This window comes from Polypterus senegalus, chromosome 7, assembly GCF_016835505.1.
Source record: "Polypterus senegalus isolate Bchr_013 chromosome 7, ASM1683550v1, whole genome shotgun sequence".
Lineage (NCBI taxonomy): Eukaryota > Metazoa > Chordata > Cladistia > Polypteriformes > Polypteridae > Polypterus > Polypterus senegalus.
The window spans coordinates 128,227,489-129,380,921 of NC_053160.1; the positions used below are offsets into that span (position 1 = coordinate 128,227,489).

Below are 1,153,433 nucleotides of genomic sequence, written 5' to 3' on the forward strand. Positions count from 1 at the left end.
AAAGTTATAGCTTTTGGAGGGTAATTAAATAAGATTCATTTTTTAAAATAAATCTAAATAAAGTCATCCTAAGATGTAAAATTGAAAATTATTGTCAACTTCAGCAGAAAACAATATCAGATTTTAATATGTAGCCCTTGGGTGATAAAATACAAACCCCTCAGCATATCCATACACGTCAGCTACTGATAATGATTAGCATGATGACATCATGTTTCTTCTTCCACCAAACAAGTTCTGGTTGATAGAGGATGGTATATACTCATCAAACCCCTTTTTATCAATCTAGAAAAGACAAACAGGCCATTTTTTTCATATAAATTAAATGATACATGCACGTTTGCAGTTTATAAAACATTGATTTATTTATTTTATTTTGGGGACCCCAGAAACACATTCAGCCATGACCCAGCATGCACACACAAACACATATGCATAACACAGCAGCTCAAAATGGACTGTTAATAAGGAATATATTAAACAAACAGAGAAGACAAAAAAAATAATTCACAAACAACATGCAGACAGATCCCACCCTATTTCCCTTGAAGGCCACTGAACAAATGAAACCTAACAAAACACTAAGCCCTAAATGGTAAACATTATGATGAAAGTTCAAACACTGTCCAGTATACATGTGATATTAGACAGTGTCAGAGATGGCTGGGGTGGCGACCCAGCCGGGACTCCCAGGAGGACCGGAGGAGGGCTTGCGCCTTCCCCAGACCATGTGGGGGTCACGTGTACAGAGACCACCACCCTGGTACCTTTGGGGGCCACGTGTACAGAGCTTTGAAGCTCCACCCTGTAGGGGCCCGTGGTCACCGCCAGGGTGCGCCCCTATGCCTCTGGAGCCCTGGACCTCAGCACTTCTGCCACACCCGGAGTGCTTCCGGGGATGCAGCCGGCACTTCCACCACACTGGGGCGTGTCGGTGGAAGATTGCCGGGAAACACCTGGAGCACATCCGGGTGATTATAAAAGGGGCCGCCTCCCTTCATTCAAAGCTAGAGTCAGGTGGAAAAGGACAACGTTCTTGGAGGAGGCAAGGAGGTGGCCTGAAAAGAAAGTGCGGCATTTTGTGTTGGCCAGGACTTTGGGGACTTTTGGGTTGTGTGGCACTGTAAATAATGTACAATAAACGTGTGTTGGGTGACATAAATGTGTCTGCCTGTCTGTGTCCGGACCAGTCTACACAACAGACAAGCTTTTCTTCAGTTTGGATTGTCCAAAACACCTGTGTTCTTTATTTCCCATTGCTGCATTATATGAAATGTACCTCTGGATGAGTGTTCATTGGTTGTCAGTTTTCATGCACACAGAGTCCACCCTGATGACAAAAGACAAATTGATTTTGTTGGGGTGAGTTGCTGAATTAGACAGCTGACTTCACGGTATCGCCCGACCTGCTGCCTCCGAGTAAAATTATGTAAATGACAGCTTTCCTGAAAATCTCTGGAAAAGCTGTCTAATGTGAACATGGCCTTTAACGGTATTAAACAAGATTATACCTTTCCCATTTCTGAGTATCAGCATGATTTTGTCCATTCCACTGCCATTATAACTAATTTTATTTGTGTTACATGTGTATATGCATAAGTTTCCACTTTTATTAAATGCCATCCCATCCAGATTAAGTTCTCACCTGACACCTGATGCTGTTCAGCTAATCTTTTGCATTCTGCAGACCTGTAACAAAAAAAAAGTCAGATTTGGAAAACTTGAGAAGTCCAGTTAATCAGACACATGAAATGTTATTAATGTTATAAATGTTATTAATCCTTTGGGATTAATAAAATATCTATCTATCTATCTATCTATCTATCTATCTATCTATCTATCTATCTATCTATCTATCTATCTATCTAAAGAATGTTCTATATCTACATTTTTCAGTGCTTCATAAAATGTACCTGTGGGAAGAGACATTATTGTGCTCTGAGGGTGTTGCTGTGACATTTCTAAAAGTTAGCTTTTTTTCAATTTTATTCTCTCAGTCACGTTCACGCTCTACCTTACCCCTACCTTCTGATCGGACTCTAACTAACAGCGCCAGTATAAATTCACACCCGATCTGATGCTGTTCATTTTCGAATAATGTTGCAGTTCTGGGACATTGTTTTCTAATTGGTACTATTCAGGTCATAAAATTATTTCTTCAAAATGTCGCATATATTTGTCTCTTTGTTTTTTGCCCGGTGCTGCATTGACATTGTGCACCAGAAGGCGTGAGCTTATTCAGTGTGAGCAGAAGCACGCAGGTAGTTGCTTGCTGTGTCCTATCATAAGCTTGACATAGGCCGTGATCAATGCACATGTGCTGTGCAAAGCATGCACAGGGGCCACTGAGAAAAGAAGAGTGTTCTTTGCTCACCTTGCAGAGTAGTCATCACTTCTTACAAGAAAAGGCGATGGATAAAGCAAAAGAGGATGCAACATCGACAAGCTTCTGTTCCAAGACTGCTGCTCCCCCCAGCCTCTTCAGTGTAATAGTAACCACAGCACAGAAAGAAGTGTGTACATTGCAACAGATACACATGTCGTAAACGTAGAAAGGACGGTCCTTGGGTGTGTGGGAACTGTTAACATTTGAATCTAATGATTTCATATAGCATGGAGTTGACCTGTCTGTACTATTCTTTCCTCTGCATGTCCTGGAGTACAAAAGAAACAGTACTGTGCACTCAAAAGTAGACAGGTACGTGAATGAATATGAAGACAGTAATCCCTCCTTGATCATGGGGGTTGTGTTCCAGAACCCCTTGCGATAGATGAAAATCCGCAAAGTAGAAACCATATGTTTGTATGGTTATTTTTATATATTTTAAGCCCTTATAAACTCTCCCACACTGTTAACATTATTAGAGCCCTGTAGACATGAAATAACACCCTTTAGTCAAAAGTTTACACTGTGCTCCATGACAAGACAGAGATGACAGTTCTTTCTCACAATTAAAAGAATGCAAATATATCTTCTCTTTAAAGGAATGAGTATCAGGAGCAGAGAATGTCAGAGAGAGAGAGAGCGAGAAAAGCAAACAATCAAAAAATCAATACGTGCTTTTGGGCTTTTTAGTATGCCGAAGCACCGCGATAAAGCGGCATTTTTAGAGGAGCGTCCGTATCCTCTAGGCAAACAGCCTCTGTGCAAACAGCCCCTCTGCTCACACCCCCTCCGTCAGGCGCAGAGAATGTCAGAGAGAGTCAGAGAAAAGCAAACAATCAAGCACCGCGCGGGAAGCATATCGTACTGTATGTCATTAAGGAGTTTTAGTTAATACATAATACATGCTCTGATTGGGTAGCTTCTAAGCCATCCGCTAATAGCGTCCCTTGTATGAAATCAACAGGGCAAACAAACTGAGGAAGCATGTACTATAAATAAAAGACCCATTGTCCGCAGAAATCCACGAACCAGCGAAAAATCTGTGATATATATTTAGATATGCTTACATTTAAAATCCGCGATGGAGTGAAACCGCGAAAGTCGAAGCGCGATATAGCAAGGGATCACTGTACAGTAATCCCTCCTCGATCGTGTGGGTTGCGTTCCAGACCCCCCACCACGATAGGTGAAAATCCGCGAAGTAGAAACCATATGTTTGTATGGTTATTTTTATATATTTTAATCCCTTATAAACTCTCCCACACTGTTTATAAATATTCCCCGCACAGTTATACAGCATAATCCCTTTGTATTCTCTTAGATATTAGGTAAGATTCATTGAAATTATGTATATAAACACACTGTTTATATACTGTAAAACCTAAATATTATTTTAAAGATATCGAATGTCTCCCATATCACATATGTTACAGCCATTACGATAGACAGGCCACCAGCAATAAATATGGACAATGCAAGAAAAATAGTATACAGTAAATGTGTGTACAGTGACACTAAACGTCCGTACATGTACTAAGTACTGTAAGTAGAAAATTAATTTTGGTTACTCACCACCAATGACACGATGACTTGTCCGATAACAATGAGTTTAATTTTACTGCACAATAAAGGAGAGCGTTACAGCCCTTCTAAAGGAGCCACTTCAGGCGATTGTGTAGCACTGCCGTTGTTCTTCTTCTGGCGGTCTTCAATCCAAATCCCTAAAGCAGATTCCATCCAGACTACTGCCTTATTACATCCACTTCCAACTCGTTTTGCACCCTGGTTAAAAGGACACTGTGGCTGTAGATCTTATATTCCTTTCCTACTTTTAAATAAAAAGAATCGTAGCCTCATTGATGCCGTAATGGCGTCCTACAGCGGTGTAGCTTTTCCATTCCTTCAGCATATCCAAAACGTTTACCTTTTCGGCAATCGTTAACATCTTCCGTTGGCGCTTGGGCACGGCCCCTGAAGCAGCAGCAGGAGCAGATCGTTTTGGAGCCATAATGAAGGGCTTGACTATGCATAAAGATAAACACAAAAGAGCACAAAAGTTAACTCTTTACACAGCGAAACATGTTGATGCTGAATGAGCAAGACGAGACTTCCTGGTTAACATTGCATTCAGCACACAGGAACTTAACTGCGTGCTCAGATTGGTTAGCTTCTCAGTCAGGAGACCTTAACTGCATGCTCTGATTGGTTAGCTTCTTAGTCATCCGCCAAGAGCATCCCTTGTATGAAATCAACTGGGCAAACCAACTAAATAAGCATGTACAGGAAGTAAAAAGACACATTGTCCGCAGAACCTGCAAAGCAGCGAAAAATCTGCGTTATATATTTACTTATGCTTACATATAAAATCCGCGATAGAGTGAAGCCGCGAAAATCGAAGCACGATATAGCGAGGGATTACTGTAATATGAATAACATTGCACCAGTGCCACATTGTTTTCCGAAATGTAATTTATCTATACTAATAAAAGGCAAAGCCCTCACTGACTGACTGACTCACTCACTCACTCACTCACTGATTCATCACTAATTCTCCAAATTCCCGTGTAGGTAGAAGGCTGAAATTTGGCAGGCTCATTCCTTACAGCTTACTTACAAAAGTTGGGTAGGTTTCATTTCAAATTCTATGTGTAATGGTCATAACTGGAACCTATTTTTCTCCATATAATGTAATGGAGTTGAGCTCGATGACCGTGGGTTGCAGAGTTTAGTGTGACATCATCACGCCTCCCACGTAATCACGTGAACTGACTGTCAATGCAGTACATAGAAAACAGGCAGGAAGAGCTCCAAAAAGCACTGAAGAAAACATGCATTATATAATTGAGAAGGCAGCGAAACAATAAGAAGCGAGTGACATATACAACCATATTCATGAGTGCTGCTACTTCGGAAACAAAGCAAGGTGTAAACCTAAAGTTTAAATTAAGTTCATTGACAAGCTGCCGCTGGCGTTTGTCATGCCCACGGCTAATGCAGGATACAAGTTTAATGAGAAGATGCAGGATATAAACGAGAGTTTTGATCACTTTGTAACTAAGTTAAAATTGCAGGTGAAGGGCTGTGCTTATGCAAATTCCGAGAGACTGTGTTTGTGGGGGATTGACAGTTAAGGTGGGTGAGGGAGTCACGTCATCATCTCCCGTCCCATTCACCTCATTTCGCTGTGAGCTGAGCTCCGCAGCTAACGCAGTCTTACAGAAGTGACTTTGTGACGCTGCTACCAAATACTCACAGAAAAATCCACAAGTTAATACACACGCTGTCTCTAGAGTTTCTCCACACTGAATCCTCCAGGCACTACTTACAAAAGGTTACATTGACAATCGTGTTACGTTATTTTTAAAATGTTTCCTTTTCTTAGCACAAGCACAGCTGAGAAGCTTCGATGCGTGTGCTCCATAACGCGTTAAAAAATCACGCATTTAATCACACTTTCAATTCCAAGCAAAGGGGAACTTCTGTCAATGCATGATTTCCTGGCACACCGATTACATTGATCAGCGCTTCCCGATTCATTTTACCCTCGCACCCCCTTGGTTTGAGAAGAAGTATGATAAAATATGAGGTTAACACAGAAAAACAAATCACCAATTGAATCTTTATGAATAATCGATTCGCCATCAATAATTGTTTTGATAAAGCCATACTCAGTGCAATCCTTCTTCCATTTTATAAATTTTCCGCCATTAGCCATGATTAAATGAACGGTAAAAAAGTAAGAGCAAAGTGAGGGTGACTTATTCAGGCAGGCAGGCGACAGCTCAATGGCTCGAATTTGGATATAAGTAGCTTCTATTTAGTCCCCAGAAATATCTTTGGTAGGAATGGAAGTTTAATTTAGTCTTTAAATTTCTATGGTAAAGAAAAAGTTATGCAGTGATGACTAAATTTAACTATATAAAGTCAAAACTTGTATATATTAATTCATTCCCGAATATATAAAGTCAAAACTTGATTATATAAAGTCACTGTCGGAATAAATAAAGTCAAACCTAAACATTTTTAAAGTCAGTGTCGGTATATATAAAGTCAAAACTTGTTTCTCAATATATAAAGTCAAAACTTCAATATATAAAGTCAGCGTCGGAATATACAAAGTCAGCGCTGGAATATCCATCCATTTCCCAACCCGTTGAATCTGACCACAGGGTCATGGGGGTCTGCTGGAGCCAATCCCAGCCAACAGTGGGCGCAAGGCAAGAACCAATCCTGGGCAGGGCACATGCATCATTTTCAAAACATTAACCGAACAGTGTTTTTTTAATTTATTTTTCTGAATACGTTTTTGTTAACTCAGTTCAGTTCAGAGTCGTTTCAATCAATAGATTTTGACTTTCGCTTTATATATTCAGGAATGAGTTTATATATTCCGATGTTGACTTTATATAATCAGGAATGACTTTATATATTCCAACGCTGACTTTATATATTCAAGTTTTGACTTTATATATTCCAGCGCTGACTTTATATATTCAAGTTTTAACTTTATATATACCGACGCTGACTTTATGTATTCAAGTTTTGACTTTATACGAGGTGTATTTTTTTCAAACATCAATGTTATCCCCTTAAAAGTAGTTCCCTTGGGCAGCTACACACCGATGGAGACGTTGTTCCCACTGTTGGTAGCAGTGCTGGAAGTCTTCAACCGGTATAGTCTTCAGCATGTCCGTTACACTCTTTATAAAAAACTTGGTTGACAGTTTGTCCTGGAGGAACAAATTCTTTGTGGATGATTCCCCTTTTGTGACGCACAACCAAAAACAAACTTCGCTAATAGCAGTCACAAAAATCACGTAGTTAACGGAAGGAGTTGAAACTCGCACTGAGCTATGGGAGGGTACTGATACACGTGCTCTATCAAGGACAACAGCGCAGCGTTGCCAGATCGCTTGCAGTGTTGCCAGTCTCATTACTTTTCTGCCACTGTATTCCGACAGTGACTTTATATATTCAAGTTTTGACTTTATATATTCAGGAATGAGTTTATATATTCAAGTTTTGACTTTATATATTCTGACGCCGACTTTATATATTCAGAAAAGCAATGTATAGTATTTGCCTGTTTGGCACCCCATAGTATATGTGTGTGTGTATATATGTACACATGTATGTATGTAAACTGCTCAAAAAAATTAAAGGAACACTTTGAAAACACATCAGATCTCAATGGGAAAAAGAAATCCTCCTGGATATCTATACTGATATAGACTGGGTAATGTGTTAGGAACGAAAGGATGCCACATCGTTTGATGGAAATGAAAATGATCAACCTACAGAGCCCTGAATTCAAAGACGCCCCAAAAATCAGAGTGAAAAAATTATGTGGCAGGCTAGTCCATTTTGCCAAAATTTAATTGCAGCAACTCAAAATTGTATGCAGCACTTTGTATGGCCCCTGTGTTCTTGTATACATGCCTGACAACATCGGTGCATGCTTCTAATGAGATGATAGATGGTGTTGTGGGGGATCTCCTCCCAGATCTGGACCAGGGCATCACTGAGCTCCTGGACAGTCTGAGGTGCAACCTGGTGGCATTGGATGGACCAAAACATAATGTCCCAGAGGTGTTCTATTGGATTTAGGTCAGGAAAGTGTGGTGGCCAGTCAATGGTATCAATTCCTTCATCCTCCAGGAACTGCCTGCATACTCTCACCACATGAGGCCAGGAATTGTCGTGCACCAGGAGCCACTGTACCAGCATAGGGTCTGACAATGGGTCCAAGGATTTCATCCTGATACCTAATGGCAGCCAAGGTGCCTTTGTCAAGCCTGTAGCGGTCTGTGTGACCCTCCATGGATATGCCTCCCCAGACAATCATTAACCCACCACCAAACTGCTCATGCTGAATGATGTTACAGGCAGCATAATGTTCTCCATGGCTTCTCCAGACCCTTTCACTTCTGTCACGTGCTCAGGGTGAACCTGCTCTCATCTGTAAAAGCACAGGGCACCAGTGGTGCATCTGCCAATTCTGGTATTCTATGGCGAATGCCAATCGAGCTGCATGCTGCTGGGCAGTGAGCTCAGGGCCCATTAGAGGACATGGGGCCCTTGGGTCACCCTCATGAAGTCTTTCTGGTTGTTTGGTCAGAGACATTCACACCAGTGGCCTGCTGGAGGTCATTTTGTAGGGCTCTGGCAGTGCTCATCCTGTTCCTCCTTGCCCAAAGGAGCAGATACTGGTCCTGCTGATGGGTTATGGACTTTCTATGGCCCTCTCCAGCTCTACTAGAGTAACTGCTTGTCTCCTAGAATCTCCTCCATGCCCTTGAGACTGTGCAGGGAGACACAGCAAACCTTCTGGCAATGACACGTATTGATGTGCCATCCTGGAGAAGTTGGACTACCTGTGCAACCTCTGTAGGGTCCAGGTATCACCTCATGCTACCAGTAGTGACACTGACTATAGCCAAATGCAAAACTAGTGAAGAAACAGTCAGAAAAGATGAGGATGGAAAAATGTCAGTGGCCTCCACCTGTTAAACCTTTCCTGTTTTGGGGGTCATCTCATTGTTGCCCCTCTAGTGCATCTGCTGTTAATTTCATTAACACCACAGCAGCTGAAACTGATTAACAACCCCCTCTGCTACTTAACTGACCAGATTAATATCCCATAAGTTTCATTGACTTTATGCTATACTCTGATTAAAAAGTGTTCCTTTAATTCTATTGAGCAGTATATATATATATATATATATGCCAGCAACACTCATGACAATGACAAAACAATTACGTTGTCAATCATGTTACGTTGTTATTAAAATGTTTCCTTTTCTTTTTACTTCTCCGCTGCCAAGCGCGGGTATTTTGCTATATATATTGTCACGCACGCGCGAGTCGGAGACCGCGGAAGGATCTTAACACACCTGGGAAAACATTCGCCGGTAGGGAATGGCAAGGTACTAACTTTCTTCCTGTGCTTCCTTTCAGAAAAAAAGATGCTCCGCCGCCATAAGAATGAGTTTTGCCCGCACTACGTCTACTTCCGCCCTTCCTCCGCCATCTTTCCTGACGTCATCAATCCCATCATCCCTCACGGCTCCTTCCCAGCATCCCTCCACTTCCGGCTCCTCCTCTTTAAAATGCCCGCGACGCCTGGGAATGAACTGTATTGTTTATATTTTTTTGACCATTTATTTTGAGTATATTGTGGAGTGCCGACAATATACGGGGCTGGAAAACCCCAAACCTTATTGCTGTCTCCTCCTATCTCTTTTACAATATACATATATATATATAGATATAGATAGATATATATATATATAGATATATATATATATAGGTATGACAACAACACTCATATCAATGACAAAACAATTACATTAACAATCATGTTACGTTATTTTAAAAATTTTTCCTTTTCTTTTTCATAACTTCTTTTACACACTACTCTGCTGCGAAGCGTGGGTATTCTGCTAGTAGGTCATAAAATGAGTTATTCCAAACATCATATATACCTATGTCTCTGTTTATTTGTTAGTGCGGCTTTGACATGATGGACCATAAGGCGCATACTAATTCAGCATGAGCAGGAACACTCAATAAAATTGAATAAAAAAAAAATTAAAGTGACGGTGAGATGCGAATAAGGCAGATTCACCAGCGTTTGTGTGTCAGCTTTTATCCCTCCAGATCAGAGAATTTCCAGTTCCATTGTCTCAAAACACCACTCACATCTAAAGTTATTCCCAGTTTCAGAAAACAAGTAACCACATCAGTTTTGGGGCGGGGGTGAGTGTTGTATTGTGATTGTGACTGAGAGAATAAAAGTGAAAAAAAAAAGCGCTAACTTTTACAAGTCCTATAAATTTACACCGTCTGTTACAGACACAAATCAAATGTATGTTTTTATTGTAGAATATTAACAGTAAGAGTAGTTCACTACTCAAAATGGTAAATTTGCAGGGGAGCTGGTTTCGAACTCATGACCTCTGGATTTTAAATCAGCAGATCTAACCGCTGCAACAGGGAAGCTGATGTATTGTACTTGCACCTATTTATTTGATATTTGGCCATCGGCCTTCACACATTATACAATTCATGTCTACATTGTTATTTATTACTAAAACATGAAAAATGTTACTGTTTTAACAATGTGTTTACATAGATTGTTGTACAAAACTAGGTAGCTCACACCCAGATAATCAATCAAGGCAGGAACTGGGAGAACTTCTTGCCTGTTCTGAGGTGGTGGGGGGGATGGTATAGCAGGCTGCTTGTTGCTTGGGCTTATTGACACATTTAGAAGACAAAAGAGGCTGATGGAGAGGTCCGAAGGGATTTAAGGTGGGCCGGAGTTTTTTCATAGGCTCTGGTAATTTTAGTGTTAATTGCAATGATGATGGACAGGTTGACAGATGAGATTAGACAGGAGTCCCCAAGGACTATGATGTTTGCTGATGACATTGTGATCTGTAGCGAGAGTAGGGAGCAGGTTGAGGACACCCTGGAGAGTTGGAGGTTTGCTCTAGTGAGAAGAGGAATGAAGGTCAGTAAGAATGAGACAGAATGCATGTGTGTGAATGAGAGGGAGGTCAGAAGAAACAGGGATTGTGGAAAAGAGGTGAAAAAGAGAGTGCAGGCAGGGTAGAATGGGTGGAGAAGAGTGACAGGAGTGATTTGTGACAGACGGATATCAGAAAGAGTGAAAGGAAAGGCATGTAGGACTGTAGTGAGACCAGCTATGTTATATGGGTTGGAAATGGTGCCACTGACCAGAAAACAGTAGACAGAGCTGGAGGTGGCAGAGTTAAAGATGCTAAGATTTGCATTGGGTGTGACAAGGATGGATAGGATTAGAAATTAATACATTAGAGGATCAGCTCAGGTTGGGCGGTTGGGAGACAGTCAGAAAGGTGAGATTGTGTTGGTTTGGACATGTGCAGAGAGAGATGCTGGGTATATTGGGAAAAGGATGTTAACAATAGAGCTGCCAGGCGAGAGGAAAAGAGGAAGACCTAAGAGAAGAGCAATGTAATATATGCCGGTCAATGCAATGAAGAATGTCCTGGACTGTACATTGGAGGGACCAAACAGCCGCTACACAGGAGGATGGCCCAGCACAGAAGGAGTAACACCTTGGGCCAGAATCAGCTGTGTACCTCCATTTGAAGGACAAGGGACACTCATTTGAGGACATTAACGTCCAGATATTGGATAGAGAAGACAAGTGGTTTGAGAGAGGGGTGAGGGAAGCTTTGCATGTGCAAATCAACAACCCCTCACTCAACAGAGGTGGACACCTTAGGCATGACCTGTCTTCAATTTATCATGCATACCCAGGAAAATCAGGCCCAATTCACACTTCCACCAGGTGGACCACTCTCAACAACCCACTCTATGGGGGTAGGAGGGGCTGTTAAAAAAGGTGTGACAGTTACATCTACCCACACCTGCCCCTTCCTTTGTTTTACTCAATGAGCCTAATCAGGGCAGGTGTGAAGTGAAACTAACCTGGAGGATTCCTCACACTGATGAAGCTGCTTGGATGAGCAGGGAAACGTATCTACCTATCAAGAAAGAAGTCCAGTTGCCATGACTTAACTACCAGATAATATCGCCTGGATGACTGAGAGTCATCACAGACCTAAGAGACGGTTTATGGATGTGGTGAGAGAGAAAATGCAGGTGCTGGATGTAACAGAGCAAGATGCAGAAGATTGGACAATATGGAAGAAGATGATGTGCTGTGGCAACCCCTAACAGGAGCAGCCGAAAGAAGAAGAAAAAAGAGAAATTATAATGTGATAAAATGAATAGGATTTTCATACAATACGTGCATAAATTATCAGTAGATTTTCAATGTATAAGAAATTTGGTTAAATTATTATTTACATCTACAATGTTCTAAATTAAATTAGATCCTATGAAGTTATGTATGTAATGTTAATTAAGTAGGTTAAAAATGATGACTGGAGGATCCAATTTTCATTCAAATAAGTTTATGTTCAAATTAGCAGCACAGATCCAGCATTCTGAGTCTGAATACCATTTCTGGTTATTGTTCGTGAGGAGTTTACACATTCTTCATTTTTCTGCTTGAATTTTCTCCCCACATTCCCAAAGAAGTATGTGTAAGTTTGTTTGGCGGTTCTAATTTTACTTTTTTGAGCTGGAGTATATGCGAGTGGGCTCAGTGGTGGACTGGCAGCCTGTCCAAGGCTGTTTCCTACCTTGTGCTCAGTTTTCGAGAACTTTGTAAACCTGAACTGGATTAAGCGAGTTTGGGAATTTTACGTTATGTTAAGAATGTTTCTTTGATGTCAGAATTATCACAATGTACCCACTAGATGGCAGTGTTTACATAAGACACAAAAAGTGTGTTTGCTCAGGAATCAAATTCTCATTTTTCTTAAATGACATGCAGTTGGCCACATATTATTCAAAGCTAAAATATTTTTGAAACTATAAGAATTATCTTCTTAGATAAAAAAATAGTTAAGGTATAGCATGACTTAAACACAGACCTCAGTATGTGCGTCTCGGGAACTGCAGGTCTGCAACAGGAGCGCCGCAGGGGACTGTACTTTCTCCAGTCCTGTTCAGCCTATATACATTGGACTTCCAATACAACTCGGAGTCCTACCACGTGCAAAAGTTCGCTGTCGACACTGCTATTGTGGGCTGCATCAGGAGTGGGCAGGAGGAGGAGTATAGGAACCTAATCAAAGACTTTGTTAAATTGTGCAACTCAAACCACTTACACCTGAACACAAGCAAAACCAAGGAGCTGGTGGTGGATTTTAGGGTGCTCAGGCCCCTCATGGACCCCGTGATCATCAGAGGTGACTGTGTGTAGAGGGTGCAGACCTACAGTATAAATACCTGGGAGTGCAGCAGAATGATAAATTGGACTGGACTGCCAATACTGATGCTCTGTGTAAGAAAGGACAAAGCCGACTATACTTCCTTAGAAGGCTGGAGTCCTTCAACATCTGCAATAAGATGCTGCAGATGTTCTATCAGACATTTGTGGCGAGCGCCCTCTTCTACGTGGTGGTGTGATGGGGAGGCAGCATAAAGAAGAGGCAGGCCTCACGCCTGGACAAAATGATGAGGAAGGCATGCTCTGTTGTAGACATGGAGCGGTACAGTTTGACATTCGTGGCAGAGTGACGGGCACTGAGCAGACTCCTGTCAATAATGGAAAATCCACTGCATCCACTAAACAGGATCATCTCCAGACAGAGGAACAGCTTCAGTAACAGACTGCTGTCACTGTCCTACTCCACTGACAGACTGAGTAGATCGTTCCTCCCCCACACTATGCACTCTTCAATTCCACTCGGGGGGGTAAACGTTAATATTATACAAAATTATTGTCTGTCTGTTATACTTTCATTGTTATCACTCTTTAATTTAATATTGTTCTTTATCAGTATGCTGCTGCTGGAATATGTGAATTTCCCCTTGGGATTAATAAAGTATCTACCTACCTACCTACCTACCTATCTATTTATCTATCTATCTATCTATGACTTAACACTACAAAAGGCAGGAACCAGTCTTAGACAGGTCACCAATCCAGTGCATGGCCCAATGTTACATACTTACATGGCCAGATTAGAGTCTGGTTTTAGCCTACCTTCTGGTCATTTCGACTGTTGTAAAATAATCTCAGGAAAAAGCAAGCAAACAGTGGGAGAACAAACAAACTATATATAGGCCTCAACTGGATACAGGATGCTGGAGCCAAGAAGTTGCCTTGCTTAGCCATTGCACCACAATGCAACGCCTAATCATGATATACTGAAATTAAAAATGATAGACCTCACAAAAATTACTTGTCAAGATAAATACAGTAATCCCTCGCTATATCGCGTTTTGACTTTCACAGCTTCACTCTATCGTGGATTTTATATGTAAGCATATCTAAATATATAACGCAGATTTTTCGCTGCTTCGCAGGTATCTGCAGACAATGGGTCTTTTTACTTCTGGTACATGCTTCCTCAGTTGGTTTGGCTAGTTGATTTCATACATACAAGGGACACTATTGGCGGATGGCTGAGAAGCTACCCAATCAGAGCACGCAGTTAAGTTCATGTGTGCTGATTGGCTCAGTGACGGAGCGGCAAATTTGATTCGGCTGCATTAACCAGGAAGTCTCGTCTCGTTCATTCAGCATCAACGTGTTTCTCTGTGTAAAGAGTTAAATTTTGTGCTCTTTTGTGTTTATCTTTGTGCATAGTCAAGCCCTTCATTATGGCTACAAAACGTTCTGCTACTGCTTCAGGGGCCGTGCCCAAGCACCAATGGAAATGCCAATGATTGCCGAAAAGTTAAAAGTTTTGGATATGTTGAAGGAAGGGAACAGCTACATCGCTGCAGGACGCCATTACTGCATCAATGAGTCCACGATTCTTTTTATTCAAAAAGGAGGAAAAGAATATAAGATCTATGGCCACAGTGTCCTTTAACCAGGGCGCAAAATGAGTTGTAAGTGGATGTAATAAGGCGGTAGTCCGGATGGAATCTGATTTAGGGATTTGGATTGAAGACTGCACCGGAAGAAGAACAACGGCAGTGCTACACAACTGTGTGGGAAATGTTTATAATAGTGTGGAAGAGCTTTTTGGTCTCGTCCGATGCGAGAGATGGACGTCTGAAGTGGAGCTCCGCTAGCAGTGGTGCAATTTTTCATATTATTTGCTTATTATTCTGAGATATCCTGTATTTATTCAACCCGAGAGGGACCGCTACAGTATATGTAAACACATATAAACATGGCCAACAAGAAGGGGGGTCCGAAAGAATCGAAGACTAAAGCTACATCCAAGCTGCGATCAGCAAGCCCTAGTTCGAGATACGGCCTCTCAGAGACAGACCTGGATCAGATGGGCGAAAGTACAGACTCCTCGGGACCACGGTCCGCTACATCGTCGCCTGCTGAGAGCGAAAAGGGGAGCGAAGGTGCGATCGTGAGTGCAGATGTGGATAGCTCGCCGATTGGAGAGGATTACCTGAAACTGGAAAAGGCCGGGAGGTCCGCGGCTTCAGTTACGCAATCACGCGGGACTGGAGCAGCGGGGACACCGGCTTCAGCAGAGTCTGCTGCTTCATCTACGGTACAAGAAGGCACATTTGAGCTATCTGAACTGAAAGTGTTGCTCGCTGAGCTCAGGCAAGATATAAAGAAAAGCGAGAAGGCTAATGAGAAAGCAACGGCAAAGGCACATGAGAGACTGAAACAGGAATGGAAACAGGAGATGAAACAGGCCAATGAATGTCTGCGACAGGAAATCCAACAGGCAAATGAAAGGCTGCATCAAGAGGTACAGCTTGAACTTCGACAGGTGCTGGGTAAAATTGAAGAGCGCATTGAGAAAAACTCGCTAAACTGAGCACGCTTGCTGATCGATTGGAGCATCTTAGTGAGACATTCACGAATCGGATCGAAATAGCCGAACATCTAGCTGCCAGTGCCGAGGAAAGAGCAGTAAATGTCAGTTGAATGTAAAAACTCGGAGAAAAACTTGGAGACAGACTGGCTGCTTTAGAAGATGGGAATAGAAGGTATAATGTCAGAATTGAAGGCTTGCCGGAGAATCGAGAAAGTTTAAACCCGGTGAAATTCGCAACTGAACTTTTTTCTAAAATAATCGGGGGCGACTTTAAAGCAGAATCTGAGATAGCAGCGCTTACAGTCTGCTGATCAAACACCGTCAGACCCGACCAAGATCTTTTATAGTCCGTTTTGAACGATTATCATTTAAGTTAGAGGTGATGGAACTCCTCAGGAAAAAAAAGGAAGATATTATATATGAAGATTGCCACATTCGCGTCTTCCCTGACTTCTCTCCAGCAACAGCTATCAAACGCCGCCTTCTATAATATTAAACAGCGGCTACGGCAAGCCAATGTCAAATCGGCCTCCTGTATCCGCAAAACTGAAAGTGGAATGGCAGGGTCATTTCTATGTTTTCGCTAGCAAGGAGGAGGCAGAAAATGAGTTAAGAAAGCTGATCCGGACTATTCTGATACATAATTGTGAGTCATGGCGGTAAATGATAAAGCTAGGATTAATAATCTACTGTCTGATCTATTTGTTTTTAAAATACGGGTTTATTATCAGCATATATTCTCATATTCTTATATTATTATTACTTACTTATTACTTATCATTACTTAGGCGCTAAATGTTTATGTTTTATTGTGCTTAATTACGTTTTCCTCCTCTTTTTTCTTTTTTCTTTTCTAATTATTTCATGTGTACCCTAAATGAGACTGTTCAATATCATACCCTTGGTTTGCTGTTATTGCTATTACTGCATTAAGACTTGTTATGCTTGTTTTGGACACATCTTTAACACCATCACCTGGGTTTATTATCTGGGGATATCATCTTAATGCACTAAAATTGATGAAGATTATATGTATGTATGTATGTATATATATATATATATGTATATGTATATATATATATATATATATATGTGCAAAATTCTTTTCTTTCTTTTTCCTCTTTTAAAGACTATATTGGTAACAGATATCTCTATCTTTTAACCTTAAAGCGCCACTGCATGGGGGCTTGATGTGCTTTGGACGTGCTCTGTCTCTGGGTATGTCAGAGGACTGGGACTGCATGAAGTGGGTTTTAGCCTCACCTGGGGAGGCAAAAAGGGAGGGTGGGGGTTAAGGGGAAGAGAAAGAGAGCAGGCTTGATCTATATCTAATCTATCATCTCAATCTTTATAATTATAACTATCAACGTAATAATAAGCTGCATGGCAACAACTCTTGGGGGAATAGGAAATTAAGACCTAAACTATTTCACTTCCAGTTAAGACTATAATATGACACCAAAAACTCAGAATCAGTGTCTCCATGATGGGACAGTTAACTTCGTAAGCTGGAATGTTAAAGGCCTGAATCACGAATTAAAGAGAAAGAAAGTACTTTCTCACCTAACAGGTCTAAATGCTAAAATAGTATTTTTACAGGAAACCCACTTACTAAGTAAGGATCAGTTCCGCTGCAAAAGACTGGACTGGCCAAATGTTCCATTCTAGTTTTACAAAGAAAACTAGAGGGGTGGGAATTCTCATACATAGAACAGTACCATTTGTAGCATCAGATGTAGTATTGGATCCTGAAGGGAGATATGTGATGGTCATGGGAGACTTATCTAACTGTAAAATGATTTTGATAAATGTTTATGCACCTAATGTTGATGATAAGGAATTTATACAAAATTTATTTGCATCCATTCCCAATCTGAACACTCATAAACTTATAATGGCTGGGGACTTTAATTGTGTTCTAAATCCACTTTTAGATAAGACTTCCTCCACAGGGGAACGCAACTAACACCGCAAAGATAATTACAAAGTTTATAACTGATCACAACTTATCAGATCCCTGGAGGTTTTAAACCCAAATTCAAGAACATATTCTTTCTACTCACCAGTACATCATTGCTACTCAAGGATTGATTACTTCTTTATAGATAATAACTTCTTGCCTAAGATTAAATCTTGTAAATACGATGCTATTGTTATTTCAGACCATGCTCCGATGATCTTGGAGCTGAAATTACTAAGCCCCATACACTCACCCGCAGATGGCGTCTCAATCCGCTTCTATTAGCTGACGAGAATTGTACTGAATTTATATCCAAACAAATTGAATTCTTTCTAGAGACAAATACATCCCCTGAGATCTCTGCAGGAACACTCTGGGAAACTCTTAAGGCCTTCTTAAGAGGACAGATTATCTCATATCTTTCCCACAGAAATAAATCCGAAGCGAAGAAAGTAGCAGAGATAAAAGCGAAATTACTAAAATAGATGAAGAACATGCCAGACTACCAAGCGAGACTCTACATAAGAGGAGGCAGGCTCTACATTCAGAATTAAACCTCTTGACAACTAAAGAAACCGAACAACTAATTTACAAATCCAGACATCATTATTATGAACATGGAGAGAAAGCTAATAAGCTTTTAGCGCAACAAATTCACAAGCAAGAAGTGCATACGCAATCTCGTAATTACTAACACGAATGGAGATAAAATCATCGAACACAAAAATATAATGTGCACTTTTAGAGACTACTATAAATCCCTATATACTACTGAGTTTAAAGAAGACAATATACAATCTAATGCATTTCTGGATAAATTACAGATACCACAAATTGACGCTATTAGTGTGGAGGAGCTCGATAAACCTCTGTCATTATCAGAATTACTGGATGCTATAAAGTCACTCCAAGGTGGAAAAGCAGCAGGCCCTGATGGCTACCCTGCAGAGTTTTACAAGAAATTCTCCGCTCAGCTAGCTCCCTCCTATTAGCAACATTTACAGAAGCCAGAGATAACCAATCTCTTCCACAAACCTTTGCCAAGCACTAATCACTGTCTTTCCAAAACAAAATAAGGACTTATTACAATGTGCATCATACAGACCAATTTCACTTCTGAATAACGACGTTAAAATACTCTCTAAAATCATAGCTAGAAGGATGGAGAAAGTGCTCCCTCAATAATATCACAAGACCAAACTGGATTTATTAGGGGCCGACACTTATCTTCAAATCTTCGACGCCTGTTTAATGTAATATACTCACCAACTAAATCAAACACCCCAGAAATATTATTATCATTGGATGCAGAAAAGCATTCGACATGATTGAATGGAAATACCTTTTACTATTTTGGAGAAGTTTGGGTTTGGCCCGAACATTTGTGCATGGATTAAATTACTGTATACTAACCCAGAAGCTTCAGTTTGCATCAATAACATTTGCTCAGACTACTTTAAACTAGAACGTGGCACAAGACAAGGATGCCCTTTGTCACCACTGCTGTTTGCAATTGCCATTGAACCACTGGCAATACATTGTCGAAATACTGATCAGATAAAGGGGATTAGCAGAGAAGGACTGGAACAGAAAATCTCATTATATGCAGATGACATGGTACTGTATATATCGGATCCAGAAAATTCTGTGCCTGCAGTCTTAGCAGCACTCACAGAATTTCAAAAGCTCTCTGGTCTCAGAATTAATCTGAATAAAAGTGTACTCTTTCCGTGAATTCGCAAGCATATAATATTAGATTAGACACCCTTCCTTTTATCATTGCAGAACAGTTTAAATACCTCGGGTAAACATCACAAGTAAACATAAAGCTCTTTATCAACAAAATTTCGTGTCTGTATGGAAAAAATTAAACAAGACTTGCATAGATGGTCAACCCTTCATCTCACACTAGCTGGAAGAATTAACACTGTTAAGATGAATATTCTTCCTAAGCTCCTTTTTATTTCAAAACATACCAATATACATTAATAAATCGTTCTTTAAGCAATTAGATTCAACAATAACCTCATTTATTTGGAATTCTAAACATCCACGCATCAAAAGAGCGACCCTACAAAGACAAAAGGCAGAAGGCGGCATGGCTCTACCTAACTTCCAGTTTTATTACTGGGCAAATATACAGTCGATAAGAACCTGGACACAAATAGAAGAACATACACAGGCATGGACCGCAATAGAAGTAAAATCCTGCAGTACTTCTTTGTATTCCTTGCTTTGTGCTCCAATAAACACACGTTATCGGCAATACACTAATAACCCAATTGTGCTCCACTCACTTAGAATCTGGAACCAATGTAGAAAGCATTTTAAGACGGAGAAGCTTCTTTCTGTGGCACCCTGCAAAAGAACCACCTCTTTCAACCCTCACAAACATATGCAGTTTTAATATCTGGAAAAATTTGGAATTAACTTGCTTAGAGACCTTTATATAGACAACGTCTTTGCATCCTATGAACAATTACGTTCCAAATTTAACATTCCAGCTACAAATTTCTTTCACTATCTTCAAATCAGGAACTTTGTTAAACAGAACCTTCCAGATTTTCCTCATCTTGCACCCTCATCCACGCTGGAAAAATTATTGCTCAATTTCAAGGAGTTAGACTCCATCTCTACAATATATAAAATCCTTTTACAATCCCTTCCTTTCAAAGATCCAAGAGGACACTGGGAAAATGACCTCTCAATTAATATATCAGAAAAGGAGTGGAAAGTAGCAATGCAGAGAATTCACTCAAGCTCCATATGCAAAGCATACAATTATACAACTCAAAATTATATATCGAGCACATCTGTCTCGACTAAAACTCTCCAAAATGTTTGCAGGGCATGATCCAACCTGCGAACGTTGCAACCAAGCCCCAGCCTCACTAGGTCACATGTTCTGGGCCTGCTCCAAATTAACATTATTCTGGACAAAAATTTTTAATTACCTCTCAGACAGTCTTGGACTCACAATCCCTCCTAACCCATTAACAGCTGTGTTTGGGGTTCTTCCAGAGGGTCTTAAAGTGGAGAAAGACAAACAAACTGTGATTGCATTCACTACACTGTTGGCACGCAGACTTATTCTGATAAACTGGAAGAACCCAAACTCTCCTCTTTTAAGTCAGTGGGAAACTGATGTGTTATATTATTTAAAATTGGAAAAAATCAAATACTCAGTTAGAGGATCTGTGCAGACTTTTTCAAAACATGGCAGGATCTAATCAGTAATATTTTGAAATGATTTTATAAAGCACAGAGAATTTGTTGATTTAGGTATTTTTAAAAGCCTTAAATTTTACACCGTTTGGCTTGCTCTCTCTCTCAAGGGTGGGGATCGATCTGTTCTTAGCATAATTTTTTTTTTGTAAAACTTGATTGCTATGTATTGATTGTAATAAAATTAATAAATAAAAAAAAAAAAAAAAATAGTGTGGAAGAGTTTATAAGGGCTTAAAATATATAAAATAACCATATGAACATACCTTTCGTGGGGGGTTCTGGAATGCAACCCCCACAATCAAGGAGGGATTACTGTACTTTAAGAACATATAAAATGTAGCATGCAGTCTTGAAAATTGCACATGTCAGTGAGATGCAATCTGGTGATAGATTTATAAATGCTGATTTTAGTGAATCCTGGAGGAAGAAGATCTTAAGAAGATGAACTTTTATGGGTTCAGACTTTATCAAAGGCAAGATCTCAATGCAGAGCCTGAAGTATTGCTTTGTATAGCAAGTTTTTAAAAATGTATAGGATGTGGTGTAACTGCATTAAAGCACATGTGTTAAATGTAACAATTCCATCCATTCTGTTGTGAAATATAAATGACTAAATTAACAAAACGTAACAACAAGCACTAGAAAAATGATGATGATGAAAACAATCAACATACTTTCAGGTGAAGTTAAAGGTAAGGCACTGTTCCATAATGGTAAGCCCTTCCTCAGAGCACACAAGTCCTGAGTTCAAATCCAAGCTTGGATACTCTGTGCAAAGTGTCTGCAGATTTGATGGGTCCAAATAGTTTTAGTTCAGGTTTATTTTTCATAGAAATCCTGACCAAAAAATGCAAGAATTTAGTCATTGTCACAACAATATTCCTAACAGCAATCCCCAGTTTGCTGGGCTACCATTTTAATAAACCATATGCATGTTTATACATATACACAGATCAAATGCGTTTTGTGGTCCATTGTTTAGTCTGAATAATGTGTTAAATTTTTGTTGTATTCAATGTTTCCACACTTCTTATTCTAATTTATTTTGTAAGTACCAGTTTTAATGTTGATCAGCATTTCACAACAATTTACTTCACATGGTGCAGTGGTCAAATCATTTTGCTTCTTCCCCTCTCAAATCATGTATTAATATGCTCTGAATCTTTATTGAGCTGGAATGTTTATCATGGAAAAGCTATGGGGGACAACACTCCTGAATCCATAAACACCTTTTCCAATGCACAAATTTGCTTTAATGTATAATGTTTAATTCTCTGTCACTAACTTTAATTTGCCTATTCTTACACACTTAAGGATACACAGTTCACAGTTGTGATGCACCCACCCACTTCTGGTCCACTACCTTCTGTTCAGTAGTCCCTGCAGATATGACTGTCACTGTAGCCATCCTGTTAGAAGCGTCCACCCTCACCTTGATTGATTTAGCTAAGAAAGGAACTCTGTTCCTGTTCTGGAAAGCAGCTAATTCCATAAACAAAAGCAAATAGAGCATAGCAATTCACCATACAACTTGGTTTGTCATTTTGATCTGTACACAGATGAAAATCTGAAGGTTTGTCCAGCTGGTGCTTGTTGCTTGAAGTCTCATCAGTGATTCAAAGCATTTTCAGTTGAACCTCCTTTGTCTTTCTCTCATTGACTCATTTGTCTAATCTTATATAGCTATACCTTTCCAAAACCAGCCACTTTCAGTGGACATAAAATTAAAATCCTCATTCTAAAAGTAACGTCTTCAGCTCACACCTAAGACATCATAAATGATAGCAAACATTGAAGCATGTTTGTATAACTTGCTGTGGTAATGTGCCTTACTTGCATTACCAGTAATTAAAGAAAATTTGTTTAGCGTCCTCTCTGTAGTATTAAGAGTGAGGCATTTGTTTAGGACAAAAAGGTATAAAGAAAGGAAACGTGCCTTTTTCTTTTATATAAGTGCAGACAGACGTCTTCACTGACGATATGAGCACCTTTTTGGGGAGCGTCGCGGTGGGTCTCATGTAGGCGGGAGAGACAGCCTTGCCATTGACCGGCCGGGATGGCATTGTCGGTCCTCGACTCTTGCATGTGCCTCCCGCGACATTATAACTCTAAAGGAGCAAAAGAAAGTGCGAAGCGCCTCAATATTAGTTAACCCGGGTTAGCATAGGGATCCCGTGTTCATAGTTGTCTGAGTTGTAGCTCAGGGGAAGGAGGAAAAGTCTTATTTTAACTTAAGGCATGAAGTGCAGCTATACACGCGCGCGCCAGCTGCTCGTTTTTTATAGTAATTATGTGGGATAGTAACGCCGCTTTTCGCAAACGCGTTCACGTCATCGCGTACCCTGAGAGGGATGACGTACGGCTGTTTAATTGGTCGGCGCAGTGGCGCCGAATACAAAAGGGAATCATGGCCTCTAGAGGGGTCTTTTCTAACTAGTTCGTCTTGGAGGAAGGTACTGTACTTGGTAGATCTGTGTTTTAGAAGTTACCAAGCATTACGGCTTGTGCTTTGTTTTTGTAAATATTTTTTCATATAACTATCTCTCGATTAACTTTGGTGGAGGTATTTATTGGGTTGTGGTTAGTGGTGCACTGTTTATTTTTGTATATACACTTTTTTTTCTGTATTTTGTATATTTTTGTGTGAATACTGTATTATACACTGTTTGGAGGAGCAGCTTCCTGACTTGGATTATTGTGGAGGAAGACAGCTTCACATTTTGCTTTTGTGTATATATATATGGATTCCACTAGTTTGTGTACAGTATTCTTTTTCTTTTGGGACTTTCAGGAAGCACTGTAAATACTGTATATAGTCATTTTAGGCTCCATTTAATTACTGTTTTTGAGTGTCCTTTGCGGTATTGGATTGTGTATTAATATATATAAATCCCGCAGGACATTATTTTTTTTGATTATTTTCTTTAAGTGCACTTGTAAATAAAACCTCACTTTATTTTTCAAAAAACCCAACCCTTTTTGTGTCCATGTCTCCCTGTCTTACACCATCATCCTGGTCACACTCGGTCCCACATACTAGACACCTAGAGTGTAGGCTGGTGATTCTAATTCCCACTACACGGGGTGTCACACTTGGAAACAGCTTATGAATCCATACGTGCATTATGGTTACAGTTTTGCATTATACATTTGATTTAAACCATTACTTATCTCTTATAAACAGAAATATGTATAGCCAAGCAATACCTTAGACCTACAATACCAGAGAGCTTTTTTACACTTCCTACGTAAACTAATTATAAAAATTCAGTTAAATCTTAAGAAAAAAAAACCCCATAAACAGATAATGTACATTTTTCAATAGCCAAGTAACATAACAATTAATAATAACAAAAAAGACAATTTTAACACAGAAAAGGAATGAAATGTCTTTGTAATGTAAACTTTCTATACATTACAAGAAGTTTTCACTCTAACTCTTTTCTTAATTAGTGACCATTTTTTTTGCTGCTAATTCATTTTTTCCTTTTATTTTAATTGACTTTTCTTGAGACTCTGACCACTGAATTGATTCTTTTTTTCCTTTTTCCTTAAGTGAGACAGCAGATGACCAACAAGGTTGGGGTCTCAAACTCCAACCAACTTCACTTCATTCAGTTTCTCAATTTGAAGCCAATTCTCATTGCTAATTAAACCTGTTATTTCATTCCATGGCGCTCGGTCTGCCATGGCAGCCATTTCCAAAACTGTTGATTTTCTTTTGTAAGAGCGTAGTCAAAATATTTTGTGGACCTGAGCAGATCAACATAACTGAGGCCTTCACCTTTCTTTATTTTCCGTTAGTGTGTGATGGGCGCAGGTTGTTGTTTTTGTTGGCACATTTTGTGTCTTAATATTATTTGATTATTTGATTGCCTGAATGAAGGGGCCTGAATCTTAAGTTGTGCATCAATTAAAATTAAGCAAAATTAACAGCAAAATCTGGTCACTAATTAAGAATGAAAACCTGCAGCCACATTAGCTCTCCAGTACTGGAGTTGGAGACCCCACCATTTATCAACCTACTTTTATTGTTATGTCTGTATAGCATTTTGGAGATAAAGTGTTACTTTTTACTATATACATTATACAGTATATCCATCCATCTTCCACAACCACTAATCCATAGCAGGGTTATTTATTTATCAGCTTATTATAAGGTTTGCCTATTTTCCTGTTCCAGTTTAATGAATTCTGGTATCAATGTAATCCTTTAAAGAACACAACTATTTACAAATACATCCATTTTCCATTCTTTCTTTGACCGTTTTATTGTTGCAGCTATCTGGTACCAATTTGTAGATTTTTAGTCGACATCTCTCTGCTATATTCCAATAACTCTGCATATTTTACCACATGTACATCCTCTGAGTTTTTTACCCTAAAAATAATGTGATTTTGATTGAAACTCTCAAGTTTCTATTACCTCTGATAATCCCACACCTGAACCAACACAGAGTGGCACAGTGGTAGCGCTGCTGCCTCGCAGTTAGGAGACCCGGGTTTGCTTCCTGGGTCCTCCCTGCGTGGAGTTTGCATGTTCTCTCCGTGTCTGTGTGGGTTTCCTCCGAGTGCTCTGGTTTCCTCCCAAAGTCCAAAGACATGCAGATTAGGTGCACTGGTGATCTTAAATGGCCCTAGTGTGTGCCCTGCCCAGGGTTTATTCCTGCCTTGGAGCCCAGGGATTGGCTCCATCAGACCCCTGTGTTAGGATATAGTAGGTTGGAAAATGACTGACTGAACCACCACAGCCTTTACTTTTTCCCTGGCAGCTACTCAAGTGGAATATTGTTTTACTGTGAATATAAAGAGGAAAATAAGGGTGCTCTGCATGCTGTGGCATCCTTTATTTTTTACTGGAAACTCCATTGAAATGTACATTATTCAAAGTACTGTTATTTTGTGAGCAAGAAATCATTTATTTCTTAACACAATATAGAAAAAGTGTCAGTATAATAAAAAAGAAATGCAGTTATTGTTTTCATCTGAGAATAAAAGTGATTTCTTTGAATGCCATGTGATACATTGGCATCTCGCTCAGAGTCGACTTGCTGCTGGGAGAAGCTTTAGCTCTCTGAAACAGAAAAACTGTTTTCAAATTACAAATTAATTTCTTTGCCAGTAGAGGTTAATGTGAAGACACACTATTGAGGAAAAACTTGGCAAGATCATACATGAAGATTGAAAATGTGCTCTTTGAAAAATACAGCATGGCACCTTTATTTGTAATGGATTATTCAGTTTTATCAATATATAGATCCTATGTGCATAAAAGATTATAAGATGTGAGCAAAAATTAAATTAGAATTTAAGCAACCAGATATCAACAACCACTATGATCAAAATATTTAAAGTTAAGAAAGAAACTGATAACAGGAATACCATGAAGTCATTTCTCTCCACTGCGCAAGACACTGTGCAAGACAACACAAGGGTTTTCTTTTCTGTGACACTGCCTGAAATATTAACCACAGCATTTTTCTCCCCAAATTTTATTTTTCTTTTGAGCCATGGGGAGGAAAAAGTCTGCTAGGCTTAGCCATAAGGTCAGGGAGCAGTGATTATTTTCGTTGTCAACTGCTTGTCTACTATTCTTTTACAGATATAAATGGTTATGTCTCAAAAGAAAGGCTTCATTTAGAGCAACGGTTTCCAACCTTTTCTATGGCACACAACCCTAGAAAATGTTTGATTTATGCCCGACCCCCAAAAACTAATGTCACATTTGCAGATAAAATCAAATTTCTAATTTTTGAACCACATACAGTACTGCAGGTGAAAAAACTGAACTAAAAATAACCTTTTAACTCTGTGCATAAAATTCAAATATAAATTCAGCAAGTTAACTTTATAACCCACAATAATCTTGTAAACGTGTCTCCTGTGAAGCTTAAACACTCGATTGATGATCTGGGGGTTGGGGTACCTCACGAAGCACCAACAATCTTGAGGAAATGACACACAATCAACAACTGACAGGTTTGGGGGAGCACATGATGGAGGGAGGAACTTGTGATCTCTTTAGTTTGCGTAGGAAGTAAAGGTGGATTTGAGCTTTCTTGGCCAGTGATGTGGTGTTATCTGAACCAGGAGAGGTCCTCAGAGATGTACATCCTCAGGAACGTGGTGCTACTCACCCTTTTCACAGCTACACCCAATGTGGGGGGTGCTGTGAATGACCTCCCCTGAAATCGACCAGAATCTCTTTGGTCTTACCCACGTTCAGAAAGAGATTGTTGTCTTTACACTAATGGACCAATTGGCTCACCTCGTTTCTATAGTTGGCTTTGTTATTATTGGTGATGAGGCCGACCGCGGTTGTATCGTCCACAAACTTCACAGTGTGATTGGAACTATAGATTGGTACACAGTCATGGGCCTGCAGAGTAAAGAGCAACAGGCTGAGCACACACCCTTGTGGAGCCCCTGTGCTCAACATGATGGTCTTAGAGGTGTTATTGCCGAATCACACATTTTGTGGCCTCCCTGTAAGAAAGTCCAACACCCAGTTGCAGAGAGGTCTTGAGTCCCGAGTGGCTGAGTTTTTGTAGAACTAAAATCTAAGAACAACATTCGCCCGGTTGGTGTCCCAGAATTTTAACGAATTCCAGTCTGCCCTTACACCACCCCACCACACTGTTTTGCATGTCCTCTATATCTACATCACTGTTGCTTACAACGTTAAATAATTACTTAAATGTTACTTACTCTATTAAAGCACAAACAATTGTAAAGCAAAAAACAAAAACTGGGTTAAGATAACAATATTTATGAAAGAGTTTAGCTGAACTAAAAAGCAAACAGAAACAGCTGTATTCAGCAATGTGTCACAAACCATTTTGCATCTACAAGGTCAAAGCTTCCTAACAGAATACATTTAGAACCCCATCCTGGGGGTTGATTTGTTTCGAACCTATTTTTGTAAAACTTTACTTATTTGTATGGAATGTTATTTGAGTTCAATAAAATCCCCCCCAAAAAAAGAAAACAATCCCATCCTGCAATGCCTGAACATTAAATTGATCAGCCACACACACACATAACGCAAGTACCAAACAAATGAGACAAGTAGCAAACAATGCTCAAAGAACAAGTGCTGGAGAGAGACTGAGGTGGGAGGCATACAGGGTATGCCCACACATCACTTCATTCTTTTGGATTCAGCATAGTGTTCAGTGTGTGGAAAATTCGAGTTTTGTTTTTTGGAACGTTCTGGATTTTTTTTTTATATTTGTAATCCACAGTTGGTTGAATACATGGATGCAGAACTCACAGATATGGAGGGCCGACTATATATTGAAAATTGAGGAACTGTCAAGTTAATTGACTTTTCTCACAGTCCATCAATAAAGTGTTGGTTAGATTAAACCATCAAACATTTGGTTTGCATAATTCCTTCTCCTTTAAGCTACACATATGCAGGAAAGTGTTAGATTTGTAGTTGGCCAAGCCTTTAAGGCTTGAGCCTAAGGAGAAACCATAACCACTTAAACGAGGTAAAGCATCATGGGCAGTATGAAAGCTGAGTATTGCAGGCATCTGACTTTAGATATGAACACCAGTAGGCTTTTCAGTTCCCCATCAGTGAAAATTAGAGTCATGGGAACAGATGGTGGGGACCCTGTAGTAAGTTAATAAAGACATAATGCCATATCCTGCTCACTTGCTACATGGATGGATTTAAATCCTCCTCCATCAGTGTATGCAGTGTCAAAGAGACCTTTTTCATTTTATGTAGAACCAAAAAGACCAGTGAGCAAGCCAGATTTTCATTACACAGCTAAAAACTGAGGGCAACTGTAGTGTGTTCGAGTACATATTAAAACAGAGAGTATGGAGTACCAACTTCTAATGCTAGAAGATATAAGGTAATCAGCTCAAGTAGCGTCACTTTTTAGGAATACTTGCAGTGCCTGCAGACAGAGATTTGAAGTAATTCTGAATGCTATACAGTACATGCATTCATGGCATGGGAAAATCAACATTTTGCAAATTGAGTTGTTAAACAATAGATGAAACCAGAAAAACAATTACAGATATGCTCAATTCTTTGCTGAGAAGGACTGGGATCTTATTCATAACAAAGAATTGCAGCATTTTCACAAAAACTCTAACTCCTTGTAATTTCACCGTGATTTTCTAAAAATAACCTCTTCTAAAGCCAGTATTAAGTTTCATTAACTGTAATCCTTTCAATTTTTTTTGAAAGAGTGCTTTCCTCCTGCAGAATAAATCAGATATCTAAGGTTGCATCTGATAAACAGTACATGGAGTACGACTGTGCAGCAAGCCAAATAGAGGGAAAGTTCTTGGCAAATTTTGCCATTGCTCCTGCCAAGCCTTGTCACAGATATAATGTCCTTTCAATATTGGTGCTGAATTTCAGCCACTGAGTCCATGAAAGGCAACATTAAAAATGTAAAACACAACTATTTTCTTACAGGCTACTTATTCTTAGATAATTATAAGTAAGAAGAGACACAATGTTAAATCCTTTCATTGTACATAATAAAGATTCAAGAATGTGAAACAGAAAATGTTTTACATGCCAAAAAAATGTTGCTATGCAAGTCAAAATTAACATTCTAGGTTTTGATTTCAATGATATTTCATTTACATACTCTATAGGTGAGACATGATTATTTCACGTGCCTTTGCATTAACAGTGATATTTTATTTTTGCACAATTATGTAATTTGAAACAGAAATGTACATTTTGTCATGTGGTAAAGGGACAAGCACCTTCAAAGGTGTCAGCATAATGAAGGAGGAGGTGGAGGTGGTGTAGACTTATAAACAAACTGGCCAAATTGTGCCATAATGCTGACCCTTCACCTCATCTCATTACATAAATTAAAGAACTGACATTTTGTGGCTGTGTTGTCTCTGGAGCAATGCAATTGTTTTTGTTTGCATGAAAATGTGAATATAAGGCTAATGCAATAACATTTCTTTTTTATTCACAAGCACATATAGCTCTGTAAATGCTAATATGCTACAAAATTGTTGATATGATACAGAAAAAGAAACCACCTTGAATTCTTGCCACAAAACGCACAAAAATGCTTGTTGACCCATATAAATTTCAAACAAAGGTCAGATCTGTCTTATTTTCAAGTGTCGGCTAATGGATTGCCAAATGCCTTAAAATATTATTAAAACAGTCAGGAGGATCACTGTCAAACCCACAATATGCCCAGATGCCCACAATAAAAAAAAGAAGTTTCTTTACAGTTAAAGACTTTATGTAAAGAATTCCAAATTATGGAGAGCAAAACACAAGGCATTCAAGAATGAGCAAAAATTGGTTTTACCTAAAAGGCAGAAACCTGCAGCAAACAAACCCAGTATCAAAAAACAAAGTACCTTTAACAAGAAAATCCGAGTAATGCAAGAATCAAAAGAAGAAACTCAAAATCAGAAATCAAAATCAAGATGTAATGCCAATGTTTCATTACAACTGAAGCTTCTCTTTTTATGCTTCATCAGGTGGTCCTGTCTACTTTGTCCCCAGAGGGTGGATAAGTACTACTAAAAAATCCAAACTACAATAACAACAACATTTATTTATATAGCACATTTTCATATAGCTCAAAAGGCTTTACATTATGAAGAAAGAGAAAAAGGACAAGTAAGAATTAAAATCAGAGAACACTAATTAACATGGGATAAAAGTAAGGTCCGATGGCCAGGGAGGACAGGAAAAACAAAAAAAACTTCAGACAGCTGGAGAAAAAATAAAATCTGCAGGGGTTCCAGGCCACGAGACCGCCCAGCCCCCTCTGTTCTACCTAACATAAATGATCAGTCCTCGTTGTATTCAGGGTTCTCATGGAAGGACTTGATGATGGATGGTCACATGGATTTGTTGGCCTTTAATCTATCAATGTAGGACTTCACGGTGCTTTGATTAGGTGGTGGTGGCGCAGGTCGCCACCACAGAAAACTGGAAAAAGAACAGAAGAGAGAGTAGGTGTTAGTACGGATTTTGGAGCCACCATGAATAGTAATGATAATTAATTGAACATTCAGAGCATCAGGATTAAATTAAAATGAAGTTATGAGAAAGCCATGTTAAAGTAATGTGTTTTCAGCAGTTTTTTAAAGTGCTCCACTGTATTAGCCTGGTGAATTCCTATTGTCAGGCTATTCCAGATTTTAGGTACATAACAGCAGAAGGCTGCCTCACCAATTCATTTAAGTTTAGCTCTGGGAATTCTAAGCAGACACTCATTTTAAGATCTAAGTTTACGATTTGGAACATAAGATGTCAGACACTCCAATATATAAAATGGAGCAAGATTATTTAAAGCTTTGTAAACCATAAGCAATATTTTAAAGTCAATTCTGAATGAAACCGGCAACCGGTATAGTAACATCAAAACTGGAGAAATGTCCTTGGATTTTCTTTTCCTAGTTAGGATTCTAGCAGCTGCATTCTGCACTATTTGCAGTCGATTTATGTCTGTTTTGGGTAGTCCTGAGAGGAGTAATCTAGTCGACTGAAAACAAAAGTGTGAACTAATTTCTCAGCATCTTTCAATGATATAAGAGGTCTAACTTTTGCTATATTTCTTGTGATCTGATTAATATGTGATTTCAAATTCAGGTCACAGTCAACAGTTACTCCTAAATTCTTTACCTCCGTCTTGACTTTTAATCCTAATGCATCAAGTTTATTTCTAATAACCTCATTATATGCATTATTGCCAGTCACTAAAATTTCATTTTTTTCTTTATTTAGCTTGAGAAAACTGCTACTCATCCACTCAGAAACACAAGTAAGACATTGTGTTAGTGAAACAACAGAGTCGGGGTCATTAGGTGCTATTGATAAATACAGTTGTGCGTCATCAGCATAGCTGTGGTAGTTCACATTATGCCCCAAGTTAATATGACCTAACAGAAGCATGTAGATTGAAAAGATCTACTGAAGATCTACAGAAACTACCATATACTGTATACTTGAGTTTAAGTTCACCTGCGGATAAGTTGGGGTTTTGATTTTACCGTATAATTTCCGGTATTTTATAATGTTGGTCGTATAAGTCGAATGCGGAAAACTCATGCTATTGATCCAAGAGTTTATGATATGCTAACAGCTACCTGAGAGAGTAACCATGGAGCACACTGCCTTTTTTTCTATGTATTGTACCTACGTGACCACACGGTAATACCCAAACTATTCCGAAGCGACGTTTGCCCTGTTTTGTGTTTTTGGTATCTCACACACTCATACACCTTTATCATAAGAGCATCCCTTATCTACAATGGAGCGTTGATTCAGAAGAAATTATGAAGCTAGTTTAAATTAAAAGTCATTGAAGTGGTGAAAGAAATTGGTAACTGCACTACTGCAACAAAATTCGATGTGTCAGAGAAATTGGTGTTAGACTGGAGGAAGCAAGAAGATGAGAAAAAAAAAAATTAAGTGTCATATTTTTAAACAGGCGTATAAGTCAGGGTCTGATTTTTATGATCAATTTTTCAGGTTTCAAGATTGGACTCATATGTTAGTGTATATGGTATATAAATAAAATTGTAAGCCGTTTGGATGTCCCTTTTTTCATGAAATTTTCCATGTGCCTTTCCATTGGTTGAACTAAAAATCTAGGCTTTATGGCATATTGGTAAGAGGAATTATAATGGGAGGAGGAACTCAAAAAAGAGCAGTGATGCAAGGTCTAAAATTCCCATCAGGCTGCACCAGTGCCTCAAACGATGTTGTCATTACCACATAGAAAGTTTTGTAACAACCAAAGCGAAATCTCTTCCACGACCACAAGAACAAACTATAGAATGTTTTTTTTCTCAATTCATCTGGATAAAATTAATTAATGGGTGGCATGGTGGAGCAGTGGTAGCGCTGCTGCCACGCAGTAAAGAGACCTGGGTTTGCTTCCCGGCGTGGAGTTTGCATGTTCTCCCCGTGTCTGCATGGATTTCCTCCAGGTGTTCCGGTTTTGTCTCACAGTCCAAATACATGCAGGTTAGGTGCATTGGCAATCCTAAATTGTGTGTGCATGTGTCCTGCGGTGGGCTGGTGCCCTGCCCGGGGTTTGTTTCCTGGCTTGCACCCTGTGCTGGCTGGGATTGGCTCCAGCAGACCCCTGTGGTTGGGATATACTGGGTTGGATACTGGATGGATGGATGAATTCATTAATTATTGGCTTGCAGCTTTTATATAAGAGTAGGTCCTTTTGTCTCATTGAGGGTTGTGTGAATTCTAAAAGACAGTTTTTCCCCGTTTATTTATTCTTTGGAATGGCTGGGTACTTTGACTAGTGTTAACACAGCATGTAACAACAGGGTAATTAATAATCAAAATATTCATAAAAAATATAATATGACATAAATTCAAAATATTAATAAAATATTCACAATATTTACAAAACAAGAGTTAAGTAGGCAAAAAACATACTTGAGCCACGAATGAGACCCTGGCTAGAACATAACAGAAAACATAAAAAGACAACAATATGGGAGTAAAACTCATATTTGAAGGGTTGTATTACATACCCTGTGCACCATCACACTCCCTTAATTTGTTAATTAGTAACCGACTGCTTCATCTAAAGGAACATATTTAGATAATGGCAGCACAGAGAATGGAGTAAGAATTAAGCAGATTTTTCTATTAGTTAACATAAAGTGATGTATTTTAATATATTCTTGATTATCATGGCACCTGAGAGTTTGAATATACAGTGCATCCAGAAAGTATTCACAGCACATCACTTTTTCTGCATTTTGTTATGTTACAGCCTTATTCCAAAATGGATTAAATTCATTTTTTTCCTCAGAATTCTACACACAACACCCCATAATGACAACGTGAAAAAAGTTTACTTGAGATTTTTGCAAATTTATTAAAAATAAAAACATTGAGAAAGCACATGTATGTAAGTATTCACAGCCTTTGCCGTGAAGCTCAAAATTGAGCTCAGGTGCATCCTGTTTCCCCTGATCATCCTTGAGATGTTTCTGCAGCTTAATTGGACTCCACCTGTGGTAAATCCAGTTGATTGGACAATTTGGAAAGGCACACACCTGTCTATATAAGGTCCTACAGTTGACAGTTCATGTTAAAGCACAAACCAAGCATGAAGTCAAAACAATTGTCTGTAGACCTCCAAGACAGGATTGTCTCGAGGCACAAATCTGGGGAAGGTTACAGAAAAATTTCTGCTACTTTGAAGGTCTCAATGAGCACAGTGGCCTCCAACATCCGTAAGTGGAAGAAGTTCGAAACCACCAGGACTCTTCCTAGAGCTGGCCGGCCATCTAAACTGAGCGATCGGGGGAGAAGGACCTTAGTCAGGGAGGTGACCAAGAACCCGATGGTCACTCTTTCAGAGGTCCTCTGTGGAGAGAGGAGAACCTTCTAGAAGGACAACCATTTCTGCAGCAATCCACCAATCAGGCCTGTATGGTAGAGTTGCCAGACGGAAGCCACTCCTTGGTAAAAGGCACATGGCAGCCTGCTTGGAGTTTGCCAAAAGGCACCTGAAGGACTCTCGGACCATGAGAAACAAAATTCTCTGGTCTGATGAGACAAAGGTTGAATTCTTTGCTGTGAATGCCAGGCGTCACATTTGGAAGAAACCAGGCACCGCTCATCACCAGGCCAATACCATCCCTACAGTGAAGCATAGTGGTGGCAGCATCATGCTGTGGGGATGTTTTTCAGCAGTATGAACTGGGAGACTAGTCAGGATAAAGGGAAAGATGAATGCAGCAATGTACAGAGACATCCTGGATGAAAACCTGCTCCAGAGTGCTCTTGACCTCAGACTGGGGCGACGGTTCATCTTTCAGCAGGACAACGACCCTAAACACACAGCCAAGATATCAAAGGAGTGGCTTCAGGACAACTCTGTGAATGAGCCCAGACTTGAATCCAATTGAACATCTCAGGAGAGATCTTAAAATGGCTGTGCACCGACGCTTCCCATCAAACCTGATGGAGCTTGAGAGGTGCTGCAAAGAGGAATGGGCAAAACTGGCCAAGGATAGGTGTGCCAAGCTTGTGGCATCATATTCAAAAATACTTGAGGCTGTAATTGCTGCCAAAGGTGCATCGACAAAGTATTGAGCAAAGGCTGTGAATACTTATGTACATGTGATTTCTCAGTTTTTTTATTTTTAACAAATTTGCAAAAACATCAAGTAAACTTTTTTCACGTTGTCATTATGGGATGTTTGTATGTAGAATTCTGAGGAAAAAAATGAATTTAATCCATTTTGGAATAAGGCTGTAACATAACAAAATGTGGAAAAAGTGATGCTCTGTGAATACTTTCCGGATGCACTGTATTGCATGTCAGTTGGATAAACAAACAAAAATTTCACCATACTCTGCTTACAGTATACAGTATATGTTAATACTATTCCTGCTGCTGCTGAGAAATACCTGTGGATCCAGCTGAAAACTAGATTGGATTGGACAGAAAACACAGACATGCTGTACAAAAGTGAGCAGGCTTTTGAGATTTAGGGTTTTAATGTTTGTGGCAAGCTGCTACCACTTTAGAGTAGTTAGAGTACTGTCTTATTCTGTGGTCTTTTCAGAGGAGGACATGCATTACAGCACTGACCTGAGACTCACCAGATGAAGTACTGTAGTATAAAACAGAATGGGGGGAAAATTAGTGGCCACCATGAGTAAAGCTGCCCATGCTCTCAATGACTTGTTTTCACTGATCACCTTTAGCTGATAGCTCTTTCTAACACAGTGTGCTAAAAGGTGCTACTGGTGCATTTTGTTCTTCGTTTATCTATTAGACTAATACATCCTACCAGTGTAGGCTTAGTCAACCTGGCTAGTTATAAGAAATTGATCGGCAAAGGGAGAATCTGTTTCTTATGAGCACTAAAAAATAAATGTATTGGGTATATGTGTGTATACAGTTACATGACATATGTAATAGTTTCCTGGTTATTTTTCACATTGTGCTATTTGACTTTATATTTTATGTTGCTGTTATAGCAAGTCCATTTATTCTAAAGGATTAGAAAAGATCTAAAGTATATCTACTTATCTATCTATCTACCTATCCATCCTCTACCAATACAGACAGTGACTTGTGTTTTATTCATTTTATGATACAAAGCCAGGAACACCTCCAGTCTGCACACCCTTCCCAAAGAGACCCAAAACAAATGCTGGCTATAAGAAAATAAAAATATAATGAAATGATAAACTGTAATAAGCAAGAACAGATACAATATTTACAAATACAAGCCACCCGCACGCCATCCACAAAAATCACAAGGCAGAGGAAAGCGAATTGTTCTTACAGAACACCTCCAGTTTGCACACCCTTCCCACAGAAATTCAAAACAAATACTAGTTATGAAAAAACAAAAAACTAATGAAATAATAAACAATATCAAGTAAGAACAGATGCAGTATTGACAAATGAAAACCACCCACACACCATTCTACAATTACCACATGGCAGAATAAAGTAAGTTGTTCTTATATAAATCTACAAAATTGATATTAAGCGTTAAATAAGCTACATTGGCCCTCTGGAAGACTTCATCCAAATCCTTCAGGTGTTCCTAAAGAAACAGGGAGAAAGGACTTTGTTAAATGGTGCGACTCAAACCACCTACAACTGAATACAAGCAACACCAAGGAGCTGGTGGTGGATTGTAGGAGGACCAGGCCCCTCATGGACTCCGTGATCATCAGAGGTGACTGTGCGAAGGGGGTGCAGACCTATAAATACCTGGGAGTGCAGCTGGATGATAAATTGGACTGGACTGCCAATACTGATGCTCTGTGTAAGAAAGGATAGAGCCGACTATACTTCCTTAGAAGGTTGGCGTCCTTCAACTTCTGCAATAAGATGCTGCAGATGTTCTATCAGACTTCTACGCGATGGTGCGCTGGCAAGGCAGCAAAAAGAAGAGGGATGCCTCACGCCTGGACAAACTGGTGAGGAAGGCAGGCTCTATTGTAGGCACGGAGCTGGACAGTTTGACATCCATGGCAGAGCGTCGGGCACTGAGCAGGCTCAGTAATGGAGAATCCACTGCATCCACTGAACAGTATCATCTCCAGACAGAGGAGCAGTTTCAGTGACAGACTGCTGTCACTGTCCTGCTCCACTGACAGACTGAGTAGATTGTTCCTCCCCCACACTATGCGACTCTTCAATTCCACTCGGGGGGTGGGGGTAAACGTTCTTTATCAGTATGCTGCTGCTGGAGTATGTGAATTCCCCCTTGGGATTAATAAAGTCTATCTATCTATCTATCTATCTATCTATCTATCTATCTATCTATCTATCTATCTATCTATCTATCTATCTATCTATCTATCTAAAACAATTACATTATAAATACAGATGAACCTCATAATAGGTGATGTGGTCTGAACCATAGACATCAGTTTGCTGGCTAGCACAGTGCTTTTTATGAGTTGAAGGTACAGTTGTTTATTGAGGACCATGATCTCTATGAAATCCATTATCCCTAATTGTTGTCCAATTCTTGTTGTACTGGTAGCACAGTCTGAACAACATTTCCATAGACACAATCACTCACACACACCAAGGTTACATGCATTACACCCACTGTAATATTTTACCTGAGATGTCAGAGTACCACTGCAAGCATAAAAGCACAGATCTTGTAAAAACAAAGTCCTTTAGGCTCTGTGATGGTCTCTGCTTGCAGCTCCAGAGCAGTTAGTCCATCAAATGGAAGGAAAGTAGAACAGAATTTATGCAGGTTTTATATGTTACACTTCTACATAAACCACCAGAAGAGGGTCTGCCCACTGAGCCTAAAAGCTATATCACATCAGCACCACTCTGCATGTTCAGCTCCACGAACAGGTCATTTTGATCAAAATTAACAGTATCCATTGGTGAGTACTGAGTGTTGTGATTAAAGGAATTTCTTTTGTTAAACACATGCAGACAGGGAGGGCTATCAGCATCTACCGCTCTCTCCCTCTAGAGAGGAGGTGAAACAGGCTCTTTGGATGTGCCGAAGTCTGCAAAGTTTAACGTATATATCTTCAGATTTCAACTTCTATTTTCTACTCCATGTGTCAATTTCTCAGTACACTGCACCCAGGATGATGACATAAGAGACCATTGTGACCAACATCTCATCTTGTGTAATGAAGCTGTCAGCTTATCCACTAGTCCACTCTAGATGCATATTCAAAGGTCAAACAGGCTTGTGGCTTCGTCACTGGGGTCTCTGGCCATCAGATGCTGCAGAGGAGCCACAGGTTGCCAAATCAAATGGGACACATTGATGACACCATCCTCACCCTGCTCTGATCTCTCAGTAGACATGCCTTACGTGTTTGTTAGGATGGATAAACAGAAATGAAAAACATAAAAATATGTATATTATTGGCCCCAACCTGGTCAACAAAATCAATAGTAGTGACAAAAATCTGCTCTCTCCAATACAAATTCACATATTGACACACTGTGGTTTATGTATTTTATGATACAAAACCAGAAATACTATGGAAAAGTACAGACTGCACATCCTTCACACAGAGTCAGAACAAATATCAGAACAAACATATAAACAGTAATGAGCAAGAAAAGATACTGTATTTACAAAGACAGACCAGCAAAAACGGAATGAAGTGAGTGATACTGCATTCCTGACATGATGATATGTTAACAGCTTCAATCCAGAAATAAGCCATATCAATCCCACCCTTTTGTGATGATGATATCTTTAGAAACAGATCTGAGGAATAAGTGTGCTTCGAGCATGTAAACAAAGATCCTGGACAAAGCAAAGAACCAACATGAAATCCAACAGGAAAACTCTAATTGAAACGGAAGATGAAATTGAACAGAAATAATGAAATAATTCAAGTTGACTACTAAAAAGACAGAGTCTCCTCACATCTTCCTCTCTCCTTCCTGGAGCCAAAACTGGTCCAAGATGTCAGGTTCCACAGTCAGCATTTGCTTTGTGAACCAGATCCAATGCATGGCAATTGCCGCAACGTTGATAGATAGATAGATAGGAAGGGCATTGTCTAGCTATTTATCTACCTACTTGGACTTTGTTGCAAAAACCTGAAGGAAAAAACAGCCTCCTGTGTACCTGCTCACACTCTGCAGAGGTTCGCCATATTTAAAAGAAATGTTCATTTAAAGCAGATGTCACATTATGCACCTTCCAGTTATGAGGTATGTCAGATTTGCTGACTATAGTTGCTGATCACATCAGTTGGCCATGTAAGCTTAAACAAATCAAAATCACTGGCTATGTCACATTTAGCAACAGTGTACTGACCTAGCAGTCGTACTCAACCTTTTTTCTGATAGGCAATATGTGACAGGTGTCTGGTCACACTTTCAGGTAATCTAACCTAGACAATGTTAAAATATCTGACTACGCCACCCAGTTTTATTAAGAGACTGGGAACTCTTGAAATTTACAGATAATAGCACATAGTTTTCTTTAAATTGGGTGGTGAAAGACACAACATTAATTTCAGGCTAAGTAACAGTAACTTCTTTTACACAAGATAATATAAGGTACATTAAAAAGATAAACGAACATAAAAAAATCTAACAATATCTGGGATGAAAACCCTGTTTTTAAAAAGGAAAGCACAAAGTCCACACTCTAAAAGTCTGTTAAAAAGAAGTGGAGGATGCAAGCTTTAGTGGTGCTGAGTCCAGAGTCCACGGATGCACTCTGTTCACCAAACGCTCTTTTCCCAACAGAAGTTTTGTCAAATTGTTAAATCCCTGTCAGCATCTCTTCATCATTCTTTTTTTTCCTACTCTGGGCTCCATGTGTTTCTACAACCTAGGCACGCCTAGGAGCAGTTCCGTTATCATAATTTTGTATTGTTTGTATGTTTAAGCAGGTGACTGTTTTGCAAGACAGCAAATACCTATATCCTGTACACAGCCATCACAATAATCAGTAAAAGGATTATTCAGGTAATTTGCATTTCAACTTATCACCCCAGTCCCAACAATGTGTGCCTATTGCCCCTTCATCTTCTGACTTTTACATTTAATATTTACATGTTTCCTTGCTTAAAGGAAAAAAAAAACACCCATTGTACAGAAAAAAATGTTCCCCTCTGACAAATAGCGTGTGGCCTGATAGAGCTGACACTGTACGAAGGGTGAACAGGTATGGTGTGTTCAGCCACAATCCATGCCCTTTTTTCTGTTATCCTTTTTGTTGTAGTATGTAACACACGCAACATCAGACAGGTGAGCCTCTGTTCAGTTAGTGAGGTCTTAAACACTCATGTTCTTTATTCCTTATCACTACATTAGATACAATGTACTTCTGTATGAGCATTCAGTGGTTGTCAGCTTTTATGAACACAGAGCCTACCCCTATCACTAAAGACAAAATCATATACAGTAAATCCAAAAATAACAGTTTGCTTTTGTTGAGCAAGTCACAGGCTAGTTGGAGTGAATCACTGGGCATGTGACATTATGCGATCAGCTTCACAGGAGCACACCTCTGATCGCCTCTGACTTGATAAGATTACTCAAATGAAAGCTATAATCGAAAGTTGCTGAAAAAGTCATGTAATGTGACATAGCCTCAAGTATCCACTTTCTCAACTGCTTATCTATTCCAGACTTAAAAGAAATTGTGTATAGCTCTGTATTCATAATAAATACAAATGCTAAAATGATTAACTTTAGTAATGATGTTGAACAAATTATTAAATTAAACAAAAGATTTTCTTGACTTATAATGATCCACGACTATGTAACGTTCATTTGGAATATGTGTGTGTGTCACTGTAAGTTTGCACCTTTCCGCATTCCTGTTATTGGTGGAATGGCTTAATTTGTAAGGCCAATCAAGTAAACATGGGGAGGGGAGCACCTGGCTCGGAGGGCCCAACGGACTCTATGGGGAGGAGCCAATGGTATGTAAATGGGTAGCGGGAAAAAGGAGAGAGGAGCACAGAGCTAAGAGAGAAACGAATGCCATAAAAGGAAAAGACAAGAGGGGGCGAGATCTACACCCCATGAAAAACATCAGGGGAACCCGGGTTCATTTCAGGACAAATTATTTTTCCTTTCTGGTGAAGGTATTTGGGAGAGGACCTGACGGGCCAGCACAAGGGACTGTTGATCTGTCCGTTTCCTGGAACAGGAGGTATGGTTCGGCACATCATTCCCCACCGCAAACTGAGATAATCGTCCCTTACAGAGAATATTTAAAGAACTACGAATAGATTATTTTTTTTCTTTTTCTCTTTCTCAGATTTATGTATTAGTGGCGTATGTGGTTAAGTGTTTTGTGCTGGATGGGAAGTGCTGTATATAGGGGTTTTTATTACAGTAAGTGTGTGTAATTTCTTCCAATAATTATTTTTAACTTAACCCTGCATTCACGGATGTGTTTCTGTACTTGGGATGGTGTAGTAGGAAAGGAGTGTTGGTCACTTACGCCCCGGATTATTAATTTTTTTCTTTCTTTGCTTTCACTCTAGGAAGGCAGCACATATTATAATCGTGCCGACTCTAGGAGCAGCACAACTACCCATTATCTTATTTAAACTCTTGATCAAACTCAACCAATAGTGCTAACAACAGCCTATGGATGTGGTGAGAAACATAAATCGCTTAAGGTCTTACAAATGTATTACTGCGTTACCATTCTGTGACTTCTCTAGATCATTTAGTAAAATATGAAGATTTATTATTTCAGATACATTATACTGTTCTCTTGCAAATTTAATGACTTCAATTAACCTGTTTTTCTAGGCTAGTATATTGACATTTGTAGTGTATGCAATCATTGTAGCATTGGAGAAAATTTCTACAACAGTTTTGTGTTTGTCTTTCTCAAGCCACTGTTCAATTTTTATTTTCACAGTTTTGCAACAGCAAGTCTTAGGGACATTTCTTGATATTTTTTGTGGCATGTTGCCAAAGCATTTAGACCTCACATGAAACACCATTTAAATTTTTTGTCCAAAACGTTCATAGTGTATGCAAGTTTATGTTTATTGCGAAGGGCTATTCTGATTTACCAATTAACATAAAACACATGTCAATTGTGAATGTGACAGCAAAACCAGCAAAATAAAGAAAAACCCATAAACCCAGTAATTTGACTTGGAATTTTGTACATTGGAGCCTGCATCTGTCAGGCAACAGTGCTAAGCACTGCACCACTCATTAAGGGTGATGTTAGATTGAAATTAACAATATTTAAAATACTTCCTTTACAAACTCAAATCTTTGAGTCACTTAAATATCTTGGCTAATCACAGATGTCACATTCCGCGGTAAATATTTAAGGATGTGTTTCCACAAAAAGCGGTGCAGTGTTTAATGCTGCTACCTTACATACCCAACATCTTGGCATAAAATGGTGGCATGTGGATTTTTTTTCTCGCCTTCTGGGAGAGGTAGTGACTCCTTGTGAAACTAAATTGGATTTATCATATTAGAGAATGTTATTATCATTGTTAAAACTCTCTAGCTCACAACACATAGCTTTATACATCAGGCTTTAACTCATCCCTAATCAAAACAGTGAGGCACACACTCAGATGCTAATCCTCAATATGTACAGCATATTTTTTTTTATAAGATTATCATTGACAGAAGTCCATATTTTGTTTATATGCCCCTTTTCAAAACAAGAATATTAGACTTCACTTTATTTTGCCAGCCCTGCATGTGATCATACATAATTCACTTATTATTACTAAACACAGGTATTTCTGAACACCATTTTAGCAGTGCTTTATTGATGACATGAACATCACCACTGAAACAATTTTAGCCTACATGTCAATACCCTGTGAGGAGATTCCTAGCCAGTCTCAGTAATTCAATTCATAAAATTTAAAAGAGCCAGGTTTAACATTGAGGGTAGCTTAGTTATATTATGAGTTTGGAAATTGCAGTTGTTAGGTGTGAGCTCCTGGATAGCAAAATTATTTGGTAGCAAATTTATTGGTGAGCTGGAGGCATTTCCACTTAAAAGAAAAAAGATCTTAAGCGGCAACAGGAACAGTTCTCAGTGCAATTTTTAAATGTACATTATGATAACTTAAAAAACTGCTTGAAATTTTGGCCTTGTATGTCAGATTGGGTGTACATGTTAAACATTTTTAAGGGTGTGACAATATTTGCAGTTGTTTACAATGAATGTCTCATTAGGCCTTCTTTGTCATAAGTTGGTGATTCACTCAATACTACAGATATCTGAAGACCATATGTTAGCTTTAGCAATGCTTTGTTGATGACATGAACATCATCACTGAAATAATTTAAATGTTTAGTAACACACCCAGTGAAATATGATAGACTGTGAACTTGTAAAAATAAATTCCTTAACTGGAAGATGGTGCCACGACAAATATGCGTGTTTCGAATGTGTTCTGTCTGATAAACATGAAGCTCAGTAAATCTGTTTTAATTTGTGCAATTCAACGTATGTGTTTAACATGAGTCATACCAAGCATGTGTGTTTTATTGTATTGTACTGTAGAATGTCCATTTAAAACAAATTACATTAATACTGCAGATACATTTTCCCCCCAAATATTTTACCTTAATAGACATATATGGTTCCAGTCTTTTATGTATTCAAAACAAATCAAGCTGGACAGGAAGACTAAAAACAGTCATTTCAGGTGAAAAGCAGAAAGTGATGCAATCTCAAGAGTGCACTAAAATGAAAGCCAAAAAAATCCAAAGAAGAGAGACAGCACAAAATGCTAAAATAATTCCAAAGAACAATGTGCCTGTTTAAAAATTAATGATGATTTAGAAAAAGGATGACTAACTCTTGAGAATCCCTGAAAAGCTTTACAGTTTAAAACAAGAGTATGAGCTTAAAATCAGAGAAGATAAATAAACCATGTAAAGAAATTACATGAGCCCAAACGGCCTTCTTCCAGAGTCAAGAAATAACAATCTTTTCATTATTACAAAGGCACAAATAGAAAGAAATGCAGCATATGAATAGAGGAAAAAATAACTGTGGTGAGCTTAACATTAAGTCCACTTAGACAGAATTTTATTAATCAAGATGCAAAGATTTAATAGAGACGCTAGCTGTGTTACCTGGAATTTCATGAGACGATGGGTGTCAAGTTATAGTGTTGTCGGTTAATCGAGTATATCAGAAGTACCATGCAACTAACTCAATGCTTTTCTGTATGTAGTATTTGTATTTTTTTTCACTAAGGGCTAAAATATTTGTCAGGCAGTGTGTTATAGTAGTTAATGCTTTGGACCTAGGATTTTACAACCCGAGGTGGTGGGTTCAATCCTGCTACTGACACTGTGTGACTATGAGCAAGTCAATACACCTGCCTGTGCTCCAAGTGCAGAAACACAGAAATGTAACCAATTGTATCCCAGATGTTGTAAGTCACCTTGGGTAAAGGCATCAGTCAAATAATAATAATATCAATAGGTCACTGGAGCTGTTTACTCTTGAACACACTATACACAATTGTCCCTGAGTAAAACATTCCTGTATTAGAACTCTTCCAGCTTTTTTCTGCTTTTCCTAGTGTCTTGGTTTTTGTTAATTTACAGGAAATTGTACTATTTTGAATTAAAACAGGTAATCAGCACAAATAATGTGAAATATGAGTATATATTATTATCATTATTAGATGTTTACTATTTTCATTGAATGTTCAGTCAAGTACAATATTTTCTTTTTGATATTTTCATCAGTTATTTGTAATTCCCATTTAAAGTCCACAGATGTAAATGAGAATGCAAAGCAGTGCTTGAGATGGATATTCATAAGTGCTGGAACCCTATGTGTTATACTCATCTGTTAATGTGAATAGTGAAAACCACAGAGCATCTCCCCATCAGACATTGAAATGCCACTATCTTGGAATCTGCAGCACTGCGACTGAAGAGCCAGGGTGAGGTAGGGTTGGTTTTCGTCGAAAGAGAGAAACAGATAACAAAGATGAGAATCAGTGCGCATTTAAGACACTGGTAGACAATAGCAAAAAACAGTGCTTGCTAACCATTTAGATTTGCATGTTCATTCAATTTGGCCAAACTTTCTTTTTCCATTCTACAATGTGATTATGTCTTTTTTTTCCTGTCCAGGACACCTCTCCATTTTCAGTTGGCCATTCACCCTATTTAGGTAGTGATGGTATTCGTATGGCCCATCAGTCACTTCTATTACGCCCGTCATTTGCATAAATCACGCTCTCAGCACAGTGAAAAGAATGCAGGTTAGCATATTTAATACATATTTACAAATACAAAATGAAATATTTATATTAAATTAAATTAAAAACACATCAGCTAATTTTCTTTCAAGACATTTTTTAAATTTTGGTATATTTAGTTTTTCTCTAGTGGGGGGTGTTTAGCCATAAATATTGTAAATGTCGTTTCTTGGTAGAAACCTACTGGCTTAGATGTACCATTCAGGTTTTTTAACTAAATAGGAAAGTCTTGAGTGAGTGAGTGAGTCAATCAGTCAGTCAACTTTGCAATTTATGTACATATAAACTGCAGAAGGAAGATCAGATATAGTGAAAAATACTACACAAAAGATTCCAGGAGGTTGATAATCTTAAAGTTGTTTACTAAATGATTTTCAGAACCTGTATTAGTGCCAGTGTCTTTTCTTTATTTTTCATCTAAGTTTGAATCTACCGTAAACGCATGGCCTTCTTCTACAACCTATAGAATTGCAGGACACAATGAGAGCCCCACTGTGATGTTATGTCATACTGTTGTTCATTTTACAGCTTGGATATATGCTGCATAGTGTTTATATGATTTGTTTTATGCTCTGAGACTGCTAGATATGGGTTGAGAGCATTTAATATGATTCTACATTCTCTAAGTGTATGCACTATTTGGAAGAATTTTGTATTTCTATATTTCATTGTGGTGTCATTTGAGAAATGATACACATTTGTGTTAATGTGTTTTTGGTTGAAATGCCAATCTGTAAAAGAGTAAGATCCCCCAATAGAAAGAAATTCATAAACTGGTGCAGGTTTGTGGTTACTTTGATTCTTTTGTGTTTCTGCATTGCCATCTGTCCAAAGTGCAAAGTGTACAACTTCAATTGAAGCTGTATTGAACTGAATTGGACTCTATACATTAGGTTTAGGTATTATTTGATTAACATGTTAGTAAGTATGACATTAAATGTTTTTGTGTAGTAAAATCATAAAAGATTTTCCCATCCTACTAACTTTACCACCATCTGTTTATAAAACTACTTTTCGAGCAGATAATCCATTTAGAGAAACAACAGTCCTTTCTATTATCAGACTTTGAAAATTATGAGTAATAAAGGCCAAAGTCACTTTTAAAGGAAGTTGTTGATACACTCTACTACTAGTTTTACTGCATACTGTTGTTCTTGTTGTTTTAGACGGACAAGGTGATGCAGTGATTAACAGAGTATGCCCTGTCATGGAATGTTGCCCTATGCAGGTTTTGTTTTCAATGATGTTGCCATAATAGATTTTTGCCTACCATGACCTCTTTAAGAAGGCAGTTCTGAAAGTGAATAAAGGAAGAGGATAACTACTATAGAAGAATACTTTCTAGGTCCTTTGCTTAGAAGATAAGAATTGTTGTTGTCTTATTTCGTTTCTAGCTTCTTCATGAAATATGTTGATATTCTCTTTGGATTGTAGAATTTCTTTATTACAACATTTACTTCCTAATGCAATTATAGCAATTCCCACTTCTAATACATGGTCTGCAGTCATGTGTTTTTAATATTTATCTTGTCTCTCTTCCCCACCCTGCCAAGATAAATCATATTTTAGTAACTGAAAACTGATTCTGTAAATTTTCAGACAAACTTCATTTCATAAGTCATTTGACATGAAGATAAAGTAAACAATAAGAATTTCTGGGTGACAGGAATCTGAATCTGTCATCACAGTTTGAGGCCTGAAACTCTTATTAAAATGCCATGCGTGATCCTGTTGTTGCCAATTTAAATAAGCACAGCACAAAATAATTAGTACTTGAGTCATCCGTGACTGACGCATAAATGGTACCATTCAATACCCACTAACACTCCTCCAAGAGTAACACGCATTACTTATGAAGTGGCTTGACATGCAAGTACCCCCCGCTGATTTTGAATGTTATGTTTCTTATGCATTTAAACCATTTACTGTTATAGTGGTCTCAGTTATTTATATGTGTTGAAAACTCTGTTTGAAGATAGTAAATCATGCTTTGGCTAACTGGAAATGGAGGAGCAAGAGTTAGAAAGAATTGGGTTCATCTTAAACTTCATTTCAGTTTATATATTATATATAAATACCGTATATATGTATATTATACTGGCTTTATTCTCCCATGGGTCAGCCATTTACACTCACCATAGGTACTAAGGCAACTACACTGAAATATGTCAATGTATCTATCATGCAGGATGACATCCTGGAGACAAGGGGTCCTTAATTAGGGTCCTGGAGGACCAAAGTGGGTGCAGGTTTTCTTTCCAACCGGTTTTCTAAATAGAAGCCAAGCATAACAGATAATGAAACTTGGTATTTAATTTTATGGCTTGTTGGTACATTCATTCTTCCAAGACAAATCTTTATCACATTTTTCATTTTTTTTCTCAGAACATTCTTCACATTTTGCTGTCCAGTAGAGATTTGTACCTCTTGGCCCTTCTCTTCTCTCTCATCTATTTCAAAACATTGTATTAAGACAAGATACTTCATGATGCATATTTAAAGGTTTAAATGGAAGGATGTTAGGTGGAGAGCTGCTGGTTCCTTTGTCATTTGCACTTCATTATTATCTGATAACTAGTTAAGAAAATGAGCAACAATTAAAACCAAAATGCAGCTGTTTAAAAGTAAAAGAGGTAATTAAGGGTTCTGAATGGTAACAAAGAAGTTAGCTAAAACTAAGAGCAAAAAAACACATTGCTCTAGTAGTAGTAGTAGTATATATATATATATATATATATATATATATATATATATATATATATTATTATAATTTAATTTATAAGCAAATACCTATAATGTATATATTAGTACAATCAAGTACAATCAAGCCAAAAGTAACAAACGAAATTCAACCTCCACCCAAGAGAAAGAGAGAAGAGCCAACAACCAGAACAAATCTTTACAAGCAGCAAGGAAGGAAGAGTTTCATTTTACCAGACGTAGAAATGTATTCTAAAATATTATTGATTAGATCCTGCCATATTTTAAAAAAAGTTTTGAACAGGTCCTCTAAGTGAGAATTTGATTTTTTCCAGTTTCAAATACAATAGAACATCAGTTACCCACTGACATAAAAGAGGTGGTTTGGGATTCTTCCAACTCAGCAAGATAAAAGTCTATGTGCTTGTAGTAAGGTAAAGGCAATTAGTTTGTTTGTCCTTTTCCACTTTAAGCCCATCTGGGGGTACACCAAACATAGCAGTCAAGGGTTTAGGAGTGATTATGACACCAAGGCTGTCTGATAGGCATCAAAGATTTTTTGTCCAAAATTATATTAATTTGGTACACGGCCAAAAACATATGGTCCAGTGAGGCTGGAGCTTGATTGCAATGTTCACAGGTTGAATCTTGCTCTGAATACATTTTAACCAAGATAAATGTTCACAATGAAAGATTTTAAGTTGAATGATTGAGTGCTTTATGCAAAAGGAGCTGAGTGCTTTTTATGCGTAGCTGAATTCTACCCCTTTTCTGAAACATTAAGTAAAAGGACTTTTCCCCACTGTATCTTGGGATCTTTGAAATGAAGGGATTTTAAAATGTGATATATTATTATTAGATTCTATCTGAGTCTTCAATACTGATCAATATTTCTTCTGGAATAGAAATAGGTGAGAAGTGAGGAAAACTAGGCAGGTTCTGTTTAGCAAAGTCTGTAATTTGAAAGTAGTGGAAAAATTATGTTGCTGAGAAGTTATATTTGAAGCTTAATTGTTTGTAGGATGCAAAGATATTACTTATGCACAAATCTGTAAGTTCCATACATTGTCAGACATTAAATACTTTGTAAATTTGAGAGGTTGGAAAAAAGTGGTTGTCATGTTGAGGTACAACAGATTAGAGCTTCTTTGTCTTAAAGTGCTTCCTGTAAATATATAGATTCTAATTAAGTAATTGGTTAACGAAAAATCCTTCAGCTACTGTGGCCCTCCAGGATGTAACTGAACCATCCTGTAATATTTGTAACTAGCCAACCCGCGGCGTAGCATACGCCGCATAATCAGGCTGTTTTTTAAATGATTTTTAAGCACAGAGGAAAAAATAAACATTTCAAAAATCCATAATTTAATAAACCACCAAGAAAAGTAACATTGCAACAATGCACGCTACGAACCAACATACAATTGTCCGTGACTTAAAACCGGAGGAGCGCCGTCGCGCTTTCTCCTTCCAAAGCGAAGAACTCGGTTGAACGGCGCTCGTTCAGTACGCACTGCCCGCTTATGTGCCCGCCCCCAACTCCCTACCTGAGTCACTTTCGTCTGTGTACAGTCCACACGCACCTGTGAGTCACGTTGACTGTTAATTTTCCAAACACCGCCTCAGTCGGTTTCCACGTTGATTTTTCATTGTTCTTTGCGGTCCCGGCTGCTTTTTTTTATATATATATATAATCCACCAAGTCACCCGACCATGGGGGGCTTTACAAAGGGCAGGTGCGTAATCATTGCGGCGTATGACCCGCGTGCTGGGAATTTCTCGTTCGTGGGGAACAATTGGAAGCCACGGTCTCCATCACGAATGGGGTTCAACGGCTTACCCACACCGGGTAGACACAAGTTGATCCATTCAGTGTAGCACGCGTGCAGTACCGGACATACAAGTGCATCACAGACCTGTTAATGCTCAATCTCACGTGGCTGAAAGCCACTTGTCCCTCTAAGAATTTGGACCGCTGTTGGGTCGTGTAACTATTTAGCAGGCGGGAGTCTCGTTCGTTTTCGGAAATAACCAGCCCAATCGCTCCACCAACTAAGAACTGCCATGCACCACCACCCACAGAATCGAGAAAGAGATATCAATCTGTCAATCCTGTTCGTGTCCGGGCCGGGTGAGGTTTCCTGTGTTGAGTCAAATGAAGCGAAAGGCTCCACACCTGGTGGTGCCCTTCCGTCAATTCCTTTAAGTTTCAGCTTTGTAACCATACTCCCCCCGAACCCAAAGACTTTGGTTACCTGGTTGGCTGCCTGTTGCGTGGCCTGCATTGGTGAAGCTGGTGAGACGGTAATGAAACAGAGGGACGGGGCTTATTGGTTTTTAAAGACTGCTTCCTTCATTGGGTTTTAACCAATGCACGGAACGAGCCAACACACAATCGTCCGTGCGGCACTCAGGGTGGAACGGGAGGAGAGGAGAAGGACCTCCGCTCCCTCCGTCATGCTAGTCTGCTGGTTTCTCGTTCAGTATACAATGCTTGCTCATGTGCCCACCTCCAACTCGTCACTCGAGTCTTTGTACAGTCCAGATGCACCTGTGAGTCACGTAGACTTTTCATTGCTCTGTGCGGTTTGGCTGCCTTTCTATATATAATCCACCAAGACACCCGACCACGGTGGGAGGGGGGTGTGTACAAAGTGCAGGAGTATCTAAGAAGACGCATGTTTGTCGCGGATGCGAATTGCTGTATGTAGCGTGTAAAACAGTATGCTATAGTGCACGCGGTCGTGCGTCGTAACTGAAAACTCGTTTTTTAAAGACTGCTCACTTCATTGTGTTTTAACCTCAGTTGTAAAGGAACATTTTAAGGATCCCATGGGATACCCCTCGCAAACAGTTTTACACGCCGCATATGGCGATTCACCTCCGCAAGAAACATGCCTCTATTAACAGTCAACGTGGGTCGGAGCTGCATGTGACCTCTACGACAGACGAATATAAATGACGCCGGTTTTTCTGTGTTGTCGCGTCCGAGTTGGTGGGCGTGGCTCTGTGAGTTGTTGTCGTATACAATGGTCTTGGAGTTGGTGGGCGTGGCTCCTTCCTGCGTGCGCCATAGGTGTCTCATTTGTCGTTGGCTTAGTGAATCCACGCCCCTTCCGGCGTGCTTTCCATGGTTGTCTTGCCTTAGTGAATTATATATATATAGATATTCTGGTAATTTAGACAATTATTTAGTCATAAGCATACAAAAGGCTAACATTGAAGTAGTTGCTCCTTCCAGAGTCATTTGTGCTGGTGTCTACTCTACTCATCACTAATTGTCAGTATTTAGGTAAAATTAAGAAAGCAAATTTTTTAAAGTGAATTAAAAAATAATCAAACAAAGTAAACACTTAAAGATACAGAGAAAAAGTTGGAATTAGCATAAGCCACACTAATTGGGGCAGTTCATAAGAGATGTAATCATTTACTTCATGAGGTAGAAGTACATAATAAACAAGAATAGTGTCAAATATTTAAAATATTAAAATGTGTACTTCAGTTTAAATTCAAATATTCGAGATTGTAATAGAAATGTGTAATTTCTCACAGTCTAATTGATGTCAATACATTGCTAGATTTCTAATAAAGGATCAAAAATAATATATTCATAATCAATGACCTTGAAATTGTCTAAAGTAATACCCCAAATGCTTATGTTTACAATATGTCATTTTTAAACTTCTGGGATTGAATCTTAGAGGATTGGGACCACCAGTAAAAAATCAAATATCAAGAACATTGTTATGCTTGTGATCAGAAACCTCGAAATAACACCAGACAACACTCCACATTCATATATCACTGATTCCTATTTTATTTGAAGTTTTGCAGAAAGGAGCAACTTTCACCCATCTTATCCCATTATGATATAAACCCCCTGGAGTTGGTTGATGTGGCATGACCAGCTTCAAATCCTACTGAAAAGTTTTGCTCGAGACACCTATTGGCTTACTCTTTATCTTAAGGGTGTAATTTCCTGCACAAAATATGGTCCAAAAATGGCCTAAAATTAGTGATTTTTGAGTCTAGAGGGCCAAAAATATGGGGGAACCCCAAAAAGCTTGTCTTTTTGCATAACTAGACATCAAGCTGTATCAAACAGTATGTGGGGTTTTCTCATGCTGGTGAGTCAGGAGGCACTGGACCCAAAAAAAAACTGAAATGATATCAAACAGTCATTCTATTGAACATAATACAAAATGTCTTAATTTCCTGTAAGTGTAAATATGACACTACTCATCTTTTGTGAATGCAAAATAAAAGGAAACAAATGGGTCAGCTAACTGAACAGTTAGATCAGTTAAAGGTAGCAGTGACTGACTGATCCTTGCAGCCACAGGGAGACCCCAGCACTGTTTATCTTCTCTGGTTGTACTGCTCTGATGTTTATGAAAACAGAGTCCACGCAAAAGATAAAAGATGCCCCATTATAGTTTTGTGTTCCTCCAACTGGCATTATGCAGTCATCGACATACTAATATAATGAATTTCTCAAAAACATTTTGTTTCTTCATTCATTGTTTGTCATGTTTCTGACAATATGCCATGTGCCATCAATTTTTTCTTTCATAAAGTGTGCTGTTTCATATTGTTTTTCTTCTTTTCATTTCTTGAAGGCATTTAGTGTTTTTTCTATTATTTGGTTTCCAGACTAGCTGCAGTTGTTAACATATACTGTACTCCTATGTTTATATCTGTTTTGCTAAGTGGAATCATATCTTGTTTCTTGATGTTAATATTTAAGCTGCACTTTGTTGATAACCTTGCAGATCTGTCCATTCCTTGCAAATCTGTTGCCATAAAATAATAAGTATTGCTTTCTTTATTAATTTTCACATCACTTACCTGTTTAGAGTTTATTCTCCTCAATTTCTAACAAGTTTCATCTAGCATTTCTTGAATTCCTTTATGATATCTCACACAATTATAGATATTAGCTATCTTATATTTAATATTTGATGATAATCATAAGCATGCTAATATAAGAAGCAATATTTACAGGCTTCAGTTGAAATAAGCAAATATTTTATTTTACATGTCCACTTCTGTAATAAACACCATTCCAAGAAACTTTATACATACATAAATATTACATAATTGATTATATTGTCACAGGTCAGCCCAATCTCCTAATTAGGCAAGAGCAGGGAGTATGGTATAAAACCTAAGGATAAGGGCAAGGAACTCCAGATGCCACTTCTCTCTTTTCAGGGTAGGAATAAAAGCGTCATGCAGAAGACACACCCAAGGTCAGTGAATCCACAATATTTCTACCTTGGCTTGGTCACGCACCTGACATTCCACAGCATTTGGTGGCCACCACACCAATCTCATGTACTTCACCCACTTTTGTGTCTATTGGAGAAGCATGCAAATGTGAATATACTCTAAAAATAAACAAGTACAGTATTATATAATAAAGCATAATTAGGCAGAAATTGTGCATTATTTCCATCTAATTATAATATAAAATAGAGAATTATGTACTGTATGTACTATGGCTTAGAAAAACAAGTTAAAAATCTTTGGGAATTATGTATCTGTATTTAAATTATGTCGTATGTTGTGACGGGTGGCCGCAGCCATTGCCTGGCCAGGACACCAACTGTATGGAATGACAGGAGGAGAGAGCATCGGCAAGGCAATACCTTCCCTGAGACACTAGAGGGCAGCTCTCCTGGGCGGCTGTGGCACCATAGATTCCCACAGGGTATGCTTGGAGTTGGAGTTTGGCACAGCCCTGTTGGGTTCCATGGGGGACGCCAGGGGGAGCTGCCAAGCCCTTCATTGGGCTCTCACCTGACCTGGGAGTGATTCCAGGTCCGATTAACGAGCCACCTGGAACACTCCCAGGGCCATCATAAAGGGGGCTGCCTCACTCCATTTGGAGAGCCAGAGATGAATAGAGGCTGAAGGACAGAAGAGAAGTAAAGAAGAATAAATGGACTGAGACTTTTATTGTGAATGGTTCTTAGGTACTGTGCTGTAGGGAGAGAGAAAACACTCCCCAACTGTAAATAAACATGTGTACTGGACTGGAACTCGTGTCCTGCCTGTCTGTAAGCGCCTGGGCTTCACAATATGTTTACTATCCTCATGAAAACATTAAAACACTGTAATATATTCAACAAATGTGTTAAATATATTTTCAAATTTAAATTATGTACAATAAAATTATAGGAGGTCCCTTCAGTCTCTGCCTTAACTATAACCACATCTGCTACATATGACTAACACATGTGTGATATATGACGTGAAGATGTGTGAATACAAAACTATAAATGTATCAGATATTCTCTGTGTGGCCTTTCTCCTTTGGGAGGCAAACAGGCAGAAGTAAAATAATATTTTTACCTCAACATTTGGATATGGCTAAGGAAAATACAAAGCAAAAAGAAATCTTCAGGAGCACAGTAAGGCTGTAAACTGGCAGGGGAACCATTCTGAATTATGATTTCCAGTGTGTTTCAAAAACAGATTCCAGATTTCCCATGTTTTCATGTGTTTTATTATTGAGTCGTGTGTGAGATGAAATACTCCATGTCTGTTCAGCTAGCTGAGTCTCTAATTAGAAAGTTTTTTTTTCTTTATTTGCAGTCTGGGAAACACAGATGTCGAGATGAACATATTCTTATATTCACTACACGGCAGGATGAAATATGAGTAAAACGTTTTTCATAGATTTTTTTTTTTTTAAATGCAACACTTTAAAGAAAATTCCCTACGGATTCCATTTTGAGAAAGAAATCATTGAGCCTAAAAGAAGTTCTCAGAAGTGTTGTTGAAAAGAGTAAGATATTGCACAATTAATTTGTCATTTCTTTGTCTTTCCATGCCCCCACTTTGAGTTGTTTGTGAGAGGAAAATGTAATGTGTTTTGCAGGACTGTCAAATAGCCAAAACCTTAAGTTTGAATATTTGTTTAAAAAATAAGATTATATTCAAATTGTCACGCATGCACATTAGAGGGTCACCATTCAGGCTCATTAGAGGTAAGCGGTACCACCCCAGGACACCAGGGGGGAGAAATTGCTCAGAGAAGACCCCCAATGAGGGCAACTGACCCCACCCCTTTCAATTCATGAGCTAATAAGAGCAGGGCGCTCATGGGAGATAAGCAGCTCACCAGATGACACACCAGTCCTGAAGCTTGAGCACTCTTCAGCACTTACCTTCCCAAGCTAACCGCTAATTTTACCTTGTTTTGTTCCTTATAGCGCCATTGTGTGCCTGTCATTTTCATTTAACTTTATTATTTCAGTAAATGCGGTGGCCTGGTTGGTACTGCAACTTTTCATTTGTACTCATGCATTCCTCTAGGTTTATGTCAAAAAATATTTGATCAAAGTTTCAAGATCCTCCATATGCATTTGTACTTTGCACACTTTTTTATGTTCACCCATCCATCCATCATCCAAACCGCTATATCCTAACTACAGGGTCATCGGGGTCTGTTGGTGCCAATCCCAGCCAACACAGGGCACAAGGCAAGAAACAAACCCCAAGCAGGGCGCCAGCCCACCACACGACACACACACACCCACACACCAGGGACAATTTAGAATCACCAATGGACCTAACCTGCATGCCTTTGGACTGTGGGAGGAAACCAGAGCACCAGGAAGAAGCCCACGCAGACATGGGGAGAACATGCAAACTCCACGCAGGGAGGACCCGGGAAAAGAACCCAGATCTCCTTACTGCGAGGAGGCAGCGCTACCACTGCGCCACCGTGCCGCCCCATGTTCATATTATTATTAATATTTTTTAGTTTAAACTTCAGAAGCAAATATAAAGCTTCCTAGAAACTCCTCCTTAGTGATTGCAATTCACCAACACACAGTCTTTAAAATGTCTCTTTGTACTAGAAGGACATGTGCAGTGAGGAAGAAAGGTAAGACACACAAAGTGCTAATAACACTGTTTCTACAAAATTCACAGAAAAACAATCATAATTACCTTAAAAAGTTATTTTTCAATAAGTGGGCAGTTACAGTATCAAAGTTAGAATTATTTCCAAACCTAATAAATTTTGGAAAGTTGGAAATGAGTTTGACAGCAACATTAAAGTACTGTACGTTAATGAAAATTATACAAAAAAATGTTAAAATTAATATGAAAGCAAAAACAATTTAAAATGAATTGTATGCAAAATAATGTTAACATTAACAATCAGAGAGTAAAAAAATATTAAAACTAACTAGTCTGTTCATGTTTGCATGTTCTCCTCGTGTCTGCGTGGGTTTCTTCCGGGCACTCCGGTTTCCTCCCACAGTCCAAAGACATGCAGGTTAGGTGGATTGGCGATTCTAAATTGGCCCTAATGTGTGCTTGGGGTGTGTGTGTGCCCACCCTGTGGTGGGCTGGCGCCCTGCCCGGGATTTGTTACTGCCTTGTGCCCTGTGTTGGCTGGGATTGGCTCCAGCAGACCCCCGTGACCCTGTGTTCGGATTCAGCGGGTTGGAAAATGGATGAATGGATGGATAGTCTGTTCATATACTTAATTCCACTACCCCTCAGAATAGCATTTCCTAAAACAAAAAGAAATTGATATTTAACATGTAATCCCAAGCATTCCCCATTTTCAGTTGACAGGATATGCCAATAAAAGATTGGTTAATAAAAATCAATGGATAGCCTTACTAATAAAGCTGCATGTTGAAAGAGTATGGAGGACAGGACTCCATTTTCCACAAGAAACACATTAATAAGGAACTTGATAATTTGTTTGCTGCTTTCAAATTTCTAACAGATGTAAATGTGTGTATGTAACACACTATAGTAGGTAGTTTTTTAATCCCAAATACTCTAAAAGTAAAGATTCTCTATTTATAATATAAATATATGCCTGAAATGTACAATACACAAATACATTATAAGTTCTTGTAAAGTAAACAATACCACCCTGGGTCGAGAGGGGCCACTGCTACTAACTGCTTCTCCCTTTTAATCCATAGTACCATTGGACAAGTCCAAGAAGATGCTTGACTTCACTTTCCCTTCTGACCCAGAAGCCCTCCCCTTTGTATACTGGCCAACCCCCAGTACAGACTGTTCATTCTAGGGCCAGCACTCGAGAGAGAAGGAGCTCCTACTCAACTACCCTCTAGTATGTTTGCACCACTCATGAAGATCTCATCATTTTGCTATTTTGCTTCCTCTCATTTCCTTCTTCTGCTCATCACCAGGAAATGACTGCATTCTCTCTTCTTGTTTTGCTTCCTGAATGGCTGTTCTCCATCATGAGAAAAAGTAGGAAAGAATCTGATAGAAAAAGGATGATGAAACTGACAACCATCCCTGACAATTGGTATAACGTTGGAATGATAAGATTACAAATAGGAGGCTGTTTTCACTCCAACTATACAAAGAAAACCAGGGGTGTGGGAATCTTAATAAACAGAACTATCCCATTTGTAGGGTGAGTTCCAATATCTGATTCTGAAGGGCGATATGTCATGGTGATGGGCAATTTATCTAATACTAAAATGATTTTGATTAATATCTATGCACCCAATGCGGATAACAGAGCTTTCTTCCAAAATGTATTTGCATCTATCCCTAATGTGAACACGGAGACTTTAATTGTGTTTTAAATCAAGATAGATAGATAGATCTGGATATCTGGATAGATAGATTCAAAGATAATCACACAGTTTGTAACGGATCATATCTTATCTGACCCATGGAGGCTCTTAATCCTAACCTAAGAGCATACTCCTTCTTCTCACCCGTACATCATTGTTACTCAAGAACTGAATATTTCCATCCCTCTACCAACCCATTGAATCTGAACACAGGAGTCTGCTGGAGCCAATCCCAGCCAACACAGGGCGCAAGGCAGGAACCAATCCCAGCCAGGGCACCAACCCACCGCAGGACACACACACCCACACCTCAAGCACACAGTAGGGCCAATTAGAATCATCAATCCACCTAACCTGCATGTCTTTGGACTGTGGGAGGAAACCCACACAGACACGGGGAGAACATGCAAATCCACGCAAGGAGGACTCAGGAAGTGAACCCGGGTCTCCTAACTACGAGGCAGCAGCACTACCACTGCGCCACCGTGCCTCCCACATTCAGTCATTCAACTTAAAATCTTTTATCGAGCACATTTATCTTGTTTAAAAATTGTCCAAAATGTTGCCTGGGCAAGATTCAACCTGTGAACGTTGCAGTCTAGCTCCAGCCTCACTTGGCCACATGTTCTGGGCTTGCACCAAATTAACAATATTTTGGACAAAAATCTTTGCATGCCTATTAGACAGCCTTTAGCCCATTATCAGCTGTGTTTGGTGTACTCCTAGATGGCTTTAAAGTGGAAAACGACAAGCAAACTGTATTTTCCTTTACTACACTACTAGCACATAGATTTATTTTGCCCAAATGGAAGAATTCCACCCCACCACTCTTAATTCATTGGGTATCTGATGTTTTATTCTACCTGAAATTGAAAAAAAAATTAATTCTCACTTAGAGGATCTGTTCAAATCTTTTTAAAAATATGGCAAGATCTAATCATAACATTTTAGATTAAGCTTCTATTTCGGGAAAAATAACACCCTTCTTTTCTTGCTCATTTTATAGAGTAGCTGCAGTTGATGGCTCCTTTCTCTTTCTCTTGGGTGAGGGTCAACTTTTGCTTTGATTTGTTAAATTTGTCTTAACTGTATGGAATGTTATCTGTTTCTAATTAAAATCAAATAATAATATTAAAAAAAAAAACAACAACTTAACTTTTTTTAATTCTCCTTGTGGCAAGATGAAAGATTGACTTGAACAATCTGGATCTGACCAGTGCTGTTTTTGACTGTGTTTCATTCCCTGTTCCTTATACAAACCCATGTGGTGTCATAGCAATTTGGAGCTTTCAACAATAAGATTAAATAGATCTTTTGTTAGATCCTTGTAGACCATTTATACTATCAGAACCTTGCAACCCAGCGACTTTAATGGAGATTTTTCGTAAATATGGACCACATTTTCCTTTATATATTCCTGGTTACAAGACGTTATTACACATGAAATTCTCGTATAAGATTGTTCCTGATTTACTCTTCATATCAGTAAACACTGAAAGTTAAATACAAGAGTTTATACTTTAAATATTCATTACATGAGATTATCTAAAAAGTAAAACGCAAATCACAAATACACAGGTAATTTTGCCAAATTGAATCTTATATTCTTTATATTGTTATATTCTTTTGCACTTTAATGTAATGGTAATCAGTCACAAGTGTTTCTTCAAACTGGATAAGTTTGGGGAAGGTCATTTGTAACTTTGTGTTTTGTAAATTTTATTTTTGTTTTTGTTGTTTCAGACACAGCACAAAAATAGAATCACATTTTTTTAATAGTGATTTAAAAAATGAATAATTGGGTTCAAACTTCAGCAAAGCAAGTCAGTTTTCTTAAAATGTTAGAGCTTTTGCAGAGTGGTTACCTAAACAATGACATTTGCTGCAGATATTTATTGAAGGAGCAAAATTCTGCATATATATTTATTTATTTGTTTGTTTGTTTGTTTATTTATTCTACCACCAATTACTCCAGTGTGTGGTTCATTGATCCTCCCCTTCTTGGCTGCTCAAACTTTAAATGAAATGCTGCATAATTAGAAAAAAAAAAAAGGAATGTCAAGTCAGACTTTTCTTTTTATTCAATATGCTCAGCTACGGCTTTTTCATTCTCTCTGTTTAAGTGGGAGCTGCATCATAATTTAATACATCAATGTAAATCAAAGATACTCCTGAGTAAGCCTTGACTTCCTTATGCTCTATGGATGCATGTCTCACAGTTACTTTACGCTGTAAGGAGCTCTACTTCAGCTGCACGTCCTGCATGTGGCATCCATCTGTAAAGGCACTAGGGGGTAAGCACCGTGTTTGGCAACAAGCAGACTCCAGCTAGGATTCACCAGGAGCTCTCTTGCCTGCCTGTGATGTAGCCCACCAGTCCGGAACTCCCAGGCCAACTGTGCTTAACTTTCCTACACCATCATGCTGCAAATCAATAAATAGAAGCAGCAGACTCTTGCTACGGTAACACAGAGGACACCATTCTTCAAAGTAAGAGAATTAAAAATTTGTGTTCTCCCAGGTGTTCTGTATTAACAGTCATCTGGAATACAAATTTGTAAAGCTAAAGAAGCGAGGTGGGAATGGATGTGGCATTGGAGGAAGTGTCAGTTTTTATTTATGAGCAATATTAAACAAGGTTCCACCAAAATGTTATTTGGCTTTGGCTATGTTGGCAAGGGAAACATGCTTAAAAAAAGAAAAACAGCCTTTTGAACTTTGGTTAACAGTTTGCCCCGCATGGATTCTCCCTGAAGATGAAGGATCAATAGACAGCTGTGACATATTATGACCTTACCAAAAAAACTAAAGCAGCACTACAATAACACAGGCTATGAGTGTATGTTTTGTTATTCAGACTTTTAGAACTTACTCAACATGAAGCTCTAAGTAAAACGACAGTAAATATTTAATGTTTATTTTCTGCTTCCTTTTCTTTATAAAAATCTGGTATTCTCATCAGTTATATCTGTTTGTCAAGTACAGAGTTCTAGCTGGTTTAAGCTGATTCTGGTAAAACCAAGCAGGTAGGAACCATCTCTGGATGAGATGCCATCCATCATCACTTGACTTTTATTCACACACACCCATGACTTGAAGTCGCTAGCCAATCTGCTATACCTGTACACATCTCAAGCATGGTTGATAAAGCCAGAATAGCTGAAAGAAATGACATGCATATGGGAGAAGTTCCATCCACATTCAAATCTGTGATGTTGTGCTTAAGGCAGGAATCCAGCCTTGGTGGAGTCCTAATTCATGAAACGGCACACTCACACACACCTACACTAGGCCAGTTTGATGTCACCAAACATACATCTTTGGTGTGTAGAAGGAGCCTAAGTGTAGAAGGCAAAACTGTTTCAAACCTATTAAACCCAATTATAAGTTTGGAAAGGGCAGAGCATATTCTTGTAGAATTTCGCACAAGTCGGTCCTAAAAGTGATTGAAGTGCCTATTTACAAACACTCACTCACTCACACAAAGACATTTTAAAGTCCAAACTAACCTAACAGGCTTGTCTTTGGGAGGAAGCCACAGTAATTAGAAAAACTACACATGTAGGAGAAATTCAATGTTTATAATTTCAGTGACCTGCAGGTATTGGGTTGGCTTTATAGTAATTTATAAATTACAATGGAATTTGTGATTCGGAGCCCATTCACTACATCTGTTTTCTTATTCTGCCCTAGAGACCCTAAAATACCAGAATGTTCTGTGCTGAATGTTCAGACCATCACTGGACCACAAGTGTCCATTCTGCCAAAAGAGTCAACTTTAACGGTCAAATGTAGCACCTACACTTGCATACATTTTATGGAGATCAAGAAGACAAAGGTAGAAAGAAGCTGGTGACCCTTTATCTCGGTATTTATAGAGCACAATCTGTTTGTCTGATCATTCTTTATGCACAGCTTGTTTTTTCAAGAAACAGACCTGATATTTGGCATTCTTATTTCACTATGAGTGAGTGTTCCTGAAACAGAAATTTTACGACTTTCAGCCTTGTCCCCTCTCAAGGGGTGTCAGAGGTGGCTCAGAGTCAGAGTAAGTAGTAAGAAATACTACAGTGTGATCTCAATTTAGAAACAGTTCCACACAGGCCGTGATGCTGGCGTGATGGTTGCCTTTCATCCAAACAGTTTATCATTACTCTTTCTTTATATCATACTTTTACACTTTTATTATATTTTTAATTTTAATTTTTACACAGAAATTTCCCTTACTAGTTTTCTTTTTCAAGGCTAGACAACTATTTATTAAGAATTGAGATTTTTTTTGGACCAGTAGTAACATTCAAGATTTTTGTATACAAAGAAAATTTCTGATACTAACAACAGTTATTGTATTCATAAGAATTACTTCTGAATACATTGAAATCACTTCAGGTTTTTTGTTTGCACCTCTTGACTCATCAATTCTGGAAAAAAACCCACATATGATGTACTGTTTTACTTGTTTTGATGTCTAATTATGCAAAACATTGAGCCCTTTGGGGTTACCCCAATTTTTGGCCCTTTAGACATCTTTATTTCAAACAGACATTGAAATTGGAACTGAATTTGTCCATGGCACTGCTCAGAAAAGTACGTTACATCATCCTGGCTGACTCAGCAACAGCACTAATATATTAATGATGAATCATTCTGAATGCAGATGACTTCAGACAAGGAATCGCGTGTCTATTAAGCACATTTTTTTCATGGACGTAACAAGCTGTACCTGCTCTATCCAGAAATCAGTGACTAAATTTAAACTTGTGACACAATCCCAGCAGGCCTGACCTCATCTTACTGCCAACTATAAGCCGGTTATTAACAGCAGCACCTCTCTACTATCCAAGCCAGACGTTTTATGCATTAGGCTTATTCTTTTCATTTATTTCTTTATTTTTGGGAGCTTCTGTAAAATTTAAATTTCCCCTTGGGGACAAATAAAATATGTTCTATCTATCTATCTATCTATCTATCTATCTATCTATCTATCTATCTATCTATCTATCTATCTATCTATCTATCTATTCTATTTTAAGGCCAGTTTTGGACTATATTTTGCGCAAGAAATCACACCCTTATAATAAAGATTAAACCAAAAAGATATCTTTAGCAAAAATAATCAGAAGGACTTGAAGATGTGCATACCACACATCATGCCACAGTCGATCCCAGGGGTTCACTTCCTGTGATATGAAGTGTCAAAGTTACTCATTTTCTTAAAACCTCAAAAAATGAATATCAGTAATATGGGCATGTAGAGTGTCATATTTTGAGGTTGCTGATCATAAATATGATAATATTTTTGACATTTGATTCTTTATCAGTTATATTAGCCCTCTAAGAGTCACTCCAAGGTTAAACATTACAAATTTCAAACATAACCATGTGGGGTATTGTTTTAATCTGTTTTTAAAGCCAATGATTATAAATATTTTATTTTTGACTTTTGATCCTTTACTTGGGATCTAGCCTCTACCAGAGAGTGAAAAGTGACAAATGTCTATTACAATCGAGAATATTTAGACTTTAAGCATTTAATTTGAAGCACACATTTTAATATTTCAATTATTTGAAGCAACAACTTGTATTTAGTAAGCATTTCTACTTCATGTAGTTACACTAATTCAGACTTTTGTTTTGTAAATGCAACACGCTCAAGGATAATAAAGTTTTGGTAATATACAATTGGTAATTAACTTTCCACTTCTCCATTTCTCACCTGGACAATGGCAGCAAGGCACTGAATATAATCAAAAAAAAGTGACGTTTGTCCAAGTAACTATCCGCATAAGTGGCAGGAAAAGAAAAGTACATATCATAAAACAGAGGAGACGTGTGCTTAGTGAGAACCCTTAAAGCTAAGTTAAACTTTAGCAATTTCTTTGGAATTCCACTCTTTAAAAATATAATATTTCTTAATCAATTTAATTGTTTTGACACCTTTTCTGTAATTACATACGAAAAATAAAAATAAAATGGAAATATTTGATTGTTGCTTTTCAAGATGTATACTCAAATTTATCTTTATATCTGCTGTCACAATAGCAGACCACAAAAATCAAAAGGTTTAGGGCAGCCACCTGTATATTGTGCCTTGGCTGCAAAATGGGTTGAATTGATTGAGATGTTCACAGATTTGAGTCCAAAACAGAACTGAGTTTAATTTGGAAAAATTACGACTTTAAAGACTGTGAGAGGAAGTGACGTCATCTGGACTGGAACCGAAAGTGATGTCATCGAGACCGGAAGTGCCATCGTCCGGAGAGCCGGTAGCAGAAGCAATGTTGTCAATAGCGCTGGCATCTAGTGGGATTTCCCAAGGATAGTCTGCAGAGGACGAAGAGAGAAAGTTAGTGCAGCTCGCCACCCTCTTGTCTGGTGTGGTACTACTATTATATAACCCCTCTAGCTTCCTCCCATGCACACGTGTGTGACACTGCCCAATTTGTACACTATCACGTGTAAACTAGGCAGAGCTTCCGGGAGATCAGTCCACCCTCTGGCACTCTTCTGAAAACTGAAACTCACACTAGGCCAGTTCTGTAGTCAAATAGCCTAACTGTAAATCTTTGATACAGTGGAGAACACCTGAATATCTGGACCTGAATCAACAGAAATATGTGGTATATTGACAGAAAGGTACTATTACTATCCAGCACACACTCCTAACCCCACTTCGATCCTCATGATTATAAACCTATCCAATCAGACATAAATAAAAAGCTTTTAAAGGAAAAACGTGATCCAATTGATTGATATGGGTAGAGCACAATTAGTGCAGGTGTCTGATAAGTCACTTTAATGTGATCATACATTTGTGTTATTATGACACAAGAAAAGGAAAAGTCCACGTGGAAGGTCATTCAAAACGAGACCTCGGCAGTACAGTAAAAAGAAAAAATTTAAACCACCTGGATATAAAAGCCACTGTTTTGCTGAAGACTACACCTCACATTTAAAAAAAGTAACAACACAATGATTTGGATAAGCAATTTGAGACTAATGAGACTCACGTTACAGACAGTCAGGAGAGGGTTGATATTGTCGTATATTGTGAATTAAGGTTTTAAATGAAGTTGTTATGAACCAGATAACCAAGGTAAATATATGAAGAGTAGGGGGAGTAAATAAGAGGAATGGGTTAGCAACAGAGAGTAATGGAGACGGGTGTCTTTTGTAAATTTCTACTTCATATGCTTTAATAAATCAAAAACTTTTCTGAGTTAACCATCTGCCTTGCACTGAATCAGCTTCCAGAGGGAATAAAGAATATTACAGATATCACCACTTCTTGTAGCTTTAAGCAACGTGCACTCCATTACTGCAGCGTTACCAACACAGAAGTGAACAAGCAGGTGGCATACAATGAGGCTTCTGCAAGATATAAGACACAACAAATAAAGCCAGACCCAAACAAAAGAACCACCTTTCCAGTCTTTTATTGTATTTTGATGTACAGTAAGTATGTGACCTTAAAACATTCAGTTACATATCACCTTTTTGCCAGAAAGTGGTATAAGCCTTTTAAAAATGTTTTACTTTTGTTAACTGTACTTTCTGAAGGGGGTTTATATCCCATTAATATAATGGTCCACTCATGAATTCATTTGTTACATTCATTGTAATACCTTAATGCACGGCAGCACGATGGTGCAGTGGTAGTGCTGCTGCCTCGGAGTTAGGAGACCTGGGTTTGCTTCCTGGGTCCTCCCTACGTGGAGTTTGCATGTTCTCTCCATATCTGTGTGGGTTTCCTCTGGGTGCTCCAGTTTCCTCCCACAGTCCAAAGACATGCAGGTTAGGTGCATTGGTGATCCTAAATTGTGCTTGGTGTGTGTGTGTGGGCTGGTGCCCTGCCCAGGATTTGCTCCTGCCTTTTGCTCTGTGTTGGCTGGTATTGGCTCTAGCAGACCCCCATGACCCTGTGTTAGAATATAGCGGGTTGGACAATGACTGACTGTATTGAGGATTTGTTCTCTTCTGTGTATTGTATTGACCCCCTTCTTTGTGACACCCACTGCATGCCCAACCTACCAGGAAAGAGGTCTCTTTTTGAACTGCCTTTCCCAAGGTTTCTTCCATTTTTTCCCTACAAAGGTTTTTTTGGGAGTTTTTCCTTGTCTTCTTAGAGAGTCAAGACTAGGGGGATGTCAAGAGGCAAGGCCTGTTAAAGCCCATTTCGGCACTTCTTGTGTGATTTTGGGCTATACAAAAATAAATTGTATTGTATTGTATTTCATTATAAAAATATTATGAAACCAGTAAATTAAAGCAGTAAGGAACCTTGATATAAAAATATTACAGTTCTTTTCAAGGTAAACCAGAGTTTTTGGTTTATTTTGGCAACAGTTTGCTTGGGCTTTAATAACTGAATATAATCACATTTCACAAGAGAGATATAACATTATAAATTTGTATTAAAGATGATGTGCAGGGTAGTTTCTATGGGTGATGTGTGATGGGAAAATGGCACATGATTCATCAAAACCTCAGCCTAAATTGAAAACATGTATCAGTGGGTTAGGTTACATAATTCTCTCCACAGAAAATGCAAAGTATATGATTTTTCTAATCCATCCTATAAGTAATGGATTGTGGTACACTGCAAGATGTTCTTTCATCAGTTTGATTTTTCTCTCCTTCTGAAGCAAAGCATTTTATTTAGAAGTGAATAGCATTATAAATTTTATGAATAAATGTAAATATAAAGGAAACACTAGTCTTAAGGGTCATCAACGTATTACACAACTTTTCTGGTCCTATTATTTCTCTTTATAATAAATGAAATGATTTTTTCTTCTTTGAGTAATGTCCATTATGGTCTAAGATAAATTGCCAACTTCAAGAGCATCCATGAGTAATTTGCCTCCTCTCATCGTCCCCAAACTGTTACAGAAGGCTATGTGGTTCAATATGTTTCATTTTGAGTCTCTGTGTTTCCTCTCAGTTCTGTTTTTATAGCCACTTTTCTCCTCCTTCATTGTTCGGTGGAGTATGGAATGGAGGTTTAGATTCAATTGGAGCACCGTTTTTGACGCTGACCTAAATGACTTAAGTTGCTCATCCACTGGTTTCAGCTGAGTATAGATGGCCTAGAAATTAGAGTTTAGTGAGTCCAGTGTTCTCCCCAGAAATTTTTTCCTGCCGGGTGGCAATAAAAAGTAGCTGGGTGGGGCGGGATGTGCACTATTTTTATTAGTTAATTATTATTAATTATTTTCCAAAGCTCAATATGACTTCCTTTTTTTTTACACTTATGCCAGAATATTTTTTATTAAATTAAAGAAGTATCCAATTCAGGATCCTGCAACCCAGTGGTCCTCAACCTGTGGGGTGGGCCCCCCTAGGGGTGCACAAAGTAACAAAAAGGTGGGCGCGAAGATATGAAAAAAAGAAAACAAGAATCGAAAATATGAAAAATACATCTATTGAAAACCAAAACAAATTAACTTAAACTACATTCTGATACTGGAAAAATAAATATAGAGTTAGATAAATGTCAATAAAAGTTAAGTAGGTATAATAAAATATGCATCTATGATATATCATTAATTAAAAAAGAACAAATTGGTATTAGTGGGATCCTTTCAAAAAAACATTAGGGGGGCACGATTAAAACTGTTATGAAAACTCGGGTCGCAAATACGTAAAAGTTGAGAAACGCTGCTGCAACCCTAACAAAAATTTTAAATAACAATTGTTATGATATAACCCAAGAGGCACAAGTATTGTTGCTGTCGGGAAGAAAAATGAAAACAATGAAAAAAAGTATAGGGAACCTAATGAAGAAAAATTAAAAAATATTCTTCAAAGCCAGCTTGCATATGCAGAAGGTGTCTTCAGTTACATATTTTGTTCTTCTTTTCTTCCTAGAGGCCCAGTTGTCTGAAGCTTTCCCATAATCAAAGTTCCCAAGGAGATCACTCATTGTACACTGTTATAGTGACTGTACTGCAAAGTCATGAGACAGCCATCTAGTGTCACTAGCCATTTTCAGCTTAATCTGGGGAATGTTCAGAATATTTTTGAATTTCCGTTAAACCAGCCATCCTAACTGAAGAATTTTGGAAGAAATAGAATAGCTGCCTTAAGATGTTCAGTTTTGTTAAATCAGATACAGCAGCTGCTGCTTGGGCACTTGCAAGGGCCAATCGGTGGTTTTACACAGTGGCAGTTGACCAAGAGTCCAGAATTTTTTTTTATCTCTAAGCAGTTTTGCCACACCTTTCTGTTTCCCAATCATAACAGCTGCTCCATCTGACCCTAGTCAGACTAGATTACAATTTTCAAGCCTAGAGTGTCCATAGTCTCACTCAGTGTGTTGATTATAGTCTCCGCTTTGCCGTCAATCATATTGCGGGTTGATACAAAACTAACTCTGACCTCTTTAGTGACCTGGCAAACATATTTAATGTAAATATTTAATTGTTTTACATCTGAGATATCTGTGATTTCATCACACAGAATACTGAAAAACTTTTCTGTGTGTATATTTTTCAGTATGTTAGATTTTATTTCTGATGATGCTAAGATATCCAGCAGCTCTTGCATTATTCTTTCAGAGGTGTAATGTGCATTTTTATCAACATTGAGATGTTGAAAAAAGGAACAACCTATTTCTTTACAGTGTTCCAACAGCTTTTAAAATAACATTGTATGTGGCAACTCATTTTTTGCCAAACAATCCATGGACCTTAAAGCTCCCACAAAGGCGTCTCTCTGTAAGTTATTTAACACAGATACAGATCTTTCAATTTGACCGATTCCAGTTTGCTCTAGTACACGCTTTCCTAAAAGGTCAGCAGAAGACTCAATGTGCGTTGTACTTTTTTCATGGTCCAGCAAGCTTTCTTTTAGAATTCTTGTGTATGGCACGTTTACCCAAAGTAACCGCTCCTTGAGGGGTGTTTGTTTGAGTATTTCATGCACAATGAGCACCACATAACATTTTCTTTGACCATTAGCCCATCAAAATCTTTACACCATTGTTTGTTTATGCTGGATAAGCGTTAGTTAGATTTATCAATTGGCAGAGTGTGTGCTGAAGAGATTTCCCCTGATGGACCAGCCTCTGCAATGTCTTTGTCTAAAATTGCCACGTGAGGAGTTGACGCCACGCCTTCATTAGTTTGTGATGTCTCTTTTCTGAAATAACAGAGCAGTGTTCTTTTCACTTATGTCGAGAATAAATAAAGTCGACATTTCCACTTTATTCTTGACATTTCTACTTTATTCTTGCCGTTTATCTTGAGATTAAATTCGACATGACTTTATTCTCGTAGTTTGTCATTAAAGTAGAACATCGTAAACTAAACTTCATCTTAAAATGAATGTTTAATATACTAGATTTTCTCAAACCCAGTCATAAGTTATGTAGCAACATGTCAACATCTCGACTTTATTCTCGACATATAGTTTTTATTCTTCACTTTGTCCGTGTTTTTTTTTTCTTCACCGTGGCCCTAATACGCTTCCGTACAAAACCCTCAGCAATTTAGTGACAAAACTTTTGCTCAGGACACAGTGTGTGCTGCAAGGGTTTCTGCACACTTTTTGCAATATGAACGCAGGTCCAAATATGAGCAAATATAAGAATGGCAGATAGGGTTTACTTTAAACAGGAGCCACAGTGAGTGCTACAAGGATTTTTGCACACAGAAAACACCTATTACTTAAACAACTGTATATATATATATATATATATATATATATATATATATATATATATATATATATATATATATATATATTGCTTTGCTATGTACTTTACAAGAAGAGAGCTGCTGTATGCTCAGCTGAACTATACAGACTGCGCTGACGATGAGAACAGAGATATCACTTCCTGACACCTTTTTTCTGATATCTGACAGGTTGGTTTCATTAGACTTTTTTTATTTTATCAGACCTCCTTTTGCCCGCCCACCTCCACATCCTCTTTGTTTGTGAACTGCCGCTCCACTCCCACTATTAGCATGTACAGCCCCCTCTCCATACTCCTTGCTACTGTATTAAGCTGCTACACCCCCGCTATTACCATGTACAGCCTGCTCTCGAAACCCCACCTCCTCATACTCTTTGCTTGTGAACTGTACTCCGCCTCTATTAGCTTTAGCAATATTTGCCCACTCGCACGCTCATCCTTTGCCATCTCTGCATATCATTAGATCTGCCTGTGCCTGCAGATCTGCAGCTGTCATCTCACAATGTCATGCGAGATGACAGCCGGGTGCTCAACTAAATTATCCGGGCGCCCCGGACGCTAGGGAGAACACTAGAGTCTGAAAAAGTCTCACCCATCAGATGTCCCTAGTGCATGCTTGGTGTGTGGGTGTGTGTGTGTGCCCTGCAGTGGGCTGGTGCCCTGGCCAGGGTTTGTTTCCTGCCTTGTGCCCTGTGTTGGCTGGGATTGACTCCAGCAGGCCCCCGTGACCCTGTAGTTAGGATATAGCGGGTTGGATAATGGATGGATGGATGAATATTGAGAGAATACTTCTTAAATTGAGCTTTTTGATTGTAAAAGGTATTCATATTCAAAGTCAAAGAGAACTTTATTATCATCTCAGCCATATGCAAGTATACAGGTAGACAAAACTGAAGCTCAGGGTCCATAGTGTAACAACATGAAGTGCAAATAAGGATAAATCTAGATACATAAATATATTCAATAAATATGTAATATAATAAATAAATAATAGATAATACACCACAGTGTGAGGTAGTACAGAAATGGCTGCATGACTCAGTGTATGATAGTTGTTTAAAACATGTGTAAACAATGACAAGTCAGAATGTTTCACAGCAGAAGGATGTCAAAGTGCAGTGTGCAAAATACGGTCAGTATGAGATTTTCATTTCTTTTCCATATGCAAACTAGTCCTTGCAGGAAAGCGGCTTGCATGTATAAAAGTTCTGTGTCAGTGGGTTTTTAGAGGTGGTTGAGGCAGTGTGGAAGATCCCAGGGGGCAGCATGGTGTTGAAGAGTCTGACAGCTTTGGGGTAAAAACTATCCTGCAGCCTAGCAGATCTGGCTGTGATGCTGCAGTATCTTCTCTTGGATGGCAGAAGTGTAAAAAGTCCATGTGAGGAGTGTAAGGGGTCCTGCACAATGCTGTGTTTGTAAAATATGTCCTGTAGTAACGGGAGAGGCACCCTAATAATGTTCTCTGCTGTCTTTACTATCCTTTGCAGGTGATTGCGGTCAGATATGTTGCAGTTGCCATACCAGACTGTGATGCAGCTGGTTAGAACACTCTCAATGGTGCCTCTGTAGATCATGGTGAGCATGGAAGGGGGAAGACTTGTAACTTGTAACTGGATGTTATTTTTAACCTTTGGAAATCAAGTGGATGAATCTTCTCTAGCACAATTATATAAATCATCGCAACACAATACTGGGGAATATTTGTTTCAAAACTTCCTTCTATTCAGCTTTGTATTTTTATTTCACTCCAGACAGTGGCCCTTACAGGCTTTACCAATTTTTTAATTCACAATACAAACATTAGCTCAAAAATATGCTCTTTAGTCTTAGAAAAATGACGCAAACAGAGTGAGGCTAGGAACTGATATATTGTCAGGTTTAAGCTGTGAGTGGTACTGATTCATATACAGTACGTTAGCCCAGACTACCACATCACATGCATCATCTGACACTTAAAAACTGCAGACGTGTGTGTGTGCGTGTATATATATATATATATATATATATATATACTGTACATATAATGTAACCAGTACAGAGCATCACCAAGCCCCAATCAAACATCTTACAGCTATGCATTCAAATAATGTCCATTTTATTATTCACAGACTCAAAGGACAGGTAATCACAGTCACAGAACCAAAGACACAGTTGATATATACCTGTAATTCTTCCCTTTCCTTCCACTAGGCCTAAGGGTTTCATCCTCTGCCTCCCAATGCAGACTTCCCAGGCAAGAGGAAGTGGCTCCTTTTATCTTTGACCCAGAAGTACTTCAGGGGCTAAGACAAGGTTCATTGGAAGCACCTCCAGGTCAGACAGAAGTTTCATATATTAGGGACTGTATCTTTCTGCAGTGCCCCAAGGCAACACCCATGGAACCTGACAGGGCTGGACCTGAAGCCCCCTAGTGTATCAGGGGATGTAGTATCTACAGGCTGCTGTCTCCCTCTAGTCTTTCCAATGAACTAGGCTCCCTGCTGGGTAAGTATTCCTATTTCCATCCAGCTGGAAAGCCTGTCCATCCCCTCAGGCACTTACAATAAATATGTAAGAACTTCTGGATAATGAAGAACTGCTGCTGTCAATAACAGATTTGTTGGTGGCAATAAGATGTTGAGTCCTATGCAGATGTACCACAGGTTAAAAGCATTAATATTTACATGCAGCAGATCTAGCTTGCTGTGTCCACAAAAGAAACATTCAGTTTAGAAGTCTGTTCCATCTCTTTGTAGCCTGGTTGGACACACCAGCAGTCAGAATGACTTAACTGTTAAACTGTTCACAATGGAGTAAATCATTTCTGTTGCTGAGTTTAAAAATAAACATCAACACAATAATACAACCCACTCCTAGTCAGTAACACGGACAAATTCAGACTGCATTTCAAAGACTGGATCACATATTTCAACTATAGTTTTATTGTGCTCACTTTTCCAGATGCTGTAATGCTTTTTCCATTTTGTCTCATTCTATCAGATATAACCTATCCAGTATTAAACGACATCTAAAATAGGAGGTTTATACTGGTGTAAGCAATCCCTGAAATCCCACAATATGTGAACTCGCTATAATTCGCCATGAGATGTGATAGTTCTTTCAATTTAAAAATCAATCGAGAGGTACTTTCAACTTAGAAATTGATTGAGGCTGGACAGTTTTGAAATTTTTCCTTACTTTAGATCTTTAGCCTTAACATCCTTGTATGAGCTGTTTCTACGATAAGGTGAGAGTGGTAGTGAGAGTGGTAGTGAATGCAGTGCTATTAGCGGAGTACAGGAATATTTAATATATCCCACTTTCTGTAGCACAAAATCTCTTAGGGCTCATTTATACTTCATGCTCAGAATGCGTAATTGCACGCATCATGGCTGCCACGCGTTCCCAGTGTTCATTTGACGCGTCCTCTGAGCAGGTCCTTAATGTGACGCATGTGCGAGTTGCAGTCCCAGCAAAAAGTCATGGGGTGCAGTGTGATAAAAGTTGGAATGTGACCTCAGAGTCTCTTTTTACTATCTACATGTGACAGAAAGCCGCTTTGAGGATCCTACGGGATCGATGTGGGTGCTTCGATGTTTGATGAATGGTTCAATGTGGTGTGGCAGTAGGGGGCGCTAGTGCTCCCTTAAACCCTCAGGTACAGCTCCAGACACCGGGTAAAAGTCCAAGACTCTTTATTTTCCTTTATCACAAATGTGCACCAAGCACCCTCCACACTACTCATACAATAAACTCTTTTTAACTAATCCACTACTAATAAACTCAATAACCTCTCCTCCTCGCCCAGATACTTTGCTCCTCTACCTCCCAGCTCAGCTCAGTGTCTGGACTGAGGCACCGTCCTTTTATAGCCCCTGACCCGGAGGTGTTCCTGTCCCATCAATCCATAGTTCCTAATTCCTTCCTGGTCAGGGCAATCAGTCCTTTTACTCAACCCGGGAGCACGACATTTCTTCCCGTCACGTAACCGTGACGTACTCCCGGGTCAAACGGCCTCACAGGCCCATAAGCCCCCCCACAGCGACTCCTGGTGGTCCCCAAGGTATCCAGCAGTGCTGTGTATAGACACTACAAAGTCGATAAGGCCCTACTGGACCTCAGGTCACGATCCTGCCGTCGGGAGAGCTCCTCCTTGCGGCCTGGGGGTGCTGACCGGCATGGGAAGCAGGCAGTCCTCCAAAGTGGTGAAGCAAAATGCTGACATACAAATGCATTTGTGGTGCTTTTATATTCAAGCGTCGCATATTCCCCATCATAATGACATGTGTGGTGGATTGCCGGCATTTCCCTCCGGCCCTCAACCCCAGACCGCCAGGAGGAGCTCTCCTGACAGCATGATCATGCCCCGAGTTCCAGCAGGGCATCATGGACTATGTAGTGTTTGTACACAGCCCTGCTGGATACCTTGGGGGCCACCAGGCGTCGCTGTAGGGGGGCTCGTAGGCTCTTATGTGCCCTATAACCCGGGAGTGTGTCACGGTCACGTGACAGGAAGAAACAACGTGCTCCCGGGTTGAAGAAAAGGACTATTTACCCTGACCCGGAAGGAATAAGGACTTGTGGACTGTTGGGCAGGAACACCTCCGGGTCAGGGAATATAAAAGGACTGTGGGAGCTCCCAGACGATGAGCTGAGTTGGGAGGCAGGGTGGCTAAGCGTCTGGGAGTGGAGGATTGTTATTATTGTTGTTATTGTTATTGAAGAATTGTGGAGAGGAGCATGCTTTGTGCACTTTATTATTATAATAAATATCGTCATTGGATTTTACCTGGTGTCTGACGTATAGTCTGAGGATACAAGGGTGCGAGAAGCATCTTATTCTATTACAGTTGGTGTAGTCGGCAGGATTTCTCTGGCCTTCAGTTTGGCAGAGGACCTGAAAAATTTTACTGATGGACAGAATACCCCGGGAAGACAGCGTCACGACACACACAGGAATAATCGCCAGAAACCTCACCTTTTTCAAGTCCGTAATGGGGAAAAAGAAGACAAAACAGGGCAACAGCACCAGCGGAAGTTCCATGTTCGTCATGGCCGACACTCGGGATGAGCGACAGGGCGACTACACGGATCGGGAGAGGACTCCGGACGAAGAAACCTACAACGAGGTATGTGCTACAAATGTAGATAATCTATTTAAAATTACTCATTTTGTACCTTTCACATACCTCGGAAAAGATCATCCAGAAGTTCTGCGGGATGCAGGAGAATCTCCTGAAGACAGTGTGGCGCTTTTGTGCGGGCAGACGGACAACGAAAAAGACTTCCGCATTACGGGTACCGGCGAGGAACACGGGATGTACCACGAAGGATTCCAGAAAGGTGACGTTCCATGTCCAGCTGTTTATGGCTTCGCCCAAGAAAAGACGGACTTGATTTTTCCGAAGGGGAAAGGGGAGGTGAGCGAAGCACCGCTCAACCCACAAGAAGGTAAGGAGGGCCGGGAAATGGCTGGTCGATCTGCCGACAAATTAATACAGGCAGATCGCAGTCAGCCAAAGATGGCGGCCCGGTCCTCGTCCGAAAAGAACTCCAAATCCCAGGCTCCCTTGCGGGACCTGTCTGAGCACATGCCAGGAGCGGCCGTGTTTATTGGCTCCCACCCGGAGGGTAAGGCTAATGATGGCTCGAGCATGCCTCCGGGTGAATTAAGTAACTTTTTGGAAGTGCACAAGCTGGAAAAGTTGCTTCAGCCCGTGCACAAATTTTTACAGGTGGTGGAAACAATAAAGAAGATCGTTGGGGACTTGGGAGCAGCGGCTGAAGCGCCTTTAAGAAAGCTGGATGAATACTTACGCCGATTTGGTCGGGAGTCTCCCCTCATGATTGATTTGGCGGTACAGGTGAGTTTTACCGGTACCATACAGAATAAGGGGACACAGAGTGACGCGGGCCCACGGTTAATTAGTAGTGGGTGCCAAGTCACTACGAGCCCTACAAGCAAATGTGGTGTGATGACAGAAGGGGCGGTGGAAGCACCGATCGTACCAGAGCAGCTGAAAAGTGCTGTCTCTCGGAGCGATGCAGTGCTGAAGATGCCGCCTCTGGTTTCTTTAAAGTCAACGGGCATGCAAACAGCAAAGAGGCTCTCTTTTCCTAATAGAGAGACTCAAGCTGTGCGCCGACCCCAGAGTAAGCAGGAGATCCCCGAAATATAGCGTGGTTCTCCTAACAAAGTGGAAAAAAGGGCAGAGAGCAGAGAGGCGGCCAGAAAACCCTCCTTAGTGGGGGAAAGGGTGGAGCTGACAGAATTCCCGAGATGTTTCAGGTCTCGGGAAGAGAGACAACCAGGAGGACGTCGGCGGTGCTACAACTGTCGGCAACCAGGACACGTGTGGCGTGATTGTTCCCGGAGGACAGGGTAGCGGTGGGACAGAAGATACATCGTTCCCCCAAGGTTCGCCGGGAGATGCAAACAATACAGCCAAGGTCCGGATGACGCGTCCTCCTGGAGGAGGACGTCCCTCGCGGGGATCGACGCTCCGCCCCAGTTGTCGTCGCTAAGGGGGGGAACTGTGGTGGATTGCCGGCATTTCCCTCCGGCCCTCAACCCCAGGCCACCAGGAGGAGCTCTCCCGACAGCATGATCATGCCCCGAGTTCCAGCAGGGCATCATGGACTATGTAGTGTTTGTACACAGCCCTGCTGGATACCTTGGGGGCCACCAGGCGTCGCTGTAGGGGGGCTCGTAGGCTCTTATGTGCCCTATAACCCGGGAGTGCGTCACGGTCACGTGACAGAAAGAAATGATGTGCTCCCAGGTTGAAGAAAAGGACTATTTACCCTGACCCGGAAGGAATAAGGACTTGTGGACTGTTGGGCAGGAACACCTCCGGGTCAGGGAATATAAAAGGACTGTGGGAGCTCCCAGACGATGAGCTGAGTTGGGAGGCAGGGTGGCTAAGCGTCTGGGAGTGGAGGATTGTTATTATTGTTGTTATTGTTATTGAAGAATTGTGGAGAGGAGCGTGCTTTGTGCACTTTATTATTATAATAAATATCGTCATTGGATTTTACCTGGTGTCTGACGTATAGTCTGAGGATACAAGGGTGTGAGAAGCATCTTATTCTATTACACATGATACATTTTAAAAGTCTCACATACCATCTTCTGTGCCGTCATTTTTTTTGCAAAGTCATAACAGCAACAGAATGTACAGCGCTGTATTTGAGCCACAGACAAAATTAAAGACACAATGAAAAGGTGTATTTTGTGATTAAAGTGGAAATTTCAGCTTTAATCGCATAGTTTACTTTATCATTAAAGTAGACTGTCATGATAAGTTAAAAAATCTGAGCCCCATTTTGGGCCAGTGCTGCCTTTTGTGTTTGGGGTCAAGGGACGAGTTTTCATTTAATACGAGGTCGTCACCTTTTTGTCCCTCTTTTATGTTGCTGTTTCATGATTATGTAATGGTTGGCACTACAACCTCACTGTACTTTAAAGTCATTTCAGTGTCTTTGGTGCAGATTTCTTATGTTTGACATATGTTTGTGTCATTTTTTTTTTCGGGAAATGTTGAGATCTTTTCTCCAGTCCAAAGGATTCATGCTGTTTGGCCGACTTTCAAGAATAATTTGGTCTAGATTACAGAAATGTGGATGTTTGTTTTACAGTTTTCAGTGATACACTACCTTCACATCCAGGGGTGGTTCTTGACTTGCACCCATCTCAGCCATGATTTACACTGTGGATAGATAAACGGTTAAATTATTATAAATATCATTAGGAATGGTCAGCATTAAGTACATTGGTATAACACTGCTTGCAGCTCTGTATATGATTTGCCACATCACTATGAAGAAAAAAGCTTTATCTGTTAATGGAATCTGTGACACCTGAACTCTCTTCTAAACACAAACCAAAAGAAAAGGTTACTAATATCTGTCAGAAGTGAGCTAGAACTTCACACTTAGCTTTCTGTTTTGCCTGCATTTAGCTCTAGTTCTCTCTTATCAATGTCTGCTACTATGCATTATTAATTAAGCTTCAGTCACATGATGTGAGATACAGTGGAAATAACCAAAGAAACATAGCTAGATGTCTTCACTGAACAGAAAATGAACAGAAGATGTGAAAACCAAAATATGGTCCAAAGTCAAAACCACAAATCAGAGAGAATCCTTTGTAAGAGCCCAAACTCGTGAACAAGAATATGAGATACTTGAACTCCTCCACGGGGCAGGATCTTGCCACCAACCCTAAGAGGGCACTCCACCCTTTTTAGGCTGAGGACCATGGTCTCAGATTTGGAGGTGCTGATTCCCATCCCAGCCACTTCACACTCAGCTGCGAACCAATCCAGAGAGAGATGAAGGTCACGGCCTGAAGAAGCAAACAGGACAACATCATCTGCCAAAAGCAGTGACCCAATCCTCAGTCCACCAAATCGGACCCACTTAACACCCTGGCTGCGCCTAGAAATTCTGTCCATAAAAGTTATGAACAGAAATGGTGACAAAGGGCAGCTCTCACTGGAAACGGGGTTGACTTACTGCCAGCAATGCGGAGCAAGCTCTGGCACCGGTTGTACAGGGACCGAACAGCCCTTATCAGGGGGTCCGGTACCCCATACTCCCGGAGCACACCCCACAGGATTGTGGTAATGTGCCTTACTGGCATTACTAGTAATTAAAGAAAATTTGTTTAGTGTCCTCTCTGTAGTGTTAAGAGAGAGGCATTTGTTTAGGACAAAAAGGTATAAAGAAAGGAAATGTGCTTTTTTCTTTTATATAAGTGCAGACAGATGTCTTCGTTGACGATATGAGCGCCTTTTTGGGGAGCGTCACGGTGGGTCTCATGTAGGCGGGAGAGACAGCCTTGCCATTGACCAGCCGGGATGGCATTGTCGGTCCTTGACTCTTGCTTGTGCCTCCCATGACATTATAACTCTAAAGGAGCAAAAGAAAGTGCGAAGCGCCTCAATATTAGTTAACCCAGGTTAGCATAGGGATCCCGTGTTCATAGTTGTCTGAGCTGTAGCTCAGGGGAAGGAGGAAAAGTCTTACTTTAACTTAAGGCATGAAGTGCAGTCCGCGTCTGAAAAGCCGGCACAGCTATATGCGCGTGTGCCAGCTGCTTGACTTTTTATAGTAATTATGTGGGATAGTAGACGCCGCTTTTCGCAAACACGTTCACATCATCGCATACCCCGGGAGGGATGACGTACGGCGGTTTAATTGGTCGGCGCAGTGGCGGGAAAAAGGGAATCATGGCCTTTAGAGGGGGTCTTTTCTGACTAGTTCGTCTTGGAGGAAGGTACTGCACTTGGTAGATCTGCGTTTTAGAAGTTACCAAGCATTACGGCTTGTGCTTTGTTTTTGTAAATATTTTTTCATATAACTATCTCTCGATTAACTTTGGTGGAGGTATTTATTGGGTTGTGGTTAGTGGTGCACTGTTTATTTTTGTATATACACTTTTTTCTGTATTTTTGAATAATTTTGGGTGAATCCTGTATTATACACTGTTTGGAGGAGCAGCTTCCTGACTTGGATTATTGTGGAGGAAGACAGCTTCACATTTTGCTTTTGTGTATATATTTGGATTTCACTAGTTTGTGTGCAGTATTCCTTTTCATTTGGGACTTTCAGGAAGCACTGTAAATATTATATATAGTCATTCCTGGGCCCCATTTGATTACTGTTTTTGTGTGTCCTTTGCGGTATTGGACTGTGTTTAATATATAAATTCCGCAGGACATTATTTTTGATTTTTCTTTAAGTGCACCTGTAAATAAAACCTCACTTTATTTTTCAAAAAACCCAACCCTTTTTGTGTCCGTGTCTCCCTGTCTTACACCATCATCCTGGCCACGCTCAGTCCCACATACTAGACACCTAGAGTGTAGGCTGGTGATTCCAATTCCCACTACACGGGGTGTCACAAGGATTCCCAGAGGGACATGGTCAAACGCCTTTTACAAGTCAACAAAACACATGTAGACTGGTTGGTCAAACTCCCAAGCACCCTCCAGGATCCTGGTAAGGGGGTAGAGCTGGTCCACTGTTCCACGATGAGGACGAAAACCACACTGTTCCTCCTGAATCCAAGGTTCGACTGTCCGATGGACCCTCCTCTCCAGGACCCCCGAATAGACTTTTCCAGGGAGGCTGAGGAGTGTGATCCCTCTGTAGTTGGAACACACCCTCCGGTCCCCCTTCTTAAATTGGGGTACCACCACCCTAGTCTGCCAATCTAGAGGCACTGTCCCCGATATCCATGCGATGTTACAGAGGCGTGTCACCCAAGACAGTCCTACAACATCCACAGCCTTGAGGAACTCCGGGCGTATCTCATCCACCCCCGGGCCCTGCCACCAAGAAGGTTTTTGACCACCTCTGTGACCTCAGTCCCAGAGATGGGGGAGCCCAACTCCGAGTCCCCAGGCTCTGCTTCCTCACTGGAAGTCATGTTAGTGGGATTGAGGAGGTCTGCGAAGTACAACATCCCGAGTCGAAGTCAGCAGCTCACCCTCCCCACCATATATGGTGTTGACACTGCACTGCTTCCCCCTTCTGAGACGCCGGACTGTGGACCAGAATCTCCTCAAAGCCATCCGAAAGTAGTTCTCCATGGCCTCTCCAAACTCCTCCCATGCCCGAGTTTTTGCCTCAACAACCACCGAAGCCGCATTCCGCTTGGCCTGCCGGTACCTATTAGCTGCCTACAGAGTCCCACAGGACAAAAGGGTCCTGTAGGACTCCTCCTTCAGCTTGACGGCATCCCTCACCGCCGGTGTCCACCAACGGGTTCAGGGATTGCCACCACGACAGGCACTGACCACCTCCGGTCAGCCGCCTCAACAATAGAAGCACGAACATTGGCCCATTCGGACTCAATGTCCCCCACCTCCCTCGGGATGTGGTCGAAGTTCTGCCGGAGGCAGGAGTTGAAGCTACAGTGGTGTGAAAAACTATTTGCCCCCCTTACCTGATTTCTTATTCTTTTGCATGTTTGTCACACAAAATGTTTCTGATCATCAAACACATTTAACCATTAGTCAAATATAACACAAGTAAACACAAAATGCAGTTTTTAAATGATGGTTTTATTATTTAGGGGGAAAAAAAAATCCAAACCTACATGGCCCTGTGTGAAAAAGTAATTGCCCCCTGAACCTAATAACTGGTTGGGCCACCCTTAGCAGCAATAACTGCAATCAAGCATTTGCGATAACTTGCAATGAGTCTTTTACAGCGCTCTGGAGGAATTTTGGCCCACTCATCTTTGCAGAATTGTTGTAATTCAGCTTTATTTGAGGGTTTTCTAGCATGAACCGCCTTTTTAAGGTCATGCCATAGCATCTCAGTTGGATTCAGGTCAGGACTTTGACTAGGCCACTCCAGTCTTCATTTTGTTTTTCTTCAGCCATTCAGAGGTGGATTTGCTGGTGTGTTTTGGGTCATTGTCCTGTTGCAGCACCCAAGATCGCTTCAGCTTGAGTTGACGAACAGATGGCGGACATTCTCCTTCAGGATTTTTTGGTAGACAGTAGAATTCATGGTTCCATCTATCACAGCAAGCCTTCTAGGTCCTGAAGCAGCAAAACAACCCCAGACCATCACACTACCACCACCATATTTTACTGTTGGTATGATGTTCTTTTTCTGAAGTGCTGTGTTCCTTTTACTCCAGATTTAACGGGACATTTGCCTTCCAAAAAGTTCAACTTTTGGCTCATCAGTCCACAAGGTATTTTCCCAAAAGTCTTGGCAATCATTGAGATGTTTCTTAGCAAAATTGAGATGAGCCCTAATGTTCTTTTTGCTTAACAGTGGTTTGCGTCTTGGAAATCTGCCATGCAGGCCGTTTTTGCCCAGTCTCTTTCTTATGGTGGAGTCGTGAACACTAAACTTCATTGAGGCAAGTGAGGCCTGGAGTTCTTTAGACGTTGTCCTGGGGTCTTTTGTGACCTCTCGGATGAGTCGTCTCTGCGCTCTTGGGGTAATTTTGGTCGGCCGGCCACTCCTGGGAAGGTTCACCACTGTTCCATGTTTTTGCCATTTGTGGATAATGGCTCTCACTGTGGTTCGCTGGAGTCCCAAAGCTTTAGAAATGGCTTTATAACCTTTACCAGACTGATAGATCTCAATTACTTCTGTTCTCATTTGTTCCTGAATTTCTTTGGATCTTGGCATGATGTCTAGCTTTTGAGGTGCTTTTGGTCTACTTCTCTGTGTCAGGCAGCTCCTATTTAAGTGATTTCTTGATTGAAACAGGTGTGGCAGTAATCAGGCCTGGGGGTGGCTACGGAAATTGAACTCAGGTGTGATACACCACAGTTAGGTTATTTTTAACAAGGGGCAATTACTTTTTCACACAGGGCCATGTAGGTTTGGATTTTTTTCTCCCTAAATAATAAAAACCATCATTTAAAAACTGCATTTTGTGTTTACTTGTGTTATATTTGAATAATGGTTAAATGTGTTTGATGATCAGAAACATTTTGTGTGACAAACATGCAAAAGAATAAGAAATCAGGAAGGGGGCAAAGAGTTTTTCACACCACTGTACTTCTGACAGGGGACTCTGCCAGGCCTTCCCAGCAGACCCTCACAATACGTTTGGGCCTACCAGGCCTGACCGGCATCCTCCCCCACCATCAAAGCCAACTCACCACCAGGTGGCGATCAGTTGACAGCTCTGCCCCTCTCTTCACCCGAGTGTCCAAGACATGTGGCCGCAGGTCTGACGACACGACCACAAAGTCGATCATCGAACTGAGGCCGAGGGTGCCCTGGTGCCAAGTGCACATATGAACACCCCTATGCTTGTACATGGTGTTCGTTATGGACAATTCGTGATGAGCACAGAAGTCCAATAACAAAACACCGCTCGGGTTCAAATCGGGGCATTCCTCCCAATCACGCCCTTCCAGGTCTCACTGTCATTGCCCACGTGAGCATTGAAGTCTCCCAGCAGAATGAGGAAGTCCCCAGAAGGTATGCCCTCTAGCACCTCCTCCAGGGACTCCAAAAAGGGTGGGTACTCCAGACTGCTGTTTGGCGCATATACACAAACACAGTTAGGACCCGTTCCCCCACCTGAAGACGGAGGGAGGCTACCCTCTCATCCACCGGGGTAAACCCCAATGAACAGGCTCCAAGTCAGGGGGAAATAAGTATGCCCACACCTGCTTGGCACCTCTCACCGGGGGCAACTCCAGAGTGTTAGAGAGTCTAGCCCCTCTGAAGGAGATTGGTTTCAGAGTCCAAGCTGTGCGTCGAGGTGAGCCCGACTATATCTAGCCGGAACCTCTTGACCTCGCGCACTAGCTCAGGTTCCTTCACCTTCAGAGTGGTGACATTCCACGTTCCAAGAGCCAGCTTCTGTAGCCGAGGATCAGACCACCAAGGTCCCTGCCTTCGGCCACCACCCAACTCACACTGCACCCGACCTCCTTGGTCACTCCCATAGGCGGTGAGCCCATGGGAAGTAGTTATAATTAGCAAAGGGTTATTGTCCATCTAGCGTAGATAGGAGTTAATGGGGCTAAACCTGATACCACTGATTGTTTAACGTCACCAATGAGTATGTCCCAGGAATTCTTAGATGGATTGCCAATGTAATGGACAGCACAACGTTCACTTCCTGAGGTAAAAACAAAATGCCATCATGGTAGAATGTAAACAAAAATACAACTTTGTTAGGAAGCAAAAAGCTCAAGCAACAACAACAGATTCAAATTCTCTGTACTTCAAGCCTTGATACCAAATATAAATCAGTACTAATTCATTGCTAGAACAAGAATAAAATTTATAAATATTGGAGATCTTAATAGTAAGAGAAAGATGTACTTGAAACTGTCTAACTGGGACATCCTGACATTTGTACCATAACATTTAAATTAGAGATCGTGTATAACATCCATCCATCCATTTTCCAACCCGCTGAATCCAAACACAGGGTCACAGGGGTCTGCTGGAGCCAATCGCAGCCAACACAGGGCAGGAACAAATCCTGGGCAGGGTGCCAACCCACCACAGGACACACACAAACACCAAGCACACACTAGGGCCAATTTAGAATTGCCAGTCCACCTAACCTGCATGTCTTTGGACTGTGGGATGAAACCCATGCAGACACGAGGAGAACATGCAAACTCCACACAGAGAGGACCCAGGAAGTGAACCCAGGTCTCCTAACTGCGAGGCAGCACCACTGCACCACCCCTCGTGTATAACATTTAACTTTAAATTTGATCTATCTATTAAATCTATCTATCGTTCCTTTGTAAAAGTGACAATGACGATAATGATCTATCTTTCTATCTGTAAATGAAACCAGCAGATTAAAAGAAGCTTTCTGTTAGAATTCTTCAGTCTGCAATGCTGCATTAATGAGAGCATGTGGGGATCCAGCGGTTGGTATAAATAAAGGATGTCCATGTTTGTTTAATTTATAACAATGGCTGAAGACTTGTCTTTATTTACTAAATATGTTCCACAAAAACAATACATTGTATATCCTCCCTTTGTGAAAGTCATTATTTAAATACTCTTATATTCCTAAAGCTCCTGCCATCATGTGACTGAAGCATCATGAATGAGGCAAAGCAACAGAAACTGACAGAAGCGTCTCAACAAAATGCAGGGGAAAGAAGAACCTAAATGTGGCATTCAAGCCCACGCCTGACAATACCAGTACTATCTGAAATAAAACATTAAAGATAATTTATCCACCATGGATATGTTTGCAGATATATTCAAGACATGAAAATGAATACCTGTTAATATGCTGAGTGTCCCACAGAGGATACTTTAAATATTATAGAAATGAATACGATTATTTCGAAATGGAGATCAAGTGTGGGTTTTGTTTTAATTATTTATTTAATAAGAAACAGATTTATATTGAAGAAGAAAGTGTGGGAGAATGCATACAAGTGGCATACAGCTCTGTTTTGCTTTGTCAAGATCAAGCAAGTTTGAGAAAGACTCCCAGACTTCAAAAGATGCGACACCCTGGCTTGTGTGAATGCTTCATTGAGCTCATCTTGGGTATTCCTGAACAGAAAAGTGCAGACTGAAGTCCGTTTCACCAGACAAGATTACATCAGACTCAAGGAATTCCTGTGAAGAAAGATTGTTTTAGGATACTTGTATGTACAAAAGTTGGCCATAATTATCCTGCTATTAGGAGAATTGAAGTGGGAGGTAAAGGAGCAGGAAAATATATATGTGACTGTTTAGGGAGTCTGATATCCCTGTTATGTCCTGTTTGATAAATTGAAAAGATATCATATGAACATTTTTGGCAGTAGGTCAAACCCAACATCCACAGAGAACAGACAAAGTTGAAAATTAGGCCATAGTCTGATTTATTTGTTCATGGGACTTAATGGGGAAGACCTACAGAGATCTTTACATCATTTACAGGAGTGTCCTAGATTTTAAAAGACAGTGAAACCTAATTATATATGTATTTAGAAGATGTATTGCAAAGGGGATGTTCAGACAATTGGAAACACCTGTCAGGGTTAGTCTGTTCACTTTTAGTGGATATAAATGTCATGTTGCTGCTTGTAACTTGCTGCTGTATTACACTACCAGACCCTGAAGAATGTCATGACATAAATAAAGAATGACTTTACCAAGGGCAGATTCCTCTACGCCTGCCATGGGTATACATTTAACCCCATGCAGGGAAGCCACATGCAGAGCACTGCATACCGCCTGAGAGGCCTGCCCGCAAATCGCAAACCTCGCTAGCAGAAGGGCCTTTTTAATTTTATCGTGCCTGACAAGAACCAATCCTGAAGGGGGGTTATGGAAAGGCCCACACTTGGTTTTTCATTTGTCACACTGTATACACTACTGTACATCAATTTAATTCATATGTTGAATGTAAGGTTTAAAAGTCAACAGCATAAAGTGGGTAATATTGATCAAGAAATAAAACATGTGAAATGAAAATTGTATTAAAAGAAATGAACAAAGTATAGTCATATAACCAAAACTGAAAACAGAAGGTCATTTTCAAAACAGAACTGACTGCAACTGGGCTAGGACTTGACAAACAAATTTTTAATTTATGACACTGAATAAAGCAGATATTTACGAAATAGACCAGAACAGATGCTATTGAGCCAGAGTTGTTTACGATGTTTAGGAGTATTGACTCTTAAAAACATGTCCTTCAGCCCTAAAAGTAACAATCCATTCCCTTTGTCTGGTCAATAATAAATTCTTAATGTGGTGAACGCAGAGTTGACTTCAAAGAGCTGGGAAGCAAAGCTCATCCATCTCAGTTTCATTTCTACCCACTTGTCTTGGTGAGGTTCATGATGATAATGGGTTGAGCTGGCAGCTCTGACATCTCTAGCTGTGTCTGCTGTGCAGCTGCCCCTTCTAATGCTCCAAGACTGTCCCTGTGGACAACATTCTTACGCCATAGAAATCCTGGATAACACAACTTCACAAAGACGGGACAAAAAAGAGTGGAGAAAACCTAGTAATCCAGAAAAGAGCACACAAAAGACAAAATGGCCGTTAGACTGGGATCATGGACTATGTAATGTAGCATGTTAGGAACATATGGCAGTGGGGAATTTGATTGCAACTCACACAGTTACAAATGCAATTGATTGAGTTTGGGATTTTTTAAAAGCACCCTAATCCTTGTAAGATGGCTTTTGCAAGGCTGCATATAAAAGATTATTTAAAAAATAACAAGTACGCTTTATCATTTTGTAATTTGCCTTTAGAAACTTTTGACACCAGGGGTGCTCCAGCTACCCCAACCTCGACACAGACAGACACGAGTTCCAGCACAGCACACGTTTATTTACAAAAGTGGAAGCATGTCTCCCTCGCTTCCTTCAACAGCACAACTCACAGAGCACCAAATATACATTCCCTTCTCTCTTCTTCTTCTTCTTCTCTCTTTTCCTTTCCATCTCCATTCCACTCCTCCACTTCTCCACTCCTCCACAGTCAAGCTTCATCCCTCTTTCTCCTGCCTCTGGCTTGTTGAGTGGAGTGAGGCATGTCCTTTTATGTTGGCCCTGGGAGTGTTCCAGGTAGCTTGTTAATCAGGCCTGGAATCACTCCCAGGTATTTTGAAAGCTCAATGTAGGGCTCTGCAACTCCCCCTGGCACCCCCAACAGAACCCAGCAGGACTGTGCTAAAGTCCAACTCCAAAGGAAGCCCTGCAGGAATCTATGGTGCCATAGCCACTCAGGAGAGCTGCCCTCTAGCGTCCCGGGAGTATCTTTTCGATGCTCTCTCCCCCAGTCCTTCCATATAGCCGGTGTCCCAGGCGGGTAATGGCCGTGGCCACCCATCACAAAACATTTAGAAGTATGATTGAGAGCATTTTTAACAATGTAGTCACAGTCTGGTTTGGTAACTGCTCTATAGCTGGTGATTCGGAATGACCACACCATTTCAGGGACAGCTATTCCATTACTTGATGACATTTATTATGCCAGAGTCATCAGGGGGATTGGGCGTCCACCCTCAACACAAGCTATTTACATTCCAAGCATCAGGCAGAACTATAGGAGTATGAAATCAATGACCACAAGACTACGAAACAATTTTTATCACCAGGCATTTAGACTTTAGGCGTGAATGATTCCCCTCCATTACCTCTTCCCCTCACGATATCTGCTAGTAATTTACCTGCTGTATTAAAATTTGATATCCATATTACATGTTTTTCTGGATTATATGTTTTTAATATCACTATCTGATATATTTGTTTACATAATACTCATAGCACTGTACTGTATATGCTTACATTGCACTGCAATATTTATTGTAAAAATGTGTTTTTCTTATCTATTGTCTGTTAACTATTAGCATGTTAATTGATTTGCCTTGTGTTTAATTTGTGTATACTGGTAGCCAGAAGAGCCTGCAGAGTAAGATTTTAGTGTACAGTGTGACTGACTGTATACTGTGCATATTTCATTTCATGGAATTAATAAGCTACAAATGTTAACTACACTCACAACAAGCCAGAATAAATGAGAACAGAATGCAATATAAACCAAGTAATCAGTTTATTAGGTATATCCCTTCCTTCACAGAAATTGTGCATTCCACACATCATACATGATGTGATTCCAGTTTGTGGTATGAACCTGGCAAACCTGTGTTCCTCATGTCACTTATTGTTCAAGTAAGAATTAAAATGGACAAATGAGATGGACGTCTGAGTTTTAATTTGTTTTTAATAATTTGGTGGTTTCCTGTATTTACTCAATCAGGGGGAGTTCAATTACACTATCCATCCATTTTCTAACCCACTGAATCCAAATACAGGGTCACGGGGGTCTGCTGGAGCCAATCCCAGTCAACACAGGGCAGGAACCAATCCTGGGCAGGGTGCCAACCCACCACAGGACACACACAAACACACCCACACACCAAGCACACACTAGGGCCAATTTAGAATCGCCAATCCACCTAACCTGCATGTCTTTGGACCGTGGGAGGAAACCAGAGTGCTTGGAGGAAACCCACACAGACATGGGGAGAACATGCAAACTCCATGCGGGGAGGACCTGGGAAGCGAACCCGGCTCTTCTAACTGCAAGACAGCAGCACTACCACTGCGCCACCCCTAAATTACACTATATCCAAGCAAATTTAACCATGTGTGGCAGAAAAAAGACTCCAAAAGAAATGGAAATGACAGCTAAAGTTCCATCCAAATCTAAACAGACATCAAGTTCAGGCTCAAGGTACGGCCTGCCAAAGACTAACCTGAAACAAATAGGCGAAAGCACAGATTCCCCAGGACTTGACATTGCTGGATCATCCAATGTGCAAGGGATTCAAGTTAGGATAATTCGCCGATTCCAGAAGGCTCAGTGAAACTGAAAATGGCCTTACTTTCTGCATTGTCATCTATCCCTTGCAAACCAATAACATTGGCTGCAACTGAGCTTGCTACTGCACCCGCGGAGTTTGGGGAAGACCAAAACGATCTGTTCGAGCTGAAGGCAATGATCACCACAATAGTCACCACAATGGCTGCAACAGCCACCGCTTAAGACATAAAGCGGGTCAAGGATATGGTAAAGAGGGATATAAATGATATAAGAAAAAAGGACATAAATGATATAAGGAAATAAATAACGGACATACACAAGACAAATGAGAAGCTGCTTCAGGATATTAAAGACCAGGAAACCCATTTAAATATATATTTGCTTTCAGGCTGCCTTTAAAGGTATGCTAGAAGGAATTGAGGAAAAAATACTGGAAAATGTGTCTGTTTGTGAGATTAAATTTAGAGCACTTGGTGCTCAGTTTGAAGACGTTAAGTAAACATTCACGACTTGTATTGAAATAGCGGAATAAATGGCATCTACCGCTGACAAAAAAGCAATGGCTGCAAATTCCAAATGCAAAGTGCTTGGAGTGCACTGGAAGATGGATGCAGAAGGAGTAATATCAGAATTGAAGGTCTCCCTGAAAATCATGAAAGTCCTCACTTGGAGAGCAAATTGGTTGGTCAGAAAGAGAGCAAGTTATTTCTTATTTATTGTTTTTATCTTTATAATCTGCAGTGGGCTGGTGCCCTGCCCGGGGTTTGTTTCCTGCCTTGTGCCATGTGTTGGCTAGGATTGGCTCCAGCAGGCCCCTGTGACCCTGTAGTTAGGATATAGCGGGTTGGATAATGGATGGATGGATGGATCTTTATAATTGTAAGAGCCAACATAGCAATAGGTTTCATGGCAATAACTCCTGGAAAAACTAGAAAATAAGTTCAAAGCTCTCTTATATAATAATGTACTTAATGTTCTTAAATTAAGACTAGAGAATGTCAACAAAAGATCACCAAACAGTTAACTTTGTGAGCTGATGTTAAAGATCTCAATCATGAATTAAAAAGAACAAAAGTATTCTCCAACCTAACAGGTCTAAATGTTAAAGTAGTATTTTTACAGGAGACCCACTTATTAAGCAAGGATGAGGTTCGGCAGCACAAACACTGGACTGGCCAAATATTCCATTCCAACTATATAAAGACAACTAGAGGTGTGGGAATTCTTATACATAGAACAATCTCATTTGTAGTATCAAATGTAGTTAGTATTTGATTCTGAATGGCAATGGGTATTCATGGGTAATTTACTTAACTGTAAAGTAATTTTGATAAATATCTACGCACCCAGTGTGGATGATAGGGAGTTCATCCAAAACGTATTTGCATCCATTCCCGATGTGAACACTCATAATATTATAATGGCTGGTGACTTTAATTGTGTTTTAAATCCAGACCTAGATAGGTCTCCTTCCACAGCGGCGATGACATCTAACACTACAAGGACAATTACACAGTTTGTAACTGATCACAACTTATCAGACCCCTGGAGATTCCTAAACCAAAACTCAAGAGCATATTCCTTCTACTCACCTGTGCATCACTGTTACTCAAGCATTGATTATTTCTTCACAGATGCCAATTTCTTGCCCAAAATTAAATCTTGTAAGTACGATGCTATTGCTATATTCGACTACGCCCCTTTGATCATGGTGGTTAAATCACCATGTCCCACATTTTCACTCCCCAGATGGTGCCTTAGCCCACTGTTATTAGCTGTTATTAGATGAGAACTGTACGGAGTTTATAGCCAAGCAAATTGATTGATTGAGCCAAATGCATCCTCAGAGATCGCTACAGGAATTAATTGGGAAACTCTGAAGGCATTCTTAAGAGGAAAGATTATTTCATATCTGTCCCACAAAAATAAATCAGAAACCAAGAAGGTATCAGAACTAATCAGTGAAATTACCAGAATAGATCAAAAACATGCCAGTTGTCTGAATGAGGCATTTCATAGGAAAGGACAGGCTTTGGATTCAGAACTCAACTCTTGACAACAAAAGAAACAGTACAACTCATTTTTAAATCACAACATCATTACTATGAACACAGAGAGAAAGCTCGCAAGATCTTAGCTCAACAAATCCACAAGCAGGAAGTTCACAATGCAATCCCAGCACAGATGGAGAGAAAATCATTGACCATTAAAATATAATGCACGCATTTAGAGACTACTATAAGGCCTTATATTCTACTCAGATTAAAAAAGAAAAGACACAACCTAACACATTTTTGGAGGCATTACAGATAATACAACTAGATACTCTCATTGCAGAAGAACTGAACAAACCTCTGGCAGTATCAGAATTACTAGATGCTATGAACTCACTTCAGAGCAGGAAAACTGCAAGCCCTATTGGTTACCCTGCCACATTTTATAAGTAATTCTCAATTAAGTTAGCTCCCCTTTTATTAGCAACATTTACAAAACCTAGAGACAATAAAATTCTATCTCAAAATTTTCACCAAACATAAATTACCATGTTTACTAAGCAAAATAAGGACTTATTACAATGTGCATCATACAGACCAATATCACTTCTGAATAACAATGTTAAGACACTCTCCAAAGTCCTTGCCAGTAGGATTGACAAAGTTCTTTCTTTGATAATATCACAAGACCAAACTGGATTTATTAAAGAGACACTTAGCTTCCAATTTTCGTCACCTGTTTAATGTAATATATTCACCCACAAAGTCTAACACCCCAGAGATATTATTATCGTTGGATGGAGAAAAAGCGTTTGATATGGTTGAATAGAACTACCACAATGGAAAAATTTGGATTTTGCCAGAATATAAGTGCATGGATTAAATTCCTATATACCAGTTCAGAAGCTTCAGTTTGTTTTAACAACATTAATTCAGACTCCTTCAAACTAAAACGTGGTACTAGACAAGGATGCCCCTTGTCACCACTGCTTATTGCAATTGCCATAGAGCCACTGGCAGTTTCACTGTTGAAATGCTTATGAGATAAAGGGGATTATCAGAGAAGGACTTGAACAGAAAATGTCACTATATGCAGATGATATGGTACTGTATACAGTATATCAAATCCACAAAATACTGTGACTGCAGTAGTAACAGCACTAACAGAATTTCAAAAGATTTCTGGTCTCAGAATTAATTTGAATAAAATTCTCCACTTTCCAGTGAATTCTAAAGCACACAATAATAAATTGGACATGTTCCCTTTTATCGTTTATTATAAAAATGTTGTTGTCTGCTTGGAATAACTTGAGCAGGACTTGCATAGATGGTCCACTGTTCATCTTACTTTAGCTGGAAGAATTAACATTGTCAAGATGAATATACCTCCTAAGCTTCTATGCATCCAAAGGGCGACCCTACAAAGACCTAAGGCAGAATGTAGCATGGCTCTACCTAACTTTCAGTTTTTAATACTGGGCAGCAAATATACATGTTATAAAAACCTGGACATTGACACAAATGGATGAACATACACAGGTCTTTTCTACAATAGAAATAAAATCCTGCAGCACTTCATTATATTCCTTGCTTTGTACCCCAGTAAAAACAAGTTATTGCCAATATACTACCAACCCAATTGTAATTCATTCACTCAAAATATGGAACCAATGCAGGGAGTACTTTAAGATAGAGACGCTTTCATCTGTGATATCTCTGCACGATAAACACCATTTTCCCTCCCTCTCAAACGTATGCAGCTTTTAATGTCTGGAAAACGTTCAGGCTTAAGTCACATAGAGATTGTACATAGACAACGTCTTCGCATCCTATGAACAAATACACTCCTAATTTAACCTTTCAGCAACACATTTATTTCACTACCTCCAAATTAGAAACTTTGTTAAACAAAACCTGCCCAACTTTTCTCACCTCCAACCTTGTTATAATCTAGAAAAAATATTTATCAGTCTTGAGGACTCAGACAGTATTTCTCTAACATATGAAAACATTTTAAAGTCCCCCCCTTTCAAGGATCCCAGAGTACATTGGGAAAAGGATCTCTCATTCAACATTTCGGAACAGGAATGGAAGGCAACAATGCACAGAATTTAGTCGAGCTCCATATGCGCAAAGCACACAATCATTCAATTTGAAATTATCTATCGAGCAAATCTGTCATTTAAAAAATTGTCCACAATGTTTGCAGGGCAAGATCCAACGTGTGAAAGTTGCAATCAAGTTCTAGCCTCATTGGGTGATATGTTTCGGGGTGCACCAAGTTAACATCATTTTAGACCAAAATCTTTAAATGCCTTTCAGACAGCCTAGGTGTCACAATCCCTCCTAATCCACTAACAGCTGAGTCTGGCGTTCTTCCAGATGGGCTTAAAGTGCAGAAGGACAAACAAACTGTAATTGCCTTTACCTCACTATTGGCACATAGACTTATCTTGCTCAACTTGAAGAATCCTAACTGACCTCTTTTCAGTCAGTGGGTAACCGATGTTATATACTAATTGAAATTGGAAAAAATTAAATACTCACTTGGAGGATCTCTGTAAAACCTGGCAGGATTTAATTAACATTTCAGAATAAGCTTTTAAATTGATGAAGCGAATTCTCTTCCCCTTTTTATTCTATTTATTTATTTACTTATTTTTTTCTACTATTAAAGTTTCACTATGTTGGCCTAGCTCTCTTTCTCATGGGTGGGGGTTGACTTGACTTGAATCTAGTCTTGTAAAATTTGACTTGCTTGCATGGAATGTTGTTTTATTATAATATATTCAATAAAATGAAAAAAAAGAATGAACAAAGTGAGAGATCTTAGTGACTATGAACATGGTATGATTGTTGGCAAAAGTCATGTCAATTCTAGCTTCTTCCAAATTGCTGCCATCATTGGGTTTTCAGACACATGTTTCAAAGATTTACCAAATATGATGAAAAAAAAACTACTTGTGATAGGTGATCATGTGAATAAACACAGCTTGTGCATCAACGGGGTCAAAGGAGAATGGTGAGAACAGTGTAAACAAATAGACAGGTCATCAGCAGGCAAGTCACATTCAGTTTCGATACTGGTGTGCAGAATGCCAACTTAAAACTACACCACTTATTGGTCTTTTTCTTGAATTTAATGCAACTGACAAAGACCACATCAGTTGTTTCTCTATTGGGAAAAATAAAAAAGTCTCCATTTGACACAAAAGCATCAAGACTATATCTCTGAGGAATGGAAAAAAAGTTTCTTTGTCACAGGCCATCACCCAATGATTCCAGGAACATGACAGGATGTGTCCATTGCTTCAGTATTCTGCACTGTCCCCAAGTTTAAAATCTGTCAAGCATTTCTGGGATGAGGTGGAAAGAAATGTTTCCATTAAGACTGTGTACCCATCCATTTTGCAGCAGCGCAATTGGTAAAGCATTCCTGACCAGTGCATCTTGTAGAATCTATGCCCAAGTTAATTTATTTTGCTCTGAAGTCCAAGGGAGATGAAACACACAACTAGATACATATGCCTAATAAGTGGGCAAGTTTGTATATTTTTCATTCAAATGCAGTCTACAATAGGGTTAATTCCTGTTTTTTAGGACAAACTCTCAGATGCATCTCATATAAAACAACATAATCTTTCCACATTTTGTACATTTCCTTTTTTGTTAACCAAATTTGACATTGGGTTTAAAAAAACTACCTGTTTATTTGTTGAACCTGTGTATTTCAATTTAACAATATATATACATAGTAGCCTGCAGAGGGTGGTCCTGCCTCCCAAACCCAGCACAGAGAGATGCAGGACAGAAGTTCCACAAACACATCTTTATTATTTTTTTTTCTTCTATATTGGAAATGCCTTGTCCATTTCCCACCTGTACAGCACAGTTCCAAGACTCAAACACACAGTACTTTCTTTTCTTCTCTTTCCTGTCACTGTCAACCTCCACACCTCTGAGCATGTTTCGTCCTCCACCTCTAGACTCAGGCTTCTGGAGCAGTGGCAACTGGCTACTTTTATAGGGCACCTGGAAGTGCTCCAGGTGTCTGATGATCTTCTTCTGGCAGCACACTGGGTGTGGCACAAGTGCTGCACCAAAGGGCTTAGCCATTCATAGCAGCTCCCTCGGAACCCAACAAGACTGCTCCAAACCCCCGTGGATCCTGGTGGGAATCTGAGACAATATTGCAACCCAGTGGGACTGCCATGTAACACTTCGGGGGAGGTAATGCCTTGAATATGCTCTCACCTCTGGTCCTCCCACTGTATAGACGTCCCGGGCGTCTACCACAACTATATATATATATATATATATATATATATATATATATATATATATATATAATTATACAGAGAGAGAGAGATAGATAGTTATAGATATATGCAATGATTAGCGACAACATTAAAGTCACCTGCCTAATACTGTGTACGCCATCAAAGCAGCTCTACAAGACCTGAACGTATCCTGTGGTATCTGTCACAAAGTTTTAACATCAAGTCCCTTAATTTGTGAGGTGGGGCCTCCATGGATCGGCCTTGTTTTTCCAGCACATCCCATAGATGCTCATTCGGATTGAGATCAGGGAACAACACCTTGAACCCTTTGTCATTTTCCTCAAAGCATTCCTGAACAATTTTTATAATGTAGCAGGATACATTTTCCTGCTGAAAGAGGCTACTGCCATCAGGAAATACCGTTGCCATGAAGAGGTGCATGTGGTCTGCAACAATGTTTAGGAAGGTGGTACATATCAAAGTAATAACCACATAAATACCACGATCCAAGGTATTGCAGCAGAACATTACCCAGAGAGTCATACTGCTTCTGCAGGCTTGTGTTCTTCCCATAGTGCTGACTACTGCCATTTCTTTCTCAGCCGCTCACATTATCTAAAAGAAAACATGATTCATTAGACCTGGTCACCCTCTTCAGTTGCTCTCTGGTCTAGTTCTGATGTTCACATACCTATTGCAGGTACCAAGGATCAGCATGGGAACTGTCACTGGTCGGCGACTATGTAGTCCCATACACAGCAAACTGCCATGCACTGTGTTTTGACACCATTATCTCATGGCTAGAATTACATTTTCCAAGAATTTGTGCTACAGTAGTTGTTCTGCACAATTGGACCAGATGGGCTAGGCTTCACTCCCAACATGCTTCAGTGAGCCTTGGGTGCCTAGGACCCTGTTGTCAGTTCACCCTTTGATCTTCCTTGGACTGCTTTTGGTAGGTACTAACCATTACATGCTAAAAACACCCCACAAGATGTGCTGTTTTGGAGATACTCTGACTTGGTCATCTAGCCATCAAAATTACATCACAGGTACCAATGTAACGAGATAATCAATATTATTCACTTTTCCTGTTGGTGGTTTTTATATCCACCCCTTTCATCTATATGTAGACCACTTTCTAGTTAAGAAATGTGAGACATCCTTATAGGTATATTGCTCAGTGCTTGTTTAAGAAAGTATAACAAACATGTGCTAATGATTAGCGAAATAATGTGTAGGCTGAACCAAAGTGATTAGCTGAAACAGAAACATCTGTGTAGAGGGAACAAAACCAGGCAAAGGACAACCAGACTAAAAAGTTGCAGTGGCGGTTTAACCGACAAATCTTACATCAAGATATTATTCCAAAATAGTGCACTTTTGATGCCATATATTGTTTATATATTTTATACAGTATAAGACTGGAAAGGTTGTACAGGACACTTTCTGAGGAGAGACAATCTCATACTGGCAGTGAGAGAACACCTTTGCATGACAGTGTGGGAAGAAAAGGGCCATTGGGAAGTTATAGCCTTTGTCAGTGTGAATCGTGCCTCAGAAGTAAGAAAAGATCTTGTCAGCTTTAGAGGAAGCTGGAGAGACAGCCCAAGTTGCTAGAAGGTGGCACTTTAACCTGAACAATCTGTTAGTAGACAGCAGGGAACCCAACAAATGCCAAGGACTGTCCTACCCATTGAGTGAGACATAGAGAGAAAGACAGAGACAGAACTCCAAAAGAGGACACATGTAAGAGACAACAGAATGACCTTTTCGAGATTATTTGTATATTTAAGTATAGATTGCATGTTGCTTGTCTGTTTATGTGTCACAGTGTTTTGTATTCATGTTGAAAATCTTTTCTTCATGCTATATGCATAATTATATACAGTAATACCATTAACGGTGCATTGCATGATAACGTGCAGTGAATACACTTGACTTGAGCATTCATAATTTTCATGCTCTTTCTCTGTACGTTTAGCATTTGTTTGCTCAGAGGTTGATGCTCTTGCTGCTTCCTGAGCAGCTCTTCTTTTCTCCACCCTAGCGGCCCGCTGCTTCTCTTCTTTCGTCGGTATCTTTTCATGTTAAAACTGATTAAGTCAGAGTTTGTGTTGCATTTACTTAGTATGTTTTCTTTAATTTTTCACTTAAGCTGGCACTTAACTCTTCAATCTGCCTCAAGAATGATTTAATATATGAAGAGGTAGGGGAAGTGACAGCGAAGGTGGTAGGGAATGAGAACGGCACCTGTATACATACGCCGCATGGCCGCTGCCGAGAGTTGATTCTACAATAAAATAAAATAAAAATAAAAAGAGGAATAACCCTGGAGGTCAATCATCAACCCAAGGTGTATAGTTGATGTCACATAGTATATGTGTACCAAATTTCAGGTCAATAAGTCAAAAGGTTTACGAGCTAAAGGTGATTTAAAATCCTGGACAGACAAAAAAACAGCCATGGTAGCGTATTATATATAAAAACTGCCCTGCACTTATAAGTGAATTGTATAAATTGAAATGATTGAAATGCTTCACAAGCACCATAGTATCCCATCTTAGTGGATTCAATATTTTCATTATTCTTAAACGTTTTCCCAGTCAATACTGTGTGGTACAATTGCCTTAAGTCATGATACTGGGCTCTTTCTAAGCTTAACTTACAGTCATGGTTTATTTCATAACTTCAACAGTGTATGTATTATTTAATACATTTCAAATTAATTCAATTAAAAAAAATGTCTTAAGATTAAGAACATAAATAAAAAGGCATCAAGATAATTAACTGTATGGGTTCTGGACTCATAATGTTTGATATAGGTTCTACTAATGTCATCAAGATAGGACTCAGTAATCAATCCAGCTATGTGTCTGTCAGGAAGCATTAGACCTATGGATTAATAAGGTTCTGCGGTGGGTTGGCACCCTGCCCAGGATTGGTTCCTGCCTTGTGCCCTGTGTTGGCTGGGATTGGCTCCAGCAGACCCCCGTGACCCTGTATTCGGATTCAGCGGGTTAGAAAATGGATGGATGGATGGATTAATAAGGTTGAATGTTACGAAAAGCACTGCAGAAAGGTAATTCAGTTTACAGCATCATCTCTAAGCCACAGTAGCTGCAAATAGATAATAATAAAATCACTATGTACAAACGATTACATCACACTTAGTTTGTATTAAAAAATTATTCAGTATACAATCCACATCAGCCTCTGTTGGGAAACCCAAAGAGAAATTTGACAGAAGAGAACTGCTGTTAGGTGAGCTACGACCATTGGCTTCTCCGGGTGCCACGAGTGGAGTTTGGAGGGTAGAAGTTAAGGAGGGTAGTAATTTAAATGACCCAAGGCTGAGTAACAAGTCTCAAGAATATCTGGGGTTTATCAGATACGGGGATTTCAAATGTCACTGTGTGATCACACTCAATATGAATTTCAAAGAATATTGCAATTGTGCTGACAAGTTGCATCAGCCTCGGGATGAGTCACCAACATTTTAATCTGGTATTCCTTCATGCAAATGAGCAGCTTCTGAGCAACCTGCAGGGGGACATAAAAAGACAAGTCTGTCAAAGTCACAAAAGAATTCCATCCTAGTGCAGCAAAAACAAGTGGCACTTTTAAGGATAGTAAGGGAGCAAAAAGATTGATGAAAAGACCAAAGAATCCATTTAGCATTCAAAGCTAGCACTACAATTTTATTGTGTTACAACAAATCAATCGGTGTATAATTAGGACCTTCATCTCTGTCTGGTTGAACCAAGAACTTCCTCAGTTTCACTGCTAACATAGGCCAAGAAGTGCTTCTGTCACAGACGGATAAAGAATAATTATGAAAAGGAAAAGCAAGAAGGTATAACAAAAACGAAATCAAGCAATGTAACATTATAATAATAATATGTAAAAATAAAATATGCATTGTACTACATAAAAGAATAATGTTTATAGGCGGGTTATATGAGTGAAAAGCTTATTGATTTGACAGAGCCCACTAACACATTCAATACTAGTTAAACCTCATTGCTGCCCCCAAGTAACACACTCCATACCATATAGTTTTGCCTTTTTATATTAGTATTTATTTCTATATTTTATCTGACCTTCAGTCAGTTTAGTTTTAGTTTTCCTTCAACGTGTATTTTTAGTTTTAGTTTAGTTTTCATTTCACAAAGACAATCTATTTTATTTTTATATTAGCAAAATACCCGTGCTTCGCAGCGGAGAAGTAGTGTGTTAAAGAAGTAATGAAAAAGAAAAGGAAACATTTTAATAATAACTTAACATGATTGACAATGTAATTGTGTTGTCATTGTCATGAGTGTTGCTGGCATATATATATATATATATATATATATATATATATATATATATATATATATATATATATATATATATATATGTGGAGAATTGCCGGCTTTCCATGCCGGTCCACACCCCAAGGCCGCCAGGAGGAGCTCTCCCGACAGCAGGATCGTGCCCGAGGTCCAGCAGGGCCTTATGGACCTTGTAGTGTTTATACACAGCCGTGCTGGATACCTTGGGGGCCACCAGGAGTCGCTGTGGGGGGGCTTATGGGCTCTTTTGTACCCTATGACCCGGGAGTACGTCATGGTCACGTGATAGGAAGGACCAACGTGCTCCCGAGTTGAAGAAAAGGACTGTTTGCCCTGACCCGGAAGGAATGAGGAACTATGGACTGTCGGGACAGGAATACCTCCGGGTCAGGGGCTATAAAAAGACGGTGCCTCAGTCCAGACACTGAGCTGAGCTGGGAGGTAGGAGGGCGAAGTGTCTGGGCGAGGAGGAGAGGTTATTGTGTTTATAGTGTTGGTTAAAGTATATGAGTAGTGTGGAAGATGCTTGGTGCACTGTGAGTCACAATAAAAAGTATTGGACTTTTACCCGTTGTTTGGAGTCATCCCTGAGGGTTCAAGGGTGCACGACTGCCCTACTGCCAAAATATATATATATATATATATATATATATATATATACACACGCTCACATATAAACATATATATACACACATATATATATACATATACATATATACATATACATATATATACACATATACATATATATACACATATATATACATATATACGTATATATATTGTGAGCCGGAGGGCTGATCGCACCCCAAATAGATACAGACGCCCCTGGGAAAACCACAAACCCTGAAACACTGACTACCCTCACATTGCTCCTTATCCTTGCACTATAACGCGTAATACATGCCTTGTGCGGTACTCCGCCGACTTATAAGCCTTGCGCAGCGCCTGTCAGTTTTGGAATTGATTGTTTGTTAACGCTCGGTTTGTGTTCGGAGGCGTTTGCAATCTGGGAAGATGTAGAAGGACCAGCCCATTCTGGAAGATTGTCAGGGGTGACCTCCTCCGTCTCGCTGGAGAGATCGGGTTCAATATCTAAGTTGGGCTCTAGATTTTCCCCGGCCGCTACCAGTTCTTCGTCTTGGTTTTCTTCTTCTTCTCCCCCCCCACTAAGTTCATTAGTGGACTGGACTACTGATCCCTTACATTTATTAATCAGTTTCGGAAAAAGGGCATTTCTCCGTCCTATGATTAATGGCCAAGGGCACGAGTCTGAAACGGCAGACCAAACCTTAAAGTGGCGACCCCTATAAGTTAAAGGAAGAAGTAAAGTCTGATAATCTTTAACATCACCATGAACACAGCGTATTTTACAGTCTCACAGTCTCTAAGGCATTGTTCATTAAGACAGTCTCGTCTCACAATACAAAGGTCACTTCCCGAGTCTAACAATGCTGAGATTTCTCTGCCCCCCAATTTCACCGGGATCAACAAGCCATCTTTTCCATCCGAAGGATATGTAATAGTTGAGCAACAAACCTCGGCCAGTCCAATCTCCATTGAATGAGCTGGAGACAAGCGACATTCTCTTGCCAAATGGCCGAGCTGATCACATCGGAAAGATCTACGGTCGGCTCCATTTCCGAAATATCCTCGGCGACGTCCACGTCGACGTGCTCTGTAGTGTCCACGGTTTCCTCGGCCCGCTGTTGTCGCTGTCTCCCCAGAAACAGGCGTCCCATCTACGACTGGATTTCTGGGGGTCCTACCTGACCCCATATGATTTTCAGGTCCTGCAGCTTGTCGATCGAAGCGACGAGAATGTCCTGGATGTTCGTTCACAGGTTGCGAAGCAGCACGAAATCCACCGCTCTTTCTCCAAGCGGACTGTGAACCCTCTAATCGTCTGGACATAATCGTTAATGATTTAATATCATGATGTAGAAATTCATCTCTAAGAAGTTCAGGTATGCCGGCCAGTAATATATTCACGACAACTGTTTCCATCACGTCTCCTTCAAACCAACAGTGCACTTTATGTATCAAATCTTGAATTTGCGCACGGATTGGGTCATCCATGTTTAGTTTCCAGTCTTTAAGTGCATAAGTTTTAGATCTCTGAAATAAGTCTTCGGCGGCATCCATGTGTGCAACCACTCCTGGTACCACTTGTCACGCTTGGGTCACAGATTTGCACAGAGACACAGGAGGTCGTAGAAAAAACAGAACAATCAGATTTTGTGCATTTGCAGCATACTGATAGCTCATTAGAATATGCATTTAAACAAGCTCGCCCTGCAAATGACTCTTATTACCAAGAGCGTAATTCCGGGGGTATGAAAACCCCACACTTTATAGAAAAGGAAGGTTGTCTTTTCAGAGTGATATCAGATCATTTGGAGGGGGAATTTATTGAACAACTGGTGGTACCTGAAGCACATAGGGAAACTGTTTTGCATCTGGCACATTCACACATCTTGGGGGGGGCACCTCGGTTATCAGACCGGTTATCAAAACGATTTTATTGGCTTAATATTGGCTTAATATGGGAAAAGATGTTGAACGGTTTTGTACTTCATGTCCAGACTGCCAGATCATCTCTGCTTTTAAGCCTCCTCGGGCTCCCCTATGTCCTATGCCCATATTGGAAGTTCCCGTTCAGCGGGTGGGATTAGATATTGTGGGACCTTTACCTAAGACTAAGGATGGGTACCAATATTTGCTGGTGTTGGTTGATTATGCACACGATATCCAGAAATGATTGCGCTGAAAAAGGCCAACTCTTCGACTATAGCCAAAGCACTATGTGATACTTTTTCTCGTATTGGTATCCCTAGAGAAATCTTAACTGATCAAGGCACACCTTTTACTTCTCGTGTGGTGAAACAATTGTGTGCCAGCTTTGCTATTAAGAAACTGAGTACTACTGTTTACCATCCTCAAATGAATGGTTTAACCAGGCGATTTAACATTGAAACAGATGATCAGGCGAGTTGCTTTTAATAATCCCACTACCTGGAACACTGCCCTACCTTTTGTTTTGTATGCGGTGCGAGAATCACCACAGGCGTCCACTGGCTTGTGTCCCTTCGGGTTGTTATTCGGCAGGCGGCCGCGAGGCATCCTGGATGTGATGCGTGAGGAATGGATAGGAAGCGAGAGAGCAGCTCAAGGTCAAGCTTTGCAGATCGACTAATTTCGTTGCAAGACAGAATTTCTATGCTTTCCTCTATTGCTGTGGAACACCAACAACGAGAACAGGAAACTCAGAAGCGTCTTTACGATAGGTGCAGCAAGCTCCGTGAGTTCAAACCTGGCGATCGTGTTTTGGTACTGGTTCCCTCGGATCCACACAAATTCTTAGCTAAATGGCAGGGCCCTGCCATTATTGAGCAGCGTATGAGTCCGGTAAATTACAAGGTTAGAATACCAGGCCGACGCAAACCATTCCAGATTTTACATATTAACCTCTTGAAGGAATGGCACAACCGACAAGAGGTTAACACTTCCTTGGCTGCTGTTTCTCAGACCGATGTTACCATTGGTAACGATCTTACTGACACGCAAAAGACAGAACTGTTATCTTTGATAGAACGGAACACTGATGTCTTTTCAGATTTACCAGGCAAGACTAACATTACAAAACATAAAATTACCACTGAACCTGATGTTCGCGTACAGATGCGGCCGTTCGGATACGGAAGCGAAATATTGTCTTGAAGAGGTAAAAAAGATGCTGACACTGGGTGTAATTCATGAAAGTAGAAGTGACTGGTGCAGCCCAGTCGTATTAGTCCCAAAGCAAGACGGTTCGGTTCGGTATCGATTTCAGACGCTTGAATGAGGTCTCTAAATTCAATGCTTATCCCATGCCCGTGTCGATGAACTGTTGGAAAAACTGGGTCAGGCGAGCTATATCTCCACGCTAGATCTCACGAAAGGCTATTGGCAGGTGCCTTTAGAGGCTAGCAGTTGTGAGAAAATGGCATTTGCGACTCCTGACGGACTCTATGAATTTACAAGACTCCCGTTTGGTCTTCACGGGCACCTCTAACTTTTCAGCGTATGATGGATCAGATCCTACGTCCTCATTCTGAATATTCCGGGGCATACCTTGACGATGTCGTGATTTTTAGCAATGATTGGAAAACACACTTAGAGCGGCTTCAAGCCGTTCTTGAAAGCTTGAGACAGGCTGGCCTTACTGCTAACCCTAAGAAATGTAAACTGGGCATGTCCGAGACTCATTACTTAGGCTATTCTATGGGCAAGGGTTTACTTAGGCCACAATTAAGGAAAATAGAAGAAATGCTTGCTTATCCGAGACCTGGGACACAGAAACAAGTACGCGCTTTTCTGGGGCTCGCTGGTTACTACAGAAAATTCATTCCAAATTTTGCACATAGAGCTGCTCCTCTTACAAAACTGACAGGCGCTGCGCAAGGCTTATAAGTCGGCGGAGTACCGTGCGAGGCTTGTATTACGCGTTATAGTGCAAGGATAAGGAGCAATGTGAGGGTAGTCAGTGTTTCAGGGTTTGTGGCTTTCCCAGGGGCGTTTGTCTCTATTTGGGGTGCGATCAGCCCTCAATATAGCTCACAATATACATAAATATATACACATATATACTGTATACATATATATATATATATATACACATATATACACACACACACACATATATACTGTACATATGTATGCATTTTTCCTCTTAAAAAAATAAGGCAGAAACATAAAAGGAAATTTGACCAGCTTCACCTTTAAACTCTGAGTAACCTTAGCCAAAATTATTTTGTACATTAGGCTAAAACAGTGTGATCATTGAACATTTTGTAATTAGATGTAATTAGAATTACTAACGGTCACGGAAGTCCAATGATCCCCAGTAAGAGCCACAAAGTCCGATTTCTTAAATGCATCTAATTTTGCTTGCTTTTCAGTGTCATAAAGCTGTTGAATTTTACTTGAAATGGTCTTTCGGCACGGCAGTTGGAAAGTTGGATCTCCTGACACTAACTGTAGCACATTTTCTAACCCCCTATCTTCCACCACTGTTAGTGGTCTACAGTCCAAAGCAATCCATTTTGCAGGAGAATTTGTAAGTTTGACCGATGTCGACTTACTAATTTTGGTCCTGAAGCCAGACATTTCATTAGGTTTGGGCTGCTGACAGCTTTTGTTGGTACTCGAACTGCTAGTGCAGTTTCTGTGCTCGCTGTAACATGTTTTGCATTTAGATGGTACCGTAAGGTTGAAGTGCCTTGGTGGTATGCAAACTAATTTTTGCACAGTTTGCACAAAACCACGCTTTTATCAAGGCTTCCGTTGGGTAGTCTTTTGAAATGAAATTTGCCTCTGATCAGTCCTAGCAACGCGCTTCCTTCCGACTCTTACATTTTTGTAGCTCTGATGTGTGCATCAATGTAATCGATGTACCAGGAAATCAAGCATCGACAAAAGTTCCCCTTTGCTTGGAATGCAAAGTGTGATTAAATGTGTTATTTTTTTTAACGCGTTATGGAGTACATGCATCGAAGCTTCTCAGCTGTGCTTGTGCTAAGAAAAGGAAACATTTTAAAAATAACGTAACATGATTGTCAATGTAATAGGATTTTGACCGTTATGAGTGTTGCTGTCATCAAGGATTTGATTATCATTATTTCTTTCAATCAGGTTCGTATTTGGAGGATGTGTTGTGTTCAAGTTATATTCTGTGTTTGTCAACCATTGTAAAGATAACAGGTTTCATTCATCAAAGTGTTCACCACCCAAATCGGTACTCGTGAATGTAAGATGTTCAACAGGCATTCCCGGTATTAAGTTGTGGAAATTGCCTGCGAATATTTGAACTTAATTTAATCTTTTCCAGTACTGCAAAGTCAGTTGACATGAGCCGCTCGGAGCACATGCATCGAAGCTTCCCAGCTGTGCTTGTGCGATCTTGCGATGTCAATGGCTTTATTTAATGTTAGCTAAGACCCGGCACTTAAAAGTTTCTTGCTACAGCAATTTTAACTCTGTTACAAAGTGATCCAAAGTCTCGTTTATACCTTGTGTCTTCTCATTAAACTTGTATCTTGCGAATACCATATTCGTCGTAGGCATGACAAACGGCAGTGGGAGTGTGTCTATAAACTTAATTTAAACTTACGGTTCAATCCGTGCTTTGTTTCCGCAGTAGCTGCACTTATGAATATGCTTATATGCATCACTCGCTTCATAATCTTTTGCTGCCTTCTCAATTGTGAAATATCGTTTTTTGTTCAGCGCTCTTTGGAGGTCTTCCTTGTTTTCTACGTACTGTATTCACAGTCAGTTCACGTGATTATGTGAGAGGCATGATGTTGTCACACACAATTCCGCCCCCCCACGGTCATCCAGCTGAAGTCCATTACAGTATATGGAGAAAAATAGGTTCCAGTTATGACCATTACACGTAGAATGAAACCTGCCCAACTTTTGTAAGTAAGCTGTAAGGAATAAGCCTGCCAAATTTTAGCCTTCTACCTACACGGGAAGTTGGAGAATTAGTGATGAGTAAGTGAGTGAGTGAGTGAGTCAGTCAGTCAGTCAGTGAGGGCTTTGCCTTTTATTAGTATAGATCTATTAGTTTCAATTTTAGTTTTAGTAATTATGCAATGGAAATCCTACAGAGTTTAGTTTTGTGTCACAATCAACCAGAACTGTACACTTAACAGATTTGGATATGAGTTTAATGTGGAAGCTTATTACTACACTACATGGTTTACTATCTGATTTTGTTTTTGTCTGATAAAAACAAGCATAATCAAAACTAGATACTGAATATGAACAATTTTACACAATTTTATAATTTTTAAAATATTTTCTCATGAAAATCACGGGGTCTTAGGAAGAACGGGGCTCTTAGAGTTCAATCAGTGTGCAGACCCCACCTAGCTGTATTGAGGGAAACAAAGAAAAACAAGCATGTAATATGAAGTTTAGGGGCATTTAGACTTGAATAGTCAACATAAAGGACAGTAAACCCATAATGAGCAGAGCAAGAGCAGGTAATAGGAGTAGGGACAGGCATAAAATGACAGAGACAGTATCTGAGATTAAGAACAATATATGCATTATCTAAACCTGTTTATCCAGAGCAGGATCGCAGGAAACCTGGAGCCTACCCCAGCAGGTTTGGATGCAAGGCATTAAAAATCCCTGGTATGCAATATGTATGATAAGGCTGATGATAAGAACAAAAAGAATATGATATTTCAACTATCTATTTTGAGAGAGAGAGAAACATTGAACAAAGGGAGATAAATATTTTAAAATATAATTCTGCTAATGGATTACTTTCACAATATCAGGTATTTTGACTTGTGAATATGAACTAAAAAAGATAAATTAATAAATATAGAATAAATACAAAAACTCATTAGCATGTTTAGTTTTTCATCACTTGGTAGACTCTCTTCGCCTACCTACTTTTGTTTGTATCACTTCCATTGTTAAACGATGTTTTTAAAGCAAAAGCGATTGGTCAGCAACAATATGCTGATCTTGCATGATGACCGTCAGTCTCTCGAACAGTGCCTTTTTATTTTCAAAAACCGGGAGTGGTCTTCCCTAGACTTTCTTGTATACTCAGATATGGGGATGGATATTTGAGGAGTAAACCGCAAGACAATGATTATATTTTTATATTATATACATTAAGGAACCGTCAGTAACAAATCAAATCAAATTAATAATATATTGACCAATTATTATAAAAGTAAAGTTGAATAAATCGAACTCTGCAACTACATGAATAAAAAAAAAAATCGAGTATGTGTTTGGGTAAAGTGCCACTTCCGGGTGATAGATTGGGCCCAAAAGTTAATACAGATCTACAATTATGGTGTAACAACCACATGCCAATTTTCATCCATCTATCTTGTTGCGTTTTTGAGTTAACGTCTCTACACACATACAGACACACGCACACACGATTCCAAAAAACAGTACTTTTGAACTCTGGGATGTCTATAACATCAAGATTCATCAAAATATTGAGGTTGAAGTAGTAGGTGAATTGCTGTCAACAAAAAGCAGTCAATTGAGAAATAAACAGAAACGTTACTCACTCACGATTTTTCTGTTCATATGGTAAACGTTTTGTTGACCAGCACATTCTGATTTCAGCCGTTTGAACTGCATTTTGATATACAACAAGAAAGGAGGCACATAAATCGCTTTCTATTTCACACGCTTTACACACCCGTATTCAGCTCGCTCTCATGCTGTGTGAACAGCCGCTGGATGAATATGTGCGGGCGGCTCGTGGTGGATGACTTTCTGTTTTAGAATTAAAACTTACAAGGGTTAAAGAATAACGGCAAGAATATTCATTCGAAAATGAAAACTAAAAATATTTTTGTAAATTATTATTTTATTTCAGTTAGTCTTTCCAGCTACTTTAATAGTTTTGTTTAGTTTTAGTTTTTCATTTCAGTTTTGTTAATTATTTTATTTCAGTTTACAAAAATGTTTTTTAATAATAGTTTCATTTTTAATTTTAGTTTTCGTTAACTATAATAACCTTGCTCCATACATTGATTAATTCGTTCCTTCTTTCATTCTGCTCCTATGATTCTTGAAATCAGCTTCTCTATGAATGTGGTATTAAGGAAAATATTAATTCATTCATTTTCCAAAATAACTTTTTCCAGTATAGCATTGTGGGTGAATAAGAGTTTAATCGAATAGCATTAGTGCAAGACAAAATACAAATATGAATAGGAAATCCGTCCTTTCATTTACAAACCATCTTAATGCAAATAAGAACAGTGGCTAACACAAAGCACTGAATATTCTTTTGGTTCCATGTTGGGATAACACACACATACACAAAAAGCTGGGACAAACAAGCAAGGATTTCATCCTCCTAGTGTGTATTTAGAAGAATTTTTAAATGTATTATCAAAGAAGTCTCATGTGTTTCAGTGTGTTGAAGTATATAAGAGTGCAAAAAATATTTGGATTGGAATTTAATTTAAGTAATATATCTCAAGCAACAATTCAAGAATACATGCAAACACACAGGAGTTTGGCAAAAGGGAGACAAGACACAATAATTAGATAATTTAACAACTTCTGTAATGTAGGCATTTGTTGGAATGGCAACTTGCCGTAAAGTATAAGAAACACGTCTATTTTAGAATTAGGGTGGATGTGAATATTTGAGTATGTCACTTATATATAACAGTGAGTACTTACACCTTACATTATACTGATATACTCTTACAATTTTCTTTCAAAACTTCACTTCCCTAGTATGCATACAAATTCTTCCATTCATCTCCTGCTTGCATGGTGGTTCATCTTGGAAATCCTGTCTCAATGAATGTGACAGTAATGTGCTACATACCCACCTGCTACTGGTTAGAGGAGCTATCTCTTTGTGTCACACTCTCATTAAGCATTATAAGGTCAAATGAGTCAGCTTTTAGTCATCCTCTAATGAAAATGATTTTACATTAGAAAGAAGGCAAATTAGGATAGGCCTCTGCGTGATAACTGCATGCTCAGTAACAATTTTAGAAATACTAAGATTGCTAATGTTCACCATAAAAGTTCACTGCCTGTAGAATGTTCGGTGATTAAGAGTCCTCATCTGTATTTAATACACTTTTAGTTGATGTTATAAGGATGCTGCGTATTCTGCATGACAGTTTTCATTTCCTGGAAAAAGCCAGAAATTTCCGATTGGAGAAATTGGGCAATTGTTCATTATTTTGAAAGTTTGAGCATTTTTAATGATGTTTAGTTACTGAATAAGATAAATATCAGATTTTTGTTTATTAAATAGTTTTGTAACAATAAGTCACATCTGAATATAACATTAATAAAACAGCATTATTACATAGAATACAGTTTCTTTAAAGCATTTTACAGTATCATGTAGTTAAAAAAAGTATTCCAAATAGGCTTAAATAGTAATCATACATACCAGATTCCAACTCTAGTCATGTACAAATTTAATTTTTTGTACAACTATTAATTGGAGGAGGGTCTATGGCTTCATATTTCTTAAACATAACATCTTTAAAAGAGGTACCTGATAGAACTCTACATTAATCTAAGACTGTTTCGGCAACTGACATGATGTGGTGGTTTGTCAATAAAATACAGCTTTAGAGAAATATTGATAATGCATCTGTGAGGTTGTTTTTAACGTAATCTAGACCACTGATTCCAGACTCTGACTCGTCTGGAGGAGATCAAGCGGCTCCTTTTATGCCAAACCTGGGAGTACTTCAAGTGTTACAAGACTACTGACTGGAATTACATCCGGGTCAGGTGGAGGTTCATTCAAAATGGGGTGATTTGCCCCTGCAGCTGCCCCTGGCAGCACTGATAGAACAGAGCAGGGCTGCACTACTGGACTGCCACTCCCAGCCAGCTCTGGCATCCAAGTTAGCACCATAGTCCAGGAGGACTGCCACCTGCTCTGTCAGGGGAGTCAATAGTTAATGTAAGTGTTCTCCAAAAGTCCTTCCACTAAACTGCCTTCTTGGCCTGAACGCACGCTGAAGATGGATCAGCTGCTGGCTTGCTTCTAGCTGCTACCAAGCTGCGTGATCTGCATGTTGCTGTCCTTTTGTCTCACTTCCTTGTCTGGTGGGATGTTAAAGTGTCTCCGAAAAATTGTTTGTAAGTAGGGCGTGACATGCAAGAAGTTTTGTGGGACTTCAAAGTGTCTCTCTGAGATGATCACGTCTCGACCAAAGATTTTTTTTATATAATAGAATTAGCGTATTACGTGTATTTGGTTTGCAAACACTTTAAACAAATAAGGTGCTTTTTAAAAGCTGCATTCCCTTTACATAGTAGCAGTTAAAATATTCTGCTAAATCTGAACTTAAACATTAATGTAATCAAATCAAATATAAAACCAAAGCTATCTGCCACTGCCAGGGCATTAATGTTTTATTTAGTTCATTATAGAAAAAAAGTTATCCTCAGAGTCCAGAGCCACGATCATAACATTATAACAGGGACCTTCCGAGCAACAGCAAATTAACATTTCTAAATTTGTTTTCTTTTTTACCAGCAGAAGCATTTTTATTTTATCATGAAGCAGTATAAACAGTCTATGTTCAGTAGCAAGTGTCCCTGTCAGAGTGAGGTGAAGTGGTTGAGCACAAAAAAAAGTACATAGCTGGGATTTACTATGCAGGGGACTTTTTAGTCTGTGAAGTCCATGTTTGTACTGGATTTCCTTTGGAGAATCTCAGTCAAAAAAAGAAACAAAAAACACTTTCAGTGATGCAGGTTGAGTAGTTACACAATAGCAAAATTAATTGCCTTTATCCATTCCTCTTATGTTACATTTTCTTAGTTCTCTGCCCCAATCCAGTTGCTAAGACACACAAGGTCATTTACATTTTCAGAATATAAAAAAAAAAACTCTCTTCTTCTGTACAATATGACCAGCAAGAGAAAACAACCTTTCACAGGGTATGTATGTTGCAGGTGTGGCCAAGTACTTCTGTGCAATGGAGGCCAGACTGCTGTGTGAGCCTGCATGTTTGGACTACCACTCTAACAGACAGGCCTCTGTACTGATGGTGGGCTCCACTCTGTATTTACGCACTGTGTTTTCAGGTGAGTCTTTCTCCAGTTCAGAATCAGACTCCGATGAAGCAGCCAATAGGGCTAAATTTTTCTTTGGTGGCTCTGATTTTGTTCCTTCCATAGGTTTCTCTGCAACAACTCTCTGTTCCTTGAGTAAGTTGGTGACTGAGGCCAGCACCTCACCCCTCTCAGCTCTGGGTATACACTTGAGGTCCTTGAATCTTGGGTCCAATGCGGTATCAATCTTCAGATATGCAATGTTGGCATTTTCATTGTGTGTCTCCAGGGGCCTCATGTACTGTATAAACTGTGCATACGCACAAAAATGTTGCATACACCCATTTCCATGCTCACATTGCAATGTATAAAAACTAAACTTGGTGTAAAGCCATGCAAATTTTCACACTAGCTCAATCCCTTGTGTACGCAAGTTCTCTGCTCGGTTTTGCAAACTGGCAGCACCCAGCGTCAAAGCAATGCTACTGTTCCTGTGTGGTTTCCTTTTAGTTTTTAGATTCACATCCCTGATGCAGCTTTATCAAATGCACGGAAATTAACCACATATCGTTTATTAGTTTTAGGCATCTCATTGTAATCAACCCGTAACCATATAATGGTGCACTGAAAAACCAAACTATTCTAAATACCATCACTGCTTTAGTGTTGTTATTCCCAGTGAACCACTGAGTATTTAACCCACTGTATCTGAGTGTGGAATCACAGTTGTACAGCAGCTGATCGGATTATCGGTATACAGCATCTTACACAGGCTTTCTCAGTCATGCACGCAATCTATTTGAACTGTTCCCATATGGCAAATGCTACAGAGCCTTTTTTGTAGGGACCTCGCAGTTCAGAAACAGTTTCATCCCAAGTATTCTAAACACACTCAATCAGTCCATCAATTGCTCCTGGTAGAACTGTTTGTACTTATTAGTACAACTTAATCTCCCCAATAAACTGTCTTTTTGTCAGTCTTTAAGCCGCCAATCTCCTCCTGGGAGCTTCGTCCTGCTCCCGCTCCCGACTCTAGCTCCCAGATTGCTGGGTGGCGGCGCCTTTTATTCCCGCCCGGATGTGCTCCAGGTGGCTGGTAACGATCTTCCGGCAGCACTTCCTGGTCTGGCGGAAGTGCTGCCCTTTGCCCTGGAAGCACTCCGGGCGTGCCTGGCAGGTTCCTCCGCCATCTTGATAAGTGTGGCGGAAGTAATGTTCTCCCAGGTTTTAGGAGGCATAAGGCGCTCCCTGGCGGTGGCCACGGGTCCTAAAGAGTTGGAAAGTCTCTCCTCCACTCCCGTGGTTCTCTCCTGCTCCAGGGCGGTTGTGTCCTCCTGACCCGGAAGCTTTTACTGCCACCTTCCGGACCTTCTAGGCGTCCCGGCCGGGTAAAAACCCCAGCCGTCTGTGACAATATATATATATATATATATATATATATATATATATATATATATATATATATATATATATATATATATATATATAAAATACAAGAACTTTTAGCTTAGATAATAGAGAGCTGCTGCTACCAATAACAGGGTTGTAGGTGGGAGTAAGAAAAAAGTCAGACCTGCTCAGTTTGTACCACAGGTTTATATCTATATTTAATAACATTTGAATAGAGCAGGTCCAGCTTGTAGTTGTTGTATTTCATCCAGGGTTCCTCCACTGGCTGGGGTTTAAATGCCATTTTTATGTCTTTCTTGTTTATTTTGTGTTTCTTTGTTTATGTTATCACTGTTAGATATGCTGTTTCCTTTATTTTTAAGCTTTTTATTGTATATACAATGTGTTTTGTGTGTGGTTCCCCAATAGGCAGAGCCACCATCTCTTCTTCACAAGGGACTGCCCTCAGCCCACAGTTCCTTGCAGTTTAGTTGAAGGCACTTGGTAGTTGGTGAGTGGTTCTTCTTTCAGTGCTACTTGATTATGTTTGTGGAACTCTGGATTACCATATATACTCGAGTATAAGCCGACCCGAATATAAGCCAAGGTACCTAATTTTACCTAGAAAAACTGGAAAAACTTATTGATTTGAGTATAAGCCTAGGATGGGAAAAGCAGCAGCTACTGGTAAGTTTCAATAATCAAGATAAATACCAATAAAATTACCATACATTTATTGAGGCATCAGCTCATTAATTGAGCACACAGCCCAGAATGAGTCTCACAGAGGCTGCACAGCACCACACAGAGACCATAGCAGTTCTTCTACCACCCACAGACCAAACCAGGTACAGTGGAACCTCGGGTCATGACCGTAATTTGTTCCAAAACTCTGGTCGTAACCCGATTTGGTTGTGACCCGAAGTAATTTCCCCCATAGGATTGTATGTAAAAAGAATTAATCCATTCGAGACCATACAAACTGTATGTTAATATATTTTTTTTTAAAGATTTGTAAGCACAAATATAGTTAATTAAACAATAGAATGCACAGTGTAATAGTAAACTAAATGTGAAAACATCAAATAACACTGAAAAAACCTGAACAACAGAGAATACTAACACTGCAAGAGTTTGCGCTATAGCGCTACAAACCGCTCACTAAAAACACTTTTTTTAATGAGTTATAAGCACAAGGAAAAAAATTAACATTTGAAAAATCCGTAATTTATTAAACCACCAAGAAAAGTAACATTGCAACAATGCACACTACTAACCAATCACTGTAAACAGAAGTGAAGTGGAGGTTAAAATCCAATAGAAAAAAGTCTTCACTAAATACAACAAGGTTAAAACAATGCACTAATCTGCCTCTTTAAAAACAAGTACGGTGCTTTCTTTAACTGCCTTCTCAGCCTTATGCGACCAGCACTCTCTCTCGCTCGCTCCCTCGTGTGTGTGTGTGTCTGTCTCTGGCGCGTGTCTTTCTCTCGCGTGTCTGTGTGTGTCGCGCTCTCTCTCTCTCTCTCGCTCGCTGCACAGGGAATGCACAGGGAGAGACTGAACATGTGCAGGTTGGCAGGGGCAACAGGATCTGACTCGAATATAAGCCGAGGGTGACGTTTTTCAGCACTTTTTGGGTACTGAAAAACTCCGCTTATATTCGAGTATATACTGTATTAAGACCTACTCTCTGTTTTTTTTTGTTTTTTTTTTAATTTGCTTGCTGGATTTGTGTTTGGTACTTGTTTGCTTTGGACTGCCTTTGCCTATTCAGGCAACTACTTTTTGTCCAGATAATCATTTCTGTTTTAGAGTCATCCAGGATGATGCAACTTACCTCCATGCGCAGTAACAAGGACAAATTCAGTCTCCACTTCAATGTCAGGATTATTCATTTGATTTTACTCTATCACATAAATCTCTAGTCCCCATCCTGCTTTTTCCACTCAGACTGATGAAACACACACAGAATTTTAATAGCATCTGAAACAGCAGGTTTAAGCCAGTTCTCCACAGTACACAACATATCACAGTGCCTATACTCACAGTAACACACTATGAGATTTAACAGTTCACACAACTTATCTAAAAGTAATCAAACATTTCTCATTATATGGAGTCTGGGCAGGTCTGAATCCTTAATCCTTTCCACCTTACTTTTATCTTCACTCCAGATCTGTATCTCTTTAATCCTCAGATGAGCCTGTACCTTTTATCTTCACCCTTTTGCCCTTTCCATCTTCAGATAAGCAGTTACTCCAGTAGGGTGTAATGGAGTTCCTTAGTTGGCAGTGATCACAGTGCTACCAGGTGAATATGAGAATATTTCATAGATCACACTTTATGTTCCTCATGATCTCTTACATTCTCATGTAGGTAACCATCAGGTACTTTATAGTCACCTTGTGATATTTCTCAAGATCGCAGCTTGTTCAAAAGGCAGTTGAGATGAGCCAACTCTTGGATCTGTGCTGAGAGCAATATGTCTTAATAATTAAACAATACTCATCTCTAAACTGCTCTCAGTGATTCACTGCTGGGTTCCTCTCTCTAACCAAATATAAAGGCTGAGGGAGGACCAAGCAGCAGTGACATCAGGTGACCCTCCTCCCACAAAGTATAAAGAACAGACAAACATTTAAAGGGCCAGTACATAGAATGATAGGTAGCACCTAAATATTAAATAATAAACAAATATAATAGAAATCTCTCTATTATTTAAAAAAATCTTTCAATGCAGTGAGACATTTTAGGAGACGATACTTTTTGGAGATTATTTTTTCAACTCCCGTGAGATGAGATTATTGGCATGAGATTCTTTCAAGTCACACCCTCCTATCAACCATTTTCAAACAAGACCACGGTACACTCACCTCTCAGTCTTGTGAATGCTTTTGTCAGACATACTTCCTGAGCTCTCAGGTCTTATACATTTTAATGTTTTCCTCACTTTAAGTTCCTAATTAAAGAAGACATATTATGTACAAATTGTATTAAAGAATTTCATCACAATGGGCTATCAACAGAAAAAATGAGTACACGTGCAATCCTAGCACCTAGAAACAAGGAAGTCAAATGAATTTACGCCAAAAATGTTAATCAGTAACACGGCAAAATGGTTAAAAGAGTATCAATAGACTATGCTGAAACAGTTGGTGGTGATCGTGCGGAAGATGAAAACAACAACTTACAATATCACAAAGAATATCTACAACCGTGTACACCGTCTGGTCTTCCACCACACGAATTACTGTAGAAAGAAGGATGTATCCAAGAAAAGTAATGTAGTACATCTTCCACAGATAACATTAGACAACAAAGGAGATCTTGATATGCCATTCATATTAAAATGTTAACAGTTTCCCATTAGAAATAGCTTTTGCAAAGACAATTAACAAATCTCAGAACCAAACATTCGAAAAAGTAATTTTATTTAATAGAGAGAAAGAAACGAAATTCAATCATGGGCAGTTATACGTCACATTGATGCAAATGTAACACTTCAAATGAAAGTTAAAATCTCTTTAAATTGTACATCCGCATCCCCATACACAATCAGCAAAACCGCAAAGAGGCTATTGCATTAGGGGTTGGCGAGAGAAACAAGCAGGTTGGCAAAGCCCCCTAGTTATATAGACATATAAAAAAATAATAATTCAAAAATAGCAATAAAACCAAAAATAAATACAATCCTGAAAGGGAATTGTGAGAGATTAGAAAGTGTAGCTACATTCTAAAGGTGTGCTGCGAACAGACCAGGCACCATGGGGAAAAAGGCAACATATAGTTATAAAGTGTGTAATTATTTGCTGGGCCTTATAGTAAATCTTAATATTTGTGCCTCTGAGTTAATGACAGGTTCAAAAGGAAGAACAACACGTTAAAGACGGAAAGCACTATTAAACTACATAAAAATGAGGATTTAAAAATTAGGATTTATCAACTCTTCAAACCTGCACACCTACAACTTTAAACCAAAATACAAATTGATATGATAGGGTGCTGAAGATTACTGTATGTAAAATTATTACGTAGATAATTTATGATTTCCCCTAAAAGAAAAAACATGAATACAAAGACTCAAGAGTATAGAAATTAAATGTAAAAGGAGGGGATCAGCAGGAAAACTGGATCAGAAGCAACCACTAATTATCCCAGAAAAGATTCAGATGATTTCTGGTAGAACCCAACCTTGCTTATATAAAAATACACCTCCTCAAAGATCAATGAAGAAAAACTAAAACTAAAAACATGCAAACAGGTTGAAAGTGCTTTTGACAACAAATTTCTTAGTATCTGCGGTGGGCTGGCGCCCTGCCCAGGGATTTGTTTCCTGCCTTGCGCCCTGTGTTGGCTGGGATTGGCTCCAGCAGACCCCCGTGACCCTGTGGTTAGGATATAGTGGGTTGGATAATGGATGGATGGATGGATTTCTTTGTATGTATGCATGTCGAATTCTTTATAATCCTTATTTGTACTGACTGGCATTGACAGTCCATCACAACTGGCATCCATTCCCACCCTAGAAAATAAGAGTACAAAATAGAAATCAGTACAAAAACACCAAGCAAATCTCCACCAACCCACAATGTCCATGTTTCTTTCCTGTCACAAGTCCAAAAAGAGCACAGCATATCACATTTGTGGTCAGAAACAGTCCCTAAAGATACCCTCAAGGAAGAAGCCAATCCTAAAAGAAACCAAAGGTGCATTCCAAGGAACATAAAAAGGAGCAAACTGACCGGAAATGTACTTTGATGGAGAGGCCTTCTACTTTAACAATAGGTCTGCACAGAACTGGTATCTAAATCAGGAGATTGAGCAAAACATGATGCATTTAGCAGCAGCTGTCTTCTCTGGTATGTCAATAGCCATGTCAGTTGAGTTATTCATTCTTACAGAGGAGATAACAGTTTACTTTTAGAGTTATAAATAACAATTTGGAAGCCACAAAGAGTTGAGCTATTAAAGATCACAGTTAGTAGAATTTACTAGGCAAATAAAAATAAAATGAATTGAATTGACAAATCTGCAATTTCTTCTGATACAGAGAAATTCATATAGCAATATAATTTCATAACAAAAGAAATTATGAAAAGAAAAGAAGTGAGAATATCATCGATTTTGGCAGAAAGAAATTAAGCACCAGTAAGAAGGTAAAGACCAGAGAACAAACTTGGACTAGGAGCAAATCGCAGCATCTGTGGACATAGTTGGAAAAAGATATCCCTGTCAATAATTGGATTGGCATTTGCAAGAAGTCACTTTAGAGTATGTACTTAATTAAATTATAAATGTTATAGTACTTTTTTTGCAAACTATTTAATGTTATGAACTATCATTTCCCAGTAGATATAAGAGTTGATCTAAGGAAGATCAATGTGCCACACCTTATTGATGATGAAGAGTTTATAGAGTGCTTTACAGACAAAGAAAAACACAAGATCTGTGCTAAAAAGTATATCAATCAGCAGCTGAAGCGTAGAAAAATTCATGAATACATTTTTAAATATTAGTAAATATTTCAAAGAAGAATGATGAGAAAGGTCTAAAATAATAAACATATCAATTTATCGAATGCGTACCAGTGGTACTAGAGAAAATATCTATTCAAAAGCATACACCGCTACGAGAAAATTAGTGCAGAGGGTATCATATATTATTTGGCCAAGGCAATAAGCAAGACCAGGATACAATATGATTCTTTGCATGCATTGATTATAACAAAGGTAGGTTATGCAGTTTTCCAGTTGCAGTTATACCACACCTCAACCTAAACTATAAACACAATGAAGCAACTTAAATCAAGTTTCCAAAACGTACAGGTTAAGCTGCATAAAAAATCCTCTTAAGTTGTAGATATCTGTTGTTGATCCTGCAAATGCCTGGGAGTTTGGGTGGTGAAAGATTAACAAACAGCTTTAATGGATAACACTTAAATACCCAATGACAAAGGTAAAAGCCTGCAATAGAAAGGCCATGAAAAGTTTTTTGATGGCATAACATAACTTTCACATACATGTCACATAGAATCAAAAATTAGACATTAAAGAGTAAAACAATGCAAGGAAAGAACTTACAGACTAAATATTATGATGGTAGCAGAGGCAACACCAGCTGCCTCACTTTAAAAAACTCTATGATCCGATCCATGCCAGGATCATTAAGGAGGCTTGCCAGTGGTTTCTCATATGGATATATATATATATATCTCAATGGATTTTAGCAGTAGAGGAGCACCTCCTACCCTCTGTTTAATCTGCATTTTAGTTTATAAATTCAGTATGTCCCTTTATGTTTAAATAATTTGCCCAGTATCTGATATACTCAATAACTATAGAATGCGTGAGATACCTAACCACTAACTTATAATAACTTCACATTCTACCGTATGCACAATATCAAAGACAGACAATGGCCATTTGAAAGATAGAAAAACTTCTGATTTGGCAGTCCCTGTCTCAGTGAGGCATTATACAGGTGTATTGCTGTTGGTGTAAAGGAGCCCAATTAGTGTTTCTTGACACACTTCTGCTGAATAATTCATTGGCTGAAAGTCCACAGTGTTAGTGTGTCAGAGAGAGGATGTGCAAAATTGTTCATAACGGCACTCAATTTTGTTTTAATTGTCTCCTTCACTATGACCTCCAGGGGGTCCAAAGTGTGCCCCATAGCTGAGCCAGCCATTTTAATCATTTTGGTGATTTGGTGGGCTTCTCTTGAGGTGATGTTACTAGCCCACCACACTCTGGCCATCAGAGAGTAATAAAAGACGTGAAGGATGTCACTACCCACATCAAAGGAACACAATCTCCTAATAAAAAGCAGCTTGCGCTCTCCTTTTTTATATAATTCCTCTGTGTTGTGAGACCAGTTCAATACGGCATTGATGTGGACCTGCAAGTACTTGTAGGAGCACACCACTTCTACATTCAAGTTGTAGATAGATAGATAGATAGATAGATAGATAGATAGATAGATAGATAGATAGATAGATAGATAGATAGATAGATAGATAGATAGATAGATAGATGTTTGGCTTTAAAGATGCTAAAGATATTAAAGATACTGTTTTAATCACCCTGAAGTGACAGGGCTTGAATTCTAGTGTCGTAAATTTCTTTAAATTTTGGCAACTGCTGCATGAGGCAAATTAAATTATGTTGCATTTACAAATCCCTTTATTGCATCCCATGTACAAGAAGGTTTGATGGCTATTATTACTTTGAAAGAATTGTCCCATTGATCAAAAATCCTTTTTAGAAAGTAAATTAGAATTAAATGTTTATTGAAGAACGTGTCAAAGAAGCAAGGAACAACTGAGTTTAATAAAATCAATCTTGCAGTCTGGGAATGTTTTAGGAAGCAGCTTTGCATGTGACAAATGATGTCACAGAAATTGAGAAATAACAATAAAACATGTTCTTCAGAGATGCTTTTAGCAAAAAAGAGAAAAAAGGCATTCTTCTGGTTAGAGTTAAATAAAATAATAACAGCCCAACAGGTCCTGATGTCTTATTACATTCCCCAAGCTATTAAGTTTCATTTCACAAAACAGATCAGAATTTGGTGTTACAGCGCAGTCTGAAGTAGTGTAAGTACAGTTATTTACCTTTGCCATTGCAGGCACATCTTAATGAAAATGATGAGTTCTGTTAACTCCTGAGTCAAGAACCTGCATATTAATCTTCCATCTTCTTTTTTTACATTTTATTGGTTTTAATTAGAAACAGATAACATTCCATACAGTCATGCCAAAGTTTTAAAGCAAAATTCAACCCCCATTCAAGTGAAAGAGAGAGGAGCCAGAAACCAAAAGCTACTCTATAAAAAGAGCAAAAAGGAAGGCTATGCTTTTCCCTGAAATGGAAGCTTATTATAAATTGTTATTGATTAAATCCTGTCAAATTTTATAAAAGTTTTAAAAAGATCTCCTAAGTGATAATTTGTTTTTTTTTTCCAATTTCAAATAGTATAGAACGTTGGTTACCCACTTTCTTAAGAGTGGTGGGGTGGGATTCTTCCAGTTGAGCAAGATAAATCTATTTCATTGCTCTTATGATTTCTGAAATGTTATTGTTTTCACACATTTAATTGCAACACACATTTTTCACTATTCTGTACTTATTAAACTTCTTACTAATTTATTGTTTTTTATGTAACCAGAAGCAAAATAACAGTGCTGTGTAACTTAGAATGCAGCATGGTGGTTATATCTGTTTCCTCACAGCTCCAAGCTAGGCTCAGATCTTCAAACGAATTTTCCCCCCACGAAGGTTCCACCTACTTGCTGTTTTTTCCATATACTCAGGCTTTTCTTTCATTCCAAACAAATGCCTGCTTGTATACTTAGTGGTTTTAAATTTGTCCAGATAAGAGTGAGTGAGGGTAAACATCACTACAGTGGACTGACATGCCACTTCAAGCTGCTCTCAGTAGTGCTCTGATAGCTTTGGCAACCCCACAACCCTAAACTGAATTAACAAGTTCCAAAAATGGGTTCACATATCTAACTTTTATAATGAACAATTCTTTACAGTGTGAATATTTGTATTCAAAAATATGTGTTAATGAATGACTGCAATTTAGAAAGCAACAAAATAATGTTTAATGGATAATCATTATCATGACTGGTTTAATGGCTATGTTCTGGGTTTACTCAGGTTAGTCTTTTGCCCCACAAATCTTTATGGTTCCAGGTATCCTTTGAGGTAACATTCATTCTTTTCATTCATTCAACGCCACTCTCCAATCATATGTTCTTTGAATTCTTTCTGGGCTACATCCCTTTCAGCTCTTCTAGCTTCACCTCTTTACCTAACCATCTTCTTCCTTTTGCTCCCTATTCATAAAAACCACCTTAGTCTGATTTTTCTGAGCACCACACCTATCACCGTCAATACTAAGCCTTTCTTATTACTCAGCATTTTCATCTCAGTTCTTTCCTGCATTGCTTCATGTTCTGCTCTAATTGGCCATGTCTTGCTCCCATAAAGCTTACTACTCATCACACAGCTTTTAAGAACTTTACCCTTCAATGCCAAAGAGACTCCTTTAGAAGTTAAAATGAGTACTCATTTATTTTGATTTTTCTATTAAAGTAAAATATAGAGTAGATGTTTTATTTATAAAGAGTCTTACTCAATCCAAGGTTCCTACAAATAATATTAACAAGAGGAAAGGAAAATACAAAACCAACAATAAAGTAATAATAACAAAAATAAAACTCAACATGTCAAAGCATTAGAACATTAGAACAATCTAGACGAGAACAGGCCATTCAGCCCAACAAAGCTCGCCGGTCCTATCCATTTAATTCTTCTAATAAAACATCAAGTCGAGTTTTGTAAGACCCTAAAGTCTTACTGTCTACCACACGTCCTGGTAACTTATTCTAAATGTCTCTGTGTGAAGAAAAACGTTTTAAAGTTTCCAACTGTGTCCCCATGTTCTTGATGAACTCGTTTTAAAGTAACAGTCTTGATCCACTTTACTAATTCTCCACATAATTTTTATACATGTCAATTAGATCTCCTCTTTATTCTACAGTATATTATATGTTCAGACTGAACTTTTAATCTTTCTTCATAATCCATCCCCTGTAGCCCTGGAATCAGCCTAGTCACTCTTCTTTGGACTTTCTGTAGCACTGCTATTGTCCTTTTGGTAGCCTGTAGACCAAAACTGCACACAGTACTCCAGATGAGACCTCACCAGTGCATTATAAAGCTCGAGCATAACCTCCTTGGACTTGAACTGCACATTTCATGCTATATAACCTGATATTCTGTTAGTTTTCTTAATGGTTTCTCAACACTGTCTGGCAGTTGATACTGTTAAGTCCACTATGACTCCTAAATCCTTCTAATAAGGTGTACATTCGATTTTCATATCGTCCATTGTGTAATCAAACCTGACATGTTTACTTCCTAAATGTAATAGTTTACATTTACTTACATTAAATTTCTTCTGCCACAAATCTGCCCAAGCCTGTATGCCATCCAAGTCCTTCTTTAATGATTAAACAGATTCAAGATTATCTGCCAGTCCACCTATCTTGGTTTCATCTGCAAACCTAACCAGCTTGTTACTTATATTCCTATCCAAATCATTTATATATATTAAAAATAGCAGCGGCCCTAGCACTGACCCCTGTGATACACCACTCTTAATATCAGCCAATTCCGATAAGATTCCTTACACCATAACCCTTTACTTCCTGTGTCTGAGCCAATTCTGCATGCATCTGCAAACATCACTCCGAATTCCCACTTCTTTTAGTTTGATTCCCAAACTCTCATGAGACACGTCATCAAATGCTTTCTGAAAGTCAACATAAAGTCAAGACAAACAAGAACATTTATTTATATAGCACATTTTCATACAAAGAATGTAGCTCAAAGTGCTTTGCAAGATTTCAAAGAGAAAGCTACAAGAACAAAAAAACAATACAAATAAAATTAGGTAAAAATAATAATGAATAAGTCACAATGAAAAAAATAAACAAATCCATACAATCTTTTAAAAGAGAATTAGTAGTAACATATTGTAAGTCTATAAAGATGAATCTGGTGATAAGGTCAGATGGCCAGGAAGACAAAAAAAATCTCTGTTTCACAAAAATAACTCCCCAGAAAGTACACAAGAAGAAAAAAGCCTACAAACCCTAAGTTAAACAAGTCAAATATTGGTAGAAAAGAAAGGTTTTGAGTTCTGCCTGGAAGCAAGAATGGGAAGGGCTATCTAGAATGCATTGTATTCTAAAGTTTGGGGGCCATGGCACTGAATGACCTACATCCCCATGTAGATAGTTTGGTCAGACAGCCCATCAACAGTCAAGTGCCACAGCACCTGAGTACACATGGAGGACTGTAAGTATGAAGTAGATAAGTGTAGGTTAGATCAAGTAAAACTTTGTAAGTGGTAAGTTAAAGGTTGTATTGTAGACGCAAACAAATCATTAACCAAAATAACCGATAGAGGCACAGGAGTGACACCCACTGTATGCTTATTTTATGTAAGAACTCTAACAGCTTTTTTTGTGAGTTTCCCATTTTGCATTTTTAAAATTGCATGGAAAGCAAATTTTAGCATCAATTTTGTGAAACTGTGTGTGAATGGAAATTTGACTGATTTGCTCATCTCTAGTCACAACTAGTCATGGAAAAACCTTTATGCTAAGGGAAGAGAGGAAGAGTAGCCATTAAGATCAGGGAATAGTGGAAAGAGAATTGAATTAGAAAGAGAAACACTCCAAATTTATGAATGATAGCTTTCTAAAAAATTTGCAATGTAAATTATATGTAAAAACTATTTTTTATACAGTGTCTGTAGACAAATTATCCTCTGACCACAGACATGTGGGTGCATTTTGGCTGAGCAGTAGACGCTGAATCTGAGGAAGATTAGCATCCATGGTGTGTTGGAGCAGAAGAGCGGCCTTCTCTCTTTGGTAAGAGAGTATATAATTATTCTGAGTTTCTATATGATTTCTTCCAACATCAGAACAAATTACAGTATTTGAATGATGAAAAAAAATGATCTGTTAGGGATCAAGCACTGACTGAGAGCTAACCATTTACTAAGTATTGTGGTACACTCAACTTGATATCATTTTGGAGATTTTTGGTGGAGGGCGGCACGGTGGCGCAGTGGTTGCGTTGCCTATTCCCAGTTAGGAGACCTGGGTTTGCTTCCCGGGTCCTCCCTGCGTGGAGCTTGCATGTTCTCCCCATGTCTGCGTGGGTTTCCTCCGGGCGCTCCGGTTTCCTCCCATAGTCCAAATACATACAGGTTAGGTGCATTGGCGATTTGAAATTGTCCCTAGTGTGTGCTTGCTGTGTGTGTGCGTGCCCTGTGATGGGCTTGGTTTGTTTCCTGCCTTGCGCCCTGTGGTGGCTGGGATTGGCTCCAGCAAACCCCCGTGACCCTGTAGTTAGGATATAGCGGGTTGGATAATGAATGAATGGATGGATTTTAGGTGAGTAGGATTGGAGAGGTTATTGGGCCTGTTCACTTCAAAATGCTTCTATTGTTTCAGGAGGGATCTTGATTTACAACATATCTGTATTTCTCAGATATACTTTGTATTCCTTTTATTTATTTATATCCATTATAGTCTAAAGTATTTAGAATAAGTTGCTAATTGGCTTTATAAGCATGCCAAAAAAGTTTTTTTTCATTTAAAGTTCTTTTAAAGTGAATTTTAAAATGTATGTCTATGTTATCAGTATATCTCTCTTTTGCACATTTTAGGACCCCAAGCAATAACTCCTAGAGTGTAACAGTGGCCAGCATGTGGTCAGCAGGCTAGTGGGTATCCTGTTTGACTGAGAGGGAAGGTGAGAGCAGAGGGCAACATAGTTTACAGCTTCCTTTCCCTCTGGAACTGATTATCAAAAGAAAGATTTTTTTTTCCCACATACATGCCCCCAGCTTGGGCAGAGGTCAACTGTTGAATCTAATAACTCTTTACAAGGGTTTTATTGCATTACTCAGGCACACGGTGCTGTGGTGCAATATTACACTGAAATTAACCCACAGTAAAGTTCAGCAAATCATTGAAATTATTAAGTATTACTTACGCACATGTTAAACACAAACCACAGCTGATTAACAAACAGGAGAATCCTCTTCATGCACCAAGAATTATGACACACTGAAACAAACACAAGTAATGAAGTTCTAATGTGTCAGGTCCACTTTATGGGAAAATTCACATACAAAGAAGTTATACATTGGGATATAACTGTTACTGGTCAGGCTAGGAGTGAATGGGGGGCAAGTAATATCCTATCCAAGGAAGCGATAAGTTTTAAAGGGTCAAGGATTTCAAAGGAGATTTGAAATAGATGACAAGACCTTTAAAACTGAGAAGTAGGTTAAAAAATGGAATAACTCTTGAGACTAAGAAATGAAAATGAAAAGATAGAAGTACCATATGTGACATTTTTGGGCAGGTAGCATCACGTAATAAGTAGCATGGTGGTGCTGCTGCTTCACATGTTCAACCTCTGGGCTCAAACTCCACACCCAGTGTCATTGTCTGTGCTGTGTAAATGAAATCAGACAAAGCTGTGAGAAGAGTTGGGGTTACAGTGCAGAAGTCTAATTGAATTGCCATGACGTTCAGGCAAAAAAGGCAAAATGATTGTTAAAGGCAAAAGAAACAGTTGCAGGAGGGTTGCAGTGTCTCTCTCCTAAGTCTGTTGGTCACATAATTACCACTTGCTGACTGGAAGGGGCAGAGATAGAGGCGGTGTGGCCATAAATCCTCTTCTTCTGGGTTCTGTTTCTCCTTTCAAAACAGGAAAATGGAGATTGTGTGAGTAAGTGCTTCACACCTTTTCCCTCTTTAAGTGAACGTAAATTGGCCTGCATAAGACACTAACCACACTTCTGTGTTAGGCATGACCTTTGCCCATTCTTCCTGTGTTTGTGTGTGTATATTAAACGGGGCACAACGTGAGCTACCACAGCTATGCTGATGACACGCAGCTGTACTTATCAATAGCACCTGATGACCCCGACTCTCTCAATTCACTAACACAATGTCTTACTTGTATTTCTAATTGGATGAATAGTAATTTTCTCAAGCTAAATAAAGAGAAAACAGAAATGTTAGTGATTAGCAATAATGGATACAACGAGACTATTATAAATAAACTGGATACATTAGGATTAAAAGTCAAGACGGAGGTAAAATGTTTAGGGGTAACTGTTGACTGTAATCTGAATTTTAAATCGCATATTAATCAGATCACTAGGACAGCATTTTTTCCCTTAAGAAACATAAGTAAAGTTAGACCTCTTATATCATTGAAAGATGCAGAGAAATTAATTCACGCTTTTGTTTTCAGTAGACTAGATTACTGTAATGCACTCCTCTCTGGACTACCCAAAAAAGACATAAATTGTTTGCAACGAGTGCAGAATGCAGCTGCTAGAATCCTAACTAGGAACAGAAAATCCGAACACATTACTCCAGTTTTGATGTCACTACACTGGTTACCTGTGTCATTCAGTATTGACTTTAAAATTCTGCTTATGGTTTACAAAGCCTTAAATAATCTCTCTCCATCTTATATATCGGAATGTCTGACATCTTATATTCCAAATCGTAACCTCAGATCCTCAAATGAGTGTCTGCTTAGAATTCCAAGAGCTAAACTTAAAAGAAGTGGTGAGGCGGCCTTCTGTTGTTATGCACCTAAAATTTGGAATAGGCTGCCAATAGGAATTCGCCAGGCTAATACAGTGGAGCACTTTAAAAAACTGCTGAAAACATATTACTTTAACATGGCCTTCTCATAACTTCATTTTAGTTTAATCCTGATGCTCTGTATATTCAATTAATTATCATAGCTATTCATGGTCATCATAAAATCCATACTAACCCTTACTCTCTCTTCTTTTTCTTTTCCTGGTTTTCTGTGGTGGCGATCACCACCTAATCAAAACACCGTGATGTCCTACATTGATGGATTAAAAGCCAGAAGTCTACATGACCGTCATCATCAAGTCCTTCCATGAGAACCCTAAATAGAAAGAGGACTGTTTCATTTATGTTAGGTAGAATGCCCAGAGTGTGCTGGGTGGTCTCATGGTCTGGAACCCCTGCAGATTTTATTTTTTCTCTCCAGCCATCTGGAGTTTTTTTTTTTTTGTTTTTTCTGTCCTCCCTGGTCATCGGACCTTACTCTAATTCTATGTTAATTAGTGTTGTCTTATTTGAATTCTTACTTTGTCTTTTATTTATCTTTTCTTCATCACGTAAAGCACTTTGAGCTACATTATTTGTATAAAAATGTGCTATATAAATAAATGTTGTTGTTATAATTTTTGGGTGGAGTATTACTTTAAAACTCAGAGTGGAATAACTTTTTACTTTAAAACACCCAGAACAAACTTTTAAATGGAACGTCTTTACTATGCACTTAAGAGTAAATCTCGCTTTTCACAAGACAACACAAAAATGCAATGATCTCCATTATACTAGTTTAAGTAATGAAAAGAAAAATCAATATTTTGTTGACATTAACAAGACTTCATTAAATTCATTACTTTTGCAAATCTTCTTTGAACATTTAGAAAGCTTTAAGGTTTCTTACAGGTATATCCTGGTCTGATGAAAATTATTGTTCAGTTTTCAAAATTAAGAATAGGTGCTGTTCAGATGGTCTATGAGAATAACTAACTTTTTAAGATCTGTTCAAGAAATATTACTAGTACTCTTAAAGAAATGCTTTATAGTCCTTTGGGAGAATATCAATATTAACTTAATTAATATTACATTCTTGACTAGATATACATTAGGCTTATAGCATTAGGGATATTAACCATTGGATTTTCTGGAAAACTATTCCTTTGACTGTAAAAATATTTCTCTCCCACTTCTCAAATATTAAAGAAATGGTAGCTTGTATATTTTTAGGACTTGAAAGGAGTAGTAGCTGTCAGGTTCAGGATCAAAGCTATGAGGGTGTCTAGCGGGCCCAGAGCCCCCATTCAGAAGCCTGGCCCACCCAAATTATGAGTCATTTATTTGAATTGATTAATTGATTAGACATTGCAGTCTAACAATCCACAGATGAATAATTTTGATATTGTTGGTAAAGATTTGCTATTGGTATTATTATTTTATGCCCACCCATTGTTAAAGCTTCCTTGTTTGGTAGGTTGCTTTCAATGCTTTGGACTAACTTCAGTTTGTCACGTTTTTGCCATACTGAAGTCGCTTCTAGTGAATTTAAGAAACCTGCCATTAATGGCAAATCAACGCACAATTAACATATTCTACATAAAGAAACCTATGTTTGATGAGACAAACCCTACTGTATATCTCAAGGCTAAGGTACTGGAAAACAGTGAGTCCAACGTCTCAAACTTAATGTGAATCTCCGGAAAAGGCAGGTAGTTAAATATCACCATACAAGGTGTCAGGGTTGGATGAAACAGCTCTCAATCAAGGTTGTTATTTAGAAAATCACAGTTTTTCCTTGTGCTGGTATACTAAATATAATTAGCTGGATTATGGTACAGTTAGAGAATGCAGTATTTTGTGAAATGTATAAACATTTACAGTCAAACTACATTCGTGAAAGATGGATTCAGTGATTGGAAGCATTTCATTTGAGCCTGTTGTAAGCAGTACGTTCATATGCTGTATATAAATACACCAGGAAGACTCGCTACATACAGACAAGTGCAGAGAAATCAAGGAAAAAGCACAATCAAATTAACTCAACAGAGATAAAGCAAAACTATCTTTGGTAGAACAAAATCTCGAGTATATTAAAATGCTTGACATCATAATATTCTGTGCCAAACAAGATATCCCATTTTGTGAGTAATGACAAGCTGATGAGGCACTAAGTCAGGGATTTTTTTTTTAGAATTGTTTAAATAGCTGACTAAGTATATATAATTAAGACTCAACTTGACAACTTGCCAAAAATGCAAAACTGGTGAGCTCTGATATAGAAAATGATTTATTGGAGTCTGCTGCTTCCCCACTTCTAAAACAAATTCAAAAAGGTTTGCATGCATGTTTTAATACCTATTACGCTATTTTTGCTGATGAATGCAAAGATGTTTCAGAACGAGAGCTTGTGGTTGTGTGTATTCATTCATGGTGGCATTATTAAAGAAAAAGCTATTGGGTTTGTGGATACACACAATATGATAGCTATGGCATTGCAGAGAAAACCCTTGAAGTGTTAGGGCCACTAAATCTGGACTCTTCACTGCGTGTGGCATTTATTTTTAATGGAGCATCAGTAATGTCGCAAAATAAAGGTGGGTATGCATACGCTCCTGAAGGGTACTTGCTATTGTGAATGAGGTACTGCAATTGTGCCATTTTTGGAAGCTGTTTCTACTATTTCTTGGAAGCTGTTGTAGCCTGATAGTTAGTTCTTGCATGTCTGTATAATATTTGCATGCATAATACACTGTATACTGAATATCTGTTGCTGTTAATTTCAATTCTTAAAGTGAATTTAGTTAATTTAATCTTTACATTTTTGCCATCTTATTCGTATTAACTGTTAAGTAATGATTCACTATATTTATAATGTGTTTTTAATGATAGTTCTACAAGAGTGATTAACTTTCCTGAGGTCTAGACTTATGGTCTGCCCGCCCAATTGTTTTCAGGCCCCCCTCACTTTGCAATTTCCAGCTTCACTTCTGGTCAGGTGGTTATTTTGCTCCGAATGCGAAGGATGAAAAGAAATGTTTCAGTTCTCGTTGCGCACCTAGACTGAGGAAAAGGCTATGCTTGTTCCATTAAAATCTCTTGTGTCTAAATAAGGCACTGAACAGTGTTTATGAGCAAGCAAAATTACGCCATGGTCTTCTTCTATCAAATAAAGCCTGTAAGATGACAGAGGAATAGTCCGAAATTACTGAGCAGTGCCTGGCAAAATCATTTAGAGTATCCACTAATCAATTTCAATTAAAGCAAAATTAAATCTGAGATGTAACTAAAATTCTTTATAAATATAGGCAAAAGGAAAAAGTGTGTGTGCACCTCCAGAGGTATTAAAGTTTTAACTTCTTGTAAACACAGGTTTTATGGTCTTAAGTAGGCAAATGCTTTTTGATCTCCTGACTACTGATATCATATGACACCAGCAGCTTAGCTGGATTAAGCATTTAATGCTTGTTTAGGTCCCAGGTTAAAATCAGTTGGGATTAACATTTACAAGATATAACGGAATAAATCTTAAAACTTGCCTACAAAACCGTTTTAACAAGTCCAGTACAGAATGCAAAATTGACCAAGTAAATCACCCCCAAAAAATGATATCCTAAACTATGAAAATGTGCATGGCAAGATAGTGGAGCCTTACAAAAGGTGTTATTTATGCAACTTTAAAAAGTGCTTAGGAACATGCAGAGCTCATTACTGGAAAATCAATTGAATTTTCCGTTGTAAAACTTAATGTTTTATGTGCAGTACTGTTAAATAACAATGTACAAAGGGCAGAGTGCTCTATAGGGTGAGATGCAAGTCCTGGGATGCAGTGTTAGACGGCCCCAGGGCCACGAATATGACGCATTGGTCCTGCTACATGTTACTTCACATTATTTGTTTACATACATAGTGTATTTAAAAATATAAATACAACACATGTATTGTATGCTTGTGTACTCTGTAAAGCCCTTTATAAAATATAAATAGATTAAATGACTAAATGCTTTCATAGACACTGTGTGCTCTGACGGTCATCCCCTAATCAGTATACTGCTGCTGGAGTATGTGAATTTCCCCTTGGGATTAATAAAGTATCTATCTATCTATCTATCTATCTATCTATCTATCTATCTATCTATCTATCTATCTATCTATCTATCTATCTATCTATCTATCTATCTATCTATCTATCTATCTATCTAATGTCACTATGCAGGTCACTTTAGCCTCTGTAAATGAAAAAAAAAAACTCAATCCAGTTTAATAGTATTTTTCAATCAAACAATAAGATGCCTACAATATCATTAAATGATTGACAAAAAGTAGCTTGCATCATCAGTACTCTGGGATAGCATTGCTTTTCAGATGTGGGCTATGAGAACTCTGGTGTCTCCAAGGGGCTCAATTTAAAGCTAATCAGAAGTCCTTTGGGGGTGGATTGGCAGTTGTAGCCTATCTGGAGTAGTGAGGAATTAACCTTTTGTTCTGACTTTGGGTCTCAACTGTTAGATTTTTACATACACCGTAGACAAGTTTAATTCATCCTCTGACTACCGTATTACAAGAACAAGAGTGTTGGAGTATTTCTCTGCATGGCTCTGCTCCACGAGACATTCAGGCGCAGTTGCAAGTTACCGGCTCACAGAAGCTCCTAACATAGCACTTCCTTCTCAAAAAGGGTAGGTGTAATTTGCTGTATTTATAAACAAAAAAAAAAATCAAGCTATAAATACTTACGTTGTAGCTGTGATGTGACGCGCCACAGACCATTATTTCAGTTGTTTTGGTTGTCTTTCTGAAAAGTATGCTCCTAATTGACGTGCTAGTCCCTTTCTAAGAGAAAGGATCATGAAAAGTCAGTAATTCATAAAAATACTTTCTGAAAGCATCTCCTGTGACCTTGTGTTTAAAAATGTTCAGCCTAAAAGTGTGCTGAATGTGGAGAATTGGGTAAATGAGTTACTTGCTATAGTATTCATAGGAAGATCTGGCGTCTGAGCTGTCCACTTCATCAGGCAAGAAGCACAATATAATTACATCCCAATAGTATCCCATAGATTCTAAGACATTTTTGGTCAGAAAGAATAGTGACTGTAAACAGACCTTTACAAGCCTTGATGGACAACTCTATGCACCATTTAACCCCTAATTAATACCTCCTTAACTGAAATTGTAGTACAACTACTTGTTTCCTTTCTCTTCATGCAAGCCACTTAGTTTAATGCACAGCCCTCATCAAAGTGCTCAAGAACTTAATTTTTCCAAAAGATGACTAAAAGTGGGAGAGAGCCTGTAGTGGATGCCACATAGTCTAGCATCTCTGAAAGAAACTAAGGTGCACAAGGTCTAACAAACCATACACAAAAGTAAGACACAGGCTCAGGGTTTGGCAACTCTTGGCAGATGTGTATCATATGCTAGTAAGGTAGAATCCCTGTGTGAGGCCTGAAAAGACTGTTACTGAAGTATAGCCAGCCATGGAAGAATCAAAAAGCCCTGTACATGAGCACAAATTGTGTTCTTTTTCCAAATCTATTAAAATAATTCCTTCAAACCTGAACACAAAGCAAAAGATCACCTTTAACCCTTGAAATAACAGCAATCAGGCGAAGAGTATTGTATGTATGGTAATGGTTTGTTACTTGCATTTGTATGCAAAGAGGAAAATACCTACTTTTGTTGTCATGTTATGTCTGTCCTCCTGTTTGTACTCATGAAACAATTCATTGCCCATTGATCCAATTTTGTTGAAGCTTTGAAGTTGAAGAAATTTGCCAGGAAAGGTCCATTTTCCTTAAGACAGTGTATCTTGAGTAAAATATGCTGAACCCATTTTTGAAATATCAGGAACTCCCATTAAAAAGTAGTGACAAATTTTTGAATTCATCGATCCTAAAACAGAGAAACATTCTGTATGATATAAACTACAGGTTAGTTTAATGTTTTACATGTACCTTGAGAGATGTCACGTCAGCTTGCTTATTATTTTCCTCTTTTACTCATCCAACATCTACTTGCAACAGCAGAGTTCTGTTTGTGGCAGTGGCTTTTGTCTCATGATTCTTGTAATTGTGGTGGCAGCAGTTGGTGTGAACCTTTATTCATCCATGAGGAGAAATTGCCATTTTATGACAGTAAAATTTAAAAATCCAAGCCATTTAGCTTATGGAGAAAAGAATGGAAAAGGAAACTTGGATTGGTGACGTTTTGCATATACTGAATATACAAGTACTCAATGTAATCAGTATTTACATTGCAATAAAAACATCCTCGCTGGAGATTGTAATGATTCGATATTTTTCTGAAAGTTTGTTTTATTATGAACTCACCACAATCATTTGCTATCCATCAAAGTTATGCAGCCAACAATTTTTTTAGTGAGACTTCAACACGCGGCACGGTGGCACAGTGGGTAGCACTGCTGCCTCGCAGTAAGGAGACCTAGGTTCACTTCCTGAGTCCTCCCTGCGTGGAGTTTGCATGTTCTCTCTGTATCTCTGTGGGTATACTCCGGGTGTTCCAGTTTCCTCCCACAGTCCAAAGACATGCAGGTTAGGTGCACTGGCAATTATAAATTATCCCTGGTGTGTGTGTGTTTGCTCTGCGGTGGGCTGGCGCTTTGCCCGGGGTTTGTTTCCTGCCTTGCCCCCTATGTCAGCTGGGATTGGCTCCAGCAGACCCCTGTGACCCTGTAGTTAGGATATAGCAGGATGGATAATGGATGGATGGACTTCAACACAGATTTTAACTGTTCATCCGGTATATATTTCAAAAAATGTAATGTTTAAAAAAATGTGAACTACAATTAGCTTTAAAACTTCTACAAACAACAACAAGTAATAATACAAAACATATCATTTTTACATCACTTGTGCTGGAATCTACTGTCTGTGAAACTTACTTAAGACACTAAGCCTAAATGGGCTCTGTTTTTGACTACATTATATTGTTAAGTGTATTAAAATGTGTAGTTTATGTTAACATACAGAATTGCATTCTATTATCACTGTTATATCTGAGTATGAGTCACTGTTGCAAAAACATAACAAAAATGTGATATTTGACTCTGAGTCAGTTCACTCTTGGTGCTAATACCTCATTGAACTTCAAAAAAAGAAAAAAGAAAAAGAAAAGAAAGCAAAAGCACTGGCTTGTGTTATATAAGATCCTGACAAAATTCAATTCAATTTTGTATGGTGGAACAGGCCCACGGGCATTTACACGTTCTTAACAAATATAATGAACTATTCATAAATGGTTAAACATACAACATATTTTAAATATACAGTATAATACTGGTAAGCTCAATGATTAACATAAAACATATTAATAGATAGATAGATAGATAGATAGATAGATAGATAGATAGATAGATAGATAGATAGATAGATAGATAGATAGATAGATAGGAACTCTCCTCAAATATACAGAAGAAGTACAAAAAAAGAAAAAAACTTTAGAGTTGGCAAATGATAAGAGAGCTGTCACAGAGAGGCACTATACAGGCATCTTGCCTGTAGATTTTTGGACTCTCTTTTGCTGAACAGGCTGAAACTCCACCATGTTAGTGTGTCAGCTGAGGGTGTACAGCATTGTTCATAATGCCCATCAATTCTGCTTTTATTTTCTACTTTGCTATTACCTCCAGCAGATTGAGAGTATGCCCCATATAATAGCCAAAAACAGTGTTTTAGTGACTGAGGCCATCTGTCTACCTCCCACATTCTACAACCCAAATCAGAAAAAGTTGGAAATTTCATTGCAAACAATATGAACCCAGGAGATTCCATGTCTGGTCAATTTCATTTCATTTGTTAATATATATCCATTCCTACATTTCAGCCCAGCAATACATTCCAAAAACGTTCAGATGGAGGCAAATTAAGGCCAGTAAAGAGGTAAAATAATTAAATAATAATGTGTTTTCAAACAGGTGATGTCAACAGATTATCATAATCATGATTTGGCACAAAAGCTGTATCCACAAAAGGCTGAGTCTTTCAGGTGCAAACATGGGGCTGAGGATCCCAAGTTTATTAAAAAATGCGTGAGACAATTATTGGAATGTTTATAAACAATGTTCCTCAAAGAAAGATTGGAAGGGATTTGCATATTTCTCCCGGTACTGTGCATAATATCATTAAACGATCCACGGAATCTGGAGGAAATTTAGTGCGTAAAGGGCAAGGGCGCAAGTCTAAGCTGAGTACCCGTGATCACTGATCCCTCAGACATCACTGCATCAAGAATCGTCACTCATCAATAACTGATATAGCCACATGGGTAAGAAATTACTTTGGCAAACCTTTGTCATGCACTACATTACGGAGTTACATTCACAAATGCCACTTAAAAGAAAGAAGCCTTATGTCCAGAAGCAGCGTCAACTTCTCTGGGCTCAAAGGAATCTGGGATTGAATATCACACAGTGGAAACTGTATTGTGGTCAAATGAATTAGTATTCCAGAGTCTGTCTTGGTATGTGGTTGTATCTGCCTGAGACTGACCTGGAACAGATAGGTGAAAGCACAGATTTCCTGGGACTTGACACTGCTGTATCATCCCCAGCCGAGAGCGAAAGCGGGAGCGAATGTGCTAGTGATTTGGGCCAGGATGATTCACTGATTCCAAAAAGCTCAATGAAAATGAAAATGGCCTTTGTGAGAGATGGCTGGCAGCTTATCCTGGCCAATACATCCACACCGCTAGATGGAGTCCTCCCTGCAACATGGAGGTGCCCCGAATTCCCACAGGGCATCATGGACAATGGAGTTCGGTTTCTCAGCCCTGCTGGATACTATGGGGGCCGCCAGGGGACGCTGCAGGGAGACACGAAAAATTGTTTCTATTATAGCCCGGAAGTACTCACAAGTCACGGGGATGGAAGAACTGAAGTACTTCCAGGCTGAAGAAAAATAAGAGTTTTCATCTGACCCGGAAGTGCTATGGAATCACATGGACTGAACGACAGAACCACTTCCAGGTCGAGGACTATTTAAAGGACTGTGGGAAACCCAGCAAGCTGAGCTGGAGTTGGGAGGAAGTGCGACAGAGCTGCTGGGTGGAGAGGAGGATTTATTGTATTATTGATTATTGGGGATTATTATTGTGTATTGTGGTGGTGGAGGTGCTTTGTGCACATTATTGGAGAAATTAAAATTATTTCTTGTACTTTTACCTGGTGTCTGGACATCTAGACGTGTTGTCTACGGGTTTGGAGGAGCGACAGCACCCCCTACTGTCACACCTTACATTCTGCATTGTCATCTACCCCTCATGAGCCAATAACATTGGCTGCAAATGGGCTTGCTACTTCACCTGCGGAGTTCACCGAAACGATCTGTCTGGGCTTTAGGCAATGATTACTGCAATGGCCACCACTCAAGACATAAAGGAGCTCAAGGATAATATAAAGAAGGATATAAATGATATAAGGAAAGAAATAAAGGACATACACAAGACAAATGGGAAGCTGGTTCAGGATATTAAAGACCAAGAAACCTATTTAAATAATCGCTTTGAGGCAGCCTTTAAAGATATGCTAGAAAAAATTAAGGAAAAAATACAGGAAAATGTGTCTAATTCTGAGAATAAATTTAGAGCACTTTGCACTCAGTTTGAAGACGCTAAGCAAACGTTCATGACTCATTTTGAAATAGAGGAACAACTGGAATCTACCGCTGATGAAAAAGCAACGGCTGCAAATGCAAAGTGCTTGGAGACAGACTAGCTGCACTGGAAGATGGATGCAGAAGGAATAATTTCAGATTTGAAGGTCGCCCTGAAAATTGTGAAAGACCAAACCCAGTGAAATTTGTAGTTGATCTATTCTCTAAAATAATTGGAGAGGATTTCAAATCAGACACCGAGACATCAGCAGCTTACCACATACACAGATCAAATACCTCAAAGCCTAGGACTTTCATCATGCATTTTGAAAAATTACAGTATAAACTATATATAATGTTACTTCTCAGACAGAAACAAGAGATTATATTTTGAAAATAACCACATTCATATTTTCCCTGCTTTCTCAACCTCAATAGCTGCTAAACATGCCGCATTTTACATCATTAAACAGTGCATATGGAAAGCATCAGATCAGATACAGCCTCTTGTATCCTGCCAAACTGAAAGTGGACATTCAAGGCAAGTTCCACATTTTTACTTCTACGGAGGATGCAGAAAAAGAGCTAAGGAAACTGATCTGGGCACTTTTTGAAAGACGGTCATTAGTTACATTGTCTCCTGGCATGGCAAAGAAGATCTTACCTTCTGTAGGACCCATTCGCAATGAAATTCATGCCATACTTTTACATTCCATTTCCTTATCTGCCATTTTTATATTTTAATTACAATTATATGAGTGTATGTATGTACGTGGAATTTTTTTTCTTTCATAGTGGACTGTTAAACATCATACCCTTGGTTTATTGTATTAGGACGTACTATCAAACATTATCTGTTTATCCAAGTCCACTGTTTAACCTCATTCCCTGGATAAACCTCTCAAAACTGTTTTAAGATTACATTTTATGTTTATAGTATTTGGACTGTACTGTCAATAAATATCTTTATTTTAATCCTCATGCTTTGCTACAGGGGGGCTTGTTTTGTTTTGGACGTGCTCTTTCTCGAGGTATGTCAGAGGACTGGGACCTTGTGAAGTGTGGTTTAGCCTCACTTGGGGAGGTAAAATGGGGGGTGGGAGGACTAGGGGGTAGGGGGGAAAGAGTGCCAGCTATTTATTATCTATCATTTTGATCCTTATAATTGTAAGAGCCAACGTAACAATAGGTTTCATAGCTGGGATTGCAATGGAATCCCAGCAATTACCAACACAAATGGAGACAAAATCATTGACCATAAAAATATAATGCACACATTTAGAGACGATTATAAGGCCTTAACGCATTTTTGGATGCATTACACATACCACAACTAGATACTGTCAGTGCAGAAGAACTGAACAAACCTCTGGCACTATCAAAATTACTAGATGTTATAAACCCACTTCAGAGTGAGAAAGCAGTCAGCCCTTATGGTTACCCTGCTGAATTTTATTAAAACAATTCTCAATTAAGTTAGCTCCCCTTTTATTAGCAACATATACAGAAGCTAGAGACAATAAAATTCTACCTTAAACTTTTTGCCATACATTAATTACCATGTTTCCTAAGCAAAATAAGGACTTATTACAATGTGCATCATACAGATCAATCTCACTTCTGAATAACGATGCTAAGACACTCTCCAAAGTACTTGTCAGTAGGACTGAGAAAGTTCTTCCTTCGATAATATCACATGACCAAATTGGAATTATTAAAGGCAGTCACTTAGCTTCCAATCTTCGTTGCCTGTTTAATGTAATATATTCACCCATAAAGTCTAACACCCTGGAGATATTATTATCGCTGGAGGCAGAAAAAGCATTTGATATGGTTGAATGGAACTACCTTTTCACCACATTGAAAAAATTAGGGTTTGGCCCGAACATATGTGCATGGATTAAATTGCTGTATGCCAGTCCAGAAGCTTCAGTTTGTATTAACAACATTAATTCAGACTACTTCAAACTAGATTGTGGTACTAGAAAAGGATGTCCCTTGTCACCACTGTTTTTTGTAGAGCCATTTGCAGTTCACTGTCAAAATTGTTTTTGAGATAAAGGGGATTATCAGAGAAGCACCTGAACAGAAAATTTCACTATATGCAGATGATAAGGTACTGTATATATCAAATCCACAAAATACTGTCCCTGCAGTCGTAACAGCACTAACAGAATTTCAAAAGATTTCTGGTCTCAGAATTAATTTGAATAAAAGTGTGCTCTTTCCAGTGAACTCTCGAGCACACAATATTAGATTGGACACCTTCACTTTTATCATCACAGATCAGTTTAAATACCTAGGGATGAACATCACAAGTAAACATAAAGCTCTTTATCAACAAAATTTTGATGTCTGCTTGAAATTACTTAAACATGACTTGAATAGATGGCCCGACATTCATCTAACTTTAGCTGGAAGAATTAACATTGTCAAAATGAATATCCCTCCTAAGTTTCTTTTTCTATCTCAAAGCATTCCAATATACAACAAATCATTTTTTAAGAAGTTAGATTCAATCATAACCTCATTTATTTGGAATTTTTAACATTCACACATCCAAAGGGCAACCCTACAAAGACCTAAGTCAGAAGGTGGCATGGCTCTACCTAACTTTCAGTTTTATTACTGCGTGGCAAATATACAAACTATAAAAACCTCATGCAACACGCCGTGCGTAGAATTCACACTATAACATGACATGCGGATAAAAGCGGAAATGTGCTTACTCACAAAAAAATCCAGATGCATAAATCTGTGCCTTCGCCAACTTCCACGTTCTTCCGCTCCATAAATCTCGGTCAGCGTGAATATAACGCACGTGCACGCACCTTCTGTCCCGCCCAAAACTCCTCCCAGAATTACGCCTCTTTGAATATGCAAATCAATATAAGTAGCCCTTAAGCTCAGCCTTCTGTGAAAAGGCAATGGCAAAAGCACGAGGGAAAATAGAAGAATTTCAGAGAATACCAAGTGGAGGCAAGGAAAAACTTACTATTTGTTGGTTTAAACAGTGGTATAATCAACAAAAGGAAGTTGATTGAGTGACATAGCGTGTGAGAAAAACTTGCTATGAAAAGTTCAAGTTCACAAAGTCGCGCGTTGCCCGAAATTAAAAAGAAGCTGTCAGATATCAAAGTTGCAGTGAAAAGGCAAGTCGTAGCCCACCGATTGAGTGTCATATGAAAGCTTATTAGGGTACAGAGAAAAAAAAAGGCACACAGTGGGAAAAAAGCATGAAATTTCAAATTTAATCTCTAAATTTCCACGTTAATCACGTAATTTATTTTGTCACTAAAGTAGAACATCATAAACTTCATCTTAAAATTGTTTCATTTACTAGTTTCTCAAATCCCATCGTAACTAAAGTAGCACGTTAAATGCTTTGTTTTGTATTTGATCTTATATGTGCTCTATGTGTGTGAATCACTACGTGCTTCCAGGCTTTCTCTTCCTCCGACAGGACACAGAACCCATTAATTCATAATATTAGAGCTGTATTAAAATACTGAGAGGTATACGTGATATTTTCGTGATGATAGGAGTTAAAGCATGTTATTAAACATGGGAACACAGTGGCGCAGTGATTGTTCATGTCTTACGCAATATGCTTGCTGCGCCATCTGCGATCTTCAATGAAATACTTTATTGCAGCAGTACTGTCTGTTTCAAACGTATTAACCCCCAATTCCTGTCCTTTTCTTTCTACAAGTACCCAATCGCCACACAATCAGCTCTGTAATAGACATTAAGCCATCTGTAAGCTTAGAACGCCGATTCTTCAAAACTTTTAAGGAACATTAAAATATCTTCATAGTACATGTTTAATTATTCTATCCATCTATCCTTCCAGTGTCGCGCCTGCACCAGCAAGAATACAGCGCGAGTCAGGAATAATCCGTGAACGGAGTGCCAGTGCCTCACTAACGCTGCAGCACTGTGTTATCACATGTTTAATTATTAAGAATATAGATTATTTAAATGAAGTTAAAGTTTTATCTGTATAATATAATAAACATATTTTGCTGCATTTCATTTTAAAAATGATATCATTATCATTTGTAAATACACGCTTTATAAAGTGGCTCAGGCTGTGCAATATTATAACTGTATCGCAAGTTTACAGTGAGGTAATCTATACTAATAAAAGGCAAAGCCCTTACTGACTCACTCATTCACTGCCTCACTCACTGACTGACTCATCACCAATTCTCCAACTTCCCGTGTAGGTAGAAGGCTGAAATTTGGCAGGCTTGTTCCTTACAGCTTACTTACAAAAGTTTCATTTCGAAATTCTACGCGTAATGGTCATAACTGGAACGTATTTTCGTCCATATATACTGTAATAGAATGCAGCTCGATAGCCGTGGGAGGCGGTGTTTCAGATTAAAATATTTAACCAATCACATTTCAGCTGTCATTTGTTGCCAGGCAGAGAGAATAGACTGCAGCTAGATAGCCGTGGGAGGCGGAATTTCATATTAAAGCATTTAACCACACATTTCAGCCATCATTTGTTGCCAGGCAGAGAGGCTTTCACAATCTGTTGTGGAGGCACTCTAACACAGAATTTTGTTTACAAATAATCCAAATTTTTGGTGAGTAAAATGTTGCGATTTTCCTAAATAATATTGCAAGTTTATGAGTTATTACTGATGTTTTTTATATGTGTCACGGCTGTGGCTGCAGTAGAAAGGAACTTGTTCATCCCTGGTTTGTCTATAAAATAAAGGCATTTATTGTGGCTATATATGTTTATATATACACACCCCGATCTACATACTGTCAAATAAACGAGCCACATGCTGTGGCGCAACACGAGAGGCTTTGCCTCTAGTGCTGACGTCTGAGGTTCGATTCCCAAGAGGAGGTGCAGTGAGTGTGTACGCCTAATGAGCCCAGAATTAGGGCGAAACACGTGCTGCGTACTGTTTACATTATTTCACAGTAAAACTATTTCAATATATTCAATATACAGTATATATATCAGCACTTACCGATTCATTTTACCCTCGCACCCCCTTGGTTTGAGAAGAACTATGAAAAGATATGAGGTTAACGCAGAAAAACAGATCACCAATTGAAGCTTTATGAATAATGGATACTTTATTCGCCATCAATAATTGTTTTGGTAAAGCCATACTCAGTGTAATCCTCCTTCCATGTTCTAATTTTTTCGCGACCAGCCATGATTAAATGAACGATAAAAAAGTAAGAGCGAAGCGAGGGTGACTTATCCAGGCAGGCAGGCGACAGCTCAATAGCTCGAATTTGGATATAAGTAGGTTCTATTTAGTCGACAGAAATATCTTTGGTAGGAATGTAAGTTGAATTTAGTCTTTAAATTTCTATGGTGAAGAAAAATTTATGCAATGATAACTAAATTTAACTTACATTCCTACCAAACATATTTCTGTCAACTAAATAAAAATTACTTATATTTAAAATTTAAATAGAAGTTGAACAGATACGATAGTTCATAATACCCACGCAGCACTACAGTAAGTGCACGTAAGAGCAGGATTCATCCGTTTTAACAAGCAGCATATTGCACTGATACAAAATAGCCTGCCCATTTAATCATTTAGGAATGGATAGATAAATAAAGATTTTGTACAAATAATGTTTTTCATTTTTCTTCCTCGATGGATTCTGGTACCCCCAGCAACAGCTGCTCGCACCCCATATATATATAGATATAGATAACAGTGACAAAACAATTACATTGATTACATTGACAATCATGTTACGTTATTTTCAAAATGTTTCCTTTTCTTTTTCATTACTTCTTTAACACACTACTTCTCCGCTGCAAAGCGCGGGTATTTTACTAGTAGTGAAATAAAAGGCAATTACAGTTTGTTTGTCCTTCTCCACTTTAAGCACATCTGGAGGTACACCAAACACAGCTGTTGGATGGATTAGGAGAGATGTATTTTAATTAAGGCATTTCAAGATTTTGGTCCAAAATTATGTCAAATTGGTGCACCCCCAAAACATATGACCCAATGAGGCTAGAACTTCATTGCAATGTTTGCAGATTGGATATTGCCCTGGAAACATTTTGGACAACATAAACTTGCAATATTATTTAGGAAAATTGCAACATTTTACTCACCAAAAATTCAGATTATTTGTAAACAAAATCCATCATCCTCTCTTTCCTCAAAAACAGTTCAATTACTCTGTCGTACGGATTATCCGTGCGCTTCAGTTCCATCAAAACCTCACTTTCTATCGCCATCGAAGCTAATGCTGAAAGGCGAACCCGCCCTATGGTATTTCTGGCATAAGTTTGATTTCACTTTAGGGTTGAAAATGTCCGCTCGACAGAAGCAATGTACACAGGAATGCTCACCGCCAAATATACCAATGTGAACAGCTGCCTCATGCTCTCATTCAGATTTTTCTGATGAAGGAAGTCAAGGAGATCAGTGGGAGATTCTCCTGCAAAATCATCCAAGGCATACATTACAGTCAGTTCTGTTTTTAGCCAAGTCAGATCAAAAAGCGCTCCGTGGCTCTTGTGTTAAAGTGGAGAAGGCTGCATGCGTGAAATTTTTCTTGTATTCCCGAAACTTCTGGGGATCGAGGAGCGTGACAAAAATCAGGTTTTCATGGTCTTGAAATGTGGTCTGTGTCTGGCAAATAATATCGTTCAGAATCCTGCCATGGAGTTTGCCGTAGTGCACGCGACGATCTTTCACTCGGAGTGTTTGCAGTGCGTTCAATGGCCTCGTAGAGTTCCTCATATTGGCTTCTATCCAATCAATGGATCTGAATACGGTGATGTTGCCGTACGCCTGCTAGAGGGCCCTACTGACACCAACTCAAAATCTGATTGGTTGATGCAATAGGTTAATCGACATTTATTCTGTGTTAGAGTGCCTCCACAACAGATTGTGAAAGCCTCTCTGCCTGGCAACAAATGAAGGGTGAAATGTGATTGGTTAAATGCTTTAATACGAAACTCCGCCTCCCACGGCTATCGAGCTGCAGTCTATTCTCTCTGCCTGGCAACAAATGATGGCTGAAATGTGATTGGTTAAATATTTTAATACGAAACTCCGCCTCCCACGGCTATCGAGTTATGACCATTACTAGTAGAATTTCAAAATGAAACCTACCCAACTTTTGTAAGTAAGCTGTAAGGAATGAGCCTGCCAAATTTCAGCCTTCTACCTACACGGAAGTTGGAGAATTAGTGATGAGTGTGAGTGAGTGAGTGAGTGAGTGAGTGAGTGAGTGAGGGCTTTGCCTTTTATGAGTATAGATTGAAACGTAGACTTATCTTACTCAACTGGAAGAATCCTAACTCGCCTATTCTAGTCAGTGGGTAACCGATGTTATATACTACTTAAAATTGGAAAAAATTAAATACTCACTTAGAGGATCTGTGCAAAACATTTTTAAAACCTGGCAGGATCTAATTAACATTTTAGAAAAAGCATTTTAATTGAGTAAACGGATTCTCTTCCCCTTTTTATTCTATTTATTTACTTACTTATTTTTTGTACTATTAAAGTTTCACTATGTTGGCCTAGCTCTCTTTCTCATGGGTGGGAGTTGACTAGACTTGAATCTAGCCTTGTAAAATCTGACTTTCTTGTATGGTATTTTGTTTGATTTTAATTAATCAAATAAAATGTTAAAAAAAAAAAAATGACAGTTGGTGATTCTACAGCGGGGAACTCCCTGGGTTGAGCGACTTAGGCAATTCTTCAGATCTGACATTCGTCATGGAAGGCACTAAGAAGGTCAAGATTGCGTCTTGAGAAAAAAAAAGTAAGAAACATTGCTCTATAGTAATGCAATCTCTGTCTTACCACATTTTAAGTAAATATTTAAATTCCATTTCCATACTCGGGAGATAAATACAGGTTTAACTTTAGTTATTGTGCATTGGAATGAATAAAGGAATGCTATAATTATGCTTTTCAGTTAATATTTTACTTGACGTATTTAACTCTACAGATCTAATTCATGGGATTAATAATTATTATAGACTGTTGGGTCCTCTCCTTAAGTGGATTTCATCTTATTTAAATAATTTTTATCATTATGAGCAACATTTAGTCTCAACTCATATATGAACTTTAAAAAACCCAATCTGATTTTCTCAGTATGTTACCATTTGGAGAGATTAGATGCAAAATCATAATTAGATGTTAACAGAAAAATATTGTTAAATAGGAGTTCCACTTTGTAACTTAACTTACCAAAGAGAATTTCAAGGTCTGAATCTGTGATAAACAATACAGGGACTTAAATTTTATCCAGATGACAATAAGTGAAGGGCAGGAAAAGGAGACACCAGTCTATTTCAGGCACACCCTTTCTAACTTATACCAGGACGATATCATCCTTCAAGACAACAAAACAACATGTTTTTAAATTGTGGACAGAAATGTGGCATATTTATTGTAGTTCAACAAGTTTTTTTCTTTTTTTTTTTTTTTTATATTTTCAAGTGCAAAGCATTTGAGCCTTGGAAAGCCACTTCTGGCAGTAAGTAAGGAAGTTCTCATGCTGGCATTACATGTTTGCGGATACGGTGTAAGTATAAGCAGGGTCATCCTTATCAGTACACCCATACCTCATTCTCATCTAGGAGGTTCTATTCTAAAGTTTCTCCATTTTATCCAAATAGCAGAAATCTGCTGCATTTACTTAATGGATTCCTTAACAAGTTTAGCAATCTGCTGCCAATGGGTACCTATATATAAGCTGTACATGGTAGCCTTATAATTTCATTAGCTGACTTCAGTATTGAGTATTTCAGTTTACTTTTATAATTTACTGTTGATAGATGACTGGATGCATAATAACATTAAAATATGTAATTGGTAAAACCTGGCATCCCTGGGTCTCTGACTATTGACCCATCTTTCCTTTTGAGTTTCAAAGATAGGGATCATAATAATATTTTATTTAAACTTCTGCATAAAGATGCATTTGTTCCAGAGATATATTAGAAAAAAAAGTTTGATAGGCCTAGTTCATTCAAAACTAAAAAAAAATAAAATGAATTTGATGCTAGTAGGAGAAGTATAAAGCAAAGTTTTTGTAAATGCCTTTGTTTAGGATATGGGCCTGTCTGTTTGCATTGTTTTAGTTAACTTTCGGAAACCAGTAATCATATCTCTCTTTTTTGCCATTCTTTATCTCAACTGGGTGTTTGCTTGTAAACAATCAAAATGAGAATCTTCATTGCTGTGTAATATACATAATATGAAGAATTTGAACCAAGTTTCTCCCAGAAGTATATATTTCAAAATCACCTGGCAGAGCTTTAGTGTAGCAACGCACGCAAGTCCATGCCAAAGCAGAAGACACGGTTGTGTTAATACTGAAGAAGCAACAAATCAATCGTTGCATGTTTTCATCTATACTGTAAACCTGGAGACTGTAGAGTCTTTTTAACTATAAAACTGGATAACTTAGAAGGAGATGAGCATTTTCAGACAATTTTATTATGTTTACATAGATATGAGGTGTGTGGTAATACAGAACTAGTAACTGATAGTTGTGATGCTAATAACTATTTCAGAAACCTTAAAACAACTCAAATAGTTACTTGAACAAGAACATGTTCTGTTTCAATTCATACACAGACTTTCTAGTTTTCCTCTTTCAAAAATATATATACTGCAATTCAAGCATAGCTGTGTTTGAAAATTTTAGGAATTTCCTACTACATAAGTAAAGCACACAAAGGGATAAAGAAATAAACCTGATACAGCCTGGCATGTTCACAATATTACTTTATTCAAATATGACTTCCTAATACTGGAATCTAACTTGTCAAAGGTGAATCAATTGAAATGACACATAAAACTACTTACTTGTTTGGTTTCTAGCTAGTATGTGTACAGTAAATGAATCATCCCAAGCTAAATCTTATGTAATAAGGTGTACCTGCACCATGCAACCAAAGAACAGCTGCAATTCTGTCTGACATAGATGCCACCAGTTTGATGATGTAGGTGACATCGATTTTATTCCACTCTTCCAGCACCTAATACTGCTGTTCAGTCAGATTGGCCAGATGGCTCCACTGGCATTTCATTCATGGCTCCAAATAGTTCTACAGGTTTTCTATGTTTTAGAATGTGCATCGTGCCACTCACAAACACTTAAAGCTCTGCGCATGAAACAGTTGTTATCTTCGAAGACTGGTACAGTCATTCTGTTTTCACTCTGGGGATGAAACACAAAAAGTATCACATAGTCATCCTGAAACCCAATGAAGCTTTTCTAGACCAGGTGTGTCTTCAGCTGAATCAAAGAACCCATTTCCTCATAACTAATACCTCCCTAGAACACCAGAAAGCTGCTTCCAGCTTGAGAAGCACTTTCCACAGTCTTCATGAAAGGCTTCATGTGATTTACTATGTTCCTGTTGCCTTGTATCTCTCAAGCACAAATTGAAATATGATTCATCAAACCAGAAAACATGTTTCCATCTATCAACAGCTCTATTTTTGCAGTTCCATGAGTCCTATGTTTGTGGATTCACTGTAACTGTGCAGCTTTGTGAATAGCTGTTAGCAAGGGCCTCTTCCACAATACTCTGCTTTAGATACCAATGGAATTCAGTTCCCTTCTGAGTGTTCATTCAGAAATGGCTTGTTTTGGGCATGCACTGACTGTCTGTAGCAGATTTTGCCTGGTGGTAAAGCAGTTTGCTTTCATATTGCACAACACGCATTGATGGTCCCCATCTGCGAACAGTGTATTTCAACCACAGTTCTGGCAATGATTAACAGTTGACTGCGATGTATACCACTGCTGGAAGACCCTTTGGACAATACACATTGACACACCTGCAAAGTTAGCAACTTCCTGTACACTATACCCTTTGGCACAGTTAACCACAATAACTACTTTTTGTCGTGCAACTAATTTTTCATGGAGAGTACCAAACACATGTGGCACACTGCTACTTCTCGTCACTCTATGAACCCATAGTACATAACACAGCAATTTATAGTAGATGGTATATTTATAGATGGTATTCATATTGGAATTCCTTAACATCTCTTTCCTGGATAACAACTATATATAGATTCTATAGCTCTCTTTCTCTCTCTCTCTGTATATACTTTGTAACAGACCACCAACAGACACGACACCCGATGTCCACAACACACACGGTTTATTTACAATATTTACAGTCCAGTTCCCCCACTCACATACAACTACTCAGTCCACTTCTCTCTCACAAGCTCCGTCTTCCTCCTCCCGACTCCGGCTTCTCGAATGGAGTGAGGCGGCCCCTTTTATAACGCCCTGGATGTGCTCCAGGTACTCCGAGATGGTCTTCCAGGCAGCACTTTGTGGTGTTGCAAAAGTGCTGCCCTTGCACCCAGAAGTACTCCGGGCATATACAGTTCCTGGAGCGGCAGCACTTCCTATTGTGGCGGAAGTGCTCTCCTCCAGAGCTCGGGAACCATATAGGCACCCCCTGGGATTGGCCATGGACCCCCTCAGGGTTGGGCTTCCCAGCTCCATATCTGTGGACCTTGATGGAAATCAGGGGGGCTGCCCTCTTGCGCCCAGGAGAGATATGGCCCTTCTCCTTGTCCTTCCCTGCTCTAGGTGTCCAGGTGGGGCAAGGTCCCTGGTCGTCTGCCACAACATATATATAGATATATATATATAGTGGAAGACTGGGAGCCGCAGACACAACTAACATGCGCATAGTCATGGCTTCAAATAAAGGATATTTATTCTCCACAATAACTTTTTACAACCCAACAATTATAATCAACATTGTTTTGTCTCCCTTCTCTCTTCTTCTTCTTTTCCAACTCCTCTTCATCCCACAAGTGTTGCTCTTTACCTACAGACTCTGACTTCCTGATGTAAGGCAATTCTTTTAAGCCAGACCTAGGAATGATTCCAGTGTCAGGCCATATCTTCCCAGAAGCACTTCTGGCCCATATAGAAAGTAGGAAAGTCGTCCCCTGACAGTGCCCTCTCTTGGCATCCAGGAACCCTGAAAGAGTTGCACTTCTGGACTCCAAGTCCCAAACGCCACTGCTGGTGTTCCGACTGGGTTGCTACATGAGAACCACCGCAAAGTATGGGTGATGGAACTGCTTCTGATTCTCGGCTTCTGCTGATCCATCTATTATTAAATAATGGCTAGGCACAAAGTTATTTTGCTGTCTTACCTGCCAGACCTTCTGTCTTTCCGCTCTGGCCTCCTTCCCTGCTGGGATGCCTTTTCTCCTCCTACTATATATATACAGTAAATAGTCACACATGTGACACCAGGGGAAGATGCCCACTGAGGGTAACTGACCATGCACCTTTAAGTCTGAGAGCTATAAAAGCAATCGTTTTCAGATTTTTTTTTCTTCTTTCAAGTAAACAGGGTGGCCTGTTTGGCACCCCAACCTTCTGTTGAGTCCTGTCCTTCTCTTGATCGACTATATATAAATATACATATATTTGTTATATAATAACTGCCAAATAATAAACACTAGTTGGGGCTCATCAGTTGTACACACCTTTGCTTCCACTTGTGGGAATCGAACCTTGAATAGCGAATGGCACAGAATGAGAGTTAGTGGCTTTCTGAACATTTTGAACTTAATTAAGTTAATTACAAATATCATATTTTGTAATATACTGAGCACTATAATGTCTCAGTTTCAACATACTGCCACAAAATTAAAAAAAGATGGAACAGTAGAAGTTTTTGAATGAGTCTTTGTGAGAGTTGACCTTGTTATCAGTGATGCTTCAGAAATGGCATTTTATTTTGCCTGCGGTAAACTATATAAGATCTAATTTCAGGACTATGGAGGTTCTGTTTTATGAATTGACAAAATTAAGGCTCCTCTAGAGATCGTTTCTCAAACAAATAATCAGATGCCAGTTTCATAAGTACCTTCATTAATATCTTGTGTGGCCTTTCGGCTGAGACGGCTCCAGAGATTGAAGCCTAGGAGACGTCTGTTCTTGATTAGGCCACATTAGAAAAGAGGTAAAATTCTTACAAAATATAATGTTAGAATCAGTCAGTACAATAATTGCAAGTTTTCAGTAGCTGAAGAAAATCAAAAGAATATGACTGGACTGAAGTAATACTGATGGATACCAGAGGGACATTCCAAGCATGCAGTGTAAACGTGACTGTAGATTAATGAACACCCTAAAATGCAAGCTACAAGTTTATGATTTGGACATTCTTATACATGGTAAAACTTACTAACTTGATAGACGTTTCATAAATCTGGCGTCACACACATGCAAGTAGGAGACAGCTAAAGGGCTCGAGTAATTGTAATAAATCACCGACCAGGAGGCGGCGGAGTGCGGTGACTGTCTTTCTCAGTTCCCTACAGACCTTTCCCGGGAAATCCTGCAAGGTTCCGGCCCCTTTGATGACTTCACTTCTGAAGCCGGCCCCTTTGATGACGTCACTTCTGGTTCCGGCCCCTTTGATGACTTCACTTCTGAAGCCGGCCCCTTTGATGACGTCACTTCTGGTTCCGGCCCCTTTGATGACGTCACTTCTGGTTCCGGCCCCTTTGATGACATCAGTTTCTCTCAAGACCTTTAAAGTCTCTATCTTAGGCCACTATAGCCAGTTCTGTTTTGGACTCTGTGATATGCACATCATGTCTTTGATTCAACAAAACCCTTTTGCAGCTGGGAAAAAATATACGGGTGGCTGCCCCAAACCTTTATAATGTCTTGGATTCGTTATTATGACACTGGACAGGTGGTATTGAATAGGCAAAAGCCAAAAATCATAGGTTGCTTGTATTATTGTGCCTTCTGATGTTTGGGGTCATTAAAGCCACTTATTCTTGGGTATTCTTATTTACTGGTATTCTCTGAAATTTAAAAAATACAATGCAGTCTCTTGTTATACGTATTTTCTTGTGATTGTTCTGTTATAATACCTGTTGTGAAAGGGTAACAAGGATAAAGCCAATCCTGAATTAACACATACCAGGGGACCAAAATAAGAGAAAAAAAGAGAGAGATAGAGAGGTAGCCTGAAGGACAAAATGGAGTGCACACCCTCTACACCAAAGTGTCCATGATCTTCTGCTCAGTAATTTGCCCCTCAGTGTCACAAACCTTGAAGCTGTGTCTAAGTTATCCAGCAAGGTGACAGAAGTTTGAAAAAAGACCAGACTCTCCCCTACCTTACCTCTAATCTAACACAGACAACTTAGGAGCTGAAGAGTTGGCTTAGAAACACCATCCTTTAAAATATATCAGTGCCAAGACAATAAATAGACTATGGTAAATTCTAGTGATCCAGTCGATGAAGGTAAATTATTAGTGACTGCAGAAGTCATCCTGAAAAAGTTAACCTGTGTTTGAAAAAGCTCTCTGTCAGAGACAACACAACAAGGAGTTGGATGGAAAATCAGGTTGAAGGATCAATGGCATAAAAAAGAGGATCAAATCGGTTTAAAGTGCTTTAGTGGTCCTAGAGAAGTAAGAAGCAGGGGGCATTACCCACAACTTGTAAATGGCAGATTGAGATCTGTGGTAGTCAGTCTTAATATGACAGTATGTTCTCTTGTTTTGTCATTTTTTTATATATGCTTTGTATCATCTGATATTTTCCTTCTATATTTAACTGTGGGAATAAATGTACCATGGTTTATACTTTTGGGCATTTGGTATTATTCTGGCTGTGAACAGACACCACAAGCATCCTACAATACCATATACTGTATATACTGGCGTATAAGTCGGGTCTTGAAACCTGAAAAATCCATCATAAAATCAGACCCCAACTTATGCGCCCGTTCAAAAATGCGACACTTAATTTTTTTTTTAACATCTTCTTGCCTCCTCCAATCTCGCACCAGTTTCTCAGACACATCAAATTTTGTTGCAGCAGTGCAGTTACTAATTTCTTTCACCACTTCAATGACTTTTAATTTAAAACCAGCTTCATATTTTCTTCTGAATGAATGCTCCATCATAGATAAAGGATGCTCTTACGAAAAAGGTGTATGAAGGTGTGAGATACAAAACAACACAAATCAGTGCAAACATCGCTTTGGAATAGTTCGGGTATTACCGTTTGGTCGCATAGGCACAATACATAGAAAAAAAGTCAGTGTGCTCCGTGGTTACTCTCTCAGGTTCATATCATAATCTCTTGGGTCAATAGTGTGAGTTTTCTGCATTTGACTTATGTGACCGACATTGTAAAATACTGGAAATTATACAGTAAAATCAAGCCTGACTTATCCGCAGGAAAACTTAAACGTAAGTATATACGGTAATTGAAATAATTGCACACTTCATTCATTACTATATATTATTTTCTAAACCTTTTATCCTGATACAGGTTAGAAGAAATTATTAAAATATAAATATTTACTCATTGTCCATGTTCATTTCCATTAAATAATATTGTACCATACTATTTTCCAATCAATTCAGTAACCTAATGGATGCAATGGAGCCAATCCTGGCAGCAATGGGTGATGGCAAGAACACAATTGTTCTTGAGAAGGACACATTGAGAATTCTGAACTTTTTTTTTTAATGAGACATATAGTTCTTTTAAGTTGAAAAACATGGAACTGTATGCTCTCAGACACAGGAACAGCCACCGTCAGATGTGATTTGGACTTGCTTTTTAAAAGATAATTTATTTTTGTTTTAGATCAATTTTGTTTGTATACTAGTTTTTAGTATTCTCAAAGGGGGATTCTTAAGCTTTATTTTCATGTATGTGTTTTATTTTCATGTTCTTTCCCAAGGAAGACTTGTAATTGTCTTCCTCAGTGTTTAGTTGATGAATATGAGTATCAGAAATCCTTTTGTCCAAACATTCAGATTGTTTAGCATGAGCCCTGTGGGATAAACGTCTTAGCAAAGTGCTTTTTCTGAGTTTTTATCTTTGTGTCGATACTGTCATGTCGCAATGCTTTTTTGAGTTTGAATTTGGAAATTTTGGTTTTTGTGATGAAAGCTCACCTTACACTTGATTTCACTTTCCATTCTTTTTAGTTTACATTTTTGGTGCCAGCTCACCATGGTGCTCTTTTGAATAGTTAAAGTTCACTGTCAGTCGCAGTAAAATTCAGACTTTTTATTTTTCGTGGTGTTAGCTCACCTTCTGCTCATGGTACTTTTTCGAGTGGTACGAACTAATCTTCCAGTTGTAGAAGCTTTCTCAGTTTTCATTTTTTGGGATGATTCATCACATAAACAGAGTTCTTTTGAGAGTTCATGGTGACAGCTCATCTCATAATTGCAGTGCATTTTCATGTCTTCTTCTTATGGCAATTTGCCTTTATTTACTGTTACACATCCAACCAGCGGGTGGCACGGTGGCGCAGTGGTAGCGCTGCTGCCTCGCAGTTAGGAGACCTGGGTTAGCTTCCTGGGTCCTCCCTGCGTGTAGTTTGCATGTTCTCCCCGTGTCTGCGTGGGTTTCCTCCGGGCGCTCCGGTTTCCTCCCACAGTCCAAAGCCATGCAGGTTAGGTGGATTGGCGATTCTGGATTGGCCCTAGTGTGTGCTTGGTGTGTGGGTGTGTTTGTGTGTGTCCTGCGGTGGGTTGGCACCCTGCCCAGGATTGGTTCCTGCCTTGTGCCCTGTGTTGGCTGGGATTGGCTCCAGCAGACCCCCGGACCCTGTGTTCGGATTCAGCGGGTTGGAAAATGGATGGATGGATAGATCCAACCAGCCAATTACTGTTCATGGATGTATTTGACATTTTGTTTTTAACTCTTGCTCATTTGTCTCTACTTGGTTTTTGTATTAGTGTTTTGCCTCTGGTTATTTAATAGAGTTTTCTTAGAGAAAGAGTTTTGCAATATAGTTTTGTCAACAGTCATGGTTAGGCCCCCTGGTTAGAAAAGCTAGTTTTTGAAAATGTTATCTTTCATTTTGAAGTTGTCACGCTTGTGCATCAGAGAGTCACAGGCATGTGGTTGGACCCCAGACCAAGATGGGCCACTGGTGCTGTCTTGTCTTCTTCTTATTCTACAGTGCAGACTGAGCACAACTGATGTTGCCCATTCTGGTCTCTGGGCCATATTTCATGACTTCTTGGAATGAAAGATGAAAACATCACTACGAGAAGCAGAGACAAAACAACACACAATGTTTGTCAATCTCCTCTTAGCATCACAGATGACTTATTTGTTAAAGGAGTTTATCTGTTTATATTCAACAAGAGCAACTTCACTCTCGCTAGGTGCTCTTATTGCAATAAAAGTGCAGTCAATTGTCCTGATTACATTAGAAAAATCAGACACTGCTGCAAACTTCCTTTTTTATGACCTGTCGGCCTGTTGCCACTGGTAGGTGCTTTTTGCCAGAAAGCCAGCCATTGTTAAAATCTGGATATGAACTGATATAGCATAATTTTGGCAATCTGTCTTTCTGATACCAGTGCAAACTCAGCATATAGTTTCAAGAGAATGACTTTTGAAAGTCTAAATTGGATCATAAACAAGTCATCATCCTGGACAAAAAATTCCTAAAAATTTGCTCAGTTGATATAAACATCTTCAGTGCAAATATGCAGAATTGGCTAACTTAAAAGAGAATTACAACAAAGTCTATTGATCATATTATATTTTTTTTTTGATGTTTAATATATTTGTTATATATAACAGCTCAGTGATTTGAATTATGTTTGTGAGTTGTCATTTGGCTGGTTTGGCTGAATATTCTTACTTGATCAAGGGTGTCATCATTTCCCAGTTTCTCCAAAATGTTGCGTATGGATGAGTTAGAGTTACCATGAATATATGCAATCTTCCTGTCAAATTTTCTTTTATAAATCTCATATGGAAAGCTGTGTACGCACATTTCAAGTCTATTTGTGTGCGTATATATGTTTTATGAAACTGACCCCTGGCTCTAAGTGACTAACACTTGTTGCTCAATCTCATTGGCTACCTGTGTGGGATGTGCTATTCCAACACTGAAGATGTCAAGTCAGTTACTGAAGAGTGGCTGCACAAGCAACATAAAAAGTTTTGAGTGTTTCTGAAATGATTTGTGAACTTAAAAAAAATTATTAATATTTACACAGATCATGTTGAAAATGAAAGCATATTTGGTAATATTGTTGGTCAGACATATAATGAAACTTTTTAAATTACTTCTGTGTGTCTTTCTTTCTTTCTGTCTAGTGTAAAATAATAATACATGTCTTTTTAAGTAGTGAAATTTTTATTTGCCTAATCTTTAAAAATTTGATATGCTTTATCAAGAAACAACATTTAATTTGAAAAGACTTTCATACAACCATCAACTCATCCATCCTTTTTCATCCTGACTTGATCAAGTTTTTGACCACAGAAAGTTTAAAGTGCAATAGCATGGTACCGAATTAATGTACAATGCTGTAATTACAAATTAGAAAAATGGGAATTTTAAAACTTCTATTTATTATTATCATCATACTCATTTTATCTCATTACATCCCTGGATGAAAAATTTTAATATTGATATAATAGGAAGGAATTTTATATATTCTCTTAAAGTGCTTAGACAGTGTAACTACAAAATAGCAAGGCATTCTGGTTTATTCAAAGTAAAATATTAAATGTATATACAGTAAATATGCAGTATAGTTCAGTCCTGCACCTATAGCTACTTGTAACTGGACTCTGACCTAAATTAAGCAAACTGGCAGTTTCCAGTGCATGTTTTATATCAGTTCAGTAACCATAAACTGGGTATACTAAATATTTACAGAACCAACACATATACACACACAGTGTACAATGAAATACAGCAGTGGGTGTTAGATTGATAAGATCTTCATTTTACTCTTTATTTATTTATTGATTGATTGATGTTCTGGTTCTTTAAGTTATTGTTTATTAACTACAATAGTGAAACTGCCATTAATTTAAACAAGCACAATAGTATAATTGTAGATCTGTCTGTTTCGATCGCATTGTGCATTTACGAACCTCTGCTCATTGAATATGCCTTACCTCCCTCTCTCTTTGTGTGTGACCCGACATTTGTGCGATAGACATATGTGCGCAGACAAAATAACGGCGATTAAAACGCGCCATCAAAATCGCACAGACAAAATCGCCCCGAAAAAATCGGGAAAGTTTCATTAAATATGAATTACTAGTTTAAAGCATATATAATAATGTTTATTTTAGAAGTCAATTTTATGAGACGCGGCATGCCATCAGCACGGCACGCAGATAGTCTTTAAGATCACGGGCTTTATATGTAGGAAGAATTGCAGCAAGGGCGTCCCACTCTCTTGGCCTCTCTCGCGATTTTGTCGTGGAGATTTTTTGGCGCTCATTTGTCGGTCACGGTTTTGTCAGGGCACATATGTCTATCGCAATTTTGTCGGTGAACCATCTTTGTGCACCTTGTTGCCGTTCTGCATTGGATACTCCAGCCTTGATTTGAACAGCGCATAATGTGGCAACTTGTTGCACGAACATACATTGCACGCTTTACTATCTTACTCTGGAAAATTGCCTTTATTCATCTGACATTTCTGCTCTCTTGTGGACCGTGGATGACGTTATACCCAGTCATGGATGCCGGCTGGACGAATGTTTTATCACTTTATATATATACATATATATATATATATATATATATATACCTTGTACATATAGATATAAGCACACACATGGCTAATAGTGAAATAGCTGTCCATTGGCAATCTGTGTTGTTTACATCATCATTAGATGTCAGTAGTCAAATACTAAGAGAGCAAACTCCAAAGAAAATGTGAATTAAAAAGAAAATGAGAAAACAGAGTTAAGCATTTAAAGATACAGCAAAGAATACAATGAATAATTTTCACATTACTGTACTTTTCTGAATGCCAAGTAAGAAGGAAAAGAGGGCTGCAAAATTAAAGGTAAAGTAAATCACTGGTTAACAAACTGGTTGGGGTGAAAACCTGCAACCACAGGGGTCCCCCATGCCTGAACTTGTAAACCACTGATGTGGAGTATACAGTGGTGTGAAAAACTATTTGCCCCCTTCCTGATTTCTTATTCTTTTGCATGTTTGTCACACAAAATGTTTCTGATCATCAAACACATTTAACCATTAGTCAAATATAACACAAGTAAACACAAAATGCAGTTTTTAAATGATGGTTTTTATTATTTAGGGGGAAAAAAAATCCAAACCTACATGGCCCTGTGTGAAAAAGTAATTGCCCCTTGTTAAAAATAACCTAACTGTGGTGTATCACACCTGAGTTCAAATTCCGTAGCCACCCCCAGGCCTGATTACTGCCACACCTGTTTCAATCAAGAAATCACTTAAATAGGAGCTGCCTGACACAGAGAAGTAGACCAAAAGCACCTCAAAAGCTAGACATCATGCCAAGATCCAAAGAAATTCAGGAACAAATGAGAACAGAAGTAATTGAGATCTATCAGTCTGGTAAAGGTTATAAAGCCATTTCTAAAGCTTTGGGACTCCAGTGAACCACAGTGAGAGTCATTATCCACAAATGACAAAAACATGGAACAGTGGTGAACCTTCCCAGGAGTGGCTGGCCGACCAAAATTACCCCTCTAGAGCGCAGAGACGACTCATCCGAGAGGTCACAAAAGACCCCAGGACAACGTCTAAAGAACTGCAGGCCTCACTTGCCTCAATTAAGGTCAGTGTTCACGACTCCATCATAAGAAAGAGACTGGGCAAAACGGCCTGCATGGCAGATTTCCAAGACGCAAACCACTGTTAAGCAAAAAGAACATTAGGGCTCATCTCAATTTTGCTAAGAAACATCTCAATGATTGCCAAGACTTTTGGGAAAATACCTTGTGGACTGATGAGACAAAAGTTGAACTTTTTGGAAGGCAAATGTCCCGTTACATCTGGCGTAAAAGGAACACAGCATTTCAGAAAAAGAACATCATACCAACAGTAAAATATGGTGGTGGTAGTGTGATGGTCTGGGGTTGTTTTGCTGCTTCAGGACCTGGAAGGCTTGCTGTGATAGATGGAACCATGAATTCTACTGTCTACCAAAAATCCTGAAGGAGAATGTCCGGCCATCTGTTCGTCAACTCAAGCTGAAGCGATCTTGGGTGCTGCAACAGGACAATGACCCAAAACACACCAGCAAATCCACCTCTGAATGGCTGAAGAAAAACAAAATGAAGACTTTGGAGTGGCCTAGTCAAAGTCCTGTCCTGAAATCAATTGAGATGCTATGGCATGACCTTAAAAAGGCGGTTCATGCTAGAAAACCCTCAAATAAAGCTGAATTACAACAATTCTGCAAAGATGAGTGGGCCAAAATTCCTCCAGAGCGCTGTAAAAGACTCATTGCAAGTTATCGCAAATGCTTGATTGCAGTTATTGCTGCTAAGGGTGGCCCAACCATTTATTAGGTTCAGGGGGCAATTACTTTTTCACATAGGGCCATGTAGGTTTGGATTTTTTTTTTTCTCCTTAAATAATAAAAACCATCATTTAAAAACTGCATTTTGTGTTTACTTGTGTTATATTTGACTAATGGTTAAATGTGTTTGATGATCAGAAACATTTTGTGTGACAAACATGCAAAAGAATAAGAAATCAGGAAGGGGGCAAATAGTTTTTCACACCACTGTATATACTGCACACTACTAGATGACTAGCTTGGACAAAAAATTAAACTGAGGGCAAAGCCTTACTTTTTCCACTTACACTGCAAGATTTTTTGTGGATGACCTTTGAGTCTCAGCCTGTGGGAGAGCTCCTCATGTGTTTAGGCCTTTCAGCTACAATATTTAATGGAATGATTTTTTTTTTAAATTAAGTTTTAGAATGACAGCTCCTGGCTGTAGATATTCCAGGCAGAGCTCAATAATGAATTGTGCTGCAGCTGTCTGGAATACTGACAATTGTGAGCCTTCCAATAAATGTACTCAGTTATAAACACATATAAAAAGAAAGCTACATTATTTTTCTCAAAGTCTATTCTTAATTTGAATTTGGTGATGACAAGAGATGAGTTTATGATTTTAGGGAAACCGATAGACACCAATCTTAATTCATACTATAAGCCAATATTGTAAATGAAATCCTAACATAAATAGCATTTCAATTGAATCTACTGTAAATTTACTGTATATTCCTTTATTCACTTCCTCTTTATACATGATTAATTGTCCAATGTTTTGTTCGTAACTAGTCTTGTGTGCTTTTAGCTGTGCATTTTTGGGTCATTATCCTGTTGGAAGATCCATGACCTGTGACTGAGACAGAACCTTCAGGCACTGGGAAGTACGAGATATGTTTTCACTCCAGAATGTCTTGATAGCACCCTGTGCCAGATGCGGCAAAGTAGCCCCAAAACATAACCAAGCTTCCTCCATTTTACACAGTATGTATGGTGTACTTTTCTTTGAAAGCTTCCTTTTTCTGTCTGTGGACATAGAAGTTATGTGCCTTGCTAAAAAGCTCCAGTTTTGTCTCATTTGTCCAAAGGACTTGCTTCCAGAAGCATTGTTGCTTGTCGATATGCAGTTTAGCAAATTACAGTCTGGCTGTGTTTTCTTTCAAAAGTGGAGTCCTTCTGGGTCTTCTTCTATTGACCTGACTGTCATTCAAAAAGAGACGGACGGTGCAATCAGACACAGATGGACCGTGACCTTGGAGTTCAGCTTGTAACCTTTTTGCTTTTTTTCTACCATTCCCACTATCCATTTGCCCATTCTGGGGTTAATTTTTCTCTTTGGGATGTGTCCAGAGAGGTTGGCTACAGTCCCATGGACCTTAAACTTCTCAATAATATTTGTAACTCATGTAACAGGAACATCAAGCAGCTTGGAGATGGTCTCATAGCCTTTGTTTTTAAAATGCCTGTCTATAATTTTTTTTCTCTTCTCCTCAGATAACTCTCTCCTTTGCTTTTTCTGGTCTACGTTGAGTGTGCAACATACAATGATAACAAACAGCAGAGTGACTTTCTTCTCAGTTTATTAGGTTGAATGACTAATTACATGATTATAGACATGTATGATGCCAATTTAAGAAAATAGCTAGGTTGAACAATCCTTCTTTTTTTTTTTTAATTTTTATTAATTTTATTGCATTCCATACGTTTTACATAAAGAAAATTTGAGTTAAGAACAAATCGATCCCCACCCCTAAGCAAGAGAGCAAGCCAAACAGCCTGAAATTTAAGACCTATAAACATACCTAAATTAATAGATTCTCTGTGCTTTATGAGATTATTTTAAAATATTACTGATTACATCCTGCCATGTTTTGAAAAAAGTCTGTACAGATCCTCTAACTGAGTATTTGATTTTTTCCAATTTCAAATAATATAACACATCGGTTTCCCACTGACTTAAAAGAGGAGAGTTTGAGTTCTTCCAGCTTATCAGAATAAGTCTGCGTGCCAACAGTGTAGTGAGTGCAATCACAATTTGTTTGTCTTTCTCCACTTTAAGCCCCTCTGGAAGAACCCCAAACACAGCTGTTAATGGGTTAGGAGGGATTGTGAGTCCAAGGCTGTCTGAAAGGTAATTAAAAATTTTCGTCCAGAATAATGTTAATTTGGTGCAGGACCAGAACATGTGACCTGTTGAGGCTGGGGCTCGGTTGCAACGTTCGCAGGTTGGGTCATGCCCTGGAAACATTTTGGAGAGTTTTAGTCGAGACAGATGTGCTCGATATATGATTTTAAGTTGTATAATTGTATGCTTTGCGCATATGGAACTTGAGTGAATTCTCTGCATTGCTACTTTCCACTCCTTTTCTGATATATTAATTGAGAGGTCATTTTCAAAATGTTCTCTTGGAGCTTTGAAAGGGAGGGATTGTAAAGTGATTTTATATATTGTAGAGATGGTGTCTAAGTCCTTGAGATTGAGCAATATTTTGAACAATCCTTCTAAACCAATTATCATCTTCTTCTACGGGTCCAACAGATGTGTCTAGGCCATTTAAGAATATCAGAATATAGAATAAGCAATATTTGATCTCTTTTTATACTTGTTTTGCTTTACTCAATGAGATATTAAAGGACTGCAGGTATACAGGTGACAGTAGCTGTTCATTTCATCACTTTCAGGAGGCATATAGCACTGTTTCAGTGAGATGTAAGAATACCAACATATTTTTCTAAGTCTATATAATAATTGAACCATCCATTTTCTGTGTGTATGTTTTCATCAGCTTTTCCTCACATAAAACCACTTCAGAGGTACGAGTCATGGGTGGGTTACGTGTCCATTGGAGAGCACACTCAAGGAGGCGCCTATGCTCAAGCATTGCCAGGGCTGTGTAGAGCTGTCAGTCAGTCTAGCAGACACTGTGAAAGGAACCAAATGTCAAAAAATGCAACCCTACGTTCAATGAATTCAAGCATAAAGATATATTTGAGTAAATAGAATCAGCTACATTTTGTAAAACATGTTTAATCAATGGGTTTGCTTCCCATGTCCTCCCTGCGTGGAGTTTGCATATTCTCCCCGTGTCTGCGTGGGTTTCCTCCGGGCGCTCCGGTTTCCTCCCACAGTCCAAAGACATGCAGGTTAGGTGGATTAGCGATTCTAAATTGGCCCTAGGGTGTGCTTGGTGTGTGGGTGTGTTTGTGTGTGTGCACCCTGTGGTGGGTTGGCACCCTGCCCGAGATTGGTTCCTGCCTTGTGCCCTGTGTTGGCTGGGATTGGCACCAGCAGACCCCCGTGAGCCAGTGTTCGGATTCGGCGGGTTGGAAAATGGATGGATGGATGTTTAATCAATGTGTTGACTAGGCTTTTCGTAGTTACTAACTGCACAAAAAGACATTTTTGCTGATAATCTATAACTAAATTAATGTATATTTAATGATTGTATAAGGTTATATAATAGGGCACATTTTTGCCTTTCTATTTTGGGTTTTGTGAAATGAGTGTGCATAGCTATTAGAGCAATATACTGTATTTTGTAATATTTTCTATTTGTTAAGCTTGCACAGCAATTTTAGTTCAATTTCACCCTAAAACATACTGAAATAATTACAATGTTTATTTTTGTTACTTTACAGACTTAATAGATACTTCTTTTACTCTTATTATGGGTGCTAAAACCAGCTGCTTTCATGTTTCCATTTATGTGCTTGTTGCAGTCTCCTTTTACGATATTCTTAGGACTCTCATAAAATTGTTGAAAAGGCAAAATCAGAGTGAAGCTGATTGTGTTACGGGTGGAGACAATATTGTACCACCACCATCGGTCTCGACAAAATCTGTTACCACACCACCCAAGTCCTCATAAGGTTTTTTTTGTAGGATGTTGTCATTTTAGGTGGTGCTTCTCAAGTGCTACTATGCTTGTCACTATGCTTGGGTCTTGAAGCTGTTAAAGGTAAACAAACAAAAAAGTTACAAAAAACAAACAAAAAAAGTCACAAAAAAGAAATTGGGATTGAAAACTTGTATGCCTTTTCTGGATATAAATAATGATATAAAAGATCCATTAATAACATCAATAATTATCCTCCATTTCAAGTTACGACTCAGACCGAGTCTCTGCATTGCCTTTTTTCCATTCTCCTTCTTTCTTCAGTCCACGTCCACCTATTGATTCACCTTTGTATTTATTCGCTTTGTAAATCCAGGATGGTTGGTTTCTCCTTGGTAGTGCAGCCTGTGATGCAGAAAGCAATGGTGCAATCAAACAGTTCAATCCTGTACAACAAAAATAAGCATCAACCTCCCAAAGATAATGTGGACAACAATAAGGATGGTGGTTTTGAACACTTAACTTTAGGGTTTCCAAACCTCAGTTGTGTCTTGCTATCAAAAACATGGTTCCTGATGGGGCCATTCCAGTCACTTATGTGACTGTTTTCTAGTGGCTATGAGGAACACATTTCTGTTATTTGTTTCGCAACTTTTTCTGACAATCAATTTTTTTAATTTGAGGGCTCATATTTTTATATCCATAATCAATGGACTTGATGTTTGCTAATGTATTAATCTGAATGCAGATTCTTACATGCAAAACTAAGACACTATAACATTTATGAAAACTAAGTATCATCTGGTCCGAGGACCATAGGACCTAGTGACAAAGAAGGTGAGCATTCATTCACAATGTCAGAAGATAAAAACATACTTTTACCTTTGTCTTCACCTGTGGAAATTTATCATTCAACATTAGTTGAACCATTCTTCATAAGTGATGTCCTAGACTTACAATGAAGTGCAGGTTGAACTTATACATGCTCTGTAAGAAAAGGGTGCTGAAAGACACCAGCATTAGGCAATGATTAGTAGCAAAAGGCAGAAAAAGGACCAAATCACAAGGCAAGCAACGCAGAGAAAAAAAGATGAAACCCAGAATGAGTGAACACAGCAAAGTGTCGAAGATCAGCTTAAGATAGGTAACTGCTGTGGATGATGGATGGGGCTCCTGCCCAGCCAGGACACCTGGAGGATGGAAGGACCGGGAGAAGAACAATACCTCCCTGGGACACGAGAGGGCAGCCACCCTGGTTTGCTTTTGGGCCACGGAGTTTGGAAGCTAAAACCTGTGGGGGCCCTTGGCCACCACCAAGGGGTGCCTGGATGGTTCCAGATCCATGGACCGCAGCACATCCGCCAAACCAGGAAGTGCTAAAGGAAGGCATCTAGAGCACTTCCGGGTGCATTATAAAAGGGGCCGCCTCACTCCATTCAGGGAGCCGGAGTCGGGAGGCAGAGGACAGAGCTTGCAAGGAGAGGAGAGGAAGTAGCCAATGAGAAAGAAGAGAGAGAAGAAGAAAAGGGACTGAGCTTTATTGGGTTTTGTGCATTGTGTGTATTGTGCTGAAGAAAAAAGGCAGTTCTTTATTAGACCTGGAAGGGCTAGCCAGTCACATGGTCGGATGGACAGAAGCACTTCTGGGTCAAGGCCTATTTAAAGGACTGATGGGAACCCAGCAAGCGAACCGGAGTCGGAAGGAGTGCAACAGAGCTTGCTGGGAGGTATAAAGGAGAGAATTGTGTTTTGATATTAATTTAATTCTGTTTATATTGGCTGTGGTGCTTTGAAGGCATTGTGCAAGAAGAAATAGTTAAAGAATACTTCTTGGTGCTTTTACTTGGTGTCCAGAGTGTTTGTCTGCTGGGGTTCACGGGGCAACAGCGACCCCTAGTGTTTACACTGCCCTGATGTCATGGGCTTTCTTTATACTGAGAGCGGTGAGTTTAACATCACAGTTGACAGGGTTATGAAAAAAAAAATTATTTGACTTGCATTTTAAATCATTTTGGAGGTGATGATCACATTCCTCAATGGGCTTAGATTGTGACATTAAGCAAGTCACACAATTTGTCTGTGCAGTCAGAATCTTAGATTTTGTTGTAAAGGTATTGTAAAGTACTTTTGGAAGGTGTTTACCATTACATATAGGATGTAAGACTTAATTTAATACTTTATAAATGACTCTTTACAACAACAATAAAATGTATTTATTTAGCACATTTACATACAAGAGATGTAGCTCAGCGTGCTTTACAAGATAATGACAAGAAAAGACAAAATAAATTAAAATTAAATGATAGTAATAATGAATAAATTATATACCAGATATAAATGAAGCACACTAACATAAGATAGATAAATAATTTAGAAAAGTATAGTTCTTAAATAGAGAAGTGTTTTTTTAAGTCTCTAAACGCGAGTCCAGTGGTCCACATGTGGCCAGGGTGGACAGAAAAAAAAACTCTCGAGTTAAGCCGAGCAGGAGAAAAAAAACTAAATCTGTAGGGGTTCCAAGACCAAAAGACCTCCCAGCCTCTACTGGGCATTCTACCTAACATACATGTTCTTAAGTAGATCTTTATTGTTTTTCTTTTTTTACATGGAAAGTTGGGGAATATGCCTTCATTAAAACACGACAGATGGCTGCAGAGGACTTTGATCAGGTGGTGCAGAAGACCAACACAGAAGAACTAGAAAAGAAAACACAAAAAAAAGTAAAAATTAGTAAAGATTGCATGTTCATTGAACAGTGTGATAATGTCATGCATATCTAGTTTATTAAGAGTAGAACTAATAAGTAGTTACAGAAAGGTCAAATTAAAAAGTGTTTTTTAAATGATGTACAATGTTACCCTGGTGTATCTCTATTGGTAAAGTATTCTGGATTTTTAGTTCATAATAGTGCAGAAGGCTGCCTCACCACTACTTTTATGCTTGGAATAATAAGCAGACCCCTATTAGAAGATCTGAGGTTACAACTTGGAATGAGGGGGATAGAAACTCCAAAATATAGGAAGGAACAAGATTATTTAAGGATTAAATAGTTAATTTAAGTTAATTCTGAAGGACACAGGTAACCAATGTAACAACACTAAAACTGATGAAATGTGCTCAGATTTTTTTTCCATCTAGGATTCTTGCTGCTGTGTTTGGGACTAACTGCAACCGATTGATGTCTTTCTTAGATAGGCCAGTTAGGAGTGGATTACAGTAATGTAACCAACAAAAAACAAAAGTGCTAATTAATTTTTTGGCATCTTCCAATGTTATGAGAAGTCTGACTTTTGCAATGTTCCTTCAATGGAAAAAATGCAGTCTTAGTAATATGGTTAATATGCGAGGAAATAATTCTTAGGCTTAAAAAAACAAAAAAGAGATATCGGCAAAGAAAAAAAGGAATTTTTTAAAATTTAAAATTGTGTGCCCCATTAGATTTGTGTTTGTTGATCCTGCCAGCCATGTGTCTGCATTAGTCCCTTATCAATTGGCTGAAAGGCACAAGAGATCCTCTGATGTGGGCAAAACCCTAGTACGTTCTAGTTAACAGGGAGAGTTTTCATCTCTTCAAAGGTTCCTGTAATTATTTCCTTATAGGAATGTGCTGAAGCTAATGTTTATATCTATATATAACTATATAATGTTTACATATATATATATATACAGTATATAGGGTGTCCATAAAGTCTGTGTGCAATTTAAAATACTTTGTAAGTATATGTGATAGAAAGAATTCGTAAAAAGAATTAGAAAGCTTGATGTATCTGGATTTTTTTTTCTTTAGAAGTTTTATTTTTGTCATATTTGGGGAACTGAAAATCCACGTGAATCTGTTGAACATGAAAGAGATTCTTCCAAAGTTAATGTGTGATGTGCTTTGGGAAAAAATCGAGTCATAGGGCCATTCTTTTTTGAAGGGCGTGTTGTTAATAGTGATAGCTATTTAGAAATGTTGCAAAATTATTTTATTACTTAACTTGAACAATTAGGACTGATAGAGAATACAGTGTTTCAAAAAGATGGTGATCCTTGTCACTTTGCTTTGCATTGTAGACAGTTTCTACATGAGAAATTCCCTAACAGATAGCTAGGAAGAGGTGGACCATTTTCTTGGCCTCCACTTTCACCAGATTTGACTCCATTTGATTTCTTTTTATGGGGACATGTGAAAACTAATGTTTATTCAACTAAACCTCGATCATTAGAATACTTGCAAGGTAGGATATCTGATGTGATTGTTGGTATTACTGAAAATCAGCTTGAAAATGATTTCCGAGAACTACAGAATCATATTACCCTTTGTATTAGTAATGATGGTGGACATTTTAAAAATTAACAAGAACGATACAAAAGTGTAAGTGTTTCTTCTTTCTAATCCTTTTCACAGATTCTACTTACAAAGTTACAACTATTTTAAATTGCACATAGACTTTATGGACACACTATATATATATATATTGTAAAGGACGCTATATAGTGCCCGACCCGGCACAGACTTACGCAGAGGCAAGTTTAAATATCACACAGGCTTTATTAGTTGTCTTCAGCCGTGGGGTACGTCTTCCCCGTGTCCAACAGGCCCAACACAGTCCCAAAAGCACAAAACACAGTACACAAACCAATGCTTCACCACTCCTCGCAGGCAACCTCGTCCTCTTCCTCCCGATTCTGGCCCCTCAGTGGTGGAGGCTGGCCTGTTTTATAGTCCACCCGGAAGTGATCCAGGTGCTTGACCACCTGGTCCCAATTGCACCTCCGGTTGGGGCTGATGACTTGTCCAGCCGGGATCTCAAGTCTCTGCAGCACCCTCTAGCGGCCACCCCATCTCCCAACCAGGCTGTAGAGGACTCCATCTCCCATGGAGCCATGCGGGAGACTGGGAAACGAACATCGGCCAGGGTGGCTGTCACCAAGCATCCCAGGGTAGGTATTGAGCTGCCCATGGCGGCTCCCCCGGAACATATGCAGCTGGGGCGTCCCGGCTGGGCATGGGACCCAGCTGTCCATCATATATATCATATATATTGTGAGACTTGCCTGGACACCACCAGTCGGAGACCACATCTTTATAAAAATCACACGTTTATTTTCCATTAATACACACAGTCCCAAACACCACACATCCTTGGCCGCCAATCTCCTCCTGGGAGCTTCGTCCTGCTCCCTCTCCCGACTCTAGCTCCCTGACTGTTAGGAGGCGGGCCCTTTTATTCCCGCCCGGATGCATTCCAGGTGGCTGGGAACGAACTTCCGGCAGCACTTCCTGGTGTGGCGGAAGTGCTGCCCTTTGCCCTGGAAGCACTCCAGGCGTCCCTGGCAGGTTCCTCCGCCATCTTGCCAAGTGTGGCGGAAGTAATGTTCTCCCGGGTCCCAGGAGGCTTAAAGCGTCCCCTGGCGGTGGCCACGGGTCCCAACGAGTAGGAAAGTCTCTCCTCCTTTCCCGTGGTCCTCTCCTGCTCCAGGGCAGTTGTGTCCTCCTGACCCGGAAGCTTTTACTGCCACCTTCCGGACCTTCTAGGCGTCCCGGCCGGGTAAGAACCCCAGCCGTCTGTGACAATATATATATTCCAAATCAAGTCCAATCAACTGAATTTACCACAGGTGGACTCCAATTAAGCTGCAGAAACATCTCAAGGATAATCAGGGGAAACAGGATGCACCTCAGCTCAATTTTGAACTTCATGGCAAAGGCTGTGAATACTTATGTATATGTGATTTCTCAATTTTTTTATTTTTAATAAATTTGCAAAAACCTGAAGTAAACTTTTTTCACATTGTCATTATGGGGTGTTGTGTGTAGAATTCTGACGAAAAAAATGAATTTAATCCATTTTGGAATAAGGCTGCAACATACCAAAATGTGGAAAAAGTGATGTGCTGTGAATACTTTCTGGATGCACTGTATATATATATATATATATATATATATATGTGGCTGGCATCTTGGCCAGAATGGATGGGCTTTATAACGGAAGGAGAACAGGAGGACCAAGACATGAATTCCCCTTGTATGCTGGGTGGCAGCATCCCTCTGGTAGACCCCCCATTTTTGCATGTCCATGGCAGCATGGGAATTGCCATCTTGAGCTGAAAGGAACTTATGTAAGTATTTTGATAGATCTTTGAGTATGAGAGGAGCACAGTGAGTATTAGTAAAAGACTTATAGAGCTAGAGAGAGAAAAAGAAACAGGACAACACATCAACAAGAAGTGGAAATGCCTCAATACAGTCTCTGATTCATCCTGATCATAAAGACTTATTCTATATATTACTGGACATGGGAGCAGTTCTGCATTGTCCAATTTTTTGACATATCTTTGGCATTATGTTATCTTTCCCTACTGTGGAATATAAAGTTTTGATAGAGTCATACAGAATATTGCAAAGAATACAGAATATTTTGCTATTAATTATATTTACTTTTGTTATGCCTATGGATATAACACCAAGAGAAATTCTACCTTTTCGATCAATAAAATTCAGTTCCGTTAAGGAAGACATAGACGGCCTGATATTTTGTTATTTCTGTGAAGTCATAATCATCATGGAAGTGACAGGGAAACCTCAAAAGCTGCAGGAATGCAACATGGTAGATCAGACACAACAGACACAATTCTTCCTGCACTTCAGCTGCTTCAGTAGTTAAGTCAATATAATGGATATTCACTCCACCATCTCTTTACAACCCTCCTAGGCATTCTGAGTGCCTTTGCCGATGGCACTGTGTACAAAACCAGAAGCAGCACTCAACAAGGTGCCATTCCATTGCAGACATCCTCTCTCTCACAACACATACACACATACTATAGTCACACAACCATATCTAGTAATGCTTGGCCAATTTTGATTAATCAGATAACCTAACGTGTAGGAGACATTAGAGAGAACTTTGGAGTGGTGGCCTTATTGTAAACCACAGCACCAATGGGGAGAACTAGTGGGCTCAGCAAAGGCCAGGCAGTGTCTAGTCCAGTGACCAAACCTAGTACAGGTCGCCTAAATCTGCCTGTCTGTCCATTATACACACACACATGGAAGTGTGTGTGTGTGTGTGTGTGAGAGAGAGCATGTGTCTATGTATTAAGCTTACATAGCAAGGGCTACAATGGAATTTTTTAGCCAACATAATCAGTCAGCTCTGAATCACTGGGGGTGACTCTTGGGTGTAATAAAGGAAAATTCTATTGGCAACATGACCTTTAAGTTGATAAACAAGTACTATAACATTTAACAACAGTCACAACTAGTAAACTTTTATGGTTCTCTAGCCATGCACCCTTGAAAAAAACAAGGAAAAATAGTAAACCTTGTAATCAAGTGCAGATGTTACGGCATCAGGAAAGTTAAATCTAATCTCTCTGATGTAATGTGGTTATTAAGATTAAGGTGTGCTGCAACTAAAAGCTTAGCATGACAAAGGGCCTTTATTTCCAATTTACTGTTGCATATTCACTTCTTACTTCCCAGGGCATTTTATTTAGGTTTAGTTAATTTGGCACGATACACAAACATGGATTGCCATCTCCTTAAATAGGCCTTTACTGTACCTGATTTCTACCACAAATTACCTGCTAAGTGAAGAGTATGTCTGGTATAACTGTAAGATATGACAAGGAGCAGGAATATCCTAAGGTGGCCAAGTGTTGAGAAAACATGTTATTCTCTTCTCCATACAGAGCATTCTTGAGACTTTTTTTTTAATCGTTATATTTTTTTCAACAGGATTCTACTAAATATGACAGATCCCTTTTAATCCTGTCTCTTCATTGCCATTTGCAAGCCAAGAGTGGACAATGAGAGGAATCAGGAAGAGAAAATTTCACATTTCAGATTGGCGATCAAGACGTGAGAGAATGTAATAGTGTGTTTTCCAGTTCTGCATGTGTCATATGGAGGGCACAGCGTAGCATGCAGAAGAGAGGAAGGAAACGATCCTCAGCATGTATTTGTTACTGTTCCATACTGCTCTAGGATTTTTTATTTATTTGCCCTCAGTGTAAGTCACAGACTGTTATGAGCTAATGAGTCCTAATCTCCCTTCCTATTTTGTCTACCACAACAGGGTGCAGTTTTGACACCTAACCATCTAGGCCAACAAATATCCCACTGTAATGGGATTCCATATCGTAATACACAATTATAGTAATGCCCGTGTTCCCTTATTGTACATTTTATTAATGACACAGGACAAGTAGCTGCAAGATAGCCCAATAGTGTAAGTCCTGGGCTCCACTCACAAAATGGCTTTTCATGGTTTAATTATATTTTTCAGTTTCAACTGAAATATTTTTTGTAGTTTTCAGAATGCATTTTACAACAGTACACTGAACCAAATTTGCAAAAGCATTATTTTAATTATGATTTGTTTAATTTTTAGATCATTTATCTTTCTCACAGAAAAGCTCCCCCTTAAGGCATCAGCCTAACCACAGTGCTACCCTTTATTATAGTGATTGAATAAAATAAAAAACAGTTGTTAAATGCTTCAGTAGACTATAAATATTGTCATGAAGGGTTCCTCCTGTGAGAAAAACAATATGAAAATGTTCAAGGTTCTCACAGAAAGACTTCTCAGCATTAATATTTACAGTCTGTTCCAGGTGATAACCATTTGTTTTATTATTTTATTTAGTCATTATAATACATGGGGTGCACAGGGATTAGCTTATATTTTAAAGCTCCAGGAGGCTGCGTTTGAATCTCAGCCCCGCCATTGTCTCTGTGGACTCTGTGTGGCTTTTCCCCCCACATCCTAAAGATAAGTACAAGACTTGTGATATTAAATTGTCCAAGTGTGTGTGTCTGTGATTTTGTGCTACAATTGTCTGGTTTCTAAACTAGGGATAGTTTCTGACCTGGCATTCAGGGCTGCTAGGATGGACTTTCATTCTCAACGCCTCTGATCATGATAAATTAATACAAATAATTGTAGAAATCTATAATATAATATAATATAATATAGCTGCGGTGGGCTGGCGCCGTGCCTGGGGTTTGTTTCCTACCTTGCACCCTGTGTTGGCTGGGATTGGCTCCAGCAGACCCCCATGACCCTGTAGTTAGGACATAGCGGTTTGGATAATGGATGGATGGATGGGTAATATAATATAATATAATCCTTATATATAATTTGAAAGTATCCGTATGTATGGTGTTCGCATCAATACCCCGTATGTATGACGATGTATGGTGTTCACGTCAATACCTCAACTCAAAACAAGTTAGAACCATGCAATGGGACTCTGCCTCTGTAATTAGAACATAGCGTGACAAATGCGGACGCAGTATAGCATGATTGGTTAAGAATGTTCAAAAGCTACAGTGGACGGCTGAGTAAAGTAAGCCAGTGTTGGTTCAAGCAGATAACAGTAAGTTTGGTGTTTTAAAATGTGTTATTGAATCAAGGTGACGTATATGAGCCGGAAGAGAATTCCCAAGTTCAGGAGCACTATGACAGATCCTCGAGAGAACAGAGTCTGATGTGTGGTAAAGAAAGTACAGCTGCAGATGAGGATGTGAGTGAGCGAGAGGGGTGTCAGATTGTATGAGATCAGTGACGTTGTGGAGAGCTTTAAATCTTAAGAGCAGGATTTCATATTGTATTCTGTAGTTAACAGGGAGCCAGTGAAATTGAGAGAGAGTAGGTGTACTATGTTCAGTGGATTTGGAACAGCAGGTTATTATTCTGGCAGCAGGATTTTGAAGAAGTTGTAAGCGATGGATAAGTTTTTGTGGGATGCCAGATAGAACAGCATTACAGTTATCTATACGTGAGGTGACTCGGGCATTACTCAATACTTCAGTACTGTGTTGCGTAAAAACAGGATGAAGTCTAGAAATGTTTCGGAGATGGAAGAAGGCAGTCCGAGAAATGTTACTTATATGGGAGGAATTATTTAATAATAATAATAATTATTATTAGTAGTAGTAGTATTATTTAGTAATTGCCTTTAATAGTGTATAAATGGTGTGAGATATGGCCGGCCATTCATTCCAACCAACACCCCCAGGCCGCAAGATGGAGTCCTCCTTGCAGCATGGAGATGCCCGAATGCCAGTAGGGAATTATGGACAGTGGACTTTTAATGCACAGCCCTGCTGGATACTATGGGGGCCGACAGGAGTCGCTGCGGGGAGGACCAGGGACTATTTTCCCTACAACCCGGAAGTACGTCCCAGTCACATGGACAGAAGAAATTATGTGCTTCCGGGATGAAGAAAAGGAGTTTTTACCTGACCCAGAAGTGATAGAAAGTCACATGGACTGAGGGATCAAACACTTCCAGGTCGAGGACTATAAAGGACTGTGGGAGATCCCAGACAGATGAGCTGAGTTGGGAGGCAGGGTGGCTAAGGGCCTGGGAGAGTGGAGGATTGGTTATTGTTTATTTGATTATTGTTATTGGAGTATAGTGGAGAGGAGGGTGCTTTGTACACTTTATTATTATAATAAATATTCATCTTTGGACTTTTACCTGGTGTCTGACATGTGGTCTGAGGGTTCAAGGGAGTGAAAGCGTCCCTAATCTGTCACAATGGATATAAATAATTACATTTAACGATTCGCCAAAATCTGTTGTATGCAAACGATACTGTTTTAAATGTTATTGTTTTTTCATCAGAAAACCCAGTTTCCACATCTACGTTTATTAGTTTAAATGGTACTTTTACCACTCGCAATAGGGCGGACGCGCTGACGTATCGTGTCGACTGGGCAACACAGTGAATGAGGCATCTATCTATATATGTCTATGATTTGTTCGCTTTCCGACATAGTGTAAATAAAGTAAATTCATCTCACTGTGGTGCGTATTCCGTACGTAATACCATGTAACACATTATAATTCTCCTGCTTTACGCAAATATACCCATGCCACTGAAAAAAAGACATACAATTACACGATCCACTTCAGATGCCAGAGAAAAGTCCAACGCCACAGCAGACACAATCCAAGGTAGAGGAACTTACAATAAAATGTGAATCAGAAAACTGTTTGTTCTATTTCTATGTTCTGTTTCTTGGGTATCCCTGCTAGTATAATATAATTGTGGTGTGTACACACAAAACCAAGAAAAGGCTATGATAAAGGGGCACTACCCTTTCCTTTAAGCACTGTATTCTTTTTAATTAAGGTAGCAAACTTTTTATATTCTAATAAAGTATGCCATTTATTTCTAACATTACTCCTCCTCCGAGTTTCTTTCCAATATTTAAAAATCTTACTCCCCAATGAAAATGCTAGATGACTCTTCCCAGATGGTAGAACAACAACACTGCCTAGGTTGTTACATTACATAATTTCGTGTGTTGAAGTGCATAACTGAGGGGCCATTTGTTAAATGTAGCTAACACAAGGCAGTACATTAGATCCCGCTGTCGAAATGGGACTGACTTGTAAAGTGAGTTAAGACTGTACTTAACATGGCACAACAAATGATTTTCAATGCAAACATGGTTTAAACTTAAACAAATATTGTGAAGCTCCTAGTTACTTTAATGAAACAATCACAAGTCAAGAGCCAACTGTATTATAAATGCAATAGAACAGTACACATTCCAACACAATGTCAACTCAAAGACAGAAAGATTTTAAGAAGCGACACAAAGCACAGAATGCTGCATATGATTTGGGCTGCAAGAACAACATTAAAGCAAAATATCATACTGTACCATGACACATCGGTGAACAAACAGGGTAGTCATGAGGAATGTATATACTGTAGATAGCACTGGAACCCCAGAGCCAGAACAGTGTATATTGTAATGCACCCTTGAGCCTAAGCCTCAAACTTGGTTCTATGCCTCACAATATGAAGACGTATGGAAGAGTGACCACGTCTCCAGGAGGGAAAGAAATATGCATGGAACTGAATGATTTAGTAGTAGTACTGGCACATGTACAGAGTACTTTAGTAAAATACTGTTATTGTACAATTGAAAATGAAATGTAAGCAACTGGGTGAATGTACTCAGTGTTAGAGTGTCAAACAGAGGATGTGCAACTTTGTTTTGTTTTAATTCTCTCCTATGGTATGACCTCCAGGGGGTCCAGAATGTGTCCTAAAACCGAACTTACCATTTTAATTGGCTTGTTAATTCAGTAGGTCTCTCTTGAAGTGATGTTACTATCCTAGCACATCACAGAGTATAAAATGACACTGGTCATCACAGAGTTGTAGAAGACGTGAAGGATGTCAATACCCACTTTAAAGGAGCGCAGTCTCCTGTAAGAAAAAAGAGCCTGTCCAATCAGTCATTCATGTGGACCCCCAAGTACTTGTAGGAGTTTGCCACCTCTTCATCCACTCCCTCCCTAATGATTAGACTCTGTTGCAGCAAAAGTCAATAACCAATTGTTTTATTTTGCTGACAATTCTTTTTGCACCAAAAAACAAAATTCATCACCTGACTGCTATAGATAGATAGATAGATAGATAGATAGATAGATAGATAGATAGATAGATAGATAGATAGATAGATAGATAGATAGATAGATAGATAGATAGATAGATACTTTATTAATCCCAAGGGGAAATTCACATAATCCAGCAGCAGTATACTGATACAAAAAACAATATTAAATTAAAGAGTAATAAAAAATGTATGTAAAAGCAGCCTTTATCAATACACCCTGTAAGTGCAGAAGCATTTGAGAATTTCTGCAAGTGACAGAACCTGGTGTTATACTTACTGTATACTTGGAGGTTTACAGAGTGAAGATAAAAGGAGACAGAAGTACTCTTTGTGCTCCAGCGTTGCTCACACAGAGGCACAGTTCTAGAGTTTCACAAACTGTGGCCTGCCCACAAGATAGTCCATTATGCAGAATACCATACACTCATCCACTTGCATATCCCTGAGCTAAACAGAGATGGCTGGGTGGCATTGAAGGCACTGGAGAAATCAAAAAACACATTACAGAAGTTACACAGTCACATATTTAAAAATGTGAAAATGTGAAACCTTTGGAAAAAATATGCAAATAAATGATAGAGTACCGTCAAGACCATGCAAGCCATTCATAATACACAGAAAGACACAGCAGAAAATAGAGAGACAGAGAATTGCCTCATTAGAACCTGAGAATGTAATTTTTCTACTAATTAGAGTGAATGAGGCTGTGCCTTTAGGGCATAGAGCACAGCTTCGCAATTTTATTTTCTTGGCATACCACCTCAAACAATTAATACACTCTAAGTTGAAGTACCACCATTTTTTCAGTCCTAAAAAGATGAGTACTTAACTCTCACTAGGCACAACTAAAGGTTATATTTGTTGAACACCAAAATCCCCTCACCACTTTTATGTGAGGTCGATATGCTTGATTAATCTTTTCCATACATCATCCTTCTCTTCATTCAGACCTTTTTCCTTCAGATTTCCTTTTTCTTTATCCATCCACCTCTGCTTTGGCGTCCCTCGCTTTCTCTTTCCCTCTACTTCCATTCCCATTATTCTTTTGCCCACATATTAACTGTCTCTCCTCATCACATGTTCATACCACTTCAGCCTATTGTCCTATATTTTTTCTATTTATTTATAACATTTTTAAATATATATATATATATATATATATATTTCCTTCTCTTGTTGTGCCTTTTTTGTTGCACAGGTCTCCTTCTATGTTCAATCTATTGCTGTATTTGTTTTTTAAGGAGGGATGAAGTGTTCTGAATATTGGAAGCTACCGTACATCTAAAAATAGTTTTCCACTGTTGATTAATATTAAAGACATTAATTTTATTGAACACTAAAATGATGTGAGAAATAAATTTGTTTTAGTATTAATAATTGTCAGCAATTTTCTCATTCCTCATTGTATATTCTTCTCCATAAGTCTGCCAAATTAATAAAAAAAAGTAAAATAATAATAAACAGGACAGGTTTACCAAAACTAAAAAATATTGTAACATCGGTGGAGCAGACCTAAGGGAGAGACAGAGACACATTAAGCAGACTATTCATTCAGTAGATGGGGTTAAAAGAAAGCACTTACCTGTTAGAATGCTATTTTTGCAGAAATCCATTGGGTTTGGTGTGTAGTTCTCTGGGATTTTTGATCCTGGCATTGATTAGCTGAAGGATGTGGCGGATTGGGGTGGGGGATCTGTGGGAGTCTTTGAATTGGTGGGGGATAACAAAGATCAGGCGGGCGAGAAAGGAGTGGAGTGTTACACAGCTACATTGTGAGACTGTGAGTAGTGGAACTGAAGTGCTGTCAAGCATGGGGACTCGGGCTCAGACACTTTGTAACCAATAACTCTTTTAAGGCACACTTTTTCTAGATGATATCTGCTCATACACCACAAATTGAGAACTAGTGCTATGCAGCAAAAATTAGTAGAAGTGAAAGACATTCAATGGTAAGATTCAGTCCTTGTTTAGGTACAGAACAGTAACGTTTGCTGTGAAATCAAAAGGCTGGCCTTTTGTAAACTATCCATTAGCTACAGTTACAGCTGTTTCCATAAACACTTGCAAGTTTTTCTTTCATTTCTTCATAATGTCCTTCATATTAATGTGTTTTATCTGGGACATATCATAGATTTAGCAGATTTCCCACCCATTAATGAAAAAAGAATTGAAGCAACAGAAAAAAATAACCATTTCCAAGAGCATAACTGATATTAAGGAAGCAAGAATAGGAGAGATCTTCAAGGCACTGATAAGGTAAGTACCACCAGTCTAGCAGGAGAGGCGGCACACTTGCTGACACAACCTTCTTTTCCATCCCCAGTTCAGATGGGCGTTGACTAAAAGGTGAGTGATGCCACTTTTGGTTCTCTGCCACCAAGCCCTGCTCTTTTCTGGACTGAGCAGTATAAATCCACCCAGCACCAGAAGGAGGCATTCAGTTTGACTTGCACACCATAACAGCTGAATACTCAGGAACACTTCTTTCTTTTCATATTTTAGCACTCTTGTATGCTTGTTTATATTTTTGATCCCTCATTATTAAAATGGTTCCCCAAATCTCTTTATCTTAAGAGATCTGTTTAGGTCATTTTTAGCCTTGTTGAATTGGTAGTGCTAAAACTACTACAACTCTACTACTACTACCACCACCACCAAAATGTCTCTACTATTACTCAGTTAATAACAGCTTTGTTGAAGAAAGATGTTATTGTGACCAAATATATTTGTCCATAAATGACAAAAATTTTTTTAGGATGATTTCATAATATATTGTTTTAGAGGTAGAAATAAGGGCAGCAAATCACTACACTTGGTAAAGAATCAATAGGTATCAGACGTTAGCATGTTTATCTAATTAGGGAAGGGATATCAGGGAGCCAGAAACTTTGTTCTCTTTGTATCACTCTCTTTAGACTTCATATTCGGCCAAGCAATCAAAACTTTGATGATCAGTTTACTTTGATTTACATCCTAGTGCAACATTTGACTATTCTAGTGCTTAGCTGAAATTTCTCTCCATTTCCCAGTCTGTTGTGTAAATATTGTCTTTTCCAACACTGCTGATTAGTGATAACATTCTGAAATATACAGGTCCAATTTCACACCTCTGGCTCTCCTAAGCCATTTAAGAATTCACCCAATTTTAATGCGTCCTGTTTAAAACCAGTAGACTTTAGTCCGTTTTGACAAATGACTAATTCAACTGCTTCTCTAGATGTTGATGGAGTTTAAAGTTTAAAAACTATTAAACTGTCATAGACATGGATCTCAGCAATATTATTTACTACACTGAAAGTGTAATGGACCTGAGGATAGTTTAAGGGTTCTAGCTAAAGACAATCATGTCCCTTGCCTGCTCGGGTACTATATCACCACCCTGGGAAGCAGGATGGACACATATGCAGCTTGCACCTTTGGAAGGGGAATCTGTTGTTATTTTTAAACTGTTTTAACTATTTTTTAATCTGTTACTGTGTTTGTACTTTTTGTGTACATATAATTAACTTTGTGCAATTTCAAAGTATTATATACTGCCAAGTTGTGTTGTATGGATGGTCATCACCATTTTGGGACACATTGTTTGTAGCCACAGCCATATCGTATATGTTCTCTATGCCCAGTGTCGGTCATTTAGAATGAGGTCATGTGACATTTTATGTCATCATGGTGCTCCTATATATGATGTTGGCACTAAGCTTCTGACATCTATGTATAGGATCATAATTTTAATATCTGTTTTTCTTCTTTAGTATTACTGGAAGCTTGCAATGTTAGTGTTAGGATCTCTTGATTTGATTTTATTGACTACAGGTTTTCTTTAACATCTCTGGTTTTGTTTCTTCTTTTTTTTGTTGGTTTCTGACCCCTGCCTATCTTTTGCCTTAATTTCTGCCGTATCCTTGTTTTTCATTTCCTATTTGCCATACTCTATATAGCCTTCTAACAATTTTTTACTTTGACATTAAATAGCCTTTTTCTGTTGATCAATGGCAAAAAGAAAAATTAAGTGAACTGTGATTCAATGTTTAATAACAATAAAATGTGAAAACATCCAAGGGGGTTGATACGTTTTACAGGTATTGTGTATACTGTATATATATATAATATATACACACAATATATATTCTAAGTTATATATCTTAGAATGAACCAAACTAAATTGTGTATTTTAATTGCAAATACCTAATTGTTTTTTAAATACATTTTAAAGCATCTAATGAATTAACTTGGGACCATAAAGTGGCATATTCAAATGCCATGGCTGACTCATTTTATGACACTGCCCATGTTGTTTACATGATTGTATATTGTGAAGTTTAATCAAATTTGCCACTTAAGTGCAGGGTGTGTTTTAGCTGAGCGACTGTGTCGTGCCACGGACATCAAATAGGACGCAAAGCAGTGACTAATTATTGGTATATTCCTAAATGAGACTGTGCTGTTTTGTCCTTTGTTTCAAAGATGAGCTCTCTAAGTGCTGTTTTCAATTGCAAATGGATGTGAGCAAAGATTGATTATGGACACATTTGTTTATGCTTCTTTTTACTATATAAAGTATTGAGGCTGTTACAAAATGGTAAGTTGTGAAGAGCTTATTGTTTTATTTTTGGAATTTTAATATGTAATCATTTTTTAAGTTTTAAATATTCAAGATCAACCAAGTTCAAAATTTCTCAGGCACAAAAGCTAAGGGAGATGAAAGCCTCCTACAGGAAATGGGTTTCTTGAGCAAGCTGTCAGTGTTTTCCAAAGGGAAGGCATTAAAGCACTATGTAGGTGGTGGAAACTGCAGACATCTTTAATCCTCCTACACATAAAGGTATACAGTATTTTCATTCCATACCATGTGTTGTGTACTCTATTTCAAATGCTAAACACCACTCCTAGAAAGGCTGCAGAAATGTTGTCTAACACATAAATAATGGAGGAAAATAATGTTTACAAAGAATAATTATTTTTAAAAAATAAAGTGAAAAAGTACTGTTTAGAATTTAAATGGTTAATGCATGTGGGAAGATTTAAAACCTAAAAATCTTTTCATACAAATCTCCATTAGGAACAAAGTTGAATTGGGACATCACATTTTACAAGAAATATGTGAATTCTAGTGGCCTACTGGATATTTGCTGCATACACTATGGTGCCTGTGTTATGTCATGGCACAAAGTCCAATCAGATCAATTAATGCATGGACAGTCCACCTATATAACAAGCTAAAACAACCAAATCCCTAATAAGAGCTCATGCAGCAGTGTAAACTAAATTCATAGACCCAGTGGCCTAGTAGTTTCCACCATAACCATAACAACAAAGCAATACAGAAAGTTAATACACACACTGTACCTACCATGGTAGGCGTGAAGACAACACGCAACTCTAGTAAATAGCTGTCACAGTGTACACAATCACAAAATTTACAAGTCTACATGCTTCAGTACTGCAAACCTGATGGCAAAGTGCAACTCCAAATCTAATACAGACAAAAAAAAAATTTGATTTAACATTAAACTGTCAAAAGTCATTAGAGCAGACAACTTTTTTCAGCATTGCTAGTTGATCACCTTCTCCGTGACAGAATGATGCAATAACTTAAATGCTGTCATATTTACTAAGCAACAAAATTATGTTCATAAAAGTACCTTGGTCTGCTGTATTATCCTCAAAGGTCGTACGAACAGTGAAGTAACGTTAGTTAGGGAGCATACAGTATATTTCCAGGCAATTCTGAATTGAGCATTTAAACACCGGTTATATTCAAGACAAACAAGTCTGTATCAGATTTAGTACCACACAGGAAAGGTGAACAAAATCTGATTTGAAAAGCTGATGTATTTTTTGGTTTACATCTTTCTTACAAGATCAGTGTCCATATTTATCGGGTGTTTTAGAGTAGGAACAGTCCTAACTAGCTCAAAAATCTCACTGAAATTTGATCCACTTTTAGGAGTAGAAGTAATAGCATTTTATTACATTTTCCTAATTTAATAAACTACTTCCAACTTCACAAGGATTTAGTGGAGCTTATGAGCTGTCTTAAATTGTTAGGACCTGCCAGATGATGGAGTTCAGAGATTGGTACACACATCCCAGGAAAGGCTGATTGGTCTGACAAACACAGAATAATATAATAACAAATATTATTATATATTCCGTAATCAAACCATCTACATGGAAAAGCTGAAATGAAAATGTGACTTTTTTGGCCACAGGAAATGTGCAGATATGCAATGGTGAATATTTAGGTGTCATACCCAACCATTTCTTGGATTTTGCACTAAACTTAGATATATATTTTATTTTATATATACGTAACTGATATATAACTTTTATAATGCAACAGGTAATATGCAGTTCTACATTTCCCCACAACATCACATGAAGCAATGTTAAAGCTAGCTACATTCATGCAAACAGGCACACAGATTGACGTTATGGTTCCAAATTTGGATGATGTGGATATGATGTCAGTATCACCACACAGGTGTTAATAGATGCAAACTGTATTGCCATAGCTATCATATCACCCTGAAGATAAGCGTGACTCGATGGGTCGTTGAGAGAAGGTCACACCGGTATGCTGAGCTCTGCTTTCCACAGACCCCTAGAACATCCCAGTTACACTTTACAAGTCCAGGAAGATTCAAGAAGGCAGACAGAAACTCCTGGAGCATTGGATAAATGCAGCCTCAAAGAGGGTAAGTGGAGATCATGGAGAGGGACACTGCATGCCGGATCACTGGAAGAGTGAACACAACTTACACACTGCAAAAAACAAAATCTAAGCAAGTGAAATGTACTTATATCATGACGTTAAATCTTTTTTTCCTTATTGTAAGAATTATTGACTTTTCAAAAAACTTGTATTTACAATTATTTAGCATGTTTTGAGAAATCTTGTCAAGTAAATTTTGCTTACCCCATTGGCAGATTTTTTTGCTAAATAAAAGCAAAACAACTCTCATTTCAAGTTTTTTTTATCTAGTTTTTGCATATGCATTTTTTGCAGTGTAATCGTGTTTTTAGTATAACGTTTACTTAATGTGGCATTTCATATGACCATAATAGTGAGAAGGCAATTCTTCTGAAAGCACAACTGTGGATTGTTCATTGTTAAATAAATGTGGCCATTATCAGGCTTAAGTGTCAGTTGATGTAGGTGTCTTGGTCTTTCCATATTGGTGCTCGTCAGAGTGTCATTCTTGATATTGTTGCAAAGTGGCAACAATTCCATGTAATTTAAAGCACAATATCCTATCTTATTATATGCCCTACTACTCTGAATAATATTATTAGTTTTGTGGTAGAGCCTTAGCATTACTATCAGAAAACTACAAATAGGTCAAATCTATTCAATAACTCCTGTCTTAAACTGTGTCTCCTACTGGTCCTTACTGCTTGCAAGAACCTATGGGCCTCACACTGTGAGTGGCCATCAGTTTCCTTTTGAGGTGGCAGCATGCTCAAATGTAAAAGCAGCTTACAAAAGAGCAGCCTAACTACCCAACACCAACAGATTACCTTTGATAAGACTGCTCAGAGACACTATATTTTTAAAATAAACCATATTTGGAAATAGTGGTGACTGTGAGCAATGGTAGACATGAAGAAGGGGCAGGCTAAAGTTTATAAACAAAGACCTCTGGATAATTGAAACACCAAAACCAAAATGCAAGACAAGATAGAAGTGAGGAAACAAAATAGAATAAGCAAGTATGCAGGGTCATTCTTGCTTTGTAGTGAAGAAGGTGTACAAATGAAGTCATTTATTCCTCCTTGTTTAACTTGTTTGTCTGTGTCTTTCCTTTTTAGTGCCACTGACCAAGTTACAACTCAAGATGAATTTTCTGGTATAATTATTTAAGACCATCAAGAGCTGTAGGAAGTATTTTTAATCCAGAAGACTGCATTGGTAGGCAACTTCCCTCTTCTTTACAGCATTTGTGTTTCTTCCAGTATTATATATACAGTAATTAATTTTCCATTCAGAAATCTGCAGTATGTGTAAGACTTGATAAACAATACTTTAATAGTATCCCATTATGAGTATTGTACAGATAGAGTAAAATACGCCTCCAGTAGGTTCTGAAAGATGTTTTATACAAACTTCAGTAAACATCAACTTCTGTATGGACATTGTAGTTCCAGTAAGAACAGTACGCTGCTATGCTAACAACAAGCCATGGGTTACAAGTGACATCAAGGGCCTTTTGAACCAGAAGAAAAGGGCTTTTAAAGGTGGTGATCAGCATGAGCTCAAGCGTGCAGAAGGAACTCCGAGTCCAACTCAGGGCGGCGAATGAGCAGTACAAGAGAAAGCTGGAGCAGAAGTTGCAGAACAACAGCATGAAGGAAGTGTGGGATGGGATGAAGATTATCACTGGCTGCAGCTCGAAGAGGGGTGCCGCCATCGAGACAGACGTGGAGAGAGCAAACCAAATGAACAACTTCTTTAATAGGTTTGATCCCAGTAACCCACTCTCACCTCGGAGTACTGCATCCTCCAACCATCCTTCTGCTGATACCAGCATAGGTGAGACATCCCCACCCACAATTACAGCAGCCCAGGTGAGCAGAGAGCTGAAAAGACTTTGTGCCAGCAAAGCAGCGGGTCCAGATGGTGTATCGCCACGACTGCTGAAGGCCTGTGCGTTGGAACTGGGGAGTCCTCTACAGTGCATCTTCAACCTGAGCCTGGAACAGGGGAGAGTCCCAAGGCTTTGGAAAACATCTTGTATCACCCTGTCCCAAAGGTATCACGTCCTAGTGAGCTGAATGACTTCCGGCCTGTTGCTCTGACGTCACATCTGATGAAGACCATGGAGCGGCTGCTGCTTCACCACCTGAGGCCACAGGTCCGCCACGCCTCGACCCTCTGCAGTTCGCATACCAGGAGAAGGTGGGAGCGGAGGATGCCATCATCTATATGCTACACCATCCCTCTCCCACCTGGACAGAGGCAGTGGTGCTGTAAGAATTATGTTTTGGACTTCTCTAGCGCCTTCAACACCATCCAACCTCTGCTCCTTAGAGACAAGCTGACTGAGATGGGAGTAGATTCACACCTGGTGGCATGGATTGTGGACTATCTTACAGACAGACCTCAATATGTGCGTCTTGGGAACTGCAGGTCTGACATTGTGTTCAGCAATACAGGGCGCCGAGGGACTGTACTTTCTCCGGTCCTGTTCAATCTATATACATCAGACTTCCAATATGACTCGGAGTCCTGCCACGTGCAAAAGTTCGCTGATGACACTGCTATTGTGGGCTGCATCAGGTGTGGGCAGGAGGAGGAGTACAGGAAGCTAATCAAAGACTTTGTTAAATGGTGTGACTCAAACCACTTACACCTTAACACCAACAAGACCAAGGAGCTGGTGGTGGATTTTAGAAGGCCAGGCCCCTCATGGACCCTGTGATCATCAGAGGTGACTGTGTGCAGAGGGTGCAGACCTTAAATATCTGGGAGTGCAGCTGGATGACAAATTGGACTGGACTGCCAATACTGATGCTCTATGTAAGAAAGGTCAGAGCAGACTATACTTTCTGAGAAGGTTGGCATCCTTCAACATCTGCAGTAAGATGCTGCAGATGTTCTACCAGACAGTTGTGGCGAGTGCCCTTTCTACGCAGTGGTGTGCTGGGGTGGCAGCATAAAGATGAAAGACACCTCACGCCTGGACAAACTTGTTAAGAAGGCAGGCTCTATTGTAGGAGTAAAGTTGGACAGTTTAACATCTGTGGCAGAGCGACGGGCATTAAGCAAACTCCTGTCAATCATGAATAATCCACTGCATCCACTGAACAGTGTCATCTCCAGGCAGAGGAGTAGCTTCAGTGACAGACTTTTGTCACTGTCCTGCTCCACTGACAGACTGAGGAGATCGTTCCTCCCCCACACTATGCGACTCTTCAATTCCACCCGGGGGAGTAAATGCTAACATTAATTTTATTTTATTTTTTTCATTTTTATTACTATTTAATTTAATATTGTTTCTTTGTATCAGTATACTGCTGCTGGATTATGTGAATTTCCCCTTGGGATTAATAAAGTATCTATCTATCTATCTATCTATCTATCTATCTATCTATCTATCTATCTATCTATCTATCTATCTATCTAACCAAAACACATTGGAACTTAAAAAAATACATTATATATACAGTTTGCATACAAAAACAAAATTACCTGCTGAAATATCTTTCGAAGTGCAATTCATGCAATAAAGCACACACACGCGTTACTTTGGTAGAGTGTAATGATTTAAAGTCTCATAAATGTGGACATGCACAACGATAGATGTGCTTTGGTCAACTGCAAGTGCTATTATTGCGATGTTCAAAGGTCTAGGAGCAAAAACAGCTCAGACATGAAGTGGTAGACCATGTAAACTGGAGAAGGCCTGCTGAATGCTGAAGCTCATAATGCGTAAATATTGCATCACTCACAACAGCTCTCCATACTGGCACTGGAAACAACACCATTCATGAAATGGGTTTTCCTGGCTGAGCAGCTGCACACAAGCCCAAGATCACTATACATATTGCCAAGCATCAGCTGCAGTGATGTAAAGCATGTCACCAGTGGACTCTGAGAGCAGTGGTAACGTGTTCACTGGAGAGGTGAATCATGCTTCACTGTCTGACAGTCTGAAGGTTGAATCTGGGTTTGTCAGATGCCAGGAGAGCACTATTTTCTGGACTACACAGTGCCTACTGTAAAATATGGTGGAGGAGGGATAATGATCTGGGGCTGTTTTTCAGGGTTTGGGCAAGCCCCGTCTGGTTCCAGTGAAGGATACTGTTAAAATACAAATTTAGACAAAGTGTACTTCCAGCTTTGTGATACCAGTTTGGGAAAGCCCTTTTCTATTTCGGCAAGACTGTGCCAAAATACACAATGTCATATAGACATGTTTTGATGTGTTTGGTGTAGTGGAACTTGAGTGGGCTGTACATGCTCACCTTAATCCAGTATGTGGATTGTAACACTCGGGGAAACAGGACTATTGACCTACTGTATGCAAGCGTTAAAGACGCATACAGCGCCACCCGCTGCCTGCGCTTGGGAAAGCAGATCATACCCTGGTTCTGCTTCAGCCTCACTACAAACCAAGAGTGAGGGCACTACCTACAACCACACGCTCATTCAGGAAGTGGTCCCCTGAGACAGAGCAGGCTCTGAGAGACTGCTTTGGAACTACAGACTGGAATATATTGCTTGGGTCACATAGTGAGAACATTGAAGAGGCTGTTGAATGCATAACTGATTACATCAACTTCTGTATGGACATTGTAGTTCCAGTAAGAACAGTACGCTGCTATGCTAACAACAAGCCATGGGTTACAAGTGACATCAAGGGCCTTTTGAACCAGAAGAAAAGGGCTTTTAAAGGTGGTGATCAGCATGAGCTCAAGCGCGTGCAGAAGGAACTCCGAGTCCAGCTCAGGGCGGCAAAGAGCAGTACAGGAGAAAGCTGGAGCAGAAGTTGCAGAACAACAGCATGAAGGAAGTGTGGGATGGGATGAAGATTATCACTGGCTGCAGCTCGAGGGGGTTCCGCCATCGAGACAGACATGGTGAGAGCAAACCAAATGAACAACTTCTTTAATAGGTTTGATCACAGTAACCCACTCTCACCTCGGAGTACTGCATCCTCGAACCATTCTTCTGCTGATACCAGCATAGGTGAGACATCCCCACCCACAATTACAGCAGCCCAGGTGAGCAGAGAGCTGAAAAGACTTTGTGCCAGCAAAGCAGCGGGTCCAGATGGTGTATCGCCACGATTGCTGAAGGCCTGTGCGTTGGAACTGGGGAGTCCTCTACAGGCATCTTCAACCTGAGCCTGGAACAGGGAGAGTCCCAAGGCTTTGGAAAACATCTTGTATCACCCCTGTCCCAAAGGTATCACGTCCTAGTGAGCTGAATGACTTCCGGCCTGTTGCTCTGGCGTCACATCTGATGAAGACCATGGAGCGGCTGCTGCTTCACCACCTGAGGCCACAGGTCCACCAGCCCTCGACCCTCTGCAGTTGCATACCAGGAGAAGGTGGGAGCGGAGGATGCCATCATCTATATGCTACACGATCCCTCTCCCACCTGGACAGAGGCAGTGGTGCTGTAAGAATTCTATCAAACACCTTTAGGATGAACTGGAACACAGGCTGTGGGCCAGATATTCTCATCCAACATATGTACTTGACCTTACAAATGCTCTTTTGGCCAAAGGGGCACATTTTCCCACAAACACACTCAAAAATCTGGTGGAAATCATTCTCAAAAGGATTATAGCCATGTTGCAACTGCAAATTAATACCCACATTACTGGAATGGGATGTCCAACAAGATCATATGGGTGTGATGGTCAGGTGTCCACAAACGTTTGTTTACTGTACATGTGCCAATACTACTACTATTTCGACTGCTACTACCAGATCAACAAGAGGTAAAAATGTGTTCTTACATATATTTCAAGTATATTTAAAAGAAATGCATTAAGGACAAAATATATTTTATAGTATATTAATAATATTTTAATATAGTTATACATTTCTCAAATTATGTCGCTAAATCAAAAAGTAAATGCAAATTGAAAATTATGAAAACAGACAGAAGCTGACACAATATAACACATTTGAGATGACTTATGGGTGGTTTGAGCACACACAATGCACCACTCTGCTGTTAGTCTAGTTGAAGTCCAGATCAAATGAACATGGTTGCTTCACTGCACTGTTATTGAACAATGCGTCATATTGAGATTTCTTTGGGCAGAAGGAGTGCAACCTGCTGAAATTCACCAAAGGATGTTGCCTTGTGCGGATCAATAAACTGTTTGGGTACCCATCTTACACAAACTTTACAGTATCCCAAGACATAATGCACCATGACATGTGCAGATACACAAATGATATCCAAAGCACAGCACAGCAGAAAATGTAATCCATTGGTCTTCTGTGATGAAGGCATTTGCTATGTTAATGTGGGCTTGTGCTCGATGTTGATGGTAGTGCCAATTGAGCTTTGTAGGTTAGACTTCTTCTTCCTGTTTTAAACCTTTCTACCCATTCATACACTTTTTATCGAGTCATGCTGCTTTCCCTTCCATACTAAACCAATATCCTTTGGTCAGTTTCAGCAGGTTTCACTCCCTCTGCCCAAAGAAATCTCACATATTGTTCAATAATTGAGCAATCCCACATTTATTTCAACTCACAACATGTGTGATTCGCAGCACATTTTTCATAAACAAAAAGGCGACAGTACACATATGATGCATTTGGATCAAATCTGAGGTACTGTGAAGGTATATAGAGTCTGAGAATCCTAGTGCTACATATTTCATTTATTTGGTGAAAAAAACATAACGTTTGAAATCCGAATTTGACAAATCATCAAGTATAATAATAAGAATAATAATAATAATTCAGTACCACTTTAGCTTAGGTGTCACTAATTACGCTGTACTTACCATGTAATTACCTGCATGATTACAGAGTAACTAGGTGTCATTACCTTGTATTTACTGTTTAACACAGTGTAATGCTGTGGTTAAGCACTCAATTGCAATTGTTATTTGACAATTTTTATACATACGTAATTATAAATATTTTTAAAATAACAATTACAATTGAGTATTTAATTATAGTGTTACATTGTACTACACAGTAAGTTCAAGGAAATAATGCCTAGCTACTCTGTAATTATACAGGTAATTAAATGGTAAACTCTACACAGGGACAACCTAGGACGCAAACCCATAACCTCCTTATAGTGATCCAGCAGCACTACACTACCTTCATAGGTGTACAGTACTGCATAATATTGTGTTTGATAGTTTAAAACTACAAACACAGAATTTCCAAAATCGAAGAATATTAATAGAAGGTTAATAACGAACTCTGCATTCTACAAAAAAGTTGTTATGTAGTCACGCAATGTAATCAGTGCTTAATTTGATTGAGTTTTAAAGAAAAGTCCAAAACTTTTTATATGTTTTTTTATCAAATGCAGTCTTTCTAATTCATTGTCAATGGCTGATCATCATCGTCATAACAGCCAAGAATCCACAGGATCGAAGAGTATGAGTGGAGGGCTAACCAATTGTATGAGACAGTGCTTGTCACTAACTAGGTTCTCATTGGTGTAACAATAATATTAATTTGTGAAAACTCATGTTTGCATACACTTGATGAAACTGGAATATTCGGCACACAATTGATAATAGAATCATTTAACATGTAGTCGAAGCTGTTGCAACCAAGGTGCTGGTACCGTCACAAAAAAAAAACAAAAACACTGTTCCATAGACTACACAAACAAAAATGCAGTGCATTATGGGTTGAATGTTATCGTCTGTACGACTGTAGGAATTTATGTCGAAATTTCTGAAGGCTTGTTTTTTTTGGGGGGGTTTTCTCTGGGTTTCTGACCACAGGCTGAGCCACTCGGAGGTTGCTTCTGGGCTGCATGTGGCCCATGGACCACCATTTGAATACGCCAGAACTAGCACCTACCTTGGAAAGGGTGATCACAAAGCTGGAAACAATGCTGAATGAGATGCTAGTACGTTGAATAGCACACTGCTCTCCACCGCCTTACACAAGTTCAATTTGTAGGCACTGTGCAACCGCACCTGAATATCTTTGGCAGGTGGGAAAGATTGAAGACCCTTCTTGACTATAGAAGAGCTGTGAATAAATATTATACAAGAGCTGCAGATCTGGGAATTAAAGCTGTAGTTCATGGAGGCAGTGGAGCTAACTACTATACCACCATGCTGCATTGTCAGTTGCAATGCATTATATATAAAAAAATTGAATTTGAAATATAGATTCACTTCAGTAAAGCTGAAAGGTAATTAACTATGTGACCAGCACGAAAAATTGAATATTAAATCTTGCTATTCATTTTCCATTAGCATCTCATCAGGAAACCAAGTGCAACATGATGCCGAATCCATAGTGAGACGTTTTGCCGACGGCACTCCTTGCACCCCGTCAACAGTTCCTGGAAGAGCCTTTGATGACAGCCTTTTGACCTTTTCATTTTCCTGTGCATTCATTTGTTGTCTGTAGGAGGGTTTTATGTAAACCAGGTGCTACGTATAACATTGAGGAAGCCTTGAATGTGTTTAAATACTGTGTAATGCAGGAAGAACACAAGGTGACCTGTGTCTTCACATGTAGCACCAGACTAAAAATGGGTGTGGAAATGTTTTCTGTCTAATGAAGGCAGTGAGCTGTCTGCAGTTGCTGGTTATGAAGAAGACTGATGTTCTCTGCTCCATGTGGGATAGGATTCCCTTGAGGTCACCATGCTGCATAATGCTGAACAGTTAGAGTAAAAAAATGAAGGCCAACAATCTTCCACTCTCAAAAAGATCAAAAGGGACACTCTAATTAACCCGCTATGCAGCTACAGGGCAAATATTCCCCAAACAAATTTGTACCAGATGAAACAAGTCAAACCAATCAACACCTTCCCTGACCACAGGATAAATATTGATGCAACCAGATATTGCCCTGGGTCCCGTAAACCTCAACCTCTCATTACCATATCACTTTCAAGTTAATCTTTAAATCTTTACCAGCTTATTATACTGTAGCCTGAATTATGGATTTCCCACTGAAGAAGATGGGGCTAGGAGACAAAAAATATGCATTCAAAACATTTTAACAGTGGCTCAAATATTCCCAAGATCTCATTAGCAGCCTCTTTTGCTAGATATTGCTTTGTGCGTAAATTAATTTGAGTCGATATTATTTCATTTGACAGAATAATATATGACTTTTCAAATGCCTGAGATCTTCCCTAAATTTGTTCATCTTCTCAAATTACTATGTTAATAATGGACAAATGGTAATGTGTGATGCTCATTTGTGCATTTTCTATTCATGTCACAGTATACTTTGATCACGTGTTGCTAATGAATGTGCTGCACTGAGTGATAAACAGAAATGACAACATTTCTTTAATGTCTAACACTTGGATCTTTCTGAAAACAGAATTCAGAACCACAGAATAACTATGCTGGCAAAGAGACCTGCATGGTCAAAGTCACACTTAATCCACTGATTCATTCAGCCAGCCACCCAGTTTCAGATTCTGTCTATTTTGTCACAGGAGTGTGAGGGGATAGAGCTTATCCTGCAAGCATCAGGTGAAAAGCATAAACATAACAGTTGAAGGAAGATAGTTTATTACTGCGGTGGGCTAGCGCCCTGCCCGGGGTTTGTTTCCTGCCTTGCGCCCTGTGTTCGCTGGGATTGGCTCCAGCAGACCCCCATGACCCTGTAGTTAGGATTTAGCGGGTTGGATAATGGATGGATAGATAGTTTGTCACAGGGCACAATTATGGAGCACAGCTTGGGGATTTGGGAAGAAACCGCAGAACAAGTATGTGAATGGGGGAACATAATCAGACTCTACATGCAGTAGGGAGTGCCGTGACTTGAACACAGCATTCTGTTGATGAGAGGCAGTACTGTTATTTTACTATGTGAAATATTACTGTATATATATAACTTATCTCTGATTGATTCACTGACTGACTAAGAAAAAAAGCTTGCTTACTTGCAGAAAATGATCTTGAATACTGGATCAATAATCATTTCAATAGCAATTGAGTTGTGCATAAATCAGAGAAAACCATCATGATATTTCACATATAATAACAGCAAGAGGCCACCTTTGATCCAGTTGCAGAGTAGTACAGACACAGGTGGAGGGAGGCATGTCCACTGTAAGCCAGTATCGTCATGGTTACTTTTTTATCTTAATCTAATGTTTTGTTGCATATATAAAATCCAGGTACCCATTTCTTTTATAAATAAAACATAATCCCCACCATCACGCTGCTTATGGCTTGAACAAGTCCATGCCTTTCTATATTTCTAAGAAAGAAAAAATTATTTGCGAAAGTTTTGATGCTAGTGAACAGTAAACTACAAAGGCAGTGTCTCAAATATGTGATAAAGCTCCAGAGAAAATGGAGGACCTACAATCTTTGGATTTATTTATATAGCACATTTTCATGCAACAATGTAGATCAAAGTGTCTTACAAGATGAAATATAGAAAATTACAAGAAAAGAAAAACAATTAAGATTAGGAAATTATAATAAAGAATAAGGAACAACAAAACAAGGTAAGAGCAGATGGCTTGATGTAAAAAAAAAGAAATACCTCCAGTTAGGCTGGACAAAAAAAAAACAAAATCTGCAGGGGTTCCACTGTAACAAATGTCTGCACAACACCCCACTGGGCATTCTATCCAACATAAATGTCTCTCAATCAAATTTCTTAGTTTTCATGCATCTCTTGATAGGATTAGATGAAGATGGTCTCATGGGCAGCTGAGACATCTGCCTTCATTCCAGCATCTAAGGAGGCTGTATGGTGCCTTGATCAGGTGGTGGTGGAGCAGATCACCACCGCAGAATAACTGGAAAAGACAGCAGAGAATAGTGGGGATTAGGTTGTGGCTTCCTGGAAACACACTTATGCAGAGCTAATATGGAATTGGCAGTTCAATAAATATGCACCCTTTGTGATTTGGAAAAACTGAAGGGCCCAAAGTAAACCCACAGAGACACAAGCAGAATGTCCAAACTGCACACAGCCACCCAGTCGAGGATTTGAACTGTCATACCTACAGTTGTAAACAGCAGTACTAATCACTGCATAACAGCCCAGATTACAAGTAAGTGCCTGTGAATTTTTAAGTAATACTGTACCTTTAGAAAATAAGAATTTATATAATAAGTATATAATGGAATGGGATAGCAGGCTGCTTGCTGCTTGTGCTGATTGACACATTTACACACCAAAGATGCTGATGAGGAGGTGTGAGGGAATTTAAGGCTGCCTGGCATTATAAATATGTTTGCAGACTTCAGGGATACTAGTGTTAGTGGATGGATGTTTGAACTAGGGAATGATGGAGCAGGGAGATAAAGCTAGACCAAGCATAAATGTTCATGTGTTGTAACAGAGACTAGTACTGATTAAAATATGAAATTCACAATCTTCATGGAACCATTTACTATAGAATAAATAACAAACAGTCTACATTAACTTATACATTCATTGTTTATTGGAGATGGTGTTATATAGATTGGCTTTTGTCAGGGTCAGTATGTCAGTATGTTTGTACTTTCTCTTACTTTTTATCATATCATACACCTGCACTTTTCCAGTGTTTTCTAAAGTTAGGTAGAACCTTGGAGTTGACAGTCATGAAGGGTGAGTGCTTTACAACATTAGTTTGTCTGATGAGCCTGGGTCCCTGCAGATTCTTGCATATGGTAATTGTGAGTCTATTGATCCATTCTTGTCTTGCAATCTGAAAAGTGTTGCCATTCAAGAACTTGCCATTATAAGAGCAGATTACCTATCTTGAAGATTACATAACAGTCACAGAAGCATGATCGCCAGTGCCTGCATTTATCAAACCTCTCAGAGTAGAAAAACAGAAAAAAAAAGTAAAAAAATCTCAAAGTGACACAAATATAGTTCTATTCTTAAGAAGACGAGATGTAGCATTTAATCAATTTTTCTAATTTTGGAAACTACTGCTAACTTCATCAGGATATAGGAGACTTGCCAGAAGATGGTGTTCAGGTAGAGATCAGCATGCACATTTCAGGAAAGGTAGAATATTTTGGAAACGCTTGACAACAATGAACTCATAAAAATATATTGACTTAACCGAAATGGAGTAATATTTGTAATGAATCTTGTTCATCATGTGACCGCTCCATCCCTGCAGAGAAGCCAAGCATTTCTCAATTTGTTCTTTTAAACTGTGTGATGTAATACATTTCTCCACCACTCCATATGAGATAATGTTCAAGCAAACTGCATTCATCAAGTGTGGATGAGCACGCATATGTAAATCGCAAGTAATATCTCAGTATCAACACACAAGTGGTCATGGATGCAAAATGTATTGTAGTAGCCAGTATATTACCCTAAAGACAATTAAAACCAGATGGGTGATTGACAGCAAAATGTCATCTAATTATACTACAGGTAAGGTCTGCAATTCCACAAAAACCTGAAATATTTACACTTAATAAGCCTGGGAAGATTAAAAAATGCAGGCAGAGACTCCTGGGGTACTGGATAAGCAGAGCCTTACAGAAGTTTAGGGAGGATCATGGAGAGAGGCAAGTATCTTTGGAAGACTATTGGAAACGCTGGAAGAGTGAGCACAATTTCAGAAATAGTGCCAGAATAGCCATGGCTAGTTTCAGTAACTGTCGCTTTAGAAGGCACTTAATGTGACCATATCAGCATGAAAGTGATTCTTCTGAAAATATCACTATGGATTGTTGATTGTTAAAAAATATGCCGTTTATTGTGCTTTACTCTCATTTGGTGTTTGTTTTTCTGTCTCCATTACAGCATGATGTTGAAAAGACATCTTCTTATCTATCTTCTTGTTCTGAAATATAACTCAGACAGGTGACATATTTTTTCACTCATGTGTGAGTGTACATTGTATCTGTCACCCTAATAAACTGAGGCTATATGGGTGTGCATCAAGAAGAGCTGAGGACAAAGCTTCTAAAGGCTGTACTATTTAGAATAAAACCAAACTCAAGATTACTTTGGTTCACAAAACTTTGCATGGCCTGACTGTGCTTCTTCACCTAACTAACCTAACCTTTACTGATGGTAACATGACTTAAACTCAATAAAAAAAAATACGTAAAACAAAAAGATGCTTCTTTTTTTCTAAATCTTTTCATTGAATCCATCTGAGGTTCTTTATTGAAAAAAAAAAACTGCGTTCTCTCACTGTAATTGATTTTTTAATAGATTTCATATATTGAGCATCGTTTATGACATTAAGACTTAAGGCAAAGAAAACAGATCAGTGGGCATGCACTGTATGTGCATTATTCCATCAGCAACACGCTCATTCATTTCATAAATCAGGATAATGTACTGTAAATTCCATGAATTTATTCACATTAGCTTCTCCTAAATAATGCTGTCTTTGTGTGGTTCAGAAAACTGAAAGATTAACGATGTGGTTCCTGTTTAGCTGGAAAACTAACTCCTTATGTTTTTGTTTAAATAATACAAGCAAGTGAATTAAATCTTGAAAAAATGTACAACAGAGCAACTTTATTTGATACGCAAAACACTGCAACCAGTTTATCAGTGAATCAAAGGAGGATTCAAGTAAGACACCGTATTCTCTGTGTTCAGGATGGTATTTCATTATATTGACGATGAAACTTGAGTGCAGAAAACTTCAAATGATAATGCTGCTTGCATACATTGAGAAGAATATTGATTAAACTTGTCTAGACATTGCTTTTAGGTAGAAGATGAAATCTCAAATGTCATCTGTTCCATCAAGGCAAACTTTATTGAAAGAAATAGAAACCGTTGTTCTTTAACAGTCTTATCGGGATTATTCTAATCAAAAGATGATGCTTCCCTTTGGGATAGCTGATTTCCTCCATATTGAAAGGAATATAGAACAACAGTGACTGCTTTGTCTATCTTTAAAGCACACTATATTTAGTATTTATGTCACCCTTGTATTTCTTGGTCCCATTCTAATTTATATAGTTGGTGTCTTTTAATAAGCGAGTAGGTTTAGAGCTAAGGTTAGAATTACATTATAATATATTATATACTAATAGTGTGTCTTTAGCCTTCATTTAACTGCTGCCATCAGCAAGACATCTCTAATATTAGCTGGGAGATGATCTTGAGTTTGAGGGTCCCATAGTTTAAAGGCTCAGCCTCGGAGAATAGTTTGATTTTTAGGATGATCCCAATCTGTTTTTGTGGAAGTATATGCTCTAAAGAACAGGCAATAATTTCTCTTAAAGTACTACAAAATCATTTAGAACTTTATGGGTTAAGGCAGAATTCAAAAATTGAGTGTAAAATCTACCCAAGAATCCATTAAGATGCCCAAGAATGGGAATAGTATGGTCGTACCTCTCAATTTAAGTCATCTTTGCTACTTTTTTATAAACCGCAGACTCATAATTAAGTGAATTTCATGGTATATGGCTAAACAATTAGGATTCTCAGCTCTGCTCAATAGAAATAAACAAATCAATGTTTTTGTATATTCAACATATTGAGAAACCACTTTAATTTTGTCTTATTGTTCTGCAAAAACAAAGGAAGGTTGTTGATAGTGTGAGAACGTGATGACAAATGGTTAGATCAGTATTACAAAATATACATGAAGTAAATTTAGGCAGAGTAAGGTTCAGGAAAGGAAACAAACTACTTGTTAAAAGTTATTTAATATTTCACTTATTGACGGGAGATAATAAATGAGTATCATTTCCTTTTAATGATAAATGCAACTGCCATCAGCATGCAAAGTAAAATTAACACTTTTAAAATGAGAACTTCTAATATCAACACATGGAGAGAAACTACAACTGGTCCTGGCACTTAGCCCCAAGGGTGCCAACATATTAACACTTGAAGAAATCTTACAATGTAATTCATATTTACTTTAAGGTCATTAATTGTGGTCTCTAATGTGTTTTGAACAGTTATGATTTCAGACTTCAAGAAATGTAAATATTATTTTATATTAATTATAATATTTTTAAATTAATTTTATTAGTCAAATTACAATAAATGTGATTGGAGACAAGAATTCAGTCAATGCTGCTTTCCATACGTTTACGCTCCATATCAAATTTAATCAAATCGTAATCAGCGTCCATACACTACCCAATATTGAACCCAATGCAGGGGTGTAGCCAGGGTGGTTTTGGGTAAGTCATTCAAATCTAGTCCAAACTGCTAGCCATCCAAACAACACAAAACATAATTTGCATAAAGTTCCTTGTATTTTTTCTTAAAAGATAGACAATGTACTAAATAAATATATAAATTAAAAAACTACTAGGCATACATGCAAAAAAAGTGGGTACCCTGCAAGGATCAACTGCTTTTCTATGATGGTGCCTTTGTAGCAACCAGTTGGCTTTCAAATTGGGGTGAAAGAAGCAAGAAAAAAAAGGAAACGATTGTCTCAGAACAGCTGTTCATGTTCTGCAATGCATTATTACTGTAATTAAAATGTCATCTGATTAGTCAGCTCCATTGGGTTGCAAAGAGTTGAGAAAATCAAATTCTAACATCTGTAAATATTTTGCTTAACATGAGCTCACTAGTGTTGTGACTTTGTCAGATCTGCAAATCAGAAAGAACAATGAAATACTAGTGTCAGTTGTATTAAATTAAGCTGGTAATCACAATGGACAGGAATGTATGGAACATGATTTATATCAAAATTAGCAGCAATGTATTGAAAAATGATTGATTGATTGATTAATAGGTGACAAAACCAGTTTAAAAGAGACCTTTTCAAACAAATAATAAACTTTTTTAGAAATTTGCCATCTGGAAAAGTCCAACTATGAATTTGCACAGTTATAAAAATAAGGCAATTTTTAAATAACACCTGCAAAATTCTAATGAGAAATGATCTTATTGAAAATGAGTAAAACACTGGTGTAGCATTTCATGGTAGTCCATATTAGTGTTTATTATATTCAAATATTGTATTCTGCTTTACAAGATTTATGTAGTATTATGTATGTAATTAATTACTGCATTTGAAATTATGGTAATTTGTTAATATTTTAAGAATAAGAAAGAGAGACAAAGCTATGCTTTAAATAATGAATGTCATTGTTTCAGTAAAGAAAACTAATACAGTCATGAATATGAATGGAGAAACCTCAAATGGGTAGAAAAAGTTTTCATTCTTAGTAAAATTAGACATTTTCAAGAGATCACCTCTCTAAAACAGAAATTAATACACAGCTAAATGTCTCTTATAATTTTAATTTCTGAGAGCTCACATTGATAAAGAAGAGAGAAATCCTGTATCATCCCAAAGGAGTGCATATACAGTGCATCCAGAAAGTATTCACAGCGCATCACTTTTTCCACATTTTGTTATGTTACAGCCTTATTCCAAAATGGATTAAATTCATTTTTTTCCTTAGAATTCTACACACAACACCCCATAATAACAACGTGAAAAAAGTTTACTTCAGGTTTTTGCAAATTTATTAAAAATAAAAAAATTGAGAAATCACATGTACATAAGTATTCACAGCCTTTGCCATGAAGCTCAAAACTGAGCTCAGGTACATCCTGTTTCCTCTGATCATCCTTGAGATGTTTCTGCAGCTTAATTGGAGTCCACCTGTGGTAAATTCAGTTGATTGGACATGATTTGGAAAGGCACACATCTGTCTATATAAGGTCCCACAGTTGACAGCTCATGTCAGAGCACAAACCAAGCATGAAGTCAAAGGAATTGTCTGTAGACCTCTGAGACAGAAATCTGGAGAAGGTTACAGAACAATTTCTGCTGCTTTGAAGGTCCCAATGAGCACAGTGGCCTCTATCATCAGTAAGCGGAAGAAGTTCGAAACCACCAGGACTCTTCCTAGAGCTGGCCAGCCATCTAAACTGAGCAATCGGGGGAGAAGGGCCTTAGTCAGGGAGGTGACCAAGAATCCAATGGTCACTCTGTCAGAGCTCCAGAGGTCTTCTGTGGAAAGAGGAGAACCTTCCAGAAGGACAACCATCTCTGCAGCAATCCACCAATCAGGCCTGTATGGTAGAGTGGCCAGACAGAAGCCGCTCCTTAGTAAAAGGCACATGGCAGCCCGCCTGGAGTTTGCCAAAAGGCACCTGAAGGATTCTCAGACCATGAGAAACAAAATTCTCTGGTCTGCTGAGACAAAGATTGAACTCTTTGGTGTGAATGCCAGGCGTCACATTTGGAGGAAACCAGGCATCATCCCTACAGTGAAGCATGGTGGTGGCAGCATCATGCTGTGGGGATGTTTTTCAGCAGTATGAACTGGGAGACTAGTCAGGATAAAGGGAAAGATGACTGCAGCAATGTATAGAGACATCCTGGATGAAAACCTGCTCCAGAGCGCTCTTGGCCTCAGACTGGGGAGACGGTTCATCTTTCAGCAGGACAATGACCCTAAGCACACAGCCAAGATATCAATGGAGTGGCTTCAGGACAACTCTGTGAATGTCCTTGAGTGGCCCAGCCAGAGCCTAGACTTGAATCCGATTGAACATCTCTGGAGAGATCTTAAAATTGTTGTGCACCGACACTTCCCATTCAACCTGATGGAGCTTGAGAGGTGCTGCAAAGAGGAATGGGCGAAACTGGCCAAGGATAGGTGTGCCAAGCTTGTGGCATCAAATTCAAAAATACTTGAGGCTGTAATTGCTGCCAAAGGTGCATCGACAAAGTATTGAGCAAAGGCTGTGAATACTTATGTACATGTGATTTCTCAGTTTTTTTTTATTTTTAATAAATTTGCAAACACCTCAAGTAAACTTTTTCATGTTGTCATTATGGGGTGTTGTGTGTAGAATTCTGAGGAAAAAAATGAATTTAATCCTTTTTGGAATAAGGCTGTAACATAACAAAATGTGGAAAAAGTGATTCGCTGTGAATACTTTCTGGATGCACTGTATATTACCCAGGATGATTGTTGTTTTGTTTCCCCAACAATATGATATAGCACACATTAGTATGAATAATTATTTTAGCACCTACAAGAGGTGACCATAGTTATAGTGGAAAACCTGACCAACAGTATCCCCTTGTCAACCCAAGTGGATTCTTGAAGTTTAAATTGGCCTCCTGCAGGCAGAATATTGTATATCTGATTTTAATGCATCATTAAGATATGAGAGCTCTTTTCACTTTTAAGTTTATGATTCAGACCTTTAATGTTCCAGCTATTGAAATTTAATGATAGATCAATATTGTACAAATCTTTACAAAAAAAGAAAATATAATCTATATAAATTTTTGATCTTTCAGGAGAATTACATATTATACATTATCTTGTCTCTGTGACTTTTTGAAATGTTTCAGATGCTAAGCCTTAAAACCAGGGAAGTCTCAGAATTTGAGCACAGCCTAAGGTGAATCTCCCATATTGGCTCAGACAAGACTAAGATCAGACACTTCAGAATCTCTGTCCTCTGAGACATCACAAAGCAAGTCATTCTTGAAAAACACAGCTTTATCCTGACAGCAGTAAACTAATAAAGTGCTGAAGTATATAGTTTTTTCAAAAAAGTAAGCATCCTTAATAAAGCCACAGACTGTGTGTGTGTGTGTGTGTGTATGTGTGTATGTATATATTAACACACAGACATATACACTGTATATGTTAGCTGTTCAGCATTAAACAAATGTTATGAAGATACCATTCTCAAAAATACATTACCTACATACATTTATGCTGTGTGGACTAAGAAAATATATTTATTAAGTAACTCTCTTTCTAGGTCTTTTGCTATCTAAAGAATTCACCTCCACAGCATATCTCATGCTTCTATCCAAAGATAAAGTGAAGCCATTTAGCTGGCTCATCATGGAGTAAAGATAGATAGATAGATAGATAGATAGATAGATAGATAGATAGATAGATAGATAGATAGATAGATAGATAGATAGATAGATAGATAGATAGATAGATACTTTATTAATCCCAAGGGGAAATTCACATAATCCAGCAGCAGTATACTGATACAAAAAACAATATTAAATTAAATAGTAATAAAAATGCATGTAAAAGCAGACAATAACTTTAAATAATGTTAGTATTTACTCCCCCGGATGGAATTGAAGAGTCGCATAGTGTGGGGGAGGAACGATCTCCTCAGTCTGTCAGTGGAGCAAGTGACAAAAGTCAGACTCACAGTTGAAAAGCAACATGCAGGAAAGAATAAGCATGACAACAGCACAGCAGTCATTTATACATCTGCATGTTTGTATTTACAGATTTCAAAAACAAGCCCTCAATGGACTCTGTTTTGCTGAATCAAAGTAGGGTACTATAGTTGCATTGCAAGATATTTTAATATAAGTAGAAATTGCTGAAGCCAGGTCCATTTGCCACCTCTTTCTTAATATCAGCCTTGATGTTTTCGGAAGGTTTCCAATAAATGTATCAGTAGAAAAAGAATCCTAATATTGCTTCTCAAACAAAACTGTCAAATACTGATTAAAAAAAAAACAAATTCTCATAGCCTGAGTTCATTACCTTGCATGATGAATATGACAAACAAAAGTTTTGCTAGTTTAAGGAAATTCTGCAGAATATGAACTTTAAACAATTTTAATTTCCTTCAATCGTGTTATAATGTAAATGATACCTTTAACACCAATTCATCTTTTACTCTCCAAGATCAGTTATGTAAATGGGGGATAAAAAAGCAGATTCTGATTATGAAGGTTAACCATAAGGTTAGTTGATTTTATTTAATTAAAATGCAACAGAATATTGTTTATGTATAGGCTAATTTCTAGCACATAGTCATTTCAGACTATTAGCACAAGAATAAAATAGATCAAAGACATGCGACCATTTATGTTCTGTTCTGTTCACTTCTTTGTATCTAGGTTCAGAGCCAATTCTGAATCTCTCATCATTATGTATAAAGCTGTTAACAGCTTTGCTCCCTCCTTATTAATGGCTACCCAAGAGTATCCTCTGAAATCACAAGACACAGGTATCCACTTCTGGTATTCTTTTACATTCAGATTTTATTTTCATCTGCTCTATGGACACCTGGCTGTAAAATAATTTACCTTTTGTATCTTTAAATTGCACCTCTTGAGAATGCAGAATGATAACAGAATTCAGAATGCCAACATAATTCTACATTTAGCAATTTATTAATGTATTTTTATAGATATTTGTTAATATATGGTATGTATATGCAGTTGTACAAAGTTTTACTATGCTATGTTCACAAATCACTGCATGAACACTGTGCTTTCTAGACTGAACTATATAAAAAGTAAATTGAAATGAAAATTAATAAGGGTCAGACCAATATACATTTCCCATAGGTGAACGTACAGTTACTAATTAGCTTCTTTAGCCTTTTGAAGCCTTTTAAATTACATCTGGGGATTAGGGGTTCAGTGTAAGACTGAGCCACCAGAAATGAGTGTTGCTGATCTGATACAGTACATACCCTCTGTTTTCTTTCATTTGCTGTTATAACAAAGCAATGCTTTGTGAAAAGTACATTTATTCGGTGTATTAGGAAAGTATTTGGACTCCTTCGCTTTTTGCACACTTTAAGTGGATAAATTTGCCATTTTTGACAAAGTGAAAGCATGCTTTCAGAAAAGTTTCCAAATGTGCTAAAAATCAAACACTGAAATCATTCGTTTAAATTTTCAGACCTTTTGCTGCAGCACTCCAAATTATGGTCAGGTGCATTCTGCTTGCTTTAACTATCCTTTAGCTGTGTGTAGAACTTGGACTCCACCTGTTGCAAACTGAAATGATTGGACATTGTGTAGAAAGGCACACGCCTTTGTATGTAAGGTCCTATAATTCACACTGCATGACAGAAACTAAGCCGTGAAGTCCAAGAAACTCTCTGTAGACCTTTGTGATAAAATTGTTGTAAGGCACAGATCAGGACAAGGCTATAAAAAACATTTGTATCATGTTAGAGCACAGTGGCCTCAATAATTTGGTAAATGGAAGTTACCAAACTCTTCCTAGAGTTGACGACCTTGACAAACTGAGTAGCTGGGTAAGAAGGGCCTTAGTCACGGAGGTAGCCTAGAGCTCAGTGGTCACTTTAACAGAACTTCAGAAGTTCTCTGTTGAGATGAAAGCCTGCCAGAATGACGACCAGTACCACTGATTGAATGGCTACATGGAAGCCACTCTTGATTAAAAAGGTACATGGCAGCTTGCTTGGAGTTTGCTCTGGTCAGGTGAGACAAAAATATAACTCTATGGGCAGAATGAAGATCAGGTACTGCTCATCACTTGCCTAATACTATTCTTACAGTGAAGCATAGTGGTAGTAGCATCATGCTATAGGTGTTCTTCTCAGCAGCAGGGACAGGGAGACTGGTCAGAATTGAGGGAAGAAAGAATGCAGCCAAATATGTATAGGTCCTTGAAGAAAAATTTCTTGGAAGTGCAAGCGATCTCAAACTGGGGTGATGGTTCACCTTTCAGCACGGCAATGACCCAAAGCATAAAGCCAAGACAATACCGAAAGTGGTTTTAAGAGAAGTCTGTGGCTGCTCTTGAATGGCCCAGCAAAAGCTCAGACTTATACCCCATAGAGCCTCAGTGGAGTGACCTGAGATGGGCATTTACAGACTCTTCCCATCCATTCTAATGGAGCTTCAGAAGATATGCCAGGAAAAATGGGATAAACTGCCCAAATCCAGGTGTGCAATTCTAGTTGTAATGAAGAAGACTCAAACATGTATTAGCTGCCAAAGGGGATTCTACAATGTACTGAATTAAGGGTGGGAATACTTATATATAGAAGAAATGAATAATTGTAAATTCAACAGTACTGATATATAAGCAGATATGACACAACAGAGCCAGAACACATGGCATCGCTCACAGTTAGGGTCCATTCCCGGATATATTTTAGATCATTTTAAATTTAGAAGAACAGCTTTTATACCATGTGCAATTTTAAAATTCATTTCCTCATGTTTTATATAGACCAGTGAAGAATGAATGCTATGAATTATTGAAATACTTGTCTGAAACATTAATAGAGAGGTCCTTTTCCCAGTGTTACCTAAGATTGTCTAGTGGTCCACACATTGACGTTAATTGATAACGTCTAGAAATCTTACCAGTATTCTCCTAATTGCCACCTAAAATGCATTGAAGCAGGGAGAGTGATAGAAAAGTTGGGAAGTTTATGGTCAAGTGTAAGCCATTTTATGATAACTACTCCTCTCACAATTGACCCTCTGGTTGAGGTATTATAAAAAGATTCCACCATGCAGAGTTGATCCATCTTTGAGAAAGAAAGAGTAATGGAAAGACAGTTACGTAGCCAGAACCCAGGACAGCCGGTTCAAGATAAGGACAAAAGATTTGGTTTCTGATGTGCTGCTTTTTATCACTAAAACAACTTACTAATCAATCAAACAAAAATAGTATGTAGCATTCTAATGTTTCACCTATAAAAATACAATAATAATAAATAATAATAATACATTTTATTTAATAGGGGCCTTTCTTAGCACTCAAGGTCACCTTACAATAAAATTAAACAACGTTAGTAAAATAAAAACAAGAGAATGATAAATCACAAAGCAATGAGTAGCAAACAAACAAAGAGAACAGACAGTAACAGTGTTGAATTCATAATTGGTATGCCAGCTTGAAAAGATAAGTTTTGAGGGCAGTTTTAAACTGTGTTGTTGAATTGAGTTGACGTATACGAGAGGGAAGAGAATTCCAGAGTTGGGGAGCACTATGAGAGACGCTTGAGCTCCCATAGAACAGAATTTGATGTGTAGTACAGAAAGTAGAGCTGCAGATGAGGATCTGAGTATGTAAGTGACCCGCAAGTTGCTCTTGACAAATAAGTTAGTTAACTAATAGCTTAATAATTAATGTCCTCCCAAACAGGCAAAGAAATAATGCATATATCCTCTTTGATGTCCAATAACACATCAAGTCTATTTTTTTTTTAATTATAGGTCCAAATAACATAAGCCATTATTTGTTTCTATTGTTTTATTTTTGTTGGTGTATTTTATGAGCCGTATTTAACATAGTTAGTTTCAAAGCTTGTTGTAGAAGACATCACACAGTGCTTTTCCTGGAAAAACAAATAATCTAAAACAAAAGAAAGTGGACTTCAGAGCTAGTCAGGGGCTGTATCCTTGTAGGCATCTGCTTTGGGACTTACTATTTCCCACAAACAACATGCACACTTTGTAATTTAAATTAGAAACTGCTGCTGTAGCATTATCATTAAATAGCCTAGCTCTTTAGGTTTCATTTACTTATGTATACATTATTAAGGGAAATATTAAGTAAGCAATTTTGACATTTTCATTTAGCTGGATGTCATTCTTGTAATGCACCCTTTCAATGAATGCGTCAAAGAAATGACATGTAAGTTTTTATCTGAAAACAGTTATGCTGATGTCAAGAAAAGGTATAACAATTAAACAAAAGCAACAGTATTACTTTTTTTTGCATATTATGTTAATTTTTTAAAAATTCTGCTTTTAAAATAATCTTAGCTAAGGCAAATTCTCAGAATTCCTTTCTTTAGCAACTAAGTTCAAACTGCAGGCACTTTTTTCACTTTCTCTTTCTATATTTGAAAAGCTGATGTATTATTTTTTTATCTTTATGCTTTCTTTTGAATGCTTATTCTGTTCCAGCATCCTACTGACTACACCATTTGTGACCTCAGGAGGGCACACAGGGTAATCAAACTACAGACTTACAATGCCTGACTTTTTCAAGTATAAAAGTCTAAAAGTACAAAATCGCAACATGGAACTTCATGAAGGTCACTTTTTCTTTTCAAGTCAAGTCACAGGAGTTGAGATTACTGTGACAAAGCATACTAAAATATATTGTACATATTTCATGTTTAAAAAATGAAATCATTTAACACTTTTTATAATCATGATCAGCATACAGAATATTCATATTATCATCATTTTAAAATAATTATGATAAAAATTTTAAGTACAAAAAATGTATTTTTCTAAAAATGACCTGTTAAAAGACTCTCATTATGCTTAAACTGAGATCATGACAAGGTTCAAAAAATTACAGAAAGAGTTGGTGCTTTGCCAAATGAATATTCTCTTATATTAAAGGCTGAATTGTAGCGTCAAGCAAAAAAATAATGTTGGTGTTCCCTTTAAAATACCTACATTAATAAGAGAGTGTGAATGACAGACTGTCCACTGAGTGAGAATACACACTTGAGAGAGTGCAAAGGGTAGCCTACAATGATTGGTCCTCATTAACACAGACACCATGTACTAGGGGAGCAATGAACACCACACACTCCCACTGAACCACTAAAACACTCCTGTACCAGCATACTTTACTTTAAGCTATAGCTTCTTAAAATTATTCAATAGTAATGTAAAAACACTTGTATCATGGATTAATTCAAGAAAATCCTTCGAAGGACAAAATTCCATTCATACGTCCAGAAAGGCCTTCAGTTCTCTCAAAATAAAGGCACCAGAAAAAGGGTCATTCAGAGCAAATATTGTTATTTATTTAAGAAAGAAAGCCCAACTAAAGAGTTTAGTTGATAATCATGCTCATTACAAAATTAGTATACCATAGGTTAACAATTCTTTTGTTACTAGCTACTGAAAATTACAACATAAATGACTATAGTACTATATATATATATTTCTAAATCACATATTCAGTCCTTTAAACCATATTCTGGGGGATTTATTTTGACCATTAATTTTGCATGTGTAGTCTTGGTTACAGATTTTACCAGTTATTAGAGCTTTAGGCAAAAATGTCTTCCTCAGAAATTCCTGTAACTGGTAGGTCTGGATAAAGCTCAGCAACACTCATGACATTACAGCTCCAGAGAAGACAGCAAGCTGACTCTTGCAATATGGCTGTGTGAACAGATTTCAACATCTGCTTTGATTTGAAAAATGAAGAACTCATAAAAGATCTAGAAATGGGAACATTCGCAGGGCCAGAAACCATTTAGCTAACCAGATGTTAAACCATGGATTGACTGTTATTCATTCTGCTCTGACATAATCGAGTCATCTTATTGAATCCTCATCTAAGCAAATGATATTTTAACTGACTGGTTCCAGAGTTAGGGTAGTAACTCAAAGTAATCCACTGAAATTACTTTACTCAAAACTTCTTTGAAAAAAAATATATCATCGCTGATTACTCACTAAACCCATGCAAATATAAACCAATTGGAAAACACAAAAATTGCACCCAAAAGGCATTTTAGTATTTTAATATGGCTGAAATAAAATACAATAGGGAATTAGAATTCAACCGTTAAACAAGGAAATCAGATGATTTACTTTAGAAGCCTTTAGTCCACAAATGTAATGCAAGATAAATCTACTCTATACAGTATATATAAAATTCTAAGTCTAAAAGTGCAACAATTTTATGTAATGTTTTTATGTCATGTTTTTTGTCATGCTTTAAATCTGGCTTATTTTAAAACCTACATATATATGTTAAGAATCATTCTCTTCAGAATTTATCGAACTTTAATATGATGTTATTAGATTTTCAAATTCTTATTACATTTTTAAATTATAAACTGAAAAATATCAAGAACTCACATTCTGCGAGATGGGACTTTGTGCCAAATGATTTAACCATGCCCGGGGCCGGAAATAAAAGACAAAGACTAGCACAGCTGCTGTAGAGGCTTTTAAATGTTCAAAGCGCTGTGCAAGAAGTAGATCACACAGCACGGCAACAGCAGCAGCAGCAAGCCAGCAGTTGATTGAGCAAAGAGGAGGTAAAAAAAAAAATTATTTGTTTCCCATTGTATCAATGTTTAAGAGGGGATTTCGGAGGAGCGACTGCATCTCCTTGGGGTGCGTTCCAGCCCACCCCCCTTTCACAATGCGAGCAGCAGAGATGCAAAGTGGCTGGCATGTAGCGCAGGCAAGGGGGAATGGCGAGCGAAATCAGCCCCTTAGTTATAAATAAAACTGACTTAACCACTCAAACACTTACAAAGATAAGTGTAAGATAAAATGATTCCTAGGGTAGTATAGGACTGTCAGATTAATTGTCATTTGAAAAATATCTAAGGCAAAAGTTAATACTTTTTTTAAAAATAATGGTCGTTTTATGTCACACTAATTTGGTATCTTGTTACTGCAGACATGCCATGCAGTCCTGCACTTACTTTGCAGATCTGTTTTTGCTCATCACTTCCATAATCTGCTTTTTTGTAATTTTCATTAGAGATTGTTATCCTAAATAGTAAGACTTACAGCTACACCCCATCACAACATACTCTGGGACAGGTATCTCCCTATTATTTATCAACAGGTATACAAAAAGCAGATTTGTAAAGTACACCAACAGTATTGTTAAACATTTGCTCCTGCTCCGATTCACTCTTAAATCCAATATCCTTGACTATTTTCAAGACAAATTAAAAACCAGCCAAAATTCAAAATTTCTTGTCTTGATTATAATGATTCAAGTCCCTCAGCCAAACTGTGATGTCAAACAACTTGTCTCCTTCTTATGTGACTGTTGGCTTGATCATAATGCCTAAAACAATAGGGTGTAATTAAAAATATTCAGTTCACCTTTATTACATGTTTGCTACATCAAAAAAAAAAAACAACTCAATTTAGTTGAATTTCATCTATTATTCCTTGAAGGCTGGCTCCTGCCCACAGCACTGAATTGGCGTCCTTCACAGCATCCTTATGAAGCTGGGCCCACATGCTCTCGCTAATTTAGACTAGATGTGGTTTTTATTTATTCTTTTAACTAACTACATCCTATGCCTGTTTCGAGTTGCTTTAAAATTTTGCTCATCATTTTCTGGTAAATCCAAAACTCATTTTACAGAGTTTTTAAAAATTATAATGAGGACTTAATATTTAGATTGTTACAATGTAACATTTAGTTCATTGTTATCAGAGTCAGAATACTATATTAATCCAAAAGGAAATTCCTATTCAATTTATAGAAAAGTGAAATGAACAGTGACCCCCACGCCTTATGGACCAAGGGCTGACTTTTGTTCTTGCTGTTGCTGCTGTTATTTTCAAACTTATTTTTAATATGAATATTCAAACATTATTTTTTAGCTAATTTGGCAGCCCTTGTGTGGTGGCCAGCAGACGTTATTATAATTAATAGGGTGGAAACAGCTATTGGAAGTGTTTATTGAGTAACACAAAAAATACATCTGTGTTTCTATGATTCTCTCATCTCCGTGTCCTTTATACTATTCAAAAGGTGTGGTGATCAAAAAGAAGGTATTTACATTTCGTTCATAGCTCTTGCATTCACTAATTATTAAAGACAGATAACTAACTGTCCACACTTCTGCAATTTTTTTCCATGAAAGAAATGTGACAAAAAACATGTAAATGCAGGATGCTATATTTTTGACACATAAGGCTTATAATATTTTTATTTGATTGGAAATCAAAGGTTTTTTAGCTCTGTAAATGAGTTCCTTATGAGCTTTTTGATCAAAAAGCTGCACATCACATGAATAAAAATATTATAACAAGATTTATTAAAGACAGATGCTTACTGTAGCTACTAATCTTCAACGTTTGTTCAATGTAATATATTCACCCATTAAATCTAACACCCCAGAGATCTTATTATCTTTGGATGCAGAAAAATCATTTGAAATGGATGAATGGGACTACCTATTAACCACTTTTGTCCCAAATTTATGTGCAATGATCAAACTACTCTATACTAGTCCAGAAGCTTCAGTTTGCATTAACAACATTATTTCAGACTACTTCAAACTAGAATGTAGTACTCGACAAGGATGTCCCCTATCACCATTGCTCATTTCAATTGCCATTGAGTGTTTACTTTCAAAGCGCATCAGAGGTAAAGGGGATTACCAGAGAAGGAGTTGAACAGAAAATGTCACTATATGTGGATGATATGGTACTGTATTTATCGACCCATAAAATTCTATGCCAGCAGTCCTAAAAGCACTAGCAGATTTTCAAAAGATATCTGGACTCAATATCAATCTGAATAAAAGTTTGCTTATTCTAGTGAACGCTCTACCACACAGCATTAGACTAGACACCTTCCCATTTAATTTTGCAGATCAGTTTAAATACCTAGAAGTAAATATCACAAGTAAATATAAAGCTCTTTTTCAACAAAATGTTGCTGTCTGCGTTGAAAAAATTAAACAAAATATCAATAGATGGCCCACCCTCCATCTCACAGAGAATCAACACTGTCAAGACGAAAACCCTCCCAAAGCTTCTTTTTCTATTTCAAATCATCCCCATACACATTAAGAAATCTTTTTTTTTTTTTTTTTAAGAAATTAGATTTAATTATAACCTTATATATTTGGAATTCCAAACATCCACATATCCAAAGGGCGACTCCAACAACCCAAAGCAGAAGGGGTCATGGCACTACCTAATTTTCAATTTTATCACTGGGTGGCAAACATACAGGCCATAAAGACCTGGGGCCTCATGTATAACGCTGTGCGCAGAACTCACAATATAACATGGCGTAAGCGCAAAAGCGAGAATGTGCGTACGCACAGAAAAATCCAGATGCATAAATCTGTGCGTGCGCAAACTTTCACGTTCTTCCGCTACATAAATCGCGGTCAGCGTGAAAAGTAACGCACATGCACGAGCCTGCTGCCCCACCCCAACTCCTCCCAGAATTATGCCTCTTTGAATATGCAAATCAATATAAATAGCCCTTAAGCTCAGCCTCATGTGAAAAGACAATGGGAAAAGCACAGGTGAAAATAGAAGAATGTCAGCAAATACCAAGTGGAGGCAGAGAAAAACGTACTATTTGTTGGTTTAAACAGTGGTATAAACAACAAAAGGAAGTTGATTGAGTGACAGATTGTCTGAGAAACTCGAAAGCTCAAGTTCACAAAGTTGCACAGTGCCCGAAATAAAAAAGTTGTCAGATTATCAAAGTCTCTGTGAAAAGTCGAGTCGTAGCCCACCATCTGAGTGTCATATGAAAGCTTATTAGGGTACAGACAAAAAAAATAGGTACACAGTGGGAAAAAAGCACAAAATGTCAACTTTAATCTCGAAATTTCCACTTTAATCACTTTCGTTTATTTTGTCATTAAAGTAAAACATCATAAACTTCATCTTAAAATCATTTAATTTACTAGTCTCTCAAATCCCATTGTAACTAAAGTAGCACGCTAAATGCTTTGTTTTGTATTTGATCTTCTATGTGCTCTATGTGTGTGAATCATTACAGGCTTCCGGGCTTTCTCTTCCTCCGACAGGACACAGAATCCATTACATTTGTGATATTACAGCTCTCTGAATAATTAAAATACTGAGATATATACAGGTATGTGATATCATTTTCATGATGGTAGCAGTAAAATCATGTAATTAAACATGGGAACACGGTGGCGTAGTGATTGTTCATGTCTCACGCAAGATGCTTGCTGTGCCATGCGCAACCTTCGATGAAATACTTTATTGCAGCAGTACTGTCTCTTTCAAACATACTAACCCCTAATTCCTGTCCTTCCTTTTCTTTCTCCAAATACTCAATCGCCACACAATCAGCTCTGTAATAGATGTTAAGCCATTTGTAAGCTGAGAACACCGATTCTTTAAAACTTTTAAGGAACATTGAAATATCTTCATAATACGTATTTAATTATTCTATCCATCTATCCTTCTAGTGTCGCACCAGCACAAGGAAGAATACAGCGTGAGGCAGGAACAATCTGTGAACAGAGTGCAAGCTCCTAGCTAGTGCTGCGGCACCGTGTCCTGGCATATTTAATTACTACCAATATAGACTATTTAAATGAAGTTAAAGTTTTATCCATCCATCCATTATCCAACCCGCTATATCATAACTACAGGGTCACGGGGATCTGCTGGAGCCAATCCCAGTCCACCACAGGGCACGCACACACACACCAAGCACACACTAGGGACAATTTAGAATCGCCAATGCACCTAACCTGCATGTCTTTGGACTGTGGGAGGAAACCCACGCAGACACAGCGAGAACATGCAAACTCCACGCAGGGAGTACCCGGGAAGCAAACCCGGGTCTCCTAACTGTGAGGCAGCAGCGCTACCCACTGCGCCACCGTACCGTCCTAAAGTTTAATCTGTATAATATAATAAACATATTTTGCTGCATTTCATCTTAAAAATGATATTGTCATCATATGTAAATACGCTCTTTATAAAGTGGCTCAGGTTGTGCAATATTATAAGTGTTGTGCAAGTTTACAGTGAGTTAATTGTACTTATAAGTACTAACAGTTCTACAAGGAGCACCTGATGGACTGATTAAGTATGTTCATAGATCTTGGGATTAAACTGTTTCTGAAACGCGAGGGCTGGACATTGATTTCCCACTCAGATACAATGATATAAATACTCTGAGTGGTGCAGTGAGAGTAATATGGAAAAAGATGATCCGCTGTGGCAACCCCTAATGGGAGCAGCTGAAAGAAGAAGAAGAAGGTGCAGTGAGAGTAACAATGCTAAAGCAGCTATGGTATTTAGAATAGTTTGGCCATTTCGTGGACCATTATATTGTTACTGGTTAATTACAATCAGATGCATTAAACTAATAAACAATATGCGGTTAATTTCAGTGTATTTACAGTATAAAGCCGTGTCAGGGATGTGGATCTGAAAAAGAAAGGGTAACCAAACAGGAATAGTAGCACTGCTTTGATGCTGGGTGCCGCCAGTCTGCAAAACTGAGCGAAGAACTTATGTACGCCAGAGTATTAAGGTACCATGGAAATGTACGTGGCTTTACGCCAAGTTTAGGTTTTATACATTGCGATTTGAGCGTGGAAACGTTTGTACGCAACATTTCTGTCGTACGCACCATTTATACATGAGCCCCTTGGACATCAACACAAATTGATGAATATAGTAAAGCTTGGTCTGCAATAGAATTAAAATCTTGCAGTACTTTCTTATATTCCCTGCTTTGTGCCCTAGTAAATACAAAATAATGTAAATACATTAATAATCCAATTGCCTTTCATTCACTCAGATTATGGAACCAATGTAGGAAGCTATTTAAAACAGAAGTTTTTATCTGTTGCACCTCTGCATGACAACCACATTTTTCCACCCTCTCAAACAAATGCAGTATTTAATATTTGGAAAATGTCTGGGATTAAAACACTTAGGATAATGTCTTTGCATCCTATAAACAATGAAGCTTCAAATTTAACTTCTCATTAATAGAATTTTTGCACTAATCTCCAAATTAGAAACTTTGCTAAATGCAACCTGCCCAATTTTCCTCACCTTCCACCTATTTCAATTCCAGAAGAAAGACTCATATAGCATCTCTACAATATATAAGAACATTTTAAAGTCCCTTCCTTTCAAAGATCCCAGGATACGGTGGGGAAAATGTTTTTCGCTTAATATCTCAAAAAGGATACACAGAATACATTCTAGCTCCATATGTGCAAAGCATTCAAACATTGAACTTAAAATTTTTTATCTAGTGCATTTATCTTATTTACAATTGTCCAAAATGTTTCCGGGGCAAGATTCAACCTACGAACATTCCAATCTAGCTCTAGCTTCACTGGGCCACATGTTTTGGGCGTGTACCAAATTAACATCATTTTGGACAAAAATCTTTAAATACCTGTCAGACAGCCTTGGTGTCACAGTCACCCCTAACCCATTAACAACTGTGTTTGGAGTATCCCCAGATGGGCTTAAAATGGAGAAGGACAAACAAACTGTAATTGTCTTCTCCTCACGATTAGCACATAGACTTACCTTGCTCATCTTGAAGAATCCTAGCCTACCTCTTTTATGTCAGTGTGTAACTGATGTTATATACTATTTGAAATTGGAAAAAAAAAATCAAATTCTCACTTAAATTATCTGTTCAGAACATTTTTAAAACCTTGCAGGATCTAATCAATAACATTTTACAATAAGCTTCTATATCTGAGAAAATGATACTTTTCCTTACTTGCTGATTTAAAAGATTTGCTCTGGTTGTTGGCTGTCCTCTCTTTCTCATGGGTGTGGGTTGAATTTTGATTTGCTAAATTTGATTTGATTATATAGAATGTTATATGCTTCAAATTAAAATCGATAAAAATATTTTATATATATATATATATATATATATATATATATATATATATATATATATATATATATATATATATATATATATATATATATATATATATATATATCATTATAGAAGTTCCTGGACATAAACTGCTGCTGATTTTGCTCATCTTCCTTCTAAATTGTTTCAATGCATTGTAAAACTTAAAAGTCTGTTTCAAAGTAAAACTCAAACCTTTATGTCTTAGTAAAGACAAATTTGACCTCAGTACATTCCCAAAGTAAAGCAAAATTTAATGTAATGGTAAAAAAGCACACATCTCTATCAGATTTGACAGTGGCATAAAAACTGAATGCACTGTATGTGTATAACTGAGCAGCGCAGATAAGGCAGGAAACGCAGCTTGGATAGGCACACTTAAACGTTATGTGAAATGAAATGTCGACCCTTCGAGATTATCTGCATAGAAAGCTATGTATAACTCAGTTTACTTAATTCTAGTCTACTCAGTAACTGTGTTGTGATTGCAAGACTGTAACTGGTTATATACTACTTTGATATTGGGAAATGTAATTAAATTGTAGAAATGTGTTACTTAGTGCCAAGTTTTCTCCATCCAGGGATTCTTTATCCACAGCACTGTAAAGCTGTCGACACTCTGGCATCATGTTAGTCTCCTCATAGGTTTTATTTCAGTACTGCAGCCAAGTGTGCTCAAGTTGAGCTCTTGATGGATGCTTTGATTGAATGTTTTTGTTAATTAGAATCAATTAATCCTCAAGCAACAATTTGATATTTTTATTCAAAAAATCGACAATATTGGAAGAAGCTGATGGGGCTGAGCAAAAACACTAACAAGCCATAAAATTAAATATGTTCTGTAAGCTGCAACATAGAGATGTGGGTCTCTAACTCTGGTCCTGGTGAAACACTGAGGCTGCAGGTTTTCATTCTAGAACTTTTCTTAATTAGGGAACACATTTTACTGCTAATTAACTTCTTTTTCCTTCCTTTTAATTGACTTGCTGATTAAGACTCAGACCCCTAAAATATATTTTACTTAATTAGTAGCCAAACAATAATGAAATACAAAATGAGCCAACATTGACCAGCAACCTGTGTCCATCATTCGATATTTGAAAATAAAAAAAGGTGAAGGTTTCAGTTTCATGTTGAACTGTTGATGTCCACAAAATATTTTGACAGCATTCTTAGAAAAAAAGGATATCAACTGAGAGTACTAACAAGCCATGGCATTAAATGACAGGTTTAATTAACAAAAAGACATTGAGAGGACTTAATCTTAAAAAACAAGGCAATTAAATTAAAGGGAAAAGAAGTTAATTAGCAGGAAAAACTGGTAACAATTTAAGAAAATGGTTAGAAAGAAAACCTGCAGCGTCTGTAGTGCTCCAGGACCAGGGGCCTCATGTGTAAATGGTCCATATGCCCGTTTCCACACTCACTTTGAGATGTATACAAACTAAACTTGGTATAAGCACATGAATATTTTCACAGCAGCCTCAGATCACACGTTTGCATGTTTCTGCTTGATTTTGCAAATGGGAGGCAACCAGTGTCAAAGCAGTGTTACTGATTATGTGTTGTTTCCTTTTCTTTTTAGTTTCACATTCATGATGGGGTCTTTATCAAGTACACTGACATTAATTGCATATTGATTACACATTTAATTAACTTGGTTGTAATCATTCTATACTATGTAATGGTGTATAGAATGGCCAAGCTATTCCAACTACCATGTTTGGTTTAGTGTTGCTAGAAGACATTGCAAATGGAAGAATTAGAAGAGAAGTACATATTTACAGATCATACTGGCTTCTTGTCCCATGATAATGACTAGATTCTAAGTCGATGTAGATTTCCAGGAGCTACCTTCTTGGAGCTGTGTGCTGTTAGATACTAGGATGTATACTTGATATCATTTTTATGTTGAAAGGCATTAAATTATCTACTGTATATTACATTTTACAGATTAATTGTTAACTTAATTTTAATAATGTATACTGTTAATAATAAAGCATGTGGGGGCATGGTGGTGCAGCAGAAGCGGATCACGGTCTGGGTGTCCCCTGCCTGGAGTTTGTATGTTTTCCTGGTAGGTCTCAATCTCACACTTTGGTTTTGTTCCAAAGGCACACAGCTAAGTGGATTTAGTGATGCTAAATTGACAATACTGATGTATGTGTGTGCTCTTATTCACACTGCAATGAGCTGATGCCCCATCCAGGGATTGTTCCTGCTTTGCGCTCAAGCTTGCTGGGACTGGCGAGATCCTGGATGGATAGATTGATAGATGTAAACACGTATAACAGAGTTTTTTTCAATGTTCCTTAAAAGTTTTAAAGAATCAGCATTCTAAACTTACAGCTGGTTTTACATTTGTTACGGGTGCTTATTGTGTAGTGACTGGTTATGTCGAGAAATAAAACAGAAAGAATGGAATTGGGGGTTGGTATGTTTGACAGAGACAGCAGTGCTGCAATAAATTATTCCATCTAGGGTCAAGCTGGCCTAGAAAGCGTTATATGCGAGGTAGGAACAATCTCTGGATGGGGTGCCAGCTCATCACTACTGCTGTACCACATTGCCTCAACATGTTTAATAAATGCTTTAATGCATTTCATCATAAAAATGATATTAACTATACATCCTAGTATTCTAAAATGATCAGAGAGCTGTAATATCATGAATGTAATGAATTCTGTGTGGCGATCACTGCCTGAGTGCTCCTGTCGGTCTATGTAGCGATTAATGACTGGGTCAGGGAACACTTAGAATACAAAGCATTTAACATGCTACTTAAGTTACAATGGGGTTTGATAAACTCTAGTAAATTAAACTTGATTTTAAGAAGAGGTTTACAACATTATACTTTAATGACAAAATAAACCACTAGATTAAAGTGGAAATTTTGAAAATTTAAGTTGACATTTCGACTTTAATCTCGACATAGACCTGTTCCTTCAGACAGTAGGCTGCCACTCTCCTTTTCACATCAACATTGGTTTGTGATCACTTCTTTTTTATTTCGGGCACTGTGCAACTTTCTGAACTTGAACTTTAGAGTGCCTCTGCCACACTACCACACCTTCAGTTTCCTTTTGTTGCTTATACCACTGCTTAAGCCACAAAACAGTATGTTTTTCCTTGCCTACACTTCACTGAGCAGGACCTCCATTTCGTATTTGCTGAAATTCTTCTTTTTTCCACATGCTTTTGCCATTGTCTTTTAACAAAACACTGAACGTAAAGGGACATTATATTTATTTGCATATTCAAATAGGTACAATTCTGGGAGGAGTCAGGGTGGGGCTGTAGGAGTGTACATGTGCGTTAAAATTCACCTTCATTGGGATTTATAAAAGGAAAGTGCGTAGAACTTTGCTTATGCACAGTGTATGCATCTGAATTTTTTTGTGCGTACGGACATTTCCATACACAATGTTTTAGAATATATTCCATGCACAGCATTATACATGAGGCCCAGGATTAAGAGAATGTAATAATTTCACCAAGTCACATCGAGCTGAGCCGATCAAGTGTGCATTTCTGACATTAATTCTACAATCGTGCAATTGACTAGCGATTTGTTTTCTTCAAGCAAACAATGATGATCATCTTTTTCAACATTGATGGACTTGCTCTTAAAGTATTTCTTCCCTGTGAACAGACTGTTAATCAGTGACATTACAATGAAGTACATCTGGAACATCTGAAAACTGCATTTTGCACTATGATAGAGCACCTAGACACACCTCATTATCAGTTAAAGAGTTGTTGATCAAAAAAAATGTGGTTGTTGTACCCCTTGTATTCACTTGATTCACATTGTTTCCAAAATTAAAACAGACTAAACATGGGAGGCTCTAGACAGAGTAATAAAAGATGAGCAAAGGAAATGTTAATGGTAATAGGAGAAGCGCTGTAACAAGTATTTTGCAACTCAGGGAGATTATTATGATAATGTCTAAAAAGGAATTTGTAAAAAGTTTTATATTAAAGATTTGTATAACAATTCCTGGAATTTTTGGGTTCTTCCTTGCATAACAAAGTAGTGAGGTCTCATCTGGAAAAATGGATGCAGTTTGTTCTCCTTTTGTTCTATTCTAATGTTCTAGTGTTTACCCAGTTTGCTTAGGTATGTATGTGGCATTATGGCAAGATTCAAATTGGTTGAGGTTGCCACCCACAGTTAGCATTTTGCCATCTATAGCTTATTCTCAACATCCCTTTGTGCTGTTAGATGTCATAATGGTGCTCCTTGACCATTACCCCAGGTCATTCATGTTTTCCAAAATATTATATAAGTTAAAGCTTGATTTCCTCCCACAATATTTGCTGCTACAATTGATATAACTTAAAATTGAATCCCTATAATTTGGAACCGTCTTAGAAGAATACTGAGGATGAAAGCAATCTTCTAGGCTTTTCATCTCTATTAGTTCAGAGATACAGGAATTTGACAACTGTCACTTGTAATCTAAAAACTATTTTTTTTTGTCTTTTGTATATATGTATTTTGTTTGTATACTTTTCTTTTTTATTCTTCTTCTTTCGGCTGCTCCCATTAGAGGTCGCCACAGCGGATCATCTTCTTCCATACCTTTCTGTCCTCTGCATCTTGTTCTGTTACACCCATCACCTGTATGTCCTCTCTTGCCACATCCATAAACCTTCTCTTAGGCCTTCCTCTTTTCCTCTTCAGCTCTATCCTCAGCATCCTTCTCCCAATATACTCTGCATCTCTCCTCTGCACATGTCCAAACCAACGCAATCTCACCTCTCTGACTTTGTCTCCAAACCGTCCAACCTGAGCTGACCCTCTAATGTACTCATTTCTAATCCTATCCATCCTCGTCACACCCAGTGCAAATCTTAGCATCTTTAACTCTTCTACCTCCAGCTCTGTCTCCTGATTTCTGGTCAGTGCCACTGTCTCCAACCCATATACAATACAATACAATACAGTACAGTTTATTTTTGTATAGCCCAAAATCACACAGGAAGTGCCGCACTGGGCTTTAACAGGCCCTGCCTCTTGACAGTCCCCCAGCCTTGACTCTCTAAGAAGACAAGGAAAAACTCATAAAAAAAAACCTTGTAGGGGAAAATGGAAGAAACCTTGGGAAAGACAGTTCAAAGAGGGACCCCTTTCCAGGTAGGTTGGGCGTGCAGTGGGTGTCAAAAGAAGGGGGTCAATACAATACAATACACAGAACAGAACAAATCCTTAATACAGCATAATAATAAAGATTTTAGAAGTACAGAGCAGAATTTAACAGTAGATGATTTCACATAATAAGATTTGGATATTTTTAGAGTCCTGGAGACCTCATCCATCAAGCTGCCTCCCCTATTTGGCCATTCCATGGCTGAAACAGTGCTGGGCCAGCCAATCCGATGAAAGGACCCCTCTTTCCCATGATTCCTGCAATCCTCTATCAGGGATGACTTTACCATAGGCAGGCAAACAACTTGGCAGGTGGGCCGTGGCACCAAGTGCCACATTTGAGTACCGAGAACAGAAACAGAATAGGTGAGGGTTAATATTTAATTATAACTATCATGTTACTTATGTTTTAGTGCTAATGACTAACAACAACATATAGCATAGCTGGTCTTACTGCAGTCCTGTAGACCTTCCCTTTCACTCTTGCTGATATCCGTCTGCCACAAATCACTCCTGACACTCTTCTCCACTCATTCCACTCTACCTGCACTTTCTTTTTCACCTCTCTTCCACAATCCCCATTACTCTGTACTGTTGATCCCAAGTATTTAAACTCATCCACCTTCTCCACTCCCTTCATTATCCCCATTCCACTGACCTCCCTCTCATTTACACACATGTATTCTCTCTTGTTCCTACTGACCTTTTTTATTATTGTTGCATTATTCTGAAAATGCCATTTTGTATTCTTTTGATGACCACCAACCATTTTGAGGCTATGTTTTCATGGATGGAGCTACTGTTTTCATTTGCTATGGCACTTGAAGGTCACATGTCATATATAGAGGTCACATGACTTATTGTGTTATCCTGGATCGCCTGTATAATATGGTGGAACACAACTCTAGGCATTGGTGTTGTGGATCACTTTGATTTCACTATTCTCTCTTGCTGTCTTTAGCATTAGAGGATTTTGTTATACAGCTAGGTTTCATCCCTGTCTCAAGTTTCTTTCTATATTTTATTGTTCTTTACATTTTTCTTTGTAAATTATATTTTTTAAAATATTTTGTCTTTCTTCATTTTATAGTTTATTATGTAAGAAGTACTTTGCATAATTATAGTTTGTGGATGGCTAAGGCCCTTACCTGGCCAGTATGCCTCAATAGCAGAAAGACCGGGGGAGAGAGGTTATTCAGGATATTATCTCCCCCGGAACGCTAGAGGGTAGCCCCCCCTAGCTTGCAGTGGGGCCACAGGTGGAGTGCTTCTGGGTGCTCTATAAAAGGAGTCGGCCACCACTACACAAGAAGCCACAATTGGGAGGAGGTGGACGAAGCTTGCAAGAAGGAGTGGAAGTGGAGAGAGAGAGAGATGAAGCGAAAAAGTGTGTATTATGCTGTTTGGTGCTTTCTACTGTGCTGTGCTTTGGGGAGCAAGGAAAAAGCACTCCAAGTGTGCAAATAAAAGTGTGTTGTGTGCTACACTTGTGTCTCTGCCTGTATGTGTCTGGGATGTGGCAGCAGGTGCACCACCGGTATTGCACAATGGTTATATATTTATTATGTTTTTCCATTCAGTTAATAATTTGTGCTATGTATGTTGAGTCCCCCTGATGAGGCAGCTGGGAAACTGTCCCCAGTTTTTTATTAAGAGCCAAGCAACTGAAAGATGGCTGCTGATGCACTGACAGTTGTTTACATTTTTTAAGGTCTTCTTAAATTTTTAATTCACCCACCTACAGTATAATTTCCTTTTCATCTAGTTGATGTTTGTTACTGAATTTTGGCTTTGTTTAGATTTTCTGAATTTTGAGCTGCCTTTATTTGTTTAAGGTGTTTTATTCCTACTTTTCTATTCATTTTTGCTTTTTTAAATTTTTGTAAATAAATAAAGAAAGTTGTTCTTGTCATTTGTGCCAGAGGTTAGATGATTCCTCTCTCCCTGTCTAGTTTATTTAAATTTAAAAGCCTTTTACCTCTTTTTTGTTGGGCTTGTGCAGGTTGAAAGTTCTGCTTCTAGAGATCGTGTCAGGCGTTTTTGCTATTAGACCGCATCGACAGTCTTTTGGCCAAGCTTTAGAGAATAGCCTGGGTTTTGAATTTTGAGAGCTGCCAACATAACAGAGGAAGCCTAAGACTTTGCCCAGAAGACTTTAATGTTAGGACCATTGTTTCATTTCCTTGACTTTGATTTTTGTTTGTGTTTTGAATTAGTCATTTTCTGTTGTCTGCTTTCTCTCTCAGTATTCTGACCCTTGTCTGTCCCCGACTGTGAGTGAGCTTGCCTCCTACTTTCCATCTTCCTGGTTACACTACTCTGTTCTGTATTTTGGCAGAAATTATAACTTCTCTAAACTGTTCTCCTCAGCTGCAGAAAAATGCAATTGGGTGACAGCAGTTCCATGTTTTTAGTGGGTACCAAGTCCATAACACTTTCTTCCATTGGAGTTCCTGCATTTTAGTACTGCTATTGTAAAGCTGTGCCTGTTTGGCACTAGCTACTGTACGTCTAAGTACTCTGTGACCAAATGCTGTATCTTATCAAAAGACTGCCACGTAACAAATGGATATAATGTTTTTGAGAGAATGGCTGCTTTTTCCACAATTCCTGGACAATTTCCATTTGCCCATATGGCTGTCACCCATGCAATAGTTCAGATTGGGAGACAGTTGTAGAAATCAATGACAGTTCCAAAAAGTAGGTTGGGTACATGCTTTTCTCAGGCTTTGCCCCTGGAAGTTGCTGTTTTTTAACATCTGTTTTTACAAGAAATTGGATCTGAATCTTTCAACCATTTCATAACCCTTATAAAAATAAACAGATGTGCATGATATATTTTTTTTCAAAAGGTACTTTATTCCTGTGAATATTTTTGATATAAAAATGGTACAGAGGTTCAATAATATTTCATCAAGCTTAAGGCCCTCCACAGTAATCTTTACCTTTGATACCTTTTATATGTTTACTTTATAAATCTGGTACAATAATCTCTTCTATTTTCTAAATCCTCTTAATCCAATCTTTCCTTTTCAGAGAACATAATGTTTTCCCAGTTTTTCTATTATTAAATACTGATTATTAATCCCAGAGAGGAAATTGTCTTTTCATATGATCTTTGGAGGTCAGCGAACAGGATCAGCCATTGTACAACACCTCTGGAGCAATTTACAGGTTAAGAGCCTAACAGCGTATGATTCCTTCTGAAAATTGGTAAGGTTATATAAACTTTGCACTCCAGCAAACCAGAAAAATAAAGGGGGCACTGCTAAACCTCATTCTAAGCAGAGTAATTGAGTGACCCAGGGAAAAGAAGCATCAGACAAATGAACATACAGTATCAGTATATACTGTATCTACTGATAATCTGAACTGTAGTGGGCCATTCCTTTTTTAAGCACTGCTCACATGGAAACGTAATTCACCTCATCCTACAGGATTAGTGTAACAATGAAATATGTACTTAGATAGTTTTAGGCAGTCCCTAGCTTTAGGCTTTAGCAAGCACTGCAGTGAGCCTTTCAAGTCCGGTGGCTTTTAGTGGAGGATGCAATTATCTATCTGCTCCACAAGACTTATTCTACCCAGGACAAAGCTGGCAGAACTGTGAAGATTATGTTTTTTGATTTCTCCAGTGCCTTCAATAATATCCACCCATCCCTTTTAAGGGGTAAACTCAGAGATATGCAGGTGGATGAGCCCATGGTGTCCTGAATAATAGACTAACTGTCGGGCCAAAAACACTTTGTAAGACTCAAGGACTGTGTTTCTGATACAAATGGGAGCAACACTAGAGCACCACAAGGAACAGTCTTGTCTCCTTTTCTCTTCACTCTGTATACCTCAGAATATAAATATAACCTCTGGTCATGTCACTTGAAGAAAGTCTCTGATGATTTTGTACTTATGGGTTGTATTGATAATGGGAATGAGTCAGTGGAGAAGTTTGTTTCTTGGTACAAAGAGTATAGCTGCATTTACCCAAAAAGACCAAAGTTCTGTCACTTTATGAGATTCTGGCAAAAGTATAACACGTTAAAATGATTCCACAGACAAAATGTGTTTATTTTTAAAAGCATTAGTAAAAATGCAAGGTAAAACAGTTCACACAAAAATAAAGAAAAAAAATGGTATAGCAAAGAAAAGAAAAGTTCTTGTTTAAGAAAAGTTCTGTTTAAAGCTTATATATCTTCTCTCATTCTTTAAGTTTGGCCATACAGTTGAACCATTTCCAAACTGTCAGAAAACTCAATGCCAATTCCACTTAAATACTTCAGTCCATGTTAGCAATGTGTCTATTCCAAAACACACTGACTTAATTAACACAATGCATTACAGATATAGCTAACAAATTTCTATCTCATATTAACTACGATGGGGTAAAAGCTATACCGTATTCTATAGCTATGAAAGAAAATTGTATTCTATTTTAATTAAGAAAACACTAATATGGGTTTAACTTAAAACTTTAACTTTCTAAGACTGGCTCTTACAAAGAGAACTATCTGCTTCTTAACATCAGCAAGGAACTGGTTATTGACTTTTGCTGCATCAAAGAGCCTCTGTGTCCAGTCCCTATTCAGGGAGTGGATGTAGACGAGGCTCACTTCTACACGTACTTCAGGATCCACATTAATGACAGATGGGACTGGTCTTGGAACACAGAGGAACTGTATAACAAAGGGCAGAGCAGGTTCTTTTCCTTAGGAGACTTTAATGTGGGAAGTGACATCCTTCAGACTACAACACTGGCAAGGCCAGTGTAATTTTCTATGCTCTAGTATGCTGGGTTGGTAACGTCACTTCAAAAGAACTCATTGAATCAACAAGCTACTTAAAAGGGCAAGCTCAGTTATAGGATGTATTTTGGACCCCCTGAAGGTAGTAGCAAATTAGAGAATTAATACAAAACTGAGCATCATTATGAACAATGCTGCATATCCTCCTTCAGACACCCTAACATTGAATACTTTCAGCCAGTGAATTATTCAGCAAAAGTGTGTCAAGAAACGGTACAGGGGCTCCTCTATACCAACAGCAATATGTCTGCATAATGCCTAATTGGGACTGGGACAGCCAAGTCAGGTGTTCTCTTTCTGTTGAATTTTCTTGCTTAAAAGTCATTCTGGTGGGTCTTCAGACCAAATCGTTTGTGTATATTTATTTACTCACCTATGAATCTATTTTTATTTATGTAAAGAGTTTTGTCAAATTTCTCCCTGATGGCAAATAAAAATCTATCTATCCATCTAATCACTCACTTTTAAAAATGTCTTCTAAGGTATTTGTGAAACTATAAATCTATTCTTGATGGAATGTCCTTGATAAATTTGAAGTGGGAAGTAAATTGTATGACTTAGTTAAGATTCTTTTGTCTGTCCATTAGTTTAACTCACTCAATCTAACTTTAGGGACATAGGGAGCTGAATCTGATCCCAGTAATACTCAGCAACACTCAGTACAAGGCAGGAAACACACATACATATATTATGTTGCAGAGCAATAATACAATTACATTTATGAATAGATTGCTTTCGGTATTAAGACTTCATAAGTATTTAATTGTAGTTTGCATATAAATATATACATATTGTGAAGGATGGCCGGCCATTTATCCCGGCCAATACCCCCAAGCCGCCAGGTGGAGCCCTCCTTGCAGCATGGAGGTCCCCAGAAGACCAGCAGGGCATCATGGACAATGGAGTTTTTATGCAAAGCCCTGCTGGATGCCGTGGGGGCCACAGGAGGGAGCTGCAGGGAGGACCGAGTGCTTCTTCGTGCCCTGTGACCCGGAGATTCGTCATAGGAAGAGCGACGGACTTCCGGGTTGAAGAAAAGGACTATTTACCCTGACCCGGAAGGAATAAGGACTTGTGGACTGTTAGGCAGAAACACCTCTGGGTCAGGGAGTATAAAAGGACTGTGGGAACTCCCAGACAATGAGCTGAGCTGGGTGGAAGGGTGGCAACGCTTCTGGGATCTGGAGGATTGGTTATTTTTTATTATTGTGATTTATATGAGTATTGTGGTGGAGAGTGTGCTTTGTGCACTGTGGAAGAAAAATAAAGTCAACATTTGGACTTTAACCTGGTGTCTGGAGTCGTAGACAGGGGTTCAAGGGAGCGAGAGCGCCCCCTATCGTTCACAGTGGCGTAGCCGGCAGGATACTCTAGCGTCATTTGCAGAGGACCTGAAAGAAAAATTTCTGTGGGAAACGAACCCTGAACAGACGACGGAGTCAGGAATCGTCACAGCATCGCCTGAACCCGAAAATTCCGAGTCCAAAATGGGGAAGAAGAAGGGCAAGCAGAGCAATATCGCAAGCGGGAGTGACCTGTGTGTAATGGCCGACGCTCGGGAGGAGTTAAGGAGCGGCCTTTCAAGTCCGGAGAAACCTCCAGGATTCAACGAGCGCTCTGAGGTACGTGATGGGAACGTTATAGAGAATCCTTTTGTTATAACTCACTTTGTCCTATGCATGTACCTCGGAGAAGGATCACCTGGAGGCTCCGCAGGGAAAAGAAGACTGCCCTAGAGACAACGGCCCGCTCCTGTCGGAACCTGAGCACAGGGGAAAAGACTTCTGCATGATGGCAGCCGACGAGGGACACGGCAACAAACTCGGTGCATTCTGGGAAGGAGGAGCTCTGCGTCCCGCTGTTTGTGCCTTCGAGCACGAAGGAACGGACTTGGTCTTTCCGAAGGGGAAGGGGTAGGCGAGCAAGGCATCACTCAACCCACAAGAAGGTAAGGAGGGTCGGGAAATAGCTGATCGGGATGTCACAAAAGTATTAAAGACAGACCGCAGTTCGCCGAAGAAGGCAACTCGACCCTCTGAGAACTCCAAGTCCCAGAAGCCTCCGCGAGACCCGTCAGAGCACGTGCCTGAAGTGGGCGTGCTCATTGGCTCCCGGCCGGCAGAGAAGACAGACAAGGAAGTAAGTCTTATGCCGGTCGAAATAAATAATGACTTGCGGGAACTCGAACGCTTAATCGAGCCCGTAGCAAGTTTCTTACAGGTCCTGACGACCATTGAAAAGATCGTCGGGGAGTTGGGAGCTGCAGCCAGAGAGCCGTTGGAGAAGGTGAGGGCCTACATGCGGCGATTTGGTGGGGAGCCTCCCGTAATGAATAATGCGGCGATACAGGTAGGCGAGACCCGTATCGTACATAATAGAGGGACGCGGTGTGATCCGGGCCCGCGTTTATTAAGTAGCGGGTGCCAATACACGGCGTGCCCTACAAGAGAGGCCGGTACGTTAACCGAGTGGTCAGCGGAAGGGCTAATCGATCTGGGGCAGCTAGACAGTGCTGATTTCCGGAGCGAGACGGCCCTTAAGATGCCGCCACCGGTAATTTGTAAATCATGAGGGGTGCATACAGTAAAGGGGCTCTCTTCTTGTAATAGAGAGACCCAGACTATATATAAGCCCCAGATTAAACAGGAGGGCTCTAAGATTAAACCGATGTCTCCTGACAAGAAAGGAATAGAAACAGAAATAGAGAAAGCACCGTTAGAGGCGGCAGGGGTTTCTCTCCCAGCAAGACAAGGGGCGGACCTAACATTTCCTAATTGTTTTCAGTCCCGCAGGGGGAGAATACCAGGAGGACAGAGGCAGTGTTACGGGTGCCGAAGGTTGGGCCATATTTGGCGGAACTGTCCTTGGAGAGAGGGGGACAAGATGTCGATTTGGACTAATATTCCCCCTAGGTTCTCCAGGGACCAAGATGGTCGAATTAATCAAGGCTCAACCAGAACGTCCTCTTGGAGGAAAACTTCCCTCTCGGGGCAGGCCGCTCCGAATAATAATTCGTCGCTGGGGGGGGAATACTGTGAAGGATGGCGGCCATTTATCCCGGCCAATACCCCAAGCCACCAGGTGGAGCCCTCCTTGCAGCATGGAGGTCTCCAGAAGACCAGCAGGGCATCATGGACAATGGAGTTTTTATGCAAAGCCCTGCTGGATGCCGTGGGGGCCACAGGAGGGAGCTGCAGGGAGGACCGAGGGCTTCTTCGTTTCCTGTGACCCTGAGGTTCATCATAGGAAGAGCGACGGACTTCCGGGTTGAAGAAAAGGACTATTTACCCTGACCCGGAAGGAATAAGGACTTGTGGACTGTTGGGCAGAAACACCTCTGGGTCAGGGAGTATAAAAGGACTATGGGAACTCCCAGACAACGAGCTGAGCTGGGTGGAAGGGTGGCAACGCGTCTGGGAGCTGGAGGATTGGTTATTTGTTATTATTGTGATTTATATGAGTATTGTGGTGGAGAGTGTGCTTTGTGCACTGTGGAAGAAAAATAAAGTCAACATTTGGACTTTTACCTGGTGTCTGGAGTCGTGGACAGGGGTTCAAGGGAGCGAGAGCGCCCCCTATCATTCACAATATATATATACATACAGTGCATATAACACATTGTAATTTTACTGTTAGTATTGTTTTATCATTTCTCAAACTTAGGCCATCTGAATTGTTTATAACCTCTCTTATAAATAAAAGTAAAAAATGGCAGTCAAATGTTCCTAAGTTGTTGTTCTGTTTTTTATCACCTCAAATGATAAAAATTAATGCACAGGTATTACAATCAAGTGGTTAGCGCTTTCATCCAGAGTTGCCCCTAGTGGGTGATGTTTGTGAAGCTGATGTCCATGACACCATTAAGCCATAACAATCTGTTTCTTCATGGAGTCAGTGTGATCTTTTCTTTAAGACAGGGTAGCCAACACACCGAGTATCTGGGTCTAAACAATATCTTTATAAAAGAGCTTAAAATGATGGGATGCTAAATACTTAGTGATCTTAATGACAACATCCAAGTAAGGAATGTCCTGTTCATTTATTTAAATGTTCTTTTATTTTTTGACTTTCCAGCATAGTTTCCTCTCTGTTGGACAAACTGCTTTCCGTATGCATTCCATGTTGTTGGTTGTAGGCAGTGTGAAGGAGCAACTGAAAACACTTAAAGAGTTTCATTATAAAACAAGCTATGTTTAAATGTTTACAATCGCTGGTGTATAAAGATTGTCGATCAAACATCCTGTGTCAGCCTGCAAGCACAGTTAGACTATGGTGCTTGCTGTTAATGCTGGCATTCAGTTTAAAACTGCGAATGAGATAACAAAAGACAGTCTGACAGTTTTTCTTTTATCTTTTTGTGGAACTCCTTGATGCCATCTTCATGACTTTCTTTGCTCTATGTTTTATAAAGTATGTTTAGTTTTTCTTTATTATTATGTTTTGTGGGGTACAGCCCGGACACAGACAGGCAGACATGTTGTTTCGTCACACACGTGTTTATTTACAAAGTCTATATTTACAAAAGTGCACAAACCCAGTGCCGCAGCACCAATCACCCCTTACAGTCCTGGCCGCACTACAATGCCTTGCACAGTCCTCAGACCGCCTCCACTCCTCTCCTCCGAGCTCCGTCCACTTCCACCCGACTCTTGCTGTCGACTGGAGGGAGGCGGCCCCTTTTATCCGCACCCGGATGAGCTCCAGGTGCTCCCCGACAATCTTTCGCTGACACGCCCCAGTGTGGCGGAAGTGCCGGCTGTTCTCCCGGAAGCTCTCCGGGTTCCCAAGGCATTGGGGCGCCTCCTGGCGGTGACCACGGGCCCCTACAGGGTGAGGCTTCCATGCCCTGCACCCGTGGCCCCCAAAGCAACCAGGAAGGCGGCCCCCATGTGATCCCAGATGGGCGCACGCCCACTTCCGGTCCTCCAAGACGTCCCGGCCGGGTCGTGGCCCCTGGCATCCCTGACAGTTTTTAATCATGTTATTGAATTTCATTCTCTGAAAAGCAGAGAATGATTAGGTGAAGAAGTGCACCAAGATGGAGGTGTAAGAGATGAGACCCAGTGGGAGGCCAAAGATGGTGTGGTTGGATGATAAAAAAGAATGGGCCTCACTCCAAAGGATGTGAAGGACTGCAAAGAGTAGAGTAAATGATTTGGGGGCAACCAGTTAACTTGGGTAAATCTGGAAAACAGCCATTAAACCAATGGTGATGGGTGTTCATTTAAATTAATTTATGGATGTGTTTCATTTTGCCACAAAACTTTCAAAAATTAGATTTTTGTGAAAAAGGTATGTTTAGGTTTATTTTTAAAATGTAATATTTTAATATAGATCTGTTAGAATAGTAAAACTTTATAGTGTGGGAATTGTGCAGCATGTAGAGGATTTTGCAATAAAACTCTTTAGCTCAAGATGAAAGGAGATGCCATTGCTTATCGTGAACTCAGCATTTTCAACAGGGATGATTTCTTTTGGATCCGGAAGTGTCACCGAGATTCTCATTTCTTTGACAAAATTAAGTTTTTCATATTCAAGAAGGTTCTTAAATGCTTGTTACCTAGTTGTTTTAAAACAATTGTTGATATGTCCATATCTGGTACCAAAATTATGAATAAAGCTGGCATTGATAAAATACTTACGTGAACAACATAGCTGTTGTGAATTATTTCAGGAAAATTTTGGTTTTGCAAAGCTCCTAACATTAGCAATATTAAGAGGTTAGAAATAGTAAGAGATGCAATACGTGTTTCAGCCAAAATTCAATTGCTGTATAGTTTAGACTGCCCTTGCTAATAATATATCTGAATCTAAATATAACACCGTTTTTACTGACATTGTAACACGTTTCAGTTTTAATAACGAACAATACAAAATCTTTCAGTTATCCTTAGATTATAAGATACTACAACATATTTAAAAAGTGTACACCGTGCAGGTGTTTTATTGCTGCCAATAAAATATGGAATTCAGTGAAAGAAAATGATTTAGATAGTGTTAGGATAGATGGTAGTTATTTTGATGTCCACCAACCGGCTAAGTGACATTTCTGAGGATGTAATATTATGTTCATTATTTAAAAAGTGGCACATATCCAGCAATTTCATGTTTCCTTTTCCTAGAAAAAAATTTTGGCTTTTATATTTTTCTGTCTTAGTTATCAACATTTTTTTCTGTTTAACTTGGGTACATACAGGTCAGCCCCCACTGTTCTGACTGGATTATTGCTTTTGGGCTTCTGTTGTAAGTCATTAGGAGAAGAATTTGCACGGGTTGAGAAGGAAGCCATCTTAGCATCAAAGGGATAAGGTCTTGCTGTCATGGAAAAAGAGATGTGAGAAGGGCTGTTAAGAGGCCTTGAGGTTAGGGCATCACTTAGCAGGACTAGTAAAGATATGGGTCAGTGCAAGAGGTCTTTCCTAAAGCTCATTATATAGCACTTGAGGTCTGTGAAACCCACAGGGCATCGCCTTCTTTACGCAGGCTAAATTGCCTTCTCACAGGGACACTTTCCGCTTTCGGGGCTTACTCTCTACTGATGTGATAAAACCTTGTCACTGCATTGTATCAGCTGACTTTAATAGAGCAAAACAGTATAAAAATTGCTTTGGGGTTATTATATTGTTATGCCATAAAATACTGATGGCCACACTCCATTCTACATGTGTTGAAGTTTATCATTTACAGTATAAATGAAATTTAATATTTATAAATAAAAAGAATATGTTTTGTGCTAAGCTGACTTCATTATTCCAGACACAGTTTTCTTGTATGCCAAAGAAAATTCTCTAATAATTTTTCATACTTTCATTTTATTTTGTTATCATGACTGAAACAGAGAAACTTCATAATTTTAGATGAAATCAAAAGTGAGAAAGATGCTGCCTGTGTGGCCAGTGATGGAGATACACAATGAAGCATTTCCTTCCTATTAAGATTAACTGCTAGGACACCATAAATTTAAACTGCTATCAGTACCACAATAGAGTGCTGGGCTGTTGTAAAAAACTCTGCATTGAAGGTGCTTCTATTGTAACAGCCAGTTCTTCAACTAAATGTAGGTGTTAAGTGGTAAATGGCATAAAAAGGTGAATTGTTTCTTTGTACAACTTAGCCTCTGTAATATCAGACTATGGAATATGATTTGAAATTTGTCAAATTGCTAGTTGGAGAGTCACAGTTGATACAATGTCTGGTATATGTATTAAAAAGAAATGTACGAGGAATATGTGATAAAATGATTATTTCCAAATTCCTTTTGTTGTCATATATATGTGTCAGAAACATGGAACACACAGATCAATACTCAACAACTATCTTGACATCAAAATTGGACGTATTTGATAAGTTTTTAAGCATTTCCTCCAAGCCCTATCCCTTCATTGTAAAGCACTAGTGTGGGCAATATATTTTTTTTAATGTATAGAAAGATGCTTAACTTTAGAACACAATTTTATGTGACAAATGCATATATACCATGTTTGTGAAGAAATAACTTTGGACTTCAAAAATAGTCAACCTATCCTTTAATAACTGTTTTAAATGTACTCCTACAAATTCTACATGAAACATGAAACTCAAAAGTCACATGGGATTAAATTATTACTGTCCAACAGAACCCTTCAAAGCTCTCCCTCAATTGGCAGCACATGGGAGATATCTTTTGAATTGAAGACAAGGCTCTTGACCAATGGGGTTTGTGATCTCATTTACTGTATTTAACAATATTTTAGCAAAGCATGCATGTATTTGCAAGTTGTGAACATATAACTGGATGACTTGACATGTAGATTATGCTACATGAGTAATGCAAGATTTAAAAATTTTCATTAACGTTTTTGATAATGTTTGCTGTTGTCCAGTGTTGGTCACCATCAACACCCATTCTCTGTTCTCCATGAAAACACGACATTAAAAAATTTTCCAAATCAATACTACAAACCATATTTGGTAAGTAATATACAACATATCATTTTTGAATGTAATATTCCGTTAAAGAAATGTATAACTTTGAAACACCATCTTTTGGTTGACTGTCAGAGTAATGTAAAAAACCACCAGCCCCTTTATTTCCTACACAAACTGTATTCAAAAGCATCAGGTATCAGGCAGGAGCTTCGCAGAGCACAGCAATTGACCCAACACAAATGTGTTTGAGATGTGGAAGGAAAATTAGAGTATCCAGTTTGCCATCACAGGTAGAAGATGCAAAAGTCTATGGTAGTGCATGACCAGGTCGTAAACCCAGGCTTCTGGAGTTGTGAGGTAGGAACAATATCTAACCACCAAGCCTGGTCTACAATAAATAAAGAAAAATGAGCCCACTCTGCAAGCTTTAGCTTGCCTTGGGTTCCAACATTTACAAGATCATCATGATCAGTGAATGCAATAAGTATGAAGTGCTTTCTGACCAGTGAATTTGTGCTTCTGCTGACAGTTTTCAGTAAGATAAGATATATGGATATTAGAATGGGGCAATTAATTGTGACAAACTCGTCCCTAACAACACATTTTCACCTCAAAGCGACAAGTTGTGGTGGTTTTATTTACTCTGAGGTCGCAAATACCAACAAGTGATTTCCTGAGAAATGTTGTTAAAGCAATCATTTGTTCAACTAAAGTAAGTCTGCATATGGTGTGAATTTTCACTCCCTGATTGTAACGCTACAAATTCTACTCCATAGGGAAAATGGGAAATTTGTTGTTAAATACCCCTATAATTGTAACTTTTTGCAGTGATACAAGCATGGCACCAAAACATAAAGTTAGTGCTAGTGGAGCTGTTTTTCAAAAAATACATACAGTACAACAAGCCAATGTTACTGTATATGATGAAGTTTTAACTTATTATAATGTTAATATTTTATCTTCTAATTGGCTATAATTAACACATCTGTCACAGTGTAGTGAATGCACCTCTCACCACCCAGAGTACAAAAGATCTTCCTGGACTCCGGGGGGCAAGTTTGTTTGTGGTGGATGAGCCTAAACCTCTATGGAATAGCATCTGCCATTCATTCTAAATTACCTTCTTGCAGCCCCAAGAAATGTGAATTTCCCCTTGGGATTAATAAAGCATCTATCTATCTATCTATCTATCTATCTATCTATCTATCTATCTATCTATCTATCTATCTATCTATCTATCTATCTATCTATCTATCTATCTATCTAATTTGCTGCTGCCTGCTCTTGTGTTAAGCCCAAAAAACCCTTTTGCTTCACCATCTTTAACAAGGTGTATCTTTGCCTTTTGGAATAGTCTTGCTTTCATGGAGCATCCAGTGCTTCGATATCCCCCACGATCTGCATATTACTTTTTTTTTTTAAAAGGTCAGGATTTCTTGGTTTGAAATATAGGATTGATTTAGGATTAGACAACATCACATTCTAAAGAAGAATCAATATATCAGCATATTTACAAGTTTCACTTGTAAGAAAACATGAAACAGAAAAAGAAATATCCCATGATATCAGCTGAGGACATAACAACTGTAACGGCAGCAGAGCAGGGAATAATCAATAGTACATCATACCATACCATTAACGTGGAATGCTACAACTATTACAACATTAATAATTTACAGAGAAAACCAATGTGTCTATGTAAGCAGTACAAAGTACAAAATATAGTGCAATAATACTCAAACTATCCATCCATCCATTTTCCAACCCTCTGAATCCGAACACTGGGTCGCGGGGGTCTGCTGGAGCCAATCCCAGCCAACACAGGGCACAAGGCAGGAACCAATCCCGGGTAGGGTGCCAACCCACCGCAGATACTCAAACTACCCCAATTCTAAAAGAGTTAAATTATATAAGGATGAGGAATATTTACGTTTTTACACTGTAGCATGAGTTACACAGTATGTAAAGTGTACTAATGGCTAATTACACTGTTGTTAAGCCAGCAATTCCTGAGTATGACACACTTAATGTAAAGCTTTGCTGCCTGTTGCTCCACAATATCCAAGGGAGTACACAGCTGAACTGAACTGATGTGCTGCATGAACTGATACATGGACTGTCTAAAGAAATCTGTAAATACTCTGGTCTTCCTTTTAGCCCATTGAGCTACTGCCCAAAAATGTAGCCGAATAACTTGGTAAGTAAATAGATACAGTACATTCAACTGTTGTCAGGAATGTTTATTATTTTTGTGATGTTTTGTTGTCTCTAACATTTACAATGGCTGATGACATTGTGTGGCTGTGATTGCAGCTTTCTCAAAGACAAACTGAGCACTACCATCTGCTGGCTGCTGCGTGGTGTGTGACGTCAACATGATTCCACTATAAAAGAAAGCAGAAGATGCAATTTTATCCCTAACCTTCTGTGGCCAAACAGTGGACTCATGTCACATAATTATATAAAACAGTTAAAAACACAAAAACAGATTTGATTTTGATACATCAAATAAGATAAAGTGAATACTTCAGAAGATAAACATCAAGAAGACAGCAGAACCAGACGCTACAAGTAAAATTCTTAGATATCCTCTTTAATAAAATCCTTGTGTGCATCCAGTGTCCGTGTGTGTCTTCTGGTGAAGTGCGCATGCGCGGGGCCACACGGCACGTGTTCAGTCTCTTCCTGTGCATTCCCTGTGCAGAGAGATACACACACAGGCGCGTGCGAGTCATGCACACACACACAGGCGCGCGAGAGTCACGCACACACACACAGGCACGCGAGAGGCACGCACACACACACACACACAGGCGCGCAAGAGTCACGCACACACACACACAGGCGCACGCGTCACACACACACACACACACAGGCGCGCACAGTCCGTGTGTGTGTGTCTTCTGGAGAAGTGCGCATGCGCGGGGCCACACAGCATGTGTTCAGTCTCTTCCTGTGCATTTCCTGTGCAGAGAGAAACAGACACACACACACACAGGTGCGCACGAGTCACACACACACACACACAGGTGCGCGCGTCACACACGCACACGTGAGACAAACAGGCACGCGCAACAGACAGACAGACACACACAAACACACACACAGGCGAGAGACAGACAGACACACACACAGACACAGAGGCGTGCGCTTAAGAGACACACACGCGAGAGACACACACAAAGGCATGCAAGAGAGAGACACACACACAGGCATGCGCGTGCATTGTTGCAATGTTACTTTTCTTGGTTGTTTATTAAATTAAAGATTTTTCAAATGTTCATTTTTTCCCCTGTACTTAAGGCTATAGCGCAAATTCTTGCAGTGTTAGGGCTCATTTATACTTCACGCTCAGAACGCGTACGCGCCATCATGGCTTCCACGCGTTCCCAGCGTTCATTTCACGCGTCCTCTGAGCAGGTCCTCAGAAATTAACGTGACGCGTGCGCGAGTTGCAGTACCAGCAAAAGTCAGGGGGCGCAGTGTGCTAAAAGTCGGAACGTGACGTCAGAGTCTCTGTTTACTATCTAGATGTGACAGCAAGCCTCTATGGAGATCGATGTGCGCACTTTGCTGTTTGATGAATGGCTCAAATACAGCACTATACATTATGTTGCCGATGTGAAGTTGCAAAAAAAAAATAGACGGCACAAAAGATGGTATGTGAGACTTTTAAAATGTATCGTGTCATTTATATATGTCTTTTTTACTTTTTAATTTTTGCAAATTAACAACAGCAACATAATGTATAACGTTATATTTGAGCCACTGAGAAAAAAATAAAGGACACGGTGAAAACGTGTACATTGTGATTAAAGTGGAAATTTCGGCTTTAATCTCGAAATTTCCACTTTAACCTCGTAGTTTACTTTATCATTAAAGCAGACGGTCGCAAACGTCATCCCAGTTTTTAATCGCTACGAGCTTCTTGGACCTGACAGCAGGTAAAGTAAAACAATAAAAAATAGATGGCACAAAAGATGGTATGTGAGACTTTAAAATGTATCGTGTCATTACGATCGGGAATATGCGACGCTTGAATATAAAAGCACCACGAATGCATCTGTATGTCGGCATTTTGCTTCAGCAGCGGAAACCAGCAATAGATTGCCAAACAGAACAAATTAAATGTATGATATTCCAACTCTCTGCACATTTAGAATCTTTAGATTTATACTTGATATCACTTTCATGATGAAATGCATTAAAATGTGTATGTTACATTTTACATATAATTTTGTTTAAATAATTAATACTGTTAATAAATACACACATGGGGGAATAATTACACAAATGGGGGTGTCATGGTGGCGGAGCGATACCACTGCTGTCTCGCAGGGAGATGTTGCTGGTATTCCACACTGTGCTCCGGTTTCCTTCCAAAGATATGCAGATTTGGGGATTTGGTAGCTAGTGTATGTGTGTGCTTGTATTCACCTTGCAATGAGCTGAGGCCTCATCAAGGGACTGTTTCTCACTCGTGCCCAATGCTTCCTGGAATGGACACATACATCCCTGGATTTATGGATTTAATCAATAAACATCCTTTTCAGAGATATTGCGGTAAGGTGTTATCGGAATTTAATAGGTGTTCTAGGCAATTCACAACACAGAGAAGCCGAACATGTTCTCACCACGATAATATCTCGCACTGCCACCTGGTGGATTCCTCCAGATTTACGTAAAGAACGCGCGCAAGTATAAACACTACAACGCTGGCGTAGCAGGAGGGTCCGCTGCATCATGTGTCGCGTTGCGTGAAGTATAAATGAGCCCTTAGTTTTCTCTGTTGTTCAAGGTTTTCTTACTGTTAGTCAATGTTTTTACATTTAGTTTACTATTACGCTGTGCTTTCTATGGTATAGTTAACTATATTTGTGCTTAAAAACTTAAAAAAATATATATTTACATACAGTTCATACGGTCTGGAACGGATTATGGTTGTGAACCGAGGTTCCACTGTATTACTGTCAGACAAAATTACAGGCATTTCACGGAAATACAAACCAGTATTACTGAGAGAGAAAATTAAAGGCACACAATACAGTGACGCATATTACAGCCATATACAAGGTCCTTTGCCATTTAATATAGACTGTTCATACAAATGTTTATGCACTACTGTTCTAGCGCCTGTTATTTTAACAGGCTTAATGTCTAGTTTGCTTATAAAAGCTATCATACACATCACAAATATTGGTAATTCTTCAATGACACTTGTTTATTTTCCTAAATTTGTTATTTTTCTCTAAGCTAAAAAAACACAGGTGGTAGTTTTCCCAAAGCAATACCTAAACCAGCATTTTCCACCAAACTATAGCCCCAAGAAATTTAGAATTATGTTGAGGAAAATGGTGAAAGATATACTTTTATAACTATTTTCATGTGCAACACACAAAAAGGAATAATCCATGATGAACAGCAAGATTAAAAAAAGGCTATTTCACTACTCATCAAGGTTTCAACACAATCAAAATAAAAAAGATTTATTTTTCTTGATATCTAGAAGGCTTTTGACAAGGTGCTGCATGAAGGCTCAATTTACAAAATACTCCTCAAATTTGGTCCTCCAAATCTTCTTATTTCTTTCACAGCTGAAATTTCTCAGATTAAATGGATGTCATCTATCTATCTAGATTGATTCAAAAGAATATCATGGCAGATATATCCCAAGATACCGCTTTATCACTATTAATGCTTAATATTTATATTGGCAATCTTCAAGATTCACGTCACCCAGGCAAAACTGCCTTCCTGTGGCTACCTGGTTCCACTTCATTTTAAAGTCCTTGATTTCTTTGAAAAGGACAGGCATCCATGACTGCAACTGAGCATATTTTCGGTTTTCTGTCAAAGGACCTAGAGATTATATCGGGACTGCACAACCTCAACAAACACATACACAAGGTGCCATGCAGCAATTAACTCTCATATGATATAAGACAGTGTGACCTGTAGGGGGTGCACATCTCCCAAACCCGACATAGACAGACACAGGATGCAAGTTCGGCACACACTTGTTTCATTTTTTCTTGTGTGAAATGCTTTCCCTCTGTTCCCACCTGCTCGGCACAGCTCATCAGTACAATAAACAGCACACAACACACTTATTCTTCTCTCTTTTCTTTCCTTTCCTTCCTTACACCTCCATTCCTCATGTCAAGCTTTGTCTCCCTTCCTCCGTACTCTGGCTCTCCAAATGGAGTGAGGTGGCTTCTTTTATAGAGCATCTGGAAGTGCTCCAGGTGTCCTGTAATCTCCTTCCAGCAGCACTTCGGGTGTGGCGGAAGTGCTGCAATAAAAGACTCCGCATTTCCTACAGCATCCCCTGGCGGCACCCACGGAACTGAACAAGGCTGTATCAAACTCCAATGTTCATGAAGCCCTGTGGGAGTCTACAGTCTTGTAGCAGCCCAGGGGGGCTGCTGCAGGGGAGATAATGCCCTAAGCTCTCTCTCTCTGTCCTGCTAATTCCATAATAGTGGCCTCCCGGCCATCCGCCCCAACAGAAAACACTCATAGTAGCCGTAATTCAAGATGACAACAGCTACTACTGAAATTGAGCTTCACAATACTAAGCAAAAGCACATTGTTTAAAAGACACAATGTGTCTCCCAAGACAGTTTTTTTTCATAAACAGAGAACATTTTGTACCTAAATAAAACTGTTTTGTATTTCACACACTGAATTGGATGGTCAAGGAGAAGTGATAGCAAAGATACCTGAAACTTCCTTGAGAACTCCATTGCTGTGTTAATTTATTTTTCTCTCAACACTCTGAGGTGTGATTGTTAAAGTCACTGAAGTAAAACTTTTATAATAAAAATTAAGAGAAACAAGTGTGAAAACTCTTTATAAAACCTTTACAAGTTGTCACTGCACCAGGCATCATAGTGGGAACACACATAACTTTGAGACACTTGATGTGATAAAGGAATCCAACTCTGCTAAATGAACACTGAAAATCAACAAAACCAACATTCCTAGCTTCTCAGACCAAATCCTTGCTATTTAGTCTGGGTAGATGCCCTCCTAGTGCTCACAATTCAAACACTTGATAGGATGGCATGGGTGTTAATATAACTTGCAAGTGAATTCAGACAATAGGTCCTGATTATCATTTTTCACTGCATAAAGGAGCTCCTACGCTGTGAGATGGAGCAGTAAACTTCACTGACCTGTCAGAGACTCTACCAACATTAGATACAGGGAGAGGTAGGATACACCACTGAAGATGGAGCAGTTATGGACAAAGAGAAGGCAAAGTGATTAGAAGCATGACCTGAACACCATAATAAGATAAAAGATATTGCTTTTTGGCCTTTGAGTTTCAGTTATATGTCAATGTCGATGTCAATGTCAATTTATTTATATAGCACATTTAAAACAACATAGGAATGCTGTGGCCAAAGTGCTTTACAATAAAAGAAGAAAAAAAACATATAATTGTTTTTTGTATCAGTATACTGCTGCTGGATTATGTGAATTTCCCCTTGGGATTAATAAAGTATCTATCTATCTATCTATCTATCTATCTATCTATCTATCTATCTATCTATCTATCTATCTATCTAAATAGAAATAAAATAAATGAACATAAATAAAATAAATAATAAATAGATGTCAGTCAGTCAGTCATTGTCCAACCCGCTATATCTTAACACAGGGTCACGGGGTCTGCTGGAGCCAAACCCAGCCCACTGCAGGGCAATAAAAAGAAGAGTCAGAAGAAGTCAGATTACATAATCACAATGAGGAAACTATCAGTATTACCGAAGGTCACGGAAAGCAAGTGAATAGAAAGGGGTCTTTAATCTTGTTTTGAACAGTTCAATTGTAGACGACTCCTTTATGTGATGAGGTAAACAGTTCCACAGTTCCAAGGAGCAGCAGCTGCAAAAGCCCTGTCCCCCTTAGTTTTACACTTGGTAGGAGGGACAACAAGAGACAACTGACTAGAAGATCTAAGCACTCTGGATGGCTGGTGTAAAACACACAATTCGGATAAAAAGGCAGGAGCAAGCCTATGTAAAGATTTAAAAACTAGCAACAAGATTTTAAAATCAATTCAAAAACTGACAGGCAGCCAGTGTAAAGAAGCTAATATTGGAGAAACAGAATCAGACTTTCTTGCCCCAACCAGAAAGTGAGAGGCAGCATTCTGGACCAACTGTAACCTGCGTATCAGGGATATGCTAATCCCAGAATACAGCGAGTTGCAGTAATCAAGACGAGAAAAGATAAAAGCATGAGTAGCTTTCTCAATTAAATCCTTAATTAGGTAAATTAGGTGAGGTAAATCCTCAGCATAGAGAAACTAACTGGTGTCCCACTGTCCAAAATTTTAAAGCAAACTAGTTGAACAATGACAATCAAACAATGCATGGAAAAAAGGAAAAACAGAAGAACGACTCTTAGAAGTAGAAAAAGTAGAACAATATTGCTTGTCATGCATTGGATGTCAAGTCATGGAGTGGCCCAGAAACAGCTCAGCTAAATCTCCTGCCAACCTTTCAAGTTGCATTTGAAAAGGTTGCCATGGATATCAAAATGTTGCTAGAGAAGTCAGCCAGAGAACATACTGAGTTTTGAGTACACATTGGTTGTTGTGGATTTCGCAATGCAGGCTTTTCCATGCAAACTACTACTACTAAGGCAACTGCAAAGGAACTGGTGTGTTAGTTTTGATGTGTTGGTATTCCAAAGGGCATAATGAACAATCCGGGCATCCTACTCACATAAAACTTATTTAAATGCTAGAATAAATTGGAGGTGAAATGTTAACACAGATAAGTGTATCATCCGTACCATTATGTCTAGAAAAACCTTATGAAAACATCAAGAAAGCCATAAACATTCATCCAATTACTATGTTAACTTACAATTCATTTTTTAGGTGCTGTAATTATAAGACTGAAAAAGGAGCAAAATCCTGTTCTGATTCAGACAATATCATATTCAAAACTACAGTACGAGAAGATTATACTACTTAAATATAATTAGAAAAAACTAAAGTAAATGAAATGTACAAGTATAATCATATACATTTTATGTTTTCTAAACATCAACCATAATATATTTTCTAAGTTTAAATATAAAAGAAATTAATAAGAAAACAGAGAGGATTAGAGTGAAGAGAAGATAAAGACTAAAAAACTGAAAAAGTATGCTTGCTTCTCCTTCATTTAAAATGTCCTCGCTGACTTTTATAAAGAACAAAGCACTTGTGCCTGTAGATGGGTCCATAGCTGTTGGCTGGAATCTTAAAGAGAGGTGATTGAGACAAAATGTTCAGGTAAATCAGAAAATGATGCCTTATGTTGATAGAAATCTATATTTTGAAGCATGTGCTTGACTTACAATACACCTGGCCTTATAATCCTAGGCCAAAAGACCCCTTTGTGTTATTCTTTGACCCACATGTTCACTGCACTCATCACATTGTGGGCATTATTATATTAAGTCATAACTCAATGTCAAAACACCTGTAAAGGACATTGCTGGGTGAGTGGGGTTAAACAGACACTCGGGATAGTAATAAATATATGAAAACTCAGGTGCCAAAATGACATAATCTAGAAGAACACTGGTGAGTTTTTTTTGCCAAATTTGTTTAGCCCAGGTGCAAAGAGTGAATGGATATATGTCATTTAAAACAGAGAACAAGGCATACTGAAGGTATGGTATACGCATACTGTATAGTGCATTGCATTTACAGCTGCTCCTTACTTAGTAAACCAGTGCCCAATATCACAGATTGATTTAGGCATTCTGGTTCTGTTTTTTGTAGTCCTCAGTAAGAAGAAGAATAGGTATCCCTCTATTACAACAGGCCTTAAAGGCATTTATTATCTAATTAGAGTGCCTGCAGCATCCTCTCAGGCAGTGATCTTTCTTCTGTGAAAAGGGTAAATTAATATTTCTCTGCTCTACTATTTTACAGTTCTTGGGTATTTTAGAGAATGGAGCATTTCTTCCACCTCCTGACCAATCTTTCCAGGCTATGCACTCAGGAAAATACAATCTTGTGTCCATGGAGGTAATGCTTGCAAAGCAAAGGAATTGCAGTACTTTGAGACCCAAAAATTGGTATCCTTGGCACAGCATGTACTGTGGTCACATCAAATTGCCTCCCTAACACAGAGCAACATGTCTGCACCATTAGCCTCTTGACTACCAATGCCTCTCTTTTCAAAGCAGTTTGTGGCTAAGGTACATGACTGGGAAATCCATGCTGTTGATGGTCTGTGATAACTCAGCTCCTAATCCTGTCATCAGTGTGCATGTCTGAAGGGTTAACAGAAACTAAATGCAAAGCCATCAGTCAATGCTTCTGCAAAACCACATAAAATTCAAAACACAGTTTTAGGAGCACAGTGACTTATCAGCTAAATAAAACTAACAAAGACACAGATTAAGGATTTTCCTATTTTACAAATATTATTTATCAAGAACACAAGAATATTTAAATAATGATGGTAAGATAAGCCTATTTCCTCACCAAATTACAGTACAATGAAATGAAAACAAGGAATAGGGACATCTCTCTATCTATCTACTGTATATATATATATATATATATATATATATATATATATATATATATAAATATGTAAAAGAAAAATTAATTATTATTTAACAGAGTAAAAATCATGAAATGAGAATAAAATATTTACTCTTTTACCGATTGGAGTATCCTCATTAATCTGAGGTCCACTATGCTCAATGAGTATTTATAAGAGACTAAATAAGTGATCCATTCATTTTAACTGACATTCTTATAGATAAAAAACTTTTAAAAAAAAAATGACTCATTTAAATAACAGGAAAAATCACGTGAAAACTAAAGTGGTATGCAGTGGGTCCTCATAACTTGATCTCCTAAATACAAACAATAGTATTTGCAATAGTTTGTTCCTGTGAAAGAAAGTTTACTTGATCAAAAATAAAAACAGCAACTTTCTTGATATTTTAGTTTATAATTTAAAAAGGGAACAAGAATCTGAAAATCTAACATTACATTAAAGTCCGATAAATTCTGAAAAGAATGATACCAAACATATATGTAGGTTTTAAAATAAGCCAGATTTAAAGCGTGACAAAAAACACCACATAAAAATGTCACATAAAAATTGTTGCACTTTTTGGCTTAGAATTTTATATATATAGAGTAGATATTGTAGCAGACGGCTGGGGCCCTTACCCTGCCAGGAAGCGCTGACAATGGAAAGACCGGGGAAGAGAGCTTTTTCAGGACATTCTCTACCACAGACCGATAGAGGGCAGACACCTTGGCATGGAAGCTCAAGCAGCTGGGGCTCGTGGTGACTGCCAGGAGGCACCTGGACATTTGCCTAGCCCTGTTTGGCAGCACTTCCGCCACACCCGGAAGTGTTGCCAGAAGAAGGTCATTGGACAAATGGAGTCATTTCGGGTGTCCTGTTAAAGGGGGCCAGCTGCCAGTATTCAATGGCCAGAGTCAGGAGGAAGAATGGCAAAGCCTGTGTGAAGGACTGGAGGCAGAAGGACTATGTGAGGATTGTTCCCCTTGTTTGTATATTGTGGGGAAGAATAAATGTGTGTGTTGTGTGGTGAACCTGTGTCCTGCCTGTCTGTGTCGTGGTGGGGCAGCTGTACGTGCCCCGGGCTTTACAATACATACATACATACACATATATATATATATATATATATTCACACACACACACACACACATATATATACATATATATAGATAGATAAAAACAATAATAGGGTAGCATTAAGAAGCCATACAGTATAATTATGAACTTAGCCATAATCTGCTGTGCTTGCATTCCCTATGAAGCCAGTCACTGAAACATTATGTTTCTGAAAGACCCATTGTCATCTATCTTCAGACTAGCATCTAATTCATCATTTTCTGTTTCTTATCCTCAATAATGCTGACAAAGGGGAACAAGAGAAAGCCACATTAATCCTCCAGCTATAATCCAATCCTTGAAAGGAACACTTTGAATACGCTTAGAGACTACTGAGAATTACATTGTTTTTAGCTTAAAAGAATGTTTATCAGCCAAACGACTAAGAAGCTCTTAATTTAGTCAATCTGATCAAAGACATGAAAAGCGTCTTTTTTTTTTGCTTGCCTTCACACTTATTAAAATTCTTGATGATTCTAATGTTATCTTGTCAAGATGACAAGTCAGAGAACAAAATCTAACAAGCATTTGAAGTGGGAGGTCGGCATGCTCTTTTAACCCTAAAATATTCAGCGTGAAGCATCTTCCGTACATTTGCATTTCTTGCAATGGCAGAGCATATTGTGAATGTCACAGCACTGCCTAGTGCTAGACGAAAGGCATCCTTTGAAACTGAAATGCTAGTCATTAATATTAATTTGGCCTCTTGGTTTTAATTCCCTGAGGATAACTGACATCAGTCAGGATGACATAATGTAAACAAATTTAATTGGAACTTCATTAATTTACTTTGTTTCTGTGTATGCAGACGATCCACAAAATGACAGACTCGTGTATTAGTACTTAATAAACATGTTTCCTGAAGATTCAAGAACAAAAACTTTTGCATATATTGCACTATTATACGTTTCGGAGTTTCAATCTGGCCATTATTTAGGGAATCCTAAAACCAGGTTATGGTCAGAGTTTGTATAATTTTCTTGTTTAATTTTTTTCATTATTTCTGTATTCACATGGCCACTCCAATATGTAAAATATATTGAAAATTGACATATTGACATGAAATCTTGACAGAAACGATCAAAAAATATTGTAACATATAGTAGACAATGAATGAGTCAAGACCCATAGCATAGTTAGGTGTTTTATAAGGCAAATATTGTGAGTAAAAAGCCTACATGATTGCATCTGAAATCAGAAAAACAAACATATTATTGAAAAAATGGTTAGCAAATTTTGTTGGGACTTTTTTTTGTCACTTTCTAACTATACCTTGTCATGTCAACATCAAGATTATCTTGTTCACTGATAACACTGAGTTAAAGTCATGTCATAATGCTACAGCACATAATGCACAAAAAGGCTAGATTGAGAACTTCATTTTCCCGCTTAAAGAAAGGCCTCACCCCAGGAAGCCTGACTCAACTGGCAGTCTTCAGATCCAAAATAGGGGACTAACTTTAAAAAAAAAAAAAAACTATGATTGTGTAACAATGTTTAACAAGTTTAAATATTGTTCAAAAATACTTTAGATGTTTAAAAATGCACAAAAACACCTTTCAAGGGAGAGGAAAAACAGTAAAAACCTCTCTAAAAAGAGTTTTTAGAAATGAAGGATTTACTTATTGAAGCAAAGAATACAAATTGCAAAGAAAAAGGAAATAATGTAAAAATAAGGCAAAATCAATTGTCTAAAAAGGTAACCTAAAGCTAAAAAATTCCAAATCGTAATTATTGTGAATTGGTTCCTTATTACATTTTTATGTATTTTCCTTTGTCAGCTTATAATGCTGAGTATTGTTTTAGGGGTCTCTGGAGCCCTCAATTTTGAATCTTTCATTAGTTTTTCAATTCAAGGTTTACTTTTGTTGTTGCAAATTATTTTGCCCTATTTTCATCCCCTTTTGTTTAGTTTATGATTGCCACCTTTTTATTCACCCTGTCATTAAGGCAGTTCTACATTCTTAAAGGGTGTGTCATCAGAGGAGGCAAGACACTTATAATTCATCCAACTGTTCATCTGCTCAGACAAGCTTGAACAATCATGCCTGCTTCTGTCAATGTCAGTGCATGATTAATTGCATTATCAATAATCGTTGCCCTTATTTCAGCTGATATATATCTACAGGTAGTTTGTCTTGTGAAGACCCCTTTCAGCTAATCCGCCCTGCACTTGCAAACCCCTACCTCTACCACTACATGTAACTGCTCTATTTCCTACCTCTGCTTGCATTGAGTTTGATCAAAGTGACTGACCAGGTCTGCATCTTTATGTGTGACTTTGTAATGAACTGCAAATCAACAGTTTTGTAACTCTGCGTTCTCAGAGAGAGTAAATGAGCATACACAGCTGCAATAGATTTATCTAGGTTAAGAAGATCTGCAAAGGACTGTAAACAAATAACTCTCAGATGAAATCTGTACTCTGTGCTGTCATTTGTATGAAATATTTTGCAAACTGTGTTTTCCATCTGTTAGTTCTGTGAAAGTTGAAGGGAATTCTGTAAAGTGAATGAAAAATAATACAGGTTTCAGTGAATGCATTTGAAGTTGTCATAACTACATCACTGCATTCGTAATATTTGATTACATTTAACGACATTGCATCTGAAAAAAACTGTATTTCTAAAACTACAGAACTCTGCAGAGAGATTCTCCAAATGTCTAGAACCCACAAATATACTGTTGAAACAAAAACATTGAATTTTCCATCACAATAAATCAGTGCAACATATGAACACCACAGCATCATTGATAATATGATCAAATAATTTTGCCCAGATTTCATCAGACAGTTGTGTTTTTCCTTGTTCTTCCACTCCAGCTCTTCCTTCCCCTCTCACTCTCAACATCCCTCATCCTCATCCAGGTCCTCTCATTGTTATGTTTCCTTCAATTGATTTTGTAAACAATTACAGTAATCCCTCCTCAATCGCGGGGGTTGCGTTCCAGAACCCCCCGTGAAAGGGGAAATTCCGCAAATTAAAAACCATATGTTTATATTGTTATTTTTATATTGTCACGCTTGGGTCACAGATTTGCACAGAAACACAGGAGGTTGTAGAGACAGGGTCTTTAAAACACTGCAAACAAACATTTGTCTCTTTTTCAAAAGTTTAAACTGTGCTCCATGACAAGACAGAGATGAGAGTTCCGTCTCACAATTAAAAGAATGCAAAGATATCTTCCTCTTCAAAGGAGTGCACGTCAGAAGCAGAAAATATCAGAGAGAGAGAGACAGAGAGAGAAAAGAAAACAATCAAAAATCAATAGGTGCTTTTAAGAATGCGAAGCACTGCCCCGGCAAAGCAGCCGCAAGGAAGGGAGCAATGTGAAGGCAGTCTTTCAGCATTTTTTAGAGGAGCATCTGTATCTTCTAGGCCAGTGTGCGAACAGCCCCTCTGCTCACACCCCCTCCGTCAGGAGCAGAGAATGTCAGAGAGAGAGAGAGACAGAGAAAAGCAAACAATCAAAAATCAATACGTGCTGTTAGAGCTTTTAAGTATGCAAAGCACCGCACGGGAAGCATGTCGTATATCATTGAGGAGTTTTATTTAATACATAATACGTGCTCTGATTGGGTAGCTTCTAAGCCATCCTCCAATAGTGTCCCTTGTATGAAATCAACTGGGCAAACTAACTGAGGAAGCATGTACCATAAATTAAAAGACCCATTGTCAGCAGAAATCCACAAACCAGCAAAAAATCTGTGATATATATTTAGATATGCTTATACAGTAATCCCTCGCTATATCGCGCTTTGACTTTCGCGGTTTCACTCTATCGCGGATTTTAAATGTAAGCACATGTTTATAAGGGCTTAAAATATATAAAAATAGCTACACAAACATATGGTTTCTACTTCGCGGATTTTCGTCTATCGCGGGGGGTTCTGGAACACAACCCCCGCGATCGAGGAGGGATTACTGTATATAAAATCCGCAATGGAGTGAAGTCACGAAAGTCAAAGCGCGATACAGCGAGGGATCACTGTACTCACTTGTGGCCTTTTTTTTGGTGCTTATATCCTGAGTCGACAATTCAGTAATTACGTGTTTGGCCAAGCAGCACATGCATTGGCCAATTGTTCCATGGCTGTTGCATTTTGAATGGCAGTGTTTTGAAATGGCAAACAAATGACTTTATATCTGTTTCCTGTATCTTATTTAGGGAACTCTATGTAGTGTTTTGCTAAAAGTGCCATATTGAATTGCAGAAAATGTGTTTAAAGTTTTGAAGACTTTAGCTAAAGTTTTTCTCTCTAAGTGTCAATTGCAATAATTGTGCTTAATGTGCCATTTAGTTGCATAAGGAATTAAAGAAATAGATAGATAGATAGATAGATAGATAGATAGATAGATAGATAGATAGATAGATAGATAGATAGATAGATAGATAGATAGATAGATAGATAGTACTTTATTAATCCCAAGGGGAAATTCACATAATCCAGCAGCAGTATACTGGTACAAAGAAACAATATTAAATTAAATAGTAATAAAAATCTCTAATATCTGATGAAGCTGAAACGATACATTTATAAATCCTTTACAAAATGGCCTTATTAATGATTTTTATATTTTAATGAGATAAATTTTAGTGTTTACATGTTGTAAAAGGATTACGGAATGAGAACCCACATTAACACTCTAAATATTCTAGGTAAGTCATGTCATTAAGTATGGAATTGCTTAAATAAATATGCTTGATAAATGTTTATAAATAATGTCTTTTATTATATGAAATACCAAGTGTAAAATCCTAGCTGGCTTGGGTCTTTATTTGTCCACAATAACTGATGCATACCTGGCTATTATTGCAGGCCGTAGGAAACTAGACCCAGAGAAATATCAAGTAAGCCAAGAAATCAATACATTTCACAAGAGAAGGTTATGTGATAGGAGGTTAACACAAAGAAAACCACAAAGGAAAAACAAGCCCCTCTGGCACTACTGGGCCTAACTAGATAGGTAGCTTTTCACCCCTTGGGGTGGCTAATCCACTAGACTCATAAGTGTATCTCATAACTCTCCTTCCTCTTACCTCCCATACCTCTAACTCAGATATTCAAATATTCAGGATTGTTGTAGTATGAATAGAGCAACCTCCTGGTAAAATTACATTCCTTTCATAATTCAAATACAAGTAATTTTCACTAATTTACTGTTTCACCTCATTAAAGCAATTCATCATCAAGGACAACAACTGGAAGGAAAATGTCTCTGCAGGTCTACCTGCTTTTTGTTAGCACACTCCAATATAAAGAGAATAAAATTATTGACCAGCGCTTAACTCTGAGGAGCAACTCTTGTAACTACGCCTAGCAATTAGAGAGGACAACAACAACAACAACAACATTTATTTATATAGCACATTTTCATACAAACAGTAGCTCAAAGTGCTTTACATATTAAAGATTAGAAAAATGAAAGACACAATTATAATGCAAAATAAATCAACATTTACATCGAATAAGAGTAAGGTTCAATGGCCAGGGGGGACAGAAAAAACAAAAAAACTCCAGACGGCTGGAGAAAAAAATAAAATCTGTTGGGATTCCAGACCATGAGACCGCCCAGTCCCCTCTGGGCATTCTACCTAATATAAATGAAACAGTCCTCTTTGGATTTAGGATTCTCACGGAAGGGCTTGATGATGATGATGGTCACGTAGACTTCTGCCTTTTAATCCGTCCATCATTGTTGGAGCATCATGAAGCTTTGAGTAGGTGGAGGTGGCGCAGGCCACCACCACAAAGAAACCGGAAAAAGAAACAGAAAAGAGAGTAGGGGTCAGTACCGATTTTAGAGCCACCATGAATAGTTATTTTGAGGAGATTGAACATATAGAGTATCAGGATTAAGTTAAATTACGATTAAAATGAAGTAATAAAAAGGCCATGTTAAAGTAATGTGTTTTCAGCAGTGTTTTAAAGTGCTCTACTGTATCAGCCTGGCGAATTCCTATTGGCAGGCTACTCCAGATTTTAGGTGCATAGCAGCAAAAGGCCGCCTCACCACTTCTTTTAAGTTTTGTTCTTGGAATTCTAAGGAGACACTCATTTGAGGATCTGAGGTTACGATTTGGAATATAAGGTGTCAGACATTCCGATATATAAGATGGGGCAAGATTATTTAAGGCTTTATAAACCATAAGCAGAATTTTAAAGTCAATCCTGAATGACACAGGTAACCAGTGTAGTGACATTAAAACTGGAGAAATGTGTTCAGATTTTCTTTTCCTAGTTAGGATTCTAGCAGCTGCATTCTGCACTAGTTGCAAACGATTTATGTCTTTTTTGGGTAGTCCTGAGAGGAGTGCATTACAGTAATCTAGTCGACTGAAAACAAGCGCGTGAACTAATTTCTCAGCATCTTTCAGTGATATAAGCGGTCTAACTTTACTTATGTTTCTTAAGTGAAAAAATGCTGTCCTAATGATCTGATTAATATGTGATTTAAAATTCAGATTACAGTCAACAATCACCCCTAAGCTTTTTACCTCCGTCTTGACTTTTAATCCTAATGTATCCAGTTTATTTCTAATAGCCTCATTGTATCCATTATTGCTGATCACCAAAACTTCAGTTTTCTCTTTATTTAACTTGAGAAAATTACTATTCATACATTCTGAGATACTAGTCAGACATTCTGTTAGTGAATCAATAGAATCCGGGTCATCAGGTGCTATTGATAAGTACAGCTGTGTGTCATCAGCATAGCTGTGGTAGCTCACGTTGTGCCCTGAGATAATCTGACCTAACGGAAGCATGTAGATTGAGAAGAGCAGCGGACCCAGGATAGAGCCTTGTGGAACACCATATCGGATATCATGTGTCTTCGAGTTGTAATTCCCACAACTCACAAAAAATTTTCTCCCTGTCAGGTAGGATTCAAACCAATTTAAGACACTGCCAGAGAGGCCCACCCATTGACTAAGGCGATTTCTAAGAATGTTGTGATCAATGGTGTCAAATGCAGCACTCAGATCTAAGAGGATGAGAACAGATAAATGGCCTCTGTCTGCATTTACCCGCAAGTCATTTACTACTTTAACGAGTGCAGTTTCTGTGCTGTGATTTGTTCTAAAACCCGACTGAAATTTATCTAGAATAGCATGTTTATTTAGGTGGTCATTTAACTGCATAATGACTGCCTTCTCCAGAACTTTACTTAAGAAAGGCAGGTTAGAGATGGGTCTAAGATTTTCAAGAGCCGAGGGGTCAAGATTATGTTTCATAAGTAGGGGTTTAACTGCAGCAGTCTTAAGACAGTCTGGGAAGACCCCCGTATCTAGTGACGAATTTACTATGTCCAGAACATTATCAATTAGCACGCCTGATACTTCTTTGAAAAACCTTGTTGGTATCGGGTCAAGGACGCAGGTGGAGGGTTTTAATTGAGAGATTATTTTTTCTACTATAAGGACTGTGTTTAAACTTCAATGTATATTAAAAAAACGATTTCACAAGTAGAAGCAGTAAAGTCACATGTACAGAGCACAATGAAATTTGAACCTGCATGTTGGACTAAGTATAATGAAAGTTAAATAAAATGGATAGTCAAAATAAAGATTCAGTAGTATCTAAAACATAATGAAAGTGACACTTCCTTTATTGCAGCAGGAGCTAATGAACAGTGTGAGGACACTAAGTACTTTTAAAATAGGTTTCTTTATCCTACTATCCTAACAGACAGCCATAGACACCTCAAGACAGGCAGGAGAGGCAGCATTTGAACATTAGAGAAAAAATAATCGTAGCGTTACTTGAAATGTTGGTTTAACTTCTTAAAACAGCGAATTATGAAGGCAGCATATCATCATCAATCAAGGGTCTCTGGTAGAAGAAGACCATGGGTAATATCCTATTCTGATGCTCAGGTTTTGGCTCTTCAGCTATGTCCAGGTGGCTTGGTACAAATAAAACATTCAAAAGCTGGGTGACTCAATGACTTCACTCGTATGTTAAAACATTGTGATAGACTGACAGTTTGTGAACAAATGAGTAATTGGTCCAATTACTGATACAGTTCTGTAAAAACCTCTTCTTTTCCCTATAACCAGAATATTCTAGGAAGTTATTGGTTACTTAAAAGAGTAGAGGTGAAAATAACAAAAAAATCTTATATATAGTATGTCTACATTACATTTTACAAAATAAATCACAGTGAAATACTAATCGATTATATTCGCTGCACTCTAAAGACAGTTAATAGATTTTGCTTCAAGATATATAAATTTAAAAACACTTTGTGCTTCCCTCAGCCAAACTAAACTAAAGGGAAGGGAGGCTGCAATGGGAAACATGATGTAATTCAGTACCATTACACCTGGAATCTGTCTGCTCAATCTGTAATCATATGTTATTTAGTTTATTATTAAAGCAATTCATAAAGGTATTACCACTAGTATAAGGTCTAGCTCAGTAATATTTGCTAAGTTAGTTATTGTTCTAAATAAAACTTGAAGATTGATCATCTGTCAATGAGAAATTGTAATGTTTGTGCTATACATAGCATATTCTTTTTAATGCTTTTACTCCATGCAGATCATTAAAGCTTTGGTTTTCACCATTTACACTATAAGTATCAATATTCTAATTTTAAAAAGAGTGTGGCATCATTAAACAATGCAGAATCCCTTATCTCTTTAATCAAGGTTAATGAAGAGGGTGCTCGAAATGTTTAGTATGTGCTGGGGAAAACACAAATTAAGCATTTGAAAGTTCATTGTCACAGTAAGTCAACCGGTAAGAAGAAAGAAAACCAAGTGACCTGCCAATCTTCACAAGATAGCTTTGGAAAGGTGAGGAGCAATTTGGTGCTTTTACACTGTACACAGTTTGATCTCATTCCTTTTCTTAAAAATAAGATTTCAACATTATGTTTTCCTAATTCTTTGGAACTTAAAAACCTTGTTCACCTTCTGCCTTAGGAAAGCGACAGTAAAAAAAAAAAGATATTAATATATCATTAGTACAAAAAAATTAATGTTTATTAATTATACTTCACATGTACCTCAATTAAAGTAATAGTCATCATTGCATTTTCTACCTATATAGTCATAATAATAATCTAAAGCCTATTATGAGTGGACTGGATACAAGACAAACAATATTTCTAAATAGGACCTGATCACACTTATTCGATTAATTTTCTTCAATATTGTTTCTCAAATTGAACTCTCACACAAGACAACTGTAAAGCAATTACAGTTGCAATATGATTCAAAACAAAGTTGTAGTGCATAGAAGCAGATAGAAACAATACCGTATTGTACAGTATATTAATGTATGCAAATGGTGGCAAACATCAAACAAAAATGGCAGGTCTTGTATTTCAATATGACTGATGAAAGCAAAGAAGGTTCATGGACAAAAAAGAAAGAAAACTATAAAAATTGAGAGAATATCTGTTTAAAAATCTATTTTAAATAAGCTTATAAATTATGACACAGTTAGCAGGAGTGGATCATTTTTGCCTCAAAGATAAGAAGGAATACACCATATTAGATATGGATAAAAAAAGAAACTACCTGCTCTTTGATCTAAAGGTTGATAATAAGGCCTTAACAAGGTACTAAGAATTACAATGACTTTGTCACAGAACAGTTGCATATTGAATCAGAGCTACTGTAGAATTCAGAGCTGCAGCACACACCATACCTTCAGTTACATTCCTTAATAACAGGACCACACTTCTTAAACTGCAATACCAGTAAAGAGCATATGCTCTCGAAGGAAGGAAATATGAGACTGAGCCTCAGATGTTTTAATATGTACTCATGGTTTTGTTTACAATTCTTTATTTCTCATCATCACAGAAGCTAGACTAACACTAGACAATTCCCCCCTAGGCCACCATGCAGCATACTTATCAGTGCCCAAGGTGCTGACTGCTCTGTTTTCTTTTACTGATATAGGTCTGTTCTAACGTTTTTACCACAGCTGCAATATCCATTATCATACCAACAAATTCACCTATTGGGAACAATATCTGAGAATGCTTATTGGCATTTACAGGATTTCATACTAACACAGAAAGCAGGCTTGTAACAGTGTAAGGATTCTGATTTTTTTCCTGTTGGATGTTAATAACACATATAACACTACAATGTGGTCCTTTTACAACAGAGGGAAAAAAGAGAATACTGCAAATTAATATAATATTCAGTGTATGTTCAGGACCACGGATTGTCTATCAAGTTCTGGAAGACTTTTGTTACTTCAGTTTGTTATACCAAGGAAATTTTTAATTTGATACCAACATCTATTTTTAACTAAACTGCCTAATTAATTTGAGGGTCCGCTTTCCTAAGTCTAAGTTGCTCTATGTCTCAGAAAGTAGGCCATGTCACTTTCTTTTTAGAATGTAGAGTGAAATTTAGAAGAATTTATTAAAAAAGAGACTTTGTCATGTCACATAGTTGTTACGGTTTTTGTGTTTTTGAATTGTGTTTATTGCAATTCTGACTCATTTTGTGAGGCTCTATCCATTTCACATTTCTGGCAATTTTGTTCCTTATTTTTATTACATTCCACGCCACTAGTATGCAACTTGTTTTCTTTTATGTGGGCCACCATTCTGTGTATCACTTACATTAGAAACTGCTGCCATTGCTGTGACAGCAAGAAGGTCGGATTAATTAAGATACCAACATTTTATCTCTGGAGTTTTTATATTAAATTAAAAACACACTTGTGCAGTATCTACAGTGGTGTGAAAAACTATTTGCCCCCTTCCTGATTTCTTATTCTTTTGCATGTTTGTCACACAAAATGTTTCTGATCATCAAACACATTTAACCATTAGTCAAATATAACACAAGTAAACACAAAATGCAGTTTTTAAATGATGGTTTTTATTATTTAGGGAGAAAAAAAATCCAAACCTACATTGCCCTGTGTGAAAAAGTAATTGCCCCCTGAACCTAATAACTGGTTGGGCCACCTTTAGCAGCAATAATTGCAATCAAGCGTTTGCGATAACTTGCAATGAGTCTTTTACAGCGCTCTGGAGGAATTTTGGCCCACTCATCTTTGCAGAATTGTTGTTATTCAGCTTTATTTGAGGGTTTTCTAGCATGAACCGCCTTTTTAAGGTCATGCCATAGCATCTCAATTGGATTCAGGTCAGGACTTTGACTAGGCCACTCCAAAGTCTTCATTTTGTTTTTCTTCAGCCATTCAGAGGTGGATTTGCTGGTGTGTTTTGGGTCATTGTCCTGTTGCAGCACCCAAGATCGCTTCAGCTTGAGTTGACGAACAGATGGACGGACATTCTCCTTCAGGATTTTTTGGTAGACAGTAGAATTCATGGTTCCATCACAGCAAGCCTTCCAGGTCCTGAAGCAGCAAAAAAAACCCAGACCATCACACTACCACCACCATATTTTACTGTTGGTATGATGTTCTTTTTCTGAAATGCTGTGTTCCTTTTACACCAGATGTAACGGGACATTTGCCTTCCAAATAGCCCAACTTTTGTCTCATCAGTCCACAAGGTATTTTCCCAAAAGTCTTGGCAATCATTGAGATGTTTCTTAGCAAAATTGAGACAAGCCCTAATGTTCTTTTTGCTTAACAGTGGTTTGCGTCTTGGAAATCTGCCATGCAGGCCGTTTTTGCCCAGTCTCTTTCTTATGGTGGAGTCGTGAACACTGACCTTAATTGAGGCAAGTGAGGCCTGCAGTTCTTTAGACGTTGTCCTGGGGTCTTTTGTGACCTCTCGGATCAGTCGTTTCTGCGCTCTTGGGGTAATTTTGGTCAGCCGGCCACTCCTGGGAAGGTTCACCACTGTTCCATGTTTTTGCCATTTGTGGATAATGGCTCTCACTGTGGTTCGCTGGAGTCCCAAAGCTTTAGAAATGGTTTTATAACCTTTACCAGACTGATAGATCTCAATTACTTCTGTTCTCATTTGTTCCTGAATTTCTTTGGATCTTGGCATGATGTCTAGATTCTGAGGTGCTTTTGGTCTACTTCTCTGTGTCAGGCAGCTCCTATTTAAGTGATTTCTTGATTGAAACAGGTGTGGCAGTAATCAGGCCTGGGGGTGGCTACGCAAATTGAACTCAGGTGTGATACACCACAGTTAGGTTATTTTTTAACAAGGGGCAATTACTTTTTCACACAGGGCCATGTAGGTTTGGATTTTTTTTCTCCCTAAATAATAATAACCATCATTTAAAAACTGCATTTTGTGTTTACTCGTGTTATATTTGACTAATGGTTAAATGTGTTTGATGATCAGAAACATTTTGTGTGACAAACATGCAAAAGAATAAGAAATCAGGAAGGGGGCAAATAGTTTTTCACACAACTGTAACTCCTTGAAGACGTATTGTCTTTTGACCCAGCTTATTTTGACTAATCTGTCAAAATCAATGCAATTATGCAACAAATTTCACTGTAATCAATGGTTATGCGATTCCAATGAATGCACACACAACAATGACGGAGAGAGAATATAGTGCGATATAGGAGCATACAAGTGAGAGACGCATCAAATTGCCCCCACTTGCCTCTTCCAGTGAGTGAAGTGGGTAAACATGCGTGCTGACTTTACTTCATGATCACAGTGAGGAAGTATTGCCATTCTGTTGTCGATATTTTTTTTTGCAGCGAACGTGCACTAATCCCATTAGAGCTTGAACAGAAAAATAGAGACCAAAATATAATTCTTTTTAGTATTCAAATAATTCTGCAAAGAAGATATTATGTAATACTTTTAAAGAAGTTTCCCATTTGTGAAAACGATTAAAGAAAAAACATTTGCAAAATACTCAAAAACTAAAAAGTAAAAAATAAAATATATATAAAACTTTTTTTTTAAGTAAAATGTTTTTATTTACTTTAGTTAAAAATGCTCTAGAAAGAAAAACATAAATTCTTCTTTAACCACAATTTTCATGGTTATATGTGACTAAATAAAATCATGGGGAGCACATAAATTAAGTCATTCAATCAATTAATAGAATAGCTACTTTCATCATAAGATATAAAAAACAACAACATTGTAATTCCCCACCATGCTAAACAAGTTTCAAAAATTACTTGAATCAATTAATTTATGGGCACCCCACGATTTTATTTAGTCACATATTACCATAAAAAATGTATTTTTTACTTTTAAGTGCATTTTGAACTAAAGTAAATAAAATCGTTTTACTTAAAAAAAAGTTGTATATATATTTTATTTACTGCTTTTATCTAATTTAGAGAAGAGTTAGGTTATGTCATTTTATGTTATGTTATGTCAGGTCACTTTGAAGAACCAAGCTTGGCCATGCAGAATTAATATTACAAGATATATTTAGTCGCTAGGGGAATTAAAAAAGTAAGTATTATTCCCTGCATTTGCACAGTCTGATTTAATTAATCAAACTCTGGCTCTGAGCTTTATAAATTACCCATCAAACAATATGAAAATTCAGAAAACATTTACTAAACAAGTTGAAGAAAGAATGAATACTATTGTTTTTCATAAGGTTCTGTATAATAAATGTTGGTTTGGAAAAATATACTGTTCTTACTTTAACAGTTTAAATGTAAACAAAAAAAGACAATTTGTTCTACAGTATTTCTTAACAGATAAGTAGGACTCAAGATGCCAAACAGTTACTGCTACCGCAGTTCATAACATTAAAACAGCATCTTTTGGTACTGTTCACTTTGAGAACCATAATAATTGTTCAAGGAGTGGAAATACTAGTGGTCCACATTAATGACAGATGGGACTGGTCTTGGAACACAAAGGATCTATATAACAAAGGTCAGAGCAGGCTCATTTTCCTTAGGAGACTGCACTCCTTTAATTTGGGAAGTGACATCCCTTACATCTTCTGCAATGCTGTGATGGCCATTACGATTTTCTACTCTCTGGTGTGCTGGGTTGGTAACATCAATTCAAGAGAAGCCCACTAAATCAAGTTAGTAGCAAAGGAGGGAATTAAAACAAAACTGACTGCCATTATGAACAATGCTGCACATTCTCTGTCTGACACACTATGACAGAGTACTTTCAGCCAACAAATTATTCATCAGAATTATGTCAAGAAACACTGCTGGGCCTCCTTTTTACTATGTCTGCATAATACCTCACTGTGACTGTGACAGCCAGAACTTTTCTTTCTTTTGATTTTCTTGCTTTTATAGTCATTCCAGTGTGTGATCAGATAAAGTGTCTATGTATATTTATTTATTTATGTACTTATCAGCCTATTTACATATTAATTTATTTAAAGATCTTCTGTAAAAAAAGCCATATTCTCCCCTGGGGACAAATAAAGTTCTATCTATCTATGATTAACTGATTGACAGACTACTACTGTATGAATTTCAAAATACAGAATGTTTAGTAATAGTAAATTTACAGACCAAATATAAAATGAAGGGGAAAGATCGATTTATATTGTGAAGGATGGCCGGCCATTTATCCCGGCCAATACCCCCAAGCCGCCAGGTGGAGCCCTCCTTGCAGCATGGAGGTCCCCAGAAGACCGGCAGGGCATCATGGACAATGGAGTTTTTATGCAAAGCCCTGCTGGATGCCGTGGGGGCTACAGGAGGGAGCTGCAGGGAGGACCGAGGGCTTCTTCGTGCCCTGTGAACCGGAGGTTCGTCATAGGAAGAGCGACGGACTTCCGGGTTGAAGAAAAGGACTATTTACCCTGACCCGGAAGGAATATGGACTTGTGGACTGTTGGGCAGAAACACCTCCGGGTCAGGGAGTATAAAAGGACTATGGAAACTCCCAGACAATGAGCTGAGCTGGGTGGAAGGGTGGCAACGCGTCTGGGAGCTGGAGGATTGTTTATTGATTGTATTGGTGATTTATATGAGTATTGTGGTGGAGAGTGTGCTTTGTGCACTGTGGCGACAAAATAAAGTCAACTTGAGGACTTTTACCTGGTGTCTGGAGTCGTGGACAGGGGTTCAAGGGAGCGAGAGCGCCCCCTATCGTTCACAATATGTAAAGTTCTAAGCAACTTCATTTGGGACCATACAGATCACAATATTTGAATAGTCTATTATAATTTCATTTAAGCTTTCACAATTAACTATAAATTCTGAATATAACATAATTTACACTACATCATCTTCTAAACTATTTAATTGATTTTTACTGCCAGGTAAACAGAAATGTTTTATTTCCTTTTTTAAATTAACTTTACACCCTGAAAATAATATTTAGATTTGATGCTGAATAGAGGCACATTTAATTTGTTATTTTATGAATTTAGTCATTTATCTGTAACATCTTATTTTGTCTGAATTAACATTTATCTGCTTTTTCCACATCTTAAACAGCTTAAGCCATGTTATTGCCAACTGTAAAGAAACAAATATGCCTTTATAGTCTACATAATGGAAAATTAAAGTAAGCCCCTTAGTAATTGTGATCTTGTTCTTAGTAGTATATAGCATTGCTCAGTTCTTGCAGCAAATAAGACAACTGAGAATTGACATGCACTATATCACTGCCAGAAAGAAGTTTTCTGCAAAGAAGGTTCCCATTCTGAAAAAAAAATCAGGCTGTATAATGTTTACAGTACAGTTCCCTAGAAATTATTTTTAAATAATACTTAACTTGAGCACTTTCAGTTTCTCACCTTGCCATTGCTTTACAAAGTAAAAACATTGCTTATGTTTAGTTAAATGCATTTGTTTGATCATCTATTTTAAATAATCAACACATCTTGCACATATTTTCTCATTTTAGAATAAAAGAGTATGAAAATCCTGTAAATAATATTGTTGATTTGGAGAAAAGCAATTTGGACTGCCATCATTATATTTTCCCAGTCTTTACCAGTTAACATAGAGCATATAGCTTAGGCATATGGAGTTAAATTAAACTAATGGTTTCAGCAAACCAACTATGTCGTAAGACAACTTAAATTTTAAAAGGTGATTAGCCTAGACTCATAAGGCTGAAGAATATTTCTTGCAATGCTTGATGCAATTAGGAAAACTGATGCAGAATGACAACATCAGAAAAACAACATTAAGACTTAAGTAAATAGTTTAATTAAAGATAGGACGTAAATCTGAAAAACATGTTTATTATTAAAAAGAAAAAAAAAAAAGAAATAAATCCTCTATTAGAATTAAACACCATGGTCTTAAAAATGCTTCTGTACATTTCTTTAATTATTACATTATCTGAACTGAAGAGATTTAAATTGCATTATATTTATTTTTGACTTGCCCTTTGATGTGACACCACACCACAAATGAAAGGTAATAATATAAGGTGATTATTAACTAACTGAATAAAACTTATTTATATTTCATCATCAAATAAGACATTACTACAGATAGAAGAATAACATAATGAACAGGAAGATTATTTGCTGGCAAATTCATTTAGAGAATTGTTTTACAATCAGAGTATTCCATATGAAAAAAGGCATATAAATCTTAGCCTAAATGGTACTATGACTAAAGGGCAAGCATGTTTAGCTCAAGCTGAACTCACCCAAGTGGAAATGTTAGTCACCATTTTATTTGTTACACTTCGTCAAATATTAGAGCCAGCGCTAAATGGATGACTGGCAGGTAGTCTGTAGATTGTTAACAGAGAAAATATCTCTGTCACCAGCTCTTTTCAGATCGTTACACTTTCTATAAACAACGTATGGCATTTCACCAATCAGTTAATGTACTGAATATCAAGGCTAAACAACTTTCTTTTGTATGTTCTTTACATATATTGTGACATTTTGTAATTTATTACCAGCTTACATTTCAGTAACCCCCTTCAAATCTACTTATACATTATTAATTACAAATGTTCCTTGTGTAATGGCTGTGATATTTCAATATAATACCTCTGAATTAAATAATTTCATACGCTTAAAAATAATCAAATATACTCAAATAAACTTATAATATAGCTTTATAATAGTAACATCAATAATGTGAAGATTATATTGTAAAGGGCTGCCAGGATATTGTAGATGCCACTAAGGTGGCAGAACTAAGGGTCAGGTCAATCAGAGACCTCACACTGAGAAAGAAAATCAGAGAGTACCTTTGCATGCCACTGTGGGAAGATCAGGTTTTCAAGAAGGTGATAAACTCAGTCTGGATAAATAGCGGCCTAGAAGCAGACCTTCCAATTGTAACAGAGTAAGGTGGAGGGATTTAAAATGCTCCCCAAGGATACTAGAAACCAGTAACTCAGCTTTGACAGTTCTAATACTAGACAGCTGGAGAAGAATTTCTGACTATATAAGTGAAAGCCTCCTTGGCGGACTTTAAAGGCCGCTCGCAAACTCAGTAGTACAAGGACACTCTGGAGACCCTTGCCTCAGACTGGTTCGAGCGTTTGGCCTGAAAGTGGCTCTGCAATGGTGTCTAAAAAGCCACATCTAACCTCTTTGAATATGAAGATGAGAGAAACGTTGGGCTATAGGCTCACTTAAGGGAAGAAAAGGCAAAGGTTTACAGACAGAGAAAGACTGTACTTGGGCTGTAATCAAGTGGATAATTCATCCTGCCTGATAGAAAGCAGGTTTTCAATTTTTTCTGTAAATAAAAGCCCAGTAAGATAGAGTTGTATCTGACTTTTGTTCCTTTTGGTACTATGCATTCTGCCTTCTGTGTGCATGTTTTGATTAAGAAACATAAACACTATTTTTAAAATATATAGCACAGTGAGGTTGCTTTTATCACTGCCGCCTCAAACTCTAGAGTCTTCAAAACTGTGAGGAGTTTCTCTGAGTGTCTCTATAGGTTTTCACTAGCTTCTTAAGTTTCCTTCCCACATACCAAAGTCATAATAATTAAGTTGATCTACAGCTTTCAATCTGCATTTCTCAGTGTACATGAACTGGCATCTCATTTAGTGATGACTCCTGCCTTACACCCAATGCTATCTTGGTAGATAGATACCTTGCATCAAGGAGACTGCATTTGGCTGTTGCTGAAAGCCATGTATGGATGTACAGTATGTGTTGCTAAAAAGAGAAAATGGTGATGTACATCCCCAGATCATCATAAAGTATATTTGTACCTGTAGAATACAACTTGTTGTTTGAAACTCTACAATGACAAAGAGTTTAAAACTTTAAAACAAAGTGTATGGTTTGTGACTATATCTGAAATTCATGCTTGAAAGTTTCTTAAATAAACAACACAAGAAAACTTTCCACCCAATAAAGTTCCATGCTGCTATCTATTAACAGTATTTAGCCATGTGTCCCATCTGTTCTGTTTAAATGTGGAATCCTGGGATTCCCCATGAATGCTCATGTCTGTATTTTATTTTAAAAGTTTCTTTTTTCAGGCTAGTACAAGGCTCTGTTAGGTTTCTTTGCAACACATTCTGTTTCTGCATTTTGTCTCTCTGTCAATGCTAAAAAAAAAAAAAAACCTGGCAACTCAGCGGCATGTTTTGCACAACTTTATTTGTATTTTTTTAAGGAGTTTACTTTGAGAAGCAAATATCTGTAGGGCTGGAAATATTCTGGGTAGAAAGCAAGCTGGGAAGTGAATGATATACATTTGCAGTTCCTATTTGAGGAACATTAGCCCTAGCACACTGAGAATACAGTAGTATGTTGCAGATGCCCCCTCTTGGATGGTAGCTTTTACTCTGTGGCTGTGTTTCACATATTTTTGTTAGCCATTGCAGTAAAGTCTCTATGTAAGGAGATGTCTGAATAGCCAATACTTTCCATACTTAAACATTTCCAGGTGCCATGTGCTGACTCTCTCTCAAAGTGAGGTATGTGTATAGTAATGGCAACTTTTCTTTATGTCAGTTTACACAAATACAATTTAACCTTTTTTCATAAAGAGCTTTTTTCAATTAGTTCGATATCTTTTGAAGTATATAGGTCACCTGCCTTGTGTCTGGGTACACCTGCAGGTCCCATACTTTGAATTGTTTGGTGTCAGAGTTTCCATCCTACAAATTTCAGACTGTTGGCAGAAGCTAAGACCTTTATGGTGTTTCTAAAAGTAAGACAAGGTCAGGAGCATTAGACTGACAGACACTGATAAGGTACATAAGAAAGTAGTGAGACACAGTTGGGGAAGTGTGAGTAGTGGTGAGTCATTGGAAGGGGCTTCTCTTCACTTCCCAGTGACACTTCCATGGCAGGTCACAGATTATTAAGGACATGTCTGTTTTCTAGAATAAAGTAGCTCATCTTTAGCTTTGAATATGACATTTAAACCCTTTCCGAATCGCCTTTGAGAAATTTCATTATGTGGCAACTGCTCATACATGACTAAGCAGGCCACATTTTTACATAAGCAGTGAGGTTAGATGAATTCCAATGTCACACTGCCCTACAGACTATCAGGACACCAGGAGCAGGTGCAGTTCATCAGTAGTCATTTAGTCAGATGTTCTTTAATGCAGAGGTGTAAAACTAGATAAAAGATTTTGCTGAAGCTATTCATATTGCTTGTAAGAATTGTGCTAAATGTTTTTATAGGCTGTTATTAAGTATCTTCCACTCTTTTTTAATGTTCTTGGTGTTAATTCCATTTTGATCTAGTTACCTGTTCTAATCTTGAAACTTGGTTGGTGATGCCTGCACCATGATTTTTTGCAAATGGCATAGGACTGTGAGATTTGGAAAAAATAAAAATCCAAAACCTTTTGGTCTTAAGAAACTTTTGTAATAGTAAAACATATATGGGAATTATGCATTACAATATATATTATATTATAATATATTATATTATACCAGTAATGGCACACTGTACGTGCAGTGAATACACTTGACTTGAGCATTCATAGTTTTCATTCTCTTTCTCTGTACATTAAGCATTTGTTTGCTCAGAGGTTGATGCGCTTCTTGCTTCCTGGCAGCTCTTCTTTGCTCTACCCTAGCGGCCCACTTCTTCTCTTCTTTCGTTGGCATCTTTTCTTGTTAAAACTAATTAAGTCAGTGTTTCTGAAGCAATTTTTCACTTAAGCTGGCGCTTAAGTCTTCAATCTGCCTCAAGAATGATTTAAGATCTGAAGAGATAGGGGAAGTGACGGCGAAGGTGATAAGGATGAGAACGGCACCCATACGCATTCGCTGCATGGACGCCCTGCTGGCCACTGCTGACAGTTGATTCTACAATAAAATAAAAATAAAAAGAGGAATAACCTTGGAGGTCATAGTAGCGGACAGTAGACTTCATGTAGTATATGTGTACCAAATTTCAAGTCAATAGGTCAAATGGTTTGCAAGCTACAGGTGATTTAAAATCCTGGACAGACAAATGAACAGCCATGGTAGCGTATTATATATAAAGATTATATTATGTTGGAGGGCAGCCCCTGCAGGACACGGATTCCCACAGGGCATGTTGGGAGCTGGAGTTTGGATAATCCTTGTTGGGTTCTATGGGCACCGCCAGGGGGTGCTGCAGGGACAATAGATCTCTTTGTGGCAGCGTTTCCACCACACCTGAAAGTGCTGCAGGAAGAAGTTCAGAGAAGAGCTGGAGCATTTCCGGGTGTGCTATAAAAGATGCCACCTCAATCCAGTTGAGGAGCCGGAGTCAAGAGGAGGTAGATGAAGCTTGCCAGGAGTAGTGGAGGTAGACTGAGAGAAAGAGAGCAGAAGAAAAGAAGGGACTGTGTATTTGGGTTGATATTTGTAAACTGTGGTGCTGGGAAGCAAAAGAAAAATACTTTCCCAATTAAATAAAGGCATGCTGTGTGGCAAGACTTGTGTCTGTGCCTGCCAGTGACGGGGTTGGGCCAGCTGGAGCAAACTTGGTTACCACAATATGTATATATACAGAACATAACAAAACATTGACCAACCTATCTTAAAGGAACTAGACAGGGCTCACCAGACCCCCTCACACATACTTCCACACAGCCAATTTGAAATAATCGGTTTGCTTAACCTACCCATCTTTGAGGATGTGGGAGGAAAACCTACATGGACATGGTGAGAATGTGCAAACTCCACATGGGCAATGACCAAGTGCAAGAGTCAGACTCAGGGTGATAAATCTAGGAAGTAGCAATGCTACCAAGTGTGCCACCCACTGAAATGCCTTCTGTTGGTGCTTCAGCAATATATTTTGTGTTTTAGGTGCGCATAATTATGTGTTTATGTTACAAAATAAACTTCTTCATTTTTGCAAGGCCCAACAGGCTTCTAAGTGTAGACATGCTTTGTCATAAATTGGGTTGTGCTTAATGCTGTCAGGATAGGCATCAGCCAACTAAAACTTTGAACTTAATAAACAGTACAGTATAGAAAATGGATGGATGGATGAAAAAATATACTAAAATTAATTGAATGGATGTGCCATTGACAAAACTGACAAAACCAGTATTAGGTCTTTATATTATCTTCTGAAATTAACCAAAATCTGTTCAACACCACAATGTATTGTAGAGCATTTTCATTTTATAATAATAAATTGATTTGAAATGTGGAATTAAGATTGGAACCAATTCTAGCAGTAGCAGAAAAAAGACAGGCATTAGTCCGTAACAGATGAGTTTGATGAAGACACCCACAGTAACTAATGTGGGACCAATGTAGAGTTGCTCTTTGGGAAAGAGTTGTATTTGGCAAAAAATAACACAGAAGAAGAGACTGCACACAACAGTGACTGGATCACTATTCAAACTGAAGACTATGGTGCCCGAGCCAGCAGTAACCACTGTGCCACCATATGACACAAAGGAATTTAATACTATTATTCTTTCTCTTCTTCTGAAGATAAAGATAGGAAATCAGAAAAAGTATACTGCAAAACAAAAAAAAAAAATCTTGGAGGAAAAGTGAAAGTTGCATGAGAACTCAACCAAAGAAAAATAAGATGAAAGATGGGGATGGGAAGGTCATAGTAACTATGAGAAGTTGTGAGGAGACAGGAGAGGAGAGTAGCAAATGGGGAACAATTTCTAGCCATAAAAAGCACAAAGATGATGTGGAGGCTTGCAGTCCCAGGTAGTGATTATTGAGGGGAGGCCAAGAATCCTTGAGCATACAGTGCAAATCAATACAAACTAAGGCATCTTAGCATAAATAAGCATTATAAGCACTGCAACTCTTTCAAACACTTCAAGGTAACCAGTACAGAGTTGAATGTAGTTTCCATGGCAATGTAAATGTTTTTCAGTTAAGATTCCAAGAGGAAAATTTAACAGAACCAATAGACATCATGAAGTCTGCTTGATAAAGCCCCACTTAAAGCTTGCCAGAGATTTGAAAACACTACTGAGGTGCTGACTAATTGCACCTGTGCTTTCCAAGGTAGTTTCTTTTTATTTTCATTGCACTAATCAGCTGGCAGTTCAGCACTCTGATCTGTCATTTCCAGGCAAGATAACAAATGCATTAAGCTGAAGAGCATATTGACGGCTGTCTGGCTGGAATGTTACTATGATACTGAGCATTTGGTTTATTTAAAAGTGTTTAAAGCTTCTAGTTGTCATTGATTTTGACCAAATCTATTTTTTTTAATTAGCTACAGTATATAATGGATATTAAAAGAGTGTCAATGCAGTATTATTGATCTGTACACTTAAATACACTTAAATATTGTTTTATGTTAATTGTGTTCAGAGGAGTATGACAGAGTGACAAAGTTTTTAGTATCACTGCCACACAGTTCTAGGTGTGAATCCCAGTTCAGGCACTATTTTGTAGATTTAAGATTTTCCCCTTATTTCATCATGGTTCTTTTTGGGTACTCCAGTTTCTTCCCACATCCCAAAGAAACTGCAACCCTGCATATAATGAGTGTAAGTGTCTGGGTATGAGTGTAAATGCAGGGTTGGTCTCAATTTTGCCACCACAAAATTTAATTATATTGATTTTATTATAGATGAATGGAGGGTGTTTAGAACAAAATATCGGGACATATTATTAGTTTTCATAATATATGGCTATTGGCTAAATTTATTTCTTTTTTGTCATCCAGACCCAGTTGATAAAAGCAGTAATTTAATTGTTATTACCTAAAAATAATTAATTTTAAGAAAGTTTGTACATTTTATTTCACATGTTGCTAAATCTTTTGCAAAAATCAACCTTATAAAAACTGTTTGTATTTATGCACAGTACAATTAAAATTATCTTTTTAAATTTTTACATTTTTTGATTTTGATTGTAGTTAGTTTTTATTACCTATCACAACTTTAAGTTATTCTGCACTTTGTGGAGCTGTACCATGTTTCTCGGTCAACACCTCTCCAGTATTTGACATGATTGATAGTCCCCAAATCTAATCTGAAAGCTCTCTACTCTTCCTGTTTACAAGGATTAACTTGTGTCAATGAAATTGTTTTCTAATGACTGCACTTCTAAAGTGGATGAAAACAAATCTGTCAATAAATGTAGCCTGTCTGTGGGTGGCAGGGTGCCCCAAAGAGCTGAATCTCACTGTGGCAGTAAACAAAACATTTTACACCTCATAACTGAGAAATAAACTTTAAAGACTAACTCAGTTTGGCCTGTAGAATGTGGACATTAGGTATAAAGGTTAACCAGTTACTTGCTTGAAATAATTCAATCAGCTATTTTAAGATTAAATAAAGCAAAACATTAAATGTAATGACTATAAATGACTGCAAAAGTAAACATATAAATAATTGCTATTCTTTATTCTTGTATCTTATTACTTTTATCTTTGAAAATCAATTTGTAAAATATTTGTTTAGAGTTACATGGAAATTAGTTTGCTTGCCCATACTAAATTGGCTCAGTAAGTGAATTAGTGTACGAGTGTACCCTCCAATGAAGCAATACCCATCCAGAACTGGTACCTGCTTTGTGCCCAGTGCAACAAGAGAGACTCCAGTTCCCTATGGCCCAATCATTGGATTCATCTGGTACAGAAGATGGACAGATGACAGGTTGATTCAAAAGTCAGATCAAGATTAATTCAATTTAATAAATGTGCATGTAAAGAATGCTTTCTTAACTCTGTACATTTTTTCTGTTTTTTAGTAGTTGCTCTATCTGTTTCCTGGAAATCCATTGAGAAATTACTGATGCTTATTTTAATTCACTGAATTAAACCATTTTTGTAAATTACGTGAGGACTGAGAAGCTATAGTAAAAACTCTGCTTTCTGAAAACAAAGACAAACAGTTTGTATGTAATGCTTTTTAATTTGTGATGCAATTATGGAAATTAATGAAATCTAAAATCCACATTTTCTTTACAGTGCAGAAAACATTTTTTAATATCCTTCCACAAACTTAAAGGCTTCAATACACAATGATTTCAGTTTTTAGAATTTCCAGACATCTTTTCTTAATCTGGTAATTTACTCTGTGGTGTTGAGGCTAAGTCATAAAACAGTGGCCTTTCAGTTTCAAGCACTTTTGTCTCCCTGAGCAATTGATGGAGACTTTATTCACCCTGCAGATGGGACAGCTAATAAGCTACAAGCAGTGTGCTTTTATGCGTGTGACGTCAGAAAGGTTCTTTCTCAGTCCCTTATTTCGATCCAAATGTTCTTTATTTGACACACTTTGTTGTGCCACTTCAAAACAGTTCCAACTATGCACAGTCCCTTCTTTGACTAAAAGATCTTTCTTTATACAGTATACTGCAAATCTTTCTGTGATTCTGAAGAAGTTGCATTCTTCCATGTAGACAATTTTTCTAAAAACATGATGTTCACTAAAAAGTTGAACCAAATGTATTTATGCAATGATCACATCAGTTTAACAAGAATTTTATTAAAAAAATGGAGAAAAGCCAAGCAAAATGACACCTTTTATTGGCTAACTAAAAAGATTACAATATGCAAGCTTTCGAGGCAACTCAGGCCCCTTCTTCAGGCATAAAAGGTGTCATTTTGCTTGGCTTTTTTCTACAAAAAAAAACCAGCATTAATATGAAAAACAGCATTAGAGAGTATGGTATTTTAGTTGGTGCCAGAGAAAATGTAGCTATTTTTCTGTGCTGAATGCATACAAGATGCAGACTGCTATAATAGAAAGTATAATAAAATGTTATAATGCTTAAATAATATTGTTGTTGAAATAAGGTGGCAGAACTGAGTGTATATCCACACTGCCACTCTTAATATTCAGAAAATCTAATCTGTAAACTAAAAAAGCAAGACAATTATAGTAACAAAGTAAGGGTCCTTTATACATATTCAATAATTGTATAGAGATCTGTATCTACATAATGCTTACCATTTGAAACCTGGTGGCTTCCAAAAGCAGCTCAAACATCAGTTGAAATAAGCTGATTATACACACAGAAAATATTGGTAAAAAAACAGAAGAGTTTGAGAAGTGTGGTTTAGTGGAAAAGTTTTTTTAATGCCTGCAAAGCCATTGGCATAAGCAACCAAAGGTCACATTTAAAGGGTGAGATGATAAACAATCACATGCAAAAGTTGATTATACTAGGCAAATTTGTAACTTAAAGACAAACTATCACATACAACTATGCTTTTATAATGTAAGCAACCAATATGTTAATCATTTGAATCCTCATGTTGCATTACAATGACCTTGTTGTTTCACACTCGTGCAGAACTTCTGCCTCAGAGGATCAAAACTTGGTGGGTCATCTAATACCAGAACAGCACAAGTCAGTATAATATGTGTGCAAACCATTAACATTTTTTGCAAAATTCCAAGTACATAAAAAGATATAATATCAGCACCACTAAAAGGGTTAACAATACCTGTTTTGCTGCTGACATATACTGAGAGTGGTAACTCTTACTGTATATCTAGATCTCTATCTCAGTGGTTCCCAACCTTTTTTCACTTGCAAACCCAACCACAGCCCATTTCCACAAATTCCTTTTAAGGATAAGTTGAAGTTATTTCTTCACAAACAAGGCATATATGCATTTGCCATGCAAAACTGTGTTCCAAAGTCAAGCATCTATATATACTGTATAAAAGTCAATGTGTGTATGTACAGTATGTACTGTATGTTCCAGCATCACGTCCGAATAGCTGGAGTGATTTTCATTAAACTTAGTACAAATGTTTCTCAGTGGTCGACTAAAAATAACGTAGGGTGAAATCAGCCCTAACCCACCCCCTTCTTGGTAGGGTGGGGGTGGTCTTATGGTCTTGTATGCATGTTATCATTCAGTTGACACTCAAAATAACCACCAGAGGGCGAACTGGAGGTGACTGCCAGCATTCTTTATGTTTGAGCAAGACCACATCCCTGTTGCTTTTGAAATTAAATAGAGTTCTACGTGTGCAAGTGTGTGTGTCTGTCCAGCCCAGAAGTGAGACGTACCTCGTAGAGTCAATGTGAGGGCTCCAGCTCCGAGGATACGCGAGGCCAGCACACCGGCAAAAGGAAACATTCTAACAAAGACAGTCGCTTAGCTGCTAATGCACAAACGATGCAAGAATGTTATCAACACGAATCCTCATAGCAGAGAGATGCCCAGAGTAGTTCTGACAATTTCAATACTTTGTAGGATCCCGTGCTTTTAACAGCTTATACAGCAGGCGACTGCCAGCATTATGTTTGAGCGCCACCATGCCCCTGTTGCTTTTGAATTTAAATAGAGTTGGCCAGTTCTGAGCGTCATCTGGATGATAACATACATACAAGACTGAAAGACAATCACATTAGTGAGACTTTATTGTTTATTAATTTATTTTTATTTTTAAAGTTCTTTATGTTTAAGCAGCACTGCGCCCCTGTTGCTTTTCAAATTAAATAGAGTTGGCCGGTTCCGAGCATCAACTGGATAATATACATACAAGACCGCAAGACAAGGACATTAGTGAGTGTTTATTTTTTGTTAATTTATTTTTATTTTTAAACTTGTTTTATTTTATTATGTTTTTCTCAAACAATTTAAAAAAAAAAAACACTTTCTTTTTCTCCCGGGCAAGGCTGGGTATTTCAGTTAGTTGTTTTTATAAATTTTAAAAAATATCTTTTTTTTCTGCACTTATTATGGCACTTTTAGTGACCTAGCATTTCCATGTTTAATTTTTCAACATTGATTTTATATTGAGAAACTTACATTCATAAAAATGAATATGTGAACCAAGAATATACTCTACAGAAACAGAGCACTTGGAACAAAATGGAGTCAAGCAGTCTGGGGAACAGAGGATTGGATCTGTGTAATTTATTAAGTAATTAGCAAAATACCCGCGCTTCGCAGTGGAGAAGTAGTGTGTTAAGGAAGTAATGAAAAAGATAAGGAAACATTTTAAAAATAACGTAACATGATTGTCAATGTAATAGTTTTGTCACTGTTATGAGTGTTGCTGTCATCAAGGATTTGATTATCATTATTTCTTTCAATCAGGTTTGTATTTGGAGGACGTGTTGTGTTCAAGTTACATTCTGTGTTTTGTCAACCGTAAGATAAGAGGTTTCATTCATCGAAGTGTTCACTACCCAAATCGGTACTCGTGAATCTAAGATGTTTAACAGGCATTCCCGGTATTAACTTGTGGATTTGCCTGCGAATATTTAGCGGCAGCGTGTCTATGAACTTGTGGATTTGCCTGCGAGTATTTAGTGACAGTGTGTCTATTAACTTGTGGATTTTTTCTGCAAGTATTTGGTGGCAGCATCACAAAGTTGTTTCCGTCTAGTTGCATCAGAAAATGTAAGACGACGTATGACATGCCTCCTTTGTACTGTTTTCACACAGCTTTGACTGCTGCTGTCATAATCAGTTTGAGTTTCATGGTTTGTTTCAATTACTTTAGTATTTGCAGGACTTGTTATGTTGAAGTGACATTTGGCATCTGTTAAGTGTTGTAAGCATACAACCGGTTTCATAAATAACTTCGCATCCAGCTTTTGAGAGTTTAAACATTCATAAACATCAAAGTGTCCACTACTCAAATCGTCACCTGTGAATCTAAGATATTTAAGTGGCATTGGCGGTTCTCCAAAGGTGTAAAATATTTGCCCATTTCGGTACACTTGAAAGCGACAAGCAAACAATTCAGCGGCAGCCATCAACTCACATGCAGAAGCATAGGTGAAGGGCTTAAGCATTTCACTCTTATAGTGCTCCTGTGTAGTATAATTATCTCCTATACCGTCTTTAGTCCACACCTTGAACCTGTCCCAGTCATTCAATACATTAGACATAATGTTCTTCCGGATATCAAGCGTGAGCCTGATATGGCCGTGCAATATGTAACACAGAGAATGGAAAAGGCAGGCGGCATCTCCGGGCATGGATACCACTCGGTAAGTGACAGTTCTTTGATCGATGGTGATCACCTCGATAGACATGTTAATGGGGGTACAGTTGGAATGGTAAAGGAAATGGGTACCTGAACAGTAAACTAAATCTAAAATACCTACACAATAACTATAATCTTAATAAACGAACAATAAAACAGCTGAGAAGCCGTGGATTAAATAAAAAGGCTGCAGTTATCAGCACAATAAAGCAGCGGAAAAGCCGTGGATTAAATAAAAAGGCTGCAGTTATCAGCAGGGAGACATGAATACTGTGGCGAAGCAAGGAAGGAAATGAAGAGACCGGAGCAACGGACGGCCTTATATAGGCAGGCAGCCAACTACATGGGAGGCGTGGGGATGGGGGACGCTACGCCGCCGCACACGGCGACCGAGCTGCAGGCTGTGGACATATACAGTATATCCAAGTATGTAGGATTTAGTTATGACTGTTGCGCATAGAATTTCGAAATGAAACCTGCTTAACTTTTGTAAGTGACCTATAAGGAATGAGCCAGCCAAATTTCAGCCTTCTACCTACACGTGAAGTTGGAGAATTAGTGATGAGTGAACAGTGAGGGCTTTGCCTTCCAAAGGATTTTGGAAACAAAGTCCCCAAACTAATATGATTTTCTAAATAAAACAATCTAGAGAAAAAAAATTCTTACATAAAATATGTACAATAATAGTATGTTCAAGAAATAATTAAAGTAAGACTTTAAATGCATAATATGGAGCAACCACTGTGCCCATCAAAACATACATATTTTTTATATATTAATACAGTATATTAATATATAATCTGTTTGAAATAATACATATATATATATATAGAAAAACAATGAATATATCTGAACTGATGTTAATCAAATATATACTATATATACACACTATATAGTCAAGCTAAAGTTAGAAAATGAGATTTATTAGAAAATGGAATGAACCCTAACAAAACTGAAAATGTCATTTTTCAATTTAGTCTCCACCCTTCTCAATGCACTTACACCACCTGCCTGGAAGTGCCTGGATTCCAGCAGAATAAAATGTTTTCTCTTGTCCTCGCAACCAGTTGTGCACCCGAGTTATTGTTGAACAATTCATGCCAAGGGATACTACAGTCACTACAGCAAGTTACTGCGACTTGCTGAAGACCAATGTGAAGCCTGCTGTTCGATGCAAGCTGTGGGGACTGCTGTCTCAAGGAGTCCTTTTGCTGCAAGACAATGCCCACCCGCCCACACACTGCTAAGAACACCAAGGCTTGTCTGGAGAAACTGAAATTTGAGGTTTTGTCACATCCTCCTTATTAACCAGATTTGAAACTTTGTGATTTCAACCTTTTTGGACCGCTAAAAAACATCTAGGTGGTTGTTGATTCAAGACAGATGACAATGTGAAGAAAGCAGTGCACGAGTGGTTGTGAGGACAAGATAAAACCTTTTATTTTGCTGGAATCCAGGCACCTCCAGGCAGAATATACCGTACATACATTCAAGCAAAGTTTGTGATGCAATTTGCATATTTGTAGCTAGAGATCCACAAAGGGAGAAAATTAGTCATATATCTTAAAATAGTTTTTTATTCTTAAGCTTTCAACAACCTACCAGGTGTCATCATCAGAGGAAAATGATTAGACATAAAGGAATCAAAGGCAATATAGAGCAAGCGAAGGTAGGGGGTTCAGAAGGAGTTGGTCATCAAGTCTTTTTTATTATTTGGATGTTCTTCTTTTTAAGCCTGCAGATGCTGGGTTCAAGACCAAGTGTCTGTGAAAGGTGTTTTCATTAGATAGATAGATAGATAGATAGATAGATAGATAGATAGATAGATAGATAGATAGATAGATAGATAGATACTTTATTAATCCCAAGAGGAAATTCACATAATCCAGTAGTAGTATACTGATACAAAAAATGATATTCAATTAAAGAGTAATAAAAATGCATGTAAAAACAGAAAACAACTTTGAATAATGTTAGCGTTTACCCAAGGGGTGGAATTGAAGAGTCACATAGTGTGGGGGAGGAACGATCTCCTCAGTCTGTCAGTGGAGCAGGACAGTGACAGCAGTGTGTCACTGAAGCTACTCCTCTGCCTGGAGATGACACTGTTCAGCAGATGCAGTGGATTCTCCATGATTGACAGGAGCTTGCTTAGCATCCGTCGCTCCACCACAGATTTTAAACTATCCAGCTTCATTCCTACAATAGAGCCTGTCTTCCTAACAAGTTTGTCCAGGTGTGAGGTGTCCTTCATCTTTATGCTGCCTCCCCAACACACCACCGCGTAGAAGAGGGCACTTGCCACAACCGTCTGGTAGATCATCTGCAGCATCTTATTGCAGATGTTGAAGGACGCCAACCTTCTAAGGAAGTACAGTCGGCTCTGATGATCACGGGGTCCATGAGGGGCATGAGCCTCCTAAAATCCACTACCAGTTCCTTGGTCTTGCTGGTGTTCAGGTGTAAGTGGTTTGAGTCGCACCATTTAACAAAGTCTTTGATTAGCATCCTCCTGATGCAGCCCACAATAGCAGTGTCATCAGCGAACTTTTGCACATGGCAGGACTCCGAATCATATTGGAAATCTGATGTATATAGGCTGAACAGGACCGGAGAAAGTATAGTCGCTTGCGGTGCTCCTGTGTTGCTGACCACAATGTCAGACCTTCCCGAGACGCACATACTGAGGTCTGTCTGTAAGATAGTCCACGATCCATGCCACCAGGTGTGAATCTACTCGCATCTCTGTCAGCTTGTCCCTAAGGAGCAGAGGTTGGATGGTGTTGAAGGCACTAGAGAAGTCCAAAAACATAATTCAAACAGCACCACTGCCTCTGTCCAAGTGGGAGAGGGATCGGTGTAGCATATAGATGATGGCATCCTCCGCTCCCACCTTCTCCTGGTATGCGAACTTTAGAGAATCGAGGATGTGGTGGACCTGTGGCCTCAGGTGGTGAACCAGCAGCCACTCCATGGTCTTCATCACATGTGACGTCAGAGCAACAGGCCGGAAGTCATTCAGCTCACTAGGATGTAAAACCTTTGGGACTGGGGTGATACAAGATGTTTTCCAAAGCCTCGGGACTTTCCCCTATTCCAGGCTCAGGTTGAAGATGCGCTGTAGAGGACTCCCCAGTTCCAGCGCACAGGCCTTCAGCAGTCGTGGCGATACTCCATCCTGACCCACTGCTTTGCTGGCACGAAGTCTCCTCAGCCCTCTGCTCACCTGCGCTGCTGTAATTGTGGGTGGGGATGTTTCTACTATGCTGGTATCAGCAGAAGGATGGTTGGAGGATGCAGTACTCCAAGGTGAGAGTGGGTTAGGGTTGTTAAACCTGTTAAAGAAGTTGTTAATTTGGTTCGCTCTCTCCACGTCTCTCGATGGTGGCACCCCAATTCGAGCTGCAGCCAGTGATGATCTTCATCCCATCCCACACTTCCTTCATGCTGTTATTCTGCAACTTCTGCTCCAGCTTTCTCCTGTACTGCTCCTTCGCCACCCTGAGCTGGACTTGGAGTTCCTTCTGCACGCGCTTGAGCTCATGCTGATCACCGCCTTTAAAAGCCCTTTTCTTCTGGTTCATAAGGCCCTTGATGTCACTTGTAATCCATGGCTTGTAGTTAGCATAGCAGCATACTGTTCTTACTGGAACTACAATGTCCATACAGAAGTTGATGTAATCAGTAGTGCAGTCAACAGCCTCTTCAATATTCTCACTATGTGACCTCTGCAGGATATCTCGGCCAGTGGTTCCAAAGCAGTCTCTCAGAGCCTGCTCTGCCTCAGGGGACCATTTCCTGAATGAGCATGTGGTTGTAGGTAGCGCCCTCACTCTTGGTTTGTAGTGAGGCTGAAGCAGGTTATGATCTGCTTTCCAAAGCGCAGGCAGCAGGGTGGCACTGTATGCGTCTTTAACGTTTGCATACAGTAGGTCGATAGTCCTATTTCCCCGGGTGTAACAGTTCACATACTGGGAGAAGGCAGATAATGCTTTGTCCAGCATCACTTGGTTAAAGTTTCCAGCAATTAGCACAAGCACCTTGGGGTGCTGCGTTTGTAACTTAGCAACTGCGGAATGGATGACATCACTCGCTATCTCCACATTCGTTCGAGGGGGGATGTAAACAGTAACAACAATGACGTGTCCAAACTCTCTGGGCAAGTAATAGGGGCGCAAACTTACAGCCAACGGTTCGATGTCACTGCAGCAGGTGGAGATGTTAACGTTTACATGTCCTGAGTTGCACCACTTTGTACTGACATAGAGAACAACACTCCTACTTTCTTCTTCCCGCTGGTATTTGCATCTCTGTCCGCTCTAACTATGCTAAATCCGGGTAGCTCCACGTTAGCATCTGAGATGGTAGTTGTTATCCAAGTTTCACTAACGCACAACAAGCTGCATTCTCTGTAGGTTCTGACCTTTTTCACCAGCGCTAGTTTGTCGATCTTATTTGGTAGTGAGTTCACATTTCCCAGGATCACAGAAGGCACCGAAGGTTTATAGCGCCACTCTCTTGCAAGCCGCTTTGCTTTTATCTTAGTGCCGGATCGGCTGCCCCAATACTGTCTTCTTACCTCGTCAGGCAAATAGGGAACCACACCGGCGTGGGTATTTCTTCTCAGGGTTTGAAGTTGACAACTTGAATAGGCGAGTCTCGGCGTGTAAAAATCCATGTCAAGTAGTAAAAGCAGTAAAAAGTGTCCAGGGAGCGATTCCACATAAAAGAAAGTGGTAGAAGTGATCAGTAAAATAGAGAATAATAGAGAAAAAAGGTAAAAAGATAAAGTTATACATGGAGCTGCTGGAATGGTCCCGGATGTAGAAGCATTAGAGAGCCAAGATTCAGCCAGCTCTCTGGCACTCTTGGTATTGGCCATAAATTTTACTTTCACAGTGTCCCAGTTAAACGTGTGTCAAGTGTGTGTGTAAATCAGAGACCGGGGGTCTTTCCTTCTGATGTCCTTTCCATTACGATGTTCCTATATACACATTGCAAGTGTTTTAGATATTTGTCCCAAAGTATATCGCTGGGCATGTATTGCATGGAAAGCTGTAAACTGCATTTCTTGTCTCTATGGTCAATTTTCTGCTTTTCTAAACACCAACCTATTAATCCACCCCCAACTCCATTACAACCTCTCCCTCCATCCCCACCCTTCACTTGCTTTATATTGCCTTTGATTCCTGTACTGTATGTCTAATCATTTTCCTCTGTTGATGACACATGGTAGATTGTCAAAAGCTTAGGAATAAAACTATTAAAATCAAGGCTTTTCCAAGCATTGTGTGAAGAGATACAAATAAGGTAGCCTGAACTTTTTCTTTAACCTTTGGCAGTTTACTTAAACCTCTGACTGGTTGTTTGTGTATTATACAGTATATGTGTTTATGTTATAAGGCATTGCCTACCACTCTTTTGGCAATATGAAACGTATGCATTATCATTGTGTACAGATGATTACACGTTTCACTGCTCACACTGGTTGACAAGTGGCACATTTAAAGGAAGAATAAAAACGTGTTATGTATTTATAGTATGTGCATGTTAGGTCCATAAATGTGAGTGCCAGCAATTAGTGAGTGTGCATCAGATTGTATATTAAACCTGTGCATCATATTGAAATGGTTGGAGAATGCATACAATACTAATATCTAAAAATATTTGTACATCATTATATAATTCAGAAGTGGTATATAGGTATACAGAAATGAACAACAGCCAGTTTCAATGCTGTGCAATAAAGGAAATATTGCTGATACAAATAATTAGTAGCTACTAACCCAAGAAGGCTGCACTTGTAAACAATTTTCTTATTCTTATTAGTAAAAGTGAATCTTTTCACTTAGGATTAATTTCAAAACAACCACGCTTCCCTGATTCACTATGAATTCCCCTTTGCTCTTCCAATCACCAGCCTCTTTTGTGCCAGTCCCATTATCATTTTGGTTGCTTGAAATGGAAAGGGCCTTTGAGGTTGCCAGAGCAGATGCCAGTCAAAAGAAGCACTCTTCCCTTATGTAGGCACAATAACTTTGAGTTCCTGGTGTGCGCTTCACAGTAAAGGCCTTTATTTAGTAACCAACCTATTTAAATCATCTCTGAATAGACTGAACAGAACATTTGTGATGAGTGCCACCTCTTTTTCAATGCATCTGGTATTGAGGAATGATATTTACTACTTCTGGCGATTCTCTATCCGCCTGGGGTTTCATTTAAATATATTCAAATCAGGAAATTAAGCTTTCTTTTAGATCTGAAAGTCAAGGGCATGTGCTAATTAATATTCACTAATGGCATACCGTTCAGAACACTTTTGGGGATTACACATTGAGCTAATTATATACAAAAGGAGGCTGCTCAGAACATGAATTACTTTTGGAAACTGTATTGAGCAAGAAGGCATTCACACCCCAGAGCACAGAATTACCATCTGTACCACCATGAAAAAACAACAAATCTTCTATATACATTCAAGATAAATTTGTTTCAAAAGAACATTTGGACAAAGCTATAAAACTTCTTTATTTGTGAATACTCTTTTGATCGGTAACAGGTGATATCAGACACTTTGAGAAAAGGTTACTAATCTGTTGTATTCATTTTATACAATTTGGAAGATTTTTGCTTTTGCATAAGAACATAATTTTAAATAAATGCTTATTGACAATAATTTCTTTTTCTGTCTGTTTTCTGCATCTGTTTATCCATTTCTTGGATTTTTTCAGAACAAGAATGGGGGTATCTGAAGCCTCTTCTAACCTTCTTGGCGATCCTAAATTGTCCCTAGTGTGTGTGCGGTGTGTGGGTGTGTGTGTGTGTGCCCTGCGGTGGGCTGGTGCCCTGCCTGGGGTTTGTACCTGCCTTGTGCCCTGTGTTGGCTGGGATTGGCTCCAGCAGACCCCCGTGACCCTGTGTTAGGATATAGCGGGTTGGATAATGGATGGATGGATGGAAGATGCAGGTTTGTTAAAACACATAAATCAAATTAGAAACTGATTATAATAAGAGGAAACCAACAATATCTGTCCAATAGTTAATTACAGAGGAGATGAAAATTTCAAAAGAGTAAGTCAAAGACAAAGTCAGACATAATCACTGTCCTGGAGACCTCAGCCAGCTGGCTGTCCAATCTGATGATTCCAATGTTACTTTATTTCAGATGACTTTTCCATAAGCAAGAGAGCAGCTTGGCACCAAGTGCCACATCAAGGTACCAAGAAGAGAAATAGAATAAAGGTGAGTTAGTAACGGTTTATAAATATTGTATTACTTATATCTCTGCAATGAGAGGTCAAGGAAAATGACACCTTATATTGGCTAACTAAAAAGATTACAATATGCAAACAGATGCAGTATGTACAGCTAATCAGCAGCTCTAGTCAGGGTGTGCTAGAATAAAGTAGAAAGTCTTCAGCCTAGATTTAAAGCTGAGACTGAAGGGCCTCTCTTACATTACCATGCAGATCATTCCACAGCTTCAGGGCCCTGAAACTAAAGTCACAACCTCCCACTGTTTTATTAATCCTTAGCATCTTAAGCAGTCCAGCATTTTGAGATATCTCTGTTTTTTAAATAGTAATAAGATAAGATAAAAAGAGTCTTGGACATTTAAGGCTTTATATGGTAAAAGGAAGATTTAGAAATCAACTGTAAGCTTAACTGGGAGCCTGTGCAAGGACTTCAGAACTGGAGTTACAGTATGTATTTGTATTTTTTGGTATGTGTAATAATTCTTACAGTAGCATTTTGAATTAATTAACTGCTGCATAAAGAAAATTTTTAACAGTCAGGGAATAACACATTGCAGTCGACAATCCAACTAGAAGTAAATACATGAATTAATAACACATTATCCAGCATATTTAGAACATTTCTTAATAACCCAAAATGTTTAAGATGATAAAAACATGTTTTGGATAGTTTTGCAATGTGTGCTGTAAATGACACGACATGGTGAAAGATGCCTAAATTGTAGATGGATTCACTAAAACTAATAGTGATTTTGACCAATTTAAAAATAGACAGAATGTTGTGGTCAACAATATTCCTCCCAATAAATAGCATTTCTATTTCTTTCTGTATTCAGAGGCAAGCAGCTCTCATCCATCCACTCCTTCAACTCTCTGACACAACTAATTAAGGACAGCATTGGAGAATATTATTTGGTCTAAAAGAAAAGTATAATGGGATGTCACCTGCATACAAATGAAAATTAATACTACGTTTTCTAATGATAGTTCCTAATGGAAACATGTAAAGTGAAAACAATAACTTCTAAGTATAATAATACAGTATACTGTCAGCACATTTTTGTATAAACTGGAATTGATTTGACAACTAAGAACTAAACCAAGCAAAACACACTACCTGTAAGCCCAATTAAATAGCATGGTCAATTATGTCAAATGCTGCACTTAAATCTAACAACATAATTACATGGATTTTCCTCCACTAGAAGATATCAGAATGTCATTTACAATATGGGTTAGTACTATTTCTGTATTGTGACCTGTGTGGAAGCCAGACTGGAATTTCTCAAATAAATTGTGATTGGAAGGTGAGAGTGATGATTAAGTGGTGACTACTTTTTTCAACTCTTTTAGAGATAAAGAGTGAATTTGAAATGGGTCTATAATTAGATAGATAGATAGATAGATAGATAGATAGATAGATAGATAGATAGATAGATAGATAGATAGATAGATAGATAGATAGATACTTTATTAATCCCAAGGGGAATTAAGTATATGTGGGTCTAGCTCTAAGTTTTTCAGTTGAGGTCTAACAACTGACATTTTTTGTGCATCAGGAACTGCACCTTTCATGCCAAGAATAGGTGCTGCCAGAACTTCCACTGAGCTTTTTACTAATTTGCCAGGTACTGGAGCTAAGGAATAAGTAGTATGTTTCATTTTGGAAATTAAAGTTATGATGTCCTGTTCTATTACCAAATTAAAATTACAAAAGTAGTATGTACAAGACAGGGTTTGATAATCTAGTATTAAGTTTGTGAGGACATCCTGAGATCTGGGATCTTACAATATATTGTCACTTTTTTCATTAAAGAACTTCATAAAGTCTGCACTGCTAATGTCTGTAAATATTTTGAATTGTAGTTCAGAATTACCATTTATTATCTTATCCTCTGTTCTAAATAGTATGTGAGTTTAATTACTATTGTTATCTATTAATCTACTGTATAATAACAGTTTGAGCAAGCAATGAATGCATTTTTTTTTTTTTTTCTTCATACTCTGTCCATGCAATTTGGGAGACATGCAGCTTTGTCACTTACCATCTATGTTCCAGTTTTTGATATTTTAACTTAAGTGCTTGAGTGTTCTCATTAATTCAGGGTAAAGTTTCTATGTACTTTAATCACCCCATGTTTTGAAAGGAGCTACTGTGTGTAAAGCCTCTTTCAAAGTCACATTATAATTTGATGGTAGCTGATTCAAGTTGTTTTCCACAATTATGCTCGAGTTTCTTATATCTACACATTTTGATGAAAAGTTACAATCTAAATGTTACATTGTCCTTGTTTTAATTTGCGAGAATAAAAGGTAAGGGAGAAATCAAATCAAATGTAATTAAGTAGTGATGAGACATTTTATGGCATAATATTTAAATTAAGTCTCAAATCCATATGTAATAATTAGATCTTTAAGATTCCAACTGGCCATTGAAAATCTGGCAAAACCCAACTGACTGACTAACAAATAAGTAAAATGTTTGCTGTGAGTGACAGTTTCTACATCAATGCGTATGTTAAAAACTACCATCAACACTACGTGTTCACAAATAATGGATAAATCAGATAAAAAGCTGCCAAATTCAGTCACAAGCAAGGAATATGGCTCTAGTGGTCGGTAAGTTAGTACTACAATGGGAATCTGCTTTAATATCTAATACAAATGCTTTATAGGATGTATATTCACCTACATTTTGTTTGAACTAATGCTGTGGAATTATCCTAAGGCCACAGCCTTCACTAGTAACTTAATTCTTTGGATTTTTGTTTATCATTGGCTGAGCTTTCAAAGTAGCAACTTCCTTTTAATATATGATGATTTTTGTCTCGGGCGGCACGGTGGCGCAGTGGTAGCACTGCTGCCTCGTAGTTAGGAGACCTGGGTTTGCTTCCCGGGTCCTCCATGCGTGGTGTTTGCATGTTCTCCCCGTGTCTGCGTGGGTTTCCTCCAGGCCCTCCTGTTTCCTCCCACAGTCCAAAGACATGCAGGTTAGGTGGACTGGCGATTCTAACTTGGCCCTAGTGTGTGCTTGGTGTGTGGGTGTGTTTGTTTGTGTCCTGCAGTGGGTTGGCACCCTGCCCAGGATTGGTTCCTGCCTTGTGCCCTGTGTTGGCTGGGATTGGCTCCAGCAGACCCCCGTGACCCTGTGTTCAAATTCAGCGGGTTGGAAAATGGATGGATGGATGGATGATTTTTGTCTCATCAGTCCAAAGCACTTTGTTCCTTAATGAATCTGGCTGGTCTAAATGAACATTTGCATACAACAAGCGACTCTGTTTGTGGCATGAGTGCAGAAAGGGCTTCTTTCTCATCACCCTGCCATACAGATGTTATTTGTGCAAACTGCGCCGAATTATAGAACGATGTACAGATACACCATCTGCAGCAAGATGTTCTTGCAGGTCTTTGGAGGTGATCTGTGGGTTGTCTGTAAACATTCTCACAATCCTGTGCATATGCCACTCCTGTATTTTTCTTGAACTGCCAGACCTGGGTTTAACAGCAACTGTGGCTGTGGCCTTCCATTTCCTGATTACATTCCTTACAGCTGAAACAGACAGCTTAAACCTCTGAGATAGCTTTTTGTAACCTTCCCCTAAACCATGAAAACGGAACAATCTTTGTTTTCAGATCTTGTAGGCTGAGAGGGGTTCCCAAACTTGTTCATATGACTTTATGAAAGAATGTGTATCCATTTAGTGATGTCTGTGTAAGGGAATAGTGCCAAATTTACTAAGCCAGGTTACTGTGAAAAGACACAAACCAATTTTGTATTTCACAGCTTCTGATTTAAGATTACAAGGCAGAAGCCTGGATTGTGCAGTCAGTCAGGTGATTTTGCAGAGATATTTTGAAACAAAACAAAAGATCCCCTTCAATGAGAATGCAGATCATCTATCCTGAGATTAAAATTCATGTTCATAAAGGCTATGCTTTTATTCTAACCAGCAGTGATGTGAATGCAATCTGCTATAATTTGTATCCCCTCTATATAACTTTTAAAAGAATCCTGACAATTAAATTTCAACATTTTCTTTAGTTTTGATAAACATATGAAATTCCTCCTTAATACCTCAGGTTGTTGCAAAGTGATATAAGTAGTTTCGACTGCTTTGTCTGTGTTTTTGCCAGCTTTTTATTTGCTGATTATTACTTCTCATTCTAAGTCAAGAGTTCCCAAAGTGGTCGATATTGACCCCCTGGGGTAAATTTGAACATTCTAGGGGTCGATAGTTTCAATAAAAAATTTGGGGGTTGAAGACAGCAAAAATAAAACCCCTTACTACTGCTATTTGGTTGTTACTTCAAAATATCTATGATTCCAATAGGTACCTAATTAAGAAGTAAAATAATTCAAAAAACTATTTTTTGATAAAAACACATTACATACCAAACTTGCGAACGAAAAGGTAAAATGTGTCAATAAAAGAGTCACACGTAAGAATGCATGTCCGCACTTGCTTGCGGTGGGACAAGACAGCAGATGTTCGATATTAGCAGAATCTATCTATCTTGTACGGTCATGCTTTCATTAAACACTATAAATTGGTTTGTTTGATGTGACATGTACTTATTTGTGATTTAAACTTTGAATATAATTATTTATTGAGGAGCAGTACTAAGAAAAAGAAAATCAGAGGACACAGTTTATTTATTTGAGTTTAAACAAAAATCTTCTGTTTCAAGTAAGTACATACTTTATTATTTTTTTGTATCACTGGGGCTGTCGAAGTTTTTATTTTTTCAGATAATAATATGACGGAACAAAAAAGAAATTCAGACAGTACAGCTTGGACTATTTGTACTTATTTTGAATTTACATATTTATTTCATAAATGTCAAAAATTAAAAAAACTGCTCGTATTTTTTTGCTTTAATTTTCATTAGTGCAGGTTTCGATATCAAATGTTGCACAAGATAATGCCATATTCCGTAGTACTTTTATCTTTTTCAATCATTAATTACAAGTGATTTAAATGAAAAGTTTGATATCTAGTGAAATATTGAGTACTGTACAAATTTATTAATTTGAGTAAGTAAAGTAAATGACTAGGGGGTCGGCGGTTTTAAAAGTTTATGGTAAAGGGGTCTGCGGCTGAAAAAAGTTTGGGAACTCTTGTTCTAAGTCCTCTTAATTCTGAAGGAGTAACTGATGCCTGGCTGCACCCAGAGTAGAAACCCAAAAATGTAGGACTGGCCTTAGCAATTGCAAAATCCAATTTCAAACTTTTTGATGGACGTCCTGATCTTCACCACATAAATAAATTGTAAACTTTTTTAATCGATCTTAAAGCACATTTGTCTTGCATAAGCTTTGCTCAGTATTAATCTGAAAACACACTTTTATCCTGTGCCTTGCTGTGATCTCAAAAATATGTTTAGCACAATAAAATATTTTTAAAATTCAGAAGGTCTCTCTCTTAAAGATAAGGAATTCCAGGATCTTAAACACATTTCCAAATCATGAAGAAGGCAGAAATTAGGCAGAAGTGCCTGCATTTCCTGTATCAGCAGATGACCATTGCAATCTGCCAACTTTGCAGATGTGAAACGTTTGTTGACTGAAAGAGCTTGGCATCTCCTAGTGTGCTGACTGACCTGCCACGGGAGGTTATAAGAATATGGAAACACTGAAAGAGATAGATAGATAGATACTTTATTAATCCCAAGAGATTGGGATTTGCACACTTTAATAGCAGAAGGGAAGCATGAATGTTTGTGGCATTTAACATTGGTCTTCGCCACCTCTAAGACGGGCTTTGCAAACATGAACTTTTCTTTTTGTTACCTTTCAAATAAAGAACATGAACTTCGTATGAGACACTAGCACGTTTTGGACAAAGACAGACAGAAATAAAGTGACTCTCGGTGGTTTCTTCTGGTGTAGAGTCAAATTTAATGATTTTATCTACACTGCAACTAATTTTTTAGCAAATAAACATGTCTCTCATGCCAATTTGCTGTTTTGCATCAAGACACACTATTGCCTACATCTGGCAATACATCTGCCTGTTCTTATGGTTGCCTTTCCTTTCATGACTGATCCCTTTTCTGTGCCACCTTGCCATATACATATAACTTAAACTGACACACATGAAAAAAATCTGAATGGTTTGGGTGTTTGTTAAGGTTTTCTTACTCAATGCTGTTTGAGTTTGGAGGTACAACCTTCTTTATCATTTACCAAATATGGTGAACTCCATTTGGAAATGTAGTCATGAGTGTTGTAAATGACTTCACACTTTCTTGATGAACTCTGTACAGTATTTAATATATTTGAAAAGATTTTGGAATCAATTTAAAATATAAGCATTTAAAAGCGAGAATGCAGCACTGTGATAATTGTTATCTGGCACATGGTTTCTAGAGATAATCAATTTCAATAAAGAGTTCATACCATATGAACTGTAAATTAGTCATAAAACCGTGAAGGTGGACATTCAAATCATAACTTAAAAACACACAGAAAATCATAAAATCTATAAACAAACAGCTGTTACTCTCTAAAGAAGTCCTGTGGTATCTGAAAACAACATACTATATTAACGGTAGATCCTGTAACTTGTGAGGTGAGGCCTCCATGGAATGGACTGGTTTTTCCAGCACAGTCCACAGATGCTTGACTGGATTTAGATCTGGGGCCTCATGTATAAATGGTGCGTATGCACAGAAATGTTGCGTAAGAACTTTTCCATGTTTAAATCGCAATTTATAAAACCCACAATTAGCGTAAAGCTACGCACTTTTCTACTTACGGTACTTCATACGTTGTTGTACGCAAGTTCTCCGCTCGGTTTTGCAGACTGGCGGCACCCAGCGTCAAAGCAATGCTATTGTTCCTGTGTGGTTACTTTTTATTTTCCTGATGCGGCTTTATAAATACACTGAAACTAAACGCATATTGTTTATTAGTGTAATGCATCTGATTGTAATTAACTTGTAACAATATAATGGTCCAGGGAATAGCCATAGTATTCCAAATACTATAACTGCTTTAGCGTTGTTACTTTCAATGCACCTTCTTCTTCCAGCTGCTCCTGTTAGGAGTTGCCACAGCGGATCATCTTTTTCCATATTACTCTCACTGCACCACTCGGAGTATTTATATCACTGTATCTAAGTGTGAATCACAGCAGCAGCTGATCGGAAAGAGAATTATCAGTATACAGCATCAAGCACAGGCTACCTCAGCCACGGCAAAACGTTTCAAAGCCTTTCATTTCTATTACAGAGCTGATTGTGTGGTGATTGGGCATTTGGGGAAAGAAAAGCAAGGACTACAGTGGCAGCTACTCCAATATACTGTATATTGAATATAAAACAGAAAGAGAAAATAACAACACAGCTAAAAACACAGCGACAAATTTCAGAAAAGCTAAATGCTTGTGTCATGAGCACGAGGCAGGTATGCAGAGTCTGCCACGGACGTGGCCATCCACCGTGCATAAGCTACCTTACTGACATTGGCCGGCGAAGGAGCCACCGATTCTTCCTCTGCCCAGTGCCACCACAAGCCTTGATCCGCCCCCCGAGTTCTGCTGCAATAAATTATTTCATCTAAGGTCACACATAATCACTGCGCAGTGAAACTCATGTTTAATAACGTGCTTTAACTCCTATCATCATAAAAATGATATCACGTATACATCTCAGTATTTTAGTCATTCAGAGAGCTGTAATATCACAAATGTAATGAATTCTGTGTCCTGTCAGAGGAAGAGAGCCGGTTTAAGAAGCAAGTAGTGATTCACACACATAGAGCACATAGAAGATCAAATACAAAACAAATCATTTAACGTGCTACTTTAATTACGATGTGATTCGAGAAACTGGTTAATTAAACGATTTTAAGATGAAGTATACGATGTTCTACTTTAATGACAAAATAAACTACGTGATTAAAGTGGAAATGTCGAGATTGAAGTTGACATTTCATGCTTTCTCCCCACTGTGTGCCTTTTTTTCTCTGTACCCTAATAAGCTTTCATATGACACTCAGAAAGTGGGATTCAACTCGCCTTTTCATGGCGACTTTGATATGCGACTTCTTTTTTATTTCCAGCACTGTGTGATTTTGTGAACGTGAGCTTTCAAGTTTCTCCAACATGCTATGTCACTCGATCAACTTCCTTTTGTTGATTATACCACGGTTTATTTGAACAAATATTATGTTTTTCCTTTGCCTCCACTTGGTATTCGCTGAAATTCTTATATTTCTCTCCGTGCTTTTCCCATTGTCTTTTCACAGAAGGCTGAGCTTAAGGGCGATTTATATTGATTTGCATATTCAAAGAGGCGTAATTCTGGGAGGAGTTGGGGCGTTACATAAAGTGCATGCATAAGCGTTACTTCGGGATTTATGTAGCGGAAGAACGTGGAAGTTGGAGTATGCACAGATTCCTGCATCTGGATTTTTCTGTGCGTAAGCACATTTTGGCTTTTGTGCTTACTCCATGTTATAGTGCGAGTTCTACACCCAGTGTTATACATGAGGCCCTTGGGGAATTTGGAGGCTAACAACTCCTTGAACTCTTTGTCATGTTCCTCAAAATATCCCTAAACAATTTCTGCAGTGCAGCAGAGCACATTATTCTGCCGAAAAAAGTCCACTGCCATCAGGGAATACCACTGCCATGAAGGCACGTACATGTTCTGCACAAATCTTTGAATAGGTGGGAAGTGTCAAACTAACATCCAAATGAATGCCAGGACCCAAAATTTCCTAGGCAAACGTTGCCCAGAGCATCACACTGCATCTACCTGATTGTCATCTTCAGCTTGTGGATCCTGCAGCCATTTACCTCTTCACTAGGGAAACTGTGCAAACATACTGGACGGTAAAAACAAACATGATTCATTAGACTAGGTCATCTTCTTGCATTGCTAAACAATCCACTTTTCATTTTGGTGATGGACAGGATCAGAGTGGGTACTTTGAATGGTCTGCGGCCATACAGTCCCATAAGTCGCAAGCTGTGATGCACTGTGTGTTTTGACATTTTTCTCTCATAGCTAACATCAAGTTTTTCCACAATTTATGCTGCACTAACTCTTCTATTCTCAAGGTTAAGGTTATTCACTTTACCCATCATTGGCTTTAATATTGTAATTGACCAGTAAATACAGTCCCTGACAAAAGTCTTATCGCTTCTCAATTCCCGACTTTTATTTAATCAACTGGTGTTAGAAATAGCTCATATGAAACGCTAAAGCCCTCCCAAATGATGTTTAAAGCACTGAAATAAATTAGTTTCACTGAAAAAAGATTTATCATTTAATCAAGACAGAAAGGTCAAATTTGGGCAAGACAAAAGTTTTGTCGCCTATACAGAAAATGAACAACTATACTGCAAATCCAAAAATATGCCAGCAAATTAAGTAGTGGTGCTGTGAGATCCAAATTTAATATCTTGTATGACTTCCATGAGCTTGAAGGACAGCATCCATGCGGTTTGGCAAGGATTCATACAATTTATTGATGAAGTCATCAGGAATAGCAAAGAACACAGTCTTGCATGCCTCCCAGAGTTCATCAATATTCTTTGGTTTCATCTTCCATGCTTCCTCTTTCATCCTACCACATGTATGCTCAAAGATGTTCATGTCTGGTGACTGGGCTGGCCAATCCTGGAGCATCTTGATCTTCTTCGCTTTAAGGAACTTTGATGTGGAGATGGAAGTATGCGATGGAGCACCATCCTGCTGCAGAATTTGGCCTTTTTTATGGTTGGGAATATAAGAGGTAGCCAAGATTTCTTGGTATTTTAGACTATTGATGTTGCCTTCCACCCTGCAGATCCCTCGCATCCCCCCCATACTGGACGTAACCCCAGACCATGATTTTGCCTCCACCAAACTTCACCGTTTTATGGGTAAATTTCGGCTTCATGCGGGTTCCAGTAGGTCTCCTGCAATATTTGCAGTGACTGTGGTGTAATTCAACAGAAGATTCATCTGAAAAATCCACCTTCTGCCACTTTTCCAGCGTCCACTCTTTTAGCAGGCGGTGGGCCTTGGCAAATGCCACACGGTTTTTCGATTGTCTTTTGTTTAGTGCTGGCTTATGGGCACTGATTCGACCATGGAGGCCATTTCGAGACAGAATCCGACAAACTGTTCTGGTTGACACAGGGACTTCAGGTGACAAGGTCTCGTGGAGCTCTGCTGCAGTGGAAAATCGACTGGCCTTGGATTTTCGAGCCAACAAACGGTCCTCTCGAGCAGTTGTCTTGCGGGGTCTTCTGACCTGGGCTTGTCAAAAACGTGTCCAGTCTCTTCAAATCTTTTTTTTAATCCTCTGAACTTGACGCTGAGACACATTGAAGGTGTTTGCCACATCAGCAGTGGATTTGGTCTTCAGCCTCTTGATAATCAACACTTTAGTCTCAGGGTGAATCTTAGGCATGTTTGCAGAGGTCTAGTTGCAGTTGATGTGAAGGTCTAGTGTACTGGGGTTCTTTTTATACACACCTGAGACCTACTTGATCCATTATTAGTCACAGGTGAAGCTCATATGACAAGGCGACAACACGTCTTGCTAAAAATTGACTCAACGGGCTTTACCAAGCTGTGAATATTAGAATACTTTTTGTCAGTTTTATTTTGCACTGAAACATTATTACAAAAGCTTAAAATGACCCATTTCTTGTAACAAAATCTTGATTAGAAATATATTTTAGCGGCACTTCAGGTCAATTTGTACACAAGCGACAAGACTTTTGTCAGGGACTGTATATGATGCATCACACATGCATAAGATTTGTTATGACATCTTGCAATGCTTGGACTGGACAAAATAAATGTCCAGTTGGTCTGGATGTTAACCTTAGAAGCAGCAAAGTTTACAAAAAAAAAAAAAAAAAGAATCCCCCGGCCCCCAAACATCCAAAGCATTTGAGATCATAATACTGTTCTTTAGCCCTAACCTCTTCTGGGTCTTCCTTAAGGTTTTATAAAGTTTTGATGACCCTAATGATAGTGGCTATTTTGTATATTATGGCGGCAGTGATGTAACAAGTCACTTGGCACATGCTTCACACACCTACCTGCCACACAGCATTATAACCATCAAACTAAATGGTGACATTCATGAAAAACGAAAAGAAAATTTCTGAAAAAATATATGCATAGACTTAGAGTGACATCATCTCAATAGAACGGCAACAGAATGCTATAAAGAAAAGTGACAATTAACATTCATGGCAGTAAACAGAAAGAAAAAAAAAAACGCTTCAAAGAAATTCCTTAAACCTAAATCACCCTTTCAATCTCTAACTTGAGTTCCTTGCCCTTACTTTTTGCAACTTGTCTGAATCTGTTGTCCTTCCATTTAACTCACCTGTTAGTCTCATTTTCCTCCCTCCGTCTGCATGGCCAATTTGATTAAATACAAATAGTGTAAGTAAAAAACAAAAAAAAAACCCATTACAGCCACCAACTACTATTGTGTTTTTAAGAATGTTAAGGAGCTTCCTATAATAAACCTAACAATAAACGTTGACTGAATGAAATGGCCAAAAATCAATATTATTAAACAAAATAACAAAAAACACAGAAAAACAGCAAAAAAGGGAAATATATATTTGGAAAGAGATTTAAAAAGGTTAAAAATGCATTTAAAAAAAAAAGAGTCTTAATAAAAATGCTTAAGAAGAAAATACAGATGACAGAAGATGCTTCTTTTCAAGTCTAGGTGCAGAGTTGCTTCAGATTGTTGTTTAGTGTGCAGAGAGCTCATCAATGCATTTGGGTACTTCTTTCTTTTGTTGTTCCCTTCTCTGCTCTCCTTGCTCTTCTCTCTCCTTCTCTGGTCTTCATTTTTTTTCTGTGCATAATGCGTCCCAAATTTAAAGTTCAAACATCATGTCAAATTAACAAATACAAGAATATCAATAAATGTTTGCCTTTCTCTGGATATTTGTCCCTTCGGATCTTAATTACTCTAGGCCTAATAAATTACAAAGAAAAAGTATTTTAACAATCTGTTTAAGATTTTAAAATATTGATCTAAGAGCCCCTACCTGGCCCCTATCCCAGAGCTATGACTGCTATTAAATTTGTGCTTGCCTTGAATAAAATTTCTACTCTCCAGCCCAAAATAAAAGAAAAAATTCTGACTACTGAACTTCAGAATGCAAAAAACAGTCAGGGAAACCCCATTATCATCATTAATAAAAAAAAAAAAATAAAAAATTCTGAACCCCTGCTTATCTGGCTCAACAAAAAGACAGACAGTAAAGGATTTAAACAATAATTCTCTTTATAGTGACGCTGTGATCTACATTAGATTCATAATCATCATTGCCATAAAGTGCATATTGAGCGAACGTGCACATCAATTTTAATCAGTTTTCTTGAATTTGTCTCAAAAGACAAATAAGTTATACTTGAAACTGTTAAAAATGGGGAACAAATCAGTCCCCCTATCTAGACAGATAACTGGAAGTTTATTTGTCCCCACAGAAAATTTGACTTTTTACAGAAACTCGGTAAGTAAATAAATACACATTCACATATTAAGGTCTGATCACACATAAGAATGACTAAAAAGAAAATGTCTGACTTGGCAGATAATTACAGTGAGGCATTATGCTGTAATATTGCCTTTCTTGACACGCTCAGTTTTAGTGTGTGTAATAAGTTTATATGGTTTAATATCGCACAGTGCTCTGTACAAAAAATATTTTCTAAATCTGCTTCTCACACAGCGGTGGGCTGGTGCCATGCCTAGGGTTTGTTTCCTGCCTGGTGCTCTGTGTTGGCGAAGATTGGCTCCAGCAGACCCCCCAGTGACCCTGTAGTTAGGGTAAAGCGGATTGGATAATGGATGGATGGATGCGTCTCACATGCTACAGCTAACACAAGGCCAGATTTAGCGCACAGGGGCTCATCATTTAGAACTGCTAGGCAAGCATTAGAAGACAAGAAAGGGACAACGACAAAAATGAGTCAGAATGACATTGGAACATTTCCTTGTTTGGAATGGCATGATTTACCCAAGTGGAGGCCTGCACATGGAGAAAGGGTATAAAACTTCAGAATATTGACTGGCACACCTTTGAAGCCGACGATGGACAGATGGGAGATCAAGTCATCTGATACGGAAAATCCTTCTAGCGCAGCGGCGAAAATGGCAGACTGTATACATCGAGCTCCCACATTGGTGAAAAGTCTTGTCATGGCTTCCTTGTCTGTTATGCCATGTAAATCGTCATTAAAGAAAGCCAAGTCATTTCTTCCATGTGATTTCTTACCACCGTATCGCCTTTAAATATATACATACATACATACATACAATTACAGGTTATGTAGCACACCACAATTACAAAAAAACTTATTTAAACCGCTGGACAGAGTGTGCTAGAGAGAGAATGTGCAGCATTGTTCATAATGTTATTTAGTTTGTTTTCATTCTCTCTTTTGCTACTGTGTCCAGGGTGTCGAGAGTGCATCTCAGCTAAAGGAAACCTTCAAACAAGATGTCAATAGATGGTCATATCTACATGACACAACAGCCGGAAAATTATTATTTTACAAAGCTGTTGTATGTTTTCAGAGTATTCCAATACATATTTAAAAAAAAAAAAAATCAAAAAAATTTAACAATTGTAATAGGAAAAAGGGGGGAAAATAGCTGCACGTAAAACAATACAGCAAAGGGGGCACATGGACCACAATACTTCATTTTCAATATAATTGCTGGGACATGAATGTACATGCATTAAAATGATACAACAAAGCAAAAAAAAAAAAAAAAAAAAAAACAAAAACTGTATATCCTTAAACAGCCATGAAAATCCTGATCTAACTCTTTACTGTATCACTGTATATTTTGAATGTGCTCCTACAAATACTAATTACCATCAATTAACCAAAATCTACATCCCTAATTTTTTTATTTATATATATATATTTAATTATTTCATTTGTCACACTTTTCTGGATGCTCTGGTTTCCTCCCACAGTCCAAAGACATGCAGGTGGATTGGCACTCCCTAAACTGACCGTAGTGGGTGACTTGCTCTGTGATGGACTGGTGGCATCTCCAGGGTTTGTTCCTGCCTTGTGTCCAAGGCTAGCTCAGTTTGGGACTAAGCTGGTTAGAAAATGACTGATTGATTCTCAGCATAATCTTATCATATTGGTGTGTGGAAATTTGAAAATAGTCCTTAAGTTCCTGTTACAGAGAAAAAATAAGCACATGTGATACTGTAATACTATTAATACAGCTATATTTAATATCACAAAATATTTATTTTGGGCATTTTAATAAATTTCATTTCAGTAGCACTATTAACATTTTAAAAGATACATTTCTTATTAACAGAAACACTGAGATACACACAAGACACTTTGCCTTTAAAGACTGGATAAGGGTTAAAACACTACTTTCCAATGCAAACTCAGTTTCTATGAATGGATTTTTAAAAAAAATCTTGCTTATAGAAACCCATTACTTTAGCCATGGTGAAATATAATCATATGAAACACTGATTAAAAATGCATAAATATTTATTATAATTGTGTCCCCACAGAAATTTAATGAATATGCCAGTAATAAAAGTAATGAAGCCAAATACATAGATTATTTACAAGTCAATGTTAAGTCAGAAGCAAAGATTACATATTGTCATGGAACGTTCACTGGTCCACTTTAGAAATGTGGCATATTTATTACGTGAAACATTTTTAAGGCTAGCAAACTGCTTCCAATAATTTATAAAAATGCACCAACTGAGAATATTGCATATTGCATCTAATTTTTTTTTCTGTTCTTCATAAAATGTGGACAACAGGCTACTGTGCAAACAAAATACTGAACGCCATAATCACACAACATGCTGCAACATAGGGGCTTTTTCGTTCTCCTGTAAAGAAGTAAAATAAATAAATAAATACATTTCAAGAATTTAAAAAATATTTGAAAAATCAAGTTAATTAACCTGTTTAGAGAATCTATGCTGATGTCTACCTTTACCTTTTATAACCCCTTAATTTTGCTACAATATCCTTATTTATATCTTGTGAATTTCCCCTTGGGATTAATAAAGTATCTATCTATCTATATTTAAAAAATCTGGATTCACATAAAATAAAGTGAATGATGGAACCACTAATTAAGCAAAAGAAACTAAAGGCAATTTCCAATGTGAAAATGAAATCTCCACAGGTAAAATGAAAAGCTACAATATAACCATTATGTAAATTTATACCAGGCTACTAACAGGTTGCTCAAAATGATTAACTTTTTCAAGAAATTTCAATTTTTTACTGCATCAAGGAAAATGCAAGAACTGGGTTTAAACTATATTAAATAATTAGTAGGCATTTCTTACCTATCCTTGCACATTTCCAAAAAATGCCCAAAAGCCTAAAAAAAATAAATAAAAATAAATAAAATAAATTTTATCATCAACACTAAAAGATAATATTTTTGTAGGGTTATTCAATTGCAGAAATAAAGCTGTTACTACTAAAGGATTTGACATAAATAGGGATAACAAAGTTATGAATAGTACAGTATGAAATCTAAATTTTTGCATTATTACACTTAAATGTATTTAACATTTTTGACAGACTAGTAACAGATCTTTTCTGTGGTATTAGCCAGTATAAATCATAACAAAATACACTTGTATATTTAAAAATTAGAGTCAAGCAACAATAAGCACTGAAGCAAAAACATTAATTGAATATACATTTATAAACGTAAATTTACCATAAATAAATTAATTCAACCTTAGTATGGACTAAAAAAAAAAAAAAATCTCTAAAAACAATAAAAATCTAATTAAGATAATAACTTCTCTCAACAATAATGGAATGAAGCCAGCAAAGTAAATTGAATGTGCACTTATAAAAGAATTATCTAATACAGTATGCATTATGAATATGTTAAGTACTACAATGGTCTCATCACCCTACATTGAATGAATATTATTTAAAGATAGTCAGTGAACCTAGATTTTTGGTCCTAAATATTTACATTCTCCTGGGATCACTATACTTTTCATCTCCTACATGGCCAAGGAGTCTGATTAAATTATGGAATTTTTTGCAATATTCGCCAATTTCTGCTAAGTGTAACAAAGTCAATGGGGAAGTGTCCCTGTGGGCTAGGAATAACTTTGCCAACTATGCTAGAGTAATTATCGTGGTCAAATACACTGTGTGCACAATTATTAGGCAAGTGAGTATTTTGACCATATCATTATTTTTAATGCGTATATTCCAACTCCAAGCTGTATTAACTTGAATGCTTATTGGATTTAAGCACGTCAGGTGATGTGTATTTGTGTAATGAGGGAGGGTGTGGCCTAAGGAAATCAACAACCTATATCAAGGTGTGCAGAATTATTAGGCAGCTAGTTTTCCTCAGGCAAAATGGGCCAAAAAAGAGATTTAACTGACTCTGAAATGTCAAAAATTGTAAAAAGTCTTTCAGAGGGATGCAGCACTTTTGGAATTGCTAAGATATTCGTGTGTGATCACAGAACCATCAAACATTTTGTTGCAAATAGTCAACAGGGTCGCAAGAAACGTGTTGAGAACAAAAGACGCAAATTAGCTGCCAAAGATTTGAGAAGAATCAAACGTGAAGCTACCAGGAACCCATTATCCTCCAGTACTTTCATATTCCAGAGCTGCAACCTACCTGGAGTGCCCAGAAGTACAAGGTGTTCAGTGCTCAAAGACATGGCCAAGGTAAGGAGGGCTGAAACCCAACCACCACTGAACAAGAAACATAAGTTGAAACGTCAAAACTGGGCCAAGAAATATCTGAAGACAGATTTTTTTCAAAGGTTTTATGGACCGATGAGATGAGAGTGACTCTTGATGGACCAGATGGATGGACCTGTGGATCAGTAATGGAGGTGGGGTACTGGTATGAGCTGGTATTTTTAAAGATGAGCTAGTTGGACCTTTTTGCATTGAAGATGAACTCAAAATCAACTCCCAAACCTACTGCCAGTTTTTCGAAGACACTTTCTTCAAACAGTGATACAGGAAAAAGACCATGATTTTTATGCAGGCCAATGCTCCATCACTTGCATCGAAGTTCTCCACTGCGTGGCCAGCCAGTAAAGGCCTTAAAGATGAAGGAATAATGACATGGCCCCCCTTCCTCATCTGACCTAAACCCTATCGAGAACTTGTGGGCACGTCTTAAACGCTAGATTTACGGGGGAGAAAAACAATACACCTCTCTGAACAGTGTCTGGGAGGCTGTAGTCACTGCTCCACAAAAAGCTGATCGTCAACAGATCAAGAAACTGACAGACTCCATGAATGGAAAGGCTTATGACTGTTATTGGAAAGAAGGGTGGCTATATTGGTCATTCGTTGATTGATTTATTTTTTTTGAAATGTCAGAGATGTTTATTTGTAAATTTTGAGGTGTTTGTTTATTATTCTCACTATAACAGATGAAAATAAATAAGTGAGATGGGAAAATTTTCATTTTTCCTTTAGTTGCATAATAAATCTGCACACTAATAGTTGCCTAATAATTGTGCGCACATATGTATTCCCCTGATGATGTTCACACTCGCAATTCCGTTGTGAAACATTCAGGTTTCAGGTTTATTAACATTTTGGATTGACTGATAGCACTGTGTTTGTTCCATATTAAAATTAATCCTCAAAAATACAACTTGCCTAATAATTCTGCACTCCCTGTATACTGTATAAGCTGTGATGTAACAGTACTAACCACCATGCCTCAACCAACAAAAGACACAGAGATGCAGTCTTGGAGATCTCTGAAGTGTCATTATATTGTTCTATTTTTTTTATGGTAAAAAAGATATTCTGAAATTCAATTTTGCGTGCTTCCATTACCCACTCACCTCTGTGTGTGGTATCTAAGACAGGAAGATATGGAAAAAGATGATCCACTGTTGCAACCCCTAATGGGAGCAGCCGAAAAAAGAAGAACATGTCCATTTTCATGCATTTGTGTGTTATCAGTACAAAATAAGAGTAATTTTTGTTGGTACAGGGAAGGCCTAAGATTTTTTCCCATTTAAATATATGGTAATTATGTGCTCATTTTAAGACAATTAATCTTACAAGGAGGTTTTCAAAAGCCGGTTAGCTTTACAAAGCAGTATAATTTTAAACTGAACTGCTTAACTAACTTAATTACTCCCGACTGCTTTGCCGCCTTTTTTTTTTGGTTTTGGTCTGGTAGCCCTCTGATCCCTGGCTACGTCGGGCTCCATCCGGAATGAGACTTGGGTTCTTTCCCCAGCGGCCAGGGCACTCATGCTGGGGCTAAACCAGCCCAAAGCCTCCACGACTGCCGCTGCCTTTTGACGGCCAGTCGTCAATACCGGTCACTCCAGCTCCGTGATCGCTAAACTAATCGGCCACACATACCACGTCCCCTCGCTAAGACACGAGTGCGGCGATTATTTATTTAAAAAAAGTGTCCTTTTTGACTTGAGCTGTGGACCTGCTACACCACACTGTCCAGTTGTTGTACGAGGGAAAAAAAACCTGTGTACGAAATTGTGGATGAAGCCTTGCGAATATGGCTTCTTCAGGAACATCGAAGAGGTACAGTACATACCTTAGAAATATTTTTCTACATAAAAATAGGTATGCGTCGGATTAACCGGCCAAAACGGCAACTGGCCATGGGTCCAGTCCCGAGGTGGCTGTTTAAGAGGGATTATCCTGTACCTTGATATATTTATTTATCTTCCTACAGTGTAAAGTCACAAGTTGACTGTAGAGCTTCCTATGTGTGATCCACAAGGGCCTTGTCACAAACCAAATGTGTACTGAAGTGACTTTAGCTGCAGGTGGAAGCTCCACGCAACTGTTATGATTCTGCCTTTGTCCAGAAATGGTTTCATAAGCCTTATGACCTTAGTCTCGGAAAGACTTTTTCCTATGGGGCGACTGGGATTTTTTTCCTGAATAGGATCAAACACAGTTGCATTGGGTGCGACTTAATCCAGATAAAGCACCAATGCAGTGGGGAGCCTAATATACTGTGTAAAAAACAGTCATTGATTACTTCTAAAAACTCCTGCTCTCGTGCTCCACTATTTACAAGATTATTTCAGTTAATACGTGGGTAAAGTCCGTTATGACTATAATACACCCCTGTAAACTAGCCTTTTTAAAATTAAAAAAAAAATGTGTATTGAAATTACTTGTCTGCATTGGGCTTTCCAGATGAAGCCACATGTCCTGACTAAGATGGGACTCGTTATCCAACTGAAGACTTGCATTTAAATATTGTTTGACATAATCAGCAACTCCCCTCCTTTCCTGTTCCGTCTATCCTTCCTTAAAATGTATAGTATATCCCTCTATGTTATAGTCATCCCCATCTTTGAGGTTTCTGTTATTGCTAGAATATCATAATTATGATCCTCTACATACAACTCCAACTCACTTGTTTTATTTTTGATACCTCTAGCAATAGCAAACTATTTTTAACATGTTACTCATTTTACTTTTGCATTTAAATGTTAGGTTAGAATTTACATTACTATGCATTTTTATTATTACACTATTGTTTTATTCCATCGTGTGTAGTTCTAAATGTGACCTGTCCTAAATTCCCTATCAACAGCTCCATCTTACTTTTACAAACTTTGAATAACCTTGTCATATTCCTCCCCAACACATTGGTGCCCCTGTGGTTCAGATAAGACCCACTGTGGCAGAACAGGTCCCATCTGTTCCAAAATGAGTACTAATTGCCACATACATTAAAAACTCATACCATTTGCCCTACACCAAGACTTGAGCTACGCATTAATCCTTCTAATCTCCTCAATCTTACCTGGACAAGCATGTAGCACAGGCAGAACTTCACAGAAGACTACCTTGTCAGTTTTGGTGTACACATAATGGAGGATCTGGCCTGGTCTAAGCATGTCAACAATGTTGAAGGCAAAGCACTGTCTGTACCATCTCAGAAACCTCAATGATTTCAGGCTGCACTCTCAGATGCTAAAGAACTTCTACACATCAACCACTGAAAGTATTGCGATAAGAATTATTAGTGCCTGGTTTGAGAAAAGCGTGCAGCAGGACCGCAAGCTCTGGTGAATGTGGTGCAATCAGCCAAATGCATCACAGGGTATGCACTCGCTAACCTCTAGGACATCTACACCCAGTGATGCTAAACCAGGGCAAGGAAAATGATCTGAGACACCAGTCATCCAAACAATTGCTGAACAAGTAAAAGCACCCTTTTTAACGATAATGCTACCACCACCATTACCACCAAACAAACAAACATGAAAAATGGTTATAAGGTTATCTCCAGTGACACTGGTATTCCTGCTTCCACAGCTGACTATGCCACAGATCTCTCAAAACGCTTCCAGGACATAGTGGGAAGAGGAAAATTGATCAAAACTTCACATTTAGTGAAAATTGTTTAAAATGACCATGCAAAACATTTAAAAGAGCTTACCGTTGATGTGGTGCAATAAGGAGTACATTTTATGACTTCTGGCTGAGCAATCAATGGTCATCACCGCTCACACTAGCACAGGAGCACCAGAGTTTTTGGGAATATCACACTACATGTCTGGTGATCAATACTGCAACTGTCACTGCCTTGCCAATTTTATGTAAATAAAAATTGCTGGAAAAGTTGTGTAGGAGGAGACTTGCTTTAACCATGTTTCAGTAATATAGCGATTTTGATTGGGAACTGCTGGATCTTGTCAGAAACCTCTGATAAACCATGGGGGTTGCCGTTTTTTGACACTAAACAATAAATATTTACACCTCCAATAAGCAAATTAAAACCTTTTTTCCAACCCAAGAAACAGAAGAAGAACTGAGATGGTGTCCAACTATGAAGGGTACAAAAAAAAAAAAAAAACTACATTATTCAAACAGTGGTGGCATGGTAATTAATACTGCTGCTCCTCCACAGATAACAGCATCCAAGGCATAAAATCTATACCTGGCTCCTGTATCTGTGTGAATTTCTTCCAGTTACCAAAGTTTGCTTTCCACAACCCAAAAGCATGGTTATGTTTGCCTTTGTGAGTGGGGTCTACAATGGACTGGCATCTTGTCTAGGGTTGCTTTCTGCTTTGCTCATGGTACTGCCAGGAAGGCCTTTTGGGGATCAAGAAGGTTCCAGAAATTATTAAAATTTAAGGGATTTTTCTGTCTTTGACCTTAAATTCAAAGAATATTTCAGTGAAATTATGATAGTGATTTTTGAAGTGTATGTTTGACTGCTGTCTACATCCTTTCACAGGTCATGCATCATTATAGAACATTAAAGTTTACATTTTCAGAGATTTATTACTGTTGAGGACTTCAACAAATCAAGATTTAACACTAGAATTACCAGAGCCTCTCCGCCAGCGTCTTTTGTCATCTAAATGTGCCGATATAGACAATCTGCAAGCAGCCAGCTATTCCTTCCTCCCCACCGACTTAGAACGTGCACGAACTTCTCCCAGCTCATGCCTTGATTGGTTATCTGGGAGTGAAGTGGAGTTTTACAGTGGAAAGAAGTCACTAGATATATAAACAAACAGGGAAGGCACATGTACTGAAAGAAAAAAAAACATCAACAGGGGTTGAATAAGCTTACGCTCTCTAACATCCCCCTGATCTGACTCTAAGTAACAGCGACACAACAGTGACTTCTTTGCCTGTCTGTTTCTCTATTACACAGTGCTCTGTCTGTCTCTGTGTGTGTGTGTGTGTTATGGATCTTAAAAATAACAGTTATAAGGACACTTGTTCATGTTAATTGCAGTCTCAATTGTTAAATATTTTAAAAGTAGCATCCCACATGAAAATATAACGAAGTCATTAATGGACAGTGCATACCAATTTATAAACTTTATGTCCGTTTGAGGTTAAAACAAACAAACAAACAAAAAAAAAAAACACAATAAAAAAAAAACAAACACTTTCTCCCCAACGGGGAATCGAACTCAGGTCTTTGAGGCATGGCAAGACCTGCTGCCCTCTGAGTCAGCAAATCTTACTGCTAAGCCACGGAAGCTGTTAGATCGTTCTTGAACCTTTTGTGAAAGTGTTTATTTGATGTTTGGACTTCATGCTTCACGCATTCTATAGTTTATGCCTACATTTTGTAACATTTATTACTAAAATATGAAAGAGTTTCTGTTTTAACAATGTGTTTACACAAATTACTGTAGAAATGGAATGCAAATGATATGCGTGTGTTCCAAATGACAATCTATTATTTCCACTCTAAAAACTCCACTTCACTCCCAGATAATCAATCAAGACATGAGCTGGGAGAAGTTTGTGCACGTTCTAAGTCGGTGGGGGAATGGAATAGCCGGCTGCTTGCAGCTTGTCTTTAAATCGGCACATTTACAGAACAAAGGACGCTGGCGAAGAGATGTGATTGGATTTAAGGTGGGCTGGATGTAGGAGTTTTTTTCTTAGGCTCTGGTAATTCTAGTGTCAAGGAATATTTGCGCTACATATTATCAGCTTGTCAAATGTCCCACCAGAAATGCAAACATTGTGAATCCTTATTATACCCTGGTCAAAAATGCTTACTGCCCACTATTCCACCCTACCTTGGAAAAAATCAGTGCACTTTTCAGTACTCATGCTATATGCAGTACTTGAAGTGAAATAAACACTAAAGCTTCAAAATGTTTTATTATTATTGTTATAATGCCACAGCAGGTTTCTCCCTAATTATAACCAAACTGGAAATTTGTATGAGTTTAACTCTTCAAATAAATGTCTTTTTGGGAATATTGGTTTTAGCAGAGAGACCGATGGATTTAAAATAAACGTGAAATACTGTGTTTGCTTAACAAACCACACAATTACTGCAAAAGCGATGGCTCATAAACACAGGCGTTGTTGGACTCTCCATAATGATTATTCCAAGGAAAAAAAATGTTTCTACCTAATGAAAGAAATCCATGACATGCTAACAGGATGGCACAAAGTGGCAAATGTGAAATGCCTTTAGTCTTACTGTGCAGACTACCGAGATGTCTGAAAATCCATTTTCATGATTCAAAAAGATTTAAACTGAGTCACTAGTTTTTCTTGTTAACACAATTTTACAAACTGAAATAGAAGTTCAAATTTAACTTCAGCGAAATAAAAAGGCATCAATTTACTGATGACAAAAACTTTAAAACATAAAGGCATCAAAATATTGTAATGTGGGGTCAACTCTACCTGTAAGTATAAATGACCTCAGTTGTGTATATGCCAAATTCTGCAAAAATATATACATACCCAGTTTTGTTTTTGTCAAGAATGCTTGGAGCCAGGGCACGAATATAAGCACAGGTGCATATCAGCAGCAGAATGACCGTCAGTAGGCTTTGAAAATTGAAAATGGCAGACTGCATACAGAAAGAGAACAAAATCAAAACATAGGTAATTAGAAAACAATTTTAACGATACACTATAAAACCTAGTCATGAAGAATTAACATTCTTCCACATAGGACTCAACAAGTTCCAAAAATTAAAAAATAAAAAACCTCAAATAAAAATTGATTGCACCATTGATAAATACTTTTCCAGTGATCTATAAACATTAAGAAACACAACATGTAAAGCACTGTCCACACTAGTACATTTTTGTTTAAAAAAAAAAACAACACATACATTAGTTTATGTTTTCTCCTTTCATTCACACTACTGCAGTGTTTTCAACCTATGAAAATGTAGACTTTTGAAAACTCTCACCAGAGCTTTATAATGTTTTACATCAAGCTCCTGCAAAATTAGATGTAGAGGAGCATTACTTTTATAGTTAAAAGTATAGACCACAGGTGTTAATTGTTCACGTTTTATTAAAAAATGAAATTCTACAGACTTATTTTTCAGTGACCACAAAAATGACTAAAATAAATAAAAATATCTTACAATACATGTGTTAACTAATAAAATATGCACAAAAAATATTTTCCATAATACTTTTAATTTTTAAGAAAATGTTTATCATAATTACAAGCTGTCATAATATTCAAATTTCGTCTTAACATACTTGACTGAAACTCAGCAAAATTAAAAAAAGCAATTTTCATCATTTGTCTAACAAAAATATATTCTCACATTGATTCAGTTAATTGAAACTGGTAGTTAAACACTGCCTAAATGTATTCATGCCCTTATTGGTTTTAATCACTTATTGCACTAAAGCATTTTTGCTGTTAAAATATAAATTTAATGTATTTATAAGGGGTTTATTTCCCATTTCAAGTATAGCAGCTGAACAATCCCAATTCATGACCTTTACTTCTTATCAAAACCTATACTGTACGACAGACACAAATTTATTAAATGTTCATAAAATATGTTTTAAGAAAATGCAAGTCTAATATGCTTAACATGTTTACAAGTAAAAATGACAAATTTTGCTGTTAAGCTAACGTGTCCATTGCTTATTGCACAGCAATTCAAATTCTTCTTTATCCCTCTCCAGCTCCAGTGGTTTTACTTGCAGGTCTCCTGTGAGTGCTCGGCAGAAGAGGTTTTTCATCATAACAACTATTCATGGTGGCTCTAAAATCGGTACTGACCCCTACTCTCTTTTCTGTTTTTTTTTCCGGTTTCTTTGTGGTGGTGGCCTGCGCCACCTCCACCTACTCAAAGCTTCATGATGCTCCAACAATGATGGACGGATTAAAAGGAAGAAGTCTACGTGACCATCATCATCATCAAGCCTTTCCGTGAGAACCCTAAATCCAAAGAGGACTGTTTCATTTATGTTAGGTAGAATGCCCAGAGGGGACTGGGCGGTATCATGGTCTGGAATCCCTACAGATTTTATTTTTCTCCAGCCGTCTGGAGTTTTTGTTTTTCTGTCCCCCTGGCCATTGAACCTTACTCTTATTCGATGTTAATGTTGATTTATTTTTTATAATTATGTCTTTCATTTTTCTATTCTTTAATATGTAAAGCACTTTGAGCTACTGTTTGTATGAAAATGTGCTATATAAATAAATGTTGTTGTTGTTGTTGGAAGAACAGTGACCTATAAATTATCTTTAACTTTTATTACCACAGTTTGGATGCACTGGTTAACTTACTGTTTATTCTTCACATTAAGTCGAGAATTGTTACTTATTGGCTTTAGTTATTTGTTCAAAAATAAAGACGGGCTTTCTACTGCACCTTTACAAAACTAATCGGCTAAGAGGAATCATATGCTTTGCAGCTACAAAACCCCCTTCTCTGTCTCATCTGTTTTTGTGTCTGTTACTTGTACTACTTCTGCATACCTAAATTCCACTGGGTTCTTTAGTATTATACACTACACTCCCCATGATGCTCTATTGGGGCAGGTTTTCGTGATGTGGGGAGGGAGAGAGGGGGGTGGGAGAGAGGGGGTGGGGAGGAGTGCAATTTGTGGGATGATGGGTTTGGGGGAGAGCTTATCCTAAATTTGTTATTACATTGTTTTAATCTGGAGGGTAGTTTTACATGCAGGTCTCCTATAAGTGCTTGCAGGTAGATATGAGTTGGATAATAAATCTTTATTAGATAAATCTCCTGCACATATTTCAGGGCATTCCTAAGTCATTCTTACCCTAGCTGCTTACCAACTGTATCACAGAAAACCGCATTATATCTAACTCTTTGATGCATCAAAAATGTGTGCAAACAAAGTTGCAATTCTTTCCAACTCTTTGGTGGTAGGTCAACAGATCTCTCATTGAAAAATCCTTTTGCCCAAAACTACTTTCAGATTTTAATAAGTTTATTTCAATTATTCACTGCTGTCATAGGGAATAAGCATATAGGGTTAACTGCCTTGTCATCAACAGTGCTTTTCAAGACTTTTCCACTTCATTCTTTAGCAATTTAGCATAGTCAAAACAATGACAAATTACTGAGTTTGAATCACCATTAAATGTTTGGAAAGGGTTCACTTTTGTGTGACAGATCTTAGCTATGAAACTTTATCCAAATTAGACCACATTTAACCTCCTGTTACAAAATGTTGAATTTAAGATTCAGCACAAATGAGAAGAGTACTGTTTCTGGCGCAAAGTCCCAGTATACTTTTACTGCTTAAACTAAGAAAAAGTAAATCATCTGTGTCTATCACAAATATTAAATATAAATCTGGATGTCTCAAGAATAAAACCCTAGGAAACAATATTAGGTATTTCTGATAGTTCTCAAATAGCCTTATCTATGATTAATCTGTCTGAATGTTCATAAGTAGTGCTGGGCGGTATGACCAAAATTCTAAATTACGGTATTTTTCAAAATTATACTGGTTTCACGGTATTCAATGTTATTTTTTACCCCATGCACGAGTGGATGTTAACTACATTTTCCAATGCAATTACTGCAGTAGACTGGTTAAGAATAACCTATTCCACTGTCATGAGAATTGTACAAAAAAATATTTTTATTGCCACCACGTTTTCTGCCCACATGAAAACTGTTATTGTCAACTCTTTTCATCTTCAGTCTGTCTGGCTTCAACTGTGAAGGCATGGGTCTCCTGTTCACCCTCACTGTGCCACAAGCTCCAATTCCCCTGCTTTATAGCTCCATGAACAATTCTGGTGATGTAAAAAAATTGTCCATGTACACAAACCTAAATGTTCATAGCCCTGATACAGCTCCAGCACAACCCGACTTGTCAAGGGACCGTTCTCTCTTTGAAAGGAATGCTTTCCTGTATATGTAATTACTTTCAGGCAGAATCCAGTGTTTGCTTCTGCCTGTACAAAATCCTTTATGATATACTTTGTGGGCTTGTCTGGCATATATTGGCAGAAAAAAAAAAAAGTGTCCCTTTTATCACAGATAGCAAAATACCCATGCATTGCAGCAGAGAAGTAGTGTGTTAAAGAAGTTATGAAAAAGAAAACATTTTAAAAATAACGTAACATGATTGTCAATGTAATTGTTTTGTCACGGTTGAGTGTTGCGGTCATCGAGGATTTGATTATCATTATTTCTTTCAATTAGGTTCATATTTGGAGGATGTGTGTTCAAATTATATTTAGTGTTTGTCAACCATTGTAAAGATAACAGGTTTCATTCATTGAAGTGTTCACTACCCAAATCGGTACTCGTGAATCTAAGATGTTTAACAGGCATTCCCGGTATTAAGTTGTGGATTTGCCTGTGAATATTTAGTGGCAGCGTGTCTATGAACTTAATTTAAACTTAAGTTTTACACCTTGCTTTCCTATTGATATGTCTACAAAGGCTTGTTCAGATTAAGAGGGTTGTTCCTTTCCGTTTATGTCGATATTAAAGTCAACATTTCCACTTTATTCTCATAGTTTATTGCCATTAAAGTAGAATGTTGTAAACTAAACATTATCCTAAAATCAATGTTTAATTTACTAGATTTTCTGAAACCCCGTTAGAACTTAATGTAGCACATTAAATACTTTGTGTCAAGTGTTCCCTGACCCAGTTGTTAATCGCTACCTGCATCTTAAATTGACTTCCTCTGCACTAAGTGGAGGTGCAAGCAGGGATCGCCGTACAGAATCCATTCACTTCATGATATTCCTGCTTTCTGAAAATTTAAAATGCTAAGATAAAATACTTGATATTTTTTATGATGAAATGCATTAAAGTTTGCATTAAACATGCACGGTGGTGTGGAGGTAGTGCTGCTCCCTTTCAGTAAGGGGTCACTAGGTGTACATTCAGTGTAGAGAACGTTATGGCAGGTGTGACAAGGCTCCAAAAAACTGGATGTATGAATGGGTATCGTACAGGTTTAACTGAAATATTGTTTAAATGCTGGGTTTGGGATCTGGTGGTCAGAGACACGAACACAGAATTCAATGGCTGTTCTTCTGAGCGGGCTTTTTTTATTTCATGCGTGCTGTCTCCATCGGACGTACCAAACCTTCAGCTCCTATCCTTCCTTTTTCTTTCTCAACCTAACCAATCACTACACGATAAACGTCTTTGTGAAATTAAAACTAGTTATAAACTTAGACCACAGAGTGTTCAGAACTTTATAAAAAAAAAAAAAAAAAACTTCTTTATACATGTTTAATTATGCCATTCATTCAGGGTTGCGCCCATCCCAGCAGGCATTGTGCTCGAGGCAGGAACGAATCCTGAACATGGCACCAGCTCATTGCAGAGTGAATACGAGCATACACATACACACTATCAGGGTCAATTTAGCATCACAAAACTCTACATGACTTTGAAAGGAAATTGAAGCACACCAAGTAAACCAGAAAAACATGCAAATTCAAGGCAGGAAACACCGATTTTAAACCAATGTTGTGGTATAAGAAAAATGCATAACAAATATAAATGGTTTTTAGTATGAACCAGTACACCGTCCAGCACTATTCATAAACTTGCAGAGGAAGATGACATTTTTGAACTCTGCATTTCACTGATTGAATTCAAAGGAGATTTAGATGATGTGCAAGGGTAAATAGCCACACCCTAATTGGACTTCAGTGACGGTGTGTTTCGCACAATGGAAGCAGGTAACAGACTCTCTTATGCTAAATTTCCCCCTTTTCTTTCCGTAGTATTAATGCATGCAAGTCTAACTGAGAACAATGTACAGGGAGAGACTGAACACGTGTGGAAATCATCGGCGTGTACGAACCGGAAAGGAAATTGGTTTGTTCGTCACCCAAGTGTATGGTTGTGAACAGATGCAAAAATTTGGCGAATGTTTTGGTTGTAACCCGATTTGTACGTGTTCCGAGATGTTCGTGATCCAAGGTTCCACTGTATTTATTACTGCCAGTACCAAAATTAACAAAGCTGCGATAGTACAAAAATAAAATTGCCATTTCTGTACTTTTTTTGGCACAGTTATTCCATGCAACATTATTGTATGGTGTCAAGTGGTGAAACAAAGAATCTATAATTGCTGCAGTTTGGTAAAAGTATGCAAGCCACTGTATCAAAAATGTACTTCCAAAAATACATAAAATAATCTTCAAAAATGGGAAAAAAGTCACTGCATTTTTCATCATGCAATTGTAAAGAATGAAGTAATAAATTGGAGAGATTAATGTTAAGACAACATGATATATTGTTTTTGTTTTTATAAAGTGGTAGCTGGGATAATATATATTTTTTTTGTAGCAAAACTGCATTTGAGAGACCTGATATGACATGACACATATCCTTATTCTCATTACTTATGGGATGTAATAAAAAGCTTGCTTAAAAAACAGGAACTACCTTTACGCTTACAAATGACAAGAAATATTTTAAAAATGTTTTTCTATAACTTAAATGTTAACAATATAATCATGATGGTGGCAACTGGTCATACTTTTTCTCTCTAGTATCTTTTTTCTAAGAATATCTTTAATTTCTGTTACTTTTGTAACATTTGTTTTTGAATAGAATTTACTCATTAGAGATGTTTCAGTTAGCTACATTTCACAAAATCAATCCTATTTAAATGAAGTTGGCACTAAAAGATTGAGTTGAGCAGCCAGCTGCTTGTTAGTATATTTTGAAAAAGAAAGAACATTGTGTGTAAAAATCATAAATTAGCCACAAAATACACATTGACCATAGAAAGCTGGAAAACACATTCAAGAATTTCTACATTTTTATCACATTAAAGCCTTACTCTACTGTATGATCTCTGAACTCTTAGTTCCAACTATGTATTAGAATATTCATTAAAGACTTCCAGATGATAAATATGACTCAAAGGCCTTACACACAGATCTTTAATCTAACCCTGATCCCAAAGGGGCATTATGGAGAGATGCGTTACCTTTTCCAACAGGCAGTATTATTCTTATTAATATTCTTGTGTAACAGTTGGGGGGTAAAGTCATAGTTCGGCTTGTATTTCTTACTCTCTGTCAAATCAAACATGAAGAGCTAGATATTTTGCAGTTTATTTGAAATGAAAGTACTACTGGGAACAGTTGAATTTAATAGGAAAAGCACTATGTTTTATTAAAAATGTTATTTTAGTAAAGTTTAGAAACATGAAGTATACACATAAAAAAAACCTAACTTAAAAAATGATAATTAGTAATTTACAGCGAGGAGCAGCTGCAGGCACTAGAATAAAAATTATATAGGGTAAAACCTCAATTATCTGTCGGGGTCGAGACCGATGCCATGATGGGTAAGAGAAAAGATGGATAACAGAACACCTACATTATAAATGATACACAGCAGATTAGTTTACCGCATAGTCGTACATATTTACAAAACAAAACTATATTAAAAAAAAACAACATAGTACTAAAAAAATTAATTCACAGAATATTGAAACGACCAGCGTAAAAAGCAAACAACTCAGAGGTAACTTGAGTTTTCTACCTTTTACTTGGAGTCTTTGTTCCTTAACAAACTGTGCCCTGTCTTATACTCCGTTAACTGGGTTAAATAATAATAAAAGAAAGCTTTCCCTACCAGTTTATCTCCTGCCAATCACATTCTGATTTTCAATGTACCGCAAACACTCCTGCTCACTGGATCCTGACTCCCTACATAAAACTTCATTCTACCACACCTTCCTTTTTTAACTGACTTCTTCTGTCACTTATCTAGTATGAGGTGTGCCCACCACTTACAGAACAGAAGCATTCTCCCAGTCCCATCACTTACACAGAATACCATCCTTTGGGTACTTCATGTCAAGTCATCATTCTTTTTGACCTCATCATCCCAGATTTGGAATGCTGATTTGGTCATATGAGTAACCCATGGAACCGAAATTAGACATGTCTTGGATTAATATTAAGGGAGATTTAAGCAAAAAACAAAAACAAAGTTTTAATGTATTTTTTGGCTGATGGCTTGGGTGGCGGGGAATGGGTAGAAGATTATGATTTTGACTGGCTACATCTCCCTAAATATAAGGTGCACAGAAATGGTTCCCATATGGTTGTAAAGCGCTTTTCCAACTCTATATTTTGCATAAATGCTATGCTATCCCCAAAATAAAATATTTCCATGTTATGGTACATCACAAGCTGTCACTATGTATTAACAATAGATAATACAATTCAAAAATAAAATACAGTAAAAAATTATTGCTAGTGCTTTTCCATTTTTGACATATAAGAGACTGCTTTCTATGAATGAAATGAAGCCATGTATATGGATGAATTGGGTTGTTAGTAATGGCTTCCAAATTTTTTGGGAGACTGCCGGAAATACGTCTCTGAGACTTTGTATTATTAATAATGCTGAGGTTTATAGAGATTTAAACTGTAAAATAAACAGTTTAAAACTTAACATTTATAGAATAAGCAAATGGTGCGGAGTGAGAAGACATTCCACAAGCTTTAAGAAGAAAACTCAAGAATAACATAAAAAAAGGGGCGAGAATGCAGACTATTGAATCTTCCAACTATTTTCAGCGCTACTTAATTCATTTCAGTGTTTCAGGGCCAGAACTTGACAGAATGTCATTAGATTTAATTGCAAGATTTTGATCACAATCACTTGCGTGGAGGTGGTGTGGCTTAGTAAAAGACTGATGTTGCTTAAAAGACGGCAATCTGCAAACCATGTTAGAAATAGTTTGCCTTTAAAGACAGCTTGACAACTAACTTGCTTCACTATCTGAGAAGTGAAATTGATCTGACACTAGGTGTTGGGCCCCACAAAAAAAAAAAAAAATCATTCAGATGGATTAGTTTTATTTCGGTAAGAAGCATAAGATTATCAGCCATTATTTTGCAAGTCTTCATTGTGGGTCCTCTATTCCAAACCAGATTTTTTTTGTTTTATTATTTAAAACACTTAATAATCCAATCTATAATATAAATGATTATAGGCAAATACCACCGATCTCTGTAATAATGAAGACATCCAAGAAAGAGGAAAAAAAAAAAAAGATAACAGTGGTATGTCTTTCATTTCCTAGGAACATCCGAGTACTGGGGTGTTTTCCAAACAAAGATTTTTACTGAAGCAGTATTTAGTTGTATGAAATTAAATCAAATGTGAAAAACTGGCTGTGGAAAAATTAAGGTACCCTTGTAATTTTGCTGATTTCAATGCATGTAACTGCTCAGTACTGATTACTTGCAAAACCAAATTGGTTGGATTAGCTTGGTAAGCCTTGAACTTCATAGACAGGTGTGTCCAATCATGAGAAAAGGTATTTAAGGTGGTCAATTGCAAGTTGTGCTTCCCTTTGACGAGTGACAACATGGGTCCTCAAAGCAACTCTCAAAAGAATTGAAAACAAAGATTGTTCAGTATCATAGTTTAGGGGAAGGCTACAAAAAGCTAATCTCAAAGGTTTAAACTGTCAGTTTCAATTGTAAGGAATGTAATCAGGAAATTGAAGGCCACAGGCACAGTTGCTGTTAAACCCAGGTCTGGCAGGCCAAGAAAAATACAGGAGTGGCATATGCACAGGATTGTGAGAATGTTTACAGACAACCCACAGATCACCTCCTAAGACCTGCAAGAACATCTTGCTGCAGATGGTGTATCTGTACATCGTTCTACAATTCATAGCAAATTTGCACAAAGAACATCTGTGTGGCAGGGTGATGAGAAAGAAGCCCTTTCTGCACTCACTCCACAAACAGAGTCGCTTGTTGTATGCAAATGTTCATTTAGACAAGCCAGATTAATTTTGGAACAAAGTGCTGTGGAGTGAGGAGACAAAAATTAAGTTATTTGCTCATAACAAAAAGCGCTTTGCATGGTGGAAGAAGAATACCGCATTCCAAGAAAAACACCTGCTACCTATTGTCAAATTTGGTGGAGGTTCCATCATGCTGTGGGGCTGTGTGGCTATCTCAGGGACTGGGGCCATTGTTAAAGTCGAGGGTCGGATGAATTCAACCCAATATCAACAAATTCTTCAGGATAATGTTCAATCATCAGTCACAAAGTTGAAGTTACGCAGGGGTTGGATATTCCAACGAGACAATGACCCAAAACACAGTTTAGAATCTACAAAGGCATTCATACAGAGGGGAAGTACAATGTTCTGGAATGGCCATCACAGTGCCCTGACTTGAATATCATCGAAAATCTATGGGATGATTTGAAACAGGCTGTCCATGCTGGGCAGCCATCAAATTGAACTGAACTGGAGAGATTTTGTATGGAAGAATGGTGAAAAATAACTCCATCCATAATCCAGACACTCATCAAAGGCTATAGGAGGCGTCTAGAGGCGGATAGATTTGCAAAAGGAGGCTCAAGTAAGTATTGATGTAATATATCTGTTGGGGTTCCCAAATTTATGCACCCGTCTAATTTTGTTATGATGCATATTGCATATTTTCTGTTAATCCAATAAACATGTCTCTGCTGAAATACTGTACTGTTTCCATAAGGCATGTCATATATTAAAACTTTCCCAAACTTTTTCATATGACTGTATAATGCCTGGCAGATAGGCCAAGTTCAAAGAGGTTTTTGCTTGGATGCGAGGGGTCGGTAACCATTTTACCTGCCCGCTTATTGCACCTGGAATAGTAAAGGTCCTGCAATTTTAATGATTTGTACTGAAATGTGTCTTGTGACAATACTTTACATAATGTAGTATTTGTTTTTGAAAACATCTGGTCACTGTAATTACTGCATGCCTCAAACAATAAAGATAAAAAAAAAAAAAAGTAAAACTACGTTCAAATGCCCTTAAAAGAAAGAAAACCTTAAATCAGTTTCCCTAGCGCTTGACTACTAATTTTGACAATAAAATACTTTGTATTAATTGGTAGGGTTTTTTTTTTAAATACCCATTTATGTTTAAAGTTACAAAATTAAAGTATCAGGAAATGAAAAAGCGTAATAGTTCCTCAGAGATTTTTAATACATATGAACTGGTCCCCAAAATCATAAAACATTATCATCAAGGCGGTTTTATAAAGTTATTGTCTGTTAGTCTTGTGTGTGATAAGTAGTAATAAGTGAACCCCATGTTGTTCACTTTGCCTTGCGTGTTTGCAAATATCAACTAATTTGGAAAACTGCATTGAAGTCATTGGGGAAGGATAAACTGAACTAAATTTGACTTGATTATAATGGTGCAATCATCTTTAAAGTGTATGGGAGGACTAGGGAAACATCAGCCTACTATACGGGACCAATTATTGTGGCCAAAAAGGTAACCTGAGCTGTGTGACAGTAGTGCCTACTGCCTACCACTACACCATCGGGCATCTGTGAGATCAAAGAAGAAAGAACACAGTCAGAGAGGAGCAATCATATATTTCATCAAAACAAACAGAAATGCTGAAACTGTAGTCAAAAGTCACACAAAATACATAGGTCTTTCAATGGCAGAAAATTCAAAGTGGTGTGTCATGACTGAAGCTATGTGCTGGCTCGTTCTATTTTTTGAAGTCACACTGTAGTCTCTCCAAACTGTATGTTTTGATGCTATGCACTTTTTTTCTATCAAAAAGATAGAAACGTCTTGTAAATAGTACTAAATCATCATTATTATTTCATAAGAGTCTCCTGTGTTGTCAGGCTCCTACAAGGTTTGTTTTTTTTATCTGCACATGAATAATTACACATACATAGGGCATACACCTCTCATTTATACTGACATGGAACTCAAAAATCGACCTGCACATTTATTAACAAGCAGAGATAACGTTATTTATGCTGTATACGTTTCATAACAATCACATTTTGAGAACCTGCATTATTTACTTATCCATTCTGCCGCTAACTATGTCCCACAGAGCCTGTAGTGGAAATGACCAGAATTATATAAGCGGGGGGCAGTCACATACAATGTTGGCTGCTACAGCTCCAGGGGATTGCACGCTGGCCTTGAAAACCATCATGGGGCGCTGGGGAAAAAGGTTCATCTATACCGGCCAATTATAGGAAATATATAAGGAAATAATTCTGCAAACAAGGGCGAATGTGAACACAGTCAGTTCACTACAAATAACACTTAACTGAAATTCGCTAATCAACATTAGTGCTAAGTAACCAAGTTTAGTATATGTGTTATGATATTTATTGATTTAGTTTGAGTAAAACAAGAAGTGAAATTTCACTATTTTTGTTTTATCCTATGTTGAGGGGGCTCTGTACTGGGACATAACTGTTAGATGAGAGAATTGTGTGTGACATTTATTTGCCATTATGGAATAGTCCAGTTTTGTATCCAGCAGTAATGAATCTAAGGATTAGTAAACTCCTACTTCATCAAGCATGCATATTTTTTAGGTAGCATTGATAGAAGAAATTAGTACACACTAGGAATACATTAGATGGTATGTTTAATAATGCTATTACCAACCTAATGTTACAAGCAAACACAATAACTACCAAGTTATTTTTCATATAACAAGGAGGATAAACATATTTGACAATAGATGGATACATGCATAACTCTGGCCCACTGTACTGTTATTTCTTTCTGAAATATGCGGCAACTAAAAAAAAAATATTGCAAGAACATTTTTTGGAATAAGATTGCTTTACGGGTTACTATAACTTGCATTAATTAACTGCTGTCAGGGTTACTTAACAGTGGAAACAAGAAAAACTTGCAAATGAAGTTTACAAAACAGGTTTTAAAGATCTGCTTGCGAGAGGTTATACCAGTATCAAAAACGAACAACTGCAATGCACTTTTGCAAATGAAAACAGTTAAACGTGAAATGCACAATGTATCATCCTAAGCAGTAGCATCAGATCTCCTAAAACTGATATTTACAACTACTCTGAAGTTATTACATGGCTGTGATTTTTTTGCCCTGCTCGGGGAGCAGCTGGATTTTTCTATCACTGATTAGCTAGGATTACTAAATAGCAATTGAACTACTTATTATACTGAACTAGGGCATATTCACTATAGATTAAAAAAAAATGCTATTTAATATAAAGTGTGGGACACCGTGCATTTCTAAAAATACTAAATGTAAAGAACCTTCATAATGATTTACGACTGAACCCACAAAAATAAAGAGACTCATCAAGTCTCTAAAACTTTGAAATACAAATTACTTCACAATAGCTCGTTTAGTATGTAGACGAGTCAATAAATGGGTCCCGTAAACGAATTTTGGGATAAAAACAAAAGAAAACAACCCGTAAGTAATTAACTTTTCCTTACCATACTGATCGCTCTATCTTTGCCACATCAAACTTCCTGCACGCCCATGAAAACCTAAACCTCGCGAGAACACGTACGCGTTTTACTTGTTTATTGGTGTCAGTCATGAACACGTCACCAGTTGTTCTTTAACGTCACCTAAATCTGACGATATGATTGACTAGTTCTTGTGTCAATATTGTGTTTTGCTAAAAAGCGTGAGATGCGCGAGTTTTTAAGCTTCTGATTGGCTGGGCTTATCTTTCAAGGCGGTCGCATCACCGGAACTATCTGAAAGGTCAGAGGTAGGGTGGCTATTTTGTTAGTTCTGCTCTAGAAACGTTTTAAGGAAAGGAGAAGATATTTCTTAGCCTTTCTGTGATGGTTTTTGCACTTCGTTATTAAATATTATGACTTTTTAATGTACGGATGGGGCTTATTTGTGTAATACGTCTGCGTTAACATTTGTTTAGCAAGTGAGACAAAAATTTAGCTTGTGCTGTTTTGATTCTGTAAACAGTGTTTCAAGTATGTGTAAATGACACCTTTTATTGGCTAACTAAGAAGATTACAATATGCAAGCTTTCGAGGCAACTCAGGCCCCTTCTTCAGGCAAGATGTAATCATCTTGCCTGAAGAAGGGGCCTGAGTTGCCTCGAAAGCTTGCATATTGTAATCTTCTTAGTTAGCCAATAAAAGGTGTCATTTTGCTTGGCTTTTCTCTACATTCATAATGGCTAACACGGTACAACAACCTAGTACTACAAGTATGTGTAAATAATTTTTGTTTCAACAGGTTAGCCATTTCTGCACGTATTTTTTTTTCTTTATTATTTAAAAGGGTGGACATAAGTAATTTGCTTTGATAGAGTTAAGTTTTCTTTTCTCCCCTGGTCAGGATAGTCGGGTTAGGAAAATGGACAGATGGATACATTTAAATTTTGGTTTTGAAAATGGGTTTCTTGCTGCAAATATTTTGACAGCTCTTTTAATTTTTCAGTTTTTGTTTTTTTTTTCTTTAGTTTCTATTTAATGAATATATTATTAATTTTTTCTTTTAAAATAATAGGTTTTAGATTAATGTACTGTGAGTATATGTGCAGTATCAGCTTTGAGGTAACTGAAAGAAATAAGTGACTACTCTACCTATCACTGTATATTTTAAATGTTCAGCAATTACTATTAGGTTGTTTGCCCTGTATTCATTCATCTCTGGTCTCCATTTGCTTACCTATTTAATCTAGTTCTGCAATAGTAAAACAAAAGAATAGAATATAATTATTAATTTGTCCAGAGATGATCTTAAGGTAAAATGGGAAATGTTGAAAAAGTATTACAAAAGGTTACTGATTGTGCTTTCAATAGGTTTGTGACTGAATAACACACCACAGGTTATGTAGAAAGGGAGGAAGGGAACAAAACCATAGGAAATGAAAAGGAATGAAAGGCAGGAGCAGGTGTATAAAAAGAAAGGATGAATAAAGAATTGCAAATGTTAATCCTGGAGATGTCTTGGAATGAGATTCACTTTTATTTTTCTTCAGAAAGTGTCTTTGAAACTCTCATGACAGAGAGAGATCATTGTTGTCTTCAAGAGTTGAGAAGTATTCTTTAATATGCTTTTTAACTTCTTTGACCCTAATGCCACAAATCTCATCTTATCCTCTGAAACTACTTGTTCTGGTGTGGGTTGTGGAAACAGCATGTCAAGGAGACCCAGACATTCCTGTTCCCAGCTACAGATTCCACCCCATTTTGGGCAATTGCCTTGTGTTCCCAAGCTAGTTTAGAGACAATCCCTCCATTGTGTCCTGGATTTAACACACAGCCTCCGTCTAGTCTGATGAACCAGGAGCATTTCCAGGAAGATTTGCCTAAGCGGCATCCTTAGAACATGCTTAAACAACATACATTTTGCCAGTCCAGATGAGGATGACAGCAGAATTGACAATCAAGGTGCCAGAGACCCCTTAATACTGTTGAAACTCTGTCTATAGTTAATAGCTACAGTATCATGCATCAAAGAAGAAATTGTCTATACCCAGATACTGTATTTGATCAATGTGCCTAATAGGATGAATGAGGGGAAAGTCCTGTGACCTACAGAGGGCATTTAACCCTTAACTACTCCCACCATTTCTTATCTTAATTACTGGTGTGGTGTACTTTATGCACCATTGTTAAAATGGCTATTTATATACACACTTTGATGCTATGATATAAAATATTTCAATAAATTTAAAGTGTACATTTTTTTTATTTTATTGAATTTTTACAAATCAAATAGCACTTCATACTCATAACTCGAGTTTTACAAAAAGAAAAAGGTTTGAAACAAATCAACCCCCACCCCTGTAAATTGTACATGTTTTTAATGTACTTTAACACCAATAGTATGACACACTCTAGGACTACCTGAAAATAAACTTGATCTGCTTCACCAGTGCTTATTCGTCACACTTTCATCCAGTGCAGAATTTGCATATGTTAACACATTTCACTTCAGTTGTTGAATGTTCTTTGCAGACAAAGTAATTGCAGGAAGAACATCTCATCGTTGTCATACATATGTAAGTACCCACGTGGTGTACCGAATGCACCATATGGAACTTGCAACTGTGCATCCACTCATAAAACCGGCTGGGGGCACATTGGAGGGAAACCATTACGACACTGTACTTGTAGTGAATCAAGCAGAGGATAGATGGTGATTGCTGCTGGTATTAAGGGTTAAAGGAAAAAGTTTATTATTAATAACCCAAGACAAATTAGTAGCAGCCAGATGGTTTCTGTGGTCACTAATGGCATTGTCAAGGAAGAATAAAATATCATCTGCATAAAATGACATCTTAATTCGGGCATTATGAACAGATGTAAGTGTAATTAAGTAATTAGTAAGTACACTGTATGGCTGGAGGGCAGGATGACCCTACCTTGCTTCTTTAAAACATACGAAAAAACAAGAAATAAGTTTAGTTGATCAGTTTATATGACAGGCAATGAATATACAGTAGTTTTGTTAATAATACTATTAAATCTTTTTCCAAAATGTGGTACATGAGTTGCCTTAGAAAAATTTCTAAATCATGCAGGCAATGACCTTTTTTATGTCAAGTGCCAAGAGTGCTGCTGGATGGAGCAGGGTTGTGGCTACATCTAAAATGTTAAAAGCTTCTGGCATTCGTTGCTTGAATGGCCTGAGTTAATTGAGTTTGCTTTAAGTAGATCAGCTTATAAATGACTAATAATTTAGCTAGTAATTTTGCATTTGTATTCATTAGATGAAATGATATGTAGTTATCTGCAATGTTGCCCATTTTTATGAGAAGGGCAATCAATGCTGGGTTTATAGGGTGATTCAATTTGCAGAAGCCAAAAAAAAGTATTTGTAGATGCTAAGGATCCATCTGACGTCAAAAGGTAGACCCCAGGAAGGTGTCCTGTCAAAATCAAATGGCCTTCCCATCATTCATTCAGACCAGGACCTATTTTAGCCCACCTTTGATGCTCGGGGAATCTACTCTGTCAACCTGGGAGAAGAGAGTTTCTCAATGAAAGAGGCTAGTTTAAGAGATAAAGGCTAAGGATTATAAAGGAATAGTGCTCTTAAAAGCACATACTTAAAGTGGATTGCAAACAAGGTTACCTGACTTGTCCTCCAGTGGGAGGACTATATCAACATTTTCACTCCACAGATACTCCAGTACATTGGAAGATTATTTGTGCTAAAATGAAATACAATCCACCATGTTAACTACTTTTCAATGCAGTGCATTATATATATGGTGCATTTAATTTTGGCATGGTTTTATTGTGTCATATTTAATAACCTGTCAACCCTTTGATCAGTTGATTTTCACTACAGCAAGCAATTTCTTGTGTCAGCTTGAAGTGCATTTTAATTCTTCTTCATAGATCTAAGTGTGTTGTATTATGATTCAAGGCCACATGTTACTCATGCCAAAACTGAAAGTAATCAAATGACCAGTCAACATCTAAACCTGGGACAAGGGGCTTCAACATTTGGGGTAAAAGGTGTTCCACTTCTAAACATTTCTGTGTTTTGGTGCAAGCATACATTTTGTCAATGTGAAATAATTAAGAGATGTATGTTTTAGGTCTTGCTGAAATAGTGTAGATAATATGTTATGCTTACCTTATAGCTGAAATAGTGTAGATAATATGTTATGCTTACCTTATATTGTTCCATACTTCTAGTGATGGTCCTTACTGATATGTAAAGAGGTTTAGCAATAGCTGGTCCTGTCATCCCCATCTGCAGGTATTTACGAACTATATTTAAGGGACTCTTGGATCCCCCAGTTCATGACCTACATAATCATATGCTGCAGTTTTTAATGTGTTCTAAAGCTGTTATTGTAGTATTTGGACACCTTACAATACATCATCATGTTTGGTGGCAGTGCATTTCAACATGACGGAGACGGAGGCAGACAAAAGTCTAGAATGTCAAAAACGTATAAAGTATGGTTTAAGGTCTTCCAAAATAACAATTGGTTGTAAAATATGCAATTCGGAATTGGCTTGACACAGGAGTATGACTGTCTTAAGTAACTGAAGAGGAAAACACATGGGAGTGAGTGAAGATGAGCCTTCAGTGTCATAAGCTAATGTACCATTGTTTATTTGGGCGCTTTCACACTTAGCTAAGTGGACCAGAGAGTGCTTATGAGTCAGTCCTCTGGTCCATCCCAACGATGTTTGTTTTTTTTCAGACTTTATGTGATCATCAACAATGGAACAGAATGAATAATTTGGAATAGTTTGTAGCTTTTGTGCTACCAGCATTCATTTTTTTTTATGAAACTTTGCAAATATGAACTTTAGGGCTATGGTTGAATTGATAATTCTACTGCAGATGTATTATTTGAAATTGGTAAGTTTCAAATACAGGCAGTCCCTGGGGTATGAACAAGATCCGTTTCTAAGTCTGTCGTTAAGTTGAACAAGAATAGGTACATATAGTTTCTATTTAGTGTCAGTTAGTCAAATGTTTGTTGTAGAATATAATCTATATTTTACTTTCTGTGCACACTCAACACTGTTAACAGTAACGTGACCCAGCTTAAAATGACTGTTTCGTCAAGCCAATGAACTGCTGAAGCCACACAATGTTTTTATGCAATGATACACTACAGTGCACCTGACATCATTTTTATCATTTTTATCATTTTTCTCGCAGACCGCGACCATCCTGACTCTAGTGTTTTGTAACTGTGTTCCCCTGTGCACATCAACTGTGCATGCACTAGAAAAAACATCCACTCATTGAAGGAGCGTTTATCTTAAATGTTGTGCTTTACATCCACACAATTTGACACTAAAAGCACACAGTGATAACCAAATGTGCACAAATTCATAGCGAGGAATTGCACAAACCTAAGGCAACGAGTTTATGCATGCAGAAATTGAATAAGGGTAACGGAGAAGGTGTCTGTTCCATGTGGGTAATTCTTAATGCATTTAGCTCTCAACACCTTCCCTACATAAGTGTTTCTCAGATGTCCCACTAGTGGCAATTGCTGACTGTCACCTAGGTGAAATACGGGGCCCCTTGATAAAAAAAAAACTCAGAAATGGGGAATCCTCAAATAGCTACATGACTACAGGTGAAATTATTCTACTGTCAAGACTTACACTGTATTCTAATTTCATCAAAAACAGCTTAACATGTCAGACTACTGTATGTGTTGAGGAAAAACATACCTCGGCAAGCAACTGCCCCGACTGACAGCGTCGTAAATAAGGACACATTTTAATAAACTGATGGAGATGAAATATCAGGAAATATTTCAACAAATAAAGGCTTGCTTTAAAGCTACCAACAGCAAACCAAGAATCACCATCGCTATATGGACAAGTGTGGCAAATGAATCCTACATTGGTGCCACATGTCATTTTATTGGAGAAGACTGGAACATGAAGTAAGTCTGCCTTGCCTTGTCAGTCTGCAGAGACATACAGCATCCAACATAGTTGACTGGTTGAGGGAGGCTGTATGCAGATTTCAAATTTCTCCCAGCCAAATTGTTGCTAAAGTGTATGATAATGGTGCTGATATTGTTGACTGCAGAAATCATTTTAGAAGAGAAGGTTGGATGGCCCCCTATATGCTGTCCTGGCCACATCTTGCAGTTGGCAATTTATTGTGGGTTAAAACAGCCAGGCTTTTCAAAAACTATTGGAGCAGGATAATGCTTTGTGGAGAATTTAAAATTTAAGTGAGCAAGGAAAATAGCTACAGATCGGAACCCCTGAGCACTTTCTTGTACAGCATGTAAGTACATGATGGAACATTGTGTTTTATATGATTAGTCAACTGGTTGAGCAAAGGTGGCCCATGTCTGCAACACTTTGACTCTACTGTCACACAGATAAGAAGTACCTTTTCTTAATATTGAGCAGTGGAACCTGCTTGAAGAGCTTTCTACTGCCCTTAAACTCAACTGTTGACATCTCTTACCTCACATTTTGATGATGATTAGTTATTTGAATGCATTCAGTTTTGGTTTGATTAGCACTTGGTCTTGAATCAAATTTGGAGCAGCCACTGAGCAAAATGCAGTATATTTACTTTTAGTTATGATGTGCAATGTATGGACATGACTTAAAATAAATCGACTCTTTATTGCATTTCAAACTGACATGAAAATTGTGTACTGTAGTGAAAAGTGATAGATAATTTGGTTGATATGTATTTTATTATGACATGCCAAAAATATACCAAAATTAAATGCACCACTAGCATTTGCATTTGCATTGGACTTTCAAAACTCTACTTGATGTTTTTTTGGAAGACTAGGGGGCTCTGCCCTCTGCCTGCTTCGCTTGCTAACCCCTGGGCGAGTGCTATGTGCTAGCCCCTTCGTAGCTCTGCACAATTTAAACAGATTGTTATTTTCATGGGAATTGTTACATATGCATAATAGACCTAACTATTTGACATTACAGCAAGTAATTAACCATAGTAAAAAATAGTAAAACATAATAAATTGAAAGAAAATTATGTTTCATGTTGCGTTCGTGGTATTCATTGCATTTTACGTTTTCATTGTTTGGCTTTGAAATTAACATGTAAATACTTTTTAAACTTACACTTTTACCCTGAATCTTCAGTAAAAACAATATTTGGAATTAACATTTCTTCAATATTTCACTGAATTTTGATTCTGTGTTTGGACTTACATTGTGACAACGCAATATATAACTGCCCGTGAGTGAATATTGTTTCTTTCTCTCTAATAAATAAACTGACCTTTTCGAATGTTTGTCCCTGTGATTTGTTAATTGTCATAGCAAAAGCTATTCTAATGGGAAACTGTAAACGTTTTAATACGAATGGCATATCAAGATCTCCTTTGGTGTCTAGTGTTTTCTACAGAAAATGTACTACATTACCTTTCTTATCGCCTGTTAAAATTTTACATGTCAAAATTGTACGACCAATTTTGAATACAACTAATCCTGTCCTATTGCATAGCCCATCGCTAATGCATAAATTACACAATATCATAATGATACATCCTTCTTCAACAGTAATTAGGCCAGTGGATGACCGGACGGTGTTAACGGTTGTAGATATTCTATGGGATATTGTAAGTTGATGTTTTCATCTTCTGCACCATCACCACCAACTGTTTTAGCATAGTCTATTGATACACATTTAACCAATTTGCTGTGTAACCGATCAACAATTTTTGCATTAATTTGTTTGACTTCATCTTTTCTCGGTGCTAGGATTGCCTGTGTACTCATTTCTTCTGTTAATAACCCTTTGGGATGACATTCTTCAATAAGATTTGGACATAATAAGTCTTCTTTTACTGGGAACTTAAAGTGAGGAAAATGTACACATTTATAAGACCTGAAAGTGCAGGAACACTGTGTCTGACAAAAGCATTCACATAAATGATAGATGAGAGGACTGTGGGCATGGGCTGTTACCCGGAAATGGTTGCGAGGAGGGTGGGACTTGGAAAAAATCTCTTGGCAATGGTCTCTTTTTGCGGGACTTGAAAAAATCTCTTGGCAATAGTCTCGTCTCAAGATTTTCTTTTATAATAGAGAAAAATAAGTACATAGGACTGGCGAGCTTTGTTGTGCTGAATGGCCTGTTCTCATCTAGATTGTTGTAATGTTCTAATATGCATTGCATTGCAATGCTGTTAATGTTTTGAATCGCGTTTAGTTTTGGCACAAATAATCTTCCGTATCTTCTCTAGCGCCTTCAACACCATCCAACCTCTGCTCCTTAGGGATAAGCTGACAGAGATGGGAGTAGATTCATACCTGGTGGCATGGATCATGGAATATCTTACAGACAGACCTCAGTATGTGCGTCTTGGGAACTGCAGGCCTGACATTGTGGTCAGCAACACAGAAGCGCCGCAGGGGACTGTACTTTCTCCGGTCCTGTTCAGCCTGTATACATCGGACTTGCAATACAACTCGGAGTCATGCCACGTGCAAAAGTTCGCTGATGACAGTGCTATCATAGGCTGCATCAGGAGTGAGCAGGAGGAGGAGTATAGGAACCTACTCAAGGACTTTGTTAAATGGTGCGACTCAAACCACCTACAACTGAACACCAGCAAAACCGAGCTGGTGGTGGATTTTACGAGGACTAGGCCCCCTCATGGTGCAGACCTATACATATCTGGGAGTGCAGCTGGATGATAAATTGGACTGGACTGCCAATACTGATGCTCTGTGCAAGAGACGACAGAGCCAACTATACTTCCTTAGAAGGCCGGCGTCCTTCAACATCTGCAGTAAGATGCTGCAGATGTTTTATCAGATGGATGTGGCGAGCGCCCACTTCTACGCGGTGTTGTGTTGGAGAGGCAGCATAAAGAAGAGGGATGCCTCACGTCTGGACAAACTGGTGAGGAAAGCAGGCTCTGTTGTAGGCACGGAGCTGGACAGTTTGACATCCGTGGCAGAGCAACGGGCACTGAGCAGGCTCCTGTCAATCATGGAGAATCCACTGAACAGTGTCATCTCCAGACTGAGGAGCAGTTTCAGCAGCAGACTGCTGTCACTGTCCTGCTCTACTGACAGACTGAGGAGATCGTTCCTCCCCCACACTATGTGACTCTTCAATACCACCCTGGTAAATGTTAACATTATACAAAGTTATTGTCTGTTATACTTGCATTTTTATCACTCTTTAATATTGTTCTTTATCAGTATGCTGCTGCTGTAGTATGTCAGTTTCCCCTTGGGATTAATAAATTATCTATCTATCTATCTAGGACACTAGTTCTTTTAGGGCCGAAGTGATAGTTGATGATATTGTCCAACGCTGATTAGCTGGCCACATAAATGATACAAATATTAGTTATAAATTTGCTAGTGACTCTAAACATTTGCAGAAATTTTCTCTAAGTGCCAAACTACAGATGTCACTTTTTAATTTTTTTTTCAATTTTTATTAAAGTCTTTTCATAAGAAAGCTGTCAAGCAGTCATATTTACAGCAGGTTAAGATTCCTGAACTACAGTGATCCCTCGCTGTATCGCGCTTCGACTTTCGTGGCTTCACTCCATCGCGGATTTTATATGTAAGCATATCTAAATATATATCACGGATTTTTTGCTGGTTCACGGATTTCTGCGGACAATGGGTCTTTTAATTTATGGTACATGCTTCCTCAGTTGGTTTGCCCAGTTGATTTCTCTCTCTCTGTCTCTCTCTCTCCCCGACATTCTCTGCTTCTGACGCACACTCCTTTAAAGAGGAACATATGTTTGCATTCTTTTATTTGTGAGATGGAAATGCCATCTCTGTCTTGTCATGGAGCACAGTTTAAACTTTTGAAAAAGAGACAAATGTTTGTTTGCAGTGTTTTAAAGACCATGTCTCTACAACCTCCTGTGTTTCTGTGCAAATCTGTGACTCAAGCGTGACAATATAAAATAAACAATATAAACGAATGGTTTTTACTTCGCGAATTTTCACCTTTTGCGGGGGGTTCTGGAACGCAACCCCTGCGATCGAGGAGGGATTACTGTATACTAGTTTACAGTAGCACGTCTTGGCACTTTTTTTTTTCTTTCAGAGTGGATAGAGAAGCTAAATATTTATATAATGACAGGGGTTTGGACAAATTCTATCTACAGTACTTCTGATCTTTTCTCTCAGGTATTGACTGGGTTCTTTTCTGTCTCTTCTTCCAGTATTCCACCATTTCACCATCAAGCCTTGTTTTTAAGTGATCAAGTTCTGAGGCTTCATTGTGTTCTCTTCTGTAGCACTTCTCCAAAAATATTGCAGTTTGCATTAAGTACAATGCTCCATTGTTGTATTTACCCTAAAGCTGCCCCAAGACTGCTTATTTAGTAGCTGCTGTTACCCAATATCTTCATCATCTTCAAGGAGCACCATATCCTTCAAAAGTTGCAGCACTGGTAAAAGCGATGACACAGCGACATAGCTCTCTACAAAGAGGACATTTGTGAATTTAGCAAAGAGCTTCAATGCATTGATGAACGCTTTTGTTACACTAATATCCTGCCATGTCAGGTTTGGTAGTGGGCATTGGCTAATCATGAAAAATGATTAGAAAGTTTTAAAATATATAAATATTATTCTATATATAAAGTTGGTTTAACTGTGGAGCCCAAGCTAGAATGTAGCTTATAAATCTATTATAAATAACTGATGAGCTACAGAGATTATGTAGAAATGTTTTTTGATCTTTTAATAGATAAGAATATTACACAGTATAGAATTCATAGTTTCGTAATACAGTTTTCACCATTTGTGCACGAGGGACACGACCATATTTCAAAGTTATTTGTGTTTTTTGCAATGAACCCACATCTCAGTGAAAGGATGCAATGATATTTTTACATACTCAAGTTTTTTCTTCTTTTAACTAAATACGTTTCCATGTTATCTGCTCTCTTTGATTAGTAAAATATGCGATTTTTACACATATAAAGATCCCACCTATGGCATGCCGCATACATTTAAAGACTCTTTACCAATGGATACTTTTAGTTTCAGATCTTTTCAATGATGTGTAGTTGTCTATGATGGGATGGTTGTACTAGAGAAAATATATTGCTTATTTGACTGTTTATTTTTATTTATTGTTATGTGCAATCTTTGTATATGAGTTTGATTAAGTCCTGGAAAAGTCCTAGCAAAATTACAGAATGTTAGTAATATGGAATATAAAGACATTGAGTTACAGTATTGACTCAGTTGAGAATGTCATGCTTGCTGAAGGACTCAATACTATGCTTAATTTGTTAGTACTGCTTAGTAGAACTTTGAAGTGTCGCAGTGTGCACTTTTTTTTTTTTTCATGGGTTCAATTACCAAAATCGAACATTATCTGCTGCACATTCTTCCTATGTCATTTTTTTAAGCAGTGCAATTCTAGTTTCATCTTATTTGTGTAAGCACTTGGAAGTTTCACATGATGAGCCCTTTGATCGAGTGTCACTGACTGTACAAATTTTCATGGAAGACCACTCTTCATTGGAATGTATTGATTCATAACACAAAAACTTTTATGGGGGATGGACTACTCTTCTATCTATTTAGGGGTGTACCATTGAGTCATTTATCTTATCAAATTGCTTAAAAAATTAATACATTAGATGTTTATGCAGCCATTGTCTGGAGGGGTGGCTGGCTGATAAGGTACTATTTTTGGCTGTTTTTTTGTTTTTATATATGTAGTATTCAAACAAATGATATAAATACATATTATTAGCTAAACAGTACAAACCACTCTATGACCAAGATTAGCTTATAGAGTATGTACAAGGTACTTTTCCATTTAAATAAAAAGTGCAACTTCCATTTAAAGAGAGTGCACATTTAAACAAACACCTCATTGCAAAATGGATACCCTATAAATAATATATATAACAGATATACCCTATGAATAACTTCTTATAAAATCAGTCATAAATGTTGTACTCCATATGTGAAAGGTGAGGCTGGTAACAATGATGCAGAGTGCATCAACTGAGTAAAAGCAACAGGGTGATTGTGTTTTAATTGTTTCTGCCAATTATTGTATATAAAAAATTACTGAGTTAACCTTTATGAATCTGTGGTTTTAGCTAATTCCTTATTCTAAAATGATTTTTTTCTCCTTTAATTCATGGGGATAGCTTAACTTCATCCAGGAAGCTTTAGATGATGGAGATTGTTGTAGCCACCAGCTGTTCAGCCACTATTTAATTTACATTTTTTAGTGTCATCTTCATGTTAAAGCCACTGGAGTGTTCGTGTCTCTAATTTTTAGTTAGGAAAAAAATAAAAATGGGTGAAAGATTAAATCCCCCCTTCTGGGCTGCCTCAAAAAACATTTATTTTTTTATCAAATTTCCACAGATTCAAGGGGATCTGAGGCATCTTCTTTGTATATTCATGTGTGCGTAGAATTCTTAACTTGGAGTTCCATTTTTTCCATAGTCTAAAATATGCTGATTAATGTGTCCATTCAAATGTCCTTTAAATGAGTGAAAAGGTGTTCTTTTATACACTCAGTAATTGAGTCTCCATCTAATACCACTTTTTGACTGGCCTAGTTGCTACTGGGTTTTAATTTGACTGCTTTGGGCCCTAAATCACATAACTGAATCAGAGGATTAACTGATGGCCTCATCCCTACCTTATTCTTTTTCTTGTGTCTCTCCATACTTTGATTATATCATAAATCAATATACTTTTTGAAATTTTACAAACCATTACATCTTTGATCTCTAAACTGTTACTTGTTTTATTGCTTTTGGCTTCTCACCCTCATTAGTGAACTTTGATTTAATTCCTTGTTGCTATTAATTTCTACCTGCTCACGATACCTAAAATGGTTATAGGTCAGACCTGCACTCCCAATCAGATGTGCAGCAAAAGTGTGGGCCTCACCTATCCAAATCAACCTAGCCTATAACTGGAGATGCAGACTCATGGGTTGCACAGGCCCAATAGGAGGGCAAAGGCTTATAAAGTGGAAAAAAACACCTTTGATACAGCACACCAAAAAAAAAAAACAAAAACAAAAAAACAAAACTGGATTAATTGCAAAAAAAAATAGAAAACCTTCAAAAGCAAAGTCCAAAACAAATACTTGGAATGAAAAGGCAAAAGTAAGGCTAACAACACTAAGCCCATAATCCATAAAACAGTAACTTAAACAGAGCCAGAAAGTCCATAAATCAGATAATCCATCTAAAATTTAAAAAGCATGAAGGAACAAAGAACTGTTTTCAATGACCGTGCCAAAGGAGCCCCTTCAGAGACTATTGACCCTTAAAAATTGCTAGGGGTGGTTTCCCAGTAGCCGGATTAGGTGACCCTGCCTCCTTTGGCACAACATACAGCAGGGAAAATAAGTATTGAATGTGTCAAAGTTTTTCTAAATAAATATATTTCTAAAGGGGCTATTGACATGAAATTTTCACCAGATGTCGGTAACCACCCATGTAATGCAAACATACAAAGAAATCAAAACAAGTAAGTCCATAAATTATGTGTATTAAAGTGGAATGACACAGGGAAAAAGTATTGAACACATGAAGAAAATGAAATACAAAAAGGCATGGAAAGCCAAGAAACCAGCTGAAATCTGTAATTATTTTGAAATCAATTCTGTCCCCTATCAGTGCAAATTAATATGAGCTGGTTTAGTCCAATTGATGGCCTAAAAAAAGTTTATCATTACCAAGGAGTCACACAAGAAGCATCTCATGATGGGTCAAAACAAAGAGCTCTCTCAAGATCTTTGCAACCTTATCGTTGCAAAACATACTGATGTCATTGGTTACAGACGTATTTCTAAACTTCTGACTGTTCCAGTGAGCACTGTTGGGACCATAAACTGGAAGTGGAAAGGACATCTTTTCACCATAAACTGGCCACTACCAGATGATCCTCGCAAGATTTCTGACAGTGGAGTTTAAAGAATTAGCAGAAGAGCTGTCCAAGAGCCAAGGACCACTTATGGAGAGTTTCAGGAAGACCTGGAATTAGCAGGTACAGTTGTCTCTCTATTATAATAAAAATAATTTTGGGAAGAGAGACGAGACTTCACTTTCTCAGAGACACACTTTCACGTCCCATGAGACGAGACTTTGTGCCAGGAGATTTAACAACGCATTTAACACTAGAATTACCAGAGCCTATGAAAAAACTCGTAATTCTGTCCCACCTTAAATCGCTTCTTAAATCCCTTCACACCTCTCCGCCAGTGTCCTTTGTCCTCTAAATGTGCTGATAAAGAGAAGCTAGGAGCAGCCGGCTATTCCATCCCCCCACCAATTTAGAATGTGCACAAACTTCTCCCAGCTCATGCCTTGATTGAGTATCTGGGAGTGAAGTGGAGTTTTAGAGTGGAAATAATAGATCGTTGTTTGGAACACACGCATTTCATGTCTGTTCCGTTTCTACAGTAATCTGTGTAAACACATTGTTAAAACAGAAACGTTTTTTGTATTCTACTAGTAGATGACAAAATGTAGGCATAAACTATATAATGTATGAAGCCTGAAGTCCAAATATCAAAGAAACATTTTCACAAAAGATACAAATATAACACAACAATTGCACTTTTATTCAAAATTATAACTGCAGAAACAAAAAACCGCATTAACATGCGACATTGACACCCGTTTATTGTAACTACCTCCGTGGTGCAATAGAATCAGTTCCCGCCTGGGAATCAAAAGGTCGCGAGTTCGATCCTGCACCATTCCGTTTTGAGAAGTAAACTGCTCTTAGTCTTACTATTTTTGAGTAAATGCATACATTTACAGGTTTTGATTTAGGAAAACAAGAGTAAACTGAACATAATAAATTTTACTACTTTTTTATGTAATAGTGAGAAGAACTCTGAATGACAGTGCGGTGAAAAGAGTATATATGAGTTTCATTGTAGTTTGTATACATAACAATAAATCTGAACTGTTCACACTGCATTGTATTGGCATGTCTTGCGCACATACAATTTTCAGTTGTTTTTTTTAAATGTCTAATCTGGCACTCTTGCTGACGATATGGTAATAAAAGAAATTGGCACAATGTTTTTAAGTGAGTAATTTCACTGGTGCTCATACCAATCAAATACTTGTAGAGAACATACAAACTCCATATAGATCCTGGTGCTGTAAGGCAGGAATGACGGGTCCGAGTTACCACTCTGCTTATGTTAAATAATACTGAACTTAAACTTCCACCTGATTAAATGCAGGTGAGTATAAATTGATAAACTGTCCCTGGTGCAATAGTCTGTCTTGCACCCTATGATTCTTCAGATTGACTCCCATAACCCTACCCTAGGTAAATGGGTCAGGAAGTTGGTTAGATTATTGTTTACGGCCTATAGCAGAAAAAACAATATAAATAAATTAAGGGACAACTATTATTATTATCATCATTATTATTATTGGGCAGTGAATGAAACTGGGGTTGCATCAGCGTGGAGTTTGCGTGGGCTCTCTGGGTACTCCGGTTCCCTTCCACAGTCCAAACATATGCAGGTTGGGTGGATTTGCATTGCTAAAGTGGCACTTATGTGTGTGTGAGCGCATGTGTTTATGTTTTTCCTGCGATGGACCATCACCCCATCCTTCAGTTGTTCCTGCCTTATGTTACAAGCATGTTCAATATTCTGTCTCACTGAAACACGTGTCATTTAGTGGCAGCAGTTAATATCTTTATGAAATAATGAAATGACCTTCTGTACTGTAAAATAATATAAGTACTCATAAGCATTCCTTTTTTAGTTATTATTTTGTAGCTGTTTACAGATCAGAGACAGCGATCCACATCCGGTCATTAACTTGTAATAATGTAATTGACTGTGTTTTTCGATGACTTTCAGAGGCGAATCCAAGCTGCTGGTCCTGAAAACATGCTACTGAGAAAGATGGATGGGGTTGTTGTTGAAGTGAAGTATACAACTGGTCTAAACCTCACAGCAGTGTTTTTTTTTTTTTTTTAATTTCTAAAAACAACATGGATAAACTGTTTTGCAATATGTGTATAATCTCAAGGTGTGGATCAGTAACATTTTCGAATTGAGGAATGGACGTATTCAGTAGGTTTACAGGCTGATTTTATAATTAGACCCTGGTACCCTTAAACTCTGTTATTAAATGCAAGAGTGGGATAGTTATTTTTAAATTTACAAAATAAGCTTCCACTTTAGAATGTAATTTTATATGACAAACTAATGTATGTCATGATTGTGAATAAATAATTTGACTGGAAAAATACAGGGCTTATCCTTTAGTACTGAGGCAAGGATTGCAGTAATGTTCTGCAGTGGTAAAGGTGAATGCAGCTGCCAATCTATACTAATAAAAGGCAAAGCCCTCACTCACTCACTCACTGACTCACTGACTCACTCACTCACTGACTCATCACTAATTCTCCAACTTCCCGTGTGGGTGGAAGGCTGAAATTTGGCAGGTTGATTCCTTACAGCTTCCTTACAAAAGTTGGACAGGTTTTATATCGAAATTCTACGCGTAATGGTCATAACTGGAAGCAGTTTTCTCCATTTACTGTAATGGAGATGAGCTTCAACGCCGTGGGGGCGGAGTTTCGTGTGACATCATCACGCCTCCCATGTAATCACGCAGTACATAGAAAACCAGGAAGACCTCAAAAAACCGCTCAAGAAAACATGCATTATATAATTGAGAAGGCAGCGAAACAATAAGAAGCGAGTTCTGCTACTTCGGAAACAAAGCACGATGTAAACCTACACTTTAAATTAAGTTCATAGACAGGCTGCCGCTGGCGTTTGTAATTTAGTGCCTGCCCATATAAGGCCATCCGTCAGCGGCAATCCAATAGCAAACTGCCACGGGTAAATATTCACGGGTGAAGGACTGTGCTTATGGAGAGGAAGATGAGATGGTCAGGGTGGTGTTTGACACAAACTCAGCGAAACTGCGAGAGAAAGTTTTAAGTGCCAGGACTAAGGTAACATTAAATAAAGCTATGGACATAGCACGAGATGGCACCAGCACAGCTGGGAACCTTCGATGCAAGTACACCGAGTGGCTCCGTGAACTGATGCAGTGCACAGATAAAAGCAACAGTTCCAAAGAGGCTGAACAAAACTGAATTACACAATTGAAAAGGCAGCAAAAATATGAAGCGTCTGATAAGCATATTCATAAATGCAGCTACTGTGGAAACAAAGCACACGGTGGAAAAAGTCAATGTCCGCTAAAGGAAGACAGCGTAAAAAAAACCCGTGCATGCAGTTTGTCACATCACAGATAAAAAGGAAGGCGAGCTGTTTATTGATGCAGTAAGGAACTAATCGATGAATGAAACCTCTTATCTTTACAGCGATTGACAAACACGGAATGTAACTTGAACACATCGTACAAATCGAGCCTGATTGAAAGAAATAATGATAATCAAATCCTTGATGACAGCAACATTCAATAACACTCACAAAACAATTACTGTATATTGACAATCATGTTACGTTATTTTTAAAATGTTCCCTTTTCTTTTCATAACTTCTACTTCTCCACTGCGATACACGGGTATATATATATATATATATATATATATATATATATATAAATGTATATCTATAGCCCGATCTACAATACATACTTTAGCATAGACAAGCGGTGGCGCAATTGTAGAGTCTTAAGCCTCTAACGCCGACATTGAGGTTCGATTCGAGAGGGATGTACTGACTATGTGCAGCGCTACCGATTCATTTTACCTTCCCATCTCCTTGGTTTGGGACGTATGAAAAAATATTAGGTTAGCAGAGAATCATGTTACGTTATTTTAAAATTTTCCCTTTCTTAGCACAAGCACAGTTGAGAAGCTTGATGCATGTACTCCATAGCGCGTAAAAATAACACATTTAATCACACTTTCAATTCCAAGCAAGCGGGAACTTTTGTCAATGCATGATTTCCTGGTACATCCATTACACTGATGCACACATCACAGCTACAAAAATGTTAGAGTCGGAATAAAGCGCGTTCCTCGACTGATCATTTCGACTACCCGCGAAGCCTTGATAAAAGCATGGTTTTGTGCACACTGAAAAGCAAGCAAAATTAGATGCATTACAGAAAGCGGACTTTGTGGCTCTTACTGGGGATCATTGGACTTCCGTGACCGTTAGTAATTCTAAATACATCTAATTACAAAATGTTCAATGATCACACTGTTTTAGCCTAATGTACAAAATAATTTTGGCTAATGTTACTCAGAGTTTAAAGAGTAAGCTGGTCAAATTACCTTTTATGTTTCTGACTTATTTTTTAAGAAGAAAAACTGCACTTTATGGTGAAATTTTGGTTATTATTATTTAAAGACAATACTATTCTGAAAATGTACTTAAAGTACTTAAACTACCACTTTATTTTTAAGTCTGCCCAATTTTAACCAGGGATGATATTTTTGTTTCTGTTTTGAATTCAAATGCAGTTTAAAAGCTTTTTTTTCAGAAATTAAAACAGCTTCAGTTTACAATATTCATGTCCATGTCTATTATTTGATTCTGTAAGCCCACTAAAACCGTTTTAAATAAAAAAAAAACATTTGCGATTTGGGGCAAATTCGTGTCGATTACATACGATTAATCAAGATTAATTCTTACACAGCCTCTAATTAATTGGATTAATTTTTTAATCGAGTCCCACCTAATATATATATGTAGATATATATGTAGATTTGTATATATATGTGTATATACAGTATATATGTAGATATGTATATGTTGTATATACAGTATGTATAGATGTGTGTGTATATATATATATATATGTTTATATGTGTATATATATGTTTATATATGTGTCTGTGTGTGTGTGTGTATATATATATATATATATATATATATATATATATATATATATATATATATATATATACCAGCAATACTCATGACAATTACAAAACAATTACATTGTCAATCATGTTACGTTATTATTAAAATGTTTCCTTTTCTTTTTACTTCTCGCTGCCAATGCAGCTATTTTGCTATATATATATATATATATATATATATATATATATATATATATATATATATATATATATATATATATATATATAAATAGATAGATATGACAACAACACTCATATCAATGACAAAACAATTACATTAACAATCATCTTACGTTATTTTTAAAATGTTTGCTTTTCTTTTTCATAACTTCTTTAACACACTACTTCTCCGCTGCGAAGCGCGGGTATTCTGCTAGTCACTTATAAATCAGTCATGTTTTTAAAATGTTATTTTGTAAATCTAATGCAGGTATATTATTACTAAGTAATAACATTTGTCTCATATATCTGTCTTGGCATGAGTATTGGAATTGATCATTTATCAATATACAGGGTGGGCCATTTATATGGATACACCTTAATAAAATGGGAATGGTTGGTGATATTAACTTCCTGTTTGTGGCACATTAGTATATGTGAGGGGGGAAACTTTTCAAGATGGGTGGTGACCATGGTGGCCATTTGGAAGTCGGCCATTTTGGATCCAACTTTTGTTTTTTCAATAGGAAGAGGGTCATGTGACACATCAAACTTATTGGGAATTTCACAAGAAAAACAATGTTGTGCTTGGTTTTAACGTAACTTTATTCTTTCATGAGTTATTTACAAGTTTCTGACCACTTATAAAATGTGTTCAATGTGCTGCTCATTCTGTTGGATTGTCAATGCAACCCTCTTCTCCCACTCTTTACACACTGATAGCAACACCGCAGGAGAAATGCTAGCACAGGCTTCCAGTATCCGTAGTTTCAGGTGCTGCACATCTCATATCTTCACAGCATAGACAATTGCCTTCAGATGACCCCAAAGATAAAAGTCTAAGGGGGTCAGATCGGGAGACCTTGGGGGCCATTCAACTGGCCCACGATGGCCAATCCATTTTCCAGGAAACTGTTCATCTAGGAATGCTCGGACCTGACACCCATAATGTGATGGTGCACCATCTTGCTGGAAAAACTCGGGGAACGTGCCAGCTTCAGTGCATAAAGAGGGAAACACATCATCATGTAGCAATTTTGCATATCCAGTGGCCTTGAGGTTTCCATTGATGAAGAATGGCCCCACTATCTTTGTACCCCATATACCACACCATACCATCAATTTTTTTGTTCCAACAGTCTTGGAGGGATCTATCCAATGTGGGTTAGTGTCAGACCAATAGCGGTGGTTTTGTTTGTTAACTTCACCATTCACATAAAAGTTTGCCTCATCACTGAACAAAATCTTCTGCGTAAACTGAGGGTCCTGTTCCAATTTTTGTTTTGCCCATTCTGCAAATTCAGTGTGCCGATCTGGGTCATCCTCGTTGAGATGCTGCAGTAAAGGGTGCCATTTGTGAGTAGCTAATATCCGCCAAAGGGATGTTCGACTAATGCCACTCTCCAGTGACATGCGGCGAGTGCTACGCTGTGGGCTCTTGCTGAATGAAGCTAGGACAGCCACTGATGTTTCTTCATTAGTGACAGTTTTCATGCGTCTACGTTTTTGAAATCCAACACTGAACCAGTTTCACGAAACTTAGCAAGCAGTTTGCTAACTGTAGCATGGGAGATGGGTGGTCTCGTAGGGTGTCTTGCATTGAAATCTGCTGCAATGACCCGGTTACTGCGTTCACCAGACATCAACACAATTTCTATCCGCTCCTCAAATGTTAACCTCTGCGACATGTCAATGGCTGTAAACAAAGAGAAACTTGTAAATAACTCATGAAAGAATAAAGCTATGTTAAAACCAAGCACACCATTGTTTTTCTTGTGAAATTCCCAATAAGTTTGATGTGTCTCATGACCCTCTTCCTATTGAAAAAACAAAAGTTGGATCCAAAATGGCCGACTTCCAAATGGCCACCATGGTCACCACCCATCTTGAAAAGTTTCCCCCCTCACATATACTAATGTGCCACAAACAGGAAGTTAATATCACCAACCATTCCCATTTTATTAAGGTGTATCCATATAAATGGCCCACCATGTATATTTGAATATAAGTGGAATTCACAGAATGTACAGTTTCTTGCCAGATATTAAAGTATGATTCTCATATTAATAAGGACATACTTAGAAAAACTCAGGTTAAATCTGAAAGGAAAATAATTTACTCATGAATCTGCTGCCTGTTCAAATGTAAAAGCAATTTGTTGTTTTACTTCAAGTGGTCCACCCATGCACTCATAAATTTATTTCTTGCTAATTGCAGATTGTGAGACTTTGTATACAATCCTATCCACTTCTCTATTTTGTCTAATGAAAAAAAATAGTTGGAGTTATGCAAATTCATCAAGCATTGCTTTCCTTAAAATATATCTTTGTGTAAATATTTTAACAAATAATACTGTATTAACACTGTGATTGTTAGCCTACCTTGCTATATTTTGACTTTTACTTATACCTCAGATTAGTGCTGGGAGGTATACCGGTTCATACCGAAAACCGTTTTTTGTTTTTGTTATAATTTAGAATTTTCTTATACCGCAACACCTTTTTCACTGCTAAATACACATGCAATGGAGTACATGCATTAGTGGATGTATTGAGCGGTGAAAATGAACAGAGAACATTCCGAAACTGTAGCAGACAATAAAGTTAAACATGATGACACGTGTCTGCTGTGTGGAGATATTTTGGTTTTAAAAGGTTGAATGTGGACCAAACAACTATTTACTGCAAATGCTGTCAAGCTAAAGTTGTCACCGGAGGCGGCAACATGAGCAATGTTTTGCACCACCTTTGGAGTACCATGAATGTATGGAACTAAGATTGGTACCTTCCCTGAAAAGGTTAGAGGACACTTGAGTCAGATGTCACTTGTCGACGCGTTTGCTAGAGGTACTGCCTTCGACAAAAAAAGCAAGCGGTGGATCGAGATAACCAATGCCATTATAATCCATATAGCTAACATATCAGTGGACAGAGATTGTTAGCATTAATAGAAAGTGCAGTTGGTTTACAAAAAATACTATTTATACCGTTTCTAAGATATGTTCAGTGCAATACAACTTTTGACAGGTACCTCTAAATGCCTTTTTTGATGGTTGAAGTATGTTGTCAAAATGATAGTTTAAGTTGTTTGCAAAATTTGTTCAATAAAAAGGTTCTATATTATGACTGCAACTGTCATGCAGCGTGATTCCTTCTCGTCATTAGTGCCACCCCCTTGAAAAGTATCACTTTATGGGGCCATGAAAGCCTGTATTAATACTTGTGTGCACATTAAAATGTCTTTTTGTACAATGTACAATTCTCATAACAGTGAAATAGGTTATTCTTAGCCAGTCTACTGCAGTAATTGCAGTGGAAAATGTGGTTAACTTCCACTCATGCATGGGGAAAAAAATACAGTCGAATACTGTGAAACCGGTATAATTTTGAAAAATACCGTGATACAGAATTTTGATCATACCGCCCAGCACTACCTCAGGTATAATTATGTACCCAAGAGAAAATTGGTTGGAAATGAAGTATATTTGCTTTATTCCTTAGATGAAATAATTAATAAAATAATAGCTTGTTATTGACCTTATTCTCTTGTGTAATGTGTAGTATATAAAGCTTTTATTGATTTGATATAGAGTATTATAAGTTGAAAGCATTTGGCACTATTTTATTGGAACGAAATAAACAACTCCACATCTGAACCCCAGATTTGACCATATACTTTAAGCTTAAGAACCCCTTGATACTAAATCTTCAAAAGGCACTGTCTGAGATTATAATAAAAGCATAAGAGGGATAGTCTTTACTGTAATCGGCTCTGCTGTATCCTGTGCTAGATTGATAGTCCTGGTGTATTAGCAGTGGGAGCAGGCCAAATTACATGTTGTTTTTATTGAGAGGCAAAATAATGAATGAAATAGTGTGAAAACTGTGTCTGGAGGACATCTTATGCTTGTTTTATATAACAGCCAAGTGATACAGACAGAGAGATGAACTGTTTGTTTGTGTCTACAAAGGAGGCTTAGAGGCCACCCATCTGGGCACAGTAGCTAGGCAGCAAAAGAAAGTAGCTGTCTTTTAAAGGCAAGCACACTGAGTATGAATTGCGAATAAGGGGGGCATTAAAGTGAAGGAAGATGTGTTCTAAATTCTGATTTAGCACATATGACTTCACATTCCTTGTCCTGACTGTTTTAAAACATTGCATTAATTCTGCTAAACCATCTAAACTCTATGGGCTTTGTACTTGATTACAACTTCTGAAACAGCTGGAATAAGAAAAGAAAATAATTTAGAATAAAGTTATTACTGTTCAGTCAGTAATTATATTTGCATTAATTTATCTGTGTGTTGTCATTGTTCTGTGTGGAAATATTTTCGATTTTAAATGCAATGTTATACTATCACTAATACTAAGTATTATGATCCTACTTTATACCTCTGTCTCCACATATCTTTCTCTTAAAATTGCTCAAAACCAAGTCACCTTTTCATCGTCTTCTGTTATAAGGAACCTGAAATATAGGATGATGGGAACTATCCTACACCCATCACATATAACAGCTGTCTCACTATTGCTTTCTTTTGTATTCTCAAGATATACCCCTTGTTTGCTACATATATCTGTCATCTGTTTACCCTTCTCTCCTTTCCAAGATGGACTGTTGCATTACCTTATTGGCAGAGCTGCCTGCATCTGAATTCTAACTCATTCAGAATGTTTCTGTCAGCCCTGGTGTACTGTGTTTCTTGCTACATTTGAATCCATCAACTACTTTAATTTTTAACTGACTTTATGTTGTTGTCAGAATCAACATCATACTATTGTTATCATCAATAGCTCCTCATTACTAGTCTTTTGTTGCTTGTTACATGACTTTAAAAAGCATCAATTTTTCTTTAACCTACATACACTGTGTGCACAATTATTAGGCAAGTGAGTATTTTGACCATATCATCATTTTTATGCGTATATTCCAACTCCAAGCTGTATTAACTTGAATGCTTATTGGATTTAAGCACGTCAGGTGATGTGTATTTGTGTAATGAGGGAGGGTGTGGCCTAAGGAGATCAACACCCTATATCAAGGTGTGCAGAATTATTAGGCAGCTAGTTTTCCTCGGGCAAAACGGGCCAAAAAAGAGATTTAACTGACTCTGAAAAGTCAAAAATTGTAAAAAGTCTTTCAGAGGGATGCAGCACTTTTGGAATTGCTAAGATATTGGTGTGTGATCACAGAACCATCAAACATTTTGTTGCAAATAGTCAACAGGGTCGCAAGAAACGTGTTGAGAACAAAAGATGCAAATTAGCTGCCAAAGATTTGAGAAGAATCAAACGTGAAGCTACCAGGAACCCATTATCCTCCAGTACTTTCATATTCCAGAGCTGCAACCTACCTGGAGTGCCCAGAAGTACAAGGTGTTCAGTGCTCAAAGACATGGCCAAGGTAAGGAGGGCTGAAACCCAACCACCACTGAACAAGAAACATAAGTTGAAACGTCAAAACTGGGCCAAGAAATATCTGAAGACAGATTTTTTCAAAGGTTTTATGGACCGATGAGATGAGAGTGACTCTTGATGGACCAGATGGATGGACCTGTGGATCAGTAATGGGCACAGAGCTCCACTCCAACGTGGAGGTGGGGTACTGGTATGAGCTGGTATTTTTAAAGATGAGCTAGTTGGACCTTTTTGCATTGAAGATGAACTCAAAATCAACTCCCAAACCTACTGCCAGTTTTTCGAAGACACTTTCTTCAAACAGTGATACAGGAAAAGACCATGATTTTTATGCAGGCCAATGCTCCATCACTTGCATCGAAGTTCTCCACTGCGTGGCCAGCCAGTAAAGGCCTTAAAGATGAAGGAATAATGACATGGCCCCCCTTCCTCATCTGACCTAAACCCTATCGAGAACTTGTGGGCACTTCTTAAACGCTAGATTTACGGGGGAGAAAAACAATACACCTCTCTGAAGAGTGTCTGGGAGGCTGTAGTCACTGCTCCACAAAAAGCTGATCGTCAACAGATCAAGAAACTGACAGACTCCATGAATGGAAAGGCTTATGACTGTTATTGGAAAGATGGGTGGCTATATTGGTCATTGATTGATTGATTGATTTTTTGAAATGTCAGAGATGTTTATTTGTAAATTTTGAGGTGTTTGTTTATTATTCTCACTATAACAGATGAAAATAAACAAGTGAGATGGGAAAATTTTCATTTTTCCTTTAGTTGCATAATAAATCTGCACACTAATAGTTGCCTAATAATCGTGCGCACATATGTATTCCCCTGATGATGTTCACACTAACATTTCCGTTGTGAAACATTCAGGTTTCAGGTTTATTAACATTTTGGATTGACTGTGTTTGTTCCATATTAAAATTAATCCTCAAAAATACAACTTGCCTAATAATTGTGCACACAGTGTACTTTTCTCGTCTCTCTCCAGATTCACTAAAATGTATTTCCACTTTTTGTTTTTAAGGTGAGGAATGAGCTTATATAGGTTTCAGAACAGTTCATGGTAAATGTTTTTGTGAAGACACATATTGAACATAGTTTTAGTATGCCGTACACTTCATGCTGCTATACTATACATTGGATTCTTAAGTTTTTTTCCTGGTGTTTATTATAAAGTTTGATTTATTTTGCCTCTCTAATTACTATGCCTTGTCCATGATGTAGAACTTAACCTCTTGCGATTCATCCAAAATATTTATAATCAAAAATTAGGAGTCAATTGTTCTATGCTTGCTTTTTTGTCTCTCTATATCTACTGAGACCATACACTGAAAAAACTAGTGGATCTAAAAATGGAAACATGTAAGAAAATGTACACACAGCATAACATTCAGGTGTGTTTGGGATTTGGATAACAGTTTTGAAAGTCAGAGCATTATAAATTTTTGTTTAGTTGTTTCATTAAGGAGTCATCTGTTATAGTTTTATTTATTTTTGTAACAGTCAGTCATACTTAAAAATAACTGGTAATGGAATATAATTACAGTACATATATTAGTAGAATAAATAAAAATACATGCTTTTAATAGCATTTTACAATATCATGTAGTTAAAATCTGAGTCCAAATAAGCTTTCCAAATAGGTTCATGATGACTGAAATAAATTCCATATGAGCTGAAGTGTATACATGGACTGGTTGATGTACTGTTTTTAGTTGTTGGTTTTGGAGGGTCTGTGGCTAATTGTAGTTCTTATCTCTTAAACATGCACTGTTTGAGAGGTAGATAGTCTTGTCTGTTTCGAGAGATTCATCTGAGATGGAACTCCTCTAGCAGAGGTGTTATTTTTCCTTCTTTTTTTTTAAAAAATGAGGTATCCTGTATTTACACAATTTGAGGGGCTTCATTACAACATATGTAAGAGTATATAAGCATGACTGGCAGGAGAAAAGCTCAGAAAGAAACAGAAAAGACAGCTAAAGCTTCATCCAAGTCTAAACAAGCCTCAAGTTCAAGGTACGGCCTGGCAGAGACTGACTTGGAACAGTTAGGTGTAACAGTGGATCTTCCAGGACCTGACGCCACAGCATCGCCTCCAACTACCTAATCTACCTATTGCGAGTCGGTGGCTATGACTCCAACTTGGCTTGCTACTCCTCCCTTGGAGCACAGAGAGACTGTCATGAACAGTCCAAGTCAAAGGTAACGATCGCCACGGTAATCGTTACAATAACTACAACATTCGGAGAGGACATAAATGAGATAAAGAAGAATACAACGGATATAAGGAAGGATATAAAGGAAACAAACATGACAAATGATAAGCTGTTTTAGGTTTTTAAAGACTTGGAGAAACGTTTAAGCAATCACTTTGAGGCAACCTTTAATGGAATGCTAAAAAAATTGAAGAAAAAATACAGGAAAGTGTGAGTAAGATTGAATATAAATTTAGAGCATTTGATGCTCAGCTTGAAGATGTTAAGCAAGCGTTCACAACACGTATGGAAATAGTCGAAAAATGGCATCTGCTGCTGATGAAAAAGCAATGGATACTGAATCTGTATGCAAAGTGCTTGGAGACAGACTAGCTGTGCTGGAAGACGGATATAGAAGAAATAATAGTGAAGGTCTCCCAGAAAAAAACAGTGAAAGCCAAAACCCAGTGAAATTCATCGGTGAATCATTTTCTCAAATTGGAGAGGACTTCAAATCAGACACCAGGATATCGGCAGCTTACTGCATATGTGGATTGAATGCCTCAAAACCTAAAAGCTTCATTGTATGCTTCAATGAATTACAGTCAAAGATTAATCTGATGTCACTTCAGACTGAAACAAGAGATTATATTTGAAAATAACCGTATCTGCATTTTATCTGATTTTTCACCTTCACCCTTTCACAGTGTAAAAGCCATTTCCTAGTTATACAAGATTCGTAAATATTTTACTAGATGACAATGTCTAATCTATGGGTGGTCCCTAAAAAACCCCATTGGTTGAGTAAAATTGGTATATTCTAGCTATTTCTATCTGCTTTGACTAAACATTATTCTTCAGTTAGTGACCAGCCTTGCCATGTGTAAGGCATAGCCCATGCCTACGGGCCTATGAACCTTTTGAGCGTGTGAAGTAACTTGTAAGAAAACACGCTTATTTAAGTGCAGAGCCTTATGCTTAAGGCATGCAGAAGAAGAAATTAAGAACTTTTAAGTATAGAAGAAGTTAAGAATCTTTCAGTATAGAAGAAGAAGTAAAGAACTTTTAAGTACAGAAATAACTAAAGTTTCTCAAGAAAAGCTAAGTTTAGAGAAGATACATTTTTTCTTTATTCTTGTGTGGATTATTTGCTTTTAACTTTAATTAAATATTTTTAAAACAAAGTTTTGGACTGAGAGATTTCTTTCGGCACACGTTTTACCCGTGCTTGATCTCGCCTTATACTTCGGCAGCTACACTAAAGTTTAAAACCTGCCTGAGATTGAAAGCTTGAAAACTGCCTTGGATTAAAAGAAACTTGCGTGTTCTAAACCTGAAACAGGACTGCGACGAAAGAAAGCAACGACAACTTGAAAAGACTTGACAGGTACTTTTAATCTTTGTTTTTGATCAAAGTAGGACATATTTGAGAATTGCTATTGCTCCTCGAGAGACTGTATAAATTATAAAGGAGTTTAAATACCTTATGGGATTGTCTTGGCATCTGATTCTGGAAGCCAGAGGAAATATCAAACGCCGAGTGAAAGTCTGAGTGGCATGAGTAGAAGTCACATTGATTATGACGTCACAGAGGACCATCTCCAAGATGACAGAAAGCCGTTCAATTCAGTGACAACTAATCTTCAGTTAGAGATAGACTACAAATACAAACAAATATCTAGTATGATGAAGGTCGTAAAGAATTTACAAAAGAAGGAATTTAGCTGTGAACCTATAGAATCAATTATCAAGAATGACTTCTACAACTTGAGATTGGAATACAAATGGTTAAATGATAAACTTTTATCCTTCCAGAGCAATGAAGATGCATGGAAAATGATACAAAGGGATTTTGATGCTAAAATGAAAACTATATGTACATTTTTGGGATATTGAATGGAATGGATTATAGATGTAAGTCAAAATAAAAGCCTCAACCAGCAACCTGACTTTTCTGGTCAGGGTTTACAGAATGAAAGATGATATTTCCCCTGCAGTTTCTGCAAAAACTAAAAGTCGTGTAAGTTCAAGAGGCAGCACATGCTGTGCTGTTGGCTACAGCAGAGAACCAAAGAAGACAACAGGCTGTATATATGGAAGAGATGAAGTTGAAAGACCAAAGAGAAGCTGTTGAATCACAGTTGAAAGCTAAAAGAGATCAGTTGGCGTTGGAAGTAGTTATCGCAGAATCTGATGTAAAATTGAGAGCTCTTAAAGAACGCAATCACAGTCCAGATAAACTAAATCTTTAAATGTTAATCAGATACCAGATGTGAAAACTGGAAAGCCACAAGTTGCAAGCATTTGTATCTTTCCACGTAACAATGAAAGTAAAAATAATCCTCAGCAACCACTTTATGATAAGCGTTACGATCAACAGAAAGAACAGCAGCACAAGACTCAAGTGCCTTATGTGCCATACAGAAAGATTCCAATATTTGACGGTGATCCCTTGAAATATGTGGATTTTATTGGAGCATTTGACAGAGATATCGATGAGGTGATAGGAAATCTGCAAGATAAATTGGACTTCTTGGTACAGTTTACTAAAGGTTCACCTAACGAGATTGTTAAAAACTGTAAATACTTGTCACAGTTAGAAGGCTACCAAAAAACCAGAATGAAGCTCAAAAGTCTTTACGGAAACCAGATGCATATATGAGAAAAGCCAAAGGGTGTCCACAAATAAAGCCAAATGATGGAGAAGGACTGAGCGATTTATGCGATCTTTCTTGGTGGATGTACGAACATTATGCCTAACTTACAAAGCGGATAACAGTTTAAAAGTAATGATACCCTTCGTACTATAGCCGCCAAACTTCCTCAAGACCTACTATCACTGTGGCAATGCAAAGTTCAGCGTATTGAAAGTACGGAGAGCAGATGAACCCTTCTCATCCGATCCAGTGAACTTTCTGGATGAACAGATAACATCAGCTTTGGACCCTGTGTATGGTTCAGTTCTACAAAGCCATACCCTCAAGAAGGAATAGGATAAGACTGATCAAGAGAAGTATCCTTTGAAAGGCGTCCTGAGGGAAAGCAGTTCCACTACAAACTTTTCTGCTGTTGATGAAAAAAGGGATACAGACATCTCGGTCAAAAAGGCGGAGACGGCTGGACGTACAAGCGGTAAGCACTGTCTTTTTTGCAATGAAAATCACAATCATGACGAATGCAGTGCAATTCAGAAACTAACTTATTAAAGTAAAATTGACTTTGTGAAATCTAAAGGCTTATGCTTTAATTGCCTTAAACAAGGACATCTTAGTAAAGACTGTGAAGAAAAGATTAAATGCCAAATATGTTCTCATTTACATTTAGTCATTCTGCATATGAATAAGGAAAAAGGCACCGACGATAAAGCCACATCTCCTAAAAAGGAAAACGCACATTTCTTCTGACCATTTTTCTGTGGAACTAGAGACTTGTATGATACCGGGACCAGTAAAGAGTGTGTCTTACCTGTGACTCCAGCTGAAGTTAAGTCTGAAATGAGTGAAAAATGTGTAGAAACATATGCACTAAAAGACTCTAGCAGCTCAGTTACATTTTGCACAGAAAGTTTTCAAGAGCAGTTAAAGCTTTCTAGAAGAAATCTCACATCTACATCAACACTGTGGAGAGTGACAAAGTAAATAGACAGGAATTAGTAAAGTGTACAGTCTTAACAAAGTTGCAAGCCTGTGGGATAGAGGCAAATACATTTTTTGTTTTACCAGAAGTGTTCACACTGAACTCTGTACCAGTGAAAAGGGAGAGCATCCCTATGCAAGAAGATGTCAAGAAATGGTCTTATCTAAAAGATGTGCAAAATAAAAAGTCTGTGTACTTTAACACGTGCCACTGGGTCAGTCTGTGCCAGGTCGGGTGCAATATAGTGCCTTTTTCACAACACTAACCTCTTAGATACTGCAAGAGTAGTGTGAAATGTGTTTAGATATCATACAGTGCATCTGGAAAGTATTCACAGCGCATCACTTTTTCCACATTTTGTTATGTTACAGCCTTATTCCAAAATGGATTAAATTCATTTTTTTTCTCAGAATTCTACACACAACACCCCATAATGACAATGTGAAAAGCTTACTTGAGGTTTTTGCAAATGTATTAAAAATAAAGAAACTGAGAAATCACATGTACATAAGTATTCGCAGCCTTTGCTCAATACTTTGTCGATGCACCTTTGGCAGCAATTACAGCCTCAAGTCTTTATGAATATGATGCCACAAGCTTGGCACACCTATCCTTGGCCAGTTTCGCCCATTCCTCTTTGCAGCACCTCTCAAGCTCCATCAGGTTGGATGGGAAGCGTCGGTGCACAGCCATTTTAAGATCTCTCCAGAGATGTTCAATCAGATTCAAATCTGTGCTCTGGCTGGGCCACTCAAAAACATTCACAGACTTGTCCTGAAGCCACTCCTTTGATATCTTGGCTGTGTGCTTAGGGTCGTTGTCCTGCTGAAAGATGAACCGTCGCCCCAGTCTGAGGTCAAGAGCGCTCTGGAGCAGGTTTTCATCCAGGATGTCTCTGTACATTGCTGCAGTCATCTTTCCCTTTATCCTGACTAGTCTCCCAGTTCCTGCCGCTGAAAAACATCCCCACAGCATGATGCTGCCACCACCATGCTTCACTGTAGGGATGGTATTGGCCTGGTGATGGCGGTGCCTGGTTTCCTCCAAACATGACGTCTGGCATTCACACCAAAGAGTTCAATTTTTGTCTCATCAGACCAGAGAATTTTGTTTCTCATGGTTTGAGAGTCCTTCAGGTGCCTTTGGGCAAACTCCAGGTGGGCTGCCATGTACCTTTTACTAAGGAGTGGCTTCGATCTGGCCACTCTACCATTAAGGCCTGATTGGTGGATTGCTGCAGAGATGGTTGTCCTTCTGGAAGGTTCTCCTCTCTCCACAGAGGACCTCTGGAGCTGTGACAGAGTGACCATCAGGTTCTTGGTCACCTCCCTGACTAAGGCCCTTCTCCCCCAATCGCTCAGTTTAGATGGCTGGCCAGCTCTAGGAAGAGTCCTGGTGGTTTTGAACTTCTTCCACTTACGGATGATGGAGGCCACTGTGCTCATTGGGACCTTCAAAGCAGCAGAAATTTTTCTCTAACCCTCCCCAGATTTGTGCCTTGAGACAATCCTGTCTTGGAGGTCTGGAAAAAGTAATGCCCTGTGAATACTTTCCGGATGCACTGTATATTTGGGTCACTCTATCAGATCATAATTTTCCAAGCTGTCCTTTTTTATTTTAAAAACAGATTGATTTACAAAGAATGGAGCAAAGTGTACATAAGATCACCATATCATCAAAACCTGACAAAACCTACTTTCTCAAGATGAACTGGAAAGAAAAACTAGAAAATGGTTTCACTATTGTCCTCTGTGATGGAATGTCTGCATGGCAAGGTCAAGGTATGTTTAATTTGATTGTTTTAACCAAGTTATTGTTTTGACATGTAAATAAAATCATATGCATTTATTAAACTGGCCAAAATACTTTTATACTATATTAGTTTCAGTACTAATAGTAGGCAGGAATCCATCACAATAGTAAATGGAAGTTTTGGAAACAAATGCATTTTACCAAGGCTATTGTTGCACTGAACTCTAGCTATGCATCATTTTTCTTGCCTTTGATAAAAATCTGTAAATTACTTTATTGATCTTAAGGTTTCACTTCAGTGCACAGGTTACAGATGATTAACATATACAGTACTGCTGCTTTTTCAGGGCCTGCCTTAACTTCTGTAGCTTCATAGATATTTAAAATATTAAATGTTACTTAAAGTATTACATTTACGTTATCACTTAGACTTAATTTATTCCTTTTTATTCAAACCAAAGTTTCACCAGTTAGTGCGGTTTCTTTGCTGAATACATTCCTAATTATTCAATGTTTGTTATAATAATAAAATCTCAGGAGACCAGACTTTTTATCCTGCAATGAGACGTGATCTTTTGAAGAGAGACACTTTCACCTCCTGCAAGACAATACTTTGTGCCAAGAGATTTAACCATGCCCGAGGCCAGAAATAAAAGACAAAGAGTAGATGACAAAGTAGAACTCGAAGACTTGTAGATTGTCTAATTCGTTTTGCTATCAGGGAAAAGTAGTGTTTCTTCCCAATGAAGAGGCGCATCCACAAGAATTAAAAGATTTGTTGTTTGGTGAAAGTGAAATCCCATGAGAGAAAATTTCAAGCCCCATGAGACAAGACTTTATGGAAAGAGATTTGGAAAAGTCCTGCCCACATCTAAAACGTTTACAACCACGCACACGGTTCAATCATTTCTCATTTGTGTGAGTAGAAGTTTGTGTTTGTGTAGAGAGAAAGAAATGATATTCATTCACGGGCAGTTATACGTTGCATTTTCACAATGTAATTCCAAACACGGAATCAAAATTCAATGCGATATTGACGAAATGGTAAAAGCAAAAAGAGATCGAATATATGGACATAGGGGATATGACAGAAGTATGTAGATATTGTTTGGCTTTAAACTTTAAGTCTGAGTCTTGTAGTTCGTCTAATTCATATTGCCTTCAGGGAAAAGTACAGTTGTGTTCTTCCCAATGAAGAGGCCTATCTGTGAGAATTAAAAGTTTTGTTGTTTGCTAGCGGCAGAGACGCGAAATTGCTGGTGCGTACTGCAGGCTGGGGGGGTTGGCGAGTGAAGTGAGCAGGGTTCCGAAGCCCCCTAATACTGTAATATTGTAATTTTGTCTTTAACAGCACTTAATGCAAATGTTTCCTTTGCCTTTTTTCAGTAGTCTGATTTATATATTGTTGTATAACAATAAAAACAGATAGATGGAAGCAAAAGGTAGCATCTTAATGGAGGATAGAAATGGGGTTGCTAAAATGTTTCCCTCTGCTTTAATCCACAAAGCAATTCTATTTGTAACCTTAGACTCTGAAGGATGCTGCATATATGGTGCAGATGCATCTAAATGAATTTTAACTGATATCCATACATCAAGCACGAATGAAAGACAATTGTGCTTAAAATACTTGTATTAGTTCCCAATATAAGGACTCATTAAGTTATAGTGTCTCTCTGACTCATGGAGATTTCTATATCTAAATTCAACAGAATATTCTTTCTTTTCATCAGTACATCACAGTTACTAAAGAACTCTTTATTTTATTTTTATTTATAACTAGCTGTCCCCCACGGCTCCGCCAACGTAGTAGTGAAGCATGTATAACTTTAAAAATAAATAACAAAAAAATTTAATTCTGGCCAAGTGGAAGATAGGTATGCTTGAAGGTCAAGCATTGGCACTGTATCTGATCGTGTTCAACTTTGATGGGAGAGCTGCTCTGACTTGTGGCCGTGATATCTCTGGCAATTAGCAGCTACCTTCTGAAAACGCACAGTTCTTATTTTTCTCTCAAAAACGTCAAACGTTACTCATTAACAATTGGTTGATGATAATTGTCTGTTAAACAAACAGGTAACACTAGCTAAGCAGAGACAAGGTATGCTCCAACACGTGGCGAGAGGTAGACTGACTTAGATGGAGGCTGGCGTGTGAATAAGGAGGGCCCCTCCCTTCGAAGTTGGCAGCCTCTCTCAGATCCACACAAATAAATCCGTACCGCAACCAAACTATGATGCTTAGCGGGATGAGAGAATTTGTAAAATCAACCAGAATGTTCAAGCAATTTATTGGAAAAAACCTAATCTAAATCTGAGCAGGACCCCGCCCAACTCCCCACTTCTGATTTTATGCTTCACCCTCCCCTCAGCTCTCAGCTTCTGTCTCGGATTAGTGTGAATAAATCATCCTGCAAGCAAACTATGATACTTGGCGAGTTGACAGAAGTGGCAAAATCAACTGGAATGTTCAAGCAATTTATAGAAGAAAAACCCAATCTAAATTTGTTAAGTAGTTCTCTGGTGAAAAGCAGACAGACAGACGGACGTGTATATAGAGAGAGATTTAGATAACTTCCTGTCCCCATTTAAATCTTGCAGAATGAAGCTTTTGTTACCAGTGACTTTAGTGCTTTTGTTTAAGAGCTCAAATCAGTATGGCCTATGCATCTAATTTATGACTGTTGTCTTATTCCATTAATGCTAGCTGATAACAGATTTGCTAAATTTATTTCCATAAAAAGTAAAATTTTCTTAGAGATCAATGTTTCCCAGAGTTTACTGTGAATATGCTCTGGGAAACACTGACAACAGTTTTAAGAAGACAAATTATATGGTCACATAAAAAAACTTGCACACTAGAAACACATCAGAGCAGATTACTAAAATTTTAGTACTGTTTAAGAATATGCTAAATCATGAAATAAGGTTGCCTCTACAATTGGAATTTAATATTGTGACTATGAATGAAACCAGTTAATGTATTTTTTTGTCATATCAGCAACATTATGAACATGGAAAACGGGCAAATAAGACCTTAGCACAGAAAATACATAAACAGCCGGTTTGAGGCAAAAGTATGCAGATTGACAATGAATCGCTCAAAAAACAGGGAGCCCCTACAAATAACACATTTAAAGGACATTTCAGATCCACATTTATTGGTCCTTATATTCCTCTCAGTGTAAAGATGGTGAAGCTCATGACAAGAACTTCTTTAAAAGAATAAAAATATCACAACTCAAGAACTCCACATAGAAGGGCTTCATAAGCCTCTGAGGTTCACTGAAAATTAAAGATACCATAAATTGATTTCAAGCTGCAGGTCCATTGGAATTTTATCAAAAAATTTTCAACTCGGTATCCTTATTGACAGCAATGTTTATTGAATATTAAAAAAATTGTCTGTAAAAAGGAAATGTTCAAACAAACTCTGTTGCTACACCCTCTGAAGCATGTTTTGTTGTCATAATAGTGAGAAAAAAAGAAGACATACAGACCATTACAATCATTAAAAATGTAGATCTCTTATTTAGAGAAACTGTAAAGAAAATCAAGGTGTCACTGAGCATATTTTCCTACATCATCTAGAGGAATTTGGAAACTGGAGGAAACTCAGACGGGAAAAAGTCAACAGTTTATGTGATAGGCACTGCACAGGACAACAGCTTCAAGCACAGCTTAATGGCTGAAGTAAAAGCAAGTCTCACATTCTAAGCCTTAATATCAGAGTACATTGAAACATTAAATTGTGTATATTTCACACTTTTAACAATTTTAGAAATGGCTTTCTTACCATCACTCACTGTGTAAAACCTGCAGCTTGATGTCCTTGAGATTTGCTTAAGGGCCTGTCCCATGCCAGTTTCTTGCTTTATCCTGCTTAAAGGATTGTTTAGACAGGGTGTTCTTCTTGTGTAGTTCTTTTTCTTAGATAGGGTGTCTTTAGAACATGTTATTGTATTTGCTATGTTACAGTTTCTTTAAGTTTCAGTTGAGTATTGCACAGATTAATGTGAATGTCTCAAATTGACTGGTAAATTTGTCACATTCCTGTTTTTAATGTCTAGGATTTACTTTGATGGTTATAGAGTTGTGCAGCGTTTTGTCACCCTTATTTTCTTAGCTTTGTGAAAAGATTCCTTTTTTAATGTTGCAGTTGAGATTTGCCTGGCCCAAAGTGATTTCATGGGTCAAATTGGCTGGCAAATGTGCCATATCCAATGAATAGATTTCACTGTGATGCTCAATTGCCATCGTAAAGGTTTAAATGGTACTGGACCACCTTAATTTTTATAACTTTGTGACAAGATGGATGCCTTTTTTAAAATATCAGTTGAGTTTTTCTTGTCTCAATATGGTTACATGGGTCATACTGACTGGCAAAGTTGGCACACTGTAATCTGATGAATGAGATTTATGTGATATTTAATTGGCACAGACAAAAGAAAAGTGTTTTATGCTTCCTGGGATACACTCCAGCTGCCCCTTGACTCTGCCTCTGCACAGGATAAAGTTGGTTTAGAAATTGAATGGATGCATGGATAAATACGCAAATAAATAAAATGAAAATAAATAAAAGTATTGTGAAATGTGACACTAAATGAATAATAACATGCATAAATAATTAAATGGGTCATGGAATATGGCTTTTGTTCCTTATTTCTTTGTCATTCAGGTACTTTTAAATCCACTTAGTTCTGAACAGGGTTGTGGGGGTCTGCTGGAGCCTTTCCCAGCCAGCATAACACTGGGAAAACATGCAAACTCCTATATTTAATGTTATTATGTAATTCTGTATTTATTGTCATATTTCACAGTTTTTGATTTATTTTGCTTATTTATTTTTGTCCTAAATATTCCATTATAAGGGCATAACATTCTCTGCAATCAGTCGTTAATCCAACTCAGTACTTCCGCAGCAAAATCGTGACCGTTTAAAAAACTCAGAAGTTTATATTATGCAAAGCCCCCGATCTTTATATCTGTTTTATAGTTTTGTATATATTCATATCCTCCAAGGTTGGGAATCATAATTTCATGCCTTCCTCCCCAACCCCAAATACTGTATATGACCAAGAGTACCGAAATACAAAGGTTTGGAGTCTTCCGCAACATTTCACTCTCCTATACATGTTTAAAAAACACCTCAACACTTGGATAAGACGTTTTGTTAAGTTTAAAAAGCATCGCCTTTAATTTCATGCTCTCAGTTTTTATTATTAATTGCATGTTGTCATTGTTTAATTTAGGGGCGGCACGGTGGCGCAGTGGTAGTGCTGCTACCTTGCAGTTAGGAGACCTGGGTTCGCTTCCCGGGTCCTCTGTGCGTGGAGTTTGCATGTTCTCCCCATGTCTGCGTGGGTTTCCTTTGGGCGCTCCGGTTTCTTCCCACATTACAAAGGACATGCAGGTTAGGTGGATTAGCGATACTAATTTGGCCCTAGTGTGTGCTTGGTGTGTGGATGTGTTTGTGTGTGTGTCCTGCGGTGGGTTGGCACCCTGCCCAGGATTGGTTCCTGCCTTGTGCCCTGTGTTGGCTCGGTTTGGCTCCAGCAGACCCCCGTGACCCTGTGTTCGGATTCAGCGGGTTAGAAAATGGATGGATGGATGGCATTGTTTAATTTCATTGTGTCAGTTTAATTTTGTTTTTTGCATTTTTTCCTTTGGCGCCCCCGTAAGGGGGCATGGTTTGAAGTACAATCGCTGTCAAAAATAACTCCATAGTCCAACTTTTATGGCATATGCGTAGTAACAAAAATCTTTTTTTTTTCATCTCCGATAGAGAATGCCTTGTGGGTTCAAAGACGTATTTTTGACAGTTTGTTCATGGCTGAGAATTTTACTCATAATTTTCCAAGCGTAATTTTAAGAAGCAAGCATAACTTTCAGAAACACAAGCGTAATTGACACGTGTGAAATGTAAATTTGATTTGAATTATTACGAGTTATTTTTGACAGTGATCCTACTCCATATTGTAGTGATTCTGCCTTCTAGTGTTAAATACTGTTTGTTACAGTTTGGTTACAACGTTCTGTTTCTGGGGTTGCTCAAATGTCAAAAGTCACATGGTTAAGTAGTGATTAAGTCATTATTTTCTTAATTATATTTCCATAATATAAACTTAGAAATATCTTTAATATTTTAATTTTATTAAATTTGGTCTAATTTTTTTAACATTTGTTTTCATCTGTAGTATACAAAGACTTGATCTTCCAAGAAGTCCGAGACATGGAAATGAAAATGGAACAATACATACAAGAACTCACTGAAGCTCTGACTACTGATCTAAAACAGTCAGGGAAATACAGTTTCGATCTGTCTTGCAATATGGAAGATGAATCCATGATTGTTTTTTCTTATGAAAAAGTGCTGAAAGATGTCTCGGTAAGTCTAATTGTATCAGTATTTTCAGTTTTGGCTATAATATACTTAACTGTAAAATTTTATTTTCTTCTGTCTGAGATAGGTCATTATTTGTCCCTCGGAAATTTCTACTTTTGGGTCAAATAATGAGCTATCTGTCTCTCTGAGTGAAGAAGTGTGATTATTAATTAATACATAAGTATCTAAGAAGTCAACAACCTTCAAAATTGCAGATCGCGTTGCTCAAAAAAATGCCCTGTAAGGTCTTAGCCTTCTGATTGACCCGTCACCCACTTGTTTGGAGGTGCCTAAATGACATATTAAAATCTTGTGATCCATGTTACCGATTGCTTTGAGTTTTTCAGTTTGTGCAGAATATCAGTATGTCTTCCAAACAGCATTGAATTTGGTTTTATATTTTTTAAGTTAATAACATTTTGGTTTTCTAATGAAGTTTATATATATATATATATATATATATATATATATATATATATATACTAATAAAAAAGGCAAAGCCCTCACTCACTCACTCACTCATCACTAATTCTCCAACTTCCGTGTAGGTAGAAGGCTGAAATTTGGCAGGCTTATTCCTTACAGCTTACTTACAAAAGTTGGGCAGGTTTCATTTCGAAATTCTACGCAAGGGTCATAACTGGAAGCTATTTTTCCCCATATAATGTAATGGAGTCTTGAGTTGGAGATGGCGTGGGGGGAGTTTAGTGTGACATCATCACGCCTCCTACGTAAGTGCGTAGAGAACAAGGAAGAACTCCAAACAGCGATGAGCACAAAGCGCCATTTCACAATTGAGAAGGCAGAAAAACATTATGAAGCAAATGATGCATACAAGCATATTCATAAGTACAGCTACTGCGGAAACAAAGCAGCGTGAACCGTAAGTTTATATTAAATTAAGTTCATAGACAGGCTGCCACTAGCGTTTGTAATTTAGTGCCTGCCCATATAAGGCCGTCCATCAGCGGCAATCCAATACAAACACTGCGGTAAATGTTCACGGGTGAAGGACTGTGCTTATGCAGAGGAAGATGAGATGGTCAGGGTGGTGTTTGGCACAAACTCATTGAAACTGCGAGAGAAACTTTTAAGTGCGGGTCTTAGCTGACATTACGAGATGGCACCAGTACAGCTGGGAACCTTGATGCAAGAACACCAAGCGGCTCCGTGAACTGGCGCAGTGCACAGACAAAAGCAACAGTTCCAAAGAGTGCTGAACAAAACCGAATTACACAATTGAGAAGGCAGCAAAAAATATGAGGCGTCTTATACATACAATCATATTCATAAGTGCAGCTACTGCGGAAACAAAGCACCGGTGGAAAAAGTGAATGTCCTGCTAAAGGAAGACAGTGTAAAAAAACCCGTGCATGCAGTTTGTCACATCACAGATAAAAGGAAGGCGAGCTGTTTATTGATGCAGTAAGGAACTAATCGATGAATGAAACCTCTTATCTTTACAGCGATTGACAAACACGGAATGTAACTTGAACACATCCTACAAATACGAGCCTGATTGAAAGAAATAATGATAATCAAATCCTTGATGACAGCAACATTCAATAACACTCACAAAACAATTACTGTATATTGACAATCATGTTACGTTATTTTTAAAATGTTCCCTTTTCTTTTCATAACTTCTACTTCTCCACTGCGATACGGGTATATATATATAAATGTATATATATACCCGATCTACAATACATACTTTAGCATAGACAAGCCACGCTGTGGCTAATTGTAGAGTCTTAAGCCTCTAACGCCGACATTGAGGTTGATTCGAGAGGGATGTACTGACTATGTCAGCGCTACCGATTCATTTTACCTTCGCATCTCCTTGGTTTGGGGCGTATGAAAAAATATTAGGTTAGCAGAATCATGTTACGTTATTTTTAAAATTTTCCCTTTCTTAGCACAAGCACAGCTGAGAAGCTTGATGCATGTACTCCATAAGCGTTAAAAATAGCATTTAATCACACTTTCAATTCCAAGCAAGCGGGAACTTTTGTCAATGCATGATTTCCTGGTACATCCATTACACTGATGCACACATCACAGCTACAAAAATGTTAGAGTCGGAATAAAGCGCGTTCCTCGACTGATCATTTCGACTACCGGCGAAGCCTTGATAAAAGCATGGTTTTGTGCACACTGAAAAGCAAGCAAAATTAGATGCATTACAGAAGCGGACTTTGTGGCTCTTACTGGGGATCATTGGACTTCGGTGACCGTTAGTAATTCTAAATACATCTAATTACAAAATGTTCAATGATCACACTGTTTTAGCCTAATGTACAAAATAATTTTGGCTAATGTTACTCAGAGTTTAAAGAGTAAGCTGGTCAAATTACCTTTTATGTTTCTGACTTATTTTTTAAGAAGAAAAACTGCACTTTATGTTGAAATTTTGGTTATTATTATTTAAAGACAATACTATTCTGAAAATGTACTTAAAGTACTTAAACTACCACTTTATTTTTAAGTCTGCCCAATTTTAACCAGGGATGATATTTTTGTTTCTGTTTTGAATTCAAATGCAGTTTAAAGCTTTTTTCAGAAATTAAAACAGCTTCAGTTTACAATATTCATGTCCATGTCTATTATTTGATTCTGTAAGCCCACTAAAACCGTTTTAAATTAAAAAAAAAAACATTTGCGATTTGGGGCAAATTTACGTGTCGATTACATACGATTAATCAAGATTAATTCTTACACAGCCTCTAATTAATTGGATTAATTTTTTAATCGAGTCCCACCTAATATATATATATATATATGTAGATATATATATGTAGATTTGTATATATATGTGTATATACAGTATATATGTAGATATGTATATGTTGTATATACAGTATGTATATATGTGTGTATGTATATATACAGTATGTGTATATATATATATATATATATATATATATGTTTATATATATGTTTATATGTATATATATATGTTTATATATGTGTCTGTGTGTGTGTGTGTGTGTGTGTGTGTATATATATATATATATATATATATATATATATATATACCAGCAACACTCATGACAATGACAAAACAATTACATTGTCAATCATGTTAGGTTATTATTAAAATGTTTCCTTTTCTTTTTACTTCTTCGCTGCCAATCGCAGGTATTTTGCTATATATATATATATATATATATACTAGCAGAATACCCGCGCTTGGCAGCGGAGAAGTAGTGTGTTAAAGAAAGGAAAGAGAAAGAAAAGGAAACATTTTAAAAATAATGTAACATGATTGTCAAAGTAATTGTTTTGTGTATTTGCGACAGCGTCAAAGTTGTTTTCGGTAGCTGCATCAGAAAATGTACCACGACGTCTGACACGCCTCCTTTTTACTGTTTTCTCACAGCTTGGATTGCTGCTGTCATATACACACACACGCACACACACACACACACACACACACACACACATACATATATATATATATATATACTGTGTGTGTGTGTATATATATATATATATATATATATATATATATATATATATATATATATATATATATACACTGTGTGTGTATATATATATATATATATATATATATACTGTGTGAACTTGTGAACTTGACCCAGGACACAGGCAGACAGACATCGTTATTGCTCACCACACACTTGTTTTATTTACACTATTTACAGATTGTCCCGAGGTCAACTCCCCAGTGCCTCTTGCACCGATTCAACGACTCTAGGCCTTACAACGCCTCTGTCTCTCTTTCCAGGCCTTACAATGCCTCTTTCTCTCTTTTCTCTGGCAGCCTCCAGTCCTCCCGCTAGCTCCGTCCTCTTCCACCCGACTTCCGCTCCAGACTGAAGGGAGGCCCTTATATAGTGCTCCCGGATGAGCACCAGGTGTTTCCGGCATCCACTCCTTGGCCACGCCCCAGCGTGGCGGAAGTGCCGGCTGTCCTCCCGGCAGCTCTCATGTCGCCACAATAAGTCTTCCCCCCAGCACTTCCTGGTGTGGCGGAAGTGTCGGGCTCCCGGGATAATTAGGTACTGGGCGCCGCCTGGCGGTGGCCACGGGTCCCTGCAGGGCTGGGCTTCCATGCCCTGTACCCGAGGCCCCCTGCTTAACCAGGACGGACGCCCCCACTCTGTCTGGAGGAGGCACTCGCCCTCCTCACGTCCTCAAGCGTCCCGGCGGGCTCCAGCTCCGGCGGCGACTGCATGGGATCAACCGGCATCGGGGCGCCGCCTGGCGGTAACCACGGGCCCCTACAGGGTAGGGCTTCCATGCCCTCGACCCGTGGCTCCCAACAAAACCAGGACGGATGCCCCCTCGCGGTCTGGAGGAGGCACAAGCCCTCCTCACGTCCTCCTGGGCGTCCCGGCCGGGCTCCAGCCCCTGCCGGGGGCCACAGTGCCCACCGCTAGCGAGGACACGTGGGTCGAGCGGCACAACCGAAAGGGCAGCACGCCCGGAGAGGGTCCTACTATGTCCCCAGGGTCCATCACGGCACCCTGGGACATCTTTCTTCGCACCCCCGCCGGCGCAAACGTGCCCCTCCGGCCTGCGCCGCTCTCGCCCCAGTTGTCCCCAGCTGGGTCACCATTGGCCTCGGGCGTGGAGCTCTCCCGCAGAGCGGCCCGTTTCAGGAGGGCAGGTCCCTGGCGGCGTCGTCCTCAGCGCTCGTCGGGGCTTCGGACCTGTGGAAAAAGAAAAAAGAGGGCCAGAAGCACTGCCAGGACACTCATCCCGAGCGCCCTGCCGGTCTCCGTCCCCGCAGTGCTCCCGCCCCCTTCCGACAGCCCCCGACTTGCCTGCTGAAGTCCTCCGCCGCTGGTTCCGTGCCCGGCCGCTCGTCCGCGGCACCGCTCTCACAGGCAGCTCGCCCAGCCGCCCAGGGGACTTCCTCTGCCCGCACAGAGGCGGCCTTTTCCCGGACCCGCGCACCCAGCGCAGCGTCCTCCCCTGTCCGAGGAACCGGCATTCACCCCTCGGTTCCTCCCTCTCTTCTTGGGCGCGTTGACGGTCTGGGTCTGGGCATGGCAATAGCTCAAACCCAGCCCGTCTCGGTCCCTGCAGAGCGACGGGAAACAGCTGCGGGCTTGGAGCGCAGGGCGCTAGGACCCGGGGCACTTTGCAGCCCTGATCCCACCAGCCCCTGCGTATGCGACCTCCTCGCCTGCGCCAGCCATCTGCACCACAGCGTCCGCTGTTGGGAAGTTGCCTACTTGGAGCGGTCTTCCCGTAACGGTCACGCCATGTTCGCGAACCCCTACTTGCTTTACGGGGCCGGCAACACTCCCCAACCCCGCAGTGCTCCGCCGGCCTCCGGTTCCAGCGCCCGCCGATCCTCCGTCTCACCCGGCGTCTCTCCCGGCGCGACCGCCTTCCCCATCAGCTCCTCCAACTGGCGGCGATAGCACTCAGCATCTGCATCATAGGCGACTCGGCGGGCGAGGATTCCCCGACAGCGCCGAGCAGCTGGTGGAACAAAGAGACAGGCGCCGTGAGCCTACCTGTCGATCAGCTGCACTCGACGCCTGCCTCCTGTGGGCCACTCCTCCTGGCCCAATCGGGTCTCTTCTCCGCACGGGACTGGCATTCCTTGGACCCGCCTCTATCCAATCATCGGCGGGCACGCAAGACACACCGGCCAATCCCGTGCCTGTCAGCGGCGGGACCACCGGCCCGCGCCATCTTGTCTCCCTGCGCTGGAGTGCGGAGGCGTGCCTCCTCACCGCGTTGTAGCTGCAGCGATTCCTCGAGCCGCAGCGGCTCCGATTCCGCAGCCTCCTTTGCTGCTTCCGTAGCCGCACTGCCGACAGCCCGTGGCCCAGCGCGCTCCTGCCACAGACGCGGATCCGGTCTGTCCCTCCCTGTGGAAAACAAGGTATGACCGACCCCGAAGGGCCGACTATTGCAGGGCAGGGTACTCACCTCCCGGATCCCGTCTTGCCGAGGCCCCCACCTCGGTGTGGCCTTTTGCGTCGCCACGCCGGCCTGGCTGTCCGTGTCGACAGCGCGACTTTCGGAGCCCGCTGCGCTCCGGCGATGTCTATTCCTCCTCCGCACCCGGGGATATCCATGCTGCGGTCCGGGCGGCGGTTTCCGGAGCAAAACGCACCCGCGGGGTTTTGCACGGGCCACACCTGCAACAATCGTGTGGAGTCCCCTGCTGTGCCGGGTTATTCACAAAATATTTATCGTTATGGGGCCCCCGTCTTGCACCAGACGGATGGCCCCACGTTGGGCGCCATTGTGAACTTGACCCAGGACACAGGCAGACAGACATCGTTATTGCTCACCACACACTTGTTTTATTTACACTATTTACAGATTGTCCCGAGGTCAACTCCCCAGTGCCTCTTGCACCGATTCAACGACTCTAGGCCTTACAACGCCTCTGTCTCTCTTTCCAGGCCTTACAATGCCTCTTTCTCTCTTTTTCTCTGGCCGCCTCCAGTCCTCCCGCTAGCTCCGTCCTCTTCCACCCGACTTCCGCTCCAGACTGAAGGGAGGCGGCCCCTTATATAGTGCTCCCGGATGAGCACCAGGTGTTTCCGGCATCCACTCCTTGGCCACGCCCCAGTGTGGCGGAAGTGCCGGCTGTCCTCCCGGCAGCTCTCCGGTCGCCACAATAAGTCTTCCCCCCAGCACTTCCTCGTGTGGCGGAGGTGTCGGGCTCCCGGGATAATTAGGTACTGGGGCGCCGCCTGGCGGTGGCCACGGGTCCCTGCAGGGCTGGGCTTCCATGCCCTGTACCCGAGGCCCCCTGCTTAACCAGGACGGACGCCCCCACTCTGTCTGAAGGAGGCACTCGCCCTCCTCACGTCCTCCAAGGCGTCCCGGCCGGGCTCCAGCTCCGGCCGGCGACTGCATGGGATCAACCGGCATCGGGGCGCCGCCTGGCGGTAACCACGGGCCCCTACAGGGTAGGGCTTCCATGCCCTCGACCCGTGGCTCCAATATATATACGTTATTATTAAAATGTTTCCTTTTCTTTTTACTTCTCTGCTGCCAATCGCAGGTATTTTGATATATATATATATACTAGCAGAATACCCGCGATTCGCAGCGGAGAAGTATTGTGTTAAAGAAGGTACGAAAAAGAAAAGGAAAAATTTTAAAAATAACGTTAAATGATTGTTAATGTAACTTTTTTGTCATTGATATGAGTGTTGTTCTCATATCTATCTATCTATCTATATATATATATATATATATATATCTATCTACAGTATCTATATATATATATATATATATATATATATATATATATATATATATATATATATATATATATATATATATATATATATAGCAAAATACCTGCGATTGGCAGGAGAAGTAAAAAGAAAAGGAAACATTTTAATAATAACGTAACATGATTGACAATGTAATTGTTTTGTCATTGTCATGAGTGTTGCTGGCATATATATATATATATATATATATATATATATATATATATATATATGTGTATATATATATATATATATATATGTATAGCAGAATACCAGCGCTTAGCGGAGAAGTAGTGTGTTAAAGAAGTTATGAAAAGATAAGCAAACATTTTAAAAATAACGTAACATGATTGTTAATGTAATTGTTTTGTCATTGATATGAGTGTTGTTGTCATATCTATCTATTTATATTATATATATATATATATATATATATATATATATATATATATATATAGCAAAATACCTGCGATTGGCAGCGAGAAGTAAAAAGAAAAGGAAACATTTTAATAATAACGTAACATGATTTATAATATAATTGTTTTGTCATTGTCATGAGTGTTGCTGGCATATATATATATATATATATATATATATATATATACACACACAGACACATATATAAACATATATATACATATATATATACACATACTGTATATATACACACACACATATATACATACTGTATATACAACATATACATATCTACATATATACTGTATATACACATATATATACAAATCTACATATATATATCTACATATATATATATATATATTAGGGGTGGGAGTCGATTAAAAAAATTAATCAAATTAATTACAGGCTGTGTAAGAATTAATCTTGATTAATCGTATGTAATCGCACACGTAAATTTGCCCCAAATCGCAAATGTTTTTTTTTTTTTTTAAAACGGTTTTAGTGGGCGACAGAATCAAATAATAGACATGGACATGAATATTGTAAACTGAAGCTGTTTTAATTTCTGAAAAAAGCTTTTAAACTGCATTTGAATTCAAAACAGAAACAAAAATATCATCCCTGGTTAAAATTGGGCAGACTTAAAAATAAAGTGGTAGTTTAAGTACTTTAAGTACATTTTCAGAATAGTATTGTCTTTAAATAATAATAACCAAAATTTCACCATAAAGTGCAGTTTTTCTTCTTAAAAAAATAAGTCAGAAACATAAAAGGTAATTTGACCAGCTTACTCTTTAAACTCTTAGTAACATTAGCCAAAATTATTTTGTACATTAGGCTAAAACAGTGTGATCATTGAGCATTTTGTAATTAGATGTATTTAGAATTACTAACGGTCACGGAAGTCCAATGATCCCCAGTAAGAGCCACAAAGTCCGCATTCTGTAATGCATCTAATTTTGCTTGCTTTTCAGTGTGCACAAAACCACGCTTTTATCAAGGCTTCGCTTGGGTAGTCGAAATGATCAGTCGTAGGAACGCTTTATTCCGACTGTAACATTTTTGTAGCTGTGATGTGTGCATCAGTGTAATGGATGTACCAGGAAATCATGCATTGACAAAAGTTCCCGTTTGCTTGGAATTGAAAGTGTGATTAAATGCGTTATTTTTTAACGCGTTATGGAGTACATGCATCGAAGCTTCTCAGCTGTGCTTGTGCTAAGAAAGGGAAAATTTTAAAAATAATGTAACATGATTCTGCGTTAACCTAATATTTTTTCATACGTCCCAAACCAAGGAGATGCGAAGGTAAAATGAATCGGGTAGCGCGCGTACATAGTCAGTACATCTCCTCTCGGGAATAGAACCTCGAATGTCGGCGTTAGAGGCGAAGACTCTACAATTGCGCCACAGCGTGTGGCTTGTCTATGCTAAAGTATGTATTGTAGATCGGGGTATATATATACATTTATATATATATACCCGTGTACCGCAGTGGAGAAGTAGAAGTTATGAAAAAGAAAAGGGAACATTTTAAAAATAACGTAACATGATTGTCAATATACAGTAATTGTTTTGTGAGTGTTATTGAATGTTGCTGTCATCAAGGATTTGATTATCATTATTTCTTTCAATCAGGCTCGTATTTGTAGGATGTGTTCAAGTTATGAAAAAGAAAAGGGAACATTTTAAAAATAACGTAACATGATTGTCAATATACAGTAATTGTTTTGTGAGTGTTATTGAATGTTGCTGTCATCAAGGATTTGATTATCATTATTTCTTTCAATCAGGCTCGTATTTGTAGGATGTGTTCAAGTTACATTCCGTGTTTGTCAATCATTGTAAAGATAAGAGGTTTCATTCATCAATTAGTTCCTTACTGCATCAATAAACAACTCGTCTTCCTTTTTATCTGTGATGTGACAAACTGCATACACGGGTTTTTTTTCTCGCTGTCTTCCTTTAGCAGGACATTCACTTTTTCCACCGTGTGCTTTGTTTCCGCAGTAGCTGCACTTATGAATATGATTGTATGTATAAGACGCTTCATATTTTTTTGCTGCCTTCTCAATTGTGTAATTCGGTTTTTGTTCAGCACTCTTTGGAACTGTTGCTTTTTGTCTGTGCACTGCGTCAGTTCACGTGAGCCGCTTGGTGTTCTTGCATCGAAGGTTCCCAGCTGTACTGGTGCCATCTCGTGTAATGTCAGCTAAGACCCGGCACTTAAGTTTCTCTCGCAGTTTCAATGAGTTTGTGCCAAACACCACCCTGACCATCTCATCTTCCTCTGCATAAGCACAGTCCTTCACACGTGAATATTTACCGGCAGTGTTTGTATTGGATTGCCGCTGATGGACGGCCTTATATGGGCAGGCACTAAATTACAAACGCTAGTGGCAGCCTGTCTATGAACTTAATTTAATATAAACTTACGGTTCACGCCGTGCTTTGTTTCCGCAGTAGCTGTACTTATGAATATGCTTGTATGCATCATTTGCTTCATAATGTTTTTCTGCCTTCTCAATTGTGAAATGGCGTTTTGTGCTCATCGCTGTTTGGAGTTCTTCCTTGTTCTCTACGTGCTTACGTAGGAGGCGTGATGATGTCACACGAAACTCCGCCCCCCACGGCCATCTCCAACTCAAGACTCCATTACATTATATGGGGAAAAATAGCTTCCAGTTATAACCCTTATGCATAGAATTTCGAAATGAAACCTGCCAAACTTGTGTAAGTAAGCTGTAAGGAATAAGCCTGCCAAATTTCAGCCTTCTACCTACATGGGAAGTTGGAGAATTAGTGATGAATGAGTGACTGAGTGAGTGAGTGAGGGCTTTGCCTTTTATTAGTATAGATATATATATATATATATATTCAGATATATATATAAATATATATATATAAATAGATATGACAACAACACTCATATCAATGACAAAACAATTACATTAACAATCGTCTTACGTTATTTTTAAAATGTTTTTCTTTTTCATAACTTCTTTAACACACTACTTCTCCGCTGCGAAGTGCGGGTATTCTGCTAGTATATATATATATATATATATATATACACACACTAATAAAAGGCAAAGCCCTCACTCACTCACTCACTGACTCACTGACTCATCACTAATTCTCCAACTTCCCGTGCAGGTAGAAGGCTGAAATTTGGTAGGCTTATTCCTTACAGCTTACTTACAAAAGTTAAGCAGGTTTCATTTCGAAATTCTACACGTAACGGTCGATAATGGTCGACAACGTCCGCCATGTTGAACTTTCTTATTTATGGCCCCATCTTCACGAAATTTGGTAGGCCGCTTCACTGCGCTAACCAAAACCAATGTACATACTTATTTCGGTGGTATGACGCCACTGTCGGCCGCCATATTGAACTTTTCAACAGTCTTTGTTACTTATGGGCCCATCTTCAAGAAATTTGGTACGCGGGTTCCCAACGCTAACTGAATCCTACTTACATACATATATACGTTCATAGCCTGCAGCTCAGTCACCGTGTGAAGCGGCATTGGGTCCCCCATCCCAACACCTCACACGTTGTTGGCTGCCTGCCTATATAAGGCCATCCGTCGCTCCAATCTCTACATTCCCATCCTTGCTTCGCCATGGGATTCACGTCTCCCTGCTGATAACTACAGCCTTTTTATTTAATCCACGGCTTCTCCGCTGTTTTATTGTTCATTTATTACGATTGCAGTTATTGTGTAGGTATTTTAGACTTAATTTACATTGTTCAGGTACCCATTTCCTTTATCATTCCAACCATACCCGCATTAACATGTCTATCGAGGTGATCACCATCGATCAAAGAACTGTCACTTACCGAGTGGTTTCCATGCCCGGAGATGGCACCTATCTTTTCCATTCCCTTTGTTACATATTGCACAGCCATATCAGGCTCACTCTTGATATCTGGAGAAACATTGTGTCTTATATATTGAATGACTGGGACAGGTTCAAGGTGTGGACTGATGATGGCACAGGAGATAATTATACTACACAGGAGCACTATAAGAGTGAAATGCTTAAGCCCTTCACCTATGCATTTGCATGTGAGTTGATGGCTGCCGCTGAATTGTTCGGTTGTCACTTTCAAGTGTACCGAAATGGCCAAATATTTTACACCTTTGGACAACCGCCAATGCCTCTTAAACCTCTTAGATTCACAGGTGACGATTTCAGTAGTGGACACTTTGATGTTTATTAATGTTTAAACTCTCAAAAGCTGGATGTGAAGTTATCGAAGAAACTGGTTGTATACTTACAACGCTTGACCGATGCCGAATGTCACTTCAACACAAGTCCTACAAATACTGTTGTAATTGAAACAAACCATGAAACTCAAACCGATTATGACAGCAGCAATCCAAGCTGTGAGATTTGAAACAAGACTACTGTTCACATGGCCAACTGTACTTGCATGCTTAAGAGTAAGCTCAGCGCACAGCTTGGTCATATTACAACCGGAGGGCCGAACTCACAATGTGGTATACAAAGAGATCCTTAACAAATAATTATTGATATATTTTCCCTCAGTTTAAAAAGGTTTAATTTTCTTCTTCTTCTTTTATTTTTTTTATTAATTTTATTACAATCCATACATACCAATCAAGTTTTTACAAAAAAAAAAGAATTATGTTAAGAACAGATCGATCCCCACTCCTGAGAGAGAGAGCAAGCCAAACGGCGTAAAATTTAAGGCTTGTAAACATACCTAAATTAATAAATTCTCTGTACTTTATAAACTTATTTTAAAATATTACTGATTAGATCCTGCCATGTTTTGAAAAAAAGATCCTCTGAGTATTTGATTTTTTCCAATTTCAAATAATATAACACATCGGTTTCCCACTGACTTAAAAGAGGAGAGTTTGGGTTCTTCCAGTTTATCAGAATAAGTCTGCGTTCCAAGAGTGTAGTGAATGCAATCACAATTTGTTTGTCCTTTTCCACTTTAAGCCTCTCTGGAAGAACCCCAAACACAGCTGTTAATGGGTTAGGAGGGATTGTGAGTCCAAGGCTGTCTGAGAGGTAATTAAACATTTTTGTCCAGAATAATGTTAATTTGGTGCAGGCCCAGAACATGTGACCCAGTGAGGCTGGGGCTTGGTTGCAACGTTTGCAGGTTGGATCATGCCCTGGAAACATTTTGGAGAGTTTTAGTCGAGACAGATGTGCTCGATATATAATTTTGAGTTGTATAATTGTATGCTTTGCGCATATGGAGCTCGAGTGATTTCTCTGCATTGCTACTTTCCACTCCTTTTCTGATATATTAATTGAGAGATCTTTTTCCCAGTGTCCTCTTGGATCTTTGAAAGGAAGGGATTATAAAATGATTTCATATATTGTAGAGATGGAGTCTAATTCCTTGAGATTGAGCAATATTTTTTCCAGCGTGGATGAGGGTGCAAGATGAGGACAATCTGGAAGGTTCTGTTTAACAAAGTTCCTGATTTGAAGATAGTGAAAGAAATGCGTAGCTGGAATGTTAAATTTGGAATGTAATTTTTCATAGAATGCAAAGACGTTGTCTATATAAAGATCTCTAAGCAAGTTAATTCCAATTTTTTTCCAGATATTAAAAACTGCATATGTTTGCGAAGGTTGAAAGAGGCGGTTCTCTTGCAGGGGTGCCACAGATAGAAGCTTCTCCATCTTAAAATGCTTTCTACATTGGTTCCAGATTCTAAGTGAGGAGCACAATTAGGTTATTAGTGTATTGCCGATAACATGTGTTTATTGGAGCGCAGAGCAAGGAATACAAAGAAGTACTGCAGGACTTTACTTCTATTGTGGTCCATGCCTGTGTATGTTCTTCTATTTATGTTGTTTCGAAATGAAACCTGCTTAACTTTTGTAAGTAAGCTGTAAGGAATTAGCCTGCCAAATTTCAGCTTTCTACCTACACGGGAAGTTGGAGAATTAGTGATGAGTCAGTGAGTCAGTCAGTCAGTCAGTGAGGGCTTTGCCTTTTATTATTATAGATTATCATACATTTACATGCAACTCAAGGTGCTTTCCACAGATTAATCAACAAAAACAATAAAGATATACTATAGTTACCATAGTTACTTGGATATTATAATTAATTACTATTACGACTGTTTGTAATAATTTTAAGTTAAAGGAAAACCAACCTTAAACAACCAACCTTAAACAAAATATAAACACTAAAATGTAAAACAAACATTCACTCTTATCAGAAACAGGTTCATCTTGTTTTCTAATTAAAGCCTTGTACATAAAGATGGCAAGAGAACAACCAGATATAATTTACATATATATATACATAAATATATATGCAATATATATTTACATTTGATTTGGGCATGTGAACATAAGAACAGATTAGTACAGGCAGTTATATGTTATTAAAATTTAATGAAAAGATACAAAAGCAAATACAACAGTCCATAGCAGTTTCAGTTGATTTAGTATATATATGGAGTTCTTGATTCAAATCAAATACTTAAGTCTGATGGAAATCAGTTTCTGCTTTGTATTAATGTATTAGTGTATTAATAACCTAGGCCAACTGGTTGCCCACCCTCCACTGCGCACAGTTGATACAGTTAGTAGGCCTTCTTGTTTCCTCCACTACCCCTGGTGACTGCAGAATCGGGCACTTTAAGCAGGTGTGGATGATGCTATACGCTATGCACAAAGATTGGGAGCCTAAAAACATAAAGTAAGCAGTGGATTAATGGCACGTATATATTTATACGTGAAAGAGCTAAATTAATCCTCAGATCACTATGTAATGTTTTAATTACTGGAAGGCCAGATTAAAAAATGGGTTTAGAAGAAAAGGCTATCCTCCCATTCATCATTGTGCCCACATAAAATGATTTAGAGTCATGCTGTTGTGTGCTGTCATTCATTGTGGTAACTATAAAAACAGTACAGTGATTTCTCTGGTAGGGAGATAGAATGAACGATTGAATAAGCAAACAAAATTTATTTGTTCCCAGTGGGATATTTGTTAGCGGCACATGTTATGTGATGGTGACACTATAGGCTGCCTTACAAGAAGTATAGAGCATAAAATGATTTATTTTCATTGTTTTTAATTTATATAGACACCTGCTGTCATTAAGGCTGTTGCTATTGTTACTACCTTTGTCATAAAATGGGACATCATAAAGTCTGGAAGCTTTAAGTAAGGTTAGTTTCATGGAACACACCATCCCATCATCCTACAGTTTTAGATTTTAATATGTATGATATCGAATATGATACTGTAGGATGCCAGAAAGTGAAAGTTATTTGGTCTAATTTGACTAAACTGTTTGACGTTGCTTATTCTAAAGTGCTGTGCATTCTTTAAGGTTTATTTTCTCCAAGTTTGCTGTTTACGTTTTTGTGTTTCTCTTTCTTTTTTAACATATCACACTGTGAATTTTGTCATGTGGGTTCTTTGTTAGACCCCAATTAAAGTCATGCTAACCAATGTTTATGGATCTCTTTTTTAAAATTTACTGTGTTTTACTAATGTGTATATTTGCAAAATTTTATTAGTTTTATACTTTTTCACAGCTTTAACTTTAGATATGTATAAATGCTCTGAGCTTATTCTCTGTGAAAAATGCCTTTTAACATTGAACTGAATTGAACTTAACCTTGAAGAAAGTAAATGTAAGGCAATAAAACATCTGCAGTGTGCCTGGTTCATTAATGTTTACCATTATTATTGGGTAAGGAATGTTGATGATGGTTTCACTCTTATTTTTTGTCTTTGTGGAACAAGTAACCATACAGTCATAGAGCTCTTAATGTTTTGGTGAAAACATCCATGAGGCAATTTTGCATTGTATTTGGGAAGTAGGAAAGACAAATCTCTTCTACTGGGAAAATACTGCAAACATTTGTTTTCAGTTCTTTAAATCTGAAAGAAATAAAAAAGACCCTGGCTTATTATAGATATATGCGAATTTTAGCTGTCACGTTCAATTAGTCATTAACTATACAGTAACATTGTCACATTACTCATTTACTTATTTTAAGAAATAGTTTATGGACTGTAAGGTTCCTTTATCTTGTTTATTGTTAACTCAATGTATTTATTGAGTTGCAAAAATAAGTGTTCATCTGTATATGTAAAAATACTTCAGTACAGTATTTCTATTATACTTCTATATAATTCAGGTATATAGGCAAATTATGGTAGCAGTAAGGTCAGTTTACAGACCAAATCAAATCTCCAGCAAGAAATATTTGCCCAATGATGAGCTTCTGGTGGTCATATACCTGGTACAGTCAAACATATTATCTGGTTTTTGCACAGTTTACATGCAGAAGATACCCGTGACTATGCAAATAGACCTGGAATTTTAATAGTATTATCCAGGGATTGGTACAACCCAAAGCAGATATGTGAATCAACCAAGGATGGCTGAAAAAGATGATTTGTGTATTGGAATTGCAAAGTTAGAGTCCTAACCTTAACCTGATTGAGATGTGTGTGGCATGACCTGAAGCGGACTGTGGAATCAAGACAACATAGAAACTGATTAACTGAAGATTATTTATAGAGAGCAATGGACCAAAAATAATCCTTGATGTTTGCACAAGTCTTATAAGCAGCTATAGGAAATGTTTGGTGGAGGTTGTTGCTGCTAAAGGAGGATCTACAAACTGTTGAAATCAAGGGATCAGTTACTTGTCTCAGCTAGTAATTACTCAGTGTGCTAAATAAAGTCTTGAAAAGTGCAACTGTTAATGTGCTATTAGTTTAGTCAGATTGTGCTTTTCTATAACTGTGACCCGGTTGAAGACCAGACCAGTTAGTAATGAATGCACAAATCCAGGTAATTCTAAAGGGTTCATACTTATTTCTTGCAACTGTATACAAGATAACCCATATGTAAACGTAACAAAAATCTGATTTTCATTACCATTTATAGTGACACACTACTTTTTATGTACTGTATGTATGCTGCACACTGGACCAGGATGCTGCTTTTGTTTCACAATGTGGAATATATATTTTTACTTGATTTACATTCAAAACTGAACCAGTCGATTACATACTGTAGTAGAATGCACAATGCCAAATGCTCTATAAATTGCCATCCCAGTGTAAGTGGTGCACTACCAGTGGGCAGTATTATGGGATATAAGAAGTTCTTTTTCTTTTTTTAACATCCATCCATCCATTTTCCAACTCTCTATCTCCTAACTACAGGGTCACGGGGGTCTGCAGGAGCCAATCGCAGCCAACACAGGGAGCAAGGCAGGAAGCAATCCCCGGGCAGGGCACCAGCCCACTGCAGGGCATGCACACACCAAGCACACACTAGGGACAATTTAATATCGCCAGTGCACCTAACCTGCATGTCTTTGGACTGTGGGAGGAAACCCACGCAGACATGGGGAGAACATGCAAATTACACGCAGGGAGGAACCGGGAAGGCACGTATGCCTTTTTTTTTTTTTTTTATTGTTTTTATTAAAATCAAATAACATTTCATACTAGCAAGTCAAGTTTAATAAAACTAGGTTTAAAACAAGTCTTTTGAAGGTTTTTGAACAGAAAAAGCATGAAAACAGGATGTGTGCAATATTTATTCACAATTCTAGGAGAATATAGTCCTCCTGAGGTATGTGGAACCATGGAACTATGCTGGAAACTGGCTCTTTTAAAAACAATGGAAGTCTCAGGAGTACATGAACATTAGAGGCAGTACACCAAGCTCAGACCTTGTATTCCTTAAGCATAAAGGGTGCTACCTTTAAATCCAGAAATTATTATGGGACATGATTAGAAGTAATTCCTGGAAGTGGTATAAAGCTGCATTACATCCATAAGACATTTGAGCTTGAAGTCAGATGTGGACAGAGTGGTGAGTCGATGGCTGACAGAAGGATGAGAGGCTGGAGAAAAGAAAAGAAAGCTTGAAGCTATATTGGAATAAGGGGTTTAATTGTATTTTTCAGTGGGCGAATGAACCAACCAAGCCACCAGACAAACATGGGTACGAAACCGGTTTTGTTTAAGGCTCCGCTCTTTTTTGGTTGTTTATTTCTTTGTTTGATACTTTGATTTTATCCCCTTCTCAGTGTTTATGTTACTAAACCATCCTTTTTTTTATAACTTTGCTCCCCTTGGTATCCATTCTGAATTTAGGAATAACTTAAGTACATCCCCTTTATTCCACTTCATTTGTTTTATAATAAAAGGCCAGTCACTTTAGTGAAGGCATAATCTTGAGTCGCTGTCTGAAGTTCAGTGGGATAAGATGGCAGTGTAATTAGGGAACAGTGAGGCAGCATGCACTTTTATAGTGGACTATTGGGTTAGAAACTGATTTCTACTGTAAATGTTTTGTTTAATCTTACATTTACATAGGTCATCGTCCATCCAGAAATGTCTAAATTCCATCAGGAAAAGATCATGAATTTAGCATCAAGTCTATTGCTATGTTGTTAAATATTGTAAATAAAAATTATACTGTATATACAATATCCTTTGGAAAATATGACAAGTATAGCAACTTAAAACTTAAAACAGCATTAATTTTAATTATGTATAATATCAAAATCTTATCAAAAGTTATCTAGCACTGCATCTGCTACATTTTATCCCCGGAAAAGTATAAAGTGTTTTAATTATTAAAATGTATGTTATGATGATGATGATTAATATTATAAACTGATTTGTAAATCAAGTAGAAGTAACAAGACACAAGATCAGCAAATATCATTTGAAAAGGCAAGATAACTATTTTTCATTGATTGCTAATGTGCAGTACATGAACAGAAGATGGCTGTTTTCCAGACTCTTTACAATATGTCTACTATTGTGGGTAGCTGAGTATTAGGTGATCTCTTAATAATGTATTTAGTTGCTTGATGTTCAGATTCACTTCTATATAGTTTCTGTACTTGTGTAACTATGGTCAGATGTATGCTTGATTTTTTTTTTTCTTCTTTTTCTTTTTTATACTTTAATCCTTGGACTAATGTCTATGTTAGCACAAATGACTTTTTGTAGTAACACAGTGTAATACTGTAATGTTGATTAATTTTGTGACTGAATGCTGATCAGGCAAAGAGTTGAAACAATGGAAGAAATAGGTGGCAGACTTGCCATTGTCCATACATTTTTAAGCGGCCTCACGGAAATGATTATGTGGGTTTGTATCCACTAGAGGGCTGTCTGACACATAGGGAGGTGGTCAGGGTTAACCCGTAGAGTGGATGGAAAGCCATTGGATAGTTTTACTTCAAAAATACACAGTGGGAACGAGACTGTCTGAAAAATCCTGATGGACCAAACACAAGGCAAGTAAACTTTCTCCAGACCATTTGGTGCTAGCAGAGTGGCCTCTGTTTGGAACAAGTGGAATCCTATTATGAATTGGTGAGGTTGGAGAGCACTTATCTCACAATGTGTCACTGGCCTTATACTTGTGCTTCAGAACTTAGGGATGCATAGATATCTGGAGCCAGCAGAAGAAGATCTGTAGGCAAGGCTGCTAGAGACTCTGGGTAATTTCTAACCTGACAACTGCTTAGAAAATAATTCTGAAATACTGTTTTTAAGCTAACCTGTGGCCAAAGGGCTTTTAAGCTTAGAGTCAAAAGAAAATTTGGGTTGGGGCTTAATTAGGCAGGATGGTGGTATTACTAATTTTTATGAGAAAGAAGGAGAATTTGAAGGTGAGACTGTTGGTGTTCCTGTGTACGGTGTTTTTTCCATGGTTGGTCAGTCCAAAAGCTATCCTGCCCGATAGACTTGGTCCAAATCCCTTTAGTAAGGCTTACTTCAACAGATGGGTCTTTATTTCTTTCTTTGTGTTCTCCCACTTATATCCCTCTAATGTACTTATTTTGGTATACTACATCAGTTATTTATAATAAAGAACTATTCTCCTTTGAGCAGGTATTTCACACAGAGGTGCCCTATCAGAACACAGGTAAATTACTGATTGTAAAACTTTATTTCAAGTGTATTCTTGATGTTGGATAAATAGTGATTTTCACCTAAAAGATGATTGTTATTATTATTATTATTATTATTTAACCATAATCAGTACTTGGAGTACACATAAGCTATATTATTAAATTATGGTGTGAAATTGGGTTTACAATTTTTCCAGTAAATATTCATCTAGTGGTGGATGCAACGCAAGTACTACTCTAGATGGATGCTAGTTATTTTATGGAGATAACACAAATGTAAAGAGAATAAATTAAAATCTTATATTTCATTTTTCCTATTAGTTCTTGTATGAGACTGATTTTCAAATAGTACTGATCAGGAACATTTTTGATACATTCGTACTAAATCTGGAACAATGTTATGTAGTGAACCATGTAACTTTTAGACCATGCGTGACATTAAAATAACAATGCAATAGTGTGTACCTGTTTTTTTAAAAACATGGCACCATACTTGAGATAGGTGGCCGACTGAGTTTGATCCATACTTTTCTAAGTGGACCCATAGAAATCAGTTTAAAAGTGCTTAAAAACCGGAGAAGTAATTTATTGCTTAATTCTTATCCAAGCAGTAAAGTCTTAGTACCAAATATTGTTTAAACAATTTTTCAATGCAATGTCTTAAAAATGGCTAGTTAATGTGTTGAGTGTAGCAACATAATTGTTAACACAGAAGAAATCCATTTGTGTGGAAAGATTGATAGCAGTGATTTTACTGTTGTTTTTTGGGGGGCGGGGGTGTCAAATGAAACCTCAGTGTCAGCTTAAGAAGTAATATACAGGAAAAGACTTGGGTGTCCTTGGCAGCTGTTAATACTACCCTGGGCCACCCACAAACTGCATAGTGAGGGGTCAGTTGAGGGAACAGCTAGCTAAACTGTTGTCACCTAAACAAACACTGCTACCCTCCCACTACCACTGCCTACTTCCTTGCTGTAACATACAATCTCAGAAGGTGAGAATTTTGGAGGCAGGCTTTTCTTATCAGTCATTAGGAGTATTTTTTTTCACAATTTGGTCCTCAGGTCCACAGTTTCATGGTCACATTTGCATAAATAATTAGAGGAGGAAGTCATCAGACAGTAAATTGAGCAGTAAATTAACTTCGACTACTACAGTTTCGAAGTTAAAGCTATCTGTAAGGAAATATTCAGCAAAAGCTTTCCTAATCTGATATGAATAACATTATTATGTGAAAGCAGCATAATTCATTTCGGGGCTATGGGAAATGTAGCTTATGCCAGCACCATCATATGGAATGTTGGAATTAATCCTAGACAGGTTGCCAGTCCACCACAGGGCAGAGCTGCAGACATTATCCACATTCACTTCAATTTAGAGTTATCAGTCTACCTGACAAACACATGTTTTGATGTAGAAGCAAGATTGCAATACCCAGTGAAATATCTATGCACACATGAGCAAATAGATCAGTGACTTTAAAGCCCATGAAGAAGACGTGCTATTGTACTATCCTGTCATTCTGTACATAATGTATCAGTATATACATATAAAACTCATATATATAAAATGTTTGATAACTTTTTTTTAAAGGCTAACGGTACTATACTGTGAGTGCTGTGCAGAGTGGAGGCAGAATCTCTGTGCTTTTCTCAGTTGATTCTGGGGTTCGTCAGGGGTGTGGTCTTGCTCCTCTTGCATGGACTGGGTGTTGGGCAAGTTCGTGGGGTCTAGCGTCTATTGGGCATGTGTTGGTGAAGAAAGATTCACTGTTCTTGACTTTGCCGACGATGCTGTGACCTTCACAGAGCCAATGGAGGCTCTTATAGGGGCTCTCGAGAGACTTATTGAGGAGCTTGAGTGTCCTGAATAAAAACCAAGATTCAGGCCTTTAATAACCTCTTAGGCACAGCCATTAGCAGTGTGTCTGTCTATGGAGAGAGTGTCGACCTTGTCGAGAGGTTTACTTACTTCAGCAGTGACATTCGTTTTTTTTTGTGACTATTCTTAAGATGTCATTAGATGGATTGGGAGAGCATGGGGGGTCATGAGGTCTCTGGAAAGGGGTGTGTGGCGCTCATGATATCTATGCAAAAGGACGAAAGTCCAAGTCTTTAGAGTCCTGATGCTTTCTGTATTGCTATATGGTTGCGGGACATGGATACTATCAAGTGACCTGAAATGAAGTCTAGACTCCTTCGGTATTGTGTCTCTTCAGAGAATCCTTGGGTACCGCTGGTCTGACTTTGTGCCAAATGAGCAATTGCTCATGGAGTCCCGAATGAGACACATTACCTACATTGTGACAGAGCATTAATTACGGCACTATGGCCATGTGGCGCGATTCCCTGGGGGTGATCCAGCTTGCAGGATTGTCATTGTTGAGGACCTGAGCGGCTGGACTAGGCCAAGGAGATGCCCACGTAACACCTGTCTGTGGCAGTTAGATGGTCATTTCTGGAGGGTGGGACTAGACTGCGTGTTTGCCTGGGGTGTTGCCCACCAGGATCCGGAGCTATTTTGTCATGTAGTGGATGCGGCAACGCACGTACTGGTGCATGCTCCTCAGCCTGACCTGATCTGACTTTTTATAATACAAATATACACAGTATGACGTGATAATAATAATGTAAATACATGCCCATGTTACAAAGTTGAGCATCTATTTTTTGAACTTGCAAAAATTATCTGAGAAGAAGGAATTATGATACAGTGTTAGCACTACCTATGTGCAGGCTATATATATGAAAACACTATTTTTTAGATTTTGACTTTTAGTAGGCATGTCTATTATTCTTACTGTAGGATTTACCTGTTAATAGTGTGTTGTCCACAGTGTTTTAATTCTGCAGTTGTTATTTCTGTTATATCTAAATTATTTTTCCCATCTGTCCTTATAAACTTTTTCTATCATTGCAGTAAGATTCATAGCTTTCTGATTCTGTATGCAGTTAGATTAAGTAGTAGGGTATTAAATACATATAAACATAAACTGTATTTACTCACGGTTTCTCTAAATTAACAGTTTTAACATTTCTTGTTTACTTTTATCTGATGCTCTTTATGAACAAAGCTGTTCACAAGGTAAATTACAGGTATACACTAGGTCAACAAATGCATCCTTAATAGTTATATTTTGGTGGCAGCTTTTTTTTTAAGGTGTATATGAGTATCCTGGTAAACAGGCAGACATCAGGCAGCAAATGGTTTATCATGTAGGGGCAAGACCCAGCAAGGCTTTAGGAGAGAAAAGCAGATACCACACACTGACATAGGCAATGTAAATTGTTATGCCAGTGTGGAAGGAAGGAAGGGCACTGCCAAGGGTGGCAAATATCCTATATATGCACTGAATGCCACTAAATGACCAGATATTGCCACACAGCTAGGTGATCTGGGAGAAATGAGCAATGCTTCCCCTGGTGTTGGGGTGCAGAAAGCCCAGCAGATGCAAAAAATATGGAGACAAAGGCAGCTAGAAAGTGCTCCAGCCCAGTGTCTATGTTGTAAAATTACAGCTGTCCTTCACCCCAAAATGATTCTGAAGTAGAGTTAGTACATAACTTGGTTTCCAGGTTCACCATTTATAAATGACAGGACCAATGAAATAACATTTACACATAAATTTATGCCAGGACGCAACAGGTAGGAGAAAGAAAAAACAGAAATAAAAGACAGAAAGAGAGCAAGATGTCAGGGGAGTGTTTCACTGGTTGTAAAAACAGACTCAAAGAGGCTGTGTTTCTGTTGTTTTAATTTTGCCCATATAAAGGAAATCACGTATTGTTCATCCCTCCCATGAACAACAGTTTATTTTAATAAAGTGTTTGTGAATATCGCAATACTCTGCAAAATGCATTGAAGTCAATGGGGAAGGGCTAACTGAACTAGATTTGACTGGATTATAATGGTGCCCTGAGCTCTAAGGAAGTGTCTGCCAACTATACTGAACTGATTATTGTGTCCAAAAAGGTAACTTGAGCTATGCCGCAGCAGTGGAAATAGCTGCACCATCATGCCTCAATGAGAGCAATAATATATTTTGTCAAAATAAAGTTGAAATGCTGAAATCGTAGTCAAAAGTCAGAAAAAATACATAGGTCATTTAAAGGTAGAAAATTCAAAGTGACGTGTCATGAGTGAAGCCACACGCTGGCCCAACCTATTTTTTTAAGTCGTGCTGAAGGCTCTCCAAACTGTCTGTCCTGATGCATTACACTTTTTCTTCTATCACACAGATAAAAATCCCTTGTAAATATTAATAAATTTTTTGTTATTATTATTATTTCTTAGAGTCTCCAGTGTGCTCTTTCAAGGTTTGTTTTTTATTTCCACGTGGCTAAATATGCATGCATAGAGCACGTGCCTCCTTCTCTTATACTGATGTGGAACTCAAAGATCGACCTGCACATTTGGCAACAAGCAGAGATAACTCATTGTTTATGCTGTACAGTAAGACCTCTACTTAAAAACCTTCAAGTTACAAACTTTCAAAGAGGTGAACATGCCTATCCAATAAATTAAAAAATTATTTAAATAAGTGAAAAATTTAAAATCGTAACTGCAAATTTTGAGGCAGCGCATAAATGAGTTCACGTCTGCTGCTAGGCAGAGTGCAAAACCAATGCTTTATTGCCTGCATACGTAGTCACATGCATGCATCCTCTATAAGTGGTTATCCTTTTGGCTATATCTTGTTTTATGCTGAGTTAATACTCTTGATTTTAAGCCCAAAATGTCCGGAAATGATGCGTAAAACCAATGGTAATATACAGTGCATCCGGAAAGTATTCACAGCGCATCATTTTTTCCACATTTTGCTATGTTACAGCCTTATTCCAAAATGGAATTAAATTCATTTTTTTTCCTCAGAATTCTACACACAACACCCCATAATGACAATGTGAAAAAAGTTTACTTGAGGTTTTTGCAGATTTATTAAAAATAAAAAAAATTGAGAAATCACATGTACATAAGTATTCACAGCCTTTGCCATGAAGCTCAAAATTGAGCTCAGGTGCATCCTGTTTCCCCTGATCATCCTTGAGATGTTTCTGCAGCTTAATTGGAGTCCACCTGTGGTAAATTCAGTTGATTGGACATGATTTGGAAAGGCACACACCTGTCTATATAAGGTCCCACAGTTGACAGTTCATGTCAGAGCACAAACCAAGCATGAAGTCAAAGGAATTGTCTGTAGACCTCCAAGGCAGGATTGTCTCGAGGCACAAATCTGGGGAAGGTTATTTGCTGCTTTGAAGGCCTCAATGAGCACAGTGGCCTCCGTCATCCATAAGTGGAAGAAGTCTGAAACCACCAGGACTCTTCCTAGAGCTGGCCGGCCTAAACTGAGCGATCGTGGGAGAAGAGCCTTAGTCAGGGAGGTGACCAAGAACCCGATGGTCACTCTGTCAGAGGTCCTCTGTGGATAGAGGAGAACCTTCTCTGCAGCAATCCACCAATCAGGCCTGTATGGTAGAGTGGCTGGACGGAAGCCACTGCTTAGTAAAAGGCACATGGCAGCCCGCCTGGAGTTTGCCAAAAGGCCCCTGAAGGACTCTCAGACCATGAGAAACAAAATTCTCTGGTCTGATGAGACAAAGATTGAACTCTTTGGTGTGAATGCCAGGCGTCATGTTTGGAGGAAACCAGGCACCGCTCATCACCAGGCCAATACCATCCCTACAGTGAAGCATGGTGGTGGCAGCATCATGCTGTGGGGATGTTTTTCAGTGGCAGGAACTGGGAGACTAGTCAGGATAAAGGGAAAGATGACTGCAGCAATGTACAGAGACATCCTGAATGAAAAACCTGCTCCAGAGCACTCTTGACCTCAGACTGGAGCAACGGTTCATCTTTCAGCAGGACAATGACCCTAAGCACAGCCAAGAAAATCAAAGGAGTGGCTTCAGGACAAGTCTGTGAATATGCTTGAGTGGCCCAGCTAGAGCCCAAACTTGAATCCAATTGAACATCTCTGGAGAGATCTTAAAATGGCTGTGCACCAATGCTTCCCATCCAACCTGATGCAGCAAAGAGGAATGGGCAAAACTGGCCAAGGATAGGTGTGCCAAGCTTGTGGCATCATATTCATAAAGACTTGAGGCTGTAATTGCTGCCAAAGGTGCATCCACAAAGTATTGAGCAAAGGCTGTGAATACTTATGTACATGTGATTTCTCAGTTTTTTAATTTTTAACAAATTTGCAAACACCTCAAGTAAACTTTTTTCACGTTGTCATTATGGGGTGTTGTGTGTAGAATTCTGAGGAAAAAAATGAATTTAATCCTTTTTGGAATAAGGCTGCAACATAACAAAATGTGGAAAAAGTGATGCACTGTGAATACTTTCCGGATGCACTGTATTGCTAAGAAGCGCCAGTCAATAATGATGGAAACAAAAGTCAAAATAATTGAGAGAGTTGAGCAAGGGGAAAAGCACAGGTGAGAAAACAGCAAGTGAACACAGCCAAGTCAGCGGCCAGTTTTAAATGTTCCCTTCATCAACCAGTGGGCAACAGACATGTTACGTGGTGAGCCTCGGATCTTGCAGTTGTACTGGTGGCGGAAAAGCGATCCCTGTCTACATGTCGGTGCACAGCACAGTTGCAGGGTGAGGGTTGGTGTCTCTAAAATCTCACAGTAAGAATATTAATTTTTAAAAGCTGTTTGAACTGTATGTGCACTGCAAATAAAATGTTTTCAATAAGAGCTGAGGAAAGACAAGTATGCTGGGTCTGCATACGTAGGCTTGTTCACTTAGCATTAAGCGAGTCTACTGTACCGAGATCAGCTGATTTAAAACAATGGGAACAAAATATACATTTCTGTTGTTTGTTATTAACTATGCACCATAAATATGTAATGACAAAATACAAATATTAACTTTTAAAAGCACTTTATTATGCACAAATAGCTGTACGTGTACATGTTTTTTATAGGAGTTGGGGGTTGCATTGTGTTTGTTGGGTGCCTAGGCTAACTTTGCTGGACTTATGAACAAATGGAATTGCAAACATTCTCTCAGACCGGAACTTGTTTGTATGTTGAGGACTTGCTTATATGTTTCATAAAAATCTAATTTTGAGAACCTGCATAATGTAGTTATTTTTTCTACCACTAATTAACTTCCACAGAGTTTGCAATGCAGATGATCATCATTATATACCCTTGGGGGAGTGTCCCATCCAATGTTGGCTGTTACAGCTCCATGGGATGTCACGTTGGCCTCACAAAGCATTATGGGGCACCGGGGAAAAAGGTTCTCCTAATATTGGCTGAATTATCAGTAAATAATTCTATGAACAAGGGCAAGCGCGAAAGCAGCAAATTCACTGCAAATGGCACTTTGACAAAATTCATTTATCAGCATTATTCAGGACTGTCAGAAGGGCAAGTGATCTATATGTGTAGGCACATGGTAGAGGGTGGGGTCACTTCAGGTTGGTTTGGATAATATGGGCAAGTTTTTCTTTTCTCGTTTTTGTTGTTTCTGTTTCCCTTTCACATTTTTACCTGTTTAAGTTTTATTATTGAATGTTTGTGCCATTTTTTGATCTTGTAATTTTTTTCTTCCATTGTGGTTTCCCTTTGTCCTTATTTGGGTATAGGAACAGTAAAAGAGACCCTTCTGCAGGGCAGACCAATATGTTTTTGTGTGGATGTATATAATATGAATAAGGCTTATAAGGGGGTTTTCTAGAATAGGGGTTAGGGACACTTAATATTGGCTTAATAAAAAATAAAACATACAATGAGAAAAAATGAACAATAAGACGACAATGTTCTTCTTCATCAGGCATTCCTAGATAGTGTTTGTCCCTTTCTATCACGTGAGGTGCCTAAAGCACTTGCTAACCAATGTATTGCACTAATTGTTGCTTTCATACTTCATTTACCTCCAGCTTTTTGAGCACATGCCTACACCTGTCCTCCTGATTCTAAGTTTAAGTAATACTGGATCAAAATGAGCCTTTGGAGGTCCATCCATATGTCTCTTTTGGGTTGCCCTTTACATGACTTCTATAGTGTTATATCAAGTACTTAAATATGCTCTAAGTAAAGAATAAAATTATTAGGAGGATGTTGCTGATTCAGCTGATGTTTAGTTTGGCATGTCAATTTAACTTAGTCTGAATGCCTATATGTTAAAAGTTACCAGTTGTATCTTCCCTGCACAGTGATCCTGCTATCCAAGAACATTATGGAATGAACCAAGAAATAGTTAAATAAAGATTAGAATAAATCTAAATACTGCACACTCACTCATTTTACAGAATATTTTTTTTACATTTTGCACATTAACATCTAAGAAAGGGACACACCTTTATAGTTTCAATATTTTTTTAAGGATGTCAAACATGCATACTCAAGAAGTGGGTGGCATGGTGGCAGCTCTGCTGCCTCACAGTAAAGTGACCAGGGATCATTTCTTAGGTTTTCCTTGCCTGAAGTTTGCATTATTTGACCATGCCTATACAGGGTTTCTCTGAGTTTCCCTGGTTTCCTCCCATAGTGCAAAGACATACACGTTAATTAATGCTTAACTGGCCCAGCTATGTATTGGTGGTTGTGTGTGTGTATGCACATGTGCATTTGTTGCTTATGTGTTTTCATCCTAGCCTCATAGGCACTTTTCCTTCCTAGCTTCCCCACAACACTATTCTGAATAAGCGGGTTTAGAAAATGGATGGATGGACTAATGGAGGCTTTTTTCTTATTCTGCATGCACAATAGTGGATTCAACTCTCTTGGTGCAAAAACAATGGGTGTAATGATGATTTTGCTTTGTAATTAATGACATGCAGAGACTGGGATCCAATAAGGATTCTTACCCGGCCAGGAGACCAGTAAAATTGAAGTACTGGGGGAGATGAACAAAATAATTTTGCAAAATATTTTCTTCACCAATAAGCTAGGTGGAGCCTTCCTGGGTTAGCATCCCCACAAGGATGTTGTCATGGCATGCTGGAACTAGTAGTTCTGTGAGGCAGTCCTGTTAGGTTCCATGGAGGCTACCGGTAAAGCTGAAGGGATTAATAATACCTACTTTTTATCACTTCTGATTGACCCTTAAGTGTTTCTATCAGGCTATCCCTACCACCAGAAGTACTCCAGGGTCTGGCATCAAAGAAGTTGCTCAACTTCATCCAGGTGACTTGGAGTCCGGTGGAAGGAGAACAACACTCACCTGGGAGTTTGTTGTGTTTGATTAATTCCTTGTTTAAAGCATTTGTGCAACGTATTTTGTATACATAAACCTTTTATTCATACCAGAACTTGTGTCGGTGAGCTTGTGTCTTGGGTTTGAGGTGCTACAGTGCCCCTTGGTGGTTACATCTTCTAGCCACCAGAAGATCTTTTTTGTCAATTGAAGGAGATGGAAATTTGATTTTAAGATATGGATCTTAATAAATAATAATAGCCAAACTTACTTAAATCATATATATATATATATATATATATATATATATATATATATATATATATATAAAATAATAACATAAAATTTATATATAATATACTGTATATACAGTATATTATATATACTGCTCAAAAGAATTAAAGGAACACTTTTTAATCAGAGTATAGCATAAAGTCAATGAAGCTTATGGGGTATTAATCTGGTCAGTTAAGTAGCAGAGGGGGTTGTTAATCAGTTTCAGCTGCTGTGGTGTTAATGAAATTAACAACAGATGCACTAGAGGGGCAACAATGAGATGACCCCAAAACAGGAATGGTTTAACAGGTGGAGGCCACTGACATTTTTCCCTTCTCATCTTTTCTGACTGTTTCTTCACTAGTTTTGCATTTGGCTACAGTCAGTGTCACTACTGGTAGCATGAGGCGATACCTGGACCCTACAGAGGTTGCACAGGTAGTCCAACTTCTCCGGGATGGCACATCAATACGTGTCATTGCCAGAAGGTTTGTTGTGTCTCCCTGCACAGTCTCAAGGGTATGGAGGAGATTCTAGGAGACAAGCAGTTACTCTAGGAGAGCTGGAGAGGGCCATAGAAGGTCCATAACCCATCAGCAGGACCAGTATCTGCTCCTTTGGGCAAGGAGGAACAGGATGAGCACTGCCAGAGCCCTACAAAATGACCTCCAGCAGGCCACTGGTGTGAATGTCTCTGACCAAACAACCAGAAAGACTTCATGAGGGTGACCCAAGGGCCCCATGTCCTCTAATGGGCCCTGAGCTCACTGCCCAGCAGCATGCAGCTCGATTGGCATTTGCCATAGAATACCAGAATTGGCAGATGCACCACTGGTGCCCTGTGCTTTTTACAGATGAGAGCAGGTTCACCCTGAGCACGTGACAGAAGTGAAAGGGTCTGGAGAAGCCATGGAGAACATTATGCTGCCTGTAACATCATTCAGCATGAGCTGTTTGGTGGTGGGTTAATGATTGTCTGGGGAGGCATATCCATGGAGGGTCACACAGACCGCTACAGGCTTGACAAAGGCACCTTGGCTGCCATTAGGTATCAGGATGAAATCCTTGGGCCCATTGTCAGACCCTATGCTGGTACAGTGGCTCCTGGTGCACGACAATTCCTGGCCTCATGTGGTGAGAGTATGCAGGCAGTTCCTGGAGGATGAAGGAATTGATACCATTGACTGGCCACCACACTTTCCTGACCTAAATCCAATAGAACACCTCTGGGACATTATGTTTTGGTCCATCCAATGCCACCAGGTTGCACCTCAGACTGTCCAGGAGCTCAGTGATGCCCTGGTCCAGATCTGGGAGGAGATCCCCCACAACACCATCTGTCATCTCGTTAGAAGCATGCACCGATGTTGTCAGGCATGTATACAAGAACACAGGGACCATACAAAGTGCTGCGTATAATTTTGAGTTGCTGCAATTAAATTTTGGCAAAATGGACTAGCCTGCCACATAATTTTTTCACTCTGATTTTTGGGGTGTCTTTGAATTCAGGGTTCTGTAGGTTGATCATTTTCATTTCCATCAAACGATGAATTTCTTTTTCCCATTGAGATCTGATGTGTTTTCAAAGTGTTCCTTTAATTTTTTTGAGCAGTTTATATATATATATATATATATATATATATATATATATATATATATATAAATATAATATGTTTGTATGTGTGTGTGTATGTATATATATATATGAATGAATAAAATCCAATGTCTGTATGTATGTCTGGCTGCTTTTCACAAGAGAACTTAACAGAAGGTTTAGATAATGTTTTTTTTTTTTTATTTTCCCCTATAATTTGGTTGAACATTCCAGTTGATTTTGCGACTTTGGTTATCTCGCTAATTATCATAGTTCGCTTGATAGAACATCTCTCTGCTGTACTGTACCATATTGTTCTGCCAACCATTAGTCCACTGACTTTACATCTGCCTGATGTCAGGAACTGCACACTCCTGTAATCTCTGAGCCCGACATCAGCACAGCTTCAGGGCCTTGGTGTGTGCAGAATATGAAGTCTGGATTGCCCACACACTGGCCCCAGACCAATTAAAAGATGACAGCAATTGTCAGAAGAAAAGTATATAACAGTCACTGCCAAGAGTGAAGCACTAAAAGTTAACAGTGGGTGCTTAAGTTTTTCCACTTGATGTTTTGAGCTACCAAATATTTTATTTTTATTTTTACTTGCTTGCTTTTTATGGCAAAGAGAAATACATTCTAGAATATGTTTCCATTGAAGTCCATCCATATAGACTGAGTAATGTGAGTCCCAAACGTAGAATCGGAGAACCTGAGCTTTCACTACTCAGTAGAAAAGTGTAAAATGCAGAATCCCCAGACTATCCTGTCCATTTTGTATTCTGGATCGCTAAAGAAGATAACTGAGGCAAGGCTAAATAAATGAGTATACTAGACTCTTTAAAGTTAATTTTATGAACATCCAAGTCCATCACAGTCTCACTTGCTAATACCAGCCCAAGAATTTCCCAGATAACATACCAGTTTTATGAATGTTGGAGGAAGAGACCAACTACTGTACTCAGAAAGGGGGAAAAAAGGAAAGACACAAGAATAACTTGTAAACTCAAACATAAGCAGTTAATTGAGTCAGAAATTCAAAGCCAGTCACTTGATAAAGTAATTATGAAGCTGAGTAAGTACAGAAGGCTGTTTTTATTGTAGTAGCTTTACATGTTTAATGTATGGTTAAGTTTTATATTAATAAGCTGATTAATTTTGGAGAATACACTCTTTCTAAGTGTCTTTGTGTTGTTTCCTCTATGTTAATTACATTCAGCATTCCTTTTGGGTATTGTTTCTAAAATTCCTAGGATATATTCTCTTTTCTAGTTCCCATTTAATGAAGTAAGTATGTTTGTAGAGTTAATGAAAGAATAAACAATATTTCACTTTCTGTAGTACAGTACATATTAGTAGAACACAACAGGAATTGTATGCAGGGGATGAACATTAAGACCACTGTTGAGCACAATTCTTTTTCTTGGAAAATTCTTTTTCTTTGACAGCACATCTGCAAAATTTTTCAGTTTGCCCTTGTACACTGGGTAAGCCTTAATAAACTTCATGTTCCTTGAATATTCATCCAAGTTAATTTCTTTGGCCAGATGTGTGAATAATCCCTTAGTACTGTATTTATCCTTGTGTTCCCCACCCCATGAAAAAAGTATTTGTTATGCTTCTATCAGTCACCAGAGCAAGTTCAGATTTTGGTCCGGCTTTGTCTATCACCATGGAACTCAAACACTTACATCAGTATTATTCTAAGTAACCACAACACAGGATTTTATTTTTCTTAAGATTATTAATAGAATTTAAAAATAAAATTAAGATTCTGAATTTGAGAAACAATTACCAGTATAGTTCGATGTGTGTGTGTGTGTGTCTTTAGTATGTTTATACTCAAACACATATGTGATTTGTTGTAATCATAAAACATTTCAGGGATCTGTTTTCAGTTCACACTTTATTGGACTTTCTTCAGAAATGATTGTACTTATTTATGTGTTTTCACTGATAGATAATTAAAAGTACACTGAAAATCACTTAAACAAAAATATATTGTCTCAACACTTGGCTCTAAAGGCTGTTTCATGGAGAAATATTCTTGTTTAGAACTGTATAGTAGTTTATACTTTCTGAGTTTAAATAAGTAGTTAATTTTCCAAACCCTCTCAGCGTAACACTTTGTTGCAGGGCCTTGAGTTTACACCTACAGTACAAGGCAGAAAACAACTGTTAATCAGACACCACTACATAGAAGCACACTTAAATACCTAGCCTAAAAATCTTTTGGATGAGGAAGTATACTAAAGTATCCAGATAAAACATACAGGCTGAGGCATAAAGATCTACCACATTTCGAGGGAGAACTGTGCGGGCTGTAGTGGGGTTAGAGAGGTGGGGTAGGTCTCATTTGGTTGGTTAGGCTCTACTGTTTTCAGTACCCATCATGAGTTGGACGGGTGAACATCAGGGCTTTGCTGTTCAAGCGTATTATGAGAACAACCATTTTGTGTTAGCAATGCAGAGAGTGCTTGGTCAAAATGCATCTGTACCAGATCAGAAAACAATTTTGCTATGGATTTCTAACCTTCGGGCAACTGGGTCGACACTGAAAAGAAAATCACCTGGCAGACCTAGGACCGTTAGAACACCAGAAAATGTGGAAGCAGTAATAGCATCCATTCAGTAATTGCCAAGGCGTTCCACTTGGAATCCACAGTGGCATCCACAGTGTGGAAATTCTTAAATAGGTTCCCACTGCAGCTGTTCTACTGAGTAGCGATGAGGCTCACTTCCATATCAGTGGAGCCATAAACAAGCAAAAGTTTTGCTGCTGGGCTGAACAGAATCCTCATGAACTCCACGAATGACTACTCCATTTGCCTTGTGTAACTGTTTGGTGTGCAGTAGCCGACTTTGGTGTGATTGGCCCATACTTTTTTGAGGAAGGTGGTACAACAGTAACTGTGACCTCAAACTGTTACGTTGAAATGTTGGAGATCTTTCTGTGCTCCAAACTGGATGATTTGAATACAGAACATGTGTGGTTTCAACTGGACAGCTCACATAGCACAACATATGCTCGGAGTGTTGAGAGAAATGTTCCTTGGACATTTGATCTCTTTAAGGGGAGATGTGTGGTGGCTGGCAGCTCACCAGATTTACACCCATGTGACTTTTTTTTTTTGGTTATATCTAAACTCAAAGGTTTTTAAACATCATCATCTCTTGAGGATTTGCTGGAAAGGTTCAGACAGGAAATCAACGCCATTCTGTCTGAGACAACACGGAAAGTAAAGGAGAACTTCCAGGAACTTCTTCAGCAATATACAGTGCATCCGGAAAGTATTCACAGCACATCAGTTTTTCCAAATTTTGTTGTTACAGCCTTATTCCAAAATGGATTAAATTAATTTTTTTTCACAGAATTCTACACACAACACCCCATAATGACAAAGTGAAAAAAGTTTACTTGTGGTTTTAGCAAATTTATTAAAAATAAAAAAATGAGAAATCACATGTACATAAGTACTCGTGCTCAATACTTTGTCGATTCACCTTTGGAAGCAATTACAGCCTCAAGTCTTTTTGAATATGACGCCACAAGCTTGGCACACCTATCCTTGGCCAGTTTCTCCCATTCGTCTTTGCAGCACCTCTCAAGCCCAATCAGGTTTGATGGGAAGCGTCGGTGCACAGCCATTTTAAGATCTCTCCTGAGATGTTCAATCAGATTAAAGTTTGGGCTCTGGCTGGGCCACTCAAGGACATTCACAGAGTTGTCCTGAAGCCACTCCTTTGATATCTTGGCTGTGTGCTTAGGGTCGTTGTCATGCTGAAAGATGATCCGTCGCCCCAGACTGAAGTCAAGAGCGCTCTGGAGCAGGTTTTCATCCAGGATGTCTCTGTACATTGCTGCAGTCATCTTTCCCTTTATCCTGACTAGTCTCCCAGTTCCTGCCGCTGAAAAACATCCTCACAGCATGATGCTGCCACCACCATGCTTCACTGTAGGGATGGTATTGGCCTGGTGATGAGCGGTGCCTGGATTCCTCCAAATGTGATGCCTGGCATTCACACCAAAGAGTTCAATCTTTGTCTCATCAGACCAGAGAATTTTGTTTCTCATGGTCTGAGAGTCCTTCAGGTGCCTTTTGGCAAACTCCAGGTGGGCTGCCATGTGCCTTCTACTAAGCAGTGGCTTCCGTCCGGCCACTCTACCATACAGGCCTGATTGGTGGATTTCTGCAGAGATGGCTGTCTTTCTGGAAAGTTCTCCTCTCTCCACAGAGGACCTCTGGAGCTCTGACAGAGTGACCATCGGGTTCTTGGTCACCTCCCTGACTAAGGCCCTTCTCCCACAATCGCTCAGTTTAGATGGCTGGCCAGCTCTAGAAAGAGTCCTGGTGGTTTTGAACTTATGGATGATGGAGGCCACTCTGCTCATTGGGACCTTCAAAGTAGCAGAAATTTTTCTGTAACCTTCCTCGAGACAATCCTGTCTTGGAGATCTACAGACAATTCCTTTGACTTCATGCTTGGTTTGTGCTCTGACATGAACTGTCAACTGTGGGACCTTATATAGATAGGTGTGTGCCTTTCCAAATCATTTCCAATCAACTGAATTTACCACAGGTGGACTCCAATTAAGCTGCAGAAACATCTCAAGGATGATCAGGGGAAACAGGATGCACCTGAGCTCAATTTTGAGCTTCATGGCAAAGGCTGTGAATACTTATGTACATGTGATTTCTCAGTTTTTTTATTTTTTAATAAATTTACAAAAACCTCAAGTAAACTTTTTTTATGTTGCATTTTGGGGTGTTGCGTGTAGAATTCTGAAATTCTGAGGAAAAAAATGAATTTATTCCATTTTGGAATGATGCTGTAACATAACAAAATGTGGAAAAAGTGATGCATTGTGAATACTTTCCGGATGCACTGTATTGCCAATGACCGCCGCCATTTGTATGATATGATTTTTAAAACCCATTAAAACAATACTGTTTTTTTATGTGCTTTTCAGAAATATATACAATTTTATTTTCAGATAGCTTTGTTCATTTTTTATACCCCTTCAAAATGTGGGAGGTCTTTATGCCTCACCCTGTATTAGGCTTGGTTAGATATTTAAAGCAGCTTTAGCCATTGTTGTACCACCCCAACTTAAATCAATTAATTAAGCATATTGTCCACACACACACGTGCGCATAGTCATAATATTCATAAGCTAGCGAGGTGTAGTCAAATCCACTAAGAAACAGTCTCTTTCCAGGAAATAACACACAGTGGGATCCTTGCCCAAAATTTACCTCTAAAGGCCAGGTAGTAAGAATGAATTACACAAAAATTGCCTGTTTTTGACAATGTGTGAAAATATAATCAATTTGCAATTAATTATTTTAAAATGCTAATTCACAAATCCTTGAACAATTAAACAAGTTATTTTATTCCTTATAATCAATTTGCAATTAATTATTTTAAAATGCTAATTCACAAATCCTTGCACAATTAAACAAGTTATTTTATTCCCCATATAAGGAATTCATAATTGACTATGTTGAAACTAAACATTTTTCAAGGTTCAGCTGGTGAATTGCCACATAATGTAATTCCCAGATTTTGAACATGATTTACTTTAAATAATATAATGTCAGTATGCAGTATATACTATACATAGCTTCTCCTAATACATTTTTTTTGCTTGCTTTTATAATTCATTTTTTCACTCTAACATTTTATTGTATAACATTATAATATAGAGAATCTACAAAAAATACCATTTCACTATTTTAAGTGATTTTCCACATTACCATTACATACTTTAAGGGCTGATAAGGGGCCATGTTGTACAGTAACTTACCTTTTCAGCCTTCTGGGTTGGAGTTTCCTTTCATCATGTTTTATGAGAGCAGATTGATTTACTTATGAAAGGGTAAAGTTTGTATGTTTTAATGTGTAGTCTCATTATCCATTACAAGATCCTTTTTTGATGGTGCAAACCATTTTGTATCTTTTGCATTTACAAAATAATACACATTAATAATTTTAAGAAGCCCCCTACTTCCTTCTTCCTACAGAAACAAAATCGATAGCCAGAGGAACTTTACATATCATTTTTTGTAATAGCATCATGCTCTTTTCTGTGGCCATAACTATTCTTGTAAAATAATTCAACAACAGTGATACAAATTATGTGAACAAGGTGAAGGGAAAAGTTGCTACTTTGTTAAACATTTTTCTATGTATGAAAAAGTGCAGCTGAAGAGGATTATAGCAAAGGTAGAAATTTATTCATTTTAAAAGCTGTTCACTTAAAAAAATTTTTTTCAAAGATAGCATGAAAAATTAATATAATTTTCATTACCTTTTTGTATAGAAAACTGAACAAAATATCTAAAACATTCCAAGATAAATAATCTAGATGACTGCATAATGGATGCCCTTCAGAAGTCTTACCATTTAATTCCACTTAATTTTGAAACAGTCTTACTCTCACTTCCAGTAATCAAATCTAGTTCAACAGTCTTCCAGGTCTGCCCACCCTGGCCATCGGATCTTACTTATTCTATGTTAATTAATGTTGACTTATGTTTATTTTTTATTGTGTCTTCTATTTTTCTATTCATTTTGTAAAGCACTTTGAGCTACATTTTTGTATGAATATGTGCTATATAAATAAATGTTGATTGATTGATTGATTCCTCTTTGATTGATCTTCTCTGTACCACAAATTCAGCATAAACCTTTTTATGCTTTTATGTATCAAAAGTAAATTTTCCTTGCTTCTTATGCACATATTCTTGTGTTATAATTTATAGACTAATAGTCACATGCACAGAGGTATTAATTTGAAAAACTAGGATCTGTAAATGTTCTGATTGATTCTGTTTTATCTTCCTCTCTTATTATAATAATTAAAGTGGTGATCTGCTGTACAGTTAAAGTTTCCTTCAACAAAAGGGGCAATGTGTTAGCTGATATTTACTTTACCACTGTATTATGTTTGCTTCAGGAAAAAAACAGCCCCTAGTTTTGTAATCTCAATACAAGATTTGTGAGAAAAGACAATTATCTTTTAGTCCTGTTCTGTTTAGTTTCAGCCTCCAGTTTCCAGAAAATTATACAGAAGGGTGATATTAAGTGAAAAGTATGTCCTTCCGATTTTCCACTTTTAATCTTGCAATCTCTGAGAAAGTAGTATGGTATGGCATTCTTTGTATACAAAGGGATAATTTCATTGTTTTTTAGACAGATAATAATTTCTTGGTTTTGGTTAATGATTCTTCCAAATTACAAGCGGTTTCCCAGAAAAACTAGAACATGTTTGTATTGTCCTGATCCTGTCTGGTTTGTTGTTAGATAATTAAAAGTAATACCTTGGTCTTAGGTTTCAATGTCGAACACTCAATCAAACTTAAGTTGTTTTTCTCCTTTCTTTGATTTCTTAACAAAGCTATTTTTATATTTTTATTATACTAAAAGAAATTTTACTTGTACATTTATTTAAGACATTCATTTTTGTCTGTCAGTCAGTCATTTTCCAACCCGCTATATCCTAACACAGGGTCATGGGGGTCTGTTGGAGCCAATTCATGTCAGCACAGGGCGCAAGGCAGGAACAAATCCCTGGGCAGGGCACCAGTCCACTGAAGGGGACACACGTCCACACACTAGGGACAATTATTTAGGATCGCCAATGCACCTAACCTGCATGTCTTTGGACTGTGGGAGGAAACCGGAGCACGCGGAGGAAACCCATGCAGACATGGGGAGAATATGCAAACTCCACACAGGGAGTACCCGGGAAGTGAACCCAGGTCTCTTTACTACAAGGCAGCAGTGCTACCACTGTGCTACCATGTCACCCTATTCTCTATTTATTTGAGAATTTTTTATTTCAGCATATATTTCCTTTTATTAAAATGTATGTTTATAATTAAATCAGCACTCACTTACTTAGCACGTGGTGCTTTTAGGGGATCTGTCTATGAAAACGTGTGTGTAGTTTAACTAATATGCAGCTATTTTGTGTATTCTAAGTAATTATTTCTATTTCTAGTCAAGCATCTGAATAACTTTTGTTTTGAGTTAAAGTAAACAATCAAAGTTCAATTATTAACTCACCAAGTTGTCCTAGGTATGTCATGTCTTTTCTTTCTGTTCTTAAAGCAAAATATGAAAAAATGTTTGGTAGTATGTAAGTACACTATACCTTTGCCACAAGTTGCTGTGTGACATTTCTGCTGTAGTAAATATGCCCCAATCAAATGAAATGGTATTATTGTGAAGTGGAAGTGTCTAGGAGCAACAGCAGCTCAGGCACGAAGTGGTAAACCTTGCAAACTCACAAAGAGGGTTGCCCAGTTCTATAGCACATAGTGTGGAGAAATTGCAACAGATATTCAAACTGTCTCTGGAAGCAACATCAGCACAAGGAGTTTGCATTGGGAGGATCATGAAATGGGTTTCCATGGCCAAGCAGCTGTACAAAAGGCTGGAAGCAACATCAGCACAAGGAGTTTGCATTGGGAGGATCATGAAATGGGTTTCCATGGCCAAGCAGCTGTACAAAGGCCTGAAATCATTAAGTGTAATGCCAAGCATTGGTTGGAATAGTGTAAAACACACTGCTATTGGATTCTGGAACAGTGGAAATATGTTCCCTGAAGTGCTATATCATGCTTCATTATCTGTCAGTTTGATTGACAAGTGAGGGTTTGGTGGATGCCAGAAGAACATTACATTCTGGACTGCATAGTGCCTAATGTAAAGTTTGGTGGAGGAGTAATTATGGTCTGGGGCTATTTTTCATGGTTTGAGCAAGGTCCCTTGTTTCCAGTGAAGGATATAGTTAATTCTTCAGCATACAAAGACATTTTAGACAATTGTGTGCTTCTAACTTTGTGGCAATAGTTTGGGAAAGGTCCTTTTCTGTTACAGCATAACTGTGCCCCATGCACAAGGCCAGGTCCACAAAGACACAGTTTGATGAGTTTGTTGTGGAGAAACTCAAGTGGCCTGCAGAAAGTCCTGACTTCAACCCTATTGATCACTTTGGGATGCATTGCAATGCTGACTGTGAGTCAGGTCTTCTTAACCAACATCAGTACCTGACTTCACTTTTTGAGTATATGGGCAGAAATTCCCACAGATACACTCCAAATTCTGGCGAAAAGCCTTTCGAAAAGAATGGAGACTGTTATGGCCACAAAAGAGGGGGGCTTGCTTCATATTAATGGTTTATGGTTTTAGAGTGGGATGTCCAACTAAATTAAATATACAATGAATGGATGGTCCAGTGTCCACAGAGTTTTAGCTATATAGTGTACATTGCTGTCCTTATCTACTGATCTCTACAATTATAGATTCATTTAGTCATTCTGTCCATCCATCCATCTATCCTCTTCCGATTATCCGAGATTGGGTCGCGGGGGCAGCAGCTTGAGCAGAGATGCCTAGACTTCCCTCTCCCCGGCCACTTCTTCTAGCTCTTCCGGGGGAATCCCCAGGCGTTCCCAGGCAAGCCGGGAGACATAGTCCCTCTAGTGTGTTCTGGGTCTTTCCCGGGGCCTCCTCCCGGTTAGACATACCCAGAACACCTCGCCAGGGAGGCGTCCAGGAGGCATCCTGATCAGATGCCCGAGCCACCTCATCTGACTCCTCTCGATGCAGAGGAGCAGTGGCTGTACTCTGAGCCCCTCCCGGATGACTGAGCTTCTCACCCTGTTTTTAACGGAAAGCCCAGACACCCTGCGGAGGAAACTCATTTCAATCACTTGTATTCGCAATCTTATTCTTTCGGTCACTACCCATAGCTAATTACCATAGGTGAGGGTAGGAATGTAGATCGACTGGTAAATTGAGAGCTTTGCCTTACGGCTCAGCTCCTTTTTCACCATGACAGACCGATGCAGAGCCCGCATCACTGCAGATGCCGCACCGATCCGCCTGTCGATCTCACGCTACATTCTTCCCTCATTCGTGAACAAGACCCCGAGATACTTGAACTCCTCCACTTGGGACAGGATCTCGCTCCCAAGCCTGAGAGAGCACTCCACCTTTTTCTGGCTGAGTACCGTGGTCTCGGATTTGGAGGTGATGATTCCCATCCCAGCTGCTTCACACTCAGCTGCGAACCGATTCAGAGAGAACTGAAGATCACAGCCTGATGAAACAAACGGGACAACATCATCTGCAAAATGCAGTGACTTAATCCTGAGTCCATCAAACAGACCCCCTCAACACCCTGGCTGCGCCTAGAAATTCTGTCCATAAAAGTTATGAACAGAATCGATGACAAAGGGCAGCCCTGGCGGAGTCCAACTCTCACTGGAAACGGGTTCAACTTACTGCTGGCAATGCGGACCAAGCTCTGACACCGGTTGTACAGGGACCGAACAGCCCTTATCAGGGGGTCCAGTACCCCATATTCTTGGAGCACCCCCCACAGGATTTCCCAAGGGACATGGTCGAACGCCTTTTCCAAGTCCACAAACATATTTAGACTGGTTGGGCAAACTCCCATGCACCCTTCAGGACCCTGCTAAGGATGTAGAGCTGGTCCACTGTTCCGCGACCAGGACGAAAACTACACTGTTCCTCCTGAATCCGAGGTTCAACTATCCAACAGACCCTCCTCTCCAGAACCTCCGAATAGACTTTTCCAGGGAGGCTGAGGAGTGTGATTATCAATTAGTCACTCTGCATTTTTATCATCTTGTTTGATCTAAATGTTTGTGACAGAATCTAATCAAGAATGGAAATAAAGCTCAAATGAATTATGACTAAAACCAAAATGCTTTAATTAATTAATTTAATTAACATTAATTTCTGCAGATAATAAAAAATAAAGTTATTCCAGTACTCATAAATTAAAGATAGCTTGCAGTATGTAACTGTAGCTTTAAGAATTTTTTTGTCTGAAAAAGTTTAATGCATGGCTGTCATCAAAAGAACAGAATAGGGATGTTAAGATTTAAAAATTATACACCAACTGCCCATAAATATTTACTTTGCTGGTTTTGATTATGTATTAGGTTTTCATTTGTGAGAAAGTAATTTCTTTTTTCCCTAGCTAAGTGAAAAACTACAAAACAAAATTATTTTGTGCAGTTTTATTGTGGTTAGAAGTCAGTTCAGTTGAGACCAAATCCTTTGCAAAATACATGTGTATATATGTGCAAAATTTCTACTTACAAATAAGTGAAAAACTGATTTATTCTTCAAATCATTTTGTTTTTTCTATTAGCTTGCTGTAATTTATCTGTTACTTAGTTTGAGTATTGTCTGTAGTAACACAGGTGAGGTGACAGCTAACTAGTAATTGTTAAAAACAATTGGAATGTGAGAGCATAGAGGTGAGACCTTAAGCATCTTTTGAAAGAGTCCAGCTACACAGTTTCACAAATAGACCCAGGGAGACATATCCAGAGGAGAACCCTCAAAGTTAAATAGGTTCTCATCAAGAATTGCAAAACAGGTGCAATGATGGCACTAGAGTGTCTCAGTTTCCTGGTAATTTGGCAAGGTACAAGTAATGATGGGGTGTTAAAGTGAACTGCTTTGTGAATCAGATGAAGCTGGAATGTTGTTGTTCTCTATCAGAAGACGATAAAGGAAAGGTCTTATTCTGGACATATTCTTTAACTGTTTAAAAGATACCTTAATGCCCGCAGAGATGTGTTTTTTTAAACTCGATTAGCTGTCAAGACTGTCTCCCAGAATGACTGATGTTAAGTGAATGTAGACATTTGTAACAGCCAAAGTCCAATGAGACGTTACCAAGATTTTTGTGTTTCTTTGGAAGAATTCTAGTCTTTATTGGTTTTGCCAGGTCAAAAACAGATGTTTAGGGGATTTTAGATATAAATGTTAGTTGATCTTTGTTTTATAGCTCAATACTTTATTAACAGGTCCAAGATTATATTTATACTTTTGCTACTGTCAAGAAAGCTATTCGAATGAAAAACTGTTATATTAGATTTGTATGTAATAATATTCAGTGTTTCCTGCATTTATTTATTGTCATTTTTGCAACACAATGAAAGGTCTTTAGCCAAAGCTGTTGATCTTCACACAGGCAGTAGATTCATTACAGCCTTTATTGTGACTTTTCCAAGACTATCTGCAGGCTATATATTGGATAAACAATATGGCATTAATGTTAATATTTTATAATGTTGAAAGAAGAGACGACCTGTAATGATTTAGCCTGGAAATCAGGTACTCCTTTCACAGGTAGGGAAAAAAAAAGAAAAGTAACAAAAACATCCTTCGTTTCTTCCACCAGTTAACAATGCTGGAGTGAAATTTTACTATGTGTAGCTGAAAATATAAAGAGTGATGAAAAGGGGTTTATATTTTTAATGCGGTGTGTTCTGAGCCACCTTGCCCAAAGCTACAGAATAGTGAGCACTTTTTTAATAGCTCAAAATAGGTATTGATTGTATCTGCTGATTAGTTTTTATTTTAAGGCATTTGTAGATTCTGGATCACCAGAAAAAAATATTAGCTCTTAAACATATAAAAGACATATTTTAAAGACACATTTTGTTGGTTTTCAAATGCTCACTTAAACAGACAACAACAAACAGAAAATGTAAATCATAAATAGTAATCAACAGTTACAAAGGAGAATTACAAAATAAAATAAATCCTCCCATTCATTGGAGTGTACTCATTCTCATTTCATCATGTCCCACAGCAAGTCAACAAAAAAAATACCACCTACATAATATGCCCCAAGGTTGAAAAATGGAAGGCTAAGTGATTAATGTTGATTATAAGATAGAAAAAAAGTCCATCTGTCCATCCATTCTGAGATTTTCATTGTGGAACTATGACCATCTTAGCTGGATGAAAGAGAGAGAGAATAGACAGGCTCAACAAGAGAAATGCAGCGGGTGTGGTGGTTTGGAAGAATAATAGACAGAAAGTTAGTTAATGAAGACCAAAAGAAAAATACTGGGAGGTACTCTCAGAACATATCTAAAAAGTGCCCTTAATATTTGCAGAATAACAGTGGGTAAGAGCCCTTAGACATATCCATGGTATAACATTTTAAACAACTGACAAACTTTTATTGGATAAATTGATGATTGTGGTTTGTCAAGGAAGATGTGATATTAAAAAAAAAAAAAAAAGAGTTGGAGGGGCGGTTCACAAGACAGATGAGTTGAGTGAATAGGTTGTTTGGAACAATTCTTTTGTGAACAAGTGAATACATAATTGCCACAGGTTTTGAAGGAGGAAAAAGACAGCTGCAGATATAAAGATATAAAAAAAATATTATAAAGAAGGTTAGAATCTTGATGAGAAGATAACATGACACTACAAGTCTTATGACCAGATCTAAGTTGCAAATGCAAGAAAATATAAGAGAGAAGAAATTGTACATTTGGAGCTTGGAGACTGGAATATCTGGAGTCCAGAGTTATTAAATAAATACACAGAGTGTGAAAATACCCTAGCATAATATTAATGTACTCAGTCTGGCAGCACAAGATTTTAATTTTATGGATTTAAAAGTAGGAGCTGAAAGAAGTGGTGGTGCTGCAATGTTGAATTCATCCCCAAACTAAGACAGGGGATTAACGTGGAGAAGACAGCCAGCTCTAAATCAGAGGACACTAATAAAGTTCCAAATCCAGCAATGGCACCAGTTTCTTTGATCTCTGTTAAATGCTAAACAGATGATAATTTTATTTCATAGAAACCCAAAAAGAAAAGCTTTAACATTTGACTTGTATTTGATAGGAGAAAAGAAAGGAAAAATGCAGAATTAATCTATTAACATTATATTGTAAATGGTTGAATGGGGGCTATACGCCCATAATAAATGTCAACAGGCATTTTTACTTACTGCAGCCATTATATTCTTGGTTATTTACAAACCTTTTCAGAAAATAATTCTAGAAATTCCATGGCATGTCTGGTATAATTCCACTTTTGACTGGGTCATGCAAGATGGAATTCATATTGTTTTGAGAACTGCATTTCCCCTTTAAAACAACCTTGCTATAGGTTCCAGCTTGACCTAAGCACTGTTCTGATTTTGTATCCTGGAATTGTATCTTCAGAAGTAATGTGACTTTGCCATTGTTTTCTCAAATCTCATAAGAATTACATTGAATTAAATAAAATCGCTGTAGAAAAAATTAGGAGGAAAGTAAAGAGAGTGGAACTGAGGGTAGGAACTTTGAATGTTGGCAGTATGACTGGTAAGGGGAGGGAGTTAGCAGATATGATGGAGAGAAGGAAGGTTGATATATTGTGCGTGCAAGAGACTAAATGAAAGAGTAGTAAGGCCAGGTGGATTGGAGGTGGACTAAAATTGTTACACCATGGTGTGGATGGGAGGAGAAATGTCTTGATCGGTACATTTACAGAACAAAAGACGCTGACAGAGGGGTGCAAAGGGATTTAAGGTGGGCTGAGTTTACTAGTTTTTTAATAGTCTTTGGTATTTCGAATGTTAATGCATTTTACCAAATACTGCAAGGTGGCTGGGAATGCTAAATATTTTCTTCTGCAGTGGGACCAAGTCAGCTTCAATTTGTTACTCAAGTCCATATTTCTCAATATTACTTATGACTGATTCATAGAGGAGGAGCGAGACATCACTGGTTCATCTTCAGATGATAGTCTGTGCTTTCGCCTTTTCTTTTAGGGTGGTTTTTCTGGTTTGTGTTGACCGTTATCAATAAACAACATAGCAAACTTGATATCAAGCAAAGCAACTGCTATTAATATGCTTGTCTTCATTTGGAGTTGCTTCGTTAACAATGTGTAAAGTGTGTTTTACATTAAGTGAATTAATTTAATACATTTAGGTGTTGTGTCAAAAATGTAAGCACAGAAAATTTTAATGCATTAATTGCACATATTAATAGCAATTAGTAAATAGCCCTAATATTTCATTGAACGTGGACTGAAAATGTTAATTTGTGTTTCTTTCGCATAGTGTATTTATTCTGGGTGTGAATCCTGTGCAGTGCTGTTTGAGTAGAATTTGTATAGTCTTCTCGGGTCTGCAAGTGTTTTTTTTTTATCTCTTTTTTCTCTCAAGGTAGTTTAGTTTTTCTTTTCACATTTCACATTAGGTTGATTGGTTAGTATGAACAAGCCCTGAGAGGGACTAGCTCCCAGTTCATGATTGGTTTCTGCCTTGAACCCAGTACCTCCAAGAACACCTCTGTCCTGAAATGGAATAGGCAGAATCAGGATTGTTATGTTCATTCTTATTTTATGTCTAAGCCAACAAATTTCTTTGAGTTGCATATTGTGAATAAATAATTACTTTTAGTCTTTGTACTTTGTACGTTGTCTTCAATTAATAAAGGTTTTTATGAGGTTTTAAAAACATTTTTTAATGGAAAATAATTGTTCCACTTATTCATATTTCCCAATAGCACTTATTCACATAGAATAATTTAACATAGTTCTGCTTTCAGTTGCTGTGGTGACAACACACTAATAAACTAAACTTAAGTAAAGCATCTGCTACAGCCAGAAGACAAACTGCTGCAATAGTTTTGTAATCTGAACCAAAAATGCATAAATTATTAAATCAGTAAAATTGATAGAACAATAAATGTTTTGTACACTGTAAATAATAATTTTATGATTAAAACTGAAAAGTTAGAGATTGACAACAGAAATGTCACTTTCCAAAACCAGTGCTGGTTAGATTAAAAAATATGTTCACTTTTATCATATTCAAAAAGAAAATAAAACATTAAATGATTAAGTATTTAGAACATTTTCTCCTTTTGATTTGTACTTTTCTTAATTTTTTTTTAAGAAATATTTAAAATTAGATTTACCTTTATAATAGTCTTCCTTAGTGACATGCAAATGCTTTTCTGAAAAAATGAAAGATATTAAACAGACCCTTGACTAATTTTTGAAATGTCATGACCAACTTCAACATTAGAAGACTCAACAGTTATTACTCTCTGGATCTAGGGAATCTGTCAAAAAAGTCCCCTTGCTAAGATCATACAGGTGTAGTTTGACATTTCACAATCCTTTTTGTCTGATGGAGGCCTGACCATCCATTTACAAGTGGCTGTGCTGTTAGCTCATTCAGTATTTCTTTTTATCTCTGAGCTCAGCCAGTCACTGTGTACTGAGCTGCTGTTTCATGCTCAAAATTAGCTATACTAGTCATTCTGAAGCACTGTGATCTATTGAACTTTATATTGTCACACATGTGAATATGAGGCAGCTGCAGGGCTTGGAGAATAATGGTAACACATCTGCGCAGGGGGTGGCGGGGTGCACTAACGCTCTTTCTAAGTTCCCTGCAGACCTTTCCCGGGAAATCCCAACAGGAACAACTGCCTCGACTCGGGACACGCCACTTCAGGTTCCGGCCCCCAGGACAATATCACTTCCGGTCCTGGGCCCCCAGGACGACATCATTTCCAGTCCCGGCCCCAAGGACGACATCACTTCCACCAGACTTCTTATAAAGCCTCACTCCCTTCCTCTGGAATTCAGTTCTGTTTTGGACTCTGTCTTGTAAACTTTACTTGCTACCAAACCTTTGACTTTTGCAGCCAGGAGCACATTATATGGGTGACTGCCCCAAACCTTTACAATGTCTTGGGTCTCTTTTTGTCACAATATGGATAGCGGTTGTATGGCATAAAAATGGGATGACAAAACAGACATGGACTGCAAGCAAAAATCTTAAATATGTTTGTATAATAACATGTAATATTTGCATTTGCTTGTAACAGACAAATGATTCATTTATTTTTTTTTATGTAAGTTAAATACTCACATTAATGACCTTCTCTGCTATAGCTTCTTAACTCCACGTGACTCCATAGCTTGGGAAATGTTAGAAGTATTTATGCATTAAAGGATATACACAGGGGTGTTTCCTACGGGGGTATCTGGAGCAGTCTCTCAAGTATATATGTCTTCCTAAGACAGATGGGTAAACTGCTATCCATTTGGTCTGTGGCCTTTATATCCCCAACAAGGGGCATGAGAAGACGAGGTGATCAGATTTTCCTCTCTCCAGTCTTCCTGAGCCATGCTGGGCTCGGTCTAGGTATCCTGTCTACCTTCTTTGGCATAACTTGGTGGCTCACAGTTTTTAGCACCATCCTGCCAAAAAAAACAAGACAGTCTTTGATAGCAGCTGGAGTTCATGACTCTGTACTATAATTCTCCCTCTCCTCTCTCTCTCTCTTTACAAGAATATGTTTGTACATGTTTATGTGTGTGTGTTGTAAAGTCTGTGAACTGGACCTGAGAGAGGTGCTTTGCTTAAGTATCTGCAGATTATCAGAAGGAACAGGGGCAGGGTCATCTGAAAAAGTTGGCTATAAAAGGATCCCATGCATATCTTGGAAGGTGGATGCACAAATAAAGAGCAATTACCTACTTTCACTTCAGAGGAGTTGGGGAAAGTGATCATGTTCCCTCTGACCCTAATTGAGCTTTGTGAGATGTTGGTGGTGGTATGAATTTTCAGGCAGTGTATGAGGCAGATATAAAGATATGGGGAGCCACCTGGAAGCAGCTGTGGAAGATCGTTCAGCAGTAGTTGTATTGGAGGGTAGCCAAGGAAGGAAATGTCAGTTTTAGTTGTGGAAAAACCAGTGGTGTGGTTAAGGACCAGCTACTAATAGCACTGCCTGATTGCTGAATCCATTTTTGTGTCTCTCACTAAACCTCATTAGGCTGTTACAGAATTGTGTAGGAGCTATTCTGGCAAAACAAAATTGTTTAAACATTGTTGTCTTTATTCTGCCTATTTTTTCTGTAAATTACATTTTTGTCTACTGCATTTTTTAAATTACATTGCTTTGGGATCATCATTTATAAAAGAGCTCTCCTTTCTTTTTGGCTAATCACATTGATAGCTGCATCTTCACTCCAGTTTGTCCTGCTCATTCCACCTGCCTTTCTCTCTTTCCCCGTTACAAATCCTTCTCAGAATTCAATGTTTTGCATACACACAAAACAGAAGTGATATTTCAGAAGGTGTTTGCATATTAATTGTATGCTTGTGCTTGTTTTTATACAAGCTTATAGACTGTTATATCTGCCTCGCACTCTCCACCTTGCATTTTTTCTCTTGCATTGCGTTTTTATCACTCTTTAATTAATATTGTTTTTATTAGTATATGGAGTATGTGAATTTCCCCTTGGGGGTTAATAAAGTATCTATTTATCTTTAAATTCACTCATATTCACTTTCAAACAGATTTTTATATCATATAATATGGGTTTCACAAATTAAAGTTAGATTTGGCAAACTAAACCTAGAAACACTAGATCACTAGAAGATAATGAAAACATTTAAAGAACTAAGATGCTTTTTATTATCTGCACATTTAGCAACTAAACATAAATACACTTTGACATTTTCAAAGGGAATATTTTGCGTATTGTGAAGCACGGTGGCGTAGTTGGTAGCGCTGCTGCCTTGCAGTTAGGAGATCCGGGTTTGCTTCCTGAGTCCTCCCTGCGTGGAGTTTGCATGTTCTCCCCGTGTCTGCATGGGTTTCCTCTGGGTACTCCGGTTTCCTCCCACAGTCCAAAGACATGCAGGTTAGGTGTATTGGCGATTCTCAATTGTCCCTAGTGTGTGCTTGGTGTGTATGTGTGTCTGTGCCCTGTGGTGGGGTTGTGCCCTGCCCGGGGTTTGTTTCCTGCCTTGTGCCCTGTGTTGGCTGGGATTGGCTCCAGCAGACCCCCATGACCCTGTAGTTAGGATATAGCGGGTTGGATAATGGATGGATGGATATTTTACATATTACTCTAATAGCTAAAATAGTTTTTCCTATGGCAAAAAAATTCTCAAAATCCCCTTCTTAGCAAGGCAGCAGATCTTACCTCTGCTCCATTCAAGAATATGCGTAAATTCCATGTCGATTGACATTTGAGCTTGAGTTTTTAACTCGTCGACAGCCACATGTAAATTGAATGTTTTTTTGTCTATGATTATATTCTTGAATAATATATATTCTCATCATTATTATTAAAATGGAAAAAGTTTCTGCTTTAGGTATGAGTTTCAGCATTTCTTGCATTTCTCGCATTTCCTTTCATCCTACACTTACCCGGATCTTTAGAGACACAGAACACACATGAAATGCATGTGTTCCAAATATTGATATACTGTATTATTTACCCTGTACAACTGCTGGCACATCACACGCAGGTAAGGAGCTTTGCTTGAGATGGGAGAATTTTCATGCAAGCTGACCTCCATCAAGGCGGGGGATGGGACAGTAGGCTGCTTGCTGCTTGTGCTGATTGATGCATTTACAAAACAAAAGACGTTGATGGAGAGGTGCGAAGGGATTTAAGGTGGGCCAGGAATACCAGTTTTTTCGTAGGCTTCAGGAATTCTAGTGTTAAAGAAGCAGTTAAGCGTGATAAACCCTTTATTGTACAGAGCAGCCCTCTGATATTTCAGAGACTTTCTTACAGGTGATTCATATCTAAATGTATAAGTAACTTGAACTTTTCACTTTTTACAACAGTGATAATGGTACAGTTTCTCATATATTCTTTCATCAGGTCTATGAACCATACTATTATTATCCATGGTTTTTTTTCATACATTTCAATCTTATTTTTCTTTCATACACCTTAAGAAATATTTAAATTTGAAGATAATTTTGTTTAAAAAGAAATACAGTGGGTATAGAAAAGAATCACCCCCTTCAAAATATTCCCATTTTTTTTTTTTGCTTTACAGCCTTAAATGAAGACACACAAACCAATATTTTTTCCAGTTTGACTTCTTCAATGTAATCTATAACATCCAAGTGAAAGATATCACAGCTAAAGTTCAGAAGAATTTAAAAAAATAAAAAACAAGAAATACTAAGATTAATAAAGGATCACCCCTCCCCTCCTAAACAATATTTGTAAACTCAATCAGGTGTAAGTAACCACTATTTCCATTGCAGACCATAGTTACTGGCTTCCACCTGTGACCAACTGTAGTCCGTGTGATTAAAGAAGCTTAAAAGCAGCCGTTCCTGGAGCATTCCCTTGCTTGGTAGTGCAACTGATAGCAAACAACTGACTATGGTGGCAAGCCACTTTCAAAAGATCTCAGGGACTGAGTTGTGGACAGACATGTCAGAAGATGGATACAAAAACATCTCTTTTGGCAATGACAGGGATTCGAACCGGCAGCCTTTGGGATACCAGCGCAGATCCTTAGCCTCAGAGCCAGAATGCAGCTTGAAGATTCTGATTGCAAGTGGAAAAAGGTCTTATGGTCAGATGAGACCAAAATCGAACTATTTGGCCTTAATACCAAACGGTATACCAGGTGGAAATCCAATGCAGCTCTCCATCCACAACACAACATACCTAGAGTAAAGCATGGAGGTGGCAGCATCCTGTTGTGGGGGTGTTTCTCTGCTGCAGGGCCTGGGGTTTCCATTAGGGTAGAGGGAAAAATGGATGGGGCAAAATATTGCAAAATTCTTGAGGAAAACCTGCTACCCTCTGCCAGAAAGTGGAAGATGGGCAGAATGTTCACCATTTAACACCACAACAACCCAAAGCACACAGCAAAATTGACCACACAGTGGCTGAAGCAGAATAAAGTGAATGTCCTCGTGTGGCCCAGTCAGAGCCCAAATCCCATTGAAAATCTGTGGAAAGATTTGAAGATAGCAGTCCACCATGCTCACCATCCAATTTGACCGAACTTGAACAGTTCTGTAAAGAAGAGTGGACAAATATTGCTCAATCTAGATGTGCAAAGCTGATCCCAACAGACTCAAGGCTGTCATTAACGCAAAAGGTGGTTCAACAAAATATGGACATTGGGGGATGATCCTTTACTAATCTCAGTATGCCATGCATTTGATTTTTTTATAATTTTTCTGAACTGTAGCTGTGATATCTTTCACTTGGATGTTATAGGTTGAATTGAGTAAGTAAAGCTGGAAAAAATCTTGGTTTGTGTGTTTTCATTTAAGCCTGTAAAGCAAAAAAAATAAATATATTTTGAAGGGGGTGATTCTTTTCTATACCCACTCTACATGCTAAAAATTCTTGCAGATTATCTTTGGAGGTTGTGCCACAACACAACTTTGAACTTGAGGATTTTGTAAATTTAATTATACCCTAAAATCATTCCTTTAGTTGGATGATGTGCTCTTTTAGTATCCTTTAATTGGATGCTCTGGTAATTTCACTTATTTAAAAATACTGAGAAAATTTGTTTGCTTTGTATTTTAATTGATATTTTACTAGGGGGCTCCACACCCAGCTCGCTTCTCTTGGCCACCCCAGGATTGGTTTACCGGATATACAATTTAAAGAGATTGTTATTTTCATGGGTATTGTTAAATATGCATTATTTTCATTTTTACTTTAAAACTTTTGTAAAAACAATACTTGTCCTTTATTTCTGACCCCAGGCATGGTTAAATCTTTTTCGCAGGATGTATATTGCAGCTCGCATTGTGAAGGTGGGAGAGGGGTGGCTGAACACATGCTAAGGAGATGCTGTCGGATTATCTGCTGTCTTTCTGCTGCTGCTGCTGGCAAGCTGCGTGTTCTTTTTGTCACGGTGCACGTTGATCATTTAAAAGCCTGTACAGCAGCTGTCCTTTTGCCACTTCGCGTCTCTGCCGCTCATGTTTTAAGGGGGGTGGGGGAGGGGGGATGAACACACGCTAAGGAGAAGCGGTCGGTTCATCTGCTAGCTTCCTACTTCTATTGCTGGCAAGCTCCGTGTTCTGTTTGTTGCTTGTTGTTGTTTTAAGAGCTGGGAGAACATGATATGTCTGTCTGCCAAAAGCTTTCCAACAATTGCTTGGTTAGATGTCCGTGAACTTGTATCAAATGTTGTCTCACTGCCTTGTCTTGCATGACGTTTAAGTGTCTCTCACGGGACGTCAAATTGTCTTCCGAGAAGATCACGTCTCGTCTCCCTAGTCTCCCTCCCAGGATTTTTTTTATAATAGAGACATATTTTGTTTAAAGTAGAGTCAGATTTTAAAACTTAATTCTATTACAACATGCATTGTTTCACTAAAAACCAATGTTAAATAATAATTTTTCAAGTAATATGTATGTTCATATATAATAATGCAGTTAGGTATACATTTTATTCTGCAAGTGGCATTTCTGTCATGCAATCTAGCTAAAACAGTAAAAAGGTATTGTTTATACCAATGGACAAACTTAAGGAACAGAACTTTTGTTCTGACATATTTTTCTAAAAAGAGGTATACTGTCTCCTACTTAATTGATAAAATATGGCAGGAGGCTACAAAGTGTTTCAAATACCTTTTACATATAGTTTTTTTTTCACTTTAATTGTTAATTACCTATTTATTTACATATCTGTAAATTATCCAGCAAACAAATATACTGTGATGATCACAACTACATCATGATGCCAAAAAGACAAAAAAAAAGGGAATTTATTTGACTGCTTCTCTACTGCTATAAAAAGAAAAAGTAAATTTAACCATTCTAAACATGTGTCCTTAAAGTAAAGTAATTATAATAATTCTCAGATGATCATTTAGTGTAGTTAATAGAAAAATATAATACCATATGGTTACCTTATGGACACATCTGAGCAAAGGATGCTTATGCTCATAATGCATTCATTTTGCATTCTTGTTGTTCCGGTATTACAGTCATTGTTAAGATATAAAAATATGTGTCTTACTCTCAGATTTTTAAGAATGATACCCAAACTGGAGAAGCTGCAATATATAATTAGGTTATAAAAGATCACAGGCAATAATAGGAAACTACTTCTTTACTGAAGTCAAACACCAAGTGATTGACATCATCCAAATTATATGTTACAAACATGGGTTTTTATTGCTCCTTTTTTATAGCTACTATCATCTTGTAGATAGTGCAGTGTGGTATAAAATGTTTTAAAACCAGAAGTCAAGCTTGTTGTGACCACTTGAAGGTTACTATGGGTTGCCGTGCACTACCCATAATAAAGGTGGAATTCAAAAATGGCTCTGCCATGCTTTTAATTTTTGGAATGACTATAACTGTTCTGGTAAGCTAAACAGCTGTTCTTTAAAAAACTGAAAAGTGTTCCCCAAACTAATATGTACATTGTTGAATTTCTTAGTGAATAGCAATTCGCGAAGGGTTAGTAAAATCATTTAAAAAAAATCAAAATAAAATAATAATTTACTACCTTGTATTATACAATACAATACAGTTTATTTTTGTATAGCCCAAAATCACACAGGAAGTGCCGCAATGGGCTTTAACAGGCCCTGCCTTTTGACAGCCCCCCAGCCTTGACTCTCTGAGAAGACAAGGAAAACTCCCAAAAAAACCTTTTAGGGAAAAATGGAAGAAACCTCGGGAAAGGCAGTTCAAAGAGAGACCCCTTTCCAGGTAGGTTGGGCGTGCAGTGGGTGTCAAAAGTAGGGGGTCAATACAATACAATACACAGAACAGAACAATTCCTTAATACAGCATAATAATAAAAATCCGGTTGATTTAAATTGAAGTTGTGTAATCAGTAACAGCCAAGTTACCTAGAAATCTAATTATTGATATATTAGAAAAATGTCAAACAAAACCAAATATTTGTATTTCTCATGAAATAAATTTACAGTTTTTCCATTTTTTTTATTATACATTTTGAACAGTTAGGTGTGTATATATGTTCATGCCATCAAGCCATTAAATTTTTCTCAGGAAATAGATAACAAAACTTACCATGATTGTAAAAGATATAGGAACAGGGAAATTAATAGAATACTAATCCAATAATTATAAACATGAGTGATAATATTATAATCCTCCTACTACTGGGGTATCTGCTTTCATTTAGACATCACAGGTGGCTGCACAGTTCTTTGATGAAAAACACCGCCAAAGAAAGTGGAGAAAAGTAAAGATTAACAATGACTGTAAGTTCATTGAATAATATAAATATGCATATATACAGCAGCATATTAGGAGTAGAACTAAAATGTACATAAAGCTAAATTAAAAAAGTGGGTTGTAGTGATTTTTTTTAAAAATGACTAACACAGTTAGCGAAGTATTCCAGATTTTTGGTGCACAACAGCAAAGGGTGCCTCAGCATTTCTTTTATGCTTAGATCCTTAAATATAAACAGACCACCTTTAGAGGATCCAAGGTTACAACTTGGAATGTAGGGGGACAGGTATTCCAAAATATAGGAAGGCGCACAATTATTTAAAGTTATATATAACATTAGTAGTATTTTAAAGATAATTCAAAATAACATGGGTAACCAGTGTAATGATGTTAAAACTTGTGAGACATGCTCAGATTTTTCTGGTGAAGTTTCTTGCTGCTGCATTTGAAACTAACTGCAACCGATTGGTGTCTGTTTAGGGAAGTTCTCGTAAGAGTGTATTACAGTAATATACTCAACAAAAAACAAATGTGTGAATTACTTTCTCAGCATCTTGCAGTGTTTTAAGAGGTCTTACTTTTGCATTCTCCCTTAACAGGTAAAATGCAGTTCTAGTTATATAGTTAATGTGCAACTTAAAGCTCAGGTCACTGTCCATGAATACACCTATAATGACAAACAATAGTATTTGGTGTAACTAAGCTGCAAGCCAAGCAACGGTAAATCAATTTTAGAGCTTCACAGATATTACACTTAAATTTCTGATTCTGAATGTTTTCTAAGAGTAACCTTATGTTCTCCTATGATGTTACCCTTTATTTGATAATTATTTTAGGATTTTTCTTCAATTTTTGTAAGGCCACAACTTATATAATATTTTGATTATCAATAAAAATGTGGCATGGTAATGCAGTCCAGAGTCACACCCTAGATTACTCCCTGCATGGAGTTTGCACATGGGCCATGTGGGCCATTCTCCCCAGTCCAAAGAAATGTAGGTTAGGTGAGTTGGTGATTCTAAATTGTCCCTTGGGTGAATGTATGTTGACCCTGTGATGGGCAGACTTGTCCAGGGGTTGTTACTGTCTGCATCCTTTGCTTGATGGGATAAGCTTTAGCTGCTCCCTGGTATGCAGGTTTTTATAGTGGATGGATCCATAAATACTTTAATCCATCTGGCCCTAAGCAACTCTTTCTCTCAATCTCTTGCATGTTACCTATCCTGAAGACAGACAGAGAAACATTCTGTGCAATTTCAATTACAGATTAGTTTACTTTTTCAGATCCGATAAACACTCCAGTCTGCAAAGCATATCCTCATTAGTCAGACTGACCTGATGAAGTGAAAGTGCCTGCCTGTACAGACAGTAGCGTGGCATTCTGACAGGTCTCTTTTACATGATCATGCATACCCATGTAGACAAGTTTTAAAAAAACAAAAAAGCGATATCTGTCTCTTTGATGAAGCAAATAAAAAATTAGAAATACTCCCACTTTCAAATATGTTAACTAAGTCCACAAAGCCAACGGAATGTTATGCCATTTGTATATTTTCTAACTTGTTAAAAAAAGAAAGTGCTTATTTTGCAGCAATTACAATAATTAGAAAACACAATTAAAAAAGCAATGTTTTTTGTCATTTAAATGTCATTAACTGTATATGTGTACCTATTTTTAAGATTTAGGTTTATTAATGTAGGTGAGACTTCATACTGTAGCTTTATATTAAAAACTATAATATTTGGCATTAAATGCAATATAAATATGTAGCAAAACCTTTATGGTTCGCCTGGCCCCTTCATGCCTAAATGTCAAGCTCTGCCCACACATATAACTCTTTTATGTTTATGAACAATTGCCATTCATCCGTGTTGTTTTCATGGGCAAGACTCTCCATAACTGAATTATTTTTTTAAATGTAAAAGTGATTTATATTAGACAAATATACAATTATTTCTTAATATTTTAATCCTGCAATGACAATAATGAAAATATGAAGATGGTGTCACAAAAACTAAGCCTGATAGATAAAATATCTTCATGTTTGGATTCATCATTATAAAGTATGCTTAGAACACCCATTACAATCAATGGGACAAAGGTGTTGTTGACCATTGTGTGTGGAGCGTATCCAGAGTCCATGGCATATTGCAGCAGGAGCAAGGTTTATAGCAAAATAATGCAGCTCAGAACTTGTGAGCATATATGTGCAGGAGGAAAGCCAAATGGCCACAGGGAACTTCATGTGGGAATTGGTTTAACTGATTATTACATGCACAAGCACAGATGTATTTACCATCCCTCATTGAGAAAATACAGACTGTTAAGTTCACCGGGACTCACAAAACAGTAAAAGGTCTAAATAGGTCAAAACTTGTGATGATAGTTCCTCGCTAAATTTGTGTCACTGTGAGTTCAGCAAAATCACAGAAAAGTTTTGGAACTATGAAAAACTCCACAAAATCTATTTAAGTCAGTTGGTTTAAGGAGGAACTGAGCGAGTTGTAAGTGGATTACAATGGTGTAAAGGTGTTTTGATTGCCCCTGAAGGCTAGGGAAGCATCTGCCAATTCTTCTAGACTAATTACTGTGGCCAAAAATGAGCCTTAACACCAGAGCTAACCACACTGTGCCACTTGCCTCAAACAACAAAAGATGCTATCACACAAGTACGCATAGGAGACAGATGTAGGGCTCACAAAGGGATAATTTCATGCCAGACTAGGGGGTGGCAGAGTGCACTGATCCTCTTTTTCATCGGCAGACCAACCACAGGAAATTTTGCCTGGATTCGAGGACATCACTTCCGGTTCTGAATCCCCCCAAAGATGTCACTTTCGGTTCTGGCCCTGATCACATCACTTCCCATCCCTGACTTTAAAACCGCCATGTTTGCCTGTCTGTACTGTTCTGTTTTGGATTTATGTCTGTCAAGACCTTTTCATTTATTGATCTGAGCCCTCATCTTTTGCAGCCTATTTCAAGTATATGGGCGTTTCCTGTGTTGCGTGAATCTTTTTACAATGCAGACAGAATAAATACCACAAACAACAAACTACAAATGCGCAAAAACTAGTAGTAAGTGAATTAAATAAATATACTGTACATCATTGTTCTCACAGAGTTCTAATCTTGGGTTACACATCACAGTGCAATTAAGCAATGATGTTGGGCTGGCTCTTTCTGTTGAAGTTATAAACCCAGGTGCAGCTGGAATGTCTTTTTTGTTCCTGATCTCTGTGTGCTGCTGATATAACTACATTGACATCCTTCCCATTTTAGAGTAATGCTCATTCTTACAATAAACTAACAAAATTGTTAATTCAGTACATTGATTAGCTTTTACTTATGCATTTAAACATTTGTAAAAAATTAACGCATTGGCGCAAGCCTCGTTATGCTAGTTGCGGTAAAAGCTCATTTAAGTTTGAGATGCTTTCTTTGTAAAATTATCGCCTGCATCTATGTACATTAAATAAATTGTAACAGTATAGCAGGATTATAAACATATTTGGCAACTGATGGGTTTTATGTTGAGCACTGCAAAATCTGCTTAGCCATCACAAGATACATGGTACTGTCAAAGAAGTTCACCCCAGATGCCATGCATCCATCTCTGAGTAACTATGTTCAGATTCTGGTGTGGGTACTGTCTGTATGGAGTTTGCATGACCTACCCTCTGTGTGTGTGTATGTACAGTATATATGTTTGTTTGGGGGATTCCACGTTCCAGGATATGTTATCTGGCATTCTCTGGTGGTGAATGTGTGGCTGTATGTGTGAGAGTGCCCTGCAATGATACTAAGTACTTGTTTTACTCAAGCACAGGTACCCTATGGCATATTGCTTGTCCAACAATAATATAAATAAATGGATCACTTTCTTTTTTAAGTTAAAAATGTGAATGTTTGTGTTTAAATAAATCTTTACCTTCTTAATTTGCATTATTTATTCACGTAAGTTAATGTAAAATGTGATTTATCTTTTCATCCAGCATTTCATATTATACTGAGAAGTGCATCTCAAGTTACAGAAATAATGTGTCAACAGAATTATAATGGCTTGGATACAATTTCAAACAAAAGTAAACTTGTAGATGACTGAAAGAGAAAACAGAGAAAATACAGACATGATGTCAAAAGTTTTGAGCACAGAATCAGTAACAAGACCACCCTGGTATCAGAACATAGAAAAGGCTTAACATGGTAAAATTAAGATGTCACTAAGTTAAGGTTTGCAGGCAAGATTAACCCTAATTATTCAAAATGCTTGTTTTGCTCATTTTGTTTGAAAAGCTTTCAAGTCCAACACATTTTTTCCATTAAACAATATAATACAACTGGACCATGTGTGCTCTCAATATATATTGATCACTTTATATTGAAGGACTTCACATTATGAAACAATAAAATTCCTATCATTACAAATACTTTTTTGGTGTTATAAATGAAAAAGTACCTGGTACAGTATATAAAACATCTAACAATCACTAATTATTTACTTAATCTCTGTTTTATGCTGTTGTGGAGGGTTGCAGAAGAAGTTACTGTAAAGCAGTTAATTACTGTAAGATAGTGGTTTGGAAATTGTATAGTTAATCATGGAAATAAATTCTTTCTAATGCTGCACATTTATGGAAGAAATGGTTTCTAATGCTACTTTAAGTTTCTAATTCTACTTTAAGTACCATTCATTTATTTGTAAGAATTTCCACATTCAACTACAGCATCTGTACAGTTTCTTCACCTTAAACTTTACATCAAAGTTATTATACCAATCTGTAATACTGTTTGCTAATATGCCTTCAAGAGAAATACAGTATCATAAGTGTATTTCTCCTAATAATTAACACACTGTTACTGTATGTTACCTCTAAGATTAGGTAACAAACAAAACCTGTTGAAGCATGATTAAATTACTTATGGAAAAAAAAAATCTAAATGAGATTTATAAGAAAAGTGTCTACTGACTATTGGAAAATACTACCTAGCAAGTCGGATAAGGACTATGATATTGGATTTAAAGCTTATAATATTGTGCCTAAACCACTGACAATACAGTATGTGTAAGGAAATGCAGGGTAATAGTCCATGAGCAAAATATTATGATTTATTACAACAGAAGTAATCAGATTTTATCTGTCAAATATCACACATAACATAAACATAGGTAGGAATGGACACCGTGAGAGAGAAAGGTATTTCATTTTTAGGCAGCTTTTGTAACAGTCAAGATAATCTATATGTGAACAAGCACTAGTTTTCTGAACATAATGAACACATATCTACCAGAAACAGAAAGATCTTAGCTCAGCAGATGTGTTGTTACAGTGCTTAAGTCCCTACCAGGACAGAGGTTCAGATCTCTTTTAAGATAAAGCTTTGTGGATAAAGATCTCTGTTTGCTCAGTCAAAATGTCCATGACCTCACAGCTAACCTGTTAGATCTCAGGTCATTTGCATTTGTAAAAACTACTAAAGCAAGTTAAACTGCAGTATTTTTTAAATTACACTGGACAAGCATTATCCTGTATGTATTGGACTTTTGTAAAAGACTGATTTAATTGACTATTACATGTCCCAAGTAAGCATGGTTATCGGGTTGTGGGAATTACAGTAACTCTTAATAAATGCCATTGTTACTAACATGCTAGTAACATGCTTTTTGTTTAAACTTTCCTATAAGGCCCAAAATGTACTATAAATTTAAATGATCAGTTTGTTAGGATTAGAATACACTATAAATGTTTTTCTTAAAAAAAAAAAAAAAACCTACAAGAATAAAGTTGCAATGTGACTTTTCCACTTTAATCTCAATACTTATGTCGAGATTAAATTCAACATGTTGACTTTATTCTTGTAGTTTATTTTGTCATTAAACTAGGACGTCGTAAACCTCATCTTAATGTTTAACTTACTAGATATTCTCAAACCCTGTCAGAAGTAATGTAGCACATTAAATACTTTGTGTTAAGTGTTCCCTGACCCATGTTAATCGGTATGTGCTTCTGTGCTTCTTAAACTGACTTCTTCTTGCAATGAGAGGAGGAGCAGGCAATGATCACTATACAGAATACATTAATTTCATGATATTTTTGCTCTCTGGAGATTTAGAATGCTAAGATAAATACTTGATATCATTTTCATGATGAAATGCTTTAAACCATGTATTAAATATGTCGGGCACTGTGGCGTGGAGATTGTGCTGCTGCATTGCAGCAAGGGGGTGTCGGGTGTTCCCTGTCTTGAGTTTGCATGTTTTTCTGGTGGGTTTACTCGGCATGCTTCAGTTTCCTTTCAAAGTCATGTAGGTTGTGGGGTTTTGTTATGCTAAGTTGATCCTAGTGTATGTGTTGCTCGTTTTTACCCTGCGATGAGCTGGTGCCCCATTCAGGAATTGTTCCTGCCTCGCGTAAAATGCTTGCTGAGATGGGTGCAATCCTGAATGGATGGAATAATTAAATGTGTATAACGAAGATTTTTTAAAGTTCAAAACACTCTGTGTCCTAAGTTTATAGCTAGTTTTATTTTCACAAAGATATTTATCATTTGGTGATTGGTTATGTGGAGTAAGAAAAAGGATGGATAGGAACTGTGGGTTTGGTACGTTAGAGACCGCACACATGCAATAAAGAAAGCCCTTTCAGAAGAACCTCCACTAAATTCTGTGTTTGTATCTCCGAACACCAGATCACGAACCCAACATTTACACAATAGTTCAGTTAAACCAGTGTATGATACTCATTCATACATCCGGCTTTTTGGAACCTCGTCACACTTGCCATAAAGGTTCTGTACACTGAATGTACACCTGGGGACCCCTTTCTGTGAGGGAGCAGCAGTACCACCACGCCACCGTGCCCGCTGCTCCCTATGTTTAATACATGCTTTAATGCATTTCATCATGAAAATGATATCAAGTATTTATTTAGCATTCTAAGTGTTCAGAGAGCAGGAATATCATAAAGTGAATGTATTCTGTGTGGCAATCGCTGCCTGCGCCTGCTCTTAGTGCGAGAGGAAGTTGAAGCACGTAGCGATTAACAACTGGGTTGGGGAACACTTCACACAATGCATTTAATGTGCTACATTAGTTAAGACAGGGTTTCAGAAAATCTAGTAAATCAAACATTGATTTTCAAATGAAGTTTAACATAAATGGTGAGAATAAAGTGGAAATGTCGACTTTAATCTCGACAATAGTGTCAAGATTAAAATCGGCATGTTGACTTTATTCTTGACATATGGACAAGTGTTTTTTTTTTTTTTTTCTTCTCCATGGGCCTAATACGCTTCACAGATACTGGAAGAAAAAAAAAAGAAACTCATATGCATTGTACAATCAGAGCCAGAAGAACTATTAAGTGTTTTATTTCCATTTATTATTGTTTATTTTCAATGTATTATTTTATAAATGTTGTATGAAAACCTATATTTTGTTTAAAATATCCACAGGTACTATAGGTTATTTAAAAAATACTTTTCCGGATATTTTGTACAAATCTATTAATTTGGGGGAAAGTTCAATTTCATGAACTTTGCATTTAATTTCAAATGAATTTCTTTAAACAATCCAACTAAATGATTAATTGAAAAAATAATTTCCAGATTCATCGATTAGCTCAATAATTGTTAGTTACAGCCATAAAAATGAACTAGGTTTTGAATTCAAAAGGAACTGTAGATTAAAATATCTAACTTCCAATCTAGTTATATTACCATATGTGCAAATTCTGAATTACTCTTTCCAACTTTGTTATATATGAAAGGACATCTTGTTTCATCATATCTGTGTATACTTTGCATAGTGCCCCTAGTACCAGCAATTATCAATTAGTTAGTTTAGCACTTTCTCAGACTTTGGTTCCAGTGCAGTTCATGTCTGTAGTTGTTACTGCTGGTCGTACCCATGTATGAGCATTATCTTTTACTAAACCTCCTTAACTTACAAAGTTTTCAGTACATGGAAGGTTTTTGGCTTTGAGACCTAGAGTTCTGTATTTTATACTATTTTTATATACCTTGAATATTTAAGTTTCTAATTTAAGGTTCCAGCAACTATTTTTGTTTATTTATATGCAAGTCAGAAAGATTAATATATACCTACCAGTCTTCCCTAATCTTCCATCCATATCTACACTGTGCCGTGCTTTATCAAAAAAAATAAAATTCATCCCTACATGACTTGATGACCCCTTGGCAGTTATCGGAAAGAGTCATGTCAACCAAATTTTCAAGTAAACAATGTTTACAGGAGGTTTGCAACAAAAAGAAGAAAAGGCTTATTGTAGCTGCATTTACCCAAAATTACCTTTATGCTTCATGGAATTATGGCAAAAGTATGACACATTGAAATAATTCCATAGACAAAATATCTTTTGTTTTTAAAAACTTTAGTAAATATTCAAAGTTAAACAGTCACACAAAAACAGAGAAAATATTGATATAGCAAAGAAAAGAAAAGTTCTTATTTAAAATAAGTTCAGTTTAAATCTTAAGTATCTTGTTTCATTCTTTATGTTTGCTCATACAGAAAACTGTAAGCCTATCCCATTTACATACGGCAAATGGGTCTTTCAGTCCATGGTAGCAATGAGCCTATACCAAAACGCACTATATTACAGATATAGTTAAGAAAGTTCTATCTCATATTGACTATAGAGAGTAAAAGCTATATCATATTCTATAGCTATGAAAGAAAATTATATTTTGTTCTACTTACGCAAACACTAAATAGAGTAAGTTTAACTTAACGATTTAACTTTCTAAGATTGGCTCTTATACTTCTGTTTAATCAACTACCATAATACTTTGTGTAATGGAACACTACAACTACTTATTGTACTAGCACTACTAATTACTGTACATCTTAGAAAAGCTGGTACTGAAAAAAATATTTTAAATCTTTGATTGAGTCTTTTTGTATTGAAAATCGCCTATGTACCTCGGCAGCCTATCAATCGGAGCATCTATAATAATAAAAGGCAAAGCCCTCACTGACTGACTGACTGACTGACTCACTCACTCACTCACTCACTCACTCACTCACTCACTCACTCACTCACTCACTCACTCACTCACTCACTCACTCATCGCTAATTCTCCAACTTCCCATGTAGGTAGAAGGCTGAAATTTGGCAGGCTTATTCCTTACAGCTTACTTACAAAAGTTAAGCAGGTTTCATTTCGAAATTCTACACGTAACGGTCATAACGGTCGACAACGTCCGCCATGTTGAACTTTCTTATTTATGGCCCCATCTTCACGAAATTTGGTAAGTGGCTTCCCTGTGCTAACCAAAACCGATGTACGCACTTATTTCGGTGGTATGACACCACTGTCGGCCGCCATATTGAATTTTCCAAACGTCACTAATTCTCCAACTTCCCGTGTAGGTAGAAGGCTGAAATTTGGCAGGCCCATTCCTTACAGCTTACTTACAAAGGTTAAGCAGGTTTCATTTTGAAATTCTATGCGTAACGGTCATAACGGTCAACAACGTCCGCCATGTTGAACTTTCTTTTTCATGGCCCCATCTTCACGAAATTTGGTAGGTGGCTTTCTTGCGCTAACCGAAACCAATGTACATACTTATTTCGGTGGTATGACGCCACTGTCAACCACCATATTGAACTTTCCTACATCACTAATTCTCCAACTTCCCGTGTAGGTAGAAGGCTGAAATTTGGCAGGTTCATTCCTTACAGCTTACTTACAAAAGTTAAGCAGGTTTCATTTTGAAATTCTACGCGTAATGGTCATAACAGTCAACAACGTCCGCCATGTTGAACTTTCTTATTTACGGCCCCATCTTCATGAAATTTGGTAGGTGGCTTCCCTGAGCTAACCGAAACCAATGTACGTACTTATTCCGGTGGTATGGCGCCACTGTCCGCCGCCATATTGAACTTTCCAACATCACTAATTCTCCAACTTCCCGTGTAGGTAGAAGGCTGAAATTTGGCAGGCTCATTCCTTACAGCTTACTTACAAAAGTTAGGCAGGTTTTATTTCGAAATTCTACGCGTAATGGTCATAACGGTCAACAACGTCCGCCATGTTGAACTTTGTTATTTATGGGCCCAACTTCAAGAAATTTGGTACACGGGTTCCCAACACTGAACTGAATCCTACTTACGTACATATATACGTCCATAGCCTGCACCTCATCACCGTGTGAGGTGGCGTTGGGTCCCCCATCCCAACGCCTCCCACGTTGTTGGCTGCCTGCCTATATAAGGCCGTCCATCGGTCCGGTCTCTACATTCCCTTCTTTGCTTCGCCATGGGATTCACATCTCCCTACTGATAACTACAGCCTTTTTGTTTAATCCACGGCTTCTCCTCTGTTTTATTGTTTGTTTATTACAATTATAGTTATTGTGTAGGTATTTTAGACTTACTTTACATTGCTCAGGTACCCATTTCCTTTATCGTTCCAACCCCCATTACCATGTCTATTGAGATAATCACTATCGATCAAAGAACTGTCACTTACTGAGTGGTTTCCATGCTCGGAGATGGCACCTACCTTTTCCATTCTCTTTGTTACATATTGCACGGCCATATCAGGCTCACTCTTGATATCCGGAGGAACATTCTGGTGACAATTTTAGTTGTGGACACTTTGATGTTTATGAATGTTTAAACTCTCAAAAGCTAGATGTGATTTTATCGATGAAACCGGTTGTGTGCTTACAATGCTTGACAGATGCCGAATGTCTCTTCAACACAAGTCCTACAAATACTGTCGTAATTGAAACAAACCATGAAACTCAAACCGATTATGACAGCAGCAATCCAAGCTGTGAGATTTGAGACAAGATTACTGTTCACATGGCCAACTGTAAGTTACATGCTCAAGAGTAAGCTCAGTGCACAGCTTGGTCATATTACAACTGGAGGGCCGAACTGACAACATGGTATACAAAGAGATCCTTCACAAATAATTATTGACATATTTTCCCTCAGTTTAAAAAGGTTTAATTTTCTTCTTAATAAAAATTTTAATGCAGTACTTCGCCGCTGCGAAGCACGGGCATTTGCTAGTCACTAATATAAAGGAAAACTCCATTCAACATTTTTAATTTAATAGGTCTCAGTGATAACCAATTTTGGACAACAGAAAAATTCATAAAAACATCCATGAAAAAATACTCATGCTACTTGTGTCACATACTCTACACGTTAAGTCATTCAGTCATATACTCTCAATTTTCCAAACACTTGGATTTTTAAAAAACTACAGTTAAATATACTAAATATAATGAACAAAAATGGTATGCACTTAGGTATGAACAAGCATTTAAATTACAGACTTGCCACCCATCTTTACATGTACGTATATTCATGAAGATGAGTCACAACTGGTACTTTGGAATTATTCAGTGGCTGTCTGTTAAACTATTTGGGTAAACTGGCTTTTTGCTTATTTAAGTATCTCAGATATGCATAATTATGAGGCATATTCTCTTCCTGATAATGTTTCCACTTGCCTTTCTTTAACTTTTAATCTTCAATTTTACATGTCTTTTACTGCATACTTTTCATTGACATGACCGTAAGTGCAATAAATAAAAAGTTACTGGGTTGGACTCCTGATCAGTTAATGAGATGGGGAGGCGGGTTGTCATTTCAAAGTGTTAAGCTCATCTGAGCAAGTTCCATTTTCGCTCATGAGTACATTTTCCAGAAGAGGTTTATTTAACAATATTTTAGTAAAAATAAATGTGTTTGAAATTCTGTTTGCTGTTGTCCACATTTGGATTCCATAGACACTTATTATATCAGAAATATTTTATCTTTATTCTGTATGATAAATTGAGACTAAAATTTTGTTTTGGCCAGCATCCAAATTACATGTAGTAAGTAACAAATCTTCTTCTTTTGGCTTCTCCCATTAGGGGTTGCCACAGCGGATCATCTACGTTGTCCGCATGTTAACTTTGCAAAATTTTACGCCGGATGCCCTTCCTGACGTAACCCTACCCATTTATCCGGGTTTGGGACTGGCACAAAGAAACACACTGGTTTGTGCATCCCCTGTGGCTGGGTTTAGTAAGTAACAAATAAAAACATCATTTTTGTGTGGAGTATTTCTTTAATGATGTTTCTGTACTATGACTGGCGCAAAAGAAAAACTGAAACATTTCAGGTTAGTTGTAATGAATAAGTGAGACAGAAGCTGTGAGATTACTTCTTTATTCAAGTAATTTTGACGGAAGAGATAAACATGAAATTGGTGTGTAATTCTTACAACATTTTGGGTCTATATCTATTTTTCATTTATTTATTTTAATTGTGGACTTTCAGTAGAAACTTGTAGTGCATTAGAAACTTTGACAAACAAAATATAAGAGTAATGTTGAAAATTGGCACAGGAAGAACAGAGATTTACCATCTTGAAAGATTTGTATCAGCTCTGTGCTAGGCACAGATAATAGGTTTCATCTTAAAAATTAAAGTTGCCATTTATTTTGTTATCTTACTATGTTGAAATTACTAACATGGTCTATTTATAGAGAAGCACAGAGTGTGATTTATGTATTACTAAGTTTCAGAGATGACATTGAAATCAGCAATATATTATTTCATAATGAAATAAATTAAACATGTCACCCAGCTGATTTACAAACTGTAAGCTGTAACTGTAAAACACAGATTTTAAATTTTCAGTGGGTCTTCTTCTAATAAAATGTTTATTTTAACATATGCTGTATAAACTACAGCCAGTCATTACATTCCCAGTAACCAACAGAAATCAGTGCTACAAAAAACATTTTTTCATCACCTGAATTTTAACATGGTATTTATAATAGTTATTTTAGCCACCACAGTCCTTTTTTATCTAGATGTTGTTTTAAAATGCTATTGATAACATGCCATTTATGCACTTTACTAATGCATGCAGTTACATTCAATTGTCAATGTTATTTTTGAATATGACTCTTTGTTAACAAAAACATTACATAAACAAAAATTTGATGTCTCTTTGAATTAAATAAACAAAAATAAAAATGTACTTTCTTCAGGATCACCATATTATACAATCATATATTTTACAAATATATATTATATATTTTTAACTTTAGTTTGTAAGTTTGTTGAATTTGTACGACTTAAATTGAAGTAGTGATTAGTGAAATCTTACCACTTGTGCCTTACCCCAGCATTTTCTCCTATAAATATACTGTATTATTTAAGCCATTTAAAGGGATTCATAGTTTATTAAGTAGATAATTGCATTTCTTTAATCATTTGTTTAAATTATATGTTATCCACATTTTATTATGACCTGTTTCTTTGGCAGTGGTTAATGCTCAGTAAATTCGGTTTTATTATTTTGTGGGATTATCTGGATAATTTACAGATGATTTGAAAAAGTCCAGACTATTTCTAATTAAGGTTATTTAGGTCTGTGCAAGTGTATTTTATTCACTGCTGTATACAATATCTGGAGAAATTATTTTATTGGAAAAATACTGTTCATTTCTTGGCACATAAGTGAAACTTAAGCCCTGTTTCTTAGAACAGGTAAATAATTTTGAGAAAATTATTATGAGATTATGTATGCTGCTTAGCTAATAAAAATTTAGAAATGAGTAAAAATAACTATCAGCCCAAACAGATTGTAGTATAAAATGTATATATTTTTAAAATTAACAAAAGAAAACATTCAAATGCCAAGTCTGTGTATGTACAGCATGCTTATTTATATATGATTTATGTTGTATGATTTAGTATTGAACAGTAGGTTCTAAAAAAAGGAAAATTGTTAACAACTACTTACATCTACAGAAAATTAAATACAGGTTGTTTAATATATGCACTGCTTGCAAAAGTGTAAATTATTATGTAGATTAATGGTTAAAAACCTGTTTTGGCTGAAATACGAGACCTCTTGTTAGAAATTATTTTGAGCCCACTTGTTGTCTGTTTTGGTTTACCAAGTTTTTCATGAAAGGCCCAGGCATACAGGAGACCAAATCCCCAGAGTGGAAGTTACTGCTGGAATGAAGACACTATCGCTGGGCAAAAACCAAGACATTTTATCCCAGAATATTTTGTGAATTATAAATATTTAGACTTTTGTGACAATTTTTTCTTTTTTTCATATCCATGATTAAATGTGTAAGAATTTCCCAGGAAACTATTTCATTAAAAGTATTTATATATATATTGCTTGTTGATATTACCATGTGAATGACCCTTCCCTTTAAAAGAGATTAGAAAGAAAGTCTGGTGTAACCCATAAGCCCATAAACTGCATTAATCTAAGTAGTTGCTTGTTTTGCTGATCCAGTTTCTGTTTTGGGATTTCCTGTTTTTAGAGCGATACAGATTTATTTCTGTCCAACAGGGAGTGGGCCCATTTTACAGCAGTATTGATTAAGTAAGCTCTGTTTTTATCTCTTGCCTACTTTAAAAAGTAGACAATGAAACACATTTTACCACATGACATGGTATTTTATTATTGTCTCTTATTTTGTCTTGGTTGTTTTCCACCTTTTACCAGACAGGAAATTTCTCATGGTTTCCGTTTTCTATTTTTATATGTACATTAATTGGTTTCTTTACTACATTGAATTGGTTTGCATTTTTATCAGTTGTATCAGCTTTTCAACAGTAAACATTTATTCTTAATATTTGAAATTGTGGTATTTAGTGTTCTGCTAATGTTTACTTTGATTTTCTTAAATTCAGCTTCCAAATGATGGAAGTAACATGATACTGTAGTTGACACGAAAATGTCATGTGAATGTATCTTTTGCTAATGTTCAATCAAGGTATGAAAATGTAGTCTCTGAAGTCCTTTTGAAACTTCATAGCTTATAATTCTTACAACATCAATCATTGTTTAAAGATTCTGCTTTCTGATCCAGCATTATTTATAAATTGATCATTTTGATTTTGTTTTGAAAATACTGTAAATTGAGTTTAGTACTTTTTTGATGATGTTAAAAAAATAAAGATTCAATACAGTTCAGGATTTGATGTAGCATGGTGGTACTCTGGTTAGTGCTGCTGCAAAACACATTCTAAGTTAAAATTGTAGCATGATTGCCCTGTGTCTGTAGTCTACATGATGTCTTCATGGCTCAAGTATCTTTCCATTGGAGTGTTCACAAGACATGCTTTTTATATTAACTGGTGTCTCAAAGTTGGCCTTACCTGAATGAGAGTGTGTCTGATTGTGTGTAGCCTTCAATGAACTTCCCCTGCAGAGTGGGTTCCATCTTTCACTATAGTGTGCTAGAACAGGCTTTAGCTTTCTGTATTACCTGCTAATTAAATGTGTGGGTTCAGTTTATAAATGGCTGGATAATTAATAATCGTGACTTTTTAGGCTTGTGTTCAAATAAGGAATAGTTTGTAAAGTGAATAAGCTAAACAACCATTTAACATTACAGGCAAAACTTATGTTATGTTGCAAGTAAACAGGAATATAATATAGGAAAATATCATACAGGAATATAAAAATATCTTACAAACAGAAAAATAACTATTTTTGCCTGTATGTCCTCATATGTTAAACATGCTTTAAAGAATTGCTAAATATCTGCAAATTTATTGTATCATCTCTTTTCATTCTAGTTACCAAACATTTAAGTTACAATATGCACTAATCATAATTGATGTACTGCATGTATTTTGCAGCAGTACCATTGATCTCATTGTGTGACTTATCATTCTTCCTGTAAAATCTAGCATTGTTTGCAAGGCTCAGTGCTGAATACACTTTGAAGTGTCACCAAAGATGGTCTAGCAAATGATTATTTATACTGTAAAACTTGAGTTCAGGATGACCGTTCTTCAACTCATTAATACGTTTTAATACATCAATGAAGAGGTTATAAAGTGATCTATTACTTTTGTTTCTTGGTGATCACTTTACATTTATTTGATAAATATGACAAAGTGGTAAACATGGTCTTCTCCAGTGGCACTTGCCAGTATCGCTTTGTGAGATCCAGGGTAGCCGAGCCTCTCCACTAAGTCATCAATATGCGGCATTAAGTATGCATCACATTTGGAAATCTTATTCATGTATTGAAAATCTATACAAAAATTTAACTGAGCCGTTTAGTTTTGGGATGTGAACAAGTTGACTGTGCCATTCACTTTTACTCTTGCAACACTCCCTAGCCACATCTCCAGACTGGTCACAGCAGAAGCATCTATTGTTGGGCTTGGCTGTGGAATTCCCCTTATGGCATGTTCTGCGTGGGACATTGGTTGGAGGGTCCTCTTCAGTGGCATGGGGATGTGCCGGCTATACAGGAATTGGACTCTGACTAGGCTAGTTTCTCTGTCTCCATGTAGCTTGGGTCCTTTCCAATCTGCAGGTCAGCTCCAACAGTTTTGACATTGTTCCGAATCATCTCCTTACAGAAGTCGTTATCTATCCCAGTTCAGATCTGCTGAGTCCTGCACCAGTCCCCATATAGAGCTGTCCGGATCAATTTGCCACAGCTGAAACTTGCAACCCTTGGCCAAAGGGCTCATAGCCGTATGAAGGAGGACTTGGTCCTTCAGAAAATCATAATCATCAAGTCTCTTGGGAGTAACATTTCTCATAAACTGCATGAGCTCACGAGTCAAAAAAATACCCACTATAGCCAAGAACATTCTCATAGCATTTATTCAAATTTGATCTATCATTCAAACATATGTAGCATGCAAGCAGGGATGATGAGGTCATCCTGCATTCAGTCACTTCTCAGATTAAAAAAACCCCAAAAACATAGCCTTCCTATAAAATGAAATGTGTTATACTCTCTAGCACACTTTGTTCTCTCTGAACTGAGAGAAGTACCTCAAATGAAATTGAACTTTTATTTAAAAGTGCATTTTTTTATTTTTTGCTGGTAGAACGTCCAATAAAAGCACTCTGTTGATCATGCTGTCAGGCATATTGTTTCTTTGGTCAGACTGGACATTATCTCATGCTTATTCAAATGGTTAGAGAATTTCTTTCCAGACCTGGAGACCAACAGCATATTCCTTGATCCATCTTTTTACTGTTTTGTGACATTTTTAGTAAGGTTTAGGAATTAATAAGCTTTCAAAGAGCTTTCAGACTTTCCATGACTTAAATGTATAACAGTTGTAATTCTGCAGCAAGGTGCTTTTGCTTTTCTGTCCAAATTCTGGTTTGCAACTGGTAACTTTTATAAAGTTGGCAACAGTTATCTGTTGCGTTATAACTTCATAAATTATTCATAAAGCATAACTAATGTTCTACATAACAATAAAGATATATCCAGCCATACTACATGTTTGCTATTTAAATATGTATAAAATATATTTTTTTTCTTTTGTTAAAAGCAAGGATCAATTAAAACATTATTAATCCCATGGGGAAATTCAATTGCATACAGCAGCAGACCATAAAAAACACAAATACATACTCACAGGACAGATAATACATCTAATCAATCACTCAATAAATAAATAAATGAATTAATTTGATAAATAATTCTGGTGGAAGCACTGAATTGCCTGAAAGCAGTGGGCAGAAAAGACCCTAAGAGGTGCTACTTAGCACACTGTGGTGGAATTTGCATGTGTCTAAAAGTGCTCTAGTACAGTGCTTCCTGGTGGGGATAGAGGGGATTTTCTAGAATAGCATTCAATTTTGCCATCATCCTTTTTTCCACTACAGCTTCCAGTTTGTCCAGGGTTTGAACTGTGATGGTGCAGGCTTTCTTGATATGTTTGTTCAGGCATTGTGTTTTGTTTGTGCTCAAGTTCTTTTGTCTTGCTGATGTTGAGTTACAGGTTGTTGTCCTTATACCATAAGACGGAGTCCTCCACAAGTTTCCAGTACTCTGACTCATCTCCAATATTTTTTCAGCCTATGTGGGATGAGTTATCAGAACATTTCAGTAGATGGCAAGTGCTGGTATTTTACTCTGTCTGTTGTGTAGATTATGTACAGGGAGTGAGTCAGATCAGTTCCCTGAGGTGCTCCTGTATTACACACCACTATTTTTGACACATAGTCTATTAGCCTCACAAACTGCTGACTGTTCATCAGGTAGTCAACGATCCAAGAGATTGTGGGAGCATCAAGATTCAAACCTTGAGTTTTATCCCCAGTTCATGAGGCAAAATGGTGTCAAAGACACTGGAAAAGTCAAAGAACTTAATCATGACGAAGGTGCTGACTTTGTCCCAATAAGGAGTAGGCTTTGTGGAGCATGTATATGAGAAAGCATTCCTCATACCTATCTGCAACTGATAGACCAACTGCAGAGGATCCAGATGTTCTAAAAGCAGGGGTTGTACCTGTTTTAGGACCAGCCCCTCACAGGTCTTCATGATGTATGAAGTAAAAGCAACTGGTCCAAAGTCCTTGGGATCACTGGAATGCCCTTTTATTAGTATTGGAACCACACGAGATATTTTCCACAACTGGAAACCATCTGTAAATTCACGGAAAGGGAGAAGGGTGCTGAAGGACCCAACAACGCTTGGTGGCTTGTTTTCAGCACCCTGGGGCTTATTCCATTCCGGTCCTGAGACCTTTTTTATGCAGAGTTTTCCCAGCTCTCTCCTCACTTGATCAGCAGAGACACTCATTCCAGGGAGTGCTGGGGGTCTGGAGACCATAGGTGTGATGTCAGTGTAAGTCGTGCGGGATGCAGATGGCAGTTGGGATTCTGGAACCTCCTCAGCTTGCACACAGAATATAACAGTGTTGGGGGAGGGATGGACTGACAAGAATTTGTTAAACCTGTTGAAGAACTGGGCAGTGATTGTCCTCATCCCATTCCACAGTTCATTTATGTTGTTTTGCTGTAACTTGCATTTAGGTTTGTCCCTGTAGTGGGCTTTCCCCTCACGGAGCTGCTTCAGTTCTTACTGCACCTGTTTGATTTCACCCTTATCTCCATACCTGAAGGCTATCTTCTTCATATTCAGTAGGGCTTTCAGTTCATTTCTGATCCATGGCTTCTTGTTGGGAAAACAGCGCATTGTCTTTGTGGGGACTATATTGTCCACACAAAACCTGATGTAGTCTGTGATACAATGGCTCAGTTTCTTAATGTTCTGGCCATGTGGCTCACAAAGTACAGTATATCCCAGTCAGTGATTTCAAAAACATCCTTCAGTGCCTCCTCAGCCTCAGTTGTAAATACCTGCATGATCCTGGTGGTGGCTGGCAACCTCTGGACAATAGATTTATTTGCAGGTATGAGCTGTACCAAAGTATGGTCAGATCTGCCTAATGGTGTAGGGTGGAGTGGAACATGGCTAAAGTCCCCAGAAACTGTAATGAAAACACTGGGTTTGTCAGTAGAGAGTGTGCTTATTACAGTGTCTGTTGTGACTGTTGCATCTGCCAGGATTGGGGATGTAAACTGCCAGCACAATCACTTGTGAAAACTGTTTCAGCATATAATAAGGCTTTAAGTCCACCATGAGCATCTTAACATCCATGTCACATACCTGTGCTTTCCCCAAATATGGTAGGGCAGGTATATTTGAAATGGACATTTTTCTGTTAGTTTTGGGTAGACGTATTTTTATTATTATTATTTATTATAATATTATTTTATTTTTATTTTACGTATGTGAAAGAGATTTGGCTTTAGTAATTCAGTATAGTTGTTATTTTAATAATTACTTGGCCTTCTCCTACTAGGTTCACTCAAATACAACTACATGTTAACTTAAACTAGGGCAATATGAGAAAGAACCTTTAGCAGTAAAGCACCTAAACTGTAGAATCATCTACCTACAAGTATTACAAGGGCCCCATTTCTCTTAAAATTTAAATGATCATCATTGTTTTGGCATAGGTATTCTCAGTTAGTGATACTGCTAAGCCTACTTATGTTTTTTTTTCCTGATAATTGTACCAGTTTCTTTGACTGATACAATTAAGTGTGTTTCTCTCCTCTCTTGCTATTAAATCTCTTGCTATCATTTTCTTCTCCTTTTTCTGCACACTGTGATGAAACTTGATCTAAATGTAAATTCTGTGCCATGATTATTTAAAGAGTGTATATTAACTAGGATATGAAACTGAGAAAAAACCTTATTGAGTATTTTTTTAGTTATATGTGTGTGTATATATACACATATACATAATGTGGTCCTGGGGGGTGTAACAGCACCCCAAAACCCAGACACAACTAAGCACATAGTCCCTGGTTCAGATACTGTGCTTTTATTTTATTATAAAGTGCGCATTTGATAGGCTTCTTTTGCAGGATGCTGTAAATGGCTTCAACACAACACAATACAGCACAACAGTTCCTTCATTTCTTCTTTTCTTGTATTATTCCTCCCAGTCAAGTGTTTCCTGTCTTCTCTCCCAGCTCTGACTCCCTTGGTCAGGTGGAGGAATCTCTTTCAACACCTGACCTGGGAGTACTTCCAGGTTAGACAGCACCGCCATGTCCTTGTACAGTCAATATCTGGTAGCTCCATCAGGTGACTACCATGAAACCCAGCATGCTTTCCAGCGGGTATCTATGCTGAGACTTGCCAGAGGTGATCCTCCCACCCAATTTACGTGGCATGGTCTGTCCATAAGCAGGCAGTCACCCACTGTCCTGTCCATCCATCATCCCAAGTCCAACCAGTGTGTTCCTCAATGACTGCTGAGGCACCAGCCCCAGTGTAGTTGCAGCTGCAGTGTCCTTCTGTGTCCATGTCCTGATATGGAAGAGGAATATCGTTGTTCCCTAGTTGGCCTTCCTATATCATGACCTCTTTGTTATATGTAATGTAGGGTTTTTTTCTGTTTGATATCTGTTTTAGTGGCATATTTTGTGTTTACATTGGAAACTTATGGTGTGTGATGAGTAAATGCTGTTCACTGCTCTTTAATGCCCTCTAGAATCGTATCTGTTCTAATTGTTAAATAAAAAAAACTTATTGCCCCAATGTAGTGTTTGCCAACATTGTACTTTTTTTTTTTTCTTTCTGATAATCTTCCATTCTCTTTAGTGATCCTAGTTGGCTACAAATTCTTTATTAACCAAAAAAAAAACCTGGCTGACATACCTTATGTGTTGCCTTTTTCATTATGAGTATTTCTTACATTCATAAGAACACTTCAGGAGAGTTGTTCGGGTGATGTATAGATGTGAGAACAATCATGTTACTTCTTTTAGTCTCACAACTTATTATTTCTCCCAATGAACTAGGCAGGCAGTTAGTTTATAGTTTTATAATTTTATAAGGTCATTCATGTATGTGGAGTACACATACATACACTTAACTGTATTTGCATGTGCTAATGAACATGCAACACTCTATGATACCATGATTAGTGAATACAACCTTACCCCAAAACTTCTGTCTTCTTCAAATGTAAAATCAAAGAACACACTCTTATGCTACATATTGCAGGTGCTACAGTATTACGATATGGTGAGTAAAGTACATACCGTACACATACATATTCCATATATGATATACAGGTTGTCCCCGAGTTACGGACATCTGACATATGACTTATGAATGGGGCCGCAGCTGCTCCATCATCTGTCTGGGGGACGTGATGCAGGCTCCTCAGTAACTGCCGCTCTGTCATCTCTGGCCTGGGGATGCTGGAAGTGGTGACTGGAGAAAGGCTGGAGGGGGGGCAGTTTCTCTGCTCGCGCAGTGTAGTGTCCCTTGGGTGGCTCCGGTTGATGAATGGGGCGGTGGAGGCCAGTCCCCATTAATTCTCAGTGTGCGGCAAGCGCTCGTGTTCAGGATGGAGGCTTAGTTGGGCGGAGGGGAGTGGTTCGCTGCCCGCACACCACACCACCGCAGCTACTGCTCCTGACTGGACGGAGGCTGGATGGGGCATAGTAGAGCATTTCACTGCCTGTCCACCACACAGCCTTGCGATGTCCCTCAAACAGCCCCTTTCATTCTCAGTGGATAGCTGGTGCAAGCTGCAAGTGGTGACTCGGTTGCGGCTGAACGGAGGCCATTGAGGGTGAATGGGGTGGCGGGGGACAGCATTGTAGTGTGCCTCGGGTGGCTGCCTGTTGAATGGGGGCGGTGATGGGCAATTCACTACCTGCCTTTGGCCTCACCCTGTTCACTCATGGTGTGCTGACGTTGCAGGCAGCATACTGTATGCAAGTGGAGGTGACTGTGTGGTGGGCGAGTGGCAAACTGCCCCTTGCTGCCCCCATTTATTCTCAATAACAAGCCTGGTTGTACTGTATACAAGTGGAGGTGACTGTGTGGTGGGCGAGTGGTGAACTGCCCCTTGCTGCCCCCATTTATTCTAAATAACAAGCCTGGTTGTACAGTTACATACATAGCAGGATATCTCTCGTCAGTACACCAGATGTGCTGACCGGGGGTGCCTTCCTGCTGTGATAGCATGTACAGTGCTGTGCTGAAGAGCTCATCTTAACCTTTTGTCTTCACACCTTTTGTCTACAGTAAAGAAGAGAACAACCATCACCATTGAAAATAAAGTAGTGTGAACCTTGCCCCGGACACAGACAGGCAGACACGTTAATGTCACCCACAAACACACGTTTATTTTCCATCTTTATTTACAGATCAGCTCGCCAATCCAATGCCTCTCTTTCTTCTTCTTTCTCTCTTTCTTTCTCTCTTTCTCTTTTCTTCCTACCGCCTCCTCTCTTCTCCAGATGTTGCCACTCTTCAACACGACTCTTGTCAATGACTGGAGGGAGGCAGCCCCTTAAATAGGCAATCAATCATAGCCACACCCCAGTGTGGCGGAAGTGCCGGCTGCGCACCCGGAAGCCGTCCGGGTGTCCCCTGTCGTCTTACCCCCAGCAGTTCCTGGTGTGGCGGAAGTGCTGGGCTCCAGGGATATTCAGGCATCGGGGCTCCGCCTGGCAGTGGCCACGGGTCCCTACAGGGCTGGGCTTCCAAGCCCTGTACCCGAGGCCCCCAATATAACCAGGACGGACGCCCCCTCGCGGTCTGGAGGAGGCACAAGCCCTCCTCTGGCCCTCCTGGGCATCCCGGCCGGGCTCCAGCCCCAGCCGGGGACCACAGTGCCCCACCGCTAGCGAATACACGTGGGTCCGAGCGACACTCCCCGAAAGGGCAGCACGTCCCCAGAGAGGGTCCTACTACGTTCCCAAGGTCCAACACGGCCCCCTGGGACACCCTTTTTCGGCACCCCCTCCGACGCCAACGTGCCCCTCCGTTCTGTGCCACTCTCGCCTCCACGGTCCCCGCCAGCCGAGGCACCATCTGCCTCCCGGCACAGAGCCCTCCCGCAGAGCGACCTGTTCCAGGAGGGCAGGTTCCAGATGGCGTCGGGTCCACCGCTCGTCGGGGCTTCGATCCTGTGGAAAGACAAAAGGGAGGGCCAAAGGCACTGCCTGGACACTCACCCTGAGCGTCCTGTCGGTCACTGTACCAGCAGCACCCCCTTTAACAGCCCCCGACTTGCCTGGTTTGCTCCTCCGCCGTAGGTCCCATGCCCGTCTTTGGGATGTCCGTGGGTCCGCTCTCGCAGGCGGCTCGCCCAGCCGCCCAGGGGATTCCCTCTGCCTCTGCAGAGGACGACCTTTCTTATCGGGGAAATCGGCACTCTCCCCTCGATTTCCCCTTTTATTCTGGGACGCTATAACGGCTTGAGTCTGCCTATGGAAAAGGTACAGACCCGGTCAGGTTTGCGTCCCTATAGAGCGACGGGAGACTGTTGCAGGCATGGGGTGTAGGGCGCTAGGACCCAGGGCACTCATCAGCCCGTGTCCTGCCAACCCTCTCGCTGTCTCTCCCCTCCCCTTGCACACAGAACTCACCGTCGCATGCAGTGTCGGACAACCCCCTACTTGATACCGTTCATTCGAATCACGGCCGAGTTCGGCGGGTTCTCCTTTATGCTGTACGGAGTCGATTCTACTCACCGTCTCCGCGGTACCAGTCCGTCCAAAGATTCCAGCGTCGCGCCGTTCTGACGTCACAGACGCACCCGCCGTCTCCTTCAGACTTAGCAGTTCCGCCTGGATGGCACCTAGCACCTGCATCATTGACAAGCACAGAAAGTCAGTCGACGATTGACCTACCTGGTTGTCAGTCTTCGCGCCGTCTGCTTTCTGTGAGGCTTCTCCATTCCAATTGGGTCTTTCCTTGGCACGAGATGGACATTCCTTGGTCCCGCCTCTATACAGTCATTGGCGGGCACACAAGACACACTGTCCAATCCCGTGCCTGTCACAGGAAGGAACTTCCGGTCCACGGCCATCTTGGCTCCTCTCCTCCTGGTGCGATGCCATTCCGGCTCTTCGCGTTGCAGCATCTCCTCCATGGCGGCTCCTTTCGCCACTGTCGCGTCCACAAAGCGCGGCGGATCGGCGTGCGTTTGCCCTCCGTTTGGACCCGGGCAGGCCCTGCCGCCTAAACACCAGACTCGATGTGCCCTCCCGGGCTGAGCGTCGGCAAGCAGGGACCTTCCGTCCCGGATCCCTTCTGACCGAGGCACCCACCCCGGCATGGACTTCATAATCGCCACGCCGTCCCGGATGTCTTCATGGGCAGCACCCACACAGGAGACTGCTGCACCCCTGCAACGGCAGTTGAAGTTTTGCCTCACCAGGTAGGAAACCGACCGCGCTCCAGTGGCGATCTGGGGAATTTCATGTCTTCCTGGGGCCGTGAGCACTTCGCACCCTCGAAACCTGTGCGGGGTTGCCTGCTGCTCTGCGCCGTTCACAAAATTTTTATTTTGGGGTCCCCGTCTTGGCACAGACAGAGGGCCCCACGTTGGGTGCCATTGTGAACCTTGCCCCGGACACAGACAGGCAGACACGTTAATTTCACCCACAAACACACGTTTATTTTCCATCCTTATTTACAGATCAGCTCACCAATACCCCTCAGTCCTGGCCAATCCAATGCCTTCTCTTTCTTCTTCTTTCTCTCTTTCTCTTTTCTTCCTACCGCCTCCTCCCTTCTCCAGACGTTGACACTCTTCCACCCGACTCTTGTCAATGACTGGAGGGAGGCGGCCCCTTAAATAGGAACCCGGATGGGCTCCAGCTGCGTCCCGGCAATCAATCGTAGCCACACCCCAGTGTGGCGGAAGTGCCGGCTGCGCACCCAGAAGCCATCCGGTGTCCCCTGTCGTCTTCCCCAGCACTTCCTGGTGTGGCGGAAGTGCTGGGCTCCAGGGATATTCAGGCACCGGGGCTCTGCCTGGCGGTGGCCACGGGTCCCTACAGGGCTGGGCTTCCAAGCCCTTTACCCGAGGCCCCCAATATAACCAGGACGGACGCCCCCTCGCGTTCTGGAGGAGGCACAAGCCCTCCGGACCACAGTAGAAATAATAAAAAGGTCAGAGAGAGGTGAAACTCCATCATTCGTTGGTAGAGCTTTTGGTTACATTCAGTCAACAATAACATTTATTAAAATAATGTTCCTGTTACGACATACATACAAATTCAACTTAAGAACAAACTTACAGTCCCTGTCTCGTAAGTAACCCGGGGACTGCTTGTACTGTACTTCTAACACAAAAAGTCACATGACATTTTAGTTACACATGCATATACAATACAATAATATACAGAACAACAATATACAGTACAATAATGATGCTTTGAGAGACTTCTATTGCATTTAATACATTTTAAACTAAAAACTCAAAATGTGAGCTTTAGGTTGACTTTAAAATATTAAAAGTATTTCTGACTAAGTTATAAATGCACATGCCAAATTTTGTGAGCTTCTGAGTAGGGAAAGTATATTTAATCTATCTTTAAACAGGTTGTTGAGGAGCTATAGAATGTGCAGTACACAAAAGGACACATTTGCTTGAATAAGTTCAAATTTGCAATTTCTAACTGTTGATGATTATTTTTTTCTCACTGTTGTAAAAATTGTGTATAGTACAATCCAAATAAATCACATTCTTTAATTAATAGAAAATACTTGAAAGGTTTAAACATATTTTTATTAGTATTCTAAACATAATGAATGTTTCAGTAGCAGGACATTTTGTTTTGAGTGCAGCTATTTATTCAGTATTCTGCATCCTGCATTTTGTCTGTTTCATTGTAACACTGGTATCCTTTTGGCTATATTTCCATGGTATGCCTGAAAATGTCATGCATTTTACTGCTTTCTTTGGAGAAATGAGATGGCATCAATAAGGAAAAAAGTATATTTGTGTTTATGGAATAACTTTGTATACTGCACACTATCTAATCATTATCTTTTCAAGTCTTTCCAATTGTGTGTTCTTTTTGTCTGAAGTTCCTGATCTAAATTTTTGTTTCCACATTCATTTATTGCACCATTTATCATTTCCTGCTTTTGGTTTACTTTTTAAGTAACAAATGTGTCTGTACACTTTTTTGGAATTGTTTGCTTTTTAATGCAATGCTTCATGTTTTTTCAAGACTTAAACCAAAGGCATTTTCATATATAAAGGAAAAAAAGGAAAACAAACTTCCAGATAGTTGTTTATCACACACTTTCTCATATTATTCTTTGTATCACAATTCTGAGGTCTTGTATAATATAAGTTGCCTTTCTCTGTTATTATTAGCAGTTCACCTGACAAATTACCCTTCCAACATGGAGTTAATTACACAAAACTTGAAGCATGGGCTGGGCAGGCACTGAAACTGTTAGCTCATTGCTGGCTTAGACAGGCAGTGCCTGCTCCTTTGGTGTTTGTAGAAACAAATTAAAAGAGTGACTTCAGTAGTCAGTTTGTGTCCTGGAAAGAAATCTTTAGTTGAGAATAACGCTTGAGATTTTGTTGTGGTTCCACTACTGCCATATCTTAACTTTTCCTACTGTTGGTGTCAAGGAATCTTTTATTTTTGTTGGACTCCTACATCACACTCTTCAGTTAATGAACATTCGGAATCCACCTTACATTTCTTTGATAAAGACATATTTTCTAGTACAGTTCAAATTAAAATGCTCTGTTGGAAAAAAGAGAAACTGCAACTTCCAAGTTGAATAACTTACACCACCGCCACCCCAGACCCCCATTTTTGATTTACTAAACTGAAGGCTGGACTGTTTTGCACCCCTGACCATAACTAATAATGCTTAGTGTCAAATATTCTTGAATTTCCTTAGCAGTAAGTTTGAAGAGAGGGTACAGTCAATTTCTGACAATGTGATGTAAAATACAATGTATAGGAAACCTCAAAATACTTATGTCATGAAGGAAATAAAACAAATGTGCCAAGTCCAGAATCCTAATTCATTGTATTTAATTAAATACATTTATTAGGTTCTTTGGTTGACTGCTTTCAAACCTTTTTTCATTCTGTATTTGTGAGACTGTCTTTTTTGAATTATAGACATATATCTGTTTATCTATAATAAAATCTAAAGCAATTGGTTTTAATTCCTACACTGTTTGGTAAGTATATATTATCATTGTTTAATGTTGCAAGTACTGTACCTTTCACCCACCCAGTGTAATAGATATTACAAAATAAACAATATGATTGATCACTGCACCAGATGATGTGCAAAATAAGCAACATTCAATTTTCATTCTTAGGAAGTTTGTTTCCAATATTCCATTTGCTCACATTTCTTATCTAAGAAAATATTGTCTTTAGTAGTAACAAAAACTACTCACTTACTTTATTTTTTATTGTCAGTCCGCACTTATACAATTGTAGAAAAAAGAATGAAATATTGTTCCTCCAGTACACTGGTACAAAATACAACATAACATAACACAATAACATAATCATTATAGGACATGTAACCAATAAAACAGTATTGATAATATAAAAGTGGATATTCAGTCTATGTATTGTCTAGTATTCAATAATATAAAATCTGTGAGAAAAACCTATTTTGAATGTGTGGGTATTTCAGTCTGAAGCATTCAGGTTTGTGTTAGTGCAATACAAAACACAAAAGTCATTTGTGACAATCTTGGAGAAACAGTTGCAGCTCATCATTCTGGAGGGTTGTAATGCCATTTTCAAACCACTTGAGGACCATTATTCTACACTGAGCTGTATTTACAAATAGAGAACATTCAAGAGAGTTGTTGATTTTCACTTAAGTGTGTAACTGAGTAAATTCAATAAAAGTTCAGATTATACAATGCTCCAATATTAGGGCTAGGTGTTATGATTTAAAAACTGTATCTCAGTATTTAGACATATGGAAAAATTTGATATATATTGATATTTTATTTTCTATAAAATACTTTACTATAACTTTCATTTATAGTTAGGACCATGTCAGAATAAACAGTACTTTTGTTTGTTATATCAATATTTGCTTTACAAATGAGAAACCTAAAAAGTGCTTTGCTTAACTGCATTGTATCTCTGTTAAACTTAGCATAAAATCACAGCAGATTTAAAGGTAAAACATAAAATCACGCCAGATATAAAAATAAAAATAGTCCTTTTAAAATAAAAAATGCAAGCTGATGAAATAACTAATTGCCTGAAAATGAAAACAAATATTTTAAAAATTTAAAAACTGACTTGTAGGGTAAGTCCATCAGTTAATGTCTGTATTCTAAATAAGATCAAGTACATTTTCACTTGTCGGCTTCTCTGTTGAATGGCCTCATGCTATTTGTTTAATTAAAATGAACTGCCATGAATAAATCACTAAAACCATAATAAAGAAACATATAAATCTATACCTAAAGTGCCAGAAAATGTAAAGAAAATGCACTTGTGGGTTTGGTGACAAGAATACAAGCCTCTCCAGGTCCACAGAATCTGGATTCAAGGATGTCATGTGGCAAGAGACAGTAATGCCACTGACACTAAATAATCTTTTAGAGGGGTAAGTAGTTACAGTTACACATAGATATCTCTTAGCAAAAATGCTCAGTTTTGACAAAATTGTCTTATGCTCTTTCCACTAGTTCAGGGGATTTGACTTGCAGACTGTACCAAAACAATGCAAGTAGTTTGACACTTTAGTCTCAATAGCATCTTTCTGTGATAGAGAGGTAGTCGATGTTGCACAAATAAAGCTGCTTGCAGGTGCAATTTTTTCCATTTTGGTAACTGGTGTTTCCACTTCAGAGGCTCCTTTTCATTAGATAGTGTTCTAGACAAACATTCACCTCAAGGAGACAGTTACTGCTAATAGAAAAAAAAATTAGCAGCTAATAGTTTTGATTTAGGTGCTAAGTAATCAAGTGTGTAAAGTATTAATCTTTCAGTGTCTTAACTTTCTAACCTCCATGTATTTGTGCCTACTTCTTTTCCTTCTCCTGTGCAGTGTATCTTTCCTTTTTTCTTTTGTGTCCGTTTTGATGATTTGGGTAACTGATTGTCATTATAACTTTCAAACTATGTACAGTCATTAATCAAGCTCTGAGTCTGTGTCACTGACAGTCAGAATTTTAGTGTCAGAGGGCCATCCGGTATAGTGTAATCTTCTTTTCTTCTTGTTTGAAGTGAGCCAACATTTGACACAGGGCTCACTTGTGGATATAAAAGATCTTCTACAGTCTTTTGAAATACATTTTCAACAATTATAGCTATACAGTGTTGATTTTGCAAGCAGTTTACAGGGGCATGCATTTCTACAGCATAGTCTAAGCTATGGAAATGGTGGAAGGAAGGGATGCAGGAGCACAGTAGATATGAACAGGCAGTAAAAGACTGCCTTGTATTCTTATTAAAGACACTGGGCAGCATTCTAACTACATAGTCTATGACTACACAGTCAGTTTGATCAGTTTTAATCTGCCATGATCAACTGTGCATATTATATACAGAAAACATGTTTTATAGGATAATAATACCTGTTGTGAAAATGAGATCCTCCCCCAATTAAAAGGGGTGGTCATGACAGGCAAGAGATTTTTTAATAGAACTTAAAATATTCACACAGCTGTAATCACTCATATGACAGAGGTGAAATCCGAGTTCCAAAACAAATCCTTTCCTGGAATTTTTTTCCCCTAAAATACCTGAATAAGTGTTTAAGAGAAAGGAACCACATATGACGTAAAAGTTGATTAGCACATTTATTCTAACCATTCGTCATTAAAATGTCTTTGTACAGATGTCTTGAGTGACAATTAATGAATTATTAATAATAATTTTTTTTTTTACTAAATCATTATTTCCATGTTTCTTTGTTGATTAGATCCTATTGAAAAATGTACTGGTAACAGAACATGTAGTGCGCAACCCAAAACAACTGAAGTAACTAACAAAGTGTCATCTATCGACACCGTTTTTTAGAATGTTTACTGTCTGCCATCAATCCAAAGATGTTTGGACATGAGGAGATCTGTGACAGTCACATCTTAGTGCACCTGCACCAAATCAGAGGTAGACACTGAATTCCATTAGGCAAAGATATCTTCATAACAGGAGACCTACATGATGGCCAGATACATTTCCTTGTGCTTTGATGACCTGTTGCGTAATAGTCAGCCCTCTGTTCATTATTCTGGCACAAGTGTAACCAGACTTTCCTTGAAATTCACCATTTGGTATACACTGCATCAATCGTGCCATGTACTTTGAATTATTTTCACGCACGCATCTCCAAGTCTGACGTCATTTTTGCTGTGTGTTTGTCACACTTCGTGCATGAATTGTGTAATGCAGCTTTGGTTGGAATGCGGCTCATGGATATCCAAGGGGGGAACCCATACTGATACATACGTTAACGGCACATCCACTCAAAAATGAAAAAAAAAATAGCCTCTTGCTACAGCTCTTGTTACAATGTAATTAGTTTAAAGGTTCAATGATTTCATTTGCCACTGGTGAACGGACCCGTTGAGTTAACAATGTTGGTTCAAAAAGAAAATCGATAAAATGATACATCCTTTGTAAATTTTGACAATAGAAATGTATCACATGTAACCTCAATATTGGTTATATCTCCCAGCCATATCCAAGATATTAAAAAGAACTAATATGATCTTCATAGAAGGTGTTAGGCAAAAGACCCTTTCCACCAATAAGAACATAGCAGCACAGCTTACGCTTACAAAACTGAATCTAAACAAACCACATGACTTTTAGAACAAAGTCCTCTCAACAGACATGATCAAAGTGGAGTAGTTTAATGACTATGTAGAGCACTGTATATGATGAAAGCCTAATAGAACATATCAACACAAGATCCTCAGGCAGACACAATAGTGGAGGGTTTAACTCATTATTATACCAAAATGTTCCAGGAAAAAAGGTGAGGCCATCTGTCTCATAGCTGAAGCTTGGCCAAAACTGTATCATGCACATCAGGACATCTAAAACTAAATCGCTGAATAATTAAAGAATGAAGTATTTGGAGTGGTCAAATTGAATCTGAATCCTCAGTCTGGTGTTCACACATGAATGCCTTCAAACATCTGTAAACTGAAACAGTATAGTAAAGAGAAGTGGACTAAAATTCTTTCAGTACAATATATAGTAAATGACTGTTAAACCCATGCAGAAAATAATTATTCCAGTTCAGTCCTTGTTGCTAAGCATGGTTCCATAAGCTATTATATGTGTGATTATGTTTACACACATGATTTCTTATTTTGTTTTATTAAATGAGAAATAACAGTGTTTTTGTCAGATAAATGTAGCTTTATCAAATGTCTATCGAATATTTTAAAACAATATGCTTCTCTTGCCACCTGTAACACCTAACTGTAGCTTTGCCAATGATCTTTAATATTCTCATGAAAAAGGAAGGGTTGACCAGGGCTGTTCAATTTTTACTACTCATTAAGCCAAAGTATTTTCAAAGGACTTGGAGCCATTTACACAAAATGGAAGATCTCTGCTGTTTTAGTTATGTGGATACTTATCCATCTGTTTTTTTTTTTTGTTTATTCTCCTGCTAGCCTCCATAAGTGGAGGGAGCTCCATTTCTAATGTCAAAACAGTAATACCCACAAGATTCATATTTCTGCTAGTCTGCAATTATAAAAGACAGCATTTATATATTCACTAAAAGTTTTATGGGAACACATGAATTAATTAATTTGGATGTATTTGATGTTGTGATAAAATACTGCTGTTTGACTCTGCAACTCTATTTTCCACCCTTTGGTTATGCTGTGAGTAGATTTTTTTTCTGTGTGCTCTTTATTCAAGCCGTTTGTTACACCTTAATGTAAGTCATTTGATTCAGGAGAAATTAAACGATAAAAATATTTTTTCCTATTTAAATTAAAGAGCTTCCAGGAACAGTTGCTTTGATTTTTGTTAATAAAGCACAATATAGCAAACTACAGTACAACTTACTTTTGGTGGATTATCAGTTTTAGACTAATAAACCTTGCAGATTACTACTACTAAATCACAATATTCAGGACTCTGGTCAAAGTAAATGACATCCATATGGATTACTTCACTGAACAATTGATGGTATGATAATTAGTACCTACAGTTAATCTCTCCTGCTCTTCATTTAACTTTAATAAAAATAATATAATATTACTCTGCATTGTTACATTGCTTTGGATTTATTGTTCATTGATATGGAAGACTATTTATATAGACTACTGTAATAGCAATTGTCTTTTCATTTAAAGACAATGCAACACACAGGAAATGTACATGTTATATGTATTTAGAGCCAACTGGAACCAAATAAAAGAACAAAAGTTACATGGATTAAAATTTCAAAGGGAGACTGCAAAATTGAATTAAACATTGCATCTTTTTTATGCTTCCTAGTTTTCTTATTATAGATGCCAAGTGGATCAAAGTGAGACATCTTTTGATAGGACCATAATTGAGTAATATCTCTTGATCCTCTTTGTTCTGTGTTAGTATAGTACTTTTTAAATTGTTTTTTTCCTTTTTTTTTATAAAAAAAGCACAATGTATGGAAAAATGTGCTAAATGGAGTTTCCAAAAAAAGTGGCAGAGAGTGATTGTATTCTTTTCAAGCAATCTTTTGATCATCTCTTAATGCATTATTATGTTTAGGCATAATGCAAGCAGTTATAATCAGCAGTGCAGGTGGGCTATTACTTGTCTGTCATAATTTTTACACTTTTATACTGTGCTTTTCTTAGTACAGTATAGCATATTTTATGTACCTCATATCTGACCTACTTTAATGTGCACATGTCTTACATTAGACTGTGTATGGTTTTTGAAAACGAGGCAGTAATGCATTTCGCGAGAATAAAAGGATACTTTTACTGACAAGAAATGAATTAATGTTAACATGCACCCAGTCGTATACTATACTGTGTATGCTTTTTGAAGGAGGGACAGTAATACTTTTAGTGAGAACAAAAAGACACCGTTACTAATTTGAGTATTATTGGTGGGTATTGTACTTAAAAAATGTGCAGCAGTTCTAGTGTTAACAAGAGTGTCTTATGCCCAAGTAATGGGCCTTTAGCCTTAAATTCAGCCTGCGTCTACACTTTGTAGAATGAACAACTTCTGTTTTACTTCAGTTAAGGACCAATGATTTCCTACTCTTTCACCTTAACAAAATGATAATGACATAACTAATAATGCACAATTGATAAATAGTGTTGTCACATTTTTAATGCATTTTTATGTTTCTCGATTACATCTCCTAATGGCAACATATATGATTATTTTTGATGTAAGGAAACAAATAGAGACATTATCTCAAAATGTAATTTATAATAATATACATCTTGATTTGTAATAGATATAATTAATTCTAAGATATCATCTAATAATTTCTTTTTGTCTTATGTGTCCCAGTACATTTAAATATATATGAACAAAAGCACTAACTCCTCTAATTTTACAAAGTCTGGAGATGGCTAACAAATTATTTTACATCAGTACAAGAATTTTTTATTTGTTTATGGATTTGTATTTTTTAAACCAGAAAATATATTTATAAAAATAGGTATATTTATATTCCGTTTTTTATAATGGAATTTTCTCAGGTGTTTTGATAGAGATATTTAGAGTTTTGTAGACACTGCTTTGCCACTGGTACAGAAGACCAAGGACATTTTATAGGTCTAACTGTAGTCAAATATTTGTATAGCTTCAGATTCATTACAAAAGAATCTGATGTTTGGGTTTTATAATATGGTTATGCATGATAAATGGCTTTGTGTTGTCAGCAGTGCGCAGAACATTTTTAGATGTTCAACTGATGTATTTTTACTAGGAAAAGATGACTTATGCATTAACACAGTGATGTAGTATATTTTGATGAGTGGTTTTGAAAACTGGGAAACCCATTCTGGTGTTTCATTATAACTTTTCTTTCCCCAATTTAGTTTAAACTTGGATCTGTTGAACTACATCAGGTCACAGAGCCCCTTGATGTCATTAAAGAGCTGATTAACTATGGGCTTGACCATTGCACAGAACTGAAGGCCAGGAATGCACACCTGCTCAGAGAAAACAAGAGACTGGAAGAGGAACTAGAATACATTGCCAAAGAGTAAGTAGAGCCTGTTAACCATATAAAATGGGTCAGTAGGCTGTAAACCCAATTTGTATTTTCATTTGTTTTGATGTGAAACCTAAAAGCCGTCTGGAGCTATCAACCTGTTAAATTTGAGTGTGTGTTTTCAGTAAAACTTATTATCTCAGGACTTGATCAAAGAGAAAAATAAAAATCACTTTACTAGAAAAATTGGCAATTGAAAAAGGAAGCTTTTAATGAACCTAAACAAGGTTTTGATTTTGCAAGCTAAATGTGCTGTGCAGTGCATGGCACTGAAATTTTAAAGTTTAAATATACAATGCTTTTGAATGTATACACTTCTTATGGATTAATAATAATTCCTAATAATGACATCTAATAATATTGAGTCACATTATTTTTTTCTGACAAATGTATTTCCTTGTATCTTTTTGAAGTCAAGATTCACAATGTTGATTAAAATTGGCTGATCCTGATTTATTGTCGAGACCCATTTTACAGGTGTGAACTGTGGATAGTATCTCTTATGTTTGTGTACATATGTTTCCCACAAACTGTTACCAGATAAACACAAAGTTAAGTAAGTAAAATTCATCTCTTTGTTTAGAGCTGAAAAAAACAATATTAAAAGGTCAGAAAAATGCAATGTTTCATACAAAGATCCAGCAATATAAATTAACTGAATTCGACTGCAAACACTGCTAAGTAGTTAGGAACCATACCCCATGCACTGCTGGTTAGTGTTAAATCTTTTAACATTATAAAAAAATCAAACAAACAAAAACATCTACTGTCTTAAAATAAATAATAAATTAAGGAATAGTGAACCACAAAATTGGTCAAAAAAGTAAACTTTTACTAGGCTGTACTCTCCTGGATTGTCATGGTAGTTATGTTTAGAGCTGTAATGCCTAAAGATATAGTCCCTGATAGGGATACCTACAGCAAAATGATTTAAAGGGAGGGACCAGACAAAGGAAAAAAAAACCCATAAATGACCTGTATGCTGTAATTCAAATTAAATAGAAGGGAATTTCCCTCAGAGAAGGCATACTCAGGCCCACTTCAAAAGAAAATCCTAAAAGTGTTTTTTGCTAGTGAGCACTTAGTTGCTTGGTGACACACACAGCTCAGTCAAGCACATTTTTAAAACCAGCATAGAGCTGTTATGTAGGTACAGGAAAGAGTGGAATGAATTCAGGCATACTAGACTTTGGCAGTGGAATGTAGCTCTGAAATCATTGCATTTAAGTTCTCTGGTAGGAAAGTAGACATTGCTTATGCAGTAAGTTGTAACCACTGTAAAACTAGTGCATAAATGAGTATGTCCAGCTGGAATGAGCAGTTTTTGCCACAACTATAAAATTAGGATATGCACATTACACATCAAATTGTCAAGAACACATACAAAATTGAAGGTATATGCAGAAAAAAACATAAAATTGAAAGCAAGAAGTAAAACGTTTGATTCAGTGATTGCCAGGAACGAATAAAGAACCTGTCAAGTTTGGGAAATGAAATAGCATAACCATAAGCTTTGTTTCAGTTCAATATACAGTTATATGTAAAAATATTCATTTAAAAATAGTCTTAATTGCAAATGTATAGCCATTCAAAAGACATTACAGAGAGCAATTTAATATAGCAGTATGTGTATATAAATGGCATTAACTGGATGGATGGATACATGGATGGATGGAAAGTACTTTGTCCATGAAGTGGGAAATTTAGCTTTTTACAGAAACTCAAAAGATATTATAACAAACAAACAAGAGCAATTCCCCTAAAAATACACACAAAGATAAAAATACATAAAGCTCCTGAGTCGGCTAGAACCATCTGGATGAGAACAGGCCATCCAGCCCATCCAAGCTCACCAGTTCTATCCACTTCATTCTGATAAGGCAATAGTCACAGTGCGGTGTGACGTATTGACATATGTAGGTAGAAACAAGCCTTATTTGCTTTTCTTGACACACTTCTGCTAAATAATTTGTTTGCTGAAATTAATTAATGTTTAGTATAGAGTAGGTGTAGCATTTTTCATAATGGCCATCAGTTTTGTCTTCATTTTCTCATCGTTAATACCTCTAAACGTACTGCATCTTCCTTGATAGAGAAGTACAAAACATGGTTTTAGTCCAGTAATCTAATGAAAAGCATGAATGATGTGAGTTTCACATCAATATAAGAGACAAATTTGGCAAAGAAAAGCTCAAAAAGCATAAGGTGTATTTAGGGCCGCTGCTGGCCAAATGGGTGCCCTAAGCAGAGATTTACTTTTGTGCCCCCTCCCCCAAATATTATGGAAGTAAAAATAAAAAAACACCTACTATAGGGGCCAAAATAGAACTTTTTTTCAAATAAAAGTAAATACATGAGGGCGTGCGCGTCATCACGTGTGCTTAGCCTACTCTGCGTTCACCATAAAATGCAATATATACGTTTATATTTTTGTTTATTTGTATATGTATATTATTAATATTAATTTATTATTATAATATATAAAACGATTTTTTTGAGCAGCTGGGATGGTGCCCCCCTGGGAGTTGGTGCCCTACGCAGACTGCATACTCTGCGTATAGGGAGCGGCAATACTGGGTGTATTTGACCATTATTTCACATACTGTATAACACTCTTACTCCAGGCTTGATAGCTACATGACATATTTTTTCTTTTTCATTTCTTAAATATAGATGCACATTCTTCCATTATATGTTCACATTAATTATGGAGGAGTATGATATGTATTTCAGTTGAGAAAAGCCTAGCAGCAGCCCCTAACTAACAGGCATGTAACAATATCTTTTATTTTGAAATATTCTCTTCTCCAATTTTTTTCATATCAGAGTATGGCAGATGAACTAATGAGTTTGTGCAGTCTTTGTTTTTAAATGATATGCAGAGCATATCTGTGGATTTGATGTGTTATAATAATATTATAATTCCATGTTTTAAATGATGCAGTAGTGGTCATTTTTATTGTATGAATAAATCCTAACTTTGCTTTGATTTCCAGGATGGAAAAATATGTGCAAGTGAAAGAGACCCTGGAGCAGGATTTGTACACTCGTTTTGTTTTGGTTTTAAATGAAAAGAAAAGTAAAATAAGGAATCTGCAGCAAAAACTTAAACAAGTCCAAGATAACAGGTAACTTTTCACTTAGATTGTATGTAATAAGCATATGTACACTATTAAAATGCCTGTCTTTTACATCTACAGGTAGATTACTGTATCTAAAATCTTTAATGTTAATTTACTAAGCAATTACAGTACTAGATGGTGTAGCATACTCCCATATGCCTCACAGTATATTTAAGATATTTAAGTAATAATGGATGCTCATTGTTGAATTGAACTGAGAGGTGAACATTTACAAAAGCATATTTATCTGTTAAGATGGTGTGCCTGCCCTTATTCATTCTTTCATGGATTTATCTTCCAAAACACAAATATTCCAAAAAAGCTGCAGCATAGTCTGCAAGGCAGGGATCCACCTGGACAAAATGTACAACTAATATCAGACACAAGCACATTCACACTCACTAATTTTCAATCTGCAATAGCTATGCTTTTGGGGATACTGGAGGAAACAAAAAAACCCCATGTGAACACAAAGAGAGTTTACAACTTTGCACAAGCAGTACCAGGACCAAGGTCACTATGGTCTCCACGTTTTTTACTTTCTTTTTCTCCAAAAAGTAGTTTTATTAGTATCTTGCTACATATTTATTTACATATTTACAATTATGTATTTGATGTTTACTGTAGTAAACTCTATTTACAAGCAAGATTGACCATTTGATGTGCCCTGCACAGTAATATTACTTGAAGCACTAACATATTCTAATAAATATAAAATTCTGTTACACAGTATGAAAACAGGCATCAGGACGTGCAAGGTACAGACCAACCCTATAATGGAACAAGGCATTAAAACAGTATATGACATATATTCTGGATAGGATTTCCAAATTTTAGAACTCAAAGTTCTAACAGAGTTATGATTTAAATCTGGTGAAAAATATAAAACGATCATCTTATCACAAAATAAAAATGTAGTAGTGCCTTCAGGCAATGGCTTCTGAATATTGTGGAAATTTAACAATTTATTTATGGAATCTACTCAGAAAGTGCTATATATTTTTGATATGTAAATCACTACTAAAAAAGAAAAAATAAAGAGAAATATTTTGGCACAGTGGTTGGGACCACTACTGCAAATCATAAAACAGTCCGAATCATCCTTGGGAAGAATGTCACTTAGTTTGATTGGTGGCATGAAATGTTTACAGTCTTACGTTCACAGGCTGAGGAGAGAAGAGAAAGCTATTTAGGCTTGTATACTAATAAACGGCAAATCCCTCACTGACTGACTGACTCACTGACTCATCACTAATTCTCCAACTTCCGGTGTAGGTAGAAGGCTGAAATTCCTTACAGATTACTTACAAATGTTAGGCATGTTTCATTTCGAAATTCTATGCATAATAGTCATAACTAGAACCTACTTACATACATATATACGGCCATAGCCTGCAGCTCGGTCGCCATGTGAGGCGGAGTTGCGTCCTCCATCAGCACACCTCTCACGTAATTGACTGCCTGCCCATATAAGGCCGTCTGTCAGCAGCAATCCAATAGACACGCTGCCGCTAAATATTCGTGGGTGGAGGACTGTGCTAATGCAAACGAAGATGAGATGGTCAAGGATAGACTAGTGTTTGGCACAAACTCTGCAAAACTTTTAAGTGGCAGGTCTTAGCTAACATTAAATAAAGCCGTGGACATTGCAAGATCGAGCGAGATAGCACAAGCACAACTGAGAACCTTCGATGCATGTACTCACGTGAACTGACTGTAAACGCAGTACGCAGGCAAAAAGCAAGAGCTCCAAAGAGTGCTGAACAAAAAACGCATTACACAATTGAGACGGCAGCAGTAGAATATGAAGCGACTGATGCATACACGCATATTCATAAGTTCACCTACTGCGGAAACAAATCACACGGTGGAAAAAGTCAATGTGCAGCTAAAGGAAGACAGTGTAAAAAATGTGGTAAATTGAAGCACTTCGCTAAAGTTTGCAGGGCTGGGAAAGGTAAACCCGTGCATGCAGGGTGTGATGTCTCTGATAATGAGGAAGACAAGATGTTTATTGATGCAGTAGGACAGGAACAACCCTCTGACGCTGAACAAGCCTTTGTAGACATATCAATAGGAAAGCAAGGTGTAAAGCTTAAGTTTAAATTATGTTCATAGACACGCTGCCACTAAATATTCGCAGGCAAATCCACAACTTAATACCCGGAATGCCTGTTAAACATCTTAGATTCACGAGTACCGATTTGGGCGGTGATCACTTCGATGAATGAAACCTGTTATCTTTACAACGGTTGACAACGAAGATGAGATGGTCAGGGATATGTTAGACAAACATGGAATGTAACTTGAGCACAACACATCCTCCAAATACGAACCTGATTGAAAGAAATAATGATAATCAAATCCTTGATGACAGCAACACTCATAACAAAAAACAATTACATTGATAATCATGTTACGTTATTTTTAAAATGTTTCCTTTTCTTTATCATAACTTCTTTAACACACTACTTCTCTGCTGCGAAGCGCGGGTATTTTGCTAGTCTAACAATATAGCAGAAATATCCCTGGAGACTGCATATCTGGCAGGTGTTCTGGAAGAACTACTTCTATTAGACATTTTACCTTCTGTACAAGAGTCATATGACTCCTTCAGTAACAGCAATTAAGGCATTCAGGGTAATAATCAAATATTCAGTAGAATTGTTATTTATATGCAAGGTTCATTAGCAGGATCAGGACCAGGGAACAATAAGTAGAATGATGATGAAATTTCAGTTTAAATGGAGCTATTGGAACTACCTAAGTAAAGCATTAATTTCACTTTCATTTTCAATAAACAGTGAAGTTTATACAGATGTTCAGCACCAAATTATTATATTATCAAATTGTGCCATGTTCTATATTTGATTTCTTAAAACTTACTTAAAACATTATCCTTTGCCCAAAGTATACATAATATGTTTATATGTTTGATTTCCTCCAACATTCTTCTTCCTTAACAGATTACTAGTTCTACTGTACATCTTTCAGGATGACAAAAGGTCATGGCAAGAAGTAAAAGGTAAAGAAGCTAAACAGGCATCAGAAATGAATTTTTACAAACACTTAATAAGATCATCCTAGACCTTACTGTAATGAAAAATACTGCCAATGTTCCCTTCAAAGACACAAGCAGGAAGAACTGAAAAAGAGATGAATGGAATATTTCCAGGAGACCTTAAGTCATTCAGTTCATACTGACATATTTGACTTGGATACAGATGCCACATATGAATTATGATCCATTTTTCCAAGTTAATAGTGACAGAACCCATCAAAGCCAAATTCCTCCTGAACTGATCAATAATAGTTCACCTTTGACCCTGAAGACCCTCACTGATCTGTTCAACACCTAATGGAACAGAAAGACGTTTCCAAGTCAAAGTATTGTCATGTGTATATAGTACATTGTAATTCATACTTGCATGTCTCAGAAACATTGACAAAAAACAATAAATTAAAAGTATACTTATACCAACCCTGCTGCTTCTCATAAGAAAGGCAGGGGTTCTTCAGTGCACCAGGTTGAACCTAAGGTGTTGAGGTTTTTACTTTTATAGACATACTTTGGAAGGTTCTGTTGGATCAGGGTACATCTTTCATCTTTCACCTGATGAAAGAGCTGAGGTTATGTACACAGTTTATCATCTGCAGACAAATGGTTTGGCTGAGAAATTTAATAAAACATTGAAACATATGATCAGGAGCCTTTTGTTTTGCCTACCCGACATCCTGAGACATTGTGCTACGGTTTGTGCTGTATGCTTTGAAGTTATCAGCACAGGCTGTTACTGGGTTGAGTTCATTCTAACTGCTATTTGTCAGTCACAGGGTGTATTAAGTATCCTCCCGAAAGAGTGGTTAGTTGGTCAGAACAGTGATTGGAAGTTTCAATTTGCGGATCGTGTCATTTTGGTGCAGGAGAAAATACAGTGGGATGCAAAAGTTTGGGCAACCTTGTTAATAGTCATTATTTTCCGGTATAAATCGTTGGTTGCTACGATAAAAAATGTCAGTTAAATATATCATATAGGAGACACACACAGTGATATTTGAGAAGTGAAATGAAGTTTATTGGATTTACAGAAAGTGTGCAATAATTGTTCAAACAAAATCAGGCAGGTGCATAAATTTGGGCACCGTTGTCATTTTATTGATTCCAAAACTTTTAGAACTAATTATTGGAACTCAAATTGGCTTGGTTATCTCAGTGACCCCTGACCTACATACACAGGTGAATCCTATAATGAGAAAGAGTATTTAAGGGGGTCAATTGTAAGTTTCCCTCCTCCTTTAATTTTCTCTGAAGAGTAGCAACATGGGGGTCACAAAACAAGTCTCAAATGACCTGAAGACAAAGATTGTTCACCATCATGGTTTAGGGGAAGGATACAGAAAGCTGTCCCAGAGATTTAAGCTGTCTGTTTCCACAGTTAGGAACATACTGAGGAAATGGAAGACCACAAGCTCAGTTCAAGTTAAGGCTCGAAGTGGCAGACCAAGAAAGATTTCGGATAGATAGATGCGACGAATGGCGAGAACAGTCAGAGTCAACCCACAGACCAACACCAAAGACCTACAACATCATCTTGCACCAGATGGAGTCACTGTGCATCATTCAACCATTCGGTGCACTTTACCCAAGGAGATGCTGTATGCGAGAGTGATGCAGAGGAAGCCTTTTCTCCGCCCACAGCACAAACAGAGCTGCTTGAGGTATGCTCAAGCACATTTGGACAAGCCAGCTTCATTTTGGAATAAGGTGCTGTGGACTGATGAAACTAAAATTGAGTTATTTGGGTATAACAAGGGGTGTTATGCATGGAGGAAAAAGAACACAGCATTCCAAGAAAAACACCTGCTGCCTACAGTAAAATATGGTGGTGGTTCCATCATGCTGTGGGGCTGTGTGGCCAGTGCAGGGACTGGGAATCTTGTCAAAGTTGAGGGATGCATGGATTCCACTCAGTATCAGCAGATTCTGAAGACCAATGTCCAGGAATCAGTGACAAAGCTGAAGCTGCGCTCGGGCTGGATCTTTCAACAAGACAACGACCCGAAACACTGCTCAAAATCCACTAAGGCATTCATGCAGAGGAACAAGTACAACGTTCTGGAATGACCAACTCAGTCCCCAGACCTGAATATAATTGAAAATCTGTGGTGTAAGTTAAAGAGAGCTGTCCATGCTCGGAAGCCATCAAACCTGAATGAACTAGAGATGTTTTGTAAAGAGGAATGGTCCAAAATACCTTCAACCACAATCCAGACTCTCATTGGAACCTACAGGAAGCGTTTAGAGGCTGTAATTTCTGCAAAAGGCGGATCTACTAAATATTGATTTCATTTCTTTTTTGTGGTGCCCAAATTTATGCACCTGCCTGATTTTGTTTGAACAATTATTGCACACTTTCTGTAAATCCAATAAACTTCATTTCACTTCTCAAATATCACTGTGTGTGTCTCCTATATGATATATTTAACTGACATTTTTTATCGTAACAACCAACGATTTATACAGGAAAATAATGACTATTAACAAGGTTGTCCAAACTTTTGTATCCCACTGTATGAAAATCATCTGCAATTTCTGTTGAGCATCTGTAGCATGAACATGAGTCACAGAAAGATGTGTATATTAGGAAGTATGAACTGTGGGAATTCAAGAAAGGCAGTCACGTTCTTGTTTTATTCCTGACCGATCCAGACAAGTTTCTGGTGATGTGGCAGGGTACTGTTGTGATTTAGGAATGGATAAGCCCTGTGAATTAAAAGGTTAAAATACATGGCTGGCACAAACCTGTTCAAATATTGAATTTCAATCTTTTGAAGGAGTGCAATGATTCAAGGGAGAAGCTGGTGATAGCCATTGTGGTTTCTCAGACCTAGGTTACTATTGGTGTTGACTGGGAGAAACAATGATGTTTTTTCTTCCCTTTGTGGTGTTGCTGAACTCGCTAAGCATAAGATGGGCACAGACCCTAGTATTAAAGTGCAGATGTGCCCATATCACATACAGGAAGCTTGAAGGCATGTGATAAAAGAAGTGGTGAAACAGATGTTTGAGTTAGGGGTGAATCGTGAGAGTACCAGTGAATGGTGTAGCCCTGTTCTAATTCTAATACCAGATGGGTCCACTTGTTTCAGTATAGGCTTTTGGTGGCTATATAAGGTTTTGAATTTTGATGCATACTCAGTGCTGTGTGTTGATGAGTTATTAGAAAAGCTCAGTCATGCCTCGAGTATCTCTATCTTGGATTTGACAAAGGGATACTGGCAGGTGCCTCTTGATTAATCCAGCTGTGAGAAAGTGTTCACCGCCACAGATGGTTTATTCATTTTTATTAGGTTTCCATTTGGGCTAAATTGTGGCCTCTCACACTCCAGCAATGGATGGAATAAAAATAGAGTCTGCATACCAATATTGTTATTTTCACTAATGACTGGCAAACGTATTAGACACGTTTGCAGGCAATGCTGGATAGCTTGAGGGAGGCTGTTCTGATGGCTAATCCCAAAAATGTAAATTGGGTACGTCCGAAGAAGATTGGGGAGGTTCTTGTGTATCCACGGCCTCAGACACAGAAGTCGGTCCATGTTTTCTTAGGGCTGGCTAGTTATTACAGCTGTTTCATTCCCAACTTTTCTAGCTAAGCTGCGTCCTTACAGACTTGACGAAAAGCCATAAGAATCTACAAAATTCTCTGATCTGATGATTGTGAAAAATCTTCTCTGAGGATTCCAGACTCTTTTTAAGATTTTGTACTACAAACAGACTATTTGGTTTGGGGGCTGACCTGTCTCACAGTTTTAGTGAAGAAATGTCTGGTGATTAAGTGGGCTGTTGAGGATCTCCGTTATTACCTTTGAGATAGGTTTAGAGATTTATATTAGTGATTGATCATGCTCCACTGCAGTGGTTTCTAGGAAAATATCACAAACTCCAGGCTTACTAGGTGGTTCTTACAGTTGCAGCCTTTTAAATTCATAGCATGTCACTGTCCTGGCACTCAGCATGTAAATTGTATAAAATTCCCCAACAGAAGCAAACAATGTTTGAAATAGGAGTTCCTGACACTAATATTATTACTGTAGGTCACTGGAGATGCTTAGTCTTGAACATGCTACTTACAGTTGCCCACAAGTGAAAGATTCCCACCATTCATCAATTCCTGCTTTTCCAAGTGTTTTATTTTGCCTTATGTTGATAATCAATGTGAAAATAAATTTTTCAGGAAGCTATATCCTTTTGAATCGAAACAGGTAATTAGTAGGAAAAATATGAATTTTAAGTATTTTATGCTCACCAGCCTTGTGCCCCATGCTACTGGGAAAGGTTCCAGCTTCCCTGCAACCCTGCTCAGGATGAAGCAGGTTTAGAAAATGGATGGATAGATTACTATTATTGTCATTTTATGTTCACAGTTTTAATTTGTTTACATTGTGCACTCTAGCATTATTGTTTGTGTTTTTCATCAGATGTGTGTTCAAGCACCGTATTTTTTTGTTTTGCTGTAGCCATAGCCATAGCCAGACAATAAAGTTGTAACTTTTGAGAATTAGCCTTATTTGCATTATTGCTATTTTTTTTGTCTTGTTTTTCGGTTTGTGAAGTGTGTTGCACCATTAATTGCCGATACTCAGATGGAGTGCCTTCATGCACCATGCTGTGTGACATCATCGGCATGATGCGTTAAATACGGGTGCAGAGCTCTGTTCATTATCAGTGTTTAGATGAACACAACAAAACTACCCATCTTCGTAAGTCTTATTCCCTGATTTTGATTGTTTTGCATGCCCATTTTGATGAGTTTGCTTAATGTTTTAGACTTTGTCTTCTGATCTCTGTATCCCTTCTGATTTTGACGCTTGTTTTATTTTCTGAGCTACCGTCATTTCCTGGCCCCAATTACTTCCCTTTTTTTGGTAGTTTAGCTCAGCCATAACTGAAACACAGATTAAATATTGAGTGACTCCATTGGTCGGTAGAGGAAAGAAGAGTCCAGCTTTCTGAAGTAGGCAATCAGGTGCAGGAGTTGACTACTTCATCTGGTTATGGAATTTAATAAGATTCAGGAGCAGTGGGCACAATACTGTTCCAAATGTTAGTGATGGTATAGAACTACAATTACCACATCCATTGATCGTTCTCAGGCAATCCGTAGTTGTGTAGAGGTTTTCTTAACAAATATCAACTAATTTTTGACCTGCACTTTATTAGACTATAAGTAATTAGAATGGGCATCTTCCACGGCTAACCACCCAAGTATTTATTCATTAGGTGCCTTCTTAAAAGACTTCCAAAATGTTTTTGATCTACCCGGTTGTCCAGAGCTTATTTTTCCTCTGGACAACATTCTTATCAATAACACAGAACTAATAAATAAAACTGTTGATTTCTACTAATTCCTTCTGATGGAGTCCCTGCTAAATTGGGCACATAAAATGGGCACATCTTATTACATTTTTGGTAATTCTGGAATTAATTAAACTTTAGAAATGATCAAATTTTATTTTTTGGTGGGATAAGATGTATAAGGATGCTTGTGATTATGGAATGACTTATGAAGTCTATGCCAGGTCTTCGTCTGTTTCAGAATGACCCCTAGGACTTTTGCAACCCATACCACCCTCTCAGAGACCATAGAAATCTATTAGTGTGGATTTCATTACTGATCTTCCTGTATCTCAAGGCAAAACTACTACAGTGGTTATAGTTAGCAGATTTTCAAAAAGTTCACAATTTGTTCCACTATGAAAATTGCCTATGTCGAAAGAATTAGCCTAAATAATCATAAATTAGTTTGTCGGATTGAAAGGTTTCTCATCAACTATTATCTCCAATAGGGAACTACAGTTTGTTTCTAAGTTTTGGAAGTTCTTTTATGAAAGTTGGATTGTACATTAAACCTCACATCTGGTTATCACCTACAGTCCAGGGATGACTGTAGTGAACATGGATTTGGAAAAATTCCTCAGATTTACGGTGAGTGCCTTTCAGGATGTTTGGTATCTCACGTTATCAATAGCAGAATTAGCTTGAAACATTGTGTATCATTCTGCTATAGGTATGTCTTCATTTGAAAGCTTGTATGGATTTAAACCAATATTGAAATGTTAGTCTTACAAAATAGATCTCCAGGCTGAAAGAGATTTGGAAGCTTGTCTGTGAGAACCTAAATAAGGGGGAAATCTCTGTGCAGCGTTTTCCTAATCATAAAAGAAAGCCCACCTCTGAGTTTAAAGGCAGGCAAAAAGTATGGCTAGCAATGTGAGACAGCCTCTTGAAGATCACATCACACAAACTAGCTCCTCAGTTTATAGGTCCTTATTCTATACTAAAAAGAGTCTGTCTCATACAAGTTAGCTCTCCTGTTGCATTTAAAGATGCATCCAGTATTTCATGTCTCCAGCCTTAAACCAATGTCATCAAGTTTTTATAGTAAACCTTCCTCTCCACCTGTTCCCATACAAGTGGATGGTGAGGCTGCGTATGAGTTTTAGTATCTGCTTAATTCTAGACAGCTTGCTTCCACTATTGAATATATGGTTCACTGGAAAGGCAATGGATTGTAAGAATGTGCTTGAGTTTCTTTCTCAGATTTACCTGGTTCATAAACCTGATTGGTATGTTCAGAGCATGCACATTGGGAGGAGGACTCTTTTGTGAATTTGCCTTATTTGTAACATTGCTTCTTTTTTGTGTTTTGTTGGTTGGTTTGCATTGCTGTTTTGTTATGTTATGCACATTGCACCGCTGGTGGTCCTGATGCTGTCGATTGCCTGGGAAGTGTCTTCACAAATCACAGCATGTGACATCATCAGTATGCCAGTTTAAATACTGGCACAAAGCTCAATTTGTTCTTCATATTTGTAAAAACAAACAAACAAAAAAAAAACTACCCTTGCGTTTTGTGTTATTCTTCTTTAGTTTGATTCACAGGTTTCGATTTTGTTTTTGACTTTGAGTTTGCTTAATATTTTGGCCTTGGCTACTGATCTCTTTGCCCTGCTGGTTTTGACATTAATTTTGTTTTCCGACCTGCCTTCATTTCGTAGTCCTGAAAACTTTCCTCCTTTCAGTAGTTTGGCTCAGCCATAACATTAAAAGTGAATTGTGTTTTACATTAACTTATACACAAATCCATATCATTTACAGAGTGCACATATAGATGGCCCATGCAATGAATTAATATTAATGTTTATTTTATATATTAAAAAGCATACACAGCATACTAAAGTATATCCCCCACCTCTTTGAGCCAGGAGGCCAGGAATTAAATTGGGAGATTTTGAGAATGTAATTACATGTAAAAAGCAATGGAATATAAATCTATGTTTACAATATCACACCACAGTGTGAGTCAGAGAAATGCTCATGTCTAGATGCTGCTAGGCTGGAAATTTTATAGCATAAAACACACAACCTTCTTGAGTTTTTTAGTTAAGTCTGTTACAGTCAAGTCAGTAAATGTTAGTACTTAGTGTATGAGACAAAGCATCAACAAACGTTGTATGTATTGCCATGACCATAGAAAGAACACACTGGCAAAGTGAATAAAGTTTGTTTACTATTATTAACACAGCAGGTATCAATATAATATATATGTTTCGGTGCACAGTGTACATGTTTTATTATATACTGTATGTCAGTATATTGTGTATGAAACAAAATCTCCCTATGTAATGTTTGTGTTTCAGTGTAAAAGTGTATGTGTTTTACTATATAGAGTATTTTTTCAGTACGCAATGTAAGCATTTTGTAATTTGTTGTATGCACTGTGAGGAATGAAAAAGCAATAATATTGAGAACTATGTATGCAGTCAACGCAGGCAATTGCATTTTTATTATCCTAGACAGAGGTGTAAATATTACGCTGTTAACCTGAGATTTTTGATGGCAGTTTAAGTTATAATATGTCAAATATGAGCTTGAGTCTCTGGTTCCCCCTTGATGTTATGTTCGTACATAGGATTTGCTTATGTTGTATAATGGGTGGATCAACACTGTATATAGCACAGGTGTCAAACTCCAGGCCTGGAGGGCTGCAGTGGGGACAGGTTTTCTTTCTAACCCTTTTTCTAATCAGTGTCCAGTTTTCAATGCTAATTAACTTCTTTTCCCTCTATTTTAATAGCCCTGATTTTAAGTTTTAAGTCCTCTGCATTGATTCTTTTCTTCATTAAATGACAGCCAAACAGAAATGAGACATGAAACGAGCCAACAGATGACCTGCTAAATTGGGGCTTCAAACTCCAACCAGTTCCTTAATGAGAAACTGATTCTTGCTGTTAATTAATCCCGTTATTCAATTCCATGGCTTGTTGCTGCTCTCTTTCTGACACAGCAGACATTTCCAGAACTGTTGATATTCTGTTTTTTTCTAAGAACTCCTAAAATGTTTTTGTAACCTGAGGGATCAACCTTACTGAGACCTTCATCTTTATTTTCAGATTTTGTTTGATGGGTACAGGAGAGCTGGTCATGTCCTGCTTGTTTTATGTCTCATTGCTGTCCGGCTGCTAATTAAGAAAAAAACAACTAATGGGTCTGAGTCAAGCTAAGGCTAAAGAAGTTAATTAGCATCAAAAACTGGTTACTAATTAAGAAGATGGTTAGAATGAAAACCTGCAGCCAATGCGGCCCTCCGGGACTGGAGTTTGACACCCCTGGTATATAGTGTCCATTCCCCCTCTCTTCTGAGCTGAACTAGCACTGTCAGTCATTGCTTATTGTCTTGGGCGTGAGGAATCTAATTCTTCCTGTTCACATGTTCCATTTCTCTCTCACTTCCTGGCAAATGAACTTAGCTGTATAGTGCCACTTGAGTGTGAACCTACTACTTACTTCAGTTTCGGAGAACCTTCCTACTTTCACTTCAAAGGTGATCCTATATGTCATCCTGTCTCTTTTCCTCTGTTACAACTCCTCTTATTCATCTGTCAGTCCATGCTCATGGCTAGTGGCACTGTTGTGCTGGCAGCCACACTTATCTGAGCTAAGTGGAAAGATAGATAGGGTGCCTTAAACTAGCCCACTTCCTAAAGCATTATCATTAACAAATATTGACAAATTGAAAAATTTAGGGCAGCAAATTTTCTTTTTTCTATAATGTTAAACCAAATTTCAGTCAAAACATTTTTGAGATTATGGGATTTAAATTTTTGCTGTTGTATGTTTTTTAAACCCCTAAATACTGATATATTGAAATGTCCTTTCTTAGTGGATACCTACTGCCCTGGATATACACTCCTGCCAAATTTCAGCATTTTAACTAAACAGGAAATAGTGTATTTGTAGGTAAGTGAGTGAGTTAATGAGTCAGTCAACTTTACATTTTATATACAGTACATATATAAAACTGTCCCTTAATCAACTGGTACAAGTGTCAATGGTCCGGAATTGTTTGCCAGAAGAGGAGAGTAAACAAGGTGAATGGCTGATATCTTTAGTAATACTTCTTAAGGCAGTGAGTATATGAAGGCAGCTGAATGCTAGTTCTGGTAATATTCTCAAGCTTTACAGTCTTGAGCTGAGTGAGAGCGGGTGAAAAGATGTAATGTACTCAGTGAAGATAAACTCCACTTTGTACCTGTAGAAGTTCCTGAAAGCTGATGGAGAAATGCAAACAGATGTCTGAAGAAGGAAATGTATTGCACCCAAATCAGGTCATCAGTGATAGTTGTCCCAAAAAAATTCAAGCTGTTCACACCTCAATAGCTTCCCCTGTGATATAGACACAAGTGAGGTCTGACTTTTTCTTTTTGAAGTCTGTAATCAGCTTTTTGGTTTAGCTGATGTTAAAGTTGATTATTGTCTTAGCACCACTGAATTATAAGCAGAGCTCTTCTCTGTAATCTGTCTCATCATCACTGGTTAACATGTGTATGATGATGGTGTTGCCAAATCATGGAGATTGAAATAACTACCTCAATGTCAGCCTGTAGGAAGAAGAGCTGGATTCGAAATAGATAGATTCTGTTCAGACCATACTTTCTCACTCACAATTTGACCAGACATCCATTAATTTTATTTAATTTCTAAAAGCTTTAGATAGTGTTCAAAGACATCCATCCATCCATTTTCCAACCCGCTGAATCTTAACACGGGGTCACGGGGGTCTGCTGGAGCCAATCCCAGCCAACGCAGGGCACAAGGCAGGAACTAATCCTGGGCAGGGTGCCAACCCACCGCAGGACACACACAACCAGCATGTCTTTGGACTGTGGGAGGAAACCGGAGCACCCGGAGGAAACCCACGCAGACACGGGGAGAACATGCAAACTCCACGCAGGGAGGACCCGGGAAGCGAACCCGGGTGTCCTAACTGCGAGGCAGCAGCGCTACCACTGTGCCACTGTGCCGCTGTTCAAAGATAGTTGTTCTGAAAAATATTACGTTTCTATGGAATTTCTCAGCAGTTTGTAGCCATGTTCAAGGACATGTACAGCAACGAAAAGGTTACCATTAAAATGAAAGATTCACCTTCCAGCTACTTTAATGATATAACCAAGGATGTTTTATAATTCTCCTCCTGTTTGTTCTGATATTCAATTTTGTCATGCAAAAGGCTATAGATTTAACTCTACAGTGTATGTGAAAAATTCACTGACAATCTACCCTACTATTCAAATTAAAGGAAGCTTTAAAACGACTGATTCCCTACCTGTAGAAACAGATTAGAGGGTTGGGCTGAAAGTCAGTTTAGTGAAAATAAAGTTATTATAAATTGGTACAGATACAAGAGCAATTAAGGTTAAAGTTGGTGAAACACCTATTGGAATCATTTCATATATTGTGGTAGTGTGCTAACATATGATTTAAATGTATAAAAAGATATCAAATCTGGAACTGACAAATCATCAGTAGTATTTTGGAAAACAACATAAATATAGAGCTCAAAATGTTTTAGCTCAGAAACCAGATTACATCTTTAAAGCCCAGTAGTTTTACCAGAGGTGCTTGTATGACAGAGAAACTTGGGAAAACTACAGTACGAGTGGCAAGCACATTGAACGTTTCCATCAGAGATGTCTCTGACGTATCCTCAAGATAATATGCTTCAGTCTTGTCACTAATGAGGAAGTGCTTAAAGAGCTAAAGATCTAAAACATGAAAACTGCAAGACTGTCATTATAATATTCTCAGGCACCCTGGACAATATCATGCATATGCAGCCATGTGATTGGTTCCACCTAACTGTCAAAAAGAAAGATTAAAAAAAGACAATGCAAAGAATATTCCAAAAAGACTTGAAAACCATGGATATGAAATAGAAAGCAGTTGAGGAAACAGCTGCCAATCAAAGCAGATGGAATATGTTGGCTAAGGGAAAGAAGAAAGACTGGTTGATATGTTTAGGACAACATACAGTATTTATAAATGTTAATACAAGAAAAAACACCCTATGCTGTATATGGAATATGCACAACTATTGTAATATGATAGCTTAATTTATTTACTAAACAAACAATAAAGTGGGCAGCCCAGTGACATCCTGGGTTCTTCCTTTGTAGAGTCTGCATGTTCTTCCCATGTCCGTATGGGTTTCTACTAGGTTCTCCAGTTTCTTCCTACTGTGCGGAGACTTGCAGATTAGGTGAATTGGCAATGCTAGATTGGCCTGTTTGTATGCATGGTGTGTTCACCTTGTGATGAACTAGTGTCCTTTCCAGGTTTTGTTCCTGTCTTGTGCCCTGTGCTAGCTGGTATAAGATACTGCAACTCCACAACCCTGGCCTGGATTAAGCTGATTAGATAGTGACTTGGCATGACAAACAATAAAGACCCAAAATAAAAATAAAATTACAAATAATGCACTTTACCCTTTGAGTATTGAGAAATTATCGCAAAAGAGCTGTTCAAACGTAAGAAAGTTATCTTTTATAGCATTGAACTGCAGAAAGGCTTATGCTAATGCTATGTGGACATGTTTATTTTGGTGTAAATTATGGGTTAATGTAATTATCAAACCACTTAAGGAGTAAATTGTAAGTGAAAAAAAGTAAGTGAAGGCATTCAAAAATCCTTTCCGCCAAAGTTGAGCTCATGTCTCCAGACTAGGACTTTAGTCTAGAAGATGTTGTGCTTTGTTAATGAACAGTTCTCATCAACAGTGCAGAAGTATAGTTGCCCTTTGTGAATATAAATAGTTAAACCATCAAGGAAAAAGGGACTAATAAGCCTATTTACCATTAGATTTTTGCTGTACTTTGATTGATTCTAATATGATTTTTACTTAAGAATATGATTTTATTCTCTGCTAGATAAGGGCTGTTTGAAATGCATTTTTACTGTAAAATAACATTTCCTAATAACTCATACATGTTGATTTTAATCTGTTTCCTACAAGTGTACCTTGTCTCCCTCAACATTCTTCCAGGTCCTAGTAAAGTTAGTTGTTTCTTTTAATTAAAATACACATAAATAAGGTAATTTTTAAGGTGGGCTGGCTATATAGCTAATGGCTTTAATAGTAGTAACATGGCTACTGTTATAAGTGACCTCATTAAACAGGGACTCTCTTACCACAAAACTAAGCACAATGGACCTGATCTAATTTTCTCATAATTTTGCAATAGAAGCAGAAAAGTGAAAAGAAATAGAAGCTTGTAAAATCATATTTTATTTTCTTTTAAACAACATTGTAGTTCAACAATATAGTGGTAATTCTTAGAATCCTATAGAATGTATACATTTAATCCTGTGTGTTTGCCATAAGGAATTTAGCTTTCACTTACAGAGCAGATTGTGTACAGAACAGATGTGCGGTTAAAATGGTTAAAAGTTTTCATGAGATGTGAACCTTGATTTCTTCAGGAACTCAACTTTAAAACTGTCAAACTGAAGACTGTAAAGAGTAACATTTTACAGTTTAAAAAGGTGCAGTAAAGATGGCCGCTTAACATTGTAGAACATCTGTTTTTGTTAAACAGTTGTCTTTTTTTATTGCTGCTGTTTTAAGGGGAGGATCAAACAGCAGAACACATCATATAATGCAAGACATTAAATTGTATAAAAAGACGTAGGAAACAAGAGGAATGTCTTTTTTTGCTTTCGAACCATTATTTGTAAATGTTATATAAATAACGAATGTGTTCTAGTTTGTTACATGGAGTTATACCTGCATATTTCGATTTTAAACTGAGTCTGGGTTCTTTTTTTCCTTCAATTTTATTAAACTAATCCAAATGGATAATTTGATTTCTGTCTCCATATGGGGTTTATTAATGCTATAATTAATCAAATAATGCATTTGGGAAAAAGAAAATTGTGCTCCCTATCATAACATTATCCATCCATCCATCCATTCTCTTCCGCTTATCCGAGGTCGGGTCGCGGGGGCAGCAGCTTAAGCAGAGAGGCCCAGACTTCCCTCTCCCGCCACTTCTTCCAGCTCTTCCGGAGAATCCCAAAGCGTTCCCAGGCCAGCCGGAGACATAGTCCCTCCAGCGTGTCCTGGGTCTTCCCCGGGCCTCCTCCCGGTTGGACGTGCCCGGAACACCTCACCAGGGAGGCGTCCAGGAGGCATCCTGATCAGATGCCCGAGCCACCTCATCTGACTCCTCTCGATGTGGAGGAGCAGCGGCTCTACTCTGAGCCCCTCCCGGATGACTGAGCTTCTCACCCTATCTTTAAGGGAAAGCCCAGACACCCTGCGGAGGAAACTCATTTCAGCCGCTTGTATTCGCGATCTCGTTCTTTCGGTCACTACCCATAGCTCATGACCATAGGTGAGGGTAGGAGGTAGATCGACTGGTAAATTGAGAGCTTTGCCTTACGGCTCAGCTCCTTTTCACCACGACAGACCGATGCAGAGCCCGCATCACTGCGGATGCCGCACCGATCCGCCTGTCGATCTCACGCTCCATTCTTCCCTCACTCGTGAACAAGACCCCGAGATACTTGAACTCCTCCACTTGGGGCAGGATCTCTCCCCCAACCCTGAGAGGGCACTCCACCCTTTTCCGGCTGAGGACCATGCTCTCGGATTTGGAGGTGCTGATTCTCATCCCAGCCGCTTCACACTCAGCTGCGAACCGATCCAGAGAGAGCTGAAGATCACGGCCTGATGAAGCAAACAGGACAACATCATCTGCAAAAGCAGTGACCCAATCCTGAGTCCACCAAACCGACCCCTTCAACACCCTGGCTGCGCTTAGAAATTCTGTCCATAAAAGTTATGAACAGAATCGGTGACAAAGGGCAGCCCTGGCGGAGTCCAACTCTCACTGGAAACGGGCTCGACTTACTGCCGGCAATGCGGACCAAGCTCTGACACCGGTTGTACAGAGACCGAACAGCTCTTATCAGGGGTCCGTACCCCATACTCCCGAGCACCCCCACAGGATTCCCGAGGGACACGGTCGAATGCCTTTTCCAAGTCCACAAAACACATGTAGACCGGTCGGGCAAACTCCCATGCACCCTCCAGGACTCTGCTAAGGGTGAAGAGCTGGTCCACTGTTCCGCGACCAGGACTAAAACCACACTGTTCCTCCTGAATCCGAGGTTCACTATCCGACGGACCCTCCTCTCCAGAACCCCGAATAGACTTTTCCAGGGAGGCTGAGGAGTGTGATCCCTCTATAGTTGGAACACACCCTCCGTCCCCTTTTAAAGAGGGGACCACCACCCCGGTCTGCCAATCCAGAGGCACTGTCCCGATGTCCATGCGATGTTGCAGAGACGTGTCAACCAAGACAGTCCTACAACATCCAGAGCCTTAAGGAACTCCGGCGATCTCATCCACCCCGGGCCCTGCCACCAAGGAGTTTTTGACCACCTCGGTGACTTCAGTCCCAGAGATGGGAGAGCCCACCTCAGAGTCCCCAGGCTCTGCTTCCTCATTGGAAGGCATGTTAGTGGGATTGAGGAGGTCTTCGAAGTACTCCTCCCACCGACCCACAACGTCCCGAGTTGAGGTCAGCAGCGCACCATCCCCACTATATACGGTGTTGACACTGCACTGCTTCCCTCCTGAGACGCCGGACGGTGGACCAGAATCTCCTCGAAGCCGTCCGAGTCGCTCTCCATGGCCTCTCCAAACTCCTCCCATGCCCGAAGTTTTGCCTCAGCAACAACCGAAGCGCGTCCGCTTGGCCTGCCGGTACCTATCAGCTGCCTCCAGAGACCCACAGGACAAAAAGTCCTATAGGACTCCTTCTTCAGCTTGACGGCATCCCTCACCGCCGTGTCCACCAACGGGTTCGGGATTGCCGCCACGACAGGCACCCACCACCTTGCGCCACAGCTCCGTCAGCCGCCTCAACAATAGAGGCACGGAACATGGCCCATTCGACTCAATGTCCCCACCTCCCTCGGGGCGGGTTGAAGTTCTGCCGGAGGTGGGAGTTGAAGCTACTTCTGACAGGGGACTCTGCCAGCCGCTCCCAGCAGACCCTCACAACACGCTTGGGCCTACCAGGTCTGACCGCATCTTCCCCACCATCGGCCAACTCACCACCAGGTGGTGATCAGTTGACAGCTCGCCCCTCTCTTCACCCGAGTGTCCAAGACATATGGCCGCAAGTCCGGCGACACGACCACAAAGTCGATCATCGACCTGAGGCCTAGGGTGTCCTGGTGCCAAGTGCACATATGAACACCCTTATGCTTGAACGTGGTGTTCGTTATGGACAATCCGTGACGAGCACAGAAGTCCAATAACAAAACACCGCCGGGTTCAGATCGGGGCCATTCCTCCGAATCACGCCCTTCCAGGTCTCACTGTCATTGCCCACGTGAGCATTGAAGTCTCCCAGCAAAACGAGGGAATCCCCAGAAGGTATGCCCTCTAGCAACCCTCCAGAGACTCCAAAAGGGTGGATACTCCAAACTGCTGTTCGGCGATACGCACAAACAACAGTCAGGACCCTTCCCCACCCGGCGGAGGGAGGCCACCCTCTCGCCCACCGGGTAAACCCCAATGCACAGGCTCCAGTCGGGGCAATAAGTATGCCCACACCTGCTCGGCGCCTCTCACCGGGGGCAACTCCAGAGTGGTAGAGAGTCCAGCCCCTCTCAAGGAGATTGGTTCCAGAGTCCAAGCTGTGCGTCGAGGTGAGTCCACTATATCTAGCCGAACCTCTCACCTCGCGCACTAGCTCAGGCTCCTTCCCTTCAGAGAGGTGACATTCCACGCCCCAAGAGCCAGTTTCTGTAGCCGAGGATCAGACCGCCAAGGTCCCGCCTCGCCACCACCCAACTCACATTGCACCCAACCTCCTTGGCCCCTCCCATAGGTGGTGAGCCCATGGGGAGGAGGGCCCACGCTACCTCTTCGGCTGTGCCCGCCGAGCCCCATGGGTGCAGGCCCGCCACCAGGCGCCGCCATCGAGCCCCACCTCCAGGCCTGGCTCCAGAGGGGGCCCGTGACCAGCGTCGGCAAGGGAAAACGTTGTCCAAGTTTTATTTTCATTGGAGGTTTATTGAACCGCTCTTTGTCTCATCCCTCACCTAGGACCAGTTTGCCTTGGTGGTTCTACCAGGCATAAAGCCCCGGACAACATAGCTCCTAGGATCATTGGGACACGCAAACCCCTCCACCACGATAAGGTGACGGTTCAAGGAGGAGATCATAACATTAACTAACTTGAATTCTAAAATAACTTATCACGTGTAAAACTCCATGTTGTAACAGTTAAAGTTGATAAACTGCAACTGGTCTGTTTCATTAAAGTAAAATCTGATACTAATTAAATTTTAAAAAATATATAATTAATGACAAAATGGCACTGGCATTGGATTAGAATCTGATAAGACAATGTTTACTAGAAAAATTACCCTTCTGTTTCATTTGTTCTTTGTATATTATATTTTCCCAAATGATCATTAAATTTGCTTAATTATATTGATGTAAAAACACTGTATATTTGATATGCTGAAACTCATAGTGTTGCCACCTGACAGATTTTGGCTTCCATGCCCTAAATTGTGAGTTCCATTTCCATTAATATGGCATATTTTCACATCTTCATTAAAACTGCATCTTTTTACCACATGCATAGGAGGTTTTTCAAAGTACAACACATTTATTTACTTTAGAAAGATCTGATTAACAAACAAAATGTATATTTACATTAAACAGCATACATTGTATCAGAGTCTTCATGCCACCAATTAAGCCCACTACAAGTACTGTGTCTTGAATTTAATCTAATTATATGAGGAAACTTGTGTTTTGAATTGGAATACTTGCTTAATTAATGCCTTGATTCTTTGCAACCTGTACTAAGACTGCATGCAGGATTAATCAAAATATAATATTTAACAATATATGCATTTTATTCTCATATCTTTTGTATATGAGACACAGACTTTTGATATCTAGCCTGTCTATATACTAAATGAAAATCAAACCCAATGTAATGTTCACACAAAAGAGGTGTCTTATTATATTATATCAGCTGCTACTTTAGAGAGCAAACTGATTTGTACCTCCACTTGCTATTCAGAATGGTTTTATGTTTGAAAAGAATTTAATTAGAAAGAGCTTTATTTGCTACTATATGGATTATTCACAATAAAGTTCTCTGAGTAAAATACGGTGAGCTAATATCTTGCCTAAATATATGTATGAATGTGAAGTTTTCATAGTAAGTAGATTTTAGATCAATAAGTAATAAATCAATTAAAATCAGAGCTTGATTTTTAAAAATAAAAATGATGACAGCCTTCCAAGTTTCCTGTACTAGCTACTCTATTTCTATAGCCAATGAGACCCTCCAGGCTTGGAGTTCAGACATTCATAACAAAGACTTGGAATCAAAGGGGAAAATGAGAACAACAAAGTGTTCTGAATTGTGCAACCATAATTTCACCTTATGAAGTAGAATGGTATATTGTCTCATAAACATATCTAGAAAGAAAATGAAATAATTACCGGTACTTAAAAAGTTTCAATGAGAGCAAACCATTTATTATCCAAACTAATTTCATATAGAGACGTTTCTAACTATTTTTAGGACATAATTCCATACATACAATTTTCTGCTATGTACAGTATGTGTGTTTATTGAACATTTCTTCATGATGTGTTTTTTTTTTTTTTGCCTCATCCAGTTTATGCATATTTTATTTGTGAACTGTATGATCTGCTAACTTGAACTGCTTGTTCTGCATCCCTTACATGTTTATGAATAGGATGCAATTGGTGTTAAAAAGGAACAAAGTGCTTATGGGGGCATATCATTCTTCATTTTAATTCACCCCAGCCTTTCAGGTATATCTTGCTACATAAGCATACACAAAAATATTAATCCATTTTTGTGGGTTTTATGTTATTTATGCACTTTTACGTTTTTCAGCATAACACCTGTGGCCTTGAAACTGCAATTACCCTATATTCGGGTGACTGCTAGACTCTCATCATTTGAAGATTTTTTTTCCTCTATTTTTCACTGTTTCCCTTTCTTTCTGTTTTAAAAACTCAATGTTATTTGCCTATAGGCAGTTTGCAGGTCCATGGCATTTCCCATAGATGTTGCTACATGTTTCTTTACATTGCTAAATTCATGCAAGTACAAGCTTGCCGTTTACAATGAACGGACTGACTGTTTGGTAAGCAACAAAATAAGATAAGAAGGATTTTATACCATAATGATGAGTAAACTGCCAGATGATGAACTGGGCTTCCTCCCAAACACAATTTTATTGGCTTTTATATCGCCTTTAAGATATATAGAGAACAAATTTTCCATGTGTCTTGCTTTCTCTTTGTTATCAGATTTAAGTACATTGTTTTGGAAAAACAATACTTACAATTACTTACTGTTTTTTTAAAGCTGTCAGACACAAAGCACATGGCACTGTATGGAAGAGACACTGTTTAGGACTGCTGATTAAGAGTGGGGTACATCAATAACAGGGAGAGAATGATGTTTCATACCCAGTACCTCTTCCAGTTCCATGGTCTATCTATCTATTTTGAGCAAGTGTTTAGAAGGACATTTGGGTGTAAGGGACTAAGAATGCCTTCATTGCATGTAAAGATAGGGCTTATTCCAAAATTCTTTATAATGTATTTTGTAAAGCAAAACTTTATACATTGTCCTGTTAAGGATATGTTGTTACTGTGTTAGATTATCAGGCCATGGCCAGATTTATGCATGGGCTAACCTTGTTTGCTGACCATGTCCCTACAGCCTCCAGGGGCTCAAAATAATTGCTTGAAGTGGAACCAAGTTACTGGTGGTACTCTGTTTATGGCAATACACCAATATTCAATCAAATAGTTAGGATAATACTCCATGTGCTGGGATTGGCTCCAGCAGACCCCTGTGATGCTGTAGTTAGGATATAGCGGGTTGGATAATGGATGGATGGATGGATTTCTGAAGAGGTGCTGATACTCACTATTATGCTAAGAAAAGGTCCCAGTACATTGAAATATAGATCATCACAGTATAATGCCAGTCAATCGAAATGCAAGGTGGGGTGGTGTGGATTAGTTCCCTGTGAAAGTTTCTGAAGAGGTGCCAGTACTCACTTGTATGCTAAGAAAAGGTGCCAATCAGTTGAAGTATAGATTGTTGAGAAACAAAGATGGTCAATTAAAAGTGTAGGTGGGGATATTGTGTTAAGATTTCCGAAGAGGTGCTGGAAACATGCTGAAATCGGAAGAGGTACCAATTCTACATTTACTGTATATACTAGTGAATATCAGTCCACTTGAAGCACTGCCCAAAATTAATCACAATACTGTGTTCTGTGATGGTACTGATATCAGATGGGGATGACATCAGTGCTAAGTCAGTTATAGTATTATCTGGCACTCCATCATTCAAATAAATAGCTCTAGTGCCAACAACAGGTAAGCATATAAAAATAGAAAGTTTGCTACAGATCTGCGATGTAAACCTAATACGGCTACAGCTAACCATTCTTATAAGGACAGAAAGATATCTGAAAGAGTGATGAAATGAGTTTAAATTAGTTATGTCAGTGTGGGTAAGCACTACAAGGTGCTACACTAGTGTCAGAAGCAGGAACAGGATAAGAACTACAGTCCAATTTTGGAAAGTATAGCAGAGACGTTAATGGATTTGCTGGGCTGTTTTGAGGGGTTAATGGGGGAGTTTCAAGGCTGAGACACACAAGACTGTTGCCTCTACAGCTTCACAACATTGGAAATGCTTCTCTGTCTGCTAAGGTCCATTGACCTGAGTACATGGCTGCCACCAGGGCTTTGTTAATGAGCATGACTTGGATCAGCCCTAGAGAACTGGATAAAGTGTGACAGGTCACAGTGCCACTATCGCCACATGAGGAGTATAAAGCAAGTTGGTGCCAAGACTGCATAGACAAAGCATGAGGCAAATTGTAGTGGCATTGCAGGGCAGCCATCGACCAGAGATGAGAGACATAGAACAATGGTTGCATAGTCAGTTTATTAAGAAAGACATCCAAGGGACCACTACATATGCAGCTCCACACAAGAAGATTTGCCAGCCTACGAGTAATGGTCAAATCACTGCACAGAAGTGCAGTGTCAACAATCCTCCTGCACTGCATGATAGCACAACACTTGATTCCTCTTGCTCAACATCCCAGCTGTGCAATCTTGTAGCAGCACTACCTGAAAAGTATTTAAATTACCAGCCTCCTCGGGATCACTGTACCACTAATCAGTTTTGGTTGTTCACTCTGGGGCTGCTCGAAGAAATGTGATGAGGGTTTAAACAGGAAGTTGTAAGAAGTAGAGAGGAGATCAGGATAATCGTGTGTGTTTGTGTGTTACTACTGTACATCACTTTCACTGATGCAGCAAACCAATCAAATGGATTGCAATTACCATAACTTCAAGGAGTAGTCTTTCCTTGATTGTGTTCTGTGTGCTGCGCCTGCTTGTTCATGTAGTTTCCTCTGGTTTGGAAGTTGTTAGGCCATTGCATTTACAATAGGAGAAACTTTATATTTCTTTCTGGAATCTGTTCACTGGGGGACATTTCTTTCATCACTATCATCTGCATGCTGGTTCTGGACCGTGTTAAAGACTGTGTGTGTTAGTATTTACCATTAAGTGCATATCGTCTTCTGGGGTTCACTACAGTATATCTTTATTATTGCCATCGGGGTTTATTTGGGTGGGTTCTATGTAACACGTTATTTGTTGTATTTATTTTTTCAATTATCATATTTATCAGGAGTTTAATAATAGATTTGTAATAAATCAGATGGGTATGAAATAAATTATGTTTCTTGTTTAAGGTTTGTATTACAAGGCTAAAAATTTAAAATGCCTTTATTTTCTATTGTGCATCTTAAAATATTGTTAGCTGTACTGCAAAGAGACAGTTTTTCAAATTGCATTGAAGAGCTAAGTTTTTACAGAAACTTTGTCATGAAACAAGTAAGGGGGCACAAATTGTTTTAATTGTTTTATACTTTTTAATAGTGGGACAAGCTCTGTTGCTGAGGTGTAGTGGCACGCAAGTGTTGGCTTTTGGTGGTGTTAATTAATGATTGCCAGTTGGTATCTACACAATAGTCAGCAGGCACCAGCAGAGTGTAAAAGGGTGCATAATACAGAGTGGATTAGTGCAGAAAGGAGATTGAGGAGAAAAAAACGAAAGCAATTTCCAGTTTGGGAGAAGTAAACTGGGGAGGACAAGTTGGGTAGTACCATACTGCTGATGAGTTTTGGGGAGCAGGATGGAGGATCTGGAGGAGTTCTGAGAGATGTTTGTGCTCTCATCAGTTGATGAAGCTCTAAGGTGGTACTGGTGAGAGGGTGAGAGATACCACAGGAGCAGGCAGAAGGATGGAGCCCCAATTTAGCAGCATCCGATATATGGCACAGTGCCCTTGGAGTTGCGGTGCCAATGGAGGTTGAGTGGTAGCTCTGAGGCTAGGGATCTGCACTGGCAATCGGAAGGTTGCCGGTTCGAATCCCGTAAATGCCAAAAATGACTCTGCTCTGTTGAGCCCTTAACCTGCAATTGCTGAGCGCTTTGAGTAGTGAGAAAGGCGCCATATAAATGCAAAGAATTACAGTGGAACCTCGGTTTACGAGTAACTTGGTTTACGAGTGTTTTGCAAGATGAGCCAAAATTTGTAATAAATTTTGACTTGATAAACGAGCGATGTCTTGCAATACGAGTAGTATGGATACACTTTGTCTGCTGAGTGTCATGTGATCACAACTGAGCTGATGGTTCTTCTCTCTCACACACGTCTCTCTCTCTCTCTCTCTCCTTATCTCTCTCGCTCACGCGCAGCGCGTCTCTCTCTCTCTCTCTCTCCTTATCTCTCTCGCTCGCCCGCGTCTCTCTCTCATTATCTCACTCGCTCGTCTCTCTCTCTCTCTCTCTCTCTCTCTCTCTCTCGGGCAATCATCTCCTATTCTCCGTCTGAGTCTGTGTGCCTCACTCATATAGTCAACATTTGTACGAGCGTATACTGTTTACTACAGCATTGTGACTGAATGTGTGTGTGCGCGCGTGCGTGCACGTGTGTGCTGTGAAGTATGAGTCACCATCTTGCTCCCCAAAACACGATGCTGAGTCTCAGTACTTTAACACCAGCTTTATTCAGCTTGAAACAGCAACAGCGCTGTTATTTATTGTAGCGGGATCTTTATAATGTTCCTTGTATGACACATTGACGGCAGGCGCTTATAGCATGTCTGCAATCTTTTGGATGCGCTTATATGGCGAACTGCTACAGCGCTGGGAGACTGTGATTGCTTTGGGACGCTCTTCCGGATGTCGTCCCGTTGGGTGGAATCCCACATGAGTTTAGAAACTCACACCAGCCATGATTCTTTTTAAAGGTAAAGTGCAGGTTAATTTGTATTATGCATTTTACTTTATATTTTGTATTAATCATTTTTATATGAATAGTTTTGGGTTGTGGAACGAATCATCTGAGTTTCCATTATTTCTTATGGGGAAATTCGCTTTGATATACGAGTGCTTTGGATTGCGAGCACGTTTTCGGAACGAATTATGCTCGCAAACCGAGGTTCCACTGTATTAATATTATTAGTTCTGGTTTGCAGGTATCAGTTAAAGTGGTGGATTCAATGGATATGGCAGGCTGTGTCCGTGGGACACACATGAGTCTTGACAAGGATGGAGGAATAGAAAAAAGGAACATTTGTAATTTTACCTTTTCTATTATGATTTTAACATATTTACTTGATTTGGATTTTAAATACCATGGTACACTTTATTGGCTTTTTGATGGCATTACTTTACAGATTTATTTATTTAATTTTGTTTTTTAATTGAACTGTTTGCATATTTATAAATGCTCTTTAATTTGAATAAACTGTTACTACTTTTAAGAAGTTCATCTCATGCTTGTTTGCTCCTTCACTCTGGTACATTCTCAGTTCTGACTGTATATGTTCTTGGAAGAAGGCAGTGCTAAGGTTGCAGAGCACACGGGGCATTACAGTGTGATCAGGCATTAACCACTCATATTATTAATAATTATATAATTGGTTGTATTAATTGACACAATCTTTGTTATTCCCAACATTATTCAACGACATTGCTGTCAAAAGTTGTGAACCTCTTCTTATTTTCAATAGTATTATTTTAACTGTTGGTAATATTCAGTAACAAAGTAGAAATTAATATTTGAGACACCGACAGGAGCAGGCCATGGGTGAGAAATTCAGGGTAATTGGATTGATTTTGCAGTGCTATATGAATATATGGCAAAGTGAGGTCCACGACCCAGATGAGATGGGTGTCTTTACCTGTTGGTCGATGACTCTGTGAGCTGCAAGATCCAAATAGGATAAGCTGGAGAGGCATCTGTTTTAAATGAAGTTACCAGGACTTGTGGTTCTAAACGTGTTTCCTGCACTGTGTTCTTTTTAACATTGTTTTTAATGGATTTTCTATTTTTTGGATTTTAGCCTCTACAGACACTTTCTTTTATTGGGTTATTTATTTTTTTAGAACTCTGTACTTCACTTTAGGGCACTGTTTTATTTGTTTGTTTTTAATAAAAGCTCTGAACAGTCATCCCTTTGCTAGGTGTGTTAGTCCTCATCTGCTCAGCTCATCCCGGTCATGATTATCGACAATGTTGGGTGCAAGAGGCTCTCAAAATGGAAGAGGGAGCATAGGGCCGATGAGCATTGTCTCAGAATAATGTTTAATATTAATATTTACTGAATGGGGATCATCTGTTAATCATTAGAAAAACTCAGTAATGCTTTTTTCTTTATGGTTTCACATTATTCAAAATCAGTTATGCTATGATAATTCAGTTGTGTTTGCAATTAATTTTTTATTATGATCACACCATTCATCTGTCCATGCTTAATTTTGTGGTTCCTAGTGTCCTAACATGACTAGATTTTACATCTTATGACTTACTCTAATCAAAATGGTTTCTTCTTGTGAGATAAATAAATGTTACCTTTCACCACTCTACAGTTTTACAGAAATGAAAGCAACTTGATCAAAGCTTTTAGTTAATATTTTAGTAGTTCACCCCTTAAATTTAGGTACATTTTGAATTCTTCATATGCAGATTTTCCTGACTTTCTCTGATACTTTCTACTTTCCGTAAGTGGCACATTACTGATATAGTCTCTGATACTTTCTACTTTCCGTAAGTGGCACATTACTGATATAGGGATTTGTGCTTTTTTTTTTTTTTTGACAGTGATGGGACTACCACATTTCAGAAGGAAATTGTGCCAGAAGATGATTATGAGGGAAGCACTGATGAAGAAAATACAGAAAACAATGATTGTTCCCAACCCACCACATCAGCCAGAGGTAAGATAAAAGCTCTTTGTCCTTTCAAGGAGAAATTATGGCCAGATATCTGTGCAAGGGTGGACCACAGCTGAGCCAAACCAGAATTAATTATTTCCTTATGAAAAAGCTGCTTGTTACTACACAAAATTACAAACAGGATTTGACTAAAGGGCTTCTGGGAAGAACTCCAAAGTCTTTTTCTTTTTGTGACCTAGAAATACAAAAGTAATTATTGTAAATAAAGTTTTAGATTATTACTTTTCTAATTGAGTCTGCAACGAGTGGTGACAACAGTTGCTGGATTATATTGTGTATTTTCATTATGCTATTTGTTTATATAGATTAAAGCACTATTTCATTAGAATAATCTGTAGTCAGACAGTTGTTTCAGGTAAAATTTATAAATTTTAAGCAAAATTAAAACTTTACATTTTTAAAGGATCCCATATACACAACAATTATATGCAGTTACATAAATTAAGTTTCCCTTTAAAAACCTGATTACTGTTATGACCACTAGTGTATGTTTCAGACCCCAAGACCCCAGACATATTCACTCAGACTCTTACTCCAGTAAGCACTTTAAGGATAGGTGGGACCACCCTGTCACCGCCTCCCGATAGCTCCACTTAGCAGCACCTACAGAGCCTAACAGGCCATCCCTATGGAAAAACAACTCATGTGCCACCCTGCGGGCAGTGCTGCTTAACCCATTAAGCACCCTAGGTGGGGGGTGGAACAGGACAAGACAAAACCTTTTATTCTGTTTGAATCCAGGCACTTCCAGCCAGGTGGCGCAAGTGCATTGAGAAAGGTGGAAACTACATTGAGAAATGACACTATCAGTTTTGCTATATATATATACACTCACCTAAAGGATTATTAGGAACACCTGTTCAATTTCTCATTAATGCAATTATCTAATCAACCAATCACATGGCAGTTGCTTCAATGGATTTAGGGGTGTGGTCCTGGTCAAGACAATCTCCTGAACTCCATACTGAATGTCAGAATGGGAAAGAAAGGTGATTTAAACAATTTTGAGCGTGGCATGGTTGTTGGTGCCAGACGGGCCGGTCTGAGTATTTCACAATCTGCTCAGTTACTGGGATTTTCATGCACAACCATTTCTAGGGTTTACAAAGAATGGTGTGAAAAGTGAAAAACATCCAGTATGCGGCAGTCCTGTGGGCGAAAATGCCTTGTTGATACTAGATGTCAGGGGAGAATGGGCCGACTGATTCAAGCTGATAGAAGAGCAACTTTGACTGAAATAACCACTCGTTACAACTGAGGTATGCAGAAAAGCATTTGTGAAGCCACAGCACACACAACCTTGAGGCGGATGGGCTACAACAGAAGAAGACTCCACCGGGTACCACTCATCTCCACTACAAATAGGAAAAAGAGGCTACAATTTGCACAAGCTCACCAAAATTGGACAGTTGAAGACTGGAAAAATGTTGCCTGTTCTGATGAGTCTTGATTTCTGTTGAGACATTCAAATGGTAGAGTCAGAATTTGGCGTAAACAGAATGAGAACATGGATCCATCATGCCTTGTTACCACTGTGCAGGCTGGTGGTGGTGGTGTAATGGTGTGGGAGATGTTTTCTTGGCACACTTTAGGCCCCTTAGTGCCAATTGGGCATCATTTAAATGCCACGGGCTACCTGAGCATTGTTTCTGACCATGTCCATCCCTTCATGACCACCATGTACCCATCCTCTGATGGCTACTTCCAGCAGGATAATGCACCATGTCACAAAGCTCGAATCATTTCAAATTGGTTTCTTGAACATGACAATGAGTTCACTGTACTAAAATGGCCCCCACAGTCACCAGATCTCAACCCAATAGAGCGTCTTTGGGATGTGGTGCATCCCACAAATCTCCATCAACTGCAAGATGCTATCCTATCAATATGGGCCAACATTTCTAAAGAATGCTTTCAGCACCTTATTGAATCAAGGCCACGTAGAATTAAGGCAGTTCTGAAGGCAAAAGGGGGTCAAACACCTTATTAGTATGGTGTTCCTAATAATCCTTTAGGTGAGTAGATATATATATATATATATATATATATATATATATATATATATATATATATATATATATACCTGTATATATTTACTAGCTGTCACCCGTGGCTCCACCCACATACTAGTGAAACAGGACAAACTTCAATTAAAAGAATGTAATTTGTATTGATTAAAATTCATATTGCTAGGTTTCCTATCTGCAGGCTTCTTGATAAACAATATTTTATTGTTGTTATCAGGGGCGAGGATATAAAGGTTGAACTCACTCATTGTGTTCTAAAATGGTATTTATTGACATGTAAATCCAAGACAGTGTGTCAGCTAATTTGAGCACTAATTGATTAATTTTGCCTTTCTCTTTGCACTTATAAATCACTGCCGCAAGTGAACTATGATTCTTAGCACGATGAGAGAAGTCGTCAAAGTCAACTGGAATGTTCAAGCAAATTATAGAAAAAACTCAATCTAAATCCGTTAAGTTGTTCTCTCATGAAAAGCGGACAGACATTGGATTTTATTTATATAGAGATGTGTGTATTGTAATGAACAAGTTCCACAAAGGAAAGAGAGTTGGGGACCGTCCCCGTATAATGTTTACAGGACAAAAGAAAAACAAGTCAAAAATGAGGATCAAATACTTTTACAGCAGATGACAATGAGTATTTACAAATGATGGCTTTTTATACAAGGACATAATGATGGACGGAAGTGAGTTGGCAGGAAATTACATCGAAATGGGCAGACGGGTACGACGTCATCATAAGTGACTAGAATTGATGTAGTGGTGGAAGAGACATTATCTTCTGGAGACTGGAAGTGTCGACATTGGTCGGAGTCAGAAGCAACATCATCAGATGATGCCAGAAGTGACGTTTTGGCGGCCGTCTTGGAACTCTGAAATAAGGTATAGATGTAGTTTTTCTTGTTTTGGTCTGAAGAAAGAGAGAGAGAGAGGCATTAGTACTGCAAATCAACCCATTGTCTCGCGATATTTCACTCCCCTGCAGGCTTTTTGACTGCCTCCTAATCACAAATGTGTGACACTATTATATATACTGTGTATTGTGGGGGTACAGCCCGGACACAGACAGGCAGACTTGTTGTTTCACCACACACACGTTTATTTACAGTTATTATTTACAATTAAGTGAGCACAAACCCAGTGCCTCAGCACCAATCACCCCTTTAAGTCCTGGCCAATGCAATGCCTTTCACAGTCTTCAGACTGCCTCCATTCCTCTCCTCCAAGCTCCGTCCTCTTCCACCCAACTCCAGCCGTTCTGTGAAGGGAGGCGGTCTCTTTTATTCACCCCTGGATGGGCTCCAGGTGCTTTCAGATAAGGCACTGCGGACACACCCCGTGTGGCGAAAGCACCGGCTGTGTACCCGGAAGTCCTCCGGGTGTCCCTGATCCTCTTCCCCCACTGATCTGCACCCGTGGCCCCCAACACAACCAGGGCGGTCGCCACCTTGTAGTCTGGAGGATGCACAAGCGCTCCTCCGGTCCTCCTGGGCGTCCTGGCTGGGTACCACCCCCAGCCGCGTGCCACTATATATATATTGTGGTGGATTGCCGGCATTTCACTTTGGCCCTCAACCCCAGGCCGCCAGGAGGAGCTCTCCCGACAGCATGATCATGCCCCGAGTTCCAGCAGGGCATCATGGACTATGTAGTGTTTGTACACAGCCCTGCTGGATACCTTGGGGGCCACCAGGCGTCGCTGTAGGGGCTCGCAGGGTCTTATGTGCCCTATAACCCGGGAGTGCGTCACGGTCACGTGACAGGAAGAAATGACGTGCTCCCGGGTTGAAGAAAAGGACTGTTTACCCTGACCCGGAAGGAATAAGGACTTGTGGACTGTTGGGCAGGAACACCTCCGGGTCAGGGAATATAAAAGGACTGTGGGAGCTCCCAGATGATGAGCTGAGTGGAAGTCGGGTGGAAGAGGACGGAACTGGAGAGAGGACGGGAGGCGGTCAAAGGAAAGAGAGGCACAGGACTGTGTGGCCTGGACATTGGGGGAAGCGGTGCAAGAGGCACTGGGGTGTGAGTGCATGTTAACTTGGTGTAAATATTGTAAATAAAAGTGTGTTGGGTGAACTTAAGATGTCCGTCTGTCTGTGTCCGGGGCCGAGTTCACAATATATATATATATATATATATGTGTATATATATATATATATATATATATATATATATATATATATATATATATACACACACACAATGCTTTTTTTCTAAGAAAAAACGTGGGGGGTCATCAACTTTTCTATGAACAGCATTTTATATGAACTTCCATACTTTCGACATACCTTCTGATGCTCCCTCTGCTTCTCTTGATCTTAATGGGGTGACTATCAGATTCCTCTGAGAAAATCCTTTTTTCACATTGATAATATAGCAATGGTGTTTAAAGTGTATGTTAGAGAAAATAGTCTTTCTGGCATTTTACTTTCTCGAAGATATTCATAAAAACCACAAATCACCTCTCTTTTGTTTAGATGAAACTTTTTTGCCAATTTTTAATCTCTCCAAATGTAATTTACCATTTCTGTTTTTCTGGACAGTAATATGGGTCTAACACTTCAGCACAGTCAGGCAAATCAGCATCTGCTCCTCCTAGCAATCTTTTTTTCAAAGGAATCCGTCAAAGTTTTATAGAAACTGCCTGGATTTAAAGGACAGCTGAGTTTGTTTTAGCCAGTATTGTGGAGTTCAGTACCTCTGAATATATTCCGTACTTTGGAGAGACTACTGTAATATGGACCAGTATTTCCAAATCTTTCTTGAAATACTTGCATTGTGCTTCTTATCTTCTTGTCAGCAGTATATAAGTTGATATTACTTCTTGCAAGTCCAAACTCAAATCATTTAGTTCTTGAAGAGCATTACATATCAATCCCAAATCTACTGTAAACTCATGTGATCTGATTTTATTCAGCAACCCCTCATAAAGACAGCACTCTGTTTTGCTTCTTGTAATATCTTTCTGTGCTTGATGCAAGTGATGAACTAGTGCTGGATAATCTTACCACACTGCATTAACTGAATGGAGGTTTTATGCTACCCAGCGAGTATTCAAGATTCTTCCAATTTTCAGGGTTTGCAATTGTAATGAAGCAGCTTACTCATGTAATTCCCTTGCATTCTTCGGAGAAGATGGTAGATCATATGAAGTTTGTCCTTAAAATTCTTAAACCTGTTTACCCCAGCCACACTATTCACTGTATCACCCACAGACAATGTACTCCAACTACAACTACAACTCCAGACGATGGTTAGCACAATGCCATAAAATAACACCAGGAAATAAATCTTGCAGCAACTTCCTAGCAACACTACACACACCAAAACATCACTGCAACACCATCACAAGTGACAGACAACAAGTGATCTTTAAATAATCCAGTGACATTCCAAGGTGTTCTAGATGATTGATGACAGATAAAGCTCAGTTGAATTGAGGAAAAGATTCACTAGACCTGAATGTTTTGGAAGAACCACATGAACATAAACAATTAAAGTACTTTTACTGCTGACAGTAAAAGTTTATTTTTACAATTCATAATTTGATTGATTAAAGTGTTCCTCATTTCATTTCCGATATGGTTTATTACATTAATGCAGGCATTGGTGGAGTGAAGTATATGTCCTATATCTACTGTATACCATGAACTTCCTGAATTTTTAATACATCTTCAATGTTATTAAATGCTTGATTCTTTTTAGCTACTTTAAAAGCAGTTTGAAAAACTTTACCCATAATATCTTTATCACAAGACAGAGTTTTCTAGCATAATTTTTCCAATGCTTCATTTTTAGCTTCTAACTTGATTTTTTGTGCTGTTTTGTGTCATAATAAGCACACAATCAGAGACATTAGTTGCTGTTTTTGAGATTCACCAAAGATAATGATTTTACCACTGGAATACTCATTTCATTACCATTGGTTTAGCTGACCCCTTGACTTTCAACATCTCTGCACGCTTTTCAACTTAAAATTTTATCCTTTTTGTAAAGCCACTCATTTCTCTGGAAGTAATAATTTTTCTGAGTTGCTATCCAGCAATCAGGGCCTATCATTACCAGAATCGTGTTCCACTTTATCTGCACTACCAGTACTGGCAATGTTGGTTTCAATTTCTTTATTTTTTGCAGGAACAGATGATGATTGGGCATATTCACATTTTCTCTTGTGGCTCACTGGCACGAAGTAAATACTTATTTTATTCATCTCAGGAAATTGATACATTACTTTGTGATTAAAAACTACTTGCTTAGGTGCACTAAGCTAATAACTATTACAAAGCAGAAATGAAAGTGAACATATTTCTGAGGGGGAAATGAACCGAAAGTGCCAACATAAAGAAATGACATTTAGAATATTTCCCTTCGACCATTGATCAGAATTGATCTATATCAGAGGTCGGCAAACTTCTCTGGTGGCTGGCTGAATTTTCAATAGTGACTTATATAGTGGCCCGCGTAAAGTCTAGGTGTGTCTATAAACATAGGTTCATAGGTTAAAGGGTGCATCATGTGTTTTTCTGGAAAGAGGTATACAAGTAAGGGCTGCTCAGAGCACCATGGCGGGGTGAGCACAGAGAGTTTCATTTCCTACGCTCAATTCAAGGCAGCAATTGGGATGCTAAAATGAGGGGATTGGGAATAAAAAGAGGGGCACCAACAGGAACGGGTGCACTTCTTCTTTAAGCAGCATCGGTTGTTGAAGTGATGGGGGCTCAGTTTCATGTTTGAGTGACAGCAAACTTGTTGGCTGGGCAGACTTTGGAGCTCGTAGCACTGGAATAGTGACGCTGAGGCTTCAGGAGACCAATGCAACAGAAGCAGGAGGCTGACCAAGCGAATTACCCAACAAACACATCTCCCATGGCAATAACAATAGGAGGATTGTAAATAGTTGTTTATTTATTGTGTTCATTTGGATGTTTGTTAAAAGGAGAATAAGACTTTTATTTCTGAAACAAGCAATAGTATGGTTCTGTTTCCTGTGGTCCAGGAAAGATATTACAATATCATTAGAGATGCTGGACATCCCAACAATTAATTGCAAAAAAAAAAATTGGTTGATCAACTATCTACAAGCCTTTCTCATTTTAGTCTCATTTTATCACATTTGTAAACCGTGCAACTTATGCTGATTGGTTCACAGAGCCAGAGTGACACCTGAAGTTCCACCTTCAGGGTTACAGCTGCCAATGAAATTTATTGCCATGCACAAACTCATTGTGGAAGTAACCCCTAAGGACGACAGGAATAGTTCAATCAGTCAGTCTCTATTCAGTCACAGATGAGTACATGGATTCATGCTTTGCAAAGCAGAAGAGCAAAGTTTTCAGGTTTCATTTGGCTTTTAAATATTCATTTTCTTCCCTCCCCCTTACTTATGGAATAGCATCTAAGCCTTTCATCAATTCTGCCATTTCTTTTTTGTGTACATGTCAAGAGGGGCCCCAAAGAAGGAAAGGTGATCTTTCCTGTGTCTAACAGACCTGTTCCTTAAAAAAAAAAAAAAGTTACCCAAGTTCAGCTTACCTCACCTTATCTTATGACAGACGCCTGTATGAATAACCTGCCATTATAAAAAAACAGCTTTTAATCCTTAGTAGATTGCAAGCAGTCACATTTTCTTTCACATTTCCCCCCCTTTTTTTTTTCTTTTATCCGTCCGGAATAGTTAAAGCATTGGGCATCATCGCTCTGATCTGTTTACTCAGGAGATATAAGAAGGAATTAATGTGCCGCAAAACAGGTGATGAGGGAACGGACACATGGAAGTGCACAACAAAAGAATTGACAGACAATAAGAAGAATAGTACCTCCATGATAGCAAACTGAGTAAGGGACACTTTTCAGTTGGAAAACAGCGAATGGAACCAGTCAAAAATTTACGTGGGTGCGGTAGGTACATAATCAGTAAATTCTTTTTGGAGTGACTTTAACTTGTTTAAGGGCTGTAGTAAAGGATCAATTAGGAGCAGTGATGTTAGGAATTAAAGTTCAGCAACTGTTGCTGAACACAACACACAATCCTTCCTTTTCAGCTAGGAGCATTTCTAGTGCAATTCTATTCTGCCAGGCCACTTAACCTGACATTAAGATACACTTGAAAGGGCAACTGGGAGAGCTGTATGCATCCTTAAAATTATCACAAGTGAATTGGTTATAGGGAAGGGGCACAACTAGGAGATAGGGTTTAGCAGTGGCACATGCATAACAAGAATCTGTTCTTAATTGTGTAACAGTAACATTCTACCACTTATACCACAGATTACCCTCTAGGAAAGAGGGAATAATCACTTGGGAGAGTCCCAGCACAGAAAGTCCAAAAAATATTAACAGCTTGATAATTCAGTCCACTTTTTACAGTGAGAGACGTGCGCCCAAGAAAGGAGTCCTTCAACCTTCACGGCATGTGGGATGCTAAGCAACACCTGGAATGGTCCTCTCCACCTGGGCTGGTGCCATTGCAATTTTACATAGCGGAAAGCACATTAGCATGGGACGACCAGTAAGAATCTCAAATGGAAAGAGCCCTATCTGACGATGAGTCCTTCCCCGCAGATCAGCCACAGGCAATGCATCAGTCCAAGACAGGCCTATTTGTTCAAAGGTTTTTGCCAATTTTAATTTTAAGGTGGAATTTACATGTTTCACCATCCCACCATTCTGTGGATGGTACTTGCAGTAGTGGCGGCAATGTGGGATGAATTCTTTAACTAGCGCTTTGGCCACTGACTTGGTACCTGCATGCCAGCATGGGAAAACCTCCACCCAGAGAGAGAAAATGTCTACGATTACCAAGCAATATTTATAACCATGAGTCGGAGTTAGAAAAAAAAAAAAAATCCATCTGCAGATGTTCAAAGGGCCCTCCGGCATTGGTGTTACAGCTGGACTTACCTGCAATCTTGTTCCTACATCAAATCTTTAGCAAAGTTCACACCTTTTACAGAATCAGAATTTTACTGATCAGCAAAGTTGGAAAACCCCGGGGCGTGACAGTATTGTTACACCTGTTCCATCATTGCGTCTCTGGAAGCATGGTCCTGACTGTTTGCAGCCTTTACAATATCTGGAAGGGAAGCTTTTGGGAGAAATGGATGTTTAGTTAATGGATGGATCCAAATTCCTTTAGGATCTTTTTCTGCACCCTCTTTCTGCCACGTCTTTATCTCCTTTTCTGTTGTCTACAGTTTGTAGAGATAAAACCACATCCTCAGGTGACTCTCGTTCCTCCTCCTGTTGTAGGGATAAAGAAGTTAGTGTTGAGGTGGGATCCCGGGTGGCTTTCTTTGCCCACATGTCTGCTTGCGCATTTCCCTCACTCACTGGATTCATTTGCCCCGTGTGAACTTAACACTTCACTACAGCAATTGCTGCTGTTAGCTGTATGGCATCTAAGGCATTCAACCAGTGCATGATGCTGAATCAGTTTTCCAGTACTAGTTTTATAACCCCTTAGTTTTCACAGTGAGCCATGGTCGTGGAAGACCCTGAAAGCATGCAGTGAATTGGTGTAAATGGTCACTTGTTTGCCTTTGAACAGTTGACAGGCACGTATGAGTGCATGCAATTTAGCAGCCTGTGACGATCAATTTGACTTTAGTCTGCCTGTTTCCAGCAGGTGCATTCCCGCACAATTGCATAGCTAGTGGACGGGCTTCCATCGTCTAGAAACACCCATCTACAAACACTGTTGCTCATTCTTCTAGTGGGGTCTCTTTTAAATCATCCCTTGGTTTGGTGACTGCTAGTATTTTTTGTTCACAATTATGTGGTTCTCCATCTATTTCCATTGGCAGGATTCAATGTATTACATCATTCGAACATAACATTAACAAGACAAAGCAACACATTTTGATAATAAGTTGCCAAAGCAGCTGTCTAATGAAATGTTCTTGTCTGTACTAAGATGGAATGTACAGCATGTGGTACCTTAACAGTTAATGGACTCATGAGAACAAAATCTGAGCATGCTAATATGGCCCCTATTGTTGCAGCAGCTGCTTTCAAACAGGCCGGGAATGCAGTGGCCACTGGATCCAGTTTCTTAGAATAGTTTGTGACTGGTCTTTGTCTATCTACATGTTGTTGAGTTACTACTGCAGTCTTATACCCATTCATCAAAATCTTGAACCCATTGCCAGCAATATCCTAAGATTCCAAGGACGGGCAACAAGCTGCCTTATAGTAGGATGAGGTAAAATTTTAATAGCCTCAATCGTATCATTTGACAGTGCACATTCCCCTGTAGTCAAATCATGATTCGGGTATTTCATTTTTCTTTCAACCAGTTGCAACTTTTTCTGGGACACCTTGTGCCCATTTTCTGCTAGGAAAACCAACAAAGCTTTTTTGTCTTCTTTGCATTATTTCTGAGCCTCGGAGCATAACTACAAATCATCTACCTACTGCACCAGGACACTACCCCCTTTGGTCAATAACCTTCCAAATTTTTTTGCTAATGCTTGTCCATACACACACACACACACACACACACACACACACAGCCTATGTATACCCCTGCAGCCTCACAGTCCAGGTCCAGCGCTTCCCTTTAAAAGTGGATGAGAACCAGAACTGGGATTCGGGGTGAACAGGAATGGAAAAGAAAACATTTCCGAGATCAATAACAGAAAACCACATAGCAGTGGACGGGACTGTAGAAAGAATAGTGGAAGAATTTGGGACTATAGGAGCCCTAGGGTGTATAGCAGCATTGACTCCGCGGAAGTCCTGAGTGAACTGCGACAAGTCATCTGCTTTTCTAACTGGAAGAATAGGAGAGTTCACAGGAGAGTATTGGATTGGAATAATAGCACCCTGCTTAACTAAGTCAACATGAACAATGGTAATACAATGGTAATCAGGCGAAAAGGGATGTTGTGCACAATGTAAATGGAAGGATGACTTTGGGGAAAATGACCAAGGGTTCAACATGAGCTATTTGGCCAAAATAATTTTTCCCTTATGCCCAGAGAGATGAGGGGAGCGAGTCTAACCAAAAAATTTGATGGGTTAACAGCATGAGTGATGGAGAGGTGGAAGATGAATGACAGAGCAATCGGGTTATAGGTACATTTAGTCCTTCTGCAATTTTCTTAACAGATCTATCTGGGGTGGACCAAATATTAGGTCCCAAATACTCCCAATCCTCTCCTTCCTGACATGCTAATACCCATTGTCTCACATCATGCCACTGAAAGAGAGTGGATTTAGCAAAGGAGATATGTGGGATGGAATCACAGCTGTGATTAAAGGGAGATACTGCTCCAGCCAATTATGCTGAGATATAACAGTTCGTTAGACAAATAGTCTATTTTTCTGACAGCAGCAGCTAAAACGTCCGAGAGCCAGACTTCATCATAATGCAGTCCAAAAAATCATGCAATACAGTGAAACGATTTTGAATACTGTTATATAAGAGAAACCTGGGACAGCAGAGATTCTTGTTGTTTTGAGGAAAACATGAACAACCTAGGCAGCATAGAAGCATGTAATGGTGGTGGTCAGTGCAAGGGCGGTATGTTGTTCTGATGCGACCTTCACTCTGTTTTTCATAACTGTGATGCACCGGCACAGAGGGGCCATCAAGTCTTGTCCTAACAAGTTCACTGGGCATAGAGGGCTGAGCAAAAATCAATGGTTTAACGAAACAGCTGAAAACGGGAACAGGAACAGGTGAAGAGAGAGCACGAAGACAGTGTTCCCATTCTGACACTGACTTCCCATCTTTCTGTTTAGTGTGTGTTATTTGGGACTAGTCAGTACTCTTCTTATATTTTGTGTTTATTTGTGCTTATAACTTAGTCCACTGAGCATCAAACTGGCCCCCGTTGTCCCAGAGTCTCATTCCATTTCCCCTCTCACGTCATTTCAGCTTGGAGTTAGCTTTCTTTCTAAGGACCCAGTGTCTCTAATAAAGTATCAGTTTTATTATTAAAAGTTAGAAAGGGCAAGATGAACAATGGCTTAAGTTATAAAACTGTTTTCCATTCACAGAATATTTGATCAATTTTCTCAGAAGAGTTAAATATTCAGTAAACAAATAGAATTTTTTTCTTTTTTTTATTATTAATTTTATTACAATCCATACAAAGCAATCATGTTTTTACAAAAAGAAGAATTGAGTTAAGAACAGATCGATCCCGACCCCAACAAATAGAAATTTTTGATGGACCAAAATTAGAGCGCAAACTAGCCACATACTGTCACTGAACAAGTTTTATTAACTGCTTCAATTCGCTTCTGATGAAGAATGCGGACTCAACAAAACCATTCCACCACCACACCCATCCAGGAAATGATTTTGAGACCTCCATGTAACTTTCATAGACATCTTTCCAACTATTAACATTCACTATTATACCTTAATAACCTGAAAGTATTCTTTAGTGGCATAATCATCCAGTATAATTATTTTACATTAGAGATGCAAGCATAACCTTGAAGATCATATCATTGCAAGTTAAATAAATATCCTAATTGTGACTTTAAATATACAAAATCTCAAAAGCATTACATGTTTTCACTTTATTGAACATTGCTTATTTTTTGGTATATTATCCTCAGCGACAGACATTTCTGCCACTACTATTTCAAAGGTAGTTTTTATTTTCCTTTTTTTCTTTTTATTTGTAACTTTTTTGACATATTTATGTGCAGCAGTGCTTCAGGTTGGTTTCAAATAAATTTCAAAAAGATCTGCCAAATGTACAGTAACTTTACATACAAATTTTTCAGTCATAGGAAAATCTGCAGTTGTAGGAGGAAAATTTTTATATTAGCATAGAGAATAGCAAATTAACATAAAGAGCCATAAAAAGTTATTAAAAGCTTCTAAAACATTAGATTAAGTATAAATTAGAATGTTAAGAAAATAAGATAGGTCAAGGAAATAGTTAACTAAAAAAATCAGTCATATTGCATTATTTTTTAAACTTACAGCAAAATTTCCAGTGTGAGAAAGAACAGAAATTGACGTACAGAAACCAGCTTTGAACAGGATAAGAGTTTGGGAACACCTGTGTCAAAGGCTAGGAAGCTAAGAAAGCGATACCACAAAGAAGATGGCTTTGGTAGGCATGTAAAGAAACCAGCTGGATTGATGAATCAGCAGAAAGGCAACAAAAGGCTTTTACTGTAAGCAAGGTCACACTGATATAATGCATGAAGAGAAAACCTTAGTAAATTCAGGCATTAGCAAAAATATTAGAAATTAACTTTAGCATAGAAATAAAGGCAAATCAAGCATGCCAGGCAATGATTAAATGAAATCATATACCATATTTCTTTTTAATTAAAGCTTAAGCTTCAGGCCACCATTATAAAAAAAAGTTTGGAAGGTTTAAGAAAGGAAATGATGAGAGGAAACCCATATATGGAATCAAGGCCTTGGCCAGTTAAAGAAAATAAGAAAAAACAAACTAGAAGTGAACAATAGACAGTGAAAATACCAGCCGGGCCAGCTGCAGGGTGAAGTCAGGAGATAATAAGGGTTCCCATGGGAACTCAAGGTATCGGCCGGACAGGAGTAGAGGGGAGTCAGAGAAAATGAGCTAATATGAGTGAGGTCGGAGAAGATAAGAAATGGCTATATAAGTTTTGATTCCGGAACTGTTCAGGGCTCACCTCAATTTGGCCGTATTCGGTTCAGTCCTTGTTGTCTTTTGTGTTGTTTTATTGCAATAAAGCTTTAAAACTCTGTCTGTCTATCCCAAATCCTAATAGCCTTTATTTTTAGGTAAAAAGCCTTTTGATGATGAATTTTTCGCCATGACACAGTGCAGAGTCCATCCAAGCAAAGCCAATATGTAGGTTCAAGCCCACAATTCCCAAGCTGTAAGGCAGCAGGCCTAACCACTGTATCACCGTTTGAGTCACAGTATAAGTAAATTAGAACAAAGTACTTAAAAACACTTATTTATTTCCAGTGTGAGAAAGAACAGAAATTGACGTACAGAAACCAGCTTTGAACAGGATAAGAGTTTGAGAACACCTGTGTCCAAGGCTAGGAAGCTATGAAAGCGATACCACAAAGAAGATGGCTTTGGTAGGCATGTAAAGAAACCAGCTGGATTGATGAATCAGCAGAAAGGCAACAAAAGGCTTTTACTGTAAGCAAGGTCACACTGATATAATGCATGAAGAGAAAACCTTAGTAAATTCAGGCATTAGCAAAAATATTAGAAATTAACTTTAGCATAGAAATAAAGGCAAATCAAGCATGCCAGGCAATGATTAAATGAAATCATATACCATATTTCTTTTTAATTAAAGCTTAAGCTTCAGGCCACCATTATAAAAAAAAAGTTTGGAAGGTTTAAGAAAGGAAATGATGAGAAGAAACCCATATATGGAATCAAGGCCTTGGCCAGTTAAAGAAAATAAGAAAAAACAAACTAGAAGTGAACAATAGACAGTGAAAATACCAGCCGGGCCAGCTGCAGGGTGAAGTCAGGAGATAATAAGGGTTCTCATGGGAACTCAAGGTATCGGCCGGACAGGAGTAGAGGGGAGTCGGAGAAAATGAGCTAATATGAGTGAGGTCGGAGAAGATAAGAAATGGCTATATAAGTTTTGATTCCGGAACTGTTCAGGGCTCACCTCAATTTGGCCGTATTCGGTTGAGTCCTTGTTGTCTTTTGTGTTGTTTTATTGCAATAAAGCTTTAAAACTCTGTCTGTCTATCCCGAGTCCTAATAGCCTTTATTTTTAGGTAAAAAGTCTTTTGATGATGAATTTTTCACCATGACACAGTGCAGAGTCCATCCAAGCAAAGCCAATATGTAGGTTCAAGCCCACAATTCCCAAGCTGTAAGGCAGCAGACCTAACCACTGTATCACCGTTTGAGTCACAGTATAAGTAAATTAGAACAAAGTACTTAAAAACACTTATTTATTTTAAAAGAATTTTATTCCACATGAACAATATACCTGTTACTGGAGCATCGCAATTTACTAACTATGTGAAGTTTCCATGGTTTTAGTGGGAGATTTTTTTTTTCTTTTTCCCTTTGGTACTCCAGTTTGGTTCCCACTGGTGACTTCAAATTGGCCAAGAGTATGTACACTACACCCCCAAAATTCATGAGGGTTACATTCCTAGAGCACCCACGAATTGTGAAAAATAGCAACTTTTGGATGTGATTAAAAATGCCTTTTAAATGCCTATTTTTATAGTTTAAACCCAAAATACAATATGCCCACAAAGCACTTTAATTTTGTTGCAAACTCAGCTTAATACATTAATACATTACCTAAAAACAGAATGTAAAGGTAAACCCGTATACTGTACAGTACTGTTCTGCTATGTCTCCCACGGTGCTAGAATGTAAAATACTGATGTTACCGCTATATGTACTGTAATTCATGCAAGCGCATTTTCTTTGGTATGCGCTGTCATTTTCTTTGTTATAAGCAGAGTAAATACATAATAATTTAATTTCATTGATATAAAGTAAAATGTATGGGTACTCACCAATGATGAATGATATTGATGATGATGAAAACAATCAAACCATCCCTTACTAGCTTGAAAATCTTCAGGCTCCGGAAATGTTGATGGTCCTGGTTGCGGTTCTTCGGTACCTTCTACATTGTCTCCTGTAGTGAACTGCTGGTACAATTCCTGTGCTTTCTTATGGATGATGTTATTGTCCAAAGGGATGTTGTTCTTCCTGTAGTCGGTGATCTACAATGCCAAGACAGAATCCATCCTGACGAAATTTTTATTCATTACGGTCGTTACCTTTTTGCCACTATTACAGAAACTTACAGATACGGTACTCCAGATCGCTGCTTCGTTCTTCTTTATGTAGCGTACAGTGCTTTCATTAATGCCAAAGTGGCGCCCTACTGCAGCATAACTTTTTAGTTCCCGGAGCAAATCCAGTAGTTCAACCTTCTCCTGGGGTGTTTTAAACTTCTTCTCGCGCTTAGGCTTAGTGCCAGAAGACTTAAAAGGTGCAAGGCATTTCGGCGACATCTTGTGCATTTAAGAATAACAAAATGGAAAACACGTGGACACTCACCTGGAGACGTGTCACAGGGCAGCAGTCAATTAGCAGCAAAGAGAAATGAATAATGCTCTTGGATTGGCTACTTTCACCATCCAAAACCGCGTTTCCATCAGCGGTTGCTTCCTGTTTTCTCTACAGCACAGTATTGCTACGAAAAAAGCCACAAAAAATTTAGAATATTTGCGCTTTCCGCTAACAATTAATAGTATAGTTCTAAGGAAAAATCCGTGAACGACTGAGTCTGCGAACTCTGAACCGCATCTTCGCGGGGGTCTTCTGTACTTGAGTGTACTCTGTGGTGAAGTACACTGTGGCAGATGCCTTATTCCTGATGTCGCCATGATCCTCTCAGTCCTCAACATTGATTTAGGTAGTATTAAAAAAAAAATCAATAGAATGTACTCAAAATGGCACTTTTTTATTGTAAATCAAAGTTCACCTGGACCATTGAGTTTTGATTTTAACATATTTCATATATAATAAATGAAAATTTTGGTTGCAGCTTAAAACATATTTATTTACAGTGGTGTGAAAAACTATTTGCCCCCTTCCTGATTTCTTATTCTTTTGCATGTTTGTCACACAAAATGTTTCTGATCATCAAACACATTTAACCATTAGTCAAATATAACACAAGTAAACACAAAATGCAGTTTTTAAATGATGGTTTTTATTATTTAGGGAGAAAAAAAATGCAAACCTACATGGCCCTGTGTGAAAAAGTAATTGCCCCCTTGTTAAAAATAACCTAACTGTGGTGTATCACACCTGAGTTCAATTTCCGTAGCCACCCCCAGGCCTGATTACTGCCACACCTGTTTCAATCAAGAAATCACTTAAATAGGAGCTGCCTGACACAGAGAAGTAGACCAAAAGCACCTCAAAAGCTAGACATCATACCAAGATCCAAAGAAATTCAGGAATAAATGAGAACAGAAGTAATTGAGATCTATCAGTCTGGTAAAGGTTATAAAGCCATTTCTAAAGCTTTGGGACTCCAGCGAACCACAGTGAGAGCCATTATCCACAAATGGCATAAACATGGAACAGTGGTGAACCTTCCCAGGAGTGGCCGGCCAACCAAAATTACCCCAAGAGCGCAGAGACGACTCATCCGAGAGGTCACAAATGACCCCAGGACAACGTCTAAAGAACTGCAGGCCTCACTTGCCTCAATTAAGGTCAACCTCAATTAAGGTTATGACTCCACCATAAGAAAGAGACTGGGCAAAAACGGCCTGCATGGCAGATTTCCAAGACGCAAACCACTGTTAAGCAAAAAGAACATTAGGGCTCGTCTCAATTTTGCTAAGAAACATCTCAATGATTGCCAAGACTTTTGGAAAAATACCTTGTGGACTGATGAGACAAAAGTTGAACTTTTTGGAAGGCAAATGTCCTGTTACATCTGGCGTAAAAGGAACACAGCATTTCAGAAAAAGAACATCATACCAACAGTAAAATTTGGTGGTGGTAGTGTGATGGTCTGGGGTTGTTTTGCTGCTTCAGGACCTGGAAGGCTTGCTGTGATAGATGCAACCATGAATTCTACTGTCTACCAAAAAATCCTGAAGGAGAATGTCCGGCCATCTGTTCGTCAACTCAAGCTGAAGCGATCTTGGGTGCTGCAACAGGACAATGACCCAAAACACAGCAGAAAATCCACCTCTGAATGGCTGAAGAAAAACAAAATGAAGACTTTGGAGTGGCCTAGTCAAAGTCCTGACCTGAATCCAATTGAGATGCTATGGCATGACCTCAGAAAGGCGGTTCATGCTAGGAAACCCTCAAATAAAGCCGAATTACAACAATTCTGCAAAGATGAGTGGGCCAAAATTCCTCCAGAGCGCTGTATAAGACTCATTGCAAGTTATCACAAACGCTTGATTGCAGTTATTGCTTCTAAGGGTGGCCCAACCAGTTATTAGGTTCAGGGGGCAATTACTTTTTCACACACGGGGCCATGTAGGTTTGGATTTTTTTTCTCCCTAAATAATAAAAACCATCATTTTAAAAACTGCATTTTGTGTTTACTTGTGTTATATTTGACTAATGGTTAAATGTGTTTGATGATCAGAAACATTTTGTGTGACAAACATGCAAAAGAATAAGAAATCAGGAAGGGGGCAAATAGTTTTTCACACCACTGAATGTCAAAAAGTATACAATAATTTTATATGTTTGTTAATGCTGTTGTAAGTGTTTATATGTTCTATTCATTTATTATGGGCACAATTACCATCATTGAGTAAAATGAGAAATTTGCCATGTTCATTATAGATGCAAAATTTATATTTAAGAGAAAGATCGATTTTTAAAGAAGTGGATGGATTATAGAATTAAAGTTTCTTCACTTTATATCTTCACTGTACAGGCTACCTTAAACAATCCTCAAGTAAGTGGCTTTTTAGATACAACTATCAGTGTTTCTGTATATGACCTTCTATAGTAAACAGATGCTGTTCTCAATACTGGTTGGATACCTCTGGATTTTCATTGTTGTTATCCAGCCATCCTTAAATAATCACATATTACAGTTTGGCATTCAATACATTTATAACAAAATGCTACTTCTATTACTGATCAGACTCAGGATAGTTTTATATCTTAGAAGTTTCCTTATATATATCATTGGTACGGTATGTTGCACACATTTATTAGAAAATCTGTATGAGAGGGACCAGTATCAGTTATGATGTAGTGCTGTCCTAAACATATATTGGCAAGTGGTTTGGGAACAGCAAAGCCCATGAGCACAAGACTCTACAGTGTGTTGTGAGGACCACTGAGACGATCACAGGGGTCTCCTCTATCCAGGACATCTTTGAGACACACTGTCTGCGTAGAGTCTATGCCATTGCAAAAGATGTTTCTCACCCGTCACATGCGTTGTTTGACCACCTGCTGTCAAGTAGAAGATTCAGCAGCATTAGAACAAGCACAGCTAGGTCCTCAGGCTGACAAAACCTTTAAACTCCTACAAGTCACCCAATACCACATCCCTATAACTTTCTACCAATTTATGTACTGTCACTTTGTACTCTGCACTTTAATATGGATATTGAGCTTTGTTCAAGCTTTATAGTCCTGCATCTTTTGTCTTGTTATATTGTATTGTTGCTCTGGTTTTGGTAATGTTATAATGTTTAACTGTGTGTTGTTTTGCCTGTACACCAGGGAGTTTAAGGAATTTAAATTTCATTCAATCATATACTACTGTATGTATGTGAATGAATGACAATAAAAATGACTTGCGTTGAGGTAAAATGGTGTACTACAATATTAGAAATATAATCATGTCTCAAGGCAAACTAAAGGTAAATCATTTAATGCAGAAAGTTCTAAAAAAGTATTATGTCAGTGTACTGACAAGGATTTGAGAGGTAACTGGGAGACAGATGTCTAGAAAGAAAAGTGTCAGAACAAAATAAATGAGAATGAAATGATCATAACTGCCCTTAGAAGTGTAGCCTTTTCTTTAAGAAAAATTGCAAAAAAAAATAAAAATTGTCAATGAGGATGGTGTCCTACACAATCTAAAGGCAATTGGAAACTGTAAGAAACTCTGTTAGAAAGAGATGTGAGAAACCAAAGTCACAACTGAACCATCAAGGCAAGTTTCTAAGGGTCAGCAGCTTACATGATGGGCACTTCACATCACAATAGTTTCAATAACAGCTTAACAGTGGTAAATAAAAAAAAAAACAAGTCTCAGCTCTGCTGTGAAGAGGAGACTTTGTGGTACAGGTTTGACATGGTGAGTGGCAGTAAGAAAACCATTCCTTAAATAGGGCCTTGAAATACCGGTGGATTACTGCAAAATAGACAAAGTCTCCTCATTATAACTTTATTATTGCTGGTTCACATTGCAAAACACATTGAAATCTAGTACATTGTGGTCACTGCTTCTAAGTTATTCTGAAACCTCTGTACTCCAAATGGTAAATAAATGATGTCTCAATTGCAAAGTTTGCCTGCTTCCCCACTTATGATTATATTGCTGGACTGAGATTTTAAAATAATAAACAAAATACTAATTTTTCAATTTATGTTTTCAGTAATTAAAATTACTTGTTAGTATAATATTTAATCCAGAAGCAATTGAGTTAGTTAATGTATACATTTTTCTGCATTCCTTACCAATTAGGAAAAAGTAATTAAATTATCAATAACTGTTCAAAAGTTAAATTCCTCAAAAGATTGTTGGAAGTGAAACTTGTGTGTTTCTTGTGTTCCCAGCTGGGGTAGCATGTCAAAGGAGAAGAGGGCCTGGGAGGAGAGGGGGAGATAACAAGTCTCATTCATTTTATTTAATGCCCAAATAACTACTCTGAAGTTTCCCTCTTGTCAGGGACTGCTATCTGAAACAACTTATTATTTTAGCCAAAAACAACTTAAAAGGAATCTTTTTCCTCTTTTATCAAGGAGTAAATATTCTAAAATAAAAACATCCAATAACAACATAGATAAATCACTACATTTATAAAGCTGGAATGTTAAAAGTCTTAAAAAAAATCTTAGCATACTGAAGTCAAAAATAGTCCTTCTGGAAGAGATCTATTTAAATATCAAAGATCAATCTGGGCTGAAAAAGTTTGCATTGGCCAGATATTTCACTCTGCTTTAAAGTATGACAGAAAAGTAAAGGAGATGTAACATGGATTCATAAAGCAATTCCATTTGTAGCTACTGGTACAATTTCTGTTTTTTTAGGGATATTCATTATAGTGGTTGGGACAATGAATAAAACTATTAATCTTGGCTAACATACGCACCAAATTAGAACAATATAATCTTTAAAATTTTATTTTTATTTTTAAACTCGAATATGAACACTCATAAACTCACAGTGACAAATAACTTGCTACTGTCATTCAAACTTTGCCATTATCATTTTTTTTCTAACCAGTTACAGAGGTTACATTTTTAAATACTGTTCCGATTTGCATCTGTGAACTCAGCCATTCTCTAATCTCAGATAAAAATGTTACTTTTATTTTCACACACTTTCTTTGGTTAAATCAGTTTTTCTCTAAGAGAAAACTTTAAAAACATTTAAAGCATACTTAAGGATAAAATAATTTCTTCTAATTCTTGCAAAAATAAATTATAAGCTTGAAAGGCTTCAGAATCAATTACTCATTTCTTGGAAATTTATAATAAATATTCAAATCTACCTCCACAGAACTATATACAAAAGACTAATGATGAAAACAGAATTCATCTTGTTGGACAAAATTAAAACAGAGAAACTAATCTTTAAGTTAATACAGTGTTATTTAAATCCAGCAGTTACATAACAATGATGTTTCAAGTACAATAGTAGAAATTAATAATATAAAAATAATAAAATTCAATGAACCTAAACAGTAATATATTTCAAGCACAAATTAAAATTTTATGTACTGTACATCCATATTCAGACTTTTACCAATGACCTTTTTTGATAAGTCTGAAATGCCACAAATGATAGACCATGTATGAAGACACTTTTGGAGACTGAAGATGCTAGAGGTATTACTAGCACAAGTTCATTGAAAGAAAAATAAATAATGTGTTTTTTGTGTTATTTTCCTTCCTATTTTTACTTAAGTCCATTTTAATGTAGGCTGGATGGAAAAAAGAATAGAAAAGGTCCTTCTGTTTATAATTTTGCTAGATTAAGGTAGATGCAAATTCATCAATGAATGCTCAATATCTCATGCTCTTCTGCAACTATTCAGAAAGGAATGAAACTGTACTATTCCAGTGGCAGTTGTGTCTTACATAATTAAGACCTTTGACAGGCTGGTCATGAAATATATGGATTTTCTTGTGGTAGACTACCTAGACACATTGCAGTTTGCCTATTGGACAAAGATTAGAGTGGAGGATGCAATTATTTGTCTGCTCCACAAAACTAATTCTCATCTGGTCAAAGCTAGCAGCACTTTGAGGATTGTTTTTTAATTTCTCCAGTGCCTTCAGTATCATCCAGCCACCCCTAGTAAGGGGTAAGCTCAAAGATATGCAGGAGGATGAGCCTTTGGTGTCCATGAAAACTATGACAGACCGCAGTTTGTGAGACACAAGGACTGTGTCTCTGATATGCATGCGATCAACACTGGAGCACCAGAAAGAACAGTCCTATCTACATATAGTCTTTTCTCAGACTAGTAATATAACGCCAAGTTGTATCACTTGCAGAAATTCTGAGAAGATTCTACACTTATGAGTATAGGAGTTAGATGGAGAACTTTGTTTCTTGGTGCAGACAGTGTGTAATGTAACATCAGCAAAACCAAGAAACTAGTTATTGGTGTTCTGTGCACCAAAGAACCTCTGCCCCCTGTCACTATTCATGGAGTGGATGTAGAGATGGAATACACTCCAGCAAGCATTTGTTGTCCACATCAAGGACTGACTAGACTGGTCTCGTAACACAGAAGAACTATAGAAGAAAGGGCGGAGCAGGCTGCTTTTCTTAGAAGACTGTGTTACTTTAATGTTGCTAGTGACATCCTTCACATATTCTACAACTATGTGATGGCCAGTGCAATTTTCTGAGCTGTGGTGTTCTGCGCTGGTGACATCACTTCAAAAGAGGCCCACCGAATCAACAAAGTAATTAAATGTACAGGCTTAGTTATGGGATGCACTTTCAACCATCTGGAGGTAGTAGTGAAAATAAAACTGAAAGCCATTATGAACAATGATGTACATCCTCTCTGTGACACACTGGGATTGAGTACTTTCAGCCAACAAATTATTCACCTGAAGTATTTTAAGAAATGCTTCTGGGGCTCCATTACACCAATAATAATATGCCTGCATAACACCTCATTATGACTGTAACTGCCAAAAGAGAATTTTATTTATTTCATGTCCTTCTATAAAAAACTTAATTTCCCCTTGGCACAAGTCTATCTATCTATCTATCTATCTATCTATCTATCTATCTATCTATCTATCTATCTATCTATCTATCTATCTATCTATCTGTCTGTCTGTCTGTCTGTCTGTCTGTCTGTCTGTCTGTCTGGAATCCAATTTTTCAAAACCCATTATCATAGAAGACATCCATGAAGTCTAAGATGCATACAATCATATTTTCCTACTATCAGGGACGTAATACAGCGTGGCTCAAGCCCCTGCATCTCTAACCTTATTGGCACAAGTGCCCTTTCCTCTTGTTAGGACCCACAGTTATTAATTTCTTCTTAAAACACCTGCATGTTTCCTGTTCATTGTAAGAAACAGAGAAAAATAAGCCAAGAAGAAATGTATGGTAAATATTAAGGATGATTATCGTCACTGATGTGCTTATTTGATTTGATTTTGATTTCATCTGTATTTAATTAGCATATACTGATATATTTGAAGTGTAGGCTTTTTCAGAGATTAGCTAACCATGCATTGAAAACATTAATATAATGTGACAAATTTCAGTAATACTCTGTTTGAAGGGTGTGTACATAATGTTTTCATAACATATGCATAAGCATGGAATGACATTCGAGAATCAATACTTGATTAGTAACAAACAATGTAGAAGGCACACAGGATGGACGGGCATCCCGGCAAGGTGCTGGAGAGATTCCTTACCCAGATAGGATGCCGAATGGACAGAAAGGCATCTTTTCCGAGAGAGGGAAGGAAGTTGCACACGGACAAAGCTTCACAAGTCTGCATTTTCACTATCATGCACCATAATGCGGAGTACAGGCAAGATCTAAAAAAATGTTCAAATGACAACTAATGTTCAAATGGCATAGCGTTTTTTTGATTTTGCCTGTACTGCAAGATTTGGCATAGCGTTTTCAAATAATGATGTGCGTTCAAGAAAAATGGCAGAGATGGATTCGATCTCATTTAAGTGGTTACTGGAATATAAAACACTTTTGCAAAGGTATAAAGAAACAAGTGTGCTTTTATTCAATAATTAAACTGAATAACAAAAAATTCAAGTGATAACAAGATACTAAGAAGACATGATTGACATGGTGCCAAGCAGAGTTGTTTCCTGCCTTTGTCTAGTCTGATAGTGGTCACGGGACATTGTATCTTTGATTGCCGGTACAACAAACCGTTCTGAGCGGGCATCAGCCACAGTGTTGCTCTTGTGAAAAGAATGGAGATAAATGCCATCAACTCAAAGAGGCATGAGGCAAGTTCATTGTACCACGTAAACGTCCCTGAGAGAATTAAACTGAATAATAAAAAAGCAAGCGCTAACAGTTGGAGGACAAGAAAGCCGGTTTAAGAAGCACATAGTGATTCACACAGATAGAGCACATAGAAGATATTACTTGTTAGAAATGTGGTAACACAGGTCACATAGCGAGAGAATGTATCAAAAAGGCAGTGATGAAATAGTGTAGTTATTTTGAGCTTGACACACAGTGATGAGACACGCAGGTGACAAAATCCCAAATATCAAGTAAAGCAGGCTGCAGATAAAGAAGAATATGTATATACATTTAAAATCAGTTGCAGCATTCTACCTAATGGATCCGCGATAAAAGGTGGACTATGGAGAGACATCCTATATTATAACAGAGAAGATATGTGGGTGAGAATTCTGAACCAAGCCTAAATTGTATTCAAAACTGTCACTGCCCAAGAAGGGAGAGAATGGCTTCAATACATTTAAACGATTATGTAGTTGATTTTAATTTTTGTCTGCTAGAGGACAATTTGTGGTACTCCTCAAACTTACAAAGAGGGCCTAAATGCTTCCGAATCACAAAGGTGGGTTTGTGCAGTGGAGGAAGAATTTCACTTGCTTAAAGAAAATAATACATTTGAGTTAACCACCTTACCTAAAGGCAGATTTTTGGGTTTTTGCTATATACAAAAATGGACAGGGGGAAAACATTGTAGGTAAGACATAATGCTAAAGGCTATAATCAAGTGGAGGGAACAGATTTTAAAGAAACTTTCTCTTCCACAGACAATATCACATCTATACAAGCATTAATAATAGTAATTTTTCATATTTATATAGAGCTTTTCTCATTAATGCAGTTAGCAGTACAAAATAACCTTACACCTTACAATACCATACTTACAATCCCCAGTAGATGCTAAGGTTTACTTAGAACAACCAGAGGCCTTCACAATTGAATCTAAGACCATAGGCGATCTGGTGTATATGTTGAAGTAATCTCCCATGGTCTAAAACAGACTATTAGAAACTGGTATAAGGTTCTGCATGATCACATAAAACAAAACCACTTAATGAGAAATCAAGCAGAGCATTGTGTGTATATAAAAAAAAAAACAAATTTGAAACAAATTAATAATATACATACTGTAGATTTCAAGTACCACTTCATTTACATCATGCTCAATGAATGGAAAATAGGAATTATCTGTTGTTCATCTGAGAACATGTTTGCAGATATTCTGACAAAACCCGCAACAAGGGTTTAAATGGCTAAATTTACGATTTTTCTTTTTGGGGATTAAGCGAGAGATAAAGGGACAGAAAAATATGAAAATATTATATTGGCATACTATATGATATTTTGTGTAAAATATCCCTTACTGTCAAGAGAGGCCATATAGATGACTAATAAATTTTTATTTTTGTATTTAATACATACAAACTGTATTTCTAAATACATTACCCCTAGAATTAAATGTTTGGGGTTAACTAAGAGTAGCTCAATTGGCATTCCCAGGTGCTGTTTGTATTTTTTTTTTGTTACATTTCATTTCAAAAATGTAACAGTGTACAATAAAGCAGATAAATTTTGCAAACATACAGAACAAATAATCTTCAAAAAATTACAAAAATGTGGAAAATTAGGAATAGCAAAAGATAACAAAAGAACAAGAATTCAAACCCTACCCAAGATAAAGACCAGAGGGAAAAAACAAAACATATTTTCCCCGTAAATAAATGCTTATTATTTTTAATTAAATCTTTCCAGGTTTTTGAACAATTTTGGACAGGTCTTCTAAGCACAAATTACTTATTTTTTCCAGTTTCAAATAATATGCTATAGAACATATCAGTTATAAAAGTGGGGCTGCGACATCTAAGTAAGATAAGTCTACGAGCTATTAGTGTGGATTATTACAATCAATTTGTCTTTATCCATTTTAAGCCCATTTTGGAGTATACCAAATATAGCTGTTAACCTTTAAACCCCGCCCCTCAGCATTTTGGCACTATAATCATAGCTTCACTAGAAATTTTGAACTATTTTGAAAATCAAGTACAGCATATTTTGATTTATAAAAGTAAAATTTTATTATATAATGGTAATATGATGATAAGCCAAAATGTTATAAAAACTGGTTGATACTATATAACAAGCTGTATCACTTTCAGTCTTGCAGTTTTCATCATTTTCTGTCTTTCACTATAAGGACCTAACATCAAAATTTCACTTTTGAGTTGCACGCTTCAAAATAGTGCTAGAAGCAATGCACAAGAACACATGATTTACACCACATTCCGGTCAGTCATCCACTATCTCCCCTTCCCTGTGGGATCTTGTTTTTGGCATCAAGCGCACAAACTCCCTCGGGAGCGGTGCAAGCTGTTATAGGTGACCCATTATACTGCTGTTTTGGATATATATCAATTTGCAGCTGGCCCAAAAACTTACCTTCTCGGTTCAAAGGGTTAAAAAAAAATGAAGCGACAATTTGTACTTAATGTGTGCGATATAGTCATTTACTGCATTGCATGCAGAATAAGCTATGAAGCATTTAGTATTTTTGATGTATCACACAGCCCCAATATGCACTCAGTAATTCAACTTAAAATTTTTCATCAATCACACATATCTCATTTAAAATTGTCCAAAATGTACTCAGGGCAATATCCAACTCACGAACATTGCCATCTAGCTCCAACCTGACTGGGTTTTGTGAGTGCACCAAAATAACATAAATACTTATCAGACAAACCTTGTTATCACAGTCACTTCTAAGACTAACTTTGGTGTTTCTCTTCTTTCCCTTTCACAGACACAAAATGGAAAAATATATGTTGCACACACTCACCCACCCATCCATACCACTCTCCTATGTGAATGCATGTGACACATATAGGTAAGATGTGTGTGTTTGTATCTCGGGTGTGAAAGAGTCTGGAGAAAGCAATAGAAGTGTAGCACAAAAGTGTATTTTTTTTCTTGAGTTTGGATGATGGAGACAGATTAAATGTTTCTTGTTCTTTGCAATTACCAGGTTGAAATAAGTACAGTTGTGTACAAATTTAACTTGGTTGTGATTTCTCCCTGTTTTACATGCAAATTTAAAATTGTTGTAATAGAAAAAAACTAATGAATAAAAACAAGAATGACTTAATGCAGACACTTGTTGCAATCTGAGAATCATCATATTGGTGTGATTGTGTGAATCGAAGAGTTAAATCAAGTATGTATGAAGTGCTTTATAGGGGATTTCAAAATTTTGAATATCGTGAAAAAGGCTAAAAATATTACAAAATTATTTATAGGCCATATCACCCAACAATTGTATATATAGAGCTAGAATGAATTCTATGTATGGCTGACTACCACTCCTTTTCTGGGTTATTAATTGAAAGATCCTTTTCCCATCGCACACTAGGATCATTAAAGGAAAGATTATTTGAGATGTTTTTATATTTTGTTGAGATGCTGCTTGAGTCTTCAAGACTGATCAGTATTACCTCTGACTAAATACTGAGTATGTTTAAGATGGCTGAAAAAGGTGATTATCGTGTAGTGGAGCAACAAATAAAAGTTAATCCGCCTTGAAATACATCCTGTATTGGTTCCGTATTCTAAGTAATCGGTGCATGACTGGATTACTGGTATACTGATGAAAGTTAGTTTTTGCTGGGGTATAAAGCAGTACATTATAAAGAGGTACATCAAGAGTCAATTACTGTTGCTGACCAGATTGGTGTAAATTCATCAATTTGTTTCAGTTTCCAGGTCTTTATAGAATGTATATTTGCCTCCCAGTAATAAAATTAATAGTTAGGTAGTGCCATGCCACCTTCTCAAGGTACAATGTGGTGAATAACTAGTCCTATTAGACTCTGTCAAAGGCACTTTCACAATCCTTCTTGCCTAATAACGAGAGTATCTTAACATCATTATTCAGAAGTGAAATTGGTCTATATGATGTACACTGTAGTAAGTCATTATTTTGCTTTGGAAAAACTGTGATTAATGCTTTGTGAAAAATTTGAAGTAGAATTTTGTTTTCTTTTGCTTCTTTGAATGTTGTTAACACTAGAATTACCAAAGCCTACGAATAAACTCATAAATCACACCTTAAATCCCTTCACACCCCTCCATCAGTGTCTTTTGCCTTGTAAATGTATCAGTCAAGACAAGCAGCCTGCTATACTATCCCTCCCACCACCGCAGAAAGGCCAAAAAGTTCTCCCAATTTGAGCCTTGATTATCTTGGAGTGAAGTGCTGGAGTTTTAGAGGAGAAATAATAGATCGTTATTTAGAACACATGCATTTCATGTGTGTTCCGTGTCTATAACAATCTATGTAAACACATCGTTAAAACAGAAAAGTTTTTCATGTTTTAGTGATAAATGACAAATTGTCAACATGAACTGTATAGTGTAAAGGCTGAAGTCCAAATATCAAATAAACACTTTCACAAAAGGTGCAAGTGCAATACGACAGCTTATTACATAATTACACAAACCAAAGATTTTCATTTTAAAAAGTTTTACTAAAAGTTCAAGGAAAAACAATTCATACAAAGAGAGAGAAAAAATTGATATATGTTTAAGAAAAGTTCTGTTTAAGGCTTATGTATCTTGTCTCATTTCTCTAAGTTTGGTCATACAGTTGTTAAGCATATTAAGCACAGTCCAAAAACCGTATGCCAATCTACTAATTGCAAACTTGTATAACAGTCCGTGCTATCAGTGAAACTGTTTCCTAACTGGTGTAATTAACACTCTGTTTTACAGATATTGTATAGCTAAAAAAGCTCTATTTTGTGTTAACTTACAAGGGGTAAAAGGCTATACCATATTCTAAATATCTATAAGAAAATTATATATTAATGAAATTAAGTAAACACATATGGAATTAACATTAAACATTGTCACAAGTTAGATATGAGTGCTTCAGTTTCTTTTGTTGTCAAGAGATTCAATTCTGGTCATAGAGCCTGTGTTTTCTTGCAAAGAGGCTGGAATTCTCACTTCTTCATCTCAATTTATTTAAACTGGGAGGGTTTTGGGTTAGAGAGCAAGTTACTATTTATCTATTGTTTTTGCACTCAAAATTATATTGTGCCAACTTAATGACAGGGTTCTTAGCCATAATACCCAGCAATATTGATATGAAATTATTAAGCATAATCTTTAAATAATGCACAACTTTTACTTAAGATTACAACATATTCCCAAACATTCAGAAGCAGTATTTATTTGACCAAGTGTTGAACTTTGTAAGATGGAACATCAAAGGTTTTAATCATGCATTAAACAGAAAAAAGTATTCACCCACCTCACAGGAGGTTTGCTTAATAAGTAAGAAGCAGTTTTGACTACAAAGAGACTGGATCAGCCAAATATTTCATCCAGCTATATAAAGAAAATTAGACATGTGCAAATTTTAATACATAACTCAGTTCCATTTGTACAATCAAATGTATCTGACCCTGTCATGGAGATGGGTACTTTATTCAATTATAAAGTAATTTGATAAATGTGGATGATAAAGATTCTATCTGAAATGTATTTGCATCCATATGTAGTATGCACATTCATTAAATTATAATTGCAAGAAATTTTTATTGTATTTTAAAAGGAGACCTCGATAGATCTTATACTACTGTGACAATAACACCTACTAACTGCAAAGACAATCACAAAATGTGTAAATGGATCATAACTTATCGGACCCATGACGATTCTTAAATTCTAATTCGAAAGAATATTCCTTTTTCTCTGCGGTGGGCTGGCACCCTGCCCAAGGTTTGTTTCCTGCCTTGTGCCCTGTGTTGGCTGGGATTGGCTCCAGCAGACCGCCATGACCCTGTAGTTAGGATATAGCGGGTTGGATAATTGATGGATGGATTCCTTTTTCTCACCAGCACATCATAGCTACTCAAGAACTGATTATTTCTTCATCAATAATAATTTATTGTGTACTATCAAATTTTGTAAGTATGATGCTATTTTTATCTGCAATAACGCTTATTATTTTGGAGCTTGATTCATTTTGCCCTACACACTCATCTTGGAACTGGCATCTTAACACCTTGTCATTAGTACAGTATGAACTTTACAGAGTTCATCTCTAAACAAATCAATTACTTTTTTGAAAGATTCATACATACCCAGAGGTTTCCACAGGAGCACTTTGGGAAATGTTGAAGACATTTTTACTAGGACAGATTATTTGTCTCTCTCATAAAAATACACTGGAGACCAACAACAAATTTTCATTTTTTCTCTATGTGATGCTGGTAAGTGAAGTGGATGGAGGCTACTAAGTACGTGGTTGCTGCTGCTTTGCAGTTTTTCCACCAGTATTCACCTCTCTGGTCTAGCATTTAAACCTGTCAAGCTGTAAAAAGCTGACACCCATTATTATATTTTCCAGGAAGTTATCGTCTGTAAAACCAGTTCCCAGGTAAAGCTAGATGATGTTACAGCTTCTTTGCTAAAGTGTTTATATATTGCAAAATGTGAATATAGCCTTTTCCAAATTCTTCATAATACTTGGCTATACATCTAATATATACTTACAAATTAAACTTTCAAGTATCACTGATTCCCCAGCTTTACTTCAGAATTTCCTGATGCCCAAAACACTCGCATACAAATACTTAAACACACATCGATATAAGTGTATTTTTAAAATGAAGCTCTAATGTGCAAAGAAGACAGGGTCATTACTAGCTACTTAAATGGGTATGAAGCTCTGGTTTCTATCAGGGGAAATGTCTGCAACATTAGAAAAAAGTTTGTTTAGAGTCTGATAGATTCCAGAACTTGTTATTTAGGGTTTGAAACCTAATTACAGCAAAAGTGTTAACAAATGTGTTGTGGCCACACTGAAGAAAAATCAGCTTAAGATTTTTTAATAGTATTTCTAAAAAGGTTCATATAACAAAAATAATAATATAATAGAGTTAAATACGTCAATTAATCCATAATAGATCACAGGCACCAAGAAAGTTCCTGTGCTAATCTTGGCATTTTAATCTAAGTATATCATTTTTTATTTATTCTTACCCAGTCAAGATTATATTTGTATGTGTCAAGTTTCCATTATATTTTTTATCTTTAAATTAAAATTCTGGGATGACATTATTTTAATTGCTATTTTAAATCTGTTTAAGATTTTTGTATAACTAAAATTCACTTATATTGTACAATTGTGTATTTCCCCTCAAAATACTTTGTCTCTAATTTAATTATATGCAGATTTATGCTCTGTTTTCCAATTTATTTTAGGGAATAATGCACTTTGGACAATTATAGTATGAATACAAACGGAAAGTGCTTTATTTGAATAAAGTAAAATGTAGTCAGATATACAGCATATATATATGTATTTACATACATATACAGTACACACACTGTAGTGTATTTGTGTGTACTGTATGTATGCACGTTAAAATAAAGTAATATTCCAAAATTGCAAGAACAAAATACAACAGAAAGTTTATTAAGTTTAAATGAGATCTACTTAAACCTCCTGCCCAAGATTTCCTATTCTTTAAGCGCACAATAATGTTTGTAAGGAACCATCCCTCTGTGTATACTCTACATCTTATTCATTTAAACTTACTGTGTGTGCATCCTAAATTTCTGAAATTGTTACTCTTTTGTGCTTAAAAAATGTAAATAAAAATATTCATATGATATTTAGTATATATGTTTTCATATCATATGTGTTAGCTTTTTTTCCATCACAAAGCCTTAAATAAAAGTGTTTAAGCAAAGGCTTTTGTATTTTCCTTTTGCCTAACCATGTAGTTGAATGGAGAGATGAAATGCTGTACCACCCGCAAAAAAGCTGTAAACTGTGTTCATTGTTCAACAATTAGTAGTGCTATTACAGCAGAGTTTCTTTCAGAAGCATACCAGATCTTTTCTTCAGTTTACTTCCTGGAAATTAGGCCTTCTAATCTGATCCCCAGTCTTAAATCTTCAGAATCATGACTGAGCTTGACCTGGTCTGAAATGATTGCAAAAACCGGGTGTTGTTCCACACCAGCACTTACACTGTTACTGATTTCTTCATTTTCACTTTTATGTATAGTATATGGCTGGATTCAGAATGATAGTTATCTTTGAACTCATTATAAAAGTATGTTCTTAGATACGCTTGATGCCATCTTTATTTAAATGTTACAGTATTTATTTTGCTCATTGACTGTATGTTATCCACTGTCACTAATGATGAAGAAAGTCAGAGCATACAATAGGAAAGAACATATTGAGTTCAATTTATGCTTTGTGGAGGCTAGGGGGTGTCACTGAGCCCAAAAATAAACACACAAACACAGTCCCAGGTTCAAAGAAAAGGTATTACACAAAGTACTTTTCTCCTCTTTGTTATCCTCTCCTTTCCTGTCTTTACAACACTGCTCCCCTACAGTCGAGTGTTGCCTTCATTCATCCTAGCTCCGACTCACCTGGACAAGGCAGTGCAGTCCCTTTTGTTGAGGACCCAGGAATGCCGGGGCTTTTGCCCATTGGAACCACTTCCGGGTCATATGGAAGTCCTGAATGCGAGGGAGTGTATCTCCCTGCAGTGCTCTCTTGTGGCACCAAGGGACCCCAGCAGGGCTGTGCACCAGACTACAATTTCCGGCATACCCTGCTGGTTTCCCACCAGATACCAATATGCAGAGCCACTGCCATCTAGAGTCCTGGAGGAGTGAACACTCCCCAAAGGCAGTCAGTCCTTCCCTCTCCTTCCCTTTTAGCTGAGGTGTCCGTACATCCACCTGGGAAGTCTTGTTCGGGTAAGGCACCTCCTTTTGTCTTGGCCGAGATGTCTGTCTGTCCACTCGAATGGAGGCAAAGGAAAAACATACTATTTGTTCAAATAAACCGTGGTATAATCAACAAAAGGAAGTTGATTGAGTGACATAGCGTGTTGGAGAAACTTGAAAACTCACGTTCACAAAATTGCACAGTTCCAGAAATAGAAAAGAAGTCACATATCAAAGTCGCCATGAAAAGGCGAGTTGTAGCCCACTGTCTGAGTGTCATATGAAAGCTTATTAGGGTACAGAGAAAAAAAGGCACACAGTGGGGAAAAAGCGCGAAATGTCAACTTCAGTCTCGACATTTCCACTTTAATCACGTAGTTTATTTTGTCATTAAAGTAGAACATCATAAACTTCATCTTAAAATCGTTTAATTAACCAGTTTCTCGAATCACATCGTAATTAAAGTAGCACGTTAAATGCTTTGTTTTGTATTTGATCTTCTATGTGCTCTATGTGTGTGAATTACTACTTGCTTCTTAAACCGGCTCTCTTTCTCCAACTGGACACAGAATCCATTACATTCGTGATATTACAGCTCTCTGAATAACTAAAATACTGAGATGTATACGTGATATTATTTTTATGATGATAGGAGTTAAAGCACGTTATTAAACATGGCTTTCACGGCGCAGTGATTGTGAGCGACCTTCGATGAAATAATTTATTACAGCAGTACTCAGGGGTGGCTCTAGGCTTGTGGTGGCACTGGGCAGAGGAAGAATCAGTGGCTCCTTCGCCCGCCAATATAAGTAAGGTAGCTTATGCACGGCAGATGGCCACGTCCATTGCAGACACTGCAAATCCACCTCGTGCTCATGACACAAGCATTTAACTTTTGCCGAAATTTGTCGCTGCGTTTTTAGCTTTGTTATTTTCTCTTTCTGTTTTATATTCAATATATATTGGCGTAGCCGCCGCTGCAGTCCTTGCTTTTCTTTACCCAAATACCAAATCACCACACAATCAGCTCTGTAATAGAAGTTAAGCCATCTGTAAGCTTAGAGCGCTGATTCTTCAAAACGTTTAAGGAACATTGAAATATCTTTGTAGTACATGTTTAATTATTCTATCCTTCATGACACTCCCAGTGAGGAATATAAATTATTTAAATGAAGTTAAAGTTTTATCTGTATAATATTATAAACATATTTTGCGCATTTCACCTTAAAAATGATATCGTCATCATATGTAAATATGCGTCCGTACAGTAAAGGCTTTGAAAACTTTTTGCCGTGGCTGAGGCAGCGTGTGCTTGAAGCTGTATACCGATATTTCTCTTTCCGATCAGCTGCTGCTGTGATTCACACTCAGATACAGTGATATAAATACTCCGAGTGGTGCAGTGAGAGTAATATGAAAAAAGATGATCCGCTGTGGCAACTCCTAATGGGAGGAGCTGAAAGAAGAAGAAGAAGAAGGTGCAGTGAGACTAACAACACTAAAGCAGTTATGGTATTTGGAATACTATGGCTATTCCCTGGACCATTATATTGTTACAAGTTAATTACAATCAGATGCATTACACTAATAAACAATATGCGGTTAGTTTCAGTGTATTTATAAAGCCACGTCAGGAAAATAAGGTGCAAACCACACAGGAACAGTAGCATTGCTTTGACACTGGGTGCCGCCAGTCTGCAAAACCGAGCGGAGAGCTTCCGTACGACAAGGTATGAGGTTCTGTGGAAAAGTGCGTGACTTTACGCAAAGTGTAGGTTTTATACATCGTGATTTGAATGTGGAAAAGTTCTTACGCAACATTTCTGTGCGTACGCACCGTTTATACATGAGGCCCCTGGTTGGGATGCCTGTCCATCCCTTGTGGGATTCACAGCTTATAATGATTGACTTGAGTACTGTTCACATTTGGTTTCTCCCTTACACTGCATGGGGCAGGCTCTAGGAAAAAAGACATGAACTTAATGAATGAAGAAATAAGAGAAGCATATTTCCACTCTGTAATTGTGCTAACATGAAACCTATTTCTTTTACAATAATTACACTTCCTGACAAATCTGGAATAGATTATTCATTTTATATTTTAACACAAAAATATGTATTTGTTTCTAAATGTTTAGAATACAGTACTGCATTTGGACATTGAATCAGTGGGCTGTTGATAGATAAATACTCAGCAATTTTCTTAGGGTTAAATAGCTTTTTACCAAAGTTAGTTTAATATCTCCAACTTACCAAGTTATTATTAAAGCAGATACATTAAACCAGTTTTTGTTGTTATGTAATTTCAGATTGTCAATGGCAATTGTCTGATATGTGTTCACAGTATGCGGTAATGTTCCATATGTTTAGTGCATGCAACACCTTTCTCAGAATTAGTGCCTCGAAACAAAAAAAATTATATACTTATTATACGTAGATTCCTTTTCAAAAAATTGTTTTATTAAAGCTACCTGTAGCATATAAACCACATATAAATCATTTATTGACATAAATTATAGAATTGGACAATTTTCTAAATATCTTCTTATTTTAGTGTCATCATCATTTTCTTTTTGCATTTTTACTCTGATGAAGGCTACAGAGGCAGCAGGCTGAGCTGGGCTGTGTCCACAGCGATTTTCTTCAGACTTTTATAGGGAATATACAGACTTTCCCTGGATAACTGAGATATGCCTCATTAGAGGTACCCAGGGGCTAGTGCATTTAATATACATTCCAAAAACTGTCTTCCTCTTGTTCCAGGGAAGCACTGGTCTGCTTCAGCATCCTTTTGTATTGTCAAGCTCTTAACCTTAAATGCAAAGTGAACCTCCCAACCCAGGACAGGAGCAACCTTTCGATTTTTTCAATCTCATTCATTTAAAACATTATTTAGGGCTTGTGACAAAGCGTTTTTCATAACAGATATGCTGTTTTCCCCATTTCTCATAATGAATATGCTATTTGCCGGTGACCGTATTCACTGAATATTTTCCTGTAAAGTTGCTGTGTCACTTAGGGGGACATTTTTTTCCCCAAGACCCCATACAGGTTTTTCCAGATCCTTAAAAAAAATTAAACCCAAGGACAGCTAAAAAAACTGTGTAGTTGCCCAAAAAGCTAGTCCAAACATAGACAAAATGACACACCAGAAAATGGGGGACAAAGTTGAGCGATGGATTAGGTACATTACCATTGACCCAGGTACCAAAGTTTAAGAAATACTGCAAAAATCTCAAACTTTTTTCATGTTGTCATTATGGGGTGTTGTGTGTAGAATTCTTAGGAAAAAAATGAATTTAATCCATTTTGGAATAAGGCTGTAACGTAACAAAATGTGGAAAAAGTGATGTGCTGTGCATACTTTCCGGATGCACTGTATGTGTGCTGTCACTGGATATATAACACTGATCCCTGTATGCTGACAGCAAGCATGTAAGTTAGCCATATTCCCAGCAACATCTCAAAATACTCCTTAAAAGATCCCTTCCCCTCCCAATCCCCTCTTTAAAAAACATGGGACAAAATGTAAAGTAATAAAAACAAAAGAATTATTACTGTTTTCAAGGAACTTCTTTTTTCTTAAAAGAAGAAGAAAGTGCAAAGCATCTGCACAGATACATGGGAAACAAAAATGATGTTCCTGCTATGCGTGGTGCCACAAATTCACACAGTGGAATGAGCCAGTTCCACACTAATATTGTTGTATTTTGTTTGTGGCATTTATTTTCATCTCAATCTATTGTTTTTTGAGTCAGTGTGGTGCAGTGGTTATCACTATTGCCTCATAGCTCAAATTATATATATGGACACAGTCGTTTTTGCAGCATAGTTGGCAGACTTTTCACTAGCCCTCAGGAACACTTAAAAGACAATTGCACCATTAGAATCCAATCAAAGTAGTTCAATTCCTCCTTTTCCATTGACCTCAATGCATTTTGCATTGGTTGTCAAAGTTCAGAAACCTTTTTATAATTTTGTTGAACTCAAGGTGAAGTGAATTCAGTGGGGTTTGCTCATAACTACTTGTAACCAAAGGTGAGGATGGGAGTGTAAACTGACCGATAACTCAACAGCTTCATCTGTAGATTTAGCTCATCACAGTCCTGTAATAATGCTCATATTGCAATGATTCATTCATTCTCACTCTTGTAACCAACACCCATAGGTAATTAAGCTGTCTTACTTAGTGCAATTTGTCTTCCCTTAATTGCACAGAATGTGTCTCTCTCCTCATATTTGTTGTACTAATTCTTAACAAAATCACATGCCGCTCAGTTGTGAATAATTCCAGTGTACTCCTGAGATCTCCATCTGTTCTAGTACCTCCCCATGGGCTTTCCTGTGGAGTCTGAGGTGAGTGATCCATCAGTTAATGGAACACACTATTCCCTACTTTTCTAGCAGCACTGAAGATGCATGTTAACCAAAACATGACCACAATATCCAGTCCTTTCAATTTTCATTTCTTTTATAATTTCATTAACTACTGAATCTTGCAGTTACAGAGTTTTATAATTTCCCCAGTGACTTCAACCACAGGAAAAGGTTCAACCACAAGTAATGCTTGTAGCTTGACGTCCTTTGAGAAGAGTATTTTTTTGGGTAAAACTACACACTTTACCACTTAACACCATTCCCAGTTGTAGTAAATGATTCATTATCTTGTCTGAGAATAGCCTGATCAAAGTCTCAACCACCTTAACCTGAAACATTGAATGGTTTGCCAAAGCTTTCTTGAGGTCATGCTAATGTTTTTCTCCATGACATTGCCAGTCTCCATCCACACACAGGCCTTCATTTTGGCCACTGTACAGCACTTATCTGGGAACTTGGGAGTATCTCCAGACTGCCTGGGACCTTTGAATTAAAGTTTGGTTCCAGAGCAAGTACTGTGAATAAATGTTAGTTTGAGTGTACTATACAGTTCCATGCAAAATGTTCAATCTCTAGACCAACTCTCTGATATTACTGTATAACATATTTTGTTCTCTACAGCATTTTTATTTCAAAGCACTAACATTCAATTTTTTATTCACTAATATTATTGATTATTCTGAATGCCCATGCTTTGAAATATAGTTAGAGAATTGGTCAAGAAACTGAAAACTTTTGTTTTCACTGTATGTGACTGATAGTTTTCAACCTCCTACATAGGCTCCAGCTTTTTTCCACCAGAAAATTAACGTTCCATTCCCAAGAACCAGTTTCCATTACTAAAGGTATATAGTATTCCTGGGTCTGTCTTACTTTTTACTGTCACTTGTCTTGTGTTTTACCAGGCCATCACACTTTGCTTTCTTGTTGGTCACTGAGCTGGACTGGTTCATCTGGTAAACCAATCAATTACCACAGAATGCCATTTCTGGGCCTTACTCCAGGAGTGTATCAAAGTATCCCCTTTACCAGGGAAGGCCCACCTAGATTTTAGAGTAATTTGTCATGGGTAGCACTCTTAGGACCACATATAACCAGAAAACACGGTTAATAAATAATTATGCCTCTTCTAGGATTGAGACCTTGGTATAACAGAGTGGAGTATGTACCGCAATGATCCTAAGGCCGGAGTTATACTTCACGCGACGCGACGCATGCTGCAGCGGACCCTCCTGCTACGCAAGCGTTGTAGTGTTTATACTTGTGCGCTTACTTTACGTAAATCTGGAGGAATCCACCAGGTGGCAGTGCGAGATATTATCGCGGTGAGAACATGTTCGGCTTCTCTGTGTTGTGAATTGCCTAAAACACTTATTAAATTCTGATAACACCTTACCGCAATATCTCTGAAAAGGATGTTTATTGATTAAATCCATAAATCCAAGGATGTATGTGTCCATTCCAGGAAGCATTGGGCACGAGTGAGAAACAGTCCCTTGACGAGGCCTTAGCTCATCGCAAGGTGAATACAAGCACACACATACACTAGCGTCATTTTAGCGGCACCAAATCCCCAAATCTGCATATCTTTGGAAGGAAACCGGAGCACAGTGTGGAATACCAGCAACATCTCCCTGCGAGACAGCAGTGCTATCGCTCCGCCACCATGAAACCCCCATGTGTGTAATTATTCCCCCATGTGTGTATTTATTAACAGTATTCATTATTTAAACGAAATTATATGTAAAATGTAACATACACATTTTAATGCATTTCATCATGAAAGTGATATCAAGTATAAATCTAAAGATTCTAAATGTGCAGAGAGTTGAAATATCATACATTTAATTTGTTCTGTTTGGCGATCTATTGCTGCTTTCCGCTGCTGAAGCAAAATGCCGACATACAGATGCATTCGTGGTGCTTTTATATTCAAGCGTCGCATATTCCCGATCGAAATAACACGATACATTTTAAAAGTCTCACATACCATCTTTTGTGCCATTTATTTTTTATTGTTTTACTTTACCTGCTGTCAGGTCCAAGAAGCTCGTAGTGATTAAAAACTGGGATGACGTTTACGACTGTCTGCTTTAATGATAAAGTAAACTACAAGGTTAAAGTGGACATTTCGAGATTAAAGCCGAAATTTCAACTTTAATCACAAAATACACGTTTTCACCGTGTCATTTTTTTCTCAGTGGCTCAAATATAACGCTATACATTATGTTGCTGTTGTTAAGTTGCAAAAATTAAAAAATAAAAAAGACATATATAAATGACACGATACATTTTAAAAGTCTCACATACCATCTTTTGTGCTGTCTATTTTTTTTTTTTTTGCAACTTCACATCGGCAACATAATGTATAGCGCTGTATTTGAGCCATTCATCAAACAGCAAAGTGCGCACATCGATCTCCATAGAGGCTTGCTGTCACATGTAGATAGTAAACAGAGACTCTGACGTCACGTTCCGACTTTTAGCACACTGCGCCCGACTTTTGCTGGTACTGCAACTCGCGCGCATCGCGTTAATTTCTGAGGACCTGCTCAGAGGACACGTGAAATGAACGCTGGGAACGCGTGGCAGCCATGATGCGGGCGCGTACGCGTTCTGAGCGTGAAGTATAAATGAGCCCTTAGAGGTGTGTGTTTGAGAATCTTGTCTTCTTGGTAGGGTTACTTATTGCGAAATAATCTTACTGTGGGTTATGTCAAAGTGCATTCAATAAATAGTAATTTCCACAACAAACAAAATGTTCAGATGCGTGTCTTCTATCTGCACAAAATTCAATAAAAAATGGTTGTTTGATCTAGTCATGTACCAAGTGATCTGAGAAAGGGAGGTGTTGAGTTGATTCTTCTGTAATATGAAATAGATGGAAGGTTAAAAAAGATAGAGTGTACTGACTGATGGATGCATTTGTTTGGGATGATTGTTAATCTCACCTCTATATGAGTACATGAAGTCTAAATGGAACATATTGAAAATCGTGGTATTTGTTGTGGCAGCAAGAGGCTTTTGTCGACAGACAATCAGTGCCTTTTAGAATAAGAACCCTGGAACATGTTGGTGAACACCAGTGGACAGGGAAGAAATCAACTTAATGAGAATGTCTTCTGGGGGCCTTCAAAGATTTTCTGGCAAAGCATTTGATAATTCTTAAAGGATAAGCAGTACAATCTTCTCAAGGCTTGGCAAGAAGCACTAGATGTCTTTGAAAGTTTTAAGGAGCTCTTTGAACTGCTTAATCCAGCAAACGTTTTCCTTGGAGGAAGCAATGGTGAAAGTAATGGTTAAAAGTGAGTGATTTTCATTTGTTAGGTTTGTATTCATTTCTGTGGCTTGATTAAAGAATGGCTAGTTTAGGAGTAGAATTATCACCAGCAGTTCTGAGGTCATGGTCAGATTCTCAGAAAAGAGGGGGGGGGGATTTCTTTCTATATGTTAAGGAGAGATTTTACCTCATATGTAAAGAATTAATTACAACTGGATTAATTTCATTAGTAAAAATAGAGATCAATGCAAAATTTACCAATGCATCATTGTACTAGAGAGTGGTGGGAAAGCTGGAGCTGAGTTTTCTATTCAAATTATTTTCTCATTTATTACTGTTTGTCAGAAAACTTTAGGTAGTAACTTAAGAAAGAGAAAACTCGCTGGCTGAAGAATATTTGTATATTTAAACAGTTATGTTCTTTTTTTTATTCACTAGTTTATATTACTGCTTAAAAAAATAAATATAAATTCCTCTGTAATTGAGTCGAAAAATTGGCTAATAAATTGGCTAATACTAACTGTCATTAGTTAAAAAAAAATGCAGTTATAAAGTATTTCATTCACAGTACGTTGTTGAGCCACATTTGACGTTGTAGTATTTGATTATAAAGGTGAGTTTCATTCATTCATTTCCCACCGCTTATCCAAAGCCATGTCTCGGGGGTACTAGTCTTAACAGTGAGGCCCATGCATCCTTTTTCCCAGCCACACTTGCCATCTCATACTGTGGGATCCCAAGACATTCCCATCTGAGAAATATAGTCCTCCCATCAAAACCTGGGTCTTCCCTGGGAGGTATGCCTCCCAGCTGGTTGTGCCAGTAAAATCTCCACAAGGAGGAGTGTAGGAAGTATCTGTATCAGATGTCCAAACCACCTCAATTGGCTCCTCTAAATGCAGAGAGTTAGTGGCTCTACTCCGAGCCTCTCCCAGATGTCTGCATTTCTCACCCTGTCTCAAATGGAGAGTCCAGCCACCCTGCAGAGATAGCTTACTTCAGAAATTTTTACCAGTAATCTCATTGTTTCGGTCTTTACTTCAAGCTCATGACCATGGGTGCGGGTATGGATGTGGATTGACTGGTAAATTGAGAGCTTCGCCTGCTGACGTAGCTGCATTAAATGGTATAGTGACCACATAACTGTGCTCACCGGCCCAATCTGTCTGTCGATCTGACCATCACTTTTCCCCTCGCTTGTGAACAAGACCCTGAAGTATTTAAACTCCTCCACTTGTGGCAGCAACTCACCTCCCACTAGGAGAGGACAGTCCACCTTTTGTCTAAGGACCATGGCCTCAGATTTGGAGGTGCTAATCCTCGTCTCTGCCATTTCATACTCGATCGCAAATATTACCAATGCGTGCTGACGTTCACAGCCCAATGAAGCCAACAAGACCATGGCATCTGCAAAAAACGGCAATGTGGTTCTAAGGCCACTAAACTGGACCCCCTCCCCTCCCCGGCTACATCTTGATACCCTGTCCATGAAAATCACAAACATGATAGGAGACAAAGCACAGCCCTGGTGGAGCCCCACTCCCACTGGGTACGGTTCTGATGTTTTTCCAAGTATACAGAAACGGCTCTCACTGTGATTATACAGGACCGAAAAGCCCTTATTAGGAGCCCTGGAACGCCATACTCTCCTAGCACCGAATCCCTTGAGAAACATGTTCATATGTCTTCTCTAAGACCACAAAACACATTTAGACCAATTAGGCATACTCTCATAACCCCCTCCAGAATCCTCATGAGTGTAAAGAATTGGCCCATTGTTCCACAGCCTGCTCAGAATCCACATTGCTCCTCCTGGGTCTGAGGTTCCATAACTGGGTGGAGTCTCCTTTCTAGTACCATGACATAAACGTTTCCAGGGAGTTTGTGGAGTGTGATTTCCTCTTAAAGCTGGAGCACAACTTCCTGCCTCCCTTTTTGAAAATGGCTACCAGCATGGTCTGCCACAGCTCGCAATGACCATGCAGCATTGAAAAGACATGTCAGCCATGGCAGGGCAACAATGTCCATTCAGCATTTCTGGGTGGATAACATCTAACCCTGGGGCCTTGCCACTGCACAGTTACTTAACTATCTCGGTGACCTCCCTCAGGGAAATAGACACTGATCCCACATCAGCTTCTGGCTCTGCCTCCTGCACAGAGGGCATGTCCATTGGGATCAAGAGCTCCTCAAAGTGTTCCTTCCAGCGCCAGACAACATCCTCAATCAGGAATAGCACTTCTCCACCATTGCTGAGAACAACCTGGGTGAATCCTTGCCTTCACTTTCTGAGTCACCTGATGGTTTGCCAGAACCTCTTTTGAGGTGAATTGATAGTTGCTTTCTATTGTCTCTCTAAACTGCTCCCACTCCCAGATTTTTGCTTCCCTGTCTGCCACAATGGAAGCTTTGAACAAGGTTCATTCGAACTCCATGTCCCTGTTCAGAGGGTTAAGTTGAACGTCTTCTGTACAGGGGCTTCCTTCAGATGTTCCCAGTCCACCCTCACTACTACTTTCCAGATGTGACCAAGCTCCTCCCTCACTATTTGACTCAAATCAGGTGAGGTGAGGTTAGATAGTATTTTAAAGAATTAAAAACATTTTGAGTATTACACAACTAACCACCAAAATTACACAAAGTATAAAAAAAGTAGGTACAACTACCCAAATTACATCATTCTTGGAAATGGGCTTATTTTGTAAGGAAAACATTATTGTTAGCAGTGATCTGTAACTTTAATACGGTTCACTCATTTAGCAGTTAGACCACTCATTACTTCTCATTTATAATTAGGATTTACTATATTTCCATGTTTGGCTTTGATAGCCTTTTTCAGTCTTTTTGGCTTTAATCCCTCTGATGACCTTCATGTTTCTCATGTAAATTTCCTAGAACCTGTTAGGTTTATTATTATTATTACTGTGCACCATTTCACTTTAGGCAAAGCCTATCTTATTCCATAGACTAAAGTATAATTATTCCTCTTTTAATCATCCTTTCATTGAAATTTTTGTGTAAAACTGCTGAAAACTACCATATGTCATACTTTTTAAAATGTTTATATCTAATTATGATACCATGAACTTGCTGATGCCAGGTAGTTTTAATGCAAATCACAACTAATTTAACTTGTTAAATCCTTAGAAAAAAGTGTTTTATTTTTTACATCGATATCTCTGTCCTCTTAGTTATATTTTATACTAGCAAAATATCCGCACTTCGCAGCGGTGAAGTACTGCCTTAAAATATTTATTAAGAAGAAAATGAAATATTTTTAAACTGAGGGAAAATATACCAATAATTATTTGATAAGGATCTCTTTGTATACCACATTGTCAGTTCGGCCCTCCAGTTGTAATATGACCAAGCTGTGTGCTGAGCTTACTCTTGAGCATCTTGTCTTAAATCTCACATCTTGGATTGCTGCTGACATAATCGGTTTGGGATTGCTGCTGACATAATCGGTTTGAGTTTCATGGTTTGGTTCAATTAAAACTGTATTTGTAAGACTTGTGTTGAAGTGACATTCGGCATCTGTCAAGCGTTGTAAGCACACAACTGGTTTCATCGATAACTTCACATCCAGCTTTTGAGAGTTTAAACATTCATAAACATCAAAGTGTCCACTACTGAAATTGTCACCTGTGAATCTAAGATGTTTAAGAGGCATTGGCGGTTGTCGAAAGGTGTAAAATATTTGGCCATTTCGGTACACTTGAAAGCGACAACCGAACAATTCAGCGGCAGCCATCAGCTCACATGCAGAACCATAGGTGAAGGGCGTAAGCATTTTACTGTTATAGTGCTCCTGTGTAGTATAATTATCACCTGTAGAATACCTAAACAATAACTACAATCGTAAAAAACGAACAATAAAACAGCGGAGAAGCCATAGGATTAAACAAAAAGGCTGTAGTTATCAGAAGGGAGACGTGAATCCCGTGGCGAAGCAAGGAAGGGAATGTAGAGACTGGAGTAACGGATGGCCTTATATAGGCAGGCAGCCAACAACATGGGAGGCGTTGGGATGGGGGACCCAACGCTGCCTCACCTGGTGACCGAGCTGCAGGCTATGGACGTATATATGTACGTAAGTAGGATTCAGTTAGCGTTGGGAACCCGCATACCAAATTTCTTGAAGATTTACCCATAAGTAACAAAGACCGTTGGAAAGTTCAATATGGAGGCCGACAGTGACGTCATACCACCGAAATAAGTACGTACATTGGTTTCGGTTAGCGCAGGGAAGCCGCCTACCAAATTTTATGAAGATGGGGCCATAAATAAGAAAGTTTAACATGGCGGATATTGTCGACCGTTATGACCATTACGTGTAAAATTTCCAAATGAAACCTCCATAACTTTTGCAAGTAAGCTATAAGGAATGAGCCTGCCAAATTTCAGCCTTCTACCTGCACGGGAAGATGGAGAATTAGTGACGTTGGAAAGTTCAATATGGCGGCCAACAGTGGCGTCATACCATCGAAATAAGTACGTACATCAGTTTCGGTTAGCGCAGGGAATCCACCTACCAAATTTTGTGAAGATGGGGCCATAAATAAGAAAGTTCAACATGGCTGATGTTGTCGACCGTTATGACCGTTACATGTAGAATTTCGAAATGAAACCTGCTTAACTTTTGTAAGTAAACTGTAGGAATAAGCCTGCCAAATTTCAGCCTTCTACCTACACGGGAAGTTGGAGAGTGAGTGAGTGCATGCGTGCGTGGTTTTCCTTTTATTAGTATAGATTATGATATCAGCATGAATTAAAATCTGTAAGGCATGTTTGCAGTACTTCCTGAATTGATGTCTCAAGGCGTTTAGCCAGTATTCAGTAGATGTAGTTTTATCAAGCCATATACTGTACTCTTTGCATAGTTGCATCTTAAATTGTTTGCCTCTGTGTTGTGCAGATGGTGTACTGCAAACACATAGCTTCATTTTAATTTTAGAAATCTTACAAATTTTACAGGATAATGTGTTATTGAAGTGGGTTTGTCTTTGGTATTGGATTTCTCCTAATAAAAATGTACAATATTTTGTTAAAGAGACAGATCAAAATAAAAACTCTGGTTCACCTACTGTATTAAAATATTTTTATTGATTAGCTATGCTCAAGTGTATGATCTTTGGAAAGCTTTGCTGCATGCTGCTGTTTAAAGCCAGGTTTACACTTCACGCGGCGTGACACATGTTTAAACGGACACTACAGCTACGCAATCATTTTACTGTTTAAACTTGTATGTGTACTTTGCGTAAATCTGGAAGATTATACCAGGTGACAGTGTGAGATATCATCACAGTGAGAAAATGTTTGGCTTCACTGTGTTCTGAATTGCCGAAATCGTCCATTAAATTCTGAGGACACCTTACCACAATATCTCTGAAAAGGATTTTTTAATGATTACATCAATCAATCTGGGGATGTGCTCATTCCAGCAAGAATCGGGCGCAAGAAAGAAACAAAATCCCTCGAAGGGGCATCAGCTCATCGCAAGGTGAACGCAAGCATGCACATACACTAGTGTCATTTTAACGTCACCAAATCCCTAAAACTTCATGTGTTTGGATGGAAACCAGAGCATACTGTGGAAATCCACCAGGAAAACATGCAAATTCCAGGCAGGGAACACAAGGGATGCAACTGTTCTGTGTGTGGTGATTGCTGCTGTCAGTTCAGGAGGAAGCCCCAGAAGCACATAGTGATTAACAACTGGGTCGGTTTTAAGATGACGTTTATGATTATCTACAGTACTTTAATGATAAAGTAGACTACGAGATTAAAGTGGACATTTTGAGATTAAAGCCGAAATTTCCACTTTAATCACAAAATAGACCTTTTCCCCATGCCATTAATTGTTTTCACTGTGGCTGAAATGGTGCAAAACAAAATATGGCACAGAAGATCATATGTGAGACCTTTAAAATGTATCATGTCATTACGTTGGGGAATATGCGATGCTTGAATAAAAAAGCACCACGAATGAATTTATATGTTAGCATTTTGCTTCACCACATCAAACATTCATCAAACATCGAAGCTCACACTTTGATCCCGGAGCAGCATAGCATCTTGCTGTCACATGTACATAGTAAACAGAGACTCTGACGTCTCATTCCAACTTTTATTATACTGTGCTCCCTGAGTTTTTTACTGCAACTCATGCACATGTCTCGTTAATTCCTGAGGACGTACTCAGAGGACGCGTCAAATGAAAACTGGGAATGCATGGTGTTCTGAGTGTGAAGTATAAACATACCCTAATGCGTCCCTCTTTCATTTAACTTAATATTTCCTAAATGTTAGTTGTTGTTCAGCTTATGTAAACTCTGAAGTTCTTTTTGGAAAGTTTTCCTGCTTATGTTGTAATAAAGTACATTCATCAGTCTTCAACAAATCAATTTTAGTAAGTCTTTATGTACTGTATCTACTATGTAATTCATATAAGTAGTTTATTGCATACATATAAGAAATTAAAACAAAAGAGAATGGATTCAGCCAATATCAGTCTCTTGTCATTTGTAAACATGTAAAGTTTTGTATCGTTGGGGACTTGTGCAATGATTGAAATAAAAAAAATTTTAAAATTACATTTTTCTTTTTTATACTTGAAGTGGTAATGCAGTCATGAAACACGATGAATCTTAATCCTAGCAGTGTAGTTTATAAATAGGACTGTGAATCAATACAAAAAAATAATCTCATAATTGTATGGAATTAATCCCATCTAACATTATAACATCCAATCATGAAATGAATACATAAATCATGAAGTTAATATATGCTTAATCACAAAATTAATGTGGAATCAACACAAATGAGTTTTTTAAAATTTAATGGCATAGTATAAACTTAAACAATGACCTGAAACCTGACTTTTTAACAAAATACTACTTGAGCAAGGACAACATGAATGTGGATGCCTTTCTAAAAGGCAAGATGAAAAAGGCAATAAGAAAATGATGCCAGTGTATTAATTCTCAAATTGGTATGGCATTTGAGATTCAAGCATGCCAAAGTAAACTTAAATGATCAAAACGACTGTAGTTTGAATGCACTGCTAAAGACTGACTTAATTGAAATAAACATATTTTAAACAGACATACATTAAAACTTGTGCAAAAACTCTGTAAAATGCCATTCTCAATTGTTCATCACCATCAACGACTTTATAATTATACTCTGAACAAGTGTTTTTCAACATGTGCGCAATAAGAGCATCCCACTTTTGACATATATGACTGCCTAAATGCGCAAGCATAGGGATGAAGCAGCTGGGAAAATGTGTCCAAAGTACTCACTAAGTGCCTTGTCTGTGAACAGCAACATCCATGCTGCTTTTTCTTAGCCGACGTCTCTAATAGTCCTGCCCCTTTTAGCAAATGTATAGATTTAATGCCTTTATGGTTGGTGTACCTTGGAAATTTTTGTGTTGCAGAAAGTGTGCCACCAAAGAAAAACGGTTGAAAAATATTGCTGCACCTACACCTTTGCTCCAGGCATGCTAAAAAAGTTATCTGTAGCATCTATCTGGCTTAAAAACTGACACTGTGCATTACTTACAGTAGGTGGTTATTTTGAGTTCTTTGCATAAATTAGCAAAGATGTTGCAAACTGGAATAACTGGGTAGGGATAATCATTACACTTCTGTTTCATAGAATTTTCTCATTATATTAGAGTCAGTAAGCACTGTGAGCTATGTGGCAGACTGACAAGTTAAATACAGAGGTATGAAAACCTTATTTTGGTTTTAGTGCCACTCAAAGAAAACATATTTTCCATGTATGTGATATGACATTGATTCGATCTTCTTACAGAAACATGATAAGAAAAAAGAAAAGAGGGAGCAAAAATTTTACCTTCACTACTTTTCTTTAGTATTGCTCCCAGAACTACCATAAACCCCCCTTCCTCCAACACCCCTGCACCAATGACAGTATGTATAAATCAAGGAAATGAATATTATTACCACATACTGACAAGGCATTATGATACTTTTAATTTGAAACTTTTAAATAAAATTTTATTTCTCAAAATGTTTAAAGATACTATATAAATACAGTAGTCAATGTGTTCTTTTGTTTCTCATGTAACCTTCTAATATTGTTGTTTCGTAATGTAAAAAATATATATATATATTGTAGCAGATAGAGGCGTGGTCCACCTCTAACACCCTCAGATACCACTCCAAACACCAGGTAAAATGTCCACAGTTATTATTTATTATAAAAGCAATGTGCACCAAGCACTCTACACTCATAAATCACAAAACTACAGAAACAATATTCTCTCCTCCTCGCCCAGACACTTTGCCCTCCTACCTCCCAGCTCAGCTCAGTGTCTGGACTGGCTCATTGTCCTTATATAGCCCCTGACCCGGAGGTGTTCCTGCCCAATCAGTCCACAGTTCCTTATTCCTTCCAGGTCAGGGTAAACAGTCCTTTTCTTTAACCCGGGAGCACGTCATTTCTTCCTGTCACATGACCGTGACGCACTCCCGGGTCATAGGGCGCATAAGAGCCTACGAGCCCCCCTACAGCGACATCTGGTGGCCCCCAAGGTATCCATCAGGGCTATGTATAAACACTACATAGTCCATGATGCCCTGCTGGAACTCGGGGTATGATCATGCTGTCGGGAGAGCTCCTCCTGGTTGCCTGGGGGTGAGGCCCAGAGTAAAATGCCGGCAATTCACCACAATATGTACAGTTTTGCTTGAAAGTTTGTGAACCCTTTAGAATTTTCTATACAGTATTCTGACTAAATATGACCTAAAACATCATCAGATTTTTACTCAAGTCCTAAAAGTAGATAAAGAGAAACCAGTTAAAGAAATGAGACAAAAATAATATACTTGGTTGTTTATTTATTGAGGAAAATGATTGAATATTACATATTTGTGAGTGGCAAATGTTTGTGAACCTCTAGGATTAGCAGTTAGTTTGAAGGTGAAATTAGAGTCAGGTGTTTTCAATCAATGGGATGACAATCAGGTGTGAGTGGGCGCCCTGTGTTATTTAAAGAACAGGGATCTGTCAAAGTCTGCTCTTTGCAACACGTTTGTGGAAGTGCATCATGGCACGAACAAAGGATATTTTTGAGGACCTCAGAAAAAGAGTTGTTGATGTTCATCAGGCTGGAAAAGATTACAAAACCATCTCTAAAGAGTTTGGACTCCACCAATCCACAGTCAGACAGATTATGTACAAATGAAGGAAATTCAAGAGCATTGTTACCCTCCCCAAGTGTGGTCGACCAGCAAAGATCACTCCAAGAGCAAGGCGTGTAATAGTCGTCGAGGTCACAAAGGACCCAAGGGTAACTTCTAAGCAGCTGAAGGCCTCTCTCGCATTGGCTAATGTTCATGTTCATGAGTCCACCATCAGGAGAACACTGAACAACAGTGGTGTGCATGACAGGGTTGCAAGGAGAAAGAACTGCTCTCCAAAAAAAAACATTGCTGCTCATTTGCAGTTTGCTAAAGATCACGTGGACAAACCAGAAGGTTATTAGAAGAATGTTTTGGGGAAGGATGAGACCAAAATAGAACTTTTTGATTTAAATGAAAAGCATTATGTTTGTAGAAAGGAAAACGCTGCATTCCAACATAAGAACCTTATTCCATCTGTGAAACATGGTGATGGTAGTATCATGGTTTGGGCCTGTTTTACTGCATCTGGGCCAGGACAGCTTGCCTTCATTGATGGAACAATGATGTCAGGACATCTGTCCATGAACTGAATCTCAAGAGAAGGTGGATCATACATATATATATGTGTGTGTGTGTGTGTATATATATATATATATATATATATGTATATATATATATATATATATGTATATATATATATATATGTATATATATATATATATATATGTGTATATATATATATATATGTGTATATATATATATATATATATATATATATATATATATATATATATATATATATATATGTATATATATATATATATGTATGTATTTAATATACACATTTGAAAATGCAACCCTGACCAAAGCACAGCCTGACACGATCACCTCTTTCCCAGCCCTGGATGCAACAATATTTTTAACTCGTTAAACAGGCCACATTAATTGCAAAGAATAATGTGTTAACTTTCACAGACCTACTAAACAAAAATATTTTTTAAAGCATAATGTTAAATATCACAATTATTAAAATAAAAATATTACTTTGAAAATGTTATACTATTAGGACTGGTTCAACAAAGTAAAAGGCACACATAATGTGTGGTAGATAGGGGGCGCTATCGCTCCCTTGAACCCCTGTCCATGACTCCAGACACCAGGTAAAAGTCCTCCAATTGACTTTATTCAAATGCCACAGCGCACAAAGCATCCTCTCCTCCACAATACTCATAAACAAACACAATAATCACTAATAAACAATCCTCCAGCTCCCAGATGCGTTGCCACCCTTCCACCCAGCTCAGCTCTCCGTCTGGGAGCTCCCACAGTCCTTTTATATCTCCTGACCCGGAAGTGTTCTCCATCCCCAGTCCATGTGACTCTCAATCACTTCCGGGTCAGGTACAAGTTCTTTTCTTCACCCTGGAAGCACGTCATTCCTCTTGTCCACGTGTGCTTCCGGGGCGTAGGGAAAATATTCATTACTCCACCCTACAGCGTCCCCTATTGGCCCCCATGGCATCCAGCAGGGCTGTGCATAAAAACTCCATTGTCCATGATGCCCTGCTGGTTTTCTGGGGACCTCCATGCTGCAAGGAGGGCTCCACCTGGCGGCTTGGGAGTATTGGCTTGGATAAACGGCCGGCCATTCTCCACAAATGATAATTCAGTAAATTTATTGAGTTATGGACTCAAACACAACACCTTTTAAGGAGAGTACTGTTTCTCTGTGCTGTATTTAAGGTTCTGCTCCTTTCCAAAAGTATGATTTTTTTTCCCTCTAATATAATATGCTTTATGATATACTATATACCTTTTAGGACATTTTTTTAGAATGTTGTGATAGTGCACTGATTGGTTCTGGTGCCTCCTCACATCAGAATTTAGCTCCTAATGTGAAGTTTACATATTCTTCCCATGTCATCTTGGCTGTTTACACACAGACATATATATATATACTGTGTATATATATATATATATATATATATATATATATATATATATATATATATATATATATATATATATATATATAGACAGGCGGACACGTTCATTTCACCCACAAACAATTCTATTTACAGCAATAAGTCACAAGGTGCATCACAAAACCCCCAAAGTCCTGTCCACACAATTCCTTACTTTCTCTTTTTCAGGCCGCCTCCTTGCCTCCTCCAGCAAGCTCAGTCCTCTCCGCTTCCGGCTGTCACCCTGAATGAAGGGAGGCGGCCCCTTTTATTATCAACTGGATGTGCTCCAGGTGGGTTCCGGCAATCTTTCACGGACTCACCCCCATGTGGCGGAAGTGCTGGCTGCAACCCCTGAAGCACTCCGGGTGTCCCTGCTCCTCTTCCCCCCAGCACTTCCTGGTGTGGTGTAAGTGCTGAGATCCAGGGCTCCAAAAGCATGGGGGCGACCACGGGCCCCTCCAGGGTAGAGCTTCAAAGCTATGTACCCGTGGCCCCCAAAGGAACCAGGGTGGTCGCCCCCAAATGGTCTGGAGAAGGCACAAGCCCTCTTCCGGGCCCCTTGAGCGTCCGGGCCGGGTCGCCACCCCAGCCACCTCTGATAGTATATATAAAAAAGAAGAACTCTGGTGTGCTGTGTTCACCATTTATATTCCAATATATGTACCTAATAACAGAGGAGCTCAGCTGTTTCATGTTTATACTAGTTATGCATTCCTGGCAACTACTTAGTGGTGTTTGATTTCAAATCTTTTAAATAAATATAATAATAGGATATTGAAGGATGCCAAATTAGGAACAATGTGGGGTTTTGTACATGTTTTGACAGTAGCAAATTATAATACTTGCAGTCCTTGTATTTATTACTGCAACATGATTATAATGATGGTTACTGTACTAAAGGTAGGCTATAAAAAAGGCAATGGCAGACAAGTCTTTGTGTGTGGTATAAAGAAATGAGTATGAATTTTAGTTATATTTAATACATAAATAACAATTTAAACACATACATTAGGTCATATTGAAAGCCACTGTCAACATTGGCTACAGATATTTATGCATTTATGTTTATCTAATGTCAATTTCAAGGTGAGACATTCAATCTAATCTTGTTATTTAAATATTGAAACACTGTGAAAATGTTCCTAGTTTGATGATTAAATGGTGATCATGATTGTTTAATTGTATATTTAAGGCACTTTGTTTAATTTTTGGTAGGGCAGATTTTTTAAAAAATCTTTCCCAGATTTCTTGCACTCACAACAGTGAAGTTGACCAGGCACCTGTAGTCATTTTTAAGTATATGCAATTTGCATTCAGTTATACATCAAGAAATAAAGATTTCAAGGACAGCTTCCAGCACTTGTTTTTGCAGTAGCTGACCCATTAACAGCACTATCATACACTTCAGTTTGTTTGTTTTTTTAATTTGTTGTTCTGTTTTTTGCTTTCTGGCATCTTCACTGGACTTATTTATTTCCATTTTCCATTTTATTTCCTGTTTTTCTTTACTCTCTGTGATCTGTTTGTCCTGTTATGGATGTTATGCTTCAGACATAAATGTATTTTATTTTGTGGAGCCTAATTACTATTATGTCAATTATTATGCTATATATTCAAATCTGTAATGAAATGTAATTTTTTTTTCCAAAATGTGAGAGCAGTTGTTTCTGTTGGTTTTGTATACCTGGATTCAGCAAAAACAATCTTGGCATAAAACTAAATTCATAAAAGTATATTTAGGTAGCATTTAGTATTTACTGTAATTAATTATGCATTATATAAAAAAAAAATCCACGTACATATAATAGCATACTCAATCCAGTTTCTGATCTAATATCTATAAAAATGTGATTTTTTTTTTTAATCACAGCAGAAAAATAACCAATTGAATGTGTTTATAGATAAAGATGATACAATTTAACAAACATCATGCCACAGTTATGTTTGTAATCCATTGTATCATTTAAATAACATAAATGCAAATTTTGCATGTGGAAAAAGTAAGTACAGCATTACATTTATCACCACTTCAAATACCTCTAATTAGTTTGGTGCGTTTGGTGCCCATGATTAAAAAATCATTAGTGAGGATTTTGTCTATTCTTTTCTTATGTAGGCTTTAGATATTTAGTTTGTTTTGCTCTTTGCTGTTGAAGTGCGTCTTATAACCATGCCTACACCAAAAAAGCACCCTTTGGCCTTTAGAAAGACAGTGATAGATGCCTGTGAGTCTGGGAAGGAACTTTAAAACATCTCCAAACAGTTGAAAATCCACCGTTCCGCTGTCCAGCAGATCTTCTAGAATTGGAGAAGATTTCTAACAATTGTCACATTGTCCAGGCCGGGCTACCCCAGCAAGTTCAGCCTGAGAGTATAATATAAGATGCTGAAGGAAGTCTCCAAGAAACCCAGAATTTCATGGTTAGACATTCAGCTAGCTTCTGGCATGAAGTCTACCTTACAAAAGAGGCTGCACAAATTAGATCTATTTGGTAGGTGTGCCAGGAGGAAACGTTTCCTTTCCAGAAAGAATTTCAGGGCAAGACTAAAATTTCTCCATGAACACCTAGACAAAGACCAGGACTTCTGGAACAATGTACTATGAACAGAAGAGGCAGATACTGTATAGTTATTTAGCCATAGTGCCAGAAGACATGTCTGGCATAAATTAAAAATGGCATTTAACCAGAAGTACCTGATACTAGCTATAAAGCATGATGGTGGAATTGTTAAGGTTTGGAGGTGCATTTCTGCATTATGGCCTGTGCAAGTCATTATCGCAGAATCCACTATAATTCTTCATTATACAAGAGAGTGCTTGAGGATAATGTGAGACAATCTATCAGAAGATTGAAGGACAACTGAAAGTAGACCTTGTAACATGACAATGACCCTAAACATATCAGTATATCCACCATGGAATGGCTGAAAAGAAATAAAGTAAAGGACGATTCTGGAATTATAAAGTTAGACTTGTTGCAAAATTTGAAACAGGCTGTGCCCAGACACCCATTAAACATCCCACAGTTGAAAGAATTCTGGATGGAGGAGTGATAAAAAATTTCTCAAAGACAATATCAGAGATTGGTAGACAGTTATAGGGTGGAAATGCCGGCTAGTAGAGCCAAGGGTGGTCTCACTTTTTGCATAGAGAGAAACGGCATATTTGTTCATTTTTCATTGAACAAATTATTAGAAAGTCAAGTTTTCCTTGTTTTTTTTTTTCCAGTTGCATCAACTCTAAATAAATGTACTGTTTAGAAGAACATAGTCATTAAATGAAGAAAAAATATATCACAGAATGTGCTTACTTTTTACTTTGGTTGTAATTTAGTTTGATGGATGATCACATATCCATGCAGTATCTTGTTGTTAGTTAGGAAACAACACCAAAGAAGTTGCCAGTCCATCGCTGAACGCGTTCATGGACACAAAGCAGTAACTTACAGTGGGATGCAAAAGTTTGGGCAACCTTGTTAATAGTCATTATTTTCCTGTATAAATCGTTGGTTGTTACGATAAAAAATGTCAGTTAAATATATCATATAGGAGACACACACAGTGATATTTGAGAAGTGAAATGAAGTTAATTGGATTTACAGAAAGTGTGCAATAATTGTTCAAACAAAATCAGGCAGTTGCATAAATTTGGGCACCACAAAAAAGAAATGAAATCAATATTTAGTAGATCCTCCTTTTGCAGAAATTACAGCCTCTAAACGCTTCCTGTAGGTCCTGGATTGTGGTTGAAGGTATTTTGGACCATTCCTCTTTATAAAACATCTCTAGTTCATTCAGGTTGGATGGCGTTCGAGGATGGACAACTCTCTTTAACTCACACCACAGATTTTCAATTATATTCAGGTCTGGGGACTAAGATTGCAATTCCAGAACGTTGTACTTGTTCCTCTGCATGAATGCCTTAGTGGAGCAGTGTTTCGGGTCGTTGTCTTGTTGAAAGATCCAGCCCCGGCGCAGCTTCAGCTTTGTCACTGATTCCTGGACATTGGTCTCCAGAATCTGCTGATACTGAGTGGAATCCATGCGTCCCTCAACTTTGACAAGATTCCCAGTCCCTGCACTGGCCACACAGCCCCACAGCATGATGGAACCACCACCATATTTTACTGTAGGTAGCAGGTGTTTTTCTTGGAATGCTGTGTTCTTTTTCCTCCATGCATAACGCCCTTGTTATGCCCAAATAACTCAATTTTAGTTTCATCAGTCCACAGCACCTTATTCCAAAATGAAGCTGGCTTGTCCAAATGTGCTTGAGCATACCTCAAGCGGCTCTGTTTGTGCTGTGGGCGGACAAAAGGCTTCCTCTGCATCACTCTGCATACAGCATCTCCTTGTGTAAAGTGCGCAATGGTTGAACGATGCACAGTGACTCCATCTGCTGCAAGATGATGATGTAGGTCATTGGTGCTGGTCTGGGGGTTGACTCTGACTGTTCTCACCATTTGTCGCTTCTGTCTATCCAAAATCTTTCTTGGTCTGCCACTTTGAGCCTTAACTTGAACTGAGCCTGTGGTCTTCCATTTCCTCAATATGTTCCTAACTGTGGAAACAGACAGCTTAAATCTCTGGGACAGCTTTCTGTATCCTTCCCTAAACCATGATGGTGAACAATCTTTGTCTTCAGGTCATTTGAGAGTTGTTTTGTGACCCCCATGTTGCTACTCTTCATAGAAAATTAAAGGAGGAGGGAAACTTACAATTGACCCCCTTAAATACTCTTTCTCATTATAGGATTCACCTGTGTATGTAGGTCAGGGGTCACTGAGATTACCAAGCCAATTTGAGTTCCAATAATTAGTTCTAAAAGTTTTGGAATCAATAAAATGACAACGGTGCCCAAATTTATGCACCTGCCTGATTTTGTTTGAACAATTATTGCACACTTTCTGTAAATCCAATAAACTTCATTTCACTTCTCAAATATCACTGTGTGTGTCTTCTATATGATATATTTAACTGACATTTTTTATCGTAACAACCAACGATTTATACAGGAAAATAATGACTATTAACAAGGTTGCCCAAACTTCTGCATCCCACTGTATACCTAGCCACTTTACAGTCACCAATTAATGTAAGTTATAGACCTTTTAAAGAGTTTTCAAAATATTTTCACAAAATTGAATCATAAAGACTTTAATTGGGCCTTTTTGACACTGTTGTTGTTGTTGTTTAGCGAATGCAGTTGTCTCGTCTCAGCCATTTAAAAGCAGATGCCGAGGCCACATGCAGCATAGCAAGACAACTTCTGAACTTTAGGATGGGACAGTCATTGATGATGTGGGTCATGGTTTGCTGTTATCCACAGGAACAGAGCTTGTTGTCACGATATCCCCATCTATGTAGGTTTGCAGCACATCTGCCAACCCCTTTTCAGTAGTGGTTCAGCATGACCCAGGCCAATCTGGGAAGTTCAAAACCTGGCACATGTTTTGTTGGGTCACTGATCAGGAAAGAGTTTGCAGGAGGGTCTACCTCCCATAGCTTTTTCCATGCATCAGCAATGATAACATTCCTAGGTGACAACCAAATTGGATACCTTGAAAGGGGATGAAGTATCTGATGATGGACAATGTTGCCATATATTGGTAAACAGTCTTGTTTCTCATATTTTGTTTAAAAGCCTACAGTAGCAGCATCATGACGGATGTGAGGATGTGCTATGTTAGCTAGCACTGGTAGCCACTTGAGAGGGTTTGGACAGAGAGCACCTGTTATGATGTGCATAGATCTGTTGAGCTTTGTATTCACCAGTTTACAGTAAGGTGAATGGTTCCATGGTAGTGAACAGTAGTCAGCCATCAAGTATGACAGAGCCAAGGAGGAAGATCTCAATACATTTGCTTCAACCCCCCACGATGTATCAGCCAGCTTTGACAGTAGTCTTGATTTTCACAGCAGCTTTAGACAGGTGCTATTTGAAAGACAAGGTTCTTTCGAGAGTGACTCAAAGATAAATTGGGTTGGAGTCATGGTCAGCAGGGCTGTGGAGTCAGTAGATAAATTCCTCGTCTCCTACTCCTTAGTTTCAGGTACTTCTGAATCCTCTGTACAGTAATCCCTCCTCAATCGCGGGGGTTGCGTTCCAGACCCCCCCGCGATAGGTGAAAATCCGCGAAGTAGAAACCATATGTTTGTATGGTTATTTTTATATATTTTAAGCCCTTATAAACTCTCCCACACTGTTAACATTATTAGAGCCCTCTAGACATGAAATAACACCCTTTAGTCAAAAGTTTAAACTGTGCTCCATGACAAGACTGAGATGGCAGTTCTTTCTCACAAATAAAAGAATGCAAACATATCTTCTCTCCAAATGAGTGCCGTCAGGAGCAGAGAATGTCAGAGAGAGCGCTCGCTAAGAAAAGCAAACAATTAAAAATCAATACGTGCTTTTAAGTATGCAGAAGCACTGCGATAAAGCGGCATTTTGTAGAGGAGCTTCCGTATCTTCTAGGCAAACAGCCACTGTGCAAACAGCTCCTCTGCTCACACCCCCTCCGTCAGGCAGAGAGAGTGAGAGAGATAGAGAGAAGCAAACAATCAAGCACCGCACGGGAAGCATATCTTATATCATTGAGGAGTTTTAGTTAATATGTAATACATGCTCTGATTGGGTAGCTTTTAAGCCATCCTCCAATAGCGTCCCTTGTATGAAATCAACTGGGCAAACAAACTGAGGAAGCATGTACCATAAATTAAAAGACCCATTGTCCACAGAAAGCCGCGAACCAGCGAAAAATCCGTGATATATTTAGATGTGCTTACATTTAAAATCCGCGATAGAGTGAAGCTGCGAAAGTCGAAGCGCGATATAGCGAGGGATTACTGTATTTAATATGCTAATGTATTTTCCATGTTGATTGAAGAAGGGCAACATACACGTTATTTAATGACGGAACTACTGGCTAGGAATCTGACTCTCTACCGTATTGACCAGTTAAACAAAAGAGAAAAAAATTATAACAATAAGGTTATATTTATTGTTTTTATCAAGTGGCTATAAAGTAGTAGCATGCATAAAATCAGGAACAGGAACTTTACCAGTTCAAAAAAAATAAACCACATTCGTTGTTAGTTTTTAAACAAAAACAAAGCATAATTACATGAACAAAAAACAAAAACGAACGCTGGAAAACCTAAAACAGTTTATATATTAAACTTGGAATACAGTTGTAGAGTAGAATAGCTGTTAAATGCGATCCAAAATTAACTTAATGTAGTGTTCTAAGAAACAAAATTGCTTCTGTCAGATCCTCTTTCATATAAGGTCTTAAATCTGACTTGATTATTTTTAGAGCTGAAAATAGTCTTTCAACACTGACTTGGGTGGGTGGCATTACTCTTACAGTTCTAGCCACATCACTAATAATCTGTGGATCAACAAGGATGACTTCTTCTACAATCAGTTTAGATGAGTGATCATACTTTTCAACTTCTTTTAATTCTTCAAAACACTCCTGCTGGAATCTCTTTATTTAGACATTTACTGGTCGTTTATCTTTCACGCATAGGCAACGTCACTTTGCTTTTAAAACTTCTATTTTGTCCAAGTAGGAATCAAAGTCTAGTTCTTCATTTGAAGAGGATGATCATGAGTTACCAGTGCTTATAGCTTCATCCAGTGGTGGTGTTTCAGGTAGTAGTAATCCCTTCATGCGAATTGCTACATCATAGAGTTTTTCCATTAGCAATCTGGTCACCGCTCAACAAAATTCGGCTCATTGGATCAACATAAATAGCAGCTAATAAGATTTGATTATCCAGTAAGAGACTCTCTAGTAGCTGCATGATAATCTTTCAATCCATCTCTCATTGCAAGTTGCAGCACAACAGCACAATGAACAGCACAAAGCTTAGATGCTTCCTCGGTAATGTCATCCAAAATTTCTCTATTCTCTTCGGTTTCACTTTTTCCAATACTTGCAGAATTGTCTTCCTCTAATATGTTTGTCACTTTCTTCATGTACTTTATTCATTTAATCAATTGTGCTTAACAGAAACATTATTTGTCACAATACATAGAATCTGTTCTTTTTTAATTTTAAAATCTTCTAGAATAGGTGGTGGGCAAAGTTATGCTAAAATTCAGCCCTGGGTGGGAGCATATGTGGAGAGTACAGACAGTACCCCTGAACACGCATCAGGCCATAGCACACACCTACACCTATATCATTACACTTGTTTATACTCAAATTAACTTGTTAAACACATTATATCTGAAATAAAATGAAAACACTTTTTGTAATGTACCATAATCCAGATTACACTATGTGAATGTCAGGTTGTATAATAGCTCAGCTGAACTTCACACTAGTAGTAACACAACTATGCACTGGGCGTTATTCTTACATCAGAGAAGTACTTTAATTATGACTATTGTTTGTGAAATGGGACATTTGAACTTGCTGTATTTTTTTCATTACAATTTAAATTTTTAGGAGTCGGAGTCGGTACATTTTTACTGAGTCCAACCCTGACTCCAGGCACCCAAAATTGTCTCCCGACTCCTTGACTCCAACTCCACAGCCCTGGTGGTCAGTCCTTTTTCCATTCAAGGTGATATGAAGATGTTTGCCTACACGTTTGTGATGGAGGTAAAAAGCACTTGAGACTGTTTTCGATTAACTGGGGACAAGCCTCAACTGGCGACAGTAATCTGCCAGGGCATTCATGTCCTTGTTCAGCTCACACACCATCTTATCAAAGGCTGCCACCTGCAACCCGCAACAGATGTCGTCTGCATAAATTAACTTTCGTGATGATGTCTTGGGAAGGTTATTTGTGTAGAGGTTGAAAAGTGTTGGTGAAAGGACAGTGTTGTGATAACCCAGTTATCTGTGTTCTCCTGGTGTTTATTCGGTTATTAAGGTGAACTCGGAATAAATAGTTTCAAAGAAACAGCTCCCCCGCATGGGTTATTCACTGAAGTAGAACTTAGGCTAATCTTCACCAACAACCCAGTATGCCAGATTGTATCGTAAGAAGCTGTCAAATCAAGAAAAATGATACCTGTTTTTAGCTTGCGTTGGAAAACTTTTCAATAAAGGTGGTTTGTGCCACTACCTGGTCACGTGTGCTATGGTCTCGTTGCGACACTCAGCCTTGGCCAGTGAAAGGATAGATTCTACCATGGGTGAAATATGCTGAAGAACCAGCCGTTCCATTGCCTTGAGGCAGAAACTAAGTAATGATATTGGGGGTGTGAACGGGTGCAATATAGGCACCCGACCCGACACAGACTGGACACAGAGGCACACGTAAAATAAATAAACTATTTATTTTTTCTTCGCCTGTGGACGCACATCTTCCCAGTGTCCCACAGGCAGTACACAGTCCCCAGCACAAACACAAAATAAAACACACAGCAAAGCACTCTATTATTCCTCCACCACTCCTCCCAAGCAATTTATGAGCATATAATATTTATCTGTATGACAGCAGAAGCAACAATATCAAACCTGTTATTTCTGTGTATTTCCATTTACTGCAGTTTTAGGTTTGCCCTCCTACACCAAAAGTGGGACTGATAAACATTAATTAGAGAAGGGCAGTGGCAATATTCCACAGCAGCAAACACAAATTTCCTGTTCTGATTTAAAAATAGCACTGAACTATACGCAAACAGTGCATAAATAGAAGTTCCAGACTTATTTATAACTTAAGATAAAACAAGATATGATGGTCTTTAGCTTTTTCCCTCTTATATAAAAATCTTAATCACAATGACACACACCTGAGTATAAGTTAGCAATTTTCAACCTTGTTCATCTCATGTCATATATAAAGTAATTACTAAAATTCTGTGGCACACCATAATATATATATATATATATATATATATATATATATATATATATATATATATATATATAAACTGCTCAAAAAATTAAAGGAACACTTTGAAAACACATCAGATCTCAATGGGAAAAAGAAATCCTACTGGATATCTATACTGATATAGACTGGGTAATGTGTTAGGAACAAAAGGATGCCACATCGTTGATTGAAATGAAAATGATCAACCTACAGAGCCCTGAATTCAAAGACGCCCCAAAAATCAGAGTGAAAAAGTAATGTGGCAGGCTAGTCCATTTTGCCAAAATTTAATTGCAGCAACTCAAAATTGTACGCAGCACTTTGTATGGCCCCTGTGTTCTTGTATACATGCCTGACAACATCGGTGCATGCTTCTAATGAGATGACAGATGGTGTTGTGGGGATCTCCTCCCAGATCTGGACCAGGGCATCACTGAGCTCCTGGACAGTCTGAGGTGCAACCTGGTGGCATTGGATGGACCAAAACATAATGTCCCAGAGGTGTTCTATTGGATTTAGGTCAGGAAAGTGTGGTGGCCAGTCAATGGTATCAATTCCTTCATCCTCCAGGAACTGCCTGCATACTCTCACCACATGAGGCCAGGAATTGTCGTGCACCAGGAGCCACTGTACCAGCATAGGGTCTGACAATGGGTCCAAGGATTTCATCCTGATACCTAATGGCAGCCAAGGTGCCTTTGTCAAGCCTGTAGCGGTCTGTGTGACCCTCCATGGATATGCCTCCCCAGACAATCATTAACCCACCACCAAACTGCTCATGCTGAATGATGTTACAGGCAGCATAATGTTCTCCATGGCTTCTCCAGACCCTTTCACTTCTGTCACGTGCTCAGGGTGAACCTGCTCTCATCTGTAAAGCACAGGGCACCAGTGGTGCATCTGCCAATTCTGGTATTCTATGGCTAATGCCAATCGAGCTGCATGCTGCTGGGCAGTGAGCTCAGGGCCCATTAGAGGACATGGGGCCCTTGGGTCACCCTCATGAAGTCTTTCTGGTTGTTTGGTCAGAGACATTCACACCAGTGGCCTGCTGGAGGTCATTTTGTAGGGCTCTGGCAGTGCTCATCCTGTTCATCCTTGCCCAAAGGAGCAGATACTGGTCCTGCTGATGGGTTATGGACCTTCTGTGGCCCTCTCCAGCTCTCCTAGAGTAACTGCTTGTCTCCTAGAATCTCCTCCATGCCCTTGAGACTGTGCAGGGAGACACAGCAAACCTTCTGGCAATGACACGTATTGATGTGCCATCCTGGAGAAGTTGGACTACCTGTGCAACCTCTGTAGGGTCCAGGTATCGCCTCATGCTACCAGTAGTGACACTGACTGTAGCCAAATGCAAAACTAGTGAAGAAACAGTCAGAAAAGATGAGGAGGGAAAATGTCAGTGGCCTCCACCTGTTAAACCATTCCTGTTTTGGGGGTCATCTCATTGTTGCCCCTCTAGTGCATCTGTTGTTAATTTCATTAACACCACAGCAGCTGAAACTGATTAACAACCCCCTCTGCTACTTAACTGAGCAGATTAATATCCCATAAGTTTCATTGACTTTATGCTATACTCTGATTAAAAAGTGTTCCTTTAATTCTTTTGAGCAGTATATATATATATATATATATTTTTTTTTTTTTTCTGTTCTGACAAAAATAGATATGAGTTTTACAAAAGAAAATAATAGTATTTACCTACCATTTTTGGCTCCAAAGTGGCTTTTTAAAAAATATTTTTGAAACTATTTATTTATGATACTTTTTAATAAAAAAATAATACTCTAAATTATCAGGCGTCTTTACTTATGTGCAGGTGGCACAGTGGTAGCGCTGCTGCCTTTTTGTAACAAAGCTAGTTATTGTATAAAATACGTATATACTTCCACTAAATATTGTCTACACTGTAAATTCAAATAAGTGATTAATGAAAATATGAATTATTCTATTAATTAACTAAATAAGATTTTTAATTTCACTTTTTTCTTAAGTTCTAAGGAAAACAACCTATTTACATAATGTGTGCAATAGATTGTTACTCTTTGAAATTACAGAATTACAGAATTATACAGCTTAATATTTTTATTAACAGACATACACAATATATTCACTGTCTTTGAGTGCATGTATTGTGATAGAATTTCTTTTTGGCAAAAGTTTGCCAAGTACAGTATAAGTTTACAGCCATGGTGGCAAAAGGTAAAATAACAGAAAACAGGCAGATAGATACCCACTCTGATGTAAAGAGATAGCTTTGCATGCTTGTGTGGGAAAGACAACACATATGTGAGTCAACACATATGTGTTATTACAGAAGCTGAAGCACCAGAGAGTTTTAATGTTGATGATAAACTCCTAGTACTATTCTAGGTTGTTGCAGGGCAAGCCATTGGTCTTAAGCCAAGGATGCCTGCTTCACTTTTCTAAAGTTAGGAGAGAGAGTAGCATCCTAGTTGGAAGCTTGTTATTCTGAGACAAAAATATATGTATTTCAGAACAAGAGATGAAATATTTTGTCCGAAAGTGTATTCCTGCCCTAAAATAGTATTTTTTTTTTTTTTAGCTCCAACTGAATTGCCTGAGGCGGCACGGTGGCGCAGTGGTAGCGCTGCTGCCTCGCAGTTAGGAGACCCGGGTTCGCTTCCCGGGTCCTCCCTGCGTGGAGTTTGCATGTTCTCCCGTGTCTGTGTGGGTTTCCTCCGGCGCCGGTTTCCTCCCACAATCCAAAGACATGCAGGTTAGGTGGATTGGCGATTCTAAATTGGCCCTAGTGTGTGCTTGGTGTGTGGGTGTGTTTGTGTGTGTCCTGCGGTGGGTTGGCACCCTGCCCAGGATTGGTTCCTGCCTTGTGCCCTGTGTTGGCTGGGATTGGCTCCAGCAGACCCCCGTGACCCTGTATTCGGATTCAGCGGGTTAGAAACTGGATGGATGGATGGATGAATTGCCTGATGGCATGAAGGGATGTGACCAGGCGTTAGGATGGGGAAGATGCATATATGTTCAAGAAGCCATAGAGAGTTTCAGTAGTAGAAATCAGAGAAACCATTGCTAAAATTGGTAGTGCTGAACCATAAATGATGTTGAAAAACAGATTAGCCAGAAATAGAGAATCAAGGCATGTATTATCATCAATACCTAGACACTAAGCTATTAATGAAGTTGGAATTTTGAAATAAGAATAGCTAATAGTCCATCTCCAAATAATGCTAACTACTGTGAGTTCACACAGCAAAGTTTTTTGACAGAGCTATAAAGCATGGCACAAAGTGTCTTCTGGGAATAAAAAAAAAAACAAACTGTTCAGCATTTCCATAGATGTTTAGTGCTTTTGTTTCCTCTGGTAACAAAGTAAAACAGATTTTATCTATTCCCAGAGTAAAATTTACTGCAGCAGCATGTGTTAGTGGTTCTGTCCATGAAATACATTTTTGGTCTTTCTGCTCATTTCCCTCAGATTTGTAAAAATAAGAAAAAGAATACTGTGTACTGAGTTTATTGTTAAATCAGTAAAAACATTGATTTAGCAGTGTTTGTTGCCTTTATGGGGGTTTGTACACTACTTTCTGCCTATAGAGAGGCAGAAACACACAAAATAATTCATGTTGAAAAGTTTTTTTTTTTACTGGGTGTGAATCTATGCAATTTAGGTTTGCATTTTACGTTTAGTGTGTCTTATATTATTATTTTGTGTTTTTATTATGCATATCTGTTATCAGGGAATGATTTCAACATTTATTTTCTATGTTTTAAATTGAATAGTCTACTGAAAAAAATATTCGGAGTACAACTGTTCCACAAACCATAACTTCTGGACAGTGGAGCTTCGGGCCCAATTCATTGAATAAGTTATTTACTTGATATGCAGATTATGAATAGTCATGTGTACCCTAATATTAAACCAGTTGTATAATAAAAATGGTATTAAAATTGTTCTGTTAATTGAGAACTCCACCAGTCTTTATAGAATGCTAATCTATCCATCTATTTCCAAAATTGTTCCCTTCAATGAAAGGTAGGAAGGAACCAGAATTATATGCCTTCTGTATTGGGTACACTCTTAAAAAGAGCACCAGCTAATTTCAGGGCACACACCTAACTCACTCATACAGGGCAAAGAGTTATAAACTACCATGCAGATCTTTGGGTAATGAGTGGAAAAATCCATGTAGACACTGGCAGAACTTGCAGACTACATATGTACAGTGGAGTATGTGTGACATACAGTAACTAGGTAGGGATTCAAAGTTCAAGTTTAAAGTTTATTGTCATGTGCACAGTAAGGAAACACGTTTCCCTGTACAATGAGATTCTTTCTTTACTATCCACACCAAATGACAAAACCAACATATAAAGATAAACATAAATAATAAGCAGCAGATCTATACTAATAAAAGGCAAAGCCCTCACTGACTCACTCACTCATTCATTGACTCATCACTAATTCTCCAACTTCCCGTGTAGGTAGAAGGCTGAAATTTGGCAGGCTCATTCCTTACAGCTTACTTACAAAAGTTGGGCAGGTTTCATTTCGAAATTCTACACGTGATGGTCATAACTGGAACCTATTTTTCTCCATATACTGTAATGGACTTTAGCTTGATTGCCGTGGGGGCGGAGCTGCACGTCACATCATCACGCCTCACACGTAATCACGTGAACTGACTGTGAATGCAGTACGTAGAAAAGAAGGAAGAGCTCCCTGAAGAAAAACGCATACAAGCTTATTCATAAGTGCAGCTACTGCGGAAACAAAGCACGGTATAAACCGTAAATTTGAATTAAGTTTATGAACACGCTCCCGCTGCCGTTTGTCATGCCTTTGTCGAATACTTTATTCGCGAGATACAAGTTTAATGAGAAGACACGAGGTATAAACGAGACTTTGGATAACTTTGTAACGGAGTTAAAATTGCTGTAGCGAGAAACTTTTAAGTGCCAGATCTTAGCTAACATTAAATAAAGCCGTGGACATCGCAACATCACACAAGAGAGCAGCTCACGTGAACTGATTGAACGCAGTACAAGTGATCACTTTCATGCGTTCAAAAAACGCATTACACAATTGACAAGGTAGGAAAAGAATATTTTCCAAGCTGAGCTCCACAGCTAACACGGTCTTGCGGAAGCAACTTCATCATGCTGCCACCAAATACTCAAAGAAAAATCCACAAGTTGATACACATGCTGTCTCTAGTGTTTCTCCACACTCAATGTATTCCTCACATCCCCATTATACCCTCTGATCTCCCATTTCAATTCAGATGCCTCCAATTTCCAGTAAGGCTCTGCTTCGAGATGACAAGTAATAAGTCTCAGGGACAGACCCTACAAAAGGTTGCTATTGATTTGAGGCAAAATTGCTTTTCTCATGGACAACTATACGTTGCATTCTCAAGAGTGAGCTCGCGCAGCTTCGTCATATTACAACCGGAGTGCTGAACTGACAACGTGCTATATAAAGAGAACTATAACAACCATAATAAACAAACAATAAAACGGCGGAGAACCCGTGGATTAAATAAAAAGGCAGCTTCCTTGGCGAAGCAAGGAAAAAGGATGGCCTTAAATGTCGTTCGTGTATAAAACACTGGAGAAGCTGTGTAAAGGCTGCTTCACAAAAAACCAGCGGAGCGCCTTCTATGAGCAGGCAGTCAGCTAAAGAAGGGAATCAATAAATATCGATAATCAAAATAAACGAACAAAAAATAGTGTACAAGCTGCGGATTAAATCAATCAATCAATCAACATTTATTTATATAGCACATTTTCATACAAAAAAATGTAGCTCAAAGTGCTTTACAAAATGAATAGAAAAATAGAAGACACAATAAAAAATAAACATACGTCAACATTAATTAACATAGAATAAGTAAGGTCCAATGGCCAGGGTGGACAGAAAAACAAAAAAAAAACTCCAAATGCTGGAGAAAAAAAATAAAATCTGTAGGGGTTCCAGACCAAGAGACTGCCCAGTCCCCTCTGGGCAATCTACCTAACATAAATCAAACAGTCCTCTTTGTATTTAGGGTTTTCATGGAAGGACCTGATGATGATGGTCACGTAGACTTCTGGCTTAAATAAATAAATAAATTAATTAATTAAATAAAGGAAATGGGTACCTGAACTGTAAAGTAAGTCTCCGATACACAATAATTATAGCAATCGTAATAAACGAACAATAAAACAGGTCAGAACCGCGAAGCAAGGAGAAACGACGGCCTTATATATCTGTTTATAAAGCAGCAGAGAAGCTGCGTATAGGCAGCTGCACAAAAATACATTCAGAATGTATTCCTTGCATCACCGTTATACCCTCTGATCTTCCATTTCAATTCAAATGCCTCCAATTTCCAGTAAGGCTCTGCTTCGCAATGACAATTAATAAGTCTCAGGGACAGACCCTACAAAAGGTTGCCATTGATTTGAGGCAACATTGCTTTTCTCCTGGACAACTATACATTGTATTCTCAAGAGTAAGCTAGCACAGCTTGGTCATATTACAACCGGAGTGCTGAACTGACAACGTGGTATACAAAGAGATCCTTAACAGATAGTTATTGGTATATTTTCCCTCAGTTTAAAAAGGTTTTCCTTTCTTCTTAATAAAAATTTAAAAGCAGCACTTCGTCGCTGCGAAGCCCGGGGATTTTGCTATATACAGTATATATATGTAGATATGTGTATATATATATATGTATGTACAGTGGTGTGAAAAACTATTTGCCCCCTTCCTGATTTCTTATTCTTTTGCATGTTTGTCGCACAAAATGTTTCTGATCATCAAACACATTTAACCATTAGTCAAATATAACACAAGTAAACACAAAATGCAGTTTTTAAATGATGGTTTTTATTATTTCTCTTTCTTATGGTGGAGTCGTAAACACTGAGCTTAATTGAGGCAAGTGATGCCTGCAGTTCTTTAGACTTTGTCCTGGGGTCTTTTGTGACCTCTCGGATGAGTCGTCTCTGTGCTCTTGGGGTAATTTTGGTCGGCCGGCCACTCCTGGGAAGGTTCACCACTGTTCCATGTTTTTGCCATTTGTGGATAATGGCTCTCACTGTGGTTCGCTGGAGTCCCAAAGCTTTAGAAATGGCTTTATAACCTTTACCAGACTGATAGATCTCAATTACTTCTGTTCTCATTTGTTCCTGAATTTCTTTGGATCTTGGCATGATGTCTAGCTTTTGAGGTGCTTTTGGTCTACTTCTCTGTGTCAGGCAGCTCCTATTTAAGTGATTTCTTGATTGAAACAGGTGTGGCAGTAATCAGGCCTGGGGTGGCTATGAAAATTGAACTTAGGTGTGATACACCACAGTTAGGTTATTTTTTAACAAGGGGGCAATTACTTTTTCACACAGGGCCATGTAGGTTTGGATTTTTTCTCCTAAATAATAAAACCATCATTTAAAAACTGCATTTTGTGTTTACTTGTGTTATATTTGACTAATGGTTAAATGTGTTTGATGATCAGAAACATTTTGTGTGACAAACATGCAAAAGAATAAGAAATCAGGAAGGGGGCAAATAGTTTTTCACACCACTGTATGTATGTATATAAACTGCTCAAAAAATTATAGGGACACTTTGAAAACACATCAGATCTCAATGGGAAAAAGAAATCCTCCTGGATATCTATACTGATATAGACTGGGTAATGTGTTAGGAACAAAAGGATACCATATCGTTTGATGGAAATGAAAATGATCAACCTACAGAGCCCTGAATTCAAAGACGCCCCAAAAATCAGAGTGAAAAATTACGTGGCAGGCTAGTCCATTTTGCCAAAATTTTATTGCAGCAACTCAAAATTGTACGCAGCACTTTGTATGGCCCCTGTATTCTTGTATACATGCATGACAACATCGGTGCATGCTTCTAATGAGATGACAGATGGTGTTGTGGGGGATCTCCTCCCAGATCTGGACCAGGGCATCACTGAGCTCTTGGACAGTCTGAGGTACAACCTGGTGGCATTGGATGGACCAAAACATAATGTCCCAGAGGTGTTCTATTGGATTTAGGTCAGGAAAGTGTGGTGGCCAGTCAATGGTATCAATTCCTTCATCCTCCAGGAACTGCCTGCATACTCTCACCACATGAGGCCAGGAATTGTCGTGCACCAGGAGCCACTGTACCAGCATAGGGTCTGACAATGGGTCAAAGGATTTCATCCTGATACCTAATGGCAGCCAAGGTGCCTTTGTCAAGCCTGTAGCGGTCTGTGTGACCCTCCATGGATATGCCTCCCCAGACAATCATTAACCCACCACCAAACTGCTCATGCTGAATGATGTTACAGGCAGCATAATGTTCTCCATGGCTTCTCCAGACCCTTTCACTTCTGTCACGTGCTCAGGGTGAACCTGCTCTCATCTATAAAAAGCACAGGGCACCAGTGGTGCATCTGCCAATTCTGGTATTCTATGGCGAATGCCAATCGAGCTGCATGCTGCTGGGCAGTGAGCTCAGGGCCCATTAGAGGACATGGGGCCCTTGGGTCACCCTCATGAAGTCTTTCTGGTTGTTTGGTCAGAGACATTCACACCAGTGGCCTGCTGGAGGTCATTTTGTAGGGCTCTGGCAGTGCTCATCCTGTTCCTCCTTGCCCAAAGGAGCAGATACTGGTCCTGCTGATGGGTTATGGACCTTCTATGGCCCTCTCCAGCTCTCCTAGAGTAACTGCTTGTCTCCTAGAATCTCCTCCATGCCCTTGAGACTGTGCAGGGAGACACAGCAAACCTTCTGGCAATGACACGTATTGATGTGCCATCCTGGAGAAGTTGGACTACCTGTGCAACCTCTGTATTGTCCAGGTATCACCTCATGCTACCAGTAGTGACACTGACTGTAGCCAAATTCAAAACTAGTGAAGAAACAGTCAGAAAAGATGAGGAGGGAAAAATGTCAGTGGCCTCCACCTGTTAAACCATTCCTGTTTTGGGGGTCATCTCATTGTTGCCCCTCTAGTGCATCTGTTGTTAATTTCATTAACACCACAGCAGCTGAAACTGATTAACAACCCCCTCTGCTACTTAACTGACCAGATTAATATCCTATATATATATATATATACACACACACACACATATATAAACATATATATACATTGTGAGACTTGCCCGGACACCACCAGCCGGAGACCTCATCTTTATAAAAGTCAAACGTTTATTATTCATCAATAAACACAGTCCACAAACACCACACAAATCAATAATCACCCCAATATTCCTTCTTTCTCTCAGTCCTTGGCTGCCAATCTCCTCCTGGGAGCTTCGTCCTGCTCCCTCTCCCGAGTCTAGCTTCCCGACTGTTAGGAGGCGGCGCCTTTTATTTCCCGCCCGGATGTGCTCCAGGTGTCCGATGACAAACATCCGGCAGCATTTCCTGGTGTGGCGGAAGTGCTGCGATTTGCACCGGAAGCACTCCGGACGTCCTTGGCAGGTTCCTCCGCCATCTTGCAGAGTGTGGCGGAAGTAACTGTCTCCAGGTCCCTCAAGGCTTAAGTCACCCCCTGGCGGGTCACAACAGGCCAGAACCTCTTTGTCCCTTTCCCGTTGTCCTCTTTTTGACAAGGGCGTTTGCATCCTTTTGATCCGGAAGCTTTTTGTACCACCTTCCATTTCCTTTGGGCGTCCCGGCCGGGTAAGAACCCCAGCCGTCTGTAACAACATATATACATATACATATACATATACATACATATCTACATATATACATATACACATATATATATATATATATATACACATACATATATATATATATATATATACACGCACACATATATATACACACATACAGTACATATATATATACATACACACACATATAAACATATATATATACATATACACATATACATATACATACATATCTACATATATACATATATATATATATATATATATATATATATATATATATTGTAATAAAGACAAGAAACAGTTCAAGATTAGGGGTGTTTAGCTCCGTATACTGCAACAAAGAAAAAGGTCAGTCGTTTCTTTTATAAAACTCAAAAGACATTGAAGTGAGGTATGCTGGGATAGATGTGATGGATTCTGGGATTAGTGACGTCATCTTGGATCATCAGAGGGAATATGCAGACCCGGAAGTGTGCTCTTCTCATTGCTGTCCGGGCGTTTACGGCTTTGGCGCCTCGGTCCTTCTAAGGAGGAAAAAAAGACACATTAGTACACTGTTGTCATCCAGGGGACGTTTTCGAAGCAAACCGGGTCGATTAGTTGCTCCCCAAGCTCTCGTGCATGACAGGACCCCCCTGTTAGCCCAGACCCATTGGGTCAGGCGGCCTGAACCAAGAGGTCATGCACGCGAGAGAGTGCATCAGCGTTGGCTTGCAAGGCACCCCGGCGATAAACGACAGTGTACTTAAACGGCTGCAGGTCCAAAAACCACCTGGTGACCCGAGGATTCAACTCCTGATGAAGATCCATCCACTGGAGGGGCGGTATGGTCTGTCACAAGGGTGAATTCCTGGCCCAGCAGGTAGTACCGCAGGTGCGTCACCACCCATTTGATGGCCAAGGCCTCCCGCTCCACCACTGCATATCTTGTCTCCAGGTCCTGCAGTTTCCGGCTCAGGTACAGCATGGGATGTTCAACACCATCGATGCTTTGGCTCAGCACAGAACCCAAACCTTTGTCTGAAGCATTGGTCTGGAGAATAAGAGGTAGTGAGAAATCAGGCGTTCGTAATACAGGTGCCGAAGTAAGGGCCTGTTTCAAGTCACTGAATGCTCGCTCCGTCTCCTCGGTCCACACCACGTACTGTATAAAAGGGCCCTTCTTTAACTTTGTCAAGGGCGCTGCCCTCTCGGAGAAGCGAGGCACAAACTGGCGGTAGTAACCTGCTAAGCCCAAGAAGGCCTGTACCTGCTTCATGACCATCGGACGGGGCCATTCCAGGATGTCTTTCACTTTGGTACACTGTGGCTTCACCAGTCCTCCCCCCACTAGGTAGCCTAAATAACGGGTTTCGTTCATCCCAAAGTAACATTTGCGCGGATTGATACGAAGTCCGGCCTTTGCTAGTGTTAGAAGGACCGTGTACACCTGCAGTACATGTTCTTCCCAGGTGCCAGAATAGATGACGACGTCATCCAGGTAGACAGCTCAGTAGGACTGGTTGGGCCTTAGCCCCACCCTTTTATATATACTAATAAAAGGCAAAGCCCGCACTCACTCACCCACTCACTGACTCACTCACTGTCTGACTCACTCATCACTAATTCTCCAACTTCCCGTGTAGGTAGAAGGCTGAAATTTGACAGAGCTTACTTACAAAAGTTGGGTAGGTTTCATTTCGAAATTCTACGCGTAATGGTCATAACTGGAACGTATTTTCGTCCATATACTGTAATAGAATGCAGCTTGATAGCTGTGGGAGGCAGAGTTTCGTATTAAAATATTTAACCAATCACATTTGAGCCGTCATTTGTTGCCAGGCAGAAAGAATAGACTGCAGCTCGATAGCCGTGGGAGGAGTAGTTTCGTATTAAAGCATTTAACCAATCACATTTCAGCCATCATTTGTTGCCAGGCAGAGGCTTTCACAATCTGTTGTGGAGGCACTCTAACACAGAATAAATGCCGATTAACCTGTTGCTTCAACCAATCAGATTTTGAGTTGGTGTCAGTAGGGCCCTCTAGCAGGCGTACAGCAACGTCACCTTATTCAGACCCATTGATTGGATAGAAGCCAATATGAGGAACTCTACGAGGCCACTGAACGCACCGCAAACACTCCGAGCGAAAGATCGTCACGTGCACTACGGCCAACTCCATGGCAGGATTCTGGACAATATTATTTGCCAGACACAGACCAGATTTCAAGACCATGAAAACCTGATTTTTGTCACGCTCCTCGAACCTCAGAAGTTTCGGGAATACAAGAAAAATTTCATGCATGCAGCCTTCTCCAGTTTAACACAAGAGCCACAGAGCACTTTTTGATCTGTCTCGGCTAAAAACAGAACTGACTGTAATGTATGCCTTGGATGATTTTGCAGGAGAAACTCCCACTGATCTCCTTGACTTCCTTCATCAGAAAAATCTGAATGAGAGCATGGGGCAGCTGTTCATATTGGTATATTTGACGGTGAGCATTCCTGTGTACACTGCTTCTGAAAATGCAGACATTTTCACCCCTTAAGCGAAATCAAACTTATGCCAGAAATACCATAGGGCGGGTTCGCCTTTCAGCACCAGCTTCGATGGCAATAGAAAGTGAGGTTTTGATGGAACTGAAGCGCACAGATAATCCGTACAACAGAGTAATTGAACTGCTTTTGAGGAAAGAGAGGACGATGCATTTTGTTTACAAATAATCCGAATTTTTGGTGAATTTTTGTTGCAGTTTTCCTAAATAATATTGCAAGTTTATGAGTTATTATTGATGTTTTTTATGTGTGTTGTGGCTGTGGCTGCAGTAGAAAGGAACTTGTTCATCCCTGGTTTGTCTATAAAATAAAGGCATGTATTGTGCCTACAGGAGTATATATATATATATATATATATATATATATATATATATATATATATATATATATATATATATATATATATATATGTCACAGATGTATGGGGACACTGCCTGGCCGTGACGCCTGGACAGTCGCCAACTAGGACAATACTTCTCCTCGGCCACGAGAGGGCAGCCGCTCGGGTCTAATTGGGGGCCACAAAGACGGAGCTGAGATGCCCGTGAGAGGACATGACTACCGCCAGGGGGCGCCCGGACAGTTGGAGAATCCTGGATGGCAGCACTTCCGCCACACCAGGAAGTGCTGCCGGAAATAACTCCAAGAAGACCCGGAGTGCTTCCAGGTTCTTTCCTGACACTTCCGCCACACCAGGAAGTGGCGTCAAGGGGAGCACCTGGGGCTCATCCGGGTCAGGGTAAAAGGGGCCGCCTCCTTCCAGACAATGAGCCAGAGTTGGGAGGAAGGAGACGAAGCTTGTGAGGAGGAGGAAGGAGGTCAAGAGAGAGAAAGAGAAAGAAAAAGAGAAAGAAGAAGAAGAAGAAAAAGAAGATGACATTGGAGAGAGATTGGTGTGTGAATATTGTGGTGCAGTGGAAAAATAAATAAACAAGGGTGTTTTGGACATCCTGGTGTCTGTCTGTATCTGGGGGTACGGTTTCCACAATTTATATATATATATATATATATATATATATATATATATATATATATATAAACTGCTCAAAAAAATTAAAGGAACACTTTGAAAACACATCAGATCTCAATGGAAAAAAGAAATCCTCCTGGATATCTATACTGATATAGACTGGGTAATGTGTTAGGAACGAAAGGATGCCACATCGTTTGATGGAAATGAAAATGATCAACCTACAGAGCCCTGAATTCAAAGATGCCCCAAAAATCAAAGTGAAAAAATTATGTGGCAGGCTAGTCCATTTTGCCAAAATTTAATTGCAGCAACTCAAAATTGTACGCAGCAGTTTGTATGGCCCCTGTGTTCTTGTATACATGCCTGACAACATCGGTGCATGCTTCTAATGAGATAACAGATGGTGTTGTGGGGGATCTCCTCCCAGATCTGGACCAGGGCATCACTGAGCTCCTGGACAGTCTGAGGTGCAACCTGGTGGCATTGGATGGACCAAAACATAATGTCGCAGAGGTGTTCTATTGGATTTAGGTCAGGAAAGTGTGGTGGCCAGTCAATGGTATCAATTCCTTCATCCTCCAGGAACTGCCTGCATACTCTCACCACATGAGGCCAGGAATTGTCGTGCACCAGGAGCCACTGTACCAGCATAGGGTCTGACAATGGGTCAAAGGATTTCATCCTGATACCTAATGGCAGCCAAGGTGCCTTTGTCAAGCCTGTAGCGGTCTGTGTGACCCTCCATGGATATGCCTTGTAACTGCTTGTCTCCTGGAATCTCCTCCATGCCCTTGAGACTGTCCTAGAAGACACAGCAAACCTTCTAGCAATGGTACATATTGATGTGCCATTCTGGAGAAGTTGGACTACCTGTGCAACTTCTGTAGGGTCCAGGTATCACCTCATGGTACCAGTAGTGACACTGACCGTAGCCAAATGTGAAACTAGTGAAAAACAGTCAGAAAAGATGAGGAGGGAAAAATGTCAGTGGCCTCCACCTGTTAAAACTATTCCTGTTTTGGGGGTCATCTCATTGTTGCCCCTCCACTGCACCTGTTGTTAATTTCATTAACACCAAAGCAGCTGAAACTGATTAACAACCTCCTCTGCTACTTAACTGACCAGATCAATATCCCAGAAATTTCATTGACTTGATGCTATACTCTCATTAAAAAGTGTTCCTTTAATTTTTTTGAGCAGTATATATATATATATATATATATATATATATATATATTTACTGTGTATATATATATATATATATATATATTTACTGTGTATATATATATATATATATATATATATATATATATTTACTGTGTATATATATATATATATATACACACACCTCAATCTACATACTGTCAAATAAACGAACCACATGCTGTGGCGCAACACGAGAGGCTTCGCCTCTAGCGCTGACGTCCGAGGTTCGATTCCCGAGAGGGGGTGCAGTGAGTGTGTATGCCTGATGAGCCCAGAGTTAGGGCGAAACACGTGCCGCGTACTGTTTGCATTATTTGACAGTAAAACTATTTCAATATATTCAATGGCGAAGTGAGCATGACTTATCCAGGCAGGCAGGCGACATCTCAATAGCTCGAATTTGGATATAAGTAGGTTCTATTTAGTCGCCAGAAATATCTTTGGTAGGAATGTAAGTTGAATTTAGTCTTTAAATTTCTATGGTGAAGAAAAATTTATGCAATGATGACTAAATTTAACTTACATTCCTAAAACATATTTCTGTCGACTAAATAAAAATTACTTATATTTAAAATTTTGAACTTGAACAGATACGATAGTTCATAATACCCACGCAGCACTACAGTTAGTGCACGTAAGAGCAGGAGTCACCCGTTTTAACAAGCAGCATATTGCACTGATATGAAATAGCCTGCCCATTTAATTATTTAGGAATGGATAGATAAATTAACATTTTGTACAAATAACAACAACGACCCGGACACAGACAGGCGGACATGTTGTTAAATACCACCACACGTTTATTTACACAATATATGTACAATAATATGGTCACTCAGACCCAGTTCAATTAGTGCACAAACCCCAAACACAGTCTTGGCCACGCAATGCCTTCTCTTCTGGCCGCCTCCACACTCTCCTCGTGCCTCGTCCTGCTTCCACCCGACTAGCGCTGAATGAATGGAGACGGCCCCTTTTAAACAGTCCCCGGATGAGCCCCAGGTGTTCCCGGCATTCCTCCTCTGGCCACGCCCCAGCGTGCGGAAGTCTCAACTGTCCTCCCGGCAGCTCTCCGGGTGCCGTCATAAATCTTCCCCCCAGCACTTCCTGGTGTGGCAGAAGTGCTGGGGTAACAGGTCCCAAGGCATTGGGGCGCCTCCTGGCAGTGACCACGGGCCCCTACATGGTGGAGCTTCCATGCCCTGTACCTGTGGCCCCCAGAGAAACCAGGTAGGTGGCCCCCATGTGATCCAGGGTGGGCTCTGACCCTCTTCCGGTCCCTCACGGCGTCCCGGCCGGGTCGTTGCCCCTGGCATCCCTGACAGTATATAATATATATATATATATATATATATATATATATATATATATATATATATATATATACACACACAGACACATATATATACATATCTACATATCTACATATATACACACATACATACATACATACACACACACACATATACATATATATATACACAAACATACATATATATATCTATACTAATAAAAGGCAAAGCCCTCACTCACTCACTCACTCACTGACTCACTGACTCATCACTAATTCTCCAACTTCCCGTGTAGGTAGAAGGCTGAAATTTGGCAGGCTTATTCCTTACAGCTTACTTACAAAAGTTGGGCAGGTTTCATTTCGAAATTCTACGCATAAGGGTCATAACTGGAAGCTATTTTTCCCCATATAATGTAATGGAGTCTTGAGTTGGAGATGGCGTGGGGGAGTTTAGTGTGACATCATCAGCCTCCTACGTAAGTACGTAGAGAACAAGGAAGAACTCCAAACAGCGATGAGCACAAAGCGCCATTTCACAATTGAGAAGGCAGAAAAACATTATGAAGCAAATGATGCATACAAGCATATTCATAAGTACAGCTACTGCGGAAACAAAGCAGGCGTGAACCGTAAGTTTATATTAAATTAAGTTCATAGACAGGCTGCCACTAGCGTTTGTAATTTAGTGCCTGCCCATATAAGGCCGTCCATCAGCGGCAATCCAATACAAACACTGTCGGTAAATGTTCACGGGTGAAGGACTGTGCTTATGCAGAGGAAGATGAGATGGTCAGGGTGGTGTTTGGCACAAACTCATTGAAACTGCGAGAGAAACTTTTAAGTGCGGGTCTTAGCTGACATTACGAGATGGCACCAGTACAGCTGGGAACCTTGATGCAAGAACACCAAGCGGCTCCGTGAACTGGCGCAATGCGCAGACAAAAGCAACAGTTCCAAAGAGTGCTGAACAAAACCGAATTACACAATTGAGAAGGCAGCAAAAAATATGGCGTCTTATACATACAATCATATTCATAAGTGCAGCTACTGCGGAAACAAAGCACGGTGGAAAAAGTGAATGTCCTGCTAAAGGAAGACAGTGTAAAAAAAACCCGTGCATGCAGTTTGTCACATCACAGATAAAAGGAAGGCGAGCTGTTTATTGATGCAGTAAGGAACTAATCGATGAATGAAACCTCTTATCTTTACAGCGATTGACAAACACGGAATGTAACTTGAACACATCCTACAAATCGAGCCTGATTGAAAGAAATAATGATAATCAAATCCTTGATGACAGCAACATTCAATAACACTCACAAAACAATTACTGTATATTGACAATCATGTTACGTTATTTTTAAAATGTTCCCTTTTCTTTTCATAACTTCTACTTCTCCACTGCGGTACGGGTATATATATATATATATATATATATATATAGTATATATATACCCGATCTACAATACATACTTTAGCATAGACAAGCCACACGCTGTGGCTAATTGTAGAGTCTTAAGCCTCTAACGCGACATTGAGGTTGATTCGAGAGGGTGTACTGACTATGTAGCGCTACCTGATTCATTTTACCTTAGCATCTCCTTGGTTTGGGACGTATGAAAAATATTAGGTTAGCAGAATCATGTTACGTTATTTTTAAAATTTTCCCTTTCTTAGCACAAGCACAGCTGAGAAGCTTGATGCATGTACTCCATAACAGCGTTAAAAATAGCGCATTTAATCACACTTTCAATTCCAAGCAAGCGGGAACTTTTGTCAATGCATGATTTCCTGGTACATCCATTACACTGATGCACACATCACAGCTACAAAAATGTTAGAGTCGGAATAAAGCGCGTTCCTCGACTGATCATTTCGACTACCCGCGAAGCCTTGATAAAAGCATGGTTTTGTGCACACTGAAAAGCAAGCAAAATTAGATGCATTACAGAAAGCGGACTTTGTGGCTCTTACTGGGGATCATTGGACTTCCGTGACCGTTAGTAATTCTAAATACATCTAATTACAAAATGTTCAATGATCACACTGTTTTAGCCTAATGTACAAAATAATTTTGGCTAATGTTACTCAGAGTTTAAAGAGTAAGCTGGTCAAATTACCTTTTATGTTTCTGACTTATTTTTTAAGAAGAAAACTGCACTTTATGTTGAAATTTTGGTTATTATTATTTAAAGACAATACTATTCTGAAAATGTACTTAAAGTACTTAAACTACCACTTTATTTTTAAGTCTGCCCAATTTTAACCAGGGATGATATTTTTGTTTCTGTTTTGAATTCAAATGCAGTTTAAAGCTTTTTTCAGAAATTAAAACAGCTTCAGTTTACAATATTCATGTCCATGTCTATTATTTGATTCTGTAAGCCCACTAAAACCGTTTTAAATTAAAAAAAACATTTGCGATTTGGGGCAAATTCGTGTCGATTACATACGATTAATCAAGATTAATTCTTACACAGCCTCTAATTAATTGGATTAATTTTTTAATCGAGTCCCACCTAATATATATATGTAGATATATATATGTAGATTTGTATATATATGTGTATATACAGTATATATGTAGATATGTATATGTTGTATATACAATATGTATATACGTGTGTGTGTATATATACAGTATGTGTATATATATATATATATATATATATATATATATATATATATATATATATATATATATATATATATATATGCTAGCAACACTCATGACAAAACAATTACATTGTCAATCATGTTACGTTATTATTAAAATGTTTCCTTTTCTTTTTACTTCTCCGCTGCCAATCGCAGGTATTTTGCTATAAATAGATAGATATGACAACAACACTCATATCAATGACAAAACAATTACATTAACAATCATCTTACGTTATTTTTAAAATGCTTGCTTTTCTTTTTCATAATTTCTTTAACACACTACTTCTCCGCTGCGCAGCGCGGGTATTCTGCTAGTATATATATATATACTAGACATTAAGTCCGTTACAATAACGGGCGCTAGAACAGTATTGCATAAACATTATTAGGAACAGTCTATATTAAATGGCAAGGGACCTTGACCTCATTCTGTTTGTTTTCTTAATTTTTTTGTTAAAAATATTTTTGCAAGAAGCTTAAAGTAAAATAATATTAAAAATAAAATAGAAATGTATCTGACAATACAGTAAGTATAATTAATATTGCCTTAGTGTAAAACTTTATAACAATCTGTAATACACAATATCTCAAGAAGATATTTAGGAAAATGTTTTTATTTTTTTACCTCAGGAAATTTTTCAATAAAATTTCATTATAGACAACATCTTTTGTAAACACTCTTGTTCAGGACCATCTACAACGTTGACAACAACATCTGTAAAACTTCTAACTCTTGATAATGCAACATATAACTGACCGTGGCTGAATATTGGTTCTGGCAAGTAAATGGCAACTATTTCTAAGGTTTGCCCTTGAGTTTTATTGTTATGGCAAAGGCTAATGTAACTGGAAATTGTCGCCTTCTTATGGTAAAGGGTAAATTAGTAGACAATAGAGCCAAATCAATACGGGAATATTCTGACGCTCATTTTCTTTTTTACAATCAATCTATTTGCTCGTATTTTTGTTTGTCTTTCAGCCTTTCTTTTGTTGATGTTTACTTGCTGAGCTGACCGTTCTTCCAGGAGATGTTGCTTATATACGATTTGAGTGTCTGTGTCTTTTGTCCTACTTGATGTGTCCTTTTTTTGGGGTGGCATGTTGTTAGTAGATAGTTAGTAAACATGCACGGGGCAGTATGCGTGGCATCTCCCCAGCAATGGATTTTATGTGCACGGCCGCGACTACCTAATCAGCACTCTCCCCAGCAATGCTGTCCTTTATTTGCTTATCGTGCGCGGCCGCTGCATACGCCATTCACTGTGTGCTCAGCTTCCAGTGTGTGTGCGTCCACGATGCCGGTCGTGCGTGTCGCACCAAGCCTAGCGCATGTGCACTTCACCAAAAGACACACACACACGGACACCTGGACGCACACAGGGGTTTTATTAAAGAGGATGTGTATGTGTGTGTGTGTGTGTGTATGTATATGTATATATATATATATATATATATATATATATATAGCAAAATACCTGTGCTTCACAGCGGAGAAGTAGTTTGTTAAAGATGTTATGAAAAAGAAAAGGGAACATTTTAAAAATAACGTAACATGATTGTCAATGTAATTGTTTTGTGACTGTTATGAGTGTTGCTGTCATCAAGGATTTGATTATTAATATTTATTTCAATCAGGTTCCTAATTGGAGGATGTGTTGTGTTCAAGTTACATTCCGTGTTTGTCAACCGTTGTAAAGATAACAGGTTTCATTCATCGATTCCTTTCTTACTGCATCAATAAACAGCTCGCCTTCTTTTTTATCTGAGACTCACACACTGCATGCATGGGTTTTTTTTTTTACACTGTCTTCCTTTACCTGGACATTGACTTTTTCCACCGTGTGCTTTTTTTCCGCAGTAGCTGCACTTATGAATAAGCTTGTATGCGTCACTCGCTTCATATTCTTTTACTGTCATCTCAATTGTGTAATGTGTTTTTTGTTCAGCGCTCTTTGGAGCTCTTCCTTGTACTCTGCGTACTGCATTCATAGTCAGTTCACGTAAGCCAAACTCGGAGTACATACATCAAAGGTTCTCATCTGTGCTTGTGCTATCTCGTGCGATGTCCACGGCTTTATGCAATGCTAGCTAAGACCCGGCATTTAAAAGTTTCTCTCGCACTTTCGCTGAGTTTGTGCCAAACACCACCCTGACCATCTCATCTTCGTTTGCATAAGCACAGTCCTTCACCCGCGAATATTTAGCAGCAGAGTGTTTCTATTGGATTACTGCTGCCGGACGGCCTTATATGGGCAGGCACTTACCAATTAGGTGGGAGGCGTGACGAAGAGGAACACAACTCCGCCTCACACGGCGACTGAGCTGCAGGCTATGGCATATACATAACTACATAAATAGGTTCCAGTTATGACCGTTACACGTAGAATTTTGCAATGAAACCTGCCTAACTTTTGTACGTAAGCTGCAAGGAATGAACCTGCCGAATTTCAGCCTTCTACCTACATGGGAAGTTGGAGAATTAGTGATGAGTCATTCAGTGAGTGAGTGAGTGAGTGAGTGAGTCAGTCAGTGAGGGCTTTGCCTTTTATTAGTATAGATTATACAATAAACAAATATATTTGATTTGTGTCTGTAACAGCCACTGTAAATTGATTTTTTTTATTCAGTTTTATTCAGTGTTCCTGCTTATGCTGAATTACTATGCACCTTATGGTCCATGATGTCAAAGCCGCACTGACAAAAACAGAGACATCGGTATACAGTACAACCCCAAAATTCACGGGAGTTATGTTCCTAGAGTACCCGTGAATTGTAAAAAACTGTGACTTTTGGATATGGTTAAAAAAATGCCTTTTAAATGCATATTTTTATAGTTTCAACCCTAAATACAGTATGCCCCCAAAGCACTTTAATTTTGTTGCAAACTCAGCTTAATATGTTAATGCATTACCTAAAAAATTACCTTAATACATTACCTAAAAACAGAATGTAAAGGTAGATCCATATACTGTACTGTACTGTTATGTCTCCCGTGGTTAAGAATGTAAAATACCGATGTTACCACTATACGTACTGTAATTCATGCATGTGCGTTTTCTTTGGTATGCGCTGTAGTTTTCTATGCTATAAGTAGAGTAAATAAATAATAATTTAATTTAATTAAAATACAGAGAAATGTACGGGTACTCACCAATGATGAATTATATTGATGATGATGAAGTAACTCTGCAGTACAATGCACAGGATTTAAAACTCCTCGGGTGGCACCTCTTCTTCAGGCGCTTCAGGAGGAGTCGTATCTTTGTACGGGTCTTCTTCTGGTGGGGTTTCGTGCTGGCTTTTCTTTATAGGTTTCAGGAACATTGTGATAGGAAGTTGCTACATTGTCTCCTGTAGCGAACTGCAGGTACAATTTCCCTGCTTTCTCACGGATGATGTTACCATCCAATGGAATGTTCTTCCTGCAGTCGGTGATCCACTGTGCCAAGGCAGATTCCATCATGACGATATTTTTATTCCTTACGGTCATTACCTTTTTGGCACTATCACTGAAACTTTCAGATAAGGTGCTTCAGATCGCTGCTTCATTCTTCTTTATGTAGCATACAGTGCTTTCATTAATGCTATAGTGGCGCACTACTGCAGCATAACTTTTTACTTCCAGGAGCAAATCCTGTATTTCAACCTTCTCCTGGAGTGTCTTAAACTTCTTCTGGCACTTAGGCTCAGTCCCTTAGAAGGTGCACAGCGGTTCGACGACATTGTGTGTGTTTAAAAATAACAAAACAATAACAACATGGAAAACACTCAGCTGGAGACGTGTCACAAATCAGCAGTCAATCATCAGCAAGGATGCAGCATTATTCATATTATTCATATTCATTTGCATACCATCTTGCGGTTGTATTCAGTGACTGCATATTTTTTTTTTTTCCCGATCTTGCCCAATCTCCACATTTTGGTGCATGGTGCCGTTTTTTTTTGTGCTGCAGGACATGCAAAAGAAAGAATAGTACAGAGAGGTCAGTTCCACACTATATGCAATCATCAAATTCAAATGTTAACAGTTCCCACACATCCAAGGACCGTCCTTTCTGCATTTTCTGCATGTGTACCTGTTGCAATGTACATACTTCTCTCTGTGCTGTCATTCCTATTACACTGAATGGGCGCCTGACAGCTCACTCAGTTTGCTTTCCAAGGGGAAACCACTGTCTTGGAACAGAAGCTTGTCAATGTTGCATTGTCCTTTTCTTTTTTCATCGCGTTTTCTTGTAAGAAACAACAATGAAGTTCCTCTGCAAGGAGAGCCATGAACACTATTCTTTTCTCAGTGGACCCAGTACATGCCTTGCACAGTACATGTGCGTTGATCGCTGACAGGTCAAGCTTGTTATATTACAAGCAACTGGCCACTTGTGTGCTCCTGCTCGCACTGAATAAGCTCACGCCTTCTGGTGCATGGTGTCAACGCACCACCGGGGAAATAAACAAAGAGACCAATATAAGAAAAAAAGAAAGACACACAATATATAGTGTATGTCTATATTTTATCATTTATTACTAATATATGAAAAACGTTTCTGCTTTAATGATGTGTTTACACAGATTATTGTAGAAACAGAACACACATGAAATCCAACGATCTATTATTTCCCCTCTAAAACTCCTGCACTTCACTCCCAGATAATCAAGGCATTGTGCACGTTCTGCGGCAGTGGGGGGATGGAATAGTAGGCTGTTGGTTGCTTGTCTTGATCGGCAAATTAACAAGACAAAAGACGCCGACAGAAAGCTACGCAGGGATTTAAGGTGGGCCAGATTTACAAGTTTTTTCTTAGGCTTTGGTAATTCTAGTGTTAAAGCATGTATCAAACATGGGAACATGGTGGCACAGTGATAGTGACGAGCTGGCACCCACTCCCAAGTTTGTTCCTGCCTCCCGCAAGATGCTTGCTGCGTCGTGCGCAACCTTTGATGAAATGATTTTATTGCAGCAGTACTGCCTCTTTCAAACGTACTAACCCCCAATTCCTGTCTTTTCTTTTTCCAAGTAACCAATCACCACACAATCAGCTCTGTAATAGATGTCAAGCCATCTGTAAGCATAGAACACCAATTCTTAAAAACCTTTTGGAAAAGGAACATTGAAATATCTATCTTTGTAGTACATGTTTAATTATTCAATCCATCTATCCATCCGGGGTTACGCCAATCCCAGCAAGCATACAGCGTGAGGCAGGAACAATCCCTGAACTGGGCACCAGCTCATCGCTAGCGCTGCAACAACATGTCCTCACAAGTTTAACAATTTAGATTATTTAAATGATCTTAAGATTTTATCTGTATAATGTAATAAACATGGTTTGCTGCATTTCATCTTAAAAATGATATGAATAGCTCCAACAAGATGGTACTTGGAAATGTAAATCGACTTAGAAGCCAGTCGCCATCATATGTAAATATGCACTTAATAAAGTGGCTCAGGTTGTGCAATATTATAACTGTATCGCAAGTTTGCAGTGTGGTAATTGTACTTATAAGTACAAACAGTTCTACTAGGAGCACTTGTTGGATTGATTGAGTGTGTTTATAGTTCTTGGGATGAAACTGTTTCTGAACCACAAGGTCCCTACATGAAAGACTCTGAAGTGTTTGCTGTATGGCAGCGGTTGAAATAGACTGTGTGCATGGCTGAGGCAGTGTGTGCTTGATGCTGTATACCGATAATTCTCTTTCCAATCAGCTTTTGTAGAGCTGTGATTCCACACTCAGATACTGTGGGATAAATACTCAGAGTGGTGCAGTGAGAGTAACAACACTAAAGCAATTATAGTATTTGGAATAGTTTGGCCATTCTTTGGACCCTTATATTGTTACAGGTTAATTACAATCAGATGCCTTAAACTAATAAATGATATGCTGTTAATTTCAGTGTATTTGATAAAGTCACCTCAGGGATGTAGATCTAAAAATGAAAGGGAAACCACACTGAAACAATAGCACTGCTTTGACTCTGGGGTCCGCCAGTTTGCAAAACCAAGTGGAGAACTTGCGTATGCCAGGGATTGAGCTGGCGTGAAAATGTGCGTGGCTTCTCTGCCAAGTTTAGTTTTTATACATCATGATGTGAGCATGGAAACGGGGTCTACAAACATTTTTGAGCGTACGCAACATTTATACATGAGGCCCCAGGAGTTTAAAGAGTCACCGACACCAAAAGAAGTTCTTATGTAGACTAATGTATTCAGAAAAGTAATTTTTCATAGAGTGAAACAAGGTTGGTCAGAAAAGATAAAAGCAGTGTAATTCTACAGTACATGGATATTCAGTTCTTTAAACCTAATTGCAAAATGAGATATATCCCCTATATAGTATACATTCAGCATCTACAATCAATACATTTTTAATGATTATGTGCCCCTAAAACTGTTAAACCATATAACCATATTGGGGATATACAGTAATGTCTGTATACCTTAATAGCTAAGAGACACTGCCAAGAATAAAGATGTAAACTGGTATTAAATGTGTTTCATTGACAGGCATAACAGTGCAGTCTGAATGCAAACTAAGAGCAGATTGTGCTGCTGCTTTTTTAGATTGTGGCCACCCACCTTCACTCATCTGTTTTACAATGGCAGTCATTTCTTGTAGGTACACTGCCTTTTTTCACTCTTCAGCCACTCATCCCAAGGTTTAGAATTAATCTGTTATGCTTTGCCCAAGTTGGAAGTTTTTTTCTGCAGTCTAGGTTTCTCTATTTAAGAACCTTTAAGTAAAAAACAGAATATCAAAGATTTTATGCAGTAATCCAACTGCATACATTTTATGCAGAGTACACTGTGTGAAAATTGTATATTGCACAAGAAATTTACATATACAATATTATTGTTTTTGTATTAAAAGAATATAAAATTGTAACAATTGACTGTACTTAAAATTTTCCTAAATTTGTTGAACCATTTGCCTTGCGTTTTTGAGAGTATGGTGTAACCAATGGACAGTTGCTAAAGATTTTGATGGCAGGATTTTAAAATGCATTTATTATTCAGTTAAAATGTAGTCAATCAAAAACGTGGATTATTAATGCAGAAAAATGTTAGTTGACTTTTCTTTTATTATAAGTAAATCTTTCTTTTTTTCTTCTTTTTATTTATTGTATACTGTTTCCTGATCTCTAGAACAAGGGTCGGCAACCTATGACACGCATGCCACGATTTTCATTGGATCTGAGGTTGAATTGAAATTTTGTAAAAACAATATATTTTAATTACAGCGCACGTGTTTGCACTGTCACCTACGTTTTGTGTATGCAACTCACATGTACAGTAAATGGAAAGCATGTGTTCAGTGCAGGCTGTGATACGTTAAAACAAACCTCATTTTTATATTTTAATCACAGCGCATCCGTTCACGCTCTGCATCCCCACCTATGTTTTGTGCATGCGACTCCAATGTAAAGGGAAACCATGTGTTCACTGCAGGCTGTGGTACGTTTAAACAAATCTCTTGTTATTATTAAGTAATATATTGCCCTAAAATGACTCATAAAAGACAAAAATGTGATGTTCACTCTTTTCAAGACTCATGGACGAATTAATATGGATTTGTACAACAAAAGGATTGTGCTTTGTTTGAATTATTCTGTGACAGAGTCTTGTGTTGTACATCAAGTGTACAAAGACATTATCAAACTAAACCTCAGGCCACGTTTAAAAACAATGATGAGAAAAGTAAAGCTATAAAAAGGGCTGTTTCTGGCTTTAAGCAACAAAAACTAATAATCAAATCTTTGCAATATAAAATGAAAACCCTTTCCGACATGAGAGAAACATGCAAACTCCACATATAGAGTGACCAGACTAGGATTTTAACCCAAAACTCTGCAGCTGAGAGACAGTAAAGCTAACTACTGTTTCATCATTCCAGTCCATTATTTATTTATTTGTTTTTTACACTATACAATTCTCAAGCCCAAACTCGTATAATCCAGTTCATTTCTGTGGTAGGTTGGGGCCTGTCCCTGCTACACTTGCCTACAAAGCTGGAAACAACCCCGGAGATCAGTCTTTTCTAGGGCCCACTCACACAAAGAAAGATTTGCAATCACTAATTAACCTGATGTGTGCATCTTTTTTTCTTTATAATTGCAGTATTCATCAAATGTTTATATAACTGTATGATGTTTAACTGCTGTTATTTATATGTGATGGTGTGTTCTGTTAAAAGCTGTTCCAAAGCTGCTAAACTAAATACCTGTACATTAAGTACTGGAAAATAAAAGTGACTGATTCAGATTTAGAGATGTGGGAGAAAAACCCATTCATGTACAGGGGAGCATGTAAACTCCATACAAAAAACAGCCAGTTGTGAGATTTCAACCAAGGATGCTTGATCCATGAAACAACAGTATTACTAAATATTATATTTTCAGGCCATTTGTATACCTAGTATCCCAAGTCAGCACTGAAGATAAATATGATTGATAAGTGATCCTTGAAAAACAGTAAACTGTTTAATCATTTTATACAATGTCTTTATTTGTAATTGTTTGAGTAGATCTGTCTGTAGAATGGTTCATTTTTAATATTTTTTTTTACCTTTTATCTAAAGTTCTTCTAATTAGGTCTAAACCTTGAGCCATGTAGATATGCATCTTTATATGTACAAAATTAAAGCATTCACCTGATATTTCATTCAATAAAGGACCAGCACAAATCAAATGGTTTGAGCTTATTTTCATGTTATGAAAGTGTTCATTGGTTTCAGTTTTTTTGTGTTTTTCTTATTTCTGTGTACAAAGAATACAGGAGTCATTTTGTCAAGAGATTACATTTTATAACATTATGCTGAAATGAACTGTATTTCAAGTTGATTGACACCTTGATATATTAGTTTGGAGGTCGAAACCATTGTCTTTATTATAACTGAGATAATAGGTCAGTATTTAAAAGTGCCCCTGATTGTGATGTGGTGGCTGTTTTTTTTTAGCTGTTGTTTGGGAAAAAGTCACCTCAGGAGAATGAAACACATCACATCCAAGACAGCAGGTGATGAGCTTAAAGAATTCTCTCTGAAAAGAAAACGGTAGAGTTTGATTGATAGCTCCAGCTCGGCAGTAGCTATTTACGTAAAACCACCAATGAGAATGGAATCATGGGTAACAGCTTTCTGATATGATCTCCCCAAATAGGCAGTTGGTTTTAAATTTAAGCTTCACAAGCATCCTTAGCACGCCAATAGTATCTGAATATGGTTTTTTTTTTTCACATGTCTTTACATTTTAAACACCTGTTATTAAATATTTCAAGATCAAGGAAAAGATGCATTTTGCTGGTTAGGGTAATACAGTGGTTTATGCAGTGGGTGGCGTTGGTGACTCATATAGCACTTAGGTAAAAGGTTCTTTGTATATTTTTACAGTAAGTTTGATTGGAGTTCTTTCAGGATGGCCAGCTTCCTGCTATTCTTCAGAGAGGTGCTAGCTACTCCATTAGGGTTTTTGAATTTTGCAACAGAATGTGTGAATTTGTAGCCTGTGAAGACTTAACATTTGCAGGATATTTTGGGGCCAAAAAGAAACAGAATAATAGATGAAAAATCTGTCATATATATTATTTATCACAAATATGTTTTTTTCGCCTTAAAGTTATGACACTACAAAAATCTTAAATTTTTTATAACCAATGATACTATTGATTATATGTGAAACTCTGTTGCCATTCTTATTGTTAAATATGTACAGATAAAATGTTAAGATGAAGATGGGATTCAATAACTTTATGGGTAGTGACACTCAATGAATACTGTGATAAAATTATTGCATTTTACTTCATTTTTTTTAAGTATCATTGTTAATAAAAATCTGAAAAATATAAGATTTAAATCCCTGTTAGGAGTCAGTTGATTGATGAACACATATGAGAAAGGAAGTAATATAAAGTATTAACAACAAAGTCTGCATTATTGTTTTTGATTTTGGGACTGTGTCTCAAAAACGGCAGTATTTCAGAAAATCTACAATAGTTTTTGATGGATCAGTGGCTCTGTAGTTAGTGTTGCTGCGTTACAGCTCCAGGAGACTGAGTTTGGACATTATCTAAAGTGTTGAACATTTTCTCCATGTCTATGGAGCTTTTGACCTGGTCCACTGGCTTTCTCATTAAGTCTAAAGACATGCATGTTAGACTGGTTGGAAACTGCACATATGAATGCAATGGACTGTTGTAATGCTTGGCTGCCCCCAAAGACTGTAAACTGGAAAGAGAAAATAAATGGATGGATGAATGTTCCCATGTACATTTTTTTAAATGATACTACTGATTATATGTGAAACTCTGTTGCACTATTGAGCCAGTCAAGACCATATATTATCAGGTTATGCCCACATCTTTGAATGTTCATCATAACACCAAATGTTAAAAAATAATGGATTTGTTAAACAGAAATACAAACATAGGGGATAGAAAGGGAAACCATTCAAGAGATCTTTAAATGAATGACCCTCTTAAACCTGACTAAATAAAGACTGATGCATTTACCTTACTTCCTCAAGTACTTAGCTATCAACATTTTTCCATCATATGGTACACTAGTCATTTATGAGTGTCAAATAAAGGTAAGCAACTATAATTAAGCAAATAAAATGTTTAGTGTTCTGTTAAGGATCTTTCAGTTTGCTCAGTTTCCACTCAAACCAGATATTCTTATTTATTTATTTATTTATTTTCATTTTGTTTTCTCTCGCAGAGTGTTATGCATTTCCATAACGGCTGTGTTTTAAGGATGCTTTCCATGTTCTTTGTTAAATTCCAAAACTAGTAACTAACCAGCGCATTTTGCACCACCATATGTTAAGAGACTCTGACATTTTAACAAATGGGACTGCTGTTTTGGGGAGAACTGTGCACACTTGTGCTGCTTCCTGTTTACTCACATACACAGTGGACCCTGCCCCCCAGCTTGCCACAGAAAGGATTAAGTTTCGAAGGGTCAAACTTTGTATTACTCACCCAGACATTAGGTGGGCTTTTATATTCTGTCTACAGTCCAGCTGTGTCTGTGTCTATGCTTTGGTGGGGGTCAAAAAGTCAGCCTTTTACTTTTAAAGGATTTATATCTATGCTGTATAGAAGGAGAAAGAAGTGGCCACCTTGACAATAATTTATAACAGAGGCAATGTAAGATATTTGCTAGAGTGTGGGAAATCTACCTTAAGAGAAAACTAAACAGACACAGTCAATGATTACCAAATAAAAATGAAAATTAGTAAATGCAAATTAGTACCACACTTATGTTTACAAAAGGTAATGTTAAAAGGATTTTTTTATGTGTGTTTCTTTGGGGCGAGGAAGGGGGATTGAGCAGTTTCAGTATCTTCAGAAAACCAGTGAAACCAATGAAAACCAGTGAAAACTGGCATATTAGGCAAAGCTCATTTGCTTTCTTTGTAAATGATATCCATCCATTACACAACCGTCATAATCAAGATCATTGTTGCAGGGGCTTAAATTTATCTTGACAAAATTTTGCACAAGAAAAGACCATCCCTGACCTGGATGCTAGTCTATTGCAGAGAACACTCACTGCACTGGGGCCAGTTTATCATCTTCATTTATTCAAACAAGCATGTCCTACGCACCTGGGAACAATGTGTAAAGTTTACAACGATTTAGGCTAGGATTTGACCTCTAAACTGTGAGATGAAAATTTGAACCACTGTGTCACCATATTACCCATTTTAAATTAAACACTATTTATTTAAGACATTAATCTGAATTATATTCTGTTAAATCTATAAGCATTTAATGGAGAACATACTGTAGACAAACTAATTACATACTACTGTGCTTAACAGTGATGTACACCAACTTTTTGGTTGGCAGTGGCTCAAAAGGGATTTGATACATTTTGATGCGGAGCACAAATTATTGAACACTTTTATTTATGTATTTTTTTATTTCACAGGAAATTTGAATGTAACTTCAAAAGTCTGATAATATTCACAAACTTGACAAAACATTTTGCCATTTGTGATGATTAAGTTGGATTGAGCGCTTTCAGTAGTGAGAAAAGCGCTATATAAATGCAAAAAATTATTATTATTATTATTATTATCAGAAAATAAATTACACCCTCTTCTACTTTTTCTGACAATAGAACATCTTAAAAGATGATAAAGCAAATTTAAAAAACCTTATCCTCTTACATCAAATACTAAATTGACCTTAACAACAAGAGTTCACATGACAGCACATCACATTCTCTTCATTCTAGAGGAGTGTGAAAAGTGTACAGTAACTGGATTGTTAATGTTACAAAATCATATAAATTGTGATTGGGAGGCTTGAGAAGACACTCTGACCATATACATCACTGTTTGATAAGGTTGGAAGTAAAAGGAATTGTGTAGGAAAAAATGTAAGAACTACAACTTTGAACATTCAGATTTTGACAGGAACATTGACTGAAATGTTTTAGGGGATGAAATTAGAGAAAACAGATACATAGCACATACAGAACATGTGAAAGTAAAAAATGTGGGAAGGCATAGTAAGACTAGCAGATATTTTTGGTAGAAGCAGCAATGATTGTTCTTCATAATTTCTACATAATTCTTGTTGTTAAATATGGACAGATAAAGTGTTAAGATGAAGGTGGGATTCAATAACTTTATGGGTAGTGACACTCAATGAATACTGTGATAAAATTATTGCATTTTACTTCATTTTTTTTAAGTATCATTGTTAATAAAAATCTGAAAAATATAAGATTTAAATCCCTGTTATGAGTCAGTTGATTGATGAACACATATGAGAAAGGAAGTAATATAAAGTATTAACAACAAAGTCTGCATTATTGTTTTTGATTTTTGGACTGTGTCTCAAAAACGGCAGTATTTCAGAAAATCTACAATAGTTTTTGATGGAGCAGTGGCTCTGTAGTTAGTGTTGCTGCGTTACAGCTCCAGGAGACTGAGTTTGGACATTGTCTAAAGTGTTGAACATTTTCTCCATGTCTATGGAGCTTTTGACCTGATCCACTGGCTTTCTCTTTAAGTCTAAAGACATGCATGTTAGACTGGTTGGAAACTGCACATATGAATGCAATGGACTGGTTTCTCATCTAGAGATAGTTCTTTCCTTGCAAAAGAAGTTGCTTGGCTGCCCCCAAAGACTGTAAACTGGAAAGAGAAAATAAATGGATGGATGAATGTTCCCAAGTACATTTTTAGGAATTCCAGCTGCCTTCAATTGCAATTTTTTTAGACTTCCTAGACAGATACAAAATTAAGGTGACATAGAATTAAGTCATTCTGAATCAGTCTACTTGTGAAATATCTGTTAATAGAAGTAATACAGTCTAATTAATTAGTGATGACACCTTTTTAACTTTGGCCATTTCAGTTTTGAACATGTTCAGAGTGTGTTGTAAAATACTATGGGGAATTCAAATAATGAAAACATTATCAATTAATCATTTTGACACTTCATCATGTTTTAAGTGACCTATGCCTATATTGTGTTTTTTAAACATATAATCATTTTAAAGTAAAACTGTGAATATCCTGGTAAGAGGCTTTTATTTATTCAGCATTTCTAAGCAAATGAAAGGCAGCCTGCTTTTGTTTTCCTATATTTCAATTTAGGATTGAAAAAAATCAGTAAAAATTATCCTGAGTGAAAACATAAGCAATTAATTTATTCTGTCAATAATTAAAAAAAAAGAATTGTATAGCTGTAGTGGTTTTTGTCTTCTTTAGCAAAACAAACATAGACTTAGTTATACTGTCTTACTGCTGCTAAACTATGTGATTTATGTCAGTGATTTTGATGTCTTTGATGCCCCTACACCAGTTCCACTGTAAATTTGCCACAACTGTACCTAACCATTCTTAATGTACAAAAAAAATACATAAATAGCGTTCATATATCAGAACATTTTACCAAGCTGTTGTTTCTGGTTTGGGTAATTGTTCCACATCTCCAGTGGCCTGTTTCCATGTTCTGTAAGTTGCTGCTGTTCATTACTTCAGTACTGTTTGCCAACAGATGTTCTGAAATATATTAAATGAGTTGTATTAAACTGTAAACTGTCAATAACTAGCCTTTATAACTAGAAAACTAACTGTTTTCTGAAGCGGAATCTTTCTATGGCTGTAATAAACTGAAGCTGTACCATTTATAAAAGCTGACAGTGTATGCAGTATGTATTCCCGAAAAATATTTTCTTCTCCATTTTTCCTTCAATGCAAGTTAAATAGGTTGTCTTTCTTTAGATTGAAAATATTAATCTGTATTACATCTATCCATTATCAGACCTAAACTTGATGCTCAGAGTTGAGGAGAACTGGAGTTCATTTTTGACAGAAATGGACACAACTTATATTAGTAGTCCACTATTAGTAGTAGTTACACTATTAAACATAACCACAATTACTTACAGCCGAGAAAGTTACACTCCAGTCAGCTTATTATAGTAAAAACATGTGAATGTTTTTGTGGAAAGCAGGACTTTGACTTGAGTTTATTCAATAATCTAGCTCATCAATAGCATGGTAATTCCACAGAAAAGATGCTGGCCAGTGGCATCAGGGAATGCTGCTGTCATGAAGGGGTATAGGTGGTCTGCAACAAACTTTAGATAGGCAGTACTTGTCAAAGTAACATCCATGTGAATACCAGGACCCAAGGTCTCCCAGCAGAACATTGCCCAGAGCATCACACTGCCTTCACCATCTTGCCTTCTACCCATAGTGCATCCTGATGCCATCTCTTCCCAGGGAAATGATGCACATGTACACAGCCTTTTATAAGATCTAAAAGAAAACATGATTTATCAGACCTGGACACCTTCCATTGCTCCATGGTCTGGTTCTGATGTTCACATAGCTATTGTATGTATTTTTGGTAGTGGACATGGACACTCTGTCTGGTTTACAGTACCAGCAAGATGTGATGCACTATGTTCTGACAACTTTCACTTATGGCCAGCATTAAGTTTTCCAGCAATTTTTGCTACATTAGCTCTTCAGTGGGATTGGATCAGATGAGGTTGTCTTTGCTTCCTGCGTGCGTCAGTGAGCCTTGAGCACCCAAAGACACTGTCACCGGTTCACTGGTTGTCCATCCATCCACTTTTGGTAGGTACTAACCACTGCATATCAGTAACACCCCACAATACCTACCGTTTTGGAGTTGCTCTGATCTAGCCATCACAATTTGGCCCTTGTTAAAGTTACTCAGATTGTCACGCCTGTCCATTTTTTCTGCTTCCAACACATCACTTTCATAAACTGACTGTTCATTTGCAATCTAGTATATCCCTCCCCTTGACAAGCTTAATTGTAACAAGACAATCAATGTTATTCACTTCACCTGTCAGTGGTTTTAATGTTGTTGTTAGAATGTTTAACTATCTATCTATCTATCTATCTATCTATCTATCTATCTATCTATCTATCTATCTATCTATCTATCTATCTATCTATCTATCTATCTATCTATCTATCTATCTATCTATCTATCTATCTATCTATCTATCTATCTAATCCATTAACAACCCAGGATCTTTTAAATTTGTTTCATAAGACGAAACTCTGTTTTTTACTTAATGCTAGTGATATATCACATATGGTGTTCATTTTTACCATCCTGTGTCATGTGGACATTATTTACTCAGGCATCAGAGGTAACCTACAAAACTAGATCTCTAATTGGTTAACCAGCAGGAGACAAAGAGTAAAGAGGGGACTGCTCCACATGGAGCAAGGCCATCAGTGGAGTCCCTCAGGGGTTTGTCCTTCAACCATTACTTTTTCTGATTTATACTAATGACATTTATAGTTAGTAAACTTGTGAAGTTCACAGAAGACACTAAAATTGGAGGGATGGCAGGCACATGAGAACGCAGCAATAGGAATTCAAATAGACTTGGACAACCTTTAGAACTGGGCGAACTGCTGTAAAATGCAATTTAATGTAGTAAAGTGCTACACATGGGCAAAAGGAATATCAATTATAAATACAAGATGGGAGACACTGTCAGGAAGCAACTTTGAAAAGGATTTAGAAGTATATGTTGACACAACATTTTGGGGAATTTTATCTTGTCTTCTTAGGGAGTCAAAGCTGGGGGCTGTCAAAGAACAGGGCCTGTTAAAGCTCATTGGGGCATGATGCCCTATTGTGATTTTGGGCTATAAAAAAAATAAGTTGTTGTTGTTTAAATTTCAACAAATCATTTAAACAGTATGTGTTAACAGTTGTATTTTTATTGATACATTTTCAAATGTATTATGGGGTAATGGAGAAAAAAAATTAAAAGAATGAAGCAATGTTCTATTTTAATGTATTTGTTCACAAACCAGGCATAAAAGCAGTAAAAGCTGTAAATGTTCTACATAATTATTAACTTGTGTTGTGGATTCTGTAGTCTGTTTCTACTAGCTTGGTGTCTCTGGTAAACATTGAGTACTTTTGCCCCTGTAACCTCTGACCTCAGGCAGGAAGGATTTATTGCAAAGAATAACCAAAGCCTTGAAGTAATTTGACTAACCCTTTCATTAACCATGGGACTAATTTACCCTTTAATCCCCAACATTACACTCTGCCAGCTACCAAACCATAATAATGTCCTTTCCATCTTTCCAGTCAACCTGCAGTAATGCTTTCTGATGTTTTAATGAAAGTGCTTAGTTATGGTTCTTAGGGGTATCAAATGGAAAGGTCCAAAGGTACACAGCAAGAAAGGGGAACATTATTCATTTGTAAGGTTCGGCTTATTTTTAGTGAAATAAGCTATTCTTTAAACCCTTAAATTTAACATTATATAAATATGTATAATTTGCTTTTTTCTTTAAGGGTGTATTTGTTGACTTTTTCCTTCTCAGAATTTTGGAAAGCTTCTATATTGTATTAGCTCTCTAAAAAGTGTTTTTGATACTTTCTGTATGCTTAATTTTCCATACCTCTGCCCTCATGGGTCATTCAGTAATTAAGAGTTTCAGTTTCTATTGATGTGAACTTTTCCACACGTGTACTTTCCCTGTTGTAATGGATTTAAAATAAAGAGGAAATAGTCAGAGTTGTTATTTAGGTTTCATTTTGCTCAACCTGCACCAGATTGCATCAACTTAGTGCGCTTAAAGAATAGCTCACCAACTGTGAGTGTAATAATACTACCATCTCCAGTAAGTCTGCTATTGAACTGCCAACATAAACCATTCTGGCATGAAATTCATCAACTGCCACATGCCAGATTAAAAGTGCCTTTGATAAAGACTATAGATAATGCATTCACCACTGCCAGTAGTTGATTGTAAACTCTAAGTCATAAAAGGATTCATACCAAGTGTAATAAGGGGGCACTGCTTAAACTTCTCTCAGAGCCCAGAATAATGTCAAGGAGTCCAGATGCTTAACAACAATGGCATTTGTTATCTAAATATAGAATGCATAACAGGAATAAATAGGAGAGAACAGAAAAAAGCATATAAACACAAGCTGCACAGCTAATCTTGACACATTTGTGAGTCCTTTTACAGTTAGGTCCATAAATATTTGGACAGAGACAACTTTTTTCTACTTTTGGTTCTGTACATTACCACAATGAATTTTAAATGAAACAACTCATATGCAGTTGAAGTGCAGACTTTCAGCTTTAATTCAGTGGGTTGAACAAAACGATTGCATAAAAATGTGAGGCAACTAAAGCATTTTTTTAACACAATCCCTTCATTTCAGGGGCTCAAAAGTAATTGGACACATTCAGTTACTGGAAATAAAATGTTCACTTCTAATACTTGGTTGAAAACCCTTTGCTGGCAGTGACAGCCTGAAGTCTTGAACTCATGGACATCACCAGATGCTGGGTTTCCTCCTTTTTAATGCTCTGCCAGGCCTTTACTGCAGTGACTTTCAGTTGCTGTTTGTTTGTGGGCCTTTCTGTCTGAAGTTTAGTCTTCAACAACTGAAATGCATGCTCAATTGGGTTAAGATCTCCTTAAGGTGACTGACTTGGCCATTCAAGAATTTTCCACTTCCTTGCTTTAATAAACTCCTGGGTTGCTTTGGCTGTATGTTTTGGGTCATTGCCCATCTGTATCATGAAAAACCGCCCAATCAATTTGACTGCATTTAGCTGGAGTTGAGCAGACAATATGTCTCTGAATACCTCAGAATTCATTCGGCTACTTTTGTCCTGTGTCACATCATCAATAAACACTAGTGTCCCAGTGCCACTGGCAGTCATGCACGCCCAAGCCATCACACTGCCTCCACAGTGTTTTACAGATGATGTGGTATGCTTTGGACAATGAGCTGTTCCACACCTTCTCCATACTTTTTTCTCGCCATCATTCTGGTAGACGTTGATCTTGGTTTCATCTGTCCAAAGAATGTTTTTCCAGAACTGATAGATAGATAGATAGTTAGATAGATAGATAGATAGATACAGTAGATACTTTATTAATCCCAATTCACATAATCCAGCAGCAGTATACTGATACAAAGAAACAATATTAAATTAAATAGTAATTAAAAATGAAAAAAATACAAATAAAATTAATGTTAGCATTTGCTCCCCCGGGTGGAATTGAAAAGTCTCATAGTGTGGGGGAGGAACGATCTCCTCAGTCTGTCAGTGGAGCAAGAGTGACAAAAGTCTGTCACTGAAGCTACTCCTCTGCCTGGAGATGACACTGTTTAGTGGATGCAGTGGATTATTCATGATTGACAGGAGTTTGCTTAATGTTCGTCGCTCTGCCACAGATGTTAAACTGTCCAACTTTATCCTACAATAGAGCCTGCCTTCTTAACAAGTTTGTCCAGGCGTGAGGCGTCTTTCATCTTTATGCTGCCACCCCAGCACACCACTGCGTAGAAAAGGGCACTCGCCACAACTGTGTTGGCTTTTTTTAGATGTTCTTTAGCAAAGTCCAATCTAGCCTTTCTATTCTTGAGGCTTATGAGTGGCTTGCACCTTGCAGTGCACTGTCTGTATTTACTTTCATGTAGTCTTCTCTTTATGGTAGACTTGGATATCGATACGCCTACCCCAAGGAGAATGTTGTTCTCTTGGTTGGCTGTTGTGAAGGGGTTTCTCTTCACTATGGAAATGATTCTGTGATCATCCACCACTGTTGTCTTCCGTGGATCTCCAGGTCTTTTTGTGTTGCTGAGTTCACCAGTGCTTGCTTTCTTTCTCAGGATGTACCAAACTGTAGATTAATATTGAAGCAATTTCTCAGATGGGTTTTTTCTGTTTTTGCAGCTTAAGGATGGCTTCTTTCATCTGCATGGAGATCTCCTTTGATCGCATGTTGTCTGTTCACAGCAAAATCTTCCACATGCAAGCACCATGCCTCAAATCAACTCCAGGCCTTTTATCTGCTTAATTAATAATGACATAATGACGGACTTGCCCACACCTGCCCATGAAATAGCCTTTGAGTCAATTGTCCAATTACTTTTGAGCCCCTGAAATGAAGGGATTGTGTTAAAAAAATGCTTTAGTTGCCTCACATTTTTATGCAATCGATTTTGTTCACTCCATTGAATTAAAGCTGAAAGTCTGCACTTTAACTGCATCTAAGTTGTTTTATTTAAAATTCATTGTGGTAATGTACAGAACCAAAATTAGAAAAAAGTTGTCTCTGTCCAAATATTTATGGACCTAACTGTATATCATATATCACTATTTGTCCACTTGCTCACCTTCTAGGCATTTCCACCAAATCGTTTTCCTTTTGTTCCCATCTCCTTTCCTGTCTCTTTTATTCTGTTCTCATACTTGATCTTCTTTCTTCCCACCAGTAAACCTTCAAACCACCTCATCACCCACATCTCAGCCTGATGTTCTACTTGTTAGAGGAAACTTTTACAATGCATCTCACTTCGAGACAAAGCTATCTATTCACTGCTGATTTCATGGGGAGTATCCCCAATATGGCTGAAGGGAAGATGTCTCTGTCACAAATAATTTATGTAATATCTTTTTGAAGAGCACTGCATGTATAGAAATTTTACAACTGTAGAATGGAAGTGTAACAGTGATAATGAACTATGAAAAAAGCAATACTGTATTATGTAATACACACTAAAACACTCTCAGACCATGAGAAACAAAATTCTCTGGTCTGATGAGACAAAGATTGAACTCTTTGGTGTGAATGCCAGGCGTCACATTTGGAGGAAACCAGGCACCGCTCATCACCAGGCCAATACCATCCCTACAGTGAAGCATGGTGGTGGCAGCGTCATGCTGTGGGGATGTTTTTCAGCGGCAGGAACTGGGAGACGAGTCAGGATAAAGGGAATGAAGACTGCAGCAATGTACAGTGACATCCTGTGTGAAAACCTGTTCCAGAGCGCTCTTGACCTCAGACTGGGGCGACAGTTCATCTTTCAGCAGGACAACAACCATAAGCACACAGCCAAGATATCAAAGGAGTGGCTTCAGGACAACTCTGTGAATGTCTTTGAGTGGCCCAGCCAGAGCTCAGACTTGAATCCGATTGAACATCTCTGGAGAGATCTTAAAATGGCTGTACACCGACTATTCAAAAAGACTTTAGGCTGTAATTGCTGCCAAAGGTGCATCGACAAAGTATTGAGTAAAGGCTGTGAATACCTATGTACATGTGATTTCTCAGTTTTTTTATTTTTAATAAATTTGCAAAAACCTCAAGTAAACTTTTTTCACGTTGTCATTATGGGGTGTTCTGTGTAGAATTCTGAGGAAAAAAAATGAATTTAATCCATTTTGGAATAAGGCTGTAACATAACAAAATGTGGAAACAGTGATGCTCTGTGAATACTTTCCGGATGCACTGTATCTTCAAAATCTTGTTAACAAAATTATGACGAGATAAGAAAGGGAAGTGTGTTGTACAACAAAAAGAGACTATGTGGAGTGGCCTGTGGAAAAATCTCAAAAAATCTTTTACTCTTTTGGCTGAGATTTGGCGATGTTATAGAAAATGAAAAATAGTCATTTTCATTTATTTGTCAGTGATATGCTGTAACAAGTAAGGTATGTTACTATACCTTGTCCTTTTATTGGGTCAGATCTGAAAACTTATCATGGAGATAACTGGAGCTGGTGGAGTGTAAACAAGATAAGATGTTTTGCATTAAAAAAAGGAAAAGTGACTGTGTGTTGTACCGTGAGACATGAATTGGATGAAGGGAAGTTAAACAAAGCTTAATTAAGATCTAGTTAGATCTTAACTCTTGACTGTGTGTCAGGTGCTGTGGCTGTGAGTGACCGTATGTGTTGCTTCACTAGAAGCAAAACTTTAATTGTTAACAATGCCCACTTAACAGGTCCCATTTCCCCAGACACAAGAGAGAGGGGCTAGACACTGTATATAGTCAATGATATTTCACCTTTTTTCTTCTGTACTACCCTTATTTCTCTCCTGTTTTGAACCTACCTCCTTCGTAAAAGGTTCTTTACTTGGTTGTCTGCATTTAAGACTGACATGTCTTATTTCCTGTATCCACAAAAAGGTAACAAAAATACATTCACAGGTAGAAAATAAAACACAGTACCGACTATTACCCCTTTTCGCTCTCAAGAATACTAGTGCTTCTCACAAAGTTCTAGAACTCATTCTTAAATACACTCCCATCTGTGAACTTTGAAGGGGGACCTCAGCTTCTGCCATCTGGAATACATTTGCATCTTCAAACTTTAAAACCCAATCATTTAAGAATCCACAAAATCATATTTTCAGCACTTATTTTCTTCCATTTGTAGTAGTAGCAAAAACAACCCCAACATCAAAAATGTTCAATTCATTGCATGGGACATCTAAATGTAGAGCCAGTATAATTCATTGCTGCATGTAAGGTGTTAAAATAAAAAATGAAGCAATGTTAGAAATTTATTTTCTGATGATGGGTGTGGTAAAAAACAAAATAGAAGCTTGAACATACAACTGACAAAAACAATATAAGAAATGCTTGAAATAACAAAATGAAAAAATGAATATTGTAAACATCTAATAGTAATAATAATATATACTGAAAATTCCCGTTATTTCTACAGATTACTCATTTCAGTTCAGAAGAATACAGTTTTCTGTGAAATTGTATTTGTAATGACTATCAACAAAAGCCAAGCTCAGTCAGTAGAAAAAGCAAGAATTGACCTACAGCAGGAGTGTTTTACTCCCGTGCAATTGTATATAGCATGTCCAAGAGTAAGGAGCTCAGCTAAACCAATATTATCCTTAGTAAAAATAAATAAATAATCCAAAGTACTTAGTTGGTTACATAGTATTTCTGATAACTGAGGCCTATTGTCTGGGCAAAGTTGAGTAACACAGCTCATGCTGTTATTACTGCATACCTGTAGTTAACTTGAAAGAAAAAAGGAGCAGAATCTCATAATCATATTTTCAGATGTGGATGCTTCCATGTAGACATGCAGGTATTTACAGTGGTGTGAAAAACTATTTGCCCCCTTCCTGATTTCTTATTCTTTTGCATGTTTGTCATACAAAATGTTTCTGATCATCAAACATATTTAACCATTAGTTAGATATAACACAAGTAAACACAAAATGCAGTTTTTAAATTATGGTTTTTATTATTTAGGGAGAAAAAAAAATCCAAACCTACATGGCCCTGTGTGAAAAGTAATTGCCCCCTGAACCTAATAACTGGTTGGGCCACCCTTAGCAGCAATAACTGCAATCAAGTGTTTGCGATAACTTGCAATGAGTCTTTTACAGCGCTCTGGAGGAATTTTGGCCCACTCATCTTTGCAGAATTGTTGTAATTCAGCTTTATTTGAGGGTTTTCTAGCATGAACCGCCTTTTTAAGGTCATGCCATAGCATCTCAATTGGATTCAGGTCAGGACTTTGACTAGGCCACTCCAAAGTCTTCATTTTGTTTTTCTTCAGCCATTCAGAGGTGGATTTGCTGGTGTGTTTTGGGTCGTTGTCCTGTTGCAGCACCCAAGATCCCTTCAGCTTGAGTTGAGGAACAGATGGCCGGACATTCTCCTTCAGGATTTTTTGGTAGACAGTAGAATTCATGGTTCCATCTATCACAGCAAGCCTTCCAGGTCCTGAAGCAGCAAAACAACCCCAGACCATCACACTACCACCACCATATTTTACTGTTGGTATGATGTTCTTTTCCTGAAATGATGTGTTCCTTTTACGCCAGATGTAACGGGACATTTGCCTTCCAAAAAGTTCAACTTTTGTCTCATCAGTCCACAAGGTATTTTCCCAAAAGTCTTGGCAATCATTGAGATGTTTCTTAGCAAAATTGAGACGAGCCCTAATGTTCTTTTTGCTTAACAGTGGTTTGCGTCTTGGAAATCTGCCATGCAGGCCGTTTTTGCCCAGTCTCTTTCTTATAGTGGAGTCGTGAACACTGGCCTTAATTGAGAGAAGTCAGGCCTGCAGTTCTTTAGACGTTGTCCTGGGGTCTTTTGTGACCTCTCAGATGAGTCGTCTCTGCGCTCTTGGGGTAATTTTGGTCGGCCGGCCACTCCTGGGAAGGTTCACCACTGTTCCATGTTTTTGTCATTTGTGGATAATGGCTCTCACTGTGGTTCGCTGGAGTCCAAAAGCTTTAGAAATGGCTTTATAACCTTTACCAGACTGATAGATCTCAATTACTTCTGTTCTCATTTGTTCCTGAATTTCTTTGGATCTTGGCATGATGTCTAGCTTTTGAGGTGCTTTTGGTCTACTTCTCTGTGTCAGGCAGCTCCTATTTAAGTGATTTCTTGATTGAAACAGGTGTGGCAGTAATCAGGCCTGGGGGTGGCTACGGAAATTGAACTCAGGTGTGATACACCACAGTTAGGTTACTTTTTAACAAGGGGGCAATTACTTGTTCACACAGGGCCATGTAGGTTTGGATTTTTTCTCCTAAATAATAAAAACCATCATTTAAAAACTGCATTTTGTGTTTACTTGTGTTATATTTGACTAATGGTTAAGTGTGTTTGATGATCAAAAACATTTTGTGTGAAAAACATGCAAAAGAATAAGAAATCAGGAAGGGGGTAAATAGTTTTTCACACCACTGTATAACATTCTCAAACCTACATAATGTGTTAAGGGTCACAGGTAGCTGGAGTCTATCCTAACATCTGGAATAAAGTAAGGTCCTACCTTGGATAGGGTGCCAATTCACATCAAACCAACACTTGCACAGGGCCAGTTCTAAATCACAAGTTAATATAACATGCGTGTTAATAAGGAGTAAGAAGAAACCAGAGTGCCTAGGGCAATAAAAAATACAGATATGGAGAAGACATAAAAAATTCACACAGAAAGTATCCAAGAGTGTGATTTATACTTAGAATACTGGGTTTGTGAAGCAATATCATTACCTCTTTGACAATATCATTTTATTCAATTCTATACTGTATGATGAGCCACATGTTTTGTCTATGTCAACAGCTTATGAACTATTGAATCACTTTAGTTACAGAATTTACCAAACACCTGGGGAATTAGTATAGTTAATGTAGATCCTAGCCCACTTTTGCTCACTTTTATGTGAGATGGAATGCTTTTATGCTGTGAGAGAGTTATTGTGATTGTTACACTACTCTCACCAGCGTGATTAGGAGAATCCTAATTGGAATACTACATAGTAATGGGAACAAAATGAAATTTATTATGTCAAGTTACAAAAAACGTACAGTAATTTTCCTCAGTGGAAAACTACTCAAAATTATATATACTTTTTTAATGTATGCCAGCAATTAATCAACATCATCTTCAACCAACACATTTTAACCCTTAACTACTAGCGCTGGTGTATTTCATATACCAGTCTCAGTTATTTTTGTCTAATGTGCTTTTACTTGAACCTGCTGGTAGCATCCACCATCTGTCCTCAGCTTGATTCACTACAAGTGCAGTGTCACAATGGTTTCCCTACAGTGTGCCCCCAGCTGCTTTTATGAGTGGATGCACAATTGCAAATTCCATATGGTGCATTTGGTACACCACGCTGGTACTTACGTATGAGATGATCTTCCTGCAGTGTCTTTGTCTGCATAGAACATTCAACAACTGGAGTACTTATGAGATGATTAATGGTACAAGTAGTTAAATGTTAAAAAAGGTACTAATCAACCTAAACAACAGTAAATTGTTTAGCTGCTTGCTTACCTGTGACATCTCTTGCATTGTCATTCTTCCTTTCTCATTTTATTTCTGTTTCCTTTGTGTGGAAATGGGAAATCTGAATTGTATCAGCATATGTACTAATTTTTTTTTAGTACTAAAATTAAACATAGAATAATGTATGACCATTTTAGCAATTTTGTTTTCATTGTTTTGTGTAAATATTGATCTATAATGTATATTTGTTTTACACAGCATATCTATTAGTCTGTCTGTCTGACACACAAATATGTATCTAGCCATGTCGTGCATTGTCCTTTTTGCTTATATACAACTTTCAGTAGCTACACATGGAGTCAGCATGGTGACCCTTGACTTCTTGCAGTATACAGAGATCTGAAATGGGAGACATCCCTCTAATTAAGCCTCTGACAGTGCCTCTGGCTGCACATAATTAAAATAGAACAAAAGCAATAAAGTAAAAGCCTTCATAGAATTAACAGGAATGCATTCATTCACTTTTCATGTTTCTGGATATGTCCAATAATTAAAGTCACATGCATATAATGAAGAGTCTAACAACCACACTATTCTTATGTATTTGTTTATTTGTGTATGAGAACAATGAAAGACATTTTGGAATCCCAAATAAATGTGAACTTCCTTCATTGACTGGACTTAACTTTAATTAAAAGAAGTTCAGTTTTGTTTATAATAGGACTTTATTGCTAAATCTCACTAACCTTATTTGCAAGTATATTATTATTTATCTATATTTCAAGACACTTTCAAACACCATGTATGTCTGTTTCTTTCTTTTGAACCTTGTTTTTAGCATTTAGTTACAGAGTAGATTTTTAGTTTGGCTTGATGAACATGCAGCGTAATAATTTGATACATACACATAGTTCTGCAGCATTTGGTTGTGTCTTAGCACTGAGCAAGGTTTTAATTTAATTCACTAAACTTTTTAATTTCACTATTTTAAGATATTGTAAAGTGTATATGATAGGCAAAGTTCTTGCCTAATAGACAGTAATTCCAGGGCAGGGTCAACCCTTAACCATTAAATCAGATTAAGTAGGTTGGGTGAAGAGAAATGCATATTGGAACAACGATCAAAAGTATAAAATTTTGTACTAATCTTCATTAAAAATATTTCAGCAACTTTTAGGAGAAGCAATTCATTGTGTGGTGTTTTCAATAGTTCTTAAAGGAAAATAAACCAATTAATGGTGTCTGGATAGGCTAATTCTGTACCACATAAATACCTTGAAAACCATCTTGACACTCTAGCCAGGGTCACAGAGAAGCAGATGTTTTTCCCTAGTAGCATTCGTTCTATTTCCCTAATTGCATGCTTGTAAGTAGGGGTTCACACACACAAGCACAGACATATTCTTGCTCACACACATTGGATTAACTTAGTGTCATCCTTTAAACTGTCTGCATTCTTTGCATCTATGGGATGGAGGAGACTCTGCAGTGAAAACCCATGTAAACTCAAAGCCACCCATTAAATATGTACTTAACAACAGTTCCAATTTACTTAATCTTTTAAAATATTACATTATTTCCTTAAAATGAATCTGCTATATGAATGAAATAATATATCATTTTGGAAATGAAAATATTTCAAAGGCTTTAAGAGTATAATAGTAGTAAATCTGAAGTTATAAAATTAAATTAATAGAAAATGTGACGTTTTTGTGGGCTTTGACATTATTAAATAAGATGCACTCAACAGATGAGGTGCAAATAATATTTTTCTAAAAATAAGAAAACGGATTTTTAATATTTCTTTTTTATTTATTATAAGTTTTACTTAAAGTACAATAACAGTAAAACAACAAATTTTATCTCACACTTTCATATAAGAAGGACATGATAATGGTTTTAAAAGTACAGGCTATTTTGTCTAGAAGAGCATGTACATTTAAATGCATGTAGTGTGTCATTAAAATAATGCTGAGTAGATGAGCAAAAATTAGATTTTTTTGCTTGAAATTGTACAATAAAGAAGAAATTGTGTTAGCAGGCAGCAATTCTGCAGTTATCATGCAGTTGGTATGCAAAATCAAGGTGTTACCTATGATGTGAATTTAATGTAAATTTTTAAATTTCAAAACTACTTAAGGTGTTTTTTTCTACAGCTTTCAGATAACGGAAAAAGAATGCTAGCCCTTAATGTAAATGATCCCCACAAGATTCACTTATGCCAGAAATTACTCTTTCTTTTCTCTGTGTCCTTAAGTTGGCACTTGGTTGACTCCAGTTTTAAATGTGTTTTTTGTTCTTTTAGCCAATGAGCTACAACCTCAATGACAGATTTCTGTTATATTCTGTGATAGTTATTAACATTACCTTGTGCCATAGTTAGCGGTTAATGACAGATAGACTTTGCCTGTGTTTATTTCCTAAAACTCCTGGGCTCCAAAGGTTTGTTTTCTTTAGAATGCCAGTAGAGTCTGTTAAGGAATTTACCTCTAAAAAAACATTTTGATCACTACTGCAATAGCTCCAGTGGACATCCTTTTGTTCCAGCAAATCTAATGGAGCCGGCATATAAACACCTCAGTTCACTAAGACAAAAATGAAGATATTGTGAACCCGGCCCGGACACAGACAGGCGGACATGTTGTTAAAACACCACCACACATTTATTTTCAGTAATAATAAATGGTCACTCAGTCCCAGTTCATTGGTCACTCAGACCTCAGTCACGTGCAGAAACCCCAAAACACACAATCCTGGCCACAATGCCTTTTCTTCGGGCCGCCTCCACAGCTCTCCTGAGCTTTGTCCTTCCGCCTCCCGACTCCAGCCTCGAATGATGGGAGACGGCCCCTTTTATAGAGTCCCCGTATGAGCCCCAGGTGTTCCCGGCATTCCTCTTCTGGCCACGCCCCAGCGTGGCGGAATTGCTGGCTGTCCTCCCGGCAGCTCTCCGGGCGCCGTCCTAATTCTTCCCCCCAGCACTTCCTGGTGTGGCGGAAGTGCTGGGGTAACAGGTCCCCAAGGCATTGGGGCGCCTCCTGGTGGTGACCACGGGCCCCTACAGGGTGCAGCTTCCATGCCCTGTACCCGTGGCCCCCAAAACAACCAGGAAGGCGACCCCCACGTGATCCAGGGTGGGCACAGACCCACATCCGGTCCCTCATGACGTCCCGGCCGGGTCATGGCCCCTGGCATCCCTGACAATATATGAAAGAGCTTTAACTTATGAAGGGTAGGATAATTTGCATAACATAGATGTAAAAGTCACACTTTACACCAATCAACGCAAAGAGAATAGTATAGCCCAGGGGTATCAAACTGAAGGCTGACAGGTCAAAGCTTTGGACCTTTTTAATTCAACCCACTTCATCAATATTCAAAACTTCCCGCATACGGCTCACAATGACCATTAATTTTCTCATAGAAAAAACAGTTTGACATGTGTTTCATGTATAGATTCTGTCCATATTTAATTTACATTTACACTTGGTATTAAAATAAATCTCCAGTGTTAATTTGCATTTATCAGTGTGGCACAGCTTACCAAGGCGACTAACCTGTAGTTCAAATGGAAATCGGATGCTCATAATGAAAAGTGAAAAGAAAGGCTGCAAGTCATGCTGCGATAAAAAATGATAGTGTTTTTAGTATAATGCCAAATATGTGATAGTCTTATGTGAGAGATTGTAGCTCAACTTCATACATGTTGCAATACCACTTTACTCACTATTTAAAGCAGCACAGGTGTCATTGCTGGTTACACTTCTGTCACTTATCTGGTTGCTGCTACAGCCCTACACTATTCTTTTGGTTTTCTCTTTGACTTGACTGATGCATATGGATGGAAAACACATTTGCATTTCCACCAGTGTTAGAGTTATTGATCTCTATCTGTTTTTGACCATTTGGTCTCTATGGTCAATCACCAGCACATTTACATCAATTTTGTTTTTTTGTTTTTTTTTGACATGGTCAGTTGACATCAGATAATGATGCACATTATTGCAGATATAAATTGATGTACTTTGCTTTAGCTATATATTCTCACCAGTGTCCAAACTACTGCTCTCACAAAACTTACCTACACAAAGCCCTTTATAAACACTCTAATAAATATCAGAATGCAATATACTTGGCTTCACATAGGTACTACTTGGCCTCACATAGGTACTGAATGTCTTTATTTTCTTTAGGTGCAGGTTCATAATTTTACTGTTTGTACATTTACAATGTAAGCAAGTTTGCTGTTTTATCTTACCTTACATCATATTTTACATACTGATGCAGATTTTGGCTATATAAACATTTCTTTCTTTCTGGTTCTTGCTTTATTGTGCAAACACAGTGTATTGCCATTACGAGTGATTTTAGCAGGATCACTTATGTACCCGCACCATTTAATGCCATGCATATTAGACCTGTTTCATATTACTGTAATAATAATTTTAATTCTATATTAGTATTAAAGTGAATAATTTGTGAAATTTGTGAAAATTATAGAATAATCCAATCATACAATGTACAAAGTCATGCGGCTCCTTTATAATATATATAATCTATACTAATAAAAGGGCAAAAGTCCTCACTCACTCACTCACTCATCACTAATTCTCCAACTTCCCGTATAGGTAGAAGGCTGAAATTTGGCAGGCTTATTCCTTACAGCTTACTTACAAAAGATAAGCAGGTTTCATTTCGAAATTCTACAAGTAACGTTTATAGCGGTCGATAACGGTCAACAACGTCCAGCATATTGAACTTTCTTATTTATGGCCCCATCTTCACAAAATTTGGTAGGCGGCTTCCCTGCGCTTACCAAAACTGATGTACATACTTATTTCGATGGTATGACGCCACTGTCGGCCGCCATATTGAACTTTCCAATGTCACTAATTCTCCAACTTCCCATGTAGGTAAAAAGCTGACCCCATCTTCACGAAATTTGGTAGGTGGCTTCCATGCGCTAACCAAAACTGATGTACGTCATTTCGAAATTCTACGCGTAAAGGTCAGCCGCCATATTGAATTTTCCAATGTCACTAATTCTCTAATTTCCCGTGTAGGTAGAAGGCTGAAATTTGGCAGGCTCATTCCTTACGGCTCACTTACAAAAGTTAAGCAGGTGTCATTTCAAAATTCTACGCGTATCAGTCATAACGGTCGACAATGTCCGCCATGTTGAACTTTCTTATTTATAGCACCATCTTCACGAAATTTGGTAGGCGGCTTCCCTGCGCTAACCGAAGCCAATGTATGTACTTATTTCAGTGGTATGATGCCACTGTCTGCCGCCATATTGAACTTTTCAACGGTCTTTGTTACTTATGGGCCCATCTTCAAGAAATTTGGTACGCGGGTTCCCAACGCTAACTGAATCCTACTTACGTACATATATACGTCCATATCCTGCAGCTCAGTCACCGTGTGAGGCGGCGTTGGGTCCCCCATCCCAACACCTCCCACGTTGTTGGCTGCTTGCCTGTATAAGGCCGTCCATTGCTTCAGTCTCTACATTCCCTTCCTTGCTACGCCACAGGATTCACGTCTCCCTGCTGATAACTACAGCCTTTTTGTTTAATCCATGGCTTCTCCGCTGTTTTATTGTTCGTTTTTTACGATTTTATGATTGTAGTTATTGTTTAGGTATTTTAGACTTACTTTACATTGTTCAGGTACCCATTTCCTTTATCATTCCAACCATAACCTCATTAACATGTCTATCAAGGTCTACCATCGATCAAAGAACTGTCACTTACTGAGTGGTTTCCATGCCCGGAGATGGCACCTGCCTTTTCCATTCTCTTTGTTACATATTGCACGGCCGTATCAGGCTCACTTTTGATATCCGGAGGAACATTATGTAGTGAAGTTTTCTGCCTGCATGAAAACCGTATTGTCACCTCTTTTCATCTTCTGAAACTTTATGAACTTTATGCATGGCATTATAGCCTGGCTCACCCCATGGGATTTGCTTCTGTTTATTACAGAAGTGAACAAAACTTTGTAGCAGCACGTACCTATCACCATGCTGCATAACCAGGGGACAAAGCACGTTTGGACCAATGCTCCCTGAAGTTATATCACCAGTTCTGTCCCATCTCTATTTGTAATAACACATAACGCTTCATCTCGTCTTTTGTTGTGGATTTACACTTTGAAAAACGAGAATGCGATGCAAACACAGCCCGCGATTCAAAAAATTTCTCTGCCTACCTGTTTATCTCGTCTGACGGTAGCTGAAAAGCAGCATTTGGAGAGAGCAGCCTGAAGTACAGCAGCTGGCGATCTGTCATGTCCAACAGCAAGCCATGCCGTCTTGTGAAGTCCAGCAGCCAGATCGGCTCTCAACGGATCAATGTCTGTGTATTTATTCCATGTGAACCTTGCCGTAGATGCATCGGTTGCGTGAAGCGCTCAACTGGCAGCAGATCCGCTGGCGCGGCATCGGCTTGTGTTTGATCAGCTGATGCCGGCTTCTCACTCTCTTGCTCAATCTCCTGATCACTGTCAATAAAATCCGATTCTGAAAAATCAGAGTCCGACTCCGCGATAATGCGCAAAACATTGTCTGCTGAGTGTTTTCTTTTCTGCACTCACTTCGCTCCCTTGTCACATGTCGATGCCATCTTGCCATTGTTTACATTTCACAACTCATTCACACGCTAGGATTAGTTGCCGAGTCAACGAGTCTAGCATTCCTCCAAGCACAGAGGGAATGCCTGTGTCGTGACAGTGAGATTTGTCGCCATTAACAGCTGATTATTGCCCTCTATCCCTGGATGTCGACTTTAGTCGACATGCGCCCTCAACCCCTCCTGTCGACAAAAGTTGACATCTGCCCTAAAAGGGTTAATCTTTTCAAGGAGTGGCATGACCATCACAAAGTCCTGGTCACAGCCGCAGCAGTCCTGAGACTGAGGTCGCTATCAGGGATGATTTAACTGACACCCAGAAAGCGTAATTGCTATCGCTGATTGAAGATAACTCGGACATCTTTTCGGCAACACCTGGCCAGAAGATGATTGCAGAACACAAGATTGTCACTCCACCCGGTGTTACTATACAGGTGCAACCATATTGCCTACCACAGGCAACAAGGAAAGTGATACACCAGAAAGTCCAACAAATGTTCCAATTAAGCGTTATTCGGCCAAGCAAAAGCGAATGGCGAAGTCCAACTGTACTCGGCTCAAAGTCCGATGGTTCTGTTTGTTTCTGCATTGATTTTAGGCACTTGAATAAGATTTCAAAGTTTGATGCTTACCTGATGAAGTGTGTGGATGAGCTGTTGGAAAAGCTTGGGCAGGCTTCATATATTTCTACCCTTGGCCTCACGAAGGACTAATGGCAGGTCCCCTTGGAGAAGTCTATTTGTGAGAAGACCATGTTCGCCACTCCAGATGGGTTGTTTGAATTTACAGCACTCCCTTTTGGTCTCCATGGTGCACCGCTGACCTTTTAGCAAATGATGGACCAGATCCTGTGTCCCCATTCCACATATGCGGGTGCCTATCTTGACAATGTGGTCATTTTCAGTAATGACTGGGAATCTCATCTCGTCTGCCTTCGGCCAATGCTTGACAGTTCACGGTTGGTGGAGTTGATGGCCATACCTAAGAAGTGCAAGCTGGGTATGTCAGAAACCCATTTTCTGGGATATTTCACGGGGAAGGGTTTGCTCAAACCTCAAATGAACAAGGTGGTGGAGGTGCTTACATATCCCAATTCCGAAACACATGTTCGTGCCTTCTTTGGGCTTGCGGGTCATTACAGGCGGTTCATTCCCAATTTTGCACATCGGGCTGTCCCCCTTACTGACTTGACAAAGGGCCAAAAGATTCGTAGGGTTGTCTGGACCGACGCCTGTGAGAGAGCTTTTGCGGACCTAAAAGCCACTTTATCTTCATTCCCTGTGCTGCACAATCGTGACTTTTCGAAGCAATTTATTCTGCAAACAGATGCTAGCACTTTTGGCTTAGGAGCAGTGCTTTCACAATGTTTTGAGGGGGAAGAGCACCTCATCACATTTCTCAGTGAAAGGTGCTACCTAGGGAGCATAATTATTCGACTATTGAAAAGGAGTGCTTGGTGATTAAGTGGGCAGTAGAGACCTTCCATTACTATTTCTGGGGATGACGGTTTACCCTGGTGACTGACCATGCCCCACTACAATGGTTGTACAAACAGAAGGATACAAACACCCGATAGTCTATTAGTTTACAAGCTTTTGCTTTTGATGTTTCGCCTCCATCCCATGGCTGCATGATCCAATGCTGACATTCTCTCCCACCTAGCCGAGTCTGGCTTGAACAGTCGCTTTGCCCACAACGGTGTGTACACAGCTGAGGGGAGAGATGTAAGGTTTATAAACTCTTTAGGGACTCCCACCAACAGGATGACACGCCAAAGAGCTTCCTGAACTTGCCGGGGCAACCACAGGCTTCCAGTGTTGTAAAAGAATAAAACTGAATAACAAAAAAATTCAAGTGACAACAAGATACCCAGAACACATAATTCACCAGTGTTTGTGAGTCTGCTTATATCCCTTCAGTGGTATCTTTTACAGGTAGCAAAAAATGTACACCGGGTGTTACAGACTCAAATCAAACGTATGTTTTTATTGTATTATATTAATAATAATAATAGCAGCTTACTACTCAAAACAAGGAGAGTCCAGGAATCAAACCCAAAACCCTTTGCTTACATGGCAGCAGCACTTACCTCAACACCAGCTAAGAAGACTTTTGATTTTCTGTCAATTGATAGTTGGGTTTTGGTTTTTAACTCATTGACAGCAACATGTAAATTGAATAATTTATTTTTCTTTGGTTATGTTCTTGAATAAAAGCACACTTGTTTTGTTATACCTTTTTTGAAAGTGTTTATTTGATATTTAGACTTCAGTCTTCACACATTATACACTTCATGTCAATATTTTGCCAGTTATTAGTAGAACATGAAAAAATTTTCTGTTTCAGTTATATGTTCAACATTTCTTGCCTCGCATTTTCTGACCATCCTACATTTACCCAGATCATTGTAGACAAGGAACACACATGAAATGCATGTATTCCAAATAATGATATATTATTTACCCTATAAAATTCAAGACACTTCACACCCATATAAACAGATTTGAGCTGGAAGAACTTTGTGACTGACTTCAGCTAAATCGGTGGGGGATGGGATAGCAGGCTGCTTGTGGTGATTGACACATTTGCAAAGCAAAAATGCTGATTAAGAGGTGCAAGGGAATTTAAGGTGGCCCAGCATTACGACTTTTTCGTATGCTTCAGGAATTCTTGTTAAAATTTTCATTTTTTGATACAGTATTCCTTATTTACAAGTAATATCAGGGTAGTTTTTTCACCTCTGAGGCATTTCTAGAAATGACAACTGTACCTGTCTAAAGTTTCATGTTGATAACATAAAGGAATAAATAGATACAGCATTTGGCACCATAGGATCTCCCTCCTCTTTTGAAAACCTCTCCAAATGTGGATCCAGTTTCAGAACAATTTTCTGTTGCTGCCACCCAATGGTATAAGGTTTGCGAGTGTGTGACCTATTCAGTCTGAGCTAATGACCTAAAATATGAGGTGGGACATGTCAAAAGTGGCATTGCATCTTCTCTTATTTGGAGGATATCTCATGATTGATGTATTGTAAATAATGTCCTTAGACTTGCTTTGAACAGGAGAATCTACTGTAAGTATTGATATGTCACTTGTAGATACTGTATTTGCTGTTGTTTTGTGAAGTAATAAACTGGGAGCACATGAAAAATCTGAAGGGTGGAGCAAAGCTGTTTCTGGTTTCCAGCCTGTAGTTTGCATTTGCTTGGTCTTTTGGGAGGGTTCATCCTATTGGTTGAAATCTATAGATTGGGACCTTTTCATTGATGCATAACACTTAGGTATTCCTGATACAGAAAAATTACTGCAAATTTTTCAAAAAATGTTTTGTGACAATTTATGAAACACCACACATATGATTTTATACCAGATTAAAAGTTATCCATAAACACTGAAGCAATTTGATTACTAGGAGTGTGCAAATGAGGTATTGCTTGTATTGGAATAGTTCACCTCTATGATATGGCGAAAGATTTTAAACAATTGCTCAGCCTGGTACTGCGCCTCTCAGGGTGTAAGAGGCTACATGATACCAGCTGGGCACAAAGTTATTTCTCATTCCCGTCAGCCAATTCGTTCCACTCTGGCCTCCAATCTATTTAATGAATCCTTCTTGTTCCCAGCCGGGATGCCCGCTCTCCTCTTACACTGTTTTAGGACCAGCCTCTCAAAGGTTTTAATCATGTATGAAGTAAGAGCAACTGGTCTAAAGTCATTGAGATCACGGGGATGTCCTTTCTTTGGCACTGGGACCACCCAGGATGTTTTCCATAGCTGCAAATTCAGGGAAAAGGAGAATAGGTTCTGATAACATATACAGTACTAGCAAAATACCTCACAGCGGCGAAGTACTGCCTTAAAATTTTTGTTAAGAAGAAAATTAAACCTTTTTAAACTGAGGGAAAATATACCAATAATTATTTGTTATGGATCATAGAGAATGTAGGCTCATACAACATTCAAGACAGTAACATTTATCAAAAGTAAATAATTTTTGTCAGTTTGATATGTTAAACAATTGCTTTGTGTTCTTTTTTAAAAAATGTTAGTTTTTGGAAAAATATTCAGCCCTGAGAGATAAGAAACAAAAACAAATTAGCCCTAAAAGAGTTAATATGCAAAATTTGTACGGTTTTCCTCCACCCGGGACTTTATAATTCACTGGGGACAAACGCTCTTCTGTTACTGCCAGCCCTTGCCATTCGGTATGAACTTTATGTAGATTGTCTGGGATCAACACCAGCATGCGATCCCCCTTCTTATACTCGCAGAGTTTATTCATCCTGTCACAATTACATTTTTGTGCCTCCTGCTCACGATGCTGATATTCTACTGCAATAGAGGACAATCTGGCAATCTGTTCTTGTAGCAAAACGTCTCGCAGGTCCCCGTCCATTCTTCCTGAAAAATGTCCAACACCCCGTACAGCTGCCGTCCTGATAATAATTCGAAGGGGCTCGGGAAGTTGGCTTGTCATGGCTACACGTCGAATCATCTGTTTTAGAGTTTTATTAAATTGTTCAGTCAGGCCATTCGTCTGCGGTTGATTAACCGTGGAGTGTAACTGATTAATTCCGAAACTTTTGAATAGCTGCTTCATGATGCAAGACATAAAGGGTGTGCCGTGATCAGTGACAATCTCGCAAGGGATACCAATACATGTGAACATATCCGAGAGTGCTTTTGCAATAGTTCGGGTGTCCACCCGTCGCAGCACTGCTGCTTCTGGGTATCTTGTGGTGTAATCAATTAACACAAGCATATACTGAAAGTGACTTTTACTCCTAGGAACCACGGCAACAATATATCATCCTACCCTGTCAAAGGGGATGTCAAAAATAGACATCGGTACAGGGGGAACCCTGGCGGGTCTCTGAGCGGAAGCCATTTGACAGTCGGAGCAGGCCTTCGAGAATTGTTTCATATCCCGGCCTATATTCACCCAATAAAAGCGTTTAAAAATATGTTCCCTAGTCTTTTCAGTGCCTAGGTGACCCCCCAAAATATGACTGTGAGCAATTTTTAAAATCTTTTTCCTATGCTCACTTGGTAATACCAGCTGCTCGATACATCCATCATCCATATAGTCAGAAATCACCCGATACAGAAAACCATCTTTAAGTAAAAAATGTGCTGTTTTAAAATTCGGGTCCTCTCTCTCCTGATAGTAGTAGTCAGTTGCGCCGTGGGCTTGTCTGTATGCAAAATCCAAGTTGTTATCGGTTCGTTGTAGGCAAGCAAACTCCGCCTCGACGGCAGTCTCTGCTTCCTCCTTATTTAATGTAGAATTGTACTCGCCTCCCACTGCTACCATGTCTGATGCAGCATCACACTTACCTCCCACTGCTATTTCATTTTTGTCCATTCTGTATTGAGTGTCCGGTCTGGTGAGGCTGTTGGTGCGTACAGCAGCATGGAAAAGTTGGCCAGCTCTCCCGGGTGTTCACTTGAGAATTCAAATGGCAGCTTGCTAGAGAGCTCCAGTTCGATTTCAAATCTGTTTCCTTGACTGATATTGTCTTCTGTGAGCCCCTTTCTGTCCACTATGGGGTAGGCACTCTCCAGGTGGCCAAGACCTGTGGTAAGAGGGCATTCCTTTTTCCTATTAGGAGTGGCCAGGGTGACGTTTCTGATATGGCAGTCCAAACCTTAAAGTTCTTCACTTTAAATTTCAGAGGGAGTAATATAGTCTTGTATGTTCTAATGTCCTCATGAACACAGTAGATATTTACTTTGTCTGTGGTCTTATAAGGGGTCTGCCGGAGTAAGTCACGACGGACTACGCAGAGGTTGCTACCAGAGTCCAACAATGCAGCGAATTTCTCTCCACCCAACGTAATAGAGATCTTAAATTGTCTTCTTTAACGTCTTGGGGAAAACTCGCAAGCCACATACTTGGGCCAGACTGATAGCCATTGTTTGTGCAGGTGGGAGATGAAACTCCTGAGCCAGGTGTCCTGGTTGATCACAGCAAAAGCAGCAGGGTTCAGTCCGCTCAATGGTGTTCCCTCAATGGTGTCTTCTTCCCTTGGCACCAGCGACCCTGAAAATCTGTGCTGGCTGGAAGGAAATCAGGGTCAAGCCTGGGTGGCCCCGTTGTTTCCAGGTGGTTTGGGTGCTGTCCAGTCTGAAGGTCAGATCCAGCAGTGAGTGGACATCATTTCATAGCATTTCATCACAAAGGCTCACGTTTATCCCTGAAAGGACTGAATTAATAGCAAGCTTCTCCACATGTGCTTAAAAGTGTCTCTGCAGATCCAGCTTTGAATCAGGTCCACTAAGCCCTTGATCTGTCCTCGTATGGGGCGGTCCGGATCTATATGCCGCAGATGAAACTGGTGCCCTTTGGCCACTGGGCTCACAGCTGTGAGGAGGAGGATCTGTTGCTTCAGGAAATCATAATCACCGAGCCTTTTGGTAGTGAGGTTTCTTATTACTGTGGGGCCTTCCCAGTTAAAATCACATATACATACATATTATACATATATACTGTGTATATGTGTGTGTATATATATATATATATATATATATATATATATATATATATATATGTGTATATATATATATATATATATGTATATATATATATATATGTATATATATATATATATATATATATATATGTATGTATGTATGTATATGTTATGAAACTGGACCCAGACACAGACAGGCGGACATTGTTTTCTCAACCAACACACGTTTATTATATACAATATTTACAGAGTAGTTCAGTGCACAAGCACAATCCCAGTGCCTCCAGCACCGATCCCCCAAAGTCCAGGCCTCACAGTTGCTAGTGCCTCTCCTGGCCACCTCCACTCCACTCTCTCTTAGCTCCATCCACTTCCACCCGATTCTTGCCGATGAATGAAGGGAGGTGGCCCCTTAAATACCAGCCCGCATGGGCTCCAGCTGCTTTCCTAGCAATCCCCCGCGGACACACCCCTGTGTGGCGGAAGTGCCGGCTGCGCATTCGGAAGCCCTCCGGGTGTCACCAGTCTTTTTCCCGCCAGCACTTCCTGGTGTGGTGGAAGTGCTGAGGTCCAAGGTTCTTCAGGCACCGGGGCGCTGGCCACGGGCCCCTACAGGGTTAGGCTTCCAAGCCCAGTAGGTGTGGCCCCCAACACAACAAGGGTGGTCGCCCCCTCGTGGTCTGGAGGAGGCACAAGCCCTCCTCCGGCCCTCCTGGGTGTTCCATGCCACAATGTATATTTATACAAGGCGCCTTTCTGAGAACTCAAGGACAAATATACTGTATATTATAATAAAAAAATCCAGGGACAAGACTTTTTAGCCTGGGACGAGATGTGACTTTTTCAGAGAGATATTTTCATGTCCTGCAAGACAAGAGTTTGTGCCAAGAGATTTAACCATGCCTGGGGCCGGAAATAAAACACAAAGAGTAGATGACAAAGTAGAACGTCGTAAAGAATTCAAAAACGTTGGTGCGATACACATGCAGAGCAGGTTAAAGATAATGAAAGTAATAAAATTCAAAAGTTTCAAAAAAATGATAGTAAAGATCGCATTAGCGCAAACAAACGGCAATTATTACTCTGTGAAATAACGTAACATTGAAAAAAGAGCAAATATATATTTTTCAGATTTAAACTTTAAGTTGGAGACTTGTAGATCACCTAATTTGTGTTGCCATCAGGGAACAGTAGTGTTTCTTTCCAAAGAAGAGGTGTATCCGTGAGAATTAAAAGATTTGTTGTTTGGTGAAAGTGATAGTGAAATCACCACACGTGCGGCAGGGACATGAAGTGGCTGGTGTGTAGCACAGGCTGGAGGAGTTGGCGAGCGAAGCGAGCAGGGGGCAAATCCCCCTGATATATATACTATCTATATATATAATTCACTAAGGCAAGACACCCATGGAAAGGCAAGACAACCATGAAAAGCACGCCGGAAGGGGCGTGGATTCACTAAGCCGACAAGTGGGACACCTATGGCGCACGCAGGAAGGAGCCACGCCCACCAACTCCAAGACCATTGGATATGACGACAACTCGCAGGGCCACGCCCACCAACTTGGATACGACGACACAGAAAAAATGGCGTCATTTATATTCGTCTGTTGTAGATTCCACATGCAGTGCAGGTCAGGTTAATGTCATGTGCATGTCATGCACCTCCGTGCTACATTGACTGTTCATAGAGGCATGTTTCTTGTGGAGGTAAATCGCCATATGCAGCGTGTGAAACGGTTTGCGAAGGGTATCCCATGGGATCCTTAAAACAATCCTTTACAAGTGAGGTTAAAGCACAATGAAGTACGCAGTCTTTAAAACCAACTTTTCGTTTCTGACGCCTGCACTGCGTGCACCATATCAAACTGTTTTACACGCTACATACAGCTATTTGCATCCGCGACAAACATGTGTCTTCTTAGATGCTCCTGCAGGAACACGGAAGACGTTTTCCTGCCCACCAACACTCCTTTTTCATCGGCCGACTTCTACCCTCGCTGTCTAGGCATTCACACTGCCTGCCCATTTGCCCGGACGCAAAAACTCACCGACCACCCAGTTAGTCCCTTTCGTCAGTGGTAAGAGTCCACATGCACGTCTCAGCCACGCGGCGTTTGTTATGCGGCGGGTTCACTATTGTGTTGTATTTTGCTTTCTCCAGAGTTCCATCTTTTCATTCACTTATTGTTGTATTCTCACACCAACCCGTTTTAGACATCCATGTCTTTCCAGAAGTGTTTAGCATTCAATAAATAATTATGCATGAGATTGCCCGTAGATTGCACGCAGAGAGGCGTGTGTAAGCCGTTGAACTCCATTCGGGCTGCAAGCCGTGGAATTCCCACTAAGTGTGACTCATACGCTCCCACTCATTACGTCCCTACCATTTGTGCACACCCCCCTCCTACCGTGGTCGGGAAACCTTGGTGGATTATATATAGAAATGCAGCCAAAACCGAGGGGTATCCCATGGGGTTCTTAAAGCATTCCTTTACAACTGAGGTTAAAACACAATGAAGTAAGCAGTCTTTAAAAACCGAGTTTTCAGTTACGACGCATGACCGCGTGCACCATAGCAAACTGTTTTACAAGCTACATACAGCAATTCACATCCACGCTAAACATGCGTCTTCTTAGATGCTCCTGCACTTTGTTCACACCCCCCTCCCACCTCGCTACTACCGTGGTCGGGTGTCATGGTGGATTATATATAGAAAGGCAGCCAAACCCGCACAGAGCAATGAAAAGTCTACATCAGTCACAGGTACATCTGGACTGTGTAAAGACCACGACTCAAGTGACGAGTTGGAGGTGGGCACATAAGTGGGCAGTGCATACTGAACGAGAAATCAGCAGACTAGCATGACGGGCGGAGCTGAATGGACGTCCATCTCCTCTCCTCCCGTTCCAAACTCCGCGCCGTGCACCCCCATCCCTCCCTCTGGCAGGAGAAGGCACAAGGACGGTCCGCCAGTTTTCAGTCACGGACGATTGTGTGTTGGTTCATTCCGTGCATTGTTACAATGTTGCTTTTCTTGCTGATTTATTACATTACCGATTTTTCAAATGTTAATTTTCTCCTGTGCTTAAAAATCATTAAAAACGGCCTGATTATGCGGCGTATGGTACGCCGCGGTTTGGCTAGTTATATTCAATTAAAATATATAAATTATATATATGTATATATGTATTGTGAATGCAGCTCCTCCTCCAAAACCCCCTCTTAAACAGTGATTCAATGGGAAACAAACAGCTTTCCATCTGCTGCTTGCTGCAATCGTGCAGGGCTCCGAAGAGTTAAAAGACCATGTCACGCTTGTCCTAGGGTCTCACTGCTTTGTCTCTCTTCTCCCTGACACCCTCTGCTCCGGTCTGGGCTCCTGAGCTGCTGCACCCCTTTGAGGAGGAAAATTTTGTGTTCTTTTGACTAAGAGGTAGAGCCGAGGCAGTTGGTTTGACAGTTGACCTTTGTGCAGCCGGTTTCTGTCTCTTGGAAAACCCTGAGTGCTCATGTGAAACTTTGTGCCCCAAGTGTGACAGTAATATAAATATATATATATATATATATATATATATATATATATATATATATATATATATATATATATATATATATATATATATATTTACACTCACCTAAAGGATTATTAGGAACACCTGTTCAATTTCTCATTAATGCAATTATCTAATCAACCAATCACATGGCAGTTGCTTCAATGCATTTAGGGATGTGGTCCTAGTCAAGACAATCTCCTGAACTCCAAACTGAATGTCAGAATGGGAAAGAAAGGTGATTTAAGCAATTTTGAGCGTGGCATGGTTGTTGGTGCCAGACGGGCCAGTCTGAGTATTTCACAATCTGCTCAGTTACTGGGATTTTCACGCGCAACCATTTCTAAGGTTTACAAAGAATGATGTGAAAAGGGAAAAACATCCAGTATGCGGCAGTCCTGTGGGCGAAAATGCCTTGTTGATGCTAGAGGTCAGAGGAGAACGGGCCGACTGATTCAAGCTGATAGAAGAGGTATGCAGCAATGCATTTGTGAAGCCACAACACGCACAACCTTGAGGCGGATGGGCTACAACAGAAGAAGACCCCACCGGGTACCACTCATCTCCACTACAAATAGGAAAAAGAAGCTACAATTTGCACGAGCACACCAAAATTGGACAGTTGAAGACTGGAAAAATGTTGCCTGGACTGATGAGTCTCGATTTCTGTTGAGACATTCAAATGGTAGAGTCAGAATTTGGCGTAAACAGAATGAGAACATGGATCCATCATGCCTTGTTACCACTGTGCAGGCTGGTGGTGGTGGTGTAATGGTGTGGGGGATGTTTTCTTGGCACACTTTAGGCCCCTTAGTACCAGTTGGGCATTGTTTAAATGCCACGGGCTACCTGAGCTTTGTTTCTGACCATGTCCATCCCTTCATGACCACCATGTACCCATCCTCTGATGGCTACTTCCAGCAGGATAATGTACCATGTCACAAAGCTCGAATCATTTCAAATTGGTTTCTTGAACATGACAATGAGTTCACTGTACTAAAATGGCCCCCACAGTCACCAGATCTCAACCCAATAGAGCATCTTTGGGATGTGGTGGAACGGGAGCTTCGTGCCCTGGATGTGCATCCCACAAAACTCCATCAACTGCAAGATGCTATCGTATTAATATGGGCCAACATTTCTAAAGAATGCTTTCAGCACCTTGTTGAATCAATGCCACATAGAATTAAGGCAGTTCTGAAGGCGAAAGGGGGTCAAACACCGTATTAGTATGGTGTTCCTAATAATTCTTTAGGTGAGTGTATATACTAGCAAATTACCGGTGCTTCGCAGCGGCGAAGTACTGCCTTAAAATTTTTATTAAGAATAAAAGTAAACCTTTTTAAACTGAGGGAAAATATGCCAATATTTATTTGTTAAGGATCTCTTTGTATACCACGTTGTCAGTTTGGCGCTCAGGTTGTAATATGACCAAGCTGTGCGCTGAGCTTACTCTTGAGGATGCAACGTACAGTTGGCCATGTGAAAAGCAATCTTGCCTCAAATGTCACAGCTTGGATTGCTGCTGTCATAATCGGTTTGAGTTTCATGGTTTGTGTTAATTACGACAGTATTTGCAGGACTTGTTGTGTTGAAGTGACATTCGGCATCTGTCAAGCGTTGTAAGCATACAACCGGTTTCATCGATAACTTTGCATCCAGCTTTTGAGAGTTTAAACATTCATAAACATCAAAGTGTCCACTACTGAAATCATCACCTGTGAATCTAAGATGTTTAAAATGCATTTGCGGTTGTCCAAAGGTGTAAAATATTTGGCTATTTCGGTACACTTGAAAGCGACAACCGAACAATTCAGCGGCAGCCATCAGCTCACATGCAGAACCATAGGTGAAGGGCTTAAGCATTTCACTCTTATAGTGCTCCTGTGTAGTATAATTATCTCCTGTACTGTCATCATTCCACACTTTGAACCTGTCCCAGTCATTCAATACATAAGACACAATGTTCCTCCGGATATCAAGAGTGAGCCTGATATGGCCGTGCAATATGTAACACAGAGAATGGAAAAGGCAGGTGCCATCTCCGGGCATGGAAACCACTCGGTAAGTGACAGTTCTTTGATCGATGGTGATCACCTCTATAGAAATGTTAATGTGGGTACGGTTTAACAATAAAGGAAATGGGTACCTGAACAATGGGTAAGTCTAAAATACCTACACAATAACTATAATCATAATAAATGAACAATAAAACAGTGGAGGAGCCGTGGATTAAATAAAAAGGCTGCAGTTATCAGCAGGGAGATGTGAATCCCGTGGCGAAGCAAGGAAGGGAATGAAGAGACCGGAGCGACGGACGGCCTTATATAGGCAGGCAGCCAAAAACGTGTGAGGCGTTGGGAAGGGGGACCCATGCAGGCTATGGATGTATATATGTACATACATCGGTTTCGGTTAGCGCAGGGAAGCCGCCTACCAAATTTCGTGAAGATAGGGCCATAAATAAGAAAGTTCAACATGGCGGACGTTGTCGACCGTTATGACCGTTACACGTAGAATTTCGAAATGAAACCTGCTTAACTTTTGTAAGTAAGCTGTAAGGAATGAGCCTGCCAAATTTCAGTCTTCTACCTACATGGGAAGTTGGAGAATTAGTGATGAGTGAGTCAGTCAGTGTGGTCTTTACCTTTTATTAGTATATATATATATATATATATATATATATATATATATATATATATCTACATACACACACATATATAAACATATATATACATACATATCTACATATATACACACACAGCTATTTCGTATCAGTGCAATACACTGCTTGTTAAAATGGATAACTCCCGCTCTTACGTGCAAGTCTGCATGGATATTATGAACTATCGTATTTGTTCAAGTTCTATTTAAATTTTAAATAGAAGGAATTTTTATTTAGTCGACAGAAATATCTTTGGTAGGAATGGTAAAACAGACAGGAATATTATTCCTGAATAAATCAACTCAAACCTTAAACAACTTATAATATTTTGCTCTCCATAAAAATATATCCTGTCTAAATTATACAAGTTAGAAATAAAGTAAACATTAAAAGAACAAACATTCAAATTTCTTTACTCTTATGTAATTTTATATAAAAATAAACTTAGATTTTAAATATCCCAAAAGATTTTGCTCTCCATAAAAATATATCCTGTCAAAATTATACAAATTCAAATATGAACATGCTGCATAACAAAACCTGTAAATATAAATAAAATGTGTTCCTTTCAGCAATAACAAATCAAATCATTCAGTTGTCTTTGCTCATATGTCATTTTAGAGCTGGACGCCTGGCATCTTTTTGGCAACAAGTTCGTTTCTGTTTGTGTGAGGTTCTGTGTTGTGGAGATTCTCAGGATGGATTGCAGGTGCTCATCAGTGAGGCGACTCCTGTGTGCTGTTTTGTTAGTCTTTATCACTGAGAAGAGCTTCTCACACAGATATGTGCTACCAAACATGCACAAGGTTCGAGCCGCATGTAGACGGACTTTTTGTTCTTCAAAGTCACCAAAGCGCCGTGCAAACTCAGTGCGCCAGTTTATCAGCAAAGTGCGATTTGGGAACACCGTAGTGACGACTTGGTTTAACATTACTTGGCAACAGGGAAAGTGGGGCAAATTGCACTGGTGCATTTGTGTCTCCCATAAAAGCAGCTTCACTTGAAATCACTTTGTGATTGTGCACGGGTAAAACGTCCGCTGAAGTGTCAGATTCTTATTTAATTCTTCTGCTTTCTGTATCTTCTGCATTGCATTCAGGTTACCCTGATGTTTTGTCTCATAGTGCCGTCTTAGATTAAATTCTGTAATTACAGCCACATTAGCTCCACAAATGAGACACACGGGTTCAGTAAACATATACTCAGCCTCCCATCGGTTTTAAAGGCTCTATTTTCAGAATCAACTTTTCTCTCAGCATCGTGTGAGCTAGCTTCGCAATAACTTGCAGCATCATAAGCTAGACTTGATTAACGCGTAAGTGTTCGCAAGGCAGCTGAAGCGCTGCATTATGGGATCTGTAGTTTATTGTGTTACCAGCGCTTCATATACCTGGGCCATTAATAACAATAATACAGTATATAAAATGATCTCGGGCGGATATAATTACACGGGCGGATGTGGCCCGTGGCCCTTGAGTTTGACAAATATGGACTAAATAGAACTTGAAAAGATATATTTTTTGAAATGTGATCTAGCAATTCAGATAGAGTTGACGCAAGACTACAGCCTGCATCCTCCCTCGCTTTTTTTACCGCTCATCTAATGAATACACTGAGTATGGCTTTACCAAAACAATCATTGATGGCTAATAAAGTATCCATTATTCGAGTATGTAGATCGGGATATATATATATATATATATATATATATACCCGTATCGCAGCGGAGAAGTAGTGTGTTAAAAAGCTAGAAAAGAAAAGGGAACATTTTAAAAATAACGTAACATGACTGTCAATATACAGTATTTGTTTTGTGAGTGTTACTGAGTGTTGCTGTCATCAAGGATTTGATTATCATTATTTCTTTCAATCAGGTTCGTATTTGTAGGATGTGTTGTGTTCAAGTTACATTCCGTGTTTGTCAATCGCTGTAAAGATGACAGGTTTCATTCATCGATTCGCTTCTTACTGCATCAATAAACAGCTCGCCTTCTTCTTTATCTGAGACCTGACACACTGCATGCACGGTTTTTTTACACTGTCTTCCTTTAGCGGACATTGACTTTTTCCACCGTGCTTTGTTTCCGCAGTAGCTGGATTTATGAATATGCTTATCAGACGCTTCATATTTTTGCTGCCTTTTCAATTGTGTAATTCGTTTTGTTCAGCCTTTTGGAACTGTTGCTTTTATCTGTGCACTGCGCCAGTTCACGTGAGCGTCGGTGTACATGCATCGAAGGTTCCCAGCTGTGCTGGTGCCATCTCGCTATGTCCATGGCTGTATTTAATGTTACCTTAGTCCTGGCACTTAAAACTTTCTCTCGCAGTTTCGCTGAGTTTGTGTCAAACACCACCCTGACCATCTCATCTTCCTCTCCATAAGCACAGTCCTTCACCCGTGAATATTTAGTGGAGTTTGCTATTGGATTGCCGCTGACGGACGGCCTTATATGGGCAGGCACTAAATTACAAACGCCAGCGCAGCCTGTCTATGAACTTAATTTAAAGTGTAGGTTTACATCGTGCTTTGTTTCAAGTAGCAGAACTCATGAATATGGTTGTATATGTCACTGCCGCTTCTTATTGTTTCGCTGCCTTCTCAATTATATAATGCATGTTTTCTTCAGCGCTTTTGGAGGTCTTCCTGGTTTTCTATGTACTGCGTGATTACGGGAGGCGTGATGATGTCACACGAAACTCCCCCCACGGCGTTCAAGCTCATCTCCATTACAGTAAATGGAGAAAACAGCTTCCAGTTATGACCATTACGCGTAGAATTTCGATATAAAACCTGCCCAACTTTTGTAAGGAAGCTGTAAGGAATGAACCTGCCAAATTTCAGCCTTCCACCCACACGGGAAGTTGGAGAATTAGTGATGAGTGAGTGAGTGAGTGAGTGAGGGCTTTGCCTTTTATTAGTATAGATATGTATATATATATATGTGTATATATATATATATATGTATATATATATTTATGTATATATATGTATATATATATGTATATATATATTTATGTATACAGTAATCCCTCCTCGATCGCGGGGGTTGCCTTCCAGAACCCCCCGCGATAGGTGAAAATCCGCGAAGTAGAAACCACATGTTTGTATGATTATTTTTATATATTTTAAGCCTTTATAAACTCACCCACACTGTTATCATTATTAGAGCCCTCTAGACATGAAATAGCACCCTTCAGTCAAAAGTTTAAACTGTGCTCCATGACAAGACAGAGATGACAGTTCTTTCTCACAATTAAAAGAATGCAAACATATCTTCTCTTCAAACGAGCGCTGTCAGGAGCAGAGAATGTCAGAGAGATAGAGAGAGAGTGACAGAAAAACAAACAATCAAAAATCAATATGTGCTGTTGGGCTTTTAAGTATGAGCACCGCGATAAAGCAGCCGCAAAGAAGGGAGCAATGTGAAGGTAAGTCTTTCAGCATTTTTTAGAGTAGTCTCCATATCTTCTAAACAAACAGCCTCTGTGCAAACAGCCCCTCTGCTCACACCTCCTCCGTCAGGCGCAGAGAACGTCAGAGAAAGACAGAGAAAAGCAAACAATCCGCTCGGGGAAGTACATTGTATATCATTGAAGAGTTTTAGTTAATATGTAATACGTGCTCTGATTGGGTAGCTTCTCAGCCATCTGCCAATAGCGTCCCTTGTATGAAATCAACTGGGCAAACAAACTGAGGAAGCATGTACATTAAATTAAAAGACCCATTGTCCACAGAAATCCGCGAACCAGCGAAAAATCCGTGATATATATTTAGATATGCTTACATTTAAAATCCGCGATAGAGTAAAGCCGCGAAAGTCGAAGCGCGATATAGAGAGGGATTACTGTGTATATATATATATGTATATATGTATATATATGTATATGTATATATATGTATATATATATATACTGTATATCTATATATATATGTATGTGTGTGTGTGTGTATATACAGAGAGAGAGAAAATGTAATTTGCTAAAATGTATTTTACTAACTAAAATATGTATATATTTACTAACTAGTGGTTTTGTGGATATACTGTGTGTATATACTGTATATATATATATTTTTTTTTTAAACATAAACAATATATAAATAATACAATATACATACTTAAATGTGCAAATTATAGACTTTGAAGTCTGAAGTATGCAGTCTAAACAGGCAATCAGAAATCATTGTTTAAGGCAATATTATGCACTACCCAACAGTTTTACACATTGAATTTTTCCCAGGTCAAATTCCACTTACAGTTTAGTAAAATTCAGTTGAATGCAACATTCGCTGTAAAACTGATTAATTTTTGTGCATTCTTTACCACAATACAAGGAATGATATATTTTATTTAACATTTACTCTACATACAATTCTATTGTTACTGCATAGAAGTTACATGATAATACAAAAAAACATACACGCTGCATATTTGAAAAGTAACAAAATGGAAAGAAAAAGTAATGTCCTACATAGATGAATAAAGATAAATCCACAAAAGTAATGACAGTTTCATCAAAGTATGAAAAAATATGAAAGATTAACAGAGAAACTGCAACAACTTAGAAAATGTATGCATGGCATTTCATTCGGGTTTATTCAGAGTCATAGTTAACCAATTTGAAAGTTGGACTATTTTCTTTGGAACTTTATTTTATGTAACACTTTTACAGTTAACTTAGCTCAAGCATCTGGAGAAGTGAGATAGTGTTTCATCATTAGATCCTGTATATGTAAGGCTCACCCAGCATTTCACTAACTTTTTCTGAGTATCATTTTTGCCATCAGACGTGGCTATGAACTGAGTACAAGAAGAAAAAACACAATATACAAGGTGAAGTGACCTGTCTCAAGGAAAATTTGAAATAGTAAACTAAACTTAAGGTGCACAGAATGTTTTTCAGTTTTAAGACAGATGAGTTTGCAATTTTACTAATGCTTTTAAGTGTAAGACACTGAAAATATAAATATTTGCACAGCACACTATATTTGAGATATCACAATGAAAAATAAACTTTCTTGTGAAATTGTATTGAAGAATAAGTGTTGAATTTCAATAAAATTGGTCCACAGGCTGCCAATCTGTTTCATGCAGGCAGACAGACAGATAGAACAGTCACTGTAGGTTCTTTTTTGCATTATATGCACACCAACAGTATGTATAGTTTCAGTTGAAGCTAAACAAACAAAAAAAACATAGTTTTTCTAGTGATACTTTACTTAAATAGCAGTGAAGGAGAACATTTAAATGGCCTCATAGATACACACAAAAATCTTTAGAAATTATCAGCAAATAGATAAAGAAAATCAACACTCCATCTAGGTATCAATGAAAGAAAAAGTCATATAATTTCCTCAGGCTAAAGTTTACAGATTTTAAAATAGAACAGTCAGATGTGCTTCTGGTCTCCAATTCACTGGCAACATGTAAAGCCTCATAGCCTGATCAGATTTTACCATTTTCAAAGAAATTAAAGACATTTTAAAGTTTTACTAAGCTTTTCATGACAATCACTGCAGATGGGAAAACTCCCCAATGACTTGACAGTTGCCAAATGGACGTATAGTCTAAATGGAAGGGTGCAAAATGGATCACAGTAATTACAAACTAGTAAAGCTAACTTCTGTCCCACGCACAATTATGAAAACCATAATCAGAAATAAATTAGAAGACTGCTTTCATAAAATAGTATAAATGACCACAAGAAGGGTTTCATGGGAGGAAAACCCATCTAAAGAAATTACTTTTTTGTGTACAGCTGACTGGATTAATAGACAAAAATAAAAATTTTGACATAATTTAATTAAATTTTGACAAAATATCAGGCCCCCTACCCCCAGCGAGATGCAAACTACAGACATGTCAAATAAGAGTTCATTATTCAACCAAATTCTAATGTTTATTTGTATTTATAGGACATCAAACATAATCTAGTTATTTCATTATCCTAGCTGAGTAAACAACATGTACTGAAAAATTTACACAATGGGATTAGTATGCCTTACGTAAAGGACTGTCAATTGGAGAAAATACATTCAATATTCAATAATAAAACACAAGTAAAATAAATCCCTGCAGTAACATTAATTGGGAAGTAATGCAGTTATCATCATTTGACTACCTTCCTTCCCCATAAGTGTTCACAAAATCATAGTTACTAGTTCACTCAACTTAAGAGGGTCTTTGCTAAAGTCAAGCAGATGGTGTGGAACCTCAATTTTTCTGACATACAACATATGGCGCTTTTCCACTGCATAGTACGGCACGACACGGTTCAGTTCTGCTCACTTTTGGGGGATTTTCCACTGGGAACAGTACCTGGTACCTGGTCCTTTTTTTAGTACCACCTCAGCCGAGGTTCCAAGCGCGCCGAACCGCTACCAAACGTGACGGTAAACTGCTGGTCACTGATTGGCCGGAGAAAATCGCCATTACTGCGCCACTGGCTATTCTTTTCTTTATACACGCGGAAGTTTGTGTCCCGTCTCTCCATCGCTGGACGCAGTTTGTTGCATAAGTGGATGAATGTTTCTTCAGACATTCGAAAGTTCTCCAGCCTCTGAGTGTTTGTAAAACTGGGAAATCACATCCCACCACTCTGAAGCACGGTTAAATGTCCAAACAGATGGTCTGTTGTGGCGACTTTTTTGCAAAATGTGGAAGATCTGTAATATACAGAATCAGCATTTTAATGTTACACTGGCAGTTAAGTTCATTTTATGCTTTGCAACAGTGATAAAAGTTAGCAAGTGATGTGCTTTTTTTAGATGCTTACCCTTGCGCGTCGTCGAGCTAAAGTGTTGTCGTTGTCTGCGTGTTGTTGTAAAAGTTCCACGGTGTCACGGCAGTAGAGGCGGCGCAACTATAACGACACGTGAATAATCCCGCCCACTCTAAAGTGGTACTAAAGTGCAGTCGAAACGCAAACCGAGCCGAACTGAGCCGAACCAAGGTGAGCTGTACTGAACCGTGCTGTGCCGTACTATGCAGTGGAAAAGCGCCTATACAGGACTGAAGCTGTTGACACTCAAAAACTGTAGTCTAAACATCTAGTGCTGCAGCATGCAATGAGGAAACTTGATCAATTCTGTAGTGCTACAGACAATAAAATTATAGACATTAATATTACCTGTATATATTATCCTAAAGGAAAAAAGCAATATAGGCTACGACCTATCACCAGTAGAAATTACACCTGGAGAAGAAATGTGGAACAATAATTAATAAATTAGTTATCCTACCTTACAGATGAAAGTCCTATATGGTGCAGGGTGCCCAGAATTCACAAAGGCCATAAAAGACCTTTGTAATGGCAATATTACCCAAATAAACTGACTTTTCAGGGATCCCAAAATCTTTACCATCACACCTGAGTTCAGCTTCCGAGATTCGGCTTTTTAATTTTCTTGAGGAGGAGGCAAAAATGATTGTAAAAGAGTACTTTTACACCTCCAAAACTGGGTGAACAATCAGAAAATGCATTTTATTGCATAGAAATGGCAAGTGATTCACACCTCTTGGCCTAGTTCTAACCTTTTTCCTTTGTTTGTTTAAACATGAGCTATGTGACATTTTTCTGTAAGAAGCACTCTTGAAAATGATTTATCAGTTTACATTAACAAAACTGTCATATGTTAATGGCAATGTTAGGATGTGATTTAGGTTATGTTGTAAACATTTTTGAATATACGATGGATTCAGAAAGTATTCAGACCCCTTCACTTTCTGCACACTTTGTGTAGTAGTTTTAATTTTAAATTGAAAAATCTGCTACTTTTGCCCATCAATCTGCACCTAACAACCCATAATGACAAAGTAAAAAAAAACACAATTATAAAAAGCTTTACAAATTTATTAAAAATCAAAAACTGAAAATCTCTCATTTCTATAAGTATTCAGACCCTTTACTAAGGTACGCCAAATTGGCATCAGATGTATCCTGTTTGCTTTATTATCCTTGAGATATGTCTAGTACCTGACTTGCATCCACCGATGGCAAATTTGGTTGATTGGACATAGTTTAGAAATGCACACACCTTTGTACACTGTATAAGGTCCTACAATTCACACTGCATGTCAAGACAAAAACCAAGCTGTGAAGTCCAAGGAAATGCCTGTAGACCTCTATGATCTAATTGTGGTGAGGCTTACAGTCAGGTCATGGGTATAAACCATTTCTAAAGATTTGAGCACAGTGGTTTCAATAATTGTGAAATGGTACAATTTTGAGCCCACCAGGCTTCTTCGTAGAGTTTGTCGTCTGGCTAAACTGAGTAACTGGGCAAGAAGGGCCATAATCAGGGAAGTGACCAAAAACCCAAAGTTCATTTTAACAGAGCTTCAGGAGACCACGTTTGTGATTGAGGAACCTGTCAGAAGAGTGATAATCTCAGCAGCAATACAAAAATCAGGCATTTTTATTAGAGTGGCTAACTCCCACATGGAGTGTGCCTGATGGCATGTAAAGGACTATGAGAGTCTGAGGAAAAGATTCTCTAGTCTGACGAGTCAAAAAATTAGGTAGAACTCCAAACACTATGCCTGGTGAGCATCAAACACTCCTCATCACCTGCCTGATGTCATGCCAACGGTGAAGCAGGCTGGTGGCAGCATCATGCTCTGAAGGTGTTTCTAAGTATACTGCTCAAAAGAATTAAAGGAACACTTTTTAATCAGAGTATAGCATAAAGTCAATGAAACTTATGGGATATTAATCTGGTCAGTTAAGTAGCAGAGGGGGTTGTTAATCAGTTTCAGCTGCTGTGGTGTTAATGAAATTAACAACAGATGCACTAGAGGGGCAACAATGAGATGACCCCCAAAACAGGAATGGTTTAACAGGTGGAGGCCACTGACATTTTTCCCTCCTCATCTTTTCTGACTGTTTCTTCACTAGTTTTGCATTTGGCTACAGTCAGTGTCACTACTGGTAGCATGAGGCGATACCTTGACCCTACAGAGGTTGCACAGGTAGTCCAACTTCTCCAGGATGGCACATCAATACGTGTCATTGCCAGAAGGTTTGCTGTGTCTCCCTGCACAGTCTCAAGGGCATGGAGGAGATTCTAGGAGACGAGCAGTTACTCTAGGAGAGCTGGAGAGGGCCATAGAAGGTCCATAACCCATCAGCAGGACCAGTATCTGCTCCTTTGGGCAAGGAGGAACAGGATGAGCACTGCCAGAGCCCTACAAAATGACCTCCAGCAGGCCACTGGTGTGAATGTCTCTGACCAAACAATCAGAAACAGACTTCATGAGGGTGGCCTGAGGGCCCAAATGTCTACTGTGCCCTGTGCTCACTGCACAGCACCGGGGAGCTCAATTGGCATTTGCCATAGAATTCCAAAATTGGCAGGTCCACCACTGGCGTCCTGTGCTTTTCACAGATGAGAGCAGGTTCACCCTGAGTATATGTGAAAGATGTGCAAGGGTCAGGAGAAGCCGTGGAGAATATTATGCTGCCTGTAACATCGTTTAGCATGACTGGTTTGGTGGTGGGTCAGTGATGATCTTGGAGGCATATCCATGGAGCGACTCACAGACCTCTACAGGCTAGACAACAGCATCTTGACTGCCATTAGGTATCAGGATGAAATCCTCAGACCCATTGTCAGACCCTACGCTGGTGCAGTAGGTCCTAGTTTCCTGCTAATGCACGACAATGCCCGGCCTCATGTGGCAAGAGTATGCAGGCAGTACCTGGAGGATGAAGGCATTGAAACAATTGAATGGCCTTCACGATCCCCTGACTTAAACCCAATAGAACATCTGTGGGACATTATGTTTCGGTCCATTAGGCGCCAGGTTGCTCCTCAGACTGTACAACAGCTCAGGGATGCCCTCATACAGATCTGGGAGGAAATGCCACAAGACACCATCCGTCGTCTCATTAGGAGCATGCCCCGACGTTGTCAAGCATGCATACAAGCTCGTGGGGGCCACACAAGATACTGAAAAGCATTTTGAGTAGCAGAAATTAAGTTTTTGAAAAAATGGACTAGCCTGCCACATCTTCATTTCACTCTGATTTTAGGGTGTCTACACAATTGAGCCCTCTGTAGGCAGAAAACTTTTATTTCCATTAAAAGACTTGGCATCCTTTTGTTCCTAAGACATTGCCCTGTCGTTATTTGTATAGATATCCAACTTCATATTGAGATCTGATGTATCTAATGTGTTTCTTTAAAGTGTTCCTTTAATTTTTGTGAGCAGTGTAGCAGGGACAAGGGAGACTGGTCAGAATTGAGGAAAGCATGAATGTAGACAAATACAAAGAGGTCCTTAAAGAAAATAAGCTCCAGATTGAACAAGACCTCATACTACGGTAATAGTTCACCTTAGAACATGACAGTGACCCAATGCATACAACCAAGCCAACCAAGAGTGGCTTTAGGAAAAGTCTCCAACTGTCCTTGAGTGACCTAGCCAAAGCCCAGACTTAAACCGCGCAGAATATTCGTGGATAGACCTGAAAATTGCAGTTTATAGCAGCTTATCATCCAGTGTGGAGCTACAGAAGATATATAGGTTTTGCAAAGGTTGTAGAAACCCACCCAAGAGGAGTTTAAAACCCCTTATCAAGCAGGGTCATTTTTGCTAAATCACTTGTAATTTGACCTCTCCAAATTAGAATCATTGCTGTTATTGAACTATCTGGAGTATAAACACGTTTGGTCTCTTTGTAAAGGTAACATTCTCTAGTTTCACCCTTAGTAGTCAGAATCACTGTAGGTGTGACTGATCAAAAGTTATGCACATTAGAACTCACAGAAAAAATGAATTTTTTTGTTCTCGCCTAAGTTTTTTTGTGAAAATAAAGACCACTATAGCTGCAGTAGATAGGTGGGGACAGAAACACACTATGTACCAACAGAATAACTTGTTGCTACTCACATTTCAGATTTGAAAAGAATACCTGTAAAAATGACATTTTTACACCAGTTTTTATGTGGGCATGTCCAGGTGCTTTTTAAAGGGACCTATGGTTTATCCATTATCCACATTTTGGAACGTATGGAAAAAGTGCAATAACTTTTGAATGCTTCAACCCACATTTATCAATGAGGGCTCTACTGAAAGCTTACACCTAAAGGAATCTATATCTACACACAGTGTCACTCTATTAGTTATGGAAATTCATATTCCATAATAAAAAAAATAGAAAATACACATTTCAATATAAAAATAGTCAAAACAAGTCTTATGGGCCAAAAAAAATATATTTATTTTTATAAATATATAAATTTTTTACAAACTGTTACAACACAGCTCAGTGTTTTTCATTGTGCCACTGATTGTAGCAATCCCTAGCAGGCAGAAAGCACAAGGGCATGTCACATGTCGCTCTCTGCCTCAGACTTCTCCTGGTCCGATTCATCACTGTCACGCCGCGTACATGCCTCTACTACTTCATCGAGAGTGTATTTACTTTTATCAGTACGTTTATCCATATTTAAAAAACTTGGTGAAATCACAATAAACAACCACGCACCAGGTCTGCAGACTGGCCAAATGCCAGCTTCGCACAGCTCCCTTCGGTTTTGTTTACAAGTTGGCAAGGCAAGTTACACATCGGCGTGCTCAGCTGCTCATTGGCTGTAAGTTTGGAGTGTCACTCACAGCGTCCAATCAAACTGGTAGATTCTACCAGGGTTTGGAGTTGTGCATCATCGTTCAGCTGTCTGTGACACTCGTTGGCTATACGAGGCTCCAGTCACCCCCCCAGACCCCTCCTAATTGGCCAACTTAGGTGTCAATCAGAAGCTAACACTTCCATGTAACATGCTTTAGCATGGTTATTGCCGACAGAAACAAATTACGTCTGATATGACCAATAGAAATGAAAAAAAATGTCAAGTTAAGAAACGTTTTCTGGAGTTTTTGTCCCTTTGCGGATCTATCGTGTGTTTTGGACCTAATTGTTTTACTGGATTATATTCCCTGTAGCCTTACGGACAGAATGAGACCAATATTGCTAGGAAATATTGATGTTTGACTTGCAGAGAGCCTTCAAAGGTAGGAAAAGTCAACTCTTAAAAGTATTTACTTCTCTGTAAAAAAGGATTTAGTGTCAGTGCTGTGGTTGTTGTGTGTCAAAATGGTTTATATCATCGGAAAGACGAGACTCTGAGGTTTCATTTGATGTGTAGTATGTCGAGGTGCATGACAGAGGGGCATGCACACATGGCTGTGACGTCGTCCAAGTGTAGTTATGTACCTGGACCGGTACGTGTGCATTTTAAGAGGTTGAGTTTAAGCTGTAATTGCTGCCAAAGGAGTATCTATAAAGTACTGAATTAAGGGTCTGAATACGTTTATTAATGAGAGGTTGCAGTTTTTGATTTTTAAAAAATGTGTAAACCTCTTTAAAAACATGCTTTCACCGTGTCATTATGGGTTACTGAGTGTAAATTGATGGACAAAAATGACAAATTTATCCATTTAAAATTAAATCTATTATACTGTACAATAAAGTGGGCAACAAATAAAGGGGTCTGAGTTTTTACTGAATCCACTGTAAATCAAAGGATGTTATACTCAGGCTGCATATGAAGCATTATGTGAAGTTTCTCCATGCTACAAAAATTATGTAGCAGTTGTAGAAGAAGTCATACTCAGAAAGACTAAAGGGAGAATAAATACTTCTTAATCTTGAGCATAGTGGGCTGTGTGGAGCGTAATCTAAATATTTATAATTCTCCAAGGCATAAATAAATATGCCAAGCTTAATATTTTTCAATACAATAGTGAGTCACATACTCAGGGGCACAATTTTAAAGTTAAACAAAAGTGTATTTTAGACACAAGCTATGGTGCATTTCTTTTCACATAGTAATGGGATATCAGAACAAACTAGCCAAAAATTTGGAGAACTTAGTTGTCATTGAAACTAATTGAAGAAGTGAATGGTCTGCACTCTTTTTCTGAACTTCGTACATTCATGTATATTTTAGCCTCAAATGGGGTAAACTTCAGAACAGCAGCATTTCATTGAGGTCATATATCTAATTATAAAGATTGAAAGACCCATCCGGTACTTATCAACACTGTCACATTATACAAAAAACTAGATTTTGAATACTTATGTTAAAAGTAACTAAATATACAGATATATTTGAACATAGGTTAAAGATTCTAAGCACTTCTACATGTGCATTTCTACTCAATGCAACTTTGGATGCTTCATTATTATTATTATTTAAATTTTTGCTTGTTGTGTATCTGCATAGCATGCAGTGCTTATGACCCATGCACTGATGCAGCATTGACTTGGAAAATACATCACAAAAACTGAATTTGCGCATGGAAAGTGACATGATCAAAAAGAAAAGTGAAACCTGGACACTTCACATGCCTGTAATGCATTTACAGTATAAAACCCAAACAAAATCACTCATGATTAGTTAAACACGTTAAATGCACTCATTACTTTAGTCTTCCACACCTTGCTTCCCCTCCTCCAGCCCTCTATTATGTACGTTTTTGCTCCTTGGATGCAAAAGACATGAAGTCAGTGTCCATAATGTTTAAGTATTTTCTCCTCATATTTTTTATTTGGTAAACATTTTCATGAATAGCAACTTTGCTAAGTAAAAAAAATAATATATGACAACATTTTTAAATCACAAAAAGCATAAGTTACAGCTTAAAAAAAATGGAATAAAAATTGCTTGCTAAAGGTAGATCAAGTGTGTGGAACACCCCAATTTGATAAGGTTGTAAAGCAGTATGCCATTTGAGTGCTGTGGCAGAGGTCTAGTGGTCAAAGAATAACATGCAAAATTACTAAATGGGATTCTTTTCACCCTTTATGGATTCAGCAAAAATGTTACACATTTAACCTTTGTTAACATCTTTGTATTTTGTCAAACCAGCAGCCTCCAAAACACGTGTTGGTAGCTAACTATGTTTTCTTGACAGTAATAATGCTGTTTGAAAGCCATGATAATAATAAAAAGAATATCAGAAATATAGCGTTTATTTCCCCTTATGTTAATGAGAAAGGAAACCAGCTTTTGTTTGCTATGAAGAATACTTGATGGTTTTAATATAAAACAAGAGAAAATCATAGATTTCAGGTTCAAGTGTGAAATATAACAGAATCAGGAGCAAACCGATAGTTTTAGGGTGCTGGAGAACTCTTTAAAATCTGTTGTTAGTACCCATGGGGCGGCACGGTGGCGCAGTGGTAGCGCTGCTGCCTCGCAGTTAGGAGACCCACGGTCCTGCGGTTGGTTGGCACCCTGCTCGGGATTGGTTCCTGCCTTGTGCCCTGTGTTGGCTGGGATTGGCTCCAGAAGACCCCTGTGACCCTGTGTTTGGATTCAGCGGGTTGGAAAATGGATGGATGGATGGATAGTACCCATGACCAAAAAGCAAAGTAGTACAGTAGAAATTTTTGTCTGTTATATAAATGACAGTACAAACTAACAATTAAAAATTATAAAAATGCTGATTGGGGAAGAGATGTGCAAAACATGGAAAATGCAAATGTTTTGCATCATAGTATGCCTGGAATAACATGATTCTTAAATTAGTGCAAAGTTAAATAAAGGACAGTTCTTTTACAATTTAATGTATTTGTCTTCAAATAATAAAATTGTTCATATTGATTTGAATTATTTTCAAATAGTGATGTTTTATCTAACAGCCCTAATGTGTACTGTGAGAGGGAATCCTGTCATAATCAACTCATGGGCCGTAGGTAATAACATGACAGCAATTTTAACAAAAGGAGACCTTTTAATCTAAAGCAGTTTGTTGCAAAATATAAATTAGTTGTGATTTAAATGTCCCCAAAGTATTACTATCTACCTCACTGTTTGGTAACTTTTTCGACTGATCCTTATTTACTGTGTGAAGGAAAACTTTCAAACATTTTTGTTATGTTTATCCCTTAACCACCATCCATCTATGTTCCACATGAAGAACCTATATGAAAATACTATCTGATATTTTCTTCTTTTCCTTCTTCCTCTTAATTTTTTCACCCTTCTTTGTAGAGTTGATGTGCCTGATCAACTCACTCCTTACAGCTCAGTCCTTCAATTCCTACCCAATCAGACCATTTTCCTTCAAATCTCCTTTCACATCACCCATCCACCTCTTCTTTGGCCTCTGCCACATTCTCTTTCCTTGTACTTCCATTTTCATCGCTCTTTTGCAACTTATTCATTGTCTCTCCTCTTCACATGTCCATACTACTTCAACTTGCTTCCCTGTACTGTTTTAAGTAACTCTCCTCTGTTGGTCTAATTTTTTTTTCTGTCCTTCTTTGTAATTCCACAAATTGATCTCAACATTTTTACAAATCTGACTTCTCCTGCACTATCTTAACTGCCAGTGTCTCAGTCTATACAGCATTGCTGGTGTTACCACTGCCTTAAAACCCTTACTTTTGACCTTTGCCTTAATTCTTTGATTGTATAATACTCCAAATGCTTTCTTCCAATTGTTCCATTCACACTGCACTCTGTGGGTTATCCCTGCATCCAGTTCTCCACATTGGTCTACCACTGATCCTAGGTATTTAAAATGATCCAATATTTCCAATCTCTTTCCTTGTAGGATAATTTCTGAATCTTGATCATAATTAAACCTCAAATATTATGTCTTCTTCCTATTAATCTTCAACCCTCTGTCTTCTAAAGCCAGTCTTCCAACTTCCTCTCCACTTCCTCCTACCTGGTGGTGCACAACAAAATGCCATCAGCAAAAGGTGTGCAACAGGGGATTGATCATTTATCCCATGAGTCAACATATCCATAACCCAGCCAAAGAGGTAAGTGCTTAAAAAAGAGCCCTGACATAGAACTGCTCAGACTGGAATCTAGTCTGTTAGCTCAGCACTGCTTCTAACCTGAATCCTCATTCCCTTGTTCATACCCATGTACTTCTCTTGTACTCACTTCTCAATGCAAATACTACATCAGTTGATTCTCTACCTGGCATAAAACCAGACTGCTTCTTCCCTATATACAGTAATATAATTTCCACAATACTGAATATTTCACTTCTCTTTATAAATGGGTACAATCACATAGTTCCACCACTCCTCTGGTATTTTCTCCTGTTCATAGATCTCCTACATTAGATCCCACAGCACATATACTCCCTAAACTCTTCCAGACATACAGTAGTATTTTATCCGGTCCTGTTACCTTTCAATTTTTCATTATATTTTTTGCCTCCATGCCAATGCTCTTCAAAATTCTAAGCACTTCTGTCAAGCTTCCTCTTTGCCACATCTTTCTTAAAATGAAAAGATACCACTCCTTTTGGGTTTATTTTGTGGATCAAGCCTGCAGTCCTGTAATCAATCCAGTCATTCTTCTCATTACTTTCTCCAGCACTTTTATATAATACAGTGACCACATATGCACACAAACTGCACTACTTTACTGTACAGTTTAAGAATAAACTCTCTCTATTTATACTCAACAAGTTGTGTTATGTAGCTCAGCATCCTTATTCACTTCTTAATTATCTTGGTACACTATATGGATGTTGACAGTGACATGAGCTCACTGTAACTGCCAGGTTGTTCTTATCATGTGTATTTTCAAGGTTTGCTATACCGTTATGTATTAATATTTAAACTGTGTATTTCCTGCATGTAACGTGTTACATTTATTTACTTTAAACTTAATCTGCCGTATATCTTTCCAATTCTAAATCCTGCCCAGGTCTATCCCAATGATCCTACTGACTTTAAAGTACTATTTCTGCCTTGTTTGTCATCTGCAGACCTAATTAGCTTATTACGTCTTTTATCAATATTTATGTTGTTTAGTTATAGAAGTATTGCATACTAGCTGATGCCTGCCATAGCATACGGCGGTGTCAGAATAGGAATGGAAAACTGTGAGAAAGGAATTCAGAAATCAAGAAGAAAGAAATACTTTTTGAAAGACACAGTTTAGCGCTTTAAGTACTGAGAAAAGCGCTATATAAATGTAATGAATTATTATTATTATTATTATTATTAGTTGTGAATAGGTGTTTTGCTGGAGACGACAGATAATGAGTCGAAAGATTTAACTTTAGAAAAAGCTACGTACAACAATAGTTTTGTTGCATATATCTTGAACTTCCTGGAAATGTGGACGGTAATATGATCATTTTGCCTACACGTACATTGTTATTTTCAGCTTTTGCTTGCAGTGCATCTGATAGTCCTTTGTATTGTTCCACGCGCAGATCTTCTTGATGTAATCTGAGATAGTTAAGACGCACGCCCTCTGTTTTAACATACGCATCTACGATGTACTGTTTGATTAGTAAATACTAAATGTATTCCTTATTGATATACGCGTAAAATTGGCATTGAGTAAGCCTGATTCGGTTGGCGGTTCTTTTATCGGAAACATGTTGTAAATCTTTGTGCCGGCCAATGTCTCCGTAAGGGAATAAAAGTGGGTAAACCATAGGATCGCAATTCATATTGGAAATCTGTTTACAGGAGTTGCCTCTGGGATAGATGCAAATGTCCCTTTCGGCAGGGGGTTCACCATCTTCTCCGATGAAAATAACTGCAACATCGGTGTGACATGTCGGGGCATTGTATCGTGATAATTCCTGCCCAGGGTTTTCCTTGAAAACCATTTGTACAGATGCTGTTGGATTGGACTAAACACTTTCATGAATGTGTTTGTATGATTTAACAAAGGGCTGGATGGTTCTCAGTATGGAATCTAGCTGGAGAAGTAAATTTTCACTGCATGCAGAGTTTGCTTTATTTTGTAAGCATACTAGAGTAGGAATTGAGAACTGCCGTGTCTGCTGTGTATGGGCAGGACCGGTTTTGAAGAGGAGCCGCAGGCACCGTAGGGAAGGGTTTGGAAGAGGACAAATAGGAATCGAGAAATGCCATGTGGGTGGGACTGGTTTTGAAGTGGAAGCAGGACTAACCAGAAGAGAAATATATATAAGAGATAAAATATACTTCCTGTCTAAACCCATATTGGGTTTTCACTAATATATGTGTACTCCAAGGGGTTGCTACATCTTTAATTTATTAATTGCTTGAATTAACTTATGCGTAATGCACATTAAGCTTACTGGCTTATAAATATTCAGATTGGCCTGTCACTTTCTTTATATAATGGGATATAATTTGAAAGTTGTTGGTTGTTAGGAATTTCCTTAATGTGCAGTGATACACAAAAATGGAAATATATATTACATACATTAGGTTTTATATGTGATTACTTGTGTTTAGTGCAGTATCTTCTTAATAGTTCCAGTAGCTACTAACAGATTAACTTCTTTATGCTTGAAAATGTTAATTTCTAGAATTATATTTTTCTTTTTCCATATACTTTATTTTTCCCTTACTTTTCCTTCAACATGTTACCTTCTCCTTAGCATACTTTTCCTATTGACATTTAGGATGAACAACTTAGTCAACTTTTGCATTTTTCACAGTGAGAGTTATAACATTTTTAAAAATCTAGTTAGTAAGTTTTTAATTTACCAAATTGTCTTTATTGCAGATACTACTTAGTTGAAGAGATCAAGGTTTATCCCATTTCTTAGCAGCATCTCATGGAAGCTGTCAAGTCATGTTTACCTATTGTTGACTAAGTGTGTGTCTTAACGGCACAAAGGAGACAGATCTCAAATTGTGTGTAGGTGCCATTTGTTGAACTGTAGTTTTTATTTTATGGTTTCAAGGTAATTACTAATGTGTGGGTATTAGTATCTCATGAAATTATATTACCAAGTTCGGGCAAACATGTTATGTATGTGTGTGCTTTAATGGTTATACTGTAGTTATGCTACTTCTATGTTGCAGTCTCTATACATATTTAACTTAGAGAACAAAAGTTAATTTTGTTAACTAGGCATCTTTTGTATATTTTAATTGTCCAATATTACTTCATCCTTCTTGCACTGCTGAGGTTAACATTTTATAAAGGACCTTTTCTCTAATACATAGGGATAATAGGACATAATTTCATATTTACAATTTTTTTTTTATTAAAGGAAAGAATGTATCCTTATTTCATGTAGAACAGATATGTTCCCAGTAGGGTGACAAATTTATCATACGCTTGTTCAGATTTACAGAACAATTTTACATTACTTTTTTGATATTGGATGCACACTGCATTACTAAATCTTTCTTTTGATATACAGTGAAGTACCTTGTGGTCCTAGGACCCCTGCTCGGCTAATGTAATCTCTTTTTTTTTTTTTCCTTCACTATTTCCAAAACCACAGACCAGATTCTATCTCTTGTTTTTTGGAATGTTCTTTACCCAATGTGTTATTACAGTTTTTAAGTGCAATATTAAAACTCTTTAATGGCTATTAACTCTTCTTTTCTTCAGGAGCTTGCTTATTTTCTATACATGCCATTTTAATGCATTTTTAAACTCATTTTCAAATGTCTGTAAAAACTGGAAGGTACAGTTTATGTATTTTTTGAGATTAGATTTGAGCTGTAACTTGGATGTGTTGGATTCAGCTGTTGCCACACAATTTCTAAGATTCCAGGTGTGAATTTTGTTCTTTGACTATTTGTGTAGGGCTTTCATAGACTCTTCGAATTTAAATCTGGTTTTCTCTGGGATACTTCAGGTTTCTTTCCACAGAAAAAGTATAAGTGTATTATGTTAATTATGTAACATTATAGTCTCACCTTAACAGCTGGTGAAATATTATGTTATTGTTTCTGACTTTCAAATGGCTAGACTGTAGCTCACAGTTCACTAAGCAGATGTATGAATTTTTAGATGTCTCATTCATTGTCCTGTCATGTCAAAAGGTTAATAAAGGATCTTGATTATATAGCCCAATTACATGCAAACACTGATAGTGGACAATTTTAGGGGCATGAATTAACTTAATATGCACATCTTTCTGGTGGGGGAGGAAAACCAGAGCCTCTGGAGAAGGCCTATAAGGACACGAGGGAACATGAAATTCCCATACAGTGACTGAGCTGGAATTGAAAATCAGTTCTTTAAATTTTTAACCAAAAATACGGAAGTTATCAGTACTGGATAGATGTCTGTTAAATCCTCAATCCGTTTAGTATATTTTATGAGTGTTATTACTTTACCTGTATAGTCATTCAGCAAAGCCACTGAATACAATTTACTATAGTTATCAGTAGTTAGTCAGCATTCTTCAGGCCTACACCACCTTTTTGTGTCTGTTAAGTTTGCTTTCCCTAAGAACAAAGAACTTTCACCTTTTAAATACACTAAAGGCTTACTAACTTGTTCAAAAGCCTTTTTATTATACTCTATTGAGGGACTGATCTAATTTCAGATCTTATCCAAAGCTACAAAATCCAGTTGGCAGTGCTTTTTTTTTTAGAGCAGTTATTCAAGAAGTGCAAGGTTGATCTTAAAATGTTTATAGTCATTCTGAAATTCATTATTCTTAAGGATGTTTCTGTGGCATATTAGATCCAAGCCAGCTTGATAAATACTTATACTTAGATTTGGGTACTTCTTTACTTTAAGGTACTTTGGGTAGCAAGTTTAAGCCAAATTGCATTGACATCTGAAAAGTTTTTGACAGCTTCCCACATGATGTTGATGCATTGAAGGTATGGTAATATGTGGCCGGAAGACTAATCTGATATTCTGCAATAGTCGATAATACTTGACTGTTTAAAAAATGGCCAAAAGGTGCTTTTGTTATATTTAGACTGACAAAAAGTATGAATTATCTGAAAATCTCAAGATAAAAAATCCTGGAAGTCATCCAACTGTAGATCCTTACTGTTCCACATTACTTAGTATGGATTGGCACTTTCATAGTTATATTTCATATATTCTTTAATGTTTCTTTAATAGGGAAGCATGGATGTGATCCCCATGATGAAAGCCTTCCTGATGTCCCTGATATTGCACCCAGCCGCAAGCGTCGTCAACGACATTGCAGAGGTGACGGATCCGAGCCCAAAAGAGAATCATCAAAACCACAGGAAAAAGGATGGTAAGGATGGCTTAGCAAAGCAACTCTGCAGGGCAGCCTTAAAGTTTTAAAGAGAAGCTTCTCACAGTCTTACAAACAGAGAGCCTTTGTGTTGCTTTTGCCTTAAAACAAAACATATCATCCCAAATGCTCAGTAATGCTAATTAGGAAAAAAAAAGGGGTTTATTGCTCTTTCCCCTTCTAATTCATTGCAGCTGAAAGGAGGGTACTTTCTACTTTTGAGATTGGATTTCATTTATACTGAATGAAGTCAAGAATTCATAAATCCTAAGTTTGCTGGTAAATTTCCTGTAAAATAAATAAAAATGACTAAGCATAATTTATACAGTGCTCTATTGTAGTAGTTTCTCATACGTTTGTGAGTGTAATTTATCCTCCTTGTCACTAGTATATAAAAAGTATATTTGTATTTGCTAAATGCATAATAGTTAACTATTTACTATTTGTGACATCTTTCTGTCACTGATTGTCAACTTAAATGTTACATATATCCTGTTGCTCTGAGTTAAAATCTTTGAAACAACAGCATGTATTAATTTACATGTGAAGGGGACTGGACTGCTGCCTGCCCCTGGAATAGTTTGTATGCACTGTGGTATATACTATAATTCCTATGTGCCTATATTTCTCCAGCAGAAATATACAGCATTGTTCTTTCACTGAAAAGTAAATTAACTTATAACATATTGATGGAGATGGAAAACACTTTAAGCAAACTTTTATAAATACTCAACTGGTTTTAAAACCATCAAATGAGAAAAGAAAAATATATTAATCGACTGAGTGACCATTTGTGCTTTGTAAATACAAGTACTGTTACCTTAAAAGATGTTCTTTCTGGCAAAACATAATGCTACTGAACAACATAATGATTACCTAAAATTATTGTGTAGTGATATGCATGCATCATACCTTCTAAAACATCGACTTAAAACTCAAATTTGTCCACAAGCACATCTCCCTGTAGGCTTCTTTTTGTTTGTGCCACACCTGTAGTCAGACATTTATGAAAAAGTCACAGGGTAATTCAGTTACCCATGTACAGTTTTTGCCAACTATTGTATATGAGTTGTTCTTCAAAGGTTCATCAATCAGCATAGTGAGTATAGCGAGTGGTTTGTACCTTGACTGCCGTGACTATAGTTATCCTGTCCTGAAGAGGTCTTACCCATTTTCTCTTTAACACTAGAATTACCAGAGCCTACGAGAAAACTCGTAAATCCGGCCCACCTTAAATCCGTTCGCACCTCTCCATCAGCGTCTTTTGTCCTGTAAATGTACCGATTAAGACAAGCAGCAAGCAGCCTGCTATTCCATCCCCCACCTTCGCAGAACGTTCACTAAGTTCTCTCAGCTCATGCCTTGTTTGATTAGCTGAGAGTGAACTGCCGGAGATTTAGAGTGGAAATAATAGATCGTTATTTGGAGCACATGCACTTCATGTGTGTTCTGTTTCTACAGTAATCTATGTAAACACATTGTTAAAACAGAAACTTTTTCATATTTTAGTAATAAATGTTACAAAATGTAGGCATAAACTATAGAATGTGTGAAGCCTGAAGTTCAAAGATCAAATAAACACTTTCACAAAAGGTTCAAGGATGATACAACAGCTTCCGTGGTGTAGCGGTAAGATTTGCTGACTTGTAATCAAGGGGCCACCTGTTCGATCCCCACTGCCTCCTATATTTGCCGTTTTTAGTAGTGAGCTGCTCTTATTGTTAATATTATACAGTACACACATACATTGGTTTGTGTCTGTAACAGACCGTGTACATTTATAGTACTTTACTTGTAAAAGTTACCAGTTTTTTTTTCACTTTTATTCTCTCACTCACGATCATGATACATACTACCACCCTAGGGATCTGACGCTGTTAGTTTTTATTTGAAACTGGGAATTACTGTAGATGTGAGTAGTGTTTTGAGGCAATGAAACTGGACATTCTCTGGTCTGGAGGGATAAAAGCTGACACACAAACCCTGGAGAATCTGCCTTCTTTGTATCTCACCATCACTTTATTTTTTTTTATTCAATTTTATTGAGTGTTCCTGCTCATGCACAATTAGTATGCACCTTACGGTGTATGATGTCAAAAAAAACACAGACATAGGTATCTATACTAATAAAAGGCAAAGCCCTCACTGACTCACTCACTCACTCACTCACTCACTCACTCACTGACTCATCACTAATTCTCCAAGTTCCCGTGTAGGTAGAAGGCTGAAATTTGGCAGGCTCATTCCTTACAGCTTCCTTACAAAAGTTGGGCAGGATTCATTTCAAAATTCTACACGTAATGGTCATAACTGGAAGCTATTTTTCTCCATTTACTGTAATGGAGTTGAGCTCGAAAGCCGTGGGGGGCAGAGTTTCGTGTGACATTATCACGCCTCCCACGTAATCACGTGAACTGACTGTCAACGCAGTGTGTAGAAAACCAGGAAGAGCTCCAAAAAGCGCTGAAGAAAACATGCATTATATAATTAAGAAGGCAGCGAAACAATAAGAAGCGAGCGAGTGACATATACAACCATATTCATGAGTGCTAGTACTTCGGAAGCAAAGCAAGGTGTAAATCTAAAGTTTAAATTAAGTTCATAGACATGCTGCCGCTGGCGTTTGTTATGCCCACGGGTAATGTGGGATACAAGTTTAATGAGAGGACGCAGGATATAAACGAGAGTTTTGGTCACTTTTTAAGTAAGTTAAAATTGCATGTGAAGGGCTGTGCTTATGCAAATTCCGAGAGACTGTGTTTGTGGGGGATTGACAGTTAAGGCGGGTGGGGGAGTCACGTCATCATCTCCCCTCCCATTCACCTCATTTCGCTCTGAGCTGAGCTCCGCAGCTAACGCACGCAGTGTTACGGAAGCGCTGCCACAAAATACTCACAGAAAAATCCACAAGTTAATACACACACTGTCTCTACAGTTTCTCCACACTGAATCCTCCAGGCACTACTTACAAAAGGTTACATTGACAATCGTGTTACGTTATTTTTAAAATGTTTCCTTTTCTTAGCACAAGCACAGCTGAGAAGCTTCGATGCATGTGCTCCATAACGTTTAAAAAATCACGCATTTAATCACACTTTGCAATACAAGCAAAGGGGAACTTCTGTCAATGCATGATTTCCTGGTACACCGATTACATTGATCAGCGCTTCCGATTCATTTTACCCTCGCACCCCCTTGGTTTGAGAAGAAGTATGACAAAATATGAGGTTAACACAGAAAAACAGATCACCAATTGAAGCTTTATGAATAATCGATTCGCCATCAATAATTGTTTTGGTAAAGCCATACTCGGTGTAATCCTCCTTCCATTTTATAATTTTTCCGCCACTAGCCATGATTAAATGAACGGTAAAAAAGTAAGAGCGAAGCGATGGTGACTTATTCAGGCAGGCAGGCGACGGCTCAATAGCTCGAATTTGGATATAAGTAGGCCCTATTTAGTCGCCTGAAATATCTTTGTTAGCAATGGAAGTTGAATTTAGTCTTTAAATTTTTATGGTAAAGAAAAAGTTATGCAATGATGACTAAATTTAACTACATAAAGTCAAAAGTTTTATATATAAAGTCATTCCCGAATATATAAAGTCAAACCTTGATTATATAAAGTCACTGTCAGAATAAATAAAGTCAAAACTTGAATATATAAAGTCAGCGTCGGTATATATAAAGTCAAAACTTGTTTCTGAATATATAAAGTCAAAACTTGAATATATAAAGTAAGTGCTGGAGTATATAAAGTCAAAACTTAAATATATAAAGTCAGCATCGGAATATATAAAGTCAGCGCTTTATATATTCTGACGCTGACTTTATATATTCAAGTTTTCACTTTATATATTCCAGCGCTGACTTTATATATTCAGAAAAAAGTTTTGACTTAATGTATACCGACACTGACTTTATATATTTAAGTTTTGACTTTAAATATTCTGACGGCAACTTTATATATTCAAAAAATCAATGTATTTGCCTGTTTAGCACCCCATAGTATATGTGTGTGTGTGTATATATGTACACATGTATGCATATATATATATATATATATATATATATATATACTCTATATATATATATATATATATATATGCCAGCAACACTCATAACAATGACAAAACATTTACATTGTCAATCATGTTACATTATTACTAAAATGTTTCCTTTTCTTTTTACTTCTCCGCTGCTAAGCTCGGGTGTTTTGATATATATATATATATATATATATATATATATATATATATATATATATATATATATATAAACAGGTATATATATAGATATATAGATACAGTAATCCCTCGCTATATCGCGCTTTGACTTTCGCGGTTTCGCTCTATCGCGATTTTATATGAAAGCATAACTAAATATATAACGCGGATTTTTCGCTGCTTCGTGGGTTCTGCGGGCAATGTGTCTTTTTACTTCCTGTACATGCTTCCTCAGTTGGTTTGCCCAGTTGATTTCATACAAGGGACGCTATTGGCGGATGACTGAGAAGCTAACCAATCAGAGCACGCAGTTAAGTTCTCCTGACTGAGAAGCTAACCAATCAGAGCACGCAGTTAAGTTCCTGCTTGCTGAATGCAGTGTTAACCAGGAAGTCTCGTCTCGCTCATTCAGCATCAACGTGTTTCACTGTGTAAAGAGTTTTGCTCTTTTGTGTTTATATTTGTGCATAGTCAAGCCCTTCATTATGGCTCCAAAACGATCTGCTACTGCTTCAGGGGCTGTGCCCAAGCGCAAACAGAAGATGTTAACGATTGCCGAAAAGGTAAACGTTTTGGATTTGTTGAAGGCTACGATTCTTTTTATTTAAAAAGTAGGAAAGGAATATAAGATCTACGCGCAGTGTCCTTTTAACCAGGGTGCAAAACAAGTTGTAAGTGGATGTAATAAGGCAGTAGTCTGGATGGAATCTGCTTTAGGGATTTGGATTGAAGACTGCCAGAAGAAGAACAACGGCAGTGCTACACAATCGCCTGAAGTGGCTCCTTTAAGGGCTGTAACGCTCTCCTTTGTTGTGCAGTAAAATAAAACTCATTGTTATCGGACAAGTCATCGTGTTATTGTTCGTGAGTAACCATAATTAATTTTCTACTTGCAGTACTTAGTACACGTACGTACGTTTAGTGTCACTGTACACACACATTTACTGTATACTATTTTTGTTGCATTGTATGTATTTATTGCTGGTGGCATGTCTATCGTAATGGCTGTAACATGTGATATCGGAGACACTCAATATCTTTAAAATAATATTTAGGTTTTACTGTATATAAACAGTGTGTTTATATACATAATTTCAATGAATCTTACCTAATATCTAAAAGAATACAAAGGGATTATGCTGTATAACTCTGCAGGGAATATTTATAAACAGTGTGGGAGAGTGTATAAGGGCTTAAAATATATAAAAATAACCATAGAAATATATAGTTTCTACTTCGCGGATTTTCACCTATCGCGGCGGGGTCTGGAACGCAACCCCCACGATCGAGGAGGGATTACTGTATATATATATATATATATATATATATATAGATATGAGAACAACACTCATATCAATGACAAACCAATTACATTAACAATCATGTTACGTTATTTTTAAAATTTTTCCTTTTTTTTCATAACTTCTTTAACACACTACTTCTCCGCTGCGAAGCGCGGGTATTCTGCTAGTATATGATATTTTGAAGAAATCATTTTATGACCTGAGTAGTACAAATCAGAAAACATCATCGCACTAATGCAATATTATTTGAAAACAAACAGTGTCAGATCGGGTGTGAATTTACGCTAGCGCCATTACTTTGAGTCAGATCAGGAGAGGCGAGGGGGGGCAGTGTTAGAGCGTGATTGTGATTGAGAGTATGAAACTGAAAAAAGATAACTTTTACAAGTACCATAAATTTATACAAAATGTCCCATATATTTGTCTCTTTCTTTTTTTTCTCCGTGCTGCATTGACATCGTGCACCAGAAGGCGTGAGTTTATTCAGTGCAGCAGGATCAACGCACATGTACTGTGCAAGGCATGCATGGGGCCACTGTGAAAAGAAAAGTGTTCATGGCTCATATTGCAGAGGAAGTTCGTCGCCACATCTTGCTAGACAAGGCAATGGAAAAAGAAAAGGATGATGCAACATTGACAAGCTGTTGTTCCAAGACAACCGCTTCCCCAGGAAAGTAAACTGAGTCAGCGTCAAGTGTCCTTTAAATGTAATAGAAACCACAGCATAGAGAAAAGTGTGCGCATTGCAACAGGTACACACGTCGTAAATGTAGGAAAGATAGTTCTTGCAGCACAGAGAAAAAAAGAAACAGACAAATATATGGGACATTGGGCATAAATTTTTGGTACTTGTAAAAATTAGCTTTTTTCAGTTTTATTCTCTCAATGACAATCACGCTGTAACACGCCCCAATCCACCCTCCCCCGCCTGTCCTGATCTGACACTAAGTAACAGCGCCAGCGTAAATTCACACCCGATCTGATGCTGTTCGTTTTCAAATTATATTGTATTAGTGAGATGATGTTTTGTGATTGGTACTATTCAAGTCATAAAATGATTTCTTTAAAATATCATATATACCACAGGTGTCGAACTCTAGGCCTGGAGGGCCGCAGTGGCTGCAGGTTTTCATTCTAACCATCTTCTTCATTAGTGACCAGTTTTGCTACTAATTAACTTCTTTTGCTTTAGTTTTAATTAACTTGACTCAGACCCCTTAGTTGTCTCTTTTTCTTTAATTAGCAGCCAAACAATAATGAGACACAAAACAAGCTACCACATGACCAGCTCACCTGTGCCCATCACACAATATCTGAAAATAAAGAAAAGTGAAGGTCTCAGTAAGGCTGATCTCTCAGGTCACCAAAACGTTTGACGAACAGAAAATCAACAGTTTTGGAAATGTCTGCTGTGGCAGAATGAGAGCAGCAACAAAGCACAAAATAAAATAACAGGCTTAATTAATTAACAGCAAGAATCAGCTTCTCTTTAATAGATTGGTTAGAGTGAAATTGGTTGGAGTTTGAAATCCCAGTTTAGCTGCTCATCTGTTGGCTCGTTTCAAGTCTCATTTCTGTTTGGCTGCCATTTCATGAAGAAACGAATCAATTCAGAGGACTGAATCCTTAAAAACAGGGCTATTAAAATGAAGGGAAAATTAGTTAATTAGCAGTGAAAACTGGTCAATAATTAGGAAAAGGGTCAGAATGAAAACCTGCAGCCACTGCGGCCCTCCAGGCCTGGAATTTGACACCCCTGATATATACCTTTGTCTTTGTTTTTTTTTTGTTTTTTTGATTATTATTTATTATTAAAACATGAAAAAGTTTTTGTTTTAACAATGTGTTTTCTCAGATTACTGTAGAAACGGAACACACATGAAATGCATGTGTTCCAAATAACGATCTATTATTTACACTCTAAATCTCCGGCAGTTCACGCTCAGCTAATCAAACAAGGCACGAGCTGAGAGAATTTAGTGAACGTTCTGCGAAGGTGGGGGATGGAATAGCAGGCTGCTTGCTGCTTGTCTTAATCGGTACATTTACAGGACAAAAGACGCTGATTGAGAGGTGCGAACGGATTTAGGGTGGGCCGGATTTACGAGTTTTCTCGTAGGCTCTGGTAATTCTAGTGTTAACAAAGTGCTTGTTCGGTGCGGTTTCTATACTGTAGTCCAAAAGGGGATTTGTATGATGCATTTACAGTGGTGTGAAAAACTATTTGCCCCCTTCCTGATTTCTTATTCTTTTGCATGTTTGTCACACAAAATGTTTCTGATCATCAAACACATTTAACCATTAGTCAAATATAACACAAGTAAACACAAAATGCAGTTTTTAAATGAAGGTTTTTATTATTTAGGGAGAAAAAAAATCCAAACCTACATAGCCCTGTGTGAAAAAGTAATTGCCCCCTGAACCTAATAACTGGTTGGGCCACCCTTAACAGCAATAACTGCAATCAAGCGTTTGCGATAACTTGCAATGAGTCTTTTACAGCGCTCTGGAGGAATTTTAGCCCACTCATCTTTGCAGAATTGTTGTAATTCAGCTTTATTTGAGGGTTTTCTAGCATGAACCGCCTTTTTAAGGTCATGCCATAGCATCTCAATTGGATTCAGATCAGGACTTTGACTAGGCCACTCCAAAGTCTTCATTTTGTTTTTCTTCAGCCATTCAGAGGTGGATTTGCTGCTGTGTTTTGGGTCATTGTCCTGTTGCAGCACCCAAGATCGCTTCAGCTTGAGTTGACGAACAGATGGCCGGACATTCTCCTTCAGGATTTTTTGGTAGACAGTAGAATTCATGTTTGCATCTATCACAGCAAGCCTTCCAGGTCCTGAAGCAGCAAAACAACCCCAGACCATCACACTACCACCACCATATTTTACTGTTGGTATGATGTTCTTTTTCTGAAATGCTGTGTTCCTTTTATGCCAGATGTACCAGGACATTTGCCTTCCAAAAAGTTAAACTTTTGTCTCATCAGTCCACAAGGTATTTTTCCAAAAGTCTTGGCAATCATTGAGATGTTTCTTAGCAAAATTGAGACAAGCCCTAATGTTCTTTTTGCTTAACAGTGGTTTGCATCTTGGAAATCTGCGATGCAGGCCGTTTTTGCCCAGTCTCTTTCTTATGGTGGAGTCGTGAACACTGACCTTAATTGAGGCAAGTGAGGCCTGCAGTTCTTTAGACGTTGTCCTGGGGTCGTTTGTGACCTCTCGGATGAGTTGTCTCTGCGCTCTAGAGGGGTAATTTTGGTCGGCCGGCCACTCCTGGGAAGGTTCACCACTGTTCCATGTTTTTGCCATTTGTGAATAATGGCTCTCACTGTGGTTCGCTATAGTCCCAAAGCTTTAGAAATGGCTTTATAACCTTTACCAGACTGATAGATCTCAATTACTTCTGTTCTCATTTGTTCCTGAATTTCTTTGGATCTTGGTATGATGTCTAGCTTTTGATGTGCTTTTGGTCTACTGCCTTGTCAGGCAGCTCCTATTTAAGTGATTTCTTGATTGAAACAGGTGTGGCAGTAATCAGGCCTGGGGGTGGCTACGGAAATTGAACTCAGGTGTGATGCACCACAGTTAGGTTATTTTTAACAAGGGGCAATTACTTTTTCACACAGGGCCATGTAGGTTTGGATTTTTTCTCCCTAAATAATAAAAACCATCATTTAAAAACTGCATTTTGTGTTTACTTGTGTTATATTTGACTAATGGTTAAATGTGTTTGATGATCAGAAACATTTTGTGTGACAAACATTCAAAAGAATAAGAAATCAGGAAGGGGGCAAATAGTTTTTCACACCACTGTATTGTAATACAGTAATCCCTCGCTACTTTGCGGTTCACTTTTTGCGGATTCACGACTTTGCGGGTTTTTAAATATACAGTAGTAGTAGTATTTCCTAGTCTAAGAACAACAAAACAAGTTCAGTGACTAAGTGCGTTGTAACAAGGGCTGTGATTGGTACATGGGAGGGAGACGACAAATCATAGCTTCCCGCTTTCTAATCGGGCCCGTGATTGGTGCTTTGACTGATGCCCAGATCCCACAGCATCTCCCCTTGTCTCTCTGTCGCGGCCATTTCACTTCAAGCTTTCGCCGAGCGGTTTACTTTACACTGTACTGTGTGTGATTTTTTTGTGGTTTCTTTGTGTTGGACTTCGCTTCAATTTTCACCCCCTGCAATGGCTTCCAAACGTGCTCCTTCTTCCAAGGCTGGTGCTGAGCCTAAACGGCAACGAAGAATGGTGACGATTGCTGAGAAGGTGAAACTTCTGGATATGTTGAAGGAAGAAGGAAGGGAGAACGTTCGCGGCTGTGGCTGCAGACTGGCTAAGGATCTGCAAGAGCGATCAAAGGAATGGGACGACGATATGGTTCGATCGGTCCAATTTTGCAACAAGGTCGACGACGTCATGACCGCCTACAAGCTGCTCTTCGACCCGAAAAAGAAGCAGCGGCAGCAGCTGCCAATCACAATGTTTTTGCAGCCTCGCAAAAAAGAGCCAGTTCATACTACTACTACGGATACACCTTCGGAAACCGTGGAAGAGGTGCCCCAGGAAATGGCACCACCGCCTGAAGAGACGTAAAATACAGTCATCGGCTACGCAGTAAAAGTCATCATCACCTTCATTGTCATCATTTTTACTGCACAGCATATTTATCACCATCATCATGTCATATATAGGTACGTGTACTTCGCTATACAGTAACTGTAAAGTTATCTACCGATTTCATATTACTTAACAGTTGTCCCTGTTATTAATAAAGGGTGGGTTGTAAACAGTACAGGGAGGGTTTAAAAACATCCAAATACACTTAATAACGTTAGCCGACTTGTTGACCAACAACAAGCGTTACCTGGTAGGTAACCACCCACACAGTCAGATTGTGATTCACACTACGAATGCCTTGAATGTAATTACACCGATCTACATACTGTCAAGTAAACAAACCACATACCGTGGTGCAACGTGAGAGGCTTCGCCTCTGACGCTGATGCCCGAGGTTCAATTCCCGAGAGGGAGTGCAGTGAGTGTGTACGCCTCATGAGCCCAGAATTAGGGCGAAACACGTGTCGCGTACTCTTTGCGTTATTTGACAGTAAAAACTATTTCATATATATATATATATATATATATTTATATATATATTGTCATAAATAGGGGACGCTCTCACTCCCTTGAACCCCTGTCCACGTAAAAGTCCAAATGTTGACTGTTAAATTGCCACAGTGCACAAAGCACCCTCTCCTCCACTATTCTCATATACAAATCACCAATAACAATAATATAATCCTCCACTCCCAGACGCGTTGCCACCCTTCCACCCAGCTCAGCTTGCCATCTGGGAGCTCCCATAGTCCTCTTATATTCCCTGACCCGGAAGTGTTCCAATCCCCAGTCCATGTGACTCTCAATCCCTTCCAGGTCAGGTACAAGTCCTTTCTTTTCACCCAGGAAGCCCATCGCTCTTCCTTTGACGAACTTCCGGGTTAAAGGGCACAAAGAAGTCTTCGGTCCTCCATGCAGCTCCCTCTTGCGGCCCCTGTGGTATCCAACAGGGTCTTGTATAAAAACTACATGTCCCATTACTCCCTGCTGGTCTTCAGGGCACCTCCATATTGCAGGGAGGACTCCATCTGGTGGCCTGGAGGTATTGGCCGGGATGACAAGCCGGGCACTTCTCACAATATATATATATATAAAAATATATAAAGAAAGAAAGACAGATATAGATGTATAAACTGTATGTTACCATACAATGATTTATACAATACAATAATTTATTTTGAGTTTACATAGCCACCATTACACTTCTCAATTAGCTGCTAAACCTGTTCCTCTTTCTCTTTATATTTCATAATTGAATTAATGTATATATAAGAATTTAACATTAATAACAACATTTATTTATATAGCACATTTTCATACAAATGACATAGCTCAAAGTGCTTTACATGATGAAGAAAGAGAAAAGAGAGACTAGAGGTTAGTACAGATTGCGGAGCCACCAGGAATAATATTGATAATTAAATGCATATACAGAGTATCAGGATTAAACTAAAATGAAGCTATGAAAAAGCCATGTTAAAATAATGAGTTTTTAGCATTTTTTTAAAGTGCTCCACCGTATTAGCCTGGTGAATTCCTATTGGCAAGCTATTCCAGATTTTAGGTGCATAACAGCAGAAGGCCACCTCACCACTTCTTTTAAGTTTAGCTCTCAGAGTAATAAGCAGACCCTAAACTTTGAAGATCTAAGGTTACCATTTGAAGTGTAAGGTAAATGTGTAGAGACATTCTGAAATATAGGATGGAGCGAGATTATTTAAGGCTTTGTAAATCATAAGCAGTACTTTAAAGTCAATTCTAACTAACAGAGGTAACCAATGTAGTGACATCAAAACTGAAGAGATGTGCTCAGATTTTCTTTTCCTAGTTAAGATTCTAGCTGCTGCATTCTGCACTAATTGCAATTGATTGATGTCTTTTTTAGGTACTCCTGTGAGGAGTGCGTTACAGTAATCTAGCCTACTGAAAATAAAATCGTGAACTAATTTCTCAGCATCTTGTAATGTTATAAGAGATCTAGTAATCTGATTTATATGTGATTTAAAATTCAGGGCAGAGTCAATAGTTACCCCTAAATTCTTTATCTCCATCTTGACTTTTAATACATCAAGTTTATTTCTAATAACCTCATTATATCCATTTTTGCCAGTCACTAAAATTTCAGTTTTTTCCTTATATAGTTTGAGAAAATTAGTACTCATCCATTCAGAAACAGAAGTAAGACATTTTGTCAGTGAATCAAGAGTGTTGGGGTCATCAGGCGCTATTGATAAATACAGTTGTGTGTCATCAGCATAGCTGTGGTAGCTGACGTTATGCCCCGAGATAATCTGACCTAACGGAAACATGTAAATCGAAAAGAGCAGCGGACCCAGGATACAGCCTTGTGGAACACCATATAGAATATCATGTGTCTTTGAAGTATAATTACCACAACTAACAAATAATTTTCTACCTGCCAGGTAGGACTCAAACCAATTTAAAACACAGCCAGAGAGGCCCACCCATTGACTACGGCTATTTCTAAGAATATTGTGATCAATGATATCAAATGCAGCACTCAGATCTAAGGGGATGTGGACAGATAAACGGCCTCTGTCTGCATTTACCCACAAGTCATTTACTACTTTAATGAGTGCAGTTTCTGTACTGTGATTTGTTCTGAAACCCGACTTAAACTTATCAAGAATAGCATGTTTACTGAGGTGGTCGTTTAGCTGCATAATGACTGCCTTCTCTGGGATTTTACTTAAGAAAGGCAGGTTAGAAATAGGTCTAAAATTTTCAAAAGCAGAGGAGTCAAGATTATTTTTCTTGAGCAGGGGTTTATCTACAGCAGTCTTAAGACAGTCTGGGAAGACCCCCGTATCTAATGATGAGTTCGCTATGTCAAGAATACTATCAATTAGCATGCCAGATACTTCTTTGAAAAAACTTGTTGGTATTGGTTCAAGAAACCTAGGTGGGTGGTCTCAGTTGAGAAATTATTTTATATAAATCAGGTAAATCTATCCTGGTGAAAGAATTTAATTTGTTTATAATGGAGTACCAGAGTTTAAGAGGATTAATATTGCTATATTATTTCTAATATCAGTAATTTTTTTATTAAGAAAATACAGCAAAAACCTCACAAGTTTCACTGGAAGTTTTTTGGAGGCATTCCATTGAGTGACCTGGGTTTGAACAAAACAGGAATTCAAAATGATGTATTTCAAAAATGAGTAGAAGTTCAACATATTTAATGTATGTTTATAAATGTCTGCCAAGTTCTAAAACAATTTTAAATAGTTTCTTATAGTATGAATTTTGATTTTTGCTCTTTGCTCTAATTTTAAGTAAAATAAGACTACTTCTCCCGCAATGTCCTGTTAGGTGGGTTAGGACTTTTCCATCTAAGCAGGATACCACTGAATTTCTGCTTAGCCGATAGTAATTTATGGTGACTGGAGAGCAGAGTAAAGAAAACAGGGAGAAATTACTGCAGGATTACCTGTACATAAAATAGCATTACTGTTTCTTCCACAGTTGCATATTACACATAGTATAAAGCTAGACTAATGAACTGATTATTTTATCATCTCTTTATGTTTCAAATGACCAAGTTCATAAGTCTGTTCATTTCTTTTTCTGTGAAAAGATATAAAGATTTTGGAATTACATCTATTTTTTTTTTTTACCATTTAGCCTGCATAAATGTTAAGACAGGGATTTCCCTCTTGGTATTTAGAGATTCAGTTTTCCGATATTGGTGAATTACAATTTACATTTAAACAACGTTTACAGTCTGTATTCCTTTAATTGAAAACCCACCATAAATAAAAAATGAATAGAAAAAAATAGGATAAGCTGTTTACCAACAAATAAATAATATCAAATATTGATATCTGCTGTTGTATGTGAGCAAATACTTGTTGCTTTTATTTTAGTACTTGTAGTTTGTAAGTTTTATCAATTTTAGTAAAACAAGCACAATAAAAACACCCAAAACAGGTAATTTTATTGTACAACATTAAGATCATTATTAAAATTTTTTGGGTATATAAAAATATGAAAATGAAGGCTGAAAGATCATTCTGAGGATTTTAGAGATGAAGTAATAAAAATTCGTAGGAATTCAGTGGTAGGTGTTTGGACTCAGTGAGTAAGAGTCTTCCTTCAAAACAAATCTTCCAAGCAAGTAGACATGAGAAAAACTACAGAGAATTCAGCGATCACAATAAAAATCTACAAAATTCAGTTTCTAAAAGTGAGATAAATGTGAAAGTTATTTTTATAGCTATGTTGTGCTCTGAAATGGCATTAGGCCTTTAAAGAAAGCAAATGTGTCCCAAAGTTCCTTTAAAAAATGCCACTTCAGGGGTAGGACTGTCAATTCCTGACTAGTAATGAAAGAGCAAACACAGGATCTTTATAAATAAAAGATTTATTATCACAATATGCTCAGTGCCATATTATACATACTGTAAGTAGCTCTAACTATTAGTGGTGATGCAAGATTTTAACATTTAGGTTTAAGAACAGACATGCGAAGCCCACTGAAAATACCCAGATCTTTCAGAAGGAATCAGACCTTTGTTTGTTTTTTTTTGTTTTTTTTTTTTAAGCATTTCCCGACTGTGCTGCTTTACATATACAGGTAGTCCCCAGGTTACGGACATCCGAACTACGACTTACGAATGGGGCTGCAGCTGTGACGCATGTGCCTCAGTAACTATTACTCCTTCATCTTCAGCCTGGGGACACTGCAAACGGAGGCTGGAGGGGGGCAATTTTGCTGCTTGCGCAGTGACCCTCGGGCGGTGGCAAGCAGTGGCCTGTGGTCAATAGTCACCGGGGCCACAGCTATCGCTCGTGTTCAGTACGGAGGCTTGATGGAGTGGAGGAGAGTGTTTCACTACCCGCCTTTGGCTGCACCGTGTTCGTTCTCGGTGGGCAAACGCTGCAGGCAGCATACTGTAGTGGAGGTGACTGTATGGTGGGCGAATAGTGAACCGCCCCTCGCCGCCCGATTCATTCTCAATAGCAAGCCTGCTTGTACTGTTACACACATAGCAGGAAGTTGTCTCTCATTCAGTACATCAGACGTGCTGATGACGAGTGCCTTCCTGCTGTGATAGCGTGTACAGTGCTGTGCAGAAGAGCTCATCTTAACCTTTTGCCTTCACCCTTCAAGAATGTCTCTGAAGCACAAATTTGATGCAAGTGCTGGTGATACAGTAAAGAAGAGAAAAACCATCACCATTCAAAATAAAGTAGAAATAATAAAAAGGTCAGAAAGAGGTGAAACTCCATCATTCATTGGCAGAGCACATGGTTATAGTCGGTCAACAACAGTAATTATTAAAATAATGTACCTGTTCCAACTTACATACAAATTCAACTTAAGTGCAAACCTACAGTCCCTATCTTGTACGTAACCCGGGGACTACCTGTATTTCCCTTGTTTTCGACTGTCTTATTTAAATTATTTTTTATTTGATGTATTAATGTGAAAATGTTAGTGCTACTATTTAAATATCCTGAAGCTTATAACTGTTGCCCTGTAGGAGAATTTTCTGTGGGCACCATGCTAAGAGAAATGTGATACAGAATGGTTGAGACAACAGCTGTATTATCCTTCAACATTAGACACCAGACAGTCACATTAGATGAACATTGTGGATGAGTATCCCTTAAATGAAGATCAGGGAGTTCTTTGGAAGACTTATGGGCCAGTATAGGTGGCTTATTTAGGAGCATCAGTAAACCTAGTAGTAACTTTAATTATACAGTATACTTGAACTTATGACTAGAACAAGTTATAAATGGTCATTTCATTCCAGAGCTTGCTGAATTTGGAAGAACAGAGAATTGAAAGAGACAATTCAAAACAGAAAGCAGAATGTAGATTTTGAAAAGAATAGAAGGGGAAGTGAGATTTTAAAAATCCTTTTCTTAATCAGGGCCAGTGGGAAAACTTGTGTTTAGTTTATATAGTTTATTCATTCCTTTGCTTAACTCCATTTGATTCATTATTTAAGTTTTGGCTTATTTATTTAGTTTTTGTAAACTCTGAAGTACAATTAGTCACTATAACTGATTTCAGTTGTATAAGTATATTATACACAAATATTTCATTTTTCTGATGGCAGTAGTTTTGCATTAGAAAGTGAGGACAACACAATTATTATTTTGTACATTTTATTTTATCTTTGACTATAATGTTTTCAGACAGCTCACTGAATATCTAACAACTATCTGTAAGTATTGCTGTCTTCCAGAAGTGAGAATTAATTGATATAAAATGGGTCAAATTAACTTTGGAAAAATTTGAAACTCAAGTTACTTGCGTCTTAGCAAAGTGACTTTGAAATGTAAAAGCTTGGTCCAGTATGACTTCAATCATTAATCAGTCTCTGGTTTTCAAGTCCTAACCTATGGCCAAATCTTTGAATCATTTCCTCTCTTGTAATCAGAAACACAGAAAATCTCCAGTTCTCCAAAAACAGTATGCAGTATTTTTTTTTTTCCTCTTCTTTTTTCTTTCCCAGAAATAAAGAGTATTTTGTAGAGTGTAGCTCTAAGGACAACAGTTATATTTAACCAGATGTGCACAACTAATGACAACTTTTATTTAAAGAGTATATAGTTTATGAGGTTGTGGGAAATAATATAGTATTAAACAAATTCATCCAACTTGACAAACTAGAGCAAGAAAAAAAATCTTTTTTCATGCATTATAGGTTATTTACTAGTGATTATTGACAATAAAATCTTTAATGATTAAACCACATTAGATGTTATGGCATATTTAACTAATGTCAATGTAATTCAATTGGAAATGTCCTCAACTTAACCAAAGGTACTTACTATGCATATGCATTTTAAACCATTTACTTTCTTCTGTCTGCAGATGATAGTACAGAACATACAATTTAATGATCACCACTGGTGCTGTTCAGACTAATTGACTGATTACATTTGTATCTCAGCATTTAATTATCAAGTAATCTCACCTTTAATTGTATTCTCCTTTAACTGAAAATACACTCAGTCATTAATCTTTAACCTACTAAGTTATTCTATAATCACATGTAATAGTTATTTTTTCCCCTTTTAGAAATTAGTGTAATGTTAACAATACTGGTTAGAGGCTTATTAATCATGTTCTTTGGTTCGGTCACTTTAAAGATTTCAACATTTATGAAAGTTCTTTCCTTTGTTTAAATATGCTCTGGCATATTTATAAATAGAAAATCACAGCTCTTTTATGGATTGATTATATTGTATTCATATAATACATGGATCAAATTACATGCAGAATATGAGGAATTGCTGCCAGTCATGTATTGTATTTTAGTTGTAACTAGTAGGTTTTAGATCTAAAATATGAATTTGCAGTGCTTTGTTTAGTATTTTTTTTTTCAACCCAAGATTAAATGTTATTTTAAATAAACACCATCAGATTTCCCCTTGGGATTAATAAAGTATCTATCTATCTATCTATCTATCTATCTATCTATCTATCTATCTATCTAAATCATATACTACAAAACAATCACAGAGATTAAAACACATGTACATACAAAAACTTTTCTTTCATCTCTGTAGATTCATGCTGTAACATTAACGCAAACAGTCAAACGTGCAGTTTTTAAATTTTATAAAATATGCAAATGAAAATGTCAATTTGCATTATGCAATCAAAAAAGACATTAGATTTGATTTTAGTTTAATTGTATTAATTTTAGAGAACCTCCCAAACAAACAAATATATATGCCACTATCTGTCACAATATATACAGTGGAACCTCGGGTCATGAATGTCTTGGAACACGTACAAATCGGGTTACGACCAAAAAGTTCGCCAAACTTTTGCATCTGTTCACGACCACACACTCGGGTGACGAACCAGCCAGTTTCCCTTCTGGTTCATATACGCGAATGATTTCCGCACATGTTTAATCTCTCCCTTTGCATTCCCTGTGCAGTGAGTAAGAGAGAGAGCGAGAGAGGGAGCGAGCGAGCGTGCGAGAAGGCAGTTAAAGAATGCACCTATCTTGTTTTTAAAAAGACTACTTTGAACATTTTTTTAATCTTATATTTAATGAAGACTTTTTTCTATTGGATTTTAACCTCCACTTCACTTCTGTTTTTATGGGATCATTTATTTATTGAAGGATTCTGAAAGCACTGCACTTTAATTTGGACCTTGTTTTTGATTGTTGTTTTGTTGATTTTAAATAAAAGCACTTGGCACTTTTTGCACCCTTCGATTGCTCCATTGTAGTGCCTCACTTTTGTGCTAATTGGTAACATTACAGACGGTGACGGGTTTAAGGGCTCCTGGAAGCGAGATGGGAGCATGCAGGGAGCATGCAGCGAACCCGCATCTTCACAGACTTTACCTCAAAACTGTAATCTCCTCTCCACCAGTTCCTCCTCACTTCCTTCATGCCAGAACTTGACTTACGGATTTTTCAAATGTTCGTTTTTTTCCCTGTGCTTAAAACTCATTAAAAAAAGTGTTTTTAAGGCTATAGCGTGGACTCTTGCAATGTTCGTTTTCTCTGTTCAACGTTTTCTCAGTGTTATTCAATGTTTTTGTGCTTAAAAATCTTTGAAAAAAATATATTTACCATGCAATACAATTTATTTTTGTATAGCCCAAAATCACACAAGAATTGCTGCAATGGGCTTTAACAGGCCCTGCCTTTTGACAGCCCCCCAGCCTTGACTCTCTAAGAAGACAAGGAAAAACTCCCAAAAAACCTCAGTAAGGAAAAAATGGAAGAAACCATGGGAAAGGCAGTTCAAAGAGAGACCCCTTTCCAGGTAGGTTGGGCGTGCAGTGGGTTTCAAAAAGAAGGGGATCAATACAATACAATATAATACAGTGGAACCTCGGTTCACGACCATAATTGGTTGTGACCCAAAGCAATTTCCCCAATAGAATTGTAAGTAAATACAATTAATCCATTCTAGACTGTATGAACTGTAAGTAAATATATATTTGTTTTAGTTTTTAAGCACAAATATAGTTAATTATACCATAGAATGCACAGGGTAATGGTAAACTAAATGTAAAACCATTGAATAACACTGAGAAAACCTTGGACAACAGAGAAAACTAACACTGCAATAGTTCGCTCTATAGTGCTAAAAACCGCTCGCTAAAAACACTTTTTTTAATGAGTGTTAAGCACAGGGAAAAAATTAACATTTGAAAAATCCGTAATTTAATAAACCACCAAGAAAAGTAACATTACAACAATGTATGCTACGAACCGATCGCTGTAAACAGAAATGAAAACAAAAACAAGCCCCGTGCCTTCTTTAACTGCCTTCTCTACCTTATGCATCCAACTCTCTCTCTCATGTGTGCGTGTGTCTCTCTCTCGTGTGCCTGTGTGTGTGTCTCTCTCTCTCGTGAGCCTGTGTGTGTGTGTCTCTCTCCCTCGCACGCCTGTGTGTGCGTCTCTCTCTCTCGCGCGCCTGTGTGTGTGTCTCTCTCGTGCGCCTGTGTGTGTGTCTCTCTCGCGCGCCTGTGTATGTGTGTGTCTCTCTCGCGCTGTGTGTGTGTCTCTCTCTCGTGCCTGTGTGTGTGTCTCTCTCTTGTGCACCTGTGTGTGTCTCTCTCTCTCTCTTGCACGCCTGTATGTGTGTGTGTCTCTCGCTCACTCGCTCGCTCGCTGCACAGGAAATGCACAGGGAGAGACTGAAAATGTACAAACCAAAAGGGAATCTGGCTTGTTCGTATACCGAGTGTGTGGTCGTGAACAGAGGCAAAAGTTTGGCAAATTTTTTGGTCGTAAACCGATTTGTACGTGAACCAAGACGTTCCTGAACCGAGGTTCCACTGTACACACAACAGAACAAATCCTCAATACAGTAAAAAAAATAAACATTTTACAAGTACGGAGCAGAATTTAACATTAGATGAAATCACATAATATGAGTTAGATTTGTTTGGAGTCCTGTAGACCTCATCCATCAACCTGACACCCCCATTTGGCCATTCCACAGCTGAAACAGCACTAGGCCAGCCAATCCGATGAAAGGACCCCTCTACCCCACGATTCCTGCGATCCTCCATCAGGGATGACTTTACTTTAGGCAGGCAAAACAATTTGGCAGGTGGGCTGTGGCACCAAGTGCCACATTTGAGTACCGAGAAGAGAAACAGAATAGGTGAGGGTTAGTAACACATTATAACTATCATGTTACTTATGTTTTATTTTAGTGCTAATGACTAACAACAGAGATGCAATCTGTACAGTTAATCAGCAGCTCTAGTCAGGATACGCTAAACTGAAGTTGTGAGTCTTCAGCTGGAATTTAGAAGCTGAGACCGAAGGGGCATCTCTTATAGTAGCAGGCAGACCATTCCACAGTTTAGTGGCCCTGTAACTAAAAGCTCGACCTCCCACTGCTTAACAATTAGAGACATTTTAAAGTGAAGTTCAGCTTTTCAAATATCAGAAACTCAATTCAGGATGTTCAGGGATATCTAAAATGTCCTTTTCATGAATTTTAAGATACCTAACATTTGTTTTGAGATAATTTAACCTTTTTTAAAAGTTCCTGTTGTTTCAGTTGAGTTTATTTTGAGATCTTTTGAAATGCACTACAGATATCTGAAAATTGTATTCCTGCCTTTTTAAAGATACAGTATCTGAAATGAAATGTATTTTTAAGTATCTGAAATGGAACAGAGACTAATTTTAGTACTTCATGCAGGACATATGAGAAATAGCAAACTGTATTTTAGATATCATTAAACATAAGTCAGTGTAAAGTTACCGAAACTGCAGTCTATGATATCTTAAAATAGCTTCTTGTGCATTTTTAAAATATAACAAATGCTTTTCTAAATATCTTAAAGTAATTTCCTCTACAACTCTAGACATCTCAGAATTAGTTCAAGTTGTCTTAAATTGATGTGAAGGCTGCTTTACTACCTGGAGAGCTTATTCTTTAGCTTCTGCTTTCAGTCATTCCTGGCAGTGAAAAGTGATTGCCAAGTGCTGGTGCTGATGGAAAGAGCCTTGAGGTTTCGCTTGCTGTCATCTTTAAAATGCAGCTTTGGTCTTCCTAACTCCTTTTTCCGTATCACTAACTTGCCTAAGAAGAATGTCTTTTGTTTTTTAGCCATCTTTCAAGTGGTTGATATGTCCCAACCAGTGTAAACATCTCTTCTTAGGCAATGTAAATATGGAAGTGGTGCTTGCCCTCTTTAGTACTGTTTATTGGGGATCTTGTCTTGCCAGGTGATTCCCATTATTCCCCTGAAGCCTCTGTTCTTGTTTTGCATGCAGAGTCCATATTCCCCTTCCATAGAGCATGATGCTTAGAACATATGCATCATACACTTGGACTTTGGTATGCATAGTCAGTTTGATGTTGGTTCAGACTCTTTAACAGGCTAGAGAAAGTGGTGGCTGCTTTCCTGATAATGTCATCACAGCCAAAATAGATAAACTCATTGATAACTTCCAAATGATAATTGGCAATGCTGAAGGATGTTGGCTTTATGGCATCTTGGCCCATCGCCTGCAACTTGTTCAGACTAATTTTGAGGCCAAACTCCTTGCAAGAATCTGCAAATTGAGTCATTAGATACTGTAGTTCATACTGTAAGTGAATTGTAATAGCCACATCATCTACCAACAGGAAGTCTTTAAGGCAACTTGTCTGCGCTGTGGTCTTGACTTTGAGCCTGTGTAAAGCTGGATACCTTCTGTGTAATTCAGCAAGACAGAGAAGTTGATGCCATGGCACAGCCCTGATTTACTCCATTGTAGATGTGGAAAAGCTTGGATGTGTAGCCATCATTCACAACTGTCCCATTAAAATCATCATGAAAAGACTTGACAAAACTGATGTCCAGGATTATGATTAGGCCTTTCTTTCTCACAAGATTAAAAGCATTAGTGAGATTGATGAAGGTGATAGGAGGAGGCCTATTATGTTCCCTGAATTTTCCCCTGCAGTTCTCTGTGGGAAAAATATTATCGATTGTTGGATCTCTCAGCTTTAAACCCACATTGGCACATCACCTGGCTGTTCTCTAGATTTATTTTCCGATAGCTCGGAGGGCCTGTAGGTTTCCCTTATTATGCAATAATTTGTATGCTGTTAATGCTCATCTCTTCTTCTTGAGCAAGGACATAATCTCCTCTGAGTGTGCATCAAACCAATCAGCAGATTTAGAGGTTCTCTTGCCAGAGGTGGATATGCCAGTGTTGCAGATGGTATCTCTATGGTACTCCCACCTCTTTCTAATGTCAATGAAGGGAAAACTGGGAAAGGCTTCCTCAGGTGCATGCACAGACTCCTTCAGCTTATCAGGGTTTGGAGTTTTGCATTTTTTGATACATAACCACTCTAGGAAGGAGGAGAGGCAGAATTTTTCTTGCTGTTTCATCTTACTGCAGGCAAGACAGTGGTCAGTGTCACAGTCTGCACTCAGGTAACTGCAAGCCAGTTTCATGTTGTGGAGATTGCTGCATTTTGTAAGGATGAGATGAATCTGATGTCAGTTTTTAGATCTTGGGTGCCTCCATGAAACCTTATGCAGTGGTTTGGTTTTAAAAAAGGCACTGTCTGTTCTAATTCATCTTTCCTGTTTCAAACTGACCCAAGCAGGTTGGCCAACAGTAATGATCAATGCCAACTTGAGCATTAAAACCCCCTAAGACAAACAGTGATTCCCGATGAGGGACTTTACTGATGAATGCACTGAGATCATCATAACATTTTTCTTCCTGGGTAGAGTGTAGTGTAGGTGCATAGGCATTGATTATAGCAATTAGACACCTTGATGCCTGAACCCTTAGCAGCCTCTTTGTTCCACCAGTTGATGGCATGATAGAACTAATTAGTCTGTTTCTTATTACAAATCCAACACCATATTCTCAGGTTTCTTCAGGTGGCTAACCCTGCCCAAAAGAAGGTGAAATCTTTCTCTGTAAGGTGTCCTGAGAAAGGTGGTGTTTCCTGAAGAGTAGTAATGCCCGTATAATTCATTATTGATGACAGTAGTCCTGTGAGTGTCCCTTATCACAGAGGATCTTGTGCATGTCACTTAGATCCTCCGTAAGGCCAGATGTCATAGATTTTATGTTCCAATTCCCTATCCTGAGGACATGGAGTTTCTGAGATTTTCTTGTTTTACATAGTATAAGTTTAATGATCCACCTTTCAGGTTTCCTATGCTCCACACATCCAGTGGAGCAAGTGGACTAGATTAGGGCAGCATCTAATTGAATTGAATCTCTCCCACCATAAGTAACCCCTGGCGCCTTACTCTACACTAATCAGCCACAGAGGCTTAGAACCAGTAAACTGCTGCTTCCTTTGTTGTGTCAATGTTGCAAAGCGATGCTAGAGTGTCACCGCCAGAGGACATAAGGTATGGGGCATAAACTGCTGCCCATACACTAGGTACACACTCTCCACACCACTGATGTTGTCCAAGGGAAGGGCAAGTGTTAATACCACTTGGGAGTAGTGTAGTCGAAGGAGTTGCCAGGATGAAGCCAAATTAACATTAAGCTGCTTTTGGCACTCTGATTCCTTTTTTCTTTTTTTTCAACTGGGTTTATTCTCAAAGCCTTTCCCTTGATTGGTTTCCCTTCTCCTAGATGAACCGCTATCCAAGATTGACAAGCCCCATTTGCCTTTTCATCTCATAATACATTATTTATTTATTTTTTAATTTTATTGACCTGTGCTTAGCGTGTGTATTTGTTTCTGACCTTTTTGTAATAAGTTTACAGTCGGCAATCTTTGCCACTTTCCATTTCATGTACAAGGTCTGTGGCAGCTCTTTATATTATGTTTCTTAATCTGTGAGGTTTACAGGCTTTTTTTTCCATTCCATGTTATAAAAGCAGGCTTGCTTTCAAACTTAAAGGCTATTGAGACTAGTTCCAGCTTTTTCCGAGTCTGAAGATAACATAAGATACATTGTAGTTTAAACAAAAGCAAAATTCCTTAAACTGACAGATAATCTTGGATGACAACACCTTAGTATCTTGCTGTCTTGTGCCCACCACGCACACGTCCAGAAATTTGTATATCTTTGTCATTAATTTGGTCTTGGCAATGTCAAAACTACTTTTATACATTTGCCCTCTTGTAAGATCTTAATGTTACAATTTCAAATTATGTGGAGCAGTTAGAAACAGGAAGTGATTGTAAAAACATCTTTTTAAGTGAGAACTATTTATTTTATTTTAGCATTCATTGTGTTCAGCTACAAATTGATCTTGATAAACTTTTTTCACTTTCAACAGCTAGTTAATGATTGCTTGAAATAAGGTTTCTTTCATCTTTTAATTTTAATATAATTATTATTTTGAAGTGCCATTGTGACTCTTTGTAAATTGACAAATTGTAGTCAATTAGTCACATGATGTCACATAATCAGATTCTCTACTGAGGCTGATTCAGTTCCCAGGAAAGTAAGACAGCTGTTTACAGATGTTGAACAGCCGAGAAGCATCAGTGTCCACAATGTGAGATACATAATGTAAAGGCGTCATAGGGTGTAAATACAGCTGGGTTTTGCAAATGTGATTGTTTCCATCTCTACCTATTGACATCAAAAACCACTAAGATCGGGTGATGTTTTCAATTGCTTCTGCTGTTTTATACTGTGCATGTAATGAATTCCATCTTTGGGGATAAAACTAATAAGGTTGTCAAGCCTTTATCTCAATCAGCATTTACCTCTCAAAGAAATATACTCTATAGTGAATTATTAAGTAGAAGAAGCTCATTTATCATGGCATTGGCTGTTTTGCAATTGGTTCTTTCTTCTGCTGAATTCTGGCTGGTATCCAGTTTTACACTCCTATGTCTAGAATAAAGACTTCCCAAGAAGACATAAAAAGACACTCTGGCAACAGCTGTTGCTTTGCTGTTTTGTTTCCACTCACACTGACCACTATTCTCACATTCCTCTCTTCCTTTTGTCTGACACACAGGTTGACGTTTGGGTAATTGGACTGCAATTCTGATCACTTAGGTAAATGAAGAAGCTTATTGAACTTTTTACATTTCTTTCAGCTTCACAAGGGTGGTTATTTTCCCTATTGATTTATGTTTTCATTTGTTGAATACCATCAAGGTATTAAAATCATTTATTTTGAGATTCACCAAAGAGTTAATTTGTTTCAGAATTGTTAGTGAACATTTGATATTATACAAATTTTTTATGTGATTAATTTTCTCAATTGACATCAAGACTTTTAAAGTACATAGTCAAATGTTAAAATAACATTTTTGAATAATTCACAATACTTTTTGTCTTTAAATCTGTTAATTTTCTTAACCTGAATTTGTTCATTGCAAGGTCATTCATTAAGATACTGATCATTTTGTCTGGTGCTATATAAAAATCACAACAAATTGATGGAGAACAGAGTTTGTAATTATTACCAAAAATTAATAAATAAACAAAATACTAACAAGATTCAACACAAAAAGTGTGTCACAGGTAATATTATACTCATGCTCATATTTTGTATTAAATCAAGTTGATTGTGTACTTTAAAAGTCTTCAAGTCGATTGAGAAAATTAATCAAATCAACATATGGACAAGATTTGTTTATAAAAAACCTGTTTACCTCCAAAATAAACCCATGCAAGAATAAAAAAATATTTCTAATAAAAAATGAAATGTAATTTCTGTGACATCACTGTAAGTGTATTCTTACCAGTGAAACAATGTTGTGTACTCTTCAATTCTAAACCCTTCAATTCTAATCAATAAATTAGTCTGTCATTTTCATATCACACATTTCAAATTTAGAATTCACACTGTAATCTGACACAGCATGCCAGGTTAAACCTGCCTAATCCAATTCAGGCTCATGGGAAGCAGCGTAATATCCCTGTAGCACTGAGTGCAAAATAGCCTGCTCTGGATGGGGCTCATTTAAGGAGACATGCACACTCACACATGGCTATTATAAAACAACACTAAGCACAATAACCTGCACCTTATTAGGGATGTGGGAGGAAAACCAAAGTACCTGGAGACAAACCTACTCAGACATAGTGATAACTTGTAAACTTCACAAAATGATTGAGATAACCATGGTGCCACCATCCCATGTAATATGTTAACCATATAAGAATATTTTAAAACTAGACATTAAACCCGTTAAAATAACGGGCGCTAGAACAGTAGTGCATAAACATTTGTATGAACAGTCTATATTAAATGGCAAAGGACCTTGTATATGGCTGTAATATGTGTCACTGTATTGTGTGCCTTTAATTTTCTCTCTCAGTAATACTGGTTTGTATTCCCGTAAAATGCCTGTAATTTTGTCTGACAGTAATACAGTGGAACCTTGGTTCACGACCATAATTTGTTCCAAAACTCTGGTTGTAACCCGATTTGGTCGTGAACCGAAGTAATTTCCCCCATAGGATTGTATGTAAATACAATTAATCCGTTCCAGACCGTATGAACTGTATGTGAATATATATTTTTTTAAGTTTTTAAGCACAAATATAGTTAACTATACCATAGAAAGCACAGCGTAATAGTAAACTAAATGTAAAAACATTGAATAACACTAAGAAAACCTTGAACAACAGAGAAAACTAACACTGCAAGAATCTGCGCTATAGCCTTATGACCTGCTCGCTAAAAACTCTTTTTTTAATGAGTTTTAAGCACAGGGGAAAAAATGAACATTTGAAAAATCTGTAATTTAATAAACAACCAAGAAAAGTAACATTGCAACAATGCACGCGCGTGCCTGTGTGTGTGTCTCTCTTGCGGGCCTGCGTGTGTGTGGTCTCTCGCGTGTGTGTCTCTTAAGCGCGCGCCTCTATGTCTGTGTGTGTGTGTCTGTCTGTCTCACGCCTGTGTGTGTGTGTGTGTGTGTCTGTCTCACGCCTGTGTGTGTGCGTGTGTGTGTCTGTCTGTCTGTCTGTCTGGCGTGCCTCGTGTGTGTGTGTGTGTGTGTATGACTTGTGCACCTGTGTGTGTGTGACACGCGCACGTGTGTGTGTGTGTGTGTGTGACACGCGCGCCTGTGTGTGTGTGTGTGTGCGTGACTCATGCGCGCCTGTGTGTGTGTGAGACTCGCGCGCGCCTGTGTTTGTATCTGTCTCTCTTTCTGCACAGGGAATGCACAGGAAGAGACTGAACACGTGCTGTGTGGCCCCGTGCAAATCTAATGTGAAAAACTGGCATTGCAAAAATAGATAGTGTGAAGTATAGCGGTCCGGACACACACAGACGGACACCGTTTTAATCATCACCCACGTTTATTTACAGAATGCTATACAAAAGTCACGTGCACCGCCACCAAACCCCCAGCTCCCCAAAGTCCACAAACACAGTCCTCTTCACACAAATACTCAGGCCTCTCTTCGCCTCCTCTGCCTCGACCTTGTCCACCTCCTCCTCACCCGACTTCAGCCTTGATTGCAGGGCGGCGGCTCCTTAAGTAGGTGGCTGATTGGTGACCACACCCAGCCACCTGCCACAGTACTCCCCCGCTAGCTGGGACCTCCCGGTACCAGCGGACCATTCCGTGAGGACGAAGACGCCTCGGCTCCAAGCCGACACATTGCAGGGTAGGGCCCGAGCCTGTAAAGAAAACAGAAAAACAAGGGGCGGGGACATTGCCCTGACGCAGCCCCTCGGCTCGTCCTTTCAGCTGGGCCAACGTTCTCCGCTCCAATCGGCACTCTGTTGCTCCCCCGTTCGGCTTCCTCGTGCGGTAAGTCGGCGGTCCCTGCCTTGGAACCACCCGTGGGCTCAGGCGTTGTGTCTAACTCCCACGCTGCGGGTTTTCCTCAGCCTCCGCAGAGGACGGCCCTTCACGTGACGTGCGCACCCAGCGACACGTCCTCCCATGTCGGAGGAACTGGCTTCCCAAGCCGTTTCCTCCGCTTACTTTGGGACGCCGCAGCGGCTTGGATCTGCTCATTGTAAGAGCACAGACCCGGCCCCGCTGGCGTCCGGAGCTTTACGGGGTCGGTCTCACCTACCTTCCCCGCTGTACCTCTCCGTCCAGGAGCTTCTGCAGTGCGACAATCCTTTTCCGCCTGCGGCGCTCGACTCAACGTCACTGCCATCCCTCCTGAGTCCAGCGTCTCCGCCCGGAGGGCACATCGCTCGGCCGGAGGCGACAGCACAAGGCGCAGTTCATCTTGCAGCTCCTGCAACACAGCCGCCAAGGAAAGAGAAGCAGCCGGCGGTGGGCTTACCTTGTGCGGGGTTCCACCGACGGACTGCTCTCTATGGGCCTTTCCCTGCGGCCCAATCGGGTTTCCTGGGTGCACGGGACGGACATTCCCTGCTCTCGCCTTCGACCAACCGCTGGCTGGCAAGAGAACAGGACATGCTATCCACTCCCGTGCCTGTATCGAGGAGGGTCTTTTGACTGGCCTTCTCGCTCTCCTCTCTCACTCGAGAGCGTCTTTCCAGGCAGCTCTGTTGCTGCTGCGGCTTCCGAGCCACAGCCTCTCCGTCTCTGCAGCCCCTTTCCTGGGCTCCGCGTCGGCGAGCCGCCCCCCAAAAGCAAAGTCTTTCAATGGACCGCCAATGGTCCATACAGCACTTCGTTGCTGCGGGGTTGGGTGCACACCGCCCCTGCGGCATGTGGGTGGGCTCCCCTGTTGTGCCGGGCCCTTCACAGAAATATTTATCACTGCAGGTCCCCACCTTGACCCAGGTAGAGCATCCTGCCGACTACGCCACTGTGAAGTATAGCGGCCCGGACACACACAGACGGACACCGTTTTAATCATCACCCACGTTTATTTACACAATGCTATACAAAAGTCAAGTGCACCGCCACCAAACCCCCAGCTCCCCAAAGTCCACAAACATAGTCCTCTTCACACAAATACTCAGGCCTCTCTTTGACTCCTCTGCCTCGACCTTGTCCACCTCCTCCTCACCCGACTTCAGTCTTGATTGCAGGGCGGCGGCTCCTTCAGTAGGTGGCTGATTGGTGACCACACCCAGCCACCTGCCACAATAGATAGATAGATAGATACTTTATTAATCCCAAGGGGAAATTCACATAATCCAGCAGCAGTATACTGATACAAAGAAACAATATTAAATTAAATAGTAATAAAAATCAAAAAAATGAAAATGAAAAAAATTTAAAAATGTGGGTCCCCTTGTAATTTTGCTGATTTGAATGCATGTAACTGCTCAATGCTGATTACTTGCATCTCCAAATTGGTTGGATTAGCTCATTAAGCCTTTAACTTCATAGACAGCTGTGTCCAATCATGAGAAAAGGTATTTAAGGTGGTCAATTGCAAGTTGTGCTCCCCTTTGACTCTCCTCTGAAGAGTGACAGCATGGGATCCTCAAAGCAACTCTCAAAAGATCTGAAAACAAAGATTGTTCAGTCTCATGGTTTATGGGAAGGCTACAAAAAGCTATCTCAGAGGTTTAAACTGTCAGTTTCAGCTATAAGGAATGTAATCATAAAATGGAAGGCCACAGGCACAGTTGCTGTTAAACAAACCCAGGTATGGTAGGCCAAGAAAAAATACAGGAGTGGCATATGCGCAGGATTGTGAGAATGGTTACAGACAACCCACAGATCACCTCCAAAGACCTGCAAGAACACCTTGCTGCAGATGGTGTATCTGTACATCATTCTACAATTCACAAAGTACATCTGTATGGCAGGGTGATGAGAAAGAAGCCCTTTCCGCACTCACGCCACAAACAGAGTCACTTGGATGCAAATGCTCATTTGGACAAGCCAGATTCATTTTGGAACAAAGTGCTTTGGACTGATGAGACAAAAATGGAGTTATTTGGTCATAACAAAAAGCGCTTTGCATGGCGGAAAAAGAATATCACATTCCAAGAAAAACACCTGCTACCTAATGTCAAATTTGGTGGAGGTTCCATCATGCTTTGGGGCTGTGTGGCCAGTTCAGGGACTGGGGCCCTTGTTAAAGTCGAGGGTCGGATGAATTCAACCCAATATCAACAAATTCCTCAGGATAATGTTCAAGCATCAGTCACAAAGTTGAAGTTATGCAGGGGTTGGATATTCCAAGAAGACAATGACCCAAAACACAGTTCGAAATCTACAAAGGCATTCATGCAGAGGGAGAAGTACAAAGTTCTGGAATGGCCATCACAGTCCCCTGACTTGAATATCATCGAAAATCTATGGGATGATTTGAAGCAGGCTGTCCATTCTCGGCAGCCATCAAATTGAACTGAACTGGAGAGATTTTGTATGGAAGAATGGTCAAAAATACCTCCATCCAGAATCCAGACACTCATCAAAGGCTATAGGAGGACAGCGTCTAGAGGCTCAAAGGAGCAAAAGGAGTCTCAACTAAGTATTGATAAATACAAAGCATACATTACATACAAAGCATAGCAATGGGAGCTTCCACCTGCAGCTATAGACTCTTCAGTACGCAAGCGACTCTCCACGCTAGTGTTTAGATCTGGACGGTGTATGTGCCCCAAAAAAAAGTCTGACTGCATTCTCGTAACTTTGCTTGTGTACTAAAGTGTCAGCAGGCACTTTTCGGGGCATTACACGTATCTTTTGAGCATGCCCTCTGCACTCTGACTTTACGCTGTAAGAAGTAAGTAAATAACTCAAGGTAAATAACATTCGATCTGGAGTTTATGTAAGTAATATATAAATGTTAATGTTTTGGGCACATGTTTCGTCCTTACATACACCGTCCTTTGTATGTAAGAGCCAAATCGAATGTTATTTACCTATTTACCTTTATTTATTTACTTACTTCCTACATCGTAAAGTCACAAGTAGAGTGCAGAGCTTCCCATGTACATATACAAAGTACAGCAATGGCAAAAGTGCACTCTTGCTCCGATATAGAACAGTCATCATGACCTGAGTTGACCTCTGTTATAGCGTGCCTATGTGAAAACAGCAGTGTCAAATGCGGGGGGCGGGTGTTGGGATCGTGAATGCGGCTGAGAGAATAAAACTGAATTAAAAAAAACAAAGCTAACCTTTACAAGTATCATAAATTACACCGGCTGTTACAGACTGGAATCAAATTTATGTTTTTATTCTAAAATAGTAAGAATACGTGCAGCTCACTTTTCAAAACGGATTCGTCCGGGATCGAACCCGTGAAGTTTTGATTACTAGAGAACAGATGATACGGTTGCTCGACCAAAGCGATCATAGCAAATGCGTGTCAATGTCGCACCCTAACGCGGGTTCTTTTTCTGCAGTTATATTCTTGAGTAGAAGCATACTTGTTCTGTTATATTTGTACCTTTTGTGAAAGTGTTTCTTTGATATTTGGAATTCAGGCTTCAGACATTACACACTTCATGTCTTCATTTTGTAAATTATTACTAAAACATGAAAAACATTTCTGTTTTAACGATGTGTGTATATAGATCTTGTAGACACGGAACACATATGAAATGCAAGTGTTCCAAATAACAATATAGTATTTATAAAAGGTGTCATTTTGCTTGACTTCTCACTCTATACAACCCTAAGCAACTGACACGCAGGTAAACAGACGAGCTGAGAAAACTGTGCGGGGTGGGGGGGATGTGATAGCAGGCTGCTTTCTGTTTGCTGCTTAGCCACACATTTACAGGACAAAACACACTGACGGAGAGGTGAGAAGCAATTTAAGGTGGGACGGATCTACAAGTTTTTTTCGTAGGCTCTGGTGATTCTAGTGTTAATAAAATCTGTTCATGACCATCAGGCAGGGTGACTTACCAACTTCTCAGATACAAAGCCAAAGCACTCTCCCTCTAAGGGCCAGTTTATACTTCACACTCAGAACACATATGTGCACACATCATGGCTGCCATGAGTTCCCAGCGTTCATTTGACGCATCCCCTGAGCACGTCCTCAGAAATTCACACAACGTGTGCGAGAGTTGCAGTACCAGCAAAAAAAATCAGGGGTTGCAGTGTGATCAGGTCAGAATGTGACTTTCTGAATCTTGACTACCAAGCATCATAATGTCTTAAGTAGTTGGAAAACAACAATATAAAGTTGAAATATAACTTTCAGTCTTTGAAAATAAGATTTTTTTTTATATGGGTAATTATGGCCAAAATGCTTTAGATTGTTTAAAGGGGATTAGATGGAAGTGTGAAATTTCTCAGTTAGTATGGGTGAGTTGCTCAATAGTAAAGTAAGGAACCCAGAAATTGAATACAAATGCAGAGTCAATTATTTATTTTTTTTTGTGTTGATTGAATTAGTAACTTTTATTCAATTATAGTATGTGAAATGTTCATTCTGTCCAATTCAAGTGTGACTAGTATGCCTAGAAGTGGCATGGTAGATAGCACTATAGTCTCATGTGTTCAGCTTTCAGCCCTTACCTTTGTGACCTTTTGGATGTTTTGACTGTGTCTTCATGCATTTTTTTCTAGATGCAGCAGTTCTTCTCTAACCACACCAAAAATGTGGCACATTACATGGTCATGTAATCTGTTTATATGCAGTATTCTTAAACAGGAACATAAGTCAATATGTCTGTATATTAACACAGCCTCTTATTTATGTGAATTTCCTAAATGAATGGAAACAAATAAAATCCCATTTACTCTAAACAGACTTTAGTAAACTGAAATACTTTTTAATCATCTGATGAAATCATCCCATACTTAAGGCATAATTCATGTGCTAAGTGCCTTGTGATGGGCATTTAGGGTATTTCATGCTGTCCTCCACAAGATGCTTGCATTAGAACAATATTTACGAGAACAGGCTATTCAGCCCAATGAAGCTCACCAATCCGATCAACTTAATTCTTCCATTAGAACATTAGAATAATCTGGATGATAACAGGCCATTCGGGTAAATGTGACCCCTAACTGGACTAAGCAGTTTTGGTATTAGCATAATGTAGGGTTTTATCTAAAATAATTTACATTTTTTCCCCCCAGCCACTTTTCCATGCCTTTTCTGATTCATGTTGATCTTTTGTATTTATAGCATTTATGGTTCTTAATTCTGATTAAATCTTAAACAGTCCCACAATGGCATATGATACAGAAGCCTTTTCCCCACCATGTTGTGGCTTAATTTGTGCATGTGATTAAAGCTAGAAAACCACTGAATGCTTTAGTTTATTTAAAGAAGGCTTTTTTTTGCTACAATGGTTTCAGGTAGCAGCTTTATATTTGTGTCCATAGAAATACTCAAGTCAGATTTACTGTCTTAACAGATGAAGTAATACTTTCCAGTCATTTTAGATTGTTTGGAATGGGATTCTGTGTGAAATGCTACCATAACCTCTTTTGACCTGAGGGAGTATTAGATTTAAACCAGAGAAGGCATTATTTTTTCACTACTAATTACCTTGTTGCTAAAAACATGATCACCATATAGTTTTCTCAAATTTGTAGTCTAAAATAGAACAGCTATGGAAAGCCAGAGCTTTTTTACAAGGAATTATTTAGCTTTATGTGTATTATAATTGTAAAGATTTTTATTAAAAATGATCACTGCTCTGTTGAATGTAATGCTGAGATTTTAACAGCTGGGATTTTTCTATGGGATTTGCTACTTTTTCTGTTTTTAATTCCCTAAACATAAATGTGAGAAATTAACTGAATAAACTGAGTTTGTAGCTGACAGTCTTAACAAAAAAGTTAAGTTATGTAGAAGGAAATTACTAAATGCAAAGGGACAATCCAATTAATTGTAAAATCTTCATGTAAGTGAGTATGCTGCATTATTGAAGGGAGATTTCCCATTCAAGTACAGTAATAATAATTCAATACATTTAAGCGCAAACTGTTAATAAGTTCCTGCGATGAACTCCTTTGGCAAAAGAGTTAAGAATTCAATAAATGTTTTTATTACATTTCAAGTGAAATGTTTCCTGATTTTCAGGTTATTTTTGTCCTTTAGATAAAATAAAAAATAGTATGAACATGCATCCATAAAACCATTCATGCATGATCTACTGGAAAATTGCACATTTAATTTCAGGTAGAACATAAATGGAATTATGCCAGTAGATTTACTGTAAAAATTTCAGTGAACTCTGTACACATGGCAATACTATTTTTGGACCATATTTTGTACAGGAAATTACACCCAGCAAGCAAAAATGTTGAGAAAGACTTGATGTTGTCCATTCCACATCAATCGATCCCAGGAGTTCCCAGTAGGATATGATGGGTCAAAGATACTCCTTTACACAAATCTTTAAAAAATTGGGATATGTAATATAGGCATGTGGAATGTCATTTTATGCTGTTTTGATATTGCTGATCATGAATATTATATTTTTTTAATATTTGATTTGACTATTCTTATTTATTATGTATTTCTAACTCATGATGTAAATCATTACATTTCTTATGAACACCCCGAATTAGGGCAGCATACACTACAGACCATTTTTATATTTACAACTCTATCACATTGCATGTACAATATTTGATATTCTGCACAAATTAGAATGCCATCTTTAATTAGAACATTGTAAAAATATCAACAATACTGGCAGCTTTGCATCTCTTCTTTCTTTCTTTGAGACCTAAAATAATGTAAAGGTTGCTAATTCATATCAGGCTATTATAAAATGAACAAGTGGTCTAGAGACTTGTGATAATTTAATCAATAGTTGAAAGACAAACTCTGAGAGGTACTGCTTGGGTGAGGGAGGGTGTCATAATCCACCAAAAAAGGAGCTTAGAGAGATATTAATTGGAAAGTTTTAAGACTTTAATCTGTTAATTGTGCTGATGAATTTTTGAGCCGCATGCCAAGATTGCACTTTTTTTTGTTTTTACCATTAATCAGGTACTTACAGGACTCAATGTATTCTACAAAAATTATATGTGTTTAAAGAATAGAATAAGCTTAACACCAGTATACACAGCATATATAAATTCATTCATGTAGCACAATTAAACCATTTACAAATAAATCCATAGTATGGAATGACTGATTCAGAAATTAAGGCACTGCAATGTTTTTGTGCTTTCGGAGATGAAGAGGCAGAGGCAACAGGTATTTCTGAGAAAATCATTGACCAGAATCTGTTTTGGTCATTTTAATCTGTATTTCAGAGATTAAAAAAGATTTGAAAATGGGTAAGGATTGGATTATACATCATTTTCTCACAGACTCGCACACACAGCTTACCTCAGAGTTTAGTTTTGACTAAGAAAGACAAATTGATAGATCTCAGCAATAACACTTTTTACCAGAACTGTGGACTGAACTGTGCAATTTTAAACTATGCCGCAAGCTTATCAAAAATCAACTAGAATTCTTTTGCCATCTGAAACTACCTATTTATGTGAGGTTGGCTTCCCAGTCCTGGGATCAGTAAAAACAAAACACAGAGCGAAGTATGATGTCAAAGACAATTTGAAAGTATACCTATCAGAAATGCTGTGCAGGAAGTATGCTTTATATACACCAACCCCAACTGTCTCGTGGAAAATGCTGGCCAAGGCCTGATATATGAGTGTCTGATAGAAAAAAGATTTTAAAGTAATACATGTGAAACAAACAAAGCATTTGTTTTGCACAATTTATTGATATTAATGATTTGTGTCAAAATGTATTGTTTGCTATGAAGGAAATTATTTAGCTTAGCATGCTTAGGTGATAAAGAAGCCTGGGAAATTCTTACTCACAATACACTACAGGCAGAGAACTGAGATGTTCAAACTTATATTAAGTATTTCTGCATTGTTTGTGGCTGAATAACACATTAGTTGCAACTATAACATTCTATTCTAATTATAAATTCATAAATAACATATATTTTTAAAGGTTTATTTATCTGTTTAACAGTAGCCCTAATTAACCCAAAATCCTTTACTGTAACTTATTACAGTAACAGTTTATGTAAAACGTATTAATTGTTCTGTACTACAGCTGGAATTAATAACATACAATTGCTGATTTGTTTTAAAAATTACCTCTAGCCACACCTATTGTGTCAAGCTTTTTTATTATTTGTGAATTAAGCAGCTGGCTCTTGATGTAACTACATAAATTCTGTAAATCTGTAGTTTAAGATCTTTCTGTAATTGCTGACAGATACAAGTCCAACAGAGCCTATTTTTGTGTGGTGTTATTGTGACATGTCTTGAATTAATTTTCTCTAAATGTCATGACATTGCAAAGTGCGTTATTTACCTAAGGGAAAATGCCCTTTCCATATGTCACCAAGGGTCACAGCTAAGGGTAAACCAGTAAATTCTTTACGAACAGAAAAGAGGCCAATTAATACAAAGGGCTAACCTGCACAGAGTTTTTGCTCTTCTTTTTGATCTTTTTTTTTTTGCATCTGCATTTTAAAAAACAAAAGCTACTGAACTTAAATTGTTTAATAATATACTATGTTATTATTCAAAAACTGTGCTAGATGATGCAAGATCTTCATGATGACACTATCAACCAGAAAGTAAGCTTGTTTATGTACTGCTTGTATGTACTTATCTGTTTATTTGTTTATTTTATGTTTCTCTTTTGAGTTGCAGCTGCTATTACTTATTGTTAAATGGTTACACATTAGTGATTAGTGATGTCTCATGAGTGTTTTGCGCTTTGCCAAACGTTCTTCATACTTACGTCCTACTTGTAAAACTCTACTTCTCAATCAAAGCCATGTGCTGTGTGTGTTTTTAGTGGGAAATCAGCTTAGGTTTTTAATTTAAACATGATATTTAAAAAATGATGCTTATTTATGCACATGGTGAAAACACCAAGAAATAGTATTCAAAGACCTGTCAAAACATACTTTCAAAAAGGTTGTTTGTTTTCTAAAGATAATTCTGATGCCAAAATGTACATTTTCATTAAAATAACGTGTTCCTATCAGATTTTCTCTTTTGTTTTTAGGCTTGACATTAAGACATCTTTATGTTTTTGTTTTAATATTTTTTAAGTGTATAATTAAATCAAAAAAAGGGATTTTGAGTTACAGGTGTTATTCTCCATAAAATTCACTTGCTAAATCATCATTTTTATGTATATGTTTTATGTATATGTGAACAGGAGCAGATAGATTTATGATTTCAATTAGTCCCATCATTATTCTCTGTTCTGTATCACCATTCATATTGATCACAGTTATAAACCTCTTTAATTAACATTTCAAAATGAAATGCAGACATATAAAATATTCATTAGTCTCTTGGATATTACATCAGAAGGGCAACAATAAACAAAAGGGAGATAACTGCAGATGACTCATATTAACTAAGAATATATTGGTTTTTGACGGCTGAGGTAGAAGTTTATGGATGGACTCTGTGTGAGAGCTCCTGAGACTGACTGTACAAAAGCTTAATGAGCATTTTTTAAAATTAGGTGAGAACTTTCATTAATTCGGATGACTTGTTCCAGAGTATTTAAGATATACCACAAGATTATATGTAGTTTTGGTCACTTGACCAATTTAAGAGCAAGGCTAAAGAGGACTGATAAGAAGCCTATTCTCTTGAAGATTCAAATGTTCCTTATAGTAGAGACATTTTCCTGTATTTTAAAAACCACCATCAAGATTACTTGTCCATCAATCACACAGAATATGAAAGAAATGCAGAAAGTACTTTAAGGCAGAGGAGCTTTTGTCTGTTGCACCTCTACATGACAATCACCTTCTCTACCCTCTCAAACCTACCCAGTATTTAACCATCGGAAAATGTTCGGAATTACAACACTTAAAGATTTGTATTTACATAATATCTTTGCTTCTTATGAACAATTATGCTTTAAATTTAATTTCCCATTAACATAATTTTCCACTACTTTCAAATCAGAAACATTGTTAAAACGAACCTGCCTAATTTTCCTCACCTCCAACCCAGTTCTATTCCTGAAAAAATAAACATCTCAGTAAACATAAACATATTTAAAGTTCCTTCCTTTCCAAGATACCAGGTCACGGTGGAGAAGGGATCTTTCACTTAAAATCTCAGGGAAATAGTGGAAGGTAGCCATGCATAGAATATACTCTAGCTGCATATGCACAAAGCATTCAATTATTGAACTTAGAATCTTTTATTGAGCACATTTATCGTGGTTAAAATTGTCCAAAATGTATTCAGGACAAGATTCAAAGTGCGAACGTTGCAATATACTGTAGCTCCTGACTCACTGGGCCACATGTTTTGGGCGTGCACCAAATTAACATAATTTTGTACAAAAATATTTGAATGCTTATCAAACATCTTTGGTGTCACAGTTACTCCTGACTCACTAATAGTTGTGTTTGGTGTACTCCCAGAAGGGCTTAAAGTGGAGAAGGAGAAATTGATTGTAATTGCCTATACCACACTACTAGCTTGCAGACTTATCTTGTTCAGCTGGAAGAATCCCAGCCCACTTGTTAAAAGTCAATGAGTAAATGATATTCTATACTATGTCACAGACGGCTGGGGTTCTTACCCGGCCGGGACGCCTAGAAAGACCAGAAGCTGGCATTAAAAGCTTCCGGGTCAGGAGGACACAACTGCCCTGGAGCAGGAGAGGACCACGGGAAAGGAAGAGAGACTTTCCTACTCGTTGGGACCCGTGGCCACCGCCAGGGGACGCTTTAAGCCTCCTGGGACCCGGGAGAACATTACTTCCGCCACACTTGGCAAGATGGCGGAGGAACCTGCCAGGGACGCCTGGAGTGCTTCCGGGGCAAAGGGCAGCACTTCCGCCACACCAGGAAGTGCTGCCGGAAGATCGTCATCAGCCACCTGGAGCACATCCGGGCAGGAATAAAAGGCGCCGCCTCCCAGCAATCGGGGAGCTAGAGTCGGGAGAGGGAGCAGGACGAAGCTCCCAGGAGGAGATTGGCGGCCAAGGACTGAGAGAAAGAAAGTTCATTTTGGGTGATTATTGCTTTGTGCATTGTGTGGTGTTTGGGACTGTGTTTATTAATGGAAAATAAACGTGTGATTTTTATAAAGATGTGGTCTCCGACTGGTGGTGTCCGGACAAGTCTCACAACTACCTGAAATTGGAAAAAAATAAAGTCTCACTGAGAGGATCTGTTTAAAACTTTTTTTAAATATGGCAAGATATAATTAATAAAATTTTAGATTAAGCTTTTGTATTGGCGGAAAGGATATTCTCCCTTCTTTGTTTTTTAAAAAGAATTGCTCTTATTGTTGGCTCTCCTCTTTTTATCTTGGGTGGGGATAGAATTCAGGTTTGTTAAGGATGTCTCGATTGTCTGTAATGTTACTTTCTTTGTTGTTCAAGTAAGCCTTGATTTTATGAAATGTTATTTTCTTCAAATAAAATCTATAAATTTAAAAAAAGATTGCCTGAGTCCTTTAAGGGCTAAAAAACTCTCAGGTGCCCAGAAACATGGGGATCTGCTAATGTGAGTTTTAACTTGGAGCCTGTGTAGCCCCAGCTGACCCTCCTTAATGCCATAAGTGACTCTGTGGCGGTGGAATAAAGATACATAAAACCAACAAATTTTGACACACAGGCTTAGTGATGAGAGATGGAGAGGTCAGGGTTAAGAAAGATTATGATTTGTGTGATTCTTGGAAAGAGGACAAGTCGCTACACTTAGTATACCTGGAACAGAAGAGCCTATGGTGACAAAACCTAGACTTTTTCTCCATTAAAGTTTTCTTTTGTTAGTTTAATGTCTCCCCTTGCATAACCTTCCTCTGTGCATTTTAGTATTTTTTTAATAAACACAGCCACTTCTGACATATTCTGTTTTTTGGCATTATCCCAGGTGTGTAGAGGTGCCGAGAGAATTTTGCCCCTTTCACACATTATAAGCATGAATTCTTAGATGCTCAGTTCAGGTCTTTGTAACTGAGTAGCTTATCTGGAAAATAAATTACAAACTGACAGACGCCTAGATAGCTCTAAAGAGAACACTGTCAGATAGAGGCATATTTACAAAGAATTATTATGGAGAGAGGATGACCTTTCCAGTAGCCAAATTGAGCAGATAAATTCTGCTGTGTTTGCATTAGCTGTCTTATTCAGTAGACATTTTACACTTGTGGATTTAACATTTTTGTGATTTTTAAAACTGATGGGCAATACTTTTACATATATGAAAACAAATAATAATAATAGAAAATGCTAATTACTGTGTCAGCATCTGAACAGTGCTGGAGTTTTAGAAAGAAACCAAAATAAAAGTCAGCCAACTAGACATTAACTGGCTCAGTCATAGGCCCAATGAAAAGTACTTCATTTTTCTTGTCTTTTTTCTCTTGGCTATTTGTGCTCAGTGTGTTCTTTTTATGTGGTTGACTATCTGTATTGAATCGCTCTTTCATTTTTGGCCATACTAGGTTTTTTTATTTGATAAAATGTACATACTCTTACACTTTCTCTATCCATCCATTATCCAACCCACTACATCCTAACTACAGGGTCACGGGGGTCTGCTGGAGTCAATCCCAGCCAACACAGGGTGCAAGGCAGGAAATGAACCTCGGGCAGGGCACCATCCCACCTCAGGGTGCGCACACACACACACACATCAAGCACACACTAGGGACAATTTAGAAACACCAATGCACCTATCCTGCATGTCTTTGGACTGTGGGTGAAAACCGGAGTACCTGGAGGAAACCCACGCAGACACAGGGAGAACATGGAAGCTCCATGCAGGGAGGACCCAGGAAGCGAACCCGGATCTCCTAACTGCGAGGCAGCAGTGCTACACATTCTGATATCAGAAATTCTTTAGAGAATAAATTATTTATTATTCTATTATCTGTACCACTTTACTTGAAATTTTGTCATTTCACATCCAGGAGTTTTTGTACTGTTTTAGCACTAGATCAGAACACATGTATAAAACCGCTTGAAAATTTTCTATAGTTTTCAATGATACTATTCATATATAAGTTTTTAACAGTGAGCTGTTTAGGAAACTCCTGCATGCAGCAGTTTTTTGGCGTTTTCAGCTAAGTACCTCTTCCGTTAAAATCAATGTTAATGCTCATCAAACACTGATAAAAGAAAACAAAGAGCGTTTTGGAAGGATTTATATAGGAATATGCTGTCTCTTTCTTTATGACCAAGGAATGAAGAAGCTCACTGAAACTAAAAAAATGATGGTGTCATTATGTTTTAGTCGACTAAAACTAATTAGTCGACTAATCAGGTTAAAGTTTAGTTCAGATGTGGTAGCGCAGAGCTGGCAATCCTTCCTTAGAGTTCCAGTTGTATGGGGTTTACATTTTCTGCCGTTCATTTCTGGATTGATCAGTATTAGTGAGTGTAGTTAACTGAGTATTGTTGCCTATTTTAACACTGAAAACTGAAAATGTGTCAGTAATACTTTTCAGTTAAGAAAATACATTCAGTCCTTCATAAAGTAAATAACATCCATCCCCTTTTTACATTCCAAGTTTTACACAAATTGCTTCTTGCCAAGCATCCAGTGTTCATACGACAATTACTGGCTCCCAGTGATGCTAAACTGGGTGCTTAAATGTACCTCTCGGCACATGCAGAATTATATGTATATGAATACAATATATGTTTCATTTGTTTTGAGTTGATCATACGATACAATTTATTTTTGTATAGCCCAAAATCAAACAAGGAGTGCCAAAATGAGCTTTAACAGGCCCTGCCCTTTGACAGTCCCCCAACCTTAACTCTATAAGAAAACAAGAAAAAACTGCCAAAAAAGACCCTTGTAGGGAAAAAAATTTAAGTAACTTTGGGAAAGGCAATTCAGAGAGAGTCCCTTTTCCTGGTAAGTTGGGCATGCAGTGAGTGTTAAAAAAGTGGGGTAAATACAATATGCAGAACAGAACACAAGTAATCCTCAATAAAGTACAATAGTAATATTACAAGTACGGAGCAAAATGGAAGAGTAGATAATATCATATAATAGGATTCAGAGTCCTGGAAATCTCTGCCATCAAGCTGCCTGTGCTGGGCCAGCCAAACTTGTAAAAGGACCCTTCTACCCAATTGATTCCAGTGCTCCTCCATCAGAGATGAATTTTCCTTAGGCAGTCAAACAGCTTGGCAGTAGGGCAGTGGCACCAAGTGCCACATTTGAGTACTAAGAAGAGAAACAGAATACTTGAGGATTTGTAACAATTTATTACTGTCAGAATAATTATGTTTTAGTGCTAATGACTAACAACAGAGATGCAGTATGCACAGTTAATCGGCAGCTCTAGTATGGGTATGCTAAACTGAAGTAGAAAGTCTTTAGCCAGGATTTGAAAGTTGAGACTGAAGGGGCATCTTTTACAGTAGCAGGCAGACCATTCCACAGTTTAGGAGCCCTGTAACTAAAAGCCCAACTTCCTACTGTTATTTTATTAATCCTTGATGCAGCATGCAAAGTTAATCAGCAGCTCTGCTCTTGGTAGGCTAAACTGATGTAGCGTAGAAGTAGTAGAGGAAACTGAAGTAGTAGATTACCAATATGCGTTATAACCCTTTCGTCACTTGTTGTTACTATATGAGATGATCAAACGCTTGTATGATCACCAGCTGGCAAATGTACAGTATATATATGTTGTGACAAGTAATTCACTCCAGACATCATAAAAGTTTGCGGCAGCCACCTGTATATTATATCCTGGCTGCAAAAGTTTAAATTGAACAGAAATGTTCATAAGGCTGAGTCCAAAATAGAACTCTCAGACTTGAGGTAAGATGGCAGCTTTAAAGGCCCATAGAGGAACTGACATCATCAGGGTCGGAACCGGAAGTGACATCATCCTGACTGGAAGTGACATCATCCAAGGCACCAGAACTGGAAGTGATGTCATCCAAGGCACCAGATCTGGAAGTGACATCATCCAAGGCGCCAGAACCTGGTGGGATTTCCCGGGAATGGTCTGCAAGGAACTGAGAAAGACAGTCATTACATCCTGCCACCCCCGGTCTGATGAGGTATTACAATTACTCAAGCCCTTTACCTTCCTCCTACTTGCACGTGTGAGACAAGCTGTGTGTGTGTGTGTGTGTACATATATATATATATATATATATATATATATATATATATATATATATATATATATATATATATATATATATATATATATACACATATACAGTCATTGGGAACTCCTCTTAATTCTTTGGATTTTTGTTTGTCATTGGCTGAGCTTTCAAAGTAGCAAATTCCATTTAATATATATAACATGCCTTATATTAATTTACTTTCAACAAAAAAGATAACAGTCGTATGTCTTTCATTTCCTAGGAACATCTGAGTACTGGGGTGTTTTCCGAACAAAGATTTTTAGTGAAGCAGTATTTAGTTGTATGAAATTAAATCAAATGTGAAAAACTGGCTGTGCAAAAATGTGGGTACCCTTGTAATTTTGCTGATTTGAATGCATGTAACTGCTCAATACTTATTACTTGCAACACCAAATTGGTTGGATTAACTCATTAAGCCTTGAACTTCATAGACAGGTGTGTCCAATCATGAGAAAAGGTATTTAAGGTGGGCAATTGCAAGTTGTGCTTCCCTTTGACTCTCCTCTGAAGAGTGACAGTATGGGATCCTCAAAACAACTCTCAAAAGATATGAAAACAAAGATTGTTCAGTATCATAGTTTAGGGGAAGGCTACAAAAAGCTATCTCAGAGGTTTAAACTGTCAGTTTCAACTGTAAGGAATGTAATCAGGAAATGGAAGGCCACAGGCACAGTTGCTGTTAAACGCAGGTCTGGCAGTCCAAGAAAAATACAGGTGTGGCATATGCGCAGGATTGTGAGAATGGTTACAGACAACCCACAGATCACCTCCAAAGACCTGCAAGAACATCTTGCTGCAGATGGTGTGTCTATACATCGTTCTGCAATTCAGCACAATTTGCACAAAGAACATCTGTATGACAGGGTGATGAGAAAGGAGCCCTTTCTGCACTCATGCCACAAACAGAGTCGCTTGTTGTATGCATGAATCCATATTAATTTTGGAACAAAGTGCTTTGGACTGATGAGACAAAAATTGAATTATTTGTCATAACTAAAAGCGCTTTGCATGGTGGAAGAAGAACACCGCATTCCAAGAAAAACACCTGCTACCTACTGTCAATTTTGGTGGAGGTTCCATCATGCTGTGGGGCTGTGTGGCTAGTTCAGGGACTGGGGCCCTTGTTAAAGTCGAGGGTCAGATAAATTCAACCCAGTATCAACAAATTCTTTAGGATAATGTTCAAGTATCAGTCACAAAGTTGAAGAGGGAGAAGTACAATGTTCTGGAATGGCCGTCACAGACCCCTGACTTGAATATTACTGATAATCTATGGGATGATTTGCAGCAGGCTGTCCGTGCTCGGCAGCCATCAAATTTAACTGAACTGGAGAGATTTTGTATGGAAAAATGGTCAAAAATACCTCCATCCAGAATCCAGACACTTACCAAAGGCTATAGGAGGTGTCTAGAGGCTGTTATATTTGCAAAAAGGAGGCTCAACTAAATATTGATGTATTATCTCTGTTGAGGTGCCCAAATTTATGCACCTGTCTAATTTTGTTATGATGCATATTGCATATTTTCTGTTAATCCAATAAGCTTAATGTCACTGCTAAAATACTACTGTTACCATAAGGAATGTCATGTATTAAAAGGAAGTTGCTACTTTGAAAGCTCAACCAATGATACACTAAAATCCAAAGAATTAAGAGGGGTTCCCAAACTTCTTAATTTGACTGTGTATATATGTATATATATATATATATATATATATATATATATATATATATATATATATATATATATATATATATATATACACACACACACACACACACACTAAGGGTCTTTGCCCACTGCTCGCTTTGCTCGTCAACAAAGCCTGCGCTATGCGCCTGCCTCTTCACATCTTTGTCGCTCACGTTGTGAAGAGGGGGGCTGAACGCACCCCAAAGAGACACAGTCGCGCCTCTGAAACCCCCTCTTAAACAGTGATACAATGGGAAACAAGTGCAGTTTTTTTTTTTTTTTTACTTCCTCTTTGCTTAATCAGCTGTTGGCTTGCTGCTGCTGCTGCCATGCCATGTGATCTTCATCTCGCGCGGCACTTCAAACACTTAAAAGCCTGTACAGCAGCTGTCCTTTTGTCTCATTGCCTTGTCCCTCTTCTCCCCTAGACATTCTCTGCTCCTGTTTGGGGGCCTGCTCCCAATGCACTTCTATGAAGAGGAAAATTTTCTATTCTTTTAATTGAGAGACTAAACTGTCCCCTCTGACTACACACAGAGCTCAATTCATTCCTGAAAGAGGCTTATGTTTATTTGAAGTGTTTGAATAACATTTCTGTCTCTAAAATCTCCTGTGTATCTGTGCAACTCTGTAACCCAAGCATGACAGCGTACAGTGTGTGAATTTCACTTTCACCAAACAACATATATTTTAATTCTCGTGGATACGCCTCTTCATTGGGAACAAACACTACTTTTCCCTTATGGCAACACAAATTAGACGATCTACAAGTCTCCGACTTAAAGTTTAAATCTGACCAATATATTCGATCTCTTCTCATTGTTCTGTTATTTCACCAAATAATAATTTTCGATTGTTTGTGCTAATGCGATCTTTACTATAATTTTTTTGAGACTTTCAAATTTTCGTACTTTCATTATCTCTAACCTGCTTTGCATGTGTATCACGACAACATTTTTTAATTCTTTATTACATTCTGCTTTGTCATCTGCTCTTTGTCTTTTATTTCTGGCCCCGGGCATGGTTAAATCTCTTGGCACAAACTTTCATTTCACGGGACGTGAAAGTGTCTCTCTGAGAAAATCACATCTCGTCTCATGCCAAGATTTTTTTATATATTATATATATATATATATTTATTTATTTATTTTGACAAAATAAACCATTGATTTTTTTTTTCACTTATCACTGCTTACCGTGCTTATCAACACCTGTGTGTAATCCTAGAATTTTTCTGGATGCTGCTAGCTTCATAGAAAACTACATTTACTTGGACCTGTTTTAAAACAAATGGATCAATCTTTAGGTGAAAAAAAAAAACTTTCACTAACACTCTATGGAATCACCATTTACTTTGTTGTAGCAGTGAGTCTGTTTGGATAGATCTCTGTCAGCTTACGGCAGTTTATTTCCCTAGGTTTCTGGGTACTTTTTTCCTCTCTCCCAAAGGGATGAGTGTTAAGTTGATCAGCAACTCTAAATGTAACCCTAGGTGTCTGGATGTGACTATGCGCATGAGTATATCAAGTAGCAGATTTTGTTTTATCTTTGATTGGTTTCTGCTTGAGTCTATACTTCACTATATATAATTTTGAAGAATTAATTAATAAAGGATGCTTACCAATGACTTATTTATTGGGTTTTTAAGAAAGTGCCTGTTTGACTACTCATTTTGTTGTGAGTAAGCTGTAGTTGATGTGCAAAGTAGTTTATATCTGATTTTGAAATAAATGAAACAAATATAAGCGTATTGAATCTGCATTAAGCAAAAGTGGAAGATTAGACTCAATCATAAAAAATCATACAAGACCTTAAAAAAGACATATGAATGAAGAACATGTTATTGCTATATTGATAAGCAGTTTCGAGAAAAATTAAGAACGTCTTGTGGTCAGCAAAAATTGCCTGTAATCAGAACCTGTATTCTCACCTTTCTCTTAGCAGTCACTCAAAACAATAACAATACACAAAGCTTAAGTATATCCTTAGACTGAGAAGTCCAATCCAACATGGATCAAAAAAGCAAGGAATCAATCCCTCAGAGGTGCAGGACTAGTTGACTGATCTTGCACTAATCAGGGAATAATTGCAGTTTTCGGTTAAGATAGCAAATTACAATCACATACAGTACTGACATTTTCTGATCTGATCAGTTTTTCTTTCTTTTGTTTCTGGTTTCCCTAATTTGTTGTTTAGCACTTTGCTCTAATGAATTCTTTTCCATTTAACCAATATGGAGTTATTGGAATTAAAATATAAGACTGAATTTAGGTTTAATATTTTGTTTACATGCCACTGACACATAAAGATAATCAACAGTTTCATTGGAAGCTAGATATTTAGAACTGAATTTCAGCAAGTTTTAGGAAGTTGATTAACTAGTGCTGTCCACCAACTATTTATAAAGGATGGTGCCATTTCCTGTTTACTAGAGGCAGTCAGCACAGAGAATGTTTATTAAAGTTAAATTAAGTTTATAAGGCCACATTTTCTAACCAGTGAATGCAGGTTTCTAGTTTACCATGAGTTGTTACCCTTTACTGTGGACCCATTTGCTATCAGTAGTAAGAAAGACCATTTTTCACTGTATTTTGAAAACAAATGTTACAGACTCAAGCAGACATATACATTGTTTCATGTTTTAACTGTAAAAAAGTAATACTATTCTATTTTTTATTGTGATAAAATATATTTTTTCTTTGCTTAAAAAAATCATCCAACAGCTGTTGCGTAAAATTTTGAATCTTAACTATACCAATGTGAATTTTGATGAACAGTAATTTTCTCAAACAGTGCTTTGGAGAACAAGACTTCTCAAACACATGTTAAATGTATTCTATTAATCACATACCATTGTCCCAAATATAAAAGCTGCTGATTTAAATGTAGTGCCTACCTGGGACTGATTTTTCTGAAAAAGAATAAAACGTAAGGCAAAATAAAATGATCACAGGGCTGTTAGTCTATTTACTATTTAACAACCTTGTTTATTGTTACATTTACCATTTAAATGCCTAAGTACAGTAATTAAAAGTCTTAGAATGATCATCTGGCATTAAATATTTCTGCCAGTATTTTTAAAGCACCAACATTTATAATGTTGTTATATTATTAAATGCCAACAGAAGAGTCACATACCAAATAGCAAAAAATAAAATCTAAGTAATGAAGAGCTTTATTAAAGTACTTAATGACAAAAATCCTTACTCAAAAGTAAAAAGAAAACTTTGACAAATAAGTTAGCCCATATAATCAAGCAAAGTAATTTTCAAAAGCAGAAAGTTTCAAAAATACTTCAAAGATTATTTAGGGAAGTCATACTTTATGGAAATTGATTGCTGTCTAAAAACATTTTTCAAAGGCTTTTCCAAAAATAATACTGGAGTAATTATTCAATTGATGCTGCATGTCTGATTCACAAAAAGGTGCAGAAAATCCTACTTCCAGTTGTGCTTATTAAGCCACGTGTGAAGAGCAAATATTTACTGGTAAAAACTATTGTGGTCTTTGAGGTTCCCTTTGTGACTTTCCTTCTTCTGTGCTAAATTAAAATGTTTATTTATGTATATACGGTGATAATGTATTGTTCTGGAACAAAGAGGCATTAGAGATACCCCCTTTGTTAGTACCATTATATTACTCTTACAATAGTGGGTGCAGTTATTATCCTTATGATATGACATACTTACAGTATATAACATTTGTCATTTTATCAGTGTCCTTTGTTGTAAGAATCAAATTTTTCATCGTCTTTAAAAATCTGTACCTCATCAATATACTTGATTAATTTTGTTTTAGATTACAACTGATATTTGAATGTCTTGTATTTCATTATTTCCTAATATTTTAAAATCAACTCTGTCACTGTAACAGACAGTTGTTTGATATGACCTCTGTATAGCTGTTAGGTTTGACAATGAATCATAACTGTTTTTGAAGAAAGAGTCCAAAGTTTAATCATGAAGACATCTGGTTATAACAAACTTCAGATTATTCAAACAAATGAAAGGAACTATTCAAGTTACAAAAAAATAATTCAACAACATATTAGCTTTAATAACAGATAAAACAATGTGATTTAATGCTTAATGTAAAAAACATTGAAATTAACAAGAGTATTAGAGCAACATTTGTCAATGCCTTCTTTAGCTGCAGAGGGTGGGTAAAGAAATAATTTAATGCACTGTTATGCTTATGTTATTAAGATCTTGAAGTTATGCGCTATTTGCAGACTGCCACTTCTTGGTGTGTCACACTCGTTATTCTTCAGGCAGCCATCCATAGCCCAATGAAAGGTAGATAAGAAGCTCTGAGTAGAACAGTTACAGTCTATATCCTATAACAGTGAATGCACATTATTGATCAGGGCGAAGGATTGGTAAGGTAAACCTACATCTTACACAACAAGATAGAAATTTTGTTTTCTAGCATTGAATCCCACAGGTTTAGGTAATTGAGATTATGCCCTCTCAGCTTTCTTAAGGATAGTAGTAAAACTTAAAGTTGTGGCTTGTTTTAGCTGTTAATTTGTATACCAGCTCAGTCACCATTTACATCCTTGTAAGATTTTTACCTATCTCATTTTTATGGTTTTATTCTATTTGGAATGGGTATTGTATGACCTGCATTAGAATGAATATATATCTTTCAAATACCTAATTTACCTTATAAATATATATATAAACTGCTCAAAAAAATTAAAGGAACACTTTGAAAACACATCAGATCTCAATGGGAAAAAGAAATCCTCCTGGATATCTATACTGATATAGACTGGGTGATGTGTTAGGAACGAAAGGATGCCACATCGTTTGATGGAAATGAAAATGATCAACCTACAGAGCCCTGAATTCAAAGACGCCCCAAAAATCAGAGTTAAAAAATTATGTGGCAGGCTAGTCCATTTTGCCAAAATTTAATTGCAGCAACTCAAAATTGTTCGCAGCACTTTGTATGGCCCCTATGTTCTTGTATACATGCCTGACAACATCGGTGCATGCTTCTAATGAGATGACAGATGGTGTTGTGGGGGATCTCCTCCCAGATCTAGACCAGGGCATCACTGAGCTCCTGGACAGTCTGAGGTGCAACCTGGTGGCATTGGATGGACCAAAACATAATGTCCCAGAGGTGTTCTATTGGATTTAGGTCAGGAAAGTGTGGTGGCCAGTCAATGGTATCAATTCCTTCATCCTCCAGGAACTGCCTGCATACTCTCACCACATGAGGCCAGGAATTGTTGTGCACCAGGAGCCACTGTACCAGCATAGGGTCTGACAATGGGTCCAAGGATTTCATCCTGATACCTAATGGCAGCCAAGGTGCCTTTGTCAAGCCTGTAGCGGTCTGTGTGACCTTCCATGGATATGCCTCCCCAGACAATCATTAACCCACCACCAAACTGCTCATACTGAATGATGTTACAGGCAGCATAATGTTCTCCATGGCTTCTCCAGACCCTTTCACTTCTGTCACGTGCTCAGGGTGAACCTGCTCTCATCTGTAAAAGCACAGGGCACCAGTGGTGCATCTGCCAATTCTGGTATTCTATGGCGAATGCCAATCGAGCTGCATGCTGCTGGGCAGTGAGCTCAGGGCCCATTAGAGGACATGGGGCCCTTGGGTCACCCTCATGAAGTCTTTCTGGTTGTTTGGTCAGAGACATTCACACCAGTGGCCTGCTGGAGGTCATTTTGTAGGGCTCTGGCAGTGCTCATCCTGTTCCTCCTTGCCCAAAGGAGCAGATACTGGTCCTGCTGATGGGTTATGGACCTTCTATGGCCCTCTCCAGCTCTCCTAGAGTAACTGCTTGTCTCCTAGAATCTCCTCCATGCCCTTGAGACTGTGCAGGAGACACAGCAAACCTTCTGGCAATGACACGTATTGATGTGCCATCCTAGAGAAGTTGGACTACCTGTGCAACCTCTGTAGGGTCCAGGTATCGCCTCATGCTACCAGTAGTGACACTGACTGTAGCCAAATGCAAAACTAGTGAAGAAACAGTCAGAAAAGATGAGGAGGGAAAAATGTCAGTGGCCTCCACCTGTTAAACCATTCCTGTTTTGGGGGTCATCTCATTGTTGCCCCTCTAGTGCATCTGTTGTTAATTTCATTAACACCACAGCAGCTGAAACTGATTAACAATCCCCTCTGCTACTTAACTGACCAGATTAATATCCCATAAGTTTCATTGACTTTATGCTATACTCTGATTAAAAAGTGTTCCTTTAATTCTTTTGAGCAGTATATATGTATATATATATTGTCACGCTTGGGTCACAGATTTGCACAGAGACACAGAAGGTCGTAGAAAAAAAGAAGGATTTTTATTCAGACACCGCAAACACATGAGCTTAAACGTGCTCCATGACAAGTCAGATATAACAGTTCCGCTAGGAGCAGAGAGAGATAAAAGCAAACAATCAATTCCCCAAACTGACAGGCGCTGCGCAAGGCTTATAAGTCGGCGGAGTACCGCGCGAGGCTTGTATTACGCGTTATAGTGCAAGGATAAGGAGCAATGTGTAGTCAGTGTTTCAGGGTTTGTGGTTTTCCCAGGGGCGTCTGTCTCTATTTGGGGTGCGATCAGCCCTCCAGCTCACAATATATATATACCTAATTCCTTTTTACTCTTATATAACAGTGTATTACCTAAATAAAGTAGCCATGAAATGGAACACAAACACATTTTGGAAGAGCTCTGAAAAGCTTTTGTGTCTTATTATTAAAGACATCTATAGCCAGACGGTCTGCTTGATTCAAATGGAAATGAAGGCAATTCAATTTAGTTATTCATCTTCTAACTCTAACCACTTTCTTGATGCTTCTAAACGAATACAACTAACAGCATGGGTGCTTGGGAGTTGAATATATATTGCTTGGCAGGAGATCAAAGGTAGCTTTGACAGTAAGCCTCATTTCAATGCTTTATGCCTGTCCAAATGTAGTACCAAGATTTAATAAAATAAAGGAAATATGCACTTTGACTTAAACACACTTTTAGCTATGTCTTATTTAATCTGATAACTCTTTTCATAGAGTGAGAAACAGAACATTTTCACTTCACAACCTGTATGAGACAAAGCTGTACTTTCAATAAAAATATTGTGGAGATTTAAACAGCTCTTCCCTGTGTGGTAGATACGGGGCACTCTCGCTCCCTTGAACCCCTGTCCACGACTCCAGACACCAGGTAAAAGTCCTCAAGTTGACTTTATTTAATTTCCACAGTGCACAAAGCACACTGTCCACCACAACACTCATATAAATCACTAATATCAACAATAATCACAAATACTACAATCCTCCAGCTCCCAGACGCGTTGCCACCCTTCCACCCAGCTCAGCTCGCCATTTGGGAGCTCCCACAGTCCTTTTATATTCCCTGACCCGGAAGTGTTCTCAATCCCCAGTCCATGTGATCCTCGATCACTTCCGGGTCAGGTAAAAGTTCTTTTCTTCACCCCGGAAGCCCGTCGCTCTTCCTATGATGAGCTTCCAGGTCATAGGGCACAAATGAGTCCTCGGTCCTCCCTGCAGCACCCTCTTGCGGCTCCTGAGGTATCCAGCAGGGCTGAGGATAAAAACTACATCATCCATGGTTCCCTGCTGGTCTTTGGGGCACCTCCATACTGCAGGGAGGGCTCCATCTGGCGGCCTGGGGGTATTGGCCGGGATGATAAGCCTGCCAAATATCACACCTGACATGCTTGGTAACGCAGCTGTTTCAATAGCTTTGTGATGAACAGTGATCTGAAAGGTCAGTCAGTCATTATCCAATCCGATATAGCCTAACACAGGGGTCTGCTGGATCCAATCCCACCCAAGCACAGGGCGCAAGGCAGGAACAAATCCCTGGGCAGGGCGCCAGCCCACTGCAGGTGATCTGAAAGATACTATATAAAAAGCGAGTTATATTTTTGACAGTACAGTACTGAGTTTATTTGTGATTGTACAAATCAATAAGTAAAATTTGGTAATATTTATAGTAGTTGAAAAATAATTGTTTGCAAAGGTTTATTTTTACTTTTTAAATGAAATCTAACATTGACATAAACCATTAATGTTGAAGTTAGTAATGGCTGACACTGTAATATTATTAGGAAATCAAACCCTGCAATTAAAGAGAAGCATAATGTGGCAGGTAGGACAACATACTGCAAAAACTTCACTTCAGTCTTTCGTTTTATCTGTGCAGAGTTTTCTTGTTCTCCTTTTTTATACTAGTTTTGAACTACAGGTTTATCTTTAAGAAATGTACCAAACAGATGTCACATCCTTCTCTACAGTCCCAAATGGAAAGCAAAAAACAGTAAAGACAATTAAAGTGAAATGCTTTCTTGTTATTAAAAAGCTTGAAAAAAATAATGATTTACTTATTTAAATGTATTGCCCCAAAACGTTCATGTCTTAAGCCCTAACATCTGTAGGTTGAATACTTAAAAACTAGGTTTGCTCAAAATTCTCCATTTTGTGAGGTATTTCTGAGTGATTTTACACAATCACAGTGTTCACTTTTTATTATCATATTGCTGTAAGTAAATGTTTTCAAAGTTATCTCCAGTCACAGTTAAAGCTGTTCATACTATACATTCTGTCAGATACAGAGTGCACACTTAAAGATAATTTAAACTGTGTTTCTGGCCTGATAGCATGTGCCTGTTCTTTTCTAAATTGTATTATAATACTGAAATGGTGTTGACTGCTATGTGAATCCTAAATTAAATGTCTAATTATCTGGTTATCATCATTTTCTACTTAATAGTGCACCTGTGGGCAGTTTTCAGGTGCAGAGTTGGATTTACCTGAATCATTTTTGTGTTGTCATATGTATTTGGGACAACAAAGTAGTCATTGTCCTCTTACAGACCAGCAATATGGCTACAGAACCTGTTAAGTAGAGACTTCCAGTTACTGTGTTGGAAAAGTATTGGCAGGGTCAAGGGTATGCCAGTCATCTAGCTGAAGATTTTTTTCTAAGTTTATAAGCAAGTAAATTTTACTGCTTTACTGAGAGAGAGAGAGAGAGAGGGAGAGAGAGAAATAACAAGGTTCTGGTTTGTAGACATAAACAAGACAGCAAAAAATTGTTTGAGGTTAGAGAATAAGTCCTTTTTTTGATTCTTCTCTTAGTAGAAATTTTTCTTAGTGAATTAATTATGACACTAAAAGAAAACCTTTTTTTTCCTGTTCCGTCTTTCTTTCTCTCCAATTTACTATTTTTTTTTCAAACTGAACACTGTCTCTAAAGTGATTGACCATACAATTCTCACAGTTATGTAAAATCAATACATTAAAATAGTGTCAGCAATTGTAGATCTCAATCTCAACATTTAAATGCATTAGAGTATGATACATATTCAATTTGTATTTAAATGGAGAACCAAATCAAAAAGAGATTTCCTAAAAAGAGAACCACAAAGTTGAATCATACATCACTGATAATGGTGAATTGTGGTTTGAGAATCCTCAAATGCTAGCAGGGATTGGTGATTATTCATTTTTAAATCATTTTATTCATTTTTAAATAGTTTTTAACTAAGCAAAAATTGTGAAAAAATGGGTCTGGTTGAATCTCATTTCAGCCATTTTCTTTTGAGACAATAAAACACAGAATTTGATGACTCCAGCCATGTCTTTTTTAGTCACCTGGATACAGACATGCTACTATCCTGCTGTTTCCCAAAATTAAATGTTGTGCTGTTACTACTCCAGTCATGACTAAGTGTGTTTGATTAGTGCTACTAAGGTTATTTTCTTCTGTACTGTATTTGGTATATTTTAAGAGCTAATGTTAATTGTATTCAGTCTTGCACCTGATGCTGTTAGGGTAGGCTCTGGCTTTCACAACCTTGAACTTGATTAAGAAATCCAATAATGGATTGGTGGTTAACATAATTTGTTTAATAAATTATCTGAGATACATTTCTGGAAAATAACAGTTTCTGAATGTGAAACCCTTTTTTCAGATTATAACGCCAGTAAAGCACCATGCTTAACAGTTGCTTAAATTCATACATTTTCTAAGCAGATTATTTTAAAAGATAATTCTATACTTATTATCTGGCCTTTTTTACAAATATAACTTTGAAGTAGTTTTAAACCATGTTTTGAATTATCGTTTTTTTTCCATCATGAAAACACAGATCACAAGGTACAGGTATCCTGTCAGTGCCTATGGTTTTTGCTGTCAGCAATATTTGGTATTTGTAAAACTGCATGTTCACAAGTCTCAACCAAAAATATTCAATCATTATATCTGTATTTTATATCATGGTCTTCTGGCAATTGAAGATCCTTTGTGATGCACACCATCTTTTGAGTTTTAGTAATCAATGTACCCCTGCCTGGTGCTACTGTTCAGATGCTTCATTCAAACATTCAACAGAAATTGGGAACTGTGCATTTTATGTCATATTTAATTTTTGTTAATAGAGCAAATGCTGCTGGGGTTCCTTGTGCAGTACTTGCCCTTTTATACACACAACAGATGCAGCAGGCAAGTATTTTGTTGGCTGTGGAACTTTACAATTAAGTTTCAGGGGCAAGAAACTGTGGAAATAAGTGGAAAGTCTTTTTAGTAACTTTGTTCAAGCAATATTCACTGTGAATATCTCCCATTTCTAGGTTTTTTCTTCCACTGTCAAACCATTGTTTAATTTTTTTTATTATTGATTCACTGCACAATGACTCTTTTATTTATGTTAGCTAATTAAATCATAAAAGATCTAAAGGTATTGTAGGGCACATTTTTCTGTTAAACTTTTGTACCAATCACTAATGGCTTTTCAACAAATCCTATGATAGTTTTTATCTCACAACAGTATGTTTTATTACATAATTATTATTGATAAATGATAATTTTGTACATCATCAATGTTTAATTGTAATACAAATGAATAGTGAGTTGAGACTGAATTTAAGAGTCACTTTCTTTTTTGGATACGTGACATTTAATTTTTAATCAATTGAACTAACTTACTATGCTACATATTAAGTGGAGGATAAAAATTCTGTAAAATATAACAGTAGATTAGTGGACACTTAAAGCACAACATTGTTGTGGTCAACTAATGAAAATGGGTGTGAAAGAAGGTGGTACTTTTTTTAACACCCCTCATTAATTTAAAAAGTGCCATATAGTGCATTTTCTTAGTAACATAACCATCATTTTATTATTTCCTTTATGTATGGTCGGCCATGTTGCACAAAAGTATTGACTACCTTAATCACAGGAAAATCCATACATACTTTTCATTTTATTTGCACTGAGCCCCTCAACATGACCCAGTTCTACTCATATATTATGTATTAATGAAATATCTTACCACAATTGCGTTGAATGGTGACACTGAAAAAATATCTAAACATACAGTATATACCATTAGTTAGCTTTTCCAAGTCATTTGGTAAAGTGAAGTTGTAAAGAATAATTTAATTTTGCCTGAGGCCAGGGAATTCTGAATACCCCCACTGAGCTGACCACAAGTACAGATACAAAAAAGCACTGCATATAGCAGGAAACACAGTTTTGTGCTGAATGGTATGTTTTAGTGTATCTTCATACGGAAAATATGTCACTTGTTTTAAAAATCATACTGTGCTCCTTTGCAGTAATGTGAGCAAGAGACATAAAATATAACTTATTTTAATGGTGTGTAACATATTACATGTATTTCAAAGTTGCAGGAATGAACACACGAGAACATGGATGTGTGAACAAGGTTTTCAGGACCAACATTCCTTGTTTTCAACCCCAAAAAAATTAAAACTCTTAATAAAACTTTTTTAGTGAGTTCTGAGTTTCACAGTGGCAAAACTGATGGCAAAACAAATTTTAATGTACATTTTGTGAAACTCTATGTGAACAGAAATTTGCCTGTCTCACTCACTAGAAGTAAACATTAAGCTTGTTGACTAAAAACACATTGTATTTCACACTTTACAATTTTTTATTATTAAATTTTTGGCTATTCACTAGTATAGGTGATCTTTATTAATTTTAGGTTACATTGAGGCCATGCTGACTCAGTTTTTGTCTATAGGCTACTATAGAAATGTTGTTTTCTTCTCAAAAAATAATTTGCCTTGATGCTTATGCATGCAACGATTTACATGATAGCCTTGTGAATAGTTGGATACTCTGTTGCTTCTACTGAAATTTTCTACTTTGTCCAAGTGGTTCAAAAAGGGCCATATACAATAATTTAAGTTGAAATCTTCTTTAATACCGTATACAGTATGTAAAAATAATATAAGAGCAATAAATACGCCTTAAACATGCCAACAGTAAGGCACAATGTTTTCTTTGCTTTTTAGTTTTTCTAAATTTATTATTTATGTGCTTTCATTTTAAAGTGATTTAAACCTGCTATATTCATAAGGTAGAGTTAAGACATTTAGAAATGAGTTAAAGTCATAATCTTAATAGTTACAAATTAATTTGATGTTAATTTAGTTATATGTATGCCTTGACAATTGTTATTTATAGTTCCAAATTACTGTATTTATTTTTTAGCAAAATTACTAATAATAAACCTGTATATAACTTGTTTCACATTACTGAATGACATCTCTCTATTATAAAAAAAAAATCTTGGGAGGGAGAAGACTTGATCTTCTCGGAAGACACTTTGATGTCCCGCGAGACAAGGCAGTGAGACAAAAGGACAGCTGCTTTACAGACTTTTAAATGATCAACGCACAGCACAACAAGCAGAACATGCAGCTCGCCAGCAGCAGCAAGCCAGCAGATGATCCGACCGCATCTCCTTAGCATGCGTTCAGCCCCCCCTTCACAACACGAGCAGCATTATACGTCCCGCGAGAAAGAGATTTAACCATGCCCAGGGATGGAAATAAAAAACAAAAAGTAGATGACAAAGTAGAACGTCATAAAGAATTCAAAACTGTTAGCGTGGTACACATGCACAGCAGGTTAGATGTAATGGAAGTACGAAAGTTCCAAAGTCTCATAAAAAGGATAGTAAAGATCGCATTAGCACAAACAAATGGAAATTATTACTCAGTGAAATAACGGAAAAGCGCAAAAAGCTCAAATATATTGTTCAGATTTAAACTTTAAGTCGAAGACTTGTAGATCGTCTAATTCATGTTGCCAGTGAGAATTAAAAGATTCCAAAAACGTTGTTGCGGTATGAAGTCCCATAAGACAGAGACTTTTAACATGAGATTCTTTCAAGTCACGCCCTACTTACAACTGTTTTCAAGCAAGACCACGGTCATCTAACCTTAGTCGTGTGAATGCTTTGTTTCACACACATCCTGCGCTCTCAGCTCTTATAAATTTTATCAGGACAATAATTTTATACATTCTAGATGACACGTCAATGACAAAGCGAAGAAGGAAGAGCATGGACAAACATTTGAGAAAATCGTTTAATATTCATTTAGAGGCAGTTATACTGTACGTTGCGTTGTCACGATGCACTGTAAGTCCAATCACGGAATCAAAATTCAATGCGATCGTGAAGAAAAGTTAATTCCAAATATTATTTTTACTAAAGTTTTAAAGTAAAAGTGAAAATAATGCATATGTAATGATTCCCATGAAAATAACAATCTCTTTAAATTGTATATCTGATAAACCAAACCTGGGGATAGGGGCAAGCGAAGCGAGTGGGGGCTATAAAATTGTACAAGGCTTTTTAAAAGATAACTGTTAAAAAGCAATGCTGATCTTGTTTTGAATGTTGGATAGCTTTTTAATTGTTTAATACTTGCAGAGAGTCCTTACCTCTGAGCTTGATTATTTCACACAAAATTTCACAGAATGCTTAGAAATAAAATCACTGTGAGGTTTAGACATGTGAACTGCCATAATCTATGAAATAAAATATAAATTAGGTGATGAAAGTATGGGAGACATTTGCCACATTATGTATATTTGTGGAAAAAAAATGCAATAGCCTAAATCTCCACCACTGACAGTGTCAGTTCACAGGAAACAAACAGAACATAATATAAGAGAGAGAACATAGAAAATGTTCTCATTTTAACACAGAGATCTTTACAGCACCATCTGTTGACATGCCATGTTAACAGTGCAAATAAGTGCAAATATTTGACTAGTGATTTACATGGCTTCACTACTCAAAAAACATAGAAAGGAACTTAAAAACAGAGCAAAAATATATTTAGCATTTCAAAAACATACTAATCATTTTAGTTAGTTGTTTAATGTTTGAAAACAATACCCGAAAGAGAGTTGAGAAAATTCACACAAACTCAAGGAAGAAGAAGAAACTACCAAAAAATACTGTGAAAGTACCAAAAACTATATATGGCCCTAAGAGTCATAATGCTGATAGATGTAAAGATTAATAAAAATATTCAGTATTCTTTTCAATTTGTAAGGCAAACAATAAGTAATTCACATTATTGCAATAGAAAATACTTTTAGGCAGACATAATTCAGTACATAACTAAACAGATTCAGTTTTTTTTTTTGGGGGGGTGTGTGAAAAATATCACATAAGTATATTTCAGAAATACATGTGGGATATATTGTATCAGTTGTTTAATTAAAGTTGCTTATGCTATTCACCTATATATTCACCACGCACAAGTATGTACAAGTAAAAAAGCTGCAGCAGCCTTAAATTCTGTTCTCCTAAGAGATATATAATTACAAGATCCCTTGTCATACTTTCACACACTTTTTAGTGCCTGGTTACTGATCGTAGTGCATTCGTTTTTTTGTTTCTTGAACTTGTCAGCTGCATTTAACTGACATCCTTAAGCCATTTTTGTGAGTTGAAATTGATAGCACGGAGCATTAATATCAGTGACAAAATGAAAACAATTATAATGATATAGAAAATCTCATGATGGTGATTTCTTTTTGCTCATCATGTTGTAACTATTGAATCATATTAACAACAGAACTTTAATGCATTAATGTGACATTAAAGGAAAATGAATTAGGATTACCTGGAGGCAAGTAGCATGAAACAGTAATGCAATAAGTGACATGTTTCTCTTGAAGCACATTATTCAGTTATTTTAGTTATATTCTTGTAAATGGTATATTATAATTTGAAAGAGTTGCTTATACAGCTATGTAAGACTTAAAAGTTTCAAACTTAGTGTTAAAGGTTTAACATTTGTTATGCTTTTAGACACAAGTTAACATTTTAAAAATGTACAACTTAATTATTTTTTTCATTGCTCTTTCATCAGAGAATATATTCAGACAACAAAAAGAAAAACATCTAAAACTAACATTTTTATGTACAAATCATCAGTCATCTATGTGCACTGTAATTTACAAAAGCTTTTTGGATGTCCTTCCAGAAAAGGAAAGGAAGCATGCCTAGTTAAGAACAAGTATTAGTGTGTACGGTATACAGTACAGTAATATTCACATAAAACATATATTAAAGAAAAGTTTTAAATTTCCCGACTGCTATTTGACTCCAGCTTTCTAGGAATCTTCAGTGATTTCATTAATAAGATTCTGCATTGTTTCATTCATTTGGGAAAAATTAAGATCTGAAAGACCTTTTATAATTCCTCGGACAACCTGTAAAAACTCAACAGGAAGCAAGAGGTGAAATTTCAGAAAGCACCACAGGAAAGGGCCGTTAAGAAGTGATGTCAGTGAAAATTCAGCACAAGCTGTTTTTTTCCTCAGTAATTTGTTGTCAGTATTCTTCTTTTAAAATTCATGTTTGTATTTGTTTTATTTAAAAAAAAATGATTTCATTCAGATATTAACTGATTTAAAAAAATAAGTTTAAAATAAACTATCCTTTTATGGATAAATAATTGGCTGCTATAGAGCTGTTTTCATTAGTGCCTTATTCAGAATAGGATACCATATATCCAAAAATTATATTGACAGGTAAATTGTTTTGCAGCCATGTGGCATTTTGTACACATGACAATAAGCCATGTCTATGCCCAAAGCAACAATCTTGTAGAGAAAACAGTATAGACAGCAATGGCCATACTTGATAAAGCCCAAGCTGACATATAGGACCCTTACCTGTGCCTTTTGGAGTATAGGAATGCACCAGTTGATGGCTTCAAGTCACTTCCTAACAACTCCTAATGAGATGAAAGTTATGTTTGATTCATACTACTATGAGTAAGGTCTTGCTGCTACAGATTGTTGGTCCCAAGACAGTTTGTGCCAAAAGAAAGCAAAACCAGGAAAAGCCAAGGTTCTGTCAAAACTGCAGTTCAAGAACCTTGCCTACAATAAAAAAGGAAGATGCTATTTATTTTCAGCTGAACACAGGACAGTGGAAACCAGTCACAAAAACTTTACTTTATATGCACCAAGCAAGGTCGGTAATACTCAACGGCTGGTAGCTAGGCTATATAAAGTAGTTCCTTGTATGCAGTTTTAACATTGTATTTTTCATCAGTCTGTGCAAAGCTCAATGGGGTTCTGAAGCATACCATGCACTGTGTTATGACTATTGTAGCTTTAATTTGCCAAAGTTCCAGCCTGTAAGCTTTACCTATTTCACCAGTGTCTGGCTTATATGTTGGAAAACTTGTAAATAATGATGTCAAGATGGCTCAGCAAAGGAAAGGTGATCATTTTTTTCTGTGAAAGAATTCTGAGGAATTTGTCTTTTTTGCATGAGTTTAAACACAAATTATCACATTACTGGATGAACAAATATATGGCACTTGTCAGCTTTCTACATAACATTTTCAAACACTTACAGTATACTCAATCTATCTACAAGTACATAGTTGGGAGAATTCTGTGTATTTGTTGGAGCAGCTTCATGCATTCAAGACAAAGCTAGAAATTTTCACATCCAACCTAACTTGCAACACTTCCCGCAGCTCCGAATTTACAAGAGCACATCAATAAAAGCACACATTGCACCTATCATGACAAACTTTCTTAAAAAACTGACTGGGAACTTCGTACAGAGATTTCAGGATTTCTGTATTCCTGTTGAGATGCTGCAGTTTGACAGTGATCCTTGCTCCATCAAGTCTGACTCAAAAGTTCTGTGCCAAAACCTGCTGAGTATTGATGAGCGCTCCTTACAAATTAATTACTTAATGTGCAGTTGTCGTTTGCATTAAAGCAGCACTTCCAGTCTAAGGGTGCTCTGGACTTTTGCACTACTCAGCTTAGTCAACATCAGTGCCCGACAATGATAAAACTGACAATGCTTGGATTCATTTAAATATGTGAATCAAGTGGGTCTCACATGTATGCCATTAAAACAAGCACACTTATTTCTGTGACTAATACCAAGCTGCATTTGTTTTAGAATTACTGTCATTTCATTTGAGCCAAACTATATTGAGATTATCAAAGCAAAATAGTGCACATGCTTAATTAAGCTGAGGGTTGTTGCAGCAGTTGTGTAATTGATGTCAAGCTAAAACACATGATAAACATTCACCTGTATAAAGTTCTAGTAGTGAATATATCATTTACAATACAGCAAGAAAGAGGAATATGTTTGTTTTTATGCTCCTGGTTACCTCTTTTGACGTTTTGATTTAGATTCTTTGTGTACATTTAAAATTAGTTCTACAATTCCACAGTTAATCTGCTGGGTACTGTTTTTTAATGAAGGACACCATACCCTGCTATGTTCTGACCTTCTTGATGATCATCTTGTATTTTGTTATCTGTAACACATTTGTGAATATATACTTGTATAGACTTAACGTCATATTGTTTTTGGTAAATATAAGTAGTGCTGTGTAATGTTATTGTACCTGTGGAATGCTAAACTTTTTGACCTGTTCAATATATGAAGATGAATAAGCATTGCTATTTAATTTGTCTGATAGCAGTTCTACAGTACTACGTATGACATCGAAATGTTAGCAATAGTAGTATTTCACCAACAAAGTGTTAAGGCTTAGCCTCCAAGACCCTACTTGATTTTAGTATTAAGTTACTTGCTTATAAAGCTAAATAAACCTGGCAGACACCATGTTAGAAACCTCTGTCACTAAAAGTGAAAATATCTGACAAAGAAGTATAAAAAACATTTTGAATATTATATAATCAAGCCAGTCATCAATTAAACATTGTAAACTGCAAATACTTTGAGAAACATAACATCAGCTGTTCTCCTCATTTACTCCACTCTTTATAGTAGACCTCAGTGTCATGCTGCTGTTTACTGTAGAGTTCATGATAAAAAAACAATACATTTGGCCATTTCAAAATGTTTCTACAATTATAAACACAAACAAGCACACAGACATAACACAATAATCTCCCCCAGTGCAGAATCTTCATTGTATTTCTGCATTTGATTTATTGCTAATTGCATTTTTAACATCTTAATTATTATTTTCAGCTTCAGATTCAATTACGTCTGTAAGTAAATAAAGTATATGTATTAGACTAATACTGCACACTAATAGAACAATGTGTGTGATGGAGTTTCATACAGCATAATTATGCAGTTTATAAAGGCATTCCAGAGTTTGCTTTACATCTGATTCATTCTTTAAAACTCATGAGTTAGCCACTCTTCTTGGTGTTATAATTATGTATGTACTTGCTAAAAATAAATAATGTATATATTTTGTTTCCCTGGTCCAGTGCTGGATTCTGGCTTTGTGCCTGATGCTGCTGGGGCAGGCCCATTCTCAGGCTTCTGACACCCAGAAATGGATTAAGCCAGTTTCATAGATGCATTTTGACATTTTATAAGTGGCGCATTTCTCTACTACTCTGTATGGAATTGCTCAACAATATCTACTAAATAAACCCACTAAAATAAATCTACTAAATTTATTTATAAATTAAAACAGACAGAACATCTGTTATCCAGGTCCTCTGGGTTTATGCTGTTGTTTGGTAATTCAGGTTGGAAACAGACTACAAGCCTAGTATACATTATGTATTATAGTCTCCACCAACAGAACTCATCAGTACAATGGGTTCTATGGCATTTGAAAGGCTTCAGACAAGCCCCTATTTAATGCTGTTTAATCAAACAATTGCACAGCACAGCAGTCTTGCAAAACTTAGTAGCGGCACATTGCAGAGAGTAGGCAGTTAGGATCATAGGAGTTGGTGTCTCTTTCCTTACAGTCTGTAGTAGAAAGCGCTAGCATCTGGTTTCCAGTGCAGTCTGCTGTATTCTGAAAGAGAAGAGACTGCGAAAATAAACTCCCCTCATGATCAGAACAAAATGAGACAAACAAAATACAAGGGTAGGGGATTCTCGTAAATGTTGCATTTACTGATAGAGGTTTCCAATAATAACTTTTAACAGTTAAACCTTCTGCAGACTTCAGTCATGAAGATGAGGTTGTGGAGCTAGGTTTAGAGAAATTGCAGCTGCTTTGCAAAGTTTGAGTTATCAGATGTGTTTAGCTGTCTGATAAGGTTCCATCTGTTGTTTTGCTCTCAAAGTGAATATTGCATGGCCACTGTTGCTTAACATGACCACTGCTTTAATTGGTCTGTTATCTCATGGACTGGTTTTAGAGAAAATATTGATATGGAACACACAATATCTGTATTATATTGCAAGACAAAAAATACCTATTTAAGGCAATGACTGGTTTCCTTGCTGTGTGAAATACTTGACCATGAGTAAGAGTTTTTGGTACGGTAACAACAACATTCATCACACTGGCAGATTGGTAAAATACCTACTACAAACCTCTTTATAGATGTACAGACTATTTATATTGCAGTATATGTGGCAGATGAATAATCACTTTCTTTTTAAAATCACCATTTTTGTGACTTTAGCTGACATCTTCCTTAGTATAGTACAGTTTGTGGAAATTAAAATTTGTTGTTATCAGCTATTTTTACAATAGATCTTCTCATTCTCTATGACACTGGGTAATCACTGTACTAGGAAGACTAGTTTCCGTGGTTCTTCATGATCTTTTAACTCTGCACATTCTATCATAATTTAGTTATTTAGTTCAGGATGTTAAGAGAGCTGGTGTCTATTCTAATAACTTCAGGCAAAAGGTCGATATCACCTCTGAACAGAGTGCCAAACCATTAAAGGGGACACAAGCACACATACAAGCACTCACAAATATTGTTTCAATTCACAGCTGTCACTTAACTCTTCATTTCCCACATACCAGTAATACATTTGAAATATTATCAGCCAGTAATGTTAAAACATTTAGATTATTTAAGTTTGAGAAATGCTTAGTAAAGGTATTGACTGATTGATTGCTAATCATGATACCAGGATCTACATTTTCCATGAATGGACACAGGTTTTTATTACAAAAGTGTATTTTCTTTCTTTTACAGTATATATCTGTTACATGGCATATTAGCTTCTGTAAGCAGAATCCCATTAATACAACTAAAACAAGACTGCAACATAACAAAATAGGATTTGGGATTTAGGCACTGTGACCTAATTGTCAAAGAATGACACATTTGCCAGCAGTTTTGTATTCTGAGCAAGTAATATGGCTTTGTTGCTACTTTTTCAAAAGTTTGTATTATTTCCATGGAATGATTTTTAATTTCTTTTCTTCTATGTTACAGAACTTGATTTAAAATTTTCAGTTGCAATTATATTGGGGGTTGGTTAGGAACTGGCCCTTGTAGTTGTGTGTAGATTGAGAAAATATATCTAAATTACATCAGAGTTCAGGGTAGGGGGAATCTTCCCTTTGAATGTCTGAGCACAAGATGCTGATGTGCAACCATTTACAGTGGGGAAAAGGAATAAAGCTACATTCACTTTCCTTATGGTGCTGGCACACGGGCCAATGATAAATGCAAAAAAGACAAAAAAAGATACATAGGTCACCTGTGATGCCAAGATAAGATCTATGACTCATTTGTTTTGGTGCTGTTAGTAATGGATGAGTAAGGTGGGAAGTCACTCTTCCACCCAGTGAAAATCTGCAGCATTGTGATTGCATATGCATAGGTTTAATTAGCGTGGTCAATATATAGTTGTTTCAGGCTGGCAACCGGGATTTGCTGGAGACACATTAATATCAATTTTTTGGATAAACACATTCATTTACAAAATAATTGTGATTGATAAAAAGTAAATTACATAAAAATATGCGTACCCCAGGTTTTATAAATCAGATTTTTTTTTTTGGTGTATACATTTTTCCTAATTTTTGGAATATGCATACTTTCACAGTTGAATCCATGCAGAGTTTTATAAATGAGACCCTAGGTCTTTTAAATTGTCCTTTTTTGTCCTTATGATGTTTGTATTAAAACAGCCCAAACAGTAATTGTCTGTTTCAAAACAACCACAATGGTCTTCATTTTCTTTTTTTATTTTTAAATGAATGACAGAATGCCTACTTTTTACCTAAAATACTTGATTATCAATATATATAAAGGAAGGAAATATGTGTTTCCACTATGACGATGAAATCCAGGTAAAACTAGTGAAGTCCCACAACATAAAAAGTACACAATCAACTGGTCTAGACAATTCAGTCAGCGATGCTAGCACATAAAACCACATATGTTATTCTTATTTAAAATTAATTTCCCCATTGGATTATCAGAAAACTAGACATGTTGTTTTAAACTCAAACATACAGTATTTTTGTCCCCAGAAAGCATTTTAAAAGGGCTTGTTTACATAACACAATATGGTTTATTTTTTTTTTTATTAGGTGGCAGAGTACTTTTGCAGTTACGGAACAGTATACTTCTGGGTTCAACTCAGACATACTTGAAATTATACTGGAAAAACTTACATTTTTTCTCTATTTCATAAATTGTAAAAATAAGTTGTTTTGCTAAAAAAATCTCTCTTTTTATACATGTAAAGCTAACTATGTTGTTCAAATATTCACGAATATATATATATATATATATATATATATATATATAGATACTGTATGGGGTCAGATGCACCTTTTACTGCATTATCCTGTATATGGCATTCCTTCCTATTTGACATCTGGTCTGTTGAAGCTATTTTCCTTCTTGAACAAAAATAAATAGTGGTTTCATGTAACAGTATTCTGTAAAAATGTTTTAGTACGTGGGAACAGTAAGTAATGTTTCAGTGTGTATTAATTTTACAACATATTTAACACCAGTGCTTTTAAGATGATTTTGTGCTGGTGTGTACTCAAATGGGATGAATATTTGACCGTCTTTAGATAATTTTATACCAGACATACAGTAGGAATGCAATCAATTGCATGGGAGGCACAGAGCATCTGTGGTTTCACTTCATAACAGTAAATGTTTTAAACATATTTATTGAAAGACTGTTATTCATAGTTAATTTAAAATGTAAACAATTAATTATCTAATTGTATCAGCTCATGCAAAATAGAAAGAAAGAAAGAAAGAGAAATTTGGCTTTTTATTGAGCCTTGAGCATGGGAAAGGCACTATATAAATAAAATGTATTATTATTATTATTATTTACAAGTATATACACATACCAGACTGAATAAAAAGAATTGAAGATTTAAAAAGAAAGAAAACTTCTGACTTAGCAGTCACTGTGAGGCATTATACAGTGTTGCTGCTGGTATAAAGGAGCCCCAGTAGCATTTCTTCTGCTGAATAATCCATTGGCTGAAAGTACTCAATGTCAGTGTATCAGAGAGAGGATGTACAGCATTGTTCATAATGGAACTTAGTCTTGTTTTAATTCTCTCCTTTATTACTACCTTGAGGGAGTCTAGAATATACCCCATAACTGAGCTTGCTCTTTTGAATTTAAATTAAAAATTAGTGCTTAATGTTAAGCTTCTATCTCTGTTCATGATGTTCCAGTGGTAATAATGTTCATATCCCACTTATCTATCCAGCTATTTCTCTTACCTTACAGAATTGATTTCCTTATATTGTATTCTTTTAAAACAGACTCTTGTTACTATGGTAGTCATCCTTTCAGACAAAGCTGCAAAGAGTTGTTCAGGTTAGACCAGTCATGTTTAATTTACAGTTTTCAGTAGAAATAACTATTCTGCGCAAGACTTTGTTGTCCAAGAAGCTTACTTATTATTTTAGGTCATTTAGGCTTGTTTCTTTTGGCTGGTCTACTATAAAGGACTGTGGTATAAAAATACCACTGGGCTGTAACATGCTGCAAATGAAAATGAACTTGAAAGCTTAAAAATATTGTACATGTTGTGCTGGCATTCAGAATTTTTCTATTCATTTTGTATAGCACTTTGAGCTACATTTTTTTGTATGAATATGTGCTATATAAATAAATGTTGATTGATTGATTGATTGATGACAGATCCTGCTGTATATGATTTAGTACTACACATAATGCTTCACATATCTTTTAAATACATATGCATGCCCTACAGCAAATGTTTGCTTGGCAGATGCATTTTATCCAAAGTGACTTACAAAACAGGTAAACATAATCCAAATTCTCCTCCACAAAATAAATCTACCAAAATATATGTACATTTTTATTATATATTCTTGTCTGCAGTCAATTCTGATTCTTGCCTACATCACAAAAACTCTTCTGTGCTTTCAACCTGCTCTGGTAGTCATTATTTTGCATTAGGCATTCATGCAGCTTTTTTCTTACCCCCTTTATGGAGAGTTGCAGTTCAAAGGTCAGAAAACATGTCTTTTGATAGTCCTTTTGGGCACAAAACATAAAGAAATCTACTATGTACAGTATATTATATAAAACATAATGAGAATGCAGTCTCCAGACTTTTTCTGTGAGATTGTTTCAAAAAACCTTAAATTGCACATAATAGTTTTTATAGTCTTCTGTCTTGCCCAGATATTACTGTTATATTTGCCAGTAGCTCTACTGAAGCAGAGGTTTACAATGAGTTAGCTCAATGTACTTTAAATTTGACATGTGGTTTCTGTCCTGCATTGGCACAGTGAATTTTATCCCTCCCCTCTTCCTCTTCCATCTAAAGAACTTAGCAGGGGGTCTCGGAGAAATAGACACAGTTTGAGAGGGGGGCCTTTGACTTAAGGCTTGTAAAATCTAAAATTCTGGCTGTTGCCTGCTACAGTATTGATGTTTGTCTTTTTAACTATATTTCCTGTTTAGTTTTATTGCTGAAGTTATACATATGTGAATATCAGAATGGGACACTGGAAGGAAAAATAGTAATACAGGCAAAATGTGCTTATTTCTGCTTTGAAAATTATAAACAAAAACATTTATATGCATTATACCTGTAAATAAATGCCTTTTATTATTAGTATTACTTTAATACTAATCTTCTTACATAAATTATTATGTGCTTTTGTTTTCTTAATTTAATACAATAATATTCAGCGAGAAAACTCCTGCAAGTGAAGAACGTTGAATGTCAGTGAAAGTTTTACCTTAGGAGGTGACAAAGTGGACCAGTAGATAGGGCTTTTGCCTCAAGACTGTGTTTAAATCCTGGTCTTATTACATTTTGCTATTATTTGTGTGGTTTTTTTTTGGCACTATATTGCACAGGTTAGGTGAGTTGCTAATTCTAAATTGGCCCAGAATGTGTGTTTTTTTGAGTGTGTGCTGTTTTGAGTTGGTGCAACATCTAAGGCTGGCTTATGGCTTGTGCAGGCCCACTGTTGCCATGCCCAACCTCAGTGACCCTAAACCAGATTAATAATGGATAGAGATTGTACTTCCTAAATTAGTGATGACAGTCACTTGTGCATCAGCTTCTTCTCTATATCCATCCATCTATTATCCAACCCGCTATATCCTAACTACAGGGTCACTGGGGTCTGCTGGAGCCAATCCAATGTTAGAAATAACTCAATAGATCATAAAGTTAATGGCTGCTGGGTGAACGTTGGTAGCTGACACCCAGTTGCAGAGCTGTTGGTGTTCTTTCTTCGGTTGAGAGCTTGTAAAGTGCATGTGTTTAGCCAATTTGAGTTTGTCAAATTTTATATCATTGTACAAAAAAAATTAATGATCTCCCAATATCATGTCATACCAGCTCTGAATAAAAAACTGCAATATAACCTAAGAGTACTAAAGTGGCAACACACAAGATACTTGATCCCTCTCTTGATCTGCTGGGAGGCAGACCACTGTACCTAGGATTACAGAGAGATATTTTCTGCCAAGGATGATTCTAAAATTCAAGACTTTTCAAAACCACAGTCGGGCTCTTTTTTTCCTTCTCTTAACAATAGCTACCCTATGATCTGTTTGAACTTTTTCCAGACAGCCTTTTTTGAAAAGTAATTGAAAATAGCCTAATAGAAGATATTAACTCATATTGCAATTTTCATTTTCAGGACCTCATTCCATAAAATAAGGACATGGTTTCTGTTGTATCATTGGAACCACAATATATAATAATAATAAAGAAACCTCCAGAAATAGCAAACTTTTAGCATTACCCACATAATATACATCAGGCTTTACATTTTAAAGCATTTATCTGAGAGTAAGATTTACTCAGTGACAATAACCCTTCTTTAACTGCACAATATTGACATTTTCATTAATAAATGTGTTAGCTACGCTATTTGAAAACAAAAGTCATCCTGTGCTATAATTTCTTGAAGATCGTAGATGATTGATTTCTTCTACATTCACAAGCCATTTTGTTAGGTACACCTTGCTATTACTGGGTTGGACCCCATTTTGCCTTCATAACTGCCATAATTCTTTGTGGCATAGATACAACAAGTTGCTGGAAACATTACTTAGGGATTTTGGTCCTTATTTACATGGTAGCATCATGAAGTTGCTGCAGATTTGTTGGTTGCATATCCATGCTGCAAATCTCCTGTTCCACCGCATTCCAAAGATGGTCTATTAGATTGAGATCTGGTGACTATGGAAGCCATTTCAGTGCAGTGAACTTACTGTCATGTGCAAGAAACCAGTTTGAAATTAATTGAGCTTTGTAACATGGTGTGATATCCTGCTGGAAGTAGCCTTCAGAAGATGGGTACACTACTGTCATAAAGTGATGAATGATCACGTGATGAAGACCATGCTCCAGTTTTCATCAATGGGGACAGGGTGGAGTGTGTTTCAGGCGTTAGGTTCCTGGGGATATATATCACCAGGGACCTTTCATGGACAGCTAACACTAAAGAACTGCTGAAGAAGGCAGAGCAACTGCTGTTTTTCTTAAGAATGTTGAATAAAGCTGGCCTCCCTCGAGAGTGCTGCTGACCTACTATCGCTGAACCACAGAGAGTATTTTAACACATTTGTGTTTGATATCTCAACTGTACAATTTTGATTTGAAACCTCTTCAGCAGGTTGTGTTGAGAGCACAGAGGGTTATTGGGGTGCAGCTTCCAGCCCAGGAGGATGCTGCCTCTGGAAAGCCACCAGCATCTGCATGAATTTCACTTACTCATGCCATAGTCTATTTGAACTTCTCCCATCCGGTAAATGCTACAGAGCCTTTCATGCACGGTCCTCAAGGCGCAGAGACAGTTTCAGCCCAAGAATTATAAATGCACCCAATCTGTCCATTAAGAGCTCACGATAGGGCTCTTTGAGGCACATTGCACTATATGTATATGTACATTGTACTTGTGTACGTGTATGTACATTGTATATTTTTGTTGTTTTTACAGCTATTTTATATTACTATTTTGTCATTTTATGGGAAGTTTGTTGTTTTATGGGGGAGTTAAATTAAATTAACATTAAATCTCTTTGTACTGTGTATAATGCCAATTAAGGAATTAAATTCAATGGTCAGCAACAATAGTCAGGTAGGCTGTGACATTTAGTTAGAAAATATTTTCCACACCATTACACCACCGGCCTGAACCGTTGATACAAGGCAAGATGGATGCATGCTTTCATGTTGTTCCTTAAAAATTCTGACCCTACCATCTGAATGTTGCAGCAGAAATCAAGGTTCATCAAACCAGGCAATGTTTTTCCAATCTTCTCTTGTCCAATTTTTGTGAGCCTGTGCGAATTGTAGCTTGAGTTGCCTGCTGCTGTAGTAGCCCATCTGCTTCAAGATTTGATGTGTTTTACATTCAGTGATGCTCTTCAGTTGTAACAATTGTTTATTTTGAGTTTCTGTTGCCTTTCTATCAGCTCAAACCATTCTGGCCATTCTCCTCTGACCTCTGGCCTCAACAAGGCATTTTTGCCCAGACAACAGCCACTTACTGGATATTTTCCTTTTTTGGACCATTCTCTGTAAAGCCTTGAGATGGCTGTGTGTAAAAGTCCCAGTAGATCAGCAGTTTCTGAAATACTCAGACCTGCCTGTCTGGCACCAACAACCATGTCACATTCAGAGTTACTTAAATCACCTTTCTTCCCCATTCTGATGCTTGGTTTGAACTTCAGCAGGTTTTGTTAACCATGTCTACATGTCCTAAATGCATGAAGTTGCTGCCATGTGATTGGCAGATTAGATATATGTGTTAACAAGCAGTTGAACAGATGTACCTAATAAAGTGGATGGTGAGTGAATGTAGGGATTGTCACTGCTGTCTGCTGTTTCTTCTTGGCTAGCACAAGAACATGCCCAACTTGTAAAGCAGGTTAGGTAGGCACAAATTAATTGGCCAATTTAATTTAGCTCACTCTTGTAAAGTGCCCTTCAGGAGGTTCAACATCAGAACACTAATAAAGATGCATACTGTATACTGCACATAATATGGCAGTGGTAAAGTATATAATCATATGCTGTTTTCTCACAATAACAGAAATGTTAGCCATTCCTGGTGTACATTTTCACCAAAGATATTCTTTACTAGAAAGTTACAAAATAGACCTCATGCATATGTAGAAGTGTACAGTCAAATTGGTTTAAAGTGTAATAATATACCAATCAGTCACAAGTTTAAAACCACTGACAGGTGAAGTGAATAACATTGATTATCTCATTACAGGGGTAGAATATAGCAGATAGTAAATGAATAATCAGTTTTTGAAGGTGATGTGTTAGAAGCAAGAAAAATGGATAAGTGTAATGATCTGAGCAACTTTGAAAAGGACTAAATTGTGATGTATATATAGATGACTAGGTCAAAGCATCTCTAAAACAGCAGGTCTTGTGGGGTGTTCTGAGAAATTTCATAAGACAATGACCCTCCATTATACTGCAATTGGTTAATTGAGCGTATCAAATTAACTGTGTATTTAGGTGCTTTTCTGAACACAATATTTGTAAAGTTAACCAAAGGCTAACATAATTGACAGGTAGTGTAGTGTGATGGTTAAGTCTTTGGACATAGGACTTCTAACCCTGAGGCTGTAAGTTCAAATCCTGCTACTTACGCTAGGTGACCATTAGCAAGTCACCTCATCTGCCTGTGCTCCAATTAGAAAAATAAAAGAAATGTAACTAACTGTATCTCAGATGTTATTAGTAAACAATACGTAATAATATCTTATTACTAACATCTTCGAAAAAGGCATCATTCAAATGATAAGGAATAATAACATTAGGTCACTGAAGTTACTTATTGTAGAACATGCTAAAATTGCACAGGAGTAAAACATCCATTCATTATGTCAGTTGCTGCTTTTTCCTGCTTATCCTAATGATTTAGCTTTTTGATGGTCATTGCAAAACAGAATTTAACAGGAAAGTGTATTCTTTTGAATTGAAACGGGTAATGAGCTAAGTTCCCTCTAAACTACATGGGTTCACACCTGCACACCTTGTATTTGGGTGTCATACAGCAGTTTAGAAGAGCTGCAAATCCAATGTTACCCTTTGGTAATGCATTCACGGCTCTTGAAACTTCACAGGTCAATGCCTAAGGTCATCATTTATGTGTTGGTCTTCACAATGCTTGATACTTCATGGAGGTCCATTATCCGCCCAAACCCACCTTCATGCTTGTTGTTCATTTGCGGGTGGTTCACAGTACTTCATGAAAGTCCCACACACTCCCTTCCCCCCTGCTCACCAGTCATGTACAGTAAGAGTGCTGACAGTGCTTCACATTAGGAGGTCGATGGAATGGATAACAGAGATTAGAGCTGGTCCACAACTAAGAATGCTGATAGTCAACAACAAAAAACAGCACTTGATAACCAATGATCTTTGAATCTTCTTTGAGTTTTTCCAAACCTTTTCTTTCCATTACAAAAATCTAATGTCTCTTTTTTTCTATCCAGGACACCACCCCATCATCCATCCACCCTGTTGACTAGGGCTGCTGTTTGCATGGCCTGTCAGTCACTTCTGCTCCACCAACTCATTTGTATAAAGCACTGTGCCAGCACAGCACAGAGCGAGTAAGTTAGTATAATATTAATAAATATTAACAAAAAACATGTCTTGGCTAATTATCTTTTTTCTGTAATATCAGTCAAGATGGTTTTCGGGTATTTAGTTTTTCTATTGTTTGGAAGGGGTACCCCTAAATATTGACATATTGAAATGTACTTTTTAGTGGATACCTAGTGCCCTAGGTACATATATAGATAGATTGCAAGCTTACAAGTAAGTTAAGTGTTTGCAAAAAATATAGCACTACAATAATTTATCTGTGTTCATCTATGGTTAGTTTTTTTCAGTCCATGTAATTTCAAAGTGCTCTGTTTGTTTTAACCAAGTGGCTGGTAGCAAAAGGAATATCAAGGACTAATTCTAACATTACAAATGTACAGTTCTTTTCTGTTAACATATATACACATCCTTTATAACCATAACGGGATAGTAAGTTATTCTAAAACATCCATATATGCTGCACGGATAATGGAAGGGTGTTAAAACTCCTTGGCAGTGTTTTGGCCAGTGTTTAATCCCACTAACCATTGTGCCCCAATACTGCCTTATTTAAAAACATACCCATTAGTAAGTAATAGTAGTAAGTAGACTTTTGTTTGTTTGTTTGTGCCTTACATTTATCTTTCTTATCTCAAATCAGAATTATCTGAGTACAAGCCAAAAATAATAGTTTTTACCTTATTGTCCTGTCCCGTTACATAAAGCATATCGATAATACAGAACACCAGTTTTGATGTACAGTATATATATCATTGTTTGACAACTTCAATACGAAACTTTAAAGACTCAACATCTGCTATGTGAACTGCATTAAAAAATAAGAAATGGAAATCACTTGTGTACATCAGTGTAATTTATACAGTAGAGTTTGTGTTCATAAAATATAGAAGAGAATAAAACAGACTTTTTGAAATAATAAAGTCATATAAAACATGCTTATTGACATATCGAGAAACTATTTTATGCCTTCCTGTTCCTTTTTTTTGAAGGGTGAATTGCACACAAGTACTGTATACCAAACAAAATTTTTGTTATGTTTCTGCTGTAATTTTTAAAATTTTAAATTAGAAAGGTTATATTTTTAAGTATTGCTTTATGGTCTTTAGGTTCTGTATGTTTTTCCTTTTGTAATAAATGTTGGTACACTGTAAATTGTACTACATTTTCAAATTTAAGACAGATCTGTGAGGACTGCTGCTCAGTAGGTATGTGAGAACGGCTACTTTTGTAAATCATTCTTGCCATATCATATAAAACTGGTTTACAACCGTACGAAGGAAACCCTTGAAAACAGCTTGACCCATCCCAGTTTATTATTTCTATGCTTTATGTATTTCACAGCCTCACTGGTACATCTGTAAAGCAGAGGATACATGTTTTCTAACATTAACTATAATGAGTTCTCCATCTCACATGTAAGAAAAATAAGCCAAGCTCACTGTAAAAGCCTATACTGTATTAGTGTTTAAGAGAGAATAATATTTCTGAGTCTTAATAAAATAATTTGCTTTACACTTTCTTTGTGTTGTTTATTGCACAGTGAATGAATTATTTCCTTAAGAAATAGGTAATATACTGGAAGTCTTTTTATTTGTGCACACTGTAATTATGTTAAAAATATTGTTTTAACCATAACTGGATCAATGAAATGTGTGTTAACTAAAAAGACTAAAAACTGTAGTCTGTATTCTTTAAGAAAAATGTGCTTCATACTCCATGTTTTCTGATTTAGCATTTTTAAGGATAGTAAATCCAATTGGAAAAACTGTCAGGGAAAAAAGGAAGACACATGTTTAAGTAAACTAGATGTATGCTCATGGTCAAGTAATCATTTCATCTCTTTCAAAAGAAAAAAATCATGGTCATAACTCATTTGCTCTTGAATATCCGGGGAAACCTATCCAATTCCTCATTTGAAATTAGCATGGAAAAACGTTTTAATCCTGTATACTTTTAATTCCTTTAAATACATTTATTTTACATGTATGTTAGGCAAATTGTATTTTCACTATGTGCATCTGTAGGTCTGCCCTGTGATGCACTGGGGCTTCAGAACCTATGCCACTGAACTGAGTACAGTGGGTTCAGTGATAGGTGGATATATTAATGTATGAAAAAACTTGCCAATATATAACTTAACCTGTAAAATTCTGTTTTTGTAAGTCCATGTTTACCAAAAATAACCATAACTATTTCCTTGGAGTGTCGCACTTTGAGTGATCATTAGGCCTCATAAACAGTTACTGGTACTCTTAGATAAACTACAGTAGCATACGAAGGCAGCAAGCTAATGTTTAAGTAATGCTAAAATATTACTCTTTTGGATGAAACTTTTTATCTCCCTACTCTGTTTTGTAAAAGGTGTAAGTCACTAACAGTTACTGCTCACAAATCAAAAAATGTTTTGTTTTTCCACAATTGATTCACTCATCTTCTAAAATTCCACATTAAAACAAAACATAAACATCATTAACTCCCTTAAACAGTGTTCATGTTATCATCAGGGATGTTAGGCAAAGTTCATGTACATGTAGCTAACTCCCCAATCGTTTTAATACACACTTCTCAAAGGGTGTTTTACCCACCTGATTAATGAGTTTATAGCTGTAAGTACCAGAAGGCTGTAGGACTTCCTGAAGTCTACAACCTTCTCCTTTGTCTTGTTCACATTAAAAGACAAATTGTTGCACTTGCACCAATCTGCCAATCATTTACCAGTCGAGACCCACCACCATTATTATTTGCTTTTTTTTTTTTTTGCTAACATGTTTATCTAAGGTGACTTACAGTTGGTTATATTTGTTTTGTTTTTCACAAATGGAACACAGGCAAGTGAAGTGATTTGCTCTTGGGTACATGATGTCAGTATTGGGGTTTGAGGTCTAAAGCCTTAACCACTACAACACACTACCCTTTCCAATTCCTGGTGCTCATTTTTTCATATAATAAAGCTATATTTCTGTCTATAATAACTCTTCTGGTCTTAGTTTGGGTTTAAAAACGACCAACGACTAATTTTTATTTTGGATTCATTCAATGTGATACTGGTCTTGTTAATTTCTGTAGGCTAGTATTCTTAAGACCTCTAAAGTTTTAAAAAGATTTTAATCTTTCCTATAGCTACTGATCTGTCACTGACTTTTTCACTGATTGAACTTTCTGAAAAAATAACAAGACAAATGTATGGTCTGTTGTGTATGATATTTTGTCCCATAGTATAGTTTATAAACTTTAATCTTCCTTGACACTTCTGTTACTACTGAAATAATGCAAAATCTGTTTATGGTTACATTGTTAGGAATTTTTGTTGTTTGTAAGCATTAAGATTAATTTTTTATTTTCCAGCTATTGATTTAGAGATGCCTTTCAATATTTTATTTTTATTTTCTCTTATCCATTCAGAATATACTGTGTATTGTTTATTTTACTCATTATGTGTTTTAGTATAAAATTATAATGTATTTAATTAGTTCTTCTTTAAAATGTACATACTTGGTTTTGTGCCTTCAGCCTAACACAATATTTAATGAGATAAATTAATTAAATTAAATAATCTCTATTTCCAGCCTGTTTAAACTAAGATTTTTTCCATTTATATTATACTCATCCCAATCTCTGGGATTTAGCCAGGCTGCTATTACTGGTGTAACATCATATTTAAGGACATCTTCATGTAACTCTGATTTACTTGTTCTGGTTTTAATATTTTAGCATTAAACATATAGGTTGGTAATTTCAAAGTTACCTTTTATATTTATATTAATATCACTCTTTGTTCTCTTATATGAACTCTGACATGTCCTAAACTATTCCCTCCCCTCCACACCTTCCCACATATCCTACTTTAAAAAGTACCCAACTAACTGACTCATGACATCTTCCCAATGGATCATTGTCCCTCCTCTAGAACATTACCCACACTGGTCTAGGCATGAGTGAGTGTACACTTTAATCACAAATGGACAGTGTTTTTTTCCCTTAAATTAAAGCAAAATTTGCTTTCAAAAATGTGTTTTCCATGTGAAAGACACATATTTCTGACATGTTAAGTGATTTAAGAGGAAACCAGGGTGTTTTACTTTTATATAGAAACACTGAAGACAAAGCAATGCAACAACACCAGTTTTCTTCTCCCATAAAAATAAAACCATGGAACTAGTGTGCTGCTTTGCTGACAGACTTTGTTCAATAATCTTAAATGTGTATCCATGTTTCTAATTTAAACTTGTCTTTCTCCATATATAAAAGATGTATTTAATGACTAAATGGGGTACTGAATGTTGGTTAATACTGCTGCTTCTCAAAAACAGACCAGGAAATTGATGAAATAGTAGGAGAACATCTGTACATGGGCCAAAAGAGAAATTACTATTACCAAATCATTTCAAAGTCAAATCCTTTAAATGTATTTTAATTTAGTTGTGCATAATTTACTACATTAATATTATTTTGTATGTTAAAATACTGAAATGCTATTAATGTCTATTGTGTTTTTGTTTTGTTTCCATGGGAAATTAACATGTATGTTTAACTGTGATTGAATTTGTTTCAACTTTCATGGATTCTTTTTGTGTTGTCACAAGAAACGTTATTTTCATATACAGTATCACATTCTCAGAAAACAGTCCATCCCCTTTCTTGGTCTTCCCAAAACATTAAATTTCACATAAGGCTGGACAGTTTGTACACTTAAGAATGATCTCAGGAAAAACATGGCTTTAGACAATATGGGTGGTGTTTCCCTTTTCTCCACAGGATGGATTTCCAATTCTTTAGGTTCACATGTGTAAAAACAGGCAATTGAGGTTTTTCAGCTGCTAATTGGGCCGCATGATTTACAGGCTAATAAACTGACAAAGAACACACAAATCACATACTCTATACCTTTTGTGAAAGACCACATTTGTTTCCTTACCATTCTGGTTACATTATTAGATATACATATTTTATTAGCTGTAATCTAATTTATTAATATGATAACTGAACTATAATTCTACCTTCTTCCTAATAATACAAATTTTGTTTTGTTACAGCAAACATATTATGTAGAAAATGAAAGATGGTTAATATGACAGTTCTTTTTAAATCAACACAATAATAAATATATGAAATATTATACAGTAAGGATGAAGACAGAATTAAAATTTCATATGTGTACTGTAAAAAATAATCTTGAATAAAAATAATAATAACAAAAAAGAGAATTTTCTCATCAATTCACTCTGTTCTTTGTGTACACTGCAAGTTGTATTTCATCAATCGTTCCACCTGCAGTGGTACTTGAAGTAATTTGGCACATTAACTGATGACACTTGCTGTCCGTGGTAAGTGTTGTGAACATGTTACTGAAAACAGATGATGACTGGTAACTTCTGATTTTGCTTTTTGGTGTTTCAACAAAGAATAAAAATGTCAGTTTTATTTTATTTGTGATGCCAGGAAAATATCTATACTTCGTAGCGCAATCTGCCTCTGTTGACAAGAAAAATCTGCAAATCACTTAATTTTTGAAATGCTTCTAGAAAAGACTTTGTGCACCTCTGAACCAATGATGCTGAACTGGCTAGGACTCATTTTTAGCAAGAGTCTTTTCTAATATCAACAATTATGTTTGGCACCTGGAAAGCCACCCCCATTACTTGCCAGAATGCCAGCAATTTCAGATATTAAAGAACAGATTTAGGTGAACATCTGTGTTAAGCACTTGCAGGATGGACTATAAATCAAGAACTTTTGAAAGTAAAAGAGATTTTAAAGGTTAGTGCAATAAAAAAAATATTGACAATATTGCAACTTGAGAAAGCGTATAAAATTAGTTATCTCAATAGTATAGGTCACATACTGTAACGATGATGCATATTATATATTTTAAAAAGATATTTTGATTAATAGCAATCCTACAGTGATGCTATGGGATCTTCATATCTATTGTCAAGGCACCATGCATTTCTCCATGCAGCAGTTTTGCATCATCTGAGTACATAGCCATTGAAATAAGGCAATTTTTATTTGTAATTGTATGCTTTCGATCTTTTAAAATTTCATAAATTGGCCTGGTTATAAAGCAACTTGTTATTGAGCAAGATTAAGAGTCAATGGGCTCCTCCTTAATTGTTGTTTGATCTTTGGGAGCTTTGAAAATAACTAGCATGCTTTCTAGAACTAAACATATTATCTTGTGAAAATCTGTTTTCATCTCCTAGCAGATATGAAATATATGATCAGGCAAAAGTAATACTTCAGGTTTCTGCAAAGGGCAGCACTGAAGCACACCGGCAAGAATTGCAGCATTACATTCATGCTTAAAAGATATTTGTTTGTTTAGTTAGTGTCATCTAAATAAGCCTGGCATAAATGAGTATTTGTCTGCTTCTTTGTCAGAGTGTCTTGCAATGGAAAAAGTAGATTCAGAAAATCTAGTGATGGGTTTATACAAAAATGTATTCAGAGTTATGTGAGAGTGCCCTGTAATAAACTAGTTCCTCATCCAGTGCTGGTTTTGGTATTGTGCCAGGTAAGGCATCATCTCCCTACAACTCTGAATTGGATAAGCCAGTTAAAAACATGGATGAATTAATTACTCCTTTCATTTTCCACAAATAAGTACATTTTCAAGTAGTTAGACTAATAACTAATTGTTGTAGAAAATGCTTAGGAAATAAGAAGTCATGAGCCATTGTTATATATGAAATACAGGTACAAGTCCTTTTATCATTAAGATTTTTAATGCATAAGCTTACTAAGAAATGTCTATAAGGAAGAAATCTGAAAGCAACACCAAATGAGGTGAAGATTTGCTCTATTCCAAACTGGGTATGTCTGTCTAGCTCAGAAGATTGGCTTATCCCCCTAAAAAGAGATCTGGTTCATCAATTTAATAAACCATATACCACTGTTATAAACATTAGATATTTTCAAGTACTTGTATTTGATGTTTAAATAACCTAATATTGTTCTACAATAGCCTCATACTATATTTAAAAAAATATAAAAAAGCTCAAACGTTTTGTATCCCCATTTTTTGCTGTTTTGAAGATGCTGTTGTGAGAATAGAATTAAATAATGGGTAATATTTTTATGATGATTATGATCATTTTACCTATGTCAGAGGTTTAATATTCTAAGCTTTAACCAGTAATTTATGCTAGATGCTGTGGTCTGTGGGGGGGCAGCAACTACACAAACCCAACACAGACAGACACCAGGCACAAGTTTCAGCACAACACATGTTTTTATTTAAAGTGGGAAATGTTTTCTCTCGTTTTTATCACCTGGCCAGCACGGTATGCCCCAATAAACAAATTACACTGCAGTCTTTCTTTCTTTCTTTCTTTCTTTCTTTCTTTCTTTCTTTCTTTCTTTCTTTCTTTCTTTCTTTCTTTCTTTCTTTCTTTCTTTCTTTATGTCTTTCTGTCTTTCTTTCTTTCTTTCTGCTTCCACTCATCTATGCAGCCTTTGTCTCCCTTCTGTCTCTGGCTTCTGGAATGAAGGCAGGCAGCTCCTTTTAAGCTGCACCAGGGAGTGCTCCAGGTAGCTCATTAGTGAGTTCTGGAATTGCTCCCAGGTGTGATGAAAGCCCAAAGTAGGGCTGTGTAGCTTCTGCAGCTTCTCCTGGCAGAATCCACTGAACCCAACAGGGCTGCAGCAAACTCCAACTCCCAGCGTGCCCTGCAGGAATCTGTGGGGCCACGGCAACCCAGGGGAGATAATGCCCTTACCTCTCACAATATTCTTCCACAATATTGGCTTCCCAGCCATGCAGGACCCTTGACCGTCCATGTAATGCATTTTATTTAACCCTCTCACAGGCATGTTTTCTACAGAACACCAAGGAGGAAATAGTTTCAGTCCAAAAGTCTAATGGATATGTCCATTATATCCTTAACAAACATGTGATTAATTCCACCTAGTTTTCTTTATTTGGGAGTCTGATAACCCAGGTGACAGAAGAGACACATTCAGGGGTGCAGAAAGAGAAGGAGCACACTTTTCACAAATTAGACCAATTTGCATATACTAACGTTTGCATTAAAGATTTTTTCTTTCTTTTTAATCTTTCAACAACCATTTTGCATTTAACTCTCTGTAATTTTGTTCACTGTATATATTTATACATTCACCGCAGGGCACACACACACACACACTCACACACCCACCAAGCACACACTAGAGACAATTTAGAATTGCCAATGCACCTAACCTTATCTTTGGACTGTGGGAGGAAACCAGAACACCTGGGGGAAACCCATGCAGACACAGGGAGAACATGCAAACTCCATACAGGAAAGACCTAGGAAGCAAACCCAGGTCTCCTTACTGTGAGGCAGCAACGCTACCATTTCACCACCGTGCCGCCCCGCTTTACATTGTGTTGTGTTAAAAAAGGAAACTATTCTTTAACTTCACATTTTGGAAAAAGGCATCAGGTTCAGTAACAAAATAAATATTTGGAGCTAATTAATTTTGCCCCTATCCTGATATTAGATTAGATTAGATAAACTATACATAACTGGTTAAGGGTGAAAAAGATTTGACATAGATTATCTAGATTTCAGCTTTCACTTTGACAAAAGCTGAAATTTAACTTTTTTGGTGGCCACTTTGTATAATGTATATGTTTATATGTACATTAAATGGATTAAACTTTAATGACATTGCATTCAAATACATGGACTTTTAACATGAAGTTGGTCCCCCCTTTGCAGCTGTAAGAGCTTCCACCATTCCTATGAAGTCTTTCTATGAGATTTTGGTGTTTCTGTGGGAATTTGTGCCCATTCATTCTGTGTGTTTTATATGTTGAGGTCAGGGCTCTGTGCAGGCCAGTCAAGTTCTTCCACACCGAACTTATCCAACCATATTTTAATGGATCTTGCTTTGTGCACTGGGGCAGAGACATGCTGGAACAGAAAATGGCCTTCCCCAAACTGTTTCTATTATGTTGCAAGCATAGCATTGACCATAATGTCTTGGTATGCAGAAGCATTAAGATTGTCCTTTACTGGAAGTAAGGGGCCTAGCCCAAACCCTGAAAAACAGCCCCACACCATTATCCCTCCTCCACCAAACTTCACAGTTGGCATCATGCAGTCAGGCACATAATGTTCTCCCAGTACCGTCAAACCCAGACTCCCCCATCTGACTGCCAAACAGAGAAGCGTGATTCATCACTCCATAGAACATGTTTCCACCACTGCATCTATCTCTTGGAATTGTAATGCTTGGCCATGGAAATCCATTCCATGACGGTCCTGGCGCACAGTTTTGTGCTTATATTAATGCTAGTGGAAGTTCAAAGCTCTTTAGCTATGGAATCAGCAGAGCATTGGCAACTTTTATGCACCATGCACCTTGGCAGTCGTTGACCCTACTCTGTAACATTACGTGGTCTTCCACTTCGTGTCTGAGTTGCTGTTGTTCCAAAATGTTTCCACTTTTCAGTAATACCACTTAAAATTAATCGTGGAATATCCAGGAGGGATGAAATTTCACAAACCATCTTATTGCATTGGTGGCATCTAATCACAGTACCCCGCTTGAAGTCATTGAACTCTTCAGAATGACCCATTTTGCTTCACAAATGATTTTAAATGAAGACTTCATGGCTTGGTACTTGATTTTATACACCTGTGGCAATGGGTCTGATTGAAACACCTGAATTGAATAATTAAGAAGTGTCCCCAATACTTTTGTACACATAGTGTAAGTTTGGTGCACTTATAATAAATCTTTTATTTTTTCTCAATTTGCATAATCCATGTTCAAAGTTGCATGCTGCTTTCTGTGTTTGTAAATTGTTTTCAATGTTTCATTCCTCCCTAATTTTAGATTTAATCAGGCTGCCGGCTTTACTTAATAAATTATTTTAGTCTTTAGGTTCTATCATTGTATTGTCACTGTATTATGTTTTTTTCACAAATGTCATGCCTTATACACAGTAGTTTTATGACAGTTTTTAATAAGCATTGCTATATAATTTGAAACAACACTGCAGCACAATATTTTAGTGTGTTTCATTATACCAAGTCAGTTCCTGACTCAAGTGTCTTCTGGGTAGATTTTAATATTCTTCTGTATTCTTATGAGATGTCTAGTTACTGGGTTGGTTGGGGTGATGTTAAATTGTTTCACTTTGTATGTTTGTGTCCCCTGAAATGGAATTTTGTCCCATCCGGGATTGGTTTCTGAAATGTGTCTGTTGTTGCCAAGATAGACTCTGCCTTTCACTGGCCCATATTGAAGAAAGCAGAAGAAAAGTATATGACACCTATTTAAGAGAAGCACATTTTATAATTACATTTTGGGATAGCATAGTGGTTCATTCTTTTGTGCTATTAACTTACTATTTAAGAAATGTAAATTTAAATACTGCCCAAGCTTCTTTTTATGTGTGCCTTTGTTATACATCACAAACTTGTGGTTAGACAGGTTGATTTCTTTGGTATATTATTTTAAATAGACTAATGCCCATACCAGGAATAATTTATGCCTTGTACATCTGGAATACCCCAGAAACCCTATATTTGAATAGGTGGGTTCAAAAATGAAATTATTAAATGAAAATTTAAAATATATCAGAAAAGTTGTAAGAAAATAAAACTATATAAAGTTATTTTAAAATTGTAAATGCTACTTACTTGGCTTTGTAACTCAAGAAAAAAATAATAATTGACACGTTTACAATATACAACAATGTATTTCCTCCTGTTATGTATTTGTCCTGGGTATGACATTAAGCTGCATATGGCCCTGCAAATGGTCTTCCAACTTGCAAGGACATTTTGGGCTTGGTGGCCTCATCCCTGGAAGAGTCGAAACCATAAGAGAGCCAATGAGGTCAGGCCTTTCAGGGATCAGAACTGGTGTCACCCACTGAACAGCAGCACTCGGGACCCAATTTGAAGTGACCCATCTGGGTAGTTGCATGGAACATCTTGTCTCTCCCGCATGATGGTCATCTTCCTCTGTTGTAGGAGGAGCTTCATAAACTATCCATTTCAGTGGTGGCACTCTCTGAGGTGCTCAGACCTGGGACTGGCCAGATCTCTGTAGGAGGTTTCACCTTTTGTTGGTCTTTTCACTTTGATGGCTGTCATACTTGGGGAGTAGCTGTTGCAGCTCCTTCCGATGGTGTCCAATGTCACTCCTTTCAACAAGCATATTATGAGACTCAGAATAAGACAATTTTTGGGTGCCTTTTCTGTTGTCTCAGTGTATGCTCCAACTGTGGCGAATGATGTCTCAATGGTTTTTGATGGGTGCCCATGAGGTGACACTTCTCTTGTCATGGGTGACTTCAATGCAACCACTGCCACTGACAGGACTAGCTATGAGGATTGTGTCAGTCCCCATGGGTCTGGTGACTGTGGTGAAAGTGGCTCCATGTTCCTTGTTTTTGCAAAAGGTCAGGGACTGCTGATCAGTGTATCCTGGTTTCAGCACCCTGAGCCGGATTGTTGGACTTGGTACTCCAATAATTGTGTTATGGTGAACTGCAGAACTGCAGGGTCTGTGCTCAGTTTTTAAATTCTTACCATAGACTTGTTGTTGCTACTTTGAAGATCCAGCTTAGGTCCAGTAGTCTACCACCTACTAGAAGAATGAGGCTGAACCTAGTCAGACTCCACGATCAGTCTGTTTCTAATGAGTTTGCATGCAGTTTGTGTGAGGAACTTGCAAACCTGGGTTTAACTGTTAAACCTAATGTGAATGTGGAAGATCTTCTGTGACAAGACCCTGAAGGTTGCTGCGGGTTGTGTTGCTGTTGCCAGCATTCCCAGATGGGGGTGTTTCATCTCACAGGACACCCTGGATATCATCGAGAGGAGTCGCAGCACACAGCTTGAAGCAAATCTGGTATGTACATGCAACTGAGAAGGATGGCTGCGAGGGCTCTGAAGACGGATAAGGAGGCATTTGTTGGAGGAATCTGTGAGCAAGTGACACACCATCTATGGTCTAGTGACCCACATCCTGCTTAGAGAGGAACTGAAGCATTACGCACATCTGAATCTGTTCCTTAGAGAGTTGCAGTCAGAGAGGGTGATGGAACAATCCTTACAGATGACACTGCTATTGTAACCCACTGGGCTGGCTACTTTGAGCAGCTGTTTAAAGCAGATTCTCCAACTAGGACGTTGGACATCTCTGGGTCCATGGTTCTTGAGGCTGATCCTACAATTAGCTCTGAGCCACCTTATCTCACTGATATTGCACAGGTGGTGAACCAGCTGAGGGTAGGGAAAGCTGCAGGGACCTATGGTATCTAGGGTGAACTTTTTCAGGTTGTGGTTAGGCTGTGCTCTGTGTATTGCAGGCAATATTTTCATCCATTTGGGAGACGGTTGTCATCCCAATTGACTGGAAAACAGGACTTGTCGTCCCTATCTGAAAAGAAAAAGGGTAATCGCCTGGATTGCAGCAGATACAGAGGGATAACACTTTTCTTGGTGCCAGGTAAGGTTCTTGCTAGGTTCATCCTTAATAGGATCCATGATCACTTGTTCACCTACCAGCAACCGGAGCAGTCTAGTTTTATGCCTAAGATGTCTACCATTGACCGCATCCTGGCACTGAGGGTTCTCATGGAGCACTAATGTGAATATTAGCAGTTTCTTTGAAGTCTTTGTTGATTTTCATAAAGTGTTCGACTGAGTTGATTAAGCTGCCCTGTAGGACATCCTGACACTTTGCTGGACCCCTACCCTCCCCCAAAGTTGCTGGATATCATGGCCAGCCTGTATGCTAGTACTGTGAGTGCTGTGCAGAGTGGAGGCAGAGCCTCTGCATTTTTCCCACTTGATTCTGGGGTTCGTCAGGGGTGTGTTCTTGCTCTCATTCTGCTCAGCGCTTGCATGGACTGGATGTTGGGCAGGGTTGTTGGGTCCAGCGGCTATGGGACATCTGTTGGTGAAGACAGATTCACTAATATTAACTTTGCTGACAATGCTGTAATATTTGCAGAATCAATGGAGGCTCTGATTGGGGTTCTCGAGAGACTTACTGAGGAGTCTAAGTGTTTTGGCTTGTGAGTGTCCTGGATAAAAACCAAGATCCAGGCCTTTAATAAACTCTTGGGCACAGCCATCAGCAGTGTGTCATTCTGTGGAGAGAATATGAACCTCGTTGAGAGGTTTACTTACCTCAGCAGTGATGTCCATCCATCCATTCATCCTCTTCCGCTTATCCGAGGTCGGGTTGCGGGGGCAGCAGCTTAAGCAGAGAGGCCCAGACTTCCCTCTCCCGGGCACTTCTTCCAGCTCTTCCGGAGAATCCCAAAGGCGTTCCCAGGCCAGCCAGGAGACATAGTCCCTCCAGCGTGTCCTGGGTCTTCCCCGGGGCCTCCTCCCGGTTGGACGTGCCCGGAACACCTCACCAGGGAGGCGTCCAGGAGGCATCCTGATCAGATGCCCGAGCCACCTCATCTGACTCCTCTCGATGCGGAGGAGCAGCGGCTCTACTCTGAGCCCCACCCTATCTTTAAGGGAAAGCCCAGACACCCTGCGGAGGAAACTCATTTCGGCCGCTTGTATTCGCGATCTCATTCTTTCGATCACTACCCATAGCTCATGACCATAGGTGAGGTTGGAGCGTAAATCGACTGGTATATTGAGAGTTTTGCCTTACGGCTCAGCTCCTTTTTCACCATGACAGACCGATGCAGAGCCCGCATCACTGCGGATGCCGCACCGATCCGCCTGTCGATCTCACGCTCCATTCTTCCCTCACTCGTGAACAAGACCCAGAGATACTTGAACTCCTCCACTTGGGGCAGGATCTCTCCCCCAACCCTGAGAGGGCACTCCACCCTTTTCCGGCTGAGGACCATGCTCGGATTTGGAGGTGCTGATTCTCATCCCAGCCGCTTAACACTCAGCTGCTAACCGATTCAGAGAGAGCTGAAGATCACGGCCTGATGAAGCAAACAGGACAACATCATCTGCAAAAGCAGTGACCCAATCCTGAGTCCACCAAACCGGACCCCTTCAACACCCTGGCTGCGCCTAGAAATTCTATCCATAAAAGTTATGAACAGAATCGGTGACAAAGGGCAGCCCTGGCGGAGTCCAACTCTCACTGGAAACGGGCTCAACTTACTGCCGCAATGCGGACCAGGCTCTGACACCGGTTGTACAGAGACCGAACAGCTCTTATCAGGGGTCCGTACCCCATACTCCCGGAGCACCCCCCACAGGATTCCCCGAGGGACACGGTTGAACGCCTTTTCCAAGTCCACAAAACACATGTAGACCGGTCGGGCAAACTCCCATGCACCCTCCAGGACTCTGCTAAGGGTGAAGAGCTGGTCCACTGTTCCGCGACCAGGACGAAAACCACACTGTTCCTCCTGAATCCGAGGTTCAACTATCCGACGGACCCTCCTCTCCAGAACCCCCGAATAGACTTTTCCAGGGAGGCTGAGGAATGTGATCCCTCTATAGTTGGAACACACCCTCCGGTCCCCCTTTTTAAAGAGGGGGATCACCACCCCGGTCTGTCAATCCAGAGGCACTGTTCCTGATGTCCATGCGATGTTGGAGAGACGTGTCAACCAAGACAGTCCTACAACATCCAGAGCCTTGAGGAACTCCGGGCGTATCTCATCCACCCCCGGGGCCCTGCCACCAAGGAGTTTTTGACCACCTCGGTGACTTCAGTCCCAGAGATGGGAGAGCCCACCTCAGAGTCCCCAGGCTCTGCTTCCTCATTGGAAGGCATGTTAGTGGGATTGAGGAGGTCTTCGAAGTACTCCTCCCACCGACCCACAACGTCCCGAGTCGAGGTCAGCAGCGCACCATCCCCACCATATACCCCACAAGTCCAACGACACGACCACAAAGTCGATCATCGACCTGAGGCCTAGGGTGTCCTGGTGCCAAGTGCACATATGAACACCCTTATGCTTGAACATGGTGTTCGTTATGGACAATCCGTGACGAGCACAGAAGTCCAATAACAAAACACCGCTCGGGTTCAGATCGGGGGGGCCATTCCTCCCAATCACGCCCTTCCAGGTCTCACTGTCATTGCCCATGTGAGCATTGAAGTCTCCCAGCAAAACGAGGGAATCCCCAGAAGGTATGCCCTCTAGCACCCCCTCCAGAGACTCCAAAAAGGGTGGATACTCCAAACTGCTGTTCGGTGCATACGCACAAACAACAGTCAGGACCCTTCCCCCCACCCGAAGGCAGAGGGAGGCCACCCTCTCGTCCACCGGGGTAAACCCCAATGCACAGGCTCCGAGTCGGGGGGCAATAAGTATGCCCACACCTGCTCGGCGCCTCTCACCGGGGCAACTCCAGAGTGGTAGAGAGTCCAGCCCCTCTCAAGGAGATTGGTTCCAGAGTCCAAGCTGTGCGTCGAGGTGAGTCCGACTATATCTAGCCGGAACCTCTCGACCTTGCGCACTAGCTCAGGCTCCTTCCCCTTCAGAGAGGTGACATTCCATGTCCCAAGAGCCAGTTTCTGTAGCCAAGGATCAGACCGCCAAGGTCCCGCCTTCGGCCACCACCCAACTCACACTGCACCCAACCTCCTTGGCCCCTCCCATAGGTGGTGAGCCCATGGGGAGGAGGACCCACGTTACCTCTTCAGGCTGTGCCCGGCCGAGCCCCATGGGTGCAGGCCCGGCCACCAGGCGCCGCCATCGAGCCCCACCTCCAGGCCTGGTTCCAGAGGGGGGCCCCGGTGACCCGCGTCCGGGCAAGGGAAAACGTCGTCCAAGCTTTTTATTCTTCATCAGAGGTTGATGTCTCTGGTGACATTTCATATAAAGTCAATAGATGGATTCAGAGAGCATGGGAGGTCATGAGGTTGCTGGAAACAAAAGTGTGTGGCGCTCCCAATATCTTTCCAAAAGGATGAAGACCCAAGTCTTTCGAGCCCTGGTGCTTCTTGTTTTGCTATATTGTTGCGCGACATGGACACTATCCAGTGACCTGAGATGAAGACTGGAATCCTTCGGTACTGTGTCTCTTCGGAGAAACCTTGGGTGCCACTGGTTTGACTTTGTGTGAGGCACATTACCTGCATAGTGAGGAAATGTCTATGGTCATGTGGCGCAATTCCCCGAGGTTGATCCAGCTTACAGGATCCTCATTGTTGAGGACCTTAGCAGCTGTACCAGGCCAAGGGGATACCCACGTAACACCTTGCTGTGGCAGATTAATCGTCATTTCCGGGGGAGGGACTGGACTGCATATATTCCCTTGGGAATCCCATGCTGTTTTGTCGTGTGATGGGTGTAGCAACGTGCCGCACCAGTGCATGCTCCTGACCTATATCCTCCTCCTGCTTTTTTTTAATTTCGTCTTACTTCTGACCTTCCCTATAAAGATGTTTGTTCAGTTATAACCTGATTAGTACACAATGCTTGTAATGCCATATAGTGTACAGTATTTTTCAGACCATAAGGCGCACCGGATTATGAAGCGCAATATCAATGAATGGGTCTACTTTCATACATAAGGCGCATCGGATTATAAAGCACATTCAGCGAAACAAAACAGTCAGATAAATCAAACTTTATTCAACTCATTCACAATAACTCTCAATATTGTTCAGTTGTAGCATAAAATACAAAACAATACACTCACTTTTTCAGTTCATTCCTCTTCCACAAATCCATCAAATTCTTCATCCTCAGTGTCTGAGGTAAACAGTTGGGCAATTTCAGCATCAAGCATGCCTGGATCTCTCTCGTCATTATCCGAGTCAGTCTCATTGCTGTTACTGTTTAGTGATAATTCCGCCCTTCGTGAAAGCTCGAACGATACTTGAGACTGATACCTTAGCCCAGGCATCCACGATCCATTGGCAGATAGTGGCGTAACTCACCTGGCATTGCCTTCCTGTCTTGGTGAATGTGTGTTCGCCTTCCGTCATCCAATGCTCCCACGCAGCTCGTAATTTAACTTTGAACGACTTGTTGACACCGATATCTAACAGTTGGAGTTCTTTGGTTAATCCACCCGGAATGATGGCAAGCTCCGAAATAGTCTGCTTCACTTGGATTTTGACAGTATCGGAGAGATGGGCCCGCATGGACTCGCAGATCAATAGAGACAGATATTTGTGGAAAAAGCCATCCGGTCTCCTGACGTAAACTTCTCTCAGCCACTCACTCATCTTCTCCTCGTCCATCCAGCCCTTTGGGTTAGCTTTGATGAAGACGCCGGCCGGAAACTTTTCTTTTGGCAATGTCTTCCTCTTGAAAATGACCATGAGTGGTAGTTTATGGCCATTAGCCTGGCAACCGAGAACTATAGTGAAAGATGACTTCTCGTTCCTTGTGGTGCATATAGATACCGTACTGGTTCCTGTTCTCTCGACAGTACGGTTCACGGAGATGTCAAAGGTGAGAGGGACCTCGTCCATGTTGGTGATGTGTTCTGGCTGGATCTTCTTTTTAGTGATCTTTTTCTTGCAGTAAGTGCGGAAAATGGCTAGCTTTTCTTCGTAATCCTTTGGCAGTTGCTGCGAGATGGTAGTTCTTGTGCAGATGGAGAGATTATATCTTTTCATGAAACGGAAGCACCAAGAAGGACCTCCTCGAAAGTCAGTGATCTTCATGTCACATGCTACCGCTGTTGCCTTGAGTCGAATAGAGACTGTAGAGACACTTCTACCTGCTGTTTTCTGTTCAATAACCCACTGTTCAAGTTTATCCTCTAACTGTGGCCATCTTGCTTTGTTCCTTCGGAAACTCTGTTTGGTCTTATTTACTTGGCACAGGTCATCTTCTTGCTTCCTCCATTTCCGCACCATTGATTCATTAATGTTGAATTCTCTCGCAGCTGCTCTATTCCCATGTTCTACTGCGTGCCTGATAGCCTTGAGTTTGAAATCCGCTTCGTAAGCATGTCTCTTAACAGGTGCCATTTTGGGGTCCTAATAAACACACCGTAATATTATGTTGAAGTACAATACGTATTACTCCGCGAGGCCCCTGACTACAGTAGCCGTAATGCTCCAACAGTCCATCAAGCGGTGTGGCTTCGTAGCTTATCAAAGTCATTCTAAAACATTTTGACAGATTTTTGAGCACCATGTACCACATAAAATCGGTTCGAGGTCAGTAAGCACAACCAGAATTAATACATAAGGCGCACCAGATTATAAGGCGAACTGTCGATTTTTGATAAAATTAAAGGATTTTAAATGCGCCTTATGGTCCGAAAAATACTGTAATAACTTGTGCAGTAAAATGCTTTTTAAATGATTTTCTGAACAGCAATTGTTCTGCGGAAGATAGATTTCCTATTAGTCTACAGAGGGAGCTCTGATAAAGTGGCATTGAATCATTGCTTGCTAAGCTTTTGATCTTCGATTTTTCTGCCGGGACTTGTACCTCCAAATGTCATCTGAAAACCAAATAACGTAACTAAATTGTGCTGGTTTGCCTATTACTTTAGTTTCTTACTTTTTTTTTTTTTTTAAACTTTTATTCCATTACGCGTTTTCCTCATTTTGTACCTTCTTGTAACATGGCATTTAGTCAGTTAAGTGCGTCTGTGGTTCATTAAATGTAGGCAAATAAATATGGTATTTTACATTTACCAACATCTTTGTGTGAATGTGTTATTTAAATATTTCATAATAAAGATGTGTTTTGTTTTGTGTAGGCAAAAGATGAAATGCTAAAACAGCAATCTAGTGTATCATAAGCAGAAATTACAGGCTTGTAAATGAAGTCTTTAATTTATATGGAGCCTATGCAGTAGTAAATCCAGTAAATGTACATGCAGTTTTACTACTTAACAATATCTTGTTACATTTATTGTTTTGAAAGGTTACTAATGTTATAAGAAACCTGCTACTGAAAGGCATTTATTTGTCTGGTTATTGTTGCTGAATGTGAAATACAATGTCATTAACGGGAACAATGACATGGTGACCATATTCCTACACCGGAGAACTGTATTAAAGATACCTTACTATATTAAAATGCAAATATATATTGTGCTTAGACTGCAAAGCACAGTTGATACTACAGCAGTTTAGTGAGAGAAAACTTTAAAATGCTTGAATTAGAATAACTGTGCCATAAAGGAAGGGCACATTATAGAAGAAAATGTATCTTGCAGTGAATTTTAGATGGTGAACAAAATCTTACTAAAAGGCGCAAAAGCTGCAAATTAAAAGTCTTTAAAGTACAGCTTAAAAATCCCAAGAAAAGTCCTGACACATTTATCTGTTACTGTCGATAGTACATTACACGTACGTACTAAGGCATGTCTGTCATTTTCAATACTTTTTTTTCCAGAGGTTCTCTTTTAGAATGCATCTAATTCATTTTTTCTTTTGGTCTAAATAAAAATATTATATTTTTATTTCCACCATTCACTCTTACTCTTTAGTGTGTCCACCTGCTAATCTCTAATGTGTTTTTTATCACTTAGCCCCATTCTGGCATCAGTTTGTAGATTTACACATTAGTGATCTTTAAAGAGGATTTTTATATGTTTTTGGCTTGTACAATTCATGAATGGATTAACTGACAATTATGAAATTTAATATTCTGCCATGTCACACAATGACACACATGATCTTTATTGGCAAAATGTATTTTATTAATATCTCTCTTAACTTCATGACCAAAACTTTGCCCAAATTTCATTCTTCCAGACAACACAATTACCTACAATATATTCCTTCTCATCTCTAAAACACTTATGAAAAAAACTTCTATTCTATTCTATGACCCCATGACTACTATGGATTTTAACTCTTTGCACTTTTAGTTTTTTATATTTTCTAGTGCTGTCTGCAAACTCAGGACTGTCTTTGTAATGTTTGATCAGTTTCTGTATATAATTTTTAAATCCTTTAGAAACTCATCTCCTTACTTCTCAAATATTTTAATATTTTGCAAAAACTTTCTTTTTTATTTTTAGCAAACAGAGTATATTTGCCTAGCATTACATCTTCAGTTCTCATATGTACTTACCCCATAATCTTCTTTCAATTAAAATATTAATTGCAGCTTATGAATCTCTTAATAATAATGAATTTTACTGAAGCAGTCAGTGGAGAATCGTATTTGTCTTTGATAATTATATCATTGATTCATTTATAAGTAAAACCCATCATCCAGTGATCCACACTTTCTTCAGGATTTACTTTATTTCAAGTGTCCTCATTGTTGAGTTGATGGTCTCATCTGTTTTCTTTTTTCGTATTGTTTTTCAAATTTTTTATGAGTCCAGAGTTACTAGCTTTATTAATTCCAATCTTGTCTATTTTTGATTTAATTTATTAATATGGCATGCCATTCTCAAAACCTCCCTATTTCAGTTTTCAAGGTCTTGTGTATTTGAAGCATATCCTAACTGTATCAAAGATGAGGCTTGAACCAATCCTGGACAAGTCAGTATTTTATAGCACTATTCCATGAGCACACTCACAAGGTTCAGAATTTGAAATCGCCAATTAAACTGTTCTGACCGTCATTGGGATATGTAAGGAAAAATAGAATACCTGAAGAAAAATCCATACAAGCATAGAGAGATCATACAAATTCCACACAAAGAGTTACTGGGAAATGGATTCAAGCCCAGTAAGATGGTCTAAAGTCACAGCAAGATGAACAACTGAGCCAATGTACTGTTTTTTTCTTAATCTGAAGGAATTAAATATGTTGTTTTCAGTCTATTCAATATCTATCTGGCCTACTTATTGTACATCTTATACACAGTATAAATTAAAATATCCCTGTCCACTTCAATTTTTGCACAAATTTCTCTGTTTTTTTTACACATTCCATTTAATCATCACTGATAGCTCATGATGCCACTTTCCACTGTATATAGTATAAAGACTAAAATTTTTACAAAATATCTGCCTCTTATTTTTCAGATACTGTTTTATGTTATCTGCTTTCAAATTTCCAATCCTCTTTGCAACTCCTAGGCTATTCATCATCAGTTTGTGTCTTTTCCTCCATTGGCCCTGACTTGTGATCTTTTCTGATTATCTCTTTTAATTTGTCTGAAGTCCTTATTAAATTTCATCCTCTGCTTTTCCTAAGGTGCTGCATTACAAACTAAAAATCTAATTACATTTGTACTACTCTGTTGTGCCCCATTATTAAACACCATATTCAAGTTTTGCTGAACCTTTTTTAAAAGCTATTTTGCTATGTATTGACTTTTATTACTTTTTTGCTCGTTTAGTACTATACTACTGTACTGCTACTATAATTTAGTGACATGGGGTTAAGATTCTAGCATCAGATTGTAGATTTACACATTAGTGATCTTTGAAAAGGATTTTTATGTTTTTGGCATGCAGAATTCATGAATGGATCAACTGGCCATTATGAAATTTAATATTCTTACTAAAATCCTGAAACACTGCTGATGCTGAACAAAATCAGTTCATATAAACTTCCCTTTTTTAACTGAAGAAGTGAACCTAAAACCTTAGTTTTTTCCTTCTTCTTTTTCTTCAAATTCTACTTCTTAAACTATCAGTCTGTTGTAAGTTCACCTTTTGTTTGGAATAACATTTTGCTGTCTGTGGAGTTAGATAACAGATAATAAATACATTTTTCTTTTTTTTTTTTTCAAAAAATATTTTGAGTGATAGTGATCAGACAGAAACATAGGTACTGCATTTTAGGTGTCTTTTGAAACTCATTCATTTTTGTAAAGTGATCTAAATAATTAAGGGAAAGGCAAGAAGTTTTAATCTCCTGCATTTAGTGTACAATTGTACTTATTTATCTCAAGTGTGCTCATTTTTTTCTTATTTGTAAGTTTGGACTATGCAGCATAGATTTTCTGCCAAGAGTAGTGTTTTAAGTATGGAGATAGCTGTGTGATGCCCTGTGCTGCATTTTTTAAGTTAAATTTTATTATCCACTTTAATAAAAGTTAAATCTTTATGTGTCTTTGTATCTGTATGCCCATCTGTTTGCTATGTCTCTGCCATTCCAACAGGAACATTTACGCTGTTTTTACAAATGCCATAATAAATGGCATATAACAGAGACATATGCATTGCATTCCCATCACAAACATTTGAAGTAATGCATTTTATTGCTGCAAATATTTATAATGCACTGATAATTAAAATGACAATCCATTTTATTTCAGCATGCATTACAAAATACATTCCAATAGATGGGGCACTGAAAACGATAATGCTGAGTTCTATGTTGATCATTTAAATTTCACTCTGTCTTAGACAGGTATCACAGCTAGTTTCAAATAAAGAGATTTGTGAGATAGATTCATGTGACAACAATTAACATATACAGTAGTATGTCTGTACAAAATTTTTCTGAAATCGGTGTTCAGCTAAGCCACATTTTTATTTTCACAGTCCATACTTAATCAATGGTTAACATTTAATTGATAGTTGCTCAATTAAGTTTAGACCTTGTAAATGGAAGTGTCAAGTTTATGTAATGTGAAAGTACCATTGTTAATAATATTATACTCCAGTCCTGGCTTCTCCTTGACTTATCTGTCTGTTGCCATACAACATTGATTTAAGGATGTTTATGGCATGTCTCTGCAGAATAAATTTTACAAACAAAAAAAAAAAACACTCAGACAGTCGAGTTTGTTTACATGTCTGAAAACCAAGTTAATATCTCGTCCACTAGACATGCAATTTTTGTGCTGTTGCATCCATCTTTCCCTAGAGTCATTGAAAATCGGTTTCTTTTCCAGAATAATGGGAATAAGGCAGGATATAATCCTAGATGAGGATGCAGTTTTATCATTTGGCACATTCACCTACAATCTATCAGTTCCAAATAAATGAATTTGGATGTAGAAACTTGGATTGTGGGAGGCTTAGTTTCTTTTGCACTGAACTAGAATTACTGTGTTAGAAATATGTTAACAGCCTTCTGTTTTTAATGTTACAATTTGCAAATATTCTAAACTAATTTATTTTTATTATATATAGAAGTATATATATATATACTTCTGTGATTGGTACCACATCCAAAGTTGGAGCCTCCATTGACCCCCATGCTACAGGAACAAACTTTGGTCCCCTGCAACCCTAAAATAAACAAAAAAAATTGATGTGATGTTCTGTACAGACTGGTTGATTGAGTTGAGATGGACAAAGGGACAAATAGTTAGGGGCAAGCAGAGATGAATTTAGAAAGTTGTCTCTTTAAAGAGGAAGCAGTAAAAATCACAAACCTCTGCAAAGATGATATTGAAAATTCAATACAATGCAAAAGGCGGACTTGAAATGGGGTATATTATACCAATTTGACAAATCTATGTTTTAAATTAAGGTGGTAAAATTCGATGATAAAGGTGCTGAAACTGAAAGATTAAGTGAAATTCCTTTAATTATTTTAAGTAATCAGATTTTCAAATACAAACTTTATCTAGGAAAATGGATAATAATATTGCATGATTATGATAATAATATTTTAATTTCTTTAGTCCTTGGTAATAATTTTAACTAGACATATTTATAGCATATAAATTGTTAGAAGTCATGATTTCACTCTGCTTCATCACAACTCATCTGAAATACTGTGTCAAAGTTGGGTTTGGGAGTCAGCATCAAAAGAAGGATTTAGTAGCATTAGACAAATCTTCTCAAGTGCTCCAGGCATAAGTGTGTGAGTTATTAAAAGAAACTGAATGAGCTTAACCTTTTCCAAGTGAAGAAACAAAAGAGAAGCCAGTCACTGAGAGAACTTCAAATTTTTGAACGAACTCAATAAAACTGACCACATCTGCTTTTTTAATAGTGAGATCTTCAGTAATGACTTAGTGGTACAGTTGTCAGCTAGTTAAAAACAGATTTTTCACAGATGTTAGAAATCTGTTTTTTAACACCAAATGTTTACTACTAGGAACCAATTACCTAGTAACAGTCCAGAGTAGAGCACTGGGAAGCTGTAAGTCCCAGCTTGATTTCATATTCTTATCACTAAGAGAAAACTAACCCCATGAACTGAGGAATGCACAGTGTATTATTTTTTTTCATATTCTATAGGCTATTTTAACAAACAAGTGATAACATTTCTTACTGTAGAAATTATAGGAGTCATTATTTTTATATTTCTGGAATATCCCAAATTTTGTACAGTAAGTAATTAATTGTATATCTAATGACTTGGTAACATTTTCAATAAATAAATAAAAAAAACTCCTACAGCTTTTAAATCCAGCTGTCCTTTGCATGCTGTAGCTAACACCTCACATGCTGCCACGTGGGTGGGCCATTTATTCAGGTTCTTTCAAGATCTTCTTAACTAAACAATGAACTGCATTAACTGAGATAGGTGAATCCCAATAATGTTTCATTCAATAGGTGGCTTTTAATTATCTATAATTTTAGGTTAAAAGCTTATGTGATTTGGGAAAAATGTTTGTGGCAGCCATAATGTGTTTCCCTGATCTTCTTTAAAAACCGAAGGACTCACTGGTAAGTAAAACAGCACAGATCAGATTACAGAATTATCTGTATCCTGGGGGGGAATTTGCTTCTGTTTTTTTTTTTCCCCCTTCCAGCTGATAATGTACAAATATGGCACATCAGTATTGCTTATCATTATGAATAAACCTGAAAAAAACTAGCTTTTATGATCAATAACCTACAATTATGTTTTTGCCAACCAGTGGCCCTTTTCTTTAACAAAGTTTGAGTCATACTCCATTCAGAAGTCACATCACGCACTCTTGTTGGTAGAAATGTTATGCTGCATGATCCACACTTACAAATAAGAAAACAAAAATCAGAACACTTGAGAGAAGTAAGTACAGCTGTCCACTAAGGAAGGATGTGAAATTACCAAGTGGGCATGTCAGGTCTTCTTGCCCTTGATGTAATTATTTAGTTCAAGTCACAAAAATGGTTAAGAGTTTCAAAACGGTCCAAAAAAATGCTATACCTGTTTTTCTTTTGGATCACTTATTACGTAAGGATAGGGCTACAAATAAAAAAGAACAGTAACATTGATCAAAAAATGACATTTTATATTAGATTGAAATATTAATAAATAAATTACAAGTGCTAGTTTTTAATCCATAACTACATATATGTGTATAATGTATGGCGTATAATGAGAGAAATTAATGCACATGTGAAATATAAAGTTACTCATTCAATAACAAAATTAAATTAACAATGGTAAAAATTAATGAATCCAGAGGTAAAAATTATAGAACCTCAGGACATAAGAACAAACTCATATAAAAGTTACATACTATAAAATATTTTTAATGTATATTATAATTAAGAACTTCTACATGTTTGATTTACATACTTAAATGGAAACATAGCATCCAGTTATTTTATTAGTGACACTCTGTCCAGTGTTGGTAATTGCCTTCTACTCTGTACTGGATAGTTTTGCATTCCTATGACTATGAACTGGAATCCAGGATCCCTTTTGCATATTCTGAAACAATTAAAATGATGGTGTAGTGGTAGCTCTGTTGCCTGATGAAGCAGAGTTTTCATGTTTTTCCCATGTCTTTGTGGGTCTTGCAGTGGTTTTCCTTCAAGGTCTCCAAGATATGTGTAAGTATGGGTGCATGTGAGTGTGACAGGATCTGTTCAAGTTCATTTCCTGTCTTGCCTCTGATGCTGTTGAGATTGGCTATGGCTATGGCTATCCTAGTGCTCTGATTCACATTAGGCAGGTTTGAGAATATTATTTTTTGTTTATTTACTGTTGTCAACATATAAAATATTAATCTCAGACTGGGTGAGTTTCAGGTCAGTGTTCTACTTTTGTCTATAAATTGCCACTAGTACAGGTACATTAAATGATGCTAGATGCTCTCTGTCTGTATATTACTTTTTCTTTCTTCTTTCTTTTTAATGCTCATTATCTTATTCTTTGGCAGAAAATGGCAAAGAACTATATAAAAACAGTCATTAAATAACTTACTTTGAATCGTGCAGACATTTTAGTTAATTTCCACTTTAACAAATTAAAAACATTGATGGGAATGTGAGTCAGGTGTTGAAACTGTCCTTTCTTGTATCCAAGGATTAAAATGTGCTTAATTAATGTCATACATGACAGCGATGTTCTATTAATTGTGTGCACACAGTATATGTACTCTGTGTAGATAATTTATATCTATTGAATTTCCTTTAACTGCTAATCATACAGTTGATATATATGGATATAAAATACACCTATGGTGTGGCTTAACTTTTGAAATACTTACAAGATCCCACATTCCTAAGTATCAATTTATTGCAGTCTTCTGTTTGAATTGTTGGACATCACAAGTTTAGACTTGGATGAGTAAAGTGTAGGGATGTCTAGGTATGTATCCCTGGGCTTCAAACACATTAATTTATTAAAGGCCAGGGTCAGCAACCCTGAGCCTTGAGAAAGACAGTGCCTTCTGGTTTTCATTTCACCTCACCTCTTAATCACTGAATAATACCCTTTAATTAACATAATAATTGATTGTGATTAAGTCGTCAGGTGGGCGAAACTACAGGTAACTTTATGGTCTGTGCAAGTCACTCCTATGAGATGACACAAGATAAACAAAAAATAAAAAGCAATTTTTACACATTACTTTGTTGTCTACACAGCTGTCAGGGAGAGTAAAATTACTCAATTAATATTGTGTTTTAGAAAATTTGAGAAAAACTTTTAACTGCTGTATTTATTAAATCTGCTTATATATACCCATTATGGTTTCTGCGGGGATACGCACATCCTCTGGAAATTTCTGATGTTAAATTATTTTCTCTGTATGTTATAATTTGAAATAAAAGTAAAATAAAGTCTTATTGAAAGTTTTTAAGGAAATTACTTATTTTAATCAATCTCTACATTAATGCTTAACCTTTGACTCTGCTACAATGCACAAAGTGTTTGTTTAAGGGCAATTCTTGGCTAGCAGAAACTTCCAAAAATAATGTACCCCTTGGGTTCCTTCAAGTCACACTTCTCCAGATGTCTTTTTTATTTCCTTCATAAGCTTTGAAGTCTTTAATTAGGAGACCCCGCTCCCAACATCCTTTAGTATACTATGATACAAAAACAGAAAGTAAACCATTTTCTGTAATGATGGGAACCTTAGGATTATTTGGTGGATGCCATCAGATATACTCTTTTATTTGGTGGATGCCATCAGAGTAATACTAGTACACAAATATGGTAGCAGTTACAACAGTTGCAAAAGCAAGTTCCCAAATTTATGATTAGTTAGTTGAGGCCATGAAGAAAGATTTTAGGCAGCCTAAAAGAGGTTCTTCATAACTTGGAATACATAAGCATTGGCAATGTGCTACATATCTGTTCTGAGCAAAGGTTTAGAAACATTGGTTTTAGCTGAAAATTTAACTTAGAAGACAGGCATGGACATTTCAGAAGACGGGGGGGTCAACCAGTCTTTGGGGGTTTGTTGCAATTAAACACCCAAAGTTTTGCAAGAAGCTACATTGATGGAAAATATACTCCAGTGAATTGTTGTGCATTGGCTTCAGAAGAAGTAAAACAGATTCTGCCATTAAACTTTGGGTACTCTCTTTTACTCTTGCACAGATATTTCACAGTTTTTGGAATTTTGGTGATCCCGTCTACATATGTTTTTATAGAATAGGAGAAAATGTGTTATTGCCTATTGGTGTTATTTTATGGAAGTCACCAAGATCTGGGGCTGCTTTTACATGCCATTTGCTCAATTTTTTTGCAAGGCAAAGGCTGTATGTATAGTTTTTGGGAAAACCCAGGGCATGGACTCTGTGGATCAGCAGTGCCTAATACGACACCACCTTACACCAACAAACATTACTAAAAATTTTGAAAATGACAGACATCATAAACCTTAAAATAGTGTATATCTTGCTATATAAATGTAAAGAATTATTAATTATTATTATTATCTCCAGTTTTAATGGCATTTCATTTATATGCCTATAAACAGTATACATTGCTTAAGCTGGTTATTTTTCTTAGGCAATTTCTAACTTTCAAATCCATCCATCCATGTATCTGTTTTTCTAGCCAATTTCCATTACAGTTTAACAGTTGTCCCGAACCATTACTAACAACTTCCAGCATAAAGTAGTCCATGTAGCATGCACTTGTCTGAGATGCAGTAGAAAAATTGGTTACTCAACATAAACACAATAAGAATGTGTAGATTTCACACAAATTGGAAAATAACACTCGTTAAATCTTATGTACATTTTAATGAGGTAATACTGGAAAAAAAAGTTCTGTATTGGATACTGGTTCCCAGTGATCCTAGGATAAGCTTAGCCTACCCATAACCTTGGAATGGAATTAAGCAGGTTAAGAGAATGGATAGATTAGGTGGCAAGGTATATATTGGATAGGGCATCTATTTACTAGATTGAGGGATCTTAATCAGCTTCTCAGACCTGGCTATCTCTGTTTGAAGTCAGTGTACATTTTGTGCTGGTATTATGTAACTGTGGGCGTCTAGTTTCCTGTGATAATTTAACGAAAGCAAGAAAGAAAGCATCAACTATTCTCTTATCATTTTCAGTAAGCTAACTACAATAAATTATTCTGCAAACTAATATAATCATAAGTATTTTTTCTTATTCAAATATAACAGTAAGTCATTTTCAATATGAATGTTTTCAGATAAATGGTTAATAATGTCATTTCATTAGCCTTCAGTCATTTCCAGTGCTGATGAAAATAAATGTAACCAGTGAGCTGGCATGTGGGCATGGGATCTATTGAATTTAAGATACAAATAAATACTGCATTTGTGCAAAATATTTAGATCATACATGCTTGGGATTGACTTTTCAAACCAAGCCACCCTCAGTGAGTCGTCACACTTTAAAAAAGTTCAGCTTAATAATACAGTAACTTGTACATTTTTACAGGAATACTCTCATAAATAGAGGCTGTACTAGTAGTTATTTTGCAGTGCCTGCTTCTCAAGAGCTTTGAATTGACTCAACCAGATGTGGACAAAATAAACGGCCAGACTGGTAATAGCATGGAGTGATATGTAATTTAGTTTTGAGGTATTCTTCAGTGTAGCACCTTAGGTTATATAGCTATTGTAGCATCTGGTTCACATGTGTATGTGGACGTGATTGGCACCTGCTTTCCTCTCATAAAGGGATATTTAGTGATGCTGGCCTCTTTCTTGTAGGTGTGTATGGCTGTACCATTAATAAAACCATATACTGTGTCTTTTAGTTCTTGCCTTCTATCCCCTGCTACTGAGATAGGTTCCAGCTTCCCATGTTTATGGTTAGATTATAGGAAGAGTGATTTTTTTTTTCTCAATGAATAAAGTCATTTACTGTTACTAGGGTATAAAAAGAATTACATACAGAACCAATTTTTCAGCAATATATTTCAGTCTGCTTTGAAGAAAGAAATCTGTAAGCAAGCTGAATTCTCTCTAAATATATTAATGTGGACTCACTTAAAATGTATTTCTGCCTATCTAACAAACTAAACATTTAATGGTTAAAACTAATGCTAATGACACTAAACAGAAGAATTGCATTTATCTGTGTTACCCCTGATTTTGATAATTGTTGAAATGACCTGAAATTTAAATACAATTATTAATATAGCTTTTATGTCAAATTTAAAAGGATGCACATGTGAAGTCAAAAAGCAAGGTTTTTAATAGAACTGCATCCCTGGTTTCAATCATATATATTCTTTCCTTTCCTTGGATGTGTGTGCAATATGGCTTAAACACAACATGAACATAATTAATCGAAGGGCATATGAAATATAATATAGTGTTTTCATTGTTTCTGGTTTACCTCCAGAACTGTATATATTTGGCAGCTGCTGTTCAGTGTTGAGGACTGAAAGTCTTGCAGAGTTGCCAACAGCATAGAGTTCATATATTGCTAAATAATCCTTGACTGCTGTCTCTATTGTACAGTATAACAAGGATATGAAAAGTTCATTTTCTTAGTATAGAAATTATTAGCAGTTTACTTTTTTGAGTTTTGGTAGCTACACCTAACTTAACATACTTAATGCTATGCTCTATGTTCTAACTACTGCAATTTTATTGCTCAGTCACAGTACATTTATATTTTAATTTGCTATAATTTTATCTGAATGTCAAATTTACATATTGTATAGATGTAGCCATAGTAACAAGTTTAATTACCCAAGTTGAAAGCTTAAAATTGTTTTCTGGTACCATAGGAGGACAGGCAGGGTAGGTAACTCACAACATAACTACACTGCAACTAACAGAGAGAGGGCTCATGAAGCATATGGTAGGGTCCACATGAAAGAAAAAAGAGTATTGTAGTGATATAAGGCGATTCAGTGAGAGATTAGGATTTCTGTGTTCTTGTAGAATGGATTGCCTTTTGTTGGGGTCATGTTATTTGACAGTCAAGAAAATAAAATCAGTCCCTGCATTCTGATTGTAACTATCAAAAGGTGTCAAACAGGATGTTGAAAGTTTTTAGTTTCATTATATCTTCATATTATATCAAATTTTCTAAAAAGTGTTTTATTCAATAGTTGCCTTTTATCATTAAATTCATTTTAAAACAAGATTTTGCTTTCTGCTCAGCTTCTGAAAGGCTACCTTTTATATGTTTCCTTTTTTATACAGTATATGTAATGAAAAAAAAATATGAGTTTTCATTTTAATTTTTTCTTGTTATGATAATATCAGAGGTCCCCCCCACCCATAAAACATTTTTGTTTATTCATATGCTTACAAGCTGCACCCTTAAGTCAAAACCATTTAGTGTTCTGGTTCTTCTTAAATCATTTTCAGATGAAGTATATCTGTTTTAGACACTACATTTTCCCATTAAAGGCATTAGTTTAGCTGCAAGTAAGTTCAGCAAGTTAATAAGTAGGAAAAGATCTGCATTACTATTGTAAATAGTTTTTCTTCTAAATTAGTTGTTATTAGACAGCATAAATGAGCTAGGTTTACAGTAGCAAAGTAGCAGTTAAGTTGGTAATTTTAATTGGTCAGAAATTTGGCAGTTGATTGGTCACAGCTATAGAGTTAATTGTCAGACAATAAGTGAAATGGATTGGTGTAGCAGATGAAAGCACTTAAAAAAAAAAATAAGACACGTAGCTCTTTGGTGTACGTGACTTACTGTAACTCCTAGATAAATTATAATGAGGTGGAGCACAGTAGAGTAGAAAGGCATTTCAGTTCAGGATAGTTTTAAGGCCATCCTCTGGGAATCTGTGTCTAACAAACTGCTCATTGTATGTAATTATACCGTGAGAAAACTGTCTGCTTTCTTTTTGATCACCCCAGATGAGTCTGTTTTATCGATGCTCGAGGCTGACCAAACCAGGTGTCAACAACTCACTGCTCTCTGCGTTTAACTGGTCCATTTTATCACTATTCTTATTGCTAAAAAAAATAGTTTGTCCATTTCACTGATTTTTACAAAATATTACAACCACAATATGAGTCACTATAAGCAATTAAAGTAATTTTTCGAGACATATTTGGTTTGCATACTTGTGACTGTAAAGAGAATCTCTGAGCATGTTACTCTTCCCTGCATCTCAAACACAGTTAGAATTGGAATTCTCAGAATTCTCCAGTTGTGCATATCTCTTGAGAAGGGATAATGACCTGTTCCAGATTTGTTTCTTTATACCAAAATCTGACAGGTTAGACTCCATTACCTACTGAGGCCTACATTAAAACAAGCATGTTTAAAAAATGAATGAACATGAAAATCTAAATCTAATCAGAAGTAGCATATACAAAGAAACAAAACACTTACATTTTACATTTTATTTCAATTCAAAACAGCCATTAATGCCACTCTATAAACAGCATTACAGAGGTTGACAAAACATTTTAATGTTTAGCTTTAATTTTCATAAAAGAGCCAGGAATTATTAGTGTTATATCCCAGCATTAATTGTCTAAACAACACTTACCATTTGAAAGTGTAATGTGTTTACCATCAGAGCTGAAAAAATGTAAGTTAAAAATAAGAAATTTGAGTTGTTTAGTACTGAAATTATATATCAAGGCAAAAATGTGAAATGCTTGAGGCCCTGTGATGTATGTGCATCCTGTCCATGAAAAGACTGAGAATCAGCAAACAATTGCCTGTTGTATTTCAGTTAGCTAAATTATGTTTATCATGAGGATTATTCAGTATATTCAATTACTTGTACACACACATAACATATTCACAGTGGCTAAAAAGATACAAAGTTTTTGTGAAATGCTCAGTGTGAATATGTGTCAGGAGAACTTACAAACACTTAGGTATTTGGAATTTACTGCAAGGCCAATGAATTTTATTCCTCAGCTATAGAGCTATGTAAAATAAGGCTTGACAACAATGACTGCTCCAAGAATTTTCTACATGTAATCCTTTACCTTAAATGTATAATACCAAGTATTAATAGTTTGAGTAGGTGTCAGGGATTTAAAGTTGTGCATTTACAGAAACCAGTGTAGATCTGTCCCAAGGTCAGTTACACAGCTTCTTTACTAGTTTTCAGTTACACATTGTAAAGTAGGACCTGAGCAAAGATAAAGAGTCAGGGAACCACCCTGGTGTCCCCATATATTTGGATTTGCAAAACAAAGAAAATATGCAGTAAATGCAGAATAGTCTTTTCAGACTGTAGTTCTGAATAGGGACTGATACAAGTTGGATTTCTGGAGTATGAGTTCAAGTGGCAGGAAGGGAAGGATCCAGGCGGACAGACATAGAAATCAAGTCGGTGAAGGTGTGGCTGTCAATATTCCATTCTGCAGAGAGACAAGAAGAGAAAACATTAGTACACAATGCCAACCCCTGGTCCAGTGGGTATTTACCATAAGCAAAGCCTTTCGGCTGTGTCCCATGTGTATGTGCATGACAACATATTAATTATTTCCTGCTGTCTAAATAATTAGAACATGACCATTCTTTTGATTTCAGCATGGAATAAGGTGACACAGTGGTAAGAGGTGCCGGATGAAAGCTACAAAGCCTTAAGTTTCAGCTTCCAGACCTGATCCCAAATCTTAAAACATGTACTTTAAGTTAATTGTCAATTTAGAATCAGCCACACACTCATACACTCACCAGTCAGAGATGCTGATTGTGTGATGGATTGGAGTCCTTTCCAGAGTTGGTTCACACCTTTTTCCCCAATATTGCAGGGTTTGGCAAAAGCTTTGCATAGCTCTGAACTGGATAAGTGTAATAAAAAATGGATAGCGAGTCATGTATTGGAAAAATACATACTATTTTTCATAAAAGAAATGGTTTGGATTGTTGGTGATCTGAAGTTTATTACATTTGTCCAACCTATAAAAAGATTTTTCTGCTACTAGACGATGTTATTCTGCAAGAATTACATGGATAGCACTAGTGAACGTTGTTAGACTGAATGGCTTGTTCTTGTCTAATTTTTTCTAATATTCTAATGTAGTAATGTAGTTATATGCACATACTGTACTTTGTTTGTTGTGGTTTCTTTAAATGCAAATGGCCAAGGATTAATTAGGACACCTCAGCACTGTTATGTATATCCATCCATCCATCCATCCATCCTCTTCCACTTATCCAAAATCAGGTTACGGGGGCAGCAGCTTGAGCAGAGATGCTCCTTGGCCACTTTTACTAGTTCTTCCGGGGGAATCCTGAGGCATTCCCAGGTCAGCCGAGAGACATAGTCCCTCCAGCATGTCTTGGGTCTTCCCCGGGGCCTCCTCCTAGTTAGATGTGCCTGGAAAACCTCACCAGGGAGGCATCCAGGAGGCATCTTGAGCAGATGCCTGAGCCACCTCATCTGACTCCTCTCAATGCGGAGGAGCAGTGGCTGTACTCTGAGCTCCTCCCGGATGACTGAGCTTCTCACCCTATCTTTAAGGGAAAGCCCAGACACCCTGCAGATTTCAGCTGCTTGTATTCGCGATCTCGTTCTTTCTGTCACTACCCACGGCTCATGACCATAGGTGAGGGTAGGAACGTAGATCATCCGGTAAATTGAGAGCTTTGCCTTATGGCTCAGCTCCTTTTTCGCCACGACAGACTGATGCAGAGCCCGCATCACTGTGGATGCCGCACCAATCCGCCTGCCAATCTCCCACCCCATTCGTCCCTCACTCATGAACATGACCCTGAGATACTTGAACTCCTCCACTTGGGGCAGTATCTATCTCCCAACCCTGAGAGGGCACACCACCCTTTTTTGGCTGTGGACCATGGTCTCGGATTTGGAGGTGCTGATTCCCATTCCAGCCGCTTCACACTCGGCTGCGAACTGATCCAGTGAGATCTGAAGATCACAGCCTGATGAAGCAAATAGGACAACATCATCTGCAAAAAGCAGTGACCCAATCCTGAGCCCACCAAAGCAGACCCTCTCAATGCCCTGGCTGCGCCTAGAAATTCTGTTCATAAAAATTATGAACAGAATCTGTGACAAAGGGCAGCCCAGGTGGAGTCCAACTCTCACCGGAAACGGGTTCAACTTACTGCTATCAATGCGGACCAAGCTCTGACACCGGTTGTACAGGGACCGAACAGCCCTTATCAGGGGGTCCGGTATCCCATATTCTCAGAGCACGCCTTTTCCAAGTCCACAAAACACATGTAGACTGGTTGGGCAAACTCCCATGCACCCCCCAGGACCCTGCTAAGGGTGCAGAGCTGGTCCACTATTCTGCGACTAGTACGAAAACCACACTGTTCTTCCTGTATCCGAGGCTCGACTATCTGACGGACCCTCCTTTCCAGGACCCCTGAATAGACTTTTCCAGGGAGGCTGTGGAGTGTGATCCGTCTGTAGTTGGAACACACCCTCCGGTCCCCTTTCTTAAAGTACCACCACCCCAGTCTGCCAATCCAGAGGCACTGTCCCTGATGGCCATGCGATGTTGCAGAGGTGTGTCAACCAAGACAGTCCTACAACATCCAGAGCCTTGAGGAACTCCGGACATTACTTATCCACCCCCAGGGCACTGCCACCAAGGAGTTTTTTGACCACCTCGGTGACCTCAGTCCCAGCCCCACCTCCGAGTCCCCAAGGCTCTGCTTCCGCATTGGAAGGCATATTAGTGGGATTGAGGAGGTCTTCGAATTACTCCCCCCACTGACCCACAATGTCCCGAGTCGAGGTCAGCAGCGCACCATCCCCACCATACACAATGTTGACACTGCACCGCTTTCCCCTCCTGAGACGCAGGATGGTGGACCAGGCATCCCTCACCGCCGGTGTTTACCAACGGGTTCAGGGATTGCCGCCACGACAGGCACCAACCACCTTACAGTCACAGCTCCGGGCAGCCACCTCAACAATAGAGGCACGGAACATGGCCCATTCGGACTCAATGTCCCCCACCTCCCTCGGGACATGGTCAAAGTTCTGCCGGAGGTGGGAGTTGTAGCTACTTCTGACAGGGGACTCTGCCAGACTTTCCAGCAGACCCTCACAAATATGTTTGGGTCTACCAGGCCTAACCGACATTCTACCCCACCATAGAAGCCAACTCACCACCAGGTGGTGATCAGTTGACAGCTCCGCCCCTCTCTTCACTCGAGTGTCCAAGACATGTGGCCGCAAGTCCGACAACACGATCACGATGTCGATCATCAAACTGAGGCCTAGGGTGTCCTGGTGCCAGGTGCACATATAGACACCCCATGCTTGAACATAGTGTTCGTTATGGACAATCCGTGATGAGCACAGAAGTCCAATAACAAAACACCACTCGGGTTCAGATCAGGATGCCATTCCTCCCAATCACGCCCTTCCAAGTCTCCCTGTCATTGCCCACATGAGCATTGAAGTCTGCCAGCAGAATGAGGGAGTCCCCAGAAGGTGTTCCCTTTAGCACCCCTTCCAAGGACTCCAAAAAGGGCGTGTACTCCAGACTACTGTTTGGCGTATATGCGCAAACAACAGTTAGGACCCGTCCCCCCACCCAAAGGCGGAGGGAAGCCACCCTCTTGTCTACTGGGGTGAACCCCAGTGAACAGGCTCCAAGTCGAGGGGCAATAAGTATACCCACACCTGGTTGGCACCTCTCACCGGGGGCAACTCCAGAGTGGTAGAGAGTCCAGCCCCTCTCAAGGAGATTGGTTCCAGAGTCCATGCTGTGTATCGAGGTGAACCCGACTACAAAGAGAGGTTCAGAAAACCTACCATTAAGAATAAAAACTTTGGAGGGCGTTTTCTCTTGCCCGGACGCGGGTCACCGGGGCCCCCCTATGGAGCCAGGCCTGGAAGTGGGGCTCGATGGTGAGCGCCTGGTGGCCAGGCCTGCACCCATGGGGCTCGGCTGGGCACAGCCCAAAGAGGCAACGTGGGTCCCCCTTCCCATGGGCTCACCACCTGTAGGAGGGGCCAAGGAGGTTGGGTACAGTGTGAGTTGGGTGTATGTATATATTTATTTTAATTTGTGTTTTTTTGTTTTGCTTTTTTAATGACTAGTAACTGTAAATTGTCCTTCTGTGCTTTGCTGTTGCTTTGGATTGGGCCTGTCATGGACATTGTAACACATCTAAACTGGTTCTTTCCATGTACTGTTTACTGGTGTTAAAAGCTTTGGTTTTACTTGATCCTGAATTGGGAAAAACACGGAAAGAAGATTTTTATAAAATTACTAGCGAATATTCTAACTGACCAAAATTTCTTGTACTGTGTGTATAAGACTATGCAGTCTTTAATAAAATGTACAGTAATTTGTGGTAGAATGATTAACAAAGTGGTCCCAAAAACCAAACACACATTAGTTTTTTTAAGAACATATTAAAATGTTTTGATGAGCTGGGATGGTTCAGATTTAGATTTTCAATGATGTTTATCTAGTGTTTGTACAGCTATCCTAAGTCAAGGCTTTGAGTTCCCCAGGGTACTAATTTACTGTATATTAATTGGAAAGTACTTCCATTTATTTACATTTCTTTGTGCGCAAAAAGTGTTTCCAATTATGCCTTTCTCTTCTTTTGAGAACAAATTTTAAAGTAAATATTTAATATTTACATATGTTTTATATGTATGGTTTCAGACACTGATGAAGCAGGACTAGAGTTATTGTTCAGTAAGTAAAGAAATGTCTGTCAGCCTCAGACGTCTGTCTATATTATAAAGTAGGTATCACTGCCTCTCACTAGTGCTCAGAAACCAAAAGAAATAAAACACTGCTTTCTTTCTTTGATGCAGCCACCTCCAACTTTCTTTACTATACACTTATATAGTATTTCATTCCTAAATGTTCATCTATGTACTTCAGATCGGACCACCATAAGTAATTTTATAGAAATGCATATTTTGTCTGGGCAGGAATGCTGCACATTGTGCACTCTAATTACTAATAAGGATAAGAAGATGATCCAGGCTTCTTGATGTGAAAACAAATGAGGCTGTTACACAGAAATTGTAAAGATGTTAAAATTGAGAAGGGCCGGAGACATTGCCCCCAGCGTAAATCAGCAAGGGACTAAACAAAGTGCAGTGTGGCTCCAGGCAGCTGGGTGTAATAGGGGCCAAAAGTCAGCATGTCAAATTCTTTCATACCTTTTACACTCGGTAAAAAACTTCTATTTCTATGACCAGCACTAAATTGGCATGTACAGTAATTGTGTCCATTTTAGTTATACTTCAGTCAGAAACTCCACAGCCTGTTTATTTGGATGCTAGGCTTATTGGTTTTCTTCCACAAGATTTTTGTAATAAAAGACAAATTATGTGAACACGGTACTTGGTACCTTTTTCATTCAATAAGCTATTGACCAACTTGCTGAAAAAAGAAAGGCTGTAAATAATTATGTTCTTCATGAAACTTTACGCAAGGAACAGTGAATGCCACATTACCAGATATACACTATAATGGCAACCTGAGGATAACATTAGAGTTTTTGACTTTCATCTGATAGCCACTTATGCACGAGGTGCTTTGCCAGTGGGACGCAACCATATTTCAAAGTTGTTTGTTTACGTTGCAATAAACCCACAAGCCAATCAAAAGTAATAATGGTATTTTTACATACCCAAGGGTGTCTTCTTTCAAATTAGTCATAAGTTTCCTTGTTGTCTGCTCTCTTTCATTAGTAAAGGCTCATTACCATTGGATAGATGAGGTTCAGAACATTCCAATGATGTATAGTTGTCTGTGAATGGTCATTCACATTAAATGTCACAGCTTTTCATAAATGGCAGGAAATGTATTGCATGGTCAACAGCTCATTTTTACGCACCATTACACACAAAACTTCTGTCAGAGTGCATTGGGACTGTTTGGTTGTCCTGCAATAAGACTTGAAATTTGTAATGGGAAAATGTCTTCTTCAAAACAAAAAATAAAACATATAGTTGTGGAAGTCCTAGAAAAGTTACAGAATGCTAGAGATACAGAATATGAAGACCCTGAATCAGATTCTGATCACAATTTTCACTCTGTTGAGAATGCTGTGCTTGATGAGGGACACTTGATTTAAAAGTATTATTCATAGCAGAAAATTAATGTGTCCTGGCATGCAGTTTTATAGTTCAAACATCTTGTGTTCAATTACCTTTCCCAGAAGCTGTCTCCTGCAAGTTCTCCCTATGTTAGTTTTCTGAACAGTACACTTAGAGTTTCAGCTTAGATTATTGGCAACATGCCCACTTGCAGTTTCACATGGGGAGCACCTAACCCACCAAACCCCCCTACTGAATGTCATGGAATCACAACCACATAAACCTTCACAGTGGACTGTATTTCAGTTGAATATACTTATATTGTACAAATCCACTGCCGCTTGAAGCAAGTGGGTGGAATCCCCCACCTTTCTCCATTTGATTAAATGTCATAGTTCCATTCCCCAATTTTGAATATGCCAGTTTTCGACTTGTATACCAAAAATTTTCTGTTTAGGCCACTGTGTGTGTGTGTAGCTAGCTCTGGGGCCATGTCCAGGGCTATTTCCTGCCCTGCACCTAGGGCTGCTAGGGAAGGCATTTCTTTCATTCCGTGACCCAGAACTGAAAGAAGCTGGTATGAAAAATTATGCATGTACTTTATTTATTCCAGATGTGAAATGCAAGAAAAAAAAGCAACAACAAAAAATAAATGATTAAAAACACACTAAACCTTTATGGGTGCAACTGCAACAGAAGACGTGAAGATGTGTGAATTGCAGCACAAAATCCCCAATCTATTATACAAAGTCTCAGATTTCTCCATTTTTAGTGGTAAAGATAAATTGCTTCAAGGACTGGCATGAAAAGTAATTTAGAAAGCGAATACTCACTTATACATATATAGTTACATATTGTTTTCTTATTGCTTCAGAGTGATTTGTGTGTGTGTGTGTGCATGTATGTATATATAAGTTTGTTTTTTTTTCTAAAATATAAAAATATTACTTCAAATTCTGTACTTGTTTTGAGAGATTTTTTAGGTGCAAGAGACTAAATGTTTCCAAAAGGGAAACAACTTTGCAGTGTTACGGGATATGACAAGTAAACTTGGCAGTGTGGAAGCTGACAGATTGGGACACAAAAGAAAATTGATTCCAGGGATGTGCATCATAAAATGTCTTGGTTATGTACCTTTATACCCATTTTTTTGGAGAGAAGTTACTAAAATGCCTACTTTCTTGTGTTTTATTTAGTTGATATTTGTGTAAAACAGGTTTTTATGTATATAAAGATTTTCTTTTAAAAATTTGGCATGTTATACTCAGTGCTGTTTAGCTATTTACAGCTTCTTTATTATATTACCAGAGTAATAGCTGTTTATTTTTGGGTACGGTATGTAATTTAGGCACAGTAATACCAAAAATCCCTTGGGGCATTAAGGGGTTAAAAGCTACGCTTTTCATGGGGAACACTATATTATATAGTATACATTCATGTCATTTCCAGTTAGTCTGTTTTTTGATAACAATAACATCAACTATCGGCTACCATGTATCATATTGACGAATGTCTGGAAGGAACACCTGATTCCATTTTAACAAGCCTCCATTTTCACTTAACTTGATGATAGAAGATTGCTGCTCTTTCTTTACAATGGAAGTAATTTTAGAACCATTTTGCAAGCAACCTGGGTGTCATAGTCAAAATGTATAAAATTGATGCTTGCACTCCAACCTAAAATGAGGTCTCATTTGATAAAAAAAAAGAAAAAAAACTTTATTTTTCTGAAATGTTCGGAAAGTGTGTAATTTAATTTCTCTGCAATCAAGTCCCACAACTATCTTCTAAATCTTTGATGTACTTTTGAAAATAATCCATCTACCCAATTGTTTTCTGACTGCACTGTTTCTATTACAGGATTACAGGGATCAAAAATATATCTTGGCAGTGTTTGTCAGATGCTAACCTTGAATGGGACACTGGTTCTTTACAGGGAACTCTGATGCTCATTCACATTATATCAGTCTCCTATTAAGCTAACATTGATGTATTTTTAATTTAGAAGAAAACAGAATAATCTGAGGGAAACTATCACAGATAAAGGCAGAATATACAAGTTACTTTCCAACAAGAACCAAATTATAGTCACTTAAAAAAATAGAAGTAATAAATAAGTGCAATGTATTGTGTCTTTAAAATAGACAAGAATTCTGTAATATATGTAGTTCATCCTTAAAATATTGCAATTGACTGGCGGACCAACACATTTTTTCCTTTCTAAACTGAAAATGTTGCATTTTCAAGCAGCATGATGTAGTGGGTAGCATGACCACTTAACAGAATATCAGAATGGTGGCTTTTCTTTCTGTATGAAGTTTTCATGCTCTTACTGTGCTCTTGTAGTTTTTTCATACAGGCACATCTATAAGTAAATTTATTATATATATATATATATATATATATATATATATATCCATCCATCCATCCATTTTCTAACCCGCTGAATCCGAATACAGGGTCACGGGGGTCTGCTGGAGCCAATCCCAGCCAACACAGGGCACAAGGCAGGAACCAATCCTGAGCAGGGTGCCAACCCACCGCAGGACACACACAAACACACTGGGGCCAATTTAGAATCGCCAATCCACTGTGGGAGGAAACCCACGCAGACACAGGGAGAACATGCAAACTCCACGCAGGGAGGACCCGGGAAGCGAACCCGGGTCTTCTAACTGCAAGGCAGCAGTGCTAATAATTGGACAGGCTGTCTACCTTATATGCTTATAAGAACTGATCAAGTTAAACTTTTACAGCCCTCTTACATAGCATTTGAAACTGGAAACAATATGTCTGTAGTTAAAACTGTAGGTGTGATGTGAATGGAACTGCTACACTTTACTTTCCTGAACTGACAGAACTGGTAGAACTGCTCCAACCTGATGCATCGGGGCACTGTCATTTGCATCTGGCCGCACTCCACAACTAAGAGTGCAAGAACATATGCAGAATTATATTGGTGTAAGGTGCCAGCATCTGAGCAGGTAGATGCTATTACCTGGCACTTGTAACAACATGGTGACTGTTACAATGAGTAGTACAAGCCATATGAAAAACAAGACAGTTTGTCCAGTTACCTTACCAACAAGCCAACAACCACTATGGTACCATTGTGTCTGACAAAGTTACTTTGATCAAAAAAAATTAATCACTGGTTGACCCATGCCACTAGGCAATGACATTTGTCTCATCTTGGCATCACAGACGATAGAATTCCATTAATGGATTGTCACTGTTCATAATTAACAAAAGCAGCTTCGTTCTTGTTAGATGCCCATATTGCAATATGATTATAGTAAATTGTTCAGTTTCTGTTAGGAAAACACTTTTGCAAATTGCCTTTTTATGTTTGCAAAAACAGCTAATGGTTTATGTATGTGCACACAAAATACAGTATAAAAACGATGTAGCACCTAACTATTCTGTTAATGGCTTCCAGCATAGCGAGCCTAATGAAATGAAGCTTGGCTGTGATATTCCTAACATATCGACCAGTTCCCTGAGACGTAAGAACAAATAGCTGACAAGAACTGAGGAATAACCAGAAAAGTTCTTCAGTGCAAATACACAGCATTGGTCCTATAAAAGGGAACTAAAATACAGTCAGTGCATCATATTTATCACTTTTGAAGTGTAACATGTTTGTCATGTCAACACACATTATAATAACAGCTTGGTAATATGTATTATGATGTGTGCAAGTCATCATGTAGCTGGTTTGACTGCTTTTCCTTACTTGATCAAGTGTGTCATTGTTTCCCAATTTTTAGGAAATGTTGCATATACATGGGTCAGAGTTGCTGTAAATACATTGTACATTATATATTAAGTTTTCTTTTATAAATTGCATTGTTGGCGTGGGAGGTTTTTGAGCATACATACACTTTATAAATGATGCCCCAGGTTTTGCTAGAGACCCTGTAGAAAAAGTAGAGGAATATGTACTGTAACTCTGGATGTGGTACTAGTACTTGGCCAGAGGTGACCTTGGGTGCGGAATTAAAACTACCTCATAGTCTGAGGAAACACTGCCAACACTGGAAGGTGAGTTGAAGTGTAGGCTCAGCTTGCAAAGGTAGTGTCTAGGGTTGAGAATGAGAGTGAGGAAGAGAAAGAGAAAAAGAGCATGCTGGAACCTGAGAAAGAGTATGCTTTGTACTAGGCGAACCTCTTCACCTAATTAATAGAATTTAAGACCTGTTTATTTAGGTAGCAAGGCAATCAGTTTACTGTTACTTTTGGTACTTTCTCTGTTTTACTTATTCCTCTTTGATATCCTTCTGGGGGTGCCACAAGGGAGAATAAAATTGTTGAATTTCACCACCTGAAATTCCAAAAAGTAAGAACATAATAAAGTAGGCCTATTCCATTTTAATTTGCATACAATAACCCACATTAGCCAAATAAAAATAATTATAAACATAAAAAAATAAAAATTTATTAATATTATAGCCGTGTATGGGTAATTAGTTCATGTTAAAACCAGTTGCTTCTGTAGTACTCATCTCCTTTCAAAGCAGAAAATTCCACCATTGCCAGAAATGTGCTTTCAAAAGGACTTTGAGACAAAGCTTTGGAAAGTAACAAGTCAGGAGATGGATATTAAAAGATGTCAAAGTCTTTATGTATCCCAAGGAGCACAGTGAAGACCTTCATTAAGAAGTGTGAGGCAAATGGCACCATCCAGACCTTACCTGCCATCCTTCTAAACCAGATAACCGAGGAAGAATGAGACTCATTTGAGAGTCTACGGAAGCTTTGAAATATCTACAGGCTGTTATAGCTTGCCACTATGTTCATGTAAGAACAATATCACAAGTGCTCTCTAAATCTGGCCTGTATGAGAGGCGAAACAAAACATCCATAGAAAAGGCTGCATTTAGTCTTGCGCAAGTTTTTTGCTTAAAGCACCTTACACATTCTGTGGCTTAGCAGCAACAGGTACTGTAGTCAGATAGGTAAAAAAAAATTTAATTTTTGGCCAGAATGCATCTGAAAAAATCCCAAAATATATTTCAATCCAAAAAACAGTATTTATACAGTTAAACATAGTAGCATCATCAAGTTGTGCGGCTGCTTCTCTTCAGCTGGAACTGGGGCATTTGTCCGGGTAGAAGAAATGATGGATAGTGCAAAATACAGACAATTTCTTGAACTGAACTTTTACCTCTCAGCTGGAAAGCTAAAATGGGAAGATGGTTCAATTTTTAACATGACAATGACTCAAAGCACACACTAAAGCAGCTTTACAGTGGCTGAAAGACAAGTAGTTGAATGTCCTGTAGTGGCTTAGTCGGAGCTCTGATCCAAATCCCATCAAAAATCTTTTGAATGACTTGAAGACAGTAGTCCATCAGCGATCACTCCTTGAACTGTTCTGTAAGTAGGAGTTAGCAAATAACATTCATCATATGAAAAATTGGAAGACATTTCCAAATAGACTTGAGGGTGTAACTTAAGTGTTCTTTTTTAATTTGGTGGTTTTAAAGTACAATTTGTAAATAAAACTTGAGAAAGTGTGTTTTTTTATCTATCTGCCTTTCGGACTTTGGGGCAAGACAAGATTTACATTTTGAAAAGGGATAGTGTACATTTTCAGCCGTAACAGAAACAAATAGCACATCAGCTTCTTTGGTACTTTATTTTTTTCGTTACACACACTGTTTATGGTATTAGCTTTTTATTTTTAAAAAGAGACTGCTAAAACAAAGTCATGTCTTTTATTATGTGAACATATTTTTATTATGTAAACACAATGAACAGCTGTGTGCAACCGCTGCACATTATTTAACATTACTTTTAAAAGGCATCTCTTTGCTTCTCTTCTGAAGAATCAGAGTACACTTTTCTCTTTTCTGACTTTTTCAGAGCATTCTTTGCACATTTTCTAATAGTCTTTAATGATTTCATTGGCCTTTTTTTGTAGCACCTTCTCAACCCTGGGTTGTTGATGTTTTGGGGAATATCACAAGGGCTAATTTATTTTTCATATTTGCAGTATGATGCAAGTGTAAGGAGGAGGAAACAGAGATGTAGCTGGAATTGTCAAGGCTATGCATGCAGGGAAAGTGGGCTATGACCCTGCAATATGATCATTTTGACTTTTGAGTTCTACTAAATATTTTATGACTTTAATTTTTTTGCTGCCCCTTCTAACCTGTATTTTATATAACATAAGCAATTGAACTACTACCTATGTGTTCTAAAAGTAATACAGTGGGAATAAAAAAATATACTGTAATTTATAAATATAAACACAGTACCTCATGTCACAGATGCACAGACAATAAAATCCTTCAAAACTAATGTTGCTGGTTCTAAAGTTATTGGTGGTGGCTCAGTGATCTGCCTTTTAAATTACTGCTTCTTGTGTTCCTTTTGAGTTGACATGAGTATGTGCTCCTGAGGATCAGCTATTGTACTTAGTAGCCCTTAACCCCGTACAGTGGATCCTCGGTCCTCGAACATCTCGGAACACATACAAATCGGGTTACAACCAAAAAGTTCACCAAACTTTTGCATCTGTTCACGACCACACACTTGGTATATGAACAAGCCAGTTTCCCTTTCGGTTTGTGCGCGCCGATGATTTCCGCACATGTTGCATTGTTCTCGGTCAGACATTCGTGTTTCCACGTGCGTGCGTGCTTTCACTGTGAACTCTTTGTGCTCTACTTCGTTTCCCTTCCAGTTCGTATGCGCCGATTACTGTATTTAAGCACGTGTTCAGCCTCTCACTGTGCATTGTTCTCAGTCAGATGTGCATGCTTTCGCTGTGAACTCTTTGTGCTCTACAGTATTTTGTGTGCTTTTGCAGTTAACCATGGCTTCTAAGCAAGTGAAGAGTGGTGAGAAGAAAGGTTTGAATAAAATTGAAATCGAAGTAAAGAAAGAAATTATTGAAAAGTATGAAGGTGGCATTTGTGTTGCTGATCTTGCCACAGAGTACAAGAAGTCAAAATCTACGATTTTGACTATTCTAATGCAGAAAGAGGCCATTAAAGCAGCTCATGTTGCAAAAGGAGTTACAGTGTTAACCAGGCAGAGGCCTCAAGTGCTGGAAGAGGTTGAAAAACTGTAACCTCCTCTCCACCCAGTTCCTCCTCACTTCCTTCATCCCAGAACTCAACTCATGCAAGGTTAGTTTTGTTGGAGGTTTATGGTTAGTTTTTGTATTACGAATTTTTCAAATATTCATTTTTCGGTTCATAGCGTGAATTGTTGCAATGTTACTTTCCTTGGTTGTTTATTAAATTACGGATTTTTCAAATGTTCATTTTTTTCCCTGTGCTTAAAACTCATTAAAAAAAGTTTAAAGTGAGCGGTTCATAAGGCTATAGCGTGAACTCTTGCAATGTTAGTTTTCTCTGTTGTTCAAGGTTTTCTCAGTGTTATTCAATGTTTTGACATTTAGTTTACTATTACACTGGAAACGGTCTGGAACGGATTAATTGTATTTACATACAATCCTATGGGGAAAATTATTTTGGGTTATGACCAGAGTTTTGGAATGAATTACAGTCGTGAACCGAGGTTCCACTGTATATGATATAGACAGACAATTGCACCAGATCATATCTTCTGCTTAAACAGGCTTATATCCATTAGCCTTTAAATTCTGATTTTGTGGCTGTTTTGGGAATACAAACTCCTTACAGTACAGTGGTTCGCCTCAGATTGAAATACTAGCACTTTAGCTCTTTCTACTGTAAATTTATTCCTAAAAGTACCCCATGTATAGACCTTCCCTTTGCTGTTGGCTAATAAAACTGGACAAATAGTAGTGTGCATTGAAGAGTGCTTAATTTTGGTGCTTATTTATAATTGTATAGTAGTAGGATTATGACATGTATAATTTGTTTCTCAAGATGTTATATTACCTAACCCTTAGGCTACATTTACATTACCAAGCTGAAGCAAATCAAATTCATTTTTTTGCCTTAATGTGACACAGATCTAATGTTTTAAGGGGTTTGTGGACACAGAAATCAAATCTTTTCAAATCATTTGAGACACTTTCATGTGTAGTCCAATTTGTGGTCCATTTGACATGATGGAGAATGGTCAGATCATCATTTATGTGTGTTGTTTTTTTTTTCTTTTGTTGGTTTATACATATGGGATGAGCATTGACATCATCAGCCAGCACCAGTAGCAAGGTAAAACAATAATGGTAGAATGCTACAGCTATGACAACAGTCATGGTCCCACCATTGCTGGCTGCTATCTCAAACCCACATATCTCTTGGTGCAACAATAAATGCAAGAACAGCAAAAGCTAGCTATGTGGCTTTTTTATCTTCTCAACCTACTTAGATACAGCTGATGAACTGTTTACCATCCTACAATGTTAATTTCAATACCATGAGGCTTCTCAGAATTGATGCTGATGCAGTTGACTTGTGCACCTGCATGCTGCTTCAGAGGACAAATACATCCACATTACAGTAAAATTCAGGTCACTTGTACTGAAGACAAGCAAACCCAATCTGTGCAAAAAAATCAGAATTCAGCAATGAGACTTGTAATGTGAATGCAGCCAAAAGTCTTTTTCTCATATACCTGTATTCTGAGATTGTTAGTCTTTTGGTGTGTACTTGCGGGCTTATATAAATAGTTATATCCTAAACATTATGAAATAATATTTGAAATGTACCTCTATTGTGTCGTATTTCATATCAGGCTTTCTGTGTCTTCTTTTACTAGGGTGGCTACCACAGACAAAAAGTCTAACAGCAAAAAAGCTGCAGCAGAGAACTCTGCTGCCAACAAAATACCTCAAGAGCCAGAAGACCTCTTTGAAGAAATATAACGACTGTCAGTATAGTTTGTGTCCTTCATTTAATATTCTTTTCCTTTACAGATTAGTTTTTCCATGGTAAATATCAATATTTGAAAGGCTGTTTTTAACCCCTACAGTTGTATTTTTTTATAATCTGGAAGCACAGAATATAATACTCTATTCCAATTTTTTTGTTCTTATTAGTTGAAAATCATGCCATTGAGATTATTTTCTTCAACAGACATCATGCACAATATGTTAAAAATTTCATTATGGAAGTCATTTAGTTGGTTAAGTACGAGCTGCTGATCTTTACATTAAGGGTTTTTTTGTGAGTTTACAAAATGAATACATATTTTTGTTTTGTTCTAAATTATTTTATGATGATGTTTTGTTTAAACCTAACCAAATAAACTATATTAAATTTGAACGTTTCGTTAAGCCCATGAAAGGTTTCGTTTTTCCTCTTGTTAGTTTTAAAGTATATGGGGGAAGAGCTAATTAATAACTAATTGTTTATTTGGTAAAAAGAGGCAATGTTCAGAATTGTTCACTGCCAGAATGGTGACTTGATCGGTAGCGTTACATGCTACAACCAACAAAATTTAATGAAAAATATAACATTTTAAGAAGAGGTAGTCGGTTTGTGTGGTGATTTCATATGAACAATAAATAAGATATTTTATTAACTGAGATTCTTTTTGCCTTTCATTTCACCTTGTCTGCAAAAGATGTTCTGAAAGATACCATGTCTGAACAGTCTTTGATATCCCACCTTCATGATCATAATGCCTTACTAATAATTCTCAACATACTGAAATGTATGCTACTAAAACTCACAAAAATATATGAAAATAAATATTTTAAATCTTTACACATTTATCTACTAATTATGCAATCAAACTGCCAAGAATGTGAAGAAAATCTGAATGACAGTCTAATTCATGAAATGAATATACTGTATTCATATCAGGATCACATTCAAAAATGTATTTATTACTTAATTTTGGAAAGATTACTGTTAATATTCTTATTTTATGATTATTTTACAGAACCTTCTGATTGGCTTCATTTAATTTTAATGTTGTTTTTCATGGTTGATGCAATATTGGTGAGGTTAGTTAAGGCTGTTATTAACTTTGGGGGTCTGATAGCGAGTTTAAGCATTTTGGTATCAGTAATGCAAATGTGTATTAAAGTGTTAAAGTTTAAAATGTAATATAGATGAAAAGTTCATGATAAGAAATATAGGTAACACTTTACATTGTGTCCATAATTACACTATAACTACTATGTAATTACCTGCAGTGTTATTACTCCATACTTACTGTGTAATACAAAGTAACACTATAGTTAATTACTCAGTTGTCATTGTTATTCCACAGTTTATATAATTACAATGTAACAATTTATGATTGATCCAAAAACAAGTGTACTTATATAGTTATATTGTATCTGTACTTTCAAAATGTAATAAAAACATCAGGGTATCATGGTCTGGGCAACTGTAATGGAGAATTGCAGTGATAACTGGATAGGTTTTCAATGATAACTCCACTGGGAACAGAATGTACTTACCAAGGAATTTACTCTGTACTTACACTAGCCTGGATTATGTGTTTATGTGAATTTCCCCATGGGATTAATAAAGTATCTATCTATCTATCTATCTATCTATCTATCTATCTATCTATCTATCTATCTATCTATCTATCTATCTATCTATCTATCTATCTATCTATCTATCACTGGAATGGCTTTACTTAATGTAAAAATCTAGAGGGACACCTCCTTGACATGTTTTGCTTAAACAAGCATTTGTCACATTCTTGTAGTTGTGTTACACTATTTATTGTTGAATATTATTTTGGCTATTATACCCATCCCTAACATTATACTGCCAAACTTGCATCATTCAATCAAGGTACATAGGGTCGGAGAGCCATTCCAAGCATCACTGGGCACAAGGCATGAAACAACCCAGGATGGGGAGCCATCCCATTGCAAGGCCCACTGACAAACATACCAGCACTCACGCTGTCACACATATGGCCACGTAACCCAACCTACATGAACCGACAGTTCTCCATTACAATTGCCCAGACCATGGAACATCTGTTACATAGTTGTAGTTACATGCCCTGATGTATTTATTACATTTTAAAAGTACAGATACAATGTAACTATGTAAGTACACTTGTTTTTGGATCAGTAATAAATTGTTACATTGTTTTGTATGTAAACTGTGGAATAACAATGACAAATGAGTAATTAACTATAGCGTTACTTTGTATTACAAAGCAAGTATGGAGGAATAACTCATAGTTACACTGTACTTATACAGGTAATTACAAAGTAGTTACAGTATAATTATGGACACTTTAATGTAATTTTTCATATCTAAGTGGTAGCAGCTAGTCTGAACCACACAAAAGAGGAAATTGTTGCAAAGGGACTTTTATTTTTGAGTGCTTAAGGTAGGCATGCAAAAGGTTAAACAACAATAAAGGATTCCAATAGTTATTTCTGGACTTTCCCACATTTATGACACGGCTCTTGAATGTATGCAAACAATTGAATACTGACTGATTGGAATCCTTTGTTCATGCACACCTTGTGAACATATGCTGATATGGTCTATCAGAATGACATTGGACAGAGACCAGGACTCTCAGGTGTTGACCCTATGTCACAACAAGCTTTAAAAAGTCAGCATCTTCAAGCAGCAGCAGAGGAAGAGAAAAAAACGAAGACCAGAAGACCCATGCTGTGAGATGTTTTGAGCTGCAGCAAGCCATACTTGCAAAACTGGGAGTCATTTGAATGTCAACACAAATTGGGTGTGTCAGCCAGCACAGTTACTGATAGCTGCTAAACATCCAGGTTGTATGATGTAATTGTCACACTCTTAGTTTGTTTCTGCTTTCAGGCATACTGAAATGTTAAATCTATAATGAAGAAATAAGAAATTTGAACTTGCTCTCTTTCTTGTCTTATTACTCTGTTTTGCAGTTTAAGATCTAGAGATATAAGGGGAGACACTTTCTAATTGGGGAAGTGGAGTGCATTAGCAATCAATTCTTGGTTAATTCAGGTGCAAGTGCATTGCAGCTGAGAACTGTGTCTCCTTGCCAAACAGGTGAATGCAATGACAGTACTTCGGTGGCACATACTGTTGTGTGTGTTGATCTACATAAAAAAGAATCTTAGTGTTGAAATAAAATAATTTATATTTTAGGATGGGGTCGCACCAAAGCTGGAGATACATTGCTTAATGTCAGTGCACCACTATTATAAAAGATGGTGGTACACACATAGCACCATTCAAATTATATATCCGCAAGGCACAACCCTGCAAAACTCTTGCGCTAAAGCAACCTTAAACAAAAGAATTAGGTGTATTTTGGTGATGACTTTGATAAGATTCTTAACAATAAACTTAGAACAACATTTTTACTCTAGTAGTAAGAATACTGTGGATAAACAGAATTTTGATTTCTATATAACATTTTGGTTTTGTCACAAACCCATATGTATCTGATCCCTGCTTGTTTAATGATAATCCGTTTGTCACACCGCACATAGAAACAATGCCTCCTCTCTGCTACTCAAATCACTTCAACATCCGTTGTTAAAAATGAAAGTAAAAGTCCTGTTCTAGTTCATACTTTAACTGTTAAATCATCTAAAATAACAAATGGCTTCAGTCCATCTATTGATCCATTTACTTTAGTAGGTAGCAGGAGCAGGGCACATATGAACATGGCCTCATGGCCTTGCATGCTGAGGAAGTTGCAGCTGTGAGTTAAACTAAAAACTTGTCATTGTACTGTGAAAGGAAACCAGAGCTGTAGAGTTTAGAAGACCACTGTAAACATGGGCAGAACACACATCCTTGTCATAGAGGGCACTCCAGCCAGCAGTCAGGTTTAAGGAGGGTAATGGTGCCATTGATATAACTATGCAATTCAATATTAATTTAGACACTGGAAACTGTGGAAATATCTGCCTTTTGTACTATTTTAAACATTTCAGACTGAATCTAGTCTCTGAACATTTCTGAGGAAGTAGTAGTTGTAGTAGTAAAAGTAGAAGTAGAAGCATTGTGATGTGTACAGAAGTGGTGACATCCAGGTTGATTATGCCAATGATTGGGACAAGCTGTTCCATTTTGCCCTGAGAGTTGTTAAAGTCCTCTGCTGCTGCTCTTGATGAGAAGCACTGTGCAAAAACAAAGTATTCTCTACTATTGCATTGTATTTCTGAAGTGGCAATGATATATTGGCCACCTAGAGGATTACTTGTGTTCTGTTTTGTGTGTGGGGGGATTGGTTCTTGTCTTCTTAGGGATTCATGGCTAGGTGGCTGTAATTACAGGGCCTTTTAAACCCAATTGAGTTATCCCTTTTGTGATTTTGGGCTGTACAATTGTTGGCTATGATTTGTTATTGTTGTTGAACAGAACTGCCTGTCTGGTGTGCTGTAAAGAAAGAAAAAAACAAAATGCAAAGCTGGGTGGCAGGTTTCCTAGACAAAAGCTACCTAAATATATCATTGACATGAGTTGCACTTAAGGCCACGTCAACAAAGCATTAGCATTTTATTCATTTTTTTTATTTTTATTTATTATGCTCTCTGTCAAGACAATTAGGGATGAAGGAAAGTCTTGAAGTTTACTAATAACAATACTTACTTTACTTATTTTTATAATACTGCATACTGTTTTCATTCTGTCTTTTTATTTTTAAGTATTTCTGTTATTTTTTAATTGAGCAACATATGAAAATGAGAATTAGAACCATTTTCAATGTAGTTTTTTTATATTAACAGAGTAAATGATTATAGCAGGGTAGCTTAGATAAGCTTGTCAATATCTTTAGCCTCTTCAAGTAATAAGAACAGCAAATCATAGTTTGAACTTCACATGGTACTACACGGCTGTCTCTTGTCAATTTTAGGACGTGATAAATGGAATGGTTCTGTATAAGTAGGAAGAGTGCATTCACACAGAATTTTCTTTGATCATAACTTGTAGGGTTTATGTCGCCCAAGGGCTGTGCTAAGCAGTCTGTTGCTTATTTCTCATGTCAGTTGTTCAGGATTTGGGCCTTAATGATACTGTCACCCTGCGACATGTAAACGCATTCTGGGTGGAGAATCATCAGGCAACATATGGATGCAATTTTGTAGCAGCACAGTCTCAAAGATAATTCATTCAAAGAAACTAATCTTTCCCATAAAAATCTTCTCCATACCATCACTTAGACTCCGGCAGCCTGAGCTGCGGTTACTGCAGGGAAAAGAACCCTCTGACTGATTTGGTTTCCTTGAAATGTTACACTGTTTGTCCATGCAAAACAATGTCCACTGTGTTTAATTAGATGCTTGTCCAACATTAAGTTGCAGTACTCTGGAAGAAGTCAAGCAATGCCACTGTGGCACTGCTATCTCACAAGTACAGTGACCCAGATTCAAACCACAACATGGCATTTGTCTTGGTGGAGGTTCTGCAGTCTGAACTTGGCCCAGTGTGAACTAGTTTGCCATAGGATGGAGTGATGTTCTACCCAAGATTGATACTGCTGGGATAGACCTGGGCTATTTACAACCTGTATTGGACTGCTAGGGTTAACAAAATAAGTGAATTGATGATTTTGTTCTGTTAAATTTCATTATTTGCAGTTATTGCAGAAGTTATATCAGCAATGTAGATTTGTTTTAATCACATTAATTGTTTAACTTCAGATTTAAAATGTGAACTGACATACATTCAGCCATCTGTTTTTGTTAACACACTTTTCCATTACAGGAAAGCAAGAGCCCTTTTCTGGAAGTGCTAGGCATTAGACGAGGATGCTAGGCAGTTGCAGGGCAGATGCACGCTTATACCCAGACAGGACCAGTTTATGCTTGCCAATTAAACCAGGCTGCACTTCTTTGGGATGTAATAGAAAATCCGTCCAGAGGAAGAAGAAGCATATTCCATATATTCCTGCTGCCTGTCCACAACAGAGCCCTGGTCAGTACCTAAATGCTGTTCTATAAAATACATTTGTATTTACCGTCCAGAGCACGTGTGTCGAAATCAGGTTCTGCTGGGCCTCATTCCAGCCTACTTAGTAACTTACTGCTGCTTATAGAACCTTCTTCTTGTCTGTTAATTTTAAGTGATTTATTTTTTAAAGATTCAAAAACCATAACCGTTTCCAGTGGCCAAACAATATGGATATGCAAAGCAAGGCAACAATTGACCAGCTAACTCTGCATGTAACTTTGTGCAGGTAATGTGGCTTTGCGGTTAAGGCTTTGGACTTGAAACACTAAAATTGCTACTGACACTGTGTGACTGTGCAAGTCACTTCAACTGCACGTGTTCCAATTGGAAAAAGTGAAAGAATTGGAATCAATTGTAAGTCACATTGGATAAAGCTGTTAGCTAAGTAATCTTTGCATTTATGTTTCTATTTGAAAAGAAAAAAGTGATGGCCTGAGAAATATTGATCTGCTCTTGGTCACAAAAGGTGGTGCTTGCAGAAAAAAAGAAAATCAACAAGCAGTTGAAATGTCTGGTGTGGGAAAATGAGAGTATTGACAGGAGGCCGTGTACATTAAAAAATAGTTTTATTAAAATTAAGTAGCATAGAATTAAGAATTAGGTTTAGAAAGAAAGTGATGTCCCTCAAGCAATTGATTTTAAGACTTCTGAGTTAGCTGGGCATCTCATTATTGGTTAAGGATGAAAGAAACAATTAAGGATCTTAATCTTACAAAGCAAGTCAGTTAAAGTCAAGTTAATTTACCAGCAAATGTTGGTTACTAATTAAGAAAGTGGCAGGAATAAAAACCTGCAGCCACCTCCATCCTCCGCTTGACACCCCTGGGGCCTCATGCATAACGCTGTGCGTAGAATTCGCACTGTAATATGATGTAAGCACAAAAGCCGAAATGTGCTTACGCACAGAAAAATCTAGAAGCATAAATCTATGCGTTCACCAACTTCCACGTTCTTTTGATACATAAATCCCAGTCAGTGTGAAAAGTAACGCTCGTGCACAGACCTGCTGACCCACCCCAACTCCTCCCACAGTTATGCCTTTTTGAATATGCAAATCAATATAAATAGCCCTTCAGCACTGCATTTTGTGAAAAGACAATGGGAAAAGCACGGGGGAAAATAGAATTTCAGCGAATACCAAGTGGAGGCAAAGAAAAGCATACTATTTGTTGGTTTAAACAGTGGTATAAACAACAAAAGGAAGTCGATCGAGTGACACAGCGTCAAGTTCACAAAGTCGCACAGTGCCCGAAATAAAAAAGAAGTTGTCAGATATCAAAGTCGCAGTGAAAAGGCGAGTTGTAGCCTACCGTCTGAGTTTCATATGAAAGCTCATTAGGGTACAGAGAAAAAAAAAATAGGCACACAGTGGAAAAAAAGAACGAAATGTCAACTTTAATCTTGAAATTGCCACTTTAATCACATAGTTTATTTTGTCATTAAAGTAGAACATCATAAACTTCATCTTAAAATCGTTTAATTTACTAGTTTCTCAAATCCCATCATAACTGAAGTAGCACGTTAAATATTTGTTTTGTATTTGATCTTCTATGTGCTCTATGTGTGTGAATCACTACCTGCTTCTTAAACCGGCTTTCTCTTCCTCCTACAGTATACAGAATCCATTACATTCATGATACTACAGCTCTTCGAATAACTAAAATACTGAGATGTATACGTTATATCATTTTCATGATGATAGGAGTTAAAGCATGTTATTAAACTTGGGAACACGGTGGCGCAGTGATTGTGCGCGACCTTCGATGAAATAATTTATTGCAGCAGTACGTCTCTTTCAAATGTACTAAACTCCAATTCCTGTCCTTCCTTTTCTTTCTCTAAGTACCCAATTGCCACACAATCAGCTCTGTAATAGACGTTAAGCCATCTGTAAGCTTATAACGCCGATTCTTCAAAACTTTTAAGGAACATTGAAATATCTTCGTAGTACATTATTCTATCCTTCATGCCAGTCCCAGTGAAGCATACAGTGCGAGGCAGGAACAATCCATGAATGGAGCGCCAGATCCTTGCTAGCGTAGCGACATCGTGTCCTTTAATTATTAACAATATAGATTATTTAAATGAAGTTAAAGTTTTATCTGTATAATATAATAAACATATTTTGCTGTATTTCATCTTAAAAATGATAATGTCATCATATGTAAATACGCACTTTATAAAGTGGCTTAGGTTGTGCAATATTATAACTGTATCGCAAGTTTACAGTCAGGTAATTGTACTTAAGTACAAATAGTCCTACAAGGAGTAGTTAATGGACTGATAGAGTGCGTTTCTGAACCGCGAGGTCCATACAGGAAAGGTTTTGAAGCATTTGCCATGTGAGCAGCAGTTCAAATAGGAAGCATGGCTGAGGCAGCGTGTGCGTGATGCTGTATACTGATAATTCTCTTTCCGATCAGTTGCTCCGAGTGTTGCAGTGAGAGTAATATGGAAAAAGATGATCCGCTGTGGCAACCCCTAACAGAAGCTGAAAGAAGAAGAAGGTGCAGTGAGAGTAACAACACTAAAGCAGTTATGGTGTTTAGAATAGTTTGACCGTTCTGTTGACCATTATATTGTTACAGGTTAATTACAATCAGATGCCTTAAACTAATAAACAATATGCAGTTAATTTCAGTGTATTTATAAAGCCGCGTCAGGGATATGCAACTGAAAAAGAAAGATAAACCACACAGGAACAGTAGCATTGCTTTGACGCTGAGTGCAAAACCGAGTGGAGAACTTGCGTATGACAGGGTATGAGGTACCGTGGAAATGTGTGTAGCTTTGCGCCAAATTTAGGTTTTATACATCGCAATCTGAACACGGAAACGTTTATACGCAACATTTCTATGTGTATGCACCATTTACACATGAGGCCCCTGGTCTAGAAGGACTTTTTATATGTTACAATTTAATGACAGAGCAATCGTGCTGAAATAAGTGTCCCAAAGTGACATCTGTTGAGATCTACAATTTGATTCCTGGCTGTTGAACCATCTGTGCTGAATTTGCATCCTCTCCACAAGACCCTGTCAGCTTCCACCAATGACAACACTCTTCATATCAATGCTGAAATTACCTGCAAAATTCATTGGAACTTTCTGTTTGGCCTCCCGCTTTAGGGTCGTGATAGACCAGATACAAAAACATACACACACACACATGCACACACACACAAACAGGGTTAAGTTAACAACTCCTGTTAACGTAATCTGCAGGTCTTTAAGGACATGGGAAGAAAACCAAACTATCCCAAGGAAATCTCATGCAGGCATGAGGCAAACATGCAAACACCACAGTGCCAAAAACTTGGTGCAGGATTTGAACCCAGGATACTAGGTCTGTGATGTGGCAGCTCTACCCACTGTCCCATCATGCCGTCTATTTGTTTCATATGAAGTCAAAATGTGATGGATGCAGTCATAAGACTGGGCTCAAGTTTATAGTACAAGGAACATAAACAGTCCATTTATCTAGAACAGAGTTTCCCAACCTCGTTTCTAGGGGCACATTGTGGCTGCAGGTTTTTGTTCCAACCAGCTTCTGTTTTTAATTGGACTCCTGGGCTATCCATCCATCCATCCATTGTCCAACCTGCTGAATCCGAACATAGGGTCATGGGGGTCCGCTGGAGCCAATCCCAGCCAACACAGGAACCCAATCCCAGGGAGAGTGCCAACCCACCGCAGGACACACACAAACACACCCACACACCAAGCACACACTAGGGCCAATTTAGAATCGCCAATCCACCTAACCTGCATGTCTTTGGACTGTGGGAGGAAACCCACGCAGACACAGGGAGAACATGCAAACTCCCCACAGGGAGGACCCGGGAAGTGAACCCAGGTCTCCTAACTGCGAGGCAGCAGCGCTACCACTGCGCCACCATGCCACCCGACTCCTGGGCTAAGTGATGTTTATTTCCCAAATTCTGTTTTTGGGGAATAATCTAGAAATTAGAAAACTAAGTTTGGTAAAAATATATATACAGGTAGTCCCCAGGTTACGGACATCTGACATACGAACGGGCTACTGCTGCTCCGTCATCTTCAACCTGGGGACGCTGCAAGTGATGGCTGGACAGAGGCTGGATTTGGGCAATTTCGCTGCTCACGCAGTGTAGCGTCCTTCGGGCGGCACCCAACAGCATGCGGTTTCACTGCCCACCCACCACACACGGCTGCCCGTTCATTCTAGGTGGGCGGCTGGTAATGCTGCAAGCGGTGACCCGGTTGAGGCTGAATGGAGGCCATTGAGGATGAACAGGGCGTCGGGGGGTAGCATTGTTGTGTGCCTCGGATGACTGCATGTTGAATGGGGGCGGTGGTGTGGCAGACACTGCAGGCAGCATACTGTAGTGGAGGTGACTGTGAGATGGGCTGGTGATGAACCGCCCCTCGCTGCCCCCATTCATTCTCAATAGCATGCCTGCTTGTACTGTTACGCACATAGCAGGAAGTTGTCTCTTGTCAGTACAGGGTGGTCCAGATCTAATTATGCAGATCCAGATCATCTGGATGATTTTGATTTATGCGGGGACGATTCCAGTTCGACGCAAAGACGATTCTTCATGTCGTCAGTTCGCACACTTCTCAATGGTCCGTGGTTTTTTAGGTGATTTTCTATGTAATAAACTGAATAAGTTATAGCGTAATGAAAATTGCATGATTAGATCTGGACCACCCTATACATCAGACGTGTTGACGTCTGGTTCCTTCCTGCTGTGATAACGTGTACAGTGCTGTGCAGAAGAGCTCATCTTAACCTTTAGTCTTCACCCTTCAAGAATGTCTCTGAAACACAAATCTGATGCAAGTGCTGGTGATACAGTAAAGAAGAATAACTATCACCATTGAAAATAAAGTAGAAATAATAAAAAGGTCAGAGAGAGGTGAAACTCCATCATTCATTGGCAGAGCACTTGGTTACAGTTGGTCAACAATAGCATTTATTAAAATAATGTACCTGTTCCGACTTACATACAAATTTAACTCAAGTACAAACTTACAGTCCCTATCTCGTACGTAACCCGGGGACTGCCTGTGTATATATATATATATATATATATATATATATATATATATATATATATATATATATATATGGGATACCCCTCGCAAACAGTTTTAAACACTGCATATGGCAATTCACCTCCGCGAGAAACATGCCTCTATTAACAGTCAACGTGTGGGAGGGGGGTGTGTACAAAGGGTAGGGACGAAAACAGTGGGAGCGTATGGTTTGCAGCCCGAATGGGGTTCAACGGCTTACCCACGCCTAGACACGCTCAATCTCATGCATAATTATTTATTGAATGGTAAACACTTCTGGAAAGACACGGTTGTCTAAAACAGGTTAGTGTGAGAATACAACAGTAAGTGAATGAAAAGATGGAACTCTGGAGAGAGCAAAATACAACACAATAGTAAACCCGCGGCATAACAAACGCTGCATAATTATTTATTGATGGTTGAACACTTCTGGAAAGACACAGGGACACCCCTCGCAAACTGTTCTACACGCTGCATACAGCGATTCACATCTGTGACAAGCAAACTGTTTTATTCACTGCATACAGCGAATCACATCCGCAACATGATTTTTCCTAGATGGTCCTGTCGCGTCCACCCTCGCACTGGAAGCATACACACTGCCTGCTCATGTGCCCGGTCGCAAGCCGCGTCCAGCCTCGTTCTCGAAGCATACACACCGCCTGGTCATTGTCCGCTCGCAAGAGAACTTCACGGAGAGCCGCCCACCAGCTGCCTGTGTGTGTGCCTCTGTCTGTCTCTGGCGCGGCTTTCTCTTGCGCTGCCTCTGTGTGAACCAGTCAGGCACAGAGAAGGTCAGCTGCTGACAGAGCGTCTCGACTGTTGCAGGGCCTGCATTGGTGAAGCAGGTGATACGGTAATGAAGCAGAGGCACAGGGCTTATTGGTTTTTAAAGACTGATTCCTTCATTGTGCTTTAACCTCAGTTTTAAAGGATTGTTTTTAGGATCCCATGGGATACCCCTCGCAAACCGTTTCACACGCTGCATATGGCGATTCACCTCCGTGAGAAACATGCCTCTATGAACAGTCAACGTAGCTCGGAGGTACATGACATTAACCTGACCTGCACTGCATGTGGCCTCTACGACAGACGAACATAAATAACGGCATTCTTTCTGTGTCGTCGCGTCCGAGTTGGTGGGCGCGGCCCTTGCGAGTTGTCGTCGTATCCAATGGTCTTGGAGTTGGTGGGCATGGCTCCTTCCTGTGTGCGCCATAGGTGTCTCACTTGTTGGCGGCTTAGTGAATCCACGCCCCTTCCGGCGTGCCTTTCATGGTTGTCTTGCCTTAGTGAATTATATATATATATTACAATGTACCAAGCAGTTATATGGGAATAATGTTTTTTTTTTTTTTAACAATATTTTCATCTTGATTTTCATTCTACTTTTCTAGGTGTTCTAATTGTTTAATTAATCAATTATTTACTAATTAGTGGGTCTGATGATAAAGTAGTTGCAGCCTTTGATTATTCAGTGTTGTTTGCCAATGTGTCTGATCTGCTCATTTTTATTTGTCATTAATAAGATACAACGAAGGGGAAAAGCTGCACAGAGAAAGGGCAAAAAATAAGAAAATCAACAAAAGAGAGTTAAGTATTTAAATCTGTAGCAATAGCAGAAATATTTCTAAATGTCTTATAAATGTAAACATCATGCTGCTGTGCTTTTCTGAATGTAGAATAAAAGAAAAATAATACCAGCTAATAAAATGAGATCAGTGTTATCAGGTGTCACTGATTAGGAAGCTGGTTTGAACAAAAACCTGCTGCCAAAGTGTGCCCCCAGGACCGAGGTTGGGAAACACTGATCTAGAAGGACAATATTGTAAGTTAGTTGTTTGAGAGGAGAGTTGCTTTCATTTTTAGTTTAGTTTAATATTGAAGCTTTCAGATAAAGCCTGACATTCTTTTGAATTGCAAGAATTCTTAGACAATGAAGCTCAGGGTCACAAAAACTTTTTATATTAACTCTTAAAGGCACAGTGGGTCACAAATAAAAGTACATTTCAAGTTGATGTCTTTGACACTAGGGGACCAATAACCTAAAAGATTCAAAAATAAGTCCAACTTGTGTGTTTTCTTTAAATAAGTGCCTGTTCTGGAAGATCAGCCATCTCTGCCTATTCATTCTTTCATTAGACAAATCAATTCCAAAGTTCAGCTGCAGGTTTTTTGCATATATAGCAATGGTTACCAAAAGGTAGAGAGAGACTTATAATTGGAAGGAAACTTTGAATCCTTTTTCACCCCAAACACAAACTAGCCATGCCACAGCTGACACACATTCCAGTTAGAGTACTCATGGGTAGGTAGTACATCACAGTAGTACACCACATTAATCAAGCAGTTAATGAAGAGAAGGCCATTAATCCTGGGTACAAATCTGGGCCTGGCTACTATCTGTGTGCATTCTGTAAATTCTCCCCCTGTCAAGTTTTCTTCTTAAATCCTAAATATGTACAGGTTGGGTGAACTAGTAGCTCTAAACTGGCCTGTTGCAAGTGATGATGTCTTTTAATTGACTTGACCTTCAACAGGCATTGAATGCTGCTTTGCCTGTGACACTAGGGCACAAGTAAACTTTGACCCAAATGAGACTGTGAATTGGAATATAGAGGCTTAGAAAATTAATGAATTCATAAATTAATGTATTTTTCCAAACACAGGTAAGATAATATTAAATAAAAGCAGTGGCACAAAATTAAAACTAGTTAAAGCCATACTAATATATATATAATATATATATTATATATATAATATAATATATATATATATATATATATATATACAGTGGTGTGAAAACCATTTGCCCCTTCCTGATTTCTTATTCTTTTGCATGTTTGTCACACAAAATGTTTTGATCATCAAACACATTTAACCATTAGTCAAATATAACACAAGTAAACACAAAATGCAGTTTTTAAATGATGGTTTTATTATTTAGGGAGAAAAAATCCAAACCTACATGGCCCTGTGTGAAAAAGTAATTGCCCCTTGTTAAAAATAACCTAACTGTGGTGCATCACACCTGAGTTCAATTTCCGTAGCCACCCCAGGCCTGATTACTGCCACACCTGTTTCAATCAAGAAATCACTTAAATAGGAGCTGCCTGACACAGAGAAGTAGACCAAAAGCACCTCAAAAGCTAGACATCATGCCAAGATCCAAAGAAATTTAGGAACAAATGAGAACAGAAGTAATTGAGATCTATCAGTCTGGTAAAGGTTATAAAGCCATTTCTAAAGCTTTGGGACTCCAGCGAACCACAGTGAGAGCCATTATCCACAAATGGCAAAAACATGGAACAGTGGTGAACCTTCCCAGTAGTGGCTGGCCATCCAAAATTACCCCAAGAGCGCAGAGACGACTCATCCGAGAGGTCACAAAAGACCCCAGGACAACGTCTAAAGAACTGCAGGCCTCACTTGCCTCAATTAAGGTCAGTGTTCACGACTCCACCATAAGAAAGAGACTGGGCAAAAACGGCCTGCATGGCAGATTTCCAAGACGCAAACCACTGTTAAGCAAAAATAACATTAGGGCTCGTCTCAATTTTGCTAAGAAACATCTCAATGATTGCCAAGACTTTTGGGAAAATACCTTGTGGACTGATGAGACAAAAGTTGAACTTTTTGGAAGGCAAATGTCCCGTTACATCTGGCGTAAAAGGAACTCAGCATTTCAGAAAAAGAACATCATACCAACAGTAAAATATGGTGGTGGTAGTGTGATGGTCTGGGGTTGTTTTGCTGCTTCAGGACCTGGAAGGCTTGCTGTGATAGATGGAACCATGAATTCTACTGTCTACCAAAAAATCCTGAAGGAGAATGTCCGGCCATCTGTTCGTCAACTCAAGCTGAAGCGATCTTGCGTGCTGCAACAGGACAATGACCCAAAACACACCAGCAAATCCACCTCTGAATGGCTGAAGAAAAACAAAATGAAGACTTTGGAGTGGCCTAGTCAAAGTCCTGACCTGAATCCAATTGAGATGCTATGGCATGACCTTAAAAAGGCGGTTCATGCTAGAAAACCCTCAAATAAAGCTGAATTACAACAATTCTGTAAAGATGAGTGGGCCAAAATTCCTCCAGAGTGCTGTAAAAGACTCATTGCAAGTTATCGCAAACGCTTGATTGCAGTTATTGCTGCTAAGGGTGGCCCAACCAGTTATTAGGTTCAGGGGCAATTACTTTTTCACACAGGGCCATGTAGATTTGGATTTTTTCTCCCTAAATAATAAAAACCATCATTTAAAAACTGCATTTTGTGTTTACTTGTGTTATATTTGACTAATGGTTAAATGTGTTTGATGATTAGAAACATTTTGTGTGACAAACATGCAAAAGAATAAGAAATCAGGAAGGGGGCAAATAGTTTTTCACACCACTGTATATATATATCCATCCATCCATTTCCCAACCCACTGAATCCGAACACAGGGTCACGGAGGTTCGCTGGAGCCAATCCCAGCCAACACAGGGCACAAGGCAGGAACCAATCCTGGGCAGGGTGCCAACCCACCTCAGGACACACACAAACACACTCACGCACCAAGCACACACTAGGGCCAATTTAGAATCGCCAATCCACCTAACCGGTATGTCTTTGGACTGTGAGGAAACCGGAGCGCCCGGAGGAAACCCACGCAGACACGGGGAGAACATGCATACTCCGCGCAGGGAAGACCCGGGAAGCGAACCCAGGTCCCCTAACTGCGAGGCAGTAGCGCTACCTCTGCGCCACCGTGCCACCGTGCCGTATATATATATATATATATAGAGAGACTCTATTAATGTGCATGTCACAGAGAATACTGTGATGTTGATGTAGTTGTTGGTGCTGCTACCTCATAGCTGTAGAGTCCCTGGTTCAATGTCCACACTGACCACTGTCTGCTGTAGCTTCCTCATTCTCACTGGATTTGCCTATGTTTTCTTCCAAGTTCTTTGGTTCACAGCTTTAAGATACTTATGTCAGATTAACTGGAGACCCTGCTAGTGTAATCTGAAATGGGCTAGTGTTTCATCAAGAGGTGCATTCTGCCCTGTGCGTAGTGCTACCAGTATTGGCTGCTTCCAAAATGAGTAAAAAGTGGATAGAAGGTTGATTTAAAAGTCTGATACTCAATGAGACCAGAAATAGAGAATTGACTGTTATTGGAATAGTTAATCATTTTGTACGAATTTCTTATGTAGTGAACCTCACTTTTTTACTTCACTTGTGTATTAAACAACTGTGTTTCTGATACAGATATAAGCAACACTAGAGCATCACAAAGAACAATCCCATTTCTTTTTTTCTTTACTCTGTACACCATTGACTGTAAATATAACACCAGATCATGTCACTTGCAGAAATTCTCAGATAATTCTGCACTTAGGAGTTAGACAGAGAAGTTTGTTTCATGGTGGAAAGAGAATTGTCTGTATATTAACATCGGCAAAGCCAAGGAACTGGATATTGACTTTCGTTGCACCAAACTACATCTATGGACATAGAGGTGGTCCACTCTTACAACTACTTGTGGTTCCACATTAATGACCAGTTGGACTGGTCTCAGAACACAGAGGAATTACATAAGAAAGGGTAAAAACAGGCTCTTTTGTCCACAGGGGACTGTGTTCCTTTAATCTGGGAAATTACATCCTTCACATCTTTTACAACTCTGTGATGGCCAGTGTGATTTTCTGTGCAGTAGTGTGCTAGGCTGGTAACATCACTTCAAGAGAGGCCCACTGAATCAAGAAGCTAACTAAAAGAGAAAGCTTGGTTACAGGATGCACTCTGGATGCCCTGGAGGACATAACTAAGGAGGAAAGAATTAAAACAAAACTGAGAGCTGTGATGAACAATGCAGCACATCCTCTCTCCGACACATTGTCGCTGAGTACTTCCAACCAACAAATTATTCAAGAGAAGTGTTTCATTTTATACCTTTATACCAACAGCAATACACCTGCATGATTCTTTTAAGCTGAGCTAGAAAGTATGCTGAAGAGAGCCATGGGCTACCAAAAATGACAGAAGACAACACACAGAACCATCAGGTCTCAGTTTGCTCAGTCTGCTGCTCAGAAACATGGCTGAAGAGAGATTTTGTTAAGTAAAATGCTTTTTCAGGACAGTACAGAGGTTGTAATGGGTCTGGACTCTAACCCTTCACATAGTATTTGACACTAACTCCACCCAAATAGCTGTGCCACTAATGGCAACATTAGCTACATGGCAGGCATATTGCATTGAAAGCAATTAAAAGACTTACCCCTGCAGGGTTTTGTAGTCTTTCATATGGTAGTCTTGTATCAAATTAGCCTACTGTGCAGAAGACACACCCAGAAGTCTGATTTAGTACTTGTGCCAATGGAGCTCTCTTGTGGCTCAGTTGACTAAGAGGTTACTTTCCATAATTCAATACAAGGTGTGGACCTGAACCTGCATTCTGGAAGCCTAATGGTGACACATTGTGAAGGGAGTGCTCCTCAGGCAAAGTTACACTGTGACCTAGATTCAACAAGGGCAGGTGACCAAGGGTAAAATTATGTAAAGGGATTGTGGTTTGTACCTGCTATAAAGAAATATATAAAGAAACATTCTAGTCAAAAACTTGAATGGGTACTTGAGCAGATGGAGTTCTCCTTTGGTTCAACTGATTAAGATGTCTCCTTTCCAGACTCCGCACCAGGTGGGGACCAGAGTTTGTGTCGTAGGAGCCAAGTGGAGACGCACTGTTACAAAAACTCCACCTGAGTGAAAAGAATCCAACTATGTTTTGCCTGTCTTTGCATTTTGCGATTTTTCCAATGATTTTTTGTTTGTTTTTATATTATGTGGATTTAGTAAATGATTGGATGGATTTAGATTCATGCTATAGTGTCATCCTAAAGTACAACTTATACTGCTTGGTTTTAGAACCAGAAAAAGCTCCGGGGATGCCGAAATATGTTGTGTAGAAGCAGTGTTACATGTACTCGCAACTGCTCACTACATCTCAGTACACTATGGTGGCACACTATCAATTTTAAAAGGCCAAATTGGAAGTGTGTACTGCAGGATTTGCACAAAAAATAACAATCTTCTGTGTTTAACAAAAAATAGATTTATATTGTAAGCTGGAGGGCTGATCGCACCCTCAGAGGACACATATGCCCCTGGGAAAACCCCTGAAACAGCTGACAGTCTACCTTCACATTGCTCCTTACCCTTCTTACTTGCACTGTAACGCGTGATTAACCTCTCACGTGGTACTCCGCTTACTTAAAAGCCTTGTACAGCACCTGTCATCATTTTGCTTTCTCTCTCTCTCTCTCAGACATTTCCTGCTTCTGACGCGTACTCCTTTAAAGAAGAAGATACGTATGCATACCTTTAATTGAGAGACGGAACTGTCATCACTGTCAAAGAGCAAGTTTTAAAATCTTTAAAAGAGATAAATGTTTGTTTGCAGTGTTTGAATAAAACTCTTCCTGTTTCTACGACCTCCTGTGTCTCTGTGCAAATCTGTGACCCAAGCGTGACAATATGTTCAGAGATTATCGCAGCACCCACTTTTAACAGTGTAGCAGAAAGAAAATCCCACATAGGTTTTAGGTTTGTGTTATTTTTGGTTTCCTTTTTTAAACTCTGCCTCTCCATTTTGAAAAATCCACTAGGGCCTGATGCATTTCCTTCTCAATCATCACTACAATTTACTGTACTGTAGAAAGGCTGCTCGTGTCCTTGATTCATTAATCAACTGCTGAATGATACTGAAGAAAGAACATTTGTTTTCCCTGAAATTAGTTGAAAAATTCAGTTTACAAAAATGTTTACAACATATATCAGGAAAATAACATAAACGGGCATAAGTAAACTTTCAGGGCAGTGGTGGTCTTTGTTACTTCTGAATTTTAGTGGTACATTTCTATTTTTTGAAGTTTTACTTGAACCATACATACAATAATAAAAATGAAAGAAAATAAACAGGTACTTTACTAAAATCCTTCAGTGATTATTAGGCTTTAATGATTAATTCAATAAGACGGCAGTCTAAGTCACAGGGAGGCATATAGTAATATCATCCCTGTTTTTTTTTTTTCTGCGACAGTCGGCTGATTGTTATATTCATTTTCTTCACACACTTAATATGAAATGTGATTTTTGTCAAATTCTGTGTCTGGCGCATGTAATGTAAAGGCCTTTGTGGCAGCCATCTGCACTTAAACTATTTTGAAGGATGGCAACAAATTAAAAAAGGCCATCTTTATTGAAAAACAGTACTTTAGGGAGGGGGAGAATGCAGCCAGACACAGCCCATGTACTTTGCCTGTGGTATGGGAATGGCGTAGAGGGTTTTATTTACCCACTCCAAAGTAGTACAAATGTCTTCCCTTTTCACATCTCAAATTTTTCTCCACAGCGCTTTCTCTTCCTCTTTTCTGGCTTCTCTTTTTCCCACTAGTTGAGCTTTAGCCCCAGCTGACCTCCTAACTCCAGATTCTGTCCGCCTCTGAGCTATGAGGCAGCTTGCGCACCCGTGCCAACATCACAGACTGCCCTGCCCTAAGTTTATGTGCCTTACACTAAAGCCCGAATAAACTCTTTAGTAAACCCTGAAGGAGCTCCACACTTGTGTAACTTCTCAACTTCTCATTGTGACATCCCTTCGGCATCTTGTCGTTCATGAACTGAGGATAAACTAGGATGGTAGAGAAAGACACAGACACAGATTTAGTAAAAAAAAAAAAAAAAAACAAAACCTCTTTACTAAAACTGGTGAAAAAATCAGTCTTCTGTCAAGCTGTAAATGATCTAGTGCAATGCAGTGACACTTTGGAAATCAAATAAAGAAATGAATACAGAATTAAAAAATCCTCCAGATTCTTTTCTCCCTTTCTTCATGAAAGTAATAATTCAGATACTTTTGCTCTTTTCTAAACCCAGGCTCTGTGACACCATCTACCACATTCAGTCATTAGAACGGGCCACATGATCCCAGTTTTCCAGTGCAAAGTTCATGCAGTACACACTCTAGTGACTTGCAGCCTCATCCCTGCTCTTCCTGGCATCACTGTCTTTACAAAGAAAAGATCAAACACCCATGATATATCCAGGTTTATTTGCCCTCTTGTGCTTTAGGGTTAACACTGCAAAGCCAGGTTGGAAGTCTCTCTGTCTCTCATGACATAAAGTCTACAAGGCATACCCTAGTTCTCTTGGCATCTAATTATGTAGACTACCTTGGAGGCCCTCTGCAGGTCTTAGGGCTATGATGCACTACCTTAGTTGGACACATACCTATGGATACCTCTTGCCAACTAGGCACCCCTTCACAGTATAATAAGCACTTCATTAAGGGCCAGTAGCTTTTTAAAAGTCATTTAATGTTTCCCACCATTCTGCCTGGCCATCTTCCACTTTTCAGTTCTTACTAAGGCCGGTGCACACACAAGCTCAAAATGAGACACTTGTGTATTATGGGTCAAACTTAATAATGTCTATTGATCCCACAGCCAACAGCAAATCAGTATATGTGCACTCATTCTCTTGAAGACTTTGTAAATTTCAGTGAAGGAAGGGTGGTATATTATTGCTGAGTTTACATTTTCAGGAATTCTTAAATAGGTGTGGAGAGAAGTTGTTAAAATACTGTAATAAATAAGTGTTTTAAAACACGTTAATTTTTGCGTGACAAGGATCTGATAATAAAGCTCAAATATCCAATGCATACCAAAGAGAACCATATATAAAAGCAAATGAAATGTCTGCTTTTATTGTACCCTGGGCGTGAAAAGATATAATCCGATTCAAAGAGCCTTGGTGATCTGATTCAGCCAGCAGACCCCATTGATTTCAAATAAATAACAGTGAGATTAATGGTAATAATTACTGCTTCTTTACTGCTTTCATAAATTTAAATCATTCTCCTGCAGAGCAAAACATTTGAAATATGCCCTGACCCCACTTATACATATAAAGTGAAAAAAAATCAACAAAAATACTGGAAGCTGCAGTTTGCAAGACAAATATGTTAAACAATGTTGAAGAATTTCTTCCATAGCCAGCTAAATGTGAGCTCTTGAATAAAAGAAAGTGTGCAGACTGATAAAGAAAGTTCAAACAGGTAATGGGTATTTCAACAAAGACCACTCTTAAATGAGTGAAATGTTATGAGACATGCAAGTGTCCTGAGATTGTTAAAAAGGACAGGAGTTGATAAAGGCAGACATAATTGTAGTCTGTGGAATAGTGGGTCCGCAGTTTAGCAATGCGTGGCTAATTTTAAATAAATAATCATTTACGGGGCCTCCATTCAGGGAGGGTGTGCACAGGCACATTTCACTACGTGGTGTGATGGAAATCTGGACATCAGCAAGCCCCAAACCCCAACACAAAGAGTCTCTGGATCAAGTAAAGGATGGTTTATTCACCAATTCCTTCTTTAGTAACAAAAGCACGTTATTTCTTCCCACGATACCTCTCCTCACAGTATCTCTAACCACCACACTGACTTACTCCAGTAGAGTGTTGATGTCTGTCTCACAACTCCAACTCACCTGGATAAGGGAGTGTGGTCCCTTTTATTAAGGACCTGGGGGTATTTCCAGTGCCAGGGTGATTGCCCGATGGAAGTAATTCCGGGTCACACAGAAGTCCCATAAATTGGGGAGTGCATCTCCCATACAGCACCCCCTTGCGATACCCATTGTCCGCAGCAAAGCTGTATTGGCAGACTACATCTCCCAGCATTCCCTGCTGGTTCCCGAATGGGCGCCTTCATTGAGGGCTGCTGCCATCTATTGTCTGGGGAGAATAGCAAATCCCCTATGGCCTCTTCTGTTTCCAGTGGGCTGTCCTTCCATTTATTCTGGCCATCCCTTTCAGGTCTGGTTCGTCTCTTTTCCCTGGCCGGGATCCCTTCCTGCCTTTCAGGAGCCTCCCATCCGGGTAAGGAACCATCCCCTGTTCTTCCTGCAATGGTGGTCCAGCCCATGTTGTATCTTAGTGGCTAATTGGGGTACTTGGCCGATTCTGTGGCAAGCACGTGCAGAAAGGGGTGGAGCGATTGGACACCTCAGTTGAGCCTCGGAGGTAGTGGCTTGTCACACCTGCACCCAATTAGTGAAACAGTATAAAGAGGAGCCTGCACAGGACAGATGGGAGGAAAAGGAAATGACTTTGGCAGAAAGAAAAAACAAAGAGACTGGAAAGGTTGGAATCAACCAGTAAAGAGGAAGAGAGGCAAGCAGTCAGAGGCCCCCTTCAGGAACAACCATTCAACATTCTTGGGGCAGATCTGTTCCCCACTGAATAGTTATGGGGTAGTTGGAAATGGTCGAAAGTCTCCCTAGGAATCCGGCAGGTGCAAGTTTTTGTGTGAGGAAGACAGAACAAGACAGCTTTGGGGAGTCACAGCAGACACGCCGATGGAGACAGACGTCTCTGCCGGATACAAGCCCTGGAAGGGCGAGTTGGCGAGACAAGAAAGAGAGAAGTGCTGGGCTGAAGGAGAGAAAGAGTAGAAAAGAAGGACAAAGAGGGAACAGAAGTTAAAGTGAAAGAAGAAGAAGTATGAAAGGGAGACAGGAATGCAAGAGCCCATGCTGAAAGTGAGAGAGGCTTGTGGTTAGGAATGAGCCTTAGAGCTGCAGATGCCAGAGGTTGCAGAAGGGCTACTCCTACTGAATGTCTTCCTGTGAGTATTAGCAACCCAAATTGCAATGTCTCCCTCAGACAACAAGAGACTGGCAGCAGGGGCATGTGGAGGCTCAGATTGGGAGCATTTGATGGGAGCCATGGCATAACAGAGACACATTGGGCAGCCCTTTTGGGTTTTGTGGATTCTGCCAGGGAGAGCTACAGGGAATGTTTGTCCATACTTTGAGAAGCTTTCACTAGAAACAAAAGAGCTTCCTCAGTGCAGCATTGTGGCACCAGAAGTACACCCAGTTCAGTCATTAAAGGAGCCTCCTCATTTCATTCCAGGAGTTGCATTCAGAAGGAGAACAACATTTGCTAGAGGAGGCATAGGAAAAAAAGTAGTGATTTGTGACTTATGAACCAGTGATTTGGCTTTGTGTAGTTGTGTCGAGGGTTTTGGGTCCTGAGCTGCACCATAGTGGCCACAACTTGATTGTTCATAAGCTACTTTTCTCAGTTATGTTACCAGAGTCCAGGTTCACACTAGCAGGATGAGATGTGTCTATCAAAGGCTCATAAACTTAGCCCTATATGGTCTCATACTGATTTAAGTAAATAAACTACCCATTTTATCTTTATATATAATATGCTACTGTGGCTGTTCATTTGTCTGTCCACGATTTTAAATCACCTGCAGCCTGCAAACCGTTTGACCTATTGACATGAAATTTGGTGCACATATACTACATGACACCTACTATCTGCTTTCGGGGTGATGGTTTTCCTCCAAGGTTGTTCCTCTTTTTATTTTTATTTTATTTTATTGTAGAATCAACTCTCGGCAGCGGCCAGCAGGGTGGCCGTGCAGCGTATGCGTACAGGCGCCGTTTTTATCCCTACCACCTTCGCCGTCACTTCCTCTATCTCTTCATATCTTAAATCATTCTTGAGGCAGATTGAAGACTTAAGTGCCAGCTTAAGTGAAAACTTAAAGAAAACATACTAAGTAATTGCAACAGAAACACTGACTGAAATCAGTTTTAATGCAAAAAGATACTGACAAAAGAAGAGAAGAAGTGGGCCGCTAGGGTGGAGAAAAGAAGAGCTGCTTAGGAAGCAGCAAGCGCATCAACCTCTGAGCAAAGGAATGCTAAACGTACAGAGAAAGAACATGAAAATTATGAATGCTCAAGTCAAGTGTATTCACTGCACGTTATTGTGCGGTGTGCCATTACTGGTATAGTATATTTCCATAGTGCATTCTATCCCAAGGTGCTTTAGAAGGGTTACAACTGGAAAACATCTAGGTTATGTGATTTACTGAGAGGTGTATTGTGTGACAGAGGCTTGAACAACAATGATAGCCTTATGTCTGCAGTATGGAGTCTGGCATGAAGTTGGAGTTTCTGATTCGCATATTTTGATGAGAACGGGCTATTCAGCCCAGCATAGTTTGTCAATTCCTGTTCACTTAACTTTTCCAAATTCTGCATCAACCATTCGACTATAGAAGGTCCAAAATCTGCTACTATCTTCCACCCAACTTTGTTACCTTTTTTCTGCATATTTGTGGTTCTCTGAGTGAAGAAAAACCTTTGTGTGGAATTTACCATTAACCACCTTCCTGAATGTGACTGTGTTCTTGCTGAAGAATCCATTTTAAAGAAGCAGCTGAACTCAACTGTACAAATCCACTTTGCAATTCTGAACATTCTATCATGTCTCCTCTTTTCTAGGAATGAGAAAATTGCTAAGCCACATTTCATTGCAAGGGCTGAAAAGACCACAGTAAAATATCTTATCATAGCTTAGCATTAAGGCTTCAGCTGTGCAGAAGAGAATCTCCATGATGTTTGTTTATAACTTTGGTTTTAAATATAACATTTCTTTTATAAAAGTGCATACATATAAATGCACCAATTTGATCCACTTTGGACACACCATCCTAACCTGATTAGAACCAGGGCATAACTAAGAATTTATATTGGGGGATGAGAAAGTGTATGTATCATAGTTCCATCTCTAATCACTCAGTTGGAACAGTCATAAAATATATTTCAGGGAGAAGGTTCAAACTCAAACACCACCCCTCATCCCCCATCTGCACCTCTGAAAGGGGTTCACTGACAAAAGCGCGATAGACGTATGCGCCCCGACAAAACCGCGACTGGCAAATGAGCGCTGACAAACCCGCTAACTGGTTTTCGACAAATGCGCGCCGACAGAATCGCCACGACAAAATCGCGAGAGAGGCCAAGGGAGTGGGACGCCCTTGCTGCAATTCTTCCTACATTTGCAGGGCGTGATCTTAAGGACTATCTGCGTGCCGTGCTGATGGCATGCCGCCTCTCATAATATTGACTTCTAAAATAAACATTATTATATATGCTTTAAACTAGTAATTCGTGTTTAATGAAACTTTCGAGATTTTGTCGTCGCGATTTTGTCGGTGTTTTAATCGCGCTATTTTGTCGGCGAGCATACAGTATGTCTATCGTGCAAATGTCGGGTCACACTGAATGGGACTGATAAGACCATCCACATGTGAACAAAGCTGATTAGGCCACTTTTTGTTCCATGTACAGAGTGCCTCTAGGTCTCTTGCATCTTTAAGTTTCATCTCTAGCCTCTCGTATGGTAGCTTATCAAAGTAAATAATAATATTACATTCACTCCTCTAATAAAAAAAATTGTTCAGCCCTGAAAATGAGCTTATTAGTGAAATCACTACAGTCTCTCCTGTCTAAAATGTGTTTATTGTTTATTGTTACAACCATACTTAAGATGTGTTGTTTAATCTTTTTCTTTAATAACTACTTTTATTAATGTACCTGTAATACACTGTAAGCTTACAGATGTGTAATTGATATGATTGGCCTATCACCTTTTTAACAATGAGAAATCATTTGTTACCTTCCAGTATTTAGACATTTTCCTAGTTTAATCGATTTCTGAAAAGTATGTTCTAGGTTTATAAATGTATTTTCACAAGTACTCAGCTGATTTAATTGATTTTAGCCTTTTTAATCCTTGTAGCACCTCTCTCTCTGCTATTATCATTTCTTCATTTCTCTTTATTAAATTTCACCCATCCTGGACAATTTTTTTTTTGCTAAAATATTGAGAGAACAATCACTCACTCACTCTTTTTAATTGTCTAATACGTGTTATACAGATGCTTTTTATTTTTTCTTTTGCAAAACTTTTCTTAGCTTTTTATTCACCAGATGTCTTAATCCTAATATTTCTGACTTTTAGGGTAACTTGTCATGCTTTTCATGTAATATACCTTTAAACCTGCCTCTCTACCCATGAATCCACTTCACACTTCAAAGTTTGTCTCAGCATGTCTCTTTTAGATTAGAACAAGCTTGTTTATCCTATTCACCTAAATAGTTCAAAATAACATAATGTTAAGATTTGAAGGTCCTACTGTTATGTTTATGCCATGGTCACTATCCTGCCTCATGTTTAAATTCCTTTATGTCCTTCTTGTTTATTTTTGATTAGTTGGTTATTATGATACTGTTATTATTTATGTTAATTATACAAATAATGTATTTTTTTATCAGTTTTGTTCATTGTTTGGTTTCTATGTGTGGATTCACCTTCTGCCATGTCCCTTGTGTTTTGTGAGTGGTTCCCTTAAGAGGCAAGGCCACCTGTCAGTCTCCATTGAGGGACTACACCCAGTCCCCTTACAGCTCATGGAATGGTACATGGTGTGCACTTTGGAGTTAGGTGAGTCAGAATTGCTATTTCTTTGCCTGGTTCTCTGGTTTATGGTTTAATTGTGTTTGGTTTTTTGGGTTACAACTTAACAATTTTGTATTGGTCTTACTGTGCTTTGCTGTTTAAGAAAATCCTTTTGACTCCATATTAATATTTTTACTCCATATGAGTATTTTTTTTTTTTTGCTAATAAATTCTCTTTTTATAAAGATTGTTGCTGCCTTGCCTTATACTAAGAAAGGGGTGATGGTGAGCCAGCCCAACAAGTGGAAGGAAGGATGCCTTTTGATGCACCTCCTATGGGCTGACAGGTGGGAGTCAGGCTGCTTCCCTAGCTTTTTTTGAAGGCATCACATCTAGTGATCTACGGTGGGTTGGCACCCTGCCCAGGATTGGTTCCTGCCTTGTGCCCTGTGTTGGCTGGGATTGGCTCCAGCAGACCCCCGTGACCCTGTATTCGGATTCAGCGGGTTAGACAATGGATGGATGGACATCTAGTGATGTGCAATGAACAAACAAACTTCTTTTGTATTTGTCTTCCTCTCTGAATTAATGTACTGGTACAATGTCATTAAAGAATTAATCTTTTTGAGGCATGTGCAGTGAATGCTGTGTTTTATATTCTTACCTTCACTTAAATGGCAGCTTTCTTCGGGGAAAGAGCCTATCAGTAAACTGTTTCAGCAAAATGGTCATGACGACAAATGCCAATGACTGACTTGGTAGGTGACACCAAGCACCTCCCATTGTTCAGTTCACTGTGACTGAGTGACTATAACCACCGCAGTACATACACTGGCTAACTGAATGAACCAGACCCCCTACTAATCTGGATAACCATTGCAAGTTTGTTCACAAACTGCAGACAAGAGATTCACAGTACAATACGCTGAACTAGTTCACCAAAAGAATCAGTTTGTGCACTGAATGGAGGAAGGAAATGCAGACAAAAGACTAGAAGTACATTGAATCTCAGTGGCAGCAAACTGATGACATATGTATGGGAGATTGCATAAGAAAGTTTTATCATGATGTGTGCACTATTCTAATGCTCTAATTATACAATTGGTTTTTTTCTATTTATTGATGAAATTTTATTTATTATCAAGTTCAATAAAAATTATTATTATTATTGTATGATTGTTTTTTTATTTATTGTTGAAATTGTATTTATTGTCAGAATTCAATAGAGTATTATTATTATGCTGCGGTGGGCTGGCGCCCTGCCCAGGGTTTGTTTCCTGCCTTGCGCCCTGTGTTGGCTAGGATTGGCTCCAGCAGACCCCCGTGACCCTGTAGTTAGGATATAGCGGGTTGGATAATGGATGGATGGATTATTCTTATTATGTGTAAACTACTTATTTTGTTGCTTGCTTATGCTTGTTGCTTGTTTATATTGTTTGGTGGTTTTAAACTAGAATATAACTTATTGTTTTTGAAGTGAAGAATTCAGTGATTCAAAGATTTGAATCATTTTGGTGAACTGCACGAAATAAATTGAATCACTAAAAAGAATCGTTTTGCACATCACTAATCACATCACTATGGCTATTTTAGGTGAAATGACTACTTAGTATTTTTTTTTTTCCATGTGCTTTATGATGTCATGATAGCGATGAAGAAAACAGCAGAATTTCCTTTCACATACCATTTTATGTAGTTTGCCAAAAAGTATGCCTTGAATTTCATGATTGCCAAATGCAAGACTCTCTACACACACATACACAGTTGTGCTTGAAAGTTTGTGAACCCTTTAGAATTTTCTGTATTTCTGCATAAATATGACCTAAAACATTATCAGATTTTCACTCAAGTCCTAAAAGTAGATAAAGAGAAACCAGTTAAACAAATGAGACATAAATATTATACTTGGTCATTTATTTATTGAGCAAAATGATCAAATGTGACATATTTGTGAGTGGCAAAAGTATGTGACCCTCTAGGATTAGCAGTTAGTTTGAAGGTGAAATTCGAGTCGGGTGTTTTCAATCAATGGGATGACAATCAGGTGTGAGTGGGCACCCTGTGTTATTTAAAGAACAGGGATCTATCAAAGTCTGCTCTTCACAACACATGTTTGTGGAAGTGTATCATGGCACGAACAAAGGAGATTTCTGAGGACCTCAGAAAAAGAGTTATTAATGCTCATCAGGCTGGAAAAGGTTACAAAACCATCTCTAAAGAGTTTGGACTCCACCAATCCACAGTCAGACAGATTGTGTACAAATGGAGGAAATTCAAGACCATTGTTACCCTCCCCAGGAGTGGTCGACCAACAAAGATCACTCCAAGAGCAAGGCGCGTAATAGTCGGCGAGGTCACAAAGGGCCCCAGGGTAACTTCTAAGCAACTGAAGGCCTCTCTCACATTGGCTGATGTTCATGTTCATGAGTCCACCATCAGGAGAGCACTGAACAACAATGGTGTGCATGGCAGGGTTGCAAGGAAAAAAACACGGCTCTCCAAAAAAAACATTGCTGTTCGTCTGCAGTTTGCTAAAGATCACATGGACAAACCAGAAGGCTATTGGAAAAATGTTTTGTGGGCGGATGAGACCAAAATAGAACTTTTTGGTTTAAATGAAAAGCTTTATGTTTAGAGAAAGGAAAACCCTGCATTCCAACGTAAGAACCTTATCCCATCTGTGAAACATGGTGGTGGTAGTATCATGGTTTGGGCCTGTTTTGCTGCATCTGGGCCAGGCTTACCTTCATTGATGGAACAATGAATTCTGAATTATATCAGAGAATTCTAAAGGAAAATGTCAGGACGTCTGTCCATGAACTGAATCACAACAGAAGGTGGGTCATGCAGCAAGACAGCGACCCTAAGGACACAAGTCGTTCTACCAAAGAATGGTTAAAGAGGAATAAAGTTAATGTTTTAGAATGGCCAAGTCAAACTCCTGACCTTAATCCAATCGAAATGTTGTGGAAGGACCTGAAGCGAGCAGTTAATGTGAGGAAATCCACCAACATCCCAGAGTTGAAGCTGTTCTGTACGGAGGAATGGGCTAAAATTCCTCCAAGCCGGTGTACAGGAATGATCAAAAGTTACCGGAAACGTTTAGTTGCAGTTATTACTGCAAAGTGGGGTCACACCAGATATTGAAAGCAAAGGTTCACATACTTTTGCCACTCACAAATATGTAATATTTGATCATTTTCCTTAATAAATAGATGACCAAGTATAATATTTTTGTCTCATTTGTTTAACTGGTTTCTCTTTATCTACTTTTAGGACTTGGGTGAAAATCTGATGATGTTTTAGGTCATATTTATGCAGAAATACAGAAAATTCTAAAGGGTTCACAAACTTTCAAGCACAACTGTACATACACAGACAAAATTCACTGAAAGGGCTTTTTTGAGGTTAGAGTTTAAAGCAGGGGTGTCGAACTCCAGTCCTGGAGGGCCACAGTGGTTGCAGGTTTTCATTCTAACCATCTGCTTAATTCATGACCAGTTTTTGATGCTGATTAACTTCTTTAGCCTTAGCTTTAATTAGCTTGACTCAGGTCCCTTAGTTGTTTTTTCCTTAATTAGCAGCCGGACAGTAATGAGACATAAAACAAGCAGGACATGACCAGCTCACCTGTACCAAACTAAATCTGAAAATAAAGATGAAGGTCTTAGTAAGGTTGATCCTTCAGATTACCAAAACATTTTAGGTGTTCTTAGAAAAAAGCAGAATATTAACAGTTTGGAAATGTCTGCTGTGGCAGAAAGAGAGCAGCAACAAGCCATGGAATTGAATAACGGGTTTAATTAACAGCAAGAATCAGCTTCTTATTAAGGATCTGGTTGGAGTTTGAAGCCCCAATTTAGCTGGTCATCTGTTGGCACATTTCATTTCTCATTTCTGTTTGGCTGTCATTTAATGAAGAAAAGAATCAATTCAGAAGACTTAATCCTTAAAAACAGGGCTATTAAAATAGAGGGAAAAGAAGTTAATTAGCAGTGAAAACTGGACACTGACTAGGAAAAGGGTTAGAAAGAAAACCTGCACCCACTGCGGCCCTCCAGGCCTGGAGTTTGACACCTGTGGTTTAAAGGTTTATGGTTTGGGAAAAAACTGAATATTCCTTCCTAAGTTCATTTTGTGTTTACTTGTGTAATGCAGAAATTCTGCAGTATCCTGTAAAATAATTCTGCTTTATGGTCCTCATGACCACACACTGGATGGGCTGAGTTTATTTTTTAAAAACATGATATGCCTCATATTTTCTACATGAAAATTCACCATTATGCATATTATTGTGTTTTCTCCTCAGGAATACACTCCTTGCTGTTACTAAGCAACTAACCTACTTGTTCCTAATTCCTGCAGAATAAGCTGGATATGCACAGTGCAAGTGGAGGAATGTACCGAGCATGGTCTCTGTCCCCAAAGTATTTTAAGACTGCAATCGGCAAGATCGTGATTTGGAAGACGGGCATTGCACTTCCATAACAACCACAATTCATGTCTGACAACTCAAGAAATTGCCCACACATGAGTCCCTTGGTTTTGTTTTCACTAGAAAATTTTATTTTTATACGAAATAACAGGTAGAAGAATGCATATTTAATGCATGAAAGCATTTCCAGGGAAGAATTAAACACTTTTCTTTGTTCATCAATTGCGCAAAATTCACTTGTTGCAAAACAACATCTGTTTCACAAATTTGTTTTACAAAGTAAAAGAGTCTCACTACAAATTCAATTTTGTAGAAACTGCAGGCTCATCACTATTTATATGCAACTCAGGAAAAGTGGAATGTTAGTGATTATTGTACTTATTATGAAATTTGCTATTCATGTCACTACAAATCTGATTATGTTTATTATTATTTTTTTTTTCATAAAAAACTGCCCATGATAGGCGTTAATTTAGTCTCTTCAGATTCTTATTTTGTTGGTGAACAAGATGAAATGCCCTTCAGCTAGGGGGCCTCAGTTTGCGTCTCAGTTTTTTTCTGCACCAAGGTGGTATGTTCATTCTTTCTGCTCTCGAGTTATCATCCACAAGCAAATAGACAGACAGAGAGTGTTAATCAGGAAATTGAGAAGTTCTTGTGATGTTCTGTCAACATACAATAGGTTGGGAGGGTTGGATATCATTGTTACCCTTAGCAGAGTTTGACAATAATGTGCTACATCCCTCTGCACTATGCGTGTCTCCTTTTGAATTCCAGTATGGTTTTAACCCTAATTTTGCCATGTCTAAGCCAGGGTTCCTTCCCTGGCTGGGGTATACCCTGTAAATTCATGTTTTACGTCTCTTTATGTTTATGTGCATATTTTTTAGTTTGGTTTTGTCTATATATACAGGCTACCTTTGGTATGTGCCTGCCAATCACTGCCAGGAGCTGAACTCCACCCTATAAATTTGGAGGGTCTTCCACAACTCTTGGCAGTTCCTTTTGAACAGTCTGGAGTGGCGAGTTCTTGTGTTTTTGTATGTTTTCTTTATGCCTTGTGATTTTTCTGTATTTTGACCTTGCTTTCAAATTCTGTATTAGGACTCTGGCCCCTGGGATTGTACCCTTTTCGGCTTTGTGTTTTATGGACCGTCATTGACATTGGAATCTTTTTTTAGTAAAGAATAAATCTTTTATTTTATAGAGATTCAGTGCTTGTCCTTATTACTAGCTGGGGTTTGACAATGATATTCCATTTTAATGGCCATCATTGGCAGTGTTATGCCTTCTTACAAGCACACACAGACACTAGCTATTTTATCTGAGCTTTAAGCTTCACCTGTCTAATAGTTATAGCACTACATTAGTATTTTCTTTTTACATTTGCATACATCCAATCAGCCTATCATCAGTCTATTTGCATAAATCCCATAAGCCCTGAGAGTGCTTTTCCCCTAAAAACACATACTGATCCAGCCATATTAAGTTCTTTAGCTTTTTCTAATAATATCTACATTTGCAGTCTATTCTGTTTTCTTAAAAACTACTGTGGAGCCAACCCGGACACAGACAGGCGGACATGTTCTTAATCACCACCACACGTTTATTATTTACAATATTTACAATAATTATGTCACTCAGGCACAGTCACGTTAGTGCACAAACCCCAAACACAATCCTGGCCACGCAATGCCTTAAATTCAGGCCGCCTCCACACTCTCTTCTGCCTTGTCCTCCTTCCACCCGACTCCAGCGCTGAATGAATGGAGACGGCCCCTTTTAAACAGTCCCCGGATGAGCCCCAGGTGTTCCCGGCATCCCTCCTCTGGCCACGCCCCAGCGTGGCGGAAGTGCCGGCTGTCCTCCCAGCTGCTCTCCGGTCGCTGTCCTAATTCTTCCCCCCAGCACTTCCTGGTGTGGCAGAAGTGCTGGGGTAACAAGTCCCCAAGACATTGGGGCGCCTCCTGGCGGTGACCACGGGTCCCGACAGGGTGGAGCTTCCATGCCCTGTACCCGTGGCCCCCAGAGCAACTAGGAAGGCAACCCCCACGTGATCCAGGGTGGGCTCTGACCCTCTTCCGGTCCCTCACGGCGTCCCGGCAGGGTCGTTGCCCCTGGCATCCCTGACACTACATTATATCTAATCAATCCTATATTAACACATCACACAAGTTAAACATTACAAGTCTTATTTAATAGGCTGTAAAAACCACTAATATATTATTCAATGAAAATAATAACATTCATTATGAAAAACATTTAGTCCAATTTAGTGTTGTAGTGTCCAGAGAATATCTAGAAAGCACAGGGTACAATACAGGGTGATATTTTTAATTGATCAAAGCTCAAGTATAAGAAAATTAAAAGGGATGATGACTTTTTAAACTGCAGAGAGCAGGATGAATCCACACAGGTGTAAATGGAAACAATCTAGATAGAGAACTGCTCGCTCCACTGTCATTTACATCTTATTGCTAATAAGAAGCCATTAAAACAGTGAATGCAGCAGTTTAAGACTGAAATAAGCGATTAAGGTTGGGGAACCTTAGCAAGTATAGCACCAAAATGTCACTTGAGCAATAAGTGCTTCATCAGCAATTATTGACTTCTCATGAAGAAACTGGGCTGGAGTAAAAAAAACCTGCAGTCACTGTGGCCCTCCAGGACCAACACTGCCCACTCTTGTAGTAGGCCAATTCCCCCACTGCGTCCACCTTCTTTCATTTCTAAAGAGTTATTTTCTGGATATTTACTTATACCGCTTCAGCCAAGGCAATTAGAAGAACTTTCCCAAAATTACCTGACCTTCTTCTGTCACTTTCATGCTAATTGTCTCAGATCCATCCCAGAGGACCTGTCTTTGTATCCTGTGACCCTTCCTTTTGTCCACCATGCCTGACACATCAGGTGTTTATTCAGCCTGCCATTCTGAAGTCAATTTACTAAATGCATGAAGAGACCTTGTTCTGGTTGCCAAAGCAGCTAAACCCAGCAAAGTGGCCTGTGAGCCTTTGGGCTGTGTCTCATGTTTGATCATTGTAATCTAATAGCCGAGACGACGACCAGTCACAGCCATCAAAAGACTGCAAAGCTAGGAGAACTATAGCCATGAATAGACCTAAATACCCCAAGTATTTCAACACTACACTTTAAAAATACCTGAAAAGTATTTATTTTAATTAGTGATTATTAGAAATTAGAAATACACATTGGTGCATGATGCTTAGGATTTGTTTTTCTGTTATCCTGCTCTGTGCTTTCAATGTCTTGTTGTCACTAGGAATGATGGCCTGCCCATTGTCTAGAAGATATACAGTATGTAGGCAGAGAGTTGAAATAAAAAAAATGTCAAAACCAAAAGCAACCTGATGATGTGGCCTACTTAGAAGTAAAGCTCACTACACAAGAGAGAACACTGAGATAATGTGTATCCACCACCATATTTATATTGTCATATCTGTGATGTTACTCTCAGTCACATGATGCATCCAAGTGTCATATAAACAAAGAAAACTGAACAATAATAAGCTGTGTGAAAACAATACAAACTGAATAAAAAACCTTAAAGTGGAATCCTCATGGTAAAAAAAACTGAAAACATACCAAAATACATGTATAAAATGTGTTAAATATTAGAATGTAAAGTTAAATCTTTTAATCCATTCCTATTTATCATGGTGCCAGAGAGTAGTAATGTGTTGCAGGCAAGTAAGAATTTCACAGAACTCTGTACACATGGAAATATGACTACAATGATTCAGACTTCCATCCATTTTCCAACCCACTGAATCCGAACACAGGGTCACCTGGAGCCAATCCCAGCAACCAATTCCGGGCAGGGTGCCAGCCCACCGCAGGACACACACAAACGGGCCAATTTAGAATCGCCAATCCACCTAACCTGCATGTCTTTGGACTGTGGGAGGAAACACACGCAGACACAGTGAGAACATGCAAACTCCACGCAGGGAGGGCCCGGGGAGCGAACCCAGGTCTCCTAACTGTGAGGCAGCAGCGCTACCACTGCACCACCGTGCCGCCCATGATTCAGACTTTATGTAGCAGAACTAATTCATTGAACTATGCAGAAAACGTCCATCCATGTAAGGTGAGAAGAGTCAGGCTCTGCCCTGGAAGAGTTTAAAAACCTTCCTAGCTGACATCTTACTGGGAGAGCCTTCACACTCTAGGCAGGACTCAAGGTTCAGGTGGGGAGGCAATCTGCCATGTGTTAAGGGACAAAGAAATTGTTTGAGGATTACCACATGTAGCAAAAATTTAGGAGATGATACTGGAAACAAAATGTACTTGGGTGTGAGAAACAAACTCATCACCAGGAAATCAGAATGAACCAAGAATAGACAAGACAAAGGGTGAGACAAAAATCAAGTCAAGCACCTAAGAGAGTCAGGAAACCAAAAACCAGCCCAGCACCAGTGCTGACATGATACTAAGCTAACTACACTAAAATGGATATTGTTTTATCCACTAAGGGATATTAAATACTGACACTGTCACATATTTATAGCGCCACCACTGTGACATCATTTATACAATGATCAAAGTCACATGGTGCTTTCAAAGGTATTATACAAATAGTAAAAGACATTAGCCAAAAGTAACCTTTCAAATCAAGATCAGAATAAAAATAAACAACAGAAATGTGATATGCACTCCAAACGCCAAAATACAGTATCTCACAAAAGCACCCTCACATTTCTGTAAATATTTTATTATATCTTTTCATGGGACAACACTGAAGATATGACACTTTGATACAATGTAAAGTAGTCAGTGTACAGTTTGTATAACAGTGTAAATTTGCTGTCCCCTCAAAATAACTCAACACACAGCCATTAATGTCTAAACCGCTGGCAACAAAAGTGAGTATATCCCTAAGTGGAAAATGTCCAAATTGTGCCTAATTAGCCACTTTCCCTCCCCGGTGTCATGTGACTCATTAGTGTTACAAGGTCTCAGGTGTGAATGGGGAGCAGGTTTGTTAAATTTGATGTTATTGCTCTCACACTCTCTCAGACTGGTCACTGGAAGTTCAACATGGCACCTCATGGCAAAGAACTCTCTGAGGATCTGAAAAAAAGAATTGTTGCTCTACATAAAGATGGCCTAGGCTATAAGAAGATTGCTAACACCCTGAAACTGAGCTGCAGCACGGTGGCCAAGACCATACAATGGTTTAACAGGACAAGTTCCACTCAGAACAGGCCTGACCATGGTCAACCAAAGAAGCTGAGTACACGTGCTCAGCGTCATATCCAGAGGTTGTCTTTTGAAAATAGATGTATGAGTGCTGCCAGCATAGCTGCAGAGGTTGAAGGGGTGGAGGGTCAGCCTGCCAGTGCTTAGACCATAAGCCGCACACTGCATCAAATTGGTTTGCATGGCTGTCGTCCCAGAAGGAACCCTCTTCTAAAGATGATGCACAAGAAAGCCCACAAACAGTTTGCTGAAGACAAGCAGACTAAGGACATGGATTACTGGAACCATGTCCTGTTGTCTGATGAGACCAAGATAAACTTATTTGGTTCAGATGGTGTCAAGCATGTGTGGTGGCAATCAGGTGAGGAATACAAAGACCAGTGTGTCTTGACTACAGTCAAGCATGGTGGTGGGAGTGTCATGTTTTGGGGCGGCATGAGTGCTGCCGGCACTGGGGAGCTACAGTTCATTGAGGGAACCATGAAGGCCAACATGTACTGTGACATACTGAAGCAGAGCATGATCCCCTCCCTTCGAAAACTGGGCTGCAGGGCAGTATTCCAACATGATAACTACCCAAAACACACCACCAAGATGACCACTGCCTTGCTAAAGAAACTGAGGGTAAAGGTGCTGGACCTAAACCCTATTGAGCATCTGTGGGGCATCCTCAAACGGAAGGTGGAGGAGTGCAAGGTCTCTAACATCCACCAGCTCTGTGCTGTCGTCATGGAGGAGTGGAAGAGGATTCCAGTGGCAACCTGTGACGCTCTAGTGAAGTCCATGCCCAAGAGGGTTAAGGCAGTGCTGGAAAATAATGGTGGCCACACAAAATATTGACACTTTGAGCACAATTAGGACATTTTTAATTTAGGAGTGTACTTACTTTTGTTGCCAGCGATTTAGACATTAATGGCTGTGTGTTGAGTTATTTTGAAGGGACAGCAAATTTACACTTTTATACAAGCTGTACACTGACTACTTTACATTGTAGCAAAGTGTCATATTTTCAGTGTTGTCCAATAAAAATATATAATAAAATATTTACAAAAATGGGAGAGGTGTACTTACTTTTGTGAGATACTGTACCTCAAAAACATTCATATGAAAACTAAAATTATTACATCATGCTTACACTTAGAAAACAAGTTCAGGCACATATGTAATTAAGATACGCTTTGTGTATCAAGTGACATTTACATGAGAAATGTAGCTCTACATGAATCAACACATATTGAAGGCTTTTTTAGATGATAATGTTATAATATGTACAAAATAATTCACTATGTTTAATTTAAATTTTTAATAGTTATCATTAAATACTTTAAAAAAGATTCATTAAGCCAGCCCTTGTTGAAACAACTTTATCCAACTTAAGTGATCCCCCCCAGAGCTGGGTCCTATCCCAGCAGCACTAGGTACAAGGCAGGAATCCCACCCTGAACAAGAAGCTAATGCACTGCATGGCCCGCTCTCATAAACTCTGCCAAATAATCAAACGTGTTATTAGAATGTGAGAAAAATTCCGAGCACCTGAAGAACAGCGCTGGCTGATAAGGAACAGGCAAACCACGCAAAGTGCAACCAGTCAAACCCTGAGCCACATGCGCAGAGAAGTAAGTTAATGTTACATAAAGAAAAACATGTTAGTGTTTACTTACTCTAGTTATAAACTATGCTATGTATACGTTCATTAAAATAAGTGAGAAATATCTGTGGTAAGTGAAACTCGTGTAAAAATGTAAGGCTGGTTTTCTGTTATACATATATACATATACATAAATATTTGGACAGAGACAACTTTTTTCTAATTTTGGTTCTGTACATTACCACAATGAATTTTAAATGAAACAACTCAGATGCAGTTCAAGTGCAGACTTTCAGCTTTAATTCAGTGGATTGAGCAAAAAGATTGTATAAAAATGTGAGGCAACTAAAGCATTTTTTTAACAGAATCCCTTCATTTCAGGGGCTCAAAAGTAATTGGACAATTGACTCAAAGGCTATTTCATGGGCAGGTGTGGGCAAGTCCGTCGTTATGTCATTATCAATTAAGCAGATAAAAGACCAGGGGCCTCATGTATAAACGGTGCGTACGCACAGAAATGTTGCGTAAGAACTTTTCCACATTCAAATCACGATGTATAAAACCTACACTTGGCATAAAGCCACTCACTTTTCCACGGTACCTCATACCTTGTCGTACGCAAGTTCTCTGCTCGGTTTTGCAGACTGGCGGCACCCAGCGTTAAAGCAATGCTACCGTTCCTGTGTGGTTACACCTTATTTTCCTGACCCAGCTTTATATCATCATGAAAATGATATCACGTATACATCTCAGTATTTTAGTTATTCAGAGAGCTGTAATATCACAAATGTAATGGACTCTGTGTCCAGTCGGAGGAAGAGAGCCTGTTTAAGAAGCACATAGTGATTCACACACATAGAGCACATAGAAGATCACACACAAAACAAAGCATTTAACATGCTACTTTAATTACAATGTGATTTGAGAAACTGGTTAATTAAATGATTTTAAGATGAAGTTTATGATTTTCTACTTTAATGACAAAATAAACTACGTGATTAAAGTGGAAATGTCGAGATTGAAGTTGACATTTCGTGCTTTTTCCCCACCGTGTGCCTTTTTTCTCTGTACCCTGATAAGCTTTCATATGACACTCAGACAGTAGGCTACAACTCTTCTTTTCACGGCGACTTTGATATGTGACTTCTTTTTTATTTCCGGCACTGTGCGATTTTGTGAACGTGAGCTTTTAAGTTTCTCCGACACGCTATGTCACTCGATCAACTTCCTTTTGTTGATTATACCATGGTTTATTTGAACAAATAGTATGTTTTTCCATTGCCTCCACTTGGTATTCGCTGAAATTCTTATATTTTCCCCCATGCTTTTCCCATTGTCTTTTCACAGAAGGCTGAGCTTAAGGGCGGTTTATATTCATTTGCATATTCAAACAGGTGTAATTCTGGGAGGAGTTGGGGCGTTACATAAAGCACGTGCACGAGCGTTAGTTTTCACGCTGATCGGGATTTATGTAGTGGAAGAACGTGGAAGTTGGAGTACGCACAGATTCCTGCATCTGGATTTTTCTGTGCGTAAGCACATTTCGGCTTTTGTGCTTACGCCATGTTATAGTGCGAGTTCTACGCACGGCGTTATACATGAGGCCCCTGGAGTTGATTTGAGGTGTGGTGCTTGCATGTGGAAGATTTTGCTGTGAACAGACAACATGCAGTCAAAGGAGCTCTCATGCAGGTGAAAGAAGCCATCCTTAAGCTGCAAAAACTGAAAAAACCCATTGGAGAAATTGCTACAATATTACGAGTGGCAAAATCTACAGTTTGGTACATCCTGAGAAAGAAAGCAAGCGCTGGTGAACTCAGAAATGCAAAAAGACCTGGACGTCCACGGAAGACAACAGTGGTGGATGATCACAGAATCATTTCCATGGTGAAGAGAAACCCCTTCACAACAGCCAACCAAGTGAACAACACTCTCCAGGGGGTAGGCGTATTGATATCCAAGTCTACCATAAAGAGAATACTGCATGAAAGTAAATACAAAGGGTGCACTGCAAGGTGCAAGCCACTCATAAGCCTCAAGAATAGAAAGGCTAGATTGGACTTTGCTAAAGAACATCTAAAAAAGCCAGCAGAGTTCTGGAAAAACTTTCTTTGGACAGATGAAACCAAGATTAACCTCTATCAGAATGATGACAAGAAAAAAGTATGGAGAAGGTGTAGATCAGCTTATTATCCAAGGCATACCACATCATCTGTAAAACACTGTGGAGGCAGTGTGATGGCTTGGGCGTGCATGGCTGCTAGTGGCACTGGGACACTTGTGTTTATTGGTGATGTGACACAGGACAGAAGCAGCCGAATGAATTCTGAGGTGTTCAGAGACATACTGTCTGCTCAAATCCAGCTAAATGCAGTCAAATTGATTGGGCGGTGTTTCATGATACAGATGGGCAATGACCCAAAACATACAGCCAAAGCAACCCAGGAGTTTATTAAAGCAAGGAAGTGGAAAATTCTTGAATGGCCAAGTCAGTCACCTTAAGGAGATCTTAACCCAATTGAGCATGCATTTCAGTTGTTGAAGACTAAACTTCAGACAGAAAGGCCCACAAACAAACAGCAACTGAAAGTCACTGCAGTAAAGGCCTGGCAGAGCATTAAAAAGGAGGAAACACAACATCTGGTGATGTCCATGAGTTCAAGACTTCAGGCTGTCATTGCCAGCAAAGTGTTTTCAACCAAGTATTAGAAATGAACATTTTATTTCCAGTTATTTAATTATCCAATTACTTTTGAGCCCCTGAAATGAAGGGATTGTGTTAAAAATTCTTTAGTTGCCTCACATTTTTATGCAATCTTTTTGTTCAACCCACTGACTTAAAGCTGAAAGTCTGCACTTCAACTGCATCTGAGTTGTTTCATTTAAAATTCATTGTGGTAATGTACAGAACCAAAATTAGAAAAAATATGTCTCTGTCCAAATATTTATGGACCTAACTGTATTGAACTACAAACAAGAATACAATAGCTTTCAATAGTTTGGAATCCCCCAAAAAACATCATGCTCTTTCGTAAAAATGAATGCTTTTTTATCAAGGTAACATGAAATTGATTTAAAAATTTAGCCAAGACATTATTAATATTGCTGGAAATAACTGATTTATAATTTATTTTTTATTTTACTTTTAATGACTTCAAAGCCCCATTACTCCAGAGTCCACATTATAAACTCTCTTAGCTCATCCTTAATACTTCAATTTACTTGCTAATCGGTTATTAGAGAAACCTGTTATTGTGCTCAATAAAGAAAGTAAATCGCCTAAATTCCAATTCTGGGTTAAAAACTAGTGAAAATGTAACAGCTTTCACAAGAAACATATCTCCCTACTGTTGTTTTGTAAAGTGAAAGTTATTCCATGTGACAGATTGGCAAGAAACAGAACATTTTATACAAAGGTGTGCAATACTGTCTTGAGAGAGAAATGGGCAAACTGGGTCTTAGTGGGATAGGAAAAGAAGCAGAAGGACGAGATGGACAATCACATAAAATGATAAGAACACCAGAGTCTGTGGTTTGAGAGACAAAACACCTTACAGGTCCTCAGTTGGCTGTTTCCTTAAATACACACCAAATACCAGCGCTGTCTGCAAGAGAGATAACACAACTCCAGGATGCTGATCTTAGAAGCAGAGTTTCCAAAGTCTGTGAGGTTTTTGCCTATTTTAACCTTTTTGTAATTGCACAGTTTCAGAAATGACTACGCAATTTTGAATTTATAAAGTGAGTTCAGAAAAACAGATGACGTATGGTATTTCCTTGTACAGATTGTGGTTGCTGTATAAGTAAGTACTGATTGAATGACTGAAATCTCAATTCTTATATTATGTTAGGCAGGCTAACAACAAAATCAGGAAAGCTGAAAGCTATTATAATGAAAATATTTGGTAACACTTTAGTTCAGGTACTGCAAAAATACATCTATTAATCATTTCCTCTTATGTAACAAGGTCTTAACAAAGGCTTCTTTTGGCCTTCATAGCATTTATAAAACATCATCTCTGTATAATGTGGCATATTGACATGATGGTAAAATTATTTGTTAACATGAATGATTCACTGGCCTTAACACCTTAAATATGTAATATCAAGAAAAATGTGTCTCACTTAAGCCATGTCTGACCATTCTAATGTGTAGTTATTTTAGTAGGTCACATTGAACAGATGAATAGCCTCTTTACTGATGCTTTGTAAGTGTCATTATACTCAAAACACGACTTTGGTCAGGTCTTGCTATATAAGAGCAAATAAGTAATATATATATATTTTTGCAGGATCAAAAGTAAAGTGTTACCAAACATTTTACGCATTGTGCAAAAGTTGAACGTGCCTGTGACACAAAGATAACCAGCTCACTGACTGACATCTTAATTTATCAGAATAATAAATAAATAAAGTAATGCGCCTGTTATTAGCTGCCACTGTCACAAATCCTGCCTGAGAGCTGAGAGCATGGTGGTCCGAGTGAGGGTTGCTTTCACAGGATCGGCTAAAGGTTGCAGTGAACACACATGAGCCAATACCTCCCAGGCTTGTAAAAATGAGAGCTCCATTTGAAAAGATCCATCCTCCCCCGAGTGACAGATGCACTTATGCCTCAGCAGCTGCTGAATTCCTGTCTCGCCCCATCACCTCGACAAAGCCATGGGAGTATCACAAGAGCATGAAGCCACTTGCTGGGGGCTACGTGTGACAGTTCACTTAATACCAACAATTACAACAGGTACGTAAATCTGTGTCCTTTCTTTACTGACAAGCGAAGGCTGTTTGCTTCTTCATTCAAAGGATCATGTGACATCAGGGCACCTCAGTGTTAGACTTCAAAAGTACTAAATACAGAGCATCCCGTACATGGTGGTAATTAAATAATGGATCTCAGTGCAGGTGAACCTTAATAATTTGCTTTGAAATCTAAAATATGTAAAATAATGTATAAATTATCATTTGGATGAACAACAATAATTACCAACATAATACAATATATTATATCTGGACATCAAGAAGAAAACAGGGGACTAACTACATCAAAGGGTTGTGGTCCCAGCCAGAAACTCTATTTAGCTGCCAATGGCAAGATATAAATAAGAATAGTTTTAAATGAATAGAGTTTATCATAGTTAGGTGGTCAAGCAAATGATGATCCATTCCCAATTGGTGTTGTCCTTTTATGTTATCGAGGCTAGAGGTTGAATAGAAGTGAAGTCTTTGCACTTCATAAACCTCCTTCTTGTTCTTTCAGGGAGAGTATCTATTGAGGACTGGGACCCCCACCCCCTACCCTAACCACAACACACAACACACCAAGCCTGTGCCCTCACAACGGACCCCGTAAAACACTGTTCTCACATTTTGTAGTGGTTTAGAGCAATTTTATAGGTATCATTTTATTCAGTTCAGAGTTTTCTATGATCAGGATCTCATTTCCATGTTTTGAATTTTTTGTTAATTGAAAAAGTGTATTCATTTAACATATTGTTTGTTGTTTGCATGATGCTCTGAGCAGCACCATTGGATATGACTCAAATATTGCATATTCTTTGTTAACCCTTGGTGAATTTTCTCAACAAAACTCTCAAAGAATTAGCTGTAGTTCGGTTTCAATCCAAGAAGGCCCTAGTGTTAGGTTTTCTAAAATCCTTTTTGTTCCTCGACTTTGATTCTGCATTGCCCTTTGGTTTTGATTTTGTGTGTTTCTTGCTTTTACAGTTCTGGTCGTTTATTTCATCGATTCTGGTGCTCGTTTGGCATCTTCTGGTCCATTCCTCTCCTCACAAAAATTCTGAAAACACATTTGACAATATGTAATTGTGATGTTACATTTATATTTTTATGATGAGAAAAAATTTCTTTTTCTTAAATTAATTTGTCAAACTGAAAAAGAAACAAGACATCACAATCTTAAACTTCTGAAATAAAAATAGGAGTAGAGCCTATCCTGGCCACCATGGCAGCAAGGCAGAGAAGAAACTTGAACAAGACACACAAACACCCACATGCACACACACATACAGGGGCCAGTATTGAGTTGCCAGTTAACCCACCCAGCATGGCTTTGGGGATGCGGGAGAAAAACCCATGCAAACTCCGGGATAACATGCAAACTCTACACATATCATTCAGTTACAGGACTCAACTTCATGGCATTGATCTATGAGGCAGTGGTGATACTCTCTAAAAAAGGATTTTTATAACGTAAAATAATAATATAAATATACCCTCATCTATGGTCATGAGCTATGTGTAGTGACCGAAAGAACGAGATCGCGAATACAAGTGGCTGAAAGGAGTTTCCTCCGCAGGGTGTCTGGGCTTTCCCTTAAAGATAGAGTGAGAAGCTCAGTCATCTGGGAGGGGCTCAGAGTAGAGCTGCTACTCCTCTGTATCGAGAGGAGTCAGATGAGGTGGCTCATGCATCTGATCAGGATGCCTCCTGGATGCCTCCCTGGTGAGTCCAACTGGGAGGAGGCCCGGGAAGACCCAGGACACGCTGGAGGGACTATGTCTCCCGGCTGGCCTGGGAACGCCTTGGGATTCTCCCGGAAGAGCTGGAAGAAGTGGCCGGGGAGAGGGAAGTCTGGGCCTCTCTGCTTAAGCTGCTGCCCCAGCGACCAAACCCGGATAAGCGGAAGAGGATGGATGGATAATGTAAAATAAACAAATGAATAAGCAACTTTAAACATGCAGGCTATAGGAAAATGAAAAAAGGTAAGAGTAGAGCTGTCTAGGGAACTGTACACCAAGTCAAAAGTTTTTGAATCCATGCCACAATGCAGCAGAAAAGTTGGGCAGTTTTGTGAGCAACAGAAAACAACACCCTGCCATCATCATTCTCAAAGAGCTGAAAGTCAGACTTATTTATTACAAAAAGACCTAAAGCAATCCTGAAAAGAACCAGAAATTCTGAGTTTATGGATGAAAGAGATACATAGAAAATATTTATCTGATGAAAGGTTGAGAACAATGACGGCAGAGAAGAGGGAAGTGGTTCAAGAAGTGTGAACCTCATTTGCTGAGTGACATCTGCAGAAGTTAGGCAACAAAAGGTCTTCCATGTCAATGAATGAAAATGTGACAGTTGATGATAAGTAGCTCAGTATGTCTGCCTCAGCTTCCTTGACCATCATGTTCATGGCAGGAGCAAAGAGAGTAACTGAGATCTCAAGCTGGTACCAGACAGATTTTAGTTTGCCAGTTGTGACTCTATTCCTGAAGTTCCTGTAGTAATTCAGGATGAGGTCCTTGATCTTACCAGGTCCATGGTATCAATCTAGAGTAGTTTCAACCAGCTTGTGGGGTATTGAGCTGTATTGAGCAATATCAACCCACAGCACAACCAGGTCTCCCTTCCCTTCACATGCTTGCCTGATCAGCTGGGTCACAACTTCCATATGTTCTACGCACCCTGTAACTCCAGAAATTCTGCCTTTCTGTACTGAGGTGTCAATATATCCATTCTTAAGGAGGAAATCTGTCATCCTTCTAGATAGGATACTAAAGAAGATCTTCCCCTCAACATTGATAAAGAATATGGATCTGAAGTGCTCCAGCATAGCTGAATTCTCTTCTTTGGATATCCAGACTCCCTCTGCCTGTCACTAGTGTTCTCCTACTGCCCCTCTTCGCCATATCACTCGCGGCATCTTCCATAGGATTCTGAGGAGCTCTGGGCAGGGATGTACAGGGCATTCCACTGTGTCCTGGAGCAGAGCTGGCTCTGGCTGCTGTAATTACCTCTTGGACTTCCTTACAGGTGAGTTCTTTAGTGTTGAACTCCACCACTGGGGCTGATATATCCAGAAGGGCTCTCTGAGGTTCCAGCTCTTGCTCTCTGGCGGGGTTGCTCAGGGTGTTTTGTAGAAAAAGGTTTACATCTTCCTTGCAACAAGCAAGACCACTACTGTATTTCTGCCCTAAAAGTTGCGCTCCTCAATACCAAACCTCTCCGCCATAAAGCTGACACTGATTGTTTTCAAAGTCTGGGGTTGTTTATCTACATCCCCATTTGCTGTTGTGTTGATTCTGGCTACATTCTCATCAAAGTGGTGCCACAGCCCGTTCTGGAGGACATTTAATCTGATGCTACTGAGTAAGAGCAGGAGAGCTAAGCATTTGGAGATTCTGGGCACTGTCGGATATCACCTGGCCCGGCTCCTCCTGCGTCTCACCAGAAATAGATACTGTGTACTGCTCTACACTTCCCTGCGCCAAGCATTTTATTCTGACTTGATAGATTTTCAGGCCACACTCACTCTCGCAGAGCTTGCCGTAGATGCATGTACTTATTGTAGTCGATAATCCATTTGCCAAGGTCGTTGTCAGGTCCATCTTGATGGTGTGCTCATCCTACCCCCCTTGGGCAGCCTCTATGGATTGATCCATAGCTTTGTTGGGTTCTTCCTCATGGAAGATATAGGAGGAGCTGCTACCCCTTCCTGCCCTTATTGCCATCTTTCCATGCTGTCAACTGCCTCTCCATTTGTCACCAATCTGTTCTTGGTTGTCACCCAGCCTCTTACTGGGTGTTATTGGCAAAGCCAATATCCATAGTTTTAAACAGGCTTATAATAAAGCATTTCAAAAGTCAATTCTGTAATTGAAACAAATGAACTAGTAAATCAAGGTTCTGCAGATTAGAAAGCCATCATTTTTCAACATAGAGACCAGGTTTTGGTAACTGTCCAAATATGACAACTGAGTTTGCTTCAAACACCAAAATTATGGGTAGGATCAGCCAAGCTAAAATTGAACCCTTTTAAGTTAACAGTTTCCAGTATTGCCTTCCTTTCAGCAGAATTGCTACCCACTAAAGACCTTTTGGTTTTCTTTTTCTAAATGTACAGACAAATCATTGTCACTCAAATACTGTTATCTCTCTCCAGCAGTAAATTAATGACAAGACTGAAGAATCATCATTCAGTTTTAAATGATAAATACAGTGCCACACACTGTATGCATGAATGTTAATTTTAAATCTCACAGTGGAAACATATAATTGGTCACAGCACCAAAAAAGAGACAAACACATCATTTTTTTTGCTTAATTCTGCATATATTAGTATTATATATAAAAAACTCTGGAATTCTTTCTAACCTAGAAAATATGTTACTAGTATGTCAGGTGGGACAAAGCCTCAGCATCAAAATGGGACTAATTTTATAAAACAGCTATGCCAAAGCTAATTCTGCATCCCAAGGGTCCACGTTCCCCAGTGACTCATTAAGACAAGCTGACCCTGCATCCATCCATCATGTTTTTGACACCTATTAATACAAAATAAGGTTTCAGGGAGCCAGAGTCTACCCTTATAGAAACTGATGAAAGGCAGGAGTAAAACAGGGACACAGTGATAGTGAATGTAGTAATAAGGCTTGTTAAAGCTTCAGAAATAAGTAAATTGAACACACACCAGGAATAATTAATGATAAGCAAGTATAGAGTAAAGAAATGTTATGAACTACTAACACATATGATAGGAACATTTCCATAACATGAAGAACATAGTGTTCATATTTGATTTCAACTGCTGCAAACAAAGGACAAACGCAAACATACTGCAGTCCAATTAAATATATTTAATACATATCATCTGCAGTTTCCTTTGGGATTAATAAAGTTTCTATCTGATGTGGAGACTGGCCCGGACAGGTGGACACGTTCATTTCACCCACAACGCGTTTATTTACAATAAAGTTACACAAGTGCACCACAAAAACCCCCACAAGTTCCCAAAGTCCTGGCCACAACAATGCCTTTCTTCCACTTCAGGCCGCCTCCTTGCCTCCTCTAGCAAGCTCAGTCCTCTCCGCCCCGAATGAAGGGAGGCGGCCCCTTTTATTATCACCCAGATGTGCTCCAGGTGGGTTCCAGCAATCACCCGCTGACACGCCCCTGTGTGGCGGAAGTGCCGGCTGCATCCCCGGAAGCACTCCGGGTGTCCCTACTCTTCTTCCCCCGAGCACTTCCTGGTGTGGCGGAAGTGCTGAGGTCCAGAGCTCCCAAGGCACGGGAACGCCCCCTGGCGGCGACCACAGGCCCCCACAGGGTGGAGCTTCAAAGCTCTCTGCCCGTGGCCCCCAAAGCAACCAGGATGGCGGCCCCCACGTGATCCAGGGCGCACGTAGACCCTCCTCCGGTCCCTCAAGGCATCCCGGCCGGGTCGTTGCCCCGGCATCCCTGACACTGATTTTATTTCTTGATCACTTCAATAACGACATTTATTGTCATGGTCTTACCAAGGCTGCAGGCCTTAATGTTCTGCTGACCAGATGGACTGAAATAGAGATCAAAGAAAAAAAAAAAATAACAATACAAGTTAGTAACCTTGAAATCAATTTGCTCTTTTACCAAAGCTAAAACAAACACTAAAAAAATGTCAAAGTTCACATCTAAAAAGTTTAATACCACAAAGCCAAAACTAAATACACTGGCTAACTTCACCTTTCCTTAGCCAATCTTGGAAAACCTGTGTCACACATGTGCGCATGGAAGGCAGCTAAAGGGCTCAAATGAGGGAAATTCTGTGCTGGACCAGAGGGGAGAGGACTGCGTTAAACCTTTCTCTTCTTCTCCTGCAGACCATTTATGGGAAATTCCGCCTTGCCTTGATGACGTCACTTCCAGTTCCAATGTCAATGATGACCATTCTGGTTCCAGATCCTATGACCACTTCCGGTTCCGGCCCTGAAGATATCACTTCCACTTCCGACCCTGATGATGTCACTTCCTCCGCCTCTCCTTGAATACCACCATTTTCCACCTATGTTCAATGAAACCAGTTGCTTTACTGTGTTGCAACCAATTACAATATATAGGGCCGCTACCCCAAACCTTTTTGTGGCTCTTTCGTGTTCTTGTTATGACAGTGGCATAGTCGACAGGATGTTTGGCTCCCAGATGTCCCAGGAGCAGGACCAGAAACAAGACAAGGAATGACCAGATAACCAGGTGAAAGAGTACCAGACCTGAGTTGTCAGGAGGGAGAGGTGTGTCACACTTTGGAAAGACCAGGTGCAAGTCACATCCCCAAGGGTTAATAAATTTACCATATGAATACCAAGTGGAGTGTGTGGAAAACACCAATGGAATTGGGCTGGTCCAAACAGGGGAGATCCAGGGGATATATTATGGCCTCTTAGAGCAGAGTGCCACCCCTCCCCACTAAGGCAGAGCCCTTGGCTAAATGTGGAGGTACCCCAGACCAGCAGGTGAAAATAATAAAACAGTGGAAATTTGACCCAGAGTTGCCAACCCACACACAGGCTTTTTCATTATGGGCTAAGGCAGGGTGCTGGCTAAGGCCAGAAGAAACGCCCACCAAATAATGGAGCAGGTCTTCTGCTACCTCTTTATAAACAGCCTTCCTGAACATCTTGCCCAGCTGGTCTGGACACAATACTATTCCAACATACTCAAGCTTTTGGAGCTCATTGAGACAAATAGGGCAGACTTGCAATCTGAGAAGACAATACTGTCCCTTTGTCAATTGCAGATGGAATGCGTCCTGACTTATTGGCCTGCCCGTCACCACCCAGAGCGAGCACCTGAGTCTCAGGAGAGGTGGCCGCATCTGTTTCCTGGCAGCAAAAGGAAATGCAGGGTCGAGGGGAAGGAAGTGCAGTGTGCACTTACGAACCTTCTGGCTTCTCCATATGTGGTCAGCAACACAGGAGCACCGCAAGGGACTGTACTTTCACCGGTCCTGTTCAGCCTATATACAGTACATCAGACTTCCAATACAACTCGGAGTCCTGCCACGTGCAAAAGTTCGCTGATGACACTGCTATTGTGGGCTGCATCAGGAGTGGGCAGGAGGAGGAGTATAGGAAGCTAATGAAAGACTTTGTTAAATTGTGCGACTCAAACCACTTACACCTGAACACCAGCAAGACCAAGGAACTGGTAGTGGATTTTAGGAGGTCCAGGCCCCTCATGGACTCCATGATCATCAGAGGTGACTGTGTGCAGAGGGTGCAGACCTATAAATACCTGGGAGTGCAGCTGGATGATAAATTGGAGTGGACTGCCAATACTGATGCTCTGTGTAAGAAAGGTCAGAGCCGAATATACTTACTTAGAAGGTTGGCATCCTTCAACATCTGCAATAAGATGCTGCAGATGTTCTACCAGACGGTTGTAGCGGGTTCTACACGGTGGTATGCTGGGGAGGCAGCATAAAGATGAAGGACACCTCACACCTGGACAAACTTGTTAGGAAGGCAGGCTCTATTGTAGGAATAAAGCTGGACAGTTTAATATCTGTGGCAGAGCGATGGGTGCTAAGCAAGCTCCTGTCGATCATGGAGAATCCACTGCATCCACTGAACAGTGTCATCTCCAGGTAGAGGAGCAGCTTCAGAGGCAGACTGCTGTCACTGTCCTACTCCACTGACAGACTAAGGAGATCGTTCCTCCCTCACACTATGTGACTCATGTTTCATCTGTTATGAAGGATCGCTAAAAAACTTGACCGTAACAGTCCTTCACAATCTTCCATATCTGGTGATCTTGAAGCAAGTATAGTCTAAAAGTAAAAGCAGTTTAACACAGGCCACTCCAAAACCTAGTTTGGGCTTAGTAATGGATGGGGAAAATACGTCCCTAGCTGCCTTCATGCCATGTATACAGCCAGCAGACAGGGAAGAAGCAACCGCTCAGTTTGAGTGGTGGATCTTGCGCTGTCGCGTGATGAAACATCATCTCCAGTCACAGCAGCAGCACAGGATGAAGTCATGCCCATTGAGGTCAGCCCTGACTCTCTGTCCCAATTACATTTCCAATTTAGAGAAACTCCAGAATCTTTTAAAAGGGAACAATGGAATGACAATTCCCTTAAATTTGCAGAAAATGCAGTCGTTCTTGTCAATGGTCAACGCACACATCATCCTATGCCTCAGGGCACTCACTTTGTGTTAGAAAATGACCTTTTGTATCGGGTAGCGGAGCATGAGAGGGAGGTGTGGAAGCTGTTGTTAGTACCGCAGACTTTTCAACAACAGGTCCGTGTATTAGCACACTCCCACCTCCTAGTAAGCCATTTGGGCACCGAAAAAACTCTGGAGCGGATTGTTTCGACACTTTTGCACATCTTGTCCAGAGTATCAATTGTGTCAAATTCCTAGCAGGTACTGTGGTCCTCTAGTTCTCATTTGCCTGATTGATGACCCATTGGAAAGAATCTATTCAATCTAGTAGGACGTCTGGAGCCTTCAGCTAGAAAACACAAATATATCTTAATCCTCGTTGATTATGCTACCCGATATCCCAAAGCTGTTTCTTTATGCTCAGCCACTTCTAAACCCATCGCATGGGAAGGGGTTGGTGTCTTTGAACGACCAAGGGACGCTGTTTACTTCAGGAGACATTCAGGGAAACGGACAAGTTACTTAAGATAAAACATTTAAAGACCGCAGTGTATCATCCTCAAACCAATGGTCTAGAAGAAAGGTTTAATCAGACTCTCAAGCAAATGCTTCACAAGGTGGTCAGCAAGGATGGAAGGAACTGGGATCAGTTCCTCCCCCTCATCCTATTTGCCTATCAGGAAGTCCCACAAGCCTCTAAGGGTTTCTCCTCTTTTGAATTATTTTACGGATGACAACCCCAAGGCATAATGGATATCTTAAAAGAAGGGTGGGAGGAAGAGGCACTGCTTTCCACAAATATATTACAATATATCGCACAATTACTCAATAGATTCGGAAACATTTGTCCTATTTTAAAATGTCACATGGAAGAAGTGCAAGCAGCACAGGCCCAGTATTAGGATCAAGGCACGTTGCTGCGGGAGTACTGCCCGGGAAATGGTGTCGTGGTCCTGATCCCTATCTCACACTCCAAATTGCTGGCCCATCGGCAAGGCCCTTATGAAATTAAGGAGAGGAAAGTGCTCATTGATTATTTGGTGAAACAATCCAATTGTTGACCGACCGAACGGGTTTACCATGTCAGACTGCTGAAACTGTGGAAAAACAGGGAACCCAATCCCCGCTCCAGTCAGCCCCGCTCACTCTTTGCTCACAAAAATAACTTTAACTTCAGACCCAGTTTGAGTCCTAAACAACCATGGGAACTGGAATCAGTTATCCTGTCTGTCCCAGAGGTAGTGAGTGAAAAACCTGGATGGACCTTTCTGATTGTGCACAATATTGTGACAGAGCCTGGGGTTATAGTTCGAGAACACCCATATCAGCTTCCCAAGGCCAAAAGAGCTGAAGTGGAAGTTGAGATCAAGTAATAGAGGAAAGTCATAGTCCCTAGCCAGTCCTATCGTCTTGGTCACTAAGCCCGATGGGAATTGGAGGTTTTGCAATAATTTACATCGGCTTAATCAAGTCTCACAATTTGACGTCCATCTGATACCCCGAGTGGGCGACCTCCTTGTTAGGCTGGGACAGGGTGAATATTTGGACACCCTTGACATGATTAAGGGGTACTGGCAGGATCCTTTAATGGACTCCACAAAGTCCAAGACAGCATTTAGCACCCCTAGCGGGGCACTGGCAGTATCAGGTCCTTCCATTTGAGTTACATGGGGCACCAGCAACTTTCCAGCATCTGATGGATATAGTGCTCAGTCCTCATAACTCATATAGTGCTGCCTACTTGGATAACGGGGTCATGTATTCCAGTACATGGAAGGAACACCTACAGCGTGTCCAAGCAGTGTTGCGGGCACTAGGTAAGGCCAGACTTCAAATTAATACAAAGAAGTGTTTTTTTTGGATTAAACAAAGCCAAATATTTTGGCTACCTAGTGAGCCAGGGAACTGCGCAGCCACAGTTTTCCAAAATTGATGCCATATTGAAATAGCCCCATCTGAGGACCAAGCGGCAAGTCCAAGCCTTTCTCAGCTTAGCAGATTACTACCATCGGTTCATACCCCGGTTTTCTGAGAGTGTGGTGCCCTTGACTGATTTTATAAAGAAGAGGGCCCTGAACAATATGGTATGGAATGATAAGGCAGAAGCTGCATTTAGTGACTTGAAACAGGCCCTTACATCAGCACCTGTATTGAAAGCTCCTGACTCTTCTTTACCTGTCATTCTCCAGATGGACACTTCGGACACAGATCTTGGTGCCATGCTGAGCCAAAGCATCAATGGTGTTGAACACCCCATCATGTTCCTGAGCTGGAAACTACTCGAACAGGAAACCAGGTATGCGGTGGTAGAGTGGGATGCTTTGGTGATTAAATGGGCAATTATACAGCTAAGGTACTACATCCTGGGCTGCAAGTTCACCCTTGTTACAGACCATGTACCTCTACAGTGGATGGCCGTACACAAGAAATCAAACCCACTTGTCACAAGGTGTTTCTTGACCTACAGCCTTAAAGTTCTCGCTCATTCATTGCAGGGACTCTCTCCATGCCAACGCCAATGCTCTTACACGGACTCAAGACCTCTTGGTCAGGAATGAGGGGCTAAGGTGAGGGCCAGTTACAGACGTGCACATGGGAGGCAGCTAAAGGGCTTGAATTAGAGACATTCTGTGCCAGACAAGAGGGTGGTGGAGTGTGATAACTCTTTCTCTTCTACTCCTGCAGACCATTCTCAGGAAATTCCATCTGGCCCAGATGATGACACATTTCCTGTTCTGGGCCTGATGACGTCACTTCTGGTTCCAGCCCAAATGACATCAAATCCTCTGCCTCTCCTTAAATCCCACCATTTTCTACCTATGCATCAGTTCTATTTAGTTAATAAAATTTGTTTATGGTAATGATCATGTTCATTTCCCTCATTTGATAGTTTGTTTGGTCTTTCTTGATTTACTTTGTTTAAATTTGTATGTTAAGCCTAAGGAAGTGGGGCCTTTTGGCACAGCATTGCCTAAGGCCTATTTAATGGCCCAGTAAGCCTCAGTAGAACTGCTTAGGCATTAGTCTCCTCCTTTTTTTGTTCCACTCCCTTGGTGTTTTTTGCTATTCAGGTTTGTGTCTTTTGATTTGTGATTTTTAATTTCTTAGCTTGTTGATGCATTTCTTACAGATTTAATATATTTTCAGTTTTACACTTAACATTTTAATTTTTTGATTAACTTTTATAATAGTTTTAATATTTTTGTGTAAGTTGTTTTGTGTTCTTTGTGTTGTTGTTTGGAAATTTGTTTTTTTTATTTTTATTTTTGATTCCTTTTGAATTTTTGGGATTTTAAAAATTGTGTTTAATAAAATTAATTGAAATCTTAACTCAAGGCTTTGCATTTGCAGTCCAGGGATTTTATGGTTCCTCTATCCCTTTTGGTGAACTTTAGGCATTAGGCCTTTTTTGTAGGCATCAGGTCTTGCTTTGGAAGAATTTAGACTTTTTATTTTTTTGGTTAGGTCTGAAGCACAACAGTGATGTTCTTCGTTTTGGAATGTTTTGCTACTTTTTTTGTAGGCAATCTGATGGAATAGCACTTTTTGTTGTGCTTTACAAAAGAAAGATTCAAGCCAGATGTCAACTAAGGAACAGAATTGGGAGATGAAAAAAATCAAAAATTAAATTAGCCAAAGTTGTAACCAGGAGATCAAATGATGAATACCAAAACCCTAAACATTAATCAGACTTGACCTTTATACACACCGGATGATGACATCACACTTCATAGACGCTGGACATCACTGCATAGCATGCAATACTTGTATCTGTCATGAAGAGTCCCAAAATGGCGGGGTAGACAAAAAAACAAAACAAGAAAAACTTATGATATCTTTAAAAATAAAACAAGAGCAGAATTAAATTCTGTTCATTAAGAAAACATGAATCATTCAGAAAAATACCACATTCTCTCTAAGATAATGTGACAAATAATTAAATCGTGACATTCTAATTTTTTAGTCAGCTAGTTATTAATAATACTGCATTTATATTTATATATGCTATTATAACACAGAAGCAATACCACAGGAGATTCTCAGATTACTGGGACTTACGTTGACTCCTACACTTGGAAGACAACGATACAGATGGTGCAGGGAGAGGAAGCAAAAAAGAAGCAAGCGAGCAAGATTACTAACTAGGCTAATGGCTGCTCCGCATAAAACCCCTCTTCCTAGCATTCTTCTTGTGAATACTAGATCACTCGCAAATAAAATAGATGAGCTCTGTCTGGATATTTCCACACATAAAACTATAAGGAACTGTTGCCTTTTGATTTTTTCGGAGACGTGGCTGGATCCCACCTTACCGGACACAGCAGTTGAACTTGCAGGTTGCACGCTCCATCAAGCCGATCAAACCCCCGATTCTGGTAAGAAAACAGGTGGAGGACTGGGTGTCTGTACTAATAATGCTTGGTGCACTAATATAACTACGTTATATTAAGTTTTGTTGTTTGGATGTGGAATATCTGATGCTAAGCTGCCGACTGTTTTACCTACCGAGACAACATACTGTCATTATGGTTATGGCAGTATACATACCTCCTCAGGCTAATGTTAAGTCAGCGCTTGAAAAATTGTTTGACGTTATCAGTAAACAACAGAAGTCGCACCCTGATGTAGTTTTTATCATTGCTGGGGATTTTAATCAAGCAAATCTTGAGGATGTATTCCCCAGATTTTATCAGCATGTACATTGTAAAACCAGAGGGGAAAACACCTTAGACCACATCTATACAAACATAAGACGCCTGTAAGGTCATTCCACGCCCCCACCTCGGCCAGTCTGATCATCTCTCTTTGTTTCTTGTTCCAGTGCACAAAGCCCTCATCAACAATACTAATCTAATTAGCAAGACTGTTAAAGTTTGGCCTAAAGCTGCCATTTGCCAGCTCTAGGACTGCTTTGAACAAATAGACTGGAATATATTTTTTCATCAGACAGACTTAGAGACATACACTTCATCTGTGCTGTCATATATTAATTACTGTGTGGACAATGTCACTGTCAACAAAAGGATTAAGGTCTACCCAAATGAGAAACCATGGATGAATAGTGAAGTCAAACAGCTTCTCAGGGAAAGGGACAAAGCCTTTAAATTAAGAGATAACTCAGCCTATAGAACTGCCAGAGCTAACCTCAATAAGGACATCAAGTCTGCTAAACTAATGTACAAACAACGGATTGAGGAGGACTTTGACAGTAACTCAAACTCACAGTGGATGTGGCAAGGCATCCGATTAATCACGGATTACAAAAAGAAAAATGACATACAAGACACACTGGCCAATAACAATGCCAACCTAGCAGAGGAACTTAGCAGTTTCTTTGCACGGTTCGACAAGTACAATAACAAACGTCCAGTCACTTTGAGCTGCCTGGAGACTCACAGCCTGTAGTCGTACACATACATGATGTGCGGCGGGCACTCAAAAACATCAATACAAGGAAGGCATCAGGTCCTGATAATGTGCAAGGACGTGTGCTCCAGGCCTGCGCTGACCAATTGGCAAAGATATTTACACACATATTCAACCTCTCTCTCTCCTCAGGTGTCGCCCCCTTGTATCTGAAATCCACAACCATTGTACCTGTTCCCAAAAAACCGAGGATAACCTGTCTTAATGACCATCGACCAGTCGCTGTCACACCTGTCATCTCAAAGTGCTTTGAACGACTGATAATCGCCCACATCAAAGCCTCCATCCCAGCTGACCTAGACCAACACCAGCTTGCCTATCGGTCAAACAAATCAACTGCATGCTGCCCTCTCGCACCTGGAAAAGCCCAACACCTATGTTAGGATGCGCTTCATTGACTACAGCTCTGCATTTAATACCATCATACCTAACCAGCTGATCAAAAAACTGTATGCACCAGGACTTGCTCCGTCCATATGCAACTGGTTACTGGATTTTTCTCACCAACCGCCCCCAGTCTGTCAGGATGGGCAAACACCCTTACCCTGAGCATTGGTGTGCCACAAGGATGTGTACTAAGTCCCCTTCTCTATGCACTCTTCACCCATGACTGTCAACCCATCCATCAATCATACATTATTGTTAAATGTTCCGATGATATGACTGTCAGTGGGCTTGTAACAGACAACAATGAAGCTGCATACAGGATAGAGGTTCAGAACCTGACAGCATGGTGCAACACCAACAACCTGGTTTTAAATACCAAAAAGACCAAAGAAGTTATTCTGGACTTTAGGACCACTAAAAAGACCAATCACAGTCCGATAGCAATCAATGCAGATGCTGTGGAGAGAGTTTCCAGCTTTAGGTTTCTAGGAGTCACCACCTCAGAGGACCTGTCCTGGGCTGACAACAACTTGGCTATAATAGGCAAAGCACAACCACACCTCTATTTTCTCAGGAAGCTAAGGAGAGCTGACCTCCCCCAGAAGCTGCTGGTTAATTTCTATAGATGCACTATAGAGAGCATCTTAACTAACTGCATGATGGCCTGGTACAACAGCTGCACCAAGGCTGCTAAAGAAGCCCTGTAGCGGGTCGTAAAAACAGCAGAGGCCATTATTGGGAGTGAACTGCCATCACTTGAACTCTTGTATAAGACTCGCTGTGTGAGCAGGGCCAAAACATTCTCAGGAACAAAGCTCATCCTGGAAATTCTTTGTTTGAGCAGATGCTTTAGGTCAATCCATGTACGCACAAACAGACTAAAAAATAACTATTTCCTATCTGCCATAAACCTTCTGAACTCTGAATCTCCTCAGTCTGAGATCATTTTTGATTGAACAAGTGTAATAAGCTATATTGATAATGTGCAATATACTAATGTAATACAATATGTAATGTACTATTCATTAACAGGTGCAATAACAATTTATGCTGCAGTACTTTGAGCAATAATACTTTGATCTGGTTACTAGATCACTTAACACTGTATACGACATATTAGGAGTTATTTGACTTTTCTTTAAATGCACCTGGGGGCTGTCACAAAAAGTAATTTTTGTTGTGTTACACAATGACAATAAAGTGCTTGAACTTGATTTTCAGTAATATTTCATTTTTCTGCTATGTCACTTTATGTTTATAGGCTGTAATGTGCTTCTGTAGGTTTAGATGTAGATTGCTCATTTCACATGATTATTATTTTAAATTTTTGATGGTGATGCATTTTGGGAATGGTTGATTTTCATGGGCACTGCTATTTTAGGGAGTTCTGATGGCTGTAGCCATCTTGTTGTGTTGCTATGACCACTTCTACTCATGTGATTCACTCATGATGGTTTGTCATTATGCACAACCTACATAACATGGTGGTCGTAGTGTTGGTAACAATTTATAAAAAAGGAAACAAAAGAAATGTCTTGAACAATGGGACTAGTGTCTGGCAAAGAAAACGATTTAACATGATTTTTTTAATATAATTTTTGTTTAATGTTTTGGCTTTGAAGGTCAGTTTGGTTAGCTTTTTGGTACTCAGACTTTAGTGTGTTTTTGACTATGATTTCGGCAGTCTATTTTGATTTGGGGTTCTCCTTTGTGTCCGGAGCATGTATCTCATAACTTTCATAAATGGTGCCCCTCAGATGACTGGGTCCTTGTTGACTGCCTTTGTAACCTAATAGATTGTGTGGGTGCCACATGGGCTGGACATGGGCTGGACAGGCGTCTTGGCCAGGAGAGGGGATGGTTCCTTACCCAGCCGGGAGACTCCTAATAGGCAGATAAGCATCTCAGTTGGGGAGGAAAGAAGGAGCAGACCCTGAAGGAAAGATCAGAAAGGATGGACGGACAGCCCATTGAAAAGAAAAGATATTGCTGGGGTTTTCTTATTCCCCCAGCACGCTAGATGGCAGCAGTACCGGATAACGGTGCCCAGTAGAAAGCCAGCAGGGCATGCAGGCAAATGTAGTCCGGCAGAGCAGCCCTGCTGGAGTCATTGGGTGCCGAAAGATGGTGCTGCAGGTAGACAAGCTCCCTGCTGTAATGGACTTCCGTATGACCCGGAACTTCTTCCATCGGGCAGGGGCCCTGGGAGGAAGAGAGGCAACACTTGACTGGAAAAGGGTGAGAAAAATTGTAGTGATAATTTGTGCTTTTGCGACTTTGGAGAGGATTTTGATAAATAAATCAACCTTTATTTGAACCTGGGACTGTGCTTATGTGTTTGTGCTGGGCTTTGGGCTCTCTGACACCCCGGTGTCCATCACAACTAACCTTTATGAGCTTGAGCAGATTAGGAATACATAAAAATGGAATTTGTATTTAACAATTAGATCCAATTATTCGTAAATTTTCATGAAAACGGTTATCAATCTTCTTTCCTTTGCAAAAAATAATTATGTTTAAGTAGGCTTTTTAAGGGAAATCTGTCATCAAGCATGGATACTTCATTTATTACCAGTGGGCAGACACTTGGGCAGCAGGGCATTTTCCACATTGCCACCTAACAGCTGCATATGAGAATAAAAATACAAATGAGTATACTAAAAAAATCCGTAAGGTAATTTCTACAGAATAATCTAATAGTGGTTTCTATGGACCTCAATTGTAAAAGATAGCCACTGAAAAATAAACATAGGGTTAAAGAATGGAAAATAAATGTTATTATACACAACACAGTATGCAACCTAAGCAAATCTTTGCTAATATAGTTGACTGATAAATCTCATCTGAAAATAATAGAAGTGTAGATTTGGTTACGCAGGGTCTCAGTGCCGAAGAACAAAGATGTTGAAACATGATGCCAATGACTGACTGAAAAAGCTGAGGTTTAGACAAAATGGAGAGTTAAAAAAAAAGAAGTTTAAAAGAAATGAAGACAGACCTTCAATAAAGAATGTGGAGAAGGAGACTTCATCTGATTTGAGAGAAAAGAGTAAATCTATTCAGTCCAGCTGAGAAGGAGTAGAAGGCTCATAAAGGAGGTGGTGACAGCTAGAATGGCAGGACAGGAGTGCAAAGCCCACAATTGGAGTAATCAAGGAGTTGAAAGCTAAGTTGCATGTGTGAATAAGAGAAAGAAAAATTAGGAACTCCCTGGAACTATTTTAAATTCCAGTAATAACAAACACATTTAAAAATGTAATTCTTCAGTATCTCAACCCTGCCACAGACTCTCTTCTTAAAACCCTTCAGCTTGCCAATGGGTATGGCATTTATAGTTAATATGCAATCTTTTACAAAGTATTACAGTATATACTTAAATGAAGCTGTAACAATGAATTATTGAAACAAAAGGAAAATGACTGAAGATAATTAAAGGGTTAACTGAATATTTTTTTAAGCTTACGCATGTGAGGGCTGCCTCATCTTAAAGAAGCCACCAACATAATTACTAAGGTTAAAATTAAATAAATGAGTAATGAAAACTCCCTTAAAATAGAGAACAAACTAATGAGAAAGCCCAAACACTCCTCTTATGAAACAATGATAAGATCAATGAGAAAAGCCATAGGAACGAAGTGATGTTCAGAAAAATGGAAGAATCGACATGCATATGAAGTTACTGGTGGCTATAGCGGATTGGCTAAGATGACAGAATTCTGCATGAAGAGAGTCAGATGATGTGATGTATTAGAAAAGGTAACCATAATAGAGAAGTATAAAAGGTGTGGAAGTTGACCTGGACACAGACAGGCGGACACGTTCATCTCACCCACAATCACGTTTATTTACAATTAAAAAGTGCACCACAAAACCCCCAAAAGTCCTGGCCACAACAATGCCTTACTTCTTCAGGCCGCCTCCTTGCCTCCTTTCTTCCAGCTCAGTCCACTCCGCTCCCGACTCTCGCCCTGAATGAAGGGAGGCGGCCCCTTTTGTTCGCACCCGGATGAGCTCCAGGTGCTCCCCGGCAATCTCCCACTGACACGCCCCAGTGTGGCGGAAGTGCTGAGGTCCAGGGTCCCCAAGGCATTGGGGCGCCTCCTGTCGGTGACCACAGGCCCCTACAGGGTGGGGCTTCCATGCCCTGAACCCGTGGCCCGCAAAGCAACCACCACAGGAAGGCGGCCCCCACGTGATCCCAGATGGGCATACGCCCACTTCTGGTCCTCCAAGCCGTCCCGGCCGGGTTGTGGCCCCTGGCATCCTCGACAAAGGGAATGAATTGTATTATCGATTGCTCACTCCATGGACTAAGACATTTGTGCATATCCATGTGCAAATAAAGAATTGTTCAGCATTCTCATGTGGTCTCCATGAATGACTTCTTTTTTTTTTTCCACAACATCCCCTTTATGTAGAGCCCAGGGAGGTAAAGCCACCAGATGATGGGCCTGAGGGTCTGTACCAGCATTACACAAGATGAAGCTGCTGATGGAAGAGCAACCTCAGCACTGCAGTTTGATTTTGATTCCTATTCTTCATGATTGTGTGCTCCTTTGGATTTTCTGGTTTTGACCTCTGACTCTGGTATTAAGATGCCATTCTTTGGTTTGCTGATTTTTCTAGAATTGTTTACTTTTAGATTTTGCCTTTTGGACACAGCCCTTTTCCTGCCCTGCCTTTTTGTTATTTCTTTTTTCCTAAAAATAAATACTATATATTAAAACTTTATTTCTTGCTTGTCATTTGGACCGGAAGTTTTTATACAGTTTTTCTCTCTCCTCTCTTAAAGGATTTTTAGAATCCTTGACCCGATTTCTGTACCAGTATAGGTCAAAAGTGTGCCCCTTGAGTTGGGGTAAGGCTGCCTGGAGCAAGGCCTGTCCATTTGGCCTAGACACGTAAAGAGGGCAAGTTTGACCTTTTATGTGTTTCTTGGGACTGCTCCCTTTTCTGTGCTTTGTTGTTGCTGGAATAATAGCAGATTATTACACAATGACAAAATTGAACCAAAGACAGAATTCATAACACATATATGCAATATCTCCATCTCCCCAGATCTCTGCTCCCTCATAATACTGAAATTTCCTTTACTGTACAGGGCAGGTGTGCAGTTCAGTATGTTTTCACATTACTTTGTGCATTTGCTGTTTTTTGTGCTGTACTGTTTGTTGCTGCTGTTGTGTATAATGTTGTTATGATGCCATACATATTGTACTGTTGTTTATTTCCATAATTATGGCTGTAACACAGACACAGATTCCTAGCAAAAATGAGCCATGGCAATAAAGTTCAACTTCAAAATAGCCAAAGCTAATTGTACATTTTTGTTTTTTAAGAGACTTTCATGTTAATTTTAATTAGATAATGACCACATGCTGTAGGTAACACAACATTCTCATTGTCACAGCGGACTAGAGCCTATGCTGACAGCATTAGTACAGGAATCAATCTCAGATTGGGTTTCACTCCATCATGGGGACGAGTTACTCACACAAATACCCACACACTTGCAAAGAGCTACTTTGGAGTTAGAGCTTAAACTAAAATGCACATTTTCCGGATGTGGTGAGAGAAAAGCCACAGTACCCAGGGGAAAACTCATACAGACACAGGGAAAACATGTGAATACCACACAAATAGCATTGGGCATGGGATACAAACTCATATGACAGCAGTGCAAGTACTTGTTCATCATATCACTCATTGCACAAATTACACTTCAGTAAGTGGAGGGCACATAAGTCAATCAATCAAATCAAATCAAATCAAATCAAATCAAAATCTTTATTGTCATTGTAGCGATGAGACATTGTACAATGAAATTTTAGGTGCAATTTTCCAGTGCAAAAAAGATAATAAGATAAAAAAAACACACTTACTCAAGTTAAAACTAAAATAAAAAGGGAATAAAATAAGTACCAAAATAGTCCATAACAGCAGAACAATGTTTTGCACTCATACATACATTATATTGCACTTGTCCCTTATCCACTGTTAACTTAGAGCTGTATTGTAAACTAGAGAGTGTATTGTATTGTAAACATGAAGGTGCACTAGGTTAGACTGACCACTTAGCAGCATTCAGCATGGTGATGGCTGAAGGATAGAAACTGTTTCTCAGTCTATTTGTCTTAGTCTTTATGGATCTGAAACGTCTACCTGAAGGCAGGCATTCAAACAATGCATGTCCTGGGTGTGATGGGTCCTGAAGAATTTTCTTGATGTTCCTGAGTCAACTGGAACTATTTAGTTCATCTAGTGAGGAGAGAGGACAGCCGACCATCTGCCCGGTGACCTTAATGACCCTGTGGAGCTCTTTCTTCTGTACTACTGTGCAGTTGGAGAACCACGCACAGAAACGGTAGACCAGGATGCTCTCTACTGTGCAGCGGTAAAAGGACACCAGCAGTTTTTCAGGGATGTTGTTCTTCCTGAGCACCCTCAGGAAGTAGAGTCTCTTTTGGGCCTTCTTCACTACCTCAGCAGTGTGTGTTCCCCAGGTCAAGTCCTCCCTAATGGTGACTCCCAAGAAGCGGAAGTCTGAGACCCTCTCTACACAGTCCCCGTTGATGATGAGTGTCTGGATGTTGTCTGCCTTCTTCCTGAAGTCCACAATGAGCTCCTTGGTCTTGGCTATATTTAGGAACAAGTTGTTATTCCTACACCACGTTTCCAGCCGCTCCACCTCATCCCTGTAGGCGGAATCATCCCCCCCCCCAGAGATGAGCCCTACTACCGTGGTATCGTCAGTGAACTTAACAATGTTGTTACTGTAGTGGGCAGGAATGCAATCATGGGTGTAGAGAGTATAGAGCAGGGGACTCAGCACATAGCCCTGTGGGGAGCCAGTGCTGAGGCTGATTGGTGTGGAGAAGTAGGGGTCTAATCTAACCCTCTTAGTGCGATCACTCAGGACGTCCTTGATCCAAAGGCAGGTGGAGTGTGGAAGTCCTATGTCTGACAGTTTGGTCACCAGTTTGTGGGGTAAGATGGTATTAAAGGCAAAGCTGAAGTCTATGAAGAGCAGCCATGCGTAGCTCCCCTGCTGCTTCTGATGGGACAGAACAGCATGGAGAACAGTGGCCACAGCGTCCTCCGTAGACCTGTTTGCTCTCTAGGCAAAATGGTGCGGATCAAGCATGGGAGGAATGAATGACATGATGTGGTTCTTGATGAGCTTCTCGAAGCACTTCATAACCACAGGGGTCAGTGCAACTCATTAAGACTGGTGATGGTCTGTTTCTTGGCCAGAGGCACTATGACAGAGGATTTCAGGCAGGATGGCACAGTGGACTGAAACAGAGACTGGTTGAATAGCCTGGTGAAGACCCCAGCCAGTTGGTCTGCACAGTCTTCTAGCACACATCCTGAGATGCCGTCAGGTCCAGATGCCTTCCGTGGGTTGACATCCTAGAAAAAGGTCTGGCAGGTAAAGAATACCAATTTAATCTGACAAATGTCAAGAAAAGGCCATTAATGCACAACACACATAGGAAGGAAACTTTGATAAACTTGAAGCGTAAAGTCAAATGGAGAGGTCAGAAACTTCATTCTTCAAAGGCCAACTATATTTCTGGTTTTCATACAAAGTGCAGATGTCTGTTAAATGAACTGACCTTATTATTTGTGCAGCTGGATACATTTAATAGATTTCCTGGCTTTAAAGATTTAAATTTTTACCATTTGACTAATTAATTGTTCATAAATGTAAATTTTACAATGAACGTTTCACATGTTGGGATTCCTGATTCTCATTCGCCATCTCCAGCCTGTGAAATGCTTTACCACTGATAGGCAAGTATTGATAAAACAATCAAATATCCATATCTGGGCCCATCCTTTTCTTCACTGTGAACCTGAACATACAGTTTTTGTCAGTTTCTGTGACATCTCCACATTTATCGTTCCATCAATTTCCTGAACTTGCAAAATGCAATTCAAAGTCGCAGGGTGCCAAGGCCTATCCCGGCATCATTCACCCTTACAATGTCCTCAGGTCAAAATTCATCTTGGTTTTTTTTTTTTTTAAACAAGGAAACTTTATTCAGCTTCTAAACATTTTTACCTTGTCAAGTTTTTCTGACCCGCTTTTGACTGTAATGAATTTTCCAGTTTATTTAGGGTAGTTTGTTTGTCCACAACCCATAAAATCATTACAAAAATGTGAGGGCTTTTATTAAAGTGCTCTAACTTGACAAAAAGCAGGAATGCTACCAAATGTCACATTTTTGTACATCTGCTACACATTTTGAACATTGCCATTTCCTTTTCATCAGTTTTGACCCACCATATACTTTAATTAATCTGTTTCTCCATTTAGGGCTCATCGCTTCTTCACAGCCCATAATAATCATTTAAATGTCATCTGTTATACTGTAAAATGGAGGATCATCAGTACTCCACTAAGACGGTCAATCACTATACAAATCAAATTCTGATGTCTAAAAAGTGATGTCGGAATTAGAGGAAGAACACACAAAAGGCAAGGCATTAAGTTGGCATTTAAAGACATTGTGAGAAGATGCCAGGCCATCACAATGTACAGTCACTCACACAATCTGTAAACCAATCTGTACTCAGCCTCCACATGGACAATGACTAAGCAAGGATTCAAGTTCAGTCTTCAATGGAAAAAATAACCTTCATTTTATACAATGTATATTGCTATGCGCAGGGTTCAGTCCTATAGACCATTATTTTTCTTCCTTAATTTTATCTTCCGGCCTCCTTCATGTTGACCTCTGGCACTGACAGACTTTGGCTCTCACATCTTCTCAACACTAATGGAATACTAATGATTGTAGCTCTCTTTACAAAAGACACCATCTGAGATTCAATTTTCTAATCATTGTTCCTACCTCAGGACAGTAAAATCGCAGTTAACCAAGTAGATAGTTTGTTGTAAAAAAAAAACTTAGTTAATGGAGTTAGATATGCCACAGGAGAATATGGATATGGGTTGAAGAGGAAGGCCCTGACATGCTGTTTTTTGGCTCATCCACAGATGATTCTGCTGTACTGTGTGTCATCTCCTTTCTCCAGCTTCTAACCTCTTTACTGTGTAATCTGCCAATTATTTCCTAAAGATATTGCTTTACATTTGTGCGATATACTGGGCAATTTCTTTTAATTGCTATATACGAATATGTTAACAATTACAGTATGTGTGAAATACCAAAGTTGTCATGTATAATTGGTACACATTATATTATAGATAAATGACTGACTATTCCATGTATGGAGGTTGTAGAAAGACTATCACAGCACTCTAGTGGACTGAGGCTTGAATCTACACATTTTATAATGACTTCATTATAAAAGAGCTTCAGAGGATCTATTAACTGAGGTATTACTGTATAACATGCACATATATGTACAGTGTGGTTTCAAGTCAAAATTTCAACTGTCCTAGGCAAGCCACATTCTTAAAAAGATCAGTCCATATTCATTTCATTTGCGTAGAAGATGTCAGAATGCATGCCCACTGAATGTACAGTGGTGTGAAAAACTATTTGCCCCCTTCCTGATTTCTTATTCTTTTGCATGTTTGTCACACAAAATGTTTCTGATCATCAAACACATTTAACCATTAGTCAAATATAACACAAACACAAAATGCAGTTTTTAAATGATGGTTTGTATTATTTAGGGAGAAAAAATCCAAACCTACATGGCCCTGTGTGAAAAAGTAATTGCCCCCTGAACCTAATAAATGGTTGGGCCACCCTTAGCAGCAATAACTGCAATCAAGCGTTTGCGATAACTTGCAATGAGTCTTTTACAGCGCTCTGGAGGAATTTGGGCCCACTCATCTTTGCAGAATTGTTGTAATTCAGCTTTATTTGAGGGTTTTCTAGCATGAATCGCCTTTTTAAGGTCATGCCATAGCATCTCAATTGGATTCAGGTCAGGACTTTGACTAGGCCACTCCAAAGTCTTCATTTTGTTTTTCTTCAGCCATTCAGAGGTGGATTTGCTGGTGTGTTTTGGGTCATTGTCCTGTTGCAGCACCCAAGATCGCTTCAGCTTGAGTTGACGAACAGATGGCCGGACATTCTCCTTCAGGATTTTGTGGTAGACAGTAGAATTCATGGTTCCATCTATCACAGCAAGCCTTCCGGGTCCTGAAGCAGCAAAACAACCCCAGACCATCACACTACCACCACCATATTTTACTGTTGGTATGATGTTCTTTTTCTGAAATTCTGTGTTCCTTTCACGCCAGATGTAACGGGACATTTGCCTTCCAAAAGTTCAACTTTTGTCTCATCAGTCCACAAGGTATTTTCCCAAAAGTCTTGGCACTCATTGAGATGTTTCTTAGCAAAATTGAGACGAGCCCTAATGTTCTTTTTGCTTAACAGTGGTTTGCGTCTTGGAAATCTGCCATGCAGGCCGTTTTTGCCCAGTCTCATTCTTATGGTGGAGTCGTGAACACTGACCTTAATTGAGAGAAGTCAGGCCTGCAGTTCTTTAGACATTGTCCTGGGGTCTTTTGTGACCTCTCGGATGAGTCGTCTCTGCGCTCTTGGGGTAATTTTGGTCGGCCGCCACTCCTGGGAAGGTTCACCACTGTTCCATGTTTTTGTCATTTGTGGATAATGGCTCTCACTGTGGTTCGCTGGAGTCCCAAAGCTTTAGAAACGGCTTTATAACCTTTACCAGACTGATAGATCTCAATTACTTCTGTTCTCATTTGTTCCTGAATTTCTTTGGATCTTGGCATGATGTCTAGCTTTTGAGGTGCTTTTGGTCTACTTCTCTGTATCAGGCAGGTCCTATTTAAGTGATTTCTTGATTGAAACAGGTGTGGCAGTAATCAGGCCTGTGAGTGGCTACGGAAATTGAACTCAGGTGTGATACACCACAGTTAGGTTATTTTTTAACAAGGGGGCAATTACTTTTTCACACAGAGCCATGTAGGTTTGGATTTTTTTTCTCCCTAAATAATAAAAACCATCATTTAAAAACTGCATTTTGTGTTTACTTGTGTTATATTTGACTAATGGTTAAATGTGTTTGATGATCAGAAACATTTTGTGTGACAAACATGGAAAAGAATAAGAAATCAGGAAGGGGGCAAATAGTTTTTCACACCACTGTATATCCACCCAAGGCAGACCAACTGTCATAGGGAAGAGACAGAAAATAGGACATAGCAATGACAAAAAAGAGCATTTACAACAATTAAAAAGCAATAGAAAATGAAAATGGACTAGCAGCCATAGCAGCAACTTTAATAGTTATATACTGCAAATGTCTTTTTAATATTTATAGGTAGTTGATTCCAGAGTTTAGGTGCCCTACAGCTAAAGAACTTCCTTCCTAGGCTAGTTTTGTTCATCCTCAGAGAATACAGTGTAGACCATGGAGCACTGGAACTGGTGAGGTCTGCAAGATTAAGTGGCGACTAAAATGGTTATGGCTGCACATGGGCTTCACATGCAGGGTGGAGTAATTTAAATGTGGCTCCAAATTTCATTGGAAGCCAGTAAAGTGAATTTAGGAGCTAAAGTTAGACGGTCATATTTGTCAATTATAGTTCTGACATTACAAAACACAGTTCTATTTTGGGCTAAGTAATAAAATCATTTCATGGACTCCTACAGCTCAAGAAGCTAACTTAATTTTTCAAAAAATTCCTAAACTGGTGAAAGCACTAAAATGTGATGACTGAATGTTAAATATAAGATAATGCTGGAAGATTGGACAGATTCAGTAAAATGAATAATTCATAGGTTGACAGACGAGATTAGACAGGAGTCCCTGTGGACTATGATGTTTGCTGATGACATTGGGATCTGTAATGATAGTAGGGGGTATTAGCAAGAGTGAAAGGGAAGGCCTACAGGACGGTAGTGAGATCAGCTATGTTACATGGGTTGGAGATGGTGCCACTGACCAGAAAGCAGGAGACAGAGCTGGAGGTGGCAGAGTTTAAGATGGTAAGGTTTTCATTGGGTGTGATGAGGATGGATAGGATTAGAAATGAGTACATCAGAGGGTCAGCTCAAGTTGGACGGTTGGAAGACAAAATCAGAGAGGCGAGATTGCATTGGTTTGGACATGTGCAGTGGAGAGATGCTGGGTATATTGGGAGAAGGATGCTAAGGATAGAGCTGGCAGGCAAGAGAAAAAGAAGAAGGCCTAAGAGAAGGTTTATGAATGTGGTGAGAGAGGACATGCAGGTGATGGGTGTAACAGAACAAGATGCAGAGGACAGAAAGATATGGAAGAAGATGATCCGCTGTGTGTACCCCTAACAGGAGCAGCCGAAAGAAGAAGAAGTCTTACCAGTTAAGTGTAATCAGTTTTTCCTTATTAAACACTGAGTTGCCACCCACTAAACCATTCATTTCTTAGTCTGATTTTAAACAAAAATAGTTATTATTCATTTTACTTCAACAAATGAGTTAATTAATGAAATGTATTCAAAGAACTATCAGCTAGTTTTCATGATAAGTACACCTGAGTGCTATCAGTGTTCAGTGTGAAGACTAAATTACTGTATATTTCCTGATTTCAGCATCTAGAGAAAAGATAACTGGTCTTGGCCCTGAAAAAACTGAATGACATCATGTCTGACTGAACATAGAAATGTGGGAATACTGACTTTGGATTTCAAAAATATGAAATAAACCAAACGTAGCAACACAAAGTACCATACAATCATGGAAGCTGATTAAGAAAAACAAGACTACCCAGAGCAAAATCCCTGCAAACACAAACAGAAATTCTACAAACAATTTCACTTCCAGCATTAGCCAAATACAATTAATAATTAGTGAAATGTATCTTTTTGTATAATAGTTTAATATTAAATTATTGTTTTATTTTTTACAATTAATATGACTGTTGATGTTCTGTCTTCTTCATGTTGTGTTCTTCATATTCATGCTCTTTATAGCATTTCTGTTGCTTTATTAAAAGCTAACTAATAACCAAACCCAAGGGGTGAAACAGAATCACATCATTAGTCTCACGAAGGTTACATTGTCAATCTTGAGCAATTCTTTAGCAGTGAGAATTGAGGGCTCATCCAGAGGGCACTCAGGTAAGGGTCGAATATACCTGGCAGGGTACAGGATTGGCCAGGAGAGCTGCTATGCATGAAACTGGAGTTTTCCTTGAGTGCTGAAGAATTGGCCATTTGTAATCCTTACATTGCGAGTTTAACTCCCACCTCTGCTGTCGCCCTCATGAAGGTGTCACCCTAAACAGGTTTTTGCTAGTGACATGGTGCTGTATCAATACTGATGTACTGATGTAAAGTTTACAATGATCTTGCTCTGTGCCATTTCTTTTGTTGATCACAGTTTTGAGCCTGTGTACCATATGGACTGCTCAGTTTTGGTTATACTGTACATAATATTATGTCAGCATGTAATTTTGTCTTCTTTACTGCAGTCTGAACTTGAATAATTACACCTAAAGTTCCTTTAGTTTATTCTTTTAGGGCTCCACCATTTTAAGGACCATCTGTTGATAGTTGGTATTGTGTTGTTAGGCAAGGTCAAATGTCAGTGTTGTACACTTCCTACTTGGATGAGATTGGAAACACAATTTAAAAAGACTGCTCAGTGTAGTTTTTCTTTACTTGCTTTTGGCTAATGATTCCTTGTCTGTGTTTTCCTGACTAGGAGTTTTAGTTTAGTGTTTTGAGGTTAGATATCAGGATTTAGTTACATTTTGGTTTCAAACTTGGCCTTCCCTTTTAAATATATCATCTTTTCATTAAAAAAAAAATACTGTATATCAGCCTGTTACCTTGAGTGACAGTTAATGGGTAACCCAGAAAGGATTTACTATAGGTTACCAGACTTTGTTGCATGTTAGTTGAACATTCAAGTAAGAATTTTACTGTACTGTCTTCTACTACTACTACTGGTAGCTCAATGAGCCTTTTATTTCGGAAGTAAAGTTGAACTGTGATGCCCCAGTGCCCACAGCCATTGGACTGACCTCTACAGGGACACTGGTAGTCATGATGCAAGATGGACAAGGGTTAATGAGAAAACAAGCAAGACGTTTTAGTCAAAAGAGTAGGCAGAAGATTATTAATAACAGAGACCTTAAGTGACAGTACATAATTCAAGTCGCTCAAAAATAAATCTTCATAAAATTCATACCCTTAAAATAACAGTATCTTCAGGCAGTCCATAAATGAGTACATCTCTCTATTGTAATAAAAAAATGTTGGGATGAGACGTGATTTTCTCAGAGAGACACTTTCACATCCCGTGTGACGAGATTGTGCCAAGAGATTTAACCACGCCCAGGGCCAGAATTATAAAAAAGTAGATGACAAAGTAGAATGTCGTAAAGAATTCCAAAGCGCTGACGCGATACACATGCAGAGCAGGTTAGAGATAATGGAAGTATGAAAATTCGAAAGTCTCAAAAACATTATAGTAAAGATCGCATTAGCGCAAACAAACGGAAATTATTACTCAGTGAAATAACAGAACAGCAAAAAGAGATTGAATATATTGTTCAGATTTAAACTTTAAGTCAGAGACTTGTAGATCGTCTAATTCATGTTGCAATCAGGGAAAAGCAGTGTTTCTTCCCAATGAAGAGGTGTATCCATGAGAATTAAAAGATTTGTTGTTTGGTGAAAGTGAAATCCCGCAAGAGAAAATTTCAAGCCCCGTGAGACAAGACTTTATGCAAAGAGATTTGGAAAAGTCCTGCCCACATCTAAAACATTTACAACCACGCACATGGTTCAATCATTTCTCATTTGTGTGAATGCTATTGTCAGACACAGTTCGTGTAGAGAGAAAGAAACGATATTCACTCACAGACAGTTATACATTGCATTGTCACAATGTAATTCTAAACACGGAATCAAAATTCAATACGATATTGACGAAAATGTAAAAACGAAAAGAGATTGAATATATGGACATAGGTGATATGACAGAGGTACTGTATGTAGATATTGTTTGGCTTTAAACTTTAAGTCGGAGACTTGTAGATGATCTAATTCGTGTCGCCATCAGGAAAAAGTAGTGTTTCTTCCCAATGAAGAGGCCTATCCGTGAGAATCCACATATGCGTGCAGCAGAAACACGAAGTTGCTGGCACGTATCGCAGGCGGGGGGTTTGTGAGTGAAGCGAGCGGGGAGCAAAGCCCCTAGTCCAAATAAACGAATAAGTACATTTACTGTAAAACACAAACAATTCAAAAAACAATTTTTTTGCATAACCTTCTACATTCTGATCTGCCACCTTAAACAGTGCCCCACATACGCAAACTGCTACCTCAGTTGGTCACTCCAGTTCACCATGGCGCCTTGTCACTACACTCTGTATCCTCCAATCTTTGCTGAATATTCCTGCGGCCCCTCTGCACTCTTATCTTCTAGTTAGATGTCTGTAGATTTGAACACAGAAAGATCTCAGAACTTCTGTGCCAGCCATTGGTCGTGCTCCTTTCCATTGCTCGACAGAGCCAACACTGCACATCCTGTCCTGTCGATTCAACATCGATGCTCTCTAATCCAGCCAAACTTCTAATGAGCATTTGTTCTTTTGTTCTAATTTCTTTGTTCTGCTTTTGTTCTTATTGTCTCCTTCTAAACACTTACCTCTTCATCTTTATCTTTATCTTTAGAGTGGTTAGTATTGGCTGTGGTGGGCTGGCGCCCTGCCCGGGGTTTGTTCCTGGCTTGTGTCCTGTGCTGGCTGGGATTAGCTCCAGCAGACCCCTGTGACCCTGTGTTGGGATATAGCAGCTTGAAAAACGACTGACTGACTGGTTAGTATTGGAAGGTGAGCAAAGATTTTTGACCTAGAGTCAAAAGGTATACTAGCCATTGCAGGGGGCAGTTAAGGACCTTATTATATGGGAAGGTCCTGAATCCTAGCCATCATTATTTTTACCCTGTTGTGCAACATTCTGTCTGTCCCTTCTGTAGTTCTTCTGTTTTTGCTAATACCTCTCATTTTCATTAGGTGCAGCATTTTGGTCTTGTCTGTCTAGTTTGAGTTTGGGGTCAGCTCACGAGTGCCCCTGTAGTCCACACTCTTTTTTTTGTGCTACATATACTGTAAATAGTGGCATTTTATTTTTGAAGTGTCTCTGCCTAAAATCTGCAAAGACAAGATTCGGCTCTGCTATGACTACAAATGGAATAAATATGTTTAACAAATGATGGAAAAAAGATACTGAGTTTACAAGCATAACATTATTATTTTTATTATCATTGTGCTATGGTAATTAGAGAAGTAGGAGCAGTCTGTCTAGCAGGAGTATTAGGCTGTCACCTATAGCAACAAATGCAGTGTGGATGGAAAATCTGAATGTGGCAACTAAACAATTCCAGAAACTGATTGTGAAAACCACTTGCTATTCAACTGAAAACTGCTGTGCCGACCAGGCTGCCCCAGGGCTTTGTGCATATTGGTCACACATAGTAATTCAGTGCTGAGCACTGCTGCCCAAAAAATCCTCCTTTCTGAAAAGCATGAGTGCTTAGCATTAGGGCAAAATGTATACCTCACCACTACACTTCCTTTATTTGATCCTATAATGTTCAATCTAGATTCTCCTGTAAACAAAAATTAAGAATATAGTTTCATCAAGATGGTCACATTATCAGCAAATAGATAAGTGTGCACATTTCTTATTGCCAGTAATTAGCACTTCCTGTACAGACCCAATTACAGGGTTGTGGGGGTTCAGGGCCTGGCTTAGAAGGATTTGACATAAAACAGGAACAAAGTTTGGGTGGGATAATGTAGCAGAGTTACTTAAATGGCCTACAAATCCTATCAGCCTCGGTTGTATTACACCATGGGGCAGGAAAAAGAATAATTAGGCTATACCTTTAAAAAGGAGCTGAAAGGGACTGCGAACACCAGTGTCTGTTTGTTTCTACATAACACATTCAGTTGGATTACAAATACAACCACCATGGATCACAGTTCTTTCTGAAATGATGTGCTTGTCCTGTACCTGCTTGTTTGTATGTATGATTTTCTCTTAGTTGGATACGTCTTCGTCTGGGGAGCTCTCCCAATCACGTCAAATCTTCATGCAACAACTGGAACCTGGTAGGACAAAACAATGCATTTCACAGGGGTTTATCATTTTACTCACCATCCCCATCCATACCTGCTGTACAGGACTGTTTTGGGACTGTGATACGAGTGTTAATTGTTTATCATGTAGCGCCTATTGTTTCATAAGGTTCCATTTATTCAGTGTTTGTTACATAATTATCGCTGCCAAGGGAATTTGGGTGGGATATTGCACATGTGTTATTTGATTATTGATTGTTTTTTATTTTAAGCAATTTTTTTTAATCCTTTATACTGTATATATACAGTTTCTTGTATTAGGAATTTGTAATTTTTCACATATCCCAACTTACTTTTCAAAGAGTTTTTGGGGTCAGAGCACAGGTTCTGCTATTTTATATAATGTCCCTCATGCAAATGCAGGTCCAAGGGCCCAACAGAGTAGCATTCCTTCTGTCACTGATGGGATTTGAACCAACAGCCTTTGAGTTACCAACCCAGATCTTTTAGCCACAGAGCCTTTAGTTAATATATTCTTTATCGATTCATTTTTAACAGCTTTATTACGTGTTTCTGTGAGTGTATGTGCAGGGTCAAGGCTGGGTGCATTCCTGTGGTCCCCAAAACAAAATAAAATAAATCACCATTTTAAAAAACCTGAGCACCTAATCCCAACTGCTACACACTTCCGTGAACAGTGCATTCAGTGACACCCTAGCTTAGTTTAGTTCTGAGGAGCCATGCAAGTAAGAATTTCAATGTACTCTGGACACAGGATAATCAAGGTGAACTTGAATCCTGCATGTGGGAAAACAAATCCGCATAAACATGGGGAGGCTGCACACTGGACACAGAAAGAGACCAACCTCGGACTCAAACTGAATTCTGGGGAACTCGTGCCACCCCATAAGTAGCCACTACTCTGAAGTTCATATTTATGTATGTTCAAGAAAAAAAAAAAGAGCTAGCATAATTTCCAAGTGTCAGCTGAGCATTTCACCACCACAATAAGTTCTGAAAATAATCATTCATCCCCTTCTGTGATTTCATGTTTGTTTTTTTTACAAAAGTGTTAAGTGTTGAAATTCTTGTGGGAAGTTCTTTGATCGCTAAATGTTTCAATGTGGGAAACCACATCTTCAGGAGCTTCTGGTTAAAAAAAATGTTTGACATAATCTTTATGTTGCCTGGCAGCACAATTTAACTTTCTTTATCACAGTAACTCATCCTGACATTGCTCCTCATATTATTATCCTCTTTTCCAGGATAAAATTGGAGATGAAAAATCCTTTTTTGTGCTTTTTTTAGTTTTTTTTTACATGTATATTTTTTTCCTCCACACATTATCATTTAGGGTTACAGGGAGCTGGACCACTGGTCTCTTTACACGTGACAGTAATGGCCCTATAGACCTGCTCAACTTGAACTGAAACTAGACTTTGCACCAAATGGAATTTCTCTCGTTGCATTGCCGTCATCAGCAAAGAATGTTTCACCTCATAACACAGAGAAGCTGGCTGCAAACCAAGACTCTCTAGTAAGTGGCAGCTGATCCAGGTGAGCTAAAGGAGGACATCCGCTGCCCAAGGGTGAGTTGGGTTTCCAAGTGCAAGGGTGCTTCTTACATAGCAGTAACCTCTCTCTAAACTCCGTTTTGCCTGACCTTCCATTTACAGTGGGTAATACAACCAGCTGCATCCAGGACACCAATCCTAAAACAAACTGTCTGGTATAGTAGGCCCCTTACCTGAGGGAGCCTTACTGGCCTCAATGGATGTTGCAAACATCCCCAATGATGATGTCATATTGGCATGTCAAACATACCTAAAACAACATGATCTGCCCACAGAGTCAGTTATACAAATGATAAAATTCACTATGACACACAGCTTATTCTCATTTGAACAGGGCTTCTACTTGCAACAAATGGGGACTGCAATGGGCTGTTGGTTCGCACCTCAATACGCAAACCTATTTGTGGCAAAATTGGAGGAGGATTTTATGTTAATGTGCATCTTAAAACCAACTTTGTATCTCCCTTACATAGATGACACCTTCATAATTTGGACACCAGTGAGAAGGACCTCCACCATTTTCATTATGAATATAATTCTTTCCACTCCAACATAAAGCTGAAGCTTAACTACTCAAAAACAGAAGTCAGCTTCCTTGACACGACCATTCAACTGTTAGATAACACTCTTGTAGCTTCTGTTTTTCACAAACTAATAGAGAAATGGACATACCCGAGAAGGGACAGCTTCCATCCCAAGCTTATAAGGTGCTCCATCATTTTCTGCCAAGTAGCACGTTACACCCGTATTTGCTCAAACCCGACAGACAGGGATAAACAACTGCAGGAGCTTAGACTAGATTTCATCAGACAAGGTTGTACCTCCAAAACAACAGACAATCAAATAAGAAGAGCTACTGCCTTACCCAGAGGCAACTTTCTGGAATATAAAAACAAAGACAACAGGAACCTCATCCCTCTCGTTCTCAACTATGACCCACAAATTGAAGTACGTAAAACAATTATAATAGATGATGATGACATGCTCAAAGATGTTTTCCCAGAACCTCCACTCCTGGCATACAGACAACCACAAAGTTGCAGCAATTAATTGTCCCAAGCTCCCTGAGTGAATCAACAGATAATGGTACATCTCCCTGCCTACAGAAAAGATTTGAAATGTGCACTAACATCTATAATAAAGATCATGTAGTTATACCACATTGCCGAAAAGAACACTGCATAAAGGAATCATTTTCCTGCAGATCATCTAATGTGGTCTACCTAATTCTTTGTATGAAATTTCCCAACACTGCACTCTCTGCAGGGGAAATTGAACAAACACTCCGCCAAAGAATGCATTTACACAAGTTCCACATTGGACATGGCAATAGGGATTTTCCTGTAGGAGCTCACTTCAACAGCCATGGATACTGTGAGAAGACCTTAAAAGTCACACTGCTCATGTGAAACTTCAAGACACAGCAAGAGAGAAAGGAATGGAAAGTTAAACTGATGCTAAAATGTAACACATTACAACATGGTTTAAATAGAGACAAGAGTTTTATGATGAGATATGAGGACTGTTTACATCTCTCAGGCTGACCCAGACAACCTGTCTATAGATCCACATTGTATGGAAAAATTCATTAAAAACAAACTTCAAAAGATTTTATTGGATAGTTATCAAAAAATTTTGACTATACATTGTCCTCCTCTCCCGCTAAATGCATCTTAGCCTAGAGAAGTCTATTAATTTTTTACATTTAAGATGACTCACTTAAAGGTTTTCCAGTGCTGCATCCGTCCTGGTGTCTATGTAAACACTGGGAATTCTGGTTTCTGTATTACATCTTGCCTGAAGAAGGCACCTGAGTTGCCTCGAAAGCTTGCATATTGTAATCTTTTTAGTTAGCCAATAAAAGGTGTCATGTTGCTCGACTTCTCAATGGGCAACAAAAGATACTCAAAACAAACATTCAGACAGAACATACTTCTTAATTTCACCCAATTAATTCCTTTAAAAGAGGAGAAAGACCCTCATCTGGCTTATTCCACCAATCATTTGGAGTGTTACAGTGTAACAAACCTTTTAAAGCTCGAGAAGATCATTTAAATTCTGATGCAGCAACTTGTTTTGTGAAACTGAGATACTTGTATTTAATTACCCGAGACTCTCTGAAGCCTCCTCACAGGAATACCCCTTGAAACTAACCCATAATCCCTATGAAAAGGTGCAATAGTTTTAAACAACACGTCACTTATCTAACACGGCATAAAATAAATAACATGAGTAGGTCAGTTTAGAAGTCAACAGAAAAAGTTTTGAAAGAACTTCATTTTGCACATTGGTTTTCAAAAAGCAAAATTACAAGGTGCTTAAGTACAGAGATATGATCAAATTAGCAATGTGGAAATTATGCAACAAGTCAAGTTTATTAAAAATGTATGTACTACAATGAAATTTCTACTTGGTATGTCTCTTCTTATATACCTTGTATATTGTAAATAGTAATAAAAGAAGATAAAGTTTTAGGGACCACATGGGTAACAGTGCTGGAAAACAAAAGGAAAGAAAGTAATGTCAAAATAATGGGGTGTATCTTGTATTCTTTCTCATATCTCACAGACCTTCTTTGATTAATTCTTGTTGAGGGAGTTCTGTCCTCACCACTCACAGTTGTACTACTGAATGCTGACTGCTAGTTTAATGGATTCTTCAATAGGAGGCGATGCAGAAAGGATGAGACTTCGAGGCTGAGTACAGATAGACATCACAGCTCTTCCTGTTGGTAATTTCCAGTATGAGGATAAAATTGGAGAATTAGTCAGCAGCTCCTGATTTCATCAGTCTCACATTCTGAACTTCCAGCCACAACCCAATGACACTTGATGATGACACCTCCTAGACGTCTGTAAGAAAAGTAGACATGGTCAAGAGGTCATGGATCTGAGAGGAGGCATCCGCATTTGTGTAAAGGGGCCCATGAATTATACTGTTTATGAGCTTCCATACGTTGTAACAGGGTATGATCTGTCACCAGTGTGAATTCTCATCCCTATTAAAATAAATAATAATAATACTTCAGGTACATCATATTATATTATATATTTGTGTGTTGTCTTCTTTGAACACAGTATAATATAAGGATTTATGGTAGTCTCTAAATGTGTGCATTATATTTTTATGGTCAATGATTTTATCTACGTTCGTGTTGGTGATTACTGGGATTGCATTGCAAACTTCTTACTTGTTGATTTGTTGAGCTAAAAGCTTATTAGCTTTCTCCCCATGGTCATAGTAATGATGTCTTGATTTAAAAATGAGTTGTTCAGTTTCTTTTGTTGTTAAGAGGTTGAGCTTTGAATGCAGAGCCTGCCTTTTCCTATATAGAGCCTCACTTGGACACCTTGCATGTTCTTCATCTATTCTAGTAATTTAACTGGTTAGCTCTGATACCTTCTTGGTTTTTAATTTATTTCTGTGGGAAAGCTATGAGATAATCTGTCCTCTTAAGAAGGCTTTTAGAGTTTCCCAGAGTATTCCTGCAGAGACCTCTGAAGATGAATTTGTCTCTAGGAAGAAACTGATTTGTTTTGATATAACTTCTGTACAGTTCTCGTCTGCTAATAGAAGTGTGTTAAGATGTCATGTGCGAGATGACTGTGTGGGGCCTAATGATTTTAGCTCCAAGATCAGAGGGGCATGGTCGGAAATAACAATAGTTTCGTATTTGCAAAATGTAATCGTAGGCATAAAATTATTATCTATAAAGATATAATCAATTCTTGAGTAGCAATGATGCACTGGTGAGTGGAAAGAATATGTTCTTGAGTTTAGTTTAAGAAACCTCCAGGGGTCTGATAAGTTATGGTCAGTTACAAACTGTGTAATTATCTTTGCAGTGTTAGATGTCATCACCCCAGTCACAGGAGACCTATCTAAGAGTGGATTTAAAACACAATTAAAGTCCCAAGCAATTATAATTTTATGAGTGTTCACATTGGGAATAGATGCAAATACATTTTTCATGAATTTCCTATTATCGACATTGGGTACATAAACATTTATCAAAATTACTTTACAGTTAAATAAGTTGCCCATGACAATCACATATCTCCCTTCAGGATATGTGTCTCTACCATACTGTCCTCCTCAAGTGTTGTCTTCCTGCCTCCCAGCTTCGAGTCTCCTGGACAAGGCAGTGTGGTTCCTTTTATTGAGGACCAGGGAGTACTTCCAGTGCCAGGGATTTGCCAGTTGGAACCACTTCCAGGTCATCTGGAAGTCACAAATTATAGGAAGTGTAATTCCCTTCAGTGCTCCCTGGAAACACCCATGGACTCCAGCAGGGCTGATCTGCTGGACTACATTTCCCAGTATGCACTACTGGTTTCCAACTGGGTACAAATATCCAGGACCACTGCTATCTAGCGTCCTGGGGAATACACAGTCCCCAGTGACACTCCTTCCCTGTCCTTCCTTTATTTATCCCAGTCATGTAAAATACCATAAATATAACCCTTCAGGGTGCTTGTCCATCCATGTGGATGTCCTGTTCGAGTAAGGGAACTCTTTCTTTGGTTGGGATTTCCATCCATCCACTAGGAAACTCTCATTCTGGTGAGGTCTCTTTCCGTGCACTTGTGGCCTCCCATCTGGATAAGGCACTTTCCCCTCTATTGTTAGGGATGTCTGTCTATCCCATGTGGCATATATATATATACTAGCAAAATACCCGCGCTTTGCAGCGGAGAAGTAGTGTGTTAAAGAATTAATGAAAAAGAAAAGGAAACATTTTAATAATATAAACATATATATATATACAGGTATATACACACACACACATATATAAACATATATATACGTACTGTATACACACACATATATATACGTATATATACATATACATATATATATATATATACCTATAAATATACTGTATATACATATATACACATATACATATATATATATATACATATATACACATATGTATACACACATATATATACATATATACATATACATATATATATATATATATATATATACACACACACACATACATCCACATATCTATACATATATATACATACTAGCAAAATACCCGCGCTTCGCAGTGGAAAGGTAGTGTGTTAAAGAAGTAATGAAAAAGAAAAGGAAACATTTTAAAAATACCGTAACATGATTGTCAATGTAATTGTTTTGTCACTGTTATGAGTGTTGCTGTCATATACAGTATATATATATATATATATACACACACAGACATATACACATATATACATATATACGTATACACATCTACATATATATACATACTGTATATATACACATATCAACATATATATATACACATACATATACACACATACACACACACACACACACACACATATTCTTATATACATATACACTGTAATAATCTCAAGAGGAGACAGCACAAAAGTTTGGGGTTTTCCGGCCCCGTATATTGTAGACGATCCACAATAAATCAAAAGAAAAAGCAGGTCAAAATATAAACTAAACAGTTCATATGCGCGACGCCGAAACATGGCGTCAGCGGCCATTTTATGAGGGAGGAGCCGAAAGTGGAGGAATGCTGGGATCGATGACGTCAGGACAAGATGGCGAAGGAAGGGCGGAAGTAATGTACTGTGGGCAAAGCCGGCTTATGGCGGCGGAGCGTCTTTTTTTCTGCAAGAAAGCACAGGGAGAAAGTTAGTACCCCGCCATTCCCTGCCGGCGAATGTCTTCCCAGGTGTGTTAAAATCTATCCACGGTCTCCTACTCGCGCGTGCGTGACAACACATACATACATACACATAAATATACATATATATACACATACACATACACATATATACACACATACATACATACACACAGACACATATGTAAACAGATCTACATATATACACTCATATATATATACATAATATATACATATCCACATATATATATACACATATATATACAGTACATATCCACATATATACAGTATATATATGCATACACACATATATACTGTATATAGCAAAATCCCCGTGCTTCGCAGCGACGAAGTGTTGCTTTTAAATTTTTTATTAAGAAGAAAAGAAAACCTTTTTAAACTGAGGGAAAATATACCAATAACTATCTGTTAAGGATCTCTTTGTATACCACGTTGTCAGTTCAGCACTCCGGTTGTAATATGACCAAGCTGTGCACTGAGATTACTTTTGAGAATGCAATGTATAGTTTTGTTCAGGAGAAAAGCAATGTTGCCTCAAATCAATGGCAACTTTTTGTAGGGTGTGTCCCTGAGACTTATTAATTGTCATCGCGAAGCAGAGCCTTACTGGAAATTGGAGGCATTTGAATTGAAATGGGAGATCAGAGGGTGTAACGAGGATGTGAGGAATACATTCAGAGTGTGGCGCTCTGCTGTTTTTTTGTGTAGCTGCCTTCACACAGCTTCTCCGCTGCTTTATAAACGAACGCCATATAAAGCCGTCCTTTCTCCTTGTGTCGCGGTTCTGTACTGTTTTATTGTTCGTTTATTACGATTGTTATAGTTATTGTGTAGCTATTTGAGACTTACTGTACTGTTCAGGTACCCATTTCCTTTATTTAATCCGCGGCTTGTACACTATTTTTTGTTCGTTTATTACGATTATAGATATTTATTGATTCCCTTCTTTAGCTGACTGCCTGCTCATATAAGGCGCTCCGCTGTTTTTTTGTGAAGCAGCCTTTACACAGCTTCTCCACTGTTTTATAAACTAACGACATATAAGGCCATCCTTTTTCCTTGCTTCGCCAAGGAAGCTGCCTTTTTATTTAATCCACGGGTTCTCCGCTGTTTTATTGTTTGTTTATTACGGTTGTTATAGTTCTCTTTGTATAGCACGTTGTCAGTTCAGCACTCTGGTTGTAATATGACGAAGCTGTGCGAGCTTACTCTTGAGAATACAATGTATAGTTGTCCAGGAGTAAAGCAATCTTGCCTCAAATCAATAGCAACCTTTTGTAGGGTCTGTCCCTGAGACTTATTAATTGCCATCGCGAAGCAGAGCCTAACTGGAAATTAGAGGCATTTGAATTGAAATGGGAGATCAGAGGGTATAACGGGGATGCGAGGAATACATTGAGTGTGGAGAAACTCTAGAGACAGCGTGTGTATTAGCTTGTGGATTTTTCTGTGAGTATTTGGTGGCAGCGTGACGAAGTTGCTTCCGCAAGACCGCTTTAGCTGTGGAGCTCAGCTCAGAGCATATTCTTTTCCTACCTTGTCAATTGTGTAATGCATTTTTTGAACAGGTTTGATGCATGGAAGTGATCACTCGTACTGCGCTCAGTCAGTTCACGTGAGCTGCTCGATGTTGCGATGTCCACGGCTTTATTTAATGTTAGCTAAGACCCGGCACTTAAAAGTTTCTCGCTACAGCAATTTTAACTCCGTTACAAAGTGATCCAAAGTCTCATTTATACCTCATGTCTTCTCATTAAACTTGTATCTCGCGGATAAAGTATTCGTCGAAGGCATGACAAACGGCAGCGGGAGTGTGTCTATGAACTTAATTTAAACTTACGGTTTACACCATGCTTTGTTTCCGCAGTAGCTGCACGTATGAATAAGCTTGTATGCGTTTTTTCTTCAATGCTCTTTGGGAGCTCTTCCTTCTTTTCTACGTACTGCGTTCACAGTGAGTTCACGTGATTACGTGGGAGGCGTGATGATGTGACACGCAACTCCGCCCCCCACGGCCATTGAGCTACAGTTCATTACAGTATATGGAGAAAAATAGGTTCCAGTCATGACTATTACGCGTAGAATTTCGAAATGATATATATATACAGTATATATATGGAAATTACATGGTTAAAATCAGTTATATGTGAACACATGTTTATGACTGTTTTGGTTTGGGTCATACCTTTTAGTTCAAGATATAAAGGTGACATAATTACACTAAACTGTTCATTAGTAAGCCTGGCCAAAATGAGAACAAATGTAAATTTTACAACATTAAAAAGACCTTTACACACTTTTGACAACTTTTTGACTCTTTATAAAATATAACTTCCTCAAAGCCGCTTCATACAATTAAGGATCATGGAGGCTGGAAGCCATCTTGCTAGCACTGAGTAGTATTCTGGTCTATTACTAAGTCCACACAATTACATAGTCCAGAAGTTAACCTAACCTGTATGTTTTTGGTGATATAAGAAGAAAATTAGATTAACTGGAAGAAAACTCAAACACATACAAACTTTTACAGTTTGTAAGCTTGCCTTTTTTGTGTGGGTAGGCCACAAGCCTGCTTAGGAGTTTTTAGGGTCATGCCTACTTTATGTTTCTAGGCCTTATTGGAATCAAAAGTCCTAGTTTTTGAACTGAAGCCTTTTTAGAGTTTTGGAACCTCTGCAATCACGATACTGCATTTTATTGGTGATCACTGCTTTGTTCTTAGATTGATTTTTATTTAGTATTTTAAAATATGACTCATTAAATTTATGTGGAGTAGACTGACAATATTTCAATCTTTTTTGTAGAATCTGTCTCCACACTCCAACCAGTACTGCTCAAAGCTCTAGAGACCAGCAGTGCAATGCATTGAGAAAATCAGAAAGCTCATTCGCAGAGGCTCACCTGAAAGTGCTGTAAATTGTTATTGGCATGGGCATCCAGGGTCTTGAAGGTGTGGGAATGCTAAGAAAATGCTGTTGTGAAACAATGACTCAGCCAGAAAGCACAGGCCTGCTTGGAGCAGGACAGTGTATCAGAATGGTTGATGCATTTCAGTGACTGCTACAATAGTTTACATCCCAGACATTTTGCTATTTCAACATTAAAATTTTTCTAAAAAATAAACTGTCAAAATGTGTACGACATGTGTTTAAAGGTGCAGGTTATATTTTGGCATTATAATAATGTTGCATTTTATGAGCATTTTTTCCAACAAATGATTTTTTAATGGAGTACATTTCCTAATTATCTGTTAATACAATAAGTGTAAGTAAGTGTAATGTTAGAAATCATTTTTTCACCATCTTCAGGATTAGTACCTGGAGTGGAAATACACAAGTGTCAGTGTAGGCATGTGTGGAGTGACCTGCCATGACACACTCACTGTTAATCGAAGACATTTTGAGAACACATTTACAATCAGTGGAAGAGTTGGGGGTCCCCCTTTGGAGTTTCAAGCAGCATCATTCGAAGAGCAGGGAGTGGGTGTCGTCAGAGACCTGTGCTCAAAGGACTCCATTGTATGCAAAGATGCTCACCTACACAAGCCTATCAGGATGACATCTGCTTACATTTAACCAGAACCAATTATATTATACAGTATATTAGGTATAAATATACACTCACATGGTATATACATTGTTATATATATTTTTTTAATTTCAGGTGCAGTGACAGCAAGACGAATATCATGGTGGCAATATGAATAAAACACAAAGGATTGGCGGTAGCCTTTCACCCAGGAGAGCTCTCCACAACTCTGATTTACAATGAAATCAGTATTTTTTAGATCGATTTCAGTTTGCCTACCAGCCTAATCCAGGGAGAGATGCAGCCCTTGCCACTTTACTTTATCTCTTGTAAAGCTGCTTGAAGGTGTTGTGATTTAATCTCATAAATTGCCTTTAACCTACCCAGTGAAGCAGACCAGAATCCGACCAGCCTACCAGCAAAAGAGCACCAAAAGGTTGGCTAGCTTACATTTGAATGACTGGCTTCAGACTACACCAAGCAAAATGCATTACACTGACAAAGTTCAAAAATATATTCTATAATGTCCCAAAACACAATCAATATATCACACAAGAGAGAGGATCACCTTCAACCCTGGTTTATATAGGTCAATTTATAAAAGAAGATTTATTGAAAGAAAAGGAAGAATACAACAAAAGGTTCAAAAGAGTAAAACATAATCCAAAAAAGGACTTGCCTAAAAGACAATCCAAATTGAAATGAATAATCAAAGAACAGAAGCAAAATACAAAGAAGAAAGCAATACTTACATGAACCTCCAAGATCCACCAGAGCATATTCTCATGAACCACACTTGACTTCAATACCCAGCCTGCTTTTATAGGGCTGGGGCCGGTAGCTTAACTGTGATGAATGGGCGGCCCTCCCAAAACATAAAAGGATTTGATTACATACTGTCATACATGTGCATCAGGTGGCCACCACCCCGGGTCACCAAGGGGCGCGATTGATGACTTTTCTTTCGGATCTGTCAATGACGGCCATGAGAAGACACCCATTGAGGGCAACTATAAAAGCAAGGTGCTCCTGGAAGGAGGCATACCATTTGGGAAAGGAGGTACCTGTGCTCTGGAGCTCAAACCCTGAAGCCTGAACACTTCTCAGAGTCTTTAAGCTATAGCTTACGGCTACAATTTGCTTTTGTTTATTTAACACACTTGTTGTTTATTTAATGCACTTGTTAAATTGAATCAGCTTATCGTTTTGAGTAAACCTGGTGGCCCAGTGACCCCGACATTTCATCTTGACGCCTGTTTTACCCTCAACTGATGACAATACAAAGCAAATAAATCTCTCTAATATAATAAAAAGTCTTGGGAAGAGAGACGAGACATGACTTTCTCAGAGGGACACTTTCACATCCCGCAAGACGAGACTTTGTACCAAGAGATTTAACCACGCCCGGGGCCGGAAATAAAAGACAAAGAGTACACGACAAAGTAGAACATTGTATAGAATTTAAAAACATTGGCACAATACACATGCAGAGCAGGTTAGAGATAATGGAAGTACGAAAATACAAAAGTCTCAAAAAGTTATAGTAAAGATTACATTATTGCAAACAAACAGAAATTATTACTCTGTGCACAAACGGAGCAGCGAAAAGAGATCAAATATATTGTTTGGATTTAAACTTTAAGTCGGACACATGTAGATCATCTCATTTGCGTTGCCATCAGGGAAAAGTAGTGTTGTACAGTTTGTGCCAAGAGATTTAACCATGCCTGGAGCCAGAAATAAAAGACAAAGAGTAGATGAGAAAGTAGAACGTCGTAAAAATTCACAAACGTTGGCGCGGTGCACATGCAGAGCAGGTTAGAGATAATGAAAGTACAAAGGGGACAGTTACGTCTCCCAATTAAAAGGATAGAAAATCTTCCTCTTCATAGGGGTGCACCTCAGGAGCAGGACCCCCAACAGGAGCAGAGGATGTCTGGGGGAGAAGAGAGACAAAGCAGTGAGACAAAAGGACAGTTGCTGTACAAGCTTTTGAATGTTTGAAGTGCTGTGCGAGATTCAGATCACATGGCACGGCAGCAGCAGCAATCCAGCAGCTGATTGAGCAAAGAGAAGGTAAAAAAAAAACTGTATTTGTTTCCCATTGTATTACCGTTTAAGAGGGGGTTTTGGAAGAGCGACCGCGTCTACTTGGGGTGCATTCAGCCCCCCTCTTCATTACGCGAGAAGCAGAGATGCAAAGTGGCTGGCATATAGTGCAGGCCGGGTGGGGGGGTTGGCAAGCAAAGTGAGCAGGGGGCGAAGCCCCCTAGTAATAACTAAACAGAATACAATTAATAGAAAAATATATGATTCAGTAAATTAATGAATAAAATAAAATTATCTGAAAAAAATTAACAGTAATGTCAAATGAGAAAAGAAGATTAAAAAGGCACCCTGCCTTGATCATAACAGAAGGGCTTCAGGGCTCAGGCAAGGCTTCTGTTTGTAGACGTATCATCAGCTTTACGCAGAGAGGCTTATTGAAGGTCTTCATTTGGACTTCGACTTGGTAGGATGGCCCGACCCATCAAGTGCAATTAAACGGTTGTCTGTCTGACATGCTGCCAGGGTCCATAGGGTCACTGTCACTTGTCTAATGCATTCTGCACTTAAATTTCTCTACACAGTAAACTTCAAAATCGGTTTGCCTTTAAATTTGTTAATGGCTCAGGGATTGTAAGCTTACTTAATGGGAACAAAAGAAGTCAAGGATCAGCGGTAGATTATTTTGTTAACTGAAATAATAATTTCTTGTAGAAGAAACACTAATTGCTCTCAAAAAATATCATTAAAGACCAGGCAGTAAAACTATTGAAAGGTATAAATAGCTTTGGACAGTCAGAGACTCGAGACTGACATTTAATCAAAATACAGAAGTAACCTGCAAAAAAGGGAGCATGGCCTTTTTATTTTGAATTTTAACATTATCTTGATTTTTTTAAATACATTGATTAATTCTGTTTTATATTCTGTTGGCTTAGCCAGGAAATCTTAATGTTAGCAACAAAAGTAGAACAAAGCAGTAAAATATCAAGTTCCTAACATTTAAAGCTGACAGAACTGTTTACAAAGTAAGTATTGTAGAAAGCAGAGTTCATTCTCTCTTGCAGATCTCACCCACTACATTTACCATTCCATTGGTTGCTTTCAGGTCGCAGGTTCAAGTTTCAGAGGATAAAAAGTTCAAATACTCCTTTGTCTCAAATGCTACTAATCTTACAAATAGTTTTTACTTTAATAAATATCCAAAGGCTTAAACTGTGGGCTGAAGTGCTAGTATTCCTGACAATCATTAGTTGAATCTTAATGTTGGTTTAATATTTATACAGTATGTGATAAGTATGAGCTGATGTTACAGCATAAGCATTAGGTTTACTAATAATTTTTTATTTATTTGTACAAAGTTATTGTTTAATGTCCAAATTCCTCTTTGCTATGATTTTAAGGTAATGTTTTTATCGCTCTCTAAAATTCTGCTGATGAAGCAACTTTCTCTCCTGGGGCAATGCAGTTGAATCCAATATAAAGTCTTGAGAAAAAGGCCACTTTCTTTAGTATTTTTCACATTTCTATATTTGGACATACTTTTGGGAAGGATGTTCCTCTCTTCATAAGGCCCCACGACTGACAGTGCATTTCTGAGCATAAGCGTCACCCTGCTGGCCAAGGGGCTGCATATATAACCTCATCATAGAACCATGAGGGGGAACAGATTTGGAAAGAAGCAGAATGCAGTGAAAGAATGTCTGAAATGGGGGAATGCTTCTGTTAATTGAAATTTACATTTCTTTTTATCTGAAAGCATTGACTTGTTTCTTATTTTCAGCCAGATTCATCTAAATGCATGCATATATTTTAAGTTATTAACTGAGGCCTTATTCTGGTATTATCTGTGTCAGGATTATCCTTGGTGACAAACACTATATAAAGAATTGAAGGAAATTCCTAGCGAAGTCCATAATAACAAAACCTTAAAAGATATATAAAGTACCATCCAGAATTCTTTAAACTGCAGGCTGTCCTCCTAATTGAAACAAACTTCATCTAAAAAAAAATCACAAATAACCAAATGAACACCTTAACAGAGGCACAGGGTCTAATGTCTGGAATACCAAACTCTGCAGATGAGGCCTCAGTGCTACAGCAGGTACAGCCACTTCTTGCTTGTCTCAAAGGCAACACTAAAGGGTGTCTAGTAGCAAGTTCTAAGACTATTAGTGTAATTTAAGAAAATCTGAATGGAGGTCATTGTAATCTAACATATCAAATTATTTTGATAGTATTTGAACTTGTCCAGTGGGATTTGATAACATCTGAGGTTACTACATGCAGCATTTCCTGAGGAGTTGGTATTACAAGTAGGTGAGACGACTGCCTCTTTAAACAAAGCACCAGTAATTGGTGTAGGTGAAAAATATGTCAATGTAGGAGGAATAGAAATATGCATTGTACTGCCAAAATGAACATACGACAGGCCAAAAGACAAGCTGGGTATAGGCAGGAGATGAAAAAAAGATGGTTATATTAGGCATCTGCAGAAATCAAATGAATCCAAAAACACCAAAATTCAATTAGCTGTATGGCTTGCACAGGGTGACAGCAGTTTTGCGAGAGGGAATGGAATCAGGGGCTGACACAGACTGATCAAAATTAAAATGGGGTCATAACTGGTAAGACTAAATTTCGACAAAAAATGTTCAGATCACATAGCCAGAATCATGACCAAAGAACGGAGTTATAAGCCATAAGCCAAAGAAGGAACATGCAACCAGAGCCAAACAAAATGTGAGACTTACCTTACAGTCAGAGGGCATAAAAAGCTGTTACAACCAGTTGCAGATGCATGTTACAATGTTTCTACAATTCGTCAGTTAATGGAAATGTCCTGGTACAATCAGGTGTAAAAAAAAAGATTGTACAGTCTAAGTGTCTTTATTTCAAAAGATTCAAAGAAGAACAAAAACGAAGAGAGAACTTGATAATACACAGAAGAAGAATAACTTCATGCTTATCATGTTTCTGTTTAAAGGTCAAATCTTAGTTAATATTCATTAAGCTTATAACTTGCTGTCGTGATGTGAAATTTTGCATACAAGTTGATAAATATTTTGTATGTCATTATTTGTAACTTAGACAAAGCAATGTAATATTACTGTTACATTATTAATAACAGCAATGGTTTCACAACTTCTTCCCCTCCCTTTATGAATGAGTCTCTTTGTAATTTTACGACTGGGTTGGGGAGAAGTGCCTTTAACAAGTTTGGCTAAATTTTCTCGGCTGACAGTCTGTCAGTCAACCCCCACAGGAAAGCCAGGCTGCCTAAATGTCAAGCTTCATGGGGGCAGGTGTGAAGGTGTTCTCTCCCCCATTGCTCCAAAGTACGGCTGTTTGGAACTGTCTTGTATCAGAAGCTGTTAAGTACCATGACGCTCTATTGGCTCTTGGGGTTGGATAGAAAACCTATAAATTTGCTTGCATTACCCTTCCCTATCTCTTTTACCAAACTGATGAAAGACCATCTCACATCATGAACTGAAAAGGACAACACAATGAAGAGCACAGCTCAGCAGCCATATTGAGACAGGCATGCGGCCTGTTCTAAAGAAAGCTGACCACCAATGATGCCTTAACTAGAGACATTTTAAATAACTAACAAGTCAGTGTGCCGCCTGAAACTACACATTACCATTTATCAGGTTGTATGGTTGCCAATATTCAGATGTACTTTGCATGTTGTTATTATTTATGAATATTATCAATAATACATTATTAACAAAACACTTGCAAACTAAACATTTCTGAATGTGGCAGAAGGACAGATCTGTAGCTGTTCTGCTGTGTCTGGTAAACAGTAAACCAATGGCAAAGCATTGGTTGTCCTTTGCAGAATCAAGCTTACCGTGTAACATGTCACATGATATTTAGAACATTTAGCTTTGACCTGCTTTTCCTCACACTCTCCTGGGGCCTCATGCATAATGCCGTGCGTAGAATACGCACAGAAAAATCTACATGCAGGAATCTGTGCGTACTCCAACTTCCACATTCTTCCACTACATAAATCCTAGTCAGTGTGAAAAGTAACGCTCGTGCACGCGCCTTCTGTCCCGCCCCAACTCCTCCCAGAATTATGCCTCTATGAATACGCAAATCAATATAAATAGCCCTTAAGCTCAGCCTTCTGTGAAAAGACAATGGGAAAAGCACGGGGGAAAATATAAGAATTTCAGCGAATACCAAGTGGAGGCAAAGGAAAAACATACTATTTGTTGGTTTAAACAGTGGTATAATCAACAAAAGGAAGCTGATCAATTAACAGAGTGTCGGAGAAACTCGAAAGCTCAAGTCCAGAAAGTTGCACAGTACCCGAAATAAAAAAGAAGTTGTCACATATCCAAGTCGCCATGAAAAGGCGAGTTATAGCCCAGTGTCTGAATGTCACATGAAAGCTTATTAGGGTACAGAGAAAAAAAAATAGGCACACAGTGGGGAAAAAAGAAGGAAATGTCAACTTTAATCTCGAAATTTCCTCTTTAATCATGTAGTTTATTTTGTCATTAAAGTAGAACATCATAAACTTCATCTTAAAATCGATTAATTTACTAGTTTCTCTAATCCCATCATAACTAAAGTAACACGTTAAATGCTTTGTTTTGTATTTGATCTTCTTTGTGTTCTACAGTGGTGTGAAAAACTATTTGCCCCCTTCCTGATTTCTTATTCTTTTGCATGTTTGTCACACAAAATGTTTCTGATCATCAAACACATTTAACCATAGTCAAATATAACACAAGTAAACACAAAATGCAGTTTTTAAATGATGGTTTTATTATTTAGGAGAAAAAATCCAAACCTAAATGGCCCTGTGTGAAAAAGTAATTGCCCCCTGAACCTAATAACTGGTTGGGCCACCCTTAGCAGCAATAACTGCAATCAAGTGTTTGCGATAACTTGCAATGAGTCTTTTACATTGCTCTGGAGGAATTTTGGCCCACTCATCTTTGCAGAATTGTTCTAATTCATCTTTATTTGAGGGTTTTCTAGCATGAACCGCCTTTTTAAGGTCATGCCATAGCATCTCAATTGGATTCAGGTCAGGACTTTGACTAGGCCACTCCAAAGTCTTCATTTTGTTTTTCTTCAGCCATTCAGAGGTGGATTTGCTGGTGTGTTTTGGGTCATTGTCCTGTTGCAGCACCCAAGATCGCTTCAGCTTGAGTTGATGAACAGATGGCCGGACATTCTCCTTCAGGATTTTTTGGTAGACAGTAGAATTCATGGTTGCATCTATCATAGCAAGCCTTCCAGGTCCTGAAGCAGCAAAACAACCCCAGACCATCACACTACCACCACCATATTTTACTGTTGGTATGATGTTCTTTTTCTGAAATGCTGTGTTCCTTTTACGCCAGATGAAACGGGACATTTGCCTTCCAAAAAGTTCAACTTTTGTCTCATCAGTCCACAAGGTATTTTCCCAAAAGTCTTGGCAATCATTGAGATGTTTCTTAGCAAAATTGAGACAAGCCGTAATGTTCTTTTTGCTTAACAGTGGTTTGCGTCTTGGAAATCTGCCATGCAGGCCGTTTTTGCCCAGTCTCATTCTTATGGTGGAGTCGTGAACACTGACCTTAATTGAGGCAAGTGAGGCCTGCAGTTCTTTAGACGTTGTCCTGGGGTCTTTTGTGACCTCTCGGATGAGTCGTCTCTGCGCTCTTGGGGTAATTTTGGTCGGCCGGCCACTCCTGGGAAGGTTCAGCACTGTTCCATGTTTTTGCCATTTGTGGATAATGGCTCTCACTGTGGTTCGCTGGAGTCCCAAAGCTTTAGAAATAGCTTTATAACCTTTACCAGACTGATAGATCTCAATTACTTCTGTTCTCATTTGTTCCTGAATTTCTTTGGATATTGGCATGATGTCTAGCTTTTGAGGTGCTTTTGGTCTACTTCTCTGTGTCAGGCAGCTCCTATTTAAGTGATTTCTTGATTGAAACAGGTGTGGCAGTAATCAGGCCTGGGGGTGGCTACGGAAATTGAACTCAGGTGTGATACACCACAGTTAGGTTATTTTTAACAAGGGGCAATTACTTTTCACACAGGGCCATGTAGGTTTGGATTTTTTCTCCCTAAATAATAAAAACCATCATTTAAAAACTGCATTTTGTGTTTACTTGTGTTATATTTGACTAATGGTTAAAGGTGTTTGATGATCAGAAACATTTTGTGTGACAAACATGCAAAAGAATAAGAAATCAGGAAGGGGGCAAATAGTTTTCCACACCACTGTATGTGTGTGAATCACTACGTGGTTCTCAAATCGGCTTTCTTTTCCTCCGATAGGACACAGAATCCATTACATTCATGATATTACAGCTGTCTGAATTATTAAAATACTGAGATGTATATATGATATCTTTTTCATGATGATAGGAATAAAAGCATGTTATTAAACATGGGAACACAGTGGCGGTACTGTCTCTTTCAAACATACTAACCCCCAATTCCTATCCTTACTTTTCTTTTTCCAAATACCCAATCGCCACACAATCAGCTCTGTAATAGACGTTAAGCCATCTGTAAGCTTACAACGATGATTCTTCAAAACTTTTAAGGAACATTGAAATATCTTCATAGTACATGTTTAATTATTCTATCCATCTATCCTTCCAACATACAGCAATCAATAAGGATCAATCTGTGAACTAGCTAGAGCTGCAGCACTGTGTCCTCACATGTTTAATTATTAACAATACAGATTATTTAAATTAAGTTAGTTTTATCTGTATAATATAATCAACATATTTTGCTGCATTTCATCTTAAAAATGATATCATCATCATATGTAAATACATGCTTTATAAAGTGGCGCAGGTTGTGCAATATTATAAGTGAAGTGCAAGTTTACAGTGAGGTAATTGTACTTATATGTACAAACAGTTCTACAAGGAGCACTTGATGGACTGATTGACTGTGTTTAAAATTCTTGGGATGAAACTGTTTCTGAACCGCAAGGTCCATACAGGAAAAACTCTGAAGCGTGTTGCCGTGGCTGAGGCAGCGTGTGCTTGATGCTGTATCCCAATAATTCTCTTTCCGATCAGCTGCTGCTTTGATTCACACTCAGATACAGTGATATAAAAACTCTGAGTGGTGCAGTGAGAGTAATATGGAAAAAGATGATCCACTGTGGCAACCCCTAATGGGAGCAGCTGAAAGCAGAAAAAGGAGATGCAGTGAGAGTAACAACACTAAAGCACTTATGGTATTTGGAATACTATGGCTATTCCCTCTACCATTATATTGTTACAGGTTAAGTACAATCAGATGCATTACACTAATAAATAATATGCAGTTAGTTTCAGTGTATTTATAAAGCCGTGTCAGGATTGTGCATCTGAAGCAGTAGCACTGCTTTGTCGTTGGGTGCCACCACTCTAAAAAAACGAGTGGAGAACTTGCGCATGACAGGGTATGAGGTACTGTGGAAATGTGCATGGCTTTACGCCAAGTTTAGGTTTTATACATCGTGATTTGAATGTGGAAATGTTCTTACGCAACATTTCTGTGTGTACGCACCATTTATACATAATGCCCCTGGTCTGTCACAGTGTTGATTCCAAGCCGCTGATGTTCTTCTAATCTGATGATAAAAATGACACTAAAGGTTCTTTAATCATGAATCCAAATCTTGAATGATGAGGAAGTGTAAGACACTAACCTTTATGCTGTTGAGGTGAAATTTGCACATTTCCAGTTGTCAAGCCTAGTAACAACATAGCAGCAATCAATAAACCCATTACTAAAATGGCAGCGCCCATAAGAAAAACAAAATAGCGCTGTGGAAGAAGATGAATTATATTAAACAATGGTAAAAACTCAAGGGAACAAAAAATAAAAATTGCCAAGAAATTCCTCGACCTTTTAATGTCAGAGGAGATAGAGGTTAGGAGCATGCACTGATACAGTGCATTGCCACACCCACCACACGACAAACCAACTCAGGATCCAGATTAGGACCCGAGTGCAGCCATGAAATGGGTGATACCTCAGCACCACACTAGTTCAGATGGAGTGCCAATTCTGCCCCCAACCCACAAGTTTTTTCCTGCAGGTTGGAGGGCCTACATGCAGGGACTGATGCAGATTAATGTCATTCCCAGGACAGAGCAATTGCAGGTTAAGGGCCTTGTTCAAGGGCTCAACAGAGCAGAGACCCTTTTGGCATTTTACGGGATTTGAACTGGCAACCTTCCGATTGCCAGTGCAGATCCCTAGCCTCAGAGCCACCACACCACCAATGTCAGGAAATATACATTGTGACAGATAGGGGGCGCTATCGCTCCCTTGAACCCCTGTCCAAAACTCCAGACATCAGGTAAAGTCCAAAAACAGACTATATTTATTATCAACTGTGCACAAAGCACCCTCTCCTCCACAATACTCATTAATACAATCACAAATGACTAACAATAAGCTCTCCTCCACTCCCAGATGTGTTGCCCTCCTACCACCCAGCTCAGCTCGCCGTCTGGGAGCTCCCAAAATCCTTTTATAGTCCCTGACCCGGAAGTGTTCAAATCCCCAGTCCATGTGATCTTCTACCACTTCCAGGTCAGATCAAAAGTCCTTTTCTTCACCCCGGAAGCACGTCATTCCCCTTTTCCATGTGATTCGGATGTACTTCCGGGGCGTAGGGTAAATAAACACTGTTCCTCCCTGCAGCGTCTCCTAGAGGCCCCCATGGTATCCAGCAGGGCTGTGTATAAAAACTCTAATGTCCATGATGCCCTGCTGGTCTTCAGGGAACCTCCATACCGCAGGGAGGGCTCCACCTGGCGGCTTGGGGGTATTGGCCGGGATGAACGGCCGGCCATACACCACAACATAAATAAATAAAAGCCATAACCGTGACATATATTCCAACGAGAAATCAAAGTCAAGGAACTTATGAAATCCCCATACCCATAAAATGACCATTTTTAAGCAAGCACCCAGTATTATTTCCTACAATGTAAAAATTTGGACATTAAGAATCGTGTCTCACCATCTTAAATGGAGTTGGCCCAATGACATGTGTCGCAACTTCCAGCCGTCAAAGGAAACCAAAAAGAATAAAATTTCATGCAAAACTGGATTTAGTACATTCCAACAACTTTAAATAATAACAGGTATAACATGAGAGAGTCTTTTTATGAAAGGTGATATCATTCTGGACAGGTTATGCATGTTGTGGGATATGGCCAGCCATTCATCCCGGCCAATACCCCCAGGCCGCCAGGTGTAACGCCAGCTGTAGCGTGGAAGTGCCCCAAATGCCAGCAGGGAATTATGGACAATGGAGTGTTTATTCACAGCCCTGCTGGATAACATGGGGGGGGCCACAAGAGGACGCTGCAGGGAGGAGTAAGGACTATTTTCTGTACACCCCGGAAGTACATCCCAGTCACATGGACAGAAGAAATGACTTGCTTCCGGGATGAAAAAGAAGAGTTTTGATCTGACCCGGATGTGCTAGGAAGTCACATGGACTGAGGGTTCAGAAGCACTTCCGGGTCAAGGACTATAAAGGACTGTGGGAAATCCCAGATGGACGAGCTGAGCTGGGTGGAAGGGTGGCAATGCGTCTGGGAGCGGAGGATTGATTATTGTATTGAGGATTGATTATTTATGAGTATTGTGGAGAGGAGGGTGCTTGGTGCACATAATTATTATACAATAAATAATAATTGGACTTTTATCTGGTGTATGGCGTTTGGTCTGAGGATTCAAGGGGACGACAGCGCCCCTATCTGTCACAATGTGTAGGTACTGTAGCCTGAAAAAAGACACATCAGAAATGTGGTGATGCAAAAGGTTGTATTGCTGCCACAAAACACACCGATTTGAAGGATATGTTTTCCTAATAAATTTACTTGGATTTCATGGTGTTCCAGTAATCCTACTCCTTACTTGCAGTTGCCACAGTAGGCTTTGCATTGAGATTTGGATCATTTTCTGATTTTTATGTTACAACAAAAATGAACCTGACAGCATTATAAAATGATTTCACCCTAAGACATACATACTGTAATGGATGTCACACATGGGCTGGTGGAACAGGGGGTCTTATCCGACTGGGGGGCCCCAGGATGGGATGCTTTTCCCTCAATACGCTAGATGCCGGCATCCCTGGGCTTATGTACCCTTTCAGATATTCACAGGGCATGCTTGGAACCGGAGTCCCGGAGTACAGCCCTGTTGGGTTTAGTGGGAGCTGCTAGGTGGTGCTGCAGGGGTTTACAACCCTGACTTCCTGGAACTTCCAATGGACCATATTGTAGCACAGGAAGTACTGTCGGGATTGAAATTAAAGGAACAGCTCCATCTCCCCTTGCCAAGTCACAGTAGGAGGGCAGCGGGAGACACTCATCAAGGGGACAAAAGGTGAAAGAGAATCTGTCATTATATTTGTGCATTTTGGCTGGTACTTAATTGGAAAAGTGTTGTCGAAAAATAAAAGCCTTTTATTGGAAGCCGATATTGCGTTGGGTGACATTGTGTCTGTAGTTTGGTGTTTAGTGGCACTCGTTTGTAGTTACAAAGATCTACCATTAAGCCAAAACTGTAGAGAGAATTAGGGATTGAATGAAGGTCCCCCCGAGAGATCTTTCTATGCACATTAAATAAATTAAGTCTACTGTTCTGAAGAACTGAAAGGAAGTTATCAATACCAACTGCAAACAGAACAGCAAAATCAATACAGACAATCAAGAGCTTTTATTTTAAGCACACAAGGGGTGATTAACAAAGAGGAAGTAGCAAAATAAACACAAACAATAATCTGGCTAACTTCTGACAAATAACAGACACCCACACTAAAACAGTGGAAGATTAAGCTGTTTCTCCATTTCTACATCTTATTATTTTTTCCCCCCTATGTCTCTCTCTCTCTCTAATCTCCGCCTTGTGTCTTCTTTTTCCTGCCAAAAAACTGTCACTGACAGCAACTGCCATCACTCATCATCCATACCCATTCGCAGGGTCACTGCCAGGGTCAAATGCCAACCCCAAGGAAGAGTGACCACTGATTATTGCTACTAACTCTTTGTGAAACTGTGTCGGCACTACAAATGTCTGCCCTAGTGCAAAAAACAGATTTCCTTACTTTGCTCAGGAAAGAAAAAATAAACTGCCTGGGTAAGATTTAACTATTTGGCCCTACGTTTCTCCCTTTCACTTGCAAACTAAACATTTCTGCCTCCTGAGAGTGTACGGCACATTACTGCACAAAGTATCCTCACATTTGTCTCTGTTTTCTGTTCTTTGGGGGACTTTTTCTTTCTGACAGTGAATGCCTGCTCAGTGGCTGTTTTATTATATTTACAATGAAGTGACAAGTTATGAATCTCTGATTCAATGGTCCATAAATATAATTTGTGACTAGTTTTATTTCACTCTGTAGTAGCTTTTTGAAACCTGACTTTCTTGAAAGCAAATTGTTAAAACGTTTCTGTACCACACAATGAAGACTTGCCACGTCACTACAGTTTCACACATGACTTTTTAATAATTATAAGAAATTATTTAAACCCTTTTTAAAAGCAGGAGGACAAATGTTACCAGATGGTACAAAACAATTTGTTAAGAATAAAATTGTTTTAGTTAAAGGTTAAAAAACACTTGAAGCCTTGTTTTCCTCTTGAAATGGTTTTGTTCAAGATTCCTTTGAAAGTTCCTAAATAAAAATTTGCTAAAAGCACAATTATGCTAAAATGTCCCAAGGCACAATTAAATGTTATTTTCTCGCAGATGTTCGTGGTTAGTGTTTCAGCATATTGAAAAGACAACTGACACCGTGTCAAACAACCACACATTAACGTGCAGACTTGCCCATACACATGAAGTGCACTGTACTCTTTTTATCTCGACTTTACATTACAACGTATCAATAAATCAACTGGTCAAATGGCAGGTGGCTCTTTTTTCCATTAATACCTTTGATGTCAAAATACTAATTAAAATATCAATTTATCAATATTTAATTTTGCAACAAAAAAAAAAAAGATATTAGAAAATGATCAAGCTCTCTGATATCAGAAAGTTTAAATCAATGTAAGCTGTTAATAGCAAAGAAGTTTCAATGTTTAGGACAAATCTGAAAGGAGGTATACACATTCAGAAAATCACAGTAAGTGTTGATAATAAATATCAGTGTAATGTGTGCTAAAAGTAATCTCTCTTTTATATAAAAAAATCCTGGGACGAGACTTTTTCAGAGGATTAATTTCAAGTCCTGCGGGATGAGACTTTGTGCCAAGAGATTAAACAACGCCCGGGGCAGAAAAATAAAAGACAAAGAGTAGATGACAGATAGATAAGCAGAACGTCGTAAAGAATTCAAAAACGTTGGCATGGTACACATGCAGAGCAGGTTAGAGATAATGGTACTAAAATTTGAAAGTCTCAAAAAAATAATAGTAAAGATTGCATTAGCGCAAACAAAGGGAAATAATTACTTGGGAAATAACGGAACAGCGAAAAGAGATCGAATATATTGTTCGGATTTAAAGTTTAAGTCGGAAACTTGTAGATCATCTAATTCATGTTGCCATCAGGAAAAAGTAGTTTCATCCTAATGAAGAGGTGTATCCTTGAGAATTAAAAGATTTATTGTTTGGTGAAATTGAAATCCACATACAAGAGCGGCAGAGACGCGAAGTGGCTGGTGTGTAGAGCAGGCCGGGGGGTTGGCAAGCAAAGCAATCAGGGGGAGAAGCCCACTAGTGATATAAAAAATTTAAATGGACTGCCTGCAGAAAAAGCTATGATGTTCACCTTCATTTAACTCGGGGCTAGAAATATTACAAATGTTTGTCCTAGATATAAAAAAGTTATTGCATTCATTTGTATTAAGCAGAAATGACTCCTGAAATACAGGGTGGCCCACGAAAAAGTAGCCCGCCTTCCTGCCAGAGTGGCGCCGATTGACTACCCTCATCACGAAAGCTGTGTAGACGTAGTGCAAACGTGTGAGTACGAGCTGAGCGACGTATTCTATTCCACAAAGAATCATTTTCAGCACTTTCTGTAAAGAGTGAGTAAAGATTTTTGCATTTCAAGTTCTTTCTTTCTTTATGGAAGGGTGCCTTTTTTCGCCAGGGAGGCGGGCTACTTTTTCGTGGGCCACCCTGTACATTATTGTAAGGCTGATGACATTGTTCAATCACTGTTCTCTAGTTGATTCAAAACATTTTACAAAATTCACCACTTGGATTAATAATTACAACAATGATCTAGTAACTCCAGTTCTTAAATTGCTACATTGGCATCCAGTTAATTACACTTCATTTACCTTACAGGATTAGCTATAAACATACTTTATGTTTCAATAATAAAACTCCCAATATACATAAAACTTCATTAAGAGGAATAACCTTTAGCTATAGGGCCCCCAAACTGTGAAATGACCTGCTTATCACTTTCAGCACCTTCCTGATGTTCTACTGATGTGGATAAATTATATAGATGTCAGAGAAAATTACAAGAAAAATAGACTTAATTTGTGCAAAAAGACTATTTTGTTTGATAATAGAATGGTGCGCAAAGCAGTATGCATATTAAATGTGATAGGAGATGATGAAGTAAATCATAACCCCAAACTCCTTGACAGAGCCTTGTAAAAAGGCAATCACAGTTGGTGTATGGTGGGCAGTTATGGTGTTGGACTTCACATTTTTACCTTCATCACAAGTACAAACAGAGGTTTGTGGACAACCTCTACATATAAAATGATTATAAATATAAATACTATACTGTATTAAAGGAAGAGACCAGGTTCATGTGCTCCCTCTGTGGAGTTTATATGTTAATCCTGTGTCCACATGGGGTTCCTCTGCATACTCTGGTTTACTCCACAGTTTAAAGTTGAACTGGCATTGCTAAATTGGCCCGTGTGTGTGTGTTCATCCTGTGAAGAATTGGTGCCCTGTCCAGGAATTGTTCCTGCCTTGCTCTGGATTCTTGCTATGATAGGTTTCTTTGTCTCCCCAGAGCTCTGCTCAGGGTAAGCAGGTTTGAAAATGAATGGATGGATGGATGTTAAAGAAGATCAAACTTTACTTCACGTTCTGTCTGCTAATTTAGCAACAACGACTGTGAAATAGCAAAGTAATGAAAATGATAACACACCTCTAGCATGCCTAGTCAGATTCTTGGTCTTCTTCCTGAGAACCATGGAAGGGATTTCGGGAGAATCCTTTCATACACCCAGACCACCTGGTCTGATAAACCAGCGGTTCTGCTCTGAAGACCTCTGTTGCTGAGCTCCTCATTCTATGAGCAGTCATAACTTGGATAAGCAGGTTAGGGAATAAATGGATCCCTACATCTACTAACATACATTTCAGGGTTGTGGGAAGCTAGAGTCTATCCCAACAGCATTGAGATGAAGGCAGTAGTCAGTCCATGAAAAACAATTACTATTAGATCATAAAATCATGACAAAAAAAACAAACAAACATCAGTACCACCATTCAAAAGCATTTACAAGCTAGTGACAGACCACCAGCAAAGCAACTTATATGGTCTGTAATAGCAGCCAGCTAACAGAACTGAAACTGCTACAACCATAACTAGATGTGAGGAACCATCGTGAGAAAAAGAAACATTAGTTTTTATTTTTCCCAGCATACAGAATAGTTTTCATTAATATTTGAGAGAAATAGTCACTATTTTAGCATGTGTAATGTTTTAAAATTTTCTTATTTCATGATCTCACTAAATGTTCTAGCCAATAAATACAATGGAGCTGATTTTGACAGACAACTCATTGAGAGCACATAGTCTGTCATCGGAAAGAAAAGCTGCCACTTAGGATAAGCAAATATGAAAACAAAAGATCTGACATTCTAATTTTTTTAAATTTAGGTTTATTCAAGGATAATGTTGTGGAGTCATGCCTTTATTAAATACTCTTCCATGTCAAGTTTGTGAAAAACATAATACTGTAAATCACTTAGCTGTCTGTTCCAATGTGGTACATATTTAATGTTTATGATACCTACATATATTTCTACAAAACATGTCTACTAAAACTAAATATTGTGGAAAGACAGCCCTCGGACATAGACAGACAGACACCAAATGTCCAAAAACACACACATTTATTATTTTATATACTAAACAGCACCACAATGCCTAAATCAACCAGTCTCTTCAATCTCTCAATACTTCTGCTGCTCCTCTCCTCCCAAGCTCTGGCTTCTTCCTTCCGACTCTGGCTCATCTACTGGAGGGAGGTGGCCTCTTTCAGAACAACCCGGATGCGCTCCAGGTGCTCTGTGACGATCTTCCGCCACAGCAGTAAGTGCCGCATGAGCACCCGGAAGCACTACTGGTGTCTCTGGAATTCTTTCCGGCAGCACTTCTAATTGTGGCAGAAGTGCTGCCATCCAGGGCTCCGTAAACGTCCGGACACCCCCTGACAACAGGGATGAGCTTCCAAGCTGTGATCCCATGGTGCCCGTGCAGACCAGGGTGGCTGCCCTCTCATGGCCCAGGGGAGCTGTTGACCCTCTCCCAGTTCTTCCAGGCGTCCGGCTGGTTGGATCCCCAGTCATCCTCCACAATATGTAGTGATGTCTCAAATTTAGGTTTTGCCGATTGCAGCCTCTGCTTTATACATTTTCCTGTCCTTCTGGTCCACTGCACCCATTTCTTCATCATTTCTTGCAGTTTCAGCAGCTCTCCCCTTAACCCACTTCTTTTACTCTGACAGAATCACACTCAACTGTGAACATATCCAGTGTGCACACAACAGCACCTGAATCTTTTGCAGCACCTTTCGCAAGATACCATGGGATTTAAGGTCATCTGGAGGACAGGAATGACAAGAACCCCATGATTGATGAAATATCAGTGCCTTGTTCCTTCTAAATCTGATGGTTAACTATCCGAGAGAGTTTTTGTTCCATTAACTTGGCAGAGTCATTCCCAGGGAGGCCAGTCTTAAGGCACTATCCCTGATTTTGTTGCAACATGTATATAGAGGTTTATTAACATTAACACCTTCACAGCCTCCATTACTTTTAGCCTCTCAAACTCTCCTAAATCATTCATCCCAATGTTTCCAGAGGTGGAAATTCTAAGGTTGATTGTTCACCAAGTTTGGGCATTCCTCAGACTGCTCTTTCCACCTCAGTGTTTTTTCTGCTTAAGACTAAAATTGCCTTACCTTTCTGGAATCATTAGATGGTTTGCTAGAACCTATTAGAGTCCATCTGGAAGTGCCCATGCTCCCTCCTCTCTTCAGTTAATAGCTCAGGACTTCTATTTACTAGTCTTGCTAAAGCTTGATATATAATATATACATCGGGAGACAATCACGAGTGAAGTTTGCTTGAAATTGGGTGGGAACAATTAGATGGTTCACTGAGTGTCACATTTCTAAACCAATCCAACGTCTCATGAAGGTGGCATTCAAAATAGGGGTAATGATTTTGAACCGCAAAGATTAGAGGTGCTCTTGTAAACCTGGTCTGACAAAGAGCAAGCTGCTGAACCATCTACAGTTGAAACATCTCCTAAAAAAACCCTATTATACTTATAAATGTGTGTTGAATGTGCAGATAGCACATTGTCTCTCTATTATATAAAAAAATCCTGGGATGAGACAAGACTTTTTTCAAGAGATTTTTTCCAAGTCACGCCCTCCTCTCAACCGTATTCAACCATACACACGGTACTGTTATAAACAGAAGAAATGAGTACATGGGCAATCCTAACACCAAGAAACGATGAAGTCAAATGAAGTAACGCCAAAAATGACGATCGGTTACATGACAAATTGGTTAGATGCATATCATTAGACTATGCTAAAACAGTTGGTGGTGATCTTGCAGAAGATGAAAACAGCAGCTTACAATGTCCCGAAGAATAACTACAACCGTTAACACTGTTTGGTCTTCCACTACACAAATTACTGTAGAAAGAAGGCTGTATCCAAGAAAGGTAATGTAGTACATCTTCTGTGTATAACATTACACAACGCAGGAGATCTTGATATGCCATTCGTATTAAAACTTTAACAGTTTCACATTAGAATAGCTTTTGCAAAGACAATTAAAAAATCTCAGAGCCAAACATTTGAACAAGTTGTTTTATTGTAAAGAGAAAAAGAAACAAAATTCAATCATGGGCAGTTATACGTTTTGTTGTCATGATGAAAGTCCAAACACAGAATCAAAATTCAATGCGATATTGATGAACATTTTATTTGAAAAATTGTTTTTACTGAAGTTTTACAGTAAAAGTGTAAGTTTAAAAAGTATTTGCATGTTAATTTCAAAGCCAAACAGAACAAAATTGTATTACGTAATGAACAACTCTAAAGCAACATGAAACATAATTTACTTTCAACTTATTTCGTTTTACTATTTTTTATTATGGTTAATTACTCATCCATCCATCCATTATCCAACCTGCTATACCCTAACTACAGGGTCATGAGGGTCTGCTGGAGCCAATCCCAGCCAACACAGGGTGCAAAGCAGGAAACAAACTCCAGGGAGGTTGCCAGCCCCCCGCAGGGTACGCACACACCAAGCACACACTAGGGACAATTTAGAATCGCCAATACACCTAACCTGCATGTCTTTGAACTGTGGGAGGAAACCGGAGTACCCGGAGGAAACCCATGCAAACACGAGGAGAACATGCAAACTCCACACAGGGAGGACCTGGGAAGCAAACCCTGGTCTCCTAACTGCGAGGCAGCAGCACTACCACTGCGTCACCCTAATTGTAACTTGAAATATTTCTATTATGCATCTGTAACCATTCCCATGAAAATAGCAGCCTGTTTAAATTGTACATTCGCATCACCCTACGTGAGTATAAGAACCGCAAAGAGGCTAGCGTGTAGCACAGGTCCGGGGGTTGGCGAGCGAAGCGAGTAGGGGGCAAAGCTCCCTAGTATATTTTCAAAATAAACATACTGCAGCTTGATGCAAGGGAAAAATCTTTCTGCAGCATCATATCATACAGTGGCATTCGTTGGCATCAATGGACGAGTGGTAAATGTAAATGATATGTTGTCATAGGTACTCTGTGTGCTCTCCATTGTTCAGTGTTACGATGATAGTGTAGGAGTTCATGTAAGCTTGAAAGAATTGGCAGCTATATTCCTGAAAATATGAACTACAAAATATTCATTTAAAGTAAACAATGAGTCACACTCCATCAAAATGACTACCATTTAAGGGAGCTGATAGCAAAGAGCCACAGGAGATACTCATTTCAGTACTTAAAATATCTCAATCAACTGATCGGCCTAATAACACCAGTAGATGCACAGATGAGGCTGAACACCATCCACCTTCTGACTGTCCGTCTAAACGAATTACTGAAGAAACTTAAATTACTGACGAATTGGAAATATAAACATGCATTGACAAAATAGCCACAGCACTTTAACACATTGTATATCCATAGATCACAATGCCTATCAAAATTCGATTTGCTCTGTATGTTGTTATGTCATATAGTGATAGATAAAATAACAGAAAGATATCGGAGGAGTCTGAGGCACTTTTCAAAGGAGTGGAGCCCTGTAGCAGTGGTGGTCTACGTGTGTATATGTGTGTATATGTGTTGTGTGTGTCTGTCTGTTTGCACTACCTTACTGCTCATTACAACATACACATGTATTATTAAGCCTCACTTACCTTGTGTTAAAGTGCTCCTGAATACAAAACAGCAATTTTAGCTTTTCATTTTCTCTCAGCGTTAAGTCTTTTGTTCAGTATCTTTTGCTCTTACCCAGAAACTCCAGCAGCAATTTACACTGCATGGATTGAAGAAATTGGAGGCAGGTGTTTTAGGGAGAAGCCCTGTCGATGTAGCCTTTGCAATACAGGATTTTGCTGCTATTCACTACACACTTTTTAGCAGGTCATCCCCTGACGTGTTTTCTTGTTTGAAAATCATGTCTGTCCCCAGTTAGGCTATTTATGTAACAAAGTACGCATTACAAAGACCTCAGCTTAAGTGATCTAACTAGAAAGTCACTCACTGACATGTGGTTAAAGTTACTGTTTAACAATGTAAATTATTGAGCAAAAATGTGAACAGTAAAGACAACTCAGGACGAACGCATTACTCATTCGTCTTTACAGGTTTCAACTTTTGGGAGCTTTTGTTTCTCTCTCCTCCATTGGCATCTGGTCATAGTTACAGTAGAAAAATAAACCAATAATGTTGAAATGCCATCACTTCTAACTAAACAGGTAATAGCTTTAAGAATTTTTATTTACTTTATTTAATTATTTCTATCTCTAAATATATAAAATCCAATGTCTGTTTGTCTGTATGTCTGTGCATTTTTCACAAGAGAACAGCTTTGTTTCTATAATTTGCTTGAACATTGCAGTTGCTTTTGCAACTTCTTTCATCGCGCTATGTATCATAGTTCCCTTGCAGTACCGATTTATTTGCGTGAATCTGAGAGGGACGTAGCGGGCTGAGAAGAGGGGGGCAGGTCCTCACACGCCAGCCTCAGGATGTATCTTACATTCTCTTAGCTAGCGAATGAGAGAACTACTTAACGGATTTAAATCTCATTTTTTATTCTACAATTTGCTTGAACGGTTGATTTTGCAACTTCTCTCATCACTCTAAGAATCATAGTTCACTTGCAGGAGTTATATATTCACACTAATCCTTGACAGAGGATGCGGGCTGAGGGGAGGGGGAAGCATGATGTCAGGAGTGGGGAGCTAGGCAGGGCACTATGGAGGAATATTTCTGACAAAATTAAATAAATAAATAAAAGTACTGTGAAATGTGAGCATAAATAAATAAATGTGTCATGAAATGAGAGCCTAAATAAATAAATATGTCATGAAATGAGAGCATAAATAAATAAATGTGTCACGAAATATGTTTTTCGTTGCTTATTTATTTCATTTTGTCCGTAACATTCCTGCAAACCGTCATGAAATACGACTTTGAAATAAAACTGTCACTTTCACTCATCAAAGTTGAGTGGGTGGGCTCTAACACGCCCTCTTCTTACTGATTGATGAATCAATAGCACAAGAATTAATTAGAAAAATTCTTACTACTGCTGATGAAATGGATTCTGACGAAGATATTACGTATTTCAGAGAGAGAACTGAAGATTTATCGGAAGAAATTACAATGTTGGCGGCCCTTTTAGACTCCAATATAGATTAAACTATTTTTGAAATTATCGAAGAACAGGTGGAACGGACTCTACTACACTCCAGTTCAGGTGATGCAGTACCCTGCTCTGGACGTCCATCCTTTGACATTCCAGCTGAGTCAATAGAACACCTTCTGCTATGCGGTTTAAAAGTACGACAGATTGCAGATCTATATGGTGTATCGGAGAAGACGATCACAAGGCGAATGAGCCAGTTTGATATACGATAAGCTGTACGGCTGTATTAGTTTAGGTACTTTGACATGGAATGCCCAAAGCAGCGCCAACTAATATTTTGAACTGAGTATTGGACCCTTGTTTTACGAGTATAAAGTCAGGTGCATATTCACAGCTACTTTTTCAAACAACTTTGCCACTGATCAGAGCTGTAGAGTTGTCGTATTTCATGATGGTTTGAAGGAATGTTATGGACAAAATTAAATAAATGAATAAGCAACAAAAAACATGTTTCGTGACACATTTATTTATTTATGCTCTCATTTCATGACAAATTTATTTATTAGAAGGCTTCATTTCATGATACATTTATTTATTTATGCTTACATTTCACAGTACTTTTATTTATTTGTGCATTTATTTATTTATTTAATTTTGTCCGAAATAGTCCTCCATAGGGCACTCCTCACTCACACGCTAGCCTCCGTTCGAGTCGGTGTACTTCTGTGTTTTAGAGTGTTCCTTGCCTCCGCTTAGCTAGCTATACCTGTTTGTTTGTTGATTTTTAAAGTTTATCCTGTTTAACTACTACACGGGCGTAGCAAATTTGGTCAGTATTTTGTTTGGTTTTATTTGTATATTTTTCAGGGAAAAGTGTACTGACATTTTTGCAAAACACTTTGAGCTGCGTTCATCCATCCATCCATTATCCAACCTGCTATATCCTAACTGCAGGGTCACGGGGGTCTGCTGGAGCCAATCCCAACCAACATAGGGTGCAAGGCAGGAAACAAACCCTGGGCAGAGCGCCAGCCCACCAAGGGGAGCTGCATTCAATGTAGGAAATATAATGTGTAAATCGATTTATTATTTGAATTAATACAACACTCCATTTATTTCTAAAGACACTTCATTTGCAACATGAGTAATGAAATCTTCCAATAGACCTAAAAAAATAAATAGTTGGTACCCATTCAACCATTAAAACTATCTGTTCATTAATCAGTTACTCAAATCTGCTTATCCTGAGCAGGGTCATGGGGAAGTTGGAGTCTTTCCAGCAAACACTGGACGAAATCCATGGTCACTGAAAAGTCAGAATAATTATTAGTGCACCATGAAAACAACATTTTTTTTCTTTTACCAGAAATTACCTGTATAGCCTGCAACTGTACAGCTCCCAGATACAGATTTTGACTATCCATACACTTGCCCAGTGCAGTCCCCCTGAATGACTGAGAGGTCTTGTTCCAGACACTTTGTGCAGAGATGAGCCAACTGTAAACAGCTGGGATTTTTCCACTTCCTTTACAAGATGTGGTTCTTCTCTCTCCAGAGAAGTTATGTTTTATATACCAAGAGCAAGTTTCCATGACCAAGGTGTAGGATTTCTGGGTCTTGCTATCTGAACGGTGTCACATTGAACTAAGAAAGAAAACCAGCCAAAATACCAAACCTATTTTTAAAGCAGCTCTAAACTCATATCTTTCTGTCTTAATTAATAAGGTGTGGAACATGTAGACTTTCAGTCCTCAAATAAAAGAGAATTGAAAGGAATGGAGACTACCAATCTATATAATAAAAGCCCAGCGCGGTGTCCGTGTCCAGGTCCGCGTTCCTTTTGGCTGTATAGCCGCCCCGTAGAAAAGCCCCAGTCCATTCCCTCTCAGAATTCCTGCTTACCCCCCTCTGTTCTTTCCCCTTTGCTTTTATTTTTCCTGTTCCCGAAAATCTTTTCAAAACAAAAGTACACAAATAGACACAGCATCACATTAACGTCTTCTCCCCTCTGCCTATTAAATAATCAATAAAATGAAATTAAAAAAAATCACAAAAGAAACAGAAACCACAACCTACCCTTACAGCGTCCACCACGCTTCTGCCGTTACAGCCAAACACGTGGTGTATGCAGGTTATGAGGTGTGACGCTAATTAACGCCCGTACTACAACAGATTATATTGTTCATACACTATTAACTATTTACAGGGATCAACTCTTTTGGGGAAGTTCATAACAAAAAAAAAATGAATTATAAATAACATGTGCACTTGAGTATTTCGAGCCCCGCATCTGAGTCTGATGGTTCCCTGATCACCAATTTGTGTGTTTCACTATACCCACTATCCCTTTCCATCTTCAGCTACCCATGTGCACTTGTACGGAGGAGACTTTACGGAACAATGCCAAAACGAAACGCAACTAAACCTGCTGCTCCGAGAGAGGACACATTACAGCGTGATCACGAAGCAAAGAGGCAAAGGCATGACAGTCGCAAGAAACGGACACTCAGCATTCACACAGATTAGCTCAACGACGCGTCTCTGCCGCACCACGAAAGGCGACTGAAACCCCTACAGAGAGAGAACACAGATTATGCCGTGATCGCGAAAGAAAGAGGCAAAAGCTTGCCAATGAGACACCCGGTGAGAGGTCCTTACGATTGAGTCCTTCAACTGTGGTCATCCAACACGCAGCGTAGTGTGTGCCAAGTTGCTAGTATAATAATAAACCTTATTATAAATTGTGAAGGTGTAGGCACCATGTCCTGAGGGAGAAGCAATAGAGGCTCCCATGGATGCAAATGGGAAAGTGCTGTTGATACTGCATATATGTTCTAAGTAGTTTATTTTGGCACCTCCTTTATAAGTCATGTGTAGGGGTGTATTCAACCAATATGATGATAGACAGTTATGAATTCTGAACATGTAGGCACCTTGTCCAGGGAGGGTATCAATCCACAAAATATAAGAAGTTGTTGAAATTGAGTATGCATCCTAAATAGTTTCTTCTTGAGGATGTTATAATGCCTTTTAGTATGTGTGGTGAAGGAAGAAATTTGGGTGCTGGGCTAGCAATGCAGTCCCATAAAACCCTATAACAGCTACAGAAACAGCAAGTGAAAGTCAACAAGGAGATTGGCGCAAGGAAAAAGGCAACAGACAAGATTCTTTCACGATGGACAGTAATGAAAGCCGATAGGAAGTTTCCATCTATCCGGATGTGCCGGATTCTTAGTGCCAAAATTAAAACAAAGATGTAAACATGGCAGGTCTGGATGCTATATCAGGGTGGAAAGATGGCACAGCTACTGAGGGAAATTAAAGAATTCTAGCTCAGTTTCTTGGGAATCAGTGAGATGCAATGGAGTGGAAGTGTTAAACTGTGTAGCAATGTTTAAAACAATTCTCTGCTCAGGTCATGAACAGAAACACACCCAAGGAGTCAACATGGTGCTAGACAAAGAGGCTACCAGGGTGCGTATTGGTTGAAAGCCAGTCAACAAGTGAATCATCCCAGTCGGCTTCTGGTAAAGGAACAGTAAAATCACCATTCTCCAAGTGTATGCATGAACTTAAGAGGCAAATGATGCTGAAAAAGATTAGTTCTACAAGTAGCTGCAAGACACATTCAACAATATTCCCAGCCACAATGTGAAACTGTTAATGGGTGACTTGAATACACAGATTGACAACAGCGGGCAAGGTATGGAGAGTGTTTTTGGACGTTTTGGATTGGTACAGAGGACCAATGACAATGTTGAACACCTAAGGCTTTCCTGCAGCATCAACAGCCTTACCATCAGCAACACTTACTTTCACAGCAAAGCCATCCAGAAGCAAACCTGGAGATCACTTGATGACACCACCAAAAATCAGATTGACTGTATGTGCATCAGATAGCATAGCAGATCAGCTCTAGTTGTTGCCAGAGCGTGCAGAGTTGCAGATATGTGGGCTCTGACCACCACCTTCTATGAGCTCAAGTGAAGCTGAGTTTGAAGAAGCTCATTAAACAAGAGAAGACCAAACACTATGCAAATGATAACCTGAAGGACATGACCGTGTCACAACAATACCAGATAACGTTATGGAACAGATTCCACCAGTTACTGAGGCAAGAACTGCTTTGGGAGACCAGTGGAGGCAGTTGCAGAAAGTGCAGAAAGAACAAACGGGAGAAGAAGAGGGTCACAGAGAGAGCAGTGGATTCAGGAAACAACTTGGAAGCTTATCGGTGAAAGGAAAATGGCAAAGAACAATAGACACAGTGCAAGAACAGCAGAATAGAAGACAAGATGTATCAAAGAATATCAGGACTTGGATCAACGTGTGAAACAGAGTTGGTGTGCTGATAAGAAAGCCTGGCTATAAAAAAAAGGAACCGAGGCAGAAGATGCAGCTAGGTGTCATGATGCCAAGACCTTATACTGTATTGTGCGAGAACTAACAGGATCAAAGAGTAAATCAAATGTGCCAACGAAAGACAAGTTGGGAAAGATTCAGGTTACAGCAGAGGAGCAAGATCAGCGCTGGATGGAGTACTCCCAAGAAAAATTTAATCAACCAACCCCGTTGGTTGGCAAGGTGTTCTGCACCGTAATTCTGAATAGGCTGTGTGTGGCAGTGGACGCAGTACTAAGGGAAGCTGATTTGTGTAGCAACCACTCCACAAATCTGCATTCTCAGAAGTATCATTGAACAGTGAGTTGAACATCAAAGACCACTGAGCATGAATTTTATTGACTTCAAGAAGGCGTTTTATAGCATTCGCAGAGAGTTCCTTTGGAACATCACTTGGTCTTAGTGCCAACATCTTCAGAAGCCTATCCTCAAACTCTGGCTGCTGCATTAACACAGAAACAGGAAGAACAGACTTTTTCAACATCATGAAGGGTATTTCCTGCCCCTCCTCTGTTCTTGCTAGTGGTTGATTTTGTTCTCAAGAAAACAACAAGTGGGCCCAGCTAAGGTATACCATGGAAAGATCAAACAAGGCTGAAAATCCTGGGCTTTGTCAATGATATACATCTACTGGCTGAGAATGATGAATACCTATAGAGCCTCACATCAGATCTAGAACAGAATGCTGAGAAAAATTAGACTAACAACCAGTACAGAAAGATCAAAAACAATGAAGGTGAACAGCAGCAACAATCAAACCACAAAAGTCATCCAGGTCAACCAGATAGAAATCAAAGCATCGGAGAGCAATAGTGGTGACATTTTAGCTGATGTTAACCATTGACATTAAACTCCAGCTCTATAACGACATTTTTGTATCAACAGCCGTCTATGCCAGTGAAACATGGAAAAGTACAGTCAGGACTAATAAGAAGCTGAATTTGTTCCACTTGAGATGCCTGAGGCAGATCCTAAACATAAGCTGGTATGACCAGATTACCAATAAAGAGATCTGGAGAAGGGTACATCCACTGTCTGAAATTGTTGTGGAGCGGCGAATGAGGCTGGCTGGCTACATCCTGCATCTCCCCGAATAATGCCATTCAAAGATGACCATGAAATGGATTCCACGTGAAGGGAAGCAGAAATGGGGAAGGCCAAAGCTACTGTGAGTCAAAGCAATCCATGATGATCTGAAACAAATCAACATCGCCTGGCAAGACGCTGAAGGAGCACCAGCTGATTGGTAAAGGTGGCACCAACCTGACATGTCGCCAAAGACACAGAGGGCCCTAAGTCTAAGTACTTTAGTTACAAACATTGATATGAGGCTGCAAACGCAATTTCATGTGTTGGCAGGAGTTCTAAAGATTCACAGCGAGCATTTGGAAATGTGGCCATCATGAGAGACAGCAACGCAGGTCACGCTGACAAAGGCACCTTCATCTTTCACATGAGGTAATGGCATCCAGGAGTTTGTTTTGGCATGTAAGCATCTGACGTATGTATGCTCCTTTTTCTAATCAGCTGCCTATCCAATGCAGGTAGCCATCAGCAGCTGACATTGCATTTCTTCTCATGTTAGATCAAGTCGCTCATGCACCTTGCACGAAACACTGCACTCCAGGTCACTCCATTGAAGATTATTGTATTGTTTTCATGCCAGAAATGTGCCATGTGCCTGTTGTGTTCATGTGAGGTATGTCACACAATGTGTCCCTCTGCTCTCTGCTTCAGGTATGTTGCATGATGTGTGTGGCTTTTTTGGCAGCAGCACACAGACCTGTGCATTTTCTGTCATACGATGCAAACGTCTGCATCCGCGCTTGATGTGAGAAAGAGCCTGGGTCCAATTTCAGGGCCAATGTGAGCCACTAGCCGAATTCATGGGTTGTGTTCGGTGTGTCACAGAATAAGCTGTCAACTGAGACCCAAGAGTAAGGCTCAAGGGCCAGACTGGCAACCCTTAGCATTTTATATATAGAATGAAATTTACCATGATTAAGAAGTACTTTTTATATTATGCTCCTTAATACTAAATATGCACTTAAAAAAATAATGTTTTTATTTTGTTGATGATTTTTCTCCATTTTCAGAAAAATGGGAAGTCAGCTAGCATTGTCTGGTGGATATCCTTCTTTCTTCACAGATGCATACCATGCTTGATGTCTTGTTTTCTAGTTCTCTGATATCATTATTGTGGAATGCACTGTATTTATGCAACTGCTTTATCTGTGCGACTAACATAAACTGTAACCTCCTACAATCCTATGGTGGAAAACATGGCTTCAGAAAATGTATGGATAACTTGGTATTGGTACTTATATATGTTTTCAGTGCTAAATACAAACAAAGTGATTGGCGGTAGTACTGATCCATATCCATCTTTTTTCACCTAATAGATGAGATGTCAAGATTAACTACAATGATACTATCCATATGCACATCTTGTCAGCCCACTTTCTCCTTTACACATCTTTCATTAACTTTGGATTTTATCTCATCTCTTCTACAGTACAGTGTACTATATTGGTTGGCCAATTCTTGTTATTGAACATGGCTGTCTGGGAGGTTTTGGGTGGTGGGAAGTATACTGGACCTCTTTATGGAGGTCAAAATTGTACCAAAGCAGAACACTGGAATTGTTCAAGACATCAATAGTTACCCTTACTGTCCTCAATTAGTGAACACAGCATCTTAAAGGATCTTCATTTGTTTCATATTGTACTGTCACAAGACAACATACCCTGTGAAAAATGGAACAGGCCTAAACTTCTAGAAAAATCCATTGTAGCCATAAACTCTTCGCAGTGCCAGTGGATGAAAGAGTGAGTTCTAGAAGGTATATAACTATTCTTTTCCTTTTTATATTTTTTCATGTTATAGGCAAATAAATATTAATATATACAGTAAATTCAGAAAGTATCCAGACCCCTTCACTTTATGCACAATTTATTATATTATAAATGTAATTTAAAAGTTGATAAAATTTGCCATTTTTTCCCATCCATCTACACTCAATAACCCATAATGACACAGTGTAAACATGTTTTCAGAAAGGTTTGCAAATTCATTAAAAATCAAAAACTAAAAACCCTGATATATATAAATATTCAGACCCTTTGCTGTGCAACTCCGAATTGTAGTCAAGAGCTAACTGTTTGTTCATCCTTGACTGGAGTCCACCGGTGACAAATCAAATAGATCACACATCTTTTAGAAAGGCACACACTTGTGTATATAAAGTTGTACAAATCACACTGCATATGTCAGGACAAAAACCAAGCCATGGAGTCCAAGGTACTCTGTATAGACCTCTGTGAAGAAATTGTGGTCCGGCATAGATCAGGACAAGGGTATAAAACCACATTTAAAACTTTGTGTTCCCAGGAGTACAGTGGGCTCCATAATTGTAAAATGGAAAAAGTTCTGAGCCACCAGGACATTTCTTACAGTTGGCAGTCAGGCCAAACTGAGTAACTGGGCAAGATGGATCTTGGTGAGGGAGGTGACCAACAACCCATTGGTCCCACTAACGCAGCCTCAGAAATCCTCTGCAAAGAAGTGTGAAGCTGTCAGAAGGGCGTCCATCTTAGCAGCACTCCATCAATCAGATTTTTATGGTAGAATGGGTAGAAGGAAGTCACTCTTGTGTGACTGGAATATCATAAAATTTAAAGGACTATGAGAGCATCACAAAGATGATTTTCTGGTCCGATGAGTTGAAAATTAAACTGTTTGGGTTGAATTCCAAGCACATCTCACTGTCATTGAATGGCCAAATAAAAACCCAGACTTGAACCCCATAGAACGTCTGTGGAGAGACCTGAAGATGGCAGTTTACAGAAGCTTCCCATCCAATCTAACGAGGATCTTCCAGGAAGAATGGGATACACTTCCCAAATCCAGGTGTGCGGAGTTTGTGGAGACTTAACAAGAAGACACAAAGCTGTAATTGTTACCAAAGTCATTCCACAAATTACTGAATGAAGGTTCCGAATAATTACATGAATGACAGATTTCAGTTGTTGAATTTTAATAATTTTGGAATCCTTTCTGAAAATGTGTTTTCATTTTGCCATAATGGCCTATTAAGTGCAGATTAATGGGCAAAAATTGTAAATTTATCCATTTAAAATGAAATCTTCAACACAATAAAGCATGCAGAAAGTGAAAGGTACTGAAAACCACTATATATTGTATGCACACATCTGTTTACTGTTTATTGAATGATGTGGGTAAAGAATAAATATAACTTTCATTTTAAATACTATCATGTCTTTTGTGTATGGCCAGAGTTTAATCTGCATATAAAGAAAATGTAAACTCAGACATTTACTTTACATGGTATTGTTGATAATATTGCAGAAATGTTTTGAATACATTAAATAACATACATAAAACACAGCCTTGATCTAGAAGTTCAAATAGAAAATATTTATTTGCAGACATTAGAATTCAACCGTAACTTGTGTTGCTCTTCATTCCTCCCCTCTTTTGAGTTGAGTGTATAAATGATGAGAGTCTGTGGCTGCTGCCTGTTCACGTTGACTGTTCTTCCCGGTGCTTGAGCGTAGTTAATGCTGACAAGGTTGATACTGAAAAAAGTACAAAAGGAAGTAAAAGAACTCTGTTTGCACCGGGATTCAGAGTCTGACTTTATTTTTAAAGCTGTCAGTACCAGCACAACTGATAAATGATGGATGAAAAAGTACAGAGGTGTTTTGTTGAAAGCAGCAGTTAGTAAGACAAAAATAAAAAAGCTCATCAAAGACAGATGATGTGCCGTGAATGCAGCTGCCAAGAAGTCTGCCAGTCTTCTCTGTATGTGGCATACTTAATGCTAGCTAATATTGCACACATCATTATATACATGGCCACTCACTTTGAAAAAGGAGCAGCTAAATGAAGTGCATGTGCTTTAAGCACGCTTATTCATTCCCACAGTCACAAATGGCATGCAGGGCTCTTTGCTCACGCTAGTGCCACTTATAATCGGAGCTGCTTTACCGGGAGCACTTGAAAGAGACCAACCTGGAAGAAAATTCCCTTCATCGCAAATCATGCCCACCAGATTGTGGCTGCCCCTTCCTGCCAATTGTAGATCAAACGGATCAAAAACCATACACTTCACGGCATCTCCCCTTTTCACTTCTCCAATTTAATCGCTAATCCCTATTGTGCCTGTGGACTTTAAAAAGCCATTCAGAGATGTGATGGAAACCTAAATAGGCTGCAATCTAAATACTGAACTCTGTATAAAAAAAAAAAACATGAAACAGAGGACTGTAATACACCAGAAAATTGAAAAGGTGTGTTGGGCTGCCTATTGCAGGTGCGATTTTTGTCTTCTGTAAGACTGGGAGCAATTGTGCTCGGTACCTTTATTGCCAAGAGGCAAGATCCTCTCAGAAGTTTCTTAAAACGCATTAAATTTTAAATATAATGCTATTGTTTTTTTTACAAATAGAAATAAGAAGGAAGCATTCATAAAAGGTGGTGTGGTGGCTCTGAGGCTAGGGATTTTTGAATCTTGTAAATGCCATTGGGCCGTTGAACGAGGCCCTTAACCCACAAATACTCTGTCTTGGGTAAAACGCTAACCTGCAAGCAGATCCTAAAACTTCTGGGGAAAACTTGGGAGCTCAGTGGCAGGATTGGCATGCTAACCACTATAAAAAAAAAAAAAAAACTCACACTGTTCCATTAGAATTGGTATGGTGCTGAAGTGTCACACGTTGGTCGGCTGTGTTCGGGTCCTAATTTGGGATCCTGAGATGTTGGGTGTGACAACGTGCTGTATTAGTGCATGCTCCCAACTATTTAACTACTAACTACTTAAAGCTATGTTCATATTGAAATATAGTGAGAAGTTAAGCAAAATGACACCTTTTATTGATAACTAGAAAGATTAAAATATGCAACCTTTCGAGGCATCTCTGGCCAAATTGCAATGTTTCTAGTTAGCCAATCAAAAGTGTGATGAGTTTAAATACTCGGCCCACCTGCCAAGTTGTTTGCCTGCCTGTGGTAAAGTCATCCCTGATGGAGGATCACAGGAATCATGAGAAAAAGGGGTCCTTTCATCGGATTGGCCAGCCGAGCAAATGGGGCGGCAGCTTGATGGATGAGGTCTCCAGGACTCTAAAAATATCCAAATCTTATTATGTGATATCATCTACTGTTAAATTCTGCTCCGTACTTCTAACACTTTTATTATTACGCTGTATTAAGGATTTGTTCTGTTCTGTGTATTGTATTGTATTGACCCCCTTCTTTTTGACACCCACTGCACGCCCAACCTACCTGGAAAGGGGTCTCTCTTTGAAATGTCTTTCCCAAAGTTTCTTCCATTTTTCCCTACAAGGTTTTTTTTGGGAGTTTTTCCTTGTCTTCTCAGAGAGTCAAGGCTGGGGGGCTGTCAAGAGGCAGGGCCTGTTAAAGCCCATTGCGGCACTTCCTGTGTGATATTGGGCTATACAAAAATAAATTGTATTGTATTGTAAATACTTTGGATCAACAGTAAAGAGTAATGGGGATTGTGGAAGAGAGGTAAAAAAGAGAGTGCAGGCAGGGTGGAATGGATGGAGAAGAGTGCCAGGAGTAATTTGTGACAGATGGGTATCAGCAAGAGGGAAGGTCTACAGGATGGTACTGAAACCAGCTATGTTATATGGGTTGGAGACGGTGGCACTGACCAGAAAGCAGGAGACAGAGCTGGAGGTAGCAGAGTTAAAGATGCTAAGAATGTGACAAAGATGAACAGGATTAGAAATGAGTACATCAGAGGGTCAGCTCAGGCTGGATGGTTGGGAGACAAAGTCAGAGAGGCGAGATTGCGCTGGTTTGGACATGTGCAGAGGAGAGATGCTGAGTATATTGGGAGAAGGATATTAACAATAGAGCTGCCAGGTAAGAGGAAAAAAAGAAGGCCTAAGAGAAGGTTTATGGATGTGGTGAGAGCGGACATGCAGGTGATGGGCGTAACAGAACAAGATGCAGAGGACAGAAAGACATGGAAGAAAATGATCCGCTGTGGCAACCCTTAATGGGAGCAACCTGAAAGCAGAAAAAGAAGAGTATAAATCTGCAAATTGTGTAAACAGTGAAGGGGTTTGAATACTTTTGAATCCACTGTATAAGCTGGTGAAAACTGGCCTTCTTAATTGTGGTGGGTGTGACAGAACAAGATGCAGAGGACCAGAAGATATGGAAACAGATGATCTGCTGTGCTGTCCCCTAACGGGTGCAGCCGAAAGAAAAAGAAGAAGAAACCAATCAAAGGTGTCATTTTGCTTAACTTCTCACTACATTCATAATGGCTAACACGGTACAACACCCTAGTACTACATTGAAATATACAAATAAAACTTGTGGCAGTGGAGAGTGATAACATGCTGCATGTTTTATAGCACATGCAAGTCAATTTATTCATTAAATGAAATCTAATTCAATTGTGGATCAGTATGTTCCACTTCATTTTCTGATAGTCAACTTTTTCTTGTTGCCATGCTAAACTTTGAAAGGTTAAGCGATATGGAAGATTCTAGTTTCTTGTGAGTATTAGTATTTGGACTTTTTTATTCACTTTTTCTCATTTTTGTAATTGTGCTTGTCTGTTTTATTGTAGTTATGTTTTATCATTTTGTCAGGGGTATCATTGAATTACCATTTTGGGAACTGTTGTTATTTACCTTTGTCAGACCCCTTGTCAGCCATATTAACTGCAGCAGCCACATTACAGAGTTCAGCCTCAGTCTCAGTCTGTCTTTTTCTTTTTTTCCATTATGTCACACTTCAACAAGCACAAGATAGCAGACAGACAAGCCTTTCTACCGTTTGCACAGAGCAAAACACACATTCTCTTCCTTTCTTTGCGGGGAATGTCATACATTGTACTTCTGGCTTAGTGCTCTTTGCTTTTAATCTCTCACACATACAGGAGCTGACCCTGTGACTTAAAACAGTCAAACCTCAACTCACTAGGACTATGTAAATTAACGCAATAGCTGAAAACTGCTGGAAAAGTCATATGATTGTGTGACCCTGGAATAAAAACACTCATCTTTGGGAGTATATAGGAGAGCCCAGAGAACAACCAATAGAGACAACGGGAGAACAAAGATCCATGTAGACAGCAGTAACAACTAATGTTTACTACTGTGTCATATCTGGATTACTGAAACTCACTACTAGCAGGAGGACTTGCATGTGCCATTAAGCCACTGCAGATGATCCAAAATGCAGCAGCCGGCCTGTCTTATATTCAATCAGTTTGGAGGAATGCCTGCTACTACTCTCTTCAGGACGCTACATTGGCTCCCCGTAGCAGCACACCTTAAGTTCATATCCTTCATACTTGCCTACAGAGGACTGAGTGGGTCGACCCCTGTGTAATTGGAGACCCTGGAGAAGTGCTATGCTCCTCACCCACTCTGGTCTGCCTGTGAACGGTGTCTGGTGATGCCACCTCTGTGTAGGATCAAATCTCAATCCAGACTCTTTTCATATTGTAGCTCATAGTTCATGGAACGTGCTGAACATCTCCACCCGAACTGCTGACTCCCACAATGTGTTTAAGAAGTGATTGAAATCTACTGTTCTGTGAATATTTGTCAAATTGTAAATTAATGTTTTTGCTGTGTGGATATCTGTCATGTTTCTAATTTATCATTTTTTGTCAATGTTAGCTTAATAGCTCGTCACTTGTTTCGAACAACCTTTGTAGCTTGTCCTGCTACACTTGTTCAAAACAGTCCCTAGACTGATGTTACTCGATTATGTTGATCTCCTTTGTATCCTTTTGGGATAAAAGCAACTACTAAACAAGTAACTGTAAAATGTAAATTAAAATATGACAGAGTCTAGAAATTCTGGAAGACGGTTTCAGAAGCAATTGTTAGTGAAAATGGCTTAGCAGAAGGAGAAGAAGGTGTGGACCCAAGCAGACTTCAAGGACACAGTCTTCCAAAATGGTTTCCAGAGCTCACCAAGGTTGATGCTGAATTCATGTTAGCCTCCAGTTTACATGACTCCCAGACATTAAGGTCTCCTACTTCTAAGATCTGCTCCCATGTTATGGACAAGTCTTCAATGATTCCTTAACCAAATTCTTCAACTCTTGATTCGCCAACCAAAAAATCCTAAATCTTGAGTTACCATATATACTCACGTTTAAGTTCTCCCGCAGATAAGTAGGGGCTTGATTTTACAATGCTGGTCATATAAGTTGAACGCTATTGGTCCAAGAGATTATGATATGCTAATGCCCACCTGAGAAAGTAACCACGGAGCACACTGCCTTTTTCTTCTATGTATTGTGCCTACATGACCACATGGTAATACCCGAACTGTTCTGAAGCAACGTTTGCACTGTTTTGTGTTTTTTGTATCTCACACCCTCATACACCTTTATTGTAAGAGCATCTCTTATCTATGATGAGCCATTCCATCAGAAGAAAATATGAAGCTGGTTTTAAATTAAAAGTCGTTGAAGTGGTGAAAGAAACTGGTAACTGCGCTGCTGCAACAAAATTCGATGTGTTTGAGAAACTGATGCGTGATTGGAGGAAGCAAAAAGATGTAAAAAAAAAATTTTTGAATGGGTATATAAGTCGGGGTCTGATTTTATGATTGATTTTTCAGGTTTCAAGACCCAACTTATATGGGAGTATATACAGTATTTATGTTAACATACTACTATTCATCAATACTAAGAACAATTATCAAACACAGCAGAGTATATTTAAAACAAGTAACTGAAACATGTTTCTCACCAAAAAAATACATTTGACCTGTACAGCTTCTAATATTGAGCTACCAGGCTTCTCATTGTGTTTTGTGGAGAGTGTAGAAATTGCCATTGTTTACCACTTTGACATTTTATCCTGTCTTTTTATTTGTTTATAAACACTGTGGTCCCCGGCCGGGATGCCCAGGAGGACGTGAGGAGGGCTTGTGCCTCCTCCAGACCGTGAGGGGGCATCCGTCCTGGTTCTGTTGGGAGCCACGGGTCGAGGGCATGGAAGCCCTACCCTGTAGGGGCCCGTGGCCACCGCCAGGCGGTGCCCCGATGCCGGTTTACCCCGTATGGTCTTTGAGGTGGATGCCCGGCCGGGACACCTTGGAAAACCAGAGGAGGGCGTGTGCCTCCTCCAGACCAAGTGGGGGCGTCCATCCTGGTTATGCAGGGGGCCTCGGGTAGGGGCTTTGAAGCCCAGCCCTGTAGGGACCCGTGGCCACCGCCAGGCGGCGCCCCAGTGCCTGTTTATCCTGGGAGCCCGGCACTTCCGCCACACCAGGAAATGCCGGGGGGAAGACGACCGGGGAGACACGGACGGCTTCCGAGTGCGCAGCCGGCACTTCCGCCACACAGGGGTGTGGCCACCGCTAAGTGCCGGGAAGCAGCTGGAACCCTTCCGGGTTCCCATAAAAGGGGCCGCCTCCCTCCAGTCGGTGGTGGAAGTCGGGAGGCAGAAGGACTGAGCTTGAGGAAGGACTGGAGGCGGCCAGGAAGGCACAAGAAACTGTGGGCCCTGGACTTTGGGGGATTCAGTGCTAGCAGCACTGGGGTTCGTGAGTGCACGAGACTTTTATAGTTGTGTAAATAGTATTGTAAATAAACAGTGTGTGGGTGCAAAATATGTTGTCCGTCTGTCTGTGTCGGGGCCAGCGTTTACAACACTTAAACACAACAGAGTAAAGAGCCAGTTGTTATTGAGATGGGGATGTTGATTAATTGTTGCTAAATGTATCAAATATTACTATCCATCTTTCTATTGATAATGGTTAAGCTCCTCAATGTAAGCAGGTAACGTATTTCTCCATTTTTCATGTATTTTACTTGTTGTTCTGTTTATTAAATCTGAAAAAAAAAATCACACAAATGAGCACACAAGTTATTAGTAAATCTCTTGTGAATTGCACTACTGTATATCCTCTGAAAATTATTAGGAACACCTGTACACCTGCTTATCTATGCAATTATCTAATCAGTCAACCATGTGACAGTAGCACAAAGCATTAAAATCACGCAGGTACAGGACAGGAGCTTCAGGTAATGTTCACCTCAAACACCAGAATGGGGGAAAAAAATGTAATCCCATTGACTTTAGCAATGGAATGACTGCTGGTGCCAGATGCGCTGGTTTGAGTCCTTCTGTAATTGCTGATCTCCTGGGATTCTGAGATACGGTAGGTCTAACTGCAGTCCTCAGTAAATATGAGCTAGGTCATGTAATGCCCACAACATCAGTCATGAACTGTCCTTTGAGTCAGATAACCCTCACAAAACCCTAATCTTAACCATAGCGTAACCGGGCATGCAATGGGTGTTTAAAGACTGACATTGCGGGTGTTTCATGATGTTGGGGCATTATGTGACTGACCTCATAGGTAAAACAGGCAGCAATCACACTTTATTGGTTGATTTTTGCACACAACAGTCTTGAGAGTTTACCCAGAGAGGTGCAAAAAACAAAAGGAATCCAGTGAATGTCAGTTCTGTGAATGTAAACAACTTATTAATGAGAGAGGTCCACGGAAAATGACTGATTCGATCTGACAGAAAGGCTAAGGTAGCTCAGATAACCACTCTGTACAACTGTGGTGAGCAGAAAAGCATCTCAGAATGCACAAAATGTCTAACCTTGTGGCAGATGGGTTACAACAGCAGAGGACCACATCTGGTTCCACTCCTGTTAGTCAAGAACAGAATACTGAGGCTGCAGTGGGCACAGGCTCATCAAAACAGGACAGCTGAAGACTGGAAAAATGTAGCCTGGTTTGATGAATTCTGATTTCTGCAGAGGCAAACAGATGGTATATTCAGAACTTGGCATCACCCGCATGAGCCCATGCACCCAACCTGCCTTGTGTCAACACTTCCAGCTGGTGCTGGTAGTGGCAAAATGGTGTGGGGAATGTTTTCTTGGGACACTTTGATCCTGTTAATACCAATCAATCATCGCTTGACTTCCACAGCCTAATTAATTACTGCTGCTGACCATGTGCATCCCTTCACGGCCACAATTTACTCATAGCCAGCATGATAAAGCACCATGTCACACAAGAAATGTCACCTCAAACTGGTTTCATAAACATGACAATGAGTTCAGTGTTCTTCAGTGGCCTTCCAAGTCACCAGATCTGAATCCAATAAAAAAATCTTTGAGCTTTGGTAAAACAGGACAGGACATTTGCAGGAATAATGTGCAGATGTGGTGCAATCATATGAACATGGACCAGAATCTCAACAGAACGTGTCAAACAGCTTGTGGAATCCATGCCAAGAATCACAGAGGCTGATTTTCAGACCAAAAAGAGGTCCAACCTGGCATTAATATAGCGTTTCTAACAATTTGCCCAGTGAGTGTATTTGTTTGTTAAAGTTTTCTCAGCCTGTATGACCAACCACATTGGTGTCATTATTCTGGAAAATATGTAGCCAAATGTAACTGCTGCAGTGATTCATACTTTTACTTAGCAAATAATAACGATTTTGGTGATTTCTCTTCTAGTTGTCATTCAGTTGGCTGGCTGCGGACCACCACAGAAGGTGTTTCACGATATGGGACTCCCTGGACTGCATTATTGGAAAACATTTAAGTATGTGTTTTTACTCAGTGATTTCAGGTGTTTTGCTGTATTTTGTGCAGACTATATCGTAATGTTGTTACTAATGCAAATGTTTGAAATAAAAAACACTGCTATATTACATACAGTGTATTCAGGAAGTATTCAGACCCCTTCACTTTTTTCACATTTTGCTGTGTCACAGTCTTGTGCTAACGTCATTTAAATGCATTTTTCCCCACATCAAGCAACATTCAATACAAACTTTGTATTGAACACCTGTATTTGGAGATTTTCTGCCATTCTTCTCTTCAGATCCTCTCAAGCTCTGTCAGGTTTGATGAAGGCCATCGTTGGACAGCTATTTTCATGTCTCTCCAGAAATGTTCAGTTGGCTTCAAGTCCAGGCTTTCACAGAGTTTTCCCTAAGCCACTCCTGTGTTGTCTTTGTCTTGTACCTAGCATGAAAACTGTCAATAATAATAAGAAATGTCAACCCAGTTTTAGGTCTAGAGTGTTCTGGAACAGGTTTTCATTAAGGATATCTCTGTACTTTGTCCATTCATCTTTTTCTCAAGCCTGTAAGGTCTTCTAGTCCCTGCCACTCAAAAACAACCACATGGTATGATGCTCCCACCACCATGCTTCACCACTGAAATGATACTGCACAGGTAAAGAGTGGTGGCCTAGTTTCCTCCAGACATGCTAATTTTGGTTTCATCAGCCCAGAGAATCTTATTTCTTACAGCCTGAGAATCCTTTAGTTGCCTTTTTTCAAACTCCAAGTGGTCTTCCATGTGTTTTTTTTACTGAGGAGAGCCTTCTGTTTGGCCACTCCATCATAAAGCCTAGATTAGTGGAGTTTTGCAGTCATGGCTATCCTTCACGAAATTTCTCCCATTGCTAAACAAATTCTCAGGAGATCAGCCAGAATGACCATCAGGTTCTTGGTGAGCTCTCTTATCAAGGCCCTTCTCCCCCAATGCCTCAGTTTGGCAGTGCACTAAGAATTGTGGTGGATGGTTCCAAACCTTTTCCATTCAAATATTATGGAGGCCACGGTGCTATTTGTAACCCTAAATGCGGCAGGATTTATTCTTTGCTGCCTTCTACTGATCTGTTTGTCAACACAGTCCTGTCTCTAAACTCAACAGGCAATTCCTTTGGCCTCATGGCTTGGTGTTTGCCCTGATACACATTGTCACCTGTCACCTCTCATAGACAGCTTTTTGCCTTTCCTAATCCTGTCCAATTAATTGAATTGACCGTAGGTGGGCTCCAAACAAGGTGTAGAAACATCCTTACGGTGATCAATAGAATGGGATGCATCTGAGCCAGACTTCAAGTTAGCATAGCAAAGGGGCTGAATACTTGTGTCAACATGACATTTCAGTCTCTTATTTTTAATACATTTGCCAAAATTTCACTTTGTCATCCTGAGGTACTAAGTTTTTCAAGAGTGAAAAGGAAAGTCTTCATTACGGTAGTGAGACCAGCTATGTTATATGGGTTGGAGATGGTGGCACTAACCAGAAAGCAGGAGACAGAGCTGAAAGTGGCAGAGTTAAAGATGCTAAGATTTGCACTGGGTGTGACGAAGATGAACAGGATTAGAATTGAGTACATTAGAGGTCAGCTCAAGTTGGACAGTAGGGAGACAAAATCAGAGAGGCGAGATTGCGCTGGTTTGGACATGTGCAGAGGAGTGATACTGGGTATATTGGGAGAAGGATGTTAACAATAGAGCTGCCAAGTAAGAGAAAAAGAGGAAGGCCTAAGAGAAGGTTTATGGATGTGGTGAGAGAGGACATGCAGGTGATGGGTGTAACAGAGCAAGATGCAGAGGACAGAAAGATATGGAAGAAGATGATCCTCTGTGGCGACCCTTAATGGGAGCAGCCTGAAAGTAGAAAAAGAAGAGTATAAATCTGCAAATTGTGTAAACAGTGAAGAGGTCTGAATACTTTCTGAATCCACTGTATAAGCTGGTGAAAACTGGCCTTCTTAATTGTATTTTTTTACCATAATCTGAGTATCTTGACAAGATAAATTCTCTGCTTCATTTTTAATGTAAGTAAATGCGCCACTATAACTTTATAGCAGTAGAACAGAGAGTGTTTAACACCTGTTAATAATAATAATAGTAATGTGGAGCCAGGATAGGCTTTGATCTCCCATGCGCATGAAATAAACTATGTTAGTTTGCAAATGGTATGCTTATTATGCTCAATTTTACATTTTACAGAGCAAACTGTTACTATTTTTTGAGAGAATAATTTATTTTATTTTATATCAAATAACAATGTGGAGTGACATAAATACCACATATTTTGTGATTATTAATCAGTTCAGGTGAACGTTAAAAATGCATTTGACAATTGCTAATAAGGGAAATGATTCATAAAAAAGTTTCAAATATCAGATTGACAAAAATGAGCTCACCTATGTACTGTGTATAGATTAATATTTACATTATGGGCTAGGATGGTGACTCTCTTTTATCTTGAGATTTTCAACTGACATATAACATTATGGGTGACTTTTAAGAGTTGGCTGAGCTTCTCATTTGTATTACTACAACCACCATTTTGGATTGCTTATTGTCCCACACTTTCTGCAGGTTTTTGCTCCAACCAATTTATTAAAATGAGGACAATCCTTATTGTGACCCTGATATCACACTATATGAATTTTTCAAAGAGATTTTAAGTTATGCTCTTAATGTACATAATCTTAGCAAGTTATGGACGTATCATTTACAGTATGTATCCATTATAATGTAGTGTGATATCCTCAGAGTCTGTCATATTTCTCTGAAATATACCATCAAAATGAAAGAATTTTGAATTTCTCTAGAGTTGTAAGGGCTGGCTATTGTGTGTGTGAGTGTTGACAACTAATGAATGCTCAGCAGAAAGTACAGTTTTGGACCATTCAAACAGAAGAGAGGCTAGTTTGACTGGTGTCTCCTTATGCCGTAACACAACAGAATGCGAAAAGGAAAAGGACGGGTCGAGTCAGAAGCTAAACTCACCATACCATAAAATCATTCATACAACAACGACACTATCAGGCACGTCAAATGGCTGTCAAAATGCAGTGAACTCACAATAACTTTAGAAGTCTGAAACTGTCCTGAAAAGTCATGAGAGAGTTAAATAATCCATCAATTGTATAATTTGATATATCCAAAGCAACATTGTCTGGCAACTACAGTGTGATGTCTCCAACTTGAACTTGTGCAGTGCTATGCTGACTTTAGGAAAAAAATCATTTAATTTATCTGTCATATCAGGTATTTCTGATGTTGTAGGATTTTTTTTGTGAGAAAATCATCAAAATTTTTATGAAATGTAGCATATCGGTACTTCTCAAATCTTCAGTATTTTTCTTTTTCTTTCCAAAAATTACCTTGAAGGCAGATGGCTGATATATACATCCATCCATCCATCCATCCATTTTCTAACCCGCTGAATCCGAATACAGGGTCACGGGGGTCTGCTGGAGCCAACCCCAGCCAACACAGGGCACAAGGCAGGAACCAATCCTGGGCAGGGTGCCAACCCACCGCAGTGATAGATACATACATAGACAATAATTTGGACAAGGAAAACTTAGTTACCTGTGGTTTTATGCTGTTCAAGAAAATAAAAGTGTTAAGGATTCTGAATTGTACAAATTAAGTGAATTAAAATTAATAAAAGATAGGAATGTTAAATATTAACACATTTCAACATTACATTTACACAAAACTTGCTATTTACAATCCTTTCAGTGTTACATTTCACTTAGTTTCCTCCAGAAATTTTGATAATTTACGCTATTTTCGAATTCTGTCTTATAGTACTGATATTTTTTGGTAAGAAAGATAGAAGTTTCAAGGTAAGGTTCCAATACCCATTAACGGTGGTGCTGAAGAGTGGTAACAGGTTGCATAAAAGTAAAATTTTTAGGTACCCTGTACACGTGACAATAATGACCCTATGAGACTATAATTGGTTCTATTTAAGAAACTGGGTGGAAACATTATCAGTACAATCTATTCGTAATCAAATTTAAGTCCCTGCCTTAAGGCCAACATGTAAAATGTAACACTACAAGGTTGATGAGCCCCTAAGGATCACTGCAGAGCATACACCACTCCATGATGCCAAGGTCACAATTTCACTTGACCAATCATACTTGGAATTAGATATGGCATCTTGACATCTTCCCTGCCAGAAACGAGTGTCTCCCCTATGCAACTTTATAGGTGAACATCAGATTGAGCAGTGAATCTTGCTGTAACTAATGTGTCTGAGTTTTAAATCCATCCACTTTATTTTCAGTAACTGTTTATTTAGTAAAAAATCAAGCCAGTTCTGAAAGCAGCAGGTTCAAGCAAAGAAATGTTTCATTTCAGGGTACATATGCAAGCACACTCTAATCAAAACAAATTAGTTTATCAAATTCACCTAAACTGGCAAAAAGGTGCCAATTGGGCAGTGGAAAAAAGAAGGTGTTACCACAATTCACTGATTAATAGACTCTAATTGAATCTAATGTAATATAATCCTATCTCGTCTAATCAAATTGAATCTAATCTAATTATAGATTTTTATTCAGCACTTTGAGGAATGAAAGTATCATTCAGAAAGCACAGATACAGATCATGTCTGCTCACACTTACAAAATTATTGCAATCAGTTGCTCCATCACTGTGACCCATTTTTATGCATTTACGTATAGTTCACCCTATTAGCAATTGCTAAATTTGTCAGACATTTAAATGTTGGACATGAAAAATTGACATTTCAACCGGAAAGAAAGTTCATATTTCAACCACTACAACCAAAACAAATTGAGATGTGTGGCCACCAGGGGCATCAGCAGCTCCCCAAACACCCGACACAAAGGCTCAGGTACAAGTCAGAGTAACCAAGAGGATTTATTTCATGTGAAACTCTTCCTTGTAAGAGTTTCCCACCCCTCAATCACAGTCACAGCACACAACAATACTTTCTCCTCTGTCATCCTCTCTGTCTCCCTTGTCTTTCTCTCTCTCTCTCTCTATCGGTCAATCTTCCTCCATTCTTCCAAGCAAACGTTGTCTTCCTCTTCCCAGTTCTGGCTCCTGGAGTTGGAGACAATGTCCTACACAAATTCTCACCCCATCCTTCCAGACACCATGGGTATCCTTTACAGATGCTGAAATCTGTTACCTTCCCAAATAACTGCAGGATGGGAGAAAATGCAACAAATGTATCACTTCAATTGTTACCGGGTAATATTTGTAAACATTGAGCAGTTTTCTCAGAGATCTGGGTCAACTATAATGGGAAATGTTTCTTAGTAGTATTGTGTAACCAAATGTGAGCTGAGTTTTGTGTGTAGATGTGTCTTCTGCTTTCAATACTATTTATTTCAGCTGTGTGCACACACTTACATGCATCACCTTCTTTATGACTGATATTTAATTGATATTACACAACATAACTGTCTTAAACCCACTTGATTAATATGACTGCATTGATATGTCTGTTGTATAAGACTGCATTTAAAGTATTGTGTGCAGTTCTGGTCATCATGGTACAAGACAGACATAGCAGCACTTGAAGTTGTGCAAAGGAGAGCTACCAGGTGTATCCCAGGACTTAAGGACAAGTCCTAATCTGATTGGTTCAGAGAATTAAACCTGTTAAGTCTCAAGCAGAGGAGACAGCATGGGGACCTAATTCAGGTATTTAAAAACCTTAAAACATTGATAAAAGTAGACCAGCAACATTCTTTCAGTTTAAGGGTGAGTCACATACTCGAGGACATCAGTGGAAACTAAGGGGAACTGCATTTAAACCTGAAGTCAGGGACCTGTTCTTTTCTCAAAGAGTTGTGGGACTCTGGAACAAAGAACCAAGACATATAGATGAACCAGAAACCTTGTCAACCTTTAAGAAGAATCTGGATGAGATACTGAGGCAGCTTTAAAAAAACAACTTGATGGACTGAATGGTCTTCTCTTGTTTGTCAAATTTCTTTTATTCTCACATTCTGATGAGGGGAAACATAATTAAAATATTGAATTTCATGTCTTCTTCTTTCGGGCTGCTCCCATTAGGGGTTGCCACAGCGGATCATCTTTATCCATATCTTTCTGTCCTCTGCATCTTGTTCCGTTACACTCATCACCTGCATGTCCTCTCTCACCACATTCATAAACCTTCTCTTAGGCCTTCCTCTTTTCGTCTTCCCTGGCAGCTCTATCTTTAACACCCTTCTCCTAATATACTCATCATCTCTCTTCTGCACATGTCCAAACCAACATAATCTCGCCTCTCTGACTTTGTCACTCAACCGTCCAACTTCAGCTGACCCTCTAATATACTCATATCTAATCCTATCCATCCTCGTCTCACCCAATGTAAATCTTAGCATCTTTAACTCTGCCACCTCCAGCTCTGTCTTCTGGTTTTTGGTTAGTGCCACCGTCTCAAACCCATATAACAGAGCTGGTCTCACTACTGTCCTGCAGCCCTAATGTCGTTCTGCATAAATGAGACATGTAGATCATTCTGAATGATACGCTATAGGACTCAGGAGAGAACATCTCAGCAACCAATAAAAATCCATTAATATTTGATTTCATAGAAGATATTGCTTTGGAGTGTTTCAATTATAAAATTCCATTATGAAGAAAAAGAATACATTGCAATAGATGTGTATAACATCAAATGATATAATGGCGCATATTATACTGTAAGGTTTCTTGTCTATTGTTTGTGACTTCACATATCAATGCACTTCATAGTTTGGAATCACAACTGACAAAATTCCTATTATGTCCTTTCATTAATTCTTATCTTAAAGAGAAATCCATTTTACTCTACCAGTCATTTGTTTTTGCCCATTTTGTCGATTATTCCAAAAATCAGTCTTATTATACAAGTTTTTCACAACTATTAATAGTTTCTATTTTAGCTGTGTATCTGCGGATTTACTTGAGTTTCACATAAGGCTACAGTATTAGAGCATCAAAATATTCCTCAGACTACTACCATAAGTCTTCTGTTGCAACTGTTAAGCACCCAACTTGTAATCCTAAGGACTGTCATTGTTCTATCTATGCCATTTCATTTTATTTATTTATATATTTAGCTCCCTTGAACCCCTGTCGACGACTCCAGACACCAGGTAAAAGTCCTCAAGTTGACTTTTGTCGCCACAGTGTACAAAGCACACTCTCCACCACAATACTCATATAAATCACAATAATTATCAATAAACCAATCCTCCAGCTCCCAAGCGCGTTGCCACCCTTCCACCCAGCTCAGCTCATTGTCTGGGAGTTCCCATAGTCTTTTTATACTCCCTGACCCGGAGGTGTTTCTGCCCAACAGCCCACAAGTCCTTATTCCTTCCGGGTCAGGGTAAATAGTCCTTTTCTTCAACCCGGAAGTCCATCGCTCTTCCTATGACGAACCTCCGGGTCACAGGGCACGAAGAAGCCCTCGGTCCTCCCTGCAGCTCCCTCCTGTGGCCCCCACGGCATCCAGCAGGGCTTTGCATAAAAACTCCATTGTCCATGATGCCCTGCTGGTCTTCTGGGGACCTACATGCTGCAAGGAGGGCTCCACCTGGCGGCTTGGGTGTATAGGCCGGAATAAATGGCCGGCCATTTATCACTATATATATATATATATATATATATATATATATATATATATATATATATATATATATATATATATATATATATATATATATATATATATATATATTTGTTTACAATTCTGACTGTTTCATTGTGTACTAGCTATACTTTATCCCTACCTGGCACCTAATAAGCCTTTAGTTACTTTGACCTGAACTTCTGCCAGTTTTGAGGATCTGGAGCTGGAATGGCTTTTGTTTTTTCACTTTGCTGACAGGATTGGCTGTGGGAGTTTTGCCTTTTGATTAGCCAGGAAAATTATTCAGTCCTTCCTGAACAGTTGGGATGTTCGCTATTGTACACAAAGTTTAGCTCAAATTGCCTGTGCCATTTCTTCATGCATGCATATGGCACACACATCTTACTTTTTATATGATTGTCATCAGCTGGGAAGTAGTTCTTGCCAGCACATCTGCAAAAATCATGCAGCAAACTTACATTTCATTCACCACCCATTCCTGGGGCCTCTGAGAGGTTGAAGGTGGCACTTTTCTTCAATATATGTGCACATGTGGATATTTGATCTTCCTTTCAACAAATGCTGATAGATAAAGGTGATCTAATTTAACACCCAATATTATTATTTGCAATCATTTATTCAGCCAAAAATATGAGAAATACAATTTGTCTCCTTGGGGAAAACATAAATATACTTCTTATTTCAATAGATAGTGTTGCCATCTTTGGCAGAAATAATTTCTTGCAGGTGTTTCTTGTAATTATCTAGCAGTCATTCCATCGACATGAAGAGATTCCTATCCACCCCTCCTTACAGAACATCTTCAATTATTGGATGTTTAAAGGCTTTCTTGCATATCCAGCCTGCTTTGAATGCCCACGCAATACTTCTGCTGGGTTTTGATTTGGCTCTTCCTCATCTCACCATTTATTCATTTTGAAACATTCTTCTGAGAATTTAAATTTGTGTTTTAAGTCATTCCTCTTGTCAAACAGTACACAGACGATTCAGCTTCATCTTTGTTGACAGAGGACCTTAAATTCACCTCAAGTATTTTTTTTTAATTCATGGATGACTTTATGATGGCCACCTGGACAGGTTCTGAGGATGAAAAGCAGCTCCAAACCAAAAGTTTTAGAACACCTCATTTTTTTTTGGAAATGCACACAGTTTAATGTCTTAATGTTTCATGAAATCAAGACATAGAACAAATAAACAATGGCAAATAAAAAATAAGTTGAGGAACCATTAAGCGCACAACATTTTATTCAAATTTTTTATTCATAAAAGTAGCCAACTTTTGCTAATATAGCAGCCAAACTGTGGTAACCCTTTTGATTTAGAATGGCAAGTCAGCAACTCTGCCACCAGCTAAAAAAACCTCAGACTATCACATTTCCTCTTCCATGTTTGATTGTTGGTGTCACATACTAAGGAACCATCCTTTCACCAACTTGACAGTGTGCAAACACCCTATGTGATGAACTGAAGATTTCAAATTTTGATTCTTCCAGTCCGCAGTAGTCCACAGCTGGTATTTCAAGGCCCTATTTTGTCCTTTAGGGAATGACTTTCTTACTGCCACTTGCCATCAAATTTGTCCTTTAAGGAAAACTTTGTTGCTGCCACTATCTCTGTCCAACCTGCAGCACAAAGACTCGTCTTCACAGTAGAACTGAGATTTATTTTTTTTAGACCACTGTTAAGCTGTGCTTGAAGCAGTTGTGCTGTGAGGCGCCTATCAGACAAGCTGGTCTCAGAGGCTTCTTCGCATGCCAGATGTCCATCACCAGCTCTTTAGTCTTGCTGATGTTAAGTTGCAGATTGTTGTCCCTGCACCACAAGACAAAGTCCTCCACAACCTTCCTGTACTCTGACTCTTCTCCATCATTAATGTAATTTTTTAATCTGCCTAAAATTGTTAGTTCTTTTCTTGCAAAGGATGAAGCCTCACAACCATCAGAATTTAGCATTAGTAAGGAAGAAGCTTGGTCATTTTAGCTGACACCAGGTCTAAAGAAGAGGTTTACATTATGCTAATTGCGAGTGGGAGCAGCACACCTACCCAGAAGTCAGATGCTAACATTAAAGAGCCTAAACATGAAGATGGAGTGCAGCCGCTGCCTGATGATCGGAAGCAAAAACACCTAACAACATTTTAGTAGACCCTGCATTATGGGGAACAGGTATGGAACAAATAAGGGAAATCAATGCGCATCCAGGGATATTATTTTAAAAAGAAGTTGTCTTTGCCTTCTGCATATTTTTCTATTTCTATTTGATAAAAAGAGCACGATAAAGACAATAATTAGAAAAAAAGTAAACTTGTGCTGTGGTTTGCCCATTTTCTTAAATGTGTATATTGGAAAGAACAGCAAAATTGTGACTCGCAATTCATTAACAAATATAATTGATTTTACAGATTCTAATGAGCAACTCAATCCTATAGGCATTCACCTTTTTGTTTAGTATTTACTAGGGGGCTTTGCCCCCTGCACACTTCATTCACCAACCCCTCCCGCCCAGCCTACGGTACATGCTAGCCACTTCGTGTCTCTGCCGCTCACATTGTGAATAGGGGTTCTGAACACACCATAAGGAGACGTGGTCACTACCCCGAAAACCCTTCTTAAACGGTGATACAATGGGAAACAAATACAGATTTTTTTTACCTCCTCTTTGCACGATTAGCTGTTGACTTGCTGCTGCTGCTGCTGCCGTGCCGTGTGATCTTCATCTCGCGTGGCGCTTTGAACATTTAAAAGCCTGTACAGCAGCTGTCCTTTTGTCTCACTGCCTTGTCTGTCTTCTCCCCAAGACATCCTCTGCTCTTGTTGGGGGTCAGGCTCCCAAGGCACACACCTATGACAAGGAAGATTTTCTATTCTTTTAATTGAGAGACAGATCTGTCCCTTCTGACTACACACAGAGCTCGTTTCACTCCAGAAAGAGACTTATATTTGTTTGAAGTGTTTGAATAACGTTTCTGTCTCTAAAATCTTCTGTGTATCTATGCAACTCTGTGACCCAAGCGTGATAGCGTATATGGATTTTGCTTTCACCAAACAACAAATCTTTTAATCATGGACACGCCTCTTCATTGGGAAGAAACATTACTTTTCCCTGATGGCAACATGAATTAGTCATCTACAAGTCTCCGACTTAAAGTTTAAATCCAAACAATATATTAAATCTCTTCTTGCTGTTCTTTTATTTCACTGAGAAATAATTTCCATTTGTTTGCGCTAATGTGATCTTTACTATAATTTTTTTGAGACTTTTGAATTTTCGTACTTCCATTATCTCTAATCTGCTCTGCATGTGTACCGTGCTAACGTTTTGGAATTCTTTACAACATCCTACTTTGTCATCTACTCTTTGTCTTTTATTTCCAGCCCCGGGCATGGTTAACTCTCTTGGCACAAAGTCTTGTTTCACGGGATGTAAAAGTATCACTGAGAAAATCACGTCTCGTCTCTCTTCAAGATTTTTTTATTATAATAGAGAGATAAATATTTTTACAGGCCCCAGCTTCCTGCCTTTTGGAATTGTGTTTGCCTTTAATACTGGCTTATTAAATTGGTTTGGGTATGTAGTATTTTGTATTTGAATTGTCACTGTGTGCGTGCATTTTTAGGAGATTGTTCACCAGAGGTGCGGATGCTCCAAGGCACAATATAATCTTAATCAAGCCCCAGTTATTGCATTAAATCATCTTATGACTTGGGTATATAGTCAAATTTTGGGTCCATGCCTTGAGACCTTAGAGGAAGGACTGGAGTTTGGACAACACCTCAGTGGGTTAGTGAGGGAATTTAGCCAGAGTGTGGGGTGAGAGTGTGTTTTAAAAATGACAATGAAAGGACCTCATAGCTTATCACACTCTGCTTTTGGAGAGTGAGCTGGTTGGCAAGCCAATGAAAATATGGTCACTTTACGATTTGGAGAGGCAGGAGGACTTATATAGAGTACTTGTAAGTAATATGTCATGGAGAAGTGGCACCTTCACACTTCAGTTAGTCTTCATGTCCATCAGTAAGAGAAGAATAAAGTGAAGAAAAACAGAAACAATACTATTGGTAATAATCACCCCAGATGCATGCAATTTACACATTTTATGAAGCATCCCCTGGGGAAATTTAATGTGTTTTGAGAGTTAAAGCAAATTCACACTTAATTCTGTCATGAAATACTGATAATGTTTGAAACATATGTAAAATCGCCAGGGAAGCATCTAAAATATTCCATCTAAGCAAAATATTTTGTGTTGTCTATAATTTTATGTTTTTTTTTTTTTATTAGAGCAGATTTTAATGAAAAGGTTAATGTACTTTAATATAAAACATAAAAAGTCATTATCTTGAATTTAAGGCATTCTCAAGCTCTTATCCTCATCAACATGTGCAATTCTGAATATGATGCGTTTACTGAATAACAGGAATATATTTTACATTTTTGACGAAAAAATCATGTATTAAAATGTACATTCTCTGAGACATCCTGTTAAGGACTAAACACCATTTTCATTCTCATTAAGGAATCTGAATGGTGTTTATGAAATCAGTTTTATGATCATTGTTTGTATATTGTCAAGATGGCTGACTGTGAGCTTCAACGTTTTACCAAAGACATGGAATCCCTAGAGATGCAGATTCAACCGTTTCTTGCCAGACAAAAGCATCTCAGGGATCAGAAAGCTCGCCTTTTATGGGTTTTGTCGATGTCTGGGGTTGATTTGGCTACCTCTACTCCGCGTATTGCTGCTCGTACCCTGGGTCGATTCAGCTTTACACCAACTCCTGCTCCTGACGACAACAACAATGACGGACCCTGGGAACATCAACAACAGAAGCAGCGGCCCAAGCTGAGATCATCTCCACTTCCTCACTCTAGCATCACCACACACAACCTCTTCGACCCTGTCCACTCCCCCACTGTTCCTGCAGACAGCGGCGAGGTGATCATTAGAGGAGACTCGATCATGTGCCACCTGAACTTATGGATGCCTCACCATAACACATTTGTGTCAAGTTTCCCAGGTGCACAAGTTAAAGATGTGGGGAGAACAGCCCCAACAGCCCTTGAGAAGCACACTGGCAGGAGCATTGGGACAACTGTAATCCACAGGGGTTTCAATGAAATTCAATATTGACAGTCGGATCTCCCGAAGATGGTGTTCATATATCCAACATTCAGGACACGAAGGAGAAGACAGTGGCTGGGAGAATTATTGCATCAGGTCCACTTCCAATGCTCTGTAGATCACATGAAACCTACAGCCAACTCCTGGCCCTAAACACATGGATGATAACCCTTTGCGACTGGCAAAACATCAGCTTTGTTGACAACTGGGACCTCTTCTGGGAGAGACTTCTTTTCTACAGATGTGATGGCCTGCATCCAATCAGCACCTGGGCCCTCTCTAACAATATCTCAAAGGTAATCTGTCTTTCTTGACTATGTAATTTTAGTCCTAATGTTTACTATAATGCCATGTTAGGATGTGATTCTGTAGCGAGTTCACCTTTAGATGTGTTCTGTATTAGAAATATCATACTAGTCAGTCAGTGTCCAACCCACTATATCTTAAAACAGGGTCATGGGAGCCAATCCCAGCCAGCACAGGGCGCAAGGCAGGAACATATCCCTAACAGAGCGCCAATCCACCACAGGGATCACACACACCCACACCCCAAACACACACTAGGGACAATTTAGGAAACCCACGCAGACATGGGGAGAACATGCAAACTCCATGCAGGGAAGACCTGGGAAGCGAACCCAGGTCTCCTTTCTTTTGAGGCAGAAGCGCTACCATTGCGCCACCATGCCGCCCATAAAAAACCACAGTCTAACTAAAAAACCCAGACAAAATGATATAAATGTGAATAACTTAATTACCATTTCACTTACAGTACACTGTATTAAAACTATAATAACAGATTATAGAATAAATAAAAAATCCACAAAAAGTAGCATAAACACACATAACTTAAATACAATTTCAAGATGCTGTAACACTCCCATTAAACTCTGCTTTTCTGAGACCTTAAATGTGGCTTTATTAAATATTAGAGTATTAACCAGCAAGACGTTTTACATTAATGATCTTTTCAGTGACAGTAAAATCGACTTTTGTACTGTGGGAAACAGCCTGGACACAGACAGGTAAACATCGTTGGTTTAAACCCACACACGTTTATTTACAATATATAAATTACAAGAGCACACACCACTCAGTGCCATAGCACCAATCACCCTCAGTCCAGGCCCTTCCAATGCCTCTCTCTCTCTCTCTCTTCAGGTTCGTCTCCTCTCCTCTCCTCTCCTCCGAGCTCCGTCCTCTTCCATCCGACTCCAGCCATTGAATGGAGGGAGGTGGCCCCTTTTATGCTCACCCGGACGTGCTTCAGGTGCCTCCCAATAACCTTCCGCTGGCCCTCCCAGGTGTTGCGGAAGTGCCGGCAGTGTTAATTGAATCAGCACCTCCAAATTACAGTTTTTTTTATGTCTATTTATGTTATTTAGTTATTATTTATTTGTTATTTAGTCTTTTAATGTCTCTGCTCTTGTGAGTCAAGAATTTGTTCTTTTTGGGTCCACTTGGATTCCAAAACTGCAATAACCTTTTGTTGGGTTGTAACTACAGTATGAATGCTGTCATGTCTGACTTATCCTGTTAGTTCAAGGTGGACAGTTCATAATGCTTGAATTATGAAGAAATTGCAACAAATGAGGAGTTAAACAACAACGCTTTGATTCTTCTTCCACTATTGGTCAAGGTCTTAACCAACACCCCGCCCTCTAAAGCAAGAGAGAACATAGTATTTTTTAATATTAAAATACATAGAAGCAGCATGCAGCATGGCATGGATAATTAACTCCTGGTCAGTTCTTCTGCTTGTCTGGCTTCAGTCTGTTCAAATGTTTACATGCGCTGAGCTTGCAGGTGGCACTGTTGTGCTAACTGTAGGAGTGAAAAAAACAATGAGACCCCCAGGGTCAAACTTTTGGGTTTCAAAGTAGTCTATCTTGTCTGTATGGTCCTAGAGAGCAACTACGTCAAATTTGGCCCAGACTGGTCAAAGGATGTAGAATTGTATAAGAAACTTGCAGAAAGACAGACATTTGATTTTATGTACATAAACTATAAATAAATAAGGCAGGAGAAACCAAGAGAGGTTTGTGGTCCCAGCAGTCAATTCCAGTTTAATTGTAGATTGTGTTAGGACTGATAACAAATAGCCTTAGAAAAACAAAAGTGTAGTCATCAGAGAATTGTTTGTTTGGACAAGAGACAGGATGAATGTGTTTCTGGGGGGCAGATTGAAGGTTGGAGCTTAGCAAGATCACATATCTTCTTCTGGGCTGGCTACTTCCAGACTGCAAAAGAGGAAAGACAGGCACATTACATCCTTTACAACCACAAACATTATCCACAATGTCACAATTAATTCAGTCTCTGTAAAACCGGTAGAATTATTATTACATGTTGGATAGTTTCTGCACTTGAGCCTTGGATGGTGTTTGCTAAATAAAGGCACAATATAAACTGGAAGTCTGTGAGTCACAACATTGATTAATGCCTGAATTTAATTATTTCCTGTCTTTGGTCTTGCCATGGTATGTTGATTTAATCAAAGGACATATGATGAAAGAATCCCACAACTATTGGAAGAAATTCTGGTCTATCTATCTATCTATCTATCTATCTATCTATCTATCTATCTATCTATCTATCTATCTATCTATCTATCTATCTATCTATCTATCTATCTATCTATCTAAATACTACATACCTGTATATTTGTAAAATACCCATCTATCATGAGATTACTCGTCAAATACTGAGGCTGCAACTTTAATCTTGGTTTTCATCCAAAGCAAATGAATTGATATGTTCTGGAAATTCAAACAATTACAGGTAAAGGCAACTTCGGCAAAGTGACCTGTAGTTGTGTGTTTCCTAAGGCAACCAAGTGACATTGCAGAAAGAAAAAGAAGAGCAGCAGCATCTACTGAGTGTCAAGCAAATCACAGAAGCGATTACATGATGAAGAACACCATAATCGACAGAAGTCATCTGCAGAGCATCAAGTGCGGCCATACAGAAAGCAGCAAGAAGAAAGGCAATAAAGTGCATGTTGACAATCAAGAATACTGTCAAATGTATTTTCAGAAATTTATAATCCATCCATTTTCCAACCTGCTGAATCCGAACACAGGGGTTTGCTGGAGCCAATCCCAGCCAACACAGGGCACATGGCAGGAACCAATCCCAGGCAGGGTTCCAACCCACCGCAGGACACACACAAACACAATTTAGAACTGCCAATGCACCTAACCTGCATGTCTTTGGACCGTGGGATGAAACCAGAGCGCCCAGAGGAAACCCACGCAGACAACATGCAAACTCCACGCAGGGAGGACCCAAGAAGCGAACCTGGGTCTCCTAACTGCGAGGCAGCAGCGCTACCACTGCGCCACCGTGCCACCCAAATTCATAATCAAGTGTAATTATTTATTCCTCTTTAAAAATGGAATTAATCAAGCATCAGTAAAGGATGGCAACATAACCTGTGGTTGTGTGTTGTTACAAAAAATTGAGTGCAAAACCATATTATACCCACCATTATGGCAGAAAGAAAAAGAAGACCTGCAACATCTGCTGAGCATCAAGCAAATCACAGATGGCAATTAAGTGACAAAACAATGAGAAAGATTAGAAGACAAGATGCTGAACAACACAGACAAGCAAGAAGTCATTCTGAATAGAGCAATTAAGCAGCAAACACAATGACAGATAGGCACGCAAGACAAAGTCCAGAAAATAGAATACAAGAACAACCCAGAGAAAGAAATGCATGCATATTCAACACTTCCGACCCTGTGAAAGCATTGCTTTTACATCCTTGCATTGATGTTTCTAAGGCTGGAAAGAAAAGAATGTGTTTCTAAAATAGAAAAGTACCATTTGCTCTAGATGAGCCAATAGAAGTAATACATGCATTATGACTTCTAGACAAACTGAAAGAACTAAAAAACATGAGAAGTATTAATGGCTACTTAACTTTAACTTTGTTTTTATCTGCATTTTATTTTAGGAATGTACAGTAGCTCTGTGTGTTTCACTAATTATTCAATTAGTGGGTGCAACCATCCAGGCCCCATATAAAAAATGCTTCAAACTGCATTAGCAATCAATGAAGGAACTTAAGAAGAGACATTTTTGAGTACAACAGACAAAGTGGCAGGCAAGTCATTTAGTATTTTTGTTAGTGGTGGAGTGAGCATAGTAAAATGTGGAAAAATATTTTATTTTCAGCTGAGAGTAAAACGGACTCTTTTAGTCAAACCAATGAGGGATGCTCAAGATGCATGACAGTAGATAAAAATGTGAAAGTATCATCTAATACAAATCTAATATTTTTTGGGACATTCTTTCACACAGAATCGAATGTGATGGTAAAAGGGCTGTTTGCATGGTGAATCTTTATCAGGACTTTTTCTGTGGTCAAACAAACATACATTTTGAATCAACAAAAAAAATGAGTTTCTTGCAATATGGCTGAATTGGTCCATGTGTCTCTGAGGGGCGGTTTTCATAATAATCACCCCCTCAGCTGAAAGGCTCTCTGAATTGTTAAATGTACCACCTAGAGCAGGGGTCCTCAATCACAGTCCTAGAGGGCAGCAGTGGCTGCAGGTTTTTGTTCTAACCCGGTTGCTTAATTAGAAAGCAATTCTTGCCAATAATTTAATGTCATGGCTTATTAGTGCTTTAACTCTATCATGTCAGGTAATTCTCATATTTAGATTTTCTTCCTCTTTCTAAGGATATCATCCAAATGATCTGAAGGCTAAAATGGACGAGTTATTCTCAGTTCTTCACTTTTTTCTCTCCACTTTCCTTCCAAGTATTTAATTAAACCCAGTAGTGCACGAGAAATACACACAGGTGTAAATGGTGACAAGCTAAATGGAGACATGCTGGTCTCTTTTGTCATTTGCATGTTATTGCTAATTAGGAGCAATTAAAAACCAAGACTACAGCTGTTTAAGACTAAAATAAGCAATAAGGGTTCAAAATCTTAACAAGCGAGACAACTAAAGTGAAGCAGAGGAGTTACTTGAGCGGTAAGCACTTCTTATTAAGCAATTGGGTGGAAGCAAAAACCTGCAGCCACTGCGGCCCTTCAGGACCATGACTGAGGACCCCTGACCTAGACACTTATAGATATACTGAGGTGTGGCAGAAAAGTAATGAGACTGATGTTTTATTTACCAAAGTTTTTTTTTTTTTTCAAACATCAATGTTATCCCCTTCAAAGTAGTTCCCTTGGGCAGCTACACACCGATGGAGACGTTGTTCCCACTGTTGGTAGCAGCGCTGGAAGTCTTCAACCGGCATGGTCTTCAGCATGTCCGTTACACTCTTTGGATGTTTTCTAAAGTCCCAAAATGACGTCCTTTGAGGACATTTTCAGTTTAGGAAAAAGGAAAAAGTCACACGGACTGAGGTCAGGTGAATAAGGGGGCTGGGGAACCACAGGAATGCCTTTTGAGGCCAAACATTCTGTTATGGAGAGGGCAGTTTTTCGGCACCATTTTGGCACAGACCTTTCGCATGTGCAAATGTTCAGTCAAAATTTGATGAACGGTAAATCTGTTCAAATTTAATTGTTCACTCAACATTCTTAATGTTAAACGACGGTCTGATCTCACAAGAGTGTTCACACGTTCGATGTTTTCATTGGTTTTCGAAGTTGAAGTCCTCCCTGAACGGTGTTCATCTTCAACGTTTTTTCTGCCTTCCAAAAATGATTTGTGCCAGCAAAAAACTTGAGCTCGGGATAAAGAATGTTCCCCATAGGCCTGTTTTAACTTTTCAAACATCACACTTGCCGTTTAATGGCACAACGTTGCTCCGCTGTTCCATTTTGCGTGACGCACAACCAAAAACACAACTTCGCTAATAGCAGTCACAAAAATCACGTAGTTAACGGAAGGAGTTGAAACTCGCACTGAGCTATGGGAAGGTACTGATACACGTGCTCTATCAAGGACAACAGCGCAGCGTTGCCATATCGCTTGCAGTGTTGCCAGTCTCATTACTTTTCTGCCACACCTCGTATATATAAATATGATGATCTTTGCCCTTGGACCCCAGTTTTGATGGATTTCCATGAGTTCCTGTAGCCCGGCACTTTTAAAACACATTTAATGGTGTTAGGTGAGCCTGCCTACACATAATTATGAACTTGCTTTATTTATTATAGGACAGAATTCCACCCTTTTCTGGCTTAAGATTCTACTCTTTTCTTTTCTCATTGCATTTTTGTTTTTTGTTTCTCTGCATACAGTTTATTCTCGGTGTGTGTTGAACCAGGTGCACTTGAATGTTATTTAAATTATGTTGGAATGCAATCAGTTTTGGTGCTACATTGTATTCTCTTCTTTTTTATTAATATTACACTTGTCTTGTTTCTCTGTAAACAGCTTGTTTCTAAGCTAGTACCTAGAGGAAATATGTACAGTATATAGTAGTTTGCAAAGATTTTAGATGTTAAAATACCACACTCTTCCAATTTTAGACTCTAACTTTGTCACATTGCTATTCTCATTTTTTTCTCTTCCTAGTGTTTCTATTTCTTTTGCACAGATGAGCAACACTGGACACAGGTTTTGGGTTTCAGTCATATTGCCGTCAGCTTTCTGCTACTGGATTGATGGTTACCAGTGTGTTCATAACACCCTTGGATCACGTCCTACACCCCAGTGGAGCATCATCTGACGATCTATCAGCTAGAATACCTTTAACTGAGAGCCTTTGGTCAGACAGAGTTCATATCTGGCTCAAGTTAATTCTCTGTCTTCACAGGTTTTCCTCTAAGTTTATCAAATTGTCCTTTCCTGTTCCAACAACACATATCGAAAGTTAGTTATTTTAATTTATCCCTGTCCCAGTTTGCTGATTATGTTCATCAATGTAACTTGAGATGGACTAGCTCTCTGTCCAAGACTGGCGTTCCTGCCTTGCTCCTTGTGTTGTCACGAAAGGCATCAGCTCTTAGTAACTCTGAACTGGAAACATTGTTAGAAATTCAGTTCTAGACTTTGAGGTGCATCATGGATTATCATACATGTTTATCCTCTATAGGGAATTTAAAAAATACAAGACTGGTCCAACTATTGAAAAGCCCCCCAAAACAAGAGCATTTTTCCTGATACAAAAACTGTCATATTTAAAAAGGAAGATATGGAATACAGAAATGTTCATACACTTAACTGCAACACCATTTAATATAAAGGAAACAAAACAACAATACCAAAACTTCCAGGAACTAACTTACAGAGCATGGGCAGATGAAGAATGGCAGTTAAAAGTACACACAACCGAAACATTTCCTACAATGACTGTTACAACAGGTCTGTTGGTCCAACCACCACAAAGTCTAAAACTGTTAATTAAAATAAGGTAAAGAAGCTCTCTGCAGCATCGTTAGCTTAAAACATCACTGGCAATACCACCAATGGTGTTATCTATAGATTTTACTCACCACGAGCATCCCACTCTAGATATTGTACAGAGACACCAATCCAATCTGATGTATTAATGAGTGAAGAAATTTGATTGATTTCACAAAATATAGGAACATGTTGCATTCCTGGCCTTTGATATAGCCGTGAAATTCTCTGATATAACATACTGCAACTCTCTCAGACCTCTCGGCTGGAGGTAGACAAACATTTTCTGCAACAGTGAGTGACGAAGCACTTCAACAAGTGGAACTGAAAAGGCACTCACATGGAGGTATTGCTTACAAGGTCTGATGGGAAGGCCAGCTGATGTTCAAAATGCCTCCCAACAGTACAGAGGTCCAGATAAAGGAAGTGTGGCAGCTGCTGGAGATTATAGTGATAACGCTTGCATTTCACAAAGAGCAGGTCGTGGGAATGTTCACTTTTATGTTGAAACTCAGGGCAATACTAGCCTTGAATTTTGTGAATCATTTCATTCACAATTCAAAGTTCAAAGTAGTTACATTCAAATTAAATTATTTATGTTGTCTTGAAGGACATCTGGCTCATATTGTTCACATACTTTAACATGCCATTGCAAAGGCTCTAGCGATTTTTGATCCTGAGATCAATGCCCATCTCCCCTTTGTAAACTTTAAAGTGGCAACCTTATTGTATGTACAAAAATAACTGACATATCTTCTCATGCACAAATGACTGTCTGCTATGTAGCATCACAAGACTGCAGAAACTTTACAAACTTTACAAATCATAGTTTCAATGATACAATGAAAAAAGTGCAACTACTGCTGTTCTAGTATGGCAAATTTCACTGTGCAATGGTAAGCTCAGAAATGCAAAAACTACTTGAAAGACATCAATGGAAAACCAATTCAGTCCATATAATCATACAATTGTGGACTGGGTAGTAAGCTGCACTTGAATTTCTGTGAAAAGGCAGAGCCATAGAATTTCAAATACTTAAAGGAGGATATCCCCCAAAAAGTATATATTTTTTACATATTATTTACGCATGTGGTTTTTAGCAGTGGCCAAGAAAACTTTTTAATTTCATATTTCCATACAGAATGGAAAGAAAAAACGTTTATGATATAAAGAAAGCCAATGGTGACCAATGCTGCAAAATGGCAAACAATAAGAAACATCTATGGAGAAAAAGAAAATCTCATGTTATTCGTGTCATATATCTTGTAGTTATCCAGTCGCATGCCCAAAATATGCAAATCACATACATTTTTTGGTACAATATTGTTAAACAAAAAAACTCCTGGAAAAGTCGGCGCACATCGTTAGAGAGAAATGCATTCCCATAATACTACAATTTTGACCTGACAATCCACCTCTCCCTGTCGTTCATTGGTCAAGAGTCCAGTCTTCAGTTTGAAAGCACAGTATTATGGGAATGCAGTTATGATTTTTATGGAAGTACAGTATGTATTTAACAATATTGCAGTAAAAAATGCATTGGGGTTTTACACATTTTAAACATATGACTGGATAACTGACACATGGATTATGCGAAACAAATAATGTGAGATTTTTTTTCTTGTATTTGTTTTTACAAATATTATGTGTATATAAACACAATAGATTCATAAAGTATAGATTTGATTTTAAATTGGTGAAATTTCCATTTTTACCCATCAATCTACACTCAATAACAACAATTGGAACAATTACAGCTTTGGCAACAATTACAGCTTTGAGGTTTCTTGGTTGAGTCTCTATAAGGTTTGCTCACTTGCATTTGGACAGTTTATTGCACTCTGATAGACTAGACAGGAAGTGTCTGTATACTGCCACCTTTGGGTCTGTTCACAGATGTTCTATTGGGATTAAGTCACAGACTTTTCATAAAACCACTCCAGCATTGTCTTGGCTGTATGCTTTGAATGATTGTCAAGCTGAAAGGTGAACTTTTAACTCAGTCAGATGTCCCTTGCACTTTGGAACAGATTTTCTTCAAGAACCTCTCTGCTTTTGGCTAAATTCTTCCTTTCCTTAATTCCAACTAGTCTTTGTGTCGCTGCCACTGAGGAGCATCCCCATAGAATGATACTACCACCAACATGCTTCACTGTAGGGATGGTACTAGGCAAGTGATGAGCAGTGCCTGATCTTTGCTTGAAATAGTACTTGAAGTTCTGCCCAACAACTTCAACTTTTGTCTCATCAAACACAATCTTTTTTTTCCCCCTCATGTTAGACAGATAACTAGACCTTTACTTGTCCCCAGGGGGATATTTGGCAAGTTATTATTCTCAGTTGTCACGTTCTCAAAGTCCTTCTTTCACTTAATAGTGGCTTCTTTCATGCTACTCTACTATAAATGCCTGAATAATTGAGTGCTGCTAAAATGGTTGACCTTCCAATAGGTTGTCCCATCCCAGCTCCGTTAGAATGACCATTGGGTTCTTGGTCACTTCCCTGTCCAAGGCACTTCTTGCCTGACTAGTCAGTTTGGCCAGATAGCCACCCTTAGGAAGAGTCCTTGGTGGTTCCAAACTTCTTAAATTTTACAATTATTGAGGCGACTGTGCTCCTGGGAGCACTCAAAGTTCTAGAATTTTTTTTCATACCCTTGCCCTGATCTATGTCTCACCAGAATTTGATTGTGGAGGTCTACAGGGAATACCCTGGACTTCATCACTTGGTTTTTGTCCTGACATGCACTGTGAATTCTGGGAACTTGTATACAGTTTAGAGATGTGGGCCTTTCTAAACAATTTTCAGTCATTTCAGTTTGTCTAGAGCCATCCCAAGGATAATTAAAACAAACATGATGCACCTCACCAAAACTTGGAGTGCCACAGTAAAGGATCTGAATACTTCTAGAAATGACAGAATTCAGTTTTTGATTTTTAATAAATCTGCATTACCTATCAGGAGGCATGCTTTCACTTTGTCATTATGGGTCACTGTGTGTTGACTGATGGGACAAAATGGTAAATTTATCAAAGTGTGCAGAACATACTTTGATGATCCACTGTGCATACATACAAGTATGTCAATTGATGATGTACCCTGATATGAAACACCTGTTCTTACTTTGTTCTTTTTTACATGTAAAGCACATTTCTATATCAAAACTGAAATCCATTGCAAGCAAACATCTTACAACTATTAATTTTCTGCACAAATATTGCTGTGTACTATAAGGACTACATTATGCAAAACAGTATATCACAACATAACTGTAAGCATTTAGTGGAGTTATGAATTTATTTAAATGGCTGCTGCCCTCAGTTTTTGTCTGTACTCCTCAGGATGAACAGTCATCAAAATATTGCAACTCAGAAGGTTTTGATTGAACGAGACATTTCGGCATGTACAGTTTTACTACTACAGAGTCATACTTTACAGGCTATCTATTTCACTCAATATTCATTTGCCTAAATCGACTTCAGCTCATTCTGCGGTTGGATTTGGAGCTGGGAGACACACTTTTTACCGCATATACCACCAGAAGCTTACTTTTTTGGCAATGTGGATAAATGCACACAGACTGAAGTTAGTGTCGTGTATACATCAGTTTACAGCACAAAGCAGAATTTTGTGTTGTTCCTTTTGGTGAGCATTTAACATGTCAAGAGCTGTGACAAGCAGGACTGCTTGCTAGTTTTGACACATTACACCATTACACCGGTTCTGAGGTCCTGGCCTTCATTCATTGTTCTTGGCGTCTTTTTCCTTTCTATTGCCACTGAGCATTCTTGTTCACTGAGTAATGTAACAAGTTAAACTAAGTACTGTAATGAAGCTCAGTGCATACCTACAGGTATAACTAAATTTCAAGGACACAATTCAAAAGATGTAAGAAAATTTTCAGATAGATTTCTTGCTATGGGGGCTTCAAGCCCAAATCTTTGCAGATGTACAACAGACTACAGGAATTGGTGTTCACTTTACAGGAGCGTGAAAATGAACAAAGAAAATTAAATCAGATTATTGAATTCCTGAAAAAGATAAACAATTCCTTCACACAGTGGAGTCTTGCCCTGACAAAAAAGAAACTATTGTTCTAGGTCCACGTGCAATCACTAAACAACGTCATAGCCCACACAGTTTTATAAATTGGGTGTAAACTTCTTCTTCATGTTTGTTAAATATCTTAGATCCTAGCCTAGCAAGAACAGGTTACCAGACAAAATCTGTTTTTTTATCCCAGTTTATGGAAAATAATAACATTTTGTTTTTCCTTTAAATTTTCATGTGCTGAATCAGTCATGCATAAACTGCATTTTGAGATCCTCAGGATATTTGAATGTTCCTTGGAGCCAACAATTATAGTATTACGGTTCTTAATGGCTCCTATTTACTCCTTCCAGAGCTATCAATGATTAGAACTGGGGTGAGTTTTTGCCAAAAAGACAAATCTTTGAAATTAACAAGCAACTTGTTTATTTTTATGCATTTCCCCAAAACTCCTCTGAATCATCTATTTGATAAGCTAATATAAAGCACTTTTTAGTTAACCTTGCCCATGAAGTCACTTAGCAAGAAGAATCACAAGTCAACTCCAAAACAGTCAGTCAACAATACTTTCACTAGATATTGTGGTTTGTGGTTCCTTGGTGGAGTAAAATAAAGTTGTAAATTACTACTATAAAATAAATATGACATCATAATTTAATAAGCCATTAAACAAAGATATACAACTAGGCACAAAGTTGGATGCCTACAGTTTCTAAAACAAACACCAAAGAAAAGATGGACACATGCCATAAAAAAACACAGTTTGTTCTTCTTTTAGATGAGACAGACAAAAGCATGGTGTTACTTATTTAGATACATGGCAGCCTTTCCGACATTGAAAAAAAAGAAAAGTGGGATGATAGTATAAGGAAAAGGTGTCTGCACATCCCAGCCCTAGGTAAAGTGCTGATGTGCAATGAAAAGAAAAAACCCATAACTCACACCTCTCAAACACAGCAGCTCTACTCTCTGTACCATACGCTCCATTTGTAATTATTGTGCGTAATATTAACATCAGGTCGGATTCCAACCTTCCGGCTGACTTTCTGTGGTTAGGTGGTTTATTTAGAAAAAATAAACTTAGGCTCTATGCAAAAAAACAATGAATTAAGCAAATAAAGAAATAGCCCTAATAGGTTATGCCTCGGAGAAGAAATGACTAATCATATTCTGCTTCAGATTGGATTGAAAGCTATTAAATATGTGAAGCAGTAGCACAATCCTAGGGTCACCATGGCACCCAAAAAACAGCACTTAAGCATGATTTACAAATCTTAACTAGATGTTGGGATGTTCCACTCATATTCCTTCTTCATCTGGTCCTAACATTTGTCGAAACTGCCTAAATTAGTTCATGCAGTTATTTCCTCGAGTGTTGCACAGAATCAGGGCTTGCTCTTCTGTTTGCACTTGTCATAATGTCACTCCATCATAATTCATCTATTTATCCATGTGCTACATCCGTTTAATCCAATTTAAGGTCGCAGTCAACCAGGGACTATGAGTGTGGAGATAGCCTATGGTGATCAGAGGGCCAATCATTGCTGAGAACCTCATCTTTGAGATGCAGAAGGAAAACCTGAGACTCCTAAGAAACACCTAAGCAGACATGGGATAACATGCTTGAGCGCCATCAAACTCAAATAACTGTAAAACGTTCCTTTCAGAGAAACTGTTTGGAGTAATTACAATAATAAGTGGTTAATAGATTTGCGGTAACCAAAAAAGATATGACCCTGTGTCAAGTGAAACGGCTACTGATGTTAACAGATGTTGATCGTGTAAGCTCTTAAAAGTAAAGGTGCCAGAGTGGTTCTTCAGAGTGATGTCATAGAGGAACCATTTTTGGTTCCCAAAAAACCTTTTCACATAAAGGGTTCAGAAAGAACCTTTATTTATTTAGATCCATAACAGTCTCCATGCAGTAAATATCCACAAATAGATGGTATCAGAGGTGTAAAATATCACTAGGTGGTGATTTAAAAAGGGCTCTGTCTGGATCCAATAGCACAGACCGTCTCTGCTAATGTCCTACTAGGTAACCAACCATACATTAAAGATTTTTTTTTCTACATAGCAGGAAGTTTTTCAAAGCACAAAGAACCAACGTCACATGCAGAGAATCCTTCCCAGAATGAAATGGTGCTTTGTCAAGCAATATATGAAGAAAGGAAGACCCTGCAGTAAAGAATTATATAGTTCCATTAAAGAGACATTATTTTTAAGAGTGCAGAGATGAACTTATATTGTACTCGAGTAGGCTATGTAACAAGGTCGCCTCAACTTATTCACAAATGCGCAGCACTTCTCTCCAACGCAGACGTTTGCACGCCCACCCACGGATCCACAACATGTACATATGAAATGAGTGGGCTTCGATTCACACAGTGACACCCCCACACACCTGCTCAGAGTAGCTCATTGACACTTGTACCACTGCTGGAAATTCACGCTTGTAGATAGATTAATGCGTATTTACACTTTATTCAACAGTGCGAAATTATAATGGTGGTTAATCCTGATGAATGAAAAAATCGCACGTTCGGCGATTCAAAGAATTCCAGCACTCACAGGCACCGTCATTACGATGAACGCAAATTTAGACAACTCCCCCACGATACATTAAACACACACACACTACCCCGACATCTAACATCGCACTGCGCTTAAGCACTCGTTGGTCCAAGACACACAAAGCTTTACGCACACGTTCACTCGCCATGTACTCCAGAAGTCCAACTCCAGATTTCATAAGGACTGATAATAAAAGAATTGTTACGACTTGGCCGATCGCTTTATTTTTTAGAGACTCTGTTATTTAGCAGTAATGTATGTGTGTGAAGACGTAGATTTGGGATGTGTCGCGAATGCCCTCCGGTGTCACGGTACATAAAGTTTAAAACTTTAGGCAGCGATACCACGACCGCCCTTCTTTTATTGGCGCGGTGTCGTAAAGCTGTCCGCACACGATTCCGGTGTTTTTGGACTGAATACAAAAGCCACATGTGCACGATTGACCCCCTTTTGGTTTAGAGGTAGAAGAATACACTATGACGTGTTAAAACCCGCTTTTAAATGGAAAATACTTTGACATGCACCCATTTAACTGGCGATAGCAAATCAAACAACAGGCAAGAGGAAAAGTGTGGTTTTTCATCTCTCCATTCTGTGAAACGGCTCATTCAGATCAGAGTGGCTGGCTGCCCAGATCTCATTCCATTTACATCCCAAGGCATGACCCGCGATAAGGGTCGCTGCAGGGCGACTCGCGCACGCACCCACACTTGCACATACCGAACCAATTTGGGATGAAACGAAATAATGCTGGTCCAAAATTTCCGATCTATGCTGGCGCGTAGCCTGAGATACCACATTTTGGCTGTTCCTTTAATACTTGAGAATTATCTCTGTATAATTTGAGATTTAGAACAGAATTCCCAACTTAAAAGGTCAAGATCATTTCAAGCACTTTAGCACTTAGGATGATTTGGAACCAAATTTCCGTGAGTAAGCCTGCGTCACTCGGTGTCTAGACAGTTCGGATAAATAAGAAAATGAATGAAAAGCATAGAATTATGTAAATCGAATGCCGGCTGCGTATCTTCACTGCGGAGCCTTAGCAGCGCGCTCAGAAGGCCATTTCTATCTCAAAACGTCTCGCACGGCTCAGCCCTTCCCCCGTGTGGAGGAAAGCCTCGGCTGCTGCACGGCAAGTCCAGGAGTGCAGTAGGAAAAAGTGACTCGAGACATAGGCGCGTCTGATTTATTTATGATGAATCGTAAGACTGTGTGCGTTGGGTAAAATGATTTTGTACTCCATATGACATTTTAATTAAAAGGTAAGAGAGCAAACTGTAAGTTACAGTAAAAGCCTGAAACGATTAAAAAAAAATTCTTTCTAGGAATGATCGTATTGCCTTAAATTGACGGAATCGAGAAAGGAATACAGCCTTAACTTAATGTGTAAAATGTAATAAGGGCATCAAAGGGTGTGCTATTGTAATTTGAAAGTCATACACATGAGCCAATTAATTTCACTTCCATTGATAACGCTATTTTAATTGCGGTTGAGTTACGTTATAATGAGCGTTGTTTAGCCCCCGGGAAGTTGCTTCAGAATGAAATGCACCCACCTCCTTCAATTCACGCCGTTGGTTTTAAATGGAGTTTAAAAACGGGATCCCCATACCGCTTCTTCTCATTATTTCGCTCACAATTCAGTTCATTTACCAGTCTGGTACATTTGGGATGCTTTCTGAACGGAGTTGGTGTTGAACTACCCGCCCCAGGTCTCCTGGTAATAAATGCTTTATATTATTACATGGGCAAATCGATCGATCCGCTCCTACGATTTTATAGATTGGCTTTACTACAAGCAATAATTGATTTTGAAGGTAACGCGACACCTCTTTAACGAAAGAAAACCATCTATTTAACTTTAAAAGTTGTATGCTTTATATTTGTAAAAAAATAAAACTTTCAGAAGGTGAATCGGGTTAGTAGGGTAGAAAAGTTCTTCAATCCTGTTCTCGGAGAGAAGCAAAATGCGAACCTCTATAAAACGAGCAGCCCACTTCCTTAACCCCTTCACCATCACGAACTCCCACCCACGCCCACTTCCCACCCTCATCCTTCCCCAACATGCTGAAAAACTTTCTATTGGCCAGGGCACTAATACGCCTGAGGATCATCTTTTATTATTATATATATAAATATTATTTTTGTTCGACCCACTCAGTTAAAAGATTCGAGGTGAGCCCCTCCTCTGCTGACGGAATAGTGGGTGTACAGCACGCCGCATTTGAACTTGCTGCCTCCTTGCTTTGGTGGTTCTTTTAGACAAGGGACCTGGAGAACAGGACACCTTCTTAACTGCTCAGCACTGCCGCTCCAGACCTCCGTAGAAGGCGCATCTCGGGCTGCCTGTCGTTTGGTGATGCGCATGCACATTCTGGACATACTGGAATAAAAACTGATCAGTAGAGCAGCATTGGCGCTTGTGGAGCAAGTGGATTTACATGTTCAAGGTATTTTACAGTAGCAACTTTTATGTTTTCATTTAATTAATCAATTATAACCGTTATTGCCTTTTATGAATTAATATGAAAGTACAATACAGAACCCTGTCCACAAATGTGGCACAGGGGACTGTCTAATAAAATGAATGATTAGGTCTCACCGGTGGCAAAATTAAGTTTATGCCACTGCAATTTATTAGTCATGCATACATCACAAGGGACGGCTGGGGAAGAAAGTGCGAATTAAGGATGCGATTACAAGATTATTGCGGTTCACATTCACGCGTTCCTAGAAGGAGTTACCGCAGAGCGCTGACCACCGCTGCTCATGCTGGAGGGTCACAAAGCCCACCCGCACGTCTGTTTCAGCGTTTTTTCTCCTCCATCCTTAAGAATTTGTAATGAGGAAGTTAATGGTTTTTGTTCAATACCTTCTTTTGTCTTGGCAGGCAAAGACGTGATTGTAGCGCGGAGGAAGTAAAGGGTAGCAAGGAAAGACAATGAGGTGTCTTAGCATCACAAAAAAGAGTAAACTATTTTAAATACCCAATATTTATTACGATTGTTGTTTTAACAGTTCTATTGAACTTACGTAGTTTTTTTTTTTAAAACCATAAATAGTATTATTGTATATAAAATACGCATCTCTTGTTAATTATAATTATATCTAGAATGAATGAACAAGCTTCTGGCAAGGACAGTCTAGATATGCAATGCCATAAAGTCACCACTGTTTATGGAAACAGGCCACATTTTGGATGAAGGTGAACAGTGCTTGAACTGGGCTGGCGGCAGTGCCAGCACCTCATCTTAGCGGCACCTTTACAGATATCTTCACGGGGACCCCCCTCATTGATCGAATGTGACTGCATCATCTTAAATAGAGCACTGCCAGTAATTTGGCTACACTTAAAGCATTTAAGGTGAACGCAAGATAGCATCAACGACAACAATTTCAATTTATATTATGGTTTTCACCAAAGCAATTAATGTAGATAAACATAATATTATTGGATTAAAAGATGTCATGTTAGTTGTCTGCCTTGCGCCCAGAGACGCCTGAACTGGATGGAAATGGTTTGAGAATACCATGCTAATGATATTCATTTAAGCAAATGTCTGTAAAAGTAAATAGATCTGAATATGTGGTGGGTTAGTTTGTACCCTTGTGCCCATTGTTGCCCGGATAGGCACCACACACACGACCGTCCGAGTGAAAAAAACGGATGGCATAGAGAAACTGGCAAGTGTGTTAACCGGGGGAGTCTTTGATCACAGTAACCCGAGGTTATTGACATTCCGCTTCAGCTCTCAGAAATAAAGGTGTTCGTGAAATTACACCATGTTCATCTTACTAATAAGTACCGTAATTCAAGACATGAAATGATAACATTTCAAAGGTGAGCCTTCAAAAGGAATGTTAATGTTCCATTTTTCATACCATTATTTTTAATAAAAATTAAGCAAATAACTAATCGTCCACCTCTTGCAGTACAGTAAGTTATTGTAATGGACCGTTAGCTGATGTCATGCTTACAGTACGGTTTCCGTAACTGGGTGTGACTATTACACATTTGGAACAACAGTAGAAAGAAAATCTTGTTAGCTGAAAGGTCCCTGAACAGATGCATAACCCATTACTTCATTTAAGACTTGTAATACTGAAAAGAATCTTACAGTCGTTTTCATAATGACATCAACACACAAGTCACGAACATCTAAGCACATTAGAACGCAACTAGCCAAGTAGGTAGGAAGGCAACTCATTTCATTCTGCATTAATCTTCCCGTTTTATCCTGTAGGATACGATAAGGCTGTCCGATACATCTTAACGCCTCCACGCGATTCCGGTGTTCTCTCTCCGTTAGGGATCTGTCGAACAAAGCGAATACGGCGTACTTACACTGCCCCCTAGCAGCTGAATAGGAAATAGCAGGCGTAACAACAGACCACGCGTACTCGAGATTTACTGGCAGGCGACAGAATCTGGCATGAAAAGGGCCACTCCTCCCCCTTTCTCCCTAGAAATGTAGCCGTTTTCGCACTTTTCAATGATTCCAACTTGGTGATAAGAGTCTTGAGCGTTTCCGCAGCTGTCTCGGCTGCCTTAATTATTCTCTGTGACACTCGCGAACTCGCCTCGCTCTCCCGTCTGGTTTCGCACTCGCGCTGAGGTACAGTACAGAGCAGAACGGCCGGCATGTCTGAGCTCTCACAAATCTTTACTTTTCAGCAAATCAGCGTAACAGTCTTGGAGGAGTGTAACAGTAATACAGTACCTGGCGATATGGATGCAAGGAAGTCTTTGTTAGCATCTGTCTTTAATTAGCTACGGCTGGCAATTCATCCTGCAGTAAGCAACCATTCAGTTATATATAGTGACTTTCATGGCAAATCCGGGCACTGAGCTCTTAAATTCGGTACTTATGAAGTGGTGTAGATTTGAATACAGATTGGTGGATAGTTTGCACAAAGTATATTGAATCAGCAATAATACAAATTCTAACTAAACTAAGCTGCATTTAGACTTTCTGCTTCTAAATCGCTATTCACTGATGTTGCTTTTATCATGGAGTATTCTTTCTCTTATGTGTTGCGGTGCGAGTATCTTGTGTTAATAATTGATGTGTGCATGTAAATTGTATACTGTTTTCATATTCACAGATCAGTTAATGTAAGTGATATCAAAATTGATTAATATTTATAATTTTATTAACAATGACCAATTGAAATCATTTTTATTTTTCATCACATTTTTCAATTGTGTGTGGGCTCAAATTATTATTCATTTATCCAATGAAGTTTAAAGATGCTAAATACACAAGGTATGAGATCTACAAAGGCAGTAATGTCTTACTCATGGATGCATTACCACTTTTGTGTTTGACTTGCCTGCCCACATATAGCACTTCTTTTTTCTTATTTGGCTTAATGCATGAACATGTTTTACAGTGGTCCTCATGAAGTCATATTGAATAGTTCACTTGTGGACCTTGTGTAATATACCGTTTTGTTTGCACAGGAGAAAGCCTTGTGCTTTCATTTGGCAGACGCATTAATTTAAAGGAAAGTAAATGTGACGTTAATGCAGAGGTGAAAGGTCAGCCCCCTGACCTCTCCCATACTTGCCTGATGTAAATTAACTCTGGCATGTTTCTATTTACTGCTAATTATATCCTACACTTACCAGGACAGAGTGCCAATTGGAGCCCATCATGTCACCACCCACTTAGAGGAAGCTCTTTCGTGGACAAATGATTATTGTTCTCTTCCACCAGACATTTGTTGTGACATTAACAATCAATAGGTTTTGCTCTAGGCAACAAGCTTCAAGTACTGTGGAGTACTAAATCACACCCTCAAAAGAAGAAAGACACTTTATTAAATAGCCTTAGCCATGGATATTTTTAATGAGGTAATTACTTAAACCTGCTCCAGCCTTGTATGGAAGTTTTCTTTTTTTAACAACGTGACTTGGAGCAAGAAAAAAAGTTTCCTGTATCTGGTGCCTTCTTGTTACAACTTTTTTCCATCACAGAAACTTAGGTTGTATTTCTAAAGTAAAGCAGTTATTAAGAATACAGTGAATGGGGTAAAAAGTCTACAAATAAGTTATATATCCTGTACTGTATATGCTACTTTTGGGTGACTGTAGTTAACAGTGGCTTGTGGTTTAAAATGACGGTCCTTGGCAATGTGAATAATTTATTGTGTTCACAAGAATTACTTCTGAACATTTTGAAACACTTATATTTTTTTGTCCTGTGCCTGCTGACTGACTTTTATGAGAAAACCCCACATATGATATACCGTCCGACTCATCTTGATGTCTAGTTATGCAAGAGGTTGAGCTTTTTGGAGTTCCCCCCTATTTTTGGCCCAAAAGTCTCTCTTTTTTAGGCCATTTTTGGGCCATAATTTGTGCAGGAAATGACACTCTTATGATACAGAGTAAATAAATAGGTGTCTTCAACAAAAATAACCAGATGGACTTGGAAGTTGCGCATGCGACATCAACTGACGCCCGATGGGATATGAGAGGTCCTTTTCACAAAACTTTGAAAAAATGAGTATCAATAATATAGGCCTGTGGAGTGACGCTTTATGCTGTTTTGAGGTTGATGATCATGAATATGGTCATATTTTCTATATCAGGTTCTTTACCGGTGGTCCTAGCCCTCTAAAAGCCACTTCCAAGAAGGTTAATCATGGCAGATTTCAAATCTAAGCAAGTGGGATATTGTTTTGCACTATTTCCAAGGTCAGTGATTACAAATATGATGTTATTTTTGATTGCTGATCCTTTACTAGGAGTCTAGCCCTCTATGGACCTCTGTTGGAGGATGAAAAATGACAAATGTCTGTTACAATTAAGACAATTTAGACTTCAAACATGTTATTTGAAGTACACATTTCAAGTTTTTGAATTTTTGATATGGCTATACTTGTTTATGTACTTCCACTTCATCAAGTAAATCAGTACATAATTATGCTAATTCATCAAATATTAATTTATTGAATATACCTGTACATTCTAAAGTCTACTTATTCCAAGAAACACTCTTAATACTGTATTTATACATACACTGTATATATATATATATATATATATATATATATATATATATATATATATATATATATATATATATATATATATATATATATATATATATATATATATATATATCGGAATGAGAATGCAGACACAGGTTCAAGAGTTGGGTCTACTTTACCCATTTTTTTAAATCTTAATATGCAAAGCTAAAGTACCGAACATAAATGTTCAGCTATTGCCACCACAAAGTGTTTTTTTGCTGTAACTGTGAGTTCCTCTGGTCAGTGGTCTTTAAGTGGCAGCCACTTACTTTGCGTGGACGAAAGATATGGGAGCTCACCTGGGACAAAGTGTCTATCGGAGTGGGGCAGAAGTCTTGTTAGGTGTTGTCAGTCTCCGTCCCTCTGGACTGAGGTAATGAAGATGAGGTAGTAAGCGATGGCGCCCCCTCTCTCCATGGGATGGTACTGCTCACTGTGACAGAGCCCTGAAGGTGTCCCCTAAGCACACGTGCATGACAATACACACACACACACACACACACACACACACACACACGTTTTAGTTTGTAACTGGCTTTCCCAGACTGGTAGCCTGATTATTGACAGACAACACAGAAGTTAGCACTAGTGTTTCGTAGCTCCATGAGATGGAATTAGGTTTTTACCCAGTTACTATTTGTGTGGACTTTGTATGTTTTCCCAATGTCCATGTGGGATTTTGCATCACACACCTCCAGCAACACCATAGCTTATTATTATTGGCCTTCTGTGAGTGAGAGTGTGTGTGCTAGAGTGCACTGGCATTGGCACCCTGCATATGGCTGGCATAAATCCCACATGTCCCTAAAACCGCATTGAGTATATTGGCTTCTGATTGGTCCGTAAATGTGTGGATGGTGTAACAACAGCAGAAAACAAACATAAACAGATGGGGCACCAGAGGTGAACTCTGTTTAATTTGGCATGTTGTTTGGCCAAAAAAAAGAAAATGACATTGTGTCTTTTCTATACAACCATAAGTGAATTATCTTATGCATGTGAGTCCCAGTATGACTGTCCTCTTACTGTGTAGCCCACATTTATATCCACCTGAGGCAGATATTCCAGATAAAAGTTGGAAGTGACATCACAGTTCATTCTCTTAATGAAATTCTGATCTGAAGGTAAAAGGGGAGAAGGAGTAAGCAACAGCACCAACCCATAGTTCGGGCTGGATTTACAGCCCTGAAAATGTCTCCTGCTCACACGTGTTATTGTGATTACTGCACAGTTTCATGCAATAAAGGTTTAGGATGGGCAAAATTAAAATTATATGTATTATTCTTGATCTCTATTTATATACAACTATCAAGACTTCCATATTTTACTGACTATGATATATTTTGGTCAGCAGCTTTGTAATGTAATAAAATCAATTTTTAAATGTGTCTTTCTAGGCAGGCTTTAAAAAGCAGTTAAGGAAATAAATATTCATCACTTAACACAGAAGCAGAAATGTTCAAAAATGAACAGCTTATCCTTTTACAAGTTTGGTGATAAATCAGTGAAAGCAAACTTTTATCTTATCTTTTAAGATATGCCTTGACACAATGGTATAGTTATGATCCGCCAACTTTTTAAAAATCATATCTAAAATGCCAAGCTACATGCAAGTCAATCATACATAAATAAAAGAAGTAATGGACATCAATCGTTTGTTTCATTATTTGAATAGAAATGACATAACATACAGTATTTATATATTGTTTTCTTTGTTTGACTGAACATTTCCCAGTGCACTTTGCTCCACTTAAAATATTTCAGTCCAGCTGATTAGTTGAATGTGTCACATCTAAGAAATTCATTGCAACTCGGGCCAGTCAGTTTAGCACCCTGTCTTGTGAGGAACTCAACCAAAAAATGTGCTTTGTGACAGCAGAACATTTTTAAAGCTTTCCACAGTAATCTAGAGGTTAGAGTGTCATGGAAATTGGTGTGACATCCGCATGGCAGTGTTGGCAGAACACGCAAAGACAAAACTAAATGATGATTTTTAAGGTTTGTGTAGTAGTGTAAGTAAAAAAAACTCGAAGCAGGCAATAATGGCAATCTTTGTAGTTTGAAAGATCATGTAATTATTTAAACTTATAACTTATCGTTAAGGATGCCAAGCTTGCACAATATCACCACTTGGATTGCACAGGATGCAGTAATGGCTCCCCTAAGACCTCCAGAGTACACAAAGTAGCACACCGGCGTAAGGAGAGGCCCTTAAATTTGTGAGAGGTGGAAAGTCCAAGGTTGCTATGGGATGCAGAGCTATGTACATGTACTGAATGGCGGCAAGTGAGAATACCAGCAAGGAAGAGTTTCAGGGACTGGAAAGAACTATCATATGTATTTCCATGATACTAGAGGGCAGGGGACCAGCAAGCCCAGGATGGCTGATCCTTTATTAAGACAGAGCATGTGGCCCCAGAGGGCTGCCTGGAGGCCATGACACCTTCTGGCTGACAGATGATAGTGTAGCAGCACTAGCTGAGGAACGTGGGGAGCAGATTGCCCATTCATTGAAGATGTCAACAAAGACTGCCCTAGGGCCAGAACTCTTCATCATATCCAGTAACGAACAGCACAATGTCCATGACGTAGAACAAAGGTATCATGGTGTTCATTTTAGGGAATGGCCAGCAGGGTAGCTGTGATGGACAATTGGCCCTTTAAGAGCTACAGAAGGCACCAGTTTGCAGAGACAAAAGGAGCATCTAATGGGAGTTGATGCTGTAGTAAACATATGGCCATGTGATCCTGAAAATGATTCCAAGACTTCCAATTACTTATTTAGGGAAACACTCAGAGGTAAGAAAAGGAGTGCTTGGTGATTCTTGATAGATGTGCAAGTGTGTGATGACCTGATCAACATTGATTCATATTTTGTCTACTAATTTGCACTTTGTGTTCTCCCTTTTCTGTGGACCTTCCTTGTGTCTTATATTTCCATTGCAGGCATTATTCTAATTATGGTTGATCGTCCTGTGATTACTTCTGGATGTGGAGAGATCCTCACATTATACCATGCACTTTCTGGAATGCTATTCATATTTTTATGCAGCGTATAATTCATGTTGTTAACACAATTCTCTATGCTTTCCTACATGGAAGTGTCTGGTTAGTGACAAGTGGGTTGTAAACTCTTTGCCATGATGTACGTACACTGAAGATGTAGTTCAAGATTGAGAATTAAGATGGCTTGAAGCTATTGTCAGTTACAAAGTGTCTTAACAGAGACTAGAACCTGGTTCATATCTCAGGTGAGATGTATTGTTGCAAGCTAAAAATAACATATAGAAACATTTCAACATACGTACTGTAGAATAATTTCAGCTTTTCAACTATCTGAAACTAATTTCAACATATGTTCAAGTAAATTTTAAAGTACCAGACTGTAAATTTTGTGTTATCTTAACTTGAGGTTGTATTTGTTTTAAGATATTTTAAATTGATACTGAGATGTCTCAAAATGAATTCCTGTAAAATGTCCAGTTTTTTCAATGTAACTTGCAGTCTACATTAAGATATGTCTGATATCTTAGAATAAGGAAGAAGTCATTTTGAGATATCTTGAAATGCATTTGTGATGCACATGAAGCTATTCTGTGATATAAGCTTCCCCTGCCTTGCAGAGTTAATCTGTTTCTGAAAATTCAGTTGTAAGAGGAATCCTCAAACTGCAAAGACATAATTATTATTAGATGGAAAAATTTTGAGCATTCTCCAAACTTGCATAAATTACCCCTATTTGCATAATTGATAAAAAAGCAATCAAAAAAAATCTTTACATAGTAACCCATTTTCTCCTCATAAAAAAATGTTTGCCATTTAAATAAATCACATTCTGGTCATTCATAGTTATTTTAGTTAGTTCAAAATCTTACCTGAAGCCATGATTCTCCAAGATAATATAAGAAGATACTTGAGCAACATAATATGATGGAACCCATAGCACATGAACGGAGCATGAGTGGTGGGAAATGCCAAGTCCATGATTGAACATCACCAGCTTGAGGTTCCTCCTCAAATGTGCAGCCCTGTTGCCTGCATCAGACTGTGAATATGAGCAGGTGTTAGTACATTTGAAAATCATCACAGCTTTAGTGTTCAAAACCACAAAGTTTCAGCTTCATTGTGGTTTGTAAAATGAAAAAGGACATTCAGTAATATTTGTCATTTATCCAAGTTTTTGTAAAGTGGTTGTAATTCTGAGGAGGCCTGAATTTGGAAAACAGTTTGAGACATCCCTAATTATATTTATGACATTTCTAAAACCTTCATGTCTTTTTGAAGATATCATGTATGTATTTGTAAGGAACTGGAGAAACAAATTTTATGATATGAGGGAATTAATTCGAGATGTCTTAAAATGTATTTTACTGCTGTGGGCTGGCGTGCTGCCTGGGGTTTGTTTCCTGCCTTGCGCCCTGTGCTGGGTGGGATTGGCTCCAGGAGACCCCCATGACCCTGTGTTAGGATATAGCGGGTTGGACAATGACTTGCTGACTGACTGTGTTTTAGATTATCTCAATATGAGCCAGTGCAAAGATATCAGAAATGTATTTTAAGACACTTGATTACATTTTGAGATATCCTGAAAAGACATCCAGACCTTTTTGAGATATCTGAAATGTATTTCAAAATATGTTAAGACAGCATCCATTGCACCTAGAGGCATCCAGCTTAATAAAAGAATAAATGTCTGTGTGTCCATCTAGTATGTTTCTGTCATTCCAAAAGATGGCGCATTACAAACATTTTAGGTAATAAAACTCATTGCATCTGTCATTCCAATAGATGGTGCCTCTCAAGCATTAACACTGCATTTATGAATCCCATTCCAAATGGTATATAACATAGACATAAGCATTGCATGATGCACTGCAAATGTTACCATTGAGGTCTACGTTGATTACTTACATTTCAACTTGTCTTAGTTGGGTAGCACAGATAGTCTGTATAAATGATCAGTGCCTGGAGTCCAAGCCAGGGTCTAATGTCAACTGGCATCCAGAAGAGGGCTGCCATGTCTAATGAAAAAAACACAAAGAAAGAGGGACGCAAGAGTTAGCATATATTGTTGAACAGAGATTCCTAAATGCACAACATAATCGAAACAGACAGACTTACCATTGTAACACTGTACCCATTTTAATAAATGGACATTTCGGCATAAAATAATGTTCTGATCAAATGAAGATGTCTCAAATGCATTTCAACATACCTTAAAATGACAGGGTCCCTTTTTGAAAGCAGTGCAAATTTTGCAGGAAATTGATGTGAGTTGTCATAACACCACAACTTTTTTTTTTTTACTTCTTGCAACTGGATTGTCATGCTGTAACCTTGTTATAGAGCAGGTTTTGCAGTAACATTTTGAAAGAAATTAATGTTATTTAGGTTTGCATGGTGGCATAGTGTGAAGAACCACCACCTGACAGTGTATGAAGTCGTAGCTGAGTCCTTATTTGAGTACCCATTTGTCTAACGTACTACACCCTCCACTAGACATCTGCACATTCTCCGTCTGTTAAATCTGATTTAAATATGGTTTCCTTCCTTAGGTGTAATAGATGTAGCTATGTCTGTTGCCTTACTATGCACATGTTTTTCCTTTTATGAATGGTACTGATCCATTCGTCACTATAATAACTACTTTTTACATGACTAAACAAGCATGGTGTCTGCAAAGAGACATTGATATCTTTGTTTTGTGTACTTTAATGGTAATGATCATCTGGGCATCTGGCTAATAATGGTAGTGATAATCTGGCTAATTCTAAGGAGTCTGGGTCTGTGGTCTCTGTAGTAGTAGTTTGTTAATAAAAGTTACAATGTTTACATAACTTTGTTTAAATAATACTGTTGTACCCATGTTAATACTATACTGTTAATATGTTTTTTAGATGAAGATGCTAATGAATGTGAAACATATATTGTGGTTATTCAGCACCCTTATTGCATCATCTGCCCCGTTCAAAGGTAAAGATATTATTTAAAAAGGTATTAAACTTTATAATACAAGATATTTATTTCATAAAGAAAATGTATGATTTAGATACTAGTGTTTCTAATCTGTGTTTCAAAATCTATTAGAAAGCTTCACTTTTCTGATTTAGTTTTAGTATAACTCCTTTTCTTGACTATATGTTACTTTGCTTCTTCAAACACAGATTAGTTTAAATTGTAAATTTCTTGAGTTTGAAAAAGATGACCATACATTATTAAGTTCAAAACAGGATACTTTCTTAAACTGCCTGTTTTTTTTTCTCTTCAGGGAAAGTTGCTGTGGTTGATGTCGAGAAAACTCCTCCTGTTAGTGGAATTCTTTCAGGCAGAGTAGTGCTTCCATGCTTCTTTTCAACGGTGCCCACAGCCTCTCCTAGTCCAATCCCCAGTACCTCTGGCGATCACCTGAGAATTAAGTGGACCAAACTAGAGAAAGACAAGGAGACCACTGTACTTGTAGCTCAAAATGGCGTGATTAAAATTGGTTTAGGCTACAAGAATAGGGTGTCAGTGCCCAGCCATCCAGAAGACATTGGTGATGCCTCACTGACTGTTGTTAAGCTACGTGCAAGCGATGCTGGAGTTTACCGCTGTGAGGTCATGTATGGAATTGAAGACACCCAGGAAACTATATCTTTAGATGTATCTGGTAAGATGATTTTGATTTATAATTTACATTTTTATGTTTTGTATTGTGAAAAAAGCATTTATGTGATGTAAAGTATAAATGCTATAAACATTTATACCTAGTGTTGAACCAGGAATTGAATTTGCCAAAAAACCATTGTGTTTCACAATCAGCAATATGTAGTCCTTTTGACACAGGAAGGAAGGTATTTAGTATCTTTAAACCCCAGTCCTCACCCTCAGAACCCCCTTATTTTCATGTCTTCTGATGCCTTTTGGTAGTAGCAACATGAGGACTACAATTCTCAACAGGTAGCAGAAATACACTGGGGCTGATGGGATTGGGAACCTGGAATATGAGCTGACAAAAGCAGGAAGGACGTCAGCTAAGAGCAGAGCAGTGGCTTACAATTGCATTGCCTCAATATATAACAGACTTTGTCTAGGTGTACATCTTTATTTTCCATTATGTGTTGTGTTTTGCCATGTCCAAAAGACATCTCCTAATTTTTATTGTCTTCAGAACACTTTTTATGAGAAATGCATGGCTGTGAGGTGTTGCCAGACTGTTAGGAAACAATATTCTTTGCTTACCAATCCAAAAAAAAACCTATATACTGTAAACTCAAAAACTTTATTTTCTAGCCAATTTCACGGAAGTGCATGTTTGTTTCACTCTTCCCTATTCAAATTCATAGCTTCACTAAACATATTTTTGCATTCAGTATCTGTAAAAAGTATTATGCTTTGATAGTCTTTGTAGCAGTTTATTGTGTTGTAATATACATTTTAATATATTTAATTCATAAGTTCTGTATTTATCAACATACACTTGTTCACAGAGAACAGAAATCAGTGAAATGTCTAGGTGAAAAATTAATTGCACATATTCTTCTAAATTGATAGTGAATAAAAATAAATAAGGTAATATTATAAGTATTCTGTGCCTCCAACCTACTTTAGCACAGCTTCATAGGCTCTCACGCAACCAAATATTTTAAAAGGCATCCAACCAGGCTAGTTCATCACCTAATACAATTTACATTTACTTATATGGCTAATGCCCTTATCCAAGGTGTCTTACAACATTTCTAATACAATTGGTTAGATTTATTTTTTGTTTTCCAGTTGGAGCACAGGCAGGTCAAGTCACTTGCTCATTAGTGGCAATGGAACACACAACCTCAGGGTGTGAGGGCCAAAGCCTTAGCCACTACACCACCCTGCCTGCTTTACAGCCCTACCATTTATAACATGAAGACAGTGGAAAACGTTGCTGTGTTAAGATCATTGAAAGGCTTTTACAGGCAGAAGATATATGATATTCTCAAAGGCTTTGGAAGTCCTTAAATGAGAAGTCAAGCAAAAGTCACACCCTATTTTGGATAACTAAAAAGATTACAATATAAAGGCTTTCGAGGCAACTCAGGCTCCTTCTTCAGGCTTGATTTGCATCCATAATGTCTAACATGGTACAACACCCTAGTACTGAAGTTCTTAAATGAATGACAGAATCCTTTATAAGTAAACTAAAAAAGTAGCACACCTTTAACTTTGTACAGAACACAATGCATACTTGAGCAAGAAAGGTACTAGTCGAAGAGAACACTAAGATAAGAGAATAATTACGCAAGTGATTAATAAATCTCAACTTTATGCAAGTGTCAAGATAAACACCACTGTCAAAGAGAGCTTTAAACAAAACAGTTAAGAATAATCTGAGACCAAGCAGAAGAAATTTCTTAATGGTCTGTTGAGGCAAAAAGTTACTTTTTTGGCCTGGGAATCAAGCACCATGCTTAGAAGATCATAAGAAGTTTAAGTATGATAGTGAAAACATAGGGCAATTTCTGAGAGATACGAACCAAGAATAGTTAACATGGAATACTGAAACTCTTGGAGGAATGTCAAAGGAAACTTTGAAGAAGGTTCATCTTTCAGTAGGACAAAGGCCCAACAGCTACAGCCAAAGCCACACTGTACTCAAAGCCAAGATGTCATTCTAATTGAAAATATATTGCAGTAGAAAATTGTACTGCTGTTTAACAGTTATTACTGTGCAATTTGTGGGAGCTATTTCATAAAGAAGAAAGGGATAAAATTAGTAATGTTCAGATATGCAAAGATGGTGTAGTGTTTTCTTAAAGGCTCACAGTTGTGCTCTTTGCCAAATATGAAGGGAACAAATATTTAGAAAAAGGTGAGGTAAATAATTCATTACCATTGTTATTATTAAAGATCACTAGAATTCACTTGAACTCAAAAAATAAAATTCCTTATTGTAACACATTTTAGCATGAACAAATCAAAGTTGCAATAACACTATATCCATTTCAACAACACGGAAATGAAGTAAAGGGTTTTTTAGAGATAGACCCAACACATTGAAATTTAGCTCTACATACTTCCTAGAAAAGTTGAAGCTGACATTTTTGATAAAAAAGGTCACTTTGATATGATATAATAAACAACAAAGTCTAGTTTGAAACACAGATATATATATCCTTGACAGTTGCTGAACTGTGCATAAGACTTTTAAAAGTGCCTATATAGATCAACTAGTTAAAATGATGAACAGAGACATCTGGAAAAGCTAAGTTGGATTTGTGCTTGTAAGAGTAGGTGTACCGTTCAGTACAAAATCTCTGTCCTGCATTTGTTGCACCTTATATATGAGGAAATAAAGTGTAAACATGTAATGTGAAAACAAGACTAAAATTACAAATAAGTGAGTATAATTAGGGATTCATAGAATTCTGTGTAACAGGAAAGTACTCAATGTATCCTTCTGCTGTAACATATATTCAGTGATAAGAGCATCCTTTAGAAAAGTCTTAAATATATTGTAAATTAGAGATCATCATAAAGTGTCTCTGAACTTGAACATTCAAAGGTTTCATCTATGGATGTTTGTAAAGTTTTTTGAGATTTATTAGAATAAGATATGATTCTTAGTGTTATGAACCCTTACTTCACATGCTTTAATGTCAGAACTAAAGGTGTGAGTATCGAGTTCTGACTAGCAGATACATAATCATTATCAACAACAACAACAACATTTATTTATGTAGCACATTTTCATACAAAAAGTAGCTCAAAGTGCTTTACATAATGAAGAAAAGAAAAATAAAAGACAAAATAAGAAATTAAAATAAGACAACATTAGTTAACATAGAAAAGGAGTAAGGTCCGATGGCCAGGGTGGACAGAAAAAACAGGAAAAAAAAACTCCAGACGGCTGGAGGAAAAAAAAAAATCTGCAGGGGTTCCAGGACACGGGACCACCCAGTCCCCTCTGGGCATTCTACCTAACATAAATGAAATAGTCCTCTTTGTAGTTAGGGTTCTCAAGGCTAATATTATCAACATATTATGAAGTATAGGAAGGTAGCATGGATGTATTGTCCAGCTGTGTCTTTATTAGTGTGACCACAAGAGCATTATTAGAATTATCCAATGGGGAGAAAACCAGAACAGTTCTCATTTTTTTGTTTTATAGTAGTCGTGCTAATCGGTTTATTTTAATGAAATGTGTCAGCGAGTCTTTTCCTCAAGTGAGATAAAATTTAATTTGCTTTGCAATTGCTTTACTATGATGAACTGAATCAATGAAATAACAAATCGTATAAATCAGTTCCTTGTGCAAGCTTAAAACTATGCCAGTTTCCAGTATATAATTGATATAGCTCATCGAACTAAGGTGGATGTTCTGCAGCACTAATGATTATTCTGAGGATATCATCTGACATCTTATGCAGTATTGAAAGCAGTGCCTGAAGTGGAAACAAAAAAAGTGCCAGTACTCTCTGTATTTGTTGACTTCTTGCTCCTCCTACCGATGAGTTCCAAAATTTACACAGTTCCTTATTTGAGTTTGGGATGTGGGGTGGTGCATGGCACTTGCCGTTTTGAGTGTGATGATATTTGTACATTAGATAAGACAGGGGGTTGCCAACATGCACCCATTTATTGCCAGTATAGAATAAAGTCGGTATGCCATACTGGAGCGTAACAGCCCAGTTGAAGCCCTGAATGAAAATGAAATCATCCTAAAGTGCAAAGAGATTCAGATTTGTGGGATAACAAGTAAAATAACAGGATTTGTAATGCACACAATCGTAATTGTTTCAGAAGCATTTAAATTATTCCCTTAATGTTACCATTTAACATTCACACATTTTTCACTATTAGAATATATAAAGTTTATGCTACAAAACTTTCAAAAAAAGTTTCCAAGACACAGTATATTTAATACAAACTGATGTATTTTTATAATTACTAGGAATTTAAAACAAGAAATTAACCAAAGTAGTAGTAGAAGTATCACCACATGTACAGAGTACAGTAAAGTTCTTATTTGCTTGTCTAACAAACTGAGTGACCACTCTCTATCGCCATGACGGACCAGAATAGATGAAAATATAAAACTTCAGTGTCACAAATCAGCTTACCTGATGTACTTGTACTTGTACTTGTGCTCACCTTGCAAATGGAAGACCATCCTCTTCTTTGAGCTGAAACCAACAAAATATCAGTTGTTTGACCTATAATATCATAAGTGCAGTTGAATTTAATAATGGTATTTAATTTTTTAATAAGTCAAACCAGTTAGACAAACCTTCTATTGATCCTATGAGTAAATAACATTTTACACAAAACATAATCTTAACTATAGCTGTGTTTACCCTATAAAACTGCTAAGCAAAACGGCTATAGGGACAGTAACTGTTTTTAATATAAATGGTCAAGCTCTTTGATGAACTTTTCTTTTATTAAGTATTATCTTCTCTCTTTAAGGTGTTGTTTTTCACTACCGTCCTAAGACCGATAGATACACTCTTACTTTTGAAGAGGCCAAGAAAACATGTGAAGATGTTGGAGCTACAATTGCTACTTCTGGGCAGCTGCGTGCATCTTATGAGGATGGATTTGATCAATGTGATGCTGGCTGGATTGCTGACCAAACTGTTAGGTAAAAAGAAAAGTTAAAAACAAATGTTTACAAGGTACTAGAGTACCCAAAAGTTGTTCTTTGCTAACAAATCAGATTTTGCTTTCCTTATTTTAAAAGCCTTTATCCACAATGATAATGCAACCATTTTCTTAAAGAGTTTTAGCTTTAAATATAGAGCAAAATTGCAGAAAGAATAAAAGAAGCAGTCCTTCTGCAAATTTGTTAAGTTTCGGCCTTCTCTCAAGACTGGATCATCCCTGTAGTCATCCTACCTAACTACTCTTTCTATAGATCAGAGTTTTTGTAAATGTTCATCAGGGAATGTAACAGTTTATCCTCTCCACAAATTAGCTGTTTTGCTATTACTTGAAAAATTCAAAAAGGTTATCACAAAGAGTTTAGTTTCTGTTTCATTGAGGATCTCATACGTGGGGTATATTTATTAGAGCAATTTATGGACAGCTAGCCCACAGACAAAGGAGTTCTTTACTATGAATGTTATAGCAAGTTGAAGTTACATTCATGACATATATAAAAGGAACACTCCTCCGTGAGCATCTCCAAGTATTCAAGCCCACTGAGTGAACATAAGGACACCAGTGCTTTATGCTTTGGCATCATTACTGTGGATCACAAAAATAAGAAGATCTATGGCTCACCTCATAATAAGAGCAAAGATCAGCTGTTATCACCCTATATACAATTTTCATCTTCAAAGTTACCCCAGGTCTAGGGAATAAGTCCATTACAGTCTTAAATATACAAGTAGGTCAGGGAGTCCACTTCTGTGGTTCCAGCTGTTAGCCATTCTGGAAGAACGACAGCAGCTCGCCATTCCTCTGACCAGACCAGGTGTTTCAAATCTTTGGCCCAAGATAACCTCAAACAAGCATATAAAACACTCAGAACCATTTCCTCCAGCAGGGTGGTGCTTCACAACCTGGTGCTCTGCTGATGTAATACAAAGGATATGTTTTTTTCCCTAAATGTATATTATAGTTTAGCATAATTAAAAATGTGATTATTTCTAAATAATGACTTAAACTATATGCTCCTAATACTGTTGTGTAGTGCTGTTTAGTGTAAATGCTGTTGATTTACATTGTGAATTTAAGAAAATTTGCTGGATGACTCCTAATTAACTCCAAAGCACAAATTGTGATTAATTCAGGAAGTCCTCTTGTTGTCTGTTTGCTTTGCTCTCATTAGTTTCCACCCCCATGTTGGCATTTGTGGCAGCTGTGTGGCTTTAGGAGGTGGGGGAAGAAAATTGGGGGATTTACTTATATAGCTAGGTTTCTATTACTATGATATTATTTATTCTTGAATAATGCATCTAATAAAGTATAAAATATTATTACATTGAAGTGTGTGTTTTATACTTTACATTTACCCTCTAAAATCACCATCTTTATATAGGTACCCTATCACAAGACCTAGGCTAGGCTGTTATGGAGACAAAATGGGACGTCCTGGCATAAGAACATATGGCATACGAGACCCTAAGGAAACATATGATGTCTACTGTTTTGCAGACAAACTTGATGGTAAGAAAAATGATGTTATACTGTTATTGTACTATTACCTGTTCGACTAGGTTGGAGCAGGTAAATAAAAGAATTTATTCAGCAATTTCAGGAATTAAATAACAAAAAAAGATGTAGTGAACTTTTAGCTGCTCCATTCATTCAACAGAGGCTGCTTGTCATGACCAAAATGAAAATATTAGGTGAAGCAATCAAGCCTAAAATGATAACTGTTAAAGTTTAATGTTGACATTATATAAGAAGGATTAGCTGATGTTGGTCTCTTTAAAGTGATATTCCTCCTCATTTTAGTCCACACATTTTGCAGCCGAAGTAGACAAATGTAAAACAACACCATTTTGGTGTTCCTCTTAAGTGCATGGTATTGATTACTCTGTCATGTTTTGATTCTAAACAAAAAGTAAAAAAAAAATACAGACATCTGAAATGCATTACTCTCTTTAAAGTAAGAAAAGCCAGAGTATAAAAGAGAATTTTATATTTTTCTGGCCATACCAGGGCTAATTTATGAGTTAACAATAGTACATCTCATTGTTTTTCCCATGTACTTGCTGTGCTGATTTGACCAACATGTGGGATAATGACAGGTTTAATTACAACCAGGCAATTTAGCATTGTGAGTATGCTGGCACAAAAAGTGAGCTATGATCAGTCACAGAGAGACTGAAAGTATGAGTGGCACAGTTAATACATAGTCATTGATGATCGTGTTTCTTTTTTCATTTGTTTTGACTGAAGTCAACATAACACATTCAAAATACTCCCAAACTTAGAAAGGGAGAACTGTGAGTATTCCCCCTTTTTGAACTGACACACTAAATTTGTTTATACAGAGACTTTCAATGAATTAAGATGTTTTATTAATTAAAGCCAGAAGGTAAGCATGGATTAGTAGAATGATTAAAAACAATCTCAGACTGTAATGTTCACTCCTACAGCTAAAGTAGGACACTTCAATTGATTTTGGAATGACTCACATAAAACAGTGTGATATGTTCAGACAGACAGACAGACAGACAGACAGACAGACAGATAGATAGATAGATAGATAAATAGATAGATAGATAGATAGATAGATAGATAGATAGATAGATAGATAGATAGATAGATAGATAGATAGATAGATAGATAGATAGATAGATAGATACACATTATCTGCAGGGATAGCATTTCAGAAACACAAAAACCGCAGATACTGCAGATACTGAAGCATTAAGCCGAGGGGAGAAATGGGATTAGGTTCTATCAGGAACCTGGCTTGGTGGAGGACTGGCACAGGAAGCCGGTCTCCAGCGGATATGCTCGCCGTCTGTCTTCAAGGCTTGGTAGTGATCCTCTAATTGCTTCACAGAAACTTTGTAAAGATTTTTACTTCCTCAGTAGTCAAGTTTGATCATCCTCTAGGCATTCTGCCAGAGGCCACGACTAACTGCATCAGGGTTGATCCGAGGACCTCACTAAACTACTCCATCAGTAGTAATGACTGGTGGTAAAGGGCAGGGAGTTAATCAGTGTAAGCTTTTTACTGGGAATTCCTTGTTTGGGGAAAACAATTTCCAGTCCTGGTACTCCTCGCTAATGTGGTCCAACACCTTAACCACACCTGTCATGGCCAAGTAGACACATTTTGATCCATTCAGTGTGTTGCGTGTGCAGCCCTGGACATCTAAGGCCATTACAGATTTGATTTTACTCAGTCTCATCTCATCTGCCAGCTTGTGTGCAGTAGGCCTCTCAGTTTTTTTTTTCTGCTGCACATGACACCAAATAGGAAGGTAAGCAAAATGGATTTCACTTCTGTAATAGCGGATAATCAAATCCATGCAAATGGAGTCTGCAGATAGTGAAGATTTAAAGCAGATCATCCAGCCGTAATTTTCTTATTAAATAATGTGACTGACAAAAGTTTACCTCCAATATCTTGTGTGTATGTTTCAAGTGATGTGTCATTTGCACAATCAGAATTAAAATTTCAATATCAATATCTGTAATTGTGTGCTTGCTTCATTTTATATTTGCCAGATCAAAATGATTTTGAATGTCTGCATTAAAATTGGGCGGCACGGTGGCGCAGTGGTAGCGCTGCTGCCTCGCAGTTAGGAGACCCGGGTCCTCCCTGCGTGGATTTTGCGTGTTGTCCCCGTGTCTGCGTGGATTTCCTCCGGGTGCTCTGGTTTCCTCCCACAATCCAAAGACATGCAGGTTAGGTGGATTGGCGATTCTAAATTGGCCCTGGTGGGTGTGTTTGTGTGTGTCCTGCAGTGGGTTGGCACCCTGCCCAGGATTGGTTCCTGCCTTGTGCCCTGTGTTGGCTGGGATTGGCTCCAGCAGACCCCCGTGACCCTGTGTTCGGATTCAGCGGGTTAGAAAATGGATGGATGGATGGATGCATTAAAATTTAACAAAATAATCAATATGTAATTTCTGTAAATATCTAGTAATTCTGAATGAAAAAAATCTGATGAATGGTTTCATGCCATAGGTTCTATGGCAATAAATGTAATTTTTTATATTCATATCCCCTTTAAATTTGCGGAGTTGTAAAACTTTCAAAAACTTTCTGATTAATTTAAGTATACCTTCTTGTAATTGTTTTTCCTGATGTTGTCCCTTCCACTGAAGTGCAAAATAATGTTGCTACATATTCAGTTCCATCAAAAATTAACCATAAATTTTTATAGATGAAAATCTTTCCATGTGCTGTTGACTACAAATTCATTTGCTAAAAGCATAGAAAATATAAATGCACATCAAGAATCTGCTGCAAAGAAGTATAATTTAAACTGAGCTATAATTACAACATTAAAAAGAAGAGTAATTTAGGTATTTTTAGTGCTTTGAATAGCAGCTGCTTCATACCTCCTGCTGTTTTAGCAGGGTCTGATTCCACACCTTTTTATTTCAGTACTTGCTTACGGCTGTACACTTAAATAAAGACAAACTGAAATTCCCCAGTAGTGTTTTATGCATTTTTTTGCTGTAATATACGTTGCACATATGCTTTACACAATGTGTTGTGTGTGACCACTGGGGAAGTGCTCAGGCATTCAAAACAGGAGATCTTGTGCAAGGTTTTCTATGTCAGACAGAGGACATCTTTCAGTAAATATTCTCAATGTGCATACAAAGCAGTTAACAGAGTCAAGTGCTAGTTTTAGGCTTCAAGGTAACCTATGCTCTGATTAACACAGTAGGGCTAATAATTTGAAAAAATACCATAGGTTGTCCTTGTTGGAGTTTCTTCTTTTGTAGCTACAAGAGGTAAAGTGGACTTACCTTCCAGAGTCCCTCTTTTACTGACCAGGAATGACATGTGGCTCTGACCTTTTGGGACAGAGTGGCCTCTTGCAGTCTTCCATTTCCTTAACTGGGAGTGACTGTCTTTTATCCTGAAAAGAGAAGAAAGGTAGTGTTTGAGGTCTTCATATTTACCCATCGTGGGGCTCCCCAGTTCTCTGAATAGACCACCAGGGGAAGAAAACTGTCACAGTATCTGTTTGTGGAAGAGGCAGCAAAGGCCTAGCATACCTCATTGTGGTGCTTGCTGTTAGGGTGCGTTTAGTGTCTTTAACTATATTATGTGACACTTTCCATTTCAGTCAAACTTTTTCAGCTATAGTATATTGTACTACAGTACATTTCTTCTAATTCAGTGTAATCTTCTAATTTTAGTTAAAAACTATAAAATATTTATTTTGAATCAGATAAAACTATTATATCAAAAGGTTTCTTTATCCATATGTACAGTATGTAAGGTGCTAAATGATGAAACATGTCATTCAAAATGAAATGATATTAATAATGCTATATTTATATTATATAAAATAACACCAAAAATAAGATATCAACAAGATTCTGTACATAACTCAATTTGAAGCTCCAAATTGGTTCTGTGTGATTGTATAGGGAAACGTTGCCCTGAGACAAGTTCTTGTTCTTACATGATGCTGCTGGGATGCTTTGTGACCAAGACAACCCTGAACTGCATTAAGCTGATTTGTTAACAAAAAAATTTGCAAGATCTCCCCGTCTTCTTTAAGATTTTTACCATACCACAAAAACAAGTACTTAGATTGATGTATAACTAAAGAAAAACTGCCTTACTTTATCTACCTGAGTAAATGTGACCAGCTATATACAGTACTTCAAACTTGACGTTTTTGTTGTGAATTTCCCCTTGGGATTAATAAATTATCTATCTATCTATCTATCTATCTATCTATCTATCTATCTATCTATCTATCTATCTATCTACGCCTGATACGGTCTGAATTGGCTCCAACTCCACATTTACAATTTAGAAAATGGATGGACATTGTAACTTGTAACTGTTGCTTTTTTCTTTTAAATTTCAATGATCTAAACTGAATAATTATTAGTTAAGGTGTTGTTTTTCAATACTGGCATGTAGCATTGAATAATGGAATAGAGAGCTATTTCACCATAGCAAGTTATCCATCCATCCATCCATTTTCCAACCCACTGAATCTGAACACAGGGTCACGGGGGTCTGCTGGAGCCAATCCCAGCCAACACAGGGCACAAGACAGGAACCAATCCCAGGCAGGGTGCCAACCCACCGCAGGACACACACAAACAAACCCACACACCAAGGACAATTTAGAATCGCCAATCCACCTAACCTGCATGTCTTTGGACTGTGGGAGGAAACCGGAGCACCCGGAGGAAATCCACGCAGACACAGGGAGAACATGCAAACTCCACGCAGGGTGGACCATAGCAAGTTATTTTGGAGTTAAATAGCTTTTCTGTTTACATGCAGTTTTTTTTTCATTTACCACTGTAGCCACCATGGACCGGACACAACTTAACCACAGACAGTTCCAAGTTAAACTAAACAGTGATTTATTAACAAGAGCACCTTCTCAGGTTTTCAAATAACACACCAATAACTTCTGTCTCCTTACTGCCCTCCTCCTCCTCCTCTAGCGACATCTCACTCCTTCCCAGCTCTGACTTTCTGATGCACTGAGATGGCTCCCTTTTATTCTGAACCTGTGAGTGCTTCTGGGACCTTAATCTGCAGAACTGCTTCCAGGTCACAGAAGTCTTAAGCTCCTTTTTCATAGTGCCCTCTGGCGGCACTCAAGCATTCCTACAGGGTCGTCCCTCCAGACATCAACTCCTAGGCAATCCTGCAGGTATCTGACTTTGGAGCCCAAATCTTTTTTTCTACTCTCCATGGACTTCAGCCTGATTTGGGATCAGACACATTCTTTTTACATCTTCTAGCATCATGTTGAATGAACCACATTGTTGGCCATTCTCTGGTTCACAGCCCCTCCACCTCTATCTTAATGTAATTTTTCACTCAAGCATCATCTACGATTCGCTCCAAATGCCAAAACCACCTAGAAAACAGAAACATCCCTCTTCAACTGTAAATTTCCAGAGACTAGGAAAGCATTCAAGACCAATTTTTGAACTACTCCTTGATCAATGGTTACCAGAGGCATAGGGAGAAACAAAAGAAATATTTTAAGTGATAATCTCTTAAGTGCCACAGTTTTGGTGTCTGTGTATGTAGTTTTTGTTTTGCTATAAAAAGTAGAAAATGACAGCTGTGAAATGAATATGAAATTGCATTTTATTTGATCAAAATGAAAGCATACTGTGCTTTTTGCTGTGATCTTGAAAGTAAAATAATGGATGTCAAGTACTTTGTTTTCAAAAGTCACTCTGATAACTCTGACCAGCAGTTCTCTCTCTCTGATCCAGCTATGGAAATGCTTGAAGAATGAAAGGCAGCAGGCCTGGTTGTCACCTCCAAGGAGAGCCTCAAAAATGTCTTTATTTGATCATGTTAAAAACATTCAGTTAAATAAAACTGTATTTCTTTATTGTTTACTATGTTAAATGAAACCCTGCTTTTATCTTTTTATCTAGTTTATTTCCACAACAGACAGCTGGGTATTTACATAAATTAAAGAGCATATCAAATACTGAAAGCATTTTAAAAGTATTTACTTTAAATTACATTAAGAATACATATACTTGTATATAAATAATAATGTGACTATGCGATATTTTCAGGGGAAGTGTTTTACGTACCTTTCAAGATGACTCTTGAAGAAGCGAAGGAAGAGTGTGTGAAGAAGCAGGCGGTGCTGGCCAACCCTGGTCAACTCCACGCAGCCTGGAGAAGTGGGCTTGATCAGTGCGATTATGGATGGCTTACTGATGGAAGTGCTCGATATCCCATTGCGGTTGCCAGAACCCAGTGTGGTGGGGGTCTTCTTGGTGTCCGGACCCTTTATCTACACAAGAATCAGACTGGTTTTCCAGATCCAGTCACCAATTTTGGTGCATACTGTTTTAGAGGTACGTATATATGCTTTGTGAATTACCTTGTTGTGTTTCATAGTATTGTCTACTGTCTGTATGTTGTCTTTTGAAATGGATTCTATTTAAGCTGTTCCTTCAATTTAAAGATATATTTTTGTACTGTATTTCCTTAGCTATAGTACAGCTTTGCTTTTCTTTTTTCTTGGCATGAGGTAAAGCAGTTAACTATTAGACTTGTCCTTGGCTTACAGCACACTCCTGGTAGACTCTGATTGATTAGGTCTCTACATGTCTTGTACTTGCAGAAACTCAAATATACACTTTTAGTGGGAAAGGCAAGGCCAGCATGGGTAGAGATCCAAGAAGATGGCCAGATATACATGTATCTGTAAAATGAAGTTATTACATAAGAACATAAAAACAAGAGGAGACCATTCAGTCCATTAAGCTGATTTGTTCAGCTAATAGCTAATCTATCCCAATATGTCTCCCAGATACTTCTTAAAGGTTGTCAAAGTTTCTGCTTTAACTACATAGCTTAATAGTTCATTCCAGAATTCCTCAACTCTTTACATAAAGAAGTGCTTCCTGACTTCACTCCTGAATACACTTCCTAATTTATTGAAAGGCTAGCTAGCTTCTCCTGTTGAAAACAAGCTTTCTGTGCTTTGTTGAAGGCCATTGATGTAGATGGTTACTTGAATGAGTTTGTTTCATTCCATCATGTACAAAAGCAGACAGAGGCTCTGACAGCTATATAAGCTAGGCTTTTCAGTTCTTAAGTGTTCTTGCCCCAGATTCTGATATCTTAGTTGTAATAATGTATCAGACAGATCTGCTCCACATGGAGAGTAACTTAGGTGAACTGATTGATGATGCACAAAGGCTAGTTGCTCTTCTTCTGAGCCAAGCAAATTAATTGCTCATTAGACTTGTTGCCTTCACAAGTAGGTTTAACTTAAACCTCAGAAGCTTGTCTTTACTCTGTATTGCTGTCCGTTTCTATTAGATATACCTATTGAATGGAGTTTCCCAACAATTCACACTTAATCACACTACCTTTCCTCTGACTGTAGATATAACAGCATATTAAACACACCCATCTTCAGTAAGGGAGTAGTCCTGACCCTTACCATTTCCATGGCTTCATCAGTTTGTCACATTCTCATTACCTAGAGGTACCCCACATTAAAAGACACATTTCCACCAGCACTAGGAAACACCAAGTACCTCAGCAAGGTGGGTTCCGGCAAATGTGTTTTACCATAAATATGACTTTAGCTGTGCATTGTTGTTAAGTGGAGGTGGTGGCTGGTAGTGGCGACTTTTTGTGTACTGAGCTTGTTGAGTGGTGTGTTTTAGTGTGCCTTCATGTGAAGGATATGCAGCCAGCCGCATTTTTAAAAAATGCACTATGGTGATGTAAATGATAAGTGTAAATAAAATTGATTTTACTATTGTGGTGTTACATTCTTTATGCAGCTGCGGAAAAAAAAACACAGGCAAGCCTTAAGATTATAAGACGACTTTAGGAGCAGTAAACCCTTGTTTGCCCAAAACACCCTTTAAAACGCTCAAAAAAACTCTAGCGAGTTTTGTGTTTTATAATTATGAACAAATTTTTGTGTCAGTTTAGCAAAAGATATATGCAAATTAGAACTTGGCAGGTTCACTCATCATTATAAACAGTGATCCATGCTGATGGAGAAAATATTATCCATCCATCCATCCATCCATTATCCAACCCGCTAAATCCTAACTACAGGGGTCACGGGGGTCTGTGGAGCCAATCCCAGCCAACACAGGGCGCAAGGCAGGAAACAAATCCCAGGCAGGGTGCCGGCCCACCACAGGTCACACACACACACCAAGCACAATTTAGAATCGCCAATGCACCTAACCTGCATGTCTTTGGACTGTGGGAGGAAACCCACACAGACACGGGAGGTCTTCCCAGGGAGGACCTGGAAAGCAAACCCGGGTCTCCTAACTGCAAGACAGCAGCTCTACCCACTGCACCACCGTGCCGCCAGAAAATATAATATATTATATTATATTATAATAATATAATATATTATATTATATTATATGTATGAGGTATTTCCTCAGCATAGTCCAATGTAAACTGTCAAAGCATTAGTCATTTTGGAACAAAATGGTTTATGAAATAATGGTCATGTCACAGAACAAGCACAGCATATTACCTTCATGATTAGGGTCCTTATCCTTAGATGAATTTTTCAGAACCTCTTTGAACATAAACCATATAAAAGAATTGTATTCAACAGGAGAACTATATTTGATTGAATATTTCAACATACTGTATATTGCAAGCTTTGAGACTGTGCTCAGTAAAGCGCTCTACACACACACACACACACACACACACACACACAAAAAGACTTGGCTTTGCAAGCTACCCATCAGAACGGCTACCTTCCTGTCTGGTTATAGCAAAGGTAACCCTAAACATTTAGAGGTATCCTGCCATATGCTAAATTGTGCCAGACTATCAAGCTGAGTGATACAATATGCCTTGGCTACTTATGAACTACAGTTAATTTCTGCAGAGAACTTCTTAAGTTGCACCGTGTCTGCCCTTCACTGCATAAGCAAGTTTTCATTGAATATTATAGTTTAGTAAGTTTTTAATGCTTTATATAAAGTTTTTTTACAAGGTCAACAGTGTATGCAAGATTGATCACATTCTACACTTATTAGTGTTGAATGCAGAAATTTCATTTCCCCACACAGTTTTAAACAACCATTTATTTAGCCTTTGACACCCTCTACAAAACCAAGTTTGCTAGACACTAATATATTTTTAAGTCCTAAATATTGAACTTTTCCTTTTTAAAGTAAAAGAATAAATTTGCTTTAGTGCAAGAATATTCAAGTCAACTCAAAATAATAGTCAAATACCTTTCTCACTAAATTTGAGCCACAAAACACTAGCCTTGAAAAGAGTATTTAAACTGCTATCACTATTGTCTTGAAGAATTTAGTTTCATCTTCTTGGCTTTCATGCAGTCTTTTTGCAAACAGCATTTGCCAGAAAGAGCACATTCTCACAGCAGCTTTGTTTGCTGAGCAGGACCACATGGCGCTGTGTCAACAGAGCCTGTCCTGGTCTGGCATGTCAGGTACCTCAGCTTGTTATCCTGGGGAGTGCAGTTTATTTCTCAGCCTTGTAGGTGTGAGTCATGTCACCTCTTTGGTTGCCCTTATGGGGCTTCTGCTTCTGCAGGAAGGCAGTTTTATCTCTACGTTCACTGTAACTTTATATTCTTGTTCTCATACTTCCCCTAACCAACAGATATAAAATAGCCACCTCTTATTCTCAAAAGAAAAGCCGGTTGAGTAATTTACTATCTAAAGTTTGTAGACAGCTGCTCTTAAGCATTTTATCTTATGGCTCATAGTCTCTGACAGGTCTACTCACACTAGGCGTTTAAGTCTGAGACACTTCCAGAATGTCCACAACTCCCTGGTGGTCTTCTGACTTCATTGGCTTCATGTTGAGCTTAGGCATGTTTCCATGGAAACCAGCTGCAACTTCATCCAACAGGAAAAGTAAATCATATTGGTGAGGCAGCAAAAGGGAATCCTTGTTTATGTAAATTTGCTCAACCACATCGGCAATGAATAATGTCTGAGAGGGTTTGGTTTATTGAAAGATTTACTTTTTTTGTTAAGAAATGGCTCCTTTTTCATAAATGAAGCCTTACAATTTGATATTGCAGTATTAGTTATGATTTCTTGCTTGTTAGAAAAAAACTCTACAAATGTCAGTGTAATAAAAAATCATTTTTATTGTTCTCTCTAAATGTATGAGGGGAAGGCTTTTTTGTTACTTTCAATATTGCACTACCGCACTGACAAACTAGGAGAAGCACTGATATTGATAAACAAAATGTAATGTAGAATATAAAACGAATGAATAATTCCTAAAAATCTTACACTTTATACTGTTTATGCAGATATGTAAGAAAGCAGATGGCAAACTCTGTAAGCAGCATAATAACACTCTGCACAGAGCTGGCTCGGGTCTCAAGTTTAGTGTCAGATGTGCCTTATTGTAAAATAGTTTATAGCTACAGTCCCTTGGACAGTGGCATAACCAGAATTTGATGGGCAAAAAAATAAATGAGGCCCCCTGAGTTGAAGTTCAAATGAAATACAATTCAAAAGTATCAACCAGTAATGAGATATGTCAAGCATAAGCTACATAAAAAGGCAAAAGGCATAAATGAGCTTTATGGAGTTGTAGGGATGATAGCACTATTATTTTTTTCATTCTAATGACAACTAGGGGGCTTTGCTCGCCAGCCCCCGTGTTTGGTCTTCCAGATACACATTTGTGTATTCTGGATACACACTTTTAAGATTTTTTTTTCTTTGAATTGTTGCTATTTCATTAGTTTCACTTTTATTTCAGAACTTCTGTAAAAACAGTATTTAGAATCTTTCGAGTCCCAATATGCTGAATCTTTTAATGGGTCAGTGAGACGTGTTTAATGATTTAATTCAGGATAGGTTTCTCTGTTTGGAATTTCAGCACAGACAAAATGATCTACATCATCAGCAGTTAATGATTTTTTTTGCAAAGTAACCAATATCTTAGGTAAACCACATTTTTGAAATACTCTGACTTAAACTTCAAAGCCTTACAATATTTACATACTTCTGACATATCACGTATGTCCATATATTCGATCTCTATTCGCCTTTTCGTTATTTCTCCGAGTAATAATTTCTCTTTTTTTGCGCTACTGAGATGTTTACTTTCTTTTTTTGACACTGTCATTTTTTTCTGCTTTCATATTCTGTATCTTGCTCTGCATGTGTTTTCGCGCCTACGTTTTTTTGAGTCTTTGAATTCCAGTTTTTATTATCTCTAACCTGCTCTGCATGTGTTTGGCACCCTTGTTTTTTAACCTCTTTATGACGTTTTACTTTGTTTTCTACTCTGTCTTTTATTTCTGACCTTGCTTTGCCCTGCTTTTTTTTCAGTGACACCTAGTCCGTGGTGATTATTTTCCCTTTTTTCGAGTAATAATTTCCATTTATTTGCGCTACTGCAATCTTTACTTTCTTTTTTTTATACTTTCTAATTTCCTACTTTCATATTCTTTAACTTTCTCCACATATGTATCCATGCGTTTTTTTGAGCCTTTCGAATTTCAAACTGCTTTCATAATCTGTAACCTGCTCTGCATGTGTATAGCGCCAACATTTGTGAACGTCTTTATGAAGTTCTACTTTGTCTTTTACTCTCTGTCTTTTAATTCTGAGCCCGATTGGACATGCTTTGTTTCAATTCCACTTGTTCCGAGCTGATAATTACTTTCCTTATTTTCTGAATTTGCACCTAGATTATTTTTCTTTTTTGCTCATTTTTCTCTCCAACGCTTTTGTGTCTCTTCTTTCTGCGCTGCTTTGTTCTTTGCTTAGTTGTCGACGTTTCATTTATAACATATTGTTCTTATACGCTTTATATGCGCTGAGACCCTGGATCTGTTTGTGCACAAAGCCTTAGTTTACACAACTGAGTATTTGATATTGATTGTTAGTAGGGCATGTCTTGCAAGAATCTCATGTTCTACGTCATCACGAGACAGTCCTGGGTCAATCTCTTGGCACAATGTCTCAAGTTTAAGGTCCCCGAGAGACGCTCCGTGGCCATTCTCTTTCGTCTCTTGGGTCTTTTAAGTGTCTTCCGTGATCTTAACATGAAGATCATGTCTCGTATCCCTAGAGTTTCCCTCCAGGATTTTTTTTTTATAATAGATTAGTCAAACATGTTTACAATAAAGCCTTGTGAAATAATAACTGCCCCACCTACACTAGGGCTGTCAGATCGAACATCACTCTTTGAAAAAAATCTTATTCAAAGGTAATTGCTGACATTCCATTCTAAAAGAATAGTCCTTTATTTTTACCTTGCACTAATTTTGGCATTGTGTTACTCCAGACATGCTATGATGCAATACTTCTGTATTTTGCAGGTGTTTGGCACATCACTTCCACAATATGCGTTTTTATAATTTTCAGTTGTTTGTTTGTGTCCTCATTAATAAAATGGACAGATTTTTCTACCACACTGCTCTGATTTTTGTTGGCTTTAAAAGCATCTCCAGTGTCCTAAAAGTATTATTTTGCATTTGATCCTGTAGCCCTTTACTCTTGAACCAGAGATCCCTATTTTGCTGTTTTTTATATTAAAAACATTAAGTATTTATCATAGCAAAGAAAAACAGGTTTAATTACACATAATAGGAAATAACTGCCATATTTCTGATTTTTCTTTTACCATTGCAGTGGAACCTTGGATTGCGAGCATGATTCATTCTGGAAACGTGCTTGTAATCCAAAGCACTCGTATATCAAAGCGAATGAATTACTAGTTTAAAGCATATATAATAATGTTTATTTTAGAAGTCAATATTATGAGACGTGGCATGCCATCAGTACGGCACACAGATAGTCCTTAAGATCACGCCCTGCATATGTAGGAAGAATTGCAGCAAGGGCATCCCACACTCTTGGCCTCTCTCGCGATTATCGTGGTGATTTTGTCAGCGCACATTTGTCGAAAACCAGTTAGCAGGTTTGTCGGCGCTCATTTGTCCGTCGCGGTTTTGTCGGGGGCGCATATGTCTATCGCGCTTTTATCTGTGAACCCAAAATATAAAGTAAAAATACATAAAACAAAATAACCTGCACTTTACCTTTGAAAAGAATCGTGGCTGGTGTGAGGGAGATGAGAGAGGAGGAGAGACGGAAGAGGAGGAGGATTATTGTGTAGGATGACTTTCACTACAACTCACGGAATCATACGATAAGCAACTTTTCTACATCTTCCAGAACATGTGGCTGTTGCTTTGAGTCTCATGACTCCTTTTGCTGCATCTTCTTTAATATTGTGCAGATCGTCAACATAGACTTATTATAAAATCTTGTAATGTCAGCCACTCGCATACCTTGTTCGGTGCTTCTCCATCATTTCCTTCTTAACTTCCACTGTAATCATCTCCTTCTTCTTACCACCTTCCTTTTCAACCTTTTTCTTCATGGAGGCCATTTTCGCACACACACGCTTACAGCGTATGCTAGCACGAATGTTGACTATACAAGTGAACCATAATCCCACAGTGAGTGAGTGAGAGAGAGAAGTTGTGATCACGTGAGGCTTGGCAGACAAAGCATATGCCTACTACTCATATTGCAAGACCTCGGTTGTTCATCAAGTCAAAATTTATTAAAATTTCTTGCTCGTCTTTCAAAACAGCAGACCAACAACAACAACAACATTTATTTATATAGCACATTTTCATACAAAAAATGTAGCTCAAAGTGCTTTACATAATGAAGAATAGAAAAATAAAAGACACAGTAAGAAAAACCTGGTTACTCGCAATCCAAGGTTCCACTGTATAATGATTTTAAAATGGTATTTTCAGTGTCGGAAAAGCATACTTAGCTACCTTGACTATTGTGTGTCTTTTGGAGGCTGCTGGCTTAATGCATAATTCCTTAAACAAAGGCCTAATGAAAAGTATGAAAGTTAGTTAGTAGCAGTTATTTTTTTTACTTAGCTGCTCTTAATGAAAGTATTTGCCAAATGAGGATGAAATACTTAAAATATTATTACAAAGAAACATTTAGTACATTCAGTAACTCAATTTGTGAAACATGAATAGACTAACCATGGCTTCACTTATATAAAAGATAGATGGGCACTGATTTGACATGTTTTGCACTCAAGGACCAGAAAAGTATGTACTGGAAGAGGAGTGTGGGGGAACTGAAGTAACAAGTGCATTTAACATACTTAAATAATCATGGGTGATTTATAGGTTTTATTTGATGTCTCTTTGATTACATTACTTTATTTGTGCAGAATATCCCATTTTTGTGATGGACCATGTTTTCCAAGTGAAGACTATGCCTGTGCACAAGTCATATCAATAGTGATGCATACAAAGGCACATTAGGTTCAAATGTACATGTAGTAGAATTTGTGACCTAAACTTTAATATGTTTGAATGCTTGCCAATTTTTCAGTATTCAATCCCAATACTTGTATATTCTGACAGCCCTATCTGCACTACCTGTTAAATGTTTTCAGAAATGATTGTCCCCATAGCCCGCTGAATAGAAACGTCTACCAAAGAGAAGCAAATGTGTTGCTTGCACCCAGCAGTGGCATGCAGGCTGCTCCGTTGTTTTGTTGTGTTATGGAGAGCGATAGTCCAGATTTTGTTATTGATATTTGTAAAAGTTCCATTTCAACTCTAAAACATGTACATTTGCTACATTTATTAATCACTTTTATCTATTAGATAGATGTTTAGAGATTTTGGAAACACTTTAAAGGAAAAAAAGTTTACTGTTTGTAAAATGTGAAAATAAAAACCTGAAAATCAAAATTATAGGAGTGGCTTCATTGTATAGAAGTTAGCAATGTTGCTTTCCAGCTAACTACAGGGATCTGGGATCAGCGTCAGATACATCTACTGTTAATCTAGAGTTTGCTTGCTCTCCTTATGTCTATATGGATTTTGCCCAGTGTGAACACGGCCCAGACACAGACAGGCGGACATGTTGTTCTTCAACCACCACACATTTATTTACACTATATACAATAATAATAATGGTCACTAAGACCCCAGTTCATTGGTCACACAGGCCCAGTCATGTGCACAAACCCCAATTCACACACAGTCCTGGCCACAATGCCTTGTCTTCGGGCCGCCTCCACAGCTCCTCTTGCCTCGTCCTCCTTCCACCCAACTCTAGCCTCGAATGAATGGAGACGGCCCCTTTTATTCAGTACCCGGATGAGCACCAGGTGTTCCCGGCATTCCTCCTCTGGCCACGCCCCAGTGTGGCGGAAGTGCCGGCTGTCCTCCCGGCTGCTCTCCGGGCGCCGTCAAAAATCTTTCCCCCAGCACTTCCTGGTGTGGCGGAAGTGCTGGGGTAACAGGTCCCCAAGGCATTGGGGCGCCTCCTGACAGTGACCACGGGCCCCTACAGGGTAGGGCTTCCATGCCCTGTACCCGTGGCCCCCAAAGCAACCCGGAAGGCAACCCCCACGTGATCCAGGGTGGGTGCAGACCCACATCCGGTCCTTCCTGTTGTCCCAGCCGGGTCATGGCCCTTGGCATCCCTGACACCAGGTTCTCAAGTTTAACTTAACATCTCAAAGCCTTTTGGGTTAATTGTCAACTCTAAATTGACCCAGTTTCAGTGAGCTTTCAAGCATTGCTTCCTGATTTGTGCCTGATCCTTCTCCCATAGGTTGCGTATCTGACCAAGTGATGATACATAACACAGTGCTTATCTTTATAAGTAGAATTTAAAACAATGACTCACCAAGAAAATCAGCACTCTTGTATAATAAACATAATAGCAGATTTCCCATAAATAAAATAATGTCCACTTTTTTGATGTCTTGGAGATGCCAGATGTTCAATTTCAGTACCAATTTTCTGCTACCTTTGAAGGCATGATCTCCAACATTAAGTCTCAGCAATAGCACTGTTCTTCATTGTACATGTGCCACAGCTATGTTATCTTGAAATAAATTATTAATAAAACTAATAAAATGAAAATTACGTTTTTTTCATGAGATGGTTGCATTCTTTGTTGCCATATATCTGCTTTTATTTGGAAAATCCTTCTTTAAAAGAGTTTTTTTTTTTTTTAACAGCTGGGCCTGTTTTCTAGCCACTTACCAGCCCAGACAGTCAGAGCCGGAGGGCAAGCTTTTAAGAATAAGAGGAAAATTTTTTGATGTGGTAACATTCAAGGGGTTAGAAAAGCAGGGGGTTGGAGGTAGTGGTTGATGATGGGTTTTTGGGGTAGAAGGAGGGGTTGTGTATATTATGGTGTGGAACTAACATACTGTATGTGCAATTACAGCATCCATCAATATCGTTTCACTTAATATCTTAGGCACTGGCATTGTAGGCAAGCTGTTTTGTTTGTTCTGGTTTCAACATATTAGCCTGCTGAGGGTAAGACTTAGAAAAAAATGACAAAACAAAACCAGATGCTCCATTTGTCTGCTTATTATTTAAAAAAAAAATGAATTAGAAATGAAGCCAGTTTTCATAACGTATTGTTGACAGTATTTTGCAGGGAACCCAAGTGTTTTGAAGGTTGAGGGCAATTGCTTAATGTATCTGAGTTAACTGTTTATCTAACAGTATAGTTTATTGCAGTTTTAAAGATTGATTATATACTTGCAAGACAAAATATAGACTTCTGCGTGTAGCTAAATAGCAGCAGTGGTATTATATCAGCATTATACAGTGAGAAAATATGTATAACAAAAACAATTTCTATATAAAGTTTTTTTTTCTTTTTTAATGTTTTTGTTTTATTTTAAGAATTGTTTTAATTTCTTCTTGTATGAATAAAATTATATCACTTGAAAAATTCATATCTTTATCAGTTATGGATTAAATATTCATATTTATGTGTTTATTTTTCTTTTTAATATCTAGGAAACCTTACAAGTAAGAAGGAAACTTCTGTTGAAGTGATTATTCATAGCATACCTTTGGAAATGAAGCCTGGGATATTTCAAACATTGAAACCCACAGATTCAACCACAAAGACCCCAACATTAAAACCTACTTCTGGTATGATCGACCTTGAAACAGGAACCAAAAAAGAATCTCAAGCTCCTTCTGGTTTGACAACAACAATATTACCAGCTGAATCTTCCTATGTCAAAGAAGAAGAAATTCAAGGCATTTCAACTGTAGCAACAGTTGAAACAGACAGAACACTCCAGCCAATGGAAGTAGAAGCAGTGCCACGCAGCCATGATAAAACTACTGCAGAGGAGTTGGATGATAACATAGATGCAACAACTGAATATCCATCAATGTTCTCAACTAGTATGGCCAGCCCTACTGCTGATTTAATAAAAGGTGGGGAAACTACTGAGATGGAGACAATTGCAGTCCTCCCTACAGATGCATCTGAGCAAGAAAACCCCCTGTCAATATCCAATAATGTTGGTGGTGATCATGATGATGAACTGCTAAATGCTACTGTTAGTAGTATTACTACTTCTAAGTCTACAGGAATGTCAGTTGGAAGTGACCAAAGCACAGATATTTATGTTTCTCATGGAAACATTTTGGAGTCAGAACCCATTGAGAGTAGCAGAGGTGACACATTTTATAAACCAGATGAGCAAACCACACTGACAAAAGATTCAGCGATACAATCTTATACAGATTCTTTTGAATTTAAAGTTTTCCATTCATTTCCTACAACAACATCCCCTTTACAGACTAGCTCGGTGAAGAAATATCCCAAATTAGATGTTGAAGATGATTTGTTAGAAAGCAGACCTAGTTATTTACCTACTGTCAAAGATGATGAAACCAAAATTACAACAGAAACAGTTTCACAGGCTACCCCCTCTTTAGATGTTCACTCAGCTGCTGATACAAAGATTTCAGACATGACTACATCTCTGCCCCATTCACAAATGCCACATCATGAAGTTGTCACTGAAAAATCAGAAGTTGCTCCAACCAAAACTGATTCCCCTGATATTCTGTCACCGCTGACTCTAATAGAGGATTTGCATGTTAAAAATGAAACCACGGAAACACCAATGGAAGCTAAAAGTGATAGCAATTTTACAAAAATAGTGCTTTCGCCTGAGGTTGATGTACCATTAGAACCTGCTAAGGACCATCAGACTACATTAGATGATAGTGTTGCTGATTTAATTCAGAATACAAAGGTACCAGACGAACAAACATCCAAAGACTCTGCAGCATTAATTTTTCCCACTTCAACTGTAACTACAAAAACTGAAAAAGAAATATACACAGAGAGTTCTCATTTCTCCGGTTTATCTTCAGATATACCACCTACTTCACAAACCACATCATCAGAAGACAAAGAAGCTGTAACAACTCAGAAAACTGAAGAAGAAGGAAGCACTATGGATGGACAAGATATACCTATGTTTGACATAACCACAGCCTTCCCTTTGGGGCATGACTGTAATACGCACTCAAGTCTAGACTTGGACACTTTAGACAAAACTACAGGTACAGTGCTCTCTCAGTCTACTAGTCATTTAGGAACAACAGTCAAATTTGAATCCGAAGGCTCAGGGGTGGATGAAAAAGGTATTACATCATCTGTTCTTATTACAGATGTTCATGGTACAACAGCATCTCCTTCACAAGTCACACAAGAGAAAACAACTGTGAAAGATCTGGTAAGCAAGTTAATATTAGATGAAGAAGGAAGTGCTATGTTTTCAAAAGAAAAGTCAGAATCAGCAACAGTTGCACCTAGAACAATACAAGCAACATCAAATGCAGGTAAGAACTTGATTCTGCCAGCAGATACTGAAGGTACTGTCAAACCAAAAGAATCCACTCATTCTGTTGATGCTGAAGATGCTGTGTATTCAACAGTTTTGCATAAAGAGCCAACATCTGCTACTAGTTACCAAGATACCCTAACTGAAGAAGGCAGCGCTACAGAAACTGCAGTTGTGCCAGACAGCAGTGAAAGTGTACAGCCAATACCTACAAGTGATACTAAAGAAGAGATGTCATCTAAAGAGGGTTTTACTATTGTAAAAACCAGTGAAAGACCACTAGTAAAATATGAAACAAGTACATCAAGGTACAGTTTGGAAACTTTCTTTACTGAGCCCTCTGGAACAATTGTAACTTCTGCTACTGCCCTGCTTGAAGCATCTCAGGACAGCAAAGACATTGAGATTCCTGAGGGATCAGCAATGTATGAGGAGACTGCTGAAGTACAAAAAACCACACTTTCTGAAGACACACCTGCAGAAATACCATCTAAACACACTTTGAGAGTTCTAAAACCCAGTGGAAGACCACCAGCAGCATATGAAACAAGTACATCAAGGTCCAGTTCCGGAACTTTCTTTACAATGCCTCCCAGAACAATTGTAACTTCTGCTTCTGCTCAGTTAAAAACAAGTCAGGTCAGCAAAGAGACTGAGATTTCCGAGGGGTCAGCTATGTATGAAGAGGTCACTGAACTGCAAACTGCTACTCTTCCTAGAGATCACTCTGAACAAACAGAAGCTGACCAACAGAAAATGGATGATGTGTTTGCAACAAGTGAAGTTTCTGTACTTTCTCAGATTACCACAATACTGTCTACAGGAAGTAAGGAACATGGTGCTGTCACCTCTGACTATCCAGTTGAGGCAACAAAATCCATTTTGCTTCCTGCACCCTCTGGTGTTCATGGAGTAACATCTGAATCCCAAACAGATACCATTACAATTACAATTAAACCTGAAGATCTACATTATACAACAGGGACTGACATGCTAGATCCTCAATCTGGTGTAGAAGCAGAACCACCAAATGAAGAAGGCTCAACTATTTATGAGGATATGACAGGCAGAGAAACCAGTACGGCAAGTGTTATATATCTACCAACATCTGCTCAAACAGAGCCAGACAAAGTGATACTTAAAGATTTGACAAGTGAGGATCAGTCAGTATATAGTGAAACAATAGCTATTTCCACTTACACTGGTTTAAAATTAGACAGTGGTTCTGATATGCAAGCTGTAACAGATTCATCTACCTTCAGAAAAACCACAGATCAAGGATTAGGCAAACTCTCAGAACTTACTGAAAAGTTTGAAACTAAAGAACAGCCTTCAGGCATCCACACTATTAGCGCAAAGCCATTAATCAGTCATCCAACTGATGAGACAGTTTTATCAACCAAAGTAATTATGGAGCCTACAGCTAGCTCTGAAACATATGTGCAAACCACTTCCTCTAGAACAGAAGAAGCAGGATCGACAATGGAGCCAGATGAATGGCATGAAGAAACTGTAAAAACTGAAAAACCCACACCTTGTACAGCAGGCACTGAATGTATAACTAGCCTTCCTTTTTCAGAAATGACAAAACCCAGGGAGTCCTTGGAAGGATCAGGAATAGGTATGGACAATTTCCCTCCTGAAAAGTCGAGCCAGTCTCCCAACTTACCCTTTGACTTTAGCACCACTGCCCCCGAATTAGTAGAGAAAACATCATCAATGATGTCCACATCAGCATTCTTATCAACAGACCACACTGACCTGAAAACTTCAGGAATAACTGAATCGTTGAGAATATCGCCAAAAGATGTTATTTTAGAAGAGGAAGGTTCTGCAATCCTCGAAGCAACTAAAACAACTCCACCAGTTTACATAGCATCTTCTGAATTTAGTTCTACCGTTAAAATGGAACTCCAGGAAACGCCAGCAGGCAGTGATGATGAGCAGACCGAAAAATTGGAAGGTGGCATCACTGAAATTGAAGCACGTGCACCTGTCATAAAAGATGACCTAGAAGGATCCGCAGGTTCTGAAGAACCAAGCACACATACAGAAGAGGAGTCAGGATTAACAAAAGAATCTGTGACACAAAATGTTACAGAAGCAACAAAGATACAAGGTCTCTCAAGCTCTGAAGTAACTACTTTCAAATCAATGGAAACTCCTGCTGAACCCACCACTCAAAGCACACATGCAGAAAAACCAGTTATTGTATATAAGTTACCAACAACTGCTACAAAAAAAATTGATATGTCAACATTAAAGCCAACTGAGGCTCTGTCGGTTTCTTCTATGTTCAGTCTCCCTGAGGAAAGCATTACAGACAAGAAAACATTGCCTGAAATGAGTCCAGTGACTGACTGGTCACCTGTTAGTTTTGAAACAGAATCACAAGGAAGTGACACTACTAAAGATATTGTTATCATAGATGAATCCACAGGGGTGCCGGAGCCATCTGGAGAAGACATCACAGATAAGGATATTACAACTGAAATTGACGATGAATATTTTACCACAGCAACATCAAAGCCTTCTGTTGCTAAACCAACTGAGCCCTCAGAAGTGAGTAAAACAACAGCAGGTTCAGACATTGGCACCGAACCATCCAAAACCGATTTACATGTAAGTCTGGAGAAGCCAGTTAACCTGACCAAAGTGAATGTGATCGTTATTAAGATAACTGGAAAAAATGAATCAGGTAAGCACAGTTGAAAATTAAATATTGCCATGTCAAGGCTGTAGAGTGGTTTATGAAAACAGCATGATAAGAATGAATTATTTTTAAACACTTGATCCAGTCAAGCTAATAATAATAAGTGCTTTGTTCATTTTTGCTTTGCATTTTAAAATTCTTTTATAATTTATTTGCTGTACTGTTTTAGTGTTCTTTATTATTAAGTTTTAATGGACACTGAAACAAACATTTTATTTTCACTTAATTTACAGCTTTAGAGGATTCCTAAATTGGGAAGCAGCCAATATTACCAATATTGTTGAAGCAGTGTCATCAAAGAAAGGCATGCATTTTAAATAATAGCAGGAATTGCCTCTGATTTTCAGTGATTGTTAAAGCAAAAAACAATAATAATAATAATAACAGTAAATAAAAATAATAAAATAAATAGGTGGATGAATCACTATGGATGATCACATTCTGATTTAGCCAGTAGAGAGGTTGGCATGTTGCAACACTGGTGCAGGGTCATGTTTTGATACCTAAACTGGTCATTGTCTGCATGGGATTTGATCATTCTCCCTATGTCCATATTGGTTTCCTATGGGATCTCTGGTTTCCCCTGGCATCTAAACGATATGTATATTATTTGGTGACTCTTAGTTGACCTGGTATGTGCAAATATGCCTAGCCACAGTTCTTGTCTGGCTGTCAGGATATATTCTGGCTCAGTGTATCCCAGTAGTGACTAAAGCAATTCCAGAAAAACTAAGAATGAATGCTTTGGGTTTCTGTAGTGATAGACCTGAGCAAAGAAACATATAATTGGTGGTGACTGGATGCATAAATGTGCAGTTTGAATAACTAAATGGGTTATGATTATGCAGTAGCTTATGTTAAACACATTCTTTTTCATTTTTAGATATTATCAATGTGACGGATACACCATAAATGTTAAACATTTAAATTCTAATCTGTGAAAAAAAAACACTTTTAGTAACTGCTGTTTTCTGACCTTAGTAAGCTTAACTGTTGAGCTCTTAATATGACAACATAATACATACTCAATGACTTTTGAATGAGTGCCAACTGCGTAGGTTTTACAGCAAAAGGATTTTTTAATAAATATTGAAATGAAAAACATGACCAGATTTATCTGAATGTTGGTAGCCCTAAGTATATAGTGTTGCCACAAATACTTATGTTCCTTGGTTTGAGTCCAATATGGCCATATTAAAGTAAATATATTCCTAAACCTTTATACCACAAATAAATTATTTTATTACACACATACATATCACATAGACATACATAAACATACAGTGCCCTCCTTAATGTTTGTTACAAAGACACATTTTTCATTGATGTACCCACAGTTTAAAATTACAAATCAAGCAATTCACACATGATTAAAGTTCACATTGCAGACTTTCACTCCAAGGTGTTTATATTTATTGTGGTTGCACCATGCAGAAATACAAATACTTTTAATATATGCCCACCCCCCAACCCCACCAATTTCAGGACACCATACTGTTTGGGATAACTGACATCCCAGATGTTTATTATTACCCAGGTGTTTTACATTGCTTCATTATTATAGTCATAAGATACGTAGGCTTTCTTTTACCCTTGCCATTGTTCAACACGCAGTCAAGAGCTGTGCCAACAAAAGTCAAAGAAGCCATTATGACTCTGAAAAACAAGAATAAAACCATTAGAAAAATCAGTAAAACCTTAGGATGATTTGAAACAATTGTCTGAAATATCTCTCTATTATAAAAAAAAAAAAATCTTGTGACGAGACGTGATCTTTGGAAGAGAGATCTTTTGAAAAGAGACAGAGAGACACTTTCACGCCCCACGAGACGGACAAGTCACGTCATACTTACAACCTTTGGAAGCAAGTGCTGTGCTACACATGCAGAGCAGGTTAGAGATAATCGAAGTAAGAAAATTCGAAAGTCTCAGAAAAATGAGAGTAAAGATTGCATTAGCGTAAGCAAACGGAAAATATTACTCAGTGAAATAATGGAACAACGAAAAGAGATTGCATAGTGTTTGTGCTGTACAGGCTTTTAAACGTTTAAAGTGCTGCACAAAATGCAGACCACACGGCACGGCAGCAGCAGTAAGCCAGCAGCTGATTGAGCAAAGAGGAGAAAAAAAATTACAATTGTTATTTGTTTCCCATTGTATCACCGTTTAAGATGGGTTCCGGAGTAGTGCACGCGTCTCCCTGGGGTGCGTTCAGCCCATCTTCTCACATTGGCGCGTAGCGCTGGCGGTTCGCAAGCGAAGTGAGCAGGGAGTGAAGCCCCCTACTCATGAAGAAGAAAAATGCACTGGTGTGCTCAATAATCACAAAGGGACTGGTAGGCCAAGGATGCCCACAACTTCTAATGACAGAAGAATCCTCACTTTGGTAAAGAAAAATCCCCAAATGCCAGTCCGACAGATCAGAACGGTCTCCAGGAGACAGTTGTGTTTGTGTCAGAGACTATTATCCATAGATGACTTCAAGAACAGAACTACAGAGGCCACACCGCAAGATGCAAACCATTAGTTAGCCATATAAACAAGATGGTCAGATTACAGTTTGCAAAAAAGTACTTAAAAGAGCCTGCAAATTTCTGGAAAAGATCTTGTGGACAGATGAGGCAAAGACTAACCTGTATCAGAGTGATGGCAAGAGCAAAGTGTAGAGACAAAATGGAACTACTCAAAATCCAAACCATACCATCTCATCTGTTAAATCTAGTGGTGGGGTGTTATGGTTTGGACATGCATGGCAGTCACAGGTACTGAAATACTATATTTCACTAAATATGACTGCTTTAATATACTTGCCATTGCTATGTCCTAAACTTTAAGGTGCCCTTAAATGGTTTGGGCATGTATAAAAAGTGTTGCAATGCCTACATGATGTAACGGAAATGTATGCAAATACACTTAAATCTATGCCTGCAATATGCACTTTAATCAAATCTGAATTGTTTGATTTGTACTTTTTAACTGTGGAGTGGAGGGGTCAATCAAGGAAAAAACTGTTTTTGTCCCAGTCATTATGTAGGGAACTACAGTATATGTGCACACACACACAAAAGACAAACACATCAGCCACATGGGAACCAATTCAATGTCAGTGGCTTGGTTTTAATTCCAAGCATAGTCACTCTTAGTGAGCAGTTTGGGTTTGAGTTTTTCCTTCAGTACCTTTGAATTAATTTTCATGTCTCAAAGATGGGGTTTAGGTTAGTTGTCAACTATAAGTAGACCTTCTAAATGTGTGTGTGATTGTGTGTGTGTGTGTGCCCACATGAAGAAGCGAAGGATGGATTATCACCTTGTCCGTGGTTGGTACCTTCCTTGCACTCATTATGCAATTTTGTCGTACCTCCTATGATTATGAAAGCAGACAGTTAAGGACTATGAGTCTACCCTAGTTAGAAAAAGATCGGTGCCTTTTAATCAGCTGACAAATCCTAAAAGCACTTGTTTTGTAAGTCTTCATATTGGATATAGTATTAATAGCACCATACTTGAGTATGATTTTGAGCACATTTGAGGTCACTTTGCAGTTAAGCATTCTGGACAACAAACTGTAGATTGCTAAAAACAGTAGTTGTTAAAATACGTATTAAATACACATATGTCACAAATTGTGAATTGCTTTTTAGCTGACAGCTTCACAGTGAGTAAAGTGTGGGTGTACACATTTGTGTGCTGTATGATAATCTGACATCCTTCTGGCTGTATTCTGGCATTTTACACATTGCTTTCAAAATATAATCTGTTTCTCAGCAAATTTATATTTAAGAAAGCAGGTTCAGAATTGGCTGGATGAGCCTGTTGATCTGTTAAAGCCTATGTCACATTATGGGATTTTTCAGTAATTTTCAGTCACAGCTTCAATTTACATAATCATAGCAAGTCTGGGACAGTCAGCAGCGCACTCCAGTGAAACCAGTAGTGTCAACCAATGAGTGCTCATCTGGAAGTTCAATTTATAAAATGCGGCAACAATGAATAAGGAATGTGCATGTTTTGGACCTCACAAACAGAAGAGAAGCTTGTCTGTCTGATGTGTCGTGTTTGACATATCACAACTGAATGGAAAAGAAAAAAAAGAGGTGGAGATTGTGGCTCAAATCACAGTAGCCATTAACCCTCATGAAGCCACCAGGGCGCGTACAGCTGCCCTAACCTGGACACAGACAGGAGACAGGCAGGAGACAGATTTTGCCACACTATACACATTTCTTTACATTTAGGGAGCATTTCACCCTGTTCCCCACAGCACAGTGCACCAATCACCAACACCACAACACCCCAATACACAGTCCCTTCTTGCCAACAGTCCATCCACTCCTCCTCAGGCTTTGTCCTCTTCTTCCCGACTCTGGCCCTTAAATGGTGGTGACTCCAGGTGTCTAACGAGCTTCTTCTGGACACACTTCCGGGTGTGGTGGAAGTGTAGCCAAATAAGACCCTGGAAAGGTCCATGCACCCCCTGGCGGTGGCCGTGTGTTCCAACAGGGTTCAACTCCTGTGCTCATTCCCCTTTGCCCTGCTGGAAACCAATGGGACTGCCCTCTGCCGGCCCGGGGGAGAAACTGTCCCAAAAATACTCTTTCCCCCTAGTCCTTCCATATTCTGGTCATCCCGGCTGGGCAAGAGTTCTGGCCGCCCGCCACACCCTTCATACATTATGGGTTCTGTCAGGTAGGACACCATTAGCTGTCAGGCAGCAATTTTCACTCTTTTAAAATGAAATTGTCCAGCAATGCAATCAGCAACTACCTGTATAGCTTTCCATTTTGACATGCATCACAACTAGAAGTGGTGTAATGTTCATGTTGTAAGAACATTGATTCCATCTTTGGCCACCTTGCTGTGTATGCTTGGTTGAACTACAGTATACAGAATTCAGTATGCATCATTGTTGTCAACTTTACTGTTACAGTTACCTGTAACAGTACATCTCTTGATCCTAAATGATTCTAACTCATGAGTTCCTTTGTTGAGTTGTCAGTGAAACATTTATTAATATGCAAAAAAAAATCAAATAATCGGTTTGTTATTGCTAATCCTATTTCTGGATTATGTTAATTAAAAAAAAAACAAATTTGCAGCTTGTCCTGACCTTTCAGCCTCTTTGTTAGTTTTGATTCTTATATGTACATCCACATATACATTCTTGGCAAATTACCTTAAAATATTTATGCAAAGACGGGAATCGCCCCTGGATAATGTTTACTCCGGACCATACCATCCAATTAATTGAAGAACTTAACTTTTTTATTATTGTTAATTTTTTTATCGTCTTCAAGGTTCCTTCTTGACAAACTGTGCTTTTGGTATACTAAAGTTAGTTAGTGGGTGACATCACCACTGTTTAGTGCAGCATAGCGCAATTGCACAAACAATCAAGTCAGGCAATGACTGAGTTATTTTTGAGTTATTTTTTACTGTGGAAGTGTGAGTGTGTGCAGATCTGCACATTATGGCAAGAGCCTTCCTCCAGTATTGAGAGCGGTTAAATGCTGTTATTTAATACATTGGAACATTTCTATTTTAAAAGGTTTTTGTCCTTCTGACCTAATGCACATAATCCTTTTACTTGACTTTCAAAGATATTAAGTCCTACTTTGATGAACTGTAAATTGCCAAAATGCCACTGTGTTGTTTTTCCCTCAGGTTGTGCTGCACTTGTAGACCTTCCATATGGCCACAAAAAATGTTAGTTTTATCTGTGGACTTGCAGGTTCCCCAACTCCTAAGGTACTGCTGGCTTGCAGAGTTTATTTTTTCTCTTCTCGTTCCCAAACCTGGTAAATCCAGTTCAAATGAATTAATTTAATGACATTATGTTTACCAAATTTTTTGACATATTTTCATCATAGTAATAACATAACAGATTCAGTATCACATTTCATTTAGATCAGATACTACCAACCCCAATCTTCTAAAAAGAGGGGGAAGAAAAAGATCTGCCATGAAGTAATTAGTCAGAGATGCTAAATTACAGAAACATTAGTGATGTTATAGTGTTTTAGTTTAGTGAAAACAATATTTAATTAATTCCTGACAGACTTTAAAGAAAATTTGAACTGTTCCTTGTAAAGTCATTATATTTTTGTATTTTTAAGTAATATGGGATGGCACTTTCTTATTGCAGTGTAATAGGAAGGCTTGAAATTGTCCAGTTGAGCAACATGAGATTACATGCCAGCAAAGTAGAGTATTTTATCACAATAGATTGTTCTGTTTGCATTTGTGTCCTAAAGATGTCCTGAAGTCGTTACAGTATTAAATATTATTTTGTCTAATAAATATCCAGAGATTTTATTCAAATAGAGCCTAAGCACATAACATTCCATACTCATGCCAGAGAATATCCCCTACTTGTAGGGTTGTGACCTGGGCACATTTTAGTCTGTGTAGGATGGATGTGTGTGATGTACAATTTTGAGTTAGAGAATATTTGGCACAGGTTGAAAAAGAGTATATTTTGTGTAGAGTTCAATTCCATTTCTAATCAAAAAGTCTAATTAAAAGGTATATTCCCAAATATTTCAAAAACTTTTTCTGGATAGCCATCTGCAGGGCTGAATTAATTCATGGGCCTACCTGAGTTTAAGAAAGTGTGGGGGTTACATGACTGTGACACAAAGATGTTCTTGATTTCTTTTAAGTTTAATAAAATATTTCCAAATGCATAAACTAAACGGATCATAGTTCTAGTAAAAACATTTGGCTTTCAAAGTGTTGTTTATGGTGGTGCTTGGGAAGTTCTGGCACCTTGTTTGCTCATGTTAAACAAAAAAAGTCAAAATAAATATTGCATGTCACTTATATGTGAAAAAATATAACTGTAATGGTTTGCTCAAGAATGATGATAATCTCCAAAAAGGAAATAACAAGGCACAAATGTCAAGTTGATTTTCTGCAAAATGGATTTGCATGCCCTCTTATCAATGGTGAGCTCTGTATGCAATGTTTTATGCCCATAATTTCTCACCCTTGTCAGCTTAAAATTTGCTAAATTTAAGAGACATTTAGAAACAAGGCATCCCACACACACTAAAAAATTCTCTTTGTAAGGATATTAATTTATATGGTCAGCAGGAAATCAAAACATAAGAAAGGAAAATTTCTTATAAAGCTCAAATGGTATACTTAATAGCCAAGTGAAAGGCCTTACACAACTAGCAGGAGACTCATTCATCTAGCTGCAATTGAAATAAGTACATTTGTGAATGGTGATACGTTTGCTCACCAGCCTGAAAAAAACCTCTTCTGTAATACAGTTTTACAACTCATTAATGATCTGGCACAAGACATTAAAGGTTAGTTGAATGAATGACTCTTGCAGAGTGAAAAATTTGCTGTCCAGTTATATGAATCAACTTATATAAGTAGGCCTGCTCATGTACTGTTTATTTGAGAAATGGCTTTGATCATTTTTGATTCGTAGTTGTTAAAAATAATAGCATTTAATTGGGAAGGGGATCCCAGGAGAAAAAGTTTGGGAATGGCTGGTCTAATGGGCCAATTTAAGACAAGTTTAAAAAATTAGTCATATGTTATTTATTTGTCCTCTATGGCAGGCAGTCATATTCTTCCTTCTTTATCTGTCTTGAGACTGTGTGGCTCTGTTTAGTTTGTAAAGTGGAATATGTTCTGTTTTAGTTAAGTTTGGGCTTGACAATTTCTATGCTTTGGTTTATTTCTGTGATATCGCTGTTATCCACATGAATATTTTTTTCACACTTGTTTTGTTATTTTACCAAGACGGGGAGGGAGTAAGGGGCAGAATGATATCATGGCCCAGGGGCACTCAACTGGGTTAATTTCACCTTTGCTATCTGGGCGTGCAGCTTCTCCACTTTGTATGGTTTACAACATAGCATCTTAAGAAGTAAGACTGCTTATGGTTTATCAATCTTTTTGATGCCTGGAGTTGTGGTATATCTAATTTATTAAAGCATTTTAATCATAATGACATTTTATTCGTTTCTGTTAGGTGAAGGGTAATTTAATTTTTCATTAATATGTCACTTGTTTCTCTGTGCTGAGTAAGCTATGGCCACCTTCAACTATTTTGTTAAAAATGTTCTTAAGTATTAGGCAGGATAGTATCCTGTCTGGCTTTTTTCTTTTTCATAATAATAATGACATAATTTAAGTAGTAGGTGATTGATGTCTCTTGCAATTAATACATTTAACTATATTTGTACTGTCTTATTTTTTCAAGAGCGCAGATGATTACATTTATATATATTTTAAAATTTTAATCATTGAATTCAGTTGGCATTCTAGTTTATAGTTTATTTTGTGTGAGAAAGTGGAACCGATCTTTCTTCTTAGAAGATACATGGGTTTTAACAAAAATATCTTCATATGTAAAGATATATTTAATGAAATCTTAATATCTAAATAGAATGGGCAGTTATAAGAGTAGATTATAAATTGTGAGTTGTAAGAGTAGAGCTTGATATTTTAAGTTCCAGGAAAAATGGAAGGAAAATGGTCAGCTATTACAATACCATCATAACTGTGAAATCTGACACATGGTAGTGATTCATTATCATCAAAACAGTACGTATAATGCACTAAAGAGAAAAAGTATTGTCTTGAATATAGGTGGAGATGCTTCCATTTCTCTGAAATGTAATGATTCTTTGAAAAATATGTTATTGGTGAGGAAGTTTTATATCTTAGGCACAGGGCAGTACACAGTTAAAACCTCCGTTCATTATAATTTCCTAATTGCACACATTGGACAATAAAGAAAAAATGCATTTCACTCCACTTAGGGTGTATTAATGCTGGTCAGAGGTGGCCAAATTTCATTCCACATGCCCATTACAATACAAACAACATTCTGGGTCAGAGATGACCTCATAAGCAATAAAAACAGTTACTTTATGAATTAATATTTCTACTCCTCTAGTTTAATTCCCATAAATGGAGTGACATACTTACTCAATGCATCCTTTCAACATCCTGGTTTGATCTTTAATATGTAAAACGAGTTTCCTTTTAAGAAAATGATATATCTGAGTGAAATGAGATATAATAACACTTTTACTTCATTGTTCAGACCTCTGATATTCAGCCAACAATGAATAACTCATACGTCTCAGGAACATCTGATTTTTTATTTTTTTTGTTTATCTTACATTAACATGTAGAACAATTTTGCATGTTGAACCCTGCATTTAGTTATATATTAAATAATTAGGTAGATGATAAAGAAATTATTAGAGATTAGTTCTCTTTTCTCTCTGCCTATCCAACTCATTCCAGCCATCTTGACTCCCCAAATGAAGCATTGGTTGTGCAATGCTGTGTCTCTGTCCTTTTAACATGTCCCACTGTGAGCAGAAAGAAGCAGTGCAAAACTTTCCTGAATGCTTTCCTGTAATATTCCATATAATACAAGTAAAAGTAGAACTCCACATGTCCCCATCACTTCATTTTAACATTTTCATAACTTATTTTGTAAATCTAACATATTTGTATATTGAGCTGTGCTATTGATAACAGAGAAGTGGGCAGTAGTAATAACAGTAGTAAAAGAATTAATCACAGAAAATAAATAAATAAATAAAATAATGGTGTAGTTGTGGAATTCAGAGAACAAAAACAAAATTTATAAAACACTGAACAGACAATTTAAAGTTAATGTAAATGGAAGTAATAAATCCAATAATTATAAAATTAGCATAGTAAGTTGGCAAAATTGTAAATTTAGGAAAAACCAGCAGATTTAATAAACGTATATACACATGTGGCCACACAAGTATGTGGAAAAGTGAATAATGCAACTGGTACTGTATGTATATACTGTATATATATATATATATATATATATATAAAACATACACATACATTCTGTATACTTATATTGTATATAATTACACACACATACAGTATATGTAGTTTGTAAATATACAACTGTATGCGTAAATAAAATCTCATTCAATAAATACGGCTGAATAAATATTTTTCTCTAAAAAATGTGCAGAGGCATTACTACTCATCCATTTGTTGGTTCACAGCCATCCTACACCTCTACTGAAAACAGCTTCATTAGTAGCGGGGCACTGTTATGTCAAAACCAGCTGAAAAAGCCTGCTGATAAATGCTCTACAATGCACTATTTTTATTTGAGAAATTGCACAAAACACATTTGTAATTGAAATTCTACGGCTTACGTGTGAAGCACTACACTGGAATGGAGATTTATTATAATCATATGGTTTCCCACATGTATGCCGTCTTTCATTTCTATATTATATTCGTACTCAGTGTTAACAGAAGCTAAATTGGGGGCAACTTTGTAAAGGAAATGCTACACCCTGTCACCCAGAGCTTTTCCTCCACTTTGCCATCATTTTCTCCTTTCAAGGCTTATGTCTCCAGGCAGTACTAGCTATTCTGACCTTTACTTCAAGCCCTTTTGACCTTTTATTAAATACAACCCTGGAAACACTTTCAGCATTATACAGGCTCAAAGTGAGGTTTGAATGTTGTGTTTGATGTTCGCTCATAACAGTTGGGAGATTTTCCTGTTCATACTGTAGTTGAGCTGTTTATTTTTGAATTTGATTAAGATGGTTTATGATTTTATGTTAATCATAATTATGAGAATTGGGATTTTTCCAAAGGTAGTACAGTCCCTTGATTTGGCAAAAAGAATTTCCTGTTATGTTTTCTTTTTTAGAGTATTAGCATTTTTTCTGTAAACATTAAAATGTGTTGATTTTGAAAATCATTGTCTGGCTGAATGAAGGCTGTCACAAAATAATGATCACTTGCTAGAAAATTAATCGGGAATGCCCCTTGGTAAGCAGTTCTACCTCCATACTTAAGTTCTTTAAAAAACAACTACTAAGTGTTTAATTACGTAGAAGGTGTATTATTTAACTTAGCATGTGAAAAGAAATGACTAGTATAGTAAAGAATAAACAATTACAGTCACTGTGTAATTCATGTATTTAATACTGAAATGTACCTGTTTATGTTTTTTTTAATCTGTTGTGGATGAAGTGAATTTTCTTTTGGAGATCAATAAAGTTCTATCTATCTATCTATCTATCTATCTATCTATCTATCTATCTATCTATCTATCTATCTATCTATCTATCTATCTGTCTATCTATCTATCTATCTATCTAGAATAAAAAGAAAGACTTTTTTTTATAAGGATGTAGAAATGTAAGCCTACAATATCAAGAGGAAGAGAATACTTGGCTCGTGTCAGCTCCTCCATATGCCTTTTTCATAAGAAGAAACAAAAATCCTTAGTTCTAGTAGGGAAAACCCAACAGAGAATACCTCTGCCAATTTAGAAAGTATATCTTTATATCTGACAAATAGAATCAGCTATTTATAATAAGTAGGAATATTTGAAATTAGATAACACATTTTCAACATATTATTGGCAGCACATGCTTATGTAAAATACAACAAGACACTTTTATGGTGTTTAGTTAAATAAGTCTGGTTTCTATGGAAACAGACTACATTTTAAATAATTTCATTCTGTTCTAGGGAACAACGTGGTCATTTGTAAGTAAAAGCTACAAATGAATCTGCATCCTTCACATAGATGGATCTGAAAATGTTACCAACATTACTGCCAACTGTGTATGAAATATGAGTGCAAAATGTAGAAATTATCAGATGCCTATCGAGTCAAACATGATTTTTGAGGTTTCCTCATGTCATTCATTACAGACACCAGCAAAAGATGAATATGGAAAGTAGATTAACACCATCATGCAACTTGATTAAATATCTGGGACATGCAACATAAAATATTTTAATGGGTCACAAATCCTTCTTTTATAAAATGGTATTCCAAAAATGTGAAATGGCCCTGAAACCATGCAAGAACTTAATTTCACTTATAGACCTATAACTATATATAATTAAAATATTGAAACTGTCAAAATATTTGGCCCTCTTTTTCTCTCTCTCTCTCAGAAGTATATGTGGCTTCTTATATGTCTTTTCTCATTTTCAGTTTTATTGTACAATTTCCTGTTTCAGTGGTCAAAGCTCAATAAAAGCTGTGAATCTTTTCTGTTTTGTGGCTAGCAGAGTGGTATAGGTAGCTCATGATGACCTGAAGAGACTTACTTATCTTATGAATTCATCTGTCCATTTTGTATCCTGCTGAGCTCAGATTCAAGAACTGGTCAGTATAGCTTAGAGGCAGCTGTGATAACCATGATTATCCATGAAAGTATAATCTGCAAGAAATAATTTAACAATGTTAAGATCAAAAGAAAAGCTATGATTGTGCTCTTCCTGATTTGTGGTAGGCCACACAGGGCACATGTCAGAGTGTATTACCTTTCGCAGAATTGCTAAAAAGCAGAATTTAGTTCTAATAACTACTAAGCAGTTCTGATTGATATTACATTTTATGCCCGTGACAGGCTCTATCTATCATGGGCAATTCTTGAAAATAAAAGCCCTAGTGTACATTCTGTATTTGAACCAGGCACATGGAAAGATTTATAATTTTCCTGGACAACAGAAAAAAAGAAGGCTAAAGCAAAAACCCTTTCACCTACAGGTACTTCACTGAAGGCAGCTTAACCTGGAGTTACACTTGCTCTCTATAAGCTTGGGACAACACCAGTTTTAAAATGATTGGCCCTTTAACTGTCACAGTTGAGCTACTAGAGAATTAATAAGAGCATAGTGAAATGGCTGCCAATAGGCAAATTAATACTGGAGGATTTTATGCTAACAATGAAAGTACTAGATATGAATACAATATTCCCATAAATACACTTTTAAGGGTTAATTTATCCCTTGGAATTTTTGCTGTACTCTATATAATGGTGTCAAGTGATTCTCTTTTCCATCTGGGTCAGATTCATTTCTACAAGTTAAACTAAACAGAACCAGTGGTTAAATGGTTAAAATGTTTGGGGAGATGACATTTATAGAAGCAACAGAGATGTCTTTCTCACCCTTGTGAAGCATGACATTCTTAAGCTATCTCCCAAGGAAACCACCGAGTCTGGTTCCTAAGTTACACTTCTCAAATTCAGATTTCCATCTGTGAGTTTCCATAGAAACCACCCAAAGACAATAATATATATTATTAAAACTAAACTGAATGAAGTACTTTATCATTCATTTGTCAGTTGAAGGAATTCATTGTTCAATGAGTATTAGTTCAGTCTATCCGTGTTTCCGGAAGTGTGTTCTTTTTGTAGTTATGTCTTGTTGAACATTTAAGATTACAAGTCACAGCTAAGCAGTTCTTGAATACAGAGACACTTCAGGCCATCTGATGATGTAATATTGTAATCCTGCTGATTCTTGTACAGTGAACAAGCTGAAATGCCTGATTGTTTGTGCTGTAAAATGTGAAAGTGCTACATACATAAACGGGTGCTGTTGCTTCAGATGTCTGCCTTATACAACTTTTATGTGCGATGACAGCTACAGCTTTCTCATTCTTAAACCAGAGTTTAAAGGCAGCTTTGCAGCCTTCCATGCTGCTGTAAAAACATACACATCAATAAGCACTGCTTATGTGTCTTTCTAAAAAAAACAACTTTAATTTGCTTTTAAGTAACAAAAACTTGTTTTATGTTGGTATGAGAAAATCCCCAAATATATTATTCTTGATGTCTACTTATGCAAAACAATGAGCTGTTTGGGGTCCTCCCTATTTTTGGCCCTCTACACCCAAAAACACTCATAGACCATTTTGGGTCATATTTGGGCAGGAAAGTACACCTTTATGATAAAGAGTAAACCAATAGGCGTTTTAAGCAAAAAATGATTAGGTGTTGTGCATGTCTCATTAACCGATGACAGGAGTTCACACGCTAATGGCACGCAAGGGTTTAAAGTATCATTTTAGACTATTTTAAGGTTAGGGATTACATGTTTAATGCAATTTTTGATTTGTGATCTAGCCAACTATGGGAAAGGGAAAGGTGCTATATAAATAAGATGTATTAATATTATTATCTGATAGTGAAAAATGGCAAATATCTCCTGCAACTGAGAAAATTTAGAGTTTAAACATCATGAAGTAAACTATTGCATTTCTTATGAAAACTTCAAATGATGGCAGTTAGCGCTAATTCAGGCCTTTTAGCATTCATCTTTTGTTAAATAGACAAGGACTCCTTTAGTGGGTGTCATGGTGGTGCAGTGGTAGTGCTGCTGCCTCGTATTATAAGGTGATCAGGGTTCATGTCCCAGGTCCTCACTGAGTGGAGTATGCATGTTCTCCTCATGTCTGTGTGAATTTCCTCCCATATTCCAAAGATGCAGGTTAAGTGGATTAGCGTTACTAAATTGGCCCTAGTGAGTGGTTGGTGTGGGTGTGTGTGTGTGTGTGTGTCCACCCTAAGATGGACTGGTGCCCTGTCCAGGGTTTGTTCTTGCTTTGCCCCTACACCCTTGCAACCTTGTTCAAGACTAAGTGGGTTTGAAAATGACTGAACTTCTTCAGTGTTAAGGACATATAAAGCTCTTTCAATTAAGGAGTACATGGATTGTCACCTAACTTCTGTACAACAAGGTTGACTTATAATAGGGAGATGGTACACCATATCTGGAGAAAAGGGAAAGAGAAATGGGTCCACACTAGCAGGGTACATCTTTGCTTACTAGTAAGGACAAATTGAGGTTTAGAATAAAATGTAGTTATTTTGCAAATGTCCCTGAAATTATTCTTACCAGAGCACCAGAAAAAGAGGTGAGTCCTGGTGGATAGACACAAGGTTGGCCCAGCACCTCCAGAGTGCTAGGAGGTAGCTTTTACTGAATATTTACATCCTTTAATTTTAATTTTAGTTTTTTTCAGAGGACATGTTACCCTCTATAACTGAAACTTTTAAGGCTGAACAAGGCTCATATCACTTTGACCACCAAGCTTTTTATTCTTATTAATTTGCCCTTTGTGCACAATGACGCAATTCCAACTTGGGAAAAGCAGCCCCTTACTAACGGTCTATTCTGCATTTAAGAAGTGTGATGGGGTGAAACTTTACTGGACAGAGTCCAGAGATATAGAGAGAAAGTTATAGGAGACAGATTTAAGTTGAGGAGGCACGGTAGACAAAGCAAGAACACGTGAAGTTGTATCGTGCACGGTATACAGTATGTTTATGTTAGGTATTTATGTCCTCCTGTTGTTATCCTGTTCTATGCTTTTCATTAATAAAACCACATATTTTCAAAATACCATGTTAACAGTACAGGAGACAGAGAGAGAGGTGGAGACCTAGTTGTTCTCCTTGTTAATTATAAGCAATTTTTTTTTCCAAAAGGCAAATGTGTTCAAAATGGCAACATGCATTTTGGATACATTCTGCTTCATAACGTATGATGCCACTGAACACGAAAAAAAAGGGGCACCCAAAGTGAAAAGTATATGTCTGTTGCCATAAAAGATCTGTAGTTGGATTGAAATACACAATAACAGCTTAACGCATTGGTGCTTTAGGAGAGAGTTCAGACCATAAGATGTGGCTTCAACACAAGACAATAACTCCATTAATGTCACTGAGGAAAAAACAGTTATTGGAGTGGAGAAGACTGTCCTGCTGTTGGAGCCATCAATTTTTTACAGGGTCAGGAAGTACAAATGTCTCCAATCTTTCCATTGAAATGGTGGTACAATAATTTAATAATAAGTTATGCATGGATTATCTTTATAACCACAGTCACGTTTTTATAACTACATTCTTTAAACTGTCTCCCTTCTATTTTAAATCACTTTTGTTACTGGAAGGTGTTTTTGTCAATCTGCAGAACATACTTTTTAATATGAAAGCTTATTCCTACTATACCTTTACCATTGTTAAACACTTCAAAGAAGGCGCGTGAGCCATTTTTAGTGTTGCTATTTGGTTTGTCCTTCTATTGTGACACATACTGTGTATTCAGAAAGTTTTCTGTCCCCTTTTTGCACATTTTATTATATTGTAGATTTCATTTTGTATGAAGAAGTGTGCCATTTTTCCCATCAATCTACACTCAATAACAAAGTAAAAAAAAGGTTTGCAAATCTATTCAAAATCAAAAACCGAGCTCTCTCATTTATATAAGTATTTAGACATTTTACTGTGGCACTCCAGATTGTGATGAGGTTCATTCCGCTTGCTTTCATTATCCTCGAGATGTGTCTAGAACATGGCTGTAGTCCACCTGTGTGTAACTCAATTAGACTGCATATTGTGTAGAAAGGCGCGCACCTGTATATACAGTATAAGTTCCTACAATTCATAAAACATGTCAGGACAAAAATACAAGCCATGACCTGAGTAGACATCCCAAATCAAATAGTGATGAGGCATAGATTAGGGCAAGGGTATAAAACCATTTCTAAAGCTTTTGAGTGTTCCAGGACACAGTGGCCTCAGTAACTCTGAGAAGACTGAAATCACCAGAACTGTTCCTAGAGTTGGCTACCCAGACAAACCTACTAACCATGTAAGTGTCCTGATCAGGGAGGAAATCAAGAACCCATTGGTCACTCTCACAGAGCCTCAGAAGTCATCTGCTAAGATGGGTGAACCTGTCGGAAGGACAAATATCTTAGCAGCCCTCCATCAATCAGCTGTTTATGGTAGATTGGCTAGATGAAAAGCCACTCTTCAATAAAAGTTTGCCAAATAGCATTTAAAGGACTGTGAGCATCAGTAAAAAGATTCTGTGGTCTGGCAGCTTCTTTAAAGTAGTGAATTGATGGTCTGAATCCACCTTAATAGAAGTGTCTGTGTCTGTCTGGTTGCTATTGTCATTCCAAAAGAAGATGCATCACAAATATTTGTAGTAATAAAATGCACCGCCATTTGAATCCAATACCAAATAGTACACTGAAATTGTTAAAGCTGAGGTCTACATTGATTACTTTACGTTTCAACCTGTCTTAGACTGGTAGCACAGCTAGTACTTATATGAATGACAAACTTCAATTTTTGACGTTTCAAGGTATTTGCAAGCAATTCTGAAGACATAATTTTAATTTGGTATTATGATTTATTGAGTGTAGAAAAATGGCCAAAAATGGAAAATATATCCATTTAGTAGTGAATCTACAACCCAAAAGAGGGGGGTAGAAAGTGAAGGGGTCTAAATATTTTCTATATCCACTGTAGCTTAAATTATCTGAAACGGCATTAGCTAGTGAAGATATGATAGCAGAATCAGTTGCCTCACAGAGACCGTCTTTGTTGCTCCCCCATTACGTTACACATCCTGTAGCAGAATGAATAAACTTTCTCCATCACTGATGAAACAACTTTACACAATACATGAATTATTTAGCTCCTGAGACCTTTTCTTCCACTCAAATTTCCCGGACCACCTAAGTTTACACAGATGTAGTGCTCATGAGAGTCATTAGAAAATGAATTAGCAAAGCTAAATCAGTACTATACAGTTGAGAGCTCATAAGGTCAGTCCATCCAGTAAAAAACAGGGTATGATGTCTGCTACACTATAATTAAATTATAGTCCAATAAAGCAGCTTTAAAAGTACGATTAGCTTACTGCACATTGTTGTGTCTAATTTGTTTTATAGTTTTAACTGATTTTGTAACAATTTGATCATGTGTATAGATGGGGATTAAAAATTTCAGTTTCACTACAGACATGATCCAGTAAACAATCTTACTGAGCAGATGCAATTAATTATTCTTTTTTTTCTAATGGTGAATACTTGTACTATAAAAATATGCCAATGGCTATACAAATTCTGTCGTCCTTGTTTTTTTTTCTTTTCTAATTAAAGTACTGATGAAGTTGCCCCTTATAATCAAGAGTGTTAACTCAGAACTCGTTTTTGAACCCCACAATCAAGTTCACCTTACTTGAATTTATTGCATGATTACTTACCCCATTACACAGACTGAGCAGAGAAGCTAATGGATTTATTGCATTTTCAAGATCACTTTAAGTCCCCTTGTCTTTCATAATAATTGTTAACCATTTTATCTTTAATATTTTGCCATGTACCTGTATATTGATCAGTCTTGTGATAAGTATATGTATTTGCACTCACCTTGAATTTCAAACTTGTCCATTAACTAAAGCATTTTACAGACAGAGCACTGGGGCACACCGGAAGTAAGAGTGGTGGGTTGGGATGTGAAAGTTTTAAGCTGAACAAACTGAGCATGGCCTGAGAAGTAGGATCTGATCCAATCTCGTGGAGTGTGGGTAATGCCAATCGAAGATAATCTATTGAGAAGAGTAGTGTGACAAATAGTGTCAAAGGCTGCACTCAGATCAAGGAGGATGACAATAGTATTTAAACCAGAATCAGCTGCCATAAGGAGGTCATTAGTAATTTTTATAAGTGCCATTTCTATACTGTGGAGGGGACGAAAACCAGATTGGAACTGTTCATACAGATTATTTTGAGATAAATGGGAATGAAGTTGAATAGCCACTATTTTTTCAAGAATTTTGGAAATGAAGGGTAGATTAGAAATAGGACGAAAATTAGTGAAATTAGTGGGATCGGTACCAGGTTTTTTCAGTATTGGGGTTATTGCAGCAGTTTTAAAAGATGAAGGAACAGTTGCAGTAGTGAGAGAAGAATGGATTATAGCAGAGATAAGAGGGACTAGAGAGGGGAAGCAGGCTTTGACTGTAACTGTAGGGAGGGGGTCCAGTTGTCAGGTGGATGGCTTAGACTTACGTACAAGATCTGAGATTTCTGAGAAAGTAGGAAGCTGAAAAGAGGAGAATGAGTGAGTTGGTGGGTGAAATTCAAATGATGTACTGGAGGAATCCGTACAGAGAGACGGATGAATCTGGATTTTTTTCATTAAAAAAGGGCATAAGGAAATTGCAAAATTCAGATGAGTGTAGGTAAAGAATCCGGGGGTTGTGTGATATTGTTAAGTAGTGAGAACAATGACTTGGTGTTTCCTTCATTGGACAAAATAATGAGAGTATAATGGTTAGATTTAGTTTGGGCAATACAGTCCTTGTAATAAAGTATATGGTTTTTGTACATCTCTTTGTGAACAAAGAGTCCAGTTTTTTTTATATAACTATTCAAGTTGCTGGCCTTTGGCTTTTTTTGGGTGTCTCTGAACTTGGGTGGTGTACCAGCAGAGAGGTTATATTCGAGAAATGTAAGAGTCACTTCTATTTCCCGAGGTGGTTGATGTTGTTTGGCGTATGCAGGGCACTCTTACATGTTTTCTATCAGTCTGTAGTGGCCAGTGTAGTCTTCTATGTGGTGGTGTGCTGGGGTAGTGGCGTTTATGCAGGCGATGCCAACAAATTAAGTAAACTGATTAAAAACTGATTAATCATGGGAGTTAGGCTGGACTTACTGGAGGAAGTGGTAGAACAAAGGTCACCAAGGAAGCAGCTTACAAAGTGGGTGTGCTTCAGGTCCCCACTCAGAACCTGGATATATTTTTCAAACCCCAGCAGATGAGAGGAGTTTGACAGCCCAAGCTTTGTTGTCAGATTTCTTCAGTATAACCACTGATTATTGCCTAATGGCTGACTGATCTCATTAGGAATTACAATAAGTAGCATGTTTATATTCAACAGCATGAAAAAACATATTACTGCTCCTTATCTCATTCAAAAAAGAATCAGATCAGATTGTAGAGACTTAGAGTAAATATGGGGAACAGCCAAGAAACAAAAAAACAAAACCAGTAATATGTGGGGATTTTGCTTCTTCTACTGTGACTCAGTTTTTTGCTTAAGTTAATAAGTTAATAAAAATATGATGATGGAAATATTTGCTGGTGAAATTTGTCATCTTTTGCTGATGAAGAAAATATTTCCACTGCACTAAAACGACTGAGACAAACTGACATAAATTACAAAATAAAATTCATTACACAACATACCCAGATTGACTATAACTTTCAAATTCTAATGGCCAACCAAAGCATTAGATCACAGATTCCTACAACATAAAACAATTATATAAATTAGAGTATAATGTTAAGCATTGTTACTGGTAGTCCTGTTGCTCTGGGCAGATTGTAACTTCTGGATCTGCCCATGGGGATGCTTTCTATCAAGCCAAGCCTGCTGACGGCAATAACAGTGATTTCTCCTGATCATGGTTCACTTATGTAATTATTATACGATTCTGAAAGTCCATTTGCTCTCTCTCTCACTTTAGCTTGACTCCAAACCACAAACATTTTGGCACAGTACCTGTGTAAATATAGCTGTCTCTTGGTATATTTACCAGCATGCCACATCAAGAATGAGGTCAAGGCCGGCAAAGATCCATCTGGAGGCCGCTGGCAACGTGAAAGTCATTCAGACACATGCATTGAAATTAAACACAGTGACAACTGCCCATATGACTTCAATAAAATATTAATATAATTTGGATTTCTAAATACTTCTTAGTTTATTCTATTGCTACAGATATTATCCTTTATTAGCCTATTCTGTTCTATTTTAGAGCCACTTATTCTAGTTCAGGTTCTCCTGACAGCATTAAACATGACAGGAACCATCCCTGAATGAAGCATCAATCAGTCATGGGGCATAGTCACCCACACACCTATATTCACACATGAAAGATACTAATAATTAACCTAACATTCACAACTTTGGGATGTGGGAGGAAAAATTGAGCACCTAAAGAAAAACCATGCAGACACCTAACAAACAGATTGTAATTAAACAAAGGACTCTGGAACTATGAGAAAGCACTGTTAATGAACATTCCAGAATCTCATAAACTTGTAAGTGCTTGCAACACTCAGAACAGTTATAGAAAAGGAAATCAAAAATCAAAATCAAAGTGGCTAATGCTTGAGGGGTCAGTGGTTAACACTCATGACTCTTCACTCAAAGAGACTGGACTTGAATCTCATCCTAGTTAGTATATAAGTGACACCCACTGCCAGGAAATGGTATATGTAAACTGGTTCACTGTAATATTCCATTATTGGCCTACCCCAGAGCACCATTACAAATGATCAGTATGTTGCATCTAGAATCCTTATGTGTACAAGAATAAGATGTCATGTTACACCTGAACTTTGGTTATCTGAATCTTTTAAAATTGATTTTAAAATTCTTTTTATTTTTAAATGTCTTTGTGCATGTACCCCTGTCCATCTCAACAATACGACATTTAATCGTATCAACCAGATTACTCAATTCATCCAACAACAATTTAACATCAAAAACTTAGCCAAAGGGTGGGGAGACATCTTTTTCATTACTTTCGCATTACTTTTGGAAATCTTTACCAGATAACTGGAAAGCCATGTGATACATGTAGTATGTTTAATACAGTTTAAATAGCTTTATTTTTAAGGCACATTTTAGTTAACAGTAATATTTTAAATCATTGTGTTGTCTCCTGTTTTATTTTAAAGTGACACTTAAATAAAGTTTATAGTTGTTATATATGTATGGAGTGACAACTGCAGTAAAAATCTCCCAAGAAGAGGTTTAATTATCTGCTGACATACCAGTGAAGAGTTTGATGACATTGTGTCCTCACTAGTTGGTGTTTTCTTTCAAGTCTTAGTATAACAGATGTTTGGTGCAGTACAAGAAGCTTTGGCTAGTACTTTCCATGTCAGCTTTCTCCTTTCGACTCTATTCTCTACATCTTACTCTTCTGCAAAGGCAGGTGCTCTTGTTAAAATCCCCTTATCTTCTTGGGGTAGCTTGTTTGGAATGTGTTGTTCATCATTATTGACATAAATTTAAGCAAAATACTAAGCTGCATATACATCTCTCTATTATAAAAGGAAATCCTGACACGAGACTTTTTCAAAGAGATAATTTCAAGTCCCGTGAGACAAGACTTTGGCCATGAGATTTTTACAAGTCACGCCCTCCTCTCAACCATATTCAACCACACACACGGCCCTCTCACCTCTCATTAGTGTGAATGCTTTTGACAGACACATTTCCTTCTCTCTTACCTCTTAGAAATTTTTATGTTTTCCTCACTTTAAGTTCCCAATTAAAGAAGACTTGGTATATGAAAGATAGCTCCTTAGAAAGACACATTACAAAGGTGTTAAAAAATCACCCTTTTTACGATATTTTTCAATTATATTGAAAAGAATGCCAGATGTTCCTGTGCATATCTAAGGACGCATCTAACCTGTTTGTGTCGAGCCTGTCATTGGTTTTGTTTTCCGTGTCTTTGCCAGGTGGCATTAGAGAGAACACAGGCCTCAGGTGCAGATATTTTCTTGACCATAATGTTCTTTTGCTTTAATTATACATTGCTTTGCTTCAAATTTTAATTTACTTCGATCCTCTCTTAATTTTTACCCTGGGATAGCTTTTACATCGATACCTGCTTATTTTGGAATGATGCAATGCTATGTGACTCAGGCTAGGTTAAAAAACAAGCTAATAATTACTTTTTACTCATCAATAAAGACTGCATGAGTGAATGTGTATCACCTTCCTCCTAATATCTAGCCACGTTTATTTCCATGTATCTCACATCAAGCTGAGTTGTCAGGGAAGTTCAAATTCGAAAGGCAGGACACATTCTGTATACCAAGGGTGATTAATGTCAGTACTGGAGGGCTAGGGTGGCTGTAGTTTTTTATTCCAATTCAGTACTTTAATTAGAAACCAAACCTTGCCAATACTGGAACTTATTTAATTATATGGCTTGTTAGTGTTCTCATTCTGACACAGTCAGGTCATTGTTATGTTGTAGACTTTTCCTACATTTCATCCAAATAATATGAGGCCCAAGGCAGATTAATAATTCTCAGTCCTTCACTTTTTTCCTTTCCTTTTTTTTCAAATAATTTATTAAAACAGTTGCTTCACACTAAACATGCAAGTGTAAATGGGGACAAGTTAGATGTGTTCTGTTGCTTCCTTTGCCATTCGTATCTCATTTGTGATTTGGTAGTTTGTAAAGAAACAAGTGAAAAGAGTGAATGCAATTGTTTAACACTAAATGAAGAAATCAAGGAATCAGAATCCTAACAAGTTAGAAGAACAACAGCTGCTTGAGAAATATTGGCATCTAATTAAGAAACTGGAGCAAATCAAAAAACATGAAGCCACTTTAGCTCCCCAGGGCCAAATTTGAGCACCATTGATGAAGTACATACTGTAAAGTGAAGGAGCATGGAGTTAATCTTAGATACATGCACTCTCTGGTTGGACTTGTTGGAAAAGTTTTCTTCACACTTCCTGAAATGTGAGCTAAAGCACATACCACCTGTACTTTAGAACAGATCATCCACCTGAAACTAAGCATTTTCAGGCCCAGGAAGTACTTGAATGGGAGACCATCTAGGAAAATATTGGGCTGCTGCCGAAAGAGGTGTTGGTAAGGCCATCAGGGGGTGCTTGCTCTGTGGTCTGTGTGTGGACCCCAATGCCCCTGTGCTGTAAAGATGGTGCCATCTTTCGAATGAGACATAAAACAGAGGTCCTGACTCTCTGTGGTCATTAAAGACCCTTGTGCATTTTTCGAAAGGAGTAGGATTTATCCCAATGTTCTAGTTTAACTGCCCGGTCATTTTGCCCCCTTAATCATCCTCTGTCTCTAAGTGGGTATCTCTCTCACCCCTTCACCACCTAATAACTAATGTGCGGTGAGCGTAATGGCACAATAATGGTTGCAGTCTCCTGATCCAGGTGAGTGCTACACAATGGTGGTTGTTGGAGTTGTTCCCTCATGTCTATGCAAAGCGCTTTGAGTAGTGAGGGAAAACACTATAAAAATGTAATCAATTACATTATGATTAGTATTGTTTTATTAAAACAAAACAAACCCCATGCAACATTTCTGCAATTTTCAGTAATTGCATCATGAAAAATATAGAAAACAATTTAGAAGCGAGGAAAGCAGTCATTTGTCAATTCAGGGACCTTGACTGTGTTAGAGCAACCAAAGGAAACCCCCACAGACACTAGGAAAATGAAAAAACACTAAATGAACACTGACCAGGAGTGCCAATCAAACCCAGTACTCTGGATTTATGTCCTATTCTATAGATCCAGTGTTCTGTACTGTAAAAAATGTGGTATCTTCAAAGTATTACACTGTAGTTACAAAATCTAATAGTTACAAAATCTAAACAAATTAATCAATTTTGAGTGGACCCTCTTAATTCTCTTAGTAGGACTATTCACTGAAACAACAAAGGGTCTCTGCATAATGTGGCATCAGCTAATGGCCTACGAACCTGCATAATTATTTATGTTTTGCTTTTTATTCTCCGAGGATTGGGTTACTGGCCAGCTTTACTCAGTATTTCCCACTTGGTTTTACCTCATCTCCTCATTTGCTGCAATAGTCAGTCCTTTTTCTTTGTATGTTGTCTTTTTTAGCTAATGTCCATGCTTTCAACATTTACTCAACAATTGCTGCATTATACTTCTTCTGGCATAATTGACATCAGCTAAACAGGATGCAAATTGAGAAATGACTAACATATGCCTCAAGTGGTCTTTTTAAGATTTTGCAGATGTTTGTACTCTGTGCTGGGTACTGCAGTAGAAATCAAGCTATACTTCGATGTTACCCATACCTTGCATAGAGCAAATGCCTACAATTTGTGAAATTACTACTTTCTAATTGCCACACCTTCATTTCTAGATAGCCAATGGTATGAACGGCTTCTGATACATAGCTCCTAAATTCTGTTGTGTCAGTTTATTTTAAATTCTTATTTCAGAACATTTCATAGTTGGCCTCTAATATTCCAAAGGTTGATTAGCAATCGTAATTATCATGTTATTAGTTTGTGTGGGTGTGTCAACTTGTGCAGGTTGTCCTGGGTTTGTTCTTGCCTTCTGTCCAATGCTGCTTAGTTAGGCATCAAATCCCCACAACTCCTAAATTTCAGTAAGTTGATACAATGATACAAAAAACGGTTATGTACATTGAGCATGTTATGTTTCAACACATCATTACAGGTCTTGATGTTTTTAGCTTTGCACCTTACCACAATTACGCACCAGTTCAATTCCAATCTAAGGCACTTTGTGTGAGGAGTTTGCAGGATCTCCAGTTTTTTTCTGGGCTTTCTGGTTTGACTTCCACAATCTTAAGAAACAGAGCCAGGTCAATGCCATTGTGAGTGTGTAGCTGGCCTTGTGTGTGTCCTGTGGTGTGCTTGGTTTTTACTTTGTTCCTATTAATGATGAGATGAATTCTTGCACTCGGAGAAGCTAGTCATAGTACTCAGATAATGAAAATTTATGGATGCATTAATTGCTTTAGTTTATTTGATGCATCTTTGTAGTGTACATTGGACTTCAAGAAGTTTTGGGATAGTAAATTTAAATTTTATACTGAGTTTATTGAAGCAGGAAGAGATAGATCATTTTTAAGTAAAACATAGAATTCTGCAATTTGGTTATAATTATTCATATGTATAAAAAGTTTTTTTTTAACTCATAAATTGTCAGCACTTTTTATTTTCTGTCCTTTATCAAGTGAGTACTGAGATAAAAGGGGTTGAAAGGAAAGTTGTATAAAAGTTAGGATTTGGTTGCTAATATTTTAACATTTTACAACACCATTATCGTCACCATTTCCTTGCAGTCCTTGATGTATTTGTCTCAGTTGCCGGTTATTTTACAGAGTTTCTCTCTTCTGTCATCCTTTAAGCAAGTGAAGTGAAACTGAGTCAAGAGGTAGATTTGGAGATTTTTTTTAGACTTTCCGATTTTTGACCCTAATGGTCTTTTTGGTTACATTGACAATGTGCTTTGGTTACTGTTGAGTTATTCAATGATCTTGCTGTGATCCATGATGACAGGGGTTTTCTGCAAACTTTTTAAGTCATCATTAAAGTATGTAAACATGAATGATAATTTTCTGATGGTATCAGGGTGTGAAAGCTGAGTTTCCTTCTTGAGGTTTCCTATTTTTTAATATACTAACTGTGTGTGGTCTTCAGGACAAAAAACATCTCAGAGACTCCGTAGCAGTTTTACTATATTCATGAACATGGGAGAGCTGTCAGCTAACTACCTAGTGCAGAGGATGTGGACCCACCTTTTCTTGTCTTTCGTAAGAACACACTAGCTATATCATATCGCTGACTTATGAGTCCTAATAATATTTGTCCCTGGAAGATACCTCCAGATAGACAATGTTTTTAGTGAAAACTTCAAGCCTTGCCCTCCATTGCTGAGGTGTTTCACTTGCACGTTGTTGAACCTTTACATTTGCTTCGTCTTGACGTTGTGTCTCTTCAACTGTGTCATTAGCACAATGTTGTTGTCGCTTTATGGAGTTTACTGCACACAGGTTTTTTGTACTGAGAAGTGAGGTGCACACATGCGCCATCTAGCAGCTGTGGTTGAGCATGACCAGAATGGACGGCTCCATACACACACAAGTGTTTCATTTATATATGTCGAATTGTTGGTCGGTCACCAGAAAATGGAGATGTGTTGGCATGTCAGCCTGACTTGCAAGTAAGAATTTCATTGTGCTCTTTACACATGACAATACCAATAATGCACAGTCGTGATTTTAGTGACATTTGTTTAACATTTTTATCTTCGATGCTCTGTTTTCTTTTTTTCCATCCTCCAAGTGATACTCACTAACATATATAATTAAGGAGAGAATAAGAGAAACATCATTTGGTATAAACAAAAAGATATAACTGGGTGTCATCTGCATACGAGTGAAAACTAATGTTATGTTTCCTAATGTTAGATCCCAGTGGAAGCATGTAACGTGAAAACAGTAAAGGTGCCAGTAATTAGCCCTGCAGACACCATATTTTACGTCTGTGTATAATGATGGAGTTCTGTCAGCACATATTGCTTTTAATTAGAAACAGATAACCTTCCATACAGTCAAGACAAATTTAACAAATCAAAGCAAAATTCGACCCCCAACCAAGAGAAAGTGAGAGGAGCCAGAAACCCCGCTACTCTTTAAACGGAGCAAGAAAAGAAGGGTATACTTTCCCACGAAATGGAAGATTATTCTAAAATGTTATTGATTAGATTCTGCCAGATCCTCTAAGTAAGAATTAGATTTTTTCCAATTCCAAGTAATATAGAACATCATCACTGACTTAAGAGGGGTGGGGTGGGATCCTTCCAGTTGAGCAAGATAGTTCTTTGTGCTAGCATTGTAGTAAAGGCAATCACAGCTTGTTTGTCCTTCTCCACTTTTAACCCATCAGGGAGTACAGCAAACACAGCTGTTAATGGGTTAGGAGGGATTGTGACACCAAGGCTGTCTGATAGGCATTTAAAAATGTTGGTCCAGAATGATGTTAATTTGGTACACATCCAAAACATGTGGCCTAGTGAAGCTGGAGCTTGATTACAATGTACACGGGTTGGATCTTGCCCTGGAAACATTTTGTCAGCACATTTCTGTATGTACTGGAATCAATTTGATAAATAAGAACTAAACCAGGCAAGCACAGTACCTGTAAGCCCAATGTCAGTTTCCGGCCTGTGTTGTAAAAAACAATTGTTTGTGGTATCAAACACTGCGCTAAATCTACTAACAAAATTACAGTGGTATTTCCTTCATCAGAGGATATCTGAATGTTGTTTACAACGTGTGTTTGTGTCGTTTCTCTGTTCTGACTGGTGCAGAAGCCAGAGTGGAATTTCTTAGAAAAGTTATGATGTGTGAGGTGAGACTGAAGTTGATTGGCAACTACGTTTTCAAATATTTTATAGAAAAAGGGTACATTTAAAATGGGTCTGTAATTATTAAGTGTGTGTGGGTCTAGGTCTGACTTTTTAAGTAATGGTTTGATAACTGACACTGTTAGTGCATTACATACTGTGCCATGTAGTAATGAGCTCTTGATAATGCTAAGGAATATTCGCTGCCAGAACATCCATTGTGATTTTTACTAGTTTTGTTGGCACTGGCACTAAGGAATAAGCAGTAGGTTTAATTTTAGAAAGTAAAGTTAACACTTGCTGTTCTGTTATAGGATTAAAATTTCTAAAGTGTTAAATGCAAGGCGAGACAGAGTTTGTAAGCTAGCATTCAGTTTTCACTGTGATGTTGAGATCTGGGATCTTATATTTTTGATTTTCTCATAAAAGAAGTTCATAAAGTCTGTACTGCTAATGTCAGTTAGTATATAGAACTATAGTTCTGAATTCCCATTTGTTAAATTAGACACTGATCTAAACAGTACAAAAGGATTATTATTGTTATCTCTTAGTTTAGAATAATAGTCTGAATGGGCTCTTAAGAGAGTTTGTTCATATTTTGTCCATGCAACTCGAAAGATCTGCAACTTTGTTGCTCTCCATCTATGCTCCAGATTTCAACATTCTAATTCAAGACCTTGAGCACTCTTCAAATCATTTGTCATTTTTATACTCACAATGGACTTCTCTTTTAATTCACTGAATTTGTTTAAATCCATGTATTAACTATGTGGCAGTTTTGTGCACATATCCAAAAATAGGGACTCATATTCTATTTATTATTACAAGCTGTACTTTTCCCCCTTGGGTAATAAGCACGGACTCCCTGTGCAGCCTTAAATCTGAGAAAGCGAGATTAAAATTGTGGAGGTTTACACTTCCAAATGCCTGTTATCCCCACTCTGGCTTCAGAAAACTTTAAAATTGTCGCAATAAAATCACATCCTTTATATGGAAATTGAAAAAAGGTTTCAAGCAGTTTACTTTACAAACAGTGATCTCTTACTTCTTGGTTTTGATTTTAATGTCTGATTGTGGTTTTGATTTCTAACTTGGGAAATGTCTGGATGAAGTATGTGTACTCTCTCAAAATACATGTCATGTTTTGATTTAAGTGATCCTTTTTCACACACCCTAAGGCATGCAATGAATTACACAGTAGGTTGCAGCATTACTACCCTCACTTGGGGGGCACAAATCTCATTTTTCATAATACAGATTTTCATTTGCTTGTGCTTCTTTTCCCTTTCTCACTGATTCTGAGCTTGTGCATCAGTGTTGATTTCGAAAATTTCTAAAGCACATTAGTGATTAGAAAAGGACTTTTGTATTCTCACACCGGCAACACTTGCCATGTTCACCTGGGGATAGTGTATTTACCATGACCATATGCCATACAAATGTTTTATAGCCTCTCTTTGATCTTATACAATAAACATTTCAATTACATAGGTTTGGGTGGTGTGAGTCATCCTTACGTTTTTAAGGGCCTGGAAACAAATTCTGAGGTAATTAAGTGTTATGAGCAGACACTTTCTGTAAGAACATTTTATAGCCCAACAAATGATGATTTTATACTTCGTTTAGTTTTAATAGTGTTAAGAAGGTGTATTTGGAACAGCGTGCTCATAATGGATGATGTCACTTCTTCGGAACAAGTTACAAATCAGGAGCAGGAGAACAACTCTGAAGTGATACAATTTTCCTGTCCATTCAAGTTGAGTCATTTTACTGCCATTCTGTGCTATGTTAAGAAAGTCATTCTGAGTAATTAGAAGAATAAAGAATTGTGCTAATGTCAAATTATAGAGAACAGTCTTTTCTTTTAAACTTGCTCATTTTGATTGAAATCTCTGGTTAAAGATAAAAATGATTGCTTACATGTTAAGTCTGTTTTTAATAGTACTGCAGCCAACAGGTTTTACCTGAAAAAAGTATGAAGGTCATCAGCATGTTCAACATTTCAAAAAAGAAATGCAGGTCTCAATAGTGAATACAGCACACTGTTTTTGGAAATCATGTGTAATGGTTACAAATGGTTCTCTCCTGTAGAGTGCTGGATTCAGAAGTCAGCATAGGCTTTTTCTGTGTAGCCTTTACACATTCTACCCATCTCTGTATAGATACGGGTTCTCCAGATACTACTTGTTTCTGCCCACATCCCAAAGTTTTTTTTTTTTGGTTTTGTTTTATGTGTTTTGGTATTAGCCGAATAGACCAATCCAGGTTTGCTTCCTGTCTTTAATCCACTGCTGTTAGCATAGTCATTGGCCTCAGTGACCAATATTGTTTGGTTAGGAAAAAGAATGAAGGTTTTATATTATAAATTATTTTTTTCCAAGGAAATTACCCAAGTATTAGTATTGTTGATTTTTTCATACACAGCAAAAGCTTTGAAAAAATAATAATAAAGACAACTTCTTCAAAATCCAGACCTTTAATGACCTCATCAGCCATCAGCAGTGCGTCTGTCTGTGGAGAGAGTGTCAAGCTTGTCGAGATGTTTACTTACCTCAGCAATGACATTCATGTCTCTGGTGACTCTTCCTATGAGGATTGGGAGAGCATGGTGGGTCATGAGGTTGCTGGAAAGGGGTGTGTAGCGCTCCCGATATCTATGCAGAATGATAAAGGTCCAAGTCTTTAGAGTCCTGGTGTTTCCTGTCTTGCTATATGGTTATGAGACATGGACGCTATCCAGTGACCTGAGACGAAGACTGGACTCCTTCGGTACTGTGTCTCTTCTGAGAATCCTTGGGTACTGCTGGTTTGACTTTTTGTTGAATGAGTAGTTGCTCACAGAGTACCAAATGAGATACATCACCTACATTGTGAGGGAGCGTCGGTTACGTCACCCCAAGGGTGATCCGGCTCGCAGGATCCTCATTGTTGAGGACCCGAATGGGTGGACCAAGCCAAGGGGATTCACACGTAACACCCTGCTGTGACAGATAGATGGTCATTTCCAGGGGGTCTAACTGGACCGCATGTCTGCCTGAGGGGTTGCCAACCAGGATCCCTATCTGTTTTGTCATGTGGTGGGTGCGGCAACACACTGTGCCAGTGCATGCTGCCTAACCTGACCTGACCTGACAACTTCTTCTAAACTAATGGTTTTCCTCAAAAACAAATCATAAGTTTCTTAATGAGCAGAGGATTCCAAAAAAAAAACTTTAACTCTGTTCATTTGCTACCTGTTAATTAATAACAGTATACATTATTTAATCCTTTAATTATACAATTTTATTCTGGTAGATTATATTCACATTCAATTTATTTGCAAGAAAAAAATCTCTGAAGTTAATATTAAAACAGATCCTTCTTAATGAATCCTTACATCCATTATCCTATTTACCAACAGCTTATTTAAATACAGGGACACGGGAATTGAGAGGGTATTCTGATAACATTAAGCACAGAGCAGAAACATTTACTCATAAAAACAACATTGCTTCTTATTCCTCACTTACCATCTCCTTTATTGTAAATCAGACAAATTACATTCTCATCCAGTTTAAGTCTATAAAGATGACCCACATTTCATGTATCTGTCAGGCTGACACTGACAAAAGAGAAAGATCCCCATAGTACCACCCTACCGTCAACATGTTTCAACGTGATGATGATGTCTTTAAAAAATAGAGAAAACTTAATATTAGGCAACACATTCATGCTAATAAGGTCAATATTTATCTAATTTCAATCTTCCATTTGTCATAGCCTCCCTGACACATTTTGTAAATGAACCTTCACATTAAATGTGATATAGATGTGTTTTGAACCCAGACAGGAATGTACAGGTTCTCTTGGATCACCCATGGACACCTCTTTAATACTTTTTTGGAGACCTCCTTTTTTATATAATTATTTGAAGGATTGTGTCCTTCAGCTGTTTGATGTCAACCAATGACCTGTTCCTGGATTTGTTTAAATTTACTTTAATCCTGGGTTTGCAGTTGTTATAAAAAGTTGCAATGACCAGCTTTGTGACTTTCTATAGCTCGGTGTATTGAACCCAAACCTGTGTGAAACATTTTAATTACACATAGTTTAATTTCATTCAGCCTACTTATGTGACTTTTAAAGATAATTGGTTTTGCTTAAGACTATAAAGGTTTGTCGTAGCTATGCAATGAAAACACATAAAGTCATTTGGGGTTTATAAATGTGTATATAAATTGAATAAATATAATAAGTTTTTCATTTGGTCATTTTGGTGAATTTAGGTTGATCCATGGTAAAATGCAGTAACTCTAATATAACCTATTACAATATGAAAAAGTCTAGGAGTAGAGGTTACTTTTTATCTTTACAGCAATTGCAGTGCTAATGTTTTGAACATGTTTTTGATATGATGCTTATGTTGAATTGTTAAATACTGTTGATTACATTTTGACTTCCCTGGTGCTTAACCTTTATTTTTTTATACCTGATTCAGCTAAACACTGCTTTTGACATATTTTCAATTAGACTTGACATGACTGTGGTTTAACTTGCTTATTGACTACGAATTGCCCACAATCTTTGTAAATATTTAAATTATTGTGTTCTACATTTTTTTCAGATCAGTCATTGCTAGATACTCTTGGCAATCAACTTTTCTCTCCTGAGTTTCAGTTACCTGCTGTTTCAAGTGAGTCCATTCCTGTGGAAGTTGCTGGTGAGCCTGTGCAAGAAGTAAGCAGACAACCTGAATCCTATGCTTCTCCTATCACTCAGATACCAGCCTTGAGTTTCATAAATGGAAAACAGCAGGTGACTCTTGAACCCAATGACAAAGTGGAAAAAGAAGCAAAAGGGAATTTATTTGAAAGTGTGGCTCATCCACTGACACCTACAGCGATACCTCCTGAAGAAACTGCTGCTTCTTCAGCATCTTGGGATAGTCAGACAACTTCAGATCAAAAAGAAGAATCTGGTGTACTACTGGAAAGTGTGGGAGCTGTAGAATTAAATGCTACTGCTGAATTTCCAACCCCGGGCACACATCCTCAATATATTGAATATTTTACTAGGGAGCCTGGTTCTGGAGATGAGTATATCCCTACAGTGGAAACAGTAACAAAGGGCGAGCTTATTTCATCTGACACCTTTGGAACAGCAATATCTGAGGTTCCTGTTACTTCTCAGCCTATTCTCGATGATTACAAAATATCTATTTTTCCATCGCAGAAGGACTCACATCTGGTAGATCAGACAAGCTCTGTGGAATCTCCATTGTCAAAGGAAATTGAGACAACACCTGTTGTGCTTCCAGAGGGAGGGGAAGGCTCTGGGATGCAGGAGATTAGGGAAGTCACAGAAACTACTTCTCCTTCAAAAAGCAGTGTCATAGCTGTAACACCCAAATATCAAGATTCAGAAGCTGCAGTGGATTTACAGCCTGGTTCTGAGGGAAAAGATTATGCAGTTTCAGAAGAATTACCTTTCGTATCTTCCACCATATCACCTAGTAAGAGTACGCTTCCTGATCCTAAAGAAGAATCTGAAGAACAACCTGATGATAAGACAGAAGAAACTGTTGAAAGTTTACCCCCATTGAAAGAAAGTGAAGAGGGTTCTGGAGGAGAAATACTTATTGATGACACTACCTTGACTTCTACTCAGCCTTCTTTGAGTATAATAAAGTCTGTTACTTTACATGCACAACCAGATTCTCACTCTGACGAGACTGAATCTGTTGATGCACTAGAATCTAACACTGCCTTAGATGCACATGACCCTCAAGCTGTACATGAAGAGGAGGTCCATTCTGTGCAAGCTGCAGTACCAGGTCCTGGAGAAACAGACATTACATCATTGTCAACTGAAGCCACTCTAAAACCTGCCGTCCAGGAAGGAAGTGTAACAAGTCAAATAAATGGGTTTGAATTTCCTGCTCTTGTATCAACACTTCCTTCTCCTGAAGAAGAAAGTTCTGGTCATTTGACTGATGACACTTTAAGATCTATAATGACAACAAGTTCTTCACTGGATAAAACACCACAACCTGTATCTGTAAGCAAAGAAGAGGAACAAAGCCAGGCAGATCCAACATCTATAGAATCAGTTAGTTCTGGGGAAGAGCCAACTGAAGCAGTATTGCATAAATTGTATACTACAATACTCCCAAGCAATGCTGATGTAGTAAAGGAAGAGGAAATAGGGGCATTTACAAGTGCCACAGTAACCATTCATAAAGAAGCAGTTTCCACTGAAACCTCAGAAGATAGCATGGAATTAACTAGCACAAGCAGAGTTGTAATACGTGGACATGGATCTGATGAAACTGAAAACATTAGTGGGCTTGATAAAACAACTTTAACAGATATTGATAGCCTGCAGCCATCATCACAACGTCCATCACACAGCCAAGAGGACTTGACTACTACAGAATCCTCAACAATCAAGATGTCTTCAATAGCCATTTTTACCGAAGAAGAAAAAGATGAAGATAGACTGTTTTCCCCTACACCAATTAGTTCTGAAGATAAAGACACCAGCACGGTTAACTCCAAAATAGGTGATGAGGATATAATTGATGCTGATATTGTTGAAACAAAAATTCCTGCTGTTGAATCCTCTCCACCTACAATACTTCCAGAAGAAGCTGGAGGTATGATACCAGCAGCCATTACACCCAGAACAATAAATGTAGAGGAAATAGAAGGATCAAGTGATGATGTTTTGACAACCATTACCATTAATACAGAATCAACAGTTAAATATGAAACTACTAAACCATATACAGCAACAGTATATGAAAGTAAAACAAGTTCTCAGGATGAAACATTACAATATTTACCACCGAGAGACCGGGATCCTACAGGAAGTCTGGACGAAACTGAAAGTGAAATTTCAGATGTTACATCTACCACCACTCTTCCCATATTACATGTTAAGGAGACTACTCAGTTTTCAGAGTTGTATATACCACAGTCTGAATCTGTGTTTGAAGAAGCAGTATCAAAAGTACACGTAACTGTCAAACCACCAACAGACGACGACCTAGTGCATACAGTCTCTCCATCTGTTGAACCTACACCAAGCATTACATCCATCAGTACAGAAAGTAAGGTTAATGATTTTGATCCTTTGGACAACAATCTTCAAATTTCAACAAGGCCTCAAGATATTTCCACAAGGAAGGACGTTTTAGACATTATCCTTGACTCAGTAACAGACTCCCCAACATCTATGAAAGTAACAGTATCAGAACAATTCCATGGACCACTGTTTAGAATAACACAACTGCCTGAATCTATTGACACATTCAGAACACAGTCAGTGGTTGAGAGCACTCCTGTCTTAAATGTTGACATTGAAAAATCAGAAGGTCATTTACATTCACCTTCATCTTTACCTATTGATTCTGTCGGAGCTTCTGCCACACAAGTTTCAAGTTCACCGGATAGTGGATTTGTTAAATCTGAAGACATTTTACCTAGTGTTACTCCATCTGTGGAATCTCAGCCCACTGGAGTGGAGGAAGTTGAGGGTATTCATAAACCAGCTGAAAAGGAAACTTTTGGTGAAGACACAACAACAGAATCCCCTAATGATGAAAAAATACTAAACAGCACCATGCCAGAGGAATTGGAATCCGAAACTCCAGAGGAAGAGAAAGAGGATGAGGTTACAGATTCGATTGTTGTCACTACAGAATCTTATGCTGACAGGGAATCATCAGTTCATGGTCATATGATACGTATTCCAGGTGAGCAAAGTTTATGTTAGACACAAATGGCACTGTGGCATGTGTTTTAGATTTTGTTTTTTAAACATAACAGAAATTTCAAATTTGAATACAACATTTTTGTTAACTATCTAAATAATTAGATTTTCCAAAAAAGCAATTGGCACACTAGAGAAAGAAAGACATCATGAAGCAAAGCTAGTATAATACTCTATAGGAAACTATAATGTTCTTTTGCTGTTATTGTTCATTTTTGACACGTTTCCTTGGCAGATAAAAAAACAGATAAAAATAAATGATTATACTTTCAAACTAAGATTTTGTTTGGACTCCAAGGTAGACAAAGGTGATTTCTATGAGTTGATCATTTCATATCGCATTATTGCCTAAGACTGGAATCAACATGCAAACATGTTTTGTGTTTCTGTTAAAGGACAAGAGGCCTGTCAAGAAAATAAATGTCTCAATGGAGGGTCTTGTTATTCAAGAGGAATTTCCTATATCTGCACATGTCCTCCAGGCTACAGTGGGGAACACTGTGAAATTGGTAAGATGATATTCAGCAGAACCAATTCAAAACAGTGTTCATTGTGACTGGAAATGGATTTGACTTCTTTGCCTTGGCTTTACTGGTGAATCTTGGAATGAATATATAATTGTTAGTCTTGAACAGCTGAAAGGACAACATATTTTCTTGATGTTTTCTTGATTGTTAGGTACTGGACCTTTAATATGGATTTTGTTTGTTTATTGACAAAATGCTTAAATACTTAAGGCAACTAGCAAGCAATACATCTAAATTTAATTACAGTAAAGTAAAATACAGCAACACCCATTTGTCAGTGTAAAGTAAACATAATCAATGAGAAAATTATTTTGAAACCTACTAAAATTCATTATGAAATGTCAGAAATATCGCTAAAGATTTCTGGTTTTGAAGATACAGTGTATATAATGATAACTGCTGTGATGGACTGCTGCCCTGTCCAGGTGTTATTCCTGCCTTATGCCCTAGAATTGTTAGGACAGGCCCCAGCTGCCCTGGCACCCTACCAGAGGTAAGCAGGCGAGGAAGATTTGCAGATTCATAATGATTCTTTAAACTTTTATTTGAGGTCTTAAAAAGTTGTAGTTTTACTATAGAATGACTGTTTTATGGAAACTTGTACTTTTCTGAAAGTAAGATTTAATATCCAAAAATTCTTAGCACTGTTTAGAGAAGTCCTTTATGCATACTGTATGTAAGCAAGCTTTTTAATTCAATGAGCACTGACACTTGTAGCAGGTATGAAATCATTTAAATATTCCAATATGTCAAATCAGTTTGTGACGTCAGCTTTATCAATTTTTTTCTGTTTTAAAAAAATAACTTTAACTGGTCCAGATAGTCTAGGCTTGTCATAGCATTTCTGTTGGATTGAGATCTGGACTTTGAGACAGCCGTTCCAAAATACTGTAACCATAATTTTTATTAATTCTTGAGTGGATGAATGTTTGAATGTTTAGTATCATGGTCTTCCGGGAGAAATCACTTTTCTCCTACTTATTTTAATATGACTCAGAATTCATAATGTCTTCAATTATAGAAAGTTGTCAATACTCATGGCCTGAGAAGATGCCACAAGTCACCACTTTACACTGGGGATAGGGCTTTTTGGTGGTAGGCATTGGTTGGTGGCCAAAATGCAAATTTAAACTTTTTCTAAAAATATCTTCAGATGGCCTTGCTCATTTTTTGACTACTTTCCATAAACATTATTGCAAAATAAAGTATCGTACTGTTATGTAAACACAGACAATCTAGTAGATGTGAAAATGTCTTTTCTAGGGCATTGTTAAGAAATTATCTTTTGAACAGTTTTACATTTATGCCATGTCACTGCTACCTTGCATTTTCTCCATTTGTAGAAGGTTTAGCTTAAAATAGACTAACAAATCCAACGATACCTTTCTTTGGCATAACAACCCTCTTTAGACTGAGATGAACTTTCAGCACTCTTCCAGATGTGGCGTATTACTCTGAATTGACTAGGTGTTTTACCTTTATGAAATGAAGATCCTCTCTGACTTTGTGGTTTTTTCTTTGAGTTAGCTTTGTAAATTGATAACCTGCTTGTCCTTTTCTCACTGGCTTAAGATAATGAACCTGACGGTTCATTGAGCTTCAGCTCTATTCCTATGTCTTTTTCAACTACTTAAATGCATTAAACAATATGTAGAATGTATAAGTTTAAGACATTATAAAAGAGTAAGGACTAGTAAGTAATACTAAGTAGGGTTAGACAAGAACTCGGGCACTGAATAGTACAAGCATTCAAAAAACCATATCAGAACTTCGGAAACTTTCAAGCTGCACTATATAAACAGTATGTATGTGTGTACAGTACATGTGTATGCACAATCTGCTACAAAATAGGTGGATTGACAAAATATAAGAATAAATGGAAAACAGCTTAAATATGTATATTTTACTTAATATGGCCTACTTTTGTGTTATTTTATTAATATTTAGATATTGATGAATGCCATTCCAACCCCTGCCGAAATGGAGCTACTTGCATTGACAGCATTAATTCTTTTACATGCTTGTGCCTGCCAAGCTATGGAGGTGGTCTCTGTGAACAAGGTAATCTTTTTTTCTAAATGTTTGCATTAACATTGTCGAACATTGATGTAATTTTCCTTTTTGGTCCTTCAGTATATGGATAATAAACCACATGAAAATTCTGTCATTTTTGCAATTCAGATTATACTGTTTGTATTTTGACCAGTTCTGCTGTGATGACCTTTTTGCAATTTGTTCTGTTATTTTTAGAATATTTCTTTAAGAGTTATCAAATAGTACTTTAAAAAAATATCACAATATTTTGTCAAATGATCAGTGACCACTCGTACACTTGCAGGAAACATGTTGTCAGGTTGTGTGCCCAGTTCCTCTTCTCAGATACCCTTCAAATGATCAAATCATATTTGAAAGAGCTACCATGTACATTTATTTTAATTTTGTAGCTATTCTTTATCTGGATTATTCTTGTCTTCTATTTCGAAAATGTAATGCTAAAAAAACTATGAGTACCAATGAAAATTTTGAATTGTCCTCTAAATATACATCATTCTCAGTTTCTAATACCCTGGATATAATGGTCTGCCATACAAAGTATATTTTTATTATCTCCATGGTTTTATGTAGGTAGATCCTACATTTAAAAATTTACTGTCTAAATCATATGCTGACTGATAAACGACAAAGATGTTTTTCTCATTGTAAAAAAAATTGGCCAGTGCCCTAGTAGTCATTCTGTGAGAGTTTATAGTTAAAAAGGAAAATTCTCTGCTTGAGGGAGTTCCTTATGAACTCTGTTTAATGTATTCTCCATGTACAGAAGTTGAAAAAAAGTTTATTGAATAATCGCGTCAAGGGAAACAAAACCAAAAAATGAAGTTTAAATCTTAATAAATCATGCAATTGACAAGAGCTACACATTTTTGGATTGTCTTCAAATTTATATCAACACCTTTTTATAGGAAGAATTATCAACTGACACACACAATGAGGAGAGAAAATCCTAGACAATCTAACTCTAATGAAATTGGAATAGAATTAACAAATCTTCGCATTCATTATACTCTGGGTTTCTGAGGAGCATTTATGAAAATCCGGACCTATTCACAAATGAGGTTCCACTTACATGTGTTTCATACAAGAATCTCATGTAAGAAAAGTGTGCAGTAAAAATTGATATACCAAGGGCTTCAAAGAATAATTGTTTGAAAAATACATTTAAAGTTATTGCTTCAAAACAATTTACATTTGAAAACATTAAGGTTTATTATGCTATCTTTTTATGAAAGACATTCTTCTGTGTAGATGATAATAAGGATTTGTTCAAAAGGAGAAATAAGTAAGGTTCAATTAAACAGAAAAAATAAAAAGACAGAAAGTTCATGATTTTTTTTGTTAAGCATGTCTTTTCATCTTTCAACAACAGATCATACTTTAGATGTTTTCTATGTCTGCAGTTACAAACTGACACAATTTGTCTCTTAAGTATTTGTTTAATAACGATGAAGCTGTAATCACTCCCGTTTCATAAACAAGAAGTCTATTAAAATACTACAGTTTATTTTTTGACAGACAGTGTTTATAAAAATTACAATATATGTAATACATCAGAATACTTATCAAGGAAGTACAAACTGAGCAGTCAGTTGAGAATGCCAATCTTGCAAGGCGTAAGAAGTCTAGAAAAGAAAGTATCACCAACAAGATGGCATAGTAGCAAATCAAGAACAAAAAGCACAGAGAATAAGAAATAAGAAACTGTTGTAGTGCAGTGTTTGCAGATGCATGACTTTATAAAGATGTCTTAAATGGAAGGAGGAAAGGTCCTAATGATCTTTTCTTCTGTGTGCACTATCCATTGTAGGACCTTATGGCCAGAGACGCTGCAGTTTCCAAACAAGACATGTGATGCAGCTGGTTAGAATGCTGTCAATGGTGCACTTATAGAACGTGGTGAGATATGGGGGAGATAGGTTTGACTTTTTCAGCCACCGAAGGAAGTGGAGATGCTGGTGTACCTTGGTTGTGAAGGTGGTGTTAATTGACCAAAAGGGACGGAGTGGTGACTCGGAGGCTAAGGATCTGTGCTGGTATCCAGAAGGTTGCCAGTTTGAATCCCCGTCACTGCCAAAAGAGATCCTACACTGCTGGGCCCTTGAGCAAGATCCTTAACCTGCAATTGCTTCAGGGGCGCTGTACAATGGCTGACCCTGCCCTCTGACCCCAAGGGGTATGCGAAAACTAACAAATTCCTAATACAAGAAATTGTATAAGGCGAAATAAAGGCTAAAAAAATAATAATGTCAGCTGCCTGGTGCACACCAAGGAATTTTGGTTGCTTTGAGCAATTTCACTGCAGAACTCTCAATTGGACAGCATGGGCCTTCCTAAAGGCAACAATAATCTCTTTGGTCTTGTCTACATTAAGAGACAGATTGTTGCACTTGCACCGGTCCATCAATCGTTGTATGTCCATTCTGTAAGCTAACTTGTCACCATTACTGATGAGGCTCACCACCGTTGTGTCGTCAGCAAACATAAATGATGGTGTTAGTACTGTATGCAGCCGTGCACTCATGAGTCAGCAGGTAAAATGTTTAAGCTATTAATGTAATGCCAAATAAAGTTACTGCATTTTCCTAACTCTAGGAGGTGCATCACATGAACAGCAGGGATGCACAGTGGTCAGCCATACTGTGTGTAAGCTCCATGGATTTGGGTCTGATGGCTGACCCAATCACTGTTTGTATCATGAGCACTTATTCTCCAACTTCCTAGTATAATTTCCTTTCCTATTACAAAGATTTACGTCTTAGGCAGACTGGCAACTCTAAATTATCTCAATGAGAGTGACTGTGGACGTGTTCATTAGATTGGAATCCTATTTGGTTTTAGGTCTTGATTGATGTTGCTCATGTAGGCTCAGGTCCCCTACCACCCTATAATGAAATACGTAGTCTTGAAAACTGAATGGAGGGATGCACTCTTAAAATGTGTATTGATTTAATACAAACAGGTTTGCCTTAAATTGTACTAATTTTCAAATGTGAATTTTCTCTATTATTCCACTGGCTTTATAGGAGGAACAAATGGTATAGTGTGGTATTGTTGCTACCCCATATCACTTTAAAAGCCAGGTGTCTTCCTTGTAGAGTTGGCATGTCTTCCTCATGTTAACATGGGTTTTCACAAGAGATTTCAGTCTGCCGTTGCATTTTAAAGGAACAACGATAGATAGATTAATAATTGTAGATTGATGTAATGTGTGTGGCAGTGCTTTAACAGAGACTTGCTTTCCAATGAAAATTAACTCCAAGTATGGGCTGTTGACACCCTGCAATCATGTACAATCAGATTCTGAATATGGATGAATACTGGCCATCTGATTTCCAAAACCAAGAAAACTACACCTTTTAGAAAAGGTGGTGTCTACAATGTAACTTGAACTGCTGCTGCACTCAGCATTGTAGTTGGTTTCTTGTTAGTCTTACAAGCAAATGGCTGCTGTCAAATGTGTAACCTAGGTTTCTAAAAGTTAGTTTTATGTTAGCCTCACGATGTTGCTATTATTATGCATTTATCTCTTTCTTTATTTTATGATATGGTTATCGGTATAGTGCAACACATCCACCAATCCAGCATTCAAATCTTGCACCCAATTACTCTGTTGTCTGTTTGGGTTTTTCTCGCAGATAACAAGAGACCAGGACGGTTGGCCAAATGGTCCCATGTTAGTGTCTGTGTGTGTATATACATGAGTGGGACCTGCAGTGAACTCATTCCCTGTGCCAGTTTTTTTCTCCTGCCTTGAACCCAGTGCTGCTGAGATGCTCCAGCTCCACTATTATATTAAATTTGATTAAGCAGTGTTGGGAATGCAGTATTAGATTATGTGGTTGCATATGATGTTATGTCACATAAATTAAATATTAGAACTAGACTGAGCTCATGAACTTTGTTACACTCTTCTATTATTAAATTATTTTCCTAATCCAGAATAATATTTTCTGTAATAGCTACCAGCTTCTGCTTAAAATCAGAATTGAATTATTGCGGTGTTCCCTCTGAGGTCTCATTTTATTTAATAACCAGCGCCTTTCTTTGTTAGTTGCATTTAAAGACTATCATACACACCTTTTGTTGAATGTTAAAAATAAAAAGAGATTCCTAATTTCTTTAATGATGTAACAGTACACCCATCCTTTGTACCTCACTTACTGGTCCTTTAGGAAATTGTTGAAAGCAGTAACCAGCCAATATCTTTTTATCATTAACAATGTTATAGGAAAAAAGGAAACTTTGAATTTACCCAGTTGTAAATGTGTTGAGACAGCTTTGTAATTTTACTTCTGGTCTGTGGCTTGACCTCTGTCAATTTCAGGGGAGAGCAGGAGGTCAGTTCCCTTCCAGTAAAGTTTCTAGTATGAATGGTGTTGCTAGTTGCAAATGGCATTCCATCTTACTTGTTGTCAAACTTTAACCACACGACCTCCTGAGTGCCGCCTCTGGGATGTCTTAAACAAGCTAATGGGTTACAGGCTAACCAGTGTCTAGTTACAATTCCTGCAGAGTAAATCACCCCTGTCCTAAATCCCCCTCCCCCCTTTACCCCAGACCTGTCTTCATAGAAGTGCAGCTGTGTTCTCAGGCTTGACTGCCAACAAAAAAGGGAAAATTTCAGTTTTATCGAAACAAGATTTGTGCAGCTGTATATCGGATGATGGATAAAGAGGCTTTATTAGTGCTTTGGATTAGAAACAAATGTTTTCTCATCAACACATGTGGTAGAGCAGGAGATTAGGAAACAATTAGAATTGCATGGCTTTTTTTGATGCTGACTGGATTCATCACAAAGCTTTAACAGTGGGTGGGGAGGAATAGATGAGCCCAAGATGGTAAAAGTAATTAACTGTGGTCTTGTCGACATACAAGGCTGTCTTCGCTACTCTTCATGTTTTCTTCAGGATGGCAGCGAGGCATGTAGGTTGCCATGTTCAGACTATACCATTTTATTTAAATTACAGCGATCTCTGTTACATGTTGAGCATATTGAAATGAGTTGCTCAGTAATTGTCTGTCCTGCCTTCATACCTATTTTTATGTTATAAACTTCCAAAAATGATGATATCTGCCTTAGATTCCAAGGCAGCTGTGTGATATTCTGCAGGCTATTTTACATTCTGCTTGTCCTTGAATTGGATATGAGATCACCTTTAAAGCTGCATCACAGGCAGTAACGGTCTGCTCACTGATTTATCCATATGGAGTCTGAAATCCAGAATTTCCATGTGAATCCCTTTGAATGTTCTGGCAAGATACTTTTTTATTTATTACATGATGAACAAAGGTCTTTCAGGTTTACATAATGGAAATATCAAGTGGTTGGTATTATACGGCTATTACTCAAAGATATAAAAGACGTTTGTTACTCTGCCAGTAAGGGTGGAGCAGCTGTACCAAATAGTGGAGTTTGACTCTGTTAAGTGAGAGTAAATGTGACCATTAGATTAATCAGTGTAAATCACTGCAGCATACTGGACTCTGTACCAGATGGTGGTGGTAAAGTTTCAGCAGAGTTATCATACAATACAATAAATATATCTGTCGATCTACATAACTATCATCACCATTAAAGAATAAGGTGATGAGTACAAGCAGCCAAAATATTTTCCTGTGCAATGCAGTTGAGCTCAATATAATAACTGGGTGACAAGCTAGTGTTTGAAGTGAAGCCACTAACCCTCCATATAGAGAGGAGTCATTTGAGATGGTCTGGAAATCTAATGAAGATGACCCCACAGGTGGTTAACTAAACACAGCCCACTTTTAAGAGATTTAATGACAGGCTACACCAGGGAAATCCTAGAGAGAGATTAAATCTTTTAGTTGACCTGAAATGTTCTCCGAAATGATCTATGGAATGCTTCTAGGTTTATTCTGGTTCAACAAGCTTGTTATATCATAGTCATGATCCTAGTCACAAAAAGAACATCAAAAATTAATGTGACTGTGTTGTTTTCACCACAGGCCAGTCCTTTCTGGACCATGGACCAATGAGCTAATGGAATTCTCCTTCAACCTAGGAAGCTACATTTACTTCCCCTCATAATGACACTTTTATAGCAACATGCAGGTGCATTATTTCTAGTGAGGCTCAAATTAGCTGAACATTTTGTGCTATACATACAGGTGTTTCATGGAGTGTCAGTAGCCTTCATAGATTGGAAAAAATGTCATTTTTTATTAAGATGGTAAATACCTCAAAAGCTGCAGTTTACACCATCTTCTTACATTGGCTTCTCCAGTTAATACCACTCTGATCTAGGAAATTCTAGTTTTTAAAAACCATACAATGAAATGACTGAAAGGACCCAGGACTATTCTCTTAAGACCAGGCATTCAAACTTCAAGATTAAAATTACATACATAAGATTAAGAGATCTTTCCTACCAGAACAATTTTGAAAGATCTACCACTTGGTACCTTGAGAAGACTCATTGTGTTTAGCCATTGATTAAGAATGAATGAAAAGGGAATGGTTAGATATACTCACCCATATATTGTACTATACACACAAGGACCAAATTCCATGGCCTTTTAGGTTGATATGACATGTGTTTATGAAAAAAACAGCAGATGTAGTATGTGTTTATAATAATAATAATAATAATAATAATCACAAATTTTGTAATCAGCAATCTCCTTTTACTATTACATTTCTGAAATGTTTTGCTGTAAGATGGAGATTTCCTTATATAAACAATGAGATGGGAAATGTGTGAATGGCTCTGTTGGTGTTGCAGGATACTAACAGCTTCCAGCTGAGGGTTCATATCCTTGACACCAAATGTTGTTTGCTCTTGGGAATCTAGTGTTAGGAAGGGTGTTGACAACTTCTTTTTTTGATGTTAACTCAAAATTCAAATGGCACTAAACTAAAAAAGCATCTGTCATATAATACATGTTTGCTGAGTAACACCGAATGTTACCTAATTGGTAAACACCATATTGTAATGGTATAGTCATGTTTTCTTTTCCAAAGAATAAAGACTGCATATGCACTGAAATATTACGGATAACTTGGCATATATCTGAAGATGTTTTATTCTTAATCCAATTATTTGGTAACACTTTAGTTTAGGTACTTAAAAAATACTCATTTATTCTTATGTAACTAAACCTTAACAAAGGCTTCTTTTGGTCTTCATACCACTTATAAAGGATCAGCGGAAAGGTTGTTCATCTCTATGTAGTGTGTCATATTGACATGATGTTAAATTACTTTCTAATATGAAGGATTCACAGGTCTTATACTAAATATGTAATATCAAGAGAAATGTATGTCAGTTAAGCTGCCTCAGACCACTCCAAAGTGAAGTTTTGTCAATAGGTCACATTGCAGAGATGAAGAAACACTTCACTGATGCTTTGTAAGTGTGATGAAGACACAAGGAAGCCTTTGTTAAGGTCTTGTTACATGATAGTAAAAGACAAATAGATGCAGTTTTGCAGTACCTAAAGTGTCACCAATTACTTTTTATGAAATATTATAATGAATAATGACACACATTAACTACAAATTATGAAATGTAAGTTTTTTCCCTTTGAATAATTTTATTGGTTTTATTAGATTAAGTACATTAAATAGATTAATCAGTAATTAATCAGTACATTAAATATATATAGCACTGCACACTGTTTAGATTACATCAGATATTATTACATTTCTAATACACTTACACGTTTAGGAAGTAATTTGCAAAAATGTTTTTAAGAAAAACATTCTGATATTTATTTGTTCAAAGTTTTCCAATTAACCAGGTTCTATACTGTATGTATTCCTGTTTTCTTATTGAAGTACACTTACTGTAGTGGCTTGAATCCACAGTACTAGTTCCCTTCATACTTTTAAACAGTTCAGTCATATTATTCCTTAACCTCTGTTTGCTTAAACTGAAAAAGTTCAAAACCTTCAATCTGGACTTTCTCTAGCTCTGTTATGTCAAAGTATTCCAATACTTTGTTAGAAATATGGCAGTGGCAGTATTTACCCATTCTGCCTTATGATTCCAGACATCTGTATGAGTTCAAATCCTGAATAGGTCATTGTGTGAGTAGAGCTTGCAGTTTTTCATTTGCTCCTATTTTCTAAAGACTGGCAGACTAGGCTGAGTGGCAATTCTAATTTGGCCCTGTATTGGAATAAATGGCGTTTGGAAAATGTGAGAGTGGAATGACCTTTAAAAGAATTTTTGATTTCAGCATATCATTGTTTTGCTCTTTGTAATATGATTATTTAATCAAATGATGTTAAATCAAATTACATTGAGAATTTAATATATTTTTCATGTTTGCTCATTTATAAACAATAACAGCTCCTATGCTGACTTGTATTCTATATTCTACATAGAGAGAATGGAAAAGGAAACTTAGGAGAAAGCTCATATACTGAGCTAAACATACAAGCTCAACTCACAAGACAGCTAAAATGCAATTAGAATAAGAATTCATGACGTGGGATCCATGAGGTGGCACGGCTTATCATTACTGATCCAAAATGTTTTTCAAATAATAACTATCTGATATCAAATTGCCCTTACTCTTTTACATCTTAAAATGAAATGATCTAGCTCCATCAGACTATTTGATGACTAGGAAGAGAGTATGCTCATGTAATATGAAGAGGAAAACTGCATAAAATAAAATATATTTTAATAAATTCAGCATTATTCATTTTAAGAATGACATTTCTACCTGTTTACTCCTTGGCATATTTTATTTTTCTTTCTTCATCGAACTTCCAAATATGCATGCTAATGAAACAATTAATCTTACTAATTCTTTCTGGCACACTTCTACTACTAAATGTAAACTTTATTTAAATCTGTGTCCAATAAGATTTGTGTGTTAAGTTAATTTGTAATTCTGAACTGGCCCAGTAATAAGAGGGTGTGGTTGTTAGCAAGAGTGTGCCCTGCAATGAGCAGGTACCTTATCCAGAGTTAGGACACCCAGGATAGGAGCTGAACTCCAGTGACCCAGTAGTGAATAAACATATTATAAGAGGGATTGGATTCATCTTTATGTACATTTACATTACAGTTATGCCAATCCGTTTCTCAGCTATTAGGGAAATACCCTTACTGTCATGTGTCCATACCGAAATCAATATCAAGTAGTAGAAATTTGTTGAAAGGAGTTTTTTTTTTAATGTAACATTAAGACAAATCAAGCAACCTACTGTTGCTACTGTGTCATCTTGCACAGACATGAACCACTGACAGCCTGGCATATTGGCCACCTTGTTGAGTGCCACATGCAAGTACTCACTCCTCACATACATGTCTCTCACTATGTCATGGCCCAATCCTCTTCCTTCCACCAGTGAACATTTTCCCCAGACTCTTCTCCTGATTTCCTATCTAAAGATGTCAGTAATATTTGCCTCTCCAATTTCCCCGCACCCCATGTGTATCCCCTAAATTCCCAGATGGGACGATGAATTTCCTTTTCATCACATTAAAAGCCTCTATCCATATGTACACAAACTATAATAAGCTTTTTCAAATCTGTGAGAGTCTACTCATCACTAAATAAATAAAACATCTGCTGTGCCAGTTTCTTTTAAGGCACCCAAAAATAATGTAAATATATCTACAGTTGACAAAAATAATTTAATCATTTTATTTGTCTTTCTTTAAACCTTGTAGTGCGCAAACATTTACAACTATTCATTCTCTTTGAGAGTTGTTTTGGTGGAAGATGTCAAATCACTCCTTTCTCCAACTACAGTATTGCATTTATAGTCTTCACTCCTCCGCCTCCTCCTTCTAGCCTAATTAGATTGTTCTCAGCTTCCTGTGTGGTATGAAGGTCCCAGCTGGCACACCACAATAAAACAGGAAACTTACACCAAGGGAGGCAGAGGTACAGTAATTTGTGTGTGACTCAGCAACCTCAATACACACAACTGAAAGAGCAAGGAAACCAGCACAGTCAATGTGGGTCACATATGTCAAATGTGTTGCCAAAATGAGATCGACTTAAAGCAAATATTACAAAAAAGTACATTTATATGTGGTGTGTAATGGACACAAGCTATCAACTTTGTAATTGATAATTGTAAGTTCAATTATATAATTATATAATTAAGTATATATTATAATTATTAATTATATCATATAGTTATAGCTACCAGGCAACAGAATTGTTGTTGCAAGTTGCAACTATAAATAAAACAATGAAGAAATGTAATTAATAATACAATGTACAATATATGAAACTATTTCAAAATTTTATACAACAGCAGTAAATAATGCAATAGTGGACCAAAGCGTAAATAAATAAGCATTGCTTAGAACTACACTAATGCCCCATAAAACATTTCTTTAAAAGTAAACTGGTATTAGAGTGGATAGGAGTGTTTGAAGATCTGGGAAAACAGAGGGAGACCAAATTTGTGATTTACCAGCATAAAGACAATATGGAAGCATGAGAAAAGTTCAGAATAGGATCATAAGGGCTTATCTGCCTGGCTGAATGGACTTCAAACTAAATCTGTAACCAATTTAGTGGGATTGTCTACAGTGTGTTTAAGAAACGTGCAAAGGTAAAAAGCTTTGCAAAATCCCTACCCTTTGCATTAAGAATGTTGTGCTTTTTGTGGCGTAAGTTATTTTTATCATTATTATTATTATTCAAGTTTTAGGGCTCAAATAGTTTAGTTTCCCCTCTAAGTACTTTGAGCAGAGCATTATTTAATATAAGAAGCTCTATTTTCACAAACGACCTTCTTGTTTCAAATATCCACAGCTCTTCTTTATTTCATTGCATAGTCTCCATGGTTGATTTAGATTGACTGCCATATATTAAGTATTAATTTTGGGTCACTAAGGTTTCAATAACTATGTTTTCAATAATAAAAAACAATTTATTGCACTAGCTAATAGTTTATGCCATAAAACTATACAAATCCCATATTCCATAATAGAAGCATAAATAAAATTCTGCTTTTTTACCTTAAGAAGAACATATAACCCAACAATGTGTTCTCAAAACAATTTCTAGATAAAAATTCTTTTATGTTACTTAAAATGTAAGCTTTTTCAGAGTTAATCTATATGTTTTTAACACTTTTATGTCCAGTTTTGAATCTGATTTTTTTCTTCACATGATAATAGGGAGCCAGTGACTAAGAGATATCATAGTAACACTCTAGAAGTTATCTATAATACGAACAGTAGTATTAATTAAAGTCCAAATACTCTTTATTTATACAATGTATGTAATGTGGATGATCATATCATATCATATGGCTAATTTACAATATTTAAAGAAGAAAACTACTAAATCAGAAAAAACCTTCACTGCCAGTAATTTGCGGTTAACAAGCATATTTTGTTTCCACATCTGTGACCCCATGTGTATTTCAACAACCTGTCTTCTTTTTTTCCTGCATTGCCCACACTCCCACATTAACCCTTTTTGAATTCTCACATTCCTAAACCTTAATGTAACATCCGTGATGATTGTAAATTGTCAAAACACACTTAAATATAATTAACACAATAGGTAGTAGGTGAAGAGTATCTTGAAGCTATATTTGGTTTTTCAGAGGCCTTCCTGTAGAAATTGTTTAATTAGCATAGTGGCAATTGTTAATATTCAGCACTGAACTAAGCACAGCTCGTCATGGTTTCTAGTTTTACAATTCTAGCCCTATGCTACGTTAACTTTAGCTTTAATATCCATTCTGTTAAATTTAATGCTTCAAAAGTATAAGATTACCATTGCTATGACTCCAGTTGTAAAATGTAATTAAAATTCTAAATGTTTACTTTAGTTATTTTGGAAATATAGGCTTCTTGTTAGCAAAAAAAATAACATCTGTTATGGATGGCTTTTTATCAGTTCAGTATCTTTTAGAAAATATTGCAGTATCATGCTTTCTTTTTTCTGCTTCTCAAGTGCATGGTGTTTAGCTTAGCTATTTCTAATGAAATAAGATGATTGATATCTTTTTCCATTGTAGTTGAACATTTAATTAATGTCTGAATTTGATCCTAAATGTACCCTGAAGCATGAAATGACAAATTCCTTTCACATCCCAAATCAGGACAACAAAACTGAGGGCTGCATCTTTGACTTTTTACCTTTAGTTTTATAGTCTTTTTATTTTTGCTGCTTAAACCTATTGTGTAAGAGTTCTAAGTCTCTGTATGTGATTGCCATTTAAGTGTGCCAGAAATATCCCATGGATCAACTTTATGAAAGGTGAAGGCAAAGGCAGATTAATTTAATCATTACAGCCTGGAGGCCAAAAGGGTGATGGTGTAATTTAAATGTAATATAGAGTGTAATTGGCTCAGAGAACAGTGCCCAGTCTTACTAACTATAAATTTCATTGGAAAATAGCACAGCAAGATTTAATATGAACTTGAGTTAAAGTGAGCTGATTGAATGCAGAAGAATGCTGGCATTAAAGACTTGTAGAAAGTGAACATATAACAGGTGCATATTTTCATTTCAATATTACCTTTCTGCTGTGGTGGCCAAGTGGCATCAGCGCTAGGTGAGTTTGCTGTCATGGGTGATGGGAAACCTTTTCTCAAAATGCAAACCAAGAAACAGGACCTTGGTTATTTTCACATTTACCTTTATTTTCCATATGTAGCCTTTCCGTGTGTACACTTGAATTTTGTATTCACATGTGTTTCTTTGGTAGCAATAAAATCATTGAAGGAAATAATTAAAAAGCCATCAAACGGAAACTTTATTTTACTAAACAAAACAATTTAAAAGGCAGCATGAGAAGCAATGTAACAAAAAAAAACAAACTAGAATTCTACAATATTTAGTGGAACGGGTTGCAGATATAACTTTCCCTCCACACCTTGTGACATCCACTCCAGAACAAATGGTGTTTTTTTAACTTTCTAGCCTGAATTTTGGTATTATTTTTCCATGTAAAAAAGGAACAGTTTATGTGCAGGGTGGTTATAATTCATTTCCTGTAAAGTAATGTTTGTAATTAATTTGAAAAAATACTTAAAGGTAACCCAAAAACCATGTCTCCATATGATTCCATTTTAGCTTGGCTCAAAATATTTGTGATAAAGAGGTGACTAACATCTTAAGCAACACCTACAATGCCGGTAATTTTTCAACAGCTCAGTCACTTTATAACCATATAAGACTGGAGATAGAATGTCAAAAGCCAATCTTTTGTGGGCTCAGTGAATAATAAAGTTACACTGCCTACTAAGGCATAGCAATGGTGAATAGGGAATTAATTCCTAATGAGTTTTGCTGAACCATATCTTTATAGCCACTGTCTACTCTTATCAACACTCCTGTTTTAGAGAAGGTAAATGATTAGCTGGCAGGAACCGAGTTCATTAAGATATTAGACTCATGTCTAGTTCACTTCAACAATAAGCCTTTATGGGATGTTTGCAGAGACTTTTGACTGAGAAATCCCAAATCTGTCCTCTTTAAGGCACTCGGGGATTTAGTGGATTGATTCATGCTCTCAGTGGGTCAGCTGTGATAATAGTGATTTACTGTCGTGATTCTCATGTTGCAGTTTTAATTAGGAAAATCTGCCAACATTTGTTTCTTGTAAGTTTTGCAAAATTTGATTGGAATAAAAATGTCTAAATACCATGAATGCAAATGTATGCTTTTTTCTTTTTACATTATTTTCCCATTGATATATCCATTTAGTTGGTTACTTGGTCAGAAGTTTTCAAAATTCTAATACACCTCATGGAGTTAAACCTAAATTTTTGTGGTCCTAATTTATACAAAACCTTGTTAGGAACAACTGTTGTACTGTACAATTGATTTGTGCAAATAAATAAAACTATGAGTTTTGCTTTACTGGGATGAAACAATTAGCCTAACAAAAAATATATCAAATCAAATTGATAACAAAGGCAGCTTACCCTTATGAACACTGTATGTCTATATCAAGTGTACTGTAGGTCCAGTAGCACATTACATTCTTAGTTTCTCTGATAAAGTACTTATTGGTTATTTCAGTTTCAGGAATGCCATATAATGATAATTATGTTAAATTACCTGTTTGATATAATTTTTCTTTACAAGATCCATCTAGGAATTTGGCACTACTGTAGAGAGTGCATTAAATATTGTCTTGTCCAACAGATACAGAAACCTGTGACTACGGATGGCACAAATTCCAAGGACACTGTTACAAATACTTTGCTCATCGCCGAACATGGGATGCCGCCGAAAGAGAGTGCCGCTTGCAGGGAGCTCACCTGACCAGCATTGTCTCTCATGAGGAGCAACTTTTTGTTAATCGTAAGTGCTATTCATTTGAGAACAAAGACTTTTTCATGTTATGGACTGCTAAAGAAGCATTGGAGTGCGTACTTTATCTAAAGCTTTGATTCTGCTTTAGAATCGAAAATGCCCTTAAAAGGTACTCCATTTTCAATGCTGTTACTTGCTTTCACTAATCCTGCTGAATTACATGCTTGTATACAGCCACACATATGTGGTCCCATTGTTTAAATCTGTTAAGATGAAAGTGAGTGAGCCCTTATAGGATTTGTGATTTTGGAATGAAGAGTCCAAAGGTTAACAAAGGTTAAACCTCTCACATTAACAATGTTTCTCCTTCAAAGGAAGAAGCAAAAAAGCAAACAGTATGTTGGTCGCTACCAGCATAAACACAATTGCCCTTTTGTTTTGCTTGTGTATTTGAGTAGATCAACCAATATAAACATCTTCGGACACTGAATGAAAGACTTTTTTCTTTTTTGACAATCTGGCTATTTGCAGTTTTGAAAGCATGGTTTACATGTAGTCACTAAAGACATGTACTAAAACGTACAGGCCTGTCACCCCAGCAGGTTTATAATGAATGTCTTTGGACGTAATGCAAATATACTCTATTCAAGTCTGTAAGCAGAGATTATATACACTCTTTAATGTAAAAATATATTTAGAGGATTAAGGTAGTTTGATTTTCTTTTGTTTATTCACATTCACATTCACTTATTTGGCTGGTGCCTTTATCCAAGGCAACTTACAACATCTCTCTATTATAAAAAAAAATCCTGGGAGAGAAAAACAGGAGACGAGACGTGATCTTCACATTAAGATCATGGAATACATTTAATAGACCTGCGAGACGAAAGAAAATGGCTACGGAGCGTCTCGCAGGGACCTTAAACATGAGACTTTGTGCCAAGAGATTGACCCAGGACTGTCTCGCAATGAGGTAAAACATGAGATTTTTGCAAGACACACTCTACATACAACCAATATCAAATAAGACCACGGGCAGCAAAACGTGTTAGTCGTGTGAGTGTAAGGATTTGAGTGAACACACAGATCCAGGGCTCTCAGCGCATATAAAGCGTATAAGGACATACGTTAAAAATGAAACATTGAGCTTGTGAGAGTTAACTTTGTGAGCTGGAATGTTAAAGGCCTGAATCACGAATTAAAGAGAAAGATAGTACTCTCTCACCAAACAGGTTTAAACGCTAAAATAGTATTTTTACAGGAGACCCACTTACTAAGCAAGGATCAGTGCTGGCTGCAAAAAATGAAACATCGATGACTAAGCAAAGAAGTAAGCAGCGCGGAGAAAAGAGACTCGAGATCGTTGGAGAGAAAAAAGAGCAAAAAAAAAAAAATAAGGAAAGTAATTATCAGCCCAGAACAAGTGGAATTGAAAAAAAGCACGTCCAATCGGGCTCAGAATTAAAAGACGAGTAAAAGACAAAGTAGAACTTTATAAAGACGTTCACAAATGTTGGCGCTATACACTTGCAGAGCAGGTTACAGATTATGAAAGCAGTTTGAAATTCGAAAGGCTCAAAAAAAAAAGATGGCGCGATACAAATGTGGAGAAAGTTAAAGAATATGAAAGTAGGAAAATTAGAAAGTATAAAAAAAAGAAAGTAAAGATCGCAGTAGCGCAAATAAATGGAAATTATTACTCGAAAAAGGGAAAATAATCACCACGGACTAGGTGTCACTGAAAAAAAATGCAGGACAAAGCGAGGTCAGAAATAAAAGACAGAGAAGAAACCAAAGTAAAACGTCATAAAGAGGTTAAAAAACAAGGGGGCCAAACACATGCAGAGCAGGTTAGAGATAATAAAAACTGGAATTCAAAAGACTCAAAAAAAACATAGGTGCGAAACACATGCATAGCAAGATACAGAATATGAAAGCAGAAAAAAACCACAGTGTCCAAACAAAGAAAGTAAACATTGTATTAGCACAAAAAGAGAGAAATTATTACTCGGAGAAAAAACGAAAAGTCGAATAGAGATCGAATATATGGACATAAGTGATATGTCAGAAGTATGTAAATATTGTAAGGCTTTGAAGTTTAAGTCAGAGAATTTCAAAAACATGGTTTACCTCACATGCATTTATTGGTTACTTTGCAAAAAAAATTATTAACTGCTGATGATGTAGATTGTTTTGTCTGTGCTGAAATTACAAACAGAGAAACTTATCCTAAATTATGGTACAAAGTCACTAAACACATGTCTCACAGACCTCATTAAAAAGATTCAGCATATTGGGACTCCAAAGATTCCAAATATTGTTTTTACAGAAGTTCTGAAATAAAAGTGAAACTAATGAAATAGTAACAATTCAAACAAAAAAAAATCTTAAAAGTGTGTATCCAGAAAAGCAAACACGGGGGTTGATGAGTGAAGCGAACAAGGGTCAAAGCCCCCTAGTTTATGATAGAATTAATTACACTTTTCGGTTTTCCAATTGGAGCACAAGCAGGTCAAGTGACTTGCTCACGATCACACAGGGCCTGTAGTGGCATATGAACTCACAACCCCAGGGTTTGAGGTCCAAAGCCTTAACCACTACATCAAATATTCAAATAACATCCTCAGATGTATCTCTGTGTATAACTTTATTTATGGTTCATTAACTACAGTATATATATATCACAGTTCTGTAACATAAGTAACATACAAAATTCTGTTTATTCATCTATTGGTCATGCCACTTTGAAGTCACCTCATCGATGCTAATCTGAAATTGTCTCTGGATTTTTATGTTGCTATCTGTCATTTACTGAGTCACATTGCCTTGCAGCCTTGTCATTTTTGACTCATCCCATCTTTGTGATAGATAACATTCAGATATACTTTTTAGTTCTAGTTGTGCCCTTTTAGCTTACAACCCATAGTCAGCAGAAATGCAGTCAGGTTGTTTATTTAAGTTGCTTGAAAATTGGAATCTCAATTTAGTATGGGATAAAAACAGATATGAATAGGTAATATCATATAGTAAGAAATTTTTATATTAGCTATAATAATATTCACAGTGTATGTCAAAGGGGGGCAGCACTGAGTTATCAATGGTGAAGAAATTATTTGCACTTTTTTACTTTCAGACTAAATAGAATGTTACCCAGATAAATTAAAGAAATACCCCACAAATCAAAGTTAATGTGATTATTAATAATGTATATTAGTATCATGTCTCAATTCTCTCATTTAGCATAAACAAGATTGGCTGTTATACAGTCAGCTGAATGAGACATATTCCTGGGTAAATATTACTGTTACACAAAGGAACTCATTCTCAAAATATGTAGTTTCCGAATAACAAAAGTAAATCTGGACTCACTATGATGCTTAGTAATTTAGGCATGAGAACAGGAAATAAGAATCATTATTTTTATGCATTCCTTTGGTTTATTATTATCCTTTTTAGTTAGTACCTAATATGGAAGAGCTATCAAACTTGTATGGTGTGTTTAACTTTTAACCTTTAATGTTTAGGTTTGGGCCACGACTACCAATGGATAGGACTGAATGATAAAATGTTTGAACGTGACTTCCGATGGACTGATGGCAAAGCTATGGTAGGCTAATTTGTTTGGGGTTATTATTATTTTTTGGTTAGTATTCCTCACTATTAAATTAATAATTGTATGTACTGATTACATAATTGAGAACTATCTGAAAAGATGATCAATGGTATACGATAATCTAAAAACGATAAAGTTAAGAAATGAAGTAATGTATGATACATTTGGTGCACCTTTTTGGTTATTAAGAGTAAACCATTGCTGATTATCTTTAACCCAATAAAATATTTATCACAAATGAAATAAACTGATTCAGAAAATGGATAGACTGTTGATTTTTTGTGACAATCTCACCAAAATGTATGTAGCCTCTTGTAAGCTACGCAGCAGTCTGATCGTGGGCTGAGATTGTTCAATGTGAATGTATTTGAGTGATGCTTCTGGTAGAAACCCTGGCTGTCCCATTGATCAATGTCAGTAAAATGACATGCTGGGATTTTATGTTTAACTTGTTTTAAACTGTTGTCCCACTTCCCCCACAACCCTGAAGCAGTGACGCCTGCCTGATAATAAGCAGCAACATCTGCAGCTGAACAATAATAAAAAATAAAATGAATTTAGCACCACAGATTATTTCTACAGCATTACTGTCTTCCATATTTAAAATAGAAAGAGGTAATACAGATAATGAAGAAATATTACCTTTTCATGGTGTGTTATAATTTAAAGATCAGACAAAACACTACTGAATTTTCTGTGGTAAAAGCTGGTTATAAAATAGTTTTACTATATCCTGAAAAAAAAAAAATGAATTAAAGCAAATTTGGCCAAATACTAGGACTTTGTTTAGTGTTAGTTCCTTTGAGCCTGAGCTGGATTAAGAAGGTTTGGGAAATGGATGGAAATAATAATATAAATGTACAAATTGCTTGTTGAACATGGGTTTTGTTCAGAATTTCTGTCATGTAATGACTCTCCAAACTTAAGTCTTTCTTTCCTCTGGCCTGAGAATTCTGCTTACATGGCCTCATACTTTGCTTATGCTTAATGGGTGGCTCCAGACTCTTACCATAATCCCATTCCCCATGGTTTACTAGACAGATGATTAACCAAATGCTTATATTTTGACTTGTGGGGTGTACTTTGACTGTAAAAGTAACAGATCTACAGATTTAGTTGTGGTTATAATGGATTCCCATCTCCCTGAAAAATACAACAATGGTGAGGCAAACATTAAAAACTGAGTTGTTTCAAATTGACTTTTAGCAACAATTACTTTTCATCAGTTATTTCTAGTAAGCATAAACATAACAGTAATCAACTTCTCTTTTTCTCCTGCTGAGGATCACACACTTATTATTCTAAACATTGTGTTTGGGTTCTTGCCAATTTAAACCATACGTTACCTTTTATCTGGTTCAGCGAGTGCATATCTTTGAGCTGAAGCTGTTGAAAGAATGGATAACCCCTGGTGTGAATCCCTCCATGGGGTCTAGGAGAGTCAGAGAGCTGCAGGGGTGAAAAAAAGTGTCTGGCTGAATATAAATAAGCAAGGAAGCAGAGAAGTCTTCAATTTTAAATGTAGGTATTTCACATCAGGACTGACGATAACCTTGTAAGGCTTTTCTTTTTTTTTTTTTAAACCTGCAAAAGCTGATAAGGAAATAAATAAACATTTGGAATCACAAGAATAAGTTAGCACCGTTATATAGAATCAATTTAGTTATACAGATATGAACTTATCCTGTAGGTGTAAGTGAAGAAGTTGCAAAAGATTGTCTCTTTTACTAATATTTTTATTGGTTCTTTACAAAAGTTCATAGTCCCACATTATATTCTCTTGTACGTATTCATGATCAGTGCTTACCTGGGGTAACGCGTCCCCGTAATTATAACAGCCTACCATGGTTAATATAATATGTGCATCATTCTAAACTAATAGTATATTGCTTCTGCATATATATTATATTCATAAAAATATTTCTTTCATTAGCTGTTATATAATGTATGTTATTAATACTGCCTTGCAATGGACTGGTGCCCATTGGTTCTTATTATATTCCCAGTGATGCAAGGTTAGACTGTGGCTACCTGCAACCCTCGAACTGAGTTAAATGGGTTTCAGAAATGGAAGGGTTTTGTAAACAAAGAAGTATACTTTATTTAATTCAAACGTTTTTCTGGTTTTTGTTTTTTTATATATTCACGGCGGAGTGGCTCCCTGGGTTTGCCTTACCAGTCCAGTCTTTGCCTGTGAGCAGTTTGCTCCTGTACCTTTATTTCATAAACTGGCCCAGTGTATCTTGCCCTTTACAAATAAATACTGTATACTGCACACACATACCAGTACTATTAAAAGATAAACATGTATAACATTTTGTTACTTATAACTTAAGTGGAGTACACTCAGTTTTGTCACTTTCTGCATATTTTCTATAAAACGTTCCCAACTGCAAATAACTTTACATAAACTTATATAGTGATATTTTCAAACAAGGAGGCTAGCCAACAAGAACAATAGAGTATTGTTACCAGATCGGGTCAGTGTGTGGGCAGGAGCAAAGACAGTGCGGCAGAAGTAGAAAATGAAGTACCACTGCTAACAGTGATAACATTGATTTTTGAAGACAAAAAGAAATACACTGGACCATTGATTTCTAGTTCCATGTTGAGGCTAGTATAATGAACAAGGCAAAAATCATAAGTGAAAGTTAAAGACAAACACTAGAAGAAAAAAAGGCAGTCAAGAATACTTGCTAATAAATGAATGTCTTTACAAGAGTGAAATGTTCTGTGTGCTTTTTAATGACTTAAACTTGAGTCTACAGCTTGCATAAATAAAACCCATAAAAGGAATACCCACATCCCTCTTGGGTCTCACATGCATAACTTACCCCTGGTTCTCTTTCCAGAAAGTGCTTAGGCTTTATTTTTCCTCCACAGACACATCCCCTTTCTTCTGTCCTGGGGCTATAGTGCTTTCTCCTGCAACTGTTAATTATTCTCTGACCCTAATGCTTCTCAAAGCAAGCAGCCTAAGGACATTTCACATCAAGAACCCATACCAGATTTATGTGAAGATTCCCAGAACTTTATAATGCTTGATTTTATTTTTGGTAAAGTTAATAAAAATAAAAAAGCTCTTATCCTGACTGTAATCTCCAAAAAATACAATAAATAGTGGAGGAATGGATAATTGCATATCATCCACATATCCTGCTTGACTGTATTAAGAGATGAATTAAAGCAGAGCAAGCTGCAAACTGACCACACAGTAGCAGAGCCAGGAAGTACTGTCATTAAGCAATCAGAATATTCTATCAGCACTCTTTTTCTCATGGAAGTAAGTTTTAAAAGAATAAGTACTATAGGAAATGCATGCATGCTTCATTTTAGAAAGTGATGAAAAAAAGTTAACCTTGTCTCATCGATATTCATTTAGTGTTAAACAGGAGTGCTGCCTTTTTGATAACAACAGAAATCCAAGTGAAATATTTTACCGTTACAAACAGGAATGGTAAAATTGAAGTTACTTGTACATTGAATTTGTGAATATTTGTATAGCTAGTATGCTTTCCCACATGGAAGATATCAAGGAAATTAATAATTCTTTTTGGTAGTTTCTTTTATAAACATACTAGCTGTGCTTCCCAAAGTTTCCTGAGTTTAATTTCAAAACATTATTCTAAATTATACAGTTGCCCATGAGAGAGTGTGGTTAACAGGCGATGTCTGGCTACAAAACACAGACACACAGGGAAATGTAGTCATTTAAAATTGAACGTATAATTTGACAGGGTGAGGGGAACCTGAGGTATAAATGTGGCTTCTTGTTTATCTCATCCCATTATCAATACTCATTCTGCCCCCAGGCTTACCAGACTAGACCGTCATTCACCTTCAATCAATCAGCTTTAACATCTAGACTTATAAATCTTAAAGAAAGGACTTAATGCTCAGCAACAGAAATTTGCCAAGCATTCCCTGCCACTGCATTAAGACATCATAAATTCACCAAGTCGTCCCAGCCGCTGCATTAAGACACCATATTTCCTATATTCTATCTAATTTTTAGGAAAATATGTACATCCATTGTTAAGTGATACCAGATCAAATATACTTACATACATACTGTAGTGTATTTCCTGGCTTTACTCGGGTATTATTTGAAAAGTCCCTTGTGAGTTTAAAGAATGAAAAATGATTGTGTATAGACTAAAAATGATCAGTTATCCCTTGTGAGGTTTGACTCAGCTATAGGTTTACAACTACTCTTTACCAGAGTACAGCTTTAAATAAAACATAGAAAAAGTGCCAGGTAGGCTGTGATGGTGGTGTAATGGTGAGAGAATACAGTTGAGACCCAAAATTGGAATTAACACCTCCAAAGGCAATATGGCTCATTCCTGAGCAGCTTGGGGCTAAGACTAAAGCAGTGAGAGAAATACTTGATTAAGGAAAAAATGTAATGGAACAGACAGGAATCAAACCCAAATTCACTGCCTGAGACAGTCATGCTATCCATTACACTAAAATGGCAGTCTGTGTGGTGCGGTTTCTCTGTTGATAGATCACACTGTAGTATTTCTGCACACCTGTCATGGCTCGAACTTGATTTATGGCGAGAAGTACCTGTCTGCCGAATTTTACATCTGCGGCTTGAAAAACCAAACTATGCTTAACAAACAAAACAAACACAAATTGTGCTTTCTTGATACAGAGACTTTACTTTGATTATTTTTCCCCGACAACTGTGTTTCTTTTGTGTATCTATTTTCTTCAAAGTCTTCAGTCCTCTGCCCAAACTGCATTAAGCTCTTGTGTTCTTTCTGCAGTCTTGTATAATCCAAAGAATTTGCACAAAAACAATTATTTCACAAAAGTAAACAATCTAAAATGTGAACGTGTTTAAAAAACCACACCTAGAATATTATTTTTAAAGTCTCGGAAGAGCTACAACTAATCAGTGAACATAATGCCGCCATGGCTTCAATCAAGACATTTCACATACAAAGTAGGAATCAAGCAAGTCAAGACATTTCAAAGGTGCTTACTGGAATCTTTGAAACAAAAATGTAGTGGAGATAAAACTGGCTTAAGCTGTTTTTCTGTGGTTCACAGCACTAACAAGAAGTTAGCATAAAGTTATGTTGTGGTTTTCTGTATCAGTGCGACTTGCTTAGCATTTGTAACCATCATATTTCTTAGGGATGACATTTTATTATAATCTGTTTTGCTAATTTATTCATGAAATGAAACAGAACAATTAAATATCAAGCGAGAGATCTTCCTTATAAATTAGTTGTAAAATTGTCAGAACATAATTTTAGAATGGTTAGCGATGTTACCTTAATGTTCAAGAGGTTATGGGTTTGAATACTGATCTAATAGTTATTTGTGTGGAACTTGCACATTCAGATTATGTCAATGTGGGTATTTTGGCTTTCCGAACCACATCTTTAAGAAGTATGTTAAGTTTATTGGGAAGTCTAAATCGGCCCTTGTTGAGGATGGGGTTTTGTGTGCCCTGTGATGAACTGACATTTTCTTTTCATCTTTGCAGTCAATCCCAGAGTAGGTTTAAAACACCCCGTGACGCAGTAATATAATATGAAGAGCTGGAATAATATGCGTGTGCATATTTTAAAATAGGCTAGGCTCACAGGGTAAGGGTCTCTGGGTAATTTTATATTTTGTAACAAAAAAAGTGTAAGAAATTGTCTCTCTATTATAATAAAAAAATCCTGGGACAAGATGAGACTTTTTAGCCTGGGAAGAGACATGACTTTTTCAGAGAGATACTTTCATGTCCCGCGAGACGAGACTTTTTGCTAAGAGATTTAACCACACCCAGGGCCGGAAATAAAAGACAAAGAGTAGATGACAAAGTAGAACGTCGTAAAGAATTAAAAAATGATGGCGCAGAGCAGGTTAGAGATGATGAAAGTACTAAAATTCGAAAGTCTCAAAAAAATGATAGTAAAGATCGCATTAGCACAAACAAACGGAAATTATTACTTAGTGAAATAACAGAACAGTGAAAGGAGATCGAATATATTGTTCAGATTTAAACTTTAAGTCGGAGACTTGTAGATTATCTAATTCATGTTTCCATCAGGGAAAAGTAGTGTTTCTTCCCAATGAAGAGGCGTATCTGTGAAAATTAAAAGATTTAATGTTTGGTGAAAGTGAAATCCACATACGCAAGTGGCAGAGATGGGAAGTGGCTGTTGCGTAGTGCAGGTCGGGGTGGTTGGTGAGCAAAGCGAGCAGGGGGCAAAGCTCCCTACTGTTAAATAAATTTGAATAGCCACGATCCACTCCAGAAGTGACTGCAAAACTGAGAATACCCTGAAAATATGTATATCCCATAAAGAATGTTGGCATATACTGTATAGTACTCATTGGCATTCCTAAGTTTGATGGGATTTTTTGTTGTTTTGTCTATGAGGTCTAAATGAACAAATTTGCCTACTCTTTTGAAAAACTAACTTGGAATTTCTAATGTCAACTTTATTGCTTCTTGGTTCGATTTCTGTGAGTGGTCTTTCTCCTCACAGGGTTTACTCAACTTTAGTTTTCCTGTAACATTCTCAAAAACATGTATGAATGAAAGTATGAGTTTGTGTGAGTGGGCCCTATGGTGGGGACAGGGATAGGGTTCCTGCCTCTGGCTTTTTCCTGCGTTTCCAGTGCTGTCATGATAGTCTCTCCCAACCCAAGACCTTCAATTAGATTAAGTAGGTTTAAGCATTTTATGTTATAGAACATGTCCAGAATGTTTAGTTTACTTTTACCCTTTTATACATTAAAAATCCCAAATCATATCTTATAATCTATATTTTGATTTGTACAGTCTTACCATCTTCCCTATGCGACTACACATCACAAAAGACAGAGCACTTTAGAAATGTGGTTGTGCTTATAATAATACTGCCATCCAGGAAACAAACAGAAATAAAGCTGGGATAATAAAATAGGATTTTTGTCCAAAATGGTGCTACAGAGACACAGTTTTGTACATCCAGCTAGTTTCTTTGCCAGAATTGACTTGAGTGCATTTAGAAAATTGAAAGTTTAATTTCTAAAGGTTTTACAAAACAGTTTGTGCTCTGATATTTTGTTTAAAAAAACATTTTTAGATGTAATGTAACTGTTGAATACATTAAGTTGTACTTTTTGGCTCATCTGAAATACAAGTGAAAAACTGGAACGGGAAGACTAAAGGCTAGAATAACAGATGGAAATAATTACTGCTTTCTGTGTCAGAGAAGTCGAGTGCTGCACACAATAGCTTAAGTGGACCAGAACATTTGTCAAGGGATAGGCTAGAACTACTGGCCAAAATGGCCTGTCCCATGCAGAGTCCCAAAAAAGATGAGGATTTCCCTGCCAGAAATGTTTTTTAATGGATATGATCATCAAACTTGTATAAGATCCCTCTTCAAAGCTGGCCTGCTAATGCTGGTATAAACACAGTTATAAGGTGATTAAATGTGCCGCTGTGTAAATTTTGCAGAGTTTTCATATTCTGCTTTTGCCCACATGAGTTTCTTCTCACAGTCCCAAGAAGTCCTGCTGCTGAGTCACTATTGATACTGATAGGTATATGTATGTGAGTGTACTATAAGGGACTGATGGTCCCTCATATGAGGATATTTAGAATTTGTTCTTGCCATATAGACTCCAACTTTGATCTTGCACTGAAAAGAGTGAATTGAGAACATGGGTATATTGTCTTTCTCTATTTATTATTATTATTATTATTACTACCATGGAAGTTGTTTTCAGGGCCCTCCAAATAACCAGTCACCTTTCTTTGATCATGATGTCTTTAACAATATCTGTGATTTTTACTTATTCAGCCATATTCTGCAGGTTGTCTATATTATAACACATGACAGATATCGTCCCACACAGTTTAACACAAAGTGGTTGCATATTCTGAATGAATGCATTTTATCTTGTTCATCCCAGATAGGTGCCTTGCTTAAGGTCACACTATGTCAACTGCAAATGCGGATCCCATATCCTTGTGGTTTCTTGTCCAGTCCTTCAGCCGTACTTGGTCAAATACAACACATAATGACAAAGCTCTAAGCAATGCCATCATCTGTTAATTATACACATTTCTTGAAGAAACCTATTTTTGCTAATCATTGTTGCTTTAGAGGCAAAAGAGTTTTACAAAACTAAGTAGGTCACAAAAAGTATTACTGGAGGAATACAGAATCTGAATTAACTTAAGATGTCTTTCATCTTTTAGTTTTTGTGATTTAATTTAAAGGCAAAAGCTCTGGGAGTTGCAAATATATGTAAACTTTATGATTGTTTTAGATGACTCCCTTTTATTTCAGAAGTATCATTCTGTGTACTGACAATTGATACCTGTTGTTTTCCATTCTTGATTCAAGGGTATATCCCTGGATGACATATCAGTCTATTGTATTACACAGTTGTGCACATGCATTGTCCCCACTCACTCATACTAGGTCAGTTTAGTGTCCTCATTTAACCTAACATGCATGTTTTTGAGTTGTAGGAGGAAACAGAACAAAGCTAATGAAAGCATGGCGCAAATGTGCAAACTCTAGGAAGACGTTGACCTGGCTGGGAATCAAACCCTAGTGCCTGGAGCTCTGAAGCAGTGGAACTAACCACTGCCCTTTCATGCCATTGCTTTAATTACAGAATTGTAATTAAATTTAAATGGTAACACTGCCAGAGCACAACAAGTAAAACTAGTTTCTAAATGAAAAAACAGATCATATAAAAATAAAACAAAATAATGAAGAGAAAAATATCAGAAAACTGAAATGTAATGGTTATATTACATCTATAAAAATATGTCCTAATATTTATTGCAAGGAAGACATTAAGTGTTTACACAAGCGTTTCATGCATTAAACCATTAGCACCCCCATGTGGACACTACATAAATTACATATTGCTTACTTTTTCAAGCAGGACCAGGTTTTAGCTTAACCTGGGAAGTAATATGATGATCCATAACTGTGCAGTAATATTAAAATGTTTAAATTGTAATAATACAAAGTATAAGTTTGTCCAAGTGATTTTAATTTAGGGATTGTCTGAATGAGGATAGTTTTGTGCTTATTTTTATATCATTTAAAAGTAACACAGCTTTAATATGATGTATATGCAGACTATAATGCCGTATGTATTTGCTTTATATATGTTACATAGAGTAGGGTGTGCATAACATATAAGAAATAAAATGAACAAAAAGTGCCTCTCTAGACAATGAGAGTATAGATATGATTCTGCATAGTGCGGGAATGTCCACAGGTAACTCAAGGAGGCAAGTCATCTACAGACTTCAGTTTCAATCAGTGTGTTAGTAAAGTGTGAGTACTGTCTTTGTGTCAGTGTAGGTCTTCTTATTCAGGTAGTCTGCATATCTAATTTGACCCGGACTTCTGACTTGTTAAGGATATTGCTTTCTGCTTGACTGCCAGTGAGGCATGGATGAATATTAAAATGCTTATTTTTAGCTTAGTTTATTTTTTCCCTTATCCAATATTACATTATTAATCTTATTATTTTCATTCCAATTCACAAACATGTCCATTTGTGGCTAACTGATGACCATGAGCGAGTGAAGTGTGGCTGTATGGACAAGCCTGTTTATAATACTGGCATTTCATCCAAGCATGGTGTTTATGTTTATTCTTCACACCTGAGGAAACCAAGATAACTTTAGAGTTGTCTCATGCTCTCATAATGGAAGAGCATGTTAAGAGAATGGATGGATTAATACTTGAGACCTGTTTAAACACATTAGAGGTTATGTGTAGCTAAAGCCTACCCTGGCAGCATCAGGTGCAAGGCAGGAATCCATCGTGAATGGGGAGATACTCCATTGCAGGGCTTACTTTTGCACTCATACACACCCACACTCATGGAGTGCCAGTGTACAATTGCCATTCAGCAAAATAAGAACCTCTTTTGGATGTGGAAGCCCAGAGTATCGGGAGAAAAACTTCATAAAGACATGGGTAGAATGTACAGACTCTGTGTAGATATTTTTTTAATTTATTCTCTGCTCTGCTTCATTCTGTGCCTTTGCATGGAAAAGTTCAAATATAATAATGAAAATTACTAAAAGGAAAACTGTCCATAAAGAGATTATTTAAAAGATTGAACACATACATTTGGGTCAGAAACATAGGAAAGTTGGTGTGTGAAGAGTTGGCTCGCTTTCCTTAAGGATTTGGATGCTACACAACCAGAAGAACTGAAGAGTAAAAAGGCAAACGTCCAGAGAGTTAAAGTTACAAAGGAAGTGACATAATATTCAGTTGTGCTGTTAAATATAACAGATTGGACAAATGAGTTCATATATTTAGTTTTGTTACCCAAACAATACTCTTTCATGCATATATTTGGATTGTCTGCTTTCTGTATTTAAATCCCTTGAAGAAACTTAAAATAAAAGGGAGGATGACCATGTGGAACTGAAAAAGCCCATTTCAGTTCAACGCTGTTTATTTTATATCCTAAAAAGTGTAGTGTAAAGTAAATAGCAGAAAGATCCTGTCTGCAAAATACCAGAAACTTGGATTTTTTTTAAACATTTACCTTAAAAGCCGTGGAGTGATTTTGTGTGAAACCTTGACTGTTAGCTGCACAAAGCTGTCTAAATAAGGCTGTGCAAACTGCCCGAGACAGACTTGGGTGGAGCACAAGGGAATGATGCATAAGTGTGGAACTTCCTTCATTTTGGTTGCCTTCGCGTCTGGCGCAGCATCGACTGAAAAGGGCAGCCAACACAAATCTCTGATGATTTTATCAGATCGAAAGTAACTGGCGTGTACAGATATCAGACATTCCTGCCAAACAATGTGGTTGTGCTCCAGTCACTGACTCAGTGCTACTCCATATGCAGTTTTTCAAAGTTCTCATGATAATGACTGCCGGGCAAACATTACAGTGATCACAGAGGTTTAAATGGTCTCGCTGTTATCTGATTTACAAATTTGGGCTTATTAGTGAAACGCACAGTTCTTTGAGTATGTGAATATGCACACATTCACTTCTGTAGACAGTGCTGTATTGATCTCTTTAAATTGGTACGCACCAGAAGATGGGAGTCTGTCATTGAAAAGAGAACTGTTTTATTATTCTAAGTGTACGCACTGTTTGTAAATGACTGTGGCAGAGTTGCCTTGATTTTACCCTGCACGTTGCCAGTAAAGTTAATATTCTGAAAAATAAACTAGCAAAATAAAGAAAGTGTAGTGGACAAGCATCAAGACAAATGAGGTGTATACTCAGCATAGCAAGGCAATAAATGAATAGAACTCAATAAGAACAGAAAAGGGCTAATGGCTTTCCTCGTCTAACAGTCACCAACCAGGTTCACTCACAGGAACTGAAAGGCCCACTTCCATAGACTCCATTTTAATGCAGTTTGTGCCAAATCTACTTGAGTAAATAAACCACAATTTTACAAAATCTTTTATATCACCCAGTACACGATACAGGAATATTCAATGATTTGTTTGTTCATTTTTCAAAGCTTAAATATTGTAATGCAAATTATAGGCATGTGCATGTAAAATCCAATACAACCATCCATTTTCTGAACCTCTTACTCTAACTCAGTATTTCAGAATCACGAAGCCTAACCCAACCACTTGAGGTGCAAGGCAGCATCCACTCTTGGTGATAAACGCCAATGCTAAAATGAGAAACTGTAATTCTGTAAGTCAATAGAAAGAATGAAAATGAGAACTTGTTTGATTCTAGTAGGAAAAAAATGTGAATATTCATATAATCCGAATGTGGAGCTGATTCCCTTATTTCTTAAAATCAGCAAGAAATATGCCCTGAATCACTGCTGAGTAATATAAGCAGTAACAAACAAAATGATGAAATGTTCAAGTCCAGTTAGAATTAGCAAAATGTACTGACATATTCTGGGCTGATGAAATTGCCTTACATCACTGTTTTCACCTTCAGCCATTACTTTACACACATTTTAAATCGGATGGTGCAGATATTGCAAGTTTTTTTTTTTCTTTTTGCATTAGTTATTATTTTATTTCAAAATTCTATTTTCAAATTCCCTTAATGCAGTCAGGGCTGGCACTGCTGCCTCAGAGCTGTATTCTTCCTAGCCTGGGTCAAGGTCTGTTTGGCATTGATATGTTCTCATTAGAGCTACATGGATTTTTTCCCCCAGTTACTCTTGTTTTCCTCCCACATCCCAAAATCGTACAGGATATATGAACTGTTCACTCTAAATTTTAAGTGCAAATAAGTGCAGATAGGTGTGCAAGTGAATGCTGCATGTGAAACAAGGTACAGTATCTAGAGTGGGTGCTCATGCTGAATTTGATACAGTCTGGTCCCCCACAACCCCAAAATTACATGAAGCTAAATTGAAAAAGTGTTGATCAATGGTTAATCACAAACTCATAGACCCTTATTAGCCTTACATTATCTAAAAACACTGGAATGACAACCAAAGATGTAGTAAGAATAAAATTATTTATACTAAACCAGATATTTTACTCAATTTACAAGATAGCTCCAACCTCATAATGAGTGTTTTTTTTTAATCACATAAATGTATAAGTAATTTACTTAAAGATACGGTCTATGCTTCTTAAATTTTTTTATAGCAAATAAAGTCAATTTTAACTGTAATGTTCTTATTGCTTTTTAGCAATATGAAAACTGGAGACCAAACCAACCTGACAGCTTTTTCTCTTCTGGGGAGGACTGTGTTGTCATGATCTGGCATGAAAATGGCCAGTGGAATGATGTGCCCTGCAATTACCATCTCACCTATACCTGCAAAAAGGGAACAGGTAACATTTTTTTTTTTTGACAAGAATATGTTGCAAGTATCTTCTCCAGTGACACCTAGCCAAACTTTAAGGTGGCTATTTATGTTCATCATGGTTTTAAAAAAACAATTTCTTAAAATCTAAAAATATGAGAGTGATGCATCTTTGCTTTGTCATGTGAAGAGAACATCTTCAGTGAATAAAACAAAACTGCTAAACCTTGGTCATCACAGAGCTCTCTATACTATAAAATGCAAATTAAACAGTCAAGAACTGCTAAAAGAAAGTTTTTGCTATGTTAAATGTTAAGTTAAATTGTTTTAAAATATTGAAATTTCATTATGGAACTAACACTCATCTGTATATTTATTACTAGCTGTCCCCCACGGCTCCACCCACATAGTAGTGAAACAGGATAAACTCTGAAAATCAATTAAAAAAAATGTAACTTTGGCCAAGCAGAAGATAGGTATGCTCCACCGTACCTAATCGTGTTCATCTCTGACGGGAGAGCATCCCCCACGTGGGAAAAAAAGGATGCGACCATGATATCTCTGGCAATCAGCAGCTACCCTCAGTAGTACACAAGTAGCTGTGATCTCTCTCTCAAAAATATCAAATGTTACTCATTAACAATTTGTAGATGATGTCTGTTGAACAAACAGATATCGCCAGCTAAGTGGAGGCAAGGTACACTCCAACACGTGCCAAGAGGCAGACTGACTCGAACGGAGGCTGGCGTGTGAGTGAGGAGGGCCTGCCCCCTTCCCCTTGACCTGCAGCCTCTCTCTCAGATTCAAGCAAATAAATTGGTACTGCAAGCAAACTATGATACTTAGCATGATGAGATGAAGTCACAAAATCAACTGGAATACAATATATGAATGATGTTGTTTATACTGATAGACAAAAATGTTAATTTTAATCACCCATCCATTAGGAAGCCCATTTAATCTATTCCAGCTCTGGATGGTCTACCATTCTACTTTCTAACTTTCTGATAGTGGGGCCAACTTAAGTCACCGGTGACACTAACACAAGTCTTTGGGATTGTGGAGGAATGTTAAAGTATCTGAAGAAAAACCCACATAAACATATGAGAATTTTAAGTCTCTGCACATACAGTGACCGGGCCCAAGACTCTTGTCTTGCCTTCCTGGAGCCATGAAATAGCCAGCCATGGAGCCACAGTATATTATGATCTAAATTATTTCCATTTCATGGGTGCAGGCTTGCACATTGTTAGCAATTTCATATCTTCCGAAAACTGATTTCTAAACCCAACATAGTTACTGTCAGTTTGGGTTTTTCTTTATGTAGTCCAGCTTTCACAATGCCTAGACATGCAGGTTCGGTTGACTGTTTATGATAAATTATTGTGGTATGAGAGTATGAACCCTGTGGTGGGATGGTTTCTGGTCCAGAGGTGGTTTATGCATTTCTCCTTGAGCTACTGGAATGAGCTCTGGCACCCCAAAAATCCAGTCATGGACATCATGGGCTCATAAAATAGATGGGTAAACCTACAGTTCTATTCTGTTGTATAAATAAAGGCATATTTTAACCATTATGCTCTTTTAAAATACAAGCTAATTGTGTTTTTATTTTTGCTTTTTTCCTAATCAGTTGCCTGTGGTCAGCCTCCTGTTGTGAAAGATGCAAGAACATTTGGAAGGATGCGATCCCGCTATGAAATCAATTCTTTGGTTAGATATCATTGCAAACATGGATTTATTCAGAGGCACATTCCGACAATCAGATGTAAAGGAGATGGAAGATGGGATGAACCAAAAATATCCTGCATAGCTCGTAAGTTATAGATAGATCGCATTAAAAATCTTATTTCTTGAATGGTGAACATTCAGTATGGTGGGACTATAACTACATATATATTATGTGCAGCTTTTTAGTAATATTGAGATATATTTTGTATAGTTAGTAACACAATGATTGAGAGCAAGATTAGTAGGTTAAAAATTAAGGGACGACAGTAGTGGTTAGATGTAGGAAAAATGCTACAATTTTGGAAATGCATATTGGAACTGTCACCCTGCGGTGGGCTGGTGTCCTGCCCAGGGTTTATTTCCTGCCTTGCGCCCTGTGTTGGCTGGGATTGGCTCCAGCAGACCCCTGTGACCCTTTAGTTAGGATATAGCGGGTTGGATAATGGATGGATGGATACTGGAACTATGGTGATCTTTAGTGTATCATTCAGCTTACACTAAGGACACCTTCTTCTACTGGATTCCACTTTCAGCCAATGACACAGGGAGTAATAAACCAGTTTAGCCAAACTCAGTATGAGAAGCTGTTAAGTTAGATTTCTGTATATCAAATCTTCATTTTTTTCAGCATCTTTGGAAACAATTTAGACGGAAAAGGCAGTTTACTTTTCAGGTCACACATCAAATATTAAACACACAACAAACTCATAGGTGTTTTGTAAAGATATTTTTTGCTTAAACTATAAATCCTCAGCAAATGCAACAGCACTCCAATGTTTAAAACACATAAATATGGTAAAGAAGATATTTTGCTGAACTTCACCTCAGTTGTTCATTTTGGGTCACACACAAGTGAAATTTAGGAAACATCTCCCATGTTGAGCATTACAGCCATGTTGGCGCAAAATTCCAAATTTTTCGTCTTATCCAAATAGTAATGTATTTATGGAAAAAGGGAAGGAATTTTTTTTTTTTTTAAATTTAGACTAGCATTGAAATAACTCCTATGTATATCAAACTGGCATGTTTAGCTTAGGAAGTAATGCTGGAAGAGAATCATCCAGTTTTATCTTTATCCACTATACATACAGATCAGCCAAGCATGAAAAATATGTATTGCGTATTGTAAATAGGCCAGCTTGAGACAGTATTTTAAACTTTGCATTCTTCTAGTCCTGAATCAGTAACCTCATTATATATAATATGTTGTTAGTGAGAATAAATGTTACTTCGTAAAATTAGACTATTATTTATTTCTTATTATTTCTTATTTCTTATTTATATTTCCTTATTTATTATTTCTTATTATTTCTTATTTATTTATTATTTACTATTATTTATTTAGTGGAGGAGTTCAAGTATCTCGGGGTCTTGTTCACGAGTGAGGGAAGAATGGACCGTGAGATCAACAGGCAGATCGGTGCGGCATCCGCAGTGATGCTACCTCTGCATTGGTCTGTCGTGGTGAAAAAAGAGCTGAGCCGTAAGGCAAAGCTCTCAATTTACCAGTCGATCTACGTTCCTACCCTCACCTATGGTCATGAGCTATGGGTAGTGACAGAAAGAACGAGATTGCAAATAAAAGCGGCTGAAATGAGTTTCCTTCGCAGGGTGTCTGGGCTTTCCCTTAAAGATAGGGTGAGAAGCTCAGTCATCCGGGAGGGGCTCAGAGTAGAGCCGCTGCTCCTCCACATTGAGAGGAGTCAGATGAGGTGGCTCGGGCATCTGATCAGGATGCCTCCTGGACGCCTCCCTGGTGAGGTGTTCCGGGCACGTCCAACCGGGAGGAGGCCCCGGGAAAGACTCAGGACACGCTGGAGGGACTATGTCTCCCGGCTGGCCTGGGAATGCCTTGGGATTCTCCCGGAAGGGCTGGAAGAAGTGACCGGGGAGAGGGAAGTCTGGGCCTCTCTGCTTAAGCTGCTGCCCCCGCGACCCGACCCCAGATAAGCGTAAGAGGATGGATGGATGGATGGATGAATATATTTCCTTTCTGAAAGCTGTACACTCCAAGGGGCTCTCACCATCATAACCTGAAGTCAGAGTGAAAGCAGAATAATGTATTAGTATAAAAGTAAATGATTCAGATATAGGCAATGGCAGAATAATAAGAAATAATAATTTGCCTTTCTGGGACTGCCTAAACATCAACAAGATGCTCTGACTAATTCATCAGGAGCCTGGTCCATTGTACCCAGAGATTATTACTTTTCGCAGCCAATTCCTGCTATCCTTCTGCCTCCAAACACCCTGGCCTCATCACCTGGAGTCCCTTTTAGGGCTCAGACTACAATACTTCTGGGGCTTAAGTCCTGTCTCCTCAGAAATATTTCTAACCAAGGGGCTAGCCTGTTCCCTGGTAATGAACACCATATTGCAGCTTCCCCTAATACAACCTGCTGTCCCTGCAACCCAACAGGGGTTTGTTTAACATAAATAATGCAACCTCCAGAGTAATATAGGACCCCACAGCCAAATGCCAAATACTGTCTCAATACAAATATTCATTATGTATATTTACTGTATTTCTGTATGTGAATTATATTATATGTTATATTATCCCAGAAATGCATCCCTTAAGTTAAATGGTGTTGTCTAAACATTTAGCAAACATCTTTAATCCAATTTTAGGGTCACAAGCAACCAAAGACTATCTTGAGAAGATTGGATGCAGGCGGTGTAGCATAGTGGTGAAGTCTTTGGACTTCATACCCTGAGGTTGTGGGTTCAAATTCCACTACTGACACTGTGTGACCATAAGCAAGTCACCTCAGCCAAATAAAGTAAATGTGAACTGTCCATGGTATTAATCAGTGTGGGGTTCTGTACAAACATGGTTGCCATTATGTTGGCATTACATCCAGGTTAGTTTCTTGTGCCATATATTGGGTTGATAAGGGGGTCTAAATTGAAAAGGTGACTAGGCCATGTAAATGACCAGCACCCTACCCACGGTTGCTTCCTGCTTTGTGGACAGTCTGCAGAGATAGGCTTCAACTCCCCCATGAACAAAGTGTGGATGGATAGCCATTAATTATGTCTTTTCTTTCTTTTGCAGCATCCACCTTTCAAAAGAGTTACACAAAGAGCTACTACACTAGCAATCACGTAACAAATGGCGAAAACAGTTCTCCAAATCATGAACACCGCTGGATTGTGAGAAGAGACGGAAGCAGGCACTGACCCTTTCCTTCAGAGGAACATCCTAATGCAGAGCCAGCCAAAGTCCTACCAGTGCCTTTATACAGCATAAAAGGAAATTAAAAAAAAAAAAAAAAAACATTTTTTAAGATAAGGACTTGAGTGCCTGTTAAGTATTCACAGATTTTTCAAGCGATTTATTTTTACATACAATAAAAAAAAAAAAAAACAAGAAGAAGAGACTCAAGTACAACTGGTACTACAGAATGTCGGACATTTCACTGTAGAATACATTCAGCTGGTGATTGAACTTTACTGTCCCTTTTCTGATAAGATCGTTTATAGAGTTTTTAACTTTTTTTTACCACAAAATTCTGCTTTTTTATTCTCATTAAGCTTATTTCCAGCCTTACCATCGTTTCACTCAAGGTACTTTTATTCCAAAACCACACCTTTCTTAAATCATACCATGTACATAGAGTTAATTTCACAATTTCTAATATAAATAGTGTAAATAAATCATCATATTTAAACAGGCATATTTAATAACACCTACCGTAGTGGTTAGGATTACTTCATAACCACGGTTCACGCTGCTTTTTATATGAGCTGGAAATTGCTGCATTAGCTTTATTTACAACATTTTCTGAAAATTAAAAAAGGGAGACTAAATATGTGAAGAAGGAGGCAGGAGACGACTGCATCAGTGAATTTGCAAATGGAAAGGGGGGCTTGAATTCTGAAAGAATCCTATTACACCATTCCATATAATGCATTTTGAAGCACATACAATGCGATGGGATCAAGCCTTATTCAGAAACTGTAATACAAAGATCCTCTCGGTGTTGAATGGGACCATCATAAAACAATCAGAGACTGCACAGGTGAGCAGGTCCACTAAACACCAACGTGCAAATAATACATTAACATTCACACAAAAGCAGCAGCTTGAAATGGCTCTGATTTATAATGGAAAGTGAAACCAACACTAACAAAGTCTAAGGTATTACAAGAGGTGCATTTTAAAGTGATGCTTTTATTGTAAAGATAAATTAATTTTGTATATATATAACCATTTTTAATCTTTTTTATATAAAAAAATATGAATGTGTTTTGTCTGAGTGCTGCAGTTGTTTAGAGCTCCCATTAGCAAATGAAGTAAAGCCATGGAGATTTAATTTATTGGGTATATCTGCCTTTGAATGGCAAATATTTCTTTCCTTATTTCACAAATATTTGAATTTTAAATATTAACCCCTGAATTTCACCGAATGTTTACAAGTATGATGGGACTTTCATTTTAATTTAAAAATGGTAGCAATGCAAATGTCTTTTAAATATTTACTCGCTTTTTTGTACCTCGTTTTTTTTTTCTTTTAACAAATGATTTAGAAACTGACATTAAAAGAATGTATTTTGTGAAACACTAAAAGACTTGAATGACTGCCTGCATAAATGACACCCATCCTTTACTGAACACTTGTTTTCCTTTTGCCTGGCAATAAACTGCACATGGCAATAAACTTCCTGTAGGCAAGAATACAGAAACGAAAGCTGTTGGGTATAATGGTAATGAACATTTCGAGTTTTCATTTTCTAAGAGTATCAAGAAAGTATCATTTTTGATGTATATGGATATTCAGGGGTCCTCACAGTGATGAATATGTGAACAAGCATTCATCCATTAATTAAAACTTCAATGGCTCCTAAATAAAACTGGTATTTCATTCTGCCATGTATGTCGAAGCAAACGTAGACCTGGCAGCATAATGTCACTCTTTTGGTCTGTACTTAAAAATGAATGCACATAATACCTTTTATATTTATATTATAACTTGTACATTGTATAATGTGAATGTTTGGAATTTGTGAATGGAACTTTTACATAAGTTTTTTTTTTTGTTTGTTTTCATTTTCATTTTTTTGTGTTTTTTTTTTTTTTTAACTTTTTATACTTGCTTTGTTCACCAAAGAAACCCCAAAAAATGATTCATAAAAACTATGCCTCCTTTGTGTATTTTTTTTAATTGCAACAAAACATAAATAGGAAATGCGCCAGAAGCAAGTGTCTCATGCCTGCTTAGTTAGTTAGCCCCACTCCCATCGTCTTCAACGCTGCATCCCTGCTTGTTATACAGCTTCCTTCTTCTTGCACCTAGGTCTCCTGTTCCCTCTATCACCATGTCTTTCCACCTCTTTCTTGGCCTTCTTGCTTTTTTTCTTCCTACTTTAATCCATCCTTTCACCGTTCTTGCTGTCCTTTAGTTATCCATGCACCGTATGTGTCTGGCTCATGTTCACTTTCTTGATAACTCCTGTTTCACTCAGCTCCATCACACCAGAAGTATGGACCAAAAATACAGACCTCTTGACTACTACGCCCCATTGGTGTGAAGACTTTTTACCCATCGTCAACCAAAAGCTAAAATTAAGAAAGCAGGACCTCAGCATACATGGCATAGAATGGCCTTTCTTCACCATCTATACAACAGCAGCAGTAATTTTCACACCTTCAACTTAGTGCTTGCCTAAGCCTTTAATGGTGTAAGACCCACAAAACAGTTTTAAGACAGTGCTCCAGTAATTTTTTTAAATTATTTTTGAGATTTTTTTCATCGTCTTTTACATTTTCTTATTAATATTTCACATTTTTTATTGTGTCTTCAGGGAAGTCATTTAAACTTGGCATTATGCTTATTTCTATGGAAGCCTTGCAGAGCAGTGCCGAGCAGAGGCTGCTAGAACATATGCTACTAAACACAACATGTTACTTAAGACCAAGAGGGTCATGTAAATATTCTTTATTTTATGAAAGAATGAAAGTTCTATATGGTTAGGAATTTCATAGTTCCCTTTGATGGCCTTCTTTGATTATAATTCTGGTTTTGACCCATTACAAAGGCTCTCTCAATCAATTGGCCTCAGCTAGTCTTTTGGCTTGGTTTCTGGTTTATGTATTCAAACTCAGCCAATTGTAAAACTAAACCAGTGATATGCTCTTTTTTATGTGATTAATTCTCATTAGTCACAGGTAGTAGTCTATGGATTTTATGGAGTTGTCGGAATGCTAACACCATTATGCCTCTTCATTCTTATGTCAAGTAAGAAAGTATGTTATTAATAAAGCCTTGCGAAAGCACAACCATGCAGTCATTGTGGCCAAAGGGAGAATTGCCCCACCTGCACCACCTTTAGTTATAGTGGATTCAGAAAGTATTCAGACCCCTTCACTTTTTTGCATACTTTGTGTTGTAGATTTAGTTTTAAATGGATATACAGTATTTCCACTTAATAAACTATAATGACAAGTGAAATAGTGGCAGAGAGAAATATCAATACCAACTCAAAACCAAAAATCATAGTCAACTCTATTTTCAAACTGATAAAACTGCAATTTTTCGCATCAATCTACACTCAGTAACACATGTTTTCTTAAAGGTTTGCAAAAAAAATCAAAAACTAAAGTCTTTCATTCATATTAAGTATTCAGACCTATAATTCAGTACTTTGTAGAAGCCCATTTGACAGGAATTAAATCTTCAAGTCTTCTTGGCTAAGTCTTACACCTGGATTTGTCCCATTTTTCCGAGCAGATCCTCTATAGCTCCATTAGACTAGATGAGAAGCATCTGTAAACTACCACCTTCATGCTGCTACCCACAGATGAATGAAGGGTCAAAACTGGGCTTGCCTGGGCCACTCAAGGACAGAGAGTTGTCCCAAATCCACTCCAGTGTTGTTTTGGCTGTATGCTTTGGGTTATACTGAACCACCACCCCAGTCTAAGGTTGAGTGCAGTCTGAGGCAAGTTTTCTTTTAAGACCTCTCTGCATTTGACTGCATTCACCCACCCCTCAATTCTGACTCCCTGTCCCTGCTACTGAGAAGCTCCCCCATAGCATTATGCTACCACTACCATGCTTCACTGTAGGGATAATATTGCTGATGAGCAGTGGTTGGTCTTCACCAGATATAGTGCTTGGAGTTCTGTCCGAAGAGTTTCATTTTTGTCTTGTCAACCAGAGAATCTTTTTTTCCTTATACACTCAGAGTCCTAAAATGGTTGTCCTTTTTACAGGCTCTCCCAGCTCAGCAGAGAACTTCTGAAGTTCTGTTAGAGTGGCCATTGGGTTCTCCCCAACCAAGACCGTTCTTGCCCGGTTACTCAGTCTGGCCGGATGGCCAACTCTAAGAAGAATCCTAGTGGTTCCAAACTTACTCCATTTCACAATTATTGAAGTCACTGTGCTCCTGGGAACATTCAAAGCTTTAGAAATTAATTCACATGATCTATAGAGCACCATAATTATATCTCAGATGTCGTCAGAGAGTCTTTTGGACTTCATAGCTTGGTTTTTATCCTGACATGTGGTGTGAGTTGTGAGACCTTATATACATGGGTGTGTACCTTTCTAAATGATGTCCATTCAATTCAGTTTGCCACAAGTGGACTCCAATCAAGTTCTAGACTCTTCTCAAGGATAATAAAGCAAACAGATTGCCCCTGACCACAATTTAGAGTGCCACAGAAAAGAGTCTAAAAAAAAAAAATAATAATTTTTTCTGCAGTTTGCAAACCCTTATGAAATCATGTTTACACTTTGTCATTATGGGTTATTGAGTGTAGATTGATAGACAAAATGGCAAATTAATATTACAACACAACAAAGGGTGCAGAAAGAGAAGTCTGAATACTTTCTAAATCCACTGCATTTCACTGTCATGATTAATCCTGAAAAACTATATACACTTCTCTGTTAATTAAACCATTGGTACACTGATCTATCAGTGCAAACTGTTTGTTTCATGTGGAGAGTAAAATAAGGTGGAATTAATAGCATTTCATAGTCCAGGCAATAGGGCAGCACTCCGCACATTAATTACTATATCTCTTTTTCTTTTACCTAAGATTATGTTGGTTAGACATGGTGCCTTTCAAACATGAGTTACATTTTTATTATCTACCACATGCAAATGTTGATTTAGTTTAAAAGATTTTAAGAAAACATAGGTGTCACTAGAGTATGGTCATGCAGTACTAGATCAGCCAAATTAGTCAAACTAGCAATTGCTCTAAATTCTGATAAAATCTGCACTGCCCAAATTTTAGTGTAATTAACACCATCTTTTATCATTCATTCTCCTACTATTATTTTTGTTATCACATGCAGATGGTGTATTTTCTTAATGCTTGCTTTCATCGGTTATTTGAGATATAAATACATTTCACAGCTGAAAGGAAAGGAAATCATTTTTAAACTGGTACCGTTGTTTTGCTGAGAGATGAGCATTTTTTTCCTTTGGCAATACCACAAGTACTCTTAAGCAAAAAGTATTGACATCTGCAGAGCTTTCGTTTCGAAGATGCTGGATTTCTTGTTCACAAAAGAACACAAAAAGCCAAACCTCAGTGAGTTAGCCTAAAGTTTTTATCTGCTTTTACTTGTAGCAGGATCTCAAACCACTTTTCTTCACTTCACTGTTAACAAGTTCTGCTCATATTGGATACTCACTGAAAACCTTGTCACAAGAACTCAAAACTAACCCAGATTTATGACAGAGGTGCAAATCAAAGTTAACCAAATGTTCAAAAGAATAAATTATTTGATTTGGTAAGGCCAGTGAGCATTTGCAGTAGAGAATTGCTTACATTGCAAACTGTTGTATTTGACAAGAAGCCATGGACTGTTTTAATTGATAACCATCAGGTAATAAATATTTAGAGTTGCAGTAACAATCATCTTATCAGGTTTTATAATAATAGCATCCAAGAGCACTCAAGTGTGCATTTATCTTCTTATATAATATGCTACCATGGCTGTCCGTTTGTCTGTCCAGGATTTTAAATCACCTGTAGCTTGCAAACCATTTGAACTATTGACTTGATATTTGGTACACATATGCTACGTGACGCCTACTATCCGCTTTTGGGGTGATGATTGGCTTCCAAGGTTATTCCTCTTTTTATTTGTATTTTATTTTATTGTAGAATCAACTCTCAGCAGCAGCCAGTAGGGCGGCTGTGTTGTGCATACATAAGGTGCGCTGTTCTCATCCCTACCACATTCGCCATCACTTCCCCTACCTCTTCATATCTTAAATCATTCTTGAGGCAGACTGAAGACTTAAATGCCAGCTTAAGTCAAAAATTAAGGAAAACGTACTAAGTAATTGCAACACAAACACTGACTTAATCTGTTTTAATGTGAATAAATGCCGACAAAAGAAGAAAAGAAGCGGGCCGCTAGGGTAAAGAAAAGAAGAGCTGCTCAGGAAGCAGCAAGAGCATCAACCTCTGAGCAAACGAATGCTAAATATACAGAGAAAGAGTATGAAAACCATGAAGACTCCAAAGTCAAGTCGTTACTGGTATATATATAATCATTTCAATGTTTTATTTATGGTTTGTGTGTGTTTGGACAAATTGACAAAATGCATGCAGCAATGTTAGAACTTTGATCACTAAAAAGCTATTTGTGGCAAATTTTGGGGAAACCAGAAAGAAAAGAAAAAGGTGAATCTCAGGTGTGGAAAGATAAAGAACAAAGAAAAACTGTTAGGACTGAAGAAAGGCAAGATATTACTGTAAGACAGAAAAATAAAACAAAAATGTTTCTAATGTGTAGAAAAGTACAACAAAAACCTATTAATGAAGAAGATAAGCAGACTGCAAAAGAAAAAAAAGGAAGAAAATGTGATTTCAGTGATGGCATTGTAAAAGGCGCTATATAGCACCTGACCCGGCACAGACTTACGCAGAGGCACGTTTAAAACAAATAGGTTTTTATTTTATTTTATTCAGCCGTGGGGCACGCCTTCCCCGTGTCCCACAGGCCCAACACAGTTCCCAAAGCACAAGATACAGCACAAACAACCCTTCCTGGCACCACCACTCCTCCCAGGCAACCTCGTCCACTTCCTCCCGATTCTGGCCCCGAATGAAGGGAGGTTGGCCTGTTTTATAGCCCGGAAGTGCTCCAGGTGCCTGACCAGCTGGTCTTAATTGCACCTCCGGATGGGGCTGGTAAGTCGTCCCTTGTGGCGGGTGGCTCTCCGCAGCACCCCTTAGCGGCCACCCCATCTCCCAACTGGGCTGTGGTGGACTCCATGTCCCATGGAGCCATGGGGGAGACTGAGGAAAGACCCACGGCCAGGGAGACTTCCCCCAGGCGCCCCGGGGAAGGTACTGCACTGTCCATGGTGGCTCCCCCGGGACGTATGCAGCAGAGTCGTCCCGGCCGGGCATGGGACCCGGCTGTCCGTCACAGCATCCTATGTCTAACCTCAGCATTCTTGGATATAAAGAGTTTTATTTGTTTTTTGATCTTTTGACTTTACTAACGTTTTCTACATCGATTTTGTTTAATATCTTGAATACTAACTTCTGAAACTCATAACATAAAACCGCGTTCTTGTAACAGAAAATACATTTTTAAAAGTATTCCTGTATTCTGCTTTGTTGATGTAAGTATGAATAGCTCAGAATTTAAACTTCAAGTGTCTCTGGAGGTTTATCTCTCAAGTGAACTCAGTATCATAAACCTTCAGCTGGATCTGCCAGGAAACCTCTCCATTACTGCATGTTTTTGTTGTTTGTTTTTGAAGCTCAATCTACAGTAGGTGTCTTCTGGGTCAATAGATCTAAAGTAGTATTTTAAGGTATCCGTTCACCCATGTTACCGCAGTGCATTCTCATGTCTTTTTATGCACCTTTACACATATTTTTAGCCTGTCACTTTTATACTTATAAAAAGTGATAATAACTTTCTAATTAAAATAAAGTAAAGCAAAAAGAAATATGGGTCTACAGTTGAAGTTTAAGCATTTTTTTAAAGTGTCCAGTGTAACTTGGAAATATGTAACTGTTAGGAAACACTAAAGAGAGGTGTAAATTAAAATAAATACTGAGAAGCAAAAAAGAAAGCAGTGTCCTGGGTTAATTTTTTTATGTTTATGATATTTTTGCATACTCATTTTGTGTTTTGTTATGGGTGTGGTCTTGAAATGCAGGAATAATTGTGAATGAGAATAATTCAGCTTTACCTTGATATTCCAATAACAGTTTTTCTAGATTTTGACATTAACAGGGTTTAAATTTTAAGCTGATTTTTGTTTTTCACCAAAAAAAAAATGTTTTCTCTAATCAAAAGTAAAAGGAATCACTGAAAACACATTACAAATATGTGGTTTGACATGATGATGGAATATATTGATGAAGACAGAGGGCCACCGTCTAATCTGAAGTCATGGTAAGCCCTCCAGGACTTACACACACACACACACACCTCGTTTACTGTGGCAGATTGAAGATTCTTATTCCATAATCAAGACTGAACCTCTTTGGTATGTGGAATGACAAAAATCCTAGGCTTGGATTTCTGCTCACTGCCAGGTTCTGCCATACTTTAACAGTGTTTTTTCATTGATTTGAGCTAGCCCAGAGGTTCCCAAACTTTTTCTATTCAAGATTTTTCCATTGGGCCCAGTTAAACCACAGTATAGTTTATAGTTTTATAATACAGCGGTCACCAACTCCAGTCCTGGAGGACCACAATGGCCGCAGGTTTTCATTCTAACTCTTTTCTTAATGAGTTACCTGTTTTTGCTGCTAATTAAATTCTTCTGAACTAATTTGAATCAACTTGCTCCTGAAGACTCAGACCCCTTAATTTTTTCTTTTTTCCTTAACTAGCAGCCAAACAATAATGAAATACAAAAGTAATCAAAACATGACCAGCAAACTGTGTTGATCATACAATATCTAAAAATAGAGAAAGATGAAGGTCTCAGGAATGTCAGTCTGCTCAGATCCACAAAACATTTTAACAATGCTCAGAGAAAGAGTAAATCAACAATTTCAGAAATGTATGCTAATGTACCACAAGAGCAGCAATAAGCCACAGAATTAAAGAATGGGTTAATTAACAACAAGAATCGTCACCTCATTAAGCAGCTGGTTGGAGTGAAATTGGTTGGAATTTGAGGCCCTGACTTAGTTGCTCTTCTTTTGGCTCCCTCACTTCACATTTCATTTCTGTTTGGGTGCCATTTAAGAAAAGAAATGAAGCAATTCAGAGAAATGATGAAAAAATTCAGGGGAACAAATCTTAAAAAAGCAACTCAATTAAAATTAATTCACAAGAAGTTAATCAGCAGCACAAACAGGGCACTCATTAAAAAAAAGGGTTAGAATGAAAACCTGCAGCCACCTGACAGTTGCTGCGTGCAGTTGGTGGTTTGGTGCAATTAGTTATAAAAAATTAAATGTTTTTAGAATTGTTCTTAATCAGTTCTTCTCTGAGGTGCACCATACAGTTGAAAATAGACCAGTTTTCCAAATTAGTTGACTATGATGACTGACTGTTTCAAATTAAATACTTGATGTTTTCATACATTGTAATTTATTCAATTCAAAGTAATTTATATTATTTTTACACTCTTTTGTGGTGCATCCTTTTTATTTTCAACTCCTAGTGTTTTTATTAAAGTTCAATAAAAATGCGTCCATTTTTGGGAGGATAAGAACAACAACTTTTAAAAACTATTTTGATCACAACACCATATGAAGGGGTTCAATCTTCAGTAAATAAGAACACAGACACAGCGATTAATATACAAGTACAAACAACAATCAGAAAACACAAATTTCGACCAGGTGACTTGTTTTACGCACATTGATTGGCACTGACTACTTCATACATGACGAATGGAGCACGCCTGTTATATTCACATGATTCATACGCATCTACATTTGTTGCCTGATGTTTGGATGAGTTCCTTCAGGTCTGTTCTCAGAACGACACTGTTCGTTCTTGTCAGTGGCACATCATTTATTATGAATTAACCTATCATAGCACCAGCATTTAACTTAGAAAAAGGTTTGGATATTGTGTAGCAGGGCCACATAGTTAGTGTTCACATGTCAGTTCTGTGTGTGTCTCGTTTCATTGTCCCATTGGCTGTGTGTATGTGTATCAGTTAATGCCGTCCCCGTAAAGGAGGACGGATGATGGAAGGAGACCGCAGCCGCAAACCTGGAAAACACCTGTGCTTAATCAACCAATTACTGCCGTCACCGACTATTTAAGAGGAAGGAGAGAGAAGAGAAGAAAAAAGAACCGTGTTTTGTGTCAACTACTTCAACTTGCTTGCTGTCTCATCTCATTGCGCTTTGTTCCAGTTTGTTTTTCATTAATCCGGACTGTCTTTCAACCTGCATCTGCTGAGACCCCGGGGTCAATTCATCATCCACCATACGCCGAGGAATCACGGTGAGGTTGCTCCAAACGCCGGGAAAATCAAACACCACAATTGCCGCTAGTTCAGTCATCCGTAATCAGGACATTTTTACTTTCGGACTCAAATTCACAACCATTCTGTTCATTGGTCATTTTGTTGCTTGTGTGGTGTGTGTTATATGTTACAGGGACAAGGGAGGGGTTTTTGTATGTATATTTGGTGCTGTCTTGAGGTTGCTGGGGTGGAGGAATATTTATATGTGCATTTGTTTTGTGGTATGTCTTGTGTCATTTAATACATTTACTCCGTTTAATTTTACATTCTGCTTTTGTGTACGTGCATTTATACCGTCGATTGTGGGGAAAAGTTTAATTGTGTAGAGGTACGGCTTGATAGTAGGATTTCTCGGTAAATTATCCAGGCCACAGGTCTTGGAGGTGTAGCTGCCGGCTGGGTAAAGGTGTCGGCCGTTACAATTGGTATTATAACAGTGGTATTATTATTTCTATATATTTTGAGTTAATTTTGGGATTTGTTATGGTTGCAAAAGATATCTCTTATTGGAATGTTTTGTGGTGCCCCCATAGGCCAGTTTGGGAACTGCTGAGCTAGCCTCTTGTTTGTTTTTCCTTCGTGTTTTTCTTTTTTTTTAATTTTATTTTGGTATAACAACTTGTTGCACCCCTACCATATACTAAAATATCTAGTTTTGCCATTGCTGCCATTCCAATGGTCAAGAGATAGGAAATTAAAATCACTAAAGTAGACTGAAGAGAACATTAGAAAAGGGGTGGCAGTATTCTTAGAAACAAGAAAGAAAAAAGTGATACACACATTATTGTAACAGCCACATGCATAATAAATAATGTAAATAAATGACCGGTATGTTAGTTGGCATCTGCTGTTCTTATGTACTGCTCTTCTTGCAAGAAAAACAAAATAGCAGCTCTGGAAATGTTTGTATCTGGGACCTCCTGTAACATAAGCCTCAATGACAGAAGTTCATATAATTGAAAAGAGATGACTGAGGTGTGAAGAAGGCTAGAGATAATATGAGCAAACTGGAATCACTTGTGGGTTGGAATCAAGTTAGGCATTATTTGTGGCATTAAAAGATAACATTTTTCCTTCAGAGGATTATCATCCATTTGTTAGAATATTTGAAGAGTGGAAGAGCCAGGCTAAACTGGAAACATCTGCTACAAGATAGGATTGTACTGGTAAGCTACTGTATATTGTTTCATTCATTTGGGATTTGGGTGAGAGTATTCTCCATATACTCTTCTGATCTCATATCCAGCCACCACAGCAATTTAACAATATAATAAGAGACTGTGAAAAACAATCTAGGGACTGTGTATAGTAAGTTGGCTTTGAATGTGTATATACTGGTACAAATATTTCTAAGTGTCATCTTTCTCGCTCTCTCTGTTTATGTATGGCTGGCGATGAAGAGCTAAGCAGTACCAGAGGGGACACTGAAAATATCATTATCTTCTCCTTTGCTTGCAACATTGATCAGCCTCCCCAAACACGAAACCTAGTCATGCCCACATTGCCTTGAAAACGCTCCGCCCCTCCCAGAGCAAACAATATAAGAAGGAGCGACACCCGGAAAGTCTTGCATTCAGAAATGGCAGAGCAGTGACCTGTTTGTTATTTACTGTTAAGGTTGAACAAAGCTGAGTAAACAGGGAGACCCGGTTGGTACTCCAAGTATTTATCTGACTGCTCTGGTCTAATTTCCTATCATGATTCAATATACAGGGTGAGTCAAAATTATGTTAACACTAGTGGATTATTTTTATCTCAACCACACCTTTCCAGGCCAATGGATAAATTGTGGTGGACCATTGCCATGGCCTCCACACTCTCCTGATTTGACACCTTGTGATTTCTAATTACGGGGTATGATGAAGGAGCATGTGTATGGCAGGAAAGATTGTGATATCAATGACCTGAAGGGCAGAATATAGACATTGGTATCATCTATTCCCTGCAAAATGTGTGTCCGGGCTTTAAATGGTACTGTTGGTCATTAATATTTGTGTGTTGAACATGATTGCGAACATGTTGAGATATTCCTGTAAATCTTGCACATATGAAGTATGTTTTGTGAATAATTGCTTCCGCAATTCAAATGTTAACATAATTTAGACTCACCCTGTATATACAGTATGTATTTTCCATCCATTAATTTATGTTAGCATTATTTGGGGAATATTTACTGTGAGAAGGTTGGTAACAACAAACTTCAACTAGGTGAATTAGACACACCGGTAATAGTAACAGATATGCCATTTTGAATGACTACAGCATGACCAGTGATACCATCTATACCTAAAACAAATTGGTCCTGAAGTCTCATGATACAAGATAATTTTTTACAGTGTTCTAATTAAATTTTTATAGCAGTAAAACCAGTAAAGATACACACACACACACACATATATATATATATATATATATATATATATATATATATATATATATATATATATATATATATATATATATATATATATTAATCTATTATGCAATTTATTAAAAATCACTCAAAAGATTAAAGATGTAATACTAAAGTAAATAGTGCACAATAACAACTTCTTTTGACACTACGGTTAATTAACACAAATGGCAAATGAATAAAAAGTTTCTTACTATATTTCAATAAAATATGGTAAAAAAAAAAAGAAAGTATCAGAAATTCATATCTAGAGGCATAGAAACATTTCAAATGGGGCTGTGGTTTTTCCAAAAACAGCTACAATGAAATACAACTATTTTTATTTTTTTTTTTTGAGCACAACTGCAGGCACAGAGCTCTATGAATAAATTCTCTGGTAAAATACAAGTACAGAATTATTATATATAAAGATACAGATTGGTTAAAACACAAAGAAAAACAAGTTAAACCTGATTAACACAAAAGGAAACTAACTATCTGTCCATTAGTTAACTGATGAGCTATGACCAGTTAACAATAGAGGAGGTGAAAATTGTGAAAGAGAAAGTCAAAAACAAAGTCAGACACATTCACATTCCTCCAGATCTCAGCCAACTGGCCGTCTACCCCAGTCCCCCAATCTGATGACAGAATCTTTCCATTGCATAATTCCAATGCTCCTTTATCCAAGATGAGGCTTCCATGCACAGGAGAGTAGCCTGATAGCGCAGCAGAGGCACCAAGTGCCACATCAAGACACCAAGAAGAGACCCAGCTGAATTTTATAAAAATTCTCAATTAAGCTAGCTCCCCTTTTATTAAGAACATTTACAGAAGTTAGAGACAATAAAATTCTACCTCAAGCATTAATTACCATCTTTCCAAAGCAAAATAAGGACTTATTACAATGTGTATCATATAGACCAATTTTACTTCTGAATAATGATGTTAAGATACCTCCAGCTAGAAGGACTGAGAACGTGCTTCCTTTGGTAATATCACAAGATCAAACTGGATTTATTAAAGGCAGACACTTAGCTTCCAATATATAAAAACATTTTACAGTACCCCCCTTTGAAAGATTCCAGAGGACAGTGGGAAAAGGATCTCTCACTCAACTTCTCAGAAAAGAATTCACTCAAGCTCCATATGTGCAAAGCATGCAATTATTCAACTTAAAATTATATATCAAGCACATTTGTCACATTTAAAATTGTCCAAAATGTTTCAAGGGCAAGATACAACCTGCGAACGTTGCACTCAAGTTCCAGCCTCATTGGGCCACATGTTTTAGGGGTGCACCAAATTAAAATCATTTTGGATCAAAATCTTTAAATGCCTTTCAGACAGCCTTGGTGTCACAATCCCTCCTAATCCATTAACAGCTGTGTTAAGTGTACTTACAGATGGGCTTAAAGTGGAGAAGGACAAACAAATTGTAATTGCCTTTAAACTGAGGAAGCAGATTCTCTCCCCACTTTTTTTATTCTATTTATGTTTATTAATTTATCTATTTACTTATTTTTACTAGTTTAAAGTTTTACTCTGCTGGCCTAGCTCTCTTTATCATGGGTGGGGGTTGAATTGTTTCAAATCTAGTTTTGTTAAATTTGACCTGCTTGTATGGAATGTTATTTGATTTTAATAAAATCAATCAAATGCAAAAAAAAAAAAGAGAAACAGAATAGAGGTGAGATAGTAATGGTTTATAAATATTGTATTACTTATATTTCTGTACAAATGACTAACAGAAATTCAGTGTGCACAGCTAATCAACACCTCTAGTGAGTTCGTGCTAGAAAGAAGTCTTCAGCTAGGATTTAAAAGCAGAGAATAAGGGATCATCTCTTATATTTTGCAGGCAGATCCTGTAACTGAAACCTCTACCTCCTCCTGTTATTTTATAAATCCTTAATCCTAAATAGGCCGGCATCTTGAGACCGTAATGGGTGCTCCAGTTTTAAAGTAGTGATAAATTTAGATTAGCAAGTAGGGCCTCAGCCATTTAAAGGTTTATAAGTTAAAAGGAGGATTTTGAAATAAGGCCTAAGTTTAACTGAGAGCCAGTGTAAAGAGATGAGAACTGGAGCTATAAGTTTGTATTTTTTGATATGTGTAATAATTCTTACAGTAGAATTTTGAATTAACTGAAAGCTGCATAAAGAGCAATTTGAACAGCCAGTGAATAACACATTTCAGTAATCAATCCTACTAGAAATAAATGCACAAAAGAAAATGAAAGTATCCGCCTTTAAAAGATTTTAATTAAAAGATTTTAATTTTTAACAATAAGATGGAAAAAAACACGCTTTGAATAGTAGTTAACTTCATAGACCCAGAAGAACCTTCACTGATCTAGCTACAGCACCATCATTAATCTGTTTGTCTAACATGTGACCTGCTTATGTGTAAATTTCACCAATGTCACTTGGATTAAATATTAAATATTGCTGATCCAAACAGGGTTTCATTTCTTTCAAATGAGAAACAACTTCTTTTGAAAGATTTCACCTTTATGGGTCCAATAAAAAAAAAAAGCCCTCAAGGCAAAGTTCTGCAAAGCAGTCCTTTTTCTGTTTTGAAAAAGGCCTCAAATGTGTAAACATTATTCATTCTGGATGTCTTCCAATGATTTAGCAACTTGATTTTTAGTGTTGCTCAGTAATGAAAGATTTATGAATCATGAATATATTAAAAACATTACATTTAAATAACCATATTGCATGTCTAGTCCAATAATACAAGCATAAGGATGAAAAACAAACAAAAAAGCAAAAGAGCTAAAAGCAGCTGGGAGTGGGATGTGTGGGGCATGCAGCCTGAGAAAATGTTAACCTATTATCATTTCAGTAAAGCTCTCAAGAATACAGAATCCAGCTATCCAACCCATCCCTTTCTTCATTTGAGACAACCTTAAAGCTGTGGCAAGCTAAAGCCAAATGCAAAATTTCTGGGCAAAAAGCAGGAACAACCCATTGATGGGACAAGGATTGTGTAATGAAAAATGAAATGAAAAAGAAATCTTAGAAGTATTTTAACTTTGCAACACTAATTTCATTTTTGCAGATAAACAACTAACAATTTGACAGAAGTTATGCCTTAATTGAGTGCACTGCTGGCAAAATATGAGCTTGAAAGTATTCACTTTAGTTGTTTCTTCAGTTCAACGTGGTAGCCAACCAGAATTCTCAACAAGTTAGATGGTAACCTAGACTATGTCATTAACAGTGAAGGCACCATTCTAATCAGGCTATGCTGTACTGGCCATTATGGCACAACACAGATAAATGAACATCCAAAAAACATCATCAAATTTTGTGCAATACCATATTAGAAAAAAATTTGCATATTTGAAACAAAGATGAAATTTCAATTTGAATAAATGTATATGTGTATATAAAGTCCCACAATTCACACCAAGCCATGAAGCTCTGCTTTCTGATATTGATGAGTTCTTCTGGACGGACTCTAAGGTTGTTTTGGGATATATTAACAATAAGGGATGCAGATTCCACACATATGTGGCAAATAGAGTACAGAGGATTCATCTTAGCACAACTCCCCAACACTGGAGATATGTCCCAACTACTGAAAACCATGCTGACCATGCTTCTAGAGGTCTTACAGTTTGTGAACTACTTTCGTCAAACTGGTTTACAGGGCGCAAATTTCTTTGGGAAAGAGAATTACCTTTACTCTCAGATATGATCCCAGAACTTTCAATTGGAGATCCTGAGGTCAGAGTATCACAAGTGCTAAACACAACAGCCACAGAGCAAGAAAGCCTCATAGATTGTCTGATTAGTTTTTTAGCCTGGTCATGTGCTGTTGGAGCTGTTGCAAGCATTCTTAGAAGAATTCAAAAGGACAAATCACATGGAATTTCCACAGTAACAGAAAGACAGAATGCAAAGTGTCTTATAATAAGAACACTGCAGAAACAAGTTTATGGAAATGAGCTAAAGATACTTAAAACAGGAGTTCAACTGCCTTCGCATAACAGTCTGTTTTCTCTTGATGCCTTTATAGATAAGGATGGTGTGCTCAAGATGGGAGGAAGAATTAGTAGCTCTTCAATTCCTGATTCGCTGAAACATCCCACAATTCTGCCCAAGAATCATCATATCACAACTTTGATAGTTGGTCACTGTCAAGAAAGGATCAAGCATCAAGGGAAAGGTCTTACAATTAATGAAATCAGATTAAATGGTTTCTGGATTCCTTCCATCAGTCGGGTATTAATGTCATATTCATCAGTGCATCACCTATAGGAAGCACAGGAGACCCATGGAAGAACAAAGAATGGCTGACTTGCCTCCAGAATGAGTGGTTCCTTCACCTCCATTCACATATTGTGGAATGGATTGTTTTGGCCCGTTTCTTACTAAAGAAGGTAGAAAGGTAAATAAAAGGTATGGTCTTCTGTTTACCTGTTTTTGTTCTCAGGCTATTCATATAGAAATGCTGGATGACATGTCAACATATGCTTTTATCAATGGGCTCCGCTACTTTATCACTATACATGGTCCAGTTTGTCAAATACGGTCAGACAAGAAAGTAAGTTTCTAGGAGCAAAAAATGAGCTAAAGGACTCACTTGAAGAAGCTGACAACGAACAAGTAATGGCCTTTCTTGCTGAGAGACAGTGTGATTTTAACATGAATCCGTCATACTCTAGCCATGTTGGTGGTGTTTGTGAACGTCAGATCAAGACAGTAAAAAATGTGCTTAACATCACTCTCTCACTTTCTTCTGGAAGATTAGATGACTCTTCTCTGTGAACATTCTTATATGAGGCAATGGCAATTGTAAACAGCTGTCCCCTTACCACTGACAACCTTAATGGCCCAAGTAATTACTTACCCCTAATCACTTGCTAACTCTAAAATCTACTGTTGCCTTGCCTCCTCCAGGAAAATTTGTTAAAGAGGTCATGTATGCAAGAAAAAGATGGTGACATGTTCAATATCTTGCAGAGCAATTTTGGAGCAGATGGCAGAAGGAATATATTTTTAACATGGCTCTCAGACAGCACTTGCACATACCAAGAAGAAATTTGCAAATAGGTGACATAGTAATAATGAAAGAAGATGATCTGCCTAGAACTGAATGGCATTTAGGTAGAATAGTAGAGACCAAAATTGACAAAGATAGACTTGTAAGGAGTGTCAAAATCCACCCTGGAGACCGGAAGCTAGTTAAAAAAAAGAGAGAGCGGCTCAGCAAACCATCAGTAGTTGAACACCCTATTCAGAAGCTGGTCCTTTTGCTGGAGACTGGCTAAGATCTGCTTCCCGACTCTTTCCACAACTTGACCCTCACCTCTTCAATTGATTTGCTATTTAATTGATCTTGTTGTTTAGTTTTTAAATGCTGTCAATAATTGTCTGTCAGTGTTGAAATCATTATATTTAAATCTGTAATGATTTGGAGGGAGTGTAAAGGACAAATGATGCTACAACCGGGCCTTTATCACAGCATTTGCGTGACTTTTATTTTGGTAAGTTATTGGGTGGCTTTGGTTTACATAATTAATTGTGCAGTTTTTGCCTGGAATAGGAAAGGAAAATGGCGACATATGGGGTTAACAAACAAGCACCTCACTGAAAAGTTAACAAGGTATTAATTTCTCTGTGCTATATGTAAAACAAAATTTACGAATGTTTATGTTAAGTTATTTGCATGCTTTTTATTTTGTAATTTGCCTTTATAGCTGTTACGGTGTGTTTATGAAACAAGGTCTCGGAAACGGTAATAAATATTCATTAATCATCAGTCTGAGAGTTGACCATCATTCAGCCAGGGTCGCTACACCACTCTTCCTAGTGTTGACCAGCCAAACTTAATAAATTGCACAAAAATTGTTATAGTCACGGAAGTGGCCATCCAATGGTGACTTTAACAGAGCTTCAGAAGTCCTCTGCTGAGATGGAAGAACCTGTCAGAAGGATGATCACCTCCATCAATTAGGCTTTTTTGTTACAGTAACTAGACGGAAGTGATAATTGAGCAAAACGCCTTTATAAGGGGTGTCCTCTTATTCTATGACACTTTTCACATTTGGGAACCTATTTGTTCTTAGTATGAAGCGATAAATGTTTACCCAAAGGCAAAATCACTGCAATGAGATCAGAAGATGAAATGGTAAGAATAGGAATAGGCAATGTCAAAAAACAGACAAGGGTCAAAAACACCAGGGAAGTCAAACAAGAGTAATTGCCAAACAAAAGGAACTAACCAGGGGTTAAAGATCCACCAAAAATATTCAAATTAAAAAGACAGCATAATTATCTTGAGTTAACTAACTCTTACAAAGGTAACGTTTAGCAATGAGATCAAATGCTTGAATGCCTGTGCATATACACAGCCAATTTTTTGAAACATGTGCGAGCTGATGAAGTGTAACTTGACCGGGCAACAAGCATAGCATCAGTAAACAATGTGGCTGAATCTATACAAGGATTAACAAAAAAATGAAGGTAACTGCAGGGAACAAAAAAAAATCAATGTTGTCAAAATAACAATGAAAAAAAAATTCAACTTTCACAAAACAAAAATAGTGTGCAAAGTAATCAGATCACAACACAAATCCCTTTCTTTTCATTTTCCTTGTGTTGACAGTGGAAAAATATGAATAAAGTGATCTGAACAATATTCTTGTATAATTTTGCTAAATGTTTATAGTGCCCACTGGGTCATTAAATCATATGTTTATTGCCTTTTGCTCCACATAAAGGCTGTTTGAAATTTGCATGGAATTTTATTTTGAAATACTGGTGTAAATGGTAGGTTACTTAGTGAGTCTAAGTTTGCCCAGCATGTTTAGTTGAATTTTAACCATCCAGTGGCAGGCATAGTAGTGGAGTGCTGGAAGAGAGTGTAGGCCATTCCCTTTTAGAAGCTGGGAGGAAGCAGTTTCTCCTTTGCCTCAGTCACATGAGACCACATCTTTATGAGCCAAAGGATGCAGGTTCACAGTTGAGGAGTAGTGTTTAGCTGATGGTGCCACAGTGTGAATTCCCAGACTGAGACGCCAATTATGAACTAATGCCACTGTCCTGCTTCTGCTCTACTATCTGATGCTAAAATGCCCTGGTTTCAGCCCACTGTGACCTTAAAAGATGTGAGGTCATAAAATTGAATGGACTAATTGATTCAGTTATGTGCAATTATCCCACAGTCTTGTGGTAGCGGGCAGTCCTAAATGTTGTGAAAATGCAGAGAACAAAGCAAATATAACTGGAATATCAGCATAGATTTTTCTTGCATTGTCTTTTTACAGATTTCTGCCTATTTTAATTACCAAGATTTCCCAAGACTAAACAAAAAATAAATAAAATTGCATGAGAAAAAGGAGAATAAGAAAATAAGAATATATAATACTACTAATAATAACAGTGAAATCACCCCTGCTTTCCAACTGGCTTAGAAAGCTATTAAGTCATCCACCAAAAAAGTGGTGTCATGAGTGCCAATGGTGGGTCACCATGCAGAGCATTGGCTTATGAAGTATAACTGGCCATTGAATGAGGTGCATGTCTCAGCAAGAAAAATACAAAACACTCACTTTCACTGAATATTTGCCAAGGGGGACATGCTGTCATTCCCTTCCCCTCTGACATGACCTCTCCTTCAGGTTTCACTAGGTATTTGTTTCTAATTTTGTCAGTCCCTCGTCTCTTGTGGTGATTTGAGACTTTTCTGCTCTAATTACGGGTATACTTAAACATCTTCTGGGGATTCTCTTTTTCCTCAGTCAGAGTCTTTCATGTCATTGTTTATATTGCTTCCTCTCATTTTTGAGTGCTTGTGTTTATGATACATAGTTGCCACTGCTGCCTCACAACTCCAGGGACTTTCAATCCTAGCCCTGCCATTACTTGTATATGGTTTGCCCAGATGCTCCAGTTTCCAACAGGGAAAAGGGACAAGTCTAAAGTTCCAAAGAATTAGATAACGTTGACACAAGCTTACTTTTACACTGTATAGTAATAATTAAGAGAGATAAAATGGGATAAATAGCACACTGACTCCAATGTAAGTCAAAGACATTTGTCCTTAAACATATTAAACATGCTTAAGAAGCCACATTAGAAATATTATGCACAAATTTGGTTTTTGCATTACAATAAAGATATGACAGTGGTACAAAAAGTCCAAAGAAAAGCAACTAGACTAATAGTAGGATTCCAGGGTATATGAGTCATGAGGAAATATTGAGAAATTGAAATTTTCATTTGAAACAAATACAGTGAATGAGGTTACAGTGAAGCAGAAGTGATGAAAACTATGGAAGAAATTATGTGGATGGCTGCCAATTTTTATAAGAATATGAAAGCACAAATTACAGCTATTTAGGGGTAGCTTTTACAACAATTAAAATATTTACCACATTGTGAGGCATAGATACATAGAATAATTTATATGTAGTTCAGTCATAGTTTTGTTACCTTAATCTTGTCTTAATAAAGTCATTAAGGATTGATGATCTTAGATGTTAGATTAAATGGTCTGTAATTGTCACGATATTCCTCATGTTCTTATAATTCTTCCAATTATTTTCAAACCTGTTTTTCTGTTCTTGCTTTATGTCTTTACAACCAAACCAGCCCTAGATAGAGCACCAGTCCATTATGAGTCATATTTCATGCTCATTCATTTGAGGCTAATTCACCAATTGGCTTACAGTAGTATGCACCTCTTTGAGATGATCGAAGAAGAATGAAGGACCTGGAGAAAAAAAGCCACACAGGTAAACTCAACATTAATATTAACCAAGAAGGATCCAGAACCTAATCTCCAGGAGCCTGTGAAAAAGAGAAGTGACAATAACCCCTGGGGTAGACTTTCCCTTAAATGTTAAACTAGTTAAATAAAACATGGAATCATTCTTAGTAACACTATGCAACTTTCATTGGTAAGTCATGTTTAATAGGTTATAGTTTATGTACATTCAAATAGTTGTAAATTACATCAAATGATCATTCATATATTGGTAATGTTTTACATTAAGTTTCATTAGTAAGTCATAAATAAACATATAATGCTTCTCTGCAGCTTTATGAAGGATTTATTTTTTAGCTGGACTTTTAGCTAAACTTAATGTAAAGTTGAAACCATTCATCCTTTGTAAATGTTTTATTTACTAATGACATTTATTATAAAGTGTTAACCTCACATTTAATGATTAGGTAGAACTGAAGCTACAAAATGTGTGTTTAAAAAGTTACTGCATTTAGCTGTTCTTCTAATTATGGAGGAGTGTATTAGGAAAAAATCATTCAGCTTTAATTTACCTGATGAAAAATAACTGACCTGGTTTCAGAGCTCTTGAAACAATATTACAAAGATGGATGCTCTGAGCTCACAAATGACAGCATGTGCTTCCTCTTTCACTAAACAGACTTGAGACCTGATCTTCTCAGGTGCCCTCTTTATTGCCATTTATATTTTGTGTTTCTAGAACATGACAATTTTTGCTTGAGGTAGTTGATGGCAGATGGTGTCAGACCATCATAGTACTACTAAAATTATCTATCTACAAAACCTGTTTCAACTTACTTGGTTATTATAGTTGACTATCTATACTACGAGAAAAGGCAAAGCGCTCACTGACTCACTCACTCACTCACTGACTGACTGACTCACTCATCACTAATTCTCCAACTTCCCATGTAGGTAGAAGGCTGAAATTTGGCAGGCTCATTCCTTACAGCTTACTTACAAAAGTTGGGCCGGTTTCATTTCGAAATTCTACGCGTAATGGTCATAACTGGAACCTATTTTTCTCCATATACTGTAATGGACGTTAACTCGACGGCTGTTGGGGGGGCGGAGGTGCATGTGACATCATCACGCCTCCCACGTAATCACGTGAACTGACTGTGACCGCAGTATGTAGAAAAGAAGGAAGAGCTCTCAAAGAGCGCTGAAGAAAAACGCTGAATACTTTATTTGCGAGATACAAGTTTAAAGAGAAGACACAAGGTATAAATGAGACTTTGGATCACTTTGTAATGGAGTTAAAATTGCTGTAGCGAGAAACTTTTAAGTGCAGGGTCTTAGCTAACATTAAATAAAGCCGTGGACATCGCAACATCACACAAGTGAGCAGCTCACGTGAACTGACTGAACGCAGTACGAGTGATCACTTCCATGCATCCAACCTGTTCAAAAAACGCATTTCACAATTGACAAGGTGATGTCTTTATATGTCGTTCGTTTATAAAACAGCGGACAAGCTGTGTAAAGGCTGTTTCACAAAAAACCAGCGGAGCGCCACACTCTGAATGTATTCCTGGCATCACCGTTATACCCTCTGATCTCCCATTTCAACTGAAATGCCTCAAATTTCCAGTAAGGCTCTGCTTCGCGATGAGAATTAATAAGTCTCAGGGACACACCCTACAAAAGGTTGCCATTGATTTGAGGCAACATTGCTTTCCTCCTGGACAAAACTATACGTTGCATTCTCAAAAGTAATATATACATATATATATAAGTATACTGTATATATATATAAATATAAATATATATACATAAATATATATATAAATATATATATACTAGCAAAATACCAGCTTCATGGAGAAGTAGTGTGTTAAAGAAGCAATGAAAAGAAAAGGAAATATTTTGAAAATAACGTAACAAGATTGTCAATGTAATTGTTTTGTCACTGTTGTGAGTGATGAGTGTTGCTGTCATATATATATATATATATATATTTACACACACACACACATAAACATAAATATATATATACATATCTATACATATACACATATATACACATATATATATATCTACATATATACACATACATATACATACACACATACATACATACACACACATATATATATACATACACACACACATATATAAACATATATATACACATATACATACATATCTACATATATACACACACAGCTATTTCGTATCAGTGCAATACGCTGCTTGTTAAAACGGATAACTCCCGCTCTTACGTGCAAGTCTGCGTGGATATTATGAACTATCGTATTTGTTCAAGTTCTATTTAAATTTTAAATAGAAGGAATTTTTATTTAGTCGACAGAAATATCTTTGGTAGGAATGGTAAAAACAGACAGGAATATTATTCGTGAATAAATCAACTCAAACCTTAAATAACTTAAAAGAACAAACATTCAAATTTCTTTACTCTTATGTAAATTTATATAAAAAATAAACTTAGATTTTAAATATCCCAAAAGATTTTGCTCTCCATAAAAATATATCCTGTCAAAATTATACAAATTCAAATATGAACATGCTGCATAACAAAACCTGGAAATATAAATAAAATTTGTTCCTTTCAGCAATAACAAATCAAATCATTCAGTTGTCTTTGCTCATATGTCATTTTAGAGCTGGACGCCTGGCAACAGGTTCGTTTATGTTTGGTGTGAGGTTCTGTGTTGTGGAGATTCTCAGGATGGATTGCAGGTGCTCATCAGTGAGGCGACTCCTGTGTGCTGTTTTGTTAGTCTTTATCACTGAGAAGAGCTTCTCACACAGATATGTGCTACCAAACATGCACAAGGTTCGAGCCGCATGTAGACAGACTTTTTTTGTTCTTCAAAGTAACCAAAGCGCCGTGCAAACTCAGTGCGCTCGGTTTATCAGCAAAGTGCGTTTTGGGAACACCGTAGTGACGACTTGGTTTAACATTACTTGGCAACAGGGAAAGTTGCACTGGTGCATTTGTGTCTCCCATAAAAGCAACTTCACTTGAAATCACTTTGTGATTGTGCACGGGTAAAAACGTCCGCTGAAGTGTCAGATTCTTATTTAATTCTTCTGCTTTCTGCATCTTCTGCATTGCATTCAGGTCTTTCAGCCATGTTTTGTCTCATAGTGCCGTCTTAGATTAAATTCTGTAATTACAGCCACATTAGCTCCACAAATGAGACATACGGGTTCAGTAAACATATACTCAGCTTCCCATCGGTTTTTAAAGGCTCTATTTTCAGAATCAACTTTTCTCTTCAGCATTGTGTGAGGTAGCTTCGCAATAACTTGCAGCATCATAAGGTAGACTTGATTAACGCGGTAAGTGTTCGGCAAGGCAGCTGAAGCGCTGCATTATGGGATCTGTAGTTTATTGTGTTACCAGCGCTTCATATACCGGGCTTTAATAACAATAATACAGTATATAAAATGATCTCGCGGGCGGATATAATTACGCCGGGCGGATGTGGCCCGCCCTTGAGTTTGACACATATGGACTAAATAGAACTTGAAAAGATATATTTTTCAAATGTGATCGCAATTCAGATAGAGTTGACGCACACTACAGCCTGCATGCCTCAATGAGTCATCCTCCCCTCGCTCTTACTTTTTTACCGTTCATCTAATGATTACACCGAGTATGGCTTTACCAAAACAATCATTGATGGCGAATAAAGTATCCATTATTCGAGTATGTAGTTCGGGATATATATATATATATATATATATATATATATATATATATATATATATATATATATATATATATATATATATATATATATATATATATATATATACCCGCGTATTGCAGCGGAGAAGTAGTGTGTTAAAAAAGCTATGAAAAAGAAAAGGGAACATTTTAAAAATAATGTAACATGACTCTCAATATACAGTATTTGTTTTGTGAGGGTTACTGAGTGTTGCTGTCATCAAGGATTTGATTATCATTATTTCTTTCAATCAGGTTCGTATTTGTAGGATGTGTTGTGTTCAAGTTACATTCCGTGTTTGTCAATCGTTGTAAAGGTAACAGGTTTCATTCATCGATTCGTTTCTTACTGCATCAATAAACAGCTCGTCTTCTTCTTTATCTGAGACCTGACACACTGTATGACGGGTTTTTTACACTGTCTTCCTTTAGCGGGACATTGACTTTTTCCAACGTGTGCTTTGTTTCCGCAGTAGTTGGATTTATGAATATGCTTGTATGTATCAAACGCTTCATATTTTTTGCTGCCTTTTCAATTGTGTAATTCGGTTTTTGTTCAGCTCTTTGGAACTGTTGCTTTTTATCTGTGCACTGCGTCAGTTCACGTGAGCCACTCGGTGTACATGCATCGAAGGTTCCCAGCTGTGCTGGTGCCATCTCGTGCTATGTCCGTGGCTGTATTTAATGTTACCTTAGTCCTGGCACTTAAAACTTTCTCTTGCAGTTTTGCAGAGTTTGTGTCAAACACCACCCTGATCATCTCATCTTCCTCTCCATAAGCACAGTCCTTCACCCGTGAATATTTACCCGTGGCAGTTTGCTATTGGATTGCCGCTGACGGACGGCCTTATATGGGTGGGCACTAAATTACAAGCGCCAGCGCAGCCTGTCTATGAACTTAATTTAAAGTGTAGGTTTACATCGTGCTTTGTTTCCAGTAGCAGAACTCATGAATATGGTTGTATATGTCACTCGCCGCTTCTTATTGTTTCGCTGCCTTCTCAATTATATAATGCATGTTTTCTTAAGCGCTTTTTTGAGGTCTTCCTGGTTTTCTATGTACTGCGTGAATACGGGGGAGACGTGATGATGTCACACGAAACTCATCTCCATTACAGTAAATGGAGAAAAACTGCTTCCAGTTATGACCATTACGCGTAGAATTTCGATATAAAACCTGCCCAACTTTTGTAAGGAAGCTGTAAGGAATGAACCTGCCAAATTTCAGCCTTCCACCCACACGGGAAGTTGGAGAATTAGTGATGAGTCAGTGAGTGAGTGAGTCAGTGAGTCAGTGAGTGAGTGAGTGAGGGCTTTGCCTTTTATTAGTATAGAAGATATATAAATATATATATATATATATAAATATAAATATATATATAAATATATATATATTGTAAAAGACGAAGCAAGAGACAACATAAAGGTTTGGGGTTTCCGGCCCCGTATACTGTAGTATTTGCCACAGCCAATAAAAAAACAGGTCATATGCAACAAAACAAAAGTTTCTCAATGCGCGACACCATTGATGGCGTCGGTGGCCATTTTATGGAGGAGGAGCCGGAAGTGGAGGAATGCTGGGAAGGAACCGTGGTGGAAGATGGGACTGATGATGTCAGGAGTAGTGGACGGAGGAAGGGCGGAAGTAACGTGCTGCGGGAAGAAGGAGGCTTATGGCGGCGGGCGTCTTTTTTTCTGTAGGAAATAAGAGGAGAAAGGTTAGTACCCGCCACTTCCTGCCGCGAATGACTTCCTGAGCGTATTAAGGTCCGTTCAGGTCCCTACTCGTGTGCGTGACAACCTATATATATATATATATATATATATATATATATATATATATATATATATATACATACACACACTCTGATCAATAAACTGTCAAATAAACGAACCACACATCATGGCGCAACATGAGAGGCTTTGCCTCTAGCACTGACATCCGAGGTTCGATTACTGAGAGGGGGTGCAGTGAGTGTGTACTGCCTGATGAGCCCAGAATTAGGACGAAACACGTGCCGTGTACTGTTTGCATTATTTGACAGTAAAACTATTTCAATATATTCAATATATATATATATCAGTATATATATATCAGTCCTCACTGACTGACTCACTCACTCACTCATCACTAATTCTCCAACTTCCCGTGTAGGTAGAAGGCTGAAATTTGGCAGGCTCATTCCTTACAGCTTACTTACAAAAGTTGGGCAGGTTTCATTTCGAAATTCTACGCATAATGGTCATAACTGGAACCTATTTTTTATCTATATACTATAACAGACTTCTGCTCGATGCCCGTGGGAGGCGTAACTCCGTAATTTAGTGCCTGCCCATATAAGGCCGTCTGTCAGCGGCAATCCAATAGAAACACTGTCGCTAAATATTCACGGGTGAAGGACTGTGCTTATGCAGAGGAAGATGAGATGGTCAGGGTGGTGTTTGGCACAAACTCGGCGAAACTGCGAGAGAAACTTTTAAGTGCCGGGTCTTAGCTAACATTAAATACAGCCGTGGCCATCACATGAGATGGCACCAGCACAGCTGGGAACCTTCGATGAATGTACACCGAGCGGCTCACGTGAAATGACGCAGTGCAGAGACAAAAAGCAACCGTTCCAAAGAGTGCTGAACAAAAACCGAATTACACAATTGAGAAGGCAGCAAAAAAATATGAAGCGTGTGATACATACAAGCATATTCATAAGTACAGCTACTGCGGAAACAAAGCACACGGTGGAAAAAGTCAATGTCCCGCTAAAGGAAGACGGTGTAAAAAAAACCTGTGCATGCAGTGTGTCACGTCTCAGATAAAGAGGAAGATGAGCTGTTTATTGATGCAGTAAGAAACAAATCGATGAATGAAACCTGTTATCTTTACAACAATTGACAAACACGGAATGTAACTTGAACACAACACATCCTACAAATACGAACCTGATTGAAAGAAATAATGATAATCAAATCCTTGATGACAGCAACACTCATAACACTCACAAAACAATTTCTGTATATTGACAATCATGTTACGTTATTTTTAAAATGTTCCCTTTTCTTTTTCATAACTTCTTTAACAAACTACTTCTCCGCTGCGAAGCGCGGGTATATATATATATGTATATATATACCCCATCTACATACTCTCAAATAGAAAAACCACACGCCGTGGCGCAATGGTAGAGGCTTTGCCTCTAGCGCCGAGGTTCGATTCCCGAGAGGGGGTGCACTGAGTATGTACGTGCGCTTCCTGATTCATTTTACCCTCGCATCCCCTTGGTTTGAGACGTATGAAAAAATATGCGGTTAACGCAGAAAGACAGATCACCAATTGAAGCTTTATGAATAATGGATACTTTATTCGCCATCAATGATTGTTTTGGTAAAGCCATACTCGGTGTATTCTTTAGATGAATGGTAAAAAAGTAAGAGCGAGGGGAGGGTGACTTATTGAGGCACGCAGGCGAAACCACAATAGCACGCGGGCTTGATGCATCGGTGCTCGTCAACTCGATCTGAATTGCGCGATCACATTCGAAAAAATATATCTTTTCAAGTTCTATTTAGTCGACACAAATATCTTTGGTTGGAATGTAAGGCGAATTTACTCTTTACATTTGTATGGTGAAGAAAAATTTATGCAATGATCCTACATTTAACTTACATTCCTACCAAAGATATTTCTGTCGACTAAATAAAAATTTCTTCTATTTAAAATTCAGACTTGCAGGTAAGAGCGGGAGTCATCCGTTTTAACAAACAGCGTATTGCACTGATACGAAATAGCCTGTCCATTTAATTATTTAGGAATGGATAAATAAATGAAGATTTTGTACAAATAATGTTTTTCATTTTTCTTCCTTGATGGATTCTGGCACCCCCAGCAACAGTTGCTCGCACCCCAAAGAGTGTGTATGTATGTGTGTGTGTTGTGGCATCCTCCAGACCACGAGGGGGCGTCCGCCCTGGTTATGTTGGGGGCCTCGGGTAAAGGGCTTGGAAGCCCAGACCTGTAGGGACCCGTGGCCACCGCCAGGCGGCGCCCCGGTGCCTCGATATCCCTAGAGCCCAGCACTTCCGTCACACCAGGAAGTGCTGGGGGGAAGACGACAGGGGACACCTGGGCGGCTTCCGTGTGCGCAGCCGGCACTTCCGCCACACTGGGGCGTGTCTGCGGAGGAGTGCCGGGAAGCAGCTGGAGCCCATCCGGGTTCCTATTTAAGGGGCCGCCTCCCTCCAGTCGATGACAAGAGTCGGGTGGAAGAGTGGCAACGTCTGGAGAAGGGAGGAGGCGGTAAGAAGAAAAGAGAGAGAGATAGAGAGGAAAAAGAGAAGAAGAAAGAGAAGGCATTGGAGTGGCCTGGACCGAAGGTTATTGGGGATTAGTGAGCTAAATTGTAAAGAAGGATGAAAAATAAACATGTGTTTGTGGGTGACATTAACGTGTCTGCCTGTCTGTGTCCGGGGCAAGGTTCACAGTGTGTATATGTATATATGTAGATATGTATGTATATGTATATATATATGTTTATATATGTGTGTGTGTATATATATATATATATATATTGTCACAAGAACGAGACATTGACAGATAAAGAGTTGGGGCAGCCACCCGTATATTGTGGTATCCTGGCTGCAAAAGTCGTTTTCTTTAACAAAATACAGAGCACTGAAGTGCACACAACCGAGTCCAAAACAAGACTAAAGAAACAAAGGAAAAGGGGCAGGTTTTAAAGGGGGAGACAGGAAGTGAGGTCGTATGGATCCGGCACGTGGTCTTCCACCATTGGCTCGTAGCCGGAGGTGACATCAGAGGGACTGGAGCTGGTGTGGCCGACTTCCATTGGCTCAGTCCCGGAAGTGATGTCAGGTGATCCAGGTGAAATCCCGGGGATGGTCTACAGGCAAGGGAGAAAAAGAGTCAGTGCACTCTGCCACACCCGGCATGCCTCGAACTGCCTTCACTCAAGCCCTTTAGCTGCCTCCCATGCGCGTGTGTGACAAGGCCCCCTTAGCCCAGACCCGGCGGGTCGGGCGACCTAACCGAGAGGTCGTGAACCCGAGAAAGAGCATCAGCGTTGGCGTGGAGAGCGCCCGGCGATGAACGGCGAAAACTTATGCGGCTGCAGGTCAAGAAACCACCGGGTGCCCCGCGGATTCGACTCCTTGTGGAGGGCCATCCACTGTAGGTGTGCATGGTCCGTGACAAGGGTGAATTCCGCCCAACAGGTAGTACCTCAGCTGAGTAATCGCCCATTTAATCGCCAGAGCCTCCCTCTCCACCGCAGCATACCTGGTCTCCCGGTCCAACAGTTTCCGGCTCAGGAACATGATGGGGTGCTCCACACCATCGACGCTTTGGCTCAGCACGGCGCCCAGGCCTGTGTCCGAAGCGTCCGTCTGGAGGATGAAAGGCAAAGAAAAGTTAGGTGCCATCAAAACAGGTGTGGACGTAAGGGCCTGCTTTAAGTCACTAAATGCAGCGCCTGTTTTTCAGTCCATACCACAATGTTCGGGGCCCTCTTCTTTGTTAAATCAGTCAAGGCGCCGCTCTCTCCGAAAACCGGGTACAAACCGGCGGTAGTACCCGCTAACCGAAAGGCTTGGACTTGCCGCTTGGTTGTGGACGGGCCATTTCAGAATGGCATCAATTTTGGAGCACTGTGGCCTTACGGTACCCGACCCACCAGGTAGCCTAAATATTTGGCTCGCTTAATCCAAGAAGCATTTCTTGGGGATTAATCCGAGCCCGCCTCACCAAGTGTCCGTAATACCGCTTGGACATGCTGTAGGTGTTCCTTCCATGTGCTGGAATAGATGACCACGTCATCCAGGTAGGCAGCACTGTATGAGTTATGAGGCGAAGCACTTTGTCCACCAGGCGCTGAAAGGTTGCTGGAGCCCGTGTAACCCAAATGGAAGGACACGATACTGCCAGTGTCCGCTAGGGGTACTAAACGCGGTTTTTCCTTGCGGGTCCGTAAAAGGACCCTGCCAGTACCCTTTCGTCATGTCAAGTGTGGTCAGGTATTGAGCCTGTCCAAGCCTCTCGAGGAGGTCGTCCACGCGTGGCATTGGATAAGCATCAAATTGGGAGACTTGATTAAGCCGGCGGAAGTCATTGCAGAACCTCCAACTTCCGTCAGGCTTACCGGCGAGCACAATGGGGCTGGACCAGGGACTATAACTTTCCTCAATCACACCTAGCTCCAGCATGCGCTTGATCTCAAGCTCCACTTCAGCCTTTTTTGCCTCGGGAAGACGATCACGGCGTTCTCGGACAACAACACCGGGCTCTGTCACGATGTTTTGCTCAATCAGAGAGGTCCTTCCGGGGTTCTCACTGACTACCTCCCGAGCGGTCCGGATAACTGTTTCCAGCTCCTGCCGCTGTCTGGGACTTAAGTCCGTGCGGTTAAGGTCGTGTGTGTGGCGAAGAGTGGCGGGGCTGGCGGAGGAGGGATCGGGGTCCCTGTCCTTCCACGGTTTCAGCAGGTTCACATGATAAACCCGCTCCTTTGGCGGCGATTGGGTTGACTCACCAAATAGTCGACCAGTCCCTTCCTCTCCTTAACCGTAGGGGCCCTGCCAGTGGGCAAGCAATTTAGAGTGGGAGGTAGGCACTAGGACCATGACCCGATCTCCCGGGCGGAACTCCCGAAGAGACGTGCCGCGGTTGTAGTACCGGCCTGTGCTGCTTGAGCCTCCTCCATGTGACTTTTAAGGACAGGCCGAATTTTTCCAAATCTATCGCGTAACTGCGCGATATATTCCAGTATGTTTGTGGAGGGAAGAGCCTCTTCTTCCCAGCCTTCTTTCAAAATATCTAATATGCCCGAGGTTGTCGCCCGTATAGTAGTTCAAAGGGGAGAACCCGTGGAGGCTTGTGGGACTTCCGATAGGCAAAAGGACGAGGGGTAGGAGCTGATCCCAGTTCCTTCCATCCTCGCTGACCACCTTACGCAGCATTTGCTTGAGAGTTTGATTAAACCTCTCTACTAATCCGTCGGTTTGAGGATGATACACGAGGTCTTTAAATGCTTTATTTTCAGTAATCTGGCAGTCTCCTTGAGCGTTTCCGAGGTGAAGGGGTCCCCTGGTCTGTCAAGACTTCTTTGGGGATCCCCACGCGAATACCCCTAGTAATTCCCGTGCGATGGCTTTAGAGGTAGCTGGCGCAACGGAACAGCTTCGGGTATCGTGTAGCGTAATCCACGAGGACTAAAATGTACTTGTGTCCTCGGGCTGAGGGCTCCAGGGTCCCACCAGGTCGACCCCGATTCTGTGGAAGGGAACGTCAATCAGTGGAATAGGAATGAGAGGAGCACGGTCCCTCCTAGGAATTTGTCGCAGTTGACACTCCGGGCAGGAAGCGCCAAAAGCGGCGAACCTCCTCATTAATTCCTGGCCAGTAGAAACGGAGCTTGATCCGCTCCAGAGTTTTTTCGGTGCCCAGGTGGCCACCTAGGAGGTGGGCGTGTGCTAGCTCACAGACCTGCCGCCGGAAGGTACGCTGCACTAGCAGCAGCCTCGTCTCCTGCCCGTCATGCATTGCTACACGGTAAAGGAGGTCATTATCTAGCACAAAGTAGGGGCCCTGTGGCATCGACTGATTAGTGCGCTGGCCATTGACAAGGACCACTGCATTTTTTACAAACTTCAGGGAGTCATCATTCCATTGCTCCCTTCTAAAAGAAGCCGGCGTTTCTTTAAATTGGAACCGCAACACGGAGAGAGGGTCAGCGTCGACCTCAATGGGCGTGGTTTCTCCCGCTCCGCCGGCGTTGGTGGATGGCGTGTTAGCCCGCGGCGGCCGGGGTTGCCACGTCAGTCAGGGCGACTGCCGTTCTCTCTGCCGGCTGATTACACGGCGTGGAGGCAGCTTGAGACGGGTTATCTCCGTCCATAACGAGGCCCAAATTAACCCCGGGAGTTGTATGTGTCTCACCGCTTTTGATTTTAGACCAGTCCCGCCCTAGTATCACCGGGTGTGGAGGATCAGGTAGGACGGCTACGGTGAGCTTCTGAACTGACCCTCCGTAACTGATGACACAGCGGCGGACCTGTACCAGCGGATGTCTCCGTGGACACAGGTTATACCGGTCTTAAATTTAGCCACTGTTGCGGTTGCACAAAGCGGCGGGCAACAATTGAAATGTTGCTGCGGTCGAACAAACCTGTGGTCTTGTGTCCGTTGACGATCACCACGCCAGTATGTGGGACCGCCAACGGATTAGCCAGAGCACACCAACCCCTCCTCACCCTCCACCTGCATTCCTCCTTGCCTCCAAGCGGTTTGCGCCCTGCCCGCGGACGCCAATCGAGCTCGGATTGTACAGGGTGGGGCTAGGTCTTGGAACGCACCCGGCTGAGTTTGACATGAGGACGGTTCTGCTCCCCTAGAGTGTGAGGCCGCCTCTGCGTCTCCATAAGCTCTATGAGCTCAGCCATGTTCTTGAACCGCCGCCCCAAACCGGCTGGGTGAAGCCACGGGAAGCGCTTCCAGGAGCAGATAGCAAGCTACCTGCTCTATTATTTGGTAGGGCGTGTTTTCAAATGGCCGTAGCCAATGCCCTACCATTGCCCATAAGGACCAGGCTTGTTTGTTGGTTGGCCGTCAGGGTCCAACCTCCATGTTTTATTTTATTCACCTGCCAGTCTGGGGCACCCCTAGGTGGTAAATGGGGCTTTGGTTTCGCAGGGAGGCAGGCACTCTCCCCCAAGAGAGCATACTGAGTCCCTTTTGCCTCCCCCCTCCAGGGCAGCCCAATTCTGTGAGCCCCACCCGCACACTCCTGGCCACTCCAGATGGGCTAGTTATGAGTGCCGGGAGCGGAGCCCGCACCGGGTCACGCCGAACCACGGGGCACCCTCCCCGCCTGAATACTCGGCCCCGGTACGCTCCCACCTGGGTATATTGCAGGTCCTGTCCCCTTCTCCTCCGGGACTTCTCCATCCTGCCGACTACGCCACTGTCACAAGAACGAGACATTGACAGATAAAGAGTTGGGGCAGCCACCCGTATATTGTGGTATCCTGGCTGCAAAAGTCGTTTTTCTTTAACAAAATACAGAGCACTGAAGTGCACACAACCGAGTCCAAAACAAGACTAAAGAAACAAAGGAAAAGGGGCAGGTTTTAAAGGGGGAGACAGGAAGTGAGGTCGTATGGATCCGCACGTGGTCTTCCACCATTGGCTCAGTAGCGGAGGTGACATCAGAGGGACTGGAGCTGGTGTGGCCGACTTCCATTGGCTCAGTCCCGGAAGTGATGTCAGGTGATCCAGGTGAAATCCCCCGGGGATGGTCTACAGGCAAGGGAGAAAAAGAGTCAGTGCACTCTGCCACACCCCGGCATGCCTCCGAACTGCCTTCACTCAAGCCCTTTAGCTGCCTCCCATGCGCACGTGTGTGACAATATATATATATATATGTATTTCTGTGTATATATCAGTCCTCAAGGTTTTTTGAAAAGACTTCCGGTTGAGTGAACGCTGGCGGGACTGATCGCCGCTGCTCGCCGGTACAGTAATTAGAATATTGATTTTGTTAGGACTTGTGATTTTGATGGTATTTCTTTTGCCATATTGCTGACATCTCTGCGTGGCTATATATGCTATATGCTATATACTATATGCTGTGTCTGCATTTAGCTTCAGCCTAACCTCCGTTTCGTCTGAAAATTACCAGTTTATTCTCTGCACGTCTGAGCTGCTTGCGGCCTCCTCGCCTACAATGTGGACTGGTAGGATTTTTGCTTGGTTGTTTGTTTGGAGTCTTCTGTCGCTCGTTATTCAACCTGCGACTGGCCTCCTCCAGTACCCAGCTGCTGAGTTGCTTCGACTGCGTCTTCTCCAGTCTGTGCCTTTGCTGTCGGTGCTATATTTCGACCCGACGTCATACTTCTCCTCGTCGGAGATACATCCATCGTGGGTCCCACCGGAGATTCCGAACGGACGCCTCGAAAGGAATTAACTCTTTTTGGTCTGATTTTCGGCACCCTCCACATAACACAGATAGGAACGCTGACCATAGCGTGTTGGCCAGCTTAGCTCGGTCGACTAACACCACTGTCAAATGCGACAGCAACATTGTCAGCTTTGCTCTATTGAACATCCGCTCACTTATGAGCAAGGGACATCTCATTCAGGATTTCCTCATTGACCGTAAGTTTGACTTTCTCTGTTTAACTGAGACTTGGCAGCAACCTCAAGACTTTTCACAACTTAATGAATGCACCCCCCCGGGGTTTGTTTACACTTGTCAACCCTGTGCATCTGGCCGTGGAGGAGGTGTCGCGATAATTTATCGAGAAGTGGAAAGTCCTGCCGTTGCCTGCTCCTGCTGTTAGCTCTTTTGAATCGACTGTGTGTCAACTGTCTGGGCCAGTTCCAACCATCATTGCAACTGTCTACCGTCCTCCTAAGTCTAACAACATTTTTTGAACGATCTTGCTACCTTCCTTACCAATCTATCTGTAATTACTCCAAATATAATTCTGCTGGGGGATTTTAATATACATCTGGACAATATCAATATCCCTCTCACTAGAGACTTTTTATCTTGCCTGGAGAGTTTTGGATACCAGCAGCACACTGATGTTCCTACCCATTGTAAAGGACATATCTTGGACCTGATTTGCTGCTCTGGTGTTGTTCCTTTTGATCTTACAGCAGATGAACTCACTATAACCGACCACTTTCTCCTCTCATTCAATGCTAAACTTACCTTTTCTGTTCCTAAGCTTCCACATTTCATAGCCTTTCGTAACATTAAGAATATCAACTTGAATTTGCTGTCTTCTAGAATTGATTCGCAAATGGACTTTTATAATTTATCCTCTCCCATAGAACTGGTCTCATATTATGACACTTGTCTTAATGGTATTCTTAATTCTCTGGCTCCGCTAAAACCAGATCTGTTTCTTTTTCCTTTTCTGCCCCTGGTTTACGCCTGAACTTCGCTTCTGAAAGCTAAAGGCAGGCAACTTGAAAGGTTGTTTAAAAACCAGACTCTTTGTCCACAAAGAGATGTATAAAATCATCTACTCTACTACAAGGATTGTATAGCTCAAACCAAATCTAATTATTACACTCAGTTAATTACTAGTAATACAGGTAACACCAAGTCTTTGTTTTCTTTACTTAATAATGTTACACAACCTCCAGACTCTTTACCATCTCACCTTCACTCAACTGCCTTCTGTAATTCTCTTATGTCTTTTTTCAATGAGAAAATCCAAAAGATACATCAGCACCTTGGTTCTGTATTTCTTCTGAACTACACTCACCTATTCACTGTTTCTCTTCTTTCCAGCTTCCCACTTCCTCTGAAATCTCAGATCTCATCTGCAAATCCAAGTCATCTACTTGTCAGCTGGACCCCCTGCCTACAGTTTTGGTTAAAGCCTGCCTCCCCTCTCTAGTCCCTCTTATTTCTGCCATCATTCACTCTTCTCTTACTACTGGTATTATTCCCTCATCTTTCAAAACTGCTGCTATAACCCCAATATTAAAAAAACCTGGTTGTGATCCTACTAATTTCAATCATTTTCCCCATTTCTAACTTGCCCTTTATCTCCAAAATTCTTGAAAAAATAGTAGCTATCCAACTTCACACCCACTTGTCTCACAATAATCTATATGACAAGTTCCAGTCTGGTTTTCGCCCCTTCATAGTACAGAAACAGCACTTGTTAAAATTACTAATGACCTCCTTATGGCTGCTGATTCTGGTCTAATCACTATTCTCATCCTTCTTGATCTGAGTGCGGCCTTTGATACTATTTGTCATACCACTCTCCTTAATAGATTATCTTTGATTGGCATTACTCACACTCCACTTGATTGGTTTAGATCTTACCTTTCAGGCCGCACTCAGTTCATACAGCTTAAAACTTTCACATCCCAACCCACCACTGTTACTTCTGGTGTGCCCCAAGGCTCTGTCCTGGGGCCTCTTCTTTTTATTATTTACCTTCTTCCCCTTGGCAATATTTTTCGCAAATATAACATTAATTTTCACTGTTATGCTGATGACACCCAGCTCTACCTTGCTGGTAAACCCACCTCCTCTTTTCCACCACCCTCACTTATTGATTGCATTTCTGAAATTAAATCCTGGTTCTCTTCAAATTTTCTTAAATTAAACAGTGACAAAACTGAGGTTCTCCTCATTGGTTCAAAATCATCATTATCCAAAACCAATAATCTTTCTTTTATTATTGATAACTCTGTTGTTTCCCCATCATCTCAGGTCAAGAGTCTGGGTGTCATCCTCGACAGTACTCTATCTTTTCAATGTCACATTAATAACATCACCCGGTCTGCTTACTTCCACTTACGTAATATTAATCGCATTCGTCCCTCCCTCACTCCTCAAACTACTGCCATTCTTGTTCATAGTCTTGTCACTTCTCGGCTGGACTACTGCAATTCACTCCTCTTTGGTCTCCCTAATAAATCTCTTCACAAGCTTCAGTTAGTCCAGAATTCTGCAGCACGTATCATCACTGGAATCCCATCTTTTCACCATATTACTCCGGTCTTGCAGCAGCTTCATTGGCTCCCGATCAAGTTTCGTATTGATTTTAAGATTCTGCTACTAACTTTTAAGGCCATCCATAACCTCGCACCTCCATATCTGTCTGACCTTCTACATGTTGCCATTCCATCCCGTAACCTTAGATCCTCTTCCTCCACCCATCTGACCGTCCCTCTCGCCCGTCTAACCACCATGGGGAGCAGAGCTTTCAGCCGTTCTGCTCCCAAGCACTGGAACTCATTACCTGCGGATCTCCGAAATATCAAATCATATTCATCTTTCAAATGTAAACTTAAAACACATTTGTTTAAAATGGCTTTTCTTCTTCCTCCTAATTATAGTGGTTTTGTTTGGTTTTAATTTTTAGATTTTCTGATGTTTTAAGTTGTTTATAATTGTGTTTTGTATTTATTTATTTATTTATTTGTTTGTTTGTTCGGTGTCCTTGAGTTCTCTGAAAGGCTTGTATAAATAAAATGTATTATTATTATATGTGTGTGTATGTATGTATGTGTGTATATGTATATGTATATATATATATATATAGTGATATTTGGCCGGCTTATCATCCCGGCCAATACCCCCAGGCCAGATGGAGCCCTCCTGCAGTATGGAGGTGCCCCGAAGACCAGCAGGGAATCATGGACGATGTACTTTTTATTCTCAGCCCTGCTGGATACCTCAGGGGCCGCAAGAGGGTGCTGCAGGGAGGACCGAGGACTCATTTGTGCCCTATGACCCAGAAGCTCATCATAAGAAGAGCGACGGGCTTCTGGGGTGAAGAAAAGAACTTTTACCTGACCCGGAAGTGATTGAGGATCACATGGACTGGGGATTGAGAACACTACCGGGTCAGGGATTATAAAAGGACTGTGGGAGCTCCCAGAGGGCGAGCTGAGCTGGGTGGAAGGGTGGCAACGCGTCTGGGAGCTGGAGGATTGTGTTTATTGAATTATTGTGTGTATTTATATGAGTATTGTGGTGGAGAGTGTGCTTTGTGCACTGTGGAGATTAAATAAAGTCAACTGTTGGACTTTTACCTGGTGTCTGGAGTCGTAGACAGGGGTTCAAGGGAGCGAGAGCGCCCCCTATCTACCACAATATATGTATGTATGTATGTGTGTGTGTATATATATATATGTGTATATGTATATATGTATGGATATGTATATATATATATATATGTTTATATGTGTGTGTGTGTATACTGTATATATATATATATATATATATATATATATATATATGACAGCAACACTCATCACTCACAACAGTGACAAAACAATTACATTGACAATCATGTTACGTTATTTTCAAAATGTTTCCTTTTCTTTTCCATTACTTCTTTAACACACTACTTCTCCATGCTGAAGCGGGTATTTTACTAGTATATATATATATATATATATATATATATATATATATATATATATATATACTCAGCAAAAAGAAACATCCTCTGACTTTCAACTGTTTTACTTTCAGTAAACTTAATGTGTAAATATTTGTATGAACAGTAAAAGAGTCAACACCATAAGACATAAACTAAAAATGTTTCACAATGTGTCCCTGAATGAAGGGAGGCTCAAAATCAAAAGTACCAGTCAGTATCTGGTGTGGCCACCAGCTGCTTGAAGTACTGCAGTGCATCTCCTCCTCATGGACTGGACCAGATTTGTCAGTTCTTGCTGTGAGATGTTACCCCACTCTTCCACCAAGGCACCTGCAAGTTCCTGGACATTTCTGGGGGGAATGGCCCTAGCCCTCACCCTGCGATGCAACAGGTCCTAGACGTGCTCAATGGGATTGAGATCCGGGCTCTTCCACTGCGAGGATGATCAGTTGTCCTTCCTGTCTCCTGTAGCGCTGTCTTAGGCGTCTCACAGTGCGGACATGGCAATTTATTGCCCTAGCCACATCAGCAGTCCTCATGCCTCCCTGCAGCATGCCTAATGCACGTTCACGCAGATGAGTAGGGACCCTGGGAATCTTTCTTTGGGTGTTTTTCACAGTCGGTAGACAAGTCTCTTTAGTGTCCTGCATTTTTAGAACTGTGACCTTAAATGCCTACTTTCTGTAAGCTGTTAAGGTCTTAACAACCATTCCACAGGTGCATGTTAATTAATTGATTATGGTTAATTGAACATGCATGGAAAACATTGTTTAAACCCTTTACAATGAAGATCTGTAAAGTTATTTGGATTTTTAAAACATTATTGTTGAAATACACAGTCCTGAAAAAGGGGCGTTTTTTTTTGCTGAGTATATATATATATATATATATATATATAGATATAGATATAGATATAGATATAGATATATAGATTATATAGATAGATATATACATATAGATAGATATATAAAAACAGCAACATTTATTTATATAGCACATTTTCATTTAAAAAAATGTAGCTCAAAGTGCTTTACAAAATGAAGAATAGAAAAATAGAAGACACAATAAAAAATAAAAATTAGTCAACATTAATTAACATAGAATAAGTAAGGTCCGATGGCCAGGGTGGACAGAAAAACAAAAAAACTCCAGATGGCTGGAGAAAAAAAATTAAATCTGCAGGGATTCCAGACCAAGAGATGCAGTCCCTCTATATATATATATATATATATATATATATATAGATAGATAGATATACTCATAACAATGGCAAAAAATTACATTGTCAATCATGTTACATTATTATTAAAATGTTTCCTTTTCTTTTTCATTACTTCTTTAACACACTACTTCTCCGCTGCGAAGCGCGGGTATTTTGCTAGTCTTTAATATATGTTTAAACATCTATTATATGTATCTTGTTTTGTTCCTGCTCTCTTCCTTCTACTCAGGATATTCTACTTTTTTCCATTATTAAATATGATAGTATTTATTACTGCAGAATGAAAATGCCTGCATTTGCCCCTCATGTGAATTAATGTTTCAGGTATTGTATACTGTATAATTTCTTCAGCGTACCGTTACATCCCCTAGAGGGCACTGTAGTCTTTTAAAAGTATGCAAATAGACTACAAGGAGAGGGAAAGAATGGAGACAGGTGGTTTCTTCAAGGGGAAGTATGAGGGTTGCCGTAATGTGTGCTAAACCAAGCTGGTTGCCTCCAAGTCTACTTTTTGGTACCAGAGTAACGAGAGTAAAGACATGGCTATACTCCTTCATGTATACGTCAACTCTCACTTACATTCGCTGAGTGGGAGAAAGTGTTCAAGAACTACATGGTTGTCGTTAATGTTACGTACATGGTAAAACATATAAGCTGGGAAAACTCTCTGTTTGGTTATAGTACAAAGGCCACATCATTTTCACCTTAAAAATGCAATTATAGATTTAGGGGCTCCTTTAAACTATGCCGCGAATACAATCAGTCATAGGTAAGCATGGAGTACTAGGGTGTTGTGTCATGTTAGCCATTGTGAATGTAGTGAGAAGTCAACAAAAATGACAACTTTTATTGGCTAACTAAAAAGCTGGTACCACTGGTAATAGTATTTACTTAATACATAAAAGATCAGCAAATTAATATAATGGTGAGACATGTTCAATACTGGTACATGAGACCAAAGCCCATCATTATCTGCATTTACAGCAGGGAATAACAATCTCTACAAAGTGGAATGCATAATCAACAATTTATGTACAATTTAGAGATAGGATGTACCATAGGTACAGGAGAAGACATCTCCTGGCCCTAAGATGGTATATGGTCACTGGAAGAAATATAAGGGATTGTGATGTCTCAGTAATAGTGCAGACAGCAGGAAACCTGCCTAGGGAACCTGGTCCTTTGAATGTTACTCAAGGACCAAGGATGCACTACTATCTGAGGCAAGACCACTCTGTGGCTTGGTGTGCCTGAGACTATGTAGTATTAGCCACCAGACCATGCAAGTAATTATAGGATCACACAAATATTTATGGGATTGCGATTAAAACCCAATTCAGTCAGAGCTCAAGTGAATTAAGAGTCTGGAGGATGTATGAAGGCAAGCATTTGGGAACAGGAAAAATAGACCAAAACAGAGAGAGAATGAGAAGTGTGTGATACATTTTAACATTCCCATATTTAGTGTTTGCCAAATTTAACATTTTTCAGATGCTGTTTTTGATCATAAAAAAACTGTTACCTGAACAAGCACACATCTTTTAAAGATATGTTCACAATGCAGATAACAGAGACTCTGTTCCAAGTTTTGATGTGACATTTGTTTGTACAGAAACTGAATCAATTCTGACTGTGCTTCACAAGCATAACATGCATTAAAACTGTTTTGTCTTACAGATACAACCTAACAGATCGATGCAGGTTGCTGCATTCAGTTCAGGACATCTGCAAACTCATCTACTCAGGAGGGCAAGAAAGAGAAATAGGAAAGGAAAAGCTACAGCTGTTGAATTGATTACAGGTTTCACTGCCATGTATGTACTGTATGTAGAAACCTGTGACCAAAAGAGAAGAGCCAGGAGTGCTGGGAGTCCAATGTTGATATTCTGGAGGCAAAACGCGGTTATAAAAGTAGAGTATATAATTTCTGAAAAGTTGTAGTTCCACATTATTTTCCGCTGATCAAAATTCTCTAAACAGATCAGAAATGTGTCACACATAGATTAAAACTGAGAACTGAGATGCAGTGTGAAAATATCCTATTTGTTTTTAAAACAAAATGCAAAGTTGCATATGTCACATTGTAATCAGGCATCAGGCTCCTGTGGTTTAACAATGGTGCCATTGCTGTCAACAACTCAGCGGCTTTCATTAAAAGGAATAACAATCCAAAACTACAAAATTGACAATAATTCCACAAATAAAAATAATGTATCAGGACAAGTTCAAACTGGATCATAAATCTCAAAAACATCTGCAGTGAATCTTAAAAAAGTAAATAAAAACTTAGAGTAAACAAAGACCGGTACTAATTGACATCGAATCTGACATATTAGTGACAGTTTCCTTCTTTTAACATTTCTTTAGTTAGTTCCTAAACAAATTGTAAATGGGGGTTCTACGATAATTAATTGAAAAATCCAAACAGACGTCTGTTATAGGAAATGGTTCTGACACTGGTCTACCTTGTTTCCCTGTAAAAGTCTAAATAAACCTTGTTGTCTTCCTCAGAGTCAATCAAGCAGATCACCATTCCAGTGAACTCTTGAAAAAACTAGGTCAAGTCATTCCCTCCCTATGAAGTTCCAGAAAAATCTCTTCTGAACATCTCATGGTGGCAGTAGACTTGTTATAGGAAATGGTTCTGACACTTGCTATCTTGCTTGCCTGTAAAAGAAAAAACAAACCTTCCCGTCTTTCTCCTAGTCCTAACCTATATCTTCCTCTTGCGTGAGTGCTCATGCAGATTACCACTCCAGTGAACTATAGAAAAAAGCAGGTCAAGTCATTCCCTCCCTATAAAGTTCTGAATATCTTCTGAGCATCTCATTGTGGCAGTAGGTGTTTCTGCACCCTTGATGGGCTACCTTCCATTGGTGGGTAGGCATCCAAGGACTTCTAGACTCTTCATAACAGGCAGCTAGCTACTGTAGGTTACATCTTCGAGCCTCAGAAAATTCAGGTTTCTGTCAGCTCCTACTCACCTGGCCAAGTCCAGACTCACTTTCCTAGTAGGTGGTTGTTGGCAAGACTCCAAGACCAGGCTGTTTCTAATGAGTTTGCACACAGTTTTTTGTGAGGAACTTGCAGATTTGGGTGCGACTGCCAATCCTAATGTGATGTGGGAGACCTTCCATGACAAGACCCTGAAAGTTGCTGAGGGTTGTGTTGGTGTTACCAGTGTTCTCAGAAGGAGCTGTTTCATCTCACAGGGCACCCTGGACATCGTTGAGATGAGTCACAGCGCACAGCTCAATGGAAACTCTGGTCTGTACTGGGAACTGAGAAGGATGGTTGCGAGGGCACCGAGGGCAGATAAAAAGGCGTTTGTTAGAGGAATCTATGAGCAAGTGACACACTTCTCCAGGCTGGTGGTAAGGCTGCCCTCCTGGCATTGCAAGCAATCTTTGCTTCCATTTGGGAGACTGGCATCATCCCAACTGACTGGAAAACGGGACTTGTTATCCCTGTCTGGAAAGGGAAGGTTGATCGCCTGGATTGCAGCAACTACAGAGGGATAACACTTCTCTCTGTGCTGGGTAAGGTCCTTGCTAGGGTTGTCCTCAATAGAATCCGTGATCACTTGCTCACATACCAGTGACTGGAACAGTCTGGTTTTACGCCTAAGAAGTCAACCATCGAGCGCATCCTGGCACTGAGGTTTTTTATGGATAGCAAATGTGAATATCGGCAGAGTTTCTTTTCAGCCTTTGTCGATTTTCGTAATGCATTTGACTCAGTTGATCGAGCTGCCCTGTGGGAAATCCTGAGGGTTCGCGGGATCCCCTCAAGGTTGCTGGCTATCATGGCCAGCCAATACACTGGTACTGTGAGTGCTGTGCAGAGTGGAGGCAGAACCTCTGTGTTTTTATTAGTTGATCCTAATTTTTGGGGACCCGAGTGGCTGGACCAGGCCAAGGGGTCGCCCACGTCACACCTGGCTGCGGCAGATAGAAGGTCATTTCTGGAGGGTGTGACTGGACCGTGTGCCTGCCTGGAGGGTTGCCAGCCGGGATCCCAAGTTGTTTTGTCGTGTAGTGGATGCGACAAGGCACTGTACCAGTGCATGCTCCCCAACATGACTTGACTTGACTACTCACCTGAACTTGCTTGAATGATTGTGAAAATGAAAGGTTGTAGGATAGATGACAAGATCTTTTCAATGTACTTTTAATTGTTAAATGACCCTTAACAAGCAGAGGTGATATTTTCCATCACAATGATATATACTGTTCTAACAGTGGTATGTTCAGTAATATAATCTTGATAGCACAGGTGGTGTTCATCTCTAAACTGAGTTTGAATCGAGTCTTTATCAGTAGTAAGGGAGAAATAGTTTTTGATCCCAAAAATCCATGGTGGCCCAAGGGGCTCAAGCCCAGAACTAAACTACAGTCTCAAGCAGTTAATTGTGCACCCTGTATAACACTGAGGGTACCACATCTATATAGATGTTGAGAAGCATCCCAGTAAATAAATGTTGCATGGCCCTTTTGGTCTCTCCATGGTGTTGATTCTCTTAAAAAATCAGATGCTTAGTGAGTGATGAGAAACCTTTCCATCAAACAGCTAATATGTTCATTACACTGTTACAACTATATGTCCAAAATCTACCATCAGCCTTACAATAATTTATAGTTCTTCACCTCAGCTGTTTGCATTGCAACAAACATTTTTTGTGAGATAAAAATTTGAAAAACATTAAACAAAAATCATACTCTAGGACAAATGAGTCAAACCATTGTGTAAACTTTTCTGTAAAGAGGAAACCAGAAATCATAATCTATAGTACGCATCTGATAATCTGAAATTCTCAAAAAACATTTCTTTTAAATTCCTTTTGAAAACAATCCTTTCAAGGGAACACTTGGCTCTTAGATAGGTCTGTATTGTAGACATCAACAGATGCATGAGTAGCAAAACAGTGTAATGAGCAAGTATATTTGAACAAGAAGCGTAACATGAAACAAAACAAAGTCATCAAGATGGCAATAACAAAAGTGAGAAAGCAGCATAATATACATTTGAAAAAAATAAATAAGTATGGAAAAATTCCCCCCAAAACATCATAGCACACTTAAATCACTAAACTCTCAGTCACTACAACATTCACTACTGTCAGTATGATTAGAAAGACTAGAAGAAACAAAATTTCATACAAAAGGAAAAACAGAAAATAGATTACAATAGAAAAAGCATAGGAGAAAGGACGTCAAAAAGAAAGAAAGAGATAGGAAACCAGAAAATCATGCAAAAACCAACTATTATACCTATACATATTTTAAGAAGATAGAGGAACATAGCGTTACATACAAGAGTGAAGGAAGATGCACACAGTAGATTACATCCTATGCAGAAGAGTCAATCTGAAGGAAATTGAAGACTGCAAAGTGGCGGCAGGGGAAAGTGTAGTTAAGCAGCATAGGATGGTGGTCTGTAGCATGACGTTGAAGATCAAGAAGAGGAAGAGAGTGAGGACAGAGCCAAGGATCAAATGGTGGAAGTTGAAAAAGGAAGACTAGAAGGCTGAATTTAAGGAAAAAGGTGAGACAGGCACTGGGTGGTAGTGAAGAATTACCAGACAGTTGTGAAACTACAGCAGATGCAGTAAGGGTGACAGCAAGAAGGGTGATTGGTGTGACATCTGGATAGAGGAAGCAGGTAAAGGAAACCTGGTAGTGGAATGGGGAAGAACAGGAGAGTATACAGAGGAAGAGGATGGCAAAGAAGAAATGGGATAGTCAGAGAGGTGCAAAAAGTAGACAAGTGTACAAGGAGATAAGGCACAAGGTGAAGAGAGAGGTGGCAAAGGCTAAAGAAAAGGCATATCATGAGTTGTATGAGAGGTTGGACACTAAGGAGGGAGAAAAGGACCTGTACAGAATTGGCTAGACAGAGAAAACGAGCTAGGAAAGATGTGCAGCAGGTTAGGGTAATAAAGGATAAAGATGGAAACATACTCACAAGCAAGGAGAGTGTGTTGAGCAGATGGAAAGAGTACTTTGAGCGGCTGATGAATGAAGAGAATGAGAGAGAGAAGAGGTTGGATGATATGGAAATAGTGAATCAGGAAGTGCAACAGATTAGCAAGGAGGAAGTGAGAACAGCTATGAAGAGGATGAAGAATGGAAAAGCCATTGGTCCAGATGACATACCTGTGGAAGCATGGAGGTGCTTAGGAGAGATGGCAGTGAAGTTTTTAACCAGATTGTTTAATGGAATCTTGGAAAGTGAGAGGATGCCTGAGGAGTGGAGAAGTGTACTAGTGCCGATATTTCAGAATAAGGGGGATGTGCAGGACTGTTGTAACTACAGGGGAATAAAATTGATGAGCCACAGCATGAAGTTATGGGAAAGAGTAGTGGAAGCTAGGTTAAGAAGTGAGGTGATGATTAGTGAACAGCAGTATGGTTTCATGCCAAGAAAGAGCACCACAGATGTGATGTTTGCTCTGAGGGTGTTGATGGAGAAGTATAGAGAAGGCCAGAAGGAGCTGCATTGCATCTTTGTGGACCTGGAGAAAGCATATGACAGGGTGCCTCGAGAGGAGGTGTGGTATTAAATGAGGAAGTCGGGAGTGGCAGAGAAGTATATAAGAGTTGTACAGGATATGTACGAGGGAAGTGTGACTGTGGTGAGGTCTGCAGTAGGAGTGACGGATGCATTCAAGGTGGAGGTGGGATTACATCAGGGATCGGCTCTGAGCCCTTTCTTATTTGCAATGGTGATGGACAGGTTGACAGGCGAGATTAGACAGGAGTCCCCGTGGACTATGATGTTTGCTGATGAAATTGTGATCTGTAGTGATAGTAGTGAGCAGGTTCAGGAGACCCTGGAGAGGTGGAGATATGCTCTAGAGAGGAGAAGAATGACGGTCAGTAGGAACAAGACAGAATACATGTGTGTAAATGAGAGGGAGGTCAGTGGAATGATGAGGATGCAAGGAGTAGAGTTGGCGAAGGTGGATGAGTTTAAATACTTGGGATCAACTGTACAGAGTAATGGGGATTGTGGAAGAGAGGTGAAAAAGAGTGCAGGCAGGGTGAAGAACAGTGTCAGGAGTGATTTGTGACAGATGGATATCAGCAAAAGTAAAAGGGAAGGTCTACAGGATGGTAGTGAGACTAGCTGTTATATGGGTTGGAGACAGTGGCACTGACCTGAAAGCAGGAGACAGACCTTGAGGTACAAGAATTAAAGATGGTAAGATTTGCATTGGGTGTGACAAGGATGGATAGGATTAGAAATGAGTACATTAGAGGGTCAGCTCAAGTTGGACGGTTGGGAGACAAAGTCAGAGAGGCGAGATTGTGTTGGTTTGGACATGTGTAGAGGAGAGTTGCTAAGTATATTGGGAGAAGGATGCTAAGGATAGAGCTGCCAGGCAAGAGAAAAAGAGGAAGGCCTACAAGAAGGTTTATGGATGTGGTGAGAGAGGACATGCAGGTGATGGGTGTAACAGAACAAGATGCAGAGGACAGAAAAACATGGAAGAAGATGATCCGCTGTGGCATCCCCTAACGGGAGCAGCCGAAAGAAGAAGAAGAAGCTACATACAGGGAACACAATCTGTTCTCTAAACATGCAGTGCTACAGCTGGCTGTGAAGTGTACCTCACCAATTCTGTAGAGCTACAAACAATAACATAAGAGCCATCAACATTATCTCCATTTAATATCCTAACTTTACCAACCAATAGAGTCCAACACCTGTACCCAGATGGTAGTACAGTAAAAAATCTGCTACAAAAGGACACCCAAAATCTTTAGCAGCTTAAGAGAATCAATTGTTTTGATTTTCACAATGGCCCTCTTGACCTTTGCCAGACATTCCAGTTCTGGGATCCTTGTATGGTCTAATTACATTCTGCAAGTTGGCTAGTACATGATTTCAGTATTGTTGTTTATGTAAGGTACAGACCCAATGTTATTCTGTCATTTTGTTTGCTGAAAAGCCAGTCGATTCTTATAAATGATAAAGGATGGCTGGACGCAACCCTCTTTTTCCTGTGTGCTGTTGGCTGTTTTAACAGACCTGCAGAAGAAATAAAAAATATTTAGGTTGGTAGCAAAAGTCATCAGCATCTTCTGTGATTAGCAGAAGGGGGAATAATTACATCCCATATATGTGCTCGTTTTGCAGTGTATTTTACATTTTTATCCCCTAGAGTGCACTATGGTATTTTTAATGAATGCTGGTTTGTGTGAGGGAGGTATAATAAATGAAAGGAGTGGTTTTACTGAATGGACAATGTAAAGGTCACAATGATATGCATTTGAGTAAAGCCTGAAACTTCCTGTACTTGTTTTTAAGGCTCTTTGGTTTTTGAAGAAATCTTGTTTATATTCATATTCTCCTAGTCTCTTTTTCATATTCATACAAAATCTTTTTTTCCCCCTCCACTGCAGTTAAGAGTAGTCAATGTTTCAAATCATATAAATAGGGAATATAACATTAAAAATGTTGAAGGCTTGAAATGGCTATTCATCCCCTGCAGACATGCCACATTAATCCTAATCAATTAGCAATGCTAGGGTGATCTCATACTGTAGGCTGAGGAACGAAGAAAAGATCAAACAGCTGCTTAATGGCATCAGGTCCAAAACTAATGGATTACCCCACATTTTATTAAGCATGAAGCTTACATTTCACCTGTCAGTATTTCTGCCTGCTTTTGTTTACCTAATATGGCAAATTTTAAATCAGCCAATATTATCGTTTGTCTGTTCTATTTATACACAGTAATTCATACATGTGATTGTGAGGGTAGACAAAAGGTCTGTTTTTACAAAAAAGGTGATGTTATTTGAAGGTAAATTTAAAAACATATACCAGGGAATATAGCTATGTAATATAGCAGTGGTTTTCATATAGACTATTTTATACACACACACAAACCTTAGATACGAAGGATTTTTTTATTATAAATTCTGTGTTACATATTTGTTAACTTCTGCATTGGTGTTCAATAGAAAGAACCAAATTTCAGATTTCCAAACATTCTTTTTCAGAACATTTAATGTCACAGCAATCACATGTGAAGTGACAGACCACTTTTCAGGCAAAACGTCATTACTGTCTTGGTGTATATCACAGTGTTTGACTACAGGTTGTCATCCTGCATCTGCAAGCAGAAACATTGCATCTGGCAGGAATTTCAAGATGTGCTGTCTAAGCTCTTCTGAAGAAGTACAAGGAAATGAGGACGTCTGAGGGCCCTTAAACACAGTGACTGACCACAGAAACTGAGTGTGCAGCCCTGCTATCAGCTCTAAACTCATAATAACCAAAGGGATCCAAGTATACCCTGGAGAAATCTTATCAGTCTCAAAAGAGACTTGACTGTGTGCAAAAACCCAAGGGTGGAGGTGTTGAACAGAAACAATATGTGCTCTGGACCGAGGAGTGAAAATCTGAAAATTTTCCTTTAGATAGGAGAAAAGTGCCTGTAGGAGAGATATAGAGTGCAACATGTGAATCACAATGGACATTTCCTGCAGGTCTGGGGCAGCATTGCCACAAAAATAGTTGGTGATCTGATCAGAATTAATGCATTCCTCAATGCGGAGAAGCACAAGCAGATGCTTTCCCGTCATGCAATACCATCAAGGAGGCATCTCATAAGTTCGGGCTTCATTCTGTAACAGGACAGTGACTCTAAATACTTGGTAAAGGACGTGAAGAACTGTAAATAATGGGTTTGTAACAGATGTATGCCCTCCACAAAGCCCTGATCTCAACATTATTGAGGCTGTCTGGTATCAACCTGAAGAGACAAAAGTCTGCAGTAGAACTGGAGCAAGTTCTAGAAGGTGCTGGGAACAAACTACCAGTCCATTTTTTTTATAAAAAATGCCCAACAGGGTATCAAAGAGCAATTTTAAAGGGACAGAATGGGCAGACTAAATATTGATTTGAGTAAGTGTTTTACTGTTTAGTGCTTTTTATAGTAAACATTTTGATATTTAGAAAGCTTATTTTATTTTTGAAAGTATCTTCACTCTACAGATTTTTACATATGATTAAGACTCTCCACGACAGACAGAGCAGAGCCTATATTATCCCATATGCATAATACAGTGAAATTCTTTGATGTGCAAATCAACCTGCAATATGTTCTTTTTACATGAAAATATAATTCATTTACTGACCCATTCATGAAACAATTTAGCAGACCTAAACAATACAGAAATACAAGAATGTTTGAAGAGCACAGAATAATACACACAGACAAAGGATGGTGGGGTGGATTTATTTTGTCTTTTCAATTATTATTCAATGATCTTTAACACATCACTGTGCACTCTGGCAAAAAGCTATAACAGTCACAAGTGTCAGTCTTGTTCACTTTTCCCTATGGTTTTAACATTGTCTTAGATTTGATCTTTGTAAGCACATAATATCCATGTTTATGTTTTAAAAGACTGGATTAAAGTGGATGAGGATCGTTCGTAATGGACCAATTAAGATAAGTCAGTTAAAAAAGGGGTGGGATCTTACTAAGAAGTCACCTCCTTTCCACCATGTAAAAGATTTGCAGCATGGGAAGAAGGAACGTAAACAAGAGATTTAATCGTGCAGCCTACCACATCGAAACCACCGGGTGAACCCAAACCTGTCCAGTAAGCAAATCTGGAAGTGGGCCTGGTGGGCTTAGGATGTTTACCAGTAGGATGAACAGCAAACCAGGACAGCTCTCCCACCCACCCATCTTCTCCATCCGTTTACCACATTATTAACACTTTGTTTTTCTTCTTCGACATTTTAGGAATCTATTATTTTAACAGCTTAATGTTGCCAGATTAATGTGATTGTTTAATTATGAGATTGAGTGAGATAATATTCGCTATTAATAAGGGAATCACATAGCAGTATAGGGGGATTTATAAATAGGTACTTGTTTTTGTTATATATATATTTCAATGTTTTCATTATTTGTGTGGTAATTTCGCTGATGCTGTGCAGTGCCCTGTAAGGAAGGAGTATTCTCTGGTTATTTTTGCTGCCACTCTATGTTGGTGACCATAATCATTCGCAGTCTGGTTAGTCTAGGGTGCGTTACAATATATTAGTCCAAAACCACTTACTTCTAACTATATTAGTGCTAAACATCATTTCTTTTAAAATTTCTATTGGTTCCTTCAGAGTTCATCACTGGCCAACATCCTACTCTCAGGATGTGCACCGTTTTTATATCATTTTAAGCACCTTACCTTTCTCTGAACTACTTGTCGAAAAGTAGTTCTGCTTCCAGGACTATTTTAAAGGCAATATGGTAGCAATAAAACAGTAAAATACACTATTCAACATATAAATAATAATTCTGTGCTTAGCTTGTATTAAATAATAGCATACAAGCTGCCCAGATGAGGTTAATTCTAATACAGCCAGGCCCCCAACTCCCACCTGCAGTCTACAGTCTACTAAGGCCTGGAACTAGCCTTAAAAGTTGAAAAATGAAATAAAGTCCCAAAATAACTCAAAAATGGCAACAATGGAAGATTGACAAAAAATATTAAAATAAGACAAACATGCCTGAAAGAGAAAACAAAAGGATATGCCTAAACGGCAAACAAGTCCAATCCACGATCTGAAAGCAGTAATCTACAAACAGAAGAAATTAAATAATAAAAAACAAAAGCAAAGAAAAGCAATACTCACTAAAAGACTTCCATAGTACTCAGTGATCTTATACTGAGATTCCTTTATTGACTCAAAATATAGCCAGTGGGAGGTCTCAGTATCACTTGTGTCAGGGTGGCCCTGCGCCCACCCACAAAACCTCTGCACATTTAAAAGACACAAGAATTACATAAAAAAAATAATAATTAAAATAACAGAAACAATAATAAAACAAAAATATGTTAACCCAGGCTGACACATAAAATTAACATGAAAACCTGATTGGAATACTGCATGAATGCTCTAGCCATTATCATCTCAAGGTGCCATCTAACACAATGATCAGTGTTTAACTTGGTGCTTTTACAACCTTTAGCTTGAAATCTAATTAACTGTAGTCATAAGTAGAATTGACCGCAAATTATGAATATGAGTGCAAAGCGTGTTTACTTCACCCAACATTAATATTAATTGAACTTTATCATTGCCTACAGCAGGTTAAAAAGCATACTCAAAGACAGAAAGTTAACATCTACTGTAACTGTTCAACACAAATCTAACCATCTTTACAGCTTTCTGAGTACATGCTAGAAAGAACTCACTTGATTGGTTTCTATACACAAACATGGTACTTATACTTATATATATATATATATATATTTTTTTTTTTTTTGAGTAAAATATCACAAGGAGGATTCCCATGCGCTTTCTCTCATATGGGATTCCAGTGTCCTTGTAACACCATACATCTGGCAAGAATTATATTTTAAGTTTTTGCAATAATGCCATCATAAAAGATGTATGTGATTGTTTTAGTTAAAAATGGCATCACTATTTGATGACGAATGTCACATACAGTACATTTTTAAAAGCATCTGTGCTCATTTTAAAAGTACTTCTTGGTGGTCCTGCCATATGTCCTAAACATCTTTATGAGAATGCTTCTACATTTTTTTTAATTGTCTCATTATTTTCCTGCTTTTTCCTTTTAAGTTTATATAAACCTGTGTTCATATTCATTTTTAAGATATGTTAATCATCTTTGGATTGTTTTGCCTGCATGTATGAGTAACATTTATTAGTCTTGTCCATCCATCCATCCATCTTCTTCCGCTTATCCGAGGTCGGGTCGCGGGGGTAGCAGCTTAAGCAGAGAGGCCCAGACTTCCCTCTCCCGCCACTTCTTCCAGCTCTTCCGGAGAATCACAAGGCGTTCCCAGGCCAGCCGGGAGACATAGTCCCTCCAGCGTGTCCTGGGTCTTCCCCCGGGGCATCCACCCGGTTGGACGTGCCCGGAACACCTCACCAGGGAGGCGTCCAGGAGGCATCCTGATCAGATGCCCGAGCCACCTCATCTGACTCCTCTCAATGCGGAGGAGCAGCGGCTCTACTCTGAGCCCCTCCCAGATGACTGAGCTCTTCACCCTACCCTTAAGGGAAAGCCCAGACACCCTGCGGAGGAAACTCATTTCAGCCGCTTGTATTCGCGATCTCATTCTTTCGGTCACTACCCATAGCTCATGACCATAGGTGAGGGTAGGAGCGTAGATCGACTGGTAAATTGAGAGCTTTGCCTTACGGCTCAGCTGCTTTTTCACCACGACAGACCGATGCAGAGCCCGCATCACTGCGGATGCCGCATCGATCCGCCTGTCGATCTCACGCTCCATTCTTCCCTCACTCGTGAACAAGACCCCGAGATACTTGAACTCCTCCACTTGGGGCAGGATCTCTCCCTCAACCCTGAGAGGGCGCTCCACCCTTTTCCGGCTAAGGACCATGCTCTCGGATTTGGAGGTGCTGATTCTCATCCCAGCCGCTTCACACTCAGCTGCGAACCGATCCAGAGAGAGCTGAAGATCACGGCCTGATGAAGCAAACAGGACAACATCATCTGAAAAAGCAGTGACCCAATCCTGAGTCCACCAAACCGGAGACCCCTTCAACACCCTGGCTGCGCCTAGAAATTCTGTCCATAAAAGTTATGAACAGAATCGGTGACAAAGGGCAGCCCTGGCGGAGTCCAGCTCTCACTGGAAACGGGCTCGATTTACTGCCGGCAATGAGGACCAAGCTCTGACACCGGTTGTACAGAGACCGAACAGCTCTTATCAGGGGGTCCGGTACCCCATACTCCCGGAGCACCCCCCACAGGATTCCCCGAGGGACACGGTCGAATGCCTTTTCCATGTCCACAAAACACATGTAGACCGGTCGGGCAAACTCCCATGCACCCTCCAGGACTCTGCTAAGGGTGAAGAGCTGGTCCACTGTTCCGCGACCAGGACGAAAACCACACTGTTCCTCCTGAATCCGAGGTTCGACTATCCGACGGACCCTCCTCTCCAGAACCCCCGAATAGACTTTTCCAGGGAGGCTGAGGAGTGTGATCCGTCTATAGTTGGAACACACCCCCCTTTTTTTTTTTATTAGTCTTGTTCACCTTGCAAATGTTAATATATGGATTAATTACATAAACCTAATCTGATTGTTTGTAGTATTTTATACTACATAGCAGTAGAAAAAAAAAAATAATTCAATAACGTTAAAGTGGAATTTTGATCACTGTAGCAGTTGGTATATCTGCTGCTTTACAGCTCCAGGGATCAGGGTTTCATGTATGGCCTGCCCATTGCAAGTCTGAAATTTGCACATTCTCCTCAGTGATAGGTGAATTTTCTGTATGTGCTAGTTTTCTCCAAAATCTTAAACAAATGTAATAATTAATAGAACTAAAATGTATCCAGTTAGATATATACTGTATATGTGTCATGTGTAGTGGAATGGCAGACAATTAACTGCCCACAAGTGAGGTCAGAAATCTTATGGATCAAGCATATTATGATGTACAATTATCTGCATCAACTGCACATTCCAACCTGGTCTATATGGTTTTTGACCAGCTATTCTGGTTTTCCTCCCACAATCCAAAATTTGTGTGTTAGTATAACTCAAGATTGGGTTCAAATGTAAGTGTAAGGGTATGTCCTTTAGTGTTCACTGCAATAGATTAATATTTTGGTTCCAATCATACACCCACGTGACTGGGCCTCCATGTTGGTTTGATCATGAATAATTGTAATTTTTTTAGTAACCCAATATTTTTCTACAAAATGCTAACTTTATTAAAGACTGGCTCATCTTTTTATACTTGGCTGTTTCATATTCTGTTGCCTGTCTCTTCACTGGGCTATGCTTACAATACCTTCAGTGTTTTCTGTTTTATTTGAGTACTTGTCTTCTCTCCAGTTCCTTGCACTCCTTCACCATCCTCTTCATTGTCATTTCCTTCTGTGCAAGTCTTTTGCTGGTGTGCTGACATATTTTAAAACTCTGTTTGACAAGGGTCTCTTAATAGCGTTGATTAAAGCACGTCTCTCAGCACTGTCAGCAGTACTGCCGGAGTGGAATGACATACACACAATAACAAAATGTTTGATCAAACACTGAAGTTCACTGGGATATGGACTTAAAATAGTCACTTTTGTTGGATCGTGGAACCCTTTCAGCAAATTCCCTGACATTGATTTTGTCTCAATTAATTAGCGAGGTTAAGAAAATAGTTGGGATGGATAATTAAAAGTCATTAAGAACCTATCTGCAGTTGTCTCCGTAACTATAGAAATCCCTACGACTAATTTTTGGTCCATTCCCTGATATTATACCATATTCATATGCTAGGAAAAATCTTATAAGTGTATGCTTCCCAGTAGGAAATTTCACATGTACACTCTTCAAAATGCTACCTTCCAGGAAATTTGAAGATGATTTTGAAAACCATATACACCAGATTGTGACCTGAAACTGACCACTCACCTTATTTTAATATAAAAATTTAAAAATACATTCAGCCAGAAATGCCAAATTGAGTTTTCATTGCATTTTAAGTGACGTTAAACCTTGTTTATTTTGGATTTTGAAAGGAAAATAAATATGCTTGTCCTAAAAAGGATGAAAGGTACAAGTACCAAGAGATGAAAGTACATGGGTAAAGTTCAAATCCAGTACTAGGGAAAACAGTCCCTCACAAACTAATACATCTTGAGCAATTGTTTCATTCATCACACAACTAAAATGCAGACCGTACTGTGCCATCAGCTTGTATGGGCAGGAGGTGATAATGTAATATGACACCCAAAACCTTCCCTGTGTCATGAAATGGAGTCTTTATAAAGGCATAATGGGTATGATGTATCCAGAAATAGGACAAGAAGCAGGGCAGGATCTTCACTAACCTGCCCAGAAGTGGCTCAACTTAACTCAATCAGGCCCCAAATACTACCCTCTGGCTTCAACCGAAGATGGCCCCAAAAATGGTAAGCTGGCAAAACAAACATAAAATGTCCACAATTCCATCAAACGCCCCACAACAGAGGAGATAAGTGTCAAAACCTGGCTTTTGGACAAACAGAGTAATAGAGAAACTTTATTGTCTAACTCAGAACTAATAAAATGTCACATTCTGGAGCAACAACTAAGCTATTTGAGCAAGAAACTGAGCAACCAAACAAGAAAATCATGAACAAATGTTCCAGCAGAATCTTCTGCTTGTAACTTTTGTTTGTCTTGTGGACAAATCTAGTGAAAGAAAGGACACATTGTTATCTTAGTGTAGAACTAGAAGTAATGGACAATGCAGCTAGTAAATAACAGATGGCACTTAAGCTGCTGAGGTTTGTTACCTTAACAAATCATGCTACCACTGACCTGCCTAGCTTGTGAGGGCTGTCTCTGCCATGACAGAAGAACTGCTGATCTGAATTAAATAATATTCATACTCTACCAGATCAGGGATAACAGAAAGTTCCCCTACTGGGTGCCTTTGCCACTGCTACAGGAGGGTAGCTGGAATCCAGGGTTGCCAGATGTCCCTTATATACAGGACATGTCCCATATTTGAACCTTTTTTGTTCCCTGTCCCGTACTGACCTTTCAGAGATACCCAAATGTCCTGTATTTAGTTCATTTTCAAATTTCGCAATAAAAATATATTTTTACTAACCTCCTTACGGTACTTAGTTGTAACTTTATAAGTAATTATACTTTCTTGATGAAAATAACCCAAATGTAACGAGGAAACTACTGTTTGCTGCCTGTTTGCACCTTGTTCAGTTGCTATGGTTGGCTGAGGACAGTGACACTGTTACTGTTTTGCTCTCCAGCCACGCTGCTCTGCAGTTCTGTATCAGCATTGCAACATACAGTGTCAACAAAAAGTGTGTTGTTACTACTTGTTACACCCCACTTTTTTTCTAACTGCCTGTATTAAATAATATTAATATTTCTCTGTTGTCTGTATTAAATAAATATTTTCAAATGATTTCACTTTTACCGATTTTATTTTTAACTTGTGTTAAATAATTTTCAAATAATTTTACTTTTATTTTCCTCATAACCCATTAAAATCCTTGCTTTATGTTTTTAACTTTTGTCTCTACATCTTTATAATACAGTGGAACCTTGGTATACGTCCTTAATTCGTTCCAGACCCTTTGACTTACACCAAACAGGATGTATACTGAACAAATTTTTCCCATAAGAAATAATGGGAAAATGATTAATCCGTTCCCATGAAAAAAAAATCCTATTGCTATTGGCATATTATACATTGATGGGGTTGTATAAAATAATTTAAACACTGCTTAATAATAAAATACATAAATACAAAAGCAATTAGATGAAATAAATGAAAATTTTACCTCACTTTACTTTTTAATAACATCTTTGTTTTTCACAATCGTAGATACTGTCATTCTCAGCAAACGGTATGCAACAGCCATGTCCCGGATACGCATGCCACCTTCATACTTTTCAGCAATCAATTCAAATTTACATGAAAAAAACACAAAATCACGTTGTGACGATGCAGGTTTCCTGTTTGCTCCCATCTGATGCCGGGGAGCCTTTGAACCCTACACCGTCGGTAATGTGCCTCACTGCTAAACTCATTGGTAAAGCAAGGGGATGGTGAAAAAGTGCAAAGTGCTTTTATTAAAACAATTAACAAAACAAGGTGTTCAAATTAAAGTGCAGTCTCCAAAGTTCCAATAAATAATCCATAAAATCAGAAGTGAAATGTGGAGGTTAAAAACAATAGAAAAAAATCTTCTTAAAAACAACGAAGTTAAAATAGAGCAGAAAGCATTCTTTAAAAAAACAAAAAAAAAAAAAAAACAAAACAAGAAGAAGCCCGGTGCCTTTTTACCTGGCAGCCCCCCTGCTTCCCAACAGGGGAGTCGCCCTACTTGCAGCTGACGTTAACGCTGCCTACTTCAGCTACAGTACTTTGCTCGCTCGCTCTCTCTCTCTCTCACTCACTCAACCTCCCGTCCGTTCTTTCTTTTTACTCCCCTTCAAGACAACTCGCGCTTCTGTTTATCAAGATAAGCAGCCCTCTCTCTCTTACTCACTCACTCAGCCTCCCGTCCGTTCTTTCTTTTTACTGCCCTTCTAGCTGACTTGTGCTTCTGTTTATCAAGATAAGCAGCCCCTGGAACAATCATGAATGCGGACGGTCCCTCACAAGTGCACTTTGGTGAGAAACGCCCACATCGCTAATCGCCCTGACAACCTTCAGCCACATAATCACCACGCCCCCTCACCAAGCTGCGAGCACGGTGATTATTTATTTTAAAGCTGGACTTTGACAGGAGCTGTGGACCCGCTATATTACACACTTGAAAGTTCACAGAGAGTTATAGCGCGGGTTGTTCACTGAATGCTCGCAACTGGCACACTAACGCTCGTGGGCAGTCGTGGCTTTGTCTCGAGAGAGGTAAACAAGGTTAGCACGCGAGTCGTATTCCAAACAAAGCTCGTATACCAAGCAAAATTTTTCGGGTCCAAACAGGACGTATACCAAGTTGGACTTATTCCAAAGCAGAAGTATACCAAGGTACCACTGTATATTGGTCTTGGTATGTAGGAGGCATGTATAAATTTATATATATAGTAATATAGGAAAAGATTTTAAAGAGTGTCCCATGTTTCTAATTTTCTAATCTGGCAACCCTACTGCCAGGTGAACTCCTTGGATGGTTGTAGGACGATGTAGGCTTTCCATCACACCACCTCCTAGACAACAGATTCAGCAACTTTAATGAACAAGTGTTTCCACTGATGACTGGCTGTTATCTCTCTCTACCTAATCTATGTCTGCTAAGGCTCAGTCACGGTGGACCAGGCACTCTATAACTGTAACAATAAGTCATTCCAGTACACAGGAGGATGCCCCTTCACCCTCACATCCCTCTGTGCAAAGCATACCTACCGTGTTTCCCTGAAAATAAGACAGGGTCTTATATTAATTTTTACTCCAAAAGATGCACTAGGACTTATTTTCAAGGGATATCTTATTTATGTACAACAATATACATTTATCCAAATACAGTCATGTCTTCTTCTGAATTTCTTGCAACTCCAGCTGCTTTTAGGATCCTTCAGGATCGATGTGTGTATTTCGATGTTGGATGAATGGTTCGAAGTGGTGAAGCAAAATGCCGCATTCGCATATTCCCCAAAGTAATGACACAATACATTTTAAAAGTCTCACATACCATCTTCTGTGCCGTCTTTTTTTTTTTTAATTTGCACCTTTACAATACCAACAGAATGTACAGCGGTGTATTTGAGCCACACAGAAAAAAAAATAAGGACATAATGAAAATGTCTATTTTGTGATTAAAGTGGAAATTTCAGCTTTAAACTCGAAATGTCCTATTTAAGTAGACTCTCATAAACGTCATCTTTAAACCAACTCAGTTGTTAAATGGCTATGCGCTTCTGGGGCTTCCTCCTGACCTGACAGCAGTGGCAAGCAGCATTGCCACACAGAACAAATTCAATTTATAATATTCCAGCTCTCTGCATAGAATTCTTAGATTTATACTTGATATCACTTTCATGATGAAATGCATTAAAAACATGTATGTTACATTTTACAGATAAATCGTTAACTTTGTTTAAATAATGAATACTGGTAATAGTTACACATATGGGGTGGCATGGTGGCAGAGCAGTAGCGCTGCTGTCCCGCAGGGAGTCACGTCCCTTGAGATCCCTGCCTGGAGTTTGCATGTTTTCCTGGTGGGTTTCCACAGTCTGCTCAGTTTTCCATCCAAAGACATGAAGGTTTGGGGATTTGGTGAAGCTACAATGATGCCATTGTACTTGAGTGCTTGTGTTCACCTTGCGATGAGCTAATGCCCCGTTCAGAGAATTTGTTTCTGTCTTGTGCCAATGCTGCTGGAATGGGCACATCCCCTAATTGATGGATGTAATCATTAAACATCCTTTTCAGAGATATTACAATATCAAGGTGTCATCAGAATTTAATGGATGTTTCGGGCACACGTGTAGCATCGCGTGAAGAATAATCCTGACCATAGGCACCTTACTTTTCAGCTGACAATCTTGACTAGGGCTTATTTTTGGGGTAAGGCTTATATAATAGAGCAGCCTGAAAATCATGCTAGGGCTTGTCTTTGGAGTAGGTCTTATTTTCGGGGAAACACGGTAGAGCTGCCAGCTGGTAACCATGATGTTGCAGAGTCAACAACAATCTTCTCAGTGGCATCCAACTACGCTGATAATCAGGCACTTCATTGTAAGGAATGTAACATCCAAATGGAGTGTAACTATCTGTTAAAGTAACAGAGTAAAAAAAAAGTAAAGTTTGCTGGCTAAATATTTGCCTGTCGAAAAAAATGTTGTTCACACAGAAACCATTGACACTGTTCAACCACAATCAGAGCTCTTCAAGTGCAATTTTACTATCATCACACTGAACTCTTGAAAATAACAGAAAAGGATGTTTTTATCTCAGGCGCAATTCCCACTCTAGATTGCAGGTACAGCCATTTTAGCAGGCTATTCAGTCTGTAAGAATGGCCTCTGAGACAAAGAAAAGGGATGAAGTTTGGTTTTATTGATAATTTTTGCTGCCTTTTCCGAGGAATGCAATACGTTCTTTAAGAACAATAGGGTTCATCCAGATACTCCTGGACTGTGCATGCTGTCTAATAGCATTCTCCACTCCACGGTAGCCAGCACAAGTGCATGTGTGTCCATAACAACTACTCAATTCTCATCAGAGACCCCTGCTATGTCCTTCCAATGGTATATTGCGCATATTCTCCAAGTTAGACCTGCTACTAATGTGTCACTGTCTGTCAAAATGGCCTTAATTAATGATTGTTCTTCTGTGGATAAATTGTGCACAATGATCTATTTCTGCCCAATGTATTATATTTTATACTCCTGACTGAATCATGATTCAGGAATATGGAACATTCTCCCTCTTATTGAGTTATGCTATCAGAATTTTGCATACATCAGTTTACCTTGATCCATCAGCTGGGGCAGAGAACTTGCTGCTGTATCTAAAAGCAGATGTGTTGGCAGAGAGTGATGAATGGTTTGATTAGTCATTTTAGACTTCCCAGACCCATTCTGGTGCATTTGTGCACTATTATGGATCCTGTTCTGAAAACAGCAATAACAAGAAGCTATGCCATACCTATAAATCTACAAGTCTTGTCAACACTTTTTAGCGACAGGGACATTTCAGCAGGAGATTGCAAACAGGTCTGGGATATCTCTATCATCTATGAGCCACAGGCTACCAAGAGTACTTAGTGGTATATTAAAACTAATGTGGGCTTTTATCCAATTCTCATATGGTGGGTAAAGGCAAGTTGAAGTTAGTCGAGCTTTGTAAGAGCTGGCCAACCTACACAGGTTCACTGGTGCAATACACTGCATACATGTATGCATCAAAGCTATGTCCAATGATGTGTTTGCATATATGAATAGAAAATACTTCCATTCTATCAACGTGTAGCTGATATGTGATGCACAGTGTGCTTCTTAACGTCATTCCCCAATGTCCCAGCGGTACGCACAACAGTTTAATTCTGTAGCACAGTTCCATTGGCACCATTCTGGAACAAGGAGCTGTGCAAGATGGCTGGCTATTTGGTAAGAGTAAAAGTTTCTCCTATTGATTAAATTGTATTTACTTGAGAGGTATCAATAGGCTAACCATAGGGGACAGGGGCTACTCATTGAATACATGGCTTATGACACCTCTAAACAACCCAGATGCCACAGGAATGGGTTTATAATAATATACACGCAACAGTGTGGGTTGTTATCTAGCACACCATTGGAATTATCATGGCATGATGGCTGTGCTTGGATACAAAGGACATCACTCTTTTATCTTCACCTGAAAAGGTGTGCAAAAATAATATCAGACTGATGTGTTTTACACAATATAGTAATGAAGGAGAGATGTCTGTTCCCTAATATACCGAATGAACCTGACCCACAGCCAATGCTTGAAGAGCCAGCTGATTAAAACCCCACTGCAGTAGTAGTTATGACACATAAATGAATAATACGACTCTGAGGTAAAGAGGTCTTGTATTAAAAATGCTGAAAACTCAAATTAACAAGAGTATTTGTTAAATTACTTAGCATTTGGAGCCATTTTGTGACACTATGTATTATTCACTAAGACTATTGCTTATTTCTTTCAAACTGGTTTGTATGTTTTTCAGAGTGGTATACATTCCTTCAACTGCTTGGTTAAGGTGTTTTTGATTCACTATAAACTGGACTGCTACTCTGCCCGCATCTCTGGCATGCAGGTTACTGAGCATGAAACGTTTCCACATGGCATGCAGAATCTCCTAGTTCATCTTAATAATAAATACCATAATGAATAAATGAATGTTTCAGCTCATCATTATTACCGAATGAAACAAGTCATTTACAATTCATGTTTGAAGACTGCTCTGTAGTCAGAGGCATGTTGCTGTCTCCTTCAGGAACAATATCCACTAAAGACGCCTCTTAAATAACGGATGCTCTCATTGAAAAAGAGAGTTGCGAAGAGCCAGAACCTAACTGTCGCAGAGGTCCTATATCAGTGAACAGCTATGCATTTCTTTGGATTGAATTGGAAATGAAATCAATTCCATTTTATTTCTTGAACAGAAAAATCCAGAATTAACCACATTCATCACCAACTTTTCATACTTTCCAAGCAATTCCTTTGCCTGACCCAGTGACACCACTACTCACACTAGAAAATAATATATCTTTCCCTTTGTTAACTTAAAAGTACCTTGATCTACACTTCTTTGAAGTCTTTTTTTTACTTTTGACATTTTGGCAGATCCTGGGCACATGTGGCAGCACATCCTTTACATGGCAAGATTTGGGACACTGGTGGATGTTAATTATCGTAATGAACTGACAACATGCACGTGACTTACAATTTACAATTGGTGGGTATTTATAAACCTATGCATGTTTTACTCATGGTTTGGGAATGTGGCATAAGATTTTAGTAATAAATGTTTTTGTTAATTTTACGATCGTTTCATGAATGAGACCAATGGTCTTTTTATTTTATACTAAGTTGCTTCTACTAAAATTAGTTCTGCACCCTCAAGATTCAAAACTATAGGCCTATTTCTAAATGCCTTCTATGGCAAAAATCTTACAAAAATTGTTGGCAACCCACTTACAGCTGTCCTCGAGGAACACAATACTTTACATAAATTTCAGTCTGGCTTCCATATGATGCACTCTACTGAGATAGCTCTTTCTTAGTCTCTAATTATATTCGAATGCATAGAGATTCAGGCGAATACTCTGTGCTGTGCTGCATTTGATACTGTTGAGCATCATAGCCTGATTTAGAAACTCAACCCTGGAGTGGTTCTCTTACCATCTCCCTCACAGGAATTTGCCTGTTACTAATGGTAACTTTGTGTCATCAATTGCTGTTGTATCCTTTGGTGGGCCTCAAGGTTCTGTTCTTTCCCTCTTTTGTTTGCCTTGTATTTAATTCCCCTTTGTCAAACTTTGAGTACTTTTAAATGCATGTAATAGAACTGCTGATGCTGTACAGCTATAAATATCTCTTTTACACCACAAGGTTATCTAGAGTATGTGTGAATATTATAAAAATTGAATTGCTGAGAATTATTTACAACTAAGCACTGCCATAAGTGAAAACTTAATTTTGTACACCTGACAGTTTTGTCCAAGAGGTTTCATATAAAACTTGAGAGTTTCTTTTGGGCAGACAATGCCACATATGTAAAATGGTCATGCTTCTTCCACCACAGAAACGTCCAACTCCAGCAAATTGTTGGATTTGGAGATGATTGTGCATGCATTTGTGTCATCTCGTCTTGATTATTGTTCACAAGTAGTACACCTGGTCCAGAATACTGCCACAAGGCTTCTGATTAGATCATTCAAAAGATTTCACATCACACTCATCCTGATTCATTGCACTGGCTTCCCATCAAATGCTTTAACAGACTACTCATGGCACACATTCAGAAATCACTTCTAGCAACCCTCACCCCCCTAAAGTATGCTTATTGCCGAAATCGGTCCAATGATGATTCAGTCAATGCTGCCATCCACACAATACTCACATACCTGGAGAAAAGGGATACATATGTAAGATTGTTGTTTATTGACTATACCTGAGCATTCAATACAGTTGTCCCATGGAAACTGCAATAAACTTGTCTCCCTTGGACTGACATCATCCCTCTGCAGCCAAGTGCTGAATTTCCTTACAGACAGACCCCAGTCAGCCAGAGTGGGAAACCAAACATCAAGCACAAGAACAATCAGCAAAGGCTGCCCACAAGGCTATGTGCTGAGTACGCTGCTCTACAACCTGTTTACCTATGACTGTGTGGCCTTTCAGAACAACATCAGCATCATTAAATTTGCTAATGACACTACAGTCATAGGGTTGATTACTGGGTGGGGGTGCTAGGTGGGGGGTTGGAGGCAGAATATTGGACAGAGGTGGCAGGACTTGTGGCCTGGTGTCAGGAAAGCAACCTCTCCCTGAATATAGATAAAACCAAGGAGATGATTATTGGCCCAAAGAAGAGGAAGCTGCAGCACACTCCCATCTACATTGGTGAGGCTGAGATGGAGAGAGTAAAAATCTTCAAATTCCTTGGAACCCACATCAGCGGGGACCTGACTTGGTCTTACAATACACAACTCATTAACCGAGCACACAAAAGGCTGTTGAAGTTGAAGAAATTTGGCATGCCAACCAAAATTCTCACCAATTTCTATAGGAGTACAATAGAGAGTGTTATCACCTGCTCTATTATTGTATAGCAAAGTAACTGCTCCTTGGAGGAAAAGAAGACACTCCAGTGTGTAATTAAAACTGTACAGCACATCTCTGGAGTAACCTTCCCCTCCCTACAGGACATCTACACTATTAAGTTTATTAGGAGGGCGCATAACACAATTAAAGACAATACTCATCCTCAATACACGCTTTTCACGATGCTTTCCTCAGGAAGGCGCTACAGGAGTGTGAAATTACACACCACATGACTGATGCATAGCTTTTTTCCCACAAGCGGTCAGACTCCTCAACAATGCTAAAAGTTAAAGTCAATCCAAACCACAACTCATAGCCTTATAAATGGTACTGTCTTCTGCAGTATGTCATCACGCACTGTGCACCTTGTTCTGTAATCTTATAATTGTAATTGCTATTTGTTTTTATACTTCTTTTGTCTTTCTGTCTTTGAATATGAAGGTGAGCAAGCAAAGTAATAATTTCATTACATGGTTTTAACATGTGTTTTTACTGTGTATATGACAATAAACTTCTTATATCTTGTATCTATATTTCTGAGCTAATGCAACCTTATACCTTCTGATCAATGGTTGTTAACTATCCTGCACACCACAACTTAAGAAAAATGGGGATTGTGCATTTCAAGCTGTGACCCTTCCTTGTGGAACTCTCTTCCTGTAGACATGAGATCAGTGGATACCGTGGACATTTTTAAAAGGGAGCTTAAGACCCATTTAGTCAAGTTCACCCGTGTGTAATTTTATTGTGTTTTACTGTGTATGTCTACCAATTTTTTCCCGGCCTTACATTTTTTAAGCTTGCTTTTATTTATAAATGTATATTATTCTTGGTTTAAATGTGTTTAATCTTGCATTTTGTGTTAATGGGATTTGTAGTGTATATGCACATACATGTTTTTATTCATTGTATTCATTAATGAGCTCATTTCTTTATTAGTCTGATGACTTTGTAAAACAGTTTGTGACATTTGATTTTGAAAAGAGATTGAATATATTGTTCGGATTTAAACTTTAAGTTGGAGTCTTGTAGATCGTCTAATTCATGTTCCATCAGAAAAAAAGTAGTGTTTCTTTCCAATGAAGAGGCGTAACCGCGAGAATTAAAAGATTGGTTGTTTGGTGAAAGTGAAATCCCATGAGAGAAAATTTCAATCCCCACGAGACAAGACTTTATGCAAAGAGATTTTGAAAAGTCCTGCCCACATCTAAAACATTTACAACCACGCACATGGTTCAATCATTCCTCATTTGTGTGAATGCTATTGTTAGACACAGTTTGTGTAGTAAGAAAGAAACTATATTCACTCACTGGCAGTTATATGTTGCGTTGTCATGATGTAATTCCAAACACGGTATCAAAATTCAATGCAATATTGATGAAAAGGTAAGCAAAAAGAGATCCAATATATGGACATAGGTGATATGACAGAAGTATGTAGATATTGTTTGGCTTTAAACTTTAAGTTGGAGACATGTATATCATCTAATTCCTGTTGCCATCAGGGAAAAATAGTGTTTCTTCCCAATGAAGAGGCCTATCCACGAGAATTAAAAGTTTGGTTGTTTGCGAGCCGCAGAGACGCTAAGTTGCTGAAGAGTAGCGCAGGCAGGGGGGTTGGTGAATGAAGCGAGCAGGGGGAGAAGCCCCCTAGCCCTATATAAATAAAATTGAATTGCTTACTTTATAAATTTAAGATGTATTTATAAAAATATAAAATAAGAGCAAAATCCTCAATAGAGCAAAGGAACAGGCAAAAAGGCTTTGCCTTAAAATTAAATCTATACCAAACAAGTCCCAAAACACAGGGGTTGCCACAGAGGATCATCTTGTTCCATATCTTCCTGTCCTCTGCATCTTGCTCTGTTACTCCCATCACCTGGATGGCCTCTCTCACCACATCCATACACCTTCCCTTGGACCTTCCTCTTTTCCTCTTGTGTGGCAGCTCTTAAACATCCTTTTCCCAATATATCCAGCATCTCTTCTCTGTATATGTCCAAGCCAATGCAATCTTGCCTCTCTGACTTTGTCTCCCATCCTTCCAATCTGAGATGACCCTCTAATGTACGTATTTGTAATCTTGTCCATCCTTGTCACACTCAATGCAAATCCTACTATGTTTAACTCTGACACATCTATTTCTCTATCCAGCTTTCTGGTCAGTGCCACCGTCTCCAACCCATATAACAAAGCTGGTCTCACTACAATCCTGTAGACCGTTTTTTTTCACTCTTGCTGATAACTGTCTGTCACAAATTACTTCTGACACTCTTCTCCACCCATTCCACCCAGCCTGCACTCTTTTTCACCTCTCTTCCACAAACCACATTACTCTGTACTGTTGAACCCAAGTATTTTAACTCATCCAACTTTTGCCAACTGTACTCCCTGCATCCTGCTATCCCACAGTCCTCTCATTTACACACTTTAATTTTGTCTTGTTTCTACTGACTTTCATTCCTTTTCTCTCTAGAGCATATCTCCACCTCTCCAGGGTCTCCTTAACCTGTTCCCTACTATCGCTACAGAGCACAATGTCATGAGCAAACATTATAGTCCAAGGGGACTCCTGTCTAATCTCATTTGTCAACCTATTCATCCCCATTGCAAATAAGGACTCAGAGCCGATCCCTGATATAATCCCACCTCCATGTTGAATGCATCGGTCACTCCTACCGCAGACCTCACCACTGTCACACTTCCCTCATACATATCCTAACTCTACATAATTACTTAACTCTTATGTACCTCTTTGCCACTCCCGACTTCTTCATACAATACCACAACTCCTCTTAAGGCACCCTGTCATATGCTTTTTCCAGGTCCACAAAGACACAATGCAGCTCCTTCTGGCCTTCTCTATACTTCTCCATCAAAACCCTCAGAGCCCAACATTGCATCTGTGGTGCTCTTTCTTGTCATAAAACCATACTGTTGCTCACTAATCATCATCTCCCTTCTTAACCTACTGTAGCTTCCAATACTCTTTCCCATAACTTCATGCTGTGGCTCATCACTTGTATTCCCCTTTATTTACTACTGCTCTGCACATCCCCCTTATTCATAAAAATCGGTACCAGTACACTTCTACTCCACTCCTAAGGCATCCTCTCGCTTTCCAAGATGCCATTAAACAATCTGGTTAAAAAGTCCACTACCATCTCTCCTAAACACCTCCATGCTTCCACAGGTATGTCATCTAAATAATCATAGAATACAATGTAAGAATATCATAATAACCAATAAATTCAACCAGAAATGGCAAAATTCACATGAGTACACAATGAACAAATTTATCTCAAGCTCCTGAGTCCATTAAATACATATTCATTCCAAAACATCAAAAATATAGTGAAGAATGCCAAACTTTAAAATAATTATGCACAAGGAACAAATTCAGTCCATCCATTCATCCTTTATATTACAGTTTATATCCTTTATATATCCAGTTTAGCACTGCTGGAGACAGAGCCTATCAAGAAAAACTAATCTTTTTCTGCTTCATACAACTTTGCTCCATTGTTCCTTTTGTAGTTCTGCTCTGAACCCGTATCTCTGATTTTTAGTGTGTAAGATCAAAAGCCTTGTTTGTTTAACCAGGCTATTCCTAGGTGTCTATGAAATCCCATTTAGTATCTATTTAGGGAAAAAAAATCTGTAACCAAGAAATATTTCCTGCCACTCATCTGTGATGAATTTTCATTGGCTACATCCAGGTGCTCTATTTTTCATGCCTCTTTCAGCCCTCTTAGCAGGCCCTTCTTTGCTTGCTCATGATTTAATACACAAAAGCACTTCTTATTGAGTTCATTTACACAATTTTATTCATTTTTTCAAATCATGATTACTTTTCTCCTCACACTTTATGCTTTTTTGAATGAACCTCTGAAAGGATCAGAAAATATCATTAATCTTCATCAGGCTGTGGTAGGTAGTCAGTCTGATTGCCATAGTTGTGCAGTAATAGTTATTTTTCCTCCCAGCTTCAGGAAACTAGGTTCAGTTCCCAGCTTGGGTGCTCCCATGTTTACTTTGTATGACATGTACTTGTTAGATTTTTACGAGGAATTTGTTTTTGTCCTGGAGCGAAACAGTACAATTAAATGGACAATTGAAAAATGTACATTATTCTTAAAAATGTGGATTAACCTGCTCTTTAATGGATTGGCTTCCACCTGGGTATTTCTGTCTGTCTTCCATAGAAGGCTCCATCTCCATAAATGTCTTATGGAAAAATGGGTGCAGAAAATAGACAAATTGGAAAAATATGCAGACTAAAACAATTATGTCTTTATCAAAGGTAAAGTACAAATCACAGGTATGGTGCTATTGTTTACATACTTCTGCAATAAAGTGACCTTATTAACCTGCTGTCTTTCAGAGTTACAATCCAAATAGTTGTGTTTTTTTTGGAAATATGCATAACTACTTTCTTTTTATGACAGAATTAATTCTCTTTAACAACATAAATATTATACACTGTGTGTTTGGGAAATATGTTCAAGTTAACGTCTGTGTCCTTCACCAGTGGAATTAAGGCTTAGTTTCAAGTTGATTGATCCATAGTAAAGAACCCTGCACATAGACAAAATGCCTGCCTATGAGCATCCTATTGGCTTAACCTCAACCTATGACTCAGAAGTTACATAAAATTATGTTTGGATTAGTTGAGTAAGTAAAACTATACCAAAGGGAGACAAATGAACAAACTTGCCAGTGAAAGAAAAGTACAACTGCTAATACAATATCTGAAATATCCATCACACGCAAGGTAGTCACAAAATGGCCAGGCTAAATCACAGTTCAACAAAGGCTTTATTTAACATATTTAATTTTATAAATGTTGCAACATACAGTATTAGTGATTTGATAAGCTGTGCCACACCATGGTGGAAGACAAGCCTTAAGGAACAGGTTACAAGATAACCCTTTATTTTATTATCATATTTTATGTCAAATACATTCTCCAGCAGATGACAGCTTGGGATGTAAATGGAATTATTGATTGTTAACAAAATCACAGTAGTACAGGAAGTGCATGTTAAGATGTAAAATGTGTAATACTGCTCAGGTACTTTACAATTGATGCAAACCTGTTTTAATGTCAGATTGCTCCATATTACATGGGTTACAAATTCTTTCTTAAACAGAAACACAATAAGTTAATGAAAACTGGCATGTTTAATGCATAGTGCACGGTCCATACTGTTGGTCAAATATGTCACTGAAAATGGTGAACCTAACATGTGATAAAAGTAAATACGTAAAAACATATAGCTGAACTAAGGGCAGAAGAAAATAAACAGCCTTTTGTTCGAGTGATCATATTGTACAATCATGTGGATGACTGTGGGCAGTGTCTGAAACATTCTCATTTTTGGAGCTTAATTCAGCACATTTGTATTTTTTGGAGTATAAAATTTTTTTTGTAGAGGTATAAAATTTGTGAATTCTGGCAGCTGTAATTGATCTCTTATGTGGCAGAGTTTTTTATTTTAAGGAGAAAAAGTACAATTATCCTAAGGTATTTGGGGATATAAATTAATTTTATTATTTTAAATGTATTAACTCATTACAGTATTTTAGGAGTAAATAAAAATAGAATTAGGGTTTATGAATTATAGCCTGTAAAATTATAAATCATTCTAATTTTTTTTTAATATTACTTCAGATATCTAGAATGATACATGGTCACATAAAATCAATTTTCCATCTTTCTTACATTTAAAGAAAAAAATGTATGTGTTTATTGGAGAGGAAACAACTGCTTCTTCATTTTCCTAAGCTGGGTTTCCAGCTGTAACTTAAAATGTCTTGTGGCATGAGCCAGGAAAAGTCACATGAAAGCCCATGCTAAAAACTATAATCTTGGCATTTGGAACTATAATTTTTTCTCTCTTTTGGGATACCAGAATATTCTGTTCAGGCTAGTAAGGTAATTTTAGTTTATTCAACATTCTTGATGGTTTAAAGTTCAAAATAGACTTCAGATTGACACATTCAGTTCTGAATAGTTAGGAAGCATCTGGCCAATCTGTATTTCAGGCATTCAAATCAATGTTAAAGTAATGCATTAAAATCCATACCATAAACTGAAAAGCAAGCAGTCATAAGGCAACGGCTCACTCAGTCAAAAATACATTTACAGTCAACAGAACTCTTTTATGAAGAAAGAAATAAGCAGGGTGTACCTATGACTGCCCAGATAAATACAATTACTGTACTGCTATGTTTTAATTTTTAGAGTCGTGTTTTCGATTGTTGTCCACTATTTCTTGTAAAATGTTCCACCTTAGTGTCAAAGTTTATCTAAAAAATTGGTTCATACCAGTGTATGTTCAGGGAGAGAGGAGTGAGAGGGTCGAACAACAAAACAGGTCAGATGGCAGCTTCACTCAGAGGGATTTCCTGAAGTTGTTTTTTTAAGCATTGTATGTTTTCCATAAGGTAGTTATATAATGGTTACAATCATATAGGCATGCATTAATGACCCAATATGTTATTTAGATTGCATGGCACACATTTCACAATCTTTGGGGAAAGGCAAGAACCTGCTATTATTGGGATCATTTCAATTGCTTTCATTTTTAGTATTTCCATTCAGTTCTATTGCTCATTGTCTTAATTTTGCCATTAAGCCAGGTCGCTTCATTCATCCATCTTTATACAGTAAATGAACACTGAATCAGCAATGCTGGAGAAACAGAAATTATCCAGACAGAAATGTATAATAAGGGATCTTTTTGGGTACTTTTCCACTACATTCCAAGATGGACAGGTTAGATTGACGGGTAATCCTGAATAGGCTGTCTGTGTATGAGTGGAGTTGTGAGGGAGTGCCAGGCATTATAGACACTGCCATGCAGCATGATAACTCGACACATACCATAAATGTACTATTGAGGGTTTATCAACCAAACTGGATAGCCTGACTAAACATGGCCCATCTCTGTACTGCTTATTCAAAAGGTTGCTTCTGAAAGCAGATAATGCAAATATACAGCCACAATGGCAACATTTATTTCTATAGCACACTTTCATACAAAGGATGTACAGTAACTTAAAGTGCTTTACAAGATGTCAAAGAAATACAAGCAATACAAACACAATATAAGAATAATGAATAAATAACTTATATAACTTATTTAATAGAAAATTAGAATACTTGTGTATAGAATTGATTTGTAAGTCTTTTTTAAGCCTCTAATGAATTTAATGAGAAGGTCAGATAAGCTGGTTAAAAAAAAAATCTGCAGGAGATCCAAGGCCAAAACACTAACCAGCCACTACAAGGCATGCTACCTAACATAAATGTTCTTTAGTTCCTCATATTTTTTAGGCTTCATCTTTGAGGATATGCAGTGAGTCTCATGGAAAGTTGGGGTATCTGCTGTTATTCAAATAAGGCAGTTGGCTGAACAAGACTTTGAACAGATGGTGGTGGTGGCAGTGGTGGAGAATTTCACCACAGAAAAAAACAAGCAAGAGAACAGAGAAAAGCAGAGACTAATGCTGATTGGGGTGGAGTGGTGGTTCTGAGGGTAAGGATCTGCGCTGGTATCCTGAAGGTTGCTGGTTTGAATCCCTGTCACTGCCAAAACAGATCCTACTCTGCTGGGTCCTTGAGCAAGACCCTTAAACTTAAATTGCTTCAGGGGCGCTGTACAGTGGCTGACCCTATGTTCTGACCCCAAGGAGTATGTGAAAACTAACAAATTCCTAATACAAGAAATTGTATAAGGTGAAATAAAGAACAAAAAAAAAACTGTATATACTTGGGGATAAGCTTTCCCGTGGATAAGTTGGCACTTGATTTTACCATATAATTTCTGGCATTTTATAATGTCGGTCATATAACCCAAACGCCCACCTGAAAGAGTGACCACAGAGCACACTGTCTTTTTTTCTATGTGGGTGTGGCAATGCGCTGTATCAGCGTGTGCTCCTAACCTCTCTCTCTGTCTCTCTCTCTCTATTGTGCCTATGTGACCACACGGTAATACCCAAACTATTCTGAAGCAACATTTGCACTGATTTGTCTTTTTTGTATCTCATACCCTCATACACATACATACTTATCTACGATGGAACATTTGATCAGAAGAAAATATGAAGCTGGTTTTAAATTAAATGTCGTTGAAGTAGCAAAAGAAATTGGTAACTGTGCTGCTGCAACTAAATTTGATACATCTGAGAAACTGATGTGAGATTGGAGGAGGCAAAAAGATGTAAAAAAAAATGTAAGTGTCGCATTTTTGAATGGGTATATAAGTCGGGGTCTGATTTTATGAACGATTTTTCAGGTTTCAAGACAAGACTTATATGTGAGTATATACGGTATCTAGTTTATTAGAAGTAAAACCAAAATGTACCTATGAATTGGCTAAATTTAAAAAGTTAATTTTTAGGATTTAGCCTGGCATATGTCCATTGATAAAGTATTCCAGATTTTTGGTACATAATAGCCAGATACCGCCTCACCATTTATTATGCAGGGATATTTGAATAAGAAGCAGACCACCATCTATACTAATAAAAGACAAAGCCCTCACTCACTCACTCACTCACTCACTGACTCACTCACTCACTCACTCACTCATCACTAATTCTCCAACTTCCCGTGTGGGTGGAAGGCTGAAGTTTGGCAGGTTCATTCCTTGCAGTTTCCTTACAAAAGTTGGGTAGGTTTTATATCGAAATTCTACGCGTAATGGTCATAACTGGAAGCAGTTTTTCTCCATTTACTGTAATGGAGATGAGCTTCAACGCCGTGAGGGCGGAGTTTCGTGTGACATCATCACGCCTCCCACGTAATCACGCAGTACATAGAAAACCAGGAAGACCTCAAAAAAGCGCTGAAGAAAACATGCATTATATAATTGTGAAGGCAGCGAAACAATAAGAAGCGAGCGAGTGACATATACAACCATATTCATGAGTTCTGCTACTTCGGAAACAAAGCACGATGTAAACCTACACTTTAAATTAAGTTCATAGACAGGCTGCCGCTGGCGTTTGTAATTTAGTGCCTGCCCATATAAGGCCGTCCGTCAGCGGCAATCCAATAGCAAACTGCCACGGGTAAATATTCACGGGTGAAGGACTGTGCTTATGGAGAGGAAGATGAGATGGTCAGGGTGGTGTTTGACACAAACTCAGTGAAACTGCGAGAGAAAGTTTTAAGTGCCAGGACTAAGGTAACATTAAATACAGCCATGGACATAGCACGAGATGGCACCAGCACAGCTGGGAACCTTCGATGCATGTACACCGAGTGGCTCACGTGAACTGACGCAGTGCACAGATAAAAGCAACAGTTCCAAAGAGCTGAACAAAACCGAATTACACAATTGAAAAGGCAGCAAAAATATGAAGCGTCTGATAAGCATATTCATAAATCCAGCTACTGCGGAAACAAAGCACACGGTGGAAAAAGTCAATGTCCCGCTAAAGGAAGACAGTGTAAAAAAACCCGTGCATGCAGTGTGTCAGGTCTCAGATAAAGAAGAAGACGAGCTGTTTATTGATGCAGTAAGAAACGAATCGATGAATGAAACCTGTCATCTTTACAACGATTGACAAACACGGAATGTAACTTGAACACAACACATCCTACAAATACGAACCTGATTGAAAGAAATAATGATAATCAAATCCTTGATGACAGCAACACTCAGTAACACTCACAAAACAAATACTGTATATTGACAGTCATGTTACGTTATTTTTAAAATGTTCCCTTTTCTTTTTCTAGCTTTTTTAACACACTACTTCTCTGCTGCGATACGCGGGTATATATATATGTATATATAAAGCCCGATCTACATACTCGAATAATGGATACTTTATTCGCCATCAATGATTGTTTTGGTAAAGCCATACTCAGTGTATTCATTAGATGAAAAAAAGTAAGAGCGAGGGGAGGATGACTCATTGAGGCATGCAGGCTGTAGTCTGCGTCAACTCTATCTGAATTGCGCGATCACATTTGAAAAAATATATCTTTTCAAGTTCTATTTAGTCCATATGTGTCAAACTCAAGGGCTGCGGGCCACATCCGGCCCGGCGTGTAATTATATCCGCCCCGAGATCATTTTATATACTGTATTATTGTTATTAATGGCCCGGGTATATGAAGCGCTGGTAACATAATAAACTACAGATCCCATAATGCAGCGCTTCAGCTGCCTTGCCGAACACTTACCGCGTTAATCAAGTCTAGCTTATGATGCTGCAAGTTATTGCGAAGCTAGAGTTATTGCGCACTGAGTTTGCACGGCGCTTTGGTGACTTTGAAGAACAAAAAAAGTCCGTCTACATGCGGCTCGAACCTTGTGCATGTTTGGTAGCACATATCTGTGTGAGAAGCTCTTCTCAGTGATAAAGACTAACAAAACAGCACACAGGAGTCGCCTCACTGATGAGCACCTGCAATCCATCCTGAGAATCTCCACAACACAGAACCTCACACCAAACAGAAACGAACTTGTGGCCAAAAAAAGATGCCAGGCGTCCAGCTCTAAAATGACATATGAGCAAAGACAACTGAATGACTTGATTTGTTATTGCACGTAAGAGCGGGAGTCAACCGTTTTAACAAACAGCGTATTGCACTGATACGAAATAGCTGTGTGTGTATATATGTAGATATGTATGTATATGTATATATATGTTTATATATGTGCGTGTGTATGTATGTATATATATATATGTATTTGTGTGTATATATGTGTGTGTATGTATGTCTGTGTATATATGTGTGTGTATATATGTGTATATGTATAGATATGTATATATATATATGTTTATGTGTGTGTGTGTAAATATATATATATATATATATATATATATATATATATATGACAACAACACTCATCACTCACAACAGTGACAAAACAATTACATTGACAATCAGGTTACGTTATTTTCAAAATGTTTCCTTTTCTTTTTCATTGCTTCTTTAACACACTACTTCTCCGCTGCGAAGCGCGGGTATTTTGCTAGTTAGATGATATAAGGTTATGACTTGCAGTTTACGAACTACTAAATAACGTAATGAGCAAGATTACTTAAGGCTTTACTGTACATGCCATTTGTAACATTTTAAAAATCAATTACAAAGGACACGTATAACCAATGGTCTAACACTACTAAAATAAGGCCTCTTTCCCCAATGCTTTCCAGGCAAAGCCGAATATCCTCACTAAGGTGGGACTCATCAACCAATTGAAGAGCACTTGCATTTAAATTCTGTTTGACATAAACAGTGATCCCACCTCCATTGCTGTTCTATCATTCCTAAAAATGTGTATCCCTCTATGTTATACTTAACTCCATCTTTGTTATTTAGTCAGCTTTCCTTTATTGCTATAATTTCATAATTATGCTCCTTTACATACAACTCCAACTCACTTGTTTTATTTTTTGATACTTCTAACATTAAGGCAAGCTATTTTTAATGTGTCACTAGTTTTACTTTTACATTTAAACTTTGGGTTAGAATTTACATTACAATGCATTTTATTTTTTACACTATAGTTTGTTCCTCCATGTGCTGTTCTAAATATTGCCTGTACTAAACTCCCTGCCTCCCAACACCATAGTATAAACAATCCTTGACTAACCTACTCATATGCCTCCCCAACAAATTGGTGCCCGTCCAGTTCAGATGTAACCCATCGTGTAACCTGTCCCATCTGTTCCAAAAGGAATCCCAATGCACCATAAACCTATACCCTTTAGCTCTACACCAAAATTTGAGCCACGCATTAAGCATTCTCATCTCCTCAATCTTTCCTCTACTGCTGAGTGGCACAAGCAGTACTTCAGAGAAGCCTACCGTGGCAGTTATGCTCCCCAACCTGGCACCTAACTCTTTAAATTAGTATTGCAGTGCTGACAGACTAACCTCATGTACGTTATTTGTTCCAATATGGACAATGACAATTGGATGCACCCCGGCTCTGGCTAAGAGCATATCCAACCTTCCAGGGAGGTCTCCCACCTGTGCAACCAGAAGGCAACACTCTGTGCAAGACTCTTTGGAGGAAACCTGCACTTCATTCTGCCTAATGGAGTCCCCAACTATCATTATCTCTCGTTCTTTTTGGGAACTCTTTTTTGTGGTGGCCCGTTATGGCTCCTCATGCCTGCCCACCACCTCAAAATCTTCAGAGACACTGTCCAACTCCACAAGTGGTACTGGTAAATGTTTTGAAATTTACAATTCTGGTGTTGGTACCCCAGACACTGTGCACCTTACACCTTGTGACAATGACTCGTATCTCTTCCTGTATGGTCTTGAATCTCCTCCAGCTCCACCTTAGGGGTGCACACTGTCTCTCTAAAGGACACCTGTGCCAGGTCTGCCAATTCTCTACTACAACACAGGCCAGCCAACTCCTCCTCCAGTTCATTGACCTTGAGCTTGAGGTGTTGGATCAGCTGGCATCTCCTGCAGAAACAGCCCTCATATAAGACTGGCTCCTCCATGCCGTCATCTAAAAAGTCCAACATCCAACAGGTCTTGCATTACACCTGCCTCATTATTAAAATTTGAGTTAGGAATACTAAAACTGCCTTTACTTTTTATTTTGCTACAATTAAATGATTTAATAATGGTAAAAAAAAACTTAAGCCAAAGAAATTAAAGAACTGCTACAGATATTTTACACCCTCTGGCCCCTTAATCTCCTGTAATATTCTCCCCTTGACTGCCTGCAGTTTTTTCTTTATATGTAGTTAATTTTACTTTTCTCTGTGCATTGTCCTAATGCACTCCTCTTATTCCTTACTTAAAAGCTCTCCACTTGTACATTTTGCATTCCTTTATATTATTGTACTCGTACACTGTCGCTCTTTTAACTGCTCTATTTTCCTGGCTGCTAAGAACTGTTCAATCTAGAAAAACATGCTTACTGAGTATCCACAGTTACTTAATTTCTTACTGTCTTGTCTGCTCCTATGGCCATCATGTACACTATGTGTCAGGTTTTCTTTAAGGACCAATCTGTATTTGGCTGCATTCATGTTTCTCTCATTTCTGACCAGACTCCCTCTCCCTGCCACAGGGCAACACCCCCATAAGCATGATGCAGCTACCACGTTTCACTGTAGACATGGTATTAGGCAGGTGAGGAGCCGTGCCTGAACTTTGCCAGATATAGTGGTTGGAGTTCTGCCCAAAGAGTTCAATTTGTCTCCTCAGATCAGTGAAGATATTTTTGTCATGCTCTCAGAGTCCTGCATATATACCTTTTACTCAGGAATGGCTTCTTTCCAGCCTGATTGATGAAGTGCTGCTGAGATGGCTGTCCTTCCAACAGGTTCTCTCATCTCGGCAGAGGGCATCTGAAGCTCTGTTACAGTGACCATGGGGTTCTTGATCACTTCCTTGATCAAGGCACTTCTTGCTAGGTTACTCAGTTTGACGAGACAACTAACTCTAGCAAGAGTCTGTGTGTTTCCAGACATCTTCCATTTAGCAATTATAGAGGACACTGTGCTTCTGGGAACACTCAGAGATTTAGAAAATATTTTATACCCTTGCCCAGATCTATGACTTACCACAATTTTACATAGCAGTCTATACAGCATTACTTAGACTTCATGGCTTGGTTTGGTCCTTACATGTATTAATTATGGGACATTATATACACAGGAGTGTGACTTTCTAAACAATGTCTAATCAATTCAGCTTAACACATGTGGACACCAATACAGTTCTAGACCCATCTCAAGGATAATTAAAGCAAACAGGATGCACCTCACCACAATTTTGAGAGCCACAACAAAGGATCCGAATAGGTATAAAAATGGAACATTTCAGTTTTTTGATCTTAATTAAATTTCCAAACCTTTCTGAAAGTATGTTTTCACGTTCTCATTATGGGTTAAGGTTAATTAGCAGAAATGTATGCATTTACAATGAAATCTAAAACACAAGAAAGTATGCAGAATGTGAAAGTGTCTTAACACTTTTTAAAACCATTATATACTAAAAAAAATAACTTTTATTCCATTTAATTTTTTAAATAGTATTAAATACATTTGCAGTATAACTTCACCTACAATCTACACCTACAGAAAAAGTATCAAAACTTTAGATAAATATCAGTTATACCTGCTTTAGTTTTGTGAGAGAGAAGCATTTTGGGCAAGTCAGAATAGTCCTGCTTAATATTCTCCAGTCAGGAGAGCAATGCCATTTTGCCTCAATAAGTCTTTGATGCCTTTTATAATTGTGACTATTAAATATGTAAACCTGAGTGACATAGTAAAAGAACAATATTAAAAGACCAATTTAAAGCACTTAGCACTGTGGTCCCCAAGGAATATGTTTATTCAAACATATGTGGAACCTTGAAAAGATCCAAAATCTTTTGTGATTCATCCATTATGGTAAAGAGTTTGTGTTAGTGATAGAGTAGCTTAAAATATATGTACAAAGAAATTGTATGTTCTGAGCTTCCCTTTGAATTCCCCAATATTACTTTTTAAAGAGTGATTCAAAAAGACACCTTAGCAGAGCCATAATCCTGGGTTTAAATATCATGCATATTCATTGTCCTTGTAGAGTTTACATATTTTCCCCATGTGTACATGAGTTTTCCTGCAGGTGCTATACTGTAGTTTTGTCCCTTTAGTGGTGAAGGCATACTTTACTGTTAGATTAGTTGTACATTTTCTTGCAATTATTGTTAAGTTTGTTTTCTGCTTATTTATATCAAATGGGTGTTACAAGCTAGGACATTTTAGATAATGTTAAACAAAGGGCAAACATGGGCTTATGGGCAGCTGTCTGGAACCTTAACCACAGCTTGTCTCTAAAATATCACAAGCTGATGCTTTCGCCTTGCAAGGAATTTTTAAGTGCTGCTACTGAACAGTTATTGAATAAGGGCTTGTACAAACTCACAAGCAAGCTGATGCTGGACATCAACTAATACAGGTACAAAGTGAAGGCATTTAAGAGAAGAGAGAGCTGCAGAGGGTCAGTGATTAGGAGTGACCCAGACAATAGACAGTTCTAAGCAAGATATAACAAAGAAGAAAGACTGAAATCACCTATTATGATAGTCTGATGCTGCTAACATAAAAGTCCTGATGGAACTCCAGTTGTATCATGTAATATGGTGCACCTACATGTATTTGATTCTGCTTTGGTGAATGTTGATGCAGAGCACCATCTAAGTGCAAAACAATTCAATACAGGTTCTGACATGTCCATCCTAGAGCCTAGTTTGTGACAAGTTTAAACTTGCTTGATACTGTCAGTTGTTTGTGAGCCACTGTTGAGTTCAAGTGTGTTTTTCAAGTTTGTCGTTAATAATGGATATCGAGCAACGCATCAACATGAAATTTAGCTTCAAATTGCAAAAAGCCCAGGAAACCCATCAGATGTTAAAATCAGTTTATGGTGACACTTCACCGACAATTAAGACTGTTTACAAATGGTTTGATCGATTTCATAATGGATCCGACTCGATTGAAGATGAGAAAAGATCAGAACGTCCTTCAACATCAATAACTGAGGAAAATGTTGAAACGGTTTCATTCTTTATCATGACAACACTCCTTGTCACAAATCCCTTCTAGTACGACAATGTCTGTCAAATAAAAACATTATGCTGGGTCCGCATCCACCTTATTTGCCGGATCTGGCACTGTGCAACTTCTGGCTGTTCCCTAAATTGAAAATAACCATGAAAGGCAAGCAATTTCAATCCATTGAGGACATCCAGGTAGCCACGACAGACCAATTAAAGACACTCTTGAAAGAAAACTTCCAGAACTGCTTCACAAAGTGGCAGAAGCATTGGGATAAGTGCATTTGAAGTAGAAGGAGAGTATTTTGAGGGTGACTTGTAGATGTAAATATTTTACTGAAATAAACGTTTCTTTTTTAAAACATTCACCATATTTTTTTTATCACACATCGTATGTTATATAATGTTTAGACAAATTGAGAAAACCTTCTCTGCTGCCTTGATCATTGCTTTAGCCATTAGGTTAGAGACATTTGTGGGGAGAATTCCCCTAAGAGATGTAGGGTCCCCTGATCGTGGCCAATTGGGTGTAAGCTCATAGTCCCAAAAGTAGATTGTACTACTGCCATGAGGTCAAGTGATACCCTGCCACAGAATCCAGGAAGAAGCGTATCACAAAAAAAAGATTTAGGACTGACTGATGTCAAGCCTCCAGACGTGGCACACTGCAGGTTGTACTTCAGAAGAACAGAGCAGTGCAAGAAATGTGTAGAGTATTCGGTAAGTGGCATTAGGGTGCAACATTACTAAAAATAGACTTGTTGCACTGAGAGGAGATCGTGTTTTGAGGGGAAAGGACACCTCACACCTTCCACAACAAAGCAGTCCCATATCCCTAAAGGATAAATTCTAAATTCTAAAATTCTAAATTGACTGTGTCGGTGTATGCATATATAGATCAAAGGAAATTCTGGATCAAAAAGTTAAATGTTTATTTTATTCTTGACTTTAAAATTTCAGACCCTGTGAAACAAAATTAAAAATAAGACTTTTTTCTTTACACCATGAATTTGACCTCTATGATGAGAATATGCCTGATGCAGGAGATCTAGAGAGAAAAAAAAAGGTTGTGTCAATTAAGAGATTTACATTTAAAAAGCTTTTAAGTTGTTACTCTAAAGGAAAAGTCAAACACTTATTGCACTTATTATACAATCAAACCTGCATTCATTCAAATGGACCCAATCAGCTTAACAAAGCTGCCTTTGAGGTGTGTGCAGAAGAAAATGCAGACAGCAGTTAATAGTCCAGAATTCAAATTAAGGTTGCAGGAAGTGGAGGCAGAAGCGCTAACCCCATGTCAATTTGCTTTAATGCATTAACACGTGAAGAAATATAACTTTACAGTTTTGAAAGATGACTAAACATCTCTATATTTTGTATTTCTTAATATTGCTTCAGGTGGATGAGCTGAACTGCAAATGTCTGATGTGAAACTGAGCAAGTGTAACTTTTAAGTGTCACAAATTATTTGGTTGTACAAAAAAGTGTGAGTATATGGCACCTTATGTTTAAAATATTGCACCAAGAATTCATCCTTATTTATCTGAACAAAATAAATATCTTTAGGAATAAATATTGATTAATGCATTACTAAATCCACCTTGTGGGGCTGAAGCTAAAGATGCTAGTTCATCATATAACACATTTGCTTATAAAGGGCCAATCAATTTAATAACAATGTTGGAGTACCCAGAGAACTATCACTTCTGAAAAAGAAAATGCAAACTCCGCACAGGCAGCAGCCCTACATTAACTCCTGCATCTTTGTGCCATCTCAATTACCCATCCATCCATTTTTAATGTTGCTTGTTTCTTGTCAGGATCATTGATCAAACAGGCTAAAGAGCACCTTGTTTTGCAGCTAATTTAGTTCTTACAAGGAAACCATTCTGACTGCAAAAGCACAGATAGGGAAAGAATAATTGAGTCTGTATTCTGCAGTGTATACTGTACAACATTATTCTGTAAATAAATAATAGCATTGAATATTTTGTTTTTCATGAGAACTGATTCTTCAGTTTATACTTTGTTCTTATTGATAAATTGCTTAGGGCTCTCACAGGAAATTACTTAACATACAAATCTGGAAAACTTTCACACAAATTGTGAAATAGAGATTTAACATAAAGACACAGTCATTCAAAGAACTCATTTTCTGAAATGATTAATTTAAGATGTGTCATGCAACCATGGGAGTACCACTTTGTATACTGCACTATAGCAGAGCATTTTATTTCTTGAGTTTAAATTCTTATGCAGTGTGTAGAGCAATCATCTTTTTATTTTCGGTCGGTGCAGCAGCATGTTTGTATTCAAATATTGGAAATAAAAGACCATCACAAGTAATAAGCTATCAGCATAACCTTTTCACCAAAACCTTTTCTAACTACACAGGTTTGGTGTGCCTCTTACAAAGACCAATTTATTTGGTGTACAAGGGAATTGTTTATATCTGACATAGCTAGTTATGCCTTTGCTTTTCTTGCTTTCATCCTTAAAGATGAAAGATGAAATATCCAAAAGAAGAACAATGACTCTGCCTCTAGCCCCGGCTCTTCCAGCCCAGTTTTTCAGGACCTTCTCTTCATTCATAGGAAGATCAAGGTAAAATACAGTGCACCAGAGTGACCCAGTGTTGCAGTTCTTTTTTGCATATTTTATCATCTGTGGCCTAGAAAGGCCAGTAAACAGAGTTATAGACTTGGAATTCTAGCACTCCTTAATGTGTTTTGGTGGCTTCATTTTGGTTTTTTTTTTCTCCCCCCAGACATTTCAAGTTTTGCTCACTAGATTAAATTTAGAAAGATGTTTAAGTGCCAGTGGAACATTAACTATTTATAGACAATAGATTTTCAAAGCAACAGGCGTTGGTTTAAATAAGAAACAATGCCTTTAAAATTGATTTTGTTGACTGTATTTCATTTTTACTTAAAGCAAGTTTTTGGTGTCTGGAGCACAGCAGTAGTTGCATGTATCCTGAATGTTTAGATTTTTATTTTATACAATGCAAATATTACTGATCAGTAACTCAAGTGAAACACCCTCTCTTAAAGGACTATTTAGATACCAAGAAGTAATGACTCAAACAGCAAAAAAGGTCAGAAATGGTTTAGCATATTTTCATTTCATTTTACTTTCATACTGTACCTGAATCTGCCAAAGTGTAAAAAATCTTTGCAGTGTTGTAGCCAAAGGTCTTATGTGACAGGTGTCTGGTCACACTTACAGGTAATCTAACTTAGACACCATTTACCTATCCGACTACACCACCCAGTTTTATTAAGAGACTGGGAACTCCTGAAATTTACCAGTAAAAACACACAGGTTTCTTTAAATTGGGCGGTGAGTAAACACACAATGAAAGACACTACAGCAATTTCAGGAAGCAACAGTAACTTCTATTACACTAGACAATAATAAGTACATGAAAAAAGATAAATGAACATAAACAAAATCTAACAATATCAAGAACGAATTTCCTTTTTTTTAAAAGGAAAACACACAAGCCACACTCTAAAAGTCCGTTAAAAACAGAATTGAAGGATACAACCTTGAGTGGTGCAGAGTCCAGTTTGCGCACTGTGTTACCCCAACACTTAATCGTTCAACTGTCCATGGATGTACTCTATTCACCGGACACTCGTTTCACAACAGAAGTTTTGTCCAATCGTGGAATCCCTGTCAGCGTCTCCTCGTCGTTCGTTTTCTTCCCTCTAGGCGTTCTCAGTGGACCGTTCCTCTCCCTTTGCCTTCTCCTGGCCAGGGATTAAATCTCCTTCAGTCCCTGCAATTATCAGTTCTGGACAATCAGATTAAACAATGGCGCATCTAAACTTTCTGGGTTTAACAAATAATGACAAATACAAGTTAACAAAATGTATTGTTACCAAACATTAATGAGTACAGATCTGGGGCCTCATGTATAACGCCGTGCGTAGAACTCGCACTATAACATGGCGTAAGCACAAAAGCTGAAATGTGCTTACGCACAGAAAAATCCAGATGCAGGAATCTGTGCGCATCTAACTGCCACGTTCTTCCGCTACATAAATCCCGACCAGCGTGAAAACTAACGCTCGTGCATGCGCATTATGTAACACCCCAAATCCTCCCAGAATTACGCCTATTTGAATATGCAACTCAATATAAATCGCCCTTAAGCACAGCCTTCTGTGAAAAGACAATGGGAAAAGCACGGGGAAAATATAAGAATTTCAGCGAATACCAAGTGGAGGCAAAGGAAAAACATACTATTTGTTCAAATAAACCGTGGTATGATCAACAAAAGGAAGTTGATCGAGTGACATAGCGTGTTGGAGAAACTTGAAAGCTCACATTCACAAATGGCACAGTGCCGGAAATAAAAAAGAAGTCACATATCAAAGTCGCCGTGAAAAGCCGAGTTTTAAGCCCACTGTCTGAGTGTCATATGAAAGCTTATTAGGGTACAGAGAAAAAAGGCACACAGTGAGGAAAAAGCACGAAATGTCAACTTCAATCTCGACATTTCCACTTTAATCACGTAGTTTATTTTGTCATTAAAGTAGAACATCATAAACTTCATCTTAAAATCGTTTAATTAACCAGTTTCTCAAATCACATCGTAATTAAAGTAGCACGTTAAATGCTTTGTTTTGTATTTGATCTTCTATGTGCTCTATGTGTGTGAATCACTACTTGCTTTTTAAACCGGCTCTCTTCTTCCAACTGGACACAGAATCAATTACATTCGTAATATTACAGTTCTCTGAATAACTAAAATACTGAGATGTATACGTGATATAATTTTCATGATGATAGGAGTTAAAGCACGTTATTAAACATGTGTTTCACTTCAATGAAATAATTTATTGCAGCAGTACAATCAGGGGCGGCTCTAGGCTTGTGGTGGTACTGGGCAGAGGAAGAATCTGTGGCTCCTTCACTCGCCCGTCAGTAAGGTAGCTTATGCACAGTGGATGGCTATGTCCGTTGCAGACACTGCATAGCCGCCTCGTGCTCATGACACAAGCATTTAACTTTTGCCGAAATTTGTCGCTGTGTTTTTAGCTGTGTTGTTATTTTCTCTTTCTGTTTTATATTCAATATATATTGGCGTAGCCGTCACTGCAGTCAGTGCTTTTCTTTACCCAAGTAACCGATCGCCACACAATCAGCTCTGTAATAGATGTTAAGCCATCTGTAAGCTTAGCGCCGATTCTTCAAAACGTTTAAAGAACATTGAAATGTCTTTGTAGTACATGTTTAATCATTCTATCCTTAACGACACTCCCAGTGAAGAATATAGATTATTTAAATGAAGTTAAAGTTTTATCTGTATAATTTAATAAACATATTTTGCTGAATTTCACCTTATAAATGATATCGTTTCTGTTTCTGAACCGCGAGGTCCGTACAGGAAAGGCTTTAAAACATTTTGCAGTGGCTGAGACAGCGTGTCCTTGAAGCTGTATACCGATAATTCCCTTTCCGATCAGCTGCTGCTGTGATTCACACTCAGATACAGTGATATAAATAATCTGAGTGGTGCAGTGAGAGAAATATTGAAAAAGATGATCCGCTGTGGCAACTCCTAACAAGAGGAGCTGAAAGAAGAAGAAGAAGAAGAAGTGAGAGTAACAACGCTAAAGCAGGTATTTGGAATACTATGGCTGTTCCCTCTACCATTATATTGTTACAAGTTAATTACAATCAGATGCATTACACTAATAAACAATATGCGGTTAGTTTCGGTGTATTTATAAAGCCGCGTCAGGAAAATAAGGTGTAACCACACAGGAACAGTAGCACTGCTTTGACGCTGGGTGCCGCCAGTCTGCAAAACCGAGCGGAGAACTTGTGTACGACAAGGTATGAGGTACCGTGGAAAAGTGCGTGGATTTACGCCAAGTGTAGGTTTTATACATTGCGATTTGAACGTGGAAAAGTTCTTACGCAACATTTCTGTGCGTACGCACCGTTTATACATGAGGCCCCTGCTGTTTAGAAACCAATAATATCAAACATGTTAATTACCGTTTCCTCCCACAATCCAAAGACATGCAGGTTAGGTGGATTGGAGATTCTAAATTGGCCCTAGTGTGTGCTTGGTGTGTGGGTGTGTTTGTGTATGTCCTGCGGTGGGTTGGCACCCTGCCCAGGATTGGTTCCTGCCTTGTGCCCTGTGTTGGCTGGGATTGGCTCCAGCGGACCCCCGTGACCCTGTATTCGGATTCAGCGGGTTAGAAAATGGATGGATGGATGGATGTTAATTACCAAGTCAGGTAAATACAGACATCCTTCAAGGAAGGAGCAGTTCTGTTATCACAATTTGGTATTGTTTGTAATCTGAACCAGCGAAAAACTTCAAAGTGGTGACTCCTTTGCAGTCCAGAAAATACCTACAATCTGCAGACAGCCTTTTAACTTCTCACCCCCACTGCCAACAATGGGTGCCTATTGCCTGTTCATCTGCTGGGCTTTAAATGTAATATTTGCATGTTTCTTTTCCTAAGAGAAAAATGGAATGACTCAGTGTACAAAAAACGTCCCCCTCTGAAACTTACTTATTCCACTACCATCTGTGAGGTTTATTACAAACACATTATATATTAAAAATAACCACACAAACTAGCTGACAGGGTAGTCCTGTCAGAGAGGCGAGATGAGTCAAGTGCTACACAATGCTGAAATGCTGATGTGCCCTGTTTGGTAATAATCAATATTATGGCCAAGGCCTCTGTCAGCTATTTCAAGGCTTCCCAAATTGACACTGCCAAGCAAGCAACCTCTGCAGTAACCTGTGCTATTTCCTTTTCATGCTTCCATCAAAAAAATTGTACCCGTATTTGGAGGTTGCATGCTCAAAGAGAAGGCATTGATTCTTTCTTCCTTTTAGAATTACTGCCTAACCACAAGGGAAAGATCTAATATTTTATTTTCTAGGTAAATTTATATATCATTTTAGTTTAGTAAAGGCTGCAATCTCTAAACAAACCTGCTAGAGACAAACATTTCTTGTAAAAGTAGTTTAAAATGATCCCATTTCAAGAAAAGCAAAATATACTTTTACTTTTGCTCTATAACAACAACCACAGTTTATTACTTGTATAGCCCAAAATCACACAAGGAATGCCTCAATGGGCATTAACAGTTCCTGTTATTCAACAGCCACCTAGCCTTGACTCCTTATGAGAAAAGAAAAACCTTGTAAAGGAAAAAAATGGAGAAATTGGGAAAGACAATTCAGAGAGAGACCCCCTTCCAGGTAGGTTGGGTGCACAGTGAGTGTCAAAAATGCAGTATATACAATACACAAAACACAGTGCAAGTAGTTCTATCACTGCCATCTCAGAAATACAAAACAATAGTACAAACTACAATAGGAATGTATATAACAGACAGTTACAATTCTTTATGTTAAGCAAGTTAGGAAGGTTGCATTTTTACATTGGCATTGCAGGACCGCTCTTGCTGTTAGTGTGGCTCTCTCTTACAAGTGGAAGTCTTCTGTGACATCTGGCTGAGTCCTGTGCCATTGTGTGCTACCACCCAATCAGCAAGAAACCCCTCGCATCAAATATGTATGAGGTTCTACCCTGTAAATGCTCATTAAAATCTACACTGAGTTTTGTTCTTACCTGTTTCAATTCATCTATAATACAAGCCTTCTCTTGCTCCCCAGACTTTGGCTTTGCTTTCTGAGAGGGTCAGATAATGAGAACTGAAACAGTACATGGATGTGGTGTTTGTGGATGAAGAAAGCTCTTAGAAATCTCTATAGCAATTCCAATGGTTTTAGAGTAATATATTACTCTTACTAACATATCTTACCTCAAACTGGGCCACGATTATATTTGATTTAATTAGATTATGACTCAACATTATTTTGTGATTGTTATAATAGTTTTGCATTTTCTCTAAATAGTTTGATACTGTATAAGCTTAGAAACCCTCCAAATTGGTAAATATACTCTCTTCGTAAGCCATTACTAACCAAGTATAATCCATCTTTAAAGTAATAATACTACCCCAAATGTCACCCTGTTATAAAGAACTGGAAAAATAACAAAAAGGCAATCAAAACATTTAGCCCAATACACCACTGAACTACTTGGCTCATACAAACAAATTCTATTTGCCAAATTTTAATAAAAAGGTTACTGTAGGTTATGACAAGTAGAAAAGAGAAAATATTATTATCTTGTGTTTAATTTGATATTAATCTTTTTCCGTTTCCAAGTTTTTGTACCCATCAGTGTATGCAGTGCTGGATATTATGCTCTTATGTTTTAAGGGAATACATGTTTGATGGAAAACCATATAACACACTATATATTTCCCAACACATTCAGGTAGTGATTATCATTATCATATATTAATTCAACTTTAAATGCCATTAGGGAACATTAATGCTGTTTATACTGTATAATCAGATTTAAGACCATTCTTTGCATATAATCACAACCTGAAATACTGTATCACAGCGAGATTTTAGATTGCTTAATAATAACAATTAGTTTTCACTCTACATCCTCTAACATTTAAATCATCTAGAGAATGAAAATGATTTCTTCACTCATCTGACAGAACAAAAATAACAGTCAAAAAGCAATAGCAATAGTTAAAAAAGGAGTAGTAAAACATCAAAATGATGGAGTCTGGTTTTCCAAAATTAAGTAAAACAACTAGGAGTATGAACTGATGCAGTGTTTCATTTACCTCAGAAGCCAGATGTTGGAGCTTGAAATGACTTCACACCGAGATTGACCACTAAAATTCATTCAAAAAATCAATACGGACACATCCAGGAAATCCTTTGCTGTGCTTCCTCCAGTGGAATAAATAGCAGTTGATAAAAACACATTATGCAGTATTTTGTGTATCCAAACAAAGTAGCAATATGTCCACAGAGAGAAGCTGGACAGTACTGTGTGTAACAGGGGTTTAATGAGACACAAATAAAAGATCTGATAAATAAACTGTAATTGCCTTTACTTCACTATTAGGTAGACTTATCTTGCTCAACTGGAAGAATCCTAGCCCACCTCTTTTAACTCAGTGGGAAACTGATGTTATATGCTACTGTATATATTTGTGTTTAAGTTCTCCCACAGATTAGTCAGGCTTGATTTTATGGTATAATTTCTGGTATTTTATGTCAGTCATATACATTGAATGCAGAAGATTCATGCTATTAGATAGACAGACAGACACTTTATTAGACACTCCAGCAGCAGCATACTAATAAAAAACAATATTAAATTAAAGAGTGATAACAATGAAGGTATAACAGAAAGACAATAATTTTGTAAAATATTAACGTTTACCCCCTTGGATGGAACTGAAGAGTTGCATTGTGTGGGTGAGGAACGATCTCCTCAGTCTGTCAGTGGAGAAGGACAGTTACAGCAGTCTGTCACTGAAGCTGCTCCTCTGTCTGGAGATGATCTTGTTTAGTGGATGCAGTGGATTTTCCATTATTGACAGGAGCCTGCTCATTTCCCGTCACTCTGCCACGGATGTCAAACTGTCCAGCTCCATGTTTACAATAGCGCCAGCCTTCATCACCAGTTTGTCCAGGCGTGAGGCATCCCTCTTCTTTATGCTGCCTCCCCAGCACACCACCGCATAGAAGATTGCGTTTACCACAACTGTCTGATAGAACATCTGCAGCATCTTATTGCAGATGTTGAAGGATGCCAGCCTCCTTAGGAAGTATAGTCGCTCTGTCCTCTTACACAGAGCATCAGTATTGGCAGTCCAGTCCAGTTTATCATCCAGCTGCACCCAGGTATTTATAGGTCTGTACCCTCTGCACATAGTCACCTCTGATGATCACAGGGTCCATGAGGGGCCTGGGCCTCCTAAAATCCACCACCAGCTACATGGTTTTGCTGATGTTCAGTTGTAGGTGGTTTGAGTCACACCATTTAACAAAGTTCTTGATTAGTTTCCTATACTCCTCCTCCTGCCCACTCCTGATGCAGCCCACGACAGCAGTGTCGTCTGCAGACTTTTGCACGTGGCAGGACTCCGAGTTGTATTGGAAGTCCGATGAATATAGGCTGAGCAGGACCGGAGAAAGTACAGTCCCCTGTGGCGCTCCTGTGTTGCTGACCACAATGTCAGACCTGCAATTCCCGAGATGCACACACTGAGGTCTGTCTTTAAGATAGTCCACGATCCATGCTGCCAGGTATGAATCTACTCCCATCTCTGTCAGCTTGTCCCTAAGGAGCAAAGGTTGGATGTTGTTGAAGACGCTAGAGAAGTCCAGAAACATAATTCTTACAGCACCACTGCCTCTGTCCAAGTGGGAGAGGGATCGGTGTACCATATAGATGATGGCATCCTCCACTCCCTCCTGGTATGCAAACTGCAGAGGGTCGAAGGCGTGGCTGATCTGTGGCCTCTGGTGGTAAAGCAGCAGCCGCTCCAAGGTCTTCATCACATATGACGTCAGAGCGACAGGCCGGAGGTCGTTCAGCTCACTAGGACATGATACCTTTGGGACTGGGGTGATGCAAGATGTTTTCCAAAGCCTCAGGACTCCCCTGTTCCAGACTCAGGTTGAATATGCATTGTAGAGGACTCCCCAGCTCCAACGCACAGACCTTCAGCAGTCGTGGCGATACTCCATCTGGACCCCCTGCTTTGCTGGCACACAGTCTCCTTAGCTCTCTGCTTACTTGGGCTGCTGTAATTGTGGGTTGGGGGAAACTCTCTCTTATGCTGGTATCAGCAGAAGGATGGGTGAAGGGTGCACTACTCTGAGGTGAGAGTGGGTTAGAGTGGTCAAACCTGTTGAAGTTGTTCATCTGGTTTGCTCTCTCACAATGGTGGCACCCCATTTCGAGCTGCAGCCAGTGATGATCTTCATCCCATCCTACACTTTCTTCATGCTGTTATTCTACAACTTCTGCTCCAGCTTTCTCCTGTACTACTCCTTCGCCGCCCTGAGCTGGAATTGGACTTCCTTCTGTACGTGCTTCAGCTCATGCTGATCAGTGCCTTTAAAAGCCCTTTTCTTCTGGTTCAAAAAGCCCTTGATGTCACTTGTAATCCATGGCTTGTTGTTAGCGTAGCTGCATACTGTTCTTACTGGAACTACAATGTCCATACAGACGTTGATGTAGTCAGTAGTGCAGTCAACCACCTCCTCACTGTTCTCACTCTGTGACCCCTGCAAAATATCCCAGTCCATAGTTCATACAGCCTGCTCTGCCTCAGGGGAACACTCTCTGAATGAGCGTGTGATTGTAGGTAGCTCTGTCACTCTTGGTTTGTAGTGAGGCTGAAGCAGAACCAGGTTATGATCTGCATTCCCAAGCGCAGGCACTGTATGTGTCTTTAACGTTTGCATACAGTAGGTCGATAGTCTTATTGCCCCTTGTGTTACAATCCACATACTGGGAGAAGCCAGGTAATGTTTTGTCCAGCGTCACATGGTTAAAGTCTCCAGCGTAGCACAAGCACCTCAGGGTGCTGTGTTTGTAACTTAGCAACCGCGGAATGGATGACGTCACCTGTTATCTCCATTCGCCAGAGGAGGGATGTAAACAATAACAACAATGACGTGTCCAAACTCTCTGGGCAAGTAATAGGGACACAGAGTTACGGCCAACAGTTTGATGTCCCTGCAGCAAGTGGAGATTTTAACGTTTACATGTCCTGAGTTACACCATCTTGTATTTACATATAGAGCAAGTCCTCCTTCTTTCTGCTTCCCGCAGGTGCTTGCGTCTCTGTCCGCTCTAACTGTGCTAAACCTGGGTAGCTCCACGTTAGCATCTGAGATGTTAGTTGTTAGCCACATTTCACTAAAAACACAGCAAACTGCATACTCTGTAGGTCCTGACATTTTTCACCAGTGTAGCCAGTTCGTCGATCTTATTTGGTAGTGAGTTCACATTTCCCAGGATCACAGAAGGCACCGAAGGTTTGTAGCACCACTTTCTCACTAGACGCTTGGCTTTTATCTTAGCGCCGGCTCTGCTGCCCCGATACCGCCTTCTTACCTCGTCAGGTAAATAGGGAAACACACTGACGTGAGCATTTGTTCTCAGCGCCTGAAGTTGACTACTTGAATAGATGACTCTCGGCATGTAAAAATCCATGTCCAAGTGGTAAAAGTAATAAAAAGTGTCCAGGGAACGAGTCCACATAAAAGAAAATGGTAGGAGTGATCAGTGAAGTAGAGAAAAATAGAGAAAAAAGGTAGAAAGATAAAGTCTTACATGGAGCTACAGGAATGGCTGCCACTCGCAGCGGAGCCTGATGATGATTAGGATATGCTAACACCCACCTGAGAGAATAACCGCAGAGCACACTGACTTTTTTCTATGTATTGTGCCTACATAACCACACAGTAATACCCAAACTATTCCAAAGAGATGTTTGCACTGGTTAGTGTTTTTTGTATCTCACACCCTCATACACCTTTATCGTAAGAGGATCCCTTATCTAAGATGGAACGTTCGATCAGAAGGTGAAGCTGTTGAAGTGGTGAAAGAAATTGGTAACTGCACTGCTGCAACAAAATTTGATGAGTCTGAGAAACTGGTGTGAGATTGGACAATGTAAGAAAATGTAAAAAAAATAAAAAAAATTAAGTGTCACATTTTTGAATGGGCGCATAACTCGGGGGTCTGATATTATGATGGATTTTTCGGGTTCCAAGACCAGATTTTTTCTACTCTTAAAGAGCATCTGGCTGTTGGCCTTCCTCTCTTTCTCATGGATGGGGACTTAATTGAATTTAGTTTTGTCAAGTTTGACTTGCTTGTATGGAATGTTACTTGCTTTTAATAAATTCAATAAAATAGAAAAGAAGAAATGCTAATAAACAGCTTTCACCAAAGTTTGCTACCATTTTGGATTGACGTCATAATCTGAAGTGGGACAAACTTGGACTTTACACACCAGCCCTGAGTTTCTGAGTTGGAAATCTGATTTAAGGAGGTGTTAAAGTTGAATTTTAGGAACTTGGAAATTACTACTTCCCACTTTAAATGGACACATAGCATGAGTACTCAAGCCTCCATTTGTAGAGAAAATGTCTGAGGCTGCAGAGTTGTGGACATCTTGAATCCTGGTAAAAAAATGTAAGACTGACATGACAAAGCTTGCACAGTGACATGATTGCCGGCTGTTACAATAAGATCTGAACAAACACAAAAATCACTACCATGGCAGGAAAGAGCGCAAATAAAACAAAATGAGCAAAAATCCCCCAAGATAATGTGCAAAAATAGAACAAAACAGTAAGAGACAAAATATCAAAATAAGGAAGGCTAAATTTGCAAAGTTAATTAGCTGATGGTTTTTAACCATGTTTCCATGGCTCCTTTAAATGAGAAAAGTGCCACCATGATTTAATTGTTGGCAAATATGACCAGGCCCAATACTTTATACTACATTATAACATATTGGCCATGGTAGATTTTAAGAAATAAAAATAAGCAAAATAAAATATAAATATATAAAATATATATTTTATGGCTGAAAAACAATTCAAAACTAAACTGAAATGGCTGAAACACCTGCTTTGCTTTATTCTTACATTGCTTTAGTTTCATTGGATAAAATGAAGTGACAACTGACAGTCTTCTACTGGTATTTTGCTGTTATCCCGAATCTGTACTCTAGCCTATTGGAGCACATAGGGAAGGTAGAAACAGCAACTCAGTGTAATCTTACGAACTTTAAACTTGAATTCCACATTTCTGAACTTTGCTGCCTCAGTCTATAGGAACTCAACTCACTCTTCAGTATGAACAAGTGGAACAGACCTGTTCATTTTACTCCGCATATGCACCACAGTCTTTCTCTTTTATGGAACAAAAAAGTCATAATAATCTTAACATAATTTTGGCCTTGCACATATCTTTTCCGTATATTCACAACCTGAGAGAAGTAGACCTCATGGCCCTGTTGTCCACTAAAGTCATTAAACACTGTACTCATCACCTTATTAGGTGTATGAGTATAGAAAAAAGCTTCAGGTTAGTCATAGTAAGAATGTTGTGGATGATTTGTTGCCTTAGATACTGTCAACACCACAGCCTACTCTGACACGAGTCTGAAATTCTATGTTCATGTTCACTGAAGTCCTGCTACTTGTATAAGCTAGTATTTCACAGCAGTCATTGTTGTTTTTTAAACCCCCTCTACCGAAAAATTGTACAAAGTTACCATACATAATAGTCTCAATGTACGTTACAAAGGAAAAGTACAATTCACATTCTGACACATCTGAGAATGTATGCAGTAAGATGTAATAACATTTTCAGACATTTTTAACAAGTTACATCATGCATCTTAAGCATGTAGATTTAGAGAAAATGTCGCTAGATTTCTTTTGTTTCCTGGAAACGGAGGACTGTTTTATGTTTAGAGATGCCAGTATATGGTTGGCAGAATCTACATGTGTTAATTCACTGGATAAATTTGTTTATACTAAGGTGTAGTGTAATGGGAAAGCAACATTTGAGATAAAGTTGGCTCTTTAATCTCTTATGTAATATAAGTCAAAAGGCTTGCTTTGGAAAAAATACATAAATTACTCAGCATGAGAAAGTACAGTTCTTGTTTCCACATTTAGAATTACTCACACACATAGTATGTTAACTATTACAAGTACAAAGAAAATCAAAACTATTTGTATAGAAATAACAATAGCAAGAAAAAGAATTCATATACATTATGTGTACATTATGGTAAAAGACAATTCATTATAAAAATGAACAAATACAGAACACTCAAATTGCTGTACCATATCGTAAAGACATGCCCGCTAGGCTAATGGATGTCTTAAAACCGGTGACTTATAAATGTGCCAATGCATTGGAGTGCCATAAAATGGACTGGTGCCTCATCCAAAATTTGTGCTTACCTTCCACAGCATTTTGCCAGTATGGGCTCCTACAACCAAAATTGGACAATTCAGAAAATTAGTGGAGGAATAATTCATAGTTCAATCTTTAGAGAACAACCAGTAAGAAAAAAAGAAACTAGGGGAAAGTAATCAGCAGATATCAGAAAACGAATGGTGTATTGTTATTTATGTTCCCAGTTAATTATAAACAGGCACACAAATGTGCCTCATCACATGAGACATCATCACTAAATTTTCTTTTTACAGCATACCGTACATTAACTGATATTTACAATTCCAAACAACATTTGGTACTCAGAGAAGCATAATGGTCCTTTGTGCAGACTGTTTTCTGATTATTTTTACATTGTTTTTATTCTTGTGCTGCATGATTAAACCTATTTTTCTTTCTGCTCCTGTGTAGTTACTGCATCACCTCTTAAATGGCTTGATTACATTGGCTACTAATTGACTATGATTTATGATATAATACGATAAGTTTTATAACTGCTATAATGCTAACACTTTAATATCTAATGAGGCCGGGCATCTCCTCACACAGCTCTAAGTGAATATTCATTAACATTTATGACATAATGTGAGAAAATCTTTCTACTCTTCCCATGAGGTCCCATCAATTATAACATTAAATTCTTTTATCCCAGTTCAATGATATTTTAGGTGTTTCTATCTCTGCATTCAATTCTTTTAAAAACTGACTCCACTGAATGTGGACTCTTGGAATATAATTGGAGAGCGCATAAATGTTGTTTCTGTGTTCTTTTTGACTACTTTTTCATTTTTAGTATTTGTTTCTACAGAAACATAACTGTTCCAAGGTGTCTGAATTGGTAAATGTATTTATTATGCAGGAGACTGGTAGGTTATGTTTCACCTTCTTTGCCTCATAATCAATTCAAATGATTTGTTTATCTTACTTTTGCTAAGAAAAAAAATTAATTTTAAACTTTGTGAAGAGGTACCCTACTGGCAAGAGGTTGACAAAAATCACATGGATAGTTCACATGAGAACCTCATGACAGAGAGCGTGAGAGTGACATTCTGGCATTAAAAGAGGTCATATGCATGGCAGTGTGCGAAAGCAGGGGCTGATAAGAGCAGCAAGTCATTTATGCGTGCATTGTGCCACCAAGGGGCAGTAGATAGGTGTTTATCGGTTGGGGTACAAAGCAGAGACAGTATCATGCATGGGAAAGGCACTGTATAAATAAAATGTATTATCATTATTATCATATTATCAAGTTGTAACCTGGAGAGAAATTAGCAATATTACTATCAGGCCGGTAAAGTGCAGGCAACCCAGCAGACACCAGACATACCTAACCCTCTCCTCAGACAGAAAGCAAGCTACGGAGGGTTGGAAGAAAGTATAGGATGATGCTTTGTTAATAGGGTGTCACGCCTGACTTTTTTTTTAATAAGAAGTGGGACCAAGTTGCTTTTGTAATAGTTTGGACTAGTAGGAGGCCAGTTAGCCTCCTGCGTACTACATGACACAACCCTATTGCTGACATTTAACTGTGAAATCCTATTTAAAACAAAGGAACAATTTGAGAGACCGGACCAAATATGGTCAAATGAAAACTGAGAATTAGCTAGAGACAGCTCTTATTTGGTATCCCAGAAGAAAAGGGCAACCTTGAAGTAATTCTAGAGATTGGCCTGACGTGATATAGGCCGGGTGTCTAAGGCCTCTTGTCTTTGTAGTTTAGACTCAAGAAGATATTTGGAGCAAAGTCTAGTGTAAGAGATGGGTGGGGAGAGAAATGGTATTTAATTGAGTCTGCAAGAGAAACAAGTTGTAAGGACCTGCTCAAAATATCTCAGCTAGCTGCTACACTTCCTAGCCTGAGGTCTAGAAAAAAGCTTGGTCCATGAAGTACCTTGTACAAGACAAGCTTAGGGCTCTCATTTCCCATAATCAATGTTGCAAAGACAGTATATCACAAAATATAAAAGTGGAAAGTGAATATATTGTAAAAAGAATTGATAATGGATTAATAAATAAGGAAAACAACCAAATATTTATATGCAATAGAATATTGGCTTCCCTTATTTCTTTAGCCAATAAACACTATCTGCAATCCTTACATAAAATATTCCCAAATAAACATTACACACAATGTTAACGGTTTACTAAACTTACAGAAAGTATGGATTGGAAATGTGACTGAGAAGATGATGGAAAATGATGAAGTTAACCCTAAATCTTCAAAGTGATATAAATGCAAAATGATTGATTGAAATGATGGTATTATTCCAAAGTAAATAAAGCAGAAAAAAACAAAATAGTCTAACAAATCTAAGTCCCAGCAAAAATATTTTCCAAGTCCAAGTCAGAGAAAATGGCCTTCTGTAGAACTGTAATGAGGTGGAATCTAGGAGTACCTCAACCTTAGTAGCGATTATTAGAAATTGTCTTAGCAAGTGAAATCAAGATGGAGAGAGAGAACTGAGATCTAAAGCCGTCTACATATAGAAATAACCTGGAAATCATTTTACCAGAAACAGGAAGTCCCACTTCAAAGGGTTTACATCTGTCAATCATGTGCTTTCCTCAATGGGTGGTTACTTTTATGCAATAAACAATTTACAATTTTGTAGAAGGACAACAAACTGAAAGAAACAATTGAACAGTCTAATTCAAATAGCAAAAATAATGTAGCATCATTACAAAGTGGACAAGTGTTGTGGAAAATACTATATAACAAATGCACAAACAGGAGGAACTCCAATTGATTGTTTGATGCAAAATGGCTGACTGAAGAAATCTAGCAAAATTGCTTCCTTTGATTAGCTACATTCATTTATATATAATAAGCAGGAAGCATTTCATTTACATCAATCAGCATACAGAAAGGTATACTGCTCAAAAAAATTAAAGTATAGCATCAAGTCAATGAAACTTCTGGGATACTGATCTGGTCAGTTAATTAGCAGAGGGGGTTGTTAATTAGTTTCGGCTGCTTTGGTGTTAGTGAAATTAACAACAGGTGCAGTAGATGGGCAACAATGAGATGACCCCCAAAACAGAAATGGTTTAACTGGACACTACAGAGGTTGCACAGATAGTCTAACTTCTCCAGAATGGCACATCAATACGTGCAACTGCCAGACAGTTTGCTGTGTCTCCCAGCACAGTTGCAAGGGCATGAAGGAGATTCCAGGAGACATCTGCTCCTTTGGGCAAGGAGGAACAGGATGAGCACTGCCAGAGCCCTACAAAATGACCTCCAGCTGGCCACTGGTGTGAATGTCTCTGACCAAACAATTAGAAACAGACTTCATGAGGGTTGCCAGAAGGCTCAACGTCCTTTAGTGGGCCCTGTGCTAACAGCCCAGCACCATGGAACTCAACTGACATTTGCTATAGAGTACCAGAATTGTCAGGTCCACCAATGGCACCCTGTGCTTTTCACAGATGAGAGCAGGTTCACCCTGAGCACATGTGACAGATGTGAAAGGGTCTGGAGACGCCGTGGAGAATGTTATGCTGCCTGTAACATCGTTCAGCATGACCGGTTTGGTGATGGGTCAGTGATGGTCTGGGGAGGCATATCCATGGCACCTTGACTGTCATTAGTTATCAGGATGAAATCCTTGAACCCATTGTCAGAACCTATGCTGGTGTAATGGGTCCTGGGTTTCTCCTGGTGCACAACAATGCCCAACCTCATGTGGCGAGAGTATGCAGGCTGTTCCTGTAGGATGAAAGAATTGATACCATTGAATGGCCTCTACGCTCGCCTGACCTAAATCCAATAGTTTCAATAAATCCTTTGGGACATCATGCTTCGGTCCATCGGACCGGACCTCAGACTGTCCAGGAGCTCAGTGATGCCGTGGTCCAGATCTGGGAGGAGATCCCCAGGACACCATCCGTCATCTCATTAGCAGCATGCATACAAGCACATGGAGGCCATACAAACTACTGAGCATGATTTTCAGTTGCTGCAATGAAATTTCAGCAAAATGGACTAGCCTGCCGCATCATTTTTCACTTTTCACTGATTTTGGGGGTGTCTTTGAATTCAGCCCTCTGTAGGTTGATAATTTTCATTTCCATCAAACGATGTGGCATCCTTTCGTTCCTAACACATTACCCAGTCCATATCAACATAAACCAGCAGGATTTTTTCCCATTGAGATCTGATGTGTTTTCAAAGTGTTCCTTTAATTTTTTGAGCAGTTTATATTCTACAAACAGTCCTCTGCCATTAAGTATTAAGTCACAAAATAGTCCATTATTAACACTTATAGGTAAATACCTGGTTCATTGAAATAAGACGTCTTACAGTATATGTAAGCTGTTATCAGAGAACAAAATATAAAGTTGAAAGGTTACAACATAACAATCTCATTTTCTAATTTAAATGTGCTGGCACAGATTTGGTCAGGATGTCATAGTTAAACTGACACATAGTTTCCAGCACTTCTTTCTTTTGCACTACAACAAGCCACCCAGCCACTCAGAAAGGGAATATACCGAACTTCAGAGGATGGTAGTTGACTTAAAGATTAGAATCAGAAAATGTAACGAAGTCGGAAAACACAAGCCAAGGTCCTAACCAAGAATTTTAAAAATAAGGCCCAAGTTGCAAAACAGTAATAGTAGTCAAGAAAAAAGTGAGAGGATATCAGAGCCAACATGCAAGACAAACGTCAGAATTAGACCCAGAAAATATCTTCTAACAGCAGAGCCTTTTAACAAATATTAATACCATTACTAGAATTTTAGGTTACATTCTCGAACTTGGAAAAAGCAGGAAGTCCAAGGGGCTGACCTTTATACCCCTTGACCTATAATGTCACACAGTCCATGATCCTTGATGTTACTGGACTGGTTTCATAACAGAGAGAAACTATGTAAGATAGGGCAGCGCAGATTCCTTTATTTCTTAGGAAACTGTGTTTCTTGAATGTGCAGAGTGCTTTAACTCTGGATATGGTGGCAACCAGCATGATGCATCCTAAAATTGATACCACTCAATATTTCACTTGGTACAGATTTAAAATATTCCATTTGTAAACTGCCAGTGTACAGACCAAAAAGTATTAGAATCTAAACATGTGAGTTTCAATTTATAACAAATGGAGAAGCTGTAAAACTGAACTACATTGATTAAACAATTACCAACATATCCAGTTTAAAAAAATAATTTTCTGGAGGTTGTTGAACATGCAAAAATAAATACATAAAGCAAAACAAAAAAGACCTAGGTTGGAGTACATGCAAATAAACAAAGGACTTTGTCATTTTGTTGCACTGATCTTAATTTAATAACAGCATATGGATTATTTTATAAAAAATAAAACCCCAAATCTTCAACTTATTCCAAAATAAAAACAATTCATCTTTAAACAGTGCACATTAATCACATTAATCTTAAAATCATTCCATATTCATAGTGTTTTCTGTCTTAAATTCAAGCTAGTCATATTAAATGGCGGCACGGTGGTGCAGTGATAGCACTGCTGCCTCACAGTTAGGAGACCCAGGTTCTCTTCCCGGGTCCTCCCTGCATGGAGTTTGCATGTTCTCCCCGTGTCTGTGTGGGTTTCCTCCCATGGTCCAAAGACATGCAGGTTAGGTGGATTGGCGATTCTAAATTGGCCCTAGTTTGTGTGTGTCCTGCGGTGGGTTGGCACCCTGCCCAGGATTGGTTCGTTGGCTGGGATTGGCTCCAGCAGACCCCCATGACCCAGTGTTTGGATTCAGAGGGTTGGAAAATGGATGGATAGTCATATTAAATGATGAAAGGCATTTTCCCCTAATGTTCTATTGTGTAAAGTTCAATCTCTGTGAGATAAAGGGTAAGTATTTTATATCATTTGGGACTGTATAACCCACAATGTCTTCTTTCAGCCTGTGAAATTAAAACTTTGTATTCAGAAATTTATAATCTGTACTAACCTATAAAAAGTATTAAGGGTCCAACAAGCAAGTGTGACCTCTAAAATACACATAATCATTCACAAATGGCGATGTGTCCATTGGGCTCCAAATGCATGCATAACATTATTTTACAGTTGCATGTCTTCACTCCGAAAACCCAATATTGTTCTTTTAAAGGGTTCACTTGTCATAAATAATGTTAACTGTAAGCAACCAAAGATATATTGACACCAAGAGAAGGAGTTGAGGAACCAGCTGCAGCAAACAAAGCCTACATTTGAAACTCCCCATGGAAGTTGCAAGCAAAAACATAACTTGACAAGGATACACCTGCATAAAAAGTTTGTGTAGTGTAAAACTATTAACTCAAACTTCAATCTTGAACGTCTTGGCTAAGGGGGAAAGAATGCAGGACATTTAGTGAAATATTTGGAAATAATCCAGCACCGTTTTGGTTTGTTATGGGAAAGTGTATTTTTAATTTATTGTATACTGTTAAAGATGTGTGACAGGTAACTGAAAACAAAAACCTAACACCTACAGTCATGGTTTTGTTGAACTCACCATATGGTCAGGGAAAAATACAGAATCATTTTTAAAGTTTTTAACCTGACCCTGAACTGGATAAGCAGGTTAGTACATTGAAGGATGGATTTTTACTGTTTATTTTAAACATACAAAGCTGCTCCATTGTTTTAAAGAAAAAATCTGAATCACCCAGGCTCAGGGACAAATTGTGCTAAAAGCGTGCCTTTACAAACATGGAAATTTTTAAAGTTTAATACACAGTGGGGATAAACCAAAAATGGGCCATCTGTGAGACTACAAGCTCAGTATATTGACAGGCAGCAGACTTTAAGATGAATACAGTGAGACATTCTTTAATGAAGCACATAGTTTTTAGGGTATTGCTTTGTTAATTATGAGATATTCTTCATAACATATCTGTGCATGTCCTTTTCCTGTTCACATATTTTTGGAGGTTTTTTTTTAACATATTCCTCCGTCTGTCTCTCTCTCTTATTCCATCATACACCTACAATACACTTTAGGTCCAGTATTATGTTTCTTCAGGCTTGCTATAATCTTCATAGAAGTTATTTGTTGCTTCCAGTCTTTGATTCTCCTAAAAGCTAGTACTTATTTGGTAACTAGGAGTGCTGCTCACTATCCAATATTCTTTGTCCACTTCCAGTTCAATCCAGAGTTGTGAAAAGGACATTCTCAGGTGCCTACCTATGCCCAATGGCACACAGAGAAAAAGTGCCAGTTCCTAAGCACCTAATCCATAAAAGGGAGATATATTAAGATTCATTTTGAGGCTTCTCCAGTCTGATGAGGACTCTTTCATTTGTCTGCAAATGATCTACTTTGTCATCTACTGAAACCTATAGGAAACTTAGGAGAGTAGGAAACACAATCCAAGTTGAGTTCAAGGTATTGATACGAAGTAATTGAAAATGACACTTTGATGATTACCACACAATACTGTCATATTTTACTGAAGTGTCATTTGATCACTGATGCAGTCAGTATACAAGTAGTTCTGCATGTTACGCTTCACATGCTTCAGAAGTAAATGTGAGAAAATTGAGCAAAGCTTTACTGTTCATTCATCTTATTAACCCCAATGGTAATCTAGAATCTAATCCTGGATGGCCTTTAACACCAACACAGAGAACATTCATTGCCAAGCTCACATTCAGGCCAAATTAGAGGTGCTAATCAACTTATCCTGCATACATTTGGAAAGGGGGATGTAAAGGAACTGCCTAGAGGAAAAATATGTTAGCACGGGAAGAAGGGCAAGGTCTGCACTTACAATAACAGAGTCCAGGATCTGGGGCTGGGGGGCAGCAGAATTTATCACTGTCACTTTTTAGCTCTTGCCTATTAAAATTTTCATAAACATGATAAAACATTAAAATGACTACTTTCTTTCAGCAAGTATTAAATAAACAGTTGTTCAAAAAGTGCAAAGAACAACAAAGATGTCTACATAAAGTCTATTTTTTCTAGTTCGTATAATTTGAAAAACACTATATGAGGACTTTTTAAATGCATTTTAAATATAGAAGTATTTATGTAAGACATTGAATCAGTGTTTGTTAAACTTTCCTCCTCAGAGAATCGGCAGCAACATTCTTCAATCCTGGAGGTGTAGGGGTGCTGTCGGAGAATCTACGTCAACAGTCATATTGTAGTGGAGCAATATTGATTATTTAAACTATGGCCCAAACTATGACCCATCACAAGACACTTCACAGACCCTTTTCCATTGAATACAACAGTGATTCACCACTATGAGTGTCCCAAGATCCAGCCACCCACGCCCCGGCCCATAGTTTAAGAAACTTCATTAAACCATTCATGCATATTTCCTCCTCAGATTTAATGTGCCATTAAAAACACTAGAAAATGCTCTACAGTTTGTGACTGACATAATAATAATGTGCACATTATTGCAACATCAAGGTCATACTAATCAATCATATGATTGCCAAAATCACATTTTATAAAAGTACACCTTCCAAATGAAATGTGACGCCTTGAAAAACTTCTCAAGTCACCACACACGAATACATAAGACATTTTTTAACAAAGTGCAGTGTTTTCAGGATGCTACATCTTCCACTGAGGTTTACTTTGTATTAAATATCCCTACATGCCTAACTTAAAATTGCTGAGGAATTTTAATTCTGACAAACATCTGGGTTAGCACAGTGAATAGACATGACATAATATTTAGTAAAAATCATGTAAAAACATTTCATATAAGGAAAGTTCTGTTGAAAGTGACATTAACAATGTAATATGCATGTTTTTTTTTTGTTAAACATTTATCATGGTGAAACTGACATATGTTTTTTTTTCTTTGTACCATTAACATTCATTACTATATATTCATATTCTCAAGGGTAGCCCTACAGACAAAAGAAAGCATGAAATTGTGAGAATTGTTGGGGCACCACAGGCTAATGAATATTTTCCTGATTTGGAGCAAAGTAATGTGCACGGTTAATGACAGCAACAATGAGTCTTGTGACTAAGGAGGAGGAGGTTAGGGGCACACACTGATACAGCGCATTGACGCACCCACCACATGACAAACCAACTCAGGCTCCCAGGACTAAGCTGGTATCAAAATTAAATTTTCTACCTGTTGTAATGCTCCTTTATTTTAGATGGAGTGGAAATGGCCAGCATGGAGTTGGGGTTTTAGATACTTTACTTTTCCTCCATTTGGTTGATGTCTTCTTGGCTGGGAGTAAAAACAAAGAATCAGTGAGTCTGGTGTACCATGTATCTCCTTCTCTTATGTTTGTTTATGCCCGGATCTCAGAGTTTGACAGTGCTTATGACAATATATTCTGTGACGGATACAGCAGGGAAAGCTGTTCATGTTTTATAATCATATACTGTATCAGTGACATGCTAATCTCATATTTCACTACAATAAGAGTCATTATAAGGTTTTTTTCTTTAATACAGCAGGTCTTTCCCTGGCTGGGTTACTACTGCTTTTGAGATCCATTTGGAAAAACATCTTCGCCACTCTGCAGGAAAACAGTTCTCAAAATGACTTATTTGAATTTCAATAAATCTGACAAGACAGAAATGAAAATAGATAGATAGATAGATAGATAGATAGATAGATAGATAGATAGATAGATAGATAGATAGATAGATAGATAGATAGATAGATACTTTATTAATCCCAAGGGGAAATAAATTCCTTCCAAAAGATTTATTCACTTTCTTTTGTGTTTTTAAGCTTCATTTTTAAAGACTCCAAAATTGTTTCTATGAGTTTGGAATAAAGTGTGTTTTGAAAAGGAATGTTTACACAGAACCAAGAAAGCAACAGTAAACGAACATGCCATGCAATAGGAATCCTCATAAAATATTAAGGCAGCTAGTTTATAATCAACCTCAATAATCAAAATTAAAAAAATAAGAAAGAAAATTACTTTTTATTTTATCCCGCAACACAAATAATAATGAATTTCTCCTTTACTGTATCGAATAACATTTGTGCCAAAATGAAATAAATAAAATGGCAATTAGGATATAATTACATGTAAAAATACAGATTGTCAGGCGCATGTTAGCAGGAGGCATCCTAAAGGCTCTATACAGGTAAACAATACCACCCCGGGTCGAGATGAGGCACTCTTGTTAATGCAACATCTATTTCCATTTGCAGTTCAGGAGGATAGTTGTCTGGAAGACAAGTGACGTCACTCCTGGGCTCACGTCATGAGAACTTGCACCTTTTGGAATGCACCATAAAACCACCAGGGACTGGAAAGTGGTAGTCAGTTTGATGATTACCAGCAACTGCGACGCAATGCTCAGAAATACTATTTGCTTTCATTATTTGGCACTTTTTTCCAACTATTCACTGAATTAAATGGGGTCTGTTGGCTCGCCAAAATATTTTTGTGTGTAAGTCTTCTATTCCTACAAGATATATATATATATATATATATATATATATATATATATATATATATATATATATATATATATATGAATTAGTATGAATTAGTCCTTAAATTGAGAAAACAACACATAATGAAATAGAAATACTCAAATTATTATGAAATATAATGTCATTTTGGTATAAATGTACTTACCTTTACCCTGCGGTGGGCTGGCGCCCCGTGACCCTGTGTTAGGATATAGCGGCTTGGAAAATGACTGACTGACTGACTGTACTTACCTTAAATTTAATAATTATAGACTTTATTTCATTTTTAAAGACCGTTTTTATTTAAGAATGGAACTTTTCCAAACAGCACATTTCTAAATTGACATTTTAATGGCAGTGCTATTTATTTCAGCATGTCTATTTTTCATGATGATTGTATAACTTGTCAATCCAGACCAATATTCTGAACCTATACCTATTGGTTAATCATTTCCTGTTGATTAATTTTGCTTCATTGTAGATTGTAAGCTACCAAATATCTTTAGCACTACTTGGATTCATACTGGCAAAACACTGAATCAGTATGAACTGTGATAATTAGTTTTGAAGACAAAATATATATACTGTAGTTTAACATAGTATACAGAGAAATAAGCATGTTTATTAAACAATAAACTTTACGTTAAAACTCTTATGACCTAATTATACTTTTCAGATGTTCCAAACCTTGAAACAAATTGTAAAACATCAAACAAGCACTAAAGACAAGACACTGCTAGTCTCGTGCTGATCCCGCACCTTACTGCTGGTGTCTTTGATTGCTCATTCTCACTATTGGCCTCTCTCCCTTAAACTCTTTTTCTGTCCACTTTTCACTTCTTTTGCTTAAGGCTACTATTTATCCTCTCTCTGAAAGATGATGCGTCATTTGCAGTGTACCTATGACAGTACTGTGCTAGCTGCAAATCAGGATCAGACTATGTTGTAAGGTACCAAGAGGAGACAATCTTCAGGTCTAGGTGCTGTTGCAGAGAGCAGAGGAACAAAATCAATACTAAGTTTAACTAATTTGTAGCTAGTTTTATTTTTGTTTCTATTTCTCCTCAGTTTGTTCAGATGGCCATCTGATTACCTGTTAATGGCAGTACAACAGCAATTAATATCTTACTCTCTCTTAATTAACAATGTGCTGGTACACATTACTCTTGAATTAAAGGGGAAAGCAAGGGAAAAAGTTCCTCCTCATATAAACTTTTTTGTCATTAGACTACACTAGATCGAAATGAGTGTTGCTGTCATTATTGTAAATGTGTTTCTCTTCGAGTGAATGAAAAGGCCCTGAAATCCCTATACAAAAGTAATGATGACAAAAGGTAAACATTAGTAGAATCATATCTAAAGAATACTTGACTCTTTGTAACTCAAAAGCAGATCAACCATCAGGGTGACCTTTGTTAGATGAAAAAAAAAGTAATGCTAGCATTTTTCTTTTTTAGTGGTACCACGTGCTTATTCCACACAGCACAAGTAAGAGGTTACTTATACATTATATCTCCCCAATCTAATATATGAGCGACTACTGGATTTAATATGCAAGGAAGGCCACCCACCAGGTTATTTTATTTTTATATTCGATGTTCATAGAGTGTAAACAGAAGTAGGCGACACCTCTAGGCCTGTGGGGGTCTTAATTTGGTCTGTAGTTTATTTCCCATTTACATATTTAATACAGAAAAGTTGATACTCTTCATGTATCATGTGCCCAGCTTTACCTAATAACTGAATTAAAACCCAAGGATACTTAATTAAAGGCACGATAATATTCGTAAAGAATGACTCATCACTGCGCAAACTTCATAGACTAAGGTACAGGCGCTATATAATACATATTGTGAGAGATCTCATATCAAATTTGGAGGACACTTACAAAAATATCCCCACAACACTATGAAGGAATACATCATTACAAGAAACTGGCAGCATCTTTCAAAGCTCACTTTTCAAACTCGCAGTCAAGAAATTTCTTAATTAGGCACACCAACGATGAATCTTTTTACTGAAAATGAATGATTGTGTGTTGATCTGTATTTTACTTTTTCTTATATTACGTAATGTAAAAATTTCCATGCATTGCTTGTCTTTTCTCTGGCACTGAGTTAAATATATGTGATTTACTATGTTAATATTTATAAAACTAGGGGCCTCTGCACCCTGCTTGCTTTGCTCGCCAACCCCTATTTGAGCATTACGAATTAGCCGCTTTGCAAATCTGCCCCTCGCATATGGGGAAACGGATGTACAATTTAAACAGATTGTTATTTTCATGGGGATTGTTACATAAGCATAATAGAACAAACTAATTTACATTGCAGCTTGTAATTAACCATACTAAAAAATAGTAAAATGTAATAAAATGAAAAAAACTTATGTTTCATGTTGCGTTAGAGGTATTCGTTGTGTTATATGTTTTCATTCTGTTTGGCTTTGAAATTAAAACGCAAATACTTTTTAAACTTTTGATTCTGTGTTTGAACTTACATCGTGACAACACAAACATATAACTGCCCGTGAATAATATATCGATTCTTTCTCTCTAATAAATAAATCAAATTTTTCGAATGTTTGTCCCTGTGATTTGTTAATTGTCATAGCAAAAGCTATTGTAACAGGAAACTGTAAGCGTTTTAATATGAATGGCATATCAAGATCTCCTTGTCTAATGTTATCCACGGAAGATGTACTACATTACCTTTCTTGTTGCCTGTTAAAATTTTCCATGTCATTGCCGTGTAGCTGACAATTTAATAATTCGTTTGACTTCATTAAATTCTTCTGTTGATAACCCTTCAGGATGAAATTCATCAATAAGATTTGGACATAATAAATCTTCTTTTATTGGGTTGAGAGTGCAGGAACTGTGTCTGACAAAAGCATTCACATGAATGAGAGGAGAGAGGACCATTGACATGTTTGAAAATGGTTGAGAGGAGGGCAGGACTTGAAAGAATATCTTAGCAATAGTCTCATGTCAAGATTTTCTTTTATAATAGAGAGATATGGTTTCCACATTTTAATGACATAGATATGCTTTTTCATATCAGTAACATTGCATCAGATGTGTTCAGAATTTGTTTTGTAACATTACCCACCTGTTAAACTTGTTCACAAGGCCGTCTAAGTTACAATATTAGTATGTAACTTTGTTTCCCTTCCCTGACTCCCACAAGCTCACTGCAACTGTACTCTCTTAGCCTTGGTCTGCTGCCACAGAGTCCACAACTCTGGGGCACTGTGTAAAAGCACCAAGCCCAACAGCTAGTCTTGTTACCATATATACAGAGATTAGCAAGTGATCATCCCCAGCTCATAGCACTCTGCAACTGACTCCACTTGTTTTTATGAATGATCTCAAGGCTTGTAGAATGCAGGAGCTCCCTGTTTCTCACTCCAATCTGAAGAGCAGTCTCAAGTCATCTGTTGCTATTTTCTGACAAATTTGCAATATGTTGGGAATTCTAACACGGATAAGTGCTCTTTTAAAATATTCACTTTGAGAAAGAGATTCTAGGGAGTTTAAGGTCAATTAAACATGATGTCCACACAGAAGGTGTTCTAGAAGCACGGCAACTGGAATTTCTATTCCGGATAATCAATGTGATTTCTTCAAAGGTGCCTTTTGTATGGTAATAGTACTCAGTCAGTCTAAAACTACTAGCAACTTCTTCATCAACATCTGAAAGAGCGCTTGTCTGGAGCATTTCCAATATATCTTCAATTTGTCTCAAAATAGCATCATGTGTTAAATTACTATTTTCTGTTTTGTCTGCAAAGTTAATCATCCTAATTTCTAATTACTGCCACATCCTTGCCAGATGGAATGCATGTAGCACTAAAGGTCCTTGATAGTTTGCTGTCTAAAATCAGGGAAACGAAATTGATTAAACAATCCAATTCAGAAAGGTGCCATTCGGAAAATTGTCATTGTTGAATAAAAATGGTTTGAAAAACAAGGCCATTTTGAAATAAAACCTGTAATAATTAAATGCAAGGTAAGTTCCTTATTGAATAAAAATAAAAAAATATATTGTATTTTGTAAAAATGAAGTGACCTTTATTTAATCATGCATTTTTTCATGATTTAATGAGTATATTTAGCGCTGTTGTTTTTTTTTTTTAATGTGATTATTTCAGAATTGCAACTTTATTTCAGTTTGGTACAAATTGTACTCCATTTTAATGGGGATAATTATTTTTTTAATGCTCAGGTGTTTACCACCTGGGGAAGGACAGGGAAGAGTCTCATAAGGGACCACCTGAAAAGAGCACACCTGTGCATTCCAGTGTGGGAAGTTGGGACAGGAGGGGCTGATTTACTTCCAGGATACCATTCATAAAGACAGAGTTAAACTTCTGAGGACACCAGAATAAGAAACAGGTCTTGACACCTTGAGGAGAAGCCAAACAAACTCTGACGAGGAACCTCTGCTTTCCCCTACTTGCAGGTGTTACCTCTCACGCTGAGGATGTTCCATTTGTTACCCTAGTTGTGTTTCTGCCCTTGAAAACCTATGCCCAGCTGGATAACCCAAAGATTATGCTAAACACACAACTGATTTATGCATTGTGTTTAAAAATATTTATGGGTTTACACTGAATGCTTTTCTTCCATCTCTTGTTCTTTTCCATCAGGAAACAGAAGAGTAATTACTAATCTTATTAGTAAAATGGGACCATGTGCTGTGTAATTATTGCATTTTTTTTTTTTCACTTTTACCCTACATGTCTACGGAGCTGCTCACAGTGGCTAATAATTTAAAGGAGCTTGCAGGGAAAATATAAGTGAAGCACTGTTTCATAATTATTATTACACTTTAATGTTTAAGCAGAATTGGGGAACCAAAGTTTCCAGCTGCCTTGATTACAATGATTATAATAAACAGTCAGATAATCCAAATTCATGGAGTGAACAAAATGAACTTTTAAACTTTTGGCTCTTGTTTGCTAAGTTTCCATATATTGAACATGGTGATTCAAATCAGAGACACATGTTTTATATTTATTTGTTAATAAAATAGTTTTTCAAAAAACACATTTTTTGCAATAATGTTATAGCTGAGAATGGCTTACATTGTTTAACATAAATTTTTTTAGTAATCATTTAGAACTTTTGCATGCTGTTGCAGGTAAAACATACTGATTTTGCACACTGGTGTTGTTGGCAAACCAGCACCAAGGGAAAAACCAGAGCTTTTTGCTCCGTATATGGGAAAACCCAGAAGATGCAGTGCAATTTATCAGTTCCAGACTGGAGAAATATCGAAGCTGTCTGGCACATAGTGACTCACACACATAAACACATTTCTTTCTTTAAATGATACAAAAGACCAAGAAATGCATAAATTTGCATTTTTCATCCCTGATATATGGAGAAATGTAGTGAACACTAACTACACTAATTTCACATTCTACTGTAATTTTGGACCTGATCAGCAAATAAGGCTACATAGTTAAAGGTTGACCATTTTTTGACTGAAGCACATGAGGGTGCACCACCATATTTGACTATGAAATTTTAAAGCCATCCCATTTAATTAGAAGTAAGAAAAAATTGCTGGATAAGAATTAGACCAGCACCTTAAGGACGTTTGTGCTTGTCCCATTTCTTTTAAATGAAGTACAGTGAAGACATTTCTGCCTCTATTTGCCTATAAATACTTAAGATTGATCAAAGATGATCTATTAATATTATAGAAAAAAGATTATATAACACCGAGGATAAGACAGCCTGAGTTCCTCTCATAGGTTTAAGAGTGGCAGAAAAGATCTGGTTTACTACATGTAAATTTTCTATGGATGATAGCCATGTCACCAAGAGTAAAACACTTCTGCATTGAATACACACACATAGTCTGTGCCTGTTACATCCATTATAAAGTTTTTTATTGGTATTTGCTCCTTTCCTCTTGCCTTTTCATGCTCCTTCTTTCACTGCAGGTTGTTGTTTATCACCATGACAAACCCTGGGAATTGTTGCAACTGGTTGAACACTTCTTTTCATAGGTGGAATAGTTAATCTCAACTTGAGGCAAACTACATGAAGCAAAAGCAATCGCTCTATCTAATCCATCCTTCCTCTGAGACAGAATGGTACAGTGGTCCAAGTTGTTGGCATCAGTTGGGACTTGGAAGGGCAGTGTGGGGTCTAATTGAACTAGGATTGAAGTGCCGCCATAAGTTGTTGGCACTCAGAAATACATTTCCAGGACACATCCTTTTTCTTTAGTTGGTTAAGAGGTGCAGCTAGGACAGCTAGGTGAAGAATAATTTTGTGATACCACCCCACCAATTCAAGGAACTGCTGCAGGCTCCAGAAGTCTAAAGGTGTGGGGTAAATTCTGCATGGCACTGATGTTTTCTCTGTCCACTTCTTCTCAATTTACTGACACTGTGAGCCCCAAGAAGTGGATTTGAGGTTAAGTGAGCTGTCATTTCTTGGTGATCTGATCCTGATGGATCATCTGGAAGATGATGTCTAAGTCCTGTAGGTGTTGTTCCAGAGTGGTGTAATAGACAATGGTGTTCAAGAATCTATTATTCTTTCAGCAAACATCTTGTTTATGTTTTTCATTATAATCTGCTTCTTCATAGCAGAAACACTGTACGTCCAATAATGGACAGGCAGGTCATCAATGTTATTGATGTTGTGCATTGTTATTAAAGTATGTCCTAGGTATTTTGTCCACACCTCTGGCTGCCGATACAGTAAAGTGCTTACCTCCTCATGTTACTATAGAATGCTTGCTGCATCAATATAATTTTGGGCTGGCCATTACTCTTAGTAAAGAAGCCTAATGGCTTCGCTTAAACATCCTTTTTTAAGGATTCCAGTCATAAATCACTTTATTACACACAGTGCATCAGTGCACTAAATTTAATTATCAATGACATCTTTTTAGCACAAACAAAAATCATAATAGTCTAATCAAGTGATTACAATGAGCATATAACCTGACAAGTTAGCCTACTGTAGTCAGGTATGCACTCTGTCAAATATTGCGTTAAGGTCAAAATAATATTTTTAAATGAGTTTTTAAAATTTTATACCAGCTGCCAGCAACACTGCTATAGGGATTGAGCCTTATGTGGAGTGGGAAGCCAGAACAAAACCTTGGCCACAAATGAAATTTTTCATTAATTTTATTTATTAAATAAACAAAACAAAAGCAGAAAACAAATTAAAAAATACTAAATTGTGAAATTTGAAATACTAAATTCACAAAAAAAAAATTAATGTATACCAGGAAGCAAAATAAAAAACAAAACCATTCTGTGAAATATAAAGAAAGAAAAGAAATGAACAAAAAAGAACCAATACGTTAAAGGACAAAAAAATACAAAATTCCTAATTCCAAAAGAAAATTAAAACCAAAAGTTGAATACCAAAGCCCAAAAAAAGAAAATGGTCAAAGACTGAAAATAAGGAAGCAGAAGACCACAAACTAAGGTTAATGCCACCACAAAAATGCAGTGGCAACCACTGATTTAAATAACCCCCTGGTTCTGTAACAAAATTAATTATTGAGGGTTCTTACATATCTTTAATTAACTTAATATATTTGATAAAAAAATGAGAACAATTAACTAAACAGAGGAAACCAAAATTACTTAATTAATAACTAATGAACAATTAACAAAATAAAAACAAAGAAAAAAAAAGCTTCAATTCGTGAATAATAATGCCAAACGTGATATAAAATATAAAAATATAAGGTATTTTCTATTGTTCTGTAATAAAGCTACCAACTAGCTAAGCAACAGACCTCAGTGCCTAGATTCCTAATATCCGAGGACCCACTGTTCCAACTAACCCTATTTTATTACAGAGTAAAATGTTATGGATATAAATGTAAGATGACATAAATGTTATTACGTGTGATTAGACAAGTGTTTTCATAAGTTCCATACTGTACAATTACATTGTAAATTGTGGTAAATTGTGAAGAAAAAGCATGGCAGTCAAATTAACAGCTGTTTTATCCTCAAAATGTCAGATGCCACATTCTCATCCAACACCATGCATACCACCCTCCCCACTCTCTCTCATGATCATATACTGCTGAATTCTTGGTTCAGTAAGAATGTGTTCCTTGTTCTCTGTTTTTATGCAAGTAATAGTGTTTGGATATTCTTGTCTGCTGTTAATTTGACAGCTACATCACTTCAATTGGAACAACAGCTAAAGATATAGGTTTTATTTTGTGATAAATTTATGATGTATATTATTTATTTATTTTGCATGAAAGGCCCACATTTACATAAATGTATTATCACAGTGAAAACATCACTCAGTGTTTGAAAATGAAAAGAGGTTGTTTCCCAATATATGTAGGTAAGGATGAAATGATGGCTGGGAAAGTATCTTTAAAAATTCAAACCTGTTTCAACAAAGGGGTTTCAAATGAAATTTCATTTCAAAGGCAAGAGTTAATTTTACCATATGCTGCATCCTTAAATACTTTTTAATCAGTTAAATAATAAATATAATATAAATAATGTGAAAGTAACCTGGATTGAATTATCTCTTTTTCACCTCAGAATCATTTTATAAGTGAACTAAGTTTGGGGCTTTTAAAATAATGATACTTGAAAAGGTATAAACCTCTAGAACAGCAAAGTTACACTGACACCTATTGGCTCCTGAAGGAAGTACGCACTTGAGCCATTTTTTTTTTGCTTTCAGCTAATTAAATTGGAATGTGGGATTCCTGGTCTTGGTTGTCAACAAGAAGCAACCAGTTGCTCCTTGGAGAACCTAGTGTGTTTAATTCCATTCCACCTTGCTCTCTCTCTAACTGTTATATAACTATTCCTGAAAAGATCCCTTTGAGGGCAAAACATTTCTGCCCAGACTGGCATGAATTGTCAAGACCCTTCAAATGTTTTAATAATGGTTAATGATAAGTAAAATGTGAAGCAAGCACCTCTGTGAGCCACTTTTATTCCAAACACAATAACATTTTTCATCAAACATAATAGGTTTATTCAGCACAAAATAATAACTAGAAGGGGTGTAAGTGTGGATCACAAAATATATTAACATTATTACCCAAAATATTCTTTACAGTCACTTCTGAAACTCTCCTTCATTCCCTCTTTCACTTTAAATAATTGGTCACCTCACCTGCATGCCAGATTGAGTGCTTGCCACTAACTTGCTCCCCAACTGCTAAATTGTAGTTTTCTGGCCATTGTGTGGCTGCGTACTTATTGACCTGGGGAAATTCCCAGAACCATGTCCAAGGTTAGATGTGATGTCCTGATACGCTGGGCTCCTTTCCAGCGTCTTACCTTATCTACACAGCCGTCCTAATAGTATAACTCCCCGGGAGTAATTACTTTCAGAAATTAAGAAGAATGACATCCTCTGATGTATTCCACTCAATAAAGTGCTGACTATGGCATCGCTCTATATTTGAACATCCCTCTAACAGGTACCTACATCCTTCTAGAAGTATAACTTACCCTAAGAGATCATTATAGATCCACCTGTAGGTCATATGCTGTACATTTCTCTTTCAGTGCTTGTTATAGTGCTTGCCTGAAGAAGGGGCCTGAGTTGCCTCGAAAGCTTACACATCGTAATCTTTTTAGTTATCCAATAAAAGGTGTCATTTTGCTTGGCTTTTCTCTACATTCATAATGGCTAACACGGTACAACACCCTAGTACTACAGTACTTGTTATACAAATTTTATCAACTAGTACAGTATGTTAAATTCAGCTAGACTTTTGTCTGAGCAGATTTAAGACTGAATGCTTCATCTGTAATACTTATCCAGTATCTTTTTATATATTAAATGTGCATAGATTATTTGCACAATTGTTATTTCCTTTTCATTTTACTCTACTCCATCTGTAGATAAGTTGTTTGGTTTTTTTTACATTTTTCAAGCTAGTTAATTTTTTGAAAATACATACAATTATGTATAATGCATTTTTGTTTAGTTAATGTTTTAGGCTGGTAATATAATACACTGTATTTTTATTTGCCTTCACATCAATATTTTAATGATCAATATTCTTCATATGTTTTTCTAAACCAATTTTGCTGATCTCTATATGCAATTATAGGTATTTGGACATATAATTCATTTCTAACATTGCCTACTTTCTAAGATGTTGTTTTCTGAGAGTTATGAATTTTTTACATTTTATTTCAATGCCATCTTGATTTTTAATGCATGTCACCATTTTACTAGTCCCATTGTTAGGACACACTGCAACTTAATCAGAGGTTGTGACCCCTGATGTCAGTGACGCAACAGGTTAAAAGGTCCTCTGTGGTGACCTTTCTTCACTCAAGTTTGTGGATATCCATCCATTTTCTAACCTGCTGAATCCAAATACAGGGTCACGGGGGTCTGCTGGAGCCAATCCCAGCCAACACAGGGCACAAGGCAGGAACCAATCCTGGGCAGGGTGCCATCCCACCGCAGAGTTTATGGATAATTAAAAATGAATCTCTCTGTGATTATTTTGTTCTGTATTTGTATTAATAAACCCCTTTTTGACTTTGACATTTGGTTTATGAGTAGCTTTTGATGATAGATAGGATGAATTCTAGGTTACAAGTCTTTTCCCTCTATTTGTTGAAGTTTCTTCTCTGGTCACCACCATTTTTCAAAGTTAGCCTCCTTTTATGGCATACATAACACACTGTTAAAGGCCTTGCTGAATTGGCATTGCATTTTGTGTATGTCAATATATATTCACATTTTTAAATGTCTGCAGATCAATACTTATCAGTTTAATTTAATTTAGTTTTTAGCACTTTTATAGTTGAGAATGGTACACATGGCCCATCTCTAAAAAGAAATCCAATTCAGGAGGACAACATATGAAACTAAACTATTGGATTACAAGTTAAATATGTAGTCATCAGTGCTTTTTGTTTCCTTTTTTGTGAATTTATTCAAATAACTAAGGCCTTTCCTTCTATATTTTAAGTAAATTATCAAGAACAAGAAGAAAAGTGGGCAAAAATGAACTGATCAATCTTTGTTCAACAAAACAACTTAAAACATGCTAAATGCCTGGCTTCAATTAAAATGTTTGTGACAATTCTGGTAGAGCCCAGGTATCCCTCTTATCAGGTAAGATGTGTGTGGGTTTGAGGGATGGGTCATCCTCCTGATCAATAATTACAGGTAGCCATCTCTCTCCTTACATTCATGAAGAGGGCAGGGAGTCATCAGTAAGAGCAGGCAAAGCTAGCTTTTGGCCCCAAGGAGAATACCGTCATGTTATCTTGTAATTACACGGCAAAAGAAAGCAAAGGTTCATATACAATTCAACAACAGAAAGACTTTAACACCACCCACTCTTTATAAGTTCAAGCGTCTGCCACAGGGTTAACTCGCAGAGCATCATTGAATTAAGTATAGACCCTGAATATTTAGTCTCAGCATTTGTTATTATGTGTGGCATCACATATTATCTTAAGGTTAGAGGAGAGGGTACATGGATATTTGTATGGAGTACAAACACAATTGGTCTTTTGTCTGTATCTCCTGTTCATGTAGTCTCCTTCATCCATGCTCAGGGCTTTGATATGTACTGCATTTGTATTTATTCATTTAGCATATATTTTTATGTCAAGCCTCATACGAGGGGTATAACTGAGTAACCACCTGTTTGTGTGAGTGTGGCTAATTGCATACAGCAAGGTAACTAAATGAGTAAAAGCAAATGTGAAAATGGGAACTAAGCTAGTAGTTAGTAATACTATAAACAATAGTAAAAGCAATCAATAAAATATACTACAAAACAATATAAAAGCTTATTGTTGCCTTATTCTATTACTGCACCTGGAATGAAAACCTTATTAATACACATATTGGTATTTATGGAAGACAGACGATGTGCTTTTTTAAAATCACAACTATTATCAGCAATCTCTGCTTTGAAAATGCCCTGATGTTTCAATTAGATTAGCCTATCTACAGATCTGTGGAATCTGTATTTGATGGTGGCTACTGATATCTGTCCTGGGAAGTCAACATACAGTAAGTGTACAGGCACTGCTTTAAAGCAGAAATCTTTCAGATCACATTGCATACCATCAATTTGCCAATACTTTTGGGTGGGTCTCCAGATATTAGACTTATATCAGGGTAACTTAAACACACTTTTTAAAGAAACAATAATACAATTTATTGATAAACAGAAGTATTATAGAAATATGATAACTGCATATCTGTATATTGACATATAGGACAAAACACAGACAGACTAGACAGACAAACATATAACATAGTGAGGCCTACTGTTTACTTGCTATTTAGTTTTCTAATTTATCATGGCACAGATAAATAGTTTTACAATATCAGGTCTTTAAAGATGATGTCCAGCATTGTGTGGAGTTATTGCTTTGTTTTTGCTCTTGGTTTTTTTGTGTTGGAGTGCACTCTTTCTCTATACTGCATGATCCTTTGTTTGTGGAATGCAGTGCTTTCCTCAGTTAGGGCCTTCGCTGTATCATCTACATCTTCATAGGCTAAAGTATTACTCTTTCTGGCACAAGAGTTTAGACATTGAAGTTCCCTTGAAATAACGGCTGCTTCTCAGCCTTTCCAGACAACTAGCATACAGTTTTGGCTTGTCAGACTGGATCTCACTATTCCGGTGCAAAAAGAGGAAAGTATTAGTGGCTTCAGCTCCCCAAAGTCAGAAAGAATGTCTCATCTTCTTTTTTAGTTTGAGAGATTTCATGTCATTTTTAGAGAGTGTTCAGGAATGACTCTGGGCAGATTGAAAGTTTCTTCCGAGTTCACTTGAGACAGCTATCTGGGAGAGCTAGAGAGGATCTTCAGGATGGTGCAGCAAGATTTAACATGGTGTATGACTAGATTTCTCCAGTTTTGATGTCACTACACTGGTTACCTGTGTCATTCAGAATTGACTTTAAAATTCTGCTTATGGTTTATAAAGCCTTGAATAATCTCGCCCCATCTTATATATCGGAATGTCTGACACCTTATATTCCAAATCGTAACCTCAGATCCTCAAATGAGTGTCTCCTTAGAATTCCAAGAACAAAACTTAAAAGAAGTGGTGAGGCGGCCTTCTGCTGTTATGCACCTAAAATCTGGAATAGCCTGCCAATAGGAATTCGCCAGGCTGATACAGTAGAGCACTTTAAAACACTGCTGAAAACACATTACTTTAACATGGCCTTTTTATAACTTCATTTTAATCGTAATTTAACTTAATCCTGATACTCTGTATGTTCAATTCATCATAACAACTATTCATGGTGGCTCTAAAATCGGTACTGACCCCTACTCTCTTTTCTGTTTCTTTTTCCGGTTTCTTTGTGGTGGTGGCCTGCGCCACCTCCACCTACTCAAAGCTTCATGATGCTCCAACAATGATGGACGGATTAAAAGGAAGAAGTCTACGTGACCATCATCATCATCAAGCCCTTCCGTGAGAACCCTAAATCCAAAGAGGACTGTTTCATTTATGTTAGGTAGAATGCCCAGAGGGGCCTGGGCAGTCTCATGGTCTGGAATCCCTACAGATTTTATTTTTTCTCCAGCCGTCTGGAGTTTTTTTTGTTTTTTCTGTCCCCCCTGGCCATTGAACCTTACTCTTATTCGATGTTAATGTTGATTTATTTTTTATAATTATGTCTTTCATTTTTCTATTCTTTAATATGTAAAGCACTTTGAGCTACTGTTTGTATGAAAATGTGCTATATAAATAAATGTTGTTGTTGTTGTTGTAGATTAAAATCACTTCTAGTTTCAAAATCATTGTCTACTCAGAGGCAAGTTCTTCTGTCCATCAGAGTTGTCAATAATCGATTTACTTGTCTTTTTTCTGACCTCAGTCCATTTTGTGCCTTCAACCTCAAGAAGTTTTAGCAAGGAGACCTCTGCAAAGATGCCACTGCAACTCTGATTTACAGCTTTGTTAGCAGATGGAAGTATGGATTGAAGTCACTTTGTAGCGGGGCCACATAGTTAGTGTTTAAATGTCAGTTCTGAGTGCGTCTCGTTTCATTGTCCCGTTTGCTGTTTGTATGTGTATCAGGAGGACGGATGATGGAAGGAGACCACAGCCGCAAACCTGGAAAACACCTGTTCTTAATTAATCAATCACAGCCGTCACAGACTATTTAAGTAATCAGGAGGAAAGAGGGAGGAGAAGGAAAAAAAAAAAAAAAAAAGACCGTTTTGTTTCAACCACTTCAACTTGCTTGCTGTTTTTTCACATCGCGCCTTTCACCAGTTTGCTTTTCATTTTCCGGACTGTCTTTCAACCTGCATCTGCTGAGACCCCGGGGTCGATTCACCATTCACCATTCACCATCCACCATACGCCGAGGAATCACGGTGAGGTTGCTCCAATCGCCGGGAAAATCAAACACCACAATTGCCGCTAGTTCAGTCATCCGTATTCAGGACATTTTTTATATTCGGACTCAAGTTCACAATCATTCTGTTTATCAGTCATTTTGTTGTTCGTGTTATATGTTACAGGGACAAGGGAGGGTTTTTGTATGTATATTTGGTGCTGTCTTGTTGTTGCTGGGGTGGAGGGATATTTATATTTATATCTGTTTTGTGGCATGTCTTGTTTCATTTAATACATTTAATCCGTTTAATTTTACATCCTGCTTTTGTGTACTTGCATTTATACCGTCGATTGTGGGGAAAAGTTTAATTGTGTAGAAGTACGGCTTGATAGTTAGATTTCTCAGTAAATTATCCAGGCCACAGGTCTTGGAGGTGTAGCTGCCGGCTGGGTAAAGGGGTCGGCCGTTACAACTTACTTTGGAATGCGATCGGTTAACTGGGAGGTGAAGCTGGATGTCTGCATCCTTGATAAATCTGTTTTTTTCACAGGCCTGATGTACCACTACAGCCTAACAGAATGGCCAATGCCCACTTTGTCCTATAGTATGCTGTCTTGTTCCATTCCAAATTTACAACAAATGATTCCAATAAAGTCAAAAAAGAAAAAAAGATTTATTACATAAAACCAGTTCCATAAAATAATGTAAAGGGTATTGGAAAAATATAGTCCAAATAAGCAAAACACTACAATATTCTTTGAACCTTTCTTCACAGGTGCCATACCATAATTATTAGTGGGGTGGCAGGTCTATATGCCTCACTGATAATATTTTTGTCTAGTTTCCATTTGCTCTGACCTTGTGCCCTTCTCTCTTTTCTTTGGCCTCCTACTCATGCCCACCAGAAAATTCTCAACCCTAAATTCAAAACAGGATTTCCAAAAGGAGCTTTTAAGTCCTGCATAGGAACTGCTTTTCCAGCTTCCAATTAAATCCTCTCTCAATGTGCAGCATAAAGAACTTCTAGATATAGATCCCATTGTTCTTTCACCATTTCTATAGCTTCATCCATTTACTTAACAGAGGTTCAGTCAACCTTGTAAAAAAAGAGATCATCTGCTTGCTGGAGTCCCAGATGAACATACTGTATGACTTTGTAGTCTAAAATGCATTTCTAATCTTTGAAGACAGCTCTACACATAATATTACTGAGCACCCTATGTGGTTATGGGGCATACTGACCTGTTTTGTTTCACCGGTTTGGCCAGTGTAAACCCTGCTAGGGATTCATATGGTTATTCTCAGCCCTGTTACACATTGCCAGTAGCCTGAATCCCAATCAGATTCTCTGTCACAACATACAACTTGTGATTTACACTCATTGTCTTACTGTATAAAAAAAGCTAAATCTAATCATTTTTGACTGGTCTACTTCAAATAAAGGTGGCTCCTTAATGGAGGAAAACTAATAAATAAGTGTCCTTTATAATTCCCCACAAGTTATCAATGGGTTAAATATATTCTTATAAATACAATAAAAGCATTTCATAAATGAAAATTTACTAACCAGTCTGTTACATTGCTTGAAATGTTTTAGATTAAAATCTGATCTGTAAATACCAAACATGTATTCTTCATAGAAGGACAATAAAATAAAGGTTGAAATCTAAAACATTTAAAACATCAAAACAATCCCATAATATCTTTGCTAATTTTAAAACTATTAAGGCTTTCACACACACATACACACACCAAAAAAACAATAAAAGCAAAAAGGTGCTATCACCATGGCCACATTACAGCCTTCCAAAATTGGGTAGTCTGACATTCTATTTATCATCTGTAATTCTTTTACTTGAATTAATCTTCCAATTGGAAAATAAACCTTGCATACCACCAGTTTAGTATATTTTGATATAAAAAGAGATGTCTGGTATAAAATGACAAGCATTCCAAAAGAACAGCATAAACCTTGCACCATTTTGTTTTCCCTTTTCTTAAATATGAGTCTGCTTAGTGGTCGCCTCTGTTTACTTCTGACCATTTTCAGTGCCAGGTTTGTGAATATCCATTTGAAAGGCAAAAGGTTTTGTTCAGCAGAAATTAAAATGTAGTAAGTATGCATAAGAATTTGGCTGTGTGGTGACAACTGACATTAATTTTATGGTTCAGTCATTGTTCTCTTTCAGATTAATGGATATTTTACATTGCAGTCTTTAACACAGTAATAAATTGACCCCGACCTTTCCTTCGAATTAAAGGACGATACTACATACCTGTTCAGTTTTTACAAAACATGGTATTAGAGTCCTCTTGTTTTTAATTGACTATTATTTTTCTTGAACCTGCAGGAACTGTTACATTTCAAACAGGAAGGTATCATAATGCTATGGCTTAATGCACTCCTTAAAATAGTTATTCAATAGATATGTGCAAGTCAATGGTTAAAAAAACTTATTTACATATAAAAAATGGTAACATTTACTCATTACTCATTAACTCTTACATAACAGGACCTCTGCAAAGACTTCTTTTGATCTTAATTATGTTTACAAAGTATCAGTAAAGTAGTTATTCATCTCTGTGCAGTGCGGAATATTAAGCACCCTTCACATAATGGTAAAAATTACATGTAAATATGAAGGATTCACAAGTCTTATAATGAAATATGCAATATTAAGAGAAATACTCGTACATCTCATACCATTTCTGACTGTTCCAAAGAGAAGTTATTTTAGCAGTGTGTATTGCACAAATGAGTAACCACTTTACTGATACTTTGTACATGTTATTAATATAAAAAAAAAGCTTTTGACAGGATCTTGTTACATAAGAGTAAATGATTAACAGATATATTTTTGCAGGATCTCAACTACAGGGTGGTCCAGATCTAATTACTGTATGCAGATCCAGATCGTCTGGATGATTTTGATTTATGCGGGGACGATTACAGTTCGGTGCAAAGACGATTCTTCATGTCGTCAGTACGCACACTTCTCGATGGTCCAGGATTTTTAGGGTGATTTTCTATGTAATAAACTTAATAAGTTATAACGTAATGAAAATTGCATAATTAGATCTGGACCACCCTATACAGTGTTACCCACAAATTCTCATGTACCCAATTTTATCTGTCGATTATTTCATTAATTAAGATTATTTCAAGCTTGTTTTATATTGTTTTGTTGTACATTTTGGTATTAGTTTGTAGCAGTGCTACATGATTATGGTTATTTGTATTGGTCTGTTCAATTGTTTCTGTCAGTTTGTTGTCCCTGACTGAACTGTGAATTGTTAGTTGTGTTGAAGCATTCACCCATTAAAAATAGAATGGGAAGAAATATAATTGACAGCTACTGACCCCTTGAGGATGGACTTCCTGTTTCTATTAAAAAGATTTCCAGGTTACTTCTGTATATATAAGGCTTTATAGTGCAGTTGGATCTCCATAATGATTTCATTCTACAAATACCGCCATCTTCACTGTGCTTAACTAAGAGTTTTTTTGATGGCCAGGGCCAAGGGACTTCTGGAATTCACCTCACCACAATTGGAAAGAAGGGAAAATAATTGTCATGTTCTGGGATTTAGGGCAGCTTCATCATTTTCCACCGTCATCCCAGTCACTGTTCCAATCTGGACATTTTGTGTTTTGGGTTTATTGCATTGTATATATGTATCATAATTGTTATTTGGGCAATATTTTTTTTCATGACTTGTATATACAGTAGTGTTTATTAGCAAGGGAGGGTAAATTTTTTGAGCATATAAACATTTAATTTCTTAATTCACTATACATTTTGGGGCATTTTCTGTTATCTGGTTTTATATATATTTACTTTATCATATATTCACATTTCATTTTAAAATTTTTGGTTTACTTTCTTTGCACTATTGATTGGAGAGATAAGATTGGGAAATTTGTGAGCGGAGTACCGGGTTGACATGAGCTTTTTCCAGTTCTCAGGCCTAGGAATTTTCACAGCCTGCCAAGGTATTATGAGACGGTCATTAGGAGCTGATGGTCAATTGTACAGTTAAGGCTTAATTTTTTTTCTATTTTAATTTTATAATTGATTCTAACTAATAAAACAGATGTGTTATATGTATTTTATTTTCTATTTGTCTTTTTCACATAAATGTTCATTTTAATAGTATAAAATATACTCTTGACTGAAATGTTTTATTTCAATTTGATTCAATTTCTCATTCGTTTTAATTGTAAAAATGGTAAATTCCTTTTATTGTTAAACAAGGCTGTGTGTAAACGTTTATTTTTTTGGTAGAAAGCAAAAAAACATGCCCCACATGAATCAAAGCAGTATCCTAAATTCTTTGATTTACTGTTTTTCTAAATTTGAAAGCCAGGATGACCTGCACTGAGGTTGCCAATGTGTGTATGGAAGATAAGAGTTTTATTATTAACTGTCAGCTTCTGGTAGGGCTCTTTTTCAGTGATGTTTGAGCTCCCTAATATTTTGTTTTTGATTATGTTGTCTCTAGTTTTCCTTTTTTTTTCCTTCGTCCTTTAGGAGATAGTTTGTAAAGGCAGAACAGTGAAGATGGCCTTTGCATACTAATTAATAAAGCCTACCTCATAAGTTGAGTTTTATCATGATTCCCATTGCTTATTTAAATGAAAATGACTTAGCAGCATGCTATGTGTTTCCAGTATATATGTATTTTAAATACTGGCTGATTCCTGATACCAACAGTTGTTTTGAGCCAGGCTCTAATAAAGAACTGTTATGGATTAGTACAATGGGTATTCTCTTATTTAAACACATTCTTTTCTTTTCCTTTGGCTGCTTGTCCTTGTCTGTGGTGTGGTGTTTGGTATTTTTCAAGTCAGTTAATTTTTCACAAGCATAGTACTATATATATGCATTTGCTGCACACAATTGTATCCTAAAATTAGATGTCTTTTATATATTTTTTTAAAATACATAGCTTTATAATAGAAGTCATGGGGCACACTGCCTGACCAAAAAACAAAAGCCTAAAAGTTATAAGAATACGTCCATTTTTCAAGCCAAGAAGGTTATCTGGCATTGATCCTCATCTTGATATTAGACACAAATAAAAAGTTTATACATGTGGTTTTGTTCAAAAATGATCATTATTATGAGATTCAGCAATTTTAAAGGAAGACTAGCTGTGTGCTCTGCTTCAGTCCTTGTCTTCCTCCACGACAACCTTTCACCTCTAGGGGTGTGGTTTCCTCTCAAAAGACAATGTCCAACTAAACCGTTTCTGACACATGCTTGGTATCATGCTGATTTACTTTCGTATTTATGTGAGAATTACTCCGACAAAGTCAGCTGCTATCACTCAAGCAAATAATGTATCCTTAACTTCATGAAAAATGTTAACAGGAATATGCAATAAAATGACTATTTCTAGATTCCTTTTGCTGTCATAGACGTGTCAAAAATAATGAAGACTTTTGCTTCTTCAAAGTGGAAATGTTCAGTAAGATCAGTGTTTTCTGATTGTGCCCACATGCCCATGACTGATAATATAAAACACCAGAGCAGGAAATGCTTTTTTTTACATTTATTGAAAACACTTAACTTTTGAATACAATGTTGCAAGTAAAATGCATATATTTCATGTTTGTAAAGAAATAACTTCAACTTGAAAAATATCACACTTATCCTTTGTGACAGATAGGCGGCAGTATCGCTCCCTTGAACCCCTGTCCACGACTCCAGACACCAGGTAAAAGTCCAATACTTGACTTTATTAAATTGTCAAAGTGCACAAAGCACCCTCAACTCCACTATTCTCATACAATCAATCACAATAATACAATCCTCAACTCCCAGACGCGTTGCCACCCTTCCACCCAGCTCAGCTCTCCGTCTGGGAGCTTCCACAGTCCTTTTATATACCCTGACCCGGAAGTGTTCCCAAATCCCAGTCCATGTGATCTTGTATCACTTCCGGGTCAGGTAAAAAGTCCTTTTCTTTACCCTGGAAGCACGTCATTCCCCTTGTCCATGTGTGCTACCGGGGTGTAGGGAAAATACCCGTTGTTTCTCCCTGCAGCGTCTCCTAGTGGCCCCCATGGCATCTAGCAGGGCTGCGTATAAAAACTATAATGTCCATGATGCCCTGCTGGTCTTCAGGGGACCTCCATAATGCAGGGAGGGCTCCACCTGGCGGCTTGGGGGTATTGGTCCGGGATAAACGGCCGGCCATACACCACACCTTTAAATGCATTTGGGTTGTATCTTTAGCACAGAGACAAATCTTAAAATCAGGTGAGATGCGTAGACTTATCTATAAACATCTTGGATGTGCAATAATATCAGAGGAGCAATGTACCTTCTGCTGAATGAACAGCAATTGACATTTAGGGGCTGACCATCTCTTTGAAGGATCATATATGTCAAAGTAAACCCATCTGAGCTTGTAGCAAGAGTTTTGTTTGCTTAGTCTGTTTTACTTGTTTCTCCGTAGTCTCTGATGCTGTAATTACAATTGGAAGTATGAGGGAAATAATACTAATAGCATGATAGTAATTCATAGCTGTTTCATTGTTTTTGTGCACTACCTGTTGTATCTACTTGTGCTTCTTCTCCAGTGTCTAGAGTTTTATGACCTTGTCATTTTTTAAATTCTGTCTTGTTGTTTTGAATTCTTTTTCCTGTTTTTGACACCCTGTCTAATATTTCTGACCATTTAAACTTGACAATTTGCCAGATTTGTGGTTAATTCTTTCAGATCATGGACTTTAACTTTACCTACTTGATATGTCATTTCTGTAACAAAGACATCCAGAGCTGTACTCTGTACTCAATTTTTTTAAAGCTTTACAGGGCATGTCTACCAACGCTTTATATTTGCACCTCAGACTACACAACACAAAGACATGACATGAGGTTAGTTTATGATTATTTCAGACCTGGGATTCATAGCTACGTCAAACTAGTTGAGTCCTTTTTAGGAACATTTTCATTTAATGTGAAAATCACCTACTGCAATGGTTATCTCTGACTGTCCTTCTAGGCATTTGTCTGTCAACATGAACCAACTTACCTCTTACTGGACCAATTTTGTTAATACTGCGCCCACTTATTTTTTCAAAGAAATGTGTTGGGATAGTTTAATTTTCATTGAGAAACCTTGAATACATCTCACTGTACAGTTTTTTTCAAATTCAAAATTTCCTAATGAGAATCACTGGTGAATATGTGATGTCATCTATCTTAAAACAGAGAAACATTCTGTGCAAATTCAACTACAATTTAGTTTACTGTTTCAGTTTTTCATTGAGAGTGGTTACTTCAACTTGTATTTTATTCGATAGCTACTCCTTATGTCAAAATAGTGAAACACCTGCAATGGTGTTTGTTTAAGCAAATGCTGCTGTAGCCAGGATGGGCAGAGTCAGATGTAGGTGGTGTTGGATGGCCTAGAGTAACCAAATAAGGAAAGTATGACAAAATATGTTTTTATTCAATTTGCTAATAATGCTATGTTTTTATTCAGTACAAGGGTAATATTCATTTACTTAATACTGTGCAAGTTAAGTACAGTGTCCTGTTGTATCAGAATGTAAGGGTAAGTTTCACTATCTGCTCCATATCATGCTCATCACTACGGCACTGCAGTGTCATTCACAGACCTCCGATATAGCAAATCACTTCTACTGCTCCTTGAAATTAAAGGTATGTGACATGGTATTTTTATGTCCACAACAGTCAAAAATTCTACATAATTTATGTAGAAATGTATGAAAGATGCCTCAGTGACAATTTATGCTATATATGTTCTCAGTGTTTCCATTACACTAAAAACAAACTCATGGCTGCATTATGTAAATATTGCACTGACTTGATATTTGTTTGACACTGTAATCTATCAGCAGATTACCAAAATGATCTGTTGTCTATCATGTTAGGATGCAGGCAATAATTTTATTTTGACACTTCATCACAGATTCTCTCTCTAAATCTTCATTGGGTACTTTGGAAAAATTTATCTAAGAAATTTGAACTACAACTGGCAACAGAGCCTCCATATCCAACTACTAATAATAGCACATGAATCTTTTCACCACTTGAGTCTGCTCCCAATGAAAGTAATTTCAGCCACCAGATATTGTAAAATGGTATTGAGGATATTTTATGTACACTGCTAATACATATTTACTTACTATTATCACTGTTATTTTTGCATATGACATTCTGTTACCGAACCTGTGTAATGAACAAAATTGTGATAACAAACTCTTTGAAATAACTACAAATTTTTAAAAATGCTCAGTTTCATGCTCGCTAACCAAGTCTCAGAATGCACCTAAATGTTACACGATACATAGATTGTGTTACTTGTTTTACATAGCCTGGCAAGATATTACCAAAACTTGATTACAACACCACTTACTAAATGACGCAAACGTCAATGACCACAAGGTCATTCTGCAAACTCTTACCACTAATTTGCTGTCACCCTCCATATAGTACTTCTTAAAACTACATATGTATTCTCTGGTTCCTTTATATTTACTTTTTTAGTTAAACGGATTTCTTTGATGTAACTTTAATTTTGTTTTTGCTGAAATTCCACACCACCAATGTGATTTTCTTAGTGTTAAATTTGTAATGTGTTAATGCCTCTCTCTGTTATTTTTTTTAATTTATCTTCTTTTCATATATAGTCAACATGGTAGAATTTACAACTCCTTTTATAGCTTTAATTTGTTTATTAACTATCTTTTTTATACTATAGTGTATCTATGTTGTACCCAGTCTGATTTTTTTTTTTTTTTGTACAATCTTGTATCTATTTATTGCTGCTCTAAAAAAAATATTATTATAGGAAAAATCTTTCATACAGTTCTTGGCATTCAGCAAACAATTTAGTAATTGAAATTCTATATTCTTGCTTGTATATACCATCAACCATTGTATATAACTGAAAAGAAAGAAATGTTCTGTTTCTCTCATTATAGAAAATATGTTGTTTTTTCTTGGTAGAGTAATAGATTGCTCTAGTTTCCCCTTTTGTATTATTAATATGTAGCCTTTGTCAGAATGCCTCAAATCTCGCAGACTTTCCACTGTTTATAAGGTGTTATAGTATGTAACTTCTCCCCACCTTCCCTTCTACATCTATAAACTCAGACAATTAGGTGTAGTAAAAGACAAGCAGGAGTTAAGTTACACATAAAATAATGTATTATTGATAATATTAATAAATAATAACAATATGCAATGTACATTTGAATATTGGCAACCATACAACCTGATTAAATGGTGATGTGTAGTTTCAGGTGGCACACAGACTTGTTAGCTACTTAAAAATGTCTCAAGTTCATTTGTGGTCAGCTTTCTTCAGAACAGGCTGCATGCCTGTTTCAATGTGGCTGCCGAGCTGTGTTCTTTATTGTGTTGTCATTTTTAGTTCATGGTGGGTGTGAGATGCTTCTTCGTCAGTTTGGTTCGAGAGAGAGTGTGAGGTAAGCAAGTAATTGATGTTCTGTCTAACCCCTAGAGCCAATAGGATGTAATGGTACTTAAAGGCTTCTGATACAAGCCAGTCCCAAACAGCCATACTTCAGACCAATGGGGGAATAGAACACTCACACAACTGCCCCCAAAACCATATGTTAAGTTAAAGTTTGGCAGTTAGGCAGCCTGGCTTTCCTGTGGGGGTTGACCGAGAGACTTTAAAAGAGAAACACATTTGCCAAACTGGTTTAAGGCACATCCCCCAAATCCTGTCGTAAAATTCAAAGAGACTCAGTCCTGGTAGGGGGAAGGGGTTCTTAAACCATCAAACCATTGCTGTTATTATCAATAATGTAACACTAATATTACATTGCTTTGCCTAAGTTACAAATAAAGACACAAAATATTTTATCAAGTTATATGCAAAATCTCACATCACAACATGTGTACTTTTGATACTTATAATTGTCATCCTTCTTCCCGTTTGTTCTGATGCCCCTTTTAATACCGTAGTTTCTTTAGCACTTTCTGTTTTTACTTAATTTATCTTCTTATTCCATTCCACTCCTGATGCATAAAATGCTTCAATCACTTTGCATCCAAAGCAAGTCTTGTCCATTTCATGGATTTCTTCTTATCTTCTGCCTTTCCTTCTACAATCTTCTCATTTCCAATTTTAGCATCAAAAGCTAGGACTGCATGTCCAACATGCAGCACTAGTTTGAAAATTATCTCAAAATTCTCCTCTTTGAAATTTAGTGGTCATCTTAATTGCTAACTAAAATATCATATTCTCTTTGGTGTTTATATAATAGTAAAACAACAGAAAAAGATGCAAGTTGATGGATTACACTCTTCAAAAATTATGAATGAATCCCTTGCAAAAACAGTAAATTACTGTTTCTCTTCTGCCATTAGCTGTCTATTTTTTTTTTTCATCCACTGTCCTTTCAGTCCTGCCTGGTGAATATTGTTCCCAGACTCCATTTAAGTTCCATGATTCCACTACCTCCTTCTCCTCCTTACTGGTCATAAGCTAAATCTTTGACCTGCAAATTTATTTGGAAAGGTAAGATCTAGGATGAAGCACAGTAGTGAGACAGGTGTGATTCACTTATGTCAGTTTCTGATCTGGAATTGCATTACAGGGCCTATGTGCTTCATCCATTCTAAAATTCATTAAGACCTTCTGCCCCTCCAGGCCTGATTTTCCATCCAGTGTGCAATTGCTGTCCTTGTTAATTAAATGTGATTATTTATACCAGTTTAATCTGAGGACCTTTAAGCTTCTCCTAGGGCCCATCATTTCATGTATTTCAAAGAAAGGCATTCAAGCTCTGTGCTCAGATAGCTTCGGCATTCAGTCTATATTTAATAATCTTGTTTTATTGACCTTGTATTATTGTTTGTATGGATGTGGTTTGGTATGCTGATCTGTTTTGTACTTCTGACCTTGAATAATTCCAAAGTCTTTAGTCTCGCTTCAGCATTTCTTACTCTTTATTTTCTTTTATCTAAAGCCTCACTCAGCTCTGAAGGCCTGTGGGATCCAGCTCATATCTCTTCCAACCAGCTCTCCCCTTTTCTCTCCTGCAGGCTTCACCTGCCCTTAAATAAAGTCAATTTCAGCTCTCTACTCATTGATATACAAGTCCTTTGGTATGTTAGTCAAATGTGTATGAGGAACAATGGAAGCGTAGTTCACCTGAGGTCATTGCCATCTTGTTTGCAGAGAATGAGTGAGTGAGTGAGTGAGAGAGAGTCTATTTCCTGGAGCTTTTTCTGTTTGTATGAGAAACCAGCACTTTGCTAACAAAGGAAAGGCCCCTCACTCTTGGGGGCAGGTTGGAACTGTCTTGCTTGACAGGGATTTTCAATTAAGTTCAAGAATAGATTCCATTTCTCTGATTACTGGGTACAGACAACTTGCTTTAGACAAATAAAATACATTTTCAACATCTCTGAACTTAAAAATATGGTATGTGGCCTTTTACAATGATGTGAACAATTGGATAACCTGATTTTTCTCAGGAATCAGAAAGCATGAAAAATATGTTGCTGTTACACCTCATTTGTTTATAAGTGACAGGGTGAGCTTGTTACCCTAGCAAGCCGTGACTATACAGTAATTTTCATCAGGAGAAAATGTGATTTGCAAAAATTGTCTTCAGTCCAGCCATAAGAAGCCAGGCCTATTAAAAATTTGCTCCAAAACAAAAAAGTCTAGACGAAAATATGGAAGAACAAGAAAAACAAATAGAATGTAGGTCAGAAAGTAGGGAAATGACAAGCAAGAGGAAGAAATAAGAATTGTAACCTTCTGAACACTCAACAAAATCCAGAAGGTTGCCGGTTCGAACCCCTGTCACTGCCAAAAGAGATCCTACTCTGCTGGGCCCTTGAGCAAGACCCTTAACCTGTAATTGCTCCATGGGCGCTGTAAAATGGTTTACCCTGCACTCTAAACCTCAAGGGGTATGGAAAAACTGACAAATTCCTAACACAAGAAATTGTATAAGGCTAAATAAAGAACAAAAAAAAAGGATACAAATTTCAAGAAAAGCTTAAAAAAAGTTGACTAATTTGCCATGAATCTGCCTTTTAAATTGCAACAATACAAAAAACAATTACTTTAGCAACATCTGATGCTCCAATAACACCCAACGTACAGCACGGCACCTGCACATCCATGCTCTCACAGCACACAGGTAAGCCTTGCAGCAAGTATGACCGGGGTGATACTAAATGTAAATTCATACTGTGACAAATCACCACAACTAATAAAGTGACAGATACTGCAAGCTTTACAACTCATATGGTGAAATAAAAAGTGGAATTTGAATTACTTGTGTAGAATGAAGGAAAATAGAGCCACAGAGGTTAAAGTAGTGAAGAATACAATTGTAGATTTTTTTTATATTTAGAAGTCCACATTTTTATGACATAATTGATAAACCACCTATTAAACGCCAATAAACTATGTTACAATCTATAAAGTAGATTTTGTCATTCTCTTGTAAGAACACATCACCTTCTAGTGTTTTCAGCATACTGTATATTATGTCCTCACTAATTTAATCCAAAATTCTGAAGTATTGTGAAATATGTTTTCAACATGCATCTGTTCATCAAATGTTAAATCTATACTAGGAATAAGTCATTTTCACATCTTCTGGTCAAATTGTGCTTAGTTTTGTGTTTGAAATCAGTAAAATCAACTTAAATTTAATCTGTTCAAGATGTTACCTACATTTCCTTCAAATGACAAACAGCAAAAAAAATGAAAATCCCAAAACTGGTGCAGACCTGTTTTGACCTGTCATTTACTTTAATGGATTTTCTACTGCATTTATTGTGGTTTCAACAGATTGCATTTAAAGAAAAACTGAGGTGTTCTGAAACTTTTCACCAATAGAGTATATGCTTACAGTATATATAATTACTAGGGGGCTTCACCTCCTGCTCGCTTCACTCTCCAACCCCCCGGCTGGTACTACGTGCCAGCTACTTCACATCTCTGCCTCTCGTGTAAGTGGATTTCACTTTCACCAAACAACAAATCTTTTAATTCTCATGGATACGCCTCTTCATTGGGAAGAAACACTACTTTTCCCTGATGGCAACATGAATCAGACTTAAAGTTTAAATCTGAACAAGATATTCAATCTCTTTTTGCTGTTCTGTTATTTCACTGAGTAATAATTTCCATGTGCTAATGCGATATTACTATAATTTTTTGAGACTTTTGAATTTTACAACTTCATTGTCTCTAACCTCCTCTACAGGTGTATCGTGCCAACATTTTTGAATTCCTTACGATGTTCTACTTTGTCATCTACTTTTTGTCTTTTATATCTGGCCCCGGGCAAGGTTAAATCTCTTAGCACAAAGTCTCATGAAAGTATCTCTCTGAAAAAGTCACGTCTCTTCCCAGGCTTAAAAGTCTCATCTTGTCCCAGGATTTTTTTATTATAATAGAGAGATATGTATATGTGTGTATATGTGCATGTATCCATCTTCTGTTATTCTAATATGATTAATAAATTTGTTTATTTCAACAATTGTGCCTGGGTAACTTTTAAAAATAAGTCTTCGGCCAAATCCAAATACCATTAGAGAAAGTGAAAGTGTTAATGTAGACTTTTGCTGATTTACTAACTTAATTCATAAATTGTACAGATCTCTTCACATTTCTGGTGCCATGGCCGGAAAGTGATACTGAGATTGCTTAATTGCTACTTTTGTCTTGATGTCCCTGGTGATACTTCTTGATTGTTTTTATTAATTACCAGCATTGACAAAGTTAAAACTGATAATTAACTGAGTGCTCATAAATATCATTATATTATTTTGCTGACCCTGGGGTGAACAAGATAAAATTCACTGTCTTCCTATACTGTACATTACATGATTAAATGTTAACGACATTAATTTAATTTAAAAAAATGTTCCTTTTAATTGTCCAGTTTGATTGTAAACATACATGTTTGTGACTGTCTCACTTCAAACACTTCAAACAAATAATTTTCAGTAGTAATATGAAGAACATTTGGCAGCAATTGAAAATTATATCCAAGAGCATGCTTTAGAAGTATTAAAATATACAGTACAGTATATTTGTATGCAAAGTAAGGGGGTGTGCTCCACGGGTATATTCCAACATGGTCAAAACTCTACCCCTGAGATTTATTTATAGATACAGTAAATGCTAAAACTATTGGAAATTGTTAAAATTGATCTTAGCAGAGTGGAAGTATATAAGGTATTTTGACGTTTGCATAATGTGACGTGCGAGTCGCTGCCTTGCACCCAGAACAAGGGTGAGTCTAGGGATTTCAGAAAAATTCGTTTTATTCAACTTGAAGCGGGAACAGCAAGGTTATTTATTGCAGTGGGTACTACCACTCTACTACACACATACACAGCAAACGGGCAGGGCTGGGGCCAGGTCAGTGGCCAAGTTATAGTGTTCCCTGCATTCGGCTGAAGAACAGTTCGAACAGACTCAACCCATTGGATGCTTGGGGGGACACCCAAAAAGAAACAAGAGGATAGGCAGCACACTATCCCAGGAGGTCAGGTCATCATGGGCTACGCACCATATCATGTTTCAACATTTTATTAAATTGTTCAGTCAGGCCATTCGTCTGTGGATGATAAACAGTGGTACTCAATTGCTTAATTGCAAGGCTCTCACAAAGCTGATACATGACGCGAGAGATGTACCCTGGGTACCCTGGTCAGTTAAAATTTTATGCGGGATGCCAATATGCATTCTTATTTCTGAAAGAGCTTTAGCGACCGTCTGCATTCATTCTTCTTAGAGCAGCCACCTCAGGGTATCTTGTCGCATAGTCAACCAATCTGAGCATATACTGAAAAACATTTTTACTCTTAGGGATTGGTCCTACAATATCTAGCCCAAACCTCTCGAAGGAAAAATACAAAATAGGTATTGGTGAGAGGGGAGCCCTACCAGGTCTATGAGTGGAAACAATCTGACAGTCAGGACACACCCAGCAAAACTGCTCCACTGGCCCATATTCAGCCAATAAAAGCATTTTGAAATGCATTCCCTCATCATCTCTGTGCTGAGACGAACTCCCAAAACGTGGGCGTAAGCAATTTTTAAACCAGTCTCCCTATGTTCACATGGCACTACCAATTGCTCTATCTGCCCATCTCCCATGCAATCAGAAGTACAACTGATGCAAGAAACAATTCTTAATTAAAAATTGTGGTATTTTAAACATTGGCCTCCTTCCTCTCCAGATAGTAAGAGTCATTCGCGATGCCCCAGTGTCACACCTGCTGAAACCATTTGCCCTTACAGGAATTTTCGTTTGCACAGTATGACTGGCCATACACATTGATTTCATTTAAAATACTTACCTGTGTATTGATGCAATGAATGAATTTTTGTATATGCTGTCAATCTCTAATGACCTTGGAGCTCCAGTCTATGACATTTGTAAAGCCTAAATAGCATTAGCTGGTATCACTATTACACTTTGGATAGATGTATTTTTGCATTTTACATAGACTCACCAAAAAAGACAAATGTATAATTACTTAAAAGAGATTGTATTAATTCTTGTCATTTTTTCTGTAGAGCAGAATTTTGATGTTTTCTTATTTTGTGACAAAGGTATCACATTAATTTAAATAATAGTGTAATTAAGAATGCAGCATCATTAGATACAGTATCCTAAAAAATCATGTCACTGACAAAAAAGATGGTAACGAATGGAAAGAATTTAAATAGGTTATCTTCAATGGATGTAATGAACATCTATCCATTTTCCAACCCGCTGAATCCAAACACAGGGTCATGGGGGTCTGCTGGAGCCAATCCCAGCAGGAACCAATCCTGGGCAGGGTGCCAACCCACCACAGGACACACACACCAGGGCCAATTTAGAATCACCAATCCACCTAACCGGCATGTCTTTGGACTGTGGGAGGAAACCCACGCAGACATGGGGAGAACATGCAAACTCCACGCAGGGAGGACCCAGGAAGCGAACCCGGGTCTCCTAACTGCAAGGCAGCAGCGCTGCCACTGTGCCACTGTGCCGCCCTGTAATGAACATATAAGATTAATTTCAACAAGAATTCACATTTTAGATATGCTAAAATAAAAGCCTCCTAAACTTTCTCTGAGATTTTGTTTCTCATTGATCATGAATTTCATGAACTCCCAATTCACAACCTTATATTAAGCTTTTATTTGCCTTGGTTGCAAAGTGTGACTTGCCATATTTTTCTAGTGATTCAGTTTAAGAGAGGCTTACTTGCTAAGTGCTCGTCATGGAATAGACCTGTTCTGAAACTTCAGTACTATGGGTTAAGATGGTCAATCAAAATAAAATAGGATTAGTTGAAAAATCTCATGTTTAGACTCGTTGCCGGTCAAAGCCCATTTGGAGCCCTAGGCAGGGTAGATGAATGTATGCTGTCCCTTGTTGTCCAAAGTGGGTATTCAGTATTATTAGACTCCAGTGACCTAGCAGGAGGGATTGGAGAGTCCCTTGGTGATGGCAGCATTTTCCCCTTCATTAGCACAAGTTGTGCCCCTTTGTTTATATGCTGTGCAGTTTAAGGAACGCAAGCCCCTTTGTGTACGCAGCGTGCACACTTTTGCTTTCATAAATGGTGGCCAGTTGGTAATGGCGCCCACTCTGTTTAATACAAGTTCGACAACCATGGGGTGGTCCCCTCGGTGTCAGGAGTACACACTCCTTAATTTATATAAATGGCCCACCTCAGATGACTGTCTGTGTCACCTAATGGATGACCAGCTGTGTCCAGACTAGCTAAAAATTGATATTAGTTTCAGGACAAAAGACCTGCAAGACACAGTATTGAGTCAGCATTTTGCTAATCCCACCTTCATCTGAAGGCAGAAATTTGTAAAAGCAAGTTTTAAAAGTAGTCCATGTAAACGACATGTTTAATAAACTTAGAAACCACATTTACTTATGGTCCCTGTATGCTTTTGGTTTCTTTCACTCCCCATAAGGATCTTATTTGTGTAATGGAAAAATGTTTAAATTCCACACAATCAAAAGTAAGACTGTGGATTACTAGGTTAAGCTACTAAATTCTGTGTGTTCATTTATCCTTAATTTTACACAACTACTGCTATACTTTTTCCACTTGGTGCTCTGAAACTGCTGAAGCACATTCACATTATACTTCAGCACTGGAGAGAATACTTTGCCTGTACAAGCATTTTGAGAAGTACATAAAGTAATTAAAGACTGATATGTCAGTTTGATGTAGTAAGATGTATGTTGAAGACAAATTCATTTGTTTAGTGGCATTAGTATTTACTTTTTTTAAATCATTTTAAGATTTTTATTTGCTAATTAGTAGTTACCTGAATGATGCTCTGACAGACACATTCGGTCTTGGATTTTGTAAAAATTAAAAAGTATCTGAAAAAATATGGGCTAATTCTCTTTCAGTCGTTGCTTATGTATAGCATGGAATATTTCCAATCCATTTTTTCCATATTGCTAAAGAACATTTTAGTGTGTACAGAATTCCTGCCAATTACACTTGGCAAAAGGAATCATAACAATTAAGTCTAAATTTACTCTAGACAAACAAAGATAAGAGTGGCACTACACATTTCATTTCTGGTTTAGGTTCAGTATTTTGATACAGATAATAGCATACCAGGTTTTGCCGAAGCAGACATAGCATTTACTTTAAGTTCAAAATTGCTTTTTATAAGTCAATACCACAAACACAAATACTCGAATTTCACGTGTTTCCTTTCGAATTTAAATATGGTAATTTTTCAAGCATCACATTTATTGCTATATGCTACTAGACTTTGCAGAGCTGTAACAAAAGCTAATATAAGTAGTCTTGTAACCATTCACGTTTGTTGATGCTTTTTGGTTCTTTACTTTTATATCCATAAGACATTCAAATTTTAATTTGTTGGACACCCTCAGAATAATCACAGACCATTTGGCACTTATATAGTAAAGATGCAAATAGCAACCAATATTTACATACATACATACTGTACAAACTTAAACCAATTCACAGTGGCAGTAGGCCAGTGTAGTATTTACTATTATTATATGTGTATTTTTGAGTTCTTTTTTTTTTTTTTTTTTAATTTTGTTACAATCCATACAAAGCAATCAAGTTTTTTCAAAAAGAAAAATTGAGTTAAGAACAGATCGATCCCCACCCCTTAAAATTTAAGGCTTGTAAACATACCTAAATTAATAAATTCTCTGTGCTTTATAAACTTATTTTAAAATATTACTGATTAGATCCTGCCATGTTTTGAAAAAAGTCTGTACAGATCCTCTAACTGAGTATTTGATTTTTTCCAATTTCAAATAGTATAACACATCAGTTTCCCACTGACTTAAAACAGGAGAGTTTGGGTTCTTCCAGTTTATCAGAATGAGTCTGCGTGCCAACAGTGTAGTGAATGCAATCACAATTTGTTTGTCTTTCTCCACTTTAAGACCCTCTGGAAGAACCCCAAACACAGCTGTTAATGGGTTAGGAGGCATTGTGAGTCCAAGGCTGTCTGAAAGGTAATTAAAAAATTTTTTCCAGAATAATGTTAATTTGGTGCAGGCCCAGAACATGTGACCCAGTGAGGCTGGGGCTTGCTTGCAACGTTCGCAGGTTGGATCATACCCTGGAAACATTTTGGAGAGTTTTAGTCGAGACAGATGTTCTCGATATATAATTTTGAGTTGTATAATTGTATGCTTTGCGCATATGGAGCTCGAGTGAATTCTCTGCATTGCTACTTTCCACTCCTTTTCTGATATATTAATTGAGAGATCTTTTTCCCAGTGTACTCTTGGATCTTTGAAAGGAGGGATTGTAAAATGATTTTATATATTGTAGAGATGGAGTCTAAGTCCTTGAGATTGAGCAATATTTTTTCCAGCATGGATGAGGGTGCAAGATGAGGAAAATCTGGAAGGTTTTGTTTAACAAAGTTTCGAATTTGAAGATAGTGAAAGAAATGTGTAGCTGGAATGTTAAATTTGGAATGTAATTATTCATAGGATGCAAAGACGTTGTCTATATAAAGATCTCTAAGCAAGTAAATTCCAAATTTTTTTCAGATATTAAAAACTGCATATGTTTGTGAAGGTTGAAAGAGGTGGTTCTCTTGCAGGGGTGCCACAGATAGAAGCTTCTCCGTCTTAAAATGCTTTCTACATTGGTTCCAGATTCTAAGTGAGTGGAGCACAATTGGGTTATTAGTGTATTGCCGATAGCGTGTGTTTATTGGAGTGCAGAGCAGGGAATACAAAGAAGTACTGCAGGACTTTACTTCTATTGCGGTCCATGCCTGTATATGTTCTTCTATTTTTGTCCAGGTTCTTATCGCCTGTATATTTGCTGCCAAGTAATAAAACTGGAAGTTAGGTAGAGCCATGCCGCCTTTTGCCTTTTGTCTTTGTAGGGTCGCTCTTTTGATGCGTGGATGTTTTGAATTCCAAATAAATGAGGTTATTGTTGAATCTAATTGCTTAAAGAATGATTTATTAATGTATATTGGGATGTTTTGAAATAAAAAAGGAGCTTAGGAAGAATATTCATCTTAACAGTGTTAATTCTTCCAGCTAGAGTGAGATGAAGAGTTGACCATCTATGCAAGTCTTGTTTAATTTTTTCCATGCAGACAGTGAAATTTTGTTGATAAAGAGCTTTATGTTTACTTGTGATGTTTACCCCGAGGTATTTAAACTGTTCTGCAATGATAAAAGGTAGGGTGTCTAATCTAATATTATATGCTTGAGAATTCACTGGAAAGAGTACACTTTTATTGAGTTCTTTTTTACATATAGAATTTAATTGTTTTATTAATTTAGCATTTTGAGTGAAATTTAAAAGTAAAAAATTATTATCGTCTTCATTTAATATTTACAATACATGACTGCATTCATTTATCACTCGGTTTAGTGTTAATTAGTTTTAACGCAAGTAGGCAGTAGCATCAAATTTGTTTCACTGGTTTCCACCCCTGCAACCATTTCACTACGATTTTGTTTTGCCGTCTTATTCTGGTTACTTATTCTTATTTTGTCTCAAGGTCTCTCTGCCGCTGCAGCTGTTGAGACTGCCTATGGTGGTAGCCTATATAAGACTTTGTATGCCTTAATCCAGTTGACTGGGACTGTCAGATCAAATGTTGGTATTCAAATATAATTTTAGTTTATTTAAAAAAGGTCTCGTTCAAAAGTTGACCTTCAGTTTTCAAAGACCAGTTGTTTGTTTTACCCACACCAATTTTGGCATCGTGTTACTCCAGATGCACAATGTAAAGCTGCAGTATTTTGATCTGTTTTTACACTTCACTTGTATGATTGCCCAGTTCTGATTTTGAGTGGTTAACGTATCTTCATTACTAAAGCTTTTAGCTAAACCCCTTCACAATGTATTTTTTTCTGATCCCATAAGTGTTCATGGAGCAGTTTTTCTAAACTCTTTTCTGGTGCTATGAAAGTGTAATTTTTGCATCTAATTTTGTCTCACTCAGTCTAGTGTGGAATACCACACTGTTTAATGCTAAGACCGTCTCATTAAACCAAATTGAAAATAACTGTCATTCTGATTTTCCTTGCAATGCTTTAAAATCTCTGATTTAAAAAGCCAGCATGCTGTACCCAAAAGTTAGTCTCCAACTTTCAATGCTGTTGGTTTGACAGCAGTCATACCACCTGTGCTTGTACAGGTCATCCACCTGAAGCTAGTCATGTTTGGGTCCGGCCAGTACATGGATGGAAACCATCTAGGAAAAGTGTGAGTTGCTGCTGGAGAGGTGTGAGGCCAGCAGAGGGTGCTTACCCTGTTGTCTGTGCGCGGATCCCAAAAACCCTTTGCAATGACAGGGACACTGTGCTGTAAATATGGTGCCGTCCTTTGGATGAGACGTAAAACAGAGGTCCTGATTCTCTGTGGTCATAAAAGATCCCTGATCCCTTTCAAAAGGAGTAGGGTTTATCCTGATGTTCTGACTACATTGTCCATCATGGTCTCATCGATCTCATCCTGTGTCTAATTGGGTCTCTCTCAGGCTTACATAACCTAATTGCTAATGTGTGGTGAGCATACTGGTGCAATAAAGGCTGCATCATCCATGTGGGTGTCTACCTAAGCGCTTTCAGTAGCAAGAAGAATGTTATATAATTGTAATTATTAATAATAACAGTAATAATGTATAAAACAATGAGGAGTTATTAAAATATTCAGTCCACCTGTATAAAATATTGCTGCATTACTAAAGAAGAAGAAAAGTAGACAGATTGTGTAGACTCTGACTTGATACCTTGACAATCCCATAGGCAATACAGGAGACGCTTTTCTAGGTGAGTCCACAGGAGCCAACAGGCCTTTTATATTGAATAACATGATATTTACCGGACACTGCTGCCGTCCATTGGATACCTCCAAAATAATAAAACAAGCCTGCTCTTTTACTTTGCTCACTATCCTCACTCTGGACAGAACAGCATGCCATAAAAGCGGCCACAAAAAGCTGAAATTCTTTCAAGCCACACATGTTGGTGTCATGCTCCACTACATTATTATCTTTTACTTTTTTTCTTTGCACCTTCCCCCACCATAACCTATCATTTATGGGGGAGGAACGAAAGCTGTAGATTCATCAAAAATTTTAATCTGTGGTTTTCGACGGATCTCACTGTTTTAGGATCCCCTGATACCAAAACATAGATATCTCAGTGATGGGTGTGTGTCTGTCATGTGTGCGTCATAGTTTCTTGTGTACGATCTAGAGTTAAAATGGCTGAACGGAAAAATACCAAATTCGAAACTTAAGCCTGTTATGAGATGACGATGTGCTGATAAGTTTTTGAGACAAATCTTGCTAGATAAAGAGGCCCCCTATAGGAACCTTCAAATACCATAATTTGACAATTAGTTATGAATTTTAATCATCATTTGCTACAGTAATGACCTATTTTATGATCAGAAAAATCCGCATCAGAGAGGTAAATAATTGCTGAAATGTTATAGAATAGTTTGGGTAACTTGATTCCTAGAGGGCAAAGGCTATTGATGCTCATGTCCAAATTTTTCTTTTACACTTGTGTTGCCTCTGCAAATCATGGAGTGCTTGCAGTATGTCAATGTTGTATGTGACTCTTTGCACTCAACTAGTGTCAATGCACTACATATGCATTGTAATGTGTATTTAAATAACAGTTGCCAGATTGACCTCCAGGATTTCTTTTAATATATATTTTTTTTAATGTTGTTACTGTTTGTTCTTGATTTGTGGCCATTACTATAATGATAAAGTATACAAAAAAGGTTTATACAAATGTACATGTACAGTATAACACCCAGAATTGTTAACCTAAGTTTGAATGTATTTGAATATTAAACCTTTTTTGACTAATTTGACGGCCCTAGTGCTGAGGCATTAGCCTTCCTACGTACCTTTTGAGATTGCCTTTTGTTTTTGGAAATCTTTGCAAGTCTTGTTTAGATTTGGTTTACTTTTGGTTTCTGATATTTTCTATTTAGATTTTAGTGTTGTTTATTCTGGATTTAATTTCTTGTTTGGACAGTTTTTGATATTCAGTTCATTTTAAACCTTTTTCTTTATTATATTAAAATAAGTAAATATAACTTTTCTCTTGAGCTAGGGTTTTTTCACATTCCTTTAACCTGTAGTCTGAGTTTTAGGTCTGTTTAAAGGATTTAGGCTTTTTTGAGATTTTTGGCCCATGAATCATAACAATTTGTTTTCAGTCAACATGTAATACTATGACTTATTCAGATGAATTATTCAGACAAGATACCCCTTTACTTCTCTTCTAGATGAAAGAGAAAGTAGTATGAAATGTTTTTCTTTATATAATATGAAGTAATCACTGAGATGATTAGTGAAAACTTTCCGTGTGAATCTGTAAAGTGCTTCTAATTATGCCTGCTTGTATAACTAAGAGATGCTGTACCATCTGTTCCCAGTACATTTACTATGAAGATGAGATCATATGATATTTTAACTGTGGTATTATACTGTATATAAGAAGTCTTAATTAATGATCAGATATTTGCCAAAGACTTTTAATGCGTTTAACTATTTTGGGATCTTTAGATATACAAAGATGTAGGTTTATTAAGGATTAAGCCATTTATCTATATGCTGATTGGTGCAGAGTGAAGTGTTTCTTTATTCGGAATCCTCCACTATGAAACCGAGTGCACTGCACAAGCTCTTTGTCTGAGATTACAGATTAAAACCTTGAATAGCCTTAGTTTTGTGCTTTTAGTGTGCCTGGTTTAACCATTCATTGCATTCTACTTCTTAGTTCAGTTTATGGTATTGGCTTTAGTAATTTGTTAATGACATTTGCCAATTCTTGTTTACGTTTCATTTTTAGTTCTTAATAACAATGTTTCTGAAACATTAGATAACAACTCTAAGTGGAGTTTCCTAAAAACATTCATATCTGCTGCTATATCAGTATACATCTTAGTAATCTAAAATGTTTAGAGAGCTGAAATATCATGAATGTAATGTATTCTGTGTGGTGTCACTGCCTGCGAGCTCCTGTATACGAAAGAGAAAGGCCGTTTAAGAAGGATGTAGTGCTTAATAACTAGTTTGACCATAACCATAGAATATGAAGCATTTAACATGCTACTTTAGTAAATTAAACATTGATGTTAAGATGAAGTTTATGACGTTCTACTTTAATGACAAAATAAACTATGATATTAACATGGACATTTGAGATTAATGTCAACATTTTGACCTTTTTTTCTTCACTATGTTTTAATTTGTTTTCTTTTCTCTGTGCTCTAATACGCTTCCTAATGACATTGTGACAGTGGACTATGACTTTTCACCTTGATTTTGACATCTGACCACTTTTTTTATTTTGGGCACCGTGTGTGACTTTCTGAACTCGAACTTTTGAGTGCCACTCCATCAGTTTCCTTTTCTTGCTTATACCACTGCCTAAGCCACCAAAAAGTATATTTTTCCTTGCCTCCACATCAGTGACTAGGACCTCCACTTCACATTCACTAAAGATTTTTTTCCCTGTGCTTTTGCCATTGTCTTTTCACAAAACACTGAATGTAAGGTGCCATTTATATATTATTTTCTTAAGGTTATACATAAGGACCCAGGTGATTTTTTTAATAGATTATCCACTGATAGGTGAAACTGAATTTACCAAATAGTTGAAAATATAATTTTTTTTTGTGTGTCTTTTTTTTTTTTTAAACATTTGCACATGTCTGGTGTGACAGATAATATATACAGTATTTGGCATCTGAAACATGTGCGATCAGTGTTTCTATTATTTTCTGAGGTTGGAACTTGATTGCAATATTCGTAGGCTGGAAACATTGGACAATTTTAAACAAGACAGATGTACTTGATAAAAGATTTTAAGTTGAATAATTGTATGCTTTGCACATATGGAGCTCGAGTGAATTTTTTGCATGGCTGCCTTCCACTCCTTTTCTGAAATGTTGAGTGTCCTTTTTTCACTTTACTCTGGGGACCTTTGAAAGGGAGAGACTTTAAAATGTTTCTATAAATTGCAGAAATGCTGTCTGAGTCCTCAAGACTGATAAGTATTTATTCTGGAATAGAAGTAGGTGGGAGGTGAGGAAAATTGGACAGGTTTTGTTTAGCAAAGTTTCTAATTTGGAGGTAGTGGTAGAATTGTGTTGTAACGGCCGACCCCTTATTCCCAGCCGGCAGCTACACCTCCAAGACCTGTGGCCTGGATAATTGACTGAGAAACCTTTTCCTGTCAAGCCGTACTCCTACACAGATTAACTTTCCCCACAATCGACGGTTTGAAAAGCAAAGACAATAAGCAGAATGTAAAAGGAAACAAGAATAAATGTATTAAATGGGACAAGACACGCCACAAGACAAATGTACACTCAAATATTCCTCCACCCCAACAATCCCACAGCAAACCCGACAATATATATATATATAAATCCCCTCCCTTGTCCACGTTACATATGACACACACCACACAAACGACAAATGGCTGGCAAACGGAATGATCATGAACTTGAGTCCGGTACGTGAAATAAATGTCCTGAATACGGGTACTGATTAATGACGATAGTAATGTTCGTATTTCCCGGCGTTTGGAATAACCTCACCGTGATTCCTCGGCGTGCGGCGAATGATGATTCGACCCCGGGGTCTTCAGCGGTAAGCAGGTTGAAAGGCAGTCCGGATGAATGAAATACAAACTGGATGATAGCGCAATGGAATGAAACGGCAGGCAGGTTGTAATCGTGAATGCGTTATTGGTTGTTCTCCTTCTCTCTCCTCGTGCTGGTCTCTCCTTTTCGTCTCCTCCTCTTCTCCTTAAATAATCCGTGACGGCAGTAATTGATTAATTGATATACAGGTGTTTTCCAGGTAAGTGATTGTGAACTCCTCCCATCATCCGTCCTCCTTTACGGGGACAACATTAACTGATACACACAACGCAGTCAATGGGACAATGAAAACGAGACACACACAGCACTGACATTTAAACACTATGTGGCACCGCTACATTGTTGATGGAAGGTTAAATTTGGAATGTAATTGTTCATAGGATGCAAAGACGTTGTCTATATAAAGATCTCTAAGCAAGTTAATTCCAAATTTTTTCCAGATATTAAAAACTGCATATGTTTGTGAAGGTTGAAAGAGGTGGTTCTCTTGCAGAGGTGCCACAGATAGAAGCTTCTCCATCCTAAAATGCTTTCTACATTGGTTCCAGATTTTAAGTGAGTGGAGCACAATTGGGTTATTAGTGTATTGCCGATAACGTGTGTTTATGTGTGTAATTGTTCGTAGGATGCGAAGACATTATCTATGTACAAATCTGAAAGTGATTTAATCCCGTATGTTTTCCAAACATTAAAACTGTACATTTGAGAGGGTGGAACAAACTCATTTGTTAAATGTTGACTGATAAAGGTCTGCAAGAAAAACACTCACAAAACTCACTCACTCTTTATGTACATAGTTTATCTCATTTGTTATTCACTAAGATCAATTGTTTTCAAGAAACATTTTTCAGGTCAATATAGTTTTAAAAAAAAAAGGTTATTCCTGGTAAAATGGTTGTGGATGCTGACATGGAAGTAAAGTGATAAAAGGAACGGAAGAAAGGCATTGGAGATAAAGATGCAGCAGATGAGGTCGAGGAGAGTGAAAACTCCAAAACGAGTGTTGTGATCGTGGACAGTGGATTAAGTTAAATACTGATTTATACAGAGTATACATATAAACAGTATTGATTTTATGTATTTATCAGGCAGATGACAATTCAGTGTCAATAGTGCTGTGTTCTGTTGGCCAAATTGGCATTGTCAGTGCACCCCCATTCTGCCCCGGCCAGAGAAAGGGGGCTCTGGCACCTCCTGATTTTCAAATTCAGCATTATTTTAAATTCATGACAAAGAGTTGGAATGTCAGATAAGCACACCCCCATTTATTGTGCTGAAGTTTTAAATGGATGTCTGACTGTTACATAAAGGAGCACAGAGAAGTGGGGTAGTTCCCATGCAGTTAGAAGGATCAAGGTGTATTGTGAAGGAATAGTTAGGAGTCTGTCAACGTCACCAGTATTCTTTCATGTCAGTGACTTGGGGACTGTGGAGGAGGAAACAGACAATTACCTCATAAGCCTGGCACCACATATCACTACTTCTTGTACTCTGTTTAATTTGGTCTCGATAAACACTTCCAGTTGCATTCCTGACAAAACTATGTAAAGTATATTATTACTGGTTAACATCACACCCCTTGTTTTTCTTTAGCCTATAGTTTCACACTTTTCAGACTGACAGAGTAGAAAAACAAATTTCTTAACCTTTGGAAGAATGGGAATGCCTCTTAAGCCTGAGAAGCTACAATTTCTTTTCTTCGGTGTGTAGTTAACTCATTAATTTTGTTTTATTGTCCCCTTTCAAATTTAATGTTTGAAGCAAAGAAATGTTCACTCCTGACATTGGTGTAACAGGTTTGTGTCATGTTAGTTGGGGGTTAGTTTCCTCCTGGTCTTACACAAGTGACTAGGGCAAAAACATAACCATCCTTATCTACTGAGTTTATGCCAGACACCTTTTAGCTCAAAAAATTTAAATCACTTGTCATGTCACTGCAACTGTTTTTTATAGTTAGGGTTCAATAGGATGACGGGCCAATTCTTCAGTAACTGCAAATCATATACTGTAAGATGTCAACGAGTTGATCTTTTATATCTGTATATCCTTACTGAGTAATACATTTTTTTTTGTGATCAACTTTTTATTAAATAAAGACAAATTGACAGGATATAAACAAAAGCAAACATACAATACAAAGAAACATAGCCCACCTCACCTGCCCAGCCTGAGCCATGAGTTAAAACAAAAATGACTTTTGACAGAATCCGGTTTACAGCAAAGAGAAAAAACAAACTAAAGAATCATGTCACAGAAGGACAAAGTCAAGGCCTTACAGACCCAGATTTAAACAACTGAGTAGCAGCAGACCAAGTTTCAATTACTTCACTGGAAGCACCATTAATCTGAACTGAACTCTAAATGTATTAAGTTATAGGAGGAGGATTCCAGTTGTCAACACTAACCCATTTGGGTGTCTTCAAGTGGGAGCCAATAATTAGTATATTGATTATTCCCGAAACCTAGATTTTGTGAGCTAGTCTGTCACTATTTAAAAGTTCATAATTGTTCATTTTAAAAATGTTTTTAAGGGTCCATAAGGAAAAGAATTGCTCTTAGTATTCTTAAATTTATTTGTTACTATGATGCTTTGGTTATTGGAAATTATCAAAATACAGAAACACATGTCAGACGTAGGACACATTCATAAGTAAAATAAATTTTTAAAAAAAGTTGATACTTTGAGAGCCAAAGTCATCTCAAAATCTCTGTGGGTACATTGAAAGTAGTATGCTCATTTATTCCTTCTGGGTGCTATGCAGACAGCAGCCTTCTTTGTTTTTCTTTGTTTCTTTGAACTTATTAATTAATAGTTTAAGAATTAAATATAATCTGACTTCTGAATTGTAACAGATAGTAAAAAAACTTTGTAAATGGATTTTAAATTTACCAATTATTGACCACTATCATTGCACACCCAAGCTTTGGCTCATCTCAACTGCCTTTTAATTGCATGTTTGGATGAAGTCACAGGGTTATCTAAGAGAATTTGAAGGCTACAATATGTTTTTGGGTGCTGCAGACAAAGAGACACTGAGAAACTAAAAGTAATTATAATCAATCAGCTTCCTGCATTGTGATCCTGGGCACCTAAGCAGCACCATTTCACTTCACCACAAGAATTGTTTGTCCAAAGACAGAGAGTGCGAAGAGCTGGATCAAGAATAAAAGTGAAAAAAAAAAGAGAATTCAGAACTGATCTGTCATTCAATGTAATAGGCAACATGCAGTCACACTCAAATAAGATGGATTAACTATCTGCTTTCATAGTGGGTTACAGCACATACAGGTACTGGGGCCAGAAGGCTGGCTGAAACCTGATATATCTGACACTATTTTAATGCTGGATGGATTTGATCTTATTTGAGCAGATAGACCCAGTGCTGTGTGGGGAGACAAGGCAGGAGGGGGTCTGGTCATTTATGTGTATGAGATATGGTCAAAGAGGGAGCATATTACAGTTAAGAGTAAAATTTGTAAACCAAGTTTTAAACTATGGCTGTCTGAATTCATCCACATTATTTGCCAGGAAGCTAAATTGCATCATCTTTATTAATGTTTTTATTCCTCCCTCCATAAATTAAAACTCACCAAAATAACTAATTCACTCTCTTACCAACATTCTAATGGTACATTATTCTGAGTTTAATGTTATAATATTTTGTGACTTTAACTATGTGACTTTTGAAGGAACAATGACAGACTTCCATTAGCATGTGTCACATTTTACTTGAGGAGACAATAAGCTGGATCTTCTCAATTGTAAAATGTCAAAGATCCTTTTAAATTGTGAACCTGTTACGCCATTTGGATGATTAGACCACAATCTAATCCATCTTACTCTCACCTACAAGGTTGTTATTAAAGATGGTAACCTCTTACCACCAGGATGTTGAAGAAGTGGAGGCTGCAATGGCTCTGAATGACAAACTGGGATATGATGTGGGGATTACATGGACATAATAATGAGGGATTCGGCCACTGCATAATAGACTATATTACTTTCTGTATTGACACTGTGTTATCCTGAAAAACAGTGCAACTTTCCAAACAACAATCCCTGGATTACTAAGGGGCTAAAAAGTATTGTGAATGAGCAGAAGTCAGCATTCAAATCTGGTAACAAAGAGGTTTTAAAGGGTGTATGAAGAATGCTGAAGAAAAGGCAAGGGAAGGAAATTTATAGAATTAAAATAGAAAACAAAATCACTCAGAATAACATAAAGATGTTTGAAATTAAGTGGTCATAATTACAGGACTCATACAATCCAGGGCTCAGGTGCTCTAACATTAGAGCAATCTAGACAAGAACTGGCCCTTCAGGGCAAAACAAAGTTCGCCAGTCCTATCCACTTAATTCTTCCAAAATAATATTAAGTCTAGTCCTTAAAGTATTACTGTCTACTAATTGGAAATGTATTCCATGCGTTTTTGGATCTCAATCTAAAGAAAAATGTCCTATTGTTTGTGCAAAATGTATTTTTAACATTTATCCAACTGTGCCTCTGTTTTCTTGATGAACTCATTTTAAAGTAACCGTCTCGATCCACTCTACTAATTCCCTTCACAATTTTAAACACCTCAATCATGTCTCTTCCTAATCTTGTTTTGCTTAAACTGAAAAGATGTAGATAAAGCATATGCTTAGGACCAGCTTTTAATAGATTTTCCCTTCTTCTGCCACCACCTTGTTTCAAGGACAAGCTGACCCACAGCATCTCTAGTGCAACAACTACTACTAATACTTAAGCTAGCATGGAAACTGATGATCCAAGTGAGGAGAAAACTGAGGAGGTTACCAATAAGAAAAGCCACAGAACCAGATGCCGTCAGATCTCAAATTCTTAAGGTCTGTGCTGTCCAGCTTTGGTATCCTCTGCTTCTTGTTCAGTCTGTCACTAAGGCTTCAGAAATTTCCGCTGCTGAGTAAAGCATCATGTATTGTTAGAGTTCCAAAAGGCAGGCATTTCTTTACATAATGATTATAGACTAGTGTCACACCCCACATCATTAAGAACTTTGAGAGGCAGGTCCAGGACTATGAATTCTGTTGTGATGGGCCACTTGGGCACATGTCATTTTGGTTATCCAACTGGAGTGGAAGATGCAGTTATCTAAGGCTAATTTTCATCTGGACAAAGCTTGCACCACTGTGTGGATTACATTTGTTTAATTTCTCCAGTGCCTTCAATACCATCCATCCAACAATCCCCATTAAGGTGTAAGCTTAAGGATGTTGAGGTGGATGAGAGTATTCTGTCCTGGATAATGGACTATCTGTGGGGCAAACTTCAGTTTGTGAGGCTCACAGGCTGTGTCTCTGATATGGATGTGAGCAACAGTAGTGTGCCACAAGGAACAATCCTGACTCCATTTCTCTTCACAATGTACACTTCACACTATAAGTATAACAGCATGTCACTTGCAGAAATTCTCAGACAATTCTGTACTTATGAAGTGTATTAATAAGGGCAATGAGACAAAATGTTGGAGTCAGGTTGAGAACGTTTTTGGTGCAGAAAGAATTGTCTGCAAGTTAACATCAGCAAAACCGGTTATTGACTTCTACTTTTCCAAACAGCCCTTATGCCCAGTCACTATTCAGGGAGAAGATGTGAGTTTGGTGCACTGCAAAAAGTACTTTGGATTCACATCAATAACAGGCTACACAGGTCTAGTAAAACGGAAGAACTGTATATGAAAGAATAGGGGACGTCACTCCTTTAATGTGGGTAGTGACATCTTTTACATGTTCTATAGCTCTGTGATGGCTAGTGTGATTTTTCTATACTGTGGTGTGTTAGACCAGTCACATCACTTTGAGAGAGACCAACCAAATCAACAAGCTAATTAAAAGGTCACTCTCAACCCACTAGAGGTTGTAGTATTTGGAAAAGAAGAAAACCATAATTAAGGGTCATTATGAACATTGCTGCATATCCTGTCTCTGAAACACTAGCATTAAGTACAGTATATTTCAAGTCAAAGTTATTTCTTCACAAACATGATATATATGCATTTGCTATGTGAATTTGTGTTCTAAAGTTTAAGTGTTTTCTATAAATTAAAAAAATTATCTTGTTTACTCTGGTACTTTACTATGGCAGGTA

The 1,153,433-nt window shown here is 38.2% G+C and overlaps 3 protein-coding genes and 1 long non-coding RNA gene across 13 annotated transcripts; 3 read left to right on the forward strand and 1 right to left on the reverse strand.

The window, feature by feature from the left end:
• Positions 1–290,816: 290,816 nt before the first annotated feature.
• On the reverse strand, positions 290,817–312,696 carry LOC120532852. Its single transcript, XR_005634381.1, has 4 exons — positions 312,612–312,696; positions 299,844–299,953; positions 291,938–291,972; positions 290,817–291,469 (listed from the first exon to the last, which is right to left on the reverse strand). It is a non-coding gene; the product is annotated as an uncharacterized LOC120532852 (long non-coding RNA).
• Positions 312,697–312,836: 140 nt separating this feature from the next.
• Positions 312,837–755,431, forward strand: xrcc4 (X-ray repair complementing defective repair in Chinese hamster cells 4). Of its 4 annotated transcripts, XM_039759287.1 has the most exons (9): positions 342,239–342,361; positions 344,493–344,646; positions 350,814–351,004; positions 439,587–439,753; positions 442,759–442,890; positions 470,519–470,634; positions 615,775–615,916; positions 641,008–641,048; positions 736,843–736,942. In XM_039759287.1, exons 1-8 carry the CDS (start codon positions 342,302–342,304, stop codon positions 641,021–641,023), a joined length of 978 nt encoding a protein of 325 aa, XP_039615221.1. In that variant the 5' UTR covers positions 342,239–342,301; the 3' UTR covers positions 641,024–641,048; positions 736,843–736,942. The 4 variants fall into 4 exon arrangements, with proteins under 4 accessions (XP_039615220.1, XP_039615221.1, XP_039615218.1 ...); XM_039759286.1 differs by lacking the exons at positions 342,239–342,361; positions 641,008–641,048 and adding an exon at positions 312,837–312,895 and having other exon boundaries at positions 736,843–737,608; XM_039759284.1 differs by lacking the exon at positions 641,008–641,048 and having other exon boundaries at positions 736,843–737,608.
• Positions 755,432–762,009: 6,578 nt separating this feature from the next.
• Positions 762,010–793,695, forward strand: LOC120532854 (protein NYNRIN-like). Of its 7 annotated transcripts, XR_005634383.1 has the most exons (4): positions 762,010–763,397; positions 782,100–782,366; positions 789,667–789,773; positions 793,037–793,695. XR_005634383.1 is itself a non-coding variant. In XM_039759289.1 (3 exons), exons 1-3 carry the CDS (start codon positions 789,559–789,561, stop codon positions 790,194–790,196), a joined length of 321 nt encoding a protein of 106 aa, XP_039615223.1. In that variant the 5' UTR covers positions 788,161–789,558; the 3' UTR covers positions 790,197–790,555. The 7 variants fall into 7 exon arrangements, 1 of the variants encoding a protein (XP_039615223.1); XR_005634384.1 differs by lacking the exon at positions 782,100–782,366; XM_039759289.1 differs by lacking the exons at positions 762,010–763,397; positions 782,100–782,366; positions 793,037–793,695 and adding exons at positions 789,973–790,044; positions 790,163–790,555 and having other exon boundaries at positions 788,161–789,773.
• A 95,467-nt stretch (positions 793,696–889,162) lies between these two features.
• Positions 889,163–1,002,154, forward strand: LOC120532855 (aggrecan core protein-like). Its single transcript, XM_039759290.1, has 15 exons — positions 889,163–889,431; positions 899,920–899,995; positions 900,291–900,671; positions 905,447–905,621; positions 907,023–907,150; positions 913,205–913,492; positions 923,971–928,524; positions 960,725–963,856; positions 964,269–964,382; positions 966,348–966,461; positions 980,568–980,726; positions 984,203–984,285; positions 996,926–997,070; positions 998,676–998,858; positions 1,001,832–1,002,154. The coding sequence occupies exons 1-15, from the start codon at positions 889,423–889,425 to the stop codon at positions 1,001,954–1,001,956; spliced, it is 9,666 nt and encodes a 3,221-aa protein (XP_039615224.1). The 5' UTR covers positions 889,163–889,422; the 3' UTR covers positions 1,001,957–1,002,154.
• Positions 1,002,155–1,153,433: the final 151,279 nt, after the last annotated feature.

Excerpts from the sequence above, each read along its gene's own strand:
- LOC120532855 (XM_039759290.1), top strand. Across the intron at positions 966,462-980,567 it reads AGGTGGTCTCTGTGAACAAG|ATACAGAAACCTGTGACTAC; the intron begins GTAATCTTTTTT and ends CTTGTCCAACAG. Across the intron at positions 980,727-984,202 it reads GGAGCAACTTTTTGTTAATC|GTTTGGGCCACGACTACCAA; the intron begins GTAAGTGCTATT and ends TTTAATGTTTAG.
- xrcc4 (XM_039759284.1), top strand. The coding sequence starts at position 342,302 with ATGAAAAAAGGGATACAGACATCTCGGTCAAAAAGGCGGAGACGGCTG. Across the intron at positions 442,891-470,518 it reads AAACAAGTCCAAGATAACAG|TGATGGGACTACCACATTTC; the intron begins GTAACTTTTCAC and ends TTTTTTTGACAG. Across the intron at positions 615,917-736,842 it reads AAACCACAGGAAAAAGGATG|GGTGGCTACCACAGACAAAA; the intron begins GTAAGGATGGCT and ends TTCTTTTACTAG.
- LOC120532854 (XM_039759289.1), top strand. The coding sequence starts at position 789,559 with ATGGTATGGAATGATAAGGCAGAAGCTGCATTTAGTGACTTGAAACAG. Across the intron at positions 789,774-789,972 it reads CTACTCGAACAGGAAACCAG|GGACTCTCTCCATGCCAACG; the intron begins GTATGCGGTGGT and ends CATTCATTGCAG. Across the intron at positions 790,045-790,162 it reads GTCAGGAATGAGGGGCTAAG|ACCATTCTCAGGAAATTCCA; the intron begins GTGAGGGCCAGT and ends CTACTCCTGCAG.